Source organism: Ictidomys tridecemlineatus, chromosome 5 (assembly GCF_052094955.1).
Source record: "Ictidomys tridecemlineatus isolate mIctTri1 chromosome 5, mIctTri1.hap1, whole genome shotgun sequence".
Classification (NCBI taxonomy): Eukaryota; Metazoa; Chordata; class Mammalia; order Rodentia; family Sciuridae; genus Ictidomys; species Ictidomys tridecemlineatus.
The window spans coordinates 157369998-158507263 of record NC_135481.1 but is presented as its reverse complement, the minus strand read 5'-3'; the positions used below and the strand labels follow the sequence as shown (position 1 = coordinate 158507263).

Below are 1137266 nucleotides of genomic sequence, written 5' to 3'. Positions count from 1 at the left end.
CCCCAGCTCTGTTGGCCATGAGGCACAAGAAGCTTTCCTTACCTGAATTGCCTAAGTAGAGTTTGACAGAGTGAATTCAAACTCATTTCTAAAGTTATTCAAACCTATACTTTCCTAAGTTGTATGGCTTGGACTTGCTGAACAGATTTGCCATACATTTTTCTGCCACAACATTTTATTGCCAGCAGTTAATGCTTATTCAATAGCTGTAGCCTATGCTTATGGTCAAGGGTGACAAGGATTATATAGTGGTAAGGGCCAATGTGCTTGATATTTGGATGGTGGTCCAATGATGGAGACCCTCATTGGCCTCACCCCTCTTCCTGTATCTCATTTTAAAGACAGAGAGACTAATTGGGGTATAAGCAGCAGCATGTGGTTAGCAGCCGAATGGTCTAGAAACCTTAAGGAAGAAGAACTGAAAGAGCTGAGGCTCTTTAGTTTGGGGAAAATATTTTTTAAAATTTTACAGATATAGGGGAGATAACTGGTTAGGAACAGAAATAGGAGCAGTAGGTATAAGTTGCATTAACACAGATGCCAGCTTTCTGACAACAATTTCAAAGTGATGGGAACTTTTGGTGTCTGAATAGAAGTTCTGAGCCTATTTAGGTGAAAGGAGATCTTCTGTTTTAATTCAGTAGATTACAAATCTTCCTTCACTGCAGCGAACACGGTGAATGTCAGAAAATGTTCATTATTTTTATAGCATTGTATTGAAGGAAGTGTTTTCATCATCCTGAAGATCACTTTCAACTCACAGAATCAAAGAAGCAGTGAATGCGTTCAAGATTGGCCCAAGAAAGTCATCAAAACCAACAGGGCAAGGTTATAGAGAAACAATGAAAACTCAAGAAGAAACCCACAGAGCATCCACAGCTGCCTCAAAAACAAAAGGTTAATTTAAACCTCCACTTTAACCCTCCCTTGTTTACAATTCTTATGTGGGACTAATGGCTAAAATTAGATTTTGGGTGCAGTTCCACTTGCAGATATAAAACTCAGTCTTTACATCCCTCCTAAAATCTCTGACTCCTGATTTCTGCTTATTTATAAAGCTTGCTGTTTATTGTCCATTAAAACATCATTTGAATGAGGATGGGAGAGGAGAATCGTACCTTTTATGGCTCTTCTGAGAAGCCTTGGCAGGTCTTAGGCCCAGTACTTTAAACAGAGCACTGTGCCGACAACTCTGGGAAGCAGGATCCGTTTAATCTTGCCTTTTGTGGTTTACTTTATAGGAGACCAAGCTCTTGTGGCTACACAAGACATAGACCAAATAAAGGCATCTTCTGGGGCTGGATGCTCCATGGCATTGCCTCACAGTTGGTGGTCCTAGGAAGAGCATTTTCCTTATCAAACTGCATCCTGACCATAGGTGGGTATCAGGGGGCATGTAGTGAATTTAATATGTCATTGATTTGGATGTAAGGAACAAATGATCCCACAAACACCTCACTTCCTTCAATATGGTGTCCTTTCAATAACTCTAAAGCTAGAGAGATGATCTTTTCTGTCACTAATTTGTCATTTTCTGCCTTTTTCCAGGCAGACAGCTTCAGAATTCTTCATTTGCAATTCATCACTGATTTGAGTCCTTTAAAAATAGAGAACCTCATCTCAAAATACTATGATAATATCAAAAGAAGAGCCTCCCAGTAATTGTATTGGAAAAGAAGAGGGAGATTGCAATTTGGAAGGGACTCAAACTTTTGCAGGTGCTGCTATGTTTTCATTCTTTCCTGGGGTTAAGACAGCAGTGTATTCAATTTTTGGATGCCTTGGAAAACCAACCTTATATTCCCATTAGGAAATTATTTATTTTGATGGTATTTTAGATTTGTTAAATTAATACATTACTTTTTGATAATATAGTTGATATTAGTGGGGTCTTAAAATAACCTGTTTTGAGTCTTCTTTGGGGGTGGGTGAGTTAAAGCTCCATCATTGAGCAGGAAATGCATTGGCACAGTCTGTTGAAGGAGCTGCAGCTGACAGCCATCTGCAGAAGGGAGATGGGCTTGGACCCAGACTTGGGTCTTTGGAATTGGTCAAGTGACAGCAATAGGTGATGGAGAGGGTGAAATGAAAGGTACAGCTACTTCAAGATGTAAGAGAAGGGATGTTCAGACAACTGCCAGCAGGTCAGTAGGACTGGATTTAGGAAGAGGGGATTCTTTGGAAGGACAGGGACAAAAACAAAACCTCAGAGCTGAGCAGGGACTAGACCACAGAGATCTGGTAAGTCATGGTAATGCCTTTAAGCTTCATCATGTCCCATTCCAACTCCTCTTCAGACATAATTTGTTCCAGTTCTTCATTAGTTTGCCACATAAGTATGACCCTTGAGAACTAAGTGCAATTTTTGCTAATTCAGTATGACCAAAACCCCTTGATGTGGATAGTGTTGTCACATCTCAACAGGCCAAGGGGTGGCACAGATGGGTGGAATTGTGACTGTGCTATTGACCTGCTGCATGACAATTTACTGATTTATCCAGATTTCTGAGCTTCCATTCCCTCATCAGCTGAACAGAGACAATACCTGCCACTTGGAGCATGGTTGTAAGGGTTATAGGAGAGGATGTTTAAATAATGCCCATGTCTCTGATCAATTGAACTATATTTTAAAGTGTCATTGGCTTTCCCTCCCATCTTTGTGTCATCTTCAGATGTGTTTTCTCTATCATTAAGTGTTGTCTAAACACAATACACAAGATAGAGCTGGTACTTCATTTGGAATCCTCTTTCAGATCAGTAGATGCATTATTTATCTTCTCACTCAACCCACTTTCCTCCTTCCCACATTGCCCATTCGTGCTGAAGTTGAGCTATACTATTTTCACAGTTTTTTGGTGATTAATCCAAAGATCCTTTCAAAAATATGAGTACAGCACAAGGCATGTGAACTCATTCTGGCTTCCAACGATCACTGTGTTCTTTTCCACAGGTTCCCAAACCATCTGGTTAGTCATCTATTCTAGAATATTTTCAGGGCCCCACATCTAACCAAGCTGTCTGCAGTGTCTGCAATCCATCTTGTTGAAACTGGGAATTCTGACATGCTTGGTTTCCTGACCCCTCTCTTCTTTTCAGAATATTTTAAAAAGTTACCAATGGCATTCTTTTCCATGATTACATCATTAAGTCATTTCAGAGCTTTTGAAACTTAAGTGCATTCAAAGAACCTTGTAAGTCCAACTCTCATCTACCTTGGGCTTTAAGTCCCTTTTAGAGTATTTAACCTTTTTTTTTTTTTGAGTTTGGAACATTTGCATACAGGAATAGATAAAATAACTAACTTATTTGGTCACTTAACCATGGTCAAAATCTAGCCCAAGCTCTTTACATGAATCAACCCCTTTAAACACCAAAAGCCCTTTATTATTCCCATTTAATAGGAAAACTGAGATTTAGAAGGGTTAAGTAAGAGTCTGGAACTGTGAAGGGTATGAATCGTAACCTATTGACCGGGTAACCAGATACCCTGCCAAAATGTCCAGGGTATTGGTGGAAGATAGAAGACCCTGAGTCAGGCACAGGTCTGAGCATTATTACAGCAGAGCCAGTATTTGTGTCATAACCTTAAACCAGGTGACATGTGCATCATGATGCAAAAGAATTCTGAGCTCAGAGAACCCAAATCTTCAGTAATTCCTGCTCTTTGCTCTGAAGAGATGCACACTATCTTTCCTGGGGCTGTTGGCTATATAAACACCTTGGGAATAGAGCCCCAGAACTTCCTTACCTGCTGCCTGGACTCTGGCTTTTTGCAACTCATGTGTGTACCCAGCTGTCTCATCTCAGCATTTTCCTTCCTACTGAAATGTATCCACAGTCAATAGTTCTATTCACAGGATGTGCAGAAACACCAGACACCCACAGATAAATTGCCTCCCGACAGGAATCTAGCCGACATCACTTAATTGGAGGTGGTGGAGTCAGATCTCGGGGCCCCGGAGATGGTGTCATGATCTCCACCAACTCTACTGCCCCCATGATGCTCAAGAGCAGGAAGGAGGCACTGAGCATGTCTCTCTGGTCACCTGCTCACTGGTCCATGTCTCACTGCTCACCTGCTCACACATGGCTCTCTCACTTGCAGTCATGCTCTGGGCATTGACCTCCTCATTCCCTTCTCCCCCTTGCCATTTATTCTCTACCTGAGGTGGATTACTTCCATTTGCCCATCTAGATATAGTCTGCATGCTCTGCCCTGATCTAGCTTGTATGCATTCGCTTTTCCTGGCTTCTTGTTAGGTTTGATCAAAGGGGGTCACTGTTAGGCAGGGGATTTGAGGATGGAAAGAATGAGGGAAGGTTGGCTGTGTCCTTTATAAGAGCTGCAACATCTTCAGGAACTCTCCCTCCTCAGGCCTAGGGTGGTAGCAGTTTCAGGGACTACCAGCTGCATGGTACCTCTCTATCCCTCTTAGTGTTCCCTCAACCACCCCTTCATTAACTTCCTCACCTGCTGCCTGGACTCTGGCTTTTTGCAACTCATGTGCATGCCCAGCTGACTCATCTCAGCATTTTCCTTCCTACTGAAATGTATCCTGCCCTTTACTGTTCTCGGTCATCGGTCTTGATGTCATGTGTGCTGTTGCCAGCTCTCTGTTAATTTCTTTGGAATATTATATGGATTTTTCTGCTTTATAGCTCTTTATTGATCACAGACATTTCCTCCTATAGCTTAGTTGAAAATGCTTTCTGAAACTTGTAATGAAACCACCATTTGACTCAGCTATCTCACTCCTCGGTTTATACCCAAAGGACACTTATAATCAGCATACTACAGTGCTGTGGCCATGTCAATGTTTATAGCAGCTCAATTCACAATAGCTAAACTATGGAACCAACCTAGATGCCCTTCAACAGATGACTGGATAAAGAAAATGTGGTACATATACACAATGGAGAATTACTCAGCTTTAAAGAAGAATGAAGTTATGGCATTTGCAGGTAAATGGAAGGAGCCATCTAACTACATGTGACTAAATTCATTAAAATTAAACAAATTCAAAATCCCAGGTCTTCCGTCACACTAGCCACATTTCAGTGCTCAATGACCACAAATGGCTAGTATCTACCTTTCGACGGTGTGCAAATAGAACATCTCCATCATCATAGACAATTCTAATGGCAGCACAACCCTGGAGATAGTCCAGGTTTCCCAGACTTAGAACCAGAGCCCTCCCTCCCCACCTGAGCAGGCTTCGTGTCTGGCAGTCTCACTTCCCAGGTCAGAGCTGCAGCTGTAGGAAGAGGACCCCCTTGGCATGTCTCCATGTCCTCCCACATCTGCTACATCTGCCTTTGCAGCAGGTGCCTTCTCCCCTGGGTGAGTGCAGCTTGGGCCCCTGTTTCTGCCCTCACTTGTCTTCTCCACGCTGTGCCATTGCGCGTGAATTGCTGCTGTGTCCAGGGCTTAGACTCACCGTGGCCGACAGGTCCTCCTAGTAGTTGAGTGTTGTACACAGAGCCACAGCCCTTCTTTTTAAACTCTTGCTGGCTTCTACCCTTCCAAAGCCATGACTTCTTTTTCCTCCCTTCAAGCTATGCCCCCATTTATCCTCATTCTGAAGAGGCTAGAAGGTGACCATTTCTCTCAGGGTTTTTGCCCTAACAGGCATATTGGCTGCCATGCCCAACCCTGCACATGACCACCTTAAGGAGCAAGAGATACAAAACTCATACCACAGGCCATGGGGAGGGGTGTGTGTACTGGGGGTGATGTGCTTTGGGCTCTCCTTGAGAGATGGCTCCAGAAACTGCCCTTTTATCCCCTCATTATCTCCTCCAGAAGAGCCCCTCCTGCAGAAGGTGGCTTTCACACTCACTGTATTGCCTACCTTCAGCGACCTTTGAGAGTTACTCACTTATTCAGGGCACAGGAGATAGCACATATCATTCAATTCATGAGCACATGCCATTGGCTCCCTGCCTCTTCTATCACCTCAGGTTTAGGGAGATGCCAGGTTAGCCTCTACAGCTTTGCCTTTTGCCCCTGTCTGCCTTCTTCCCTGAATCTTCACTGCATCCTGGTCCATGTTGCTCTCGCACGGTCACTTGGGCCTCCTGTTTCTCCTCCCGACTCCCCCAACCCATTTGATTCACATTTGATATTATGACCTAGACTATGGCACTTCCTGACTTAAGATCTTCAGTGGCTTCCTGGCTCCAGACTCCTTATGGAGGCCTGTAAAGTCCCAGTGCCTTGTCCCCATCCTCTCCCATTCATCCTCCATGATCTCACTTCTAGTATAACCAACCCATTCCAGTTTGTCCTGGTCTTTCCTGGTCTTAGCACTGAAAGTTTAGTATCCCAGGAAACTAGGATGGTTGATCACCCCATATAACCTCTGTCCCCTTTCTATTCTTACCTCCATTTTGTTCTCTGTGCTCTCATTCTATCTGGTCTTTGTTTGCCACATCCTAGTTCCCCTCCTGCCCCAGGGCCTTTGCACACACTGCTTTTTCTACTAGAATTCCCTTCTTCTGTTCTGTTCCCAGCAAGGTCCTTTATCCTTCAGACCTCTATGGACTGTACTGAGATGGCTTTATTGAGCAAAGTTGCTTGGAACAAGTGCCCAGCAGGTCACTCCATCTGGTGTTGTCTCTCAGACAGGTGTTTCACATGCCCAAATGGCTCACTTGGAAGTAATGTGTGGGAGGCCAACTAGCACGTGTCCATGTTTGTCTCCCTCTTCTGATTGGTGTGGCATCCTCAGTCACTCTGTGATCTGGTTGTCTAGGTAACCCAGACGTAACCCCGATCTTTAGGGTTGAGCAAGTAGCCCCAATCTTTAGGGTTGAGCAATTGTGTCTTCATGCATGGGCGTGCTTTTCTATATCCCCATGGGTCGAACTACACTCACCTGTTCCTTCGTGATATTACCCTTTGCCCTGTTTGGGATAGAGTGTTCCATGGAAACGCCCTTTGTGTGTCCCCTTCTCTTACTCTGACCTTGAATGTGGCCTTCCTAGATGTCAGCCAACCTGCTGACAGCAGACATCATGAAGCTAGACTCAGCTCCTTGAAACCTGACCCCTGCCTCATTTGAATAGCTTCTCCTCAATAAAAGGGGTCAGCACATGCTCGCTCTCTTTCTGCAGACCCTTAAGATCAGAGGAGCCATCACAGCACTCCCCCAAAAAAGGGTATTTCTGTTTCTTGTATGGTTATTTCGTGGGAAAGTTATCCCACTTCCCTGGGAGTGACCCCTGAGTGTTTTAGGCAGTAATGTCACCTGAGGCTTATAGGGATGCTTATGAACAAATAAACAGAATTGCCCATCTTCCTAGCTCTTTCTTTCTGCAGGGCAGAGTGATAAGTGCCCTAGCACCTAGGAGCAGGCACAGACAGGGTCATACTGTGGTGGTTCCAAGCCACCTGGTGGACAGGGTCTTTTGAAGAGTTTTTTAAAAACTCAGATTTTATCAATTATTGTTCAGGAATCCTGAGTTAGTGTGTGGTGTGTCTAAAAATTTCCATAGGGGATTTTAATATGGGCATTACTTCCCTAACCAAGTGAGTTTTTTTCCCCCAAGTGGTATTTTTTTATTGATGAATTATGGTTGTATTTAATGGTAGGATTTGTTATTACATATTTGCACATGCACACAATATTACAATGTAATTTTAACCAAATGGTTTTCAAAGTGGGGTCAACACACTGGTAGAATCACCTGGGAACTGATTAGAATGCAGATTCTCAAGTTTCACCCCAGGACTGCTGAGACAAAAGTTGGGGGTGTAGCCCAGCAATCTTGAGTTTTATTGATTTATTTTTTGGTACTGGGGATTGGAACAGGGGCACTTGACCACCAACCCACACCCCCAGACCTATTTTGTATTTTATTTAGAGACAGGTTCTCACTGAGTTGCTTAGCACCTCACTTTTGCTGAGGCTGGCTTTGAACTTGTGATTCTTCTGTGTCAGCCTCCCACACCGCTGGTATTACAGGTGTGCATCACTGTGCCCTGCAGCAATCTGAGTTTTATCAAGCCTCTGACTGATGATAATTTAGCCAAGCTTTGAAAAGCACTGCCTTTGTCTATTCTAAATAGAAAACCCAAGTGACCTACCAGCATTCTCAATCTAAATGGCACAATAGGGTCACCTGGGAGTTATTGAAAAACCCAGTATCCAGGCTGCATCAAAAGCCTGTGTAAGAGCTGGGGATGTGGCTCAAGTGGTAGCGCACTTGCTTGGCATGCGCGGGGCGCTGGGTTTGATCCTCAGCACCACATACAAATAAAGATGTTGTGTCCTCTGAAAACTAAAAAATAAATATTAAAAAATTCTCTCTCTCTCTTAAAAAAAAAAAAAAGTCTGCGTAATTCTCCAGGTGACTCAAATGAGCAGCTGAGGCTGAGGACCCCAGGTGTAGTGGATCTTACACTGTACTTCCCCTTACAGGGTTTATCAACCATACTTTTCTTAAAGATAATGTGCATGGGAATAGATCTTGCATTTAAAATGTGTTTGCAAGAATTATCCTATTGCTGGAACAATTCTTTGCCAGAAAAGAATTATTACTGTCATGTAGATCAGACTGCTAAGAAGGGAACTGACTTGCTCATGATTGAAGAAATAGTGACTATATGGGCCATGGCATGAATCTAAGGATCCTGATACATGGGCTCCTCCCTCCCTCCCTCTCTCCCTCCCTCCCTCCCTCCCTTCCTTCCTTCCTTCCTTCCTTCCTTCCTTCCTTCCTTCCTTCCTTCCTTCCTTTTCTTTATCTATGTCAGCTATTTGGCTGGTTTCTGGGAACATAAAGAAAAATGTCACTGAGCTCTTCCTCCAGGATGCAGTTTGCTATAATGGACATACATACTGACATGTGGCCAGAGCAATGAGGAGAGAGTTTCCGAACAGTAGCAACAAGATTCTCCTGACATGATTGGGAAAGCACCCCAAAATCTCTGGGAGAGGAGACACCTTGGGAATTTCCAAGGAAGTTTGGTTGTTGGCCTGGGACATGGCAATTGCAGATAGCATATCCAAAGGTGTGCCTATGGAACAAACCCAGAGAAATGGAGCATTCCAGGAAATTCAAGAAAGGTCTATACTTGGACATAGTTTCCCATTCAAGACTTTGCAAGTCTTTATCACCTGAGTCTGCTTATTGTCCATTAACAGGGTATTCAGTCAAATCAGTGCAGAAGCATGAGGGCAATTCCAGCACTCCAGGTCCTGACCAATTTTGGTGGGATCCTGGAGGAAGTGGACTTTGGTATAAAGGTCTTCTCTCCCTCTTCTGAAAAAGCCCAGACTCAGGCTTGTCTCCTTCATGGCATAATGAATGGAGTGTTCCCCTGAAGAAATGTGGAGAGAGTGCTTGGTACATGAAGTGGGAAAAGCCAGTGGTGCACCAGAGCTCAGCATTAGCAAAAGGTAGAGCGGAAGGAGCCACACGCACCTGCTCAGAAGCCTTGGGTCTGACTTCCCATCTTGTGGAAGTTCCTAGAGGTTTGACCTTGTGGAGCCATTTGACCTCTGCATTTTTCTTGTCTGTACAGTGGCCATGTCTCCTTCATAGGATTTCTGTGGGGTTTCAAGGCAATGATTTCTGTGAACAGGCTCAGCAAGATGCCAGATGCTCAGTCCAGGCTGTCACAGTACAGAGAAAGGAGGAAGGTGGGGAGTGTGGGTCTGTGATCATTATGGCCGCTTTTCCTGCAAACCCTTAGCCCAGACTCAGATTCCAAAAACTGGGGGCTCAGGTCAGATCAGGAAGAAGAGGGTGTGAGAGAGAGGGCATGCTGCTCTTTTCAGTGTTTTGTTTTCCTTCTGTCGCATGGTAATGCTAATGTGGCTGCTCAACAAGAAAACAGAAATACCACCTGTGTAGCTGACAGCAAGGAATGTTCTTCCCACATTGCTCACTCTGTCCTGAATCTGAGATGCTTCTCAATAATAAGGACAGGGAAAGAGGGGTCCCTCCACATCCAGGTATTATCCCAGAGCCAAGTAGTGGCTGTGTTCTGACAAGGAGAAAAGACCTTGGACATAATTAGGATTCCTCCCAACTCTGGCCACTATTTGCCTCTGAATATGGTGGGGACATTTTCTTTTATGTAGGACCCTGACTTCCGCAGATGATGATCACTCATTTTAGTAAACTCACAACTCTGAAAGTCAGCTCACAGTTAACAACAATAATAAAACTGTATTTTGGTGTATTAGGGGTCCAGTGATCTGAAAATACCAAAAAATATGTAGAAAAACTTCCACGTATGTAGGATTATAACCTATTATAACAAAGGGGTTAAAAGATCATTTTAAAATAGTTTATTTGGAAGTAATTTCAAACTTACTAAAAAGCTGCAAGAACAGTGCAAGAATTACCCTTATACACTTGATCCAGATTTTACTCTTGCTAACATTTTCATCTATTTGCTTTATCATTCTTTTCCACCTGGTTTATACATGTGTGCATTTTTCTGAAACATTTAGGGATAAATTACATTCATCTTTGAGGGTAAGTTACATATCTCATGGCCCTTTACCCCCAAATATCTCAGTGTATCTTTCCTAAGAATAGAATAGGAACCTCCTCTTGCATAACCACTGCATGGTTATTAACTTCAATAAGTTGAATGTTCTTTTCTCTGACTCATTGTCCATATTCTAATTTTATCAATTAAATTAATAATGTCCTTTGTAGATTTTTATCCCTCAGTACAAGATCCAGTCAAGAATCCAGCTGCCTTTTGCCAGCGTTTTTTCCCTTCAGATTAGCCATGAACAGATTACTTCCCTGCCCTGAGCCTTTGTCTCCTCAACGGTAAGATGCAGAGGTCAGAGTAGCTTGCATCTGAATTTGCCATCACGTGATGGTCCTACAGTGCCCAGCATAGTGCTTTAGGTAACAGGGCCCTTTAGATGTTGAATTGAACCACTCCCCAAAGAGGACCAGTGCTAGCTTTCCCTGGAAGGGATTTCAAGACTCATCTCCCTTTCAAACAGGACTCTTGGCTTTGAAAAGAAATTTAGGGAAGGGGAGGGGGGATAGGAGGGGATAGGAAAGGTAGCAGAATACAACAGTTACTAATAGGGCATTATGTAAAATTGTGGATGTGTAACCGATGTGATTCTGCAATCTGCATTTGGGGTAAAAATTGGGAGTTCATAACCTACTTCAGTCTAATGTATGAAATATGATATGTCAAGAGCTTTGTAATGTTGTGAACAACCAATAAAAAAAAGAAATTTAGGGTCTGCCTGATCTTTAAAAGAAATCAAGGATAAGTGCCTCAAGTACTGATAGTAACAGTGTGTTTGGTGATAGCAGCATACAAATAAGTGAGACAAATAAGAGCAACTTAAAGAGCAACAAAAACCTGGGAAGAGGTAATTGAGAATATTCTGTTATAAAGTACTGCATTGAGTGTACACAATTGGCACAGCGTTATTTGAAGGTGGACATAGATTAGTTCAAAATATGTTCTAGACAACCACTATATGTTTCCTACAAGAAACCCACTTCATTTGTGTGTTTGTTTTCCAGTGTTGGGGACTGAACCCAGGGCCTTACACATGCTGGGCAAGCACTCTACCACTGAGCTATACCTGCAGCCTCAAGGAATCCACTTTAAATTGAAGACTCCTATAACTGGAAAATAAAAATGAAGGATATATGCCATGCTAACATTAATTGAAAGAAAGTTGAAGTAAATAATTTAATAGCAGATATCCAAACAAATAAAATTATCACAGATAATGATGGATGCTGCAAAATGATAAATAGATTATTTCTCCAAGAAAACAAAACTATGTATGTACCTAACAACAGAGTGTCAAAATATGTGAGGCAAACCCTGATGAAACTACAAAGATAAACAAGCAATTCCACTATTGCAGCTGGAGTCTTCAATAGCCTTCTGGGAGTAATCGATAGATCCATCAAGTAGGCAGAAAATCAAGGAGGATAGAGTTGACCTGAATAACACTAGTAATCAACTTGATCTAACTTAGGTGTATTGAAAACTCCATCTGCCAACATCAGAATATGCTTTTTTTTTTAAATCAAGCTTTCATGGACTATTCACCCAGACATATCATATTCTGAGTCATTAAACAATATCCTAACAGATTTAAAATAATAACAGTCATACAATATCAGTTATCGGACCAAATGGAATTAAACTAGAAATACACAATAGAAGAATATTTGGAAAATCCCCAAATATTTGAAGATTTAATGACACCCTTTAAATAATCCATGACTCAAAGAAGAGTTCTTGACAAAATTTTTAAAATATTTGAAACTAAATGAAAATGAATTATAACTTATGAGAATTTCTGGGATGAAGTGGAAATGAAAGGATAAAGAAATGTGTCATGTATTCATAGTGGAGTATTACTCAGCCATAAAGAAGAATGAAATTATGGTATTTGCTGGTAATTGGATGGAACTGGAGGCTATCATGCTAAGTGAAATAAGCAAGACTCAGAAAGTCAGAGGTTGAATGTTTTCCCTCATATGTGGAAGCTAGTCCAAAATAAGGGGGAAAGAGAAAGAGGAGGAGGAGGAGGAGGAGGAGAAGGAGAGGAGGAGTGGAAGAAGGAGAAGCAGTGGAAGAAGGAGAAGAAAATAAGGGGGAAAGAGAAAGAGGAGGAGGAGGGGAGGAAGAGGATGATGATGAGGAGGAGGAGAAGGAGGGATGGAATTCCATCAAAATAGCAGAAAGTTCAGTAAAGTAGAGGGAAGAGAACAGAGGGAGAGGGAGGGTGGAAGAAAGAGAAAGGGAAACTATTGGGGACTAAATTAGATCAAATTCTATTCCCTGCTTTTATAATTATGTCAAAATGGATCTTAATGTTATGTATAACTAAAAAGAACCAATAAAAAATAAAGGGAAAGTAGGGATTAGACAGAAATTTTTATAAGTAAGTACAGGAATTAGGTGGAAAAAAAGCTAAAATTAATAACCTAAATGTCCCTTTTAGAAAATTAAAGAAAGAAGAGCAACTTGAACCTGGAGCAAGTAGAAGAAAAGAAATTAAAAATATATTCACTTTCTCCCAGAAAATGTACAAGAAAGTGGTAGCTGTATTGGTTGGAGGAAGTAATTGTGGTAATAATGCAATAGTAACATCAGCAATGATGTTATGTAAAACTTCCATAGTATTCTTTATGTGTTATTCTAAATAGTTCTAATATACCCGCATTTAATGCTTACAATAACCCCATTGGGAAATACTATTAGATTTCTCATTTCCCTGGTGAGACACCAGGGCTTAGTACCGTTAAGTAGTTTGCCTAAGGGCACATAGCTCCTCAGGGGAGAAGTCAATATTTGAATGGGACCATCTGGCTCCAGGAGAAGTAGAACCACTCAGTTCCTTTTATGTCTCTATCTTCCCAGGAAACACTGACTGGCCTTCTGGAATGCTTTGTGTAGACTGGTAACATGTAAAAAATAGAAGCAGGAGGCCCAAGATGCCATGAGGGGATACACAAGAAATACAGATGCTCTTATGACCTTAGAGAAGCTGTTATTCATGTCTGAGAAATCATAGAGATAGGGAGGCTGCCAAGATATTTGTGGCAGATAAATTCTCCACAGGAATTCACTGGGGGAATGCCACAGGGCTCTACTCCAGACAGCACATTTATCAACAGCTTGGACGAAATCAAGTTCATCGAGTGAGCTGTTGCCACAAAGTGGAAAGGAGAGCCTTGAGAACGGCAGAATCTGGAGCTCATATCTTTCAATATGATACAATTAAATCAAGAGACTTGGATTAAATACAATTGCAATTTTACAGGACAGGGAGGACCTTGGTGAGGAGGAGTCTGTGGCAATGAACTTGTTCTTTAAGAAACCACAAGCAACAAGTGAGTTAGCAAGTGAGAGACAGCTACCCAAACATTTGCTCTGTCTCGAGCTATGCTGAAAGGGTCTTAGTGTTTGTACTGGAAGCTCTCAAGCTATATACTCTATCAGATTCATTTAAAAATTTCAAATCCCCATACATGCTGACTCATAAGTTTGGGCTAAGGTGAGAGATTGAGAATGTTCAAAATCTCTTGACATGTTCTGACTGGCACTATGGTCAAGAACTACTGGTCTCTTGGGAAGGTGGTAGCTGTCCCATATGTGAATATAGGGTGATTCTGCACATCCAAGTGGAGGAATATGGGAAATCAGGCCTTCTAGGATCAGCCTGGTTCACAGCAGAGGTCTGAGGCCAAGTGAGCATTAGAATTCTCTGTGGAAAGATGCCTCCCAAAGCTATTTCTCTCCTTCTTAACTTGGACCTTCAAAGAGCCCTTAACCTTGGTCAACTCCACATGCTAGGGAGAATTTCCTTGGAGGAAGCTTTCCCAACCATCATTAAAGAAGTCCAGAGATTGCTGGCTTTAGGTTTCATAATGAGAGTTAGAAAATTGTTGTTTTAGGCAGTAGTTTTGTTGCTGTAAACAAAAGACCTAACAAGAGCGATGCAGAGGAAGAAAAGTTTATTGGGGGTTCATGGTTTCAGAGGTCTTGTAAGGGGAGTCCGGCGGATCATCGGAGGGAGAGACCACACAAGAGACTTACTCCATGCAATTGGCAAAAGGGGATTTATTGGGGATCCATTCCAGCGCGCTGGGACTCTGTGCTCACTCAAGGAAGGAGAGCAGCCCAGAGCTCAGAGCAAAGGTCAAGCAGAGCTTAAGTACACTTTTTGGAGAGGGCGGTGGGCTTTGCATACATCAGAACAAATCATCATGAGGCGCGGGGAAATTGAACAACAACTCTGAGATGTGATTGGCAAATTCATTGGCGGGAACAGCTCGGGCAGGGGTGATTGGTCATTCGTAAGCGGGTTACACATTCAAACTGATTAGTTCGGGCCCTGTGACAAACTGCACAGGGCCCTAGGCTAAATGGCCAGTAGGGCGTTGTTTTAACTATCTCAGGAATTCCAGGTTCTGGGTATAACAGAGGAACTTAATACCTAATCTTTTACATTCAAGCTTTCCAGCTTAGAAACTTTACCCTTTCAGTCTTAGTCCATAGATGGCTCTCGACCATGCCCACACAGGTGATGGAAATGGGTTTTCCTCAGTGGAATGGGCTGGCTGCAAAATAAAAGCTAAGAAAAATAGAATGATGAAGAAATCACAGGACACAGAAAATAATCTCAAACTGGGGGTAGGTCTGGCAAGCCGATCATATGGATCAAGCTTCTATGTGCCCAAGCTTGCTTATTGTATATTGGGGAACATCAAGGCTTTCCATAGAATAATCTTCACCAAAAATGTCCAGTTCCCAGCAGGTTATGCCTATCTCAAGAGTTACTGTGAGAGATCTTCCCAATAGAGTGGAGATAAAGGTCATGTGCCTTGGGCAATCTATTGTGGGAAAGCCACAGATGTTCCCAAGGTTAAACCTAAAATCTCCCTGGCTGCCATAAGGAGAGAAGACCCTCAAGTAATTCACGGTGGCTTCCTGCAGATGGTCAACTCCATTGCTCTGGGCCTGAGATGAGGAAGAATATCAAGGCAGAAGGATGTGGGGGAGGAAAGTAGCTCAGAACACATTAACAAGGAAGCAGAGAGTGCTCAGCTCACCAGCAAAAAAAAAAAAAAAAAAAAAAAAAAAAAATATATATATATATATATATATATATATATATATATATATATGTATATATATATCCCAAAGGCTCACCCCTAGTGACCTTTGTTCAGTCCCTACCTGTCTACAATTACTACCCAGTTAACCCATCATTGGATTAATGCACTGATTAGGTTAAGGCTCTCATAACCCAGTCATTTTACCTCTGAACTTTCTTGCATTGACTCACACATGAGCTTTTGGGGGACACCTCATGTCTAAACCATAACAAGTGTTGAGGGGACTTGTTACATTGTAGGTTCTCCTCTCCTGTGTTGTCTGGCTCCTTCTCACCTCTTTTCTTGCTGTCCAGGTGTGAAGCATGTACCGAAGCTATGCAGGTTTTGTAGATGGCCCCTATGACTGTCATCTCTTGATATCCAGGATCTTACATGGTCTTCTCTTTCATTGAATCAGGGTTGATTTTATGTTATCAAAATTGAATTAGGGCTGATTTTATGCTATCAAAATTAATGCCACGTGACTTCAAGGGCGGGTCAGAAAAAACCTTGTGCTACAACTTGTTTCCTTGAATGGCTTGCTCTGGGAGAAACAGCTGCCATGATGTGAAGATACTGAAACCACCCCACAGTAGCCCTACAATGACAGAAACTGACTAGAGCACCAATTTGCCATTAATAAGAATGAGCCACATTGGAAATGGATCCTCTAGCCACACTTGAGCCTTTAGATGACTACAGCACCAGCCAGACTGACCTGCTGAGCTATCGCTACCATCAGCTCAGGTGGAAAAATAAGGTACTAATTTCTGTAGACCAGGGATTGGTAAACTGTAGCTCATTGATTAGCTACCCGTTTTGAAAAAAAAAAAAAGCAAATATATATATATATATATATATATATATATATATATATATATATATATATATATATATATATATCTCAGCTACATTATTTGTCTACAGGTTGTCTGTGGCCTTATCTGGACTTTAAAAAATTCTATCGATCCTTTATCTAAGCAATGACTATTTTTCTACTTGTACCTGAAAGCAATACCTAAGTGATAAATGGCCCAATCAATACAAAGGACATATACTCTTGAAGAACCAAGTTACTCAATGATGTGGAATGATGAGGATTTTTGTCAGTAGGACTATCTGGTGGCTCTGATCAAAGACTTGATTTATCAATAGCATCAGCCAGGAAACAGACTCCATCTGAGCTGAATCAAGAGATTTTAATGAAATAACTTTTATAGAGATGAGGGAGGGTCAAGAGAGCAAGCACAGGGTAGGGAGGCACTGAGACCTGCCACAGTGGGAAGCCATTCCCTGCCGCAGTGGAGGGAAAGGGAGCACACTGGGTGCTCTTGATCTGAATCCGCCTTGATCCCGCTTACATATTAGGATTAATTAATAATTATGACTCAAGCTGCTCTAAAAATTTACATTGAGTTTGAACCAGTTGTATTAGGACAAAATTGGAAACCAGAACCTTTAACTAAAGGAAGCAGATTTCAGCATCATTCTTGCTACAAGTCTACTGTCTAATTATGCAGAGTAGCATGTGGCCTTTTGTGTCTGTTTTGCATACATATACTATTTTTTCCCCATAATCTTATTGCAAAACTATGTCTTAGATGTCATTTTTTAATCAAAAATTATAAAAAGTCATAAGCATTTCATATAATTAAAGGGGAAACTGCCTGAGTTTTTACAGTATTCTTCACCCCAAGAGAAGCCCAGAATGTTCAAACTGTCTTCAAAGTACAAAGTCATCTCTTCTCTGGAGATTTTCCAGTTTTATGTTTGATGGGTTGAGCAAAAGGGCTCTTGAAGAACAGCACCAAACAGGGACTCCTTCACTCTTTTGGGGTCAGAGCCAAATTCTTGGTAATTTGCAAATACTTCTATGTTAGCTCTTGTTAAGGACTATGGATGAATTTTACTTAGCAATACATGCCAGAACTACCTCCCTTTTTTAGGTACCAAGACCAAGACCTAGCCCCAGCCTCAGCCCCAGCTCAGCCCCAGCTCAGCCCCAGGTAAATATTTCAAGAGAGAGACCTAGTTTCCTTGCCCCAGGATGCCTCTGAGGACTCTGCCTGGGGTGTGAGAGCAGCTGAACAATGATCACCAGCTGTGTGCTTGCTTGCTTGTACTGTAACTTACCTTTTTGATTACTAGTGCAATTAACAAATCATCCCCAAATGTAGCTACTAAAACAATCATTTTATTGTGTTTAATGAATTCAGTTTGTCAGGGATTTGGGCAAAATAAACCAGAGATAATGTGTTTCTGCTTTCCAGTTTCTAAGGTCTTATCTGGGAATACTTCATTGCTGGGGTGGCTCAACATTTGTAGGCTACAATCATTCAGTCTCTTCAGTCTTGTATCTAATGCCTTGTGTGGCTTCTCCATGCCCCTTGGCTTCCTCACATGCTGAGGGCCATTGCCAAGTAGGAATGAAGCATCGAAATTTCCTTGCCAGCGTACCCCATGTTAAATGGACTTGCCTTGGAAATTTGCTGTGACATTGCATGTGTGTTTGAGAAAGGTGACCCTGCTCAAGGACGAGGGTGGATCCAGGTTTAGGGTGTATCCTGCAGGTTTTAGGAAGTATCCCGGTTTAGGATAATTTGGGTTTAAGGCGTTCCCGGTTTAAGACAATCTGGGTTTAGGGAAGTTCCAGGTTTAAGATTATTGCTGCTGGGAATAGGGCGTTCCTGCTGCCTGAGTTCCCGTTGAGTTCTCGTGGAATTCAGAAAGCATTTGGGACGTGAATTGGGTGGCAGAACTCGGATTTGCCCAGAACGTGTTTGTACAGGGCCGGTGTGAGTTCGGGAATAAAGAATTGCTGTTTGAATCTACAAAGCTGTTAGTGGCTCGTGATTCTGTGCCCAGCCAAGACTGCGGCACTCACATAGTAGGATTTCATACAAAGTAGCTCAGGTTCTAAGCACTGGTGTTCCAGTAAAAAAGGCAGAAGCTGCCTGGCCATTTTTGATCCAGCCTTGAAAGTTGCATAGCATTACTCCTACTATTGCTATTATAGTGCAAGACCAACAGGTTCAAAGGAAGGGGAAATAGACCTTATTCTTGTTTTAATTGTAGATGGACACAATACCTTTATTTTGTTTATTTATTCATTTTTATGTGGTGCTGAGGATGGAACCCAGTACCCCACACGTGTAAGGCAAGCGCTCTACCACTGAGCCACAACTCCAGCCCCTAGACCTTATTCTTTTTTTTTTTTTTTTTGCAATCACACAAGAGTCTTTATTGCAAGCTCAAGCCTGGACCGATGCAGCGGTCCCAGGGAGTGCAGTCCTTTGTTCAGTGAGATTTTATAAGTTTTTTATGCATCACAACATCACACAGCAAATCATTCCATACTGTGGGAAAATCAAACAACAACTCTTAACATTGATTAGCAGGTTCACTGTCGGAAACAAGTTGAGTAGAGGTGATTAGTTAGTACAAGAGGGGGATTCCTTTGAACTGATTGGTTTAGGCCATGAGTTTAGGCTAAACTACATGGTTTCCCAACATGTTATCAACCACCATAAACTACTGGGGGGTCATCTGGCATCCCAGGTATTTTCCCTGTCTCATGCTAATTGATGGTTGCTAGGGGATTGCTATGGGTTCTCACCTAGCCTGACTGAGTTAGGGACACCTGGCACCGAAGATCTCTCTTGTTATTTGTAGACAAACAACTCAGCAGGGTGGGTATGTGCTTAGGAGTGCTCTGTGGGTTTTTCCAAGGACAAGGGTCACTCCCCCTTCCTTGGACAGGCTTTGTTCTGAGGTAGTGGCTAGTTTCTCAAATATGGAGTCACATCAGTTTCTCACTACAGCCCCATGGGTGGAGCTATGCTCACCTGTTTCTTTGTAATATTATCCCTTGTCCTGTTTGGGTTAGAATATTCCATGGAAACACCTTATCTTACTGTGCCCTTGGGTGTGGCCTACCTAGGTGTCAGTCAACCTGCTGACAGTAGACATCATGAAGCTAAGACTCAGCCCCCTGAAACCTGACCCCTTGCCTCATTTGAATAGCTTCTCCTCAATAAAAGTGCCTAGACCTTATTCTTAATGAAGAGAGCATCTAAGGATTTTAGTGCTATGTTTTAAAACCATTAAAAAACTTGCAAATAAGGGAGTAGTTTCATTCGCATGGTAGAAGGTGACATAACTCAAACATAGTTTGATTGGGGCAACTTCACTTAGATACATGCACACCGGCAGGGCTGAGCAAAATATCTAATTGGACAACAGAGGCGGGAGCTTTAAACTCCAAGTGATTGCTATGGCAGTGATGGTGGTGTGAGGGAGTGTGGTGTGGAGCTGTGGGTTGGCCATTTATACACTTTATTTTTCTTCTGCCTAACATTTGAGATCTGTTGCAATCTAAAGAGGAGAAACTTTTAAGAATCACAAAACTGCATTCTTTTGGGTACAGCAGAAAGAAGAGCTGAGGATTAGATTCATCCATTGTTGAGTGAGGTGAGGTTGTCCGTGAATTTCTAAGGGAGATGGGGCTACCATCAGGCTGAGTAAACCATGAGGCCAGGAGCAAGAGCAGGCACTCTTCAAAGGAAAATGAATAGAACCTGTAGTGGATTGGAAGAGAAAAATCAGTTCTATCAATAGCTAACAAGAAGTCATAGAATCTGACCCTTGAAAAAGGAGTCAAAAATATACATTTGAGAAAAGACATCTCTTTAAACAAATGGTGCCAGAAAAACTGGTTATCCATACGTAGAAGAATGAGACTAGACCCTTCACTTTCACTCTGTGCAAAAATCAACCCCAAATGGATCAAAGGCCAAAGAAATAGACCACAAACTATGGAACTCTTAGAAGAAGGTAGGGTCAACACCCCAGCAGCATATAGGCACAGGCAACAACTTTCTTACTAGGACACCTAAAACTCAGAAAATAATGCCAAGAGTTTATAAATAGAATCCAATCAATGCATCAAGTTAAAAATCTTCTGCACAGCAAAGCAAACAAGAATATGAAGAGAGAACCTATGGAATGGGAGAAAATTTTTACTGGTTACTCGTCTAACAAAGGATTCATACCTAGAATATATAAAGAACTCAAATATATAATACATTTATATAATTATATAATATGTTTATATATTACATATTTATTAATGTATATTCATATATTAACATTTTAAAATTATGTTTATAATTATATACTCAAAATTATAAATAATATATTTTTAACATTTATATTATATATTTATATTTATTTATAGACATATGAAGAACTTAACATCCAAAAACCAAATAACCCAATTAAATGGGCAAATAAAATAAATAGACACTTCTCAAAAGAAGAAATACAAATGGCTAACATATATATGAAAAAAAGTTAACATCATTAGCTATTAGGTAAATGCAAATCAAAACTACACTGAGATTTCATCTCACACCAGTCAGAATGACAGTCATCAAGAATACAAATAATGCTGGAGGGGATGTGGAGAAAAAAAGAGCATTTTTATGCTATTGGTGGGACTGCAAATTAGTACAATCACGATGGAAATCAGTATGGAGGTTCCTCAAAAGACTGAGCATGGAACCACTTTATGACCCAGCTATACCACTCCTCAGTACTTATCCTAAAGAGTTAAATTCAGCATATTACAGTGATTACATGCATTCAAAATGTTTATAGTAGCACAATTCACAACAGCCAAACTATGGAACCAGCCTAGGTGTCCATCAATGGATGAATGGATAAAGAAATTAAAGTATATGTAATAAATGTAGTTTTATTCAGCCATAAAGAAAAATGAAATTATGTCAACTGGAGGAAAATGGATGGAAACTGAGACCATTATGTTAAGCGAAATAGACAAACTTAGAAAGCCAAGGATCAAATGCTTTCTCTCATATGTGGAAGCTAGAGAGAAAAAAGAAAAAGGAATGTTGGGGAGGATCTCATGAAAATGGAGGGGAGATCAGTAGAATAGAGGAAAGGGACCAGGGGGAGGGAGCAGGGAGGGAAGAAGGAAACACTGGGGAATGATAATGGTCAAACTAGATTGCTATATTGTGTTCGTGCACGAATGTGTAACAACAAACCTTACCATTATGTACGATTATAATGCACCAATAAAAATGTGGAAAAGAGGTCATAGAGTTAATTAGCTTGATTTGATCATTCTGAATTGTGTGCGTCTGTGTGTGTATATATGTGTGCATATAAGTACAATGTGTGTGTGTATGTGCACATATATATATATTTATATAATTACATTACATTGTGCCCCGTAACTGTGTATTGTTAGATTTGTCAATGATAAATAATATTAATAAAATAATTTTTAAAAAGAGTTCATAGAGATCTTCAGGGGAACTATGTTGATTAGGCAAAAGAAGGAAGGAAGAAGAGGGTGAGGGAGAGAATATAATCTGGATATGGCTAGCAATTAAATGAGATACAGATTTAGAGACCCTCAGTAGTATCTAACGCATGATGTGATTAAAAGCCCTCCGTTCCCATGACTGATAACATTTTGAGAATAAGTTAGAACTCAGTGGTTTCTGGAAGTTGTATGCCTGAATCGCTTTAGAAAGTTATGTTAAGTTTATTTTGGGCTCTTTCATTCATTATGTCATTCACCCTTATGACCTTGTGAAGTGAGAAGGAAGGGTATTATCATGCCCATTTTTTTTTTTTTTGGATGAGAAAACTGGAATTGGGGAGGTTAAGTGGTTTCTCCAAGTCAGGCAGCATCGGGACCAGGACTTGAATCTAAACCTTATGCCTCCTGGCATTGCCAGGGCTTCTTACCCTGCAAATTCCCACATTGATCCAGGAGCTCAGGTTTGTGTGAGCCAGCTGGCCCTCTCTTCCAATGGCAGATGGGAGCAGGAAATGTTTGACTGTTTCTTGCATCTGGAATCCATCTCACTCCAGCCTTCCTTCTATTCCCACCCCTCCCCTTCCCCATCCTTGTGCAGTATGATGCTCTAACAGTTTGCCAGGTGTCTCAATGGATGCAGTGTTCTGTGCTCCACTCTTTCCTCATCAATAGGTTGTCTATCATTGTGTAACAGAACACTCCAAACCTTAATGGCTTGAAACGGCAATATTTATTACTTCTTGCATTTCTGTGGGTCAGAAATCTGGGTGACTTTTCTGCTGGTTTCACCTAGGTTCACACAGGTGGCTGTGGCCATAAAATGACTAGTCTCGGGCCACAGAGTCCAAGATGCCTTCTCACACATCTGGCTATTGGCAGGATGCCTCTGATATTCTGTAAGTGGTTTTCCATCCTCCATCAGGCTAGCCTGGGCTTCCTCACAGAATGGTGGTCTCAGAGTCTCTTGAGGTCTAAACTCATGAAACCATGCATGACATCTTTTCCAACATATTCTCATGGTTAAAATAACTCACCAAGCCAGCCCAGGTTCAAGGGTATGAAGAAATAGACTACAAAGATGGGATCTTTTTCTTCATCTCCTCTCTTCTTCTCCTTCTTGCATTTATTTATTTTACTGTATTTTTAGTGGTACATTATAATTGTACATGATGGTGGAATTCATTATTACATATTCATAAATGAACATAATATAACAATATAATGTGCCAATACTATTCCCCAGTATTTCCCCTTTCCTTCCAGGATGAAGTGTTGATGGGAGGGACAGCAATGTCACATTGAAAAAGGCAATAGACTCAATGGGAGGCATTATTATAATAAACCAACATGCCCCATAGTTTGGTGATCAAGAATTAAAGCAAAACCATTTTCCTGATAGGAGATGCAAGCATCTTTCTATAGTAACACTTACTTATCAACTAGTGTTTCTTGATGGCGAACAATAGAAACAGACTCTAGTTAACTAAGACAGAACAGTCATAGTTTTAAAGGGCACTGGAAAGCTCACAGATTTGATGGAAGAGTTTTGCAACAAGACCTCAAAAGTAATGGGAAATCTGGGGATCCTGAAGCAGGGATCGATGAACAGCATTTTTAGGGAACTATCATGGGAAAGACTTAGTTTTAGCTTACTTAAGGTGGTGGTGGTGGGGTGTCCTTGGGTTGTTCGGCTTAAGACCCATGAGGAACCGTGACCTAAGTTGGAGTATGTTCCTTTTGCTGGATGGGCAGTGGGTGCAAGTTCTTTGATTGACAGGACCATATGGAATGAGAAATAGGTAGTGTCCCAAAGAAAAAGTGAGATTCTATAATAAAACTTAGGAGGGGTGCCAGGCAGGTAAAAATATCAGCTGTCCACTGAATTCTATCCATTCCCTGTGGAAGCTTAGTTATATCTTTTGGGTATGAGAGCAATTTCTGAATGATTAACACTCACTATTCTCTCTCAATGCCTCTACTTTCCCTTTATAAATGAAAATAATAATTAAAAGTTATTATTTTTTTCTCCTTCATACAAAATGTAATCTCAGGATAACTTTTGTCACACTAAACCTAATTTTGCCTCCCCTCCCCCCACTCCCCAACCCTTTCTCATTCAATTTTGTTTTAATGGGTCTCAAAATTCTGTGATGGATTTTCAGTCAAGAATTTTTCACAAAAACATACTGAGTATAAAACTTAACAACTTAAAACTGCCACAAAATCCCAGCCCCATCCACCCACCCCCACGTAAATAAAAACCAAATGGTCCGCAAAGCTTTCCCTTTTCCTTCTGAAGGTTTCATAATGCATTTTTATCATTAATCAGTCATTTACTACTAAACTTAAATAGGCAATTGAGACATTAAGTTCCAAGACTCTTCTTCTACTATTGATTAAGATGGGGGTGGATGGTGTTGGGGGCAATATTCAGTTATCTCTCTGAGTCTTCTGGGCACATGTAGTGACCTCCCCAGCACCAGACACTTTCTAGTTCACACTTCGATGATGCTCATAGCAACTGTCTGCTTCAGATCATGAACAGAAAAATGACCCTGAGGAGGATAGTCAAGGAAGCTCAGAACTTGCACGGGCTTGCTGGGAGCCATATCCATGGCAGCATCACCAGGTTCTCAGCTTCTTACTAGAGTGGTGGCAATCCATTTTCTTCTTTAGCTCAACAAATTTGCAAGCAATGTGAGCCACTTGATAATCCAGTACAGGATCATGCCAGCACTGAAGTGGCCTGGATGTTTAAGATAATCTCTTGAGAAGTGAAGCCAGATGCTTTCATTGGACCATTCTTCCTGTCACCCACCACATTGCTGGGATGAATATCCTCAACAGGCACATTCTTGACATTGAAGCTTACATTATCCCCCAGAAGAGCTTTGCTCAAATTTTCATGGTGCATTTCAACAGATTTTTCTTCAGCTGTGACACTGGCTGAGGAAAGGTGGCCAACATACCAGGCTGAGAACACAATTCTCCAATTGGCCCACAGGGACAATACCAATACCACCAATTTTGCAGACATCCAGGAAGGCAGATGTATGACTTGTCAATTGGTCAAATTGGTAGAAAGATGAAATCTGAGCTTAAGCACTATGTTTTTACTGGTATTTCCCTCTTTATGGGTGACTTTTGATACTTTTGACCTAAGGTGACTCAACATCCCTTCATGGAGTTACTTGAACCAAGTTATGTCAACATTTGTCTCTTGCATGTTGTCACCATTCTAGCCAGAACTGGGTACAAATATCAGGGTTGTAGCCAATTTCTTAATTTAGGTGCTGACTTCCTTTACAATGTCCTGTATCTCTTCTGGCTATGGGGTTTCTCAGTGGAATTCATTTTCTTGTTTCACACTTAGTGTTTAAGCCAGAAGGGCATGTCCACAGGTCTGCCCATTCTTGGACATAACAGCTTCTAATTCACCAACATCACAGCAATGATCAGGGCACCAAAGTTAGCCTGAGATGTGCCTGTAATCATGTTTCTGAAAAAGTCTCTGTGTCCTGGGGCATCAATGATGGTCACACATTTTCTGCTTGCGAATTTCCACAGCGAGATATCAATGATGGTTCAGGTTCATGCTCATGTGTATCCAAGACATCAGAGTATTTGAAATAAACCTTTCCATCCCAGCAGCTTCCTAAAATTTTTTGATGGTCCTTCTGCAGGTCTACTTAAACTGGACTGAATTTTGTTGTCTGCAACTAAGCACCCTGCATGATTTAAACATTCCCTAGATACCCCACTGCTGTACTGCAAATGTTTAACCACAGGCTCTCTGGAGAAAAAGCCCTGTAACAGTTTGCACTTCCATCAGGGGGGTATGGGAATTCAAATCAGTTTTGTATTCTTGCCGGCATCTGGTTTGGCAGTGCTTTATTGATGTTGGTAAAGGAAATAATATAGTTTAAAACTATGTTCTAATCTCATGATGTGTTGTTAGAGGGAAAGATATTAATACGTGTGCATGTGTATGCACACACATTTTTAAGAAACTTGCACTACAGTAAATAAACATGTTTCTCTGAGCTCAACATCTCACTTTTCTTGACTTGTATAGTCACAGATGAAGAATTTAGGGAGTTCTAACTTTTGAGGTATTGTTTGATCCAAATTAGAAAAACCTCTCTGAATTTGTAGACTTAGCTTTCTTAATCATTCCTGCCTTCTTGGGTGGGTAAGTGGAGTGAGGGTGGAGATATCTCATCATTGGTCCAGGATAGGTTTCTTCACATTTCTGGATTTTTCTATGAATGGAGGAGGAGACTAGGAATAAAGTGGCTCAGGGATAGAAGTTCAATTTTGGGACCAGTCTGTGATTGAGTTGTCATTCTTATGTTGAATAGAGAAGCACATAGACAAGAGGCATATGGTTAGCGATAATTAACGGCCTTTATGGAATTCTAATCAATTCAGGAGATTGTGCTAATTTTAAACTATTGCCAGCTCCCTCTATGAATAAGTTGTGCTCTGTCCCCCTCCTCCCTAACTCCCCAAATCCATTGCGGAGCTAGATGACGACTTCAGCCTGCATACCAGCCTAGAGCCAAACCTTGCTGGGCTTGGAATCTGAACTCAAGACCCCAAGTTTGGTTTTTCATCCATAGAGAATTTTCTTACTTTATCTTCCAAGGCAAAGATCTTGGCACATTATCCATGACATCCAGAGAAATCCTGGGTCAAAAGTATCAGAGTCTTTTAATAAAGAGACTGAGTCAACATTCTTTGCTGGTGTGGGGGAGAGAGAAAGGTAGGGAGCAAGGTGGGAAGGAGGGAAGGGTGGGACATGGTAAGCTCACTCCTTTAGAAGAAACCAATACTGACTCCCACCCTCCTTGGTGCTCATAACTGCAACCATATTGAGAGGGTGGTTGGGACAGGACAGGTACATGCTGGACAGGTACACATGGAACTGCTCAAGTTGAAGCATTTCATGTCTTCTGCCTCTTTAAAAACAAACAGAGGAATTACATTTGTTACCTTAGGTTCTCCTTTTGAAGCATCTAGAAATAGGAATTTTACTGCTAGGCCTCAGTGGAAAGAATTTTTCCCTTAAAAATAAGGAAAAAGGAGCTGGGATTGTGACTCAGCGGTAGAGTGTTCACCTGGCATGTGTAAGGCGCTGGGTTGGACCCTCAGCACCACATAGAAAACATTAATAAATCAAATAAAGATATTGTGTACAACTACAACTAAAAAAATAAAATAAAAAATATACTTAAAAAATAAGGAAGAAGGGGCTGGGGATGTGGCTCAAGCGGTAGCGTGCTCGCCTGGCATGCATGCGGCCCAGGTTCGATCCTCAGCACCACATACAAACAAAGATGTTGTATCCCCTGAAAACTAAAAAATAAATATTAAAAAACTCTCTCTCTCTCTCTCTCTCTCTCTCTCTCTTAAAAAAAAATAAGGAAGAAGCTAAAATAGCATGCGATAGGGCTGGTAAGTTGAGTCCTTCTTATAAAACGATAGACTCAGCAAAGTTAAATGTTAACTCATGTGCCAAACTCTAGGTATGGGTGTAAGTCATTCCTGAATTCCAAGGCTTCTATTTGACCATGTGTCTTCTCATTTGTGTATTTGAGGTCTGAGGTGATAGATTTGATTCCCCTTTGATCCTGCCTCCCATCTAAGGTTGACCCTGTATATGGTTTTTCTAACAAGCTACCTCCAAACCTAGTGCCTTAGAATAACAGGCAGTTTTTAGTGAACTTAATTTTTAAGAGAGTTTTTAAGTTCTCAAAACAACAACAACAACAACAAAAACACAACTGAGCAGGAAATGCAAAGAATTCTCCCATAATGCCCTCTGTTCTTTGCTCTCTCACAGTCTCTCTCACGACCATACACTGCACCAGAGAGGTGGATGGACCCACCCTGACATATCATCACCAAAAGTCTGTAGTTTACATTATAGGGTTAATTCTTAGTGTTCATCCTATGGGGTTTAACATGGGTAAAATGGTGTATCTATCATCACAGTATTTATTATACAGTATAGTTTCATTGCCTCCCAAATCCTCCATGCTCTGCTTATTCATCTGTCTTTCCTCCAAACCCTGAAAACCACTGACATTTTTACCATCTTCATATTTTGCCTTTCCCAGAATGTCTTATCATTGAAATCCTACCCTGTGTAGCCTTTTTAATTTGGCTTCTTTTCATGTAGTAATGTGCAGTAAGGTTCCTCCAGAGTTTGGTAGCATCAAATAATATTTTATTGTTGAGATGCACCACAGTTTATTTATTCATTTACTTTCTGAAAATCATCTTGATTGTTTCCAAGTTAAGTAATTATGAATGAAATTAGCTATAAACATCAGTACATAGGCTTTTGGATAGACATGTTTTATAACTCCTTTGGGAAGCTACCAAAGAATGTGATTGCTGCATGTATAGTAAGAGTATATTTAGATCTTAAGAAACTGCCAAACTATCTTCCAAAATGGCTGTATTGTTTTGTATTCTCATCCTCAATGAATGAAAGATCCCGTTACATATCTGTACTGCATTTGATGTAGTCAGGGGTTTGCATTTTTGCCATTCTAATAGCTGTGTAGTGGTAACACATTTTTTTAATTTTCAAAATTCTAGGTGTTGTCCAGGTGGCTCTTCTCCTCTGGACTGCTCAGCTGGGCACAATGGTCTTGGATGATCTTATGTCTATGTCTGGGGCATTGGCTGGGCTGGCTGGTCTCTTTTCCAGTGTGGCCTCTCATCCTCTGGCTGGCTCTTCCAGGCTTCTTCATGTGGTGGTGAAAGGGTTCCCAACTGCAAGAGAGGCCACATTCAAATAGACATCACCTTTTAAGACTGTACTTGTCTTATGTTTGCTACGTAATAAAAACAGTACGTCAAAAGTCCAAGCCCAGATCAAAGAAAAAGACTACGAAATATTGTGGTCGCACTTTCCATCTATGGTAATTGGTGACTGTGATGCCTAACTCAGCAAAAGGATGATCTCTGCCATGACATGAAGTCACTCCAAATCCCCAGTCCAGTGTCTGCACATGAAAGCAGTTCCTTTAGTTAGCACAGGAAAATATTACATGGAGGAGATAAATCAATTTTATTCTTTTCATTCCTTATTATCCAGTTTGTTTTGAGACCCAAACATTAAGAACTCACATTCTCTGGTCTTGTTTAAAAAGAAAAGTCATACCTTTATTCTGGTCTTTTTTTTTTTTTTTTTTTTTTTTGGTACCAGGGATTGAACTCAGAGGCACTCAACCACTGAGTCACACCCCCAGCTCTTTTTATATTTTATTTAGAGATAGGGTCTCACTGAGTTGCTTAGGGCCTCGCTAAGTTGCTAAGGCTGGCTTTGATCTTCCTGCCTCGGCTTCCTGAACCCTGGGATTACAGATATGTGCCACCATGTCTGGCCTTTCTTCATTTTTTAACTTCTGAGAAAGAAGTTGTTGAAGTTTAAGGGGTGATAATTAGTTATACCTCTTCCCCTTTAATCTTTGGAATCAGTTGAGAAACACACACAAGCAATGGGAATTGGAGGTCAAAATAACGCTTCTGTTGCTAGCAGCACTGGACTAGCAAATGTGGCTTGGACTACTGCCAGGCAGAGTCCCTACTTCTTTCCTAAGGTCAGACTTGGGATGCTCCATGGGAGGGTAGCTGGGTCTGTGGAACAAAGCCACTTGCCTGACCAGACAGAAAGAGAATTGTTGTCTCTCCTCTTTCAGGTCATGGCAGTGAAGATAGAAAGTTAGGTGTAAGTCTTACCTTAACACTTTCTATTTTGCATTTGTAATTTTTTACTTGCATGTTTTTCAACTTATTGAAGCATAATATAGTCCGTCCTCTTTGGATTCCATATCCATATATTCAACCAACCATGGATGGAAAATATATAAAAAATGAAATAGCATCTGTGCTGAATAGACTTTTCCTTATCAGTATTCTCAAACAGTATAATAGTAATTTACCTAGTGATCATATTGTATTAGGTCTCATAAGTGATCTAGAGATGATTTATATAAGAGAATGTGTACAGATGGGGTCATGAGCATCTGTGGATTTTTTTTGAACCCAGGGGTGCTCAACCACTAAGCCACAACCCCAGCCCTGTTTTTATTTTTTATATTGAGACAGGGTCTTGCTAAGTTGCTGAGGGCCTCACTAAGTTGCTGAGGCTGTCTTTGCGATCCATCTGCCTCAGCCTCCCAAGCTGCTGAGATTATAAGCATGCGGCACTACTCCCAGCTGTGTCCAATCTTTACAACCCAGTCCTCTTCCTGTCTCCACAGGTGACACTTTTAAAATAAGATCATGAAGATAATATATTATGCAGTTACCACTTTGAATTATTTATGGTATTAAAGTTGATTGCATTGTGTCTAAAAGATATCCATAGAAGAAAAAAATTAGCTTCCTTATAATTAAAAATTAGTTAAAAATTAGTTTTTAAAAGTTGAAAAATATATCAATTTGATCATTTTATTTTGATATAATTCAAAATTAGTTGCAGATAATTAACAGATGGGGTCTTTTGGGGTGTAATACCTCCTCACAAGCAAGAGAGAGATTTATGATCTAACTTTAGAAACTCGAGATGCTCTCCAAATCTCACCCAGCCCTGTGGGGGAAGGATTCTGCAGTGCAGACAAGACGTTCCTTCCACAGGAATGGTGATAAAGCACCAATTAGTGACTGCAGCAATGAAGTGGGAGTGTTTAACCTTTCGGGCGTGCCAACAATGTGCTCCTTAATTTGAAAATAGGGTACAAAGTGTTAGCAAGTGAAGAATAGTAATCGTTCATCTCTCAACTTGACATATCTCCTTTGCAGCAGGAGCGAGAGAAGGGATCCTCTCAGTTCCATTTATTCTGCCTTTCCTCTAACTTCTCTGAAAAAGGACCAGATGCTCTAATGAGAGTACCAGACACTGAAAATATCTGGAGATCAGGAGAAAACATGCTGACAGCTTTCCCCTGGAGAAGCCTACCTTCCTCCTGAGCTCCTCTGAGCACTTTATATGCATTACCCAGCAGCGAGTCTTATTATCCCTTTTTGCAAACGGTAGAAAAGTGTTGCAGGGAGACTCAAAAGGCTCACTTGAGGCTACAAGGGAAGCCAAACGCTCTGCTCAAAATAGAAACAGAGAGCTCTGGGAAACTCAAGACAACCTGAGAGGGTCCTTTAATCTCTAGACCCTTTTGTGTCTTTTTTAGACAATAACCCTTTCCCTGAAAGATTTCTTTTCCTAATGACAGGGCTGCCAACAGGATGCTGTAAAAAGACGACTTTTAACTGGAGAAATTGAAACTCCAATTCACTGCTCCTAAAGAAGAAAAATAAGTACCCTGTATTCCCTCTCTTGGCCAGATGTTTGTAAGTGTCCCCTTGGGATTTTACCTTGAGGGAAGCAGAAGAGGTAAAATAGAACAGTCCACTTGAATTGGTCTACTTGTACACTCAAGATTTGTTTTTTTCTGCACAGTGAAAACCATGGAGAGTCCATTGAACAGACAAAAAAGAGCTCACCTCACTAAACTCTGGGATAACCAAGGAACTTGAGGTGAACCCAACTTTCCACGGGGGCCTGTGATTTAGTTGTGTTAATTATTTGTGCTAATTGCTTTAGATAATGGAATTTTAGCATAGATGATGGGAGCAAAGTCTTGAGATGTTCTTGATGCCTGGTGTTGCAGTTATCATCATGAAAAGAATGTGACTCAGGAAGTCTGCTGGCCCAAGAAGGATAAGAGACATGGAGTCTGAAACCTAGATAAGTAGAGCCAATCTAGAGAGGCCAATCCCTGGCCACTCTGTAAATACATAAGCAAAAAATAATGGTTTGTTGTTGTAAACCACTGAGTTTAGTGGTGGTTTGTTCTGCAGTATTCTATGTTATAGCTGACTGATACAGGGCCATGGAAAGGAGAAGAGGTAGAGAAAGATTCTTAGTGTGCGATAGACAGTACTTGCAGTATATTGAGCTTAGGGTAATCACATAGCAGGTACGTAGTAATGGCGAGAGAAAAAGAACTTTTAAAGAATGACCACATAAAATGTTCTGAATGTTTGACCTGCCTTTTGATACCTTCCTCTTAATTGATAGTAGCTTTTAAATCATTTTTTTTAATCCTTCCCCAGTGACTCAGTTAGTATCTCTTCCTCAGTCAGTATGTTGGTATTATATCTATGATTTAATCTTAGCCTCAACTGTTTACCTAACAACTAGATTTTACAATTAATATTTTGCCATCTTTGTTCTTTTTTTTATTTTGGGTCATGTTTCTTTTCTTTTTGGGGGGAGGGATTTGTTATAATATATTCATACAAGCTTACAATAAAACAGTATAATTTGATCAATTTAATTCCCTAGTACCTCCCCTTTCCCTCTCCTCCCTCTCTCTGATCCCCTTCTTCTATTCTACTGGTCTCCCTTCTATTTTTTTAAAATATTTTTTTAGTTGTATATGAACAAATACCTTTATTTTGTTTATTTATTCTTATGTGGTGCTGAGGATCAAACCAGGGCCTTGCACGTACTAGGCAAGTGCTCTACCGCTGAGCCACAACCCAAGTCCTCCCTTCTATTTTTTTTTTTAAATTGTTCTAATTACTTATACATGACAGTAGAATGCATTTTACACAAATGGAGCACAGCTTCTCATTCCTCTGGCTGTACCTCGTGCAGACTTACACCAGTAGTGAAATCATACATATATAAAGGGTAATGGTGTCTCATTCTACTATCCTTCCAATCCCCACAGCCCCACCCCTCCCCTCTCTCCCCTCTGCACACACATACATATATATGTCTATATACACACACAGACATACACACACAGACACATATCTACACATATACTCGTCATCTCTGAAAGTTTTCTCAGGCTCCTTACCAGTTCTTTTTGGCCCCGTAGTCCAAGGCAAACTCTTCTGATTTTTTCCACTTTAGATTAGTTTTGCCTGTTTTAAAAGTCCTATAAACAGAATTATACACTATGTAGTCTTTTGAGTCTAGTTCTTTCCATTTGAGATTCACTCATGTTTTTGAGTAAAGCTTCTCATTTTTAAATAAATATATGTGTATGTATATGTATATGATATATACATATATATATATCAAGTTGTTGAGCTTACGATGATCTCTGACAAGATGTTTGCATACTGCTCTTTACTATAAAATTTGGGGCTTCTGTGATGTGTATATAGATATAGTAATCATCTTTAAATAATACTCTTGAATTAATGGCCTCTGACCCTGCTTGTCTCATATAGATCTTGATCTTCGGTTTTCATGTCCCTTCCCCCCTGTCTCCCACCTCTTTTAGACTTAATACACATTTCAAAACTGCAGAGGAACAGTGAGAAAAGTGATGCAGGAGGCATCACAATACCAAACCTTAAATTATATTACAGAACTATAGTAAGAAACATCATGGAATTGGCACCAAAACAGACATGAAGACCAATGGTATAGAATAAAAACACAGAGACAGGCCTACATACATATAGTTATTTCATACTACACAAAAATGCCATAAACATACATTGGAGAAAAGATAGCCTCTTCAAGAAATGGTGTTCAAGAGGTTAAACCAATAATCAATAAATGGGATGGAATGAAACTAAAAAGCTTCTTCACAGAAAGGGAAACAATTAAGACCATGAAGAGAGACCATACAGAATGGGAGAAAATCTTTGCCACCTGCACCCCAAATAGAGCATAAATCTCCAGTATATATAAAGAACTCAAAAAACTTAAAACCAAAAACCCAAATAACCCAATCAGTAAATGGACAAAGCAACTTAACAGATATTTCACAGGAATAAAAAATATGTTTGTCAACAAATATATGAAAAAATGTTCAACATCACAAGCAATTAGAGAAATGTAAAGTAAACCTACACTGAGATTTCATCTCACTCCAGTCAGGATGGCAATTATCAAGAAAACAAGCAATGATAAATGTTGTGGAGGATGTGGGAAAAGGGTACACTCATACGCTGCTGGTGGGACTGCAGATTGGTGCAACCATTATGGAAAGTGGTATGGCGATTCCTCAGAAAACTTGGAATGGAACTACCACTTGACCCAGTTATCCCATTATCCCACTCCTTGACCTATACCCAAAGGACTTAAAATTAGCATACTATAGTGATTCGGCCACACATCAATGTTTATAGCAGTTCAACTCACAATAGATAAGCTGTGGAATCAACCTAGGTACCCTTCAACAAATGAATGGATAAGGAAAATGTGGTACATATACACAATGGAATATTACTCAGCCATAAAGAAGAACAAAATTATGGCATTTACCAGTAAATGGATGGAACTAGAGACCATTATGCTAAGTGAAATAAGCCAATTCCAAAAAAACCAAAGGCTGTATGTTTTCTCTATATGTGGATGCTGACTCACAATAAGGTAGGCAGGAGAAGATGGGTTAGAGTGAGATGTGAGGTGGACGTTCACCAGATTGGGCAGGATGGAGTTGGGGGAAGTGAGTGGGAATGGGAACTGGAAAGACAGTAGAATGAATTGGACATAACTTTCCTATGTTTGTATATGAATACATTGCCAGTGTAACTCCACATCATATACAACTACAATAATGGGAAGTTATACTCCATGACTGTATGATATGTCAAAATATATTCTACTGTCATGTAGAACTAAAAAGAACAAATAAAAAAATTTTAAAAACCTCAAAGAGAATTTATTTATATTTATCTCATGGGTACATTGCTTTTTGATTTACTGAGTTCAATAAGATGTATGGGTTGACCAAACTTTATAGATTAAACTGACTTTCCCCCTGGGGATCATCAGCAGTATATCCATTACAGGCCCTACCACAGCATGTCCAAACAGTGAGTTAGTGGGGTGATTGAAGAACTTGGCATGTTGTCCTTCTCACTTTGCTTTGGTTGGGCCATCAGAGCTGACAGCTGTGCATAGTGAGAAAAATGAAAGAAAATAAGAGAGTGACATATTCTTCCAGAAGAGTTAAGTACCAGGTGCACTTTACTTCCTCGAATTTGCTTGAGGTTTTAACTAGGCCGTTTCTAAGAATCAAAGTCACACTCAGGATGACAGTATCGTTTTGTACAGCGTTAAGCTACGTGACCTGGAACTACATTTCCCAGAATTCCCTTGTATGCAGACTTCCGGCATTAGCAAGGACATAACCATTTTCTCACCCGTTGAAGGTAGCTGCAAGGGGCAGAAAAACTGAGTTTACGCCGATTGCTGTCTCCCTTTGTGGGACTTGGGTTTCCTTAATCTTTCCAAACTCCTGGGCCTGCGTGTGCAGCTCCTGGGTGGTCAGTGGGCCTGCATCAGCTTCATCTTGCTGGGACTCCACCTTCGGCTTCCCTGCTGAGCCTGGCGGCCTGCCCTGCTAACCTCAGGCCCTACACCAGACAAGCAGCACTAGGGGGCTGTGGACTGTTTAATCCGCTCCCACCTGCTAATGTAGAATCTCAAGTTCCTGTAACAAACTCCATGTTATATATAATTTTTAATGCTTCCATAGCTCTGAATCTCCAGTGTATACACTCAATGATGCACATTTTCCACCTCAGAGGATGAGCATCCTTCTCTGTTGATTCCTCTTTCTGTTCCTGACATACCAGTTTGGTTCCAGGATCCACATTCCTCCAACGTAGCCAGGAAGTTAAGGAAAAATTGGCTGAAGCCAGCCTCAAGGATGGTTCTTGAAGAACCTAAGCTAATCTGGGCAAGGAGCATGGGATCAAATCCAGGCCAGTGAAATAGGGGCGAAGTCACTGAAGAACTTTTGGAAAATAGGCTCTTCAGATAAAAGGACACCTGTGGGAGGAAATGGTTCATTTCTATTTTGAATATTGTCCCAAATAATTGTTGCTGTTTTGCAACCTTGATAGATGCTGGTTTGCCTTTAGGATAACATGTTATAATGGCATGATCTTCATTATGAAGGAAGGACATGGGATCTTTAAGGTCTCATGGAGCAGCTTAAGAAATAGCTAATGGTCTTCCTTTGCCTGGAACTTTACCAGTTTTAGCATTAAAGGTTCTGTGTCTTGGGGAATTCCTCAGTTCTTAGCACACCCAGTGATTGGTCATGCCAGCCCTGCCTCAAGAACTCCTTAATGTGAGATAATTCCCTTTACTCTTTAGTCATTTTAATTGTTTCTTTTTGATGCTTGTAACTGAAAACATCCTGAATGTTATGGGATAGTAAAAGAATGGTTACTTGGTTGCTGATAGCAGATAGCAGTTATAAAAGAGACATTCTAAAACATTTTGACTAATGCCAATGTCATCCGAAAAGTGCATTGATTACCTTAGAAAAGTTATCTGCATATCAATTGTTCAAAATCAGTTTCATTAATGTATGGCCAAGCATACCTTATATATTTTACCTAAATTAAGAAAAAGTTCCCAGTTGAGTGCATATAATATGTTTGAAGTAAACATAAATTCTATTTTAGGTAGTCTTTTCTCTTTAGACCTTTCATTTGCTTGGTCCTAAAACAGGAGTGCCCTTCTTATATGGACCAGATCCTCAGAGTGATGTCTTTTGGTTGAGGTGGTAGAGTGTGACTCCTGTTTTACATGTTTAAAGGTGTAAGTAAGTTACTGGGATTTTAAGAATATATTTATACATGGTTTAGTTCAGTTATTTTTTCAGGAAGAAAGATTTTAGGGCTTGACAATGTGAGTGTAGCACATTCATTGCATTATTGGCCTCAGCTTTTCACCCCTTTGCCATGTAGCCCAGTAGTGCCAATCCACTGTGATATTCAAATTTCCCATGTGGTATTCTTTGCCAGTAGGTTTAAGCAGAGGCTTGAAAAACACTGCATAATTGGAATTATTGGTTCATGTCTCTGCCTTCACCATAACAGTGTGCCTAGGGTACCCTGTGGGAGAACAAGTGTCACATGGCCCAGTCATACACATTACCACAGCTGATTGGTAACTATCAGACCTGTGAGTGAGCTCCAGAAGAGACCAGGAGAATCACTCAGCTGAACCCTGTCTAAATTTCTAACAGATGAATTCTAGATGGGGCAGAGGGGTGGGAGGGAAAGGGAGGAGGCAGGGGATTAGCAAGGATGGTGGAAGGTGATAGAAATCATTATCCAAAGTACATGTATAAAGACACGAATTGTTGGCAACATACTTTATATACAACCAGAGATATGAAAAATTATGCTGTATACGTGTAATAAGAATTGTAATGCATTCCGCTGTCATTTTTTTAAAAAAATCAATAAAAAAAGAAAATACGTAAATTGCCAAATCATTAACTTATGAGCAAAAACAAATACTTATGTTTTAAGCTTCTGAGTTTGAGGGGATAGTTTGTTGTGCAGAATTATTGTGGCAATTGATAACTAAGATGTCTTTACCCATCAGGGACAATTTAGAATGAACTATAAAAAAAGTTAAATGTTGACTTCAAGGCAATCATGCCTTCTGTAATTTAACTCAGAAGTTACCCAGGAATCAACCACTTGGGCATGTATACATTCTATGCAGAGATAAATGCAATAGTACTATTTAAATTGGTATGTCTTCAGGCTTTTAGCTATGACCCCAAATGGGGGCTCCCTCTCACAGGCTAGACAATACCAATAGGACCTGTCCTCTGTTCCACATGTGTAAAAGTTTCAAATGAGTTATTGGGAGTTTTATGATTTTTATACAAGTTTGTGTAATTCAGCGAATCAGGACTGGGATAACACCCACCAGATGCCCGTGTAACTTCCTTACATGATTAGGTCCATGTCAGGGTTGTTTCCCGGGAGGCTGATGGGAACTTATATTTGAATAAGTTTAAATTAATTGTAACAACACAAAATTAAATTTTCAGTTTCTCGATCACGCTGTCCTTATATCAAGTGCTCAGCAACCACTAGTGATAGTGGCTGTTGCTTTGGTGAAACATATACAAGACATTTTCATTACTCCAGAAAATTCTATTGACTGTTGTTCTCAATGCTGGGGTTAAAATTTCTTATTTACACATCTTTTTTTCTTGTTTAAAATTTTAGTTTCTGTTGACCAGTTGATTCTGGTAGCCCCTTGTTTTGTACCCTTGAGAAAAATGAGTTATCACTTACTCGGTTATTTCTTTGAATCTGAAGCTAACCAGTTTTGACACCTAAAATATTATATTGAATGTTCTCTTAGTTTACAGTTCATGAAACTAGCCAGAAAGTGGAGTCTTTCTTTATTCAAGTGTACTTGCAGAGGGAGTATCCATTCTGCCAGGGGAAAATGAGGCAATGGGAGGGATTGAGGGCAGCTGAGAGAACTCCCACCTTGAGTTTTAAAATCCTCAACCAAACCTGAGGGAGAATATGAAGGAAAAAAATTAAGCACAAAAAAGAAATATTAGGTAAAGTCAGGAAATGCCCATGTTCTTCTGTACAGGCTTCCCCTGTTTGTATTCTCAACTCCAACCCAGCTTGAATTAGAATTTACTAGAGAGGAGGGCCTGTCTCTACTGGTTTCCTCAGGGAGAGATTTTCCCTGAAATAAATTTCTACCTAAATCACTCCTGGCCTGTGTTCACCCCTGTGTTCATTGGAATGGGGTGACTTTTTTGAGTGATGAATTTGAGAAGTACTACCCGAGCTCTGACGGTACAGAACTTTCTTGTGTGTCTTCATTACTAGCCTTTCATGCAGAGGCCTCCCAGGAGGGTGGCTGATAGGTGGGGGGTAGCTCTACCTTGTGTTGTTGGCAGGCCCACTGGGCCCTCCCATTCTTTTCCTTCTTGTACATTTCTATCAGTGAAAAAAGCATATTTTTAGTTTCCATCTGCCCTTTTTTGTCTTATTAATTTCTTTAGAATTCAGGTGAGAGAGAGAGATTGCATTACTGGATATTCTCACAGATGGTAATGTCTTACTGTTTTCTTTTTAAAATATTTAAAAATTATTTAAATTTACTTTATCATCGTTTTATAAGGTGGTCTTTTTTCATATTTGGTTTTGATGCATTATAATTTTTCACAATGTGGCAATGGCTTTTACATATCCATTCATGCACACAATATAACACTGAGCTTTGGCCAACACTGTTCCCCATGTTCGCTAACATTTTTTTCTGACAGAGGCCAATTCAGTTTAAACTGAGACTTGAAGAAAGGACAGAAGTTGGGTGGAAATAGAGCACAGGATACAAAAATCTAGAAATGGGAAGCTCAAGCAATGTTCAGGAAGGTTGTGTGAAACTGGCTGTTCTGAAGGCCCCTGCAGGGACATGATGAAGGAAAAGTTTGGAGAGACCCATGGGACTGCTCTTTTCCACTTCAAAGTCATTGCACATATTTGGTCAACTTCCTTTGTTGGACAGGAACAGGAGTCCTCCATGTCCCTTGTCCTTGGACATCCCAGGGCTTTGTTCTCTCAATAGCTGTGCCCATATGCCTCCTCTATCTAGCCTATTATGGTCTACAGGTCCTTAAAGACTGAGCACAGAAGTCTCTTCCTCCAAGGATCATTCCCAGGTTCATCTCTTCTTAACTTTCTGAGCACTGTGCGCATTTTATCTGTTACTTATTAGTGTTAATGAATCACACCTAAACTTATAACAACAAACACTTATTATCTCACAATTTGCATGGGTCATAAATTTGGGAGAGATTTAGCTGGGTAGCTGTGTCTTAAGGTCCCTACCTACTGAAGTTGCAATTGAGATATTGGTCATGGGGTAGTCATCTGCAGGTTTGACTGGGGCTGAAGGGTCTTCTTACAAGATGGCTCATTCTGTGGCTGTTGGCAGGAGGTTCCTCACCACATAGCCCTCTCCACAGGGCTGCTTGAGCTTCCTCAAACAAGGCACTCATTCAAGAGGGAGGAAGGAGAAAGCCACAATACTTTTTATGTTCTAATTTTGGTTGTCCTATGCCCTCACTTCTACTGTACTCTAATTGTTGGAAATAAATCTCTAAGTACAGCCCACTCTTAGGGGAGGGGAATATCTCCACCTATGTGAGGGTGCGGGGAGAAGGGGGAACTGTAAGCTGCTTTACAGACATTTATTTTTCTTTGTGTACTCATTTTTATTGTGATAAATACACATCACGTGAAATTTACCCTTTTAACCACGAATAAGAATGTAGTTCAGTGGCATGAAATACATTCACATTGTTTGCAAATCACCACAATCCACCTCTAGAACTTTTCCCAGTTTTCCATACTAAAACTAAGAGTCGACTAGACAATAGCTCCCAGTGCCCTTCTCTTCTCACACCCTGGCAACTTTTTGTCTCTATGAACTGGACTACGCGCTACGTACCTATTGTAAATAAAATCATACAGTGTTTGTCCTTTTATATCTGGCTTACTTCATTTAGCATAATTATCTTTAAAGTTCACCCATATTATAGAATGCATCTACATTTCTTTCCTTTTTAGGGCTGAAGAGTATTGCATTATTTGCCATTTTTTGTTTATTCCCTTATTGATGGACATTTGGATTGTTTCCATCTTTTGAGTATTGTAAAAAATGTTTCTATAAAAATGGGTGCATAAAAACCTACTCAAGATCCTACTTTCAGTTCTTTTGAGTGTATACATGGAAATAGTATTATTGGGCCTATGGTAATTATGTGTGTAATTTTTTTTAAGGAGCTACCACACTGTTTTCCATAGTGACTACACCAGTTGGCGATCCCACCAGCAGTGCACAGAGATTCCAATTTTGCCACATCCTGGTCAGCACTTGTTTTTCTCTGTGTGTGTTCTCATCCATGTCTAGTCCAGTGCTTCCACCCAGTACATGCTTCGTAAACACATGTTGAATAGATGGATATAAAGGCATATTTAGAGGTTACCTTGCAGAATTTTTGGTGAAATTAGGTGAAGAAAGATCTCAGGAACTGTGAAACATTTCCTTTGATCATCTGGCCTTTGAAGACAGATGATGACAGTCAACTGTGGGGAGTGGGGATCCCTGCCTGCCTGCAGCAAGCAGTCTCTATTTCCCAGACTGGATAAGTGTTGCCAGATGGAGATTCTGGCTGACGACTGTGAGTCTTTTCAAGTGTAAGAAAATCCAGAATTTGGATCTTAACAACTGACATCTTTCCATTTTTAGATGTCAGTAGTGGTGGTAGTTTGCACCATGGGTCCTAATTCCTCTCTGCTCCCTGACGCTTGCCCTGTTATAGCCTTGTGGGTGTAGTGTGCTTCTCCAGCTGTTGACTTTAGATCTGAATCTGGGTTGCTTATGTCAGTCATTCCATGGGTGGGTATGCTCTTGTTCTGCCACCACCATGGGAAGAGCATGCCTAGCTCACAAATCCCACAGATACATGTGTCCTGAGAGAGTTCCTCAGCCTCAGCCAGCTAACCCCAGCCACCTATGAGAAATAAAATGTTTAATGTTTAATGTGATTTGCTTTTGAAATGTTGTCAGTTGGTTCACTGCACAATATAGCAAAAGTTAACTGATTAGAAGAGATAAATAAAAAATAAAATTATAACCTTAGTGCAATAATAGTTACTGGTGTTGATATAGTTTTAAAACACAAAAATCCAGTATTCTAGATTTGGCTTTTGACTTCTGCTTCATTTATTTATTTTAAAATAGCTTTAAAGTTTTAATTGGTATTACTAGATTCTAAGAAAAGTGGAATAACCTTGGACTGGGGATGTGGCTCAAGCAGTAGCGCGCCCGTCTGGCATGCGTGCGGCCCGGGTTCGATCCTCAGCACCACATACAAACAAAGGTGTTGTGTCTGCTGAAAACTAAAAACTAAAAATAAATAAACAACAACAAAAAAAAGATGGCTGCTGTCTAGCCGTCTAAAAAAAAAAAAAAGAAAAGTGGAATAACCTTTTTCCACATCCTTTTTAAATGGGTGCCTTACAGCTGTGCATAATGGTGGGACTTGTTGTCTTGTTGTTACATATTCTATATATATACACAATATAGCAATGCTATTTGGCCAGTATCACTCCCCAGCACTTTCCCCTCCCCGATCCCTTTCCTCCATTCTACTTGACTTTCTTCTCTTCTTGATTTTCTTGAGATCCATCCCCGATCTTTCTTTTCCCTTTTTCTCTCTAGCTTCCACAAATGAGAGAAATATTTGACCTTCCAAGTTTGGCTTGTTTTACTTAACATAATATTCTCAAGTTCCATTCATTTTCCTCCAGATGACATAATTTCATTTTTCTTTATGGCTGAATAAAACTACATTGTAAATGTATTCCACATTTTCTTTATTCATTCATTCATTCATTAATGGTCACCTAGGCTGGTTCCATAGTTTGACTATTGTGAATTGTGCTCAATGGGCATGTGTGTATCACTGTAGTATGATCATTTTAATTCTTTTAAAAAAACTTTTTTTAGTTGTAGGTAGACACAATACTTTTATTTTGTTTATTTGTATATGGTGCTGATGATTGAACCCAAGGCCTTACATGTGCTAGGCGAGTGCTCTACCATTAAGGCAGAACCCCAACACAAATTCTTTAGAATAAATATCAAGAAGTTGTATAGTTGGGCATATGGTGATTTCAAGCCTTGTATTTTGAGGAGCCTCCACACTGATTTCCATAGTGGTTGTATTAATTTACAGTCCCACCAACAGTGTAAAAGTGTTCTTTTTTTCTTCACATCCCATGCAGCATCTAGTATTGTTTTTATTCTTGATGACTGTCACTCTGACTGGTGTGAGATGAAATTTCAGTGCAGTTTTGATTTGCATTTCCCTATTTCTAAAGATGTGAACATTTTTCCTATGTTTGTTAGCCATTGGTATTTCTTCTTTTGAGAAGTATTTGTTTATTTCAATTGCCCATTTAATAGGGTTGTTTTTTTAATGTTGTTTTTTGAGTTCTTTATGTATTCCAGATATTAATCCTCTATCAGAAGAGCAGTTAGCAAAGATTTTCTCCCATTATGTAGGTTCTCTTTTCATATTCTTAGTTGTTTCCTTTGCTGTGCCAAGCTTTTTAATTTGATGCCATTCCATTGATTAATTCTTGGCATTATCTTCTGAGCTTTAGGGATCCTATTGAGAAAGTTGTTGCCTGTGCCTGCTTTTTATTCTAAGAGTTCCATGTTTCTGGTCTTATTCCTAGGGTCTTTGATCCGTTTTGGATTGATTTTTGTGCAGGGCGAGAGACAAGGATGTGACCTCTGCTTTAGAAAGAGCTCATACCAGTGACAATGTAAATTTGCCCATATGTCTTTGTGTTTTTAAAGTTGAGGTATAATTTACATGCCTAAATCCATCTTTCTTAGCTTATAGTTCTGAGTTTTGACAGTTGTGCAACTACTTTGACAATCAAGATACAGAAAAGTTCCATCATGTCACTCCCCAGAACCCCTTACAAAACTCCTCTGTGCCCCTTCACTTGTTAAGATAAACCCACTGTCTACTCCCCATCCCCTGCAAACTGCTAATTATATATTTTTTGTTCCTGTAGTTTGCCATTTTCAGTCTGTCTTATAAGTGGAATCCCACAGTATGTTATCTTTTTGACACGGCTCCTGTGCAGCCAGCCTACTGGTCCCTCCCAAGAAACAGCAATGGAGCAGTGGAGCCTTGGAGCACTGGCCTGGCTGCCCGGGTGTGTCAGAATGTGCGCTGGCGAGCTCGGCCTGCTGCTGCTTGGAGCACACCACACAGGCGCAGAAAGCTAGCACCCAGACACGCTGACCTGTCATCCTTTGGTGGCCCTGCCTGGGCATGGCATGGATGCCTACTGTAGAAGCCAGCTCTGTGTAGTGCTACAGCTCCACCCAACGACCCCAACCTCCTGCTTCCTGACCTGCCACAAGAAAATGGAAATGGGCATAGTGGAATTAAAATTGGGACTCAAATTGACCAATAGTGCTAGGATGTTTCCAAACCCTAATTAGCAAATGTGTGGACCAATAGCGGTGAACCAAGTGCTAGACTAGCACATTCAGAGGGTAAAAAACCCTGCTGTTGGTTGCCTTCTTGCTCTGCCAGATTTCTGTTCCCATTCTTCAATAAATCCTACTGTTCCACTCATTCATGGTCTGGGAATTTCATTCTTTGAATTCATGAGACAAGAACTCAGAAAGAAGAAGAAATTCACGTGAATTGCTGGGGTCTGCTGCATCATTGGAAGGCACGGCCTGTCACAAGAGCTGCAACACTTGGCTGCAGAAGTCTGCAGCTTGTGCAGACCCCAGCTGACAGCAGAAGCAGGAAAAACTACAGTCTTGCCTGCTGGAGTTTTTAAACTCCATTTTAAAAGATTTTCAGAACTGCAGTTTCATTTTAAATCTGGGTTCTTTCACTCAATCTTATGTAACTGAGATTCATCAATGTCATTGAATGAATTAATAGTCCTTTCCTTTTAGTTTCTAAGTAGAATTCCATTCTACAAAAATTATACCACAATTTGTTTATCCAATCTTCTGTTGATGAACAGAAGGCAAAGAGCATAGGAAAACATTTGGATTCCTTCCACTGTTTTGTTTTAATGAACATTGCTGGGAACATTCATTACTTGTCTTTCTATATACATCCATTTTTATTTTTCTTGCATAAATACTGAGGCATGAAATGAATGGATTGTACAGTGAGCAGGGATTTGACTTTACATGGTATAGCTAGCTAAGCAGTCTGCCATCGTAGCAGCATCATTTTGTATTCTCACAGCAATGCACAAGGGCTCCAGTTGGACCACATCCTCACCAACAATCGTTATGCCAGACTTTCCAACTTTAACCATTCTAATGGGGGTGAAGAGGTATCTCCTTGTGCATTTGTCACGAAGTATCCTTGGGAGATTGGTTCCAGGAACCCTCACAGATACCAAAACCCTTAATAAAATGGTACAATATTTGCGGTAGCACATGCATAACCTCCCATATACTTTAAATAATCTCTAGACTACTTATGATACCCAATAAATGTAAGTGCTGTTTAAGTATATGATACCCAATAAATGTAAGTGCTGTGTAAGTTGTTAACCTGTATTATTTAAGGAATAATGTCAAGAACATAGACTGTGCATGTTCAGTACAGGCATTTAAAAATGTACTTTCCATCTTCAGTTGATTGAATTGGTGGATGTGGAATCTGTGGGTATGGAGGGCTGACTAGTTTTAATTTATGTTTCCCTAATGACTAATGATGCTGAGCGCCTTTCCATTGGCCATTCATGTTGGGAAATCTTTAATGATAGAAATCCCATTTAGTATAGATAGAATCTCTTGAAAGGAACAAAAATACTATTTGTTTAAAGAAAAAAAGCTACTTTTCTTAATCTATAATGATAATTCAACAACAAATGTTATTATTAAAGGACCAGATGAAACAAAAATCATACCTTTGAAATATCCAAACCCATAAATTCATAGGTCCAAAGTTACTACTTACATGTCTTTAGACAAGTTACCCTCATTTATAAAATTTCCTCATTGCATTCCCCATTACAAATGTCCTCATTTGTAAAATGGGAACAACGCTAATAACTATCTCAGAATATTTTGAGGAGCTGTTGCAATGCTTGGGGGATTGTTGCTGTGAAATAAATTTTGGTATTATTTTTATTAATAGCAACTACATACTTCATACTTTAATATTTAAAAAATCTACAAAAGAGCACAAGCTCATGGCCATGCAAAATTAGGCACACAAATGTTTATAGCAGCTTTATTCATAATTGCCCAAACTAGGAAGCAACCAAATTGTCCTTCAGTAGATGAATAGCTTAAATTCTAGTAATATGGTAGAATATTATTTAGTAATTTATAAAAGATCTATCAACTTATAAGAAGACATGGAATAACTGTAAATGAATATTGATAAGTGAAAGAAGCCAATCTGAAGAGGCTATATACTGTATGATTTTACTATATGACATTCTGGAAAGGGCAAAACTATAGACAGTGAAAAGGTCAGTGGTTGTCAAAGGGAGAGGAGAGGGAGGGCTGAAAAGCAGAGCACAGAGGACTTTTAGGGCAGTGAGCCTACTCTGTCTGATACTGCATTGGTGGGTACCTGACATGATGTACTTGGCCAAACCATGGAGTGTGCAACATTGAGAGAACCTTAATGTGAATTATGTACCTGGGTTAATGATATTTCAATATTGGCTTCTGAATTGTAACAAGTGTACCACATTAATGCAAGATGATAATGATGGGGGGAAACAAAGCGGAGAGAATGGGAAAAAAAGGATTTAGGAACTTTCTATACTTTCTGCTCAATATTTCTGTAAACCTAAAATTACTCTAAAAAATAAAGTCCATTAATAAAAAAGAAGAAGAAAAAAGCGCAAGAGAAAAATTTTACCTGAAAATGTTTAAATTAAGGGTCTTTGTAGTTTGCATCTTATTTCCAATGTGTGTGTGAGTGTATGTGTGTGTGTGTGTGTGTGTGTGTGTGTGTGTGTGTGTGTGTGTATGTGTGGTATTTGTAAACTTTAGCCTGAAGATAAATTACAGAATGGTTTTTATTTTCAAACTCATGAGAATGTGACAGGTCAGTGAGTGAATATATAGATCCTCCCAGGTTCATCATGTCTGTATAATCACTGGGGGTCTTGTTAAAATGCAGACATTAATTTAGCAGGTCTTAGATGGGGCCTGAGATTCTTTACTTCTAACCAGCCCCCAAGGATGCCAGTGCTGCTTGTCCACAAACCACATTTTGAATTGCAAGTATGTAAATGAAAGCAACTGAGTTTTCTATCATCATTTGGACCTCTAAATGTATCCATCTCACATGTGGAAAGACTGCCAGTGGTCACTTCCTCACGACTTGGCTATTTCAGGACTGACGATCTTGACTACTTGGCCTGATTTGAAAGCCCAGCCATTATGTTCTCTAAATTTTACATGAGTCATCTTGTATCACAGAAGTGCGAGTAACTAACCACTCCAAAACTCAAGAGACTTAAAATGACCCGAATTCATTCTCATTGGTCCATCAGACGATTTGCTCTTTGGCCAGTGTAGGTGGGGCTCTTCTAGACTTGGTCCTAGGCCAGCTTCATATGTGTCTCATCCTCTCTGCACCAGCAGCTGCCCATTGCAAAAACACAAGAGCATAAGCATAACTGCCCTAACACATTTCCAGCCTCTGCTCACATCATGTCCTCTAACATCGCCCAAAGTAGGTCACATGGACACATCCAACTTCAAAGGGGTGCGGCAACTTCACCACTTACAATGAAACCATCACAAGGCTATGGATGAACATTCCCATTTCAGAAATGTGATGAATGGAGACCCATAATTTGATCTATCACATTTTTTCAACAGAGTGAGAGATGCAATTTACTTAGATAACAGCCTCACCCACGGTGATACATGCCATTCCCTGAAACCACAACAAATAGCAAACTTATTCACTCCTCTGAGTAGCTTTCCTTTCACTATTATCACTCTCTTAGAACTCAAAGATATATGGGATACATGCCTTTTAGAATAACTAAAATTAAAAAACAAAACAAAGCACCTGGCAATGCCAAGTTCTGGCAAGGGTCTTAGTCTGCTTGAATTGCTATAATGAAATTCCATAGAATGGATGCCTTAAAACAAAAGACATTTAATTCTTATAATCCTACAAGTTGAGAAGTCCAACATCAAAATGCCTACAGATTCAGCTCTGGCGGGGGGCCACTCGCAGATGGTCATCTTTTTGCTGTGAGCTCATGTGGTCTTTTTTCTTGCTACATGATGAGAGACAGAGAGAAAGGGGAGAAGGAGGGAAGAACATTCTCATGTCTTTTCTTTATTATAAGGGCACTAATCCCATTATGGGGCTCCACCCTCATGTTCTAATCCAACCCTAATTACCTGCCAAAGGCCAAACTTCCTAATACTATCATGATATGGATTAAAACTTCAATATATGTATTTTGGAGGAAACAAATATTCAGTTCATAACACAGAGGTAGCTAGAATTCTGACATATCTCCTTCCTACATTGTAAGGTCCCTGAGAGCTAAGTTTCTGCTTCTGCCCTTCCATGTGCACCCTGCAGGCCCCGGCACATTATCTCTGGAAGAAGTGATATTCACCAACCTACAACTGAACAACTAACCCTGAAAGTGTTTGTTGGTCCCCAGCTGTGTGCTCAACTTTGTTAAAAATATTGCTGGAATCAGCAGAGCCAAGAAAGTGGGTGATGATCCTATTGGAAACCAAATGAGCCAAAGAACAGCATTAGCTTTCAGAAGTGTTAAGAAATTATTCAAGTGATGGATATGCTGATGACCTTGATTTGATCATTGTACGATATATACATGAATCAAAACATTACATTGTATCCCATAAACAAATATGATTATTAGGGATTGATCAAAAATTTAACAAGTTAGAAAAAGGAAACTTGGAATATTAGTTAGGTTTTTATTGCTGTTACCAAAATATCTGACAAGAACAATTTAGAGGAAGAAAAGTGTAATTTGGGCTCATGGTTTCAGAGGTCTCAGTCCAAAAATTGGCTGATTCCCTTGTTCCCTGCCTGAGGTGAGGCAGAACATCAGGGTGGAAGGGTGAGGCAGAAGAAATCCGGTCAGTTCATGGTGGCTAGGAAGCAGAGAGCAGGTGGGAGGAGCCACAGACAAGATATATAATCCCCAAGGCAGGCTACCTGTGACTCACTTATTCCAAACCACACACACCACCTGCCTACAGTTACCACTGAATAATTCACTCAAATTATTAATACCTTAAATGAGTTAATCTAATCATTTCACCTCTGCATTATCCCAGGAGCTTTTGTTTCATATCCAAACCATAACACTTGGTTTCCATTTGTGTGCAGGCTCAGAAACTATGGCATCTTCTCAAGGTGGAAATCCTGAATTATAAACTCTGGTCTTTGGATCTATGGTAGAGGAACTTTGAGATCTTCCTCTTGGGTCTCATGGTGACAGCTTCACATTTCCAGGGAAGCAGCCTTCTATTTGAGGAATGAAGAAGGGATCTAGGGTCCTGATTATTTAGGCTTCTGCACCACTGCATGGGGATCCATTCTTAAGACTCTGTGGGAGAGGTAGGGTGACCTGGCATTCAAATTTGTTATATTCAAATATATGCATAGCTAAACTTTCAGCAAATGCACACTTAGGAGTTGTGCATTTCTTTGTATATAAATTTTACATTTAACAAATGTAAACATATATTGAACTCTCATAAATGTTCTGCATGTTTAAGTGTTTTGGGGTTACTGATGCTTATAATTTACTTTGAAATGAATAAAAAAATAAGACGAAAGGATTCAAACACCTGAAATAAAATGTTAATGACAGGATATTGGTGGGCATGTAGGAATTCACTGACAAATAAATCTTTCAATTTTAAAATATCTTATGGATTCTCTTTCTGTGGGGAACCCTGACTAACCGACACCCAGAGTTTTCTGATTAGGCAGATCTGGGGTGAGGCCTGGGTACATGCATTTCTCTCACCAGTTCCCTGGTGATGCAGCTGCTGCAGCTCTGGAGCCACATGTCAGAATCACCACTGGATAAAGTTTTCTTTTCTTTTTTCATTTTTTTCTTTTTTAAAAAATTTTTATGATGGTGGTTGTTCTTTGAGACTAAAATCATCTTATTTAATAAAACGACTTTTGTAACTTTTTTAAAAAAGAGAACAAGTTTCACATTATTCTAAAGCATTTAAAGATTGCAGAATCCTTGGGCTGGGGATGTGGCTCAAGCAGTAGCGCGCTCGCCTAGCATGCGTGCAGCCCGGGTTCGATCCTCAGCACCACATACAAACGAAGATGTTACAAACGAAGATGTTGTGTCCGCCGAGAACTAAGAAAAAATAAATAAATATTAAAATTCTCTCTCTCTCTCTCTCTCTCTCTCTCTCTCTCTGTCCACCCCTCTCTCTCACTCTCTCTTAAAAAATAAAAAGATTGCAGAATCCCAAAATGATAAATTTGCTATCACTAGGTTCTTCGGTTGAATAGCAACTGAAGAAGAAATAATTTCAAGGGGATATGGAAAATCGAAGATCATGCCTAGTTGAAGGGGGTATGCTTTCTAGAGGCCAGTGGTTGTCAGTCATGGTATGAGAAGCCCCCTGTCAAAGAGAAGGAAATAAGAGGAGCATTATCTGGTGAGAATTTAAATAATAAAATGAACCAAAAGTTGGTGTCACTATGTAATGGCAGTTTCAATCTATGTTGTTGGTGAAAAAGTCTCTTGAATCCTGGATTGCTTTGAATTTCTTCCGTAAGGGCCATGTCCCCTTCTGTTATACTGAGGAAGGAGACCTGTCCAGTTGGGGACCTGTCTGAATAATTCAAATGGGACAACCCCTATCCTTAAGGAAAAGCAGATATGGGCTCAGTCCTCTCTGTTGGTTGCTCGTAGAGAAGTTGTTGGAGAATTGCCTTCCTTCTTCCTTTAAAATTCTCTGGGCAGATGTTGTTCACCCTTGGTGGCTTTATGGTAAAAACTTGGACACCATTGGGTTTTGTATAACTGTTCAATGCTGATAATGTAGCTCATCCATCATTGCAAATGTACTGAAGCCTTTTTTCATTCTTCTGCACTCTTCCTAGAGAAAAAAAGCCAGCTACAACTCCATTTATTGTAGCTTCACTTACAAGAGCAGTTTTATGTAGGAAAGGACACAGATACCAACTCAATGGCACTCCTAATAGCCAAATCTGTGACAATTTGAACAAGAAAATAAATAATGGCAATAAATACACAAAGTAAAATAGATATTCACAAGTCCATACTCAGATAAGTAACAGAACAAATAAAATGAGAGAGAGAGAGAGAGAGAGAGAGAGAGAGAGAGAGAGAGAGAGAGGGGGGGCATGCAGCACCTCCTTATAGCACAATTTCAATTACTAAATGTCAAGGGAGTAATGAGAATATAACCTATGTAAAATGATTTGTTACACATCACACTGATGGCTGCAGATATGGGCCAAGGATGGATACAAAAAGGAGTGGACCAAAGCATTATGTAAAACAGATATTTACATTCTCAAAGTACTTCCCTACAAGACACTGAAGAATAGACAGTAACTCTGCAGTGGAGAATTCTGGTAGATACAACTTCAACCAAGTGATCAAGGTCAACATCAGCAGATAAGAGACAAAAATAACATTTTCACGTCACGTATCTCTAATATGATTCACCAGGGAGAGGACAAGATCACTTATAGGATATTCCTGCCAGAAATGTACAACCTCAAACAACCATGAGAAACATTAGACAAACCCCAAACAAGGAACATTTTATGGAATGACTGGCAGATATTCTTTTTTTTTTTGTTTTTAAAATAATTTTTATTTTTTAAAGTAAATTGTACATTACAGGGGGAAAAAAACACAAGCAAAGAACAAAGTCATCCAGTCACAAGAAGCTTAGTTGGATGTGTCCCTCTAGGTGTGTATATTGTGTATATATTGCATATATACACAATATCCCATTTTGTGTGATTGAGATTGTGGTGTGTATCATGTTTTTCCACACATCATGAATATTCACCAATTCAAAATCCCAAAGCTACATGAGTATTTTTTGATAACCAAGAATACACTACACCAACTCAATCTGTCATCCTTTCTTGGGGATGGCAGATATTCTTCCTTAGTGTCAAGGTCATGATAGACAAAGATGGATGAGTTTCCCTGGACAGGAGGTTGTAAGAAAGACACACAATTAAAAACAACCTAGAATCCAAGCCCAGAATCTGCATTGTGGACCAGAAAATGGGTAGTAGTGCTATAATTTGCAGAATTTGAATATACAGTGTAGATCACTTAAGAGTATTATATCAATGTTAATTTCTTGGATTAGATTATTGTACTGATGCTAACATTTGGGGAATCTGGGTGAGGTCAGTTACACAGGTACTACTGTGTAAACCTTTTGTAAGGCTGAAGTTATTTCAAAATAAAAAGTAAAAAATAAGAGTGGGTTCTAGACTCCTTCAAATCTGGCTATACTACTTACTAACCATGTGATTCTGGGCAAGTCCCCTCATTTCTCCTTCCCTCATTTCCTCATCTGTATAATGGGGATAAATTTAATACCTATCTCAGGGGGTTGCAATGAAAATTAAATGTGTCAATATATGTAATGTGCTTAGAACTCAGCATATTGGCTCAGAGAAAGAGCTATATTATTTTATGTAATTATCAAACAACATCAGCAGCATCTTCAGTTGATCTTATAATCTCTCTATCTTTCTCTTTTTCTGGAAGACGGGAGGTTTCTGATGTTGGCCCTGGTGCTGATTTCTTCTCCAATCAGCTATTTTAAACTGTTTTGTCCTAAAAGCATCTTACCCTAAGGCCAGTATCTTGATAAAGCCAAATTCAGCATCATGATTTGTACCTTAAGGATTATCCACCTTTAAAGGAATCAAAATAACTGCTCTCTCAGGGTTGCAATCAGGGAAGTGCCTGAATTTTAAAGACAAAGCCTTCTGGGGACAGTTTCCCTTACCATCATTGAAAGTTCCAGATGAGTGCCAAAGTTCTGCTTGGCCAGAAGCTGGAGAGAGTTTTCAAGGACCTATGGCACCAACGGCCCTAGCTGTTTGGGAATGTGTGTGTGTGTGCGTGGGTGTACCTACTTCACACTTACTTGTCTGATCCCCCACTCCATGTCATATTTTAAAATTTGTTTGGCCAATAAGACTGCAGCACACACACACCAGCCTCAGTCCCTGCTTGGGCCTTAACTTTGATGTCACAATCTGACCTGTGGGTATTAATCTGGCCACAGCTGTCCACAGACCAGACGGCAGGGTCAAGAGGACCAGTACAGTAAAGATGTGGAGGAGAATCGACCATCAACCCAAGATCAAAGCAGGGAATGGACCTCAGGCGAGCCAGCTCAAAGCTTTGGGTTCAGCTCGGGAACTTGCCATGCCAAACCCTCTAGAGCTGTCAGCATTCCAGAGCTTCCCAGTGTTTGAGGACATTAGCCATCACATCAAAGAAGTGGGAGGCCAGCTAGTAAAGAAAGTCAATGCCATCTTTCAGCTGGACATCACCAAAGATGGTAAGATCATTCTGCAGTGGACCATTGACCTGAAGAGTGGCTCTGGGGACATGTATCCAGGATCTTCTAGGCTCCCAGCAGACACTGTCTTCACTATTCCAGAAAATGTCTTTATGGAGTTAGTTTTGGGCAAAATGAATCCGCAGAAGGCTTTCCTGGCTGGCAAGTTCAAAGTGAGTGGCAAAGTTCTGCTTGGCCAGAAGCTGGAGAGAGTTTTCAAGGACTGGGCTAAAATTTAAGCATGGAAAAATACCAAGGAAAAGATCAAAAATTCTCTCTGGTTATAATGTCAAGTGGAAATCATGCTTAAACTGAAGATTAAAGTAAAAAGTATCCAATATTTTTACTCAAATTCTTCCTATTCAAGTTTGATTAATTTTCCTGCTGATGTGTATATTTGCAGTGGGGTCTGGAGCAGTAAAGAGAGTTGGAGTGCATCACATAAAATTTTTGTCTTTTTTTTTCTTAGTTCCATTTATGTCATCATATGCCAGGGTGAAAGCCATATGTAGGTGATTTTGATAGTTGGATTTAAATGCTCCAATGATTGTGTTTCCTAAGATTTTTTTTTCTTTTTTCTAAGTTTGGTGCTTTGGGAAAGTAAGTGATAACATCGTTGTGCACTTCTGCATTCTGCTGTTAGACTCTGAGAGGGCAGGTTCCACAGGTCTGTGGGTGGAACCCAGGCAATAGAGGGATGAGACTTTCTCTGTGTTATAATTTCTGCTGGATTCAATTCTAGTAAAGTTGAAAGGCTTGAAAAATGTTCTAGGCCGGTGGTTCTTAAACTGAAGCATGCATCCGAATCACCAGCAAGGTTGGTTCAAGTCCAGATTGATGGGGGGCCCCACTTCATGGTTTCCACTTGGTAGGACTGGGCTGGGGAGAATGCACAGTCCCAACAAGTTCTGAGAAGGTGTTGATGTGACTACCCCCTGCCTTATTGCGTGCAAAGTTTTCTCTATTGACCTTGACTGTTCTATTATAGACCTATGAGATGCGGCCATTATTTAAAGGATCTCTTGGAGACAGATCACATAATCCTCTGTGAGTTATTACTAAAGTGTTGATGCGGTTGGGAGCTTGTGCACTGAGTGTCTTACATCAAAGTTCATCATTTCAAATCAAAGTTCATCCAGGGAGGTTTTCCCTACCGGGAGCTCTCTTCACACATGTGGGAGGACTGGAATAAAGCCAGCTGCAACTGATTGTGACCTCCTAATGAGCGACTGTGTTATTTGTTCATATGTGGTCTGTGTGTACCTTAATATCTAGTAAGTTAAATATACACATTGAGGACACTCCAAAACCAGAGGAAAGTTGCACCAAAACGGCACAAATATGTGCCTAATGTCTTAGTCCAATATCTGTTACTAGAACAAAATACCTGAGATTGAGTAATTTATAAGAATAATAGTTTATTTAACTCATGGTTTGAGAGGCTGGGAAGTCCAAAAGCATGGTGCTGGTGTCTTGTTTGCATTGGTGGTGGCTTTCTTGCCACATCATAACATAGCAGAAGGTATCACATGGAAAGACAATACAAGTGTGCTATCTTGGGGTCTCTCTCTTCCTCTTCTTATAAAGCCACAAATACCCTCATGATAGCTCCATCCTTGTGACCTCATCTAACTCTTTCTCAAAGGCCCCAATTCCAAATACCATTGACAAATGGGAGTTTCCAACACAGGAACTTTTGTGGGTCACATTCAAACCACAATGCCAACCAAATGATCTAGCCATTACATTCTTTGGTGTTTTTCCAAGGCAAAAGAAAACACATGTACAATCATACATGAATATTCATGTTGCCTGTTTGTGGTAACCTCAAACTGGAAATAGACCAAAAATGTTCAGAGGTGAATGGATAAACAAAATATGGTATGTATACTGTGGAATATTACTTAGCCATAAAAAGCAGTGAATAATTGATAAATCACAATAAAATGGATGATTGTCAAAATAATTATGCTGTGTGAAAAAAGAGAAAGCTGAGTGGATGTTATTTATAAAATACTAGAAAATGCAACCTGGGGTGACAGAAAAAAGATAAGTAGCTGCCAAGAGATATGGGCATTGGGAGTGGGGTAGGATGTAAGGGGGGTATTATAAATGGTCATGAGAAAACTTAGGGCGGTGAACATGTTCATAGTAGTGATGGTCTACAGGTGTTTATATAGGTCAGAACACCAAACTTCACATTTTACACACACACACACACACACACACACACACACACACACACACACATATATATATGCAAGTTTTTTATGTGTCAATGTAACCTGGGTGAAGCTCTCTTTTAAAAAATGCCAGCTTCCACTCAAAGTGAGAGCTTTGTGTGGTTGCATTCCTGAAGGGAACTGACACTTCTGCCCTTCTCTCAGTAGAATGAGTCGTCTAACATCATATTAGGTAATGTTTCTATTCCTTACTGAGTTGGAGGGCTCTGCAGAGGCTTTTCTAGATTCTCCACATCACAAACAGGCAATGGGGATGTAGCTTGGAGGCAGAGCACTTGCCTAGCATAAGTAGTCCTCGGTTCAATCCCTATGAGAGAGAGAGAGGAGAGAGAGAGAGAGAGAGTTGCTAACCAAATCCATCCAGTCTTTTTTGTGGGAAAGAAAGAGACATTGATCCAGTTGGTGACTACTCCATGGTCAGAAGAAATTGTGAAGGTTTCTTGGTGGAGTCTTGAGATGGTCCCCGTCTTCTTCTTTCGCCTGGCTCATGAACTTGATGACCCAGGGGTACATAGGGCAGTTGTGGGTGTCTCAGCGGCCTCCAGCTGACAGTGTGAACTATTGTGAGCACTTAGCTTAGGCAACTTCTATTTCCCAAAATCCAACATGGGGTAATGCAGGTGTTTGGAATGCTGTTGTGCCTATATCCCTCTTTAGGGGAAATGGCTCACCCAAGCCCCCACAACCCAAGGGTCTTGCTCATAACATGAGATAATTATGGCCTCTGTTGATTGGGCCTGAGACAAGGGTTGCTTAGAGACAGGGTGGAGGAGGGGTCTGAGGGAGAGGTTACCTTAGGTCATGCCTGGGCTGTCATCTGGACTCTATGACCCATTCTGACTTGGAACAACTAAAAGAAAAAGTATCCTGAACCAACTAGATTCCTTTGTAGGAATTTGGAATTGGGTAAATGAGAGACTGAGCTATAAGCAAGCAGGGAGAATAGACTCTGAGAGATTGGGATGTCAGAGGGGAGAGGGAGAGCTATACAGGATGGGGTGGCCGCTATGGCGGAGTGGGAGAATGGACAGGCAGACTCCTTGAGGGAGCAGAAAAAAATTTGTTAACCAATAAGGCCCAGGCCTTGAGAGACACCCCAGAACACCCCTTTTCTTTATAGTTCTTTAACACCAGGATATGCCCTGACATTATCACAAAGGCAGAGAACTCAACCCACTCCAATTCAATCCTCAGCACTTCACCCTGCCTGCTGTTCCCCTCCTCCTTTCCAATCCACCAATCTCTCCATTTACAGTTTATTTACTTTTTTTAAAAAAAATTAGCATCCCCTGATGTCAGACCCACTGTGCCACATTATGCATGCACATTTGATAGTTTGGTCAGATTCATTCTGCTGTTCTTCCCTTTTCTCATCCCCTTTTCCTTCTCAGTCCTCTTTGTTTACTGATCTTTCCTTATTTTGATGAAATTCCCTCTCCTTGATTTTTCCTTTATTTTTCTCCCCTTTTCAATTAAAAGAAGCGAAATACTCAATCCTGGGATGTCCCATTGGGGCAGCTGATAGCACTCAGATGTTGGACTGAGAACTGTGTTCATCTGTAAGAATGGGGTCCTATTTAGAAAAAGATAGATTCCAAGCTTGTATAATTATATCAAAGTGAATTCTATTGTCATGTATAAGTAAAAAGAATCAATTTTAAAAAAGAGAGAGAACAGTTTTGAGTCCGGGATCACCATTTCACATCTGCATCATCACAGACAATAATCGAATGGCTCCTTGCTTCAGCTTTCCCATCTGGAAACAGCCAGTAGCCCTTGGAACATCAGTTTTCCAGGGATCTCCAGCTGGGACATGCCCCTCGTGGTCGCTGGCTGAAGTAGGTTTCCATAAACACGTTTCCTTTCTTCTCTGATTGAGAGGCAGGGTATTTATTATTGGGATCTTTCACTGGCTTCTTACTGTCTTCCACATTCAGGGTTTTCATACTCTGCTCCAGGGACCTTTCTGCCTTTTCTTCTTAGTTGGTGCCCTAGAAGGTCACATCTGGCTCGGAACACATGTCTGTGTTTTGATTAGTCTGAACAAGGTTGGTCTTAATAGTGTTTTTAAAGTTTGAATTACTGCACAAGAAGATTTCTGTATTTTTGATAATTGCCATTGTGACTATAATGAGATAAAATCTTAGAATAGTTTTGATTTGTATTTCTCTAATTGCAAGAGATGTTGAGCTTTTTTAAAAATATTTGTTCATCATTTGTATTTCTTCTTTTGTGAAGTGACTGTTCAGTTCCTTAGCCCAATTATTGATTGAATTATTATTATTATTTTTTGCTATTAAGTTTTTTGAGTTCTTTATGTATCTGGGAGATTAGTGCTCTATTTGATATGGGTGTGATTAAGATTTTCTCCCATTCTGTAAGAATACAAGCAACGATAAGTGTTGTTGAGAATGTGGGGATAAGATTCACTTGTACATTGCTGGTGGGGCTGCAAATTGGTACAACCACTTTGGAAAGCAGTATGGAGATTCCTCAGACAACTTGGAATGGAATCACCATTTGACCCAATTATCCCACTCCTCCGTTTATACACAAAGGACTTATAATCTGCATACTACAGTGATGTGGCCACATCAATGTTTACAGCAGCTCAATTCATAAGAGCGAAACTTTGGAAGGGGGGGACACAGCAGGAATCTCATCTCCCAAGGCTGACATGAGGAAGTTAGCTAGGCTGGGCCTTATCTCGGGGCTCCAGGAAGAGTCAGCACCAAGATCATCCAGGTTATGGCAGGATTCAGCCTTCTGTGGTGTAGGACTGCCATCTCTGTTTCTCTGTTGGCTGTTACCAAGGATGCTTTCTCAACTCCTTGAGGCTGCCCACCCACAGGGTCAGGTGGCTCCTCCATCTGCAAGACCAGCAAATCTTCTGCAATTCTTTCCAAATTCTTTGGCCTCTACTTTAAAGGACTCATGTGATTTCACTGGGCCTACCACCCAGAAAAATCTGATTAGTAACCTTAATTACATTTTCAAAATCCCTTTAGCTATTTAAGGTAATACTATAGATTTAAGATTCATCTCTTTCCCTTCCCTCCAAATTCACATGTTGAAGCACTAGCCTCCAATAGGATAGTATTTGCAGGTGGAGACTTAGAAAGAATTCGAGTTAGATGAGGTCATGAGGGTGGGTCCCCCATATGAGATAAATGCTCTTCCCAGAAGAGGAAGTGACCAAGCTCTCTCTTGTGTCCTCTCTTGCCATGTGAGGATATACAAGGAGGTGGCTGTCTGTACATCGGGAAGAAGGCTCTCACCAGACCTGACCATATTGGCACCCTGATCTCAAACTTCCCAGTTTCTAGGACTGTGAGAAAGAAAGACTTGTTGTTTAAGCTACCCAGTCTATGTTTTTTTTTAAAGCATATTGAACTAAGATAGTTAATGTATTTGTAGTATGATAGTCCATCATAGCCATAGTCCTGGGGATTGAGAGGCAGGATTCTCTTGGGGACCATAAATTCTATCTTCTCCCCTGACTCTACCATCTAAGTTCCACCCATGCCTTCATGAAACTGTAACTAATTTAGTTGTCTTTTTTTCTCCCACAATATGTAAGTCCATCTTTTTTCCAACCCTGTGTTCTGACTTTGTGTGGACCATTGTATCTGGGCCAAATAAATGTTCTGGTTTGAGCAGGAGAGTTCTGGTTTACACTGCCATCTTGACATTCAATCAGCAGCACACTTTCCTCAGAAGAGTCTTGGTTGGGATGACAGGTTCCAAGGTCCCCCCACATCTCAAATAGCTGATGGGTCCTGAGGACAGGACTCAGTCAGGGCTCTTGCTTGGGTTCCCTTTTCTCAGTCTCTCAAAGCCTGATACTCGTTGCAGACTCCACACAAATATTTGTGGAATGAATGAACAGACTCCTTAACATTTAAACAAATGCACATGGAAAAAAAATAGTACCAAAGGGCATGCGGAGAAAATTCAGGCATTCTTATTTCTTCTTCCCCTTTCCCCAATTTTTCTTCCCCAAGGTACCTGGAGCTGCCAGTTTCTTGTGTTTCCTTCCAGATACGTACACACAAGCATCAATATACAGAATTTTCAATTATTCCAGAAGGTGGCACACAGATCCTTTCTTCAAAGAATGTCCCCTAACCCCCTGAAAAGCAGAGCCTGATGTGACTTGCCCCGTGGAAACTTTGCTCACATTTGTCTATGCCTTTTAGGAAAAAAAAAAAATCTCACATGAGACTGCTTTATAAGGAAAGGGAACAAAACGAACCCCTCTTCCTTGGAGTTGGGGTTCATTTGGCCTCATTGTGCCCTTCCAGTCCTCCGTGTCCCAGGAACCAGGGCTGGGATGTGGCTGGATGTCAGCCAACAGAAGGTGGAGGTCAGGGAAGCCTGCGCCCATTGCTTCTCCTGACTCTCCAGTCCTCGTAGGCGCCTGTGTGCTCACAGCCCAGCACAGGTTGCTGTGGCTTTGGGCCCCAGATGGAGGGGACTGGGAAGCTCCTTCCAGGCCTCAGGCCCTTCCCCTCTGGGGCCCTACAGCTTGCCTGACCTCAGAGAGGGAGCCCTAGCTCCAAAGCAGAAAACGACCGACCGAATGAGCTACAGAATCAATCAGTTATTTCCAGAATCAGGTAGAAATTGCAGTAGGAGGGGCGGGGCATACAGCAGGATGCTAAGGGCCACTCAGAGGAATCTCAGGTCTCTCCATGGCCCAGAATATTCCATTTATGCCCGAAGCGGGAAAGGATGGACAATTTATTCCGATGAAGGATTTTATCACTTTTATATCAGAGGCCCAGGAAGCTCTTGGGAAACTGTCTCTCTCCTCTAATTCCCCAGTTTTATGTGAGTTTTAATGAAACTCACACTTGCCAGTTCCCCCCCCCCCCCCCCCCCCCCCCGTTTTCCTGCCAAAAGGATGGGAGGAAGGAAATCAAGCCCAAGTGACGAATGTGGACTCTTAGTGCTGAAGTCAGGGACTCCTTCCAGGGAACAGCTTGGAGGTGTGTGTGCCAGCTCATCTGTGGGGCATCCTCTGAAAATAGCTCGTCGTTGCCTTGTTTGCAGCCTGCTTCACACCTTCCAAGGGACTCGCATGTCTGATCCAGTGGATAGTAACTGGGCAAGGCCTGGGCGCTGTAAGAACCTAGTGTGGACTAGAACTGAAAGGACATCACTTCACCACTTGAATAAATGATCCACTTAGAAAGTACAAGTTGAATATCTTCCATGTGCCGGGCTTTGTGCTAGCGTGGGGATGCAATGGTGAATGAAGCCCTTTCCCTCTCCCCAAAAGATCACACACATTGGAAGGCAAACCTTATAGTGGGCATCTGAGGCTCAGAGAAATTCAAGGTGCTAAACGAGGAGGTAGGGACCGAGCTTGGGATAGCTCCCCAGGGATGTCACCTTCCTTCTCCTTCTTGAACAAAGTTAGATGAACCCTGTGCCCCAGGAAGGATGGAGCGAGTGGGGATCTCTTTAAGGTATTCTTGCCTTTATGGAGAGTAGACCATGATTCTGGAGTTGCTGGTAGGGCCCCCCACTTTCTTATAGCTGCTTTTCCCACTCACAAAAAGTAAACAGAGAAGCAGGGCTCTCTCAGCTCCCACGGATGGATGGATCTATTCACACGTGTTTAGACATAAAATTCAGGCGAACACCAGTCTCGAGAGCAAGGTTCTTATTCTGGAAGGTTTGAGTGAGGGCTGATTTTGGATTCTTAGTCACGAACTGCCAGTTTGCATTTGTTCATTGACCAACTAATCAATTAATCCATTCATCTAATAAATATTTATTGAGCATCTATCATGCCTTAGACATCACTTACTCTTGGCAAGGCTAGTATTTAGCTGCAATTCCCCTGTTATTTATGGATTGGTCCTGACTGGTCAGACCTTGCTCCGAGTTCTCAGTGCCCTGTTTGGATTGGTTTTTCCTTTACCATGCTTGTAATCACTCCTGGTTCTGGGTGCCAGTGGCAAGCTAGCTGAGGTTTCTCCTCTCCTGGTGCTTACATTTTCAGATGGGAGTTGGCAGGGAGACCAATGCTACCCAGTAAATAGACAACCAAACAAGATTACTTCAGAAAGAAAAGAAAGGTGGCTAAAAGGAACTGGGGTCATCAGGAAATGCCTCTCCAAGAAGGGGTTCTATGATTTGAATGAGTCTTCACCATAATTTATATGAAATTTAGTTTCCATTGTGAGGATTCAAAGGTGGGAATGGGGGGGGAACCTCATGATTGGGTCTCGAGGGCTCTGTTCATGGATTAATGTGTTATTGAGGGTGTGATTTTGCTATGAAAGTACATCCTCTCTGGCTAGCTTGCTCTGCTCTTACCTTAGGACTCTGCAGAGTCCCTGCCAGCAAGTAGGATCTCACCAGGCGTGACCTCCTGATCTTGAACTTCCCAGCTTTTAGAACCACGAGCTCCATGAACCTTTATTCTTTATAAATTACTTAGTCTGCAGTTTTCAATTATAGCAACATAAAATAGATCAATACAAGAGACTGCCTGAATATGATGTTCCAGAAGCAGATTCTGTCTGTTGATTTGGGAGATGAGTTCTGAAAACACCTGTTTGGGAGTACGGAAGAGGGACTTAGAAGAGACGGCAAGTGACCTAGGATTTCTTATCGAGCAGGACATTGCTGGGGGCAGGCAGGACTCAATCCCAAAGGATGTTTCAGAGAGACAGTGAAGAACACTCTTTAGAGTTTTCTCACCAAGGAAAAAGGAAGTTGCAGAATTTTAAAACTAATTTCCATCAGTCTTTTCTTAAAAAAAAATTTAATTGATTTTTTAAATAAATGATAGCAGAATGCATTACTGTTCTTATTGCACATATACAGCACAATTTTTCACATCTCTGGTTGTATATAAAGTTATGTCCACACATATTTGTGTCTTTATACATGTACTTTGGATAATGATTTCCATCACTCTTCAACTTAGTGCAGCTCCTGGGAAAGGGAGGGTTGATTTCTTGGCTTTTTGGAGGGTCGACCTCTCATGCAGCAGAGGGGGTCCAGGTGTTGGGGAAAGCCCTTCAGCAGTTGGAAGTCACCTGGAGGAGACAGTGGTGGTGAGGTGAGGCCTGAAGGAGGACCACAGCAAGTTCTGGCTGCTCCTAGCAGGACTCTGATTTGTAGGGGCAGCAGCATATGGTGGTGATAGGTTAGACCTTGGGACAGCACAGCTTAGGGGCTGGATCTTGCTCTGGCTATTTCCTAGCTCTGGGACTTTGGGAATGTTGCTTTTGTTTATTTATGTTTTGAATAAATGATTGAAGATTAACACACATGGGGAGAAGGGTATAGTTCCCAAGTGTGCAGTGCAACATATTTTCCCAAACCAAACACACTCCTGGAACCCAGGCTCAGGAAATAGGAGGAGATCAGCACCTCAGGAAGCCCCGGTTGCACCCCCTTCCAATTACTCTCTCCTTGAAGGAACCACTATTTTAACAGCCCAGAGTTTAGTCTTGACTCTTTTGTCTTTTGTCTAAACAGGACCATGCAGGCATATTCTGCTGTATCTGGCTCTTTCTACTTGGCATTTTGTGAGATTTGCCCCTGCTATCGTGTGTAGTTACAGTTCATTTTATTGCTGAATGATGTTCCCTTGTATATGGATTGTTTCTAGTGTGGTGTGATTTCAGGAAGGGCTGCTATGAAAAGTCCTGTATCCCTGGATGATTGCAAGTCTTGTTTCATTGCATCATATTTTTTAGTACATTCCCATGTTTGCAGTAACAGAAACAGGGTCGAGTCCTGCACGCAGTCAGTGTTTCATAAAGTTTGAATGTTTATTAGCCTGAATCAAGAGGCAAGGCAAGCCCTGTGGCAGGAAGACAGGTCATGTTGGGGTCTGGCTTCTGATTTCCTTGGTCTCCGGTGATTTGCTTGATCTCCATGATTCTGGACTTTGGACCTCACTTGCTGGGCTTCAGAGGGAAACTCTTTCAGCTACAGGGTCAAGAAAAGGAACAAGAAAGAAACTGTCTGGAACATGCTGTGAACATATAGGCCAAGTGCCTGAGCTTAACCATGTCAGAAAACACCCTTAAGCGACTGCTGAGGATCCTCATTTACTTTTCTGTAGGGGGAAAAAAAAAATCCTTCCAGACCTGTGACTTGGCTAATCACAAGAAACATCTGTGAGCTCCTAAAAATATCTGCTTTGTACCATTTTGTGGAGCACAATATTTATATAGTCCAGCAGCGTAATTAAATCAATGTTTAGTTAACTCTTAAAAACAGCTGGAGGCTCCTAAAACCCAGGACAAGATTTATAGGTGGCCTGGGCAATGGGCTGGGAAGGGGGTTCTTGGGAGTTTTTCCCACAGGCTCATGGCAGGGGGCTACGGTGCCTACAGAGATAGAGGGTGGACATGAGAAACCAAGGAGAACTCGGATGCTTGGTTCACTCAGGGGCAGATAAATGATGGCTGTTTCCATGTTCTGTCTGGCAGCTGCTGGAACATTATTTCCTACTGAGGAAAGGTTTTCCCTTTACCAATCAGAAAGTGCCTCATCTCAAAGGGATTTTTGTTTTTTGTCTTTTAGTCTGGGGAGGTCAAGCTAGGGTAATGGTAGATTTTCCTGGAGATGGTCACTTGGTTTCAGGAGAACTACAGAAACAGATGGGGATTTAGCCAGCAGGGTTTGGGGCCATGTGCTTCCTCTGGCTCCTCCAATAACAACAAACCTGAAGCATTGTTTTTTCATTTTGGTAAAGGGGTCCCCTAACCCTTCAGCTGAGCGTGTTTCTCGTCTGAGCCCCTGGCGGATGGCGAAGCAAGATGGGAGCTCACTGTGAGCAGCACCTAGTGTGGGGTCTCCTCTGAAGCCTGGGACTCTGTTGGACATTGGGGTTTTTCTAGGGGTGTCAAGCATGACTTTGGTTGTGGAATGGGAGGCAGCAGGGCTTTGAGGGAGTTTGAAGAGAAGTCTGGAGTTAGGAAATGCAGGACTGATACCTTTACTTTCAGCCACCTACTTCTTTTGGGTTCTTGCTGTTGGCATAGGGAAAGGATAACCCGTTGTTCCTCTCTCGCTCTTTCTGCTTCTTGGCCGCCATGAGGTGTGTGGCTTTGTTCTAGGGAACCCTGTTGGCCATGATGTTCTTACCACAGGCCTGTAATTCAAAGCCAAGTCTTTTTTTTTTGTAGCAATAGCACCACTGACCAAGGACCTCTGAAACTTTGAGCCACTACAAATATTTCTTCCTCTAAGTTGTTTTCTCAGGTATTTTCTCAGTGATGCAAATCTGACCAGCAGTCATGCATATGTGGCCAGGTGCTGGTGTGTCTGTGCAGACTGGCGACTTGGAGCTGTGGGGAGTGTGTTGGAGGAGAGAGGACATGGCGTCCTGGTTCTATGGCGAGATCTGGGATGCCATTCTTGCCTCTTGAATGGGCTTTTCTTTACCTCCACAGTGATGGGATCACCCTAGATGATCTCCGTTTCCCTTGTACATTTATATTCTTTTAAAAAAAAAATGATCAGCTGGGGATGTGGCTCAAGCGGTAACGCGCTTACCTGGCATGCATGAGGCACTGGGTTTGATCCTCAGCACCACATAAAAATAAAATAAAGATGTTGTGTCCCCCGAGAACTAAAAAATAAATATTGAAAAATTCTCTCTCTTTCTCGTTCTCCTCTCTTTCTTTTTTTTAAAAAACATGATCAGGATTAATGGACATTGCCTGAGAAGGGGGAGGTCATCTCAGTGATACTAGTAAGAGGTGATGTCTGAGGCACATTTGTGTGGCTCTGTGCTCAGGGCTTACTAGGTGTCACCTTATTTCTCATCACTACCAACCCTTGAAATTATTCCCATTTCTCCCAGGAGGGTGAAGACCTACCAAGATGGTAGTACTTCTTCCCTCTTCCAACACGTGGAACTAAAAATATGAAAGAACTATCATAAATTAACTAATAAACTAATTAACTAAACTACTTAAAAAAATTGAGTGCAAGGTAGACCAACCACATTTGGGATTTTTCTCTATAATGACCCATTTCACATGCATTTGAAATATTACTATATATATATATATAGTTGTGGTTATTTTTAAAGTGAATTTGAATTATGGGATTCTGAAATAATTTAATGTAAAATAACAACAGTCTTACTTTAAGACCCAAATGTACGATAGGACACAGAAAAATTAAAGACTGATGAGAATTGCATAACTTTAAATCCATTAAGATAGACTAACTTATGAGCTACGTTAGCAAGTCCATCCAAGGCAGGTCCACTTTGGTAAAGGGAAAACCCACCATCCTTTGTGTGAATATTATGAGAAGGTTGGTCTTGATTTATGTGAGCTAGGATTTACATGAGGTCTTCAGGATAACATCTCTGCAATAAATACAACTGCCACAGAGAAAATTATTTTGGGAAAAAAAAAACAACAACCCTGAGGGCCTTTGAATATTGTGTGGCTGAAGTAGGTATTTGCTCTGTGTACTGGGTCATTTAGGGGAAGAGAATTTAAGTGCCCAAGGGCCCAAGGTCAAGGTGGAGTCAGGTCTTGAAAGCAGGTCTGTTTGATTCCAAATATCTTGTTGAGAGAGATTTATGGGCCCTGACCTCCTGCCATAAATTATTTAAAAAAAAAATCAAAGTTCCCTAAACAAGGCTTTGAAACTCATCTCACTTGGGGCTTGCCTTTTAGAGTTGGATAAACTAAAACCAGAGAAGAACCGAATGATGAAAGGCCGTGATGATGTGCTTTTGTGGGCTCCACCAATTTTCCAGGGGACTCCTGACAGTGGTCCTGAGGTCTGTTCCTACCTGGACACCAGAAAGTGACTTCCCCCTAGTTCCTTTTTTTTTGTTGCTAATAACAGAATACCATAGATCTGTAAGTTATAAGGAAAAGAGGTTTATTTTGGCTCATTGTTCTGGTTGCATGGTGAGGGGCTTCATCTAGACGGCTTTTTTGCTGATGGAGTTCCAGGGTAGCAGAAAGTATGTGTGTGTGGGTGGGGTGGGATGGGGAGGGGGGGGAGAGAGAGAGAGCGAGAGAGAGAGAGAGAGAGAGAGAGAGAGAGAGAGACAGAGACAGAGAGAGAAGGGAGAAAGTATCTGTGGTATCTGTCCCTCTTATAAATCTATCAGGATATAATCATGGGCACTCCACCTGATGAATTTATCTAATTCTAATCACTTCTAAAGACCCCACCTCTAAACACCATCTTCAGATTCAGTTTCCGCCCTCTTAATCCCATGCCATGGGGCTTAAGCTTCCACATGAATTTTGCAGGGGACAGGCCAAATGTCCCCTTAGCTCCTGCCCTCTCTGGGCTCAAGTCTTGCCTCTCTTAGGGGATCAGTTGAGGTGGATTAGGCATGCTCTCCTATTCCTTTTAAGCTTCTAAATTCTCGGTCTCTAGTCTCTTTTCATGGATTGAGTTCACTTCCCATTTGTCCCTTTGGGAAGGAAATTGGGGTAGTGGTTAGGAACAGGCTCTCTAGGAGATGGGGCAGGACAAATCAGGAATCTAGAAGCATTACTTTTTCCAAGGGAAGTTTATTTAGTGAAAAGCTAATGAAAATGTCTTTCCTTTTATTTTTCTTTTCAAAAGAAATAGCCAGCATCAGAGCTCAAGACAACTGATGGGTGTGTGAAGAATTTTAATTTTTCTTCATCACAAAGAATCATTCAAAGATGTTTTTCCATTTTCATTCCCACATAAAACAACACTCACTGGCCCATGCCTGCATATCAAACCCACGCTGGGAATCAAGCATCACAATGAGCTGACATCAACAAGTTGTTGAAGGCGTACAGCCCTGACCAGCACTTGGCACTGCCTTTAGTGGAAGTCTCTTTGGAGACATCCCTTTGGTAGGATGTCTTGGAAAAATTCATGAAATGTTATTGACCAGCTTGGCTGGCATATTAATTTGTCTACTATTGATGCTTTCTTCATCTTGAGCAATTCTTTCCCATCTCCCAAATATTATTTCTGAAGTTGAGTTCCAATGTCTTTTTCTAATGGCAGCATGTCAATTATTTCAAGCCACAAAATACTGTATCCCAAGCCCTCTAGTACTCTAAGTCTTAACACATATTCTCCTGAGTCTGAAGCTCACTGTAGATCTGCTAATTGAAGCTGGCAAGGCTTTGGCTTGGTTCTGCCCTTTAATCTCTCAATGAGTCAGTTTCTATGTTCTTCAGTCTTTCATTACTCTAACAAAATACCCAGGGATGAGTAATTTATAAAGAAGAGAGGTTTAGTTAACTCACAATTCTAGAGGTCTAAGAGCATGGCCCCTGCTTTTGCTCTGCTCTGGCAAGAGCTTCATGGCAAATGGCATCACAATGGCAGGAGTATGTGCATAAGTTATCACCGGGCAAAACATGAAGCTAGAGAGTAGGGAGGGGGCCATCTAGATTTATTTATAACAACTTGCTCTCATTGGAACTAAATCAGTCTGTAGGACCAGCAGTAATCTTTTCTAAGGGCAATGCCCCAGATGACTTAATTATCTCACATTAGGCCCCACCTCTTAAAGACTTTACCACCTCTCAATATATCACTGGGGCCAAACTTTAATGCATGAATGCTTGGGGGATGAACCACATACAAATCTTTGTATCCACAGGTCCATGAGCTTGTCTGGACATGTTTTCCCTATGGCTATGAGAGAGGAGAGCAGGCCACATTGCATGAGTCTGTTTCCATCTAATGTTCACATCCTGGACTACGATTCCGCAAGTTAAATCTCTGAACCCAGAATTAGGAGATAGGGAGGTGTATTCCAGGAGCAGAGTGTGGGGCGGTTAACATCTGGTCAATATGCACTGTTATAATTTACTAGCTATGGTTTTTGGACATGTCTACGACTTCTTAGCTATTCCTCCATCAAAAGGTAGGATGTAGGTCTCCTCCCTTTCAGACTTGGGGGCTTCTTGTGACTGCCTTGATGAATACGATGTGGCAAAGGTGACAGTGCGTGGCTTTCTGGGCTTTTGCTGGGTTCTTAAAGACCCACTGAGCTCTCTGTAAGAAGTCCTGCCACTCTGAGGTTACTTTATGTAGAGACCAAGGGAGGAGACCAGAGAGATGCTCAAGGATGTCCAGTTAACAATCCCCAAGGACAGCGTGGATACTACATCCCTCTATAATGTGGGACACTTAATCTGACTATGGGGTTTAGAGGAGGGACCATTGAGAGACCCCAGTAAGGACCACCCAGTGGAGCCATTACCCCAGACTCTTGAGCCAAACAAAGACTGTTCCTGTTTGAAGCCACTGTCTTGGGGTGGCTCCGATTGTGCAGTATTGGATAACTGGAAGATCAAGGCTGTGGTTTCTATCAAGAGAGGGAACGCCATAACTTGCCACCCAACTTGATAAGTGTGGTGATACCTTGGAGTCTTAGCTTCTTCATATAAGAATGGGAATCATGAGCCCTTCTTCAGATGGTTGCTGCTCAATTAAACAGTGAGCATAGGGCCTGGATGGTACAGGTGCTCAATCAATATTGATCAAATAAATAAGCACTTACTGTTAAATTGGGCCTGTAGAGTGTGGGGGAAATGAGGGTAAAGATGGGCTGAGGAGAGATTCGGAGCCACAAAATGGGTAAATCTATAACAAACAGTTCTGTGGTTTACTTAAGCTATAAATGATGGTTGTTAGGGGCATGTGTGCATGTGTGAGTGCAGTTATGTACCCGAGTACGGAGGTGCCTGTGTGTGCATGAGCTTTCAAATATTCCTTTAACAGGGAAGCAGACACCTTTCTAAGCCTTGATTGAGGTGTGAGAATCTTGTTTCCTGGGGTTCTCAGGGAAACTCTTGTTTTCAGAGCTTTATTTTGTGAAGCTGCCGTGACACACAATATAATTTGTTTTGGGTGTTGTTTTAGGCAGGCTGTAAACTTGGAGGCTAATGAAATAGTCTCCTCAAAGTCAGGTTGTTTAGGCTTCTCTCCAGTTCCCAGCAACTCAAAGCACCCTTCTTCTCCTTTCCCTTCCCCTTCCCCCCCTCCTTTCTCTCCTTTTTCTAAGCTAACCTTTTATGAACAACATACACAATACAAAAGGTGCACATGGCTTAACTGTATGGTTTGATCATATTTCCTAAACAAGAACAGTATTTTCAAAAACCAATACCAGATCAAGAAAGAGATATTGTCAACATCCCAAAGATCATCTCCCTCATGCACCCTCCAACTCCCTACCTAGTCCCCCCACCCAGCGGAACACAATCCAAACTTAAAGCAACATTGTTCAGTTTCAGTTTTTGCTTTTTCAATCTTTGTGCTTTCTTAAAAATAAATGGATCCATGTACTCTGCATGCTTTCATGTGATTTCATGCCTTTCGATAGAGTCTATCATTCTCTTTGCTGCACCATATTTCATTTTGTGAACCTACAGCTCTGTTGGAAAAGCCAACTGCCTTGCTTTCCCTCTGCTCTCTCACCACAATCAATGTATAAGACTTCTGTGGCCTCCCAAGGTGTGAGGATTTCTCCCCACAAGCAAGCAAGCAATTCTGCAGCAGTAGACACTGGCTGGGTGTTCTCTAATTCAATTCTGAAACTCTACCTGGAGATAATGTCAGATCCCACAGGTCGAGGAGTGCCCAGTCCCCCAAGACTGCCCTTCCTTGGTTCAAATGCCAGTTGCAGGCTATCTGTGCTTCTGAAAGCCTGGCTATAAATTGGGGTTCCACAATTCCCACAACCCCCACCCCAACTTCTATTAATTTGCTTGAGCAACCCAGAGAACTCAGGGAAACATGTTTGCTGATTTATTTTAAAGAATACTGGTGATGGCTGGGCGTGATGGCGCGTTCCTGTAATCCCAGTGGCTCAGGTGGCTGAGGCAGGAGGATTGCAAGTTCAAAGCCAGCCTCAGCAATGGTGAGGCCCTTAACAACTCAGTGAGACCCTGTCTCTAAATAAAATACAAAATAGGGCTGGGGATGTGACTCAGTGGTTAAATGCTCCTGATGAGTTCAATCCCTGGTGCCCCAGCCTCCCCCCAAAAAAGAATACTGATGAAGAGATGCCAAGGATGAGGTGTGGGGAAGAGTGGGGAGCTTCCATGCCCTTTTCAGACTGGCCACCTTTTAGGAACATCTGTGTGTCTAAGGATTCTGAAGCTCTTGAATCCTGTCCTTTGGGTGTTTATGGAGACTTTGTGGCGTAGGCCTGGTTGCTAACAGACAAGCAGACAAGCAATTCTGCAGCAGCAGACAAACATGGGGAAACCAGGAAAGCCTGTCTCTTTTATTTAGATCCTTTTGACCTCTCCAGGGAACATTTCTTCCTCTGGGGTATGGACCTATGGAATGAGGAGGGTCTTAGGACCTATTTTCAGACCAGGCATGTCATAGAATTTTCTTATGGTCAGCTGAGGGTAGATGAGATGAAGATCTGTGTTTCTATGACCAGCTTTAAAGAAGGTTATAAACCAGGAACTGTGGGGAAAAAAAACATGAATATCTATCACAGCAACATAACCACAATCTATTTATCCATTCTATGGTGGATGGATAGTTTATAGATTTGCTTTCCATGTACCGAGCTCCCCAGCATGTGGCTAATTTAACTTTATTAAATACCTAGAACATTTGCTTGGAACATGAAGGAAAGAAGGAAGGTGAGTTTGTAAATTCAAATCCATCCGCTTGGGTTGTCCACACTATTCCAGATGCCTTCACTAGGTACGCCTCCAGGCTCCTGCTCATGTGGCCAGGTTCCAAGGAGAGCTAGGCTGAGAACCTTCTTTCTGGCCTCCCCCAGCTGCCAATGCCCCCAGTTCCACCCTGGCAGCAAGCATCTGTTTCCACTGTTAAAATGGAATCAACCCAGAAGGCATGTTCCTTTGCGCTTCCTGTGTCATTTGTCCCCCCCCCCCCTCCCCGGGGGGAGGAAGCAAGGAGCTAGACTTTCCTGAGAATTGATCTGCACCAGGGGATCCAGCTGCATTTGACATCTGAGGGTTGAGGTTTTTTCAGTTGAACAGAGAAGGGGAGGAAATTACCAAAACGCAAGTGTGAGAACTTGGACTGCAACCTCACTAGGCTCAGGATTCTGCCTGCTGTTGGCCCATTATTGGGCCCTTGTGATTGGCGTCAGGAAGTCATAACACTGCAGTGAAAACTATGGCATCCTGCATTCTTCTGCATTTTATTTGTAATTTATTTGAAAGTGCTTGTTCAGATTTAATTAGGTGAAGATTTTTAACAGAGAGTACTCTTGGGTGAACATAAAAAGGAAAATATAAGCAAAATAAATTGGTTAATATATTCTAAATTTCTTAGCATTGACCTGATTTTTCGGATTCACTTTCAACTCTAAGTTGTTGGTTCCTGTGGTTCTTCTACTCCCTAGGCAATATTGTCTTTAATGCCATGAAGAGCTTTAGTATTAATTTTTTTCTTTAAACAATTTTTTATTTTAATCCACAAAAAATAGCTTATACATTTTGTATGGGATACAATGGGATATTATGATACCTGTATATATTGTGGAATGAATAAATCAGTCTAATTAACATTCATCCCTTCACATGTGTATCAGTATTTATGGTGAGAACATTTAAGGTTTAATCTTTGAGCAATTTTTAAATGTACGGTGCATTATTGTTGATTATGGCCACCTTCCTGTGCAATCGATCACTAAATCTTATTCCTTCTGTCTAATTGAAAGTTTGTGCCTTTGATAAACATCCACCCTTTACCCATCTCCCCACCTGTCCTAGCCTCTGGTAGATACCATCTGACCCTCTACTTCTGTGTGTGTGACTTTCACAATCCATACAAGAACTAAAAGCCTTGGCTTTGCAGCTGTGGAAAGCTAGTCTGCTTCTCACTCCTGCTTTGAGGGGCTCAGGAACATGTGTTACTCCTTCTCATCTCCATGCCAATCAGTGATGTCTCCAGGATTGTTTTCTGTGTTGCAGGTTTATATATACCCACTCTATACCCACTCTGCAGGTTTCCATTGCTGGTGCTTTGATATTTGAGCATTTACAGGCAATAACAGCTATGTCATGCCCACGTCCTAAAGAAAGGGGTTTGAGGAACCTTAGATCATAAGGATATCCCAAGTCCAGAGCTGTTAGGTTAGGAAGAAAAGCATGTCTTAGAGTTAAGGCAAGACTGTAGTCTGAAAACTGCATGCAGGTTGGCCCTGTCATCCCCCGTGACCGTGACCTTGCAGAAACTGTGTTGTAGTCTGTGTCTAAACACTTGATTTTTCTTCATCTTTCTGAAAAATATTGTATTAAAACTGATTACATCACTCATTACCCCACTTCCTTCCAAAGTAAACCAAGCAACACAACTCAGTGTTTTTTCTTTTTTTTCTGGAGCAAAAGGGAAGTAGATTATCAGCTTTTAGACCTGACAGAGATGTGGACATGTTTACTGTTAGACATGAGCCCACTCAGCATCAAAGCAGCCCAGGGGAGGGTTGGCGTCTCGGATGCCTTTGGCTTCACTCCCCATTTTTGACACCTTTGCCTCATTTCTGTGCACCACGAGTCTGGAATGGTGGGAGGAGCCTGGGAGAGGATACGTGCCAAGGTGTAATAGCTGCTTGATTTTCCCTGTTTGCTTGGGGATCAGCCTCAACCCTGGCTCATGGAATGCTCTCTTCTTCATTGCCCCGGCCGCCGCACCCCCATGAAAGTGCTGCCCTGAGACCCCTGTAAAAAGAGTCTGCTTTGTTTTTAGGATGTGGGTGGGCAGAGGTTCATTCAGAGAAAGGTTCAGGGGAACTTTATTTTTAATGGCTTGGGAGTCTTAGAGACTCAATGTTCACCTTTCTGATTTGGAATTTGCACAAGAAACCTGTAAAAAATGGCCACACTTGTTCACTTGTTGCTATATCCATCTCTCTTGCACTGTGACTTTGTGGCTTGTCCAACTGAGAGGGGAGTTTATTTCTATACCCTTTGAATCTGACTTTTTGACTTGCTTTAGGCAGTAGGTGTTGTGGAAAAGATGGTGAGCCTGTTCTGCCACTGTGTCTGAAGGGGCTGTGCATGCTTTGGCTTGCTTTCTTTGGGCCCCTGCTTCCACTATGTTGACACACCAGAGTGACCCTGCTGGAGGATAGGAGACCCAAGGCAAAAGAGCCAAGCTGTCTCCATTGAGTCCCATATACCTGAGGGAATCCAAGATCATCAAAACCAACGTGCAGATGACTGGAGACACAGGGGGTATCCAGCTGAGACCTAAAAAATCACCATGTGATCCTATCCCAAAGTTCTGACTCACAGAATTGTGAACTAGACATTTTGTTATTATTTTAAAGAAATTTGTTACAGAGTGTTTAAGTCAGCTTTCTGTTACTGTGACAAAATACATGAGATGATCAAGTTAAAAGGAAGAAATGTTTATTTTGGCTCATGGTTTCAGAGGTTTTAGTCCATAATTACTGATCCCCATTGGCTTTGGGCTTATGATACAGAACATCATGGCGGGGAGCATGTGGTGAAGCAAAGCTGTTAATCACATGGTGGCTGGGAAGCAAAGAGAAGAAGGGGCCAGTGTCTCAGTATCCCCTTCAAGGACATACCCTCAATGACCTAAGATTCTTTCAATGGGCCCCCACCTCCTAAAGATTCCACCTTTTCCTAATAGTGCCACAGGCTGGTGACCAAATCTTTAACACAAGGAGACATTTCTACAAATCATAGCACAGACCTATAGATAATCGATACTCTTAATTGGGTGGCCCAAAGGCATAGGAGACGGGTGGCCATTGGGGTCACTCAGGTTGTTCACAAACCTCCATTACTAATCTTATCTCTTATAGGAGGCAAACAAACAAATTCCTTGTTATTGACCTAATTAGGAAAATGGAAATGCAGGTACTTCTGCCCTCGGTGTCTATCTCTGAGCTAAAAACCAAAATTAGTGGCTTGTTTGGTCACTCCTTTTGCGACACTGCTTTCTCTGTCCCGACTCCCCTGTTTTTCTAGGGAAGCAGCTGCTCCCTGCTTTGGGTATGTCGTCTGTATTTCAAGGCTAATACTGTCTCATAAAAGGCAGACTCCAGAGGCAAGACGTTCCCTTGTCTTGACTGTTCAGCTGGCTTCTGAGACACTCGGGAAGCAGTGGGAACCTGCTTCTGTGTTTCTCTAAATGGAAAATTAGCAAACACAATGTAGTAAAATTGCCCCCAATTGGAAGGATTAATGTAAGGATGTGAGATGGACGGGAGCAAAAACCGTAATCAGGAACAATGGCAGGCGATGAATGGAGGGAAATGAGAACCCGCTGGGCTACGCCCAGGGCTGCGTCCGTCTTGCTGTTCCCTCCCCTCCACATTCTTCATCTCCAGCCTCCTAAACTGATTTTGTTTATCAAACAGTTGCCGCTGGTTGTCTTGCACCCAGTTCCCAGCCACAGGGTTGGGTGACCTTTCAGAGGCATCTGCTCCCTGCTCTCTGAGCTGCCCAAGCCTTGTTTCTCAATACAGGGAACCCAGGATGACTCCCAGCTGGCCTGCACCCCGTCTTCCAAGGATTGACTGATCTTGGAAGCCGGATCCTGTGTCTGCAGAGGGTTCTTAGAGTGAATCCAAGGTCAGGGGAATGACTTTGGTAGGTGTTGCCCAGCCCAGATTGTCTACTAGAGTGGTGAACATGCAAACTTATTTTAACCTAAATTCCAAGAGAGGAAGAGGGAAGTCTGCAACCATGGTGGAAGGGGTGGGAGGCTGGTCAGTGAGGAGTTTTCTTTTTGGTGAGTTTTTGTATTTGAAGAACTTGATGACTTTTCAAAGTCAGAATTAGACTACTTAAGGGATAATGATTAATATGCTAATAGTAATTTTTTTTCACTGTGAAAGCATTTTTATTTTCTGAATTTCTTAACATAATGATTTAATTAATTTAATTCTAGGTACATTTTTATTGGTCTTTTTTAGTTATACATAACATTAGGATTCATTTTGACATAATTACAAAACCATGGAATATACTTTGCTCTAATTAAGTCCCCAGTATTTTCACTCTCCCTTCCTTCCTCCCTCCCAGTTCCCTTCCCTCTGTTCACTGAAGTTTCTGCTACTTACTTTTTTTTTTTTTTAATGGTTAGTGTCTTGTGGATATACATGACAGAGAGATTCACTGTAGTGAATACAGGCAAGTTAGGTATGATTCATTCTGCTATTCTTCTCTTATCCCATCCTCCGACCCCCAGTCCCCTTTATCTGGTCCCCTGTAATTTTAAGATGAGGCCTGGGAATCTGGAGCGTTGTCTGACTGATATTGGTGTGCAATGAGAAATCAGTGGTATAGAAACATGTAAGACTTATGAGATACATTTAATATGCTCTCCAGAAAAATTGATCAATATTAGTCTTTCAGGTATGCATGAGTAGGCGCCTTTACCCATCTCTTTGTTAGCACCAGGAGTCATCCTGGATGTCAGAGTTGAAAAATGATATGTCATATTGATTTATATTCTTTGCTTATCACAGAGAGTGAATATGCTAAATTTGATGTTTGAATTTCTTCTTTTAGAAGTTATTTGTCCTTTTTCTTCCCTTTTGTGATACGGAGAATTGATTTTTAAAGATTCAATATGTGTCAGCTATTGTTTTTATAACTTAGGCTACACCTAGTTGGTAGTGCCACTTAGTAGGAAACTCATTAGTTGAATTACTTTTAGGTATTAAAGCTATTGATAAATTTTCTTTCCTGTATTTTGCAGATTTTTTCCCCTAGATAGACTTTGACTTTTAACTTTGAGCGTATGGTGGTGTAATGAGAATTTTTCTTTCACAAGTTTCCTCCTTAGTGCATAGAAAAATGCCTCCCAAGATTTTGTGCTCTCTACTAATCTATTTTAGTTTTATCTGTCTTACATCTAACTCTTTAAGGCAGCTGGGATCTATTTCGGGGTCTACTATAAGGTAAGTAGATACTTAACTTTTTCAGGAAATGACATTTACATGCTTCAATGGGGCCATAGTTGCAAACCTCCTGGGTAGGCATCAGAAAGTTCACCTCAAGTGCTGCTGGCATATTGAATCAAGCTAAATTCTCTGCTGCACTGAGCCAGAGCCATCTCTGGGGTGGAGGTCAGGTGGATATACAGCTTTTACCTGACAGACCTGTTGCCTACTAGAATATTCCACCAGATCAAGGCCTCAGAGTTCTAGGTGGGATGATCATGAATTTATCACCCATCCAGGACAATTTTGAGGGTCAAAGTGGGAACCATTCATAGTTAATACACAACCACTAACATGGATTTTCCCCCTGGCAAACCAGAATGTTTTGTTACCTTACCTACAGAGGACTGATTCTCCCTCTTCCAAGGATTGAGGATTGACAGCTCATCCATGCAGTGAGAGTCGCATCTTGGCAACTCAAATTCCTACAGCATAGCTTCTGGATGAGAGTAAGTACACTGGCCAGGTCAGACTCTTTGACAGGTAGCAGGTCTCTTTCTGGGGTGCAAGCAGGAACAGGAATGAATTGAAGAATCAATTTACCCATCCTGAGGTACACTGTTCCTTAGAGAAAGGAGACTTGGAAACATGCTGCCTTTGGAAGGGATCCTGGTTCTGGATTAGTTTCATAGATCATCAAGTTCTGAGTGGAGTAATTAATTCCCTCAGACCATAATGGCCGCATGTTTTTTTTTTTTTTTTTTTTTAGGAAAAAGATGGTCTGATTGGTTTTTGAGAGGGAGATGATAGCTATGGAGACTTCTCTGCCTGTTTCTCCCTTTTTAGTGCCAGAGAAAAGCAGCTGCAAATGCAGAGACTTGTGGGAAACGCAGACAACATCATCGTGTGCTGCTGGCCCGCAGGCTTGGGGAGTAAGAGGCCCAATTTGAGTTTTTCTGCAGCAAGGGTGCTGTCAGTTACTCTCTGTGCACATCACTGCGTTCCCTGTGCTTCACTTCAAGGGGAAAGAAGGAGTGGATGGTGACTTAGCACCATGATCAGGGTGTAAATAAGAACAGGTTCATGCCCTGGGAGCAGGTTGCTTTGAAAATCAACAGCTTCATCACAGGGCTGTTTAAAAAACACCATTTGAATCAGAGTGAGGACGACAAAGTTTTTCATTTCATTCCACCAGGTGGGGAAAGTGAATATAGAGGTTAACTTTGCTGCCCCAAGATAAACCATTCAAGGTTTACTCTTTGCTCCAAAGGATATAATTGGAAAGTGAGTATCATATAAAGACGCAAAGGCTCCATAAAGAGAAAAGGGTCTTATTGGTTTCCTACGGTGACTATGACAAATCATCACAATCTTAGTGACTTTATAAATTTATTCTCTTACAATTCTGGCAGTCAGAAGTCTGAAATCAATCTCACCAGGCTAAAATCAAGGTGTCAGCAGCATTGGTTCCTTCTAGAGGCATAAAAGCAAACACTAGGAAAACTGACCAAAGATGATTGAGTGGGTGTTGTCCCTTTTTTTCCATTTCCCATCCCATCATGTACACATACATATATACATGATCCTTTTGATCATGTAGCTGGATTTACAGACATAATTCATAGAAATATGTATGTTGTCAGGATTTTTTTTCTGAATTGGTCAGTTGTCTATTGCTATAACAAAATACCTGAGGCTGGATTGTGTATAAAGAAAAGAGGCTTAGCTCACATTTTTGGAGGCTCAAGGGCACGGTTCCAGTATTGACTTGGGTCTGGGAGGGGTCTCATCAGATAGTATCATGACAGGAATGTATGTAAGAGAAAAAGATCACATGGAGTTATAGGAAACCAGAGGTTGACAAAGGGTCATTCTTGCATATATGTGTGTGTGTGTGTGTGTGTGTGTATATATACACACACACACACATATATATATATATCCCCTCCTATGTTAACTAATCAGGTTTCCAGGAGAACTACTTTAATTTATTCTGAGGCACCTAGTTGGTGCCTCCCACTAGGTCCTATCTCTTAAAGGTTCCATAACCTCCCCATAATGCCACATTGGGGACTAATCTTCATGAAACATTGGAGAGCACACTCAAATCACATACAAACCATAGCACTTTTCTAAGTAGGCGATATGAGAAAAAATGAAAGTCTAAGACCTCTGGATTCTGGTCTCAACCTCCCTTATCAAGGGCCCAAGACTTTATGGACTTATCTAAATCAACTGTTTTCAATATTTTGAGCATCAGTACCTCCCCAGAAATCCCACACTAGTAGCTGTATCCTTTAATCAGAAGACTATAATGCAACTGAAAGGCTGTTTAAGAAATCATGATATCCTCCTTATATTCCACCAAACCTAGACTCTATGGTAAGGGCTTGGGGGCCAGAAGTTTATATGGCAGCTGATACGAAGGCAACCCAAATAAAAAAGTAAAAAAAAAAAATAGACTGAAAAGGGAGGGTGGGTGGCCAGGGGGCTGGGAGGGAGGAGAGAGAGAGGCCAATATAGGGTGTGTTAGTGAGCAAGGAGCAAGGAGCAAGGAGCAGTGTTGCCTCTGTGGGCATAGGGGCTCCATTCCACTGGATATATCCTAGAGAACAGCTTCTCAAAGGGTGATCCCTGAACCAACAAGAGGGATACCATCTGGGGGTTTGTTTGGAAATGCAAAATCTTGAGGTTCTACCTTAGACCTACTAAACAGAAACTCTAGTTGTGGGGCTATGCTATGCAAACCTTCTGGGTGATTCTGATGCACACTGAAATTTGAGACCCACTGGGACAGAGTGTGCCACAGAATTGTCCCACTAAGGTCCAGTGATCATTCACCAATTCTCCTTTCTTATTAGTTGGGGTTTCTTGTGGACATGGGCCCTTCAGCACTTGGGACAGCCCTGTGCACAGTTTGAGCAAGGTCCCCTGGTGGTAGGAGCTGTGCAACTCTACTCTCTTAGGTAGAGTGACTGAAAGGTGCAGGTGCTGCAGGTGGAGATGCTGTCAGTGTTCCCAGAAACTTCCCACCACAGCCACCAGTAAACTCTGAATGGCCCAGGCCGGGGAGTGTTGGTTTGGATCTGTGATGTCCCCCGCAAAGCTCCTGTATTGAAAACATGGTCCCTGATGCAACAAAGTTTAGAGATGGGGCTCTTAGGAAATAATTGGATCATGAGAACTCTGACCTCATCCATTTTATGGATTAACCCATTCATAGCTGAATGGACTTCTGAGAGGTAGGACCTAGCTATAATAGGTAAGTTACTGGGGGCATGCCGTGAAAGGGTTTGTCTTCTCCCCAACTCCTTCCTCCTTTTTTCTCTGCTTCCAGGCTGCCATAAGTTGAGAAGTTTTCTTTTGCCAAGTCCTTCTGCCCTGATGTTCTGCCTCACCTCAGGCCTAAAAGAATGGAGTCAGCCAATCATGAACTGAATACTTTGAAACCAGGAGCCAAAATAAATGCTTGTTCCTCTAAGCCGTTCTTGTCAGGTTCTGGTTATAGAAACGAAAAGTTAACACAGATTGCAATGGAGTGTGTTATACATACTAAGAATTCAGTGGCATCGATGCATATTTGCAAATACAGGTCCACACGGTGCATGCATATGTATGTTTGTTAGACATATGGTTAGGGCGTAGCTAGGCACGCAGGGTATATTTAGACCTTGCTTACTTAAAAAACTATAGGGTAGAATTGCACATGAATTTACCAGTCATACTGTATGTAATAACATAATTTTGCCTTATCACCCACACTGTAACTTGGGTGGAGAGACGTACATTTTATTTTTCCATGGAAAATGACTCCAGACAGAGAGTCATCGGCTCAGATTAATCATGAAAGTGGAGGGAAGGTAAAAATTCTTAGCCTGACTAGAGAAATGTTCTAAGAGAAACAATGGGCAATGTGCCATTAGTGAAGACTATGGGGTGCTGCACATCACAAAGATGTGGAACTACTATGTCAAAGACCTGTGTCTTTCATTGTTTTCACTGATTCTCCCTAGGGAGGCAGAAATTAGGCAGGGTCCAAGCTCAGAGAGCAGGGATTCATGAAATAGCTTTTTTTTTTTCCCCCCAAGAGAACTGGAAAATGAGAAGCCAAAAGCTCAGGGGTCTGGTCTAAGTCATGAGGCAAAGGTCAGGTGGAGGTGAATGGGCATTAAGGTATAGGGGTGGTTCCAGTGAGAACACATTCTAGGTCTACAACCTGTTGTTGACAGGAGGCAAGTAGAGACCCCACTGAGTATAAGAACAAAGAGCATTTAAACTAATATGAGGATGATCATCCAGGGGAACAAATTCTAGCTCCGTAAAATCAGCCTGCCCAAATGACATCCAAGGAGTTTGTTTTTTTTTTTTTTTTAAATAGATTAAAAAAGAACAAAGAAAGAAATTACAGCATCAATTGACAACAATGCAGGCTGCTGATTGGTGATCAGTCACTTGGTTATACCTTCCAGGTTAGAAATTGTAATAAAACAGAGAAAGGCTTTTACTGGGGTATATTTATTATCTTTATAGCATCAGGAGTCTGCAGAAGCCTGCTGTGTTAGGTCAGAATGACCCAGGTGACAACATTTCAATTTTGTGTATGTGTGACATTTCATGTCATTTCTCAAATCCCATGACAAATTGCTGCCATACCTGCTGGGTGGTGGGGGGAATGGGAGTGTCACAGGCTAGATGGCAGTGGAAGTGATCTTTGTAATGTCCCCATGGCCTCCCACCATACCCCCTTGCTCCACTCTCTGACTTCAGCTGCAGTTCATGCACTCTGGCCAGAGATGATGAGGCAGAATCAGGAGTTCAAGGGTTTCTTGGGAAATAATGACTGGGGAATAAGAAGGGGAGAAAGCAGAATTGGGTAAGGGGGAGCTGCCAGACCTCAATGCAGACCTCACTAATTCAAGTCAGGACTGCCCACGTGAGGAGTCCTACATTGGATGGAGATGTCAAGGTCTTTCCTTGTATCACTGCCTTGTTCCGTAATTGGCTGGGCAGAGTCTCGAGAAGAATGTGATTTGGCTTGATAATCAAAGTGGATTCTGAGTAGTTAACAGCTGGAGGTTGTCATCGGGGATGATGACATAATTTGTAGGGCCTAGTGCAAAGTGAAAATGGGCAGTCTCTTGTTTTAAAAATCGAGAATATCAAGATGGTGTTAACAAAGATTAATCCAAGCCTGGGCCCTTTTAACTATGGGGCACTGGGAGACTGCAGGGGCCATGCACCCACCCTTGAAGCCAGTGCTGGCTGTCAGCTGGACATGTGGCTCACACCTGCACAGCCCATCCTGTCTTGAGGGGGATCTGAGCGAGGCACCCCTACATCTGGTGCAGATCAGAACTTTCTCTGATGTCTCAGGAAGCAGCTCAAGCTGGGGTAGTAACTCTACTGAGGGCCACCTTCAGCCAGAGGAAGGATGATTCTGAGGTGCATTTCACAGGGTTTCTCTGAAGGTTCTCAGCGATACGGAATTGCAGTTGTCCACAGAGATAATCAGCTCAACAAAATGCATCTTTTGGTTTTCATCCTTCCCTGTCCCACTCCTTCCCCCCGCCCCTTCATTCTGGCTCTCTGGGATCAGCTCCCAAGCAAGCCACCTGCACCAAGGATGCCCTGGGGTCTCAAGGATGTCTGGCCACAAGAATGTGCACCTCTAGCTGAGGAGGCAGTGGGATCTCTGTTGTAGCCAAAGCACATAATGCACTCATGTCTTTCAGGAGTGGGTGTTGACTACTTATTGGCTAACTCAAAGTCAATTCTCTCAATTTCTTTTTCCACAAATTTAAGAGAATGTCACTTATTTGAGCCAAATATTAGGGTCTCTCCCTTCTTTCTTCCCTCCTTCTCTCCCTCAGGAGTCAGCACTGAAGGGCCCCTTGAGCACCAGAGGTCCCACAAGGTTGGCTAAGTCTTCCACTGAGAGCACATTGTAGCTTGACTTCTTGATATTATGGTCTACATATGAAGAGTCCCCCCAAACCTCATGTATGAGACGGTGCAAGAATTTTCAGAGGAGAAATGATTAGATTATGAGAGGTATAATGTAATTGGTGGATTAATCCACTGGTATGGATTAACTGAGTGGTAACTATAGGCAGGTAGGGTGTGGATCGAGGAAGCAGGTCACTGGGGATGGGTCTTTGGGGATGATGTTTTGTCTCTGCTTCCTGATTGAGAAGTCCTGAGCTCTTTTCCTTCACCATGCCCTTCTGCCATGACCTCACCTGGAGCCCAGGGCTATGGATTTGGTCAACCCACGGACTGACACTCTGAAACCATGAGGCAAAATAAGAATTTCCTCTTCTAAGTTGTTGTTGTCAGGTCTTTTGTTCACTGTGATGCAAAAGCTGCCTAACACCCTCCCTCTGCCCAATCCTGCATCCCTCATTTTCCTTCCACAAGCACTCATCCTAAGGATAGTCCCTAAAAGGCCTCCTGCAAGGTAATCTGTATCCCAGAGTTGGCTTCGTGAGGACTCAACCACTAACAGGGACACAGACACGACATGATGTGTTAATAACAGCCCTCAGCTGGGTAGGTTTTTATTGGATCTCGACATGCTGGATTCGTCCCAGGCTCAGGTTTCCCGATCAACAACCCTTCTTTAGCGACTGTTTCAGAAAGTGTCTGATGTTTAGCTGCCGTTCTTAAATTTTCAGGGAGAGTGCCAGCTCACATTTCCCAGTGACATCTCTGTTCGACAGGCAGGAGAGATTTTGTTTCCTTTTAAACTGAAGTATAATTTATATACAGTAAAATGTGCAGATTTTAAATGCACAGTTCCATGAGTTTTGACAAATGTATATGCATGTGTAATCAACACCCTCATCATGATGGAAAACATCGCCCTCACTCCAGAACACTTTCTGGTGCCTTTTCCCCATTCATTCTCTTTATACACGCCCCCTATTCGGATTTCTATCCCCATGGCTTTGTATGGCCACATCTAGAATTACACATGAATGGAATCATATGGACTGTATTCGTGAGTCTGGCTTCTTTTGTTTAAGGTAATGACTTTAAGATTCATCCAGGTTGCTGCATGTATGAAGAGTTCTTTTGATTGCTGAGGAGTATTCCATTATTGGGATGTATTGCAGTTTATCCATTTCCTGTCGAAGGACATTGTGCCAATTTTTATTTTTCACCTATAATCAAGAGCCAGGAATAAAAATTCATGTGGATCCATGAAGATAGATGTATTGGTGCACATGAAGAAATATGTCATTTCTGCTGGGTGTGGTAGCACATGCCTGTAATCCCAGTGGTTTGGGAGGCTGAGCCAGGAGGATCACTAGTTCAAAGTCAGCCTCAGCAACTCAGTGAGTCTCTGTTTCAAAAAAACAAAAACAAAAACAAAACAAACACAAACAAACAAATAAACAGAACTGGGGATGTTGCTCAGTGGTAAAGTGCCTCTGGGTTAGATTTCCAGAACTGCCTCCACCCAAACTAACAAAAACCAAAGCAAACAAACAAACAAACAAAGGAATATGTAACTTCTTTTAGGTGACAAGGAGAGGAATTGGTGGGCAGTAGGTAAGTGTACAGTTAATTTTATAAGAAAGAACCAGTTTTCCAAAGAAGTTGTATTTATTTATCTTCCCCAAGGTTAGAATTTGTCTCTTAAATCCATTAAGTCCCAAGTTTTAACTTTTGGGAATGTCTCCATGAAATGGATACAGGCACATTAAAATGAACTGGAAAATCATAATCTAGAACTTGTATAACCCTTATTTTCATCAAGAGTAAGAATATAGGTGTAAATAGGGTGCTGAGACAGCACGGTGCTTTTATATATGCAAGCCAACCTATAAATAAGACACTGGGCAGATGTGATACCTGGCATGCTGGGACAAAAATGGGTTTGTTCATGGACTCGGTAAATGTTAGTCTAGGTGATGATCTTGGAGTTTTTCACACTTTTCTACAAATTTCCCCTCTGTTAGATAAAGAGAAAAAAATGTACTTTGGGAACAGAGAGTGTATCTTGAGGCAGCCAGTCAAGCACCAGTGAGTTTTCAGGTTTATCCCAAAGACTCATGGAAACGTGTTTTCTCCATGGTACATCTGAAATTGGAAAAAATAAAAAAACGTTTTAGAATATCCATCATAGAGCTAAATTGAAGCTGCATAAAGACGCTACAACTTTATCCCATGGCTTCCAGATCCATTCCTCTTCCCCTTTTGGTGCTTTAATCTATGCCTCTGGGGGAATTTAAGTCTGTTATTAAGAAGCATAGATTTAGCAACCCCCTGTGTTTTGGAGATTACATCTCAAGAGCAGAGAAGTTAAGTGGCTTCTCTGAGGTCACACAGCTATCTAATGAAATGGCCAATTTCTAGAATCTCATTTTCTTAACCAGCAGCCAAGAAAAATGAAATTATACAGATCAGTGACTCTTGGTCACTCCTCCTTGTTCATCAAGTGGGGACAATGAAAGATTTGGCTGAATGCCCTCTCCTTAGCCAGGGAAAGTTTTGTAATGTTTTAGACCTCTACCTTGTCCCCCTGCTGATGAACAAACTGCTACCAGTTCCCCAGAAGGAAGAAAGAGGCTTTGATTTTTTTTTCCAAGCAAATAAAATTCCACCTTTCACTTTAAACAGCCTCAGGATACGTGCACACGAAATTCACATGGATGAAACTGTTACTGTAGCAAAGGGGACGCCAGCAAGTGGCAATAGCGATTAGAAACACAAGCATCAAACTGCAGGAAACTGCCTAGAAATAGCAGCCTCCTCCAACCCCCTGACGGGGAGATTAGCATGTAAGGGGAAAAGAGGAACAATGATGCAGGGAGGCATTTGGCTCTGTGTTCTATCTGTTGGCAGAATGAGCATCTCTCCTTCCCATTTTATGCAAGAGGTTAACAAGGGGCTAGCCAGATTCATGCCTTGGACAAGTTTACAGCACAAGACCTGCACCCACAGGGCCCAGTTGGGCAAGGGCTGTGAGCTTCTGGAGGTGTTCACTCAAGACCCCAGCCCTCGACACATCAGAGTGCAAGGAGGTTTCATCACCAAGCACCTCCTCGTGCTGGTGGAGATAGATCTGGGTCCAGTCCTTGACTCCGATAGGAACTAACTGTATGACTTTGAGTAAGTCACTCTACCTCCCTGGAACTGTTCCCTTATCTGTAAAAGAAAAAGGTTGTTCGTGCATGTTTTTTTTTTTTTTTTTTTGGTCTTATTTATTTATTTGTTTATTTAGTTCGTGTGTGTGTTCATTTGTTCATTCATCATTCATTCTTTCCTGAACTCAAAAGCAACTATTGAGCACCTACTCTGTGCTTGGCATAATGGTAAGCTCCTGGGATACAAGATGAGAAATACAGGATTCCTAACCACAGCCCATATGGGGGAGATTGCATTAATGCTCCGGTGCTTTTGCTTTTTTTTCTTTTTGGTGGCATTGGGGATTGAACCCAGGGTGCTCTGCATTGAGCTATATTCTCATACTTTTTTTATTTTAATTTTTAGACAGGGTCTCACTAAGTTGCTGAGGCTGGCCTCAAACTTGTGATCTTTCTGCCTCAGCCTCCTGAGTTGCTAGGATTATTACAGTTGCCTGTTTATTTTTATTTTAAAATTATTATTATTAGTGTATATGAATTGTATAAAAAATGGGTTTGATTATATCCACTCTATTACCATCTCTTCTCCCCCTCATTCTCTTCCCCTTCCCTAATAGTCCCCCTACAATTTTCTTGTTATCTTTTTTTTTCTAAATTGCACATATGAGAGAAAACATTTGATACTCTTCTTTCTGATTCAAGCTTATTTTGCTTAACATAATTATCTTCAGTTCTATTTTCCTGCAAATGACATGATTTCATTATTCGTTGTAGCTGAATGTTACTCCATTATGTATATATATCACCTTTTCTTCTATTATTGTCATTTTTATTGGTCTATTATACATAATAGTGGGGTTCATTTTACCATATTCATACATGCTGTAACATAATTTGATCAGTCTCATTCTCTAGTACCTTCCCTTTCCCTTCCCTCCCACATTTTCTTTCTCTATTCACCCACTGATGGAATGTTCTAGTTCTTCACTCCACACTGCATCTAGTCTATTCTTTCTGTATTTAATTTTGCAGCACCTCTCACTAAAGACGTAGAATCTGTTTCCCCAACTCCTGACTTTGGGTAGACGATATGAGTTTCTTGGGATTGTGAAATCAGGTGGATACAACAATATGCCAATTTGTAAATTAGGGCTTAAGAGGCCTTGGCACATTTCCATTTTTTGTGTTTTTGCTATTGCCATGCAAAAGACATGTCCAGGATAGCTCTCAGGATCCAGGAGGAAGAGGAGAACAGACGGCGAGGCAGAGCCATGCCAGATGAGGATAATCTAGACACATAAGCAAGCCAATCCCAGATTAGCCCATTCATGGCTGATATGCTCTTACCTAGCGTCATGGTGGCCATAGCTAACTGTACAGAGCTCTCAGGCAATCAGATACTTTAACACAGTAGGTAGGATGAATACTCTCATAGAGGTAAGCAGGGTACGGTAGGAGGTGAAGGTGGGTTATATAAGTGCAGAGAAAGGCACTTAGCTCAACATGAGGCAGCATAGAGAAGGGTCAAGAATGAGAGAAATACTTTACCAAGTCTTCATCATGATAGTCAGATAAAGCAGAGTTTTTTGTATCAAAAACTGACACATTTTTTTAAAAAATATGATTCACAGTTGTAGAGTTGGCCCTTTGTATCTACAGGCTCCACATCTACCATTCTACCAATTGCAGATTTAAAATTTTACAAACCACCCCCCCCAAAAAAATAACAATACAACAATCAACATAATAGAAATTTTAAGAAGTAACATAACAGTTATTTACCTAGCATTTACATTGTCTTTAGAAACACATGTAATCTACAGATGATCTAAAGTATGTGGGAGGATGGATGCACAAAGGTTATTCACAAACACTACACCATTTCATGTAAAGGACTTGAGCATCCTTGGATTTTGGTATCCCCAAGGGTCCTGGAACCAACCTAATGTGGATTCAGAGGGACAACTATATTTTGTTTGACCATTGATATAGAAATTTTAAATTACTTGCCAATATTATAGAGTCCTAGAGTCTAATGGTCCAAATTATGAAATAATCCAAATGCTTTTCAATAGTGAAGTGAATGAACAAATTATACTGTATCTATACCACACAACAGTACTCATCAATACAGAGGAGCATGTTACTGAAGCACAACCCTGGCTGGTCTCACAAACATTGTGTGCTGAGACATTTTGACCCCAAATCATCTATATCACATGATTTCAGACAAAATGGACCTATGGTTAAGAAACCATAACAGTTGCCTAGGAAAGAACACAGGTTTTTTTGGGGGGTGTGGTGGTGGTGGTGGTGGTGGTGGTGATGGGGGATAATGTAAATGTTCTGGGCTTAAAAGCAGTGAAGGTTTTATGGTTGTATTTGTGACATTCAGTATATGTACATCACCAGAAAACAAAGTGTGTCTGTGCTGAGGAATGGATAGAAGCATAGAGGAAGTAAAAATGGCATGTTATGAGCAGATATTGAATCTGGGTAACAGGTGTATTGTACTATTCACTTTATTATATATGCATATATGTAAGTTTCATGTAATAAAATATTCATAAATAAATAAATAAAATGGAAAGATATCTGATTAAAATCCATTTCCTTTTCTAGAAAAATTGGAAAATCTGGTGACACTGGCCTGCCTCTTTGCCGGTGAGTGGCTGATACCTCTGTAGGAGGGATGAGTCCTCCCTCGTTTGCTCTGGTCCTCTGATCACCCACTCCAGTCATTTACAAGTGACCTGTTTCTGCAGACATCTGTGCCTTTGGGTCCTGGCTGGTTGATTCTTTATGGTCCTTGCTGGTTCCAGTTTTTTTATTCTTTTGATTCCGTCCAGTTGAGGTTATTTCCAAGATATCTGATTAATTTTTTAATTTTCAAGATTTTTGGATCCATCTTTTCATATACACCTTTTTTTTCTAGTATGATTTTTAAAGTAAAATTTTAATTTTGAGGTAACTATAGATTCACATAGAGTTGTAAGAAGAAATACAGAGAGCTCTTATGTGCCTTTTATTGTTCCTTAGTGAAAACTTCTTGAAAATTATAGTATAATAATACAACCAGGGGATGGACATTGATACAATACACCCACCCAGGTTGTTTACATTCCCATAGCTTTACTTATACTCTCTGTGTGTGTGTGTGTGTGTGTGTGTGTGTGTGTGTGTGTGGTTCTATGCTGTGAAGGTTTGTGTGTTCACAAATGATGCAGAATATTTTCATCTCCACACAGATACTTTGTGTCACCCTTTTATGGTCACAGCCAACAGATACTTTGTGTCACTCTTTTATGGTCACAGCCATTGCCCTCTGTTCTGCCCCTCCCCCATCCTTACCTTGGCAAAGGGCCAATCTGTTCTCCATCTCTATGGTGGAATTATATAATATGTAACCTTTGATTCCTTTTCACTTGCCACTTGGTCATTATTTCCATGGAATTTCTTTTTTCATCTTTTTATGTTCACTTTCACCTTTGGAGGCAAAGGAATCTCCTAAAGATGAGATCCATATCTCAAAAACACTAATAGTTGTTTTTAATGCATTAGTCTTAAATCGTTTAAAAAACAAAAAGTGGAGTAATAAGTCAAAGCTATATTAATAATAACTTTGAAATTATTCATGTATCTAACATTATGAGAAACCTTTATTTCTTCATGTGGCTGAGTTACTGGCTAGTGGATTTTGTTTTGACCTGAAAGATTCCCTTAAACATTTATTGCAGGATTGGTCTAGTATAAAGAACTATCAGCTCTTGTTTATCTAGAAAGGCCTTGATTTCTCCATCATTTTTGAAGAAAAAAATTTCCAGATGTAAGATTCTTAGTTGATGTTATGGTTTAGACATGAGGTGTCGTTCCATAAAAGCTCCTGTGTGAGACAATGCAAGGATGTCCAGAGGTGAAATGATCAGATTATGTGGGTTGTAGCCCAATCAATGGATTAATCCCTGGATAGGGATTCACTGGGTGACAACTGAAGGTAGGTAGGTTAAAGGCCACTGAGGATGTGCCTTGGGGCTTTCTATCTTGTCCCTGGTGAGTGGAGCGCTCTCTCTGCTTCCTTGTTGCCATGTCTTGAGTTGCTTTCCTCTTCCACATCCTTCTGCTGTGATGTTTTGGCTTATCTTGGGCCCAGAGCTGTGGAGTGGCCAATTTATGGATTGGGACCTCTGAAACCATGAGCGCCAAATAAACTTTTCTTCCTCTAAAATTTTTCTTGTGAGGTGGTCACATCAGAGGAAAAAAAAAAAAAGCTGACTAAATCATTGACTTTTTTTTTTTTTTTTTAGCACTTTGTATAATGGAACCCACTACCTTCTCTTCTTCAAAATTTCTGACAAGAAATAAGTTGCTAATCTTATTGGGAATCTCTTGTATATGACAAGTTGCTTCTCTCTTGCTGTCTTCAAATTCTCATTTTGTCTCTGGCTTTTGACAGTTTCATTATAGTAGGTCTTGGTATGTGTCTCTTTGACTTTATCCTTGGGATCTTTGAGCTTCTTGGATGTTTTGATTCATAACTGTCATCAAATTTGGGAAGATTTCAACCAATATTTCTTCAAATAATCTTTCTTCCCATTTATGTCTCTCTTCTTCTCTTGGGAATTCCACATGGGTCTGTTGGCCAGTCTGATGATTCCTTAGACGGTGTTCACTCTTCTTTGTCATCTTTTTCTTTGAATTTTCTCATACTCAGTAATTTCAATGGTCTTATCTTCACATTTGTTGGTTCTTTCTTTTGCCTGCTCAAATCTGCTTTGTATTGAGTTTTTCATTTCAGTTATTCCACTTTTCAGCTCCAGAATTTCTTTTGGTTCCATTTTGTTTTCTATTATAATGTTTTATCATCCATATGCTCTTATTATGTAACCTTCAGTTATGTTTGGATTCTATACCATTTTTACATTTTCTATTACTCTTTGAGATTCTTTAAGACAGTTGTCTTTTTCTTATAAATCCACCATCTATTGTTTCTTACAGATAATTTCATGGATTGGTTTTTTTTTCTTTGTGTGAACAATACTTCTCTGTTTTATTTATATGCCTTTTGGTTTTTGGTTGAAAACTGGACATTTGAATCTTATAATGTGGTAACTCTGGAAATCATTCTTCCCCTTAAAAAAACAAAACCATTATAGGGCGCATCAGTATTGAGGATCAGCCTGAGGTGTATGTAGACTTAAGGTCTTCTCAGGGACTCTCTTGCCTGCTTCTTTCCCTGGGCATGCATGGTGACTTTCTAAATTCCCTGTACTTGTAGTTGCTTTGGATGTCTGCATATTTATTTATTTATTTTCCATAACAGTTATTTTTGTTTTTGAAACATTTAACATTACACCAAATTCAGATGCTGCCAAATCACAGGACATGTTAATTTAGAACATTTTGGTATAGAATATAAATTTATGTAAATGAATATATATATAATTTTATCAAAAGGCTAACTTCAATTTGAGAGGGAAAGAGGACACACTAGAAAATGGAAAAATTATATTCCACATTTAGTTTTATAAGAAACTGTCAAAACTGGTTTCCAACATGGACATACCATTGTGTATTCTTAACAGCCATGAAAGAATAATCCAGTTTCTCCATATCACTGCTAGCATTTGAAATTGCCACTGTTTTTGTTTGTTGGTTTTTGATAGGTGTATAGCGATATCTCTTTCTGGTTTCAATGTGCTTTTCCTAATAGCTATTGATGTTGAACTCAGGATGAATTTCAGTTCACATTTCCTGATAGCTAATGAAGAATTCATGTGGTTATTTGACATCTGTATTTCCTTTTTGGTCAACTGTCTGCAACAGGTATCTTCATTCAGCTCAGCTCTTAGAATTAAGCTGGATTCAAGTTCTCCTAACCTTTCTTGGCAATAAAAGCCATGACCCCGGGCAGCAGTAGGTTATTTTTTCTTTGAGGGGTGGAGTACTGGGGATTGAACCCAGGGGTACTTTACAACTGAACAACACTTCCAGCCCTTTTTATCATTTATTTATTTATTTTTCCTTTTTAACTTTTTTTTTTCCTTTTTATTTTTTTAAGACAGGGTCCTGCTAAGTTACGTGGGTCCTTGTCAAATTGCTGAGAGAGCCCTTGAACTTGCAATCCTCCTGCCTCTGTCTTGCCAGTCTCTGGGATTCCAGTCATGTGCCATCACACCTGGCTGTTTGCTTTCTTTTTGCCAGGTGCATGCTTCCTAGCTCCTGGCTTCAAACAGTGATCTGAGCTTGCACTCTTGTCTCAAAATAGAAGAATTTTATTTCAGTCAACCTAACTAGAAAGTCCCAAACTGGCCTTTTCATGAAACTGAACACCAAAAATACTTCCTGTTTAGTCAGTGTTTTTTTCTGCTGTGACCAAAAGACCTGACAAGAAAAATTTTAGAGGAGGCAAATATTTATTTTGGGGCTCATGTTTTCAGAGGTCTCAGTCCATAAGCAGCTGGCTCCATTCCTTGGGAATTGATGTGAGGCAGAACATCATAGCATAAGAGTGTGGTGGAGAAAAGTGGTTCAGGACATTACACCAGGAAGGAGAGAGAGAGAGAGAGAGAGAGAGAGAGAGAGAGAGAGAGAGAGAGAGAGAGAGAGAGAGAGAGAAAGCAGGGTGGGGGGCACTCTGTTAAACAGGGATAAAATATAAACCCCAAAGGCACCTTCTCCAGCCACACCCTGCCTATTACCAAATTAATTCTGATCAGAAGATTATGCACTGATTAGGTTAAACCTCTCATATAGCTCCATCATTTCATCTCTAAACTTTCTTGCATTGTCTCACGTGTGAGCTTCTGGGGACCACCTTATATCCAAACCAGAGCACTTCTTTTGTATTCACTCAGGGCTCTCTGATTCTTCATTCCACTGTGCCTGCTTCTTTATTCTCCAGTAGAAAGTGAGTATTGACTCAACCCCAGGCACATGTGTTTTGAGTAGGCTCTGTGCTTGGTACCCCTTTGGATGATAGATGACAAGGTGGTAAATGTTCTGCTGGAGGGAGGGTAGGAGTTGGGTATTCTGATGGACACTGCAGCTGCCCTGTCCATGTCACCTCAACCTACACAAAAGGTCACTTGCAAGCAGTTCTCATAAACATCATGGCTTCCTTGTGTCTTTCTATGGTAGGCATGTACTTTATCCATCAACAGGGCAGCATGACAGCGTCAGAGAGTCAGTAACGCAGGTAGCAACCCTCACTAAAGAGGAAGAGAGATGGTGAATTAATATTGCTGCTTCTTCCCCTGTCAGTGGGCCAGTTTTGAGGCATTTTCCCAGCAGGACTGAGCATTGTCACATTTATTTATCAAGGTCTAATGTCTCTAAATAAATTATTTTGAAATAATATCAGACTTAGAGGAAAGTTTCAAGAATAGTACTAACAGCATGATTCTTTTATTCTTTAACCAGTTACTCTAATCATTAACATTAGGTTTGCTTTATAATTATATGAATTCCTCTATCATCTTCTCCCTGTCATAATAATTCAGGGAACATTTCTTTATAAAAGCATAGAGGCATTCTCTTGCATAACCACAGTACAATCTTCAAAATCAGGAATGAACATTGATACAATGCCATTAGCTACCTTACAGACCTTAAAAATTTGTCACATTATTTTTTTGAACAACAACAATACAATAACAACAAAATGAATTTCATTGTTCAGGATTCCAACATGTATTATCAATTGATTTAGTTGTCATGTGCCTTCATTTTTCTTTAATCTGCAACGTTTCTTCAATCTGTTTGACTTTCATGATGTTGACATTTGGAAGAATATAAACCAGTTATTTTGCACCATATCCTTCAGTAGGGTTTTATTTGATGTTCCTCACAGTTAGCTTTAGTTGATGGATTTTTGGCAGGAGAACTCCAGGAATGATGTGCCTCCTTCTCAGTGCATCTTATTAGAAGAAAGGTGCTATCCATTTGTTCCACAATTGGTGATGTTAAGACAGATTGATTTTTTAAAGTAATGATCTGTAAAGGAAGTCATCAAGTAACTGTGTTCTTGCACATGAGGATTCATGTGCCATACATAGCTGGTGGAATCAGATTTCCCTTTAGACATTCCTCAGCCATACCTGCTGTCTAGGGTATCTGTGCCTAGGGCACAACATCGTGTGCATGGATAAGCTCACATATCAGGCCTGAGTTCTGGCCTCAGAAATTGTATGAGATGAGAATTCTGCTTTCCTGGCAAACCTCTTGGATTCAGAGGAAACTGGGAGGTGGGGAGATGACGTAGGGGAAGTTATAGCCCTCAGAGATAGTGTGTCTCACCAAGCTCTGGTCTAGACATAAGCTAACAAATCTAGTGGGATCTCTATGCAGGTTTTAGCTTCCTTGACCTTAGACTTGGCCTTCTGTCTGCCATGTCATTGTGTTTCTTGTTTCCTGACCCAGTGCTGCCCACAACCATGCTTAGGAGATGTTTTAGTCAATTTCTTTGCCACTGTGACCCAAAGTCCTGATCCTGATGAAATCAATTTTAGAGGAGGACAAGTCTATTTAGCACTCATGGTTTCAGAGGTCTCAGTCCATAGAAGGACCACGGCACAGCTCAGAGCCTGAAATGAGTCAGAACATCGTAGCAGAAAGGTGTAGTGGAGGAAAGCAGCTCTGGACACAATCAGGAAGACAGTCAGTTGTACTCACCAGAGATAAAATGCATTCCTCAAAAGCAAGACCAATGATCTGTCTCCTCCAACCACACCCTACCTGCCTAACAGTAACCCCCTAGTGAATCCATTCAAGTCAATTAATGCCCTGATTAGGTTAAGGCTCTCATGACCCAATCATTCGACCTCTAAACTTTCTTGTTTTGTCTCATACACTTCCAAAGGACCCTTATTTTGACATAACATTAGACTCAGAGGGAAGTTTCAAGAATATCCAAACCATAGCACTTCTTTTGTATTCACTCAGGGTTCTCTGATTCTCCATTCCTTTGTGACTTCATAAGGAAGTCCTGTTGAGGAACATGTCATATTCAAACCATGATAGGAGACTATTGTATGAATCTGGACAAGTTATTTACACCCTCAAATCTTTGTTTCTTCATTTGAAAAATGGTGCATCTAATATAAACCTTCTAGGGTCATTATGAGGATTAAATGATATAATTGCTATAAAATTCAGTAAGTCCCTTGAACACAAAACCTCAATAAATACAGTCGGTTATTGTTAATAGTCATAACTAAAAAGAAGCCCACACTATGAGTCAGGGAAGATGAGTCTGAATCTTAACTTCTCCCTGGTTTTGTAACTTTGGCCAATCATTGTCTGAACCTTGATTTCCTTGTCTGTAAATTGAGGATAATAGTATTTTCCCGGTTACTTCCCTGGATTGGAAGGGTGAAGTGAACTCATGTGTGTGAAAGCCATTTGTCCAATGGAATGGATTCTGTGAACACATGAGGAGCCTGGCAATGTGTCTTTTTACCAGCATTGGCTGTTTGCCCATGAAGCTGGGCCAGGACTAAGCCACAGCAATGGGGCTGGAAATACTGAAATTCCTGTCTCATCCCTCCTCTAAGCCCTGACTGTACCTAAGTTTGACTCCTAAAATAACCCTTTGGTGATCTCTGACCCCTTAGTTGGATAGCTTTCCTGCTATGGTATTACGTCTATTCCCCACATGGGTGATTGCAAGACCATAGAAGGACACTAGACTGCTGCAGATCACCACCTCTAACGCTACTCTGGCTATTCTGGTCACTTGGGGATGGAGAAGGGTGTCTTCTCTTCATCTGTATAACTGATGCTGTTAGACCTCCTCACAATTTCTCACAGATCCATTGTTCTCTGTCTCCATCTTGGCTGCATATTGGCTGTCCCCTGTGTGTTAGTTAGGATTCTTCCAAGAAAGGAAAAGAGAGAGAATTTTAAGCAGCTGGTTCATGCAGTTGTAGGGGGTGGCAACTCTGAACTCTGTAGGGCAAACCAATAGGCTGGAAATTTAGGTAAGGACTGATGTTGCAGACTTGTTCAAATGCCACAAAGAAGCTGCCAGGCTGGGAACTCAGGTAGGATTTCTATGTTGTAGTCTTGAGGCCAAACTCCTTCTTCCTTGGAAAATCTTATACTGAGCTCCTAAGGCCTTCAGCTAGTTGGATGAAGCCCACTTGCATTATGGAGGGCATTTTCTTTTACTGAGTCCAATGATGCAAAGGCTAACTGTATCTTAAAAATACTTGCACAGCAAGCAACGTCTAGACAAGTGCTTGACCAAACAAGTGGGCACCGTAACCTAGCCTATTAGTCTGTAAAATTAAACATCAGAGTATCTGAGATCTTTTAAAAATGCTTAGTTGGAACCCAAATGAGAGTTATTTGGGGGATTTTCCAGCTATATTTCTGTTATTGATTTTTCGTTTAATTCTGCTGTGCTTTGAGAGCAGACATTGTATGATATATATTCTCTAAAATTTGTCAGGGTGTGTTTTATGGCCCAGAGTATGGTTTATATTGGTAAATGTCCCATGTGAGCTTAAGAAGAATATGTATTCTGCTCTTGTTGGATGAAGTAGTCTATAGATGTCAATTATACCCAGTTGATTGATGGTGTTGTTGAGTTCAATTATGTCCTTACTGATTTTCTGCCTGAATCTGACTGTTTCTGATAGAAGAGGGTTGACGTCTCCATCTACAATTGTGAAATCATCTATTTCTCCTTGAAATTCTATTAGCTTTTGCTTCACATACTTTGACATTCTATTGTTAGGCAATACACATTAAGAATTATTATATCTTCTTAGAAAAGTGACCCTTTTATTCCTGATAATTTTCCATTCCCTGAAGTCTAACTTTGTCCAAAACGAATACAGTGGCTCCAGCTTTCTTTTAATTAGCTTTAGTGTAATATCGCTTTCCATCCCTTTACTTTTAATGTATATATGTCTTTATAATTGAAGTGGGTTTTTATAGACAATATACAGTTGGGTCCTCTTTTTAAAAATTCATTCTAAAAATCTTTTGCCTTTTAATTGATGTACTTAGACCACTGGCATTCATAGTGATCATGTATAGAACTGATCAATATCTATCATATTTCTATTCATTTTCTATCACCACAGCTTAATTTTGCCTGATTTTACATTTTATATAAAGTATGTAGTCTTTGAAAAAATATTTTTAAAAATTTTAACGGGCATGAAATAATTATACACATTTATGGGTCATAGATTGATATTTCAATGCACATACACATCATGTAATGATCAGCTCAGGGTACTGGTCTATCTGTCACCTCAAACATGTATCATTTCTTTGTGTTTGGAACATTCAAAATTCTATTAAGCTATTTTGAAATGTACAATCATATGTTATCAACCATAGGTAGTCTACCATTCTATAGAACCCTAGAAGTTATTGCTCCTATCCAACTACACCCTTTACACATTATCTGCCCTCTCTCCAACCTCCCTCCCTTACCACTCTCTTCCAAGCCTCTGATAACCACTGTTCTACTCTCCACAAAATCGTTCTGTGTTTGGCATCTTTGGCCCAATCTAATGTCTTCTCATCCCTCTATGTCGTTGAGTGCGCTGGTAGTTAGTTCTTTTGTATTGCTGATAATTTTGAACTCTTTTTCTCCTGTGGATGGATGTTTGAGTTATTCCAGGTTTTGGCTATTATGAGTAAAGCTTCTCTGAACATTCTTGTATTTATCTTTTGGTGGACGTATGCATTCACTTTCCTAGAAGAGGAATTTTGGGGTCTGATATATAGTCATTCCTCATGATTCATGGATTCTGTATTTGTGAGTTTGCCTATGTGCTAAAATAGATTTGTAGGCTCAAGAATCAATACCTGTGGCATTGCTGCAGTCATTTGTGGATGTGTGCAGAATGGCGGAAAATTTGAGCTGCCCGATCTGAACTTTCCCAACGGAGGTCAAACAAGGCTGGGTGGTTCTTTATTGTTTCAGCTCTCACACTGTACACAAATGTCCATACACTGTATATGGAGTGCTGCTTTTTTTTTTCATTTTTTGATGATTTTACTGTTTCAAAGGCCCCTTGATATTATACTAAAATGCTGTCTGGTGTTCCTAAGTGCAAGAAGGCTAGATGTGCCTTATGGAAAAATGTATCAGAAAAGTTTTGTTCAGATTTGAATCAGTGTTTTGGCAGTGAGTTCAGTGTAGCAAATCAACAGCATCTATTAAATAAGGTGTCTTTAAGCAAAACAAACAAACACGCAATATGAAGTTAGTATAACTGACTGACAAAAATCTTATCACCAGTGGCTGGCAGGCATCTATCTACCTCCATATTTCCCCTAAGGACAACATTTCAATATTCACAAACTCATTGTTTATAGTTACTTTATAGAACACACTATGAGTGAGAATCTACTGTAAGTTCAAAATCAGTAAATACTGCCCGATAGTTTACTAAAGTGGTTGTTACTACCTGGGGAATTATTAGACCTTCTTTGTCAGGCCACATCTAAATCAATTAAATTAGCCTATCTGACAAAGTCTTAAGGCTTTTCGGTTGGTCACACTTTTACAGGCAGCCTTGACCAAAATATGGAGAAAGAGGACCAGGCAACTACAACATGGGACCTTGTATGTACAACTATCATGCAATATAATTAATTGTACTTGAATGTTTTCTTTTTATTCAGCATTTTACTCTTTATGTATGGTGCATGCTTATAAAGCACAATCGATAAGGAAACAAATGCTTGCCAGGAAGATAAATGACAAGAATTAACCCAACACCATGCTTGAACTTTCACTCATGGATGTGGGCTTGATTATAAAGAGCAAACAACAGGTTGGAAAACCGAGAGAAAGAATTATCTACCAGGCACAAATGCATTTCTCATCCCTTGTTATCTGGAGCAAAGGGAGGGAGAGAAAGCCTTATGTAGCAACCAGAAAGTTAGTGCAACAAGGAAACAAAGGTGAAGATTGATTTACAGCCAAATAAAGAAAAAAAAAACCCCACAAAACCCAGCCTTTTGTTATCAAGAAAATCAGTATCTCCTACTCACAAAACCAGCAGTGCCAATTTTCAAAGATGTTTGAACAAATTTAGCCAAGAAAATCAAATTTCCACTCTCTCAAGGAGATTCATTCTGTTGTTGAAAATTATTATAATCACTCTGTTAAGTGGTGAGTTTTTAAGTCCCACCTCTCTTTTCTCAGGATAAACCAGAATTATTGAAGACATCCATCCTACCTAGCCTTCAGGTATCGCATGAAAGAACCTATGTGTTTGCCTCTAGTATGGAAACCTTCCAAGTTGGAGTTACCCACCTTTAGTACTCAGGGTTGAATTGGAAATTAATGAAGCAGCTCTCTGAATTGGTTAGTGTTTTTTTTTGTTGTTGTTGTTTTTTTTTTTGTGTGTGTGTGTGTGGAGGGGTGAACTCAGGAGCACTTGACCACTGAGCCACATCCCCATCCTTATTTTGTATTTTATTTAGAGGCTGGGTCTCACTGAGTTGCTTAGTGCCTAGCTTTTTGCTAAGGCTTTTTGAACTCGTGATCTTTCTGCCTCAGCCTCCCGAGCCGCTGGGATCATAGGCACGTGCCATCACACCAGGTCAGGCTAGTGGTTCTTAAAGTGTGGATCCAGGATCAGTAGCATCGGTACTACATGGGAACTTGTTAGACATGAAAATGTTTGGAACCTAGCGGATTAAGATGATCAGATACAATAGAGGATGCCCCAGTTAAATTTGAATTTCAGATAAGAAACAATGATTTTTTAAAAAATATAAGTATGTTCTTTGTAATGTTTAGGACTAAATATAAGAATATTTAAAAATGTTTGTTTTTCAGCTGAAATTCAAACCTATCAGAATACTGTTTATTTATTTATGAGTATGATAATCCTACACTATGATAATCCTACACCCTGGACTTCTTGAATCAGGGCAATTTGTGCTTCAGCTAGCCTTCCAGGTGATTCTGATGCATGATAAAGCTTGAGATTCACTGTTCTAGTTTTAGCTTCCTATCTTGTCTATTTGATATAAGAAAGAACTAATTCTGCTCTAGTCATATCTCAGTGCTTGGAATTTTGTAGAATGAAGCATCCAAGGTTATTATGATTTAGATATGAGGTGTCTCCCCCAAAGCTCATGTGCGAAACAATTCAACGGTGTTCAGAGGTAAAATTATTATATTATGAAATTTGTAACCTAATCTCCTACTGATGTGGACATACTGGGTGGTCACTGTAGGCAGGCAGGATGTGACTGGAGGAAGGTCCCTGGAAGACACCTTTGGGATTTGTATTTTGTCCCTGGTGAGTGGAGCACTCTCTCTCTGCTTCCTAGTTGCCATGTCCTAAGCAGCTTTCCTGTGCCATGTCCTTGTACCATGATGTTCTGCATCACCACGGACCCAGAGCTTTGGAGTCAGCTGAGCAAGTATGGAACCTCTGAAACCAGGAGCTCAAAAGAGACTTTTCTTCCTCTAACTTGTTCTTGTCAGGTGTTTTGGTCATGACAACACAAAAGCTCACTAAAACAGGGATCTAAGTCCAATTTTTTAAGAACTCAAGTCAGAACTAAACAACTTATTACATAATTTCTTTGTATCTCATGCTTGGCAGGGCCACGATTTTATTTTATTTTTTTATTTTTTTTATTGTTGGTCGTTCAAAACATTACACAGTTCTTAATACATCATCTTTCACAGTTTGATTCAAGTGGGTTATGAACTCCCAACTTTACCCCGTATACAGATTGCTGTTTCACGATTTTAGAGTCTCAAGAATTGACCTTCTCGCCAGATGTAAGTGGAGGTCCTGGTTTTGGGTGACTGCCTTTTGTGATTCGATGCTGTTGCCTGGGAACTCTGATCATGTTCCACCTGGATAAAGTGATAATTAAAGGATATTATCCCAGGCTTTTTTTCCACATAGTATTGAAGAAGAACAAAGATAGAAGACCTGATTTTGGGACTTGCTATGAATCCCTAGTAATGAAGACAGTGTGGTATTGGTGAAAGACTAATGGAACAGAAGAGAGAGAGAGACCAGAAGCAGTTCCACAGAAATACAGCTAATTGATCTTTGACAAAGGAGCAAAGAAAATGATGGAAAAAAAGGCAGTCTTTTCAAAAAACAAGTGAGATTGAAACAACTGGATATCCACATGCAAAAACAAACAACTCCCGAAAACAACAACAAAATCCAGCAACTAGGATATCCCAGGAGTGAGAATGATTCTTTTTTTTTTTTCTGGGAGAATAAATTGCAGACATGATACCTAATATAGAATAGATGTTTATTTGTGTCTTCTCCCAAATTCACGTGTTTACATCCTAACCCTAAAGTAATGGTAACTGGAGGTGGGGCTTTGAGAGGTGAATAGATCATGAGGGTGGAGTTCTCATGTTTGGGATTGGTGCCATTATGCCAGGGGTTCCAGGGGGGTTCTTTTACCCCCTTTGCCATAGGAGGACAGAGTGAAAAGGTGGCCATCTAGAACAAAGAAAAGAGCCCACACCAGGAATCAGATCCGTTGGCTCCTTGATCTTGGACTTACAATCTCCAGGACCGTGAGTGTAAGCTTCTCTGTGGTAGTCTGCTGCAGCAGCCAGAACAGAAGAAGACAGTAATTCTGTACCTTTTTATTCTTCATTTCTTTGTTCTTCAGGACATATCCCCAGACCCCAACCAAAAAAAAAAATAATAATTCACTGCAGTATTGCAAAAATTAGGAAACTAAATATTTATAGAATATTGTTAAGTAATCTAGAGACATTGTTCAGTTGTGGATTCTTCATAGCAAAAATAATAAAAAATATAAATTAACAAAACCAACATGTTCTGGCTAGCTAGTGAATGTTCTTAATCTCCTATAATCAGACTTTGTCTTTCATCTCCTTGACATTTTTGAAGAGTGCTTACCAACTATATTGTAGTCTCTCTGTTTGACTTTATCTGATGTTTGCTCATGGTTAGATTCATGTCATGCTATTTGGCCAGAGATACACAAAAACACTGTTCCTTTTGTAATTTATAAGTATTTTTGTGGGGAGATACTTTGATTTTTTTTTTTTTTAACCAGGGGTTGAACCCAGGGCACTTTAACCACTGAGACACATCCCCACCCCTTTTTATTGTTTTATTTTAAGACAGGGTCTCCTTCAGCAGCTTAGGTCCTCCTTAAGTTGCTGAAGCTGGCTTTGAACTTGCAACTCTATTGTCTCAGCCTCCGGAGCAATGTGGGCCACCATGCCCTGAGAGCCTAGGGAAATACTTGGAGAAAAGGCAAATACCTCATGATGCCTCAGACTTTCACTGAGGTGATTATTTTTAACTCACACTTCATAAATGAAAAAAAAAAAACAAACCAATGCTCAGAGAGACACAGAAACTTGTCAGGTTCATGATGTTGGCGAATAAAACTCAAGTTAGAAATTCTGCACTCTGGATCATGTCTGTTCACTAACCCAATGAGTCTTCTTTCCCTGACTTAACAATGGCAGTTCCTAAACCCCACCATTCATGGAGTAGATCTGCCTGTGCCTCCTTCAGATTCCCTGAGCCCTTTCAAATGCAACACCCAGGGACGTGGCATGGCTGCAGGCACCTGTTCTGCCATTCTGTGCCCATAAGAAGTGCAGGACGATAGCACCCCTGGGAACAGACCTCAGCTAATCACCAGCCTCTGTACTACACAGTGCTGCTGGAGAGATTCCTTAGCAGCTTTGCCTCTTACGTGGAAAGCTCTCCTGTGCGTTCCACACTGTTCCTCAGAGGGCCCCGGCAGGATGAAGGTGCATTTGCCAACAGTAGGGCCCTGCTCAGGATCATACTCTCATTGGCTTCCTTCATATCCCTATGTCATTCCATTCCCTTAGTTCCTGGGATCACCTCCTAAAGTGAAGTACTTGAACTCTTGTTCTGTTTTAGCCTCTAGTTGGAATCTATACTGTTTCCTTGTGAAGTTCTGTGTTCCCTTCTTGTTCCCATCCCTCCTGCCAATCCTCTGTGAGTGTTTCTCAAAAATCATGATCTTCCCCAAATAGGCATGACCTGGAGGGCAAGTTTGAGCAGGCTAAGAGGGAGCCTGCTGAGTCCTCAGGAGTGACTTGGAGAATAACCAGAGCCATGTATAACATTTTTGGGGGTGCACTGGGGAATGAACTCAGGGGCACTCGACCACTGAGCCAGATCCCTATTATTATTATTATTATTATTATTATTATTATTATTATTATTACATTTTATTTACAGACAGGGTCTTACTGAGTTGCTTAGTGCCTCACCTTTGATGAGGCTGGCTTTGAACTCGTGATCCTCCTGTCTCAGCCTCCTAAGCCACTGGGATCACAGGTGTGCACCACCACACCTCGCTCATGTATGACATTTTTAAACTCCAAGGAGCTGGTCTGAGGTTGGATCTCATGAGGCTGGGTTTCTCAGAGACATGGTTGAGAACATATGCATGCCAGAACCAAGAGTCTGAGCTGAGAGCAGCCAAAAGAGTGACTTTTTGCATCCTGTATTTACATCCTAACCCCTAAAGTAATGGTATTTGGAGGTGGGACTTTGAGCAAGTAATAAGTGGACTATGGAATATCAAGTTGACTTGAAGCTGTAATGTGGAGATGCACACTTTCCTTGAGCCCCTATTTCAAGTGGGGATTCCTGGAGGCAGGCCCTAAGATGACGGTCCATGTGAATGTGTGTTTCATTAAGGCAGGTTGCTGGAGAGAGATGGAAAAGGGAGTAAACCAAGAGGGAAGAGAAGAAGAAGAAAGCCAGGGTGAAATTACAGTATGAAATTTGTCTCAGCTGATACAAGGGGAGGTTCTGGGCTGTGAATTACATCAAAGGTTTGTTCTACTTCAGGGCCAGGGAGTGGGGCATTCAGACCATATAACAGAGGAGGGAGATGCATAAGGAACTCTTTCCTTTCTTGGGACTGCATAGTGCTTCCAGTAGTGCAAAGACCCTGATGTGGGCTGCAGATGTGAGAGAGAGAAGTAAAGTGCCTGGAGGCCACGGAGGCCAAGCCTTGGCACCCAGAAATGGCACAGTAGGCTGCTCAAACAAAACACCACTGAGTGGGTGGTTTAAACAATAGAAATTTATTTCTCACAGTTCTGTAAGCTAGAAGTCCAAAATCAAGGTGCCAGCAGGGTTGGTTTCTGTGACGCTTCTCTCTCTGCCTTACCAATGGCTATCTTCCTGATGTGTCCTCATTTGACTTTTTCTCTGTGCACACACATTCCTGGTGGCTCCTTCCTTTCTTATGAGGACACCAATTCGATTGGGTTAGGTCCCCACCCTAACAGCCTCATTTAACCTTCATTATCTTCTTAAAGGTTCTGTTTCCCAATACAGTCATATTGGGGGTTGGAGCTTCTGTCTACCTATGAATTTTAGGTGGGCACTATTCAGTCCATGACAAAAGGAGAGAAGGATTTGGGCCATCTGGATAGCATCCAAACAGTTTCCAGGTCAATGGATGATTGAAATTCAAGAGGAGGCCCCCTGAGCCTTCTTTGTGACTACTTTACATGATGGGCTCCTAGTGAGGGTCCCATCTCCAGGATCTTGCACCAGAGCTGTGTCCAGTATGTGTCTGTACTCAACCATAGCCAGGCTCCTAGATCTCACCCATAGTTAGGGGTGGAGGATTCCCTTAAGAGCAGAAAGGACCCCTAAAAGAGCTGCATCTATGACTTTGTAGATGGGGACACTGAGGCTGGGGCAGACCTAATTCCTTCTCTAGGGAAATCATCATCTTTGTGGTAGTATGGGGCTCCTCTCCAGCTCCAGCAAGAGGCAAAGCTGTAACTTTCTTCAGATGCTGTTTCTGTTTCAGTGACTGCTTTCCCCCAGCAGATTCATGAGTTCTCCTCTGAGTGTCAGAGTTGCAACCTTTTCCTTGGGGTTTATAGTATTTACAGCAGTGTGCAATGCCCACAAGTGCTCAAGACTCAGCCTCTGTAATTAAGCAACTCTATAAGCAAATAGGAGCTTGTGGGACTTTCTGGACTGGTTGGATATTTATAAACAGGCTCATCTTAATTAAGATTGCTGAGTGGCCAAGATGGAAAGTGTTTTCTTTTGCACTGTTCTTTTGAGCTGGGAGGTAAAGGGCGATCAGGTTTATGAAGCAGCAGGTGGGAGGGTTGGTGATGAATGAATGATCTGCAAAAAGTGGGAGAGGGGTAGAAGTTCATTTACAGGTAACCCAAGTACTCCTTTTAAGAAACCCCTTCATTTAGCCAGCTAATTCACGTGCCACCTGTGGGTTGGCACTAGGTTTCCTCTGGGAAGAAAGAACTTGTGTGATAAACAACACGCTCGTTCTTGGCTGTGATGTATGGGGTCTCCGTCCAATGGGGATGGAGCTATGTCCATTCAGCCAAGTCATCTTTCCTCACTCCATTCAACCGACCCCAGCAAATGGCTCATGGGAATTCCTTAAGCCAAGTGATCAACTTAGGCTGGTTTGCCTGGGACTTTCTTGGTTTTAAAACAAAATCCATAAAACAAAAACAAAGAACCCCTGAAAGTCCTGCATCCTGGAAGCCCCCTCTGATGGGTCACTCTGTTTGGGACAAGAAGAAAAAGCTCTTTTCATTTCTAATGAAGGTTCATTATCCCTCTGGTGGCCTCATTTTATTTGCTTATTTTTTCTAATCAGTTATACATGACAGCAGAGTGCTCTGAGATTCATTGTACACAGATGGAGCACAATTTTTGACTTCTCTGGTTGTACCCAAAGTAGGGTCACACCATTCATGCAATCATACATATACCTAGGGTGATGAGGACCATCTCATTCCACCATCTTTCCTACCCCTGTGTCCCCTCTCCCCATCCCCTTTGCCCCATCCAAAGTTCCTCCACTCATCTCATGTCTGGTGACCTTATTTTTTAAAAATTATAACTGACAGATAATAATTGCATATATTTAGGGTATACATGGTAATGTTTTGATATAGGTACACAGAGTAGAATGATTAAATCAAGCTCACTGACATATCACGCCACCTAATTATTTTTTGTGATAAGAACATTAAAAATTAGCACTTTCAGCAGTTTTGAAATAGATAATATCATTATTAACTATGGTTGTTACCATGTATGTTGCTGCTTGGACAATTCAGCTGGAGGCCAAGGGGTGCCTCTCCTTGGCCATTTTCTTCAAAGGGTTGCTGGTAGCCCAGAGGACACGCCTCCCCCTCCTCCATTGCTCCACCCACATATTCCATATTACTTCTGTCTTCCCTTCCTCTGTATATCTACCTACAATAGCTGTGAAGGCAGAGGACGGAGTGGAAGGTTTGTCTCCTTTTAGGGTAGGAGGAAATTGAACTCCTTGAGGGTCCGGGGAGGGGTCTGATGGTTCCTTTCTGTGTCCTCGGGGCCTAGCACAGTAGTAGACCAGTCAATCCCAGGCTTCCAGGCTCCCTTCTCCCCAGTAAGTAGATGCTTGTTAAACAAATATTTAATGAATGGTGGCTTGGAGGAGCACTGAATAATCCACCACCCTGGTTTGCCCCAGGTCTGGTTTACCCTGCCTGGCTCACAGTAAGCTCTCAAATATTCATAGAGTAGGGCTTTGGTTGTCTAATGATCTGTCCAGCACGAGCAGCTGCTCTCAAACATGATTGTGCTGAAGAATAACTGGAAGGGCTTTCAGAAATGCCATTCCTGCCCATCTCCAACAGTGCATCAGGAATGATGGCAGTAAGAAGAGGGTGAAGATGGTGGGAAATACTTCCTGAGCGCTTTCTGTGAATGCTATTCTGAGGGCTAGGCAGGCATTAGGGATTCTCTAGTCAATCACAGGCTCCCTCTCCCCCCAGTAAGTAAACCCATGTTAAACAAATATTTAGTAAGTAGTCATTTGAAGGAGCATTCAAACTACTCCTCTATACCTGTGATGAAGCTGGGACACAGAGAGTTTAGGCTATGTGTATAAGGATGCACAACCAACCAAGAGTTAGCAAATATGGGATTGACCTGGAAGCCCCCAACACAGAAGCAGGCAGGTGGGATGGAGCTAAGAGCTTTCTGCCCCTGGGCAGTGTTGGCAGGCTTGTCCCCCCAGATGTGTGTGGCTTCTCTGGTTGAGTTGCCAAACCCCAGGTCTCTTGGTATTTGAGTTAGTGAGACTTTCTGGGTTATTCTGGCTATCGTCTTGGTTTTTGATGATTGTTGCAGTTATTTTTTTGCTGATAACAAATTAACTTAAAGCATAGGTATTGACAATAACCATTTTATCTTTCTTATAATTTTGTGAATCAGGAAGGAGTTCAGGAAGGGTTGGGCCGAGCTGTTCTTTGGGTCTCACAGACAAATGTCAGCCAGAATTACAGATTTCTGGAGGGATTTTTCTGGACTGGAGTCCAAGATGGGGATCCTCACATCAATGTCAGCCAACTTGGAGCTAAACTGGGTGGTCAGCCAGAATATCTAGAGGTGATTTCAGGGTGATAAAAGGCCTTAGAAGTTAGACAGCATCTCTTCTGGGGCATGTTGTCAACACCTTGAGTACCTGAGTTTGGCCAGATTTAAGGGGAGGGGAGGCAGACCCCTTCTCGGAGGGAGGAACACCAAAGAATTTGCAGAAATATTCTTAACACATGACAGTTGTGGTGTGAATTTTCCATGTGTTTTGTGTCTCTGTAGATAGTTTGGTGGAAACTTAAGAGAAACCAACCAGATGCTATTTTAAGCCTGAGGCAAATCCAGTTTTGTCATATGTTTAGAGGAAGAGTCATCTCCCTGCTGGTTCTTGTCTAATCCTGATGTAAGCCACAGATCATGGAAGGAAGCAGATCATGGTGCTGGCCACACCAAAGGGGCTTTCTGCTCGCTAATAGATACAGCCACAGAATAGAAAAGAAGCTGCAAAGGTCCTCAACCTAGCGGGTGGGGGGCAAGGATTCCCAGACTTTAGCTGATTAGTTCAGTCTGGGTTGGACGTGAGATTCTGCACTGTAACAAGCTACTTGGTGCTGCTGTTGCTGCAGGGTGTCTGGCCTCAGCTGGAGGAAGACAAGACACAGCAAATCAGAGCTCAGGGGCTCAGTCTTACCTGTGGTGTGTTGTATATGGACTAAGAGTGGTTTTAAAAGGATCTTAAAAAAAAAAGAAGAAGAAGAAGACGTGTCAGAGAGCCAGGCGTGGTGGCATGTGCCTATAATCCCAGCTACTTGGGAGGCCGAGGCAGGAGGATTGCAAATTCAAAGCCATTCTCAGCAATTTAGCGACGCCCTAAGCAACTGATGAGACCCTGTAAAATACAAAAAAAGGGCTGGGGATATGGCTTAGTGGTTAAATAACGCTGGATTCAATCCCAGGTACCAAAAAAAAAAAAAAAAAAAAAAAGAAAAAAGAAAGAAAAAATAAAAGAAAATCCCCCAAAAAGATGTCACAGAGACTACAAGTGGCCTACAAAACCCCCAATATTTGCTATGCTCTTTTATGGAAAAAGTTGCTGACCCCTGATCTAAATCATACTGAATTTGCATGGGCCTGGAGATGTAGCTTCTCTCTTCTTCCATTTGTCCCAGCTTCTACAGGCCAACCAATACCACAGTCCTGAATTTTTGGAGCACCCTATAATAAATTACCCATCCATGAATGGTGGAGAAATCTTTCCTCTTTCCCCTTCATTACCCTTAAACTTCTACCTCTTTGACCTCTCCTTAAAGGGTTCTGTTTCTCTCAGGCTTCACTGGGAGGATCCACCATTCAGTTCCCACTGCAATGGAAATGGAATGGGCTTGGTGTGGGCATGGTGGTGGAAGATACCCATCTGATGGCAGGGAGCAGGATCCTAGAGATAAAGTCAGCCTTTCACCCTGATCTAATTTCCTGTGCATGTCTCTCTTACACGTAGCTACAGCAGTTATAAAACAAAGACCAAAATTCTTTGATGCTGCTCCCACTGAGATCTATGTTCTCTCCCCTTGAACCTGGGTTCTGTGACTGCCAGACAAAAAGAACCCAGCAGAGGGAACATAGTGCCAGTTTTATCACTGTTTCTTGGGGTGCTCCCTATTATAAACCAGCTGCCATGCTGTGAAGAAGCCCAGGTGGTCTGGGGGAAGGCGGTATGGAGAGGAATCAAAGTTATAGGCCACAGCCAGCCTGAGCTTCCAACTGACAGATAGCCCTGCCTGGGAACAGAGGAAAAGAGAGATATTATATTGGCTCTTCTCTTGCCCAATGAGTTGACCAAGCTGATCCCAGAGGAAAAGAGATGACCTGTCCCACCAAGCTCTTCCCAGAATCTGTAAGCAAAATAATTGAATGTGGGTAGGTCACTAAGTTTTAAGGTGTTTTGCTAAGCAGCAATTGATAACTGGGAGGTTTACAATGAATACCAACCATCTCCACTGGTGCTCACATGCCTGAGACTCTCAACTGCTCTTCTAGGCTTAGAATGTGACAGGGGGCAGGGCACTTAGGGTGACAGAGAGAAAACACAAACATGTCCTGCAGCATCTGGATGGAAGAACACTTTGAAATTACCCTCACACCCTTTGTGATTTCCCATCTGGTTTTGAATTGCCGTACCCCATGGGCAGAGCACTCAAAGGTAAGTGGAAAATACATTTATCACAAAATAACCACCCACAATATGAGATTCTAGATAGAAACCATTAGGAAAGATTCTGTCAATGTCCGCCACTAGCAGCAAATTATTTAGTGTGGACTGTTTTCCTCTTATAAATGCACTGTGTAATGGGTGCTTTTCTTCTGGTACTGATTTGCGATTTGGGGCATGCTCTCTCATATGCTAGAATCCTTGCCCTAAAGCTGCCTCTTAGGTATTCCTTGGCAGGTGGTCTGTTGTTGGAATATGGGGGAGGTTTCTTTATAGTGAACAGTGATTTCCTTAAATTCCCCTCCCTCATCCACAGGGGTCAGCAGTCACAGCCATATTTATGCAATATGATCCCAGCTCTCAGGGGGTGGTCGACCAGATTGGGTGTGTGTGTATGTGGGATAAGTGGTGGATGCTGAGCGCAAACTGCAGTCTGTTTCTGGGGTGGAAGGGAAGTAGGGAAAGTCAGTCGGGTCAGAGAGACCGATGTAGCCAATATGTAGAGAGGAGGAGGGACTGAAGGAGAAGAGGACCCTTTTGCTCCAGGGCTCTTAGGGTTTTACTTCAGCCCTTCCTGGGGCCTGACTGCCATTCTTGCTCAGTGTTTCCCGGATCTTAGTAATGGGCCTCCTGTATTAACAACATGCTATTCAAGTCCTTTTTTTTTTTTTTTTGTTATTTTACACCAGACTGTAAAGTACAGAAGTGTGGTTCTCTGGTCATACTCCTTGATTTACAGATACAAAATGGTCCATGAGATGTGATCTGAGCCACACCTGCAGAGCCCTCAGTTAGGTTCTAGGGTGACAAAGATGAGCAGGAAAAGGTGTCTTAAATGTGCCCCCACCTGCCCAGGCCCTGCCTGAGAACTGCATCATGGGAAGAGCTCAGATCTCTCACAGGATAAGGTACCATGGCAACCATGGATGCCAGGTCCCCAGTGTAACAAATTTCAATGTTTTTGAGTTCCAAATAAGGAAGACAAAAAAAAAAAAATTCCAATTTGTTTTCTCCCTTCTAAGCTCTTTTTTCTTTTTTAGAAGGAAAAATCATGACAAAGTCACAAAATTCTTTTATAAAATATATTAGGGGGCATAAAGTAACTTTTTAAGCAAGGTGGAAAGGTTCAAATAAAAACACAAAAATGCAAATAAAACTTTGAGACTCTCAAACTGGAACCTAGTTATTCTTTTACTTCAGATGCCACCAATGCCAAGGACAGCGGTTGAAGGACAAATTAATTAACTCACCAGGCGTGTGATTATCAAGTGTCTAGTATGTGTCCTGGGGCACTAACCAATTCAAAAGGATTCTGTGTGTGAGAGACAAGTGTCTGTTAGGTATAATAGAATCTCATCCACATAAAGGTGCCTGCCTGCCATCCCTCTGCCAGGAATGTGGCAGCAAAGGTCAGTGTGAGATACTGTTCCTGTACTTGGTGGGCTAAGAACATGTATATAAAATAATAAGCTCAACACAAAGTGGCGCATTCACAGTCCTCCCTGGTGGTGCAGATAAGCCTGTCTCTGTGATTTAAAAGAGACGTGGCCCACCAGAGTGATGTAGGGAGTCTCCATGCCACAGGAGAGGCTTCACCCTTAAGTGAGAGATGATTATGGAATGGAGAGATATAGGGAGTGAGCTTCAAGGGAAGGAGGCTTTTGATTAAAGGTTTGATGACACAGTGATACATCACTGTCTTAATGGCTAGATTGGCTGGGCTGTGGAAACTCAGAAGGCTAAGAGTGCTGGAAATCACTCTGCAGGAAATGGGAAGCCAGGAGAAGTTTTGGAATGAGGAATGGTACAGACCTACCACAGGTTGCTTTCTAGAGCTTATTCCTCCAGGAGTGGACAGCACTGGATGGAGGGTTGGAGACTGGAGTTTATGGAAATCCTAGTGAAAGAGGGTATGACTTGGGGGGGGATACAGAACAGTGGGTAAACCTGTCCTGAGTAAGTCACTGCTTAAGTACCAACCAGTGTCCAAGAAATGGTATTGGGTTGTATCCACCCAAACGAAGAGATGGGGTAGATATAGCACCCAGAGGATTCCGAAAAGCCAACTGTCATAGCTCACAAAGGAGAAAGAGCAGTGTTGCAGAAGCAATTGGTGTCATCTCCATTTGCCCTGGATACTCAGTGCCTACCAAGAGCTTCTTGCTGTAAGTCCCTCCAGCTATCCACCTGAGGGCATTCTCTGGGGTGTTGTGTCAATGTATGCTAGGACTGGAAGTTAACATCCCTGATGAAGGTGGTGTTTGATGGACAAACACCCTTCCTTCATCATCCCTGTCCTAAGAGAGAACAACTCTAGGCTGTTTTATATACTGTCTCCCAGAGTTGCCAGCACGATTGATTCTCAATGGCCTGCAGTAGCAATCCGGTTGATCCTGTCTCTTTCCTCGGATGCCTTCTCTTTCCCCACTACACCTTCAGTGCTCCTTTATATCATCTGCCAGATAAATTACTTTCATTTAAATTCTCATTTCAGGGTCTATTTTTGGAGAATCCATATCTAAGACAAAGTGATGCAAACACTTGGTATTCTCCATCTAAACATTCTCCATTAGCAAATTTGACAAATTTGAATTGCTGCCCTTTGGACCAAGAGCTTTAGTTCTTTGTCATTCTTGGGGAGAGCTCTCTGGGGTCTACTTGTACAGAAATAGACAGGTTAGTGCTGGTGTGCTGCGAGATGTTGCACAAGTTGCATGCCTGCTAAGAATCGCCAGCTTCCTTTGAGTTTTGTGATGTCTTCAAGTTTCTATAAATCAGGAGATGCAGGGACATGCTCTAAGAATCCACTTTGCACATTTGGTAGCATGGTGGGAAGATGCTCAGTTGCTATGTGGCATTTGGAGGTAAAGCCAGATCTAGGGATGGAGGATAGGTGGCAGCAAAGTCCTGGTCATATCATTGGAATTTAATGTCCTCCTTTTCTCAATGTTGGAGATGAATTTCAAGCTCTCCACTTTGGGGATTTGGAAATCTTTTTCTAGTCATGATTGTTCTCAACTGGCTGACATCCTCACACTTGAACTTAGTACCATCCATTGCCTTTTAATTTCTGAAACCCTTCGCACAGTGAAGTTTCAAGATTTAAATCTGGCAGAGGGAAGATTCGATACAAGAAAACCAGAGATTTCTACATCTCAGAAACCTACTTGTCTACTTGTCTACACATCTGAGGCCAAAAGTGATTTGTTAACTTTCTGTCTTTTCTTGATTTCTCTAAGCCTGATCCAACTATGGCTCCTGGAGGGGGAAGTCAATGGGGCTGAGATAGTTTCTAGCAAATGGTCCTGAAATACAACTTAGCCCTCATCAGAGGAATAATCAAAATGCTAAGTGGACATCAAAATGTTATGCAGGATGTAAATATGGATTTTGAAGATAAAAAGTAATTCTAAATTAGCAGAAGTGTTGATACCGTCGTCCTTTGGGCAATGCAGTTGAAGGCTTCTAGAATCTATGGGAGCATATTTTTTAGGCAATTTTAATGCCAATAATGTGCAGGTCTGTTTCCTAACAATAGCATCATTGACTCTAGTCACCCTTCTGTGTACCAGAACAGCAGAACACATTCCTCCTGGCTAGGTATGACTTGGTACCTGTTAAACCACTTCTCCCCACCCCGCTGCCCCCTATTCTCCTCATCCTATGGGAACCACTTTTCTCCACTTCTATGAGCTCAGCGTTTTTTAGTTTCCATGCATGTGTGAAATCATGTGATACTTGTCTTTCTGTGCTTGGCTTACTTTATTTAACATAATGCCTTCCATCCAGGTCCATCAATAGTGTAGTCTTCAAAAAGTGGGAGCAGTCAAGTGGTGTTGCAAGAGAGCTCCAGGATTGAGGCTGTGGATGCAAAGAGCAGGAGGGGAGACCTGTCCAGGTGAATGATGACCTACTGTTGGAGCAGTCAGGTAGGCTGCCACCTACCTGTGTTAAGCAACAGGAGGCAGAGGTGTTGATGTTAGATGGGAACAGTAAGCATGGATACTTGAGAAAGAGGCAGGAGAGTGAACAAGGCAGACGCTGATATTAGGGGCTGACAAATTATTGATGCATCCTAGGTGACCTCTTGACACAAAGCACCTACAAAATGCTACAGGATTTTCAAGTTACCTCTGCTTCTTAACACTAGAGGCCTGTGCCATAAGAGAGGTATTTAGGGATAAGACAATTACTTAGAAAAATCTAAGAAAATCAAGGACAAGTTATTAGAACTTAGATTTTGATATGGAGGTCTGATAGAAGATCATAAAAAAGTCAAAAGATTTTTTAAAAAATCGGCAATGATGAATTAGAAAATGTAATACAAGATAGGATTCAGTAGCCAGGTGTTTTAGTCAGCTTTTGCCTCAGTCTTCACGTAGTTCTAGAGGAGGTGAAGTTCACTTGGGGCTCAGTCTGTAGATGGCCAGTTCCATTGCTCTGGGCCTCAGGTGAGGCAGCACATCATGGGGGAAGGGCCCAGTGGAGGAAAACAGCTCTGCTCAGGGTGGTGTGAGGAAAGAGAAGAGGTGGGGAGGAAAGGGGCTGCAGGGAGAAGATACACCCTTCCAGGGACCACCTCCATGACCTACCTCCTCCAGCCATGCCACACCTGCCTACAATTACCACCCAGCCAATCCACTCAAACTAGGATGGACTGACGGTTACAGCTCTCATAATCTAATCATTAGCATCTCTGGCTTCATTTACTCCCTTAAACTTTGGGTCAGATTCCTGCTCAACTCTGCACACACACCTGTTCATCACTTGACAAGTATATGTCTAAAAGACATTGATGTATCCTAGGTGACATCTTGACACAAAGCACCTACAAAGCACAAGACTGATTCTTTCTCAATTTCCCTAACCTTTCTCATTTCCCTTCAAGATTGAGGACGCCAAGGTGGAGAGGAGCTGTTTAACAGGTACAAAGATTAGATTACCTCTGACGATTTCTGCATTAATAGGAACTTTGGAGGGACACCTCATATCCAAACCACAATACCACGAAACAATAAAATACCTGATAATAAGTGTCATAACCAATGTCAATGATCTATGTGAAAAAATCTAATGAATCCTTATTAAATGTCACCGGTAGTATTCTGAGTGAAGAGCTGAACTGTGTTTATGTACTGTATTTTTGTCAGTTCTCTCTAAATTGGTTCATAAAACACCAGTGAGATTTTTAAAAAGTATATGAAGAGTAGAATGAGTTGTCCAGTTTCTTTTTAAGAAGAGCATTATAGGGTTCTTGCATCACCCACTCCTATCAAAAAGCCTGCCAAAGGCCAATGAAGAACTCAGAAGTACTTATAAGCACAGATCCTCTGGATCCATTGTCATATGTCTTTGTTGTGTCTCCGCTGCACCCTTTCAGGGCATCTCCCTCCAATGAACACTCTTAAATGCTTCTCTTTTTCTTGGCAAATTCTTCTCATCGTCCAAGTAGCAGCCATCACGCACTAATCTCCCAGGTTCCAAGACATTCATCTTAAAACTGGTAACACAGTTTAAGGTAGTAAAGGAGACAGATACGAAATGAAGCCAGAGATGCCAATTTTTTATCTGGCTTTTGTTACTGGAGTCCCAGGTTGGAGGCCTGACTGCAGGGGTCCAACTAATGAGGTCTGTATGCTCACCCGAAAAAACAAACAGAAAAGGAATGGTGGAGAGCAGGAAAGGAACTTTAATCAACATGGCTACATTGGGAAGCTAAAGTGAAATCCAGTATCTGTGCTCTGTCCTCAGAGTGCTGAAATGCATGGTGGGTGGTTTAAGTCAAGGAAGAATAGGGGCAGAGGCCAGAGGTAGGCATAATTAAGCAACATTGGTCAAACGAAGGTCTGGTTGATCATTCTCTCAGTGCTGGTTCTGTGAGGTGGCTCTGGAGAAGTCTTTATCATTGGAGGGGGCAATTTCCACTTGTTGCTTAGGATATTCGTCTACCAGACCTGTGATCCTGGAAGGGGGACAATGAGTATAGACTTTGAGGCAACACTCCAGGGGTCTAATGCTATAAAAGCTGACCTCTGAGTGTCCCTGCAAATCTTGCCTCGGTCTTGAAGAAGGACAAGATGAGTTCTATAAATTTAGGGCTAATAAACCTTGTGTTATCAGGGGTTTTTTTTGGGTTTTTTTTGTTTTTTTTTGGTACTGGGGATTGAACTCAGGGGCACTCAATTACTGAGCCACATCCCCAGCCCTATTTTGTATTTTATTTAGAGACAAGGTCTCACTGAGTTCCTTAGCATCTTGCTGTTGCTGAGGCTGGTTTGAACTCGAAATCCTCCCATGCTCTATCATGCCATGCTCTAGCCTGCTTTTAGTTACCCACTGAGCATCTGCAGGCCTGAGAATCACAGCTTTTAGCAAAGGCAGCCTAAATCCCTGTTATGCATTTAGCTACCCATCAGACATTTGCAGGCCCAAAAGAAGAGTCATTGCTTTTTATTACATGCACGGCAGATAGAGCATTAATCTCCAGGATATATAAAGAACTAAAAAATCTTAACACTAAAACAACAAACAACCCAATCAATAAATGGGCTAAGGAACTGAATCCACATTTCTCAGAAGATATTCAATTGATCAACAATTATATGAAAAAATGTTCAATTACAGAAATGCAAATCAAAACTACTCTAAGATTTCACCTCACTCCAGTCAGAATGGCAATTATCAAGAATACAAACAATAATGCGAGTTGGTGAGGATGTGGAGAAAAAGGCACACTCATACATTGCTGGTGACACTGCAAATTGGTGCAACCACTATGGAAAGCAGTATGGATATTTCTTAGAAAACTTGGAATGGAACCACCATTTGACCCAGATATCCCACTCCTAGGTCTATACCCAAAGGACTTAAAGTCCCATCAATATCTGTAGCAGCTCAATTCACAGTAGCTAAACTGGAAGTAACTTAGATTCCCTTCAATAGATGAATGGATAAAGGAACTGTAGTATATACACACAGTGGAATATGACTCAGCATTAAATGAGAATAAAATTATGGCATTTGCAGGTAAATGGATGGATTTGGAGAATATCATGCTAAATAAAGTAAGCCAATTCCAAGAACCAAAGGCTGAATGTTCTCTCTGTTAAGTGGATGCTGATCCACAATGTGGGGTATGTGTGTGGTGGAGGAGAATGGAGGAGCTTTGATTGGGCAAAGGGGAGGGAGAGAAGGAGAGGGGGCATAGGGGCACGAATGATGGTGGAATGGGATGAACATCATTACCCTACGTCCATGTGTGACTGCACACATGGTGCAGCTCTCCATTGTGTATAACCAGAGAAATAAAAAGTTGTGCTCCATTTGTGTACAACGAATCAAAATGTATTCTGCTATCATATATAAATAATAACTAATTAGAACAAATTTTAAAAAAAGAATCATTGCTTTTTAGCGAAAGTAGACTCTATGTCTCTGTCACAACGGTAAGGACAGTGTAGGATTCATTTATTTTCTGGATCTTCCCTCAAGTCTACCCCGGTTATTAAATTGGTGACTGACCAGGTACGACTTGCCCTTCTGTCCATGGATCCATTTCAGTTGGAGTCTGGCTGAGTCAACATTGATGTCTTGGGTTCTCGTCTTTCTCCCGGCTTGGTCCCTGCTGATGACCCTTTCTGTATGACCCAGCCTGCCTGCTCCCCTCACTGTTGCTCTACCTTTGTCTCCTAGCCCTGCAGCCCTCATCACAGCGACCTTTGGCATACTCCCTATTCACACCACCAGGGCTGCGGAGAACTCTGGGTTCCATCAGTGAAACCAGTATTGAAAATCAGGGTTGGGTCCCTGTTTCTCTGGGGTTGAAGATTAAACATCCAAGAAACACTGAGGCAAGAGCAAAAAAATTTTATTTATAGGATAGAAGAGGGAGAGAGAGAGTGCGGGTGGGAGGGAGGGAACAGAGAGAGACCCCCATTGAGCAGGAGATCCAGAGCTGGAGCCTGGGGCAGTGGGCCTATGGAGTTCACATTTCCTTTCTTCTCAAGTCCCTCCTCCCATCTTGCCTCCTGGCCAAAAAAAGAGAACAGGAAGAGAGCTGTCCAGGGGGGGCGATTGCTTGCATCAGAAAGTGTGACCCTTCCCCCCTCCCAGAGACTGTTAGCAACCAGGTGATGGGGTGCTATCCACCCATTTCCTTTTCTTTGATAATCAGCTACGGGTCCTTTCCCCAGTCTTGTCAGTGCCATGAGGAGTGGGGTTAAGTCATAATTTCAGATAAACAACAGATGACTTTCTAATCAAAATATGTTTCAGATGTTGCGTGTTTCAAATACTGGGGCATCATTACACTAAAAAAAATCCATTATCTTTCTAACTGGGGGTCCCCGTGTTTTTACTTAGTAAATATGTCAAAACGAGCCACATGGGAGCCAAAAGCTGCTTGGGAGCTTGGAATGCAAGCCCTCCTTTCTTCTGCCAGGCCACCTTGCACACTAAGGTGACCTGGCTGTGCCCGCTCTGCTGGCAGGGGACTGAACGTGAGGCAGCACCTTTCACCGTCTGGTTGGGAGGTGAGGCTGAGGCCTGGCTGGCTTTCCTTTCTCCCCAGTTTATACACTTGTCTCAACTCCTTCATCCAGAGTGATTAGACTAAGACCTGCTCCTCTCTGCAGGGACTGCTGAGACTCTCCCGGTTTTCTCCTGTCTGTCTGGACTTCCCTCAGGTCCTCCAGGCCCTTGATATGTTAAGGGCAGGAGATAAAGGAATTTAGAAAATCCCTCTCCTTCTCTCTACAAATCCTGGATTCAGAGCCCATTATCTTGCCTTAAATTCAACCCGCACTTTGAATGTCAGAAGCTGAAACATTAATTCTCGGCATCAGTGCTGTAGGTGATTCTAAACTCCCTCTCTGGTCTCCAACTCTAAGAGCAGTTGAAGTCTTCAGGATGATTAGGGGAAAGTCTACTAAGGGATCATTTTCGAGAAATTAGAAACATAATTTTTATATAAAAATGAAGTGAACAGGTGTCAAAGATTTTATTTAGCTCATTAATTATTGAAGAAGCCAGGCAGTTGCTAAAAGAGATTCAAATCAGCGTTGGAGTTACAGAGTTATATTCTCTTGGAGATAAAATTCATTTGCATTGCTAAGGACAGGAACCATTTACATTGCTACCAGTTGTCTTCAATTTAACTGCTTCCCCTACAGGCATGTAAAATAGCCTAATCAATGGAAAGTCAATCAAAGACACAGGCCTCCATAGAATCAGATAGTGCCTGGAAGGTTCCCTAGGCAATGGGTGCTGAAAAGGATTTGCAGGGATCTCTTTTGTCCACGTTCAAGTCTTGCACAGTCCCCCCCCCCCACAAAGTATAATCTCAAAAAATTTTTATTTTAACTTGTTACAATACTAAAAGATAATTCAAAGAAGAGGAAATATAGATGCCCAGTAAATGTAAGAAAATGACCTTTGGCATACTCCCTATTCACACCACCAGGGCTGCAGAGAACTCTGGGTTCCATCAGTGAAACCAGTATTGAAAATCAGGATTGGGTCCTGATTTGGCACGGAAGTCATATTACAGCAATACTAGAGCTAGGAGCGGTGCATGTCTGTAATTTTAACCACAGGAGGATGAGGCAGGAGGATCTCAAGTTTGAGGTCAGTTTGGCCAGTTTAGGGAAATCCTGTATCAAATTAAGAAAATAAAATGGGCCACGGGTATGGCTTAGTGGTAGAGTGTCCTTGGGTTCAATTCCCAGTAACACATATACACACCCAAGAAGAAAGAAAGAAAGAAAGAAAGAAAGAAAGGAAGGAAGGAAGGAAGGAAGGAAGGAAGGAAGGAAGGAAGGAAGGAAAAGAGAGGAAGAAAAAGGGTTGGGAATGTTGCTTCATTGTAGAGCACCTGCCTAGCATGTGCAAATCCCCGAGTGCAATCTCTGGTATGGCAAACAGTAACAACCACCACCAATAACCCCAAACCAAACCAAACCAAAACAAATCACTCCAGTCAGAATGGTAATTATCAAGAATACCAGTGACAATAAATGGATGTGGGGGAAAAAGGTAGACTCATAATTGCTGGTGGGACTGTACATTGGTGCAATCACTCTGGAAAGCAGTATAGAGATTCCTTAGAAAACCTGAATGGAACCAACATTTGATCCAGTTATCCCACTCCTCAGTATATACCCAAAGGATTTAAACTCAGCATATTACAGTGACACAGCCACATCAATATTTATAGCAGCTCAATTCACAATAGCTAAACTATGGAACCAACCTAGGTGCCTTTCAATAGATGAATGGATAAAAAAAATGTGGTATATATACACAATGGAATATTACTCAGCCATAAAAGGAATAAAATTATGGCATTTACCAGTAAATGAATAGAACTGGAGACTATCATTCTAAGTGAAATAAGCCAATCCCTCAAAACCAAAAGCCAAATGTTGTCTCTGATATACAGATGCTAACACAATAACAGAAAAGGGAAAGGAAAAGAAGAGAAGTTCATTGGATTAGACAAAGGGGAATGAAGAGAAGAGGGGATGGGAATAGAAAAGACAGTAGAATAAATTGGACATAATTTTTATATGTTCATAAATGAATACTGAACAGTGTAACTCCACATCACGTTAAACCATGAGAATGAGATCCTAATTAGAATAAGTTATACTCTATATATGTACAATATGTCAAAATACATTCTACTGTCCCGTATATCTAAAAAGAACAAACAAACAAAAAACCAAACAACAACCCCCCTCCCCCACAACATTATAGTTTTTACCAGTTAATAGGGCGGGAAAAAGGAAGTTGGGGATGTAAATTGAAGTTGGAATGTAAATTAGTTACATTTTTTTGGATTATGATTTGGCAATGCCTATTGAAATTTTAGATATGTACATTTTGACCCAACAAATTCACTTAAAGATACATCTTTGAAAGAAATATGCAAAACATGCAAATGAGGGGCTGGGGATGTGGCTCTCCTGGCATGCACGGGCCCTGGATTCAATCCTCAGCACCACATAAAAATAAAATAAAGATGTTGTGTCCACCGAAAACTAAGAAATAAATTTAAAAAAACCATGCAAATGAAAAATTGTGAACACATCATTAATTAATTTACAAAATATTCATTGAATACCTGCTCCATGCCCAAGATTGGGATAAATCAGTGAACAAATCAGGTAAAAATCCCAGCTGTCCTGCAGCATGTATCTTCAGGTGGGCAGACAGACAATAAGCAATGAACACAAATTCCCCCGGTATTTAGGACCAAAAGGGTTAGCAAGATAAGAGAGAATCCCAAGAGCTAATGGGGAATGGGGTGGGGGCTGGTTTAGGTATTAAATAAGGTGGTCAGGGTAAGCCTCATGGAAAAGGCAAGATTTGTGCCATCACTTGAAAGTGAGGGCGTGCATGGTGAAGGTGTTCCAGGGAACAGTAAGACCAGAGCCCCAAGAGCACTTGGCATGTCTGAGACACAGCAAAGAGGCCAGTGAAGTTGGAGTCAGTGTTCAGCAGTAAGAAAGGAAGTCAGAGTGGGTAACAGGTTGCCTAGCTCGAGGGGCCTCACTGGACTGTGTAAGGATTTTGCTGTCTCTAGAAACAGCATGTATTTGAAAGGTTTTGAGCAGGGAGGTTACACTACTTGATTTACATGTTTCCTCCAATCTCCCTGGCTGATTCTATGAAGTATCTTCTGAAACCAGAATAGCAATAGCTGATGGGTTAAATGTGGTCAGGTTCTTCAAATGTTTTTTAAAATAAATTTTATTATGTGCATTAAAGGTACACAACATGATGTTGTAGAATAACATACAGCTAGTAAAATAGCGACTGTAAAGAAGCAAATTACCATATCCACCATGTCACATAGTTACCCTTTCATTGTTTTTGTGGCAAGAGCTTCTAAAATCTACTCATTTAGCAGAAATCCCAAATACAGTACAATTCTGTTACCTATTGTCTTCCTGTTGTATTAGATCTTAAGAGTCGGTTCATCTTACATATTTGCTACTTTCTATCCTCTGACTTAGCTTTCTCATTTCCTCCCTTACTCCCATGACCCCCTGGTAACCACTATTTTGTTCTGTATTGCTACATATTTGATTTTTAAAAAATATTCCATGAATAAGTGAATCCATGCAATATTTTCCTTTCTGAGTCTGGCTTATTTCACTTGGCCTAATGCCCAGGTCATCCACATTGTAGCAAATGGTAGGATCATCTTATTTTTGAAGGCTGAATAATAGTCCAGTGTGCGCTTATGTTTCTTTATCCATTCGTTTACTGATGGATATAAAGATTATTTCCAAATCTTTCTGCAAGGGTCTTGAAGTCGAACCCACGTGGTTTCCCAACACTGAATATGGGGTCAAGGCTGACACCTGGGGGGTTTTGACCTAAGAAGCCTGGAAGGAAGGAGTTGACTGTAACTAAGATGAGAAGGATATGTGGGGAATGTCGTCAGGAGCTGACTTTTGAATGTAAGAAGTTTTTTTTTTTTCCTCCTTTGGTAATAGCTAAAAACTAAAAGTAACTTAAAAACCAATGGAAAAGGGAATGATTACTTAAACTAAGATTGTACAGAATGAAGTAGATGCACTTGTCATCCTTGCAAGATCTCCAAAATTAAAGAAAAAACCAGTATACAATATAATCTCATTTATCTGCACACCTCAATGACAATGAAAATAGAGTTGTAAATTTTTATATTCATGTGGGTGTAGATAAATATCGGAAGTGATACCCTTTTCGCTTTCATGGATGTCTAAAGAAAATCAACTTTTATGCTTTACTCACATAATTTAAAAGCAATTTATAGGAAACAAAAAGGAAGGATAGAAAGTCTTTTTTGCATTGGCTCTGGGTTTCCTCTGTCTTAAGATGATCTGCAACATCCTTTTGCCTCAGGGTCCACGTTCCATAAAGTCAAGGGAATCTGGTTTCTTCTCAGTTGGAAGCCAAGGTGTGCTTGCTCTTTTATAGAGCAACCTCAGTTCTGGCTCACTGAAACCAGGCAGTGGTCAGAGAAGGACAGAATTTGGCTTTTTCCTCTAATGCAGTTGGGGAGTTATTTTGAAGTATGACGGAAATTGGAATGCATATTGATTTTCAAATCAATTTCAGAGACCAGTTAAAGCGAATGGCCACTTAGAAAGTCCATTGCTGACAACATGATATCTTAAAAGAAGACAGTGGAGTGTGTGGCATTTACCATCATAATTTGGGTTGGACACTAATCTCCTGACTGGGAAGTTAGAGGTTGGGGCCATGACTTGGACGTTAGAGGTTGCTGTGTGTGTGACTGGTCAACCTTCACACACAGGCAAATAACCAAAGACCCATCAGTTCCTCTCTGTCTCCTGACTGCCTCTCTTCATGCAGTGATGATCAGTTAATCAGTCCCTGGTGAATGGATGGCTGTCTCTGGCTGGTTGAAAAGAGGATGTGGCTCCAGAATGACCCTGAAAGAGTCTAGTTCCAAGAAACAGCCCCACCCACATACCAGAGTCCTTTTGGATGTCCCGTTGTGGATAAGGCATTTCTTGCTCCACTAAAAAAAGTAGTGTTTAAGTAGCTAAGAATAAACTTAAAGCTTAGAATTTTTTTGATAGCCATATCAGTTGAATTCTTCAAACTCCAAACTCTAATGCTTTCATTTCATTTTTGATTATAAAAACCAGTTTATTGTTTTTCAAAGTTTTATTTATTTATTTATTTTAGGTATATGTGACAGTAGAGCATACTTGGACATATTTGTATAAACGTGGAGAATATCTTATTCTAATTAGGATCCAAGTCTTGTGGATGTGCTTGATGTAGAGATTCACTGTGGTGTATTCATACACGTACACAGGAAAGTTGTGTCATATTTATTCCTCTCTCTTTCCTATATTCCCATTTCCTATTCTCCTTCCTATTTCCTATTCCCCTTTGTATAATCCACTGACGTTCTACTCCCCCACTCCTTTGTGTGGGTTAGCATCCGCATATCAGAGAGAACATTTGGCCTTTGGTTTTTGGGGGGATTGGCTTATTTCACTTAGCATAATAGTCTCCAGATCCATCCCTTTACTATCAAATGCCATAAAGTCATTCTCAATTTATTGTTTGCTGAAGTATGATACAAATTTAAAGGTCCCCCAAAATATGAAGTCAAATACCACCTAGACATAATTAGTGTTTATATGCTGCCATATTTGCTTCCAAACTTCCTTCCACATAAGTTGCCAAAGAAAAAAATTGACAAGTGTCAAGACTATTGCATAGGAGAGAGAGAGAGAGACTGGGCTCAACTCCAAATATAGCAAGAATAAATGAGAAATTATAGTTGAGGACCAGAATGAAGAGTCAGTGACTGTAAAATTATTAACAGGAGCTATCAAAGGTAGGGGGATGCCGCAGTTTGGATAAGTACCCTCCAAAGGTCCACGTTTTAAATCCTTCATCCCCTGGGTGGCACTTTTGGGAAATGGTGAAATATTTTGGGAGGTGGGGTCTAGTGTGAGGTCATTGGGGTTGTAGGATCTTGTTCTCTTTCTCTTTAATTTTGCTTCCTGGCTCATGATGCAAGCAGCTGCCCCACCACATGCTCCCCACCAATACTGGCACCCCCACCAGAGTCCCAAAGCAATGGTATTCCTAATATTAGATTGGAAACTCCAGAATCATGGGCCAAAATAACCCTTTTCTCTTTGTAACTTAATTGCCACAGGTATTTTGTTATATCAATGGGAAGTTGACAGGGAGTTCTTGCCGAACCAAAATTCCTGCTAAAGGCAGGCCAGGCGGCTCAGGTATGGGGATTCTTTCTAAACTGATTTTTGCTGACATTTTGCTATGTAGGCCTGGCAATAAACAGAGCCAAGATTGAGGGATGGTGGAGAAGAGGACTCAGAGGAGTGTCTCTAAAGTTTGGTCAAGGAGGGAGTCTTTGTTAAACGCATTAGTGACAAATAATGTATTTATTTATTTGTGAAATACCATTGCTCTTCCACCCGTTGCTCAGTCCATTTTATTCTCCTACACAGAACAGGGAAACAGACGAAATTGCAAGGAGAATAGGTTAAAAAAAAAAAAAAGAGAATAGGTTCAATTAAGCCATTGTCTTGAGAAGGATATATTAAACTCAGTGGTTGAAATTTGCTTACCCTCAGAGAAAGAGGGGAATGTTGTGTCAGAGAAAAGGGGTGGGAATCTGGATATCATAATACATCATTTTCTTTTAGTACCTCTTGATAATAAGCAAGGGTTATAGGGGAAGAAGGTCGTACTTTTTTTCCTCACACATCACAAGGTACATGGCTAAGACATCTAGAACAAAAGGTTAACAAGAGAAAGGCATACTTACACATTTCTTTTAAATAGGTTTTACATGACATGGGCCCCTTCCGAAATGGAGACCCAAAGAAGCAGGGAAATCTGTGTACTTTCGTGCTTAGGTTTGATGTGGATAGTCATATAGGAGTTTGATTGGACAGGAGATACGATTTAATGATATTAACCCTGGGGTGGGAGGGTGGGGAGTCTCAGGTATGCTAAGCAAGGTCTGTTTGTTCATACTCTCCTTGGTGTCTCCTCATCCTTAGCTTCTTTCTTCCAGGAATAGGGAGGGCCCCTCTGAAAGGAGTATCTTATGTCTTACTTTAGTAGAAGGTCAGAAGATTCTTTTATGGCCTGCTTCAGAGGAGAATGTGGAAAAAGGCAGAGACCCCTCCTGCTCCTGTTATTTTCTCAAAGACCAAAGCACCGTGGGGTAATGTGTCCTGATCCGTGTCAGGATATAACATTAGCTGTTGGGATTGGCATTGGGAGCTCTCCAGGGAAGCACTAATTTTGACAGATGATGGAGTGGAGAACCTATACTTAGCCCCCCTAAGAAGCTAAGCTTGAATTATTCAGGCACAAGAGATCAACTTGGTGGCATAGACAAGGGGCTCTTTGTTTTACTTATGGGTCTGCTACCAATTAGTTGTGCAGCCTTGAACAAGTCACTCAAATTTCTGACCTTCTCTTTCCTTATCAGCGAGGTAAAGAAATGCGAGGAATTGGTTTACTTGTAAGAATCTATGGGTTTATAAAATAAAGTTGTTAAAAAATACAACTGTGTGTTCCTCTGGTCTGGGGCAGCCTTACCCTGTAGTATTTAGGCAAATGTCTGTGCTCTTCTTTCCTTCAAGATGGTAGCATCTCTCTGCTCCTGTGCTTTTCTGGCCCAATTCTTCTTATGGACTCATAATTCCAACCTCAGACTCCTAAGGTTGTGGAGACTAGAGATTACCAGGATGGACCCTGGTGTTCAGAAGATATTTTGAGTTTGGAAAAGGATGAACCTGAAGGAAAGAACATTGCAGTGAGGTTGTGTGGGCAGCAAGATGCATGTGATGACTGGTAGCACCAAATGGAGATACTTCCTCCTCTTTCCCTTCTTCCTACCTTTTCCTCCAGGCCAGTTTCCCCTCTGAATTGTGCTGCTTAATTATCTTTGCTGATAAAGATAAATGGCGATCATTTACCTCAAGAATGAGGGAAAAGAGAAATTGCTGGTGAGTCACCCAGGGACTTCTTCCAAACCTGGCTGGAAACTAAGCGGTGATTTTTATGACTTCTGTGCTCTGCAGAGACTCTAATTTCCCCCTGTTGGCGACCATTACGGTGCTTTATATAGAACAGTAAAACAACATGGCACATTAACCTTTTCGAATGACATAGTCAGACGATGCCTTCGTAAGCAGCGGGCTCTGATGCAAACGCAGAAAATGAGACACCGTTTTAGTACAGATTGCTTTGTATAGCTCACCCCCTGTGGCCCGAGGGTCACTTTGGAAGAGACATAGTCAATGCCAGCTTTGTCCCTACCTCCTAGAGGTGGGGAAAGAGAGGCCATCATAAATGGCCAGAAGGCACAGCAGGATGTGGACATCTCATAGTTCTCTCAGCCTGCTCTGATCCACCACCCTTTCTCCCCTGGATTATGGCAACAGTAGGAACTAGGCTCCCTGTTTCTACTCCTGTCCCCGTGGTATATTTCCAAAAGTCAGCAGCCATGAGATTCTTGGAAAACAAAGTTAGAACATGTCACTGCTCCCATATCTCATTCCTAGCAGAGACCATTCTAGTGCCAAATGGGCCGAAGTGGTTTGAACCACTCATTTTCTCTCCCCTCTTTCAGCCCATGTTGCCTGGAAGTGCCTTTTCACTGGCTGCTCCCTTTCTGAGAATCTTCTTCACTGGATTCCTGAAGGACTCCCTCCCTTGCCTCCTTGAGCCCTTGATTCAAATTGGCCTCTTTCTTCGCTGACCACCCTCTCTGAAGAAGCGGACACACCCCCCACACCCTGTCTTCCCTTCCCTATCATTTAACAACATTTAACATGCCATTTTAAAATGTAAAGCAAACAATCCCCTGGGTTCCTTTCGAAATCGCCAGTTTTACCTACTATATTTAAATAAATAATACATGTAATTAAAAAAATATTTATAGTTTATCTCCTCCATGTGAAAATAAGCAAGATGGGGATTTTTGTCTTTCCCCCCCCACCTTACTCTTTGGATTTTATCCTTTATATCAGTGCCTTTTAAACTCTATTATGCCCAGGAACCACCTAGGGATCTTTTAAAAGCTCTTTTTTAGGTTTGGAAAGGTAGGACCTGAGAATTTGCATCTTCATAAAAAGCTCCCAGGTGACACTGATGTGGCTGTTCTGTGGCCCAGCAAGCCTGGAGATCCTGTGGATCTGCATCTGGAGGCAGGGCCACCAGTTGGTCTTCACAAGACCAAGTTCAAAAACCCAGGGCTAGGCTGACCAATGTCAGAATCACATGAGAAAGCTTTAAGGTGTCTATCTCAGAGGTCAGGATTTAGTAGGTTAGAAGTGGGGCCTGGGAGTCTTGTTTACCAGGTGATTCAAAGGTGCAGCCCGGGATGGGTGAATACTGATGGAAAGAAATTAAAAATTTCTTGCATGTGCAAATGTGGTTCTGGTTTTGCCAAATTGTCATCTAGTGAGTACAAAATGAAAATTGGCATCTCAATTGAAAATAAACCCCCTCCCACTTTTTTTTCTCATTTGCATCATTTGGTTGGCCTCCAAAAATCTAATGATTTCAACAAAGAAAAAAAAAAAGGAAAATGTGTATAGTCATCTTAGAATAACTCCGTTCACCACTTTAAATTTCTCTTTAGTATTATGGAAATAATATAAGCACGTAGTAAAGTATGCAAAAGTATGCAATGAAAAGGGACCTTTTCTTCTGTCCTGGATGTCTCAAAACTGTGTCTTGTGGATATTTCCAGAAAATCCTCTCTCTCTCTCTCTCTCTCTCTCTCTCTCACACACACACACACACACACACACACACCACACACACACACAGTAACATACATATAATTTTTCTTTGTAAGAAAAGGGAAGCATAAATGAATCCTATGTACTAGCCTTCTCCTTATTACCATGGGTCTTGGTTAGCCAAGCATGGCAGACTGACGCTATGATCACCCCTTCCATCTGTTCCAACACCCCTCCCATTGAGTGGTCCTTCCCCTTGAATCTGGGTGAGCTTGTGACTATGTGGGAAGGGACACTATGTTTTCTGAGGCTAGATCATAAAAAGAGGTAGAACTTTGAGCTGGTTCTCTTGGATGTTTGCTCTTGGAACCTGATCACCATGCTGTGAGGAAGTGGGGAGACCCTGTTGGAGAAGTCATATGTAGGATTTTTGGCCAACAGCCCTAGCTGAAGTCCAGCAATGGCCAGTATCAACCTCCAGAAATGCAAGGAAGTGAACTTTAGATTTCAAACTCCCCAGCTTTCGGGCTATTCCATATGAAGCAGAGATGAGCTGCTGTAGGGCTCAGAAAACAATCCCTAAAGTAGGGTGCTTTGATGTGACAAGCACTGCTGGATTAAAAAGAAGTTGGGGGCTGGGTGCAGTGGCAAGCTCCTGTAATCCCAACAACTCGAGAGGCTGAGACAGGATGATCACAAGTTCAAAGCCAGCCTCAGTAACCACTATACATTGAGCAACTCAGTGAGACTGTCTCTAAATAAAATACAAAATAGGTCTGGGGATGTGGCTCAGTGGTTGAGTGAATCTGAGTTCAATCCATGGTACAAAAAAAAAAAAAAGTTTGGGGCTGGGGATATAGCTCAGTTGGTAGAGTGCTTGCCTCGCATGCACAAAAACCTGGGTTCAATACCCAGCACCACACACACACACAAAAAAAAAAAAAAAAGAAGAAGAAGAAAGTTGGAAAGCACTTTGAAGCTGCCTCAGAAGCAAGGTCTTTCTGTCTTTATAACCTCTTCATTTCTCCCCTCCTCTCTCCTATGAAGGAAGGTATTCAAGTTTGTGAATCTCATTGGGCTGTTGGATAATCACTGTCCTGTGATGCTGTTAATAAATTCACATTTAATCCTTTTTCTCCTGTAAATCTGTCTATTGTCAGCTAATTTCAGTGACCCTCTAGAGGTTCCCCCTCCCTCTTTCCCTCCCTCTGCTCTGCCCCTATACTGCAAAGAAATTAGAAACAAAATTTCCTAATCCTATTCAAGAGCTACACGGCAGGAATTATAGGAGGAGTATATAAACTGAGTGTCCTTCATGGATGATCTTGACTAGTTACTTTGGATTAGTTAGTTCCTATGCAACACTGTAGTAGCAAACAAATCTTCATATCATAAAACTTTCATCATAAATGTTTTATTTCTCACACACTATAATCCAATGAGAATCAATTCTTTCTCCTCCGTATCATGACTTGGGAGTCCAGTTTCCTTCCACGTGGTGGCCCTTCTATCTTCCAGGGTCTCCTTGGAGTATTTTTCTATATTACCTTCAAGTAGCTGGCCTATGAATGAGGAAGGAGAGCATGGATAATCACACAGGAGATTACGTTATTGACCTTAAGTGAGTTATGTCACTTTTGCCCACAATCTGTCAACCAACACCCAAACACAGGGTCCCATCCTAAGTGTATGAAGAAGAGTCTGGAAAATGTAGTCTTCTTACATAACAGAGAAAATACAAGGTTGACGGGCATCTAGCCAGTTTCAGTCACAGAACCTCAGTTTCCTCTCTGTGGAGGGGGACAACAATATCAACCTCAGGTTATTGTGAGATCAAAGGGTAGGAAGTTATCTCATCACTAAAGATGGTGGAAGGACTGAATGTATTATAGGTACAATCATGTACTGCATAATGACATCTTGGTCAATGATACACCACATATTCAATAATGGTTCCATATGTGACTACATGACCAATATGATTCTGCAACATGTACACTCAGAAAAATGAGAAATTATATCCCATCTATGTATGATATATCAAAATGCATAAATGCATCCTACTGTCATGTATAGCTAGTTTAAACAAATTAAAAAGTTGAAATAAAAGATTATAATAAGGAAGCTGAAAAATTTGTATTGTCTAGAATCTTTCCTGTATCTTTTCTAACGTTAGGTATATTTAGATGCAAAAATACTTTGTTTTTGTTATTTTGTTACAAAATGCTTTGTAACATTGTGTTACAATTGCCCACAGTAGTCAGTAGGGTGGCATGGTGTGCAGGTTTGTGCTCTAGGGGCAGTAGGTTATACCATATAGCTTAGGTGTGTATTAGGGTATGCCATCTAAGTTTATAATGATAAAATCACCTAACAATGCATTTCTCAGACTGTATCTCTGTAGTCAAGCTATGAATGACTATATTATGGTGAAAATACCTGTCATGGTATTTTCATCATCAATCTGAGGTTCCCATGGGTATTGGACAATGATAATCCATTGTCCCGGGCCCTGGGCAAATCCAGCCACTGGTAACTACTGCTCTAATACAACCCATTGCTTCTCTCCCAGTGGACAGATCAGCATGCTACCCAAAGTAGCAGCCTCATCCATGTTATTCAAGCTCAGAGAAAAGAACCTCTGGAACACATCTTGTCCCTCACCAGGCAATGTTTAAGTGGGGCATTAGGGAGAAATGCACTTATTCTTTCTCTCTAGCTTTGTACCGTACTGGTGGCTACCTCACTTCTGTTTCCATAGCAGCATGCACATTTCTTATAAAGGAGAGCAGGAGAAAAGATTAAGTTAAAAGAACAGGAAACAAAGACAGCAACTCTCTCAGATCCTGGCAGTTCACAGGCTTATGTGACCATTTCCTCCATAAAACACTTGAACTTTGGGGAACCTCAGTCTTTTTACCGGTAAAATGGAGATGACAATAATATCTGAGCTGCCTAGCTCAAGCAGTTGTGAGGATCAGATAAGCAATTACTCAGGAGAGGGCTTTATCAGCCACCGGCTATACTGTACAGAGGGGAGTGGTGGTGTTCTTCCCATGACTGCTTGAGAAGCGATGGGCAACACAGTCTTGTTGTTGTGCAACTTTAGGAAATCACAGCCATTGTTCCGATCATAAAGTCTCTCTATAAAAATTGGAAAATATGGGAAAGTATAATTACAACTTCTGTTTATTACATCATTTCTGTGTCAAACTGATTTGCCCTCCTAAGATGGGTGGAAGGTCTTGCTTTCCTGTTTGGATGACAGACAGCTGAGAAGGCCTATTAAACATGAGGGTAGTTATGTTGCTTGCTTCATCTGCTTGCTAAGCAATAGCTCAGCACTTTTGTGACTTGGATCAGGGGAATTAAGAATGCCCATTTGCTTTGACCATACGCATTTCCTCCCGAGAATCTTTCCTAAAGATAGAATCCTAAACACAGGCCAGATTTATGGCTAACTGTTCAAAGAAGGGCACTTTAGCTTTATTTGTAAAAGTAAGAAGTAGAAAATGTAAATGCCTGTTATCAGGGGCAAGAACATCACAGAGAATTCCTATAATATAATATTCTGTGACATTTGTGAATAATGTTAATGCTATACTTTTAACTGACATTGAAAATTATTCATTGCACAAAGTTTCACAGGATAGTGAGTGCTATACACAATTTTTATCTCAACAGTATTCAAGATGCATAGAATAGTGACAGGAAAGAAAGATTCCACATGAACTTGTATTGGTTCTGGATGGTTAGAATCATGAGAATATTCTTTTTCTCTGTGTGTTTTCCCCTCTGCTTTCCTGTACTTTTAAGTGTTTCTACGTGGAGCAAGATCAGAGAAAATAAAGTAAAATGCTGGACATAAAGTTCAATACCCTGCAACTTCCCCTCTCAAATGGATATTCCCTCTCGTAACTCCATCTGCCACATTATATTTAGTTTCATTTGCTTTTTCTTAAAAAGTCTTATATTGCCATTGACGCTACAAGCCCTGGGTGAAAATTCAAATCACAAGGTAAAAAAAGTCTGGAGCCACCCATTCAGGAAGGCTTCATGTGCCAAGGAATCTTCAAAGGAACTGAAAGGAAAGGGGCTCTTGTATTAAATTCCCACCTTCCATCACAACTCAGAGGTGAGAGGCATATCTTTTGCAAACAAGATTAAGAGAAAAATGACTGTTGTTATGGATACAATTATAGTTGCAGACTGTGCTCTAGATTTTAAGTGGACCTCAAAGTCCATGTGGTAAAGACTTGGTCCACAATGTGGTGTCATAGGGAGGTGGTTCATGAAACCTGTAAGAGTTGGGGCAACTTCCCTTAAAAGGCATCATGAGAATCTGGCTGCTTCTTTTCAATTCCATTTCCTGAGCATGTTAGGAGTGATTTTGATCCATCACACACCCCTGCCTTGCCTCAGGTCTAAAAGCAACAGGGCCAACAAATCATGGTATGAAACCTCCAAAACTATGAGGCAAAATAAATCTTTTCTCTATAAAGGTTAATTATCTTAGATATTTTGTTACAGTGACAGAAAATTGGCTAATATGACCTTTTAGAGATGAACCACCATAAAGAACCAGATCAAGGTGGAGAGTACAAGTTTGCTGAGGATGCCAGCACACTTGGTTTCCATCAGAACTTGACAACTCCGGTTCAGATGCATGGAAGCTTTGTGTGAGTAAAAACTGAATGTCTCTTGGAGGAGTCTGCATGGAGAATGTCAATGAAACCAACTTATAGCCAGGATTTCCAAGCCTCATCATAAAAGGAATGTCCACAGAGGAACAAGATACTCATTTTTTTTAAATCTATTATTAATGGTCACCTCCAAAACCCTCTGGGAATTAAGTCTACTGTGTAGTAAATATCATTCAATTTATCCATTCACACCAAGAACAAAGGCAATATTTATTTTAAATGTCATTATTTTCTAATGTCTTGCAAAGCTCTTGACAACTGAGACTCTACATATATTTATACTTATCTTTCCTGGTACACAAGATGAGTCAAGCATAGTCTTTTACTGCAAATTACCTCAAAATTCAAAATAAAAATTTGGGTTTTGCTCAGGGGTTGGATCGGTGAATACTATGGTATTTGTTGATCCTAGGAATTTTAAAGATATTCTTACTCTCTTCGTCTGCTTTGTGTTGCTATTAAAAATACTTGATGCTGGGTGTTTTATAACGAAAGGAGGTATATTTGGCTTAGTTGTGGCAATTGAAAGTTCCGGGCAGCCCTATCTGGAAGACCTCTGGCTGCATCACAAAATGGCAGATATTGTCACACGGCAGGAGTGACTGTGACAGAGAAACAGGACATGGTGAAGTAGGAAGCCAGAGAGCAGAGTGGGGTCAGGCTCCCTTTTGTATAACAATAAACTCTCAGAGGAATTAAACCACTTCTGCATGAGGACACCCACTGGACTCTCATTAATCCTTTCATAAGGGCATTCACGACCCAGTCACCTCCCACTGGACCTACAGATAGCTGATACCACTGGTTATCAGTTACCTTGACGAGTCCTGCTTCCTCCAAGGTCGAAGTATAAAACCAGAGAAGCATACCAAGTCTAGCGTAGTAAAAGTAAAAAGTTTTATTAAAGGACAGTAGAATAGACTTCTCCCCAGGGGAAGAAGGGGACCCTCCCTGAGATAAGACAGTCCCATCCCTTTTATATCTAAAGTTTTCTTTGTCCCTCTACAACCCTCTCCTTTATCTTGTTCATTTCCCTTATTCTGCATATGTAATGGAAAGGCCAAAAGGGTGGGGAACTGGTGGCCGGAGGAGTGATCTGGGCTAGAAGGAGGCCCAGCACAGAATTAATTAGAAATCCCCTGTCTTCTCTGGGGTTGCTTCATTAACAATTCTTTAGGATGGGCAGTATAGGCTGGGCTTTGGGAACATTAATTTTTCAGTCCCCCAGGTGTGTGTAAGGAATGGCTTTAGGCCTTAGCCTAAGCAACTCCACTTAAAAACTCCATCTTAAAGTAAACCTGCAGTCTCACCCGGCAAGCCACAGAGCCCTCCAATATGTCAATCAGGCATAGCCTGATAAAAGCAAGTCACTTTCCACAACCCTGACAAGAGTCAGGGTGAAGTCACATGTCATTTGTTGTAACCCCGATAAGAGCCAGAAGGGTATCAGGACGGAAACCACCAGACTGTATGTCCTCTTTAAGATGTAAGATGTCACTAAGAAACCTGGTTACAGCTGATAGGGACCAAAGGGCGAGCAAAAGCTCCCAAAATATAGTGTAAATAATGAAACAAATGAACAGACATTTAGCCAGCCAATACTGATGCAGGAGAGCCTGATGAGGACCTGGACTGACATCCCAATTCTTCTCATCACCTGCCTGATCCTCTGTGTTTTCCTTACTGCTCTCAAACTCTACAGCAGCCTCTTTACCCTGGTGAGAAAGGCGACTTCTCCTTATGACCCTCTCCTCAGCCAGCCTCAACTCCACCGTAGGAGAAGCCTCCCTCGGTTCCTGACCATATCTCTGCAGTCTGAATGAGAGTGCATCTGCTGGACTTGAGACTTAAGACTTAAGACTTTAAATCTAGCACTTAAGCTTAGCATGCAGAGGGAATGTCTGTGATAGGTCTGTCATAACCAAGAGTGTTTGCAGTGCTTAGAAACAACTTGGAATTTGTTTGCTTCGAATTAGTTGTGTTTATTGCTTTTATCTGCCTGAATTATTGTTTGTAGTGCTCAGCATTAAGGATTGTCATTTTCTTGATTAAGAACCTATAGAGTGGGCTGGGGCTGTAGCTCAGAGTTGGAGCTCCTGCCTTGCAGATGTGAGGCACTGGGTTCGATTCTCAGTACTACATAGAAATAAATAAATAAAGATATTGTGTCCATCTACAGCTAAAACAAATATTTTAAAAAAAGAACCTATTGAGTGAAATTATATTAAGTGGTTTGAGTAATTAAAGCATTGAAAAAGGCATTCGCACATGGACATTCTTTATTTCTCCCCTCGACCGCATATGTTGTACTTTTGCCCATCGCGATAGTGTGATTTCTGATTTCCCGGACTCAAATCAGACTCCATTTTCTCCATCAGATCTGAACTCCATTTTCTCCATCAGACATGATTTACCTGGCTACACTAACTACCTGTCTTCAAATCTGGCTTCACCGCCACCTTGGGGACCAAACTTCCAGGACATGAGTCTTTGGAGGACAAATCATATCTAAACCATAACAACACAGAAAAGATCTCCAGGTTGAGGGCCCTGTGTTGCTCTCTGATCTTTTTATTTTTTTTTTTAAAGAGAGAGTGAGAGAGGGGGACAGAGAGAGAGAGAGAGAGAGAGAGAGAGAGAGAGAGAGAGAGAGAGAGAGAGAATTTTAACATTTATTTATTTTTTCTTAGTTCTCGGCGGACACAACATCTTTGTTGGTATGTGGTGCTGAGGATCGAACCCGGGCCGCACGCATGCTAGGCGAGCGCACTACCGCTTGAGCCATATCCCCAGCCCGCTCTCTGATCTTTTCTGACTATTGTCTGACTTCAGTCCAAATATCTAGCAGGGTAGATGTTTAGGCTTTGATGTGTTTTTGAACTCTTTGGTGAAATGGTTGTTAAGTAGGAGGTAACATGGGGGCTGGTCAGGTTGGGAGACTCAAGCACATTTGGTTCCATTGATAAGACTATTATTTCCTGGCATCATCCTTTATATGATTCTTGGTTCCTAGCATTCGCTTTTCTCCTCCTCTTCTCCATGAGGCGTTTACCAGCTCCCCTTGACTTCATGGTGAAGCCAGAATTAAAAATAGGTAGGCAGTGTGGAAAGATAAATTGGGGCAAGTAGAGAAAAAACAGACCAAACCCCATTTGGGTCCAAAAGGTTGAAGACTCAGCTATGGAAGACTGAGATGTTAATGTCCCCCAAAGCCTGGCCATACTGTTCTTCCTAAAGAATTGTTAGTAAAGCAACCACGGAGTTGACAGGGAACTGATAATTAATTCACCCTGGGCCCCCCCCTTCCTTCCTGGATCACCCCTCCCCTGCCCCTTCAGTCCACCTCTTTACCACCTTTTGGCTTTCCCACTGGCCTCTCCCAGTCACATATATGGGATGAAGGGAAATGAACAAGATAAGGGGGAAGACTGTAAAAGAACAGAGAAAACTTTAGATATATAAAGGGGATGGGACTTCCTCATCCCATGGATTCCGCCTTTTGGGACCCCTTCTTCCTCTCGGGAGAAGTCTGTTCTACCATCCTTTAAATAAAGCCTCTTACTTTCTGCTCTACACTTGCCTTGGTGTGTTTCTCTGGTGTTAGACGTCAACATTTGGGGAAGCAGGACTCCTCAAGGTAACCGATAACCAGCGGTATCAAATTTGGAGGTCCTACCGAGACCAATACCCAGGTTAAGCTCCTCTCCAGGCACCCCACATCTGTTTGAGGTGCATCTTTCTTTCTTGAGGATGATAGAGGGCACCTGTCAGCTACTTAAATGCAGCAAGTGCCGCTGCCACTCTTCAAGTCTCGGGAAGAACTCTCCTTCTTGCTCAGAGCCCAGAACCTGTGTACATAATTACTATGAGAAGTTCTGCCATGTTCGCAGGCACGAAGTCTCTGCTATGATGACCTGATTTGTATCCCTGCATTTTCTGAAACCTAGAAACTCACTTTGTCCTTTCAGAACCCCTGCCTTGAACGGAACCTGAGTTTAGGCCTTTCTGGTGTCAACCACTTCCAAGTCTAACCCATTCCCATTCCTTTCTGGTGGGAGGGTCCATGGAACATCTGCTATTTCATTTCATTTCCTCAGCTTTCGGCTGCTTTTCTGGAGTTCAGTATACTATTAACCTACCCCGTGGACAACCACAGGGAGACGCTTCCTCTTTGAAAAAATTTAGGGAATTCAGATCTGCTCCTCAGGTCCCAGAGATGATGGTTGATAACTCCGGTGGCTCCTATCTGAGTTAATTAAGTGAGTTGGTGCAAGTTGAAGAGTGGACCTCTTGGGGAAGAGTCTTGATATCACTAGTTGCCATCATGTTCTATGAGGGAGATGAAACAATGAGATCTGGAAAGAGAGATCTCCTTACATGAAAGGCAGATCACTCAGGAGAGTAAACCAAATTACAAGGACAATCTTATAGCCTCGGATGGTGGAGATGGTACTGTCAAAGTATCCCCACCAATATTACGATATTTCATAGTCAACTGTGAAACATGTGCACCTTCCTAAACCGGAAAACAAAGCTCAGGTTCTCCAAGGAGAATGTCCTCCATGAATGGGGTCACTGGATCATATAGTCCTGATCTTGTCCTCCCCAAAGCAACCTTCTCCTTGATTCTGTCCTGAACAGGGACAATGCCCTTTTTTTGGTAGTATTATTAAGAAAACATTGACATTCAGCAAAATTTTCCTAAAGGCTTTTGGAGTAGAATATGAAAACATACATAGAAAAGAAACACAAATTAGATAATTTGTAGATTTTTTGAAAAAATTATTCTTGACTTGGCATGTTCTACAGAGAATGCATTCTTCTTTGCCCCAGGCTTGCTGCTGTATCAGACCCTGCATGAAGGTTGGGTAGTTCCTGGATGAGTTTCAGCGAAGTCCATGGATCCCCTGATATTGTAATTTGTGGGGGTACCAGGGATTGAACTCAGGGGTTAGTGGCCACTGAGCCACACCCCCAACCCTATTTTGTATTTTATTTAGAGACAGCGTCTCACTGAGTTGCTTAGCACCTCACTTTTGCTGAGGCTGGCTTTGAACTTGCAATCCTCCTGTCTTAGCCTCCTGAGTTGCTGGGATTACAGGTGTGTGTCACAGCACCCTGAACAAGATTGTAATTTATATTTGTGTGCATATGCATTTTTCTAGGATTACAATCCATGTTTTATGAGATTCTCAAAGATGTTTTTATATCTCCAAAGGCACCTTAGTCCTTATAACTGAGTGCTCCTGAACATCTCAACTGTTCAAAATCAAGAGATTGTAAGCAAGAGGCAATGGATGAAACTCTCCAGTTTCCTTCCTTGGGTGATTGACCCCAAGAATGACCATCTACTGCAAATGAATCAAACCACCCTGGTAACAAACTCAAAATTCAGCTTTAGTGGAACTGGTATCACAATATTTTGAATTGTGTTTCATTACTAAGATAAACTCTGCCTGGCTCTGGAAAAGCTTCATATACACCAAAGAAAGTTCTTCATTTTATGCTCTAAAATGAGAAACAATTTTTGTTAAAAGCCCTCACAACTTTTCTTCCTGGACTTCAGTTGAGTTGGGTTTTTTGAGTATCAGACAAATTTTGTCTTTCTAGACACTCAGTGAGGACAACTTTAATCTGTTTTATGTTCTCAAAAGGTTAGAACAATTAATATTGTGAAAACAATACCACATAAAAACCAGGGATAGCTGTGAATATAAAATGATACATTAGCTTAATTCTCCCCAGTGAATGACCTATTATCTCTTCCAGCAAATGTGGCTCATGGGCAATTGGCAAAAATCACACATATTTCTCCAAAGAATCCATAGGGGGCTATTAGGAGATCAGTGACAACACCTACTGGTTCTGAATTGTTTGATCAGTGTCAATAGTGATGAAAGGGATCCTTGTAGTCTCAAATAACAGTTTTGATACCCCATTACTATGGGTTTCAAAAAGTTCATATTTTGGAAACTTTATCCTTAAAGTCATATGTTAATATATTTAAAGGTGGAGTCTTTAAGAAGTAATTAAGGTTGAGATCATGAGGGTGGGGCTCTCATGATGATATTGGTGGGAAGAAGAAGAAAAATGAGAAGGAGGAGGAGGAGGAGCAGAAGGAGAAGGAGAAGAAGAAAAAGAAAAAACCTGAATTTGTTGTCTTGCCATGAAATGCCCTCTGCCATGTTATGTTGCAGTAAAAAATTCTTACCAGACCAGATGCTAAGCAGATGCTAATGCCATACTCTTGAAATTCCCAGACTCTAGAAAAATGAACCAAATAAATTTTTATTATTTATCAATAACCTGTTTCAAGCATTTTGTTATAGCATAAGAAAATGGGCCAAGACACTCAGGGAAAGAATTCTATTCTTAGAATGGAGTTCTGGGCTACATTGGGCAACCTTATATAGGTCACCTGGTGTCACTGGATGACTATCTGGGTCCTTATCTAGAGGCCAAGAAAGATGTCTCTAGAAAGAGGCTCTCTGAGGTCAGTTTTGATTTCTATGAGTCTACTGTACAAGTTTTAGTGACTTTTAAAAAGCCTTAGAGAGAATACATGGTCTTAAATATTAAAAATTCAAGAGACAGGAGTTGTCCTATGGGTTGGGGTTGTACTAATATAGGATTAAGAAAATATTTGATTTTAAAAATATTGGGATGATGATAATCTTAATGTACTATCTGAAATGCTTAAGTGGGCAGTTCCAAACTTATGCTTATGGATCTCTGATTCTATAAAAGCAAACAAAATGAGATGGTCTCCAAAAATAAGAAAAAAGTAAAAGCATATTTATTACTTAGGTCACATTGTTCATTTTTACTCTATTTACTTTCCTTTACTCATGGCAGGGATCTCAAATAATAGTTATACAATCTTAAATAAATTTTAGGATTATATTTTTCATGAAAATTCAGATTCACTCAGTGTCTGCCGTCAGAAACAGTCCCAAGTTAGAGAAATGCTATTTTTTATAAATAGCTCCACAATGAGGCTTAGGTAACAGAGATGCAAAATGATCTTCACTTGGGGACACTGGTAAATAGTTGAAACAATCTGCACCCAGTTGTGCCAATTATGTGTATACCTCCTCCCAGTTTTCATTAGATAATTTATTGCTTGCAAAAAAAGTATTAAAGCCACCTTGGCCTAGGGGTGATTTGGCAAAAGTTAAGTGTCTCTACCTGAGATGTTTTCAGCAACTTTGGGTTTGAGCTTCAAAAAATATTTTTGATGGATGAAATTCATAGTGACCCCATTAAAACTGTGTTGCGTTCCAACAGAAGGCACTGTTTGTAAGTATGTGCCATTGTGGGTAAGGAGAGCCAAGCACAGAACCAGAAAGGAAATCCAGGGAAAAAACAAAAATCAATCATCCTCTCACATGTGGAAGGTTTTACTTAGGCCCCAGCCAATGACCTTAGACATTCTTGACTAGAAAAACTGATATTTCAAAATGTTTCTGAGTAAATAATTTCAAGCAGATATTACTATCAAATACAAGTATTGTGCTAATCATGATACAGATACAAATCAGATTATTAATATCCTATCCTAAGGTTATGGTTTGGTTGTGAGGCGTTCCCCAAAAGCTCACGCGTGAGTCAATGCAAGAACATTCAGAGAAGAAACGATTGGGTGGTGACAGCCTTAACCTAATCAGTGAGCCAGTCACCTGATGGGATTAATTGAGTGGTCATTGAAGGCAGGTAGTGTGTGGCTGGAGGAGGTGGGGCACTGGAGGTGTGGCTATGGAATTTACACTCCCATCTGGAGAGTGGAGTTTTTTTCTCTCTGTTTCCTGATGACCATGTGAGCTGCTTGCCTCTGCCATTCTCTTCCGCCATGATGTCCTGCCTCACCCCAAGGAAAGGAGCTGGCCTTCTATGGACCAATACCTCTGGAAGGGTATCAATCTTCTCTCCTCTACAACTGTGCTGGTTGGGTCCTTTAGTCACAGCAGAGAAAAAGCTGACGAAAACACCTGAATCAGCTTAAAGGTAAGATGAGTTCATATATAATCAGGACTGTAGTGACTGGGTTGAGATATTTGAGAAGGAGGAAAGAGCAGGTGGACATTGCCAGATACACACAGGACACTGTAGGAGTAGCTTGATTTGAAACCAGGCTGAAAGGAGAAACAGGAGCCAGAACTCACTCGTGATGATTTTGTTGTTCCAGGCAGGTATGTCCACCCTTTTTAAAGCTGGCAAGTTGGCCTACTGACTCGTGTGGAGCTCTTGGGCCGTAGGAGGCCACTAGTGGTCAGGAGGTTCCCAGGAGGTCATATCCCTGTTGGACTTTCTTAAGAATCTTTTGAGGGCTGGGGATGTGGCTCAAGCGGTAACGTGCTCGCCCGGCATGCGTGGAGCGCTGGGTTCGATCCTCAGTACCACATAAAAATAAAGATGTGTGTCCACCGAAAACTGAAAAATAAATATTAAGAAAAAATCTCTCTCTCTCTCCTTCTTCTCTATATCTTTGAGGTCTTTGTTTAACATCTCCTAAGCAAAAAACAAACAAACAAACAAAAAACACAACTCTATGAGGCGTTATAAGAGATGCTAAGAAGAATTGATTTTAAGGATCTTGAAGTGTGCAAACAACTTTATATGGATCTTAAGAGAGGTACAGGGAAAGGGAAAATAGGTGAAGAGGCATTTGATGAATGTTAATATTTCTAATACAATTCTTTGAACTAGGAAGAGAAGAATGACTCCTTAAGCTGATAAAGAGGATGACAGGGGACACTTTCTGTGGTGGGTCACTCTGTGACTCTTTTCAAATTGGTCAGCATTATATGTCCACTTGGCCATGGTGACTTTTTCAGGAACAAGCAGGGCAGGTGTGACACAGGATATTTCTTCTGGTTCCTGGGAAAGCAGCTACTTGGAGGGGCGTTCTTCTGATATATGTGAATAAGAACGCCCGAGAGGCCTCTGGTGGTCATCACAGGACCAGGAAGGGAAGTGATTTCAGATGGAGGCTGAGGAAAGGGGTGACTGGCTGCATCAGCCTTGTCTGAACGTGCTGTTGGACTCGTAGTCTACTTTGCAAGCCAGTTTGAGTTTTATGTTACTGAAAACAGCTGAATGATTACTGATGGTTACAACAACAACCTGAAATTAAGAGAAAACATTTCTTTTAATGGAGAAGCATTGGGGACATTCTCATTAAAATCAGAAATGAGAAAAAATCACCACTGTCCTTTCTAAAATCAATATTGTTTTATACATTATAACCAATAGAGTATAACAGATAATGAGGACTATTTTTTTGTGTGTGTGGGACTGAACCCAGGGCCTTGTGCAATCACTTGTGTGAGGCAAGCACTCTACCAACTGAGTTATATCACCAGCCCTGAGGATTTTTTTTTTTACAAAGAAGACTTACAGATGGTATTATTTATAAATCATATGATTTTATATTTGGGAAACTTAATTAGGTAAAATTTTAGAAAAATGGCTGGAAGTCAACTCTAGGGGAAAAAAATCTATAATTCTTCTACATATCAGCAGTAGTTAGTTTTAAAAAATGATGGAAAATGAGTTCATTCTTAATTGAAACAAATAATATGTAGGATCCATATTTTAAAACAACTACATTTAATAGAAGGCAAGCATTTCGGAACTATATTTGGATAATCCATAATGCTAGTGCAAGTACAGGCCCACTGAGACACCATTATTAATCATAACAAAAATGGTGTAGTCATTTTTGGAACTCAGAGAGGCAATGAATACCAAAAGCTTTAGCAGCTTAAAAACTCTTTGTTTCCTATCTTTCATTTTCTCAGACATTTATCCTAAGGAAATTATTAAAGATATGTTCAAAGACTTAGTTCCAAGGATATGCACTGAAGTATCTTCTATAAATACAGGAAATAATTGAAATGTAGCACAAAATGGATTAGTAGATAAATTCTGTTATATTCATACTCTGTGGAATAGTTTGCAATCATTGAAAATATGTCACAAAAGGATATATATATATATTTTGCCTTGGAAAGATGTGCTATTATGCTATAATAAATGAAAAAGCAGTTTTCTAAGCATTATGTTCAGGGTGACCTCATTTTAAAGCAGATGTGACATGAAGGTGGATGGGAGGAAGGGATTTGACTGGTGTCCTAAGGGGTGTCAAATGGCCTGGAGGCCACATGTCTGGAATGTGGGTCTTCACAGTTCTGAGAGGAAGGGCATGGAGAGAGAGCCAAGAGCAAGGAAAGCTACTGCTTGCTTGTATATGCTGCTTCTCCCCAGCAGTGTCACATAGCTTTAGTAAAATACACTTGATGCAGTTGATTTCTTGTGAAAGTTTCACAGGATGGGGTTTTGCAGTGGGTCACCATGCATGGGGCTGGCAATGTATTAGTTATCTATTGCTGTGTAACAAATTACCCTTTCCCAAATGTAGTAGCTTTTATGTCAAAGCAGTTATTATGTCACACAGTTTCTGAGGGTTAGGAATTTGGGAGTGACTTAGCTGGACTCTGCTTGTTCAAGGTTTCTCATATCTCCTAGGCTCGAAGGGGTGGGAGGGTCTGCTTCTAAACTCATATATATGACTCTGGGTGGAGACATAAGATCCTGACCATCTGAGTCTTTCCATCAGGCTGTTTACTGTATAATCCCCACCACAATAAGGGTGCAGAAGGGGAGAGAGAAAGGAATCCAAGACCAAAGCCATAGCCTTTTTATAACCTAATCTCAAAGGTGACCTATCATTATTTCTGCTATTGGACACAGAGACGAACCCTGTATAATGTGGGAGGGAACTACACAAAGGTGTGAATACCAAGAGGCCATTGGAGGATATCTTGGAGGCTTTGGGAAGAAAACAGAGAGTTGGAGAAAGTAAGGGAGGAAGGCAGTCATGATAACGTGAGGGCAGAAATTTGGGAACATCACAACTAGTTCATTGGATACAACAGACTGTGAATATGAGTTTGGAACAAAACTTACCTCCATCTCTGGAGGTCACGTTGGCTCAAAGTTCCTTACAAAATATACATGGGATTGGACTGAAACCTCTTGTTGCCTATTGGGGAAAATTGGGGGATCAGAAGGAACTTATCTGGGAATGGTGCCATTTAAGACCCAGCCCAAGCAGAGGGGCTTACAGTTAATGTGAAGGGTCTTTTCAATGAAAAGCAGGCTTGAGAGGAAGTGCTACAGGTTTTGTATACAAGAGTTCACAGTTTGTGTAATATGAATTGCACTGCATTCTGCTGTCATATATAACAAATTAGAATAAAAAAGAGTCAACAGTTATTAATTTACAAGTGGAAAGCTTCAAGTCCTGTTAGTAGGAGCATTAGGCATCCTCACGTAGATGTAAATTCATTAGCCCTGCAGGCAGGCAAGTTCTTGAGAACTTGAGAATTAGAAAATACTAATGTTGGTCTTGAGAATTAGAAAATACTAGTTGCAGCCTTTGCAGATGGAGAGAAATTGAACAAAAGTTTAATTTCTTCCCACTTCAATGGACCCCAACGGAAAGATCAGAGCTACTCCATTCCCATGAAATGAGCAGAAGACTCCCTGGACAACCAGCCAAAGCTTGAAGCAGCAGAGGTTTTGAGATACAGGAGGAGTGGCATGGGACTCTACTGACTTCTGGATAGGAGTCATCTGTAAGAGGTGAGAGCTGCATGCCAGATAGACAGGGACTTAAGGAGAAAGATCACAGTGCTTTGCGAGACAGAGCATTAGGAATTGAGTGTTCCCTTATGAGATTCCGCCTAGGTGGATCTGTGTGACAAAGGACTCAAGGAAGCCAATGGAGGTATATTTCCTCATCTGCCATCGGTATTGCTTTGGGATACTTTCCCAAATTCTGCAAAGAGAAAATATATAGATTTCCACCAACTTTTGGTGTTTGGTTTGGGGCATACAAAAGAGGTTGTGACAGGGAGAAGGCAGTCTAGATGCTTGGTCATCTAATATGCAGTATCCATCCTCTGTGGGTGCCATGAACCAACCATAGACAATTTGGAGTTCAAGACGCATGGTACTGAATCTGCTGACCTTCACTTCCTGGTTCATGCTTCTCACCAAGAGTGCTAGGGGGATAGAAGGGGATCCAAAGGGGCTCACCCCCCCACACACACAAACAGGCAACAACATGCAGAGACATGTGGTATACATGACAATATAGGAATCATTTTAGTTTTATATAAACCACATAAAATCCAAGGCTACATTTGAAGAAACATAGTCTAGCAAATCAAAGTAATTTAAAAATAAACATTACTTCAGTCTTTGCAAATACAGACACTCATTGACTTACCATGTGTTATATCCCCGTAAACTCATCATAAATTGAAAACATTTTAAGTGGGAAATTCATTTAATCCATCTTACCTACTGAACATCACAGTTCAGCAACACAGCACACTGCAGTGTCAGGTGCTTCCCCCTCATCATCATGGGGCTGACTGGAGCTGCAGCTCACTACCCTGTCCAGCATCCAAGAGGGTTGCAGCTGGGTGGAGTGGTGCAGGCCTATTATCCCAGCAACTTGAGAGGCTGAGGCAGGAGGATTGTGTGTGTGAGGTCAGCGTGGGCAATGTAGGAAAAACCTGCCTCGAAATAAAAATATAAAAAGGGCTGGGGATGTAGCTCAGTGATAGAGGGCTCTAGGTTCAATTCCTAGTCCTGGAGGAAAACGTGGTAGGGGGTTGTGGGAGAGAGAATAGAGGGTTGCATTGGATATCACTAGCCTAGGAAAAGAGCCAAATTAAAAATTTGAGGTATGGTTTCTGCTGAATGTCTGTTGCTTTTGAAAAACTGAAAAAGAATAAGTCAAAACTTTGCAAAAACATTCTGTATCAGAGATGATGAAAGAGGATCCACTTCTTATCCATAGTAATTTTTAAATTATTATTTTTAATGCAGTCAGTTATACATAATAGTGGGATTTGTTTTGACATAACCATAAATGCATATAACATAGCTTTCTCCATTTTAATCCCCGGTACTCTCCCATTCCTTCCCCTCCTCCCTCTGCTTAATTCCCTTCCTCTACTCTATTGATTTTCCATCTATTTATTTTTTAATTGGTGCATTATAGTTATATATGAAATCAGGATGCATTTGATATGTTTACTGATGCACATGGCATAATTTGGTCGACTTTATTTCTCAGCTCTTTCCTTTCACCTCCCCTTCCTCCCTCATCCTTTGTCCCCTAATTCTGCTCTTCTACTCCCTCTGTGCCTCTCATAGCTTTACTCCCTGCACCTGCTCTTCATAGCCCTAATTTCTGAGCCTCTGATCTTTTCTTCCTCTCTTTCTTTCCTCCAATCTCTTCAGGACTGTGACTCTCTGTCTTTTAATTCTTATTCCAAATCTCCAGGGATCAAGAAAGGGAGAGGACTTACCTGGTCATGGACAACTAGGATGAAGTGGTGACATCCGAAATGTTTCTTGAGGAACCAGCAACAGAGAATGATGAGAGAATAAGAGAGTAGAGAAGAGATACGGTGCTCATTTGTGACCCTGGAGTCTCAGAATCTGAGCTGGGAGGGTAGCCAGGGAACAGGGGTCCACGGTGCATTTTAACAAAGTTGACAAATATGCACATTGACTTCTTGCTTGTGTAACTGGACCTTAACTGAAGCTGGCTAAGGGGAGTCTGGAAAAGCTTGCATTGGGGGATTTGGGGAGGCAGAAAAAGGGCCCATGGGAGTCTAAGAAGGCCCCTGGAGCAGAGCCATGTGTATTAACTAGGGAATTAAGAGGCTGCAGGCTCTTCCAGGTAGAGGGACTGGTTGGAGTAAAGGAAGAAGTGGGTGGTCAGGGAAAGTATTATTTGTGCATAAAATATAAAGGGACTGGTGGAAGATAGGCCCCGGGAAACAAACTCCCAGCCAAGGTCTTGTCGGTCATGCTGGCCTTTGGGGAATGTCAGAGGCTTCAGCAGAAAGGAAGACAGTCAATTTGCATTGTACTTCCAGCCATCCAGGGATGTGTGGGGAAAGCACTGGATATAGAGAGAGGGGAAGGAGAAGTGTAGGACCAAAAAGAGAGAGATTGGGGAGGCAAGTTCATGGTGAGGCATGAAGGTGAGAGAGCAAGAATGGTCCAGGATGCCTCAGGTTTCCAGTGGACTGTGGGATTTCCGGGGAGACCATGAAAGCAGGACGGAGCCCAGATTTGTGGGAGGTGACTTGGTTTTAGACATGTTTGTTGACCAAAGTGTGGAGTGGCTTCCAGGGGCAGAGGCCAACATGGCAAGTCTCTGGGGTAGAAGGCCTAGCAGCATAGCAGAGATGGGCTGCAGAAGGTGTCAGCTGGTAATTGATGCAACTGGAAATGGGGAGGGGACAATGGGAACATGTGCAGAAGGGTTGAAGAGAGGACCTTGGGGACAGCAGGGGTCTTGGGGGAATGGAAGGAGAGGTACCCACTGATGGGCCTGGGAGTGGAGCAGGGGGAGGAGCCATGGGCCAGGGAAGGAGGCAGGACAGGACGAGGTCTGCTGAGGGGCAGGCTTGGCTCAGCATGGGGAGGAGTTTTGATGGCAATCTGCTGGGGAGTGACAGGGTTATAGCCAGGATCCTCAGCCTGGCCAGGGTGGGATGATGGTGAGAGGGAGATGACACAGGGACAGCTATAGGGGTCAAACACAGGGACTGGAGAAAAGACCCCAAGTGGACATCATCTGAGGTAAGGGGTGTCATTCTAGAACTGTACTGCCTGGGTTCAAGTCCTAGCTCTGCTACTCACTGAATGTGTAACCTTTGGCAAGTCTTTAACTTCTTTGTGCCTCGGTGTTTACATCTGCAAAACTAGTTAGTATATGCCTCAAGAGTTGTAATGAGTAAAACGAGTCAATAAATGTGAGTTATGACTTGATCCATGGTTAATACTATATCAAAAGTGCTTTTATTATATTATACATGGCATGTGTAGAGTATATATATGGTGCCTAGAGTGCAAGGTATATATTATATAGTGCAAGTATTATAGTGTATAAGTATGTCTTAGTCAGCTCAGGTTGCTATAACAAAATACCATTGCTTGGGTGGTTTAAACAACAAACTTTTTTTTTCTTTTCCCTTATAGTTATGGAGGCTGGAAGTCCAAAGTCCAGATACCAGGAGATTTGGTGTCTGGTGAAGGCTTTAAATATAGTTTTCAGAAAGCTGCCTTCTCATTGTATCCTCATGTGGTAGACAGAGAGATCTCACATCTCTTGTTCTATTATCCCATCTTCTCCTTTTATAATGCCTCCATCCTCATGACATAATTATTCCTAAATATATCACATTGAGGGTTAGGATTTGAACATGTAAATTTTGGGGGAACATAAACAGTCCATAAAATATGTACTATATCCTATATACTACTATTAGAGTAAACCATTATTTATGCTATATATATGCTATTATTATAACCAACACTATGAATATATTTTTTAAAATAATATCTATAATTATATAATATACTTAGTAATATGGATTATTATATAAAAATATTATGTTTGTGTGTATTGATATGATACCCCGTATATACTGTTAGTATAAGTTAGTATTATCATCATTATTGTATTGTATCCATTCAATGCCACAAATGTTGGGATTAATGAGAGAAAGTGAGAATAGCACAGAGCTATAAGTCCAGGTGATTGTTGATAATATAACTGGAAGAAACAGAGAGGTCTGATTGTGTGTGTGTGTATGTGTGTGTGTGTGTGTGTGTATGTGCACATCCTTATGTACGCGTGTACCCAGGTAGGTAATGAATTTTGCTTTGAGTACAAAATCACAGAAAGAGCTTAATAAGAATGCCTTAGACTATCTAATTCAACCTGCTCATTTTGCTGATGAGAAAAGTGACATCAGTGTTTCAGAGAGTCACTGTCCTCACACAGGTTCGTTGGAGGGTCTCCTGGCCTCTTCCTTCTTGCACATGCTGAATTAGGGTGTAATGTGGTACAAATCTGGTGGCAAAGAGGTGAAGGTGTAGTCCCAGGGGAGGCTTCCTCATGGGAAGCTTCTATTGTCCTTCCTTTACCTTGGGTTCAGCTAACCTCTCTTCCCTGCCCTCCCCTGTGTGTCCCCTGCTTCACTTACCATTTGACATTTGGAGACTTGTCCTATGAGAACCATTGGTGCTAATGTTTGTTTCTTGAGGTCCTTTTTCTAATGAAAGGCCCAGAGAGCATTCAAGGATATTAACAGATCAACGCTTAAAAAACCCAATTTAATACACGAAGGAGCAGGTGCTTGTCTTGTCCTCAAGCCTGAAAACAAGTGAGTCATTGTGTTCCCCAGTGGTCCATTTCCTGAGAGATTATCTTTGCAGTGATAGAGCAATCAGTTTCTCAGAAGGCATCAAGATTCAGGGCTGTTTTTTTCCCCAGCTCCCAGGAATCCTGGGTATTGTTTGGTTTCCCTTATTGCGGGCCAAAACTTCTCTGTGAATTTCTCCTGTCATCTAGCTTGAAAGAAAAAGAGTAATTTCAGGCAGTCTGTGATTCTCGAGGTGTTGTGAAAGACACATTTCCAGATACATTTTGGGATGTTACCAGGATAAATCACAATGATGCCCCAGGATCATGGTTAGGCAAGGTTTCAATAGACACGGGGTCTGTCTTTACATCATTCCAGCTATGCTTCTGATGCCCATGATGCCCACGTCTTCCAGGGCACCTTAGGTTTTTGCACTGTGCAGATGTGAGCTGACAATACCACTGGGTTCACTAATCCCTCTCCTGTTCTCATGCTCTGCCCGGGCGCCTCAGCCTCAGAGAGAGGATGTGGAGCCAGAAGCAGGACCTGATGTAAGCAGGAGGAGAACAAGGGCTGCCATGGTCAAGGTCTAGGCTGGTTTTGTCCAGCAACTAGGTCATGGTGACAGCCCTTGAAGTGGACCTCATCTGCAGATCTAAGTAGAAGAGTGAGACACAAAGTGAAGGTGCAGAGGGGGAGTTCCACTTGGGGAGGGCCCTTTCTAGCTGAAGCTCAAAGCACTTTTTTTGTAAAGGGGTGCATTAATCAGTTTTTTGGTGCTGTGACCAGACTGGCAAGAACAAATCAGAGGAGGAAAGGTTTACTTCAGTGGATGGTTTCAGAGGTCTCAGTCCATAGTTGGCCACCTCTATAGCTCTGGGCCTGAGGGGAGGCAGAATATCATGGCAAAGGGCAAGGCAGAGGAAAATTGCTTAGCTTATAGCAGCTGGGAAGAGGAGGAAGAGAAGGGTAAAAGGGGAGAGAGAGAGAGAGAGAGAGAGAGAGAGAGAGAGAGAGAGAGAGAGAGAACAGTTACATACAACAATGTCATATTGAGTTTTAAAAGGTCCTAGAAAATTACATACTTTGTGTCATACTTGTAATAAAATGAAAAAGAACTAAAATGAAGCAACATGTATTTAGAAATACATATGTGATAAGATTACATATAGAGGATGGGAATATAGCCCAGTTGGTAGAGTACTTGCCTCGCATGCACAAGGCCCTGGGTTCAAACCCCAGCACCACACACACACACACACACACACACACACACACACACACACACAAAAGGTATATTTGGGCTGGGGTTGTGGCTCAGAGGTAGAGCGCTCGCCTAGCATGCGTGGGGCACTGGGTTCAATCCTCAGCACATTAAAAAAATAATAATAAAGATTGTGTCCACCGACAAAAAATTTAAAAAAAGATTACATGTAAAATAAGAAAGTAAATGCCAAACCTTTAGTTATGTTGATTATAGAAAGATAAGAAGGGGGGGGAGAGAAGTATATGAATAGATATACGTTGTTAATATTTTGGGCCTTATGTTCATGGAGAATTCACAGGTAGTTACTATAGTAAATTGTTAAAGTGACATGTTTTCATAATATAATTTAAAATGTGCAAGTCAATTACAAAAAAGTAAGTTATTGATCTAGTTAGCACTTTTTTTATATGCCAGATGTTTTTCTAAGAACTTTATATACTGAAATACTGAACAATATCATTAAGTGGAATTATTATTATTTCCATTTCTATGAGGAAATGGAGGTACAGTGAGGTCAAATATCTAGCCCAACATCACATAGATAAACTGTAATTCTAAACCAAGATTTATTTCCAGAGTTCTGCTCTGTAAAGCACAAATGTTATGAATAATGTCCTTCTGTGAACCTGAGATCTATAAAAAAAGATAAATAAGTTTACTGATGGAACTAGGTTTTCAAGAAGCAAAGGCATGTGTACGGGAAGGATACATATCTAGTCTTGGTCTTGGAATAAGGAGGGTGGTTGTTACAGGATAAGGTTTCATTGGCTACTACCTCTAGCCTCTTAGAAAAAGTATTTGTACTTTAGCCAGGTCTTTATGGATTGATCATAGTAGTCTAATAATCTCATAGGTTTGGAGCAACATGGTAGACTAATGGGGAGTGACTTATTGACTGAATGAGTCTTTGAATTCCCTTCATATCACAATGGTGAGTGGGCTGCCAGGCAGGTGAAGGTAATGCCTCCTTGTTTTGTCTCAAGATTCATCATCCAGTGAGCAAATATTGACTTCTTGGATTAAAATGTAATGTTTCCTGCAAACAAAGTCAGTGTTTGTTTGGTAATGTACCTGGTGACTGAGAGTATGGAGGTAAGTGGTCAATCCATCATTAGGAAGACCCAGATGGAAACCTCCTATTCACTGAAGTCAGAGGATCTCAAAGAATGGTCTTCATTACAGTAGGAAGAGCATCCCTTGAGAAATTTTTAGAAATGCAAATTCTTGGGGATTCCCTCAGTTCTATGGTATCTGGAGCTCTGGAAGTGAGGCCCAGAGGATTATGTGCTGGCAAATATTTTACAGCTGCCTCTGAAAAAAAAGGCATATTTAAAAACATTTTTGTTAGTGAATAATACAAAATAGTGGGGTTCATTTTGACACATTCCTACATGCATGGAACACAATTTGCTCCATTCCAATCCCTAGGACTTCAATTTCCCTTCCCTATGGATCCCCCCCCTCTTCTATTCTACTGATCTGCCTTCTATTTATTGCTTTTTAAAATTGTTGCTTTATAGATATACATCTATATCTAGTCACTGTGGTATACTCATACATACACATATACATAGCACAATTTGCTCAGTTTCATTTTGCAGTTTCTATCTTTTCCCAAACTTCTCCATCCCTCAATCCCTTTCTCTGATCCACTGATTCCCCTTTTATTTTTCAAGGGATCCCTGCCCCTTAAAAATTTGTTTCCCTTGTTTCTCTCTAGCTTCTGCACATGAAAGAAAACATCCAAACTTTTGACTTTCCGAGTCTGGCTTATTTCATTTAGCATGATATTCTCCAGTTCCTTCTCTTTACCAGCAAATGCCATAGTTTCATTCTTCTTTATGACTAAAACTCCTTTGTGTATATATATCACATTTTCTTTCTCCATTTGCCTGTTGACAGGCACCTGGGATGGTTCCATTACTTGGATATTGTAAATTGTGGTACTATAAACACTGATGTGCCTGTAGCACTATAGTATGCTGGTTTTAGTGCTTTGGGATAAATACCGAGGAGTGGCATAACTGGGTCATATGTTGGCTCCATTCCTAGTCTTTTGAGGAATCTCCCTACTGCTTTCCAAAGTGGTTATACTAATTTGCAGTCCCACCAACAATGTATGAGTACACTATTTTCCCCACATTCTTGCCAAAAATTATTATTATGTGCATTCTTTTTTATTCTGGTGTTAAGAATCTAACCCAAAATCTTGCCACAGGGTACACTCCAAGCCCCAGTTTATCTTTTAATTTTTTTTAATACTAGGGATTGATTCCAGGGGTGCTCTAACACTAAGACAGATCCCCAGCACTTTCTGTTTTTTATTTTGCTAAGTTGCTGAGGCTGTCCTTGAACTTGTGATCTTCCTGCCTCAGCCTCCAGGGTTACTGGGTATGGGCCACCGAGCCCAGCTCATGTGTATTCTTGATAATTGCCATTCTAACTGGGATAAGATGAACTCTCAATGTAGTGTTGATTTTCATCCCCCTGATTGCTAAGGATATTGAATATTTTTTTTTCATGTTTGTTGGGCATTTGTATTTATTCTTTTGAGAAATGTCTGTTTAGTTCTTTTGCCAATTTATTGATTGGGCTATTTTTTTTGTTGCTGTTTTTTGAATTCTTTATATGTTCTGAATATCAATCCCCTACTGGAGGTGTAGCTGGAAAAGATTTTCTGTTTACACTCTTGTTTCCTTTGCTGTGAGGGAGCTTTTTATTTGATGCCATTCCATTTATTGATTCTTGGTTTTATTTCTTGAGCTTTAGGCGTCTTGTTAAGGAAGTTGGTGCCTGTGCCACCATATTGGATTGTTGACCCTATGTTTTCTTCTAATAGTTGCAGTGTTTCTGTTTAATTCCTGGGTCTTTAATCCACCTTGAGTTGACTTTTGTGCAGGGTGAGAGAGGGTGATAGGGATCTAGTTCATTCTTCCACATATGGATATTTAGTTTTCCCAGTAGCATTTGTCAAAAGTCTTGTTTAATGTATGTTTTTGGCACTTTTGTCAGTATCAGATGACTGTATTGGTGTAGGTTTGTCTCTGTGGCTTCTATTCTATTTCATTGGTCTTCATGTGTGTGTTTGATGCCAATATTAGGCTGTTCTGTTACTATAGCTCTGTAGTATAATTTGAGATCAGGTATTGTGATACCCCCGGCACTACTCTTCTTGCTCAGTATTGCTTTGGTTATTCTGAGTCTTTAATTTTTTCATATGAATTTCAGGACTGTTATTTTCTAGTTATGTGAAGAATGGTATTTTGATGGGTGTTACATTAAATCTGTATTTATGATAATATGGCCATGTTGACAATATTAATTCTGTCTATCCAATAACACGGGAAGTCTTTCCATCTTCCAAGCTCTTCTTCAATTTCTTTCTTCAGTGTTTAACAGTTTTCATTGGAGATGTCATTTACTTCCTTGGTTAGATTTATTCCCAATTATTTTATTTTTATTACTTTTAGATTTTGAGGTTATTGTGAATGGACTTGTTTTCTTGATTTCTTTCTCAGCAGGCTGAGTTTTGGAAATAATATAGAGGAAAGCTGTTGATGTTTGTGCATTGATCTTGTATCCTGCTACTTTGCTAAATTTGTTTATAACCTCTAGAAGTCTTCTGAAGAAGTTTTTGGGTCTTCCAGATATCATATGTCATTGGCAGACAAATATCTTGACTTCTTCTTTCCCTATTTGTATCTCTTTAATTTCCTTCTCTTGCCCGATTGTTCTAGCTAGAGTTTCAAGAACTATACTGAATGGAAATGGTCAGCATGAACATCCTTACCTCATTCTTGATTTTAGAGGAAATGCTTTCAGGTTTTTCCCTGTGCAGTGATGTTGGCTTTGGGTTTCTTGTATTTTACCTTTATAATGTTGAGGTAAGTTCCTTCTATCCTTAGTTTCTTCAGTGTTATTAGCCTATTATACCTGTGTCCAGGTGGATGCAACAAGGACTGCTCTGCATTTGTAGCATCTCATCGAGCTTGAATTAGGTGGCAGAACTCCCTGCAGTGTTCTGGAAACCTTCCCCTTTCCCAGACAGTGCTGTATTCTTAGAGAATGCTTGGATAAATACCAGCCCCACAGGTTTAGTGTGTGGACTTTTCCAGGAGTGCCAGGATAACTTCCCAAGGGTTTTGGTCTGCAGTTGCTTAGCCTGTGGTTAAGTGATAAATGCTCTTTGACCTGTGCAGGATAGGAACTACCACAGGGAGCTCACAGGGATTTTCAGCCTAATACTCAGATTATTACTCTGGCCCATGCTTTTAAAATTGTTCAGCATTTGATTTTTATTCACTGTTTTTTTAAAAAGCCATGAACATGGTATCATGTTCTTTATCTCTGAGGATATGGCATTCCATTCATTTTTTTCATTTGTGCCTCTAAATGTCAAGGCAACTTTAATGTCATGAAACACTGTGAGAACTTGGGAGAGAAGGCTTTCTGAAAACACTTCAGCAGAGCATGTGCATGCTGTCAACTTTCCTCGATGGCTCACATTTCATCATCATGACCATCAATGATGACTTTATGCCATGAAGCAGTGACGTGGGGACTCCATGCTCAATGAATCAGACTATTGTGCAAATTTCCCTCTTTTTCTTGATGGAGAACTAGGCCATCTGTAGAGTGTTTTATATCATTAACACCTATTAATGGCACCCAGGGGCAGAATATAAGCGAGGTCACCCTTCACAGCACTGTATCTTGTTAGAAAATGAGTACTTTAAAGAAGATGGTTCTTACATGAAAGGTATTGTCTAGTTACCTAGTTAATTAGCCAGCTGTTACTGGCTAATTAAATACCCTATCTCAGCCAGAAGTCTCCAGAAGTAATGTGTTTTTTTTTCTACCTGCCTGAATAGTGTGCATTATATGACCCACTTACATTTGGATATTATTTATCCATAGAGAAACTTATAACATGAGCCAATGGTCTGGATTCAGAGTGGTCATCCTTAGTATCTGGGAGGCTAAAAGAATAAAGAAGTGTCATCAGAATGAGAAAAGTCAGATGCTTCTAGGGTCATCCAAGCCGAAGGAAGAAATTTTCCTGGAGCAGAGACTAGGAACTAGTATGTAAAACAATGTCACTAGTCCCTGCTGTTGGAAACACATCACTCTCTCCAAAGTTACAGTGGTAGTGAATAGGTGGATGTTGATGGGAGTTCTAGGTCAAATAGGCACAAAGGTAGCACAACACAAGTTCTTCTATAACCAGTTTGTGTATTAATAAGAACCTGGCTCCCAGGAGAGGTTACATCATGGAATCTTCTAGAAGTTCCTCTATCCAGCTCTGATATGCAATAGCTCCTTGCTCCAGGCGAGGGACAAGAAACATCTGATTCAGTCATTTACATTAAAAAATAAATGATGGCTTTCTTCTGGTCCCTGGAGTGTGGCCATCAGAGGGCTGTTTCTAGAGCATTGTGATGGATGTCCTTATCTTGAGCAGCAATTGAGACTGCAACAGGAAAATTGCAGGCAGCAGGAAGACAAGAAGACACGCTGCTCCCAACAGGCCAACAAGGAAGTTCAAAGCTGCCCTTTGAACCAACAGAAGAGTGATAAACCAAGAAAGTATCTGTGTTCTGTCTGATGTTTGTTTCCTTCTTTGGGGAATATACATAATTATTTGTATCTATTTGTACACAAATGCAGGTAATTTATCTTTAACATAAAGGTCAAAGATTTTCACTGTCTATGTCACATTAGACTGAAAAGCCTCAGCCTCTTTCTCCATGGTAACTGGCTTTCTGAGCCATAAAGACAGCAGCGGTGGATTAAATAGGATGGTGGCCATCTGGGTCAAGTTCACATGTGCTCATCCCAAATGCAGGAAGAAGGAGGGCTGCCCTGGGCTGGTGGCCCCAACTTGAAGAGGTCTAAAGACTTTCTATTTTTTGTTTTTCACTAGACCCAAAGGACAGGGACACTACCTGTCTTTGGGGGAAAACACTTGGAAAAAAGTGTTGTATATGATGTCAAAATGAATCTTCTCCTGCCATTCCTGAGATAGAGTTCTGGGAAACCTCTTGGTGGGTAAGACCCTGTGCTTGGGCTGGGCTCATGATGCACAGCATCCACGGGACTGTCCTTTAAGGGACTTTCATTTTGGTTAAAGAAACAGAGAAATGCCTAAAAAAATATAAACAAGAAAAAAATCCAAATCGAATGACAAAATAGCCAACTAACCAACCAAAACACAAACCAAAAGCAAACCCCAAACCAATCACGATCCCACCAGTCCTTTCTCCCTGACTCCTGCAAAGTAAACCGTTCATTTCATTGCTGTTTTATCTTCTCTTAGACACAGAGGGTGTTTAGGGGAGGGGGATGTGGACTGGGTATTTCTTGAACTGCCTTATTAATATGTCCAGAAGATTTCTGTTTCTAGGTACAGGGGCACTTTCATAAATCACAGCATCTAGTGAATACTTTATAAAGAGTTTTCTGAACACTTCGTTTCCTTTGTGGAGGGGAAAAATGCCTGCATTTAACTTCTGTCTCCTAATCTTTGGTTGACAGAAACCAGGAAACTGCTCAATTTCATGTGTTTACTTCAAAATACCCTATCTCAGCCAAGTGTCTGGCTGTTCCATTCTGTAAATGCAGGGCTCCACCAATGTGCCTCATATTTCTTTTCTCTCTGCCTGTGTTGGCTGATGCTCATGTTCAAAATTCAGGCTTTCAACAAATTGCATTCTGATTGACTGACCTGGATTTCTGTGGGGGAGCCGAACACTAAAGCCAAATGAATTTGACCAAAACCTGCTTTGCTGGATTCTTTTAGTCCCTTTCAGAAGTCGCCTTGGACATGTTTTAAAAGAGGGATGGAGAATATTATTTAAGAAGAATGGTACAAGCTAGAATCCTAGTAAAGAGGGGTTTAGAGGTGGATAAAACCTCAGGTTATTTATCCCTAATTTTTAGCTATTCAACTCATGATCTTCTTTGGAAAGGATCTGTTGAGGCTGTTTCTAAGTTCACAGACTTTAAATGACTGGAGCTTGTCTTTTGGCTTTCTGTTCCCACCCTGATGTTTGAGTTTAGCTTGATTCTCACACTCATTAATCCACCTGCTGAGGTCAGAACGTCCCCTCCAAAACTCGGGTTGACATCTAATTGCCATTGTGGCAGTAGTAAGAGGTGGCATCTTTAAGAGGTGAGTGGGTCATGTGGGCTCTTCTGTCACAAATGGATTAATACCATGACTGGGGAGGGCATCAGCTCTGAGGAGACTGGGCTTGCTGTAAGTTCAGACCCCCATCCTGCTCTTTTTCTCTCTCTGCTTTTTCTCTCCAGTGCTTGTTTGTCCTTCTGCCATGCTATGATGCACCATGGAGGCCCTCACCAGATGCTGGAGCCTTGCTCTTAGACTTTCAGCTCCCAGAACCACGAGCAAGTCTTGTGTAGAGACTGTCTAGTCTGTGGTATTACATTATAGGAACAGACAATGGGCTAAGGCACCATCTAACTGAGGATCCTGTATCCAAAATGAGCTACGTTTCCTTGGACTTTGTAATGATACTTGTCAGGAGTGGCGAAATGTGGTTTCACCTGCCCTGAGGATAGGTTGATAAAACTCAGGGAATCATAGCATCTTAATTGTTTTTATAGACCCTGGTCCAAGTTATGACCGTTTCGGCCCTTGCTGACCATGGTGGCTGTCAGATGTTTTCTTGGACTCCAGCCATTTCCTTCTCCAGTCTGACAGCACTGTCTTCCCAGTGATTGTTACAGTATTCTTCCCAGTACAAACACTTTCATGTACTTCTTATTTTTGCGGGGGTGGGCAGGGGACCACGGATTGAACTCGGGGGCACTCAACTACTGAGCCATATCCCTAACCCCATTTTTTGTATTTTATTTAGAGACAGGATCTCACTGAGTTGCTTCGGGACTTGCTAAGCTGTTGAGGCTGACTTTGGACTCCTGATACTCCTGCTTCATCCTCCTGAGCCGCTGGGATTACAGGCATGTGCTACCGTACCCGGCTGGCTGGGGCATGGTGGTACATGTCTGTAAATAAACTTTCTATTTCTGTAACAGTTTTACAGGGAAAGTACAAAAGTAGAGCAGAGTTCCCATATACCCCAAGCCCAGCTTCCTCTATTATCAATATTTAATATTAGTATTGGACATTTGTCATAATAATGAGCCATACTTATTAGCTGTATTTTAACTTAACTCTAAGTCTATACTTATGCTATGGTTACACCTTATTAACCGAAGTCTAAACTTTATTCAGATTTGCTTAGTTTTAACCTGAAGTCTTTTTCTGATCCAGCCCAGTTAAGATACCACGTTACTTTTGGCAGGATTGCTGTGGTTCTCAGAGTAATTTTGCCAGGAAAGGAGTTATGTTTGGCAGAATCTGTGCTGAACACTCTGCTCTGCTCCAGAACAGATGGGAGACAACATAGACCAATAGCTGGAGCATGGGACTGAGAGTCCAGAAATCCAGCTTGTGGCCCTGGCCACGGTATCTGGAAAAGCCCAGGTGAATGGGATTGACTTTCCTTCTCTTTGAGCTTCAGGTTCTTTGTATAATGGAGCTTTGAATTTGAGCATCTTCTCAGCCCCTATAGACTTTGATTATAATTGTTGCATTCTTTAGGAGTTTTTTAAAAATTTTTTTAATATTTATTTTTTTAGTTTTCGCCATACACAACATCTTTATCTGTATGTGGTGCTGAGGATCGAACCCGGGCCGCATGCATGCCAGGCGAGCGCGCTACCGCTTGAGCCACATCCCCAGCCCTCTGTAGGGGTTTTGAAGTGAGGAATCTCCCCAGATGTCTCTAGGTCTTCAGGAGAAGTGAAGAACCATGAAAGGAGGAGTGGTAGGTTAGAGGAACCAGTCCTCTGTGGTGGGCAGGGGACTGGTTTTTCACCAGTTTCTCCTACACATTTGCTCTTGCTGTCTATTTGCTACATAAAAATCGCATTGACATTTGGTGGCTCAAAACAATAATTCATTATTTCTCATGCTTTGGGGGGGCTCTCTGAACTTATCTGGGCAAGTGTTGCTCATGGTCTTCTGGGCAGTCGTAGTCAAGTGGAGACTGAGGCTAGTTTTCTATAGGTTTTAGTGGGCTGGATGTCCATGTTGTCTCATTTCATGGCTAGAAGTTGATGTGGGCTGTTGGCTGGGTCTGTCACAAGAGCCCTGGTTTATGACCTTTCTATGTGGTTGGGCCTCTGACTTCACAATGTCTAAGATCTTAGTGGTAGTATCCCAAGGGTGAGTTTCTAATGACCCAGGCTCAAGTTGCCTGACTTCTTATGACCTGGCCTTAAAATTTTCAGATCATTTTTTTTTCCTGCCACATTCTTTGGGACAAGGGAAGCACTAAGGCCAGCTCAGATTTGAGGAATGGGGCTTAGACCTCACCTCCTGATGGGAAGAATACTGAAGAATTCATAGCCATCTTTAACTCATCTCAGTGCTGAGACAAATATCTTGAAAATGGGGGATCTTTTAAGACCTGAAAAAGCCCAGGTGGATATATCTAAACCTTTTGGAGCACCCTAGAAGTTATCCTCAAAACTGAGGAGGGGAGGGTCTAGATTGTATTCCATCCTTAGTTAGAACATCTCTCTGAAGTTCAGCTTCAGATTAAAAATAAAAAAAAAAGAAAAGGTCCATGGATTTTAAGCATAATGTCACGACTGAACTTAAGTGTGGGTCTCACATCTTTACCAAACAGATTGCTCCCTAGATGTCCCAAGTCCAGTCTAGGTGACTACAGCAGAAGACACAGTTGTGCATTTGGCCTAACCTTATAGACAGAGGTAATTTCTTAAATGGGGAATGCCGGGAAACATGGGGAGTTATACGTCTTACTATGATTTCTGTTGCTGTAGAAGAATACCCAAGACTGGATAATTTATAAAGAAAAATGTTTATTTGGATCATGTTTCTGGAGACTGGACAGCTCAAGATTGGTCAGCGGTATCTGGCTGACTTCTGGAAAGGGCTTTGAGGCAGAAGGGCCAACAGGCACATGCAGGGGGAGGGAAGGGGGTCAAACTGTGATGGCTAACTCTCTCTTTCAAGAAAGGCATTAGCCTATTCATAAGGGCTCTGCCCTCCATGACTCAAACACCTCCCAGTAGGCCCCATTGAGGAATTAAGCCTTGACACTAGTTTTAGTAGGGACAAACCATTTTCCATGTCATAGTTTAGATATAAGGTGTCCCCCCCCAAAACTCATGTGTGAGACAATGCCAAAATATTTAGAGGTTGAAACAATTAGATCATGAGATATCTAACCTAATCAGTGGATTAATCCACTTATATGGATCAACTGGGCAGTAATTGTAGGCAGGTAGGGTGTAGCTGGAGGAGTTAAGTCCCTGGGGACATGACTTTGGAATTTATATTTTGTCCCTGGTAAGTACAGCTCTCTCTGCTTCCTGATGCCATATCTTGAGCTGATTTCCTCTGCCACAGGCCCAGAGCTATGGAGTCAGCCCACCGTGGACTGAACTTCTAAAGCTATGAGCCAGAATAAATGTTTCCTCCTTTAAGTTGTTTTTGTCAGTTTTTTTGGTCACGGCAACAAGAAACTTACTAAAACACCAACCACAACAGTAGAACCACTGGTGAGGGTGGGTGGAGAAGGTGGGTGGGGGGGGTGGGGGCACGCTGTTTCGGGCACTTGTCACACTCTCTGGTGTACCATGAATTGTAAAAGCGGATGCTCACAGAAAACCTTTTTGTAAAAGCCCAAGAGCATCATCTTCCTGTGCCATGGGCTGTCATCCCACCCACTTGACTGAATTCTCGCTGAGGGTAGGGAACTGAGTTTTCTTCTCTCTGCACCCCGCTTGGTGCTGTATTTGTACCCAGGAGGCTCTCAACAAGCTTCAGACCTGAGATGAAGGAGGTTGAAGAGCTCCACATTGTCCAACTGACAGTTTCCTTGGAAATCTCTCCAGGAGTCTCTGAAAGGCTCTAAATTCAGTGCTTTGAAGATATTTTGCTCCTAAAAGGGAGAGGGCTGTCTCTTTTCCTTTGATGGATTGCTAGCCAAGCTCCAGGGAGGATAGGTGACTCACTGCAGAGGTCAGGGTGGACAGGGAGGGGAGGAAGGCTTGGCTGGCCGTGCTGCTGGGGGAACTGCTCCAAGCCTGGGCCTGTCATGATCCTCAGCTGCTTTCAGTCATGAGGGTCATGAGGTCCCCCAGTACATGGCCCCAACTTTCTCCTCTCAGAAGCACAGGAAGATTGGTCAGGGAAAATTCAGGTCCAAAATATGTCTTAAATTTGTCATGATTCAATTTCCCTTTTTAGGTACTGCTCTGCGAATGTATATTTTATGTGTCTGATGGAGGCCTGGGAATTAGATAACTCAGGGACAGTTGGCGGCCCGACCACATGTTCTTGGCTTCTCTGGTGTTAATGTCAGTGGAAAAAATGCAAAAGCAATAACCGGTCGCTGTAATGAGTCTTCGCCCTGCCTCTTCCCTCTCCCTGGAGTTGGTTTATCTCTTAAGAATGACCAAATTGACTGGTTCTCCCTGGTATGTGTGGCTGTTCCCTCACGGGGGCTTAGGGGCATTGAGAGTGGCTCTTTCTGGGTTGACAAAGCCAGGCGATTCCGAGGTCCTGAGATTTCAGTTATAGAATCTGTCTTGAGCTTGAGACAAGGGGCTTGCGCACAGGTGGTTTCCTGGAAGGTGATCCTGGAGCGGCTGGGAGGAGCAGGCAGGGTGAGAGAGGGAAGGAGAAAGAATCTAATTGAGAGTGGGATGCTGTGAGCAGCAGGGCTGGCTTTTTGTGAGACGTCTGAGAAGCACAGGGAATGTCCCTTGAAAGATGAAAGGCTGAGGCACTTAGTCCACGACCCTCAATTTCCCTGTTGGTTGTGGTCCCCCTGAGGATGTTGACTTCCCTGCCATTTAGCTGCTCTTGGTACAGTTTAGAAGGGTCCTGCAGCACTGGGGACTTCTCTGGCCTGAGTCGTGGGTGGGAAGTGGTCAATGTGAAATGATGAGCCTGAGCTTTCAAGGGACTGCCCACCAAGCTGGCTAGACTCAGAGGAGGACCAAGCAGTCAGGATGAGGTGGGTCTCCTTTTCTTTCAAGCAAAGCTGATGCCTTGAACCACAAGGAGCAATGGGTTCCGAGGATTTACTCTTTGAGAAGGAACAGAAACCATGGCCAGGTGCTGAGCTTGACAAATTCTACAGGGTTTAGGATGGAATTGTTACTGGGCAGTAGAGCTACCCCTCTCCTCTCCTCCTGGCTCCAATTTGACCAAATCAAGGTATTTCCTCATCTGAGACCAAAAAGCCATCATGACCCATTCTTTGAATTAAGAAATGTTTCAGGTTCCACCAACCTTTCCTGTCCTACTTCATTCCCTCCCTCTCATATTCTCCTTCTCCTCCTCTTCCCTCTTTTCCTCTTTCTCTTTCATTTCCTTCCCTCTCTCCTTCCCTTCCCCCTTCCTTCCTTCCTGTTTTGCTTACTCCCTGTATTTTCCTCCCTTTCTTTCCACAATATTATTTGTTTAATTTTCAGGCATTTAAAGATTTTCAAGTTTTCTTTTTCCGTTATTGATTTCTAGTTTGATCATATAGGTTAGCATAGATGTATTTTGCAGGGAGAGTACATATTTTATATGAATTCAGTTCTTTTACATTTGCTATGATTTATTTATGGTCCAGAATATGGTGCTTTTTTTATGCAAATGCTTCACAGTGTTTAGGATGGAATTGTAAATAATGTATGTGGAGCTGACGTTGGATGGAGGTTCTACAAATTTCTACCAGGTTAGGGGGGGTCGTGGTGCTGCACTGGTCTTCCATAGCCTAATCTCCCTTTCTGTCTACTTTTGTATTGATTACTGAGCCAGGAGTGGTAACGTCTCCAACTCTAATTGTGGAGTTGTCTATTCTCCTTTCCATTTTATGAGTTTTTGTTTAATTCGGTGTGAAGTTCTGTTGTTAGAGGCTTCCTGTTTAGGACTGCTGTATCTTCTTGGTGAATTGTTCCCTTTGTCATCATGCAATGGTCCTCTTTGCTCCTGGTCCTGGTCTTTGTTCTCAAGGCTGGAGAGTCTAACGCCACTCCAGCATTCTAGCTTTCCTTTGTAGTGTTTGTGTGGTGCATCTTTTCCTATCCCTTTATTCTTACTCCATCTATGTCTTTGTATGCAAAGTGAATTCTTATGGAGAGCATGCCTTTGTGATGATCTCTGTATTTCAATTGGTGTGTTTGCAACCATTAAATTGAATGTAATTATTGACGTGGTTGATTTAAATGTTTCATCTTTCTAGTTACTTTTGGTTCATCTCATTTGTTCTTTTCTTACTTCTTTGGGATTTATTGAGTATTTTTAATAATACAATTGTATTTCCACTATTATCTTATTTTTATATTGATTTCTATATAATGGTTACTTTAGTTTTAATACATCTTTATTTTTTTAATAAATAAAGTAATTGTCTTCAAGTAATATTATACCATTTCAAGTGCAATTAGAATGTTAAAACAATGTACTCTCATCCTCTGGTATTTCTATCTTATATTTTACAGAAAAATATTTTAGAAACATCAAAATATATTGTTACTATTTTTGCTTTACATAGCCAGTGATCTTTAAAGTCATTAAAACTAAAAGTGTCCTTTATGCCTACCTTTTGTTTTACCATTTTTAAAATGGTTCTTTATAGTTATATGTGACAGTAGGATCCATATTGACATAATTGTCTAAGCATGGAATATATCTTACTCTAATTAGGACCCAATTCTTGTGGATATACACGATGGTAGGATTTACTGTGTTGTTTTCATAAATATACGTAGGAATATCATGTCAGATTCCTTCCACCATCTTTCCTTTGCCAATTCCCCATCCTTTCACTCTATTCTCCTTTGTTTACTCCAATGAACTTCTTATACCTCCACCCTCCTTATTGTGGGTTGGCTTCTACATATCAGTTAAAACATTCAACCTTTGGATTTTGGGAATTGACTTATTTCACTTAGCATGATAGTCTCCAGATCCATTCATTTGCTAGCAAGTGTCATAAAGTCATTCTTTTTAATGGTTGAGTAATATTTCATTATGTTTATATGCCTCAACTATTTATCATTCTTCTGTTGAAGGCTACCTAGTTTGGCTCCATAGTTTGAGTATTATGAATTGTGCTACTGTAAACATTAATGTGACTGATTCACTGTAGTAGGTTAATTTAAAATCCTTTGGATATATACCAAGGAGAGAGATAGCTGGATCAAAAGGTTGTTCCATTTCTAGTTTTTTGAGGAATCTCCATACTGCTTTCCATAGTGGTTGCACCAATTTGCAGTCCCACCAGCAATGTATGAGTGTATCTTTTTCACCACATCCTCGCCAATATTTATTGTTGCCTGTATTCTTGATGATTGCCTTTCTGACAGGAGTGAGATGAATCTTAGAGTAGTTTTGATTTGCATTTCTCTAATTGCTAGAGATGTTGAATATTTTTTCATATTTGTTGACCATTTGTATTTTTTTCCTTTTGAGAAGTATCTGTTCAGTTTTTTGCCCATTTATGGACTGGATTATCAGATTTTTTGTCTATACGTTTTTTGAGTTCTTTATATATCCTGGAAATTAACACCATATCTGAGGTGTGGGTGGCAAAGATTTCCTCCCAGTCTGTAGGCATTCTCTTCTTATCCTATCTTTCATCCGGCATTTTCAACTCAAAATGGATCAAAGACCAAGGAATTAGACCAGAAGCCCTGCACACACTAGAAAAAAATGTGGGTCCAACACTTCCACATATTGGCTCAGGAACTGACTTCCTTAACAAGACTCCTAAAGTGCAAGAAATAAAATAAAAAAGCAATAAATGAGATGGCATCAAACTAAAAAGCTTCTTCACGGCAAAGGAAATGATTAAGAGCGTGGAGACAGAGTCCTCAGAATGTTTTCCTCTTTTATATTCTTTGCTTTTAATAGTAGATCCAAATTTTCTCTCTCTCTCTTATAGTCCTGCCTGAAGAATTTCCTTTAACATTTCTTATAGTGCTGGTCTATGAATGATGAATTGTCTCAAAATTTTTGTGTCTGAAAAAGTCTTCCTTTTGCCCTCAATCTGATTTAACAGTTATTGTCTTCTAGTAATTTAAAGACTTCATTACAAGATGGGAGGCAGAGGGGGAGGGAAATTTTCACTGTTTTTTTTTTTTTGAAATTTGTACCATGTGAATATATTACCTATTTTTTTTAAAAGCAACTAAATTAAAGACATGTGAACCTAGGTTTCCATTGAAAAATGTTTCACTCCATTCTGTTTGCATAGTTTTTGGTGAAAAGTATATTGTGATTATTATCATTGTTTTTCTTTAGGAAATTTGTTTTCTTCTGTCTTCCTTCAAAATTTTAACCTTTGGATTTCAGTAATTTGACACTGTTGTGTGTGTGTGTGTGGGGGGGGAGTTTGCATGCATGTATGTTTAATTTTTATCTTGATCAAGGTCCAATGAGCCTCTCATATCTGTAGTTTATGGTTTTTCATTAATTTTAGAATATCCTTGGCCATTATGTAAAATGTTTTTTTCCACCTCATTCTCTTTCTTTTTCCTCTTGGAATTTTAATTGCCTATATACTAGATTGCTTGATATTGTTCCACAGATCTCACATGCTTTTCTTTTTTGTGTGTTTTAGTATGTATAATTTTTGCTGATATATCTTCAAGTTCCTTGGTTCCTTGAGAAGATAGGTCCAGCCTACTATAAGACCATAGAAGAAATTCATTTTGAAATTGTGTCATGTCTTTATAGTATTTACATTTGACTTAAATTTTTTTTTTTACTGTCTACTGGAATCCCTATTTGCTCATTAGATGTTTTTAAACATATGAATCATAATCATTTTAAAATCCATGTCTGATAATCCCAATAGCTAAGTTATCTCTAAGTCTGATTCTATGGGTGTTTAATTCTTCACAATGAGCTGTCCTTTCTTGTATTATTCTTTTTTTTTGTGTGTGTGTCTCTCAAAATTTTGTATTACATGCCAGACATGGGTTGTAGAAGAACAATAGAGACTGAATTAAATAGTGATTACACAAGAAATGGACATGGCTCTTCTGTCAAACTGTTAGCATGAGTGATCGCATCAATCTACTCAGTAATTGAGCTGGATTTTCCTTCAATATATCACATGCTTCAAATTTCCTCATTACCGGGCAGTTGTTACCTGGTGTTTAGTTTGTAGGTTGTGGTGCTCTAGGGGTTGTTTCAGAATATCTATTTCACACTCAACTTCCAGCAGTACCTCTGTAGTCAATTTCTCCAAGATCTTGACCCTCCCCCAGTAAAATTCCATATTGCCTTTTAATTGGTGTTCTTGAAGGGGCCAGTAGCCTGCTTCTCCTAGTCTAGTCTCACGCTTAGGCACAGGACTCTGTACCTGAATCAGGGATGGATTTTATCAGCATATTTTCCATGGAAACCAAATTCTGCTTCATATCTGTGTTAGGTCTTGGTTGGGAGAGAATTTCCTGTCCCTTGTTCATCAGTAGCAACCTTCCACTTTGTATTGGTGCAGGATTCTGGACTTGAGAACATTTCCTTCGTCAGCCCAGCAGTTTAATGCTGGTTCATTTGAAGGAAGTGTCTGCAAAGTGGGCAGGTGTTGTGCCTGTACTCCAGGGACGGCAGATCATCACCACCTGCATACCTGTGCTGTCCTGGGGGACTCATTCCACTTCCTCTCTTGCACTGATCTTTCTCATGAGCTACTGGTGAAAGTCTGTGACAAGGAGCTTGCAAGTAACTGTGAACTCTCCTTGTATCTAGGAATCCCAGTGGTTATATCCTGGTACCATCTTGACCTTTCAGAGTGCATTCAATTTCTAGCTGATGTTTTTTTGTACTTTTGTGGCAACCTCCTATTCTTCCTGTACTCAGACTAAGTGAAGCATTTTGTATAGTCTCTTTCTTCTCAGAAGGACTTTACTCTCTTTGGAATTTAGTGTACTTGCTTGTCTTATGATTTCAATACTGATGGTTTTTAAAAAGTCATGATTTTATAGATTTCCTGGCTTTTCTTCATTGTTATCACCGGGACAAAGGTTCTCTTGGGACTTTTTTACATTCTAAGCAGAAGTAGGGCAACTATTATTTGAACATCAATTATAGGCAGAAAACTACCAGGCCCTGTTGGTTGACTTTGCAACATGACTCATCCCTTTTGATGGGTCTCCTACTGTTTTAGTCAGCTCTTCATTGCTGTGACCAGAAGACCTGGCAAGAAAAAGGTGGAGGAGGAAAAGTTTATTCTGACTCATGGTTTTGGAGGTTCAGTCCGTGGTCAGCCGACTTCATGGCTCTGGGAGCAAGGTGAGGGAGGACATCATGGCAGAAGGGCATGGTGGAGGGAGGACATCATGGCAGCAAGAAAGCAGAAAGAGCTGTGCTCACCAGGGACAAAATGTAAAGCCCAAAGTCATGCCCCAGAGACTAATTTCTACAGTAACACCCTACCTGCCTACTTTTAGCACCCAGATAATCCATTCAAATGGGTCAATCAACTAATTAAATAAAACTTCTCATAACCTAATAATTTCATTTCACCTCTGAAAATTCTTGCCTTGTCTCACACATGAGCTCTGCAGGGACACCTCATCTTTAAACCATGACAGCTGCCTTGGCCACCATTTTTGATTTTCGGAAAAGCCATCTCCTGGATTTATCCCGCAAATTGAAGAACCATAGTCTTTGGGGAAAAAAGATGCCACCTCAGTTCTGCACCCGACTTTCTGGGTTACCACCCCCTTGACAAAAACCCAGCACTACTCACCTGGGGGAAGACAGAGGTCACATCCATCTCACCACCGAAGGTCAGTGTGGTAGAGTGGGAGAAGATCAGTTGTCAGAGCTGCCAACGCCATGAGGGTTTGGATCAGGTCAAATGCACCTTTTCTCTGGGGGCTGATTCAGACCTTCCAATTGGGTGAATTTAAGCAAGTCTTTTCAAGTCTAGGTCCCAATTTCCTTGATTGTGAAATCAGAATTTGAACTAAATTTTCTTTGAATGACCATGGTAGGCCAATGATTCCTGGGGTTTTGGAATCTCTATGCATGCATTTGTTTTTTCACTGAAGAGGAAATGAAATGGCAACTTTTATCATGTGGGGTTCTGAGAAATATTCGGTGTTAAGAGAAACGCTCAGATTTGGGGAAAAGGAAGGCACTGCTGAAGTTCTGTGGTTTTCCGTCTCCCCCACCAATTCATTCAGGACAACTCAGACTTCCCAAAGTTTATTTCGTGGGCCTTCCCTCTGGTGTTTTCTTGAAAAATAAAAAAAATCCACTGAAAAACCAGGTCAATAGTTGCCTGGTGTCTGGGAGCAGGCAAGTGGGCTTAAAGCAGACGGGAGCTTTTCTGGGGTGATGGAGGTGTTCTGCATCTAAGTTTTGGTGGTTGTTATGTGTGTGTATGTGTGTTTGTCAAAGTTCATTGACCTGAATATTAAAATGGGTTATGTATAAATTATATTTCAATAAAGTTGACTTGAAAATTGAAAGGCACTGTTTCAGATCAGTGTTTCCCAAATTTTTGAATATCTGTGCTCCTTTTTTCTAGACTAAAACCTCACCGTGTTCTTTGCTTATTTAGAACTTCAAAATAAATTAATTGTAGTGGAAGAGAATAAATCAAAACAATGTTATGTTTGTAATATGCTTTCTTTTTTTAAAGAGAGAGAGAATTTTTTTAATATTTATTTTTAGTTTTCCGTGGACACACATCTTTATTTTATTTTTATGTGGTGCTGAGGATCGAACCCAGCACCCCACGCATGCCAGGCAAGTGCGCTACCGCTTGAGCCACATCCCCGGCCCCTGTAATATGCTTTCTTAATTTGGAGAACAATTAAGCAAATACTCAACTTAACTTCCAACTAGTTAGAATTTGTATTGGCACTTCTCCTCTTTCACTTTGATTCCTGTGTGTGTGTGTGTGTGTGTGTGTGTGTTGCATATATGAAAGCATAAAATATTGATGACCAATTTGAACTTTCCTATGGCTACCACAATTTCATTTTAATCTCATTTCTTATTTTTTTTTATTGATTAAAAAATATGACAGTGGAATGCATTACAATTCTTATTACACATATACAACACAATTTTTCTATCTCTGGAGATATATAAAGTATGTTGATACCAATTCATGTCTTCATACATGTACTTTGAATAATGGTGGAATGAAATAGACATCATTTCTTATTTCTATTATTATATTTTCTGCTTTTTTTGTCCTTTCTACTCCTTGTTTGTTAGAGGCAAGAGTACGAAAGTTTAGTGTATATTCTTTTAGTTCATTTTTTGACATTTCACAAACACACAGACTCTCTTTCTCTCTCTCTCTCTTAAGAATAATAAATTGTATTATTTTGAACTTTTACTTATAGATTCATGTCATCAGTTTTATAGTAAATAGATTACCCCTGAAATTTGTTGTTTTCAATCATCTATTTCTATGTATTGATAGGTATCTAGGTTTAGGTGATTTTTCTTACTGTTGTGAGAATTCCATCCCATCCGTACATCACAACTTGGTTTCCCATTTCCCTTTTTTGTTACTGTTAGCTACAATATGACCATGATCATCCTTGTACTTGTAGCAGTTTCTCTAGGTTACACCTACAAGTAAAATTCTTGTATTATAGGGCTAGACAATGCTTTATCGACTACACGTTTATGTTCCAACTCCCACCCAAACATTCTGAAATCCACATTTTCTCCTTCTATTATTTTAGCTCCATTGAGAGTCACTACTATAGAGCATGGGTTGTCCCCTTGAAAAAGCAAGAGTCAATATTTCAGTATTGCTGGCCAAGAAGCTAAATGGAGGCTATTTTGTAGGTACTTACATAGCCATTTAAAATGTAACCATTAACAACTTTGAAAATTATTTGTCTTTGTCCATTTTTGTTGGTGTACTAAAGATTGAGCAATTTATATTGATAGGAGATTCCAGAGAGAGGGACCATCTGCTCAGGATGCTGGAGTCCTTAATGTACATGATGGAAAGGAATTTCAGTATGTGTTGGGTACTGAGGCACAGAGATTTATTTAGGAAAGCAAGGAAGACACATTCCAGGGAGAATGAGTGTCCTCTTGGAAAGGGGAGACATTTTTGGTGTTCTCAGACTCTTCTTTTAAAGGAAACTTGGTGGGGGTGGGCAGTGTCATGTTTTAGATGTTAGATGTCCCCCAAAAGCTTCTGTGAGAGACAATTCAACAAAGTCTAGAGGTGAAATGACTGGATTTTAAGAGCCTTAACCTAATCAGCATGTTAATGGGCTGGTAGAGACTAACTGGGTGGTAACTGTAGGCAAATAGGGTGTGGCTAGGGAATTGGGTCTCTGAGGGCCTGTCCTTAGGGTACACATCTTGTCCCTGTGGAGCAGAGCTGTCTCTCTGCTTCCTGGCGTGATGTCCTGAGTTGCTTTCCCCTGTGACACTCTCTGCCTCACCTCCGCAGAGCCACAGAACCAGCTATCTATGGACTGAGATCTTTAAAACTGTGAGCCCTAAATAAACCTTTCCTCCTTAAAATTGTTCTTATCAGGTCTTTTGGTCACAGCAGTGTAAAAGCTGACTAAAACCAGCAGGGAAAGGTATGTGAGGATGGCATCAGTCTGGTGATGACAAGATGGCTTACAGTGTGACCTGGCATATCTCAGGTTCCTCAGGGTAATGTCCTCTCCATTATCTGATAGTAGATAATATTGGGAAAATCCCTGTGTTATAGGTTTCTTATCTCCCTTTGCTCAATCTTTCCTAAAAATACATTTATTACTGGGGAAATTATCTGGGCCCAGGGCCATTTTCATAAGCAGGTAGTCTTCCAGGAGTTTTAAGATTGTGAGTAAAGATTTGTAGATTTTAGGAAATTTGAGAGCTACAGACCTGGGAGAAAGAACCGTTTGTGGAGTGAAGGCATGAGGAACTTCAGCACAAGGCTTTCAGACTAAAGTTACATTTTCTTTGTCCTTTTTTTGTAAGTTTTGATTTTGTTTCTTTTTTAAAAAAATACCTTTATTTCACTTATTTATTTTTATGTGGTGCTGAGGATCGAACCCAGAGTCTCGCAAGTACAAGGTGAGCACTCTACCACTGAGCCACAACCCCAGCCTTTGTCCTTCTTTTTTGACTCCTTCTACCTATTTTTTTTCTCTCCTACCCCAGTTTCAAGGACAAAACGCTATGAGGTGTTTGGAGTCACAGTAGAAGAGATAGCCTCAGAAATGGGCAGAGTTTTGGAAAACATGAAATCAGGGATTATTAAGAGATTGACTTCATCTTTCTAAAGATGGGGTTGGGATGGGTTATGATGAGGTTGAGACAACATACCCATGTTGTTTCCTGAGAAAGTTAAAAGAAACATGATTCATGAGACAGATGACAAGTTTTTAAAGACAAGATTAAAGCGGTTTTTCATAAAATCCTGGTCCTAGGCAGAATTTTGTCCAGCCATTTCCAGTGCTTCCAATAAGGTTGCACCCAGACTATTCATTGCAATTGACATCAATCTGCTCTTTACCATCTCTGGGCAAGGCATCTCTATGATCCCTTTCTCTAACCACTTTGAATGGGCCTCTGGGAGGTGGCTGGCTTGGAGGACTGTATAAGTTTCTCCCTGGTATAAGACCAATCATTTGGAGGATTGTATGGAGGACAAAAAGGGAAAGTGTGTGTGTGTGTGTGTGTGTGTGTGTGTGTGTGTGTGTGAGAGAGAGAGAGAGAGAGAGAGAGAGAATGAATGTGTGTGTGTGTGTGTGTGTGTGTGTGTGTGTGTGTGTCTTAGAGGGCATGGATAGAAAAAAATTCCCTTTTCCAAAATGTCAAACTCACATTGAAAATCTCTCCCACTCTTAGTGCCTACTAACGTTGGTCAATTCCACCCTGTGAGGATGGGTCCAATGCTGCCATTTTCTCCCTTGCAGGGCGGCCATGCCAGGGAACCTGCTTTATACCAGTGTCACCTGTTCACATAAGAAATATGCAAATAATTTAAAAAGGAAAAATGAATTTAATGCAGTTTGATCAAACTGGAAGAAGCAGCTAGACTTTCTCTGCTGGTCCTATAGAGGCAGTTACAACTTATAGAAACAAAAGATGTATGTAGATTTAGTTAGGCTGTGCCAGCCAGAGAATACATCACAGTTCAATAGTTTTTTTTTTTTTTTTTCCTGGTAACCACCCAGGCTAGGGAATGTTTTCCCAGTTTTCATTGAGCATAAGGAAGTTTAGGAACTAAAATAACTCAGCACTTTTAATTTCAAGGGGCCTGTGTCTCACTACTGTCCTCACTCCTTTTGCTTCTCTAAATAATGAGAGCCCATTTTAATTTCCCTCCAGACAACACACTCCAGCTCCATTGGTTTGACAGAAATCAGAGAAAATGCAATAATAAAGAACAGGTGAGATTTATTCTAGTTTTTTGAGACTTAAAACCCACCTGCATTTCTTCCAGGCCTGCATCTGAGGGTCAAGGCTTATGCCAGGGTTGAGTGAGGGGCAACCCTGTGAAGAGAGGAGCTAGAATTGTTAGTGGACCAAGTGAGGTCCCTTAGGTTTTTTTTTTTTTTTCTGGAAACTTCTTCACATGTCACCTGTCTTTGCAGTGATTCTGCACAGGGCTAGAGGCAGCTTACTGGAAGAGCTGGTAATCAGGTGTAGATTTTCCCCTGCTGGGTTTCCAATCCACGCTGCCTTTCACCTAGAACAAATGACTCAACAGTGAAATCCCATGATTCCCTGGAGATCAGGGTTTCTATTACCCACACATAGGAGGCTCAATTAAACTGTTTGCATCTTGGCCAATGTCTACTAAATGGTTCTGTGGACAACAGTGTTGATCCCCTGCAGAGTTACAGTGCCACAAAGGGAGGTGCCCAGAGATAGGATTCTGTGAGTAAACAGAGTTCTAGTGAGCTAACCATCTGTATGTTTACATATTTAAATTCTAGCTTCAGATGAGAAGAGAATGTGTCATCAACGATTGTCAAGCTCTGTATTTATTTCCACCTCTGTGATGTGAGGTTCATTGGGTTATTTTATCTCCTTTGGCCTTGTAGAGGCTGCTCACTCCCACTCTTCCCTGGCTAATTCTTAGTTGTGGGTTTGATGTCACTTCTGTGCTTCTGCAGTACTTTCCACTCCCCCCATCACAGGACTTGTCCCTTTGGGTTATAATTGCCCGTGCAGTTATCCAGCTCATCCGTGAGATCAAAATTAGCTGCCTCATTACTGGCCACACAACCTGGTGTCATGCCTGGACCAGGATGAATGATGCTCAATTGCCCCCTTTCAAGTGGCCAAAGGCACACAGACAGACCTAAACAGCAGATCCCCAAAGCAAAAGACAAGAATAATCTTCAAATCAAGTGCACAATGAGAGAGAAGTAAGGAAAATTAGGAGGTCAGGAATTGAGGTTGGGGAACAGACCTTTAGAGAAAATTCTTGCTGGCTCAAGTTCCAGATGCTGGTTGTGGGCTATTCTAAGCTGTGGCTGACTCACTCTCTAGCTGCAGACTGAGGATGAGGAAGGGCAGGTAGGGATTCCAAAGTGCCAGAATGGGTCACAGGCTTAATACTGGGCATGAAGAATCCTAAGCTGGCTCTAGAAGCTCACCCTGAAAGGTACCTGATCTCCAGGGTGTTTCTGTGGGAGTTGTTGTAAACTCAGAGTGGCTCCAACATGGAAAAATCCAACAACTCAGGTAAGTGAAATGCTGGACACCCAGGAGAGTTCAATTCACATCAAGTGAATGCAGAAGCAATTGGAATGTAGGAGCTAGGCCCTTGTGGTGGAAGAAGAGGGTTTGGGGGTCCAAGTGGAGCTAGAAAGAAATATTCCACAGTTTTTATTACGTTGTGTTTATACCCTATGACAAGGATTTGGGGACATATGGTTTATTTAGGAGGTAAAGGGAATAAGTGGTAGGTGAGTGAGGAGGTGAGACAGGGAAGGAAAGATAGTCAGTTAGGTATGTTGTGAGGGTTTCCACAGGGGGGCATCTGGAGCTCTTTCTGGGAACTCTGGAAGCCAGTGTGGAACCTGTGCCCCAATTATTCCACTGGAGCAGTGAGGGAGCGTCCCATCAGTCATTGGTTGGAAGCTGATCTCCAAGGATATTGATGAATTTTCCCTCCTGGATGGAGTCAAGTGACTTTAACACCAGAGGAAGTCCTCAGGCAAAGAGGCGGGGTTGCTGTCAGTGAGATGTTGGACACCAGATCAATCAGGCCTGAGGGCTAGGGGTGAGGTGCCCACTGCAACCTTCAAAGTCTTTAGCGTAAAAATGCATCCTTTGTACTCTCTGACAGTGGGGCCAATTTGGAGCAGCTGCACATAGTGTATCTATGAGTTCGCTTGAGTGGGCAGCTGGAACACCTCTCCCCCCTGTTGATCTGGGTGTGACTGCTTCTGGGTGAGATTCCCCCTGAACTGAAGCAGAAAGACTCTATGGGGTTCCTCTGCCTTCCCTTGTCCCCAGGCCCTGATGAGTAGAAAAGCCCTAGGAACTAGTGGTGGAAAAGAAATAAAATCGAATTGGGGAGGCTCAGAGAAGAGAGGGAACAATACCCACTTAAAGGTTCTCAGGTTACCATTGGTGGTGAGTGTTCCCTGGTGGGGATTCCTGCTTTACCTGAGCTCCCTATGAACAGCAGCAGCAACCACACCCCGACATCAGCAGACACCCACAGAGGGTGTTCTCTCTGCCAGGCACTGGGCTCCTTGACAGTGGGATATCTCTCAGCCACCTGATTGTCATCCTGCAGAGCTAGGTCCTAGAAGCATTTTGATTGTACAGGGAAGTAAAACTTGAAAGTCTTGATAACTCAGTTTTTCTTGAGGCTTTTGACCTCAGCTCCAGGTGAGACACTTATCTCACTTTTACCTGTGAATGGGCAGCTTGTCCCTAACCCAGGCTGGCCATGCTGGGGTGAGCGCAGCAGGATCCTCACACTATGGAAAGATAAAAGTGGATGATCTCAAGGTCTCTTTTAGCTCATCTCATTTTACGGTGAGGGAAATGCCTTCTCCCAGGTTACAAAGCTTAGTCTAGATGTCCGCCTCAACTCTGCCGCGGATTCTCAGAGTGCAGACAAACCTTCACTCTGCCTCTCTTATCACTGGGGAGCATTTAAAAAAAAAACAATTTGACTTATGGACTGAATTTTCTGGGTTGTATTTTCCCAGATGAATACTTATCTTTTTTTTTTTTTTTCTTCTTCTGGTGGATAAGTGGATGTCCCATGAAAACAGAAGGGAGATCAGTGGAGTAGAGAGAGAGGCTTGAAGGGGAGGCGGGAGGGAGGAGGAGGGCCAGGAAAAGGGAGAAACAGTGGAATAAATTGACCGAATTATGCTATGTATATACACAAATAGACCACAGTGAATTTTACCTTTATGCATATCTATGAAGCACTAGTTTAAAAAAACTATAAATCAAGAGAAGGAAGCCAGTATAACAGAGGAAGAAGAACAAGGGGAGGGTGGAGGGAAGGGAAAGGGGAAGTACTGGGGACTGAAGGGGAGCAAATTATATTCCATGCTGATACGATTGTGTCAGAATGAATCTCAATATTATGAATAGCTATAATGCACCAGTAAACACATAAAAAATGTAAAGAAATTTTAAAATCCTATATTCTTTTTTTTAAAGAGAGAGAGAGAGAGAGAGAGAGAGAGAGAGAGAGAGAGAATTTTAATATTTATTTTTTAGCTTTTGGCAGACACAACATCTTTGTTTGTATGTGGTGCTGAGGATCCAACCCAGGCCGCAGGCATGCCAGGCGAGCGTGCTACCGCTTGAGCCACATTCCCAGCCCCCAAATCCTATATTCTTATTTCAGTCTTTAAGGGCATTGTCCAGGAAAATGATTCTGACCCCTGGTGAAAAGACATCTTTGTTTCTGAGAGTTCTGGACGAGTTTCATTTGGAAAAGTGGAGCCATATTTTTTCCCAGATGGGCCTGTGGGGTGGAAGAGCAGGCTGCCGGCTGCCCGTGCTCCTCTCTCCTCCTACGTGCTCACCTCTGCCGTTGGCCTGAAGGGCCCAGTGTCCTCTCTTGGCTTCCAGATCTCTCTCCCCAAGGCCCCTAGGATGTTGGATCTCATTCCTGTTGTATTTGTCCTCAGGACTCAACAGACAGAAAGCCCAAGACTTTCATTTCCATATCTTCTGTCCATCCATATTCAACACGGAGCTAATCTGTGGTGATTTCTCCTGACTATTTTCAGTATTACAGATCAGCATCATATGGGGGGAGAGGGGGGGGGGAGGGAGAGAGAAAAGGTCTTGTCTCTCTGTCCTTACTAAACTACCAGTACTCAAATTATGGGGACTCCATCCTGATGACACTATCAATCCTAATTACCTCCTGAAGGCCCGCCTCTAGACACCATAGTTGAATGGTTTCTACTGCGTTAATATCTTACGGTGCAGATTAAATTCCAACATGCGGTTCAGAGGGACAGATCATATTCAACCATATGCAGACTGACCAGGCCCAATCCCTTGAGTCTGAGTGGCGTACAGCTCTAACCTGGTGCCAGGTTAGAGACTTGGCTTTATTATGACTGTTCCCCAAACTGTAAGGAAGACAGGTGGCCCTGGAACGAGGACCCACATCACCCTACAAAGACTACTATTTTCATCCCAGTTGCTCCAACATCCCGTAGAATTCAGGGCAGCTGGGACTTAGGTAGCTCCCTTCCTCCCCTCTCTGACTCAGATTTGCCTTCCTGTTGTTGAAATCTTCCCTGACATCCCAACCCCTTTTCCCTACTTCATTTTTTACTCCTTTCCAGTTATTGCCTCTGACATGGGGTTTCTTCCTCTGTCATTTTCCTGCCTCTGTTTCCCATGAGAACCTAAGCTTCATGGACTCTGGTCTATTTTATCCACTTCTTCGGGACCTGGCACATGGTGGGCACTTACTGAATATTTCTGCAGAGAATGGAGCCCTCTTATTATCATTTTTTCATTTGGCTTATTGAAATCAAGATGGTACCAGGAATGGCATCACCCTGGCCTCCGGCATCCCTCTCAGTTTCCTGTGCTTGCTCTACAGTCAGAAGTCATGTTGACGGAATGGAGCTTCCTCCCGTGTGTGTCCATGTTCCTACAAGTCGATTTGCATTATTAGAATTTTCTCTTGACAAATTTTAGAGATGGTAAAATTTCGAGTTTCCTCAGAGTCAGTTCTATCTGAAGGTAGAAGTGAGAGGAAGGGAATGCAGGGTCTGAGTGTAGGAAGAAGTTCGGAGATTTTTTTTTTTTTTTGCTCCAGGTGTTCTCCCACCCAAAGTCTGGAACATAGACCCTTAGGACTGAAAGGGAAGTAGCAATCTGTGCCAGACTGGAGCGGGAGGATCTGTGTGTGTGGCCAGCAGGGGGCACACAGTTCAGGTGTCACATGATCCCTTACCTGAGTATATTTGACTTTGTTCCCCAACATCTTACTGGCGAGGACGTAGAGCCACAGACACTTTAGAAATCTCCAGAGGCCCCAGAGCCAATATGAGATCCCACCTACTCACCTTCCATCTTCAGGGGGTGAGAAAAACAGAATTTCTTTACTGAATCAAATTTTTAACTTAAATACGCCTTAAATAATAATATACACAGGCCCTAAAACACTTTTTGAAAAAAAAAAGAAGAAAGGATTTAAAATTTTTAAAAATAAAAAAAAATGCTGAGCTGCTGGGAGGCTGGGTTTGAATTGTTCAAAAGAGATTCAGAGACGCTCAGAGAGACTTTTGATAAGTCAGTTTAGAATATAGGAGGCCAGGAGAACAACTGGGCAAGACCCAGCCTCTTCAGTCAGAGAAGACGTAAGATCTGTTGGGAGATGTCAGAGCTCTTGTGTGGAGCTGGGGTGATGTTTCTGCAGTACACATTTGGCACTCTGCTCTTGCTCAGACGGAACCATCCAATTGCTTGTTTTCCATCTTGCTGGAAGCAGTCAGGAACGGGCCAGGCTGTTTTAGATCACGGTTTACAGGCTGGAGATATGGAGCATTTCCAAGGTCCAAATGTTTGAGGCAGACGCACTGTGTTCCCATTTGAAAACCCAGGACTCCTTGGATGAGAACATTTCACATAAAACATGAAAATTCAGCAGTTCCAAGTATCAGAGAAGTTGCAGACCCAGGTTCGTCCTTCCTTCCTTCCTTCCTTCCTTCCTTCCTTCCTTCCTTCCTTCCTTCCTTCCTTCCTTCCTCTCTCTCTCTCTCTCTCTCTCTCTCTCTCTCTCTCTCTCTCTCTCTCTCTTTCTTTCTTAATTTGTTTTGGTTGTAGGTGGATACAATAACCTTCATTTAATTTTAAGTAGTGCCAAGGATCAAACCTAGCACCTCACGTAGGCTAGGTGAGTAGTCTACCACTAAGCCATAACCCCAGCCCCCAGGTTCTTTCTTGATATGCCCCAAAGTATGTCCAGACAGCCAGCTGGAAAAGGCACGTGACTTTCTGATGCTAGGAGGTTGGCCTGCAATGGTCTCCCATGTTCAGTCCCGATGGGCTGGTGGCATCACTGTGTCACACAATACTGCTGGGGCTGGATCTCCAAAAGGCCTCTGTTGCAACTGGTGCTTCTGCACAGGAGATGACCTGGGCTTCATCTGTGGGATGGTGAGTTCCCCCCACCATATCACCTCTCAGGGACTTGGAAGGAGGTGAGGCTGATCCACCAGAGCATCCTGGAATGTAACCCAATCTCTGGAATGGGTTCCATGTTGCATAAGGACAGTGTCTGGTTATGTCTCGAGTGTCCTTGGCTTTAAGTTGAAAAGTCAATGCCAGAAGCATTGGCGATTCCCTAGAGAGGATGACTGGCAGCATAGTGTCATTCACAGGTTCCTCTCAGTGTTGCCAACCTTCCAGGGTGGAAGCTACGAAGAGAGGAGGTTAAAAAGAGAGACCACAGGGGTAAGTGAAGGAGAGACAGTTGTGTGAATGGAAACTAAGGCTTATGCCCTGAGAATTGGAAGTTGAACGCAAGATGGAAATGTTCCCCTCTGAAGGAAATCCGATGAGTTGTCCAGGTACTGAGGAAGGATTTTTCTCCATTTAGAATGATGCATCGTAGACAGCTTTTACAATGTTGAGGTATGTTCCTACTATCCCTAGTTTTTCTAGTGTTTTGAACATGAAAGGGTGTTGTATTTGGTCAAATGCTGTTTCTTCATCTACTGAGATGGTCATATGATTTTTATCTTTAAGTCTACTGATGTGATGGATTACATTTATTGATTTCTGTATGTTGAACCAACCTTGCATCCCTGGGATGAACTCCACTGGATCATAGTGCACTATCTTTTTAATATGCCTTTGTATGGGATTTGTGGGGAGGGGACATGGGGGCAGGAAAGATGTTGGAATGAGATGAACATCGTTACCCTAGGTACATGTATGACTTCACGTATGGTGTGACACTACATTATATACGACCAGAGAAATGAAAAGTTCTGCTCCATTCGTGTACAATGAATCAAAATGCATTCTGCTGTCATATATACCTAATTAGAATAAATAAATAAATAAATATTTAAAAAAAGAAACTGGAACAGCAACAATAAACCCCCAAATACTAAGAAAGGAATACTGTAGGGATGACAGTAGGATTCATTGTCAACTCCAGAGATGAATATCTAAAACCAGTGAAGACCACCAGGAAGGTAGAGGTACCTGATAGTTTAATAGGGTTATTATCCATGTTTGCCTTCAAAGTCATTCATTCATCTCAGACTCACTCCTGAATGCCAGGTCTGTCTAACTGACTACTTGGCATCTCCACTCATATGTCCAATAGGTGTCTTATATTTCACAGGTTCAATAACAAGCTCCTGACCCTTCCCCTCCATCCATGCACTTCCCTGTCTCAGCTAGTGATAAATCAATCCTTGAAGGAGATCAGGGGGAACATTCTCAATCATGCTGGACTATTTCCTTTTGTTCACCCTATCCATGCAATCCGTCAGCTTAACCTTTAAAACATACCAGAATTTGCCTACCCCTTACAGTCTCCACAACCACCATCCCGGCCTGAGCCTCCATCATCTCTTAGCAGCGGTGTTGTGGAAGTCTCTTATTTGATAATTCATCTCTCACCATCCTTCCCAAATATAGCAGCTGGAACAATTTATTTAAGAACACAGTTGGGTTGTGCCATTCTGCTGTAAACCATGTAATGAATGGCTCAGAGTAAAATCAAAGTCCTGATTGTGGCTGAAAGACGCAGCATGCTCAGGTCTTCTGCTCTCTCAATGACTTCATCCCCCTAACTGTTTTTCAAGTTCCTGCTTTAGGACCTTTGTGCTTTGCTGAACACTTTTTGTTCAGCTCACTTCCTTGGAACAGTCAGATAACGGCTTCTACCAGCTCCATGAGGGTAGAGTCCTTGGTGCTTTGTCTAGTCTCACAACGGCTCAGGAGACGTTGTTGGTGTCTGTGTACAACCCCTCACTCCTCACCTTTCCAGTGCATGTTGATGGCTTCCTACTCCAAACACCTGGCCCTTTCTACCTGGTGTGCTCAAGGTTTCCATGGGATAGGCCAGGTGAAACTGGAAATTACCTCCAGCTTCCTTGTCCTTAGTATGGGCAAGTATGGACATATTTGATGTGGTCTCCCAGAGTTACCCAGCAGGATTGAGTTCCCGTTGCCCAGAGTGTTAAGTGAGTTGATAACATATGTGTTATTTGCTTCTTTCCCTTCCCTATATCCCCTGCCCGCTTTCCTATGTGCTTATTCGGGTCAACTTCTGAACAAACCGCTAGTTCTCAATTCCCATCTCGGAGTTGGCCAAAGGAAGGTAACGCCTTCAAGTCTCTGCTAGTGTGAGCCATCTAGGGAGCCAGGCTGAAAGGCAGGATCCTATCACCTAATGAATGACTGGATGCTCAGTGTGCAGAGTCTACCTTTCCCAGAGAAAATATTGCTCCTGTTTTCCACCTGGGCAAACAACTATTATAGGCTTCTAAATGAGAAAACAGCTGCTTCATAGAGACCAAGAAAGAAGCCCCGTTCTAAGCCCATGTAGTTTCTCTCTCTCTCTCTCTCTCTCTCTCTCTCTCTCTCTCTCTCTCTCTCTCTCTCTCCTTTTCTCGACCTGCTAATGGACAATCCTCCCTGGGGTTCATGACTTATGTATTGAACACTCTGCAGAAGAGAGAAAGTCACCCTCAATTTTCAAGGACCCTGGAAATTTCAGAGCCCAGGTTTTACAGGTCAGGTTGGTCGCTATGGCTGTGGGCACCTTAAACTTACTGTCTTAATGACATTTATTTAATTCATAACTCTGCAATTTGGGCAGGGACAGCACATCTCTGCTCCCATGGCATCAGCTGGAGCACCTTGAAGTCTAGGGCTAGCATCTTTCCCCAGTCACATGTGCAGAAGCTGAGGCTGAACACACTTGAGCAGCTGGGGCTGGGACAGCAGGGACTCCCGGGCATACCTCTTCTCTCCGTGATCTCCTCAGCAGGATGACTTCAGTAAGAAGTAGACTCAGTAAGAAGTAGACTCCTTACGTGGCATGTGCCGAAGTGCATGTCCCAAAGTGAGAGACAGCCTGGTGGAAGCTTTATGACTTTTCGTGACTTGTCCTGAGGAACTGTGAAGTGTTACTTCTGCCACGTTCGGTTGGAGGGAGTTACAAAGATCCACCCATATTTGGCCTTTTGGGGCAAATATAAAATGCCACACTGTTGGTTGTTTTCCTGATCTGTTGGTGTGATGTTCTGCATGGCTCAAATGTTCTAGTCCACAGTGAAAATACCCATGCACCACTGAAACAGGGACTGGCTAGAGATGATAGAACAGATGGTCTTGGCTGGGCCAGAGCTGGAACCTGCTTTCTTCTACCAGGAGGCTGGGCTACTTCCCAGCCCATGCTTCCATGAGTTCCAAGTTCCAGCAGCCTTGCTGCTGATGTGTTGAAGAAGAACGAGTGCTGTTGATTGGATCTCGAATGTCCCTTGAAAGCCCATGAACTAAAGTCTTGGTCCCCAGCCTATGGTGCTATTGGGACTGCGGTGGAAACTTTGGAAGGTGAGGCCCAGTGAAAGGAAGTTATATCTTTGGGAGTGTACACTTGAAGGGAATATTGGAATCCTCACTCTTCCTATCCCTCTCTCTGCTTTCTGGCCACCATGAGGGGAACAGCTTCCCTACCACATGCTTCTGTCATGATGTGATACCTCTCTACAGGACCCAAATCAGGTCCAACTGACCACAGACCAAAATCTTCATACTCTGAGCCAAAATAAGCCTTTTCTCATTTTAAATTGATCATCTCACGTATTTTATTATAGCAATAGAAAGCTGAATAACATGGGAAGATTCTTTTTGTAGTGGAAAAGAAGGCCAGGTGAGATGGAGGGAAGAATGGCAGGGAATTGGTTCCCTGTTATGTTCAATTTATGGGATTGTTTGAAACCCTCACTGGCAGATTCAGAGACAGAAGACAAAAGATTTTATGTTTCCAAGGCATTTATGTGAGATGCTGAGCACAAAGTAGCATATTTCAAGGTCCAGGCAATGAAGAAAAGCATAGAACTATGTGCGTAGAATTCTGTTCTTCTTGGAGACCTTGGAAATTAGGGTGAGGGCAGCTCTGGGAGTAGGACTTACTTGAGTTTATCTAAAGAAGGCAGGTGTTGACAGTGATGACCAGAGGCTATGACAAGTGACTTCAGGAGAGAGATAGAGGGCAGTTTGTTCCTTTACATCTGTAAAATACCATTTGGGTACATCTCAAAATAATGAATGGGATTAAGGAGTTCCTGAATCTGTAGGTTTAGACTTGAAGCTGGGAAGGGGTTTGTGATGTGTGTCCTCATTATGTTAAGTCAGGGGTGTTTGGGGAGGGTAACAGAATATTAAAAATACAAAACTATAATCATTGCACAGTGATAAACAGATAAATTCTGATGGCAGGTGTCTATGTGTGTGTGCTTGTATGCCTGCATGGCTTAAAAATGAAAGATAATAATTAAATAGGTAAGATGGACATTTTTACCAAGTACTTGAGTCATTTTGAAGCAGGATGTCCACCACACAGCACACAGAAACCGTCTTCTGTGGAGTATTTGCTCTATCAGGAATCCTGTCATCTCCTTGACTGGTGTGTGAATCTCAGTAGAAGAGGAAATGCGGATTTTGCCTAAAAAGAAACCATATGGATTCAGCGTTTCACTAAGGAAGATGCAATGTTCCTAGAGACTTCTCAGTGACATTGTAGCAACCCTGGACCTCTCTGGAAGGCACCATTTTGTTGTATGGATTTTTTAACAGCATTTATAGGGGCTTTGTGATCCCTTTAGGGAAAATGATTACACTTCTAAATGCTACAGAGTCCAATATATCCTTTTGACAATCGAAGAAAAAGTTTGAGTAAGCAAATAGAATCAAACTACCCTAAATCTTAACATTTTGATATATTTAATATTAATAGTATATTTGAGAAATACATTAAAATATTAAATTAAAAGTGCTTGCTTACCCCACCCCTGTCTTTTTCTGAGATGGAAGGTCTTTTTTTTAATTGATTTTTTAAAAAAAATAGATGACAGCGGAATGCATTACAATTCTTATTACACATATACAGCACAATTTTTCATATCTCTGGTTGTATATAAAGTATGTGGACACCAATTCGTGTCTTCATTCATGATCTTTGGATAATGATGTCTATCACATTCCACCATCCTTGCTAACCCCCTGGCCCCTTCCTTTCCCTCCCACCCCTCTGCCCTATCTAGAGTTTGTCTATTCCTCCCATTCTCCCCCTCCCTACCCCACTATGAATCAGCCTCCTTATATCAAAAAAAACATTCGGCATTTGTATTTTTTGGGATTGGATAACTTCACTAAGCATTATCTTCTCCAAAACCATCTATTTACCTGCAAATGCCATGATTTTTTTCTCTTTTATTGCTGAGTAAAATTCTATTGTGTATATATGCCACATTTTTTTTTATCCATTTATCTACTGAAGGGCATTTAGGTTGGTTCCATAGTTTGACTATTGTGAATTATGTTGCAATAAACATTGATGTGGCTTGTTTGTTGTTGTCCCTATAGTATGCTGTTTTTAAGTCCTTTGGGTATAGACTGAGGAGAGGAATAGCTGGGTCAAATGGTGGTCCCATTCCCAGATTTCCAAGGAATCTCCATACTGCTTTCCATAATGGCTGTACCAATTTTCAGTCCCACCAGCAATGTATGAGTGTACCTTTCCCCCCACATTCTCACCAACAAATGGTGCTGGGAAAACTGGAAATCCATATGCAAGAAAATGAAATTAAATCTGTATCTCTCACCATGCAGAAAACTCAACTCAAAGTGGATCAAGGACCTAAGAATTAAACCAGAGACTCTGCGTCGAATAGAAGAAAAAGTAGGCCCTAATCTCCATCAGGTGGGTGAGGCCCCAGATTCCTTAGTAAGACTCTTAATAGTGCAAAAATTAAAATGAAGAATCAATAAATGGGATGGATTCAAACTAAAAAGTTTCTTCTCAGCAAGAGAAATAATCTGTGAGGTGAATAGAGAGCCTACATCTTGGGAATAAATCTTTACCCCTCACACATCAGATAGAGCACTAATCTCTAGAGTATATAAAGAACTGAAAAAGCTAAGCACCAAAAAACAAATGACCCAATCAATATATGTGCTAAATACCTGAACAGACACTTCTCAGAAGAGGGTATACAATCAATCAACAAATATATGAAAAAAATCCTCATCATCTCCAGCAGTCAGAGAAATGCAAATCAAAACTACTCTAAGATACCATCCCACTCCAGTCAGAATGGCAGCCATTATGAAGACAAACAACAATAATTGTTGGCGAGGATGTGGGGAAAAAGGTCTTTATTCTTCAGTGTGGGGAGACTGGTGGTAAAGGAAATTGGACGGGCTGAGAGAAACCAAGATGATCAATAGAAGAAAGGGCCTGGAGACACCCTGAGAAGGAGGAGATAAGGGATGGGGAAAGTTATAAAAGAGAGAGGAGAAAAGAGGGGGCAAGAGGAGAGATGTGATGAGGAGAGGAGACATGTAAGGAGGAAAGGTTCAGAAGTTGGGAGTTTTGGGGGGAGATAGGTGGTCAAAAGGAGCACAAAGGGCTATTAATGAAATGATAGTATGGAGTAGAATGTTGAGGAAAAGAAAAGATGGCAAGAGATAATTACTAAGGAGACATCTGTTACTATGCACCATCAGAAAACTTCTGAAAAACACACATTATCCTTCAATTCTGGCTTGATGATGAGAGCAGTTTTACAGCCTGAAGACAACCTAGTTATTTATTTATTTTCTTGGTAAATTGGGATACTTATATAATCCACCATTGTTGTGGTTTGGATATGATGTGTCCTCCAAATCTCCTATGTTAATATAGGAAGTGAAATGATTATATTATGAAAGCTATAACCAAATCAGTGGATTAATCCATCTGATGGATGAATAATTTGAATAGATGAAATGAACTGGATGGTAACTGTAGGCAGGTGGGGCATGGCTGGAGGAAGTAGGTAACCTGGAGCCTGACTTTGAGGTTTACATTTTATCCCTAGTTCCTTACCTTACCCGTCCCCTGCTCTGAATTTTTGGCTTTTATGAGCTGAGCAGCTTTTATCTACCATGTTCTTCCACCATAACATTCCTCTGCCTCATCTCACGCCCAGACCAATGGAGTTGGACAATGGTCTGAACCTCTGAAACTATGAGCTTAAAATAAAGTTTTCTGACTAGAGTGAGATGAAATCTTAGTGCAGTTTTGATTTGCATTTTCCTGATTGCTAGATGTGTTGAATGCGTTTTCATATATTTGTTGGCCATTTGTGTTTCTTTTCTTCTTCTTCTTTTTTTTTTAATTTCTGTTTAGTTCTTTTGCTCATTTATTGATTGGTTGGGCTTTTTCTTTTCTTTGGCATTGAGTTTTTTGAGTTCTTTATATGTTCTGGATATTAATCCCCTGTCAGAGGAATAGCTGGCAAAGATTTTCTCCTATTCTCTAGGCTCTTTCTTCAGTCTCTTAATGATTTTCTTTGCTTTTAAATGAGCTTTTAAATTTGATGACATCCCACTTATCAATTACCCTGCCCCCACTTATTGATTCTTGATCTTTAGGGGTCTTGTTGAGGAAGTCAGTGCCTACACTTACATGATGAAGTGTTCACAATATGTTTTCTTTTAGCAGTTGCAAGTTTCCTAGTCTAATTCCTAAATCTTTGATCCATTTGATTTGACTTTTGTGCAGATAAATGATAGGGATCAATCTTCATTCTTATATATATAGATATCCAGTTGGAGTTTTACCCAACCATAAAGAAAAATGAAATAATGGCATTTGCTGGTAAGTGGATGGACATGGAGAAAATCTTGCTAAGTGAAAAAAAAAATCAGAAAATGAAGGATCAAATATTTTCTCACATATGTAGAAGGTAAAATAAAATAAGGAAAAGAAGGTGGTTGAGGAGGTGATCGTAAATATATAGTAGTAGAGTAGAAGTAGAATGGGAGGGAGGGAGGATGAAAGGGAAAGGGAAAGAAATATGGAATGAATCAAACAAAATCATGTTATATAATGAATAAGTGTACCACATGGAATTTCTTTTATATATAAGTAGAAAGTACCAATAAAAAATACATAAGTAAAGGAGTGAAAGGAAGATAGAGGAGGGGAAAAAGGAGGAGGGAGGCGGAGAGGAAAAGGGAAGCGTAATGGGGTAATGGGGATTGTATGTAATATCTTGTCAAAAAGAACCCAAAAGCTAAGTATAATTATAATGCTCTAATAAAAAATAATGAAATATAAAATAAACCCTTTTCTCATTTTAGTTTGTTCTTGTCAGGTAGTTTTAGTCACAGCGACAAAAAGCCGACTAAGACGAATAATATTGAAAAATCAAAGCAGCATCTTATTCCACACATTGTTTTTTTTTAAAATTGATTTTATTTTTAAAATACATGACAGTGGAATGCATTACAGTTCTCATTAAACATAAGAGCACAATTTTTCATATCTCTGTTTGTATATAAAGTGTGTTCACACCAATTCATGTCTTCATACGTGTACTTTGGAAAATGATGTCCATCACATTCCACCATCATTGCTAACCCCCTGCTCCTCCCTTCCCCTCCCACCCCTCTACCCTATCTAGAGTTCGCCTACTCCTTCCATGCTCCCCCTCCCTACCCCATTATCATACATTGTTTTGTGACTTGTTTTTTTTCCACTTAAAATATATGTAGAACATAACTTTTAATGACCACATAACATTCTAGTGTGTGAATGTGTCACAGTTTATTAACTCAGCACTCACTGGCCATGTGGATTATTATGTTTTACTTTTCTTTTCCTACTATTCTAAGCAATATAGCAATGAATAACTTATGGGGAAAATCTTCATGCATATATATGATTATTTAAATACATAATGATTTACTTAACATGCATTTCTTAAAGTAGATTTACTGGGCCAAAGAGAATAAAAAAATATGGCTTTTAATATCCATTGCTAAACTGCTTACTGGAATCTTGAATAGTTATCCTCCTTTGTTAGTATGGCTTCTCATCTACTGATTCTAAACTGTCTTCCGTTATCTGTAACTATATCCAAAGATAAAGCAACTGGAATGTAAGCTCCAGTATGGTGACAGCCCTCTTTGACATCTTTTAGCATGGATTTTAATATATAACTGAAGTTCAGTAAATATGTTTGGATGAATAAATGATTGGCTGCATGGATGGATAGATAGATTTGGATTCCTTAAGGGCAAGGTTTCTACTATCTAAAACTCTCTAGTATCTGGTGTACTGCCAAGCACATGGTTGGGGCCTAAAGGTAATACTCTCAGGGAGTTGGTGTTTGTCCAAACAAATTGCTACCTGGGAATTGGTAATTCCTTCCAATCAAACAAAGTAGTTTGTTCTCTTAAAAGTGTCTAATTCCAGAAGACTTTACAATCCACAGAACTGATTATACTTTCTGGGGGATTGGTTCCTAATATTCAGCATACCATTCATCCTAACCTCTTGGATGTTAGGATAAGTTTTGCTTGGGATGGTGTCAACATGAATAAATCTTTATCTTCTTTAGACAGAGAAGTTTCTCTTGGGATGGTGTCAACATGAATAAATCTTTATCTTCTTTAGACAATGGATCAAGAAACCTTTCAGAAGCTGGGCATGGTGGTGCGTGCGTATACTTCTAGCAGCTTGGGAGGCTGAGGCAGGAGCATCGCCTCAGCAATGGTGAGGTGCTAAGTAACTTAGTGAGAACCTGTCTCTAAATAAAATACAAAATAGGGCTGGGGATGTGGCTCAGTGATCGGTCTGAAGTGATTGAGTGCCTCTGAGTTCAATCCCCAGTACAAGAAAGAAAGAAAGAGAGAGAGAGAAAAAAAAAGAAAAAGAAAGAAAGAAAGAAACCTTTTGGACCTTCCTTTAAAATTCTGTATTATGAAGATCGATGGAGAGGATGGATGGGAGATATCTGGCATTGTGCCTGGCAAAGAGTTGGCCTTCAAAAATGGCAGTTGTTACTGGAATCGAGTCCATTTTTCCTAAATGTCTTAGTGTCCTCAATTCAGGAAACAAACAATAAGTAAATAAATGTTTGTTTGTTTTGTTTTCATTTTGTTAGGTTTTGAGTTTAATGTTGCTGAGTTAGGAATATTTTCCCACCCATTTTACAATTCAGGAAGCTGTGGTCTGGAGTGGTAAAGTGACATCCCTGCTATCTCACAATTCTGAGCAGGCTGCTTGACTAGAGGAGAGAATTCTTACAGCATCAGTTTTAGTCAATGGGAAAATTCTACTTTGAGCATAGCTGCCCTGTGGTCCCATCAGCACATATGAAGCCCAGAGCTGCTCTGTCTCATGGATATTGTTGATTGATGGATGCTTGTGACATCCCTGTGAAGGTGGAAACTATTTTGCCACAGTCGTTTTGATATCCAGCCAGGCAGAGGCTAGCTATGTGGAAGAAGCTCCTCTGAGGTGAGCCAGACAAGGTGTGATGACTCAGGCCAGATGGATACTGCCTGAAAACAAGAAGCTAACTCCTAGTGGTTCTTTTGTCAATATAAAAAAAGGGTCTTGTGAAGAAAGGACAGTAGTCAAGGTTTGTTGCATGGTGTTGAAAGTAAAATGCTCATCCTGAAAATAGGGTCAACTGGGAGAGGTGGGGTTTATGATTTTGATGATTCTAGATAGGAATCTGGCACATTATGTATCCTGGATTCATGTTCAATCATCCCTCAGTATCTACAGGGGATTGATTCAAGGACCCCACGTGGACCCCCCAAATCCATAGATGCTTAAGTCTTTTATATAAAATGATATAGTGTTTTCATATAATACACATCCTTCTGTATACTTTAAATCATCTCTAGATTACTTGGGATGCCCAATACAAAGCAAATGCTATGTAAATAGTTGTTAAACTTCATGTTTAGGGAACAATGATAAGAAAAAATGTCTCTACCTGTTCAGACTTTTTAAAAAATAAAAATATATATGGATATATGGATATACATATATATATTCATAAATATAATTTTTTGTCTGAATAGTTTTAAATTCAAGGTTGGTTGAATCTATGGGTGCAGGATCTGCAGATTTGGAGGACCCAACTGTTATTCTTAGTCAACTCCTGGGTTAAAGCAATGTCACAATGTCTCTAGCCAGGCACAGACATTTATTATGCCCTTTTAAACCCCTTTGCTTTAATTCTCTTTCCATTTTTTTCCCAAAGATGCCAGCAGCAATGGATAAGTGAATTAGCTAAAGTTGATTGGCATTTCTGTTGAATGTGAGTTTTTGCTCTTGTGATCCGGATCCTAGAGTCTAAGCAGCAGGGCGTGTAGCATGGTGTGAAGGGTAGCAGTGGTGGTTGGGGGAAGAGGCTTTTGTTGTCTTCAGGTCTCCATTGCTCTGGCAAGGGACGTGGTGTCTAGGTGTCACTGACTTACCTAGAGGGCTGCTGAGAAGACACGGCAGAGCCGCTGGAAGGAGAGATGGCATATATATGTGGGTGGACACATATATTACTTGTACACAGCAAAGAGCAGTTTGCTTTTCAGTACTCTTCAAAGTTGAATTTTTCCATGTCTAAATAAATAGGTGCTTGGAAGACAACATCTGTGTGGCAGACACCATGTTTGCAGTCTTCCCAAGAGCTTGACAAGATGCCTGGTCTGGACCCACCATGTGACTTTGAGTGAGTCATTTAACCACATAGAACTTCATTTTCCTTAGGTATAAAGTGGGGACCAATGGTCTCCTAGGTTGTGTTAATATATCTAAAAGTGCCCAGCACTTAGTGGGCACAGGTTGAATTCTCAATTTCATCTTTATTTCCTCGTCATCGATTTCTTTTCCAGTGCTCTGGACTGTGTAACGTGGATGCCTAGTAGGCAGCTAATTATAAAGACAGCCATTCAATTTGTGCTGGTTTGAATTTCTGCCTTTTTTAAGGCATCCAAGGTCATTTTCTTAGGAAGTCTGAGAGACAAACCTCAGACTGTGTTCATTCTTTTCCAGATGGAAAATGGAAAAATGTGGCCAAGCATCCAAATGTTTGGTCTATAAAACACTCAAAGCATTCACATGCTTGGTATTGGGAGAATAAGGTGCCATCTAAGCATGTGAGTGTCATAAAATCAACTGACTCTAAGGATCTTTGGTTTCCATCCCGTAACCTAAGGGAAATAACTTAGGACTTGTGATTCAACTAATTTCTTCTCTTCCTGAGAAAAATTTAAATTTTCCCCTCACCCCAGAAAGTTAAAAAGAAGCTTGTGTTGAAATTGGTTGATTTGTGGTGGCTAGATGGGTTTCTTAGAAATTGTATAAATATGTAACTTTATAAGTTATATATTTCATATATACATAACTTATATATACATTACAAATTATATATTTGATATTGGCTCCTATTTTGACCATATTTCATCCAAAGGAAATTCTGCATCTAAGATAAAAAAATAAATTATTTGCTTTCAAGATTATACAGTTCTTCTTAAGAAGTGAGATTCTATTTAGTTTTTTATCTGCATGTTAGTCAAAAAAAATTATTTTTTATCATTTTTAGCACATAGCAATGTTATTTGCAAGTGGAAGTCACAATGTTAAATGTTCTCCTTTAAAAAAAAGACCATAGTGCGATTTCACCATCAATGCTGCCTTAACCATGGAGTCAGAGAGGGTGTTGAGCATGTGAGGTCTATCTGGAGTACACTAGTTGCCATGATAGTTAGTCCCAGTTCTTCACTCCTCTCCTTGTGGACTGGGCATTCTCCCCACTTCTTTTTTTTAAAAATTTATTTATTTTTTTATTGGTTGTTCAAAACATTACAAAGCTCTTGACATATCATATTTCATTCATTAGATTCAAGTAGGTTATGAACTCCCATTTTTACCCCAAATACAGATTGCAGAATCACATCGGTTACACATCCACATTTTTACATAATGCCATATTAGTAACTGTTGTATTCTGCTACCTTTCCTATCCTCACTTCTTGATTCCTGAGTCAGCTGTGGGACTTGATTTGGCCAATGGTATGTTAGCACAGGTGAATGAGGGATGCCTAAGCTTAAACAGTGCTTATACATTGGGACTTGCTCTTTTGTTGCTCTTTCAATAATCATGAGATCATACCTAAGCTGGTTTTCTGGAGTGTTACACATGAAAACAGAATCACATCTTCCTTCTCCCCAGCCAAATGCATCATAAACCAGCTGATAAACATGTGAGTTTAGCTGAGAATAGTCAGAAAACCCATAATAGACCAGTTTTCATCAGCAGACCTGACCAAGGTTGGCAGAGAGGCCCAGATGAACTACAGCTTCAGAATCAGGAATAAATTGTTGTTATTTGAACCTGATGAATTTGGGGGTATTTTGTTACTGGGCATGACAATGGCAGTTGATGACTGATACATTGCTGTATGTATTGTCTATGATCTGAAATCAAATGGCCCTGCCTCACATAAGATGTGTGATGGGGTGCATGTTTACTAAATGTCTTTGAGTAACATTTTGCTCATCTGAAAATCATTACTTTCTGGCAGGGTGGTCGAGCAGGTTGCTATGGCTCCAGTTATGGATAACTGGAGCCCCTTAATAAATGGAGGCTACTATTGCTCTGCCTTTATCCCTTCTAATAGCAAATGGAGAGAATGAGGCAGCTGATATCTGGTAACACCAGTGTGGTTTTTATACAGACTTTTGTTTAAAGTCTTGGAATGTCCTGTTTGGAAAACAATGAATTTTATACCAGGAAATAAATATAACATTTTTTTAAAAAAATTCTTTTTTAGTTGTAGATGGACACAGCACCTTTATTTTTTATTTACTTTTATGTGGTGCTAAGGATCTAACCCAGTGTATCACACATGCTAGTCAAACGCTCTACCACTGAGCTATAACCCTAGCCCCTAAATATAAGCTTTTTAACTGAATTTTCACTTCAGTTTTTATTTTTTTTTGTTTTTTAAATGAAGATAAGGTAGGGATCAAAGAAACCTAGAGAAATTTCCAGACTGAGTTAATTTCTTTAATCCTGAACTTTTGCCTAATCAGGCAGGACTAGCTGATAACCTCTTAGCAAGAACATTTGAGGTGAGAAGGGAAAAGTATATAAGTGCAGGAAGATAAATCTTACTGCCTCCATGGGCCTGTGGAAATGGAAACAAGAAATTGATCATCTGTGGCTCAATGCTTGGCTCATGGATTTGTGGAGTTTCTTTGGAGTCAGGCCTGTGTTTGCATTTCTGGTTAAGAGACAGGAGAAGAGTTGAGAGTAAGATCATGTTTCTGCTATGTCCCATTGTTTCCATACTATCAGACTTCTTCATTCCAAAAATCTTGTTCATCAGAAATCTCAACTCTTCAAGTTTCTGCAGAATTCACACAATGTTTGAATCTGGCTTAATATGGATATTTATTGAAGGACTATTGGAATAAAGGATGAATGAATGAATTCACTATTACCTTGAGATAGTCATACTCCTTATGAAAACATAATGAAGCAGAGTTAGAACGGCATACACACACAAAAAGAGGAGCTCTAGAAACCACCTTGTTCAATTCGAATAGCTTGCCTGGATCACCCAGGCAGTGATGTGTGAACTTACAGATGTGCCCATTTCACATGTCCACCTCCTTTCCATTCTTATGGTCCCCATAGTCCCTTGTATGCCAAGTTATAATGTGTGGCCCATGTGGTGTGCAGGGCTGGTCTCACATTCCTAGCATTTTAACTTCTATTTGTTTACTGTTTCTCTTGGAATATTTCTTAAGTTATCAGAATTTCCTCAAGGTCCCCATGATCATATATATATGTGTGTGAGTGTATATTTATAAATATATACATATTATATAATATATAGATTGTATATGATTACGTATGTGTGTATATAACTATATCCATGTATATAATATCCAACCACTATTCATAATAACTTTCTGTAGCAGTCAATTAAACTCTGCTTATCCCACTGAAGCCTCATTGTTTCCATGGTAACTAATGCACGGCAAATTGGGGAGCAAAGACAGGAACTTGATGGAAGATTAAAAATAAACAAATACAACCAAACACCATATATGGCATGAATAAAATCTGCCACTGGATGTAGGGGTGCAGAACATTTTTAATTGATGCCTGCTTAGGAAAATCTGCATATCTGACTCAAGACTTTGGTATATTCATAGCAATCAAAACTCTGTAGCATTCCTGGGCATCCCGTCTCCTGATGGTGCAGAGGTGTCCAGAAACTGTCTGTTACCTGTTACTGGCAGAGGAGTTGAATTGAGATGTTTGGGTTTCCAATCTTCCATTTGCCTAGAGACTTTAAAGACCATAAGGAGGTTTCAGTACTCTACCACTGGCATTTTCCTGCTAAATCAGCCATGCAAATTAGGGCCCGCCCACATGCCTGGGGCATGTAAGAGAGCTGGCCAGACTTCCAGAGAAATGAGCTGGTCAACCACTAAGGACCTTGGAGAGCTGGGTTCTTGGGGAAACCAGAACTTCTTTCTTTTTTTCCTTTCCGTTTTGATTTTTCTCTCCTTTGGTCTCCTTTCTCTCTTTTATTTCTCTGTTCCTTTGCTCTGGATGCTTCTAGTATCACCTTCCTGTGAGTTTCTTATGAATGTGATCCTTTGGATTGCCCATATGGCTATGCTCCCTGAGATTTTGTTGTTGCAAGCCCTTGCTTTGCCCTCCCTAACACAATGCAGGCTCCTGGAGGGCAGCAACTCTGTGTCCTCCCAGCTCCTTGCACAGTGAGCAATGTATGCCCGATAAATTAGTCTCACTTGGTAGTTCTCAGATTTTAACATGCATCAGAATCTCTTGGATTTCAGGAATTAACTTCAGAACTTCTGATTTAGTAAGCCTAGGGTCCGATGGAGACTTAGAATTTGCATTTCTAGTAAGTTCCCGGGTGATATTGATACGGCTGAACAAGGAATCGACTTTTAGAACCATTTATCTAAATCATACATGGACCCTTTACCAAATGACATCTTGTGATTTACTCCTCTAGCATCTTATTCTTTCTCTCTCTCTTTTCCTTTTTAGCATAACTGATGCCCTGTTGCACACAATGACTTAACCTACCATTACCATTGTGAACATTTCTCCAAGGTAAGTGTTTTCAAGCCCCTGTGCAGACCAGCTCTGAAAACTAAAATCTCACTTGAGGGTAGTGTTGATGAGAAAAAAGGGTTTTACTTTCTCGAAACAAAGTGGAAGTGAGTCTGAGAGTTCTAGCTGGAAAAGCCACGCTCACTTTAGCCTGGTTACACTAACCTGAGCTCAAATACGATCAAGACAAGGTACAGCTGAGCTTCTGATTGCTGGAAGGGTCTGGTGCAGTACATTGCACTACTGATGACCTTAGCTACTACATCCCGAGGTCAGCCAGGGCCCAAGAGTCACCCTGCACAAATCCCTTCAAAGAAATACTTTCTGCAGTCCAGGAGGGCAGGGTGAGCTCGGAGGAACTGGTAGAGAAAGTCTCAATGCTGAAGTGCAGGTTGGGGGTACAGAGAACCTGGTGTGGATATGGAGATGGTTTTCTTAAATTTAAAAAGTACATCCATAGAGATGGGGGTGTTTAGGTATGAAAAAAGTGCCCCAAAGAGTCTCACCTTTATTTTCTGAGGTTTTTGGATAAGAAAGTATCTGGTTTTAATGGAACAGTTGGTCCTTGAAAGAGAGCTCTGTGGCATCCCCAAAGACACTGAAACATCCATAAAGGATATGTCTGATTTTAGCCACCACTGTAGGGCAGAATTCATCCAAGTACCAAGGTATAAGTGCAGCTCAGATATGTGTGAGTATGTGTGCATATGTGTGCATGCACCTGTGTATAGGTGTTTAGTACCTGGAGGGCAACTCTCTCCCAAGAATGTCCAGAGCCAGTGACTAAGTACCCAGCTACTCTGCATCTAGGCTGAAAATTCTGGGGTACTGTGCATGCTTTTCCGTGGGGCTGAGCCCTCATTGCTCAGCAGAGATTTCAGTAGCACAACCTTTCATTGGTCTCTCCCCTTCCCTATCTCACTTTCTCCACTCATTGGCCCATTTCTTTAGGATTACCCTCCTGAAGGAACTACTTGTACCCAAGTCCTTATCTGAAAAGTTTTTACTTTTAGGAAGAGTCAAAAGTGACACAGCTGTTTGCTGTCTTCTGGATAGCTGTAGGATAACAGACAACCCAACGTTCTATGGGGCCATCTTTAGCTCTCCAGATATATCTCTGAACCTCACAAAAATCACTGAGTGAGAGAAGAGGGTACCAAAGGTTAGGGCAGTAGTTTGAACTGGGTTTCATGGAAGCAGAAAGGGCTTAAGAGTTGCTGAATGTGTTTGGGGAGAGGAGAGAACACAAGAAAGCTCTCTGGCATTACCCAGGGAAGTTCTATGCTGCTAAAAATGATGTTAAAGCTACTGGGTTAGGGCCTGATAGGGTTTGGATGTGAGGTGTTCCCACAAAGCTCCTGTTATTGCAGAAATTCTCAGAGTACATTGATTGGATGATGAGAGCTGTAACGGAATCAGTCCGTCCTAGTTTGAATGGGCTAATTGGGTGGTAATGGTAGGCAGGTGGTGTGGCTGGAGGAGGTGGGTCATTGGGGCATGTCTTGGAAGGGTTCATCTTCCCTGTGGTCCCCCCACTTCTTCTTGATCCTGCCACGTGCTGAGCAGCTTTCTCCTACTAGGTCCTTCTGCCATGACGTACTGCCTTACCTTGGGCCCAAAATGATCGAATTGGCTATCTATGGACTAAGACCTCTGAAATTGTGAGTCCCATTTCCTCTTCTATGTGGTTCCTGTTTGGTATTTTGGTCATGGGTAGGAAAAAATGCCTAGAACAGGAGGCGTGAGCAACATGCTCCTTTTCTACATACTTGCTCTGTGTTTGTTCCTTACTGCCCATTAGGGTGCAGATGGGGTGTTGAGGCCCTTAGCTTCAAGATGTTCTCCCATCCTCTCTAATGGAGGGAAGACCCAGGTACCAATTATGGCCATGCACCAAGCCAGCCATCACTGTTTGGTGAGACCAGGAAAGAGTCACACAATATTCTTTCCACAGCATTCTTGTTCACCTAAAACCAAGTTAAAGCAACCACCAGAGTCAACAAGGAAGAAAAATAGAGGTTAAAAAAAAAAGTATTGTGCTGCCTAAATCGGGGTTAGAGAAAAGTCAGGGAGGGTTTGGTATTTTTTTTTTTCATAAATCAGGGAGCGTTTGGTATATTTTGGTTTGTGATGTAAATAAAGTTGAAAAGCATTGGCCAGAAACCTCTCTTTGAATTAAGTTTAAATATCTTGGCACTTTTAGATGCAAAGTTCCTTCAGGGAAGTAGTTTTCAGAGATTAGTGGGGAAGATAATGTGTGTTTTCCTGTACCCCAACCCTAGAGAGTCTGGTTCAATATAACTGAGGTGGATCCTAGCATCTGGATATTTTTTATGTGTTTCTTTTGTGTTATTTTGGTGGGCACCAGGCTTGGGAATTGTTGCTGTGTGAGGGAGTGTAAGGTTGCATTGTAGAAAGAACCATCGTGGTGCATGCTGGCAGCTGTGGGTCAACAAAGTGCACACTGTACCCTTTTGGGCTTGGGAGGCACAGCAGCCCTCATGCTTTCAGTGCGAAGCCTGGAGTTCTCTAATGGGAGCTTCCTGTGATGGGGACTGAAAAGCTGGTTAAAGCACAGATCAGACGGAAAGAGCTGAAGTGACCTTGCCTGCAGCTCTATCCTATCAACTTGAAATGTCCCAAGTTCTAAAGTTTCTCGGGGGAGTAATCAAGGCAACCGCTCTCCTTTCTTCTATAAAGCTGTGTATCATCCTGCCTCCCCGATGAGAGGTTCAAGGACGTGTCTGCACTTAATCCTGTTTCCTTCTGGACAAAATAGAAATGTAGACCAAGGAAGGCTTTGCTCCAAGTAGAGGTGAGATCCTAGGGCATGAAGAACTTGGAAGAAAGAAAGGAAATGGAGGATGTGACAAGAAGAAAGGGACATGTGAATGAATGAAAGGGAGAGGGAAATGAAAAGGCATACAGGGATGGGGGAAGGAGAAATGGAGAGCCGAGAAGCAAATGGCAGGTGTGGCTTACTTGAAATTCCACTGGCAGCTGGCTTCTAGCAGGGTAGGGATCTGTATTACCCATATCCAGGTGGTAGATACAGTTATTTGCCATTTCCTCCGACTCATGGGGTGGATGCAGCTCCAACCGTGCCACTGATTAACTGGACCATGGTGGAAAGTGCTTTGAATCCTGCTTGCCTCATACAGAACCTCCACGCTGGGATGCAAAATGGAAAGAGAGATGAGGGGGAGCCCCATTTACCAGAGAAAAGGCTGAAATCAAACCAGGGTGCAGTCAGAGTCAGAATCATTGCTGGTGTCTTTATGAGTCCAAGGACATAGAGGACATGCAGCTAAGGTCTCATCTTCTGGATTCAGTTATGTGTATTTCCTTTGGGAAATCCTCCTCTCTCTTGGCATTTGATTCATTTCGGGTTAAAAGATGTTTTTCTTGGGATTAGCCTTAGTACCCTTGTTCTTCTCTCTAGTGCTCTTATCTTTGACTACTACTGACTCCACATCTTCCCTCTGCCCTGCAGTGGAATCCATCTGTCGCCCTGGCTTACCACCAAGGTCTCTGTTATTGCTGTTCATTCATTCATTTAATAGACTCCCATAGATACGTGCGCGCATGTACAACACACACACACACACACACACACACACACACACACACACACACACACACTATAAATACATCTCTTGGGCCAGTAGTATTGCTGAGGTTGCAATGCTAAACACAACACTGCTTTTTGGTTCAGTGTATCAAAGCTTATGGTTCAGTATATCAGTTTTCAACTCTGTCTGCACATTAAAGGCACTTAAAAAATTCCCCCAACCAGGCCTTGTCTCTGACTTATTGCAGTACAATCTCTGAGCTTGGAGAGGATCCAGCTGATTGTGAGGCTTATCCAGGTTTTAGAGCCACTGATAAAGGTTATTCCCAAGCACTGGTGTTATTTGGGTTCTCATAAGTACCCCCTGGCCCTCCCGTAGAGGCATGAAAAGCATCTGATTTTCCATCTCTACCCTAGGTAGCGTTTCCTCCTGCTGTCGGACAGCTCCTCCTTCCATCCATCCAGACCCACCACTCATGCATTCATGGTTTTAATATCTGCATCTCTAGCAACACCTGTTTCCTCTCTTTGTGCTTCTGGTTCTGCAGGTGGAGTGGCCTCTAGCTGTCACTATTTTTTTTCATGGCTTCTCAGCTGTTCCTTCATCTTGTAACTAACCCCTGCAATGAACTCCCTCTGTTTGAAATGTTTGGGGTGGTTTTTGTTTTCCTGAAGGGACCTACCTGACACAAGGTCAAATGGAATGAAAGACATCTGCCAAGTGGCTGCTCCCTCTCCTGGGTGAGGCGCTACCTCTGGTGTATAGGGAGGCAGTCCCACAAAGGGTCTTGGAAAAGGATGTTCATATCCCATATCGGAAGCATCGAGAACAGAGCTTTTAATAGGTGGTCTGTAGCCTACCTCATCCAAATCACTGAGGAAGTGATTCCTGGCCAACACCTTTAACCTGCCAAATTGAATTCTCTGGATGGGGTGAGAGATTTCCAATGTAAAGAAAGTCTTTCAAGTGTGCATTCTACTACTCACAGAACCATGTAGATAAAGAAAGTTACCAATGACACATACCACCCAGAAACCCAGTGTGCTTCTCATGGATCCAATTGCCGCTCTGCCTGTATCTAATGATCCCTTTGAACAGGGGAATGTCCCCTCACCATATGGGACAGCTCCGTGAAGAACAACTGGCCCATGGTGGCAAAGAAACAACTGATGTGCACCTCTCAGAAGTTACAGTCATTTTGAAACTGGGGGAGTGTAAGAAAGCTGTGTCACTTGTTAAGAGCAAAGGGTGTGGACCTTTAATGCTTTCAGGAAATCTTGGCTGGATACTTAACCTCTAGGGATCCTAAATTCATTGTCCTCATGTGGTTGTTGTAAAGGATAAATGAAATAACAGCTACCACATGCTCAGCACGTAGTAGGCTCTCAAAAGCTGAGTGCCCAGTTGGTTCCTTTCCTCTTACATTTCCTTTCTTCTCCGACTTGAGGTTAAGAGTCCAGCAGAGGAGACTGAAAACCAAGATCTGTTTTGGTTTCCACTTGGTCGGGTGGTTCCTTCTTCTCTATCCAAACATGTGAAGCCAGGAATCCTGTTGTCTGCTATAGATATTTCCTCTCTTTTTATTCTCTTATGAATCTACTGCTTTTTAATTTTAAAGATAAACCCCTTTGAGGCTAGGGACTTCACTTTCACATGATTTGTAAGCATCTTTCTGGGCACAACATAGGTGTTTAATTAATATGGGTTTATTTCAATCACTCTTCCAATGACGACTATGACCTCTCCAATGGGGTTGTATATGCTCCCAGAAGTGGGAATTCTCTTGGGTACTTTTCCTGTAATTGGAACAGCAGTCATTAAACAGTGGTATAGTACTGTGGAATACCGTTAAAGCTATTTGGCCCCTCATCAGGCTTAAGGAACTGGTCTGATGCTATCTACTTGACCTGTTACAAAGGAAAAAGACCCTTTTTTATCAAAGCTACATTGTAAAACATTTAGATAATTATCAATTAACTGCATATCCTGTGATTTCTCTACCCAATTATTTTCCTGACAAGCACTTGATCTTATATTATACTAATCATATATCATATTATTATATCATTATTTTTTTTGAAAGAGGTCTTGCTGTGTTGTCAGGCTGGCCTCAAACTCCTGGGCTCAAGTGACCTTCCTCCCTCAACTTCCTGAGTAGCTGGGATTACAGGCGTGTACCACTGCGCCTGGCTTAAAACAAGTTGCCGTTTCAGCTGCTCCCTTTTTACAATGCTGGATTGAACCCAGAGCCTTAAAGACAAGTGCTTTATCATTGAGTTACACCCCGAGCTCACCCAGCTTTTGACATTTTAAATGACATCTCTTTCATCCCTTTCCTCATCTATATTCCATTTCAATCTACACATAACCCCTGTCTTCCTGTGGCCCTTAAGTTTTTCTTAAGATGCCTACCTGAGTTCACTTACCTTTTTGGACAAGGTGTTTCCTCTCTAGTTTTAATTCTGTGAATATTTTGCTAAGATTCTGCTTTCTGTGGAATACATAATCAATATAACATTCTTTCCTTTTCCTCCAGGAGAATTTTAGAAATGGCCTGTCTTCAAACTTCAGCCATTCTTTCTTCTGGGAGGTTGTTTTCTTTTTGTGCTATTGAAACTGAGCAAAGTTGGGCAAAGAGAGAGAGAGGAGGCAGGGGAGGGATTGATTAAATGTACGTGTGTGTGTGGCCATGGATCCTGCAAGGTGCATTCAGGAGAACTTTGAGTGGATTAATGAGACACCATTGTAGTTATTTTTTCTGAAGAGTGATAGAAGATTATGATTACCAGGAAAACCTGTCTGTCCCTAAAAGTACAGTCTGTAAAAGTTGGGGGTGTGAGAAGGTGGGTGCATGTATGGGCTGGGAGGTGAAGTTCAAGGCTGAGGTCAACTAGCCATAGAAGCACCTGGAGCCCTTTCTTCATCCTGATGTTCTTATGACCCAAAGTCTGAGCCTCTCTCTACCTCCTTACTCCTTGGGACATCATCTCCAAAAGGAGCAACAGAATCTGCCCCCCATTCATGAAAATGCACCTGTCAGTGGGAGAGTGCCTAACAGAAAACCTTGGCTTTGAAACAGTTCCTGCTGAAAGGAGACAAGGCTAGTAAAAATACTAATGGAGAATAACAATATCTGATGCCATTTTTGTGGCAGCTGACCTTGGGGTTTTAAATGTATTATACCCAAGCACCCCTTGCTGTCACATTTTGGTTATCTGTTGCCATGTAACAGGCCATTCTAAAACTTTGTGGCTGAAAACAGTGATCATTTTATGATATCTCATCATTTTATGGGCCTTTGTAGACCTGGCTCAGTTGGACTAGTCACTTGCATCGTTAATCAGATTGGTTGGTCCTGGGGCTCACTGAGACGGCAAAACAGAAAACCTCCAATATGACGGCCTCAGGGAGGTCAGACTTATTTTATGGGGCCTTAGGGTTCCCAGAAAAAAATGTTTTCCAGAAGGTACAACTCTTCTGATCTTTTCTTGGAGTTCCTAGGACATCACTCTGCAACATTCTCTTATTAAGTAAGTCACTAAGGGAAGCCCTGAAAGAGATAGGAATTAGATCCTGCCTCTCAATGAAAGAAGTGATAGAGTATATGGCCATCTTTTCTCTACTTCACACACTTGACATTCACTTTTCTGTATCATTTACCACTTTCTAACATACTAGATGGTTTACTTATTCATGATGTTTCCTGCTTCTTGTGAATCTAGCCACACCTGAATAGAAGCTACAAAGATTGTTGCCTGTTTTCTTCACTAAAGTATCCTAAACACCTGCAAATCGGATCTGGAATATAATAGGTGCTCAACTAATAATTGTTAAATGATGAATAAATTATTTTGCTTCATCTTCTCAATACCTTCTACAAAGCAGCTATTATTATCTTCATTGAAATACTGAGGCTCAGAGAGATTAAAACACTTGTTCAGTCACATAGCTAGGTCAGTGGCAGAACCAGAGTTTGAACTCAGTTTTTTTCTTTTTTTTTATGTACTTTTAAAGATCATAAACTAATATGTACCAGGGGGAGAATTCAGCACATGAGATACCGAAGAATTATAATCATGGCCTTTCGTAGCTTCTCAATCAAATCTATGACTAGCTCTGGGTCTAGGGTCCTTGAAATGACTTATCTTACATTGGCTTTGCCCTTCCTTTGCCAGAAAGACATGGAAGGGGAAAGAAAATGTCAGACTGCTGTTGACAATTGAGTGAGAGGTGAGCTTGTAGCCTTTCTCAGTGCTGCCAGGTGCCAATAGTCAATACAGGAACCTTGGACATGAAAAAACATTCTTCGTCTGATTGTGAAATCAAGCCAAGCTGAGCAGTGATGATCAGCTAAGCAGCTTTCTACATTCCTGTTGAATAATTCCATGTAATCTCCTCCTGGCTATATTTAGAAACAATCCACATTCTCTGTGTTTGCTAGAGAGATGACGCAAACCAGGGGACAGTGTCTCTGAAGCTGCTCCACACAGGTAGAGCCCAGTGTCCTCAATCACCCTTTTTCTTTCCTTTCTTTCTCTTTTCCATTCCAAATGTCAAGCTTCCAGCATCTTCAGGGAAAGGCCAACCTCCCTGGGTACTTTTATTTTGTCGTCTCTGCAACTGTTTCAGTAAAATGACATCATATGACCTTGTCAAATCTGATGACATCTCTTCCCTCTCTAGATGAGTATTTGAATGCATGTAATTTCTTTCAGGATGGAGGGCCAGGGTTCTAGCAGTTACAGGTGTTCTCTGCAGCTTATCATCAGTGTCTCCTTTTCCCAGCTCTGGGAAGCCCCTCTCTCACTATCTCCTTTACTGTGATCTAGTGCTGTGTAGGAGGCTGTCCTGAAAGTGCTATTACTAATTGATGGAACTCTGGTGGAGGAGCCTTGCCAGAGCCAAGCTCATTGAGTATCAGGTGATTAATGGAAACCATGATCCAGTGCAGAGTTGAGGCTGAGTTGGCAGACATCGCTTGTGGAAGGTGGCACTAAGGTGTTCTGAACGGGAGGGAGCAAGATCCAGAAAAATCAATGATTGGGAGCAAAAATTAAGAATCAGAAGAAACTAACCACAGGATCAGGGATTGGAACAGATTTGAGATCCAAATGTCAGGTCATTTCATTCATGAGTAAGCATTAATTGATTGCTTACTGTATGCTAATGCTGTGCTAAGCCCCGAGGATGTAAGCATGAGCCAAACAGGCATGTGCTTACCATCATTGTATAGTAGTTGTGAAGGCTTCCAGTACACAAGCTAACAAATAAATATACAAATATATAAAATGTGATATGCCGTGAGAGAGGAGGATGGAGAAAGGGTGACGTGGGTGGCCTTCTGGTCTGGGGGCTGGCCAATAAAGCTGAGTCTGAAGAAGAGGGAGGGGACCAGGGTTCTAAGCAGAGGGATAGGCATTTGAGAGGATCTTGAAGGAGCTGGAAGTCTCTTTAAGGAAGACTCCTGGTGGAGGGAGGAATTGTAGAAAGTAGAGGGTCCCTGAACAGCCACACCTGAGTGGGGGTGTTTTGGGCCCAGAAGCCACTGCTGCAGATTGTACTTGAATAACTTCTTACAAGTGCTGTGCACTTTCTGACTATCTGGAGAAAACAATGTCATGTCCACCCTCCCATGCTTCTGGAAGCTTCTTCCAGGAAGGCTGTCTGGATTCAACTGCTGGAACTAGCCACTCCAGGATATTGTGCTGGGTACTATACACACACCACAGCATCCATAACCCACTGCCTGTGTGTGGTGAGTGGTTCCTCATGGGACTCCATCCTTGCAGACAGGGCTTTGTTTCTCTTTACTGTGCATTCACAATGCCCAGAATAGAGCCAAGCATGTTGTACCTGGGCGAATAAAGGATTTTTCCCAGGTATAATTGCTTTGGCAACAAACTTAGCAGCCTAAGAAGACTGCTTTATCCTTCTTAAAGATCCCAGGACTTGGGAATTCAGACATGTCACGTAAGAATGGCTGTGTCTGCATCATATTTTGATGCTTCATCTGGGAAGAGTTCGAGTCTATAGGAGTGAATATCTGGGGATGGTATCATCTTGGAGGGTTTTCCTTATCTGTATGGCCATTGATGCCTATTGTTGGCTGGGAGTTGGCTGGGACCATCAACTAGAACATCTAACACGTGATCTCTCTATGTGGCTTGGGCTTCCTCACAAGATGGTGGTTTTGGAATAGTTGGAATAGTGACAGGTCAGGGCCCCCAAGCCAGGGGTCCTTGCAGCATCTAATAATGGGGAGCTGCAAGGGCTTTTCTGACTATCCTGGAAGTCACCTGATGGCACTGCCACCACATACGTTTGGCTCACAAACTCAACCAGATGCAGACCCCACTTTTCATCAGAGGAATGGTGTTTCCATTAAGTAGCATCCCTGGAGGTTAATTGGTAGATTAGTTCATCTGAGTCTAAACTATGCTCTGTGGAGTACTGTTAGGATCCCTTCCTGGAGAGCCTGGTTCATCAGGTTGGGAGGAGGAGAGGATGCCCAGGCATTCCCACTTGAGATTTACTGGCTCTAGAAGACAGGGCAACCCCTCAAGGATCCATTGCCCTAAAGCTAAAGAAGAATCTTGGGAGTCCAGGTGCAGGGGGAAATCTAATCTTCCTAGAGTGGTGAAATTGCACACAGATGGGGGGAAAGTGCTAAGGTATCAGCCCTCTCTGTGACTAGGTGGGAATTAGAAGTTGAGGCCACTCCTGCAGTTGGCAAAACCCTGGAGGCATGAACCTGTCTGTTTCCTGCACAATTGAGCTGGGGAGAGGATAGCGAGGACTCTGTGCTTGGAGTCCATGCAAGCTGCTTGCTTCCTGACCTTGAACAAGAGCAGTGACCTCATTGTGTCCAAGTGGATCAGAGAGAGACGGCCTTCAGCAGAGGAGCCTGAAGAGGCGAGCCCAATCCACATCAGCTCCGCTTTCCTGATTAAAGTTCCTGGGGGTGTTGGTCCAAGGAAAGACTGGGGTGAGCCCACACTACAGGCTGGACCCTCAGTGAAGCTCAGAGCCCGGAACCCATGTGGTGATCTTCTGTCATTGTGCCTTCTATCAGCCCCCTTTTTAAAATTGAGATAAAATTCACATGAAATAGAATTTTCCATCAACCGTCACCACCAAAACATTTTCCTCAGCCCATTCAGGAATCTTGGGGCCACCAACACTCACCTCTACCCACCCACCTAGCCCCTGGCCGTCTCAGGCCTAAAGGCTCTGTGTTGGCTTTTTCTGAACCTTTCTTGTAAATGGAATCATGTGATACGTGTCAGTCACTTCCCTCGTCTCTGTAGAGGATGAAGAAAAATCTGTTAGCTCTTATGGTGTCGGACATGGCTAGGCCAGCCCTAGACCAGTAGGGGACAGGGCTAGGGGATGGTGCTCCCTCCTCCACATCTCAGGTAGGCATGAGCTCTCAGCTGGGTCCATGGGGAAGGAGCCCTGGCTGCTCACAGAGGTGGCCAGCCCAATGGAGCATCTTCCCGCTCAGCCCTGCCAGTCCTGTTTTCTGTGAGATAACAACTCCAACCTCCCCAAACAACAAGCAAGCAATTAACAAAAATAACCTCTTGCAAGCAGAATCTGACTCAGACTCTGCCTGCCAGGAAAATGCCTGGAAAGGGACCCTGCAGGCTTTGCAAATGGCTGGCTGGACCAGTATGGATTTGGGAGGTGAAATACAAAAGCCTTGAGTCTTCCAACTTGGCTCTGTCTCTCAATGGCCTTCCCCAAGCACCTAGCCCCTCTCTGTCCTTTCTTCTCATCTATAGAGGGAGTTAATTCCATGGTCCACTTACAAAAATACTGAGAATATTAAAGGAGAATGCATGATGGTGGTGTGCCCAGGGTCCAAGATGCAGCAAGTGTTGTTCTAATGACTGGATTCCTTGAGCTCAAAAGTTCTACCAAGTCTGATTTACAGCTGTCATTTTGAAAAGCGAAACAGACTACACTACAGGTGCAGTCACACCAGACCATGTTGTAAAGCTGGTAAAAGTGTAAAAGCTGGCAAAAAATCTGAGTTTACCTTTGGGAACAAAGGCAGGAAATCTTCCTTGGGTATACCCTCTCTTTATGTTTTTAAATCAACTATATTGATGAATCATGACTAAGAGTAAAGACGAGGGAAACATTTTGACTCTATTTCTTATGTTGAGCTTAGTTTGTAAAACTGAGAAAATATCTCTTAAATGTTAATCAAGAGTTGAACTTCCCAAATCTTTTCTCACCAAATTAGTATCTCAGGTAACCTGTGATACATAATCTGTCTTCGTTACTATTCTTATGACCAAATTTACAGCCTCTCACATGGATTATTTCAAAGTCTAGGTTCTTATTATTTTAGTATCATTTAGTATCAATTGTATTAATATAATTTTATGTGAACCCATAAATATCATCATATAATAAAAAAATTTCTACCAAGCAAAAGGGATGTCAATGTTTACCTTATTTTATCTCTGTTCATTATTCATTCTCCAGATCCATGCTATCCAGTCAGTAGCCACTAGCCACTTGTGGCTCTCTAAAGATTAATTAATTAAATAATTTTGATGAAAAATTCATTTCCCAAGTAGAACTGGTCACATTTCAAGGGCTTGATGACTCCCTGTGACTTATGGCTCCCGTATTGGGCAATGCAGGCATAGGACATCTCTGTGGTCACGGAATTCTTTTAGACAGGTTGTTCCCACTGCTGTGAACTGTTTCTTCATTGCTCTCTAAATACTTGTTTCCTTTTCCCACCCATGGCAATGGTCATGGTCTTCCTTATGTCTAAGTTCCTCATCCACTGGTGGCTTCCATCCTCCAAATGTTACTGTTCCTTGGGAAGGGGAAGTGCCACCTGGGCCCTGGCCAGCATCAGCCTTCTTTCTGCAGTCTCTGAACCTTGTAATACCAGGGCAGCTGGCAGCAGCCTCTGCTCCATGCCATATGACTGGCTGCACCTGGATCCTACTTCTGTCTCGGTTCAAATCTGCTCCATCTGGGTTCCTTTCATCTGCCAAGTTGAGAACAGCAGCCGCCCAGTAGCTCTTCTCATAGAGATGGCAGAAGAATAAATGTTCACATCGCTTCTACCCATGTCCAACTGAACAGAGCAAGGCCTGAGATGGAGCCCACATTAAGAGGCAGAGGGGACTTCCAAGTTCTAAGGTCAAGGGCATGGATACAAGGAGGGAAGAATAGGAGCCACTAGCTGAATTCCTCCCATAAGGACATTTAAAATTATGCTCTCAGCCACTTTTCTTCTTCTTACCTGATGATGAGGCTCTTAGTCCTCTGGCCTCCCACCATCAGCCGGCATCCAGTGTTCTGCCAGAGGCTCTTCTTACCTCTCCTTCCACCCCACTTTTCCTGTGAACCCTATCCCAGCTTGACTTCCAAGAAGACACGGCTGAAAGTACACATCCCTGAGAACCAATTCGATGAATCCATCTGAGGTATTTGCAGGCTAAACTAAGCCCCGTTTCCTCAGATCAATGAGTCATTGATGGTGGTATTTAGGCAGTATAAAAGCTATTTTAGAGCTCTATTTATTCTCATCTGTGTGCTAATCAGCAGGTGCAGGTACCAAGAATGTTCCCGTGTGAGCCATGACATATGCCCACTAAGAGGACCCCTGTGAAGGCTGTGGCCTAGGACCCAGGAGGTGTGGCATGGGGGCCTGCCATATCGTGGGCCAATTTTAGGTCAAGTTTCTCCCTATTGCTGGGCCCTAGATTTTCTCAGATGCAGAGTAGGTGGTCAAGCTAATAGTTCCTATGGTCCTTGATAGTCTGAGATGGAGTGTATCACCACTTTGTACCTGATTGAAGTGATTGTTAGTCTTTAGCATGTGTCCTGCTTTCTGAATATAGCCTCACTAGATCTTTCCAACTGCTGACCCTTGTTCTCTGCTAAGGGAGCTGACTTCTAGATTCTAGGGCATTGTGTGTGTGTGGGGTCTACCTTTTGTAGAAGGTATATCTAAAAAAGATCAGTACATGGGCTGGGCCATGTCTGGACATTTGCCCAACTTGAAATCCCATTGACATTTGTAAGGGTTGCAGAAAGTCTTGCTAGAACATCAATTCCATGTTTCAAACTTATGTCAAATTTGATGAAATCCTATTGGTGTTCCCAGGAAAAATTCAGGATTATCCCAGGGGGATGGGCTTTGGCAATGCAGATGGCTCAAATATTGGTTTCTGGGGTTTATGCCCACCTCTCCTACACCTCACATGGATATCAAAACAATGTGGCCTTTAATTTTCTGCAGAGAAACCCTTTGCTTTTCTTTCCCTGGAATCAAATTGACTAGCATTTATCCAAAATGATTTGACGTTGGTTCATATTTGAAGACAAGGATATTTCTGAAAAAGGCCCTAAAATAGCTGGAGAAAATAATGTGTTTTGGTTGCTTGCCTGAGACAACAATAGACACAGGTGGAGTGATTCATGGTTCCTGGGGAGACTGCTTCCTGCAGGATTCTGCCTGGGCAGCTCTTCTCTGGAGGTAGTTGCCAGGGTCAGGATATCTGCAGAAGGCTGGGAACCAGATGGAAGAAAAGTTGGAGTGGAATATTGGAAGAAGAGGTTGGGAGTGCTGATGGCTGCAGGTGTGCACTGGTCAGACAGGTGGACACTGGAGGCACAGACTGAGGAGGTGGGGGAAGGCTCATACTGATGGACAAACTACGAGAGTGGAGGCTCTTTCAAGTGAACAACCTGTAGGCTGCTACTGGACTCCCCCTTTCATATTCTGTGCCTGGCATACCTATTACATTTCAGGTACTGCGTGAGACTTGACATCTTAAATGAATATGATTAGTCACCAAGGTCACTGTGATTGTTAATTTAATATGATACGATTAATGACTGTATCAAAAGACTTTATAACATTTTGGTGCTTGATCTTTCTTCCTCACTATAACATTAAAAAGTAGGTATTGTCATTCTCATTTTCTAAGAAGGAAACTGAATTTCAGAGAAGTTAAACAATTTGCCTTAGGCTAAAGCTATTCAAGAGGAGTTCTGGCCAATGCAGTTCAACAGAAATAAAGTGAACCACAGTGAGCAATTGTAAGTTTTCCAGTGGCCTCATTCAAAACAGTGAAAAGAAACAGGTGGAATTAATTTCAATGAAATATTTTATTAATCCCCACTATTAAAAATGTTGTTTCAATATGTAATCAATATAAAATTGTTAATGAGCTACTACGTGCAACATCATTGAAATTTGGCACACTTTACAAATTTGGTACATTTGAGCAGCACATCTCACCAGGGACTAGCTGCATTTCAAGTGCTCATCACTCAAATGTGGCCTGGGATGTCTGTAGTAGATGGTGTAGTGCTAGAGGCATGCAAATGGTTTTTCAGGATTTGGTGCAGGGGACGTGTAAACAACACACCTCATCCCCACCTGTGTTAGGGTCTGCTTTAACGGCAAGGTGCTACTTGAGCTGGACCTAGGAACCTAAATATCACACTACCAGGTTCAAACACCAGGGGGTGCTCCATGCACCCAATGCTTCTGTGTGCATGGTGGCAGGTGGACTGTAAGCCAGGCAGAGAAGGAGGAGTGGCAGCGCTGGAAACAGTAGGGTGAAGGCACAGTCTCCTCCAGCTTTGTCTTCTGTTGGAACTGCAAACATCTCCATGGGGATGGAATGGCCAAGGGTTAAATAGTGAGAAGTGGGGAGCCAGGTGAGGGTGGGCATCTGCAAGGGCACCCAAGGAGGCTGAGTTACATTCTGTTACAGAGTTGTGATGTTATCAAAGGTTTGCTTTCAACAGGCAACTCAGGAAGCCTCACAGAAGCTGGCTTTGAGGGGCCAGGGCAGACAAGACTGGGAAGAAACTTACATTGAGCTGGAGAGAAATGTTTAGGGCTGGCCTAGAGCAGGAGGTAGAGGAATAATATGCCACAGGAGAGAGAGGGGGAAGCTATCTAGGGATGGATTCAGATGTACTAGATTTGGGAGTAAGAATGAGAACTCCAGCAGCCTCCCATCTGCAAGGTTGTGTGGTTTTTCTGCCCAAATACTTAGGCTCCCTGGGGCCAAAGTAGATAGTCAGGAATTTGGAGCACACCATTGCTGTTTGATGAACAGACGACAGAGATACTGATTCAAGCTCAGGAGGCAGATATAATCACTTTCAGTTCTCCTGGTCCCCTGAACTACCCCCAAACCTCCCTCCCCTTAATCTCTATAGATCCAGTCCAAACAATCTTCTGCCCTCTGACCTCCTTGTAGTTATAGTGAATGTGGATATTCTTTCCATTTTTACTTCTCCTGATGGTTCTCTGTTGTGTTGGGAATACCTATTCACGATGGACGATCACTTGGAGGTCTCTCATTCAGGGCATTAGTGGTGAAAAAGAAAATTCATGGAGCATAGGCTACAGTTGAACCCTGGCCTCTCTAGCTAAGACAACCCTCATTAGATAACAGGTTGCACCAGGGTCCTCCCCTGGCTGCCAAAGGTTTGATCTTCTGTACATCTGACAACCTCCAAGGAGTTACCCTGACGGCGGGTCCGTGAGCACACTTTCAGTATTGAGGGACTGGAGCAGAGGTCCCTGAATTAAGCATTCTCTAGAGAATAGAGAGACTGGAGAGGCTGTAAAATTCCTGAGGCCTTGGCTGCCCTCCAATGCAATGAAAGCCACACCTCTGGACATGGAAGCTGGCTATCAGCCATGCCTAAAGCTCTGCTTCCACCCTCTTGGAATCAAGATACCACACAAGGAGATCTGTATCATCTGGCTGGAAAGAAAGATTCTGAAAGTGGAGCTACTATGTCAAAAGGGAGGTCATAGGGAGGAGAACCCAGGCCCAGACCTGAGCCACCCCTGCTGAGGGCTTGGACACATGAGTGAGACCATCTTCTTCTTCTAGGCCCCAGCCAGCTGTCCCAGCTAGTACCCCATGGAGCAGAGATGAGCTGTCCCCACTGATCCCTGCTGGACATGCTGACCCACAGCAGTCATACATTGTTATGTTTAAGCCAAATGGTTGTTGTTTTTAAGCCATGAAGCTTGGGGCAATTTATTACACAGCAATAACTAACTGATACAATCCACAGGATGCCAAGTGCCTCACAGTAGGACCTGACTTGGTTCATATGGTCATCCTTCCACTGAAGTAGGACTTCAGAGGATGCTGGAGAAATGCTGAATGCCAGGAAAAGGCCAAAGTAAAAAGCACAGTGTTGTCCAGGCCAGTTAAAGGCAGGAAGCAGAGATTCATTGTTTGGAAATATATTCAGTAAAAACCAAAGCAAAATAGACAAGGCTTCCCTCCCTTCACACATGAGCATTTGGCCTCTTGTTGGCCTTAGCTGACCCTGCCTGCTCTTCTTCCCTCTCTCTCTGCTTCCCCATGACTCCAGCTTCCAGATAGCCAAACCACTGGCAATAGTGGTCAGGGAGGGGTCAATGGCTTTGGAGACCACTCTGTCAGGTGCTCAGGGTCACAGCCCAGCTTCCTGTGACTGTCTCCATGGTGATTCTGGTGTCTGGGGTTCTATCACTAACCTTTCATTGTCAAAGATACCAAGATGGGGCCTCAGCTGCCAGGAAGCCAGGAAGAGAGGGGGTGGGAGAGGCCCGGGAAGAGGAGCGTTGTAGGCTCCCCAGCGAGATTTTCCAGAATCACAGGGGTTTGGGGTGGGGTGGGGACTGTAGCTCCTGGCCAGTCAGTCCTGACCCTTCCTTGATACACAGGCACAATTTGGGGACAAGGGCTGGCCTTAGGGGATTGAGGGGTTGGATCTATCCTTTCCCACTTTTATGCAAGTGGACACAGTGCTGAAATTCTCCTTTGTCTTTTCCCAGAGGACCAGTGTCCTTTCTCCTTTCAGAGAGCAGAGCAGGTGTTGGTACTCTTGGCTACTTGGCCACTCTCAGGTGCATGTGTGTGAAGACCTCTTGAGGACATGAAGGTTATTAGGTGGTGCCCCTAAAGTGGTCCCTGAGCTGGTGCCCGTCCATAAGCTCTTTGTTACCCCTTGGTGACAAAATGGGCCTTTAGACATTTTCACGGTACTGTAACACAGCTGCAGTACTCACTCCCATGGTTTTGTCTTTTACAACAGTATTAGTCCATGGTACATTGGAAATAAAACCAACTTATCCCCACAGAGAAGCAGGAATGAGTCAAGAACCATGTTCTTCTCTGGAAATAGCATGAGGACCACTCCTAAGCATCTCTCAGCAGCTGCGTGTCTCTGATTTTACACTTACTGGAGCAGAGAGGAAAAAGTTAAAAGTCTCTGTGTCTCTTCCTTCTAAGCTTCTCCTCTACAAGAAGTTCTAAGTGTGGTCTTTGAGCCAGCAGCCTGGGCCAGATACGGGAGAATATTTAAATGTTCATACCTAGGTCCCTCCCCAGGCCCTCCGACTCAGGAACGGGGGTAGGACCCAGCCAGCCGTGCCTTGACCAGGCTTCAGGGGATTCAGATGCTCACTTCTGCTGAAAGTCACTGCGCTCTTGTCTCTACAACATCATCATAGATGCCTTTATTCTCTGCTTTTTCCTCTTTTTATTTTAAGTTGATGCATAATAATTGTATATATTTATGGGGTGCCCTGGGCTCTTTTGATACATGTCGACATTGTATAATGATCACATCAGGGTAATTAGCATATCCTTCACTTCAAACGTTTGTCCTTTCTTTGTGTTAAGAATAGTCAAGGCCCCTCTTCCAAGTGTTTAAAATACACAGTAAATCATGGCTATAGTCACTCTGCTGTGCCATAGAATACTTTATTCCTTCTAACTGTGTTTTTGTACTTGAAAACCAGCCTCTGTATGTCCCCCCTCCCAACCTTTCCCAGACTCTGTAACCACTGTTAGACTTTCTACTTCTATGAGATCAAATTTTAAATTTCCACATAAGATTAAGAACATGTGATATTTATCTTTCTGTTTATTTACGGGACATAGTGCTCTGCCAGCCTGCCTTGCTATCAATGAATGAAGGGATAAAAAAAAAGTGGTGTATATATGCAATGGAATATTGTTCAGCCATAAAAAGAATAAAATCCCACTTGTTTTCAATATGTTTCCTCTTTCTCTACAACTAAAATTTGAATTCCTTGAGAACAGAGACCCAGAATTCTAAATTTTCTGTGTCTTCCACAGTTCCCAGCCCAATGCTGAGACAGGGGCTGAGTAAACCACTTATATTACTGATATATTCTCTTTCCTGAAGTTTCATTGCAATTATTTAGCTGGGAAAACCAACAGGCAGAAGCAACATAATAAAACTGATTTTAGGAGCAGACGATATGTTATGGTTTAGATATGAAGTGTCTCCCAAAAGTTCATGTGCTGAAGATTTGGTTCCCAGTGCAGTTCACGTGCTAAAGATTTGGTTCTTCAGAGGAAGTAGTTGGATCATGAGGGCTCTGACCTTGTCAGTAGATTGATCCATTGATGGCTGAATGGACTACTGGGAAGTAGTGGAAACTCTAGGAAGATGGGGCATAGCTGGAGGAAGCAAGTCATGGAGGACATCTCCTTAGGCCTACCTCTTCTGCTCCCTGGCTCTCCTGAGCTGAACAACTTTCCTCTGCCATTACCTTTCTCCATGATGCTCTGCCTCACCTCAGCCCAAAGCAATGGCACCAGCTGATCATGGGCTGAGACCTCTGAAACCATGAGCCAAAATAAACCTTTCCTCTTTTAAGTTGTTTATATCAGGTTTTTGGTTATAGCAATGAAAAATTCACTAGCACTCAATGGTAGAATTGGGATGAACTACTTCTTCTCCTCTTTTCCCCTTTGGCATCAAGTGGAGGATTTATTCCCTTTTAAGTCTCCTTTTCATTAATTTCACCATCCTTCATCCCTTCCCAAACTCTGAGCTTGCTGGTTTGGGGATTTTGCATGGCCTTCCAGTCTTTTAAATTTAAAAATAAAAATTTAAGAGGTTACCAAAAGGAAGTGATTAACTCTGTCTGGCCATTTGGGCAGCGAGAGAGACTTGACATCTGTGGACGTCATTGCCCACTTCAGACAAAACAGGCAGCTGTGAGACACTTCTCATGTGGAAAGACTCTCTGGCCATCTGCTCTAGGAGGACCCTGTAGAGGTCATCCTGTAGTGTTGGGCACCGTCCCCTCTGAGGGCTTAAGGAGTGGGACCATCCTCCATCCATATGGCAGCTGCCAGGGATTCTGATGAGGGGGCTGGAGGAACTTCTGCCCCTCCATTACTGCTCTGCATCTTGTGCTTTATCCCGCTGACGTCCTGCTGAAGTGAGGGAGGGAGGACTGGCAGATTTCCTGTTCTGACCAAAGTACAAATTTCCATAATTGTTAAGTTAGAAGGTGACATGTAATAGACTTGGGGAAACAGTTGGTTTCAAAAGTGGCTTCACTGAGGACCCTAATCCCACCCTGGGCTGACCTCATGTTTTTGATTCTCTTGCCTTTGTGGTCTCTGTCTTGACCATGCAACTGCTGCTTCTAAAACAAGTCGCCCACTGCTCAGGCCTGAAATCCCCCTCTCTAGCCCTGCAAGAGCTGACTGCTATCTGAACTGGCAGAGCTCAGGGTCGCTGCATGGTGGACCTGGCTGGCAGGGCATCTCTCATTTCCTCCGTCTTCTTTCCTTCTATTAAAATATGATGTTTTGTGGCTCCAAACAGCTCTTTGGAGGAGGTAGTTCCTAAAAGCAAGTGTCCCTCATATTCCTTTTTCTCCTCCCTGCTCTGAGTATTTGGGGAATAAGTGCAAGAACACTGAGTATCACAGGGCACATTGGGCTCAGAGGAGCAAGGTGCCCCCGTGCTTGACCTCATATCCTTGAAATAAAAGGCCACTAATGTCTTGGTCCCTGGGTCCCTCCTGCCCTCACCTTCTCACTCAGTCCTTGCCCACATGCTCTGGTCCTCCACTGGCTGCTATTTTCCAACATCCCAAGTTCCTCCCCACCTCAGCTACATACTGCTATTCACTCAGCTTTGATTGTTCTTTTGCTTATCTTTCAGTGCCCAGGTTCTTTGTTCTATTTGAGCCTGAGCTCTAATATAGTCTCTCCAGAGAGTCTTCTTCCTCCTGACCACATGTAGTATCACCAGCCCTCCTCAATTTTCCCAGCTACTCTCTCTCTCTCTCTCCGTGCTTTCCTTCTTTCCTGGGACTCGTTACTCTGTGCATTCCTTTTCACATTTGTGAGCATGCTTATTGCCTGCCTTCCTCTCTGAGATGAATGCTCCATAGAAGATGGACAGAGTTTGGCTGATCCCCTCCCAGGTCCCGGTGATCTCATCCATGGTTCATATCCCACACCTGTTGCTGGAACAAATGGCAAATCTGGAGGCAAAAGGCTCTGGGGGACTCCACCCTCATTGGTGCAGACACAATACCCTTCATTACCCGCCATCCTTTTTGAGCCATGGTGTGCATACTGTTTGGGAAGTGAGTCTCAGCTTCTGAGAGGTCCCAAGTAGACTTGGAAGTATATATATTTTTTTCTGCCTTCACTATCCAACTGGTTCCACACATTCTTCTGCCTGTTGAATTTCTTAGAGAACCGGCAAACCCTAAATCAGGAAAAACAAACCCAGATTTTATCATAAGCTATGTGAGCTTTAGAAAAGGCACTCAAGGTCTGTGTGGGGAGTCCCCTACTTAAGATGGTTTGACCTACTGAGTTTTCAGCTTTACAAAGGTGCAGAAGTGATATGCATTCAGTAGAAACCATACCCAAATTTTGAATTTTGATCTGTTGCCAGACTGGCAATGTGCAGGTTCATCCTTTCTGGAGATGCTGGGCAGTGACAGAACTGTGGCTTCCAGTCAGTCCTGAGGTAAGAGAGGAACAATCAATGCTCTGTAGTGTATTGTATTGTTAAGATATTCACCGTGTTAGGTATGTAAAATGCGTTTTCAACTCATGATAGTTTTAGTTTGCCATGGGTTTATCAAGGTATAACATCTGTACTGCACTTTTTCACATCTGTAAACTGCTGCATTAGTTTCCTGTGGCTAGTGGTATAACAAGTTTTCTCTCTCATAGATCTGAAGTCCAGAAGTCCAATATCAGTTTCACAGGATCAAGGTGTGGGTGGGACCGTACGTACTCCTTCTAAAGGTCTGCAGAAGAATCTGGTCTTTACATCTTCCACTTCCTGGTGGATGCTGGTGTTCCTTGTCTTGGGACTGAGTCTCTGCCTCTATCTACCCACACACCTCTGAATGTCTGTTTCAAAACTCACTCTCTCTCTCCTTACAAGAATACATGTGATCGAATTTAGGATCTACCAGGATAATCTAGGATGAGGAATTTCTTTTAAAACATCTAATTTCATCATACTGTCTGCTATATAAGGTAATAACCACAAATTCCAGGGTTTGAGAGTTGAGGCCACTATTTAGCTCACTGCAGATGGGAATGCTAATTTCTGCTTAGCTCGCTGAAAGTGTTTTTTTAAACTTTTTATTTTAATTTGTTATGTATGACAGCAGAATGCATTACAATTCATTTTACACATATAGAGCACAATTGTTCATATCTCTGGTTGTATACAAAGTATATTCACACCATTCATATCTTCATACATGTACTAGGGTAATGATGTCCATCTCATTCCATCTCTTTCCTACCTCTATGGCCCCTCCTTTCCTCTCCCACCCCTTTGCCCTATCTAGAGTTTGTCTAATTCTCTCATGCTCCCCTCCACCAACCCCATTATGACTCGGCCTCCTTATATCAGAGAAAACATTTGGCATTTGTTTTTTTGGGATTGGCTAACTTCACTTAGCATTATCTTCTCCAATTCCATCAATTTACTTGCAAATCCCATGATTTTATTCTCTTTTAATGCTGAATAATATTGCATTGTGTATATATACCACATTTTCTTTATCTGTTCATCTAATGAAGGGCATCTAGGTAGGTTCCACAGTTTAGCTATTGTGAATTGTGCTGCAGTAAACATTGATGTGGCTGTGTCCCTGTAATACGCTGTTTTTAAGTCCTTTGGATATAGACCAAGGAAAGGGATAGATGGGTCAAATGGTGGTTCCATTCCCAGTTTTCCAAGGAATCTCCATACCACTTTCCATATTGGCTGCATAATTTTACTGTCCCACCAACAATCTGTGAGTGTGTCTTTTTCCCCACATCCTCGCCAATACTTACTGATGTTTGTATGCATAATAGGTGCCATTCTGATGGGAGTGAGATGAAATCTTAGAGTAGTTTTGATTTTCATTTCTCTAATTGCTAGAGATGTTAAACATTTTTTCATGTACTTGTTGATTGATTGTATATCACTTTCTGAGAAGTGTTTGTTTGGTTCCTTGGCCCATTTATTGATTGGGTTATTTTTGGGGGATGTTCAGCTTTTTGAGTTCTTTATATATCTTAGAGATTAGTGCTCTATCTGATGTGCAAGTGCTAAAAGTTTTCTCCCATGTTGTAGGCTCTCTATTTACCTTCCTGATTGTTTCTTTTGCTGAGAAGAAGCTTTTTTATTAATTCTTGATTTTAATTCTTGCACCATAGGAGTCTTATTAAGGAAGTAGGGCCTAATCCGATATGATGGAGATTTGGGTCTCTGAAAAAGTTTTTGATAATACCCAAGATGATATATATATATATATATATATATATATATATATATATATATATATATATACATACACACACACACACACACACACACACACACACACACACATACACACACACACAGTATAGTAGAATGCTGCATGGAATTTGAACAATTCTTTTTAAATCTTCATTTTATGACTTCTAGAAGAATCCAAAGACAATATAAAAGTGAGTTCTTGCACTGACAGCTGGACTGCCTGCATGAATACCACCACTGAAATAAGGAGGAGCATAGGGGAAATTTGTCCTGGCCTCCATCCCCTGGACATTACTGGCCTGAAAGCCTCTGCTGGTGCCACAGCCATGGACAGCAGCTGCTTGAACTTATGGATATTTTGCTGAGAAATCAAATAACAAGACTAAAACAACCCGAGGTCTGCAAGCTCAGCAAGATCACCAAATTTGCTTGGTTTGCAGAATACCATCCTCTCCCTGGAAGGAAATTCATGGTATCTTTCTACTGGGGGAATCCAATGTCCAAGTTAACAGTGTACAACATCCTGCAGAGAAGGAAATGCAGGCAAGGCCTGTTGAAGGTTGTGAAATGGAGGTCAACAGAGGGGATACTGTTTTTGATTGTGGGCGTGTCCTGGTTCCACATGGACTCACCTGAAGAGCTTAAAAGCTGGGACACCTGGGCCCCTCTCCCAGAGCTTCCAGTGCACTTGATCTGGGTATAACCTAAGCAACAAGGTTATTTTAAAGGTACCCTGATGATTCCAATGTATAGGCCGTGTTCAGGATCACTGTGTGTGAGGCTGTGGTTAAGTTATAGGCTCTGGTTAGGTGTAGTGGACCTAATGGTTTCACGTTTGAAGGTTCAGTCAGGTCACTGGATGGTGAGAGGGCTTGATGGAATTCGAGTCTTGGCAAGTTGTGGGTTTCCTTGGGAATTCTGGACACAAGCACATAACACAATAGTAAGCCTGCACATACACAACTGTCCACATGATTTGCATAGGGACGCCCAGCCTTCCAGAGTACTCTGATTTGGGAAACCAATGATGTGGCCCCAGGGACAACCTTGAGTCTTGATTGGGCTTTGTCTCTAACCCCTACTCAAGTGCTGAAAGATCTTGCCTACCCTACAGTCATCAGTGCTTCCCAGACTATAAAGTACATGGGAATCACTGGGGATGTCATTGAAGTGCAGGTTTGGACTTGCTAGCTCCCAAGTGGAACCTGAGCTTCTGCATTTCTCACAAGCTTCCAGTGTCCCTGCCGAGGTTCATTTTCAGCAGAGGACCACAGAAATGGCCAGGGTGAGCGTCTGGGACCACCAGGCTCGGCCCGGAAGCTCAATAGGTCCCTTTCTATTTTCAATTCCAGAGGATTCTGGAATGTTAGAGCTACCCTCTCTTTTTTAAATATACATTTTTAGTTGTGGATGGACCTTTATTTTATTCATTTATTTATATGTGGTACTGAGAACTGAACCTGGTGCTTCACACATGCTAGGCAAATGCTCTATCACTGAGCCACAACCCTAGCTCTGCCACCCACTCTCTTCCTTCCCAGTCAGTCCCTAGTTTTGCCCTGCTGATTGCTCTTCTCTGTTTTTCCCCAAGTGGCATTTTGACTCCCTGGAGCAATGGGTCACAATCTTGATTTCACGTTAGAATCACCTGCTTTAAAAATGCTGATGCCTGGATACCAGCCAACCCCATCAAAGCTTGACTAAATCATTTAGGGTGTGGCCTGGATGTTGGAAATCACTGATACAGAACTGTGATTCTCAAAGTATGGGCCTGGGCCAGAAGCAGGCTCGGGGTTTAAGAACTTGATGAAATGCAAATTCTCAGGCCCTACCCAGACTTACTAGATCAAGAACTCTATGGGAAGCCCAGGAGTCTGTGGTCTAACAATTTTTTTTTTTTTTAGAGAGAGAGGGAGAGAGAGAGAGAATTTTAATATTTATTTTTTCTATTTGGCGGACACAACATCTTTGTTGGTATGTGATACTGAGGATCGAACCCAGGCCGCACGCATGCCAGGCGAGCGCGCTACCGCTTGAGCCACATCCCCAGCCCCTGTGGTCTAACAATTGCTCCTTATGATTCTGACATGCCTTAACCTTGAGAAGTGCTTTAAAAAACTGGCTTGTTATTGGCCACCACTGAACATGTGGGAAAGTCAAGGGATCTGCTGTGATTTCTCAGGAAGCCCTTAATGATAAAAGGTGGTAACAGACGTTTCTGACAAGGCCCTTAGGACCCCTGGAACAGAGGACCCCTGTGACTTAGAGTTCTTCCCAAGTCCCCACACTCAGGGGCTGTCTGCTCTGATGGCTTCCATGGGCCACCGTCCAGCCCTCTGTGCAACGACTATTTAAATAAAGCCTCAGCTGAGTAATATTTTCCACCATGTAGCACAGACTTTTCCTTGGAGTCCTTTGGAGCTGCCAGGGGTCATGTTTCTCAACTTCTCTATGACTGTCTTGGACCCAAGTGCCTGGGACAGATCTCTTATCGCTCTATTTTTTCCCCTCCTAATTGAGGCCTAATTGAGTAGAAGCTGGGAGGGAGGAAGGGTGGAAGGAAGCAGGAATGGCCTTGAATGTCTCTTGCCCTTGCAGAGAAACCATCTGCGTCCCTTGAAGACCATACAACCCCTCATTCTGTATAAAAGGGTGTTACCAGGGAAGGCAAGCCTGTTGCCCCAATCCATGACAGTCTCAGGTCTTAAATACAAATCTCTGGGACTGGCAGACCCATTATGCCTTTTGGGGGGGAGGTTTCTCACCACCCCCTCCGTGTTCTCTCTTCAAGGTTATCAATCTGCCACCCCCGGGGATTTCTTCCAGATTCAAGGTTAGGAAATACACACTCCTGGGTGCCTGTTACTTAAAGGGCAGTTTGTAAAACATACCTTGAGACACTGAGACCATGGTAAAACAACAGTGTCCCCTGGGCAGTACAGGCCTCCATCCGTACCTGGCAGATGGGTTCCTTTCTTTAGGCATAGGACCGAGAAGACTGGAGCAGGTGGCCTCGGAGAGGGACTGTCCACTTGCATTATCATTGTCTTTATGCTGTTCCTGGGACATGCCCTCTGAGGAGTCATGCTCCAAGGGGGCACCTGTATGTGGGGATGTGCTTGGGTAGAGAGAGGAGTTGAGTTTCCACAGAGTCATTGAAGATCTGGCCAGTCTAGCTGGGGCTCTGGGTTCTCCTGATGGAAGCACAAGAGCTGCTCTTTCTTCCATATCTTTCACCTGAACCACATGGTGGCTTCCCATGTTGGGTGGGTGTTGGAGGATAGACCTGGGCAGAGAACCGAGGAGGAAGCTGCCAACTGCTCTATGGCTACTAGTTAATACATGCGATAGCCTGTTAGAATTTCTGGGCAGGTACCTGGCACCCATCAGGAGTACATACAGATAAGCCAAACTCAATTTAGGTCAACTCAAGAGTGAGATTTGGTTGGGGGACTGGCTGTGTTGCATATGGCAGTACAGCCAGCCTGTCCGTGAAGCCCAGGAAAATGCTCGGGCTTGAGTATCCCTTACCACCTATGAGTTGTGGGAACTTGGAAAGCTACATGATTGCTCTGTGACTCAGTTTCCAAAACCATGTATATTAATAGCACATTATTTGTCGTGAAGACTGAATGAACTACTAAAGAATGTGGAACTCGGTGGTTGCAAAGAATGTGGAACTCGGTGGTTGCAAAGGGCTAAATAAACCACATTTTGTTCCTGGAAAAGGGTCTGTTGTGCTGCAGACCTTTCCTGAACATAGAGAGTCTATGTAAGTCTGAAGGCAGGGCTTGTACTTTGGGGATGGCTGCTCATACTGAAATCAATAGGGTGTGCCCTCTGCTGGTACATACTCACCCCAGGGGGAAGGACTTCAGTGGCAGAAAATGCAGAGAAAATAATACAAGTTAAAGCTCAGAGTTGAGTTTCTAAATAATTTTTTCAAAGATGCTGGGAACCTAAGGGCAGGGGATCTTCAACAGGCTGTGTAGGTGGGGAGCTCCTCCTTCTTGTGCACCTGTGAGGCTTTGGACCAGTCACTCTGGCCTAGGGAGGGGCCCTTTAGTCTCCTTGAACCTTTCTGGGCCCTGAGTAGCGTGCACATTTGATGAAATCTTCATGGGGAGGACACAGAGCATATGGGTCATCAATCCAAACCTTAATGGAAGGTGGCAATGATGAGAACCAGGCAAGGGGTGCTCATCTCAGGATATAACAGTGTCAACAGATGCGGGGCATAATCTGGAGAGTTCTTGCCAATACCTCCCTCCTGAAACCACCATTTTTATAAGTTCCCGAGGGAGAAGAAAGGAAAGGGAAAATTGAGATTAGATCAGAAATGATTGAGTTGACCTTGTCGTTGAAGGTAAACTCACCTTCTTACCCCTATTGGAAGTAATGGCGATACAAAATAATGATTAAATGATATGGTTGAAGGAAAAAAGTGTCAGAGTGGTGTTCCTGTGTCTTAGAACTGCCACCTGTTGATCTTCCATAGGACTCTTGAGACTCCCCATCAACCTGGCACTCCCACTTCTAAAGTTTTTTGGCAAACTCCATCCAAAGGATAGAGACAGCTTCAAAGGGGAGCGATTGTAATGAAGAAGAGCATTTTATGAATGTCAGCACAACATATGAATGTAAGAGATGGGGTTAATAATAATGGGCAGAATTAGTCCAGGGAGAGGAAAGCATTAAATGCAGAGAGCACTAAGGGGAAATTGTCCTGAGAGGATACCTCCAATGCTATTTCTAATTGGGCTCAGTTTCTCTGTCATACAAGGCATTTCCTGTTATGGTTATATACTGTGTCAAACAGATGAATAAATGACTCTTGAGCAAATCAAATTGACTAATTCCTTTTAATCACTTGGCTTTTTTTTTTTTCAAGCCCATAGACACTGCCCTGGAAATTTCTAACAGGTTATAGGCTTGATACCAAATATAAGCATGTCAAAACTCTGGGTCTACAATGCTCAGAATACCATGTTTCCAAAGGGGACTTCACTTGCAGCAGAGGAGGTCCACTGCTTTCCTTTACTGGATTGGCCCTTTTAGGATCATGCATTTTAGCTCCTGGGTTGCCTCTTGCCCATTTGATTCAGGGTCTGCCTTTGTTGCTTCCTGTTCCCCAAGAGGACTGCCTTTTCTCCTGCCCCTTGACCTGTTCTGAGGTCCTTCTGGAACTCCATTGTGTCTCATGATGCCTGGAGAGATTTAGAAGATTTAGGATACTTTAAAAGTTTTGCTTTTGAAATTGGGGTGAAGGAATTTGGATTCAGTTTCTGCACACTTAACCATATATATGACCCAGCACAAGTTCCTGAAAATAACTTTGATTCCTCCTGAGTAAGATGGAAATGCTAATGGCTCCTAATGGAAAAGCCTGTCCTGGGCAGGGCTACTTTGCTGCACACTTCCAGGGGTCCTCTCATTGTGTTTTCCACATCATCAGTTTCTCCTGAAATACCATGACAAGGGTGCCCCCTGGAGTCATGTGACAAGGTCATTCTGAGGATGAGTATGAACATACACATAAGGCTCACCAACCCAATGGCTTCCAGTTCTGTTCAGGGGCAGCCTCTGATGGTAGCTCCGTAGCACCTGGGACTTATGACCCTTCATCACTAGCTCTCCTGGCTGGTGGGACAAAAGGACTGTGTCATCCCAAAGGCTCAGCCTCATGGGGTGTCCCAGGGAGTGCTGTGATCTCAAGTGTTGATGGGGAGAGGGGGGTTTTTGACCACAGATTTGAATCTCAGTGTTGGAGCCCATGTGAGACAGCCAGGTGTTTCAGTAAGGAGAGACATTGTTCTTACTTGCAGCAGACACGGCCAACCCTACTACACTTTGGCAAAAGATGCCACATAGGGTGAGCTAACCCTGTCCTTATCTTTTCCATCAATGTTCAGTCTGAGATACTTTGGTGTACCCAGCTGTCTGTTTCGGGCTCAGGTATCATGGTCAATTAGCTCTTTTGGGCAAAGATGAGCCATGCTAGTCACAGCGTGAAAAGACTCTGTGCCTGTTCTGTAGGGGAATGTGGCTCAAGTGTGACAACCTCAGTGAGGATTAAGCAAGATGGACTCGGGGGGGCTGGCAAACATCTGGACTGGAACCTCTGTGACCTCTGGCTTCATACATCCTGGAATACCCCTGGAATACTACTTCTACTCCCAGTACCCACATTCTGTTCATCTATCAGCACCTCTGATTACTCAAGTTCTTCTGAATTTGGCTTTCTTAATGGGAATAGACTTAGCTCAGTACTAAAGTATTTACATTGCCAAACATTTGAAATTTCCTCTTTGTATCTCCTCCATTCCCAGTGCACTGCGCCAATGCTTCCACTTAACTACAATTTTGTGTGGTCTTTATTAAGGGTATTTGGATCTGTCTTCCCTTCTACATTAGGTACTGTTTGAATTAGGGAAATGGTCTTTATCACCCTTGCCGTGCAGAGGACACCCTATAAATATTGATTGACTAGATATGATTTGTCTTTATATCCTCATCTAGAAAACATGATCAGTGACTCAACAGGATTACCAAACTCCTATTCATGTCTGTAGTAGACACAGAGATGCAAGTCCAGGTCCCTGTTGGGTAAGAACTTGTCCCCAACCCTGGACAGTATGATTAGCAGGTGAGTATAGTCATCGGCTCCATCAGAGTTTGCTTCAGTTGCAGACAGTCACCCAATCTTTGATAGATGTTTCCAGGAATGGCCTACGTCAAGTGACAAAGTGTGGTGAGACGATAAGGGCTTGGCCATTTCAACTGGACCTGGGGCAACTCTGAAAGCCACGTGCATTCCAGAACTTCCGGGTTGACATGACTTTGTTGGGCTTGCCTCATGATTTTTTTTACCAGTCCTGCTTCTTCACCCTTCCTTTTATATACTGTGGATCCTTAATGAGAATATAATTCTCCAAATTTCACCTCAGTGACTATTTCCTCTGTAAAATTAGCCTATAGAAATGTCTGCCAGGAGAAGAGGCTGATGAAAGGCAATCCCATTTATGAGTAAGTAGTAAATATTATTTAAAAAATGGGGCTACCAGGTGAGTAAGAGCAGAATTAGGAGCTGAACTTCCCTTGGTGACCCCTTCCTTTTCTATATAGAAGAGAAGAGATGCTTGAGAAGGCTTGAGAAGACTAGAGTCAGTGTGCTCTCCTCCCCTCCTTTTTATTCCACATGTATTAGCTAGCTATTGCTGAGTAACAAAGCACCCCAAATCCCAGTCTTCATGAATCGTCAGATTAGCTGGATGTTTCTTCTATGGTTAGTTAGTTAGACTCTCTCAGACATTTTTTTCCATCTTCTATAAATTGGTAAGTTATGTGGCTGATCATGGCTGGGTCTCTCTCACTTGCTTAGGATCAGCTGGCTTTTGGCTGTTCTAACATGGTTTTGGAAATTCTCAGCATTGTCTTCACTCTACGGAAAGCTATAGTTCATGCTTGTTATCAAGGCAAAGGCAAGAGTCTAGAAAGAGTAAAAACTACAAGGCCTCTTGAGGCCTAATTTCATCACTTCACTCCATTTCTTGATCACTACAGTCACGTTGAAAGTAGTAGGGACACAAAGGATTTTTAAGGCAGTGAAATTACTCTGCACATTGTCAAAACTCAGAATGTACCACACCAAGAGGGAACCCTACTGTAAAACTATGCTCTTTGAGTGATAATGATGTCTCAGTGAAGCCTCATTGATTATACAAAACATGTCTCTGTCATGTGGGTTGTTGATTGTGAGGGATGTTGTGAGCACGGGAGCAGAGGGAATATCTAAATTTTCTACTAACTTTGCTGTGAAACCAAGCTTGCACTAAGAATAATCCATTAAAAACCCTGAAATCCACAAACAAAAACAAAAACAGGAGGGATACATGGACGACTGATGCAATCAAAGGATCCAGCAGGTCAGATGTCCACGTTTCTGTTCTGTTGACCCCACGTCTCCTTCCTGGTGCTCCTCACTCACTTGGGTTAAGTGGGTACTTACATTAAGTGGTGGAGGGGACTCTCACGGGAGAGGAGTATCTGGGGTCCAAATAATTCAAGTGCTCTTGTATTTGTGCCCTTCCCACTTTTCTCTCATTGTCTGTTATATACACGTGGGTGCAAGAAGGTGATTACCCTGCTTTCTTCCTAATGCACTGTGAGTACCAAGGAGAGGACCATGAACACAGAGTTAGACATCTTGTCTGCCTTTCTGTCAGCCACAGTGGAGTGCACATACAGCTGTGATCACCACTTTTCCTTCCAATTTCCATTTGGCTGGAGCAGTAACGTGATCTTAATAAATGATGCCACCATTTACTCCCACACTCTGTAAACCATGAAACCCGCTGCATGGTATCTTGGTGGCACCTATGAATTTCCTATTAAGTTTGTGTGATTTCTGTAAGTTCTATTTTTATTTCCCTTGATTTCCCAGCAGAGTTGCTTGTGTTAGGATTATTATGTGAATTCTCTTCCCATTTCTTTCTCTCCAGAGGCTCCCCCTACTTCTTCTCTTGTATTTTTTACACTTTAATGTATTGATTTTAATTTTTTTCATTCTCATTTTTAAATTAATATATGGTAATATTGACTTTTTTTGGCATACAATTTAATTTTGTTTTGACCATAATTCTAAGTGTGTCAATACATGTATCAATTCATGTAACTACCATGATCAGGGTAAGAACAGTTCGATCGTCTCTCTAAAACTTCGTCTGCAAAATTTACAGTTCATCCTTCTTCTACTCCTAACTTTTGGCAACCACGGATCTGCTTTTAATCACTACTTTTGCATTTTTTTAGTCTATCAAAATAAATGACATTATACATTACATAAACTTTTGAGACTGGTTTCTTTCACTCAATATAAGGGTTTTGAAGTTCATCCAAGTTAATGCTGGTATCAAAAGTTCATTTTCTCCCCTGAGAAATAGTGTTCCATTATAGAAAGGTACCACTTTGTTTATCTATCTACCCATTGAATTGATTTGTTTTCAGTTTTGGAGATCAGGAATAGAAATTCAATAAACATTTGAGTACATGTGTTTGGGTGAGCACAAAATTTTCATTTCTCTAAGGAAAATACCTAGGCATGGAATTTTTGAACCATTTGGTAAACATAAATGACTTCTTAAGAAAATGACAAACTGTTTTCTGGAACAGCTGAATCATGTTGTATCATGTTGTATTCTTCCCTTTAATAGTGTTTCACATACTTGTTATTATTGGCAATTTTTAGAAAAAGAACAGCTTTATTGAGATATCATCTACATGACACAATTCACCCATTTTAAATCTGTACAAATTCAGTGGATTTTAGTTCTTTTATTCATGGATCTTTCCAACCATCACCAATTTTAGAAAATTGAAAAAATTTATTGGTGCACTATAGTTATATATAACTATAGTGCACCAAAGAACTTAGACGTATTGTGACGTATTCATACATATAACACAATATGATCAATTTAATGCCTCATACCTCTCCTTTCCCTTCCATCCTCCTTCTCCCTGATCCCCTTCCTCAACTTTACTGATCTCCATTCTGTTTTCATGAGGTCCCTCCCCAACCTTTTAATTTTTTTTTAAACTTTTTTCTCTCTAGCTTCCACAAGAGATATAACATATGACACTTGGCTTTCTGAGTCTGGCTTATTTTGTTTAACATGATGATGTTTAGTTTCATCCATTTCTCTGCAGTTTTTATTCATTTTATCACCTTAAAAAGAAATCCTGTAAGATTTATCTATCACCTCTCAATCTTCTCCATCCCCAACCTTGCCTCTCAGTGCTAAGTAACTACCAATTTACTCTATGTCTCTTTAGGTTTGTCTATTTTGAACATTTTATATAAATCTATTATATAATGGTTGTACCATTTTACATTCTTACCAACATTGTGAGAGTTGTATAAATTCTCAATTTTAAAGATGTGGGATATCTTAAAGAATACCCAAATCTTCTTAGAAAAATTCAGCAAAGTTATAGCATGCAGATTAACACATAAAAAAATCAATTATATCTCTAACTAGTGATGACAAACAAGATTTATTTTCATTTATTTAGATCTTTTATTTATTCAGCAAAGTTATAGTTTTTAGTGAATAAGTCTTGAATCTCCTTGGTTAAACTTATTTGTACGTGTTTTTCTTTTTCAAGCTATTGTGTAAGGAATTGTTTTCCATTCATCTTTAAGATTTCCCATGTCTTCATCAACCCTTGTATTATCTAATTTTTTTATTATAGATACCCCACATGAGTGAGAAGTGGTATCTCATTGTACGTTTGATTTGCATTTATTTAATGAGTAATGATGCTGAGAATATTTTCATGTATTTGTTTTCCATTTGTATATTTTTTGGAGAAATATCTAAGTTCTTTGGCTATTTTTAAATTAGGTTGCTTATCTTTTTTCTACTTGTAAGAGTTCTCTATAGATTCTATGTGCAAGTCCCTCCTCAGATATCTGATTTGCAAATATTTTTCCCATTCTGTGGTTGTCATTTTACTCTCTCAAAATGTCCTTTGATGCACAAAAGTTTCTAATTTTGATGGAATTCAATGTATCTATTTTTTTATTTTCTTGTCTGTGGTTTTGGTATCAAATTTAAAAAATCATTGCTGAATCTAAAGTCATGAAAAATTGTTGCTATATTTTATTTTAGAAGCTTTTTACTTTTATGTCTTAAATTTAGGCCTTTGATTTTTATGTAGAGTGTGAGGTAAGTGCCCGGCTTCATTCTCCTGCACGTGGATATTCAGTTGTCCCAGAACCATTTGTTGGAGAGTTTTTCCCTCCTGCTATGTTGATAAGCATAGCAGTCTTATCACAAATCAATTTACTATAGATGTATGGATTCATTTCTGGACTCTCAATTCTCTTTGCTTAATATATTTATTGTTCTTATATTGGTACCATATTATTTTGATTAGATTTGTAGTAAGTTTTGAAATCAGGAAATAAGAGTACTCCAGATTAGTTTTAATTTTTCAAGGCTGTTTTGACTATCTTGGGTCCCTTGCAGTTCCATATGAATTTTAGGATCAGAGTTTTCATTTTTGCAAAGTATTCCTTTTTAAAAGTATGGAGATATTCCCCCCCCCCTCTCTCTCTGCCTATCTCTCTCTCCAGGGATTGAACCCAGGGGTACTTAATCACTGAGCTACATCTCCAACCCTTTTTTTTGTATTTTATTCAGAGACAGGGTCTTGTTGAGTTTCTTAGGGCCTCACTAAGTTGCCAAGGCTAGCTTTGAATTCCTGATCCTCTTGCCTCAGCCTCCCAAGCTGCTGGGATTACAGGCATGCCCCAGAACGCCTGGCTAAGGCATTGTATTTGTGGTTAGATTTGGGAAGGATTGCCATTTTATGATATAAAATCTTCCAACTCATGTACATGAGATTTGTTTTCATTTATTTAGATCTTTAATTTATTCAGCAATGTATAGTTTTTAGTGGATAAGTCTTGAATCTCCCTGGTAAAATTTATTTGTGTTTTATTTTTTTTCAAGCTATTGTGAATGGAATTGTTTTCCATGTTGACTTTGTCATCACTAGTTAGAGATATAATTGATTTTTTATGTGTTGATCTGTATGCTGCAACTTTGCTGAATTTTTCTAATAAGATTTGGATATTCTTTAAGATATCCCACATGTGGGAATATGGAGAATACCTATAAATACAGACATTTGACTTTTTTTCCTCCCAATTTGGGTACCTCTTATTTATTTTTCTTGCCTTGTTGCTCTGGCTGGAATTTCTAGTGCAATGCTGAATATCAGTGGTGAAAGTAGGCATTCTTCTCTTGTTAGCCACCTGCTATGTTTCAGATATGGAGTTCACAAAAGCTTCATGACTGGAATCTTAGTCCTTAGTTTGGCAATGTTGAGAGGTGGGTAGGACCTTTGAAAGATGGACCCTTGTGCAATGTAATTATGTCATGGGAGCACTTAACTTGAAAGGGATTAATGTGGGAACTTTGTTAGTTCTCATGAAAGAGTGTTGTTATAAAAGAGCAAGCCTGGCCCCAGAATCACTTTGGCTTCCACTTTTACTATGTGATTATTGGCATAACTACAGCCATCTTCCTTTCTCCACCTCCATTTTATGACTACTGTTTCTGTTCTTAAAAAATAACTGCCGTTTATGTCCTTGAGAAATAGAAACTATGCACATGTCTGTTCTTGAGAAATGGAAACTTGCTTTCCATGAAATCAGGAGATGCTGACTATGTCAATTGTAATGGCTAATCTATGGCCATAATTTGGCCTATTCAAAGTAACTCTTGGGAGAAAGTTGTTGCTCTCTCTGTGTGAGACAGCCTGTCAGGTTCCTGACAATAAATCTGCTTTTCCTTTTGTCCTTGGTGTATCTATGTGATCAGTCCTGTACCAGTTTCCTTTCAGTGATTCTTCTACATGGACTTCCAACATTATGAAGCTGTGTGAGGCACTCACCAGAGGCTGGAGGGGGCCCCCTCAATGTTGAACTTCCAACCTCCAACATAGTGGGCTAAATATCTTTTCTTTATAAAACACCCAGCCCTAAGTATTTTGTTATAACAACAGAAAGTAGACTAGACCTTATCTTAGGGTAAAAGATTTCAGACATTCAACATTGAGTATAATGTTACTTGTGGGTTTTTCATAAATGTCTTTTATTATATTGAGGAGGTTCTTTTCTATTAATTTTTAAAGCATTTTAATATGAAAAGGTTTTGAAATTTTTCAAATGCCTTTTCTATATTAAATGAGATGATCATATGATTTTTAAAAATTTATTCTACTAATAATGCATATTATATTAATTGATTGTGATATTGAATTACCATTGTATTTCTAGGATAACCCCCCACCCTTGTAATGGGATATAATCTTTAATATGTTTCTGGATTTGGTTGGTAGTATTTTGTTGGGAATTATTGTATCTGTTGCATTGATCTATCTATCTAGGATATTTGCCTATAGTTTTCTTTGGTGTCTTTATCTGCCTTTGGGGTGAGGGTAACACTGTCCTTACAGAGTTATTTAGGAAATGTTCCTTATGCTTCCATTTTAAAGAAGAGTTAGAGAAGGATTGTTTTTATTTTTTCTTAAATTTTTGATAGGATTCATCAGTGAAAAGGCTCTGGACTTTCCTTTGTTGGGAGGTTTCCTATCACTTATTCAATTCCTTTACTTTCTTAGTCATCATTATATTTTCTATTTCTTCTGAAGTCAGTTCCAGAAGTTTATGTTTTTCAAGGAACTTTTCCATTTCATTCAGATTGTCTACTTTGTTGTACATTTGTTCATGGTTGTCTTTTATAATTCTTTTTACTTCTGTAAGAGTGATAGTAACAATCCCCACTTTCATTTTTTATTTAACTTATTTGAGTCTGCCTTCCTTCTTCCTTCCTTCCTTCCTTCCTTTCTCTTTTTTAGTTTCGTCAATTATTTTGATTCTTTCAAAAGAACAGTTTTTGGTTTCATTAATTTTTTTTCTTTTGTGTTTCTATTTTGTATTTAATTTATCTCCACCCTATTAATTTTTCTTTCTTTTCTCTTCTAGCATTTGATTACCTTTTTTTTTGCTCTAATTCTTTAAGGTGTAAATTTAGGTTTTTGAGTTGAGATATTTCTTCTTTTTAAATATAACATTGCAATTATAATTTTCCCTCTGAATACTACTTTCACTGCATCCCATAAGTTATGTACGTTGTTTTTTTTTTTCTAATTGACCTTTAAATTTCTTCTTTGATCCATTGGTTGCTATTAAGTCTGGCATGGAGGCACATGTTTATAATCCCAGTGGCTTGGGAGGCTGAGACAGGAGTTCAAGGCCAGCCTCAGCCACTTAATGAGGCCTTAAGATACTTAGTGAGATCCTGTCTCAAAATTTAAAAAAAAAAAAAGGGTCGAGGGTGGGGAGTGAGAATGTAGGTCAGTGGTAAAGTGCCCCTGGGTTAAATCTCCAGTACAGGAAAAAAAATAAAGAAATAAAGAATGTGCTATTTAATTTCCACATATTTGTGAATTTGACAGTTTTTATTAATGTTATTGATGTTTACTTTCATTCTATTATAGTAAGAGAAAATACATAAAATATTTAGGAGCTTTCAAAATTTATTCAGACTTGTTTTAAGGTCTAACATATGGTCTATTCTAGAGAATGTTCCAAGTTCAGTTGAGTAGGCTGCATATTTCAGTGTTGTAGGGTGGAGTGTTAGGTAAATATGCAATTCAAGTCCTATTTCCATACAGACCTTCTATCCTTTTATTCATTATTGAAAGTGAGCTATTAAATTCAGCATTTGTTATTATAGAATAGTCTGTTTCTTATTTCAATATTGTCAATTTTTGCTTAATGTCTTTTGTGACTCTGATTTAAGTGTGTATATGCCTATGATCATTGTAATCTTTTTAAAATTCATTCTAATTTGCTATATGAGACAGCCAAATGCATTACAATTCATATTACACATATAGGGCACAATTTTTCATATCTCTTTTTGGGATTGGCTAACTTCACTTAACATTATTTTCTCCAGCTCCATCCATTTACCTGAAAATACCATGATTTTATTCTCTTTTAATGCTGAATAATATTCCATTGTGTATATATACCACATTTTCTTTTTCCATTCATCTACTGAAGGGCATCTAGTGTGGTTCCACAGTTAAGCTATTGTGAATTGTGCTGCAATAAACATTGATGTGGCTGTGTCCCTGTAGTATGCTGTTTTTAAGTCCTTTGGGTATAGACTGAGGAGTGGAATAGCTGGGTCAAAAGGTAGTTTAATCCCAGTTTTCTAAATCTCCATACTGCTTACTATATTGGCTGTACCAATTTGCATTCCCACCAGCAATGTACCTTTTTCCCCACATCCTCACCAATACTTACTGTTGTTTGTATTCATAATAGCTGCCATTCTGACTGGAGTGAGATGGTATCTTAGAGTAGTTTTTATTTACATTTCTCTAATTGCTAGAGATGTTGAACATTTTTTCATAAACTTGTTGATTGATTGTATATCTATCACCTTCTGAGAAGTGTCTGTTCATGTCCTTGGCCCATTTATTGATTGGGTTATTTTTTTTTTGGTGTTTGCTTTTTGAGTTCTTTATATACCCTAGAGATTAGTGCTCTATATGATATGCCAGTGGTAAAAATTTTCTCCCATGTTGTAGGCTCTCTATTCACCTCACTGATTGTTTCTTTGGCTGAGAAGAAGCATTTTAGTTTGAATCCATTCCATTTACTGATTCTTGATTTTAATTCTTGGTGCTATACGAATCTTATTAAGGAAGTAGAGGCCTAATCCAATATGATGGAGATTTGGGCCTACTTTTTCTTCTATTAGGTGTAGTGTCTCTGGTTTAATTTTGAAATTTTTGATCTACTTTGAATTGAGTTTTGTGCATGGTGAGAGACAGGGGTTTAATTTCATTTTGTTGCACATGGATTTCTAGTCTTCCCAGCACCATTTGTTGAAGAGGCTATTTTTTCTTCAATGTATGTTTTGGGCACTTTTGTCTAATATAAGATAAATGTAATTATGTGGGTTTGTCTATGTGTCCTCTATTCTGTACCATTAGTCTACAGTCTATTTTGATGCCAATACCATGCTATTTATATTACTGTTGGTCTGTAGTATAGTTTAAAGTCTGGTATAGTGATGCTTCACTCTTCTTGCTAAGGATAGTGTAATCATCTTGATGAATTAGCCCTTTTATTTCTACATAATTTCCTTTCTAAATATTTTTGACTTAAAGTTTATTCTTCTGATATTTAGTATAGCCAACCCTGCTCTCTTTTATCCTTTTACTTTTAACAGATTTGGGCCTTCAGATTTGAAGGAAGACTTTTATAGCTAGCATATAATTGGATCACTGTTTTTAAAATCATCCTGGGCCAATCTCTATCTTTTAATTGGATAGTTTTATCCATTTACATTTAAAGTAATTGCCAGCAAGAAAGAACTTACTTATTCCACTTAGTTATTTATTCTTTCCATATCATTTTCTTTTCCCCTAAATTCTTCTGTTTTTGCCTTCTTTTTAAGTTAAATTTTGTATGTATATACCATTTTTATTTCCTCCTCATTTCTTTTTCTATAGTTTTAAAAGTCATATTCTTAGCTGTTACTATGGGGATTCTAATTGATATCTTAAATTTGTAAGAAAATAATTTGAACTAATACCAATTTATCTTCAATTGTATAAAAAGCTTCCACTCATACAGTGCTGTTCCTCTCCATTTGTGGTGTTATTTTCACAAACTGCATATTTACACATTATTTATCCATTAGATTTATATTGTTGCTTCCTAAAAATAAGCAGCACTGGCTTTTATCTTGTATGTTTACCCATGTAGTTACCTTTACTAGTGATCTTTATTTCTTAGTATGGCTTTAATTTATTGTCTAGTCCTCTTATTGGCACTTGAACATTTCTTGTTGGGCAAGTCTGCTAGGGATTAATTCTCTCATGTTTTATTTCAGAGTTTTAATTTCTCTTTCATTTGTGAAAGATGATTTTGGCAGATTTAGAATATTTAGTTGAGAGTAGTTTTTTTCTGGCACTTTGAATATGGCATTTCACAGTCTTCTAGCCCACATGATTTTTTGTGAGATATTGGCAGCTAATTTTATGGAAGACTCTTAGTACATGATAAGTTGCTTTCTCTTACTACTTCAGGGAGGTCTCTTTGTCTCTGGTTTCCAACATCTGAATTATAATGTGCCTTGGTATGAATCTCTTAAAATCTAACCTACTTTGTGTTTGTTTAGAACCTTGACTTCTCAACAAATTTGGAATATTTTCATCCATTATTCTTCAAAAAAATTTTTTTCTGCACTTTTCTTTTCTACTCTTCCTTGGAGTTTCAATGACATAAATGTTCTACCTTTTGGTATTGTCCCACAGGTCTCTGAAGTTTTTCTTTTTTGTTTTTTTTTCCCCTGTAGTTCAGTTTTTATGATATCTACTGATCTGTTTTCAAGATAATTGACTCTCCTTGGTCATCTCCATTTTGCTCCTTTCTAAATTTTGTGAATTTTTAAAAATTTGTCATTGTATTTTCCAATTATAACATTTTTCATTTGGTTCTTTTTTCTAGTTCTGTTTCCTCGCTGAGATTTCTCATCTTCTCCTCTTCTTTTAAGAGTGTTCAAACTTATTGAAGAATTTTTTATAATAGCTGCTAAATGTCTTTGTCAGGTAACTCCAACTTCTATGTCATGTTGGTATTATCATTTACCAATTTTCTTTCCCATTAAAAATTATGATTTTATTTCTTCATACGTCAAGGAATCAATCTTTTGAGTCCACAACATCTAACTAGTCTCGTAAGATTGTGGTTTCAATGTCAGTTGCATTTTAAGATCCTCGTATTGTCATTTGTATCTATCTCACGTGTGTTTCACCCAGTCTTGTCTGGTATACGAGTGGTGGTCTATCCTATAGTTCAGTTATCCAGGTCCCTGGTATGCCATTTGATGTCAGATCTATGCATGACCAGCATGTAGCTGAGCTCTAGAGTCCATCAATTTGTGTGGTTGCTTTCCTGAATTCTATCTTGTGGTCTCCTTAGTAGTCTCTGATTCCCTAGGGGTTCCCCTTTCTAGTTCTTCAAAAACAAAACTTGGTGCTTTTATTTCATCTGCTCTGCCACATTCTCCTTCTAATTGTACTCATGTCTAGGGTTGATCAGAAGCAAGAGAGAGAAAAGAACCTATGTGTTCTCACCCATTTGGGATCCCAGCTCCTTCATCTGGGGAGAAAAGTCCTTAGGAGAGTCCTTGGAGAATCAGTCTCCTATGGTCTCCTTGTTTTTACTGGTGTCCCATTGATACCAGCCTGGAAAAATGGAGTGTGAGAGAATGGAAAAGGGGAAAAAGAAGAGAATTTTTACTCTCATTTATGAGTGTCAGAAGATCCTCTTTCCCATTCTACAAGTCAGAATGCTTCAATGCCATCCAGATTTGGGCCTGAATTGAGTTCAGGTCAGGAAACACTGGAGGAAAACAAAATCACAGCTGCCAGTTTGAGGCACTTGAATTCCAATCCCCTTCTCCAATCTGCCTGTTACTGCTTACTTTTCAAAGTACTGAAGTAGCTGTTTCATGCATTCTTTACAGATTATAATTGCGTTTAGGAGCAACAGACTGAGTGTACATTTTTTCATCTTACCCCAACCCCAAACCTGAGTACTATCTTACTATCTTTTTTTTTTTTTTTTTTTTGCTTTCTGGGGTCACTCTTATACCTCTATATTCAGTACTGCTCCTTTATTGTCCCCTAAGTCATCTCTCAACAACTATTCCATTCCAGTGGTTAAGTTCAACTAAAAGTGTGGTCAGCCACGAATCTCTTCTGCTTAAGATGGAACAAAATATCCAGATACCTTTCCCCTCTGACAATTTGTCAGGCAAGGTTCTAAACCAAACATTTACTGAGCAATATTCATATAATTGGAATGATACAGATATAGAAGTCTTGTTAGCCACTGGATATTTTCTATCTCTTTATATAGATAAAAGGAACAAGATAAAAAATGCTAAAATATATTTGTAATAATCTGCCCAATCAGAAGGGCAGGAGAGAAATATTCAACCACTGTTTGTTTAATTAACGGCAGTACAAATTATTGCCACATTTTTGGAAAGGAATTTGGAAAAAAAAAGTACCCAATAATATCAAAGTATTTCTACATATTTGGTAATATATGCTAAAAAAAAAACTTTAAAAAAGAAATCAAATACTCAAAGGTACTTATTAGAGGATTATATATAATTGGTCAGGCATTAAGCATAACCCTAATGTCCTCAAGCTAGAGAACATTTTATTAAATTATGGTAATAAAAATTATAGTATAGAATATAGTAATTTAAAATGAATATTTTAACTATGTGAAGGAGCACACAAAAATGTTTACACTATAATGATGGATCACTTATCTATTGCTCCATAACTTTAGCACTTAACCATAACCTAATGAATGCTACCCAAATGAAAGACACGGGAGAATCTTAACAGAATATTATTGAAGCCCATTAATTAAATAAAATTTAAAACACTTCATTTTTGTACTTGGCATATTAAAAAATTCCATCAGTAACATTTATTTTTTACATTATTACATTGTTTAATTCTCTTATTAATTATAGTAGTTTCAGCAGAGTTTTTTGGTTTTCTAAGTATGCAGACATGTAACCTTCAAATGAAATTAATTTTGCCTCTTCAGTTTTAATATGTCTTAATTATGTTGTCTGACAGCATTGATAGAAGACCTCTGAAACAATGTTGAATAACAGTAATGGTATAATACAACACTTTTCTATTCCGGGGTCTTTAACATGGCTCATTATATGAGCAATATAAAGGAGAAAAAGAGGTGATTATAGCAAATCACATTTGGTATATGCTAAAAGGGCACTTTAACCACTCAATCCATATAAAAGTTTGTAAGTACAAATGGAATAAGGATCCGAAAATGAAAGAAGAAAAGTATTTTTCCAAAACTACTAACCAACATCCTCTTTCTACATTACTATAAAACACATTCAAAATAGTTATTTTAAAATGGCTGCAGATGATGACAATATTTATGTAGTCTAATTTAAGAAATTAAACTCATGAGTTATTGTGTTAAACCAAATACTCTCAAGAATTCTCATTATCTGCTTTTTGTTAAAAGTTTATCTGCTGTGCCATGTTTATGAACCTAGGTTTTGAAGATTTTTTTCTACATTTTCTTCTGAAAGTGTTATAGTTTTACATTTGGAAGTATGATCAATTTTGAGTTAATTTTTGCAGAGGGGATGTGATTTAGGTTCATTGTTTTGCATATGGAAGTCAAATTGACATTGTTTGGAAAGACTTACCTTCCTCCATTCTTAAAAGTCAGCTGACCATATCTTGTTGGTCTGTTTTCAGATTATCATTCTGTTCTACTGTCTTAATTACTGTAGCTTTATGAAAAGGAAGTCTTCAAATCAGGTTTTGTGATTTCTCTAACTTTGTGCTTCTTTAAAAAAAATCACTTAAGCTCTTCTGGTTCCTTTGCTTTTTCTATATATAAATATTACAGTCAGCTTGACTGTATTTACAAAAAATTATTTTGGGATTATGACTTATAGTGCCTAAATTCCACAAAATATGAATTTATCAAAAATGTATTCATCTGGGAATCTAACCATATCATTCTTTTTTTAAAAAATTATTTTTTATTCTAATTTGTTATATAGGACAGCAGAATACATTACAATTTATATTGCACATATAGAGTACAATTTTTCATAACTCTGGTTGTATATAAAGCATATTCACACCATTTGTGTTAATAATCTCATTCTTATAATAAACTCTGCCTAGTTATAGTATATTAATCTTTTAATATATTAATAGATTCAATTTTTCAGTATTTCTTTTATAATATTTTGCATTCATATTAATAAAGTTAACTGAGAATAATAGGTTTTTGTTTTTATTTTTATTTTTTTACATCCTATATGCATGTTTTAAAGTATGATTAAACTAGCTTTATTGAATGGATTTAAAAAGTTTTCCATTTTTTCCTGTGGTCTAGAATAGATTAATATAGGACTTATCTATAATTTTATACAGACTTTTTGAGTCTTTGCATGTCTAAAAATATCTTTCTTTCGCCTTGACAGATGATTGATATTGTGGCTGGGTATAGGATTCTTGGAATACTGTTCTCATTCAATCATCTTTAAATATTTTTCCACAACTTTACCTCCAGTACTGCAGACAAGGTATCTGACTATAACTTACTCTTTTTATTGTAAGTAGCCTGTTATTTCTTTTTATAAGCATATAATATTTTCTTTTTTATAACTGGAATTCAGGATTCCATTAGGAAATGTTACTAGGGGGTTCTAGTTTTTTTTTAAATTTATTATGAATTTTACTTGGGCTCTTTTGTTCTTTTTAAACTGAAGGCTCAAAATTTTTCTTACTAAGACACATTTTATTTTATAATTTTTTTACTTATTACTTTTCCATCTGTTCCTTTTCCCTTTTTAGTAAACTTTTACTATGAACATTCAGATATCCTGGATCTCTCCTCCAAGTCTCTCTTCATAATTTCTCATGAATTTCATATCATTTATAAAATAGTTCTTCTGCTTGACCTTCCAAAATAGTAATTTGGTTCTTAGCAAAGAATATTCTCTTCTCAGTTAATCTATTGAACTCATAATTTTAGAAATAAGTATCCTAGTTCTAGAAAAATCTTTTTGTTCTGTGTTAAATTAAATGCCCTTCAGGAGTTCTCATTTGTTTTTCATTTAAGTTCATCTGTCTCTTCCATTAGTTCTATTTTCGTAAGTCATCTGCTCTCCTTGTCAAACTTAGTCTTCTTTCTCAGGTTGCTGAATGTCCTTAATCTGGAGGTTTTCAACCTTGACCAAACACAAAAAAACAAAAACAAAAACAAAAAACACTATAAGAGAGGTTTTTAAAAACCTGAATGCCCTTGGACCCAGTGAAACCATCTAATGAAGAATTTCTGATAATGGTATCAGTGGCTTTTAAAACTCCTCAGATGACTCTTATGAATCAGTCAAGAGTAAGTACTACTCTCTTAAATGCATCTCCTTTTATTTGTCTACTCATAGGTGTATATTTCCTTAGAATTTGTACAGGCTCTTGTTTTAGAGACTCAACTGGCTGATGGTATAAGATATAGAAGCATTTGCTTTTACGAAGTGTTGATGGAAAACCTGAAAAACTTCATTTTGCTGGAGGAGGGGAGGAATCTTCTGTCCTTAGGTCTTTTGAGGGTCATTGTGGCAGTGTTCCTCCAAGGAAAGGCACTAGTGCCAATGCATGTCAGTGTGTCCAGGTCACAATAGGGAGGCATTCAAAGGACAAAAAGTGGGAACAGGCACAGATAAGGGTTTTCCCTTTGCAGGTGATTATTAGTTGTGCATTTCAAGTTGTGTTATTCCAGACGGAGAGCTGGGAAGGGGAGGTACATAGCCATGCATGTGAGCCGCCATAATTCCAGAATCTCTTGAGATTCCTCTTGGCAATTGATAATCACAATTTAAATCTTTTAGGATCAGATCATCACGAAAATGTAAAATGTCCACCGTCTCATATTGAGTGCATCAAAAATCTTAGGCATATTCACACAACAGCATGGATGAACCTCAAATGTATAATGCTAAGTGAAAGAACCCAAACTCACAAAGCTAAAAACTGTATGAGTCCATTCGCATAACATTCTGAAAAAGACAGGTCATAGGGACAGAAAACAGATCAGTGGTTGCTAGGGGCTCAGAGTCAGGGGAAAAAAATTGGCCACACAGGGTATTGGAAGAAATTGGATGTGATGGAATTCTTCTACATCTGAATTGTGGTACTGGTTATATCATTAAATTGCGTTTGTCAAAACTTATGAAACTGTGCATTTAAAATGGTACATTTTATTATGTGTAAATTTTACTTCAATAAACTCTCTTGGGAAAAAGAAAAAAAATCACGTATTTCTTCCATTGGACTGACCCCTGTTAGCTTCCCAAAGGCTCATAGGTATTTCAGCCTGTGCTCACTGTATTTACTGTGCCAGGGAATTCCCCTTTAATGTCTGTGACTTAAATTAGATGCCATGTTCTCTGGAAAGCTTTCCATTTCACTGCAAAACTCTCCCTGGTGCTTCTTTTAGACATAATTTCTTGCTATTATGGGCCTCCTTATGTGGTGGTTGAGGTGCTTGTGCAAGTTTTTTTCCCCCTGATAGATCAAGGAAGTAAAAAATTTCATCTAATCATTATCATTGTGTCCTTATCACCTAATTCAGTTGTAAGTATACAGTAATCAATAACTTGGTAAAGATGAAGTGGCTAATATCTAGCACATTCACCCGTTAACCAGGAACCTGTGTTCTCAGAAACTTTCCAGGAAGTCCATAAAACAACCCAAGAAATCAGGATATATCCCAGGCATTACTTGCAAAATCCTTGTACTAGAGCATGGTAGATACCTAGAGTAAGGTATTTTGAGAAAGTGGAAGTGAGATCCCTGAAAATCTATGGACCATAACGCCTCATCCATTTTTATAGGTATAACCAACATGAACACTTGCTCTATTTGCTTTCTTTACTTGACACCATCATTTCAGAGACAGATGAAAAATTTTTTTCCGCACTCAAATCAATATTTCTGCTTGTGACTCCTTTTGTGCTCAGCTCTCCCCAGTGGAAACAATGACAGGGGGGATGGGAAGACATATTGAAGTCCCCATCTTCTGATATTTTAACTCTTGAAAACATGTCTGTTCTAATCAAATATTGCAGTTGCTTTGCAGAATTTGAAGGCAAGGGCATGAGGTGAGAGAAGAGAAATGGTAACTTTTGGGCACTTGTTCTAAAACTATTGGACCTGAATAAATGAGGAGCCATCCACTCCCTTCTGGTTTTGGAATCGCATCTCTTTTCCTTCCATTCAAAGTTAAGGGTATCTTGTAAAAGATCTTCTTATAGTTGAGAAACGCCTCATTTTCTACTCAATCTACACAACTCTCAAGGAATCCTCCTTCAATGGTAAGGATGGGCCACCTCTGTTAGGAAGAAGGGCTTCCACCTCTTCTGATGACCAAAAGCCGTGGAAAAATTGCCATCTCAGACTGTACCCTCAGGAGAAACCGAAATGCAATTTTCTCTATGTGTCTTGAACTTAAACTAAGGCTCTTTTGAATTGAGTAGAGGAAACTTCATGTTTAAGGTTCAAAAGTTCAAGGTCCTGAGTTCAAATCCCAGCACCAGAATAAAAAGAAATTTGTTGAAAATTTTCTACCAAATGTTATTCCTCCTTGGTAATCTTCACACTAATCAAAATTTTTCTCATATATATATTTTTTCTTTTTCTTTTTTAGTGGACACAATACTTTTATTTTATCTCTATATGGTGTGAGGATCGAACCCAGTGCCTCAGGCATGCCAGGCAAGCGCTCTACCTCTGAGCCACAACCCCAGCCCCTCCCCACCCCCATCATGCTTGTATATTTTGAAGAAATTGTTTCTAAACCACTAAAGTTCTTTATTTAGGAAATTGTTTAACAGGTTAGAAAATGTTTCCAAATTTTTAAAGTATGGAAGTAGCAGAATTTTGATAGATAACACACATGATATGGGGACAAAAATCCATACACATTAGGAATGTCTCTTTAAAATGTTCTGTTTGAGGCACATATCACTTTTAAAAAAAAAGAAAAAACTCTTCACTTTTTGTTTAAATGTCCTCTTACTCTGAATGGACAGGTAAAGCACTTAAAAAAAAAGAAAATATTTGTTAAATAGCAAAGCTGCAACAGCCACTTGTCATGATGGGAAAGGTCAGCAAATTTGAAACACTTATCTTTCTGCAAAAGAAAGGTATGTAACTCATCTTTAAATCTGACAAGTACTTCCCTGTGAGATAACCTACAAATCTTTATGTGGCACAAAAAAGTTTCAAGGTCAGTCCCCTTCTATTATGAAGTCTTGTAAAGATTCTATTTGATCTTCAAGGTCTTCCTTTGATAAATGTTCCAACATCGTTGACAGCCTGTAGTTTTCTGTGCATTTCTAGATGCAACATATTTGTTACTGTTATCTATGAATGATGCTGTGTGCGTTTTACATTTAATTCTCTCTTGTTACCTTTACCCCAGAATTCCTTTTTAATCTCATAAGACCTTGTATTTAATGAAGAAATCAATAAAGACGGTCTTTCTTGTACATCTCTAACTGTAGTGACTCATCTAAAGTGCTTCTTTGTGGATTTCATTATTGAGACCAATCTGGCAAATCTCATAAGCTAAAACTTGTTAGAGACATCTGTACTTGATCTACTCATACTCTCCCACATTAGACACTTGTTTGAAAGCTTATTTCTGCAGCAGTTTTTCTGGGTGTCTTTCACTGGTATTTGCGGACCAAAGGGTGCATTTTAACTAGTTGCCGTCTTGTTTTCTCTGCATTTGCTGAGTCACTATTTTATTGTTGCGGGAACACAAGTTAATTATTTCAAAGCTAAGTGGCTTTTTGTCCTGTAATGTGTAAATTTTTAAAAAAATTTGTAAAATACTAGAGATTTCAAATTGTAAAAAGGAAACTCAATGTTGACTTCTTGTTTTGATGCTTTTTAATAAATTCCTTACTAAGCCTAATAGTTTCATCCAGCCATTTCAACTGAATTAAATCATACAGAGAGTGATTTACAGAAAATAATTTTCCTGGATTCCTCTAAAGGAAGTGCATATCTAAACTAGTAGCACTCTAGATGCACAGGGAGAAGTTAGTCCATTATATTTGGTGGATGTTGTAGGTCATTAAGACTTAATTTCCTGGAATTTGCAATGAGGCAGTTTAAAAAAAAAATCATTCTTTCGCATCATGAAATTCCCATCCTTCCTTCAGTATCCTAGAGGATATGACTCACATACAGATCCATTTAAGATTCTATGTAATTTCTATGTATATTAACTATCACAGTCGAGATTCTTTTCTATGTTTTCAACAAAAATAAATATAAGTAATTTTAACTATTTAATTGGTCATGTATATTTTTTCCGTAACCCCCCAAAATTGCCTGTCTTATCACGTGGGGTATGGACATCTCACCTTGGAGAAGAACACAAAATATCACTGTTCTTTATTTTTAAGAGTCATTTAGCCAGCAAAACTTCAAATGAGAACTGAGAAATTATGAAGGGGGAAAAATGATTATCAAGCCTAATTTACCTAATAGCAAAAAGTTTGGATGCACAAGAAATCTCAGGGGTCTGTGGTAGATTGTTCTCTTTGTTATGCAACATTATTACCTTAGGCCCTGACTAATTCTGAAGAGCATGCCCCATGAAGCTGTAGCTCCTATGTCTTAGAGAGACAGAAAAGTCAGAAGCTCAATCTGTAGCCTGAAGTCAAGCCTGGCTGAACAGAGACATGGCGTGCAGATCCATATGTGGTATCACTCACAGAAAAACGGCAAATAGCAAACTTGTTATTGAGTGTCTGAGTGTGTTCATCACTAACTCTGGCCTCAAGGGCCCCTGAACTTTCTTATCCTATAATCTATAAAGAGTTATTTTCACAGAGACATTCAGATGCCCATAAACGTTCTCTGAGCAATTCTGCCCAGAATTAGGTGGCTATGACTTAGTTTCCAAAATATGTTAGTATGAGGCAACCGTGTCATTCTGCAAGTCAGTCCCCAAATACATCCTATTATTTCTTGTCATTTATGACTGTTGGATTAAGAAAATATATATCAGTCAATGATTGGCCAGGAGAACAGAGTCACTAAATAGGGTACAGAAACTAAAGATTTCATATAGGTAATGGGGACTTCCATGAATGTGGGAAGGACTAGGGGAGCAGTGGTCTGAAGGCTGCAGCTGAAGAATGAGAGACGCTGTCACTTACAACTCAGAGCTAGAAATACTGGAACTCACAGAGATGTCCGAGAAGCTTCCATGCTTAGGTGCCAACATATGAGCTCTGGATTAGGTCTGCTAAGCCACCATATGGACAAAACTACTGCAGTTGACAACTGGTTCCTAAGAACTGTGCTTTCTGTCTTACTTCTGCTTTCTCACCCATGTTCTTCTCCCTGGTGTCAAGATTTTTTTTTTGTAAACCACAGACAACAGATGATTCAGCAGAAGGATTGACAGTGTTATATGTTAAAACTTTACATTAGCTACCAATTCAGGGCTGATATATAGAGTCTGTTTGACTCTTGTAACAATATTGAGGAGTAAGAGTTCCTCCAGGTACTCAGGTGTTAAGTGACCAAGACAAACGGGAGTTCCCAAGCTTCTGTTCTTGTCCTCATGTCTCATAGTCATCTGTGAGGTTATTTCCTTCCCAGGTGGTGCTGTCCTAGGCTCCGAGTCCATCTCCTCAACTGGACTCCAGATTTCTTGGAGACGGGGGTCCTCTCTTATTCATCTTGACTTCTTTGATGAATTAGGATTGTTGTATACTTTAGCCTAGCATCAGTAAGTTTTTAAAAATTAAATCATTTTGATCTGGAAATAAGAAGCTAAGAGGAAATCTTACCCAATTTATACTAAACCAATAAACACCCTTCTTCCTCCCCGTCGTTTAGATTCATATTTTGCATCAGGAATTCTTGCCATACTCCTCAAAGCTGTTTCCTTTGGGAGGCATGGATCTGGTTTGTCTCCTCGAGTCCAGGCAGGGTGTCACTCCAACCAGATGGAAGATCATCTTTCATTTATTTATTTATTTGAAGATTTTTTTACTCTTTCTCTTGAACTTTCTCACGGATAGGAAGAAAAGAGATAGTGGCTCAACATTCTCAATGTCATTCGTTTTTCAAATGGCACATAACCTGCCTGTGTGTGATGGAATATTTGCATTTAAGAGAAGCATCTGTTAGCTCAGTTGCTGGAATTTGCTTTTACTCTCAACCCCATCCAGTCTGTCTCTCCCAGCTTCTAAAAATACAATCTTATTTTTGTTCTCCTTTTAACTTGAAACGGACACAGAATGCAGTCATCTCATACCATTTACGCACAGAAGGCTGTCAGCAAAGGCGCTGGAGGAGAGAGTGTGTTTAATCTTGAGAAGGAAATAGAATGTATACACACCCGGCAAACTGAAATGTTTTATATTGGCTCTGGCTCCGACTGTCCCCACGCGTGGTAGCAGCTACCAAGACGCAGCTATGAATCCCCACTGTCGTCAGAGTCCTGTGGACCGGAACAATTGCTAATGTTTTCCTGCTCCATAGACTCAGGAACCAGCCAAGCCACTGAATCATTAGCTTGGACTGCTGGGTCAGCCTGTCTGCTGACTTGACTACTAGGGGTAACTATTTCATGACAAGTTTACAGGAGGAAGAAAACAAAAATGCAACAGTACCTTCTGTTGTTCTCTTAGTTCTGCTGGCCTTATTTGACCTTCAGAGCAAGGCACAATCGATACTCGTTCCTCTGGGTCCTTGGGACAATTTGGTAGTAGTGACATGGGTTCAATAATTGACAAAAATCATCTCTATAAAACAAAAATTCTTCCCTGTAAAATAAGTGCATCTGGGCTGCTGCCTCAAGCATATGTCAGAAGGAATCATTGGCAACCTTGAGAGCAAGGAGCATTCTGCCCTGGACTCCAGGGGTGGGACTCCAGGTTAGATGATTCAATATGCCCCCTCAAGACCAAGGCCCTGCAGCTAGAGCTGTGCAGGGACTTTTCTCACACAGCCTTCAAGAGCGGCCAAAGCTTGTCAGTCTTCACTCATATCCTCTGGTGGCCTATGAGGGAAGAGCGACTACTACTCGTTCTCTTCCTCTTCCTCCGTGCCCTCATCTGCCTTTTCCTGTGATATTTGGGTTTAAAACTCAAAAGCCCATGGACTCTGGTGCTCTACTGAAGGGTATGATCCGTATAAACACTTTGATACACTGTTATTACATCTAATAAAGTGGAACATGTACATTTACATACAGAGGGTATATACATATATATGTATGTATATATAGCCATATATATATTATATATAATATATACATACACTACAATAATTCTGCTCCTAGAAATAAACCAAAAAGCAATATACACATTTATGCATCAAAAGGCATATATTAGAAGAGTCTTCATAGCATTATTCATAGTTACCCTGCTATAGTTTGGATTTTGAATGCACCCTAAAGAGCTTTATGTTGAATGATTGATGGCCAACCTATGGCACTATCAGGAAGTAGTGGAACCCTTAAGAGGTGTGGCTCAGTGAAAAAAAGTTAAACCATTGAGAGCATGTTCTAGAAGGGGATATTGAATCCTCATTCCTCCTCTTTCTCTGCTTCTGGGTTGCCATGAAGTGTAAAGCTTCCTTCACCATGTACTCCCATCACACTATACTGCCTTGCCACAGTCCTACTAGCAATGGAGCCAAGTGAAAACATCCAAAAAATGTGAGCCAAAATAACCTTTCTTCTCTTTTAATGTGATTATTTCAGTTATTTTGTTAGAATAATGGAAACCTAACACTTGCCCCAAACTAGAAATACTATTAATGATCATCAACAGTAGAATCAATTAATAAGTTGAGCTGTACTCACACATTGCTATACCAGAGAAGTAAAATGAATAATTAATTTTACTTCTCTAGTATAGCAATGTGTGAGTACTGAAGTATCATGTGAATGTTGTATTTCAGTAACATTAAAAAACATGAAAAGATATAAAGTTTATGATGGCAGAATTTATGTTTCTGCTTTTTTTTCTGCACAAATTGGCTGTTGGCTGATAGAAGAGTTGTTGATAAGCAATCAGTGGCATTTTCTCATGGTACTTGGAAGGATATTCTAGCTGATGGGTCCTATTCCATTTTCCAATCCTCAATCCCAAACCCAAATCTGGTACTCCTCCTTTCTCTCTAATCCCACCATCACAGATGTTCACCAGCCTCCCTTCAACTTTTCCTCTCTACCAGCATTTTATTTACATTGGGTCCCAAACTCTGTTATCCCTTGAGGGTAGGGTCCTTAGCAGGAATAGCTTTATGCTTTAGCAGGACATGGCTCATACTGAGGGCCCATAAAGGGAAACATCTTTTATCTGAAGTCTCTATATTGCTTAATTCTTTTAGACATAGCATTGAACATTCCCACTTAAATGTTAAAATTGAAGTGACATACTAATACTAATTTATAACCCATCTACCAATCAGATTTTTCATTAAGAAGTCTTGTAAGTGAGAGAATCTTTAGCCAATGCCACTCTGGGAGTGATCATCAGTTTTTTGTTTTTTTTTTTTGTTTGTTTGTTTGTTTTATCTTGGAGTTTTGAAGAATGGGTTGAAAATTTTGTTTTCCTTTCGTGTCGAATAATTATATTCTGTCCTTTGTTGACATGAAACTGTAGAGTAAGAGACTTATTTAGTCCGGTGGTTTTTCAAACTGCTTTTTTAATTTGTCAAAGTCTTTCTTCAAACACTGTCTAAATTAGAAGAATAAACAGAGAGGTTACAGTAGAGTTATTGGGCAGTCAAATCAGGACTTCTGAAGACCTCTCAGCTCCTTTAAAATGGTCCCCATGCAAGTGAGTCTGGTGTCTCTGAAGCCCTCAAGTTAGAAAGTCAAAGATCTTGTCCAACCATTTCATTTACAGTCCTGGCTCAAGGTCACCCTGGCCATACTGGCAGAACCAGGCTGAGACTCTCCCCCTTGAGCAGAGTTCTTTCCTCTCTGTGATGGGAGGTTTCCATGATGCCTAATTTTTACACTCCAGATTTCCCCCTCTGCTTTTCGGGGAGACTTCTACACACACTGTAGACATTTTGATGAGTCTAGGCTGCATTTTGAGGACTGTAAGTCCAACTATGCTTCATACATTTGTAATACCTGTTATAAGTCCAGAAATTCGTGCCAGAGCAAGGTGCTAGAACTCTGGGTCCTGGGGCTGCCCCCAAGGAAATTGAGTCTTGGCTTCAAAGTTCAGGGATTTGGGAGTGGGTTCTGAACAGAGTAAGGAGCAGGAACAACTGAGCTTGGGATCTGGATAAATTCTCCAGCTGACTGTTTTGTGAACTAGTTGCATGAACTTTGTGCATTTGGTATGTGCAAGGAGTTTCAACACCAGACACACTATTTAACACCTTAAAATTGTGTATGTGTTTGTGTGTGTGTGTGTGTGTGTTTAAAGTCCCACCAGCCAAAGACTCCAGGCATATATTAGGAATCCAACAAGGTTGAGTTCATTTAACTTTCTGCAGTAAAGGCGAGCATACATGGGGGAATCTGGTGTCACAGAAAAAGGACATTGAGAGGGGTTTCTTACAGGTTGTGAGCTTGTTGAGTGATTCTAAGGAAGGTTCCGAGAAATGCAGGCTAGTTCTAGGTTGGCTGTTACTAGGAAGTAGAAATAATTTTGATGTTGAGAATATCTAGATAATTTTTATGGAGGCAATAGAAGAATTAAGAGGGTTCTAAAGTTTTTACTGGTGAAGGAACAGAAGATAATTATTAATTTTGTGGTTGCAGAGTGTCCTTGACTCTAATTAGGTTTAGATGTAATTATAGAGGGGTCATGTTTCTGCCTTGTTTCACCCTGATTCTTGTCTGAATAGTATTTATATTCTGTGAAAGTTGTTTATATTCAGTTGGCAGCATCACAATTTACTCGCTGTTTTCTGTTAGCTGGCGTAGCCATTTTTTAACCATATGCATGCGCGTGCATATTCACACAAACACACACTTTATCCCATGCTCATCTCCATTTTCAAATGTCTATAATGTGTTCACATTATCAAATGATATAGTATATTTGCAGGTACCTGGAATGTGGTGTCTGTCACAATTGTGTGGAGAATCAGTCTCACATAGAGGTTAATACTATGGGCTTCGGAATCAGGTAAACCTGATATTTTTATCCCTTAAGCAAATTTCTCCTATGTACATGTATGAATATATCACTATGAATCTCACTTTAATGTATAATTATAATGCACAAACACAAACATAAAATTATTCACCTGTCTCAATTTTCCCATCCATAAAGTAGGATGGGAAAACGGCGTCTATGATATAGGTATACTGTGAGAAGTCATTGTGTGTATGCATCCAAAATTATTGCGAGGTGGCCAGTGCCTTGCAAGGGTAATTTTTCTTGTGCAGGAGGGGATAAGCCACCTAAGAAAATAAAGTCTGAAATAATTAGTGAAGAAAGAAGAGACAGAGTCAAAGAATAGGTTTTAAAAGTAGAGTTCCTGATAGGATCTTTCAGTATTGGTCGGAGATGGAACAGAACAAATAGAAAATGGCTCCAGTGGTTTTATTTTAGGGGGTACATCAAAGGCAAGGATAAGATTTTGGGGGTGGAGTCATGCTTCATGATGTTTTGCAGTCAACAGGTTGATTGACATCTTGGAAGGCTACACCCTTCTCTGAGAGGCTGTGTGACTACAGCAGGTTACCCCTTCTCTGCTGCTGTGTGGGACCTGACAGAGCTGAATAGGACTCACATGTATCTGGGTGATCTTACCAGTAGGATTGCCACTGGAAGTGCCCAAATACCAGATTTTCCTATTCAATGTGCTTCCATGCCGTTTTGGTCCACACATAGTCCACCTATGGCTCTCGACAAAAAAGGATAAACATGATACCTGGGAGTGGTAGTGAGTACACAATGGGTTGACCACTTTGAGCCTATAATCAGGCTGAAGTAGGGAGTAGGACAACTAGGCCAGGATTTGTTGCAAAGTAGTCTGATGCCTAAGCCTAGCTCAGACAGTTGCTTTCTGCTTTCTGGTGTTTGGAATCTGCTCTGCAGGTGGTCAGAAACTGTCAATATACTAAGGAGATTTCAGTTGAGTGTTTCATCACAGCCACTGACGGCTAACCGATAGGAAGAAATCGGGTCATTCATGTGGGCATTAATGAGATCTGAAAGATAGGCAGGCTTGACTAATAGACAGACAGTGGAGAACGCAGTCTGTGACTGAGGCAGGAACGTTGCTCATTTACCCTCTCCATCCTGGTGTCTTTCAGACAGACTGTGCCAAAGGAGTAGAATCACATGACTCAAGCTAGCCAATCAGAATCTCTTTCCAGAAAATGATCTCTGTTGGACATTAGATGCCATTAAAGAAGAAGCTGGACTCTTGCCTCCTCCTGCTGAGAAGAGGTAAAGTTAGTTCTCAGGAAGAGAGAATACAAATGGACAGAGAAAGAGGAAAAGCCATTAAACCTCTAGCAGAGTTTGGGAGAAACTCATCCCTTTGATTCCCAAATGGGTAAAGAAATACTTAGAACCTGTGAGCAAGAGAGCATGATTTCTAGACCAGAAAGTAGACAGGAGGTGTAGACCAGTGGTTCTCACAGTGGGTCAGCTAACCAGCAACATTACCTGGAAACTGTTAGGGATGCAAATTACCAGGCCTCACCTGAGACTGAGGGAATCAGAAATAATAAGGGTAGGACCCCGGAACCTGAGCTGTAAGGTGATTCTGTTGCCCCTCAAGATTGAGAGTTACTTCTGGGGAATGGCAGAGGCTCTCTTGTTGCAGGCGAAGAGGTGATTCTCTGTGTCAAAGCCTGCACATACTATACCTCACTTTAGAGCAATGTCAATAGTCAGTCTATTTATTCCATCTTCTTGTCACAAGGAGAAAAAGACACAACAGGCAGCCACAGAGAGGCCTCAGGCCATGACAGGGGACTTCACTGTGGGTCTCCCACTACATCTAGATTATTTGTGGTGTCAAAACTAAATAAAGGTAGAGATAAATTTCCAAGCAAAAAGGTTTTCATGTGGGAATAATAAAAAATAAAAATAAAAGTTAAATTAAATTAAAATTTAAAAATTAGCTTGGTAATCTAGGACACATGTGGAGAACAGGATGACCTCCGGTATGCTTCAAGAATGAAGAGAAATTTTTGTTTTTGTCTTTGGTGGGGATAGCAGTGAGGAGGAAGAAAAGCTGTTTTGAAAGCAAGATTATGGACTTTTGCAGCGCTTCACAGTGGCTGGAAAGCTGTGAGTGGAAGTGAGGGCAGTGACTCTCGATTTCATAGTGGGCAGTTACCCATTGATGCATAAAGTTAGTTTCCTTAAAAATCATTGCAGGCCATTTCATTGGATTGGCCTAGGGGCAGTTCCTGGAACAATGCTTTGTTACTTGTCTTTCCTTGTGGCCTCTTGGCTCTATTTTAGATAGGTACATAGGTGTGACAAGAATGTTTTCATTTCTATGTTCAATTACACATGTGGGTTTTCCCCATCTGCCATCAGGGACCTGTGAAAATACCATATATATCCAGGTTGAAGACAATCTGGTAGCTCTCAGGTTGCTTAAGTTACCCCAAGTGGGTTCTGGGTCTAAGACAGTGGTTTAATCTGCAGAAAAGCTGAGGATGCAGGTGGAAAATGGCCTTACTTAACTTTGAATTACTGGAAGAAGTTTTACAGAATACTTCTGTGTCAGTTCATGCTGTATCCCACGGGTTTATATAATTAGGAAGAAGGTGCAGCAAGAAATGGAATTTATTAGTTGGTGGGGGGCAGCCAAAGTGAATTTCTAGATGGCCTTGGGAAATTATGGGTTATTTGTAGTAGGAAAATTGTTTTTACTTTTCCTTGCCAAATTCCCCAGTGTCTTGGATTTACTTAGGTTCCTTTAGGGGTTTCCAAGGCTGCTTCAGACTTGCCACCTACTTTTTCCCCAATACAATGGTCCTCTAGAAACTTTAGGCTAAGCAGTCACTCAGACAGCATCACGATTTTCCTTCTTTTTATGTGTGTGTGTGTGTGTGCGTGTGTGTGTGTGTAATCAAGGTCAAAGCATCAAAGAGCCTTATTTTATAGTTTAAAAAAATAACCTTATTTTATCCATTTTAATGTTTTAAATAGATATTTGTTTAACTTTTGTGTGTGTGAAAACAGAAATGTCATCATTCATATTAGCACCAAACAAAAATGAAAATAAAACACAAGTACAAAGCCTACAAAATAAGTATAGAATCCATGCAGAAACTACAGAGTATTACTAAAAAAATTTTTTAAAAATCTCATATCGCTCATATTGTTGGTAGAGATATTTTGTGTTTACATATTGTAAAATTCAATACTGTGAAGATATGTAGTTTTCTCAACTTTGGGTTTGCTTTGACTCTGTATTGCCATACACAGAGTCAATACAATCCCAATGAAAATTCCAGCAAATTATTTTGTGGATGTTGACAAATTGATTTTAAAGTTTACATGGAAAAGCAAAAGACCTGGCATAGTCAACATAATAATAAAGAATGAAGTCGGAAGGTTGACACTACCTGACTTCAAGGCCTACTAAAAAGCTACTGTAATCAACAGTGTGGTATGGTGAAAGTAAACACATATAGATCACTGGAGCCCAGAAATAGATCTACGCAAATATACTCAAGTGATATTTGGCAATGGAGTAAAAACGATATAATGGGGCAAAGACAAAAAAAAAAAAAAAAAAAAAACCAAAAAAACCAAAACAAAAAAACCACCCAAACAAACAAAAAACAAAAAACAGTCTTTTTGACAAATGGTGCCATAACAATTGGATGTCTGTATATAAAAAATAAATAGTAAATAAAATAATAAATCTAGACATAGATCTTAAACATTAACTCAGAATGAATCATAAACCTAAATGTAAAACACACAACTATAAAACTTCTAGCTGGGTATGGTGACACACACCTGTAATCCCAGTGGCTTTGGAAGCTGAGGCAGGAGGTTCATAAGTTCAAATCTAGCCTCAGCAAGTTAGTAAGGCCCTAAGCAACTTAGTGAGACCCTGTCTTTAAAAAAAAAAAAAAAAAAAGAAAAAAGGAAAAAACAACAACTGGGGATGCGGCTCACTAGTTAAAACCACAAATACAAACAAAAACAACAACAACCAAAAAAAAAAAAAAAGGAAAGAAAGAAAAAACAACAACAAAAACTATCAAAATTCTATAAGAAAATATAAGACAAAATCTGTTTGTTTTTAGGTAAAATATCCAAAGCAAGAATCCTTTCAAGAAAATGTGAGTAAGTTGGGCTTTATTAAAATAAAAATTTCTGTTCTGCAAAAGGCAGTGCTAAGAGAATAAAAAAAAGACAAGTTACAAACTAGGAGAAAAAAATCTTTGTAGAAAATATCTGGTAAAGGATATATTCAAAATGTGCAAAGAACTAACTCTTACCAATCAAAAAAGAGACAACCTTATTTAAAAAGGGACAAGAAATCTGAACAGATACCTCACAACGAAGGCAGACAGACGACAAATAAGCACGTGAAAAGATGCTCAACGTCATATGTCATTAGGGAACTGAAAATTAAAATAACAATGAAATATCACTAGATGTCTATTAGAGTGTTTACAATCCAAAAGTCTGATGATACAGAATGCTAGCAAAGATGTGGAGCAATAGGAACTCTTGTTCATTGTAAGGACAGGGGAAATATGAAATGGTATAGCCACTTAAAGACAGTGTGTCATTTTCTTACAAAGTTAACCACAATCTTTTTGTATGATCCAACAATTATGATTCTTATGTATTTACCCAAATTCATTGAAAACTGATGTCCACACAAATCTGTATATGAATATTTATAGTGGATTTATGCCTAACTGCTACAAATTGGAAACAACCCAGATATCCTTCTATAGGTAGGTGGATGGATAAACAAACCATAGTATGCCCCTACGACGAGTTATCATTCAAGTCATGAAAAAATACAGAGAAACCTTCAATGCATGGTACTAACTGAAAGAAGACAGCCTGAAAATGCTACTGTATGACTTCAACTACATGACATTTTTTACAAGAGATAAAACCAAAGACACAGTGGTTGCCAAAAGTTCAGGGAGAGGGGGGTGTGTTGAATGGGTAAAGCACAGGAAAAGTACTAGGGCAGTGGAACTATCCTGTAGGTACAATAATGGCAGAGACCTTACTCTTGTCATTGTGCATTTTTTCTACCTGATAGAACTGTGAATACAAAGAGTGAACCTTAATATATGCAAACAAAAACCATTTTGGATATCCAAGTCTCCCTGGATTTTCTTGGTGGAATGTGTTGACCTGATTATTTTCTCCATTTTTTTTTTTTAGGTGTGGCAGCTTCTGCCTTTGCCCTCCTTTCTGAGTGCAGCAGGTCTGTTGTAGATTCATCACATCTGTCCATCCCGTCTGTATTTTCTGGTCCATTCTAGGGTAGTAGGCCATATTCCTAGAGCCCTTCTGCCTTCTACCATATGAGGGTCAGCATAAAGGCCTCTCATCAGATGCTGGCAACTGGATCCTGGACTTCCCAGCCTCCAGAATTGTGAGGAAATGTATTTCTGCTCTTACAAATTACTCAGTGTGTAGTATTTTGTGATAGCAGCCCAAAGAGACTAAGACACGGACTTTGTATGGCCTACTTCTGAAACTGGAGAGAACCCTGAGGCTGGGAGCCCTGTGAAGCCTTGGCTGAGAATTGACCACCTCTAGGCAGGCTGAAGGGCCATGAGCAGCACAGAGTGACCACGGCTTTGGAACTTCAGTCTTGAGCACATTGAGAAATGGAGGAAAGTCAGTTGAGCTGAATCGTTCCCATGACACACACATCTGCTAGTAGATTGTCCAAAGCTCCTCTTGGAGGCCTTCTTGGTTAAACCATTCCTTCCACTTAGTGATTTCTCTGTACTTCTTCTAAAATTGTACTTATATTTTTTTCTTAAATAACTTAAAATTGGTTTCTTTACAATTTCAGAGTGAATGATGCAGTTCTATCTTTCTGTCTACCCCTTCCCCAAGAGGGATGAGAGAGAACAGGCCGGAAGACCTTTCCCTCCTCTACCTCTTTCCATGGCTGCTCACTTTACTGACCCTGCAGCCCCTGGGACCCTGCATGGCTGTGCCTTAGCTGAAAGAAGTCCACATCCTGGTGTAAGAGCAACCGTCCCTGAAGAGCTGTGCTGTGTGGTATTGTGATGCAGATTCCCAAGCACCAGATGGTCTTGCTCAATTCTTGGGATGGCCTGATACAGAGTCTCAGACATGGTGGGACCAAGATTCTGCTCTGAATTCTTTGAAATTTTCCAAAGGGGCCTTGAGATTTAATAAAATTCCTCTTTTAAAGTTGTTTTTCCTGAAGCTTTCCTTAGCTAAGTGATTTTGTGCAGAAACAGATACAGGATGGGGGTGGCAAGAGCTGGTCAGTCTTATTAAGCTGAATTAGGAAATACTTGAGATACAAATATGAAGAGAGAGAAGTTAATGTCCATAGCGTTCTTTTCTTTCTTTCTTTTTTTTTTTTTGAGCAGTTGGGCTAGAAAACATCTAAGATAATGGTTCTCAAAAGCTGGCTAATAGAGGGGTTCCTGCCCATGGTGATCTTATCACTAGTTTTCTTAACTTCAAGCTGGTATAACAACAAGCTGGAGGAGGACATGATAGGGATTCATTCCTCACAGTTCTGGAGGCTAGAAGACTGAGGTCAGGGTGTCGGCTTGGTCACGTGCTGGTGAGGGTTCTCCTCCTGGTTTGCCATTAACTGTCTTCTCACTATGTCCTCACATGGTGGAGAGAGAAGGAAGCAAGCACCCTCTCATCTCTTTCTTCCTAAAAAGAATTTGCTTGTGATAGTAAACATAAGGGTGAGATTCATTGTTAGATATTTCTCATCCGCTAAACTGTAGAATAATACTTGAGATGGTTTTGGGGGTAGATTATATGAAGTAATATATGAAATACACTTAGCATTATACCTGTCCCATGGGGCCAGTGTTTGGCTTGCTTGGTGGAGGCTGACCTGTGGTAAAAGTGCTGTGGAAGTTGGGGTTACTTGTTCCATAAAGAAGCTTCATCATTTTCTTACAGTTGTAGCTAACAGTACCATTTGCAGAGCTAGCTGCATTGCTTTGACTTAACTCTTTCCTATAAAGATTTCACTACCCCATTTATTAAATGCTAAAATGAATGATTTGCCACTCTTGTTAATTCATGTTCCACAGAAATGTTGGATCATTTGCCATTGACCCTCAGTGTTGGTCGTTTCAATGTGTGCATCAACTCTATAATTATTTTATTATTATATCATTGAGCAACTACCTAAACATCATCATCATCTTTTTTTTTTTTTGAAAGAATAATTCTATTGTCCCTTCTTCACAAAGGCTCCATCCTCATGACCTAGTTTACCCACCAGAGGTCCCATCTCTAAATGGTCTTGGGGATTAGCATTTCAACATTAGAACTTTGGTGGGACAAAAGCATTAATTTTGTAGCATTGGTTCATAGTAATGAGAATTTAAAAAAAGAGGATATAGTCAGTTTTACATAAAATAAAATGTATCTAATTATTTTTATGAAACAATCATTATTACTAAGTTTTTAATTAGAAAGTTTACAACTTCAAGCCAATTCTGAAATTTCTTTTCAACCTGCTTATTGGATAAATCACTCAAACCAGGACGACTTGAGGATAGTTTAATAAAGAGACTGTTTACCAATGTGTATCTGCCTATGGGTAGAAAATGCTGAAAGAGATAGGTCAGTACCCTGAGATTAGAAAGCAGGGCCAAGGTTACCAGCCCTTGGCCTGAGTGGCATACAGAGGAGTAATTTCTAGAAACTAGAATGAGAGGGTTCTGTGGGGAGATCTATCTTAAGAGAAGACATGATCTTTCATCAAAAGACATCACCAGCCTGAGGACACCTTGCATAGAATGGAAGCCCAGGAGTAAACAGTCCACCGCATGCCTCTCCTTCCCCCTGAATTACTTTTCCCTGTAATGTAACAAGAGGCCAGAGGACAAGGGAGCCAGCCACTGAATGTCATTCAGGGAGGTCAACCTCCTGGGGCAGGGATCATGGTTGAGATGTAGTATGAACTGACTGTGATCCTTCTCCCAAATTTATAGGTTAAAATCTTAACCCTTAATGTCACAATATTAGGAAGTTGGGCCTCTAGAACTAAACACTCAGGTCATGAGGGTGGAAGCTTCAGGAATGGGATCATAGCTCATATGAAAGGGCCTCAAAGAACCCTCTTGCCCTTTTTCTGCCATGTAAGGAAACAAGGAGAACTTTCCATCTGTGAACCAGGGAGAGTGATCTCACTGGACACCTAGTCTGACACCATCTTCATCTTGGACTTCCAACCTTCAGAACTGTGAAAAATAAGTGCTTGTTGTTTAAGTCACCCAAGCTACTGCATTTTTTTTTTTTTTTTTTTTTTTTTTTGCTGGGGCAGCCCCAGCAGACTAAGGAAATGGATTTAGAGAAGCAAACAGAAGGCGTTTGACAAAGTGCACCCTTTTGCCTCTTAACACTCATTCTCATCTGTCATCTGGGTGAGACATTCAGAGAATATATACAGAGACTTGTCAGCAATTACGTTATATGGGATGATATCAATTTGGTTATATTCCCAGTTGAAATCTGAACCGTCAGTCATCACTGGCATTCTGATTTTTCAGTTCGCTGGAACTGTGACTGCTTTCTGGAGGAATCATTCTTCCCTTGCTGCTTCTGAACCCCTGGACCCCCAGAACAACATGAAAGGAGGCAACGATTTTTCAAGTAGGTTATGAGAAGTAACAATAAGTAAGACCATTCTTGGAATTTTTGCATACTGGCTGGCAGAAAGCACTAAATTTGGATGTTGGCTTAAATCACATTATACAGGGCCATACTCAAATCTTATATAATGTAGGATCTCAGCCCAAATAATAAGCCCCCAGTAGATAATTTCAGTACATAACAAATAACTATCTGGGTGATAGGGCATGTGGGCAGACCAGTGAATTCCAGTGTGTGAGCTCACTGCCATTCCCCCTTTAGGGTAACACCTGTCTTCTGAACAAAAGGAGCGTTGAATGGGAACCCATGGCAATGGATGGTGCATTGTCTAAGTCCCAGAATAATGGTTCTGAAAGACATGCTGCTGGAAGGGAGAGCACATCTGTGTCTTTCATAGGCGTGTGTCCTATGAAGCACTGTTCCCACCCTGATGGGAGGGATGCAATCATCTTGCCACCAGGTAGATGGCTGTTGCCATATTTAGAGGAAGCCTGGAACTCACTGATGCTGCCTATACATGCCAACCTTCTAATGCAGAGCCAAATGGAGAAGGGAGGAAAGCTGAACATTGGCTCATGGAATCCCCATATCTAGGGCTCCTGCCTTGAAACCTTCAAACTCTACAAGTCTATGATATTTTTACACTTCCAGGCCATTATGGTTGCTTCTTTGCCCTCTGTCAAAATGGAATCCACCTGAAGATTTTTCCCACCTTTTTGGGCACATAAGGAAACTTTGCTTTTTCTTCACATATTTGATTTTTAACTTTACTAATTTAAAGTGCTCTTGCATTAAGTCTGGCTCATTCCTCTGAGGGGACAAAGTTAGAGTCTTGAGAGTTAAGGGTATTATTTGATTTGATTTACTGAATCTTGAGAATTATATCTGGGGTAACTGGTCACGGGAAAAATTTTAGAGGAGCCTAATTTTTAGAAATACTCGCTATTTTCCATACAACAAGTAAAGGACTTGTTTGAGGTCAGTTAAACCTGGGTTCAAATGTAGGCTCTCAGAGGGTATGAATTTGGGCAAATTGTCCTAAAGTTTCTTCTACTATGAACAAGAGGGTGCCTCTGGGTTGTTAGGAAGTTAAACATGATAATGCAGGTTGTATCACAACGAGTGAATTTTAACTGGGCCCCTCTGGCCCTACACCCTGACCCATCGGTCATCTCTTGTCATCCCTTGCACCATTGCCAACTACAGAGTCAATAGTTACATGTTTTGTTAAGGGATCTCAAGGTCTGGGCCTCAAAGAGGAAGCTGAAAATTAAAAAAAAGTGGAGGTGTTAGATGAAGCTGTGGCTTTTAACCCGCAAAACCCATCATATCAATCTGTGAAGATGTGGTTTATTATTCTCAGGATGATGCACTTAGTCTTAATGACCTGGCAGGAACTTCTAAGCAATGATTGTTAATAAGGCTTCTAGGACTAGGCTCAAAACCACCCACGGCTCAAGGGTATTTATCTCATTTCCAAGCTCCGCTCTGCCCATCCAGCCTCTACGTATGGATTCCTAACTCCATCTTTTTTTCTTTTTTAAAATGTAATTGATTTTATTTTTTAAAATACACAACAGCGGAATGCATTACAATTCTTATTACACATATAGAACACAATTTTTCATATCTTTGTATATAAAGTATGTTCATGCCAATTCATGTCTTTATACATGTACTTTGTTTTTTTCATTACAATTCTTATTACACATATATACCACAATTTTTCATATCTTTGTATATAAAGTATGTTGACACCCAATTCTTGTCTTCATACAGTGGATTTTCTAGAAATCACCAGCGCTGTGACCCCCAGCACAGAAATCAGAGCCTCTGCGTTCGAGTAGGTCTCTGGACTCTGGATCCTAACTCCATCTTAAGGGGAATTGTTTAGTGATTTTCTATCATGGGCATCTTTCCATGTAGCTAAGAGATAGGACTAACTTATTTCAGCAGAAAAAAAAAAAAAAAACAGGCCAAAGAAAGAAAAGGGGAAGGCAAGGAGCTGGTATCCTTCAGGCATATGGAACAATGGCTTAAAATAGCTGGAATTGAGTGATCTCTGTGAAACACAGAGTTTTGTCATGTACCAAGAAGATTAGTTTTGTGTCCTATCTAAAGGACTATACAACTACAAACTGGCTCTTCCACCAACCTCTGTGACATTGCTATCTATTCTGAATTTTTATAATACTCAGAGTAGTTTACTGTGCCTATTCAACAGCTGTCCCTTGATTTCAGAATAGGATACCTCCTATTTAAAAAAAGCCAGACATTCACTTTTTCAGACACCTGTTCAGCTGAGACTTGGTCATGCAACTGATCTTGATGCATGGAATCAGAGAAGACATCTAAGAACTTATGGGAAGGATTTTCTTCTGAAATAAAAGAGTGACACCCATGCCTGTGTTTGGACAGTATATGTGAGGATACAATGTCAGCAACCTAATAATGATCAAGGAGGCAAAGCAGAGTGAATCATGGAAAATCCACACCAGAGGCTTGACATGGAGTCGTGGTCTCTATAACAATGTTTTGGTCAAGGATGGACTGGTGATTCCATGAGATCATATTGGAACTGAAAAGTTCCTGACACCTAATGATGTGACAGCCATCATAATGTCATAGCACAGGGCTTTGCTCATGTGTTTATAGTGATGCTGGTGTGAATGAGTCTGTGCTACAAGTCCTACAAAAGGCTGATACTTTCAATTCCGAACATTACATATGCTTGGAATAAACAACAATTTTACTGGTCTGTGTATTTACTGTGCTGAACTTTTAGTGTTATTTTGGAGTGCATCTTATTCATAAAAAAATTTACTATAAAATGACATGCCATATTACTCTGGCAACAGCCTCAACCATCTCATGTTTCCTGTGTCTCTTGATCGCCTCAAGTGGCCCCATCATTCAGGTTTGTATGAGTATACTCTATGATGTTCACAAAATGACAAAAAAATCACCTCCTAAAACTTTCTCAGAATATATCTGCATCATCAAGGGAAGCATGCCTGTAGTTTAGTTGGTCAATTAACCAGCCCTGGAGGCTGACTGCCTCTGGACTTCCTGTTATTAGAAATAATCAATTCCCTTTGTTGTAGGCACTTTTATTTGATTGCTGTGGACACTTATTTACCGTGAAAAAAAACTCCTTTATATTCTGTACTAAAAGAAAACAATTCTGTTCTTTTTGGAAATGATCCTCTGTCCTTGGGGGAGGAGGGCAAGTCCCTATGCTAAGCAGAGACAGGGGGATATAAATAGTTCTGGGCAATAGTATATGAAGGAAAGCCTTCTGGAGGGCTCTGGGAGGTCTTTTCCTCCCCTAATGTGAGGACTATGTGAACACAGATAGAACACCCCTCTCTTCTGCTTTGAAAAGAGCTTCAGGCAGACATGTTGCTGAGGATGCAGCTGCCCTATTAGGATCATATGAAAATACAAGAGAATTGTCGAGGGGGCATCATGGAGTTGCTAAGCTGACCCCTGACACCTGCATTTAGGATTTTCAATAAGAATCATTTAGTATTATTGGATTTATAGCCACAGGTTGGGCATTTTCCTCCTCAAAGAATTTTTGAAGTGCTCAAGCTTAGTCCAGGGCCCTGGGGGTGGGGCAGATAGAGTTTTAGGAGTGATGCAGGTTAGTTCTCCAGGCTAAACAAAGAGGATGCCTATCATGTTTTTAGAGAGATGGAAAATTGCCTTGAACTGAAACACTCAAGTCAAGAAACAGAACCATCTCTTCATCAAGAACTTTGTAAGACCTAAAGCACCGGCTTTAGGTTTCTTACTGTTACAAAGTTCTTGATGAACTGGCTCTTGCAAAGTTCTTGATGAACATCAACTTAGCACTGAGTAGGAGAGATGTCACAAATGACCACTAGAGTGGGCAAGCATGGGAGGGCGGTGGCTTTAGCAGAACCAGGCATGGGCCCTGTATACTTTGTCATATGGGGGGCTGCATCATGAATGTGGGGAGAGGGAAACAGCTATTGCCCCCGAAAGGACAGACAGAGCCATCTTTGGAGAGTCAAAAGGAGGAAAGTAGAGACTGATTTCAGAGATTTGCTGGTGATGGAAGTCAGTGACTCTGTTTTACCGGGTAGGTCCACAGCCCTGAGTAGTACACCAGATTGGAGTGGTTTGGGAATGGTGAATGTTCATGTATTTACCCTCATCTCCCGGCCAGTTTGTATGTAGTACCTGGAAGGGAGGACTGTCTTTTACATTTCTCTGATTTCTGTTTTGGGAGCCTGAACTCTGCTCTTGGAATGATGCCAGACATTGGGGAGACAGCAGTGAACCTTGGTTGAAAGGAGGTTGTGTGAGTCAATGCAAGGTACCTAATAATTTTTAGGGGGTTAAAGAGGTTGTACCTAGAGGGGCCTCTGTGCTGATCTGCATCAAACCACTAGAGGGCAGAAGAGGAGACACTTTTGCAAAAGCATATACCATTCCCAGAGGCATTGCCCTGGAGTGTTAGACTAAGCTCTAAAGATCTGGGACCTAAAAGGGAGGCAGGAACGGGAATAGTACTCCTTGTGATTATTTCTGAGTAGTGTGCTTGGGGTTGATTTTGTTTTTGCTTTTTCCTTCCCAAGGCATTCCACAAATTGGAAAATCACTCAGTCATGCTAATTGTGACAGCATGAGACCTCTGTCAAATTACTGCAGTGCCTGTGCTCTGGGGAATGTAGCCTTTTAAGCTGTAAAATGTCTTTTTCTTTTCTTTTTTTTTTTTTACAATAATGAACATCTTTTAGCAGTCTAAAAATGTACAAGTGGGTTCCCAGGAAAAAATGGAATGGGCTGTTTCTCATAGGTAGTTCTTTCTCTCCAAACTCAATTTGGTTCAGGATTATGACAAAATGACTGGATTATTTTTCTGGAGATAGTAGGGGAAATCTACTCAATATATGAGCTAGAACTTCAGCTGGTGTCAATTTCTTACGGCTTGAACAATTGTTGTTCAATAGCTAATTAAATGGCTGTAGGTCTTGAGAAATAGTCATGCAAGTTTACCTTGTTCCTAATTTTCTCATCCTTTTCTATTTATTAACCTCTAAGCATAGTTGCTCCATGATGAATGGAAAATCTTGAGTCTTTGTTATCTTTCTTGTGTGGCTCGAAATGATTCCATCTATAGTGGAGTGAGCCCAAGTTTGCTACCAGGAACTAACAGGTAGAGATTTCTGGAACACCTGCATAATATAGAAACCTAGCAGGGAGACAGGAGGGAGCAGAGCTCTGAGGCTTGTGAGTGAGAGCTCCAAAAGAGTCAGAGAAATTAAAAATCCTCTAGACTTCTTTAAGTGAAGACTTGCAATAATGCACTGTTTAAACTTCCCGTGGAATTATTCAAGTTATAACTTGCTACATTATTTTGGAATTACATCCAAAAGTATTTTAGAAAAATGCCCAATTGATACACAAAACTGAAAACTTCTTATCTGCAAGTATTAGTTGTGCTGTCATAAAGTCCTGGCCATAGTCTAGATCCTGGGAGAAGTAGAATGTCCATTGGTTAAGAGTGTGGGGTTGGGGCTGTAGAGTTAAACCACTTGATTATGAATTTGTGTAGGGCACAGGGCAATGAGAGTAGTTGAGTTAAACCTTGTTTGTTTCTGCAGTCAGGAATGTGATTTTTTTTGTTGGAAATCATTTCTATTTTAGAGGAAGTGAGAGACATGTGGAAAGCATAGACAGCAAACTTTACTATAATCACTAAGGAATTTATCTTGCAAAGTAGAAAATGGTGTTATGTAATCAGATTGGGACAAGAAAAGTGAAATATACTATTGGCTGAGATAAAAATCAACCTAGAGCAATGCAAAGAAGAGTCACATTTTTGGGGTCTTATCAGATTGTAATCCATGGGACACCAAATGGAAGCAGTCTTGAAAACGTGCTTCAGGTTTTATGAGACAGTAGTGGTTTTCATACCTTAAACTGCAAGGGGGAGGGTCACTAATTGCACTCTTATTTGTCAAGATTGCAATAAGATCAATCTGTCTTGTAAGAAAGGGATTGGACACAGTCTCAGGAGGCAAAGGGGTGGTTTCACATACATTATAAAGGCTAGTGAATTTCATTCCAGAAAAGACCCAGTTCAGCCCAGTGCACAAGGTCTGCAGGTATCCAAATGGGTGAATGCAGACAACTGAGTTTAAAAGTGGATGTGCCTGCCACCTCTTTCAAAAAGACCTCTCAACTCCTCTGATTTAATTGTCCCAAACGGAAGCTACTCCACTTTAATTTTCTTCCTTGATAACACCAGGGTTCTGGAGAGAACAGGACAGGAAAGAAGCAGGTCATGAGTCTTTGATGTTAAAGAACATGCTGTAAATGTCCTGTTGTAATCACTTTGTCCTTTGTGTTAACTTAACACTCCTCGGTGCCTGTCCTCTCTTGTATTTGCCCAGCTCAGAAGCACTCCAGACAGGTCTGAGCCAGATCTGGCAACAGCTCCACCTCCGACAGACAGTTTGAGTGGCACCTGCCCTGAGCTGGCCCTTTCCTGTCAGCTGTTGATAATGCTGACTCTTTGAGCAGTGCTCATATTTATGCAGTCTGAGAACTGGGATGGTGGCACCTGCTCCATCATGATGACTAGCACGATCAGGAGTGTAGAGGGTACCTCCTGCTCTGCCTTGCTCTGCCTTTCTGGCTAGGCCACTTTCTCCATGCTCCTTCCTATGAGACCAAAGGGAGGACTGGTTGACTGTCAGCAGTGTCAGCCTTCTCAGGTTGGAAGCAGGCACGTTTAACATGGCCTGGAACCACTGTACATGGGGAACTGCTTATCTGCATATAAAGTCCAGGTGTGGAAGGGACACCAGAAATGTCAACTGTGTATTTGGTCCAGGTATTTTTTTCTTTGCAATGTCTGGAGGGCTTTTTTTTTCTTTCTATGGAGATATAACATACATAAAATGCCTAAAATATGCTTAAGAGGACTCAGTTCAATAAAGCTTTATGTGCACAGGCACCTGGGTAACCAGTTACCTAGATCAAGATTTAGAACCCTAGGAGCATCCCAGAAGCTTCCTCTCCCCATCCATTACCCTAACAGGCAACCGCTGCTTTGACCTCTGTCTTCATCCATTGGTTTTCCCTGTTTTGGATGTCATAGAAATAAAATCCCACCATGTGTACATACACCTTTGTACTGCTACGAAAACTTTTGTAAACTTCTTTTGCTGAATATTGACTCTGTCTCTTGGGTACAGAATGAAAAGAATGGAATCATGGGGTCATGGGCTTGAAGAATTCATTTTAATTCAGTTAATGTAGATGTGTGTGAGTTATGGCTAAAAAACACCATTCCACTATGAATAAAACAGGAGTGTCCCAGATGTGAATCAACAGCAGGTCCAAATGCAAGCTCTTTCATGTCAAAGACAGGTGATCACAGATCAGAATGGCTTTGGATCTTTGCTCTGACACTTCCCACCTCTGTCACTTAGGTAAGGCAATGTAAGTCCAGGAGGCTTAGTTAACGCCTCTGTAAAATGTTGGTAATGATGATAGTATCTATTTCCTCTATGCAGGTGTACCTGTTTGATACCCAGGGATTATTTTAACACACCATCTCTGACAAAGTAATTCAATATTAACCATGCAGTAATAAAAAGTAATCACACATTCATCATTTAATTTGTTCTTTAATTTTAAAGCAATTAACAACTTGAAAAGAATGAAAAAAAGAATGAAAATAGTTTCAAAATATTTGAATTTGATGAAATACTTCACATACGAACTTAAAATTTCACTTGCCAAACAAAGTGAGTATACTTTGTACCTCATACTAGGTTTTACTGTTCAATGTTTTACATCCAAAATCTCCAAATAGCCACAGACAGTTGAAGTGACTCAATAATTGCATCTTGGTCTCTGTGCGGCCCTTGTTTGTTTTGAATTTTCCAGCTATATATAGGCACTGGAGATGCAAACTAAGCCCCAAGGCCAAGCATGAAAAAAGATGCAAATGATCATGAGCTTACTCTGAGAGTGAACACATATCATTGAGTGAGTGTGACAGAGGCCAACTCTATTACTGAGAATTCTCCAAATTAACTTCCTTGTAAAATATCATATTTATTGAAGGGGAAATCATGAAAATGTGCCAAGCTTACTTGTATATCACTAAACTGCAATAATAACTACAGCAATTACTTTGAACATAGTTCCATGTTTGGAAAGGAAAATTTCATCACCGATGTTGTTTAGACTTCCTGGCTCAAGGTAAATAATGATGCTGATGCTGGTGGTGATGATGATGGTGAAATTCCAGTTGGTGTTATCATTGTATTAAGATCCTTTCCTGACTGTGCATCTGTGTATTTTATGTACCCAAGAAAGAGTGCTCCCATTCCCCCACTCCTGGTTCTTCACTGCTTCCTAGGCCATCTTTTCGGAGCACAGCCAAGTGTGGGCACCATTCCCAACAATGAGACCAGAGAAGTGAACTCAGCAGAATCCTTGACCTTATGTTCCAGGGAGAGAGGCAGAGGATAGATCATAAAAAATAAACAAATCTATCATATGTCATGGAATTACAGATGCTAAGAGCGTAAACAAATAGGTTCCAAAGAGGATATCGAGGTGAGCTACAATGTTGTCTGGATGGTCAGGGAAGACGTCTCTGAAGAAATGATGTACGTGCAGAGATTACAGGGGTGAGCGTTGTGATGTCCCTGTCCATAGAGGCCTCCAGCTGGGCAGAGAAAAATGAGATGGCCCTGAATGGGGTCTGTGTGGAGCTAGACCAGGGTGAGAGGGAGAGAAGTAGGGGATGAAGTCATGGGAGCAGAACAGGGCAGAGAGGAATCACTGGCTGCTTCTGAGAAAGATGGGCACTCACTGGGGGCTCTGATTTGAGCAGAGGGAAGGACCAGGTCTGTAATGTTTTAGGGGGGTCACAGTGGCTGCTGTGTTGAAGATAGATTTATACAAGGACAGGGAGTGGAGGAACAGGGCAGAAACAAGATAGCTCCCTGGGCAACAGTCCAGGAACCCAAGTGAGATGTAACGGTGCTAATAATGGAGGTGGGATAAGTGATAAAATTAAGGTAGGGCTGGCTGGATTTGCTGCTGGAATGAGTGTGTATATGTGTGTGTGTGTTGTGTGTGTGTGTGTGGGGGGGGTTGTTAGGGAAGCTCAGAGGAAGAATGAATGGTCAGAGATGACTACCCGTAGGAGCTTTGCCTGACAGCTGGGGTTGCCCTGGGTTGGAGGTAAGAATCCAGCAGTTGTCCGTCTGTATGCTGTATATAAAGTGTTTGAGGTGTTGAGAAAGAAGAACCTGGGGCTGATTCACTGTATGTTTGTGCTATATTGAAATTTAAGGTTGAAATCCTAACCCCCAGTGGTATCAGGAAGTAGGGACTTTGGGAGTTGCTTAGGTAATGAGAGTGAAGAACTTGTCGATGAGGTTAGTGTTCTTGTAAAAGAGACCAAGCTGGCTCTCTTGTTCTCTTTCTGCCATGGAAGGATACAACTAAGTTAGAAGTCTGCACCCCAAGAGAGGGTCCTCACCAGAACCCCACCCTGCGGGTACACTGATCTTGGATTTCCAGCCTCTGGAACGATAAATAAATAAATGTCTATACTATAAAGTTTTAAGTATAAATAAGTCTATGGTGCTTTGTGATAGCAGCCCCCAAAGGACTAAGATGAAGAGACTCCCTGATGCTCAGAGAATTAGGAAGGGGAGAGAAAGAAATCAAGACAAGAAATGATCAAGAGAGTGCTGTTCCCAAAGCTGGAGGAAGAAAGTGCTACCTGAAGGAGGAAGGGATGCTGATTTGCATAGAGTGGGCTAGGGGTCCTGAAGGGTGGAGGTAGGGAGCTCCCCACAGGAATCCTGAGGATCAAACAAATTGATGCGCTGAGAGCAGGGACTGACCCCTGTGAGCACTCAAAATTAGTCAAACGCACACTCACCAATATCAATACAGTTTATTGTTCTTAGAATTAATGTTTCAATAACTATTAATAGGAGAATATTAACCTTAATATCTATAAGGCTCAGAGATTGCCTGTCTCTCAGGCCATCAATAAAAATATGTCCACATTTTGAGCAGGAGAGAAGAACTTTGATTGCTTCTTTATCATAATTTTTTCTAGTGTCATGTTGCATATTTTCTCCACTTCAAGTGCAGCTGCTGGTCGTGAAAGACTAGTTTTCTGTGTTCCTGTGATGTTGCTGTTTAGATCTTCCATGTCCCCTCGTGTAAGTGCATCGTAAGAGCACCTTCCCACACTCTCATGGCTTTTTAATGAAAGGAATGTTGTTGTATTTACCTTGACCAACCATGAAGTCTGTCTCTTTCCCCTTTGGCCACTTCTCAGCCCCATATTTCCCTGTTAGATGAATAAGTTTATTTGTCTCAAATGAATGTGACATGTGTAGTCCTGGCAAAAAGCACCCAGGTGTCCATAACACACATCACACATCTCTCTGAGAGCCTTAAGTCCCTTGGTTTAAGTTGGTTAGAAGTTGCTCTTGATGCCTCACACCTGAGCCTCACATCCTTCAGGTACAAAGAAGGTGATCTCCAGGTGGGATGTGAGGTATTTTGCTGTACCTGCGTATGCCTCTCTTTGTTCATCTGGGAAGTGGGAATAATAATAGGAATCTCCTTACTGAAGGTGTTGATGTGAAGGTCACTTGTGTTAGCATAGGTAAACACTTTCAACAGCCCAGAGTGTGTAGAAAGTGCTGCAGAAGCTTTTTTTTCCCATTGTTAAATGCTCTCACTACAAGGCTGTCCCTTCTAGAACCCCCAGTGGGGGCCGTGCTCGGTAATTGTGTAACAGGCTGTGTTCAGGCACCTCAGTTCCCCTCCCCACATCCTATATTTTCACTGCTTGTTGGTAAACTTCTTGCCCTCTGGGATCATAAACACCCTGAAATGGGGTATTTATTAAACTTTATATTCCCTTTGATACATTGCACCTGGCAGATACTAAATAAAACACATTTAATTAACCTTAAAATAAATTGAAAAATCTAATAAATTCTGCTGTTATAGCAAAATGAACTTAAAAACAAAACTTATTGCTTCTCCTAGGTGCCCTGATTAAATTTTCTTTTTAAATCACAGCATTCCTTAAACTCCAGTGAAAAGGTCTTGTGCTGTCTATAAAGCCAATTCTTAGGGAACCGCATCCTCGGCTTCCTTCCCAAGGGCAGGACTGAGCAAGAAGGCCTTTGTCCAGGGTCCCTAGCAGGGCAGAGGTAAAGACAGGTGCACTGGGCCCAGCTCACCCACTGGAACCTCTCACTGCTTCCCCCCAGAGGCTGATCTCCAGTGTGGACAGGAAGAGTACTTTCTATTGTCTACTTCCTGCCACCTGGGGGTAGATAACCACTGTATGTGCACAGCTCCTGGGCATTCAATAAATGTCCCAGTGAATGAATATTTATCAGAAAGCTCATCTGTACCCCAGGCTGCTCAGTTACACTCACCCCAGTTTCTCGGTAGGTATGCAGGAAACTGAAGCCAAATTTTTATATTGTTCATAGTTTCAGGTTATAATCAAGGTCACTTTCAAAATAATACTGAGGGACAATCACACGCAGCATTCTAGAGCCAGAGAGAAACAGGAGCCATTCCTTTGTTTGTGGAGCTTGACCCTAGTTAATATTTTTAAAAAAACAAAACCAACAAACAAACAAATAACATTTGGGAGGTGCCGATGAAGCACAGGGTCAGCCCCAAATTCGAGTTCTGCCACTTGTGGTGTTTTCAATCTGAATGTTGTCCTCCAGCCCAGGGAGGAAACCAGTGGTTTTCAACCTTTCTCTCTTCCGGGAGCAAGGTTAGGATTCACATATAAATGATCCCTAGTGTTTTTCAAGCCAATCAGCATTAACCAGTTGCTCTGCTGATTTAGGAGCCCTCTGGAGAAGGCTTCCTGTTTAATCTGCAAATAAAGCATTCCATGTCTGGTTTGATCCTGGGGTTGCTCATCACTTCATAATGGTGTTGGAGCATGTGTCTTGCCAGGCGTGTGACTCACAGGCTGAGTTTGCCTGCCGCCAATGTCGCAAATAATCCTTCCATTCAAAAGAGGAAGGATGCTAGCAGCGGGGCTCACAAGTGTTTTATTATTATTTTTTAAATTAAAAACCTTATTTTTGTGTCCTCCAGGATATTCCAAGCCCCTCCAGGAGGAGAGACAATGGTCTCTGTTTAGCTGGTGAGGCAGAAGAAACAAAAACCACATTATGTGTAATACCTCCGAAGCCAAATTACAATATTTACCTCTGCATGTTAACTTGACTTACATAATTATCTGTACTTAGAACAGAAAATGGAAGCAAAGGTTCAATGAACAGCCACCTGCGTGTTGTGAATAATGTTGTTCCAACAGAAATAAAAGTTGTGGGGGAGGATTTAGGGAGGCGGGGAGGAAGCATAGGACATGCACATCCTTAGGAGAGGAAGGAGCGTGAAGGAGTTGTTGGGGCTGTGTGCAAGATTTTAGAGATGTGAGCTGAAGCAGAAGGAAATTGTCTGTCCCATCAGCAGAGATGGAACATTCTACAGCCATCCCATTATTTTCCCCTGTGAACCACTGTGGGTGTCCTGAGTCGTCCCTTATGGATGTTCAGGGTAATGCAGCACCCGCACAGCAAGGCAAGATGAGGGAGCATCCAGAATCCTGTGAAAGGCTCATTCTGTGAAAGGCTCCCTTGTGGTCTTCATGACCAGTGCAAGTTCATGTGGGCTGGGCAGGGCCCATTGCAGCATAGAATGTAACCTACGTAGCCACACTCCTTCCGTCCAGGTGAGCTTTCATTCTGAGCAGCCTGCACCATGGCCTTTCTCATGGTGGGCTGTCTCCAGACTGGCAAGAGCACCAGGAGACCCACAAGTTCCTAGGGATTTATCTCATCCAAGGGCTGTGTTGACCAATGACTGATGGGTTGATTCGCTACTTCTCTTGCCTTGCTACCCCCAAGGCCCCAATTCATAGCTATGATGCTTCTTCTGATTTTCCATATGGGACTGAGCTGGTCTCCCTGTGCCACTCAGCTGGATACTGCACACTGGCTTTTCTGATTCCTCCTTTTCATTCCCCATTAGGTTTTCCAGAAACACTTCCTAATAAATCACTTTCATATGAACTTATGGTTTATCAGTGATAGGATGAGAAATATTTCCATGTGCAGGAACAGAAAGATTCTATGCTCTGGACACAACTGATTGGACCATGGATGAGATTTCAGTCCCAAGAAAACAACTGATAGAATGATTGACCGAAGAGGTCTGGTTAACAGTCTTGGTCCTATATGTCACTGGTTATGCCAATCATATCCTCTTTTGTTCAATTCAAATTAAGATACACAAAAAGTTATTAGCCCTGGGAAAAGCAGAAACGTCAATTGAAAGAAGTCATCACGCCGCCAAAATGATGAAGCATTCAATCAGTTATTCATTGGTCAAAGGAGTAAAGGACAAATTCTATCCTGTTTGAACATGTATTAACCCAAATCATCTTGTTCTGTGTCCTTCCAGTCTGCTGAGACCTGGCTGTAGGGAGACTGAAAACACTTTCTGTCCTCTTTTCTTTTTACGTATTTGCATAAGCCTCTCCTCTCCCATCCCACATGATCATATTAGTCAGCTTTTCATTACTACAACAAAATATCAGAGGCAATTATTTTATAAAGAGAAAGGGTTACACAGAAAAATGGTTCTGGGAGTTCTAGTCCACTATTGGATAGCCCCATTGCTTTGGGCCTCTGATGAAGAAAAAAAGATAGCAATAGTGGGGAGCATGTGTCAGAGCAAACCACTCACATCTGGAAGGAGAGAGGATGGGAGAGGGAGATAATGGGCTGGGATCTCTCAGTCTCTTTTGAGAGCATACTGCCAATTACCTAAGACCTCCTGCTGGGCTCCATCCTAAAAGTCCACAGCACCTCTCAATAGTGTCATTCAGGGGATCAAGCTTTTAACACATGTGTCCTTGTGGGACAATATCCATATGCAAACCACCGCAATAATTAATTCCTTGCAACCTGAAGAAGCTTAGCAAGTACAAAGAAAATAATGGAAACAAAACCCCCACATAATTCCAGGACCCAGAAATAGTACTGTAACTTTTACTTCTATTAACATTGTTGAAACATACATACCAAGGTATATATATTTACACAATTGGAGTTATACATTACATATCATGAGCATTTTTCCATACCCCAAATATTCTTCAAGCATTTGACATACAATATCATATTTCATTACAGGATGAACCATAATTTATTAACCCAATCCTCTATTGGACAATTATGTTGCTTTCAATTTTTAACTATTATATATATTGTTGTGATGACCATCTCTACATATAAATCTTAATGTTCACCTCTGAATGGCAGAATTATTGGCTCAGGGGGGCGGGGGATGGATTTCTTCCAAACCGCCATATGACTGAGTCCAAGTTCCCCCATTTGGCTGCACCCTGGGGTCTTCTGGGGGGCTTTGGAGAGTACTGATGCTGGGCTCCACTCCCAGAGATTGTGATTTGAGTGGTAGCAGGTGGCCAGGGCTTAGAATTTTAATATTTTAAGGAAAGATTCATGGAATAATATTAAAACTAGAACTCACCATGCTCGATTTTTGTGAAGGCTGCTTCTCATTTTGGTTGAGGAGGGACTTTGGCCATAGTGGAATCCCATCACCACCTTATCAATCCATTATGTCCCATCATTCCATATATAGGATGCACGGAAAAACCTGTAAAATTTAAAATTTAAACCTATAAATTTAAAACCTATAATATTGTTGCGTTTAAGTTTTATGGGTGTCTTTCCACCAATTGGACACAATGGCCATTAATGTCATGTACCTGACCACCCTTGAAATCCAGATGTGTAGTCAAAAAGTTGTCCAGGAGAAAATGGCTTTGGCATGAGTTTCCAGGGGCATATTTTACTACCCCCTACCCTTCTCCCACCATTGATTTCTTGAATCTGAAGAGGCCCCTGGCAAGTCACTGTTTTGAGTCCATGATAGAAGGCTGAAGAAACTGGATTGTGTGACCCATAGGCAACAGCAGTAGCAAAGGATACTCAGAAGAATTGAGCTTGTGTGTACCAGGGTGCTGCAGTCTGGCTGGGCACAAATCACGAGCCACTGAAGCAGGAACAAACTTTATTTCTGAACTCCACCAGCACGCTCCACACACACACGCTCCCGGGAACTCCTCCCAAACGCCACTCGGCTCCTCCAGGAACCAGCAGCCAGAAATATCCTCCGGAAATCCCTCCTCCTGCACTTCCCCAACCAATGGGAACTCTCTGGGAATCCCCGGGGAATCCCCACGAGAACTGCAAAGTAGCAGTGAAGGCGGATAGTAATGCCTCGCCTGTCAATCAATACTATTGGCAAAATGCCAGGGGCCATTCCGACTCGGCTGTGGCTCTCGGCACCAGGGGCTTCCTTCTTATTCTGTTTTTGTTCCATCCAGGCCCCCAACCTGCTGGATGGTGCTACCCATATTCAGGGTGGGTCTCCCCACCTTCAGTTTGCTGTCCCACATGCCATTCATCTCTGGAAACACCCTCTCACCCAGGAGTATGCTTTACTAATTTCCAGGCATCTCTTGATCCAGTCAAGTTGTCAATCAAGATTAATGAAATTGACCCGATCGTGTTGTGTACATATATGAACATTACAACAAATACTATTAATATGTATCATTATAATTCATCGATTAAAAATTTAGAAGGCCAGATTAACCATTATATATTACTCATCAGGAGTGGTAAGTTGACTGTTAAACACTACCATTATTATAAATTAAATCATGTTAAATTATTATTAAATACATTACATTAGAACCAAGGAAAGCATTATCCCTTATCAATTCCTTATTATTTTTACTATACTTTTCTGTGATCTATGACCTTGAGGTCAATGTCACATGTGCATGTCTACATTGGGAATACTATATTATGGTGTGCTGTGACATGTCTCTTCCTGTGACATCATTTTTGTAGCTAGAAATTGGCCATAGTGGGAATATTTATACCATGGAAATAGAAAATGCTATAAATCAAGAATTTTTCTCCCCCAGGGAGCCAGACGTTAAACATTCACCTGTACACCACTGATTTTGCCTTCAGTAGAAAATTAGAAATGTCTGGGGACATTGTTGTTTGCCACACTTGAGGGGGGTGCTGCTGCCATCGCATGGACAGAGATCAGGGGTGCCGCTGATACACATCCTACACTGCACATGATTGCTCCCACAATGAGGAATTATCTGGGTCCAAATGTAATTCCCACTTTTAAGAAAACCTGAGCTCAGCAGACCAGACAACACAAGGTTGGACTACCTGCTCTCAGCCCAGGAAAAGGAGATCCAGAGACAAGCATGGAGAAAAGCAGGTTGAGGAAGAAGTATAATTTCTGAATTATCCCACTGCACAGAGCAGAGAACTATATATTCTTCACTCAGGAATTACATTCAAGAGCATGGTTGTTACTCGTGGCTCAGTCACCTCTCTCCACTCTATTCTTTCCCCTTTACCCTTAAGGAAAGGCAATTCAACATTTAGTGTGTGTCCAGTCCCTTGGACAGAACCAAAAAAAGACCTGGATATATGGCAAACTTCCCTGAGTAAAAATTCCATTGAGTGTGGTGCTTCCTGTTTTGGGAGGGATCACCGTTGACCTTGAGTAGGGGGCTGGTCAGGACAACCTCACTGAACATCTCCATGGAGGTATGATTCATGTTGTACTCTGAGAACAAAGGAACCAGGAGCTGTCACTTGCTTTTTAAAGAGCTCAAACTTCAAGTGATCATCAACAAACTTGGTCCCTGAACTTGATCCTTGGAGATTTTGGCATGCAGATTTAATTCACACCCTGTTGGAACTCAACAAAATGAGTCAACAGTGTGTGTTCCCTCTAGCACTGTATGTAGGTTCAGACTTTTTAAAAACACAGTGTCAGGCACACAGAGTATGTGACACATAACAGAGGCTCAAGAAATAGTTGAATAAATACATGAATTACTGAGTGAATGAATGAAATTGAGAGATACAAAGTGACTTTCCTAGGATTATAGAGTGAAATGACAAAGTGTTTTCCCTCTGCCTTCCAAGTTCCCTGGGAGTATTTAATTTGAAGTATTCTTATGATGCTGACCCCTCTTCCCAGCAGTACCTGTGCAGGTGCTTTGACTTTCCTGTTAGACCACACTCTCCTTGAGAGTAGGTGTGTGCTGTGACACCACATAGGTGCTTGGCCAAGGGCCTCACACCTGTTGGAACTCAACAAAATGAGTCAACAGTGCGTGTTCCCTCTAGCACCGTATGGGCTTTGATTTGAAGTAGACGGCTTTTTGTGACTTTCCAAACTGTGTGGCTCTAGGTTGCCTTTTCAACTTTTGCTCTTTTACTTTATGTCTTCAAAATTTCCAGAGGCAAGAAATCAAGAACTCAAAACTGAAAGTGAGTACATATACACGCACATGCACACATACGACACCCATGTGGAACTCATTCTCTTTATTTGAGACACTTTATGTTCTATAAAGTCACTGAAAACACTGAATTACCCAATTCTAAACCAGGTGGCTGGAGGAAATACAAAGGTTAGGTTTCTATAAGCCTCTGATCACAACACAGAGCAATCCAGACCCCAGGAAAGGGTTGGGGGAACCGAGGTCTGAGTCTTTACAGTGTGGTCTGACCCTGATCTTACCTTAGATGTTTTAAATTTGTGAGCCAGCAAGTCAAGCCAGTTTGAGTCACCTTTTCTGCCACTTTCATGTGAGTGGATCCTGCTGAAAATTTATCTATTTAGTAAAAAAAAAGTCTTTTACTGTATTGTAGAAATAAAACAACTGATATTATTCCCAATAACATCAAGTTCTCTATCTAATGAGTCATTTTACATAAGAGAGCTTTTAGGAAAACAGCCTCCCTGACACACAGGCACAGGAAACCTTTGTTGAGTACCAACTGTATCCCGGGCACTGGATCAGGCTTTGGAGATTATAAAACAAATACATTCGAAACCTTAAAAGGCTTCATGGTTTAAACTCCTTTCAAGTTTTAATAAGTTATTCGTTGCGACAAGAAAAACTAATTTTCTTCTTAGTGTTTGTTTCACTTAGCTATTGTTAGAATAAGGCTGCATAAAAAGCCATCAAGCAGAAAGTCTGATGCCACACAGAGCTGGGGTGGCTCTGAGGGTCTCAATTGGGCTCCCTCTTGTGTCTGGGGCTGGCTGGGGTTTGGTTGAGGTAAATGGGACTTGGTTTGGTGACTGGGCTTCTTGCTTCACATCTGCAGCTGGGCTGAGATGGTTCAGTGTCAGGCTGCAGCTGCTGGAGAGCTTGTGCCACACAATCTCTCTTATTCCTTAGACTGGTGGGGTGGCCAGGCAAGTTGTTCTCACATGACAGCAAAGCTGCAGCATGACAGGGGAAATATGTGAGACCTTCTGAAGAAAAACCCTCATATCCACCTCATTCTATTGGCCAAAGCAAGTAGCAAGAACAAGCCCAAGCTCCAGGAATCAGGGAAATGATAGCTTCTTTAGTAGAAGAGATTACAAAGTCATACAGCAAAGGACATAAATATAGAGATGGGTGGAGAATTGGAGCCAACAATGCAATCTATTACATCATTCATTGTCCTTAGGTCTACTTTTAAAAATCTGCCCTAGCTGAACATTAGCAAGAATCACTTACTTAAGACAGGCTTCTACTTATTTTTGGGTTTGCTTAGCTGAACTTGGCGATCTTTCCATGACTTTCTACACTTTGGGCCTTGTTTTTTTCTCAAATGGGGTGGATGGCAAGAGCTATCTGTGGCAGGGCCCAGAAAGTTAGAATTGGCACCTTTATAATGTGCACTTATCTTGAGCTCTCTGGAGGCAAGGTTCTGCATCATTCCAAATTGCACTCTGCAAATTGCTAAGTTCCAGAAAAGTGAATATTAATGGAAATGCATTAGGTTGGAGGTTATCTTAAATTTGTGTACTTGTTCTCAAAACCATCCAGAGAAACTGTTTGCATCAAGCTAATTTTGCTCGTTCTTTTCGTAGGAGTGTGTTCTGGTAATAGGATTGGACAGACTGCATTATTTCCTTTAGTGCCTTGCTAGAGAAAGATTGATTTTTCTTGATGTAAAGCATGATGCATCCTTTCCATTAAACAAATTAAACTGCTTAGGTCAGGAAAGTTACAAGAAGGAGTAGTGTGTGCTGAAGAATGTTTCACAATCCTCTCTCTGGAAGGAAAAGTTCTGATTTGTAGTATTTGCCAATTTCCATGGTATAAACTCTCCTAGCATAGCGGATTCAAGGCTGTCCACCTGATGATGTCTTGGAATGAAGATTTGGGAAGAGATTTGACTGTATGAGCCTGCTCCACCACACCACTGCCTTGACCACTGTGCTATTGAGATGGGGAAAATGGGTTTATTTGCTGGGGGTTCCGAGGAGAGAGCCTGTGTGTCCTATATAAACTCTCAGAAGATAAAGTCAACCCAGGATGAGTCAGGATGAATCTAGAATGCAAACAAAAATATACACAACAGTGGGGTTTGTTGTGACATTTATACACACAGATAAAAAATACTTTGTTCTGTTTCATTCCCCAGTATTTCCCCTTTATCTTCCCATATTCCCCTCCCCCATCTCCTTCTTTTATTCTATTGGTCTCCTTTCTATTTATTTTAGTTGGTACATTATAACTATATACAAACATGAGATTCATTTTAATATATTCATATTTGAACTTAGCATAGTTGGCCAGGTCTACTCCCCCTGCCCCTAGTAATAACTATATACCTGCTACTTTGCTCAGTTCTTCACACTATTAACATACTTATTCCTTATGCAACCCTATGAAGAAGGTTCTAAGGGAGAATCTGAGACAGGAATAGCTAAATAGCATCACACTAGCTAAGGAGTGAGACTGAAATTTTCTTTAAGAGTTTTAAATTGTCAATGGACCTTTATTTTACTTATTTATATGAGGTGCTGAGACTCGAGCCCGGTGCCTCACACATGCTAAGCAAGCTAATACTAAGCTACAACCACAGTTCTCAAGACTGAAATTTAACCCCAGATACTTCAGTCCAGTGTCCTTTCTTGAAGTCACAGAGATATCCTGACATTCCCTCAGTACCTGGGGGATTTAAAGTTGGGACTGATTCTTCCTGTTCATTCTCATATGAACCTTCCTCACCCTATCAGGTGGCCCTTATGTATGTTCTCCATTTGGCAATGAATACTTCTGCAAGGACAAGTATCACCTTCCCCAAGGCTGAGTGCATATCTGATTACCTGTGCTGTCACTCTCACCTGAGGCCCCAGTCAGAGGCTCCATCCAGTGATAGGACAGCCTGGCTTGTATCTGCTCACAAAAGCTGGTTGGCAAACCTTCAGGAATTTTAAAGCCATTATTAAAAACTCAGTTACTTAAACTTACAACACAATGCATTAAAAATAAAGGGAATAAATACTCATTATTCATACTTTCCTAAGCATTTTAATGTAATCTGGGCTCCTGGGATTATTTATGTCCACGGCATCAACATAGTAGAAAGATGTATGTGACAGTGGCCACCACGTAACTCTTTTCAACTCTGCATTGAGTGACATCACAGTGGTAGCTAGGTAGGAATATTTGCACCTTGGAAATTAGCAAATGCTACAAAAAAAATAGCTTGATTTATTTTGTTGATTGGCTAGAATTAAGAAAGTGATGGAGAAAATGTTGCTAAAGCAGATGGGATTTTAAAATATGCACTGTTTAAGTTTTATGCTATCCAAAATATGTAGCTATTATATTTTGGATAGCATAAAACTTAAACATTTTCCTAATTATTTGAAAGATATTATTCAGTTCTGTGAAGAAGTTCCTCAGATCATCAATGAACAAGTGACATTCCAATATGCAGCTCTGTAACACTTTTTGTATAAATTTTGCCTTACTTTTCAACAAAAATATCAACCAATGTTCACAATGGAATTACATTCATTTGTCAATTACAACTATCAGTTGGCTACAGATCCAAGAATCAGACAAAAATCAGTGAAAACAATCTTCATTTTCAGTCAAGATGAGGAGACCAGATTTATTTTCCATTAAAAAATAGAATATATAAAAATTAATTCTCAAGATATTGAACAAAAATAAGGTAAGACCCATGATTACCCCAGGGTAGTTTCACAGGGAAAGTTTCAAAACAGTAAAAGAGGAGCAAGCTCATTGCAGGGGTTGGGGAAAGACAAAACTGGTGGGCTCCCTGAGTAGAGATGGAGTGGAAATCTAGATAGGGAAGGCAACCACCTGGACAATGAAAGACCAGCTTAGATTTATTCATCTGGGTTGCAGCATCAATAAGGGGAAGGAGACAGAGAGGCATGTAGTACTTTGCAACATACCTGCAGCTAATGAACTCTTTCTCTTCTACAAACACAAGATGCAGGTGTCATCCATACGTAAGTGGGTGCAGCCTAGGCCAGGCAGCAGTTGCTATGTCCTCTGGATTCAGAGGCATCAACAAGCTGGACAGAATCATCATTTTTTTATTGTATGATTAATTAAAAGCATCTACTGAGAATTGCCTTGATGAAGCTAGTGGACAGAGTGTACTGGGCAGGGTGGACTAGGCAGGCATGGACACAATCATTTGGGTTTGGAGCACAGAATTCTGATGTGGCAGCATTTGGCCATGGTGAGGGAGAAAGCTGGCCTTTGTCATTTCCAAGAGGTCATTCCGGGTTACTGGCTCCCAGAGATTATGCTTGTACAATGCCTGGGAATGCAGGTGTCAAATTTGTCTATAAAGCTGTGGAAGCACTTTCAACATGGAATAAATTGTACTGCCACTGCTTTATCTGGGACTTCAACATGGAATAAATTGTACTGCCACTGCTTTATCTGGGACTAAGTATATGTGAATCGTGCCACATGGTTTTACACACATCACCTTGATGGGAACTGAAGGTTGCTTCAGTTATTTCCTAAGATCTCCCTGCAATGTCTGTCTAACTCCTCTAAAGCTTGCATTTTAAAATTTTGCAACATAGAACTACTCTTGAATAATCCTATAGACCATCAGCATCCACGCAGTGCTTCACTGTTAAACATTTATGTCATCTAATATAATCATTTGCATGCCCAAAACTACTCCGTTGTGTAGGTATCTTTAATACCATTGTACAGATAAGGAAACAGATTTAGGCAGGTTTTGCTCATTTGGGGGCACCTTGCATGTGGCAGAGCTGGAATTGAAATCCTGGTGTTTTTACTGAAAATCGAAATCCCTTCCCACTCAACCACAATGATAAGAGTGTTCTTAGATAAAAAACTGAACTGTTTTATGTGGTTTACTCAGCAGAATGCTAATATGCAAAGTTGTCCTTAGCAGCAGCTGGAGGAGCAGGTGTGCACGCGCACACACACACACACACCACACCCCCTGCACATGTGCATTTGTCTGATGTCATGTGCTGCAAGAGGTTATTTCAGACTCTGCAAGTTCTGCTGCACTGCAGCCCCTGATTGGTGGTTCAATGTGTCTCTTACATATTCAGGTAAAGAAAAATTTCTTTGGCTTCCTGCTCAAGAGCTGGGCTTCCAGATGCAGATGATCTGTGTTACAGTTCTAGCATTGGCCCTTTAGGGCTGGGCCATTTGAAAGGATTTAGTTAACCTTTAGGTCCTGCCGCAGTCCGGCTGCAGCAAAATAAGGGGGGGGGGGACGAGCAACTTGTGTAGATTGATACAGCAGGAATGGCAGCCGTTTATTGTAGGACAACAGAGGTATTTATACATTTCACACAGCTTATCTTAATTAGCATAAACTCGATATAGCAGCCAACCAATAAGGAATCTCCACACTTAATGGCTCGCTGGCTACTTCACAAACCACTCCCTCTGGCATTTTGCCAGGTGCCATCCAGACTTGTTTACAGACTCAAACAAGGTCCCTTGGTTTTTCCATCTTCCATTGATAATATAATAGCACTTGCTGGCCAAGTTATTGTGAGGTCAAAATGAGATGACCCATGAGATAAAGCATCTCTTGCGCTCATTCTTTAGGAACTGTTATTTTCCCAGAAAGGTGTGCTCAGATTGAACCGGCCCCCAGGTCAAAGAGCCCTTAGGCAAAGTCACCTGCTATACTCTGTATGTGGGATGAGGGGACATGGACAGGGTGCTGGCAGCTGACATCATCTTCTGCTGCCTTCTGTCAGGTGATGTGAATACTTCTGAGGATTGATTCTCAAGAATTCTGGAGAGGGAAATCCTGGGCAAAAGCTAAACTCATGCAGAGCTGGTAAGCCTGGGTATGGAGCCTGCGTAAAGTGTTGCATTAATGCCAATATGTGCTGGCCGTACTCCAGAGGACTGACCCTACAATCTGCTGACTACCTTTCAACGAAGGTGTGCTGAGTGTCCAGTGCTCTCCCCTCTCTCTGTCAGCACAGTGTGGCAACTTCCCCGCACACATTAAACTCACACTGGACTTCCAGCTCATCCTCTGCGATCTCAGCCTCACATGTGGGGCTCTGTTAATTTAAGGAGCAAAATGATTCAGTTAAAATCTACGTGGAGAAATTTGCAACTTTAAGGTGTTAAAAATCCTGAAAAGGGAATCCCAACTATTTTAACTCAAATGTAATTAAGTTTTAGGTATTAAAACTCTTCTGCAATTCATGTATTTTTAAATTTAATCGGCTTCATTCCCCTGCACAAATGCATCACAGATATTTGCAATCTGCCATGAGTACTGCACATTAAACGCATCATATTTTGGGAATTTGAGTTAGTTTTGGTTATGGTGGGCATTTGCCTCTTGGGTGCTCTTGGGAAAGACGAGTTAGGCTTTTGTTATGATTTAGATGTGAGGCGTCCCCAGAAGCTCATATGTGAGACAATGCAAGAATTTTCAGAGGTGAAATGATTGGATTATGAGAGGTGTAGCCTAATCAGTGGATTAACTCACTTATATGGATTAACTTGGCCACAACCATAGACAGGTAGGGTATGGTTGGAGGATGTAGGTCACTGGGGGTGTGCCTTTGGATTTTATATTTTGTACCTGCTGAGAGGAACTTTTTCTCTGATTCTTTGTTGCCTTGCCCCAAACTGCTTTTATCCTCCACTCCCTTCCACCATGATATTCTACCTCACCTGGGGCCCAGAATTATGAAGTTGGCTGACCATGAAGCGAACCTCCGAAACCAGGAGCCAAAAGAAACTTTTCCTCCTCTATGTTGTGATTGTCAGGTCTTTCAGTCACAGAGACCAAGAACAACAACAACAACAACAACAAACCTGACTAAGCCACTGTATCTAGTTAAAAGTGGGAGCGCCTGTTGTCCAGTGTTTATTTGTCTCTTAATTTAAAAACTTTAAATCAGCACAAAATAAATTTTACAATAAGAATGACAAATGCATGCGATCCTATAGCAGCCAGTTTAAGAATTAGAATATCACCACCTCTTCTGAAGCCCCCATGAGCCCCTCCCTGATTTTATTCCCCCCTGACCCCTCCAGAGAGTGAATCACTCACTTGAACTTTGTGTTTATAGTTACCTGGCTTTTATTTACAGTTTTTATTACACACGTGTGTAAGACTCATCAATATTTCAGGTCTGCATGCTTTTTAACTTTAACATTTGACTCATGTTTTCTTTGGGGGACCTGCTTTTCCCACTCAACATTGTTTTTGAGATTCTCCTATGTTGTTTTGAATTTCAGTAGCTCACTCATTTGAGCTGCCTGTGTAGTTGTCTGTTATATGGCTATGCTGTCTGCCATCTAATTTTCTGGTTTCTGTTTGTCCAGTTTTCCATTTTTGTTCTGTCAAACATTTCTTGCATTTTTTCTGGATTGTTTTTTTGTTTTTCTTTTTAAAAACTCTATCAAATGGTTTGAAAGTTTTATGCTCTTTTTATCATTGAGTGTATTTTATATGTCTTAGTCTGTTCTTCATTGCTATCACAAAATTCTCAAGGCTAGGAAAAGAGACTTATTTCATGCCATGGCTGTGGTGGGCACCTCCCCTGCTTTTGGCTTCATTGCATCATGACAGGGATGTGTGGGAGGAAGAGATCACAGGAGAGACAAGAAGTCAGAGAGACTGGGAGGGGGCCAGGCTTGCTCTTTTTTAACAGCCACTCTCATGGGGACTAAAAAGGGTCCCAGGAAAACTATCCCTTTCAAGGGTAGCACTCCCAGTGATTTATCACTTCCCACCAAGCTCCACCTCTTAAAGGTTCCACCATCTCCCCACATGGACACACGGAGGAATAAGCTTCTAACACATCGACCCTGGGGAACAAACTCAGACCATATCCTAACTACAGCACTGTGGAAATGTTAACACACTTGCTGAAAATGTCTAAAGTAATTAATATAACTTTTTCCAGAGCAACTCAAGACTTCAACAAACTGTTTACTCCTACTATCTCTTAAATACATTTGATTTTCAGTGTTTTATTTCAAAATTGTTTTTCAGTCTTTCCAAATTGGAGATTAAAAAAAATACATTGTTTTATGAAATGTTTGGTTTGACGTACCCACATTGTCATCATGTTTACCCATCCTTCCTTTTTATATTCCAGATCTTCCTTCTGGAATCGTCTGCATGAAGTATATTCTTTGAAGCTTCTTGTTAGTAAACTTTTATTTGTGTGTGTGTGTGTGTGTGTGTGTGTGTGTGTGTGTGTGCGCGCGTGCACATGCCTGTAGGCCTGAAAATGTCTTTATTTTGGCCTTTTTCTTGAATTACATGTTCACTATACATATGTTCTCATCTGATATCTTCCCCCCAACATACTGAATATATTTTTCATCATTTTTGGGGCTTACCTAGGTGATTATATGAAGTCAGACATCAGTCTAATCATCTTTCTAGGTGATCTGTCTTTTCTTTCTACAAGGTTATCTTGTACCCTTTGTCTTTGATGGTTCTGTAGCTCCTATGGTGCGTGAATTTCTTGCTACTAAATCTGCTTGATTTGTTCATCCCTCTTTCCTGGTTTCCTTATGAATTCTGGAATGCTCAGTTATGGTGGCATTGAATGTGGCCTTTTCACCATTCTCTCCAGCAGGACTGAGGGGATGTTAAAGAAAGTGGGGCCCTTGCACTGGGCACAGAATTAAAGAGCAGCCAAAAAATTCAATAATAAGGTATATGATATTTTAATACAATATTTTTTTTAGAAATAAAAACTGATGCAAAGAGATATGTGGCAAACAAAATATCAAAAATTTGAATAAAGATCAGATCTGTCAGAGCTGTGTTGAAACATTTGGAGGTTGAAGCAAAAGGAAAATTGTCTGCTCCTTTGATTTTTTTTCCTAGAACATTAAATCTTTTTTCTAGAACATTACAGTTTTTGAAAAGATGTCAAAATGTGAAAGTGGGAGTTTTAAAACTTGAGATTATCCTAAGTTTAAATATCTTATTTACAACAAAGTCAGAATTTATTGTAAGTTTAGATTTCTGGCTATAACGGAAGCAAACGCATTAAAAATATTTTCATTAAAATCATTAACCACTAAAAAGTTGTATATGGGGTGCACATTTTTTTTCTCTACAGATTGTGTGATCTCTGTCCAATTTTCCATTGCAGAAGGTTATATTTTTAAACGATGATGAGGATGATGCACAATTATATGATTTTTTCCAAAGCTCTGCAGCTAGTTCCAGGCTGAGCGAGGCCTGGGATTCTGATCTCTTACTGAGGAGCAAAGTTTTTTTCAATTACATCCCAGTTTCTAAGCCCAATATGCTCACCTTATGACCCAAATCTCCATAAAAGGTAAAGTCACATCAGGGGCCCGAGCTGGGCAAGTGCTACAGAAGTAACATGCCCATGGTGTTATCTGAGCCAGTTCTGGGTGTTTAACTACCAAGTGGGAAAGTGACACCTGGGCCTTGTGTTTATGATGCCTGTTCTCTGATTCTTAGACTTATCAAGGGGCACAGCACAAGGAAACTGGCAATCTTATTGGCTTACTGTAACATGTTGAAATATTAGCACAAAGATGGCTAGATATTTATACCCTGGTGCCAAATCCGATATCATCTTATACTAGATTCTAGTTTAAATGCACTTGGTATATATCATAAGCTTAAGAAGCAGTTCTAGAGAAAACTCTAAGATTGATAAGATCCTATTCACTATCTTTTTATTTTCTAAGTCCTATTATTTCATTTTGGTAACTTACTGCTGGTCTAGTGGAGTTTCCTGGAGGCTTAGCTTGAGATTTTTTTTTGCTAAGTACATAGCTTCTTGAGTTTAATCCCTTAAAGAGAAGCAAAGACAGCTTTGAATGAAAATGTAATCTTTTTTTGGTGGGAGGGGTACTGGGATTGAATTTGGGGGCACTCAACCACTGAGCTACATCCCCAGTTCTGTTATGTATTTTTTTTTTTTTAGAGACAGAATCTCACAGAATTGTTTAGAGTCTCACTTTTGCTGAAGCTGGCTTTGAATTTGTGATCCTCCTGCTCAGCTTCCCTAGCTGCTGGGATTACAGGTGTGCCCTATGGTGCCTGGCTGAAAATATAATTTAGAGGCTCATGTTCCCACAAAATCTTGTGTGACCTAAGTATAACATCTCTCCATTCTTTCTTTCTTGACTGCTAAATATATATGTGTGTGTGTGTGTGTGTGGGGAGCACTTGTGAATGTGTGGTATGCATGGTATGTTTTGTATGTGCCATGTATGGTGTGTATCCATGTGTGTGTGCATATGCATGTGTGTGATATGTGACTGTATGGTATGGGTAGTGTGCATGTGTGATGTGTGAGTGGTATGGTATGTGTGTGGAAGTTAACTTTAAACAGATGCTCTCAAGAACTTCCACTTTCAAGACTTTACGGATGGATGGTGATACAAAATTAAACTACTAGACTTATTGACTCATTGATTCTGTGTGGGAGAATATTCCTCCCAAACTAGGAAGTTATGCAAACCATAGCTTATGCATGATCCTCAGCTACATCTTTTGTAGTCATTGATGTAGGCACCACAGAAAATTTGAATTTGCTTTAGCAAATGGTCCACCATTTTATCACATATCTGGAAATAAAGCTCTGGCAATCCTAAGACCAAGGATAATAATGCTACTTCTTTCATTTTTTTCCTTAAGAGATTAATGCCTTATGGGATACTTTGGGTTTGTTAAGAATTCATGAGACATTGAGGTAGATAGTGGATGATATTAATACACACAAGGGTTGGACAATGAATGGTAAAATACCTGTCCCTGGACACTGGGATAAATTTAAACAAACCTTTCTGAATCCTGGCCAAGGTCACCCTTCCTATTGCTTCTGTGGTTCATGTCAAAAGGGCCTTCCACATAAGCTTCCATAGTTTATAACTTTTGGTTAAAAATAAGCAAACAAATTTTCCCTCCCCTTTTCTGACTTGCTAAGAGGAGAAACAACAGCCTGTAGTAGCAGCTGTTTTAGAGAATTTCTAGACTGCTTCTCTGTGAAAGGTTAACCTGGAGTCCCTAGAAGGAATGTGGTTGGGAGGAGTTTAAAGCGTATGTGGCTGCGTGTGGCTGCTGCAGTTGATACCCAGGTCCCCTCATTGGTGCTCCAGGCAAGATGATAAGATGCTAAGTATTAAAGTCACTCAGTATTATTGTGTTGTGGTCTGTTTGATTCTTGAAATTGGGAAGGGTTTATTTGATGAATGTTGATGCTCCTTGTTTGGAGCATAAGTATTTGTGATTGTTATGTCTTGTTGATGTATAATTCTCTTAAGCAGTAGGAAATGCCCTTCTTTGTCTCTTCTGATTAATTTTGGCTTGAAGTCCACTTTATCTGATATGAGGATAGAAACCCCTGATTGTTTACAAGGTCCATGTAAATGATGTTTTTTCCCATGCTTTTACCTTCAGTGATATAGATGTACAACCAAAGAATGGGAATATAATTAGAAAAAGTTATACTCCAAGTATGTATAATATGTCAAAATATACTCTACTGCTGTGTACATCTAAAAAGAACAACAACAAAAAGATGCTAAGTGTTCTTCCCAACACTAAAAACATATCCATTGAGCTTTAGCCTATCCTCTCTACTACTCACCGAGCCTAGGACTGGAGTTCCTAAATAAACATTGCGTTGAAAGAAGTCTAGATAAATGTTTTTTAATGTAATGTTCACTAGCCACGTGTTCATTTCCTCAACAGAACCAGCCACTTTCCCACTGCTTAACGGTTACCTATGGCTAGTGGCTGCCATTTTGGATAGCACATCTGTAAAATATTTCCTCCTTATATAAAGTTCCATTGGATAGCACTGGTATCCATAGCACATAGTATCTCTGTGTCAGACAATGAAAACAATATCACTGAAACTTTGGTTTTCTGGCTTTAGGCTTTCACTAAATTATTATTATATCTTCATATAATAAAGTTGTGATATTTTTATAGATTAAATGTTTTCTTACTAAGTTATTATCTTTTATCATCTCTGATTCCTCTTTGTTGTAGAATACATTGTATAGCTAGTTTAGATGGTGTTGGATGAATCTCCATGTCCTCATGTTTGGTTTTATATAAATAATCATGGTATGCCCTGCCAGTTGGCAGTGGATATCCAGGGCTAACAATAGGTGCCAAACAGGTGTGATTTTTCAGCTGTGTCGGACATGTGGGGGGGCAGGAAGAAGAGTCAGTGCCTAGGCTTGTTGATACAGATAGCTGAGTTCAGATCTAATTTTCTTGATTTTATCAACTGCTTTTATTGAATATGTGGGTTAAAAAATGAAAAAGAGACTTCTGAAAATGACCCGCAGTGACTTTGAAAAAGCTACAAAATTGATTGCCATTTTTCTAACTGGGATATGAAGATTAAAGTCCCCTCCCCTTGGATCTAGGTGGGTTCCTGTGTTAGTTTTCTATTGCCATATAATAATTACCCCAACTTAGCCACTTAAAACGACATCCATTTATTAGTTCATGGTTTTGTTAGGTCAAAAGTCCAGGATTGCCTCTCTGATTCCCTGATCAGAGAATTCCAAGATTAAAAGCAAGATGTTGGCTAGTACATGTTCTTGTCTAGAAGCTGTGGGGGAAATGTCCTTCCAAGGATCCTTCAAGCTGTTGGAAGAATTCAGTTCCTTGTTATCGTAGGACTGAGGTTCCCATTTCTTTACTGACCATGAGCTGGTGGACTCTTCACTACAAAAGTTTTGCACTGCATTCATTTTCATGTAGCGTCTTCTATCTTTAAGCTACCAACGGTGCATTGAATGCTTCCAATTCTTCGAACCTCTGTGACTTCTTCTTTCATCAGCCAGAGGACTCTCTGCTTTTAAGAATTCACAGGATTAGATCAATGCCCTTTGGGGTAATTTCCCAACCTTAAAGTCAACTGTGCCACAGAACAGAACATGATCATGGACACTCTTAGGCTCATGGATTAGGGTGGAACATCTTTGGGGCGACTTTTAAGAAACTGTTGCACAGCTGATGACAGTTCAACTGATATAGTATAGCAGAAATAACTTTATATGATTTCTGAAGCTAGGTCATAACAGGTGATTTATCCTTGTGCTCTGGTACAGCATTGCTTGGAACTCTGGCTGCCATATAAGAAGTCAGCTACTCCGAGGTCACCATGCAGTGTGGAAGCCAAGTCTCACATGTTGTTCACAGCTAGGCACTCTGGCTGGCAGTCCCAAATTCTGACCAGGCTGCAGACCTTGGAATGAACTACTCTTAGGTGATTAGGACCCTTAGGCATTGAGTTACTCCCAGTCTTCAAAATTTCCCAATGGAGTTCCAAGACATAGCAGAGCAGAAACAGGCATTTCCAGTGTACCCTCCTTGTTAAAAATCTTGACCCATGAACATAATACTATGATGGTCTTAGGTCCTTACATGTGGGCAGTAATTTGTTATATAACTAAAGTAACTGGGACAAGTTTAAAGGTAGAAAAAATTAGCATTTTCTCACTGTTCTTAATGGAAGGGCTGTTGTAAAGATGGGATGGGACCAATAATCATATACCCATTTCCTAGGAGTTCTGATATGTGAGTAGCCCCATTCATTTTAAAAAAATTTATTATTATGCTTCCCTTGTGACAGACACTAGGCTGAGTGCTAGGGTTATGGGGCTGCCTCAGTGGGTAACATCTCCCCTCTTGAAGCTTAGAGGTGCATAAGAGTCAAACGTGCAAGTATGCAAGATCATTTTAGGCAATGGAAACTTTTAAAAAGAAAATAGATCAGGGCAGTGTGCTGGTAGAGGGAAAGCCAATTCTAACAGGGCAGCCACTGAAGGCCCATGTGAAGAGGTAGCAGCTGAAATGTGAATTACCGTCATTTCTGCTCTCATGATTGTTTTGAAAATGTGAATTCATTCCAATGAGATTGCTATATTAGGAAACACACTTTATATTTGCTTATGCATGATTTCACCTGCAAAAACACAAGGTAAACACAGAAAACAGGCCTCAGTGAACCAAGCTGTTTGGGAATACACAAAAGGCACGCACGTGGGCCTCAAACACCCACCAGCAACTTTAGCCCACAGGAGCTGGGAGACATGTCCATGTTCAGTGACGTAATTTCTGCTGATTTCAGATGACCTCCTCTCATTCCACTCCCAATAATTCACAAGGTGCAACTGTCCTGATGTCTGCTTCTATAAGCAAGCGTTAGGACTTTTTGAAGGTCCAGTGATGGATTCATTGGCCATGTTTATTTATTTCTTATCTATTTACCTGAGTAAAACTTTGCTTCCATTTTTATTAGATTTTTTTTCTTTTTCATGTGTTACTGATGATACTTATGAAGGCTATGCCCATAGTCCCAGTTTTCCCATAAACTTTGTGGTTTGCATTGCATGATTTTGTACAGCAGGGTGATTTTTTTTTTTGGAACACACAAGTCATGTTCTAGAAACACCGACTTGGAGATCTTAGAACAAGTACCCCAGGGGCAGTAATGAGCTTCATGTGTCTCTGGAACAGTATGATCATCTGGACATGGCAGAGAGGACAGAAAGGAGATGAGACTAGAGTCAGTTGTGAGGGCTTAATCACTGGGGCTTTATAGTAAGGATTTGGGATGGAACACAGTGGAGGGAATGAATATCACTTGCCTCATTAAAAACAGAGCCAGATTGGAGAGGAACAAGAAAGGGGAAGAACCATCAGTGGCTTTCTCGCCAATGCTGCCCCCTGTGGGCCCGTGAGCAGAAGTCCCCTTAGGAAGCAGGAGAATGGGAAGTAGGTTTCCTCCAACAACTGAAATTCACTGCTTTGGAGTTGTACCAGGGCCTAGCACAGCACTCAGAGATTGAGTAGGAGAAATGCGGTGTTAGTTCTGGAAGGCTTCTTCACCATCCCTTGTCCACCTCTACCTTGAGAGGGGAACACTGCGTGTGTTGTGCTTTATTATAGTACCCTGTGGGGGTGTGTTCGCCATGACAAAGCTAGGGCTGGAAACTGTGTCTAATTTTTGATTGATTTTTTGGCAGCAGATGAAGGCACACATTTTCAATTTCTTGAAGAACAATGCTTACATTTCTAGATATTTAATAATACCCACATTGAAGGGATTTGAAGAAATCTTTTTTTTTTTTGCCTCCTACCAACGTCTGCTTACAAGCATGACAAACTTCCTCGCCTGCACACTGAAAATTTTCCATCGTGACATTATTACCACTCAAAAATTTTTGAGTCCTTGACTTTCTAACATTTCCAAGGACAAAGTGGTATTGCTCTCTTTGATTCCTCAATAATTCAGGGATGTTTTTTCTGTGTACCAAGATGAGGTTTTAACAGGGCTGGTATGTAAAGAGTGGAGGAATTTCAGTTTATTTGTGACTAGTTGAAAGGAAATAACAGTGACTTTATTCTATAGGTGGAGAAACTGAGGCAAGAGAGGGAGGAGGTTTACTACATCATAGTAGAGCTGTATCCTTAAATGGCTCCTACATAATACATTATTGTGATTTTTTTTCCTCCACCATCTCACTTCCTTAGCTACTCTTTTTCTAAATTTAGAGAGGCCAGGACTTATACTCCCCCCCAGCCCCAGGATTTAGCTATCAGTCCCAAAAATGTGGTGGCATACCATGGGTACTTCTTGGGAATTTCAATTCTTAATATTCTGTGGCTACTGTTTAGAGGTTAGGTGACAAAATAAAAGTCCTTCCTGGTTTTCTTGGGGAATGTGTTTTCAACTGCCAATGTCCTTCCCTGTTCAGAAAGGGACATGATATGGGAACTCCTTGGATCTCCCCTCAGACCTGCTGTGCTTAGTCCTTCATCCTCACTCATTTTCCTGCTCACCTGTCATCCAAATCCTGCGAGTCTTCTACTTCCTGGGTTCTTCTGGATGCCTCCATGAATATTACCCTGAATATTCCAGCCCATACTGAGTATCCCTGTCTGTGCATTTCTGTAGCCCTTACATCTATATTTTAAAGAATAGATAGATACTTGTATGAGGTCAAGTGAAGAAAAATGAAAGTGACATCTGAGACATTTACTCAAGAATACAGAAAATTATAGAAAAGGCCTAAACAATTAGGCTTCAGGATGGGGAGAGCTGGTCAGTTCCTGGAACTGGGTTGGCCTCTGCTGCATCACCAGCTAGTTCCCTTCCTTGTCCTTTTCCTCATTCTTTTTTCTTCCTCTTTCTTTTCTTCTTTCTCCATTTCCTTCATCCTCCTTATCCTCCCTTCCTTCTACTCTTTCACTTCTGCTATTTTTATCCAGTCATTATTTTCCAACTTGCATCCTCTGGGATTTACTTTCTTATAACTTTGGTAATCAAAATGGCCCCAAATGACTTCCCTGTCCTCAACTCTGAATGCCCATTGGCATCCACAACTAACGAAAACTTATCTCTTTGTCTCTTAGTTCTAAATCCTGGAACAAGAAGACTTTGGTTTACCCAGATTATCCTTTTGAGCCAGGACACAAAACCCATAAGTTGGTAGACCAATGGAGAGACTCTCTTGGGTCAGGATGACCGGGTGTGATGCCCACCCATCTGGGGTGCATGAACAAAGACCTCATTAAAGCCACGTGTGCAGAGTAGGGAATAAGTTGTCATCTTTAATCCCACTTATATTCAGTTTCAGAGTATAATACTTAATCATCCTTGTGATGATTCATAAGTCTGAATCTTGTCTCTTTTATGAGAGGGGTCTCTGTTGGCCCATCTATCAAACGGTTCCTATTTGACCTGCCTTCTCCAACAACTTCTTGTTGAGAAGATCAAAGGAATCAATGTCTGTGATGGAACTTTAATTATGAAATGTCAGCTCCAGTGTTCAATGATGGGCAATTGATTAAATAAATCATGACAGAACTGTGCAATGAAACGCTATTCCACCAATAAAATGCAGTTGTCACAGAATATTTATGTGGCAGGATGTTTAAGACATTGTTAAAAGGAAAAAGTGAATTCCAGACAGTACAAACACTATAATTCTATTTGTGAGTGTATACATGCATGCTCACACACATAAACACATTCTTCTTTATAATTTGGAAATATGTCCCCCCAAATAGCCGTGATACAACCTTGGTGCTAAGATTATTGACGATGTAAATTTTATGCAATTTGCTGAACTATAATGGTTAGGTATTTTGCAATCAGCAACTATCACCTTTGTAATAAGAAAAATAAATAAAAGCTATTTTAAAAAATAACACACAATGCAGAGCTGTAATTTTCTTAAGAATTCTCTCTCTCCCTATCTCTTTAGATTCTGCTCTATTCAGCATTATAAAAGTTTCAATAAAAAATTTTGGATTTTCTTAAAAACTATGTGGAAAAGTTGTATGTAAATCTATAGTTGTCTCTGCATTCGTGAGCATGTAAACATGTGATCACCTGCTGCATTACACTGAGCAGCTTTTTGTAGGTTGAGCTCCCAGAAGGCCATGGTTTATTTGGGAAGTGAAAGAAAGAACAAGACTCATTGTCAGGAGAAAATGCCCATTTAATGGTTTAATGGTTTGATAGTTGGCATGGGGTGCTTTCTGATTGGTGGATAAGGATCATGTGAGCCAGCAGAGCTAGTCTGATTGGTGGGTAAGGATCATGTGAGCCAGCAGGGCTAGTCTGATTGGTGGGTAAGGATCATGTGAGCCAGCAAGGCTCACCATTGGACAGCTCTTCTGGGGGGGGGATGGGGAAATGAGTCTTTGGAGTCAGGGTGACTCCCAACAGGAAGTGGGCCCAGGAAGCACCCATCTGAGAGCAGGGAAGTGAGACAGAGTGGAAGGAAGCAAAAAGCATGTATGCTACTGAGTTCACTGTTGGAGCAACTGGGGCTTCATTCACTGGGGATCTCTGAGAGAGAGGGTCATGTGCTTCAGGGTTATTCTCCCTGAAGAGTGAGGGAGCCTGCACATTTCTCCATTTCTCAATAGCAGATGGAGCCTGTACATTCCATCTGCTATTGGCTGCTCTGAGAAGATGTTAACTCCCTGGCATTTCTGACCTCCCCTTTGCCCAGGCAAAGCAGGATCCAGGGATCAGAAAAGGACTCTGATCTGACAGAGAACCACAAGTGCTTGCAGTTGGAAGGCACTGATTGGGTTGATGTACGTAAGAGTGTGAGTGACTGGGATGTAAGGGTCAGACACCAGCAGCATCCATTGCCATTGCATTCTTTCTTTTTTTGGTAAGTACCACTCCATCCTGTCCTACTCACAGTCCAGTCCTGGTGAGCCTAGGCTAGTGTCAGGAAGAGGGCAAGGATTGTCAATATGTGGTAGGTGCACAGGAAAATCCTATGACTGGGCTGGGTGCTGCCCTGTCACACACATCAAATACCTGAGTGATCATCTCTGGTGACTCAAAGAATATCCAAAACAAAAGTTGTGAAATCCAGATTCAACATTAACCCTCTATGGCAATGAAACTGAAGAATGTGCTGTGAATGCATGATATCAGAACTCAGAGATGTTTATTTATAAGTTTGGCAGGGTCTTTTTATTTTTTTATGATGCATTTGAGCTCTTCGGCATAAAAGGCAGAATTCCATCAACCCAACAAGCCTATAAAAATCTCTCAGAACTCATTTTATGGTGTGTTTGAAATACTTTAGGATGAGTTATTTGTTGATGATTTGATGCCTCAGTGGGGAATTATCTTTCCCAAAATAGGATTGTTAGCTTCTTGGAGACTTGTGACCATTGTTTGCTAGCAGGACAAGTAAACATTTATTTATCAGTGCCAAGTAGGTAGCAACAGAGTTATGGGACTTAGAAGCTTTAGTAGGAACATGAATTTTAGAATTAAAATCTCAAGCTTTTTTCTTATTGTGAGGAAACTGAGGCCCCAGGTCATCTAGTTAGTTAGAGGTAGAACTGAAATGGAACTCCACCAGCTTCCCATGAAGTAGCCCATGCAAAGGCTGATTGGTGGCCCAATCTGGTTGACCGGTAGACAATACTGGTTCTAGAAGTAGGTGGTTTGTGCTGATCGTTAGGCCAGAAGCCCTGTGGTGAGATTTAGTGGAATCTCTCTCTCTCTCCTGGGCCCCTCTGTTCTTGGTGGTGATGTCATCCTCTGCAGCTTTTCGGGGCCTTTTAGCTTCTTAGATTCCAGATTGTTCAGGACTTTCTCCCTCAGAAAAGACTGGTGGGTTACTTAAGAACTCTGCCAATCAGCTAGAGGAAGTCTTTATGGGCTCCTAATGTAATGTGTCGGAGTGTTAAGGACGCACAGAGAGAAGAGATGGCAGGGACCCAACACGCTTAAGTTTTCTGGCCTCTTCCCACCTCAGTGGGGGAATTTTGAGGATAAATTAAATAATATGTGTGAGGAACCACTCTAGGGTAAGGTTTAGTTCATTGGAGACTAAGTGTTCAGAATTAAAAAAAAAAAAAAGGAAAATTGGCCTCTTTAGGGATTCAAGGAGAGCAGTTGAAATCGAAGTACAATGTGCTGGGGCTACATGCCCACTGGTGAAGCAAGGCAGGGGTTGTAACACCAGGCAAGGGCAAGGTGGGCAGATAATTTGCAACTTGTACTTTGGCAGTGCAACATGCAAATAGGCAGAGAACCTATAGGCTATTAAATCAAGAAAGTAAACTTTCTTTAAAAAAAAAAAAGGAAAAAATAAAATAACCTTTCTTGGCTTCCATGTGTTCATTTGTAAAATTGAAATCATTTGCATTTCCTTTTTATTTCTTGATTAGATTAACTAGGACATAATAGAAAAAGCGCCTAGAACAGTGCCAAGAATATGGTGTATAAATTCAACAGATATCAGGAACCTATTGTCTGTCTGTCTGTCTATCTATCTATCTTTCTATCTATCTATCTATCTATCTTCCACAAAAATAAAATCATGACCAACAAACAATTTCCTGTTCACCTCCTCCCTGGGGCTTTGTGGATTCATCTTTACACTTTACTTTGTGCTCTTGTTCTTGAAGCCCAGTTTAGCTTCTCTCTTTATCTGCTCTACACCAGTGTAGACCTGGGGCTCAATCCCTTTATCTCAATTCCCAACCCACCTGACTACTCATACAAGCCCTTGGATGCATATTTTGCTGCAGGTTCCAAGAGGCTTAGGGGCCCATGCTGCAGTAACTCTGTGACAGATCCACTTGGCTCCTACCCAAGAGCCATTCCTCCAATTCCAATTCTTGACCCTTGATGAATAACAAAGAGAACCAAAATGGTTTTCTTAAAAGAAAGAGCAAAGCCAATATTTCACTAAGTAGAGCTTCCTACAAGTTGTGTTTGAAAACAGACACATGCTCAGGAATTTATGCTACTTTTGACATTACTTAACTTGCCTTCACTTTGCATACAATTAGAAACTATAGAGTTATAAGTGTGTGTCTTTCTGTGTGGGGCATTTAGTGCAGAGTCACTGAGATCATAATACCTGGAAGAGTAAGTGCTCAGAAAATGCCAATCTCCCTCATTACTAATACTATTAAGCAGGAGTTATCTACGCACAAGGACATCAGCCTTTGAAGTCACTCAGTCTGCCTTCTGATGTTACCACATCTGTCATCAGGACTCAAGAGTAGATGTAGCTAAAGTCAGTCCTTCAGGAGGAGCTGGGAACCCAGCCCCACATTTCTCTAATGTTAAGTGTCTCCTATAAAAGACTATACCTGTGCCATGACATTTGATGATTTTTTTTGTGAAGTATGGAACAAGAGAAGGTGCCTACTCTATAATGAACTTAGGAACCTTCAAATTTTTGACCTTTCTTCTTGCTCTGGAATAATTTTAACTGTATAGAAAAGGAGTGGAGGTGTGTTTCTCCTTTGTCCAGCTCATCCCACAGCTAACATCTTACACTGCCCTTGTTTCTTCTTTATTCTATTTTTTCCTTGAATTTTAGGTTTGCCTTTTGTGCCATGGGGGAAAAAAATCAACTATTTCTTTCCCTGCTTTCTTCTTTATTTTTCCTTTAACTTCAATCTGCCTGTTCCCCTTCTTTTGAAGGAAAGGCAGAACTGAAAACACGAAGAACTGGTCTCTTTTCAGAGAAGATGAATTTATTCTGGCCTAGGGACAGGGAAGAAGATGAGATGCCCAATGGAGTTAGCCAGCCGGTCTCCTGCTGGCTTGGCTTCATCACCACCAGCTGGGTACCAGCTGACCCTGGCTCACAGACATCCCTGTTGTTAGGAGGATCTGTGGGGAGTTTTCCAGTGTGAATGCCAACAAGAGCTGCTGTCCTTTAACAATTCAAAGACTCATGCTCACAAAAGCTAAAGTAAAACCACTTTGTTCCCATATTGATTATTTGAGATGGCAAAGCATGTTAAGGGCATGGAGTTTGTTCTTCTGCTGCTGTGAGCATGTGTCTGGTCTGAGTGGCATGCTCAAACTTTGGTTGAACAAAATCAGGTAGAAGGTAGAAAATCACACCAGAGTACATCATCCTGGTTGCTGTTACAACTTCTGAAACTTGGGTAGAGAGAGGCCAGTGCTGTTATTTCATTGCTGTATCTTATTCTCTCCCTGGCCAAGTATCAGTTACCCTCTTCAATTAGAATCTTCGCTTTTTTACTTGGTTAAAGTCTCACACAATCACATGCCAGTCACATGAAGAAGGTGGTAGGCACCTGCAGAGGAGTTAGTTTGGTTCATGTGTAAACTGAATTCATCCTGCTTCCAGACCCTCCTCATTCCTTATCTCCCGCAGCCCAGCTGGCTGGGCAAAATAGCCAGGGGGTGACGAGCAACTTGTGTAGATTGATACAGCAGGAGTGGGAGCCGTTTATTGTAGGACAGGAGGGGTATATATACATTACACACAGCTTATCTAATTAACATAAACTAGATACAGCAGTCAACCAATAAGGAATCTCCACACTTAATGGCTCACTGGCACCACTTCACAAACCACTCCCTCTGGCAAAATGCCAGGCGCCATCCCGACTTGTTTACAGACCCTAACACTTATCCTGGAATTCCCTTACCCTCGTGTGTGTGTCTAGTTACCTGGGGTGTGGGAAGGGGTGTTATGTGTCCACTGTTCCACACTGGAGTCTGGGAGCAGGGATCCCCATATAAGAGGGTATGGGCAGGGCATATAAAAACATGAGATCCTTCAAAACGTGTGTGTTGAGTCACATCTTTACAAAAAGGCAATCCTTGGGCTTATCCATAGGACTTCTAGGACTGTGCCCCCAGAGGGCATTCACTTAGGAATAGTAAGAAATTTGGCAGGTTATCCAATGCCCTTTTCCTTCCTGATCACATGGAAATGCTTCCAAAGTGATTAAAACATCCTATAGCTTTAAAGTTCTGCCAATGAGGGGATCCTACTCCCTTTCCTCCATCTGCTTTGTGGTATTTAGTAGTACACTAACACGTTGTGAGCTCAAGAATGGCTAAAAGCTTTCACTGGGCCAAAGTCTAGAACTTGTCCTCCATGGGCCTATGGAGAAATCCTCCAAGCAGCATCTTCTGCTTCCTTCTGAAAATAGAACTTGTCCATTTAGAAATCAGCAGTGATAACCTCAGGGAATCCTCCCACCTGGATTCCCACAGGGCTGTTGTATACTGAAGCACTTGTCCAAGTTTAGCCTAAAGATGAGCATGCAAGGCAGTCGGCAGGGAAGGCTGTTCAAGGCCGAGCTCATTTTAACTGGGCTTCCAGATAAATGAACATGTGCATGCACATGTGGCACACATGGCATTTGTGTTTTAGTTGGGACCCTGGGGGCTCTTTTGTGCTTTTCAGAGGCATTCTGGCTTGGGATTGTATATGCTCGACATTGGCATTCTGTTGTGGTTATTTTGCTTTGGGGATTTCTTGTTTATTCTATTTTTCTTTTTTCCTGTCTTTCCCTCCCTTCCTCTTTGTCTCTTATTAAGAGCTTCTGTCTCAAAAAAAAAAAAAAAACAAACTCTGCAGAACATCACTCTTAGAACATCCACCATGTTCCAGGTGCTTTTACATCAATTGTTGGAGTCCTCACACAAGCCTGAAGAGTGGGCCTTGGTGGCAGGTGATATTTGGGGAGTAACTGAAGCGGCTGCTGAGACCCCTCTAGGGTCTCAGTGCCATTTCTGGGTATATGCCATGTGTTCACTTTCAGCAGCCAGCCCCAGTGTCTCTGCTGGAGGACTCTCCTTGGGCCTCTGGATGGTTCTGTCTCTGTACACAGAGATCTGGAAGTTCTTGAGGAGTACATTTTATTTTTTAATCAAACTAACAACAATCAGGCAGATTTGACAGGAAGCCGATACACTGAGACACTAAGTTTGGAACAGGTCTTTGCTACTTTCTCCCTTGGGTTTGAAAACATTGAGACATAATTTATATTTAGTGCAACCTTCAAGTATTGACTTTTGACAAATGTCTGTATGTCAAGATAATAAACATTTTTATCACCCTAAAATTACCTTGTACCTCTTTCCAATTAATCCTCATCCCTCTCAAATCATAGACAACCACTGTCTCATTTATATTATAATTGTTTCAATTTTCCTGTTGAGAACCTCATGTAATTGGAATATGCCAATTTATATCTTCTTTCCTTCAACATTATGTTTATAAGATTTTTTCATCACCTTGTGTGTAGCAATAATTCAATCATGCTTGCTGCCCAGTAGTATTCTATCACATCAATAAACTATAGTCTGTGTGTATATCTTGTTATTGAACACTTGGGTTATTTCTGGTTTGGAGCTATTATGAATAAAACTGCCATGAATATTCATGTCAAAGTCTTTCTATAGACCAACTATTTTCTTCCAGATAGTCTTTCTTTCTCCCTCCTCTACCCTAGCTAAGTATTTACTCCATGTTGTACTTGGAGGGTTTTTTTTTTTTTACAATTCTATTTTGGACAGAAGGAATTTTATACTCCTAGTCCAAGCAATGCCCTTGCAAAGGACTTCATTCCTCTGTCATCCTGGACAAGGGCCTTGCAGACAGAGCCTTCAAATGAGCGTACACAGGTAGCTACCCTCTTTCCCTACCTCCTTCCCTCCCTGCTGTCCTTGTGTTCCATCTCTTTCTCTTGGAGGATTCCAGCTCCTCCTCCCTTACTAAAACCCTGACATCACTGGGGTAAGTCTTGTTTGAGTCTTTGAGACCCCAAACGTACTTGCTCACAAGCCCACACCTGCTCCTCTCATCTTTGTGGGATTTCTAGTTCCAACCTTAGTGAGATCCTTTCCATTTTGTGGGAAGAGGAGAGTTTTGTCTGTCTCCTCTGACTATTATTCACTGCCCAGAAACCTAAGACCAAGGGAGAGAGTAAGGGACTTGTCCAAGGTTGCACACCTGTCAAAGAGTGAAGTCAGAATTTAAACTCAGGTCTACTCCATCACAAAGTCCACACTCTTTCTATCCCCATATCTTAGTTTATAAGCTATAAATACTTGTGGTTAAGAAGGAGAAGGAGATTGCAGATCAAAAACTTTTTTAATGTATAATCACCACAAAAGTTAGGCAGGCTCAGGGTACACATGGCCTGTGTAGGAGAAAATAGAAGTGATTAAACCTGGCACCACATGAAGAGGCTTCTCAGGTAAACAATGTGAGGAGGGCAACCATATAAACCTCTGTTGACCTCTAAGAATATTCTATAGGTACATACAGGGACCAGGGAGAGGAAGGGAAGAACAATAGTCCAGTGAAAAAACACATTAAAAATGTAGCTTGGGGAAATGGAACATAGGTCACATAGAGAAAGCTGGAAATTTCAAAATTACTGAAGCTTGGTGCTTCTTTTTTTTGTGTCAGCCAGTGACAAAAATGGAAAAAGATATCATGGAGCACTCAGTTGGTTTAATTGTACAGAATGCTGTTCTTTAGAATCTTCAGAAGCTCTGGGGTTTAGGATCACCTGGAAAATGTACTTCAGCTCTTAAATGTACTCCTTTGCAGGTTCTCTTCATTATTTTCCCTCTGCACTGGGATTTTCCATTGTGCGGGGAACACAGCTGGCATGTGCTAAAGTTTCTGAGGGCAAGCAAAGAAGGACCCCTTAGAGGAAGGGTGAGCAGGTGGAGATAACCAGCTGTTGTGGAAGGCAGGACCACCTGAATTAGCCACACTCAGCTCTGGTAGCCCTGCATGGTTGAGGGAAGTGGCAAATATGTGTAGAGAGAAGTGTGTGTTGTGGGCACATACTAAGAAATGCAATATCAGCAAAATAGAAATATTGGTGGGAATTCATAAAATGTTCATGGCCTTCAGCTAAGAGTCATTGCAATACATATGTTTCTGCTGGAATAATGAAATGAAAGCTTAATAAAATAAGATTTCTATTTCTATTTTGATTTCCATCCCTTGTACATTACCTGGCTGTCCTTATGCAAAAATAGCCAGGTGAAGGGAGAGATGGAAATGTCCCTTGGGAAAAAGAGGCTTTGTTGTAAATCCTGATAGGAAGTAGAAATGAAAGCATCCCCAAGTAATTTGTGGGAAGAAGAAGGAAGAGGAGCAGGAGGAGGAGGGAGAAGGAGAAGGAGAAGGAGAACAAGGAGAAGGAGAAGGAGGAGGAGGAAAAGGAAGAGGAGGAGGAGGAGGAGACAATGGCAGCATGTGGGGGGACAGGGGGCAATAAGGAGAAGAAGGAGATAATCCCCAGGGTTATCAGAGAAAGAAGAGAGGTGTATGAGCTTAAAGACACACAACTCAGAGGCAGAGTGACATTAATCATGTGTTTTGCTTGGAGCTTTAGGTCCTCCATTTAGGCAAAGAGGGAGAAGAGAAGTTGATTTAGATCCACAGAGCTGGAAAGGAAGACACATGAGCAACATGAAAAGACAAGGGATGAAAGTACCACAAACAAACCAAGGCAACACATCATTAGAATCATTGGCAGTTACTGCAAAAAAAATTACAGAGTAAGAGTTTAGGATATACATTGTTAAAATGTTCTGTGAGCTCAAAGAAGATATAAGAGAGCAAATACAAGCAGTGAAAGATCACTTCGACAATAAACTATATAAACAAATCCAAGAAGCAAAGGATCACTTCAACAGGGAGATAGAGGTTCTAAAAACAAACAAACAAAACAAGACAACAACAACAACAAAAAAGAAATCCTTGAAATGAAAGAAATAATAAACCAAATTAAAAGCTCAAATGAAAGCATTACCAATAGAGTAGACCACTTGGAAGAAAGGATATCAGATAATGAAGACAAAATCTTTAATCTTGAAAAAAACATAGTCTGCACAGTGATAATGGTAAGAAACCATGAGCAGAACACTCAAGAAATATGGGATTGCATAAAAAGACCAAATTTAAGAGTTATTGGGATAGAGGAAGGCATAGAGGTCCAAACCAAAGGAATGAACAGTCTATTTAATGAAATAATATCAAAAAACTTTCCACACATGAAGAATAAATTGGAAATCCGAATTCAAGAAACCTACAGGATGTTGAATGTAAAAAATCACAAAAGATCCACACCCAGGCACATTATAATAAAAATGCCCAACATATAGAATAAGAGAGAATTTTAAAAGCCATGAAAGAAAGGAATCAGATTGCATATAGGGGTAAACCAATTAGGATAATGGCAGATTTTTCATCACAGACTCTAAAAGCTAGAAGATCCTGGAACAACATATATCAAGCTCTGAAAGAAAATGGGTGCCAACCAAGAATCTTGTATCCAGAAACATTAAAATTTAGATTTGAAGATGAAATAAAACCTTCTATGATAAACAAAAGTTAAAAGAACTTATAGCTAGAAAACCAGCACTACAAAACATCCTTGGCAAAATATTCCATGAAGAGAAAACAAAAAACAATGAAAATTAGCAGAAGGATGTAGTACCCTAAAGGAAAAACTAATCAAAAAAATCAAGTCAAGTTAAATAACAAAAATAAACAAATATGGCTGGAGATACAAACCATGTATCAATAATAACCCTGAATGTTAATGGCTTAAACTCACCAATCAAAAGACATAGGATAGCAGATTAGATTTTAAAAAAGACCCAAAAATATGCTGCCTCTAGGAGACTCATCTGATAGGAAGTAAGACATACATAGATTGAAGGTGAAAGGCTGGGAAAAATCATACCACTCACTTGGACTGCAGAGGCAAGCAGGGGTTTCCATCCTTGTACCAAATGAAGTAGACTTCAAGCCAAAATTAATCAAAAGGGATAAAGATGGGCATTATATACTGCTTAAGGGAACCATACACCAAAAAGACATAACAATCATAAATATATATGCCCCAAACAATGGTGTAGCTATATTCATCAAACAAACTCTTCTCAAGTTCAAGAGTCAAACTGACTACAACACAATAATCTTGGGTGACTTTAACACACCTGTTTCACCACTGGATAGATCTTCCAAGCAAAAGTTGAATAAAGAAACTATAGAACTCAATAATACAATCAATAACTTAGACTTACCTGACATATATAGAATATTTCAACTTGCATCAAGCAGATACACTTTCTTCTCAGCAGCACATGAACCCTTCTCTAAAATAGACCATATACTATGCCACAAAGCAACTCTTAGCAAATACAAAAAAGTAGAGATACTACTATGCATTTTATTAGATCATAATGGAATGAAATTGGAAATCAAGACAAAATAAAAAATAAAAATTTCTCCATCATCTGGAGACTAAACAATATGCTACTGAATGAACAATGGGTCACAGAAGACATCAAGGAGGAGACTAAAAAATTCTTAGAGGTAAATGAGAACATAGACACAACATATTGAAATCTCTGGTTCACTATGAAAGCAGTACTAAGAGGAAAATTCATTGCATAGAGTTCATTTTTTAAAAGAAGAAAAATTCAACAAATAAATGACCTCACTACATCTCAAAGCCCTAGAAAAAGAACAAATCAGCAACAAAAGAAGTATAAAGCAAAAAATAATAATAATTAAAATTAGAGCTGAAATCAATGAAATTGAAACAAAAGAAACAATTGTAAAAATTGACAAAACAAAAAGTTGGTTCTTTGAAAAATAAATAAAATTGACTGACCCTTAGGCACGCTAACAAAGAGAAGGAGAGAGAGAACTCAAATTACCAGCATATGTGATAAGAAAGGCAATATCACAACAGACACTACAGAAATACAGAGGATAATTAGAAATTATTTTGAAAACTTATACTCCAATAGAATAGAAGACATTGAAGGCATCGACAAATTTCTTAAGTCATACGATTTGCCCAGATTGAATCAGGAAGATATATACAATTTAAACAGACCAATATCAAGTGATGAAATAGAAGATGCCATCAGAAGCTTACTAACCAAGAAAAGCCCAGGACCGGATAGATACACAGACAAGTTCTACAAGACCTTTAAAGAAGAACTAATACCAATACTCTTCAATTTATTTCAGGAAATAGAAAAACAAGCAGTAATTCCAAACTCATTCTATGAGGCCAATGTCCCCCTGATCCCAAAACCAGGCAAAGACACATCAAAGAAAGAACACTTCAGACCAATATCTCCAATGAACATAGATGCAAAAATTCTCAGTAAAATTCTAGCAAATTGAATACAAAAACATATCAAAAAGATTGTGCCCCATGATCAAATGGGATTCATCCCAGGGATGCAAGGTTGTTTAACAAATGGAAATCAATAAATGTAATTAATCATGTCAATAGACTTGATAAGATAAGAACCATATGATCATCTCATAGATGTAGAAAAAGCATTTGACAAAATACAGGACCTCTTCAAGTTCAAAACACTAGAAAAACTAGGGATAACAGGAACATATCTCAACATCATAAAGGCTATCTACACTAAGCCTCAGGCCAACATCATTCTAAACAGAGAAAAATTTAAGACATTCTCTCTAAAAACTGGAAAAAGACAGGAATGCCATCTTTCACCACCTCTACTTAACATAGTTCTCGAAATACTAGCCAGAGAAATTAGATGAAAGAAATTAAAGGGATATGTATAGGAAAAGAAGAACTTAAATTAGCACTATTTTCTGACAATATGATTCTATACCTAGAAGACCCAAAAAGCTCCACCAGAAAACTTTTCAAACTAATAAATGAATTCAGCAAAGTAGCAGGATATAAAATCAACACCCATAAATCAAAGGGGTTTCTGAATATCAGTGACAAATCCTCTGAGAAGAAAATGAGGAAAACTACCCCATTCACAATAGCCACACACACACACAAACACACACACACACAATACTTGGAAATCAACTTTCCAAGAGGAGAAAGATATATACAATGAAAACTACAGAACCGTAAAGAAAGAAATCAAAGAAGACCTTAGAAGATGGAAAGATCTACCTTGCTCTTGGATAGACAGAATTAATATTGTAAAAATGACCATACTTCCAAAGGCACTATACAGATTTAATGCAATTCTGATCAAAATCCCAATGGCATTCCTCATAGAAATAGAAAAAAACAATCATGAAATTTATCTGGAAAAATAAGAGATCCAGAATAGCTAAAGCAATCCTTAGCAGGAAGAGTGAAGCAGGTGGCATTGCTAAACCAGACCTTAAACTATACTATGGAGCAATAGTAACAAAAACAGCATGGTATTGGCACCAAAATAGACTGGTAGACCAATGGTACAGAATAGAGGACACAGAGACTAACTGACAAAATCACAATTATCTTATATTAGACAAAGGTGTCAAAAACATGTACTCAAGAAAAGACAGCATCTTCAACAAATGATGCTGGGAAAACTGGGAATCCATATGCAACAAAATGAAATTGAACCCCTATCTCTCACCATGCACAAAACTTAACTCAAAATGGATCAAGGACCTAGGAAGTAAACCAGAGACTGTGTCTAATAGAAGAAAAAGTAGGCCCTAATCTTCATCATGTGGGATTAGGCTCCAACTTCCTTAATAAGACCCCTATAGCGCAAGAATTAAAACCAAGAATCAATAAATGGTATGGACTCAAACTAAAAACTTTCTTCTTAGCAAAAGAAATAATCTGTTAGCTGAACAGAGAGCCTACATTCTGGGAGTAAATTTTTACTCCTCACACATCAGATAGAGCACTAATCTCTAGGGTATATAAAGAACTCAAAAAGCTAAACACCAAAAAAAAAAAAAAACCCAAATAACCAAATCAACAAATGGGTCAAGGACCTGAATAGACACTTCTCAGAAGAGGATATACAATCAATCAACAAATATATGAAAAAAATGCTCAGCATCTCTAGTATCAGAGAAATGCAAAACTACTCTAAGATATCATCTCACTCCAGTCAGAACAACAGCTATTATGAAGACAAACAACAATAAGGGTTGGCGAGGATGTGGGGAAAAATGTACACTCATACATTGCTGGTGGGACTGCAAATTGGTGCAGCCAATATGGAAAGCAGTATGGAGATTCCTCGGAAATCTGGGAATGGAACCATCACTTGACCCAGCTACCCCTCTCCTCAGGGTATACCTAAAGGATTTAAAAACAGCATACTACAGGGACACAGCCACATCAATGTTTACAGCAGCACAATTCACAATAGCTAAACTGTGGAGCCAACCTAGATGCCCTTCAGTGGATGAATGGATAAAAAAATGTGGCATATATACAGAATGGAATTTTACTCAGCAATAAAAGAGAATAAAATTATGGCATTGCAGGTAAATGGATGGAGTTGGAGAAGATAATAAGTGAAGTTAGCCAATCCAAAAAAACAAATGCCAAATATCTTCTCTGATATAAGGAGGCTGACTCAGAGTGGGGTAGGGAGGGGAAGCATGGGAGGAATAAATGAATTCTAGATAGGGAAGAGGGGTGGGAGGGAAAGGGAGGGGGCAGAGAATTAGCAAGGATGGTGGAATGTGATAGACATCATTATTCAAAGTACATGTATGAAGACGTGAATTGTGTGACAACATACTTAATATACAGACAGAGATATGAAAAATTTTGGTATATATGTGTAATAAGAATTGTAATGCATTCCACTTTCATTTTTTTAAATAAATAAAAAAAGAATAAATTACAAATGTTCTGATGAGAGAGAGAGACAGAGAAACTGATTTAGCACTTCCTTCATTCTCTTGTAGCATGGTATTGTCACCAAAACAGACTGGTAGACCAATGGAGGATCTGGAGGATGGAGAATGGATGGCACAGCCTTGGCAAGCTTACAGAGGGGTTTCCATGTTGGAGCAAAGTGACTTGTAGAGTTACAGGGAAAGTCACCAGACTGGGAGCTGGATCTTAGACCCAGACAGATTTCTGTATCAGAGAGTGTCGAGTTAAGAGACCAAGTCAAGGGGAGAGGACCAAGAAACTGGACCCTGAGTTCACCAGCCACAATTGTAACCTCCAGTGAAAATAGAGCACATGAGAACAGATGCCCATGGGCTTCTCCAAAGAGATCAGAGGAGCCATAGCTGTACCTGACCTATGTGCATGGCCCAGAGAAGCCCTCTCCTCCAACAGTAAGATTTCCCCACCTCAAATACCACATAGCACTTGGAAGGAACAGAGAACCAGAAGACCAGCCACACATTTGAAACATACTGATGGTAAGTAAGGAAGCCTACCAGGCCTGACAGATTCAACAACTGTGGGCTTCATCAGGGATGTCCCCCTATCGACTGCAGGTAACAACAGCACAAGGACTCCCCTCCCTTACCCTTGTGTCCTTTCCCAAAGACAAGATGAATGCTTTCATAAAGCGGAGAAGAAGAGAGGAAGGATTTGAAAGATGCAAGCATTTATCTCAAAGAGACTGTAATTAACTAAAAGGAGACGGCATATGTCCAAAGAAATAGAATTCTTGTTTATTGTCAAGTATGTTTCCCATTTATTCCATGGGATGGGGACATGGTGGATCTCCAGGGAGATTGAATTGTTTACTGTTAATAGGGAAGCTATACTTTCTGTGCTTGTCTGAGTATGAAGCATGTTGCTTTGTGTCTTCACATTTTTCTTTTTAGGTGGGCTGAATATCCACACCAAGAAATGGGTCTCATGTTTTCTTGTGACTTGTCCATGGTGTATATTCACTGAGCTATTCTTCATCAGATCTCTCCCTGAATTTCTAATGTAGTGACTTGTGGGGACAGACCCCTCAAAGCTGTACTTTGTTAAGGATCACAGATGGTGCTCTGTTGAAGGCAGGAGGGTGAGCCAGATGTCTTCTATCTTCATGAGTCTGTGGTTGGTAACACAGCCTGCTTTAAAATGAAAGAGAAAAAAAAATCAATATTAATTTAGCTCTTCCAAGCTGTAAAGCCTGCATTCAGGTAACAGATAAGTCATATGTATTAGCTGAGTGAGACATTAGGGACATGGTGACTGGGGCAAACTGAAGACCTCATCATACCTGGTCAGGGATACACAAATACTTAAAAAAAAAAAATAAAGAAAGATGCTACACTCAGCAAGCAACAGTGATTAGGGCAGTATTCAGTCTGCCAGTTTGAAGCCTCACTTTAACAGCTAATATTTTCAAAATTTTATGTTCCATCATGTGGAAATAATTTTTTAAAAGTATTTTCTGTTAGGGAACAACTTCTTTTCTTTTCACATTTATTTTTTTTTCTGAGCCATTTTGAAGCTCCAAGGGGGCTTAGAGGTCATAAGAACCTCAGATTACCTTAGGAAAGACTCAGTTAATACTAAAAGTTCTGCCAAAAGAGAGAGGTGAGTTCACAGTGTGAAATTTTAGCCCAGCATTTTCATTCACCAGGAGACATGAGCTGTGAGACTTTTTTTTAATGCTATTAAATTAGAGTGTTCCCCTGTTGATCGCCAAATGCAATAAAAAACACAAAAAGAATTGCCAAGAAAAACATCAGAATTGTGTATAAAAAGCTCTAGAGATCAAAGGGGCCACCTGGCAAATGCCAACACAGCTTCCCCCCACAGGCGGCCTTGACCCTGGTTTCAAACTACTCAGAGATGAACATGATGACTTTCCTCATCTCAGGGAGAAAGTTAGGTGTCTGGGTGGTATGAAGCTGCACTTTTCAGGTGCATTCATGGAGTTGTTGAGTTGAGGTATGGAATGTGGATAGGTTATTTGCAGATGCTGAGTAGCCAGAGGTGGACTGTACCAGTCATGAAGCTATTGCCTTCTGCTCCCAGCTCACCCGTCCATACTCAGCTTTGTGGGCTGGGACTGGGACTCATTTGTGCTCTGCCAGCTGCTCTCTGAGGGTCTCCAGCAGTGGAGGCATTAGCTAAGACTTCAAGGCTGGATGGGGAAGACCTGCTCTTTTTTGTTTGATTCTCATGCCTGTCCTTCTTCTCCACACTGGCAGCAACAGATTGTTGCTCTAGCAACAGCTGGGTCTAGTTTGTAGTTTTCCCAACATTCACAGAATCAACCTTATCACACCTTACCTCCAGACACCAGCACCAGTTGGCTAGATGTCCTTTCCCTAGGTCTTCATCCAGCCTCACAGGGACCCTTCTTCTGAGCTCAGAGAAACCAGCGTAGACACCTGATCTCCTTTCTTCAGTAGTATGAGTCTTGCCTGCAGGGGACATCTCCTTAAGTATCTATGTTTTGGTAATTCCAGCTTCCTTCCCTGGGCTCCTCCATCCAGTCCCATGGGTGGTCACTGCTCCCTGTGGTTTTATGTCCATGACACTTGAATATTCTTGTCTTGTCTTTTCACCCTTTCCATACTTACATAACAGTTCTGCATAGTAACCTGTCCTTGTGAAGAGAAGCAATTTTTCTACCTCTATGGCAATAAGATGAGCATTCGTGGGTAAAGGAAGGGTGAGCCATGAAAAATTCCACATAACCACACTCTTACCATGCCTAGGGCTATCTAGCTCAAGTTAACTTCATCCTCAGGGGGTTCTGATATATGTTTCCCTGTCTGAATCCCCATCTTCAGCCAATGTCCAGGGGCCAGCTCAATTCTACCTGAGAAGAATGGCTTCTAGTTCTTCTCAGCATTTGGACACAATCACTGAATTCCAGAAAGCAAAGATATTCTTCTAGATACCCTAATGTAACGCCTGTCTTCACAGGCAATGTATTCTCTCAAATATAGACCTCTTCCCAGTATCTTAGAGTGAGAAAACCTTCCAGATAAAACTCTCTTTGCTCACAAGAGTGTGAGTTTGCTGCCTGCCTCTCACAGGACAATTATACTAGAAGAAAGTAGACCAGCATCTGGACATACTGGGTTATCCCTTGTAATACCAAGGGACAGACAGGCCATCCAAAATATGGAGGTTTTCCAGCTCCATTAATTTTGAATTTTTCCCTCAATATGAGATGCAAAAAGGTCTCCATCCCCATATCAACTCTTCCTAACCTGCTCAGAGAAAATCTACATCACTCTACAAGTGCAAGCAATAGCATGGGGCATAGTATGTCATGGGGGGCTCTCCCTGTGTGCTTGTTTTTTCTTTTCATAAGGACATTGGTCAATGGATCAGAACTGATTATTTCCAGCATGACCTCATCTTAACTAATTACATCCAGGTGGACATGAAATTTGGTGGGATATTATTTAACTGAAACAAACACCCCCTTATGATATTTAACTAAACTACAGAGTGGATCTCTCCTAAAAGGAATTCTGCCTTTATCCTAAGCTAAATGGCTCAAATGGTAATCATTGAAAATAACACATTTTTTTTCTTTGTAATCCTAAAAAAAAAAAGGATTTAAAGATCTCAGACATACTCTGACTCAGAAAAAGTATGATTTGATTTGACTCTTCGGAGAAAGCCAACATGAACTGAGCACATATAAATCAAGGGCTCAAGCTGGACATGATGGCACAAGCCTATAATCCTAGCAGCTCGGGAGGCTGAGACAGAAGTGTTGCAAGTTCAAAGCCAGCCTTGGCAATTTAGTGGGGGCGTAAACAACTTAGTAAGACTCTGCCTCAAAATAAAAAATAAATAGAGCTATGGATGGCTCAGTACTAAAGCACCCTTGGGTTCAATCCCTAGTACCAAAAGAAAAAAAAAGAAAAGAAAAAATCAACTCACTCCGTGTTCTTGGGGGAAGACATCGTTAACTTTAGTATTGGTGTTAGAAGTGAGAGAGTCAAATGTTCTTTTGGGGAATGTAAAGTTGATATGTGTTCTACCAAGCTTTTCTTGTAGGATTTGTTACCTAAAAAGGAGTGGTAGCATTATTTTAAAGAGTATATGAATTAGTTTAAAATATGAATATTGAAAACTCAAGGGCATTCACTAAAAAAGTACAAAAAGAAGTAGATATCAATCCACTTATATCAACAATCACCTTAAATATCAATGGTCTAAATATATCAATTAAAAGGCACTTTCAATTTGAAAATATATTATTGAGGTTTTTTTGTATCTGTATTCATGAAGGATATTGGTCCATAGTTCTGGTTTTTGTTGTTGTTGTGTCCTTACCTGACTTTTGTAGCTGTATCAGAGGTATTTGGAAGGATTTCTTTGTTTGTTTTTCTTTCTTTCTCTCTTTTTAATGGAACAGTTTGAGGAACATTGGTATTAAGTTTTTTTTTTAAGTCTGGTAAAATTTAGCCATGGATTTACCTGGTTATGAACTTTTTTTATTGTTCTTGTTTTTTTAAATTGTTCTTTATTACTGCTTCAATTTCATTTCTTATTATTGCTATGTTTATATAAATAGCCTTTTGGTTCAATTCTGGAAGAGCATATGTGTCTAGAAATTTGTCCTTCTAGATATTCCATTTTATTGGATTATGGTTTTTGAAAATAGTCCCTAATGATCATCTGGATTTCAGTGGCACCTATTGTCATATTCCCCTTTTCCTAATTTTGTTTATTTGGGGGTCTCTCTCTCTCTCTCTCTCTCTCTCTCTCTCTCTCTCTCTGTTTGACTAAGGGTTTGTCAATCTTGTTTATCTTTTCAAAGAACCAGGTCTTCATTTCATTGACCTTTTGTATTTTTCTTCTAGTCTCTAATTCATTTGGTTCAATTTTATAATTTCTTTCCTTCTATAGGTTTTGGTTTTGCTTTTTTCTTATTTTTCAAGGACCTTGAGATAAATCACATTCAATAATACATTAAAAATGTAAGACACCCTGATCAAGTTGGTTTCATTCTAGAGAGTCAAGGATGGTTCAATATACACAAATCAATAAACATAACACTTAAATAAAATCAAGGATAAAGATCACATGACCATCTCAATACACAAGAAAAAGCCTTTGACAAAATTCAGCATTTCTTCATTTTAAAAGAATCCCTGAAAAATATAGGAATCAAAGGATCATATATCAACATAATATGGGCAATGTACATTAAACACATGATAACATCATGCTGAATAGGGAAAAGCATTTCCTCTAAAATTAGGAAAAAGATAAGGGCATCCCCTCTCATCACTGTTATTCAAAATATACTACTTAAAATTTTAGCCAGAGCAATGATATGATTCTATACTCAGAAGATTGTAAAGATTCTATCAACAGACTTTGAGAACTGATACACAAATTCAGCAAGATAGCTGGATACAATATCTGCATAAAAAACGGTAGATTTTCTATAAACCAATAATGAAGTTGCTGAAAGAAGGAAATCAATAAAAGAAACTCATTTACAGTAGCCTCAAAATAAAACCAAAATAAAATACTTAGGAATAATTATAGCCAAGGAGGTGAAAGACCTTCAAAATGAAAATTATGAAATAGTGAAGAAAGAAATTAAAGAAGACACTAGAAGATGGAAAAACCCTTCATGTTCTTGGATCGGGAGAATTAATATTATTAAAATGGTCTTGTAACCAGAAGTAATCTACAGATTCAATGCAATCCCCATCAAAATGCCAATGGCTTTCTATACAGAACTAGGGGGAAAAAGCCCTTAAAATTCATATTTTCAGAATCATATTTGTATGGAAACACAAATGATCTTAAAATAACCAAAGCAATCTTGAGCAAAAAGAAAATGTTGGAGACATTGTAGTACCTGATTTCAAAATATACTACAAAGCCATCATCACAAAACAGTGTAGAATTGGCATAAAAATAGGCAAATAGAACCGTGGAAGAGAAAAGAGGACCCAGAATTAAACCCACACATCAATAGCCATCTAATTCTCGACAAAAGTGCCAAAAACATATATTGGAGACAAGATAGGCTCTTCAAGCAAATGGTACTAGAAAACATGCAGAAGATTGGAACTAGTTTGCTATCTCTTAACATGTACAAAAATGAATCTAAAATGGATCAAAGACTTTAATGTATTAACAGAAATTTGGAAATTACTTGACGAAAACATACAGAAACACTTCAAAATAATGATACAGGCAACCATTTTCTGAACAGGGCTCCAGTAGCACAGGAAATTAAAACAAAAATTGATAAGTGGAATTACATCAAATCAAAAAGCAAAGGAAACAATCAAGAATGTGAAGAGACAGACTGCAGAATGGGAGAAAATCCTTGCCACCTGCACCTCAGATAGGGCATTAATCTCCACATATGTATATTAATAACTCAAAAAACTTAACACTAGAAGACAAATAACCCAATCAAAGGAACAGAACAGACACTTTACAGAAGAATTGTGATTGGTCAACAAATATATGAAAAATTGTTCAACATCTCTAGCAATTAGAGAAATGCAGATTAAAACTAGACTGAGATTCCATCTCGCTGCAATTAGAATGGCAATTATCAAGAATACAAGTAACGATAAATATTGGTGAGAATCTAGGGGAAAAGGTATACTCATACATTTTTGTTGGGCCTGCAAATTGGTTCAACCACTCTGGAAAACAGTATGGAGATTCCTCAGAAAACTTGGAATGGAACCACATTTAATCCAGTTATCCCACTCCTTGGAATATACCCAATGACTTAAAATCAGCATACTATAGTGATGTGGCCACATCAATGTTCATACCAGCTCAATTCACAATGGCTAAGCTATGGAACCAAGCTAGGTGCCTTTGAACAAATGAATAGGTAAAGAAAATGTGGTACATACACAAAATGGAATATTACTCAGCCATAAGAAAGAATTAAATTATGATATTTTCTGGTAAATGGATGGATCTGGAGAGTATCAGCTCAATGAAATAAACCAATCCCCTAAAACAAAAGGTGGAACGTTCTCTCTGTAATGTGGATGCTAACACACAATAAGCGGGGAGGGTGGAGGAAAGAACAGAAGTTCATTTGATTAGGCACAGAGAAATGAAGGGAAGAGAGGAGATATGCGAATATGAAAGACAATAGAATGACTTGAACATAACTTTCCTTTGTTCATATATGAACACACAACCAGTATAACTCCATATCATGTACAACCAAAAGAATGGGCAGTTATACTCCATATATGTACAATAGTCAAAATGCATTTTACTGTCATGTATAACCAAAAGAGAAGAAATAAAAAAATAAAAAAGGAAACCTATCTAAAAAAATCATCTAGACTAAAAATGATAGAGAAAGAAATATCATGCTAACACCAATAAAAAGAAAGCTTGAATGGCTATATTAATTTTAGATAATACATACTTCAAAGAAAGAAAGTAATCAGGAATAAAGTCTTTGTTAATGATAAGAGAAATAAAAATCTTTCATATATATATACATATATATATATATATATATAACAACATAGTTTCAAATAATGTGAGATAAATTCATTATTATAGTCGGAGTTTTCCCTCTATCAGTAATTGCCAGATCCACCAGTCAAAAAATAAGAAAACATTGGTGAACTGAACATCATCATAAATCAATTGGATCTTGTTGATTCATAGGGACTACTGCATACAACAGCAGAATACACATTCTCACACTCACGTGGAATATTCATAAAATACATAAAGTACACCTCCAAAAATTTAAAATAATAGAAATGGTATGAAGTCTGCTCTCAGATTACAGTAATATTAAACCAGAAATCAATAAAAGAACTGAAACAGAATAGGTGGAAGTCTCCCCAAGCTAAAGAGATTCTAAAGAGCATATGGATCAAAGAAGAAGTCTTAAGAGAAAGCAAAAAAATAGTTTGATGTACATGAAAAAGAAAATGCAGCTTGTCAAAATTTATGGGTGCAGCAAAAGCAATCCTTAGAGGAAAATTTATAACACTGAATGCTTATACTGGAAAAGAAGAAAGATCTGAAATGACTAAGTTTCCACCTTAGAAATCTAGAAAAAGAAAAGCATATGGAATCTAAAGTAAGCAAAAAAAATTTTTTTTGCATGTATATGTGTAATTTTCTTTTAGTTCTGTCTTAGTTGTTTTGAGGTCTTATAGCAAATTACCATACAGTCAGTGGCTTATGACTAACCCAAATTAATTTCACACAGTTCTGAAGATGAAAGTCTGAGATCAAAGTGTCAGCATGATCAGGTTCTGGTGAGGGCCCTTTTTCAGGTTGCTGACTTCTCATTGTATTTTTACATTGCAGAAAGAAAGCAAGAAAATCCCCCGTGTTCCTGGTACACAAGGGCACTAATCCCATTCACAAAGGTTGAACCCCATGACCTAATCACTGCTTAAAGGCCTCACCTCTGAATGTCATCACATTAGGGGTTAAAATTTTAACATGCATTTTTTTTTTAAATTGAAACTATTTGGGCTGGGGTTGTGGCTCACCGCTTTCCTGAGTGGTTGAACCAATTTGCAGCACATGTGAGGTCCTGGGTTTGATCCTCAGTACCACGTTAAAAAAAATAGATAAAAGGTATTGTGTCCAACTACAACTAAAAAATAAATATTTAAAAAAATTGAAACTGTTTAATAAAATGAAATTTAATATGGAGAATAGAAAAGAAAAAAATGTTACGAATGACCATTACTCTAATTCCCTTTGGTTATTCTGAATCTCACAGTTGTGTTCAGTTGGGGAACACATGACCTGTGAGAGACAGCCACAGACCATGTGATTCAATGTTCCAAAATCACAAAGTGGAATGATCTGGGCTTCATGCGCTCAATAAGAAACCCTGAAACTAGGTAAGAAAGAAACATATCTGACTCTTCCACCTGCACCAAATGGAAAATCCAACAAAGAGGATGAAGGAGACAAGGGGAAGTTACCATTTGCATTGTGTGCTGCTCATGAAATGAAGCACCTGCTAATAAATCAGGAGGCCATGCTGGAATTTCACCCAGCCAAAGAAACAATGTGGTTGGTAGATGTCAAATCCCACCCTGCACTTTCTATTGTAGTGAAACTAGTGGGATTTGGAGGGAGAAGGGAAGAACCTACTTTTCTGAAACTAGTTGCCTATATTTATCTAAATATTTTCAATATAGATTTTTAAGGGACAAACACTCAAAAATTCTTGTTTACTGATTTTTCGGTTATGCTATCTATTTTTTTCTCATGAATTTAAAAGAGATGTTTGTAAATCTTTCATTAAATTCTTTACAACTTATATATGAGGCAAGCACCTTCTCCCAATATGTGAACTGCCTTTTAATTTATTGGAATTGTCTATGAATACTTCTCAAATTTCATGTAGCTGAATTAAGCTAACTTTTTTCTGTCTGATTTTTTTTCCTTTTTTTTTGTTTTGTTTAAATAATTTCTCTTCTATAGATGATGTTTTTGGTGCCCCAGGTCACATCCCATCAGCATTTGATTTCAGCATTATTTATATTGGAAAGTTCTATATAAACTTGGACTCACTTCAGCAATTTCATTAATAGATTTTCTAATGTGAGTCTAACCTTGTGTTCCAGAATAAATCCACCGTAGTCATATATATATATATATATATATATATATACATATATATATATATATATTATATATATATATATATATATTCACATCTGGATTCACTGTGCAAGTGTTCTGTGTAGGGCTTTGTGCATTTCTGGTCATGTTTGGGATTGTCATTTTTTTCTCTCTTTGTCTGGCTTTGTTATCAAGGTTATGCTTCTTTTTGTTTCTGAGTTTGTGCAAAAGTAGAATTGTCTATTCCTTAGGTGCACAGGTAAATTCAACTATAAAAGTGAGCCTTACATCTTATTTGTGGACATCTTACAATTAACTGTTATGTTTTGCAAGTTAATATTATATCATTCAGATTTTTCTATTTCTTCTTTAAGTAAATTATATATTTTTAAGAATGTATTCATTTTATTCAAATTTATTGGTGTAGTCATAATACCTTTTTAATGTTTATAGTATTCATATAACATATGAGATACCCTTTTCCATTACTGATATGTTGTTACTGATATAAGTTGTTAGCTCCCTCTCTCTTCCAGCTTCCTTCTCTTTCCACTTTTCTTTCTTTATGATCAATCTTGCCACAGGGTTGTAAATTTTGTTAATCTGTTAAAAAAAACTTCTTCTGGCATAAATTGTTTTGATTATATTTTTACTTCTCATTTCATTTTTGTTCTTTAGTTATTTATTGCCGGAGGGGGGGGGGTGACGAACAACTCTTATAGATTGATACAGCAGGAGTGGAAGCCTTTATTGTAGGACAACAGAGCTATTTATACATTTTGCACAGCTTATCTAATTAGCATAAACTAGATACATCAGTCAATCAATAAGGAATCTCCAAACTTAATGGCTCGCTTTTCTTACTTCTCAAACCACTCCCTCTGGCATTTTGCCAGGCACCATCCAGACTTGTTTACGAACTCTAACATTCCTCTGGCAAATTACCAGGTGTTATTTTGACTTGTTTACAGACCTTAACAATTTATCTCCTTCTATATCACTAAATTTCATGGTGCTTTTCTAACTTATTAAATTGGATGATTTGCTCTTTTTTTTTTTTTTTTTTTTTTTTTTGTGTGGTGCTGGGGAACAACTCAGGGTCTTGCACATGCCAGGCAAGTGCTCTACCATTGAGCTTCTCCACTCCTTTGCTCATTTCTTTTCATCATTTTTACTTAAGAAATACATGTTTTTTAAAGTCATGAATGTGTAAATCCCACTCTGTCACTTTTGAAATGACCCAAGCGTTTTAAAAAGCAATATTTCATTAATGTTTATTAAGCTTTTTTTTCTAACTTTCACTTCTTTTTTGACTTCTGGTTATCTAGTAAATACCCACCATTCATAGTCCAAGTGTGATAAGTGTCTTGTTCAAATCTTATCTTTTCAGTTTTTGGTATATGTGGTAGAACAATATCACAGAGGAGGGATAAAGGTAAAAATCTTTGTGAGAATGCATAATTGAAAAAATATTAAATTTGTTGTTATGTTTTAGGCTATTACAAGTTTCAACTTGTAATATCTTTCTGGTAAATTGATATTTTTACCTGTACGTTGTAACATTCCAGCTGGAATACACCCAACGTGCTATCTTTGGGTTAGTATTTGCCTGGTCTTATCTCTTTTTCCATTTTTTTTAACTTTCAAACTGTCTTTGTTTTGCTGTTTTAGATATATTTCTTATGTGACAAATAACTGGATTAAAACATAAAACAGTATGAAAACATTTTCCCTGGAAGGATTGTTTACATTGATTAATGATCATGGGGATTGTTTTCTCTCACCTTGTTTTTTACTCTTCATTTGTCGCACTTTTCTGTTTCTGCTCTTTGCTCTCTTTCTGTTTTACTTCATTTTTTTTTCATCCTAATAGATTGAAAAGTATGTACTCAGTTTTCATTTGTTTAGCGGTTACATTAGAAATTGTAACATGCATATTTAACCCAAGAACACCCAATATGAATCACTATCTGTATATTCTTTGAAAAGCAATCATTTTTTTAAAAAATCAATTTCCCCCCTCCAATGTTGGCTTCAGATTTCTATTTTCTTCCACTCTGTGAGTCATTTCACTCTCTTGATAATGCCTTTTTCCTCCTAAAAGATTTTAATTTCAGTAAGTCCAACTAATTTATTTTTTCTTTTCTTTCTGTGTTTTTGATGACATACTCAAAGAGCCATTATCAAGTTCAATGTCATATACTTTGTCCTGTTTTATTGTAATAGTATTTATGATTTTAGCTAAATATTAAATATTTCATTTTTTAATCATTTTTGAAGCATTTTTTGTACTTGGCCTGAGGGAGGAATCTGACTTTTTGGAAGAGTTTCAGAAGGATTATTGTCAACTCTTCTTTAACTATTTGGTAGAATTTACTAACAAAGCCAGCTGGCCCTGGATTTTTTCTTTGCTGGGAAGTTTTTCATTACTGATTCAATCTCTCTCTCTTTCTCTTTTTCTCCATTTTATTCTTTTCTTTTATGGTGCTAGAGATCAAACCCAGGGCCATGTACATGCTGTGCAAGCTCTGTACTGCTGTGCTACCCCCAGTCCCCAATCTCTCTACTTGCTCTAGGTCTGATGAGACTTTTTATTTCTCCTTGATCTGGTTTAGGTAATTTGTATGTTTCTAGAAATGTTTCCATTTGCTCTAGGTTATATGACTTTTATGTGTACAATTTTTTTCAGACTATTCTTTATGATCCTTTTTGTTATTTTAAGATTGATAGTAACGTCCTCATTTTCATTTCATATTTTAGCTACTTGCAACTTTTCTCTTTTTGTCTCTGTCATCTGAGCTAAAGTTTGGTCAATTTTATTGATCTCAAAAATGGAGGCTTATTAATTAGCAAGCAGGGAGAGGCTCGGCTGCGATCAGGTGGAATCCCACCAGCCAAGCCCGCACTGACCCCCGGGCTGAGTACGGGAGTTTAGACGGGGAAGGAAGCGGTACAGTCCCATCCCCCACATCGGACACTCCACCAAGGGAATCAGCAGTCAGCATCTTGAACAGCTGATATATCCGCTGCCATTCTCCGACAGATCTCAACAACAAAACAGGTGTGTGGCACTCAGCCCATCCCCCATACATCGGGAACTCGCATAAATTCTCTCCTAGGCTTGCCGGGGGAGGGAGAATCAGAGTGAGCCTGCATAAAGACTAGGGGGGAACTAGAGGCACCTGACCTGCAACCCCCCCTACCCATCTGCAGCCAAAAGGAAACCTGTCTAGCTAGAGCTGGGGGAGGGGCAAGCAGGAAAAATCCAAAGGACAGAGTGCCTGGGATCCCAATCGCCAACTGTGGGACCCCGGAGATACAGGCCCACTGATTCGTGCGGCCTGCCCTGCGGCTACAGAAGGCTAGCAGGAGAAACCAGGAGGCTAGAGGCAAGGCCCTCGAGACTGGGCAGCTGGAAATTGCAGGCCCGCCGGCGACAGTTCACCCACAGCCCGCATAGCTGGGCGGTAGGAGAACACCCGGCCGCAGGTGACCGATCACCCGCCCTTGGCCTGTGATACTGGGCGGCTAGAGACCGCCTGCCTGCCGCGACTGGGAGCTGAAATCAAACAGAGACAGTCCAGTCACACCACCTCATCAGGATACCCAGGCAAGGAACTGGGGCCGGTCATAGCAAAGTAGTGTCGTCACTGGAGCTCGGACGTCGGATCTTCCTTCACAGTGGAATCCACGTCAGCAGGCATAATTTAACAACACTAAGGAGAGGCATCAGAGTAATACAGAACCAAAACAAATCTATAGAAGAGAGTAGAAACACGACAATCAAATAGAGCTGGAAAGCAACGGGGACAACATGAGAAAACAAGGGAAAAAAGGAGTACAAACAATGCAAGACAACTTAATTCTACAAGAGGACATAGAAACATCAGAAGCAGGGATAGGGAAAGAACTCAAGGCATACCTAACTCAAATGGAAAGGAATATTAGAGAAGACATGAGACAGCAAGTCCAAGCAATAAAAATATATTTTGAAAATGAATTAAACAAACAAATTCAAATGGCAAAGAACGAGCTCTTCCAGGAGATAGAGATCTTAAAAAAGAATCAAACTATAATCCTAGAATTGCAGGAGACTATAAACCAAATTAAAAACTCAAACGAGAATATTACAAATAGACTTGATCAAGTAGAAGTCAGAACATCAGATAATGAAGACAAGGTTTATCAACTTGAAAAGAGTATAGTCAACACAGAAAAGATGCTTAAATCCCATGAGCAATCTATTCAAGAGATATGGGATGCCATTAAAAAACCAAATTTGAGAGTCATCGGGATAGAAGAAGGCACAGAGATTCAAACCAAAGGAATGGACAGCATATTAAATGAAATAATTGTAGAAAACTTCCCAGAGATGAAAGATGGAATGGATTGCCAAATCCTGGAAGCCTACAGGACCCCAAACATTCAAAACTATAATAGACCAACTCCAAGACACATAATTATGAAGATAGCCAACATACAGGACAAGGAGAGAATATTAAAAGCTACCAGAGAAAAGAGACAGATTACATTCAGGGGTAAACCAATTAGGTTAACGACTGATTTCTCAGCACAGACTTTGAAAGCAAGAAGATCCTGGAACAATGTATTTCAAACGCTGAAAAATAATGGATTTCAACCAAGAATACTGTATCCAGCAAAATTGAGCTTCAGATTTGACAACGAAATTAAAATCTTTCACGATAAACAAAAGCTAAAAGAATTTGCAGCAAGAAAACCAGCACTGCAAAGCATTCTGAGCAATATACTACAAGAAGAGGAATTGAAAAATAGTGCCCAAAACTAACAACAAGAGGTATCTCAGTAAAGGAGGAGGAAAATAACCAAAAAAGTAAAACTAGCCAAACTAAAATAAATAAATAAAGAAGCATGACTGGAAGTACAAATCATATCTCAATTGTAACTTTAAATGTTAATGGCCTAAACTCACCAATCAAGAGACATAGGCTAGCAACCTGGATCAAAAAAACAAATCCAACAATATGCTGCCTTCAGGAGACTCATATGATAGGAAAAGACATACACAGGCTGAAGGTAAAAGGTTGGGAAAAATCATACCACTCATATGGCCCTCGGAAGCAAGCAGGAGTGGCCATACTCATATCAAATAAAATCAACTTCAAACCTAAGTTAATTAAGAAGGATAAAGAAGGACACTATATACTGTTAAAAGGGACCATCCACCAACAAGACATAACCATTATCAATTTGTATGCACCAAACAATGGAGCTGCAATCTACATAAAACAAACGCTCCTCAAGTTCAAGAGTCAAATAGACCATAACACAATAATTACGGGTGACTTCAACACACCGCTCTCGCCATTAGACAGATCCTCTAGACAAAAGCTGAATAAAGAAACTATAGAACTCAACAGCACAATCAATAACCTAGACCTAACTGACATATATAGAATATACCAACCATCATCAAGTGGATACACGTTCTTCTCAGCAGCACATGGATCCTACTCAAAAATAGACCATATATTATGCCATAAGGCAAATCTTAGTAAATATAAAAGTGTGGAGATAATACCATGCACCATATCTGACCATAATGGAATGAAATTGGAAATCAATGATAAAAAAAGGAAGGAAAAATCCTACACCACATGGAAAATGAACAATATGTTATTGAATGATCAATGGGTTACAGAAGACATAAAGGAAGAGATAAAAAAATTCTTAGAGTCAAATGATAATACAGACACAACATACCGGAATCTATGGGACACAATGAAAGCAGTTTTAAGAGGGAAATTCATATCCTGGAGTTCTTTCATCAAAAAAAGAAAAAACCAACAAATAAATGAACTCACACTACACCTCAAAAACCTAGAAAAGGAAGAACAAAACAACAGCAATTGTAGTAGAAGACAAGAAATAATTAAAATTAGAGCAGAAATAAATGAAATTGAAACAAAAAAAAACCATTGAAAAAATTGATAAAACTAAAAGTTGGTTCTTTGAAAAAATAAATAAGATAGACAAGCCCTTAGCTATGCTAACAAAAAGAAGAAGAGAGAGAACTCAAATTACTAATATACGGGATGAAAAAGGCAATATCACAACAGACACTACAGAAATACAGAAGATAATTAGAAAGTATTTTGAAACCCTATATTCTAATAAAATAGAAGATAGCGAGGATATCGATAAATTTCTTAAGGCATATGATTTGCCCAGATTGAGACAGGAAGACACACACAATTTAAACAGACCAATAACAAAGGAAGAAATAGAAGAAGCCATCCAAAGTCTACCAACCAAGAAAAGCCCTGGACCTGATGGGTATACAGCGGAGTTCTACAAAACCTTCAAAGAAGAACTAATACCAATACTTTTCAAACTATTTCAAGAAATAGAAAAAGAAGGAGCTCTTCCAAATTCATTCTATGAGGCCAACATCACCCTGATCCCAAAACCAGACAAAGACACTTCAAAGAAAGAAAACTACAGACCAATATCTCTAATGAACTTGGATGCAAAAATTCTCAATAAAATTCTGGCGAATCGAATACAAAAACATATCAGAAAACTTGTGCACCATGATCAAGTAGGATTCATCCCTGGGATGCAAGGCTGGTTCAATATACGGAAATCAATACATGCTATTCACCACATCAATAGGCTTAAAGACAAGAACCATATGATCATCTCGATAGATGCAGAAAAAGCATTTGACAAAATACAACATCCCTTTATGTTCAAAACATTAGAAAAACTAGGGATATCAGGAACTTACCTCAACATTGTAAAAGCTATATATGCTAAACCTCAGGCTAGCATCATCCTAAACGGAGAAAAACTGAAGGCATTCCCTCTAAAATCTGGAACAAGACAGGGATGTCCTCTATCACCACCTCTATTCAATTTAGTTCTCGAAGTACTAGCCAGAGCAATTAGACAGACAAAAGAAATTAAAGGCATAAAAATAGGAAAAGAAGAAATTAAATTATCGCTATTTGCAGATGACATGATAATTTACTTAACAGACCCAAAAGGATCTACAAAGAAGCTGCTAGAGTTAATAAATGAATTCAGCAATATGGCAGGATATAAAATCAACACGCACAAATCAAAGGCATTCCTGTATATCAGCAACAAAACCTCTGAAATGGAAATAAGGAAAACCACTCCATTCACAATATCCTCAAAGAAAATAAGATACTTGGGAATCAACCTAACAAAAGAGGTGAAAGATTTATACAATGAAAACTACAGAACCTTAAAGAGAGAGATAGAAGAAGATCTCAGAAGATGGAAAAATGTACCCTGTTCATGGATAGGCAGAACTAACATCATCAAAATGGTGATATTACCCAAAGTTCTCTACAGGTTTAATGCGATGCCAATCAGAATCCCAAAGACATTTCTTGTAGAAATAGATAAAGCAGTCATGAAATTCATATGGAAAAACAAAAGACCCAGAATAGCAAAAGCAATTCTAAGCAGGAAGTGTGAATCTGGAGGTATAGCGATACCAGAGCTCAAACTGTACTACAAAGCAATAGTAACAAAAACAGCATGGTACTGGTACCAAAACAGGCAGGTGGACCAATGGTACAGAATAGAGGACACAGAGACTAATCCACAAAGTTACAACTATCTTATATTTGATAAAGGGGCTAAAAACATGCAATGGAGGAAGGATAGCATCTTCAACAAATGGTGCTGGGAAAATTGGAAATCCATATGCAACAAAATGAAATTGAATCCCTTTCTCTCGCCAGCCACAAAAGTTAACTCAAAATGGATCAAGGAGCTAGATATAAAAACAGAGACACTGCGTCTGATAGAAGGAAAAGTTGGCTACGATCTACATATTGTGGGGTCGGGCTCCAAATTCCTTAATAGAACGCCCGTAGCCCAAGAGTTAATGACACGAATAAACAAATGGGACCTACTTAAACTAAAAAGTTTTTTCTCAGCAAGAGAAACAGTAAAAGAGGTAAATAGAGAGCCTACATCCTGGGAACAAATTTTTACCCCTCACACCTCAGACAGAGCCCTAATATCCAGAATGTACAAAGAACTCAAAAAATTAAACAATAAGATAACAAATAATCCAATCAACAAATGGGCCAAGGACCTGAACAGACACTTCTCAGAGGAGGACATACAATCAATCCACAAGCACATGAGAAAATGCTCAACATCTCTAGCAATCAGAGAAATGCAAATCAAAACCACCCTAAGATACCATTTCACTCCTGTAAGATTGGCAGCCATTATGAAGTCAAACAACAATAAGTGTTGGCGAGGATGTGGGGAAAAGGGCACACTTGTTCACTGCTGGTGGGACTGCAAAATGGTGAGGCCAATTTGGAAAGCAGTATGGAGATTCCTGGGAAAGCTGGGAATGGATCCACCATTTGACCCAGCTATTGCCCTTCTTGGACTATTCCCTGAGGACCTTAAAAGAGCACACTATATGGATACGGCCACATCAATGATTATAGCAGCACAATTCACAATAGCTAGACTGTGGAACCAACCTAGATGCCCTTCAATAGATGAGTGGATAAAAAAATTGTGGCAGCTATACACAATGGAGTATTATGCAGCACTAAGAAACGACAAAATCATAGAATTTGCAGGGAAATGGATGGCATTAGAGCAGATTATGCTAAGTGAAGCTAGCCAAGCCCTAAAAAACAAATGTCAAATGTCTTCTTTGATATAAAGAGAGCCACTAAGAATAGAACAGGAAGGAAGAGCATGAGGAAAAGACTAACAGTAAACTAAGACGAATGGGGGGAGAGAAAGGAAGAGAGAAGGGAAAACATATGGAAATGGTAGGAGACCTTCAGTGATACACAAAATAATAAGAGGTTATGAGGGGCAAGGGGTGGGGGGAAAAAAAGGGGAGAGAATTGAACAACAGCAGAGGAGGTAGAGAGGGATGTTGGGAGGGGAGGGGAGGGGAGGGGGGATAGTAGGGGATAGGAAAGGTAGCAGAATACAACAGTCACTAATATGCCATTATGTAAAAATGTGAGTATGTAACAGAAGTGAGTCTGTATTATGTATTTGGGGAGTTCAAAACCCAATTGAGTCGATTGTATGAAAGATGATATGTCTTGAGCTCTGTAATGTTTTGAACAACCAATAAAAAAAAAAAAGAAGAAAAAAAAAATGGAGGCTTGCAGGCCAAGGTAATCCCACGCCTGTAATCCCAGCAGCTCTGGAGGCTGAGAGAGGAGGCTCACAAGTTCAAAGCCAGCCTCAGCAACAGGGAGGTGCTAAGCAACTCAGTGAGACTGTCTCTAAATAAAACACAAAATAAGGCTGGGGATGTGGCTCAGTGGCCGAGTGCCCCTGAGTTCAATTCCTGGTAACCCCTGCCAAAAATGGAGCCTTGTTTTTATGGATTCTTTTTCATTTATATTATCTATTTGATTTATTTTTAACCTAATTTTTATGATTTCAGTTTTTTTCTTAAAATTTTTCTATATATTTTTCTTGGTTATTTTAGTTATACATAACATTAGGATTTATTTTTAGATAATTATAAAAACGTAAGGTGTAATTATTTCTTAGCTTTTAGTTTTTTTTCCTAGGAAAAAAAAACCCCAGTAACTAAGAAACATTTCTCCAGGTGTAAAGTTTGAGATCTATTTCCCTTTACAATATAGGCATTTAGTGCTATAAATGGTCCAGTAAGAAAATTTTCTGTTACCTTTATTGTGTACTCCAAATTTTATAATGTACTTTCATTTTATTCATCTCCAAGTATTTTCTAGTTTTCTCTCTCCCTCCCTCCTCTCTTTCTCTTTCTCCTATGTGTGTGTGTGTGTGTGTGTGTGTGTGTGTGTGTGTGTGTGTGTGTGTGTGTACACACTTCTTTGGTTAAGAATGCTATTTACTTTCCAACTATTTGTAAATTTTCCGGTTTTCCTTCTGTTTTTAAATTTCTAGCTGTCTTCCATTCTGTTCAGAGGAGATACTCTGTAAGATTTCAATCTTTCTAATTTTTTGAGGTATTTGGTGGTCTAACATATTTTCTGTCCTGGAGAGTGTTCCATGTGTTCTTGCAAAGAATTTGTTGTTTGATGGAGTGCTCTAGTTGTGTGCAGGTGGTTTATAATATTGTTCAAGCACTCCATTTTGTTACTTTCAATTCTACCTAGAATTGAAAGTAGTATATTGGTGTCTTTGGCTACTATTGTATACTTCTCTATTTCTCTTGAATTCTGTCAATGATTGCATCATATATTTTGGGATCCTAGTGTTAAGTGCATATAGGTTTTTAATTGTCATATCTTCTTGATGAACTTATTTTTCCTCAACATATCATAACCTTGCTTTTCTTCTTGAAATAGCTTTGACTTAAAGTCTATTTGATCATATTAGTATAGTCACTTTTGATTACTATTTGTTTGGAGTGTCTTTTTTTCTATTCTTTCACTTTCAACCTATTTGCGTCTTTGGAGCAAAATTGAGTCCTTATAGATAACATAAATGGATCATTTTTAAAAAAAAATGTGTTCTGCTAATCACTGCCTTTTAATTGTAAAGTTTAATTCACTTACATTTAAAGTACTTACTGAAATGGAAGGATTTATATGATATACTTTTTTGTTCCTAATTTCCTCTGTCACTGCCTTCTTTTACATTTTGTTGTTTTTGCAATGAACTATGTTGATTCCTTTCTAATTTTATTTGCATGTGTTCATTAAATATTCTCTTTATGGTTACCATGGGGATTACATTTAACATCCTAAATTTGTAACAATCCAATTTGAATTTTTACCAACTTAGTTTAAATAGAATATAAAAACTCTGTTTCTAAATGACTCTACCCTCTCTATGTTATTGTTGTTACATCTTATATCTTTATACATTGTGCATATTCTTTCTCATTTATATTATCTATTTAATTTATTTTTATCCTAATTTTTATGATTTCACTCTTTTTTCTTAAAATTTTCTTCATATTTTTCTTGGTTATTTTCATCTTTCTGCTTACCTGGCCCATGCATTCTTACATGTCTTCTTTTTTTGTCTATTAGAGTTGAAAGAATTGAAAGGCACAAGTTTACTTACGGAGCCCAAAGGTAACAGAAAATAAAGGGCAAAGAGATAAATTTAAAACTTCTGACATCTATTCTTCCAGCAAACAGATATAGCCCAACTCCCAGACAAAGTTAACATGAAATCTAACACTAAGGGTTTTTACTGCCATTCTTACTATCCAACATGACACATCTGGCTTTTAATAAAAAAAATTATAGTATATGCTAAAGGACAAGGAAAATACAACCTGAAGAGAAAAAAAATCACCAGAACCATACTCAGATCTGACATGGATTTTGAAATGATCAGTCAAGGGGAATAAAGAGAAAGGAACAGAAGGAATATTGGAAATAATAATGGTAGAAGATTTTTTAAACATATCATCTATAGAGGAACAAAGAATTACAAAGTACTTCTCATCGGAAATCATGCAAACAAGCAGAGAGCAGAGTAAAACACTTAAAACACTGAAAGGAAAAAAATTCAATATCCAGTGAAATTATCTTTCAAATATGAAAAGCAAATAACCATTTTTTCTCAGTAACATAGAAACAGAGGGAATTCATCTCCAGTACATCTTCCAGCAAGTAACGTATTTTTAAAAAATTCTTTATGGAGAATGAAAATTATGTAGGTCAGTAACTTGAATCTAAAGAAAGAAATGAAAGAAAGAAATGGATAAGAGATAAATGAAAATAAGATAAAACTTATTTTATCATTATTAATTGATCTAAAAGATAACTGCTTAATAATAGTGACAACAGACTGGATAATTATAGCATAGATATATGCAGTGAATAATGACATCAAAAATGATGGGATAAAAGAATTGGAAATATAGAGTAGGAAGCAGTATGATGTGTGAAGTGGTACTGTGTTATTTGATGGTGGATTTAGATAAGTTGTAAATATATGTTACAATTCTAATGCAAGCACTAAAATTGCTAAACCAAATATAGCCATGACATAAGAAAACTGAATCATACAAAATACTTGTTTACAACCAGAGAAGGCAGAAAAAGAGGGGAAAGAAAAAGAAAGCATTACAAATATGGTAGATATTAATCTAATTCTATTAACAATTAATACATGTGAATGTGCTAAACTTACTAGTTAAAAGACAAAAGTTATCAGACTAGATTTAAAAATTATACTCAAGTATGTATTGTCTACCAGAAGCCCTCTTTAAATATTAAGATTAAAATAAGTTAAAAGTAAAGAGATATACCATGCTAACACTAATCAAGAAAATCAAAGGAACTACATTAATTCCATTCAAAGATGACTTTAGGACAAGAAACAATACAAAGATAAAGAAAGTTATTTCAAAATGATAAAGGGGTGAATTCCCCTACACATACAATCTTTGTGGGTATGCACCTATGAACAGAACATCAAAAAATAACATAAAGTGAACAGTAACAGAATCCAAGGATAAATAGATAAAATTACTATTGTAGTTGATGAATTGAACATTCATCATTCAGTAACTGATGGATGGAACAGGCAGAAAATCAGAAAGGATACAGTTGATCTGAATAGCACTGTCAATCAACTTGATATGTATAGGATACTCCATCCAACAAGAGCAGAATATACATTTTCTCAAGCTCACATGACACCTTCACCAAGACTGACCATATTCTGAATCATTAATTACACTTAACAAATTTAAAAGAGTATAAATCATATCTAATATATTCTAAGACCATAATAGATTGAAACTGAAAATCAATTACAGTAAAGATGGCTGAGAAATTCTGAAATATTTGGCTATTAAAAACATACCTCTAAGTAGAATGAAACAGACATCATTACTTTATGTATATATGTGCCTACATGACCAATATGATTCTGCAACTTGTACACTCAGAAAATGAGAAATTATATCCCATTTATGTATGATATATCAAAGTGCATAAATGCACTCTACTTTATGTATAACTAATTAAAACAAATAAAAAATTAATTGAAAAAACATACCTCTAAATAATACATTAATCAAAAGAGAAGCCTGAAGATGAATTTACAAACATTTTCAACTAAAAATGGAAAAGATAGTACAACTTACCAAAAAAAATGCATAATCTTCATGACATACTTACCAGTATGTGCTCTTTCAGGAAAGGGCATTTCCTCAGTGATAAGTTATTTAATTTCAGTGGAATGATCTGATTATATCACTAAAATGATGAGCTCCCTCTAAGTGTCCAAGGCACTCAGACTGGAAGCTTGAGTTTGAGGGGCAGGTACACTGTGAGTGAAAGTTGTGGAGAATAAACTCTTGGGGGAGGGAAGGAATTCATCCATACCTCTTATCTGGCACAGAAAGTTCAGGTACTGTCTGCATTTGATTACAGACAAGCCAGTAAAACTGGAAACATTTTCAGATCATAAATTTAAAGTACTTTTTGAATGACATTACTTTCTTAAACAAGTTCTGAGTCTCAAGTGCTCATATAGGTATTGTGAGTTTGACTGGGTCTGAGAGGAAATGTTGGCACCAAATTTACAGATGTATCAAAGTTTAGTTTTGGCCTCAATATTGTGTTCCTGTTATTTGACTTTGCCAGGTCTCAGTCTTAGGAAATGCAAATAGTCTAATTCACCTATTCCACCACTCTATTTTCAACCTTATATTAATGATCCTGTGGTCACATAAGTTACCCTTATACCTAACCAGGAAACATGCCAATGATAGGAATGAAGCATATTCTTCATATTTCTTTAATGTCTGGATACTCATTTCCAAACATAGATTAGAATTCTATATATAACTTTGAATTTTAAAAAACTTTAAATGTTGAAATTTTATTAATTGAAGTATAAATGCATATTTATTATTGCAAGAGCAAAGGATTGTACTGATTAATGATGATTAAATCATTAGACTTATGTTTAAGAGTAAATAGCATTTTCAAATATTTTACCAGGGAAAGAGATTGACCACTATTATGATTAATTTTTAAAAGAGAGGCTATTTGTTAAATAATTTCACTAGAGATCGACCATCTAGTCCTTTCTGAGTAAATGAATGATTATGAAAATTCAAATAATAATTGCTACTTGAGCTGTGGTAACAGAATACCACAGATGAGTGGATTCAACCGTAGAAGCTCCTTTTTCACTATTCTAGGGGCTAAAAGTTCAAGAACAAACCCCCAGCGGGGTTGGATTTTGGTGGTTCCTCTTTTCCTGGATTTCAAGAGCCAGTTTCTCATTGTGTCCTCAAGTGGCCTTTCATTTGTGTGTGCACTCTGGTGTCTCTTCCTTTTCTTACAATGACCCCAGTCTTGTTAGATTAGGACCCTACCTTTTAGATCATATCTTCCATCAATCACCTCCTATCTGCAAATACAGTCACATCAGCATTAGGGCTCAACTTATGAACTGGAGATGAATATGAAGCAAAGTTCAGCCCATAACAGTAATGTAGGGTAAAACAGGGACAGCAATAACATTTTTTTAAATTACTTTCTTTATTGTTCTTTACCCACAGCCATCAGAACACTGTAACAAACAAATTAAATTAATTGGCTGAGGTCTTCTCTTTTGTACAAATAAGAAAAACAGCACAGAAGAAAGTTCTGGTAATGGTTTGCTGGAAATGCATATGCTTTCACATACAGTAATTATCAGTTGTTGTTAATGTATTTGCAAATCTTTTTTCAATTGGTTTTATTTTTTAAATACCTGACAGAGGAATGCATCACAATTCTTATTACACATATAGAACAATTTTTCATATGTTTGTATATAAAGTATGTTCACACAAATTCATGTCTTCATACATGTACTTTCAGATAATGATGTCCATCACATTCCTCCATTATTGCTAACCCCCTGCCCCTTCCCTTCCCACCCATCTGCTCTATTTAGAGTTCAATTACTCCTATACTCCCTCTCCCTACCCAACTATAAGTCAGTTACCTTATTTCAGAGAAAACATTCGCTATTTGTTTTTTTGGGATTGGCTAACTTCACTTAGCATTATCTTCTCCAACTGCATCCATTTACCTGCAAATGCCATGATTTTATTCTTTTTTTTATTGCTGAGTAATACTCTATTGAATACATATGCCACATTTTTAATCCATTCATCTGCTGAAGGGCATTTAGGTTGGTTCTACAGTTTAGCTATTGTGAATTGTGCTGCTATAAACATTGATGTGGCTGTGTCCCTGTAGTATGCTGTTTTTAAGTCCTTAGGGTATGGACTGAGGAGAAGGATAGCTGGGTCAAATGGTGGTTCCATTCCCAGTTTTCCAAGGAATCTCCATACTGCTTCCCATATTGGCTGCACCAATTTGCTGTCCCACCCACAATGTATGAGTGTGCCTTTTCCCCTACGTCCTCACCAACACTTATTGTTGTTTGTCTTCATAATAGCTGCCATTCTGACTGGAGTGAGATGGTTTCTTAGTTTTGATTTGAACTTCTCTAATTGCTAGAGATGATGAACATTTTTTCATACATTTGTTGATTGATTGAATATCATTTTCTGAGAAGTGTCTGCTCATGTCCTTGGCCCATTTATTGTTTGGGTTATTTGTTTTTTTTTTAGTGTTTAGCTTTTTGAGTTTTTGTATACATTAGAGATTAGTGCTATATCTGATGTATGAGGGATAAAAATTTGCTCCCAAGATGTAGGCTCTCTATTCAGTTTGAGTTCATCCCATTTATTGATTATTGGTTTTAATTCTTGTGCTATAGGTGTCTTATTAAGGAAGTTGGGACCTAATCCCACATGATGAAGATGAGGGCCTACTTTTTCTTCTATTAGATGGAGAGTCTCTGGTTTAATTACTAGGTCCTGATCCACTTTGAGTTAAGTTTTGTACATGGTGAAAGATAGGGCTTAACTTCATTTTGTTGCATATGGATTTCCAGTTTTCCCAGCACCATTTGTTGAAGAGGCTATCTTTTCTCCAATGCATGTTTTTGGTGTCTTTGTCTAATAAAAGATAATTGTGATTAGCAATAACATTTTAGTCTATGAGCCTCCATAGAATTAAAGTAACACTTTAAGAACTGTAATAATTTTTAGTTATTTAATGCCATTTAATCTGTAAGTCCTTTTTAAGAAAAGTCTTATATAGGACTTCTTCATATCTTATGAAGAAAAATTTAAAGCAGATCTTCAACTTTTTCACATAAAAAAATCCACAAGAAAGAAAAAAATCCAAAACCTTTGTGATAAAATAACTTCAGTGCAAATATAATAAAAAACAAAGACATAATTTGGAAGTTGTGTAGGAGCAATTATTTTGTCCTTACTAATAAAAATTCATAATGACAGAATTTATAGTTTTGAGTTAATAGAAGTTGATGTTTTAAATAAAAATGTCAGAATATTTGCTTTAGATTACAAGTGTTCTCCAAAGTTTTAAATGAAGCTATGGATCCTATATGCAAAATTCCTTCTAGAAATGTATAACAAAAATATGCTACTAAATTATACTTCCATATTCAAAAAGGTTAATAATATAATGTCTTACTTCTAAATCTTGAATCAGGCATTTGTATATGCAAAATAACCAGAGATCCTTTCTCCTTGTGATAAATAATATGGCTTACTAAGGGGCTTTTTGACTTCTTTGTAGCTAAGTACATATTAATTTGCTTAAGAAACACTCAGAATGAAAATTCAGTATAGGATCTACACATTTGACAATGAAACATCCATTACGAAGGCTAAGAGTGAATGAGAAGTTCACAAACATGCCAAGTTTTATGCACATCTTCCATCTGTATGTTCAAAAAGTAATAAAGCTGAGGGTAATGAGAGAAAATTACTGGAAACAAATTGTGAGCCATGTTCATCATTCCCCTTAAGCAATAGACAGACTATGAAATTGAAGAGATTTTGCACCTGCTGGCAGAATGCTGGCCTAAGACATTTAGAGTAGATTCAGAACAGGTATTACATGCTTAAATGGCTGCTTGGACAAAAATAAAATAAAATTAAAAAGGCAAAACATAAAAGTGTTTTGCATCTTGCTTTATGCAAAACTAACCTAGAAGGTATCACTAACAATGATTACCTACAGAGAAAATAGTTAACTTGCTAGAAACTGCTGAAAAATTACCAAAATGATACATCTTAAAAGTACAAGTTGTTTATTTTAACATGATACCTGTCATAGTGGTTTTCATGTTATTCTAGGTCAAACAACCTACTGAAATGGAAGATGCTAATGGAAAGTCAAAGACAATTTTGTTGTCTTGAAAGTAAAAAATATCACTGTAACCATGTTTCTCCATTTATGCTGAAGGACACATTTTTCTCTAGTAATTTTGTGATGTAGTAAGTGCATGTAAAAAAGTAACACTGACATCTATGTTTGTATCTTTATCGGTATCCATATATAGTCACCACCTTAAATCTGCCTTTGAAAATATTAAAAATGTATATTCTTAAGGCAGATTGTTAGATTGTTTCAGTAAAATTTTTATTACCATTGATGAAGCCTTTAAATTCAGGAGTTGAAAGGACAAGAAAAACCTAATAACTGTGGTGATATCACATACACTGCTAGAGACAGGTGATTTTATTTATTTATTTATTTTTAAATTTTTACTTTTCAGTTAGCAATAAACAACGGTTTTTCATATCACTGATGCATAGTACAGGGAGGTGATGTTCTATCAGCATAATATCAAAGGTAAAATGTGACCACTTCAACATTTTAATTAGTAGCATTATAACGAAATCCAAATTTCTTCCTGATAGCATTTCAGGTTTACTTTTATATGGCAGAAGTTCATCCTAATTATGGTGATTTTTGTTTCCTGCTCCGATTTCAGCCAAATACTGGATTTTTGCATTCTCATACTAAATTTGGCCAGATGTGTTATGTTGTGCCCCTCCCATCTAATATTACCTTGAGGGCCAAGAAGATAAGCGAGGAGGTAAAAGAAGCCCTGGCTATCTGTGTGTTCATACTCTGGGTTGTGAATTGGCTAGGACAGCAGAAATGATCTCAACCTGAAAATACCCATGAGTGAAATGACTGATTAAAAAAATTATGTTTCCCCTTCAACATCCCCCACCATTGAAAATTACCATGTACCTTTGTGAATCCAACTAACTTCTGAGTCTGAATTTGGGCTAATTGACTCATTTTTGTAAACTCCCAACAATTTGATGTACATTCTGTACGATTCAATTGCCAAGCAAAACTCTAGACATAAGCAGAGACGCAGGATTTTAAGGGGTCAAGGAAAGGGATTTTGGCAAACAAAGACTGTTGACAAATGAAGACCAGCCAGAAAGTGTCAAGTTCACCGCCAAGGATGGAAAACTGACCAGATGGATGACAGAAGGCACACCTCAGTAAAGAATGACTTTAGTATCAAGGGATGATGAGTGGCTCCCAGAAAACTGATGACACTATACAACAGCATTCATTTTAAAAAACACTCCTTATCTTGTTATAAAAATAAAACATGATATAAATATCATTAGTAATGACGAATATTCACTGAGTACCTATGTGGAAGATATGTTTTAAGTATTTTTCATGCATTGGCCTAATTCTCTTCACAGCAACTCAAGGAAGTAAATGCTAATGTTCTTCTCATCTTATACGTGAACGAATGGAGTTGAAGAAAGGTTAAGCAACCTTCCCAGGGTCACACAGCTAGTAAGTGAATAATCTGAATTCCTTTGAAAAATCTACAACTTAATAACCAGCATGGATCACTATTTTATTTTTAGAATTGGTGGATTCTAATTTAAAAAAAATAAATAAATAGAAGGGAGATGATCAGAGGAGTCGAAGGGAATCAGGGGGAGGTAGAGGGAACAGAAAAGGGAAGTCCTGGGGAATGAAAAGGAACGAATCATGTTATATGCATGTATGAATATGTCACAATGAATCCATTATTTTGTACAATTATAATGCACTAATAAAGCATAATAAAATGGAAAAAAATTAACTTTTTAAAATGGAAAGAAATAATTGGTACATTATTACAAATATAACTGAAAACTTTCACATGGAACAATAAATTTCAGCTCTCTTATACCACTCTTTAAATGTTAGACTATATTCCAATGTTTTACATCTTTTATTGAATCTTTAAAACTGTATGAAGAGTTTCTATTATTATCCCATTTTACAGAAGAGAAACTGAAGGCTATGAGAGGTTGAGGACAGGCCCAGATGCACACAGCTAGTATGTGGTGAGGCTGGGATTCAATACAAGGCAGGCCAACTCCTGACTGCTCTGCAACTGCACCACTGTATTGTTTCTCATATAACTATACTTATATATGTGTACAAATAGATAGGTATACATATGGAATGTGATAAAGACCTAGATATAGGCAAATAAATGCATTTTCTTTCTTTTTTTCTGATTTAATCATTTTTGAGTAAAAAGAAAAATAAATTTTTATTGCTTTGCTAGCTAAGGAGAAACACAGGGAACTCCTATCTCTGAGGTTGTGATTCCCCCCATCAGGGGGAGCAGGATTTTTTAGAAGGAGGTGATTCAAATGCTACATTCCAGGTATTATCTATCTAGAGTTGTAATTTGCTTATTAAATTTGGGAGATTAGGTCTTTTGGTGTCATCCTGGGATTCTGAATTACTTTGGTTCCTGTGCTGGGTATGTGTTCATGAGCCAGGTGCCTAAGGACTTGGAGGCTGAGGCAGGAGGATTACAAGTTTGTTGGCAGCCTCTATAGCTTGGCAGGACCCTAAGCAATTTAGTGAGATCCTGTCTCAAAATTCAAGGACAGATAACTCTGTGTAGGACAGGGAAGAAAAGCAATCTGGTTTCTGTGGAGATTAGGGAGGGGGAGGAAGAGAGGAAGAGAAAGAAACATGTCCTTTCTAAAATTATCACAGTGGCAGAGCAGCAAGGGCTATAGTCAAAGCATAAAGTGGACCACTGTCATATTTCCCACTGTCAATTTCTACATTCCATTTCTATGGAAAAATGGGTAACGACATCCCCCAAGCTGCTTCCTAAGAGTTGGGGGGAAATGACTCAAAGTCCTTGTTCTCTATCATGTGGGGCATGGACAGTTAAGGGTGTTCAGCATCAGGGCAGGACAGAGGGCCATGTTGAGGTTAGCGGTGGCTGGACAAGGCATAGAAAGGACAGGGATCACAGTAGGACAACAGTAAACAAAGACAGCAAAGCATTATGTTTTGTGAACAATAACACAAAAGCAAATAGTTTTTCAGCCTGGCTCTGAAAACCATGAAGATAATAACTCATTAAAACCAAAGGTAGGATTCAACATGTCCTTGATTTGTGAGCAGAGGCCATTGAAGGCTTTAGAAAGGCTAGCAGAGTTGTTAGAAACATACACAACATTTAGTTTTTATAATGGCACAGGTGTTCCCTAGAGCAATAGTTAAAATATCTAATGTCATCTTATTTCTATAAAATAGCTTTCTCATTAGCATTACCTCTATGCTTAGTGGAGGGAGCCCTTCAGCTGTGCCATTTAGGGATCTCTTGATAAGGTTAGTTAGGCCTTGTATGTGCCAAATTGCATTTTAAGACCAATCTGAGGGATAAATATTGGGGCTAGAATATCACACCAGTGAAAAATAGATTGAGTTTACTTAGGTAGGAGATTAGGAAGGTTTGTAGGTCTATGAGATCAGGTTCAAATTAACTCAGGACAAACATGTAACTCTAGAGTGCTTTGTTATTATTATTCTTCCACACAAGAATGCTTTCTTTATAGCCTTCAGATTTATTTTCTTTTGGTAGGGCTGACGTAAGTGTACATTGTAAGTTACATTTAAAAAAGCATTGCCTTTTCTTTTAAATGTCCATGTATGATTGTGCTTTGGTTATACTCTCCTTCAGGTGTTTAAGTTCAAGTTGGTCAAAACTGACCTGTTCTTATCTACTCTTGAGTCAGCTGAGGTTACTCAGAGCTTACCCTTGAGAATGTGTGATAAGCCTCTTGGATCCTTTAGCTTTTCTCTACCAGTGGTGCTATCTGCCCAAATGGGACAGAGTCTTTCAGACCATTCATGGCTTCCTTTTGAAGCATCAGGGACATTTGTCTTGAATGATCCTCATCTTTGCAAAATGTGCATGGGTGGACTTACTGTTCTCTAGGGTTCTCTTGATCTCCCTGATTGGGCAGTCAGGTGACTCACTGGAGTTGCAGGGCCCTTGGATAGGTTCTATCATTCCCTAGGTCCTCACTGTCCTTATAGGGCAAGGGTAAAATATTGACTGCCTTTTCCTTGGTCATTTTTACTTCCTTGACTTTGGTCTCCAAGTTTTGATTTTAAATACCTACTAAGCCTCCCTCATCAGTCTTAAGTTGGAAGTAAGTGGATATAACTTCTATGTCTATAATTTTACAGTTACACCTTCCATTTAATTGAGGTCAGTATTAGTATTGGAAGTCAGCATTATGTCCTAACCTTCCCGTAGGTGATGACTTATTGTCTTAAATTAGCTCAGGTTGTTTGGTTAGGAGTAGTGGTTCTGCAAAACACTAACAGGCAACAGTTACAACATTTTATAAGGAAAATATAAAATGAACACTATGTTTCTTCGGTAACTATTTAGCCCCTACAAAGACCCATATATCTATCAACTCAATTACATACAAGTTTTTCCTTTAAAAACTCATTTACAAACCTAAATACCTTTTACAATTTACTCAAACCTTTACTTAAGATTTTATTATATCCCCTGTTTATTTTGAGATCATAGCACTCTTTACAACAACAATAGAAAATATGTCTTTGGAACTCAAACACTTTAAATAAGTTTCATTCTAGCCTACTTAGGAGCCATCCTACCATGGAGAAGGACAAGAGGTAGAGCCTTAACTCTTGACGAATCTTAAGTGTTTTATTTCTGAAGCTTATCTTTGTCTGTTTTAAAAGAACATACTATTGTACAAAATTCTCATGTATTATTTCCTGAGCCTACCTGAATATCTGCTAACATAATACAACATTACATCTGAAATACCAATCAAGCAGCAAAGCCAAGAGAGTTTTTAACTTCCTTTTTTTGGGGAAAAGAGGCAGAATGTTTTCATATTCAACACTGTCAACCTTCGAACAATTCAGGCTTTTCCTATTACTTCCTAAAAATACATTTAAATTCCCATCAAGTGTAAAGAGTAACACAAAATTTTGTATATAATTTCTTGATAACATTATCATTATTCAGTTACAAAATATTGAATAAAATAAATATCAGCCAAGTTTGTTATTTCTATATAAATCTGAAAGAGACTATTGCTACAGACAATTTTCATTTGAAGAACACCAACTTGGTAAAATGCTCTCCTAAACTTTACATTTTAAAATGATTGTAGACTTGAAGAACATGAATATATCTAATAAACAAAAAAAGCCAATAATTATTAGCATCACAATTACACAGATGCCCTTATATTAACTAAGTTTAACTTTTAAAGTAAAATTTAGAATCCATGTATAAGGTAACAATAATCACAAGTCTGCATGGGTTAGCAGTACTAGAAAAAAATTAAAAAAATCTTAAATCTCTTATACATTTATAAAGAAAACAGTGTTAATAATCAGAAATAGTCCTAGTTAAAGCAAACAGATATAAGCCAAAATTTTGAATGGCATTGTGGCCCTTCTATGTCAGATACAATGTGTAAAAGACAGCACATTAGTTACCTTGCTGGTAAACCTACATAAACTTTCCTTTTATGAAATTTTACATGATACTTAAACAAGGCTCAGGCAAACATAGCTCTCAGGTGTATACATATTTCTAGTCACATATATTTAGGGTATCAACAACATTGTATTAACTGAAGATAACAGTTGTTTATTTAACCAGTTATTAAGTGATCATTTTAAAGACTTTTAAATAGGTACAAATCCTAATTCTTTTAAGACTTAGTTCCCCTATATAATAAAACCTAACAGACCAGAAGAAAATTATCTCAATAGATAAGAGCAGATCAATGTTTCAGACTTTGCTGCATATCAATACATTAAAATTTCAATAACCTTGACTCATTGTGCTAATTAGAGCCAATATAATCAAATACAAACTTCTTGAGATTTACCTTCCACAAACCTTCTGCAATTTACTTAGACAGCCTAAACTTGTTTACATCCTCAGTTTTGTCTTTTCTTTCATCTTGAGCTTTAGCCCAAGAATCTTACTTTACCATACAAAATACTTTCTAATCCAGGAACATTTCTTTTACCTTCTAATTTTCTGTACTAAAATATATTTCCATACCAACAAATTTCTTATATCTCTTTTCTAGTTTCAGATCCTTTCTTAAATTCATATTCTGAAACAATCCTTATGAATGTTATCTGTGCATTTAATTTACATAACCAATCTAATTCTAGGAGAGGGATCAGACTATCTGACACAGAAAACAAATCAAAACAAAACAAAACAAAAACAAACCAAAAAATTGTGCCTTAATTTTTTTTTCTCCCAGGTTGCATTCAAGGAGTTGGAACACAGGATATTTTTGAGCCTGACCTATATCCCTTATTATTATTATCACAACACCATCAACTTTATATGAGTTCCCCACTGTTGATTGTACCCACAAGCTTTAATGGAGAAGGTCCTTTCCATCCTTTTCTTTAGGCTTTCTTAAAGATCCTTTTGCAGAGACCGCCAACAATACACAGGTTGGCTTTCTTTTCTTTTGTTTTTTTTTTTCTTTGCTGGGTGATTGTTGTTTATTTTGCTAGTCTCCCCAAGCATTTAGTTTGATGGGATACTGTCACAGCAAGAATTGCTCTGTCCCAGTGATGGATATCCCCTGGTCAGATGAGTATTCAGTCAGATCTTAAAAGGGAAGACCATTCCTGTCCCCCGGTCATAAACAGTTCTGGAACCTACTGCCTCATCCTTAGTGGCTTGCAACCTCCACCCACCATGGGCAAAAGGGGCTGGAGGGCAGGGCCAAGGCCAGCTCCTCTTTATCCATTTTTCTACAGGGCAGGCAGCTCATCTGAGGTTTTTATTTTCCCAGCCTGGGGCTGACCCACAGCAAGATGATCTGGGGCCAGTCTAGGAAACAGTGCTTGGACTGCCAGTGCTGGGTTGAAAGAATTTAAATCTTTTTTTTTAACCCTTTCTTCTGGTGTCCTGTCCTTAGACAGCAGAGACAATGCCTTTTTGCATTCTCATCTTAGTTCCTGACTGTTTAGACCCCAACTGCAACTGCATAAATGTACATACAGAATTTCTTTCACTTATTTTACCTCTGACGGATCAACTCCAACTGCAAAATTGTGTAGCAATCCAGAATAACCATTCAAAGGCCAGATTGTGTTACAGTAAAACTGCTTTCTTTTAGACAGTCTCATAACTACAGGTGGCCCATTTAGCCAAGCTCTTTCCCAAGAGACTACCTATAAGATCAATGGAGCATTGCCCATGTCTTAAAGGGCCAGTAATGAGATAAAAAAAAAAAAGAAAACAACAATAACGAAACAAAACAAAACAAAAAACCCAGATACAGAGAAGCAAAGAAGATCCCCAAACCACGGCTGATAGAAGGGAAGCTTTAAAACAGACAAATCTGCACATAAAGAATTTCTGCTACTTCACCTCTGACAGACCAACTCCAACAGCAAGATTGTGTAATATTTCAGAAAGCCACTCAACGGCCAGATCATTATAGTAAAACAACACCATTTTCTTAGACAGGCTTATACCCTTTCAGCCAAGATATTTCCCAAGAGACTGCCCTATTAGATCAACACATCATTGCCTATGTCTTAAAAGGGGCAATAATAGATACAAACAAAAATACAGACAGACAACCAGAAGGAATTCCTGAACTTAAGGCCAACAAAGGGATGAGAATCTAAAACAGACCAGAAGGGAGTAAAATCATTAGGTTCCCAAGTCCTGCTTAACGGTGACGCCTACACCAGCTGGCTAATGATGTCCTCACAAAGAGGGAACTGATGTGTAGAATCAAGGATCCTGATGTGCACACCATGGGACTCACCAGATGGCTAAGGATGTCATAACTTCACAGTATTCAGTTTCCTTTTCCTTAAAGTGGATCAAGATAGAGCAATCTGTATTGTTCAGGGAGAAAAGGAGCTCCTTGAAGCAAAAGGGGCTTCCACAGCTGCGGGGATAGTCCCTCAGTCCCTCCCTTTACTCACAGGAATAGCTCCTGTGGTTTGACCAGAGGTAAACTCACCCATCTCCTAACTCTCCTGCAGCTGACTCTCAACAAGTTTGCCACTACCTTGCTTCCTCAGCATGCAAGTGGGGCTGCGCAGAGAGCCAATCCTGATCTCAGGTCCCATCTGAGATGCCAGTTTGTTACAGAAAGTTTGGTCCTGGTCCCAGATACCAAACCAATAATGAGGACATTGTTTTGAGAAAAAGGAAAAAGAAGTTTTATTGCTCTGCTAGCAAAGAAGAAACACATGGGATTCCTATCCCAGAGGCTACAATTCTCCTAGGCAAATAAATGTATTTTTCATGTTATATCTTCAAGACTAAAAACAAGTTGGCTATTTCCTTTCATTTTTAGTAGGAAATGTTGGTTTCCATTTTAGTAAGAACAATTTGATTCTTAGAGTGGAAGAACCAGCCAGACTAGTTAATCCAAAGGCAGGCTGGTCACCATAATGTGTAAACTTAAAGAACTGTCATGATGTCATCATTGATGGATCCTGATCTTATCCTCAGAACTTCTTTCCTCCTCTGCACTATATATTTTTATTCAATTTTAAATTGAGGTAAAATTTGCATATCCTAAAATCCACCTTAGTAAATGTACAATTCAGTGATTTCTAGTGTACAAGACATCATCACTTCCGAGTTCTAGACTTCAAAAAGAAACCTCTGACTTACTAGCATTCACTTCCCATTTGCTTCATCTCCAAGCCTCAGGCAACTATAAATCTCTCTGTCTGTACAGATCTGCATTTCCTGGACATTTCATGTAAATTGGATCGTACAAAATGTGGCCTTTTGTTTCTGGCTTCTTTCACTTAGGATAATGTTTTCAATGTTCATGTGTGTTGCAGCAAGTATTAATATTTCATTACTTTTGGATATACCACATCTTTTTGTCAGCTCATCTATGATTAAGTTAGTTCTACATTTTTTTTGGTTATTATAAATAGTGCTTCTATGAGCATTCATGTATAATATTTTATATCTACCTAGGATTGAAATTTGAGTCACATGATAACTTTATGATAACATTTTGAGGAACGGCTGAGCTTTTCCAAAAGCATTCACACCATTTAACATTACCACCAGTATTATGAGAGGATTCCATTTTTTCCCACACTTCACCATCACTTGCTATTGTCTATATTTTAATTAGAGAAATACTTGTGGGAGTGAAATTGTATCACATTGTGGGTTTGATTTGCATTTCCCTAACAGTTAATGAAAGTAAGCATTTTTGCTTATATTTATTGGCAATGAGAATATTCTTTGGAAGAACTCTCTATTAAAATGTATCCATTTGGGGGGTTGTCTTTTGTTGAAGTACAAGAATTCTTTTTATTTATAATGGTCACTAGTCTCTTATTTGTTATATGGCTTTTTCCCAGTCTACAGGTTGTCTTCTCACTTTCTTGACAGTGTCCTTGGAAACATGCTTATTTTTCACTTTGATGAAGTTCAATTAATCATTTTTTGTGTATTGCTGTGCATTTAGTGTCATAGCAGAGAAATCTCAGAAAGAATTATGACCTTTTTTTCCCCAAGAATTTTATCATTTTTAGCTCTTACATTTTGGTATTTGATTCTTCAATTTATTTTGAATTAATTCTTGTATATGCTGTGAGGTTTAGTTTCAAATTCATTCTCTTCTAGGTACATTTATAGCTATCCCATTTGTTGCAAAAGATATTCTTTTCCCCACTGAATTTTCTTAGACACCCTCATCAAAAATTAATTCACTGTAAATGTGTGGATTTATTTCTGGACTCTCAATTATATTGCATTGATTTATATGTCTGGCATTGTGTCAATATCTCACAGTATTGATCACTGTAACTTTTTAGTAAGTTTTGAAATTAGGAAGTGTGAGTTCTCCAAGTTTGTTCTTTTTCAAGTTTGTTTTGGCTATTTTAGAACCCACTGATTACATTGTGATTTTTTTTTAAAAAAAAATAAGCTTATATTTTAGAGCAGTTACAGATCCATAGCAAAACTGAGAACATATTCAGAGTTCCAATGTAACACCTGTACCCACCCACATGCAGCCCCATCCACCATCAGAGCTTTGCACCAGAATAGTATAATGATTTGTATCCACAATTATAGTGTCAAACAAAATACTGTCCACCCACCCTCAATCTTCTGTGCTCCACCTATTCATCCCCACCCCCCTCATGGCAACCTCTATTTCTTTTATCTCCATGTTGTACAGTTGGCATCACACAATAAGTAGCTTTTCCAGATCTTCTTCTTTCACTTAGGAATTTATACTTAAGGTGTCTTCTCATAACTAGATCACTCATTTCTTTCCTCATCTGGATGTGTCAGTTTGTCCATAGGTGGCCAGTACTGAGAGATACCTTAGCTGTTTCCAAGTTTTGACAATTACGAATAAAAGCTTCTATAAAATCTTCATGTGCAAGTTTTGTGTGGATATAAGTTTTCAACTCGCATGGGTAAATATCAATTTGTGCAATTGTGGGATCATATGGTAAGACCATGTTTAGTTTTGTATAAAACTGCTAAACTGACTTCCAAAGTGGCTGTACCACTTTGCATTCCCACCACCAAATGAAGGGGAGTTCTTGTGGCTCCATATTTTTGTTAGTATTTATAATTGTAAGATTTTTAGATTTTAGTTGTTCTAATATATATATTTAGTTGTTCTAATATATAAATTGAACGTCATTTTAATTTTCAATTCCCTAATGGCAAATGAGGTTGAGCACATTTTCATTTGCATGTTTCCCATGTGTATATCTTATTTGGTGAAGTGTCTTTTCAGGTTCATTGTTCATTTTAAAATCTGATAGTTTATTTTCTTATTGAGAAAATAAACTCTTATTTTATTTTATTCTTTTCTTCATATTTTTATTGATGCATGATAGTTGTACATACTGATGTTATTTGTTGTTAAATATTCATACATTCACACAATACACAATACAACAACATAATTTAGCTAGCTCTCCTTGAATTTTAAGAATTGGTCATGTATTTTGGACAACAGTTTGTTGTCAGATAAGTCCTCCCCATCTGTGTTTTCTTGTATCATTCTTTTCTTCTTTTGTCATTTGCAGAGTAGAAGCTTGTCAATTTAATAAAGTTCAATTTATTAATTATCTCTTTCATGGATCATGCCTTTGGTATTTTATACAAAAAGTCACTAACATTCCTTGGGTTACCTAGGCTTTTCATCTGTGCAATCTTCTGGGGATTTTTTTAGTTTTGTATTTAATATTTAGGTAACTACTAGGCTTTGAATGTCTCCTTCCAGAACTTAGGTTGAAATTTAATTCCTATTGTAACAGTCCTGAGATGAGATCTTTAAAAAGTGATTTGGTCATGTGGACTCTGACCTCATTAATGTATTAAAGCTGTTGTTGTGGGAGTCGGGTTAGTTATTGTGGGAGTGGGGTCCTGAAAAAATGATAAGTTTGGCCTAATTTCTCTCTCCCACATGCTTACTTGTCTTCTGCCATGAGATGGCACAGCATGGAGGTCCTCAATAGATGGCAGTGACATGCTGTTGGCATCACTTCCAGAACTGTGAACCAAATAAACTTGTATTGTTTATATTTTTCCCAGTCTGTGGCATTTGGGTATAGCAGCAGAAAGTGAACTAAAATAGTTAAGATGGGGTTCAAGTTAAGTTTTGTGAGAAACATAGGATTTGGGTCTGGTTTCACTTATTTAAGAGTGGATGTTCATTTGTTCCAATCCCATTTACTGAAAATACTTTTATTTCTCCATCTACTTGCCTTTGCTGTTTTGTCAAAGATGGATGCATTATATTTATGTAGATCTATTTCTGGTCTCACTGTATTGATATAGTTGATGATTCTTTTGCCAATACCATAGTCTCAATTTTTGTAGGATTATATTGTCTTAAAGTGAGATATTGTCAATCCCCCAACTTTGTTGTCCTTTGATATGGTCTTGGTTGTCCTGAGTCTTTTGCTTTTCAAAAACGTTTGACAAGTTTGAGAATCTGTTCCTTTGTAAGATATAAAGTTACAAAATAACTTCTTGGGATTTACATTGGGATTGATTTGAAACCATAGATCAAGCTGGGGAGAACTAACATCTTAACAGTGAGGAGTCTTCCCATCCACATGCATTATGGATATGTAAGGTGCATCCATCCACATTAGGTGCATATATGTTAAAGGTTGTGATGCCTACTGGATAACTGACCTCTTCATCATTGTGCAATACACCTTTCTATCCTGAAAACTTCCCGTACATTCCCGTATGTGTAAATAATACTTATATATACTGTGTATATTTTCCCCAGCTTTCTCTTGATTGGTGTTATCATGATATATACATCTCTATCCCTTTACTATTAATCTATATGTGTCTTGGGTTTCTGGTATACAACATATAATTGGGTCTTTCTTTTTAATCCACTCTGAAGATCTCTGACATTCAGTCAGTATCTTTAGACATCAACATTTGGAAGTGATTATTGATATAGTTGGGTTAAAATCTATCCTATCATATTGTTATTATTTTCCACTCATTGCTTTTGCTCTTTATTCCTGCATTTGTCTTCTACTATTTTTCTGCCTTTTGTGGTCACAATTGAGCATTTTATATAATTTAATTTCCTATCCTTTCCTTTCCTTTTCTAGTGGTTGCCTTACAGTTTGCAATGTACATTTACAACTAAGTCCAAGTCTACTTTCAAATATCAGGGTCTCATTTCACAGGCAGAGCAAGTACCTTATAATAACAAAATATTCCTAATTCCTCACTCTTGTCTGTTGTATTATAATGTCATGCATTTTACTTATGCACAAAATGATGTAGATATATAGATAGATAGATACATGGTGACATATGCATGTATGTTGTTCCTAATATTATTCCATTATATGCTTCATTTTTGAGACAGCAGAAATACTACACCTTACCTAAGTCTAGCTAAGGGTTTGTTGATTGTATTTATTTTTTGAAGAACAATTTCTTGGTTTTATTGACTTTTTAAAATGGATTTTCTGTTCCTTATTTAATTTATTTCAGTTCTGATCTTTATTATTTCCTTTCTTCTACTAACTTTGGGTTTAGTTTTTTTCCCTTAGTTTTGTGAGGCATAATGTTAGGTTATTTATTTGGAAACTTTCTTCTGAGTTAATGTAGGCATTAATTGAGATAAAATTCCCTCTTGGAGCTACTTTTGCCATATCTATGGGTTTTAATACATCGAGTTTCCATTGACATTTGTTTCAAGATATTTTTTTAATTCCCCTTTTTGATCTTTTTTGACCCATTGATTGCTCAGGAGTATGTTGTTCAATTTCCATATATTTGTAAATTTTCTAAGACTCCTGCTGTTATTGATTCCAAGTTTAAAATTATTGTGGTTAAGAATAACACTTGATGTAATTTCAATATTCTTTAATTTGTTTAGACTTGTTTTGTGGCCCAGAGAATATTACATGCAGGCTTGAAAGGGATGTGTATTCCGCTGGTCTTGGAGGGGATGTTCTATATATGTTCGTTAGATTTATTCAGTCTAAAGTGCAGTTCAAGTTCAGTAATTTTTTTGTTGATTTTCTGTCTTGATGATCTATCTGTTGCTCAAAGTGGGCACTGAAGTCCCCTACTATTACTGTATTGCTATTTGTTTCTTCCTTAATGTCCATGGGTATTTGTTTTACATATTTAGGAGCTCTGATGTTGAGTCTATCTATATTTACAATTGTGATGTCCTCTTGATGAATTGACCCTTTAATCAATAGATGATAACCTTCTCTGTCTCTTCTACAAGTGTTTGACTTGAAGTATATTGTATCTGATATAAGTACAGACATCCCTGCTGTCTTTTGTTACTGTTTGTGTAGAATATCTTCTTCTATCCCTTCAGTATCAGCCTTTGTGTGTTCTGAAAGCTCAAGCGTTTCAACTATAGGCAGCCTTTAGATGGTCTTTCATATTATTTGTTCAGCCACTTTCTATCATTTGATTGAAGAGTTCGATCCATTTACATTTAGGTTTATTGACAAGTAAGGATTTACTCCTGCCATTTTGTTAGTTGCTTTCTGGATGTTTTATAAATCCGTTGTTCCTTGACTCCTCTTTTATTGCTTGCCTTTGTGATTTGGTGATTTTCTGTGGTGCTAAGTTTGATTTCTTTTTTTTTTTTTTCATTCACATATCTGTTAAGATTTTGCTTTGTGGTTGCCAACAGGTTTACATTAAGACTATGTTAAGCTGATAACAAGCTGACTTAATCACATACATATATACTCTAGACTTATACCCTCCCCCCTACAATTTATATTTTTGTTGTCACAAATTACACTTTTCATATTGTGGATTCCTTAACAACTTATTTGGCTATGGCTCTTATGGAGTATTTGACTTTTAATTTTCACATTAAAGAGTCAAAGGATTTACTTACCACTAATTGTCAGGGAGCATTATGAATTTGACTGTGAATTTACCTCTGCCAGTTACTTTTGTGCTCTTGTATATTTTCATGATAGTAATCAATGCCCTTGCCTTTCTGAAGCTGAAGGGTTCCTCACAGGAAATCAGTGTGCTGCTACACTTCCCAGAGTAATCATGGCTCCCAGTTTTTTCTTCCTGTTTGCAAACAGCCTCATTCAGAGGTGGGAGTTTAGGATCTTTTCTGGGTCTTCTTTAACACATGCACAGCCCTGGCCATATACACAGCCCTACATGTGATTGTGACTTTCTCTATTCCCATAAATTTTGGTGTTTTCGAAGCTCCCAGTGGACATCTCATTCTCTAGTTATTACTTTCAAATTTTTGGTTAGGTTACTGTTTGCGCCATCTGTTATTCACTGCCTCAGGCATGATGTTAAACAATTGTTGCTGATTATTTCCAACAAATTCTCACGGGGGTGAGAGGCTATTTGCATTGGCTGAGCTCTGTGTCAGGTTAGGTAAAGAAGAATCTTTCAGGAACCATCAGACATGTCCAGTAATGACGATCTGCCTCTTCCAGGGGCTGCTAGGCTTCTGGCTTGGCTCTGTAGATGTGAGCTGTTGGTTGTCAAGGCTACCAATGGAGCTGGGAAGTGGGAGTGAGAATAGGGCAAGCAAAAATGCCACAAAGCCCACTGCTCTTACTGGTTTTCAACCATTTGTTCTTTGAATAAATTCTCCCCACTTGATGAAATTCTTTAATTGATTTCTGGGGTACTGAAAATGTGGATTCCCTAGAGAAATCCTGATAATTTCTAAAATATTGTCCCTAATGTTTTCATTGCTATTAAAGAGGGGAGGATTTTTGGACATACTTTACCATCAGCAGAAGCTCATGGAACTTTGAATAGCAGGTGAAATGCTGCCTAGGTCAGATTTTGAAGTATATAGAACATCTCAGTAATCACATCACACATATGGTTATAAATGAGAAATTCATAAAGAGCAAAGCTTTTGTTCCTATGACCACGATGAGAATAACTTATGTTTTTCAGAAAGTTGAAATTTCCTGATAGCTGTGAATCACAGTGAATGATGATGTGGTGATTCTTTACCTTAGAGAAAAGAAACTGGTATTCTTTTTTATCTTTTATGTATTTTATTTTATTTTTTATAAATTCACGACAGCAGTGGAATGCATTACAATCCTTATTACACATATAGAGCACAGTTTTTCGTATCTCTGTATATCAAGTTTGTTCACGCCAATTTATGTCTTTATATGTACTTTTTTGCATTACGATTCTTAATACACATATATACCACAATTTTTCATGTCTCTGTACACAAAGTATGTTCACACCCAATTCAAGTCTTCATACATGTACAAAACTGGTATTCTTAATAAAATGAAGGCATCTGGAAGATGTGACATTTTCTCATCTTGCACATCTGTGGAAAATCCAGAATTAGGTATTGGTTCCTTCTAGCTCTGCATTTGGTGGAATATTTACCAGTGCTCTGGAAACCATGGATTGTTGCTTGGTAGGGGATTAAAGGGGTTTGCTCTGTGAACAAGGAGATCCTAATGTAATTTCAGTGCCTCTGAAGTTTCTCTTAAACACAAAGAGAGTGTAATGCACAAAACACCTGTGAACCATGACATTTTGAAGCTGCAGACCACCCACAGCATAATTCTCAATAGATCTGACCAAAGAGTTCTTTATGTAAAACACCTCAATAGATCTGACCAAAGAGTTCTTTATGTAAAACACCTCCAGTAACCAAAGACAAAAGCTGTGTGTCTATCAAAGGAATTTACTAATGCTAATAAAATGTGCGTGGTTTATAAATTAAAATCCAGTCTATTTTAGTATAGACAACTGCCTCATCTTGATTTATATACTTTACTTGCAGATAAGGTTGGTATACAGATAGGTGTATGGTTTTGTTCCACTCTGAACAGCACCCTGGGTCTTTTAAAGATATGACTTCAAGTCTAAGAATCCTGAGTCATTGGCTGGTAGATTCAGATCCTTGCATGGGAAATCTTATCCACGGGAGATAATAAGGTCTTAAAGTTGGGTGCTAGGAGGTCTGGAAGTTGCCTGCTGCTTCTTACAGAAGCACTTCTCTGGAACACCAAGATAGGATGGAAATATAACTTATAGGGTGCCATCTGCTCTCCTCTCCCCATTGGTCATTGTTTTTTTTTTGTTGTTGTTGTTGTTGGAACATTGCCTCCTTTCCTCTTCAAATTTCCAGTCTATTTACACACACTTTACTCTTCTATAGTAGTCATTCACTGCTTTAGGAAAATGGCATGTAACTTTTCACAAGACATTTAAGTCCTACGGTAATCATTGTTGCAGAAAGATCCATCAATAGATGCTAAAACGACTGTGGAATTTTGAGGAGAAACAAGAAGTGTGTAGTTACTAAGTATCTACCCAAAATATTAATTCCAAGTAATTCAGTTTATCATCACACATTATAAGAAATAGTACTGACACCATGAATCCCTTGGAAGGTTGCACAGAGAAAAACATGGTGTCATTTCACTGCAAAAAAAAAAATGCATAACTTCAAAGTCAATCCTCCAAAACTAAAGACCAAAATGTTTTCTCTGATTAGTGGATGTTGATCTATGATTGGTGGGGAGCACATGGGAAGAATGGAGGAATTTTGGATTGGGCAAAGGGGAGGGTGGGGAGGGGTTAAGGGGGTTGGAAAGATGATGGAACAAGATGGACATCATTACCCTAAGAAAATGTATGATTGCACAAACAGCGCATCTCTACACCGTGTATAACCAGAGAATTGAAATGTTGTGCTCCATCTGTGTATGATGAATTGAAATGCATTCTGATGTCATGTACAACTAAGTCGAACAAATAAGAATAATAATTAAAAAATGCATAACTTCATAAAAATCATAATATCAGAAAACCTCAATTAAGGGCCCTTCCATGCAATAGACTCTCAGTATGCTTCAAAAGTGTCAGTCATGAAAGAGACAGGAAAGATTGAAGAATTGTCCTAGATTTTAGAAAACAGAGGAGCAAAAATAATTTAAAGCAATGTTGAATTCTTAATTGGATACTTGAAGAGAAAAAAAGAGTATTAGAAGAAAAAATTATGACATTTAAATCAGGTCTGCAAATTAGTTAGTAGTATTGCACCTATAATAATTTCATAGCTCTGATTGTTGTAATATAAATACCCAAAGTGATACCATTAAGAGAAGATTGATGAGAGGCTGGCAGCAAATCTCAGTACTATTTTGCAACTTCCCATAAGTCTAAAATTAGCTCGAAATAAAAGTTCAATGAAAATGATTGCACCTAATTTTTAACATCTCAAAGGACTTTTTTCATTCCTTTAATAAGTTTTCTCATTGTATTAAAAATTTTGATATTTCTTGGACATAATATTTTAATGACTACTAGGCTAATGCATACTAAGTAGGTGAACACTTTGAAAAACTTAAAAGGAATTATGCCAAGGCAGGATTGTATCCTCAAATTTTGGTGATACTTTTTTCAAAGTTTAGGGTATGCCCTATTTTGTGCTTGAAATGCATCATACACATGTTGTCGAACTAACATAGTTTACAATATATGTGGAATTTGATGTAGAAAGTTTTCTTTTGAATATAATGTGGAATAGAGTGCCTTGCTAAAAGATGCTGTAGCTGAAATTCTTATTCCTTAGGGACTTCAGAATTTATTGCTTATAGATTAAATGCTTAAACATTGAAAATTCAGTTTTGTTACGTTTTTCAAATTTAAGAGGTGTTTAAATGCAAACAAGACATGGAAAAGTAAAATGGTTTATGTAATTTTGCGTGTTATCATTAGCTATAAATAGGGGTAGTTATTACTCTGGCTTGTATTATGGGTTGAGTGTGTCCCCCAAAGGTTCATATGCTGAAAACTGTCCCCAGTGCAGTGGTGTTGAGGTAGTAAAACTTTTAAGATGTAAGGCCTGGTGGGAGATAATTAAGCTATGGGGGGGCACCACCCTCATGAATGGATTGATGATTTCTCTTGGGAGCATTAGCTGTTATGGGACTAGATTAGTTGTGAGACAAGTTTGTTATTAAGGAGGCCATCCCATGAACTTGGCTTCTTCTGCATACAGCCAGTTCCTTTTCTTCTACTTCAGCAATGTTGTGACGCAGCCAGGGGGAGCTCACCAGGATTCTGGCCACCATGTTGTTTGGACCTTCTGCCATTGTGAATGAATAATCTTCTTTGTAAGTTACTCAGTCTCGGTCATTTTGTTACAGCAACGCAATATGAAACAAAATGGATATGTAGTCCTGATTAGTGGACTAATCTATGAGGAAGCATCAACCAAATGCAGGCTTCTCAACTTTCATATGCATAGGAATCTTTTGTAAAACTGAGGATTCTGATTTAGCAGGTCTGTGGCAAGCCTGCAATTCTGCATTTCTAATAAGCTCTCAGGTGATGCCACTAACTGCTGGTCTCTCTTAATCCTGGGACAACATTTCATGTAGTAAGGACTTAACTGAATGGAAAGGAAGTGCTATAGATGATTCCTGTCCACCACAGGTGTAAGTCTTCAAAGAAAATGACTTAATTTTAAACAAATGAAATATTTCAGTATCTGAATGAAGGTTGTATGGCTTGATAATAAAATTCGAGAAAAATCTCACCAACAAAACAAATTCTGGAGACAGGAATTGCTACATATGACACACCAGTTATTCAATAACATCTTTCTTTTTAAAAAAATATTTTTTAGTTGTTAATGAATCTTTATTTGTTTGTTTCTGGTGCTGAGAATTGAACCCAGTGCCTCACACATGCTAGGCAAGTACTCTTCACTGAGCTACAACCCCAGCCCTCAATAACATCTTAATATAACCTGAGATGAATTGTGGAAAGAAAAGAGATCCGGGGCTCAATCTAAGAGTAGGTGAACCAATCAGGACAGGAAGGTGTTGACCTTTTAAGCATACAGAAATCCCCCAAGAGGATGTTTACCACTGCCACCAGGGGGCGCATAACCACAGTGTTTTCCTGTGAACCCCTTCTAGACTAAGTCATCCTCTAATCCTGGGCAGCCCGGGTGAAATGAGTTAAGGAAATCAAGACAACACTGCACAACGTGGAGCCATACCACTGACTTCGAGTCTCCAGTGATGAGGACTTAGTGATAGGTCGTGCGTTTACACCTTTTAGGTTGTTAGAGTTGACAGCTGAGCTGGGCTTGAATTAAGGCGGATTCTGCAGTCAGATTCATGGGTTTGCTGTGGTTATCCTTATCCAGATAACACAGGCTGGTGCAAAGAGGCAACTGATTTTGTCAACTCTTTCCTTTGAAAACTGTGTATTTTCAGAAACTTTCATTTCTGCAAAATGTCCTACCGAGGAAGGATTGTCACTAAGGGAAATGGACTACACTTTAGATCTGTGACCAGATTAGAACCAGAAGTCCAATTTTCTGCTCTAGCTAGTGTCTGGGTTTTCTAGGATCCCTCAGAAAGAAGCCCTAGGACCAAATGCTGGGAGATGCTCACATTGGAAGGCAGGCCTGCAGACTTAGACCCAGCTCCTTCTCTGTCCTGTCAAAGTCAAACCACACCACTTCCTCTAATTTAAGTCAACTCCACTTAACTGCTTACACATGAGCAAATTCTTTTAATTTTGACTTTGAAAACTAAAGAACAGTACATATTGTGGGATAAAATAATTTCAAAACTATTACTACTATTTAGTAATAAAAAGTGAAAATCCCTCTTTGTTCATTACTCCCTACCCCCAATCCTATAATCTCACCTCTAGGAATAACCATTGCTAACCTCCTAAGTGTGTGTGTGGGTGTGTGTGTATGTGAAAATTTAAATCCTCAGAGATAAAAAGTAAGTATTTACAATTTCAGCCATTTATTCATTTTATCAGGATCATTCATATATTTGGGGAGAGAGGTCAATCATATATACAGGTATATGAATGTATGTGAGTATATGTATATATGTATGCATAAATATACATGTATATGTATACATATATAAACAGATTATTTTGCTGAGTTTTATAAAAACAGGATCACATAATTCATACTGTAGCTTCTTCTTTTTTTTAATACTTTTGCTATATATTATGGCCTATCAGGAAGAGGTTTTGAAATTAAAAAATAAAATTTAAATTTACAGATCTATTTTCTTTTCTTTTTTTTCAGATCTATTTTCTTGATTTAAAACATTTAATCTCTAAGCCTAATATTTTCTTGTTAGCAAAAATAAGCTCCAAGGCCCTCCCTGAGCTCCTCTGACACACTCAGCATCCTGTCTGTCCATGTTTACATGAACAAAATAAAATTAAAGGCATCTGCATGTTTTCTTTCTGAATGATCTTGAGAGACTGAACAAATTGCTCAAATTGTGAATACTTAATTATTTTTTCCTCTGAGGGTTTAACATTTTAATCTCTATTGTTTTCATGAATCTAAATTATATTTTATAGGAGTCATTGTTTTTTAAAATAGAACTTGTGAACCAAGGATGCAGACAAACCTAGAAGGTGTGTTTGCATACCCTCTGTCTTTATTTCTTCCAAAAAACCAAAATAAGTCAATTAAAATATGGACAAGTAGGAGCTGGTTAATATACTATGCATTTTTAGATTTGCCCTCCAGGACCCACTAGAAATACATGCCAAACTGCCTTTCTCAAGAACAGCCGATCTCAACCTTTAATAACGAAGAATTCCTGGTCACTGTTAAATAGTATACCTTGCCCTGTTCCCCAAGTCCTATTTGCTCAGGATGGGGTTGGGGATGGGTATTTCTGACAAGCTACCTTGTAGTTTTTAATTCCACCAACTCTGGATTACAAGGATGATGCTTCATGACTGTGGAGGATTAGGTGCATTATCTCTACTGTTCTGCTTCTCCTTCAGAAGAAAAAAGGGAATGGAAAAGATGTACAGGAAATGGGCTTGAATTAAAGTGGATTCTGCAGTCAGATTGACTTTTCCCACTAAAACCTGCCTTAAACTTTTATACACTTCTTAGGAATTCTTGTATGCTTATCTTTAAAAGTGGACCCTTCAAGTTTTTCAGTTTAACCTGTCCTCCTGTAGTCACCCTCGGGCTCCTCCTTATATAGGGAAACCGGTTTGAGAAGCGGTGGATGACTGTTTGAATTTCAGTTGAAGTTCCCTACAAAACTGGCCAATCTGGGAGGTCATTTGTCTCTGATCCAGATGCAGTGGTTTGATTATTCTTGGCTTACACGAAACTTGGAAGGGAACTGAAGCCTCAGGTAAGAGGGAAAAAAAAAGAAAGAAAAGAAAAACTGTACACTTACAAAGCAAGTAAGAGAACAAGTCACAGCTGTGCACACTGGACAGATCTCACGGAAAAAAATCTGAGCCAAAGAATTCTCCATTTACCCGAAGTTCAAGGACAGGCAACAATGACCTAGGCTGAGAGGGTTGGGGAGAGGGGTTTTATCTTGGAGGCAGTGGGGGATTCTTGCCTGGCAGGGGACTGGAACAAGGGAGACATGGGAGACATGGGAGAAATGGGGTGGGGTAGAAATATTCTAAGTCCTGATTTGGTAAGCTTATATACATACATTAACTTGTTGAGCTAAAGGCTTAAGCTGTGTGTTCATTTTGCTATATGTAGATTATACCTCAACAATTGCTTTAAAAGCTCTGAATATAGAAAAGGTTCACTAGGAAAAAATTACATTCATATCCATGCCATAAGTAAAAAAAAAATAACATCAAATCCATATAACTGGGCAGGGAAAAAAATTGGAGATGATTATGAAATAAGTGGTTTCTTTGAATTCCAGTCGTAAACTGAACACCTAAAATAATGGGAGCCTGCCTTGTAGACATGATGCTTTCAAAAGGCATGATGTGGAGCACTGACTCACCACACAAGAGGGATGATTTTTTTTTTTTTTTTGCCTTTGTAGTGCTACCAGCTCAGGGAGTATCTGAAGAAGCAGTTTTACCTGCCCCTCCACCTTTTTTCCCCTTGCATTCCTGGGGATTGAACACAGGGGAACTCTACTACTGAGTTACATACCAGGTTCTTTTTATTTTATTTTATTTTTTATTTTGAGACAGGGTCTTACTAAGATGCCCAGACTGTCCTCAAACTTGAGATCCTCCTGCCTCAGCCTCATGAATCACTGAGATTATAGGTGTGTTCCACCATAACCTACATTTGAATATGCAGCTAAGCTACAATTGAATTATGCAGTGATAGGAGGCCTGGACACTCAAGTGTATCTGAGGTCAAGTGTATCTGAATATTCCATGGACTCTTCTTCCTTTGATTCCCCCATCTACCAATATTGGTCTCAATGTGCTCAAAGAAAGTGAATATATCTGTATTACGCCTTGGAGGGTGGTCTTTCTTTCCTGAGCAACTTCTATGGTTTTTCTCTCCCTCTTTCTTCCCCATTCTAAACAGGAGGCTTTTCTGTTTGACACAACTGGCAGGATTGGTGTTATGGAGACACAACCTTGCTTTGTTGTGGAAACTGCTCTGTCAGGTCTGGGAACTGTGGGTGAGGGATGGCTGGTCAGAGATGCCTCTTATCTATGCACAGATAAGGCCCCAATCACTGACCGAGGGAAAGTTTGGCCTGAGCTGACAGTCAGCAAATGTGGTGGTGGTGGAGGGGGGCTTTTCGTTTTTTTGTTATAAAGCCTTTGAGAAAAATGAATCACTTCTATGCCCCACATCAGGTCCAAAGTCTCTGTTAGACATAAAACCAAAATGCTGATGGAAGGTGTGGAGGAAGCTTGTGGTGAGCCCAGCACCCAGCCCAGAGTGGGGAAGGAGCTTTGTGAACACACCTGTCATTCTTGGGAGGATCCTTGCACCTCTGCGGGTGATGCTGCTTTTTTCCAATCAAAGTCCTTCTCAGACAGGAGTATCAGAGACTGAAATTTTCTTCTTAAGGTTGTCTACACGAAATAGGAGATCAAAAGCAAACAGATCCAGGAATAAAAGGCCAAAGTCACCTCAAGTCCAATGAGGATACTGATTCTGAAAGATCATTAAGCACATTCTTCATTCTGACTCCTGCTCCTTCCAAAATTTGGTCTCCTGGGGATATTCCAAAGACTGGGAGGGGCAGGTACTGCAAAACTTACTGTTTTCCTTGGTAGAGGAGTCCCTCCCTCCCCCCATTAAAGCTTTCTCCTTTCTTCCCCAGGGCTGATCCGGAACTCAAGATCCTGCTCCACTCCACACTTGGCTGATAGAGGGGGTTGGGTGGGTACAAAGGACTTCCCTGATTGCAGGCAAATTCCTCCAGAGAAGGCGTCACCTAGTGAAGTGAGGAGCCCACCAGGTCTAGGGTTCTCTCACACTGAGGACCCCAATCCCTCATTTGTCTTCCCTGGGTGGTGGTTGGCTGTTTTGGGATCTTTCTCTCTGCTTTTACTTTACTACCGCCCTTTGCTCTGTTATCTGTCAAAATGAATATCAACTTGGGAGGCTGAGGCAGGAGGATCACAAGTTCAAAGCTAGCTTCAAGCAACTCAGTGAGGCTCTAAGCAACTTAGAGAAGTCCTATCTCAAAATCAAAAATAAAAAGGGCTGGCGATGTAGCTCAGCAGTTAAGTGTCCCTGGGTTCAATTCACCGCTTCCCAAGTCCTGTTACAAAAGAAAAAAAAATCACTTCTCTGATTCACCTGGTTCACATGAGTGTTTTCTCTCTTCCAGAGAATTGCCAGTTACAGGTTTCAACTCTTTTCCCTCTTGCTCCTTTCCTATCACCCCACCCATTCCCAGATTACACAATTCTTTTTGCCTATGGCATTTTCACTCAGAGCCGGTATTCATTTCCTAACCCAATTAGTTCCAGATTCTTTCTCTTACCTTTTGAGAGTTTTCATTAGAAAACACGATTTGAGTGTCTTTCCTAGATAGCTGGACTCTTCGGGGCTCCTAAACTTTCTTTTCCATGTCTCCAAACACTTGATGGCAATAACACAAGACACGCACTCCAGTCTGGATGAACTCACATATTTTTAAGTCCTCTTTAGTACCTGGTAACCCAAGCAAAGGGACAACCATGAAGGGCATTGCAGGGAAGGTGCTCTGCATGTCTGAGACCATGCCCAGCTGAACCAGAGTAAATAAATGACACACACAGAAAGCAAAAGTTTTCTACTCTTGCTGGGTGAAATGGCCATTCTATGGAAATAAAATCACCCAGGACTATCCACTTAGTCCTTTGCTGTGTCCCTGCTGTTTTTGGATGTGTCAGGGGCCATCTGAGAGGCTGTGAGATAAAAGATCAACCACAGTGGGGACACATTTGCAAGAGAAAACCTGCACAGTGGCTTCCTCCTTCTTCCCCACCTCCCTAAAGCCTGGAAGCTAGATTCCCTGATTTCTGATTCTATTCAGTCCACCTGGTTTCCTAGTGATCCTTTTTGAACAAGACCTTTTGTTTTCATTTCCCCACAAAGACATCTCCTTCTCAGGACCCTATGGCCACCTCAGAGAGGCACCTGGGAGGAAGCCAAAGAAACCCAAGTAGGCAGAGTGGGCTGTTCCTGGCATTACTAGGTATCCTCTCCAAATGGGCACCTTCTGTAGTGCTATGGGGCCCTCTAGTCTCTAAGGCAATCAACACCTCCAGCAGGTAGGATCAGGAAGACTGGAAGCAGGGGAACTAGGCTCTAACGTCCCAGGCTGATGTCCCCTCAGAAGGCCAGGAGCCTCCTCTTCAGGATGACCAGGACCTTCAGGGCAGATTTGTCAGGGACCTTGCTAGCGGTTCCCCTTCCCGCAGCCCCAGCACTGGGCTTGGTCCAGCACATTAAAGGGAGAGAAGTGTAAGCCTGGGCCAGAGGGGGGAGCCAGGACACCCCTAGTGAGCCACAAGCCTCTGGGGAGGCCTATTCCAGGACCTGAGTCTGACGCGCAGGGGGATCCCCACAAGGGGGCAGAGGGGAACCCGGGAGGCCCGCGGGAGGAGGCGAGATCGGTGGCCGGGTGTGGGCAAGCTAAGCGCAATAGTGTATCCCCTACTCCGGGCAGTCGGTGGGAAGGGGCTGACGAGACCCTCGGTTTCTCCTAAAGTTTTAGAGGAATCCTTCTTTGTGGATTTCTCTCAGATGCCTGCTCTTGTGCGTCGGAGAGTGGCTCCCCTACACCACCCGCTTTCCTTTGGCACCCGAGGGCTGAAGGATTGCGCACCGGGCTCGATCCCCAGCCCAGTTTCCTCCCCGCACCCCCTCCCCGTCGTGCTGGCCAGCTCCGAGCTGCATCTCTGGCACAGCCCCTTGCCCGCGCGCCCCCCTGCCGCCGACCCGGGCCCACCAGCCGCGTGGTTGCAGGCTGAGGGAACCCACACTCGTCCGCGCTCCCAGCTCGCTCGGTCCACTCGGCGTGGTCCAGCCCCAGCTCAGCCCTGGGTCCCCCCGGCGCGAACCATGGAGTAGGAGGGCAGCCCCGGGACGCGCTTCTGCAGCCCGCGAGGCCGGAGTCTGTCCGGGGTGGCCTCGCCAGCCGGCCGAGTTGGCCAGCTGCGGGCCCTCCTCCCGCCGGTCCTTCCCCGCTCCTCCTCCTCTGCCGCCGCCGCCCCCGCCTCCCGGCCGCCCCCGCCGCCCCCGCCGCGCCGCCGCCCCAGGCCGAGCGCGGGCGCGGAGCGTGGGAGCCATGGCGCGCGATGAGGAGAGGGACCCCGAGCGCCGGGAGGCGGCGGAGCGGGCGAGCGGCGAGGAGGAGGAGGAAGGGGGGGAGGAGGGACTGAGCGATAGCGACGACGAGGGCGACGACGAGGAGACCGGCTGCGGCCAGGAGGAGGGAGAGGAGGAGGCGGCGGCCGGGTGGGAGCGCAGCGAGGAAGCGCTGCTGTTGCGCGCAGGGTTGCCTACAGCCTCTGTCCCCGCCGCGCCCGCCTGCGATAGGAGCGGCCGCCGCCTGCCGGGGCCGCCGCCCGGCAGCCCGAGGATGCAGCCGCCGGGCGACGAGGACCACGCGCGCCGCCGCCGCCGCCGCCGCCGGAGGGACCTTCTGCTGAGCCAGCTCTGCTTCTTGGCCTCGGTGGCGCTGCTGCTCTGGTCGCTGTCGAGCCTGCGAGAGCAGAAGGGTGAGTGATCGCTGCTTGCCCCGAGTGGGCGCTGCGGCTCCGGCGGCTCGGGCTGCCGGGGCTGGGTGCCGGGCTGCTGCAGTCGGCAGGGCTGCACGGCCGGGCCAGAGCCGTGGGGGGCGAGCGGGCTGGGTTGACGCGCGGGGGTGCTGGGCTATACCCCGCTATACCCCGCTCAGGGGCTTGACAGCAGAGGTCACCCAGCGCCAAAACCGCCTTAGTGGAGAAGTGGCCGGCAAGCGTGGGAGCCTGGCTGCACTGGGAACCTTTACCTGTGCCTTTTGCCTGTGTGCGCCTCTTTCCTGCCAGCTGGAGGGACTCGTGGTGGCGGTGGTGGGGATTCTTTCTCTAAAAAAGCCTCCCAGGGCCAGTAATAAAGTTGTTCTGGTAAGATTCAGTACCTGTGCCGGTAACCACCTGTACACTCGGGCTTGGTGGAGGCTTGAAGGGGGCCGGTTAGACTGCTTAACATATAGTTCTCTATATAGCACGGGCAGACCGGCCAGCTTAGAAGGCTCCTCACCGCCTTTCCTGAACAGGTGCCCGCAACTTCGGCTAGGAAAAAAGTGTTAGCCATCCAACCAGGTTTCAGGAATGGTCTTATGCTCTTGCACTGACCCATCACTGGGAAGACATGGATTCCTTCTCCATACTCCCTTTTGCGGATTTGCTGCTCTGGAAGAAATTATTTCGGCCGGACCACTCATCATTCTGTCCACTCCTTTTCCATGCTGTGCCCCGGGTCTGCTCCTTCACACACAACTTTGGTCTTATCTTTGTCCTTGGCCTTTCTGGAGCTGAGATGGAGCTTGTGGAGAAATGTGCTCAGAACAGTTGTTCACTAAAAACAAATTCGGACTCAGGGGTGCAGCTGTCTAAGAACAAGAATGAGGGAAAGACTTGGAAGAATAGCTGTTGTAAAATGGTTTTATATCCCAGACCTTCAGGTGGGGTTTGTGGAAAAAACAGCCACATAAATGGTTGCAAGAAAAAGGAGTTACAAATATGTGCTGTGGTGTTAAGACAGACTTAGCTCTGCTACAAGGTGGTGTGAGGTGCAGAAAAGGCATTTTGGTAGTGATGGTAACATTTTTAAAGATGCCATCAATCAGAAAAGGGATCTCCCTCAAATTGGCTGTGTCCTGCTTCATGGTAAAACCAGACGGGTCCTTCAGGTCTTACCAGAACTCTCAGACTTCATCATATATGGTAATCCGAGAGAGGCGGTTTTGGTTTCCAGTGAAGCCTCAAGACTCCACAGCTTTCTGAATCCCAAATCATCAGCCATGGGTTCTGACATCAGGAAGGGGCTGAGCCTACATGAGGGAAGCAGGACTTCTCTCCAAGGGCAGATCCAGACCTGCCAGGCATCAGCCTGCTGACTCTCACCCAGTTTTTATGAGTTAAAAGCCAGTGGATAGTCCATGACCTCTCTGACAAGGGCCCTACCAAGTCAGTTATATGCCGGCCATTTTTTTTTTCATGTTGGGGCTCCATTAGTCACAGGGTTCTCACCACTTTCCAGGGTATAAAAGGCATTTTTTTTTTCTGGATGGAGACTGTGACCCTACACAGTTAAGTAGATCAATGGCAGGGGTATGCTTCACCCACTCCCAGGCAGGAAACCAGGCTATCTAGAGGCAAAAGGAAGTCAAACCCTCTGCAAACTTAAAACCTAGGGACTAGACTGTCATTTTTGAAATGGCTTCCCCTGAAGTGAAATTTCTGCTTAGGTGCCACCAACTCATTTAGTTCCATAGCATGTTCCCTTTCCCTGGTTTTTACCTTTCCCCCTTTCTTTTCTTAACCATTAGTATTCTCTTAACCCCCTCCCATCAATATCCAGTTTAGGATAACTCCCCACCCTACCACTTGAGCCTCTAAATGGGAAAAGCCAAGAGTGTTAAGAAGGATATGGGCCAGCCTCTGTGCACTGCTAGTTATCTCCAATCACTTTCCTTCCATTTGACGTTGATGATTTCAGTATGTGATGCACAGCAGCATTTACAGCAAGACACAGTGCTTTTTGAGATAATCTGTAACAGATTAATTAATGCATGTGACTCTGGAAATGATATTTCTGCTTGTGAAATCATCATTGCGCACACATAACCGTTTGGAAAGTGACTCTTACTCTGAAAGCATGGGGGCTGCTGTTCTTAATAGCCCAATATGAATATTTTGGTGTGGATGAAAAGTTTGGAATTTAGTCTTATTTTAAAGACTCTGTGATTTAGAGAGGATGAGTGATTGACTTAAAGTCACACAACAATGAGGAGTAGAGGAAAAACCAACCTGAAGTGACTGACTCTGTTCTCACCTCTGTTCCCTGGTATCTGTTCCCACAATGTGTGTATAGCTTGTAATACTTATAAAATCCCCTAGGGGGGTACTTTTATAATGATCAAAGGTAATATTTTTATTTATTTACATTGAAAGCCGTATAGTGATTATTCAAGATAACATTTCAGTAGCTTGTTTTCTAACACATATTGATCTCCTTCTCCCTTATAATAAGGAAAGTTATTTTCCCAAACCAAATAGAGATGTGTAATACTTATTTTATGTAATGTTACATAACATTTCTAATCATATGGATCTGAGATCCCTTTCTTGTCTTCTAACCAAAGTCAGATTTGGTTATATACCGAAAAGTTTTAGTTATAGACTGAAAAGGTTTTCAGTAGATTCGGTATTTGGTTACCTGCAGTATAGAAAAGAATCTATACTGTTTTGTTTCCCCCCTGTGGAGATGGAACATGAGGGTTGTTTAATTTAAATCAGAAAAGGTTAGTGCTGGGATCAATAAAAATCATAATTCTAACAACAACTAAAGCAACAATAACTAGAATTTGGTGGACTCTTAAGTGTCAAGCACTATACTAAGTATACCTTATATGCATTGCTCTATTTAATCTGCACCCTTTTCAGACATGTGAGCCTTCAGCAGTGGAGAAAGACAAGTCTCAGGTGCCCTATTTAGTTGCTGTGGACGAAGACCTCATTTTTGATCTCTTTTCAAAGCCAATTGAAGTAAGGTGTTAAATTTGCGTACAAGAATTTTTTTATATATTTGCAATAAAGATGGATTACTTTGTATATTTTGAGTGGTTTAAAGGGGTTTCATTTTTCTTTGATAAGCCATCTTTTTCTAGAAGGGGTTCCAACTTAGTGCTCACTGTAGACATCCTCTCTAGAAGGTTTTCAGTGAGTGAACAGTGATTAAGAAAAATATATGTACACACACACAAACACACACACACACATATAATACATGCAAATGTACAGGTCTATATTTTTACAGATATACTGAGTTTTTTCTGTGCCAGTTACTATTGCTGTGTAACAAATCACCCCCAAACTTAGTAATATAAAATAGCCAGTTTTTTTTTTTCCACGGATACTTTGGATCAGGAATTTGGAAGAGACAGAGTGTGGATAGCTTTTTTCTGCTCCATTATGTCAGGGGCCTCAGCTGGAAAGATTGCAAGGCTGGGCGACTTGACAGCTGGATCTGGAATCATCCAAGGCAGCCTCACGCCCACGTCCGGGGGTTGATGTGGCTATTGGCCCAGACCTACACGTGGCCTCTCCATGTGGCTTAGTTTGAACTTCCTCAGAGCATGGTAGCTTGGTTCCAATAGTGAGTATCCCAGGAGAACAAGGGAGAAGTACATGGCATTTTAATATCTAGCCTCAAAAGCCACATATTGCCACTTCCACTATTTTCTTTTGATCAAGTCAGTGACAGATGTCAGCATAGGTTCAAAGAGTGGGGACACAGAACTACCACTCACTGAAAGGAAAAGTATAGGGTCATACTGTAAGAAGAACATGTGTGCTGGGAGATATAGTTGTGCCTGTCTTTGGAATGTCTAGAGATTTGAAAGAGTCATAACCTAGGAGCAATTGTAGATATTTCCCAAGGTGGACAATGGTGACTAGAACATATACATGCATACATTTATGTATATTCACATGCACATACACATGTTTGCATGCATATTATTTTTGAAATGTCTCCTGATCATGCAACTATTACCTGGTGTGGGGGCCAGAGGTGACATTTGAAGAATGGGTGGCAGTGGAGATTTGGGCTACAAATTTACATTGCAGATCTGAGAGCCTGTCTCTGCCTCTTTGACTTTGTGGCTTCTCATTCCTTAGAGGACTTAAAAAGAGAGCTGCCAGACTCTCCAGCTTCATCGCTCCTCCTCTCACCTTTCCTCTCCTTACTTTACCACTCTGGCTTTTCTTTTGCTTCACAAGAGGTGAAGCCTCAGATCTCTTGCACGTGCTGGAATTGCTGTGTGGGGGACTGCTGAGTTCATCACTACAACCAGTTATTCCTTCACTTCCGGCCATAGGGCCTTCTTGGACAACACCAGGTCCCCCATTGTGTTCTCTAAATACATTGTATTTTTCTTCATAGCATTTATCCCAGTTGGCAATTATGTATATATTTGGTCATGATTTGAGTAACATTCTTCTTCAATAGATTCTGAGCTCCAGGTCAGGGACCCTGTGAACTATCCTCACTTTTGTCACTCTGCTCCATCATAGCTCAAAGATATTTGTTAAATAAAAAGGAAAACATGTTTTTAAAAGTTTGTTAAATTTCAGTACTTTTAATTTCTAGACTGCAGTGCTTATGATAAAAACTGGCTACCTTATGCTAGAAGCCTATTAGCCAGTGCACACTTTAATTTCATAATTTATAATTCTGACCCTATTCCAGCAAATTAGATGTCTGATACCCCATTTTTCCTGGGGTAGTACTAACCTGAAGAAAGGTGGTGTGCTGCCAGGCATGGTGGCACATGCCTGTAATCCCAGCTACTCAGGAGGCTGAGGCAGGAAGGCAGGAGGATTGTAAGTTGGAGGCCATCCTGAGCTACTTGGCATGACTCTGACTCAAAATTAAAAAACAAACAAACAAACAAACAACAACAACAACAACAAAAACGAACTGGGAATCTATCTTACTTCCCCAGCATGCATGAGGTCCTGTGTTCAATCCATGCCAAAAAAAGAAAGAAAGAAAGAAAGAAAAAGGTGTTTCTGCCTGCTGTCAGTTGGGTAAATGGGTTAAATGGCAGGATTTGAACTGAAGCCTACCTGTGTCGAAACTCCATGCTGCTTTACTTTCCAGCCTTGGCTGAGGAGGATGTGACTAGGAGATGGGGAATCACCCTGCCTTTTTCAGTCAACCAAGGAGAGTAACAGAAGGTTGGTTTCATAGAAGCAGTATTTTAGAAACACATTGCTTTTCAACCTTTTCTATTTTCTGCACAAACATATATAGATGTGTCTCTTTCCTCCTGGCTTTTCTTAGCTGCTCATCAACCCAGATTTTTCTCAAAGATTTCCTCTACTTGCAAGCCTTGAATCCTTGTGGGAAGATTTTTTTTTACCCTGGAGGGTTGGCAAAGCCAAAAGAATTGCAAAACCAGCTATTTGCTGAGAATTCCAAGGCCTGGTGGAAGTTGGCGGATAGGACAGGATTTTGGCAAAGTCTCTTTTTCTGTAAGGAGATTTCTTTTCCTTGAGCACAAGAACCACCCATCCTGACATGGGGGTATTAATAGTACATAGTTTTCATAATGGGGAAACTGAGGTATGGAGAGTTCAGAAAATGTACATAGAGTTGCAAAGCAATGGGTTGTGCTGCCAGGAAGGTAATTTGAGATTTTTTTTTTCCTGGTCTATTCCTGCTTTCTGTTTCTATAGTTTATTGGGCAATTATTTTTATTTGTTGTTTGCAATAGTTTAAAACAGGGTTTTATCCTGTAGGATTTGAGAATGTGAAGTGTTAAGGACTGAAGTTGAGGAGTTTTTCTATGAGCCAAGTGGTGATGGGGGGCCATGGGTCTCTTAGGGTTCTGCCTGTTTTCATCGTATTCCTCTTTCTGCTTCAGGGGTGGCTAAGCTTTTCACTGTTGCTGTTTCTGGGGACATCACATCCCTCCTTGGCACCACTGCCCCTTCCCCCCACCCCTGTAAACTGTCCTTTTAAACAAGTCTCTTCAGTGGAACCCTTTGAGGGAGTGCCTGCCTGGATCCCCAAGGGTCTCAAACATAGGGACTTTCGTTGGCTCATTTGTTGTACCCATGGAAGGCCTTTTGCTAGTTGTGGTGTCAGAGATGGGCACCCAGAGTGTCATTCTCCTGGTTTAGTGAAAAGAGAGGCATTGAACAACTAATTTTCAAGAATTATGAGAGATACAAATGAGAAATACACTATGGCATGGGGAAGGTCATGGTGGTCAGTAGAAACTAGAGCTTGAAAATAAAAGGAACTGGATTGATTAAGAATGGGAAATAAAAAAGCAAACTCATAGAAAAGCAGACAGTAAATACAGGCAGGCAGTTTATAAAAATGCAGTTGCAAATGGGCAATTGACATAAGTAAAACATTGTAATCTTAGACATCAACAGGGAAATCTGAAGTTAAAAATAATGAAATACTAGTTTTCAGTTATTAGATAGGCAAAAATAAAATGTGATAATATGGAGTGTTGGTAAAGCTTCTTCTCTCTTTTACTTCAAATGAGGGAATAAATTGGTACCCCAGACACCAAGGGGGACTGCAATAAGGTGATGAGATTTTAGGCAACAACCTTACATGAAGCCATTTAAAGAGATTAATGTATAGAATCGATTGTTATTAAAAACGTGTCAATTTACTCACCATTCTAGAAGGGCTCAGTAAATTGAGGATAAGATAGATGTCAGGACAACTCAGAGGCTTGGAAGGCAGAGACAAGAGGCTTGCAAGTTCATAGCCAGTCTCAGCAATGGTTGAGGAGTTTAGCAACTCAGTGAGACCCTGTCTCTAAATAAAATACAAAAACAAACAAACAAAAACAGGGCTGGGGTTGTGGCTCAGTGTTTGAGTATCCTTAAGTTCAATCCCAGGTACCAAAAAAAAAAAAAAAAAAAGATGTCAGGGCAAGGAGAAAGATTTATTTGGTAAGCTAGCAAGACTGAGAAGAATGTGGACTAGGGTCTTGAAAGACCATTTTAACACAGGTTTTAAATCAACCTTGTGCTTCTAGTTTCAGTCTGAAATGATATACGAGGGATGAGTGCCTAGAAAGGCATAGGTTTTCTTCCTAGCAAACAATTAAAGTGTGGTTAAATACAACAGGGAGGCTGTGGGGCTAGGTTTTCTTTGAACTGTAAGCATAACTACAGGATTAGAATGGTCATATGTGAATTTCTGAAATGTGGGTAGAAATTTAACCTATATTCTCCTGTGTACCATGGAGCAGGTCAGCTGTGACCCTTTGAACTCAGGAGTTTGGGGCCTAGGAGGAGAGCTGGAAGGAATAAGGGAAAGCCTACGCCATTTCTGGAGCTTTCCAAATTGGTGTAAGTTGCTTATTTAAATCATGAAATTTAGCAATTATTCCTTTCTTGTCAATAGCTCTTTCTTCCTAAGAGAGAGTGAACAAATACAGTCAGTTCATCTGTGACCTAGTTTGGGGAATTTCCCTTTTGCAACATTCGCAACATTTCTCTTTATTTTCCCCTGTGTATTTCTACATTGTTTGATGTTAACAAAAGTCGTTTTCACTTTAGTGAGCTGGGCTGCCACCGGAATTTAAACCTGAAGAGGACAGGAAAGAACAAAGTGGGTGAGAAGCAGTGTGGGTAAGGAGTGAAAGGAGGTGTCACAGATTGACAAATTGTCAGGAAGTCAGTAGTGCCATTTTCCAGACAGAATGTGAAACAATGAAGTTTGGATATTTTGACTTTGCAAGCTGGTAGAACATCTAGAGATGAGAGTTGAAGATCAAGCTTGTAAGCAGTGGCAGCCACAGAGGAGAATTTGTGAATAGTATACAAGAGGGTGGAAACTGTATCTTTGGTGAGATCTATGGTTGTCAGTCTTCCCTGCAAGTGATAATTACCTGGGTAACTTTGAACCTTACTCATATCCAAGTCTGATCCCCTAGAGATTCTGGTGTAATGCTTTTGCAAGCTGGGCATTGGGGTTTTTTGTTTTTTTTTTTAAAGTGATCCAGTTGGTACCAACATGAAATCAATGCTGAGCACCACTGGATTAGATTAACGTTCAGTATTTACCTTATCACAGCCATGGAAATAAATGTTCTTTGTAACTGAGCTGGGAAGTACACTGTGCTTAATTTTCCTGTGCTGAATGTAAATTAATCTTTGTCTGCTTAGTTTTTGAAATCCAAACTTTTCTCCACTGGCCTTGATCAATCTCCTTTATTTATTTATTTATTATCTATCTATCTATCTATCTATTTATTTATTTATTTATTTGTTTATTTATTTATTAATTAATTTATTTATTTCAGGGCAGGGCATGGAACCTGGGGCCTTGTACGCACTAGAGAACACTCTGAGCTACATTCCCAGCCCTTCCAGTTTCCTCTTAATAAGTACAAAGAATATCATTAATTAAAACTATTACTCAAAAAATTTTTCTTTTAGAATAAGTATTTTCCAGGTTGTCCTGGGCTGTTCTAGTATGGACAGGTTGTTGGTTAAGCTTGCTGTCCAGCTGTCCTCTTGCCATCCTCCTTCAGCTCCATCCTGCACATTTCTTTCTGCTGTCCCTTATGTTAAAAGCCTTGCTTCCTAGAAATAAATAAATATATATTTAAGTGTATATATATATATATATATATATATATATATATATATACTTATTCCTGCATTGCATTTTTGGGGACCACACATTCCAGATGTCTTTTACAATAGGGAGTGTGGAAAGTCAAGGCTAGAGAGACTTCATGTGTTTGAAAATATATTCGTTCTACTGCCACGCTTACTCAGTAGTTAGGCTGTGTCAAAAAATTAGGCTGAACACATTTTCCTTGGGAATTTGAAGGCATTTCATGGATGTCTTCCACCTTCCAGATGCATTTGAGAAGTCTGTTGCTGTCCTAGTTTTTGGTTTTGAAATGTGTTTTCCCCCTCTTAAGAGCATGTGTGTTATTTGATTTTTTTAAAATTCTAATTTGTTATATATGACAGCAGAATGCATTTCAATTCATATTACACATATATAGCATATTTTTTCATATTTTTGGTTGTGCACAATGTAGAGTTACCCTCTTAATATGCTATCTGCTCCTAATGTCAGTCTTGTCACAATTATATGAGTGGGGGAGATCTGTCTTCCTTTATTTCCTGGATCTTTCACCAGATTCTGATAACCGGGAAGTAAATGTCACTCAAGTCTGGGAACTTCCCCTTTTCTCCATCCTCAGTTCTGTCCCTCTTTCTTGATCATTTATTATTTGGATGTTTGACTTCCTGGATTGAGCTTCTAATTTTCTTATTTCTTCATCCATTTCTTTCATCCTTTTGCTCTAATATCTATAGATTTTCTTAACTATGTCTCCCAACTCTGACACCGAGCTCTTAATTTCTGCTATCATATTTTTAATTTTCAAGATCCTTTTTTTCCTTTTGCAAGTTAATTTAAATAGCATCCGTTCCACTTCATTAATATGGTATCATCTCTTTTATCTCTAAGAGTATACATAGTCTCTGAAGCTGTTTTTTCCCTCTCTAGACTCTGATTCTCCAAGTTGCTAATCTTGTGGTTTTGTTCTGTTTTTTTTTTTTTTTTAATATTACGCGCTTTTTTCAAACATCAGGGGGATCTTGGGCATCTGCTAACTACACATCCTTTGGTGGAGCCTTTGCAAAGATGATTGGAATCAGCAAAGGAGGGTCTTGTTGAGTGTGAGTGTCCCTGTAAGGCAATCTCACTGGGTCATTTCATTGGGCAAAGCTCCATGTCTCTAGTTTATCATCTTTATCAGAGGTTGGTCATATTTCCCAGAGAAGGATCTCTCTCTCTCTCTCTCTCTCTCTCTCAATGTTCTGTCTTAAAGGGAAAGACCTGTTACTTCTGGGAAGAGGAGAGAGGAAGAGAGAAAGCTGGTGTTGGGGGAGATTTGCTCAGTGGTAAAGCCTTGCATGTGTGAGACACTGGATTCGATCCTCAGCACCACATAAAAATAAATAAACAAAATAAAGATATTGTGTCCATGTATAACTAAAAAAAAAAACTTAAAAAAAATCTCTTTCCTTCCCAACTATGAGTGTGAGTTTGGAAGGGCTGAGTAATTTATTTGGAGACATTGAAAGACTATTCCAAGTTATTTAAGTCAGCTTGCCTGCCTGCCTTCCTCCCTTCCACCTTACCTTCCTCTTCTCTTTTAACTACTGGCTCAGGAGGCTGAGGTAGGAGAATCACAAGTTCAAAGTCAGCCTCAGTAACTTAGTGAGACTGTCTCCAAAATAAAAGGAAAAAAAAAAAGGGCTTGGGATGTGGCTCAGTGGTTGAGTGCTACTGGGTTCAATCTTGGTTAAAAAAAAAGAAAGACTAACTCTTGGGAGGACTAATAGGGGCAAGAGGAAGGCTTAGTCTTTAGCATATCCTTTTTTAAATTGTAATTTTTTGTTGGGAGATTCATATGCATATTTAAGAATTAATACCCATACATCTATTATATATTTTCCTGGTTTCCTCCACTTGTAACATTTTGAAAATTATAGCATAATATCATCCCCAGGACAGTGATATTGATACCATGTACCCATCTAATTCAGATACTTATTCATGTGTGTGCATTAGGTTCCATATAATTTTATCACCTATATAGATTTGTGTATCTACCACCATAGTCAAGACACTGAACAAGGATCCCTCATGTTACTCTCATGTGACCAAACCCCATGTACTTTTCACTACAAAAGGTGCAGTCCCATAACTTACACCACCTATTTCAATAATAAAGTTAATTGAAAAAATTAGGAATCTAAGAATTAAGGGAAATACCACTCTGAAGGTTATTACCTGCTGCACAAAAAATTGTTTATAAGTTGGGCCAGAGAAAGAAGTGTCAAGCCAATCTGCACTCATAAAATGAGGGCATGGAAAGCTTTTTCAATTCTAGTTTTAATCACTCTCAGATATGTAACCCCAGCTGAGTGCCTGATAAAGGCCACGTGTGTTCTGTTACCGGTTTCTTTGTGATGGATGATTTTCTTTTTCTGTCATTTGCATGATGTTTCTGAATGAAGGCTCCATGGAAGCAGTTTGTTCTGGTAGTTTGTTCATTCAGGCCCCGGAGTCATGTGCATGGCAATGTTACTTTCACCACCATTTGTTTCCTGGAATATTGGAGGTGGAGGCTCACTTAGGGCCTACAGAGGAAAGGGACATACCCTTTCCTAGGTTCATATATGAATACATGACTGAGTGAAGTTCCACATCATGTACAGTCACAAGAATGGGAATTAGAATAAGTTATACTCCATGTGTGTATAATATGTCCAAATACACCCTACTGTCATGTATATCTAAAATGAACAAATAAAAAAAGAGTGTTGTTTAAGCAGAAGTACTGGATGTTACAGCACTTCCAGCTTGCTTTAGGACATAGCTTACATCATTGGCTCATCTTCCTCTGCCTGGATAGTCACTTCATGTAATCATTAGAATGATTGGCTGTTTTGATAATGAGTAGACATTATTTTTTCTTGTCAGGGGTCTTTGAGCTTACAAGTTTTCAACTTTTTTTCCCCCCAATACCTGCTGTTATAATTCTAGGCTGATGTGAACATCAATTCCAAAGGAAAAAAAACTTCCTAGGACCTTAACAACCTAGGTTTTGATAAAATGATGGCTTAGGACCTCCTGAACAGGATTCCAGTTTGATGGTTTAAATTCACAGATGTGTTTGGGGCTCTATGCAGAAAGTAAACTCACTGCACCTACTTTTAATAAATGTAGGCATGAATACAGGTCAAATCTAGTGTTTTCCAAACATCGTGGTCAGTTTCCTCCCTTATATCTATCAAAATTTATACTACAGTGTATATAATATCATAGATCTTACTTTAAAATTTTAAGTTAAAAATTTAATTTTTAAATTAAAAAATATATAAAACAATATATCACCTCCCAAATCTTCCTTGAACTGTCCCTGTGTAGTTACACTTGATCTGATCTGTCTGTCCTCCCTGAACCTGATCTGTTTGTTCTCTATCATTTTTTAAAAAATGTTATAAAACCATTTTTGTATCCTATTCTATAATCTTTTAAAACTTGTTTCTTTTACTCAGTATTGGGTCTCTCCTATTCATCTAAGTCATTTCCTGAATCAATAGTTCATTCTTTTTTTTTTTTTTTCAGTTTGAGGAGTTTGCCATTATAGAGGAAGGTCAAATAGTCACTTATCTGTTGAAAAATATTTGTTGTTTTTAATTTTGGTAATTATGTATACAGGTGCTTTAAATATTTAGATTTAGAATTGTAATTTTTTTTCTTACCTTTTTGTAGTGACTGGGACTTTCAGTACAATGTTGAATTTCAATAGTCATTCATGCCTTGCTCCTGATTAGGGGAGAGACATTTAGTCCTTCAATAGTTATGATGCTTTCTATATGTTTTGCATAGATATTCTTTATTAGGTTGAGGAAGTTTATATCTATTCTTAATTTGCTGAGATTTTTGAATATTGGTGATAGTTATTAAAGTTTGTCAAATGTTTTTTCCTGTGTCAATGATATGCTCATGTGGTTTTTCTTCTTCAGACAATTAACATGGTTTTTGAATATGGAATCATCTTTCCATACCCTGGATAAAATACAAATGATCAGAGTGTGTTTTTCATTTTATATTTCTTGGATTTGATTTGATTGTATTTTGTCGAGGACTTTTGTGTCTGTAATCTCATAAGATATTAGACTCCCATTTTCTTTTCTTGTAGTGTCTTTTTTTTAATTAGATTTATTGTCTATTTTTAACCATATGTTTATTTTTTTATTTGTTCTTTTTAGTTATGCATGAAAATAGAATGTATTTTGACATATCATACACACATGGAATATAGAAATAGAAAAAGCAATCATGAAATTCATCTGGAAAAAATAAGAGACCCAGAATAGCTAAAGCCATCCTTAGCAGAAAGAGTGAAGCATCCCTATACCAGACCTTAAACTATACTACAGAGCAATAATAACAAAGATAACATGGTATTGGCACCAAAACAGACTGGTAGACCAATGGTACAGAATAGAGGACACAGAGACCAACCTACAAAAATCACAATTATCTTATATTAGACAAAGGTGCCAAAATCATGCACTCAAGATAAGACAGCATCTTCAATAAATGGTGCTGGGAAAACTGGGAATCCATATGCAACAAAATGAAATTAAACCCCTATCTCTCACCATGCACAAAACTTAACTCAAAATGGATCAAGGACCTAGGAATTAAACCAAAGACTCTGAGTCTAATAGAAGAAAAAGTAGACCTTAATCTTCATCATGTGAGATTAGGCCCCAACTTCCTTAATAAGACTCCGATAGTGAATTAAAACCAAGAATCAATAAATAGGATGGACTCAAACTTAAAAGTTTGTTCTCAGCAAAAGAAACAATCCTTGAGGTGAACAGAGAGCCTACATCTTGGGAGCAAAGTTTTACCCCTCACACATCAGATAGAGCACCAAACTCTAGGGTATATAAAGAACTCAAAAAGCTAAACACTGAAAAAAACAAATAACCCAATCAACAAATGGGCCAAGGACCTGAACAGACACTTCTCAGAAGAAGATAAACAACCAATCAACAAATATATGAAAAAGATGCTCTTGTAGTGTCTTAATTAGGAAGTATTCCCTCTATTTCTATTTCCTGGAAGAGAATGTAAAGAATCAGTGGATCATGCTTGTTAGCTTGCATTAGACGTTTCTTTATGGCATTAAACTTTAATAATAATAATTTTTAATGTCTAATTAATTGTAATAAAATCACAATTTATTTAACATTACTTTGAGAGGTGTTTATTGAGCATTTAGCCTACACGTGTTACCTACCTTGGCTTTAATCTCCTGTGAACCTATGGTATGTACCCCTGTAGGGTATATACCATATTATCTCTATTTTATATGCAAAGAAAAATAAGACACAGAGTTCAAGCAAATTTCTTAAAGTCACAAGGTTTCTACAGGGCCACATAGAATTTGAATTCCACATCCTTTGGATTTAACTATCCACATCCCATGGACTTAACTATTATATCGTGTTCTTGATTATCTTATAACTTCTTTAGTTAGGCCTCTATGTGAGATATTGAGGTATTTTTCAAGTCCTCATTATGATGAGGTTCTTGTATAGAAGACTTTCCAGTCTCTGACAGTTTCTTGAGGCTGGATTCTTAGAAGTGTTATTTCAGTGTCAAAGGGCATGTCCATTGTAAAAGTTAATGCATACTGTAGTTTCACCTTCCAGGAATTTGAGCAAATTTGAAATCCCAGCAGTTATATTTGAGAGTGCTCAATTGAATGGTCTCTTGCCAGAAGTGAATATGATAATTATTTTACTTTTTTGTATCTATGCTGGGGATTGAACATATTGCTTCATGCATGCGAAGCAAGTACACCACCACTAAGCTAATCCCCAGCTTCTGCATATTTTTAATGCAGTTTGATTGCAGAAAGATGGTATCTCATTGCTTTACTTTGCCTTCGACCTTTATCAGTACGGTTAAATATTTTCATAAATGTTTATTGACCACTTATGTTTCTTTCCTTGGGAAAGAGGTTTGCTTAGGTACAGTTTCCAGTTTTTCCTAATGGGATAATAATGTCTTTCATAATAATTTATGAGAACTTTAAATATATTTTAAGGAAATCTTTTTATCAAACTCAAACAAATTTTTGGTATCTGAATTTTAATTTTTATCGAGTTAAAAAACTGTATCTGCCCTTGTATTTTTTTATGGTTTTATTCTTAGACTGCGGATCTCAATCATGTACTTATTCCATATAATCTTTTACCTTTCTCTCCTATTTGTATGGTTTAATATTTTTAAAGATGTAACTCATTTACTTAGAAGTTCCTTTAGTGTGAACCAGATAAGCCAAAAATTGTTCTCCTTTTGTGGACAATGAATTGAAGACCATTCTGCTGTCGTATATAACTGATTAGAACAAATAAATAAATTTAAAAAATTACTTTAGTGTGCGATGAAGATGGAAATGGATTAACAGATTTGACAGTTAATTCTCGCATTGTTTGTGGAATAATCTTTACCCACACATTCTCTGTGTCACCTCTATTCCAGTTTCTACTCTCTCTTTGCCAGTGGCAGTCTTTGTGACATCTATTTGGTTCTGTTCACTCATTAATTAATTGTTGTAGTTTATTAGCATGATAATTATCTGGTAGGGCAAGACTCTTTTTCTCTTGTTTTGAAAAAAAATCACTTGTTATTATCACTCGTTTATCTTTCCAGGTGAACTTTAGAGTTTCTGTTCAATTTCCCCTCAACTCCCACTAGGTTTGGATGAGTCTATAAATAGTTTGTAGAAAAATAGCATGTTACAGCGCTGATTCTTCATCTGTGGTTCTCCATTAGATCAAGGTTTTAAAGAAATCTGTTAAGATTCATGATTATTTCTCTTTCTCCATCCTGCATTTATTTGTGAAATTTATTCTGGTATTTATTGTTGCTACATTGTTGCCATTGCATTGTTATTTTTATATATTCTTTAAAAATATTTCTTATTTATATTTTATTTTTAAAAGGTTAAAGTTACTAAGTAATCATAAATGTATTGTAAAAACCAATATCATTTAATTTTTTAATAATTTGCTATTAGGGAATTTTTGGATTCATAACTGTGGCTGAATAGTTTTTTACTATTAGCTGTTGGTTATTTAGTTATTTTTCATTTTGCTATAGCAATTTCCTTTTATTTCTACAATTTCCTTTTATTTCTACATTTCCTTTTATTTCTACTTTTTAAAATCAGTCAAGGATGTTGAATGTGGCCAAATGCTTTGTTAACACTCACTGAAGTGTTTAGTACAATACAGTATAAATAGATATACATTGTAAGTTACTCCTAAAGTAAAACCTTTTCTTTTAATGTGGTGTGGATTTTGTTTGTTGGCATTTTCTATGAAAGTTTTTCACATATATGCATGAGCTAAGTTTATATATAGCTTCATCACCAGGTTTTGGTGTCAGGATTAAAATAGCTATGTAAATGAATTGATAAATTCCATGTTTTTCTATGTTCTAGAAAATGTTATGAAGTACAGAAATTATCCATAACTTGAAAATTTGAAAGAACATGTGTAATACCGCTTTCCCCATAGTCTTTGTTGTAGGTAATTGTGAAAAAAACTTTAATTTCTTTTATTGATAATTTTATGTGTAATTATTTTCTTTGGGCCATTTATATTTTTCAAGAGAAGTGTCAATTTCATTAAGAATTTAAAATGAACAAAATCATGCATTACTTACATTGTTCTGTAATTGTGATTATGTAACCTTTTCTCAGTACTAATATATATGTTTCACTTTCTTTTCCCTTGGTCAAACCTGTCTGTATTTGGTTTATCTTATTAATTTTTGAAGGTCCATATATTACATTTATCAATTTTGCTTTTTCTACCTTTTGTGAGTTATGGATTACAGCTTTAATATTTCTTTACATTCTTCTCTTAATTTCTTTGACTTAATTGCTTTATTTATTTTTATTCTTTTCTGATTAATGATTGTGATCTAGAATGTTGCCCAGAAGGTCATGTTTTGAAATCTTGGTTCCCAATACAGCAATATCTGGAGGTGGGGTTTCTTGAAAGTGTTTGAATCATGAGTGCTGGAACCTCATCAATGGATTAATCCATTTGATGTTTTAATAATTTGAATGGACTCCTAGGAGAAGGTGGAAACTATGGGTAGGCAAGGCATGTTGGAGAAAGTAGGTCATTAAGGGTGTGTCCTTAGGGACTCTAACTTGAACTTGGCCCCTCTTTCCCACCACCTCTCCGCTTCCTGGATGCCATGGGCTAAGCAGCTCTCCTCCTCCAAGCCCTTCTGCCTTCATGTTCTGCCTTACCTCAGGCCCAAGGCAATAGAGCCAGCCAACAACCATGGACTGAAACCTGAAAATAAGCCTTTCAGTAATTTAGTCACAGTGATGAGAACCTAACACAATGATGCACCTGATTTTGAGGGTGCCTTTAGACTCACACTACAGGTTTAAAATGTCATGCAGTCATTGCTGGTACTTTACAAGTGGTCTTGTAATTTTAGCTTTTGTTTTTTTACAATTATTTATGAGACTGATTTTTTTTTAGTTGTCAACATAGTTCTATGTATGCATTTTAAAATACCAAGTTCTAATTTGATTTAATTTTATCTGGAGAATTTGACCTCTACCTGTGGGTTTTCATTAGTTTGTGTTGTTTTTCTTGGAACAAAATGTTTGTAGTTTAGAGAGCGTTTTTTTTTTTTGTCTTTCATATCAGTCATCTTTTCATTCATCATTTTTCTCTTCTTGTCTTTTCCTCTTCATCTGTAAGAATCTCTGCATTATTTTTCTTCTCCATGATTTGCTTTTCAGCACTATGTTATGTTCTGTGCTTACATTTCTGCCATGGCAGTCTAGTCTTGCTGTCTCATTATTGACTTTTCTTTCTTGTAGCTCATGTTTCTTTGCGTAACATTAAGATCACAAATAACATACCTTATATACAATTAATTAATTGTTGTAGTTTATTAGCATGATAATTATCTGGAGATTTGATAGATTGTGGTATAAAGATATATTAAGAATTGTAATGCAAAAAATTATGAATGTAATACATTTCTCTATTGTGATGTATGTAAGAAATAATAATAAAAAACCCAAATAGATTCTTTTTGAAATTTACTTCTACTTTTTATAGTACATTTTTCTTAGAACAATAGTATCATTATGTTGCAGAGAATTTTCAAGGTCTTTGGGGGCTATTTACCTTTGAATGAGGAACAGTCAATAAATCTGAAGTGACTGACTGTGGGCATATCACATGGGGTATTTATATTAGCATTTTTGTGTCATCATTTATTTGATCATTTGGTTATTACCCTTTCCCATCTAGAATGCCAACTCCCTAAGAGCAGGAACTTGATCTTGTGCATGTGTATCTGTATTCTCAGGGTCCAGTGTAGAGGAGAAGCTCAATAACTATTTGCTTTTTTCCCCAGTGGCATTGTACCAACTAATTTACATCCTTGATATAAAACTGCAAACTTTGTAAGTAATAACAGAAATAGAAAGAAGAGACTGAGTTAAAATTATATTACCCATTGTATTCAAAATATAGGTTTTCATTCCCCTTTTAATGTTTGGTCATATGCAAAAGTGTTTTAACATCAGTAGTAAATAATCCTTACACTCTAAATGATCAGAGAGATAGTTGTCATAAAATAAATAATAATGTGCTGCACTATTTGCTTACAGATAGGATGTTCCATGTTGCATTTTCGTGACATATCATTTTAAATAAAGGTAACTGTAGTTTTTTTTTTATCATCTCCATTTCATAGGCTGGTAGGCATTTTATTGAATACACAGGTCATAACTATTTATTGTTGGATATTGTAAAATATTACAGGTACTTTCAGGTATTTCTATTAATTGGATACCTTTGCACATGACTCTGTTAGGAGTCACTTCAACTCTTCAGCTATTACTATGTTTTTATGTTTGTAATAATTCAGTAAACCTGCGCTATCTGATCAAGTCCCTGATGCTGCCTGTAGAGAGAGCATCTGCATATTTTTGTAGAGCCCTGTGCACTAGACCACCTGCCTTTGGGTTAAAGGGCTCCCCCCATGTCCTGGGGTTGGAACCCAGGGCCAGGTACATGCTAGGCCAGCATTGGACTGTGCCACTGAGCTCCAGCTCCAGCTTGAATGTCTTTAAAAAATTTTAAGCTTATTTAAGAAGACATTTTTCAACTTTCATCAAGTATCCCACCTTGCCTCCTCACCCTCAGCTTGTGCTTCTACCTAAAATTTTTCCTTGACAGAAATCCCCAGGACCACAGCTACAGTGAAGGTGAAAGCAGAGCACAAAAGGGACAGTGAAGGCCAAGGAGAGCTCGCTGGAGACAGAATCAAGAGGGTTATTTGTATCAGGCTGAGGTTCCTCAGTCAAATGCATCATATGATGACCTTCCCTTTTTAAATACACATTTTGTTTTCCTTATCTTCTTGACGGTTGCTTTGGTTTTCCTACATGCTGACTGTTCCTCTGATAATAAAATAAGAAGGAAAAGCAAAATTTTAACCCTTGACTCAATTGCAAATGCAGTGAGAAGTCTGGGGTGGAGGAGGAGATCTCCCCTAGGCTTCCAATGGTTGCACAAGCAGTGTTCATTGAATTAAAATGACACATCTAAGCTGTGGAGGAGAAGGATGTCCACTCCAAGGAAGATCTGCACAGTTGTTTTGCCTAAGATGGAAAAGAGCATCATCTTTCGATTTCGAGCCAAGAAAACCATAAATGGACACATCTTGTCCTGGTAGGCTGGGCTGCTCCTGTGGACTTCTGGCATCAAGGGTTCCTTAATGGCCTTTTCACCTTGGGGTTTGCTTTCCAGTGTTATTCAAGTCCTCTGGATAGCCAAGTAGACAGGAGAGGGCGAGGAAGGGGAGACAGGAAGCATACTTGTCTGATGCTGTTCGCTGATGAACATTCAGAGTGTCAGCTTGGTGTGAGGGTTTACTTTAGGAGACACCAGGAATGGAATCTTTTATGTTGATATTGTGCAGGACTGATCTGTATTGTTCTGCTACAAAGGACAGTAAAACTTCATGATGCTCTTGAATCTTTCTGATTTCTGCCCTGAAAACATTTGTGGATGGGGAAATTTGACTCACAGGGTCAGGGACATTGTCCAGGACAGAAGGAATACTGGACAGTGAGTCTGGAGACAGGGCCTCTACTTCTACTTCTGCAGCTACCTTCTGCATGTTCTCTTTGGTCTCAGTTTCCTCATCTATAAAATGTGAGCATTTATGCTAAACTGACTTTACATTAGTAACACTAAATCGCTCTAATTTGATCATTAATTTTAAATCACCAGCCCCCTGAAAGATGTTGGAAATATGCTTCCTCCTAAGGCTAATTTACAGCCAGAGCAATATAGTTTTGCTCCCAAGCATGCTCTGAATCATTACTCATTTTTATTTCATGAGAATTACTCTTGTAAATGTGATTTTCTATTGGTTTCACAGAGCCATTGCAATTGCACAGTTCGATGGATTTCTTCTGCATGTCATAAATTTTTCTCATAGTATAAGTCAGTGTGTTTTAAAGTGAGATACTTGGATCAGCAGCATCAGCACCTGTAGGATCCCCTGGGAGCTTGTTAGCAATGCAAAAATCTTGGGTCTCATCCTAACCTCCTGGATTTCTAACAAGGAGACCCAGTAACCTTTGTTTAACCAGGGGTTTTATTGCATAGGAAAGAGAGGTTAGAGAAGTACCGCTGTAACCCTGGGCAGCAAACAGGTGCTGGGTTTTGCTCTCTGCATGTGAACAATGAGCTCACTTGAGCATACGGTTGGCTCCTTGAGTGATTGTTAGAGTTTCAAGCTTCAGTGTCACCCAGAGGCTGGGTCCTCAGCTCATGGCACTATTGGGATGGAACCTTTAATAGGTGGAACCTAGTGGAAGGAAGTTAGGAAACGGGGGGGCATGCCCCTTGAAGGGTATATTGGGACTCTAGCCCCTTCCCTCCTGCTCTTCCACTTCCATGCTGCCATGAGGTGAACAGATCTCCTCCGCCATGTGCTTCTGCCATGGTGTCCCATGCCACCACAGGCTCAAAGAAATAGGGACAGGTGATCATGAACTGAAAGCTCTGAATCTGTGATGCAAAATCAGCCTTTCCTCTTTGTACGCTATTTCTCTCAACTATCCATAAACCATTCGGTCTACATTTATGATCTTGTCACAGTAACACAAAGCTGACTGACACAGGGACTGTGCTTCAGAGTGACCTCACAGACCTAACCGCTCAGATGGAGCCCCTTCTGTGTCTGTGAAGCAACCATGCTTTCTTCAGGGCCCAGTGATTCTGAAAGAAAATGTAGATCCTCTGGGGGTAGAAAGGAGAATGAGTCTCCTTTCCTTCTGGGATGGAAGGATCAACTCCCCTGAGTCTCCCAGGAATGGCATCTTTTCTGACCCCAGAGGGAGCTGCAGGTACCTAGGAGCATCCTGAGGCACAGACATGCTCCCGAGAAACAAGGCAGTGGACGGAGGGTATTTCTGAAGGAACTGGGAAGAGGAACAACATCCATGATCTGTCTGCCATTTCTGTCATGCAGTATTTATTTTGATGTTTGGCCCTGGGCATTGATTCCCACCCCTGCAGCGATGATGGGCACCAGCGTTCTGCCTGCCAGCACTGAGGATGGTCCTGAGGCCTAAGCAAGCAGCAGGCTCACAGGGAGCTCTTCTTGGGGGAGCTTAGCCTGAGCTCAGAAGAGGTCCAAAGGTTCTCATTATCAATCATTTATGCAAGAGTTTATAATGACTGGATAATTACAGATGTTTGTTAGCATGTGCGTACCCTTGCAACACACACACACACACACAATCATCCATCCCAGTAAAGGGTGTTGTGAAGATTCTCTGTTTAGCTAGAATATGGTGTGATGGTGTAGGGCCACCCGTCATTTCCTCATTGTAAACTTGCTCACACTGAGATAAAATACTGCTGTAAAGTTCATGTTCCCACTCTTGAGCTACTCTCTACCCATGAATACTTATTTATTACATCCTCTGGTATCTTACACCCGAACCATGCTCCATCTGGGCCATTTAATGTGGTAGCACAAGCCCTGTTCTGCCCAGGTTGTCTAGCTCAGGTGTGATCTAAGGCAGATACCCTGCCTGGACCTGCAGCCACTCAGAGCAAGAGCTGCCCATCTCACATGTGCATAAAGGTGCCATTCACTTGTCTTCCTGACTCTGCCTCCACTTTGTACAAGACTTGGCTATGGCTCTGGGTCTTTAGAAGGTGCAGTGGAAACATTTATTTTCAATCAGGAGTTGTGCCTTTATCTCCCAGTATGAATACTTTTAAAGAAAAACTCATGGGAACACCTCCTAAAATGAGGTCTTTTCCTGTTTGGACACCCAGGTATAGTACCTGAGCATCCTGGACTTCCATATCTTTCTTATACCAGCATGTTTTAGCTTCTTCACCGCTGCCACTACCAGACCCAACCAGAACAATATTAGAGGAGGAGAAGTTTATTTGGCGGCTCAGTTTCAGAGGTCTCGATTCATATACAGCCAGCTCCATTTCCCAGGCCTCCAGGTGAGGCTGAACATCATGAAGGAAGAGTGTGGAGGAGGGAAACAGCTCACATGGTGATAAGAAGCAGAGAGAGAGAGAGAGAGAGAGACTCCATTCACCAGATACAAATATATACCCCAAATCCATGCCCCTAGTGCCCCACCTCCTCCAGCCACACCCCACCTGTCTTCAGTGACCACTCAATTAATCCCATCAGGTGATTAATTCACTGATTGGGTTAAGACTCTCACCACCCAATCATTTCTCCTCTGAACCTTCTTGCAGTGTCTCCCACGTGAGCTTTGGGAGACACCTCACATCCCAACCATAACAATCTAGGAAGCTGGATCTTTGTTCTTTCTCCTTCACGGTGTCTCTCACAGCTGTCTCATGTCTATGCTCTCACCTCATCTTCCCTGAGGTCCAGACCGTGTCCCTAGTACCTGCATCTTCCGAACCCTGACATATCTGGATTCTCATGCCCCAAGTACCCTCCTCCCTGACCATCCATCACATCCCACGGGCTGTTCTGGGCTCCCTGAAGCGGTGCTGTGCTTGTCAGGTGTATTCTCCAGCTGAACGTCTGTTCACAGCTTGGGCATTCAGCATTCAGCTGTAGCCTGCCTCAGAGATGCAGAGCTCACTCCCCAGACCTTAGGGGAGAGAAACATAGGGAGTGTAAATGAACTTGACAGAATGTATGCTGGGTGACAAGCCAAGTGAAGAAACAGTTTCACTCATCCTTTCAACATGTGTGAGGTGCTTGCAGACTGGCAGGTTCTCAGTCATTTCATCCAGTCGCTCTTTCATGGAGTAATTCAGCTTCTGTGTCCTTGACCCCTTACTCTAGTTACTGATCATTTTTTTCTTTTGTGAAACTTATTCTTCACTTAATTTGATATAGGTAGGTAGACTTTTATGGGAGAGCCACTCTCAATTGATACCATGTAGAGATAAATAAGACATAGTCCCTGTCATGGAAGAATAGAGTTGAGTAGAAAGATAGGCGTGGGCAAGAAAGAGGCTCTCAGGCCACCTGTGAATCACCCTAGAAATTGACATGGAGGGGTAGCACTTGCTCTGACTGGCAGAGTTGGGATGCAACACGTATCAGAGGTGGCTTGGACACTCACTTTCCAATTTTCTTATTTTAAAATAATTGACAAATATAGGTTGTATACATTCAGGATATACAATGGGATGATTTTATATATGTATGCATCGCATACTGATTGTCATAGTCATATTAATGAACACACATCCATCACTCCCTATATTTACCATTTGTTGGGGGGTGTGTTCCTGCGTGTGTGTGTGTGTGTGTGTGTGTGTGTGTTGTGAAGACACTTTAAACCTGCTTGTGTGTGTGTGTTTGTTGTGAAGACACTTTTAACCTACTCTTTTATCCAATGTCATGTAAACAATACAGTATTATAAACTATAATATTGATGCTGTATGTTAGAAACTCAGAACTTACAAAGTAACTTATGACTTACTTCCTGCCTGTGAAGATTGAAGACATCACAGATAATGCTTTATGTTCTCTTTGAGCATCCCTGGCCCTATCCCCAATAGCTACACCCCTATCTAGAAGCCACATCCTAATCAACAGGGTGTGAGCCCTAGTTTATATACATTTTTATTTATCTATAGTAAACGTGGTATTTCATTGTGCTTGGATGATGGCAGTCTCATTCTGTATCTTCTTTTTCCAAAGATCAATCTACTTCCTCATTTTTGATGTTAGAATCATTTTTCAGGATATGAAGGACACTCTCAGATATGTCCTTCACCCTTCTCCTGCCTGCTCTTATCCCATGGAGCTATATTCCCCAGCTACCTTGACTTCTGGTTTCCAGGAAGGACTAGTCAACAGGAAGTACAGGAGAAGCGAGAGCAAGAAATAAGGGTGTCTGCTTCTCATCCCCTTCCCTTCCCCTGCTACTCTACTTCAGGCAACATCTCTGGAAGTGGTTGTGACTCTGTTATACTGGACAGTCCCACCCTTCATGGTCTGACTCCTGATCTCTCGTATTAGCCTTTGCCCCTCTCACCCTAGAGATACCGATAGTTCCCTCCCTTTGCTAATCTCTGGCATGCTTCACCATCCCCTTTGACTTTGCTGTCCCTTACGAAACCAATTTCCTGTATTAAATTCCTTCTGTTTGAAATACCTACTGTGGTTTCTGTTTTTCTCTCTGACTACTGCTTCATGCATATAGATATAGTAGAGATTGTTTTGCTTTTTAGCTCTTCTATCATGTTGGACATTTGAAATGTTTTTATTATTATTCCAATCACAGATGGTGCTGGCATTGAACATTCTTGTATATAGTTCTTAGTGCATATATGTGAAGGCAGTTTCTCTGGGTAACATCAAGTGATGTGATCACCAGATTAGTTATTTACTTTCTCATATTGAAATCTCTTTATAGAGGTTGTGGATCTCAGATGCTTCCACATCCCTGCAGCCTATAGCAAGTTACTTTTCAGGGGAAAGTAGTTTGCAAATTAGCTTTTAAATGAATGGATTTCCATTTGCAGATGGAGAAAGCATTGCACAATTGACCTCATTTGAAACACCACCAGGTGTTTTGGCTTTCTTTTTATAGCTGCTCACTCTTAACAAATACAAGTTATTTCGGGGGCTCCATATACTGAAGAAGTTGATCTAGGAACCAGACTCTGTTGGTTAGTTCAGAATTCAAACCAGTATGGGTATTTGCCATCAGTATTGTGCATGGTATAAATGGAGTGTTACAGAAAAAAATCCTTTTGTTTCCTCATGGAGAGAAAAAAAACAGGTATATACTATGATAGAGGAGAGTGTTGTGATTTTGAGAGTGAATGTAGGTATTGATAATGATTGAGGTGGTTAATGCCACAAAATGACTGAGGGGGAGCTCCTTGGAGAAGCATGGAGTCTCCATCTTTTCCTAGGGGTTGATAGACCAGTTCATGTTTTTGTTGTACACTTCTATTCGCAACCTCACATTTTTTTATATATAAGAAAAAACCTAAAATGAACATCTAGGACATATTGAAAGGTAATTGTCTGTGACAGAAGACCCAGAGACAGACCAAGGATGCATTTGTGGAGAGGAGGGAGGAGTGACCCTTGAGGTCTGTTTTCTGTTGCTATGAGGAAATACTTGAGACTGGGTAATGTATAAAGAAAAATATTGTTTTTAAACTTAAAGCTTTGGAGGCTGAAAGTCTAAGTGGCATAGTACTAGCTCTGGCCCTCTAGGCTGCATAAGATCATGGTAAGGAGAGAACAGATATCAAGAAAAGAAGCCTGAGAGTGGAGAGGGGCAGTCTTGCTCTTTTGATAATAATCCAGTCCAGCAGAGCCTTTAAGGAACTACATTAATCCCTTCTGGGGGCTGTGCTTTCAATTACCAAACTACTTCCCACTATGGTCCCACCTCATAAAGGTCCCACCATCTCCCAGCATTGCTGCACTATTGACCAAGCCTCCAGCACATACACCCTTGGGGGACAACTCATATCCAAATCATAGCAGGGATAGCAGATAGCTTAGTGCCTGCACACTTATAAACATAATTTTTTTAAAGGACTTGAGCTGGTAATTTTCCTGTTCTCCCCTGTACAGTAAAGCTTCCTAGGCTCCAGATCCTTCTAAATCCTGCAATTAACTTTTGTATTCATTATATATCACTTGGTCTGAAATGTGGATGAGGAGAAATGATGGCAAAAGTATGTTGACTTTTTATGAGCTCAGTTCTCAAAAACAGAGGGCAGTTGTTCCATTGTCCCTGTGTCACTTTTCCTGAGAATTCTTTAAATGTTAAGTGTAGAGACTGCAGATGTTCATTCATTTCCCCTGCAGTTTCAGAAGCTGCAGATGTTCATCCATTTTCTTTTACCTCCCAAAGTGAAGTTCTTGTTGCCGTGGAAAGGGCTGATGGGAGACGGAGACCCTGAATGTCTGCTGCTGCTGGGCAGGCAGGCTCTGTTCAAGGTGTGGTGGTGGATGGAGAGAGTAGCCAGGGTCTGGATGAGGCTAGCCAGCAGCACCTTCTACTCCTCGTTTGTCTCAGCTGCCTGCCTTTATCCTCTCTGACATCTGCAAGTCATCCTGAAAAGGGATTTCATGAGAATTACCTTTTGAGAAGCCTAGTCTGGGGTCGCTGTAAAATTACAGGAAGCCGTGCTCTCTGGGGTCAACATCTGTTCATGTTGCATGTCTTCTCAGCCTGGCATCAGTCTCTCTGAGATGTGATTTGTGCCCCCATTTCAGCAGATCCAGGCCTGAATTGGGGGCACAAACTTGATCTCTCATATGTTCTTACATAGTACACCTGGCCTATCAGTCTGCATCTGTGCATTCAACTGTGATCGAAAATATTCAGCAAAAAAAAAAATTATGTCTGTACTGAACATGTGCAGACTATATTACTGTCATTATTCCCCAAACAATACAGTATTACAACTACTTTACACAGAGGTACATTGTATTAGGTATTTTAAGCAATCCAGAGATAACTTAAAGTATATGGCAGGATGTGTCTAGGTTATATGCAAAGATGGTGTGATTTTATATAAGGGACTTGCACAGCATGGACTTTTGTCTGCAAAGGGTCCTGGAACCAATCCCCCATGAATCCCAGGGGACAACTGCACTTGGTCTCTGGTCATGTGCCAACACATGCATTGTAATCAAAGGGTTGACTACATGAGCATTAACATGTGGCTGAATTCAGATGGGTTGTAATTTTCCCCAATGAGAGAAAAATTGGACAGGAGAGATGTATAGCTTTCACATGGGAAGGACTCTTGGTTTTGCCTCCTCATCCTCAAATCCCTCCCAACCTCCACTTTGCCTTCTGATTTAAGCCTGGGCTTGCATCTTGCTTCCGTTGATTTTACTTTCAGTCGATTTTATAAGAGCCTGAGCTGCTGTAACATTTTCCTGCTGCCTTTTCTATTTTCAACCCAAATAGGAAGTGACAAGGATGGTTTCAGTGCAGAAAGAACATGATTCATTTTGTTACTTTCTTTAAAACTGCTTTTGAAGTTATATATATAACTAGCATACGTGTATACCTTGATGAACTTCACAAACTAAACACCCGCTAAGAATGGCTACTGTTTCCCCTTCTACCAGCATAAGTTTGAAATTCATCCTGTGATGAATAAAATAAAATAAAAATGTATATATATATATATATATATATATATATATAGTGTGTGTGTGTGTGTGTGTGTGTGTGTGTAACCTGAATGTGAGATTCATCCATATCCATGCTGCTCAGAACATTCTTGTACATGCCCCTTCTGTGGTCACATGTATGCATTTCTATCTACCCCAGAGCAGAACTGTAGCAGCCTAGCAGATCCTAATAATTTTCCAAAGTGTATATATCTATCTAATTTGTAACTTGGATTTTCAAGTAAGGGGCATAATTGGGTTTGAAATTCCAAGATGTGTTGTTGGATAGGCAAACATAGTCAAGAGAGAATCCAAAGTTTTGGCAGGGGGCAATCCCTCAGCACTGGGGTTTTCTAGTTCCTCATCCTTGTTTAATGTTGGGTTCCCACTGGCCAGACAGGGATGCATCCAAGGCACACACCTTGCCCTCTGGAGGCCCAAACAAAACAGCAATGATTTTACTATTATTGGCCATCCCATTCTTCTCCTCCCTCTTCCTTTCCTAAACATATACACACACACACACACACACACACACACACACACACACACACCTTGTGTGTAGGAGGACTAGTTCCTGAGGTAGTGATACAGACAGGGGAATCACAGTGTAGAGAAAAGTGTTAATTATACTGGAGAAAGTGTGATCTCAATAACCAGAGCTCTTCAGAGAAATGCTTACTTAAAAGAAAGAAAGAAAGAAAAAGAATAAGAATGAGTCCTTCCAAAATTATTGTGTCTGAGGCCAGGCCTGCAAATGCTGGCCTCTCTCCTGTGCTGAGCCCATATTAAGCAGTATAGGGAGAGACAGGCCAGACACCCTCAGTTCAAAAGTACAAGGCAGTGAATTTTCTCAGTAGCCATGCTTTTCTAGACCCTATCTTCTGAGATTGGGGATCCCACTGCCAACGACTCCGTGACACCTGTGAGGCTGTCTCCGTTTGGTGGGCTTTGAGATGAGGTGGGAGTTTGCCCCTGACCTGAGGACCTACTGCACACAAGAGAGACAGCGTGCTATTGGGAAGACACTGGTCAACTCACTAGAGGATGATGTCCCTCATCAGTTGACCCTTCCCTTCTCTATTCCATTCAGTCAAGCTGGGGGTGGCAGAGAAGCCCTGGTCTGACATCTGCACATCTCTTCGTATTAGCAGATAGCAACAGCACTGTTGCTTTGATCTCTCCCTGCCTGGTGGGCGAGAGGTCTGAGATCATGCAACTTGTAGTGGAGGGACTGAAAACCTGTCCTGTTCCATCCCATTTGGCTGTCCTCCTCACCCCCCCCCCATAGTACAGTGTAGCAGCTGCCTCAATTTAGTGGGAGGAGTTTCTCTGGAAGTGGAGGCTACACACCCACACCCATATGACTATTTGTACATGTGGGGTCCATTACCTAGGTGTCTCTGCAGAACACTGGCTCCCAGCCAGACTTGGGGACTTATGGCTGCTGGCTTGAGGGACTCTGCTGGCCTCTCTCCCAATAATGGTTCCTCTAGGAGGTGGATACAGAGGTGGCCTTAATGGGGAAGCCACCTGGATACAGACAGGGAACTGTCCAGATAGCCTTGGCACAAACTCTAGACCTTTGGAGTCAAAGGAGTTATCCTGGTTGGGGGGTGGTACCTAAAGTAAAGGTAAGTGGCCACAGTGACTGTGTGAGGTTTTATGTCACAATCAAGAGCCCTTTCTACCTTTGGGCAGGGACAGACCCCTCTCCTTGACCATTGCAAAGCCCAGGGCTGGGAAGATACCCTCTTGGATTTCAGGTCACTCTTTGGACTATGTGAGATGTCATGATCATTGGTGGAAAAGCATGATTTGGGGATGACCTGCATCTCTTTCATCTTCTTCCTGGCTGCCCAAGTCCAAGGGCCTAACAAGATCATTTTAACAAGATGTGAAAAGGATGGTCTCCCATGTCCCTTCTCTTGGTGTATTCTAAACTCTCGATATCTTGTAAATTTCTGTGGAACAATAAATCCATATTGATATTAATAAAGCATCTATCTCTTCCTTTTGTCCTGAAATTCATAGTAGGCCAGACGGGCTTCTGGCTACTCTTTAATACTCAGGTGTGACTTCCTGATTTTGTATCATTATCGGTATTTCTGATAGCCATTGCACCCTTAACTGGGGTGGGTCTGAGGTTCTGATTTCATTGAATTATGTGCAGCCCTTCAGTATCACATTGTCCTATCACTAGACAGAGAGGTAGTTCTGAAATTTGCATTTGAACTGTAAAAGGAAACTTCTCTTTCCAGTGTTTTCCAATTCCAGGTTACTGGGAGCTCTAGAGACAGGAAAACTCTCTCCAGAATGGACCAAGCTACATGTGTACTATAAGCCTCCTGCTGTGAGTCACCCATTGTTTCTTGCTGGTAGAATCTGATTCTTGGGTAGGTGAATTATTGAGGGAAGGAAGCAGAAAAGGCCCAGGATGAAGACTTAGCTGGGAATTGACCTCTCTGCTAGAATCTTTGTGATTCTATTGGGAGTTCCGGAGCACATTGTCATCACAGTGTCTATTCTATATGGGAGCAAAGAGTCACCTCGTATAGTCCCTAGCCTGTCACTCACTAGCCCTTGACTGACTGTGGCATGGGACAGAGGGCAGATTTGTGGCCATTCTGGGGAAGCAGCTTTTCTGGAAATGGGGGCAGCTGAGAGTAAAGGTAATGCCAGGATGTAAGAGTGTCTAATGGGCACCATCTGGGAGCCTCATGCCCAGGGGGGACCAGCCTGCTAGAGGCCTCCATTCCCTCAGCTCTGCCTTTGTGAACAGGACTGCTGTGGACTGGCCAATTTGCATCATGTCATTAGGATGGGTCTGAGGCCCTGCTGGGCCTGGACAGTAGATTTTGGGAAAGTAAACTATCTGTATGCAAGAGGACCACACAAGTTATAAAGTGGAGCTGCACAGATGTGGCTGTGAGGCCTAGGACAGATGTCTGGGGAAGTGTCCCTGCTTGAGTCCTGTCAGAGATTAGTGATGGATGGCATTTCTACTAAGGCAAGTGTTCCTGCTTAGCCCACATATGCGGAGACACCAGGGTTGGTGCAAACACCAAGCAGGGTTGGAATGCTCTCTCAGGTTCCCATGGCTCTGAGCTGTCACTTCTACCTGCACTCTCAGGCCTGGGACTTGTTTTTCTAAGGATGGCCTGCCTTTTCTGTCCACTCCATTTCTCCTTTTTTGAGGTGGTCCTGCTGATTAGGAAAATCATCTCTCTTTCACACAGGCTGGGATAAGTATCCAGGTCTGAATTATGAAAAAAAAGTAAAATTTCTTATTGAGGATGTCCAGGGATATTTCTTAAAGCCAGCATTGATGAGTAGGAAAGGATGATTGATAACTAACCCTTGAGTAAGTCTGTCATTAGTGCCTGTGGATGGATAGTGAAGTTTTCAGCTCTGTCCCTCCTTGGCTGAGTGGGAGATTCTCCTCCCAGGCTGGTGGCTCTGACTTCACTTCAGGAGCTTTGGCACACTTAGCCAACATTGAGGGCAATTGTGATGAATAGTGAATCAGCAGCCCCGGACAATGGGGGTCATTTTACTGCAAAATGGCTGCCCTTTGTCTCTCTGGCAAAAGGGGTTCTGAGAAATGAATGTTAAGAGCTGTAGAAATGCTGAATAATAAGTGAACTTGATCCCACCAGGCAGCGAGTCTGAATGGCTCCCTTTGATTGACCCAGTCATACCTTCAAGGTCCCTGACCTGGCGCTTTGGAAAAAAGTGATTGACTTCAGCATATCTCTCTGGGCCTCAGTGCTATCAGATCCCCACCATAGACTCCTGCCTCAATAGTAAGTTTTCAGTTTTGAGAATAGTAACTCAAAAGAATTTCCTGGAAAAGGTGGAGGAGTGAGATAAAGTGCAGGATTGTGAATGGGCATTCTGGAACTTGGATCCAAGAGGAAGATTAATTTACAACTTGGAGGGATGGGTGTTGGTGTAATCTGGAGTCTGTCTCTGTCTGGGCCCTAATGGGAGTAAATAAAAACTCCACTTTTTGTCACTGTTTCATCTTCTTTCACTGATTTATTTATTCATTCCCTGAATCAACAGAGAGGTGTGAGGTGAGGTCAGTTTTGCTTGTACGGTGTTCGAGATGTCCCATATAGATCGATGCCGGACAGTTGAGGTTTGGGATGTGGCGAGAAGCAAATCTTTTCTCGAAACTCTGCCTGAAGCAGCTGGGATTGCAGCCAACATTTTCTACACAGGACGATGGTACCTCAAAAGTACCAGCTGATTGTCAACTGAATTCTGAATTCAGTTGTCTCTGAATTCATGGGGCAAGTTCTCTCACTCCTTGTTAAATGATAATTTTCAGAAATGGCAGGTCATGACCTGCCTCCAGATATAAAATAAACATGCACTAAAGATTTCATTTAATTCATTACAAATGAGGAAGCTGGTAAGATGTTGCAAACATGTCAACAGACACTCCAAAGAACAGACACGGTTATAGATCAGGAATATTGAAGTGAATGTACACCCGGAGACAAAATTGTTTTCTCCCACAGTAGGGGAGAAAAGTCAATGGAAACTGATTTACAAAATTTGCATGTATAGGTAATTATTTTGCATCACTGTCAATTTACAGTGTTGTAAAATAGCTCAAGGGCAATGAAAAGTTAGAATCAGACAATCTGGAAGGATGTGCTGTAGCGAATACATGATTTTGTATTGAAACATGAATTTTTTTCCCTGTGCCCTAACTTTGTAAAATTAAGTATTTTGAATATTAAATGTGTTCAGACACTGCCTTTCTCTTTTCCTTTTAATATGGAAGTAATATAATTAAAATTTTTGTTCCATTTTGGAGTGTTTTATTTCTATTATGTTAAAATATGTCTATTACTCTTAACGTAACAGAAGGAGTTACTTTCTAAGAGAATTACTGAACTTACTCTGTGTATTTCCTAGGACTTGTATTAATGAGTAGAAAGTATGATTTATTACATATATATATATATATATATGATTTATAACTAACAATGGAAGAGTGAATCTATGAACCAGAAAAGAATGGCTTAAGAATGGCTTACATACCACAAAAGGTTCCATAGCTTATCTGTTGTAGAGTGAGCAGTGGGAGGTGAGGGAAAAGGATATTTTTCAGAAACATCTGGATACTTTCAGAACATAATTCCTGAAAAAATAACTGGGAACTTCTTCATGCATTATTTTTTAATCTCTGAAAAAAAAATTAGAGTAATTGGATCAAAGATGACATTTTTCACATTTCAGAAGAACCCTAAATCCTACATACAGTTTTTCATGAACACTGAGAGGACTTAGGGGATCATTGCAGTATTTAACTTACATAGTAGAACATTTCACTTGTTGTGAAATTTTTTTTTGGATTTTTTAAAAAAAAATTTAGTTGTTGATAGAACTTTATTTTTATTTATTTACATGTGGTGCTAAGAATCGAACCCAGTGCCTCACACATGCTAGGCAAGTGCTCTACCACTGAGCTATACCCTCAGCTCAGTCTTTCTTAATTTTGTGCAACTTTTGGCTTTGGGTAGACCCACCTGTCTTGTTGGAAACCCATTCCTTGCTTTCTTTGACTCTATAGTCTGATTTTCATTGCTGAGGTTGTTCTTATTCTCTCCCTGGCACCCTTTGACTCCCATCCCCTTGTCTCTAGAATGCTGCCCAAGGATCTGTGTTCCTCCTCACCCTGAATCCTCATTAGGATTGGCTTCCACCTTGGTTCAGATGACCTTGACCCCCACTCTGCTCCTGAGCATCTTTTCAGCATTTCTAATGACCATTAGACTTCTGTACCTGAATATTTTTACCCTTCGTATTCACTGTGGCTACAATGTCAGTAATACAATTTCTTACCATGGAATGTAGCGACTTTTTGAACATATTACCACATTCATTTACCAAATCCTTCCTTCTGAGATCCTCCTATCTAATCTTTCCTCTCATCCCATTATTGCACCATAATCCTGGCCTTCATTGCAGTAAATTCTGTGTTCATCTCAATTCAGTCAGTATTCTCTTAGTGCCTTGTGAGTGGATACCATAAGCCAGAAGCTGACCCAGCTGCTCAAGATGCAATGCTGAGAGACTACTGAGAAGACAGACATCAATTAGATACTTATGCTATTAAGTATATAATCATAACCAAAATAAGTGCTAGAAGGAATGTGCTGCAAGAGCATGTATTGGGGAACCCTAAATTAGTCTGGAGATCCAGACAAGATTTCTGAGGAAATAATCACTGAGAGAGTATCTGAGGAATGAGTAGGAGTGGAAATGAGGTGGAGGGGGAGAGTTCTCCACACAAAGGCCAGCTTTTGCAAGTCCACAGGGTAGCTGGAGGCATCATGCACTGGAGACACTGAAGGTGGAAGACCTGTGTGCTAGAAGGAAGTGAGTGAGGGGCAGAGAGAGACTGAGTGAGCGGGGTGGGAGAAGGCAGCAGCAGACAATGTTAAGTGGTAAGAAGTTATCAGGTGTCTATCCTCAGAGCAAAGGGAGTCTCTGAAAGGTTTTCAGGAGGAAGAAGACATGTGCAGTAGACATCCCCCTGATCCAAAACAGGAGGAAATACTGGATAATATTAGAGCTGAGATGAACTCACAGGAAGTAGGACATATTCTTGGCATTGTGAATAAAGACAGAGAAGATGTCCAAGGAGCATGCTGGCACTGACTGCTTCGTTTTTCTGGTAGCATTTGCCTATCTCAGTAAATAAGAGATGTAACTTTTAGTGACCATGTTAGGCAGAAGGCAGGGCTGGGGGTGTAAGTGGGTTGGGGGATTAAATCGACGACACTGCCATGAAATATTAGTAAATGGAGGGCCCTTCAGTAATTCTGTTAACCACAAAAGAAAATGCTAGGAAGTTTGTCCCTTTTGATCTGGGGCAGGGGAGTCTTCTCCACAAACACCTTGCCATGGACCTGTTCCAAGTGGGTTTGGAGTTCTTTTTGATACTACTTTCATGGCAGGAGAAACCCCGTGCCAAGAAATCAACATAATAATGTGACCCAAACTGGCAGTCGCCCTGGGATTCCTAGAAGAAGACTTGAAATTTTTCTCTGAAATTCTCAGTAGAATTAAATTCTAAAGAGCTTCATAGAATAGCACGTGCACATGCATATAAGTAATTGTGTATACGATATATATTTATGTGTGTGTGTATATACATATACATTGAAACACTTAGTTTACAAAGCAACTATAATTGCATAAGTATGATCAGTTTAGATAGGTAATCAAAATTAAGACATTTTAAGTCCTTATATTTTTTGGGGGGAGAATACTGATTGAATTAAGATGAGCACAGAAATTATTATGATGAACCACTGTTGAAGGGTCGAAGGCCAGGATCATGGTGGAACAATAGGATGAGAAGAAATTGAGAAGCAGGAATAGGAGGCATTGAGAAGGAAGGATTGACAGCTTTTTTATTAAGTCAAATGTGTCATTCATATATATATGAACTTATGAGGAAATACCAAAAATAATAAGAATAAGGTATATGATTTCCAGATCCAATGAGGAAAAAATTGGTGAACAGAATCTAGTCACTTCAAAGAAGGGGAATAAAAGATCAATGAACCAGGTGCAGTGATGCTTCCCTGTAATTCCAGTAGCTTGGGAGGCTGAGACAGGAGGATTGTGAGTTCAAAGCCAGCCTCAGCAATGGTGAGGTGCTAAGCAACTCAGTGAAACCCTGTCTCTAAATAAAATATAAAAATGGACTTGTGATGTGCTCAGTGGTCAAGTTTAATCCCCAGTGCCAAAAAAAAAAAAAGCAATGAAAAGAAGAAATAGAAGAGAAAAACCAGGATGAATAAAAAATACCAAATGAGAATAGAGAAATAAATTTCAGTAGGTGAATACTAAATATACATGATCTAAATTTATTATAGATTGTCAGGTTGGATTATATAAAACAAATTTAGTTTATATGTTGTTTAAAAGAGATAGTTACATTTACAACATAAAGATACAAACAGTTGGAAGTAAAATAGTGCAAAAAGATGTAGTAGGTGAATACTAATGGAAAGACCTTTTTTTTGAGGGGCGTTCCAAGGATTCCAAGGGAACCCATGGGCACTTAACACAAAGCCATCCCCAGCACTTTTTATTTTTTATTTTGAGACAGGGTCTTGCCCACTTGCTCAGGGCCTCACTTATTTGCTGAGACCGGCTTTGAACTTGTGATCCTCATGCCTCAGACTTCCAAGCCACTGGGATTACAGGCCTGCACCACCATGTCTGGCCCAAAAGACCTTTGATTTGAGTGTGGTGGTGCATACCTGTATTTCCAACTACTCAAAAGGCTGAGGCCAGAGGATTGCAAATTTAAGACCAGTTCGTGCAATTTTTGAGAGCTTCTCTCTCAAAAACAAACAAAAAACCCCCCAAATAAAAAACCAAAACAAACCAAAACAGCAAAAAGGGGCTGGGGCTGTAGTCGGGTGGTAGAGTGCTTGCTTAGCAAGTGCAAGGCCCTGAGTTCAATCCCCAGTACTCAAAAATCAAATAAATAAATAAATAAATAACAAACAACAAAACAAACAAACAAACAAACAAATAAATAAGACACCACTGGGGCTGGGGCTGGGGCTCAGTGGCTGAGTCTTACCTAGCGTGTGTGAGGCACTGGGTTTAATTCTCAGCACCACATATCAATAAATAAAATAAAAGTCTATTGATAACTAAAAAAAACCTTTAAAAAAGACAACACTAGATTGGATATTACTATCCTATAAAATAGTTTCAAGGGCAAATATCATAGAGTAAGTGTCACACCAGCTTACATTCTTTGACCACAGAGGGCCATGAATAGTTTGTGTTCTGTGCAGTGTGTTCTGTTGTGCCATATTATATTTATCCTGTAGTCATGCACCACTTAGTGATGGGGACACCTTCTGAGAAATGAGTTGTCAGGTGACATTGGTATTATAGTATCATTGAGTATACTTACATAAACCTGGGTAGTATACCCTACTACTCCTCAGCTATTCATAGAGCACATCACTGTACTGAATGGTGTAGGCAATTGTAACACCATGGTTTAATATTTGTGCATCTAAACATCCACGTAAAAGTAAGGTACAAATCATAGAAAAGAGTGCACCTGTACACTGCACTTGCTGTCAGTGGAGCTTGTAGGATTGGAACTTTGCTCTGGGTCTGTCACTGAGTGAGTCCTGAGGGACTATGAAGAACTGGGACATCATTGTACCATACTGTAGACTTAAATGACACAGTGCATGAAGGCTATAAATTTATAAATAATTTTCTCTTTTAAATAATAAATTAACCTTCATTACTGTCGCCATTTTACTTTATACACTTTCTACTTCTTAAAATTTTTCATTCTTTTGTGATAATGCTTAGCTTCAGCCACAAACACATTATATGGCTGTGCAAACATACTTTTAAAATATCCTTATTCTATACGCTTTTCTCTATTTCCTCTTTATGTTTTAAACATTTTTGTTAAAAACTAAGACACAAAAAACACACATCAGCCTAGGCTCACGCAGAGTCAGGATCAACAATATCACTGTCTTCCACCTGCATATCTGGTCTCACTGGAGGGTCTCCAAGGTCAGATGACATGGAGCTGTCATCTCCTTTGATGACAATCTTTCTTATGGAATCCCTCATGAGGGGACTATCTGAGGCTGTTTACAGTTTTCTTTTTGTTAATGAGTAGAAGAAGTACATTCTAAAATAATGGGGGAAAAGGATAGTATAGTAAATACATAAACCGGTAGCAGGGTTTCTTTTCATTGCCCATTGTTCTGTGTGTATGTAATTGTATGTGCTATACTTTTCTATGACTGGCAGTGCAGTAGAATTATAGCATCACCACAAAAAGGTTAGTGATGTGCTGTGCTCTGGCTTTAGGATAACTAGAACACTGGCAACTCCTAGGTAAGAGGAATTTTTCCACTCTCTCGTAATCTTATGGGACCACAGTTGTATACGTAGTCTGTTGACTGAAATGTCACTGTGCAGCACATGACTGTATTATATTATGATAAAGGAAGACTAAAAATAAATGAGCTAATTATTCAGTGTAAGAAGTTAGAGAACCAAAAGATGAATCCAAAGAAATTAGAAGAGAGGGAATAATATATGTAGGAGTACAATCAATGAAATAGAAAATAGAGCTATAATCCATAAAAATGTCAAAACCAAATTTAGTTCTTTATGAAGAACAATAAATACACAGACCCCCTTGGTAATTGAGTTAGTGAAAAAGCATAATATTAGGCAAAAAATTGGAACCTAGATACAGTAGAGATTAAAAAGAGTAATCAACTTTTTGCCAATGAGTTAGGAAATCCAGATAAAACTGACATTTTCTAGAAAGGTGCAATTTGATAACATGACCAGAGAAGAAATTAAAAATTTAAGGAATATGTAATATTAACAACTTCAATAAGTAGCTTAAAATATATTTATTTAAATTAATAATGTAATTCATATCATGAACAGATAAAGAAAAAATAAATGTGATTATTTTAACATGATAAAAACATTTAAAAGATTCAATAAAAGATTCAAACCTATTCATTATCTTTCTTTCCTCTCCACTTCTATCTCTATCTCTACATTTATCTCTCTGGTCTCTCTCTGTCTCTGTGACAAGCAGGTCTAATAGGGAGTAGATAGTAGTTATCAAAACCTGAAAATAAATATAATTATTAATTAAACATTAAAAGCATTTCTTTTAAAGTTAGGAATTAGCAAGAGTGATCATTATCATTCCTTGTAATCCATATTTTATCTGAGGATGTAGTCAATGTAGTAAGTCAGTAAATATTGAGGGTAAATTATCTTAACACAAAAATAAGTTTATTTTTAAATATGATATTCTAAATAAAAAAGAGAGTATACAGATGATCACAATTTATAATAAATTTCTTTGAGATGAAACCAAAATTGACTCCATATCTACACTTTAGTTGTATATAAATAGAAAACCATGTATCATTTGGAATGCAAGGCCAGCAACCCCCTTGGTCACCATCTGTCACACTGAGGCCTTTCCTTGGTCAACCTCAGTTAACCTTCCTGTCTAGGTCCAGAAACCGTTGCTGCCATAGTTGATGCCCAGACTCTGGCCCAAACTCACCAAAGTTTCTTCCTTGGTTGCTTTGCTGAATATTTTTCTGACTAAGAAAAAAATTAAAGAGAAAAAAATCTAAATCCAATTTCTGAAAGGTTTTCACATTTCAGCACTTTCTAGTGATCTATGACTTTCTCAGAACACTCTTTAGGAGGGAAGGGTATTATCCTGAGGTAATAATTTTGTGGCTAAAAATATGAGGCTTGTAGCCATTGACATTTTCATTCCTGGCAGAAGAGAGTTCCCAGTTCTGTGCAGTACAGTAGCCAACAGTCACATGTAGCCGACGGAACTCTGGAACTGTGGCACTGAGACGTGCTGTACGTGTCCAGTGCCCATCAAAATTTGAAGACGGTGAGTATTTCATTAAAAATTTCTATTAAGTACATGTTACAATAATGATATTTTGATATCTTGGGTTAATTAAAATTATGACAATTTCTTTTAGAAAAATTTTAACATGTGAACATGAGACAATTTAAAGTTACCCATGAGGTTTGCATTTGTTGATGTTTTATTACCATTGGATGGCAGGGTTCTAGGTCTTCTCTTTCCTAGTTGTGTGGTTTGGGATTGGTGCCCATTTTCTCTCTGTTCCAGTTTTCTCCTTTGTAAACAGAGATGGTAAGTGTCTCTTGTCCTGTAGGTGGTTGACAGCAGTTGAGCAAATCACGCTTCAAAGGATAGACTGGTACGGGGCAAAATTTATAAAACCTAACACTGGATGCTTTTGTTTCTTATTTGGCGGTCCATTTTTCTTCCAGAGTATGGCACAGCTCCAGAAATCAGAGGCAGGGAGTGGGAGAGAGAGAGAGATAGAGATAAAGATAGAAATAGAGATAGATAGATAGATATATAGAGAGAGACAGAGAAAGACAGAGAGACAGAGACAGACAGAGACACACCACATTGCCGGCATCATGCTGATTTATTGGAGCCAGAAGTCAGAGCCAAAGTTTTGCTATTTGTCTTCCTTATGGGCTTCTACTCTCAGAGAGAGTTGATTATATGTGCCCAGCCCAGCTGCCTTTTTATCACATCAAGGTGGTACAGAATCCTCAAAATGGACCATGCAAATTGAAACCTTGCAAAGTGATCTTAGTGTCCATGTGAAAAATTTTGATGATTTTATGAACTTCAGTTTTTTTGTCAGATTATTAAAAACTCTCTTATTACTGGTTATAAATGTATTATAAGACAGAAAATAATAAAAATAATATTTTGTTAGTATACATAAAGTGTTAGAAATGCTGAGAATCAAAGTGTTTTATTTATTGTTAAAGAAAAAAACAAAACAAAACACCTGGAGTAGTTTGAGCAGCCTGGTGCTACGGAGGGGGCATCCTCTTCCTTTCTGATGCTTTGGCTGGCTGCAGGCCCCTTTGTTACTTTGTCTTTTGTGCTTTCAGTATCGTGAAGTAGCTCCAGGAGTTCCCTCTGGGCATCCTTCCTTTTCCCCATGACCCTGTTCTGATTTGTGTCCCGTGTCTTGCAGATCTAGTCCCACAGTCACAGCCAGGCCACCTGTCTTCTCATGCTCAGCTATTTTGTATTTTGTCTGTTAACTCCTTTTACTTCTTCTCACATCTCACTTTCAGTGGTAGCACTTCATTTCCTTGCTTCACTTTCATCTCATTGCATCATTATTCCTCTTCCTCATCCTCCTCCTCCTCCTCCTCCTCCTCCTCCTCCTTCTCCTTTTGTTTATATGAGGGATTGAACCAGGAATGCTAAACCACTCAGCCACATACCAGAACTTTTTTTTTTTTTTTTTTTTTTTTTGTATTTTGAGACAGGGTCTTGCTAAATTGCTTAGGACCTTGCTAAGTTGCTGAGACTGGCTTTGAACTTGTGAGCCTTCTGCCTCAGCCTCCTGAGCTGCCGTAATTACAGGCCTGTGCCACCATGCCTGGCTCCATTTCTTCTTTTGATTATCCATCTTCTGAAGTGTCACATGGGTTTAACCCCTGGGAGGTGGAGGAAACAACCCCACAATTTGCTGTCTTGTTGGTGGACTGAGTACCTGACAGTGACCCATTATGACTAACTTGGCAAAAATCAATGCGTTAGTCACTGATCATGGTGTGCATGTGATTTTCATGGTTAGAGTTAGAGCAAAGTTTATACTATTAGCAATCAGAGTGACCATACAGCGTAAATCAAATTTGAGCTGCGTTATTAGGGCACTTGTCTATCAGAACTGTGCAAAGTGAGAACTTCTTATACTCTGCATGCTCAGGAGATTGTCCCTTGGGGAGAGACACTGCTATCACTTGAATCAGTCTCTTGTTCCTTGTCTGATCTGAGAGGACACCTTTCCCAATTGCATCCCTCAAATGCTGTCTTGCAGGCATACCAAGTGTGAAGGAGAGATGTGCAGGGATCAGCAGTCATTAAGTCATTCTACAGCCATGTGCCCAGAATCTTTTCTGGGTTGGGCCCAGTACTAGGCTCTGGCATGTTTGCTGGCAATTGAAAATGCCTGAAATTGCTCTCATTTTTGGTTTTTGGAAGCTAACTTTCCAGCATATTTTCCAAACCACCGCTTATACCATTTGCACAAGATTTTAAAGTGACTTTTCACTTGCACAATTTACCACCATCTTCATTGCTGGGATACACATGGTGTTAGGAGCATCAGGTTCCTCAGACTGGGATACAGTCCCCATTGGGTCCTGCCAAGTGGGACAGTGACAGTCTCTTTTCTAAGGAGAACAATCAACTAATGAGTAGGATCTAAACTTGCAGCGTTGCTGGTTAATTATTCAACGCATATTTCATCAAAGCCTTCCCATTTCTCAGCACCTCCTTTCTTTGGTGTTTTTAATTGACCTGGGAATTATGGCTATCATGCTCTATGGGGTGTGTTATAGTTTACTTAGAATCAGATGTCTTTGCCTGGAGGGTTAAATTCCACTGAAAAACTACTTCAACCAGAAGAGGGGCGGGGCCAGAGGGAGAAGTTCATGATCTTCAAGCTTTAAAAATTAAAAGAAAATTCCCTTTGCAATTCTTTGCCATTAAATACATTTCAGTCGTTTTGGCAAATAATGTATTTGCTGAAGAAATCCAAAACACTTTTTATAAAAGAGCTCCCCGACTTCCAGTTTGAAGGGAAGCAAACATTTATTGAGTGAGGAGTGTGCCAGGAGCTTTGAGATATCATCATATCTGATCCTCCAAATAGCCTTATAGGCTAGGAACCATTATCTGTACTTATGTAGTTGAAACTAAGACCTAGACAGGAAAATTAAGATGCTTAAGACCTGACAACTGTTATGTGTTAGAACTGAATTTTAATTTTTTAATTTGTCTGATCCCCATATCTTTACGCTGGTCCATATAGAAAAGATCACAAATGTCTGTCATACTGGCCACAGCTCTCCTATCCTGGTATCATTACAGACATCAATAATTGATAGCCTATTTATCCTGCCTGCCTTGTGAGATTGTATGCTACCCATGAGGATGTTGAGATGGTGCTCAGAGTAGAAAATCCATCTCAATTTCTAAATGAAAGATAAAGTAAGCAAAGAGAATTTAGGAATGATTAGCTTAGGGAGCCAATGGTATAGCTGCTGGTGGGCAGCTTTTAGACCAGTGTGGCCACTCACTGTTGAGGGCCATCCTCTCTCCTCCTGGCATTTTCTTATGCCCACTATTTCTATATTAGGAGTAGTAAGAGAGAGCGCTAAAGTGTTCCCTGTGGAATCAACCACAGACGGGGAAGAAAAACAAGAATTTGCAAATTTCAATCCTGTTTGCTTAGCCAATGTCTTGGTTTGGTTTCCCTAAAACAGACATTCAGACAAGGACTTAGGTACAAGAAGGAGACCCAGGAAACAAACAGGGAATGAGGAGAGACAAAATGGGGGAAGGGCAGAGGAAAGGTCTACTCTTCAGTGGAGTCCTGCAGTGGGCCACTGGGCCTGACCCCCAGTGGGGGTCTCTAGAGACTGTAGAAGCAGGCTTTAGAATCACCCCACGTGGGAACAAGGAAGCTGGGATGTTTATCCATCAAATCCAGTTCCCTGAAGGCTGAGGGTTGTTCACATTCCTCACCTGCCCCAGATTAGTCTTCTATACTCCTCACTTGCATGGATGCTAGAGATAGCACCTTGGGAGCAGCTGGGAGATGCAGGCCCCAGAGTTGGGGGTCAGGACACTGCAAAAGGCCATGAGGATACACAGAGGGTTGCTGAGAGGACTTTTCAAGCATCTATCCAATGTGCCTGGCTCTATGGGGTGATTTTCTCATATGGTGGGCAGAGAGTAAGCTGAGTCCACTTTCCTTGCTTTAGAAAGTCACCCAGGTTCGGTACGTTCTGAAAACTTAATGCCACGGTCTGTACATACCGTGAATGGCTTCCGTCTGTGGCCATGATACATTCTCAGTGGTTGTAACCCTGTGGATTTGAAATTTATGGTGGTAGTTGATTCCATCAAAAATGACAAGAGTGCTGTGCATAGCTCCTAATAAACTCCTTGTTATCTTTTACAACCATCTCAGCCGAGCATTGCTCCTCTGGACACAGCGGGGCCATGTCTGCCAGAGCAAATTTTACCCCAGACAACCATGGATTGAAGACCAAAGAGGCGTTGGGGCCAAAATAACTAGCTTTGATATGGAGCCAAACAATGTTTCCACAATAGAAGGGCAGATAGGAGGCAGGATGGACTCATATGACCTTTGTACTGGGAAGACCCTCAGCGATGGGGGTGGGGATCCCAATAGTTACTGGTAGCAGAATCATTGCCACCAAAGCTTGGAGCAAGAAGAAAAGGCTGTGGTGGTGACAGGGTAACGATACACTTGCGGTAATAGGCGCTAATTAACCCGGACAGCTGATTTTAATCATCGCTGTCATCTGTTGAAATTAGCTAGCTGACGGAGTGGTTCAGTTTCATCTTTTCCAATAAGCGGATACTCAAAGCTGTTCTCTTTTCCCTTCCTACAGCTTTTCTTTAAGCTTCAAAAACTGTCTCGTTGGCATGAGGTGGTGGTGGGGAGCGCCACACTTTTCAGAATCCTCTTAGAATTTTCCTTGAGTTGTCTTGGTACATTCGTTTGTATGTGATATTGGGTCCTTGATGGTATAAATTAGAGAGATAACAGCTCCATGGATTTATTCAACAACTTTTTTTGTGTGATGGCATTCCCATGGTAACCTTCTTTGGATCCTCCTATAGTCCCCAATATAGGGGAAGGGGTCAAGCTATATTTAGAATTAATATGTTCGTGACTCTACACTCCATTCTAAAGGCTTACGTGTTCTGCAGTCTCATGGTCGGAGCTATGTGTGCATTTAGATTTATATAATTATGCAATGCGTACTTTGACTCTTGGAGAGAAGCAAGGTCATGTGGCAGCTTGTGGAGCAATTCCTGGATGCTTGGTCTTCCCACAGGATTAGGCAATAGTGCTGCTCCTCCTGTGCCCCCAGGCCACAGATGGGATGGTACCATTTATAGAAGGCATCAGGCCCTGGCCCTGGTGGCTTCTGGCCATGCCTGCCTGTTCCTATAGGGGTAGGTGGAGGAGGGGCCAGGCCTATCACATGCCCTGGGGACTTGTTGAGATGGCCCAGTGTTCAGTGCATGTTGGGGAAATTTCAACCAGTGACCCCACATGCTGAGTGTGAGTGACCTGCCGCTCTTGGATGCAGGAGTGCGTTGTTTACAGGGCGTTTTCACATCAGTCGAGGCACGCAATCGCTCTGGACTCCGGGGTCTGAGGAAGGCATGCATGGCACATGCTAATGAGTTCCTCTCCAGGCGTCACCTTGGCACAGCCCCACTGCTCCCCTCAGGGGCTGAGCTCCTCTGAGCCGTCCAGCGGCATCCTCTGACTTTTCCTGTACCCTCTCCATGGAGTCTGGCATCCACTTCTTCTCTGATTGTTTCATGCTTGTTAATTTTGAGCCATCTGCATCTCTGCCGGCAGGAATCACATCTGTGTACCTTCCACGGCCTTCTGAGGTCCCGGCCCATGTTGATCGTCAAGGAGCTCCATGGAGTCACCCTAAGGCTCTTCTTTTCATGCTGTATCCCCTCCTTGAGAACTTACTACGGGCCCAACCCAGGCTGTCAGGGAAGGAGCCCGAAGAAGCCTACGAAATGGCCCCGTCCTCCAGGAGCCCTGGAGTGGATGGAGAAACCAGGAATTCACATGTGAGAGGCAGAGAAGAAAAGGGGCTTGGATAGAGAGAGGGAAGGTATCACAGAGCGGAGGACTGCAGGCTGACCACATCTTGCAGTGTGGTCTGAATGTGGCTGGGTCCACTGTGCATCCTCCCTGTCCATGTCAGAGGAAGGTGGTAGGGAGTGCTGGGGACTGTGGTGAGAGTCAGAGAGATCCTCCCCTTGGTGTCTACATGGAATGAACTACAGCTCATGTTTCCAGGTTTTCTGGTTTTTCAAGACAACCTGGAAATCTGGCTTTTTATATGAAATTGGGGAACTTTTATAACATCATAGGAACAAATTAAACCTGTCTGTACCCATCTCCAGCCAGCTTGTGGCTGCTAGAGAGTACCATCCCATCATGTTCCTGTGGGATGACGTTTCCTAGGCAGCCTGATGTCATCCCCTCCTAATGTGATAACTCTTAAGTGACAGAGTCCCAAGGACCTCCTTGATCTTCAGCGAGCAAAGGCCAGCACCCAGGGTTCACCTGCAGGAAAACCACGTCCCTCTGCTATCCAGGTTGCTTGCTCGCTGTCTTGGGCTAGGATTTCTGGGAAATAATTCTAGGCAGCCAAGTTGGGGATATGGTTTTGGGGGGGCAAAAGTGTTGAATCTAAGTGTTGTAGAGTCTGTCATTCCTCATTAACAAACCCAGCAGCTTCGCTTCCAATTTAATAAATCCAGACCCTTGTGGCTCCTACAACAAGTGTGATGACAAGTAATAATAATTCATAAGCAAAAGTAAGGAATTTTTTTTGTCTTTCTGACTCATGCCTCTATTTGGGGGGGTGGCCACAAATGTTCTTTGGAGCTGGAAGGCAAAATTCTGGAGGACACGCGGCGTGGGATGGGAAGTCTTTGGGTTCTGGAAAGGGGCAGGAAAATTCACAGGGAAGGACTGGGTCCTCTGAACTTTCCAGGCTCATCAAGGGCAGCATTGGTTGTCAGGAATCTGAATCCTGGCGCCATTACTGTCTGGGATAAGTGCTGGCTGTAACCTTTACTAGCTCTGTGACCTTGAGAAAGCTACTTAACCTCTCTGTGCCAGACTTTTTTCCTCTTTAAATATACATAATGATAACAATAATACCTCCCACATGGGGTCATGAGAACCAAAGCTACTGTACGTAAACCTCTTAGAAGTCTCTCCAGTACATCCTAACAGCCATACAATTGATAACTATTTTTATTAATTACTCTTGAACTGTATATGTGAGAAAGGATGCATCTGCCTTTTCCCAGAGGTAGTAAGTCCTTTCAATTCACTGGGTGGGGCTCCATGGGACAATACTGTTTACGAGGGTTACAAGTTCACTGACCCTCGTTGCTCCACCCCCAAGGTGTGTCTGCGTCTCATCTCCACGGCTGACCTATAAAGCAGTGGTCTCAGGGTGTTGAGTGTCTTACTCCTGGTGACCCAGCACTTCAACCTTTGCTGCCTGTCTGTAGGGGCTGCTGCTGCAGTCGGCTCTCTATGAGATCGGGAGGTTCTGTTTGAGGTGATCGTGGCTGGGTTTTCCACTTCTTTTCCCACTGGGTCTGGGCCCTACTTGGAAACAGAATGATGGCTAACAAGATTCAGAGTTGTTGAGGGAGTAGAGTGGACCTGCAGGTTGCATGATTTTCCCCTTACATGTCATGTCTTTTTAGCTGGGTGAATCTCCATCTTTATCCTCTGTGGCCCAGAATGTGAGCAAGGAGGAAGCATGGTGCCATAGCGTGGGCCCAAGAACACTTGGGTTCAAGGTCAGATGTAGCCACTGACTGGCATGTGACCTTGGGCAAGTAGTTATCCTTTCAGAGCTTTTACTTAGTCTCCTAAAGAGAGAGAAAGAGAGGCTACACCTGTACCATCTATTATGAGCGTGATGAGCCACACTTGGCCACAGAGCCCTTGGAACGTGTCTGGTCCAGGTGAGAGGTGTCGTGAGTGTAAAAGGCCCAGTGGGTTTTGAAGGATTAGTTCAAAAGAGGGAATGTGAAATTGTTCACTGATAACCTTTTATCCACACCATGGAATAGTAGTTGGCAACTAGATGGAATGGAATGATGTGCCGACGCATGCCACAGGGTGGACGGACCTTGAAACCATTATGCAAAGTTAAATAAACCATTCGTCAAAGGCCACATGTTGTATGATTCCCTTTATATGAGGCATGTCTGTAGGCAGATCTGTGGAGACAGAAAGCAGGTTAGTGGTTGCCTGGGGCTGGGCAAGGGGGTATTGGAGAATGGGTACAGATGGCTACAAAGTGGCTTTTTACAATGATGCAAATATTCCTTTTAAAGGATTGTTTATTCGTGCATTAAGTTGTGCATAATATTGGGGCTCATTTTGACATAATTACACAAACATGGAATTGAATTTGTTTCAATTCAGTCCCCAGGATTTCCTCTCCCCCTCTCCCTCAGTCCTTTTCCTCTACTCTACTGGTCTTTCTTCTCTTTAATTATAATTCTTTAAAATGATGCGTTACAGATATACACAAAGGTGAAATTCACTGTGGGGTCTTCATATATGTATCTAGGAAAGATCTGTCAGATTCATTCCACCATTCCTCCCTTTTCCTGTTCCTCCTCCTTCCCCCTCAACCCTCTCCCTCTACCGCACTGATCTTTCTTCTAGTTTCATGGGATGACACCCCCCCCCCCCCGCTTTCCCCCTTATTTTTCTCTCACTTATGAGGGAAAACATTCAACCCTTGACTTTCTGAATCTGGCTGGCTTCTTTCACTTACCAGGATGTTTTCCAGTTCCACCCATTTATCAGCAAATACCATAATTTCATTCTGCAGGGATGAAGATATTCTAACATTTGATGATAGTTACGCAACCCTGCAAATATATTAAAAACCACTTAATTATACACTCTCACACAAGTCAATTTTATGGCAGGTAAGTTATATTTCAGCAAAGCTGATGAAGCAGTTTTTGTAATCATGACATGTTGAAATGATAACACTTTGGGTATATCAGGTTAAGTAGAATATATTATGAAAGTTAAGTTCACCTGTTTGGCATTATTTTTAAAATATGTCTGCTAGAAAATCTGCAGTGCTTGCATGGCTCGCATCATATTTCTGTTGGACCGCTGCACTGCACCCTCTCTAAGGACCATCCTAGCTCCAAACTTATATTTGCCCAGGAAAAGATCCCCAGGTTTGGACTTCTGATGACTCATCTGGTATCATGGCTAAAGCCCAAGTTGAAAAAGAAAAAATGTTATTTGGGATTTTCTTCTTTAAACGTCATTTTCAAAATAGCTTTTTAAAAGAGAAATCCTGGAAGAAGTCACAGAGACATAAAAGGTGAGCCCGAGAGCTGAATTGTCACTTTCTGTTACCCCTGTGAGCCACCTGGAACCATCTATAACTATGGACAGGACTGTTTTTAAAAAGTGACAGTCTGGGATTGAGCCACAGCTTCCTGACTCCATGGCTCTTCCTCTTGGAAGGTTGACTGGGAGCTACCACTGCTGAGCAGGAGGCTGAGAGGACTAGGCAACCAACTCCCGGTGCCAAAAGTGCTCCACGTGTGCCTGGATTCTTCCCATCCTGCATGGTCCCACTGGAAAGGGGATCATCTTTTACTCCCCCAGAGGTCTGAGTCAAAACACAAATCTTAGCCCTTAATCGCACCTGCAAGGAGGTCTGAAGGCAATCTCAGGAAGCATGTTTTTATTTGAGGCCCTCCATAGGAGTGATTTCTTGAATGCCTATTCTGTTTGCTGTCCTGAGTGCTGTAGGGAAATTCAGAAGTCTAAGGTAGATCTCTCTGTAGAGACAAGTGACTTCTGCAGGATCTGGAGAGTGTCAATGTGCACACAAACCAGACAAAACTGAACTCCTGGATACAGTTTATATTTCCATTGTGAGGATGAGTCTCTCTCCCCTCTGCTCTTTCCACCTGCTCCTTAAAAGTTGGTCAGAGTCAGAGCCTGGAATCAGAAGTCCTGGTCCACCTCTGCATCCCTGGGCATCCGCGCTTGGGTGTGTTCCTGTTTGCAGCATGGTTCCTGTACAATTTTACCTCTCTTTGTACTGATTTTCATTGAAGCAGCTGGTGACAGCATTCACAGGCTTTGGGGGCCTGTGCATGCTCCAAGAAGCTGGCATCTGGCTCTTGACCAGCTGGTTGCTTCCTGCTTCATGGGTTCTTCTTGTCCATTTCAAAGTCTGGGCAAAGGCATGGGGAAGAGAAGGCTTTTGTTAAAAGCCACTTTTAAGACTTTTCCTTGGAACAAGGCAAAATCCATCTTCTTTAGGTCCTGGGTATCTTTTTTCAATAATTAGAACACAGAGGAATAACAATAGAAACAGTAACAATAAGGCAGATAGGAATGAGCATTCAACCTCCCATAGATTTTTCCACTAAGCATAAGCTTGTCAGAGATCTCCAGAGAAGAATAAGCAGGCATGTCAGTTGCATGGGGGTGATAAGTATCGAATAAGGCCCATCTTCCAAACTAAATCAGAGTGGTGTGCAGAACACTGAGTGAATTGCATTGAGGCTCTATCTTGTTCTGGCAACAATTCACTAGAGGAATGAGCCATTTCACTGGAAAATTTCCATTTTAATATTAGTGCAGGATAGGCCCTGTTTCACAATTAAATAAGAGTCAGGTAAGATTTTTAGTACTAGTGACATCCGGAGGAACGATTGAAAATAGAGCTGCTCAGAGATCATTTGCCTCTGAGCTAAGTTAATTCATGGACCTCCCACGAGTGGACATTTTGCTGATATGGCTTTGCTACTGAGCAGAAGTTCTCTAAGCCCCTCTGTAGTTCTGGAAGAGGAACTGGAATGAGTGTGCAGCTTGAGAGAGACTGTGAGGTGCTGGGGTGTCCTGCCTCTGGCATGCAGATGTCTCGGGGTGAAGGCTCTGGCACGTGTGGTTCAGGTTCGGGCTGCGTGCATCTGTCTGATGCCACTAGGACATCTCTTCAATGATGGATGCTAGCAGTGTGCTTGGCCACAGTCTCTGCTCTGTTTGTCACTCAGAGGCCATTAAAGAATAGTAGACACAGTGTTGGAAGCAGATGATGGTGGCAGTGCCTCCTCATGTTTTGCAGCCAGCCAAGGTGGTGTGACAGCACAGCCAGGTGTGGTGTGGTCACATCTGGAGTTTTTTGTTTTCCCTTTGGTACACACTGATTGAGCTTGGCCACAGCCCTTGCCCTCACAGTGATCTTTTTTAATATATTACATGGAGGTGATATTAATATTAATATAGCCCTGAGGCTTTTGCAACCCCACTTCCATCTCCAGATGAAAATGTTCAAATCTACAGAAACAGTGAAAAAAAACCTGCACAATGAACACTGAGATACCCACCACTGAGATTACTCCATCAACATTTTGATATGTGTACAGCTTATTTTTTCTTGCTATGGTGAAGTTCCTGTCCCTATTTATTTATTTATTTTTTGGTGGTACTGGAGTTTGATTTCAGGGCTTGCTCATGCTAGACAAGCACTCAACCACTGAGCTATATCCCCAGCTCCTGCCTCTATTTAATACCCAACTCTTTTAAAATTTTATTTTGAGACAGAGTTTTGCCAAGTTGCTCAGGCTGGCTTTGAACTTGGGATCCTCCTTTCTCTTCCTCCCAAGTTGCTGGGATGATGGGGAAGCGTACCACCACATCTGACTTAATCATATATATAAATGTATGTATTTTAAATCTAGCTCTATTCCTCCCATATTTCAGACATGGACATTGAAGGGGAAGATCACTTTAGTGAATCTGAGGTCCAGGTATCCTTAGTGTGAAGCAGCAAAAGATCAAAGAATGGTCCCTGGTGGGAGCCCAAAGGTGAGGGTGCTGGGCCAGGATGTACTGTTCAAAAGCTCAAGAACTTGAGATGATTACAATCTGCCAGGATGATCATAAGGCTGATGTTGGATTCAGTGCTACCTGTAAGTCCAGTTCAACGTAGAGACTTGACACTTGGTGACTTTGGAAAGTTGCTGGAATAGATTCTGAGCTACTTCTTTTTTATTTGGGGAGTAGGGATAACAACACCCAACTCACAAGGCTGTGAGCACACTAAGTGGGGGATTGAGGGCTGGAGATATAGCTCAGTGGTAGAGGGCTTGCCTAGCAAGCTCAAGACTCTTTCTGGATTCAATCCCTAGTACTGAAGAAAAAAAAAAGTGAGGAACTGAGAGGCAATGAATGTACCCCCTAATCATTTCTAGCATTTGGTAGGCAGAGTCAGAAGGGCAAATATTACAAATGCAAGTAACATATACCTTTGCACAATGCCCAGCACATAAACTCACGAGAGGGTTGATATTGATGAAGCTCTATTGGTATTTGTTATGGTTTGGATGTGGGGTGTCCCCCAGAAGCTCATGTGTAAGGCAATGCAAGAAAGTTCAGAGGAGAAATGATTGGGTGGTGAGAGGCTTAACCTAATCAGTGAGTTAACCCCCTGATAAGGATTAACTGAGTGGCAACTAAAGTGGTACGGTGTTGGTGGAGGGGTACATATATGTACTGGCAAGTGGAGACCTCTCTCTCTGCTTCCTTATCATCATATGAGCTGCTTCCCTCTGCTACACTCTTCCACCATGATGTCCTGCCTCACCTTGAATCTTAAGGATTGGAGTCGGCCCTCTATGGGCTAAGACCTCTGAAACCGTGAACCCCTGAATAAACCTTTTATCCTCTACAGTTGTTCTGGTTAGCTCTTTTATTCATAGCAGTGAAAAAGCTTACTAAAACAGTATTATGTTTAGAGATAGTATTAGGAGCAAAAGCTGTAATTACCACGAGTGTAAATGAACCCAAACTGAACACAAAGAATCAGGGGTTTAAAATTTTTTCTCAGTTCGCAATCTGTGCATCCTTAGGAAAAGAACTGTTTCATTTGCCTCTGGGCAATTGCTAAATTTCTAGTTTATGGCTTTCCAAGAAAGACTGAAGTTAGGAGACCATCCTTCTCCTCTGTGGCCCTTTGGAGATGTCTGGTGGGACATTAGTGCGGACAGTGTCATTTTTCAGAATAGGACGTGGCTGCTGGAGCTCTGCCCTCCTGTTAGCTACTGGTCTCTGGTGTGGACAGACATGCTCCTCTGACTGACTCAGTGGCTTCCGGTTTGTCATCCAGCAGTAGACAAGACAGCCTGTCATCAGAGAGGATGCTTCAACTTGAGTCACAGATCCAATGTGCTTCTAATTGGAAATCGAATCAGGGTGGCCTGGGAGGCAGGAAGTGAGGAAAGACTTTCCACAGCACCTCGGATGCACCCCCAGCCCCTCACGAGGCCCAGCACATTTCAGGCTGCCACGTAAATCAGATGACACCGTTCACAGTGCCGTGCTGGCATCATGGAACTTCTTTGAGGCAAGAGGTCTTCTCAGAGAGACGGGGAGTTATTTTGGGGACACCTAATTCTCTTCCATCCTCCTCTACTGCTCTCCTGCTCAGTCTCCTGATGGGGACAAGGTGAGAACACACGTGGGTGCTCTCCCCCACCCTGAAGACGAACACAATTTGACCTGATGGGTGATGGATCCTGAGAAGGAGGAGAGAAGATTTTTGGATGAGCATTTGCCACCTTTATTAAAAATCTTCATTTCTAGGGAGGCTGATGTATAGCCTCTTCATATGAACTTGAAAGAGGTTCGTTTGAAGATGCATAGGTTGGGAAGTTGCAGAGCCGTGCTCTGAACCAAAGTATGATGCTTGTCAGGGTAAAGCTTGTGTCTTCTTAACAGAAAAGCTTAACATGACACACCAGTCATGCTGCTTCGTGCTATCAAAATAGAAAACAATTCAAAATGCTGAACTTCCTGGGAGACTTATCTGCAGATGTTTCTGCAGGTAGTGTTGATCAGCAGTCACTTTGAGAACCCAGTTTTGTTCTCTTCTTTCCTTCCCTTCCTATGTTAGTTCATCCCAAAGCCACTTTCCTCCATGGTGGCAAAATTGCTGCAGAGGTTCCAAGCATTTCCTCTTCACACGCAAAGGGGAACAGATGATGTCAGAATTTCTCTCTGAAGAGTGAAAGCCCTCTTTTCCTTGAATCTTCCAGCAAACTTTATTTTTCACAGCCATGACCAGGATGAGTCCTGAACTAATTCTGTTAGAGAGATGCTCTCTGCAGATTCTTCCAGTTATGTTAAAACATTGGTGGCTGCCCCGGCACTGAGCTGGGCTCAAGCCATTGCTTCTCCATCAGTCCTGGTGGTACAAGGGGTCAAAGAAATGGGTGGAAAACATCTTGAATAAAGGACAACATCAGTAATATCAGCCATGGAGACATTTACGAACCCTACCCTTCATGTCTGTGACCCTTCTGACCTTTCACCACCCACTCCTCTTTCTGCCATGGAGCAACCTTACATGGTTTCAGAAGAGATGGACGTGCCACTTCATTCCCAGAATCCCTTGCTCCACCAACTCTCTTAGCAGTGTGTGTGTGTGTGTGTGTGTGTGTGTGTTTTGTGTTCTTTTGTCATTCCTTTTCTTTTCTCTACTTTTAGAAACAGTGGAAGAGTTCACCCCCTCCCCCTGGCCCCACACACCTTTTTCTTCCTTTCTGGCTCTCTGTCAAAGGACTCACGGACCTTGTCTGGTAGCAACCATGATGGACAGGGTATCTCATAGCAGTCCAAGAGAATAGTCAGTCCAAGTGTGGATTTGGGAGAGAGACCACGGGCTGAGGAGAAGGGAGCAGGCAGGCCTGAAAGGAGTAGACTACAGAGGGTGGGCAAGGAGCCCTTGGTCAGGTGCATGCAGAAGATACTAAAGACTGAGTATTGATTATCATTTTCAATGAGTATTTTCAAGGGGGAAGTCATGGAAGATTGCATTAGACATCAGTGCTACTTGTCAGAACTCTGGAAAATAAACAAGGTCTGATTTCTTAAGTATATCCCTAATTAATAGAAATTAGCACAAGGGAGCATTGCTTTCTGGCTGAATGGTGAAAAACAGTTCTGCTCATTGCCCAGGACATGTGTGTCCAGGTGAGTCCTGCTTGTGTCAGCCTGTTCCCTGTCCCACTGAGTCGTGCGTGTCCTCTCTCCCAAGCTTCCCTTTCTTCTTGGGAGACCTCAGGTTCAGATTGAAATTGAGAGGACATGGATCCTATCTTTCTTTCCACTCAGCCTTATTATTCTCCTCTTGTTAGTTTCAATTTCCAACTTGGAAAGGTGCAAGCCATGGGCCAAAGAGTAGGAAAAAGTGAGAAGAATGAAGTGACTTTGTGTTTAAATGAAAACTGCCAGTCCTTGGCTTATTCTTGTATTTCTCATTATTCAGGAGGATGTTTTACTTCTGAGGTCAAGTTCCATGGTGAGAGGAGAGAACCAAAAGGGAAAATTATTAGAAAATCTATGTGTCTATGACTTCAAGAGATATTTCCAAGATGAGGCCAAAGTTACCTTCAGTAGCTGACACAGTTTGGTGTCCCTTGGGATCTCCTCTCAGCCCTCCTCGGGTTCCAGCCACAGTGTCCGTGGGCAGTTCATTTTGAGATCAGACTCCGTGATAATGGTGGTAAGCGCCACCTCCAGCACGGAGCATGTGTCTTTCTGTTTCCTGCTCCCATTGGGGTGGAACTGGGCTTGACCTGTTCAAAGTGCTCTCTGGAATTTGGGGAGTTCATGCTCCTGAGCACCTTTAAACTGTGAGGACAAAAGGTACATCCCTCGTTGTTCAGGTGGGCAATATGGGGAAGTATTCTGAATGCATCTCTGAGCTTCCAGTGGGATTTCACCCTTGTTGCTGGTGGGAAGAGCCTCCATTATGCCCATTCTATATGCTTCTTTCCCCTTTCTCTGTGTTGCTTTCCACTCTCCCTCACTCCTCTTTTTGAGTTTTCCCAAGTCTTTGTCTCAAACTCAGCTTTTGGGGAATACGACCAGGGCACCTGCCAACATGGATTGCAAGATTGTTTTGCAATCTAAAGCATTACTGCAATATCAGAATGACAGTTGAGTCTTTTGTTGATTTGACTGAGCTAGCATATGCCTGTCAGTTGGCTCAGGCTAGCTGATATCTTGGGGGCTGTTCATAGACTATGTCAATCCACCATCAGTAATTCACCCTCAGCCACTGCACCTTGGACTCGAACCCTTTGTGCCCCCATACTCAGATATGAATTCGTACACAGTTTCCCAGTTACTCTTACTTTGATTCATAGAAGTCATTTGGGAGACTCCATGCTCATGGAAGAATGAGGGGCATTTAAGCTGAGAAAATAATTCTCTGATTAGTAGAATGAATGAATACAGGATGAAGGAACAAAGATTTGGGGAAGACTTTTACTTTCTGTCTTGGATTTCACCAGATTTTATGTGGGATGGGATTAAAAAAGGGGGAATCATGAATCAATATGGAGTCTCTCCAACCCTGTCTGGCTCAGGCTACAGAGGGAAGCCATTGCAATGTGCAGTTGAAAAGCTAGATCAGTCTAACCTCAAGTATTCAAGGCTGATGTGTGATGTCATCAAGCTCTTGACTGTTTGCTTTTGTATGAAGGCAGCGTTGTTGGATTCTAAGCTTCCAGTCTCTCCTAAGTCCAGGTTCAAGCCCACTGGGGGAAAGTGGGTGTCTATTTCCTGAGAACTCTGCCATTCCCATAGATCTTTCAGTTATGAGTGTTTCCCAGAACCAGTCATCATGGCCTGTGAGATGTGACCCTTTGGTATGTTAGTTAGCTTTCTGCTACTATAACAAATACCTGAGCTTGTCAAGTAATAAAGAGAAAAGGTTTATTTTTGGTTCACAGTTTTGGAGGTTTCAGTCCATATTTGTTCACATTGCTCCGAACCTTGTAGTATGGCAGCACATTATGGTGGGAACACATGGTGAAGCAAAGCTGCCCACCTCATAATGGCTGGGAAATAAATAAAAGAGTGTGAGATAAAGACCAGCACCCTCTTTAGGCTACACCCTTAATATCTAAAACCTCCTGCTAGACTCCACCACCTAAAGGTTCCACCACCTCCCAATAGCAGGAAGCTGAGACTAAGCTTTTAACTGTGGGCCTTTGGGGGCCATTCAACATTAAAATCATAGCAGGTGGCCATGCCACTGGGACAGGCTTCATCTTAGTGCAGATGGACAGGGAGTGGTGGAAGGTTGCTCCCAAATGAAAGTCTGAGGTTGATTCCAATTAAGGGAGAAGGGATGTTGAAGGAATGCTAGGGATGGGGAAGCACAGGCATCAAGCTCCCAGCGTGGTTAACACTTAAATTTCTCAATAAAGATTTATTCAGTCCTTGTGCTATGTGAATACTGAGGGCCAATGAGAGAGAGAGAGAGAGAGAGAGAGAGAGAGAGAGGGAGAGGGAGAGAGAGAGAGAGAGAGAGAGAGAGAGAGAGAGAGAGAGAGAGAGACACGCAATGTCAAGCTGATTGTCTAATGGAAGAAATAAGAAACATGGCCTGTAATCCCAGCGGTTCAAGAGGCTGAGGCACGAGAATTGTGCATTCAAAGCCGGCCTCAGCAATTTAGCAAAGTGCTAAGTAACTCTGTGAGACCCTGTCTCTAAATAAAATATAAAACAGGGCTAGGGATGTGGCTCAGTGGTTACATACCTCTGGGTTTAATCCCTAGTACCAAAATAAAATAAAATAAAATTTTTAAAAAAGGAAAAGAAAAGGAAACATATGTGGATAACTGTAGTGTAGTAATTGTTTGAAGACAAGTTTTTTCTTCTTTGTGAGCAGATGAAATGTTCTTTCATTGCTCACATTGTATCTCCTCTTTCCTGCCATTGCTCTTCCTTCTCTCCATCCCCTGGAGAGCCTTGATACTTGGTACATTTGAAGAAAGGTGGCCTGTTGGGATTGGAAGAAGAAATTGCTTCCCATTTCTCTTCCCTCCGCCTGACTCTTCATGATGTTTCAGCTCGTTGGTATGAATTAAGAAAAGCCCAAAATGAGGAGAAGTCTTGCTTCTTGCCCTCTTCTCGGATGGCAGAGACAAGGCTAGCCAAAAAGGAAACACAGACAAATTTTATACTTACTCTCAGAAATAAATTGGACTGTTTATCCAAACACAAATGATGGGAAATGACAGTGATTTTGAAGAGCCATGTGATACAGTGTGGTTAAGTTTTGCAAACAGGTGAATTTTAAAGAGAAATGCACGTTCTGAAATCTGGCAAATTTGTAGGTATTAAAAGTGTTAAGTGTGTGAAAAATATAGGCATGGGCATTGGAGCCTGGGTGTGGCATATGGTCCTGCTGGTGTGGAAGGTACCATCTGAGGCTATGATCTCCAGACTATTCTGAAGAATGTGTATTTATTTAGAATTATATATTTTTAATAGTGTTTTATACTATGTATAAATATGTATAATCATGCATTTCATTAAGCCTTGCACCAAATTTTATATTTAATTTTAGTATTTTAAAGAGGTACCCCAGTATTACATAGGCCTCAGGCCCCATAAATAAAACCTAGTTCACCCCAAAGTTTTTCATATTTTGAAACATAAACTTAAGTGGAAGAAAATAAAGATAAGAAAAGCCATATAAGAATATTAGTGTCTCAGTGGTTTGGGAGACTGAGGTAGGAGGATCTTGAGTTCAAAGCCAGCCTCAGCAATGGCAAAGTACTTAGCAACTCAGTGAGACCCTGTCTCTAAATAAAATACAAAATAAAAAATAAAATGTGGCTCAGTGGTTGAGTGACCCTGAGCACTCCCTGGTACAAAAAAATAAAATAATAGTTTGTTTTTCAGAGAACAAATTATTTTGATTTTACTAAAGTATAATAATATTAATGTTATTGTTTATGAGTACTACTTTCTTAAGTATCTGATTAAATATATTTAATTTTTTCAGTACTAGGGATTGAAATCAGAGCCTGAAGCATGGTAGGCAAGCTCTCTACTACTGAGCCATATCACCAGTTTATGAAACCATTTTTTAAATTATTCCGTACTTTGGGAAATTCTATTTGAAGTCCTGTTTATTTCAATTTAAGGTTCATTTTTAAAAAATATTGAAGCTTAATAGCTGTCTTATCTGAAGTAGACAATTCATTAAAATACACAGATCCTAATCGTAGAAAAGATCATAGGTAGATCTATAAACCAAGATATTAATTTTTCTATTTAGCTTACCAGTTATGCAGTGACTTCTCATCTTTCTGATTTCTGTTGATAGATCCTGCAACTTTTCAAAAGATGTTGTATTTACATATGGTTAATAAATGTGCTCAGAACTCATTGGCACTTCTCGTTTTGGAGTGTTTCTCATAAGATTTCATAATTCTACTTCCAAGTTTTAAGGAAGAACATAAAAATTTATTTAGAATCTACTGACTTTTATCACTGCAGGAAGGGCAACAGAAATACTTGATATTTGTTTTCAAGATGCTCTTTCTATAGAACAGATTTCTATAGTAAAGCAGCTACTTGTCTTGAAGGACATTATATGGGTGGGGTGGTTGGGCACAAGTATATATTCTCTGAAAATGTCCACTAGGTGCATACTTACCTGGTGGCTATGTGTATTCTCAGAAAAGGTTAGCATACTAATAATAGTTGTGTAATTTCTTTTTAAGGTCAACATTTTAAAAAATTCTTTGCCAATAAATAATCAGCACACGTCTATCTGTATGGTATAAAAATTCAAGATCATGTTCTCATCTCATTTCAAATTATTGTAAAGATTTTGCTATTTCAGATAACATTGATGAATCATTTCCAGTGAATCCATATAAAGCACATTATGCTATAGTGTATTCTAAAAGCTAGGAAGGATACCAACTCTGATCTTCTTTCAGCTCCCACCATGTGATGGGTAACAGGTGCCCTTCTGTTACATTATTTGGAATATGCTGGCACATGAACTTTACAGGTGCCACTGCATATTTTATTGTTAATATTTTACTCATATTGTTATATATTAATATTTACCCTTATTTTAAATATTAAATGTGTTTTTCTTATTTTCAGAGAGGCATGTAATATTGATATGAAGGTTCTAATATTTTTTTCCACTCTTAAAAAGGGCAGGTGGACCATCTCCCTGGAGTATATAGCTCTGAAGACTGGGAAAGGTTTCCAGTTAGCCTTCATGAGATGACTGTACCCAAGATTTAACACACATACACACCCCAGCACATGCACACACAGTCACACACATTCATGTATGAATCCTTAAATTCCAAACTTTAGAAACTTTAGAGGTTACCTCATTCATACCTTTCAATTTCAGATGCAATATTTGAAATAAAGTGATGCAGTTTCTCCAACAGTCTAAAGCTAGTGACAGATCTGGGGCCAGAATCCTTTGTTGCCAAATGCCCGAGATACTGATTCCCTATTACTAAGCCCAGCTACCTTCCTATTTAGACCTCAGATACTTTTCTTGATCAATATGAGTTGGTTTTTCTTTAAATCTTGATTGAGGGATGCTTCTGTGTCACAGAACAGAATCACTTGTCTAGACATGAGCCTTTGGGGTACATTCCAGATCCAAATTTTAACAGGCTCCTTTTTAGTACTGATGATTCTTTCCATTTTCTTCGAATAGTGATTGACTTATTGTTAATGTCATGACTTACTGTTAATGGATGATTCTTCATTCCAGGCCAAAAAAAAGAAGCCCAAAATAAAAAGTCAGTCAGCCCCATCTTCTTCTTTGTCTTATTAGAATATTTGATCACCTCTGTCTAAATGCCCTTGTAGTTTTCTTTGCCTTGCTTTGCTCCTGCAGTGTGCTGACAGAATTGGGATTCCACCTTAGTTCTTTACCTTGCTTGCAAGGTAAAGTACATCCTGCTTATGAGGTAAAGCCAACTCTTAGTGTAACTACTGGTCACATGTAGCTCTTTAAATTTACAATAATTAAAGTTAAATTTTAAAGATGTCATTACTAGTTGCATAGTCATATTTAAAATGAATAATAGCCACATGTGGCTGATGGTTGCCATATTGGACAGTGCAGGCACCTGCAATCTAATCTAGAGTTCTTTTTGGACAGCACAGATCTAGACTGATCACCATGGTATTTGGAGTTATGCTTTTTACAATGTTCTTGGGGAGCATTTCAAGAGTTTAGAAGAGGATTGGTAGCCACTCTTCTAGGTTATGTGCATGCATGAACATTAATGTTTGAGAAATATCTTAGCCATGTATAGCAGAATACCATAGACTTGGTGGCTTAAACATATGTTTCTCTATTTAATATCTCAAAGTTCCTGGTCAGGTTAGAATCAGGCCAGATGGTCAAAGAAAAGCCCAGGGAGTGTGAAAAGTAGAATTTTAACTGTCAGCCTCTATCTGAAAGATGATTTCCATTTCAGAATTAGGGATCCACATTTCCCTTATCAAAATATGGGTCCACATTTCCCTTATCAAAATGTTACCATCAACCTACTTTTTCTTCCTCCCTTTCCCTTTCCTTTTTTTAAAAAAAATATTTTTTTAGGGGTAGATGGATACAATACCTTTATTTTATTTGTTTATTTATATGTGGTGCTGAGGATTGAACCCAGGACCTCACACATGCAAGGCAAACACTCTACCACCGAGCCACAACTCTACTCCACCCTTTCCCCTTCTTGAATACTGCCTTTGTTATAATACCAGTTTCACAGATATCAACACAGGATGAGATGAATTAGTTTCTTGTTCTTAGATCATTCAGGATAACGGGAATGGGTAGGGTAAAAGCTGTACCATGCCCCTGATACCTGGGAAATATGTGTTTTATTTCTATTTACCTCTCATGAGGTATAGTGAGCACATGATTTGATTTTAGTATTTGTTTGTGAGTCCTATATAATAATCTTTAACACCTAGTAGGTTCCTGCTTTTGTTGAGGGCTAACAATAGTTCTGCAAAATGACTGCACTAAGAGATGAATGTCTCTAACACCTTTATCCTCTCTTTCCTGTTAGACGGGACACAAAACTGATGAAAGCATCACTTCTTTGCTTTAATTCCTACCATTTCACTTCCAAAGGCATGTATTCCATTGGAGTTGCGCAGTCCCACCCACCTGGAGGTCTTTGAGAGTTCTTGGGGCTACTGCAGAATGCATTGCCCAGAAACTTGCAATTTTCTTCCTGAAATTCAGCCCAGCTGGGGCACACATTTACATGTACCAAGTCAGACCCTTTCATGCATGCATGCATGCATTTATTTAAAGATATTATTATGTCTCACTGCTCAGAGTGGTTTTTGGATAAGCAGTGCTGGTGTCCACTGGGAACTTGTAAGAGCTACAGAATCACAGAGCCCATCCCAGGTCTTCTGACTCAGAATCTGCATTTAAACAAGGTTATGTGCATATACATGCATTAGTGTTTGATAAATGTCTTAGCCAGGTATAGAAGAATACCATAGACTTGGTGGCTTAAACAAGAAAAATTTATTTCTTACAGTTCTGGAGGATGGAAGTCTGAGATCGGAGGGACAGCATGATCAGGTTCTGGTGGGGGCCCTTTTCTGGGTTGCATACTGCTGTCTTATTGTGTCCTCCCTCATGTGGTATAAAAAAGGTTAAAAAACTTCTTGGGATCCCTTTATAAGGGCATTAATCCCATCCATGGGTTTCAGTGACTACATCCAGCTGTATAACCTAATCACCTTCCTATTATCATCACATAGGGGGTTAGGATTTCAACACAAAAATGAGTGGGGGATACAAACATTTAATCCATTGCAAGAAAACCCTATAGACGTGTGTGTGTGTGTGTGTGTGTGTGTGTGTGTGTGTGTGTGTGAGAGAGAGAGAGAGAGAGAGGGGGCGGGGGGAAGGGGGTCCTCTTCAAGTGAGGCTAGTCAGGAGAGAGATTCATGAGGAGACCTGAGCCTTGGGGCTGGTGCAGATTGTGGAGAGTCATCAAAAGACATCAGAGAGCCTCCAGGAGTAGCGATGAGCAGAGAAAAGGGAGACGGAGAAGCAAGTCAGTTCTCAGGGCTAAGCTTCGACCCCTGAGGTGTCTACAGATCATAAAGAGGTAGGCAGGCTCTGAGGCAGGCTCTGGGAAGGCTACACTCCTGGGGGTCAGCCCTGCAGGTTGTTTGAACAGCCCCATTTGCTTTAGATAGTAGTTCAATAAAGAAAGATGGGGCTGCTGTGAAAAGTGAATGCTCTGAAACCAGGCTGCTGGGACCTGATGTTTCTCAAGGCTCTCAAGACAGTTATAAAAGGGTACTATTGAGGCATATAAGGGAGGAAGTGTCTCTGGGTGTCCAGACCCCATGTGGATGCTAAAGCCCACCTTTAGTGGGGGCTTATGTGGTCTTCCTGAAGGGCTTTTTAAATTCCTGGAGATGTTGAGGGGAACTCTGATTTTGGACTTGAGAGACTGAGAGATCAAACAGTGCGGACTTGGACTCCAGGGTGCACATGAGTCACTTTATGAAAGTACAGGGTCTGATGCAGGGTTCTGCATTTCTCACAAGCTCCCAGGTGATATGGATATGCTGGTCCTCTGAGTAGCAAGGCTAAGATCCCAGAAAATCCGGATTCTGGTTCAGATTTGCCTCTAAAATCCCTGTGACTATGACTTAACCCCCAAGTCAAAGGACATGATCCTGAAGGGTGCTGTTGGCCTATCTGGGATCTTCCCTGGACACTCAATGCCCAGGGAATGCCCTTCCCTGGGCACTCAAAGCTTCCTTCTTCTCTTGGGGGTTTGTTGACTACCCCCCAGTCTTCCCCAGGTGGTGGCCTTAATGAAACGTTAGGACATGATGGCTATGATGCATCTGCTAAGTTTCAGGCCAGCTTTTGGGGATCAGATGGGGCTAGAGACCCAGGGATAAGAAAACAAAGCCAGAGGCTGGGAATGAATGATTGAATAAAGACAGGCAGAAACTGGTGAGCAGGTTCCTGGGGGGTCCTTGAAGAGAGCCTGGGAGAAGGGCTTCCCAGTGTAAGCAGTGAGGAGTAAGAGGCTGTATGGACTCCCCTACCATAGTCTCCGTCTCACAAACAACCCTTCTTGGTATTTCCAATATCCACGGAAGAACATGCATTTGGGGCAGTTTGGACTCTTGGCTCAGGCCTTTGAGTGCTTTGGGTTGTCCCTTGTTCCCAAGGCCATCCTTGCTAGGGGATCAGCCACCTCACCCCTTCCCATACACAGACTGTCAGGGTCAGTGTAGGCAATAGAGGGAGACAGTGGAGGGATCAGTGTGAGGTGGACAGGAGAACGAGGAGATTTGGGTGGGACGTAGTGAGAAAGCTGGCCACTGTCTTTGCGTTTTCTTGGGTAAGTTTTCATGGAGACTGGTAATGGGGACAGTCACCACAGATGCACATTTCACAGGGAAGCCCCGGAGCCCTGGCAGCTTGATTAGGTCCTTGCCTTCCCTTCTTTCTGCTTTCCCTGTGTCCTTGGCCTAGAAACAATGCCAGGTCCTTGCATGCTCTGTAAGTCTTTTTGCTGATCATGTTCGGAATAGCAACTCAGACCCCAGTATGCCCAGGGGTCTCCTGTGGGTCTTGTTAGATGCAGATTCCCATTCAGGCCCCAATATGCCCAGGGGGTCTCCTGTGGGTCTTGTTAGATGCAAGATTCCCACTCAGGCCCCAGGAGGTTCTGAATGCTGCCAGGTGCAGAGAACAGGGCATCAAGTGAAATGCCCTGTTTCAATTGAGCAGGTGACTGGGGTTAGTTACTGCTCCCCCTTCCCCTCTGAGGTCTCCTTTGAGGGACTGAGATTCCCAACTGGGTTCAATCTCTATATGTTTCCTCTTGGAGTGGAGGTTCTGGGAAGAGGTTTAAATCAAGTACGAAGGCTGCTGTCTGTGAGTGCCATGGTTGAGTTGGAGACACTGGAGGGAGTATTTGACCCAGCCTGCCTATTTCTCAGAGTCTCTTTGCCCACCAGACATAGTGTGGAAACAGCTAGAAGGAGAGAAGTTTAAATGGAATCCATGACCTCTCTGCAACTGAGTTCTTCTTCCAGACTCCTTTTCTGGATCTCTCCTGTCTTTGGGGAAAATTTGAGGAAGTGGAGGGAGTTGAAGGAACCCAGTTGCAGAGTTTATTTAGCTCCCAGCTTCTTCCTCCTGATGGTTTTGGAGAGTTCACTTTGGTGAGTTGCAACCTTTCTACAATTTGTATTCCTTTCTAAGGGCCACAAACAAATGCAAAGGGAAGATTTTGTTTAAAAAATCCACGTGGAAAACCAGGCATGGTGGCGTATGCCTGTAATCCCAGCACCTCTGAAGACTGAGACAAGAGGAGTTCAAAGCCAGCTTCAGCAATGGCGAGGCGCTAAGCAACTCAGTGAGACCCCATCTCTAAATAAAAATACAAAGTGGGGCTGGGGAAGTGACTCAGTGGCTGAGTGCCTTTGATTTCAATCCCTGGTACCTCGCCCATGATCCTCCCTCAAAAATCCATGTGAAGCCAACTGTCAGTCCAGCTTGGGAAGCTGGGGCAGGAGGTTTGCAAGTTTGAAGCTGGCAACACAGTGAGACACTGTCTCAAAAAAAAAAAATCCATGCAAAAATATCCACATGAATTAAACCAGGACTCCACTGCCCTCTCTTCACTCACAGAGGGTGAGAATCACCAGGCAAAGCCTCCTGAGACTCAAGGTGTAGGGAAAGGAAGGGGGTCACTGGGAGAGTGGTGCTGCTCACTGGAGTCTGCAGAAGGCAGTCCGCTGGCAGCTGGCTTATGTAAACCTGACCTCCAACTCTGGGGTGAAGACCTGGGGTGCATAGAGTAAGACGCAGCTGTGTAAACTGCTGGGTAGGGTATTTATAGTCTTGGTTGAGGAGCACTGAGCCAGCCCAGAGAGCCAAAGTCAGTGGCGACTACCATCGCTGGGTTTCTTGTGCCCATTAACTTCTTTCTAGGTGGATGCATTAAGCAGGCATTCCAAGACTCAGTTTCTGCATCTGAAAATGGGGGCAGGGGCTGTTGCATGGTTCTCTGGATAGCTGAGAATGGTGGCCCTCTCCATTCTAGTTTACAAAAAGCAGCTCAGCGTTTCAGTTCACAGGGAGGGGAAAGTTAGTATGTCCTCTCAAAGAGACAGACATAAGGTTATAAAGCCTTGATACTATAAGACTACTCCTCCAGGCTCCTAGAACTCCCAGAGAAGGTGGTAAGTGCATACCTGGACTTTGCAGTCAGATGTAGGTTTGGTCCCCAGCTTGATTATTTAACTCCAACAACAGCAGCAAAAAAAAAAAAAAAAAAAAAAAATGGGCAGCACTCTATAAGAGGAGGTGGTGAGATGGTACAGGAAGGATACTTGGCTCTTAAAAGATGCTTTTGCTGATTATGCAGCATAGTCCCTCTGTGCTGCTTCCCCAGGTGTCTGAAGGAGTTAATCCCCTCAGCAGAAAGCAGGCAGCCCTACCTCCCTGCTAGGTCTGGGGTCAGCACTCAGTTAGGGCTAGAAGCCCCATGGGATAAAGTTTGCTCACAGGAGACTGTATTAGCCTTGGGATGAAGGCTGTGAGCTGGGGCTGTTTGTCAGGGAGGACCCAAGGAGACCTATTCTTTTTTTTTTTTTTTTTAAAGAGAGAGTGAGAGAGGAGAGAGAGAGATAGAAAGAGAGAATTTTTTTAATATTTATTTTTTAGTTCTTGGTGGACACAACATCTTTGTTGGTATGTGGTGCTGAGGATCGAACCCGGGCCGCACTCATGCCAGGCGAGCTCGTTACTGCTTGAGCCACATCCCCAGCCCGAGACCCATTCCTGGTGTCAGAAATCCTTGGGCTCTCTATGTTCCAGTCACGAGAAGGAGGAGGGGGCGAGAGACACAGAGAGATGGAGAAAGCAAGCAGAGTGAGAGAGAGAGAGAGAGAGAGAGAGAGAGAGAGAGAGAGAGAGAGAGCGCGAGCGAGAGCACACAAGAGGGTGAGCACACAGCTCTGTAATGGAAACTTGGCATGCAGCCTCCCCTTTCTTTCCTTCCTCAGTGCATGCAGCTTGAGGCTCGGATTGAGAACTGGGCTTCCTCCCTCCCAGCAGCACCCCACACCATTTCCAGTTTCACTCCTGTCCTCCCTTTTTGGAGCCCACAGTCATACAGACTGCCTCTGTTGGTGACATGTGTCATGGGAGCCTCCCCTCTTCACCCCCGACACTCACCCCTTCCCCCGACTAATTAGGCCAACATGTAACTTCCAGGGCCTGGCAGATGAGGAGCCAAGAATGCGGTGGACGGGGGCCAAGTGTTTTTGTTGACATTGCTCAAGTGTAGCTTTGCGGAGCAGCCTCTTTGCTGCAGCAGAGAAGTGCAAGGAAGCTGGGGTAGGTGAGCAAGCAGAGAGCAATGAAAGCAGGAGTGTGGGCACCTCTCGGTATCCCCTTTGCCCTCCCCACCCTCCACAGCTTCCCTACTGACCACCCTCTGCTCCTCCTCCCTAAATACAAGAATGCAGCCCTCCATGGCGTGGCCAGTGGGACCAACTTAGTCCCCAGGAAATCTGCACTGAGCTGAGCATCAGGCATAGAGTGGGGTTTTAGTAAGGTCTTTTTTGTTGTTGTTGTTGTTTGTGATGCTTCCCAGGGGTGATGGTCATGCCTCACTGTTATTCCTAATAGTTTCTGGGAACATAGCTCCAGTGAGACGGTGTTCACTGGACTACACTATCCATCTACCTTACTATTGTCTAGACAGTGCAACTACAATGAATTTCATCCCATCCAGGGGACTCCCAAAAATTTGGAATCTGAAGTCAGTTAAGTTGGGTTTAGATCTTTGTTCTGTTGCTTCCTTAATCTTGGACAAGTTATTCAGAGTGCCTCACTTTCCTTATTTGCAAACATGGAGCTAATATTTCCACGTAGGATTTGTGTGAAGATGAAACGTGTTGAAGAATAGAAAGCCCTTGGTATATAACAGACACTCAATAAGTGGAAGACAGGAAAGCTATTAAAGGTGGTTGAAGCGGCCCATGGGTTGACTCTGATCTTAGGCAAATCACATCTGCTTTGCTTTATTTACCCTGAAGGTAAGTTGGCCACAGAATCAATTGCCGTTTTCTCCTTCACTGGGAGTTTTGTGAGGACAAGTGAACTCACTGGGTTATAATGCTGTCAAACTTGGTTCTCACTTGGAAGGAAAATGAATGAAATGCAATGTTTTCATCATATTTTCTCAGACTGTAGTCTCTGCATTATTATATCAGTGGTCAGTGGTCAAGTATATTTTTGTTGAGATAAAAGTTTGTAGGTTTTGGAATCCAGAGGTGCTGCCTTAATAGTCTCTAATTCCTGAAGATATTGAATCATTATGTAAAAAAATCCTCTGATTTTCTGCTACAATAGCTGGCTTTACTTTTACATCTCTTAATTGGTATCAGCTTTTCTCTTAGAATTACAGAACCATGGAAACTTGGCATAAAAAAGAACTTTGGAAGTTATTGGAAGGGAGACATTTATTTCTTTGCAGACCTTTGGGGTCTTCCTGAACCTTAGAATTGCAGTTCCATAGAACGCTTTTCTCTGACCCAGATTATGACAACAGTAAATGGCCAGTCAGCCAGCCACAGCATGACTCTCTAGATACCACGTGAGCTGGCAGCTACAGGGTGCCCTGTCCATATCCCATGCACTGGCTTCTTCTGTGCACATTGGCAAATTACAGCTTCTAGAACTTGCATCTCGTTGTCCAGGATCCTTGCCGGGCACCAGAGCTCACTTTAGATATGCATGTGGGCGGTTGAAAATCATGGAGAATTAATGTCCTCTGGAACAGTCTTTAACTAATGGCAGACCAGGAGTAGGTGCTCCCTCACATCTTGGTGTCTGAGATGCATGTATACCCTGGCTGCCAAGAGCTTTCAACAAGGGTCAAGGTCTCCTCACTCATTTTGGCAACTGGCTTAAAACATACCTTCTCTGCCCCACTTCCCTATTTCCTTATAGGTTCTTCCTGGAATCACCTCCCATATAATCTTCCCCTGAGGGGTTGCTTCTGAAGAAACCCAGCCTGAGATGAAGGAAATGCCTTTATCCACACTTTTAGGTCATTTTTTTGATGATATAATATTACATTCACATCGAGGACTGCTTGTTGGAGTTTAAATCCTCTGACCTCATTGTTTTTTCATGAATTCTTGAAATTTTTTTTCCTCTTCTTATTCTCAAGCATAAGAGTTAACCATTCCATTTAATCAAACGGCACAAATGCTTAGAAAACTTTGAATTATTCATTTGATGGTGTTTTGACAATTTTGCATAAGGTGATATATGTGGCTACAATGTAGGTTTTTGTATTTCAGTCTAAAAGTTATTAGTATTTCACCCCCCACCACCACCTTTTTTTGGTACTGGGGATTGAACTCAGGGTCAATCAACTGCTGAGCCCCATCCCCAGCTCTTTTTGTATCTTATTTAGAGACAAGGTCTCTCTGAGTTGCTTAGTACCTTGCTTTTGCTGAGGCTGGCTTTGAATGTGTGATCCTCCTGCCTCAGCCTCCCAAACCACTGGCATTCTAAGCATGCATCAGTGTGCCTGGCCCCTCTTTTGTTTTGAGAAAAAAAAAATCTGGGGATGTCTTGACCAATACATATAAGTTATAATTAGGCATCTTGATAATTTTACCTCAGGGAGTAGGGCTGTGTTTGACTGAGAAAGACCTCAGTATATGATACTCTATGTGTTCTTTTGGCTTAGGTGAGGTACCCACAAACATTGGCATTTCCAGAAATTTCCGCGAGTCTCTCTTTATACATAGGTACAATGGGAATGATAATTTCAACTTGTACCTACTGAGCACCAACTCTGAGCCAGTACTGATTAGGTGTTGGAGAAACCATGTTCATGTTTCCCCTTTCTTCCCCGAGTGGTACCGTGAGGATCAAATTTAATAGTGAAGGTGGAATCACATGGGAACTGAACCACTATAGGAATAGAGAAGGGAGCAGGATGACTTTTGGCTCTTCCTTGACCATTTCAGAATACCATGTCAACGTGGCTGGGTGAACCCTGTGACCTTGCATGAAGGACCTGGGAACCATAAATTAGGCCCTCTCTTGTATTTATATCCATTTTCTGACCATAGCTGTTCTAGACATCCAAGAGTTAGTCATGGGCTCATATAATTTCTTCCTTTAGTGACAAGTTGTTAGAAAGAGCCATCTTAATTGGTTGCCTCCGTCTCCCAATGACCCATGATGTCTAGTTCAAATTGCCATTTCTTTGCCTTTGTCTTTTAAAATTTGTCTGTGATAGTTAGGACCACCGACTACTCTCTTTTCTTTTCTTTTTTAATAGGTGCTATTAGCTCTCACTTATTTATTTATCTGAGCATTTTTTTAAAGTTTGTTCTAAATAGTAAACATAACAGTAGCATGCATTTTGATACATCATACATAAATGGAGTATAACTTCTCATTCGTCTGGTGGCATATGATGTAGAATCCCACTGTAGAATGGTCGAGTAATCATATATGTACACAGGGTAATATTGTCTGATTCATTCTACTATCCTTCCTACCCTCATACCCCCTACCCTCCCTTCACTCCCCTGTACCTAGTCCAGAGTACCTCTATTTTTCCCTACCCCCAACCTTTACTGTGAATTAGTATTTGCATATCAGAGAAGACATTTGGCCTTTGGTATTTTGGGACTGGCTTATTTCTCTTATATTCTCCAGCTCCATCCATTCACTATTCTTTTCTTGAATTCTCTTTCTGCCTCCCTTCCATGATACCATGTTCCCTTGCTCTTTTCCCTTCCTGTCCTGAGCCTTTGCTTGATTCTTTGACTCTATTTGCCCCCTGGAGGAATGTTAGATTTCCCAAGATTTCTTCTTCCATTCCTTCTCAGTAGTCACCCCGGGATCTCTATCTTCACATGGAACATATAGAGATCCCACCCAGACATATGTCTCAAGTTCTTCCCTATTTGCTCATTATTCTCTTGGGGCCTTCTGTACATTAGTTTTCTCACCTGAGGAATCTCTACCCACAGGTCATATACTTACCTTTTGTTACCCTGAAGATACTTCAAACCCAACATGTCCTAAACAGAATAGACTGTGTTCTTTCCTTGTATGTGCCCTTTGATCTCTGTTCTTTCCCCCGCCATCCCCATGGTCATCTTAGCCAGAGACCTGAACTCTGTCACATGCTCAGCCTCTAACATGTATTCTGTGCTCTGATTTTTCCTTAATTTCTTTTTTTTTTTTTTTAAAAACTTCCTTTGTGGTGCTCACTGGACTATTAGGTCTGTAGCCATATTTTATGACCCTGAAATAGACTTCCAAGCTCTTTGGGGCTTCCCTTCCTTTCCTAGTGTGCATTTGGGACTCATGTGTGCTCTTTCCAAGGGCCCATGAGCTTAACAACATGGAGACGGTGAAATGGTAACCTAATTTGGGTAACCCCAAGAGACAGATCCTGAGCTCATGTTCAGTGGCAGACGGTTCATTCAGAAGGTAATTCTGAGTAAAGAAATGCCAGTGGTTGGTAGGCTGAAGCCAGCTTTGCTGACATAATGGAAATGACTGCACTCATCTCTTCCTGATTCCATTCTCAGGGATGTCATGTAGGTGACTTAAAATTGGCCTTAATGGGAATATTGATAGCTTGGAAACAGACCAACGGCTACATTTCTGGAATGCTTTTCCAATTCGAGAATTGATTGTTAAACACTGGGTGCAGGAAATTTCGAGACAGGGGAGAGACAATCACTAACGAAATGAGCTTTATCAAGAGAATTATACCGTTGATAATTGGAGCTTATCAATTATCAATTATTGGGGAAAACTTAGGAACCCAGTTTAGAATTCACACCATAAAGTCATCCCATTCAAGCAGTTAGGTATTTATACAACAAATTCTAGGTATCATTGGCTGAGAGTTGCCTCTGTTGGGCCCAATAGAATCCAGTGAAAGCCCTTCGGTGGGTAAAGGCAGGATGGCTTGAGGGGGATCTAGGCAGGGCTGAGAAAATGATGGCTAATAAAGGCACTGCACCTCCAGCATTGGTAAAGGCTGAAACAGCTGTTAGTTAATGTGTGGTTGTTGTCTTTTTTTTTTTCTCTAGAGCTTGACCTCATGGACCTCATAGGGGAAGACAGAAAATGGATGGTAGGAAGGAAGCTAATGCAGGTGAATGATACTCTGACTTCTGAAGATACAGGATTCCGGAGCAGCAAGAACTGCACTGAACCAGGTAACAGCAATGTCTATGCACTCAGTGGTGGCTGCCATTTTCTTTGGTTATGGCTGAGGAAAGGCTGGATGACATATTTTGCCTTTGATTTCAAATACTGAGACACTTGAAGAACATTTAGGGTAGCTGTCTAAGAAACTCAAAGGTGAGAAACGAAGGGATTATAAAGGTATGTTTCCAGCTCTGTCTTTTTTTCCTAGTGGAGTTAAGAAGAAGGTAAGTCAAAGTCAGTGGTGTCCTGATTTCATACTGATATCAAATGGAGTCTGACACTAGCAAGTGAGAGGATGTGACAGGAGAAGGATGAGTGAGGATGCTTTGTGGCTCTCTTTGCTTTGATTCCTGGGATCCTTTCTGACTGGTCTTTAATCGGGAGCCTTGGTTTTGTCACAGGAAAGACACATGACGTTGATCTTCTTGGAAGAAGTAAATATGCATTTATGCATCTATCTTTTGTTCTATTTGATATGTATTGTGCCTATTCTTGGAAAGATTCATGGAACATTTTACCTCTAGTATTACTGACCTGAAAAAGAAAATAAATTCAAAGAGGATCAATGGGAACTAGGGATTATTGGGACTCAGTTTATCAGTCCTCAGGAAACTGAAAAGTATACCTCTGGGTGGATGAAGTTGCTAAAAGTTTAGAACAGGGGTCAGAAAACTTGTTCTGGAAAGAACCAGGCAGTAAAATAGTGTCTGTAATACAGTCTCTAAAAAAGTTGTGTTTTTTTTTTTTTTACATTGCTTTAAAAAAAATTTTAAATCATTCTTAGCTTACAGGCTATACAAAAACCAGCTGTGGGAAGGATTAGGTCTGTAGCCATATTTTATGACCCTAACATAGACTCCCAAGCTCTCTGGGGCTTCCGTTCCTTTCCTAGTGTGCACTTGGGACTCATGTGTGCTCTTTCCAAGGGCCCAGGAGCTTAACAACATGTTGATTCCACATCCCAAAACCTGTCTGATTTTAGCGTCATCATGAATGGATATAACAGTCATCAATGCATTCACAAAAAAGTACCTACGTTTGAGTATAGAAAGTGTTTCAGGAAGTTGTGTAGTTATTCTGTTTGGGGAAGGTAGGTAGAAGTACCCTTTACTACCATACTGAGAATCTTAACAATCAGCTCTCAAGCAAAGTTGCAAAGAATAAAAAATAGATCCTTCTTGTACCCAGCCCCCAAATCCTACATAATCTATATTCCTCAAGTTGGAGAATTCAAAGGTTACTGTGGTTATTAAATGCTCACAAGGAACATTTTTGAAGGTTAGTGAAGCATATTAGCTAGAAATGAAGATGTCCATGGTGGGCTCGAGTGCCCCAGCTGAGAGAATAGAGTCATATAGATTCTAAGAAACATAGCCCCTTACCAAGGGCTGTCCTAAAGGCCATGACAGGAACAGTGCAGTTTCTGGGCCAGGGACTCTGTTAGCTGATCTGATCCTGTAGTCAAACATTTTTTTCAACATCTACGTTAGTCAGCTTTACATTGTTGTGACCCAAATTCCCAACAAGACCAATTTGGAAGAGAACAAAGGTTATGATGGAGTGATGGTTTCAGAGGTTCAGCCCACGGTCAACTGATGCCATCACTTTGGGCCTAAGGTGAGGCAGAACATCATGGCAGAAGGGTGTGAGAGAAAAATCGCTCAGCTCCTGGTAGCTGGGAGGCAGGGAGACAAGGGGAGGATCAGGAAACAAAATATAAACCCCAAAGGATGCCCCTAGTCACTTAACTTCCTCCCAGTGTGCCCCAGCATGTAATTATTCCATTCAAATGATTCAATCTTCAAATGGAGTAATACACTGATTAGGTCCCAGTTCTCATGAGCTAATCATTTTACCTCTGACCAATCAACACAGAAGATTTTTGGAGGATAGCTCATATCCAAACCATGACAACATCTTTCTCAACTAAGAGCCGATGCTGAGTGAAATGTTAAAAGTCAGGAAGCACAGTATTAGAGAATCCAGTTGTCACCTTTGGTATGGAAAGAATAGAGAAGACAAGATAGAGTGACAAGCCTCCTGTGTTGGATTTAGACATGTGCAGAGCCAGTGGGGATGGAGGGCTTCTGTTCCCTATTGTTGGGGTTGTGTTTTTTGGGGGGTAGGTGGGTAGGCTGTCTCTGAGTGCCTTGCTAACTATACTAAGAAATGGCTTTCTCAGAGTGGCAGGTGTAGAAACCTCACGTGCATTGAAAGCCATTCCAAGAGAGGGAAGGACCAGCTTTGTGGGTAGCAAGGAATGTGTCCTGGTTGATATAAAGAGCACAGACTCAACCCCTTCTGGAGATGGCAGGGAGGGCACAGGGAAGGAGAGGAAACGAATGGCTTTAGGAGGGGAATGGGAGGCAATAAAAGACAGCTGTCACGTTATGTATAGCAGGTCCAAAAATGATATGGAACCAGAATAGACATTTTTTATTTCCTTATCTGTAGACTAAAGGGACTGGGCTTCATTTTGGGGGCCCTTGATTGTGAACTTAATTCTATAGGGAAGAAGAGCATGCCAGAAACAGGAAGAGTCCTGTTCAAACCCTAACTTGTCAGAGCATGTGATCCATCACAAAGCCTGTTTGAACAGTGGGGACCAGTCGTTTTTCTGAATGCTATTGGAATGAAATGTCTCTAACTGTGCCAACCAATGTGGACATTCAATGATGATTTAAATATAAATGGATTCAAATTAAACAAAATAAGAAATCCAGATTCTCAATTGTCCTAGCCATATGTCAAACATCTAATAGCCACATGCGGCTGCCATAACGGGACAGCACAGGTTTTAAACATTTCCATCATCACAGAAAGGACTATTGGATAAGGCTGGTCTAGAGCTTCCTGTTGTATTTGGACACATGTCCTGTCCTTCCAGCTCTTTTGTAAATATCTCAAGGCTAAGGTGATGTGTGTATCTGAAAGCCCATATCTATCTAACTTGGGTATTGGAGTCCTGCTCACCTGGGTTTGAATCCCAGATTAAAAGCTATGGGCTTTGGCAACATAATGAGGTTATCTAAGCTTGTCTGCTTCTCTGTGAAATTGTAATAATCATTCCAACCTTTCATGACTGCTGTGAGAATTGGTCATGAAGTAATGAAGTATGTACAGCTTAATGCTGTGTGTTTTATTGCTCTGTAGTAGTTGACTTACGAACTTCCCACTGTCTGCTGAGGGGTACACATTTCCATATTATGGGTGGGCCACAGTGCAGGATTTTTAGAGCCACATTCTCTAGTTGATTTCTATAAGAATAGGCAGATGCAACTATCTAGTTTTGTCAGTAATCCACAATTTTAGGTGGTCCAAGTCTGAGCAGCTAGTTAGCTGGAAAGTGGGGCTCAAGGACTCTCTTCTCACACAGAGAAACTTTGCATATCCCACACATGGTAATGAGCACCACCACCTCTGCTCATCATCTCTGTGTTTAATAACAATGTGATCAAAACCTGCTACACACATACATACACATGTGCGCACCAAGGTAACACACCCAGTTGCCTCAGTGCCCTTCCCAGAATGCTGTGGGAGGTCTGTTTCTCAGTTTTAACTGAGCAGATATTTCCTGAAAAGATGTTGATAACCAAAGTGCGTGTCAGGTCCTGACTTAATATTCTTTTTTTTTTCGGGGGGGTGGGGTGAAGAGGAGTACCAGGGATTGAACTCAGGGGTACTTGACCACTGAGCCACAGTCCCAGCCCTATTTTGTATGTTATTTAGAAACAGGGTCTCACTGTCTCACTGAGCTGCTTAGGGCCTCACTAAATTGCTGAGGCTGGCTTTGAACTCACGATCCTCTTGTCTCAGCCTCCCGAGCCAGGAGGATTCCAGGCATGCACAGCTCTGATTTAGAATTACATTTTTAATAGGACAATAAACCCCTATCCATAGGGAGTATTCGAGACCCCCCCCCCAGTGGAAACCGCCAATGGCATAGAACCCTATATACACTGTTTTTCTTCTCATATATACATACATACTTAGGATAACAGGCGTGGTAAGATATTAACAACAATAAAAAATAGAACAAATATAACAATATACTGTAATAAAATTTATGTAAAAATAATGAATTATTCACTTCTGGAATTTTCTATTTGATATTCGGGACATTTAATATTTTGGGACATAATATAGACTATGTAGGGTTTGGGGGTTGGGCACAAGGAGGATCTATCTTTTATTCTTTCCAACTTTGCTTGAGAGCTGATTGTTAACTTCTGGAATTTTTTATTTAATATTTTCTATTTGATATTTCAGGTAACTGAAACTGTGGGTCACTGAAACCAAGGAAAATGAGACTGTGGATAAGGGGGTCTGCTGTCTTCATCTCCTCTTAAGAGGCCCTGAGTGCAATGAATATGATGTGGGCTGGTTGAATACGGTGGTTTCTGCTCTGAAAAGTCTTAATATAGGGGTAAGAAGGAGCCCTGTGGTTTCTGGACTCCCTCTCTTCCTCTTTGTGGTGATGTCAGCAGCAACCTGGTACTGAACAGAGACGGTGGACCAGGGTTCCCTCTGTGTTCATAGGGGTGATTATTTCCACAGGAACTTGAGCATTCCAGGTGCCAGTGTGTCCCTGGCTGTGGCTATGTGAGCAATGGTATTAAGGTCACATTTCAAGAGTTAATTTAATGCCTGTTCATATTCATTTGCTACCTGTGATATCACAGATTTTTCAGATTCTTGGTATGCCTGCCTTTAGATGCCATCAGAGGAAAGGCTGTCGATTCAGGGACTAGAGATAGAATCACCTCTTTTGTGATTCCATTTCCTATTGAGGATATCAGGCTGGTTTGCTTCTCAGATGTCCATTTATTCACCCATGAAATAGATCTTCAGATACTTTATTCCTTCCATTGCACAAATCCAAAAATTCTGAGACACTTCATGAATAGAAATTGACCAAAAACTTCTACTTACTCCACTACATCATCCACTATTTTTGGTTGGTTGTTTTGGTACTGGGGACTGACCCCGTACCCAAAAATGGGCGCTTAACTACTGAGCCACATCCCAACCCTTTTTTACATTTTATGTATTTAGAGACAGGGTCTTGCTGAGTAGCTTAGGGCCTCACTAAGTTGTTGAGGCTGGCTTTGAACTCGCGATCCCCCTCCTACTGGGGATTACAGGCATGTACCACCTTGTCCGACTGACCTCCACTTCTCTTAATAACTTATTTTGCTTTTGCAAAATTCTATGCTAGACCTCAACCTGTCTTCTAATTCATTTGCTCCTCTCCTTGAAAGCCAAGAGTACAGAGCATCCAGTTTTCAAATAAGATGAAGCCCAGGGTGCAGGAGGCCTATTCAGAATGACAATATTGACTCAATGACTAGTGTGGCAGCACTGCCTTCACGTGACAGTGGCCATTTAAAGACACATCGATATATGTGTGTGTGTGTATGTGTGTTTTAAACACCATTCGTCTGCTCTTCAAAGTCTTGGTTTTAGTGGAAATTTGTAATTTTATTTTTTTTTACCTCCAGAATTGCATGACAAAGACTGACCTCCAGGCTTCATTTTTTTTTTTTCTGTAATTGTTCCAGCTCTCTGTGAATTTTTAAGGTTGTTTTCTTAGCCTGACACTGCCGATTTCATCTGAAGCCTGGAAACATATTGTTTTTTTGGCAAATAACACTTGAAATTGTTTACTCAGATGACCTATTAAGAGAAATTTAACTTTAAATAAATTTGATCCACGGAAAATTAAGTTAGCTAAATGTAATATTGAGGGTGGTGGACAAACTGCAGCAGGAATGAATTCTTCATAATATTTCTGCATGTACTCTGCAGGAATTTATGTATTCACTTTGCAACATGTCTCTCCAGAAAAATCTATCATCTTTTGGTTTGAAGTTCTTTGATATTTCAAGGAAATGAGCTTCTCCTCAAAGTGCCTCTTTCAAATAAGCTTTGGAAGAAAGAAACTATTTTAAAAGATGGACTTTGGTGTGGGCTTCACTGTGAGGTCACCGAGAAAGCCTTTGGTTAGCCGTCATCGTACTCTGACTCTCTTACTTTGTTGGCTCTAAGGTCTTGTAAGGTGAGGAAGACATTTGTGTTGCAAGTTAAGGTGAGGGTTGTGAAGTGTTTGCCAGATCAGTTGTTTATGAGAATGGCCAGAAATCACATTACCCCAGAGATAAATGTGAATTGCAATAGAGGAGGAAAGCTAGAAGTCCTTATGAGAGAAGCATTATAAAGGTGGGTTTAAGGAGTAAGTATGGTCCATAAAGAAGAACCCCAAAACATAGATGGGCAAGCAGGACAAATCTGTTCAAGGTTCTGGCCATGAACAATGTTAAGTATCAGGATGCCAATCATTTAGGGGGCTTAAACCATAACATGAGGGTCAGCTGGTTTGACACAGCTGATTATGAGCAATCTACAAAGTATGAAATATTTATCTTTTGTCATCTTTAATATGAAAAAAGATCAAGATCTAGGAGGGATAAACAACCTACCCAAGAGCAATCACAGAACTTCTCAGAAGCAAAGCAGGGTCATCTAGCTCCTACTCAGTAGATACACAGTACATATGAATAAGTGAATGCAAAATTGGATGTTCATGCAATCTAGAATAGAATGTTTCTACCCAATAGAATCATACTGTGGATTACAAATGGAAGTTTAGATTTTCCAGAAAATACTTGGAAAAATTACAAAGAAATAGATGAAATTAATTTCAATACTTTTTTGTTTTACCAAATATATCCTAAATATTAGTAATGACAAATTGAAATGACCTCATTGTGAATATCGCTGGGTTTGAATCCAGGAAAGAACTAAGTTTAAAGTCTTAAAAATCTATACATTATTTTACCAGCTCATATAACTTTCACTAAGTTGTCTCTGAAGTTGTAATTTTCTTAATGATTCCAATAGAAGTTATTGGCATTCTTAAGTGGAACAAATTAGAAACTAATGTGATCTGTTTTTTTAATTTGTATCAAACTTTTTATTCAATTAGTTTAGATGGGGCAATAGTAGCTGCCGTAACCGATTTGGGGGTTTAACATGAGAGAAGTTTCTCTTTTTCTCATGCAGAGTTCTGGTCTGTGGTTGGCTCTGTTGCAAGAAGTGGTCCATGAACTCCAGAGCCTTTCATCTTCTGGCTCCCCATCCTCAAACTTGGCTTCAAGACACTGTGTTTCTTTGCATGGAGGGAAAGAACATGGAGGATTATGCACAGAAGGGTTTTGTGGTCTAGATACTGGGTTCTGCTCTCATCCCATTGGCTGGAGCTCAGTTACATGACAACTTCTAACTGCAAGGGAGGCTGGGGTATGTATATTAGCAGGATGTAGAAAGAAGAGGAAACCGTTTTGGTAATAAGCGAGCTAGTCTCTACTACATTAATGTCCCCCATCATTTTTAACAAACTTCCCAACTTTCCTGTATGCTTATGTTATTACAAAGGCAGTGTACTTCCATAGAGAAAACTCATAACCCACCAGTCTTGGTAGTAATCCCAGGGACCCCAGAGGCTAAGGCAGGAGGAATGCAAGTTTGAGGTCAGACTGAGCAATTTAATGAGACACTGTCTCAAAATAATTTAGAAATAATAATAATAAATAAAGGGCTGGGGGTGTGGCTCAGTGGAAAAAATGCCCCTGGACTCGATTCCTGGTTCCAGGAGAAAAAAAAAAAAAAAAAAAAAAGACAAATCGTAGCACACAAACTTAAGTCTTCTAAGCCCAGTTTTAGCTCTTGGCTTAATCACCATGATTCTCACCTGGTCAAAGTGATGAAATTTGATTCTGTCTTTACTTGAGACGATTTGACGTTGGGTAAAAATTTTCCCAGTTATGTCCATTTGTAAATTGTAACTTTTCCTTGGGAAACAAAAAGCACCTTGCAGGGATGGGGGGGGGGTGTGGAAATGATGCATGTTATTATGTAGATGAAGTCTTTGGCAATTATGTAGAAAGAGTTTTGAGTTCTGGATTAAATCCTAAATCCAAATTCCATCACTTCTAACCTATGTGATATCAGGTAAATTTCCTAAATCTTTTTTTATGCCTCAGTACAATCTTCTATAAAATGTAGAAAAGATGCCTTCTTCACAGGGTTGTAGTAATCACTAAATGAAGTAAGCTTTGTGAAGGCACTGGGTCCTCAATCAGTATGTGCTTAATCAATTATAACTACTTTATCTCTTGTAACCAGAAATGCGATAGAAGGTAGACTGATGGGGATCATTTACTGGGATTTTACCACCCTGCCGGCACATGCAGAACAAGATTATTTTAAGGCTAAGTTATTTAGGGTAGTTCAGCAACAATGCAAAATTTTACAGGTTGAACTGTACACAGAAGACAAAGAGAGGTATTCACTATGAGTCTTTGACTAATGAGATTTTCTGACCTAAAAGGCAAAAATGTAGATAAACAGGATAAAATAGAGAGTAGAGGATTTTCTAGTTCATGCTAGTGAAGAGTTTAAAAGTCTCAAGCTCTGGGAGAAAAGGTTCAGTCACTATTCATTTCTTCTAGCTTTGATATCCCGTTAGGACTTTTTTTATTGAGTCATTTTTTTTTTTAAAAACTCTGCTCTGTAAGTAGCCCAGGGAGCCTAATTTGGTGAGTGGTTCCTGGAATTTTCTTGAAACACAGGTAAAGGATGATAAACTGTGCTCTTGTGGACCTATTTGCAAAATACTTTAAGATTTTTTATCAAAGCATTTCATGTTTATTAGCTCCCTGGAACTGTTTGGCCCTTGGAACAAATAACTCAAGGTCAGGAATGACTATATTCTGATGTCTAGAAGTTTGAGAACAAGGCAAAGTGAATTAAAGAATTGAAAATCCAGGGTCATAAATGTGAAAAGAAGCATAGGGATTATTGCCTGTAGTGACTTCCAAATCATTTTCCTTGAAGCCAATGCTCAACAAACAGGAGCTCTTAGCCAAATTGGGCCTGTTGACCATTTTTGTAAACAAAGTTTTGTTGGAACACAGCCACACACATCCATTTACGTCTGTGGCTCCTTTAGTCTATGAATGCACAGTTGAGTAGTTGCAGCACACACCACAGGACTGCAAAGCCTTAAATATTTACTCTCTAGCCCTTCACAGAAGTGCTTACTGTTGACCCCAGCCCTAGGCCCTGGGACCTGTGCCTCATGTGGCCTGGAGGGAGGCTGAGGCAGGAATGACCTCACCAAGTGCGCTCTGCTGTCCCTGACCCTTCCCCCAGATAGTGTCTAGACCATGTTAAGGACTTTTAACGTCACCCTGTGGGGGTGGAGTCTGTGGTCAGTTACCTTCCCCTTTCTGCCTCTTCTACCCAACACAATAAAAAATTGTCAACATTTCTCTTTCTATGTGTTGGAGATGTTTAAAGTGTCATTGAACAAATTTCCACCCCCCTAAAAATGCTTTGGAATCACTGATCTGGACTACCCGCCTTCAATTCCAAAATATCTGGTGTCCAGACCATCTGTCCAATACTCATCACTCCATGGAATTGTTTTTGTCTTGGGTCAGAGTGAAGCTTCAAAGCAGGCTTATCGAGCCATACCACCCATGGACAATTTCCTCAGAGGTTGCCTTGCAGGCACCCCCAGAGCAGTGAGCAACATACTGATCTGAGTGTAGAGGCAATGGATTTTGGACTGTGGTGGCTGGGAATACAGACCATGGAATCCAACCAAGAGGAAGTCTTGGCCACAATGCATCCCTTGGATCCACATTGCCTACAACCACTTGGGGGCATGTCTCCTTTCTGTTTAAAGAGTAAATAAATGCTAGGCCATGTCTCTAGCCCTCTGAGGGTACACTCTTCTCCTGGATCTCCTCTCCTCAATCATTCCTGGAACAGTGACATGCCCAGGGGAACTAGGGGACATTTCTATAGAATGCATTTCCATATATAAGCAATAAATCCACTGCAAGAGAAATTAGGAAAGCCACCCCATTCACAATAGCCACAAAAAATAAAATAAATTACTTGAGAATCAATCTAATAAAAGAGGTGAAAGATCTCTATAATGAAAACTACAGAACACTAAAGAAAGAAATTGAAGAAGATCTTAAAAGATTAAAAGATTTCCCATGCTCTTGGGTAGGCAGAATCAATATAGTCAAAATGGCCATACTACCAAAATTGTTACACAGACTTAATGCAATTCCTATTAAAATCCCAATGACATTCTTCATAGAAATAGAAAAAGCAATCATGAAATTTATTTGGAAAAATAAGAGACCCAAAATAGCCAAAGCAATCCTCAGCAAGAAGAGTAAAGCAGGAGGCATCACAATACCAGGCGTTAAACTATGTTACAGAGCAATAGTAACAAAAATGGAATGGTTTTGTACCAAAATAGACTTGTAGACCAGTGGTACAGAATAGAAGATACAGAGACAAACCCACACAAATACGCTTATCTCATACTAGACAAAGGCGCCAAAAACATACAATGGAAAAAAGAGAGCTTATTCAACAAATGGTGCTGACAAAACTGGAAATCCATATGTACCAAAATGAAATTAAATCTGTATCTCTCACTCTGCACAAAAAGCAACTCAAAGTGAATCACAGACTTAGACGCTAGAACAGAGACCTGTACCTAAAAGAAGAAAAAGTAAACCCAAATCTTCATCATGTTGGCTTCAGACTCCTAAAGCATAAGAAGTAAAATAAAAAATCAATAAATGAGATGGATTAAAACTAAAAACCTTCTTCTCAGTGAAGGAAAAAATAACATGATGAGAATGCCTACAGAATAGGGAAAATCTTTACCACAAGCACCTCAGAACACTAATCTCCAGGTTATATATAGAACTCAAAAAACTTAACACCAAAAATACAAATAACCTAATCAATAAATGGGCTAAGGAACTGAACAGATACTTCACAGAAGAAGAAATACAATTGATCAGCAAATATATAAAAAAAAAGTTCTTCATCTCTAGCAATTAGAGAAATGCAAATCAAAACTACTGTAAGATTTCATCTTACTCCAGTCAGAATGGCAATCATCACTCAAAATTATCTTGTTTCCCAGATAATCTCAATTTGCAGATCAAGCCAGGTCTGAGGTCCAGATGTGAAGGGGGACTTTCCAGAGTCCACCACTAGTTGGTGCTAGAGCAAGGACCAGGGTATTCTTTTGCCCCTGGCCACAAGGTTAGGCTCTCTTCCTTTTGCCTTATTGGTGTGTGAAGTCAGTCTTGATTTGCATATGTAAATCTGGATTGCCAGTAGGGTATGGCTCTGCCTTTGTCCAAGTGTTCTCAGAAGCCCTAGGTCCTCCAGCACCTGTGCCCCTGGGGCTTGTCGGTCTGAGGCTTGCTGGATCAGAGCCTCTCAGAAGATTCAGACATTCCAGTTTTCACAAGCCCCTGACAAGCTTGTTAGGTGCTCTCCAGGGTTGTGAGATGAGACTACTGTGCTCAGCTCATTGGAGTCACCTGGGAATATTCTAAATCTAGGCTCCTCCCTAAGCCAAGAAAATTGAGTCTCTTGGACTGAGAACCAGGCTTCAGATGTTTCTAGGTTTCCTAGAAACTAGTGCTATGGTATGAATGTTTATATCCTCACGAAATTTATATATTGAAATCCTCACTTCCAAGGTGAAAGTATTAGGAAGTGGAGCCTTTGAGAGGTTATTCGGTCATTCATGGGGCACCCTCATGAATGGGATTAATGCCCTTAAATATAAAAGGAGGCCTGCGCTCTCTCTTTTCATCATAGGAGAACACATTAATAAGTCTTCATCTCTGGACCAGAAAATGGATCCTTTCCACACAGTGAATCTGCTGGTCTCCAGAACTATAAGCAATAAATTTATGTTGTTGAGGAGCAATCCAGGTTATGTTGTTCTGTTATAAAATCCTAAATACTGTAGGATACTGGGTGATGTAATGAACAGCTTGGCTGTGAACCACAGACTTAGACCCACCTGTATGTATGGACTATGTCTGTCTAGCTGAGAGAAAGAGAACTGGGACTGCAAACCAGTTCTTCCAACCCTTCTTCTCCCAACCCTTCTTCTCAACCCTCTACAAGCAAATACAAACAATAGGCAAGCACTTGCCAAATGTAAGACACCAAATCTATTCTGTTGTAGGCTCCTTATTCATTGACAGTTTCTTTTGTACTGTATAAATATTCATTTTTATACTCCATCTTGGGCAACTATAAATTTTGTTTCTAAGCTTCCTTAGAAACATCAGGTAGAGTTTCACTCTGGCTAGATTTTAAAATACCTGTATGTTGAAGTTGGAAGCAGTGTTCCTGCCTGGTCCTATCTATAGATCTTATCTTGCCTCTGTCCCTGGGTTGTCTGAATACTTGCCTCCCTAACCTGCTCAGAAACCTGGGCTGGCTAAGTATAGCACTGAAGTGCCTATGGGACTTGGGGCAGGATCTTAGGACACTGACCAGCTCTCCCTGCCACACTCTGACCTTGAGTATGATGCTCTAGGTCTGGGTAGATATAGGCTACTGGGGCGGACAAGGCCCAGTGAGGCCAAGCTAATCCCCAAAGACTCCCTGCATTTTCTACAGGCTCCATTGAATAGTGGGAGCAGCATGGCTGAGGTCTGCAAGGAGGGTGGGTCTGAGCTACCCACTGAGTGAGCTTGGACATAAACTGCCCATGGCCAGTAACCAATGCCCACCCCTCCACTTTATATGCCCTACAAAACTGTGGACTCTAGTTAGGCCCACAATAGGGCACATAGTCCACTTCAGAGAGTACATTTAAATAAGAACACACCTGGGTTATCATATGGGCATCTCTGTGGTTTCTGATGCTATCCCATTTGTTTGGCTGAAATTTCTTTAATTGAACAAAAAGATTAGTGGCCCTTTTTAGAAACTGACTGAGAACAAAATGGATTTGGACCCAGCCCAGCGTCTTATCCATCCCTGTCAAGGCCTTTGTTCCATGAACTCAGTCTGGGCTCCCCATCCCTGGGCCTGTAAGGGGATCTGAGGGCCCACTCAGGGCCACACTGTTGGGATCAGGAAAGGAAAGGTGATAGCTGCAGACTGCTGGGACAGATTACTCTGGAGGGAGCAAAGGACTAGGATCCAGAGAGCATGGTGGATTCATTAGAAGTTGCTAAAATGGTGCTCAGAGTACCTACCCTGCCTTAGGGTCATGAGGGACCCTGAAGATGAAGGGTGCCCACATTTCATAGTTGTAAAGTACCCCTGGGTAGAGTTTGGGACACAGGCCTGGGTCCAATGCTCAACCTTGAGTGACCGCCTATTGCCTGAGCACACACTTTGTGTGACTCCTAAGGAGCCTCACAAACAGTGTCTCACTGATGTTTAGGTGAATGTGATTATTATTCATGCTATTGATTTTAATTTTTAGGCAATGGGAGTTTTACACTTTAGGAGGGCAATAGAACAATTCTTTCAAGTTCTAATCTTATAAACATTCAGGTGGAAAGTAGAAATAATCTTAATTATCAGAGCTAATGTGCCGGTTACAAGAATGGTCTGTGAGTATCAAAATAAGTCTCTCAATGCATTTTTTTTATTGGGGGACAGGAACTCATTTATCCTCAAATCTTATTGATTTTCCCAGGACAAATCCATACAAAAATTATTGATGATGGGGATTTGGGGGGGGCGCTTTAGACCAGGTATGCAAAGTTGGATGTACAGAATGGAAACCAGTAGATCAAGAAGAGGAATTGAAGGGCAGTGAGCAGGTGGAAAAGAAGTGGGACTTGTCCTATGCCTGACTCTCTTCTGGTTTATCATGGTCCATTCTGGCTGCTATAACAAAATAGTACAGAGTGGGTGGCTTCCAAACAGCACAAAATTTATTGCTTACAGTCTGGAGTCTAGAAAGTCCCAGAACAAGGAGGCATCAGCAGAGTTGGTGTCTCTTTCTCGTTCTTAGATGGCACCTTCTCTCTTCAACTTCACATGGTGGAAAGGACAAGGCAACTCTCCACAGTCTCTTTTATATAGACATTAATTCTATTTCTACTTCTTATTTCAATATATGAGCTCAGAGGGAACCTAAACATTAGTTATTAGCACTCTTTCGCCATTGTGATTGTTCAGATGTGAGTCTGCCCTTCAAATATAATTTCAGTCAGGTTATCCCCAAAAGAGGTGACCCATGGTGCTTGCATGTTGTCCTTCCACATTTCTCCACTACTTGCTCTATGTTAACCACATCCTGAGTCAACTATTATTAAATTATTTAATACTGAATTTTACAAAAGGAAATAGTAGCACAGCTGTCCTTCTCCCTCTCTTGGCTGTTTTTTATCCATTGGTTTCATGCAGGATATTGGTCTCTTTGCAGAATCATTTTGGGTTCATGGCTCAGAAAAGAACATTTCTTTTAAGGTTCCTGGTAGCTCTGCTTAGTGGTTCTTAGGGGAGCAGAGTCTCTCAGTAGTTACCATTATAAGAATCTCAAATTATTGTCCTAACAATGCCCCAATTTCATGCTGTTCATTTGAAAATTTGCATCCTTCTCTCTCCCCATTCTGTCTCAACATTCTTGCCTTTAGGTCTTTCTTTCTTTTTATTTCTTTTTCTCACTCCAACATTTTAGTATGAACACTTGCAAACACACATTAGAAAACAGAAAGAATTTTACAGTGAATGCCTATAGACCCAGCACCTAGGCTCCGTACTTTGCATTTAACTATGTTGGCTTTATCATGTTTATACATGTATCCAAACCTGTATCCATCCACTAATCCATTCTATTTTAGTGGACTTCAAAGAACTTTGCAAAAATCAATACATTCCCTATCATGTACTTTAGTATGCATATCATTAACTAAAAACTTATTATTTATTTACCCTTCATCTTTTTGTGTTCCATTTATATACAATGAAATGCACAAGTCTTAAGTGGAGCATCAGTAAGTTCCAACATATAACTTATACCTGTGCACCCAACTCCTATTGAGATAAAGGGTATCATCATCCCAGGAATGTACCATCATCATGTACCTTTTCTCAGAAAATCTCCAGCCCAGCTAACCTCCACACAGCCACTCAATTGATTTCTGATACTTATTCTAGAACTTCATGTGCATGAATCATGCAATATGTGCTGTTTGATGTAAGCCTTCTTAGCACACTGTTTTTGAGATTCATATGTGTTTTTGTGTGTATGGACATACACATACACATTTATAATACAGATAACACATACACTAGAATAAAATTCCCAGATAAATGGTAATGTGTTCGGTATTTTTTTATCCCCCTAGGAAATGCCTTGTTTGTAGACTTTGGCCACTTTTCTTAGATGCTTATTTTAGGCCAACTTTCGAAGAGACTTTTCTGGTGTCTGGAAACTTAGTGAGAACTTTGGTTGAACAAAGAAGGCAACTTAGCAAGGGCCTAAGTTATCCCTAAACCTCGTAGTCCCCCCGTCACTTCCCTCCAACATACAATCATGAACTTGATTCAGAAACCTTGTGTGACTAGGAAGGGAAGGGTGGTAGGACTAGGAGAATGAGTCTTCCTGGTCCTTAGGACTTATAATCAGTCCCATCTCTCCAGGTATAATGCTGCACGTTCAGCTATCAAAAGTAGATGGAGGGGCTGGGGTTGTGGCTCAGTGGTCGAGCGCTTGCCTAGCATGTGTGAGGCACTGGGTTCCATCCCCAGCACCACGTAAAAATAAACAAATAAATAAAGGTATTGTGTCCATCTACAACTACAAAATATTTTTAAAAACTGTAGATGGAGAAGAGTGGAGGAGGTGGCTAAGGTCTGATCTGTTGAATAAACAGTCATGTTATTCTGTTGTGGAAGCTACTTCTAGAAGTCGGGATGTCCACATGCTCAGTTCTGGAGCTGGGCCAATTCCTCATTACAATCTCAGCATCAGAGAGTGAAAAATCATTCTTTCTTCAAGCACCTTTATTGGGAAATGGATGCCTGGTTAGATAAGGAAACCAGACCTCCTGCATTGAAGTACAGGGAATTGTATGTGTTAGGGTTTTGGGAAAGATTAAGATCCTTATTTTCCCAAATACACTCTGACTCAGAAGAACCCTTTGGTGGGTCCTAATTGGCTTCTTTGTGATTCTTTTTTTAAAAAAATCTTATTTCCTGATGAGGTGATTTTGAATAGATAGTTTAAGATGCATAAATCATATTTATAATGGTGGTACATCCTTGGTGACCATGAATATATTGCTGTATCCATCAAGTACATTGACTTAGTTTGAGTTCCCCTAGAAGTAAATGCCAAAACAAGGATTGGAGTGTGTTTTGATTATTTAGGAGGTGATCCCAGGAAACACCTGTAGGGTGTGGAGAAGTGAGAATGGAAAGAAAAAAAAATGCAGTGCCCAATACATGGTTACCTGATTGCCACTGTGGGCAAATGGGCTTGATTTGCCAAGGGAACCCCCAGATATAGTGGAGAACACACACTTAAGAGTTCTCCCACCAAGAGGCAAGGGAGCTGGGGTATTTTTAGGCCAGTTTCCATTAGTCATTGGATGGAGCCTGCCCTCATGCAAGTAGAGCACAGTGCCCATGACCAGAGGCAACCATCAGGTAAAGGACTACAGGAGCTGGTGATTTGAAGTTGAGCCAGTATGTCCCAGAGAACTGAGGGGAGGTGAGTCAGGCACCTGCAGCCATGCAAGCTCCTCCCTTCCCTACATTTCTGAATAAGTTAGAAGACTCACCCTCACTCAGAAGACCACTTAGCAATTCTTCCCCTTCCTCTGCATGTACATGTGTTCATCTTGCTAAGTGCAGGTGCTAAGATTCAGCCCATTAGTTTTCACTACCTCATAACATATTTATAGAAGTGCTGACAGCTTGACAAGCCACCTCACCACAAGCAGCAGGCTTAGATTTGTGGGAGAGAGGGGCTTCAGTGAAGACTTCTTTATTCATCTTTTGCCACCTCTGTCCATGCCATTGAACTTCCAAGGACCCTCAGGGAAGCTCAAAATATGTCCAAATAGCAAAAAGGGGAATCAATAAGAAAATCATAACTCTCTTTCTGTTTCTTCTGCAAGAAAATAAGGACTTTGCTCCCAAGGGCCCCCCCCACACTAGGGCAGGACTTTTTATATTATAATCCATGAAAGTAAAAGAGTTATTTCTAGAAGTGTTTCTGGAGCCTGGGTCTGAGATTTAAAAAAACTCAGAAGACTCCATGAGAGCCCTGAATAGAAGTGGGGAGGTAGTGTCACCACAGATGTGTAGTCTCTGGCATATGTGTGATTTTAGAGGTATACATAGGCTTTTCTGACTCCAGTGTTAAAAGCAAATAGAATCATGCCTTTAGGTAATGGTTTATGTCCTTAGTGGGCTCTCCCTTGTGTGAAATGGAATTTGTATTTTATATTAAATCAACCTTCAAAGTGAGTTGATATGTTCAGTTCCTCCAAGATTTTGTATCTTTAGAGCCCACCAAATGTAAGACATGTCTAGCTTAGTGATTCTCTTGAGCCCAAAGCTTGGCCCAGTGGGAGGGAATTCCCCATGCAGGAATGTGATGTGGAGGTCCCTGGAGGTGGTGGAGTGGGATTTCTACAGAAAGGGTCGTACCTCTTGGTGTTCTAAACCATCCTCATGCTCCCAAGTGCTACGATCTTTTTGTCAACATGAAGTGGCTCTCGTTCCCTTCTCCTTGAATATGGCTGGCCTTCATGATTCACTTCTAATGGACAGAATGTGACAGGAGTTGTGTGTCTTCCAAGGCTGAGTCACAAAAGACAATACAGCTTGACCCAGCTCTCTCTCGAAATGGTTATGCTTGGAACCCGGCTGCCATGCTGGGAGGAAGCCCAGGCCTCAGGAAAAGCCACGTGACAGTGCTCCAGTCAGCGGCCCCAGCTCAGGACCCAGCTGACAGCCAGCTAATCATGTGAGTGAAGATGCCTTCTGGATGGCCCCGGCCTCCGCCACCACCTGACTACAACGGCATCAAAGTCCCTGAGTGAGAACTGCACCAATAACCCCAGGCCCTTTCAGAGCCAGGAGAGCTAATAACAAAAAAAGGATTGTTGCTATTTTCATGTTGCCAACTTGGGTTGGTTTGTTATGTTGCCATAGTGACTGAATACACATCTAGTCATTGTCAAACAGCTGAAGAGACTCAGGGGCCAGAGAAGGCTCTCCACTGTCCATCACGCACTTCCTTCCTCTGGTGCAGTGACTGACATGCTTCTTGCTTCCTAGAAAGTCATTGTCAGGAGAAGAGACAAAAAGGGGTATCTCTGAAGCTAAGTCTCCTATTTGCTGTGGAGTTTTGTGGCCTAGAGGCAGAAGTGAGGTTTCCAGCGGTTTTGACCTTTCCTGGTTGGGGATGCAAGGCCTGGCTGCAAGTAGCTGCTACCTTTCTTTCTGCAGACAACACCACAGCAGGGCCAGCAACTTGGGAAACAGTCTTCTGCGCTGTTCCATGCTCTGGACTTTGGGCCTATGCTGGACACCTAACCTGCTATTTGGCTATGACCTCCATAACTGAGCCTCTGTCTTCAGGAAGTAGCCAGCTTCAGGGGACAGTGGCTCTTGCATCCCTTCCATGCTAGAGTCCTGGCGGGCATCCAGGATCTTTTCTATCCCTTCCTCCCCTGCCCCTCTCCCTGCTCAGTCCAGGAATGGATCTGCCATTTATTTACTGGCTTTTTTTTGGGGGGGGGAATGTTGAAATGCATGTGGAAGAACTTGGAAAATCTGAAAAGACATTGCAGAAATAGAAGCCACTTTTAGGAGATTAACAAGCAATCACCAAGTAGGGCAGGAGCAGTATACCTTTGAAGTTATTTTATTTCCATTTAATGTAAGTTAGGGTTATAAACTCTCAACACTCAGAGGTTTTAAAAGTTCATGTGGAGGGGTGCTGTGGCTGTGGCTCAGTGGCAGAGTGCTCGCCTGGCATGTGTGAGGGACTGGGTTTGATCCTCAGCATCACATAAAAATAAAATAAAGGTATTGTGTCCACCTACAACTAAAAAAAATGCATATTAAAAAAATTTATGTAGGCCATCAAGCCATGTAATGCCTGAATTCCTTTGTAGGGTCACCATGAAGTGTTCTTCTGTCATGTCCTTGGATATCTTCAGTGATGGGGAGACCACTCTCCTCCTCCTTTTAGAGACTTTGTATTCCTGGGCCATGTGGTTATGAAAAATGTCTTCCTTGTGGAAGTCGGCCAGTTTTCTTTTAGTCATTTTGAATTTTTAAAATATATCCTATTTCTTTTCCACATGGCATACCTTTGAGGTCAGCTCTTAATTTCTTCCTTGTTTAGGCTCCCCTCTCTTCAGTTATTTGGCTGCCTCTTTCTGTGACATGGTTTAGAGACGCCCCCCCATCACCATCACTGTTGATGGGCCAAACATTCCTCTCCTCTTCAGCTCTTAAAAATCATCCTCCCTGTTATTACGTTTGAACCATATGTGAAGAAACTGGAGCTGATTCAATCCATGTTCAGCTGTGAGATGTAGTGTTTCCAGATGCAAACTCAGCAATCCTATGTGAGGACTTAATTCCATAGGTCCTTTGCAGGAATAAGGTAAAGGAATCGCTTGTCAGGTCTCTTGTTGGAGCTGGGGCTGGCTCTAGCTTGGTTCTTAGCTCTACCTGCAGTGTTTCCTTACTTCTGGTCATAGGCCATGAGTCAGATGTTCCAGGAGCACCCCAGGAGGACAGAGCAGAGTGGAAGTTAAAACCCGTCCATGCCTAAGCACTCCTTGTATTTCCCCTTACAGCCCCAACCCACACAGGGCTTATCACCAGCAGAGCAAAAGACTGGTACTTGTCGAAATAATTGTCCACTCACGTTTCTTCCCTGCAGTTCAGCTTAGGGAGGAGTGAGATACATAGTGAGATATGTTGGGGATGGATCCTCAGCCTAAACATGAAATTCATCTGTTTCTTATACATCATATACACAGATCCTGGAGGTAATTGTATGCATTTTTTTAACCTCACCTATTTTTGAGATGATGTGTTTAATTCATTTTAACATTTATGTAATATTCCATTGTATAATTTGATTGCCATTTATTTACCCATCCCTCAGTAATAAACATGTGAGTTTTCAGTGTCCTGCTGTGGGTGATTAGTATAATCATCATCTAACTTTTCAAGCAGGGAAATTTGGAGCCAGCAGGTAAATGACCTAAGGTGTCACAATTCTAATAGTTCAGACAGCTAGAGAATGATCCTCTAACTTCTGTGTCAGGCCAATGGTCTTTCTCATGGATTCCATAATTGTCTCCCTTCAGGAAAGGAGACAAGTTACAGGAAATGTTGGTTAGTTTTATCTTTTAAAACCTGCAGGAAGGGAAATGAGTACTTTTAGAATTGAGTTTTATATAAATGTTTTATACAAAAGAAGGTCACCCTCATGTGTTTCTGGGAAGAGAAGAGACTTGTGCATGATAGGGGAATTATACCTGATGCTGGTCTTGCTATCTCTGTTGTCACCTTTAAGTGGGGACAGCACTGTCACCCAGTAAGTCTCTTACCTGGTGGCTACTGATCATTCGGTTATGGGTGGTTTCCTGAGGGGCAGGCAAGATAAAAGTTAAATCCACCAAGAAGCGGCTTGAATTTCATAAAAGCCTCAAGAGGCTAGGGGGAGCCTTATCTTCCAGCTCAAAAGATGCAAAGCTGATAAACGCCTGGGAGATGGGACCATCGATATCTTGGGTTTAACATCCCTTTCTTCATTTCAACTGAATATAATTTCCTCATAGAGCAGTTTAAAAACTAATCAGCATCGAAAAAGACTTATCATTTCTTCTTCCTAATTTTTCTTTAAATTTCCTGGCTTCAAGTAACATCAAACCAAATTTTTACAAATGTATCAAAAGATGGTTTAGTTTTTGTGAGAACGAAGACCTCCTTTTCCCTTCCCCAAGTATGGGACGGTCCTTAAGCCATCTGGTTCTGCTACTTCTCTTTGAGAGGCCTGGGGGCAATTGGTGTCATTTCCTGAGTTTCAATTTCCTCATCTTTGGAAGCAGAGGATACATTGACGAGAGAGAGGCAGGAGTCTAGGGGTTTCTTACTTGCAAGGGTCCTCAAAATCCTTCTATCTCATTTACTATTCATAATTTTGTTGGCTTTTTTTCTTTATAAAGAAGGCCCACTGTCCCCTGACTGGATGAGCTGATTGTGTGTCCCCTGAGCCACAAGTCCTGGGTCTATCTCCTTTAACATGAGCTTGTAAGGAGGTCGCACACTTCCACATACCTGTTACATCCTTAATGCACAGTCACTGTTAGCCATCACTAGGGTGATTGTTTAAGTGGTAGCCTGCACAAAGAGTAGAGTCCGGGGCTCAAACAGGGACTGTTATGGTAATTTTATTCTCTAATTCTTCAGATTTCTCAGAGTCCTCCTCATCTTTAAAGACATTGAGGGTAGGACCAGAGTGCCCAACTGCTGCCATAGATTCTTGGGGACATAATAGAGAAAAATTCCATTCATTCCGTATGAGCCCCCTACCTGTTGTCTTTCACTGTTTAACATCATCCAATTGCCCTGAGTGGTCCAGGTGACTCCATGCCTCCAGGGTGAGACGGGTAGTCAGCAAGGCAAGAACACAGCAAGGTTCTGAACCATCTACTCATATGCTTTTTTTTTTCTTTAAAGAATACGAATATGAAAATTCCTCAACTGAAAGTCAATGGCGAAACATTTTTCAGAGGGGAAGAAAGCATATGAGGAAATGCTCATTACCAACAAAAGCAGAGAAAAAGTGTTTTTGGAAAGGATGATATTGTGAAAGAGCGGGCAGTAGTGATGAAGAGTTTATTCCTGGGCATCCTCAAAGCCTGACTGCTTAAATAATCAACACCCTGAAAACTTGGACCAGGATATTTTGGCTCTGTCTGAGTTTTGAGACCTGATGGGTTATTTTTTTTTTCACTTTCCTTCTTAAATGCAAAGTGACAGTTGTGCTTCTAAATTTAATTCTTCCTGTTGGCTGCTTGGAATATTTGTTCCTGTAAGACCCATGTGGGTTGTTAGCAGCTCCCTATGGAGGACCAATATTGTCATGAGCTATCATAGCCCTGGGGATGGATGGTCCCATGGGCCTCATAAGGTTGGTGTCTCTTAAACATCACCTTTCTTGTTGTTCAGTTATATATATATATATATATATATATATTTTTTTTTTTCCCCTTAGAGTTAGTTTCCTTGACATTGTTATCCATCTTCTCTGGTGTTCCCCTAATTTTCTCAGGAGATCTTTAGTATTGACTCTTTCATGAGGAAATGTTTTCTTTGTAGTTCTAATAGCTGTTTGTGTCATTCAGCTTTCCATTAGTATGACAAAGTACCTGAGACAATCAGCTTAAAAGGAAAAAAGATTTTTGTTGGCTCCTGTTTCAGAGGTTTCAGTCCATGGTCACTTGGCTCTATTATACCTTTGGGCCTGTGGTGGCACTGTACGTCATGGTGGGGAGTACATGGCAGAGGAAGTTGGCTCCTTCATGGGGGCCAAGAAGCAAAGAGAGAGGAAGAAGAGGGTTCAGGTCTCAATATCCCTTTTAAGGGCATGACCCCAGTGACCTCACTTCCTTGTATTAGGCCTCACCTCCTGAAGATTCCTCTATCTTCCAATAATACCAGAGGTTGGAGTCCAAGCTTTCAACACACGGGCATTTGGGAAACATTCAAGATCCAAACCATGGCATGATTTATGGAATCTTCTTCCAGTTTCTCACATCCTCGAATACCTTCTTAGCATTCACCATTTTCTGAGGAGCTACATTGTTTGTAACTGAGGTACCTGACCACCAGAGGGTAAAGGATTTGTTGCAAGGGTCATCACAGGTGAAGGATGGACGCCAAGGCATGGCTTGGAGTGCTTGGACTTCTTTACTTGGCCTTGCTTGATTGTGTCCACCTCAGATGTTGGACTAGGCTGACTTGTGGGAACAAAAATTATCTCATGTTTTTTTTTCTGGTGGAGGTGCTGCCTGATGACCCTTCACTGACCCTTTGTCTGAATGAGATCTGAATCTTCTCTAAGGCTTTGGGACATTCTGAGTCTTCTTCAGGCTTTAATTGTTCTTGGCCCTGTTGAGGATTTTGATTGAAGTGGGGCAGGGGTTTAGAGTGGTTGAGAAAAATTTAAAAGGCAGTTTGGTATAGAAACACACTGATTGGGGATTCTGAAGCTTGGCTTTTGGTCATAGCCTCTCTCTTAGCCAGTTAGGTGGGAACGTTAGTCTACTCTCTCATAATAAGGATCTGCCTTCTGTTTTTGCAAGATCACCAGAAGTGAGGACCAAAAGGGAAGGAGTGAGGGAAAGGGGAAGCCATGGGGAATGAAGTTGACCAAATTATGCTCGGTGCAGGTATGAGTACATTACGGTGCATCCACTTTTATATATAACTATAATTCACCAATTAAGAAATAAAAAAATAAATAGAGGGAAGACCAATGAATAGAGAAAGGGGATCAGGGAGAGGAAGGAGGGGAGGGGAAGAAGAAGTTCTAGGGATGGAAATGAAGGAAAATTTTATGTTTTTTAATGGGTATTTCAAAATGAACCCCACTAATTATATATAATCATAATATCCCAAAATAAAAGATTACTTTATAATTGAAATATTTTAAAATGAGGATATGTTATTATGAAGAATAAATTGGATATTTGTAATTTTGCCTAGTACTTAATAGTACTGGGTGCATATGAAATGCTCAATTGACATTCTCATTTGAAATTAGGTTTTTGGATGTGAAATGCATGGATAAATGAGATGATCTTTTAGTCTCCTGCTAAAGGGGAATGGTTTTATTTTTAAGAGAAGACATAAAAATCTCTCTTAATATAGTTGAAGAGCTTGTGTAGATGAGGAAAGATAAAATTTTAGAAAAGAGGACGCCTTGTGTGTAAAGCCTTTTGCAAAGGAATATTCAGGTTGGGAGACTCCCTGAGGTTAGGGTCTTTGCCTAGTATGTTTCCTTCTGTTTCCCCGTACCATCCTACAGAGTGGGCTGCAGTGAGCTGTTTGGTGAATGAATGAATAAATGAACAGCAGTTTATTTATTTATTTATGTACTGGGAATTGAACCCAGGGGCACTCAACCACTAAGCCACATCCCCAGCCCTTTTTATTTTTTATCTAGAGACAGGGTCTTGCTAAATTGCTGAGGGCCTCACTAAGTTGCTGAGGCCATCCTTGAACTTGCGATCCTCCTGCTTCAGCCTCCTGAGCCACTGGGATTATAGGCATGCGCTACTGCGCCTGACCAGAATTATTATCATTTAGAGAGGACATGAGACCCTGGCATCCATGGGTCCACAGAGATGGCATGAGAAATAGGGACAGTGGAGGGCATATCTGTGGATGAAGAACTGGCTTCTGAGGGTGAGGACTGTCAGCCCAATGGTGCCAAATTCCCTGTTCATTTGCCGTGTATCTGGCTGAGGCTTATTAAGATAGATTTCATACTTGATGCACTCCGCGAACCTTTATCGGGCTATTTTTTATTATTTATTTTTTATTAAAGTGTCTGAATCAGCTGTGTCATTTGCAACTCAGGATGGAGAAATATTAAGCGGGGTTACAGTTGGGGCTTTATTTCATTGTTAAGGAGCCTGCATTATGACTTAAGTACCTCATTTATCTGGCACCGTGGAGAAATCGTTTCCGCCTAAGTGGCTGCTGCTGATAGTGCAGTTCCTTGCACGTCTAGGAACTCAAAAAGTGTTTGTTGAATGTGGCTGAATGAACGAAATGAAACATCTCTTCAAGTGCCTGGCCATTTGAAAAAGTGATAAGCGTTTGATTGATATCTTTCTAAAAGTAAATTCTGAACATTCTTGCCTTCTGAGTCACAGTACACTGAGTGTGGATTTGACTTCTCTCCTGATAAATTGAAGCCATGGTTTCGGTTGAGGACACGTGTTATTGTACCATTTTATAATCCATACTGGGGCTTCTGGTTTTTTTTTTTTGTCACTGAGCCTACTGTCACTTCTGCTACTTCCTGTCTTGCCTTCAAAAATTTCATACCCTCTGAACTTCTAAACATCCACCCTGATAGAAGAGATCATGGGAAAAAGAGGAGACCAGACTTGAAATCTGGACTCTCCTGCCTTCTAGCTGCAGAACTCGATCAGGTTTCCTAACCTCTCTGAATATAGGGGCTTCTGCATCTGTCAGGTGTTTATTTACTAGTGTGGCTATTAAATAAAATTAGCAATGTGTATTAAGGGGCTAAGGAGGTAGCTAGCACATCCCTAGCATGTTCTCTAGCCTCCTAGATACTGATTGTGGTCCAGGAATTAGCAGAACAGTATCAGCTTCACCTGAGAGCGCTTTAATCCCAATAACTTAGGAGGCTGAGACAGGAGGATGGCTAGTTGGATGCCAGCCTTAGCAGTTTAGGGAGTTCCTGTGTCAGAATAAAAAAAAAAAAAATAAAAAGGGTTGGGGATGTAGCTCAGCAGTAAAGCACCAGGTTCAATCTCCACTAACAACAACAATAACAAACAAACAAACAAACGACAAAAGCACATATATGGGCCCCAGCCCACCCCAAGCAACTGAATCAGAATCTACAAAAAAACTGCCCACGTGGTTTCCACACACTTTGAGCTTTAGAACTCCATGGCCTGGAGTTTCCCTTTCTTTTCCTTTATTTGGGAGAGAAAACAATATGCCAACTGCAGATAGTCAAGGCCTTCAGCTTTATGGGGCATTCAGGGTCCAAGTGGTCTTCAAAAGGATAACTGAAAATTTTTAGCGGGTTCTCTGTTATTTTTTCTTTCTTAGTCAATCACATGCAGATGAAGAATCATCACATGAAGACAAGGAACTCCCTAATCTTCCTAGGAGAGCAGGATTTACTGCCTGTACCCCATGCACAGTGTGCCCTTGGGGCAATTCTGGATCACCGGGCAAGAACAGGGTGGCAGAACATCACGCTCACTCTGGTACAACTGTCCACCCTACCTGATCCTGCACAGAAGGGAGAGTCTCTAGCAGAAACTAAAGAGGCTTTTATTTTGTAATGCATTTTGCATTTTGTTTTGAGCAGAGCCGAGCTTGATATTGGCAGTAGACCTGGAGGCACCAGGCCTGTTTGTTGATAGGGCTGGTTCCACCTCTTGGCTACCTTATCTAGGTGTCTTGACATCTCATAATTCATTTGTTTTTCCTTTCCTTTTTTCTTTCTTTTTTTCTTTTAGTACTAGAGTTTGAACCCAGGTATTTAACCACTGAGCCACATCCCCATCCATTTTTCATAATTTATTTAGAGACAGGGTCTTGCTGAATTGCTCAGGGCCTCACTGAATCGCTGAGGCTGGCTTTGAACTTGTGATACTCCTGTCTCCATCTCCCAAGCCGCTGGGATTACAGGCATGCACCACCATGCTCGGCTTCATCACTCACTTTTCAACATCTTACTTTCACAGTGCCCCATCTGATCTCCTTTCTCCCTATTCTAGACTCTTGCTACTGAGAGTGTGGCCTGAAGGCCAGAGGCACAGGCATGGCCAGGAGCTTAATTGCCCATAAAGAAGCTCAGGTTGCACCTGGACCCAAAGAGGCTGAAAGTGAATTTCAAAAGTTCCCAGGTGACCCGGTGCGCAGTAGACTTTGAGAAGTGCTGGGCTCCTGTGTGTTGAGTAAATATTAATTCTCTCTTTCTTTGTTAAATATGGTGTATGAAATAAAGATCAATAAGGTTCTGCAGGAGAGCTCGTGAAGAGGAGAGACTTCAGGTCAGGGATTTCATAAGGACTCTCTCTTCTCTATCCAAGCCTGTACTCTGGAAGGTCAGGGTTGCTCCTCGACTGACCTGTGGCCCACCTGGGGAGGGAACTTACTACTTGGGCCACTGTTCTTCCTCGGGGATGTTTGCAGCCGGTGAAGCCCTTGCTAAGGGCAGCCGTTGTCTGTGTTGCAATCGCTCAGGCAGCAAGAGTATAAACAGAGCCTGGTGCTGCTTTCTGCTTACCGTTACATAACTTGCTCTGGAGTCAGAGTTTCCAGATGTTGTGTATAGGCATGCTCCCCTCTTCCTGCACTACCTGTTTCTTTAGCCACATTCAGCTTTTCTGGGGAAAAGGTCAAAGACAACTTCCAAGGACAGTCAGGTGCTTTAAATCTGAGAAAATGCCTTTCTGAGCTCCTTCTAAGTTGCTTTGCTTTCCTGGAGGTTTTCTGTTTTTCCGTTCCCTCTACAGAACCAACCCTCCTTCCCTCTTTCGTTCTTCTTTTCCCTCCTTTCTTTCTTCCCCCTCCTTTCCTTCCTTCAATGCAGAAGCATAATTTTGATTGGTTTTTCATTGCTCATTTGTGTGTACAGACTTGAGTTTAGATGAGTGAGTAGCTTGGACATGAAGTTAAACCACAGATCCAAGTCAAGGACTGCAAGAGAACCCTAGACTTGCTGTGGGGACTTTGGGCCACCAGGATCCACTTGTAGGTACTCACCATATTGGGGAATCATTCCAAGGTTGTGTGGGAAAATCAGGATGAGGGGTAAACTCCATCGTTGGAGTCACTCAACAGACCCACACTCCCAGAGCTTTTGTGCAGGGCCAGGCATTTTCCTGGAGGTGGGGAGACTTAAAGATAGGAAGAACACAGTTTCAAGCCCTCAGGAAACACATGCTGAAGATAGTGGGGAGAGAAATCCAGTTACTTTCACTCAGAGTAACAAATGCCCTACTAAATGTGTACACCCGTGGCTTGACGGGGCTCAGAGGAGAATGGATATAAGGTAGGGGGTTAAAAAATAAAAAAGAAAGCTTCCAGGAGGAGGTGGTATTGAAGTCAACAAGTGTCTCCAAAGGAAAAGGATGAAACGAGGTCTCTCCTGGGAGGTCCTGTGTGTGGAGGTGGAAATTAGGAAACCAGTAAAGCGCATTATATTTCAGCAACAACACTATGTGACTCTCCTACCTCGGATCAGCCAAGAATTCGTTTTGCAGCACTTGCTTCCTGCACTCATTAAAATCCATCTTTTAGAAGGGTTACACATAAAAGAAATACCTTACTGACTCCTGATGTCATTCTTGGCCCGTCTGAGAACATGGCTGCCTGTGTTCAGTCTATAGCATCTTGTTCCTCTGTCATGAGTCATGAGTAACTGAGTGCCCATTTCCTGCTCTTTTTCTAATTCATTGTTTCCAACACTGGAGTAGTGAACACAGGTGAGCATATACTATAACAACAGTAGCCCTTGGAATGGAAAATTGCCATGTGAGCCAGAAGGGTACTTGATTGATCTATTAATGTGATGATGTTATTTTTGACTGGCAGGGGATGTCCCTCTGTTATACCAGTCTTGGAAGTGTTCTTTAGGAGTGTAAGACATGGGGCTCCAAAATTCCTTTAGTGAAGGGCCTCATTTCTCTTGTATGAAGGGTCTTTTAACTGTGCCAGGCATTGTCAGTGGGCCTAGGAAACTTTCCAAAGCTCCAGTAATATGGAACAGCTTAAATATATATATAGCCTTTATATTTATATGTTTGATTTTTTTAAATTGAAAGAGTCATTTAAGAATACATACTTGTCCTAGAAAACCCAAACAATACTGAACTATACAGAGTAAAAAAAATTAAAATCTTTCTTCATTTGCATCTCGTCAGCTTCAGTTATGCCACACTAGGACACTCACCATTGTGAATAGGGTGGGCTAGGAGGTGGGATCCCGTGTGTGGATCATTTAAACATTGATCATTTTGCTACTTGCTAAATGGCTGCCCCAGATGGGTTTTTTTTTTCCATTTTGTTTTGTTGTTTTGTTTCTGCATACTTTTTATCCAGTCTGTATGTTGACATGTGTGGAGGAGGAGGGTCTTGGGCGAGTTTTATTTTTGCCCTTAAATGAGACTAGGGAGCTACCGTGTGCCTATGTGGGTGTTCAGAAGTTCAGAGCTCCACGGGCCAGCTGCACTGTATGCTGTGGCAGCAGAATTGGTATTAATATTGGTAGTCACTGGTGACCTTGGCATGGCATGGCCACTTTGATTCCCTGGGCTCATAGCTCTCATAATTGTAGGTCACTCTCATTCAGTGTCCCCTCTTTACTGTACTTTTTGCAACCAGCAGTGTCAGAACCCACAAGAGAAGAAGGCACAGGAAATGTTCCTCCCATATTTTTGTTTGTTCTTTTCCATTTTTCTTGACCTTTTCTCTGACCCCTTCTTCCTACAAAAGAGGGACAAGTGAAACAGAATATTTCAGGTGTTGCCCCTTTACTCAGAGGTGGAATTAAATCAGAGCCTTCTAAGGAAGAGCCGCAGATGGGATGACTGGGTCTTCCCCTGTTTGCCTTGGGCTCTGTACCTGAGTGACATGAATATGGCCAAGGAACCAAAACCAGAGCTAATTTGGACCCCAGTCAGCGGTCCATTTCAACTCCACGTTCCGACTTTGCCTCTCCTAGTTTTCTTCGTTGCCTTAGTAAGTCAGATTTTGAGATTTAACCAAGAATCTGAGACATGAAATCTGTGGCTGCTGTTTTTGTTGCTAATTCCAGGTAGACTGTCATAGCCACTGCTTTCAGAGGAGGTCCTGTGGATCACAGAGACATGGGGCTAGTTTCTCTTGTGCTTGAACCTTAACAAGCCAGAAAAGTGCCAGTTTAGTCCCTTTACTGCTTAAGAAGTTTGTTGTATTACCTGACCCCGCCAGGAGATGGTGTTTCAAAGCATAAAGGCAACACCCTACATGTGGGCTGCACTGTAGCATTTCAGGTGTTGGGATGCAGGAAGGGATTCTTGTGCTGTAAGCACTGATATATTGAAGACGGATCACTCTGGTCATTTATGCAGCGCACATGTGCAGAGTCTGGTACTATTGATGGACGAAAAAGCGTTTGGCCTTTGGAAATTCTCTGTCCCCAATCTTATCTGTGGCTTAGCTGTAAGTTTCCAAACCCACAGAGAGGCGTTCTTCCTTGGGCCAATATTTTTTGAGGCAGGTTGGATTAAAGGTGCAGTTGTTGCCTGATCCTCTCATAAACCCCTTCTCTGATGTTCTAGACTCTTGAGAGTTGTCGCTCAGCCGTGAGGTTTTCTTTGGCCACAGCTGAATGCAGTTGCCATGGGAGGTTCAGGCAGCCTGGAATGCCAGCCTCACTGGTGATGCAGCCAGTTCTCACCGTCTTCCAGGAGGAAAGGCAGCAAAGGCTTGTCGTGACACACCTTGGTGTCTCCCAGGCCTCAGCCTGCCTGTACGTCTGGACATGGGTCACTGACTGGGCAGGAGGCCTGATGTGTCAGACGTGAGATTAATACATGGTGTTTGCATTGTATAGGACTGCAAATATCACCCTGTCACCTAAAAACATAAACTGCATGTTTTGACATTTTGACGAAGGCCACATCACATAAAGGTTCTGAAGAGGAAACTTGCTTTCATCTCGTGGGTCCCTGAGCTGATGTGCTAGCCATCAAGAAGTCACCAGCTTCTGGGACACCCTTGTCCTTTCCCAGTTCTAGGAGGTCAACTTCTTTGTTTTGTTGTTTCTGCAAAGAAAGGGTCCTTTATGTTTCTATCCCCAGACCCACTTAGTCTCATGTTCATACCTGTTTCTGCTGTTCACCCAAAATAGGTTGGATTCCTCTGGGCCAGACAGACCTGCTCTCCTTCTTTCCACCAGGCTGTGAGTCCTCTAAACAGAAATGAGAAGGAGGCAGTGTCGTGTACTAGGCTGCTGTGGCCTCAGGGCAGATTTTCCAGAGCATGATACTCTTAGGACCTCAAATATGCCCCCCACTTAGATCAGGGACATAGGAAGAGGTTTATGTTTGAAGGATTTCCATCCAGCACTGAATAAGAAGGGGATGGGATGCTCTGGCAAGAGACTAGATTTAAGCTGAAACGGGATCATAGTTCCATCCTAATTGAGCCATACAATTAGAGGTAGATCTTTGAACTCTTAGGGCTGTGGATTCTTCCTGCAAAGCTCAGATGCCTCTCCTTCATGGTGGTGGTCATGGGGATTACTGGGAACGTTGCTCCTGTGTGCTTGGGGTGTTCCCAGGAAACCCCAAGCTGGTGATTTTTATGATCTCAGTGGAGCCAAAGGTCACTGGCCTGCTAGAGAATCATAGCTCTCTAATCAGAGTTCAGTTATTTATTGACTCAGGCACAAGAAGGCTTGGAAAGCACTGGTGTGAGAGGGATGCTGGGGAAGGTGAGGCCACCATTCCTACCCCTGTGTGCTTACTGCATAGCTGGCGAGGGAGGAGTGGATGAAGCTCAGGAGCAACGGAGAAGATAAGCAGGTCTCTGGGATTTACACTGAAAGCAAGGAAGGACTTTCTCTGCTGCCACTTTGGATGCCCCGGGCTGTTTAAAGATCAGCACCGCACCTCACATGACAGCAAGTGCAATGGCCCATTTGACAAGGCAGGGGTTCTCTGTTTAATCTGAGCTATGGCTCATAAATCAGTCAAATAAAAAAATCCAATTCTGAAAATGTCTAGCAGTTCAAAAAATCTGGGATAAAGCTCGACAAGGGGAGTCGTAAATCAGCAGTAAATCAGAAACTTGTCATTCTGATTTCCCCTCCACCACCCTAGGAAGGGGCGGGGTGGAGGTCAGATTGGCCAAAGGGGTAAGGGAGAGGTCACCTGTGCTGAGATGAATATTCCAGAAGGGGTGTGGGGGACAAATAAGAAAAATGTCCAGGTCTTTGTGGAGGAGGCAGACTTCAAGTGTTCCCAACTCTTTGCAAATTTTGAAGGAAAAAAAAAATAGTCTTTGAGTGAGCTACCAGGTGTCTGGGCAGATGAGCTTATTCACGGGTATCAGGATCCTCTTGTTTCTGTTTCTCCTCTGTTGCTAAGCGGTGCTTTCATTTCCACTCTGCTTCCCATGATGACTCCCCTGTGACCTGCAGTATTCACAGAAAAGAGGTAAAAGGGAAAAGAGCCCTAGGGGCAAATCAGATGCTAGCACGTCCCTAGGCCATCCCTTCCTGGGCAACCCCCTCACCCCTGTGACCCCAAATGGTCAAATAGATTCAGGCCTCCAGCCACCCACGCGACTTGGCTTGAGTCTTCTCTTTAAGATAGTTGACACAGATGATCCCACACTGGATGCCTTTCCTTCAAGTTGATGTAGACAGGTATATACACCTTTGGTGGGTGCATTTTGGGTCTCTGCCAGTTCTCTCCTACTTGTCAGGAAAATTGAATTGCTTTTCGGAGTGAATACACCTTGTGCTTATGGGACACCCTGCTCCCGAGAAGTGTAAATCCTTTTGCATACAAGGTGACCTCAGACCCAGCCTCTGGTTGTTGTAATAACTGCATTCTGGATGCCACCAGTGCCCTGACAGTGGCTCCTTGCTCTTACAACCTTATTGCATGCTGGCTCGATTCCAGCTGTTTGCTTCTGGACTCCATTGCCAAAAGGCTCTCTCTGGAGACCAGAGTCACTTTGCTCTCTGCACGGCAGGGTGGAAGAGTCAGTGACTTATGACCCCTGGAGCAGCTCTCAGCCAAAGGAAGATGGAAATTGATGCCTATACTTTGACAATCATTCCTCAGTCTATACTGTGTCCTAGAATTGCCCAGTAGGATTAAGCTCCATTTGCCTACTTGATACCACATGTTTTATGGGTCAAGTTTCTCCCATCTCCTTTTCCTCTGTCTTCACTTTCCAAATAAATTACTTGCACTGAACCTTTGTCTCAGTATTCAGTGGAATTTGAATCTAAGACATATACTCACATAACTTTTGCAGATAGACATAGTGAAAAAGTAATAAGCCGTGATAAGGAAATGGGTTCCGGACAAAATCAGAGTCTGGAGAAACACTGGTGCTGCTGCCCAAGGAACCGTGTTCTGTCCTCATCTCTGGTGTGGATGCTCATAATTTTTCCAGAAAAGCCAAATTAACTCCCCTCATGCTTTTTTTCCAGAGATGAGCTGCTGTTACTATCAGGTATGAAATCAAGAGTGAGAGACATTATATGTTTCTGTGCATTTAGAGGCCCCTAGCTCCCTTTGGCTCTGGTCTCTTGCAGTGTTCACAGGTGGAAATGTAGGTGTGGGGACGGAATCACTGTGGGCACCCAAGACACTTAGCTCTGGTGGAAAATGATGATGCAGAGATGCAGGGATACTCTTCAGGTCTGGGAGAGAGGCTGACAGGTGGGAATTCACTTTTCAGAGCCCCTCTCTGAGCTATTCACAGGATAGGAACACACCTGCTAGGACAGAGAGCTATTTTGTCTAGTTCCATAAAGAATAGGTGCCTCAACTGAATGGTGGTTTCCTGTTTTTTTTTTTTCTACTTTCGAGACATTTTCCTTCCATATAGTTCATTCCCTCCTCCCCTAACCCGCCCCCCCCCAGCATTTTCCAGTTCTCAGAGGGCAGTTCTAGAAGACTCCTAGACTTGGAGATGTAAGAGGTCCCTCCACACCATGCACCAGAGCATCTACTTCTTTTAGCCTATTGATGTGTTTGCCAAATATCTTTGCTTCTTCCTGCCCTGGATGGTACAGTTAGTTTTCAAGGGTGAGGTTCAGCTTCCTTTAGGGAAGTAGAAATTGAAGACCAAAGTGAATCTCAAAGAACCATGGGTTCTACTGTCCCTTGAGCATGTTGTGGGAGACCCCAGTAGGGATGGGCAGGCTTAATTCTTTGCTCCATAAATATGTGTGCGCATGCTATTTTAAAAGTGTATCTCAAGAAAACATTTTCCAGCAGAACTGCCTTATAAATAAAACAGTGCCTCAGGCCTCTTGCTGTTTGTAGGCCCTGCCCTTGGAACTCGGGTGTGGCTCAAAGCAGTGTGGTTTTATTCCTACCTTGTCAGCTCCATGCCACTCACCCCAACACAAGCACAGGCAGTTCTGCCTTGGCACAGTATCCTCTCATTCCTTGGTAGATGATTTTGGATGCCCTTAACTGGTATCTACCACATGTGGTTCTGTTACGTGCAGAGATGCAGAAATGAATAAAGTAGTCTCCTTGCCCTGGAAGAACCGGAGTCTGGAAGGCAGCGGGCTGTTTAAAATAGTCAATGATGATAGCATAGAAACACTGACAAGTTGGAGCTGTTCTAGGTTGGATGGAGGAAGATATTGGCACCTGTAGTCAATGGGTCATAGGAAGGTGGTAGTGGGGGGGGCAGGTTCTGGGGGCCAGAGAAACACAGGAGGAGATCTGGAGGGGTTTTCGGGGCAGCTATTTTCTAACTGCTACAGAAGGCTTGGTATTTAAACAAGTGGTAAGTCCATAGTGGTGTATACCAGCTGACCTGTTCCCTGTTGACTCCATGGGGTTGCAGGTTACTCACACTTAAGAAATTTGTATTCTGGGTTTGTCAAAGGTCAGTGGCTCCTCCTTGTACTGTGGGGAGATTGCCAAAACTTCCTCCTACAAACTCCCAGGAGAGAGATTCTGGGCCTGCCTCCTTCTTGGACAGCTGCAGTATGGATTGGAAAAGCTGGGCCCATACAGCTATCTCACCTGTAATTATGTTTGCTTTAATTTGCTGGCATTCCAAGCCTGCACCTGGAGCCCAACATGCTTAAATAAAAAGCTGGGCTGAGGAGCCTCGATGCCCTGTGCCCTACACAACAGCCGTTCTGTGGCTTTGTTTTCTGTTGGGCACAGACAAACCAGGCTTTGTCATTTGGAGAAATGGTGTGCATGTGTTTTTGTTTCAATCAAAATATGGTGATTTACTAACATCATAAAGTCTAGTTATGAAATTAACATGAGGGGATGGTTGAGTGGAACTTAACAGATTATTTGTACCTCATTTAGGAGAATGCTGCTGGACCTCTATTCTCAAGCTTTTGGGTTTGGACATCTGCTCATTTGTCTGGGACAGATGTTGTCCCTCACTTGGTTCATGTTATGGTCAATTCTGCTTTGAGTGGGCTGACCTTTTCATACTGTACATTTCTGCCTCTGTGTCAATGTCTTATGCAGAGTTTGATCATATTTGCTTGATCTCTCCCTTTATTATGTGTTTTATATATATATATATATATATATGTGTGTGTGTGTGTGTGTGTGTGTGTGTGTGTGTGTGTTACATTGCACATATATTATTACTATATACACACATGTGTGAGTACTCATGTTTTACATGTGTATATATGTCTATGTGTGTATTGTATATATGTATATATGTGCCTTTCTTCCTTCCTTCCTTCTTTTCTTGTTATTCATTATCATCATCATCATTATTTTTTTTTAGTTCAAATTCCCAGGTTTTTTAAAAACATTTTTTTAAAAATTATAGATGGACACAATATCTTTATTTTTATTTATTTATTTGTTTAATATGGTGCTGAGGATCGAACCCAGGGCCTCATGCGTGCGAGGCAAGCACTTTACCACTGAGCTAAAACCCCAGCCCACAAATTCCCAGTTTTGGCCATGAAAGCCCACACAAGCTTCCATGTTCCTAATAGAATCTCCAATCTCTCCTTCAGCTTATCCTTTCCTACTGGGTGTTTTTGATTTTCAAAGACCTGGGATTTCTCCCTACCTGTGTAGTGAAATTCAGTTAGAATGTAGCATTTTTTTGACTATTGAATATCATTCTTAATAATATGGTGTTCCTTGTGTCTACTTGGCATACTCGGAAGATGCCATCCACATGCTGGACCTGGGCCAGCAGCCATGAGCTCATGGAATGCAGCAAACCCAGGGACTTTTCTTAAACTTTTCTCTGTGCTTCTTTGGGATTAACTCTCTTTGTCAGTTAAAGATGACAAAAGACAGAGAGACACAAAGACACTGGGCAGAAAGGAGCCCATTTTGGGATGAATAAATTTTCTGTTAAGGATAAACACAATCTTCTTTATTCTTTAAGCTTTTAAAGTATCCAGAATAGAGCATTTTAAGCAGAATGAACTGGAGCAAAGTTTAACTGTAAATGTGCTAACTGGTGTTAAAGTGCAAGCAGTTCTGTGACTCGGAAGCTTTTGGATGTTGCAACTTGAAAACGTTCTAGAATTTTCCTGAGGATTCAGAGCTTTCAACTTGGGCTATTGTTTTTGTCAAAGATTATCTTGTCTTTTATATTTAAGATATTGTTAAATACAATGGACAGTAAGAACCAGTGGAATCAGGCCCTGTGGAGCTGAGCAAAGGTAGCCCTGCTCATGCAGGCATCTGTCCACCATGAGGACAGTGTGTCTTCAGCCTGCTGTCTCTGATGACTTTACCATAAACGTACTCAACATGAATATCATATCCAGTAGGGTAGCCAGAAAGCTAACATGGGAGGTTCAGGCCTAAGGGACACTTTGGTACCATTTGTACATTTTGTGAACTATCTGTCAGAGGTTCTGGAAACCAGACTTCTCCACAAAGGAAATGAACAGCTAGTGCCTCGTTTTCCAAGATGGCAGAAGAATTAGCCCCAGTTAGAAAATTTCTCCCTTCCCCTGCATGGTTGTAAGAAGAAAAATATGATAGATTTTCAAACTATTTAATTAATGTTATCATCACCACCTCCATCATTAGTATTTCCAAAAAGTCTAAAATTAAGAATATTTGCTTTCTAATCTGTATAGACAAGATTAGTACCTGCCTTGTCAGGTTGTTCAGAGGCGAATGAGGCCACAGAGAGAGCTCCTAGCACAACACCTGGTGCATAAGGGCTCAGAAGACCCTGGGCATGATTATGGTGCTTTCTGGTGACCACAATGATCTGGCCTTGAAACACTTCAGAATAAAAGAAAAAGGTCTTCCTATGCCATTATACAATTCCTCTTATTTCAGTCATTTGAGAACTCCACGCTGTCCATGGTGGTAGATGATAAGTTATAAATGGATGTCAGAGGGCAAATTTGACTGTCCTTTCCCTTCATTAGAGTAGGAGACATTAGCCAGAATGGTGCTTTTCTTGGTGTTAAAAGTCTACCTTTGTCAATTTGCAAGCATTTTTTAACTTTAATATTTTTCTCACCTGCAGGGTGATTGGGCCACAAACATATTTTCCTGTCTAAGTTATAAAACCTTTTGCATTTATCCTGAGGCATTTTCACTGCTCTAATTAATGAATGAAATATTCTGCTTTTATGAAAATGACTCTCTGGGATTCACACTAAGAAGTGTCACGATCTCATATTCCCAGGTTTCCATCCAGCCTTGGGGTTCACCATGCTGTATGGCCACGGTGGCACTGCTCAGTGCCCTCTCTGGATGCTACACTGTGATGCTTTGACATCTTTACTCATCTGTAGAATCAGAGAAAATCAAGTTGTTGATTCAGTAATGAGATTTCCTTAGGTTGTATCTATAGAATACCACCAATTATGCAGCTAGAAATAGGAAGAATCAATTATCTTATTTTTTTTTCCCAAAGAATTTAACACAGTCTGGTATTTGGATTAATATTGTGACACATACCATGCCAGGAAATGTCTCAAACTTTTTTTTTTTCCGGTGAGTTAATTCTCATGGTATCTTCAGTTTTCAGTCTTCACCCTGGAAGTTGACATTGGAGAAGCACAGCTTTTCTGTTATGACAGCTTGCAAAGGTACATGGGAGGTAGAGCTTTATATATATATATATATATACACACATAGGAGATGACACCATCTCATTCTTATTCATGCTTGTCATTCTCTTGCATTCCTAAAATATCTTAGGTGGCCTTTAGATCAGAGTGGGGTCACCCCATAAAGAGAAGGAATCCAGCTCTCAACCTGAAGTGCTGACTTGGGTAAGCACCCCCAGCTCATTCTCATGAGTCAACCATAGTCTCCTCCAGCTCTTGTACCATTCCAATCACCCCCATGAGAGGAGACAGCTACCAGGTCAAGGGGTGTATTTCCCTCTGAATATATTGTTCCTTCTGGCATAGGAATTCTTTTCTAGCCAGGATCTGGGAAGCAGTGAATGGGATGCTCAGAAGGGGTAATGGGGCATAGATTCACAAAGAGGATCTTTACAAGGATGTGCAGGATGAAGGAGCCAAGGGGAGATGATGAAGCACCAGAGTGACCACAGCAAGAAGCCATTACTAGTTTCCTTATGGCTATAGGAACAAAGGAAGATGGGGCTCCAAACTGTGAGCTATGGATATTGCAAACTTGAGAGCATCCTTGGACTGGGAAAGAACTAGGGAAATAAGTGCCCTGACTGCTGTCTTCCCCCACCCTTTAATTTCTTGACATTTATGTGGAAGTCAGAAGGCCAGGAAGTCAGGTTGGACCTCTGGGGCCACAGAGCAAGGGCAGGGGGAAGGGGAGCCTGGGTCAGGAGGGGCAAAGGGAGAATTTCCAGCACATTCAGTTTTCCCTTTTTTTATACAAAACAAAGCTTGTTTCCTTTGTTTTATAGAAATGGATTCTTTGGAAAGCCAGGAAAAATAAATCCTGCCAGTAATTAAGTACTGTTTAGAGATTCATTAGAACAAGACCAAGCCAGGAAAGAGACACAGCCCACTCTTTTTATGGAGGCTTACTGTTCCCTACATTTATTTTGATTAATGTTTCTTTATTTCTTTAATTTTATTTTTCTAATATCTCATTAATATTTAGCTACCAAGCCTTGGATCGTTTTGCTCTGTTGTGTTTCACACAATGGGAAGAGAATTTCTAACCTTCTCTCCTCTCACGACTGCTGGAGTTGGTAGATTAGAAATACCTTGAGCTTCCCTAGCAATTGAGGGGGTTGTTGTTGACTCCCTATCTGTTCTCACTCCATGGATCAGCAGGCAGGGAGAGCAATGGAGAAGCAGACAGCTACAGCCACTTTGTTCCCAAACAAGTCACTAAAAGAAAGACCTTTCATTTCCCCATGTAAGAGCCCCTCGACATAAACATGCCAATGGGTGGAACATACAAGATGACATGGATGTGCACCACCTGATTGGTCATCTGCACACTTTTGCCAGAACAGACAAGAAAAGCGGTGTGTGCCATGCCCAGCTGCTCTGCAGGATCCTGGTGTTTACCTCAATGGTACTTCTTTGGACTTTTTAGAAAAGGTCTTCAGTACCTTTTCGCTGGGGGAAGCTCATTTTGGCACTTATTGTTCTGCTTCTGTCATGATTTATTTCCTTGGCATATGTTCCCTATCATCAAAATAGCTTTAGGATATTACTTATTTGGACTGTTCTGCTCCCCAGCCTCAGGTCCCTCTACAACATTTTCAGTTTACCACATTTTAGGTGTGTGTCCTCATTTTTTGTCCATTTTTCTACAAGGTTGTCTAGTAGAACCATGTTCATTCATTCAATATCTTTTTTATGGGTCATCCACCGTGCGTCACCCATTATGTGTTCTTGGACGTAAAGACAAAGAACATAAAAGCCAGAGTCCCTACTCCACGTGGTTTCCATCCAGACTTAGGGTAGTAGAAAAGATAAATAATAGCCAGTAAACTTACCTAAGCGAATATGAAGGATGGTAGAAAGGGAAAAAAAATGAAAAAGGGGAGGGGGAAGAGGATTTGGGGAAGTGTGGGGTGGGTTGCAATTGTAAACCAAGATGGTACCCTTTGAGAAGGTAACATTTCAGCAATCTCTGAAGGAGGAGAGAGGGAACTGTGGAGATTGCTGAGGAAGAGCATTCAAGCAGAGAGGACACAAGGGCAAAGTCCAGGTGTTGAAAGAAGCATGCTTACTGTGCCCATGGGGTAGCACAGCGTCAAAGTTGCTGGAATGCAATGAGGGAGAAGAGAGAAGGGAAAGATGTCAAGGTGGATGTCAGAACTAGGTCCCGTATGGCCTTTGAGCCAATGAGGTCTCCTGCTCTCACTATGGAATAGAGGGCTACCTCTTGCTCCAAGAAGTAACATGACCAGGTTTAGGTTTTTATAGGGGGACAAGTGAGAAGTTTAGATTATTAGAATGGTTGGGCTCACAACAGGGTGGTAACAGGGAGAGTGTGGGGAGGCACCAGATTCTGGGTATGATTTGAAGGCAATGACAACATCCCGAAAGAATGGATGTGGGTGAGAGATCCATAGAGGAATCCAGGATTCTTGACCTGAGCAGGTGCAAGAACGATCAAGAAGGCCAGTGAAGCAAGCTTTGTGGGGCGATCAGGGGGACTTTTTGGAAATGTTAATTATTAAGATGTGTTCTAGACATCCACATGGAAATAATGAGAAGAGATGGTTCTGAGAAATGTGCATCAGGATGTAGGGCAACAGGTCAAAGCTGGACATAGGAACTGGAGACTAAAGTAGAGGGACAGCCGTGAAGTGGAGGAGAGCCTCTGTTGAAGTGAGTGTGGAGAGAGGGGAACCAAGGACTGAGCCCAGTCCCTGAGGGAACTAGCAGAAGAGACTGGGAAGAGCAGGAGATGTGGTCCTGGGGAAGGTGGGTGTCTAGGGAGGAGGGAATGAGCAGAAGAGTATGACTTCCAACACAGCAAGTGGCTCCAAGGCCACTGGTGACATGGATAAAAACAGTCTTGGTGCTGATAGAAGCAAAATGCTGATTGAAGTATTCATAAAAGGATGGGAAAAGAATTGGAGGTAGATCAGATGGGTAACTTCTGTCAGAAGTTTTACTATGAAAGAGTGACATAAAATAATGCAGTAGCTCAGAGGAAAAGTGGGATAAAAGGAGTTTTTACTTCTTAGAAAAACATAACATGTTGATGCTAAAGGAGTAGTTTTCATTCCCCTGAATTTATTCACTTTATGGTTTGTTTTCTATTTAGATTAACTGATCTTAATCTTGTATTCTACTTATTTATTACGCAACTGTGCCTTCTTCCTGTCAGTACATGCAGACCATCATTTATTGTACAGCAAGTACATAATGTACAGCAAGCTGACCTCTGTTCACATTTCAGTTCATCAGCTCATTGGGCACATAGAAATGACTTTTGTGTGCTCAACAAGTAAGGTTATTATGTTCTTTACCATTGTAATACTTGATTGCTGTATTCTATTAAATAGCCATGAAGGCTACTTTGTATATTCTGCCATCACAATTGTTACTTAGCTAACAGGGCAGTGGGATGCATTGAGGAATCATTTTTGGTGGGAGGGGGCACATATGTAATTCTCCCCTTCTGGAAAGTATACCCCCTGAAGATAATTTTAGCTAAGTAATCCAGGGCAGTTAGTTTTGGTTTGAAAAAATGTTCATTGGTCCCGGGTTTGGTGTTTGCTTCATTGTTCTAATTAATACTTAGTGAGTGCTATCCTCTTACCTATGCTATTTCAAGGCCAAGGTTTTGACCTTGGCAGCAGGCAGGGATGCTCTGTGATCTGACACGTGTCAAGTCTGTCATGTTATTGGACACCCATTGAGCTAGTTAGAACCAGTGTTTTAGTCATCTAGAGTCTCTAAACATGACTTTAATTGAAAAGGATTCTTTATATATCATATACCATCTCATACTATGTTCACTGTAACATGATTCTTGAGCTAATGCTGTCTTCTGAAACATAGTTGTGCCTTAACAAGGATTCCTTTTAGTTAGTTGCAGACATGGAGGGCTAGTTTGTATCTCTTTGGTCTAAGGTTTCCCCAGGCAGTGCTGGGCCAAGGAGCATCTTTTCAGGCTCTGGGTCTGAACATGATAAAATTCCACAGGGCTGGTTTCTCTTTGTGCCCAGGGTGGCAGTCTGGATCACTGTAGAGCTGTGGGTTGGCCAATTAGATGGCCCCCAACTGTCCAGAGCCTCAAAGTGAGAGAAATGCTTATTTCCCCCTTAACAGGAAGCAGAGGGCACCTTTTAAGCAACCAGAATCTTTTGGATGTACTTTAAAATAATCCCTTTCATACAAGAGCCAGCTCTAAGAGATTCCCACTAGCCAAATCTGGGAAGATTTGAGCATCAAAATATTTAAGAATAGACATGAAGTATAAACTTCAAAGAAAAAAAATCCCACCCGTGATTCTATACCTATAATAAATAGATAGAAGCACATGGGATACCAGGGTGAGTTTTGCTTACAGTGGAATACTGAGTAATGGTCACTAAATGTAGAGGAGTGCTGGGCTTAGAGACTCTTAAATCTGCAGGGTCACAGTAAGGATTAGGTTAGGTAAAATCACCAATGCATGCAAAATCTAGGGGAAAAATTTGATGAGCAAAGGATATTTGCAGGGTCTTAAAGTTCCTCCTCACAGATTGCTTGTAAATACAAAAAGGAAAAATAGTAACTATATAGTGGAGGAATCTAACAGTACTTTGATGGGAAATTACTTAAAGTTGATATCACCAATGAGACCAAGTGATCATGGTGTCTTCCAAGGTGTGATGCTCCAAGATTGAAGGATGCATATTTTCTTAGTATTCTGGTCAGGAATGTGCAACCTCAATGTAATTACACAGCAGTAGTAGATAAACCCCCAATAGAGAACATCCTATGGAAAGAAGGATTGTGTCCTTCAAATAAGTCAATGTCATCCAAGACAGAAAGGCTGAAAAACTGCTGCAGATCAGAGGAGACCAGAGAGAAGAGACTAATGGATATCAGACCTTGACTAGATCCTGTACTGGAGCAAAAATGCTCCAGTGGATGTTTTTGGATTCATTGACAAAATTTGAAAAAGTATGGTAGATTATATAAAAGAATTATATCAATGATAAACTTACTGAAAGTGATGAATGTGCAGTGGTTATATGAGGGAATATCCTTATTCTTTGGAAATAAAAACTGAGTTAAGGGTGAAGGATCATGATGCATACTACCTAGAAGAGTTCAGAAGAAATGATATAGATAGACAGAATATATGTAATACAGTAGAAGGAGAGAGACAATAGATAATGAGAGAATATACATATAGATACATGGGATGGTAAAGTAGTTGGGGCAGGATATTGACAGATAAGTCCAGAGTCATAAAAAGTTTATGGGAGTTTCACATAGTGTCATTTCAGTTTAACTATAAATTAGAAATTACTTATAAAAATATCAAAAACAAAAACGAAGTCCCCTTTGTTTATTGATTGCTCAGTTCCTGCAGGGATGGGTGAATGAATCAATCAGGTCGGGGTCAGCTCTCATCTTCCATGCTTCACACATAAACCTCCCTACTCATGAAGCTTCTATTCTGGGGGTAAATGAGATTAAACACACACACACACAACTGGAAAACATCAGATTGTGATCAGTGCTACAGAAAAGGGGTCCAAGGTAGGAGTGTTGGTGGGGATCACGGGAAAGGTGATTTAGATGGGGAACTCTAGAAAGAGAAACCTGATTGAGAGAAGGGACTGATTGGTCCTGTATCAACCAGGAGTGGACCTCATAGCCCGAGGGATCAGCCCCTGCAGAGGCCCAGAGCCAGGACAGAGACAGAAGTTCTTGAGGAATGGAGAAGGCCATTATGATGGGGTTTCTGTGGAGAGGGAGAATTGGAAGCTTGAGAAGGGCTCCTGGATCATCTGAGGGTCTTGTAAAGAATTTGGATCTTACTCTGATTAGGAGAGGGAGCCAATGGAAGGTTGAAGGAATGGAATTAACAGTAATGAATCCGTGTTCTCAAAGATCACTCTGGTTACCATGTAGAGTGTGAATCATAGGGTGACACTGAGCAGGAAAAGAAGCCAGTGGACCACTGCTATAGCTGTTCAAGGACAAGGTCACCACCTTCATCCAGGAACCAAGAGAAGATCCAGATACCACTCACTTGTGTCTCCTCCCCACCCCCATCCTCTTGGTGCTAATGTCTGTAAAGTACAAATTACTTAAGCACACCTTCTCTTCTTGGATTTCTTTCATACCAAAGCATATCTTTATGCAGTCACTCAGTGCCTTTCAGCAACTCTAAAAATTGACCAGATTTCTTTTTCCAACATTACTTTGACATATGCCAAAAATGACAAAAATGCATCGCTCTCACCCTCCTTCTTTCTCCCCCTCTCTTTCTGACACTTTTATTTTTCCCTGTTGAGCTACTTTCAGGCCTGAATGTTAAGAAGAATAAATAGAAACCCAGAACATGCCTGAAGAGGCCTGATTACCCAGGGAGGAAACTACCTCAATGTTTCAGAGAAGCATTTGGGGAATCACTGGAACCCCTAAAATAGAAGGTGACATTGGTCCCATGCACTTACTGATGAAGCATGGGACATTTTAAAGGAAATAAAATCTGTGGCTTCCTCACCTGTTAATGGAGTCCCACCTCTGCTCCTACCCTGTGCCACCTTTACTGGAACTTTCTGAAGTCTAGAGAGCCAGAACTAGCTAAATAGCCTTCCAGTTTTTGCTCTTCCTAGTTAGGGTCAGGTGAACTAAGGATTTTTCCTTCAGTGAGCTGAAGGGACTAGTGGCTAGTCTCTATAGCTCATTGGTGGGTGTTTTGTGGAAGCAGAGACTATGACAGAAATCCTCCCAAACTGTGAGGGATTTTTAAAGAATGGGCAGCTCTTGTCTAACTTTTCAGATTTCAGGCCATGTCTGCATGTGGGTGTGTGCACCCACGTTCCTGGGGAAAGGTGAGGAATATGCAGTAAGACAATGGGTGTCCTTCGGAAGACCTTCAACAGTGATACTCATAGTTCCAGTAAGATCTCTTGTGGGTGAAGGAGAGCAGGGTGTTCTTTTAACGCATCCCTGGTTTAATGTTTACCTGCTCTAACTCCTCCCTCCACTACTGCCAGGATACTCAAATGAGGGGCTGTGAAGCACCTTGGATGGGGCTTCAATGGCTCCAACAGATTGACGTTGGGATGTCAGGGAAAGGAGGGGCGTTTAGTCTGTTGTGAAAAAAGGGAGGGAAATTTTTCATCCAAGTGGCTTGTGGCATCTCTAAGGATCAGACAACTAGGCAGAAATGGAATTTTTAAAAAGTATACATTTTTGTATAGGAATTTGAATTTTATTGAAAAAGTTGTATTACTGGTGAGTCCAGTCTTGCACATTTTTTGAAGTATAAATAAGTGAACATGATTGAACCTGGTGGTTTTTAAAAATGGAAGGGAGCACCATTAATATAACTATTGCTTATGCTTCTGTCTGTCCTCTCGGTGGTGTTAAATGATCCTCTAGTGCAAGTGACTTTGATTTTTGGATGCAGCCACAAGGTTCTTAATCAGAAGATTTTGTGAGATCACACTGCCTGTTAGCATTTATGGTGAGAGTAATCTGTATAATAGGCTACCGATTGTACAACCCTGTGAATACACTTAAAAAATGTCAAGTTTCATACTTTCTTTTTAAAAATATTTTATTTTAGTTGTAGTTGGACACAATACCTTTATTTTATTTATTTATTTTTTTATGTGGTGCTGAGGATTGAACCTAGGGCCTCCCATGTGCTAGGCAAGAGCTTAACCACTGAGCCACAACCTTGATTAAATTGGACTGGATATGAATTATATCTGAACAAAATTGTGGGAAAAAGAAGATAGCAAAATGAGAACAATCAGGGCAGGTTTGACCATGAAACAGTTGCATTTGAAAAGGAAATAAAATTTACAAATGGGTAGTCCTTGTCTCCATGGCTCTGGTTCACTTATGCTAATGACTTGTTAGTGACCAAAAGATCCCTGACAGCCAGGCTGTGGGAATAGCTTTCAGAGCCAGGGGTGTGTTCTTTTCAGTGTTCTCAATGGGGATCAGATGTCATTGGAGAGTGGTCTGATTTTTGAAAACTGCTAAGATTCTTGAAAAGTAGGTTTGGTGATTGAGCAAATGATCAAGCTGAGAAATATCAATGCAAGGCAAAAATAAATGTTTTTTAAAAAAAACCCTGTTTTTTTAGAGATCTCACTCTGATTCCATAAATGATCTTCTTTTCCACTTGTTAAATCAGTTTTCAACCACCAAGATTCAGTGCCAAGATAAATGCGGTGATCTTAGGATTTGTCAACTACTGATGTGGTTGATTGTCTTAGCTGGGTTCCTTTGGGAGACCACCCAAGTCAACTTAGGGCCGGGAGTGCAGGTGATGGCTGTGGGCAACTGGACTTCACTGTTCCTCGAGGTCCTGAGAGCTTCTCTAGATCATCCCTCAGAGTCACGCAGGTCAGGGAGCATAGAATCTGGTGTGCTTGTCCACTGATTCTCTCCTGTCATTTGTCAGTTCTGTTCCTAGGGGTTGGCATCTGCTGAATGGGCCTTCCCCAGGTATTGACTGAGTGTGCCCTACTGGTCTGGAAACAAGCACTCAGGTAGAAAGTTAGGGTGTTAATGGCAAATAAACTGCTGAGCACAGGCAGTTTATAGTTTGTATCTGTGAGATACAAACAGAGCACTATGGCATCATTGTTGTCATCAACACCAGCATGGTCTAGAAGTTTCTGTGATGAGGGACATGGTCTTTGTTTGCACCATGTAATGATAGTCCAGCTTGAAATAGGACTAATATGACCGAGAAATTGAAATTAAAATTTTACTTAATTTTAATTAAATGGTTATATATGATTAGTGGCTATCATCATGGATAGCAGGGGTCTAAATGGAATATTAAAAAACAAATCTTTCAATATCTTAGGGTCTCAAATGTAATATTAAGAAAATTAAAATAGAGTGAATGACATTTAGGGATGTATTTTCACTGCCTCTTAAACCTTGAGTCTTTTGCTCTTCATCTGGATGGGTTTCCAACTTCTCTTAGTTGACAGGACTTCGTTTTTTTCAGTGGAAGTGAATAGTGAATTAATGAAATTCAGCAATTTTTTTTAATGACCACAGTAGGAAAGATCTGTGTCCATTCATTCTAGCTCTGCACACAGAGATGAGTGATTGCTGGAATGTTTCTTAAGTGATGGGGAAATCCATGTATGTTAGACTGCCCGAGTGCTTAACTAGACCCAGGTAAAGGCCACTGGCTTAATGTTGCAAGGAGTTCAAACTCATTTGGTTTGATCTCATTACTGAAAATTTTAAGATGAAGATGTCAATCAGATCGCTGCATTAAGGACATTCAGAGGATTGTTCACACCTGTTTCTGAAGAATAGCCTTTGTCATCACCAGTTAATTTGCAGGGACAATATTGAATATGAATGACAAAGGTGTGAAATATTTGGCTTCTCTCATGTCATCGTTCTTCTTTTTCTTACCCAAGGCAGACATTGTTAATCGATCACAGTGCACTTTGTGCCGGACCCAAGATGTAGCCTCTGGGTCTTTCTTAACACAACACTCTTGGAGAATAGTGCAAGTCAATCAACGTGAATTTGTTCAATAAGAAACATTTAGTCATCTCTGACATCTTATTAAAAAATGGATGATTCAGAAATTGTTTATGTGTAAAACACTTTTAATAGACTATTTATTATTATTTCCTAACTCCAGGGAGTATCAGCACTAACATTACAGTATATTTTTTCTTCCCTGGCTCTCTCCCATAGGCAAGGGCTGGGAAAACTATGCCTGTTTTTGTAATTAAAATTTTATGACACACAGACACACCCATTTATTTATGTATTATCTATGTCTGGTTTTGTGGTAGAACACCGCCTTCAAGACTATACATCCTGAACAGGGGAAAAGAAGAAAGGAGAGAAAGGGGGGAATTGTGGACTGAAATGGAGTGAATTAAATTCCATGCATGCATGTCAAAATGAACCCAACTAAATGTTGGGTTCATAATGCACTAATAAAAGCACAAAAAAGACTGTGTACCCTCCAAAACCTATAATATGTACTCTCTGGCCCTTTATAGAATAAGTTTTCTTTTTTTTGGTTCTTTTTAAAAATTTGTTCTTTTTAGTTATACTTGACAGTAGAATGTAGTTTGATTTCTCATACATATATGGAGGGTAATTTCCCATTTGGGAGATTATCCATGATGTAGAGACACACTGGCCATGTGTTCATATATGAACATAAGAAAGTTATGTCTGATTCATTCTACTGACTTTCCCATTTCCACTCCCCATCCCTTTCCCCCTCTACCCCCTGTCCAATGAACCTCCACTCCTCCCCACCCCCCCACACCCCTGCCTATTGTAAGTCAGCATCCACATATCAGAGGGAACATTTGGTCTTTGGGTTTTTGGGGATTGGCTTATTTCACTTAGTATGATAGTCTCCAGTTCCATCCACTTACGTAATTTCATTCTTCTTTGTGGCTGAGTAATATTCTATTGTGTATGTATACACATTTTCTTTATGCATAGACTAAGCTTTCTAATGCTGGCCCTAGATTCTTCTTTTGATTTTTGTATAGAGAGAAATGTTCTCCTTCCTGTTGGCAGAGAGCAAAGCTAGATTAGCCTGTGCTTGTCCTCTACTGGTCTGGGAGAAACTGGTGAGGCTTATTACTCATGAGACTTCTATTATTAAAGGGCACATGGACTTGCTGTATGACCATGGTGGGAACTTTTTAACCCAGCATGAGCTTTGGCTAAGTTGGCCTTGGATTCATATTTTGGATCTACCACTTACTGTGTGACCTTAGTCTAATCTACTTCTCTTAAGTCTTTGTTTCCTTATCCTTCATATGAGAATATTAAATCTCAATTCTTGCGTGTGGCTGTTAGAATGAAGTTGCTTTGAGTATTAAGCAAGAAAATTGGAGAAAAAAGTGCTTATCCTAATTTCTCACACATCTTAAAAGTCCATCAATGATAGTTCATACAGCAGAATATTTTCCCAAATAAAGTGATGAACCAAGAGAATTGGCACTTGGTTAGAACAAGCTCTTATCTTCCATGTGAATATCTTGAGGAAAGACTCCATTTATGCATTGGGAACCCTATCATATTAGTTAGCTATAGCTGTGTAACAAACCATCCTTAAACTCATTTACTTATAATAATAAATATTTATTGTGGCTCCTGTGTCCATGGGTTGACTGAATAGTCATGCTGCTAAGACAGGGTCATCTGGTGTCCCATAAGCTTGTCCACATGTCTGTGATCAGCTGGTGGTCAGCAGGGGAATGGCTGTACTAGGATGACCTTGCATGTCTTGAGGTTGGTTGGAGGTTAACTGGGACTTGTCTCTCCGTCCTGGTAGCTAGCTGAGACTTGTTCACAGTGTTGGCAAGGAGTGGAAATGCACAAAACAACTTGAAGCCCAGGCTTAGAAATGACAGAGCTGATCCTCATGGTCAAATTGAGTCATAACGACAGCCTGAATTCAAGAGAGAGTCCCATAAAATGATGAGAGGAGCAGAAAAACTTGATTGCAAAGTGATGAATGGAGATCTGGAGAAATTTTTGCAAATATCTATCACATTGGCTCTGTCACTAAGGTGATAAAAAATAAATTGAGGAGCCTATACATACCATATGTCTTTGAACAGCATGAAACATTAAAGTTAAGTGTCCAAATATTTTCAACTAAGCTTTTTAGCTTTATAGAGGCAATGAATATTACAACATTGCATCTTTACCTTTTAAAGGAATGAAGCTATGAAATGAAGCTTTTTTGTTTTTAGGATGTTCCACATAGTGAACTCAAGTTCTTCCCTGTCTTTTTTTTTTTTTTTTTGGCAGTAGTGAAGATTGAACCCAAGGAAATTTTACCACTGAGCTGCATCCTTACCCCTTTTGAATTTTTATTTTGAGACAGGGTCTCTTGATAAGTTATTGAGACTGGCCTCAAACTTATGATCCTCCTGCCTAAGCTTCCTGAGTCACTGAGTTTATGGGTGTGCACCACCAATCCTGGAGTGTCCTGTCATTCTTACCATGACTTTAGCTAGTGAAATCTCTGATGTGACAGAATGCTGATTTGGGTCCGGTCTCCCACAGTTTGTCTGTCATATAACAGGGTCCGCAAACCTCAGGGCCTGGCGGCTAGCTGCCTATCGGATTTCTTTCTCTGACATTTTCATCAGCTGCATAGTCCTTGGATTCCTTTATGGAGGAGCTCATGAGCCCCTTACTTCTCAGATTTGTGAAGACCCCTATGGCTGTATCTGCACATGGCCACTGAAGCCTCACGAGAAGTGAAAATTGTGACTAGACAGTGTATTGCCCTGGTCCTGGGGATCAGGCCCTCCTGGCTGACCTGATGGCTTGATCTCATCGGCTATTTGATTCCAGCCAGTTCTTGGGACTAACTTTTGAAAAGCATGAGGAGATTCAGAGTTTGAGTGTCAAATAAGACATAGAAGTCTGGCTCTTTCAGGTGTGACCTTGGGCAAGATGCTGACTTTGAGAGCTTCAGGTTCTCATCAGTACAGAGGAAGCAATCATGTAACGATTGCATGGGTTCATGGGGGTGTGGCCCTGTATTTCAGTGTATGAAATGAGCACTCACTCAATCATAGCTGTTAACATCACCATTATTTTACAGGTCCAACTACACCGTGGTGAGCCCCTTGACAATGATTGAACCTGAGATACAAGCCTGGCTTTGCCTCTTTAAAGAGTTCTCAACTGCCTTTTTAAGGCCAGGTCTGGAAGGCCCAGTTTTAGTGGAAATATCTATGGGTCACCCCGGAGATGTCATTTTTTTGATTCACACAGGGACTTTCTATATTTTGAAGGGGACAGCTTCCCTTCAGCAAAGGGATATTTGCCAAGCTTCAAAAGAGCTATAAACTGGCTGAATGTGGAAAGGCATTCTTGAACATGAAGCTCCCAACAAACCCGACTCTGTTTGTAATTAATTTGAATGCTTCCAGAGCTTCATATTATACCCTCTCTGTTGTATTCCCATGGGGAATTCATTGGGCCGTAGCTTCAGATCGGATAATTGAGTTCAGTCCTCATTCTGATGGGAGCCACATTTTGGCAGAGGGTAGTTAATGTTTGTCTCCAGGTATCTGTTTGTTTATTTTTTTTCCATTCACTCGGGATCTGTGTGGGTGTTTGTTCCGCAGAAGAGAGTGTGCAAATAAATACACTCAATGAAGAACCCATGAGAATATTTATTCATAAGCTATCACTGAATCTATATAACAATTTATAAGAGAACAAAGTATCATTTCACTTATTGAGCTGTTCAGAAGTTCTGATGTTTCCTGTGTCATTAGGAAAAGTGAAAGGAGCAGGTTAGGAAAACTAAGCCTGTAGTTTGACAGTGTTAGAAGAACCAGAAATTGTTAAATAATTCTTGGAGTCATATTTCACTTTGCTTCCCACCTGGTGTGTTAGAAAGATCCCACCCTGGTCTACCTGCTGGGTAGAACTGTGTTCTTAACCCAGGACTGGGAGGTTTGCCAAGACAGAGTTGAGGACCAGAAACTAGCTGGGAGGTATGGGGCCCAAGCTAAGATGAAAACAGATTTCGTCAGATTCTGACCAAGAGCTGAGCCACTTGTGTCCAACCCTGAGATAGTAGCACTTTATTAAATGTTTGATAAATCATACAACAGTAATTGGGCACAGGAAAGAGAAGAGAGAGAGAGGTGGAGGAATTGCAGAAGAAAATTAAGTGAGTTATCTATAATCTATACTCTTCTAAGTACTCTTCTGATGGTTTGTGAGGCAAGAGATGCTGGATGAAGTGACCTTGTAACTGGAGTCTTGCAACCCTGCAGATGTCCCACAGTCTGTCTTCTGTCACTGAGGCTTTGGGCAGGAGGATGGACCAAAGTTGGGCTCAGGTCTTTAGGTTTGGGACAGTGTTATGGGTTTGAATTGAATATCCCCCCAAAAGATATATTGGCCTCCTAACCCCACGTAGGAATGGGATCTTTACAGAGGTAATTAAGTTAAGATGAAATTATTATGCTCATATTAACCCAGCATGGCAGGCATCCCAATAAAAAAGTGGACATTTAGACACAGATGGGCACACAGGAAGAATGCCATGTGACAAGGAAGGCAGATATTTGGGTGATGTGGTTACAAGCCAAGGGATGCCAAAGATTGGCAGCAAACCATGAGGATCTAGGGAGAGGCATGAAACAGAGTCTCCCTGCCCACCTTCAGCGGGAACCAGTGCTGCCTACACCTTGATCTTGGATATCTGCCTCCAGATTGGTGAGACAATAGGTTTCTGTTGATTGAGCCAGCTAGTCTGTGGTACCTTGTTACAGCATCACTAGAAAATTCTACAGATGGCATCTTGATAAAGGGCCTGGGTACTCTCTCTGCGTGGCCCCTGTTCATGCCATCCTCGTGTCCTGTGCCGTGGGAAGGCTGGAATGGGGGAAAGAGCAGCGACTGACAGGGTTTGGGAACCAGGCATTTCCAGGTCTCCCCAAGACAGGCTGGGAATCACTTGGCAATGAGATTCTTGCATATCTCAAGTGCATCCAGAAATAACATGGCAGGCTCTAGATTTCTGCCTTTTATCTTGTCATCTAAGATTTTTCTGTTTATAACAAAAACAATAATCTAAGAAGTAGAGTTGTATCATATGCCTCTTTGAGGGAGTGATACGATTTCCCAGGGTAGTTTATGTGCAGACCACACTGAATGTTCGCCACACAGAATGAAGTAGGTCTTCCTAGACTTCTTGTGTGAGGAACTGAGATTCTGGGGATAAAATGACTTGTCCAAGGTGAATGATGACCAGAGGTCTGGTTCCAGATCCTTGACTGTGGGCTCTGGGTTCTTCCCACTGAATAGCAGGATGAGTACACCAGAGCCTGGCTGGGATCACTAGGCAATTTCTGAAAGTACCAATGCCTGGACCTCCAGAGAGATTGGATTGATTAATTGATTTCGGAGATTGTTTAGGCAAGGGGATTTTTTTTTTGGAGGGAGGGTCAGTAATGAGGATTGAACTCAGGGGCACTTGACTACTGAGCCACATCCCCAGTCCTATTTTGTATTTTATTTAGAGACAGGGTCTCCCTGAGTTGCTTAGCACCTTGCTGCTGCTGAGTGAGGCTGGCTTTGAATTAGCAATTCTCCTGTCTCAGCCTTCTGAGCCACTGGGATTATAGATGTACGCCACCATGCCTGGCCATAAGGGCATTTTTTTTTCAGATTTCTCAGGTTCTGATCCCCCTCAATAGGCCAAACCAATGAAATATTTAGGTTGATGGCAACCTTGAGAAGTTATCTTATCAAAGATAATCAGGTTTATGACAATCACCTGGGAAGACAGGTTCACCTTGAAGACAGGTTCAGGTCCTGCCCAGGCATACCAGATCAGAATTACTAGGAGTGGAGTCTAGGAATATGTATTTTACAAGAGGTTTGGGGGTCATGTTGGGATCATACTCATTTGGGAACTGAGTCCAGTCTATAACCTGCAGAGTGTGTTCTAGTGAGATTCTAGGCAATTAAGGGTTTTACTGACTTCCCTGTGCTGAAACACCCAGGGAACATGATTGTCTGATCATGTCAAAGATTTGAAAGGCAGGTGTAGGGTATACATGAAAGGACTCAGGGCTTAGAGTAAATAGTCCCTCATTCAGTTACTGTGAGAATACCTCCCAGCCACCTATGAACCTTGATTTAGAACTCAACAGAATTATGTAGAAATGTTCCCAATGGAAGTGGTTTCCCTTTCCCTGTATCCACAGAAAACAGCCTTTTTGATATCATCTGACCAAGTTCTATGATCTGAAAATGAAGAAACGGAAGCTTATAAGAGGGTGTGGCCACCCATCTAATCCCTGTGACTGGTAGGTCTAAGATTGAAGAGTCCAGATCATTGTATTGCCTTGAGCAACTAATAAAAAAAATGGGTCCAATGTAAGTTGTTATATGCTTTTCATTATCTGTGTTGTGACCCTGAGTGCATCTAACTGCAATTCACTGGCCACATCTCTGAGAGTTCTATGTTCTGAATTAGATGCTTCCTATAGAGTCATCATCATATGGTAACAAACAAAGCTCTTCATTGCCAGGACCTATGCTTGTTCTTGGGAAATGTGTCCAACAAGAGTAAGAACACATCTCACTCCACATGCACAGCTTGGGACAAAGGGAGCCAAGTTCCCATGTAGGGTGTTCTGTACAATGAATGGTGTCTGTTCTCTGGAAAGCTGTACATCACTCTGGGATGCTCCTAATTCTGCATCCTATAGATTCATATGTCATCTTGCTTACATTAGGGAACCCTTTCCCCTCTATCCTAGAGTGGTTCATGTTCTCTGTGGGAAATGACAGCATGACATGATATAGATGACCACAACCTTTGGCCTTGGAAACCAGAGGTCTGATTTTAGCTCCACCCCTTAGTTGCATTGATAAATTTATTAGGCTATCTGGGCTTGGGCTTCTGTTTTCTCATCTCTAACAATATTTACTCTGGTTTTTTTTTTTTTTTTTGGTACCAGGGATTGAACTCAGAAGCACTTGACCACAGAGTCAAATCTCTACCCCTATTTTGTATTTTATTTAGAGACAGGGTCTCACTGAGTTGCTTAGTGCCTCACAGTTGCTGAGGCTGGCTTTGAACTTGCAATTCTCCTGTCTTAGCCTCACTGAGATTACAGGACTGTGCCACCACGCCCAGCTTCTGGGAATGTTTCTGAAGAATAAATGAGATGGTGAGTGTCCAAAGCATTTTAAAATTTTATAAAGTATTAGTTATCATTCTTGCTGTTGTTATTGTTAGTCCTCATGAAGTTGGTATGAAAACTTAAGGTGTTGTATCAATTTTGATTTGATTCTACAAGAACAGATAAGTATGGATTGCCATTCATGGATCTGATTTTCTTCTGCCAACCTTTAAATAATTTTATAATGTAATACCCTATACAGTGAGTTAAGCTGATTAACTGATTAGCTTTATGTTCTCCTAGAGCTTAAAATCCATGTCAAAAAACATTGGCAGTGACAAACATGATTGAGCCATTGGCCAGAGAAGATCCATTAATAAATCAGCCTTTACATCTTGCCCAAGCACTATGGGAAATTGGAATAAGGCCATGGGATCTATACTCTGCCAGTGTTCCAAAAAATTTGGCCCAAATACCTGTCATGATAAATTTTTGCTGAGTTGGCCATATTAATCTTTGGACAGATCTGATGCTTAAGATCATTTTAAATTATAATAATCATACATTGGAATGTTGGGCAATCATAAGTTAGGCTGTTGTCTATTGAATGACATGGGAACACATTTATGATAATTGTTTTATTAGAGTAGTACAGGAATACACATCCTAAGTGTTAAGAATATGTTTTTGGTAGCAGAAGGAAGTTATTTTTACTTTCATTTTTGTATCTGTTATGTTTAAAGGAAATGCTAATTCTGCCTGATTAATATGGCTTCACAGAAGAGGTAACATTTGAGATTAGTTTTGATGAATGTTTAGAATTTGAAAAGGCAGAAGGGAGATCCTGAAAAATGGGAGTAGCATTTGTGGAGGAATGAAAGCTGAGGGTCTGCTCTGGAACTGGTGGCAGGTTAGGCCAGACTACATTCAAATGGGTGATGAGTTAGTTATCAAGACAATGTAATACAGTGGTTGAGAGCAGGGTGCTTGACCCACACAACCTGAGTTTGAGCCTTGGTTCTATCATTCTAACTGTGTGACCATGGAAAAGTCATTTCACCCTTATCCACTCTCAGTACCTTCTGCCAAATATGGATGATATTAGAACCAAGGTATGGGGGAAGATCAAATTATTAACATACATGAAGTGATTAGACTTATCACCTGGAGCATAGGGAGTGTTTAGAAAATGCCATCAATGGTGTGGTTTAGTTGTCACTCATATTCATTATGGCAGACATTGTGTTGGACCCAGTAGAAGTGTGCAGGATGATTTCTCTGGGAGTCCAAGGAGGAAGAGAAATGGCGAGCAGAAAGTAAGATTTCATTGAAGGCAGGGGCTCTATGGGATTTTCTGAAATTGTGCAGGCAGGGTGAAAAATACAGAACATTGCCATGGCAGGGATAGCACCCAATGAGAGCAATTCTGCTGGGTTCAGGATTTCAAATGAGTTTTGGCTGGTGCAGAAGGAAGGACTGTGGAGTGTTGGGAAACAATGGTGCATAGTTTTTTGAAGCTAGATAATGGAGAAAGGACAAGGGGCCAGGTGATGGATATGAAACATAAAGGAAAAAAGGAGTAGCATGTGAATTTACAGGTGTGGTATGCTTGGTGGAAATGTTGGTGCATATGGAGTCTGGTCCAGGCTACATTTTCTAAACTCCTTGAGTCTAACTTCCTGTGGACCTCACCTGTAGCCAATACTGATCTGCAAGTATTTTGGACCTCCATTTTTCTACATTCTTGATAGTCAGCTCTGATCTCAGAGCCTGGAAAGAATCACCGAAGACTTCCCTTCTGAGTGTTGGTTTCTGGGTTAGTGAAAATACGAGCATCTGTGGACACTTCCTCCTTCAGTGAATCATCAGGGCAATGGTCACCAATGGAGAAAGCAGTGAAAATGTGGAGTCATAGCAAACTCTATTGCTAACCTCATTTTTAAAAACTTTTTTTTTTTTTTTTGCTTTTTAAAAAACTCTTCTTAACTTAGCCTTTGGCTACCATATTATTTTTGAAGTTTAATGATATGGTTGAGATATATGCCTTGGCTGGGTTTCTAGTGGAAACACAGTTTGCATATCTGAAGAGTACTTGCAAGCATTCTGAATCCTCATTTTTACACCTGCAGAGAGTGGAATAAGAATTTGCCTGAGTACATGGCTTGCTCTCAGATTGGGTTTCCCGAAAAAAAAGACTCTGAGGCTAGAATTTGAGTTCCACTAATTTATTTAAGAAGTAATCCAAGAAGCACTGAAAGGGGAATGCAAAGTGGGACAGGCAAGGATGGAAGTCAACCAAGGAGATAATAGTAAATGGTCACTTCTTTGGAACCCTGCAGAACATACACTGCAAGTTTCTCCCTCGTCAGGGCTGAGGATACTGGGGAACATTTTATCCATTAACTTGTATCCACCATGAGTTGAGAATTGATCCTGGGGGAAATAGTTTCTCAAACATCCTGGGATTTTCCATGCTAGGGACTGAGCCTACCCTAAGGCCTGAGAAAACCCTTAGACAAGGGGACAAGGGTAGAGCACCCACTTATCTGTGTCACAGGGAGAATTTAACAGTAAAGTGATGGAAACTAGCTGCCTTCCTCCTAAGACCAGGAATAATGCAAGGAGATTCATTCTCCTCACTTCTAATCAGCAACCTAATAGAACTGTAATGAGTGAGACAAGACAACAAAGGGAAATAAAAGGTGTGCGTACTTATAAGAAAGAAATAAAACTTTTTTTTTTTCAGGCGATAAGATTGCCCATGAAAAATCTCGAAGAATTGTTAAAAAAAAAATACTCCTGGAACTGATGTGTGATTATAACAGTGTTACCGTATAAAAGGATTCAAGAGTTTATGGCTTTCCTTTATACCAGTAATGAACAATTGGAATTTGAAATTAAAAGCATAATGCCATTTACATTAGCACCAAAATATATAAATAAGAAAATAGTATAAATCTAACAAAATGTCTTCAAGATCTATATGAGGATAACTATAAAACTTTGAGGAAAGAAATCAAAGAAGCACTCAAGAAATGGAGACATGTTCCCGTGTTTATGAATCGGAAGACTCCATATTGTTATATTAGTTCTTCCTGACTTGATATACAGATTCAGTGAAATCCTAGTCAAAAACCCAGTGAGTTATTTTGTGGCTATTAACAAAGTGATTCTGAAGTTTACTTGCAGAGGCAAAAGACCCGATATAGGCTGTTCAATAATGAAGAACAAAGTCAGAGGACATAAACTGACTTCAATTCTTAATACAAAGTGACAGTAATCAAGATAGAGCCAAGTTGGTGAAAGAATGGAAAAGGACAGAGTTCTAAAACTAAAAGCAACCAAGATATCTTTTCATAGGTGTATGGATAAACAAACTGGCACATTCCTACAATGGACTATTATTCAGTGATTAGAAGAAATGAGACTTCTAGTCACAAAAAGACATGGAAGAAACTTGGACACATATTTCTAAGTCAAATAAGCCAATATGAGGAGGTTATATGCTGTACAATCCAAGTATATGACATTGTAGAAAAAGGAAAAATATAGAAAGAGCAAAAAGATCAAAAGGAAGAGAAGGAGGGATACACTGCTGGAGCATAGAGAGTGTGCAGGGTGGTGAAAGTATTCTGTATGATACTGTAATGGTGGATAGATGACATTATGTGTTTGTCAAAACCCACAAAATACGTAAGAGTGAACACATATGGACTTTAGTAAACAATCCACACCAGCCAACCAATTATTACAAACACTCTACCAATGTCAGATGTTAATAATAGGGAAAAACAGGGTAAGAAGAGCATTTGGGACCTCTGTACCTTCTGTTCAATTTATCTATGAACCTAAAAGCACTCTAAAAAATGAAGTCTAGTAACAAGAGAATACAGTATAATAAACAGAATATGGATTAGGTTTCATAAAAATTAGTTTTGCAAATAATAACAATCAGAGCCTTGCCCATTAAAAAGCAAGTCCAGGGTGAAAGGTGAAAGGGTGAGGTAGAAACAAAAAATACTATGTATAGGGACATGCATGGTGTAGTGAAGACCATGGACTTGGAGCCCAGCCATGTCTGCACTTATCTCAGCCTGTCTCTAAAATGCAATGGACTTAGATAAATGATAAGTAAGTCAGACTTTGCATCTGTGAAGTGAGGGTGTTAAGACCTGTCCCTGGGGGTGGTAGTGAAGGTGAAAGGAAATGGTGTCTGTACAATGTTCACATAATACAGCATGTGGAGCTCAGTTCCCACCTCCAAACCTCTCCTGGAGCTGAACTCAACTTTTCCCTTTGATTCAATCAAGAGTTGCACCATCTTTGGCTTGCGTTCTGTGGCTGGGCTGCCAATCAGTGACAGACAGCTCCTCTGGCAAGTCACAACAAGGTGGTAATTGACCTTGCTTCCCCCAAGACATCTGTTCAGGCTCTGCTAGAAGCCAAGGGCTCCCCCGATGTGGGGTTTCAGTTTCACATTGTGGCGCTCCAGGCATTCTTTATGGGCTGGCAAAAGGCATTTCACACCTCAGATGGGCCTCTGGAGGATGATTCGCTTTCTTCAAGGAGGATTGGGAATTTCCAGATGATTGGAAATTTCCATACTCTCTCATTTTAGCACCTCTGATAGACGATCCCACACGTGCAATCACAGTCCTGCCTGCAAGAGTGATTTTTCGGTAGCAGAAGGTGAATGGTCACTGAATTGGATAATGCAGATATGGAAAAAATATATATATATCTGCAGAAAGTTCTGATGTTGGACAGGGCAGATAGAAAATATTCTCTCTCTTGCTGGCTACCCTTTTAATCTCCTCTTTGGTATTAGTGTGGTCACCACCTATGTCCCAGCCATTAATGCCTGTAAACCTCCATTATGTTGATAGGGTTATTTTCTAGTAAGTCTGGAATAATGCTGAGTCTCTTGCATCTCCATGACAGAAGTACTTCTCTGTTTGATACTTAGTGTTTCGTTAGGACACCAGCCCGCCTATGTCACCTTTTCTCCTTCACCGCCCAAGACATGCCCAGGAGTGCATAAATTTCACATACCAGCAATTTGCGGTGTTGTGAGCTCTTCAGTCTCAGTCCTACCTCTGTGCTAGGTGTCCTTTCAGTTCTCTACTCTTGGAACGGTCTCCCCTCCTGTCCATTTGTTCTGGTCAAAATCTCCATTATGTGACAACTTTCTCAAATATCTTCTCCTCAGAGAAGGCCTCCACGATCACCCAATTGATGATTGCTCTAATATTATAGGTGTCACTTCCAAGTGATGCCTAGTACACCTTGCTTTATATGAACTCAATCTGTTTGCATTACTCAGCTTCCTAAGGACAAGTGCTCTGGCAACTTACATCTGTTTTAGTGTCTTGCTGAGAAATACCATTTCATGAATGGTAAGAGACCCTTTCTCTCCAAGAAGTAGTTTCCAATGTCACTTCTCTAAGAATTCTTTCCAAAATGACCATAGCAACAAGCCAGTCTCTGTACAGTCTCTGCCTCCTCTGACAGTCTCTCTCCTTGGATCAGTTCTGTATCTGGTGCCTTAGACCAACATTTATTTACACTGTCTTATTCTGCAGGCTAAAGGGATTGGATTGACCTTGCCTAGCTTGTATTCTTTAATCCTTATTACTTCAGTGTGCATTGTCCAAGCCAACCACCACTGCCTGAGCCTGAATCTCTTTGCCTGAGTGCTTTGGGAGTTTTGCAACACCTGTGAGGACTGTCCTTCAAAGCAGATCCAAAGTCCTAGGGCAATGAACACCCCTGGGAACAGTCTTCAACCAAGGGCTGATGAGGGTCAGTATGTAAATACCTGACATATCTTACATGTTGAATGGGATGGCTCTAAGGTACCTGCTTTATATAGTTGCTCCAGAGTTCCTAGCAGTGAAACTTCATTTGTCCATAGAGTAAATGTCTTGAAAACTTACCGTTTGTTGATCCCTTTCCTCTGTCACCCCCTCCTCTTTGCCTCCCAGTACCCATTTGCTTTAAATATTTAAGTTCTGCTTCTGAGGAATCTCAATTTAGATTGAATAACTATCAAGTAATCATCATTTCTGATTCTGGCCTCTTTGGTTTTCTCTGGTTGGTGTTTTGTTCATACAGTTTGCCACCTGTGAAGCATATGTCTCTAAGCTCTTAGCTGGAATTATTGTCTCATTCATATCACAAGACTGATCCTTGTAAATGGCATGTTCAACTAGGGACCCAGCAGGGTGAGGAGCAGGTCTGGAGAACATGAGCCCAGTTGGAGGTCTCCAGGAGTTCTGGAAAGAACGATGCTGAGAAGTTCTTGGCTGCAGTAGCTCTACCTTAAGCCAGGGATTACTGAGAGTAACCAATTCTGCTATTTATAAGGAATGAATTCATAGCTGGGGAGTGTATAAATGAAAAATTGGAAATATTTTTTTTAATGTGAAATTTCATTTTGTTCTGTAGTCAGTTAAAAAAACACATTTGTTTCAAATAGAATTTGGTGCAAGAAATCAGCTTCCTTGCAAAATTACTTTTACAGATTTATTTCTATCTGAATTGGCTCCTACTTTTCTTTCCTTAATTCTTGGCTCTCTTGTTCTCTTTTAATTCTTCTCTTACCTTTTCTCTCTGATTCTCTTTTTGCTATTATTTTTTGTGTTTAGAAAATGTTAAGGCATATTTTTAATACATATATACATTGCTTGATTTAACCGTCTAGCATTTGAACTCCTTAAAAGCTTTTAATTATGAAGGACAGATATGTTGTTATCTCCCTTCACTGCACCTACCAGACATCAGTAATCAATCACAGAACCTTTCTCATTCTTAAGCTCTAGGGAGACATTGCCAATTGATGGATATTAGCATAGGAAATGGAACTAACTGTTGTGATCTAATGTAAAGGATTAGATTGGGGAGATTGATTTAGGCAGATACTTGATCTGCTATTCCTCTCATTTGTCCTTTGTTGGAAGAAATAGGCTTGAATGATTACTTCAGAAGAAAGGAGGGTTCTTGGACAACTTTTCTTCGAGTGCCATGCGTTGTCAGTCATTTGTGGGTACAGACTTCTAAGTTTCTCATCAGCTTGAGAAAACACCAAGAAAAAGAACCACAGCTTGGTTTCCTACATGTCTTTGTCCAAGCTCCAGTGGAAGTTTAATTTAGATCTTTAACAATATGTATGGATGGGATTCTTACCTTTTATCTCCTCTTATGCATTATATATATATATATATATATATATATATATATATATATACACACACACACACACACACACACACACACAAATACACACACACACATATATACACACACACACACACATATATATATATATATATATATATATATATATATACACACACACTTATATATATTACACACACACACACACACACACACACACATATATTAATGCCGGTCACTTTTCTCATGATCAAGTCCCCACATCCCTTTAATCACTGACATTATTCTGCCTTGAATACTTTGGCATTTGGCCATCTCTCTGGTGGTCATCAACAGCCCAGGTTCAGGACTAGCCTCCATAGAATTGCATGGAAAGGGGAAGAAGAGAGATATTTCCCCATATTCACACCTCTTCTGTGAGTCTTTCCTAGAAACCTGGCCTTGGCAGGTTTTGTCAGCCTTTGATTGTCACTGCTACTCTGACAATACCCCCACAGTTGCTCTGATACTCAAATGGGGGGATTATTTCCTCCTCTTGCCCAATTTTTTTAAAGTGAAAGCTCATTCTTCATATTTCCTTTTTCTATTCCTTTTTAATTGGTTAATCAGTATCATGGCCAACCTGTAGGGCTTAGCTGCTACTTCTCTAAGTCTGGATGTCTGAAGAAATATACCTTATCCCTATGAAGTTCCTGTGACTCTTTCCTGCTCTAATCTTCATTGCAAACTTGAGAATCAACTTGGAGAACTTCTTCAGTGTTTGTTGTGTAACCTAAGTGATTAAGATTCACATCAACCTCATATGAGAGACAACCAGAGTATTCATATTTACCAATCCCAGCCTCCTCTAAATTCCTTTCTTGGAGTGAATGTTTATCAATGTCTTTTATACAATTGACATGGCAGGCTGGAGGGTTGGCTTTGTGCAGGTCCCTTATGTATACCCTTAACCGTTTCAGGAAATGCCTCTTGTTGGATTACTCAGTTATCTGAGTTTCCTCTAGGTGATAGGTTTGAGGCAGACTGGATAAAACAGTATCCAGAGACTGACTGGGTTTAAAGGAGTTCAGGATTCATGAAAAACTTCTTTAGCCTTGACCCCTTACCAACTCCAGTAGTCAGAGAGCATGACTTCAAAATGCATTATTCTTTGTGTCACTAATGAATCATTCAACAGTTGTGCCCCCAAAGTTCTTAGGTATCATAAGTAGAATTTCTAAATGTGGAGCCTGAAGCAGAGATCCATGAGCATGTGTTTTATTGAGGGAGAGAAGCAGTATAGGACTGAAAATAATGTGTCAAGCAGGGCAGGCTCAGCCTTGGTCTCATCTATTTCAGATAAGGATAGTTTGGTAGCTTAAGTCACTCAGAATCAGCCTTTTTGACTCAAGGGCCCCAACTCCTCTACTTCCATGGTAAGTCAGTGGATGCTACTGGGGATGCTTTCACAGGGATACATCCTTCCATAGAGCTTTGTTGATGAAGGGCAATTCTGCACTAGAGTTTAAGTTTTAGCCCAGCTCTGACAGCAGCTGGGAGATGGTATAGGACACTAAAAGAGACCTAAGCCAGCATTAATTGTGCCAGCCACCTGAGGCTTACTCAGAATAAAGGAATCTAGTACTTATTAAGACTGCAATGAATAGATGTATGGAGAACTTCCACATCTTCTGATTTAATTCTTAAAACAAACCATATTATTTTATATATTTATTTTATATATTATATTTTATATTTTATATACACATTATTATCCCCCCCCTTTTTTGAGTTCTGGGAATTGAACCCTAAGAGCTTCATTCATGCTAGAGAAGTGCTCTACCACTGAACTGTGTCCCCAGCAGGTTTCTCTGATTTTAAAATGAAGAATCTGAGCCTCAGTAGGATTCAGGAGCTTCCTAAGTTCTGAAAAGCAATAAGCAGCAGAGTAGGATTTAGATCCGGATCCCTCTTTCATGGTTTCTCCAAAGCCCTGAGTCTTCCTGGAACTTGGTCGCTGAATTGCTTCCTGAGCTAGGACTCCTATTCACCATGTAATTCTCAGCACTCAGTGGGAAAGAGGCATTGTATAGGAATCTCTTATACATTTATCTTTTATTTATATTTTTTTTAGCTTTTTAAACTTCTCAATAAATTTATTTATTTATTTATTTTTAAATCTTTTTTTTATTATTAGTTGTTCAAAACAAACAAAATGGGAGTTCATAATCTGCTTGAATCAAATGTATGAAATATGATATGTCAAGAGCTTTGTAATGTTTTTTAATTAATTAATTTTTTATTATTAGTTGTTCAAAACATTACAAAGCTCTTGACATATCATATTTTATACATTTGATTCAAGCAGATTATGAACTCCCATTTTTATCCCGTATACATATTGCAGATTCACATTGGTTCCACATCCACGTTTTTACATACTGTCATTCTAGTGTCTGTTGTATTCTGCTGCCCTTCCTACATTTATCTTTTAAATGCCTGAAGGTTCTCAGTCAGGCTTTTGTTTACAGTTTCAAAGATAGAAGTCAAAGTAAACTTCTTTGTTATCTTCCTAAATGAGCCCACAGTAGATTCTAATCACCAGTTTGGAAAGTAGGTCATTACAGGCAGGGGGAAGTTAGAAATTTGATATGAAGATAGAGAGTTTAATCATAGCAATTAAAGATATTAGTAGTTTTAGACCATTCAACATTGAGTAATCTACAGCTTCGCACTCTTTAATAGGTCCCAAGAATGTCATTAGATTTTACCCTAGAATTAACTGGTATTTTCTCATTTTTTTCCCAGCAGAATTTAATTGAATACCTACTATATGTCAGATACTATGCCAGAAATATAAGACATGATCCTTGCCTATAAATTGTTTGTATTTTAAAAACTGGTTGAACAGGGCTGAACAGAGAGTGGATGAAGAGGAAGCAATAGACATAAGCCGGGTCCTTTATCACATTAACCAAACTAATAAAAATACAGGAGCTGATAAGCTCAGTAAAGATGCTCAAGATTATTAGCTATTGGGAAATGAAAATACAAACTACCATGAGATACTATTGTACACTCACTAAAATGGATCAAATTTAAAAGTTGATAATACTGAATGTTGACAAGGATGTGGAACAATTAGAACTCTAATATACGGATGATGAAAATGTAAAATGGTGCAGCCACTTTGGAAAACAAAGTTTCTAATACGATATGCATACACTTATGCGATTCAGCCATTCTGCCTGTAGGTACCTACCCAAGAAATAAAAAAATAATGTTCGTGAGCTGGACGTGGTGATGCACACCTGTTGTACCAAGACTCAGGAGACTGAGACATCAGGAAGATTGCTTGAGCTCAGAAGTTCAGGACCAGCCTGAGCCACATAGCAAGATCCTGCTTCAGAAAGAAAGAGAATAGGAAAAAAGAGATATACACTTGAATGTGCATAGAAGTTTTATTCACCGTAGCCTCAGCTTGAAAAACCTAGATGTCCATCACCTGTTAGATACCCAAAACAGAAAGGGAATATCCATGGAATGGACTACTACTCAGCAATCAAGGATTGAACCACTGAAACAAACAAGGACCTGAAAAACATCATGTTGAATAAAAGAAGCCACATCTAAAAGAATACATACTGTATGATTCTATTTCTATAAATTCTAGAAAATGCAAACTAAGTTATAGGAGAGGAAAGCAGATTGATGGTCACATGGGGGCAATGTGTAGGAGGAATGAATTATAAAGAGACCTATATAAGGAAACTTCTGGGGGTGATGGAATTACACACTTTAAATGGCTGCAATTTATTGTACATAAATGATACATCAATAGAGCTGATTTTCGAAAAGCTCATAGAAGCATTTTTAGCACATAGAATATGGCAAATAAATGGTGGATTGAAAAATAGCTATTTTATCTTTTGGTACTTTGGTTTATTTTCTCATAAAAGAAATATTTGCATTATGCATGTAGCTAATGATGATACTGAAAATAATGCACAAGGGTGCTTTAACAAATGTAACTACATAAATTGTTTTAATTTTGCTAAACTACATAGATACATAGAGGTCATGAAAAAAATACTTATTAGTTTACTGTGTGCCAGGTTTTTGCGAGCATCACTTCTCAGAAAGGTCACTTCTTGTCCTTCAGAAAGGTACAGAAACTCTCTACTTTTCTAAGTAGGGCAGAAATGCCAGCTCTCGGTGGGCGGTTGGTTATGCGGAAGTTGTGGATGAGGCTGCTTTCTGCCGGAAGCAATTATGTTCTTTTTTCTGTCTTGGCATCCTGTGACCCTGGTCAGACTTCCAGGGCCTGTTTGCCACACCCTAGGTTGGGCAAAGTCAGGACATCATTCAAACCCCAAGGGAGGAAGCCACATGTGGTTCTAATCGCCGAATTACAAGCTCAGCCTTCATTCACTTCAGTTTCTGTTCTGTTCAGAGGCTCCCTTGGAGACCTGATCCACTTGTTCAGTTCTTGTCTCAAATTTATGTCTGAGTTCACAATACTTCACAAGATAAGTCCTGATTAAAATCCAATACAAGGAGACAGAGAGAAGATCGGATAAGCAAGATGACACATTTGAGAAGAGTTCATCTTAATTCCTGGGCTCTGCATTGTGCACTGGGGAAGATAAACAAGTACAACTTCCTTTTCCTCCTGTAATCAAGATTTGGTTCTTATCTCTGGCCTGTCTGACCTGAACCTGTGGGGACCCCCTAGAGACCTTCAGTAGCCACTGACTCAACCCCTTGGAAATTCAAAACCTCTTTTCTTTCCAGAGTTCTGAACCCCTTGGAAGTCTGGTGGAAAATTGTTTTAAATACACATGATAAAATACACAGAGCCATAAAAGGTATTTTCGCTATGTTGAAATACAGTTTCCAGGAAAGTGAATAAACAGCTTAGCTGTGAGTAATCTATAGGCTTCTTTATTAGTATGTTTAATAGCAAGATCTGGTGGCCAACTGTCATTTGGAATTGCTGATGAACATAAAGACTATTTTGGGATGTCTGCCACACTGTAATATGCTGTAAAATATCTAAATGCTATTGGTGATAAAGTCATAGCAGTCGCTAGTACTATTTGCTATATATAGGGACATTCACATTGGGGGAAATGCTGCACTATAATTCGAAGATAGTAAACAAACAAACAAACAAACAAAAACCCCCACCAAAACAAAACAATAACTCCAGCATGTATATTTTGTTCATCCCACAAGATAGACTTGATAAATTTTATTCATAGATACCTTGAGGGTCTGTCTGTCTGTATGTCCCAGGTTAAAAACCTCCAGGGTTAAGGAAGAAACTCTCCCATCTGCTAGGGAATTCCCAATAAGGTGAACCATCTATCACTCTTCTTACTAACAGCCTTCTAAATTTAAAAAAAATAATAATAATATTTCAGGCATAAAAGCATATAATGGATAATATATCCATGTACTCATCAACCACCTAACACATAAAACATTTGCAAATGTATTTTGAAATCCCCTGTAGACTTTTCAGTGCAATCTCCATCTAGAACTGGGTGTCTGTGATTTCTATACTTAAAAGATATCAGTGTGTGTTTTTAAGGTTGGTAACATGGAATGGCACTGTGTGCATCCTTCTGCAATGTACATTTGGTCCTTCAGTGTTATATTCATAAGATTTATCTGTGCCAAATGTGGGGGACTCTAGTTCCCTTGCTTTTAAGGCTGTCTATTTTATGACTGTAGCAGTTAGGTTTGCTATTCTCATACTGATAAACATTTGGGTTGTTTCCACTTTTTCAACATGATGGTGCTCTATGGACCATTTTTATGGGTGTCTCTGGGTCAGATAAATTTCTCTTGTAGGGGAATGGCCAGGTAATGAGGTATACACATCCTTATTTTTTGTGGATCTTACCTCATTGCTCTATATTGCTTTACAGCATTTTTATACTGACCAATTTATGCTCTAACCAGCAAGTGATGTGAGTTCTTATTGCTCTACATTGTCATCCATGCTTTCTAATATTTGTAGTCTGATGATGTGAAATGGTATTTCAATCTGGTTTTAATTTGCATTCCCCTGGTTATTGGTTATAGTGAAATAAATTGTGCTCCCCCACCAAAGATATTAGATTCTAATCCCTGGAACCTGTAAATATTACTTTGTATTATATGGTAATTATATATATGTGGTAAATTATTTTGCAGAAGTGATAAGGATTTTGAGATGAAGAGATTATCCTGTATTGTCTGGATGCTTAAAATTCCAGTTATGGGTTTTATTTAGTATTTTCCTATCAACAATGCAGACCATGGAAATGACCTCAAGAGACCCTGCCAGAGGGCATCCATGGGACCTAAGTGTCATCAGAGGTGTCTTTGTAAGAAAGGCTGAGGGAGACTAGACACACACATAAAGAAGTAAGACAAGACAGGCAGAGATTGGAGTGATGTGGCCACAAGCCAAGAAATGCTGGCGGCCACTGGACACTGCAAAAGGCAATTCTCCCTTAGAACTTCTGGAGGACTCACGGCCTTGCAGATACCCTGATTTTGGACTTCTGGCCTCCAAAATAGTGATTGGATAGATTCCTGCTGTCTTAAGTTACCCAATTTGTGGTAATTTATTCCAGCAGCCTAGGAAACAAATACACCCATCAAATTCAGTTTTAGTTTACAGATTCATTGGATACTTGCACGGTCTCTTCTGTGGTTGACTTATTCATATACTTTGCCTATTGTTTCTCATTAACCATAAGAGAGCTTTCTGTATTCTGGATATTAATTTTCTGTTACGATTTGTCCATGGCTTTTCTCTTCTGTTTTGAATAGCAGTTTTTTGATACACATACATTTTAAGCTTTCATATAGACAAATATGTCTTTTCTTTTCCTTTAGGGTTTGTGCTGAGTGTTGTTTGAAAAGCCCTGTACTGCTGAGTGCAGCAAGGCACACTTCTAATTCCAGCAGCTCCTGAGGCTGAGGGAGGAGGATTGCAAGTTCAAAGCCAGCCTCAGCAAATTAGCAAGGTCCTAAGCATTTTAGTGAGACCCTGTCTCAAAACAAAACAAAAAAAAATTAAAAAGGGCTGGGGATGTGGCTAAGTGGTTAAGTGCACTCATGGGTTCAATCCCCAGTACATTAAAAAAAAAGAGTCCTATGCTATCCTGAGCTTGGAGGTAAATAAATATCCTGCTCTTGTCTTCTGCACATGTTCTGCTCTTTGGGTGCATGTTCAGCCCATGCCTTTGGGAGAGAGCCCCTAGCAGAGAAGGAGCTGCCTCACACTTCAAATGATAGGCAAAGTTGCACACAGACATTCTAGCAGGCCTGCCAAAGAGATCTGGGCTGGGAGCAAGTCTTGGCTACCTCTTTTAAGCCTTGATTTTGCCAATTGGCCATGCTAATTATTTTGATGTTGAGTTTTGGTAGATAAAAACTCCTGAACTTTTCAATCATCACTTATCACCTATTGCTTTCCAGTTCAGTTACCATCATTGTAGCTCCAACTCTGGCGAATTTCCCCTGTAGCTCTGGTATGCATTGCCAGGGATATTCTCCTTCCTGCTCCAAATGTCTTATCATTTGCATTATTTTCATTGCTTAAAATTCCAGTGAAAAAGTTTTATTTATTGTTTTTCTATCAACAATCTGAACCAGGGGCCTTGCCGGTGAAGAAGGTGATGAAGGAGCAGGGAGGTGGGTGTGTGACCCTAGAAGGTGGCTGCAAAGGGAAAGGTCTTGCCTGAATTCTGGGATTGGCCACACGCATCTGACCTGTATTTCATACCCATGGTGTGGAAGACAATGTAGATCCCTCAACATGGAGCCACTGAGAAGTGAGAAAGTTGGAGTTGAGGGTGACTACCAGGATGCAAACACTCCATCATTCCCAAACTTCCTGTATGGAAGCCAAACACTCTCTGGGGGCCAGAGAACATCCTCAGGTAGAAAGATGCAGGAAGTTCTAGGCATAGATGGAAACTCTCCTCAGAACTCTGAAGCAGTATCAACACTGACTTTTACAGATAAAGGGGTGTGGAAGCATTTGACAGTTAATGCTAAGCAGGAGTCAGTACCCGTATCATGGGTCTGGCTGAAATCATCTGATGTTTGAAGTCAGATATATGAATGAGAAAGTCTTAACATCTCAATGTGTGAATGTCTTGACTGATCCTGTCAATGTCTCTACATATCAGTGTATAAAATTCTCAATATCTAAATCTGCACACCTCAACACCTGGACCCGGAAATACCTCAAAATATCAACATGCAAATGTCTCAAGAGCTCACCATGTGACTGTCTCAGCATGTTGTCATGTAGATGTCACAACATCAGCATTTGAACCTGTGAATATGTCAATGATTCAAAAATGCACATGTCTCAGTATCTTAGCATGTGAATGTTATTGCTTTGGGACTCAGGAATGTCACAACACAGCAACATGCAAATGTCTTGATGTCTCAACCTGTGATTGTCAAAGTCTCCACATGCATTGTGTTGACATCACAGCATATGATGTAGTGAGGGACCCATCATCTTCATTCCAAGTTCAGTTTCTCTGGATCCTTTTTTGCAATACTCTTTTAGAAATTCTGTTCTGATTGCATATAAGCTCTATATTTTACTTGCAGAGATATATCTGGACAAGCTTTATAACTATCTGGTAGCACTCCATTTATATGGAAATCAAGCCCGCTGATGATGTCAGATGATTCCAAGTTCTCCTTAAGGGTAAAAGTCACCCTGGGGCCCAATCACTTTTCTCAAAGTGGCTTTGGAATTACTTTCATGCTCCTATCCAGATTTATTGCAGATAAGATGCTGTCACAGATTAGAAAATATTCTGACACATTCAAGGTGACAGTTGACTACAGTGAGTGAAGCTCTTTAGGCAGTGAGGGTAGAATTGACTAGGAAGAGGCCTCTGGAGCTTTCTAGGGCATGGTGAGGGCTTGCATCTTGATAGGGGTTTGAATTACTCAGGTATGTTCATTTGTTAAAACTCAGTGAATGTTCGCTCCAGATTCATGCATTTTATTGTAAGTTTTAAAATTGTATCTCAACCGAAAAATATTAATCATAAACAGATATTGATAACACAAGTGGATTGAAATATTCAGGGAGAATTGTATACTGATGTCTTAAATGTATTTTTAAATGCATTTCAAAAAATGATAGGTTGATGGATATGAGTAGATGGATAGATATGTGACAAAACAAGTATTTTACAGTATCATGGCAGAATCTAGGAGGAAGGTAATGTTTTTTCAACATTTTTGCATGTTTGAAAAGTTTCCTAAAAAAAAAAAAATTCAGAAAATAAAGTAGGCCAGGAAAAAGTAAGGATGTCCTATGGTTCAGAGCTGCTCTACCCACATCACAGACTCTGAGAACTTCACCCAATTGTATCTCACTTTCAAGTCTGAAACTCATTAATTTCCTGGGTTATTTTTAGTAACCTTAAATTCTAGTCCATGTGTATTTAAGACAGCAAAGAAAGAACATAATTACTTTTGGAAACTTTCCATTAAAAAAAGTCTCTGCATTAAAAAAGAATTGATTCTTAATTAAGGGTAAGCTTTAGATACCTGGAAAATCCCATTTAACTGAAACCTTGCATTCCCTGACAACATGCATGCAGCGGATGTCATTTTAATTAGCATTTCTAGTTAGTGGTTGATCGTATCACCTTACCTTTCACTTGGCTTCATCATATCCAGGACATTTTTTACATGTATCATTTCAGGGGTTTAAAGAAAGGGCTTTTAAGGTAGAGTCCTCTGAATTTGACTTAGAGTTGGACCACTTACTGGGTGCATGACCATGAAGACACTTGATTTGTTTGGGCTCAGTGCTTTTCTGCAACAAGTGCAAATGATGATCCCTAAAATACAGGCTTCTTGTAAGAAATAAAGGAAAACATTTAGGGAAAGCACTTTAAAGAGCCTCACACATAGTTGGTTCTCAATCAGACTTAGACCCTTATATCACATCACCATGACGGTACTGTCTGGGAGAACTAATATATTGTTGCATCATTTCCTAGAGTAGCTGGTCAGTGTTTGATGTTCAGTGAAATCTGCCTCAGACACCACCATACGGGGTAGATGTATGCCAAACATTTGAGTTTTCTTTTCTTTTCTTTTTTTTTTTTTTTTTTGGCACTAGGGATTGAACACATGGGTGCTGTACTACTGAGCTCCATCCCTAGCCACTTTCATGTTTTATTTTGAGAGAGGGTCTCACTAGGTTTACCAGGCTGGCCTCTAACTTGACATTCTTCTGAGTCAATGGATTTGGTGTGTCACCATGCCTATCCAGATATTTCAATTTAATTGAAGGTTTATGTGTTTTCTTAGGTTCATCATCCATAATTGGCAAATAGCCTTATTTGCAGTGTAAAGGAAAAACAAAAGAAATGTCCACTTGAGAATAATGACAGCTCTCTGTGTGCTCTTCCAAGCTGAAAGGGAGAGCCCTGGAGCCCAGCATGTGTCTGGCTGGGGATGCCCATTCAGGGTGCTCTATGGCATGATGGAGACCGTGGAAGGAACAAAGTACACTCGGACCAACCCTAGGAGGAAAACTGTAGCCAAAGAACACACACTCTCATGTGGCTTATTGTTTTTAGAGCATGCTAGAGAACTACAACAGACTGTTTGGAGCCTTAACAATCGCTTATTTTGTATTGGATGTTTTAAAAAAAAAGCAAAGGATTTTTTTCTTTGTGTGTTACATGTATGCCAGGAAAAATAGTTCCTGGAGAATGAAAACAACTCGAGGGTCAGTTTGCAACTTGAGAGGGGCCATTGGGTCCAGTTGCAAAGATGCCATTTTCTCTAGAGTAAATGAAGCTTTGTTCAGGGAGGGGGCAGATTCTTTGTAAGGTGGTGGGCTTGAGAGTGAATGATTGCTATCTTCAGAGAGGGTCCAACCAGGTCACTTGGTGGGAATTGCAAATGCAGTAAAGGTTTCACCTCTGGCCAGTAGTGATATACACTTTTAAACAATTGGTGGCCAAAACCTGATGGGGAGCAGAACTGTGATGTTCTGCAGCCTCCATTGGTATCCACACACAGCTCTAGGCTTCCGCAGGAGCAGTAAACTTTTAAACCACGTGTTGCCTTAGAATTTCCAGGACAGGGTTGGGAAACCCACCCAGACTCCAGGTTTTCTTTGGGCAATGCTGTCATCTGAGGGCCCCAGATCTTCCAGGTCAATCACTTCAGGGGTGAATATATGGAGGAGCAGCAGAAGAAATGAAAAGAAAAGTCCAATAAGTTCATCCAGAGCTGCATTGGGCAGCCTCTCTGTAGACCACAGAGTGTGGCTGTCAGTCTATTGAGAATAATGCTCTCTGAATGTAGAATTCTGGAATGAGATCTGTATTCAGATAATGTGGAATGCATTAAATATCTAAGCATTCACCTATATCAACTTGAGTAAAACAGAGCTGATAATTACCTTGCAAATTGGTTGTAAATATAAGATTAAATTAAATGGATATAAAATCTCAAAAAAATAAAAAATAAAAAAAGAGAATAATGCCCTCAACATGGCTTCTCCATGGAACCACACAGCTGGGCTGAGTGTTGACAGATGCTTTCCCAAGAGACCCTGCACTTGACACTAAAGACAAACAAGGAGAAGGCTATTTCTCTACTGACCACTTCAGCTTGACTTTCCTGCAAGTCAGTTTCTGGGAACACTAGGACCTAAGTATGAAGGCAGTATTCTTAAAAAGTGATCCAGGGATCAGCAGCATCAACTTCCTTTGGTAGCTTTAGGAAATGCAAATTCTCGGGCTCTACCCCAGACCTACTGAATGGGACTGAGCCTGGGAGTCTGTTTTTACAAGCCATCCAGGTGGGCCTGCTTAGCCCTCCTAGTGCCAGATGCCCAACTGTAGTGGAATCACTATAGCTTTCTCAGAAAATGGAAAGTGGCTGAGGATGGGGATCCCATTGTGGGGCATTTCTTTAGTCCCTTTCACATTTTACAGTTACTTTATTGGCTTTAGTGAGGTTTCTATATGGGAAGTGTATTTAGGAATACTTGAGGCAATGATCTGGCTGGTACAGGGCATTTAGGGATTTAAATTTTTGTAAAAAAAAATTGCCATGTAGAAAAGCACATAGTTATTACTTAAATTACATGTTATAGATCAATACAAACGGTGAAGTTTTTCTAATGATACTTTTGTTCACGTTATGTAAGAGGGAGCAAATGTCAATGGTTCAAAGGCTATTATTAGTAACTGTTGTCAATGTAGAACATTAATAGAGCCACCCTCAGCCCTGTTCCCCACAGTCCCTCACTGAGGCTCCATAATTGACACATCTAAGAGCAAACACATCCTGTTTTCTAGTGCAGGACACTTTTCTCTGACAGTGGGTCCAGGTATTATTTATTATCTGGTTTTTCTCCCTGCCTTCAGGCATGGACCACATTTAAGCCAATTCAAACTTTGCAAGTCTTAAAAATAACTCTCTCTTTGCTAACCTCCTCTGGGCTTGGCAGGGACTTCCCTGGAACAGGAAATCCCTCCTTCTACCTGCCCACCCCTCATGATTAACTTGCCCCATAATCTTTTCTTACATTTTCAGGCTATTATAATACAGTTGACAAAGTCTTTTTCTTTTCTTTTCTTTTCCTTTTTGTTTTTAATTTTAGGTGGTGGCACTGGTGGAGGTTAAGGTGGGAGTGGGATCCTGGTTTTCCCCCTCCATTGCCAAGCGTCCTGATTTTCAGTGCTGATTGACTTCTCTAAAGGCCAAACATTTATCAAGGCTTCTCAGTGAATATCTAATTTTCCCTAAAAGTTTTCCTATCCTTATAGAAGTGAATGCTGATTTTATGACTATTTTAAAAAACAATCTTTAAATAGTGCCTGCCACGACATAGGTAAGCTGAGAATTATCTCCAGAGTGAATTGCATTCACACTGAAGGGAGGTCTCTGGAGAATTGCCTTTTCTTGCATTTTCCCACATAATAGGTTCGTTTGTATATTTGTGAGTCTGGACTCTCTTTTTCCATCTTCCTTTCTATCCATAATAACTAGAGCTTATCCTAAGATTTATTTTTCTGTTCCCTAAAACCACTGTAGTAATCAAATGCATCATTCCCTGAATGGGCCTCCCCAAACTATACTTTTCTCTTCATGAGACCCTGAATAAGAATAAGTGGGACTCTTTGGCTACAGACTGACCTTTGACAGAATCAAATTTACTTTGTTAAAATTTGAAGAAAACATGGGGACTAGCGATTGGGCTCCATATGGAGGCGGGGAGGGTTTCACCTTGCTGTGAAACAAAGTGTGGAATATATTTGGAAGGGAAATTGCTATACAGAAAATCACATAGTTATTACTTAAATTATATGTTATAGATCCATAAAAATGCTAAAATTTTTCTAATGATACTTTTATTCACGTCTTATGTGAACAGTTCTGTCTCCTAGTTGCACATGTCTTGCATCTCACCACCATTCACGGGCGTACATGGTGTCAACATTTTGGAAAGCCCTTGAGGGACACAACCCCAAGCTCTCTCTACTTAGAAATAGGTGTAACAGTTGGCCAGGTCCACGATCCAGTGGCACTTCTTTCAATGACATGAATATTCTCTGTGCTGTTTAATATGACAGCTTCTTGCCACTGTGTCTACTACACATGTGACATGTGGCTAGCCTAACTGATGAACTACATCTTAAATTTTATTAAAATTGATTTAGTTCACACTTAAATTTAAATGGCCACATGTAATTAGTGGCTATCATGTTGGATGGAACAGAGCCAGGGGAAAGGAAGTGGAGATGCCTGATGGTTCCTCTGAACAGTGGTTACAAGGAGCAGATTGACTCCTTCAAGAAGAATTCTTTCCCGATCCTAAATCTGGAATCTAAAAGAAGAAAAGGGAATTGTTTTATAAAGAAATAGAGATAATGGAGGCTTGAAATTTTCACTGAGGTGCAACAGAGCCTTCATTGTTAATATATAGACTTGGGATGAAAGCAAAAGTTTAAAGAGAAAGCCCTGCTGTTTTTTTTTTTTTTTTTTTTTTTAAAAACCCTTCTCTGTCTACTAGGGACAAATGGCAGAAAACTCTGTCGGTGTCTAAGGACTTTTCTTGCCTATGAAAGGTGGAGTAAACACTTGTCTAATTAGAAGCCCAGGCTCCCAATCTTGCATTTTCAGTCTTATCATCTTCCTGAGCCACATCCCTTTCAGGAAAGGAGAAGAAGGAAGGAATGATAATCAAACGACCTTTCCTATTTGTCCAGATTCATGAGAGCACTGATGGGGAGGCTTTTGAAACATCCCAGATGAAGGCTAGAAGGTCACAGGTAGCCCTGTGCCTGGTACTGTTTTGGCATTGGTGTTTTGCCATGTTTATCTGAAGAAAATGGTTCCATTTTGGAATGTGCTCTAGTGGGCCAGCTGTTATCTCTGGATGTCTGATGAATAAAAGACTGTGTTTCATGCCATGAAAGTTAAAGGAGCAACATACCAAAGAACATGCTATGATAGAGTTGGAAAGGTAAAATATGCACTCTTGGAATTGGGGGCAGTAGAAATTTTCAAAGTATTGATTTTAAAGAATAGAGATGTGAGTATATGTATGTCCACATTTGGTGGCAGGCAGTAGGACAAAACTTATGTTAGAGAGCTGTTAGGTTCCTTGAACTTGAGAACCCTATGGCTGGTGACTCCACCAAGGTTGGTCCAGTAATTGGGAATAATAAATGTTGGTACTTTAAGATAGGCTAGGTGCTGACAGAGTGAAAATGGACCACAGAATCCAAAAGAACAAATCACATACAACCACAAGAATAGGACCCTAGTTGGAATAAGTTACACTCTGTGTATATATAATTTGCCAAAATACATTCTACTGTTATGTATGATTAAAAAGAACTTTTTTTTTTTTAAAAAAAAATCAGCAAATAGGGGTTGGAAGATTATCCTGGGAATCTGGTATGCTGCTTGCATATACCTCCATCAGCTTCATCTTACTTATTTTACTTCCCCTGATGTTAGCTCCCCTTCAGAGCCCTCAAAGGCACAAGCCGGTGGCTGATGTCTCTAATCTAGTCATAGCATCTCCACCTGGCTCTGGCTTCATAGCCTGCTGTGTGCCCTCTGTCTACACCATTGGCAGGTACCTCCAGCGGTGGCTACTGCATTCAGCTGAGGTCCAGGCATTGGTCCTCCTTCCTGGTTGCTCAGTGAGCACCATCCCCATTTCTTCTTGCAGTCCCAGGCCCATTGACTTCACCTCACTTCCTGGGACAGACAACCACAACAACTCTTGGCCCCAATATCCAGAGAAGCATTGAAGAAGAGTTTGATCTAGACTGAACCAATAATAATAATAATAATAATAATAATAATAATAATAATAATAATAATAATAATAAAAGGTCTATGGTTCCTCGGCATCCAGGAGAAATTTTTGAATCTTGACATATCCAAAGGGCCTAGGAGCTAGCATGAAGGAGCTTCCACTGGTCAAGTCTGAGACAATTTGAATATCAGAATAAGTAATAGGTTATAATTCATAGAGTAAAATCAGAATCTGTGAGTCCACATTTGAGTGAATGAATAAGAGGATGGGAGGATCTCTCTGAGTAGGAGAAATGACGGAATTAGAAAAATTACCATTCGTAACCATTGTCCTAAAACATGTGTCTCTGTCTGCTTTCAGTCACTTTAACAAAATACCTCAGGTGATTATACAGAAATCAGGTGGTTGTGACTCACAGTATTGGAGGTTCCAGTCCATGATCAGGCTGGCTCCTTGCTATTAGGCCTCTGGTGGGTGTGCTGGATAATAAAGGACAGGCCCAGGTGTCAGAGCAAACTGCTCACCCCACAGCCAGAAGCAAAGGAGGAAGAGACCTGGAGCCCCACAGTCTCCCTCAAAGGCACAACCTCATTTGCATAAGGACCTTCCTCTGGCCCTAATCTCTTAAATATTCTACCACCTCCCAGTAGCACCACCCTGGAGACCAAACTTTTAGTGCATTGACCTTTCAGAGACGTTCAAAATCTAAGTTATAGCAGCCACATAACATCCCTGTCAGTGAGGGTCTAAATTTATGATAGTGATTTCCTAAGATTATAATAGAGCTAGAAAACTTCTATCACCCGGTGACACGGTCACTGTCAACATATCACATTGTAATGCTTTACTCTTGATTTTGGGGTGATGCTGGTGTACACAAATCTTCTGGGCTGCCAGTCACCCAGAAGTATAATTATGTACAGTATGTAACACTTGATAGTGATCATGAATGACTGTGGTATTGATTTACATATTTACTGTACTATAGTTTTCATTGTTATTTTAGTGTATACACCTTGTATTTATTAAAAATGTTCACTGTAAAATAGTATGCCACAGTATACCAGCAGCAGCCTCATACATCTCATTTACTGAGTGTCGTGATTGCATTTTTTCCCCCTCTTGTGCTAGATTTAAGCTTATGTTGTTTTGTTCATCTTGGTCCTAGAAGCAATAGCCTGTTCCGTGTGTGTGTGTGCACACACGCGTGCACATGTGTCTATGCAAATATATTGTGTGTAGACACACAGAATACACTGTATAGCCTAAGTGTATACTGCTGTCATGCTGTACCATCTAGGTTTCCAAGACTCTGTGATGTCTGTGCAACAACACATTGCTTAAGGATGTATTTTTATTAAAATTTAAAAATTATGTTTTGGTGCTAGTTATCAAATCCATGATCTAGTGCAGGCCACTGAACTATACCCCCAGCATTACTAAGAACATATCCCCATCATAAAGCAGTGCTCAACTGTAATTGTTTGAAGCAGGAAATGCAAAAGAATCCTAAATCTAGCAGATAAATGCTTGATAAACAGGATATTTACATAATCTCAAAGTATATCCTATAAGACACTAATTATGAAGGACAAAAAATAGCAACTTCACAGGGAGGAACCTGGCTGATTCCACCTTATGTGCATGTTTGCAGGTCACGTCACCAATCAAGGGACGGATAGCATTGTGCCACCTGATGAAGGGCAGGCATTGTGCCCTGAGAGAGCCATTGAAGCACTTCTGGGATTGTCCTGTCTAAAGTGCAAAAACTGAATATAATTATGAGAAATTGTTAAGCAACCCAAATAACTTGCCTGTACCCTTCTAAAATGTCAAGGGCATCAAAGAAAAAGCAAGACTGAGGAACTATCCCAGATTAAAGAAGATAGGAACATTTAAGGAGCCAGTATAGTTAAGTGCAGCATGTGACTCTTGGTTGACTGCTGTATTTTTCTTTTCCTATAAAAAACATTTGTGAGACAATGGGAAAAATGAATTCAGGTCTATAGATTAGAAAGATATCAATGTTATCCTTATAAATCCATCTTCTGACAATTTTTGGTAGTCATGTATTTCTTAGGAAAAACGCTAACATGTTCAGGCATGCAGAGACATAATATCTGGATTAATGGGAGGGGACCCAAAAGAACTGTCTGGAGTGATGGAAATGCTCTTTGGCTTTATGCATCATGGATTCCCAGGGGATCCACATTTGTCAAAACTCACTGGATTCAATGCTGGAAAACTATGTATTATCTCATAAGTAAATTGTGCCTCAATAAAAAGATAAATAAAAAAGAACAAAGACTTTTTAAAAAATCCCAAAGTTGCTTAGTGTGTAAAGCCATTATAGTGGGTATAAATCTTTCCACAATGGCTACTTGGAAATTCCAGATCAGTCCCTAATCAGAGTAATGTTAATTTTTTTTTATCATTTTCTATTTTCTGGTCATATATTATTTCCCTCAGAACATTTAGCATCAAATGGAACATCATAAGTGTTTGCCAAATGTTTGATAGCTGATATCATTGACAGTATACATTTCATCTTATTTGAGATCTGGCAGATGGGCAGACATTTGTGTTTCCTGGGAGGACCAGAAGGTGACCCCAGGTCAGAATTTTCCAGGCACTCACAATCTCCTAGGAAACATTTTTTTCCACCTTGAGAAATGCTCCTACTACCCACAGGCCATCTGAAGAGTGGTAGGTTCCGTGGTTCCGTGGAGTGGAATTGGACAACCTGTTGATTGAAGTTTCCTCTAAAGGGATCCCAGCCAGCAACCTGCCTTGTTTGGCAAAGGTTGGAGAATTTATTTGTTGCTTTTTAAATCTCTCTCCTGAGCCTGGAAGCGTCAGGACTCTGTGATCCCTCCACCTCCGAATCAGATGGAGTAAATTTCCTGCCAGCCTAGCCCAGCCAGAGGATTAGGATTTTGCAAGAAGATATTGGGCCTCTGAAGCAAGGATAAGAGTTGAGGGTCAGGATTATGGCTCCAGTAGCTCAAGAAGAGAAACAGCACTCATGTTGGGACAGCACTGGGCTGGCCACAGCCTGGTAGGACACAGTGCTGCTTTCCATTCTTCCGCATGTACCTGAGTCAGACAGGCACTATTTTAACCCTTATTTTCAGATGATGAAATGAAGGCTTAGAGATATCAACTCACTAGAACTCTTTTCCAGGGCTCTTACCTGTCACTAATTAGTGAGAGTTTTCCCAGAAGCAGATTCTGAGCAAGGACTGAATATAGGCCATCCATCAGGGAGGTGAACCAAGGAAGAGAAGGAGGTTTGGGAACAACTAGGCTGAGATTTGCTCTGCTGGGAATTTTGGAAAATGGTATAGAATGTGCATCTCAACGTTTTCTCACCTGTAGGTGTAGGGAGCAAGGATACATATATACCAACTGTCCGTATTTGTTGGTTGAAGGCTGCTGGGACCTGGGGAAAGCAGAGGGGCTAGTGTTGGGAAATGGCAATCTCTGAACTGGCAAAGACTGAGGAGGATGGGAAGCCTACCAACAGTGTGTGACATGCTGCCTTTCCAAGGTAGGATCATGTGGAATTGACTGACAGTGCCGAGCAGAAAAACAGCATTATGGATAGGACTGCAAACATGACCATGGAGTAGAAGCACAGTAACTGGACAGACCCAGAAAGACATTGGAGGGGGAAAGGGAGGCCTCTTTTGTTAGTTCCTGAGAGGATGTAAATCTCCTTGGTACCTACCATCAGTAATAAAGCCCACCAGCTATAACCCAAATTCAGAGCAGATGCCCCAGCAACAGCCCTCATCCCTTCCTTGCGGGTGAAAGCCTTTGGCTGCCAATGCTTTTTAGTGACGTATTTCTCTGTCTTTGTGGAGTAGGACCCCAGAACCAGCTCTCTACTCCCATCTTAAAGTGGGAGCCCTGAGCCTTATAGAGTCGAGCAAAGTCCAAACTCCATGTGTCTCTTCCTCATGGGCTAGAGTTGCATTTACCTAGGATCTGGGAAGGAGGTGTACAAGTTGAGAGAAGGCAGGAGTGGGAACCTAAGGAGAACAGAAAGGAAGCTTTACAGACAAGGGAAGCGTTGCGAGGCCCAGGAGAAGGGCAGCAATGTCCACAACCCACCGACACTTATTCAGTGCCACATCTGATTCGGTCATGTCAACCTTCTGAGGGTGAGGAATGCTCTCAGAGGACAAAGAGAAAATTGAAAAACAAGAAAAACAAAGGCTTGTGAGGGACTACAGGCCCCAAGCTTGCCTCATCAGTGATATCTGGAGGTGGGCTCAATTGTTTTTTTTCTGACAATGGGCAACAAACCAACAAAACAAGAGCACATCCATAAGCAGTCAGATGAACCAAGCCTTAGAGTAGCTTCCTGTGTATTCACTGAAAACCGGATCCTCCTGGACGCTTTGCTTTGTCTGAACCCCACGCGCCACCTCACTTATGGAGAGTGACAAGGCAGGCAGGAAGGAAGGATTCCCAGGGAGAAACCAGAAAACCTCAAGTGAACGTGGGACTTTCCCTCCACCTGCTTAGCACAGTGGATCAAAAGGCACAGGAACAACCAGCAAATTCTGTCTTTGTCTGTGGAGGACAGAATTAAAGATTTAATCAGATGGCATCAGAGGGCAAATATTTGGACCTGTCTATGGAAAGTTCTTCTGATTCACCATTTCCTGTGGTAGCCTGGGGCTGGATGGGACCACAAGGGAAATGAATTACAGGGGGAGGACACTTTTTGGTAACTTGGTTACCAAAAAGAGGGCGGGGGGGTGGTGGTGGGGGGGGGGAGAGAGAAAGAGAGAGAGAGAGAGAGAGAGAGAGAGAGAGAGAGAGAGAGAGATTGGGATTGAGAAAGAGCCTTTTGCTTTGCCTATTTATTCTGCTTCTCTTTTGATAAAGGGAGGTCCTGGCAGTGGCTTTACTCAGGAGACCTGGAGGTTGGCTTCCTGCCCTTGCCTCATGGTGTCTTTTCACAGGGTTGCTTTTTCAGGTCTGGTTTTGGGTGGTGGTTAGTGTTCAGTTCCTCAGAGGGAATCTGACTTGTACAACCTAATTTCTCCTTTGGCAGACCTGCTGGCCGGCATCAGCCCCAGTCTCACCTGCTCTGCAAAGGTGGAACTCGGAGCTGGGCCAAACTCATCTGTAACCTGCTTGGAAAGTGGGATGGGGCCCTGGTTGTCTGTAAAGAACAATGTGCCATATTGGTTTATGGTGTCAAAAGTTCAGAAAATCAGAGTAATGAGACAGGAAGGGAGGGAGTGGGCGAGGGAGGGAGGGGGGAAGGAAGGAAGGAAGGAAGGAAGGAAGGAAGGAAGGAAGGGAGGGAGGGAGGGAGGGAGGGAAGACTTCCATTTTTCAGAGAAGAAGGGGACAGGCCCCAGTGGGAATAGCCCTGGTAGGGACTCTCTGTCCTTATTCTCGTGTCTAGTACTACCCATGACTTTGAAAAATCATTCCAAATTTCTTGACCTTGTTTCATCATTGGAAGAACAACTGCAATATGACCTCCGAAACTGAAAACCAGAAAAGAAAGCCCTGGAGAATGAGTACAAAAGCTAAGGGCCTAGACAGAGGACATGGACTGGGTCTGCTACCAGCTTTGAGAGGCTACTTAGCTGCCCTAAATGCTAAATGTTTGCATTTCCCTGAATACCAGGAGAACTTTCCTTTTTTTTTAATTTTATTTCCCCCTCTCTACTCTTCCTTCTCCCTTGTCTAATCTACCAAAATTCTATTCCCCCTGCCTCCCTTATTGTGCGTTAGCATCCACAAAAGTGAAAACATTTGACCTTTGGTTTAGGGGATTGGCTTATTTCATTTAGTATGATGATCTCCAATCCATCCATTTACTGGCAGATATCATACAGTCATTCTTCTTAATGGCTGAGCAGTATTCCATTATGTATACCACATTTTTCTTGATCTATTTATCTGTTGAATGGCACCTAGGTTGGCTCTGTTAGCTCAGTCATTGTGAAATGAGCTGCTATAAACATTGATGTGGCTGTGTCATTATTTAAATCCTTTGGATATATACTGAGGAGTGGGATAGCTGGGTCCAGTGGTATTTCTATTCCTAGTTTTCTGAGGAATCTCCATACTGCTTTCTAGAATGGTTACATGAATTTGCAGTCCTACCAACAATGTGTGAGTGTGCCCTTTGCTCTTCATCCTCAACAACATTTCTTGATAATTGCCATTCTGACTGGAGTGAGGTGAAATCCCATGAGAACTTTTCAAACCTCTTGTCTCCAGGATTATCTGCCCACCCTTCATTGGGGGCATGAAGCCAACAAACTCATACTGACTTGTGGGCTATCAGATTTTACTGGAAATAGTTGGGGTAGGACAATTGTTTCCTATACTAAAACAAACATGGATGCATTATTCATGGAGTGTAAAATATGCTTTTTAATTTTAAAGATAGATATATTAAAGATAGTAACAGTAAATGAATTTTATACCTACATAAAACCACTTTCAAGCTCTAGCCAGGGACACCTGGGAAGAACAAAAGAGAATCTGCCCCCTTTCTCCATGCCTTGTCTAGTTTCCCTCCTTCTCCAAGTCCATGTGCCACCTGAATCCTCCTTAGAACAGATCTTCACCATCTCCGTGCCTTTTCCAGCTGTTTTTTGTCTGGAATGGTGGTTCCTAATGCTTGTGGTACTCTGAGCCTGTGGAATGTGTGATTATAGTGGCTTCACATTTGTATTTAGATTTTGCACAGTATTTGAAGGAATTCAAGCCCACTTTGATACACCCCAGTCTCTGGATCCTAGTTTAAGAAAACGTTGTCCAAAGTGATATAAGTAAGAGGGGAGAGTAGGCAGAAGAAGAACGTGAGCACCTGTTTGTTCAGGTGCTGAAGTGAGTGGGCTTTGGGATTTGGAGGTATCTGCTGAGATAGTGACCCATTTTTAAGTCAAGACATTATGAAACTCTGCAAGGTTGGAGGGGTGGGCGGAGGATGTTTATCTATAAATTCAAGATCCCTGGTAGGGTCGATCTCAGATTCTTTGGGTTTTCCTTATCCATGTGGTTATCACCTATCCATTGGCGTCAGTTTTTCACACTGTCATTTTGGAAAGTAGCATGGTTGCTTTGATGTCAAACAGTTTTGCTTGAAACCTTGGTGAAGAAGGAGCCTCAGACTGGAAAAGCATAGAGAGTAATGATCTATTTTGCACTCTGAGAGGACGGCAAGGAATGTCATGCCTGAAAAGTGGGAAACGTCCCCCTGTGTCTCTGCTTACTTGAACCCAAGATAGAATTAAAATGTCACCTTAAAGTATGGAGGGATGGATGGAGGGATGGAGGGAGGGAGGGAGAGAGAGAGAGAGAGAGAGAGAGAGAGAGAGAGAGAGAGAGAACGCACAGAGACTGTTGATCCTTCTGCTGCTCAAGTTGCCTTTTCTTTCTGGTCATGCAAGAGTGACCATAACCCTATTAAAGTGACACATGTTCTCTCTGAGCTGGGTTGCTGATGAAGCAGTCTGAATTCATGCCCCTGAAAATTAGCAGAGTACCTGCACACTGCATGCTCAGTCAAGTGGAATCTTGACTATTGAATGCACCTCCCCTCTGCCCTTCGCTATAAGACATGGGAGAAAAAGCCTGCATCTTTCTCATCTCCCCTAGAGCTTATATCCATGGTGGGTTCCTAGCCATCCCTGTAGGCTTGGGGCAGTTAATAATAAACTTACAGGGCTTTACAGTTTTCACAGTCCATTCACAGCATCGTAGAACTTAATTCTTACTACAAGAATGCGGGATAGGTCTGTTGGCATCATTTTCTGGATAGGGAGCTTAAGTGTGGGTCACAGAAGTTAAGGGTTTTTTTCTTAAATCACACTCAGTGGCTGGACATAGCAACCAGGAGCTACCATGATCTTCCCCTTTTCTTCTGTAGCCATCAAGGCACCAGTATTCCTTTGCTTGAGGACTTTCTCTGGCCACCTAAGTGGTAGACCAGAAGTCAGAGGAATGAACACTTCCTGGGGCAGCCCATATTCGAGCAGATGAGAGCTGGTGTATAAATGCCCCAGCTCCCTTATCCTGGGGTGAGATCTAATGCTGAGGCACGTTTTCTATGCACTTTTTCATATCTCCCAGGGTTTCCACTGGGATTAAGCTCTTTTTTTTTTCTCACTGTGGTAAATAACTAGAGGCCACACGCTTTACTGGATACCTTCCTTTCCCAATCTGACCACCTTACCCCTCTGCTGGTGCCCCTTCACCTCACAAATTAATTACTTATACTGAAATCCTGGTCTCAGAGCCTGGTTCTGGGAGAACCTAATCTAGAGCTTAGATTCTTGGGCACCAAATCCTGTTTTTTTTCCTTCTGGGTAGAAAGATTCACCGGGCTTCTCAGGGAGGATTTAACCTGTGTTCTGAGGTTAAGAGCAACCTGTCTTCACATTCTGGCGCAGTGTGTAGTAAAGCTTGGTAGATTTTCTTTTTTTCCTTTTATTCTGAGCATAAGGAAAACTTACCATCTTGATGAGCATTCCCTTGATGACCTCCCAGATCAGCACTGTGTTTCTTAACCACAAAGAGAGGTTGCCTGAAACGGAGACACAGCAGGCGGAGACCCCAGAGAAAACTCTAGTGTCAGAGCCTCTGGCCTGGGAAGACAGATTGGGCCGGGTTGGGTTACAGAGTTCATGAAGTTACTGCATTTAGTGTGCACATGGCCTTATTGTATGTGAGGAGAAGGAAGCACCCTATCAAACTCCATGACAGATGTTGTAAATCATGGGAAGTGTGTTGCGGCCACCTCCATGCTGGGGCTTGCCCATGAAACCATCTGTCAAACCAGGAAGCTGGGCTTTCCTGGCCCTCCGTCATCTGGGCCTCTGGCTAATGGGGTATGTATCGGGTGGTAGGGGCATTGCTGAGGCATTCACAGGGTGGGATTCCACAACTCCTTTAGACACCATTGAAAGTCAGAAGAGCTGAGAAAAGCACAGCAACATCTCCTGACGAATTTGTTTTTCACTTCCTAAGGGTGATCTGAAATTGGCCCTGTGAGTGAAAGGTGGGACTTTTAAAATGAGGACAGTTCTTTAGTATTCCTGTACCTGTTTAGAAGACTCTTGTATGTCTGTCTGGCAAGAGATTGAGATAAAGAGAAGATGTTAAGCACAGCCTTTCTTATTTAATTTAAAACTGATCATCAAAGTCTAATCATTTTGACTCATTAGGAGTGTGTATGTGTGACTATAGAACTGTGTGCATGTGAATGCACAAGTTGGAAAGTATGTTCGCCAGTGTAGGTGCATGTATGTGAGTGTGCAAGTGTATGTGTGTGCATGTTCGAGTACACATTAGAAGAAAATAATGAGGGTAAAAGAGGAAAATAAGGATTCCTCTGGGGACACATGGGTTAGTCCAACTACTATTTCCTATAATTTTCTTATTTTGCTTATAAATGTATTTATTATTAACAAAACTGCTAATTTGGGAATAACCTTTTAGGTGCTAGATGCCATATTAGCAAGAATGCAAAAAGTGAGAAGACAAAAGGGAGTTCTACCTGCATTCAGGATTGCCACATGCGGGTCATTCTAGTGAATGATAGAAATAGGAAGGATGGATAAAATTATTGATTGGAATGATCCTACAAAATAAGACTTCAGAATCATCTTCAGATCACCCTTTGCCCTGCTCTCCCTGTGTGTTCTCAGCATGGATAATTGTGGCAGGCTATCGCTTTAGCCTTGCTGGGAGGCTGATTCCAATTCATTATTTCCCTCTAACCATGAGCAAGCCAAGGGAAAGGATCGTCCCAGAACCAGAGTGTTCCAAGTTTGCTGAAAGGTCATTGCCACTTTTTTTGGTAGCTCCCAGCACAGCAGAAATGCTTGGATGTCAACTCTGCTCCTTTAACACTGCTGCGAGCTGACTTCATTTGTTTGAGATAAAACTTCCCTCTTGGTCCAGGAGCATTCACGGCTGAGTTGGCCATGAGACAGAGGACCCTGTGTTCCTAATTATTTCTGGATGAAAACTCCTGCAGGCAAGTGGAGATTCAGGGCAAGGATGGCCAGGTGGAGCAGTCACCAGTGTGCAGTGAATTGTAGACATGGAGAGATAATTAAATTAAGAGTGCCAGGTGCAGGCATTGAAAAATAACCATGGGTGTTAATTATGCAGTCCAGCCTCACAGTCCAGTGTGAGCAGAGGAAATGCCACAGGCCTGTCCATCACATGGCAGTTGAAAAGCTTGGGAGAGACACATTCATGGTTTCTAGAGAACTTGCCAGGGCTGCCTACTTGGGATTCTGGTGAAGCGGGGATTATTTATTAGTGGCAATGTGCACATTTCCCTCCTTTTCCTCCCAGCCAAGGTGGCCATTTGGTTTGTATGGGTTTGGTGGGGGATTAGCTTTGATCCACACGGAAAATGTGACAAGCTCGAGTGCTAGCGTAGGCACTTCTGGAGGTGTTTCTTCTCTTTTTGAGTCAAAATGAATTTGATTCTATGGGCCAGAGGCAATGGACCCTTGTCAAAGAGTGGAAGGAATAAATCATTGCATATGCATGAATGGATCAGCATGTAGCAAAGAAATGGACACATGATGGGATGCAATAATGCCTGGCTAGATTGCAAATACAGTAAATTAAGTGAAAGATGCTAGATCTCCAAATCCTTTCTGCATGATTCCATTTTGGTGAGTTCTAGAAGAATTTAAATGAGCTATGATGATAGATGTCATATCTGCAGTTGCACAAAGGGAACTTAATAGGGCAATGGGAATGGTTTCTTTTTTTTCATTCTTGAACTGAAGATGATTTGGATGTAAATATTTAAAAAATTTTGATGAATGTCTTGCCTGTAAGCGTACCTCAATGAAAGAAATATGAAAAGACCTTCCAAAGCTTTGTCTTTACATTGATTTTGAACTTGGTCAGTCCATCTCAAAGAGAGGTAAGGATAAATCTCCTGTTTGTAGTCCAGCCTTCCCTGGAGCACAATAAAGCCTTTCATTGTAAAATCATCATCATCATCATCGTCATCATCACAGCAACAAAATATGGCCCTTGGACTGAACACCACCACATTTTGTATGTAAAATTGTATTGGGACACAGCCATGCCCATTTATTTCTGTGTCTCTCTTACTGCTTTTACGTCACAATGACAACTGAGTAGCTGGTACACAGGCCCACTGGTCACAAGCCTAAAGGATTTTCTCTCTGCCCTTTTCCAGAAAGTCTGTCAGTCTAAAGAATCATTTCTTTCTGAAACTCTTCACTTTAGATCTGGTGTAGTGTGCTTCCTGGGAAGAAATTTCTAGAGCCAGGGATGGCCCTTGAGTGGGGTCACAGTCTGCCTGAGTTGTGCATCCCGTGGAGTTTGCTGGGCATGCAGTGGCGTGAACCATTGATGGAGCACAGCTTGGCCTACATGGAGATTTTTTTTTTTTTTAAGTTTTCTGGGTCACTGTTGTTAAGAGAGGAGAAATAAATCAGTCCTGGAAGCTATCAGTGGCCCAAGTAAGACTCCTGTCTTAAACTCTGAGCTGTTGGCTGTAAATTATCTCTGAATGGAAAATAAAACTAAGCTAATTCATTGTGATAAAAGTAAATGTGATCTGGTTAGACTTGGTCAACATGTTTGGCAACATTTGTTAAGTACATGAGGAAACAAATTGAGCCAGTGTAAAAATTTAGGTTTGAATTTGGGGCTAAATGAGTCATTTAGTTGAAGATACTCTGTATTGTTATTTTCTTTAATCAGGTTTAAACCTCCCTTCTCTCCTTGACCTTCCACCCAAAACTGATGCTCATGACCCAGCAGGAAGTCTCTGGAGGATTTGGTCATGAGACTCAGGTCCCAAAACTCCGTCTTTTTTCATTTTGCAAGTATTTATTTTCTTCCAATACTTTCTCATTTCACAGTTAGTGGAATTAAAGAGTTAGTTCTTGGGGAAGAGGAATCAATAGCTTTTCTTTCTTTCTTTTTATTTATTTTTTAATGAGAAGAGTTAAGCACGATCAGTATCACCTAAAGCTTGAGAAGTAGACTTCTGCTTTCCAAAAGAAAAAAAAAGAAAGAAATTAATTGCAGAGAGCTAATTATAGTCTCCAAGAGTCTACCTCATCAGAGACTTAAAAACTCCAGGCAGTGCCTCAGTTTCATATTAGGCTGTTTCTTAATGACCCCAGGTTCAGTGACTGTGAGCAGTTGAGGAATAATTGCTAGAAATGGAAAATTACTGCCTAACCAAGAGGATTTCAGAAACGAGTGGATGAATCACGAGTGGTGGGAGTGTGTTCCCCAGAGTGCGAGTATGACCTGTCCAATCCTCTGTCCTGTGGCTCCTGACACACATCTTAGTGTGACTTTTTCCTTGTATCTTCAGTGATGGATTTGGGACTGAGGGAGAATATGATTTTTCATGGTTGTATAAAATATTTACAAAGCATTTATTTTGTGAGTATTCATACAGAAAACTGCTAATAATAAACCTGAGACAGAGATTCAGGCTGGGGAGTATTCTTCATGGTTGGTGCCTACATTCATTCACCCACTGGTCCCTTAACTCATCTTCCTGGAGCACAGTGCTGTATGCCTGCCGAGTACTGTACTTTGGTGGTGGGGAGTCAACAGTGAGTGAAACAAACCCAATTCTTGCCCACAGAGAAGTTGCAGCTTAGTAGGGGACGCAGGCAAGCATGAAATAATGTTCAAATATACACTTGCAAATTTAGGAGAGTGTTGTAAGAGTTGTAGGACTGTGAGATTACACAGTGGGTCTGGGGAACATGAAAGGTTTTATAAAGAAGGAAATGACACTCGCGCTGGAATCTACAGGAAGACTCTGTTGACCAGGTGAAGGTTAGGGGAGCCTGTGCAAAGGTCGTGGGGCCCAAAGAGGCAGGGTATGTTAGAAGAATTAAAAGAAGGCTGTAGGGGCAGCTAGTGGTGTAGCTCAGTGATAGGGCATATGCTCAGCGTGGGGGGAGGTTCTAGATTTGAACCCCAGTACCACCTTAAACAAACGAACAAACAAAAACAGCAAAAAGAAAAAAAATGCAGAGTAGGAGAATGTTCCTTTCTCCAGCAAGGCAAGGCTGGAAACACTGCCAAAGACCTTGTAATGCATGTGCTATGGGCTGTGTTAAGGAGGCTGACCTTGATTCCAAGAACAGCAGGAAGCTGCTGCAGAGCTTCAGTGGATTTGCATTCTGGAAAGATCTCTCTGGTATGGACCTGAACAGCCAAATCTCACTCCCCCAGTGATGACTTTCTTCTGGTTTCTTGTCCTTTTCTTTTCTTCTTTTTTACATTTTAGTTGTTAATTAGAAAATTTTTTTAAGTCGTAGATGGTCATAGTACCTTTATTTATTTTATTTATTTTATGTGGTGCTGAGGACTAAACCCAGGGCCTCATACACACTAGTCGAGGCCTCCACCACTAAGCTACAGCCACATTCCCCTTTCCTCTGAGTTTTGGGGCTTTGAGCTGATTTAATCTTTGATAGTATCTAAGCAGGACTGGAAAAAGGGTATATTTAAAAGGAGGTGCAATGGCATGTTCTGGAAGGATGTAGTTATAGTGCTCAGAGATAAACTGATGTCCGAAATGATTCTACCCATAGAACTTTGGCATGAAGTTTAAGTTCCCGTTTTTTTTTTTTTTTTTTTTTTTAAGAGAGAGAGAGAATTTTTAATATTTATTTTTCAGTTTTTGATGGACACAACTTCTTTATTTTTATGTGGTGCTGAGGATCGAACCCAGCGCCCCGCGCATGCCAGGCAAGCGCGCTACCGCTTGAGCCACATCCCCAGCCCCAGTTCTTGTTTTAAACTTAGTTTTCTTTTGCCATCAGAATAAAATGGAAAAGGTTTTCCTGGGAAGTTTATCTTAAACGATAGGACATGGGAGAATGATTTCTATCTCCTCATGATGAATAGCCAGGCTAAGATAAATGGACACCTGATGATCAAGAGACTAGGGCAGAGGCAAAGTGAAAAGTATTGAACTGCTTACCACAGTGTCCTGCATAAATGTTGGCTCTCATTACAATGACTACTATTAACCAAAATATCTCTGTTACCAACAGGAACTCCTGCATTGCTCTCTGGCCTTTTTCAAAAACCATTCATTCATTCCTTCAATTCATTCTTTCAACAAATGTTTATTGAACACCTACTATACCGTGCATCACTACCGGTGCTGAGGACATAACAGTCAGCAAAACTAAGTCACTGTGGAGTTTACCCTCTGGTTGGTGGAGAAGGATAGTAAATAAACACTAAATAAACAGATGTGTTGTCTGGAAAATGATGATGGGAGCCAAAAAGAAAAATAAAGCAGATGAAGGAGTGGAAAACGATGGAGAAAATGGAAAGCCTCTCTGAGGAGGTGCCATAGAGCCAAGACCTTACTAGAGAGAATGAACTATGCAGATGCCTGCAAAGATGGAACAGCAGGTGACAAGGCCCTGGGGTAGGAAGTGCCCACAACCTCTTGTTTCTAATAGCCCCTAACCTTTATTAGCAGAGGTGGGCCCCTCTTCCAGGTGGAGGAGATGAGCAGCTCTGATAGAGTGATTGGCATCCCTTTCAGTTTTCTTTCTTTGCCCTAAAGTTTCCAATTCCCCCTCCTTCTCCCCTCACTGCTCCGGTGCAGGTTAGGGCTGCTGCCATTCCTGTAGTAGGCAAAGGTACCCACAAGCAATGTCTTGAGAGTATTAGTAAATCATAGTATTATTGTGTCTCCTTTCTAATAGTTTTCAAGGTTGATAAAAATCTGTATTTGTCTAGCCACCGGGTGACTGGAGAGGCAGATGGCCTGTTAAACGTGGAACACAGAACTCAGTACTGGAGGTTGACATGGTGAAGTAAGAAACCAAAGGAAATACACCTTTGCCTGAAAGTGAGCCGCTCGAGTGGCATTTCCAGTGTCTGCATTGCATTCCATCGATGGCGTTTCCTGCCACCAACATCCATTTCCAGATTTTATGTGGATGTCTGCCGTGTGTCAGTTCTCAGCTGGGGACCAGGCAGCATTCTTTATCATGTCAACGTCTTGGTAAACATGTCAGCAGTTTGTGTGATTCACTCCATGTGAATGAGTGCTGTGAATTTGGCTGATCAAACAGTATTCCAGGGTCTGAAAAAAATATGAGAGAAAATGACACTTTTTACCTGTGGATAGAAACACAAACTCCAGAGGCCTCCCCAGGACAGTGTTGTACGAGGCGTGACCTGAAGGTGTGGAAAGGTCTAGAGAATTGATTACTGTGGCTTCTGATAATCAGTTGAAGTCATATAGGAATTAGTCTAATTTATTGTCATCGGAGGAAGAAGAAAATTGTCTTAAAAGGATTTTTTTTTTTAATTGTGAGAGTCATGATGATTAGAATTAAGCAACTTCCTCTTCTTTTTAGAAAACAACCTAGCAAGACTGTTGTCTTTGTGTTGGGGGCCTGGCAGCCGGAAAGACTTGCGATGAGAATCTACGTATTCTTCCTAATTTGGGAGCTGCTCAAGCCCTAAGTGTTACAAGCATCTCTCTCTCTCTCTCTCTCTCTCTCTCTCTCTCTCTCTCTCTCTCTCTCTCTCTCTCTCTCGGCCTCTATGGGAAGGGGGAGTGGAGTTTTAATTACAGCTTCTCTCCCCTGCCCTGTCTTCTCCCACCTAGAAACTGATTTGTGGAACAAACATGGCATATCAGGGCCTGAGGAGGATTCAAGCACGAGGCTGGCTGTAGCCAGGCTAGGTGACAGAGCTGCTGTCTGCTCCAATGCTCCAATGTATTCACTGGAGTCTGGCTGCCCCACATCTCTATGGCAAAGCCTGCAAAATTACGAGCATTCAACTCTGTACAATTGCCACCGACTCAGCTGCCAAAACATATTTTCCATCCGTTTCTGACAGAGGCTTCTGTTTAAATAGAGAGGAGAAGAGAGAGATGATCTCTTTTCAAAGTGATTCCAGCCTGATTCTCAAAGTGCAAGTGGTAAAGTCACCAAGTCTAATTGCAATGAATTGATTTATCCTCTCTGGCAGCCCTGATCAACACCCTCCCAAGGGGCGAGGCTATAAAAGGAGGTAATCATGATGATGTACATATTTCTCTGGATGCTGCTTGGCTAATCCAGTTCGTTTTCCATAGATATCACCTCAGACAGCTGCTATTCCATCACAGGTCTTGAATTTTTTAAAAATTTAACCCTCTATTTCAGGAAGAGAAATCATGTGGCTTTTTGAAAGTAGTAGTTGTCAGAAAAAAAAAAGGAGAACCATGTGCTTTCAATACATGGGTTTTTTTTTTTCCCCTTTTCTCTAGGCCAAAAATCGACCACTTATCCTGTGAAGTGGCTTCACTTTGTGCATATCATGCACATGCATCAGTTCCTGTGCATGTGCAGGTGCTCAGTGTTCGGCTTTAGGTTTTCATGTGCCTGTTTTGCTTGACCTACTGAGTTTAGGGGCTTTGTTAGGGTGAAACTTGGAATATTTGCATGACTTTCCTGTACCCCTGTTGAGTCCTCTGTAAGAAACCTGAACTATTGAAAATTTTTTTTAAAGACGGACACAATATCTTCATTTATTTTATTTATTTTTATGTGGTGCTGAGGATCGAACCCAGTGCCTCACACATGCGAGCGTGCTCTGCCGCTGAGCTATAACTTCAGTACCAACTGTTGACATTTGACTCGATTTATCCAGTACCTTCTTGCACTTCTCAGAGCTGAAAGCTCTTTCTAGGTATCAGTCATTGATTCTTATGAACTTAGCTCTTTATACTTATATAGTGCTTCATCTTCATTTTTCTTCCTTACTGGTCAGATCTAAAGGGTTCCCTGGGCTTGGTATGCTATCCTAATCCATAGCTGGAGTTCCCTCACTCCCAATGGTTGGCTCAAGGCACAAGGATTTTGGGATCATGTGGTACTTCTACTTTTAATTGTTTTAGGGACCTCTCTACTGTTTCCCATAATGGTTATACTAATATGCATTTCCACCCATGGAATACAAGGATTCCCTTTTCTCTACATCCTTTGTCAACACTTACCTTTTTTTCTGGAATTAGTCATTCCAACAGGTATAAGATGATATCTTATTGTAATTTTAATTCAAATTTCTGTGATGATTGAGCGTTTTTATATGCTTGTTAGTCATTTGTCTTCTTTAGAGAAATGTTCATGCAGACCCTTGTGCATTTTTAAATTAGCTTTAAAAATGAGCAAGGGCACTGTTGGTTTTCTTGCTATTAGTTGTTTAAGTTCCTTCTATATTTTAGGTATTAACCCCTTACCAGATATACGATCTGCCAATATTTCTCCTCTGTGAGCTGCTTCTTCACAGTGTTGATTGATTCCTTTTCTGTGCAGAAGATTTCTAGTGGATGCAATCTCATTTATTTATTTTTACTTTTGTTGCCTGGGCTTTTAGGGCCATATCCAAAAAAAATCACTGCCCAGACCAATATCAAGAATTGGTTTTTTTCAATGTTTTCTTTTAGTGGTTTTTCAGTTTCACAACATGTATTTAAAAGACTTTACTCCATTGTTAGTTGATTTTTACAATAGATATGAGAAACACTCTGATTCCATGTGCATATCTGGTTTTCCCAGCACCGTTTATTGAAGAGACTCTCCTTTTTCCATGGTGTATTCTTGACAGCTTTGTTGACGATCAGTTAGCTGTAAATGTGTGGGTTTATTTCTGGGCTCTCTCTTCTGGGCTAATGGTCTCTATGTCTGTTTTTATGCTAATGACACATTCTCTTTATTACTGGCTTGTGTAGTATATCCTAAAATCTGAGATTGTGATGCCTCCAGTTTTTCTCTTATTGTTCAAGATTGGTTTGGGGAGTCTTTTGTGGTCCCATATGAACTTTAAGACTTTCTTCCTGTTTCTCTAAAAAAAAATTTCATTCACATTCTGATAGGAATTGTTTTGACTCCTTGATTGTATTGACTAGCGTGAACGTTCCAACAAAATTAATTATATAATTCATGAACGTGGACTCTTACCATCTACTTGTCTCTTAATTTCATCAATGTTGTGTTGTTTTCAATATAGAGATTTCCTCCCTCCCAACCTAAATTTATTCCTGAGTATTTCCTTGGATATTATTACAAATGAATTGTTTTCCTGACATTTTTCCAGATAGTTTGTGTGTGGGTTTTGTATCCTGCAACTTTACTGAATTGACTTATTCATTATAATAATTTTTGGTGGAGTATTTAGGGTTTTGGCATATAAAATCATGTCATCTATAAACAGAGATAATTTTTTTCTTTTAAATTTAGATATCTTTCATCTGTATTTCTTGCTTAATGTTCTGGCTAGGATTTCTAGTATTACATGAATAAAAGTGGTGAGAGTTGCTTATACCAGAGGAAAAGCTTTGAATTTTTCCCCCATTGATTAGTATGTTAGCAGTGGGTTTCTGTTAAGTGGCCCTTATTAGGTTGAGGAAATTTCTTTCTATTCTTTTATCATGAGAGGATTTCCATTTTGTTAAATGCTTCTTCTGAATCTATAGAGATGATCACATGGGTTTTTTCATTCATTCTCTTACTATGGTATATATCATATATATTAATTGAGTTGCATGTTAATCCAACTTTGCATCCTAAGCATAAATCCCACTTGGTCATGATGTATAAGATTATATATTGTATATGTATTGAAGTGTTGTCAATTTCAGTTTGCTAGTATTTTTTGATGATTACATCTATATTCATCAGAGATATTGGACTAGTTTTCTTGAAGATTTTTTGTCTGGTTTTGGTATCAAGGTGATACAGATCTAATAAAAAAAGTTTTGAAGTATTCTCTTTAGTTCTATTTTTTCTAAGTTTATGGGTTGGTATTCATTCTTTGCATGTTTGTTAGCATTCAGGCATGAAACCATCTGGTTCTGGGCTTTTTTATTTTTTTTTGTTAGGAGATTTCTTTTCTTTCAATTACTGATTCAATCTCCTTACTTATTGTTGGCCTATGTAGATTTTCTATTTGTTCATGGTTTGGTCTTCACAAGATCTATGTTTCTAGGAATTTTTCCATTTCTTCTATGTTATACAATGTGTCGATGTCTGATTGTTCATAGTGATCCCTTATATTTACTATTTGTGTAGTTGTCGATTGTAATGTCTCCTATCATTATAATTTTGTTAATTCTGTTTTCCTAGTCTACCTTAGATCTGTCAATTTGGTTTATCTTTTCTAAAAACCAACTCTTCATTAATCTTTTCTAGTCCCCATTTCATTATTTCTGTTGAGACCGTTATTATTTCTTTCTTTTGCTGGAGCGGGCCTTAGTGTGTTCTTCTTTTTCTAGTTCCTTGAGGTGTAAAGTTAGGTCGTTTATTTTAGAACTTTCTTTTTCCTTATGTAGGCATTCATCACCGTAGACTTCTCTCATAGAACTGCTTTTGCTGCATGCCATATAATTTTTGGTATGTTATGTTTCCATTTTAATTTGTCTCAAGATATTTTTGGATTTCCCTTTTGATTTCTTCTTTGACCCATTGGTTGTTCAGAAGTGTGTTGTTTAATTTCCACATTTTTGTGTATTTTCCAATTTTTTCTTGTTTTGCATTTCTTGTTTCATTGTGGTTGGAAAAGATACTTGATATGAGTTCAGTCTTCTTGAATTGGTTAAGACTTGTTTTGTGGCCTAACATATGATCTGTCCTTGAGAACATTCTGTGTGTGCTTGAGAAGAATGTGTCCTCTGCTTCGGTTGGTGGAATGTTCTGTATAGGTCTGTTAGGCCCATTTGATCTATGGTGTTGTTCAAGTCTGCTGTTTCCTTATTGATTTTTCTGTCTTGATGATCTATCCGTGGTTGAAAGTGGAATATTGAAGTCCCATGCTATTACTGTGTGGTAATAGTCTCCTTAGTTTTATTAATATTTGCTTTATATATTTAGATGCTTCAGTGTTGGGTGCACATAGTTTTATGATAGTTGTTTATTCTGTTGATGAGTTCAACACTTTGTCATTACATAAACACCATCTTTGTCTTTTGTGAGTTTTTGACTTCACATCTATTTAAATTGGTGTAAGTATAGCCACTTCAGCTCACATTTTATTACTATTTTCATGAGGTATATTTTTTTCATCCCTTCACATTCAGCTTATTTGTGTCCTTAAAACCAAAATTAGTTTCTTATAGACAGCACATAGTTGGATTTTTAAAAATGTCTTTATTCTTTTTATGACATTTGATTGGATAATTCAATACATTTCCGGTTAAAGTATAATAGGTCAGAATTTACTACCACCATTTCATTAACAGATTGCTGTTTTGTGGTGCCTTAGATCTGTTTTTACTATCTTGCTGTCTTTATTTGTGATTCACTGAATTTGTATCGATAGGCTCTGATTCCTTTTTCTTTTGTATATCTAATGCAGGTTTTGCTTTATGGTTTCCATGAGGCATACATAAAACATCTTATAATAACCTCGGTCTACTTCAATCTGATAATTCATCATTACCCCCATACAAAAACCACTACATTTTATATTACTGATTTTGTAGTTTACATCTTTTTTAGCTAAAAATATTGTCATTACAAATTAGTGTAGCTGTAGTTTATATCAATACTGTCGTCTTTTAACTTTTCTGCTAGAGTTAAAACTGATCTCGGCACCATTATTACATGTTTGGATATTCTGAATTCAACTATAAATTGCCTTAAATTTGGTTTTAATTTTGCCTTTTAACTTTGCCTTTAAGTTTTGTACTTTCCTATGTTTTCAGGTTGTTGGTGTCCTTTTGTTTCCACTCGAAGGATTCCCTTGAGCATTTCTTATAAGGCAGGTCTAGTAATGATGAATTCCTACCCACTTTGCTTGTCTGGGGAAAAAGTCCTTATTGCCTTCATTTCTGAAGAAATACTTAACAGATAGAGTATTCATGGTTGACAGTTCTTTTGTCTTTAAGGACTTTCCATGACACAGATTGTAGACATATCCTAGTCTGTTTTCCTGGCCGGCAAGGTTCTTTGCTGAGAAATTTGCTGGCAATCTTTTGGAAGCTCCCTTGTTTGTGGCAATTTACTTTTCTCTTGCTCTCAAAATTATCCTTTAATCTTCAGCTTTTGAGAGATTGGTTATAGTGTGCCTTGATGAAGGTCTCTCTATGTTTACTCTAATTGGGATTATTTGTAATTGATGGATCTAGGTGATCATTTCTCTTTCCAGATTTTGGAAGCTTCCTGTCATTGTTTCTTTAAATAAATTTCCTGCCTCTTTGTATTTCTCTGCTCTCTACAACTTATATAATCAATATATTGGTTTACTTGATAATGTCTCAGAATTCGCATAGGCTTTCTGGACTCGTTTTCTTTCTATTTTCTGAGTATTTCAGATGATCTGTCTTGAAGTTCACTGATTATTTTTTTCTTTTGCTTGATTAATTCTGCTGTTGAAGTATATACTTCTATTCCTGACTTTATAGACTGGCTTTGGGAGGGAAAAAGCCTTCATCAGTCGTCTGGTTTAGAGATTCTGGGCCGGCTATCTAGGAACTTCTATGGACAGGCTTTCTATTGAGTCCTGGTACTTGGCTTCACAGGGGCTAGCTTGGTCCCTGGGAGTAGCCAGGAGTTTGGGGCTATACCAAATGACCTAGCACTGGGGAGGCCTAGAGGCTGGGTCTGCAAGAGCTTCCCTAGTAACTAGGTGATGTCTTCATTCTGTGTTTACTGGACCAGGGATCTTCAAAAGATCCTGGAGCCCAGCCTGGATCCTGGAGTTGTAGGGACTGGCCTTGTGCTAGATGGGACTGGAGCCTACGTCTGTGGGGGATTGCATGAATGCTGCACCTGCAAGTGTTGGTCTGGTACCTGGGACTACATGGTCCTGTGTGGAATTTGGAGAGGCCTGGAGGCTGGCTCTGAAGAGATGGGCCTAAGGTCTGCAGTTGTAGGGAAAAGTCTTACACTGGACAGACCTGGAACCTGGTGCTCCTGGGGCCAGCCAGGCAGTGGGGTGGATCTGTAAATTGGAGTTGGTTTGGTACCAGAGGGACTTGAAGCCTCGGGTCACGGGGTAGCCTGGTGCTAGGACAGGTCTGACCCTGGGGTGTACGAGGCCATCCTATAGTCTGGGGTTTGAGGGTGCCGGACTGACCCTGGCATCCTCAGCAAAGTCAGGTGCTGATTACATTCTTCTTTCCCCATGCTGAAAATCTCTCTCCCCACTTCCTGGGCTTGGGAGAGTGGCCATGCAGGTGATGTGAACCTGTCCTTCTTACATGTCACCATGTCTTTTCTTATTTCTGTGCTACACCCTGATGCTCTGTTCTTTCACCTGGATTCCTTAGCTCTTGTGAAAGTTATTTTCTTGCATGGATTATTGTTCAAACTGAAGTTTCTGCAAGAAGATGAGTGACAGAAGTTTTTTATCCGACTATCTTTTTAATGTCACTCCCCTCATTTATCTCAGATAACTTATTAATGTTTCTGCATCCCCTGCCATGGGCTCTAGGACAAACTAGGAATTTATTTTGTTTATTGCTGACTTTCTGTCCAAAGACAGTCTCTGAAATATAGCATATACTCTCTAATACTTTTAGTAAATTTTTTAATTAATGGAAAATACTAACTTTAACTATGATTTGTCTTAGATATTCTTTTCTGTCTGAGATCTTATTGGTGTTCCTGTCCCCAAGTTCCTCTGACACTGTTCCTTAACGAAAGCCTTTTATTCTCCCCTCCTCGCTATTTTATGGAGGATTTTCAGTCATATTGATTGCACATCATTAGCATGCATATTGCCACCACCTAGATCCTAACCACTGACTGTCACCACACTTGCCCTATGATTGCCTGTTTCTCCATTCATATGTTAGTTGGAAAAATATCTTTAAAATTAGGCTGAGGAGTGTGAGCAAAGTAGGAGTCTCCAAAGCTTGATGAGTTCCTTCAGTTGAGGAAGAAGGTGGCCAACGAATTTCTAAGGGTCTTCATTCCCTGTGTTCAGTCTTGTAACTAAGGGACATTCATCATCATTAAGGTCAGACATCAGTGGATGGCCTCCTGTCTTTACATGAGAGAAAAATCTACCCTAATAAGACTTGCAAAAGCCTGAGGGACAAGATGAGTCCCAGATGTGTCTTTGGAATCTTATCATCGCTGTTTACCTGGTGAATATCTCCAAGCTCTTTGATCTCGTTATTTAACTGATCGGAGGGATGATCTCTTTACCTAACCACTGAAATCATGGGCTCCTTAGGTTGGACACCAAATGTATTTTCTGTTCTTTTCATGTGCCACAAGTCTCCCCGAGAAGCTCCGGGTCATGGTGGTGTATTCATCAGGGTTCTCCAGAAGAATGGAACCAATAGAATGTGCATGATTGTGAGGGAACTTATTAGATTGACTCACACAAGCAGAAGCTAAAGGGTTCTCCAGTGGCCATCTGTGGCTAGAGAGCCCGGGACGCAGCTGCTCAGTCCCAGGAGCTGGAAACCTCAGAACAAGAGCGACCCGTGTTACAGCCCCAATTTAAGACAGAAGCCTCAGAAGCCCTTTAGAGAACACGGGTACAAGTCCACGTTCAAAGGCTGAAGAGTCTCAAGTCCAGTGTTCACAGAATCTCAGTGTTTAGATTAGTTTTTGTTGTAGTCTGCCAACAACTACAACAAAAAACCCCAACTCACTCAAGAAGGACCGAGGGAGGGTGCCTGTGTGAATTTGTCCCTTCTTGTTTTTCATTCCACTGGGGCCCCCTGTATGCTGGATAGGGATACCCTCTACTCAGTTCGCTGTCCCACATGCCAATCTTCTCTGGAAACACCCTCACAGACACACCCAGAAATGTGCTTTACCAGTTTTATAGGAGTCTCTCAATTCAGTCAACTGGACAACCAAGATTGACCATCCCAGGAGATCTCCTTGGTGACTAACCAAAGGATTGAGGGACTGCAGGTGAATGGACATCTCTCATGGTCCCTGGGCATGAGTCCAGGTTGTGTCTCCAAGGAATGGAGAGGAGTGTCTGCTTTGAAGGAGGGGCTTCTTAGATCTACAAGGTAGAGGATTCTGCAGCCCAGTTTCCCTTAGATGCATAAATACAAAGTCTAAGCTGGTGCTTCTCAAAGTGGGGTTACCATCCAAGAGCAACAGCATCACTTGGGAACTTGTTGGAAATGCAGATTTCTGGGGTGCGTCCCTGGCTTCCTGAACCTGAACCTCTGAGGTGGGGCCCTGCCGTGGTGCTATAAACGGCCGCCAGGAGATTCTGAGATACTTTCCAGTGGGAGAACCGTGGGCCCAGAGCACTGAATGTCTGGCTTTGCTGCAAGAAGGAGCTATCTGACTTCCATTTTTACAAAAGGTCTTAGCTGACCAGTAAGAGAACTTATGCAGGCTTCATGTCTGGAGGCGTTTCTAAAAAAATAATAATAATAATAAAAAAAAAATAATGCCGAGGTTTCTTCCTTAGCTAAAAAGAATCACTCCTCTTGCCTCTTGATACTTGTGTCTGAGCCTCTGTGGAGAGACACCCCAAGAACTTAATTTCTGTCCCTGCCACATAAACGTGTGTCCTCTGGCCTGTGGTGGTACTGCCAATTCTAGCACAGAAGTCAACAAATATTCTGGACACTAGCCACTCTTCATTAATGGTTCATCTTCCTTTGAGAAATTTAACTCAATTAGTCCAAGGCTGAATTTCATCATTTCTCTCTCTTCTGTGGCCCCAACACATAGTAGATGCAAAATAAATGTTTAAAACTGAAAGGATATTGGAGACTTTTAATATCTACAGGTCAGGAGAGGAATTAAAATCCTTATTGTAATAGTTCCCTGATGCCAAGCTGCGGTTCTTCTGGGATAAAACGTCAACAGCGTTGCTTTGGGCCTTCTAATCGCCTGGGGTTATGGGTGGAGAGAAGGGGGATCACCAAGGGACACAGTATCCTCCAATGCCTTGGTCTGTTGAAAGTGTCCCAAAGCGTCTGGAGACTCGTGTTTCTATCGCTCCTCCTTATGAGTACAGGACGTAGAAAACTCTCTCGGTATACAAAGTTTCAGAGGGGACTTGGTATCCATGAGACATTCTCCAGCAAAATTACCAGAACTGTACCTGGATATTTCCATTTTGACTATGAAACTCTTTTGGGCTATTTTACCTCTTTGGTGGGGATGGTGCTGACCAAGAACACTTTCTCACTAGAGTCAAATAAAAAAAAAATCAAGATGTCATCTCGGCACCCTGGGCCATGATCTTGTAGAAGATGGTGGTGTGTGTTTTTTTAAATTGATCATCTCTGCCTGCCAGGGAAAGGGACCTCCCTTCACTCTCACTGGATGATACTCTTAAGCAAGAGTGAAGTACCTCAGCCATGGGCCTTAGACACAGAGATGTAACGTATCTTCATTTCAAAGGACAAATATGGGTAGATCTTTGCCATGTGTGCCAGAGTATGACATGCGGGCAAATCTTTTCATTTATTTATTTATTTGTTCAAATTAGTTATCCGTGACGTTAGAATGCATTTTTGAAACATGATACATACATGGAGTGTCACTTATCATTCTTCTGTTGTACATGATGTAGAGTCATGGTGGTCGTGTAGTCATACAAAGGGTAATAATGCTTGATTCTACTATTCTTCCTTCCCCCATGCCCCCTCTCTTCTTTCCCTCCTCTCTGCCTAATCCAAAGTACCTCTATTCTTTCCTAGCCACCCCACCTTATTGTGAATTAGCCTTCGGCCTTTGGTTTTTGGAATTGGCTTATTTTGCTTAGCATGAATATCCTCCAGCTTTATCCATTTACTGACAAATGCCATAATTTCATTCTTTTTTAAGGCTGAATAATGTTCCATTCTGTAAATCAGATACACCCCATTTTTTTATCCATTCATCTAATGAAGGGCATCTAGGTTAGTTCCATAGTTAAACTATTGTGAGAAGAGCTGCTATAAATATTGATGTGGCTGCATCACTGTAGTATGCTGATTTTAAATCTTTTGGATATATTCCAAAGAGTGGGATAGCTGAGTCAAATGGTGGTTCCATTCTTAGTTTTCTGAGGAATCTCTATACTGCTTTCCACAATGGTTGCACCAGTTTGCAGTCCCACTGACATTGTATGAATGTACCTTTCCCTCATACCTTGCCAATATTTATTGTTGCTTGTATTCTTGAAAATTGCCATTTTGACTAGAGTGAGATGGAATCCTAGAGTAGTTGTCTTTGCATTTCTCTGATTGCTACAGATTTTGAATGCTTTTTTCATATATTTGTTGATCAATTGTTTTCTTCTTCTTTGAAGTATGTGTTCAGTTTCTTAACCCATTTATTGATTGGGTTATTTGTTTTTTTCCGTGTTAAGTGTTTTTAATGCTTTATCTGAGGTGCATGTGGTAAAGATTTTCTCCCATTTTGTAGTCTCTCTCTTCATATTATTGTTTTCTTTTTGTGAAGATGCTTTTTAGTTTGATTTCTATCCTATTTATTGATTCTTGATTTTACTTCTTGTGCTTTAGGAATATTGTTAAGGAATATAATTCCTAAGCCAACATGGTGAAGCTTTGGGCCTACTTTTTCTTTTGTTAGGCACAGGGTCTCAGTTCCAGTTCCTAAGTCCTTGATCTACTTTGAGTTGATTTTTGTGCAGGGTGAGAGAGAGCAGTTTAATTTCATTTTGCTACATATGGATTTCCAGTTTTCCCAGCACCATTTGTTGAAGAGGCTATCTTATCTCCAATGAATATTTTTGGCACCTTTGTCTGGTATGAGATAATTGTATTTATGTGGGTTTAGTTCTGTCTTCAATTCTGTTCCATTGATTTACATGTCTGTTTTGGAGCAAGTACCATGCTGTTTTTGTTACTATGGCTCTGTAATATAGTTTAAGGTCTGGTATTGTGATGCCTCCTGCTTCACTCTTCTTGCTAAGAATTGCTTTGGCTGTTCTGAGTCTCTTAATTTTATGAATGAATTTCATTGTTGCTTTTTCTAGTTCCATGAAGTATCTCATTGGGATTTTAATAGGAATTGCATTAAGTCTGTATAATGCTTTTGATAGTATTCAACATAGTCCTGGAAACTCTAGCCAGAGTAATGAGACAGACAAAAGATGTTAAAGGGGTAAAATAGGAAAAGAAGAACTCAAACTTTCACTATTTGCCAATGACATGATTCTATTTTTAGAAGATCCAAAAAAATTCTACCAGAAAACTTCTAAACAAATGAATTCAGCAAAGTAGTAGGATATAAAATCAACACCCATAAATCAAATGCATTCCTATACATCAGTGATGAATCCACTGAAAGAGAAATTAGGAAAACTACCCCATTCAAAATAGCCTAAAAAACATGGGAATAAATCTAATAATAAAAGACCTCTACAATGAAAACTACAGAACACTAAAGAAAGAAATTAAAGAAGACCTTAGAAGATGGAAACATCTAGAATTCACCTAGATAGGGCAGAGGGGTGGAAGGGAGCCAGGGAATTAGCAAGGATGGTGGAATGTGATAGACATCATCATCCAAAGTACCTGTATGAAGACATGAATTGGTGTCAACATACTTTATATACAATCAGAGTATGAAAAACTGTGCTGTATAAATATAATAAGAATTGTAGGGCATTCTGCTGTCATTTATTTTTTCAAAAAGAAGATGGAAAGATCTCCTATGCTCTTGTATAGGCAGAATTAATATTGTCAAAATGGCTATACTACCAAAAACATGTTTTTAAATCTTTACAAAAGAAAAAATCATCATGATGATGTATAATCCAGTGACAATAATTGTGTACACTTTCCCTGTCAAGAAAAGAAGAACTTACAATAACAAGAATAAACAAATGGGACTTACTTAAACTAAAAAGTTTTTTCTCAGCAAGAGAAACAATAAGAGAGGTGAATAGGGAACCTACATCCTGGGAACAAATTTTTACTCCTCACACTTCAGATAGAGCCCTAATATCCAGAGTATACAAAGAACTCAAAAAATTAAACAATAAGATAACAAATAACCCAATCAACAAATGGGCCAAGGACTTGAACAGACACTTCTCAGAGGAGGACATACAATCAATCAACAAGTACATGAAAAAATGCTCACCATCTCTAGCAGTCAGAGAAATGCAAATCAAAACCACCCTAAGATACCATCTCACTCCAGTAAGATTGGCAGCCATTATGAAGTCAAACAACAACAAGTGCTGGCAAGGATGTGGGGAAAAGGGTACACTTGTACATTGCTGGTGGGACTGCAAATTGGTGCGGTCAATATGGAAAGCAGTATGGAGATTCCTGGGAAAGCTGGGAATGGAACCACCATTTGACCCAGCTATTGCCCTTCTCAGACTATTCCCTGAGGACCTTAAAAGAGCATACTATAGGGATACTGCCACATCAATGATCATAGCAGCACAATTCACAATAGCTAGACTGTGTAATCAACCTAGATGCCCTTCAATAGATGAATGGATAAAAAAAAATGTGGCATTTATACACAATGGAGTATTACGCAGCACTAAAAAATGACAAAATCATGGAATTTGCAGGGAAATGGATGGCATTAGAGCAGATTATGCTAAGTGAAGCTAGCCAATCCTTAAAAAACAAATGCCAAATGTTTTCTTTGATATAAGGAGAGCAACTAAGAACAGAGCAGGGAGGAAGAGCATGAGGAAAAGACTAACATTAAACAGAGACGAGTGGTGGGAGGGAAAGGGAGAGAGAAGGAAAATTGCATGGAAATGGAAGGAGACCCTCATTGTTACACAAAATTACATATAAGAGTTTGTGAGGGAAAATGGGAAAAAAACAAACAAGGGAGAGAATTGAATAACAGCAGATGGGGTAGAGAGGGAAGATGGGAGGGGAGGGGAAATAGTAGGGGATAGGAAAGGTAGCAGAATACAACAGTCACTAATATGGCAATATGTAAAAATGTGGATGTGTAACCGATGTGATTCTGCAACTTGTATTTGGGGTAAAAATGGGAGTTCATAACCCACTTGAATCAAATGTATGAAAGATGATATGTCATGAGCTTTGTAATGTTTTGAACAACCAATAAAAAAAAAGGAGAAAGATCTTTTCCTATCCAACCCATCTGTTTGGCCAGAATAAAAATATACCCCACTTGTTTATCTCTTATCTATACATCTAGTTTTATTCAAGATAAGAATAGATTTTTCATTGAAGTTGTTCAATTATGATCTGTCCAATGAATTATTATTTGTTAAACAATGTTTCATCTGATTATAAATATGGTTCATGATTCCTGCAGAAAATTATGAGAAATGTATAATGAAACTTATATGTAGAAAACTCAAAAGATTACACCAAAACATTTGTTAGAGCTAACAATTTCAGCAAAGTTGCCAAATGTAGAATCAACTTGGAAAAAACAATTGAATTTCTATAAACCAACAATGAATAAGCTGAAAAGGAAACTAAGAAAACAATTGCATTCACAACATTACAAAAAGAATGAAATACTTAGAAATAAGTTTGGCTGAGGAAGCAAAACACATGTATATTTAAAACCACAAAGTGTTGCTGAGAGAAATTTAAAAAGACAGACACAGATGAAAAAACATCTTGTGTTCATAAATCTGAAATTTAAAATTAAGGTGGCCATACTGATCAATGCAAGCTACAGATTTAATGCAATCTGTATCAGAATCATATTTTTTTTTAAGAAATAGAAAGATAAACTACCTTAAAATTCCTATGAACTCTTAAGGGATTCCAAATAGACTGAATAATTGTGAGAAACAACAATCTTGGAGGTCTCACACTTTCTGGATTTTCAAACTTTTTATCAAAGCTACAGGGATCAAAGCAATGTGGAGAGGCCCGTAACCTCAGCTACTCCAGAGACTGAGGCAGGAGAATCATGAGGTAGAGGCTAGCCTGAGCAATTTAGTGAGGCTCAGTCTGGAAGGAAGGAAGGAAGGAAGGAAGGAAGGAAGGAAGGAAGGAAGGAAGGAAGGAAGGAAGGAAGGAAGGAAGAGAAAGAAAAGTGAGCAAAGAAGCACACATACACAAATACACACACACACACACACAAAAAAAAAAACAATAACAAACAACCACCACAATGTAGTAGGGATATAAAGACAAACTTATAGATCAATGGAATAAAACAGAGAGTTCAGCTATAAAACCTTTCATATATGGCCAAATGATTTTCAAAAAGAGTACCAGTACATTCAATGGAAAGATGACAATATTTTCAATCAGCAGTGGGAAAACTTGATAGGTACTTGGGCCCATAGTTTATACAATATATAAAACATAATTCAAAATGAATCAAAATCCTAGTTATAAAATCTAAAGCAGCAAAACCTATTAGAAGAATATATCAGAGGAAAGCTTCATGACTCTAGACTTAGCAGGAATTTATCAATTGTAGCAAAAAAATAAGAGCAACAAAAATAAAAATAAATTGGACTACATCAAAATTTAAAAACTCCATGAATCAAAGGACACTATAATCAGAGTGAAAATAGAACAGGAAAAAAAGTTGTAAATCATATATCTGATAGGCAGTTCATATCCAAAATATATAAAGAACTCCTACAACTCAAAAATGAACCAAATGAACCAAAGTAACCCAAATTAAAAATAGGGAGGGAAGGGGTTGTGGCTCAAGTGATAGAGCGCTTGCTTAGCCTGTGTGAGGCACTGGGTTCCATCATTAGCACCACAAGTAAATAAATAGATAAATAAAGGTATTGTGTCTTTGTGACTACCTACAACTAACTAATTAAATATATATATATATATAATTTATATTATATATATATATATGTAAATGACTTGAATAGACATTTCTCCAAAAGAAGAAGTAGAATGAATTGGAGAAAATCATTTTATATACATATATGAATATGTCATAATAAACCCCACTATTAGGTATAATTATAATGCTCCAATTAAAACACAAGAACAATGAGATTCAAGTCACCATAAGGAGATACCTCCTTATACCCAATAGGATGGTGCTATTTAAAAAAAAAGTAAAGAGTGTTGGTAAGCCTGTGGAGCAATCAGAACACTAGAACCAATTTGTTCTAGGGAGGGGATGTAAAATGATGTAACCATTGTTGAAAATGGAATTGCCATATAACCCAACAATTCCACTTCTAGAGAGATACCCAAAGAATTGAATGCAGGGATATCAAATGGATATCTGTATACCCACATTCATAGCAGCATTTTTCACAGTAGCCAAAATGTGGAAGTAACCCCAAAGTCCAATGATGGATGAATAGATAAACAAGATGTGGTGTGTGCCTACGATGTTGTAGTGTGAATCCTTAAGAAGGAAGGGGAGCAGCTCAGGAGGCTGAGGCAGGAAGATCCTGAGTTCAAAGCCAACCTCAGCAACTTGGGCCCTACACAATTCTGTGAAACCTGTCTCTAAATAAAATACCAAAAAGGGCTGGGATGTAGCTCAGTGATTGAGTGCCCATCAGTTCAATCCACAGTACTCCCCATCCCTCCATCTGACACACGATGCATGGGCAAATGCTGGGAATAAGTCAGTCATTAAAAGAAAAATGGTATGTGCTTTTACTTGTATGAGGAATCTAGTGTAGTTAAACTCTTAGAGATGGAATTGGTGGTTGTGAAGGACTAGGGGGAGGGATAATGAATAGTTATTTTTTTGATCTGTTTTGAGAGATTAAAAATTCTGGAATGCATTGCACAACAATGTGCAGACATTTAATACTACTGAATAAGACACTTAGAAATAGTTAAGTTGGTAAATTTTGTTATGGGCATTTTACCATAATTTTAAAATACCACTCATGATTCACCTACCTAATCTCACCACCAGAATTGACCAATACTAAGGTTTTGGTGTATAACTATTAGGTTTATGGATTTTTCTTTCCTACATGTGTGTGTTTGCAAAGATGCACATAGTAATACACATACACACAGACATGCTTACCAAGTCAACATTGATTTCGTTGGCTTGACAGTGTTGTAGAGACACAAATATACAAGGTGGTCTCTGCTTATATGAGCAGATAGAATCTAATAATTATAGTGAAACCTTGTTGTAACCTACTTATTAAAGGCTAAAAATGTCAGAGTAGAAGATGACTTTGCAGAGGAGGACGCGTCTGAGTTGGGTTTTAAAGAATAAGTTTTACAGGCAGAGAAAGGGCACCAGAACATTCTAGAAAGACAAAGAACATGATAAAGGCATGGAACTGTGAGAGGTTGTGGTGTGCTTGGGGAAAAGTGAAGAAGTCCAAGGATGTTTGAAGCACTGGTGTGGAATAGGTTGTAGTAAGGCTTGAGCCTTGTGTGTCTAGACCTAGCTGCTACCCATCAGAAAAGTTCTTCCTAACAATCCCCCGAAGTGGGTTTTCTGTTTGTTTGTTTTTAAAAATGAGAATGATATATTGGCTGCAACATGACTCTAAGAGATCAGCAGAAGGCATACAGTAACCCCTGAAGCTTGGAACCTAAAGTTTGTACATATGGATAAGTATAATGCTCCACTTATGTGTGTATACATATATATAGGTATGTTTGTTTGTATTACCTCCAGTAGAATAAAGGAAGGGGAAGAGGATCAAGAGGAGGGGTAGGAAAGGAAAAGTACCAGGAATGAAATGGAGCAAGTTATGTTATGAGCAAAATGAATATGTCACAATGAACTCCACCATCATGAATATTTGTAATGTACCAATAAAAATATTTTTAAAAAGCAAGAGAAAGAGCACACAACTGAGTCAATTCTCACACATGTTAGAAGTTCAGTCCTCTAGGAGTCAGGATATTAGTATTTTCCTTTTCCAGAGCTGTACATTCTCATCTTCAGGGGTTATTGTGTGATTTCTGCAGTGCCAACTGATTCCTGCTGATCTCTTAGAGTCAGGTTTCAGCCTATTCTCATTCTCATTATTAAAACCAAACAGAAAACCCACTTTGAGGGGATTGTTAGGAAGGAAAATTTTTCTGGGTAGTAGCTAGGAACCTGAAGTCCCAAGTTTCTTGCCTCAACACTCTCCCCCACATAATAAACATATATATATATGTGTGTGTGTGTATATATATATATATATATATATACACACACACACACACACACACAAATAGATATATGCACATAATTCGTGCATTATATTTATACATAAAAATGAGATTCATTGTGATGTATCCATACTTGTGCACAGCATAATTTGTTCAGTTTCATTCCTCCTCTTTCCCTCCCCTTCTGCCTCCTGTTGCTTTTTTAATCTATGCATTTTAAAATAAACCAAGTGGTGAGGTCAGAGTTTATTCAGCTTTATCATCTAGAATAGCACTATCTAATAGCGCTACCTTGCAAGACATATTATGTAGTTTTAAAATTTTTAGTATTTATCTCAAGTAAAATAAAAAAGAGATGAAATTGACTTGAATAATCTGTTTCATTTTATCCATTTTATTATTGAAATACTATCATTCCAACATGAAACTCATAGGTAAATTATTAATAAGGTATTAAAATTGTCTTTTTATACCAAGTCTTTAAAATCTACTGTGTATTTTACACTTATAACACATCTTAATTTAGACTACCTACATTTTGAGAATTCAGTAGCCACATTTCACCAGTGGCTACTATATTGGACAAAGCAAGTCTAGAACTTGCAGTGGTTTAATGACAATTATAGTTAGATGTGTGTTGTTCAAACTCTTTGGTTGAAATAAGAAATAATCGGGATAAACATTCTTTTTTTTTTTAACTTTGCTCACATTGTGGCTTGAATTACTTTCCTGACACTTAGAAAGGTTTAAGCTGATGGAATATAATTTTCACTGACACTTTTCCTTCACCAGGATCATAGAGTGTCTAAAAATATGTAATCATGTCAAATCATGGTAATTAGCACCCAAAAAAATTGTTGGGGGCATGCAGAGATTTTATCACTTTCACTTGCCAACCTTGTACATGGATGTTCTTTTGCATTTTCCTCCCCATCAACAGAACTGAATTCCTCTTTAGGATATCTACATGGGACCTGTGTGAATATATAGGTGGGGTTGCATTTAGAAGAGAACTTGGCCAGAAGGGTAAAAGACAAAGTGATCATGAACATCACTAAATATTGTATGTCATAAACCATGAGCATGACGTAGAGACTTTGATAAATGCGTTTGCCTATCTGTGTGCGTTTCAATCCAAACTCAATAGAATTAATTCTTTCAGTCTCAATTTAAGCATATATCCTATCCACTTTCTAAATTTTTCCTCATTCTATGCCTTGTGTATTTTTAACATACAGATTTGGAGCTCTCAAATCATACATTATCTTTTTCTCATTAGCAAAATTTCTTCTGCAAGCCATATGTTGTTCTTCTCTCAAAATGTGAATGATTTGTTTTCATCATAACCAGTCAGATTATTGCCAAAGGAATGAAATAATCTTGTGAGATGGCGTATCTTGAAGCCCCAGCCCTCCAATCAAGATACTTGGAAGGCATAGCAGTTGGAAAGAAAACAAGACCCAAGCCCAGGAGTTTGTACAGTGTTTTCAAACTATGAAGGAAAACAAATCCTAAAAACAACTTACTAGACAACAGACATTTGTTGTCTTCGAAGGAAGGAGGGCTGGTTGTTTTTTTTTCCCCTTATCTCTTTTTTTTTTCTTTTTGTCTTAAAAAGGTTAGCCTTTTCCAAAATGTAAGTGATTATAAAGGGAAAGATTATGCTGCAGTATTTGTGTGTGTGTGTGTGTGTGTGTGTGTGTGTGTCTGTGTGTGTTTTAGTGGTAATTCAACAGATAAGGGAAAGAAGGTAAAGATTCTCAAGTTTGACAAAATCTGGCCAAATAGAAGACCCTTTACATTTATTATATAAATTGGAAGCTTCCAGGAAAGAACATAATGTGGAACTATCATTGTGATGTTGAAAGGGCTGTTAATTCTTGACATAGTCTTGTGAGAATAAAAAAAAAAAGAATATTACATTATAAGCTTTGCTCTTGGAGGATCTAGAGCAACAAGAGGAAGTGAGTTTCCAGTAGGGAGTGAGATGCGAACAGGAAGTAAGAAATTTGGTTGCTTTTTTTCCAACCTGAGCAAGGGAGAGTTTCATCTATGGAGAAAAATCAATGCCATTTTTTTTAAACATTACTTTAGAATAATGTTACCTAACTTATTAAATTACAGGTATACTAAACATCTTTCTTCTATCTTGTGTTCTTTTTCTTAAATTTTTACTTATCACTTACATCGAGAATTGGCACCTTCTCTCTTATTCCAGTAGTGATCATTTACTTAGGCTCATGGTTAAGCTTGTAACTCCTAATTGATATGTCTTCATTGCTTAATTTCAATCAACGTGACTTTTTCCCTTCTCTTTCATCTTCAGAAAGAAGTCTGTTGGAATTTTGATGTGGATTGTGTTGAGTATATAAATTGAGTTGGAGAGAATTGGCATCTTAACAACACTGAGTCTTCTAACACATGATCACAACATTATCTCTTCATTTGCTTAATTTCCCTCAGTGATGTCTTATAATTTTCAGTGTACAGATCTTGCACATTTTTTGCCAGATTTATCACATTTTTGATGCTAAAAATGTGTTGCTTTTAAACATTTTTTAGTTTGATATTTTGTTATAATTTCAAGTTTTGTTTGTTCACTGATAGCATTTAAAACACAATAAAAAAGATTTTTGTGCATTGATTTTTTATTCTGCATCCTTGAAAACTTCATGTGCTACTTCTAATAGTTTTGTATTTACTGTATTAAGTTTTCTACAAAGAACTCCATCTGAAAATAAAGACAGTTTTATTTTTTCTTTCCAATATGAATGTCTTTTATTTTATTTTTTCTTCCCTTACTGTACTGATTAGAATGCCTGTAGTTTTGAACTGAACAGGGGAGGGTAGACACCTTTGTCTCACCCCTTATTTGGAGAAAAGGACTCAATCATTCACTATTTAATATGATGAGATTTTTTTGAATATTCCCTGTATCAAATAAAGAAGTTACCCTCCATTCCTATGTTAAGAATTTGGGGGTGGTGGTGATTTTTTATTGGTTCTTTTTAGTTATACATGAAAAGAGGATTTATTTTAGCATAATTATAAAAGCATGGGATATAATTTGTTCTGATTCAGTCCCTGGTTCTCCTTCCTCTCCCTACTCCTTCCCTCTGTTTCCTTCCCTCTACTCTACTGATCTTTCTGGTATTCACTTATATATATATTTTTAAATTCTGGGTTCTGTCAAGAGCCTTATATGAATTTGTTAAGATGATTGTATAATTTTATTAATTTATAGTTTGTTAATATGGTGAAATACATCAACTGAGTTTTAATGTCAAATCAACTTGGATTCCTAAGATAGATCTCATTTGGTCAGGTAGATCTCATTTGGTCATACTATGTTCCTAGTCTTCATACAATGTTGTATTCAATTTGCCAAAATTTATTTAGAATTTTTACATCTATATTCTTGAAGGATTTTTTTTATTGTTCTGTTTTTTTGCTTTTTAAAAGAAGATAAGATATCTTTTTATTTATTTAAAAATGTAACTCTTCCAAATAGAAGATAGCTTTTTGTATTCCTTCATTTATTGTTTGTACATGCATTTCTTCTATATTATTTTTTATTTTTTTTCTTGTATTTTCAATATATCCTATTATAGTTTTTTCATTTTCCAAAGAAATAATGGTATTAAAATTGCCTTTCTTTTAAATTTGCATATGATTATCTTTTCTTGTATTTATATCTCCATACATTATGACAAGTATGTTGGTGTCACAAAATAAATTATATGGGGGCTGTAAGAGTTTATGTGGGATTGGGATTATTAATTTCTTAAGTATTTGGTAGAATTTATCAATGAAGTCATCTGGTCCTAGGGTTTATTTACTTATTTTTTAACTGAAAATTCAATTTAAAAAAATTGTTATTCAAATTCTTTCTTTCTTCTTTTCCTTTTTCCTTACACATGACATTAGAATTTATTTTCACATAATTGTAAAAGCATGGGATATAATTTGCTCTAATTCCCTTTGCCCTCCCCTTGTTCCTTCCCTCTACTCTATTGATCTTATTGTTATTCTTTTTTAGGGTTTTTGTTTTGTTTTGTTTTTGTTAGGGGTTTATGGATATGCATAATGGCAAGATGGTAAGGTTCACTCTGGTATGTTCGTGTATGTACATAGAAAAGTTAGGTCAGATTCACTCCACTGTTCTTCCCTTCTCCCATCTGTTCTCCCTACCCCTTAATCTCCTTCATCTAGTACACCGAACTTTCTTCTGTTTAAGGGAATCACCCCTGACTCTTCCTCCCTTATTTTGGACTAGCTTTTGCTGGTAAATGAATGAGACTGGAGACTATCATGCTAAGTGAAATAAGCCAGACTCAGAAAGTCAAAAGTTGAAAGTTTTGTCTTCTCTTTTTAAATGACCTTTGGCAGTTAGTTAAGAAATTTGTTCATTTAATCTGAGTTGCCAAATTTATTAGTTTAACTTTGTTCAATATCTACTTAGTACCCTTTAGAAAAAAAATATAAAATCCTTATGTGTGTGTGTGTGTGTGTGTGTGTGTGTGTGAGAGAGAGAGAGAGAGAGAGAGAGAGAGAGAGAGAGAGAGAGAGAGAGAGGTATTGATGTCACTTCTCTTATTTCTTATCAGTCTGGATAGCTATCAGTATGTTGACCATCTCATGTAGTCTTTGATTTCATTGATGTTCTCTATTTACTTGCTTCCCTGTACCCCATCTTTATTATTTTCAATCTTCTACTTACTGTTGAGTTACTTTGATCTTTTATTTCTTTCATAAGGTGGAAGCAGAGGTTATTGGTTTTCAAAGATTTTAAATTTTTGCCTTTTCAACATATATAATTCTACATACTTCCCATTACTTGTCTATATTCCACAAAGTTCAACATGGTGTATTTTTATTTCATTTCAACTCAAAATACTTCTTAATCCCTTTTAGCTGTCTTTTTTGATATGTGAATGATTTAGAAATATATTATTTTATTTCTAAACATGGGGAGATTTTTCTGATGTCTTTCAGTGATTGATTTCAAATTTAATTCCATCATGGAATTAAATTAATTGAGACCAGCCAGTCGCAGTGGCATATGCCTATAATCCCAGCAGGAGGATTATGAGTTCAAAACCAGTCCTCGGCAACTCAGTGACCGAGAGACCCTTAGCAAGACCCTGTCTCAAAATAAAAAATAAAAATGGGCTGGGATATGGCTCAGTTATTAAGCACCCTGGATTTCAATCCCTGGTACCAAAACCAACCAAACAAATAACATTAACCGAGACCAGTTCTATGGTCTAGAATATGGTCTGTTTTGATAAAGGCTTTACATGTACTTGACTAGATCATGCTTTCTGTTCTTTTTGGATGGAGTGTTCCATAAATATCAAAGGGATCAAGTTGATAGATAACATTAATTATACTTGTTGATATTCTATTTACTTTTCATCTATTATTGGGACAAGGGCGTTGAAATACCTTTTGGATTGTTTCTGTTACTGCATTTTCAAGATCACTAATCTTTTCTTATGAAATGCCTAACTTGCCATTGTCTCATCCAATATATTTCCACCTAAAATGTTGTGATTTTTATTTTGAGAAGTTCATTTTGAATCCTGTTTATATCTTTGTTGTCTCCGTAGAGCTTTTGGAACTCATGAAACACGGTTAAACAATTGTTCTAACTTCCTTATCTTCTCATTCTATTATTTGTATCCATTCTTGGTGAGTTTTGACTGATAAACACCTCATTATGGGTCCCATTTTTCTGCTCCTTTGTACCAAATTGCTAATTTTTGAATGTGAATACCTTGTTAGATTCTAGATATTTTTGTCTTCCTACAGATATTCTTGTGTTTTGTTGGGGGATTCAGTTAAGTTACTTAGAAACAGTTTGATCCTTTGGATCTTGAGTATTTTACTTGTTAGGCTGCAAAAAACACAATGCTCAGTAGGACTGATAATTCCCCACTACTAAGACAAGACTCCACTGAGGTGAGATCCACTACTGAGGCAAGACAGTGGTACTCTGTGTATTGTCCCATGAACCTTTAGACACTAGATAGACCCAGCCCTGGGTAGGTGCTGGGCACTGTGATCTCTAATCCTTTTAAGTTGTTCTTTCCCTGGCTCACGTAGTTTTCTCACGACTGGTCTGATCAGTACTTGGCCATATGTTTCAGGGGGATCCTCTGCAGCCCCCAGAGTTCCGTCCCTGACAAGCTCTCCTTTCCTTAGTACCTCACCCTGAGAATTCTAGCTGTCTTGGTCTTCTCAGTCTCTTAGCTCCATCTTCTTGACATAAGAAGTCCACCAACCTCCCTCTGCATTTCCCCTGTTGCAGTGGCCTAGAAGTTGGTAAGAGTTTCCTATTAGGCTGGGGCATTCCTAGGACCCTGTCCTTCATTTCTCATCTTTGGAGGATCCCTGCTCTTCAGTTCCTGGTATCAATTGCTAGAAAACTATTGCTTCATATCTTTTGCCCATTTTTCTATTTATTTCAGATAGAATGGTGAGCCTAGACTGTTACTCCATCTTGGCCAGAAGCTGAATCTAGAGTCCATATTTAAATCTCTGTGCCTTGATTTTCTAAACTTTCCCTCATGTGTCATAAGGCTCTCGTGGGAGTGTATGAGCTGATTGATGGAAAGTGCTTAGAACAAACTGGTACACAGTAAGTGTCCTTCCTATTGCAGGAAGGAAGCCGAGGGCTGAAAGGGACAGTGGTTTCAGTTGCTCTTCCTGAGATTGTCAAAAGAATTGTGAGACAGTGCCTGGAAGGTCAGGAACGTTCCTGAGGTCAGATAGTTGACCGAAGAGCCCGTCCACAGAGGTGGGATAGTGCTGCCAAGAATGATATCAGCCTCTACCGTTGTCAGGATATTTGTGGAGAGCGAGAACAAGTTACATAGAAAACTGCCCTGAAGTGGCCGAGGAACCCATGAAACACAGGTAGGTCAAAATGCTTGTCACATCTGATGGCATGCTGGCAGGCTGGGAGATGATATGGGGCATCCACCTAGATAGCTATTGGAAAGTAATTCAGAGTCTTATAGTATCTGCACAGGTTACAGAATCTTGGGCATCATCTGCTGTATACCCTTCTCCAGGTTGATGACAAAGGTTCAGTGACTTTTCCTAAAAGATCTTACAGTAGAGATTGATTATTAACTTGTTTCGGGGCTGTGGCAGCTGCTGTCAGGATTCTGCCCAGAACTCCTCAGCCTTACCACTCCAGGGCAGGGCTGCCCAAGTTCTGGCCTCAGTACCTGTGCTTCAAAAACAAATAACATGTATTAATGGAATTCAGTGTGATATTGCCATGCATATGATGCTGTACTTCTTCATCAAAGGACTTTCTTTGGCTGGCAAAGCATATTTTCCTGTCCAGGAGATGTCTGCAAGTGTGGAGAAATAATACCCATTGTCTAGGTGTTGCTCTTACTGGGTGACTAGGGGACTGGTGTATAAATACCCCAGCTTCCTAGCCTCAGAAGCACGTGCTTTACACCACATCTTTGAATTCCCTGGTAGGACTGAGCTCCAGTTGTGTGTGGTGGTAGCTGGTTTTTGTAACACACCTTTTATTGACCGTCTTCACTGTACTTTTCTCATTCCCTTTCCTTGAACTGGTGTTTCTTCAGCTTAATTCTTGTTGGCTTGTGAAAGAACCCAAACTAAAGTCGGGGCTATGTGGGGACAATTTCCAAACCTTAGAAAGGGCAGAAATCCCATTTTAATGTAATGTTATAAGAGAGGAAAGAAAGAATTACTGCTCTAAAACTCTAATCTAGAAATTAGAAGCCTTCAGGGAGATGATCACAAAGTCATCAAATCCATGATGATCTCAGTAGGAATAAGCCAGCAAATGAAGAGCGTTCCATCCAGGAAAGCAGATTTGCTCAGATTTCTCTCTCTTCAGCCATTTCCCCAATCGTTATGTGAATGTCAGTGAGAGACAAATGCAGGCACTGAAGCTGTGGTTCAATAGGCAAAAGTTTGCTTTGGAAGCAGATGAACCAGAATCTCTCAAGTGCAGAAGTGACAAGAAACCAAGCAAAGATTCACTGGGACTCCATATAGTCAGGACATCTTGGAATTGAGGACATATCCTCCAAGACAAGTAAAACAAGACAGTCCAGCTATGTAAGGGCAATATTAACAAGGCCATCTTGAGGGCAGTTGTTGCAAAGGACATGAGAATAATGAAAACAAACAGGACATTTAAACTCTATTGGGCAGAATAAAAGATCAGAGAAATCCATTTTTTTTTGACAGATGAAATTTTTTAAGATATCACGTTTTTTTCTCTCTCTCAAAAAAAATCAGCAGTAAATACTAGGTCATAGCAAGTTGCAGTTACACTGTGAGGAAGAAAGGCAAAACCCAGATAAGGAACAATGTGGCCCAAGACAACACAGAAATGCACAATGTGTGGAGCTTAGCTGGGTCCAGAACAGTGTCCAGAAGACCTTTCGGAACTGGTGGAAATTGCAGTGTCCGGGACAATAGCTACTAGAGACAACTCTTGCACACTCAAAAAGAGACTAGTGAGATTGAAGAACCAAGTTTTTAATTTTATTTAATTTTAACCACTGTAAATATAATTAGCACACGTGACTGGAGGTGCTTGTGTTAGACAACTCAGGTCTGGAACGTGCATCCCAGGGTCATTTTAGCTATTATGGAGCCATCACTGGCCTGCCATCTTGAGATAACACATAAGACAGAGAGTGAATCAGAAGGTTGCGGAAAGGGCCAGGGTTTTCTCTCTACTTTTTAAAGAGAAATATGACCTCTGGAACCACAGATTGATTTAACATGTCAAAGTACATGAGATGTCCTCCTATTTATGAACTCTGATGAGGCATCTTACGTAGCCCTCAGGTACATCTTAATTTATGGTAAAGTTGTCATTCCTTCCTTCCTTCCTTCCTACAGGAAATGATTGTCAAATAAAACAAGAATTCAGCTGTGAGAACCAGGTGGTGCAGACACAGTCTGTGTCCTTATTCTCATGGAGATGATAATTTAATAAAAGGAACGGACGTCATCATTGATTTATCTAATTATGGCTATAAAAAGCACTATCAATGAGAAGGGCAAAGGGCTGTGGGAACCAATAACAAAGGCTCCAAGCCATCTGAAGGTGGCAGGGTGGCCTTCCTGAGGAAGTCACTTTTGAGTAGAAGTGAGTCTAGCGGAGATACAGGGTAGAAAGGGGCACAACAGATCAAGGGAACTGTGTGTGGTGGCCAGGGGAATGAAGGACTTTGGGATAGTCCAGGATCCATAAGAATGCTAGTGTAGCTGGGATGAAGTTAAGGGATTATACTTCTCTCCAGTAGGGATAATAGACCCCAGTGATTTTTCTAACCTTATCTTATTGGCAAGTGGAATCCTTTAGTCAAGCAAAATATTTTGGGTGCCCCTCCTCATCCAATGGATGAAAGCAGATAAGCTTGGGTTTCTTGTGGACTCCTGCACAGATGTGCCTCTGCTAGGCTCTGGGGCTGGACAGGACACTATTAGAAAACACTGCTGGAACCAACTCTTTCTATTTCATGGGCAAGAAACACGAAGCTCAAGGCAAGTGTGGGACTTGGTTATTGAGGTCACATATAGCTCGCTAAGAGCAAAAGGGAGTTGGCACCATGGTTGTAGGCACCCCTGCTTTACTGCAAGGAAAAAATTCTGAACCCACTGCTAGTGATTCCTTGACACCTCTTTGAGCATTCAGATCTTTCCAGCACATACTTGTCTTATTGGTGCATTGTACTTATACAAATTAGTGGGATTCACTGTGATATATTCAAATATGCATGTAACATAATTTGGTCCATTTCATTGCCCTTTCTCTCCCCGCTCCCCGATTTCCATCCTTTACTAGTCTCCCTTACAATTTCTGAAAAATTCCTCCCCCTTTTTTCTCTCTAGCTTCCACTTATGAGAGAAAATATAGGACCCTTGACTTTCTGAGACTGGCTTATTTCACGTAACATGATGTTCTCCAGTTCCATCCATTTAACTGCAAATGACATAACTTTGTTATTCTTTACAGCTACGTAAAACTCCACTGTGTACGTATATATAGCACATTTTCTTTATCCATTGATCTGACAAGCACCATAGGCTGGTTCCATAACTTGCCATTGTGAATTGCCAGCAAATATTTTTAGCACCTGCTCTACATGTCCAGTACTGCCCTGGGAGCTGGGACTATATCAGTTAACAAAACAGTCCATATTCCCTCTTGGAGCTCAATTTCTGTGAACTTATTTTCACACAATGAAATATTGAGCTGGATAAGCCAATGGACTCTCTAGTTATGAAAATCCTTAGGTTATAACAGCAATGTGGGCAAAAAATTCCTTATACATTGCTATGATCCTGTTGGTGAGAGTAGAAAAGTAAACGGTTAGTGAATGGCACTGAACATAAGTTCCTGGTAAACAGAGCTTTGGTAGGTATTACCAGGATAGAAGTCACCTCAAGGGTTTCCCCATTTTATCCCAGTTCTTTCTCTGCCCTTCCATCAACCTCCTTCTTGTGCTTTTGTTAATAAGAATCTATATGTCAATGATTTGAGCATGAGTTTTAATTCAGTTCCATGCAAACTTTGACACAAGATTTCATGGACCAAGGGGTGTTCTGATCCTAGTCTGAGCCTACCCTCTTGCACTGCATGCTGCTCCTCACAAGAACTTTGACATGGCCAAAGAAATGAAGGGGCTCTTCCACAGGAGCCTGGCTCTTCCCCAGTTGAATGGCAGTTCTTTCATCGGGTGCCCGTGCAAGACAGATGGTCTTGTACTTCCAGTTTCTTCCAAGCCTATTAGTGGTGAAATGGTTTTATTTTTAAAATCTCCCTTAGTTTCTTCCCTCTTCTTAGAGTATTTAGAACAGAAAAAGCAGACAGTATGACATACCCCAAAGATACCCTTCCTCAGTGACCACTCTCAGTGTGCCCAGGATCCTCTGCCCACAAGGTGAGCTCTTACTGAAAGTCAGAAATCAACTTTGTCCCCCTTACCAGCCTCCAGCTTTCCTGAAGTCTTAATTCCAAGGTCCAGTGCATTTCTCCACCCATGGTTATCATGTCTCTGCAGAGACCATTCCTAGCATCCTCTCCAGCACAGTGGCCTGAGTCGGGTGCTAGTTGTTGGTATAACTAAGTCCAGGCCTTGGGACTTCTGCTTCAGTTCTTCTTCCGATAGACTCTAAGAAAACCAGGCACCTTAAGTGCCGCTAGCAAGTCAATCTTAATTCCCTCTTCCCATTTCTCCGGTAAAGTAAAACTTAATATTTAGGAGAAAAAGATCCATGTTTGAGAAAACAAAATTTTAGTAAGCCTTCTATTTGTGGCATCCTTGTTTCCTCCAACCCCTGTTCTTTCTGAGGCAAGGAACAGGCAAATAATCAAAATGTTATTAGTACCCTGTGTGATATGTGTGTGGAAACATCACCGAAACTAAAAAAGGCAGAGTAGCAACTGAGACTTGATCACCATGATAGAAGCATAGTTTCAGCTGTATGTACTTTCACAGTTGGAGTTTCCTCTACATTTTCATTGAAAACCATCCTGAGATAAATCACCTAATTCCCAGTAGAACATCTGGCATCAGCTTTGTTTCCAGTCAGTTTAAAACAAAATCACAAACCCAGAGGAAATATTTGAAGAATTTTAATTTTATTTCTACTAAGGAAAACAATCAAAAGATTTAGCTGCCCAGGCTAATGGGATTGCACACACTGGAAAGTAGAAAATGAAGGTGTTTTTTTTTTTTTTTTAAATTACTTTTTGTAGAGGGAACTTTGGGTAAAATAATGAAATGGTTTTAACACATGCATTTGGAAATGAATTCATGTTTGTTCAGTGAACGATTTCCTGTGCTGAAGGATTGTATTAATAAATACTCTGTCAGCAAATGGAATTTCAAAAAGGAACCTCTGAAAGTCTGATTTTGAATTGCCTCATGGAACTTGCTGAAATCTTGTGCCTGTCCTTCCTTTCTTATTTGATTGCTTTGAAAAGTCCTTACAATTCAGTCTAAGAGGCTTAACTGAGTTCACTAATGTTGGGGTGCCCAGTACAAAGTATTCCATTTTTAGAAGAATGTCTAGTATTAGTGTTCTTAAATGTATTTTATTTGTGTGTGTGTGTGTGTGTGTGTGTGTGTGAGAGAGAGAGAGAGAGAGAGAGAGAGAGAGAGAGAGAGAGAACCTATTTGACCATTGGTAACAAATTATATCCCATCTGGAAAATTCCATTTTCTTTGAAATTTCACATAAGTATCCTTGTACTTACAAGTGAGGACAATTGTGAAATTACATTAACAAAGTTGATTTAGAATTCGAGAGGCATGCAGTTCAATTTTACAGTCTTTCTGCCTCTTTTTTCCTTTAATATCCATGCAGAGTCTAAAATAATCAACTGTTCAATCTCCATCCCGAGATTCAGTCCAATTCAATTAAAACATGCGTATGGAGAATTCATTCTGTGCCATTTGATTTTGAACATATAGGATGTGATTCCTACCTTCAAGAAATTTATAGTCTAGTGAGGATAAAGACACCCAGTGTCTCATTAGAATACGACCATAAATGCAGTGAAAAGAATAGGAATGAGGTACAGGAGTGTAGCCAAAAGAGGGAAAAGTAGCATAGAAGGAAAAGTAGCATAAGGGGAAATGATGAAATTTGAGGGTCTGGGAATGCAGCAGGGTGGGTGGCTTCCTCCATGCCCTTAGTGGCAGGTCAGCTCCCTGACTGGAATAAGACAGGGCCATAACTCTTGTATCCCAATGCATGGGTGAGGTTTTCTGTTTGCTTTCTCTATTGTATGCAATGGAAATCTCCCACCTCCGCTACAAAGTACTGTTGCAAAAATGCAAACACAAGCCTCAGTTAGAGAGATGGATCCAGGAAGCGATGACATTTGGTAGATATGTGGTACTCACAGGCCCTCCTCCAGGACCCATTGCAAACAGACATCACTAGTCAATTGTGGTACTCTTTTCTGTTGATCTCTGACAAGATAGTGAACCAGGCATTTTTTACCAACCCTTGAGGAGCTTGTCCTGAGGAGGATACCTTTGACAATTACCAGAGGTTCTATTTCTGGAAACCGAAGAGGAAAGTGAGGGCACATTGGATGTGCTGATCCAGGGAAAACGGATTCCCAAGGACCAGCATTCCTTTCACACACTCCTTGGGTGGAGGGAGTAATCATGCCGGGGGTACATTAGCCCCCTAAGAAGGTCCCAGGCAAAGACATAGCTGAAGTTTTTTTGGAAGGATCAATTAAAACAATGGAGATGGGAAATTGGGGGACAGTTGGAAACGTCCTTCAGATAGAAAGAATTTGTCATTTTTTAGTTTCTCTGTGTCCCAACACTGTGTCCTCATTTCTGTCTCCCTCCTGGGAGTTGAGGAAGGGGCAGGCTGTGCTGTGATGGCGCCTGCTCCAGCTGCTCCAGGCCTCGGGAGGCCACCTGGCAGGGCAGAGCTGCCTTTCATGTCAGAAACAGAGAAGGGAAAATAACAACAAAGTTTTCCCGGTTTTAGAAGAGAACGGCAGGAAAGATGCAGCAGAGAAAGCTCTTCAAGGAGAATAAATAAATCACAGAAGTGTCTGTTTTAGGGGTTTTTACTTTTGATTAATATCAGGCATAGGAAGACAAAAAAAAAATACTAAAGAAGAACAACAACCATAATGGTAGCTATCATTCCTATGTGCCAGTTTGTCCTCTTGTTTCATGTTATATATTTCCCCTTTCTTCACCATATTGATTGCAGCATCTTCCTTTAGCAAAGATGGAATGGCGATGGTGTGTTTCTATCATGGTGTCTGCACCCTAGCCACCAAAAAAAAAAAAAAGAAAAAAGAAAAAAAAAACGAACAAAAAAACCTTGGCAGAACACTCAGTGAAATACGATCATACTTATTACTTTAGTAGGGGTTGGAATATATCAAGGATGAAGGCTTCTAAGAGTTCCAGGTTTACGTATAGGAATAAATCTGTAAATCTGATTCCTCCTTTGATCATTCATTCTGTAACACTTAAAAAAAATGCCAACAGCTTTAAAACCACTCCTAAGAATTAAAAAGAAGGCCAATGTCAATACTTTTAAAAAAAAAGTAGAAGTGAAATGTTGAGCACAAATACTCCAGAAATTGGAGAAGTTTCTTTTGTCTAATGGTACAAGAAATGTATGCTCACTGGAGAAAATTTGCATAACACTGAAAGTATAAAGAAAAAGTAATAATTTTATCACTCAGATATGCTATTAAAATTTTGGTATATTTCTTACCAATATCATGTCCTTAAAAATTTTTTACAAGCATGTTTTTTAAAACATTATATTTTGCCTTTTATATGAGGTTAATATTTGTAATAATTTTTGTATTTTTCTTTATTAGGGTTGCTTTCAATTCTTAATACGGTGTTTAGATGATCATCCTTGTGTCCAATTGATGGATCCACCATTTACCCATAGATAAAAATGGATCCACTTTTATCTATGTCATGAGGAGATATTTCTAGAAGCAAAATACTGGCCAAAGGGTTATGAGTGTTTTCAAGATTTAGGAAATCATCTGGGTAGCTGGGTGCAGGGGGACATGCCTGTAATCCCAGTGGCTTGGGAGGGTGAGGCAAGAAGATTGCAGGTTAGAAGACAGCTGCAGCAATTTAGTGAGGCTCTAAGCAATTTAGGGAGACCCTGTCTCAAACTAAAAAGGGCTGGGAGTGTGGCTCAGTGGTTAAGTATCCTTGGGTTCAGTCCCTGATATATGTGTGCGTGTGTGTGTGTGTGTGTGTGTGTGTATACACATATATATCTATATATACATAATATGTATATATAGATATATATGTACATTATATATATATATATATATATATATATATATACATATATATGGAACATTTCATCAAGGAAATGAGATTGATCACTGCTATGATTTGGATATGGTTAAATAGAATCTGCCCAAAGGTTTATATGATTAAAAGCTTGGTCCCCAGGATATAGGTATTGAAAGATGCTGTAGAACCTTAAGAAATAGGGGGTAGTGGAAGGTCCTATGGTCATTGGGGGTGTTCTCTTGGAGGGTGGTTATTCTGTGACCCCTTGAAGTCTACTGAGACAGTTGTTATGAAAGGATCAAGACTGAAACCATCCAGGACTCCCAGCTCCCCGGCTTTCCATGTGCTCCCTCTCCCACATGTGCTCCACCATCCACCGTTGGTCAGGGGCTCGTTGCCTGAGCCAGAGTCTGTGCCTTGAACTCCCACCTGTGAACTACATAAACCTGTTTTTCTTCATCAGTGGCCTGGTTCATGCATTTTATTATGGTAATAAAAAGCTTATGCACACATTCATTCATTCAGGGAACATTTTTTGAGCTCCTGCTGAATGGGCTGGAGACAGACATGAATGTGAGAAAGTAGGTTTGGCTAAGGCAAGAAACGTTACAAAACAACAACAACATATTTTCAGGGAGTATTAGATACAGAGCTCAATGATTGTGGGTGATGATATTACAAATAACTGGTGGAGAAGGGACCTTAAGGCTTCTTTGAATTGTCCATCCAGGTAGATCTCTCTGAGAAAGTGACCCACAGGTCAGGACCTGAATGGTAAAAATATGCCTTATGAAAGACTAGGGAGCAGAGTAGGCCTTTCTAAGAAGACGTACAACAGGTGCAAAGGCCAGGCAGGGGCTTCTGTTTGAGGACAAGGGAGGTAGAAATAATCTAGAAAATTAGCAGGTCCAGGCTCAGTGGAGTTAAGGAAGCAAAGATGTTAGTACAGATATTGACATGGAAGGATCTGGAAGCAGGATATACGTGATTCATCGAGGGTGAGAGTGTGCAGCTTTTGGGCAAGATGCATACTCTAAGAACAAAGAGGGCATTCTGTGTCTGATTAGACTAATTAACTGAAAGGTTCAGAGCACCTTCATGGGTGAGCCCGTGAGTCTGAAAGATTGCAGCACAGTTAAATTCAAATGTTCATTTCAAGAAAGGGCAGAGGGAGATAAATTCGTTACAGAAGTATAGCAAGAGAAGGAAAGCAACCCAAGTAACAAGTGGGAATTTGATGTAATAAATTATTATGGTAAATCTATAGTATAAAATATTATGCCATGATTTAATAAATCATGGTTGTAAAGAATGACAGGTAAATGCTATGACACTGTGTTGATTTTTTTAAAAAAATATCAAACTATAGAGAGTATCACAGTTATATAAAACATATATATGCTCATAAAATATTCTGAAATAGAGTTGTCCAAAATATTAACAGTGGATGCCTTTAGGTAGTAGGATCCTGGTTATCTTGAGTTATTTTTTTCTTTTACTTCTCTGACTCTTCCATTTAAAAAAAAAAAATCGTAGCTGTAAATGGACAGCATGCCTTTATTTTATTTGCTTATTTTTGTATGCAGTGCTAATGATTGAACCCAGTGCCTCACCCATGCTAGGTAAGTGCTCTGCCACTGAACTCCAGCCCCAGGCCTGACTCCTCTATTTTTTAAAAAAATTTTTAAATTTTTATTTTATTTGCCTTTTTTCTTCTTCCAAATTTTTAATGATATATGCATTACATCTGTAACCTCAAAAATATGTAGATACTTTTTTGAATGTCAGAATTAAGATGAAATTTATTGTACCATTAGTCAATTATGGAATAAGTAACTGCAGCGAGACTAGGGACATTTGTTAGAAAAGCATTGAAATGAAGTGTGTAACAAAGCCTTTCCAAGAATCCAGGAGATCTTATCAAATGCCTTACTAGAGGACTAGGGAAAATAACTGCAAAGAAGCACAAGAAGTGATACCCAGAAGAGAAGAAATGGACTCTCCCCTTGACGAAAAGGCATTAGACAGTGTCCTTGAAGAAACTGACCTGCTGTGTCCTTGTGACACACACCCCCCAAAGATAAGAGAAAAAAGGAAGCGGTCATGATACTGTGTATCTCAGATCACATTTGCAGAAACACTGTTCTCAGCTGCCAAGTGAGACTAAGGCTATTTCACTGAAAGAAAGATGGTCAGAGGGAGAGAAACTTCCTCTGATGATAAGTATGTTTCAGATCATAAAAATGATAAAATGATGGCACTGTAGAAAGCATGCCACTTCATCCCAAGCAGGTTGCAAAGTAAATGTGTTTCCGTCAGGCAGGGCTCTGGATTCCAAGAAGGCTAAACCGTATCCAGTTTTGCTCCAATACCAAGAACATTGCCTGGGCCCATAATGGATACTCAGAAAATGATAAAAATAAGTGAATGGATAAATCCAATAAATCATGAATTTAAGGTGGATCAAGAGGTGACAGTGGAAACCTCTTCATTTACAAATTCACTCATTCTTTCTACAAATATTTGTTGAACATTTTCCCTTGCAAGTCATTGTCTTTCAAATAGAAACGAGTTCACATCAAATTTGACTAAATCAGTGGTTCCACATATGATAGAGAAAGGGAGTGCAGGTGGGTGATGTTTCTACAAATATCCTTGGCCAGGGAGATTGATGACCCTTCCTTCCAATTCTAGGATCCAGATCTTTTAAGTGCCACAGCAGCAAGAAGTGAGTTGAATTTCTCAGGCGGTTGAAGGCTCTGGCAGTTAGAACAGTCCTGTTTTAATGCATGAGTGGGTTGAGCAGGCTTGATGTGGGAGTGATTTAAGGAAAACAAATAGAGAAAGAGGGTATCACTCAGAGAGCGTCTCCCATGCTTTCCCTTCAAAGATTTGGCCACCTTTTGGTCTATTTGAATAATTGTGGGTTATGCTTTAGAGAAGCAAAAACCCAAGTGCTCTATGTTAGCAGCCTTCAATGCAGCCATTCTCCAGCAGCTGTACTCTATAGCTTTGGGCCTGGGGACATTGAATTTGCCTTGCCACTTTTAAACTCATCAAGTTTTGTTTCCTACATTTTTAGAGAGCTTTGTGTTCGTTTCAGGACCTGTCATGGTAGAAGAAGTTCACAGTGTGAGCTTAGGAGAGTCTCCCATGTGGCTCCCACCTCACCCTGCATGCATTCTTCACTGTATATTGTGTTCGTTTACAGTGTGTCGGCCACGTCTTATGTAACAAACTAAAGAGACCTTTTCAAGATATTAAACTGCAATATTATTGAGTATAGCACAAGGCAAATTTCAAACCCCAGTAACTCCAGGAATTTATTGCATTTGACTGTGAATTCATCTCATTGCCATTTTTGTTAATGTTCATCCAATGCATCTTTTTGTTTCAAGCCTTATGAAATTAAATCTAGGGCTGGAGATGTGGCTGGGCATTACAGCTCTTGCCCAGTCTGTGTGGGAATCTGGGTCCAATCCTCAGTACTAAAAATAAATAAATAATAGGCAAATGAATAAATAGAGAATTAGAAACAATGCTAATGAAATGAAGCCTCACTGAAATTATTCAGGGAGAGGAAGTGACCTAAGTGACCCAGATGAGGAAGAGGAAAAAACTGGATTGGGTGGCAAGAAAGAGCCCAGATTTCCTAGAGACAGCATTCCTACGGAGCAGGGATGGGGAAGTAGTGAAGGCTACAACTGTTCAGCTTCCCTCATGGGTGAAATGTCAGATTGAACAAGAGTAAGAAGAGGAAGAGGAGCACTAAGATCCAAAGCCAATGACCTGTTCTGATGGATTTTTTTAGGATCTCTCACAGAGGAGTACAGGATGCTTTGTTTGGATGCCACTTTGACCTCATATCTTGCAACTAAGGTGTCAAAGGACTGTTTTTCTCAAGATCTGGATTCCCTATTATTCTCCATATGTGAAGTAACAACTGAACATCTTGCAAATCATTACCTGATTGGCTTCCAGCCACTAAACTTCCAGCAGCTAGCCAGTTGGTGTTGTTTTGTAGGATTCCTTCTCTTCAATATATCTGTATTGAACACAGTGCCATATTTTCAGAATGAATGTGATAATGATAATCGGAACTAGAAATGGCCATTTCATTGGGGAAGATTGTCCAGACTCTGGTGCTACACCATCTTGGTGTGAATTTGCTTTGATTAGTGGCCAATGGGATTTTCCCATGATCTGTTGATGCCTAAGATAATGTTCAGCCCTTTTTGCCTTCTGTCCTAAGTGGTTGAGAAAAGGCAAACCCAGAAGTCTAAGGCCAGGGCTAGGATTCTCCCACAATTGCCCTGGATTTATAGAAAATCATATGTTGATGTTAGAACTTTTTTCTGAAAACAGAAATTTAAAAAAAAGGAAAGATGAGAACGTGGGTAATTCTATGGTCTATGATGCTTCATGTAGTTTCTCGGGCCAAACCAAGATGCAATGAATATTTATTATGTACATAAATAAATGGTACCAGACATTGGGATTCTTGGTCTCTACAACAGTGGAAAAAAGCAGAGGAATTGGAGAAGAGACTGAAAAATTAGAAAAAAAATTCCAACTCCTCTTGATAAAGACAATTACTAAGTTTCAGGTGAGCCCTTTGAGCTGCCATCAGTGTTCCCAGTTCTTTAAAGGAGCCCATCTGGAAAGATGCCTCAAGTTGAGTGTTCTAGTTACATTGATTGGCTCCTCTGGTTGCTTGTTTTAGTTCCTCTCAAAGACACCCAGAAATCACCTTTTACTTAATCCTCAACCTCATCTTTGCAGTACAGACTCAGTCAACTTTCCATAAGTATAGCCAATACCTGAGATAATTAACTTATAAAGAAAAAAGGGGTTTTTTTCTTAACTCACAGTTTTGGAGGTGCTAATCCATAACTGATTGACACCCACTGCCTTTGGGCCTGTGGTGAGGTAGCACATTATAGCAGGAGCACATGGTGGAACAAAATTGCTCACCTCCTGGTTAGAAATCAGAGAGCAAAGAGGGGGCTGAGGTCCCACAGTCCCCTTCAAGGGCAGGCCCACAATGACTTACAAACCTCCCATTAGGCCCCACATCTCAAAGCTTCCTCCACCCAGGGGCCAAGCCATTAGCACATTGACTTTTGGGGGACACTCAATATCTAAACTGTAGCACTGATGATTGCATTTTTATTTTCAACATCCTGTTCTGAAGCAATTGAGCAAAAGGAAAAACAAAAGTTTCCATGATGAGCTACTTGAGTTCCCTAGAAGAGGAACCTTCTAGTAAAGCTCTGTGCTGGAATTGCGTGGTGTAAATGCATCAGAAGAAAGAATAATGGAGGCCATCAATAGGTTTGACTTCATAACATTTTAAAATTTCCCTTTTGAACAAAATTAATGGACAATCATCAAGCCAAAAACTATTTGAAACAAACATAACAGAATAAAAAGAAGACTGTTCCTAATATGTAGAGAATTCATAGAAATCAATAAGAAAAACATTAAAACCCCAAATAGATACCCAAATAAATGACAAACATATCTCTAAAGGGGAAATGCAAATGGCAAATCAACATGGGACAGAAAGTCCAGACTCATTGGTTTTGAGTTAAATGCAAATTTAAATAGAAATCAGTTATCATTTCTCCTTATCAAATTAACAAAGATTCTAAATTTATGGTCTAAGAAAGGGTGCAATGAAATAAAATGTCATGCTCACTAGGAAGAACAGACATTTTGGAAAACAACCTATCTGCATCAAGAAACTTATAATATGCAGATGCCCTTGGACCCAAGAATTCAATCTCTAGAAATGTATCTTAAGGTCATAGAGCTGTGGGACCTCATTTACATATCAGGACATTCATAGCAGACATATAGTTTATTTCAATGGGCCAAAGTGTACCAAAGTATGAAAATGGCTCAGTAAATATGTCTTCATTTATTACTTTAAACTCTTAAGATTTAAAAAATTATAATATAAAAGGAAAATACCACTATGTATGATTTCATCTATGCTTTTTAAAATATAAAGAAATTAGAAAAACTATTACAAATCCTCACATTAGTTATCACAGGGCAATGAGATTATAAGAAATGACTATTTACTTTTAAAATGTGCTCCCCGAGCCAGATTTTTCCAGAAAGAATATTATTCTCTTAAAGTGGAAAAGGAATAATAATCCCCCATAGATACCCTTCATCCAGGGTATGTTGTTTAGCATTATCTTACAACATGCACTCAATCCATGGACAAATAACCCATAAATTACATAACACATCATATCAGTTTTCTCTCTCTACGTTGAATGCTAAACACGTAAGACCATCTTACCTTTTGATTGAGATTTTCCTTACCTCTCTGTATACTTGTTTTAATTTATATTTATTCTTATAGCCTTATAGTATGTACTTCTAGTTAGGAACTACTTCAAAATCTTTTTATTTTGAATATAGATATTGACTTCATTATATTGACAAATGCAAGATAAAGTTTTAGATATATTTGGTTTTGATGTGTTGTCCAGCATCAGTGGTATAGGGAGCCTAGTGGTATTGAGAGTGTGTAGTGTGTGCATGTGTATATATTCATACATGTGCACGTTTTAATAGTGACACACCCTGCTTGTCCTTGATTAATCATTGTAGAATATGAACCTTAGGCCTGCAGCCTTTTATGCCTAGCATGTTATTTCAGAACTGTGTAGATGCTTGTCCCTTGACTGTGCTGTTCACAATGTGACTGGGATGGCAAAAGCCACCTAGCAAGGAATTCTGCCTCCCTCTACAAAGTGGGGCAGAACTTTACTGCATCCCTCAGGTCCCGGCTCACACAATTCTACATAAAAGTTGATGTGGAAACAAATGCTTCAGTCATAGCCATATCATTTATTTTTCCTAAAGTAAATTAAAACAGGTAGTCTAATTTCTACTTAAGAAAAAAAATCTTGGGGCTGGGGTTGTGGCTCAGCGGTAGAGTGCTCGTCTAGCACATGTGAGGCCCTGGGTTCCATCCTCAGCACCTTATAAAAATAAATAAATAAAAGTATTACGTCTGACTACAGCTAAAAATAAAAAAATCTTAGAATAAAACAGCTTTCAAAACTAACTCTGAGCTTACCAAAATGTATGTCTAAATTTCTATAAGCTTTTGTTTATCAGTGGTACCTTAATAAATCTGGAACCCTCTTCAGGTATTTATGCCTTCTCTCGGGGTGAGTTGTTATTAAAAATCTGCATGCATTTCTGGGAATCTGCTCCATCAAGTAAATTTTCCTATCATATTCCAATTCTAGGAGAAAAAAAACTAAAGTGTACAATAAGCCTAATTTCTTACAAAATAATGTCTAAAACTAAAATGAAAACCTGCCAAGGTTGTGTTGGCCTGAATATTCTGTACTTTTCTTTCTAGATGCAAAAGAGTCTGTGTTATGGTAGCTAAGCAAGGGTTGGCAGGTCATACAGATTGGCTTTAAACTATGTCTCTCCTGCCTATTAACTGTTCAGTTCAGCAGTGATATTTAAACCCTTTGAGCCTCAGTTTCCCCTTTGTAAATACACTCAATAACATGCATATTTATGAAGTGCCAGTGGCTGGGATGGGTGCTTTATACACATTGACTCATGTCATCTAGCTCTACCCCACAGAGGAGAGAGTTCTGTGGACTCCTGTGACAAATTGACCCACAAAACCAAAACACAACAACAACATAAATAACCACATTGTTTGCTCAAGTGGCAGAGCCCGGATTCCAAGGTAGGAAATCTCTGTTAGCAAATACTCTGCCTTATGGGGACATAGGCCTCTAAAGTTTACCCTGAGGATTAGGTAAAATGGCACAGGTATGGGGACTGATACTCCTTCACCTCCAATTGCAGAAAGTGACATTAGCGGAAGTCATCCTCCAGGAAAGAAGTATTGTGACACCCTATGTGACTTGAATAATGCTCAAGTTCAGCTAAAATCTCCATTAAGCATTTCTCTAAAGAGGTTTATAAGAACTTTATCACATTTGTAAACAGTTGGGGAAAATGTCCTTCCAAAGATGCACTTCCTAATCTCAGCTTATATAGCAATCCATGTTTGTATAAATATGTCAAGATTGACTCTGGTGTCATGTATAACTAAAAAAAATAAAAAAGAAGAACAAGAAGAAGAGAAAAGAGGCTGAAGGGAGGGGTACCTGACCACACAGAGGAGAGAGTCGTGTGAAAATGAAGGGAGAGGTGGAGAGATGCTTCCCCAAGCCAAGGAAGGAAGCTAAGAGAGGTGAGAAATGATTCTCCCTTACAGCTTCTGTAGGAAGACCATGAACCTGTTTACTTTTGGGCTCCGGGAATGTAAGCGGGTTTGTTAGCGGGTTCTTTTCTGTTTTTTTTTTTTTAATTTTTAATTTGTTCTAATTATTTATACATGACAATAGAATGCATTCATACACATTGTATACAAATGGAGCTCAACTTTCACCCCTGGCCAAACATGGTGCACAGTCACACTGGTAGTGTAATCATAGATGTATATAGGACAATAATATCCATCTCATTCTGCTGTCCTTTCCATTCCCATACCCCTCCACTCCCCACCATCCCTCTGTACAACCCAAAGTCCCTTCATTCTTATCCCCTCCATTATGGATCAGCATCTGCTTATCAGAGAAAATATTTGGCCTTTTGATTTGGGGAGGTTTTGGCTTATTTCACTTAGCATGATATTCTCCAGCTCCATCCATTTACCTGCAAATTCCATAATTTCACTCTTCTTTGAGGCTGGGTAATATTCCATTATGTGTATATACCATATTTTCTTTATCCATTCATCTGTTGAAGGCACCTAGGTTGGTTCCATAGTCTAGGTATTGTGAATTGAGCTGCTATAAATATTGATGTGGCTGTGTCACTGTAGTATGCTGATTTTAAGTTCAAATTGCATGAAGATGTGAATTTCAGAAGATATTATTACCTTATTCATTTTGGAAATGTTGGAAACTCTTCTCTGAGTACTTAGAGACCTTCCTTGAACATCTCTTAGCATGAGATCCTGACAACTGAGGCCAAAACACTGCAGGGCCCATAATAGGTACTCAGTAAATGCTGAAAATGAATGAATGAACAAATCCAATAGACCATGAATTTAAAGTATATAAAGAGATGACACTTGAAACCTCTTTATTTACAAACTCATTCATTCTTCCCACAAATAGACTGGACTAGAATGTGACTTCCTTGAATCTCTAGTCAATGTGACCCTGCCGTAGAAGCAACCCCTGACAGTTGATTTGAAGCTTTCTTAAGATTCCCATATGATCCCATTGCAAGTACCAGTTATCTGTGAACTTATCTTATATCCCTGAGCCCCTTCTTGAGTTCTCAAGGCTTTGTTATATTAGCTTTTGGGAAAAACAATTCTGACTCTGTAGCAGGTTTTTATTGTATTGCTTATCAGCATCTGAATATGGCCATTTTTGATAAGCCTGGGTATTGCTTTACTACTCTCACTTTGGTGGAAGACATAGTCACATATATCCATAGTATGTGAAAGGCTCAGTGCTAAGCTCTCAGTGCCTAAGGTTGGGGACACCTGCCCTTGGCCAGTCAGACAGACACACTCACTTGCACTTGGAATCTGATGTAAGGACAGGGGAAAAGTAGAAGGGCTGGTTCTGGCGCAGCTTCTCCCAGTCTCCAGTTATAGCAGGTAGCACTGAGGAGTCATGTCCACTCTGCCAGGGGTGACATTGATGTAGGGGTGGCAGTAGGTTACTACCAGGTTCAGTGGTATGAGTTTGATTATGGTTTTGAATACTGAACTTACATATGCTTTTGTTTGTTTCTAAGTCTGCTTTGCCAGTCATTGGGGCAACTCTGTTAGCTACCTAATATTCCTTAAATAAATTATCCTACTTAGATCAAGCAGAGGAGGTTCTTTTGCTTAAAATGAAGACCTGTGAGTGATAAGAGCCTTCTCTCTCACAGATGAGGAAACTGAGGTCAGGGAAATAGACCAGCTCAAGGACACGTTTAAGGGCATGTCCTATCCTACCTGATTCTTCATTAGTGCTCCTCATTTGATGCTGTGATATCTCCTTGGTTAGAGCAAACTAATAGTACAGAGAGATTCAAAGCAAAGATGGAATTGTAACAGTACCCTAAAGAGAACTTTTTAACTGAAATAGGAGAGTGGAGTAGAAATACTAGGTTTGGAACCAAGAACCTTGCAAAGTCATTTCCTTAATATTGAGCATCTACTACTTTGTGGGCTCTTTGCTAAGTGCTTACAATGTGGACATAAGGGGTTTATGAAGGAGCTTCCAGTTTATGGGGACACATAAAGATACAACAAGATTCTGTGAGATCTACAGCAAAGTGTGCATAGGTTAATGTGGGAACACACAGCTGTAATCTATAACAAGCAGGCGTAATACTGGAATACTTTCTGCGGCAAGTAAGAGCTAGGTTTCATTTTTCAGGATAATCAAGAATTAGAGAAATTCAGAGATATGGGAAAGATAACACAGACTGGAGAGATAGCATACACAAAGGAATATGGCCAGGAAAAAAAATGATGTTTGGGGAATTTCAAGTCATTTTATGTGTATTGAACTGGAGGGATAGATGGGGGGGGGGGGAATTAGATCCTTGAAAGACTTTAAATATTAAAAATCTGTATATTATCCTGAAGACACTAAGGGATGGCCTAAAGGAAATAACATGATTATATTTGCATATTATAAGGAGTTCCTGAAGCAATAAAATAGAACATAGATTGGAGACAATTTGGGGTTAAATACATTGTATTATATATGATTATCTTTGTTTCCTCACAAAATCCATGAACATAATAATAATAATAATAATATAATTAAAAGTCAACAACCCATAAGTATAAGGAGAATGGAATAACAGTGATCAGAGGAGAGAGGTCATCTGTTTCACAAATGTCAACAGAATGGAAGTGTGACACCCAAATAGTGAACCAGATGGGGAATTCCTGCTTCTGCAGGAGAGGAAGGGGGAGAAAAAAAACTAGGTCCAAACTGATTCACACTGAAGAACCTTGATAATCTTAGAAATCAAGGTTCTAGATACCCCCAAAGGTGCAGACTTGGAGAAAGGACAAAACCAGAAGAATCAATGGATTTTTAAATTAGGAACCCTTACATAAACTTCTAGATATTATCTCTTGCTGTGCCACACAAACAGGAAACCAGCCGCCACCCCAATCCAGCAGAATTCTGAAGGTGCGTGCTCTGAGTTGAAGCAGATACCTTCTGACTCCTGTAGAAGCCAGGGTGAGGGTGCTGGATGAGGTTTCATACTACAAAGGTGAGCGTGAAAATCTCCATACTGAATGATGAGACCCCTGTGTGATATCCCAAAGTGGAAGCCAGTCCTATACTTTCCAGGCAGGAAATTGGAAGAGTAGAGGAGTCCTCAGGGGGAAAACTGATCCTCTCAGAAAAAAAATGACCTACATAATACTGACATTGAGAGTCTTCTGAGAGATTGCTAGACAGCTGTTGTATCACTCTACAATCAAGCCCATTAAAAGACAGTCTCTTTCTCTGCAGAAATAGACCTTCCAATCAGCACTTCAGCCGGTCCTTCCAATACAAATGAACAAAACAGGATTATTAGACATTTGAAGAGGAAAGCCAGAAATCAAAGTGAAAAAGCAGGACAAAAAGGCCTTTGAAGGAAATAGGCAGCGTGGTGCACGTACAAAACATGAAGAAAACTGATAAGCGATAGCCTTGGGTATAAAAGAAGTTATTGCACTGTGGAACAGGAACAGCACGATATAAAAAAAGAACATTCAGAGGATACAATAGAGCTCTTGGAAATAAAAAATAGAGTAGCAAAAACAAAAAGTTCCATAAAGTAATAGCAACATAAAGTCAAAATCTCCCAGAAAGTAGAATCCAACTTCAATTGGATGGAATAGAATCGGTAGAAAATTAGAGGACTGGTCGATGAATTCTACAACTTAGATAAGTCAAGAGTTACAGAAACAAAACAGAGAACAGAAAATGAAAAGGGAGAAGAAATCATCACAGAATAAAAGACAAGAAAAATTTCAACTCACCAATATTGAGTTATCTACTTTGAAAGAGTTCCTTGAGTGTCTTAAAACCCTTATCTAAATACCTTTCGCCCTTAAAAGAACCAGAGATCCTTGGGAAAATGATGGATTGCAGGGCTGGGACAGGAAGTATTCAAGATGGAACATTATGTCAAACCCCATAAGAAAACAGTCATCAAAGTCTGGTTCATGTCAGTGGGACTCAGGAGCCAATTTGAAGAGATTCCCACTGGCCAAAGGTGTGATCATCTCAGCGCCACTTAGAATAATGACTTGCAGTGCGCCAGATGTGTTTCAAACCACAAGTTCATAATGATTCTTCAAAACAGAAAGACTCGTTGGCCACCTTTGGAAGATGCTAAGGATCCAACTCATTATTTTGAAAGCTGGAAAATAACACGAAAGAATCAAGCATTTATTTTGTCTTCCTTGTAAAACTTGTAGCTGAGGTAACCAAACAGTGGTGGGAGGTTTCTCTTTATATGAGAATTTCAGTTAAGAAACAAAGAAGGAATGAAAACAAATGAGAACTTAGCCATGTTACATCCCCCAGTGAAACAGAGGATCTGAGCCAGGACCATTGATTGTTGCTAACATCACAAAGAGGGACAAGTGGACATTTTGTGCCTCCCGATGGAAGTACATACCACCACCTGTGAGGTCCTATTGCCAAATTCCTTCTCCTATTGGCACAAACGAGGTAATAAAAAGCTAGTTTCTTGTGTTCCTAGCTGTTTAAGAGAGAAGAGACTATTTCATGCTGAGGCTCAGTTTACATTGAGTGCAGGGATGAGGGCTCTGGCATAGTCTTTGGCAAATAATTTAACATTTAATGAGTGACTTGGTGCCTCCAAGAGAAAGTTCTTGAATCTCTGCCCAGAAGGAATGTTAGAGGTTGAACCCAGCTGTCCATCTATCAGGTAGATAGGATTTTATGCCCAACAGGATGCTTCAGGTGGAGGGATGTGAAGAAGTCAGAAAAGGAGGGTGTAGCCTCCTAGGTTGAAACTTCCCCCACAGCTGACCTTTCTGGCCTTTTCCCAGGGCAGCTCCCTGCTCTTTACTTCCCAGTACAGAGGATAAAGCCACCCAGGGCCAGTTGATGGCAGGTCTCAGGGTACCTAGTTTGATTTCTTCCAACAGCTGACCCTGAACCAGGGTTTGGGTTTAGGAGATGATCCCCAGAAGCAAGGTGAAGAAGGGAGGAAATGAGACTGGAGAGGCAATAAATACATCCTGTGTCCAGGATCAGAAAGGAAGTGACCACAGTGGGCAGCTCGGGCTCAGTCTGATGGGAGACCTCTGGAAGACTGAGGAACAAGACTTAAGGATGCCATATTCAGGGTCAGGAAAGCAGGAGCCTACTGCCCCTGTGGGTTGAGGGTCACGACTGCTCTCTAGACAGAGATCACGTGCACACAGGGTCAAGCTGTCTGCAGGTGATCTGCAGGTGGGTCAAGTTCTCTTAAATTGAGCTAGCAAGTGTTAAAGCTCAGAGCCGACTCAAGCCAACCAGTGCTGGGCATGTGACTGCTGCACTCAAATTTGAGATCTTTTATAAAATTCGGATCTGGGACTTAGGGAAAGGACAGACTGATACTGACTGGACTTGCCTAGGTAGACCAGGTGGTGACACAGGTATTATATCAAGAGAGTAGACATTTAGGTGTCCAGGACTCTACAATCCAAAGGAAATGGGGGCCTCTGTGCTCAGGGTGCCAGCAGGGACTTGGCTTCTGATCTGGAATTCAGCATCTTTTGCATCCAGCTCTTGAACAGGACTAATTCTGCCCAGGGTGTGGCAGCTTTGGTGAAAAAGCTGACAGTAGTTATTAACCCTGAGGGCAAGTTAAGGTCCCCTCAGGAACTTTAAAAATGCTGATGTTTATGTCCCTTCCCCAGAATAGGAAAAGTAATTGGTTTGCTGGTCTGTGTTGAGTTCTGGCACAGGGAACTTAAAAAATGTCCCCAGGTTTTTCTAATGAGCAGCCACATCTTCTAAGAAAGTTCTAAGAGCTTAAGGAGGAAGTCCCTATTGCAGGCAATTATATAAGCAATCAGGAAGGAATTTTACACTTCTTTATAAAACCCCACCCACTGAGTAGAAGGAAAAATGAGACCCAACAGAGGGATATGTGAATGAGCCCTTTTGCCTATAGACTTCTGGTAGAATGACAGTGACACATAAATGTGATTTATTATTGATTCATTGATTGATTGATAAGATTAAAGCTATGATTGAATGATAGGGTTGGAGCTACTTATCTTTACCACCCCCTGGGCATAAAATCCTGCTTACCAACTATTTAACTCCCCAAGCTTCGATTTCCACGTTTATAAAAATGGGTATATTCGTGTGGCTTGAGCAAACTCATATGATAGGTACATCTGGCACCCACAGGACAGACACCTACACATCTTTTGTCCCACATTCAGCTGGACGGGTCACAGCTTCTTTGTGGGCCGCAAAGAAGCTTTTTTAGCAGATCAGGGAATATTCTTTTTTTTTTTTTTCTGCAGCCATATACCATGTGAAGGAGATATCTAAGGAGTCAAACTCAGGAGGTGAGAATTCTCTTTCTCCAGATTTTTCTACTCAGCATACTCAACCCAATCAGAAAAGTACCACCCAATTGCTAGGATGAATGCCAAGTGATAAAGGGCTCCTAGGTCTAAAAGAGATTGTGTGATAATTAGGGTGGAAGGAAATGTAGCTGGGCCACTTACATACTTCACAGGATGCAAAAAATGAGCTAAACAGGTGCCCCCAGAGGTGTTCTTAATGGGGCTAAGCAGTAGGAGGGTTTGCAAGATTGTTTTTTTGGCTTCCAGGGATTCAATTTCTGTTTTGGTATGGGCACTGAATGATTTTGGTCCTCTAGAACCCCATTTATTTTTATTAATAACGCAGTATCATCCAGAACCTGAGCCAAGGCAGGCATTAAGAGAAGTAGGAAACCTGCTGTTTAGAGAGGGCAGCCTATTGAGAGACATGCCTGTCTATATTCTATAGTAGGTTGGTTCTGTAAACTTTGGGGGGTGGTGGGTCCTGATGGTGCAATCACTATTTTAAGTCATTGCTACCTGGGGAGCCTACTAATTAATGCAGGATGCCAGGTACATCAGCAGTCCATTTTCAGACTACAACCCAGTGACAATATAATGGAGGCATCTGAGCCTGGAGGGAGAGGAGGGATATGCAGAAAAATTATTTCCCCTTAAGAAATCTTGTCTGAGAGTAATTTAGAAGAAAATAAGTTATTGTATGAAAAGGAAGGAGGAGCCATGGCAGAGCAAGAAAGTCATAATGTGAGCAGGAAGCAGCAAACAGATGTGGCTGTAGTATAAAGGTGGAAGGGGTGAAGCATGAGGGAGAAGAGGAGGAGCTGAGAAAGTGAGCAGAGACCAAACACCTAAAGCCATTTTTTGAGTTAAAAAGCCTAAAATTTACTCCCACGCACTTCAACATTTTATGTGGAAACTTTTGAATCTGCAGAAAAGTGGCCAGAATACTACAAAAAATAACTATATACCCAACTCATGGATTCCCCACTTGTTACACCAAGTGCCACATTGCCCTTCTCTCCCTCTCTGTATATTTTTTTCAGAATCTGTGGAAGTAGGTTATAGTCCTCGAGCCTAAACACTTGAGCATTGGTCTCCAAGACAAGGAACATTATCCCAGGTAACTGCAATGCCATTATCACCACCCTACAGAATTGAACATTTGATAATATACTGGCTCTGACATCCATTCTATGTTTAAGTGTCCTGAACTAACTCCAAATGAACTTTCTAGGTCTCCTGTTTTTAATCTAGTCTAATCAAGGAAGATATATGATATTTGAGGACATTGGCTCTTTCATCTCTTTTAATATAGAAATTTATATTTAATATCATTATGCACTTTTTGGTGGTTTTGTCTTTCTTGACATTAATACTTGATAAGAGTGCAAACCCTCACTTGGTGGAATGTCCCTCAGCATGGATTTGTGTTAAGTATTCCCTCATAATTACATTAAGGTTAAACACTTTGGCATGAGTAGAGTGCCATCTTGAAGCAGCCAAGTCCTTCCCAGAGTATTACATCAAGGGACTCCTGATGCCAGCTTGTCCTTATATTGTCACGCTAAGATGCTCGTGTGGTTGTGTCACCACAGTCTCTCCAAATGTAAAGATACATTTGATCCTTTCTAATTAAGGGTGGGTTTATAATTCTTTCAGTCTCCATTTATAGCTTAGCATTCTTCTCTAATGAAAAACTCCCGCTGCTCCCCCTTTTTAAAAAATCACCATTATAAACTCATGGAGTTCATATTTTACTCATCATATTATAATTCATGAATGTCATTATGCACGTTGGTGCTCAAATTGCCCAAAGTGGGTCCGTGGGAGCCCCTTCAAGCCATCTTGTGTGTCCCTAAAGGGTCCTTTTCTGACCTCAAGCATACTAGACTTTCTGCCTTCCTTTGTATTGTCCTGCCTCATACTTGGAGTTAACTACTTTTCCTTCTCCAAGGGTCCCTAATTTCTTTTAATGTGTAATAATCACTAGGGACAAACATCTGGGTGCCAGCTGTACCTTATGGCTGCAGAAATGTCCTTATTTTAGTTTCTTTGAGTGCCAATTGCTAGAAATGTATATATATATATATTTTAAGACTTACAACTTATAGCAATAATAAGTTCAAGGTTCTTCTCCACATTTCCCCCTATTCCATATCCCCACATTTATTCCAAAATACATGAACATATTAGTTCTATTCTACAGTATTCACAAAGTCTTTACAGGTTGCTGTACAAGTTACACCAACAACAGCATCTCCTGAGATAAAAAATCTAAGATGTCTTTGAGTTATCTTCCTTCCTGTACTATGGGTGTACTCTCAGAGTACTGCATTAAGAATAGTTTGGATTTTCCAGGTGTGGTGTCGCATGCATAGAATCCCAGCTATTTGGGAGGCGGAAGCATGAAGATGGCTAATTGAAGGTCTGCCCAGGCAATTTAGCAAAACTCTTATGTTAAAATTAAAAATTAAAAAGAGCTTGGGATGTTGCTCAGTGGTAGAGAACTTCTGGTTTTAATCTCCAGTACTGCCAAGGGGAAAAAATTAGTTGAATTTATTATTTGTATGCATAGTTATGTTGTAGATGTGTACAATTAGGTTTGCTTGTTTGTATACAACTCTAGGGGTTGTTTCGTCATCTTTGATTTTTTTGGAAACAGAAAATACTTAGGTTTCAAAAGTCAATACTGTATAAAATTGTTTTCCCAACTAGTCTCCTAAGTAAGGGTTCTTGGGTTGTTTTCATTTTTTGCTATTACCAATCATGCTGTGGTGAATTATTTCAATGTATGCACATGTATCTTCTGGGTAAGCTCCTGAGAATGGAATTGCTGCATGGAAGGGCAATTGCACATGGAATTTTATGAGATGTTGTCATATTCCCTTCCATACAGGTTGTACCATTTTGAGTTTTCATTGGTTCTGTTGGAGAAAGGAATAAATGAGGTCAGAGATAAGAGGATGGGTTAGGAGACTACTGCAGATGTCCAAGCACCAGAACTGTGACAGTAGGACTGGCAAGGGAGGTGGGGATCTGACCTTGGACTGGACGTGGGCTGCGAGATGATGAAAAGAATAGAAAGACAAAGGGATAAAAAGATTCTCAGGTGTTTGGGCAAAGATAAAAAGAAGAGAAGAACCAGGGAATGCAAAGACAGGCCAGGTGTTTAGGCAAAGGTAAGGAGGCAGTTTGGGGTCCACACTAAGGAAACATGTGGAGGAAGATGTGTGTTTGTATGTGTGTGTGTGTGTGTGTGTGTGTGTGTGTGTGTGTGTGTATCCATGTGAGTTTGGGAATGTACTGTGCATATGTCTGTGTGTACACACATGTGTGCTTGTGTATGCATCTGCATGTGTTCAGTGTACACGTGTACCTGTGTGCCTACACATGTGTGCATGAACCTGTGTGCCATGTGTGTACACATGTGTGTGTGTGCGACTGTATATATTGAAATGAGTTTCGTCTGAACACATGAAGATTGGAAATCATGATGCCCAGGAAGCCTGGAACACCAGGCAGGCTGGGGCTGGCAGCAGTGAGCCCCTTGCATGAAGGCAGTAAAATCCAGAACTGTGGATGAGATCGATACATAGGCTACAGAGTGTCCCCAAACCCTAGACACACAGGGAAAACAGTGTGTTCATTTCACTTTTCTCAGCTGAACAAGCACACTCGTTGCTTTAAATGTAGTGGTATTTCATCTGAAGCAGCATCTGGAGGCTAAAGAAAAATATATTGAGAATATTATGTAAAAATACAACTCAATATTGCTAAAAAAATGAATTGATTTTATATTTTCCAGGCTCGAAATTGCCACACATTCTATAGTGTCCCCTCAGAAGCAGGTGGATGCAACCTTGACCCCAGTATGAGGCGTGAGATTTTCCCTGGGAATCTCAAGAGACCACATTCTGTGTTGCGATTAAAGGCCCTGTCCTTCTACAGGCCTGTCCTGGAGTGACCCAGGGAGGATAAAGATCTCTCTTGGAAAATTAAAGTATTTGCTGGAGGCTGGGAGGAAGCGAAAGCAGTGGGAATTAGTTCACTAATGTGCTCCTGTGGGACTTACAAAGTTTCCCTGGAAAGAGGCCCTTTATCTTTTATCAGTGGATACTCTTTATTTGCACAGGGCTGTTTATGTTTGGCTGAAGGTGAGGGCCTGTGTATTCATGCATGATTTTAATATCATTGGATAATTCTACATTTTTAAAAGCCTTCCCCAAAATTCTGCTGTCTACACACATAACAAAATAGCTGATCTGCAGTAACTCATCGGCAGTCTAGTGTTGCCGTGTTCCCTATGTTTGAATTATACAAATAATTTAAAAGTTCATTCAGACATCAGTTCAACAGCATTAAAACAACAGTTCTCTTTGGGCTTTATTTATTTTAGTGCAATATTTTAAAAATACTTTCTTGCCTTCTTACACTGTGTCTAGTACACATGACTTAGCTATTTCTTTTTTTAATAATTTCATTTGTTTTAATAAGTTAGACAGAACAGTAAAATGCATTAATGCACTTGTGAATTGAGCTGCTATAAACATTGATGTGGCTGTGTCACTATTTTAAGTCCTTTGGGTATAAACCAAGAAGTGGGATAGCTGGATCAAATGGTGGTTCCATTCCCAATTTTCTGAGGAATCTCCATACTGCTTTTCAGAGTGGTTGCACCAATTTGCAGTTCCACCAGTAATGTATGAGTGTACCTTTTTTACCACATCCTCGCCATCATTTATTGTTGCCTGTATTCTTGATGATTGCCATTCTGACAAGAGTGAGATGAAATCTTAGAGTAGTTTTTTTAATTTGCATTTCTCTAATTGCTAGAGATGTTGAGCACTTTTTCATATATTTGTTAATCAACTGTATTTCTTATTCTGTGAAGTGTTCAGTTCCTTAGCCAACTTATTGATTGAGTTATTTGTTTTTTTGGTGTTAAGTATTTGAGTTCTCTATATATCCTAGAGATTAATGCTCTATCAGAGGTGCCTGTGGTGAAGATTTTCTCCCAATCTATAGGCTCTCTCTTTACATTATTAATTGTTTCCTTTTGCTAAGAAGAAGCTTTTAATTTGAATCCATCCCATTTATTGATTCTTGATTTTACTTCTTACACTTTAGGAGTCTTGTTAAGAAAGTCAGATGCTAAGTTGACATGGTGAAAATTTGGGCCTATTTTAGGCATAGGGTCTCTGTTCTAGTGCCTAAGTCTTTGATCTATTTGAGTTGATGTTTGTGCAGGGTGAGAGATAGAGGTTTAATTTCATTTTACTACATATGGATTTCCAGTTAGGTCAGCACCATTTGTTGAATAGGCTATCTTTTCTCCAGTGAATGTTTTTGGCACCCTTATCTCTAGTATGAAATAACCATATTTATGAGGGTTTGTCTCTGTGTCTTCTATTCTGTACTATTGGTCTACAAGTCTATTTTGGTGCTAATACCATGCCATTTTTGTTACTATAGCTCTGAAGTATAGTTTAGGATCTGGTATTGTGATGCCTCCTGCTTCACTATTCTTGCTAAGGATTGCTTTGGCTATTCTGGGTCTCTTATTTTTCCAAATAAATTTCATAACTTCTTTTTCTATGCCTATAATTGCATTAAATCTGTATAACACTCTTGGTTGTATGGCCATTTTGACAATATTAATTCTGCCTGTTCAGGAGCATGAACTTCCATCTTCTGAAGTTTTCTTCAATTTCTTTCTTTAGTGTTCTGTAGATTTCATTGTATAGGTCTTTCACCTCTTTTGGTAGATTGATTCCCAGGTATTTTATTTATTTATTTATTTATTTATTTATGTTGAGACTATTGTGAATGGAGTGGTTTTCCTAATTTCTCTTTTAGTGGATTCATTGCTGATGTATAGGAATGCCTTTGATTTATGGGTGTTGATTTTATATCCTGCTACTTTGCTGAATTCATATATTAGTTCTAGAAGTTTTCTGGTGGAATTTTTTGGGCCTTGTAGGTATGGAATTATGTCATCAGCAAATAGTGATAGTTTGAGTTCTTCTTTACCTATTTGTGTCCCTTTCATTTCTTTCTTTTGTTTAATTGCTCTGGCTAGAGTTTCAAGGATAATGTTGAATAAAAGTAGTGAAAGAGGACATCCTTGTCTTGTGCCAGTTTTTAGAGGGAATGCTTTCAATTTTTCTCCATTTAGAATGATGCTGGCCTTGGTTATGGATTATCCAAACAGTTTTTTTTTTCCCCCAGAACAATGCTGACTTTCATTTTTATGGTGAAAACTCTAGGCTAAAAGAAAAGCCGTGGAGAGACTGGGCCTGTAGCTCAGTGGCAGCATGCTGTCCATGTACACCTATAAAAAACAATTTGAAAAAAAGTAAAAAAAAAATACTTGTGGAGAGCCATTTAAGTAGATGCAAAGGTAATTCATGCATCATCCCTATTATTATTTTGCCCATATTGACTAGATACTATTCTTTCTTGAACCTAGTTCAGCCCAGGAAAGAGAAGAGAATGGGAACTGGACTTGAATATACTGTGCCATTTTAATATGATGCTCCCTCCCTCTACTTGACAATGAGGTTCTTAGAGGACTGTCGTCGAAGCCCTGCTGATCTGCTAAATAAATAATGCCCTGGACCTGAGACTCTATGTAAGGTTCATCTGTGAGGGTCATAAATCTTCATTCCTCAGTGAGCACAGTCCAAGGGAGTCAATCTTTATTTCGGACTGACCCATAAAAGCCATGTTCAGGGTGGCTGATTACAAGCTCATCATTTGATTTCAAGTTATGTCACACTAAAGCAGGGGGAATTTCCTCACAATAAATCTCCCATTTTTAATCCCAAGCTTCAGCAGAAAAGCCTGTGTGCACAGCTGAGAGACGGGGGTAGGGGGTGGGGCTGTGATGGAGTGAAGGCAGGGAGGCATTCTCTAGATGCAGAGGGGGATGGGGGGTCAGGGAGGGAGGGGTTCTGTTTGGTCTCTCTTCCCCATCTCTGACCCCACACTAACCCTGTTGTTTTCTTTGAGCTAAGACTCGGCTCTGGCAGGGGAAAGCCCAGAATTGGAGTTGGAGTCCCTGGAACCATTACGTCTGCCAAAACTGGTTTGACAAAAGAGAGCCAGGCAAAAGCACCATGGTTCCGTTTGGGTCTCACTGAGGACAGCAAAGAGGATTAGAGAAGAGAAGGTAAACAGTGAAAAAAGACTTTCCCCTTGGCTCAGTGCTCATCCAGGTGCAGTCTCCATACAGTCCTAGGACCCTGATACCAAAGAAGGAAAACAGAAAAGAAGGAGAGTTTGGAGAGAAGGATGCAAAGGAGGGAGGGAAAGGCCATTTTCCCGATTTATTTGTGTGGAAATTAAAACCAGAACCCATGCTGTAGGATTTCTGTAGCCTTCAGGGAGAGCATTAATGGGGAAAATAGTGCATAAAAATGCAGCTGATTCATGTTAGCAGCACTTTTCCCTTGAGATGCTCCTGCCCCAGGTGGTGACCACACACGTGTGCGCGTGCACACACTCACACACGCACATACAGATGAACATACAGGTGAATATCCACATTCACACATATGCATGTGTACACCTAGGCAGGAACATGTATACCCATGTGCAATCATACACCCACACAAGTGCACATACAAACATGCATACACATGCAGACATATGCACCCAGACCTGTGCACATGGTCAGAGGCACACACACACCTAGCCACTCTGCACGGGCACACACATACACACACACATGCACAATTACACCCTGCTCCATTCCTTCTGATTCAAGTGTTGCCGTTTGAGGTTGTTTTTGACCCTGATCAGTGGCAGAGTCTCCATAGGGTCATGCCCTCCACTCTCCAGATGTCCTCAGGATCCTGATGCAGTCAGGTATCTCTGCTGGGGGTAAAAAGAGCACCTCCAGCCTTAGGATCACATCTGATCCCAAAGGAGGCCTTTCTTAAACTGGTAAAGGTTTTGACAGTCTGGTGGGTCAGTGGAAAGGAACACTGAGCAGTCTGGTGACAACTTTGGCTGTGCCCTTGGTCCAGCCCCCATCTGACATCCAAGGTCATCCATGTTACAATCCTGGGTTCTCTGAGAAGCAGTTGCCAAGACAGAATGAAACATGAAAGATATTTTTAGGGAAGTGCTTCTAAAGATGGCAGGGGATCTGAGGTAGGCTGGGAGAGGAAATGGACCATGTGCTATCTGACCTTGATTGAAGGTGAGGCAGAGGGAAGCAATGTTGTCTGGAGCATCTCTTTGGAGGGCAGTGAAATCTTGGAGATGTCCAGTCAGACCATCAGGGAACCACCGAGCCCTAGGCATTCCCATCATATTAAGTCACTGACTGGGAGTACTCTGACCCTGGAGCTATGGATCCAGTGACCTTTTGATCAGTAGGTGAGGTGTGTGTCACCTGCCCAGTGAGTGGCCAGAGCCTCCCCTCCCTTCTGCTCTTGAAACTTCTGCTGAGCTACTAGAGAAGGAGGTAGATTGAACACTCAGCCCTTGTCAGAAGCAGTAGCCCCAGTCAGTTTCATACTAAGCTGAAACAGAAAATCAGCAATTCTTTCAAGGAATAGATCTACCTAAAAATAAAAGGTCAATTCAGTCAAACAATCATTTGCTAACAAGATGTTTTCTCTGTCTGAATTCAAGCATATTTCTCTCCACATCCAGCCGGGCAGCATATAGGCACAGCTGTTATCAGCTCTGAGAAATGTTAGGGTTCAGCTGTGATAAGGTTCATTTAGCTCAGGTTGGTGAGTGGAGCTCTAAATGTTGCAAAGAGTTGTAGAATCGTTTTCTGTTGTTTTGTTTGTTTGTTTGTTTTGTTTTTTAAGATGAGTGACTCTGAGGGGCCAGACTTTGCAGTTCCAGCTTTCCTAGCTACCTGGATCACTCCTTCCCTAGCATCTGGTTGAGATCCATAAAAAATCACTGATCAGGTCATGGGAAGGAGAAGAGCAGCTACTGACGGTCTGTGCACTGAGGCCAAGGGAATGCCAGAGCTGTCTATACAAACACAACATTTAGCAAAACCACACTGCAAGGCAGGAATCCTGAGAAGGGTAGGCAGTCACCTTTCATTGATTTTACGAAATCTAACAGATATTTTTGCATGTAATCTTATAATAAATAAAGGAAATTTCTGGAGTTCAAATTTTAAAAGCCCAATCTATCACCAAAGATTAGAAAAAAAGTGGCTGAATATTTTGAAAGTGTCCAGTTGGTTTCTCTTTTTCTATGATTCTCTTGCAGTTGGCCTTTGATCCACACTAATTCAAGTAGAGGCAGAGGACCTTATGGAGAATTCCAAGTTAAAGTCTGCCTCTACCACCATCTTGCCTATTTCAAAAAGAGGTAGACTTCGGGGGAGAGGAAGCAATGGAAGGAAGTCTTTGGTCAGGAGATTAGGCTCTCCCTCCACTGGGTACAAAGCATACTAAAAGTTACCCTGCAGAGAGTGGCTCAGTTGTGTGGCCTTGGCGAGGAAGGGGAATGCTTTGCCAGTTCTTAGAAACCAGATGCATTATTTAGCATGTGTTTACCAAAGTATGTTTTAAAAAAAAAACTAGTGCAATAAATTGTGAAAAGTATAAGTCCATGTGGATGTTTAGCACTTCAGAGGAACTTTCCGTGGAAGAGGTGGTTGTCATTGTTTGCATCTTATGTAGCATTAGAGTATGGTTTCATTCTTCAGGTAATTCCAACTGCGATATAGATGTTTTATTCAGGATGAATAGCTATCTCTCCAGGAAATTTTCTCAATTTAAGATTCGATGGAATATGCCCTTTCTCTGCATTGCAGTATTCAGGACATTTCAAGCTCTATGTAGGACAATATTGCCCATATTTCATTAGTAGACTAATGATAGATGACCAGATCCTTGTGCATAAAACATTTATATTTTATTTTCAGAGTTTGGGGATTGAAAGTGGGTCAAATCACAGAGAGCTGTTCTACAAACTAATGAGCTTACAAAATCCAGATCCTCAGAAATCATGCTTGCAATGGTTTTAATGAATGTTCCACAGGGGAAATGCACCAAGATTTTTTCATTTGAATCAGGCAGTGACTAAACTTAGGTCAAATTAGGTAAAATTTTCTCCATTATGCAGACTATTAAACTTGCATCTTCATGTCTTTGATTCTTTTGATTCTTTTTTCAATTGCAGTGGTTGATTTTCCTCTTTGAAAAGGAAGATAAAGGTCCAAATTTTTTCTGCTACCTTGTGGAGGCCAGGCTGAGGAGTTTGGTGAGAGTGACTCAGTAGAGATTCCCATTTTGTTTTGAAATATAAGGTACTCAGGACAACTTGAGGTATGGTAAGGGAACAAATTAGGAGGTGACCGCTACTGAATAAGTTGTTCGTTACAGTTCCCAAAAGAAGCAGCCATGCTGTGGAGGGCACCAGGGATACCAGTTGGAGGGCAAGTAGTGGACAAGAGCCTTTGTTGTGGGGACTGGGGTTGTGGCTCCGTGGTAGAGCACTCCCCTATATGTGTGAGGCCCTTGGTTCGATCCTCAGCACCACATATAAGTAAATAAATAAATAAATAAATAAATAAATAAATAAAATGTATCATGTCACCTACAACTAAAAAAATATTTTTTTAAAAAAAGAGCCTTTATGGTGGTTTCCATGGAAGGAACAAGTGAGGCAGAGTAAGCAGGTTTAGGATTGGCTAGTTTGGATAATTTTCATGGATTCTGGGACTGTGCGTAGGTTTTTGGCACTTGGCTGTGGGATGCCAAGGACTCCCAGAGTGGAGTGTGAGAGCCCAATAAAGAAGGTGGTTAGGTTGTGGTCTCTGGATTGGTTGTATTATATTTGAAAATTATACTCAGGTAAGATTTTGCTCTCTAGAAATTGGCTGACCCTGGAAGGAGCATGTCAAAGGATCAGAATATACAAAATCAAAGTCATGATGAATATACCTCCCCAACTCAAACTCCAGAATTTTATCAAACAAGTTGAGTAAGGATTCAGGGTTCTACTTGCATTCACAGAAACCCCCATAAATGCGAAATTTTTATGGATAGTAAAACCGAGGAATCATACAACCTTATTCCCACGTGGAAGTCCATGAACTCGGAGTCCATCTGCCACTTCTGGTTACTCCATTGTGAGAGCCATGAAGAAAGTTTTGTAAAATGAAGTAGACAGTTGAGCAAGGTGCAAGAGAGAAAGAACATAGGTAGGAAAAAAAATTAGAAAACATTTTTCAGATGACTCAGCCCAAGAAAGTTTACACTGCAGGAATAATGTTTTAATTATAAGATAAGATGCCAAATGCTATAGAACCCTGATCTCTACTGTTAGCACTATGACAAATGACCTTTTGGGGAGTACTTGTCCATTACTTCAAAAAGAGGTAAAAGTGGGCTGGGCTTATGGCTCAGTGGTAGAGCACTTGCTTGGCATGTGTGAGGCACTGGATTCAATCCTCAGTACCACCAATAAATAAATAAATAAATAAATTTTAGCTCACTAAAAAAAAAAAGGCAAAAGTTAGCTGTCCATAATGCCTTAGAATAGTATGGTATCTACCATTTTTTCTTTTCTTCCACATGTCTGTAATGGGCTAAGCAGGTGTCTCTGGGTGGTTATTGGGTGGTTATTCATTCTTGGCTAATTATAGACTAAAGGGATTTTACAGTTTTACCAAAAGACATTTACAGATAGAATTCTTTTTTTCTTTTTCCCTATGGAAAAAGTGGGGCTAATCTAATGACTAATTAGGAAATTATGTATTCAGGAAAAGAAAGATGCTGACAGCATATCTATAGGGAAAGACCCCCTTTCTTCTTACTGGCATCAAACAGACATGCCATCTCCTATTTTTGTTACCTACTTGATAACCAAGAATTACCCTTCATTTATCTCCCCAGTGTCTTGTGCATGCTAGGCAAACACTCTACCACTGAGCCACATCCTCAGCTTCCCGAGAGTTATCTTGGCAACAGTTAGCAGTTCTTTCCTCTGTGTTCCTGCTACATAGGGTACTGTGCACATCTTGCAATAGGTATTTTTTAATCAATCTATCCAGTAACTCCAGCTTTGTATTTTGTCAAAATAATTGCAAAATGTGGTCCTCTTTAAGTGAGGATAGCCTACAATGGAGACAGAAGTCAGGCTTGCTGTTATATTTGAGATCTGGAATGCCCCCCGCAAAAGCTTGTGTGTTGAAGGTTTGGTTCCCATTGCAGCAATGATCAGAGGTGGGGCTTTGGAAAGTGATTGGATTATGAGGGCTCTGACCCCACCAGTGGATTAATCCATTGATGGATGAATGGATTACTGGGAGGTGGTAGAAAATGTAGGCAGGTGGGGTATAGTTAGAGGAAGTAGATTACTGGAGATGTGTCTTTGGGGATTATATTCTGTCCCTGATCCTTTCCACTCTCTCTTTCATTCTACTTCCTGAGTTCCATGAGCTAAGTAGCTTCCTTCTGCCACACACTTCTGCCATCATATTCTTCCTCAGCAAGCCCAACACAATGGAGTCAACTGATCATGAACTGAAACCATGAGCCAAAATAAACCTTTCCTCCTCTAAGTTGCTCTTGACAGGTGTTTTGGTCAAAGCAATGAAAACACACCTGCTCAAGTCAGTCCTGGGTGAGCTACTTATCAATTGGACAAATTTGAAAAACTTACTGAGCTTTCCAGAACCCCAGTTTCATCCCCAGTAAAATGAGAATAACAGCACTCATACCACCCAACCTATAGTGCTAGGGTGGCAAATGGTAGCCCTCATGCAAACATCTACCATCTTATACATGTATTTTTTTTAGTATTTTAAAAAACTTCTCTATGCCAAACAGCATACAAAAGCATTTTAATAAAGAAGACATTTATTATCATTATTAATAATCTATACTATAGTAATAAATGCAGTTGCAAGGAGAAATATTTTTAGGAGAAATTCATCTTCCCCCTAAAAAAATGTTTGGAATACAAAATGATCTACTTGACTAAATGTGTATTTATAGTTACGTATGAGGCATTTGGGGGTGTTTCAGGGCAATTAGTAAGTGCTTAAAGTCCTCATGGTCAAATTGAGCTATTTCCCCAGGTAAAGACATTGGCAGGCATTGACATGTGGATCCAGATTCTGAAAGTGATTGTGGTTTTTCCTCTGTCTAGTAAGAGTCTATGATAGCTTTCTTTGTCTTTGTCAATGGTTATAGAAGAAACAGAACAAAGAAAAGTTTTGTCCTGCTGTTTTGGCTAAACTTCACATTGGAGCAGACACTCATTGCTGGTTCCAAGAATGAAGGAAATGATGACTCAAACATTTACTTCCTGGTATCTTGGGTCTGCAGCTTTATCACTTGAAACTCTGAAGCAGATGACCTGTTAACATGTGTTTCCTCCCAACACTGACTTGTGCTTGGTAGGGAGTCTTGTTTGAGATCTTCCTGAGTTCAAATACAAATCATAGAGATAGTAACAGTGAATATATACCGAGCATTTATTAGGATTCAGATATCGTTCTCAGAACTTGACAGTTTATCAACTCATCAATAACCCATAGGGTTAAGACTATTAATACTATTTCTTATACACCAGTGCTTATATTTGCCCAGATGATAGGTCCCGTGCTGGCTGAGGAGAGGAAGCAGCAGAGATGGATCTATACTGAGCCACCAGTTTACCTTCTGTTTGACATATGATTCTACAAAGGTTGGGAATAGTCTCCTGATTTCCTTTCTCAAAGCCAAACAAAAAAACCGAAGCAGAATTTCAGTTCATGACCTGGGTACTATTTAGTATGACTCTCTGATTTGTGTCTCTTGGACTTCACACATGGTTTGTGAAAGAACTCCTGCTCTATCCATCTAAAAGTTCTAGTGTGACGGGCTGGGGAGGCAGCTCAGTGCAGAATGCTTGTCTAGATGTTCAAGGTCTGGGTTCCATCCCCAGTACCACAAGAAAAAAATAAAGGTCGAGTGGGTTCATGTAGATTTATAGGCTTCAGTACTTACAGGAGCCTCTCCTGGGGATGTCTCCCCTCCCTAATTACCCTCCTACCCCTGTTCTGAGAGGATGCTGCCAAGAGCTGTGTGGCTGGTAGACAACACCAGAGCAAAGGACCCTGGGAGGTCGACAACTGCATCTCCCCTCATATGAATCTTAGTCTCTCCTACAACTTTCCTTAGGTAGCTGGGTCTACTATGCTCACCACTACTCCTAGTCCTAATGCATATGTCATGGGTCACTGGGAAGCCATCTCTAGGGAGAAAAGGACCCTAAGAAAGGTCTCTGACTGATTGCATTTGGCACTTGGAATATTCCCTTTCCTGGATCAATCACAGTGACCGAATAAGCGAGGGATCATTTTTGGTCCAGCAAAGACCATGTTTTCCACCTTTACTGCAGCTGTGGCAGTGAGTTCACATCAGGGAGTAGAGCCATCATTTGGATGATAAGGCTTGAAGAGGAGTAAGTGGGGCTGAGCTCCAAAAGACCGAATGAATAGATGGGTGGGGAGAATAACTGTGTGAATCATAGATATAGAAAAATAGCGTTCCTCAGAGCTAAGCAAACCGAGAGTGTAGTGTTCTGCCCACATCAGCAGGAAGTTTTGCCATATGCTATTGGAGACCTACGTAAAGAAGAAGAGGGGTTAAAGGGTATATAAGTGTGAGGGGTGATCAGGGGGCGTGTAGAAGCTGAGACGTTTCACCACAGGGTCGTCAAATAGGATGTCTCCTTTGTAGGGTAGCTCAATCTTTTGCATCCTGCCGATTCCATGGCAAATGTTATCTCCAAAGGGAGTTCCTTTTTGAGCCCTGATCTAGGCAAGGTCCCTGTCTCTTCTTCTTGTTCACAGAACCCCTTTTCCTTTAAAGCATTTACAATAAATAAGTTTTAGTCATGTGTTGAGTTGCTCGTGAACTTGTTCCCTGCCTGTCTTCCCACTGGTCTATGTCTGTTTGGTTCCCTGTAGACCTTCAGTGCTTACCCACTACCTGGCAATCAGTAGGCACTCAGTAACTATTGGAGGAATAACAGGGAGGCCTTGTGTGTTAGGTAGAGATCTAAAGCAAATGGTCTCTGCCAGTGTGGGGCGGGGAGGAGATATGTAGACAAAGGACACAGAGGCCTAAGAACCGGTGGACGTCAGAAGAAAGAACGAGAAGCCACGGGACCAACTTATTGCCCTCGAGAACCCCAGGGAGTGGTGGTGAGGTGCTGGGTTTCCCACCCCATGTGAGGCGAGAGTTCACCTAGCCACGTTCACCCTCATGTCCGCGGCATGACTGTTCTCTAGCAGAACCTCACGTCTGCGGGGAGGTGGTTTTTTAAATGGCTGATAGAGATGCCAGGTGAGCCACTGCGTTTCACCTCTGCATTCTGGTCCTGTCTCCATTCTCCTCCACCTTCCTCGCATAGGTATTTGAGGCACCGTGGTTGTCCACACTTGCCTCCCACAGCACAATTTCACAAGATTCCCCACTGTCACTTTACCATAAAGGTGAGGCCTGGGAATGAGGCCAAAACAGGGGCCAGCTGTATTTCTGGACACTATTCTGTGTACCAGTCTGACTTCCAAGAGAGCTAATGGAGAACACAGTGGTTTTCCTTGGAAAGCTTCAGTATCAGCATGCCCAGGGCTCTCCTTGCTTCAAGGTTGAACTCAGTGGCCCTGTGTCCTTGAAAGAGGTCAGTGGAGTTTGTCAAGTCCCCAGTGTCTAGGCAGTCTGCACTTAGCTGCAAAAGGAAGGCATTGGCCTTCGAGCATGTCATAGTGGCTCTTCACTATTCCAGGAAATTGAACTTTTAAAAGATCTTTATTTCAGGGAGACCTAGTTTGTGCAGACACTATTTTTAAGTCCTATAAAAAGTTGGTCTTGGAGATCTTCAACCTTGGCTCCCCTGACCCATTTCCTGTTTGGGAGATAGTGGGTAGTGTACACAGCATACTACTCATTGACCTCTGCACCCTGCATCCCCACATGGCAGGCAATGTAGACAGCAAGCCATTTGCTGATCTCTATATCTGCATCTCCACATGGCAAATAGTGTAGATAGAAAGCCATTCACTCATCTCTGCATCCTCTATCTCCACAGAGTGATTTGTAGCCTTCAATTTATGGCTTCCAGAAGCTCTTTAAATCATGCTCAGAGGAGTACATGGTTAGGGTGAAGATGTCCTTTCATTGTGACTTTCTGAAATGCAAAGTGGACTTCCAGAAAATAAGTCTTATTGTCTCCAAATTGACACCCTTTGACTACCCAGATTTTCCCATTCACCTGTATGCCCATCTCCACTTGCCTTGTTTCTGCTCCCACCTCCCACCTCCATGCACAGTGTCTGCTGTCATATTGATAACCTTCATCTCTTGTGGAGCAAAGTGTGTGATGTCACTAGGCAGCCATCCCAAGTCTGAGGATCAAGCTTCACTCGTCCGTATCTATGTCCTTTTACCTTGGAGGTCTTATATGAGGAACATGGCATTGAGTTTTTTCTTTGCATTTTTGCTGGTTTAAATTATTTTTCTCCTGTAAGAAAAGAAAAGCACATACTCAAACAAAAATTCTACATTGAAAGAATATTCCGCACCCCTTCCCACAAAAAAAAAAAAACACAACAAAATAAAAAACAGGTGGATTTGGCTGTGTTCCTCTAACTCGAGAGATATATTTGTGACACACACTTGTAAATGTGTATATTTTATACAAATTTTTTGGCATACATAAGGGACTCCTTAGGGACCCACAAAAATGATTACTAGTAATACCCTGAATTCATCAAAAACAAACTTATTTTCTTCCAAGGACTTCCAAATATCTTACATTCTTTCTTTTTATTTCTCCATAAATTGTGTCTACATAAAGTCAGCATGCTTGGTGAATGCTTGGTGAATTTGATCTACATATTGGGAAGACTTTGAATGCATAGGAATGGAATGCCTCTCTAATCAGTGTTTGATTTGGCAGAGACCTGCTCTCTCCACATGGACCTGGGTAATCCTGCCTGAGATCAGAGAGGAGAATTGGGTTGAATTCAGCCACCATCGAAAAGCATCATTGTTTTGCATTTAGCTAGTTTTGAGAAGAGTGGGGGATGTTAGTGACTAGATTTCTGATTGGATCATAGGGGCTTTTTTTTTCCTACGTATTCCTACAGTCTGATTATATTTCACTCTTTCAAATCTGATAGAAATAATTAGACCTAATTGATCATTTGTCTTTGCCAATATATAGTGACCTGAGAATTCTTGGGCATTGATAAACACTCTAGAATTCACATTTTCTTCAAAGAAATGGGTAAATTTATTTCAAAGCTCAGAGATACCAAATGTAAATTTAAGAGCAAATCCATACCTCATACTCTCTATAATCCTGCTAGTTCCGTTTTGCTGTACGTCTCCACAGTGTCTGCTGGGCACCTAGTTATAGTGTTAGGGCTGTGTGTTGTTTGTTCAGATAGGAAAGCTCCAGTCAGTAATCACAGAAGGAGCTGTGAAGGCAGGCAGAGAGAGGGGGTTGCAGGACAAGGCATATGAGGTCTCTGACTTGGGTTAATGTCTTTAAAGACATATGCTGCAGAGCTATTGGGAAAATAATAATCCAGCCCCTTTGGGTTTCCTCATGAGGGGAGAACTGCTTTGGCCATATTAATCTGGCTTCTGAACATGAGGTAAGAGAGAGATGGCAGTCACAACTGCCATTTCCATATTTTCTAAGGAGAAAAGATTTGTTTACTCTGAAAAATCCAGAAATAGTTTCTGGAAGAGAGGCCTCAATGAGTTACCCTTTAAAGCATGAGGAGAATTTCAAGATCAAGAGATACCTCACTGCTCAAGATACAATGTCCTCAGAGGAAGGAGGACAGTGGGGGTGGTGTCCAGGGCTCCAGTGGGCGTCTTCGAGAATGAATGGAAGATAGACTTTGGAGGAGGGTGTGGAATGTGCACCAGGACAGTGGCAGCCTCAAGCTGCGTTTGGATGCAATAGACTGTGCTTTCCTCATTGTGATGGTTGACTGATGGGGATTTAGATGGATGGGTTGAGAGAAAAGCTATTTGCTCTCTGAGTGGGAAGCAGGCTGGCTGCAGAGATTCCACAATCACTGGGATTCACATCACATACCTGCAGCTAAATTTTATGCAAGGCTGTGGAATCACAGCTGGGCAGGGCTGGTTTTGAAGTCTCAGCTGGAAGCCTTTAGCCTTCTAGCTGTCTTAAGAAGCCAGAAATGGACTGACCTCCTCACACAGTAGGAGTCTGTATCTAATTCAAGCTGTAATTACTGTAGACTCTGTGACCTTGGTTAAGTTACCTCGTCTTCCTGGACACTGGCATCCCATCTAAGGGCTAGAAGTCATGATTGCTGGAACCCCAACACCAAGCACAACCACCAAGCTGGAACCCCAAGACCAGCACCGCCTGATCTGGATTTCCTACTCTTTAAGGGACATTGTGCTTCCAAAAACAAAGGAGCAAAAAGCAGCTAAGACACATTTGCGTGCATGTGCGCATGCACACACACACATGTACCCACTTATTAATAAACATAATTAAATGTTTATACGAGACATTTTATACTAATCAACTATTTTCAGAGCAGTTTTAGGTTTATAGAAAAGTGAGTGGAAAATGTAGAAGGTTTCCATATACTCCATCACCCTCCCATCCCAGTTTCCACTATTATTAACATCTTACATTACTGTAGTACATTTATTACAACTGATGAACAAATAATGATATATTATTATTAACTAAACTCCATAGTTTACATTAGGTTTCATTCCTTCTATGGGTTTTGCCAAATGCATAATATCCTGTATCCAACATTACTATATCCTACACAATAATTTCACTGCCATAAAAATCTTCTGTGCTTGGCTTATTTATCTTTCCCCACCTCAAACTAACTCCTGGAAACCACTGATCTTTTTTTTTGTCTCCATAGTTTTACTTTTTTCCAGAATGTCATATGGTTGGAATCATACAGTAGGATGGCTGTAGCCTTTTCAGATTGACTTCTTGCACTTGGTAATATGTACTTTAGTTTCCTCCATATCATTTTTTTAGTAGTTTATTTCTTTTCATCACAGAATAATATTTCATTGTCTGGGTATAACACGATTCATTTACCCACTTATCTACTGAAGGACACCTTGTTTGCTCCCAAGTTTTGGCAATTAAGAATAAGCTGCTGTGAACATTCTTGTGTAGGTTTTTGTGTGGATAAAAGTTTTCAACTCATTAGGGTAAATACCACAGAGCACAATTGCTGGACCATCTATTAAGTGTATGTTTTATTTTGTAATTAATTGCAAAAGCTGTACTATTTTGCGTTCCCACCAGCAATGCATGGGAATCCTGCTGCTGTGCATCTTCAGTGGCATTTGGGGCTGTCAGCGGTTTGGATTTGAGCCATTCTAATAGGTGTGTAGTTATCATTATTGTTTTAATTTGCATTTTCCTAATGACACATGATGTATCATCTTTTCTTATGCTTATATGCCATCTGTGCATCTTCTTTACTAAGGTGTCTTTTCAGATCTTTTGACCACTTTAATTAGTTAGTTTTTGTACTTCGATTTTAGAGTTCTTTAATTTCACTTGCTAGGCCTTTATCATATATGCAATTTGCAAATGTTTTCTTCCAGTCCTTAGTTTTTCTTTTCCTTCTCTGAGAAGTGTCTTTCAGAGGACAGATTTTAACTTTAATGTTATTCAATTTATATTTTTTAATTCCTTGTCTTATATATTGTGTCTGAAAAGTAATCACCAAACCCAATGTCACCTAAATTCTCTTATGTTTTAGAGATTTATAGTTTTTTCACTTTTACAGCTAATCTGTGATCCATTTTGAGTTAATTTTTGAAGGTGTAATATCAATGTCTGTGTTCTTTTTGTTTTAAATGTGGCAGTCTATTTTTTCCCAGAACCATTTATTGTAAAGTCTGCCCTTTCTCCATTAAATTGTGTTTGATATCTTGTCAAAGATGAATTGACTGTATCTGTGTGAGTCTATTTATAAGTCCCTATTCAGTTCCATTAATCTATTTTCATCAGTACCACACTGCTGTGATTACTATAGCTTTGTAGTAAGTATTAAAGTCAGGTGATGTCAGTCCGTGGCCTTTTTTCTTGTCCAGTATTATGTTGGACATTCTGGGCCTTTTTGCCTTACCATGCAATCATTTTGTTTATATATACAAATTGTCTTGCTGTGATTTTTCAATAGGATTACATTGAAGCCATAGACTAAATCTGGAAGCACTGATATCTTAACAATATTGAGTCTTCCAATCCATGAACATGGAATATCTCTCCTTGTTTCTAAACGCTTCTCTGATTTCTTTCATCAGTCTTGCATTTTTAAATATATATCTTACACATAGTTCCTTAGATTTATACCTAGATTTATTTTTTTTTAATTTTTCTAGTGATAATATAAATGCTTCAAATTCAAATTGCTCATTGTCAGTGTATATAGGAAAACAATTTACATTTGTATATTAATCTTGTGTCTTATAACTTTGCTATAATCACTCATGAGTTATAGGAGATTTTTCTTTTGTTGTTGATTCCTGAAATTTTCTACATAGATAGTCATGTGATTTGTGGAGAAAATGGTAGGTTTTTTTCCCCTTCCTTTCCAATTTACATGACTTTTATTTATTTTTCTTCTATTGCATTGCTAGGACTACTAGTATGATGGTGCGAAGAAACATCCTTTTGTATTTCTAGTCTCAGGGAAAAGCATGAAGTTTCTCACTATTATGTCCACTGCTAAGATCCCTGTGTGATTAGAAATAGTAGGTGGTCTACCCAAATTCTTTTGGCATCCACTCTTCCTTGTCCGAGGGCTTTCTTTAGCCACAGAGCAGGTTCATCTTGTTATATGGAGAAGGTTAGGGTGCTGACAAGTTAATAAAGCATCTTATTTCTCACTAATGAGTATGATATTAGCTGTAGGCATTTGTAGACATCTCAATCAATTTTATAATTTGCTTAGAATTTTTAACATGAAAGGCTGTCATTCTTATCAAGTGGTTTTTCTGCATCTATTAATATAATCATATGATATTTCTTCTTTAGCCTGTTGATATGATGAATTGCAATAATTGATTTCAAATATTGAATGAGTTTAAATACTTAGAACAAGTGCCACTTGGATTTATAATATTTTATACTTTATTGAATTTAATGTGATAATATTTTGTTGAGGGTATTTTGCTTCTAAGTTCATGCAAGATATTAGTCTGTAATTTTTCTTTCCTGTAACTTCTTTGTGATATTAAGATAATGCTACCTTCATTGAATGAGTCAGAAATATTCTCTTTGCATTCGTTTTTAGGGAAAGATTATAAAGAATTGATATAATTTCTTCTTCAAATGTTTGGTATAATTCACTAATGAATTCATCTGGACCTGATCCTCTTTTAAAGGGTTATTAATTTCTCTTTACTGATTTAATTTCTTTAATTATATTGGCTTATTCAGATTATATATTTCTCTTTGAGTTTTGGTAGATATTATCTTTCAAGGAATTAGTTCATTTCATCTAGGTTTTCAAATTTATGGGCATGGGATTGTTGTAATATATTTTTATTATCTGTTTTATGTCCATGACATCAGTAGTAATGGCTTCTCTTTTATTTTTGATTAATTAAGTTTGTGTTTTCTCTCATTTTCCTTCTAAACTGGCAAGTGTTTTATTAATGTTATTGATCTTTAAAAAAAAAAACACCTGTCGGTTTCATCAATCTTTTTTATGGTTTTTCTATTTTTGATGTTGTTGATTTTTGCTCTCATATTTATTATTTCTTTTCCTCATCTTACTTTGTATTTAATTTGCTTTTACTTTATATTTTTAGTTTCCATTTATGGAAGCTTAGATTAGTGATTTCTTCTTTTTTAATACCTGCATTTCAGTGGTGTAAATTTATACCTAAGCACTGCTTTTGTTGTATCCACAAGTCTTAATAAATGGTATTCTTATTTCTATTTAATTTAAAACACTTTTAAACTATAGGAAAGTACAAAGATAATTTAACATACTCGTGTAAGCATCAGCCACAATTGGTCTTGTCAATGATGTTAAATTTGCTTTGTCTCTTTATAATAAAAGCCAGTCTAACAGTGTACCTAGTAGGAACATCAACTTCTTGCCATCACCAGTTCTCATCACACAGCCCACCACCTCTCTTACCCAGATACAGAGACTATCATGAAGGCAGTGTGTTTCTTTCCAGTCCAATTATTTGTACTGACATAAGTGACACCTTGATTACTCCTTGTGTTAGTCAATTTTCCATCAAAACACCCAAGAGAAATAACTAAGAGGGAAGATTTATTTTGGTTCTGGCCTACAGTTTCAATATTCTCAGTTCATGGTTGGTTGATAGGCTCAAAGGCAGAAACAACATGGTGGAATGGCACGGCAGAGCAAAGATGCTCACCTCATGGCATCCAGGAAACAGAGATGGGAAGAAAGGACTGGGGACAAATATGACATTCCAGGGCATGCACCCAGTGATCTGCTTCCTCCAACAAGGCCCATCTCCTGCAATTTCCATCTCCTTCTAATAAATGGTATTCTTATTTCTATTTGAATACCATTAAATTATGACTCTATCAATTAATTAGCCCATTGATGAAATCAGAGCCCTCCACAATTCAATAACATCCCCCAAAGCCCTACTTGTGGGACACATGAGCCTTTGGAGGAAAGTCCAGATCCAAATGGTTAATATTCCTGCATCAACATTATGAATATCAGGAAACTAGAAAGGAGTGCAGTCATTACAGTGAAAAGTAGTTAAAGCAGAATTTATATATATATATAAATTATATATATTATATATATTTATAATATATATATATATATTCCAGAATGCATGGATATGGATTTATGTATCTCTCTTTGCTTGACGTCTCCTAGAAACAGACCCAAGATTAAGGATTGAAGGGTGAATAGTTATTTGGCAGTGCAGGTCAAGGAGTGGGAATCTGAGACAAGGCAGGAAAGAATGCTGAGGAAAGTCACATTGTTGAGGGACTTGTCATTGCTTAATCCTTCTGGGAACTCAGGCATACATGAGAAATGAGGAAACACACATGAGAAATGAGGAAGCAGGATATTCATCCACAACATCCATCAACCATGGGTTAAGGGCAACTCCCACGTACATTGAACCCCTCTTATTTCTGAATGGAGCCAAAGTTAGTTCTAAAGCCAGAAAGACCCCTCAGGCAGAGAGGCACAGGTGCCAGCAGGCAGAAACTAAGCCAACAGGCACTGAGTTGGTCAAGGTGAGGTAATGTGGGCAGTCCACCAACAGCATCTGTTGAAACCTTCTATAAAAAATTCCTCTTCTGAGTTTTAACTCACTTAGTAGGTACATGTAAAGAAAAGAGGGGAGCATTACCCTTGCTGATTACACACTGTATTCTAGGCTGTGGGATCTTTCTCAATCCTTGCAAGAGTCCTATGAGGAGGATGTGGTTATCTTTATCCCCATTGTCCAGGTGTAGGTGCCAGGGGTTCAGCAATTACAAGTGACATTTGTCAGCACTGGGACTCTGACTCACCTGCCTAGGATCCTGAGCTTCAGAGAGTGTGGCTTCAGGACCCCTTAAAATTATTCAGGAAGGAAAACTCTGTGATGGAAAAAAAAATCTTATTTTGAGCCAACATTTAGAGGGCAGAATATAATGAGTTCTGGGAGCCTTTTAATTAAACATTGAAAAGTACAAGAGGTTGAAAGCAAGCTGCTTCAATGGGAAAGCTAATATTTACAGATTAAAAGACATGTAAAAGTCTGGAAATCCAGGTCTCTCGTTAGGTATAATATAATTACTGAATTTCTGTTTCCTAGCAATCAGGAAAAAGATGTTAATTCTCTGTCCACAAACTGCATTTAGACAGGTCTTGGATCTAGTCACTGGCTGAAGCCTGTTGCCAAGGGACATGTCTTTTGGATGTTTCAATGGAAGTAAGTGTTCCTGGAAATTGCTCTGCAAAAGAGAGTTACTCTTATTTGCAGAGTTCAGGTGACTAGGATGAGCCATTTGGGCAGTAAATATCAGGAAGGGAGAGTGTTCTTTAAGTGACCTTGATTCATTCTGCCAGAATGTCTGACTACAGGGAAAAGTCATTTGCTAAAAGCAGAGAAAACTCAGCTTTGCCACTAGCCTGCTGTGGGACTTTGGACCAGTCCATGGAATTCTCTGGATTAGAGTGATTTTTTGGTGAGGTCATGCAGCTCTATAAATTGCACATGGCAGCCAAGTGAATAAGTAAGCAGCAGAACCTTTGCTAAAATCCCTCTGCATACACCTGCTGTATCATTGTCAGCTTCAACTCATATCTGCCACCTGTAAATGCCATCTTGGACAAGCCTCAGGTTCTCTGTAATTCTCAACATCTCCTGCATGACTTGTGTTAGGGCACTGAAAGAGGACAGACCCATCTTAAGCATCCCAACAAAGCTTGAAGGACAAGCAGGAAGTATCTTGTTGAATCACTTAGCTGATGTAATAATAGATAAGACCCCAAATTTCAGTAGCTTAATACCACAGAAGTTTATTTCTCATTCTTGCCTAGTCCTACCCAGTATTCATCAGGTACCCATCCACACAGTGACTCAGGCACCCAGAAGCCTTACATCCCCAGCTTACCATCTGCTGGGACCTCAGGCATTCCCTCCTGCCTGGCAGATAGGAAAAGAGGGAGGGTGGAGGAATCAAACCCAAAAGGAGTGATTATCATTTCTGCCCATGTGTTATTGGCCAGGACTCGGCGGCATGGCCAAACACTATAAGTCAGGTGTGTACCTCAGACACACAGAACATAGGTTTTAGTGGAATCATAGCCAACTCTGCCTTCATTGTATGAGACCAGCAATGGGGTCACAAAAGTTTGACAAAAGCCTGTAATAAGGAGGTTTATCTTAAAAGATGAGATTTGGTGGATATAAAAATAATTTTGGGCTCTTGGTTTGAGGAAACTCTTTTGGAAGAAACAGGATAGAGATGTGACATATATGTATACATCACACTTATAAGTGACTATGAGCTTTTTTTTGAGTCTGCATTTAATGTGTTGAGGGGTAGTTAAAGTTTGCCAAGTGCTTTCTGTGTGAAAGGCTCTGTACTGGGCATTTGTGTGCACTTGCGTTCATCATCTCATTTCATCATTACAACTACCATCTGAGGTAAGCCTTCTCGTCATCCTCACTTCACAGATAGAGAATCTGAAGCTCAGGGAGATCAAAGTCACAGGGTTGATATAGGGCACATGAAATTCAAATGTACATTAGTCTTGTCTAGATTTCATATCTTTCTAGAGAAAGGATTTCCTAAATTCAGGAAATTAGTTAAGTCTTTCTTCCCTGCTAGATAGACATCTTTTGAATGAACATGGTCATTCTCAATGTCACACTTCTTAGAAGATGGAGGCAGGAGGTGAACTCAATGATAGGGGCAGGCTTGGTGTCTAATCCCTGTCCTGGAGGGAGAGATGGGTGTCTGGTGCTATTTGGCTTGGAGAATGGGCATTTCAGGTAGCCATCCCATATACTAGAAGGAAAGAAGACTATGTTTTCAGAGCCCTGAGCAGTGGATCTAGTACCTGAACAGGTATAGTTCTGGGAGACAACATTCTGTTCAGTAGAAGAAAAATCATTGTTTGCCCTTAAAAAATTCGGAGATGAGAGATTGTCAGGTTTACCATCAGTGGAAGTATTTAAGATGGTGCTGGGCAAATTTTGCTGGAGGTGTTTTTGAGGGAATTGAGCAAAACTTTGGAAGGAGGTGAGCTGCTCCGGGAACCCATAGGTAGATGCTCTATTTGCTCCCCACCCACTATAACCTCATAAAAGCCCTGCTACTGCACTTGAGACATCTTAGACAGATGGGCAAGAGGGTAAGAAAAAGAATGGGGGTGGGGATTACAGCCTCAAGTCCTTTAATGATCAACATTCATCCATTCATGAGGGTGGAGCACGTGTGACCTAGACATCTCCTGTAAAGCATCACTTTCCAACACTGTTGTACTGGGGATTAAGTCCAACAAGTAGTTTTGTTTGGAACATATAAATCAGAGCACTATGCAGAGAAATTCAGCATAGTCCTAGTACCCAGTCAGTATTCTGTAGATTATTAGTATTTGCGAGAGAGCAGGCCTTTAGGTCACTTTTTTCTTCTTCTACTCATAAGGAGGGAAACCATACTTCCTGGGCAGGAAAAGTACAACTAAGCAATAGTTACTCAGCACCTCTTGGGAGTGCAGCCCTGGGTTAGACACATTTAGGAACCCTGCCAATTTGGACCCTGAAACAGAGTCCAAGACACAAGAATTTAAGTAGTTTCTTAAGAAAGTGATGGCAGGAAAAAGAAGTGAATGATTAGTGAGAGTGAGGCAGGAAAGGAGAAATGCCAATCAAAGGTGCCATATTGAATGTGTTACTGCTTGGGACAGGTGGTACTGTATGATAATAGCACTGAGTAGAATGCCACCTGGCATTATGTCTCTGCAGAGATGGCTGCAGGGAGTTCTCCATCCCTAGCCCCCTGTGGCTGATGGCCTGCTCTCTGTATGTTCAGAGACTGAGCAGCTGTGCTAGGCTTTGGAGAAAGCTCAGAGGCAGACAAGCTGAGAGCTGCTGCAGATATAGGCAAGGGGGCTCTGATCAAGAGATATGTGAAATAAAGGCCCCTGAGTTTGGTGGCCTCTCTGCTCCAGTCTCTGGGGTTCAACATATCATTTCAGGAAGGTCAAACTGCTGATGTCCTAAGATGGAGCCTTGAGTAGGGAAGTGAGAAGATTTCTTGGCTTTGGGCAGAAATGAAAGTTCTCAGGTCTTCCCAGCTGTGGTGCTCAGCCAGGGGGAGGCCCAGGTCCATGTCTCTTGCACTGAAGTCTCCCGCCTTTGTACCTGAGCTTGAACATGCTAGTGACCAGTACATGCCTGACAGATGAGATGAACAAAAACTTCCTCTTGGTCAGTTATGTTTACAAATGTTGTACCAAACTGCACAACTTAGAGTTAGTGGGGAGCACAAGGAGGAATACCTGACTAATGTAGATTCTCTGATATGATTGATCCCCACCTTCCCTCTGTTCAGCCCTTGAAGGGCTGCCAATTAGGTTGAGCACTCTTTCCAAAAACACTATCTTGAAACTTTTTAGAAAAAAATAAATAAATAGATAATAAGGAGAAATTAAACACATTTTATCTTCCACTCAGTATTTATTGAGAATCTCCATTATCTTCCGAAAGAATAGAGTGTTGGGGTCCAGACCTAAATGAATTTACAGAATAGGAGGGGGCAGAAGTTGTGTCACTTTGAAAAGAACCAACATGGAGTAGCAATCACAGGTGTCAGGTGAGAACATAGTGGTTCAGAAGAGCTGGGTCTCTATAGATTAATGTGGCCATAGCATAAACCTTTCTCTAGGCCCATAAGAAATTAGGTGAGAAGTTTCAGAGGGCATTATGACAGTAAGTTTCAGAAGTTTCAGAGAGCATTTATGGCAATCCCTTCCACTAAGCTGTAAACTGAACTTGCTTCCAACATTCAGACAACAGCCTACAGTCAACACTTAAACTCAGAAAGTCTCAGATAGGATGGGGTTGCATCCCTTACCCTTGTTATAGCTTCTTTCTGCCCCCATGGCCACTGAGGTTCTCCTTCTGTTCCTATGTCCCCAGCTCTGTTACTGACATGATTTGATATTTACTTTGAGGAGAAGGTGGCAGAAGGGAGGGATTCAGGGATTCAGACAGAGGAGGCCCTCCCTCTGGTCATATTCTGCATCATGTGGTTGGTCATCTCTCACCATGAGCTAAGTTCTTGAGGACAGTGGAAATCTCTCTCTGGACACCACTGGCCTATAGAATGCTTTTATTCAGACTTCAAAAAGTGTTCAAGTGATCACAACATTGCAAATATTGACTTCATGGACAGATGACTGACTCCCTGGTTCAGAGTTTTTGAAAGCTGCTCATTGCAGGGAAACTTCTGGGTATCTGCTAGTGTTCCATTTCTTGACTCAGTTCTGAGTCCATGAGTATGTTTAGTTAGTGAACATTTATCAGGCCTGTGACTTGTGACTTATATATTTCTCTTTTTTGCATGTTCTACTTCAATGCAATTTACAAAAACGTTGAAGGAATAAGAAAATTTCTTTGAAAACATACCCCTTTCACCAATGTGGTTTGGCAAGAGGAGTTTATGATGAGGTGTTAGCATCCAGTTACTTCTCCACTTAGGGTCCCTTGAGCATTGCACATCCTACACAACCATGCTTGGCTACCCTTGCCTCATTGAACACAGTGTGTTTCAGGGTGGGGGTGGCTTTCTTTAAGAGGGTTTGGCATCCAGCAAGGTATCTAGTCCATGGTTGTCCACTTGATCTGCTCTTCAGTCCTGTTGACCCTCTATCATCATCCGAACAGAGGCAGCTCTTTATAGCCTTCATTGCTGATGACAGCTCTGTTGTGTGACACAGTGGAAACGTGCAAACTCAAGGGTTCTGTTACTTGAACTAATCCCCTGCTTTTGCAAGAGCAAATGAAAGATTGGCCAGCAGCTCCCCGTTGTAGAGACATTTTGATGTTGGCTGCAAAAGTATGTTGGTCTGTGAGATTCTCGAGGCCACCAGGGAGGTTACATTTTTAGCAGCTGATAAATAACCTTCAACTGGTTTCTTATTGACTCCATCCTTTTCTGGTGCTGTTTTCTTTTTCCTTTTTCCCTATACTCCCGTCGCAGGAGTAGACTACATGGTCCTTGTCACGCAATTGGCATCTCAGGTCCCCAAAGGGCGATCAACCATGTTCCTGGTTTTATTCCCCCTAGCAGGACTCAAAAGGTCTTTCGGCCCCAATAAAATGAAAGACAAAAATGTTTACCAAACGCCTTGCTCCCCATCCTGGGTTGCTTTTCTGGGCATGCTTCAGTCTGTCCGCACGTTGTAAGACAGAATTCTCTCTTGCGGTTATTTTCAGAAGCCCAGACCACATCTCATTATAGCACAAGAACATAATTCAAAAGAAGCCCAGCTGCACTCCTGGGAAGCATTGCTTATGAAAGATAAGACACTTGAGGCTTATCCTACAAGTTCACCGGTGCTATTTCAGAACAACAGACCAACACTGGAAGAACCAAGGGGAAGAGGTGGTAGGCTTTTTAAAGAATAGGGTTAGATTTTCCTAGGGGTGGGGGGAAGGGGATACCATTGATCAAATGTCCACATGGAAACCTACTATCTCCTACTATCTAGCCATCAGGTTCCCAGCAGTAGTTCCATCCTAATTATCAGACTCATCTGTGAAGAATTTTTTTTAAAAAAAATGGAATGTAGGTAGGTAGCCAGTGCAGAGGTTTGAAGGGAGTGTGTGTGTGTGTGTGTGTGTGTGTGTGTGTGTGTGTGTGGTGGGGGTGGGGGTGATAAGGAGAAGGATCTTAGAGCCAAGGGAGAATGTCAACAGCGAGGGAAAACTTTGGGACTTCACTGTGGAAGGTCAAGGGGCTGAGTGGGGTTGGGAAAGAGCCAGAGGAAAGCGGTTGATCTTCTTGTGAGAAGCCTATGGGGAGCCTTATGTTCTGCCCTTGCACAGAGCATCCCTGAGGGATGGATCTGTTTCACCACATGCCCTGATCTGGCCCTTGGGAGAGGAGGATATACTGGTGGACACAAGGAACATCCTGTTAACCACTGGAGTCCTTTGGGGGCCTGACCAAGTTCTCGAGATCCTTGACTTCTGGCCCCAAATGAAAAAGCTGCCAAGTATCCAGGGAGACTTGTGGGGAGCTTGTGGATGGAGCTGGAGCCTGGGGACAGAGGTGGTGAGGGTTCAGGGATGATGGAGGCATATCTGCCACAGTGGCTCTATGCTCCCAGGCTTCTTTATTGCCATTGCCACATGCTCGGCCCCACGTGTGCCCCACCCACTTCCCTGTTTGTGGGACTCCTGTATGCCCTCACCCCCATCTGAGCTGGCTCCCTGACAGGCCATTTGCACACCGTGCCCACTGATAGAATGATGGGTACCTCAAGACAGAAACATGCAAAAGAGGACTCTTGAGGGCTCAGGGTGTTTCCAGGTCTGCTTTTTAAAAAAATACAGTAAATATATAACCAAAGGTTTCAGTTACCGCAAGAATTTATCTGTGTAACAGATCTCTAACACCACCGAGAGGGTCATTTTTCCATTTTACAAGCTGCTATCTCCAAATTTTAATGAATTGTTTCTTGCAGCCATCCAGCCAGCCCAGTGATCGGACCACCTCAGTTCAGGAGACCAAGTGCAGGGGGTTGAGAAGCATGCTTAAAGCCTGTGATTTAGAGGTGGGTCTCATGTAACTGGATATTTATGGCACCCTGTGGAGAAAGGCTGAGAAGCTGGGCTTGCTCATTTCCTGACCATCTATGGAATTCACCTGGGAACAGAGTAGTATAGGGGAAGACACAACTGTGATCCCAACCTATAACTCTCTGGTCCATAATGGACTCAAGGTTCATTAAGGCCATCTTTTTCATTGATCATCATTTATTTCCTGTTTTGCAATAGGGTTTCAGGTGGTTAACTCAGAACAATTAGGGGGATAGATTGAGCGTCTATTTGCAGGATCTGTTATGGGATCATTGCTGGCCAAACAGATGACCATGCTGTAGATGGGATGCAGTTGGTATGTTAGTAGTTCTTTAAAAACTGCTTCAAAAATGTGATTTATGGCCTTGAGGTGGATGTGGGGACCCCTATAATAACATGTCTGGGCTTGACCTCAACAAGCTCAACATTTTTACAAATAATAGAGAATTAGAAAAGTCAAGCTGTAAAAATCCCAGAGAAGACATAAAAGGCATAATTATCACATTTGCAAAAGGCCAAGGGGTTGTAAGAGTAACCAGGAAGTGTAATGAAGAACTGAGATTTTATGTCATCTCTACAGCCTTCATGAACAGGAGGAAATTTAAATGGGATTAATGAAAAGCCCCATGTGCAAGTTTCCCAAACCAACTGCACAAGCACATGGTGGGTGAACTCTGAATAAACTGCACTATCTTTTGTTTCTTCTAGTTCTATCAATCCATTTGTCCTGGCATCCCAGATACCATTTATGCCCAAGGTTCTATTTATAGGATGGCTCATATGTGTAAAAAATACTATATTGTCCCAGTGTTCTATTTATAGAACAAATAGTTCACCATCTATTTTCATAGGACAATCTATTTTCATTCTTTTTTTAATTTTTATTTTTTATTAGTTGCTCGAGACAATACAATGATTTTGACATATCATACATTTGATTCAAATGGGCTATGAATTCTCATTTTTCCACATGTACAGATTGCAGGATCACATTGGTCATACAGCCACCTTTATACATACAGCAATACTAGTGTCTGTTGTATTCTCTTTTTTTGTTTTTGCAGTTGTAGATGGGCAGACTGCCTTTATTTTTATTTGTTTGTGGTGCTAAGGATTGAACCCAGTGCCTCGCAGATGCTAGGCAAACGCTCTGCCACTGAACTACAATCTCAGCCCCTTCTTTTTTCATTCTTAATGATGATAAAGGATATATGAGCTCTAGATTGTGTTTTCCAACTTGTTTTAATGCACCTGAGTCAATTTCTTTCAATCCGTTGCAGAATTGGGAATTAATTATTAATTTATCAATAAGAACAGGATCTAGGGAATAACACTTTGAAAGTTTCACTTTCAGAGCTCTCTCCCTCCTTCTTTCCCTCCGTGTCTCTTGCCCTTCTCCTTGAAGACCTACCCTGATATTTTGTGTCTCTTCCCAGGTCAAGCATTTGCAGGGAGAGTGGAGACACCCTTGTTGGCAGAACAGATTACCTATGCAAAATCAGGATCCTGTTAGAATGGACGGAGGGAGAGTTGGGTGTCGGGTAGGCAGCCCAAGGTGTCAGCTACAGAAGGTAGATGGCAACTGTAAGAGTCTTTGGTTCTGTGATATTTTCCATAGGTCCTGGAGTACTGTAGGGTTGTCGGTGCATTGGCTGATTTTATGAAGTTTGTTTCTCGTGAGTATAATTAGGTAGGGGCAGAATTCAAATAGAGAATGGGATGAGAGATAGTGGCAGGTGCTACCAGTGTCATGCCCATGTCCTCTCAGCCCACCCCCAAAGTCACTTGTAGGTACTTTCCATGAATGCACATAACCGACAGATTCTTGCATCTCTGTCCTTCCTGGTGTTCTCTGGCCATGGAAGTGTGTTCAGCCTGTGCCTGCAGCAACCTGAAAACACCTGGGAATTAATGCCCAAGGAGCAATCAGCTTCCTCACCCCATCATGGAACAATTCCAAGGTGATTCAACATCATCCTTCTCAGAGATTTCCCAGAGGGATTAAGCCCTGGTTTCCCAATGAAGTGACAGTGACAAAGTCATGCATATGCCTTGTCTTTCTGCCTTCCCATGTCACCTCCTATTCTTAATTGGTATTTCCTGTGATCACCCCCCGACCCACCCAAATACACTTCTTATCTTAGTGTTGACTTCTGGGGGAATCCACATGAAGATGGAGGCTAAATAATTAGAACTACTAAAATTACAAGTGCTGCCATAATATCTAATGGGTTATTTAAGTGGTGTGTATGAGGCAGCCATATGTACAAGGAATTCCATTTGATGTTTGTTTTTATATAGGTGAGTGAGCTAGGGATTTATAGCTTATAGGGCAAGCTAAAGTGTGTACACCCTACCCAGGAAATTCTCTAGGCAGCCAGGCAGTGAAATCTCCTCTATGAATCTTGCATTCTTCTCTTTTTCCCTGTCTGTATCTATAAATCTTTTTCTTGGTCTTGAAAGGAAGACCCTTTAGACAAAGTCATTTGGGACTCAGGTAGACTTTGAAGTATGGCAAAGAGAATGGCCTTGAATCATTCCTTCCGGGAGCAGGCATGCATCCTGTTCTTCAAATGCTGCCACATTTCTTGAGATGGCCGCCAGCATTTCAGTGATGGACTCTCTCCAGCACTGTCCTTTGCAGCCAGCAGTGGCTCAGAAATCCTGTAACGACCTAGGAATTTCAACCTCTGATCCTTGGGCAGGACAGGCTGGCAGGGACCTGGTTTGGACTGTGGCTGATGTGTTCACGACTTGGGGCAGCTTTGACCCAGGAGTTAATACAACACACCAGCCATAACCTGGGTACATAATCCTCCCAGGCCTCAATCTGGCAGGCATGTTGTGTTTGTGGAGATAAAAGACGATACTGTGACTTTGTCCAGAACCTCCCTGTTAACGTCTTGGAAGCTTAAATATTAGAGTCTGAGAATTCTCTTGGGATTAAAATAAGAGGAGACATGTGCCAGATATGACTCCTCCATGAACTCTCCGAGGCTATAAAAAGAAACACTGCAGAGGGCATCCAGAAAAATGCCTGAACCAAGAAAAAAATGAATAATGTAGTGCTTACCAACATGTGGCCTGGGATGTAATGGGAAACCCGAATGCAATAACCCCAGGCCCATCAACTGTGGAGCCTCACATTTTATTACCAGAGTCTAGTCGTGGTAGAGGAAAGTATGCAGAGGATGGGGTTCTGGTTTCAGCCCTGTGCCTAATTTTCTGTGTGACCAAGGGCAAGTTACTTTACCTCCCTGGGCCTTAATTTTTAAATGAAGAAATTAGACTGGGCTGTTTTCAAGCAACTTTTTTTTTTTTTTTTGCATGGTACAAATTCATACTAAAAAAAAATGTGTGGCTTCCTTTATTTAAAGAACTCAGTATGAAAATGCTTTATTAAATTCTTTGAAAGAGAACATGTATTTTTACAACTTAGATGGTTTATTCTACTGATTAGAGGAACTCCAATGGAAAAGTCAGTGCTGCTTTTTAGCCGCAGAGGTGTTAATAAGTGTGCATATTTGAGAAGTGGTATAATGGGGGCAGCTCTCTAATGTTCTACCCTAAAACTGAATCTGTGGGCTACTTGTGAAGCCAGGAAAACCCTGAGCATCTCCATAGAACCAGATAATTCCAGATAATGCCCTTATGATGACTGCCATTCTCTGGACCTGAGATTCTGGCCTGCTATGTGACCCATCTGGAGGACAAGGGAGTCAGCTGCCAAAACTGAGCAGTCCCTAGAGGAAGAACCATGCATGGCTCCTGCAGGAATTACCTCCAGCCCATGGTAATTGGGAGTGGCAGCTCCAGTTCTAAGGCTCAGAGGTGGCAAGGGCTTGGCATTAGCTGGCCCCAGGTGAATCGCAGAGAATGGAGGCAGGGAGGACATGGATGCATTGTTTCCCCAGATTTTTCCTCCTAAATTCCAGGTTCTACTTACTCTGCAGTTACATAACATCTTTCCATCCACGACTTCTGCATTCCTGGATTGGCAAGACTAGGTGGAGGGAGCTACAGTGCTTTGCAAATCTGGGTTTGTTAATCCTATGGCCTGCAAAAGGGGGTTTCAAGCCTTTGTCTTCCTCTCCATCTCCCTTCCTTCTTTCTTCCTCACAGGTACACACACATACACACACACACACACACACACACACACACACACACACAGAGACATACACATTATGCACACATGCGTATTCATGTTTGCGTATTCTCCCATATTCCACTTGAATAAAGTCAAAGGCAACTTTCAACCCCAAGTCCAAGGATAGATATGCAAAAGTGATTTTTAAATTGGGCATGGTGGTGCAGGCCTGTAATCCCTGAGACTGGGGAGGCTGAGGCTGGAGAATTGCAAGTTAGGAACGAGCCTCAGCCTCAGCCTCAGCGATTTAGCAAGGCCTTAAGCAACTTATCAAGACCCTGTCTCTAAATAAAAAATTAAAAGAGTTGGCGATGTAGCTGAGTTGTAAAGTACCCCTTGGTTCAATCTCCAATACCACACACGAAGAAAGATTTTTAAAATATTTTATCCAATTCTAGACATATTTGATGATTGGTAACTCATCTAGATTTTTTTTTCAAATTTTAGTAAAGCTGGTTATTCATTCTATCTACCTACCTACCTACCTATTTATTTAGTGGTGCTGGGGATCAAACCCAGGTCCTCGCACATGCTAAGCAAGTGCTTTTCCACTAAGCTACACCCACAGCCCTGTTTTTTTTTTTAATTGTTTAAAAATACAGACAAAATTTGTCATCCTAACCCTTTTCTTTTTTGACATTCCTGGGGATTGAACACAGAGATGCTTTACCATTGAGCCACTTTCATTTTTTATTTTGAGGCAGAATCTCACTAAGTTGCTGAGGCCAGCCTCAAATTTGCAATCCTCTGCCTCAACCTCCCCAATCACTGGGGTTGTAGGCATGCAGCACCACACCTAGCTCATCTTAACCATTTTTAAGATTACAATTCAGTGAAATTAAGTTCATTCACACTGTCATGCAACCATCACCTCCATCCATCTCCAGGACTTTTTTTTAAAGAGAGAAGAGAGAGAGAGAAAATTTTTTAATATTTATTTTTCAGTTTTCAGTGGCTACAACATCTTTATTTTATTTTTATGTGGTGCTGAGGATCGAACCCAGTGCCCCGCACATGCCAGGCAAGTGCATTACTGCTTGAGCCACATCCCCAGCCCCAAACCTTATTTTTATCATTGCAAATTAAACTCCATACTCATGAAATCCTAATTCTTTCATTCCCCCTTTCTTCAGACCCTGGTAACCACCATTCTACTTTCTGTCTGTGGGCATTTCCTTAATCTTGGTATGTCAGATAAGTAAAATCATATGGTATTTATCTTTATGTGACTGGCTTATTTCTTTTGAAGAATGTCTTCAGATTCATCCAGCCTGCAGTGTGTAACAGGATTTCTTTCTTTTTTAAGGCTGAAGAATATTCTATTTTATATACATATTCCAGACCGTTTTTCACAGCTCACTGAACAGTCTCATTTTTGTTGTTAATTTATATCCTATGATGATTCATATTTGAAATAAAAATGATATTTAATTCTGTGTGGTCAATGCAAAAATTTAGTGCACTTTTCTAGGGTGAACTTCTTCAAGTCACTTACCTGGATGAATTTAAGAATTGTTATTTTTGGACACTTGAGAACTTAGGACTAGTTAACACACTTACCTTGGCCCATTAGGGTTGTTCAAATGGGAGTGTTGTAGTCAGGTTTCTTCAGGACTCACTTCTCCCTTCTAGAGGAAGCCTTGCATATTCTAAAGTCCTGAAATCCTGGAGGACTTAGGTATTAGCACCTACTTATTGGATACTGCAAGACTGATGTGTGCAATGTATTAGACCTGAATTGGATGATTAACATGATTTATTCAGTTGATCTTTTCTTTTCTTTTATTGTGCTGCTGAGGATTGATCCCAGTCCTTACCCATGCTAGACAAATCTCTACCACTGAGTTGAGTTGCTTTTAATGGAAAATATATTTGTGACCTTTTATAGAGATATTTAGCATATCCATGAATGTCTTGAAAAAATTTATTGTACTCACCAGTATCTTCTTGTCTCCACTCAGTCCCCCCACACCTCTATCTAAATCTTTTCAGATAAAGCTATCCAATATATATGGATTTCTTGTGGTCTCTTGACCCTTGTATTAATAACTGGCTCATTGCCATTCTTTTCTCTTCCAGTTGTGAAGGGAGTTGGAACTTGAGCCTGTGCCTGACACATTTTTCTTTTAAGTTCTGAGGCATGTGAGACACCACATAAATGTTTATTGATTTTTATTGCACAGACTCTATTGACATAATGCAATATTAAATAGACGGAGCCTTAGAGGGTGTCTATTCCTCTGTCCAAGTACAGTGCTTTGCTAAATATTTAATAAATGGTCAATAAATATTTCTTTTAATGTCATCAATGTGATATCCCTCTGGAAGCTGAACATAGATTTGTGATCTGCAGGTGGCCAAGGGGAGAGACTAGGGGAAACTTTCTTGGGGTATCTTCCCCTCATGAATATCGCTCACCTATTCCCCTTTGCATGACCAAAGCTAAGATGCCAAGTTCCAGAAGAGCCTGAGATTTCTGCCTCTTCCTCAGTTCCACCACTTCAAACATCCTTTTCTTTTCTTTCTTTTTTTCTTTCTTTCTTTCTTTCTTTCTTTCTTTCTTTCTTTCTTTCTTTCTTTCTTTCTTTCTTTCTTTTTGCCATGAATAACCTGAGTATCTTGTTAATATTCAGATTACTCAGTAGATCTGGAACCTGAGCTTCTGCACACCTAACAGGGTCCTAGGTGGCACTGGTCCTTCTGATCCATGGAAAGCCAAGGTCTCAATATAAAATAAGTAGGTCCAGGACTAGGGTAAGACCAGGGCACAAATACCTATTGAGGGCACAAAAAAGAAGTCACCTAGGTGTCCTTGGGAGGCTCTCCCCGCTGGGTGGTCCAGATACAAGGTTCAAGAGTGGGTACCTCCTTAAATTGTGTGCCCTAGCTGCTCCCATGCACCTGGCCCTACTTCTAGACCTGAATGGAAAATTCTGTTGCAGGGAATTTGGGGATTGTTGTTTGATTTCAGTTGCTCTAGAGGCAAATAAAACAGAAACCTTTTCCTGTATGACGGGAGATGCCTCTTTCCTGTGCCCTAAGTCATCTGTAGACAGAGACTCAGGTTCATCTGAATGATCCCTGTGGCCTCACCAGATGAGAGCAGGACTCTCTGACAGTCAGGTCCCTTCGACTGCCTGGATGGTGCAGTATTTTAAGACAAGTGCTTCTAGCATGTTTTCTTCTGAGTGCTCTGTGGTGTGATATGCATGAGGTGCTCATGATACCAGAGTGAGTTAGCACTGGGCCGTGACTTGAACCCAAGCAGTCCCCGACTCGCTGTGCCTTAACCATGCAGCTCAACTGAAGCACAGCTGCTGGAGCGTGCTCAGCACACACTATTTTGATGTTTTCCCCTCCAGGGTGCTTATTGCAGATAATTATGTTCTCTTCAGCATGTCAGCAGTGTGGAAGGAGAGATTGCAGAGTTTCCTACTGTAGGCATCCCCTTGTTCCTTCACCTACTTTCTCTCTCCTCTCAGCAAGCCTCTAATGATCCAGGAAAATTAAATTATCCAAAAGAAAAAAAGAGGAGGAGCAGGAGTCAGCTCACAAATGACCAGGCCTCCTTCAGCCATAGTCTTTCTGGGATGTCCCAGCAGGTGTAGGCGGGTGGAGAGTATAAAATTTCCCAATGTAGATATGTCTCGGAAGAGACTACATTTTGTTTTTAAGGTTAAGAGTTCATTTCTCAGTCTATGGAAGGAATAGGGGATGTCTTCTCAGACGACTTCTAAGGTTCGTAGGTCCCAAAGGAGGAAGAGAAGAGACCAGTGAACATGCTTGCCTCAGCATCTTTCCCCTTCCAGATGCCGCCTTCAGCTCACTATGCATGTTGCCTTAAGAAACCAAATAAGTCTCCAGGGAGGATCTTGGGATGCTAAGTCTTGAGTTCATTTTGTGCTTTCTAAATGGTCCTGCATAAGCCGGTTATCCTCCACTTTGAGTTCATTTTTTTTTTTTTTACTTTATTACTGTGTCCCAATAGAGATTTGCCTCTAATTTCCTCAACTTGAATAATAACAGCAAAAGAACACACACACACACACACACACACACACACACACACACACACACACAGAGTCATCCCTCTGATTGGTTTCCTTCAGGTCCCCTAAGGATACCCAAATCCACGAATGCTCAAGTTCCTTCTATGAAATAATGTAGTATTTGTTTATCATCTGTTTACATCCTTTCTGTAATTTAAGTCATCTTTAGATAACTAGAAGACCTAATTAAATATAAATGCTGTGCAATCATTGCTATACAGTATTGTTTAGGAATAATGACAAGGAAAGAAGTCTGCACATGTTCAGTACAATTTCAGTTTGGTTTTTCCTGAATATTTTCAGTTCAGTTTGTTGAATCCATGGATGTAGAATCCCTGGCTCTAAGGATGGCCAACTGTGGGTGAGCATATACATACATATACACGTATTATATATAGTATGTATATAATATGCATGGATTGATCACTTACTGCTCTCCAGATATTTGTAAGTACTTTGCCTACTGTATCTCATTTATGATTAGCAGCAGCCTGAAGAGTAAAGTAACAATATTTTTCTCCATTCACTCCCAAGAGGTTAGGTAAAGTATTAAGTTAAACAAATATTATATGGATGATTAACAATTTTAATCCAGGCATTCTGACTATAATGTTTTGAATCTTAATCACTGAAATTCTCAAACTTGAGAATCCCTCTAAGTCCCCTGGAAGCATTGTTAAACTTGGGTTTCTGGGCCCCCATCTCAAGAGTTTCTGATTCAGTGAGTCTGGAGTGGGCATCTCTCACAGGTTCCTAGGGGCTGATGCTCAAGTGAGGGACCCTTGAGAACTGAACACAGCCTAGACTTGGGAGGAGGCCCCCTCCCCGTCATGGAGAGGAGCCTAGAGGACACGGTAAGACCTAAGTCCTGACTGAGACAAGCCTCAGAGAGGTGCCTACTTGTTCTTAGTCCCATCGACAGTCATGGGTAAAAGACAGTCATGCATAACAGAGAATTTCAGTCTGTGATTGACTACATACACAATGGTGGTCCTTAAAATGACAGTGGAGCTGAAAAATTCCTCCCATCTAATGACATCGTAGCTGTCAAAATGTTGTAGCACAATACGTTACTCGTGTGTTTGTGGGGATGCTAGTGTACCCAAACCCACTGTGATATAAAACTATAGTAGATACAATTGTGTGCCACACATAATATTTAATAACAATAATAAACAACATTCTTACTGGCGTGCATGTTCGTTACAGTATAATTTTCATTGTGATTTTAGAATCTATTCTTTCTACAATAGTGCTATGCTGACAGCAGCCTGATGCACCTCTTGTCTGTGTCATGATTCTCTTGTTTTTGATTTAAACTCATGTTGGTTTGTTCATCTTGGTCCCAGGAGCAATAGGCTGCACCATATAGCCCAGTTGTGTAGCTGGCTGTACCATATAATTTTTCTGTGTGATGATCCTACAACGATGAAAGCACCTAATGCCAAATTTCTCTGAATGTAGGCCTCATGTTAAGTGATGCAAGATGTCCATGAGTTGATTATCACTTGGAAATTCATCTGGAACAGTGCATATGGGTTTCTTTCCACCCAAATGAGAAAGGTCTTGGATATGGTCAAGGATTATACCAGGAGACCAGAGTTAGGGAGGTGGTGAGGGCAGATTAAGCATATCAGCCTAGAGGGGACACCCTAAGCCCCCCGGCCAGTCTTTCTACTTCATTGGCAACATTCCCTTGCTTAGAAAAGGTATGTGCTGGACTGAATGTCTCTGGAGGTTTAGAAATTTAATTCAAATGTGTTGCTTCCTCCCAGGTCCTGATTTGAGATTCTGTTTTCTGGTTACCCGGTCTGACTCTGACTTAGGAAAGGTGTCTTATCCATCTCTGCCTTTTCCCTGTCTGGAGTCTGACCTAGCTCTCTCCTCCACAGGGCCAAGAACATTCCCAAGGGCAAGAAGTCACATTATGAGGTGCTCCCCTCCAAAGCATGCAGGCAGTGGAGAGAAAATAGAGTTTTATCTGTGGTTTGCTGTTTATTGACTTGGAAAACTGGCAGCTGTTTGGAAACAGAAAACTTCTGTTTCCATTCTCCCTCTACTCTTTGAATAATTTTTTAAAAGAAGAGGAAAAAGTACACTTTTGGAAGGAAGATTGCAACTTGGGATTTTCAAATTTCTCTTCCTCCAGCAGTTCCCACAGAGATGCCCAAAATTCCCTTGTTGGCTTCCCCAGGGAACAGGGGCACTTACCTTATTCTGTGCAGAATTGGAAGCTCCTCCTGAGTCTCTTTCCTTGAGTGTTCCTATTCAGTGCTTTCCTGGCAGTAATGCAGCTCCAGAGAAGAAGAAAAAAAAAATCCAAACCAAAGGGCTTAGTAGGAATTTCTCCTGAACTCTGGCTGCAGCTGATCTCCCCACCCAAGCCTAGAGCACCAGTGGATGAAGGAATGACCCACTGTGATAACTGTGATTGAGGGCCAGGAAATAACCATTTCCCCAGTGAACTAGAATTTCAGCAGATGCACTTGAAGCATCTATAACTCAACTTTGCTGAGGCCAGAACAAGAGCAAAGCCAACATGGAAGAGAAGACATGAACCCTGCCCACCGCCCCACACCTGACTATGGGGATAGGAGGAGCTATGGCCACTTCTTGCTTTTTGTGTCCTGTAGCCAAAGGCCCAGGGTACATTAGAGGCTCCAGGATATGTTTTGTCTTCTCAGAGCATTCATCTGGCTTCTTTGACTTCTTAATGTGGGTGATTTACTGTCCCCAAACACATTAGGATCACTACATTCAAAGGGGCCTAATGGAAGGAGAGATGTTTTATCATAGTTCTTTTGCCTACAGTCCCTGTCCTGTCACCTGGCCCCTGTGCCCCACGCGCCCTTGCAGTCTGACTCAGCTCACCAGTGGTTTTTCTCCTGTTCATAATTACCATATCTTTCAGGCAGCCTCATCCCTCCAAGGTAGTGCATTGCCTCTGTGGTTGGCTTAATGCTTTCACAGGGTCTCATGATGGTTCCTCCCTCCTCCAGGCACATGGCAAGACGACATTCTCATTCCCTAGCAGTCAGATGTGATGTGTTTTTGACCAAGGGTGAGCAAAATCAAGGTTTGTTGTTCCACATGGAAGCTTTAGAGCTAATGGTTGATGCAGCACATCCTCCTCTCCTGCCTGGACAATGGTGAAAGGAAGGGTCGTGATGAAAGGCACCCAACGTGATTTTGGTGAGGACCTCACTCCTGCCAAGCCATGTGAGGCCTGCATACTTTAGGAATATGAAATCCACGTGTGCTATGTTGACCCACTGAGCTTCCGTAGTTGTGAATCACAGCAGCCCCACCTCATCTGCTCTGAATGACAGCCATTGGTTGTTAAGGGCAGAGTTACCAGTCCTCAGGCAGCCTCCTCACTGTCATCCTGCAGCTTCCCGCTGATTGCTCCTCTCAGTTAATCCACAGACCAGTTCACCTCCTACCTGTTTTGAGCTTTTCTGTTCCCTACCTAGTGTCTAGATTCCTACTAGACACCCAAGCATTCCCTAAAATCAGTGTGGAAAAAAATTCTATAGGCCAAAGACTCTTAGCAGTGTCCATTTCCCTGAAAAAGTTCTTCTTGTTATTTTCAAGCAAATTGCCTTGAAGGTAAAACAAAAAAAAAAAAAAAAAAAAAGAAAAAAGAAAAGAAAATGTCGGTGAACAGAGTTGTGATTCTGTTTAAAGCATCCTATTGTTAATGTGAGGGACTTGCTGGTTCAAGTCCTTATACTACCACTTCTGAATGGTGAGAAGACAATGGGCCCTTTCTCTGCAATGGATCTCTTTCTAGTTTTCCAAGGGCTGACATCTGAGTTTCTCTGTTCATTTAGCATTCTTTCTTCATTAATATAAAGGAAAAAAAATCCTTTATTTTAATAACTACATGGCATTTACCTTAATGCTCCATCTCTACTTAGGCTTCTCTTCTGAGACGCTTAAGTGAAGCCCAGTTTTGTATATCATAAACACAAGTGCATCCCTGTACATCCATTTTTTCTTTACAAAAACACATTCCTGGGAGTGTATTTGCTGGGTCTGGCAATGCCAGTATTCCTCAGGTGAGCTAGTGTGCACAGGGATAGCTCTCCTCTTTGCCAGGATGCAGGTGCCCACCATCGTCTTTCTATCAATTAACCTTTCAATCTCGGTAAAATAACGTCACGGGTGTGTGTTCACATATTTTTGTGGATAAAGACTCCCAGAGTCCCTCCTAATCATTGTGGTTTTCTATTATCAAATATCAAGGTACAAGAGATCTTTTTGTGTCTTTTCCATGACCCATTCTAAGACAGCTCCCCAGGTGAACACACAGCATGAATGAAGTGGTCACAGCGGGGGCAGGGGGGTGCTGAGGGGGGCGTGCAGGGGGGCAGGTAGAATTGGAAAGGTAGACCATCAGTCATGCTGGGCACCTTGGTGGGCTCAGCCAGGCACACGGGGGTGGGGGGGAGCCCATCTAAATGACACTGACCACCTTGTTGAAGAGCTAGCACATGCAAGCAGGAGGCCTCTCCCATGCCACACACTTAGATTGAGAAATTCAGGAGAAAACTCACCTTGCAGAGATGGCCAGAAAATGGGATTAGGGCTGAGAAAGGGATGAGGAAGGGGTGTAAAGGCTCCTGAAGGCTGCGTGGAGGTCTTATGGGAGAGAGCACAGCCCAGACTATATTTTTCTTGCCACCTATACAGCAACTCCTCCAAGACTGCTGGGAGACACCCCATCAGGGGGAGAGAAGCATCCCTGGCTCCCTTTCTACCCACTGCCAAAGCCCTGTTGAAAACAGAAGGATGTTCACAGTGTCCCCGGCCCTGAACACCCACTCTAGACTTGCTCCAACACTGAGAATGAAATCTTGCTGCACTGTCACAGAGGCCTCTGGGAAGTTAATGGTTTTTATTGACCTGTAGAAAGGTCAATAGAACCTGTAAAAAAAACTGTCATGAAAGGTTTTTCATCACAGGGGCTGTCAGGGTCTGCTTAGTTTCCTGGCTGACCATGGCTGGCAGAGGGAGGTGGGCTTTCCTGTGTCATCTCAGAGATGGATTAGCTAGCATCTGGCTTTGACCCTCCTGCCCCACAGCTCTGACTCTGTGGCTTGCTTGTGACTCATTTGCCTTCTCCTGGGCTCCTGAGGCCCCCAGCTCAAATACACACCTGCACACACATGCACACACTCTAACGTGTGTGCATATGCAAGGATACACGTGTATACATATGCAAACACACATGTGAAAACGTGCATGCAAGCACACATGCACTGGCCACTCAAGCATGCACTCACAAAGACAGGTCCAAAAAAATAATTGAAGTCAACTGGAAAAGGAATGACCATGCAAAATTCCATCTCACTGGGAGCATCGAACGGAGAGCTCTTTGTGTGCTTACTCATTTCCTCTGTGCCATCTTTCCTCCTGGGCCTGGTTTGGGGGAGCAGTTTGTTAGTACTTCATCCTGTTTGAATTAATAAAATTATACCTCATTTGATTCAATGTATGAATTGTCAAGATCATTGTACTGTCACGTGTAGCTAATAAAAAATAAAATAATAAAATAAAGTCATATGCATTCTATATACGTGGTACATTTGTCTCTGGGATTTAAAGCTTCCTTTTTTAGCAAACATTCAAATATACTAAAGCCAAGAAAAATAGGAATATGGCCGTTATGCAGCTTAAGAAACTAAGGCCCACAAGTGCGTGATGTTCCTCTTCCTTCAGGAACTCATAGATTATACCTAGGTATTTGATCTTTCTTTACTTCTACTGCCCCCTGTCAATGTTTCTCCAGTGGTCTTTGATGGAATACTGCAGGCCTTGAGCAGCGCTGTCCACTAGAAAATTCTGTAGTGATGAAAATGTTCTATAACTTGATGACCAATATGGTAGCACTCACCACCTGTGGTGGTTCAGCACTTGAAGTATGGCTAGTGCAACTGAGGGCCTAATTTTTTAATTTCACTTAAATTGAGCTCACTTAAAATTTAGATAGCCAAGTGTGACCAGTGGCTACCATACTGGAGTAAGCAAGGGCACATTTCATGGAAATAGAAAGCCAAGTCTCTCCTGTTCCTTTTCTCCCAGGATTTCACCCTAGTAGGAAACTGGAAGATTGGAGAGTTTCTGGGGCCTGAGTGCATCCTTCCTGAATGTGACAGCATACATAAAATCCAGTCCTCTGAGAGAAACTTCCCATTTGGAACAAGTTCTCCCCTGAGGACTTGGGAATACACTTCCCCAGTAAAACACAGAAACACAAGAAACTATTATTATTTAGGTTCTTCCGTCGCATGGCTTGCTAGAATGTACCTTTGTTTGCTTCAATCCAGCCAATCAGCAATGACATTTAGCTAAGACACTTCCTGTGAAAACCTGAGTCAATGACGTGCCTGTTGTATTACTGACTGTGATAAATGCATGCACCAGTCTGGGGTCTTCCAGGAAAGCAGGAAATCTTATCTCTGCAGACCAACTTGAGGTCTCTTCTTAGCACAAATGAAATTGGTGTGGCTCAGCATATTTCCCCTTTGTCACAGATGACAGAAAATGTACAAAGTACAAAGTTGCAGCCGAGTTGTACTCAGCGGTTCATCTCTGGGATGTAATAGAATCCAGATCCACTTCCTCTGGTCTGGTGCTTCTGCCACTGGAAGCACATTATAGTAATGGCAAGCTTTAAAAATAACACAGTGAAGCCCAGGCTCCATCTCAGGACAATTAGTCTCTGTGTGCAGCCTAAGAACTGGCATCTTTTAAAGCCATGCAGGAGCTTCTACTGTGTCCCTGTGGTGGACTGTCACTCTTTAGGTGGTCTCTCCCCATGATCCCTCTGGCTATCTTATTTCATATGTGATTTCCTTGTAAGCTTCAGAAGTTTCTTTTAGAAGTCGGCTATGTATAATCCTTAATTAAAATTTACCTTTTGATTAGAGAAAGTACGAATATAGACTTTTGACTTATTTTTTTTTTTTTTTTTTTTTTTTAGTGGTACTTGGGATTGAACCCAGGGCCTTGTGCACACTAGGCAAGCACTCTACCCACTGAGCTCTATCCAGAGCCCAGAAGTTTGGCTTTTCTTAAATACAGGGGCCCCAAATGATAAATCAGAAGAGAATTTCTGCAAAAATGTCAAATGATGTCATTATTTCATGTCGATTCCTTTTCTACTTATTCCCTGTGACAGTCTCTTTGACCAAATAGTCTAGTCACCCCAAGAAAGAATGCTACAGACTTCCTCTAAGTGGTGATTAAGTAAAATACAGTGAAGAATAAAGAACAATGAGCAATTAAGTTGCCTGAAACAACACTGGAAAAGGGGTTGAGTCCGAGCCGTCTCTTTTTTTTTCTAGCTGATTGTGCAGTAGAAGCGCCTCATGGGTGTTTGGTGTTCAGATTTGACAGCAAAGCATAATCTCTGCTCTAAGGGAAGCCTCTTATTTCTCTGGTTTATTTTTTTGGCCATACTTCCCTCAAAAGGTAATAAAATATGTGCATTCACTGATTAGGAGCAAATGTCAAAGTGCCCACTATGATGGAAGTCTCTGATTTCCATGGCTCTGATAAATCACGGCAGGAGCTCATGAATCTTTAATGGGAGGCCTATATTTAGGGGCTTTCAGTTACTGAGGGCCATAAAAGGTCTGCTGAGATGCAGTTCTCCTAGTGCCCTGGCTTTTGGTAGGACCAGTGCCTATTTAAAGCGTATCTTGTCTTTTGAGCATGCAGATATTCTGCTGACAATGAGAACCCTTCCTGGGCCTGAAATCAGGTGATAAAACCTCTTACTCAAGAAGCGTTAATTTATTAATTTATTCAATAATACAATATGGATTGTCCACTGTGTGTCAGGCCTTGTACTAGGCACAGTGGGGAATAAGACAGGGCCCCGACCTCTGAGCTTACATTCTAGTTGAGGGAAAGACAGTCAATAGATATGAAAACAAATAATTGAGGTAATTGTAGGCTGTGATAATTGTGGCGAGAGAAACAAGCAGGATGGTTTGACATGTTTTTAAGCACAGAAGTGATGTGAGCTGATTGTGTTTTGAAAGGTCACACTGGCTGCCAGATGGGAAAATGGATTGTAGAGGGACAAAGGTGAAAGCAAGGATATCAATTAAGAGGCCATTTCAGTGGTCCAGGGAGGAGGTGGTGGTGTTGATGGAAGGGGAAATGAGAGCAGATTTGCAACCCATCTTTGTGAGTGAAAGAGAGAACTTGCCAATAATGTGGATAGAATAGCAGAAAGAAAAAAGAACAAGAAAAACTCCTGAATGTGTGACTTCAAGACTGTGGATTGTACATTTCCTGAGACTTGAGATGCTTTCAAAGTAGCCACATATCCCTATTTTAGGACCATCTAGCAAGCTCAGGTTGTCCCAACAATCTTGGGACTAGACCTGAGTAGAGACAGAAGGGACAGGTTTGGGAGAAATATATCTAAATGATCTAGGTATGGAATCATGGAAGTGCAGATAAGCACAGAATTCTAGCTGGAGTTCAATTTTCGAGATACTTACTTTGGAAGCAGAAACTTATAACTGGCGTGGGAGGCTGTGAGCTGACCTGGAAAGATAGCTCCGTTGCAGAATGAATCCTTTGAGCCTTCATCATTTAGAATCCAGGAGCAGAGGAACCATCAAAGGTAACCAAGATGGAGTGGCCAAGTGGGGCACATCCTAGAAACCAAGGTAAGAGAGTTTCAAGAAGAAGGCAATGGCTACCAGCAATGTGAGGTCAGAGAAACATTCTCAGGGATGATTGGCACCCTGGAGCCTATAGTGACCTTGACAAGAGCAACTTTAGAGGGAAGCTTTGAAGTGGAAAATGGATCAAATGAGTCAAAGAGTAACTGTACTAGAAAAGTGGAGTTACACTTTTGCAAGTTTGAAAACTGAGCATAGAAATGGGACAGTAACCAGACATCTGATATCAACCAAGGGAAGGATTTGTTTGCAAGATAAGATCATTTTGGAAGGAGATTCTGTAGCATTTTTGTCTACTGAAGGAAGTCATGGAATAGAAAGAGGGATATAGATGTGGCAGGAAAAGAAAGAACTACTATAGGAGTAAAGGGGTCAAATATCCAAGAGGAGATGGGAGCCTAGAATTCAAGTTCATTGTTCACTTCTAAAACAGCAGGAATGTTTTCATTTTGACAGCAGGTGAGGGAGAATGTGGGTGTAGATTCCAGGGGGCTGAGAGATTTGGTAGAGGAAGAAGCAAGATTCATTACCCTATTTTTTTTTCTCAAAATGCAAGGCAAAATAATGAATTGATAGAGAGGACATATTTGAGGAGAGAGAAGAAAGTATGAAATGGTCATCCCAAAAATCAGGGAGAAAACTTATTGAGAAAGCATAATCTGATCACCCAGACTGCTGGTGAGTTTTTGCACATGGATGCTCTGTTTAAATTTAGTCTCGCTAGCTTAAGTGTAAGGTCTTGTCTCGTCATACACCTTACCCAGATGTGACCCAGAGTAGAGGAATAGTTAGGTTTAATCACAGTCTGAGGATTGGCCACTTGAGAATTGTACAAAATGAGCCAGGCAAGGAAGGAAGGGTATTTGAAAAGAAGTAATTGGAAGGATAGACAATGGAATCTAATAGTCAGGCAGGGAAGAAAGGGAGAGGATGATGGATAGTGAAAAAGGAGGTTGTAACCCTAGAGGTTCTAGGATGACAGATGGCCTGGACAGATGGGGAGAGGGTCAGAAAGCAAGATGCTTCAAACTCAGATGTGGGATGTCACATTGTTCATGATAGCAAGAGTCAAAGCTTAAGAGGGACAGAGAACATGATTATGGGATGTAATAAGTCAGGGCTCCTGATGGTCATCCCCGGGGGTGTTGATGTCACCAGGATTATGACAAGAGCAGAGAGAAAGATGCAGAGACTGAGCCCCTGGATGAAGAATATGCACCTGGCACAGGATGTGAGGAGGATGAGAAGGGGTTCAAGAGAGCTGAATAGCATGAACTTCAAAGGAGCTGGAACTTGAAGAAGGAGGAGAGATGTTTTGGTAGCAACTGTAGGGAGCTTTGATGGAAATTAAAATTATCTGGATGGCTTAAGTTTTCTCACATTTGGGCTTGGAACCAGTTTTACTTAGTGCTGAGAAGCTTCTTAGCAAATAACAGGTCCCCAACTGAGGACTCCAGCTGCCCTGGCTCACTCATGACGTTGGGAAAATTACAGCAACCTCACTGCTGAGCAGGGAGCACTCCACTGCTGAGAGCACCCAATCCATGTTGCATGGTGCCTTCACCTGGGGACATCAGTGGACCTGAGGATCCATCCAGCTCCTTGATTGTGACTCTACCTCAGTTTACTAAATTTGCTAAATTGTACAACAAGAGAATACATGTATTTGGTTTCCTAAATTCATTCTTAGGCTAGTCACCTCTGTTTTTTTCATGTCTGCACTAGCCCTAGGTCTCTCTTCAATATGAGAAAAATCTAGCAAGCCTTGGTTTGCTTACATTGATAAAGGACACCATGAGTTAATGAGTATTGACAAACAAAATGAATGTTGTCACATGCCCATCTGAGCATGAGGTCACCTTGCTAACCTCAATTCTTCAAGTCTAACATTATTCCCATGGAAAATAATATCCATGTCTGAGTTAAGAAGGTGTCCACCCACATGCATCTCCCACTGAAACCCCAAAAAGTCTCTCAAACTAGCCAGGTGCCCTTGTTTGAGGACTATCTAGCAAGCTCAAATTGTTCCCACAATCTTGGGACTGTACCAAAGTATATTGAGGGCTCCTCCTGGTCCCGTGTTTCTGATCAGTACATTAGCCAGTCCACCATTACCTGTCTTGTCTGTGGGTTAGAGATTCAACTAGGGGGCCCAAGTCCTACCTTCACGCAGAAATACTTCCTTTTCTATCAGCTGTGGTGAAGCATTGGCAATGTCCAGATTAGAGCAGAGGAGAGGCATCTTGGCAGGGGTTTTATCTCAGTGACTTCATGTGTATAGGTTTTAGAACTGATCTCCCTTCTCTGAGAAAGGGGAGTATTGAGACTGGAAGGCCAGGTTATACTGCCCAAGCATCAAAAATGGGCTCATCTCTCTCCTGAGTAGTGTTTTCTCAGATCATAAAATATGTATCACATCATTGCCTGGGAGATGATGGCTCAGATGCACAGCATTAGACTTATGCACCTTTGTGCATATTTACAGGCACATGAGCTCACATGTGGATCTGATCACTATTGGCCCATGCTGACACTAACAATACAACACACCAGAAATGAGACACAGGTGAAGGCTTCCACCCACCCACCTCTGTGTCTCCTGTGTCTAGCACAAGACTTGGCACCAAGTAGGTCACATAGTATACACCTTATTTCGTTCATTTATCTATTCCCTATTCACATATCATTGATGGAAACCCACATACTCCCGGACACTTGTGAAGGAGCAGTTCAGAAGAGGTGGAAAGCACACTACAGCTGTAATAGCATCATAGTAAAATAAGAAAGTGACAAGCAAAACACTCTGGGAGTTTGTACAAAGATAAATTTCTCTTAAAGTGGGATCAGGAAATCTCTAGAGAGAGGTGGCAGAGGCTGGGAAAGGTCAAGGTCCCGGCAGAAAGAGCATCAGGGGTTGAATTGCTCGTTGGGAATTCTCCAGTCAGTTGTGCCTGTTCTGATGATTCTGGGTCAAGATGTCTGAGGGACTTGAAGGAGAAGCAGATTCACAGAGAGGTGACAGTGCTGAAGCGGCACTGGAGTGTTACATGTTGCTGCAGTGCAACCACCACCCATGGGAGATCCCCAGGTTTGCCCAGTCTTCACACTAAAACACTGTATGGTACTCCCTGAGTGTGATCCTGAAACATTCACAGAAATCACCTTCCATTTCAGCTTTAATTAATAAGCCATTAAGATCAGTGTGGTATCAATTTATTTCTTAGAGTTTATTGCTAATGCATTTCAATTTTTGCCCGGGAAAACTGGGAAGCCAGGTATTTCTAGGTGTCAATCATGCACATTTAACAAGGGAGTAGAAGTCTTAGTGCTGTCCTAGTAAAATGACTAAGTTGAGGGGAAGTCCCTATTTCTGTGGTGGAGATAACCCCAAATGGCTAATATCAGGGTAAAAAATAGCACTCAACATTCCTGACTCTCAGGAGCTGGTTCCAAACAACCGTAGGCCATCACTGTGTGTGTATGTGTGTGTGTGTGTGTGTGTGAGAGTGTGTGTGTGTGTGTGTGTGTGTGTGTGTGTGTGTGTGTGTGTGTGGTGGGGGTAGGGATAAAAAAAGGTGAGCAGAAAAGATGGTGACTTTTTTTCCCTTGATGTTTTGGTGGTCTCCCACAGCACTTTCTATAATCAGTTTTCTTTTTTAAATTGAAAAAAAAAATACCTGTATGGGTGCAACTTGTTTATGTTTTATACCCAAATTTCAACCTTTAAAAAAAACAGCAACAATTGAAAGTCAAAAATATACAAATAATTGTTTGTGAATCTCTGCATGACAGAGAGATTATTATATCACAAAGAAATTTGCTATGTAGTTCTTTAAATCCCAAGGTCTCCTGGGGTTTTAAAAATAACTCAATTTTGTTAATATTTAATTTACTGTTTCTTTTTAATTCCTATTGTATAAAGAAACAGTTGTTAATTTGGGCTCTATGGATCCCAAGAAGGATCTACTCTGGTAAGTGTTCAAGGATTTAGTGAATGCTTTAGGTCAGTGCACACGAATTTTTCCCTGTGGAAATTCTTAGATGTATCCATGACTCAAAACTTATATCACCTGCCTTGGGTCCCTGTGTTATGCACATAATAAATATTAGGTGGTTAGCTCTGTGGGTCCAATGATAGGCTTTAAAACTGAAAGCAAATTTAAAGTTGGTGAAGATTTAGTCTGTATCCTGCCCACCTTTACATTCCAGAGGAATTGGGCTTGCTTTTGCATAACAGCAGGGTACATGGACTTTGCTCAAAAGCATCTGCCACAGGGAGGCCACCTCAGCTTCACACAGCAAGGAAACCAAGCCAGAAGCCCAAGTGCGTTGCCTCCATCTCCAGCCACAAAGCTAGTCTGCCCTGCATCTGCTAATGAGTTCAGGTGTTTCACAAACTTACTTCACCAGGTTTGTAGGAGACAATCCTCCAAGACAATATGAATTGCTATGCTGAGGGGCTCTCAGAAAGTTGATCTTGGTCTCTACTAACTGGGGGGAAACCGAGACCTCCAACACTGGCTCACCCAAGGACTATAGAATTTTCTACCAGAGGAAAGAGATTGTGGCTGGAAGTTCCCTTTTCTCTTGCCTGAAATACCAGAGCAAGTTATGGTGAGTGGGTATGAACACAGCTTACCACCCCTTTCCAATCATTTTTACACCCATGGGAATGCATGGTGCGTGACCCGTGCGCACGTACTGTCCAGACTTCCTGGACCCCCAGCAGGGTTCACCTGTTAGCTCCTCATATGTCTGTAGAGCACTGGTGCCAGTGGCAATGGGAGCTGCTCATAAGAACCTCACAGGGAGGCTGAGAAGGGAATCACCAATCTTTAACCCACTGGACAGAATGTCCACTGGCCACTGTGCACTGTGGTCACAGGATAGGCGTTGGGAGACACTGGTCAAGACTGAAATAGGAACCCTACTGCCTCTGGTCCTAGATTTAGTCCTTCTTGCCTCTCCTCCTTTTTTTTTTTTTTTTTTTTTGGTGGCACTGATGATTGAACCCAGGGCCTTGTGCATGTGAAGCAAGCACTCTACCAATTGAGCTATATCCCCAGCCTCTCTCCTCACTTTTATAATCCCCAGAAACCTTGCTGTGCCACTTTTACATACAAAGATATTGCTCCTGAGATTTGTTGGATTAAGGTTTTAGTTATATAATAGTACCCTCACTTACTGCAGGGTGTATGTTCTGAGATGCCCAGTGGATGCCTAAAACCATGGTTAGTACCAAACTGTGAATAGAACCACTGCAATAGTTAATCTGATAACAAAGACAACTACTAAGTGACTAATGGGCAGGTAGGTAGCATATACAGCATGGATACATTGAAAAAAGAATTATCCGTGTCCTTGGGAAGGATGGAGTTGGATGGTGTAATATATCATCATGTTTCTCCAAACAATGTGCCATTTAAAACTTATGAATTGTTTATTTCTGAAATTTTCTACTTATTTTCTGACTGCAATTGACTGAAGGTAACTGAAACTTCAGAGTGTGAAACTTTGAGTAAGGAGAGATTACTGCTATAGTTATACACTTGGCAAAACATTGAGCTTATATCTTTGTGACTCTTTTAGTATTTGTAAACACTTGTTCCTTAGAATCCTGAAGAACAGTCTAGATCTTAAAAGGTAAGAACACTGGGGGTAGAGCTTATGACATTTATTAAGGTCAGAGCTTTAGATGCTCAATTCACAATCCACCATGCTGTCTGCCAAAAGTAACAATAGTAACAATAATTAGTAGCAGTACTAATAAGTAATAGCAAAAGCAATGACATCTGGCTTTCCCTTAATATTTTCTGGATCTCTGTTCAGTTCTTTCCATCTTTCTCTTTTATCCTACACTACCCATAACCTGCATCAGTACTATTATCATTTAGTTTCCAAGGTCACATGGGTCAATCGCTCATCATGTCATGTGGCTGATGAGTTTGGGAGCTGGGACCTGAACCCCAGCAGTTAGGATTCCATACCATCTTTTACTCACTGAGTCTTGGGATGATCTATGTGTATGGCTCTAACCAGACTCCCAGAGGAGTGCTGTTACTTACCACGAAGGTCTGGTGGGTCCTTTGCAGGTGCTGATAAAGAGCTCTGCTAAATGCTCCTCCAACATGGTGTAGGAGGCACTGGTGCGGGCCTTCCCTCTAATGACCTTGTCCTGTCCTTTACAATTGGATCAGTCTTTAATTCAGTGGTTTGGTCTGCAGCAACTTCTAATTAAAAGATGGATTTTCTAATGAACTTTTATTAATTCAGCAATCTGTCTGGATGCTGAATTGTCATTTTTGCTAATAGAGAAAATGGTTTGGTTTATTTTCCAGAACAGTGAAAGTCACTCAACTTAATTAAACTAACTGAGGAAATTTTCTACTTGTCTTACTCAACCCTGGCCGGGAGGGAGCTCTCTTGGTAAAGCTCATCAACCGCAGCGGTGATTTGAGTCTACCTTTGCTTTTTGAAGCCAGGGCAGATTTGGCTATCTGCTGCCTCTAAAATTCCTAGGATGGTCTCCAGAGTCCCTGGTCTGAAGCAGGACAATGCCTGTGTTACCTAGTTTCAGGTCATCAAGAAGATCCCCGAAGTCCCCTGGAAGCTGTCTCATGACCCTGGGACAGGCATCCAGAGAATGGTGGAGGGCAGCTTTCGTTTCCCAGTGCAAGACACCACAGCTCAGATTTTAATCTGACAGAACAGCCCAAAAAGGAAGATATTGAAGAGTCAAAATTGTTAAATACTAACTACATACATTTATCAATACCTTAAAATAATCATCTCTCATGAGCAGGTAGGAGTTTATTCCCATGGTACAAGATTGTTTAATACTAGAATATCTACCTGTGTCATGCACCATAGAGACAGGTCTCTAGAGAAGAACTTACAGGAACAGAAATGTTTTAGAAATATTTTTACCATTTCATTTTTTTAAAGTTTTTTTTTAGTTGTAGGTGGACACAATACCTTTATTTTACTTATTTATTTTTGAGGATCAAACCCAGCGCTTCACACATGCTAGGTAAGCACTCTACCACTGAGCCACAATACCTGACCTACCTTTTCATTTTTTCATATACAGTGTTTATGGGGTACCCTGGGATGCTTTGAAATATGTATATATTGTGGAATGATTAAATGAAGCTCATTAACACATCCATTACCTCACATACTTGGTTTTGTGGGTGTGTATTTGTGGTGAGAACATTTAAAATCTACTCTCAGCAAATCATCTTGGCAGTTTTCAAATATATATCATATTATATTAATTATAGAATGTAGAATATATAAAAATTACACATTGTTTAATATGTAGTATATATTACAACATTTTATTATTAACTGTGGTCACTATGCTATATAATAGAGCTTCTGAACACATTTCTCCTGTCTTCCTGAAATTTTGTAACCTTGGACCAACAACTTCCCATCTATCCCCATAAAAATCACATCAGAGACCCAAAATGGCCATCATTATCATCTTCATTTCTTTAACATATTAAAAGTCCTGATACATAGCTATTGTAAATAGAAGAATAATTATTATTTGTAGATAATATGATTATATACCTAGAAAACAGTAATAATCTGTTGGTAATCACTTAAAATTAATAATAATTAAGCTTTAAATGATCAAAGAGAAGATAAATATGCAGAAAGCATAACTCTGCCAAATACTATAAGTGACTAGTTATAAGAAATCTTTTATTTGGATAATAACAATAAAGGAAGAAGTAATAAAATAACTAAAATTGACTTTAACCATGCATAATCTTCATAAAGAAAACTTCAACATGTATCTGAATGCATTAAAATATTTTAATAAATAGATTTTCTCTGGTGGAAAATGTAAAGTTACTTTTAAATCATTTCTCTGATTTAATTTAAAAATCCAGAAGATTTATTTTTGGATTTACCTAAAGACCTGAACACATTCTCATGAGCAAAGAAGGAACATTTTTTCCTGCTCTATACTGAAAGGTGTTTTGCATTTTATTAAAACTACAGCACTAAATCAGATAGAAGAGAGGTACAGAGCCTGAAATTGATATTAGAATCCGATCCTAGTCTATGACAAAGGAAACAAACTCAACCAAGGCATAGGGAAGGATTGTTTAGTAAAGTGTGTAGGAAAATTGACAAATTACTTGGGGGGAAAATCAAGTTCGATTTTCTCACCACTTATCTCCTGTGGCACTGTCAGACCTAAGTGATCCACACCCAGACTCTTCCTTACAGCTGGTTATGTAAATGCACCCAGAGGTTCATTTTGATGAGCAATTGATATTAATCCAAAATGTTGGTGATTAAAACATAATAATTCTGAGCTTGCCTCAGGTGCAAATCTGGGACTTAATTGATTAAAGACAGGAGTAAGAGAAACCCTGATGATCTTACTTAGCAAATGACTTTATTGCTTTTTCCTGCCTAGCAATGTACAATGCAGACTGAAATGTAAAAATACAGAAAATATAAAGCTCCTAGAAGTTAACAGGGGAGAAAACCTAAGTGACCTTGACAATGGCTTCTTAGCTACAACACTGAAATGTGATTAATGAAGAGAAAAATTGATAAGTTGGACGCCATTCAAATTAAAAGCTTGCTCTGTGAAAAAAAAACACCACTAAGAATAAAAAACCCAAGCCAAAAAAACCCAATTTTTTTTTTTTTTGCAAAAGCATATAGAGAAAGAACTAGCACTCAAAATATGTAGAAATTTACAGTATGTTGTTGAAGAGAGCAAGATAAATGCTTAGAGACAGTTGCTTCAGGGAAGGAAGGAAACGCTCTGATGTCGGGAAGTTAAGGTGTGTTAAATGCATTTTCAACTTATGATGGGATTATTGCAATGGAACCCTACTATAATCAAGGGTTATCAGCATCAACTCTATGTATTACCTCTGCTCTGCATGGTATCAAACTGCTTAGAATTGATGCAAAAAAAAGGAGCCGAGGCAGTAATTTGGGGGCTTGTAGGTTTTGAAAATGAATGAAAGAATTGGTTGTCTTTTTCACAAGGGACAGCCTATCCTGGAGGGTAGGCAACCCTATAGAGAAATAGAATGCACAGGTTCCTGGACATTAATCTCCCCCCTTGGGAGGCCTTCAGGAATCCCATCCATGCTGCCAGCAAGGAGTCCTCCATCATTCTCGTTTATTGCCATCTGTCTTCTTGATTATTTCGAGGGATTTCATTTAGTGATCTGAATGCAGAGATTGTCCATCAGAATCAGGAGCCTGGAGGAGGAGGGGTGACCTTGTATCCCTGCTTCTGGTCCCTTCCCAGCCTTCTTGAAATTGATAAATGGCTCACCCCTCCCTCTTCCCCCTGAGAGAAATGAAGTGCAAGCTCAGGGTCTTATCGATTTCCCAGAACAACTGATGCCTCTTTAGGGCTCTATTTTTATTTCAGAAGTGGCCTTCTGACCTCATTCAGGTCTGTAAATCAGCTGACAAAATGTTTTGCTGCTGTTGTTCTCAGCATGAATTCTTTAGGCTGTAGTTTTTGTGGTGGTGGTTGTTTTATTGTTTTGGGTTTTGACATAGTGAATATTCTTGGGGTTCAAGTACATCCTCTTCTTTCAGAGAGGGGTGTTTTCTGGATTTTAACCTCAGAGATCTTTTTTAAAAGGAGAAGGAGAGCATCACAGCCCTAGATCTGTCAAGGCTTAACTAGTCCAGCTCAGAAAGCTACAGTGTGCCCTCAAAGGTGACCATGCCCCTCATGGCTGGGGTGAGGGTGGACTTTTTAGCAATCACAAGCTGGAACCATGAACAATGGCTATATTCAGATAGCAAGCCATCCAAGAGTTTTTTCGTTTGTTTGTTTGGTACTGGGATTGAAGTTGGGTGCATTTAACCTTTGGGCCACATCCCCAGCTATTTTTTAAATACTTTTTTACTTAGAGACTGGGTCTTGCTGAGCTACTTAGGGCCTCACTAAATTGATGAGGCCCACCTTGAACTTGTGATCCTCCTACTCAGCCTCCCAAGCCGCTCAGATCCAAGAGCTTTTATACTCCAAAAGAACCATGCACAGTCCTTTGTGTTCAATAGATAACTGCAGGTTCACTAGTCCATGCAAACCTGTGATAACATTATAATAGTCTCCCATCTCAGTGGTTTTTCTTTTTGTGGTTTCCTTACCACAGGTTAAATGGTACATTCCAGAAATAAAAAAATTCAAATAAAACTGTACTACATTTGAGTATTATGATGAAATCTTGTGCCATTCTACTCTGTCCTAATGGGACATGAATCATGAACTTGTCCAGCATATCCATACTGTATGCGCTACCCTCCTGTTAGTTACTAAGTGGCCATCATAGATCAACTGTTGCATTGTTATGGCATTTGTGTTCAAGTAACTCTTAGTTAATAATAATCTGAAAGCACAAGAATAGTAAAGCTGATAATTCAGATATGCCAAAGAAAACATGTAAAAGCACTTTCTTTAAGTGAAAAGGTGAAAGTACAGTATTTTGAGGGAGAGAGAGTCCAATCATCTAGCTTTATCATAGTATATTATTTTAAGTATTCTATATTACTACTAGTTCTTATTAATTTCTACTGTGACTAATTTATAAATTGAACTTTATCACAGGTAGATATGTATAGGAAAAGCATAACATATTTAGGGTTCACTACCACCCATGATTTCCAGATCCACTGGGGACTTTGGAACATATCCTCTAAGCATAGGAGGAGATTACTCTATATGACACGGAACTGCAAACCAAGAGATTTTAAAGGCAAAAGTTGTCTCAAGTGCGTCTGCATCCCTGAAACACAGCCCAGGCTCTGGTGTCAATCAACCCTTGTTGACGGGATGGATGAATGAGTGGCCTTGCTGATCAGTGCCAAGTCTCCCTAGGAAGCAGAGCATTGTCAATGTACTGGCTACAAAACTTTTCCAGAAAGAAGAACTGCAGGAGTCCTGGCTGAAGACCTAACTAAAATCCCATCTTATCAGTCAGAGGAGAATCTATAGGAACGGAGAGGAAGAGTCAGAGGAGAGAAATCCAGATCTCAGCTATGGGACATTGAGGATCAGAAAAATCCAGAAGGATGGTGATTTCTAAATTCAGTGCCTGGAGAAATGGTGAGCCTACCATTTTATAGAAAAACAAGGTGTGGTGGTACTCACCTATAATCCCAGCAATTTGGAAGGCTGAGTGAGAACTGCAAATTTGAGACCAGCCTGAGAAACTTAGTGAGACCTGGTCTCCAAATCAAAAATCAAAAGGGGATGTGGCTCAGTTGTAAAGCCCCCTTGGGTTCCATTCCTAGTACTGGAAAAAAAAAATAGAAAGGAAATAGGACAGAAGCCTGATGGGAGAGTCTGAGGTTGGCGAAAACAGAGTGAGTCTGATTTGGGCTGTGGGGTTAGATATTGGTGGGACAGCTGAGGGCGTGTCCAAGGGCACTCCCTGGGGAACTCAGGAAAGGTAAGCCAGCCTCCCCTGCCCCGTGAACACCCCTGGGTGCACTCCTCACACTCATCTTCCTTTCTGGAGTGGGTACTAGGTTCAGCCCTCAGGGTTCCCCTTTGAGCTCTCTATACATACCCGTGGGCAGCCGATGTAGTGAGCAACTCCTCTGGAAAGCCACAGGATATTCAAGTTCCACATGTTCAAACTGACCTCCTGCCCCACCCCTAGCCCTGACCCTCCCCTCGGGTGGCCATTTACTACGCCTACACTTCCACAATGTGCTAGAAATTCAATCGTGAGGTTTATGGTTCAATATAAAGACAAACTTAGCAGATGGCCATGGTGTCGAGCCAGACGTGCACCACAGCACCATCAAGTAGCCAGCACAGGCTTCTGGCTGAGCTCACATGTCAACATGCCTTCTGTCTCCACCGCAGGCAGGTCGTAGGCTCCGCGGCAGCAAATAACCTGCTAAAGACTAGATTGTTCCGCTGAAAACAGGCAGATCGGGGCTCATGATCAGTTCTGATTCATTGATCGGATTGTTCCCACTGACCATGGACTCTGGAAGGCAGCGAGCTGTACTTTGTCACTGGTGATTCTCTTCCTACCCACCCCACAGAGGCTGACATTTAACAAACAATAGCTCCTTGGCAGATTTTTGGCTGAGGTTGGCTTTCCAAAACAGTGAGGAAAGAGAGCAAAAAATAAAAAAGTTCTTTTGCAATTGAAAAATAAATTTTGGCCAACAGTCAGCCTAGGACATTGGACACAGAATTGGACTGTCATGTTCCAGTGGCTTGTGGGGCTGTGAAGTAGTTGCGTGTATGTTTTAGTGAGACCTAAATTTAGGATTTAGAGTATTTGGCAAGACCATTAGGGGAGATGGCATTTTTATCAGCTGAAGAGTGGTTTTCTTGCCCTGAGGTTCAATGACGTTCCCAGTGCCCAAACAAACTGGCTTCTTTGCTGTGGACACTAGAGTCACTACAGTTGTGACAAGGAAAGGCTCAACCAAGTGCCCCGAGGACTGAGATTATGTAACTATTGAATTAGGAGCTTGGAGAAAGGCTGCCTTGCTCATAAACCAGCCTCTCCAAACTTTGAGGCTAGATGAGGTCCACACTGGTAGGGCTGGTCTTTGGCTGTATTTGTGAATCGCATTAGAAGGCAAGGTCTCAAGGCTATCTTAGGGAGCTGAGGGAGCCAAGGATAATTTCTAAAATAGACTTAAGTATTCAAAAGTGAGGCTTCCTGAAAATGAAGGTCTAGCTTGTGTTTAGGGTTTAACTGAAAATACAGTGGCATTAAAGCATCCTGAAAAAATCAAGATAACATTACCCTATGGCCCCAGTTTCATTTTTGGGTACAGATACAAAATAATTGAATGCAGGGTCTTAAAGAGATATTTGCTTGCCTTGTTTATTGTAGTATTTCTCACACTAGTCCAGAGCTGGAAGCAAACCAAGTGCCTTCTACAGATGAATGGATAAACATGTGGTATGTCCATCCAAGGAATATTATTTAGCCTGAAAAAGGAGAGAATTTCTGAAATATGCAATGCATGTCAGAATCTTGAAGATATTATGCTAAGTGAAATAGCCAGTTACAAAAAGACAGATGCTATATAATTCCACTTGCAGAAGTTTTTATATTGAAATTCAAAGATGAAAAGTGGTTGCCAAGGGCTGAGGGAAGAAGAGAATGGGGAGTCGTTGATTCAGGGGTACAGTTTCCCTTTTCCAAAATGAAAAGTTCTGGAATATGAATAGACTTAACTACTGAACTATACACTAAAAAGTGATGATTAAGATAATAAGATTTACCTGGGCATGGTGGCACATACCTGTAATCCTAGTGGTTCAGGAGGCTGAGACAGGAGAATTACAAATTCAAAGCCAGCCTCAGCAAAAAGTGAGGTGCTAAGCAACTCAGTGAGACCCTGCCTCTAAATAAAATACAAAATAGGGCTGGTATGTGGCTCAGTGGTCAAGTGTTCCTGAGTTCAATCCCCAGTAGCCCCCCCCCTTAAAAAGATAACAAAAATTTAGGTTATATGTATTGTACCACAATTAAAAAGAAAAACACAAACTTTAAAAATAAACCTAAAAATTAATAAAATGTACTCGGTGTCATCAGTTATAAAAGATGGAGGAAATTAAAGCCACAATGGACACCACTGTATCAGTGGCAGAGATTATCAAGCGACATGATTCAATGTGTGTGTTGGAAAAAAAAAAAAACTAGGGGTCAGATAATCTCATGCATTCCTAAGATTGGGATAAATCCTTGGGGTAGCACAGGTGAAACATCCCTAATTCAAAAAATCCCAAATCTAAAATCCCAAACTTTTTGAGCACCTATATGGCCATGCCAGAGTGGAAAAATTGTACATCTGTTCTCATGTGACAGATCACAGACAAAACTCAGTCATATGAAAAATGTTGTAAAAACTCACCTTCAGGCCACACATATATGGTGTATATGAAACAGAAATGTTTAGACTTGGGCCCCATCTCCAAGATATATATCTTCAAATATTCCAAAACCCAAGAAAAATGAAATCTGAAACACTTCTGACTCTAAGCATTTTGGATAAGGGATACTCAACTTTATTTCTATGAAATTTTTTTAAAAATGTGCGTCATCAGCTGCATTGCTGAGAGTTGTCCTCTAGATATTCTTGTCTAGGTACACAAAGAATTGGTCACAGCCTGCTGCTATAGAGCAAGTGAGTACCAGCAGGCTAGATTTCTATCACTCGGGTAGTAGTTAAGTGAGTCATTCTTACACCCAGTCACTTGGATAAGGCTGTTGGATTCAGGAGCCCATGTGGGGAGATTTCCAAGATATGTCAAGCCAGAGGAGCAGCATGCAGACCACTGTGTTTAATTAGCTTCCATTTGTGCAAAGAGAAAGGAGGCTGTATTTAGGCCTGAGTGCTTGATATGCATGAAGATACACATGCCAGGGCCCTCAGGAGACCCAGTATCCTGCTTGTATGTGGGCGGCTGGGAGCCTTCATTCCCTTGTTAACCCTTTGAGGATCACTTTCCAAAAGCCTGTATTACATATTCTCAATAAATATGCATACCTAGTGTATCTACCCAAATACACATGCAGTTTTTTTTTGGAGTTGGTTGTCATGTGAAAGGCCCCAACCTCTCAGCTACACAGAGGGCCTTCTGAGCCACAGCTCTGGAAAGCCAAACCACCAAACTTCACCCACTTCTAGAGATGCCTACCACAACTATCTTCCACACATTGCTAGACTCTCGAAAGAAAGCAACTCCCCCAGAAGAGAAAAATCTCTCTAGGAAAGAGGGCTACTCCCCCACTCTAGGCTAGAGGGAGTCCCTTCCAGGAGACAGAGAGCACCCCTCCAGCTGGGACAGATACTCCTTGTCTTCCATTCTGTTGCTTTCCAAACTCAAATCTATGTGCTTTGCTACCTGTGAGGGGTCTGGTTAGGCAAGTGAGGGAGGGTTGCAGTGTAGTGGGTGTGGGTGTTGGAAGTGGGAGGTGGATAGCAAGAAGGAGTTGATGCTTCATCTCAAGGTGCTGCCCCAGGTTCACTCACCTCCATCCCTCTCTCCATCACTGGACTTAGCATGTCTTATAGGAACCTATATCTTAGGCTAGGAACCTATAACTTAGGTTCCTAAGTGTATAAGAATGGAAGCAACAGATCAGACTTTACCTTGTATGAGTTGACAGAATTTGGAGGGTGATTGAACTGTTTTTCATCTTGATCATGATGAGGTTTGAATGAATGAATGCCTTTGTTAAAACTCAAAGAACTTGCAAAAGTGGTGGATTTTTATTTTGAATGTAAGTTTTTTTAAAAAAAAAAAACTCAGTTAAAAATTCCAAAAGAAAGTATCTGACTGTTGGCCAGATGAACTCAGGAAAGAACGTTGTTACCATGTGAATGGCCTGGGCTCAGGACCTCAGCCCTTTACATAGGGGCTGTGGTCCCAGGCTACACCTGCAAGCTCCCCTTCAGGAACACATTTTTATAATTAATTTATCTCCCTCTCCCTGTAGCTCCATCAACTGCACTGACAGCTACTTCACATAAGTTGTTCTTATCTCCTTTTTATTTTTGCACGGTCCAGTGGCTTCATCAGGGGGCCCAGAACTATCTCAGAGATGAGGTGAAGCTCATGTTGTGGATGAAGTAGAAAAGGAAACCCGAGTTTCACTGTCTGTCAGGGACCCTAGACCCTGCAGAACCAGTAAAGATGTGCCACTGCATTGGGAGCCTGGAGATTGAAGTACACCAGCACTCTCATCACAGAGACTCACGTGTATACACAGTCAAGTTCTTTTTGTTGTTAGAATCTTGCCTCCTTGCCACTTTGTATGATGGGTAGAGGTTCTGACACTAAGGTCCCTCAAAGCTGGGTTTGAGAGGATAGCCACACCTCCCTTGAAAGGTCCCAGAGAAGATCTGGAAATGTGGCTCAGTGGTAGAGCATTTGCCTAGCATGTGTGAGGCCCTGGATTCAATGTCCAGCACTGCACAACCAAACAAATCCAAAATGCCCCAAGCCCAGATTTCAGTGGTGAGTCCAATTCCTTAAAGTTATTTGAATGTTAAAATCTATAAAATGAGGACAATAATAAAAATATCTTTTTCTTCGTAGAGTTTAAAGGATATGTTAGGTAAATATGGAGCTGTAATTATTTCCTATAACCTTCCCTTATCATCTCTTGTAAAAACCAAGTGCTCTGTATATAGGAGATGCTAGATTCCTTCTGACTTGAATTAATGCCCTGTAATAGTGAGGTATTCAAAGGCTGATGGCCCGGGGAATCACGTGGAATCTCTGTTTCCTTTTAAGAGCTCAGGATGAATATCTGTTTTCTCACTACCTTTGTTCTCTCTTTTTATTTTCATAGTTCATTGTTTTCATATATATTACTCCCTTTTTCTCAGTGCACTTCGACCATATTTAATTGACTTTCCTTGAATCAGAATCAGTGGTTCTGAATAATAATAATAATAATAATAATAATAATAATAATAATAACAACAACAACAACAACAATAGCACTTGACAATTTCCAAAGCCATATACGTTTTACCTGGTTTGGCAGACGAGGAAACTAAAGCTCATAGGATACCTATATTTTACCTATGGTCGCCAAACTCATACATATTTAGTGGAGCCAAAGCTCTCTGGACAACTAATCCCAGCTTGTTGCACAATAGCATTAGTATTGGAACACATCAAGAAATTCAATTTTGAGTCAGATACAGCCCCAACACCTAGTCAGGTGCTATGGATTGAGAAAGTGAAGAAAAAGGCCTGTATAGCACACCAGCTGCCCAGTGAATTTACAGTGTGTGCAACGGAGTTACTCAGTTCTTGAAATATTTGGGATCTCCAAAATACTAATGCCACTTGGAAGTCATGAAACTTTATTCTAAACCTTCTAGAATGATATTCTTTGTGGTTAGCTTGTACTTCAAATTTATTGCCAAATTCCCTGTAGAATTTTGCTTTGTTTCTTTTTTCCTGCTGGGATATATACGTGGGGTGTTTCCTTTTTCAAATTTCAGCAAAATAAGGATGATTATCTATGCATATTTTTGATACGACATCCCATACATACTCTTACAAAGTACCACCATCTCCAAAGGCCAATTAGAAAATTCAAGGGAGACTTTCTTATGCTAAGCCTTAGGAGAATTAGCATGCCCTGGGAAATGTAACTCCTATTATTTACTCTAGCATGTGTCCCACAGCTCTAATCATGGGACCTCAGGTCTTTGCTCATCTGGGCAAGACAGAGGCCAGAGGGTAGGTGCTTAGAAGCACCAACTTGGACTTCTCTTCCTGTTACTTCCCTGCTCACCTCTGAGGATCAAAACTCTTCCTTCCTGACTAGAACACCTTAAGGACTGGGCTGAGAAGTTAGGAAGGGATCCTTTATATTGCAAACTAAAACAAAAACAGGATGATCTTCCCTAGGAAACTCCATGTGCAGGACTCCGTTCTCCTCCTTCAGGACAAGAGGAAGACCTAAGGAATTGCCCTCTTCTGTGAATAATTGAGAAGATAAGAATGGCGGCCCAGCCCTATCCAGCCTAGTTCTGGAGAGGAGATGCCCTGGAATTCTTTACAGTTGCCACCAGGAAAAGCTCTCTTCCCAGAATTCTCATTTCAGAATTCTCCATGGAGAAGACCAGTTGGGAAATTGATCAAATGGCATGTCAGCCTTGTTACAATGGGCAGAAACAATTTTTTCAAGCTGTGCTTACTGAGGTCAATCCAAGAGCACAAACCTGGGCACTTTCTAGTTGCTTTTCCTCCTTTACAGTACTCCAGAAAGGGATAAGTTGTCCTTAAAATTTCTGGGGATAGTGCATGGCCTAATGCAATCCATATGTTCTAAACTGCTGCCTATGATTCCCTGAGACAAAAGGGCATCATCATGATAATATAGAGAAAATCTAGACTCAATCCAAGTCACATGGACTATTAAGCACACAGGTCTCCTTCTCCGTATGACTGATCCTGTTTTAATTGGCTTTCTGTCACTGTGACAAAATACCTGAGAAAAACAATTTAAAAGGAGGAAAGGTTTATTCTGGCTCATGGTTCCAGAAGTGTCAGTCCATGGTTGGTGAGCTCCACTGTTTTCTGGTCCTGTGGTGAGGCCGACCAGAGTGGCAGGGAGTGCATGATGGAGCAAAGATACTCAACCTCATGGCAAAGAGAAAGGAAGGGGTCAGGGTCCCAATATCCTTTTCAAGGACATACCCCAATGACCTAATTTCCTTCCATTAGACTCTACCTCCTAAAGGCTCTGACTCCTCCCAATAGTGCCATAGATTGGCAACCAAGCCTAGAAACATCAGCCTTTAGAGGATACTTCAGATCCAACCTCTAGGAGAACTATTGCCTAGATAAGATTTTCCTTTACTCAGTGCTTTCTCCTTTTCACATTTTATAATCCTAAGTTACAGCGACAGATTTTAACGAGAAGTATTAAGTAAATATTATGTTATTTTAATTACCATGGCTGCATAAAACAGCACACGACTCAAGAGAATTAAATAAGCATCATAGTAGTGTCTCAGACATGGGCTTGTATCCTTTGTTCTCAATTTATAATTGACATATGCCAAACACCCGCAATTTGGTAGATATTATTCTCAACATTGACATATTTCTCTCCCTCTTTCTCTCTCATGGTTGGTTCCAAATTTGTTGTTTCAAATGAGCCCAAGGGCCTTTGGATTGTTCCAGGATACCGTCAGCCAGAAGTTACAATTCAGAGGCACTGAAGTACACATCAGTGGAATTTTAACTGCTGTTGAGCTTTGTAGTGGCCCCGAGGGTCTGTGGATCTCAAACTATCTTCAGAATGTGGAAGAAAATTCACATTGTTTTGAAAAAGGTTAGCACAGAGTGTACTTCATTTTGAGTGGCCCATATGTTTAATTGATGGCTCATATGTTAACATCTGGTAAGTGCCTCTCTCTAGAATATACCATTCCCTTTACCATGCTGAAAAACAGACTTGATGTGGCCCTGTCTCCTTTCTGAATCCAGCATTAAGTTGTGGGGGCTTTGGGGGAACAGAAGTCTGGGGAGAGAATGACCTTCGAAATAGAGAAATTTCATGTCCTTCAGAGAGAGAAAGAGAGAGAGAGAGAGTAAGAGAGAGACAGAGACAGAGAGATATCCTGAATTGCTTACCTATATATCCATATTTATAAACTTCCCAAAGTTCCAAATACTCTCAGGGACTGCAGAAGCCTTTCTTCCTACCCATTGTTAGAACCCAGACTGGCCATATGAACTATTATTGCCAGTTCGCCCAAACTGACCCCAAAGCCTACTTGTCCTCCCATCTGTCACTTTGGACAATAGGAACATGGAAACCAATCTTGAGCCCAGGGATAGCACTTCTTAGATGGACGGCTCAGGGTCCTTTGGGAATTGAGAAGATGTGTCCTGGTTAACTTCCTCCAGACAGAAACTCTCTGAGACCTGTGAGAAATCAAGCAATTGAAAAATGTCTCCTATCCCGTACTCTACCTACAAAGCCTGAGAAGAAGGCAGGTAAGAGCCCAGGAGTCCTGTGGCCTCCTTGTTACCAAATCAGCTGGCTTTGGGGGCAGACAGATGCCCAGACGACTCTCATATTATCATGTTATAATTACCTTAAGAAGCAGCTTTAAGTCTATATTTTTTTTGAACCCCTGGAAATGTCTGACCTGTTCATCTGCTAAAAGATAATAATTATGACTTGGTGATCAATACAATTGGACCTATTAAGATTGGGTAGGTTAGGATGAAGATTTTACCAAAGACACAATGTTAAAAATAAACATTGTTCCTCAGTTTGGTTATTCCCTATCCCAGACCTGCTTTCCTAAAGGTCACAGGATTCTGTGTGCTCTTTGCACAAAACAGCAAGAGATCTCTCCAGTTGGGAGTTGATCTCTCCCTTCTGTTCCCTGCCTTTCTTCAAGGATTTTGAAAATATGCCTTTGTAGATCTTACTTTTTGGGCAAACAATTTTTTTTCCTTCTTGTCCCTGTAATTTCTATTTTCCAGGTTTTAATTTTTTAAAATAGTTTTATAAATTATTATTATTTCTATTTTAATTGTATAAATTTATTATTGTGTAATTTGTAAAATGTGTACCTGTATGCAGTGTGTAATGATCAAATCAGGGTAATTAATGTGTCATCTCCTTAAACACTTTTAAAAAGTTTTTGATCAACAGGTAATCATTGTATAAACTTATGGAATATATTGTGGTATTTCAATGCATGTCTGTATCATGTGTTTATCAAATCAGAGAGCAGAAAGTAGTTTATTCATATTTTAAAACATGAAACATTAATAAAACTCACTTTTGCTCTTTCCCCCCTTTTCCATGCATCAGTAACTTAGTTATGGCAATAATCATTTAAAACGTATGAACTTGGCCCTGTCATTGCTAGGTGAGGAAGGGTCTTTGCCATCCTTGAATTTGGATTCCAGGGTTACTGGCACCCATTGACTTTGCCAACTTCCTTACCTGATTGAACAAGCATCCAGGGAAGGAGAGGGCTTCTAAGTCTTCCCTCTCTTTGCATGTGTGTTTCTTCTTTGATTTCCTCTGGCCATTGTGTTTTCCTGTGCATTAGTTAGTTCTTTAGTCCATGACTAACCTATTCAAAGATAGTCTCCTTGATTGCTTCCTTCCTGAGCACCTACTTGTATGGCTGGTCATCTTCCCAAGTTGTTTGAACAGAGGTACCATCTGTCATCCATGCCCCTTACCATAGTAACAACCTCAAAACCAAAATGACCATTCCTTGTTGTTGATGGACAAGGGCAGCCTGATGAGGGCTGGGCTTCTTGTCTTCCTGGCTCTGTCCTTTCTAGGCCATCAGTCCCAAGGACTGCTGCTATGTTCTGGGCACACTTAAACACCTCTTCTCCACCCTACTCACATGTTGGACATATGATGGATATGGATGGGCTGTCCAGAAGTGGGCTAAGGATGAGGATTTCTGTACAAGTCATTTACTAAGGATAGGCTGGTAAAAGAGTGGAAGGAAAAGAGGAACTAAAGCAGAGTCATGACCTTTTGTAAAAGTCCTGCTCAGGACAGCTTTGTTCCCACTCTACTGAGGACTCTTGCGTATAAAGTGACCCCTGAGGTATCCGAAAGCTGAGTCAAGGAGGTGGGATTACATATACCTTCCTCCACTGGTTTTTAATGTAGGGGCCTGAGCAGGTGACATTAAGGCCCCAACTCTTCTAGAGGTACCCAAGGGCTGTCTTTTAAAGAAGAAGAGCAGGTACCAGCTTTTAGAAGGTGGAAGCACATTGAAGGGAAGGAATGCAGATAAAAACAAGGAACCTGGGATGATCCCCATCTTGCCTACTGTGCATCAGATCTGAAAGAGCCAATTGAGAGAGCAGATGACTTTGAATGTACATAGGAAGAGCCTTTTGGTCCTGATAAAGTTGAGCATAGCCTTCCTTACCATCTGGGCCAGATGACTGCTTTATGGTAATCAGGACAACATTGTGGTTAAGAGCGTGGGTTTGTGATCTGGCTTCGCCCATTAGGAGTTGTGTGGCCTTGGGCAAGCTATTTGCTTTTCTGTATCATCTTTCCACATCTGTACCATGGTTAAAACATGGACTTGGCGCTGCTGTTCTACTTATCTGCCAGGGTGTTTGAAGGACTGATTGGGACAATGCATGCATGGCCTGGCCCTAGGATATAGTCCATGCCTATGTGTGAGAGGTCTTATGGTCACTTTTCTGTCCCTTTGTTAAAGCAGAGGATTTGGGGAAGTTAATACAATAGTAGGATCTCAGCCCTAGAGACCTTCAGGCCTTTAATACTAAGGCCAAGTCTGTTCTTTAGTTCCTGCATCCCATATTTTTACATGTTCATTACATTCATATACACCCTGGGAAATCATACATTTTATAATTTTTAAATGTACTTTTAAAAGTGGTGTTTACTTTTATTTTTTAAAGAGAGAGAGAGAGAGAGAGAGAGAGAGAGAGAGAGAGAGAGAGAGAGAATTTTAATATTTACTTTTTAGTTTTCGGCAGACACAACATCTTTGTTTGTACGTGGTGCTGAGGATCGAACCCGGGCTGCATGCATGCCAGGCCGAGTGCGCTACCGCTTGAGCCACATCCCCAGCCCCAGTAGTGTTTATTTTTAAGGTGATTTTATTCCCTCTCTTCCATAGACCAACACGAATATTGTTATAATAAAATTAAAATACCTTTATATAACTATTATTTTTTTAAAGTTTGTTGTTGCATGACCTAATATCATCTCTCATAACCCTGGAAACACATTGAGGACCATGGAGGCATTTCAAACATCTGTAATTCCCATTCTTTAAAGCTCTCCAACCATATTCTACCATTAGAATTGGAGCCCAAAGAGCCTTATCATGTAGGAAGCTCTTAAGAAAAAGTATTATATTTCTGTCTCCCCCCAATAATGTATATTTCTGACAGGTGATGTCTGACTAAGGGCACAGAATTCTTTCTGAACCATGAGATTGCTTGTGGGACTGGCAGGGGTAGCTCTCTGAATTGAATTATTGGTTCTGGCCTCTTTGCCATGGTGACAGGAATCAGCATAATCTGATCAGGTGACCAACTGAATGGGGAAGCCTTTCAAGTGTGAAGCATTTCTTTGTTGGCCATCTCAATGACTGTCCCATTCTCCTGAGCTGGTCACATGAGGGACATCATCTCAGATCACCACATCTGACATCTCTATTGGGGGAAACTGCAGCCCAGGAAACCTGGACTAGCATACATACCCTGAAAGATGCATACAAGGCGTTATGTATAGAAAGAAAACAGGATAAGCATTGCTTATTTACTTACAGATGAATATGGCACCTGGCAGAGAGTAGGTACTGCAAAATTTTTATTGAGTGAATATATCAAGTACTAAACCATATTATATAATAATCAGGCATCTTCTCCTTTCATCAGCATTTACTGACAATCTTCTGCACTCTGAGAACCTGTTTGAGGATGGTGAATAGAATAATCTGTAAATGAGAACTGCTGGTTAAATATTAGTGGATGAGTAGAGGGGTAAAGGAAGAGAATCTAGGTACTTTCTTAGGAAAGGGTCAGATAAGAACATGAGAACACTGGAGATGGAGGACCAGGAATCTGAATTCAGGGTACAGTTAAGTATAGGTCAGGGACAAACCTCTCAGGCCAACTGTGAACTCATCTATCTACTGCTCCCTTCTCCAGGTAGAGAATGGCTTAGCCCATCACATCCTGGAAAACACTACAACAAGCCTAACTTTCTAGGTGTGTGCTGCAGAAAAACCACTCTGCTGCCTGTCTCTTGGCTCTTTGGAGGCCTAGTGTGGAAGGAAATGCTCTCTCTAGGGTGTGCTTGCTGTACACTGTATCTCTTGGCTCTGGCGCCCTTGGCCTAGCTTGCTACATTCCAAGTTAAAATAGCTCATGCCCCTTCTGGGTGGAATCTAGCAGGCTCTCTAGGGCCTGAAGTATGAAGATTTGTGCCAAAGGTGAGTTTCCTTTTGATGAGCATCTCTGTGTTGTTTCAGCCTCAGTCACCAGGGTTGCATGTGACCAGCAAAGATGCCATCTATGTTTTGCAAATATTTACACCCTAAGGTTACCCATCTGTAGTCTGCCTACTCGAGTCAGTCCTGCCCATGGAAAAACTTTTAAACATTTTTAGTTCTTGCAATAAAGGAGAGCAAAAATCTCCTTCCAGAAGTCAAGTTTGGAGTCCTTCATCAGAGAAGTACCCCTACAGTAAGAGGCCTCAATCTACAGGAGGTACAAAATCAACCAAGGAAAGCTTTGTGAACTCAAATCTTTGGGAGCATCTCAAGAAGGATGCCTGGTTCCATCCAAAGCCATTACCTTTGAAGTGATGGGATTATCTTGGAAAGAAATTCATAATTAGAATCTGAAACCTTCCCACCAAATTCTCTTCAAACTTCAAAGGGAGATTGGGAGCATGGAAATCCTACCCAATTTTAATTATTCCATGGATGTTTATGGGGAACAAAAGAGCACATTTGTTTCTTGATGCCAAATTTGAATTTGGTTTTCTGCTGTCAGTTTCCAGGTGCACAGCCTGTGTGGCAGCTTTTCACAGGCCAGAAGTTTCGCTTGGAAGAGAAAGAACTAGAACTCCTCTTCCAGCTCTGTGTTGTAGTGATTTGGAGGGATTAAAAGAGGCAAAGCTTGCTATGGTTATCCCAAGGAACTCAATTCCAGAAGCTGATGGGCATTTTTCATTTCAAGAGATGCTCCATTCCCTTAGAGACTTAGAACAAGAACCAATCAAAGAGGCTGTCTCAGGAGGGGTCCCTAGGGCAGAGATTTTGTGCAAGTGATATATTGATAGAGAATTCTCTGGAGAAGTGGCGTGAGAGATGGAAACAGGTAGGAGGAACCTGCAAATATGTGATCTGAGCTGCAGACTAGTTCCAAGTGAACCCAGAGACCATGGAGCATGGAAGGCACCATGGAGCTGCCTCTCTTTGAGGCAGGGACTGACCTGTGCACCGTTATGTCGGTCACTTATTGGACGCACCATGCTCTGAGTACAAGGACTTAATCTTCCAAAAATTTCTGTTTGGGGTAGCACACATTGGTGAGGGCACTTATCTAGAGAAGAATGCACTAGGGGCCTTTAGCAGACAACACGGCATTGGGTGGTGAGGGCATCAATTCAATGTTGGCTTCCAGGCCAACACTGAGAGAATCTACTGCAGAGGTAGAAGGTCATATTACTGTCTTAACATGTATTCTATTGGACTGGTTGTACAAGTTCTTGCCAACTTTACAAGGAAGTGTCATTCATCTGTTTATGAAAGTAGTCGCCTTTTCTAGCCATATACCTTAGCAGGTCTTAGACGTGTTTTACAGAGAGCTGGAAGGAGGGTGTACCCATAGTTAACTTGGTTGGTAATTCCCCTGTATTGCCAGCCATGGACGTAGCTGCTCAGCTATTCAGCTCAGCTTATTAAAATAGGAGGGCATTAAAAAAAAACTGATTCCATTCATTTTATGGCAGGACATTTTTCCCCAGAAAAGGCAAGGCTGGCCAAAATGTGGGTGGTCCATACCTTTAGTGGGAAAGATATTTTGAAGACTCTTCTCTTTTGGATGTGACTAGTCTTGCCCTTGATTATTCACGCAGGCTTCCCACCTTTCCTCTGCCACGAGTCTTTCTGTTGTTTGGAAATGGTCAACAAAAATTACAATCTTTTCCATTGCCAAACTTAAGTTGCCATTTTCTTTCATCCCATGTGGTTCTAATATCTAAATAAATCCTCTGTTATGCTCCAGATTGGGGCTGGGCATTCTCTTGTCACCTGAGTATATAACTATTTCAAACAGATCGAGATATAACCACAAATTTTGCTCTTTGGGGCTATTTGGATCTGAGCTACCCAGTAAAAAAAAAAAAAAAAAAAAAAAAAAAACAAGATAAAAAGAAATGATGTGATGAGCAAACACAGAAATGTCTGGAACATGTTCAAGACCAGTGAAAACACTGTGAAGATGGTCTCATAGCCGCCTGTCAGTTCAGACAAGTCAGACGTGCCTCTGGGACACCCCTGGCTCTTTTCAGCTGGAACAGGGAATGGAAACTTTGGCCATGGCTGGTTGTTTCTGTGGCTTCTCTACTCTCTGTCTCATCCCCAACCCTCCCCAGTTCTCACTGACAACTTCCCAGAACAAGTCCAATCTAGCTTCAATCTATTCTAAATACCAGCCAACCCATCTCCGTGCAGCAAGGACCCACAGGCATGCAGGAGTCTCAGCAGAAAGAATGCTCTTCCACTGAGTACACGTTGACAGACACCCTGAGGAACTGACGGCCTGCAGAGTGATGTGTGCATCTCATTTGGGATCCTCTCATTTGAACGAAGAGTATGCCATGCTGTACCCATGCCCCAGGAGTGCAGAGGACACCTTGTTCTTCACTACCTGCCCACCAGCCAGCACTCATGAGGTTGGATGGATGCAGTGATTTAGCACAGATTTCCTGGATAGAAGAAATCGTGTCTCTGTGGTTCCTTCGTTAGCCTGACACAAATGTTCATGAGAAAGTGAGGTGGAGCTTTTTCTCCTGGTAAAGCTGGTAGGGAGTGGAACGTGGAACCGCCAAGGGTAGGAAGTCCGGGAGGGTGTAGTGTTAAGCAGAGCCTCACAGAGGAGATCCTCAACTCAGGGGACCCCCAGGTGCGGGCTGTTGGGACCTGAAGTGAGCAAAATGATAAATGCATCTTCAGGGAGATAAAACGTCAACTTCCTCTGCTTCCTTTCAGTTCTAGCAACATTCAGGGGGAGTTTCAGGAGCAATAAACACACCAGTCCAGGTCTCCAGTGGCTAAACCTTGCTGTATTGTAATTTGGAATCTTTGCAGGCCCTGATACAAACTTTTTTTCTGCCTTGCCCAAGCAAATATGAGGGCACTGGCATCCCGTGACCACAAAAATGTGTAAATGATAACATTGGGCCCAGGACACAGGATTATTGCATGTGCCCACATGTTTTTGAACAGGGAGTTTGAACAGGAGAATCTGAGACAACTATTCGTTCATTCTTAGCCTAAGACAAATATCAAGCCACAAGAGAACACTGTCAGCACTTAAATAAGACAAGAACTCCCAACCAGACCCTTTTGGGGTAGAAGGGACTAGGACCATATCATCTGAATAGGAAACCCTTGGATGAGTTAAAAATATTCAACATAAAACCTATAGCAAGAAGCAAAATTCTAGACTCTACATACTCCAAAGTTCTGATGAAAGGCTAATAAGGAATTGGCCAATTCTAGGGTTGAGCTAATTCTAGGTTCTAATGCACCATGAAATTTAATGCCCTTCCACAAGTTTTAACAGATTCTAGATGAAGTCTTTTTCCTTTTTGAAAACAAAACAAAGCTAGAGTTTGCATAAGTGCATGCTTATTTCTTGGAGCCAGGGAGAGTTGTGAACTACTCCATGTCTAATGTCAATTTTGAAGAGGTTACTATGGTATGGAATAAAGGTCACTTGAATTAGAAGACCTAAACCCAAGACTGTATTATGAACATGGTCTCAGTTTCCTACCCTGTGAAGCACAGAGCTCTCAGGGTTGCTGTGAGAATCAAGAAAGATCATGTAATGGGAACAGTGACCTGCAATTATATGGATAGATATTTCTGTTTGCACTGAAGAGCTTGATTGTTCAAGAAGAAGCACATTAAAGAGCACCTGCCACATTAGAATCTGGGATGGCCCTACTTCCTGCATCCAAACCTTCCACAGTGCTTTCTTCTTCCCATGGACGGCTTCCTTTGTGCTGTATAAACCCATCCCTTCCACAAGGCTCCACTCAAACCTGACTAGCCCCATGAGGTCCTTCCACACTGCACTGGTTCCTGGTCATCCTTTCTTCCTGTTCTCACATCCTACTCATTCTCTGATCAATATTAATAGGTACAGATTTGCTATAAATAAAGTTACAAATGATGGTATCAGTTCATATGGAAGTATTGAGACCATAGCAATAACTCCAGGACCACACAGTCTTCCAGAAACTTTTTCCTCCCAACCAAAATCTAAAAGTTGAGTCCACTCTCCTTCCCCTTAAGACCATCCAGAACCTAGTAACTTCTATGATGAAGAGAAGACGGTGGAAATGCTTTGCATGACTTCCTAGGTTAGATCATACAAAGTCTCAGGACTTCCTCTTGACTTTGTCTTGATACATGATGTGCAATTCTGAGCCACTGTGTTGGAAATCCTCGTGCTAAAGAGATCACGTGGAAAGAATACATACAGATAGAGAGTCCAAGGAGCCCCAGAGGTTCTAGCCCTCAATGTTTGTGTTTCCCCAGGCCGGGTACCAGATAGGCAATGAGAGCCTGGGTCTTCACATGCTTTCAGATCACTTTATGATTGTAACTGTGTGAATGGCTGAGTAAGGAACATCTAATGAAATCCAGTCAACCCCCAGAAATGTGTCACATATAATATGTTAGTGTTGTCTTAAACCTCTGTTTGGAGATGATTATGATGCAGCAATAGATATGCATAATATACATACATACTTTCTTAGTCAAACTCATTGCTACAATGAAGTATCACATTGGGTGGTTTATAAGCAACAGAAATTTATTTCTCACAATTTTGGAGACTAGAAGGCTAGGGTTGGGGTGCCAGCATGCTCACATTTTGTTGAAGGCCCATCTTCTGGATTATAGATCTCTACCTTCTCCTTGTATCCTCTACTTGGTGGTAGAAGGCAGAAAGGGGAAGCAGGCTCTTTGTAACTGTCATAAGGTCACTAATACCACTCATGATATTACCTCCTTACAACCCCACCTCCTAATAGTATTAAATTGGAGATTGGAATTTCAACATATCATGGGGAAAAGCATTCAGTTCATTGAACATACACACAGATATGCATACATGCAGCACCTGTATAAACACACACAAGATCATGTGTGCAGCTCATGTATGTACATACATGTGCACATATACATGTGTGTATATATATGCATGAATGATTTGGGACATAGACTTTAATTTATGTTCATGTGTGCATATATGCATGTATGCTTGAATCTGGCTTCCCTAACTACTCTGTAAACTCCAAGAGGACAAGACTGTGTTCTGTACTCCCTTATTATCCTCTTCCAGATTTAGAAGGACATGGCAGATGTAGCAACTATATCCTGAACTCTTGAATTAAATTGATGGGGAAATGTGTACGCATCTGTGTCCCTGAAAAGCTGATTACAGGATGTGATTGTGATCATAAAGGAGCCAGATCTTTGAATCTTTCTCAAAGGAACCCTATATCCTTGGAAAGAGACCTTTCCCTGAAATTGCAGAGAATGAGCGACTTGATTTGTTCCTGTGCCACAGGCTCCGAGACAGACAACGCTGCTCTCACCAGCCCTCCGATCTATGGATCCTGGAGGCTGGACCCTGCTTTCTTGGTCATGGATACATATCCACGGGAATTTCTGCTTCCACCCATCAGATAAAGGCAGCCCTTTTGCCTCTCTCTCCTCAGTTAGAGCGTTACCTAGGAGATCAGCGATTTTTATGCAGCTAGGTTTGGTGGTCTGATCAGATTTATTTGAGCTATACAAGAAAATTTAAACATTAGGCTCTCTCATCAACTATAATGTCATTTGTATTAAAAAGTAGCTTAAACATTAAAAGGATTATTTTTAAAAATAATTATTTAAATAGACTTTCTCATAGATCTACATGAAATGCTCTGAAATTTAATGGTTATGAGAAAAGATTAAAAAGAAGTAATGATATGAAATTTTTTTCCTCTCTTTAAAAGTCTGCTATGTCATTTCACTCCACCCACTATCTGAACTCAAATGAAAGAGCTGGCCAGGTGATGAGCTCTAATTTAACTTATCTAAGGACATTCTTGGATGGGAGGGCTCGGGAGAGATTTATTTCTTTGATGGGCCTTTTGCTCAAGTGGGCCTGAGATCTGTCCTGCTTCAATATACACATCTGTATTTGGCCTCGGTGAGGTCATGATCAAGGTCATTACATCACAGGGATTTTGTTGCTGTTACTGCCTCTGCATTATTTTGTCTCAAAATAATTATATTGGTAATCTTAAGGATTTCTTTTAGTCTGTTTTAAACTACAGCCAACTCTGCAATGAACTGTGATTACATAGGACACAAAGATAGCTGACAACCCAAACTCCTGAGTTCTTAGGGGGACCACAGGTCATTTCCTTGCCAGGGGAGGGAGTATTCTCTGATTTAGGAATAATGTGAAATTTTTCTCCTCCTACTCCATGTTAGTTTTTTTTTTCTCTTTCCTTGAACACAAATTGTGGTATTTTTTTTTTAATCTTGGTCTCAACTAACTCAAGAATGAGGCAGAAGTTTCTTTTTATGCTTTTAAAAAATTAAGCATTAATACTTTCATATGCTTTATGTAACGGCCAGACTTGGTCAAAAATGTTGTTCGCTGCCTTTCTTTATTTCCTTCTTGTAAAGCTTCACAAATCTGTCTGGGCTTGAAAATCATATATTAAACACCTACTTTCTATTGCTGTGAATTTCAATTTGCCAACTTTACGTGAGACATCAAAACTCTGACACATACGGGAAACACGTAAGAGATCCTCCAGATTCCAAAAGAAAGAAGAACGCAATTTCACTGCCTTGACTGTAACTGGTTTCCAATTTCATTTTGCCTTTGAGTGTGTATTCTGGCCTCTGAGCCTTGGGGTGTCACCTGTCAGAGACATCAGAACTGCCACAGATGCTTGTTTGGAATGACTTGACCTTGAAATATTTATAGCTGAGGACTTTGAAATGCTGTAGGATCTCTTCTTGTAACTTCCTGCTGTGCTGAAAGCTCCGTCTCTCTAATCCTTAGTTTATTCATACAAGTTAGTATGAAATTAGTTTACCTCTGAGGCCTTCATCATTTCTTGCCAACCTATCCCAGCAAAAATGTATTTTCCCTAGGTCCTTATTTACCACTGAGCCATATAGTTTTGGCCAGGCTGCATTAGTTCTATGGAGGACTTGATGTGGCTGATAGCAAGTTTTAGGAATCTCAAGGTGAATTTAGTACTGTGAATTTATGTACAGCATGTTACAATGAAGAATATAATCTGACTTTGGGCTTCCAGTTCTGGCGAAGTAAATTATAGTGGGTTAACATGTGTGCTAGTCCTATTTTTATTGCAATGAAAAAAATACCTGAGAAATTCTACTTGAAGTAGAAAATATTTCTTTTGGCTCATGGTTTCAATCCATGGTCAGCTGACTCTCTTGCTATGGGCTCGTGATGAAGCAAAACATCATGGCAAGGAGGGTATGATAGAGCAAAGCTGCTCACCTCCTGACGGCCAGGAAACAGAGAAAGAAAAAGACCAAAGGGACAAGATATAGTCCCCAAAAGCATGCCCCCAAAGGCCTATTCCCTTCAACTATTTCAACTAGGTCCCAACTTTTATGTATCTACAACCTCACAATAAGTCTACTCAATAATGAACCCCTCAGTTGACTAGTTGGTGAGATCAGAGACCTCATGATCCAACCATGTCCCCAAATCCCCCCTCTGAATATTGGGGACAAAAATCTTCAACACATGAATCTTTGGGGAGATGTTACATATCTAAGCCATAACAACATTCCCACAGGAACAATTGTAACTCAGGACAAAATCTAAAAAATTCTGGAAAATGAATAAGATGAGCAAAGACCAGAGGAAATATGAACTGAAAGAAGGAAATCACACTGAGTGGAGGGACATCTTTGGCTTTTCCCCTTGGGAAACTCCACAGTGTGCGCAGGGTGTGGAAGATCGAGCTCAACAAAAAGCAGCAGTCTTACTGAGTTAAGGCATCAGAGATTAGAGTTTGAAGCTCCTGAATTAATTAAAGATTGGAGGAAATATCAGAAAGGAAAGGGAAACAGAGGAAAAGCCTTGATATATACTTATAAACTCCCCTCAGATACTGACTGACCTCTGGACTGGGCACCCTTGGGGAAGACTCCAAGCAGCTTATGGAAAACAACAGTTGAAAGACTGAATGACGGAGGTGACAAAAAAGTTATGAGTTCAAGTTCCCAAAGTTAAGTGGGCCTGATTTAATAGTTTAACCTTTTCATTAAAATTCTACAAAGACAACTTTCCAAGACTAAAGGCACAGTCAAAAAAGTTTATCAGAGTAAAGTCTGAAGCCACCACAAAAGCCAACCCTGCAGTAATTCAATTTCTTTTTAGAACAAAAATTCAGCACTCTTCATAGGAAGACAACAGAATCCAGAGTCTCCTCAAAGCATCATTCATGAGGTAATCTACATAATCAAAAATTGCTGGACTCACATCAGGTAGATTCTAAATCCTCTAACTGGGTTCTTGCCTACTACAAACTGTGACCACTCTTCTCTAATAACTATAAAACAGCAGAGTGACCTTCCTAAGATATCTCCCTTATTATCAGATGATACTCTTTTTCTATACCCTAAAAGCCTAGTCGGAGACCAGAGTACATTGTCATAGCAAAACGCACTTTATCTGTTTCATTCAAAACTGTAATAAATGTCATCATCATCAATGGGAAAAATAAATAAGGGAATTACTTTCTTGTTTGAAATAATTATGACTCTCTCTTAATATCTATTTATATGCAGTGACAGATTTTTTTCTAAAAGATGGATTCATGATATTTGGAAATTAGTTATATAATAAAAAAGTCTTGAGTTCATTTTCAACCCTTAAAAGAATTACAAGTGTAATTGGTAGATTCTTTGGTGCTTTGATCTAATACTATAGGCAAATGATTGAAAGATGTCCAATACATGGTAACATAAAAAGACAAAGGATTTATTGCAGGTAATATCTGTATTTTTCCCTCAAGGAAGGGTTTAGGTGTGGCCAAGTTAAAAGTTGAGGAATAGCACAGCTTGTATTTTGCCATCTAAATCAACCAATTTTTGTCTTCTTACAACTAGCTATGACTTTTCTTAGATATGTAATTTTATTATTATAGACTAGATCCCAACCTCATATTTTATCACAGTAACCTAATATATCAGCTTTAATGTATTTGGTATATTTGGAGAATTGTATTGGAACACTTTTAATATTTTCTTCTCCTTTTAAGTGGATTATATTCTATCTGAAATAGAGTTGAAAGAAAATGATGGTGGAGATCACTAGTAGTAGGACAAAGGAGTGCCATTCTTGCATTGTAGACTTTGTCAGCAAAGCTTCAGTGTAGAGAAATAAGGAACATACATCTCCATTCCTAATCTTATAAACCATAGAAAACATTGTTAATAGATCAAGATGCTCTTGCAATATAGAGTCAACTGTCATTACCAGTTGCTTACTGAACACAGGAGATAAGACCTATTTCCCATCCCCCAAATTGACCATCAAAGAATAAAATGGGGAAAGAATAACAGGTTTTAAAAAGAGGTAGAGGGAAAGATCTTTCTATTATTACCCTCCCATCTATAGAGCAATAGAATACTAAAGGTTAGTTTTAATTTTGAGATTTGGTGATTTAACATTTTAAAAAATCACTGATTTTGAAACATATAGCCATTTAGCTTGGTCCCCTCATCTTTTATAAAATAAATGCCTTAAAGAAATAAAAATGTTGAACATAGATTCCTCTAGGGAATGACTGCATTCAAAAAGAACTAATTTAAGCACATTTTTTTCAAAGAAACATTATTTGTGCAGTCTCATCCTTTCCAAGGGGAATGAGGGAATGGGCAGGCTTTTTAACCATTGTATGTCCTCTTAAAGAATAAGTGCATTCCTATGTACCTCAGCTTGTTGCTCTGGATTTCCCTGAATCAATAAGCAGACAAAAGAACATGAAAGATGCAACACCCTGATCTGACCCTAAAGTCATCCATTCAAACATTCTCTCTGACACTGCCACCAAAGGACAGTTTGAGGGACAAAGGAGGCCCAAAATGGGCATAAAGTTCTGAAAACCGTAGGAATATTTACCATAGATATTTTATTTTCTTTAATGAGGATTCATTACTGACACAGCCTTGATAATTCCACAAGCAGCACATCCAAGTTGTAGGCTGAAAATAGTCTTCCTGTCTGTTGCCATGTTTGTAACCTGCAAATGGTATCTTACTCGTGAGATCACAGGGTTTTCTACAGTAGCTGTGGCTCAGAGAGATTAGCAGCACTGATCTGTGAGGTTTTTTCATTTTTTTAATTATTGATAAAAAATATGTTTCTAGTTCATCAAATTACATGTCAGTGCTCTGCCAGGCCAAACGTCTATGTAACTAATGATCAAGTTTATTTAGTTCCAAAGAATGCTTGTTCCCTTCCAGGAGAAAAGCTCATGGAATGATTGTTTAAAATCTCCTGCCAATGGAGACATGAGCAAAAGAAAGAACATTATTGTAGAAAACAAGGATCTTCTCATGGGTGTTGGATCAACTTCAGCACCATGAAAAAGCAGCAAAGGTGGCTTCCCAAATTCCTCATTCAGGAGTGAGGTGATTCCATAATGCTATCTAGATTTCAAGATGAATCTCTTCTATATGAATGCATGGAAGTAAATTCATGGAAAATTGCCCAATGAGACTATGCTATGTTTGGGCGGGGGGGGGGGGGATTCACCAGGATATGAATGAATCCTCTGCTGAAAAAATTAACTTTTGTTGAAATGGAAAGGTGTAGAAATGCAAAAATTCCTAGTTCCCTTTGTTTCAATATGGGTTTTCAAGAAGTAGATCCTGAGGCAGACTCAAGTACAAGTAGTTTGGGAGATGATCCTAGGTAGAGGCATTAAGAAGTGAGATCATGAAACAGGGAAGGTAAGGCAGCCAATCAGAGCATGTTATAAAGCCAGTTATCACAGTGAACAACTTCATTCTGTGGGGAACAGTGTAGAACACATGTCGGAGTGATCTCATCCAAGTAGTGAGGGAGCTGGGGTATTTGTACAACCACCTTCCATCAGACTTTGATTGAAGCCTTCTTCTGGTGGAAAGAGGGATGTTAACCCTTCAGCATATCCAGACTGCAATATCTGGGCAATGCATTCTTTCTTAGGTTTGGAAAAAAAAAACATTAGGCAAAAAAAAAAAAGATGTAAGTGCTGGTGAATGCCTAATATGAAAGTGGTGGGGCCCCATCACTGTGGGAAAGACAGGAAACACATCTTGTCCATATTTCTCCCTCTCCAATATTTATTAAAGTCAGAAAGAGCTAACATTTGATAATTTCTTACCCAATTCTAGGTTCTGCATATTTCATAAGCTTCTTCAAAATTAAATCTCATAATCACCATAAAATCTGGTATTGTTTTATTCTCCCATTTTGCATATTCTGAAACTAGGACTCAAAAAAGTTAAGGTATTTTTCCAATGCCACAGAGTAGTGAAGGAAGAATTCAAATCCAGGTTTTTATGCTCTTCAAAAATCTGGTGGCCAGTAGTAAACAAATGTCACATCATGAGCACTGACTGATCCACCTTTCCTTAACAAATTGGATTGGCAGTAGGTTTTTGATTTTTGAAGAACTCTGTGTTGTGGCTCTTCTCTACCAGGACCTGTGGTTGATCCTCCTTCACAGAGATATTTTTCATGATCTTGCTTCCACTCATTCATCAGTCCAATTGAATTTGAAACTTGTCTGTTTTTTTAAGGGAAGAACTTATGCTAAAAGTCAAAGAAAAATGGTCAGTTTGACCTTTTTGTATAGTGAAATAAATATACTAAAAAGTCAAATCCCACCTTGATCTCCTCCATTAACATCTTTGTGGACTTGGGTTAGTTATTTAACTTCTTTGGGTCCCAGATTACTTATTTATAAATTGGGGGTAGTACTTTTTTATCAAGTTGAAGCAATGAAGAAGTGAGAAATATATAGTTGCATGCTTGATAAAAGTTAGTTCTGCCCTTAAATTCAGGGTACTGAAATTACTGGAATGATTTTACAGAGTTGCCCCCAATTTAACTTTCCTCCAACTGTTAATTCCTCAATGACAAGGACTATGCATTCTTGGTCTTTCCATACTAGGTTGAGTGTGGTAACCAGCAATGGTAAGAACTGATTAAATGTGTAATTTTGGCACCGTATTGATTTATTTATATTTTTTAAAAATAATTAAGACATGATCCTTAGAACCAGATACAAATGCAGAAGATGATCTCAGTCAGGTATAGTAGCACATGCCTTCAATCCCAGTGACTCAGGAGGCTGAGGCAGGAGGATTATAAATTGGAGAACAGTGTAGGCAACTTAGTGAGACCCTGTTTCAAAATAAAAAAGTATAGAGATATAGCTGAACACCCCCTGGGTTCGATCCCTGTAACCACACATGAAAAACAAAAACAAAAATATCTCAGAGCAGCAGTCCCCTGGAACCCCAGCATCCTCCCTTTGCCTAATTATCTCTTTCTTGCATTTCAAAGGCTTGCTTAACCTCTCTGAGTGTAAGAATATGCAGGGATATCTCTAAAAACAGTTCCAGAAACTAACCAATTAAATTGTGCATATGCAGGTTTAACATCCCTAATCCAAAATCAGAAATGTTCCTAAACCTGAAACTTTCTAAATGCTGTCATGACACCACAAGTGGAAATCTCCATACTATGCAACTTTGCTTTATGCACAAAATTATTTCAAATGCTGGATGAAATTACATTCAGGCTATGTGTCTAAGGTACACATGAAACATAAATTAACTTTGTGTTTAGACTTGGATCCCAATCCTAAAATATCTCATTATGTGGAGGCAAACTTGCCAAAGTCCAAAAATAATCCAAAATCTGAAACTTTTCTGATCTAAACATTTTGAATAAGGATTGCTCAACCTATATATACTTTTACACAAGTTTTTTTTATGGCTAATATTCCTAATGGGATCTCAGTAATGAAAAATCTGTTAATTTCTGAAATGCATATTTTGCTAGGCACTGGGAAGACAGGGAAGAATAAACATCCTATAACCTTAATCCCCCTCCTTCTGTCTAGTGGAGAGGCAGAAACAACCAAAATTTGGTACAAGGCAAGTTCTAATGTGCCAAAGACTGTAGGGATGCCCAGGACCACATTATACCATTACACAGTACAGGCTAGGATATGCTGTATAACAAACAGCCCCCAAATCTCAATAGCTGCAAAGAATAAAATGATGCATTTTATTCGTGCTGCATGTATAAAATGTATCAAGGGAGTGAGGATTCTGCTATGTCACTCAAGGTCCCAGGCTTCCTCCTGATTTATGTTTCAAGAATATTGAGACAATAAAATACAAGATGGTGATGTAGACACTAGCTTTCAAAGCCAGGTGTGATCCATTTCATTTTGGTCACATTTCACTAACAAAATTAGCTTCATGGTCCCACCTAACCTTTGATGAGTTGTAGAAAGTATTTCTTCCAAGTCTCTGGAACAAAAATAAATGGGATATTTGTGAGCAATGCTAATGGACACTGGAGTTGGGATCAAGTTATAGGAAGTTTAACTGAAATGAGCCTCCCAGCATCATTTATCAGCTAATTTTGTCTTGTGTTTATACAAAAACCACCTCTTGAAAAAAAGGCCCTCTGTGTTCATTTACATTTGTATTCGCTTGACATTATGTCACTTTCATGGATCCCTGCCTGGTAGCTGCTGGCAATAGAGAAAGAAATGACAGTGTTCCTGTCCTCAGGAGCTCATAGTGTCCCTGGATCTAAAATACATATGGGTAAGCAATGTGATTGTGAAATCATATGGGTGCCTGCACAGTACAATAGGGGCACAAATAGAGTCAGAGAAGGCTCTGTGGGAGACCAGGTAAATAAGATACCTGGCAGAGTTCAGAATGTTCCAGCCAGGGAAAGTAGGAGCAGCAGGTTTTACAGGGGTGAGGAGGGTTGGGGTGGGAGGAGCACTGACAAATGAAAGTGTCTCAAACAATAGGGTGAAGTAACCCATTGCTGCAGGGAAGAGTCGGACAACATTAAGACCCTCACTTTGGGGAGCAATCTTAGAAGATCAGTCCATCAAATTGCATTAGGTATTTTTTCCTAAGAAAGATGCTGAGATGAGGGCCTGATGTTCTGATGGCTACAGCATCCTGGATTCCTTCTGCTTAGACATGTTGAAGGATCTAGTCTCTTTCGGATGTGTTCATCCCTACCCTGGGGTGCTCCTTGATCAATATGTGATTAACATGACATGAACACTTTTCATCTCTCTGCAAACCTCTGTTTAGACTCTTCAAACTCCGGCCTCATGAACACAGCCAGGAGACAGAAGGGAAGCAGGGACACTGATTGCTCTTGCCTTGGAAAGGGGGATTCACTCCATTCGGGGCTTTGTGGTTTCCATGGGAACAGCACTGATGCTGTTGCTGGCCCCCAGGTTTGGCAGGATATACTGGAAGGAAAATTGGGGAGGAGAAAAAGAGGAACAGAAAGAGACTTTGCAGACTTTGAAGGTATTTGGGGGAAATCTCAGCTGAACAAGGCTGCTCCATTTTCCCTGCATACGTAACCATTCCCAGCATGCCACATAGGCTGTGTGGTTCCAATAGGAAGCACATATATTCACACAACTCCTATGGACTAAACACCATCCTGTGGAAAAAGATACCAATGCAAGCCAGGCAAAAATTGGCAATAGGTGGATTTCAACACCAAGACTAGAGAGGAATGTGCCAGATCAGGATTTTGTTATTGTTATAATTAGGAATAATGACAGGTAACTCCAGGAAACATGAATGGTAGGTATTTCATATACCTTGTCTACAAACTTCATAAAAACTCCACAAGAATGACATCGACACATCCATCTACAGTTGGAAATGGGGCTCTGCATAGTATTGGGGGTCATCTGGACAGGGCTCTTATTCGCCACTGCAGGTGCTTATGCAAAATACAACCCAATGGAAATGTCAGTGAACACTCTTATTCCAGCTCTAAGAGATGAGGAAACACACTTAAGCAGGGTGACATCAACACTAGCCATTAGCTCTGCAGGAAGCACTGGAGGCCCCACACTGTTTAACCTCCTGTTTTGTAGACAAAGGAACCAAGTTCAAGAAGCACTGGCAGAGCCTTTCAATCCAGTGTGCCACCCTGTCTTCATATATGCCTTTCAGCTAATTAAAATACATCATTTCCTATGTACATGTGCAAGGTACCAAAGTGTGTCACCTGTACCCCAGAATTTGCCTGGTCTCTTAAAAGCAATCTCAGCTGATGCTATCAACTTTCTCCTGAACCATGGAGCCAGCTGGACAAAACTGGCTTACTCCATCCCTACACCTCAGGAGCTGCTATCTTCAGAGTTCTTCATCCCACACTTTTTAGGTGCTTGTTGTGTATACTACATCATCCCATGTAGTACTACTTGGAGCAGTGAGGAGGATGGTCAGTGTATAATTTGAGGCCCAGAGAGCAGATGGTCAGTGTATAATTTGAGGCCCAGAGAGATGCAGTGACATGTCACCAAAGGCCCTACTTGTGGGAAGTTATAGAATTGAGCTGTACATCTGCAGATTCCCAACTGAGGGCACAAAAGTCAAACTGGGATGAGAGAGGACAATATTCTTTGCAAGTTGCACACAAGTACTTTGAACCTATTGTTACAATTTCATCATCATCCTTATGTATACTTGCTTAGATGGGACTATGATGAAAAAGCAGTCAGGGTATGTATGATCTATATGAGGTGAAGCTTTCCAGGGGAATATTTAACCTGGTCATTCTTTCTACCTTGTTGTTAACTATCAAATAGGAATTCTTGTCATTCTTGAAGCAGAATGATTGCTTCAATAGGATTGCTTTAGCTCTTCTCTGCCTTTCTCCACTGCACATTCCCTACCTTTATCTCAGCCATGGACCAACCACATAAAATTTGCAAGGAAGCCACATGGTGCCAACTGCTCCACTAATAGACTCTGGTGTGAGCTGCACCCGGGAAGTGGCTGGCATCACCTCATAGAGAACTTTTATACGTTTTTTCATGACCAGCCATCACTTCTGTTGGGGAAGTTGTCTTTCACCAGGGCCAGTAGCACTCACCTAGTGATGGATCAGATCAAGATCTGGAGGGCACAATAAGATCAGGTTCCTACCAAGATGCTTAATTCCTGGAATAGAGAGAAAGGAGGGTCCCTGAATATCAAGATAAGGAGGATCCTGGTTACATTTCTATGGTCTCAGCTCCCTCCTGCTTGGCCAGGACCTTGGATGGCTCTTCAGTAGACATTTCAGAGCCAGCATTAGGTCCTTTGGGTCCTGCCCCCTCCAAGGTGCATCCTGGTCTTGCCTAAGAGTCCCAAGGTTACCCATGTGTTGGCTGGGCATAGAGATCCCTGGCAAGGCCCTTCTCCTACTAAAAGGCAAAGCCAGTGGAATCCATGTCTTCAGTCAACTTTTATTTAACCCACTTGTTGTTTGTGGAGTATCAAGGGGGTTTCAAATCAAAATGCCTGGATTCAAAACCAGCGTTCTTATTTCCTGACATGGATCTCTGGGTAGAACCACTACACTGCCTGGGTTACTGCATGGATGAGGTGGCAGTGAGGAGGGAGGGTCGAGCTGTTGATGGTGTGGACACACTGTGGCTGCAGGCTCATGCCCTCGGCCTCCTGTCTCACAGCATCGGTCAATGCTCATGTGTTGACTTAGCTCTCTTCATATACTGCCCTTGGACCATTGTTGCTTAAAGCTACTTTACTCCTCAAGTAGGAAAGCCAACTAGGCAGGAAGTAGAGCAATAGCTGGCTGCCACATATTTGTGACAAAACATATCTCAATCCTCACCTCTGTATCCTTCTCTGTTCCCCAAATGATTAGGGACCTCTCCTAGGCAGTTCTCATGTGTTATTTGTTGGGTTGGCACTCTCCCAGGGAAGACAACTGGCTTTTTATCTATGTGATAGCAATTGTGATCAATAAATTAACTTGGTATCCTATTATCCACCTTCAGCTCGCAGGGTGGGAAGACAATAAGAGTGGTTACATCTGAATCCTGGAATGAGCCAATGCTGAAAAAATCCTGTGGCAATGACAACTGAGAAATGCAAAGAAAAATCAGCCTATCTGTTTCTCTCTGGTGGTGTGGCAGCAGAATTTAGACCAGCTCAGATCCTCTTTTTGGAGGAAGTCATGAAAAAGAAGAGGTCACTGGGTAGAGCGTGATTACAAGTTGGTGCAAGGGGATGGGATGACGTTAGGGGCAGTCACTGCCCTGGATTTTCTGGCCCTTCTCTGCAGGCTTCTAGCTATGGAACTTCAAGTGTGCTGCATAATCTTCTTGTCTTTTGAAATCTTCATGTGAAATCCTCATGTGGGGGTAAAAACGGATAGTGGAGGCACAGTACAAGACTCAGTGCCTTCCAGGAACAGGTGCTCAATAAAAGTGCACTGTTGTCATTTTTGCCTAGTTTTGATATCAGTCCAATGGCTTCCCTGCCCAGGGTCATTTTCTCAAACATTTTAGGTCCATCACCAGCCAACCTAGTCTTAACCTTGGCTCCCGATATTACTGAGAATTTATATAAAAAGCCTCAGGAAAAAAGCTGCAAAATTGTGGACATTGGGTGTCACCTCTTCAGGACCAAAAATTGGGATGCAAACTCTAGGCAAAGCCAGGAAGCATGGAAGCCAGTCGCCTTCCTGGAAAAGTCTGGATTGGAGGCACCAGTCCCAAAGGAGTGGAACATAGCTGCTCTGAAAGGGCTTTTCCTCTTCTAGTCTACTGAGTTTGAAAAAAATGGGAATAAAAGAACATTTCTCATAGTTTATGATCCAGTCTGGACTTTTGGGAGAGGGAGAGGAGATGTGGGAACCACCAGGTGGTTATTGGTGCTAAAACTCATTTGCCTAAGGGGACTTCAAAGTGAAAGTTAAAGGATAAAGCTTGAGTGGCATCTCAAGAATGTAAGAGATTCTGTGAGTAGACAGAGAGGAAGAAGAGGGGGAAAGAAAGATGACTAAAAGGCTCCAAAGAAGCCCCTTGTGGACAGCATCATGAGCAGGGAGGTTTTAGGAACTAGAGGGCTTCCTCCTCAGGGAGGGCTGGGGAGCTTTCTCCAGCTCTGCTCAACCTGGCAAGGGGCCAGGGCAGTAGACCTGCAGAGAAAAAGGATTAGACTTGGACATTGCAATAAAATGTCTGGGATCCTTGCACATGAATTTCAACTTTTTCTGTGGACCCTCACCCCCTTGTAGTCATTTTCAGATGTAGTTTTGTGCGGTTGCTAAGGTGAAGTCCTCCAGGCTTCCTCTCATTTTCCCTATCCATTGACCTGGAGAATTCTGTACAGCATATATTTACAACAGCTTTCACTTAGGAAAACTCAGGGTGATCACAGCATGCCTTTTGTTCCTTATCCTCCCCCTTTCAACATCTCAAAGATCAGACAAAACTAGCTCGTGTGATTAACTAGACACAGGTGAGCCTTGATTTTTTGTTAAAATGGTCCTATTGAGTTAACATTGATGATGAAAATTATATGTGTTTATGGTCTTTTGACATACAGATGCTCTTGAATTTACAATGGAGTTACATTCCAAAAACTTATCAAACCCTGAAAATATTCTTAATTGAAACTATGCTTTATGCTTTATATACTTAATCTACCAAGCATCATAGCTTACACTAGCCTGCCTTAAATATGCTGATATTAACCCTCAGTTAGACATTGCCAGAGAGCATTGTACTGTATATCACTAGTCTGGGAAAAGATCAAAATTCAAAAGTCAAAGTATGGTTTCTACTGGATAGGTAAAGCTTTTGCACCATTGTAAAACTGAAAAATTATAAACCATGGTAATTTGGGGACTGTAAATTAAGAAATGATCACTATATTTCAAGATCATTAACATATCCATCACTTCTACATACTTGTTGTGTGTGTGTGAAAGAAAGAGAAAGAGGAGAGGGTGTTGAAAAGATTTAAGATATATCTTTCTTGGCAAATTTCAAGTATAAAATCAGTATTCTTATGTCCGGTCTCCTTGCTGTACATTAAATAATCTTGATCTAGGGGTTCACTCTGCCCCAAATACCTTGTGTCTCAGACAAACCCCTGGCCAATGAGCCACAATCCTGTGGCATGTGGTCTGTAATCTTCTGGGATCCCCAGCAGGGTTGGGGTCCTGTAGTCATCTACACACCCTTCAGCACCACTACTTTTGACATTTCTCCCTCCCTGGTCTTATCATCTCCTTCAATCACAGTGCACTGTGGAGTCAAAGTCATCTTATGCATCTTCCCCATACACTGGTGATGGTTTCTTTGAGTACTTGCCAGAGAAAGACCAAGGACATTACTGAGCTCTGAAGGAAAGATTCCTTCCATTGGATGGGGGTGTTTGCTGAAGGTGGGGCTGAAGTCAGGGTGTGGCATGTGCTGCTTCTTTTAGCACCTGGCCTGACACATCATCCAGAGAGGGAACAATGGCTTCCTATTGGAGGGATGACAGGAAGTTTCATAAAGGAGTGGTGATGTGAGAACTTGGCCATGAAGGTTGATTGGATTTTATGACAGGGAGCACAGTTAGGAGTGAGGGCTGATGCTTGTGTGTATCAATAGACAAATAAAGATACAGAAAGAAGAAAGTACAAGGTATATTCAGGAAATGGCACATGATCCTATCTGGTGAGATATGAGAACAACCCAGTGCTCACTGCCCAGCTCCAACAACAAGCACAGTAAATGCTCAGTGAGTAGTTAATGAATGGACACTTGCAAAGCATGAAGAAGAGGGGGGAAGAAATCTCCAGTGGGAAATGGTCAGAACCCACTTGGAGCCACCAATTCACAAACTCAGGCTTAGATGCCATGGCATAGGAGGTTTGGGAGCAAGGAGGGGCCTGGCCAACCCTGTGATGGATATCCCAGTTCCATGGCCAATATGGGTTGAGTCTGAAAGAGGAGCAGACTGACAGAGCAGGCTGGGAGTTTTAATAGTCACAGCCCACAGTCTTAAGCCATGGCAAGGAGAGGAGGAACAGAGGAAAATGGACAACTTAGAACAGGACCTTTAACCTGCCCATGCCACAGACTCCTTTGGTCACTTAGTGAAGCCTACAAGCCCTGCTCAGAAAAAAAAAATGTTTTTTATTGCATGCAATAAAGTACATACAGTTACAAATGGAACCTGATCATGTTGAGATGAAATTGTCAAAATATTAGCAAATATTTATCAAAATTTGCAAGACAGTAGTTCACATGCTTCCTTGTTAAACTTTAAGTCATAAGCGGTAATCTACAGACCACCATAGCACTGAAATGATGAGCAAGAGCTACATGGATATAATAAATAATACAGTTGGCCCTCCATATCCATGGGTTCTACATCCATGGATTCAACCAATCATTGAAAATATATTTTTCAAATTGTATGTTGTATTGAACATGTACAGACTTTTGTTCCTTGTCATTATTCCATAAACAACACAGTGTGGCAACTATTTGCATAGCATTTACAATGTATTAGGTATGATTTAGTATATGAGAGAATGTGTGCAGGTTCTAGGCAAACATTATGCCATTTTATATAAAGGACTTAAGGATGCACAGATTTTGTTATCCCCCTGAGGTCCTACATGAATACCAAGGAACAATGGTAATATGAAAATTTCTACTAGGATTCAGGCCTCAGGTTTTTCTAATGCTACTGTGGTTTGTCACTCCCCTTCTTATTTGAAGAAAACACTAAATTCTATAAAGTTTTGTAAATTAAAGATGCAAAGTTTTTTCTCATTCAAGATCATGAACCCCATATTAACACTAGGACTCTAAAACCAGAGTTGGTAACAATGTTCCAACCCTCCAGCCCTGAAAATGTTGGCATCTATACTGAGCTGGTTTTTTCTCTCTTCTTTAGCCCTGCATGAATTCCCCAATGACATCTTCACTAACGAGGACAGAAGACAAGGAGCGGTGGTCCTCCATGTGCTCTGTGTAAGTACCCTTCTTTTGCCTCTGCCTGAGGGTTCAGAGGGCAGGAGGTAGGTGGGTGGCTGAAGTGCCTATACAGGAGTCTCCCTCCCTCCTGGTGGGAGGCCTCTGAGTCCTGTATTGAGCCATGTCTAAATGCAACATCTTTCAAAGATCACAGGTTTATATGCTGAAAGACACCTGTCTATATTTATTCCTTCAGGTTAGTGCCCAAGTGTGGACTCTGAAGTGAAACAGACTTGCTCTCCCATGTTAGCTTGATTCTCTCCCTGCTCACACACCATCCTCCTGGGGAGCCCTTCCCTAATCAGCCTGTCTAATGTACCTCAGTATTTCTGCTTACCATGCCTTATTTTTCTCCATGTGACCTGCCATTAGATAGTTATTTGCTTTTTGTCTGTTGATCTCACATATAAGCACTATGAGAAGAGAGACTTTGTTTTGTACTTGGTTTCATTCCCACACCCATTATTGACACATAGTGGGGATAAAAAATTCGCTAAATTCGTGAATTAAACATGATTATAACTAGAACAGCATCTGGAAAATAGTAGGTGATCAAAAATAACTTGTTTTTCCCTTCTGGACTTGTATGTTTATCATTATTTCAGCATCTTTCTCAACAGACCTACTGGATCTAAGGGCTTTCATTACCTTATCCTCATTTGGAGAGTTTGGGCAGGATTTGTGTGTGTGTGTGTGTGTGTGTGTGTGTGTGTGTGTGTGCACGTGCGCACATGTGCATGTGAAGATTTGTCTAAGGAGTGGCTGCAGAATCAGAAAGCTCCAACCAAAGTCCGGTCTAGATACATGATTGTTTTCCATTCCTATGGTGTTCAGTCTCTCTTGCAATGCTCTTAATTCCATTCTTGTTATCCCTGCTATTAAATAAATTCCCCCAATTTAGTGACACATCCAGTCACTATTTTGTTTTGCTTATGAGTTCTTGGTGTCAATCATTCTGAAAGGGCATGAAGAGAATGCTGCTCAGTGTAATCTGGGACCTTGGATGGGGCTGGAGCCACTGGTTCTAGAGGATTCCCTTCCAATAGACTTCTCTGCTACCATGTCTGGTGCCTAGTGTAGGACTGGCTAAAGGACTGGCTCATCTGGGACCATGAACTAGAACTCCTTCATGTGATTTCTCCAGCATGATGATTTCTTCACCATCCTCCTGGGGAGCCCTTTTCCTAATCAGCCTGTCTAATGTACCTCAGTATTTCTGCTTCCAAACCTCTTGCATCATGGAAGTCAGACTTCCATGTGTCAGCTGGCAGCTCAGAGAGAAGAGGTTACTTTGTGGCCTTTTGTGATTTGACTTTGGAAGTCAAATCTGACATGGCATCATTTCTGACATACTCATGCACTCCCAGACGACCATGACCCAAAGGAGAGGATGGAGAACTTAGTTTTCAATACATGGGGAGATGGTTGGTAGGCATACCCTGGGCTCTGGAGTCAGGTGAGACATGAGTTCGAAGCCCACTTCTACTATCTATGCTTTGTGTGTGACTTCTGACAAGAGAGATCTGGATCCATGAGCCACCCTGAACCTAATCCTTTCTTGATGGAAGCAATAAACACTTCAACTCTTTCCCCACCCCCCACTGCAGGGAGGAAGGCATGTCTCCTTTTAACAGGTTTGTCCTCTAAAAATACCAAATGAATAAGAAATTTGGAGCCCTCCCAGCCCTCCCTGCCCTTCCAGGGAGTCTTGTGCATCAAGCAATTAATACAGATGCCAGCTTTGGCACCACAGAGGCTCCCCTGTCATGAGCCTGAGAAGGCCCAGGCTCTAAGTAGGATCAGAATTTTCCAGTAGCCATTAGCACCCTGCCACCTCAACATCTGAGACATGAGATTTCCATTCTCAGCCCAAAGTGGGGCTGTGGCCTGCAGCTGGCAGTGCCCTTTCTCCACCTCCACCTCCCCAACTAAGGGTCAAGGGTAAATTTTTCCTTTGCTCTTCATGAGCCCAGGATACCGAGTAAGGCCTCTACTGTCTTTTGGGGGAGTGCATTTCTAGACAGGCATGAAAGCAGAATTGTGCAATGGTGGGTAATATTGCCCTTAGGTGCATTCTTACAAACATGGACATCAGCTTGCAAAGGACTTTGTCATCCTTGATATTTAATGATGTTATTAGCCCCCATGCCAGTCCCTGCACTTTAGCATCCACAGTTCAAGGACTCTATGGGCCAGTGTTGGTGCCTATCCCTTCAAAACCCCATTCCAAGTGCACAAAACCCTAAAATTCTCTACCCAGACAACCTGAGCTTGTTGCCAAGGTCTTTGCAGGCCTTCTCCCAAGATCCACTAATTTAAGGCAAGAGACCCAAGTGAAGCAACCTTGAACTTGCTGCCTGGGGTTCCACATACATGTATCAGGTACAGGGCAGAGAAGAGGGTTCCTCTTCTACATGACAGAGGTAAATGTTAAGGTGGACCTACTGATGCATCCCCAAGATGATGGACCACCTCTAATATTATCCAGCCCACTTTAGGGGGATATCCACTCCACCCAACCCTAGACATAAGCCTCACAAGAGAAGCCCCTTTATACTGTATTTGTCACATTGAACAATAAAAGTTGCATTTACTATTTGTTTGTCGCAGGAATGAATGATTCTTTTTATCCCTTTCATCTACCTTGGTTATTTAGGATGCTCAGGAATTGTTACATGAATATCATTGGAGTCAACAAGGATTGCTGCAAGGGCAAACAGTTGGCATTTCAGTGGCCAGCAGGAAACAGATGAATGCATGAGTCAAAACTGCCAGAAGCTAAATACAGACTTCCTGAACATGCACATCTACAAAGCACTTCCTGATCCCCTGCAGTATGGTAGTGCTGGGATGAGCCCTTTTAAATAGCTAAGACAGCCGCACAGCCTCACCCTTTAGGAATCCAGTGTCTTCTGAAGAAAACCCCTTATGGTCAGTACCTACGATGCATCAAGTGCTGGCCATGGTCTATACTGCAGGAGCTTACAGAAGGTACCCAGAATCTGCCTGCTCACTATTCTTAAAGGGTGAGCAGGCAGATTCCAAAGAACACTGAAGAGAGAGGATTCCAGGCAGAAGGGAGAATGGGAATTCTGTTTTTGAGGATATAGAGATTTGAGACATCAGGGGGCCTAGAGGGAGCAGAAACCAAGGATGTGGATGGTGGACGAGAAAGCAAGAGGGTGGAGAATGGTGGAACCTCACATGTGAAACACCACGAGGTGAATTAGCTGCTGCATTGGAAGGTAGGAAGCAGATTCCTGATCCAACCAGTCCTTGGCCATACCCTCTTGCCTCAGGATAGGATTGAATAAGGTCAGCTATATACAGAGGTGACCAGAGTGGTTTTCCTCTCTGTCAGTTGCAAAAAGCCATAGAAAAGACTGGACACTTTGGATAGGGGTTTCCAGGTGCTTAGTACCCTGAGGAATATCCAGGTCTGATGAGGATCCTTCGAGAAATGAATATGGGGGCTCAACATCATCCGGTGTTCTCTAGGCCCCTGTAGAGCAAGTTACTTCATCCAGGTTTGAGAGAGATGACCTTCTGCTAGATGGTCCCCGCAGGCTTGTCCTATTATCCCAGGCTGCCCCAGAGAAGAGCCACTGGGCTGTCTTTTCATGGGGTTAACTGGCTGTAATCACTGGGCTCAAGAGAGTGCTAGGTGCTTTCCAGTTCTCCTATGAAACCTGACCAAAGTTAGCACTTGCACTGAAACTCAAAACTCCCTATTCTGTTTGGGCCCAAGAGTTTGCTTTTCGAGTAAGGCCTATGTCCTTTAACTTCAGTTGAGACCGGATGGCTCTGAAGGACCGCAGAACCGTCTTTTAAATCACAAATGTGCGAGTTCACTTCCATTTTTCCTTCCATGTAAATAATTCTCTCTTTGTGTGTGATTTATGAAACTCAAAACAGCCATTTCTGGCTCAACTTGCCGAACACTATAGCTTTAATTTCCTCTTGAATCTTTCTGCTTTCGTGGATTTAAGAATCCCTAAGCCCTGAGATTGTACTTAAAAAAAAAAAAAAGAAAGAAAGAAAAAAGGTTTCTTCCTTCCAACTGTTCTTCATTTATGGACATATGGGTTCCTCACAAGTGGGGAAATCCATGATCTTTACAATTTTATCAACAACGAATATCCCTAAGAAAACACACTTGTCCTAGCATTTGCTTTATATCCCATCTTTCATAACATTGAGACATTAAAAGTAGGACTTCCTTCCTGTCTGAAAGGAAATCTGCCCCCTTCATAAACTCACTGAGCCTTCCCCAAACAGAGGAAGAAGCTTCTGAATAATTTTTATTTAAAACTATGTTTTATTTTATAAATATCTTGCAAAATTTTTATAATTATCCTCCATATCACAGATGATAGCTAGATCTTTGAAGTTATCGGCCAAGCTACACATTTTCCCTTCTAGTAAAAGCTGCTTTAGATCATTAATGTTTGAAATTCTTTTTCAAGTTGAGTATGGACAGTTTACTATCTTTAATAGATCAAACTCCACAGCAGGGATAAATATGTTCTATGCACCTTATCGACTTTTAAAACTGTTCCTCCTGAGTGTGAGCCTCTCCCCACCCTACTCCTTTTAAAGTAAGTCCTCTCTTCTGGCAGGCAGGTATTTCTATGCACTTGTGTAAAAACAGTGGTATAAAGGATCACACACCTGAAGATGATTTTCTAGACTTTATTAGACAAAGTCTTGTTAAATGAGTCTATTTAAGAGACAGGATGCTAACTAGTGCAGCAATGCATACATGTTAAGGGTTGTGCCCAGGAAAGAAATATGAATGAGAGGGCTTGGGGTGCCACTGAGTGGTAGAGCACTTGCCTACTGTATGCGTGGCCCTGGGTTTGACCCTTAGCACCACCAAGAAAAGAAAAAGAAAAAGAAAAGAAAGATCAATGAGAATGTTCTGTGTGCATCTTTATGTTCTAAAGCTTAGCTGTGCTCCAAAAAAAATCTCACAGGATACTTGGGAGTTTATGCAGAACAGAATTTTTCTTCCACTGAACTGTTTGGGTAGTGGCTGTCTGGCCCTCTGCCTTAACACATTCTTAACACGTTCAGTGTTAAAGAACCCCTCTCCACATCTCCAGCTTCACCCACTCCAGTGTCCAATGCCCGTTAGGGGCTTTCATGTAATAAAGGAGGTAGGCTCCATATAAGGTGGAACATTCTGGAAGTCCAGGCAAGATTCCTATACTGGGCACAAAGCCAGGAATTTGACCATTTTCCTCCAAAAATGGTAAGGAAGACCATGGATCTAATTCCTTTTAGCCCACCCCATACCATGATGTCCAGGAGTTGATCCCAAGTTGGTGGTCTTCCTTGGCTCCCCACAACTCCTATCCATGATTCTTTCTTGTTCCCCCATCCCAAGGAGTTTATCTGGTCTGGGAATTGGGGAAACTCATTTTATGTTCTTAACATCTAAATTCTCTCTCTTATTCTCATATTAGCTTTTAAGTTTAAGCATTAACTGATTTCTGTCTTGGCATTCCATTATGACCTTCCTGCTTCCCAGAACTGCAGAGAAAACCTTTTGGCATGGGAGGAAGCCCCTGGGATAAAAGCAATGGAATGTGATCCCGGAATGAAGGAATGGGGGAGGCTATTTAAATAGTAACCTCCCTCTGGTTTACAGATCCGTTCCCTAGTCCTTCAATTTTACTTAACAGGAGGCTTAGCTGGCCTGCCTCCCTTCCATGCACCATCTTTGTTCTCTCTGAAGAAGCACAGTGGTTCTGCTCCTGTTCTGGCCGTGACTGTCCCCGGTGTAGTCTTCTGTACACCTGCCCTGCATGCTCACTTTCTTCTTTCACAGAAGTCTTACACTGGCCCAGCTCATATTCATGTTTGCCTGGCCTTGGTCACCTGCCCACATGAGTTGGCCTCCCCTGAATCAGGTCTTAACTTGTCAAGAAGACTGAATCACACATTTGCCTTAGAAGGTTGGAGCAGTTCTGAAAGGGAGAGTCTCAGCTCCACCTTCTAACCGTTCCCACCCACAGCAAAAATGGAGACTAACTGGGATGTGTTTTTGAAGACGCTGGAGGCTGGGTGAACCCATATCCCAGGCGACTGGAGGGACTTCTTTACTCAAACCAATGTTTCCCCTTTCGGTCCTGGTGGTGGAGATGGGGAGCTTTGCTCTGGAGGGGACCTCAACAATCAGATGACATTTGCAGTTATTTCTCCTATTTAATTTTAATATCTAGAGGATATGGTTTCACTAGAGGGGATCCCCTGGGCCCAGACTGCTTTTGTGAAGAGCCAGAAAATGAATTAGTTGATGTAATAGCTAGTTCTAGGGGGCAGAAAGGCCAGGATTCCAGTAGGAAGTGGTGAAGACCTGTCCCCAGCTTCAGCCTCTGCAGGCACTTCCTATGTCAAAAACCACATCCCACCTCATCCCCGGGGGTTATTCTTGTCTTTCCAAGGCTATCCTTTAGTCTTTGGACTTTGGGACTCAGATTTCCCCTTACACAGATATCACTATCCAACAGAACCTTCTGTGAAGATGGAATTGTTCTCTATCTGTGCTTTCTAATACAGTAGTCCCTGACCAGAGATGGCTGTTGACCCTTTGAAGTGTGGCTAGTATGACTGAGGAACTGGGTTTTTGTTTTATTTTGTTTTAATTAGTATAAGTTTATATAGCCACATGGATTTAGGGGTTACTCTTCTTTGAAGGCCTGGGGATGGGACTCAGGGAGGTAGCTTAGAGGTAGAGCACTTGTCTAACACACACAAGACCCTGGGTTTGATCTCCAGCAATACACACACACACACACACACACACACACACACACACACAGCTAAGAATGAATGCTAATCCAGCACCTTGCCTCATTTAAATTATGGTGTCCACTGGAAATCAACAACCAGAGATGGCCAGTAAGAAAACTTGCCAGCAAAGTTTCTGTTCCTTTACTTAGTCCTCTAAATGAATGACCTACGCTTGGCCATTCCAACAAGCAGGATGCATAGAAGGCAGTGCCAGGCCACTAGAAACAAGGACAGGGTATAACATGCTGGAGAAGGAGAAAGGACACTTAAGAGTAGGAGTTAGAAAACTTGTATGTTGCAACAAGCTCAGTGCTTTGGAACAAGTTCCAGAATTTCTTCTGACCTCAGTTTACCTATCTGTAAAGTGGAGCATGTGGTAGATATCCAATAAATGTTAGGTTTTCTGGTCCTCATCTTCACTCTGCCCCCCACAGCCTACAAAAGGTAGCTTATCTGTGCTTCCAAGCACCTCTTGTCATGGGACCAGAGCCAGATCCATTCAAATGTAGCTGCCATCCTTGTGAGCAATGGGACAGGGTACCATAAAGGCCTCTCTGCAACTGGCATTTCCATCAAGTCCAAGGTTTAAAGCAGGGTGCTGCCTGCTGCTGGGATTTTTAATTAATGAATAATAATTATATGCATTTAAGGGATATAATGTGATGTTCTGATACATGTATACATTGTAGAATAACCAAATCAAGCTGATTAATATATCTATCACCTCACATTCACATAATTTCGGTGTGTGGAGAACATTTAAGTTCCATTCTTTGGGGCCTGGGTATAGCTCAGCAAGAGCCCTTGACTAGCATGCTCAAGGCCCTGGGTTCAATCCCCAACACTGAAAAAAAAAAATTCACTCCCAGCAATTTTAGATCTATACTGCTTCATTATTAACTATAAACCAAGAAAGGAAGAAGTAAAATTATCTGCTGATGGCATGATCTTATATATTGAAAACTCTACTTAAAAAAATAATTTAGAACAATCCATTCAATCAAATACTTAGGAGTAAATTTAATCAAGGGAGATTTTTTGAAATTTAAGGGACCTGAATAGTCTAGTTAGAATCTAGTTAGAAAGGTCCCAGCAACAATTCACTCTGTGGGCAGACGTGTTTAGTTAAGGGATTTCACCCTGGAAGAGAAAAATGATTAGAACAGCTTGTGGAATTTGCTGTTTACTCTTGGAAAAGTGCTGAGCATGTCCTTAATTTGTCAGTGTCAACACAAGGCTAAAAGTGGTGTCCAGAGAGGATTAGCACAAAGACAGTAAGTTATTATGTTTCGATAGATCTTAAGTAGGTCCCTTCTGCTCCCCACAGGCAGCTTGGTGGTGGGTTGATGTAAAGCTAGAGAGAAAGCATAATGGTTTAAAGCACACATTTTCAATTAAATCCACCTGAGTTTCAGTCCTGGATTTTCTACTTATTAGCTTGTAGCCATGGGCCCTTGTTTTGCTTTGCTAAGTCTGTTTCCTCATCTGTCATTGGAGACCAATATAGTACCCACCTTTCATGTTGCTTTGTAGGATACCTGAAAGCAGAGGTGTGAAGCCCCTGGCAGAGTGTCTGACACTGAAAAGATCATACTCTCCATCTGTACTCACATAGTACTTGCTGATTGTATGTGCCTCCCCAACTTTCAACTTCTAGTACACCCTTGCAAATATGGGATATTCTGGGTCCCCAAATTCCATTCTTCCAGCATGCATATAGCCTCTAAATGCCAGGAAAAGCCCTTAAACGGAGAGGGATTTGGTGGTAGATAAATAGCTCAGTCTCCTTGTGCTTTGGTTACACTAACTGAAGCACATGAGCTACCTTGTCTTCCACAGTCCCCTTGCAGAAGTGAGATCTAGTGTCCATCCCAGGAACTTTCTTAGCAACACAGATTGATTAACTGCCTTTTGGTCCCTGAATAACTTGGCCCCTCAATAACTTGCACTTGAATCTTCGTATCAAGTTCTGCTTCTGGAGCACTGGCTCACCAGGCTTTATCTACCCTTCTTACCTTCTTATCCCCCTCCCCCAATCCATGAGCCTGCAGGAGAGGCAGAATTCTGAGACTCCAACCCCTTCCAGACATCCAGAGGAAAGAGTCTGGAGTGAGTTGATCTGTCATCACTTTGGTTCATGCCCTGAACCCAAAGCAAGACAAAAGGCAGACTGGAGAATGGACTTTGAAGTAGACAGTTTCAATTTTAATTTTATGAAGGCCTCAAATGGTTAAGAGATAATTTTTTTTGTTTTAGTTCATCTTCTGCCTGTAGTAGAGAGAACATGCATATTCCTTGGATATTACACATTTACATATAGAAACCACATACTTACAGCCTGCTGTATACACTTTTTCATATTTTTGGTCTACTTACTACTTGGTCCATCTGTTCCTCACTCCAGTATTTAATCTTATTTTTATATAGTAAATAAATTTCATCTGATCCTTTGAAATGGCATTGCCAAAATGGTCACAGATGACATATAATAGTTATCTATAGAGTCCTTGAAATTTACAGGATTTTTTTTTCCTGCTGAAAAAATATAAGCTCAAAAGCTAAGTCAAGAATGAGGAGCTGCTATTTGGGTTTATCATATGTCATAGTTTAAAGAACTAGTCTTTAGAAGATATTCAACAAATCATTCTGGATAAAATAATCAAACCGATACTCTAATTTATCAGTAATCATCCTATGTTGCTCAGTAGCTTTTGCTCTTTGTCAGTAAATAGTTCCCTGCTGATTTCGTTCTCTGGAAAACCTCAATATTAAGACTTGTGTTTCTTTGTTTTATGATAAACATTTTTATTTGTTCTACATATATCTTATTTTCTTCTAATTTATTTATTTATTCCAATTTGTTATACATGACAGCAGAATGCATTTCACTTCATAGTACCCATATAGAGCACAATTTTTCATATCTCTGATTATACACAAAGTAGAGTCACACCATTTGTGTCTTTATACATGTACTTAAGGTAATGATGACCATCTCCTTCCACTGTCTTTCTTACCCCCATGCCCCCTCCTTTTCTCTCCCTCCCATTTGCTCTATTTATAGTTCTTCTGTTTCTCTCATGCTCCCTCTATCCCCATTATGGATCAGCATCCACATCTCAGAGAAAACATTCAGCATTTGGTTTTGGGTGATTGCTTACTGAGCATAGTATTTTCCAAATCCATCCATTTACCTGCAAATGCCATGATTTTATTCTCTTTTAATGCTGAGTAGTATTCCATTTGTATATATACCACATTTTCGTTATCCATTCATCTACTGAAGGGCATCTAGGTTGGTTCCACAATTTACCGATTGTTAATTGTGCTGCTATATATATATTGATATGGCTGCATCCCTGAAGTATGCTGTTTTTAAGTCCTTTGGTATTAAACCAAGGAGTAGGATAGCTGGGTCAAATGGTGGTTCCACTGCAAGTTTTCCAAGAAATCTCCATACTACTTTCCAAATTGGTTACATCAATTTGCAGTCCCACCAGCAATGTATGAGGGTGCCTTTCCCCGCATATCCTTGCCAACACCTATTGTTATATTCTTGATAGCTGCCATTCTGACTGGAGTGAGTTTTGATTTGCATTTCTCTAATTGCTAGAGATATTGAACATTTTTTAATACATATGTTGATTGATTGAATAACTTCTTCTCAGAAGTGTCTCTTCAGTTCCTTGGTCCATTTATTGATTGGGTTATTTATTTTGGGGGTTTTGAATTTTTTAGTTCTTTATATATCCTACAGATTAGTACTGTATCTGATGTGTAGTAAAAATTTGCTCCCATTCTGTAGACTCTCTAATCACCTTCACTGATTGTTTATTTGGCTTAGAAGGAACTTTTTAATTTGAATCCATCCCATTTACAGATTTTTTATTTTATTTCTTGCACTATAGGTGTCTTTTTAAGGAAGTTGGGGCCTAATCCAACATGATGAAGACTTGGGCCCACTTTTTGTTCTTTTAGGCACAGGGTCTCTGGTTTAATTACTAGGTCTTTGATCTACTTTGAGTTGAGTTCTGTTCATGGTAAGAGATAGGAGCTTAACTTCATTTTTCTGCCTATGGGTTTCCAGTTTTCCCAGCATCATTTGTTGAAGAGGCTATCTTTTCTCCAATAAATGTTTTTGGCATCTTTGCCTAGTATGAGGTAACTGTATTTATGTGAGTTTGTCTCTGTGTCCTCTGTCCTGTACCATTGGTCTATATATCTATTTTGGTGCCAATGTCATGCCATTTTTGTTACTATTGCTCTGTAATATGGTTTAAGGACTGGTGTAGAGATGTCACCTGCTTCACTCTTCTTGCTAAGAATTGCTCTGGTTATTCTGGGTCTTTTATTTTTCCAGATGAATTTTATGATTGCTTTTTCTATTTCTATGAGGAATGCCATTGGGATTTTGGTTGGAATTGCATTAAATCTTCATAGTGCTTCTGGTAGTATGGTTATTTTGACAATATTAATTCTGCCTATCTAAGAACAAGGTAGCTCTTTCCATCTTCTAAGGTCTTGTTTAACTTCTTTCTTTAGCATTCTGTAGTTTTCATTGTAGAGGTCTTTCATCCTTTTCCATAAGTTGATTCCCAAGTAATTTTTGAGGCTTTTTATTTTAGAAATTTTCTGGTAGAATTTTTTGGATCTTCTAAGTATAGTATCACATCATTAGCAAGTAGTGATAGTTTGAGTTCTTCTCTTCCTATTCATATCCCTTTAATTTCTTTCATCTGTCTAATTTGCTCTCGCTAGAATTTCAAGAACTGTGTTAAATAGAAGAGGTGAAAGAGGGCATTCCTGTCTTGTTTCAGTTTCTGGGGGGAATGCTTTCTATTTTTCTCCATTTAGAATGATGTTAGCCTGGAGATTAGCATAGATAGCCTTTATAATATTGAGATATGTTCCTGTTATCCCTGATTTTTCTACATGTTTTGAACATGAAGGGGTGCTATATTTTGTCCAGTGCTGTTTCTTCATCTATTAAGATAGTCATATGATTCTTATCTTTAAGTCTATTGATGTGATGAATTACATTTACATTTGATTTCTGTATATTGCATCCCTGGGATGAACCCCGCTTCATTGTGGTGTACTGTCCTTTTGATATGTTTTTGTATTTGATTTTCCAGAATATTATTGAGAATGTTTGCATCTATATTCATTAGAGATATTGGTCTGAAGTTTTCTTTCTTTGGTGTGTCTTTGTCTAGTTTTGGAATCAGGGTGATATTGGCCTCATAGAATGAGTTTGGAAGTGTATCCTCTTTTTCTATTTCATGATATAATTTGATGAGTATTGGTATTAGCTCTTCCTTGAAGCTCTTGTATAACTCAACTGTGTACCCATCTGGTCCTGGGCTTTTCTTGGTTGGTAGGCTTCTGATGGTGTTTTCTGTTTCATTGCTTGAAATTGATGTTTAACCTGTGTATATCATCCTGATTCCGTTTGAGCAAATCATATGACTCTAGAAATTTGTTGATACCTTTAATATTTTTTGTTACTGGAGTATAAATTTTCAAAATAATTTCTAATTATCTTCTGTATTTCTGTAGTGTCTGTCATGATATTTCCTTTTTCAGAGTGGTTGTTAGTAATTTGAGTTTTCTCTCTCCTTCTCTTTATTAGCATGGCTATGGGTTTATCAATGTTGTTTACTTTTTCAAAGAACCAACTTTTTGTTTTGTCAATTTTTTCAATTGTTTCTTTTGTTTTGATTTCATTTATTTCAGCTCTGATTTTAATCATTTCCTGTCTTCTACTGCTTTTGGTGCTGATTTGTTCTTCTTTTTCTAGGGCTTTGATATGTAATATTAGGTCATTTATTTGTTGTCTTTTTCTTCTTTTAAGAAATGAACTTCTTGCAATGAGCTTTCCTCTTAGTACTGCCATAGTTTCCCAGAGATTCTGATATATTTTATTAGTGTTCTCATTTCTGTCTGAGAATTTTTTGATATCCTCCTTGATGTCTTTTGCAACCCATTATGCATTCAATAGCATATTATTTATTCTCCAGGTGTTGGAGTTTATTTTATCATTGATTTATAATTTCATTTCATTATGATCTGATAGAATGCAAGGTAGTATCACTTCTGTTTCCTATATGCTAAGAGTTGCTTCGTGGCATACTATATAGTCTATTTTAGAGAAGGATACATGTGCTGCTTAGAAGAAAGTGTATTCACTTGTTGATGGATGAAATATTCTATATATGTCTGTTAAGTCTAAGTTATTGATTATATTTTTGAGTTCTACAGTTTGTTTGTTTAGCTTTTGTTTGGAAGATCTATCCAGTGGTGAAAGAGATGTGTTAAAAGTCACCCAGAATTATTGTGTTGTGGTCTATTTGACTTTTTAACTTGAGAAGAGTTTGATGAATGTAGATGCTCCATTATTGGGGGCATAAATATTTATAATTGTTATGTCTTGTTGATGTATGGTTCCCTTGAGTAGTATGAAATGTCCTTCTCTATCCCTTTTGATTTACTTTGGCTTAAAGTCTACTTTATTTGATATGAGGATGGAAACCTCTGCTTTTTTCCACAGTCCATGTGAGTGGTATGTTTGTTTTCTTTCACCTTCAGTCTGTGGATGTCTTTTCCTGTGAGGTGAGTTTCTTAAAGGCAGCATATTGTTGGGTCTTTTTATTTTTCAATTCAATCTGCCAATCTGTGTCTTTTGATTTGTGATTGTAGGCCATTAACATTCAGGGTTATTATTGAGACATGATTTGTTTTCCTGGTCATTTTTGTTTATTTTTGGTATTTAACTTGACTTGGTTTCTCCTTTGATTGGTTTTTCCCTTAGTGTAATAACTCCTTTTGCTGATGATTATCATTGTTGTTTTTCATTTCCTCTTCATGGAATATTTTGCCAAGATGCTTTCTAGTGTTAAATTCTTTTAACTTTTATTTCTCATGCAAGGTTTTTATCTCATCATCAAATCTAGAGCTTAATTTTGGCATCCATTTTCTTTCAGAGCTTGATATATGTTGTTCCAGGATCTTCAAGCTTTCAGGGTCTGGGTTGAGACATCTGCAGAGATCCTAATTGATTTCCCCCCTTTATGTAACTTGATTCCTTTCTCTTGTGGGCTTTTAAAATTCTCTCCTTGTTCTGTATGCTAGGCATTTTCATTATAATATGCCTTGGTGTAGCCCTGTTGTGATTGTGTACATTTGGTGTCCTATAAGCCTCTTATATTTGATTTTCTAATTCATTCTTCATATTTGGAAAATTTTGTGATATTATTTCATTGAATAGATTGTTCATTCCTTTGGTTTATAACTCCATGCTTTCCTCTATTCCAATAATTCTTATATTTGGTCTTTTTATGTTATCCCATAATTCTTGAATGTTCTACTCATGGTTTCTTACCATCTTCATTGTGTGGTCAACATTCTTTTCAAGATTATATATTTTGTCTTCATTGTCTGAGGTTCTGTCTTCCAAGTAATCTAATCTGTTGGTGGTGCTTTCTATTGAGTTTTTAATATGGCTTATTGTTTCATTCATTTCAAGGATTTCTGTTTGTTTTATTTTTTCAGAATCTCTATCTCCTTATTGAAGTAATCTTTTGCTTCCTGTATTTGCTTATGTAGCTCTTTATTGAAATGATCTTTTGTTGCCTGTATTTGCTCTCTTATATCATCCTTTAATTCACAGAACATTTTAATTATGTACATCCTGAACTACTTCTTTGTCATTTCTTCTGTTGTGCTAGCCATGGATTCTAATAATGTATTATCTTGGTTTATTTGGGGCACTTTCATCTCTTGTTTTTTTCATGTAATTTATGTGTGTTCCCTTCTAGTATGGTGGATCTGAGGTGTTACAGTTCTCATCCTATAGGCTTATAGTGTTCCTGCAGGGTTCCAGTATCTCTCCTTTAAGGAGAAGAACAATATTAACAGTTCCCAATACAAACAATACACAACCTTAAAGCAAATAGCTGCTATTAAGACATTTGTGGTTTTGTCACAATATACAGAAATTGTGAGTTCAATTACTATCTACTGTAGGTTTGCAAAAAGGTCTACATTTTCTGATGGTGGACGAAGAACCTGGGGTGAGGTGTAGGATGAGATGTTGAGGGGGTAGGAGGTGAGGATATAGAGTTATTAGATCTTAGAAAGCATGAAGAAGGAATATAATAAAATAGACACTAATATTGCTGAATGTATATACGTGTCTATATAACCAATGTGATTCTGCAACCTATACACTTGGAAAAATGAAAAATTATACCCTATTTGATTCAAATGTATGATATGTCAATTTCATTGTATTGTCATGAGCAAGTAATAAAATAAATAAATAAATAAATAAAAAGAAGTTGGTTAGTAGGAGGAGAAGAGAGAGAAAGTGATTTGGAGGAGACAAGTAAGTGGGAAGATAATAGCAATAGAGTGCCATAAACAAACAAGCATAAATATTAAGAAAAATAAAAATTATAAAAATAGTAGATAAAAGAATATACAACACAACTGTAATATATAGACATCTCAGTCCTCAGTAACCTAATTCATGAAAGTTACTGGTTTCACAAATATTGGGGATATGAGGATGGAAGAACAGAGAGAGAGAAAAATAATAATCTTTTTTTTTATTGGTTGTTCACAACATTACAAAGCTCTTGACATATCATATTTCATACATTAGAATCAAGTGGGTTATGAACTCCCATTTTTACCCCAAATACAGATTGCAGAATCGCATCACTTATACATCCACATTTTTACATACTGCCATATTAATGACTGTAATCTTGAAGCAAGAAACAAAGATTGCTTTTGTTGGAGTTCAGTATCTTTCCTGCTTCCCTTCTTATCCAATAGGTGGGGCTGTCTGTTGTTTGCTTGTATCTCAGGATGCTGAAGTTTATTAGGGTGGGAGGGTTGGTCTTGGGGGCAGAGCTCCTAGAGGTAGGGTATAGAACTTGCTGTCCCCAATAGGAGACTACATCCCAAGGATCCCCTTTGGGGCCTACTTTTGTGATGTGGGCACCTGGTTTTATCTCCTTAAGTTCCCTGTAAACCTCACAATTCCTGGTCTCTAATTTAGTCTCTAAACTATCTCGCTTTCTTCCTCCCTTTTTACCTCTCAAGCAGGAACCTCTCTCTGCAGAGGTCTTGTGGGCTGTGCTCTGTAGGGGCTCATCTGTCATGGAGAGCTGTTTTGTATTGGGCAGTTCAGGACCAGTCATGTGAGCTATGGACTGGCCACGTTGCCACAAGCACTGTGCCAGGTTAGCGGCTGCCAGGCAGGAGGAGGAGTTGGGGACTAAATGTACCTTGATATTCTAAGCAACTTTCTAAGCCCCAGCTGGTCTTCTAAACTGGGGGTGGCCACAACTAAAGATAGTGACAAAGGTGTCTCAAGATGGAGGTGGCTAGGGAGTCGGGTTGGGTGGGGACAGGCAGTGGGGTGGACATTGTATTCTGAGATGCAGCTCTGTGGGGTGCAGTGTTGTGGCTGGTGGCTGACTCCAGACCCTGGATGCTGTCTGGGGACTATGGCAGTGGTTGCAGTGTCCTAAGATGGAGCCCCACCTTGGTAGATGGGGATCCACACAGGGGTGGCAGCCAGAGTTCCTGCACGTGGGCAGCGGCTGGGTGTCCTGCATGGGACCTGCTGCCAGGATTCCTGCCTGAGTGGTCAGCCAGGAGTCCTGTTCAGGTGCTGATGCTGGTGGTCCTGCTTGGGCACCCAGGGGTCCCACATGAATGAGTGGCTGGTAGTCCTGCACTGACGCTGAGGCCTGGAGACCTGCGTGGGCTTGGTGGCCATGATTCCTACGGGGGAGCAGCTGAAAGCTAAATGCTCACAGAGGAACGGTATTCCCTCAACTTGAATCCCAAGTCACTGGGTGACCCAGAATGCAGCCTCCCTCCAGCCCGCCATCTTGGATTCTCCCTGTGTTTGTTTTATTATGTCTTTATTATTATATATTCTAGCTAGCCTTCTACCCACTCCCCATCCTACCCTATGTCTCTGGTAATAATAGAGATGCTAGAAAAGGGTTTCAAGTTAAAACAAACAAACAAACAAAAACTAAACCCGCATAGCAAAGAAGTTTCTGTACCCAAGGAACCTAGATAGGCACTGTGTTCCAAAATAAGTGTCCCCAAGGCTCATTTGCAACTCTTCTAGGATTTGTACCAAATGAGCTTCTGAAGCCAAACTTTTGTCTTGGGCTGGCTCCCATGGAAGCAGACTCTTTCAGGGTCCACAACAGGCACTTCTTTCAGAGCCAGTGATTCCAGGAAGTGGGGACTGAGGCAGAGAAGGAAGGCCAACAATGAAGCCAGGCGTCCACTGTGGGCAGCTTCATCTCACTGTGGAACTAGCAGACAGTGGGGAACACCTATCTCTCATTATCCTAATGTGGGTACAGGAGTCTGGGACACTCGTGTCCGTTGTTGGCTGAGAGCCGTTTGGGGGTCCTGACCTTTCCATTTGGTTCCATAGTCATGGCTCCAAGGCCGTCCTAGAAGTCGACAGTCATGGCAGTGTTACAGGACTCAGGAATATGAGTGCCCAGGGTTAAGGACAAGCACTGACAGCACCCACTACCACACGTCCTAGATCTCATTTAGTGGGGCCACCCCACCTAGGACAAACATACCCCTAGGTCCACAGTTGAGTTCAGCCTGCAGATCCTGGCCGGCAACTCCTTTAGTGTGTTCTCCGCATCTTCATGTTCCACAGACTTGGAGCACATGGTGAGCACCTCAGAGGCCACAAAGGTTCTTAGGGAAACTCCTCAGGCAGGTTGTTTTAGTAGAGTCCCCTGAGGCTTTCCACAGTGTCTGAACCGACTTGGAGGTCAGGAGGTGGTGGTGATGTCATTCCTCTCATCCAGGGAGCTGTGGGAATTCTGTGGCTACCCAGTTCTGACACTCTGTGTGGGAAAACTGCCAACACTCTCCTCAGGTGTGTGATGTCATCCCCTCCCACACAGCTTTTCTTCTATTCAGCTCACATGTTCCTGTCCGCGTCCTTGAGCTATGAATAGCAAGGGTCCTGCCTCATCCCAAAGTGTATATTCCCTTCAGAGCACTGTTTCTGACTTTGGACGTGACAAGCCCTATTCATTCTACACCATTTTGCAGGATGGGTGCGAAGGTCAAGAATATAAGCCCTGACTATGTCACGTATTATTGCCTGTGTGACCTTTAATACTGTATCATTTTCTACATTTGTGTATGGGGATAGGCGAGTACCCACCTCATAAGGATAAATAAGAGAAAGCGTTATAACTAATGCTTAGTCTGGTGCCGGGGCACATTACAGGCATGAGAAAACGTGAACTCTCATATGACATTCATTGCTTCTACCCTGAGTCGATCCATGGCTGTCCCTTGTCCAGATGGTGGCCATCTAGATGATCTTCCTGGGTTCCACCTGTTCTCTTCCAGTTGAAATTGAGCTCCATGACACCAGATCCACTTCTGACAGCAATGTCCACATCACACTTTGCTCGCAGATCTCCCCCTCCTATCTCTCATTGGGGCATCAACACAGCATGGCAGGGAGCAGGTGGAGTTTTGGAATCAGACTGCCTCTGTTCAAATCTCAGGCTCACCACTTTTAGGTACATTACTACTGAAACTAAAGGCACAGGTTACTTTCCTTCTCTGTGCCTTATTTTTCCTGTAAAATAATTATAGTGATGGTATCTGCTTCATAGGGCTCACTATGGGAGGATTAAATGAATCAAATCTTTGTCAAGTGTTTAGAGGAGGGTCAGGAACTTAGCACCAGCTCAGTCATTATTTATCATTGTCACCATTGTTATTTCAGAGTGTCTCTGCATTCCAGTAGTTTTCCTCTTCTGTACATCATATATTGTAGTTTAGCAAAAACAGATTCTTTAACCACCAAGAAATCCCAGGGACTTCTTTCCCTCCTTTCCTGGGTAGGTCCCTGTCACTTTGTTTTTGGCATCCTACAAGGTCTGACTAGATGCCATCTACTTTTGAAGCTTTCTCTTACTTCCCATAAGGAAAAATGGGACTTTGCACTAGCAGGCATCTCTCCTACTCTAAAATTCCCACTTCCCTTTGTTCCTCTCCTTTAACATGCCTTACCTTTCCCCTTCTCTGTGAGATCGGTGTTAAGAGAGCTGGGACCATGCATTAGTCATCCTTATGTCCCCATAATGCCCAGCATGACACTTTGCCTGGAGAAACTGCTGACTGAATGTGCAGTGTCTGAGTAAATGAATGAATGAAGTGCATTTGATATCTTGGCTATTGAGTACAGGGTCTGTCCACTGAGCTGGTAAGTCAGAGTTATTTGCCAGATGGACTTCTGCAGGGATCATCTTGAGAGACATGTATTCAATTAAACACAGAAAACACCCCATCTTACATGGCCAGAAGACCAAGTTAAGCAAGTACATGCAGGTCACCTATATCAAAGGCGTACCTTGACTCTTTCCAAGATGTCAGTGCTGCCCAGATTGCCTGGATATTGCAAAGACCTATTGACAGTGGACATCTTCCCCTGCAAAGATGTGTCTATTTCACACAATTCAACAGTGACTCAGAGTCCTTTCCGAACATTTGCACAAAGACATAACATCTAAACAAACATCATTGTTAATGAGGATCACAATGTTCTTCAACTTCTATTGAGTTAAATTATTTCCCTGAAGCACTGGCCTCTAACTACTAAGGTATTATTTTAGCAACCAAATTCAGTGTCCCACATATGAAAGGTGCCCAGACATGTCATCAATTAAGAATGGGCGGAGGTGAGGTTTGGGAATGTGGCTTTGATTTCCTAAGCCCATTTGGCCTGGAATGCAACCACTAGAAAGTCAGTAGTCCTGTTTGCCCCCGACTTCAGGACTACCCGGTGAGGACTCCAGGAGGCCAAGCTTTCGATGGCTCCTCCATTTCCGATTGCTTCTTGACCTATTCAAAAATCTCTGGAAGATTTTCCCAGATTTTTAAAATTTTGTGGGTTTTCTTATTCTTGCACTTTGAGGAATCCCAAGGGCCCCCAAAGTTACTGCCTTTTCAATTTGCACAACTTCTTTCCTTTGAGGAATTTGGAATGAGATCTCAAGGAACTGTTTCAGAGTACATTTGGAAAAAGCTATCTACCAGCAACCCTCGCACTCCTCGAGGCTGGGGACCAGACATGGGATCCCTCTGTCCATCTGTTTATGATCACTGACATTCTCTTTCATAAACCTGCAGCCTAAGGTTCTCTTCACCATTTATGCTAGGAATCCTAGGAGCTCTTTGCAAACATATTCCTTGATGATGTGCCTTTCTACCCAGAAATCTCCAGGCATGCATACAAATTAGGTCCAAATGTGGCCCTCACAATTGGGCCTTTGGTTGGATGTATTTCACTGATTCTCATGATATAGCCTCATAATGCTGAAGGAATCCCTGCTGCTCACCATGAGCAGATTCCAAACATAATCATGGAATCTGTCTTGTCAGCTATTTCATTAGCACTCTGATTGCTGTTGTTTTAAGCAGGAAGGTGGAAGCCCCAGGAATTCTTTTTTGCCTTCTTGAGCTTGTTAAAACTGCATTTTCCTCTGTGCTGTGTGGATCACAGGGATTAGGCAGAGGTGTATTTTTGGCAGTTAGCATAACGCTTCTCAGAATCTGAAGCTGTGACAGGACCAGCAGTTTTGGCTGGAGCAGGGCCCTCTCATCCTCCCCTGGATGTGGGCCCACAGTTTATTTGGCTTCATTGCTTTGGTTTTGCAGAGTCAGCTTGGGAAAGACCCATTACTCTCCCTTATAGAGGACAGGTCCTGGAGGGTAATTTGATCCTCATACTAAGATCTGAATGTATCTCTCTCTCTCTCTCTTACACACACACACACACACACACACACACACACACACACACACACACATTTCTAGTAGTTTCTCATCTTTTTGTAAAACACAATGGGCAATAATTTTTAACATTTAAATCACTTAAATGTGGCTCTGAATAAATGAATGTATATATACATACATGTGTGAGGGGTGTGTGTGTGTGTGTGTGTGTGTGTGTGTGTGTGTGTCTCCCTTAGCAACACAGGCTACAATTCCTCATTTTCCATGGAGTCAGGATGTTTTCATTCTCTCTGCCAACCTGTTTATTCCTTAGCCTTGACATTTCAGTAACTGTTACCACCTGTCAACCATCATGCATTGGATTGCTCAGTCTGGAATCCTAGAAATCAACCCTGATCTCCCTTCCTCGCACCCCACCCATCAGCAAGTTCTGTGTCTTGATCTCATCTTCTCTCTTTCATGCCCGTGTTCCATGTAGAAGTCCAAGAGGTGCTTTAGAAACATGCGCGACAGTCAGGACTGCATGATCTGGCCTTGCCTACCTCTCCAAGTTCGTTTCCAACCCCGACTCATTACACTTTTTCCCTGGACTTTTCCTCCTGTTCTTCAAATATTCCAAGTTTGTCCCACCTTAGGTATGTAGGCACCACCATTTTTTTGATTCCATTTGAACTCCAAAGACTGCTGTCTTGGGCAGTGTATTACGCACGTCCCAATTCCTGCCTGCACGTGAACTCTTACCAATCGCCTGGAGCCTGAATGTTTGCCCTACTCTTTGCTCTGCTGGCAAAGGAATCAGACTCTTCTATACCAAAAATGGCAAAAAGTGAACCCTCTTGACTCCCTTCCTATAGTAAATAGACGAGTCAGCTCAGGGAGGAATCTGTTCAAACTAGAAATTGTTCAGCATGACTAAAGAGATGATTTACTGTGTCCTTCCTTATAAAACTAGCTGGCCCTCATTTGAAAAAGAAAACATGTTGGAAAGGAAGGACACCACTCCTCTGTGAATACATTCACGTTGACTTGACTTGATTTAATGATGGTGTTGGCATGGATACTGTTATGGTTTGGATGTGAGGTGTCCCCCAAAAGCTCACATGTGAGACACTACAAGAAGGAGAAATGACTGGGTTGTCAGAGTCTTAATCCAATCAGTGAGTTAATCCCCTGATAGGGATTAACAGAGTGGTACTGAAGTGGTAGGGGGGTAGCTGGAGGAGGGAATTAGGGGTGTGGCTTTGGGGTATATATTTACCCTTCTCTCTCTCTCCTCTCTCTGCTTTCTGATCATGATGTGAGCTGCTTTCCTCCACCACACTCCTCCTCCATGATGTTCTGCCTCACCTCAAACCTCAAGGGGTGGAGCCGGCCTTCTATGAGCTAAGGTGTCTGAAACTGAGCCCTCGCATTTAGTCATGGCAGTGAAAAAGCTGACTAAAACAGATACACAGCATGAGGAGGGAAAGAAAGGGGGTGTCCTACACTGTATGACGTGGGCACAGACTTCCATTGTTTTCCATGGTGAGCTGTCTAGAAATTGTACTTGCTAGGCACCAACATGCTGCCTGGAATGTCTTCAAATCACCTGAGTGCTCAGTGTCTCTGTCTGCGTGCCTTGGAGTTCAGTGGTGATGGTGAGCCCTTTCATCAAAGGAGAGAGAAAGCATGGCTGGGTGAGGAGGTCCGGATCTTAAACTTGTTGATTTCCATGACAGTTCAATGATGGCAGGTCATTGTGTCCCCACCACTGACCAGTTCTATGACCTTGAGAAAGTTATTTGCCCTCTGAGGTCTTGGCTTCTTCATCTTAAAATGAGGAAAATGTTCTCCAGGTCTTGTCTAATTTCAACATTGACTATTTATACAGTAGAAGGGGAAAGGGCCCCTAGGTGATGTGAATCCACTGCCCATGGACAACGGTGACGCTTGCTGGATTCTCCAAAAACACGGACCTTTTTAAAGAGGCTGAAATCCCTGAAAACACATCAGGAGGCTTTTCATTGCCCAACTAAAACTCCCAGGCAACAGCTTGGAGCTTGACAGTGGAAGCACTCTGCTAAGGATGCTCTTCCAGTCCTTTGTAAGTGAGCCCATCTCCAAGGCCCTGGGTTAGATCAGGTCACATGACCAGTGGGCAGAACAGAGGCCGACAGCTGCTCCATGTGAGGAATAGGACTCCTGTCACAAATAAGAGCCACTACCCCCAAAATAATATCAAAGACAAGGAGCGAGATACTAGATAGTGCGTGGCTCCAGTTGCTGATGCCCAGCAATGTGGCTCTGCAGTCATATTGTTCTGCACTTATCCACAGTATGAGGATAGGAGCTGAGCAGAGGGTCCCCTCTGCTCAGTCACCAGGATGACAAGCCACCTATCCTTCATGTCATTTTTAGCTAAAAATGGACCCAATAGTGGGTACTGAGTTTATCAGAGTATTTCCCAAAAGTTCCAAAATATACTAACAATCAAATTCATAATCATCTGGGTATTTAGGAATTCATCTCTCCCACTAAGAGGTTTACAAGGAAGAATAGAAGAGAAATGTGGATTGTGGAAATAGATAAGGTGTTAACAATGTGGTCCAGTTTTTTCACTCCTAGGCTTCTAAGAGGAAGAGGCAATGGTACTGGCTGGGCCTGCTGTGGGATGAGGAGGGTGCCCATGTCTTCCATACTCATTCTTGAGTATGGATTCAAATCCTCCCACTGTCTCTAATCCTCCCCATTTTATAAAGGAAGAAACTGAGACTCAAAGTAGAAACTAGTCCAAGGAAACAAATTGCTTACGTCATGTTTATTGAGATCTTTGTAAATGAGGGGTGAATAATGGGGACAAAAGGGGTTGATAAGACATGGACTTTACTGACAATGAGTCTAGTATCTCCCAAGATAGAAGCTGGGAAGCAATAGTCAGCAGTGGGAGGCATAAACAGCTTTCCAAGCACTGGGGTGGATGTCCCTTACCCTGCCATGTGGCTGTTACTGTCCCCATTTTGCAGTTAGATATTTAAGGCTCAGAAAGGTTAAATCAAGTGCCGCAACCCGGCTGGGCACAGAATCACAAGCCGCTGGAGCAGAAACAAAGTTTTATTTTAAAAAGGCCGCCAGTGACCCGTGTGCGTCCCGCTAGCAAGCTGGTCCACACACGTGTGTGCGTCTACCGGAACCGGGGGCCCCCCCGGACCTCCCCCGGAAATTCCCTCCTACTATCCTTCCCCAACCAATGGGAACTCTCCGGGAGTCCCGTAACATGAGTCCCGTAACAGGCCCAGGTGAACAGCAGGAGTCCAATTTCCATATGAATGTAAATCTTAACATAATCATGTCATCTCAATGGCTAGCTGGCAGTCACCTAAAACAAAGGTGCCATGTATCATAATACTTTTGCTGTGGCTCCTAGCAATCAAGTCTGCTTCCTATACTGCAGATATTGTTTGTTCTTCCATTTACAGGGGAGGAAACTGAAGCACAGAAAATTTGAGCCTTTCTCCCAGGGCCCTGTACTCATTGCGGGGGAAGCTAGGGTTCAGCCCCAAGACATGGGGTTCTGAGTGTCAGCAGGAAGAGAGGCTCCCTTCCCATGACAATGGCTTCAGCAGGAATTCCTGGCTTGAGCAGTGGGGAGGTGTTTGATCAGTTTCCTCAGCCTTTACTCTAGAAATGGATCTAGAAACAGCTTTATCTGGCTCTTATAAGCTTCCAGAGGGACCCAAGGGCCTAAGGAGTAGAAGCGGGCTTGCTCCCAGGCCAGGGTCAACTGGCCTCAAGCCTAACACAGAGATGGACTTGGTACTCATGGGCCAGGCTCTGCAGCCCTCTCATCTGGACCCTGCAGGGTCCAACTGCTTAGATCTGCCCCCACACTCTCTCTGCCACAAAACCATTAAATCCTTAGAGGCCATCTAGGCCTCTGATGCCCACAGCCATTGTGTTTCATGGGGTCTCTGCAATACTGAGGACCCCACATGTAGATGGTCTCTGCTGTCTTTCCTGGAGTAACTGTGATGTAGCCTCCTACCACCTGGGTTCTTATTATGGAAAAGGACAAGGGACAGGGGACTGAAGATAAGCATTCATTCTTTTCTTCCTTTGACAAGTACACTGAGTGCCTCTGAGACACCAGGCAGTATGCCAGGTAGGGGGAGCTCAGTAGTAGATGACACATGTGGCACTTATATCCAATGAGAAAGACAGATAAATTGAGAAAGTGATTTGGGTAGCAAGAAGGCACTGTCTGCGGAGCCATCACACCAAACAATCCTGGGTCTTCTACATGCTGTGCCTCAGTCAGCCCTCAGTCCTCAGAGATAGGTACCATGGCACCCACTCCTGAAATGAAGACCTGAAAAGAGTGGAAGGGTGGGGAAACTTGTCCCTGGCCACATAGCCAAAAGGTAGGCTATTAACTTATATAATAAGGATCAACACAGGCTGCCATAAGAGTCCACTAGCAAACCACTGACTAGAGTATTATCTGATATTTAATAACTGAAAGGAGAAGACACTCTCCATGCAGAAAGTCAGATATCAACCATAAAAAAACCAACAAGACTACACTAACATATACCAGCTAAATTTTAAAACTGCCTGATCCTGTCTTAAGAAACAGAGAAAGCCCCTTTCCAGGTATCTATTGCTGTATAAAAAAAAATACCCCTGTACTTACTGACTTGAAATAATTTATTATGAGTTGTGGATCTATGACTCCACTGGGCTCAGCTAGGTGGCTCTTTCTTGTCCCTCATGCAGATGCTGTCAGATGACAGCCGAAGCTGGGGTCACACCAATATGCTCTGGGGTCAAATATCCAAGACGGCCTTCTCATTCACCTGCTGTGTGTCCCAGCACTGCTAGGCATGGCTTCTCTATCTAACAGAGGAGCCTGGATGGCTTACACACCTGCTCAGAGCTCCAAGAGGCAGAAAGCAGGGGCTGCAGGTAGCTGCTAAAGGGCTACCCCTAAAACTGGTCCAGCATCTCTTCTGCTGTATTCTAATGGAGGAGAGTTCCGGGACCTGCCTGGAATTAAGAGGCATGGCAAGGTATATTGCAGAGGAGCACAAGGGATACATGATATTTTTATGTCCATCTTTGGAAAACAATCTGACATAACAACTTTAAAAGAGTTAATATCTAAGTGGCACCCAGTGATGGAGGGGAGGACGGGGGAAGTCTCAGTCATCAAGACAGTCTATGCAAAGACAGAGGGGAGAGAAAACATGGGACATGTGCAGATTCACAAGACTCTCTCACCATGGCTAAAGTGTTGGGCTCATGATGAGCAATGGGAAGAACTGAAGCAGAGACCACTTAGAGTAACAACAAGATTGAAAGCCATTGAGGGAGTTGAATCAAGGAAGGAATTGATCCAACCATATTTATGTCTTGAAAAGGTTTTGCTGGCTCTAAAATGGAGAATTGGGGGAAAGGGGCAAGAGACCAGGTACCCTCCCAAGAAATCTCTCACTTCAAGGAAAGAAGCTCCTAAGTTAGGCTTTGGTCCCAGCTCAAGCCTTGGCTCTGCCCGGCTCTCTTGCTCTCATCTGAAGTCATCGTCAACATAAAGAGCAGAAGCCCAGGGCCATGTTGTCTATAGGGCTCAACTGACTGTTAAGCTCACTTGTCTGAGGCTCTGGAAGCCTCTGAATAGCACTAGTGATAATTACAGAATCCCCATGTATATTGATGAGAAACAGCTACATAAATAGCACAGCTTGGTATTTACAAAGTGCTGGTTTTCTGTAAATAAAAAATTTTGGCAGTTACTACCAAGCAGTTCATCCACTCTCTGGAGCCAGTACTTGTCTTATTGTAGTTCTTTCTAAGGGAGGCATTGGGTTACTACCTGTGCCCTTCTAGTGGCTTGACCAGGTACAACTCCAAAAGCAACTAGCAATCCAAAACCAGGATCAGTAATCTTAAGTCTCTCTTGGAGTCTGGAGATTCCTTTTTTACATTCCCTCTCCCACCCCCCCAAAAAATGCTTTGGCCATTCCCATCACTTGTGCATAGAGATTTCCTACCCTCTTATTGTAAGTTAGGGCTCTTTAGCACATTGTGGTCCACAGATTGGAAACCAAAGCTCATTTATAGACCTAGATCAGCATTTCCTGGACAATTCTATTGTTTGTTTATTTTCTAATTACAAGGTATCTCACAAATTTTAAGGTTTCTAATTGGACCATGACTTTCCATTCAGGAAGTTTAGTAGCACAGTTTTTAAAAGTAACCATTCTTTTTCAGAGTAATTTTTCAGAGTACCCTTATAACAGCATTTTATAAATAAGCATCCCTCTTAGAGTAATGATGACTAGTCACCCCCCGAGCTTTCTGGGTGATTGAACCCAGGGGCTTTACTACTGAGCTACATTGTCAGCCCTTTGTATTTTGAGTCAGGGTCTTACTAAATTGCTTAAAGCCTTGGTGAGTTGCTGAGGCTGGCCTTGAACTTGTAAACCTGCCTGAGCCTCCCAAATCACTGGGATTACAGGCATGCCACCTTGCCAGGCTCCTCAGGGCTTATTAATTCATCTTAACTCTCAAAAGGAGTAGTGTTGTTGGTTTTTTGCCGAGTAACATTTGGCCCCAAATTTTAGTAGCTTAAACCAATAATAATTTACCTAGATGATGGTTTTGTGAGTCAGCAACTTATGATGGGCATAGGTGAATTTTTCTTCCAGTCTGATTGTCTTCCTCATGTGCCTGTAGTCAACAGTTGGTAAGCCAGAGAGCTTGGCTTTAGGTAGATGGCAGGCTGTTAGCTGGACAGTGAGATCTCTGTCATCTTTAGATGCCAGCCCAGGTTTATCCACATGGGCAGGAGGACAAGGTCCCAAGAGATTAATCAGAAGTTGCAGAGCGTGTTGAGGCCTAGGCTTACAAGAGGCTCAAAATCCTCTTCACACTCTTTTGGCCAAAGCAAATCACAAGGCCAGCTCCTGGGAGTCCCAAGTCAAGATGAAATGAGCTTGAGAAGTGGAGTTTCCAAATCTCTGTATAAGAGGGTTTGGGGGGAGTTAATTTGTTTGGGATATAGGGCTGGGGTTGATGTTGAAGTTGTATTTGCATAGTAAGGAGGTTAGACCCAGATCACATGTTTATTTAGGGTACTAGAAAGGACTTGGTTATCTTGGGCTTAGGATTCGGCTTTGTCTCTCTCCCTTTAGACACATATCTCAGGATCCTTCAGCCCGTGTGGAAACATCAGAGTTCTTTTGGAAATATCGTGACTTGATCACTTGTGATAATTTTTGTTTTGCCACAAGTCATCATGTAAGCTGATCAGTAAGAGAAATTGCCATAGATGTAGATATACAGTTATTCAGAAAGGTTGCTTATCCAGAATACATACAAATCAATCAGAAATCAATAAGAAAAAGACAGGCAGCCTCATAAAGGACAAAGGTGAAAGACTTAAACTTCATAGAAGAGGAAATTCAGATAGTCATCATAATCATATAAAAAGTTGTTCCACTCTGTTAGTCATCACCACCACACCCCCAGCAGCATGGCTAAAACAAAAGACAGGCAACACCAAGTGTTGACAGGATGTAGAGCAACTAAAACTCTCATCTCCAATTTTTTTTCCTTCGGTGCAACAATTTTTTATTATTAGTTGTTCAATATCATCTACTACTGTTGAAAGCATAAATTGATCATTCTGTAAAACTGTTTGTCAGTACATACTAAAACTGAATATATGCATGGTCTGTAAGTCTGCAGTCTTATTTCTGTGTACCCATAGAAGTGCATATGTATGTACATCAAATGTACTAGAATGTTCAAGGCAGCATTGTTCATAGTTATCAAATGCTGAAAACTACCCAAGTGTTCATCTATAATGGAAAAGATAAATTAACTGTGCTGTGTTCATAAAAACACTATACAGAGATAATAATGAGCAACAATTACATACAATGTGGTTGAATCTCACACACAAAAGGGTATTGCCTGTATGGTCCACTTATTTCTAAATACAGAAACAGACAAAACTAATCAGTAGTGATAGAAATTAGTGTGTTAGTGACCTTTTTGTCACTGTAACAAATACCTAAAACAAATCAACTTACAAAAAACCTGTTTATCTGGGCTCACAATTTTGAAGGTTTCAGACTGTGACCATTTGGTCCATGTGGGCCTATGGGAAGTAGAACATCATGTTGGGAGCTCACGATGGGGCAAAGCCTGTTTACCTTATGGCCAAGATGCAAAAGAAAGAAGAGAAAGAGACCAGGATCCCACAATCACCTTTGAGGGCATTTCCCCCATGACTGGAAGAGTGTCCACTAGGCCCCACTTCCACAAAATATTCACCACCTTCCAATAGCACCACCCTGGGGTAAAAGGCTTTAACTATATGGGCTCTTGGAGGATATTCAAGATTCTGATTATAGCAGTCAGGATAGTGGTTAGCTTTAGTGGATAGTGGATAGGGGTTAGTGAATGGGGGTGATGTTCTGTTGTCTCTTGATCTGGTTAGTGATTACATTGGTATATTCATTGGGTAGAAATTTATTCAATCTCACCACTTATATATTCCTACTCCAGTGAAAAAGGAAACAAAATCAGAATCCCTGAGTTGCTGAAGACCCAGCAGCCATGGACACTCAAGGCAGAGAATGCTCCCTGCCTTCCCCACCTCTGGGCAGTAGCCTGGAGTGAAAGACCATGCTGGAGGTCAGCCTGGTATGGGGGTTCTTCACATCCTCCAGTGGTCAGGTGCAAGGCTGTGAGCTCTAGGCTGTCTGTTGCTGTGAACCTGAAGGCCATGTGCTGGGCGGGGGGGGGGGGGGGGCGCAGTCAGTCCAGTCTGAAGCCTGTCTCCCTGATATTGGCTGCCTGGTAAACATCTGTCCTAACAGTGAAATACAGCAGGAAATGTGGACATGTTTGCTCTTATCACCTTCCCATTTTATAGATTAAAAAACTAAGGCTCAAAGAGGACAGATAACCTAGCCAAGTCACACAGTGAACCTGTTCAGCCGAGATCTGCAACTGGACTCCAGAACTTATCTTCTCAAGGATTCAGCCCTTTGGCCAGGAAGGGGAGATAAGGAAACTCAGTAAGCAATCTCCCAGCCAGGATCCTCCCTGGAAAGACCACTCACAAGCCACTCACAAGAGAAGTCCCCCCAGGACATCACTGCCTAAGCTTCCATTTGAAATGCAAACTAAATCTTCAATCTGCCTCAAAAATGAGAGAGCTGTTCCTTTACACAAAGATAAACCCAGAAGGTTCTCTGAGGCCAGTAATGCCAACTTTTCAGCATCCTACATTCCAAAAAAAAATATGTGAGGGGCAGAGCCAGTGCCACATCAAGGAATATATATCACATGTGCTACACATGCTATAATATTGCATTGGGTGAGGTCCCTTTCCTAACATTCTGCATCCACATTTTAGTCAGTGCTGCATTAATGGACAAGTTTACATTTGATTTGTTTAATTCCCAAAATTATTTTCAGTAATCAAAAGGGAAGCTAGGATGGGGGTTGGGTGAAAGAAAGTATCTCCCATCTTCCGTGCCTTTATAGGACAGCCCTGGCTAATTTATTATAGTCACCAAAGATCCATTACAAGTGTAAATGAGAAGAAAATCTATTTTAATAACAATGTCACTTTAAATGTATTTGAAATGTATAGACCTTGAAGCAATATTAAAATGAATATTCTCGGCCAGGTCCCTGCACCTGCTTCTTATGAGATATCCCTGCAAAAAAATATTTGGGGTAAGAACCAGAGAGAGTGAAGACTTGGGAGGTGGCTGTTTTAAGAACCCCTCACACAAATGATTCACATGTTCTTATTTTACACCATTTTCCCCTCTATTCTCCCCTTATAGGGAACAAATTTTGCTTAAATCATTTCCAACAAAATATATCCTTTTAGGCTACTGCCCATAACATAAGGCTTTCAGATAGAAGAGAAGGGTTTATGTGAAAGAATTCTTCTTCTTCTTCTTCTTCTTCTTCTTCTTCTTCTTCTTCTTCTTCTTCTTCTTCTTCTTCTTCTCCTTCTCCTTCTCCTTCTCCTTCTCCTTCTCCTTCTCCTTCTCCTTCTCCTTCTCCTCCTCCTCCTCCTCCTCCTCCTCCTCCTCCTCCTTCTCCTCCTCCTCCTCCTCCTCCTCCTCCTCCTCCTCCTTCTCCTCCTCCTCCTCCTCCTCCTCCTTCTTCTTCTTCTTCTTCTTCTCCCCACCCCTCCTCCTCCTCCTCCTTCTCCTCCTCCTCCTCCTTCTTCATATCATGCCCCAAGGAAGCTGCCGCTCAAGAATATGTTGGAAATAGAGTAGAGGAAGAGGATCAAGGGGAGGGAAAGAGGAAATTCTGGGAATTAAAATGAAGCAAACTATGTTATGACATTTATCAATATGTCAAAAACGAACCCCACTATTATGTATAATCATAATGCACTAATACAAAAATAAAGAGTAGGTTGAGCTGCCCTAAAACCCTTCATCCCAACTCGCTTTTTGTGCTCTGGAAAATTGAGCTCCTGCTCCACCCAGTCCTAGTGGTCTGCCTTCCTTTCTTATTCTCTACTTCCATTTTATGGCCAAGTTAAAGCTTTAAAAGTTTGTGCCCAAGAGAGATACCTTCTCTATCCCCTTTCCCAAGCCCATAGGGTTAGCTGCATTTCATCATTCACCAATACCAGGAAATGCTACCCCTGAGTCAGCTCAGATGAGGAAGGAAGGGGACTTGGGGACATAGTGTAATGTGGGTGCCTTACCCCTGCCTCCCTGTCCCATGAATGCCAGACCCTGACATCCCAGAATTAGAAAGGATCTCCATGATGTAGCATAGAAAAAAAATTAAAATAGGAAGAAAGAAGACAAGAGAAAGGACAAGGGGTCTCTACCTTGAGTCTGAAGGCCTTGTGTTAAAGTTCCTCAGACCTTTACTACCGAAGTCAGTTCTCTCACCCAGCTGGTCACTCCCAAATTTCTGGGAAAACTAAATCTTCACTTGAATCTCAAACTTACTAGACATTTTTCTACTTATGAAAATTGCCCTGTGCACTGTTAATTATTATTATTAATAATGCAGATATTTTTTAATGAATTGAGCAAAGGGAGACATGACACCTATAATATAGGATGTTTCCCAATATTAGCTATGGACAAGATAATGGAGGATGTGTCAACCTAAAGATCCTGAAAATGGCCAGACAAACACAGTCTATCTACACCTTCCCATGACCACTCTTCACCAAGTTTACTTTAAAAGAAGAGCTTGAGAACCCTAAAAGTGTCTCTCACTCTCAAATGGCCCACATTCTCCCTTGAATGTTTATTTCTTGCTTTCCTGAATAAATCTTTGTGCCTCAATATCTGACACGTCTAGAAATTCCTTCCCACAGTGTGTGCTGAGGACCCCACCATCCTCTGTTGAGGTCTCTCCAGGACCTCCTTGGACCACCTCTGGTGATATCATTACACACGGTCTCATTCCTTATCAAAGTCATTTCTAAAGAAACTCATTTGTTGTTTCCTGAATGTCTTCATTAAAATGCAAAAACCTTACCTGAGATTTAGAAAAACTTTAGTGGAGGGACAGGACTGTCTTCCCAGTTGGGACCTTTGTAGAGATGGGAGAGGTGTATGGCTGCTGATCCAGCTCTATGTCCCTGTCCCACATATCCTCCTGGTTTTCAGGTCACCAGTTCTAAATGCAAGTTGGAAAGTGGGCATCAGAAAGGGAGAGATAAGGGTAATGTTCAAAGGCCATGCCCAGAAAAGGAAACACACCTGAGCAGGTATGAAAGATTTAGATTCAAGTGAAAATCGTCCTTCAGTCTATTCAGAAACGTTAGAGACTGTGAATCTGGGAGACTGCATGCATTTATTAGGTACTGAAAGTATATACAATAGGCCCCCTGATCAAATTTTATTTTCTGAGATTTCAGTACTCAAAGTCAACCATGACCTGAAAACATTATTTAGAAAATTCCAGAAATAAATAATAAATTATAGAGAGCTTGCTGTTCTGATTAGTTTGATGAAATTTTGAGTCATCCCACTTCCTCCCATCCCAGACATGAATCATTTTTTTGTCCACTGTATCCATGCTATATATGCTACCCGCCCATTAGAAACTTAGTAGCGTTCTGGGTTATCAGATGGATTGTCTCAGTATCACAGTGCTTGTGTCCAAGTAACTCTGATTTTACCTAACAATGTCCCCAAGGCATAAGCATAGTAATAATTCAGATATACCACAGAGTAGACCTAAAATTCTTCTTTTAAGTGAAAGGGTGAATGCTCTTAAGGAAAAAATGTACTATATGTAAGGTTTGGTACTCTGTGGTATCAGGCATCTTGGAATGTACTCCCCAAAAGTTGGAATGTACTCCCCAAAGGCTAAGGGGTGTTACTATAAAAGAGTGGTCACTATGTTAATATTAACTGATGATCATCAGTTTGAAAACTTAGCCTCCTGTTTGGGGACTTCCTCTTGAGAAGGCAAAGCTGCTCCATTGGGGATGATGACTGGAAACCAGACACCAGGTGAAATCACAATGTTGATTTTTTTAATATTTAATTTTTAGAAGTAGTTGGACACAATACCTTTATTTATTTATTTTTCTGTGGTGCTGAGGATCGAATCCAGGGCCTCGCACGTGCTAGATGACTGCTGAGCCGCAATCCCAGCCCCCACAATGTTTTATATTTGAAGGTGCAAAGTTTCTTTATTTCCTGATGTGTTAGTTTCATTAGGGCTGCTAGATGAACTTTAGAGTTTGGGTAAAATCAGGGCTTATGGTCTATTACAGTATGTATGTGAGATGTTCCCCAAAATCTCCTTTTAATGCACAAGAATATTTAGACATGAAATGATTAGATCACAAGAACTCTAACCTAAAGAGTCTATCCCAGTTTGAATGGACTATCTGGGTGGTAACTCTAGGTTGGTCCAGTGTGGCTAGAGGAAATAAATCACTGGGGACATGCCCTGGAAAGTGACATCTTCCCTGTGATCCCTTCTGCTCTCTTCTTTCCTCCTCCTCCCCTCTCCTCCTCCTCCCCTCTGCTCCTCTCCCTTCTCCTCCTTCCTCTTCCTCCTCCTCTCTCTTCCTCCTCCTCCTCCTCCTTTTCTTCTTCTTCTTCTTCTTCTTCTTCTTCTTCTTCTTCTTCTTCTTCTTCTTCTTCTTCTTCTTCTTCTTCTTCTTCCTTCTTCTTCTTCTTCTTCTCTCTCTCTCTCTCTCTCTCTCTCTCTCTCTCTCTCTCTCTCTCTCTCTCTCTCTCTCTCTCTCTCTCTCTCTCTTCCTGAGCATCTTTCCTCTGCTGGGTTGCTGGGTCTTTTACCCATAATGTGCTATCTCATATTGAGCCCAGAAAAATGGAATTGGCCATCTATGTACTGAGACTTCTGAAACCATCAGCTCCAAATGAATTTTCCCTCCACTGAGTTGTTCTTTTCTGGTATTTTGGTCACAGCAATGCAAAAGCTGACTAAACAGGGGCTGAGAGTAACCTTAAAATGAGGGCTGCCACCCAAAATGAGAGTGAGAAAAACATTCCAGTTTATAGGTGTTAGTGGATGTCTTTACTACTATAATTGTGTAAGAGTTCAGCATAAACTCAGGCAGTGCCTGAAGGAGATAGACATTCATTGAGTGGAGATGGTACTAAGGAGAGTATATTAGTCAGCTTCACATCACTATAACAAAATGCCTGACACAGACTACTCAGGAAGTGAAGAGAGATCTATTTTTGTTTTCACAGTTGTGAAGTTTCAAGTCCAACACTGAATGGTCCTAGGCCTATGGGCTGTGGGTAAGATTGGCATATAATGGTGGGAGAACACGTCATGAACTAGAAATCAGGGTCCCATACCCCCATTTCTGGACATACTCCTGGTGACATAAAGAGCTCCCACAAGGCCATAACACTTAAAGTCCATGTCACCTCTCACCATCCTGGGGACCAAAACTTTATGTATGTATCTTTGGGGAACACTACCTCTATCCAAGCCATAGCAGGAAGGGAAAGGTTTAAAAAGGTCCCTGAGGCCATAAGCCTATGAGAGAGAAAGACAGAGCCTCCTTCAGAAGACCAGCAGCCGCAGTTGGGCTGTCTGTGTGTGTGAGGTTCAGTCTGATCTTCTGCAGGTTTGGTTTTCTTATGTGTCACATTGTTTTAAGGACACCTACCATGAGTGTCAAAGAAAGGATCAAGCTAGGGTTTGTATTTAAGGCACTTAGGCATGTGCCCATCATACAGGCAAAAGGCAGAAGCTCTGAAATGAAATATGGTCTTGAGGATTATCCATCTAGGGAGTGACAATAATGAGATGTGACTCCATAGCTGTTTCATCCTCAGGTAGGCATCACTACCCCTGGCGGTGGCATGTGACAAGGAGAGGGAACTCTGGATACTGGCAACTTTTTCAGAGAGTATGAACTTCATTTTGAAATGGCACATCATGGAAGAGATTAGGGTAGCCAAGAATGCTAGGCTGTATCTTGGAGCCTCTGAAGGGACCTGGGCCATGAAGCATTCATTCAGGGAGTATGCACTGAAGTCCTATGATGTGCCAAGCCATGCTAGTGTTAGGTATGCACAGATTAATGAAACTTCACCACTGAGAAGAAATGCTATGGACACGGGAAGTCATATGACAGGTTTCCCCAGCAGGACCACAGGGAGGGAGTGGTCCACCCAGCTGGGTGGATGGGAAGCCTTCACCTAGGTGATAAGAGGAAGTGCAGCATCCTATATCCTAGCATGAACCAGACAATGTGCTTTGTGGGTGGCCAACCTCCAGTAAATGTTGTTTGAACTGATAAATAAACTAGGTTTCCTGAAGGTAGTGTATGTGCTGTGTCCAAAGAGATCAACAAAACTTTTAACATCATAATGCAGTCCTGCCTCTGGAACCACTGATGGCTGTGAAGAATGAGATTTATCTTATACATTCCAGAATGTACACATTGGAATGAGATATGCCTCCCTTCAAATAGTACCCTGTGAGGTCACATCTTTACTCCTGTGATACTGCCATCATCCTGCACAGTGTTGGAAACTCTTCTTGGACACATGAAGAGTTTTGCTGTTTCTGAGTCCCAGCAGGAAGTGCTCATTATGTTGAAGCAGTCGCACTTCATTTCTAACCAATAAAACATGATAATGAAGCCTGACCACCCACTTGAGTGACACATTTTACCTCCAGAGGGTTTTTGGACCACTTCCCCAAGTCAAAACGACCCTTTAAGGGTGGTTTTGTTAGAAAAAAGGATAAGCTGCGGGCTCTAAAAACAATTCCAACGGAAATTAACAACATTACACAGACCTTCAAGGGCCCTGAGAGATGCACAATTTGTACTTGGGCCTGTAAAAATCCTTTGAAGTTAAGAAATAGACCAACCAGCAAAGAGACAGGTGATTTTCACTCTGTCTCAGTTCCAAGAGTCTAGCCATCCATTTGTGTGACACAGCAATAGAATCAACAGGAAGCATGAAAGAAAAAGAAGCAAAATAGGCATAAGAGGACCATCCTTCATTCCAGCACTTGTGGTTCGAGGTGGGAGGAGAAGTCTTCCCAATGACATCCTTCTTGCAGCAGACTAAAATTGATAAGCTGACAGATGGTGCGAGGAGAGATTTGCAAATGTAGTATCTGTTCCTCCAGTTCGGGGCATTTCTTAGCAAAGAACAATAGCAAACATTGAAATTAAGTATGAATCTGATAACCACCTGGGAAAAACCCTGAAAAAAAGAAAAAAACTAGGTTTAGATGCCCAAGGCCAAGATTCCAATGCTACTTTTTTCTCTCCACACTGGATCCAAGATGGCACAGTCAGCAGGGTGGAGCTGAGCACCTACGTGAGTTAGAAAGACACACATGCAGCTCATCTGTAGGAAGTACTGTGTACTTGAACTCTGACCTTGGATTAGAGGCAAGGGAAAAGGAGACCTGGATGCTTCTTCCTACCACCAGATTCAAGCATGAAGGAAGAAGACAGCTGTGCGGGCACATTCATAATTTTAAAAACAAAATCTGGTGGAAGAGAGATCACATGGGATTTAAAAATATCACAACTCTATTGTTTTGCTCTCACTACTTACTGGGCTCCAAGTGGTCAGAAGGAAAAATGGGAAATATATATATGGGAAATACAGGAAGCAGTTTTTAAATCAAGATGCTGACAGTTGCATAAAATGAGCTATGAAACAGCAGATAGTGAGTCGTGCATGCGGTTTGTGTCAAGTTATCTCAGGAAAAAACAAAGGAATCCCTGGTGTCCATGTGGATATTTGAATGCTCGGCTCCTGGCGTGTTACAGGGCTCCTCTTCAAAGGCTCTGTCCCTGTAGTGGGCTGCCTCATTTCCACATGTGTGCAGAACCACGCCCCTCTACCAGATCGTGTTTAATTAAGACCAGATAAAACAGTTGCTTTTTTTTTTCTGACTTTTTCTCCCATGTGGAGTTGAAAGGAATCAAACAACTAGGTCAGCTATGCTCCCCAGGCCCCAGAGAGGGAGTGATGTTAGCAGGTCCCCCTGAAACAGGGTTGGGGCACAGGGAGATCTGGGCCCTTCTGCTGTACCAACCCCTCCCCCCTCCTGGAATATTCCCCAACCCCCCCGTTCCACAGAAGAGGATATCTTTTGATGTTTCTACAGTGCTGGGGCAAATTTAGGGACCAGTTTGATGGGCACATGTCTTTTCAGGTTCCCGGAGGAGACAAAGAACAGGGTAAGTTTCATTTTTGTGTCCACCGATACAAATTGACAGATTAGTAAGATGCTTTCAAATGTTTCTATGCCTCTTCCCATCATTTTTTCTTTCATTTTTTAAAGCAATAGATTATGAATCAAATCTTATCAAAATATAAAACAGAGCTACTTTGCAGGGCTGGTTGGAAGGACCAGAGACATCTACTCTCCCCAATCCCATCAGTGTTCACCCCTGGTCTCACCTCCACCCCTTCAAGGCAGCTTCACAGAATGTTGAGAATGGGTGGTCAACTTGGAAACTCTGCCTTCATTTTCTGGAATGCCAAGCTAATGGTTTTAACATCCTTTTCAACTGGGAGGTTCTCTGATTCTATCTTCTCTTTTTGTTTGGGGATGGGAGGGTGCTGGGAATTGAACCCAGAGTGCTTTACCACTGAGCTACATCCCCAGTCCTTTTTATTTTTTATTGCGACAGGGGCTTGCTAAGTTGCTGAGGGTCTCACTAAGATGCTGAAGCTGGTCTTAAACTTGGATCCTCCTGTCTCAGCCTTCCAAGTTGCTGGAAGTATAGGCATTCACCGCCATACCTGGCTGGTTCTCTGATTCTCTATGGCATAGTAACACAACACTCAAGTCATCTGCCCAGGGGAGTTAATCCAAGTCTTGCCACCCAAACCTGGTCCCTTTCAAGCTTCTCCTTCCTCTGAAATCGGAGCTTCCCCTTCTGCAGCAGAGCCCAGAAACCTGGGTGCCATCTATAACATCTATGCCTGCCATGCTGAATCCATCAACAGGTCTTCTCAGAGTGTGGCCCTTGGACCACCAGAATGGGTGTCACCTGGGTGCTGGATAGAATTTAGAATCTCAGGCCTCACCCCAAACAGAATCAGAATCTGCATTTTAGCAAGAACACCAAGTGACCATGTGACAATATGAGAAGCAAGGGACACTCAGTTTTATCTTCTTCCGTTCTCTTATCCCATGGATTGTTATCTAGACCACTACCAGGCCTCTAGATGGAGCAGCTCTGGTGCATTCACACTTCAGTGTCATCCTCGGACTCAGGCTAAGGTGGCATCTGACAGTCCTTTTCCTTAGCATCCATCCACCACACCCCACACTAAGGTCCAGCATCTCTTGCCTTCTTCCATTTCCTCAGACATTTGATCTCTCTTTTTGGTAGACTAACCACTGCTCGTTCCTAAGAGTTCAGCTAAGAGGTCATCTCTGTGCAACCACCTCTGACTACCCAGGTCAGAACACATCCCCTGTCGATATATGAGTTGGTAGCACTCTGTATCTTCCCTGTGACAACTATGGTCACAATGTATTGTTGTACACCTTTTGTGGGATTGTTCAGTTAGTATCTGTCTTCCTACTGGTCTTCATCTCCATGAAGGTAGGGACCAGGTCAATTTCTCTCCTCACTCCATCTCCAGGGCCTAACTCTGTTTCTGACACATCATGGAAGCCCCATAACCATTGCACAAGTGAAAGAAGATAGGTACAAAGAAAAAGATGATGTATGACTCCAGTGGTAGGAAATTTCTAGAAAAGGCAAACTAATCAACAGAAAGTTGTTCATTGGTTTCCAGAAGTTGGAGGTAAGGGTGAAGGTTGGCTGTAGATGGACATGGGGGACCTTTGGGGGTTGATGGACGTGTTCTAGGTCTGGACTGTGATGATGATCGCCTGGTTGTGTGCATTTGTTAAAAAATCGCAACTGTACAGTCACAGTGGGTGAATTTAATGGTATGTAAATTATACCTCAATAAAGCTGTTTGGAAAATGAATGCAATGCACAAAGGTGAAATTAAATGGCCCAGGATCTCACAGGTAACTGCAGCTACATGGCTGTTGTCATATTCCCCTCTCTCTTTCTGCCAGTGAAGATTTGTGCATGCTCAGCAGCAGCTGGGTGAATGACCAGGCCAAAAACAACTCCCTCCCCCTCCGTCCTCCTGCCCAGAGCCCAGCTCAGTTGCAGATGCTGAAACTGCAGTTCCTTTGATGGTGTCCCAGAGTTAGAGCAAGAGAAAGATTCATGATTTCTAATAATCCTCAGCCCTGGTTGTAGCTCTGTCCCTTCTCTAATTAGAGCAGTCTCCTCTGGGCATAGCCCAGAAATCAGGACATCCTTGTAGATATCACTGCAGACTTTAGCAAAACAATCAAGTATTAGGAACCATGGTACAGTCTAGGATTTTTCTCTCAGATCATCAAAAGTGAATGTTTGAGCCGAGTTTTGTTGTTTTAGAATTCTTCTTCTACCTTCATTCCTTTCTTCTCTGAATGTACATGCAGAATACTTTAGGCCCAGTGCATGGCTAACATGAACCTGGCACAGGAAGTGATGTCCCATAAGCAAGGCTGATACCCAGCACTTCCCACTTCTGACCCAGTCAGCATCTGTCTTGATTTGTGGGTGCTCATCCTTTATCTGGTATTACATATTTGGAAAGATCCCTCTGTTTATAGAGAGCGTACTTGTCACAAATTATAAATCTTGGCCTCCACTGTTAGTCCATTGTTTCCACATTGTATTAGTCACCTTTTCCTCAGTATGATCAAAATACTCTACAGGAATAATTTTTTTTAGTTTTATTGATTTTACTTTTTTTAAATACATGACAGTGGAATGCATCACAATTCTTATTACACGTATAGACTACAATTTTTCATATCTTTGCATATAGAGTATGTTCATGCCAATTCATGCCTTTATACATGTAAATTATAATTCTTATTACACATATATACCACAATGTTTCACATCTCTGTTTATATATAAAGTATGTTGACACCCAATTCGAGTCCTCATACATATACTTTGGATAATTATGTCCATCATATTCCACTGTCCTTTCTAATCCCCTGCCCACTCCCTTTCCCTCCCACACCTGTGCTCCATCTAGAATTCATCTAATCCTCCCATGCTCCCCCTCCCTACCCTACTATGAGTCAACCTCCTTATATCAGAGAAAACATTCAGCATTTTTTTTTTGGATTGGCTAACTTCACTTAGCACTATCTTCTCCAACTACATCCATTTACCTGCAAATGCCATGATTTTATTCTCTTTTATCACTGAGTAATATTCCATTGTGTATATATGCCACATTTTTTTTTATTCATTCATCCACCAAAGGGCATCTAGGTTGGCTGCACAGTTTAGCTATTGAGAATTGTGCTGCTATAAACATTGATGTGCTGTGTCCCTGTAGTATGCTGTTTTTAAGTCCTTTGGGTATACAGAATAATTTAAAGGAGGAAAGGTTTATTTTTGTTTATGGTTTAAGAGATTCAGTCCATGGTGGGTCAACTCCATTGCTCTGGACCCAAGATGAGGCATAATATCAGGGTGGAAGGACAAGGCAGGGGGAGCACTGCTCTGCTTATAGCAGCCATGAGACAGAGAGAGGGGTGGGAAGGGGCTACAGAGAAGACGAAACCTTCCAGGGCATAACCCCAGTGACCCACCTCCTCCAGCCATGCTCCACCTGCCTGCAGTTAATACCTAGTCCATTCAATCCAGGATGGACTGATTAGGTTACAGCCCTTATAATCCAGTTATTTGACCTCTGAATATCCTTGCATTAACACAGGAGCTTTGGGGAGACACCTCATATCCAAACTATGACACACATACCTTAACACTATATAGAATGACCTTTGAAATCTGTGTCATTAATCAGAAAATTTCTTTATGAATATATTTTAATTGAACAATGAGATGATACAGGATGACTGACTAAATGTCTGGGAACTACATAGGGTAGGATAATTGTAGTAACAAGTAGACCCTGTGTTAGTTTTCTATTGCTGTATACAAATTACCACAAACTTAGAAGCTTAAAAAGGCAGCCACTTATTATCACAGACGTCAGGTAAAGTACAACTGGGTTCTCTGTGCAGGTTCACAATGCTAAAATCAAGGTGTGGCCTGTACAGATAGAGAATATCCTCACATCAAATGTTTCTCTGAATCCCTTTCACCAGGATGAGCTTAGCCTCTGTAGAAGGCTCACCTGAGTGGGTTTGACACACTAAAACCTCTTTATTTTAAAGTCAACTGGCTAGAGACTTCAATTATGTTTACCATACAAAACTCCTTAAAACAAGCCCATTCTTAGCAGCACACAGATTAATGTTTGAATAAAGATGAGGTGTGTGCACATCAGGAGGCCATCTTAGAATTCCATCTTCCACAAATCCTTAAATGCATCAAGACACAAACATATTAAAGGACTATTTCTTCTGCACTCAGAATATACACAATAGAATATACTCTGAGTATATTCTATTGTGGATATTCTAAGGTGGTTGCAGGTCACGATGATGAGGTTAATTCATTTCAATGGAGGCTCTGCCATTTTCTTTTTTTTAATTCTAATTTTTATTTTTATTACATATAACTGCAGAATCAATTTATACAAACATGGCTTATATCTTATTCTAATTAGGATCCCAGCTTTATGGATGCACATGATGTTGAGATTCACTGTGATGTATTCATATATGTACAGAAGAGAGTTATGTCAGAGTCACTCTACTGTCTTTCCCATTCCTGACCCTGCTTCTCTTCCCTTTATTCCCCTTTGTCTAATGCAATGAATTTTTTGAGAAGCCAATTATTTATATTTATTCTATTTTTCTTTCTTTTTAAATTTGTTCTAATTCATTATATATGACAGTAGAATGCATTGACACATTGTACACAAATGGAGCACAGCTTCTCATTCCTCTGGTATACATGGTGCAGAGTCACACGAGTCCTGTAATCGTACATGTATATAGCGTAATAATGTCTATCTCATTCCACCATCCTTCCTGCCCCCACACCCCCTCCTCTCACTCCCCTCTGCCCAGTCCAAAGTTCCTCCATTCTTCCCTATCCAGCCCTTATGGATCAGCATCTGCTTATCAGAGAAAATTTTGGCCTTTGATTTTTGGGGTTTCACTTATTTTGCTTAGTATAATAATCTCCAGCTCCATTCATTTAGCTGCAAATGCCATTTACCTGCCTTTCACCTGCCCATTGCCCACCATCCACCACCTGCCTTTGGTGCCTGAGACTCTCACTTAACTTCCATTCTTCCCCTTCTCCCCACCTGTTGTGAGTTAGCATCCACATACCACAGAGAGCATCCAACTTTGGTTTTGGGGGATTGGCTTATTTCGCTTAGCATGATAGTCTCCAGTTTCATCCATTTACCAGCAAATGCCATGATTTCATTCTTCTTTATGGCTGAGTAACGTTCTATTGTGTATATGTATCACATTTTCTTTATCCATTCATCTGTTGGCTTCTAAGATCTTTCTGAATCTTCACAGATGGCCAACAGTAGTACTAAAACGTGAAGGTGCATGATATGAAAGGTCTTCATGGACCAAGCCTGAGAACAGATGCCATCACTACTGTCAGTTCATATTTGATTGACTGGACCCCAGTCACATGGTGGCACCCAACTACAAGGATGCTGGAAGATGTTTTATGTGTCTGGGTAGACACTCTCAGTGAGGTCTTTTACACCATGATAAAGAGACCACCAAATTTTGATGGAGAACTAAACAGGCTTCTATCTGAACTGAATTTTAGGAAGACAATCCAGAGCAAATCTATCTATATGAAGTTTACTGTCCTCCAAGGTTAAAAGCTGACATAGCAGAACCAAGACCTCTCTTCTGACCAAAAGTTAGAGATGATTTTTAAAGACATCAACATATGTATAACTCACAACTTATTTGCTCAATGTAGTTACTAGATTCAACCTCAAAGCCTTTGACTCTTTTGAAAACTTATTTCCAACTGATGAGGAGCTGACTGACAGATTATTTCAAACTCTGAGTTCCAGCTGGGCAAGGTGGTGCCCACTTATAATCCCAGCTACTCAGGAGGGTGAGGAAGGAGGCTCAGAAGTTCAAGGCCAGCCTAGGCAATTTAGACCCTGACTCAAAATATAAAGGGCTGGGAATGTAGATCAGTGTTATATCCCCAGAATTCTATCCCCACTACCACAAACAATGAGAAGTAAAAGGAGGAGGAGGAAGAAGAGAAAGAGGAATCTGAGTTCCAAATATGTTTTGAAAAAACACAAGAAAAACTGTATAACTTTCCAAGATGACTAGCTTGAATTGTGACACTCGTTTGAAACTAAAAGTTCTACATATTTTCTTTAAAATACCTTATGTCATTTAAATCACACTTAATCATTGCTAGTCTTTCTTGTTAAGGAAAAATGGGTTTGAGAGAAATACAAATATAAGCTTTGAATTACCAAGATACCATTTACTAAATTTGGTCTCGAAAATGTTCTGAAAGTTACTGTCTCCATGCTATTCTATATAGAAATCCACAAATTAACAGCAATTTCCTTTTGGCTCCTATGCTTAGTTTTTCTACTTTATTTCTTTTTGGCTCTTTAAAAGTCAACAAATTTTTAAAAGTAGGGGAAACACTTTTTTTTCTACTCATGTATGAGAACACCAAACCATACACACAATATTCTTGAGCTAAATTTCATTACCTCCTATAGAACTGGACACTTCTCACAAAAGAGAACAAGGGAGACTCTTGATAGAGTAGCCGACAATAGCTTTGCCTCATTCCTTGGTTCACGAAATGAGGCCAATGGACAACTGGAAACTGAAAGGAAAATTACTACTTTGTGTAGCAACAAAATCACAATTAGAGTGAGATGGGTTTGGGTTGTGTGTATATACAAGGAAAATGGAAAATACATTTCTACTTTTTATTTGAATTTAATTTAAACATTTCCAAATGATGTCACAATGAAATTAGGATATTGGCCAACAGGATTTCCTTTTACCTCTGCATAAAATTTAATCCCTGCCCTTCTATGCATGGTATGCAGGCCCTTTATTGTACCTGGGAGGAAAAGTAACCCCTGTGTCTGGTTGAGAGAGGAACTCCCTCAATAGCTGTGACTAATTAGGGGACCATATTGAAAAAAAATAAAAAGAGGAAATAATTAAGAGCAGATGGGGCTAAGGGTGAGAGTGGAGAAGTCAAATAGAGCCAAGTGGGCAGTTAGGTCAGAGAGGAAGTGAGAATGGGGAGGAGACAGGAGGACATAGTGCACAGAGCAGGTAGACTCTGATCTTCAAGAGTTGCATTTGATTTCAGGGAATAGAAAACTCAACCAATAATGACTTAAATTTAGAGGTGCCCATTGTTCTCAAGGGAAAGAATTTAAGGAACTCCATTCAAGAGCCTTTGAAACTTCATTCAGGTACCTAGCCCCTTCCATCTTTCCACATAGCAAAGCCTTCTCTCTGGTTCTCATGATATCAAGGTGGAGGCTCTACTGAGGGTGGAAGGGTTTTTGATGTTGCGACATCAGATGGAATAGTCTAGGATGGAATATCAGGCTGTAGGGATCCAGATGAAGTGAATGAATTTGAGATTGGGGGGCCGGGGGGAAAGTAGGTATTGATAATGACAAGGTCCACTGTGGAGGTGAAGGTCTGATGTAGAATCAATGACAAGATGCTTAGAGGAGAATTCAAGAAACTGAAAATATCACCATCATGTATATTGAAGGGTCCAAAAATTAAGGTAGAAAGTGGTATCATTTTAAAGTGAATTCTCACTCCTGCCTCCCCCTCCCCATCCACATGACCTTTCATTGCCTTTGTGATGGGCATAGAAAAAAGAATTCCTTGGTGGAGTTGCGGTGGCCTGCCATGAGTCTCTCTTATTGCTTCATGTGCCTTTCCTCCCAGCCTCCTCTGGAGAGCACAGACTGCCCTGTGCCGGAGGGGCCGCCCACCTGGACTGGGCTTTTCTTGCTCCTGGGGACTAATACACTCCTGAGAAGGACCCTGCTCCCTGCCCACCCTGTGGCACACACTCCACTTCCCTCCTCTGAGTCTGAGAATCGATTTCAAGAGGCTCCTTCATTACCTTCATCTTCCCTCCCTTTACTCCCAGAGCACCAAGAAAAGGCTGATCTCAGCAGCTGGATCCTCTCTTGGGACTCAAAATATATCAGAATCTCTCCAAAGCCCAATGCTTTTTTAAAAATTAAAAATATAAGCAAAAGCTGGGAAGTTGGCTTTTGCTGACTAGGTAAGAAACCACTCATCTCTGGTATTTCCTGGGAGCCAGTTTCAATTTAGTTACCTCTCACCTACCATTTTAGTTCCCTCCAAGAGCTACCTTTAGAGAATCATCCCCCCCCCTTTCTGAATCTTATTGTTAGTCCTTTGCGGGAATATTTCCCTCCCCCTAAAAATAGTCAGGATCACTCCATTGAGGCTTCAGCCAGATTTAGGAAGGTGAGCTGGATCTTCCCAGCCTCTGCCTTCAGCAGAGGGGAAAACATGTAAACACCTGTCCTCCCACATCCCCAGGTCCCCACCGACAGCCCCGTTCTCTTAGCGTCTGTGGAAGTTAAACTCACCCCTGTCACGTTGTTGTCTACACACTTGCCTGATAGTGGGGGGGGACCGTCAAATGCATTCTTCTGTGAATTGACTCTTACACCAAATTGTCCAGGGCCATAGCATGTAGCCGCTCCTCACCTTGACCATCTACTGAGAAGTTTAGAATACTAGGAGCCATAGTCCCATTTTCCCTGGATATGACATTTTCCTGCCACCAATTTGTTGACAACAGGAACCGTTACTTCACTGTTTACCAGCTGGGCCTCAGGGCTCCATCGAGGGGTTCAAATCTGATTTCATTATGAAATACCACCTGAGTGGAACTGCTACCATTTACTTTTTACTTGGAGGTTAAACATTTCCAAAGATCTCTTTGTCTTCTTTCTGTCTCTTGAAGTTCCCTGTCTGGCATTTCATGGCGGCCTCCACTCTCCCCGGCCTGAAGGTTTCACTGACATAAAGGCTCCCTCCCCAACTACCTCCAGGGTCAGTTTCCATGAGCAAGAATCGTTAGGATTACATGGCAGCCTAACCTGTGTCATCTTGCTTCATTAGAAGAAGGGGACACCCTTACCCCGATGCACAGATGATGACCAGTAGGAATGCAGCATGGGGGACAAACGCCAAGGGCCACAATTCTCAAGGCTTCTAAGGGATCCTCCTTTTTTGTTTGTTTGTTTTGTTTTTGTGATCCTGGGGATTGAATCCAGGGGCACAACTTAACCACTGAGCCCTTTTTAAATTTTTTATTTAGAGATAGCATCTCGCTAAGTTGCTGAGGGCCTCTCTTGGCTGAGGCTGGCTTCAAACCCATGCTCCTCCTGCCTCAGCCTCTAGAGCCAGCCACTGGGATTTCAGCACACACCACTGCACCCAGGCTTCCTTTTTCCCTTCTTTACTGTCTTTCTCCCTCCTTCCCTCTCTTCTTTCCTTAGGTCTTTTTTTTCTTTCCTCTTCCTTCCTTCCTCCTTGCCTCCTTCCCTTCCATCCCCACTCCCTCCTCCCTTCCTTTATTGTTCTTGTCTACAGAATTATTAACTGCTAAATTACAAGCCATTTATAGGATTTCAGGCAGCCTGTGCATGCACTGCTGTGTACACCTCCATGTTTCCGTCTCTGTATATGTGTGAGCATAGGAGGAATGTAAGTGGCACCTGGTATTAACAGGACACTCAAAAGCCTTGGGAAGAAAGTATGTTGGTCACGGTTTTTATAAAGTGACTCACTGCATCACAAGGAAGTAAGGTAATTTTCATGGCTAACTGGATAGATCCAACCCAAGAAAAGTGGGTAGAACAATCTATCTTTAACACAGCTGTATAAATTTCAAGAGGCAGAAGACCAGATTGGAAAAATCCTTACTTCTCCCTCAGAATATCTTTGACAGTGTGGTTGCTGGGTGAGATATGTAAAGCTAATGCTTGGTAAAACCATTTTAGTGGTATAACACTGTCCCCATCAGCCCACCGTGAACTAGTGACTCCTCCAAACCTTGGGACGTTGTGAAGTGAAAGGCAACATCTGAGGCCGAGAGTAACAGTATATGCATTGAAGGATACACATGTGTCTTCAAGTGTCTTCAGAAACAGACACCATGGGAAATATAAAATATTTGGGAGCAAACAAGAGGGAGCATTCAAGAGCCAGACCAGCCATGTGCCCTTTGGTTGAAGTGGTAGAGAATGTATTGCGGCGGGGTGGATGATCTGAGGACAGCAGAAGACACAGGGCAAGGGAGTAGGCAGGGTTTAAGAAAAGGAGAACATTCATTCATAAGAGGCAGAAAGGCAGCCTAAGACCTTAAATGCATAGGAAGAGGAATATATCCAGTGCAATCTAAAAGAAATAACCCCAAAACACACTATGGGATATCCCTCTCCAGTGTTCAGTTGTGGTGAGCACCAGCCACAGTGTCTCTGAACCCCTGTAAGGTGGCAAGTCCAAATTGAGAAAATTGCATATGCAACTCACATTTTATTTTATTTCTGTTTGATGGCCTGGCTCGAGACATGCTTTCAGCAAAGTCTGGGGAGAGGAAAGGCAACAGAGAATACTCTAGTAGTAGAAATCACATTGGGTTTAGAGTTCACTTCCTGGCTCTTGATGGCTTGGCAAGTTACATAATCTCAGAAAGTTTCCATTTCCCCATTTGTAAAGTTGTGCTTACTGATGACATCCATTTCGTGGAGTGGATGCTAAACCTAAACCAGAAACTATGCAAAGCCTCTAACACCTTGTATTCAGCAGGAGGTGCTCAAAGGGAAGTTCCTTTCTTCCTTTCTTTTCCCTCACTCAGAGAAGGATGTTGGGATCCCCAGAGGCTGTAGGACACACAGCTGAAATAACTTCACTAAACTCTGAATATGTGTTTCAACTTTCTCAATGTCCTGGATGACAGCAGATGGGGTAATTGGAAAGAGGAGTAGAAAGTCCAGTGGAGAAACCACCAGGAGTTGAGCAAGGACTGCAGCCAGCCTGCAGTGACAAAACCAAGCAGGAAGACTTGGAGGTGCACTGTTCTATTTCACTAAAAAGCTGCTCTCACATATGCTCAAATTAAACAGATATGTTTGCTCCAATTAGGTAAAAGAGTGTGATTTTTTTTCAATTTCTTTGCAGTTTTGCAAAACTTGACTTTGAATTAGCCATTGCTCAGCAACCCACAACATTAATGCATCTCCCCATAAAATGAGCATCCCTGGGAAAACCCATGTTTATTGTTCAGCTCAGAGACTCATGGGAAGAGCCTGCTACTTGCTATTCATAAATAAATAAGTCACCTGCCAAAGGAACACAAAATACTCATGAAATGTTCCAAAATGTTGGTGAGGCTCAGTGATTGGAGATCCCTGGAGGTAATTTGACATTTCTTCAATAAAACAAACTGAAGCCAAGGAATACTGATGGATGAGAAATTCCATCATCCAGTTTCAATCTATCAAATGTGTACTTCAAGGATGGTCATGTTCTTTATGGACTTTGCTAATAAATGGATAGGCCTGGAGACTATCATGCTAAGTGAAATAAGCCAGTCCCCAAAAGTCAAAGGTCAAATGTTTTCTCTGATGCGTGTGGAAGCTAACCCACGGTAAAGGTGTGTGTGGTGTACGTGGTGTGGGGGGTGGATAAAATCAGAATAGAAGTTCAGTGGAGTAGACAAAGGGGAAAGAAGGAAAGAGAAGAGGGATGGGATAAAGACAGTGGAATGAATCTAACCTAACTTTCCTGTGTACATACAGGAATATACCACAGTGAATCTCACCATCATGTACATCCACAAGATACTAATTTAAAAAAAACTATAAGTAAATAGCAGGAAGATCAGTGGAGTAGAGGAAAGGGAGAAGGAGTGGAAGGATTGGAAGGGAAGGGGAACTGTATTAGAGCAAATTATATTCCATACTTTTATAATTATGTCAAAATGAATTCTATTGTCATGTATAACTAAAAAGAGCCAATTTAAAAAAGAATATCATTTCTTCTTTCATTTATAGATCTCAACAATAGAAAAGAAAGATAGTTGCATGACTAACCAAGGACAGTAGGTAATCTTCAACTTACTCTAAGCAGAATTTATGGAAACCTCTATCTAGGGAGATTTAAGGAGACCAATAACCTAATCATTCCCCTGGGAAAATCAAGTCCCTCTTCAAGGGAACTTGGTTTCTTATTCATAAAATGAAGATGATTAACATAAGACAGGACATCATAAAACCAGTCCCCTTATTTTAAGCCCAAAGAAAAGGAAGCTCAAAAAGTCATCTCATAAATGACTGGAAGAGATTGTGAACTGCTGGGTTTTAAAGGTACCTTTCCTCTGCATAACAAATACACCACACCAAGGGATTCGACAAGCCAGACCGATCTAATGCTGTGCAAAAAGATGTGCCGTAAGCCTCAAGTCAGTTCAGGCTTCTATAATAAAGTGGCTTGGATTGGTGGCTTATAAACAATACAAATTTATTTCTCCCCATTGTGGAGTCCGGGGAATTCAAGATCAAGACACCAGCAGGTTGGTGTCTGGTGAAGGCCTTCTGGTTTGCAGATGGCAACATCCAGATGTCTTTTCACATGGTGGGAGAAGCATAGCAGCTCTCCAGGGCTTTTTAAATAAGGACACTAATCCCATTCTTGAGGGATCCTTCCTTATGATCTACTCCAAGGTTCCATCTGCTGATACCATCACATTGGTGATTAGGTTTCAGCGAATGAATTTTGAACTGGCACAAATATTCAGGAAACAGAAATCAAACATTTCCTGTTGGGACTTGGGGTGTAGTTCAGTGGTAGGATGCTTGCCTGGCATGCACAAGGCCTCGAGTTTGCTCCCAGTGCTGTGGGGGGGAAAATGCCCGTTACTTGTTATCCTTGACTTAAGGAGAATCCAAAATAAAATTCCTTTCTTGCTAACAAAGAATTCTAGTGGGAAAATTGTTCATGGCTGCTAATAACTCGTCTGTCTTATTAAATTGTCCTCTTTCCTTCCCCATCAAACTAGGGGAGAATTCAGAGTCAGCTGAAACGATTTACCATTGAATTAAATTTTTTAATGAGTGTATGGTTTCTTCTGGCAAACCCTAAATAATGATCACAAATTGAGAAAGAGGAGGCATAGCTTTTAGCTGGAGTATAAAAAACATTGCTGTAGCTGGGCACAGTGACTAATCCCAGTGACTCGGAGGCTGAGGCAGGGAGATTGCCCCCCCCCATGAAACCCTCAGCATCTCATGAGACCCTGTCTCAAAATAAAATATAAAAAAGACTGGGAGTGTAGCTCAGTGGTAAAGCATGCCTGTTTAATAACCACTGTGTGTGTGTGTGTGTGTGTGTGTGTGTGCGCGCGTGTGTGTATTGAATACCACTCTGCCCAACTTGGCCATGATGGTGGTAGCTTAAAATCAGCCAAGGTTATAATATTTACACCGTGTAAATTGACAGATACATGTGTGTGTAGTGGCCAATGTGATAGAAAGAAGAAAAGAAGGAAGGGAGGGAGGAAGGGAGAGAGAGAGAAGAAGGGGAGGGAGGGGTGGGGTGAAAGGCAGTTTCAACTTGGCTCTTCAAACAACTGAGATTTAACTCACTTCTATAATAGGCTTATGACACCTGTCTTGGCTCGAGATTTTCAACTGATTAGTTTCATGTAGTTCTTCCTCTGGGTGGTATTTTCTCTTTTAATGCACAGATAAAACTGTGCTATATCCTTATTGACCTCAAAACCCAAAGTTATGGAAACATAAGTCTAATTACAAAACAAAACCAGGCAATCATTAGGTCTGCAGATGACTTGTGGGAGCGGAATATTCCCCACACTTCTCAAAAACCTTTAAAAAAAAAAAAAGACATTGCTTCATTCCTGGTGGCCTAAGACCTAAGAGGTAGAGTCCTCTCACAGTGTGACTGCCCCTTGGGCCTATGAACATGATACCAGTAAGCTACCCCAGGCCCTCCAGGCTTATCTAAAGCCACAGAACTATGGGGCTCCTTCCATGTGGGACTAGGGGTTCCTGGGCCGTGCAGAAGTGAGTAGCTTACACTCCTATGAGAGCAAACTGGTTCTTTGGCTCTTCTATGATGGAGACATCTTGACTCTTCTATGGCTTTTGAGGTCTTTTTCACCTCCAAGCATTTGTAGGAGCCTGTCTCCCAAGTATCAATATACAAGGTCTTAGCCCATCCCCAAACCATGGTAAGTCCTCACGCCTGTCCTGTGGATATTGGAAATGGCTTGGAAGGGTTCACAAGAGCCCATCTGGACCTCTCTGCCCAACTTGGCCATGATGGTGGTAGCTTAAAATCAGCCAAGATGACAATATTTATACTGTGTAAATTGACAGATACTATCAATCAGGGAATCCCCCCCCTTAAAGTATCAGTTTTTAAACATCTGACAGCTTGTCCCTCTTCTACCTATTGATGTCATCTCCTCTGGCTCAGAAGTTATCTCCAAAACCACTTACCATCTACTTTCATTTTATTAACGATGGGCTTCTGAAAGTTAGGCCAAAATAGAATGTTTTGCAGCTTAATCTTATGGAAATTTAAAAATAATTATTAGAAATAGTATTTCTCCTTTTAAATGAAGTCACAGAATGAATGTGTGTGTGTGTGTGTGCGTGTGTGTGTATGCCTAGTGAATTAAAGAGGAACACAGTTGAAGCTTCTCATTTTAGTTCCTTTGAAGAACATCAGTCTCATTGGATCACAGTTTGATAAACCGAGACCCACTAATTTTTTTTAAAATCAGCTCTATAGAGGTATAGCTGCATATAAAAATTCATTATTTTTAGAAAATTTTTATTTTAAAATAATTTTGCATTCATAGAAAAGCTTTAAAATACTAAAGAGTTTCCCATGCAACATTGATCTGGATTTCCCTTAAGTGTTAACATCTTGCATAACCTTGGTACAATGATCAAAACCAAAACTGACATTGGTACAATACTCTGAACTCATCTACAGACCTTATTCAAATTTCATCAGTTTTCCCACTAATCCCTAATCTCCTTTTCTGCTCCAATCCAGGATCCCTTCTGTTATGTAGTTGTTGTGTCTGTTTAGTTGCTTCTGATCTATGACAAGTCCTTGGTCCTTTTTCTTTTTCCAGTGAATTTTAACAATGTTTAAGAGTCCAGGCCAGTTTGTGTTTATCTTATGTTTTCTCATGATTTAATTAAGGTCGTATACTTTCAGTGGAGTATCACAGTAATGTGGAATTTCAGAATCATGTCAGGAATGGGTAATATGGGCTTGTTTTATTATAAGTATATTGAAGTTTGCTTGACCATTCACCAGTTGGTAGACACCAGGCATAAAGTTGCTATGGACATTCATATACAAAAGTGTCTACAAATGATTTTCTTTCTCTTGGTTAGATACCTGGGATGGTATGTAAGTATGTGTTGAATTTTATACCAAACTGATGAATTGTTTAGGAACATGACTGTACCTTAAACATTGTTCGCTGCAAAGAGAAGCAATTACATAATGTTAGAGAAAGTGAAATAATGGCTTAAAGTAATTGCAACAGGGTAAGACCTCATTTATTTGATGACCATACCTTTTTCACATTCTAATCCATAACTTGGGAAAGTTCCAGTTGCTCCACAGTCTCAAAAACACTTGAGGGCTGGGGATGCGGCTCAAGTGGTAGTGTGCTCGCCTGGAATGCACAGGGCGCTGGGTTTGATCCTCAGCACTATATAAAAATAAAATAAAGATATTGTGTCCACCTAAAACTAAAGAAAATAAATATTTTTTAAAAACACTTGATATTATAAGTCTTTTTAATTTTAGTTATTCTAGTGAGTTTATAGAAGTACCTCATTGTGCTTTTTATTTGCATTTTCCTAATGACTAAAGATGTTGAATATCTTTTCATGAGTTTTTTGCTAATTAATCTTCTTAAAGGAAGTATCTACTCTAATATTTTTGCCCATTTTGATTGGGTTTTTATATTCTTTTTTGAGTTGTGTTTTTATTTTTAATTATTTATTTTTCAAACAGAATGGGAAGACATTTATTTTTATGAAACCTTGGTGGAGATGTACCGCAGGGATTATCTGGCCTCAATAAAGGCCCAATTTTTCCTGTAGCTAAAAGCAAGTTATCAAACTCTTGATTGTCAATAGAGGAAATGGTAGCTGCTTGTATCCCAGGGCTTCTGATAAAAGCAGCAGCTCCAGTCTCCAAAAGGAATTGTTTAAAACCTACCTTAGCAGCATGGGTCCACCATAGTGTATGTTTGAGAACACATACATCGAAAGGATGTACTGAATGCAAATCAAATATTAACAAAGGTACAAGCCGCTTACAATATAGAGAAGACACCTGTAATCCAGCAGTTTGGGAGGCTGAGGCAGGATCATGAGTTAAAAGCCAGCCTCAGCAAATTAGTAAGGCACTAAGCAACTCAGACCCTGACTCTAAATAGAATATAAAAAAGGGCTGGGGATGTGACTTAGTGGTTAAATGATACAAGTTCAATCCCCCAGTACCAAAAAAGAAAGAAAAAGAAAGAAAGAAAAGGAGTCAGAGTTTTACCAAAAACAAAACAAACAAAAAAAGACTTAAATATTTTTATATATTGAATACATGTACTTTATCTTTATAAGATGTAGATTTTGCACCCATTTTCTTGCAGTCTGAGGTCTTTCTTTTTCATTTTCTGAGCAACATCCTTTGAAGAAGCAAAGGTGTCTTTTTTTTTTCTTAGTTGTTTTGCTTTGTTTGATGTGATCTATTTTATCAATATTATTTCTTTCTTGGTTTTTCCTTTTCTGTGTTCCATCTAATAAATCTTTGTGTAACCCAAGGTCACAAATATTTTCTCCTGTGTTTTCTCCTGAAATGACTTTCAAGGCAATAGCTCCTAGCATTTTTTTCCTTTTAGTTTATCTACCTACCCACTTAACTTTAAATCTAGCTACAAATTTTCCTCTAGCAGTTAGGCGCACAGCAGTTAGGCGCACAGCAGTTAGGCGCACAGCAGTTAGGCGCACAGCAGTTAGGTGCACAGCAGTTAAGCGCACAGCAGTTAGACTCACTAAGAATCATTAATCCTTTGTCCCATGAAGAAACGTCCATAATAACCAAGGATAATTTTGATATTTTTGTCATGAATGCTCATGGCTTCAGCGGGACACTTGCTACTCACACCCCTACTTTGGGGTATTTCCAAAAGCAAACTAATCTAACTCTAGTGAGGACTTGGTGTGCTGATAAATACTTAACAACCGACTCTCCTGAGAAAAGAAAATGATTTTAAGATCTGATTGGCAGCATTTGTACATTTCCAGGGTGTAACTACAACACGGCCAATTTTAAGCTACCAATCTGTCTTGCCAAATTATTTAAAAAATTAATAATTGTCAGTCAAGAATGGATGCAATCCTGCCCCAGCACTACTTCCACCATCAGGTGCAAGTAGTTGTCTTGACCGTGATCTCCAAGAATCAGAAAGTGAGGGAATAAGGGAAATGAAACAAGGAAAGGAAAGAAAACAACAAAGAGGGAATTGAAGAGCTGGATAATCCAGTGGACAACTGGATTCAACACCGCTGAGGACGCCCAGAGGCGCAGCGTAGACCACAGCTTCCTGCGACTGTTCCAGGAAGGGCTGAGGAGGCTGAGCTGCTGAGCCACGCTCCCACACCTGTCTCTGTTTGTTTGATCCTTGTCTCTGGGCTAGTAAGACATGGGCACCCTTCAGGCTGCTCTGCAGGTGGCAGAGGCACTGATGAAAGCCTCCAGCAGAAAAGCAAGGAGCCACAGGTGAGACGGGAAGTTGTCCTGGGTAGGAAGCTGCCAGTGTGTCTTCAACTGTCCCTTGTCAGAAACAGACCAAGGGGAACACGTGTTCCGCCTGCCACACACTTGTGTTAAACCACCATCAACAGCTCTCCCACTGAAGCCACAAAGGCACCCTTCCCCATCTGATGTGAACTCATGGAGGAGATGTAACTGGAAAGCGTCACCTTCAGTCCCCATTAAGTAATGCTTTCATTTTATTGTTTTAGTTCTTATTAGTGATACACGACAGTAGAATGTATTTTAAAATATTATACGTATATGGACTATGACTTCCTATCCTTCTGGTGGTATATGATGTGGAATTACATTGGTGGTGTATTCATGTATGCATATAGGTGTATTCATTCTATCTTCCCTATTCCCATTTCCCATCTCTTCCTTTCATTCCCCTCTATCTAACCCAAATATTCTGCTAATCTTCCTACCTGCTCCCATCCTTATTGTGAGATAGCAACCACATATCAGAGAGAACATTCAGCCTTTGGTGTTTTGGGATGAGCTTATTTCACTTAGCAAGATAGTCTCCATTTCCATCCATTTACTGGCAAATGCCATAATTTTATTCTTCTTTATGGCTGAGTAATATTCCATTGTGTATATATACCACATTTTTTGTTTTCCATTTATCTGTTGAAGGGCATCTAGGTTGGTTCCATCATTTAGCTGCTGTGAATTGAGCTGCTATAAACATTGATGCGCCTGTGTCACTGTTGTAGCTGATTTTAAGTCCTTTGGGTGTAAATCATGGAGGTTTCTGAGAAACCTCCATCCTGCTTTCCAGAGTGGTTGCACCAATCTTCAATCCCACCAGCAAAGTATGAGTGAACCCTTTTTTCCCCGCATCCTTGCCAATATTTATTGTTGCTAGTGTTCTTGATAATTGCCATTCTGACTGGAGTGAGATGGAATCTCAGCGTAGTTTTAATTTCCATTTCTCTAATGACTGTGATGTTGAACATTTTTCATACATTTGCTGATCATTTGTACTTCCTCTTCTGTGAAGTGTCTGTTCAGTTCCTATGCCCATTTATTGACTGGGTTTCTTTTTCTTTTTCTTTCTTTCTTTCTTTCTTTCTTTCTTTCTTCTTTCTTTCTTTCTTTCTTTCTTTCTTTCTTTCTTTCTTTTTGGTGTTAAATGTTTTGAGCTCTTTATATATTCTGGAGATTATTTCTCTATTTGAGATGCAGGTAACAAAGATTCTCTCCCATTCTGTAGGCTCTCTATTTACTTTCTTGATTGTTTCCTTTGCTGTGAAGAAGCTTTATAGTTTGATTCCATCCCTTTTCTTGATTTTTGATTTAAGTAATGCTTTCCTTATTGGCTGATGTAAGTGGATTTAAAGTCCCTACTTGATCACTAACGACAATGGAATTCCCTACAGGATCCGTGATCTTTTCAATGAGTAGACTTTGTTTTCTTCAAAATATAGGTAACGTAAATATGGCTAATAGAATTGGATCAAATAATTTCTGCTTGGATGTCAACCATGTTTCTGTGGTTATGTAGATCAGAGAAAAATCTTATCATGAGAAATAAATAAGATAATTTATTGAATGCAAGAGTCCAGTCTTTCTTGGAACACAAAGAAATTGGCCATGGCTCTGTCTTCTCCACTGGGGAAACTTCCCACAGATGTGAAACAGATGGACCCAGATTGAGACACCATCTGCCTCTCAGCTGTAATTAACATTGGGTCCAGTTGGGTTTTACCATTGAGTTGGCCATCCCTGTTGACTGCTGGGGAATCCTAAACCTTGTGTTTGTTGGAATGCGAAGCTTAGGTTGGGTTTCTCTGGATGGGCAACTGCTCTTAGGAGACAAAGGAAGAAAAGGAAACCAAGCTCTTCGTCAACCATTCCCCATGCAGCTGCACTAAGGGCCTCCCAGAAGTTGTTAAAGAAATGAGCCTGCTAATCTTTTCTTGTGATTTTTCTAAAGAAAAGGTATGAATGCCTCCCTAAGTCCATTTCTATCCAGTGCGTCCCACTTTTCTAACCAATTGATTAAAATAACAATGATCCCCCAATGACAATATTATCTGGCACTTACTGAATACTCACAACAGCTATTGTGCTGACAATCTTGCATATATTATCTAGTTTCAGAATAATATGAGAAAGGTATTATTTTTTCCCATTTTACAGATGAGAACACCAAAGCCTTAGGTTTAAATACCTTGCATCACTCACCAAGATTTGGACCCACACTCTCTGATTTGGCTTCATAAGCAGGTATCCTTACTGCCTCCATTGGCTTATTTACAATGGACAGGAGCAGCAGTAATCAGCTAGCAAAATTCTTCCATTCCTATTTCATGAAGTGCAGAAAAGAAGTGCAAAATCTCAAAGATACCACTGTCTTCCAATCTCTTTATAACACTTATAACCTCAAGGGATTTATTTCTCTTGTGAGTTTGTATGTTCTACCACACATGCCTTTGGATAGCTCCTGAATTCTTATTTGCAACTGTGCTTCTTGCTTTTTCAGAGCCTTGAGGGAGGTAACTAAAAGCATAATTAAATTCTAGCTTGCTGCCTTACAGCCACAACTTCTAACATTAGTGTCAGCATCTACAAACTGCAGCAAGAGTCAGCCCTATTCATTAATAACAACACCTCACATTGTTCCTGAAACAACAGAGAAGATTTTTAGTAGAATAGTCCAAGAGCATCATTCTCTTGAGCCCTGGTTGCGTTTTAAGGACACATATCAGGTGAACAGATTGTAAGGACATGCCTAGACCAGGAGTCATTGGTACTAAGGTGCCACAGTTCTGGACAACTCATGAATTTCAAGCCAGCCTACATCAGCCAGAGAAGAAGGAGCCCATGTGCCCAGCCAAGCTAATTGTCTAACAAGAGAGGTTTTGAATCTCCTCGCTAAAAGTCCACAGTAATCATCTGGTAATTATTTTAATGGATTGTCACTGAAGTGTGAAGTTGGAAGTGCTGAAATAGGAAGCTTTGGTCTGGTTTAGTTAATTGTACCAGATCTTAAGCAATAGGAAAGTCAGAGCTTACATCCCATTCAAGCCTCTGAACTTTGTTCATTTATAAACACAGACCCAGATGGAACCCCTACCCATGGTCATCCAGCTTATTAGCCTTTTACAACCCTCACAAGAAGGATCAGGCTAGACATTTCTGGGAGGAAATGTAGCTCAGCACCCCTGATGCAAAATCAGATTCTCCTCCAGGAGCATGCCCTGTGGAACTCGTTTGGTTCTGTTAATAGGACATAGAAAGACACACAATTAAGGAGAAGGTTGTCATGACTTCCAACTCTGTGTCCAAAGCTGGATTCAGAATGCCAGCCTTCTGGGGCACTCAACCATCACTATAATAAACTAGAAAGCTGATGACACTTGGATTTCCACATGACACAAGTCTTTACACAGCTGAAGACAAATAAATTGACCCTCTTAACAGCCCCTTAACATAGAAATAAGAAGCCACTTCCCACTTTTTCTCCCACCCACCTACCCGTATCACATGTGTTCTGTTAAATTCTCATCTCATCCCATCCAACTGAAATTGTTGAGTGAAAAACGTAAAATATTTACCAAGGTTAAATAAGATGTGTTTTGCTTTCCAAATATTAAATATGAAAACTTTGAGTTCACCCAAAATAAGTTGTCTTAAAAAAGTACAAAAGAAACTTAAAAGAGAGTAACAATCCAGAAAAACGGGAGGGGTTGCAGAATATTTTTCAGCATATTGACTATGTTTGCACCAATGGAAATGAATTACTTAGCATCTTTATTTCTATATACATTTTTTTGTTAATAGAAGATTAGTTTTGTCCTCCTTCCTCCACTGAACAAGTGTTGAGTAAATATTTAAAGAGTATGGGTTTGAAGAGGCGCCAGATTACGTGCCTGCCCTGGGTGCTCATGTCTCAGGCCTATTCTGGTTTTGGTTGCTTGCCCTTGATTCGCTTACAGTTCCGCTGTTTGATGTTATCTGGCAGCTGTGGTGCCCACCAGCTCCCAAAACGGTGACTGCAGAGAGAATAACAAGAAAATGACAGGAAGGCAAGAATGCAAATTTCCTGATAACTTCAACCCGGTTGGTATCTTTCAAAGGAAATGTGCAGCAGCTTAGTGCTAATCCTGGCATAAAAATTCCTAGCCTATTGTGGTTTTCCTTGGAAAGGCTTAGCTCAAATTACTAGTAAAAAAACTTGGGCAAGAAACAGGTCTCTTAGACTTGAAGTGAAGAGTTCCACTATCTTGCAGTGTGCATTTTTTTTTATTTCAAATCCTCCAGAAAAGTTAACTTTTAAAATAAGGAGACTACTTCCCTAAGGTAGAATTCATTATCCTCATTTTCTCAAGTGAGCCTGAAGAAGAAGACCTCAGAGCTAGAAATAAGGCCGCTAGTCAATCAGCCTTTGCACGGAATTTTAATAACTCCTAGACTATGCCACCCGGGTTTAGAGGGAAGGATGTGGGTGTCATCGAAAAGTGGGAGAGAAAGAAAGGCAAGCAAGAATCCAAGAAAACTTGAGCGGTCATGAGAAATCTATAAGCCAGTGGGTATCATAAGCAAAATGAAATTGGAATTAGAATCACAAGCTCTGACTTGGACTGGAGTCAGACACATAGGGTTGGAGTCCAGTTTCTGCCCGGTACTGGCTCTGTGACTCTGGGTGTATATTATCTCTGCATCCATCTTCTTGTTTGAAAAGGAAATGCAGCAACGGTGCCTACTTCATGATATATTCGAAAGGATCAAGTTTTAAAGTAGTTATAGGCCCACAGCTGTTGTCGAACGAATATCATTTTTCACCACCACCATCCTTATCTTTGTCATTATTGCATCATCAAATCATCATTGTCACCATCATCATCCTATCATAGTCACTGTCGTCACCATCATCACCACCAGCATCATCACCATCATCTTCACATCAGATCATCACAACCATGATCCTGAGGTTCATCTGGTGGAGCCTACAGTGATTCCTACTTAAGAACAGAAAATCCAGATTTATCATCTAAGTAGTTCAGCATGGCATATAAGGCCGTCCCCAAACTGAATGTCACTTATGCCTCCGGCTCTGTCTCTGCTTCTTCACTCACAATCTACACTCCAACCACAGTGAATGATTCATGGTGTTCAGCATAAGCCATATTAATTCAAGACACCAGGCTTTTATGCATGCTGCTCCCTTGCTAGTTCTGTCCTGGATTCTTTGCTTGGATAATGACTGTTCATCTTCTCAGATGAAATGTAAGAATCAGCTCCTTCAGATAATCTTACCAAACTCTCCCCCTCAATAGCTCTAGTCCCAGCTTTAATATCAAGTGTTCTGGTTACATATTTAGCAGACATGTTGGCACCCCATCAGATCCATGTGAATCTTCCTCACCAGTTTGGGTGCCTACTCAGCAGCTCTTGTTTGTGCTCTGGATCACCCTGGTGACCATTAAAAAGCTACATTGAGCTACTGAGGCCACTTCACCAAGATACATTGAGAGTGGAAAGTCCCTAGGAATTTGCATTTTCTCCGGTGGCCTACAGCCAATGACTAATTCCTGTGCCTCCAGGAAAGACAGAGTCTCTGGTGTGCCAGAGTTCTGTGCAGAGCTGGGCTCAGGCTGGGGTGGCACCTGGCACCATACTGTTCTTTGGGTTCTTCTGCTTTTTTGACCTGTCTTCCTTGCTACCTTACTAGTCTCCCATGGCATATGGATTCTGATCTGGGAAATCCAAAAACGTTGCTTCTGAGCAATCAGATAGTGGCTCATACCATCAGAAAACCAACTCCCTTTTCATACTAAATGTCCATGGAAATATATGGATGGGATAGATGCCGGGAAGATAGGGAATTCTCCTTCCTCCGCACCTGGAGTTCATATAGACGTTGAAGTCTTACAGCACTAGGTTTGGATGAACGATGACTCTGTAGATACTGTGTACTTTTTGCTATTCTCTTCAAACCTCAGCTCTCTCACCTTCAAAGTGGAAAATCTACAGGCCCAATTTCTGCATGTGGATGATTGAAGGTAAAATGAGCCGATACATGCCACGCACCGGGCCCAGGGCCTGGTCCATTGACAGTGGCTTAAAAATTCATTCATTCATTCATTCATTCATTCATTCTTCAAGAAAATTCCAGAAACTGAGTCAAGCTCTCTTCTAGGCCTGGGGATACAGAAGTGAACAAAACCGTCCTAAACTTCTGCTCTGTATATTCCCATTGTGGACATCTTCAGATTCATGGGTGCATCGTGGAGTTGCAGCTAAAATGGATTTGGGTCCCTTTTCTCACCCTTCCACTCCGGAGGCCCTCCTCTCCCATCTGTGCCTCCCTTCTCCTTTCCCTCCTTCCTCATGCTTCCTAGTGGTCTTCTCTGCCGCACCCCTTCCCATTCTCTGCTCTTCAATGCCCTCCTCTGCACTCAGTCACTAAGGATGAGTTCCCAGGGTTTCTGTGCCTCTGGCTTCCAGTACAAGCAATGAGAAGCAGGACAGGAGCAGAGAGGTTGGGCATTTCTTCCCAATTCCCTCCTGGTTTTCCAGGGTCTGGCAGCAGCTACTTCCCTTCTTCCTCTCGGATCCCAGATCTTCTGAGAAGTTCTTTCCCCACACTCATCACCCTGGCTGTAGCAACTCCATTCCCACAAACAGATCACAGCTTCCCACTCTTACAAGGATCTAGGTGCCTCAACAGTATTTGTTGGCTCCCCTAACTCTGACTGTACTGCTTCAAAGAAGCCCTTTGTTAAATTGTCTTCAGTTAGAAAAGTTATCTTTGGTCAGAGTCTTTTGAGTTGGCTTCATTTCTTGCCTGATCCTGTAAAATATACCAGCCTCCTTCTCCCACTATCCTGGATTTGACCACCTCAAGTTGTCCTACTAGGGCCCTATAGATGGGAACACTTGAGGATTCCCTCTGAGTGGGTTCCCTTGGACCACCTGATTCAGAACCTTCATGTGGTGCTAGTTAGAAATGCAGACCTCTTTACCATGACCCCTTTACCACACAGCCCAGACCCACTATTTAGATCCTCTAGCAGTGATGCTAGGGAGTTCCCATTTTTTATGGGTCACTCTGGTTCTGTGTTATTCAGGGTCACATCACTGTGGCCAATGTACCCAACAAGAACAACCAAGCGGAGGAAAAGTTTCCTTTGGCTCATGGTTTCAGAAGTTCAGTCCGTGGTCGGCCAACTCCACAGCTCTGGGTCTGAAATGAGGCAGAACAACCCAGCAGAAGGGCACGCAGAGGAAAGCTGCCCAGTTAAGGACAGACAGAAAGCAGACAGAGCTGGGTGTAAGGAGCCATGGATAATATGAGCCCTGCCTTCTCCAGCCACACCCTACCTCCCTACAGTCACCACACATTGATCCATTCAAATGATCAATCCATGAAATGGATCAATCCATTAATTAGGTCATGATTCTGATCATTTCATCTCCAAAAATTCCTGCACTGTCTCATGCATGAGCTTTTGGGGACACCTCACATCCAAACCATAACAGGTACATATTAAAGTACACGGTGATACAGTAACATTTGTGATCACTTGTTAATTCATTTGATAGAAGATCTAGCATCTACTATCTAGCATATAACTACCTATTTTTGCAGTAGATATGAGTGTAGATAATAGTTCAAGGTCTCGGCAACACCACTGGTGTGATATGAAAGATCCGTGATTTCCATGGAGGACATAATCCCAGAACATGACAAACCTAGTGTGACTTCTTGCCTATATTCATTGAGGAAGGAAATGCTGAATTTGAATTAGAAGTTAGGGAGAACAACAGCTCAATAGGGTGAATATAGCTAACAATAATGCTTTGTACATCTCAAAATAGCTGGAAGAGAGGATTTTGAATATTTAAAGAAATGATAAATGTTTACGATGATAGATATCATCCTGAGGTGATAATTACCCACCGTGAATATGAATCAAACATTACATTGAGCCTGGGGATGCAGCTCAATATAAGAAAGCTTGCCTAACAGCACTGCATTCCATCTCCACCACTGCAAAAAACAAGCAAACAAAACACACCACATTGTACCTCATAAATATGCACAAATTTGTCAATCAGAACTGGTGATTTGAGATATGCAAATTAACACTACAGAGATTTCATCTCACCCCAGTCAGAATGGCAAGTTTCAAGAATACAGGAACGACAAATGTTGGTGAGGATGTAGGGGGAAAGGTACACTCATACATTGCTGGTGGGACTGCAAATTGGTATAACCACTTTGGAAAGCAGTATAGAGATTCCTCAAAAAACTAGAAATGGAACCACCATTTAACCCTAGGTATGGAACCATTTGACTCAGTTATCCCACTTTTCAGCATATACCCAAAGGACTTAAAATCAACATAACACATACACCACCACATCAGTGTTTATAGCAGCTCAATTCACAGTAGCTAAGCTATAGAGCCAACATAAATGCCCTGCAACAGATGAATGGATAAAGAAAATGTTATATATATATATATATATATATATATATATACACACACACACACACACACACACACATACATATACATACATAGATACATACACACACAATGGAATATTACTCAGCCATAAAAAATTAAAATTATGGCATTTTCCAGTAAATGGATGGAACTGGAGACTATCATGCTAAGTGAAATAAGCTAACCCCTAAAACCCAAAGGCCAATGCCCTCTCTGATATGCAGAAGCTGACTCATGACAGGGGGTAGGGAGGTAGGAGTGTGGGTTCACCATATTGGGCAGGGGGTTATGGGGAGAAAGGAGGAGGGGTGGGAAAGACAGTAGAATGAATCAGAGATGACTTTCCTTTATTCTTATATGAATTTATGACCAGTGTAATTCCATATCATCTACAACCACAGAAATGGGAAGTTATACTACTTGTATGTATGATATGTCAAAACACATTCTACTGTCAGGTGTAACTAAAAAGAATAAATAAAAAAATTTTGAAAAAAAGAAAATGTGGTATAGATACATAATGGAACATCACTCAGCCATTAAAAAAACAATGGCTTTATGACATATGACATTTGCTGGTAAATGGATGGATCTGGAAACTATCATGTTAAGTGAAATAAGCCAATTTCAAAAAAAACCAAAGGTGGAATGTTTTCTCTTATATGTGGATGCTAACACACAACAAAGGGAGGGAGCAGAAGTTCAGGGATTAGACAAAGGGTAATGAAGAGAAGGGACAGGGGGTGGGCATAGGAAAGGCAGTGGAATGAACCTGGCATGACTTTCCCATGTACATATACGAATACACCACAGTGAATCTCCACATCATGTATATCCACAAGAGTGGGATCCTAACTAGAATAAGACATACTCCATGTTTGTATAAATGCGTCAAATTAAACTCTACTATCATATATAACTAAATAAAATAAGATAAAATAAAAACATCAAAATTTTTTTAAAAATTAATAATAGAAAATTAGTTAATGAGAACAAGAGTGTAATTAATCCTTATCCAAACCAACAACGTTCTAAAGTCTAAGAGCTCCCTGGGAGTTGGAGCTTAGGGATCCAACTTAAGAGCCCCCGTCTTAAAGTAGGTCTCCACAGAAAGGGACTGGAAGTCTGGCAGAGGTGAGAGGAGCAGATTCCCCTCAAGAGAAGGAAGACTGTCCTCCCTCAGACGTGCCCTGTGGCCTGGTGGTCGGGAGAGCCTGCTGAAGAGTGGGTCCCCCGGGCTGGAATCCTTCCTCTGCCTCTTGCTATGTGGCTTACGTCAAGTTCCTGGACTTCCCTGTGCCTCTGTCTCCATTGACACCCAGCGCCCTCTCCTGCAGGTTGTGAGAGTAAATGGAGAGAGCGTGCACCTGCCCCACAGGTGCTCCCTGCAGGCCCACGTCGGCCTCGGCCTCAGCCTCAGCTCAGGAGCCCAAACCTTGTTCCCAGAGCCTCCTTCAGGAGATATCAAAGGAAAACAGCCTGAAAGACTCAATGACTTCCTTAAGGACTTAAGAGCCAATAGTTCAGGGAGTGGACCGTGTGAAAATGTCACCTGGAGTCAGAAAAGGAGAGAAGGGGAAGAAACAAGAATGCAAGGGGGCACCTGGGATCCTCATCCTCTTCTAAACCATCTCCTTGGAGAGGGCAAGTCTGTTATTCCCAAGGCCCCAAAATAACGACTCCCAATACGGAGACCTCCAAGAACACCGAACAGCTGTCCCACACCTGGGCATCGCTTTTTCATTTTTATTTTTTTTCCTTTTTTGCAGTGCTGAGGATAGAACCAGAGTCTCCTGAAACCCTGGCAAACCACTCAAACCACACCCCAGCCCACACCTAGGCACCTCGAAACTCCTTTAAAGTAAAATAATTATAGGATTTGTGCTAATGGAGCAGGTACATTCACATATACCTCCTTTCTTTAAACTTTGAGCGCTTGCAAGATCAACTTTTTCAGTTGGCAGTGGCCCCAAGACTTTCACAATGCCAACCGATAAAATGACCACAGGGTGGGCCTTAGTAGAGAGTCCCCTAGACTTTAGGAAGACAGTCGTTTCTGGGAGTGACCCATCCTGTTTTCAAATCGTATTTCATCCACCTCCACAATCCTCCTTAACTCACTTCTTCTTATTTTGATTTTGGCTCAACCAGAAACAGATCCGGAGACAACAATGTGAATGTATGTGGTTATTTGAGAAGTAGATAGAAATACAGGAGTAGAAAGTGAGACAGGGAAGGAAGGATGCTCATGAAAGAAGCTCTTGGACAACACTCTGGACACTGGGAAGTATAGTCCAGTTGGGAAACCCTGGGAGTCCACTAGAGCTCCCCCACCCAGAGAGAGAGGGAGCTGGGGTACTGGTACACCAGTTCCACCAGACATTGGTTGCGGGCTCCCGACACAGAGTTAGCTGCCCAGCCTTCACTGACTATCCTGCGAGATGAAACCAAAGTCTTCAAAGAACTTGAGGCAGATTCTGACCTTTGAAAAGTCCGTGGAACTCAATTAATAAGACCTGAAGAACGTGGTGGTACAGAGAGGAAATGCCAATGGCAACCCGCTACATTCTTCTTCCCTGCCATTCTCTTCCTCCAGTGCTCGTTGGGACACCTTGTTCTGGGTTGTGAGGCTCCACTTGTCTCTCTGCAGTCAGTGTGTTTCCAGAAGAATAAAATCCATAGTGGTAGCAGAACCCAGGAGCAGGCCTATGACCCCTTTCCCTGAGGCCTCCTTGGGCCATGAGATGCAGAGACTGTAATGGGAGAAGATGCTTTTCAAAGAGATCACTTTTATTTTTTCCAAGCCTAATCATGTGATCGCTTGAAGCTATGAGAAAAAGAGGAGGAAAAGAAACATCTATTATCTTATTATTCAAACCCAGGCTCCTTGAGAGATTTAGAACCATTTCCACTCAGGCCAGAGTTCTAAAGATCTTCCCTAGGAGTTGTTTCATCGGCACTACCTCCGTTGAAATGAAAGACAGAGGCAGGAGTGCAGATGATGTCGTAAAAAGAAATCATCTGTGAAAACGGCTGACTGCGGAGGCCACGTAAAACAGCAGGGTTAAAGTGCCACTCAAACGCATCTGCCTTCACCATTCAGAAGCACTTATATGTGGACAGTTCAGCTACTGCCTGTTCACCTCCATTAACTCACAGACCACAGTGATTTCTAGTTACCCTAGGTAACTGTGGCCAAACTTCTCCAGATTTATTAGTCCCAATCAACCTTTGAAATTGCCTGATGAGATAGTATTTATCTTTTAAAATCTCGGTTCAATAGCTACCTCTTCTGTGAAGATTTCTCCAACCATCTACACTATGCTTGCCCAGCCAGATCTTTTACGCCCCATATCGGTTATAGAGGCACATGGCTGCAAGTACATACTAATAGTGAGTGAAATAACCCGTTCCTTTGCTCACATAATAAGAAGTATGGAAGAAGATGGTTTGAGACCTTAGTTCAGATGGAGAATGGTGTCTTTGAGTCTTGGCTACTTTTAGCATGTTAGTATGTACCCTCATTTTTGTTGTCTCTTGGTCATACAATGGCTGTTACCTTTCCAGACATCCTATCAAAATCGAAGGCAGGAAGAAAGGATGACTTTAGTTTGATTTGTGCCTTATTCTGATTGGAAAAAATTGTGCCATATGGTCATGGTTAGTCCCAACGAAGGTGAACAAAACTGAGGATGTTTTTACTCAGAACAACATTAGGGTCATGTTTGCAAGATAAATGAGTGAATGGCTAATGAAGAGGTAACCAGCTGTTTCTGCCATGTCCTAGGATTTTCACACTCTGAGTTAAGGGGAGCCACTTACCTTGGGTCCTCGCAACTGGACCTCAAGTCATTCCCACCAATCTGTGTCTCTGGCTTTGAGTTGACGCTCCAGCCTTCATTGTGGAATGAATACACAAGTAACTCTTCAAATCCTAAGGGGTGTCTTCCTCAGAAAAGGATCATCTTTTTCTTTGGTGGCCTGTGGATGGTGCATACTTGAAACACATAAACATGATTTCAACTGAAGTCCTGGCTGCCCTTGGAAGTTCAAATTTGTCATCTTGTGTCTTAGGAATTTTTCAAGTCCACTCTCTTGGGAGATACTAATGATGGCTGTTTTCACTGTAGCTCTTTTGGCTATTTTGGCTTCCCCTCTTATGTGTGTCTCAAAGGACACAATCCACATATTGTCACAGCAGTGCTGTGCAGCAGATGACCTCACAACCTCAAGGGCACACAGCAACAAGCAACTGCTTGGCTCTCTTTGGGTTTTGCTTAGCTGATGAACTTGGGCTGGGCTGGGCCAGTCTCAGCTGGGTTCCTGCTGGAGGGTGAGCTACTCATCAACTGATCTCTGACAGCCTCAGCTGGGGAAACTGGAGTGACTGGTCTCTTCCACATGCCTCCTCTTCTGCAGCAGGCTAGCCTGGGCACATCCCCATGACATTGTTGCTGTTGAAACAGTGACTGTGTGTTTCTGCCCATTTGTTCCCTGCCCATTTGTTTCCATGTACTTCTCACCAGAGCCTTGTAAGCCAACTGGAGAACATGACCTGATGAGTCTCATGTTGAAAGCTCAATGAGATGAGTTGCTCAAAGTCTCACAGCTTGGAGGTGTCAAGTGTAGGACTTGATGTGAAATCCTCCACCTATCCTGGGCTTCCTGCGAGGCCCCAGGCTACATCTGTTTGAGCAGCTGTCTGTGCCCTGTCAATGCTATGTAACATTTCTTTGGACACCAGCTACTCCATGATTACCACTGTCCTTGGGATCTATTCATTCCTTATAAATCATTCTGTACCAGCCCATCCTGAGACAGGGTGGGTATGCATGCAAAGGACCCCGTTACTGACCTTTGAGGGAAGGAAGGCCAGACACACAAATATCATCCAGGGCTCATGCTCCAGGCTGCACATGATCAAGGTCAAAGTACAGGTTTCCACACAGAGGGTTTCAACAAGTTTCCATGGAAGAGAAGCCCCTGTGGTGCTAAACCTCAGCTAAAGTTCCAAAAGAACCACTCTCTCTCTCTCTCTCTCTCTCTCCCTCGACATCCCTCACACGTCATTTCCAGAACAGGTCCCACGTGCTGACTTGTTCTGGTGGCTGGGGGCTCACATTCCACAGTGAACTCCAACACATTTGTGCTGCCCAGGATATGGGGACAGCTCAAACTTTTTTGAGACTTCAAAGCTCTCTTGTATTCTGCGGTGCACCTTGTAAAAATAATAACGTTAGTAAAGAACATCAGTGGCTCTAACAAACAGCGCCCCAAAATGGATGGCTGGGATTCTAAAACTGCTCCTCCCTCTGTGTGTTTGGAGAAGGCAGCTTACCAACCGGTGAGCTGAAAAACACAAGAGTCGTGAATCAGAAATGGCCTTGTAGTCCAGGCACGGTGGCACATGCCCATCATCCCAGCTGCTCAGGAGGCTGAGGAAGGAGAATCACAAGTTCAAGACCAGCTTGGGTAACTTGAATTCAGAGTAAAAGTTTTTTTAAAAGTTCCAGGAGCCAGCGTCATGGTTGAGCACTGGCCTAGCAAACATGAGGCCCTGGGTTCAATCCCTGGTATTGCAGAAAAAAGGAAGGAAGGGAGGGAGAGAAGGAGGAAGGAAGGAAGGGAGGGGAGGGAGGGGAAATGAAAGAAATGACCTCTGTAGGGAGAGACAGCTGGATAGCTGAGCTGTGAGGGGAGGCTTGAGAGAGTCCTATGGTCAAATCTAATCACTGCCATTTGCTGGCCATGTGTCCTAGGGCAAATTGTTAAACTCTCTTGAGCCATCTGAGAAATGGGGCCCTTTCTCCCACAGAAACTGAAAGAATTAAATAAGATAGGCCTCATAAAGGACTGTATTGTATAACCTTATGTAATGTACCTGGATCATGCCTGGAATTTCTGGCTCAACAAGCTGTGGCAAATATTTTTTATTAATATCATTATCATCAATGATATTATTATGTCCTTTGGAAATGTAGGAATGAATCTGAAATTGCCTAATTCTTTTAAAAATATTTTTGCCTGTTGCACTGATAGTACCACCAATGTCCTACTTCCTGTAGGTACCCTGAATCTTGAATTCGAACCTTGTACCTTTGTTTTGTTGCTGTGTTCAGTTTGCTTATGCATGGCTTTTCCAGTGGGAGCCTCTTTTTGAGGGGTCGTGGGTGGACATGGCAAACTTTTACAGCAAGAGGTTCTATAACCACAGTGGCCGGCGTACCCTCAGATGCCCAGGACCAATAGCTGACAAGGAGCCCCTATGCCTTGCAGGTCCCTTGGACTCCCCAGAAGTTCTTTGTTACAGAGTGTCTGATTGACAGTGGGTGTCCCCTCCTCACCTTGCCTGTGCATGGAAACCATCGTGATGCCCCTTAGCCGGCATCCTTAAAAGCACTGAAAGCCTGGCAGATCTATTCATTTCTTGTCCCGATCTGAGCATTGATATTACCGTGTGTTAGACAGAGCTTCTTGCCCTGAAACAAGATCGATACTTAATATGGGGACATATTCTTGCTGAGGTGGTTTATGGACTTCTAAGCAGGGTTGGCTATTCAGTGAGTTGAATATGTCAGCGATAGACAGCTTATTTAGGTCTTGGCTAATCCACAGATGTGCGGTTCTGTATTTCAATTACTGAATTTGGATGTCCTTTCAAGGATAATGTTAAAACCTGTGTATCACTGGATCAGCCAAGTCACACAGCAAAAGAGGGTTTGAGGCCATTGTAATTCGGGAATGTATTATCTAGCTTATCCCCAAGGCTGTAAAATACAGCATTAATTATTTTTAAATTGACATCTTCAAAACACCCCACGGGCAAATAATTTTGTACAGATTGAGTATATCAATCAATAAAAAGATATTTTTAAGATTTCTCCATATGCCAAGCCTCCCAGCTCCTCAGAGATTAGAGAAGTATAAAACAGAGCTTTTACCTCTAAAATCTCCTACCACCTAGAAAAATCACACAAGAAATAAAAATTCAGCATGGAAAAATTAAAAAGTATAGACAGTGATTGTAAAATGTAGACAGATTCACACTAAGTGAGGGGGGCTGTTATTTTGATTGATGGGCTTACAAACTTGTACACAAATATACTTGTGTGTGTGTGTGTGTGTGTATGTGTACTTTGACAATTTGAAAAAGAGATTTTGCATACTGTTTTATAAAATTTTCTGTTTAGCAGTGTATTGTGAATGCATGTCCTCATCTCTTAATGTGGATTTACATAATTCCTTTTAATAGTATTTCATTGGATAAGGAATAATAGTTTATATAACCCATCTCATTATGGTAAATTTCATTAGGTTTTGATAATTTATTATAGCCAGTTGTTTTGGAACAAATATGTCTTTTTGCATTTGTCTGATAGTTCCACAGAATCAAATGTTAAGGCTTATTTTAAAATCCGATGGAAAAGACCAAAATACACACTTGTGCAAAGAAAATAAGCTTATCCAAAGGAGGGCCAGCGGACTAGATTAGAGTATGACTGAGAGTCAAAAGGTTGCCATCGTTTCACACAGGTTGCTACAGAAACTCAAGACAACTTAAGTATAAAAGGCATATTATTGGCTCATGAAATGAGAAAGTCCACTTTGGTTTCAGACTGAGTGTGTAGTGTACCGATTCCATCTCTTGATTTGGTTTCTTACTGTGTCAGCTACTTTCTCAGATAACCTCTCTCTACATTTCTAGTAGTTTCAGATCCAAAGGGTGTTTGTATCTCATGAGAGGAAAGACCTTCTCCCCCAACTTCTCTAATAATCCCTTTGTGGCCCTTTAAGCAGACCTCCTACACACCCCCACTGTGAGACAGGGAATGGGGTGTTCTGATGGCTAGCTGTGGTCACGTCCTATGCCCTGTGGTAAGGGTGGTCAATAATGAAAGACATATCACTACTGAGGATTTTAGAACTTGAACCACATCCATCAAATGTTTTGGGCTGCAAGTAAGAGGAAAACTCCAAACTGACCTCAGTGATGATTATGGTATTTATGAAGTCCTGAGGCATGGAAGGCTCCACACTATGTGATCAATGACTCAGGATGTCCTTAAGGGCTTAAGTGATTTCTGAGTCAGGGTCTACCACCTTTCAAGTCATTCAGTATGGCTACCAATGACAATTAGGGCCCCAGATTCTTGTCCATAACCCGCAGTACTATAAAGTACAACATAGACTTTCCTGTCATTGGATTGGGCCTGCTTAGGTCATGTGACCACCTCTGAAACAATAATCGTCATCATTATACAGCAATTAGGAGACCATTTTCTACCCTTGGATAAAAGGATGGAGTCACCTTCCACATAGAGCCTTGTGAAAATTTGATTAAAATGGGATCCCCTCAGGAAAGAGTGGGAGATGGATGCTGGGTGGTCAACCAACACTGGAATCCAAATAATATTTCCTTAATTAGTGAGTAAACACGGGGTTGGATAAGGTGGAGAAGCAATTCCTTGCCCAAAGGTAAAATTCTTCCTTCTTGGTCATAGATGACCAAGATTTGGAAACACATTTATGAAGGCTGTTCTTCAGGGACCAAGATAGTAAGCAGGTTCAGTTGGAAGTGTTTATCTATTTATGTCTTCATTCCATCTATATTTATTGAGCACCTGCTATGAGCCAGACTTGTGCTGACTTCTAGTTATATATCAATAATTGGGTTTTAGTTAGCCTTACATTCTGTGACCAAAAGTCATGAAGAGGACAACTTAGAGGAGGATAAGTTTATTTTTGCTCACGGTTTCAGAGGTTCAGTCCAGAGTCAGTTGACTCGTTAGCTCTGGGCCCAAAGGGAGGCAGAACATCATGGTGGAAGGCATGGCAAAGAAAGCAGCTCAGAACATGGCAATCAGGAGCTGTGCTCACCACGGACAAAATAAAAATCCCAAAGTCACACCCCCAATGACCCACCTCCTCCACCTACACCCCACCCACCTGTCCAGTTTCCACTCAATTAATCCATATCAGTGGATTAATCCACTTATTAGGTTATATCTCTCACAATTTAAACATTTTACCCATGAAAATTCCTTATTGTCTCACACATGAGTTTTTAGGGGGCACCTCATATTCAAACCATAACAATAAAATAAAGTTCATTCTTCCTGTTCTTTTGGACAGAAAAACTGGCAACTGAAAAATTAATGTATGATATATCAAAAAGAAAGGAAGGCAAGGTAATGGGGTAAAGAGAAATGGTAGGAGGAGAGTTAGGTTGATATTTGAACAGGGACTTGAAGGACATCGTGGAATGAGTCAATAGGGTTTTATAGGGGAAGAGGGTTCTGGGCAGAGGAGAACAGCAGGTGCAAAGGCCCTGCAGTGGGCACCCGTTGCAAGCTTGGAGAATGAGGACATAGACAGGAAGAGAGTGGCAGCAATGAGGTCAGAGAAGCTGGGCCAAGTCACACAGGTTCTTGTGGGCATGGTAAAGACCTACTCTGAGTTAAGATCATGATAACAGAGAACATGATTGAAGCAGAAGGTAGCCGGACCCTCACCACTGGCTCTGCCTGACTGTAACGTGAACTCTTTCTCTTCTCTTCCAGGCCATGTACATGTTCTACGCGCTGGCCATTGTGTGTGATGACTTCTTCGTCCCTTCCTTGGAAAAGATCTGTGAGGTACATGCTTTGCATTCTCACTGTGTCTGACTGAGACCTGGAAAGGGATCTGTGTCTGAGTATGTTCCAGCCTCCTTGCCCACTGGAAGTCTTAGATGCCAGGCATCCACTTGTTTGAGAAAGAACAGTAATAGCACAAAATCTTTTTTTAAATATTTTTTAGTTGTAGTTGAACACAATATCTTTATTTTATTTATTTATTTGTATGTGGTGCTGAGGATCAAACCCAGCGCCTTGCACATGCTAGGCAAGCGCTCTACCACTGAGCCACAGCCACAGCCCCTAGCACAAAATCTTCATTGATCCACTGAGGGCTTCATGACACCAGTCGAAGGCTGGACTTTAACCCACATGGCCAGCTTTCCTGCTCCATTTGGCCATAACAGATACAGTTGTCTCTGGGTGTCCATGGGGGTGGATCCCGGGACTCCCTGAGGATACCATGATCCGTGGAGGCTCAAGTCCCTTGTGTAAAATGGTGCAGTATTTACAATGTATATTTACATTCTCACATACTTTAAATCATCCCTAGATTAGTTAAAATACCAATAAATCACAAATGCTATGTAGACAAGTGTTGTACTGTGTTATTTAGGGAATAACTAGAAGACAAAAATCTGTACATGTATAGACACAGTTTCTTTCAAGAATTTTTGATCTATCATTGGTAGAGTTCATAAATTCAGAACCCTGGATCTGGAGGGTCAGCTATACTTGTGTTCTGACCTGCTCCCATTTTCTTTTCCTCATTTAAATCCTGCTTTTCCTTTCTATCCCCTCCCCCACCTTCCTTTCCCTTATTTCCTCCTGCTGCTTTGGTGGACCTGCATGGGGTCCTTGCAGGGTGAGAACCTGCCCTGTCAATCACCCTCTCTTACATAGGTACAGAGATGCTCTGAGCATTGGCCTGAAAGGCACTGAGTTGAAAGAATTGGGCACAGAGCTCAGGAAAATATCTCTGATAGAAATCATCACAGTGAACACCAGGCTGAACAGCAAGTCAAATGCCTTTCATCAAAAAAAAAAAATATTCAGCCTATCTAGAACTCTCTCATTCTCTTGCCTCTTTCATTCCTTTTTCTGTTCTGAAGAACAGTTTTCCTTTATCTGGAGGCTTTGCATTTTATTTATTTATTTTACTTGTTTCAGATTCAGAATCTCAGTTTTCAGAAAGGCTCCCTCCCAGACACTGCCCATCCGGAACTCCAGTTTCTTTATGCCACTCGTCCTCAAGGCTTGAGTCCCCTTCCCTTTCCTTTCTCCTCCCCACAGCATCTGATTCAGTAGGTCTTGGGGGATGAGGAAGAAGAGGGCCAGAATTTGTATTTTTACTAAGTTCTCAGGTAATGCCAAGGCTGCTGGTCTGGAAAATGCACTTAGAAAACCATTAACTTAAACAGCTTCTTCAATATCCTGGAAGTTTGTGAGTTCTTTGTGTGTATAAACAAGCAAATAATTATTCCACAGTAACCCTGCAGAGGTTGCAGAAGTGGGTTTCCTCTGCGAAGTGGCAGTAGGATAAGGAAAGTGAAGTGGTGTCTGAGATGTAGGGTGCACAGGTATGGAAGTCCTTGGTACAGTGATTCAGCCCAGGGACAGGGTCACTTGACTGAAGTACAGTTGTCCCTCAGGATCCATGGGAGTTTAGTTCTAGGATATCCACAGATACCAAAATCCTTGGATGCTCAAATCCTTCATATAAAATGGCGTAATATTTGCATACAACCTACACACACCCTCCCATGTACTTTAAGTCAACCCTAGATGACTTAAATACCCAATATAACATAGATGCTACATAAATAGTTGTCATAACTTTATTATTTGGGGAATAATGACTAGGGGGAAAGTCTGCATGTGTTTAGTATAATTGCATTATTAATGCCATATTTTTCCTGAATATTTTCCATCTGAGGTTGGTTGAATCTGTGGATGTGGAACCCAGGACTCTTTGAGAGTTGACTCTCCCAATGTTTAGGGTTTATTTTTTATGCAAAGCAAAAATCACTCTGTCTCGTTCCCATGCAACTTTCTTACTGTTAATAGCAAAGCTGTTATGATCTGTAAGTATATATACAGTTGTCATCATGGGTTCCACTTAATTGAAGAAATCCATAGAACTTGCCAGCACATGCCCTTATAGGGAGAAGCAATCAAAGAGCTGTCAAATGGCAGAAAAAAGAGGACAGGGGTGAGTTTTTTAAGGAAAAGGTTAAGATGGGAAGAAAAAGAAAGAAAATGTTTAATGAGGGGAAATTATTATTTCTCTTCAATCCTTGATGGGCTTGAAACTGGCTCAATTACTAAGTGAGTATGGTGTGGATGTGCTCATTGTCTCTTTAATCATTCCTCAAACTCTACCAGGTGAGTTAGGAACAAAGAAGTCAGAGCTCAGAGACATTGAGCATCGTTCCCCAGGACTCACAGCTAGCTAGGGGTAGAGTCGTGATCTGAACCCAAGGTGGCTTGAGCTCCTTGGAGCCTTCATGCTTGTTGCCACTCAACTGCAGAGATGAGCTTGTATCAGGCCATGGTTTGGTCAAGATTGGCTCCAACTCCAGGGCCCATAGGCACCCAGGAGGGATGGGCACAGAAAAGGGACCCCTTTCCCAAGCTCTCCCTGCTCCCACTGCCTAAGTCCATTATAACAAGATCAATATAACAAGAGGGGGTACATGTCTCCCTGAGAGAGAGCGTGGCTCTGTGGACTTTAGACAGCCTTACTTGTTCAACAAACATCATGTCTGTCAATGGTGGTGGGTTAGGGACAGAGTTACAGCTTTTCAGAGATCCCAGGTTTACATCTTCTCAGAGAGCTGTGATCAGTTCTCTCTGGAGCTAAATTTTCTTGCCAGATTAGGAACCACAGTACTGGTCCATCCACAGTGGCCTAGAGGGCTTTCTGGGCCAGGCCTCTGTGTATTACCTTGGCTCTCCCTCATCTGCCTTGAGGATGTGGTAGTGTGTAGTCAGTGGTTGCCCATAGACTAAAACTGAGGGTGGGGAGAGAAACTCAAAAAGATGTTGTTTGCAGCTTTTGTGAATATGACTTACGAAAGAAATTCATATTATTCAGTAAATCACAGCTGAGGGGTAGATTCTCCATCTCCAGGAGGTTGAGGGAGACAAGGAATAGGAAAGAAAAGAGGATGATCTCACAAGCAAGTGGTGGGTCAGGCCTTGGCGTCTGCAAAGTTCCTGCTTCATGTCACCCTTATCACCTGCCTTTCCCCTTGTGTGGATTAGCAGTCCTTAGATTTTGGACATCCAGGAGGTTCATCATGGGACACATGAAGGTGTCCAGAGTGTTGAGTGATCCAATGTCCATGGGGAGTAGAGACTCAGCTGCACTGAGGAGGTAAAGAAGGAAAAGAGGCGTTTCAAAGACAACTAAAGTGAGCAAAAGCCCAGTGAGGTGAAGGACCCCAGCAATGGCATCCCTAGGTCAAGCAGAGGCTTATGGAGAGAAGATAACGTTGAATGAGGAGGGTGAGAAGGCTCTCAGGGCCAGGTTGGGGTTTCTAAGGACCATCTGATCCTTGAGTGATGCCCTCAGGTCATGGGGCATGGTCCATCCCATGTATTACAAACACTGAACTGGGCTCTGCCCAGGCCAAGCTCTATGCCTAAGGCTTCGGAGGTAACTGATGAGTTCCAGCATGGGCCTTGCCATCCCAGAACTTACAGGACACAGACAGGCTCCAGGATGATAAAGTCAGCCCAGTGTGTCTTCAGGTTTCATATCCAAGTATTCAAATTCAGATAAAAAATATTCAAGAAAAATATTGCATCTGTGCTGAACATGTACAGACACTTTTTCTTGTCATTATTCCCTAAATAATACAGTATAACAATTATTTACATAACATTTACATTGTGTTGGGAATTCTAAGTAACCCAGAGATGATTTACCGTAGGCTGGAGAATGTGTGTAGGCTATATGCAAATGCTGCACTGATTTATATAAGGAACTTGGCAGCTAAGAATTTTAGTGTCCACAGTGTACACAAGATTGTGTATCCAATCTTCCTGGATACACAGAGGGTTGGGTGAAGTTGTGGATAATTGGACAGTGCAGAGAGAAAAGGGAGAGAGATGGATTCTGCCTGGAACACCAGGAAGAGCTTATGCTTGGAGGGCAGGTCTCGTTGGCAAAGCATTTTAAGAAAAAAAATATATATATGGTCAGAGAGAGTCTGAGCCACTGAACCAAGAGAGGGAGAACAGGGGCTTGAATCAGGTCAGAGGGAGCCTGTATTTCAGGCTCGCGTGTTAGAAATCATTCCATGCTCACGGGAGCCGGGGAAGATTTTCCATGACTTGGTTGTGGTATTTGGAAGTTCAGAGACAAGAAGACCCCTTGGGTGGTAATTCTAAGAGTCCAGTGAGATGTTGCCAGTACTAGAGTGAATTAGGGAAGAGAGAGTGAGAAATGGAAGAGCATGTGGAAGAAGAAACAAACAATGGACTGAAGGAAGGAAAGAGAGTAATAGGCTATGAACCCAAACTTGGAAGGCTACAGCTAAAGCCATGGTGGAGTCTCCCTGGAAAAAAACCACAGCACTGCAAGGCTTGGAGCTCATGGTGAGTCTGGGCAAAGCAAGCCACCCAGGGAGCCCAGGCTCTGAGTCAGGCTGCCTTCCTTAGTCTCCTGCCTCATTGCAACTGGAGTATCCAGGTATCCCTCCAGGCACAGCTTTCAGTGTTGAGGTTCCATCTTGGAGTCTCCGCTGTGTTTAGCTACTGAGTCCAGAGCGAAGGGACCTAGGGACCTAGGATGCCAGGTAAAATTGTTTAACCAGGACTCCTGCTTCAGTCCATTGCGGATCCAGCAGGCAGTGGATCCACCACCTCCACCAAGGCCATGCTGCCCCTCTATGGCTGAGCAAGGAAATGCAGCCACTGGTGTATCTGGGAATGGCATTCCAGACTGGCGTGTCTTTGCTGGAACTCCAGGACAGAACTGGCTACATTCTGCCAGCCAGTAGCTTACTTTCTGGATCATGAGAGAAGGCAGAAAAGCTAAACATGCTCTAATGTGTATTTGTCTTGTCTTCTTGCAAATCACCTTTTGGTTTAACAGGCAGGGTGACCTGGAGAGTGTTGTATAGACCTCAGCAGAGCAGATACCTCATCACCTTTCCCCATCTCAAGCCCCCGCTCTTGCTCTAACACCCAGGGTTTGAGGACCCCATCAAGGTTGGGGAGAGAGTTGCAGGAAGGTGACTTACACACACACACACACACACACACACACACACACACACCAGCAGCCTCCTTTAAGCCTCAGAATGAAAGCTCACAAACTGGTGGCCATGAACCTTATTTTGCCCAAGATCATCAAAGCATTGCAAAAAAAAAAAAAATCAGGATATTTTGCATATAAATCTGGATTTTTGGCCTCTATTTTAAAATCAAAATATCTGGCCACACTGAGGGAACTGGCAATGCTGCTGTCAGGTTGGAGGTGAATGCCCCTCATTGCCTTGAGCCCGTCATCCACTGTGACCCCACGCCACCCACTCCACGCCTTCCTGTCATCAGCATGGCCCCTGGGGCACTTGGATTTGGGAGCCCTCCTGTGAGGAGGATGCTAAGAGGAGTTTTGGTCCACCAAGGGGTCCAGCAGCAGTGATCCAGCTCTGGGAGGATGGGAAGGAGGCTGAGCAGGACTGAACTCAGCCCCCAGGTTTCACTGAGACCCTAGTCCTGGCCTTCTCGGGACCTGGGACCTCAGAGTCACCGTCACCTCTGTTCTCAGGTAGAATCCAAACTCACCTGTGCTTTGTCTTTGCTCCTCTGTAGCGCCTGCACCTCAGCGAAGATGTGGCAGGGGCCACATTTATGGCAGCAGGCAGCTCGGCCCCAGAGCTGTTCACATCAGTCATAGGTAGGTGATTTCAGCTGAGAGGCATTTCGGCTCTTTCCTATCTGAGAAAAAAAGGGAGAGGGGGTACTGGGGACAAATGACCTAGGCCAGGGTTTTCTTTCCAGTGAAAGGAAAGAAGAGTCCAGGGCCCCAAGCCAAATATCAACTTCCCAGCTATTTTATTTAAATGATGCTTTGGCCATGCATGAATGTGTCCCTGACCCTGGACTGATGCTCCTGTGGGATAGTCTCCACTCTGTAGATTAGGAAGCTCCCTCCGACCCTTGGCTGTTTCCTACAGATCCTGAGAATTGTCTAGCAGTTATGCAAGCCCCCAGGTCCACCTTGGAATTCAACTGGGCCACCCCAAGCAGGCTGACATGGGATCTGTGTTTCAGGGGTCTTCATCACCAAGGGTGACGTAGGAGTTGGCACCATCGTGGGCTCAGCCGTGTTCAATATCCTGTGCATCATTGGCGTCTGTGGGCTCTTCGCAGGGCAGGTAAGACGGACAGCTCCTCATGATGAAGGAACAAAGCATCTGGAGAAGAGGAGGCAAAGTTGAGGCACAAGATGGTCCTTATTGGGACACAACTCACAATGGGCCAGTGGTGATTGAGGGCTTCACACCTTAGGAGGCTGAACCTGTGGGAACTACACACTGTCAAGCCATCCTTATTTAAATGTCTCCAGCAGAATGGGATTCAGAATCCCCAAGTCCACATAAATAATTAACCGGCCTGAAAGACGCAAGTCACAAATTTGAATGTGTCCCACTCGTTTTGATGGGTTACTGATCTGAACTAGAATGACTTCAAACAATTTTAGATCTGGTTTTGCTTGAGAGAAAATAAAATAAATGGGAGAGACAGAGGGCTGGAATATCATCGACCAAAAAACAGTTTAGGACACAGCTTTTCTTTTTATAGGGACAGAGAGGAGCATTTTATTTCCATGTCTGCTTTAGCTAGATTTTGAGGTTCGGAGGGACTTTACAGACCTCCCTTTTAGCTAAGGAGATTATCCCGCTGCTAGGGAATCATAAGGATCTGTTTCCTTTATGTACCCTGGTGTCCGTTTGGGGAATTTCTACCAAAATGTGAGGCTCCTGAGTGGCGATGGGCACGGTGTGTTGGAGCAGTACCAAAGGTGTGCAGATTTTGTGACTCCACAGGGACTTTGTTCAGAAGAACTGTGATCCTGAACTCCCTGCCCAAACACCCAAGGCTCAGTGTCTTCTAGGAAAAAAAAAAAAAAAAGAAAGAAAGAAAAGAAAGCAACTTCAAGAATTCCATTGAGGAGGCTCCACTTATAAAATTGAGCAACCTGTGGATCCTAAGAGGCTAAGGAATGCACCTTCCAACCTTTCAATATACTCTTTACCAGGTTGTTCCAATTTTCAGCAGCCAGCTGGGGCACCCCAGGCTGCCCATCTCTAACGCTGACTCCAGTGTCTCCACCTCGTGTATACTGCAGCACACCGTTGCTCTTGTATATGGCCCACTTTTACCACCACCATCTTTACATGGATGGATCTGTCCGGGATGCCTGGTGTATAGTCACTCCTGAGTGATGGGCAAATGGGACCCTTTGATCTCATCAGGAATTAGCTCCAGGGCCCCCAAGTGGACAAATTCCTTCTAACAAGGGACTCCTGGACAGCTGTTTCTGTTCTTGATCATTGAGCTCTGCTCAACACACCAGACAATGTTTTCTGTTTTCTCATCCTTTTGCTCAATAATCTGTTGTCTTAGATTTCTCTGGACCCATATTACAGTGTTTTTAAATTCTCATACCTATGTGGTTAACACCAAAAAGAAAAAGAAAATGAGTCTCCATCATTACCTTCAGTGCCAGTCACTCTCCCCTGGCTGTCCTCTGCTTGGAGACCTCATTGCCTTCCGGAGATGAATAGTCACACCAGTAGAGTCTGTTGCTGTTAGCACTCTCTTAATTAGCATTGTCACCATTAGCAGTATGATTATTAGCCTGGCCGTTATTGGTGTTGTTCATTAGGCATTTGTACCTGGAGCTTAATTCAAAAGCAAGCCCAAAGGGGGAGAGATAATGTAAAGAAATGAGACAAATGACGGGGCGGTGTCTAGTCAGTGTCACACAACTAATTACTTATGAAATGGCTTGAATTCACGTGGGTGCATAATTCTTCAGCAACTCAGTTCATCACCAGCTTGGCTGGAACACGTGCGTCAAAGGCATGTGGCTGCCTGCATGTCAGCAAACACTGGTATCTGTCACTCTATCCCTCCAGAGGTCTTTGCCGGTTTATTCACAACCCCACACACTTGTGAGGAGAAATAACCAGAATCATGGTTCAAAGCACCCCACACCATGATTCTGGGTGCCAGCTCTTTCTTCTGAATTTCCTCATCCTGTGCCCACTTGGAGATTTTCAAAGCCATCCAGTTCTCTCTTTTAGGGTTTTGTGAAATCCCTAAACACTTTTCAGAGGAAGCAAAATGAACTTTTGGAAGTACCATGGCCTGGGGGATCAGACTGGCCTGGGAGTTCCTGACTCTGTCATTTACTCACTATGAGACCTTGAAGAAGTGACTTCAGCTTTATCTGCCTCCATTTTCTTACCTATAGAGTGGGTATAAATTCACCTTCTTCCCAGCATTGCAATAAGGTTGAAACCTAGCAAGCTCAATGTTAATAGGACCTGGCCCACACAGTAAGCCAACACAAGTTGGGTACCATTTTCAATAGCCAGAATACCAATAAAGGTGGTCCTGACTGCCAAATTCCACAGTAGGTCACTGTGATAATTGAATCATCTGTTGGTGGAATTCTCTAACAGGCCTCCAGGGTTTCCCAAGGATATGTGGTAAGAAGGAAAGGGAAGGTCAAGGAGAAGGTCTTCTAAATGAAAATGAAAATGAAGAGATGTTGATAGAAGGAGAATCTCAAAGGACGGGTACTTCCTTCTGTGCTGTCTGATCAGTGGATGGAACAGAAAAAATTAGTAAGCAATGAAAGTTGCCCACCTCCCCACATTGAAAAACCCTCCCAGGCGATAAAACTGGTGCAGCGGAATATTACAGCAAAGGACGGAAACTGGGAATTGAAGTGATTAATAAATCCAATCATGGGTCTCACTTAGCATTATTATTTATGTTGATCTGCACTTTCATTTGGTTGGGAGAATTACCAGTGAGCACCCGTGGGCCTCTCTTTAAGCATTTCAGCATAAAGGGCAGTACAGGACGAAGTCTGTTACCCATCTGAAATTAAAGTAATTAAGCTGTAAGGTTTGAGCTCCTGTCTCAATTAGGGTTTTGATGAATTCGGTGTAATTAAATGTCTGCTGTATTTGCAGTTTGCAAACATACCCAATGCTTCAGTGTTCGCCTAAGGTGCTTTGGGGAGTTTTATGGGACAGGAAGGAAATTGCTTCTTAGAAAGTGGCTTAGAGAGTGGTTCTTGGCATCCTCACAAGGCATTTTGCAGGACTGTGGTCCTACCAGTTTTCTTTATATAAAAACAAAAAATAATAAGGACAAAGAGAAAACACAAAGCTCTGGATGCAACCTACTAATGTATTTTGCATATTGCATTGAAAGGGCTTCGTGCCAATTTTGTAAAACAATGTGCTTATGAATTTAAATCCACCGTTCCGAGCATGTTAAGCTTTAAATACATAACCACAAACAGAGAGTAAACAGTTTAACTACATCCCAGATTAGGACTTTCATATTCCAGTTATTATAGGCCGGCAGATGGCTCCAGTTTATTATGAAGAGCTCCCACATCAGCTCCTGGCATCCACCTAATGGGCCTGATGTTCTTTGGCGAGGTCCATCTAATCTTGGTGAGGCTTGTTTTTCTTCAAATAACAACACCCTATCTCTGCTGGATCATTTACACAAAACTTAGACGCACCCAAAGGTTTCATATCTGAATCGAAATCTGCCTTCATTTGGGTATCCCCTAAAGGAGATTCTAAACAAGGGCTTGAGTACAAGTAATTCATCTGAAAGGTGATCCCAGGAAACGCCAGAAAGACCTGGAGTAAGGGAGACAAGGAAGAAAAGGCAACCAATGAGAGTGTGTTAGAAAGGAAATTATCACTGCGGCCACCAGGATTTGATCCTTCTGTGAGAATTAGGAAAGAATGTGGTACCCCACTGTCTAAGGGACCTCCTTGTAAGGGGTGGAGGAGCTGGGTATTATCCACCAACTCCCATCAGTTATTGGTTAAGGATTCCTCTTAATGAACGAATTCCCCAGCCTTCCAGCCTGCTGAGCACAGACAGAGGAGATTTGGGGGCCCAGAGAAATCCCTCAGCAAATAAATCTAGAGTTCAGCAGTTACAAAGATCTGAAATGGTAAGGTGGGGAGACAGGAGTGGACCCATAACTGTTTACTGCAAACTCAAGACTATGGCTTTAAAACAAGATACCCGTTGGATTTTATCTTCAATTCTACTGGAGGAAACACAAGCATTAGTACCAGGCCATTAAGAGTCTGGGGCCAGAACATCTTGCATTTAGAGAATTTTCTCTAATGTTAAGAATAACAACTACCATTTATTTATTTATTAAGCTCCATGCATGTGAAGATAATACAATCAATACCCCATGATACACCCATTGAGTGGCACTCAAATGTTTTAAGAAATATACCCATTGAATTTTAAAGTAACTTTATTCTTATTGACAGGCCAATAAATGGATACCAAGAGTCCAATGAGGTGGTTAAGACTAAAGTTGACACATCTGCTGAGGGCAGAATCATTTCTCTTTCCATATAGGGAAACTTAAACTTAATAAATCTCTAGATGCATTATTATAGTCTTATGATTATCCTGAGATTCTGTGGGGGTTTTTTTAGAAGTTTAGGGTATAGGATCTGGGGGAAATGCAAAGAATGAAGACCCAGAATCAATGATAGAAGTATTCAGCACAGCCAAGGTGAATCTAGAAGCTTCTCTTATAATCATATGGAATCTCCCACAGCAAGGCTCTTGCTTCCATCAAATATATGGAAAATTCAGACTGTACGCAGTAGAAGACCCACACCAGTTTACCCTGCATGCCTCAAGTCGCAGCCATCATTTTCAACTCATCACCTATCATATCCTAATTCTGGGAATTTTCCAGATTCCCCAAGAGGCTGGGAACTGAGGAAAAAGAGGCTAAATCGCTCACACCTATAAATAGGGGCTGATGGTACCCAGGAAGCATGATGCTCTGATATTTTGGTCCTGTGAGTGACAAGAAAGCCAAATGTGTGGTGCAGAAGTGAACCAAGGTCAGGGTCATGTCCAGCCAGAGTGGTCATTGGTTCTATCCCCTTGGAAAATGGAGTTGCTCCCGGTGTCTTCTACATACTGCCTATGGCTACAGGCAGGTCCCTGTTAGAAGGCAGATCCCCAGCTGCAGTGCCAGACCAGCTGAATCCCAAGAGCTGCTAAGCCTGCTTGAACTCCACCTGCAGGCTCAGCTCTGCTCCAGTTCTTAGAACAACGCTGGCTGTTGTGGGTTGGATATGAAATATCCCATGAAAAGTACATGTGGCAATGTGGGAATGTTCAGAGGTGAAACAGTGAGGTCCTGTGAGCTGTAACCTCATCCCAGGGGATTAATCCATTTGATGGATTAATCCATTTGATGGATTAATAATTTAACCTTGTTCCTGGGTGGTAACTGCAGGCAGATGGGCATGGCTAGAGGAAGGAGGTCACGAGAAGCATGCCTTTGGGAATTCTGATTTGTCCCTGTCTTCTCTCTCCTCTCTCTCTTCCCTTCTCTCACCTTCCTGGCTGCCATCAACTGGACAGCTTTTCTCCACCACACCCTTTTTCCATGATGTCCTGCCTCACCTCAGGCCCAGAGTCATGGAGTTGGTCATCCACAGCCTGAACCTCTGAAACCATCAACCAAAATGGACTTTTCTTCTTCTGAGTTGTTCTTGTCGGGTATTTTGGTCACTGGGGTGGAAAGCTGACTAATGCCCTGGCCTAGAGGACAGGCCGTCCCACAGCACGAACGGCTTTCTTTGGATGCCTCAGTCCTCTAACTGTCCATCTGCCTGAGGCAGTCTTCCTCACCGCCTCCTGGTAGCCTCTTTTCCCTGCCTGTTCCTCACCCCCTTCTTCCAAGGCCAGCTCTTGGCAGGGCCTCACACCTGATCTTCTTCACACATACTGTTGTTCCCAGGCCCAAAGTTCCATTAAGGTCACCCGCCCAGCTCTGCCCGGCTCTGCCTCTACATCTCCATCCCACATCTCTGGGTTGGCTTTGACTTTGGCTCATAGAACTTGTTTCTGGCTTGTTCTACTTCTTTGAAATATCTCCTAAAATCATTTCCATTCTGAGATCTACATTTAGATTAGCTCTGAGGCTTTCAGTTTCAGGTAACCAAAAACAAATAACAAAACAAAACCTCTAGCTGGGCTTCTTAAAGGAAGGAGATTTCTTAGTGTCTTTTGAAAAAATACAGAGGAAAATGGTTATCAGGTATGATGTGGTCGGGGCTCCTGTCCCATTGTTGTTTTCCTCTCGTATCTTCTGTTCCCTTTCTTCAGACTAGTTTTCTTTCACAGCAGAAAATGGTTGTAGCCGTCTTAGGTCTCATATTCACATATCCCACAAAGGGAGAAAAAGAGAATGTCTCCTTGCCCACAACACCCCCTCGCCTCCACTTAGCATCCTTAAACAAAAAATCTGACTGAGCCAGCTGAAGTCCTCTGAACAACCACGCAGGTGAAAGAATCAGGAATCCAACTGGCTTATGTTTAATCAAGAACCACCCCCCCCCATTTATTTCTTCTCCTTAAAGATAAGACTTTGATCAGTTCTACCCCCAAATTCATAGCTTTGGGTCCCTGGTTATTACACAGAGATAAATGACTATTGAGCAAGCAAAGCCTGTGCAGTATTACATGCTGCTTCAATGGCTACTTTCCCTGGGCAAGTATCACACAGATGGTAAAATACACCCAGACCTGTTTGTGTGGACACAGGCCCTCATTTCTTTGGAGCAAATAACCTGGAAGAAGGGTTACTGGGTTGGGTGGTAGGTACGAAACGACCAAACGGCTTTACAAAATGGCTGAGCCACTTTGTATTCCCACCAACAATGTGTGAGATGCTAGTTACTTTGCATCACCACCAGCACTTGGTATTATTTGTTTTGCTTTCTTCATTTGTTGTCATGTTAGTCATTCTAGTGAAAATGAGTAGCACCTCATGGGACACTTAATTTGCATTTCCTTGACAAATCATGATGTCAAGCATCTTTTATTTTTAATGTTAGTGTTCATTTTAGAATTTAGTCATTGAATTGTTCTATAAAGCAAAACAGTAAGACATGATAAGTAGACAACTCATAATGAACCTTGTACTTTATAAAAGGGTATGAGAATACTTAATATTTATTTCTAGAACAAGCTGGGTCCTTAATCTTCTATTTTCTTTTTGGCTATTTGTTCTAATTAGTTATACATGACAGTGGAATGCACTTTGACACGTCCCACATAAATGGAGTTTAATTTCTCATTCTTGTTTCTGGTTGTACATCATGTAGAATCACACCGTGTAGTCATATAATGTTTGATCCATTCTACTATCCTTTCTACCTCCCCACCCCTCCCCTTTCTTCACTCCCCTCTACCTAATCCAAAGTAACTCTATTCTTCTCTAGACACCCCCTCCCCATTGTGAATTGGCATCCGCATATAAGAGAAAACATCCAGCCTTTGGTTTGTTGGGATTGGCAGAATGGCAATTATCAAGAACATAAGCAACCATAAATGTTGGCAAGGATGCGGGGAAAAGGTACACTCAGACATTGCTGGTGGGACTGCAAATTGGTGCCACCACTATGGAAAGCAGTGTGGAGATTCCTCAGAAAACTTGGAATGGAACCACCCACCGCTTGACCCAGCTATCCCACTCCTCGGTTTATACCCAAAGAACTCAAAATCAGCCTATTACAGTGACACAGCCACATCAAGCATCTTTTCATGTGCCTATTTCCCATCTTCTTTGGTGAAAAGTCTGTACAAATGTTTACCTGTGTGTTAATTGGGGATTCTGTCCTCTTCTTACTCCCTTGTCCAGGGGGGTCTCTAAATCCTTACACTCGATTGCTCCATGGAGTCTTTCTGTCCAATTTCTTTTTATTTCCAGATCAATAGAGAATAAGGCTATTAGAAATGATTTAGCGTGGTCATAGAAATGTTTTATTAGTCTTGTTGTTTACATTTGGGCTTCCAAGAGAGGTGCTCAGAAATAGCACTCTTTAATAGTGTGGAAGGAAGCAAAGAGGTCACCTCCCTTGTGTCCATAAAGCTTGAATGTAGCAGTAATGAAGATCTAACATGCATCGTTCCAGAAATGTAAGGAGGAAAGTGGGAGTCTCTGGCAGCTGGAGATGAGCATTCCTTTCATGTAGTTAAGCCTCACATTGCTCCAGGAAGTGAATTGCAGGTCACTGCCTATGTCCTTGGAAAGAGCATCCACAGTGTTGCCATAGACTATCAATACACAAGGAGCCCAGCACCTTACCACCACTGCAGCTAAACATCTGCCCAAAAGGAATGTCCATCTTTTGGGCACAAAGACATTTCTTTCCAGAACATAATGATGCTCCCACTGCCCCCTAATCAAATAAGTGGGGCTCATAGCAGGAATCTGCCATGTTTGTTTATGCCCAAGTGAACCAAAAACCAGTCCATCACTTTGTAAAATCACAGAACAAAGTAGACAACACCAAACACAGCACATACTGCATGCAGTCAGTCCCTCTCCTGATACAAGCAGCTGAACAGGAGTTGAAAGATGAATGGAATGAGGGAAAAAGCCAGTCTGGCTGGCAGATGCTTATTTTTTTCTTATGCTTCCCTTTCACAGATGCATCTCTGAGGCATACTTTGTATCAAGCACTGTTCTTGCACCTTTATCTGTGTTCACTTGTTTTGGTCCTCAGATAACTCTCTGATGAGGATAAAAGAGGAAACTGGGGCTCAGAGAGGTTAAGGAATATGTCAGTCACAGAACCGAAGAGTTGGGAGGTTTGGAGGCTGCAGGGGTACAGCCAGCTGAGCAAATGGAAAGTTCTCTCTCAGGTGTGGCTCAAAGGGTTAATTTAGAGCACAGATCTTAGATCTTACACCCTTAGCCTCCCTTCCATGCTGCAACCATCCTTACTATTCTTTCACAGCACAGAGCCTTCCTATCACCCTACAGCCCCCACCCCAAGAAAACAGGGGGCTGTGCTGGGGTGAAAGGGAGTAGAGAACCATCACTTGTCTCCTTCACCCTCAGCTCAGAGGAGTGTGTGGTGCTGGCCAATCTTCTTCTGGTGGACTTGCACCATCTTGGCCGTGAATGTTCCTCCTGAACTCCATGAAAGCTTCCACATGAACCTAGCCACACCAAGCACTTGGCACAGAGATCCCTCCCCTCTACACCTGCCCCTTCTGTACAAGGTAGAGCCTGCATACCAAACAAAGGGAAGTGAAGAATTCCTCTCATGGCCTTGTAACTCCACCCCAGGGAAAAAGTCACTAGGAAGCTTCCCGTGATAAAGGGGACCACAAAATACTAGCAAGTTGTGGACATATATATGCAGCAGAACAGTAAAGGCCATGGTCCCAGAGCACTTTCTGGTCTTACCTCTTGTCACCCCCACTTACATGGGGCACTATGTGAGTTATAGCAAAACATATCAGATCTCAGATTTTATATTTGAAGTCCAAGCAGCTACCGTCAAAGTGTCTATGGCATAACCTATAGCTAGACCCTGAGGTTTGTGGCTACCCAACATGGAAATTATAGGCTCATTTTTTATACAGTGATGTTAATGAAAGGTGGTTTGTCTCTTCATCATCTGTAAATTTAAATCCAGAGTAATAATCTATTGATTGTGTCTTGGGGGAAAATGTTCATAATAGTCTTTCTCTAAGCATTAAGTTCATTCCTTGATTAACAAATCTTTACTGAATGCCAACCATGTATCAAGCACCATTCTAGGCACTCTAGAGGAACATGGTGGAAAAACATCCATTCTAGAAATGGGCTGCAGGATGTTAAATATACAACAAGGATGGTTGACTGGTAGGTAATTAGGTAGATAGGTGAATAGGTATGTAGAAGGAGGGATGGAGAGATGGATGAATAGATTGATGGATCGATGGATAGATGGATAGATGGATGGAAAGAAAGATAGTGAAATATTTATAAAGAGGCATAGTGAAAAGGGGAGAAATGTGTCAACTAGAGGTCAATGTTATGGGAAAAAAAAGCATAATAAGCTTTACAGTGAATGCATGAGAAATAAGGCATTGTCTTATAAAGAGTTTCCAGGAAAGATACTTCTACAAATGCTGATAGTCTAATGCAGTGGACAAAATACTACTACATTCTGCTCTATGATGAAAAGGGCACCACTTAAAATGTAGACGCTGATTCAAGTGCTGCTTTGAACATGAGTCACTCTCTAAGCAGTGTGAACATACCATCTGAGCAGCCAGACAGCTACTGTCCCTGGAAACACTGTAAAATGCTGATCTGGGAGGGTTTCCAGCTAGAGTAAGAAAACAGCAACCCCAAGGGCAATAGGAAGATGCAAGCTCAATGACCACCTCCATCTCCCGCAGTGAAGGAATGCATGATGTGGCTACAGAGGTGTAAAGAATCTCTTTTCTGCCAGGAGAGAATCAAAGTGCTAGGCTGTGGGCTCGCTCAAGAGCTCAGCCCATCTTTTCCTGATTCCCAATGTAGCCATGGCACTAAGAGTAGTTTCCACCATTGAAAGCACTCACTGACTCATGACACAGGTCTGGAAGAGAATGGACAAATTATCAGAGTTCACAGTACCCTGAAGTCTGGCACACAGATGTTCAGGAACTATTTCGTGGGTGGCTGGGTGGTTAGAAGGATGCTGAACTGAATTTCATGGCATACCACATGGGTAGCAAAGACAAGGTGAATTAAAATAGCAGAAACTGAGGGAAACTTGAATCATAGTCATGAAACAGAATTAGCTGCTCTATGTGGATGTTGATCCACTGCCTATTATGTGCAGGCATGGGGCATCAGGTTGGAAGAAGATAAAAAATATTCCTATGCTCCCAGAGCTTATAGGTAGTGGAAGATCATGGGAAAAAGATCACGTGAACCAAAAAGTGATCAAATTATAGTAAAAGTAAAAAGTTCTTGAGGGAAATACATTGGGCAACAGGACAAGAGGTGACTGGTGGGAAAGATGGAGAGGTGCGTTTAGTGATGATAATTCAGGGGAAGTGACTCAAAGGAACCCCAAATCATCAAGGCAATGTCACATGAAGGTCTAGGAGAATAAAGTTCCGGGTAAAAAGAAAAGTGCATATTCAGACAGAACCAAGCTCAGTATGCACGAAGGTCAAAGACGAAGCCAGTTTGAAGGCTGGTGAAGAAAAGGAAATATGATTAATAGAGACCTCAGAGAAGTTGGCAGATCATGTCTGGCCAGAGGTCATGGTGAGGTTTGAGTACAATGGGAAGCCACCCTTAGAGAGTTTAAACCATAGATTAATACTCCAGGAAAATCGCTCCAGCTACCCAGTGGAGAAAGGACTCGATGGGGCAAAATGGTGGCAAGGAGAGCAGGGAGAAAGCCCATGGTAAGACCTGAGTAAAGTTTTCAGCAGTAAAGATCTTAACTTTCAAGTGCTTGCTTGACATTTTTTTTTTTAGGTGAACTTTGCTGGACTTAATATTTTTTTGGAGGTGACACCAAAAGGATTTGCTGATGAATTTAAATGGTGGTGACAGAATGAGATAAAGCATAGAATACTTTAGGATTTTTGTACTGAGCAATGTAAGTGGGTCAAGGAATATTTGTTGATTCTACCAATGACCACAAATTAGCTATGAAAAATCAGGAGAGTTTGTTTTTAGAGAGTAGGAAGCTTATCATTCAAACTATTCTGAAGTCAATCATTGTGTGTCAGGGTCCCTTGGAGTATTCACAGATGTAAATAGTGAGATTTTTTTTTAATTTAAAAAATTCCTTTTAATTTAATTTTAATTGTAGAAACCAAAGCTTTAACTAAAAGCTTGATCCCCTGATTACGACTCATCCACCTCTTTGCTGGACAGCTGTTAACCGTGGCAGCCCCACCCAACCTCCCCAACCACCTAACTCTTCTCCAGTGCTACCTGTTGATAGCACTTCTGGTGAAAGATCTGATTGACTTCTTCTAGGACCAGGGATACAGCAACTCTTAAGCTCTAGATAACACTGCCCACCTCAAGATTAACCTGTCTTTCTGAATTTCAAATTGGCAAAGTTTCATGGACCCTGGGTGGTCATGATTTTGCATATGACGAATGCAGGAAATGAACACTTGCAAAACACAGCATTTACTCCATATAGCTTCCCGTGTTACCTTCTCTATCATCTCCTTTCTTTTACTTCCTTTCCCCGCCAACCCTTTGTCCAGCTAGAGGGTGGACATTTTATATATATTTTCAGCTCGTACTAGGCTGCATTGCCATCAGGGTTTCTTAAATCTAGGTTCCTTGAGCTTCTGACAATCCATATCTCTGCTTGTAAATCCATCATGTAATAAGGACTCTGTTTGCAATTTTAAAATAGAGAAATGGAGGGGACAACGAAAGGAAAGTTTGTGGAGGCAGTGTGTTCTTTGTTTTTCTAATATGACCGAACATTTTTCTAGACCAACCCTTCTCATTCCAAGCCATTCTTGTATGACATTAGTGAAGTAAGACATATATGCCCTCCTGGACCAGCTGCTGATTTCTGTAGGGTAAATACAGCTCTGCATTTAAATGGAAACTGGGACTGAATCTCCAAGTGAGAAAAATACAAATGCCATTATCCTTTCCAGATAGTGTGCACACCATTTGGGGCAGTGGGAGAGCTCATGGGACCAAGTGTCTGGCTTTCACTGGCAAAGTAAGATGGGGTAGAGATTGCCTAGGGCTGTCTTTTCCTAACCAAGTGTCCACTGGCACGTATGTGTCCGTGAGACTAAGTTCTACCCTCCCTTCCCTGCAGTGGATGTACCGCTTCCCCAGAGATGAGAAAGAAATGCAGCCACGTGTGCATTATTTGTTGGAGACTTTTTCCTCCCGGATGAAATCATAACTGCATTTGGGGCATAGAAAATAAGTATTAGAGTAATTGATGCGGTAGCCAGCATCTGACAGACTCCAGGGCTAGGTGCAGCTGTTAGACAACATCAGATCTCTGGCATTCATCATTTTCAGATCTTGGTCATTATACCATAAACCCTTTCCCCCCTCCCCACTCTTTTATCCCATGTTTTATTACTGAAACTTCTAAAAACATGTGTTCCACCTCCCCATAACATCTTTTTTCTCTTTAAAAAAAATTGCTACTTTTTTCTACTCTCAGTTATTATCTACTTTTATTTTAAATTAAAAACGGTTTTAGGATTAATAGCTCATTTTTACTGGGGTCTCAGTTGAGTTAATACGAAATTACATATATTAACTCATGTAATGCAGTATCAATCCCATGGTGTAGGTACTATTTTTCCTCATTATTTACAGATGAGAAAACAGAGCCCAGAGAGGGAGATTGAGAAGCTTGCCCCAGGCCACACATCCAGGAACAGCAGAGTTTGGATCTGAAGCTAGGCATTCTGGTTCCAAAATGTGTGTTCTTAATCTCTGTGGAGCACATGTAAGCCAATGGAACAAGACAGGGTGCAGGGGCCTCCCACAGTGGAAGATTGTAGAGCACATCTCACGGAGGGAAGACGGGCTTGTCCTGGATTGTCCCGCAGCTCTTCTTGCTGGTCTAGAAGAGGATATGTGCGTGGTGTCCTTAAACCTTTTTGTTTTAGAATTTCTCGTTGAAAATGCTGAGACTGGCTATGCAGGTTGTCATTTCTAAGCAAAAAACAGGATTTAGAAACTGGGACTCCCTTCCGAGGGGCATTTACATGTGCCTTGCTTATCGGACTGAAATGTCTGTGGGATTCTGACTTAAGGGATTCTGAGGCCATTTCTGATACCAACACCTAATACCGCTGTGCTATGGTGCAGTGACCTTCTCCTGCATGGAGCAGCAGCAGCGGCCTCACCTTCCTCCCGTCCTGTGTTAACAGCAGCAACCCAGGGGAGATTCATTCCGCTTCTGCTGCCCGTGGCCTCTGTCCTTTCTCTTCGAAGAATTAACTTCGTTTCAGGGACTAGGAGGAAAGACTGAAAGGGGAGCAGTCAGATGATTTCTAAATGTCCCAGGGAGTCAAAGCTCAGGCCTGTCCCCGGTGAAATGTTTGTTTTCCTCTTGGAAGTACATTTGCTTCAGAGTCCTTGGATGGTTTGGCTCATGCTGCCCGTGAAGGCCAGGGGCTGTGTCGAAAGCAGAGAGAATCCCTTCTGAGGGAAGGACTTAATGTTCTTGGTACAAAGTTGAAAACCAATTCAGGGTGGAAAATGTATCGCTTTTATATAGGGATAGATCTCTCTCCCGTCCCTCTCCTTGCCTGGGAATTCGGCTCCAGAGCCTGCCAACTCAGTCTAGATAAACCCCCTCCAGGGACCCACCCCTCCCTTGACCAGATAAATTCTGTCCAGCAGTTAAACCACAGGAGAACCCCTAATAGGAATCTTTACACTCAAATGAAGACTCAAGAGGGCCTTGGAGACTGTTTTTCAATGCCATTTAAAAAAAAAAAGGCGACTCTATAATTTCATATTTAAAAAAAAAAGGATATCAATCTAAAATGTAATTTCTATGGCAGTAAAATAAAAGAATCTTGCACATCCGTCATCTCCCATAAATGAAAATGGATTTTAATACAGGGTGATTCTTTGAGTTTTAATGGAAGCAGATATTTAAGATATACAGCTCCAATTCTGGCCCAGGGCAGAGAGAGTGATTATAAATATTAGTCATCTTGTATTAAAATGTGCCAGCACTAGACTAAGTTTTTTATATGGTTCTAAAGGCTGACGGCCCAAGTTCAAATCTTGGTCTCCCCAAATCCTTTTTCTCCCCCCAGCTATAGATGGACACTTTAGGTTAATTTCATTTATTTATTTTTATGTGGTGCTGGGATCAAACCCAGTTTCTCAAACGTGTGAGACAAGTGCTCTACCACTGAGCCACATCCCCAGCCACCTTCCCTACATCCTGACTGTATGGATTGCAGAAGTTACTTAACCTCACTGTGCCTCACTCTCCTCATTTTTACCTATTAAGTGATAAAATAATACGAATGTCTACCTAATAGGGTAGTTGTGCTATTCAGATGTCTATGTATGCAGAATACCTAGACAATCGCTGCTGCATGGGAAATGTCCGTAATACCCACTAAGGGGTCATTTATTCTGCTCAGCACCAGGAGAGCAAGGAGAAGGGTGCTACCTTTATTCCCAACTTGATGACTGAGTAAGTAAAGTTTCAAAGACAAAGGTGAGTTATTCAGGATCCTGCAACAAAGAGTAAGAAAGCTGACCTGGCTCTATACCCAGGTGTGCTCGACCCCAGAGCCCAAGCACTTCCCCTCCACCCAGAGGACACTTGGGTTGCCAACAGCCATGGAGCGTGACCTTGAATATGAACATGGCATCAGTCCTTCCCGAGGCTCCCCTGGTCCACGGGGAGGTGCTCCTGCCTGCTTCTCTGTAGCTCCCCCCTTTTCCCATGCCTCATGGTGTAGCTCACCAAGGCACTTCTGCTGCAGAGACAGCCCCACCGCCCCACCCTCTGCCTGCATCGTTGCCCCAGACATTGACATGGTCTTTCTGTCCAGAGTGAGAGCCCGTCTGGGGAATCCAGGCCCTCTTTTCCAAGGGGCCTCTTTCTTAGAAGCCCTAGCTCTATTTTCAGCCTCTGCAGCTGCCCTTTCAGACATCCCCTGTCCTTTTGGTGCCCGTCGATCTGATGCTCTGTCCTGAAAATACCTAAACCTCTGCGAGTGAGAGGTCAAGGAGCCGGGATTCCCTCCATCTGGGGAACATTACTCACAAATGGGAAGAAACGGCGACACATCCAGAGCCTGCACCTGCCCTTCCTGTTCCCACAAAGCTCACTCCTCGGGCTAAAACCACAGCTTTCCCCCTTCTCACCCTGCCCTGTTGGCCAAACCAAAAATGTCGCCAGGGCCATCCTGGTTATTCCACAGAGGACCCAGGCTCAAGGCAGCCTTTTCTCAGAGGAGCCACGGAAACAGGACTCCCTCAAGGGTTCCTGGAATTTCGGAATGTCTGTCATTGAGGGACAAGTTGGGATTGTGGATTCCAGCATTCTGCAAGTCAGAGTGTGTGAACTGCTGGGGTTCTCCTGGAAAGAGGGGTGTGAGTGCCTGCCCATATTCCACATAAAGAGTTTTGTTTCATAGACCGATTCCCACTAGATGGATGTGTTAACGGAGGTTTTAGGTAACAAGGTTTACTTTAAATTAGACTATCAGAATGTGGTTGCAAGAAGGTGGCTGTTATTCTTGTTTTCTACTCATTAATAAAAACTGGATAGTCAGTGAGTATTAGTATTAAGTTATTGTTTCTAACATGGACTGGAAGGCTCCTGGGTGCTGTTGCATTGTGTTCTTTACACATATTTTATTTACTTTTCTCCAGAACCCCTTTAAGAAAGTACTATCATTGCCCTGATCTACAGACAGGAAAACAGAGACATAAATCCATGGTGTTGGTACCAGTGGGGCAGCTTGGGAGAGCTTTTGCCCACCCACTCGACACACAAACCCCCATTGCTAATAATGACCTTAGAAAAGCCCTCAACTTTCTCATCTATCCAGAAAGCTGCCCAAGGCTCTCCTTTATAAAATTGAAGCTATGCCCGGTTTTCATTGCCACCTAGGTAGGGAAAGTGCAATTCATGCTTCAGACCAGGTTTGGTCAATTCCAGAATTCGAGCTGTAGCCTCCTCTCCACTATTTACTCTAAAGCATTCCCCCGTGCTAAGCACAGCTTGACTTGATATTCCCTTTTCACATACAGCAATACCCAAAGAGTTTTCTCTTCCCATATACAAAACCCCTGTTCTTTGCTCTGTGGTAAAGTGGGTCTATCCAATGCAGATGGTTGAAGGAAGAGTAGATACCAGCTCTCCCTATGGTAATAGGCCAGCAAATGCATATGTGGCAATCTTAGGCCACCTTGCATGCCCTTCAAACAGACAGACTCCTTTCTGCCACCCTTGGGAGCATCTGCCAGCCAAGGTAGGCCTACCCACACCCACACCAGGGTTCACCCAGACAGATTTCTCAGGAGAAGCTTGACAAGTACCCAGAAGAATGTGAAAGTAGGTCCTAGTAAAAGAAATCAGGATTCTAGTTCCTTTGGAAATGTCACTCCCTTTTCGAGCTCTGTAATCGCACAGCACGACACTAGTCAAGGAATTGAAGTTTATCCAACAAAACCCCAAGAGTGAATTAGAAGCAAAAGGATCCTTAGGCATAATTAAGTTTCTGGCTCTAATTTGGCCACCGTTGGGCCTGACTCACCAAGTCCCCAGTTCTGTGCTGAAATTCTGAGTGGTCTTGATCTAAGCACTTCTGGCCACACCATTGCATCTGCTCACTGAACAGATAAACTCAGCAGAGCATGATGTGCCCAAACCCTGAAAGCAACAGGCAGCCTCTTTTTCTTTCTGATGGAGAAATGATTTCAGGCAGCTTAGCAGGGGATGAGGGTATATACTGAAGATTTGCATCTACAAACCCTAATTTCTCTCCTTTTCCAAAGGGAAGAGATCAATGTGGAATGGGAGTTGACAGTGGACATAGCTGAGTTTGTTTACTTGTTCAGGGTACTCTAGTATCAGGTGGGCCCCATCAGAGATGGAATCAATAGACTTCATAAATTGTCCAGAATGACTTCATATTTGTGACTAAATCCTTCTTGAGTCTGAACGCCTGTTCACCCAGTGGGCTGGCTATTGTCAAATCACTCGGCAGTTGTTTGAAAGCAGGAAGTCTTTTTCTCCCTCAGAAGAAAGAAAAGGTTTCCTGTAGCTTTTTAAAATTTGGGTACATATTTTCCCTTCAGTTTCCCGCACCACCACTCCCCCCCAAATCCATTTTTCATTTCAGAACTAAGTGTGCTTTTGCCAGCCTTGAAACCAGGTAGGCACCTAATCCAAAAAGAGGCTAGGGATTCCTGGGGTGCCTACAGCAGCTGTTCTGGTGTCCTGGTCCACCCCAAGCCTTGTGCACAGGAAAACAGCTGGGCTGTCATCTTTGTTATTTCTGGGTCTGCACTGAGCCCCATCATTCACAGGTCTGTGCAAGGATTTCCAAGGACAATTTGAGTTTCTGATGCTTTCATGTCACGAAGGGGAACAGAAGATTTAACAATCCCCAGACAGTACCAAAGTCCAACTTCCTAACTCAATCCGTGAGTAATTACTAAAGGACATTTCTGGTGCTCAGGGATATGAGAGTGATCAAGAGAGGACAGGCCACAGATGCTTGTATGCTCATAGAGGGGAGATGGACAGGCAATCGACAAGTAAAGAAACTGATGAAATAATTTCAGAAAACAGTAAAATAGGGTAACACTGCTGCACAGTAAGAGGGAGGGACTAGAAGGGGACCACCACAGATGGGAAGTAGAGAGGCCTCTCAGGAGAGAATTTTGGATCTAAGACCTGACTTGTATGAGGGAGGAACCACAGGAAAACCTAGGCTGCACGAACTGTGATGCAAAGGCCCTGAGGCAGAAACAATGAGAAGCCATTGCTGAAGAGCAGTGGCCTGGAGCCAGGAAGTGAAATTTGGAGGTGATTTGTTACATAGTAATATATCACTGATATAGTAAGGATTTGACAAAATAAAGCCTCCAAGATATAAGGGATTTATCAGTAAACAGATAGCAGGAATCAGACACATATCTGTTGCATACAAATGAGTGACAGCCCTGCATGGCTTCCTGAGGCATCTGACTTTTAACAAGCAAATAATATCAGCAAAAAATAATAGACCACACTGGCTTTATCTCAATCCCAGAATGGTCCTGGATTTTTGGCCCACCCCTAGATAGTTTCCAGTGGTGTATGACCAAGCAAAGAGGAGATTTGCACCAGCTATAAAAAATTTTTGATTGATCAAGGTTAATTAAAGCTTGTACTCACCCAGTTCACCTGCAACTATTTGGTGTTTAGAGGTTTTTACGTTGTGCTTATTTCTAGTTCTTTCTCTTGTGATTTTTAAAAAAATTATTTAAATCCACTTCCTAAATATTCTGTTTCCAATTAGGACATGTACTAACTTTCTCCACAGAGTAATTTTCCTTTCTTCTTTTTAAAAATAAAACGTAGCCTTGATGCTACTGTACGCTGACAATGTGTGAGTTCTTGAAGCTGACTTCAATTGATTCTCATGATTCTTTGCAATTTATATTGACTGCCATTAAGAGATGAAGGTCAATACCACAAGCCTGCTGTAAGAATCATCACGGGATTTGTTCATCCAGAGCCATAGCACAGGCCACCTTCTTTTTAAAAATACATTCTTTACAATGTACGCTTTCTGACTTCTACCTGTGGAGCCCCTGTTTAGTGACCTGATTTTTCAATATCTTCCCCAGCATGTCACAACCACTGAGTTTCTAAGCTTCACTTTTCCCCACAAATCAATCCATTGAATTTGCTAAACCAAAAGAAAACTAGTAAATTTAATGCCTTTGAAAAGAAAAAAAAAAAACATTATACCTATCAGACTGCTTTTGGTTCCAGCTCTTCCACTCAGTGGTGGCTTGAAGCAGTAGCAAGAGATTTGGTGGGATTTGAAGGAAAGGGTCTGCACCTCACGTGTCCTCCTTGCTCTGAATAGTTGTGCCCAGCTTCTGAGTACTCAGCCCTGAGTTCCCAGAATGGGAACTCTCTCCTAAAATCCTGGGAACATCTTCAGTGTAGGCCCCCTGACAACCCCCAGATGGACTTGCTCTTTGGCCATGACTCACCACCACCAAGCAAAAGAATGTCGGTCAAACTAAGCAGCCTCCCTATTTCTCTTTAGATGAAATGGAACGGTGGGAGCATTCCCTAAGCTCCATGATCAATAGGATCCTGTTCCCAAAAGTTCTCCCAAAGTGTAGGTGAATGGGCCTGCCTGCTTGGGCTCCACGTGGACATGTTATTATCCAATGTGCATGAACTTGTCATGTTCTAGTAAGTGTTTGCTGAGTGCTTGGAAGCTTTCAATAAAGGAAAGTAGTGTCTTAAATCATTTAAATGAGCTTCTTTTATAGCCAGGATGATTCTGGTTGACATTGGCTCAGGCAGTACCCCTAAAGGAAACAGCAGTTGGTGTTGATTTTGCTGTTTTTTTTTTCCACAGCTCAGGGTGTTTTAAAATATTTTGGTTAAAATGCAGAAGCACACATTTATTATAGGGAATACCACCCTCCAATAAAGCTCTGTGGCCTCTTACTAAATCTGAATCTGCTTCACAAATGGTATTCATCTGACAACTTTGGTGAGTGAACTTTTAGAATCCAAGGAAGTAACCTCTTCCCTGTCCATAAATATAAATAGAAAGCATTTGCACGTCCCTTGTGTGTAGGAGGGAGGTCAGAGGGACACAGAGACATGTAGGATGGAGGATGTAGAAGGAAGAAAGTCAGGAAAGGTCACAAGCCATAAAAGAATGACATTAGCCTAAAAGGATGTTAGAAACCACATGGTCCTATCTGTCATTTTGAAGATGAATGAACTGTTTCTCAGAAAGGGGAAGTGGATTTTCCAAGCCCACACAGCTTGTAGCTGTCAGAAGGGGACTTGATGATTCCCATTGTTCTCCTTCATGCCCAGCATCCTTCAGCTATCCCACGGTGTAGGTGGACAGTGTGGGAACAAGCTCTGCTTCACACCTGATGTACCTGTATGTTCACCCACCTCTGCAGTCCCTCGGGCCCCTTGATGAATGAATGAAGACACACACAGGCATGGAGAAGACAGATGAGTGGGTCCAGATGGTTATCCTCAAGAAAGCCTCCAGAAATATGAGTCAATTAAAAGATATTCCTTGAGAATCCGCAGCACATGATGCTCCCTTCTCCTGCCCTGGTGCCAATAAAAGTCAGTTCTTCAAGCTTCCTGAGGATCTCCTCTGAGACACAGATCCAGTGAGCTTTTCCCATTGGGCATCTTTTCCACCTGCTCTGCTCTACAAAATGCTTTCTTCCTCCTAAAATCCCTGTGCTCTCACCCCAGATAATGACAGCCCTTCCCTGAAGAGCTGCACTCAGTTCTGCCCTTAGATAGGATTGTCTCATCTAATCTCATGTCAGCCTTTTTCTCTGGGAACTCCACTCTTCATCCATAGCCTTGACTTTCCTCCCATCCTCAGGATGTAGTTTACAGATGGTCATCAGATCTTTCCAACCTGTGGTTTCTGTGACTTGTTCTGTGAGCCTCAGTCTCAGGGAAAACTCTCCATACCAAGCCTGTTGTCAAATCTCGTCAATTCTTCCATCACAGCATTTCTCACGTCTGTCCCTTCCTTCCAAGGTACTTATACCATCCAGTGGAGACCTTCTGTCTCAGCCAACTGGTCTACCAGAGTTCCTGTGCCACGGTTTACTCCCTGCAGTCCAAGTTCACATTCACTCTGACTTTTTCTCTCACCTGAAAGGTCCTCCTTCCATGTTCATGTCCCAGTATTCATCTCTTACTCTGGCCACCTTTCATTTATGCACATTTACAGCAGAAATGAACTGCTCATTTTTATCTGACATCATTTTCCTGTCCCTGTGCATGTGCCTGTGTATATGCATTGTTCCTCCTTAGCTGGAATGCCCTTTTTCATCTCTGTTCCCCATAGACCATCTCTCAATTTTAAAAGTGCAAGTAGGAAGTAAATTTTGTTCTTTAAGGTTGTATTCAAAGTCACTTCCTGCAAGAAGCCTTCTCTGATCTCACCAGGTAGACATAATCTTTTATCCAAACTCCCATAGCAACCTTTCCGTTTATTTTTTTATTCATGTTTGCAATGATAATCTCTAGTAGATGCCAAATTTATCAGACAAACTGATCCTTATGGTATTTTATTCCTTTGATGATAGTGATTTGGGAGTAAGGGTGGAGAGAAAAAGACATGAACATATGAATATTCATTAGCAGCATAAGATTTAAATACACATTCAAAGCCACACGAAGTGTGAAGATATAGGTCAGTAAGTAATGAACTGCCAAATGCATTATACAGACTTTAAGATCCCATGCATTCCAAAGCATGAGTTGAAGTTGTTCCGTTGGTGACCTCACCACTTGTTAACACATGCTTTTTTATGAGTAAGCATAATTAAGTGAATAATCATAACTTTTCTTTGCAGATTATCAATACTTGCTCCATTTTTCAGGTCTGTTTCTGTCATTTCTGTAGAAGCACCATAGCACAATAAGGCTCTTTTAAAAAGAATAATATGTGTTTTTTTTTAAAGTGGACCAAAAAAAAAAAAGAGTATAATGGGTAGTGAAGTCAGATCAGGGGACCTTATTGATCTAAGGGTGGTGTTCATTATCTGAGTCACTGCCATTGGCAGGTTGCACAGGCACACAAAGTTGTTAACATACACAGTTCTCACTAATGAACTGACCACTTCAAAAATCTTTCCCTTTTTAACAATAGCATCTCTTCCACCCATGACATCAGCCTCTTTGTCTGGTTTATGGCCATTTGTTGGAAGTTGTAACATTCCACAAAAAATGCAAACTGACAGCACAATAAAGCTGAAAATCTGGCAAAGACGGAGGATTTCATGAAGTGGATGTGCTGGAGAATGGCAGACATTCCACACACCATCTCACAGTTGAAGAAGAAAACATAGGGATGGTGACACACCCCTCCCTCCCTCCAAAGAGAAGGATTTGAATGCAAAAGGACTAGGATGGAGACTTGGAAAACTTAATGAATTTGGATGGACACTGCACAGTGTCCTCCAAATTCTCTTTATGATTCAGGGAAAATAAAGTATGAAGCCTGAGGCGGGGCACAGTTGTTGTCTCACGCCCTCCAACTATGGTATGAAGGATGTGACATCAAGGAAGAATCGGTGCTGATTTCTCCCTTGTTCATTATTATAAGCAGGGCCCGTACACTCTCAGAATCTTAATTTTTAAGAAAACATTAAGTTCACGCATTTTATTTAGTAGAATAAAATATCAATTCAACCTTTGTTACTTGGATAGCTTACCTCTATTTAAGGTAGTTTACCTAAAGGTGTCTTTTCTCTGCTAGCTTCCCTCATGCTTATTATGATTAAATAATGGGAGACATTTCTTTCTCTGGATAAAAGACTTGAGAACAAAAGTGTTTGGTTTGGGGGTCTCTGTATTCCTGTGAGTCAGGTGGAAGCAATAACAGCAACTGGAATCTTGCAGTGTTTGCCATCAAATTAAACAAGCATTGACTCCTCTTGGTCATAACCACAAATCATCAAGTTGTAGACTGAGTCAATATGTTAGTCTTGAACTGCATACCAGGGAACTTGGGTAAAAAAAAAATGTTAATTTATTTTTTTATGAGATAGCTGTAGTCAGTTACTTCAATATCAATGAAATAGTCTTTTCCTGAAAGTTTATGCTTTTTTTCCTTTTCTTTTTACTCTTTTATCTTCTTCTCCCTTTCTTCCCTCTCCCCATTACCTTCCTTCATTTCCTCTTTACTCTCTCCTTTCTTTTTCTTTTTGTATTATTTTTTACCAAGAAGTATTTTACTTACAAAGTGAAACATGAAAATTGCATGGCTACAATTTCTTTTCTCCAAGGTATTGAACACTGATGCTAATAAAAGCCTGAGAGATGGTCCTGGCTCACCCCTCTTGGGCCTAAAGACAGAGTGGCAGGCCTGGGCAGGCCCTCCACCATATGCACAGCTCTAGACCACAGCTTCTAGGCAGACACCCCCTCTGCCTCTGAAAGAGATGGTCAGAGAGGAGTGACAAGCATATTTGGACACCAGATCTTGGAGCCTTCCTTCCATGTCCAATTTTGTAATCCCTAGAAGAAGGTCCTTAGACAAAGATTTGACATTAAAATATATTTTGGATTGGATCCTTGGAAACACTGGGTGGAAGATAGAGACAAAGGAGGAAAAGAAGGCAGTTTATGATTTACCAAGCAGATCACTGCTCCAGACACCTGGGACTCAGTCCCATGGAAGAATTTTGGAAGATAGCAGGTGACACGCCCTGAGAGATAAGGATTCTGAGAGTTATATACCAATTCCTGTTAGTCTCTGGTAGAGAGTTGACTCCTGAAGGTATGACTCTTCAGCAAATCCAGGCTGTTCCATGTGAAATCAGAGAAGGACCTGGCTTGCAGAGAATGCTCAGGAAAACTCACAAGCACTAGAAGCTCAGTCCATCCTATGTGAATGGAATGGATGATACAGAGGAGACTAAGACAGGATATTTATCTTGTCTTTTTCCCACCATAACATGGAAACACTCTGTAGAGAGCACAGCATTCATTCTCCTATGCTCAGATAGGGAGATACTAGCTTTATGTACAAAGCTGTGTTAATCACCTTCCCATAACTATAACAAAATGCTTGAGATAATCAACTTATAAACAGAAAAGCTTATAAGTTAATTAATGGTAGAGTGCCTGCCTAGCACATGCAAAACCCTTGATTCAATTCCCAGCATTTAAAAAAAATGCTTTCAATAGAAAAGGTCTGTTTTGACACACAGCTTTGGAGGTCCCAGGCCAGGACCAGTTGACCCCTTTTCTTTTGGGCCTGTGACAAGGCAGACCATTGTGGTTACGGCATCAGAGTAAAACTGCTCACCTCATGGAAAGGAAGCAAAAGGGAGGAAGAAAAAAGGGTCCAGGGTCCCACAACATGGCACCAATCACCTAAGAAACTTCCAATAGACTCCGCATCTCAAAGGTTCTACCATCTTCCAATAGTACCACTCTGGGGACCAAACCTTTTAACACATGCAACTCTGGGAGACATTCTAGATCCAAATTCCATTCTACATGCCAAATTCCTCTTTCAAGAATGAGAGGGATATAGTTCAGTTGACAGAGTGCTTCCCTTGCATGCACACGGCCCTGGGTTCAATCCTTAGCACCACACACAAAAAAAAAAAAAATTGAGAGGAAGGGGAAGCTAGAAGACCCTGATAGATCTAAATGTGACTCCATCCCATAAAGAAAATTGTGGGGAAATCTTATTAATTAAAGAGTCCACTACTGCAAATTCAATAGGTAGACCAAAGTTAGGGGGAGAAAAAAGATGAGTCTCATCCAGCCCTTCTATTCTGCAAGTTTCCTCATTTCTCTGCCTCTTTCTGTCATTAAAGTGAAATTCACATCTGTCATTGGTGTGATAATTAGGAGAGAGAGTGGAAAGGGGTTGACTGTGACCTGTTGAGAGATTCTTTGAAAACAGGAATCAATCTAATATCTCCACTAGGATGTCCAGTGTCTCAGTCAGGAATCCCTAGCACAGTAAGGCCACTGGATAGATGGACCCAAATGAGAAAACAGACTTGGTCAGGGCACTACCTTTGGTCAAAGTCAAAACTTCTCCAAAAGCCTGATGACCTTCACAAACTGAAGCAGGTGATTCCTCTTCAGTTGTCCTTTTGCTAACCACAAAACCTTTCCCCAGGAAGGAAACCGTCCATATGTTTACGACCCCAGCATCCTATCTCCAGTCCTCTGCTTGACACCTCATGTATATCCAGAACTGGACATTCGACTTTTCTCCAAAATCTGTTCCCCCTAAGTCTGCTGAGTAAGTGGTGCCTCTGTCCTTCTAGGGGCTCAGATAGACCCTACAGCCATCTTTGGTTGACTGCATAGCCTATATTCTATGTCAGAGTTATTTGAAATTCCTCCTGGATCTGCCTTCAAAATACACCTAGAATTCCAGCACTTCTCACACTTCTGCTACCACCCTGGCCAAGCTGCCATCATCTCTCCCAAGGATTACTGCAGTGGCCCCTCCACTGTCTCCCTGTTTCTTTTTTTAATTATTTTTTTTATTTATACATGACAGCAGAATGCATTATAATTCTTATTACACATATAGAGTACAATTTTTCATATCTCTGGTTGTATACAAAGTCTGTTCACACCAATTTGTGTCTTCATACATGTACTTTGGATAATAATGATCATCACATTCCACCATCATTTCTAACCTCATGCCCCCTCCCCTTCCCTCCCACCCCTCTGCCCTATCTAGAGTTTGTCTACTCCTCCCATGTTCCCCCTCCCTACCCCTCAATGAATCAGCCCCCTTATATCAGAGAAAACATTCAGCATTTGTTTTGGGGGGGATTGGCTAACTTAGCATTATCTTCTCTAACTCTACCCACTTACCTGCAAATGCCATGATTTTATTCTTTTTTATTGCTGAGTACAATTTCTTTGTGTATAAATGCCACTTTTTTATCCATTCATCTATTGAAGGGCATCTAAGTTGGTTTCACAGTTTAGCTACTGTGGATTGTGCTGCTAAAAACATTGATGTGGCTGTGTCCCTGTAGTATGCTGTTTTTAAGTCCTTTGGGTATAGACCAAGGAGAGAGAGAGCTGGGTTAAATGATGGTTCCATTCCCAGTTTTCCAAGAAAACTCCATATTGCATTCTTTATTGGCTGCACCAATTTGCAGTCCCACCAGCAGTGTATGAGTGCACCTTTTCCCCCACAGCCTTGCCAACACTTATTGTTGTTTGTCTTCATAACAGCTGCCATTCTGACTGGAGTGAGATAAAATCTTAGAGTAGTTTTGATTTGCCTTTCTCTAACTTCATACATTTATTGATGATTGTATATCATCTTCTGAGAAGTGTCGGTTCAGGTCCTTGGCTCTCCCTGTTTCTTCCCACATCCTTTTGTGCTCTGTGCCCCACAAAGCATCCAGAGTGACGTCTGAGAGTCTAAGGTGTCACCATTCTGTTTATACCTCCATCAGGGGCCCATGATCCTCAGAGCAAAAGCCAAATGGTGGCTTCTAGGGTCCTGATGCCTGAATATCCTCTCGATGTCTGGAGTTTGATCTGAGGTCTTGCTTTTGCCATTGATTAAACAGACAGTAGATGTATTCAGTATGGATACAGAAGGCAGAAATGGAGCCTGGGGTCACATTCTGGGAAGGGAATGCCCACAGTTACCCCTTCACTGGATCTCCTCCAGCCTCACTGCCCCCCTTCCTCTTTTCCAAATTCGCCACAAGCTTTAGCCTTTGTAACTCTTCTTCCCTGTCTCAGAAACACCCTGCCCCAGACATCTTCACATTCACCCCTCCATCTTGGGGTTATCTGCCTGGGCTTTTCTCCTCCCAAGTTCATGCACGTCTCCTCCCAGATCCCACAGTCCCTTTTCTCTGCCTTTTTTTTTTTTGTAATATCTACCATCATAGAACATGCAGTATAATTGGCTATGTATGTATATAGACCTTCTTCCAATGGTTGTTTCATAGGGGCAGGCAGGTTTATCGGTTTTGTTTCTGGCTACCTCCCCAGTGCCTAAAGTGTGCTTTAGATCTCTTTGGTGACTGACTATTGGATAAACAAACATCATGATCAAGTGTCTATCCACCCTTAATAACTTGGCACTCAGTGATACGGAGTGCCTTTAATTTTTTAAAGAGTTCTTTACAGTATTGTGCTGGATTCTCCCTCCCTTGAATATATAGCAATAGGTTCCATTTCTGCCTTTTCCGCTCCAACAGAATACAGCTATTCCCTATTGTTTCAATAATAAAAGCCAGATTGCAGGTCAACCACCAGTCTTCATTTAGACTTTCAGTGGGTAAAAAAAAAAAAATAGACTTGCAGTGGGAATTTTTCCCTGGCTTTCTTGGTTCTCTTAACTGTTTTTGTTTTGTGGAACTTGGCTTCATGATATCTGTCCACTCCTTAGGATGTTCACACTTGAACTAGGTCTGTATTCCAGAATGGAGCCCAGCCTGAATGATATTGTTCTCTCCATATATAATGACCAATGCTGAGTGCAGAGAGAAACCCACCTTTTCCCCATCACATGAATCACCTTCTCATCCAATTGAAGCTGCATTGGTCCATGGAGCAGTTGGCTTTTACACACAGCTCTTGGAAACTTTTGAGCAGCTCCCATCTCCAGGTGTTCTTCCCATGCACCACCCTGTTCTATATTTTAGATATGAGATTCTTTTTTTTTTTTTTTCGCATCCACCTCTCTTGCACTATGTTTGTTTGTTTCAGTGCAGGTTGTTGACACCCCTTTAAATCTTGATTTTCTCATGCGGTGAGAGCTCTGCCTCCCAGTTGGGAATGCCCTGAGATCTGATAAGCAGGTTCAACATTAAGAGGGTGGAGCCAATTTTCATCTGTTGAGTATCCAATCAAGATTGATCTGTCTCTAAATTATAGATATGAGTGCTGATGAGAACAGAACCTGAGTAGGTGGCTCAAAACTTCTCACCATTAATAGCCACCTTTTCCTATGTGGCAAGCAGGAGAATGAACCTCTCAGATTGCCGACTTCAGGAAATTGACTAATCATTTGGTTGCTATGTTGTGAAATCCTTGGGTCAGGGCAATATTTCCTAAAGACTATTTTCAGCCCATGGCTTAATGGTACAGGAGCAGAAAGTTGTTCTGGGAGACCCAGGACTCTTTCAATGGGTGATTGACTTGAGGTCTTGGCAGCCAGACTTTCTTAGAACTTAGACTAAAACTTAGAATTTAGATTGATATCTAAGGTACTTCTACCCAACCCAATCTGTCTACAGTATTCTTCTGAATCTGGTAACCCTCATTAGAGTCTGCAGCCAGGCAGAAAATTGGATTCTCCATTTTTTGGATGGAGTGGCATCTTGAAAAGTCGTGACTGACAGTGGTATTTGGAGTCCAACTATTGGAAATGAGTCGCTTCTCTGCCACTTGTTACCTGTATGACATTGAGAAAATTACTTAAATTCTCTGAGCATCAATTTTCTCATCCCTAAGATGGGTTAATGATAGCTTTACCTTATGGGGTCATTACAGTAATCAAATGAAGGAATACATATAAAAAAATGGCTCCAGATATCTAGAAAGTACCCACTGAAAATGACCTATTACTATGTTCTTGTCCAATGCAGTTTTCCTATACTATTCTTCTATTACCCACTTTGCCACTGTTATTCTGGGTCACCCATCTGGACGATGGGCACCGGGAGAGCAAGTGCTGTTTATTGCACAGCAGGCTCTTATTAATCAAATTTGCAGTCCAATCTGTAGGAAGGATGAAGTGCAACCTGTGATTTTGAGGTCTCTAAGAATGCTGTGTGTATGCAGATTGAAATGCCACCAAACTTGCAGCTCCTGTGGCCTTGCTTCTGTTCCCAGATAGATCTCTGGCCTAGATCACTCTGCTGTGAACACTAAGCTTGAAAATGAATAATGAGCTGAATTAGAAGGAGCATTCGGAGAAGATCAAATGATCCACTGGGTTAGCGTTTAACAATCCAAATTGAAATTTTCTGTGTGTGTGTGTGTGTGTGTGTGTATGTGTGTGTGTGTGTGTGTGTGCTGTGATTAGTAAATCTTTTCTGTTTACTCATCATCCAAGCCATAATCTTTTTTTAAGCCATAATCTTTTAAGCTTTAATTTCACAAACTATGTGGTATTTAGTGTCATCCTTGAGCAGACCTCTACGGGATAAGGGATCTTTCTTACCAAGTGATTTAATTCCTTTTCCTATTGATTTTGTTGTCATTTGGTTTAGTTTAGGGAGGGTTTTTTTTTTTTTTGGTAAGTTTTTAAAAAAAATTCTATTAGGGAAGAACTCAGAGCAGAGTTCAGAAATTTTAAATGAATGAATTATATGAGAATGTTTGGTGTGTTTTCTGGAAGTAGGTGCAGAGGCAGAGTTTGGGATGCAAAATGTTTTTAGAGATCAATGTCTGGGAAGGGAATGGGGAGGAAGGTGAAGTCAGGCTGTGATTCAGACTCACCCAAGCCCCAGCCAACCTGGCAAAGATCTGGAGCAAACACCACTTACGTTAGGACTAATCTTCCAGGACCTGATACCACTCGCTACCTCTCCAGGCATCATTCTCCCAAGGAGGGTGTGACTGGGCTAGGCAACTCTCAGCACCCAAGGCAGCCCCAGCCCAGAAGGGCTGACAGGTGGAGGCTACCTCATGAACACACTTCTGCAGCTGGGGAGCAAGTGCTTCCTTGGAAAGGGTTTGGAATATCACACCTTTATGCCAACCACATGTGCTTCGCGACCTCTGGACAGAGTCATTCAGGACCTCTGAGCATTCATGGGTACCCATAAAGGTGAGAGTATGTTAGATACAATGGGATGAAGGATTGGAAGCATTTTAGCAAGAAAACTGTGACCTTCCAGTTCTGAATCCCACTGTCCATCTGAGACAAATAACCTTGGTCTGCCCATTGATGCTCAGGCTACCAAACAGTGGGCACTTGCACCATGAAAGAACAACTTCTGTGGTCAAAATCATCCCTTAAAAAATGAATTTCAGGGGCTGAGGGTGTGGCTCAGTGGTAGAGCGCTAGCTTAGCACTTGTGAGGCCCTGGGTTTTATCCTCAGCACCACATAAAAAAATAAATAAAACAAAGGTATTGTGTCCAACTATAACTAAAAGATACATATTTTTTTAAAAAATGAATTTCAGGAAGTGTCTGATTATTCAGATGGCATTGGAAGGCCTACATGCCATTTAAGAGTTTTGATCAAGCAGTGATGAACCCTACCCTTACGGACTCCTCCAGCATCTCATTCCACCTAAAGACATCTTCAGCCAAGAGCTGGAATCTGTCCAAGGTGCTACAGGACACCTTACAACTCCCTTTGGGGCCTGTTTGGGAAACAGAATGGAAGAAAGGAGCAAACCACCCCCTGGGAATTCTTTGAGTCTCCCATCTTTCTTTCATCCATTCTCTATTGAGTGCCTACTTGGTGTGAATAAAACAGATGAAGGTCCTGTCCTCAGGGCTTTGTTTGCATTGGATGTGCTGGACACCATACTAAGGACTGTACACCAAGTCACATGGCAATGGCCCCACCCTTCAGAGCTTACAATCTGTGCGACAAAGTTAAAAATGAATCCAACTCCACAGCATTGCCCTCAAGCAGTTTCTTTGGATGCACTTCATTTAGACTCTGGAGTTTCATGAGGTTTGAGGATCTATGCTGATCCATGGAGCATGCTTGATGGAGAGCATGCCTGATGGACTCCATGCCAGGGCATTTGTATGTATACATCCCTGGGCGGTGGTTAAAAGAACAACATGCCCATGGAGCAGCTATGAAGTGTTGGGAAAGAAGCTCATAAAACTGTAATAGCCGTGGGCATATGCCTAGGCCCTTCCTCCCACTGCCTTGCACCACTCTCCAGAGAAGATCAGAGTTGGCACCCCAGGTCTCAAAGCAGCAGAGTCTTGAGTCTTCCAGTGAGGTCAGCCTACACAGAAAGCTCTCTTCTCACACAGGCACATGGGACACAGTCCAAGACATTTGTTTGAGTGCAGATCTGGGAAGGCAAAGGATAATGAAACCTTTGCTTTTGCAAAGTGAGATTGGCTGGGGAGAGTAGACAGGGCTCCCTTTCTGAGGCTTGGAGCCAGGGTCTGCCCCTGGGGAAGTCTGGTGCCCACGGTCCTAATTCTGAACCACCTACATCCCACACACTCCCAGAGCCCACACCCATTCCATATGCTTTCCGCCAATCACAGCAATAATTGCAAAAAGGGAGATTTAATGGAAAGAATGGAGATGGCCCAGCAGGGGCCTCTGGTCCACAGTTCAGGAGGAGCTGCCTGTTACGAAACTGTGAGCTAATGAACAGATGACGGGGAAGCTCTGAGGGCCCTGGGACTTTTATTTTTGATTTTCAACTTCCAAGTCAGATCCCAGGGAGTCTTAAATTTCCCCTCATCCTCTTTTAAATGATCTCACTTCGGGCTTTGTTTTTTGTTGTATTTTTTCATCCTGTCTTTGAGTTGCCTTCTCCTAGCATTCCCAGCGAGCCATCTACCTTGAAATTTTCAGGGAGGAGTGCCTGCCTATTTCAAAACACATTTGTTATTATTCATGGTGGGAAAAGTTGAGGAAGAGGGTCATGAATGGGAACCCCACATTCCAGCCAAAGAAGTGGAACTGGTAAGAACATGAAGCAGAGGCAAGCCACCTCTGACCACATTCTACCTCACCACTGCATTAGTCAGCTCAGGCTGCTGTAACAAGCACAACACAGACTTTGATGCTTGAAAACAGAATCTACCTCCTTGCACTTAGGTAGCCTAGAAGTCTGAGCTCAAGATGTCACCAGGGTTGGCTTCTTCGAGGCCTCTCTCCTTGGTTTGTAGATAGCTGTCTTCTGGCTGAGCCTTTGTATGTCTTCCCTCTGTGTGTCTCCGTGCCCTCATCTCTTTCTATAAGGACAGAAGTTAGATTGGATTGGGACCCACCTGTATGACCTCAGTTCACCTTAATTACCTCTTTCAAGGCCCTCTCTTCAAATACAGTCACATCTAGGAGCACTGGGGATTAAGACTACAACGCATAAATACCGAGGGTGAAATAATTCATCTCATAACAATTATGTACTAAGTAGGTGATCTCAATTAAGCAAACCACTTGCCCTTCTTTCTCCTCATCTGAAAAATGGCCACAGTAATAGTACGTACTTGATGGAGTCATTGTAAGGATTCAACGAGTGAATGCTGCGTTAATTAAGTATGAGTAAGAAGGATTGTCAGAAATTGTCATCGTGTCAGAAGAAAACCAAGCAAATCCTCATGACATATCCCTTTTACTCCAGTGATCCACGAGAGCAAGGCCCACCCAGTTTCGTCCTCAGATTCAGAAGGCATTTCCAGTTAGTTATTTTCACTGTTTGAGAGCGCCTGATGGTTCTGCTTCTCATAAACCAACCGTGGCAATGTGAGGGCCAAGGCAGACCCGAACTCCCAGCCACTTCCCCACCGTTGCTACCAGCATCCACTCATCTACCCATCCTATTCCTGCTCACCTGCAGAGGCTGAAAGCATGACAGCAAATCCCTTTACACCCTTCCCCTCAAGAAAATGGAGTGACTTCTACTTGATTATCATTGACTCAATGATTCTCTTCCAGTAAACAAAATGAGGCAGGAAGTAACATGGCACAGCTCTCAAGTTGGATTATGCGGAGCAGTATGACTTTCCCTCTTTCCTTCTTACTTTCTCTGAACGTGGAACTTTGGGGCCCTGAACCACCATGAAAGCAAGCCTGGCTACTCTAAGGCTGCCATATTGGAGACCCCTCACAAAGACAGAGAACCATACTCAGAGAAGCCTCAGATGTTTCAATCCCAACTGAATGCTTCCAGCCCAGCAGCCAGACAGGAGATAAGCAATCGTCACATGATTTCAGTCCCCAGTCCTCAAGCTCTCCCAATTGATGACAATTAGAGCAAAGACAAGCTGTCCCCATGGATCTATAAGATCTGTGAGTGTAAGAATTGTTGTTTTATAACACTACAGTTTGGAGTAGCATGTTTTAGCTAACACCACCGAAACATCAACACAGACAAAACCCAGTCACTAGAGGACAGAATTTGTGGGGTGCCTCTCGAGGATTTTAATCAAGGAAGTGGTTCTATACCCTCCCTTTGGTGCATTGAGTTGGCCATCTGCAATAATGAGCTCTATAACCTTTTAATGGTATAGGTGATGTTCATGTTATCAACATTGCCAGAGGGAACTTTTATTTGTGGATCAATGACAGTTGATCATCTTAAAGGAGCCAATCTGGTTAGAGGAAGGAAGTGTGAGAAAAAAAGTTAAATGACAACCAGGGAAAATCTTGCTGAAGAGGAGGGTTGATCAAGAAGGAAAAGGAGGATGGGGGCATGCCCAGGGGTTTAGGATATCTTATTCTGCACACAAAAAAAGTCCCTGGGATTCATCAAAGGGATCACAAGACTTCTCCCCACCCCCAAGATTTTTTTGCATGTTCAGAGGAACTGGACCACGTTTCTCCTTAGTCCACTCACTCCACCATCCCCAGTATTAATGCAGCAGCTGGGAAGCCCATCAGTCAGCCTCTCCTGAGAGTCTCCCAGCACAATAAGGTGATAATCCAGCAAATCCTTCCCACGCCCCCTTTACTAAAGCAGATCTCTTCATCAGAGTGGATTCCAGCCTGCTAGAAATAAAGATTAAATGATGATTCTTGTCCCTCCAGGATAAAGAAAATGATCACAGAGTCTTAAGCACCTTGCTATCAATCTTCCTCGGGAGTAGGGGAAGCTTGTAGAGATCACAATTACACGGGAGCATCTCAAATTCGGTGCTAAACAGTGGGAAACCCTAAAACAGTGAGAGATTAGGCATTATTCAGAGAGAGAGACTGGAAGAATAAGAAATGACATTGTCTGACCCTCAGTACTTTGACATTAAAGTATGATGACAAGGCAAAGGTTCATCAGGGAACAAGCAGCTGGAGTATCCACACCAGCTGTCCTTGGATGTCACTAGGATGTGAAGTTCATCACATCAATGGAGAAATCAGATAAGGTCCCACCTGCTAGGACATTATCTGGACATTATAAAGTCTTCTGTGTTTGCAGAACAACTGGACGGGTAAATCATTTTGTTTCTTATCTGAGAAATGGGACATGAAAATCTGTCCTAGGGAGGGTGCAAGATCAGAAAGGACAGCAAGTGTTTGTGGGGTTAGAAGAAGCTGTAACTTTGGCCTCGTTTTGAGCCTCCTTTGCAAAGACAGAGGAAGAAAGAATGAGTAGTGAGGCTCTTCCCAGCTCTCATTATATTTGCTAGATTGAATGTTGGCAAAGCCTAAGCTATTTTTTTTTTAAAGGATACCTTCTTAGTTTCCTGCAGAATGAAAATATCACTGACTCCGAATAAATTTTTCACCTGAGAAGTAAAATGTTCTGAGCCGCCTGTTTCTTTCTGGGATGGGTTTGACATGAAGTCTCTCCCTTTAACGACCAATTGAGAGTTCATTTTCAGAATCAGCACTCATGCCATTTGAAGGTAACATAGTTTCTAGCAAAAAGGAAATAAAACCACTGAACTTCCTGTCCTTAAGGATTTCTCCTGGTTGGCATCTTCTGATTTGTGCCTTCCTCTTTGGGAAGAACCCATACAAACTGCCTGACTGGATTTTTAGAGGTTGATACTATTAAACTAGTAAATAGATTTGAAGAAGTTTCGTTTTCCCTAGATTTCTTACTTCAATGGTTACCCTCTCTCAGCCCCTCACAGTACCCCTTAGCCCTTAGATCTAACTTCCTCAGACTGTGTGCATGAGTAGAAGGATTGTTTTTTTATTTGTTTGCTTTAATTTCAGATGCTTATTATTATTCACCTAGTAAAGACTTAGAGTGTATTGGATTTGGTCCCCTTAGGAATATTATCTCGTTCCCAAACATATTCAAGTGAGCTGTTCATTTCTAGTAGGATTCATACCCCTTGCGTGTACCTGTTTATACCAGCTCTTTCCTATCTCAGTGTTTACATGGGCAACTAGGGATCTGGTTAAAATGGAGCTTCTGCCGTTAGAGAAATGCAAATTAAAACTACACTGGGATTTCATCTCACTCCAGTCGGAATGGCAATTATCAAGAATACAAATAACAATAAATGTTAATGAGCATGTGCGGGGGAAGGTACACTCATACATTGCAGGTGGGGCTGCAAATTGCTGCAACCACTCTGGAAAGCAGTATGGAGATTCCTCAGAAAACTTGGAATGGAACCACCATTTGACCCTATTATCCCAGTCCTCTGTTTATACCCCAAAGACTTAAAATCAGCCAACAACAGTGATGCAGCCAATAAATGTTTACAGTGGCTCAATTCACAATAGCTAAACTATGGAACCAACCGAGGTTCCCTTCAGCAGATGAATGGATAACAAAAACGTGGTACATACACACAATGGAATATTATTCAGCCATAAAGAAGAATGAAATTGTGGAATGCCAACAAATGGATGAAACTAGAGACTATCATGCTAAGTGAAATAAGCCAGTCCCTAAGAACCAAAGACTGAATGTTCTCTCTGTTATGCAGATGCTAAGTCACAATAAGGAGAGGGGTAGGAAGATTGGAAGCACTTTGGATTAGACAAAGGGGAATGAAGGAAAGAGAGGGGGGATTGGAATAATATAGTAGAATGAATTAGACGTTACTTTCCTGTTTACATATATGATTACATGACCAATGTAATTCTACACCATGTACAACCAGAAGAATGATAAGCTCTAATATATACATAAAATGCATTCTACTGTCATGTATACCTAATAAGAACAAAAATTTTTTAAAAATCCAGGCTCTGATTCAGAAGGTCTGGGATGGGACTTGAGATTTTGCATCTCTAACCAGCTCCTGGGTGATGCTGCTGCTGCCATACCCCCGACTGAGCTGAGGAAAAGGCTGTCTCACAGCACAGTCTTCCTCTCTTTCTAAATTCCCTGTAACTACATGGGCCACCTGCTTTCCTTGAGAGACATTCCTCTTCACTGGTCTGTTTGGTGGAAGACGGTTACCATGAGGCATTATCATGTTGAGAAATACCAAATCTCTTGTTTGCCAATGCAGACTTGTCACTCTCATGGGACTTTGCCCACCAAACATTAAAAATACTGTGAGCTCCTCCTTGGGACAATATCAGTCAAGGTGAAGGGAATTGATGGACTCTGGAAAACTGTACTCAGGCCGTTCTTGGGCACTTGCAAGCAAGAAGGAAGGAACTTAAGTGCATGGTTGCAACGTACCAGGGGTATGAACCTTCAGGAAATCCAGAGGAGACTAGAAGGGGATCGGTCAGAGGATCCTGGGGCAAGCTCTAGTAGGGTTCTGAGATGATGTGTCAAGAAGGAGGCAAGGTGGTGACAGGAGTGGACGCAGCCTCACCAGAGGAGTGACTATAGGGCCATTAAGGGATAACCTGCTAAGAGCTGAAAGTCCGTATGTATTTAAGGGAACAGAGAAGAGAGAAACTGAGGGAATCTGGCTGGGTGATGCCCCCAGTGTCTCTTTGTGAGCTGGTAACTTCTGTTTGTCGACAAACTGGCAGCCAACATTCGTACCTTGGAGGACGGGTTTCTGATCAGAAAGAGCTAGAAGCTGAAAATTCTGTTTCAGAATTTCAGCTCTTTTGCTTCTGTGACCAAGAGATCTAACAAGAACAATTTTAAGGAGGAAAAGTCTGTTTGGGGGTCAGCGTTTGAGAGGTCTCAGTTCATTGAGAGCCAGCTCTATCCCTTGGGGCTTAAAGTGAGGCACAACCTCATGGCCAAAGGTGTCGTGGAATAAAGAGACATCCCACAAGGAAGCAGAGAGAGCACTCCACTCCACAAGGACAGAATATGTACCCCAAAAGAATGCCCTCCGTGAGCCCCCTCCTCCAGCCACACCCTACCTGCCTGTAGTTACCACCCAGTTAATTCCTATCAGTGAACGAACACCCTGATTGTGTTAATCCTCTCGTACCCCATCCTCTCACCTCTAAGCTTACTTGCATTATCTCACACATGAGCTCTTGGTAGGGGGACACCTCACGTCTAAACGGTACCAGGGACCGTGGCCCAACACATTCTCCCACTCATTCTTGTAGTCTGTGTACACTTTTGAGAAGGTCATTCCAAGCACACTATGGTTTGGGCTAGAGTGGGGAAAGAGTCTCTGAAATTAAACTCCACACTTCAGCCATGATGGATTATTTTCCAGCCCTGGAACATGAAGATGAGTTCAAATGGGTTCAGTGGTTAAGTGCCTTTTGGGTTCTTTCTTTCTTTCTTTCTTTCTTTTTCAAACAACAACAACAAAAAAAAAAATCTACCAGATGCAGTTACTTGAATTCAGAGTCTTTAATGGAGCAAGAGAAGTGGGTTCCCACTGGTACCTTCCACATACTCTGTACTTTGTATAACCTGACCGACAGGCTTGAAAAACTAGTCCCAAAGGACTGTGTTGCTATTGTTTATCTGGATGGTGGCAAATCTCGTGCCATCAACCCTCCCTCCAAATGAGTGGTCTTGGCACTTTGAAACTCTGTGTGCTGATTGATCGTATCTAGCATACTTAGCTCTGAAGCAAGAGCCACAATAGACACCATCAATCCTGGGCTATTTTTGCAGAGGCTTAACTTCTCAATAGCTTTAGATTTTTAAATTGGTAGTACTTATTAGAGGTCCATAATGCCCTCTGGAATTGAGCTATTCAGAATGGTAGCCACTGGTCTCGTGTGGACATTTACATTTAAATTAATTAAAATTAAATAAAATTTAAATTTCCATTTCTCAGTCATACCGGTTGCAGAACCCAATAACCACGTGTGGCTAGTGACTGTCCTACCGGACAGCACAGTTATAGACCATTTTTTTTTCCATCACAGAAAATTCCTTTGAACAGCTTCTAGAACTGAATCACACATATTATCTTGAAAATTTTTCCAGTAGTGGGTAGAAAATGGACCTGTCTAGATGTGAGCCAAACATCTAGGGAAAAAGAGCAATTCTGTGTCCCCAGGAAAAAAAAATAGTACACCTATATACCCCTTGGTGGGCTGGGCTACATACCCACTGCACAAACACCTGTGGCCAGGCACATTCTTGTGACTCAGAAAAATAAATGGGGTTGAAGAGCATGCTTTATTCTCTACAAAAGCCTTTTTTTTTTTTCCCTATACTAATGCAACAACTTCTCTTGTCCAGTGACTGGGCACAGACCTCCCTCAAGAGCCAAGGCCTCAAGAAATTTTTTTAGGTCATTTCTCCTATTACTTTTCTTCAAGAACTTACTTGCTTTGCTTAGCTACCTCTAAGTTCCGTGAGAAAGTTTTATTTCCCACCTACTCTTCTGCCCAGTCCCTTCGCTCAGATGTTTCGATTGAACTCTTTTCTTGTTTTGATCTTGCCTTTGCTTCTGAAAGCTATTTTTCCAAAGTCCTACTGTGATTGCTGGGCAGACAAAAAAAAAAAAAATCTTTAAACCCACCATCTTAGAACCCCAACCTAGAACAGCACACAAGACTCTAACTTAATTAGGAAGAATGTTCATACATGTTGGCTAGGTCAAAATAAAGTGGTATGTGCGTGTCTGTTACTGCTGTGTAAAAAAAAATCTCATAAATCTCAGTTGCACACAATAATAAGCATTTATTTCTCTTATAACTTTTGTTCTGGGGCCAGGCTGAATTAGCATCAGCTAATCAGCAGAAGGTCTTCTCATGGTGATGGCAGAAACACAAAAGGACAAGTGAAATGTGCCAGGGTTCTTAATGCTAGGCTCAGAGCTTGTAAGCCATCACTACTGCTCTCATCCCAGAGGTCTGAGTAAGTCACATACCCATTTCGCAAACCAAAGCATTAGAATGTGCATTCTATACTCTCCATGAATTATAAAATAACCTGGAATGTGATGTGAGTCCACAGTTGAGTAAAGAATCGTATCTAATAATGAACCCAGCGTGACTTACTGCGTTAGGCAGCTCATCCAGATCTTGGAGGAAAGAATGAGCTCACACTCAAAGAGTTCTGACATCAGCAGATGAGTTCTGGATAGCTTCATTCATCTATTGCTATACAACAAACTATCCCAAGATTCCATGACTTAAAACATTTGCAACCATTTGTGTGGGTGTGTGTGGGGGAGGATTCAACCTCTGCCCTAAAAATACAATAGTTCATAATTCTGTGGGACAACAATTTGGAAATAAATTCAGTGGGATGGTCCTTCTAGTCTGAAATGCTCCTGGCTAGGTTTACCTAAATGCCTGAAGCAGGAAGGCTGTACCTCGGTTTCTCCATCTAGCTTGCCCAGGCTTATTCAAATGACAGAGAAAAAGTTCCCAGGAGGAGAATGAACACTTACGGCCTCTTAAGATCAAAACTTGAAACCAGCACCACCCCCCCCCCCCCGCTTTTAATGCGCCCTATGGCCCCAACCAAGTCAGATTTGAGGGAGGAGAATGTAATCCATCATTTGATGAGACAAACTTCAAATAATCTTGAGTTATTTTTGTAATCTACTGGATGAGTCCTGGATATATCCATCTACGTATCCTATATGAATGTAGGATATATATTCCACTTTGGGAAATAACATCATAAGGCCTGGTCCTCATCCAGAATTTACTATACAGAGGCAACCTGAGGAGTGAAAAACTAAAGTATGGTTAGTATTCAGAGAAGGAATCCTCTTCAGTGATTCCTTATTATCCCATCATTACATGTCCTGTCTTACCTAATGAGACAATATTAAAAGGATGCTGACATTATATATTATGATGGCACTCAGTTGTTATTAATCAGAAATGATAACAGCAATTCACTGGGTAAATCCACTGTGTCTGAACTTAATTAAGGAAGTCCCCATGTATGTGCATCCTTGGTCAATACCACTTGTCATTTCTAAGGAATGGAGTTGCAGCTGCTCGTAACAGCTGTCAATAACAGCTGCAACAATAACATTAAACCCAAGTTCCTATAGTTTCATTCTTTATGGGAGCCAAAGTGACTACGAACATATATTGTGTCATTTCTCTTTACAGGGTTATATTTATTGAGGAACAGTTGGCCACAAGTGAATGCAAGTAGTAATTCCTTAAAATGTACAACTTTTCCATGCAGTCTCAGTTTTCCATTTCATCCTACCAAAAGTTGAATGCAACGCTGTCTTTACTCCAAGCATTTTTAATCCATTCTTCTGGTTCAAATTTCTTTTGAATTGTTTCTTTCTTCATCTTCACTGTTTTCTTTCAGTTTAATGTAGCTGACCATAGCGTTGCTGAGTATCTATGAATTTTTTAGTAACAATTATTATATTTTAATGTTACTTAGTTTAGTGAAACATTGACTTTCAACATATAATAATTACCAAGTCCAATAAAAATCCATCAGAATTCAGATGAAAAAAAAATTATATGCCAATCTCCATAGTAAGACTTGAAATCACCTTGCTTAAGTACATATCAGTACAAAGCAAGATGGATTATTATTATTATCTCCATGTTTCAACTGAGAAAATTATGGCTCAGAATAGTAAGGCTACTTGCATAAGTTCTAGGAGAAGAATGTAGGACAGCAAGAATATTTTTCATGTCACTTTTCCTGATGAAAAACTGTGCTGTAAGGTACATATAAAAACAGAAATTCCCATGCTTTTTTCAAAAACATCTGTTTTTATACTTTATAGTAGATGAGCCAAATATGGATGCTGAATTGAAGAGAATCAAAGTCATCTTTACGGTAACTATGAAGCCTATTTTATGAGTAAATAAATATTTCTTAGTCTTTCATTCTGGATTCTTTTTTTTTTTTTTATTGGTTGTTCAAAACATTACAGAGCTCAAGACATATCATCTTTCATACATTCGACTCAATTGGGTTTTGAACTCCCCAGATACATAATACAGACTCACTTCTGTTACATACTCACATTTTTACATAATGGCATATTAGTGACTGTTGTATTCTGTTACCTTTCCTATCCCCTACTATCCCCCCTCCCCTCCCCTCCCCTCCCAACATCCCTCTCTACCTCCTCTGCTGTTGTTCAATTCTCTCCCCTTTTTCCCCCCACCCCCTTGCCCCTCATAACCTCTTATTATTTTGTGTATCACTGAAGGTCTCCTACCATTTCCATATGTTTTCCCTTCTCTCTTCCTTTCTCTCCCCCCATTCGTCTTAGTTTACTGTTAGTCTTTTCCTCATGTTCTTCCTTCCTGTTCTATTCTTAGTGGCTCTCTTTATATCAAAGAAGACATTTGACATTTGTTTTTTAGGGCTTGGCTAGCTTCACTTAGCATAATCTGCTCTAATGCCATCCATTTCCCTGCAAATTCTATGATTTTGTCGTTTCTTAGTGCTGCATAATACTCCATTGTGTATAGCTGCCACAATTTTTTTATCCACTCATCTATTGAAGGGCATCTAGGTTGGTTCCACAGTCTAGCTATTGTGAATTGTGCTGCTATAATCATTGATGTGGCCGTATCCGTATAGTGTGCTCTTTTAAGGTCCTCAGGGAATAGTCCAAGAAGGGCAATAGCTGGGTCAAATGGTGGATCCATTCCCAGCTTTCCCAGGAATCTCCATACTGCTTTCCAAATTGGCCTCACCATTTTGCAGTCCCACCAGCAGTGAACAAGTGTGCCCTTTTCCCCACATCCTCGCCAACACTTATTGTTGTTTGACTTCATAATGGCTGCCAATCTTACAGGAGTGAAATGGTATCTTAGGGTGGTTTTGATTTGCATTTCTCTGATTGCTAGAGATGTTGAGCATTTTCTCATGTGCTTGTGGATTGATTGTATGTCCTCCTCTGAGAAGTGTCTGTTCAGGTCCTTGGCCCATTTGTTGATTGGATTATTTGTTATCTTATTGTTTAATTTTTTGAGTTCTTTGTACATTCTGGATATTAGGGCTCTGTCTGAGGTGTGAGGGGTAAAAATTTGTTCCCAGGATGTAGGCTCTCTATTTACCTCTTTTACTGTTTCTCTTGCTGAGAAAAAACTTTTTAGTTTAAGTAGGTCCCATTTGTTTATTCTTGTCATTAACTCTTGGGCTACGGGCGTTCTATTAAGGAATTTGGAGCCCGACCCCACAATATGTAGATCGTAGCCAACTTTTCCTTCTATCAGACGCAGTGTCTCTGTTTTTATATCTAGCTCCTTGATCCATTTTGAGTTAACTTTTGTGGCTGGCGAGAGAAAGGGATTCAATTTCATTTTGTTGCATATGGATTTCCAATTTTCCCAGCACCATTTGTTGAAGATGCTATCCTTCCTCCATTGCATGTTTTTAGCCCCTTTATCAAATATAAGATAGTTGTAACTTTGTGGATTAGTCTCTGTGTCCTCTATTCTGTACCATTGGTCCACCTGCCTGTTTTGGTACCAGTACCATGCTGTTTTTGTTACTATTGCTTTGTAGTACAGTTCTGGATTCTAAGTAGATCATTTTGGGGAAACATAAGAGACATTAAGCTTAAATAATCAGTGCATCCTCATAAATCTGTATTCTTCAATGTCAGTGCTCTGTCTACATCACAACCTAAACTTTTTATATAAAATTACTGTGGTAGTCTTGCTATATTCCATGAATATTCTATGCAGCAAGCACCAGAAATAAGAATGACCAGTAGGAAAGAAAATTATTTTTGTAGCCTAAGTCCACTAATTCTACTGAGAAGTCTTTGAATATTTCAATTACTAGCAATATGCCTACATGTTCGTCCCTCCCTCCTTTTTATATGAATATGGACTGTTATGTAGAATCTGATGACCATTAAAAAAAGATTTAAAAAGATCCATAAAAAAGATCCATAGTAGCTGGGCATGGTGGGTGCATACCTGCAATCCCAGCAACTCAGGAGGCTGAGGCAGGAGGATCAAAAGTCCAAGGCCAGCCTCAGCATCTAAGTGAGGTGCTAAACAAATTAGTGAAACTAGGACTAAAAATAAAAAAAATTGGCAGGGATGTATCTCAGTGGTAAAACACTCTGGGTTCAATTCCTCAGTATTGAACAAAAACAAAATTATAAAAAATCCCATATTAAGTCTTGGGAGAGATATTGGAGAAGACTTTATCTTATTGGATATCCAATATGCCTTCAACTTCTAATTGAAGGTTTTTTCTTCATGGTTATACAAACTGGTAGAAATTTCCCAACCTACTGGAGATCCACAGGTTGACCAGGGGTTAAGTCCATTTGAGCATATTAGACTCCTTTGGTTCTCCAAAGCAGAGGTGATCCATGTCAGTGAGCCATCTGAGAACCAAGGGCACTTAGGAAAAGTCTAATGCAATGGAAGGCAGTCATTTGGGGACCCCTGCTGTTCAAGCATGTGCCTACTGCCAGGATACAGTTATCTGCCTGAGTTGTAAGATGTGATATAATTTCACAAAAGCCAACCCTTCCCAGTCACCAGCTTCTCCGTTTTAACACCATAAATTTTATTACTCCATTATGTATAACTTCTCTATCTCCTGGGTTCTCCTGCTATCATTATAGTAGCTCAAACATGAAAGAGTTGGGGGTTTTGATAGAAAGAGAAAAGTCCTTTAATTAGTTTCAGCATTCACTAGCCTCACAAAACTCTTGACCATTCTGGTTTGTTGTTGTTGTTTTCCCGTGTAAACTGTGCATCTTTTTTTTCCTTTCTCCACATTTTTAATGGTGCCTAGTAGTTGCACCTAAGGGTGGGATTTGTTGTTAAATGTCATTACATGCCTAATATAACAACATAATGTGGTCAATACCCCCCCAGCACTTCCTCTCCCTTCCTCCTCCCACCTCCTGGCCTCTTTCCTTTCTCCTGATGTCCTTTTGCTTTTCATACCACACTTTCACCTTTCTTTTCCTCTCTAGCACCCACAAAGAAGAGAAAACACATGACCCTTGACCTTTGGAGTTTGTATTATTTCACTTAACATAATCGTCTCAAGCCTGACCATTCTGTTTTTAAGAATCTCAAGCCTTCTTTCACTTCCTATGGACATAAAGGCTCCCTGAACCTTGCGTTAACTTGATAGATGTGAGGAGGATGAAGGGCGGGGGGAGAATAGAATGGAATCTAGTAAATATCTTTGAAGGCAGGGGGGATTGTGATAAAATAGGTAAAGGAAAATAAGCTGCAAGAAACAAAGAAGGAAAGAATAAATCACTCCTGGCCAACGTGTTTTAATTGTTCCACTACATTAGTTAGTGGAGGAAAGAACATCATAATGTCTTCCCTGGATTACTGTTCAGTTGAGTGATTGTGAAATATTTAGCTGTCACATTTGTTGAACAAGTATAAATACTGGGTAATGATAAGCAACCAGAATTTCATAAGGACATGCATATTAGCACAGGTCGAAAAACATTTGAAGTAACTTTAAAGAAAAATGTAACCAGTTGCCAATTAAGGATAATGCTCTCAACCTGCAAGTGTTCAAGTGCCTGTATAACTGATGCACGGATAAATCACTAAATGACATCAGCCAGGCAGAGAAATAGGACCCCTATGTCCTCCTTTCCCCATGGAGACACTGACTTGACAACAACATATGGACCATCTTGCCTTTGTGAGAACCACAAAAACTTTGGACAAGATACAGTCCCAAGGTGAGCACAAGGCCAACAATGGGCACATTGAGGGAGGGAAGAAATTCCATTGCACTTAAACATCGTAGTCCATCCCACTGTCAGAAGGGAAAGCTGCAATTGGAAGAAAACTCCTACCTCCTGGCTTTTTCTCTTGGGAAGGAAAAAGAAGAGCAGAACACACCCAATGTCTGACTATATGGGGTGCTGGACAAGGGACTGGTTTCTATTTGCCTGACTCAGAGCCCTGAAGGGAAAAGAATATAGCACCCTTTGGATACCTGGGTGCCACTGAGAACAGAGGTGTCCCCTTGATGTGCCACAGCACTTGAGGTTATGGTATAATTAGAGGGACACCGTATGAAGATTCTGAGTAGAAAGTGACGAAGTTCTTTAGCAGGGAGGTTTGCCCACAGAGAACTTTGAGAAGATGGAGCACCAAAGATGGTTTGAAAGCCCTATAGAATCTCTAGTGGGACTAAGACAGTTGGTAAACAATGGGAGAAATGATTTAATGGTCTCCAAAAAGAAAGAATGGGAAAAGTGGCTATTTTTTCAAATTCCTGTATCTCAACAAAATGTAACAAGAAACAAAAAAATAAAATAAAATAAAGGAAAACATAGTCCAAGGAATACAATGAATCTCAGAAATGGACACTTGAGAAATGGAGATATATCAATTACTTGGCAAAAAAAATTAAAATAACCATTGAGCTAAAAGAAAAATAACTAGATGAAATCAAGAAAATAATGGTGAATATCAGCAAAAAGGTAAAAATGAAGAAGGAAGAGGGAAAGAAGAAGAAGGAAGAAGGGAAAAGGAGAAGGAAAAGATGATTTGGAAAACAGTCCCTAAAAAGGATGAACAGTAGATGGACAGAGCAGAAAACTTTAAAAAAAAAAAAAACAAAAAAAAAACTGGAACACAGGTCGTTTGACTTTATTGAATTAGAGGGGGGAAAGATTAAAAGGATAAGGACAAATGAAAAGAGTCTAAGGGATTTATAGGACACCATAAAGAGGACTGATATATGGCATTGTGAGTTTATTGAAGATCTACAAAGAGAGAAAGGGCAGAGGGCTGATTTGAAGAAATAATGGCCCCAAACTTCCAAAATTTGAAGAAGAAGATAGTCCAACACTACAAATTTGAGAAGTTCAAAAATTCAATGTGATTAACCCAAAAGAACCTACATCAAGACACGTTATAATCAAACAGTCAAAGTGAAACCAAATAATCTTGAAAGCAATAAGAGTTGCTCATCACAAACAAGGGGTCATCCATGAGGCTATTAATGGATTTCTGCAGAGATCTTGCCAGTCTAAAAGAAATGGGATGAGATGTTCAAGGTGACCAAAGAAAAATAAATAAAAATGCCAACCTAGAATGCTTTGTAGCAAAACTGTCCTTCAAAGATGAAGAAGTCAATATTTTCCCAGCTTGAAAAAAAAAAAGAGAAGAAGATGATGAGTTCATCATCATTATACCTGTCCAAGAATAAAAGACAAAGGGAGTCCATCAAAATGAAACAAAAGCCTGTTAGAGAGCAACAGGAAAGTCTACAAAAATAGGAAGGTCTCTGGTAAAGGGAACAGCATAGACAAATATAGAGTCTGCAATATTGTAATATTGGTGCACAATTAACTCTTTATATAACTTAAAAGACTTAAGCATAAAAACTAAGTGCAAGTTGTTGATCAATAGAGAGAAATAATCTCAGAGGCTGTGGAAAACCACTTTGGTTTATACTCTCACACGGTTCCATTTTGTGTAGTAAAGTTATCTGGAAGTGAAGGAGGCAGTCCAAGGCTAAAGCCTTATACAAAGTTGGAAAATAAGATTAAGACAGCTGTGACTTCAAATATTTTCATTCTATAATAATATTCATAATAGTAAGTTTTATACCAAAAAGCCACCCAAATACTCATTATGTCCCTCCATGTTTGGCTCAAATGACCTAAAAGCCTTGAAAATTTGAAGTCAATTCCAGAATCCTCAGGTTTCCTGTTACTGATGCTGGCCAGGTAATTCTGACTTTGTTTTTTAAATAAATTCTGAGACCACTTGAGAATGAAAAGCATCCATACATTAATCCTATATTAAAAACCCAGAAAATAGCAAAGTTTAACTCCCCAAGTATGCTGTAGCTGAAAGATGCTCTTTTCTACAACAGGACGGCAGTCATCCTTTTCCATTTGACACAATAATATATAGCCCCAATTTCTTATTTAACTTTATTTTCATAACTATGGCATAAGCCAAACTCCACTAAACAAAAAATATTTTGAAAGTTTCTAATAAGGCTACATTTGCAAGATCTTTTTTATTCCTTCTTTCTCTCTGGATTCCATATACAAGAAAAAAAAAACAAACATGCAGTTCTTGACGTTCTGGGTTTGGCTTGTTTTCACTTAGCATGATTTAACAGCAAATGATATATTTTCATTCTTCTTTACGGCTGATAAGGATTGTGTGTGTGTGTGTGTGTGTGTGTGTGTGTGTGTGTATCACATTTCTTTTTCTTTTTCCATTTGTCTGTTAATGGGCACCTAAGCTGGTCCCATAACTTGTCTATTGTGGATTGCTGTAAACATTGATATGCATATGTCACTATAGTATCCTGATTTTTATTCTTTTGAATAAATACCAAGGAGTGAGATAGCTGGGTCATATGATGACTCTATTCCTAAGCTTTTAAGGAATCTCCACATTGCTTTCCAAAGTGGTTGTATTAATTTGCAGTCCCACCCAGAGTGGGGAAGGACTGACTATGTACTAGGGCTGTCCAAAGAGATATCCCCCAGGGTGAAAACAAGTTCCAAACCAGAATAGCAAGCAGAGATGGGTTTTCATGGATGATGCTCTGAAATAGCCTCGTGGTTTTTAGATGCTGGCCCTTGAGGAGCTAATTGCGTAGATGGAATATGTTAGCTGCTTAGGAATAAAAACCAATTACATTAACAACCACCATGACTATGTGGAACATAATCACTATGACCATGTCAATATGCATGTGGAATATGGATATCAGTCATTTTATTATAAAAATATTATGACTAATAAGTCAAAAAATATGGTGCTGTTTTACAAAGTCCCCTAAGGATATGTACTTCATGGACTATTTAAAATAAGGCCAAAATATATCGACTCTTCTTATTTTTTTAAGCTTGTAGAGTGCTAATGCCTCTTCTCCCTCCATCATATTTTTATTTAAATTTATTTATTATTCTAATTTGATATACATGACAGAATGCACTTCAATTCATAGCACACATGTAGAGCATAATTTTCCTCTCTCTGGTTATATACAAAGAAGAGTCACACAATTTGTGTCTTCATACATATACTTGGGATAATGATATCCATCTCATTCCACCATCTTTTCTAACCTCTGCCCCCTCCCTCCCCTTTGCACTATCTACACTTCTTCCATTCTTCCCATGTTCCCCCCATCCCCATTATGGATATGCATCCTCATATCAGAGAAAACATTGGGCATTTAGGTTTTTTTAGGGGATTGTCTTACTTAGCATAATATTCTCCAACTACATCCATTTACCTGCAAATGCCAAGATTTTATTCTCTTTTAATCCTGAGTAATATTCCACTGTGTATATATGCCACATTTTCTTTATCATTTATTTATTGAAGGACATCTAGGTTGGTTCCACAATGCAGCTATTGTGAACTGTACTGCTATAAACATTAATGTGGCTGCAGTACTATAGTATGCTGTATTTAAGTCCTTTAGGTAAAGGAGTGGAATAGTTAGGTCAAATGGTGGTTCCATTCCCAGTTTTCCAAGGAATCTCCATACTGCTTTCTATATTGGTTGCACCAATTTGCATTTCCACCAACAATGTATGAGTGTGCCTTTTCCCCCACATCCTCACCAACACTTATTGTTGTTTGTATTCTTGATAGATGCCATTCTGATAGGAGTGAGATGAAAACTTAGAGTAGTTTTGATTTCCCTTTCTCTAATTGTTAGAGATGTTGAACATTTTTTTATATATTTGTTGATTGATTGTATATCATCTTCTGAGAAATGTCTGTTTAGTTCCTTGGCCCATTTACTGATTGAGTTATTTGGGTTTCTTGATGGTAATTTTTTATTGATTTTTTAAAAATAAATGACAGTAGAATGCATTATAATTCTTATTACACATATACAGCCAACTCTTCATATCTCTAGTTGTATATAAAGTATGTTGACACAATTCATGTCTTCATACATGTACATTGGATAATGATGTCCATCACATTCCACCATCCTTGCTAATCCCCTACCCCCTCCCTTTCCCTCTCACCCCTTGCCCATCTAGAATTTATCTATTCCCCCCATTCTCCCCCTCCCTACCCTACTATGAGTCAACCTCCTTATATCAGAGAAAACATTTGGCATTTGGTTTTTTGGGAATTGACTAACTTCACTTAGTATTATCTTCTCCAACTCCATCCATTTACCTGCAAATGCCATGATTTTATCCTCTTTTATTGCTGAGTAAAATTCCACTGTGTATATATGACACATTAGTTTTATCCATTCATCCACTGAGGGGCATCTAGGTTGGCTCCACAGTTTAGCTATTGGGAATTGTGCTGCTATAAACATTGATGTGGCTGTATCCCTTTAGTAGGCTGTTCTTAAGTCTTTGGGGTATAGACGGAGGAGAGGGATATCTGGGTCAAATGGTGGTCCCATTCCCAAATTTCCAAGGAAACTCCATACTGCTTTCCATATTGGTTGCACAATATTTGGAATTTGCAGTCCCACCAGCAGTGTATGAGTGTACCTTTTTACCCACATCCTCACCAATACTTATTATTGTTTGTCTTCATAATAGTTGCCATTCTGACTGGAGTGAGATGATATCTTAGTTTTGATTTGCATTTCTCTAATTGGTAGAGATAATGAACATTTTTTCATATATTTGTTGATTGATTGTATATCCTCTTATGAGAAGTGTCTGTTCAGGTCCTTGGCCCATTTATTCATTGGGTTATTTGTTTTTTTGGTGCTTAGCTGTTTTAGTTCTTTATATACCCTAGAGATTAGTGCTCTATCTGATGTGTGAGAGGTAAAGATTTGCTCCCAGGACATGGGCTCTCTGTTCACCTCACAGATTGTTTCTTTTGCTGAGAAAAAAACTTTTTAGTTTGATTCCATCCCATTTTTTGATTCTTGGTTTTAATTATCGACTATAGGAGGAGTCTTATTAAGGAAGTTGGGGCCTAATCCCACATGATGGATTTAGGGCCTACTTTTTCTTCTATTAGATGCAGAGTCTCTGGTTTTATTCCTTGTTGAAGATGCTACCTTTTCTCCAATGCATGTTTTTGCCACCTTTGTCTAATGTAAGATATTTGTAATTTTGTTAGTCTCTGTGTCCTCTATTCTGTACCATTGATCTACAAATCTATTTTGGTGCCAATACCATGCTGGTTTTGTTACTATTGCTCTGTATTATAGTTTAAAGACTGGTATAGTGATGCCACCTAATTCTTCTTGATAAGGATTGCTTTGGCTATTCTGGGTCCCTTATTTTTCCATATGAATCTCCTGATTGCTTTTTCTATTTCTATGAGGAATATCATTGGGATTTTGATTGGAATTGCATTAAATCTGTATTTTGCTTTTGGCAAATTGTCATTTGCCTGTCCAAGAACAAGGTAGATCTTTCCATCTTCTAAGATCTTCTTTCTTTAGCATTCTGTAGTTTTCATTGCAGAAGACTTTCATCTATTTCCATAAGTTGATTCCCAAGTATTTTTTTGAGGCTATTGTAAATGGGTTAGTTTTCATAGTTTCTCTTTCAGAAGATTTGTCACCAATGTACAGAAATGCCTTTGACTTATGGGTGTTAATTTTATATCCTGCTACTTTGTTGGATACATTTATTAGTTATAGAAATTTTCTGGTGGAATTTTTTGGATCATCTAGGTATAGAATCACATCATCAGCAAATAGTCGTAATTTGAGTTTTTCTTTTCCTATCCATATCCCTGTAATTTCTTTCAACTGTCTAATTTGCTTTGGCTAGAGTTTCAAGAACTATGTTAAATAGAAGAGGTGAAAGAAGACATCCCTATATTGTTTCAGTTTTTAGAGGGAATACTTTAAATTTTTTTCCATTTAGAATGAAATTGGCCTGGAGCTTAGTGTAGATACCTTTTACAATATTGAAGAATGTTACTATTATCCCTGTTTTTTTTCCAGTGTTTTGAACATGAAGGGGTACTGTATTTATTTAATGCTTATTCTGTGTCTATTAAGATGAACATATGATTCTTACCTTTAAGTCTCTCGATGTGATGAATTACATTTATTGATTTCCATATGTTGAACCAAACTTGCATCCCTGGGATAAACCCCACTTGATCATGGTACACTATCTTTTTACTATGTTTTTGTATTTGATTTGCCAGAATTTTGTTGATAATTTTTGGATCTATGCTCATTAGAGATTTTGGTCTGGAATTTTCTTTCTTTGATGTTTCTTTTTCTGGTTTTGTAATCAGAGTGATATTGGCCTCATATAATGAGTTTGCAAGTGTTCCCTCTCTTTCTAATTCATGGATTAATTTGAGAAGCATTGCTATTAGTTCTTCTTTGAAGATCTTGTTCAATTATTATCTATCTGTTTATACCAGTAGGTTTGCAAAAGAGTCTATAGTTTCTGATGGTGGGCAATGAGAGAACCAGGGGTGGAGTATAGGACGAGATGTTAGGGGGGTAGGAGGTGAGCATATAGAGTTATTAGATTTTAGGAAGCTTGAAAGAGGAATCTAAAGAAGTTGGCTAGTAGCAGGAGAAAAGAGAGAAAGTGATATTGAGGGGACAAGTAAGTGGGACAACAAACGAGAGAGCACAAAAAAAAGACATAAAAATAAAGAAAAATTAAAAATGTGAAAATAAGAGATAAAAGAGTATACAACACAAATGTAATATACCATTCAGACATCTCAGTCCTCCATAGCTTATCCATGAAAAATACTTAGTTTCACAAATGTTGAGGATGTGAGGGTTGGAGAGGAGAGGAGAGAGAGAGAGAGAGAGAGAGAGAGAGAGAGAGAATAGAAAGAAAAGTCTCAAAGGAAAACACAAGGATTGTTTTTGTTGGAGTTCAGTACCTTTCCTGCTTCCCTTCTCATCCAATAGATGGGGTTGCCTGTTGTTTGCTGGTATCTCCACCCTCAGGATGGTGATGGTTATTGGGGGTGGGAGGGTTGGTCTTGGGGGCAGAGCTACTGGCAGTGAGGTATAGCACTTGCCAGTCCCTATGGGAGACTGCATCTCAAGGATCTCCTTTGGGGCCCACTTGTGTGATGTGGGTGCCTGGTCTTATCTCCTTATATTTACTGTAGACCTCACAATTCCTGATCTCTAATTTAGTCTCTATACTGTATGTCACTCACCCTCTCCCTTTCTACTTCCCAATCAGGAACCTTTCTCTCTGGAGGTCTTGTGGGTTGCACTCTGGGGGCTGCACACCTGAGAGTTGTTTTGTATTGGGCAGTTCATAACCAGGCTTTGTGAGCTGTGGACTGGTAGCTGGGTTGGTGGCTATGGGGGAGGGGGGAGTTGGAGACTACAGGTACCTTGATATTGCTTCTAGGCCCCCGTGAGAGTCCCAAGCTGGGAGTTGCCCCAACTAAAGATGGTGGGTGACAAAGGTGTCCCAAGAGGGAGGCGGCTGCCTTCAGAGATGGGGCGTTGGGTCCGGTGGCACTGGGTGGAAGCATTGGGCAGCATGTTCGGAGATGCAGCTCTGTGGCATGCAGTGTTGTGGCTGGCAATGGTCTCCAGACCCTGTCAGGTGTCCCCAGGTGCAGGCTACTGCATGTATGGGACTATGGTCGTGTTTGCAGTGTCCCAAGATGGAGGTGGCCAGGGGAGCCCCACCTTGGTAGATCCGGGTCCACATGAGAATGACCCCCATCTTCCAAGGCTGTAGGTGCTGTATGTGGGTAGCAGCCTGGGTCCTGCATGGAAGTGATGGATTGGGATTCCTGCAGGAGTGGGCAGCCAGGGATCCTGGAGGCACTGATGCCTGTGGTCCTGCTCAGGCATGACAGCCAGAGGTCCTGGGTGGGCAAGCAGATGGGGGTCCTATACTGACACTGGGGCCTGGGGACCTGCACAGCACAGCAGCCATCGGGGTCCTCTAATAACTCTCAGAGAAGCAGTCTTCCCCCTACTTGAATCCCAGGTCCCAGATGGACACAGAACACAACCTCCCTCTAGCCCACCATCTCGGAACCTCCTCCTTCCATCATATTTTAGATGATCAGGAAGAGCAGAGGAAATGAATATTGGAAAGTTCTGTGTGACTTCATAGGATTTGTGTAAAGGGAGGATATGTTAAGATTATGGTTTAAAAAGAATTTTGCAATTACCTTTCATTCTGTTTTAATTATTAAGCTTCTCTGTGGTCAATACAGGAAGCGTCAACTCTGCTTTTATCTCAGAATTCAGCATTACAGTATTCTCGGGGGCCAAGAATGAGTCCGGAGATTCTATGAATTTGGGTTGTGGGTTCTGAGATGATACAGACAACCACAACCCTGACCCATGCTAAAGCTTCCCTGACAGTCAGTGGTGTGAGGTTTAAAACCATGGACTTTGAACATAGATGCATCTTGAAGACATACTGAATGAAATAAGCCAGATGCAAAAAATAAATAAATAAATAAAAATACTATATTGATTCCACTTATATGAAATACCTGAGTAGTCAAATTCCGAGACAGTAAATAAAATGCTGATTCCACGAAATGGAGGAAAGGAGAAAATGGAAATTTATTGTTTCATGGGTACAGAGTTTCAGTTTGGGAAGATGAAAAAGTGATGGAGATGGATGGTGGTGATAGTAATGATATTCATAGCAGTAAGTTTTGAGATAAGAAACCTGGAGAGGCACGGCAGTAGATATGCTCAGTGTATTTACTGTCAATGAACTGCACCCTTGAAATGGTTAAGATAGTTGTCCATATGTAACGAATTTCAATGACTTTTTTAAAAGATAATTTAATTAAAAAGGTTGAAACAAATGTGGACCTCAGACTCTGGCTAATGGGACTCTGGATCTCACTTTGCCTCTGTAGACTACAGGACCTTAAAACCTTTGCTGTTTTAAGCTCCTACTTGACTGTTCTGGAAAATGGGAATAACCACATGGAAGACACAGAGATATATCAGATTCATTCAAGACACTGCACACATGGGTTGGGGTTGTGGCTCAGTGGTGGAGCACTTGCCTAGCACGTGTGAGGCACTGGGTTTGATTCTCAGCATCACATATAACTAAATGAATAAAATAAAGGTCCATCAACAACTAAAAAAATTTTTTAAAAAAGACACTGCACACCATATGCACAGCTTGAATTTCAATGCTTTGGGATCCCCCTTGACCTGTGGACATCAAGACAGAAAAAGAACCATCCCCTTGTTGCTGGACTTGGAGTTGGCAGGATTCAACGTCACATGCTGCCTGGTAGAGTTCTATGGCAGCACAGGTGTCCTAGTGTCCTATTGCCTCTATGACAAATATCCACAAACTTCGTGGCTTAAAATAATCCAAAACAACTCTCTTACAGTTCTCAAAGTTAGAAATCTAAACTCAAAGTGTCCATCAGACTGTGTTCCTTCTGGAAGCTTCAAGGGAGAATCTAATATCCCTTATAATTCCTCTGCTCTTTATTCCTCCCTCTCATTTGATTACATTGGAAATATCAGGATAATTCAGGATTATCCTCCTTATCTCAAGATCCTCAACTTCACTACATATACAAAGTCCCTTTTACCATGTAAACTAAAATAGTCTCACATTCCAGAATTAGGATATGGACATCTTAGCCAACCGCATCAAGCAGTCCATTTTCTCAGGAGATGATCAGACAGCCCATGTATATCAGCACAGAGCTCAGTGCCAGGAATAGAGAGCAACTGTGCTGTAGGTCAGACATCTCTGACAACAGATATGGCATGTTGAAAGGCTCTGGGTACCATCTTAGACTGTCCTTGAAAAAAATGCTCACTTTGGCCCTGCATTTTATTGTGCTCTTTGGATTAAAACTGGGCATGTAGACTTTGCCTCCCTGCAAAAGTTTATCTCCACAATGATTTGTAAGCTCCCATGAAATAGATCCACCTTCTACTTTATGTTTCTTACTTGAGAATAAAAGGTATTTTTATGTGATGCTTCTAAGCATGGGCTTTTGAGTCATTACACTGCCTCTATTCCTGGGCATAAAAGTTTTGGATCCTTGGTTGTCCACATCAGTAAAATAGAGATTACATTAGGTAGCACCGCATTAGTCACTAGAGCTGCCATAACAAAATATCAAAAATGGAGTGGCGTATGCAACAGAAATTCATTTTCTCATAGTTCTACAGGCCGAAAGTGTTGGGGAGGTTTGTTTCTTCCAAGGTCTTTCTCTTTGGTTTGCAAATGGTCATTGTCTCCCTATATCTTCACCTCTCTTCCCTTTGTACATTTCTAAATCTTAATTTTCTTTTCTTATAAAAATAACCCATCATAGCGGGTGAGGGCCCCCTCTTAATCATCTCATTTAATTTAATTATCTCTTTCAAGACTCTATCTCCAAATACAGTTACATTGTGAGGTAACAGAGTTAAGACTACAAATGAATACACTTTGAGGGGGACTAAATTCAGGCAATAACACGTTCCCATCTTTTAAAAAAATGCATGAGAATTAAATTAATTGAAGCATGCATAGAATCATCTTTAGGATAGTGCCTGGCATTTATAAATTTTCAATAAAATGTGAAGGCGGCTGCTGCTGCTGCTGCTGCTGCTGCTACTGCTATTGTTTTGAAAGGAAGTTTTCCAACACACCCTCCCACCCCTTTCTATATCTGCTATAAAATAGTTCACGTGTTGACAAGGGTGAAAAAAAGCTTCCTGTGCCTTCCAGTTCCTTTCAAGTTCCCTACTCAGCGCTTATTTTTATAGGCATGGCCATTCCTAAATACTGAGACATTACCAGTCAAAGGGGAGGCATTTTCAGTCTTTTGCTTGTGGTAGTGTTGATATGCTATTTAAAGGCAGGCTGCCCATCTTTCTGAAACGCTTATTATCAAGGCATTCCTGAGTCAACTTTTTCAGTCCAGCAATTCTGGCTTTGATTTTCATAGACCATTTTTGATATGGTTAGCTTATTCCCTCTAACTCCTGGGAGCCAGGATTTTTATCGTTCATAGAAAAACTGAGAGAGTCTCATTGTGGATTTCAGTGGCCTAGCTGGCACTAGAAATTCTGCCAGGGACAATCTAGTCCCTTTAAGGAGGAAACAAAGAGCTTTAAATATAGAGAAATCTCAAACATCCTTCCTGTGTCCATCAAAAGATGAGTATCAAAATGTTCATAGAAGCTTTAATCATAATATGTCAAGACCACTAACATCTCAAATCTCCATTGACAGTTAAATGGATAAGTAAATGGAATATGGCTCCATAATGGAAGGAACGAAATACTGATATACACCACAACATAGATAAAGTTGTAAAACATACTAAGTAAAAGAAGCAGTATACATACTATAGGTATACCCATTCTTATGAAGTCCTGGAACAAGATTATGGTTGCAGAAATCAGGGCAGTGGGTGGGGATAGAAGGGGTAACTAACTGGAAGGTGGGTGGGGGTCACTTTTTTGGATGTCAGAAATGTTCCTTATCATGATTTGGATGGTAGTTCCATGGACATACGTAAATTTTCTCATTAAGCTATTCATTTTCTGTGGGTGTACTTCATCACCTATAAATTATACTTCAAAATGTTTACTTAAAAGTCAGTCGATAAATAAAATATCATTCAACTAAAATATAAGAGAATTTATCATTTTTATAGGGTGCATTATTAGAAAAAAATATATTTAGTTTTTCATACATGTGTTGTTTCACAGACACAGCCTATATCTAATTTGTATGATGGCTGTGAAATATACTCTATTTTGAGCAGAGATCATCTCTCTCTTCCTTTCTCTGAAGTACTGCACAGCTGATTCTCAGAAGGAACATTTACCTCTCCTATCTAAAACAGCCACAATACACAAAGGGGCTGAATTCATCATCACCCAGAGACTAATCTGGAGATCTTAATGGATTTCTAGAGGACACAGAAAAGATGTGGTTTATCGATTCAGAACCAGAAAACCCTTAATCCATAACATACAGGAAAGAGTCAAGAGGAATAGAGGGACACGAATTCTAGACGAGCTCTCAGTTTCAAGCATGGAATAGGAAGGGACATGGTATAGTAGTCAATTGATAAAGAAGAAGTAATCAGGATAATTAATTAAAGGACAATCTGTGTGCCCTTGGGTATCCCTGGCTGTGTAGCTATCCATCCTAAACTTAATAGTGTAAAACAAAAGTCACTTAATTCTGCACAAAAGACACTTAAGGCTGTGATCCAGGGATTTCTACAGAGCATGAAGAAGATGACTTATCTCTGTTCCACATGTCTAGAGTCTGTACTAGAAGTCCTAGAATAGCTGGAGGTAAATGGCTGGGTCAGGAATTATCTGAACAATTTTTCTACTCACCATGACTTGAAGGCTGGGATCCAACTGGGACTGTTACCTGGAGCACCTGCATGTGGCCTCACCTTTATGCCTCATGGCAGCCTTAGAGTTTCAGATCACTTTCATGGCAGCTTGGGCTTCTGAGAGTGAGTTTTCCAGAAAATAAGGTAGATAGGTATTGCATGTCCTTGTAGGACCCAGCCTCAAAAGTTGTGTACTACCATTTCTGTCAAACTCTGTTGGTCCGAACGTCCCAAGCTCACACATATTCAAGAGCAAAGGACATAGATTCTCCAACTGTTGATGAGAGAAGAATTAAAGAATTCATAATCATATTTGAAATCCACCGTACCATGGAGCAGGTGAATCAGTTGGTCTTTTTTTATTATCATCAACTAACAAGTGACTTTCCCAGGGAAGAACTAGAAGAAATCATTTTTAAAGCAAATGAATATGTTTATAGAGAGGTTCATGACTGAAACAAAAAGCCTGAGGTATCTCTGGGCCGTAATAATGTTCAATATTGTAGAGGGACCTCTGATCAGGAAAAAAAAATACACTAAAGAACTACAAACCCCTTCTTAATTTTGGTTTTTGAGGATCTGAACCTGCCTACCTACAGTGCTGACCACACACCTTAAAATGAAATTGATCTACCTACACACACACTCAGAACCATTACAGAACCAGTAATCAGCCTTCCCATTTGGAGGAATTTGGGTAAATAGCCTTATACACCTCCAAAAAAAAAAAAAAAAACAAAACTCATGCTAGTTGCCACCTCACTGAGCCACTAACTCATATATAAAAGCATGTTTCCTAAAACTAGAGGCATTAGAGGAGGCTTTCCTAAGTTAGGATAAAAATGTATAAGCATCCAAAGATCATTCTGATAATAGAAATGAACTTTTTATTAAATTTCATTAGTATCCTGAAAGAGCTTCACTAGGATATTGAAGCCAGAAAATCAGAACAGGCTTCTAATTTTAATGAAGTCAGGGGAGTAATCAGTAAGAAATAATTTGGTTTTTTTTTTTAAATATTAAGTGTGACTCCAAACTGTGAACAATCATAAAAAGTACCAAAACAGAAGAATAGATATTACGATGACCAGAATAGAGATCTGAGAGACATAAAGAAGACTAGTAACCTTCATCATTAAGAGCAAAAACCATGAAGGAAAATATGATGGAAAAAAAATTAAGAAATATGGCAGATCAATCTGGGAGCCCCCAAATGAAACCTAACTAGACTTCCAGGAAAAGAGAGTGTAGAAAATGGAGAAGGGCAAGTCAAAAAATGTTAAATGGTAGGAAATTTCCTCTATACAGAAGGAAAACATGAGTATATTGAAAGAGTGCCAAGCACAAATACTGAAAACAAACCCATAGCTAGGAACATCTGCAGGCAATTTCAAAACATCAAAGCTAAAAAGAAGTTCTTAACATTTTCAGAGAGGAAACAGGTCATGGACAGAGCAACAGCATTAGACTAACTTTAGAATTTAATTGGCAACACTGACTGTTGGAAGACAATGGAACTTTAGACCGTCAGAAGGACAATGAATTCAGACCTAGAATTCCTTGGTTAGCTAAATTAACAATCCAATGAGAGATAAAATTAAAATATTTCCCAACAAACAAACAAAAAAAGGCTTCAGAATTTTAGTTCCCAACTAATTTTTCTTAGAAAATACTCAAGAATATACTCCAGCAAAATGAAAGTCAAAGCTAAGAAGAAGAAGAAAAAAAAAAAAGCTAAGAAAGAAGTTGACAACATTAACAAAGAAGTCCAATGAAGAGGAATCTCAAACAGCCCGCTGTGCAAGCAGGCCTGGAAATAAAGTGGTCCAAATGTGAAAAGAAACTCAGAGAGTTCTAAGATTTCCAGGAAGAGAAACAGAAGTATTTGAAAGTCAAATTTTCTTTTACCTGCATCTTCAGATGTTAGTAATATGGCAAAAAAAGACATATGTTTGAGTTTTCCACCAAAGCAAAAATATGTGCTTTCAACTCTGAAACAAAGATCTATGTAAGAAATATATTATGAATATGTAAATAAACGACAATATGGAATAGGTGTCTTTAAGGATGTTTCAGATAACAGAATCTCTTTTATCTTAATGTAAGAATATAATCTTTTGATTAGCAAATGGGTTGTGATGTACTCACAAGAAAAAAAAATTACATTCCTAGCACAAGTACTTAGCACATCAGCGAGTAATTGTCACTTACTAGTGGTGATAATACCATTGTTACTTATTTTTTTCACATTTAGGATCAACCTTTAGATAAAACAGGTAACTTAAGGATGGTCATAGACTAGAATGTAAAAGTTCTTAATTGTTGACAATGTTAAGAATCAGATTGTCTGTGAGAGAAGTTTCCAAGTAGAAGATGGGAAGAGGAGGTGCCTGACATCCTTGTTCAACCTAAGATGGAATCAAGAGATACTCCTAAAGGCTAATGGAATGCAAAATAAAGGAGAAATTTTTAAAATATTTGTTAGCTAAATAATGACAACCTTCAAAATATTAGAGGCAGAAGGAGATGTAGGGAATGATCCAAATTAGCTAAGTCTTTATTTTTCATGGTGATATTTCAATAGATGATATCTAAAGTACATAAATCTGGAGTCATTAAGATTTTTTAAATTTGGCATTACATAAATTAAAACTAAAAACTAAAAGACCCCCAAATGAAAATCATTACAAGTGTATGCTGCTGAGAGGTGAGGCAAGGGACAGTTGCTTTTGAGTTACGGACCCCTAAGAGCTATTTAATTTTTTAATATGTCAATAAAAAATTTTTTAGTATAGGAATGAGGTCTTTAAGATACACCTAGAGGAACTAACTTTCAAATTTCCAAAGGATTGAGGGAGAGGGAAACGGGGAGGAGAGTAGCAATGACAATAGCTGTCACTTGTTACAAAGGTTGTATTATGTGCTGGGCAGTGTTCTAAAACAATTGCATGTATCAATGCATTTGATCCTCAGAACAGGCTTCGAGAGAGATGATGTTATTAGTCTCATTTTGCAGATGAGGAAATTAAGGCAGAGACATAAAATGATAGCTTGCCTGAGGTCATATAACAAGTGACCGTTGCAGACTAAATTTGCTTTGCACTCAGGGATTCTGGCCATGGGTCCTTGTTCTTCACCACCTTATCATAGTGTCTTACTCATGCGGGCACAAGCATATCATTTCTTCATCTTCCCTAGTAACAAGGATTCAGAAGAAAGCAAGATACAGAGGTAGGAGCAAATTATTTGTGGTTAATTTTTGACACCTAAAATAACTAAAAGCAGAAATGTTAAGAATGGTTACTTTGGTGAGCAAGATTGGGGTAGGTGCAAGGTTTTTATTCATTTTATGCTCGACTTGATTGATTTTACCATAATCACTCATATTACTTTAAAATAGAAATAAGTTCTAAAGTTTGTGTTATAAGAAACCTACAAACTTCAGTGAACTTTTCATTTAAAAGCAAAGAGAAATAAGAAGAAATTTATGAAAACTCAATTTATGACCAACCGTTTGTCTCCCAAGATTGGAGATAATTTGGATAAGGGTACATGACTTATGCAACCAAGTGTGCTCTTAGGAAATATGATTTTGTTTTGTTTTATTTAAAGGGAAGTATTTTATTTAAATGTTATTGCTAATGCTACTATCCCATTTAAAAGTTCCATGTGATGAAATAGACTTCTCCAGCTTGGTGACTAAGGTAAAGCTATAGCACTTCTGAGACCAGGCCAAGGTAGAGAACCAGGGCCTCCCTGAGCAAGTCTGAGCCCAGAAAGGCCTGCAGTGGGCCCAGGAATCTGGTCCTCAAACAGACCCAAGTGATCCTATGGTCAGATAAGGTGGGTACTAACCAGCAAATGGCTAACCACGAGGACTGTGCATTTATACAGGCCTGGTTCAAAATGTAGCTCTATCACTTTCAAACCGTGAACCTCCGTAAACATTAATTGACTCACATGTAGCCTAGGAATAATAAAAGACTGCAAGAAAAAAAAAAGGAATTTGTCTTAGCTCTTTTTGATGCTGTGACAAAAATGCCTGTCAAAAACAATTTTAGAGGAAGAAAAGTTTATTTGGGGTTCATGGTTTCAGAAGTCTGAGTCCATAGAAAGCCAGCTCCATTCCTTGGGGCTCGAGATGAGGCAGAACATCATGGTGGAAGAGGGTGGCAGAGGAAAGTGGCTCACATGATGATCTGGAAGCAGAGAGAGTCTAAGCTCAGCTCACCAAATATATAACATACCTTCAGTGACCTACCTTCTCCACCACACCCTACCTGCCTTCAGTTACCACTCAGTTAATTCCCACCTGAGGAGGGACAGGTGTTTCCTTACAACTGGGAGCTACTACCTAATACCCAGAGGGGTTTTAGCTGAAGTTGGTGGTCCTCGAATTTTCTCTTTGAACACATATTTTGTTTTAATTCAGATTAGCTCTTGATTTGCAACAGTCTCCTTTCAGTCCAACTTTACATAGAAATCCTAATTGGAAAAGCATTCAATCAACACTTCCAGTTCTCGGTTAACTGATGATACCAGAGAACGCTGGATTTTTCCAGGTATGAGATTAATTCACTGATTGGTTTTAGGTTCTCATAGCCCAATAATTTCACCTGTGAATGTTCTTGCATTGTGTCATACATGAGCTAATGGAGGACACTTAACATCTACACCATAACAGTAAGTAAAGTGCTTTGGATGGTGTTTGGCAAATAAGAATCTATTTTAAAATACTGGCTATTATTGAAAGGGATTCGGCCATGAGGTCCTGGGAAACAATCTAACACCAGGTCCTCAAAGGTCCCAAATCATTCAGAAAGTTCTTTCCTAGGAATGAGATGGGATGCTACCGCGAAAGCCACCATTTACAGATGTTCTTGGTCCCTAATGCAGACATGCACAGTATTCCTTTCATTCCAAAATCTGAGGATCTTCTCATACGTTTTTGCATGGATTTTCACACACTACTGGGGATATGGTGTGGGTAAATATTATCATGAAAGAATAAAACTGAAGCGCGTAACAGGGTACTATTCCTGGTCACATAGTACTTTAAGGGTTAAGGTGGGAAGAACCTTAGGCCTCCAAGCCGCAACACTCAGTAAAGTAGGAAGGATGAGAGGAAGGCCGGAGGCTGCACCCAGAGCCCGTTCTCTCTCATCTTAGCTTCCTGGGCACAATATGAGCACATATTCCTATTTTTGTCCTTTGCACCCTGCCATTTGATTACATGTCTGATCCTGTAAACAGCTAAGGTCCTCAGTACTCTCTGCATTTACATTTGCAAACTGCAAAATGAACATCAATACTTAGATGCCAAACTGTTCCCAAGTTTTTGGCTAAAAATATATATATATATATATATATATATATATATATATATATATATATATATATATATTCAGGTTTTGAGGGGAAGAGTTTTTGAATTAGCTGGGTTGAACTATCGGTTGCCTTGGCCACCCAGTTCCCTGGGCTCTGTGCTTTATTGTTTGATACAGATCAAGCCTAGATGTGCTATTGACGTATTAGCATGTTTTAGTCCTCAATTTCTTTATCACGGGGATAAAATATCTTCTCTGAACACATTGTGAAATGTTCTTCTGTTCAATTTTCATAAGGGTCATAGAAATTATTTAAAATAGATAATCTGAAAATCGGCTGGGGCTAGATGAACCACAAAGACAAAGCAATAAATATCTTTGAGTATAGAAATATCACTATTCACTGCTGAGAGAAGAGCATGGCCTATATCCTCACCTGAGAAGGGACAGGTGTTTTCTTACAACTGGGAGCCGCTACCTAATACCCAGAGGGGGTTTTGGCTGAAGTTGGTGGTCCTCACATTTTCTCTTTGAACACATACTTTGTTTTAATTCAGATTAGCTCTTGATTTGCAACAGTCTCCTTTTTAGTCCAACAGTACATAGAAATCCTAATTGGAAAAGCATCCAATCAACACTTCCAGTTCTCGGTTAACTGATGAAACCAGAGAATGTTGGATTTTTCCAGGTATGAAATGGAAACTTCTAAATCTATATCCAAGCCTGTGGACTGAAAAACAGCTGGATCTCCTATTTTTTCCTGTCCCCTTTCTTTTCAGCATTATCAATGTTTAGAGCAACTAGAGGGAAATGAAGCACCTGGCCCTAAGATTCCATTACAGGTTCTCCAACACCATGGAAAACATCAGTTTCTGGATTTCATAATATTATAGACATCAAATACAAATGCTAACATAATTATCTATGCAAAGTTGAGGGAGGACCTTACTTCCAGAACCTTAATTCATTAAGTCCCAAGTTTTCAATTCTATGAATATGTCCATGAAATTGACACAGGTACACTAATAGGTTGGAGATCAAATATAGAGCTTACTTTATAATTTATCACCATTAATATTATTAGTGAATAATAATTAATATTATCACTAATCATTCACCTCTTAGTTTTCCTAAAATACGAGATCTCTAAAAACATACTTATTTCAAATTATCGTGGTATATTTGTTGCTCAGCTTAAGTTTTTTAAGAGTTCCATAAATGTAATGATGGGACATAAGGGTTAAAATCAAAAACTGGTCTCAAATACATGGTCTCTGCTGTCCTGTTTCTGAAACTACATATTAACTTCCCCTAGTATCAACACTTGGAATGCCAAGAAGCTCCACCCTATTCTAGAGACCAGCTCCTAGGATGATATATTACAGATCAGGATATTGCAATGACCTCTCATACTTGCAATTGTCATTTTAGGTTTTGTGAATGATAAAAGGAGAAATATTTACCCCTTAACATTTATCTGGCTACTAGGCTGATAAATTAAAAACTACAAGGCTGAGAATTTAAAATAAATTCTGCACCACTCTTGTTTCTATTTCTTTCAATTTCTTTTCAATGGAGACGCCTTATAAGAGAACAAGAATTATGGTTTTATAATAGTAAAAAGGGAGGATTGTCCTGGCTTCTTAAGCAGGGTTGACTCTAGAAATAGGAGAAGTAAGAAGCCCTCATTCCTACCCCATTCAAATGGAGCTTCTCATTTGCAACTATGTCCTTCCCCCACCCCACCCCTCCACACAGTTACTTTCTGCCTCCTAGATGGCTTCCCATGCCCACTGTATCATGTCCAGACCCTACTGTTGCTCCAAGTGGGAGTTGTGGGCACTTCCTCCCACCAGTGTCCAATTCTGTTTTTCCATTTCATGGATGAGACTCTGACTCAGGAATTTCTCTGTTCTCTAAGCCAGCACTTCCAACACTGTAATGTGCACATACATCATTTGGGCATGTTATTAAGACACAGATTGTGATGCAGCCAGTCTGGAGCTGGGCATGAGAGTTGCATTTCTAACAGGCTCCCAGGTGATACTGATAATGCTGTTCCAGATCAGACTTGGGGTACATAGAAGGAGGCATTTGTTCAGCTGGGGAGAGTATCTGTTCAATCCTCTGAGGGCTAACTTCAATTCTGCACTTATCAGTCTGAGATAAGAGAATGAATATTGTGAGCCACTTTAATTCTTCCTGGAAAACTATTAAAAAATATAGCCAAGTTTCGGTCTATGATAATGGGCAAAACAGCACACAAAATCAAAATCTACAGATAGCCCCAAAAGAGTGGTTTTGCCATTAGTTTCAACTTACCCCACCTGAGTTCTTATCAGGATAGCCAGAATGGACTGCAAGCCACATTCCCTTCTGTCCCCCTCGTTGAAAGGACAATTAAATTACCCAATGCCAGGAACTAAGAAGGAGTAGAATCTCAGAAGTTCTATTGCCAAAAAATAGATTCAGAGGTCAGTGAACTTGGATAAGAAAAAAATTTACATCTTTATTCTTACTAACCACTTATTGTCTAGCATTTCTTGTCATTATCCATGAAACAGCCAATCATAGTTGCATAAGCAATCCCTGTGACATCATCTCCAATTGCAATGTAAGGTACTATCATGCTGTGTTATGGTTACTACAGATACCCCCAATCTCTCTCCTCATTCGTCCCTACTTTGGAATGACTATCTCTTCTTATATTAAGAAAACTTATCAGCTCTTGTTAATGAAGGAATGCACATATTACTAGAGACTCATTTTTCAGTGCTCAGATAACTGGATTTCAATTCATCAGTTTTGTAGTAACTCTATGTTATTTATTGTATACCTTTTAATACCATTCTGAAAAGAGATCCGTGGAGTATCCAGGGATGCCTGACACAGAAAATATTTAAGAACCCCCACCACGTTGAATCCTGAACAAATGAAAACTGGTTGCATTCAGCACTGTCAGTACTAATCAATATAATTCTTTCAGGTCAGGGCTTACAAATGTGTTCTTCTCCAAGGCTGAGGTTTACAGAATAAGTGAATGAAGTAGTCACCGAAAACAACAGCACCTAGTCATGGAGTTGGGGGCTGATGATAAGCTGAAGAGCACATGTTCTATCTAAAGAGGGTGCTAAAGAGGGTCTTCTAATCAGATCCACAGTGACACAGGGTTGCCTGGTCTTTCAAGTTTTCTGAAGAAATCCAAAAGTCTTGGTGTTGTGAAACACCTTCATACCATACCTTACCCCTCAAAATTGGAATGTACGTGTTAAGAGCTATTTCAATTAACAAGTAACAAAGAAGACCTAAAACTCATCAGGCCAAACAACCAGAATAAAGTAACATTCGATACACAACTTGAAATAATAGGTAATGTAGAAAAGGTTTGGAATAAGAATACTTATTCCAAAAATCATTAAACTTCTACTTGTGTTCTTATCCAAGGAAAGACAAAATAGTTATCTTAATCAGCATTCAAAATATAATCAGTAGCAACTTATTAGCAAATAATAATTCAGGACACCCATTTAAATTTGAATTTCAGAAAAGCAATGGGTATATTTATGTTATATATTCCATAGGATATTTAAGGTATGTATATATTAAAAATTGCTTAGTGTTCACCTGAAATTCAAATTTCACTGGACCTCCTATATTTTATCTGACAACATTATTAATAGAGCAACTCCAAGTTAGGATGGAGGAGTTGATATTAAAACTAATATGTAGCAGGCAGGGTGGTACACACCTATAATCCCAGCTTCTTGGAAGGCTGAGGCAGGAGGATTGACAGATTGAGGCCAGGCTGGCAATATACTGTCTCAAAATAAAAAATAAAAAGAGCTAGGTCCTTAGTTCAATCCCCAGTGCCCCAAATAAAATAAATTAAAAACTAATATATAATATTAACTATAATTGCATTTTAATTAAATTTAATAAATTTAATTAAAAACTAATATATAATATCAATTATAATTGCATTTTTGTTTCATTTTGTTTAACATTTTTATTGAGGAATCACCTATAATCAGAAAAGTTCCCATGACTATATTATAAGTATGAAATGAAATGCTCAATGGCATTTCACATACTAAGCATTCCCAGGAATCAACATCCTGAGAATAATCTTGCCCCCCCCCACACACTTTTAGACTCTACTGGCTCAGGGAAATACTATTTCTGACTTGAAACAGCATGAATTAGTGTGGCCTGCTTTTGAATCAGAGGTATCAGGTTGTATGTTCATCAGCTTTCCATTGCTGTAAGAAAATACTTGAGAAAATCAACTTAAAAAGAGGAAACGTTTATTTTGGCTCACAGTTTCAGAGGCTTCAGTCCGTAGTCAATTGATTCTGTTTCCTCTGAACCTATGGTGAGGCAGCACAGCATGGCAGAGAGTACATGGTGAAAACAAAGCTTTTCTCACCTCATGATCAGAAAGCAAGAGAAAGAAAGAGGAGGGGCTGAGGTCTCAACGCCTACTTTAAGGGCATGCCCCCAATGACCTCCCTCTAGGCCCAGCTCTCAAAATCTCTACACCTCCCGATAGTACAAGATGGAGGTTAAGCCTTTAATACTCGGGTCTTTGGGGGACACCTAAGATCCAAACGATATAAGATTGTATTGTAAAGATTACAAAACTTGTGTGTGTGTGTGTGTGTGAGTGTGTGTGTGTGAGTGTGTGTACTTACTTCGATCATCAGATTATTATGTGTTTTAATCAGGTTTTTCAGAACTGTGACCAAAACATCTGAAAAGGACGACTTAGAGGAGGAAGAAGTTTATCAGGGGCTCACAGTCTCAGAGGTCTCAGTCCGTAGATAGCTGAAATCATTACTCTGGACCCAGGTGAGGCAGCGCATCATACAGGAAGGGCCCAGTGGAGGAAAGCTGCTCTGCTCAGGGCAGGGTTAGGAAGCAAAGAGAAAGAGGGGAAGGACCACAGGGAAGATGTTCCCAGTGACCCCTGCACCAGCCATGCCCCCACCTGCCTACAGTTACCCCTCAGTCCATTCAAACTAGGACAAACTGATTGGGTTCCATCTCTCACAGTCCAATCACTTCACCTCTAAATATCCCTGCATTAACATAGAAGCTTTGGGGGACACCTTATATTCAAACCATGACATTGTGTAAATTGTGGTTTTGATTAGATCAGACTCTGCCAGTGCCCACCCATGATCCCTCACCCTTACCAATTCATTCCCACCAGCCTGACTTCCAACTGCAGAACTTCATTTCTTTGTCTGAGAATTCTTCCTAGCCATGGAAGCCTCAGTTTTCTGCCCTTAGGGTAAGAAACTACCAGGACATTAACACTCCTGGGTTGCAATCCTCCAACAGTGACTAATAGGAGTGGGTAGATAAATACCTCAGCTTCCTCTTTTTCCCCTTGGCTGAATCAAGGGAGAAAAACATATTCTACATGATCTCCCTGGGGGTCTTCTCTGGGATTGAGCCCATTTGCCCACTGCTATAAATTTCTTATTATTTTCCTTCTGCCAACTGCTTCCTTTCCCCACTCTCCCCAACAACGCTTCCTAGAATCACCTCCTCAAATAAACTATTTTCATCCAAATTTGGCTCTGTTTCTGGGTGGATCCAAGTTCACACATCTGGTAAAATGAAATTACCCTAAACACACTACATTTATCCAACAAACTTATATCAAGTACCTAATACTGCCAAATGCTGTGCTAGGCGCGGTCACATCAGCATCTGGCAGTGAATGCAGATGTCCCTGAGTGGGCAAAGGGCTCCAGGGGCACAGCAGACAACAGCTCTGTAGCCCCAAGCCCATCATTTTCTCCCCCACAGCAAAGCCAGTTCCCTTTGATTTCTGATATATGTGTGTGAACGCTCTAAACTGTCATATTTTGAAGATCTTGCAGGCAATAACTTTCACCGAAAACTATCATTCATAATGCTGAGGAAGATTGAGAAGACACTTCTGAGCCCCTGGTTGCATCCAGGTCATTACAAACATCTGTGGTTACTGTTCAGCATACTCAATGAAGAGTATGTAAGAAATTACCCTATGTTTGCACCGTCCTGATGCAGCCTCTGTTCTATTTAAATATATCACTAGTAGCTATTTGTTGACTTGTTATTTATTTTCCTCACATAAAACTAGAGCTCCAAATGAGTTTTCTTTGGAAAAAGATAAAACTGAAAATATGGATTCATTTCATGGGCCCAGTTGTGAAGATTAATAAGCAGCAGTTCACAATGTTTTGCAAAAGCATGGCATTGTCTTTTTCCACGGCCTAGTTATTACTGTCCATTTTCAATAGTAAACTTGTAGAAAGTTGAGTCTTTTAGATTTCAGTGATTTTCCCCAGCATAGAAATCTTTTTAAAATATATTTGAATAATGGACAGATGGTAGTGCCAAGATTCCCCTCACCTGCCTGAGCTACAGTGCTATTGGTATCTTCAGAATTTGGCCAGGGACACCCCAGCCATGTCCTAGCTCCAGTTTGTGTGGCTGTATTCTCTTAGATGAGAATTGCCTATTAAAAATTGTGTCCAGTCAAAAGCTTGGAATAAAATTCATATTAAAATTTTCCAAATCTTTTTTTCCCTAAAATTTGTGTGAAATAATGTTGCTCTGAGATGATAGCACACTCATGTCATAAACCATTATGGTGTTTTGTCTGTTCCAATAGTTTTCATTTAAAATTTTAAAAAAAAAAGCACTCACAAATTTAAGGTGTTTGTGCCTTTTAAAATGTGCCTGCAATGTCAAATTCCATTATTCATCAAGAAAAAATGTCATAAATATTACATCATATTATATTCAAACACACTATGTATTTCCATTTGTACTGTGTTTAAGTATGTATACATATTTACAATACATATCCTTATACACAAAATATAGTTTTATCATAAACAATCACTTTTAACCTTCTTAGAGGAGCAGGAATTCCAGAAGACAAGATATTGTGTTTTCCTCTGTTTGGGAAGTGTGAGGGTTTTTTTTCCCCCCCTGCATTATGCCACTCTGAAACTAAATGAAATTATAGGAAGGAAACTGAAAATGCATATTCAATAGAGAATGAGAATGTGTGAAATGTATGCCAGAAATAGAAAAAGAAATATCAAGATGAAATTCCAGCTGGGAGGGATTCCTAGAGCTATAGGGGGAAAACAGTCTCTGGCTGAATTTATGGAGGAGTTTGCCGGCAGATGGCCTTTTGTAATCTGCACCATCTGTGTTGTTGATCAGTGAGGTCAAGGGTAGAGTTACTCACTGTTGGTTTTCTCCCAGGACCCCTATTCTGGTCTCTTCACCATAACGACTTGTCTATCTTCCTTGCATTTATTTTGCAAAGTGCTGTGGATGATGAGCTGTCTTCTCATCAACCTGCTCAGGGTTGGGGGAGACCTGCCAACAGATGTAAAAGGCCTCCCGTTTCAATGCAGAGATGTCGTGTTCCTCTCTGCCAGAGAATCAGGAAATGTGTTCAGGGCCTGAGTCAGATAGTTGCTGGCCTCCATATCACGATTTAAAAAAAAAAAAAAAAAAAATTCTTTCCCTGAGAAGCAAAGGCAGCCATGTGGACCCCATTCATATTTGTAGAAAAGTGAAAAGCATTCACTTACAAAAAAGAGAGATGAATTTCGTTTTTGGAAACTAGGCAAATGGACAAGTAGTTCCAGTATTTATTTAAATGATTCTCTTCTAGAACAGATCCATACCTAGGCTGTATCCACAACTATAGCCATTGTCTATATGGCAACTCCTTTATGCTTTGATCCCTTGCCCTGAATCTCCTTAAGAGCTGATTTTTAAATTTACCTGTGGCCACTACTTTTTTTTATCTTTCAGCCTTCTTCTCTTTCTCCCTTGAGTTATTTTCTCTCATATACTTGGCCTGATGACTTAAGTAATGGAGAGAAGAAAACCCCCATGAGAGGAGATCACAAATGGGCCTCTGCCTTTCATCCTGGCTCCCAGGGAGACACTGTAGCATAGTGTATGTGTACACGCACTTACAACCGAGGCTTCCTGGGTTCAAACTCCAGGTCTTCTCTAATACTCCTGGTATGATCTTACCAAGTCTATCCACTTTGATAAGCTCAGATTTACTGGTAAATGAGAATAAGCCAGAGCTTATTAGGTTGCTGTGAGAATTGATTAAGGTAACCCTTTTAATATTCCCTGGTTGCAGGAAATATCAGATTAATATTTGCTGTTGTGGTGAATGGTGGTGTCAGGTAAGATAAGTGGACACCAGTTCACGATCACAGCCCTTATGATAAATCTTACAGAATTGTGAATGATTTGGGGTGTGTCCCTTTCTTTAATTCCCCCTAGCATGTGGAAAGAAATTGTCCTCGGCTTTAATTGTGCTCCAGCTCATCACATATATAAGGGAAAAATAATTGGTTTTGCTAAGGGTGGGCTTTGAATCTAGGGCAGAGATTTGATGACAGTCCAGACTTTGAATAAGATTCTATTTATAATAAGAGAAAATATAGCACTGTACACTCAAATTTGACATCTAAGCCTAGTACAAGAAGTATTTCTTGCAGCAGTATATAACACAGAATAATCTGTTATATTTTCTTATTATTAATTTTTATATTTCATATATTTATATTATATCACATATACTTATATTGTATATAATTCTGTGAATATATATTTTATAATTTATATATACTCAGGGCTTAACAAGGCAACCAATTCTTGAAGCTTATTATGGAAAACAAACATCTTCCGGTCTCACCAGCACCAATTTCTCTCTCTTCTGAGGCAACTACTTTCCACTAGATTGGGTTTTCCTGGTATGTGTTTAGTCTCTAACATTCTTAGGTGGCAGATATTTGGTTTTTCACTTGCAAACATTTCCCACTAACTTTGCAGTGTCAAAGAGAAGGATATAGGTCTCTTTTAGCCCCACCCAATGCTACTACCCAACATCCTATCAATCCCAAACAGCTTTGAGTTTTAATAGACAGTAGTCTGTTTAATTTAGTATGACTATATTACCATTCTTCATAACTGAGTCATTAATATATGATTCAATGTTGTTGTTTTACTTGAGTTTTATAATTGCCTATTTTGTTGGTTTTTGTTTTCTCAGTTTTTTTAAGTTCTGTTCCTAAAACTCTCTAACCTCTTCTCTGTAGATTCAAAATTATCAGACATTTCATCAATTTTCTCCTTTTGGCATTATATCCTCTGTAGTCTTCTAAACCTGCTCTCTAAGACTGCTGCAAAAGTTTCATTTGGAAATTCCTTTTACCTTTCTTCTATAATATGTCACCATTATTTTGAAATGTTCCTTCAATAATTGTTATAGATTCTAGTTGCTAAGTGTTATGTTCTATTATAACCTGATTTTATATAACAAAGGACTCATTCCCTGATTTTGATGGAGTATGTCCTCCAGTAGTTTTTCTTCCAGAAAGAGTGCATCAGAGGTAAAATTATTAAGACAACTGAAGTTTTGTTTATTCTTTTCACATCTTTAATTAATAAGTTGTTTGGGCATAGAGTTCCATGTTGAAGCCATTTTCTTAATGCTGAAGACACCCCCATTTCCTTCTATGTTCTGTTTTTTTATTTTTTTAACTATAATGTCACTTTGGTTTTGATTCTTTATAATAAAATTTCTCTCTCTCCCCGAAACCCTACTCCTTTCCTTTCTTTTCTTTTTTTCTTTGGCAGTGCTGGGGATTGAACCCAGAGCCTCGCATTCTAAGCAAGCATTCTACCACTGAACTACATCTCTAGTACCCTCTCCTTCTCTCCTTTCTCTCCTTTTTAGTAGTTTTTAAGATCTGTACTAAGTATTCTGAAAATACATGATTAAGCATCTTGCATGCATTTTTTTTTCCACTGTGCCAGACACTCAGTGGGCCTTTTGAACTCTGAAAATTAAAACGTCTTTAACTTCTGGAAATTGCTCTTTAACTATCTAATTATTTACTTCCCTCTGCTTTCTGGAACTACTGCTCTTCAACTGCTGGATCTCTTGTTCTCGATTAAAGAGAGTGATAGGCAATAGTTGAGCTACTTGAAATGAAGGAAAACGTTTGAAGATTAAATTCTTGAAGAACCTTTTCAATTGTCTTGCTTTCAGTGCAATCTTTAACACCACTTCCAGAACTTTCCCCACTACCAGATGAATGAATGGTCAAGTATTCTGCTTTTCAGCTTCCAAAACCATACCACTTTGCTCATCTCTTCTAGTCTTTGTGGCTTTTGAGTTTATAACTTGTTTAAAATACACCCTTTTCTATTATCTTGTTAGAGTGTAATAAGAGTGATAGTAATATATGTGCTCAGTTTGCCATCTTTAACCAAAACACCAAGGCATTTGTTAAAAGAAATTCAAAATTGATATTTGCCTCATGTTCAAAGCCCATTGGCATGATTATGATACACAAATATTCAAGACCTTTTATGACCTGTGGCAAATGAACAATCTAGTCCAATTTAATCTGCTCCATGGATGGTGAGAAATGACTGCAGATTCTGAGTTTACCATACACACAGAGCGAGATGAAAGAGTAAGGAGGACTTTGTATTTGCACTGAAGTGATCTCTGAGGTGTGACTCCTCTTCTGGACAATACTGTCATTAGTAACTTAGAGCTGCAAAATCAAAACCTAACAAGGAAAGATTAGCAACAGAAAATAGCTAAGTGTCAGTATAACAAGTGGAAGCATATGTTTAATGGGAAAAGATGGGCCTCATTATTCATTTATGGTTCTATTTAAGTCATATCTTTCATGCTATTTGAAACTAGAAATCCCTCTCTGGTTTGACTCTGCCTGGGCTTTGTAGATGGCACAGAAGTCGAGGGACAGCAGAGGAGGAAAAGCCTGTCTTGAACCTGGGATCCCTAATTCCCATTATCTTTGGTGCACTGTGTGACTGTCACTGGGCCACTTGAGAGTGCCGACCTTTGCAGTGTCCTTTTACACTTAGTAGGCCAAGGGCAAAAGTGGCCAAACAAATGTGCTCTGGACATGGGGTGACAGATGCTGTTCTAGGGAGGAAGGATGCAGGGAGCTCTGAGTGACAGCCCAGAGACCAGCTTCTGGCATGGCTCTGTGGACATTCCCAGATATTTTCATAAGGGTCTTCCAAAAGGAACCTATCTATGAACAGAGAAAAACTACTAAGTGCCCCTCAAAAAGAGACTTTGAACTTTTCCCCTAGAACAGGGGTCGGAACCTGGTGCCCACAGCTCCCTGCATATCCCCATGATGCCCAGTCCTGTCCCCACTGCCCTCCTTATTAAACCCAGAGACCTTCTTCTCCTGCAGCTCTTGGTGCCTCTAGCAGGGTGCCTACTGATCTGGTCTCAACAAAGCCAGCATCTTTTTATGGGGACATGCTCCCACTATTAAGATGAAAATTTTCTCTAGAACCACTAGGCAAATCAGTTAATGCCAGCCAGCAGGGCCAAGCACATAACAGAAATGAGGCAAGAGGGCTCTGAGGGGACTGTACAAGGGGCTTTCCTGAGCCCAGCTCAGGTGCTCCTTCCATGCAGGAATAGCACCTGTGTCAGACGTTACAGTCATTGACAAGTTAAGTCGGCACCTCTCAAGCCCTTGATGTTCGGGACGTTAGGCAGACCTGTTCCTGGGGGCAGGAGAGTCCTTCAGTGAGTACCTACTCTGGGGTCTGTGGCACCCTTCTCAGCCCGGTGCCAGGACACCCAACCTTCCCTCTTTTCTTTGCAGGAGTCAGACGTGGGTCACAGTGGGGTGGATGATGCTCCCAGTTCCCCTGGGTCCCTTCCCATTGTCTGTCACTGGCCATTTTCCCCTAACCCAGTTGTTGCAGTTGAATTCTGTCTTGGTTATCTGCCTCTCAGAAGATTTAGACTGAAACGCCTAAGGACCCTCAATAAATTCCCATTGATTGGCAAACTGATCAGGTCCCGGATAGCAGACGTAGGTATGAGATTGTCTCTGGTTTATCATGGGTCAGAGCCTGCAGGAGTCACGCTGTTTCACTTGCACGGTCTGATACACTGTTGGGTGTTCTCTTTGTGTCCCTTCTCCTTTAGGTTGTGGCTCTCTCCTCCTGGTGTCTGCTGAGGGACTCCATCTACTACACGCTGTCTGTGGTCGCGCTCATTGTGGTAAGTTGCTCTCACTTCTCGGCACCAGGGTGATGTGTGGCTCTTCCTTTTGTCTCAAGGACACTGGTGGAGAGTGAGCAAGTGTCTATCTATGCATGGAGACGGACTTTGTTTCTTCCAGTTACTTTGATCACCCAGAACCCCTGATTGGCCATGGGGTGCTCAGGACAGGAGTTTTGACATACATCATCTGAGTCCATGAGAGTTCCGTGACCCTCCTTTCCTTCTCACCTGTCTCATGGCTCTTGGTGACTCCCTTCCCCAGGATCCCCATTTGGGGAACTTATTTCTTCCCCTTCTCATTCTGTACGCTCTCCCAGAACATTCCCTTTCCTGCCCCAGCACCCCTTACCATGGCCACCTTGGTGCCAACACCTCCACACCTGCATTCCTAGCCGTGACCTCTCCCTGAAGTCCAGATGTGGATAAATAACTCTCTGCTAGAGTCTTTATGTACCAAACTCAACATGTCTCTGACTAAACTTTTGATGCGTTCTCCTATATTTCATTCCCCATTCCTATCCTAGCCATCCAACCCAAAAATATTAAGTTGATCTTTCCCGCAATTCAGATTACACCCATTCAGCTTATTTGGCCTGTGGAGTTCCTTCTCATAAAAATCTCCTCAGCCTGCACTCCCATTTCCCACTGAGGTTCATGCTTTCTGCATCCATGGCCTGAACTGAGAGAGCATCTGTGCTACAGATCATGGCAGGTCAGGTTGCAACACAATAGCATGACTGCCCACCCTCTCCTACCCACCAGTCAATCCTCAAGAGCCATCCAAATGTCTAGCAAGAATACCTGTGAATGCCAATTTCTTGATTAACCATCAGAGGCTCCTATGGGGAAAAACTCCAATACCTTAGCTTGCCAAGCTGAGCCCTCCGAGAGAAGATGGTGGCAAATTGGAAAGAACAGTGACATAGGAATTAAGAGATCTGACTCCTAATTCTGGTCCCTACATGTGATGGTTAATTATACATGTCAACTTGACTGGGGGATGCTGGTGAAATTTTTTTTCCCCCGGGTGTGTCTGTAAGATGCTTCCAGAAAAGAATAGTATTTGAATCAGTGGACTGAGTAAAGAAGATCCCTCTTACCAACGTGGATGGATAGCATTCAATTCCTTGAGGACTCAAATAGAACAAAAAGGCAGTGGAAGAGTGAATTTTCTCTTTCTGCTTAAGATGGATCATTTGACTTCCTCTGCCCCGGACATGAGTGCTCCTGGTTATTGGGCTTCCTGACTCGAACTGTCACTTATTCTATTGGCTCTTTGGTTGTCAAACCTTTTTGGGTTTGGACTGAACTGCATTGTTGGTTTTTGTAGATGGCAGATTACTTCTCAGCCTCCTTAATAATGTGAGCCAATACCTCATTATTAATCTAATGCACACATGTAGGCGTGTATGTGTATATATGTACACATATAATTTCCTCTTTGTTCTGTGTGTCTGGGGAACCCTGCCTAATATACCTCCTTTCTAGCTCTAATGACCTTGAAGAAACCAACTGCTCTGGCTTCAGTTTTCTTACCTACAAGACAGGAAAAGCTGCACTAAGGGATCTGCACACCTGTTTCACAAAGCCTTTACCTATAGACTGTGTTATTGCAACTCTCTGCATCAATAAGATAAATATGATGTTTGATAAGAGACTTTTCACAAGAAGCCAGACAGGTTCTTCAGTTCCTGATGTTGAAAATCTTGGGTTTACAAATCATCACAAGGTCTGCCCTGAAAATTGGGTTATACATGCTTTAAACCTTATCCTCCATAGCTCCCAGGTTCAAAAAGGAATAACTGGGAGGATTGAGCAGAAGGGGTTGGAATGCTCTGTGGGAACTGATGACATCCTCCATCTTTTAAAGTCCTGGTTCATAGACCTAAGGACACACGGGAATGTTGTGTTCTTATTCTCAGTTGCTATCTGTGGGAAAGGTTTGATCATCTGTCACCTAGAGGTCTCTTCACCTCAGCCAGACTTCCCAAACACTCTTTCTAGCAAGATTTGTGCTTCCATGGACCAACCCATGCTGCTCAGTGCACCGTGCCCTTCTGGCCCTTCTAGGGTATTTCAGGATGATTTTTAAATTTTAAACTTATTTTTTCAAGAGACACGTTTAGAAGATAGTGTAAGTTAACACAATATGTTGCTAAAGTCCAGAAAGAGATGACTATGCTCATAAAGAGATGTCCTGGAAGCACAGACTTAGTGATATCCCCTCCCAACAGTCTTTCCCTGCTTTCAGCATAGACACCTCACGGACTGTGTGAAATAACTTGTCTTCTGTCCAGGGTATCTTGACTTGTCCAAGATAAAATAAATGTAATGGCTGCTAATGATGTGTGAAGAAATAAAGAGGTTCTGCTGCTTCTGGCCGCAGATGACACTGTCATCCAATCCTGGTCTTTGGGCCAAGCCACCATCTTCCCTCAAGGTGTGGTACCTAAATCACAGGACTGAGTAGCTGAAGGAGCAGGCTGCCAGGGCAGCTCTGCTTTTCTTGCAGACAGAAACAAACTGCAAGATAAAATGAGTCTTTGCTATCACCTGAAGATTTGGACTCTGTGTTTATAGACCAGTTGTTTAAAATTAGAGTTGTTTTGAATCAAACCTAGATTTTGAGGAAAAATCACATTTCTTCATGGTCAAGAAGCGATGGAAAATATCAGGTTTGAGTCTTCAAGGCTAGGTCTTGGTTCTCACTTGGTTCCATTTCCTTCCTGTTCTCTCTCTTGCTTCTTGGTTTATGATGTGAGCAGTTAGCTTACCTCCTGCCATAATCTGCCAACCTTGCCAGAGGCCCAAAACAATAGGGCCGCTTGGAAATGGACTAGAACCTCCAGGCTCATGAACTAAATATACCTTTTTTCTTAATAATTGCTTCGATGTGGGGACACTGTGAAAGTTACTTTGCTGAGTGCTGTGCTTCTTGTAGGGAGACTCTGTTTTGCTTCTTAGGTAAGATTTTGAGTCTCAAAATCCTCTACCTTCTGTGGGCATTAAAACAGGGGCATGCTTATTTGAAATGCAAAACCCAGGGAATTTCATTCCATAGATTCTGGGTGAGGATCCAAGAAGTTGTATTACAACCAGCATCTTCCTGACCTCTAGAGGACGGGGACGCTAGCAGCCCTACACTGCATTTTGAGAAACACAACTTTATGGCTGAAAACACTTTCCCCTGGGTATTCACTTGAGGCCTAGCAATGATGATTTTTAGAATCAATTTAAAGATTCCCAAAGGAACAGAAATGCTGGCAGTCTAAGTAGCTTTCCTTTGCTTGGATTCCTGACTTCTGTTCTTCTGGGTGGATTATTTGAATCTTGTTAACTGGTAGTCACGCTCCCAAGGGTCATTTGCATGTGAGACTCAAAATCTTACCTAAGAAGTAAAACAGAGTCTTCCTACAAGAAGCACAGCACTCAGCAAAGTAACTTTCACAGTGTCCCCACATCTAGATTCCATGCCTCAACCTCAGGCCATAGCTCACACACACTCTAGCTTTTGTCAAGGTTTCCTACTCTCTTTCTAGGTCTCCCCAAATATCAAGATAATAAAATCATTTTTCTTCCAGTTTTCCTTATGTAATACAGATTTCTTTATAAGATTCTTCCATAGGAACTTAAAACTCCTTTATTTAAAACTACCTTCCTCCTATCCACAAAATAATTATTAACCTTCCCAAACAATTTATGTAACTATTAGAGTTTTTTTTTAATACTTTCTCCCATTATATGGTTCTGAAATGTTCAGAAGGCATAACTGTTGGTCCCCTGAGGTTGGAAAATAAAGAGCTCATTCACCCACAGGGTAAATCAGGATTAAATGGGACCAGATGCCATTTCTATATACATACTCATCAGGGGGTCTTTCAAAGACACACAGAGGAGCCTCAAGGACAAACCACGGGGCCTGGAGATCCAAATAGCAGGCAGAAAGGCTTCTCCTGAGATGCTGGTGGCAACGAAGGGGCAGGGCACTCAGAATACAGAGGAAAGTGCAAATAGCATTGCTATACCTGAAATCTCAATCAGCAGAAATATAAGCAGATGCAGATGGGACACGAACAAGGCGGAAAGCAGAAACACAAAAGTAAGAAAAGCAAATGCATTGTGCAATTAACAGAGCAAAAACAGTTCACGTAGAGGCCCAGAGTCAGTACACTTTGGTATTTGGGTTTCACCTAAACTTCCCTCTGTGCTATTTTCTAGTTTGCTTGTTTGTTTGCTTGTTTTTAAGAGGCTGCAGAAGAAATTAAGAACGTGTCATTTTCTAAAGCAATCATAATTTCAAGAACTAAATTATATAGTTCTCATGGCCCTTCCCCCACCTCAGTCAAGCATGCCCGTTAGCCCTTGTGACACTGAAGCATCAGACCATGGAAAAGCTTGATGTGCCTGGAAGCTCAACCGATGACTTCAGTCTCTGCAAGAAAAGTGTCACCTCTTAAGCCGTGGGAGCATATGGGCTCTTTGGAGTGCATTCCTGTGTGTATCTACCCTACAGGTCCAACAAATGTCTGCACACCATCGCAGACTCTCCTGCTGCTTCTCTTCTGCCCCTCTCTCTGATCATTTGGACCGTGGGCGTCTCGGGCCTCCTGGTCCTGCCCTTTCTCCAAATTCCAGCAGCCCTGTCAGTTTTCTTATATTGAAATGTTACTGTAATTTACATAATCATGTAATTTACATAAATGCAAAATGATTCATTACATCACCAGTCTAAACAGCTGCCCTAAAAGAAATACTTTATTTTTACCCTTCATCTCTGCTTGAGGACAGGGACTGTGAGCATTGACAGGAGGGAAACCTGTGGAACAGGTTTCCCATAGCTTGGGCTGAGGCTGAAGTCCAGTTCACAAGTGCTATCTATCTACAGATGATGGGCCAAGGAAGCCATAGACCCCAGTAGGGATGGTTCCTCAGGGCACCTAGGCACAGGCACAGCAGTGAGGCTGATCCAAGCTAACATTTCCATCTCCAGAGGACTCGTAGCAATGATCCCAGCTTCAATAATGTCAGAGGTAGTCAGTGCTTTGTATTAGTCAGATTCAAGTTACTATAACAAAATACTCAAAGCAATTATTAAGAAAAAAAGGTATATTTAGTTCATGATCCTGGAGGTTCTGGTCCATTTCCAAGTGGCCCTATTGTTTTGGGCCTCTGGCAAGGTTGGCACATTATGGCAGGAGGTAAGCTAACTGCTCACATCATAAACCAAGAAGCAAGAGAGAGAACAGGAAGAGAGAGGGGTCCTGCAACTTCTTTCAAAGGCATGACCCTTCTAACCTAAGGACCTCACACTAGGCTGCACCTTTCAAAGGTTTCTCAGCCTCCAAATATTGCCATCATAGGGGCCAAGCTTTTAATACACAGATCTTTGCGGGACAGTCATGCAAACCACAACAGCTTCTGACAGAATTTTTGCAGTAATGGAAATGGTCTAAAACTCTGTGCCATTCACTAGGGTAGCCACTTACCACATGTGGCTACTGGGCGTTGAAATACAGCCAGTGAGACTAAGGAACTGAATTTTTAATCCACTGAATTTTAATTAAGTTACGTTTATATCGCCACATGTGGCTAGTGGCTCCCACACTGGATGGTGCAATTCTAGTGAGCAAACTGTCCCATGGGAAATGTACCCACACTCTCACAGGCATCCACAGTTTCCAGTAAGCATTGACTCGATGGGACTGAGTACCACATTGGTAGAAGATTTATCAGTGGATGCTCATGACTATGTAGGCTAGCTATTCCATAAATGAGTCCCATTTTACAGATGGCAGAGCCAAGGCTCCAGAGGTAAAATGACTTGCCCGAGGTTGGAGAGCTATAACGTCTCAGGCTCCCCAGAGCAGGTATCTAAGATGGTATAGCTATACTGCTCCAATACAGAACTTGAAATTGTCCTCCAATAAAATTTGCTTCTTACAGTCTTTAAAAGCATGCTTGTCCCCACCTCACAATCTTCCTATTAGAAAGGAGTGTCTGCTTCCTTTATTTTGTGATCTTTTTTTAGAGAGAGAAGAGTAGTCTTACTGTTCACCTTCTGGGATTATTTTGTGTGTGTGTGAAGACAACTAATTTTAAATACTCCAGAAATCGTTTTTTCTTTCTATGGGAGAAAAGAAATCTTATGAGTCACATTGATGATTGTCCTTCACTGCCCAGCTGGCACCAGGGCCCTAGCCCTAGCCTTAGCCCTCCGGCCACCACCCCTCTCTCTTTGACCCATTATTTCACTGGGAATTAGCTGCTTCACTTTCCAATTTGGAGATTTGGAATCTTTCAGGCTTATTGTCCCCCTATTACATTTCAGTTGTCCTCCTGGCCAGGTGGGAACCACAGTGGTGGCTATAAGAGTCTCACAGGGAATGACTGAGGTCGAATTTTAAGGTCCTGAAACAAACTGATGATGAGCATACAAAGGTGACCTGTTTTTCAGTCACTGCTGTGCGTAGGAGAAAGGACCTGTTTTAAATAATGCTGGAAAAACCAGGGGGCTGGGATTATCCTTGCATTCGCTCTTGAACAGGGACATGGGTCATCTGGCTTGGAGAATGTACCATGCAAAAAGAGAGTCTCCCAGCTTTTACAAGGAAAATGACTTAGAAATTTTAGTTTGTGTTTTTTGTTGTTGTTGTTGTTGTTTTGTGTTTTTTTGTTTTGGTTTTTGGTTTTGGTTTTTGGTTTTTTGTCATGCCCAGCAAATGTAATCCTTTATCAGCCTTCCCTATATCCTAAATTATCTTCACATCCCTTTTTCTTCCCTGTAGCCTGCCCTTATGTTTTTGTATGAGATGACCAGCTCTTCTCAATCCCTACTTCTAAGTCTTTATCTTTATTTCCTGCCTTCCTGCAATCATTAGCACTATCCAGTCAGACCTCTAGATGTTCTGAAGTAAGACTTACCATTTAACCTCAAAGCATATGCACACCGATGCACGGAGCAGTCAGCTTTCCTATGTACTCCATGAGATTACTCTCCTCCGATATAATTGCCCTGGCCTCAGCTAAACCACCCATATCCCCTGCTCCCAGGACTGAAGAAATAAAAACTCCAAGTACAGATCAGCTCTGGGAGTCCCCACACCATTGAATGGGATGATTCTGTAGGGGGGCCTATTTCCATTTTATAGCAAGAAAAAAGAGATTTTCAAGGTTTCAGTCTCTCTCAAGGAAAAAAAAAAAACATGATGGTGTTGATTTTCTCCTATTATTTTCACTGCTTAAAATTCTACTGGTGAGCTTGATTTCAGGCTATGAAATCGTAGCTTCAGCCACGTGGTTGCCCCTGTTTGATGGTTACAGCTCACACTAAGCAAACCCCAGGGACTGACAGGGTGATGTTGAGACAGCGCCTGCCTTGGGCCTCTCCTCTCCTGGCCATACCTTGCCCATTCCTGATTTGTCTTTCCCTCTCACTCTTCCATTTTGAACATGCCATTCCCTTGGCAGTTCCCTGGAACTCTCTGATATCTAGGAATTTACCTGGCTGTCTTGCTTGGAAGAAGCAGACACAAGGATTGACAAGCTTGTTTCCATGGTACCCAGCCATTTCTGGGAAGCCTGGAAGAAATAAGGGCTTTTTTTTTTTTTTCAATTCATTCCTGTTTGTTCGCTTTTGCAGATGTAGAACACATGGAAACCTTAGATTGAAGCCCAGGATAGGCTCTGGATGAACCGCATGTGGGTCAGAGGCCAGGGTCCCTGCCTATCCCATGTTTAGCAAATACAGAGCCCAGTTATCGGTTGGCATTACCCGTGTGTGGGTCTCTGTGCTATTCCAGTGCCTGGATTCAAACAACCAGCAGAGCATAGAAAGATGAGATGCTTACCTAAGGCTTGCATTCAAAACTCTAATTGGAAAAAGTCTGGGTCAATTTCAAAGACCACAATGGGAGGTCACTCCCTTGCAACTCACATGAGTACTGAGGTTGACACAGATAATTTGTCCCCAAGAAAGAGCTTTAAACAGGAACTGTACCTCCAATGCCACCTTGCCTTATCAAAGCAATAGTGTAGTTGAAAGCCCTCCAGTGGTGTGCCCACCTGGAGGTGCTTCCTCTCCTGGAGGAAGCTCTAAGGGAGCTTTGAATATGGGCTTGAACTTCTCTACCTTAGCAGAATAGACCTGTTCAGTGAACTGGAACATGAGCACCACCTAGTGGTGACACTTGGAACTGGAGGAGCCGTTTCTTGTTTTAGATGAGTATAAATGATTGCAGGTTTTCTTATACAATAGGAATAGTGCTATTATTATAAGGGGGGTTATTTTCTCTGTTTTCTTTTCTAGCCAAAGCAATAAAAACAGAGGAATGTGTCAAGGGACTTCAATAAGAAAATCTTTAAAGAATAACAAATCCATCACCCCCTCACCCTGATCCATCAACAGCCTCAAACCAAAGTAATGGCTGTTCTTTACATTTCAAAAGTTTTCAGACACAGAGATTGTACTGTCCCATCAGGATGTTCCAGGAATATCATCACCTAAAGGAAACTTACCTCTGTGATCAGTGCCAATTTCTTTTCTTTTTTTCTTTTTCTTTCTTTTTTTTTTTCCTTTTTATCTTTTTTGGTGCTGGGGGTGTACCCAGGTTGGTTCAAGCATATTAAGCTTGGGCCACTGTGCCGCATGCACCCCAGCCCATTTTCTTATTTTCAGTGTTTTGAAGAAGTGATGTCCAGCCACCTTCCTCCTCCATCTGACCCCAGTGAATGCTTAGAGAGTTCATAACTCACTTTTCCCTTCTCACAAGAAACAAGCCTGTTTCCATTTAGATTTTCTTACAGGTCTGATTTCTAGTCCGTGTTACCCATTGTCTTGTTCTTTTGAGTCTCCTCATTTCTCTATACAATCCACTTAAGTAGAGGGATAAACCTGAACGGTGTTTTCTCATCAGCCACAGGGCAGCCGAGTCCTCTGGGCTTTTGCTGTAGCGGTCACACGCCCTGAGTGATGGGGCTTCTTCGGGCCAGACAGAGATCAAAGAGAGAACTGTTTCCATGGCTTGGATGTTTCTAGAGCTCTACCATTTATTAGTAGTAATATTCGATCACCTGCATTTCTCTGTCTGCCTCCCTGAACCACATCCCAATCCCAACTCCACAGGCCACAACCCTCCTCCTGACTTCAGTTCGTGATGTTCTGTCCCTACCTGGGTATCTTATCCAATCTCACTGGCTTTACCCACTATTTCTCTGATATATTGGGCTCCCCATACATTCCATTCTCAGTTTGGGGTTTTTTGTATAATTAAGCCCATTCTAAGTTTTTTTAATAGGATCATTGAAATAATCAACAGCTAAAGCCATATTGATCCCTGGAAAAAAAAAATACTTTTCTGAATACCAGGGTGAGCTCACACCAGCTAATCCTTTTGTAGGATCTGTGCCTCCACCCGTTTAGAAGATCACCCAGAATAAGGGCTTAGAAAAGACTGCCTTCATATCCTATGATATTGTCTGCCTTCCCTGATAGAAGAAAATTAAATTGGCCTGGTCTAATAAACTCTTTTCCAGTATCTTGAATTCTCTTAAGTGGCTACAAATTGATTGTTCCAGCCCATTGCTGAGACTAAATTGAATTAATTAATTAATAGACAATGTTTTCCGTCTTAGATGACAGGATCTGTTTCATTATATCTTGACGACAATTTTTTTTGTAAAGCTGGTTATTCTACAGAACCAGCTGTGAATGCCCCGCAGGGAAGAGGTGCCACCCAACCCAACCTGGATGATGGGGTCATTTCCTTTTGTTTCTTTCATTTTCTTCCCATTCTGGTTTGACATTCTCATCCAAAAATGTCAACTTGTTGAATTCTGATGACGAAGATGAGAATAACAGAAAAGATGAAGAAGACACTGTCTTGTTCCAGCGGCTTATTAGGCAGAAGGAGCTATAAACAAGCCCAGCTCCTTCCTCTTCAACCTTCCCTTTGGACCTTTAAGATCACTGGGAAGACCTGTGGGCGTCTTGCGAGCTGTGTCTGCAGTGTTGTCGGCAACTCAACACAAGTGCTGCTGATCACCATCACTGGGGACAGAAGCAAGGCCCACGTTGCTGGCCTCCTTTACCATTCCTGGTGTCATGGTGGCCCTTTATACCCGAGTGGTCCTGCAGGCATCTTCCTTGGGGTCTCCAGACGGTTTCTGTCTCTGAAGGGAGGGTCACTTCGAGATGATCTTACTCAAAGGAGCCAAATTCTACGGGAGTTTGGAAAGAAAGAGCTACAAACCATGTCATAAGTTTCCTGCTTGGACAAAATGTGTGTGCCCATTTGATTTCCCCAAGGAGTCATTTGGGCAGATAAATGTGTCATGAAAGCAACTTCAAATTAGAACCAGGGCTAAGATCTAGAACCAATTCAGTAACAAATCGAGGAACCCCCTGAAAATGTCTCATGTTCTCTGCGACTGGGTTTCCCTGTATAAATCAAACCAGTCTCGCCACAAAGTGGGAAATGATCTTGGATGGTGTATGAACTAGGGATATGAGTAAACGAAACCCTGTGGTGTATTCTCTCTCGGTCCCAACAGATGAGGAGAGACTTGGTTTGGCGCTTGTGTCTTTCACTCCTTCTGACCCTCCATAACCTTTTTCCTTAACAGAAAAGCAGGCCCCTGACCCGTTATGGCCACCAACAGTGTCTACCCAGGATCTGAAAACATTGATTTTTTTTCAGGGTTAATCTCTAAATGTGATGAAAAGGGGTGCTGATCTTTCACTTCTGGTTGTGATATAAAGTTGTCTTTGGGGGAAAAAGGTCTATGAAAAGAAAAAAAAATTATTGAGTACATAGAATTTCAAGTACTTGCATAAAAAACTGTGAAGGGGCTACATGGTTCCCAGAGATGTGTAGAAATCTCACAGGGGGCACATAAGGGACTAGCATTTGGAAGGACCTGCCCTGCTCTTACCTGCCTTTCCAGACCTAAAGCCCACAATGTATGTTGCTTTTCCCATCACTCCATGCCAGATAGAAATTATAAGAAGATTACCACCGTGTCAGCAGGGTGGATGGTGTGCAGTCTAAAAACATCGTGTGTGTGTGTGTGTGTGTGTGTGTGTGTGTGTGTGTGTGTGTCTAATCTATCCTTTTTATTTTTTTCACAGTTCATTTATGATGAAAAAGTTTCTTGGTAAGTACCTTTTTTCCTTTTCCCATTTTCTCTTGTTATATTGCAGATACAAATATACTGAAGGCCAGAGTTAGGGTTTAGAAAAGAAAGGGAAAGGCCATGATAACTTGGAACAACGAGATTTCTTGGGAACCCTCTGTCCATCTCAACAAAGAAATTCAATTGGCTTTCATCAAGCAGAGATTTTTTGTTCTCTTGGACTGGAGTGGGGGCTTCCATTCAGAATCTTCACAGCTAGATGTGTCTTTATTGAATCATGTTGGATGTTGTGACTTTGCTGAGTCTTTCAGCAAAGGCAACCATTTGCTAGGCTATGGTTGAGATTTGGCTAATCCTTTAAGATTGTATCTGTGTTAGTCAGATTTCTGGTACTATAACAAAATAACTTAGATAAGCAACATATAAAGAGCAAAGGATTTGTTTGGGCCCAAGATTTTGGAAATTTCCGTCTACGATCAGTTAGCCCTCTTGCTTTGGGGCCTGTGACATGACAGGAGTGCATGACAGAACAAAACCAGTTATAGTTACAAAGTTAATGAAAGAGGAAAGGGCTAAGTCTCACTATCCTCTTGAAGGACAACCCCCAATAACCCAGAGATCTTCCACTAAGCCTTACCATTTAAAGGTTCCACCACTTTCCACTGATGCCAAACTGAGGACCAAGAACCTGACTTATAGGTCTTTGGGGGACATTCCAGATCCAAACTCCTTCAAGATTCCAAATCTCGTCTATATCTGAGGAGCCAGGAGCCAGGCACCTCAGTGACCTTTAACCCACTAAAGTTCTGCCGAACATTCAAAGAAAACAATCTCAGAGCTCTGAAAACCAGCAATTTTTTTTTTAAATAGAAAACTTTGTCCAGATTAAATATATGGAAGGATATTTGCATTGTGGACAGCTGTCCAAATCCCCATTCTTGAAATGAGTTCTGAGTAAGTCAAATATATTTGAAATGGAAATAGAAATAGCCCGTGCTGTGCATCCCTGTTATATTTTTTTTTTCAAATATTTAATCTTTAGAAGTAGAAGAGTGTGAAATAACTTTTTAGGAATAAGAGTGACTCTGTAGCTATAAGACTTTCATGGCATCACTTAAAGCCAGGAATGAGCTTCGGAAAGAAGTAGAGCCTTCACCCGGCTTCACTTTCTGCAAAAGAAACGCCAAGGCTTTTTTGTTCTAACCCTTTGCTCCAGCGGGCATCTCTGTGTCAGAGGACATCTCTGTGATTTCCAGAGTTTGAAGGTGGCAGGGAACCTATCATCATGTTGATGATAAATGTCATGTATTATACCAGGGTATTATTAAGAGAGTTTTTTGACAAATCCCTCTCTCTCTCTGTCTCCCTCCTCTGCCCAAGAGGGAGGGGGACACCTCCGAGGGAGACACCTCCAAGGGTGACCTTTCAGACACATAATCTCCATATTGACTCATAAAAAATAAGAAGGATATCTTTTTTGAGCACTAGTAATCAACAGCCTCAAAGGGATCAAGTAGCTTGGGAGCCCCCAGGTCAGAGGTAAGGAGGAGCCTCCTCCTGTTCCCGTCTTGGATGTGGCCACCCAATGGGGTGGTGGTTTTCTCTCCCCATGTCCTTGGGGATGAAATGCAAGAAAACTTCCAGGAGTAAACTTGTGCAAACCGATGGCACGATTAACCAAGCTGCTGCTCTGACTTAGCAAACAGTAGGTGACTGGGTGTTGCTCATTGTTGCTAGTCTTTGCTAGAGTGTGACGCTGAGACAAAGGAAGCTAAGGTCGCAGGTGAAGTCAATGACTGTTCCACTGCTGAAAACCACCAAAAGAGGCCAATCCAGGGCGGTCGCTGTCATTCTCAGTGGAGCTCTTTTTCTGCCATCTCCATGACATTGCTGAATACAAACCAGGGTGGGAAGATAAGAGCAGGTTTTGTGATAAGCCAGTTTCATTCATTATCCTCAAAACCTCTTTTACAGTGTTTCAGGTGTTTTGGAGCTAGTAAGGGGGAGTCCATTTCTGCTTCATTCTAAAGACTTTTTTCCCCCGTGATGTGATGTGAGGGGATCCCAGCTGTGTTCGTCAGCATTTCATTGCTGTGACAAAATGCCTGAGGAAACAAGTTAAAGGAGAAAAGATTTATTTTTGCATGTAGACTCGGAGGTTTCTTGGACCTGTCATACACAGTTTAGATTCCTTCACCAAACCTAAAGCTCATTGAGCAGTAGTATATACTGTTCAGCCAAGAAAGTGGTAGTCAGCCCTCCGTCAGAAATGTTTTCTGTAGAAACTGTAGACTTGTGGTGAGTTGCAACATCCTGGTGGAGACGTGTGGCAGAACAAAGCTACTCACTTGATGGTGGCCTGGAAGCAGAGAGAGAGAAGAAGGAGCAAGGACAAGAAGGAGTCCCCAAGGACATGACCCCAAGGTCCTACCTCCTGCAGTTTCCACTACCTCCCAGTCATCCGTTAACACTGGATGAACCACTAAGGAATTCAGAGCCCTCATGATTCAATCACAAATGATTCAAGGACAATTGAGTGGCTATTCCCTGGATCTGCCTTTTTCCTAGCCTGGAAGATGTTGGACTCAGAAACCATCCACAGCTTTAACTTCCAGGGAAGAATGGAGACAGGAGGGCTTTCATTGCACCAAAATAACCCCAGTCCCAGAGTGCCGGCCTGTTGCGTAATTATCGTTATCACATGCATGGGCTGACGGAGAGCATTTTTCACATGAGCGAGGCTGGGAAATTAAAGTTTGCACCACTGGCCTTTAACTGCTTTGGGACATCCAGGGATTTCGGCTCACTGAAGGAAAGAAAATATAGATTGAACTTGAAAATATTGGTCACTGTTCGCTTCTCTCACCTTCTTACCCAGCCAGTCGTAAGCATTTGTCCTGCTGAAACAGGGTGCATGTGAGCTGAGTTCTCTCTTTAAACTCAGACTCTTGAATCTGTGCAACTGAAGCACAGGAACATTTCAGTAATACTTCAAACAGCGAATTCCATTCCTTGATATAGAATATTCCAGCCTGTCCTAGAGATTTCAAAGCAGGTAATCAATTCACTCCAAATCTTCAAAAGGAAAGTAATCTCAGCTGTGTTTATTTTGAAACTAGAGTACTCTTTAGGATGAAATGAGCTTTGCCAAGCACAAATTCAGTCTTCTCTTGGTTCCAGGATCCCCTGAGGATACCAAAATCTGTGGATGCTCAAGTCTCACATAAAATGTCCCATGATTAGCCCGGCGCATTGGTACACACCTGTAATCCCAGCATCTCCGGAGGCTAAGACAGAAGGATCACAAGTTCGAGGCTAGCCTCAGCAACTCAGCAAGATTCTAAGGAACTTAGTGAGAGCCCGTCTCAAAATTTAAAAAAAAAATAAATAAAAGGCCTGGGGATGTGGCTCAGTGGTGAAGTACCCCAGGTTCAATTCCTGGGACCAAAGATAAATTAAATTAAAATTAAAAATAAAATAAAATGGCCCATTATTTGCACACAACCTGCACACATTCTCCTATATACTTTAAATCATCCCTAGATTACTTACAATACCTAAGCACAATGTCTATGTTGTACAGATAGCTTTTGTACTATGGTGTTTACAGAATAATGAACAAGAAAAAAGTTTATGTATGTTCAATACAGAGCTTTTTTTTTTTTTCCAGATATTTTCCTTCTGTGGTTGGTTCTGTCCATTGATGTGGAACCCATAGATAAGGAGGACCAAGTGTACAAGGTCTTCCTATCATCTGCAGTTTAGATTCCCTGGCCACTCCTGTCTCATAGTACAGTATGTCACATTCAGCCAAGAACTCATGGTCAGCAACCAGTCAGGAAGGCTTTCAATAGAAAGGAATAGAAAACCCAGCCATACTGATTTATTGTTCTTAGATATCAAGTATCCCAGATGTAAATGGAGCAGTGGCTGTGCATTTCTCTTAGCCTTTCTCTGATGGTCCCAAGATGGCTGCTGTGGTTCCAGCTATCAAGTCTGTATTGAAGATAAGAAGGGGGAAGAAGAGGCTTTGGTGTTGTTCTTAGCACCCTTTCACCTTACATCTCTTTGGTAACAACTAGGTCTGCCTTAACCAACAAATGGCCAGGTTTGGGTGGAGGGTTAGACTTACAATTTTAGATCAATAACTTACAATTTTAGATCAATAACCATTCATCCTCTGGGACTAGAGGTGGGAATTACCTTCCTTGAGATCATTTGCTGCCTAAACCAGGTAGGGTTCTATTCTAAGGCAAGAGGCAGGAGAATGAATGTTAGGTACTTATCCCAAAGACACTTAAGATAGAAAGCATCAGAGACCCACCTATTAGGGTGTATTCTCAACTTGCAGAGCAAGATCCACGAGTCCATGATGGTCACTCAGCCAGGTTCACAACGTCAGAAGGAATCTGGAATGTGTGTTCTGTGAGTCTGAAGGCCCCAGGATGATGTTATATGTCTTCTGTTGATTCTCAAGTTGTGACTTTGGGAGAGAAACCGTGGGCCATGACCTGGAAACTCTCTTCCTGATCTTTTGTGATTAGGACGTCAGAGCAGTGCCCTCCGGAGGTGCACAGAGAGTAGCAACCCAGTCCAAGAAAGAACGATCTTTCACAGGAGAATCAGGCACCCGTTGAAAGTGTTTCCAAATGGAATTCTGGGAATGGGAAGAAACAAACCAAGGTCCTACTCCACAACTGGATCCTCAGAGGGCAGCAATGAGCTGTGGTCAGGAGAGGAAGGTGGAGAAGATGCCCAGCATCCCAGGGAGGAAGAGTAGGAAGGAGGGGAAGGAGACCCATGGACTTCAGAGACCTGGACATGGATCCAGTCCACCTAACTTGTTTCCTCAGCACCTTGTGTGTGCCACGCTGTTCCAGAGCTGGACACATAACCCAGATTCAAGCCCAGCACTGACCTGAGGCTCTCACAGGCAACAGGGGAGGCAGGTGGCTGACATGTAATCATGGGTTCACTTAGAGATGCTCATGGGGAAAGGGGTAAGTGGGAAAGGAACCCCAAAGAGCATTGATGATCAGACACTTGATCAGACCACAAAGGCCAAGGGAAGATGGCACAGAGACCTCAAAGAGACAAAGACATTCAACACAGGGGAGGCCTCCTGTGAACCCTGATTCCAGAGGCCCACAAAGTTAACTTGAAAAGCCAAAGAAAGCAGGAAACCCCATCAACTGGGTGTCCCTGAAAAATGGCCAGAGGGAACCTGGTTGGAATATTCCAACAGAAGGACTTGTTCTGAGCAAAAATAAACCCGAAAAGTCTCAAAGAGTTCAAAAGAGTATAAATACACCTTTTTAGAAATTGCTGGCGTCAACTCAACCTGTCCGTCACATTTCATGGAAGCTGGTTTATTTTTCAGCGACCTCCAATTGAGTCTCTTAAAATCCATCTTTCTTCTGATTGAATGCTGGGAAAGAAGTGGAACTTTCCCATGAAGTTTACACTACACATACATGTACATTTGTTTCAGGGAATTGACGATGTGAGAGTTAGACGTGAGGCACTTGGAGACATTTGCCATGTGGATTGGCAGTGGGGACACTGAGATGGAGTGGCCCCAACCCTTTGATGAGAAGAGAGGGCAATGATTCAGGCAGAAAGTGGAGGAGATTGGACACCTTGATGCCTTCTCCCAAACCCTGATCACTACTATAGAAATGCAGTAGACAAGTACATCTTTGCAGGGGTGTGGAGGTGTGGTAGCTCACTGGGTGGACATACTTACAATTTATGTGCCCACTCCCCTGTTTAACAGTGATCTGGCCTCTCTCCAACTCCTCACTTTCAGAAATGCCATATTTGTTTTAAAAAATGTATGTCTGTCCTTTACACATGTAGCCAAATATTTATCTACGATCAACTTGTAAACATGGAATTTGAAAAGAAGGATAGCCGTAACCTGGAATTTCCCCCTCAGAGCCTTCTCCAGTCACCTTCTCTTGAAGGCAGAATTACTCCCTGAATTAGCTAATGGACCTTGACAACCAACAGGGAGCTCAGAACACAAGATCCCAGTGTTTTGGTGGGAAGTTACTAAAAAACAAAAGGAAATAAAAGATATATTCAAATTATAAGAAGCTCAAACATTTCATTAGTTTTTTCTTCCTTTCTCTGAATTTTTTTTCTTCCTACTCATTCTACCCATGCACACACACTCTCTCTCCCCCTCCCTGCTTTTTTCTTGCGCTCTCTCTCTGTCTGTCTCTCTCTCTCTCTCTCTCTCTCTCTCTCTCTGTCTCTCTCTCTCTCTCTCTCTCTCTGTCTCTCTCTCTCTCCCTCCCTCTCTCTCTGTCTCTATCTCTATGTGTCTCTCTGTCTCTGTGTGTCTCTGTGTCCCTCTCCTATTTCTCTCTGGCCCCCACCCCTTCTTCCTAGCTCCTACGTATTTAACTACCCCTCAGCCTCCCCATCTATTTATTCCTCTAGTCTCAGTTTGCTCTTTGTAAATGCATCTGAATAATCTCAGTGGGTGATTAGGCCACGGACAGGTTTATACACAGAGGCCTGTGTTCAGCTGTCCAGGAGCTCTTAGGACATACAGGAGAGGAAGGAGCATTGTTTCCCTTTGGGTGGAAAAGAAAGAGAAAGATCATTGAAGACTACTTACAGTGCGGAAAATGTCTATAGACTAGAGACTGTGTGCAGCCCATCTGCATTGCCCCCCTGGCCATTCAGACAGACTCAGATGTATTCTGGGTGGACTGGTGGGCTTCACGGCTGCCTACCCGTGACCACCTTCTTTAACTGTTCTTGTTTTGTGTGCAGGTGGGAGTCTCTGGTCCTCGTGCTGATGTACCTGATCTACATTGTTATCATGAAGTAAGTGAAATACCTCCTTCATTTCCTTTCCAAAACTGTTTCCTACCTCTAGCACAATGTGAGAAGAGGAGTAGGGGAGAGGGCGGGTATCCAATTGGGTTTTCAGTGTCCACTCTCACAGACTCATTGGGCTCTTCTGCAACCTATTGAGAACCTCTGTGCTTCTCATTGGTAATAATAGTGGTAATTCTTCCAACCTATATGTGATGCCAGAATTAAAGCCTGGGTGTTTCACTCAAGAACTTTTCTAGAAACTTTGCTCCTTGAGGATTCGGCAGTCTTGCTTTGGATTGTCTCTTGCATAAGAAAATCTTTCTATGTGCATGGAGGGACAAGGGTCACAGGGAGATGACTGAAACCATGAAGCACATATCTGCAGACTTCCATTACTCCTGTTGTATTCGTCATCGATTTCTGCTATACCAATGCTTAGTGGCTAAAAACCATAAACGTATTTTCTAAGAGTTGGAATCCAGAACTTCCTTAACTGCAGAGTTCTATCTCAGAGTCTCTCATGAGATTGCAGGTGAGATGTTGGCTAGGACTGCCATCGTATACTTGATTTGATGGCAGACCTGCCTTGGGGATGACCCCCACTCACATGGCTAGTGGGCTGAGGCTGGCTGCTGGTTAGAGGGCTTGGTTCCTCACCACGTGAGCTTCTCCTTAGAGCTCTTATTGAGTGACTTCACTCAGAGTGAGTAATACCACAGTGATAAAGAGAGAGAGAACTCTTTCTATAATCCCATCTCAGAAGTCACATGTCATTACTTTTGCCATATTCTTTTTACTAGAACTAAGTCACTAAGTGCAGGCCAAACTCAAGGGCTCTAATTTACCCATTGAAAGGAAGCGTGTTAGAAGATGTGTTGATATATTTTTATTTTTTTAGATAAATGATATCAAAATGCATTACAATTTTTATTACATGTATACAGCACAATTTTTCAGTTCTCTGGTATATAAAGTATATTGACACCAATTCATGTCTTCATACAGGTACTTTGGATAATGATGTCCATCACATTCCACCATCCTTGCTAATCCCCTGCCCACTTCCTTTCCCTCCCACCCCTCCGCCCTATCTAGAATTGATCTATTCCTCCCATGCTCCCCTTCCCTAGATGCCCTTCAGTGAATGATTGGATTAAAAAATGTGGCATATATACACAATGGAATTTTACTCAGCAATAAAAGAGAATAAAATCATGGCATTTGCAGGTAAATGGATGGCGTTGGAGAAAACAATGCTAAGTGAAGTTAGCCAGTCCCCCCAAAAACCAAATGCCGAATGTTTTTCTCTGATATAAGGAGGCTGACTCATGTTGATACATTTTGAAGCCACCATATTATATGTTATTTTCCCTCATGGAATCAGAGTCGTCTTTCGTTTTTATCAAGAAGGATATTGCTGATGTCTCCTGTACTCTAAGTGACATGTAAGCCCCATGGTTTTGAAACTGCTAGCTCATGTTCATGTCACTGAGATGAAGAGCTTATAAATAATGCAGAGCTGTAGCTGCCAGTCCCCTGTGGAAGCTTGTTTCTTTTACTCTAAATTAGCTCCTAGATTCCCCAGCGTGTGTAACTACAGAACTGACCACCTTCTCAAGGTACAAGAAAACAGAGAACTATCAGAAATTTGCAGTTTGGACACATCAGGCAGCAGTCTGACTTGACGTGTTAGGTTTTTCTTTCTGGTAAGGCCTGGCAAGAGTTAATTCTGGCCACCAGTGACAGAGACCTGATAGGAGAAACCAGTATGTCCATGGCAAATATCACAGCAACCTCAATGTAGAAACTAGCCTGGTTGGTGTTCAGGTTAGTCTGTAAGTACTCTGCTCCCCATCTCATATGGCGTCCAACTTTTGCCAGAAAGACTGTCTAATGGGCAATGTGGAGCCAATATCTGAGTTTCCTGACTGAATATGAGATTTCTAGAGTAGGACCTCACTCCAACATATCCTTGTGTGCAGTTACCAGGAGGCGACGGAAGAAGAAACCAAAAGGCACACACCATAGAACGAAACATCTTCCAGAGTTGGCCCAAAGGCTTTCCAGAGTTTCTAGTCTCCAAAGGAGAAGGCTTTAAAGATGGGAACCACCATTTTACTCCTGTTTACCTCAAGTAACAAAACCACGCAGGGCATCGATGGCGCAGTGGAGAGGCCTCAAACAACACGTACAGACTCCTTCAGTGTTCTCTATTTAATCATTACACCTTCTTAAAAAAAAAAGAGAGAAAACTTTTCGAACCTCTAAGTTTGAGTTCTCAAAGACTCAAGTATTCTCTTCTTCCCTTTTGAGAAGGGGAATTTGCCATTTTTTTAGGAAGAATCCATAGGATGTCTGCTGGATACCCAACATTGACCTTGGACTTGAATCTGAATTTTGATGAAAGTATGTCCCATCGTGAATTCACTAGGGACTTTCCAGAATGAGGTGGGCCTCAAGTACATGGTGGTTCTAATAAGGGAAGGGAAGTTAACAACTTTTGCTCAAATGACTTCCAAGGGCACTGGATCCCTTTTCTGAGCCATTATAAAAGCCCATGTGCTGTTGCCTGGGCATGCAGACCTTTAAGCAAACGCATCCTTTCCTCTTCCTCCAAATCATAGCAAATGCGGAAGCTAACGAGGTGTATTTCTGCTGAGGCTTCAGCTTTGCCAACGTTCCAGCTGTTCCACTCCAGCAGGATACAAATAAAAGAGCCGATGGAAGCTACCGTGCTCGTGGAATTTTCTGCATAAATTCTGGTCCCGAGTTCTAAAATGAAAACTCTGCTCTTTAGCCATCCCCCTCTGCAATCAGAGACTTTAATCATTGGGTTTTATAAAATCTGATTTATAAAATTGCATGCTTCGCAATAAAATAGCTTCAGGGTGCAAGCACAAAATTTAAAACATTCAATTAAAAATATAAAACCGAGCAACTGTAATAAAAGAAATAAAGCTGCCTCCTGGGTAGATGGCTTTTTAAAATGACTTTATACATTCTTTCTGAAGGTCCAAAAGCAATTTTGGATTGGCCAGATAGGTAGAAACCTGAAGGGGAAATGTGTCCTACGTGGCCTTGGCAAGGATTGTTTCAGTACATATTGTACACTGCTTTGGGATGTGTTCCCCAATGGGGCAGAATGTTCTGGTGGGTGAGAACAAGTGCTTCACATGCAGCCCTGGCAGCAGGCCTCACCCTTTTCAGTCATTAGCTATTCTGTTATTTTGAATCTCAGTTTTCCCTTCTGCAAAGCAGGAATAATAGTTCCTACCTCATAGGTTTTTTTTTTTTTTTTTAATAAGGATGGAGTGTGGCAGCTCAGTTATTAACCCAATATCTGGTTTCAAGAAAGCCCTCATTGTATGGTTTTGCTATTCTGTTATCCAAACCTTGATAAATGCATGATATGCAGTTATACTTTAAAATACTCATGCAAGTCAGTATTTATATGGGGACAATGATTTCTGAGTCAAGATGGCAGGAGCCCTGTCTATCTCCCTGTTGTAGGGCATTCTGGTCAAATCCAGAAGGTGGGGAAATCTTTTCAGTAAAGAGAAGGTTGAATGTACACAAAAGTCAACAGAATAGTAAGACAAATTCCATGTGCTCTCCACTGACCCAACAACCCCCTACCCACACTGTGTGTTTCCCACCTCCCCGCCACATAACTTTGAAACCCCATGGTCCAAAAACACTTTTAGTATATTTTTCTAGAAGGACTTATTTTTTTAACATAGCCATAGTATTACTATCATACCTAAAATTAGTGCTCATTTCTTAATATCATAAAATATCCAATCCGTGTTCAAATTTCCAATGGTCTCATAAATGTCAGAATTTACAGTTTTCATTTAGTCTCATAAATATCATAAACATTTTTTAAATCAGAATCCAAATGAATTCTACTCATTGTAATTGGTTGTACCATGTTTTAGATCTCTTTTCATCTACATAAACTCTCCCTTGTGTGTGTGTGTGTGTGTGTGTGTGTGTGTGTGTGTGTATTTGTGTGTGTGCATACATTTCCTTGTGATTTTTTTTCTTTGACAAAGTTTGGTTATCTGACCTGCAGAGATTGCCATGGTTTAGAAATTGATAATTACATCTTGTGGTTTAGTGTAATCTGTTCATTTGGCCTCTGTGTTTCCTGTATGTCAGTGTTTGATCCAATTCAGGGCAAATTATGTTCCAAGTCGGTGGGGAGTTCCTCCATCAGGAGGCACATCAATGTTGCTTCTGTTTGTGATGCCCACTCTCTGGATTGGTGTCTTAGTGAGGATTGTTAAACACTGATGTTCTAACTCTGGCCCCACCTCTTCCAGGATCAGCCTGTTCACTTCCCTTTACACAGCCAACATCCATCACTTGTGACTAGTCTTCTGTTCTCCTCGTGTAATGTAGGAACAACCACTGGGGACTGCAGGAATGGGCTCATGGAAGAGGAGGCCCAGCCACCCAGGGCCCCTCTGTCTTTACCCTGACGACTCTCAGGTTCCCATAGGCAACCCACTCCCAAGGGGCATAGATTGAAGAACCAGGTACAAGTGACCCAGAGGACCTCATGTCCGTCTGTAGCAACAAAAGGGATGTGAATAGGAGGGGAAACAGGTTGAGGGGTCTGCCAGCTGGCCATTTAGAGTTGCTACACTTGGCTGCTGTTCCTATGTGAGGCCAGAGGTCAAGAGACTCTCAGTGGGTTGTTCCATGGCCAATAGTCCATGGAGCCTTTAGATCTTTGAGACAGGGAAAGAGCAGTAGTGACTCAAAGTTCTCTGGAAACCCTGCCCAACTTTGCTTATACATTTTGCTCATAAGTTTTCATGAACTTTGTAGGATTACTGTATGGTAATCCTCTAATACACAAGATAGAGGGACCAGAACATTTACCTGCCAAAAGCTTCCTGGGAGCTTATGTGAACCTCTTTCCTTCCAGCACAGGTCTGCTGGAGCATGCGAGAAACACTGCACAATGTTTTCACTCCATCATTCTGGAGAATTGTATAGCCCTGAATTTTTTCATAAAGCCAATATCTCATTGCACAATAGTAATAGAGTCACAGGATGAAACCTGTGGCCACAGGAAACCAAACACAGACGCCCAGGTGGCCAACCAACCTGTAACACATAGACCCTGATGTCCAGCCATTAGGTGACAGTAGGGGCAGGACCCCTCACCTTATCCCATAAAGCAAAAGCCCTGGGGACATGGCCAAAGGGGGGAAGTGGACTCTGACTGCCCTCTGGGCCTTATCACAGTCTTCCCATTACACACCGGGTAAGGGAGCTCCATCCCAGAGGTCTTACCATTGACTTTGAAGAGGTGGTAAAGGAAGCAGAGTGCCATTGTTGATGTGTAGGATGGCGGTTTGACTTTCCCTTGAAGTACTTCTTTCATCTGAGACAGGAAACAAGCTTCATATTCTGAGGTGAAATGGGGGAAGAAATAAGAACAATCGTAACCAGAGGCATTGGACGGGAGCATCTACACGGGAGCTCAGAGAGCACTTAGGGAACGCTGGGGAATGGGACAAGGCTGATGGACAGCTTCCATTTACTCTTTTGCTCAGATATAATGCCTGCATACATCAGTGCTTCGAAAGGAGGACAAAAGGTGCTGGGAACATGGTCAATGGGTTGGCCAACAATGCCGAAATTGACGACAGCAGCAATTGCGACGCAACTGTGGTGCTACTTAAGAAAGGTAAGCAGCAGGTCAGGTGCCCAAGAAGCCCCTCTGCCCTCTCTCCTAGCCACACCCAGGGGGAAAGTCCTGGCTGTCCTTGAGGGAGCACTGTTCCAAGAGAGAGGACAGGAAACAGCAATTTGAGTCCTCCCACCTGACCTTTGGTGGCATCACAGGACTGTCTCATACTTGGCCATGAGCCAACTCACCAAGCCCCATGGAGAGCCTTAAGGAATACATTCTCTGTGGAGGTGATACAGGGAAATGAGGACAAGATGGCCAGTGAGAGAAGACCAAAGGTTCCAAGCTATTGGTTCTATCCTATTTGGGCCATGTGACCATGAAGCGAGTTACTTAATCTCTCTGAGCCTCACTCTTTTCTTTGGGAAATGGAAATTATTTTTGTAATGAAGAAAGCTGACCAAGTATATAAATGAGTTCAGTGCCAGGCTCCATAAATGACTGATGCTCTTAGTATATTACTACGTCTATGCAGATTCACTTTCAGGTCACATTAACTCAGTTTCCAAATTGCCAAAGGAAAATAACTTTTCTTTTCAGAGTAATTCTTATATTCAATCTATTCCCACAAAGCAGTTGATATACGAAGGGAAACGATGTGTTGGACTTTGATAAATAATATTTTTTTCATGAAGAAACACAGAAAATTGTCAATTAATTTTCCTGAACTATATTTCATTTCTCATTTAAATTTTTTTTAAATCCCTTGAAATATGTCCCATATGGTTGCTTGGCAGGAATAAAAGCAAAAAAAAAAAAAAGAAATTAGAAAATATTAGGTTATTTTCAAATATATCTCTGATTCTGGGTAATTATTGAAGTTTTAAAAATAAAATATTCAGTGTATTTTTTAATGTTTAACAACAATAAAACTTAAGTGTTATTTAGTACCATTCCATGCAAGGATATTATTTACTTTCTTCTGGGTAGTTTACATCCATAAAAGGAATACCCTAGGGGACTGCAGAGAGCTACCTAAAGTGAATCAGTGTTTCCAGAGATCATCTCATGGTTTAGTAGCCTGGAAAACAGCAGCCAGCACTGAGAGGCTGGGGCAGGCCCCCCCTGAGCCATGTGCACCTGTTGCTCATTCAGCCAGAGGGGCTGGGCCTTGGCAGAAGAATTTTTTTTTTCAGGCCTCCCACCAGGACCTATACCTGCCCCACTCTGAATATCAGTTCCCTGCAGTAGACAGCTCCCCCATAGCCCATTCCCCACAATCAGCTCTGCTCATAGGCTGGGCTGCAGGAGGTGTACAGTTCCTCACCATGACCTCCCTGGGCCCTAAAGTCAGTACTCAGCACTTCATAGCTCAATATAAATGTCATTGTGACTTGAAGGGTAGACAGGATTACTAAAGGTTAGTGGGATGTTTCTGGTACCCCACATCTAAATGGTAGGAAAAGAATCCTCTGAGGACAGGAAGGAATTCTCTTATGTTATCATGTTTTTCTTACCATAGTGATGAATGACATTTGATTTGTTTCAAGTCATTTCAAGTGAGCTTTTAATAAGACCCATGGAGGGGCTGGGGTCATGGCTCAGTGGGTAGAGCACTTGCCCACCATGCGCGAGGCACTGGGTTTGATCTCCAACACCACATAAAAGAATAAATAAATAAATAAATAGATAGATAGATAGATAAACAAACAAAATAAAGGGATTGTATCCATCTACAACAAAAGTATTTAAAAAAAATAATAAGACCCATGGAAAGGAGATTTTGACTCTTCTTCAAATTTGACTTACTACAAACTTCCCTGGATACATGAGATGGAGGAGGGGGAAGGAAGGGGTGAGGGATAGAAAGAGGGAATAAGGATAAAGAGGTGGAAGGTGGGTGGGTGGTAGAAGGTACGTGAATGGGTGGATGAATGGATTATGGATGGAAGGTAGGTGGGTGGATGGATGGATGGAAGGTAGGTGTGTGGATGGATGGAAGGTAGGTGGGTGGATGGATGGAAGGTAGGTGGGTGGATGGATGGATGGAAGGATGGATGGGAGCAAACAAGTAAACAAGTGAGGGAGAAAGGAACGAGGAGAAGGGGATGAAGAATTAATGAATGCCTCTTTCCTGCTCCTGGCCTCGGTGCTATTTCATCTTGTCGTTTCCCTAGCCAATTTCCACCGCAAAGCGTCAGTGATCATGGTGGACGAGTTGCTGTCAGCCTACCCGCACCAGCTTTCTTTCTCTGAGGCGGGCCTTCGAATCATGATCACAAGCCACTTTCCCCCCAAGACTCGGCTCTCCATGGCTAGTCGAATGCTGATCAATGAGGTATCTGGGGAAGCACCGCGCACATACCACTGGACAGGGGTGGGACACTGAGGGAAGGAAAGTTCCCTAATGTGAAAGAAGGGATCAAACCAAGGTCTACCCCAATAATATCCCTCAGCCCTTCCCCAGCATCTCTGCCCTCTGGTCAGCAGTGTATCCTGGTCCTCGCTCTTCCCCCACCTGTTGAAAGACATCATCTAGCTCCCAGTTGTATAGAAACACTTGCCTGTCTCTGTCTTCCTACCTTTCTCTTTTATTCTTCATTCTGGTAAAGCCCCTTGATGTAAATTCACACAGAATTAAATGCTATGTAATCCAAAGTCTCTGATCTAATTTTCCTTTCTCTGTAGTAGCAGCCTTATTGATATAGTCCAAACAGAGTTGTGTGGCTTTCTCACATGGAAATACAGCAACCCAGAGAAGAAAGATAACACCACAGTGCACATAGTTCCACTGAGTCATACAGTGTTAATATTTCCTCTGAGAAGGAGGTTGTCTGAATGGATTATTATTTTGAGGAATCGCTTAATACTCCAGAGTCTTCTGCAAACATCTCCTCGTTGGGGCCTGGAGGAACACCCCGTAAATTGTGTTCTGGGTGTAAGTTACTTGCAATCCCTCTGACCATGGAAAATGTGTCACTTTCTTTCCAGAGACAAAGACTGATAAACAGCAGAGCTTATGCCAATGGGGAGTCGGAGGTGGCCATTAAAATCCCAATTAAGCACACCGTGGAGAACGGAACAGGGCCCAGCAGTGCCCCCGACAGGGGTGCCAACGGGACTCGGAGGGACGATGGTGTCGCCGAGGCTGGCAATGAGACAGAGAATGAGAATGAGGACAATGAAAACAACGAGAATGACGAGGAGGAAGAAGAGGAGGAGGAGGAGGAAGAAGGACCCTACACACCCTTCGATCCCCCCTGTAAGAGGTCCTGCGTCTAGGCTGGGTGGGGAGCTCTTTTGAGACCACTGAGTGGATACCCTTGACTTGGATGATCTTTTTACTATGCAATTCAAAGAAAAGTCTCTATGTGAACATAAAAATATTTATCTGAAGTTTCTAGAGTGGGCAGGACTCTGTTTTAGATGGTTCAGAACTGGCGAGATAGTGGCACATAATCAGGGGCTGAAATTTGAGTTCTTTGACTAAGTGCATTTGGTGGGTGGAAGTTCTCTCTTTGCTACTCTGCAAGGCCTGTTGGTGCTAAACAGTAAAGACACATGGTCAATGTTGGCAAAGCAGCCTGTGCTCAGGGCAGAGGCCCATTGATCCCCTCCACCCATCCCATTACAGTTGGTTGGAACTGTCCTACCAAGGTCAGCTGTGTGCATACCCAGTTCCCTTTGTTCTCACTTCCTGTCCCTTACCCCTAATCAGGTCCCCCACTCCCACAACCAGATTTCTGCACAGGGGGAGTCATAGGAGTTGCAGACCTGGGAAAAAGCTGGTATGCGTGTCCTTACTCAGTGAGCTGGCCAAAGACTCTCTGACCTTGAAACAGGAGAGACAAAGCCTATAAATGCTTTCAGGACCTCACCAAGCTGTGTCCTTCTCTGGCTGCTGAACGTGAATGTTCCAACAACCTTTTCCCATGTCCCACCTATTAGCAGAACTGGTAGATAAAACTCAAAGCATATGGCTACTTTGGTAAACCTTCTAGAAGCTTCTGATTATTTCAGCAAAGAGTATACTAGTCCAATTCACATTCACTGTCAAGTGTATGAGACTTAATGAGTGCTACTTCTCCAGGATATTTTTTTTATTTGCATGAGGGCTTTCTGAAGATGAGCTGATTGATCCAATCAAAAACCCATTTAGTGGCAAAACATGGGTGACAAGTGTGAGAATCCTGTGTTGTCTTCAGATGCAAGGTCTTGCTATGCTCTATGTTCCTTTGAAGCCAGGGGACAGAAAGTAAAACAGACCAGTCCTAAGATATCTAAGGGATCCTAAGATAGCAGCTTTGTTAAGAGCTTACCAAAACTAATTAGAAAATATCCATGTTGATGCCTGTCCTCCAGCCAAATTCCCTAACTATGCAGCCAAAGTTAAATTACTGCTTGTGTAGTAGGTTATCTTAATAGAAAAAAAAAAGTATACAGTAGTTTCCCCCTTATCTGTGGTTTTCCTTTCTGTGGTTTCAGTTACCCTATGTCAACTGTGGTCAACCATGATTAACCACGGACTAAAAATATTAAATTGGAAAGTCAAAGAAACAAGCGTTTCATAAGTTTGAAATCTAATACCATTCTGAGTAACATGATGAAATTTCACATCATCTTGCTTTATCTCACCTGGGATGTGATCATCCCTGTGTCCAATATTTCCATGCTGTATACACTACCCTCGCATTAGCCACTTAATAGCCACTGTGACTGTCTTGGTATCACAGTGCTTATGTTTAAGTCATTCTTATTTTACATGATAAGGACCCTGAAGTGCAAGCGCAGTGATGCTGGTAATTTTATTGCAGTATATTGTTATAAATATTATATTTTATTATTAGGTACTGCTATTAATCACTGTGCCTAATTTATAAATTGAGCCTTATCATAGGTGTGTGAATGTATAGGAAAAAACACTATACATTGGGGTGGCACTACCCAGGGTTTCAGGCATCCACTGGGGTCTTGAACAGTCCCTGTGGATAAGGGGAGCTACTACACTGGCTCTTAGTCCATTTGCCACCTTTGGATCTGTTTCTTGGCAACCTTCTTCCCAACCAGACCAGAATCATCTTAAAGAGTGAGTAAGCAAACACTTCATTCCTCCCTTGCATGCCTTAATTTTTGCTTCCTATTGGTGTATAACAAATCACTGCAAATTTATCAGCGTAAAACAACACCCCTTGGTCAGCTCATGGTTCTGTAGGTCAGAAGTACAGCTGGGATCTCAGAGCCTCACAAGGCCATAGTCAAGGTGTGGACAGGCTGCGTTTTCAGAGTCCCTGGAAAGAATCACTCCCAGGCACATGGGTTCGTGTTAGTGGCAGAATTTTGTTCCTGTGGCTACACGTTGGGCCTGCTGACTGCTCCCAGAGGCCCTGTGAGTCCCCCTTCCACAGCCCCTCCATCTTCAACTGCATGCAGCAGTCCTCACATTTCCAACCGCTCTGGCTTCCCCTTCTGCTTTTGAGGGCAGGTGTGATTAGATCAGGCCACGGTCTAGTCCCTCTACCTGAAGGTCAGCTGTGCCATATGAACACAGCACTGTCATCAGACCATAGTTCATCCACCCACAAGTTCTGAGGACGAGGGTCCAGTAGCTGAGGCCTCAAGTCACAAATTCTGCCTACCACATCCTAATGTCCAGAGGCCATCACTAACTGACCATAATCAAGCTAAAAAAAATAAATGCTTATTTTGCTAAACGTTTTCACTGATTAAAGAAACAGTAGCACCAATTGAAAAATTTGTAAGTGGCCAAGCACTATGTTGGCACTGGGGAAGCCCAAAACCCCGACATGCACCCTCCGGGCAGACAGTGAGAGATACCCAGGGGAAGTGAGACAGTCAGGCTCCCATGCCTGGGCCTCATTACTTGGGGGGGACAAAGTCCCCCTCCCATCATATTTTCCATATTTCTATGCTGGCCGGAGTTATTCCAGATGTGAATATGGCGTTTCAAGGTACAGTCATGCATCACCTAACAAAAGAGATTCACGCTGGGAATCATATCTTTCAGTGGTTTCATCATTGTGCAAACATCATAGAGTGTACTCATGCAAACTAAGATGGCTACGACATAATTAGATCATATCACTTTATGGATCACCACCATGTAAGCAGTTCATCGTTGGCCAAAACATCATTATGTGACACATGACTGCACTTGGACCTCCTGTTCACTGCCCCTCTGTATCTCTGTGATTATGTGGCAGATGACAGAGGTCTTGGGCCTTCAGCCACCTGTTTCTGGTGCCTTGTGTGTTAGGAGACCTGACTGCAGGTGTCCTTTTCACTCCCCAAATGGTCCTATGTCTGGGGCGTAGAAACCTCATGCCAGGCATCCGGGTTCTCACCGGTTCTTCTAGGTGGGCATCCTTGGTAAGTTGCAGACCCTAATTCAGGTAATTTGGAGCGATGCCTGAGAATCTGGATTTCTAAGGAGCCCCTCAGTTGGTGGCGATACTGCTGGTCTGTGGGCCACACTTGGAGCAGCAAAAAACTGGGGACCTAGTGTGACGCAGTGAACTTCAGGACTCTCCTAGGACAGGATATCCTAAATCAGAGCCAGGATCTGTCTCTGAAATGAAGGGGCTTACCTTTTGACTTCGGTTCCTCTCCTCCAGCTCCTGAGAAACCCCACACCTGGACTCAGGAGCTCCATTTTAAGACAAAGGGGCTGCCCAAGGGTTCTTCCCTGGGGTAGGCAGGCAGGCAGTGGCTCAGTGGTAAGAAGGCCAGAGCATGCCTCAGGCCAGCAGAAGGCATCAACATGCAGGGGAGAGTCAGTCCAGGGAATCTCCTGAGCTTAGTTCTTTTGACTAAAAAAGGTCCATCTACTCCAGGAGGAAATTTTTCCTTCCATGGTAATCCTTCTAGGTGGCATGGGCCACCCAGCTACAGTGCTGGCTTCTCTCCAAGACTTGACTATAATATGCGTAATTAACAAGCAAGTAGTTATTTGGGAATATGTAAATATAAACGTGTATGACATGCGTATAATGTACATAGGAATGCATATATGAATAGATTATATATGCACACAGAGAATACAATATATGATCGACATATATCCATGGAACATGTACATGTATATTGCTTACATATAATATATTGTATAGTAGATATATGAAACAGATACAGGTATTAATGTGTCATATGTTTATAAATACACATACTGTATATATAGGCTTTATGCATATAATATTCATATATATCAGATACACCTATATATGGTATGTGTACATACTTATACATATCCACATATTCTTATTTCCTGAGTGAAGGGTCTTACCTTGTGAAGAGAGTCTTACATTGGCAGATAGAAATGTGTATGTAGATTTTTTTCTATATTTTCCATTTTAGTACCCAATTTTTACTGTCTGTTATAGTCAGAATAAGTGTATATGTTAGAAACAAGACCTTTTACTCCTTAAAGCCAGGTTCTCTACTCAACACTATAATTCACTTTCCTTGCTTCGTCTCCCTGCTGCCGGCTGACTTTCGTGAAATCACATAAACACCAGCACATCAGCTCTGTGGAAGGGAATTTTGTTTTCCTAATTTGGTGCTTTGTCCCCAGTGCCTGGAGCAGTGCCTGGCGCCAAGTGACATAGAGGGCATTCAATTAATATTTGCCAAGTGAACATATAAATCTCTTCCTTGGGGGCTCTGTTTGGACCAAAGGGTAATGGAACAAAAGATGAAATAATGTTCAGAAATACTGATGATTCAAAGAGGAGAAGAAACTATTTTTACCCCCCTTATTCATAAATGGACATTAAGATGAGCTAAAATGTGGACAATCCTGTTTGGCCTTCCCTCCTCCTCAAAAGCATTTAAGAAGCACCTTTCCACACCACTGGTTTGCTCAAGGAGTCATATTTGTTATATACGCTTCAAGGCATATCTCAGATAGTACAGAATTTCTACCTTTAAGGTTGTCATTGCAAAAAAAAAAAAAAAAAGCTATCCTTGTAAAGAAAGCATCTGTATCATTTTACTCTCAGTAAACTGTGAGTTCCAGAGACAACATCCTCTTTGTGTGGGTCAAAATATTTGAAAGCAGCTGAGGGGAAAAAACTCAAGAACTCACTCGCACTAACGCATCCTGCTTGCAATTTTACCTAATTAATATCAGTTTCCAATATCAGTTTCCAAGCTCGGATTTCTTTGTTCTTTTTTATTATTATTTTTATTATTTTCTGAAAACTGTTAAGGAACCTAAATGAGGTCAGTTCTCTTCGTACTTATCAGTTTCTTTGTGGTCTTTGATTGGCTTTACATTTCAAACCAAACCAAGGTTCTTTTCTTGCAAGGGCACCAGCCACATGGGAGGCCAAGAAGGGGATCCTAAGAGCTATCTGTGCATAAATGCCTTAGCTCTCCATTGCAGGATTAAGAAACTGCAGAATTTCCAAATGCATTTGAGATCCAAAGGTCTGGTTTTATTCTGGATTCTGCAGCATTTGAAAGCCACTCACAAGACAGCTCTCATGACTTCTTCTGTCTTTGTAAAATCCAGGTGCACCTGGTCTCAGAGATCTCATCTTCTGCTTGACCATCTCCAAGATTTAAATCTAACAAGATACATATTGGTTGATGGGAAAATAAACATCTCCCTTCTTAACTTTTTTTCCTCCTTTCTTTAATCTGTTCTTGTTAATGAGACACCCTTAGATTCTCCAAAACAAATAGTTTCCTTTGCTCTTCTAATTAGGTTGTTCATAGCAATATCATTACTATTAATATTCATTGAGCTTGTGATCTTCTCTACACTGTTTATGGCTTTCAAAATAAACCAATTAACAAGTTAGAGAAGACTCCTTTCTCATAGAGTTTGTATTGTCCTTTTGGGGAATCTGGAAATGCATGAAGAAACAAATAAATCTGGTAATTTCCTATAGGAAACATTTACTATGATGGAGATCCTCCAAGTGGGTGGTAGAAAATAGGAGGGGAATGGTGAGGGTCTTATTTATTTTGGGTTACCTGAAGGGGTCTGGTGACAGGTTTTAAGTAGTAAGGTGACCTGCACATCAAAGCATACTCAGCCACAAGAAGATCCAGGCAAAGGGAAACACAAGTGCAAAGGCCCTGAGGCGGAAGAGGGCTTGGAGTATCTGAAGACTGAAAGAAAGCCAAAGAGGGGGAGCGTACAAGTAGGGAAACCTGTTGGCAAAGGCCAAATCAGACAAAGCCTTATACTCCTCAGTAGGGAGGCATAGATTTACTCTGTGGGTAATTAAAGCCAGGGGAAATTTCTAGAACGATTTGCTTTCTGAACTTTCCCTCTGACTCCAAGTGGCAAACAAATGGACAGGTATTGGACTAGGAAGTTCCCTTAGGTGTTTAGCCAGGCCACAGGTAAGCCACCTGGCCCAAGGGAAGGTTGTGGGGATGGTGGAATACCCTGGGCTGGTTGCTAGGGCTGGCCATGGGGTAAAAGAAAGGGAAGGATCAAGAATGACTCAGGATTTGAAAGCAACTTGAAAATTCTCTTGTCTCAGCCCCTGACCCACAATCACATGATTTAATTCTCCCAGCAACATGGTGAGCTCGGCGTTACTGTGTCCACATGTCAGAGACCAGAAAACCAGGGGATTTAAATAACTCCGCTCTGAGGCCAAAAAGTGAGTCCAGACGGTAGTGCTGTCAGATGAGGGAGGCACACTGACCCCTAGAGGCCGTTCTGCCTCGGCCATCAGAGGGAGGCTGGGGCTGCCAGCAATGTCGTTAGGTCACCTTTCTACGCAGTTGTAAGAAACTATTCAAAGGCTAGTGAGAGATACTGTGAAATAGGCCTGGATGTTGGTTTAAAAATATGAAATGGGGCTGGGGATGTGGATGATCGAGCACATGCCTAGTATACACAAGGCTCTGGCTTCAATCTCCAACACTGTAAAAAGAAAAGAAAAAAAAAGAGAAGAGAAATTTTATTAAACCTTTTATTGCCACCTGCAACAGTACATGCCTATAACCCCACCAACTGGGGAGGCTGAGGAAGGAAGAACAGAAGTTTGAGGCCACCCTGGGCAACTTATTGAGACCCTGTCTGAAAATTAAATAATAAAAAGAACTGGGGATGTAGGGAGGTAGCTCAATGGTAGAAAAGCCCTGGGTTCAATTCCCAGTTCAAATAAATAAATAAATAACTTTTAATCATTGTTCAAATAGTATCATAAAAATTACCTCCTTAACTCTAGTGGGAATATAAAGTAGTTCAATCATTTTGGAAAACTTTTTGTTTGGAAGTTTCTTAAAAAGTAAACACCCACATCACGACTCAGCAATTTCCGCCCTAGGTCTTCATCCAAGAGAAAGGTAACTGTGCCCATCAAAAGGCTTGTAGAAAGAGGTTCCTAGCCACTTTAGTTGTAATATCCCCAAACTGGCAACAACCCAAATACGCATCCACAGGAGAGTGGATGATCAAATTGTAATATATTTACAGGATAGAATACTACACAGCAAGTAAAAGAAAGACTTCGTGATACATGAAAGAATCTCAAAAAAACTTGTTGAATAAAAGAAGGTAACATAAACATATTAGATGATTTGATGCATCTTGAAGTTTGAGAACAGGAAAGACTGATCTTGGTGGTAAGGGTGAGGACTGATTAGAAACAGGCACAGAGAACTTTCTGGAAGACAGCAATGTTCCATATCTCCACTGAAGTAGAGAGTTATGTAGACGTATAAATTTCTTTCTTGCATTTATGTAGCTGTATACATATTTCTTCCAGAGTTGAATTCATATTTCAGCAGGAATGTAATATGGATATATTTATTGAGACGATATCAAATTTATCAAAGGATAGATTATATGAGGAACTCATGGCATTACAGTCACCTGAATAAGCACACCCGGCGTCTCGGATACTCAAAGCGCTCAGGCAGCACAGAGATGGCAGAAGTAGATCACCTCTGGGAGATCCATCATCTGTCCCTACCAACAAGTAGTTACTGAACCAAAAAGCAGTTATTCATTTACAAACCCTCATCAGCTTGGGATATAAATGTTGAGAGATTCCACCAGATGGTGTTGTCTCCGAGGACACCTCATAATTTGAAAAAATTGAGTTACCACACCACATGGAGAACAGACACACACTGGTGGTCTCTGCCCAGCCCACACTGCACACCCCTACACACACTCCACCCCTGGTGCGTCCTGAGTACCTTCCTCATCTTTTCCTACCTGGCTCATGTGTCGAGCCATCCTGCCAGCCTGGTATCACTCAGATGGGACTCACCCTGTCACTTCCAAAATCTAACTAGCAGGTGGCCAGTAGGTGACTATTTTTAAATTCTGTTCGGCTTTGTGTGTCAGGCATTGCTGGTGATGGGAAGCCATTGGGGTAAAGTTTTAGGTAAAGAGCAATACAAGGAGGGTTAGGACTGGGGAAAGCCAGAACTGGGACTGCAGAACAAAGAAGCTAACCCATTTGTGTTGACCTTTTTTTCCGTTTTTCCAGCTGGAAAACTGGAAACAGTGAAATGGGCATTTACCTGGCCACTGAGTTTCGTCTTATACTTCACTGTCCCCAATTGCAACAAGCCCCGCTGGGAAAAGTGGTTTATGGTGACATTTGCTTCTTCCACGTTATGGATTGCAGCCTTCTCCTACATGATGGTGTGGATGGTGAGTCTATAAGGGACATCATGACATTGCTAGGTCTCTTTAGAAAGAAAAGTAAATTGGTCTGAAGGTGAATCAGGATTGGGGTTTTCATTCCCATAATTGCATCAACCCTCTAATGCTATAATGAGCTGTGTAACAAACTACCCCTAAACCTGTGGTTTAGAATCACAAGCGTGCATTCTGCTTAACACATCTTCAGTTTGACAGTGATTTGATTAATCTTAGCTGGGACTGATTATGATTTATCCAGAAGCTTAAGTCTGTGTCTGCCTCCTATAGTTGTTGATTTTCTTTGAATCCGTGGCTACTTGGGGGAATGTTGCTGTCTTGGTATATCATTGGAATACTAGAAGGCATATGGAAACACTAGATGCCTCCTAAGATCTTCCCTAGGGACTGACTTACCTTACCTTGTGTCTACCAATATTCCATTGGCCAAGCCCAGTGTCAATGGAGCTGGGAAAATATACCCCATCTACTTTGGTGGAAAAGCAACAGAGTCACAAGCAAAGCATATAGAGCAAATATGAAAGAATTGGGAATGGATGCTCACTTTAACCGCTCCCCCATTAACCCTAATCTTAGTTTCTTCAACCAGATAGTAAGGTCATTCTGAGGCTAAAATAATGACTCAGTGATTAGCATGCATTATGAGGCTATGACTCAAAAGAGTTCTGCCTCAAAGTCTTTTAAGAAACCCAGACATAGGTACACATTTGTAATCACAGCAGCAGCTCAGGAGGCCAAGGCAGGAGGATCACAATTTCAAAGGCAGCCTCAGCAACTTAGCGAGGCTCTAAGCAACTTAGTGAACCCTGTCTCAAAATAAAACATAAAAAAAAAGGAGTGAGGATGTTGCTCAGTGGCTCGGTGTCCCTGGGTTCAATTCCTGCTTTCAAAAGACAGAAACCCAAACATCCAGAATGTATTGCTCACTTTTGACTACACTTTTAAATGGGAGAGCAAGCCTAACTGATCAAAACTGGAGTTGCACAGAAATCAAAGCCATGACAAATATATGTAAATCCAAATTAACCTTGCTTGAGCATTGGACAAAAGTGTTACATAAATCTAGGCGAATTAAACTCAAACGGTAAAAACAAGTTTCAAAAAGGTCATTTTGAAGGCAAATTTGTAAGTGTGGGTTTTAGTCAACTTCTTTCATCACCAAAATGCCTGACAAGAACCACTCAGAAGAGGAAGAGCTATTTGGGGCTCATGGTTTCAGAGGTCTCAGTCCATAGATGGCTGACACCATTGCCCTGGGCCTAAGGTGACCCAGCACATTATGGTGGAAGGGCCCAGAGGAGGGAAGCTGCTTAGCTCATGGCAAGGTCAGGAAGCAGAGAGAGAGGAAGGAAGAGGTCAGAACAGAAGAAGGAAGAAGACACAGGGAAGATATAACGTTCCAGCACTCACCGCTGGTGAACCACCTCCTCCAGCCAGCTGCCTAGAGTTACCACCCAGTCATTCCAGCTGGGATGGACTGATTAAGTTACAGCTCTCACAATCCAGTCACTTTATCTCTGAATATTTCTGCATTAGCACGGGAGATTAGGGGGAGACGCCTCACAGCCAAACCATAACAGCCTGACACAGTGAAGTCCTACCTATCTATCCTTTGCCTCAACCTCATAGACACTAAGAATCCTTTTAACTAAGATCTTATAACCAGAGAGTTCTACTTATCCCATGTTTGTTAACATTTCCACTGGGCATAGTCACCGAACGCCCCCTCTGACTGGATTTGGGGGCACAGTGGCTGCTGTCCATGATCTCAAAGTGCTCGGTGGTTTTCTAGGGGGTCCACTAACCAGACCACGGACTAATCTGGGACCACCCTCCCTCTGTTTGCTGCCTCCCTTCTAGTGACGGTTCTCATAAGCCCCCTTTTCTCTCAGGGCGAGAAAAAGGAACCAGGGGAAGCGAGAGACTTGGGCTGGGCCTTCTGGGTAGCCGGTTCCCCCAAACTCCAGATTCAACCACAAATATCATAACAGCAAAAGTACAGAAGGCCAATCCGAGCTGAGCCAGACCACATTCCTACAGGGACCCAGCACAGGGTTAGTAAGGAAAAACAAGGTTTGGCCAGGATGCTCATGACTGCATTTGACAAAGGCTTCTCAGAGCCACAAAACAGAAATGTGTGTTTCAGCAGCTCCCTTTCCTCCCTGGAGACTGGAAGTCAGAAAGCCTGGAGGCCACCGCAGGATAAATTCAGGACTGAACGGAAATGAGGAGCATTCTCTGGTTTGAAAGGGGCCAGCCAAGCCTCTCAACAGATTTAACTCATATCTCCCAAACCTTTTGACAGGGAAGGAGCCTTTGAAGTGAAGTCAGATTTTCCTACACAGGTGTCTCTATCAGTGGCTGGCCCAGGAGGAATTAAGAGAAGAGTGTGCTCCTTGCAACATGTGGTTTGCTTTTTTTTTTTTTTTTTTTTTTTCAATTTTATAGAAAGTAAGGAAGGTCAGGTGGCATCCTGAAACTTCTTAGTAGTTTCCCTAGGACCGGGAACTTGTCTCGTTTTCCACTTACCTGTCCGTCACCACTGGGCTCCTTCATCATCTCTCTTACCCACTGCTTTCATCTCAGTTTCCCCATCAGGAAATTAGAGGTGCTCATTTGCATAATGGAAACAACCTCTCAGGCTTGAACCAAATTCTGACCCTTTGGTGAAATCCCTCCTGTGTGAACAGGAGTGCTGCCCGTGCAAAGGAGTCAACCTCCTGGGTTAGAATCCCCTTTGCACTTACCAGCAGCACTATCCCCTCTGCACTGACTCCTGAGGCCTCAGTTTCTTCATCTGAAGAATGGGAACCACATAACATTTACTCCGTTGAGTTGTTGTGAGAGTTAAAGAAGTTAAAACTCTTGAACATGGCTTGGCCCAGGACTTAATGGTGTTGTCAAGGACAATGACCTTATGACCAAGTGCCAAGGAAGTGAAGAAAGGAAAGGCTGCTTATGGCTTTTCCAACAAAGGGGTGAAATTTAGCCCCTTCCAGCTCTCACGAATTCCCACGGTACTACCTATGTGGATACTTAAATTTCTCCCACAGCCCAAAAGCCATTCATTCTGGATTTTCCTGGACCATCTTGAGTTCAAATATCCTATCCCAACATTGCCTTTCCCAGAAATTCGGGTTCCCCTCTCTCAAATTGCTTATGTCACCTCAAAGGAGTAAAAGAAAGGCCAACTTTTCATTGGAAAGTCTGGATCCTGTAATTGCACCATCTCATGATCTGAAGCTCTGGTCTCATCTACATCATATTCATTGCCCCCTGAGTTGATAAAGAGGGCGGGCATTGCCCTCCAAAGAGACCGCCCAGGTTGGACAGCTTTCCGAGACTTGTTCAGAGGAACCAGGGACAGATTGGGCTCATGGTGGCCCTTAATTCACGGCTTCTTCCTGCTTCTTCCAGGTCACAATTATCGGCTACACTCTGGGGATTCCTGACGTCATCATGGGGATCACCTTCCTGGCTGCCGGAACCAGTGTGCCCGACTGCATGGCCAGCCTCATCGTGGCCAGACAAGGTGGGACCACTAAGGGCAGCAGGGATAGGAAGGAAGGCCTCCCAAGCTCAGAGCAGGAGTACGCATGCCAATTAAGAGAGCAGCAAATCCCACCTGGAAGCAGTTATGGGAGACTTCAATGCCAAGTTGGCCTAAAGGCTTCCTGAGACTAAAAGGTCAGGAAAAAGAGCCAGAAGGTTCTACTCCCTTGAGGAAGGCAGAGATGTTTTCCTGGGTAGCATCCACAGATCATTCTGGTTGTACTACTGTCCTTTTATTATAAAAATAGTACTAAAAGCCAGGCTGGTGGCACATGCCTGTCGATCCAGAGACTTGGGAGACTGAGGCAGGCACATCTCAAGTTTGAGGCCAGCCTCAGAAACTTAGCAAGACCTTCAGCAACTTAGCAAGACCCTATCTCAAAATAAAAAAGACTAGAGACAAGACTCAGTGGTAAAGCACCCCTGGGTTCAATCCCCAGTACCTTAAAAAAAAAAAACTCTACTAAAGAAGGCATTTTATGTGCATTGTCTTATTAATTTAAACAACTTTATGAGGTATGGACAATTGTACTCCCATTTGAAGAATAAGGAAAGTGGGCTTAGAGAGGACAGACCCCCATATCTAAGGCTTACCCACATGTAGCACTTCTCAAAGTGACAATTATCTGAGGTCAGTTTTCAGCATATGACAGACCCTTTCTTCCAAAACTAAGCTTATAGTTCACCTCCCCAGATGGACACTCTTCCCTTGCCCCCCCCACAATGTGCTTGGGGTTGGACCTCGGACCCTGCACATTATGAAAATGCTCAACCACTTAGCTGCATCCCTGCCCCAGAAGAGCATTTCTGATGGCCATGACCTTCCCAGCACCCACTCTCATTTATATTCCTGATTTATGCTTGAGGGCATTTATTCTCACACATGCATTGTGCAATTACAAAACATAGCACAGAAGTGCTCATGAAATTCTACAAATTTCATTATTTTTATAATGCTTAGTTATTCAGAATAACTGAACACAGTATAGAACTCTAAGAGATAATACTAAAACATGTAAGTTGGTGAGTTCAGGAGCCGCTTTGTAGACTGCTGAGTTTATTCCTTTCTAGAAGGATGGCTCAAAACCTCCAGAATTTTTGGAAACATTTGATTTTTTTGCATCACTTACATTGACTCAGTGATTGCATTTGAAGGGAAGGTCAACAGATTGATAGAATATGTGTCCCTGTGTTTTAAAATTTGCACAGGTCTTGATATCAGTGATGGCCTGGGAGAACCAAATACATGAATCAGCAAAACTACTGTCTTTCGGTCACACCAAAGACTTGGGAGAGTCCCATGTGGGGCCCCTACCCTCTCCTGGTGTGTTAGCCAGCTTTTTGATGCTGTATCCAAATTGCCAGACAAGGATAAAATAGAGGAGGAATACTTATTTTGGTCATACTTTCAGAGGATTCAGTCCATGGTCTGCTGGCTCCATTACTTTGGGCCTGAGGTGAGGCAGAACAACATGGCGGAAGGGAAAGTTTCTCAGCTCATGGCAACCAGGAAGGAGAGAGAGAGAGAGGAGCTAAAGACAAGATAAACCCTTCCAGGGCACACCTCCAGTGACCTGCTTTCTCTAACTAGGTCTCACCTCTCAGTGGCTCATTAAGCTTTCAATAGATTAATCCCCCAGCAATTGAATTAATGATGAGGTCAGAGGCCTCATGATCCAATTGTTGCCTAAAAAGCACCACTTCTTAACTTTGTGGCATTGGGGACCATGCTTTTAACACAGGAGCTTTTAGGGGACATTCCAAATCTAAACCATAACACCTGAGATCTCTTCTCTCACTTGAGCAACCTCTTGTCCTTGCAGGGATGGGGGACATGGCTGTGTCCAACTCCATTGGGAGCAACGTGTTTGACATCCTGATTGGCCTGGGTCTTCCCTGGGCTCTGCAAACGCTGGCTGTGGATTACGGATCTTATGTAAGTGGTTTGTTTCCTCGGTATGTTTTTCTTAAATGCAAAACTACATGGACTCTCTTTTTAGTTGTCTTGGCCACTGAGACACTTTTTCAGGGAAAAATAAAATGTAGAAATAGTAATGTTGAGAGGAAAAAAAATATTCTCCTTGTCAAAGTCCTCCCAAATTCAGGCTTATGGTGACATTCAGGTCTCTAGAGCAGAGGTTAGCAAACTTTTTCTGCCAAGAGCCAAATAGTAAATATTTTAGGTTTGTGGACCAGACAGTCTCTGTCAGAGCTACTAACTCTGCCCATGTAGCAGGAAAGCAGCCATAGAAACTGTGGCTGTTTCAATACAACTTTATTTACAAAAACTGGAATTCAAGTTTTTATTTTATTTATTTGTATATTTGTTTTGATTTTTTTTCAACTACTTAAAAATGTAGAAAGCATTCTTAAGTCATGGGCTGCTATGCAAAACCGGTGGGTGGGCCAGATTTGATCCCTGGCTCATAATTCACCAACCCTTACTCTGTTTATTTGCATTTACTTCACCTTATCACATGTTATATGATGCATATAAGGGAAGCACTAGAAGATGTCATTCAGGTTTGTCACTGAAAGGTGTCCTCCATTGGGTGGTCATGGGATTCCAAATGACACTCCTAAATTCAGCAGACAAAGACTGAAACTGTCAGGCTCTTATGAACTGACTCACGTCAACCAAATTCAGAAGAATTTAATGCATAGGCTACAATGTCAGATGATAGTAAGACACATAAATACCAGGTAGAAAGCATGCTAATTTGGGGTTATTTGTTCTCTATTGCTGAAGAAAACGTTTATGTGGAATGTATTTTGAGGGACCCATGACTAGCCTCATATTCAAAGTTTTACCAGGAACACTCACAGGAATCAGTAACAGGTTATAGGCATGGCTATGATGTATTACAGCGAAGGATATGGAGTGAAAGCAACAGGGAAATGTAATGCATCATAAGCCCAGAGAAGTCAGGTGCAAGCTTCCAATTCCTCCCCTTCTGAGTCTCACAGTTCTCCCTCGCCGTGATCTACAGGGTCACATGTCAGATGTCTCCACCCAGGAAAGTCCAGTGGAATCTGAGACTGGTCATGTAGATACATTTCTGCTATAAGAATAGCTATGATAACTGAATCTCCAAGGCCCAACACAGACACCAGCTATACATCATCAAGCTTGCTAAACAATTCTGGCAACTTGGTACAGCATGCTCCAGTGCTTCCATGTACAAAACAACATCATCATTCAGCAACATTCCAAGGGACACATTCTCAAGGATTGACCAAGGCACTCCCCTAGGCACATAAGGATTAAGTAACTAATTCTTCTGTATTGACACCTTCCACATAGAAAGCCAAATTATTATTTCATTTGTTAGAATAGTATTGCTAGCTACTGTTTTACAGACAACTCCAAAATTGCACGAAAATAGCTCAACAAAGTTTTATTTCTTATTCAATTTTTACTGCTAGTGTTCCCCTTCTGGCAGCTTCCATGGACTCTTCCAAGGAGAAACTAAGAGATGAAGGTTTATTCTATCATTTGGTTCTACCATCTTGGAGTCTTTCTTTGGCCACACAGAAGAAAGCATAGAGAAAGCAAGGGCATGGAAAATTATACACTGCATTTTTTGATGAGCATTAGAAGTAGTTTATGTCCTGTCTATCTTCATGTCATGGACCAGAGAAGTCATATGTACACAGCTAGGTGCAAGAAGGGATCCAGGTCATTAATTTAGCTGTGTTCCCCAGAAGAGGAGGATATGCAGATGGCAGTGAACAGTAGCAATCTCTCTAGTTTGACTCATGTGGTTGAGAGTGAAATCCAAACAAGAAGAATCTTCTGTATAACCTTTTATTTAGAGCTGTGTCCACCCATATTGGAGGGCTTATCTCTGCTGTGAGAACTCTCAACCAAAATACTCAGGTTGAGCTGTCTCCTCTGTCCCACACATGTAGGGCACATTGACCAGTCCTGGCTTTTTGAGCTCCTTTTCCTGGGTCACACGTGAAACACCCCTCTTTCATCTTTATTGTGCTCAAGCTGCAAACAATATTATTGATTGGTTGTATTGAAACTATCTCATTAAGGTTGGCATATATCGATTTCTTAATACAAGTGACTTTGGTTCTGTTTTGCCAGTGCTATCTACAACTAGCTAATGTAAACCTTTACAATTTTCTTCTTTTTTTCTGATTATAAAAATAGCTCGTGTGATATATACAAAACTCTGGAGCAGCACCTGCCCAGTATCTCTCTATAATTATGGAAATGCTCTGTAAATATACTGGCAATGCAGGAGCCACCAGCTACATGTGACTTGTAAGCACATGATATGTAGTTGTTGCAAGTGAAGAATTGAATTTTTAAATTTTACTTAATTTTAATTACTTTAAGTTTATGTAGTAACATGTAGCTTAAGGCTACCTATTAGATTATATAGCTCCACATTAAATAAAAAGTAGCCATAGAAAAATCCAGAGATAACTATTGTTATTTCAGCATATTTTCTCTTTCTAAATGTATTATATGACTGAGATTATATTATGACATAGTGTACACTGCTTTTTATACTTATTAAATCAAACATTTTTTCCTTTAAATGTGATTAGAAACTTCTTTTTCAAAGGTGACCTATTATTCCAGCATATAAATATTCAAAAATTTACTTAATCATGCCTTAGTTCTTCGACATTTACATTACATCAAGATTTTCACTGTTATACTATGTCTCAGACATCTTTATACATCAATAGATTTCAGAGATCTGTAAAAATTTTGCACATAAATCTATAACTACATTTTGTTATTTTTTTAGATAATTTTCCAGGAGTTGGAATTGTATGTAGACTATTGTTTTTCAAAATGATATTCTTTACAATTTAATTTGTCAAATTTTATTTCTGAGGGTTGGGGGCAGCTACACAGTTCCGGCATATTCTGACCACAGGAAGCTTCATGAGATGAATGCTGAGGCTTTTCTATATCTGTCTTCTTATGGCACACAGTGCAAGGCAGGAACATTCTTGAGCCGTGATATGTGTCAAACACAACAGAAGCCATGATGAGATCTTCCACTGCATTTGCAGTTAACTTTTCATGAATTAGAGAGACACTTCCAACCCAGGACAAGGAGTTTACTGATTCCATCATTCAGTCTTTCCTTCTTATCAAGCAGTTCAGCTCTAGCCTCAAACCTGCTTACCCTGCTCTAAACAGAAACCCTGCAGTTAAGGTGACCTAACTACTATTGGAAAATATTTAGTAACCCTCTGTCATTGCCTGATTTTACTTGGCAAGGAAACCAATAAAGATGCCCCTTAACCCAGTTGAGTACTACACATATGAATGTAATAAGTTCATCTATAACCCACCTGGTTTGTTGATTTATTCTTCTATTTGTTTCATTTTCTCACCTCATTAAAGTTGTATAGAAGTAAAAATCATATCTATCTGAATTTCAACTACTTCTGGTCCCCTCTGTTGAGGACGAGAAGAAAGTGCTAAAAAAAAAAATGAACAAAAAAGAAGAAAAGAAACTATACTCTAAATAATTCAGAAAAAACAATCCCTTAATAGTAAAATTTTGCCAGATGGACAGGTAGGAGCAGGAAATGAGAATCCTTCCAAGGTCCTTAAGATCCATGGTATTAGCCTTGTATTACTATAATGAAATACCTAAGACAACTAACTTAAAAAGTTCTGCAGTTTTCTGTCCAAGATTGAGTGACCCCACTGCTTTGGGTTACTGGTGAGGATAGCACATCATGATGGGAATATGAGACGGACCAAGTCACACAGCTCTTGAGCCAGGATGCAGAAAAAGGAGAAGAAGTATTCCCTTCAAGGGTATACTCCCAGTGTCCTAAGGACTTCTCATATAGATCTGCCTCCTAAAGACCTAGAGGACCTCCCAACAGTGCCACCTGGGAACCAAGCTTCTAACACATGGACTTTGGGGGACACTGCCTATATTCAGCCCATATTCAGCATCCATTGGGTTTATTTTTATGTTATTGGGTTACTGGTGTAGTCATGGAAGGTAAAATTAAAAACTTTGAAAAGCAAAACTAGAATTCATCTCAGAATTAAATCAGATTATCTTACCAACTTTGAAATCTTCCTGGCTGAACATGTATATCAGGCCTGTTGTTCCAACTCAGTTAGGCACACTATCTAGCATAAATAATTCCCTTAGTGGTCTGCCCTTCTTCCCTCTCTTCCTGATATTCTCCCTAACTTCTTTAGAGGACATAAAATCAAACATTATTCTCATGTCAGTAATTCCAAAGGCTAAGAAAACATATCCTTTCCAGGTCCCAACATCTAGTGACAGGATAATATCATGAAAACAAAAAATTCAGGCCTTATTAGATATTTGGCCCAAAATTATGTTTTCCATTGAAGATGACATAATTGGGTCACTTTGGTCATTCTGCTGGAATTGTACAATAATCATGTCTAGTCTTATAATTGAAGATCTCCTCTATCCTTGGAGTAGAAAGGAAAATGTAGGAAAATCAGGCCATGCTATGATCAACAGCCACACATACCTGTGAGGCTCTTGGGGGACATTTTAGAAGACTCCAGAGAAAGGTGTGTCACATGGGTTTTTCATGTAAATGCCTCTGTTTCAATAACTAGAAGAGATCTTCATTTTATTCCAGAAACACAAACATCCAAAAAAGACCTCTCTTTTGAAAGCAGAAAATCAGTAATATACTCAGTAAATAGCTCATGAACCCCAGGAAAGTCAAGATCTCATTGTATATACAGTGAGACAACTTTATTCTTCTGAATGTAGATTCCCAGGTTTTCTGGTACCACTTTGGAAGGGATGCGTGGGTGATGGGGACTGAACCCAGAGATGCTTTACCACTGAGTCACATCCCTAGTCTTTTCCATTTTTTATTTTGAGACAAGTTCTTTCTAAAGATCTTACTAAGTTGACCTTGAACTTTCGATCCTCTTCTCTCAGCCTCCCAAGTTGCTAGGATTACAGTCATGCGTCACCACACCTGGCATCCAGTGCCATTTTTAAAAAGGAGATTTCACCTTGAACTTTAACACTTCAAAGGAAAAAGTTCTGATTATTTTATTTTCAGTAAGATTCATAACTGAGGAACAGTCAGGAAGCTATGATTGTATTTTTGTTAAAGTTATGAATTCTACAACCTGGCATTTCATAAGTAGTGATAACCTTACAATTTGAAAGTTTTTTTCTGAGTCAGGACTGGAACATAAATGCACAAAAAAACAGGGACAGACCAGCTCAGTGAGTAAAATCAGGGGAGTGACAGTTATAAAACTAACCTCAGATCTTATGTTTTAATAGGCTGCTTTTTACTTACCTTTCTCCATGACTTTGCTCTCTGCTTGAGAAGCATTCAATGAGGTCCAAATCCCCATGAACCGAACACCTCAAATCTTGCCCACATGCCAAGTACCCCAATCCTTCTGTGTACTGCCCAAATGCAGCTTCACACTGCACATAATCTCTTCTCCACATGCCTGTTGCCCATTGCTTTTCCACCTCAGAGCACAGTTATTTATCACATACCATCCCTGCTACTAGAATCCAAGTTTAGGGCTTCAGGCACTAAAGTTGCTCCATCAAGTGCCATCTCGCACAAAGCAGGACATTTTACTTGTTGAAACAGAGAATACATTTCATTTCCTCGGTTGTGGCAGCAAGCGATCCCACATCAGCAGCTCCTGCAAACTCCACCACGTTTCATCCCTATTAAATAAATCCTTCGTGGTAGTAGTCCAGAGTCATCAAGCAAAAGTTACACTGCATCTTCTACCCTTTAGGATGTGCGTCAAGTGTAGAATATATTTCAAAGTGAAATGTTTTCATCAAAAACAGGCAGCTGGAGAAAGGAAGAGTTGAGTTTCCTGGGAGTTTTTCTTTAACAGACTACACCTGTTCAACTAGTAAAAATAGCACAATTACAGTAATACAGTGTTTGGTCCAACTGGACTGGGTCTTTTGATTTGCCTAAAGGCCAAGGATTACAAAAAATGGATCTTTGGATCAGACTGCCTCACAGACTAGGTAACAGGGACTGCTCCCAAGGGCTCCTGTTCTTTTGTTCTCATTGTCATCCTACAGGTGACAACTTAGACTTCAACTGTGATCTTACAAACATGCATCAGGTATCACTCCTGTGTCTTTCAGCAGCTCCCACCAAAGAACTTGCTTTTTCCCTTTTTTCTGAGCCTCCCCTAATGAGGGGGAGCAGAACTAAGTGCAGAAACTGTACCCGTCTTATGAAGTTGTTGTTTCCTGTGTGCCCAGCACAGTGCCTGGCACCCAGAACATGGTTAACAAGCATTTGTTGGATGAATGAATCGATCAATTCATCCATTCACCTATTTATCCTAACTTTCCCTTTATTCCTTGTCACTTCACCTGAGGCAGGCTGCATCCAAGAATAGAAGACATGTGAGCAGAGCATAATGAAGGTATCAGGTAACTGAGGAGAGAACAGGGGCCAGAGGAAAGAGCAATAAGATTCATTTAGCACCTGTGACTCACCAGGTGTTCTGGGGGAAACTGTGCACACATGGTCTCACCTAATTGTCACAACGGCTAAATAAGCAAAGGATTATTTCTTCAACCAGTGTTTATCATGCACCTGCTGTGTGTCAGAAACTTGGCATACAAAAACAAACAAGGTGGACTCCCTTCCCCTTATGGTGGAGAGTACATGGGATAGGCGAGAGAGTATGGGCGTGAAGGAACACACAAGTGTGCTAACTGGAAGAGCCAAAGCTTTATGAAGTCAATGAGACGTGGCCATGGGATAGAGAGTAGGGGATCCGCTCCATTCTGAAATCATCAGGTAGGGAGTTGTGAACCACTGAGGGAAGAGTTGTGGGAAGAGTGGGAAGAGTCAGGTGTGTAGAGAAAAGGGGAGCATTCTGGAAAAAAGGGGACTAAAAGACATGGAGGCAAGCTGTATCCAAGAACAAAAGGAAAGCCAGGTAGTGGGAGCGTGGGTGGGTGTGGGGGGTGAAGTGGACAGGAGTCACCAGCCACCTAGCTGGGCACAGGGCTCAGGCTGCAGGCTAAGCACAATGCAGCTCTCTCTCCCATTCTGCAGATCAGAAAAACAATGCCCAGGGATGTTTCCTTTGATATGAGGATGCTGACCCATAATGGCGATGTGGGGAGTGGCACGGGAGGAATGGAGGATCTTTAGATAGGGCAAAGGGGAGGGAGGGGAAGGAAGGAGGCCTGGGGGTAGGAAAGACTGTGGAATGAGTTAGACATCATTACCCTAAGGACTTGTATGAAGACAGGATTGGTGTGAAAATACTTTGTGTACAATCAGTGACTTGAAAAATTGTGCTCTATATGTGTAAATATGAAATGAATTTCATTCTGCCATCGTGTATAACAAATTAGATTAAATACATATTTAAAAAAAAAAAAGAAAAACAAGTTCCAGAGAGGTTAAAGCACACATCCAGAAAGAGGCAGAGAGAAGACAGATTTGTTTTTCTGTCTCCAGAGCCCTGAAGATCAAAGGGAGAGGGCAGCCAACCACTGCCAAAAGCGCCTGGGGCCACAGCAGCTGCCTGTGCCCAGGAGCACAGGGGCAGTCACAGGCGTGAAATCTGAGACTGAACCCATCCCTAACTTTGAATCCCTGCTCAAAGACCAGACAAGCTCTGCTTATTGAAGCTAAAGGGCCTCCTTGACCTTCTAAAAAGAAAAGGAAGCAGAAGGGGAGAGAACTGCTGAGCCAGGTTCCCATCCCACCGACATTGTGGAGCCTACAGTCACAGTGTAGTCACTCATTTTTTTTTGTTACTATTTTTTAGTTGTCAATGGACCTTTATTTTATTTATTTACATGTGGTGCTGAGAATCAAACCCAGTGCCTCACACGTGCTAGGCAAGTGCTCTCCCACTGAGCCACCGCCCAGCCCCTTGTTGCTCATTTTTCTGTAATGGGTTTCTGTCTAAGGATTGAAGGAGCCACTCTGGGTCCTTTAACAAGTCTCTGGTCTCTCGCTGACCTTGTTTGGTGCCATTAAGTGTCCAATTCCCCAAGCCTAGCAACTCTGAGGACATCACTGTGTAGTCTCATGCCAAGATGCAAAAGTCATTTGGAAAAATGGCTCAGGTTCATGGAAAAACAAACTCGGGGTTTATTTGCTCTAAGTATTTGGTCTGCCCTCATTTCCACCCCCAGCTGCACCGGAGAGAAAAGCTCCATTTCCAAAAGAACACTCAGGGACCTCCTTCCATTTAGCATTGATGGTAACCCCAAGACATCTTTCAGTGTCTCTGACATCAGAACCAAGCAGCCTGTGTGGGTTGATGGCCTCTCTCAATCTCCCAAGGGACCTGCCGACCATTCTGAAACAATTTTTCCATCTCGTCCAGATGGGATTTCCAAGTCATAATTATGGGATAATTACCATCCAGGCAGCTGTTTTGTGCCTGACATTAGGTTCAAGCATTTGGCAGTGAGGAATGGATGCACTTTTACAGATTTTGACATTTCTTAGTACTCTGTGGCCTGCTCAGAAGCCAGCTAGTTACCTAAGTGCCCAAAATAAGAAATATTTCAAAAAAGTTAAAGTTTGGAAAATGAGCACTTCTTGTCCAATTAAGGTGATGAATGACTGTACACTGAGATTTAACAGAATAAAGAAGTCACCAGGCAGGCTCCAGGAAGCCAGGAAGAAACTCACATGTCTGAGCTAGGACTTAGAAATGTAAAATAAACCTGAAAAGGAAAGGAGGGAAGAGAATATCTTTCTCTTTCTGAACAAGAGTCTACCTGACTTATGAATCCCCAGAGGTAAAAAGAAGAGGTAACCAAAAATGTTCTCACTCAACCCTTTCTACCTAGACCATTCTTTCTTGTGTCAAGCATTGATTGCATGCCTGTTTTGTGTCAAAAAGCTATGATAAGCCAAGATGATAGGCCTGTGCTCCTGGAATAACAATCTGTGAAAGGAACTAAGCAAGGATATAAGCAATTCTAAACAAAGTGTTTTTGTGCTCTCTCAGGACTTGTCGTGCGGGAGGTGGCAGTGTGTGCCAGGGGCCAAGGAAACCGAAACACTGATGAGAAATTAATACTTATTCTGAGAATCTGAGATTATCAGGGCAAGCCGGTAAAGAGAATTGAGAGGACTTTTATCCAACAGAATAACAGCTCATAGAAGACCAAGATAGGATGAGGATAGTTGTTACCAGTTAGCTGTTGCTATCATAATGCTGTGTAACAAGAGTTCCCAATACTTGTTAGCATACATGCAGTAGTTTATATTTCTCATTTATGCATTTGTGGATTGACAAGTATTTGGCTGATCTGGGTTGGCTCCAAGCTTCAGATGGGTCTGCCCCACGTGTCTCTCATCCTCTTTAGACCAGTGCTTCCTGGATCACATTTTTCTCATGATAAAAGGGAGATGCCCAAGAGGTCACGCCCAACTATAAAAACATATTTTGAACACATGCTCATAATCAGGTTTTCTTCTAATCTTCCATTGGCCAAAGTATATCCCGAAGCCAATCTCAAATTTAGAGCCAGGGGATAATTCTTCCCACCTTGAAGCTATAGAAAGTATACGAACATACCATCCTCCTACAGAGGAGAGAGAAGGAAATCAGTAAGTCACTCTGACTCAGTAAAGTAAGAGAACCATGGAAGCAAAGCAAGAGAGCACAGAAAAAGAAGAAGTGAGGTTTGGTGATTGACTTAGCGTCAGCCCCCAAACATCATCTGTAAATGAGGAGGTGAAACATGTGTAAATGAGGAGGTAAAACATCTGTAAATGAGGAGGTGAATCAAGTGAGACAGGGGCCTGGTCATTCAGGGTTGTGTTGGTTATTGTGAAAAGTTTGGACTTCAAACTTTTCAAATTTCATTGAGAATTTTATCTCACTTTTCATTTTAAGATCATATTCAAAGCTCTTTGTAAGGGAATTAGAAGAAAGCAAGACTGGAAGAGAGGAAACCAGCAAGGAAACTGAAGACAAAAGATGCTGGTGGTGTGGATTAAGGGTGTAGGAACAGAAATAGAGACAAAAAAGACACATTTTCTAAAGGAAAAATTGATAATATTTCCCAATGAATACATGAAGGGGATAAGAGAAAAACCAGAGGTAACTTCTGGTTCTTTGATTGAGCAACTAAGTGTCTTGTGGCGCCATTGATGGGCATTAATGGAGGATAGGAAATGCATTTAAGAAGAAGAATCAGGGATTTCATTTAAGGAGAATTATGTTTGATATGTTTGAATGCCATCCAGGTGGAGATGTTGAGTAGGAAGTGGAAAAAATGTCTGAAGTCCTGAGACGTCTCCTTTCCAAGTAAGAATTTCAGAGTCAACAGCAATATTTTGATTTTTAAAGGATAAAACTCATAAAAGAAGTAAATGCAGAGAGAGAACTCAAAGCAATATCCTGATATTGGATAGGGGAAAAAAATCATCCAGCAAAGGAAACGGAAGATTGATCAGCCAGAAAAGTGGAAATTTGGAAGAAACTGGGTCTATGGAGAACTGGGAGAAAATGGGTCAGGCCTTTTCCAAGGTTCTTCTAAAGCCAGCTCTGCCAGGAAGCCATCACCTCCTTGTAGAAAGTCTATCCCCAGCTAAACGTAATAGTCCCATAATAGTATGGGGCTATACCCTCTGACATGTCTCCCCTTAACTCTCCAGCTGAGGACAGGAACTGTGTCTCACTCAGCTAGTGCTCCCATTTCCTAGCTGAGAGGCCCTGAGGAATGGATCAGTGAACCAATCCTTTTGTGATATTTCCCTGTTTTTCCTTCTCACCTTCTCATCACAGATTCCCCAGTCATGTTCTCAATGCTTAGAACCTGATCCTATCTGCTAGAACCAGTTTTCCTTCTCCTGAAAATCCCTGCCCCAACCCAGGGACAGTGAGGCACTGGAGTCCAGAAGCTCAATTATGTGGAACCCTTTTCTAACCCAGCTTTGGTGACAGCATGTTGATGGTTTGAAATTGGCCATGATGGGAGTGTTTATACCACAGAAAATAGCATAATGACAGAATGTCACTGCTGGGCCCAGCTACTGACTGTTCCAGCAGAACCTAGAAAGGCGAATGGAGATTATTTGGTGATAATCTTGATGAATGAGATCTCTTGAGGATGTCCTAAGAGAGCTCCTGGGACCTACAGTAAGACCACCCAATCCTTTGTCTTAACTCGTGGGTTCCTGATGGGGAAAGGAAGGATTGTGACCGATCCTGCAACGGAAGAGCTGACTGAAAAGTGATTCAGTCTTGTGAATCCCAGAAACTGTTCGATCCTGAGACAAGGATTCAGGGTGAGGAGTTTATTCAGAAAGGACAGAAAATTCCAGTATGAGCGTAGGAAAGTGAGATGGGAGAAAGTGGCAGCCAATAGCAAGCATATTACCATGGGCAACTGGAGCTGAATCCCCCAGAGGAAGCTCTAGGAAATGATATACACCCCGTCTCTGAATGATCCCACCTGGAGGGGTCAAAAAGGTACACGTTCATCTTTACTAATCTATTTCTGCTTCTGAGAGTCCTTGGCAGAGAGGATTTTCTAAGATTCATTGCTGAGTACTTCCATGGTTTAGGACAAAGCCCTGAGTCACAGTTGAGGATCCTGGAGGTTGGCAGACTGCTGGCACATCTAATAGTAAACACTGGGAGTAGGGGATATGGATGGTGCAGGGGTTTGAATGTATCCCTCCAAATTTTATGTGTTAGAAACTTAATCCTCAAAGTTGTATGTTAATGGTGTTTGAAAGTGAGACTTGGAGGAGCACATTGGGATTAGAAAAGGTCATGAGGGTGGAGACTCCATGCTGGCATGAGTAGCTTTAGAAAAAGTCAGAGACTCAAGCTCTTCATTCAATGCCCTCTGCCATATTAAGATGCAGCAAAGAGACCCTCACTAGATGCCAAACAGATGCCACCATCATGGTCTTTGACTTTCTAGCCTCTAGAACTATAAACCAAATAAACTTCTATTCTTTACAAATCACCTGGTCTCAGGTATTTTGTCATAGTAATAGAAAACGAACTAAGACAGATGGGATATCAATTGCATCTGCTGAAGTGGCTTCTGTAGTCCTTACAATTCATTCAGGACTCTGACAAAATAACATGTAGGAAAAGTCCAGATTTCACTGCTGAAACCTGGCTTTTATCCCATACCTGGCAGAGGGTACAATGAAGAGTCCATGATTTGTAGACTGCACTCTAAGCCTAAGCACAGACTTGACATTTCACAAACTTTGTAGCATTGACTAAGTGCTTTAATCTCTCTGAGCCTCAGTTGTCTCATCCTCAAATAGGGAGAACAAAACCCTCCTACTTACTTCATAGAGTTGTCCCTAGAAGTAAGTATACATTGTGTTATGAGAATACCTTAAAAAGGAAAGGACTTAAGAAGGCCAGCCATCACTAATTTGCTTCTTTTCTGTGGGCTTGTTCACTTTCTTACCTCATTTATTGTTCAGGGAAAGAGATTCCTACCCAATGATACTATACAATGTCAAGCCAAGGTTAGCAACTTCTATTTAGAAACTGTACCCAAGCAAGTGTTAACACTGACCAAATAAGAAAATGCAAAGCAACATGTGTTCCAAATTATAAATAAATTAGAAAAAATCCAGGGGCTTCTTTTTTTCCAAAAGAATTCATTGGTTGGGTGGAGCTGACCTCAGACCATAGAAAGATCTTAAGTTGTTGTATAGAGGAATCAGAACTTTTAAGGCTGGGGGTTTGGGATTCCCTAAGTGCAGTAGGGTTCAAGAACTGTTTTATGAGCAGCAAGAATGCATGACTGTCAGTGTGAATGGGTCTCTGTGTGTGCATCTGTTCCAAAAACTACGCATGCATTGTGGGCTACATTCCTATTGACTTTGGAAGTAGCCAGAGTTCTGTTTCCTCTGCAAGGACTGCCCAGAGGGAATTGGAAAATGAAAATGCATATTTCTGAAGGCAAGACATAAAAACAATGTTAAATGTCAGGACTGAACATCCTGAGACGCGCCTTGCATGCTCTCCAATCAGCATTGCCATGAAATTTTTATGCACTTGCATTTACTGTGCCTTGCATCTATCCGGCAGAGAGCAGGAAAATAATTGAGCTTGACTGTGCAGAACTGGAGCTCAAAGGCTTTTTTTCCAAGGTAATCCAGAAATGAGAAGGGTTTGGTGCTGTTGTCTGGCTTACCATGTCCCCAAGGAAGCATGCCTGGGGGATGAAAATGTTTCATATTTTTGTTGAGGTATGCGTTACATAAATGCATGCATTTGTCAAAACTCATTTAATTATAAGTACACTTGAAATATGTATGTTTAACTCTATGCAAGTTAGGCTTCAATTAAAAAATATCTGGTGCTTTCTTACAAAGACCAGTTTAAAGCCCTCCCTCACTATGGTCTGCCTCTACGCTGAAATCTCCACTCTCTCCCCTTGCCCCCAGTCTCATTGCTGCCCAACATATACATGCACACACACATTCAGTATCACTGGAAAATGTTCATTTAAACACACAGTGTGAGAAGCTGGGGAAAATTAGATGCTAGGATGAGGAAAAATTCAGATCTGGGCTTCTGCTCTCAGGGCATTTGGACAGCTGGAGAGATAAGAATGTGCCCCAAGCACAGGCAGGAGGAGATCTGCACCAGATGTGCAATAGTGACCTTGAAAGTGACCTATGGACTTGGGGCAGGATGGGCAAAGTAAAAGTGGGAAGGAGGGGAGTAGGCAACCTACCCGGACTGAAGCTCCCATATGGGGGCAAGAGTATGGGAAAGGTGGATTACTCCACTTGGTAAAGTGCCATACTCAGCCTCAGAGAACAGTGATAGGACAGGAGAGAGTGTTGTGAGGTCCTTAGCAGAGTCTCTAACTACATTTTTTTCATCTTTACCCAATAGCCATGGTATTGATGAGAAGGAACCACCATAGGCCTCTTTTCATGTTGATTTTGCATTATGAAAGTGACACCTGTTAAAACACAAAACTGGAAGCAGCTCAGATGTCCATCAACAGGAGAATAATTGAACAAGCCATGGTATATTTACACTGTTACTGAATAAAAATAAATGAGCTATTGATGCAGTGAAAACCAGGAAGGAATCTTTAAAATTGTGCCGAATGCTCATGTCAAACAGCACGCACTCTGGGTTTCCATGTGTAAGAAGCTCCAGGACAGACCCAACCAACCTGTGGTAGAGAAGTAGGGACTGCCTTTGGGTGAGACTGGCAGAGGCCAACAAGAGAACTTACTGGCGTCAGAAACACTCTTTGTCATGGTGGGAGTTTTAGTTACATGAATATATGCAATTTTTAGAAACCATTCAGTGGTGCAGTTATGATCTGTAAATTTCACTATATGAAGATTGCATGTAAGAATAAAAACACACCCGAACTATAAATGAACTCCACTTAATGAGAAGCAGGCAGGAGTGTTCAGGGATCAAGTGTACTTGTGACTGCAGCTTATTTTGAAATTTATTTTTTAAAAAAATTACATGATATAATTATTTCAACTTTTCTGAATGCTTGAACATTTTTGGAATAATATATTGGATTTTTAAAAAATCTATACATGCTCATAAGAAATTAAGTGAAGGGAGACAGGACTCTGGGTAGAGATCATATTGCTTCTGGAATATTATCAAGGAATTGTCCCCCAGGATCTCTGCTTCCAATCTCTCTCTCTGACCAGTCCCAACTGCCCCACTGGAATTAACCTTCTTGTAAGCCATTGACATGATCCCTCAAGGTCATCCATTATTTATTCATCAATTGTGTATTAAGCACATGGTCTGTGGAGGGTAGAGCCAGATATAATCCTGCATTTGTAGCTTCCAGTTAAGACATTGATCTGGGAGCTATAGGTGATGAGTTTATAGGAGATGCCAGGAGTGCTGGGGAAATGGGCCCAGGCAGCTTGCCAAGTGGTAGGGAATACAGGCCCACACTTATTGAGGATGTGTTAGATAGACTCCATGCCCTGTTCAAGAGCTTTACTGTGTTCATTAATTCAGTTAATCCTTACAAACATCCATAAAGTAAGAACAGTCTTATCCCCGGTTTACACACCAGAAATCTGAGACCTGGGGAAAGTTAAGTGATCTGCTCTTGATTGTATAGCAAATGAGTGTCTGAGCAGGGATTCAAAACCCAGGAAGCTGTGTCTGAATCCTGTGCCCTAAACCAGGGGTTGGCATTCTTTTTCTGTAAAGGACCCAAGAGGAACTATGTTAAGCTTTGTTGGCCGAATAGTCTTCCAAAACTACTCATCTTCAATACTGTAGAATGAAAACAGTCACCGACGACACATATATGAACAAGTTACCTCCAATAAAACTTAATTTACAAAAACTAGTGGTGAGCCAGATTTGGTCCAAGGATCATAGTTTGTCAAACCCTGTCCCAAACCTCCCATAGCCTCCAGTGGCTGAGAGATGTTCAAGTTAGACCAAATGGTAACTGGGGGAACCCTAATTCCTGACTACAAAGTGTGTGTGGCAGTGTGGGAACAGACACTGAGGAATAAATACAAGCTCTAAGAGGTCAGGTCGCTAATTAACAATGAAAACAACAACAAAAATACATACCACCTGGGTGCATGTAGCAGTCTACTACCAAAGGAAGACCACAGGAGTCGGGGAGGGAGGGAGAATGTGGAAAACTTTCAGAAACCTCAACAAAGAACTGTCTTTCCTCTCTGGAGCCAGATTTAGAATTTCAACAGCAAGTTCTTTGACATCGTATGTGAGTATAAGAAGACTGAAGTTCAAAAGCTTTGATTTAACATGGTTCATTTTTGAAAATGCTTAGCTAGAGAGAATTTTCCTGCTTGAATCATTACTCTCACTGGCCCTTGGTTTCTTAAGGGCAAGAAATCACTTTAGTCAGTTCTTGTTGCTGACAAGGGAATCAACCCCAGAGCTCAGAGGGCAAGCCGGCCTGGGAATACACTCTCTCCTGTTCTAGGAAGAATCCAAGTAGTATTGAAAATTAAGAGCTCAAAGGATTTCTGAGTATTTATTCACAGTTTCTGAATGTTTATGCACCACCCGTGGACCAGAAGGCGTAGGGCAGCTCCAGCCGGAAGTTCCTGCCTCTGCTTTGGGAGAGTTTTTAGGGGACATCATGATGCTCCAACATGTGGGATCACAAGAGAATCCGTGTGGAGAGTATATTTGGGGAAGAGAATCTTTTTCAATACAATGCACTGGTGATATACTCCTGGATATTGACTTCTCTGTACCAACCCACCTGATATAGGGAGGAAACTATGCCCACTACCAGGGTGAAGTCTATAAGAAGTTAAGCTGACAGCCACACTGGGATGAAGTCAGTCTCTCATTTTCTACACTCAGTTAACCAGATCAACCCATTGCTTTCATGCCACAGAGATATGACTTGATTCCTTTTTTATTCTTAAGAAGGCATTTGGTGATTGTGAACCACTTCCCAGCCGGGTTTCAAGCAAGTGGTGGACTTACAGAGACTGTCGAGTTGCCGTGGAAAGAGGCATTCCCTCTGTGACACAGCATTGCTTACTTAGGGTTGACGGTCCTATCTCCAAAAGATGAACCCAACATTCCTACCTTTGGGGACACATACATGTTCCTAAACACATACCCCGGTGGTGAACTGTTAAAATCAGGACATGACAGACCTTGAACCTTGTCAGAAGGCCAAAACTGTTCCTACTCATACTCACCACTTAGTTCTCTAAAGAAAACAAGAGACAAATCAATCAGTCTCATTCTCCCTTTTTATGAACCAGTTGAGCTTTTCACTCCTTTAGGACCATATGCATTGATGAGGGGGCTGTAGCCTTCAAACCTGAAGATATGGAAGAGATTCTAAAATCACTTGTAAAAGTGAATGTCAAAGTTCCATCCCCAAGAATCCTTCAGAGATCAAAAGAAGTGGATTTAGGTTTTCTACTTTCCACAAATCAGTGGTTCTTAAGCTTTCCCAGGCATCAGAATCACTTTGAAGGACTGTTAAAACACAGAAGGCTGAGCCCCACCCTCCCACCAGAACTTCTGACTCAGGAGGCCTGGGTAGGACTGAGATCATGCATTTGAACAAATTTCCAAGAGATGCTTCTGCTATCCCAGGACCAGCCTTTGAGAATCACTGCTCTCAGGCATCTCTTCTATTTCAGGGCAGACTTGGGACAGAAGACTTTGGAAGTAATTCTATGATCTTTGTGGGTCAAGATGGCCCCTCAATACTCTACTTTCTCCTTGCTTCAGGAATATTATCTTTCTCTGCCAAATTCTGTAGCAACGGACCACACTCTTTAAATGAAATTTAAATTAATTCTTTAAAAAATTTACGATTAAACATTTTGTTCTTTTACTGACCAGCTACATGTGCCTAATGGCTACCACACTGGAAGCACAGATACTGTACATTCCCATCATTGTGGAAAGTTCTACTAAACAACATTATTCTGTAACAATTCAAAAAACTGCTTCTCTATTCTAACTTTTTTCTCTTATATGTTGCTCACTAGAGCATCTCATTCACCTCTTTCCATCAAGTTAAGAAAAGAACACAAACAAATATATGCAGAAAAGATAAAAATAAAACCTATTTACATTCTCCTATCACCCATTTTTCATCATGTGATAAAATTCACCCTAAAGGTAGTATGAGTTGGAGAAAGCAATAGCTCTGTAGAGATTGGGTTGACAGAACAGTCTTGTGGACAACAAAAATCATACAACACAGGATGGAGAATTTGAGTGGTCATGGGGTTATCCAGCCGGGGCGCCACTCTTGAAGGTAAGGACAGGACCATGCTGAGAGTGGACAAGAGAAGGATAAACCTGCATTTCTACCAAAGCGCACATCTCAAGTACAGGGCATGGCTGCCATGACTGACATTTGCTTTGCCATTCTTGAGGGGAAAGATTTGGATTCATGGTTAGGGGATGCCTTTTTCAGGAGCCTAACTCAATTTAATCCTTTCTTACAGATTCGACTGAATAGCAGGGGGCTGATCTACTCTGTGGGTTTGCTCCTGGCTTCCGTCTTTGTTACGGTAGGTTTGCAAATCTCTTTCCATTCTTAAGTTCATATATTCTTCCCTTCTTCCAGGTTCTTTGGAGACCAGATGGACTTGGCCTCTTGGTATATGGGAACTGACCTACATGAACTATCCATTAGCATACATGTATACTGTTGAATTTTCACTTTTACAGACACTGAAATGTAATAAGTTGTTTCCCTTAATGTTTCAAGAAAATATTGACTGAATTTCACTTGGCATATTGTTAATGGACATATGCTGGAGAGTGGGAATTCATAAGGGTAGGCAGGAAATAAGAAAGGTAATTCAGGACGTGAATCTAATGGTAAAATATTACCAAAGCAGGGGCTGGGGATGTGGCTCAAGCGGTAGCGCGCTCGCCTGGCATGCGTGAGGCCCGGGTTCAATCCTCAGCACCACATACAAACAAAGATGTTGTGTCCGCCAAGAACTAAAAAATAAATATTAAAATTCTCTCTCTCTTTTTTTTAAAAAAAAAATATTACCAAAGCAAATACTTCCTTACTATTATATCAAAAATGAAAGTTTGCATAATTGATCTTTTCACAGTTTAGAAGGTTCCTCAGATCTAGTATGACTTGGAGTTCTGATATTTAAAATAACCATACACTGTGCTTAATGCTTTGCATATACTTTCCCATTTGGAGCTCCCATGAAGTAGTCACTAATATCAGCCCCATTATACAGATTTTTGGCTGAGGCCTAAGAAGTTAATTGACTTGTCTTTACTGACACTGAGTGAATTGTGGAGCATGCCAGCTGATGTTTGAGTGCATGTTTGTAGACCCTGTGCTTCTCTTTAGGATGTGCTAGAGTTGTACGTGCTACAGGATCCTGAGCTAGCAACCACCTGTGTGGTCAAAATGAGGTTATTGAAAGAAGAAATGGGTTTGAGAAGAAAGAACAATTTTCAAATGCCTATTTTGACCTCCAAGAAGAAAGGTCAAGAAAACCACTGGAAATATGAGTCTGAGTTCAGCAAAAATATCCAAGCTGGAGATACCAGAATGTAGATGTAGCTGTAGACAGAAGCCCTGCTATTTGATAAGCTCCCTAAGAGAGTGAGTGTAGACAGAAAAGAGGCCCAAGGTCTAAGTCTTGGTGTTCTCCAATGCTTCAAGGTCAAAAAGATGAAGATGAAGAATGTAAAGAAACAAAGAAGGAGCAGTTGTAGAGGTTGGAAGAAAACCAGCAGAATGTGTCATCCTGGAAGCCAAATGGATAAGGAGTTTCAAAGTGGGGGGAGTGATCAACTGTGTCCAGTGAGCCCTGAGCACAGCCATTAGTGTTAGAATGGCAAAGCCATGGATGTTCTTGATGAGGGTGTTTTTGTGGCATGACAGGCAGAGGGTTAGTGGAATAAGTTAACAGAAAGTGGGAGAAGAAGTCGGAGACAGCTGGTATTTGCAGCTCTTTCAGATAATCTGTGAGATAAATTGTAAAGTACAGAGGAAAGGGAATCTTTTAAGTGGTGCTTTTTAATATGAGAGAGAAAACAGCATCTTTGTATGCCAATTGGCATGATCGGGGGTGAGATATGGAAATGTAGATTAAAGAGAGGGGAGTGGTTGAAACCACATTCTTAAGCAGCATGAGAGAGGGATCTGGTGCCCACATGGAGTTGGCCACGGACAGTGAGTCTCCTCTAATGGGAGAGAGGTGGGGAGGCCTGTGTGTGATGAGAGTCTATGAAATGGAAATGAGGGTGAAAAGGGAGCATTGGAGGCTTCAGGAGAGAGCAAAGGTGAAAAAAGAAATCAACGAGGGAGTAGGGAAGGACAGGATGCTTGCTTTGAAACATTAATGAACCATCTAAGGTTAGTGTTCTCAAATTTAAAGTGAGGCCATTCAAAATAACTGGGCATTGTCCCCCAGCCCTGGTGGTCAGCTGTGTGGATGGAGCATGGCTTAGATAAAAACATGGCTTGAACCCCAAAGGGCTTTGGCTTAGCTAAGCCAGGACAGAGAGGCCAGGAATCCAGATGGGTGCTCTGAAGTGATTCTAGCAATTGCCAGTAGAATAAAAGCAGGGTAAGGAGGGGGAGGGAAGGATCAAGATAGGCAAAGCCCAGTGAAATTATGATAGTAACAATAGGTCGTGGGGGGCTTGCAGAGTTGTGGGAGTTGGGGTACCACATGGAAACAACCTGGAAAGGAAATCGCAGTCAATATAACACAGATGTTTCTGCTCTCGATAAATAGAGCAAGGTCGAGGCCACAGCCTTGTACAGTAGAACTTTCTCAAATGAAATGGCCTGAACCTGTTCTGGATAGTAGTTTCTGATTCTATGTGAATATTGAGCACTTGAACCAACTGAGGAAGTTTGCATTTTTATCTCATTTCATTTAATTTTAAATGGGTGTGGAGGTGGTGACTGGCTGATGCAAGACAGAGGTCAAAGACTTGAGAGAAAGGCCAAAACAGAGAAAAATGGTTGTGTGACCATGAGCTGAGACATAAAACTCCTACAAATGGAGTGCCCAGGGTTGCATGGTCGACTGCAACCAAGGAGGGACAGGGAGTCACCGAAGACTTGAGATTCCAAGCTTAGTGTTTTGAGGGAGGAGAGGAGGAAAATGGATTGGAAGCAGCAATAAAGGCCACAGTGACAATGTCCTCACCTCCAGGAGCAGCAATGAGAGGAGATCTGTGCACATCAGAGGAACTGGTGGGCAATGCCACCCTGAGAGGCCTGCAGGGGTGGTGTTCCCTACGCAAGCCAAGGCCTGTTTGGGCAGGACAGTGGAGGGCCACACAGGAGATGCTACACAAGTGCCCTACAGCCAAACTATACCCCTACCAATAGCTCTTTTTGTTTGTTTGTTTGTTTGTTTTCCTTCTTTGTTCTGTGTGGGGGGTGGGGAGTGGGTACTGGGAATTGAACCCAAGAGAACTTGACCACTGAGCAACATCCCCAGCCCTTTTTGTTTCAAGACAGAGTCTGGCTAGGTTGCCCAGGCTGGCCTCAAACTTGTGATCTTCCTGCCTTAACCTCCTGAGTAGCTGGGATTACAGGTGTGCACCACCACGCCCAGCTCGTTTATCCTTTTTACATTACTTTCCCCACTGCCCCAACTGGTCTGTATTTCTTCTTTTCTCCATTCTGACATTCCTATTCCCCCACCATCTAAAGGAATAGAGTTTGCAGGCTCAGAGAGACTCAGCGCCCTATCCAAGGCCCACCACCCATAACCCTTCCCAGTGCCCTCTGACCCATTCTCTCTGTTGCAGGTGTTTGGGGTTCACCTGAACAAGTGGCAGCTGGACAAGAAGCTGGGGTGCGGCTGTCTCTTCCTGTATGGCGTGTTCCTGTGCTTCTCCATCATGACGGAGTTCAACGTGTTCACCTTCGTGAACTTACCCATGTGCGGGGACCACTGATCCTCTGGCCACCTACAGAGGCCCAGATCCTTCTTTTCTGTGCAATACGAGACCTGGCCGCAGCATCCCCCAAGTCTTGCGGGCCCTCAAGGGCCGCGGCGTCCGTCTCTCCTGTGCTGTCCACAGGCCTCCATTCCTGTCCTGGTGGCCCAGGCTCTCCCCGCCACCTCCTTCACTCCCCCACCTCCTTGCTCCCTCGTCCCACCTGGCCCCCCTCTCACCTGCCAACTGGCCCCTCCCTGCCTCTTCCATCTGAAGACACCTACCATCCACGTGAATTTTCAAGCTCCATTTTTGAACCGTGACTGAGATTCTAGAACAAAACTGGCTGCTAACTGGCCCAAGCCAGGCACAACTTATTTACAATTCCTCTTCCTTTTTTTAAGTTATTTGATGGAAGACTACCCTAATTTATGACCTAAGACTGTTGAAGAAATAGAGGAGAGGGTCCATTGATGACGAGGAATGTCTGGGATGGTGTTTTGTTTGGAGGTAATTCCTAGGTTACTGGGCTTGAGGGGTTGTTTTATTTTGGGGGGTGGCTCCCCCTTTGATTACTTTTCTTCCAGAGATGGAGGACATCCCTTGCGTCTTCTTTCACTGGGCCTGGATACTCGATGATCCACAGGTTGTACTGCTATGTCTTCTGGGAGTGAATCCCAGGCACAATGAAGTCTGCATGGATTTAGTGTTTAGTCGAGAAACGGCTGGGTAAGGCCACAGAGAACAGATGTATGACATTTTCTGCCCAAGGATGCTTCGCTAAGTCCCGTGGGCTTCACTTGGGGGCTGGGGGTGCAAGGTGTTGGAGGAAGAAAACTGCTTCCCACCTGTTCACTGAGACCATCTATTTCTCACTAGGTTCTTTCTAGTTTTACAAGCAATAGTTCTAGCCTGCCTGAGGCCTTTGACACAGGGGCCCTGGTTACACTGTCCATCCGCAAGGCACCAGGCAGTCAACGACAGAAGCGTCCCCAACATGTGAGTCCTTGAGATGTGCTCTTGTTGCTGGGTTATTTGGGGTGACAGGGAATGACCACAGAGGCCACCACTGCTTTCCATGCAGGAGTTACAGACACTGGTTTCTTGGAAAAAATGGAGAGAAGCGCATTTTGCACAGACCTCGTCAATTAAGTCCCAATTTGCCACTTGGTATCGAGTACACTGGACCCTGACGGCTGGCTCTTGGGCAAACGTCCTTTCTCACGGAATGCCACCGCCAAGTTGGCCTGGCTCCACCCCTCCCGTCCTGGAGGGATGGCCAGGGAAGGAGAAAGCAGAGAGACCTGACACCTTGGAAACCACAGAATGTGTTAAACGCAGACTCGCTCAAGGGCATAAGTTATTGTGAACGTTTCTTTGCCAATCACACTGCTCAACAGCCCTGCTAGATTTTGTATGATGCTGAATTATTATGCAGACCAATTCCACCAAGTTGAGACACACCCATGCTTGTTACACTAGTATTTATTGAAACTGTGGATTCTTGCCCGTGCTGTCCCTTGTATTTACTTTAAGCACTGATCACTTATCCATTCATTCGGTATGGTTTTCCCAGTTCCTTGTACACATTCTGGTATGAATTGTAAAAAAAAAATAACCTGCTACAAATTGGTTGATTGTTTTCTGTCTGCGGTGCAAACCCAGGGCAGCCCTAGCTGCGGGCGCATCTGCCCAACCGAGGAACAGGAGGGGAAATCACTCATTTGGGCTCTCAGAGCTAAGACACACTTATTGATTCTGTTGCACATTTTGCACTGGTTTATGGCGATTGTTTTCTTGGACGGATAGTGTAAAATAAACTTCTCTGTTCTGTATCCTTCCTCAAGCAAAGCGCATTCCTTTCTCCTCTGGAATGTTGTCCCTTTTCTGATGAGGAGAACGCACCGCACGGAAAGCAAAATGACTGCAATCATTTGCATGGCCAGGGATTTGCACTTCTGCTGATCCTGAGTTGGTATATTCTGGGTTTAGAAGGCGGCTATCTGTCTGTCCGATTGCAAGAATAAAGTGGCAAGTCATGCATCCTCTCTAAATACTGAAGGAAGTTTGGACCTGGGGTCCTGTCATCAAAATCTGGAACTCCACCTGTCACAGAATCCATGTGACATTATGTTAGGAATTCCTCCTTCAGGTGGACAGGAGAAGAAGAGCATCACAGTCCTGATGTTGGTACTTAGCTGTGGTCAAGTTCCCTATCCTCTCTGAATTGATAAGCTTTTAATCATGAAAAGTAAGACGTCCTCCAAAGATGATTCCTTAAGAGAGACACTAGGGCTGGGGATGTGGCTCAAGCGGTAGCGCGCTCGCCTGGCATGTGTGCGGCCCGGGTTCGATCCTCAGCACCACATACCAACAAAGATGTTGTGTCTGCTGAGAACTAAAAAATAAATATTAAAAATTCTCTCTCTCTCTCTCTCACACACACACACACACAAAAGAGAGAGACACTAATACATAGTTCTAATAAGCCACTTTTGAGGGAAGGGTTACTGGGGATTAAACCCAGGAGTGCTCTAGCACTGAGGTCTTCTTTTAATTTTAAGAAGGCCCTGCCCTGGGCCCTTCTTTTAATTTTTTTGTTTTTATTTTGAGATCAGGTCACACTAAGTAGCTGAGGACCTCACTAAATTGCCGAGGCTGGCCTCAAACTTGTGATCCTCCTGCCCTCAACCTTCCGAGTTGCTAGGATTACAGGCACGCACCACTGGGCCAGACTTAAGACATTAAGACTCTAAAAAGAGTAATTACGAAGATCCAAAATTGGCACACAAGCCACATTTTCACCTGAAATTAACACAATTTATTTGGAGGAATCAGAAGTGAAATAGCTACTAATTCACAACGCCAACTTTATTTAACTGTTTAAAAATATTTTTTTCCTGGCGGAGAGGTAATTGAAGGTCCTTGCCTTTGTCTTGAGTATTTACATCTTAGAAAGTTTTACTACAATATTTGCATATTTTTCAAATACCCTAACCCTAACTCGGGATAGTGTAAAATAGACTTCTCTGTTCTGTATCATTACACAGATCGGTGCTTACAAAGCATTAGATAATTCCATGGGTAAACATTTTGCTATATCTTAAGCAAAGACTTTGATCAGAAGCTTTATGTTAAAAAAAATACATTTTCTATGAAATTTTTAGAAATTGTTATTCAGTTCTCCAAAGCGAAAATCGTGGAATGAGACAGTGTGCTTATCTTCATCCACAAGAATTGCTGGTCTAGGAACTATGAGTGTTTCCTTTCTGAAGTGAGAACTTAGCCTGCATCTGTCAAGATCCCAACCATGCACAAAAAAACGCCTTGAATTATTGATTGAGAACGTGGTTTTCAGGGTGCTGACAGCCCATTGATATGGAATTGCTGGTGTTACCATATCCCTTGCTTCTGCTGGAAGCTGAGAACAGTTGAGATGTGTTTTATGAAAGAACTTTTTTCCATATCCACAATTTTATAATGTCCCTAAAGAGACCCCCTTTAGTCAGGGATGAGGGTATTGTTAAGTTTCCCTACACCTTTTGCTTCAAAGTTTAAAGCCATAAATTGGATTTGGAGCTAGGTGTATACTAAACAGTAAATTTGAATTCATTTTAAACACTCAGACTTCAAGGAAAATCCTAAATAAAGGTTTAAAGGGGAATGGGAAGTGATAGCAATGTAAAGTTCAGAGAGTTTTCAGTGGTGCTGTAAAGTCGGGAACAATGTCCAGTTACAACTCTAGTCAAATATGGCCTTGGAACTTTACCTTATTATTCATGCAAATGTTCAGATTGTTGGCAAAAAAGTAAAAGTGGGAAATTGGTCATAATGAATTTATTTCTCTCAAGGTTTATCTTCCCTTTTCAAAATGGGATAATTATTCCATTATTATAGAATACTCATTTCATGATTCTGACCCATTTCAGCCAACTATTTTCAAATAGATGGGACATTTCCATATTGGATTTTGGTGTAAGACTCATATTAATTAGTGTCTTCTTGGTGATCTCTGCTGTGGTTTCTCAATGTACAACAAACACATACCATCATTCTGATACCAAAACTATATGAAAACAGTCCAGTGGACACTTAAAAATTTCCCAAATCTGTCTGTTATCAAACAACTGCAGGAATGGAATGGATTCAACAATTATTTTCTAATAAATAAAATTTATTCATTGTTTCATCATCCAGAGATGTAGGCACTTCTGAGATTCTGAGAGTCAAGAGCTGAGGACTGAAAACGGGAGTTCTGTAGTAAGTAGAAGATAAATTGTGCCATGCCCCAAGACTGATCCCACATGGAACTTTTTGCTTAGTTTCGGCACACAGGGCAGAGTAATAAAACTCCACCAACATTTTTTAAACAAGCCACTGTTGCACTTGAGGTATTTATTTCTGTAATAAATTGCACCCAGTAGTCTCATTAATTTAAGAAGTTCTTACTCAACCTCCACTTAATAAACATTCTTGCCAAGTTGTAGAGATTTTTAGACACAGTGATTATTCATAGCTAATGCTCCTTTAGTTTGGGTCTTTGTTTTTGTTACAGGTAGGAAAGAAGGGAAGATTTAAGATTGCAATTTTGGCATGTATGTCATTGAAGGAATTTTTTTTACTTGAATTAATTTGCGTAGGCATATGTACCTATTGCTTAAATTTATTCTTTACATAGCTTCCAACTTACCCTACTTATCAAAAGCTGAATTTGGTGATGTATTTTTGGTTGGTTATTATAATAAATTCAATAACTGATTCCAGAAAACTGTGCACAAAACTTGGAATGAAATGTGATGAATCCTTTTGGTTGCTTTTTGGCCACTTCAGAGCATGCTTATGGGTCATTGCTAAAAACAGATGCAATTGCATATGAAGGTGATTTCAGTATAAAACTAATATTTCTTTTAGTTCAGAAAAAAAATGAACTCCATTGTGTTTCGTATCTTTCTCTTTGAGATGTTGGCTATTTCATCTCTTTTCTATGATTGAGGATGATCCTTTTTTTTCCAGCAACATATTAAACCTGTACTCTTCAATCATCTCTCTAACCACCAATGGGTTGAACCAACATGTCTACTGCTTTGTTCTTAGGAGAATGTCTTTGATTATAGATTTCTGATATATCAATTCCACCATCTAAAATTTTGTTATCATAGCAGGTGGCATTGTTCAGCTGCTTAAATATTCTACTCAATTTCATCTATGAAAACAAATCTGTTTGCCTGTAGTTATCTATCTTCTTGTCTAAATCTGCATTTTCAACCTTTTGTAGGCTTCAGAATTGCCTAGAGGCTTCTTAAGATTCAGATTTCTGGGTCCTTCCACTGAGTTGCTGACTCAGAAAAGATTGAAGGATGAGCACAAAATATTTGTATTTCTTACCAATTCAAAGGTACTAATAATTCTGGATCTTTGAGAATTACTGATATAAATAATTTTGCCCACTAAGTCACGTTTTTCCTACATTAACCTCCACCAATATTCGTTCACAGATTGTGAAACACACATACACACACACACACACACACACACACACACACACACAAACGTATAATTTATTGGGTATTTTTGTTTTTGTTTTGTTTTTCTGGTGGTGTGGAGACTAAACCCAGGGCCTCATGCATTGCTAAGCAAGTACTTTACCCTGAGCCACACCCCTAGCCCAATGTACAATTTCATTCTTTCAAAATTATTTTTTTTTCTTCTGTCTCCACAAAGATCTATGAACAGCCAAAAGCAGAAAAATAAATATATCTATTTCTTCATAATTTACATTTTCTATCATCCTGCAGCCTTTCTGCTTCCAAATAGAATAAACTTCCAAATTAAAATCAAACAGATCAAAGAACATGGTTTAAGATGAACCTGCAAGAAAGCCAAAACTCTAAGTGAAGCCTTCATTACACAGACATGGGGCCAGGAAACCACCAAATTAATTCAAGTTAAAAAGGAGTTAATGTAAATGACAAGAGAAACTAATAGTGAATATAGAAATTTTTTTTTTGCAAATGAGCCTATATTTGCACGTCATAATCATGGATCTCTGACTTCCTAATCTAAATGTGTTATTTTGATGCAAATCAATCCAACAATATGTCATAGCTTGGGAAATAAATAAATGCTTTGCACCAGAAAGGGCCTCCAAATACTTTAGATAATCACATGTACCCCATTGTGATATTACCTAATAAACTAGAAGAGCACACCCAACCACACATCTTCCTGGGGTTCAGAAATCATCATGCACAAACCATGGCCAAGGGTCAGCCCCCAAGTGTAAAATGATTGAAACTCTCAGGGGAGAGACAGAAACATGCAAGTCCTTGCCTGTGGCCAGACTGTAACTCACGCATGAGCTCTTGACTAACCCACAAAAACTCAGGATACACTGCACTCCAGAATGACCTGATAAAGGCCCCAATTTTATCAAGCCCACTAAATATTTTGCTCTGAGTCCAGGGAGTGGGCTTGAATGTTGGTACACATAACCCAGAATGGACAAGGAGGAAGATTGGAGCCTTCCACTCCTAAAATAGAACATTTGATGCTTGGGCAAGGATGAGCACTACATCACTCTAAATACCTCGGTGGTCTAAGGATCCTACCTTCCTAAAGGTGGTATCGCCAATCAAGAGACGCGTCCCATGGTAGCATTGTTAATTTGAGACCCACTCATGTCACCACACAATGGTTTTAAGGCCCTCCTTCCTATTTCTAAGGCCCTCTTTACACTTCTAGGCCAAAAGTTAATCTGTCAACTAATTTTTCACTAATAACACTTCTTGGCAGAGAAACCAGGAAGTTTGGGGAAACAGAATGCTGAGATCCATGCTGTTTTGGCAAACTTGGCTTCACTGGGAACAAAAGAACTGAAAAGAACAATTAGAGGAGGAGACGTTTATTTGGGGAGTTTCCAAGATTCAGTCCATCGTGGACCACATAGCTCTGGACCCAAGGTGAGGCCGAACGTTATGGTTGGAAGGATATGGCAGAGTAAAGCAACTCAGGACATGACGGCCAGGAAGCAGAAGTAGAGCTCTGCTCACAGGGTTAAAATACCAACCCCAAAGGCACACCCTTAGCAACTTGCTTTCTCCAGCCACACCCTACCTGCCTACAGTTACCACCCGGTTAATCCATTTTAGTAGATTAATCTGCTTATTAGATTATACCTTTTGTAATATAATCATTCCACTTCTGAAAATTCTTGCACTGTCTTACACGTGAGCTTTTGGGGGACACCTCATATCTAAGCCATAACACATGCCAAGAAATACACTCATATGTTTTAAATGAAGCCAATCAATTACTCAGAGAGATTGGTACCTGATGTGCCTTGGATGAATATGGTAACAGATCTATTTATGCTATTTTCAAAAGGAACCTAATAGAATTCCAAATTTCAACTCTGCTTATTTGCTTAGGAAAGGAATAACGTCCCCTTAGTATTTTAACATGAGTTGACTGGCTATGCAGAAAATTTTATAATTGATACATGTAAAGTCTGAACTAAGACAGCCTTTGAGGGTGAGTGGTAAGCATTCCCTTGGCCTTCATGAGGGAAATCCAAATCATGTATCATTTTTTTTTTTTCTGAGAGTTACTGCTTGTGAGCCCTGGTCCAGGAAGCCACGAGGTCCCTAATGCTGCTGGGTTCCTCCTGTTTCTCATTGCTTCACACTAGTCCCTGCCCTGACAATTCCTACATGGCACCTTTCCTATGTCCCAGACAGTGTGACTTGACTTCTCCCTTCTGCTGGCTTGGAACTGACAGAGGGGAGGTTTTCAAGAGTTGTCATGAAGAGGACTCACACTATCAAGAGACCCTACAACGGGGAGGGCTGGATTTATTTTGGCTCACTCAGGTTCTATAATGCATGGAATAAATAAAAAAAGGGGGGGAGGCGGGGGACATTCCTACTCCAACTTTCAAACTCTCAATAAAATCGCAATAGCCATAATATTGTCCTTCTTCTTAAGCAAATAATAATTCAGAGGAGTCAGCAGGCTCTCTGGAGTCAAGGATGGGAATCCTGAACTGTCCTCTCATTCTCCATGTGAATGCATCAGATCACATGATCAATGAGGTTCCTCTGCAAGCTCAAACATCCTATCAATTTAGACAAGAGAAGAGAAAAGGTGATTTCCCTCCAGAAGTTAAGAATGTCGTAAAGATAGTGAGACTTGTATGAATTTTGATACGATAGCTCACAAGTTACTCTGTATATTTCCCTTCAGCTTCATCTGAAATTCATCTTTTATTTTTATTGGGTCTTTTTTTTTAATGGACATCATTTTGGACATCATTTGTAAGGAAAAAAAAAAAAAAGTTTGGTCCCATTCCCGTGTCAGTATCAGGCAGAATTTTCAGATTTTTCTAAGGACTAAATACACTTATTCTAAAGGAGATGTAAGGTATATGCTTGTTGTCTGGCAACAGCTATGGATAAGTTTATCCTTTCTGATATCATCCGTGTGTGTTCTGGACCCCTGAAAAAAGGGAAGTCTCCAAAGGGAGCCATCTTATGGGAGATGGGAAGCTCCAGAAGAGGCAGAGACTTCTGCAGCTAAAGGAATCCACAGGAGACAAGCCAAAGATAGGGTGGCTCTCAGCCAACGACGTGCTTCCAAAGTTTCCAGCAGACTCGTGGCTTGGAGAAGAAGCCAGGCACCATCACGAGCTTCACAGGCCACTCACACACATACAGAAGTTCAAGAACACCTCGTGTGGTTGACTTCCCTTGAGTATGAAGGGAAGCATGGAAGTCAGTTTAGGGATCAAGAGTATTTTTTAATAGTTATAATATGTACAGTAGGCAAAACAATGCAATCCTCCGGGCTACAGGTTGCTTACTTTCTAATCATCCTCTGTGTGTCTTATGGTCACCAGAAGGTGTGTGTTGCTTTCCTTTGTTTATGCTTCAGAGTCACTATCTGATGTAACACAATGATAAAGTCAGTTACCATAACAGGCCAAAAAATGGCTGATATTGTAAATATATTTTTTAATAACAGTGGTGGTCTTGAGATTGGGGGAGTAGCTAGTTATCTATTCACCCATAGCATCCTTTCTTTATAGCCAATGTCAGCCTTGGGGATAAAATGACAGTTTTTTTGTTCAACTCTTACTTAATTGGTTAATTTTCCCCCAAAGAAAATTAGAGTCATAGATGGTAAAATCTGCACAGTATATTAGTAAATGATCACGTGGTAGTTTCCCAATTCACCCTTAGCTCAACATAGACCATCAAACATGTTCGAGATGGCCTGACAAACAGCAGTGAGAGATTCATTGAACTAACCACAAATATCATGTGTGGAAATCATCATGACCAAGGATCCTCTTAGGCTTCATTTTTAATTGATATTAAGTTATAAAAGATATAACATTAAATGGACCAAGTTCCCAGTGTGTTTCCATCCTGACAGGAGAAAAATGTCTATGGTAGCAGATGGCCAACTGCTCCAAAAAAAGGACATAGTGATTCCAAACAAAATAGAAGACTTTTCAGAGTGTATCAGGTATACATGGACTTGTGATTCTGCTCAGATACTCATGTTTACATCATCCATCATTTGAATGATGTCAATGCTGCACAAATGCTAATTCAGCAGAAATACTTAAGTTTTCTTTGTTGTAATTAGTGTTTGTATTAGTTCATATTTCATGACTATAAAAAAAACACCAGAGGCAGGCTAACTTTACAGGGAGATACAGAGAGACATTAATTTTGCCTGATGGTACCAGAGATGCAAGTTTAAGGACTTCCATTTGGTTACGGCATTCTTGCTAGCAGAGTCCCAAAACGAGATCACACAGTGAGAGATAGGGAGTATGCAAAAATCTGTCTCTTTGTCTGGTCTCTCTCCCTCTTCTGATGAAGCCACCAGGATTCAATTATTGGGGCTCCACCCAAAGACCTTATCTAATCCTAATCACTTGCCAATGCCCCATCTCTACATACCAGACCTAGATAAAGTTTCTGCCCTCTTAATACCATTATGACTTATGGGATTTAAACTCTAGCATAAGTTCAGGTAGTAAACCACAGTAGTTCCGTTTCTAAACAGTTCTTTCTATATTCCCTCCCCATTTCCTCTGTATGTAGTTTTGCAAGTGTAAGGTAGAAGTCAGGAAACTTTGTTTTTCTGTTTTTATAAAACATATTTTCTTAATGTATGCATGTAGCATACAGAATTCAAAATCCCACGACCAACTCCAATGCTTCCCCCACATCCGGGTAGTCACCAGTTGGTAAGAATAATACAACTAAAGATAACAGCGGTACTGATGGGTGTAAGAAATGTGTTGATATAAAAACATTTTAATTTTCCGACCTGCAGTGGATGTCAGTTATTTAGTCCCTGCCAGAATATTAAAATATTTAAAATATTTAAAGCTTTTGGTCTTGACTCTCAGATTCTTCATCTGGAAAAAAAAAAACTATGAGGAGACTAAAGCAGCCTTCTGCTGGCTGTTCATAGAGTTCCCTGGAGGGTTGTATATTTCTTTTCCTTTTTTATTTTTAATCAACACAGGCTATTTGTAGATATTTATGGTATACAGCACAATAATTCAACACATGTATCCAATGTGTAATGCATTTCAAGTTCCTCAAATATTTATCATTTCTCTGTGCTGGGAACTTTCAGGTCATAGAAAAAAAAAGGGGAGTAGAATAGTGATCAGTAAAAGACTAGGAAGAGTAGAGGGGAGGAATGATAGAGACTAGTGTGTGTGCCTAGTGTGTGTGCCAGATTCACTTAGCTGGGATGTAGCTGGCGGGTGGAGCTCTTGCCTAGCATTTATGAGATCCCCAAGTTCAACTTCAGAAAAAAAAAAAAACACAGTTAGATAATAGTCTGTTTTGATGAGAACAGAAAACAATTTCCTAACCCTCTCTGCTCTATGGGTCAAGGTAAATCAGGGTACTTCATTCAGACCTAAAGCAGTGATTCTTCACTTCAGTCCCAAATTAGAATCACCTAGAGTGCATTTAGGAACAATAATGTCCAACTACCCTACCAACCAACAATTCTGATTCTGATTATTCAGTTGCTTGATATACCAGGACCTTGGATCTTATTTAAGCCCTCCACCCCCAGGTATTTCTAACACCTATCCTTGGTTCAGAACCACTGACTTCAGGAAGCATAATCAGATCACTTGGAATATTTTTCTTTGCCCAGATTCCAAAAGGATTGCCATGAGTCCTGCACCTCTGTTACACAGTGTGGGAAGGCCTTGACCTTCAGCTTTGATTGTAGGGTGGTGGGTGGATAGAGAGAGAGAATTTTTGGAATTGCTGTAGTTCATCATTATCCAGTAGGACTTCCTGCGTTGTCCAGCAGGAATGGAATATTCTATATCTGTGCTGTCTAATACAGTAGTTATTAGGCACATGGGACTGTCAAGTACTGGAAATGTGGCTAGTGCAAATGACATAAAGTGGGAATCTTGTTTCTCACTAATTAATTTAAATTTGCATGTAAAGAGCCACAGCTGATTAGTGACTACAACATTGGGCAGAGCAAGTAGACAGTATTTCAAGGGGCCCATTTGGCCAATAAAGATCACAGATTCTTCCAGAGTGTGGAGAAGCTACCACTTTTGCCTTAGACCAAGGTTATGAGGCTGCCCTGAAATAGAAGGACTGCCCAAGAGCATTGGTTCTCAAAGGGTGGTTCCGGGCAGCAATGGCTGCAGTGACTCTTGAGAACTAGTTAGAAACATAGTATTGTAGGTCCCACCTGGTCCTTCTGCCTCAGAAACTGCACTTTAACAAGACCCCCCAGTGTTTTACACAAACATTTCAAGTCTCAGAATTGCTGCCAGCAGCTGTCTATTCTGCTTTACGGAACACAAATAGCCATCAGCAGAGTCTTTTTCCATGGGGTCTCTCTGCATTGTCCAGTATCAGAGCAGGTTTCCAGAATTGCCAAAGTGGACCCGCAGTTATAGACAGCAGCACATTTGGAACTGGGAATAGATCAGTGAAATGCAAAAGGCAAAAGAGTCACATTTCAGTTCCAGTAAGCTTTCATTTTGATAGAGACAAAGGAGGAGATGTATACAATTCAACTGAAAGGCCAAGATCTAACTCAAGGTGGATCTCACCTGATTTTCAAATTCACCCCACTCACTTCTTAAGACATGGACGCACATCAGATATGGGGTCAGATATTCTGCTAATGTTAGAAATCCCTGAGTCGTACTAATAAGCACAATGGGCCTGACCCGTTTCCATGAGGACTTGGGGACAGATGCTATGTTTTTCTTTCTGAAGTTCAGCAAGGCTTTGCCTCACTTGAAAGAAAAGAGATTTCTCCTTTGAGACTCTGGAAAAAAAAAAATTTACCCGGAAAGTTAACATATTTAACAAAAACAGGCAGAAAATGGAGCAAGAAACAGAATGATTTTATGTAACAACAATTTTTGGAAGATGTTTGAGGACAGGTCCCACCAGAGGACATTTAGGCTATTAATTTTGATATGATAATTGGGACCCAGCTGAATAGCAAACAACTCTCAAAGCCAGAAACAAACACAGTCAGGAAATAGAGGAGCAGATGACTTGACCCACAGGCACAGCGACTGGGTAATTTCTATGCTCAGGGGAGTAGTAATTGTCATCTGCTGTGTGGGCATCACCAAGTGCAATCATGTGAGTGAGAATGGAAATCCATTCTCGGCAGCTTGTGAATTGAATTTAATCACAGCTCTCTGCATGCTCCATCCTGAATCTTAAACCCAGGCAGTCTCTGAATTTTCCTCTAGATTGAGTTTTCCTTTCCTAGGGACTTCCTGCTGCCCTTACTGCACCCCAACTCTCCCTTCCCTATTTTGCACCCCCAATTCAAAGATAAAGCAAAACAAGTGGGTAGTGGTATTCAATGCCTCTTTCACTTGTGCTGGGTCTGTCATTACAGAATTACATTTGCAAAAATTACAAGATGAAAACAAATGAGGTATATTATTCTGGCACTTTTATTTCCTACGACTCACATAGAATACCAAAGCAGTGAGGAGTTTTGGTGTGTGGTCTCTTCTCAGGATTAACAAGGACCTGGCACAAGAAAATACATTCTTGGTGCTTTTCTAAACAACCTCTTTTAGTCCACCACCAGAACAAGAAGACAAATTTAAAAATCCAAAATTGTTTCAAGTATAGTATTCCAAATCTTTCCAAAATGACTCTTGCACAAAAATAGAATATGTGTAGGTTTAAGATTTATGAATTCATTAATGCAGGAGCCAGGTAGATGGTAAAAGTGGTTTCAAAAGCAATCTGAAGATCTGGGGATTTATAGGTCTCTACAAAGACTGTCAACAAAAGAATGCTAGATATGAGACTGATAAATGAGATCCCGCGTATCCAAACTCACAGGATGTTATCATCTTTATTGCCTGGCAGAAATCAATTGCCCCTCTCCAACAAGACCCACAAATTAACTTTAATTAACCCACAAATTAATGTAACTTCGTGATGTCTAGACCTTTAACAACAAATAGTGAGTGACAGGTATGTTCCCCTCATTCACACACTAATCCTTGGGTGAGTCTGCTAAGCAGTTTTACTTAATCCCAGTCCTAACCATTTCTGGGCCTTATTTCCAAGTTTTGGATAATCATGTGAAACTCCTTGTAGTTTTTCAATTAAAATCATTCCTTACACCTGTGTATTCACAAGGGTTTGTGCCAAGCCTAAAATTGTTCTAGTTTCCTGGAAATGTCATGAAAAGCCTTTTCTCTTTCTGAAATGTTCCCCTAAATATAGTTAAGATATTAATTCAAAACGAACACAATGCAAGCACTTTGATTTCTTTTCACCTGTAAAAAAAAAAATGCTCTTTTTTTCTTCTTCTCCATGGTACCTATATTTTATTCAAAACTGCACAAAAAAAGAAAGAAAAAAAGAAAGAAAGAAAGAAAGAAAGAAAGAAAGAAAGAAAGAAAGAAAGAAAGAAAGAAAGAAAGAAAAAGAAGGCACAGAAAACTAAGCAGAGTTCGTTCAGAGGTCAGAATGAAGCAGAGAGATTGTGCTGGTTTGAATTGAAGCTTTGCTGCTTCATTTTTCAGAATTAAAATTTCATGATGTTTCCCAAAGTGTCATATGTACATGAAAGTATAAAATTGGGGGAAAATTACATGGTATACTTTTAACTTCTGTTTTAGGGGACTATCTTAAAAGAAAGAAATTAAAAGAATTATGAAGGTAGAAGTTCATCCTCAAATATCATTTTCTTCATAATAAGCTTTTTTACCTTAAAAGGAGATGTAGCAAGAAACTTTAGTTATCTTTTTAGAAGAGATAAACTAATTTTTTCATATTTGCACAAATATGAATATGATTTTTCTACATTTGTTTTGTCATTTGTTGTAAAACTACTTGCCTTTATCATTTTTTTCTCCTGAAAGTACCTTTTAGGGGTTTAAAGAGAGGCGAGAGAAGTAATTTTCCCAGTATTCTAAGTATTTATAAGTCAGTCTTTCTGTATTTGAAAACGTTATGACTGTTAGTAAAACCTAGGAAATTTTTACAGGCTTGCTGTTACTCAAGGAATAACAAGATTGATCACATTTTACTATTGTAATTATTTTGAGACTTATTTTGATAATGATTTGGGAGTCAAATTTTGCCACTCTGATTTTGCCACCTCTGAAAGTTTTTTGGTGAGAAATTCACTGCAAGTAGTACTTGGAGATGCCAGGGATACAATGGCACCAGCCGTCATCTACACACACACACACACACACACACACACACACACACATACACACACACACGAGGTGTGGAAATAGATCCCTCTATGATTATACCAGAGGATGGGCTTGGCGGGATGGGGCTGAGAACTGGGAGCGCTAGGAACACTGTCTAGTGGGGATGGGGTGCACAAGGTAAGGGGTATTTCAGTTTCCTGAGGGCTTGTAATATCTGGTCAAACCCATATAAGGTGACTTTTTAAAATCATTTCATACTTGAATAAATAACATCATTTTCCAGTAGAGGATACAATTCATGCATGGACTAAGACTTGAATTGGAATGTAAGAATTGCAAAATGTGTTCATTCTCCAGCGTCAGGTACACCACTGAACACTCAGAGCTTGTACAGTGAGCTGCTCTTCTTATTTCCACCCTCCACTTGACATGCCGTAAACACAGGACTTATGGAAACACTCCAGAAGATGGCGGAATAGGATCAGTCTTTTTCCATTCAACTAGAAAAGTGATGTTCCAGATGGCTTAAAGGCAGAGCCCATGAAAATCACTCTGACGTCACTTCCTTAGGCCACTAGTGAATACTGTGGAAGCCACAGTTCCCCACCATGTAAGTCAAGGATCTCCAAGTCCTTCAGTCTTCTGGGGTTGTTCTTCCCTCTAATATACAAAGAAAGTACCTGAAGAAGTTGAGTTCAATTAAAGGTCTGTGTAAGACTTATTAGAAAAATGTAAACTATACAACAGAGCTATAGTAACAAAAACAGCATGGTATTAGCACCAAAATAGACTTGTAGACCAATGGTACAGAATAGAGGACATAGAGACTAACCAATTATCTTATACTAGACAGGGTGCCAAAAACATTCACTGGAGAAAAGATAGCCTATTCAACACATGGTGCTGGCAAACCTGGAAATCCATATGTAGCAAAATGAAATCAAACCTCTATCTCTCACCCTGCACAAGAATCAACTCAAAGTGGATCAAAAAGTTAGGCACTAGAACAGACCCTGTGACTAATGGAAGAAAAGATAGACCATAATCTTCACCAAGACTCCTAAAGCGCAAGAAGTAAAATCAAGAATCAATAAATAGGATGGATTCAAATTAAAAATCCTCTTCTCAGCAAAGGAAACAATAACATGAGGAGAGAGTCTACAGAGAGAAAATTTTTACCACATGCACCTTCAGATAGAGCACTAATCTCTAGGGTATATATAAAGAACTCAAAAAGCTAAGTACCAAAAAAATAAATAACCAATCAACAAACGGACCTGAACAGACACTTCTCAGAAGAGGACATACAATCAACCAACAAATATATGAAAAAAATGTTCATCATCTCTAGCAATTAGAGAAATGCAAATCAAAACCACTCTAAGATATCATCTCACTCCAGTCAGAATGGCAGCTATTATGAGGACAAACAACAATAAGTGTTGGTGAGGATGTGGGGAAAAAGGTACACTCATACACTGCTGGTGGGACTGCATGTTGGTGCAGTCAATATGGAAAGCAGTATGGAGGTTCCTTGGAAAAATGGGAATGGAAATACCATTTGACCCAGCTATCCCTCTCCTCGGTCTATACTCAAGGACTTAAAAACAGCATACTACAGGGACACAGCCACATCAATGTTTATCGCAGCACAATTCACAATAACTAAACTGTGGAGCCAACATAGATGCCCTTCAGTAGATGAATGGATAAAATAAAAATGTGGCATATATGCACAATGGAATATTACTCGGCAATATAAGAGAATAAAATCATGGCATTTGCAGGTAAATGGATGGAGAAGATAATGATAAATGAAGTTAGCCAATCCCCCCCAAAAAACAAAGGCCAAATGTTTTCTCTGATATAAGGAGGCTGACTCATAGTGGGGTAAGGGGGGGAGCATGGGAGGGCTAGATAGGGCAGAGGTGTGGGAGGGGAAGGGAAGGGGCAGAGGATTAGCAAGGATGGTGGAATGTGATGGACATTATTATCCAAAGTACATGTATGAAGACACAAATTGGTGTGAATATACTTTATATACAACCAGAGATACGAAAAATTGGGCTGTATATATGTAATAAGAATTGTAATGCATTCTGTCCGCTGTCATTTATTTTTTAAAAATCAATTTTTAAAAAATTTAAAAACAACCATTTGGCCAAGAACCTCTGGAAAAAAAGAATGAGAAAAAAACTTTATCACTGATGTAGTTGGAAAACTAACCCCACCCCCTCATACCCTTTGAGTTGCACTGTCTGTTGCACAGAACTCCATGCATAACCCTACCTTCACACCATTAGCCCTCTGTGCCCTCTTGGAGCCTCAGCCTCTTCTTCCAGCCCAGTGAGACCTACCCTTCAGACTCCAGCCCACGTGTCAACTTCTCCATGCAGATTTCTTTGGCAACTCCAGGGCACAGTGATCTCACTGCTGAAACCAAAGGGATGTTTGGGAACTGCTCTGCAAACTCAAACTGACTTCCCAGATGGAGGATATGAATAACATTCTCTTAATGCTGCTTATAAAAGCAAACACATGCAAAAATGTGGTATCAAAGGAAAGTTTCAACTTGCTTGCTTGGAAAAAATTTTCCTAAAAGTGGGGAATCTGACCTATCCTTGAATTAATATTCTTGATGATTTCAACTTTAAGAACAAAAGCAGCACAGATCCTGGTGTTCTGACTGCCTCTTCTCTGAATAATATTTAAAACTGGACAGCTGCCCCTTTCCTTACTGAACAGAGCAGAGGACTGAGGTCTGCTCTTTATGAGCATCTCACTACCTGGATGTGAAGTTGGTGGTTTTCATCCTTGGAGAGCTTTAAAAACTCCCGGTGCCCAAGCTAGAGCCCAGACTAAAGACATCAAGTCTCTAGAGTGTGTGCGTATGTGTTTGTGTGTGTGTGTGTGTGTGTGTGTGTTAAACTTTTCAAAGGATTCCAATGTTCAACCAAGACTGGGAACTGATGTAAAATTTGCTTCTAGGATAATGAGTCGTATAAATATAGATATTAGAATCACCTGGGTAGTGATAAAACTTGTTATGCCTGTGTCCCGGTTTAAAGACTTTAATTTAAAAGGTCTGGGATGTGGCCCGGGCATCAGGATTTGGTGATTGTACTATGGAGCCAGCATTGGGTCCCACTGTCCTAGAACAGGATAGAGTACTCATGGGGAAACTCTGGGCTAGGAGTTGCAGGACTCCTCACTTGAAGACAGTAGAAAAGACAAGGAAGGCCCGGCAGGCCTAGCTGATTATTTGAGGACCAGCTTTTTTCACTTACGTTAGCATTAGAAAGCCAGAGAGAGCCAGGGAGTGAATTGGGGATAATTAGTGTTCACTGAACAGAACGGGCCAGATCTGGCATCCAGAGAACAGTTTGTAAGAAAGCTTGTCGTTTCTTCTCTAGCTTTTCAATCTGTTTACCCTGTGACACTTGTTGGCTGACCTCTTTCCCTCAGAAATCAACCGCCGCTGCCCAACCACAGGTGTTAGAGAGAGAGAATATGAGGACATCACAAAAGGCTTTTGCCATGAGGAACGTTGGAAAGAGGCCTCCAGGGATGAGCAACACTGTGCTGTTCTTTCTAGCAGGCCACCGGGCACACAGAGTGACTATGGGAATGTCTTTCTTCCAGAGTTCCTTCTAGGGGTTTAAAGATGAAACCCCAAGCAAAGGCGATGTCTGGTGGAAAGCCAATAAACTGCAGGGGCCAACAGCTGTCCTCCAGGGCTTGGGGCTTCCCTTAGGGGGCTCATCCTTTCTCCTTTTGGAATAGGCAGAATCCTGGGTAGTGGGGAAAAAAAATGTCCCTTGATCTGTGTCCTAAAGGTAAGCCCTGGTGGAATCCTCTTCTCCTCAGTTTGAATAGTTCCTGTGTTTCTGGTTTCTAGTCAATGGAATATGGCAAAAGTGAAGGGCTGCCACTCCTGGGGACAAATAATGTCATGCATCTAAAACTCCAACTTTCCAAAATGCCTCAGAGTGAGCAATGCTGTTCTACTGACCAGAAGAAGCGAAGCGCCACATGGTGAGCTGGCTATGGAGAGGGCCACCTGGTAGGGAACAGCAGATGATCTCTGGGAGCTGAACGGCTGGACATCCAAATGAGCAGTGGCCAGACCATATGCAAAAATAAAACTCTAACCTACGACCTTTGGTTTTCTAGCAACCATCTCCGAAAACCAAGCCATTATCTACAGGAGCCAGCCCAGGAAGCCAGCCTGGGACTTGTAAGTCAGTCCAATAAGTGAGATCACCATGTCTAAAAAATAACCTTGATAACCATTAGTCCCAAACTACCAGGGTTTGAAGAATAACTGACAGCTTCCACAATTTTGTCCCCATTTCCAACTGGGGACTGACTAGGGAAAATAAAATATGCACCCCTAGCCAATCACAAAGGACGCCCCACTTCCTGTTAGCTCACCAACAGCTTCTCTAGGCCAGCAACCTCCTGTCAGGGAACACCAAGGCCTTCCATTTTTGGTGCTATAAAACTTCCTAACTCCTGTACTTGTCTTTGAGTCTTTTTCCAAAACACAAGCTCACCTACAATACAGCCAGAATTAAAATGACTTCAGGCTTCCTGAACAGCAACATTCAACCCAAGAAGACAAAAGAATAATGCTTTCAAGGTATAAAGAATGGTAGCTTCACATCTAGGACTTTGTAAATGGCCAAACTATCACTGAACTATGAGGACATAAAAATAATCTTCAGCTATATATGGTTGTTGTGGTTTGAATATGTGGTGTCCCCCAAAGCTCATGTGTGAGACGATGCAAGATTATTAGAGGCATAACCCAGCCAGTGGACTGGTCCACTGATATGAATTAACTGGACCACAACCTTTGGCAGTTAGGGTGTGGTTAGAGGAAGTAGGCACTGGGGACTATATCTTGTCCCTGGGGAACAGGGCTCTCTCTGCTTCCAGGTGGCCATGTTCTGAACCGTTTTCCTCTGCCGTACCTTTCTTCCATGATGTTTTGCCTCACCTTGGTACAAAGCTATGGACTGAGGCCTCTGAAGTCGTGAGCCCCATCTAAACTTTCCCTCCTCTATGTTGTTCTATTCAGGCCTTTGGGTCACAAAAGACAAACACACGCATGCACACACACACACACACACACACACACACACACACACACACCAAAAAAAAAAAAACTAACTAAAACAAAGGTCTTCAGAATTGTGCCCTGTGGAAGATGTATATATGCATAAAGCGATGAAGAAGGTGTTCCAGGCAGAGAAAATGTCTGGCTCAAAAGCGCTGATGTAGAATCAAATACAGTGTGTACAAGGACACAAAGAAAAGCCAAGAGCAAAGTGGCTGGGAGAGAGTGGCAAGAGATGAAACTTAAAAGCAGGCATGGCTCAGAGACATGAGGACTCTGTGAGCCATGAGAGACACTGTGGATTTCTTCTCAGAACAAGGAGAACCCCTAGGTTTGAGCAGATTTGGGTGAAGGGAGCCAATTTCTCTTTGAAGTACATCATTCTGCCCAATGCGTGCAGAATGGCCAGTAGGGGGCAGGAGTAGCTGCAATATCCCAACCAGAAAGCTATTGCAGGGGTTCACTTGAGAAGGGATGGCTTGACCCAAATTGATGGCATTGGGAGTGAGGGAGGGAAAAAGGGAAATTTCAGGCTGCCTCTTGTGGGGAGAGCAGGGAGATTTGATTGCAGCGTTGTTAGTATGGAGTAAATAAAAAGCAGAAAATCAAGGATAATGGTAAGATAAAGAAGAAAAACCATTTGGAGATTTAAAACTCCTGAGTCTAATTCTGACATGATAATACTGAAAACAACTGTGATGTCTTGATGCATAGAAGATATATAAGAAGGTAGGTGTGGAAGTTGGGAGATCGGGGCGTAACGTCAGGGCCAGCATCAGAGATTCGTAAACATTTGCAGAGGTAGTGGGTAAAGCGAAAGGAAGAATGAATTACCCAGAGAGAAGGAAAATGTGCAGAAAGGACTGGAGTGAATGGAGGCAGGGAGGAAAGAAAACAGGAGAAGCCAACTGGAATCTGGTGGCACAGGTAGAGCCAGGAAAGCAGAATAAAGAGCATTGCAAGAAGTAGGGACAGATCCATAGAGCATGACAGGGGCATGCAAGCCAAGAGTAAACAGCACTTAGCAACACTGGGGAAATAAGTCAAGCGAAGAAAAATGAAGAGAGGGAAGTAAGCATTCACAGAACTGGCTACATCTGGGTATTGTCATGGGCCAGGCTCGATGGGCAATGTCCAAACAGAATCCATTTTACCCTGAGACTCCACATCATGTAAGAAATGCCTCTCCGGTGGGAAAGCTCCACCTCTGTACCCATTAGTAGTTACCGAGCATAGCATATTTGGCAACACAACATATCAATTCTTATACCACTTAGAATCCTTCTCTTTGGTTTCCATTTTTCTTGGGCAATGTACATGGTCAGAGATTGATTGTCTAGACGTTAGTAACCATTCTCTAAGGTGTACTGAACTAGAGTCATTTTGACCAACTTCCCTTCTGCTTGCTTGCTGCTCTGCCAACCTGGAAAGTCCTGTGGGAAATACCAAGGTACCCATTGCGTTGTCTCGCTAATTGCCCAGTCCAGCTTCTCTACCTGCTTGCTTACAGCTGCATCAACCCAGATGTAGTTTTTGCCTTTATAAGTATCCTAAAATGCTCAGGCTTGGGGCTGTTCCTTGCAGAGACAGTTATGGGTCCTGCGGGCAGCAGCCACTGACTGGCTGGCTAAATACAAACTCTTCAATTTGGACAAAATTAGGACTTGGTGTGTTTTCTGAGTGACCTGCCCCACAACAGTATTATCTTTTGAATTTAGAATGATCCCCAAAACTCAAGTGTTGAAGACATGCTCTCCACTACAGCAATGTCCAGAGGTGGCTTTTGGGGAAGTGACTGGATCCTGAGGGTCCTCAACTCATCAGTGGGTCATCCATTTGATGGATTTGAATGGATTAGTGGGAGGTGGTGGAAACTTTATGCAGGTGGAGCATGGCAGAGTTGTGTTCCTGAGGAGTATGTCTTGTCCCTGGCCCTTTCCTCTTGGTCTCTCTCTGCTTTCTGACTGCCGTGAGCTGAGCAGCTTTCCTCCACCACATCCTTTCACATGATGCTCAGCCTCACCTCGGCCCCAAAGCAATGGAGCCCTCCAACTGTGGATGGAAATCTCTGAAACTGTGAGCCAAAATGAATCTTTCCTCTCTAAGTTGTCTTTTTTTTTTTAAGAGACAGAGAATTATTTTATATTTATTTTTTAATTATTTCAGTGGACACAACATCTTTATTTTATTTTTATGTGTTTCTGAGGATCAAACCCAGCGCCCCGCACATGCCAGGAGAGCGTGTTACCGCTTGAGCCAAATTCCCAGCCTCCTAAATTGGTTTTGTCACGTATTTTGGTCATGGTGACAAAAAGCTGTTTAACATACAGGTCAATACTGACTTCCACAAATGCTGTTTTGTGTAGAGATGAGGACAGATTGGAGCAGGCTCAAGAACAATGCCTGGTAGTGAAGCCAAGACAAATAAAGTAAATGAAGTTACATGACCTAAGGATAATGGATGTCCTAGGACATGCATGGGTCAGCAAACTTTTCACAAAGGGCCACATTGCAGTATCTGACCCTTTGAGAGTCAGATGTCTTTTTAAAGTAAGTTTTATTATTAGTCGTGTATAGTGAAACCAATAGATGATTGTCATTAAATGAGATGATTGCCATTGAAAAGATACTTTGTTATAGTCCAAGAGACATCATGTCATGGAGAGCTACACTCCAGAAGTGCCAGTTGGTTGGGAGGTGGAAAGAATGAGGGAAAGCTGTGAGCAGGAGACTTTATTGTGGTTTTCATAGGGATAGGCAAGGCAGGGTAAGCAGGCTGAGGATAGAGGATTGGCTAGTTTAAATAATTTCAGTGAGTTCTGGGGCATAGCTACTATCCTTAGTCTTCTGGTGTCTGGGCCCACAGTGGACAGTGTCCCAAGTGTGAGAGACCACAAAGGATGGCTGAAGTATGGGCTTCAAATTGCATGGTTTGCATTTAAAAAGCAGCTGGAAAGAATCATTTGCTGTTTGATATTAACCTACTCTAGGAAGGCTAGTAAGTCCACTGTCAATCAGTCCCCAGGTGTCAAAGCATCAGACATAATACATAATAATAAGACATGCTTAATACAGATGGTCTCATTGCAAGTATTTAAAACTATTGTTGAAACATGAAAGAAACTGTACCACCATTATTATGTAAATAAGTGGATATGGCTAGGTTCCAATAAAATTTATTTACTAAATTTATTTGCAAAAATAGGTAGAGGGCCACTTTTGTCAAGTAGTTACTAACCCTTGTCTAGATGAAGGAATCAAGACAATTAAAACAGAAGCAATAATCAAAGATTTCACTAAAGGAAACTTTTTAGAACTGAAAAAGACTTAGAGACCAAATAGTTTTATTGTGTTGATCACCAGATAAATGGAAAGAAAACCACACTTTAACCTATCCTGAGGAATCACTTAAATTAGGAAGAGGAATAAAAATTCTTAAAGAACTTAAAAGCCATATGAATAGTGATGAGGAAAAGCAAATCAGGCTGAACCTAGACTTATCACTGAAATTAAATATCAGAAAGTAGTTGTATTAGTCCATTCTCAGTATTATAACAAAATACACAAGACTGGGTAATTATAGAGAAAAAAGAGATTTATTTAGCTCATAATTTGGGGTGTCCAAAAAATATGCTGATAAACGCTTGGCCCTCCAAGGGCACTTTTGTCTATACAACATGACAGCAGATGGCACCATGATAGGAGTGCTGGTGAGAGGGAACAATCACATGGTGTGCACTAGCTTTCTTCCACTATAACAAAATACCTGAGATAATTAATTATAAACAAGAAAGTTTATTTCAGCTTATAGTTCTAGATGCTCCATTTCAAGATGGGAAGGAGAGGTTCGTTTTCTTTGGGACGGTGGCAATATAGCACATCGTGGTGGGAGTGAAGCAGAACCTCTCACCACATGACCAGGAAACTTAAGGAAAGAGGAAAGAACCAGAATCCTACAATCTCCTTTGAAGAGACACCCCCAATAACCTAAGGAACTTTTACCATGTCCCACTTCCTAAAGGTTTTATCACCTCCTCATATTGCTACACTGAAGACCGAGCCTCCAACCAAAGAACCCCTGGGGGACACACTCCCCATGTCAGCAAGGAATCAACATCCTTAGAGTTTTGAAAATAAATGGTCTCAGTTATCTATTGATTTGTAACAGCTCTGAAATTTAGTGGCTTCACATAATAATTATTTATTTGTATCATTTTGTAGTATGGCTAGACTTGGCTGGGGGTTCTTCTGCACCATGCTTTGGCAGCTGAAGTCACTGAGGAGGCTGCAGTTGGTTGGAAGCTCTGCTAGGGCTTGATAATCCAAGATGGTCAAGTCATTGGCCAGGGTAACTGGATGGCTGGCTGGAAGCTGTCCAGAACTAACTCTCTCTCTCTCTCTCTCTCTCTCTCTCTCTCTCTCTCTCTCTCTCTCTCTCTCTCTCCTCTTCCCCCCCCCTTCACCCCACCCCCACCATCACCATCTCTCTCTCCACATGGTGCCCCACCATTCAGTAGCCTGTTCCAGGATTCTATTCATGGCATTGAATAGAATAAAGCAAGAACGGGGGCCTGGGGTTGTGGCTCAGTGGTTACCTAGCACATGTGAGGCACTGGGTTCCATCCTCAGCACCACATACAAACAAATCAATCAAACAAAGTTATTGTGTCCATCTACAACTAAAAAAAAAAAAAATGTTTATAAAAAAGAATGGGAGCTGCCAGACCTTTAAAGTCCTAAGACAAAAGTCACACAAACATCACTTTCTGGCCACATTCATTTGGCCAAAACAAGTCAGAGGACAAAACTAGATTCATGGAGAGGGAAAAAGGACCAGCCTCTTATGCGAAAAGTGACAGATATGCACACACCAGGATGGGAGAAACTGTCAAGGGCCATCTCTGCAGATAATCTACCCCAGAAAATGAGAATGCCACACTCATTTGCATGTGAAGAAAGAAGATTTTTCTCAGAAGCACATATGTTCAGAAAACCGAGGTCCTACATCATTCCCAATAATAATAAAATAAAATAAATAACTATTTTATGTGATAATCTAGCTGATGAAAAGGTAGATCATTGTGCATGATAAAGAAAAGATAATGAAAGCTAGTTGTATAAATACAATAATTAGGCCTGAGTTGAAATGTGAAGACAAACAAAAATAATTCCTTAAAGATGAGTCATGTAGTCTAAAAATAATGATCCACTAACACGACTGTCTGTCTGAAAGTTCAGCAAATACAAACAAAGACTAGGTAGACTGAGGAAGTAGTTCCTGGGGTGTGAGAAGAGAGTTGGAAAGTAAGATAAATTCCATGCTGTATATGGGCAGACTCACCTATTTCTTTATTTTGGTAGTGATGATAGGCAGTTTCAAATAATTAAAGATAACAAGAACTCTTTATTTTTTCCTCCCCTCCAAATTTCTTCCATCTCAGTAAATGACGTCACCATTCACCCAAGTGCTCAAGGAAAAACTTTAGTGTCATTTCTCTTTCCCTCTCCTCTGCAGGACTTCTGCAGTGTCCCCTGACAACTGGTCCTCTGAAAAGGTCTGGGGTACACACACACACACATACACACACACACAAACACACATATAAACACACACAGAGTTTTACATGCCACCTGTCTCTCTATAACTTCTGGTTTTTTCAAGATTGCAAAAGAGACAATATATTTTTCAGATAATGGAAGCAAATATTTGCTAATTTAAGTCACCCTCCAAGCTTAACAAATGTATTGATGGCTAATTTCAGCTGAAGTGTGATCTAAATGACATCCAAATGCACTCCAGGAAGATGATTAAGGATGCTTGCCCAGGGGGTCCAAACTTCAGAGTATGCCTTTAATCTTCCCGCCTCCATCTCTAACAGTCTGCCTAATCCATCCCCCCTCCCTGGTGACCCCAAGCCTGCCTCACTTGTTTCCTTTTTCCATTCCTTGTTCATCTCCACCCAGCCATTCTTTCTCCCTTGGCCTCATAGTGAACATTTCAAAATGCAAATCAAGAGCCAGGAGTATAGTTCAGTGGTTGAGCATTTGCCTAGCAGACCCAAGGCCCTGGGTTGATACCCAGCACTGCAAATTTGTTTCAAAAAATGCAAATCAGATTGAGGCATTTTCCTGCTGGAAACCTTCCACAATTCTCCCTAAGCCCCTTAGCTCCAGCCACAGTGGTCTTCTTCCTGCTCCTGCATGCTCACCTTAGGGTGGGGACTCTAACTGATCCTTCTATCTAGACTGGAATGTTCCTCTCCAGATAATTAATCTGTCTGGGTCCTTCTGATTCATACAGTTTAAGCAACCTTCTCAGGGAATTTTCTCTGTCCAAAGTAAACCCTCAGACACTCTGCTTCAAAACATCCTGCTTAATTTTTTTCATGATATGCACCATGCCCCATGAATTACTTAATTTTTCATGTGTTTATTGTCTGTCCTTGTTTTAGATTATAAGCAACTAAACGGAAAGATTTTATGTTCCATCATATCATGCTACAAGGTAGAACAGTACCGGCACCAGTGGATAGTCAAAAGTTGTATGTCGAAGAAAGGGAATATTCAGGGGCCAGGGTTGTGGCTCAGTGGTAGAGCTCTTGCCTAGCATGTGTGAGGCACTGGGTTTGATCCCCAGCACCACATAAAAATAAAAACAATTAAAATAAAGATATTGTGTCCATCTACAACTAAAAAATATTTTTTTTAAAAAAAGAATGTTCAAATAAGAAGTATACTTTTCAAACAACTGGAGAATATATAAAGAAATAAAGTACACTCAGTTTAACCATAAGGCATAGAAGAACTCCGGAAATGGAAGGGTTTTATAAAACCCCCAAATCATAAAACAATATGGTAGAAATTGAATCAAATTCACCAGCTGAATTTAAAAATAAAACTTAATTGTGATGTATGTTCCTTCAAAAGAACTCATCTAAAATAAAGTGATGCAGAGAGGTTTAAAATAGAAGATGGACAAAATTTTATTAGCTAATGCAAATGTAAAGGAAGAGGGGTCATGACATGGATTTCAGTCAAAGAATAAACTCAGGCAAACACATTGAATGGGGCAAAGAGGTTTATTATACTGATGACTAATGCAATCCACAGTGAAATTATAGTACACATAAATATTTATGTCCTGTGTAACACAGCATGAAAATGCTGGAATGCAAATGGTTGAAAGTCAAAGAAAAATGCCAGAACTCTAGTTGAAATGAAAGATGTTAACACATCTGCCCTAAATCTATTTTATTCAGGAAAGGGGCTAGGGGAGAAAGCAAGATATAAACTAGGAGACCAGCTGACAACTAAAATCGTAAAAATCAATGACAGAGAGACTTTGAATAAATACACAAGATAAATTAATATTTAATTATGTAATGTTCATGTTCACTGAAAAAAAACCAATTTTCTACTATATGCTGAAATTGAACTCGATTAGGGGGGTGCTTGATATACCTTTTATATGATAAATAAGGAATTTTTTTTCAAAATTGATCTTATTCTAGGCCACAAGGAGAGCTCTAATGTTTCCAAAAAGCAGAAATCAGTACGAGTGACATTGCTTAGCCACAATGCACAATGCAATAAACCTATAAACTAATAACACAAATTAAAAGAACAGTAACACAACTCAATGCTTGAAAATTGTTATGATTCGTATCGTAAATGTCTCTAAAGGCTCAGGTGTTTAAAACTTGGTCTCTGGCCTGTGGTGCTATCCTAAGTGGTGGAATACTTAGGAAATGGGGGCCCGAGGAAGGAATTGAGGTTATTGTGAGGTAGAAATGAAAAGAAATCAAAGAGAAATAGAAAGAGGACGAAAGGGAAGGAAAAATAGTCTGTAACTTTAATCTGGAAGCATTTTGCTAAAATTTCTCAGACATTTCCCACCCACTCCCGCCCCCCCCCCCCCGCGCCCCCCCCACCCCCCGCCAGGCTGGTTTTTTCCTTAGGCTTGTCACTCCCAATTTTGAGAGATCTAAATCTTAAAGTTACTGTAAATTGACTCAAAAATCTTAGTTACTGTAAATTCATTCTTAATGCAAATTGCTTTGGCACTGTTATTTAGCCTACGTAATATACTAATACATGTATTTTTAGAATAAATAAAGGGAGATAACAATATTTTAAGACACCTATAACAGAGCTACATTCCCAACATCATCTATTGATTAGATAGAGGAAACATCGACCTGAAGATCCTGAGAATGGCCAGACCACCAAAAACATCTTGCTATCACCAGGCCAGAACCATCCACACGCCACCACCCTGCACCCACACCTTGCGAAGTTTCCCCTCAAAGGAGAGCCCAAGACTGCTGCTCGTTCTCTGAGAATGTCTACCTCCACCTTTCACTTACTAACAATGCTCTTCCTTTTTGCTAAACCTAATGAATCATTGGATTATTGTCTGTGATATTGTCACAGGAGGGTAGGAACCTGAAGCCTCAAACCTCTGTACGTGTGTCCTGACAATAGGAAATTTAAGTTAGACACAAAAAACCAAGTAGGAGAATTTTCTTATAAGGAAAAATAAAGTGACAGTAAAGTAAAACTCAAGTTGAGAGCATTTCTCTCTCTCTCTCTCTCTCTCTCTTTCATCCACATTATTTTGGGTCTTCATTTCTCCTACAGATAATAGGTAGTTTGCTGAGGAATGTGATATATCTTATTCACTTAGGCAGGAGAGAGAGAGAGAGAGAGAGAGAGAGAGAGAGAGAGAGAGAGAGAGAGAGAGAGAGAGAGAGAGATCTCCAAGCAGAGAACCACAAAAGAAACAATGCTGTCCCCAAATGTATTGCTGTTTGACTTTGTTAGAACTGGGTTCCACCTTCTGTAGTCTTTACCAATCAGCAGTTTTCCTTTTCCTTCAGGATGGAAGTGGGTGTTTTTGACCCTGGTTGTTCCTCTCCAGAATTGTCATGGTGGCCATCCTATTCAGGGGGCCTTCCTCTACAAGTCAATTCTGTTAATGCAAGTGCTGGGGTCAATGATTGGGCAGGTTTTATCTTAGTGCCTCTGTGCTATTAAGGAAATTTCCTTTCTGAAATGCACTGAGAAACCTGTGGCCAGAAGCCCTGACTTTACAGTGACCTAATAGACCCTACCAGAAGTTATCCCCATTGATCTTTCTTTCTTGATGAATTTCTTAATAGACTTCCTTTGTTTCCACCCGTTTATTCTCAGGATTAGTACACCTGTTGTTGTCCTACAAGTCACTTGATTGTTCATTATAGGCAATTCAAAGAAAGCCCATGACCCTACTATGTTACTGATAGGAGACAGACAGATGCCAATGGTGGGAACATGAGGTTAAGGGAATAATTCTATAAAACGGACCTACTGTGCTGATCCCCACATGCTTTCTTTTCCAAGAAGCAATTTATCTGCAGCCCTGCCTGACTTAATGGGATAAGGTATGTCATATTCCTCCACAAACTAACTCTTATCCGCAGACCAAAAATAACGTCGATAAGAGGAAACTGAGTTAACCTGTGACCCTTTTAACAGACCAGATCCTGGAACTCAGGGAGATAAGGATAATTCCTTCTAACCACAATATCTGTAAGAATTCATGGTTAAGAATCCAATTAGAAAAGAAAAGAAAAGGGAATCCAATTAGAACCAGTCACCCTGGGCCAAGGTGACCTAGAGTTGTCTTGGCAGTGGGCACTTGGAAATCTGATTATCACCCTGCTGTCGGTCAAAAATCAAGAGACAGATCTAGGTGGGACTCTGAAAACTTTTTCTGGCTTATAGGAGAGACACATTGCCTCTCTCCTTTCTGAGGGGATCCACCTCTCCCTTGAGAATGTCCCTTTTCCTTTTCCCCATCTCTTCAACACACTTATGCCTGTTCCTCTGAGCAACATGTCTGAAATGTTTCTGACTTGATTGCAAGAATCAGGGTTTGAAGGGGGACCTTTGTATTGCCTCAGTTTCCCAGAAGTAAAAGCCTGGAGTTGGGGTGGCGGAGGGAGACTAGAAGTTCATTGGATTTGACAAAGGGGACTGAAGGGAAATGAGGGGGACAGAATGGTAATGAGACAGAAAGTAGAAGGAATTGGTTGTTAAGTTCCTCAAGAATGGGAAGCTATACTCCATGTATAGATAATATGTCAAAATACGCTCTACTGTCGTGCATAACTAAAAGGAACAAATAAAAAAAAAATTAAAAGCCTGGAAGTTTGGGGTAGAGGTCTCCTCTGCTTCTGGAAAGACTTCCTCAGACCCCCTCATGGTGATAATCAGGGACATACACTTGAAAAGAATATTGGGGCTCCCTCTCTTTGCTTCCCAACTGCCATGAGATGAGCAGCTTTGCTCCACCACATGCTCCCTGCCACCATGTTCAACCCTGCCACAGACCCAAAGCAATGGGGCCACACCATCATGGATTGAAACCTCTGAAACTGTGTGCCAAAATGTCTTTCCTCCTTATATTTATCTCAGGCATTTTGTCACAGCTACAGAAATCTGACTAACAGAGACATTTTAAAATGATTTAATTAATAAAATCAAAGAGGGCATCAAAATATTGGGTGCTTATATGTTTACTTTTATACTTGTAATTTTATGTGTAAAGTTCAACCTATAAAATTAATGCTTTATCGGATTAACAAAACCTTAATACACCATTTGAAATATTCAATCTGTTCATAAACATACAACTCAAGAAGTTAAAGTCCCCAAAATTCCTATTCTAGAGATGATCACTGGTACTTCATTCTTTTAGATTCTGAAACAAAGACACAAGGAAAAAAATTTCATATATATCCACATCAATCCTAAGAACCACCTTCTCTCTATTTAAGAGAGTGACAGGTATTTCTAACTACCGTAACTACTAGGAAATTTCTAATACTTGGAAATGTTAACTCCCCACTGATAATCTCTCTATCTCAGGATGGCTATGGAATGGAACAAGGCAATCTCACACAGCACTAGCACAAACCATTAAATGACAATAATTGCCACAATTGTTATTATACTTACTTTATAGCTTAAACCTTGGAGTTTAAGCTCTTTCCTGGGCACACAACACTCATCTCTTCCTGCCCTGCTCAAAAGAGAAGAGAAACAAATTGCTGAGTTGCCAGCTTTGAGCAATGCTTCCAGAACCATTGCTGCTTGGTTTGCTTTAAAGGAGGAATAACTTCATTAGAAATGACATTTCCTTGGCTAGCTGGTCCCCTGCTGATAAAAGTGTCTCAAGAACACTTGTGCTTTCTGCAGATGACTGGAGTGGCTACTCTCGTGTCTAGGGCCCCTGGGGTGGGAGGTCAAACCTACCAAATAGGAGATGAGTTCACGTGAAGGACTAGGGTTAGTTTTTTATACTATTGTAGTTCTGGGGTCTTCTTTGAGCCAAGTCTCTAATTTAAATTGCAGCATCCCCAGCACTCTTTCTTCCTCTTTCCATGTTAGTTTTTCTCATGGCTCATAAGTCACCATTTGTCTGATTTATAGTCTCTCTTTCTGCATTAGAATGTGAATTTCAACAGGGCAAGGTGTTTTGTCTGGTTCATAGCTGTAGTTCCAGTGCTTACATGCTGCACCCCTAGGCAATGGCAAGGCCCTACAGGTGGATGGCGCAAGGCGTCCATCCTCTAGAGGGGTGCAGTATGTTTCTGGGAATGGGCTGGTTTGTTTTTGTATTCCTTTAATAAGTATAGTTGCGACTTCTCATATGACCATTAAGTATGAAGGAAAAAACATGACTTTCCCAATGAATGCAACTACTTCTAAAGAATAGATCTGTTTGCTCTAAATGCAATGATTCAGCTGTGGAGCGTAAATTGTTAATGTTTAATGAAAAACCCCCTGTAGGAAAAACAGTCAAGGAAGTTTTTGAGAAACTAAAATCTAGAGAAGAAGAATTAATGTTAAGAAGATACATTAGTGCTTAGTACTGGGCAACTTGTTTTTGTTCCTGTGCACAATGGTTTGTGCTCTTGCTCTTGTTTGATTAAATTTAGTAGCCTCTCTTTTCAAGTTAACCACTTGCCATAACCGTGACGCCGATTCTAGTCAGTAAGTCAGGAAAGAATAGTCAAGGTATAGGCCAATAGTCTGGGACATTTCTAACTATTATTAAAAGTTAACTAGCAGAAACAGCTCAAAGCAAAACACGAACTGAAAGTAAAAATGCTTGCTTATGCATAAGCCAAGATACATTCTTCTTATCTAACTGTAGCTATGTAATATTTTGTTTCTTTGAATAATGATTCCTGTTTTGTAACCACAAAGTACTGTGAGCCTGCCAAAATGAAAAGTATATATGATTAACTTCACAAGTAAAGATGGGGATTCAGCACCTTCACTTTGGTGCCTGTGTTGTTTCTCCACCCGCTTTCACCGACTCCTCACCATCCGTTTGTCTCCTGAGACCCCCTGTTGGAGCTGGACTCGGACACCTACATCACTGTTGGGTATTAGAAGTTGTTATGGTTTAGAGCTGGATGTCCCCTTTAGGCTCATGTGTTGAAGGCTTGGTCTCCAGTGTAGCAATGTTTAGAGGTGAGGCTTTGGGGAAGTGATTGATTGTGAATGCTCTGAACCCATCAGTAAATTAATCCACTGTTAGTTGAATGAACTACTAGAAGGTGGTGGAAACTGTAGGTGGTGGGGTCTGATTGGAGAAAGTGGGTCACTGGGAGCATACCCTAAAAGGGTATTTCTTGTTCCTGTTCCCTTTCCTGGAACACAGGGTGTGTGGACACTGGAGGATTCTTGTCTCTCACACCAGAAGAATGAAGAGAATGAAGTACACACATAGACGACGGAGGGTAAGAACTCAGTAGCAGATTTATTAGAAGCAACCAAGGAACGCATCAGCAGCATGGGAGAGGTCCTAAGGAGGATACTGTTGGTAGCTCTCTGTCTAGGGCTTTTTATACTCTTTTGATAATTAACTTTCATTAGAAAGTCTCTCTTGATTGTTCTCTTCCTCTGACTTAATTGAAAGTGTTTAATTTTAATTTCTTATTCCCATAATGGGATATTTAATGTGCTTTTTTAAAACCTGAGTTTGTCCTATACTTTCTCCTTAAAACAAAAGAATTGCTTGGGTTCAGAACAACTCTTTGGGGTTGACTAATGTCAGAGTTGTGAAGGAAGAGCTTGGGGCAACAACAGAATGAATTGGCATCCAAGCATGAGTGGGTCCTTCCAGTCAGATAGGCAAAAACAAATCAAATGAAACAGAAAAAGCTTTAGCCCAGGGTGGAGTGGCAGAATCCCTTTCTCTGAGGTCCCCATTTCTAAAAGCCTATAGGCAATCTATCTTCTGCTCCATCTCTGCCTCTCAGCTGCCATGAGGTGATCAGCTTTCCTCCACCACGTCCTTCTGCCATGACGTTCTACCTCATCTCAGGCCCAAAGCAATGAAGCCAGTTGACCATATGCTGAAACGTCTGAAACTGGACCAAAATCAATCTCTGTTCCCTAAGTTGTTCTTGTCAAGTACTTTGGTTACAGTGATAAAATGCCCCTATTTATTTATTTATTTATTCTAATTAGTTTTATATGACAGCAGAATGCACTTTGATTCATTGCACACAATTGCAGCACAACTTTTCATTTCTCTGGTTGTACACAATGTAGCATCCCACCATATGTGCAGTCACACACGTACCTAGGGTAATGACGTCCATCTCATTCCACCATCTTTCCTGCCCCCCCATACTCCCTTCTCTCCCTTCCCCCACTTTGCCCAATCACAATTCCTCCATTTTTCCCATGCCCCCCTCCATAATGGATCAGCATCCACTTATTAGAGAGAACATTTGGCCTTTGGTTTTTTAGGGATTGGCTTACTTTGCTTAGCATGATATTCTCCAACTCCACTCATTTACCTGAAAATGTTATAATTTTATTTTCTTTTAATGCTGAGTAATATTCCATTTGTGTGTGTCTGTGTGTGTGTGTATGTGTGTATCACAGTTTCTTTATCCATTCATCTATTGAAGGGCATCTAGGTTGGTTCCACAGTTTAGCTGTTGTGAACTGAGATGCTATAAACATTGACGTGGCTGCATTACTATAGTATGCTGTGCTGTTTTTAAGTCCTTTGGGTATAGACCGAGGAGTGGGATAGCTGGGTCAAATGGTGGTTCCATTCCAAGTTTTCTGAGGAATCTTCACACTGCTTTCCAGATTGGTTGCACGAATTTGCAGTCCCACCAGCAATGTATGAGTGTGCCTTCCCACCCCACCCCCCGCCCGAGTCCTCACCAACACTCATTGTTTTTGTATTCTTGATAACAGCCATTCTGTCACCTCTTAAGTTTCAATAATTTTAGTCTTTGAAATAAACTTGCAATAAACACATTAACAGGAAAAATAAAGCATATTTCTTTTATGAAAATAAAAGAAAGATATTTATTAATGTGCAGAAACATGGGAGCCATATGCCAAGTATGAGATTCAAAGAAAGGGCCTGATAGTTGAAGCTTCAATAACATTTTGAGCTATAGAAAGAAAAGAGGCTTGAGACCACTGTAAAGGAGGTGACAACACAAGTCCTGGGAAGGTGAGAAGAAGCAAATGCATCCAGCAAAGATCTCATTATGCAGATGAAGTCTTCCAGGTATTAGTCATCAGAAGATGACCTGTGGCAATTCTGTCTGGGCCAAGTGTCAGACCCCATCCCTTCCTATGAAAAGATCTTTCCTAAGCAGATAAGGAAGCCCCAGGTGTCCTGTTATGGAGAAATTTGTAGCTCTTCTGAATTGTCCCTCTTAAGTTATGCTGAAATATATTTTTTGTGGTCACTCATGTCTATGTGCCAATTAGAAAGACAAGAAAGGTGCTTGAGTCATGGCCATGCTGAGAAAGAACAGATATAGGGGTACAATGATCAAAGATCTATCTTTAAAGAACTGACAGAAACTCAAGAGGTTGTTTGGCAAATTGGAACAAAGACAGGTTGGGGGTTTGTATGGTTGGGAGTTTGCACAGCTGGTAGAGTAAGTCATGCTGGTTAGACCATGATCTGGTTAATCATTATCTCAGGACTGGTTCTTTGCGGTGGCCCTGGAGAATTTTGTATCACTTGAGAGGGAAACCTGGTTCCCAGGAGATGACTGCTCCTGCCCTTAGGAGGGAAGCCTCAGTTCCTGTCATGGGGTATTTGCCTCCCATTTAGGGGGTGATCTTATCATGGGGTGATCTGTGAGGCTCTGGTGTTCCTAGAATCAAAGGTGACTGCAGACATAAGGCAATGACTGAAGACTTTTAGTTGTCACTCCAGGGGTCTGGCAATTGAATGTCTTCACATATCTTCAACATACCTTAGTTACTCTGATTTAGATGCCCTCAGTTTTGAAGGTGGATGAGATAGGTTAGGTAATTTCAGTGCTGAATGACCTTGCATTACATCCCTTAAGTATCAACATGCCTATCTGATGAGCTGAGCAGGTCACAAACTTTAAGATAATAAAAAGGAGACAGATACAAAATGAAGGCAGAGATGTCAGGCTTTATCCTGCCTTCAGTTAACAATTGGGCATCTACAGGCCTAAATGAAGAGACTGCTTTTAACAAAAGCGGCCTAAGTCTTTGTTATAACATCTTCTAACATTCCAGATAATTTACTTATTGACGTTCATGACTTCCCTTCTGTCTCCAGCCTTGCCCCCAAGAAGGTCCACTCCACCAGGGCAGGGAGATATTTCTGTTACTCCCCAACACATCCCAAGCATTAGAACAGCACCTGGCACATAGCAGGTGCTCATTGTTCATTAAATGAGTCACTTGAAACAAGAAGAGGAGCGCAGAAGCTTATGTTTTGCTGGAACTTGAGCTAATGACAAATAACTGATAAATATTGAGATTTTAAAAGCCACCATTCACAAGCACCAAATAACAATGAAATCCAAGTTCCCTCTGTTATTGGTCTGCATCAACAAAAACAAAAATAAAGCCTTTGTCAGTTTCTTTTCCACTTCTGTGCACCTGTGAGCTTCCCTTTGTGACACAGGCTAGTATGGTAAAATTCTAACACTGTCACCAATTATCCCCCAAAGGAGTTGTACCCCCCAGGAAGGGAGAAAATTCAGCAGATGACCAAGGACTCGCCTGACTCAGAAAAAATAACAGCTGGTTCCCAGTGGGGAACTGGCTGCGCACCTCCCTTCTTCCCAGCCTTTCTGAGCGGCCTCCAGTGGGGTTACAAAGGGCCAAACCACATTCCGCTCCCTGCCTCTCGCGCTCAGTCAGGGCCAGGCGGGGCTGGACAGCCCAGCACACATTCAACCCTAAGCAGTCCCCTCGCCAGCTAGGATCTTACAGACTACCCTCAGCGGGGACGCAGCAGTCGCCAGAGCTCCTAGAGCGTGTCCTAGGCTAAAGACCCTGCCTGGGACAAAGGACCGCAGAGAGCGCTGGCCTCCCGGGTGCGGGGTGAGGCTTCCCCAGCCTGCGCTGCTGAACCCGGATCCGAAGCTGGGCGGCGGCGCTTGTTACCCGGAGTGGGTGAGCCTCTCTGCTAAAGAAAGGAGAATGGGAAAAATCTCCAAGAACAAAACTCGGGTCCTCCGTGGGGAGTGCAAAAGAAAGGGGCGGCGGCGCGAGGCGGATTGCAAGGCGGTGCGGCCAAGTTTGCTCCGGGCTAGATAAAACTTTGGGATCTCAGTTTCTTCTGGCCTCGGACCGGGTTTCTGGTAACCGGGTAAGGGCCCCGGGCGGACGTCAGGAGGGGCGGAGGGTGGGCGGTACCGGGGGGATGGTAAGGGGATGGCCAGACCTGGGGTCGCGCAGGCGCTTTGCTCGCCATCTCCTACCCCATCGCCCCCGCCCCTTCTCGGCGAGTCTGGAGGGTGGCTGGGGGAGGAGGGGGGATGGCTAGCGCTTCTGGCGAGGGGAGGGCGGGAGGCAAACACAAAGCTCTTCCCTCCCCTCGTCCTCCTTCTCCTCCCCTCTCCCCCTCTTCCTCCTCTTCTTCCTCCTCCTCCTGCTCCTCCAGGGCGGGGAATCCCAGCCCCGCGCTCCTCAGAGGAGCCACCGGTCGCCCCCGCCTCGGGGACCTGCGGGGAGGGCCCGCGAGAGGTAAGGGGCGGCAGTAGCAGAGACCCCACCCCCTGTGCCCGCACCAGGTCGCGAGTTGGGGGGTTCCAGGCTAGAGTTGCTACCTCACACTCTCCTTATCCGGAGGAGATTTGCGGGAGAGAGCCTTGGAGCCTTCTCCCCAGGTCGTAGGGGGCGGATGGGGGAGGAGGCACCAGGGACTCCGGAGGTCGGGATTGAGAACAGGGTGACGTTCCTCAGAGCAAGGCGGCCTCTGGTCTAGGAAGGGTCACGGGGTGGCCTCCGCAGACCTCTGCGGGGGGGTGGGTGAGTGGCAACTGCAGGTGGTGCAGGCTCGATGGCGGGAGGTGCAGGTGTGTGTGTCCCTGAGTGTGTGATTGGGCACGTGCACGGGAGTGGGGAGATGGGGACCTTTGTTGAGTTCTACCTGCGGCCCCCTGCGGTGTGTCAAGTACGCCCTATGCCTGTGTCTGGGACCCGGGCCCCGAGTCACACACACTGGGTGCAGTGCTGAGACCCCAGCGGGAGGGTCAGCGAGCCCGGGAAGCGGGCGCTGGGACTGCCAGAGTGATTGATGGAGTCGCCTCAGGCGGAGGAGGAGTCCTGAGTTCCTGCCGGGAAGGAACGGGGCCACTTTTCCATTTTAAGGCCTCCTAGCCCCCTTCAGGGCTCGGCCTCCACCCTTGGCCTCGGCTCCCACGAGTGCGGTGTCCACCCACTAGCGATGGCGCGCCCCTGGATGGCCGGGGAACCGCAGGGTTTCCAGAACTTAAGCTTTAAAGCCTGTGACATGTAGCCAAGAAATACAAGGCAAGATCAGCCCCCTTGAGCCCTGAGAGGCGCCTCTCTTCTCAGTGCTCTCAAATCCCAGGGGCTTTCCTAGTTCAGCAGAAGAGGCTGCACACAAACCCCCGCACACATTGTAACCGCACTTTCTGGCACATTGGGGTTTCTTAGGAACATGTTGTGATCAATAAGAAAACTTCAGAGCATTCCTTCACCAACAGGACTTTATAAATATTGAAGCAAAAATAAACATTTGACAGCACTCAGTAATTAAGTTTAGTATTTTAATGTGGTATCTTTAAAAAAAGAAACGAATGTAAAAATATTCATGATAAACAATTCATGATCAACATTTTAAATAAAGATGGGTTGTTATGATGCTGCATCGTTGTGCAATGGAAGCAGTCGTTTACAACACCCCCCCCTCTCCCATTTGTCTGGTTTCCCCACTCTGTGGTTTTTGAGGGGGGACAATGGCATGCCACAGATTGGGTAACTAGTCATGTTTGTTGACTCTGGAGCTTCTATTGACTTTGTCTCTAGTTCAAGCATAGAAGGATGTTTTGATAAGTGTTTATAGAGGTACTCACTTCCCATTATGCCTCAGGCTTCTCATGTCTCTGGGACACTGGTGCATTCTTCATGCTTTCACCTCCTTAGGGGATGTCACAGGCTGTGGTTTGGGAGGGGTCTGAGTAGTGAGGGGCTTTGGCATGTGGGATTTGGGGGAGAAGGCTGTTGACATATGCTTTGGGGTTTGCTTTCGATATTTGGAGGCTGAGGACAATGGGGAAGACCAACCAGGACCTCCCTGTCTGAGACATTCTCCTTTGGACAGTTAAACAGAATAGAGAATAATAGCCCCCACTTGACCTCTAGAGTAGGAAAGGTGGGGAACCATGGCTCCTTCTAGGACAAGTTGTGTGCTTGCTGAGAAGGAGCATCCCAGCCGCTCTCTTATCTAAAGGTGCCCTCTCCCACTACCTACTCTAAAGAGGAGTTTCACTTTTCAGAAACAACCTCCTTACTGGGCTAAACCCTCATCCTCTATTTGGAGGAGACAGACTAGTCATTTTTCATCTGATGTCAAGGGGAGGTCCACATTAATTGGGCCCATTCTTCACATAATCCCTACATTATGTCAGTTTGATGTTTTGCTTACTTCTTCTCTTGTATATCCATCCCACCTAATCTAATGATCCTTCAAGAATTCTCATAGGTTCAGCAAGGAAGTTTTCCTTGACTTTCTCCTCCTTTCCCTGGAAAGGCAACCCCCCAATGCCATCAGAATTCCTTATGTACATGTGTATATGTATCCCTTCTAGGTAATATGCAGTGGACTCCACTTGCTGAAGTCTATGAGCTTGCTAGGTTTCAAAATCGTATCATAGCCTTACGACCTACTGCTGAAGGAGTTTAGTGTTGAATAAATGAATGGACAAGTTATCGATTTTTCAAAACACTTTGAGGACTTACACAGAAAGAAGTATATACTTAGGAAGGTCATACTTAGGACCCTTTTGGGAAAGTAGATAATGTTTTCATAGTTTTAAAAATAGTAGCTCAATTGTTTCTCACAAAAAATAATCTTAATTGCATTATTTGGTGAGGAGATGGAACCACAAAGGGGTCCAAGCACCAAGGCTAGAGCCAGGATCCAAGTCATTCTGCTGCATCCCAGCTAGACTTGCTAAAGGTAGATGTGCTCCAAGGCAGACTCCAGGCAACATGGTCTAGAACAGGAGACACCAAGCTGTGTGTTAGGATGCAACTTTATTAAAGAATTAGTAGAGATACAGTGGTAAAATAAGTTAGGAAATGCTAATGATAAACTGCCTTTTTAAAAGGGTAGGACTTCTCAGAATCTTTATTATTATAATGTGCATTGGGACTCTAGGATGACATCATAGTGTGGAATGGGGAATGTTCACCAACTTCATCTGGCCACAGAACACACTTTCCCGCAAAGTCTCTTCTGAATCCAGTGTTCCAATAGAGTCCACTTGGGGAAATAGTGCCAAAAATCTTCACCCAAAATTTGTAGCTGATTAGATCAGTTTCCAAGGAAGCTGGAGCCCATCCGCTAGGAGTACTCAGGGTGGTAAAACTAAGCTCCGGATATTAGGCAGGCATAGTAACCCTCCTTTTAAATTTGGAGTCAGTTATTGGTTTGCCAACTCTGTGCATCTGATTGACATGAATCATTTCCCCAGGTTTTGATCAGATCTGGGACTCGGGAGCTGCCCTCATCCTACCCAGAAGGGCTTGTTGGGGGGTTGGGCAGAGTGCAGCAAACCAGCCTTTCCAGCTCTTATGGTCTCAAATGCAACTGTGCATATGGGATAGAAACCCTGGATTCTTGTACTAAGAGCACCATTTTATCTTGGTTTATCACATCCACTGAATGAGAATATAGACCTACTCAATGAGTTTTCAGTTCCCTTTCTCCCTGGGTACTGGCCACCTGCATTCTCTAGGTGGTTCATGTTTCCTTTACTCCTGAAAAGTGCCCTAACAGTAGATTGCAGGCAAACACCGACATAGATGCACCCAGTTTCAAACGAGGGTGATATGAATTGGGGGCTGCTAACGGTGGATCCTTCATTCCAGGAGGTATATATGTTCATATGCACCTATTGTTTGAAATTGGTTGCTTCTAAGATTTGCCTGCAACTGACTCTTAAGGAACTTTCCACAGATCTGTAACCTTGGCTATTCAGGCTCAATTGCAATTAAAGAGAAGTTGAAGTGGGGAAGCAGAGTTTGTATTTCAGTGACTCAAAGGAGAATTGTGGGCTAGCAGAGAAGCCCCATGAAAGGTGATAGATACAGTAATCAAAAAGAAAGCTGCATAAATTTAACATTCATCTCAGACAATTCTAGTTTTCTAATGCTGAGCAAATCTCAAGATTTGTTTCATAGAGTTTTCCAAAGTATGGAAAGCAAGGAGTCTCATTCAGAGATAAGTATTAAATAGGGTGGTATCACAGAAGCCAAGGGAAGGAGTGTTTTGTGCAAAATAAAGGTGGGGTGGGGATACCAAAGGGAGGTGAGTTAGATAATTGAAAAGATAATGACTTTTGACTCAAGCCAAGGAGTTCAGGAGAGTGTGTGTGAGAGTGTCTGTGAGTGCATGCACACTTTTATGTTTTTGCATGTGTGACCAAGCAAGAGGGTAGGGAGGAAATACATACTGAGTGTGATTGTTAACCCACTGAGTTTAAGAGTCCTCTATGTCACTGACAGAAAGGTTCAATAAGCAACAAGAAACACAGGGAGTCCCTGGGGCCCAGCAGGGAGAGAATCGAGAATAGGTGAACTTGCCCAGGGAGAAACCACAGGTCAAGCAGGAAAGGGGTGAAGGTGTAATTCTGGAAGCTAATGTCTAGAGGGTGTGGAGAAGGGGATTGTGAAGCTGGGGAGGAGGAAGAAAGAGGCTGTGCTGATAAACTGGACAATCTAGACTTTCAGCCTGCTGATTTATGGCCAGTGTCTAATTGGTCAGGACACAGGGTATATTCCAGCTTAAGCATTTCTAATGTGAACCAGAAGTGTGGAGATTCTACAGAGTGTGAACAGAACCACCCAAGTTAATACAGTCCTTTCTAATGAAAGGACTCAAGAGCATTAAATGCATGAATGATTAAACCATGCTGCTTTTTGTAGTAGAAACTGTTTTTAAACTCACTAATGTTTTAGTAAAATTTTAAATAGAGCTATTTTGTTAAAGACTCTAAGAAAATAGAGCTATATTTTTGTTTTTCTTTTCCCCAGTGAAACCAGGGCCTCCCACATTAGGCAAGTGTTCTATAACTGAGCTTCATCCACAGCCCAGTTGGATTTTATTTTTTAAGTGGGGAGATATATATATTTCAGCCTGTATGAGATATTATATTTTTGGTCAAGAATCTTTGGTTGTCAACACCTCCATTACTAATTTTGAATACCCCCCAAAATTGGTGGACCCTAATTGAGAACCTCTGATTCTATATTGGGTAGAAAAGGTTAAAAAAACGTATTGCTATATATTTTAAAACCATCTTAAGACTGATTTAAATGATATCGCTGAGATTTACAGTATGCAAATGAGAAATGAATTCAAGAAGTATGCTAATTACTGCTGTGAGTTTATATGTCATTCTTATTTGATGACAACACGTGGCCAAGTAACACTTCACAGAGGTAGATATTAGCCTGCAATCCCCCACTTGCCTGAAATTCTCAGAATTTGAGTCATTTTAAAAATCAGACTTGGAAACATTTGTTTTAATGAAGAATTTCCTTTAATTGAGTAGATCCACTCAAGGAATGGGATAAAAAGATATTTTGATTTTTACGATACAGATAGAATTTTATTTGCTAGATCAGAAATTCAAAATTCAGAAACCCAAACATGTAGCTGCTTTAAATAGCTAGATGAAATTCAATTTGTTTTATGAAGCATTTTTCTTCCTGGTGAGAGAAATTATCACATTATTTTTTTTCCTAATAGCTAACTCCCCATTGCATTTAAATTATGACTGGCTTTCAAGAATACTTTTGAAAAATGAATGGAGGCCAATATCTGTCCTCCGTTACCTGGGTGGTAACCGAGGGTTGCTGCATGGTTCATTGCACCTGGACCTTTGAGTCTCCCAAAGTCAGCCAAAAGCCCACACCTGGCTCAGAGCTGTAGTCAGCAGCTGCCTGTGTACAGGACCAGCCCTGGCCTTTAGCTGACCTCCACACACAGGTGTCAAAATACAGGAGGTACCTCAACACTCATCATCTTACCATCCGGATGTTTGTCCCCAAAGCGCTGCATGTTCATGACTTTTCATCACCCAAAAGCTTTACTCTTCTGCCTGCATAGTCTACTGTTTGTACATTTCCTCTGGATTCCTTTCATGGCTCCTGTGCACAGAAGAAATCTTTCCAAGTTCTCAAACAACTACACATTCATATTTTCTTTAAATGTCTGTGGTTTCAGTTTTACAGATTACTGTTTAAATTCATTTGGAATCATTTGGCAGGTAGTTTATGAAGGAAGAAGGAAATTTAATTCTTTTTTTTTTATCAATAATTTGCCCTCAGGCCCAGTAACATTTGGTGAATAAACTGCTTATTTCCAGCTCTGTGACACATGCATGTGGAAGGGTAAGTCCCATTCCAATTTCTGCTCCTTTATCCTCCCACTAAAAATTTCCTGACAAATTTTCTCATTAGTCTCGTGTGTGTGTGTGTGTGTGTGTGTGTGTGTGTGTGTGTGTGTGTGCACGCGTTTTTTTTTTTTTTTTTACTTGGGATCAAACACTTCAGGCTGCTTTACCACTGATGTCCCCAACCTTTGTTGTTGTTGTTTATTTATTTATTTGGTACTGGGGATTGAAATCAAGGGCACTCTACCACTGAGCCACATCCCCAGCCAGCCTTATTTTGTATTTTATTTAGAGACAGGGTCTCACTGAGTTGCTTAGTGCCTCCCTGTTGCTGAGGCTGGCTTTGAACTTGTGATCCTCCTGCCTCAGTCTCCTGAGCCACTGGAATTTAGGCATGTGCCACCATGCCTGGCCTTGTTTTATTGTTTGTTTGTTTGTTTGTTTGTTTGTTTTTAATTTTTGAGGCAGAGTCTTGCTAAGTTGCTGAGCCAGGCCTCCAACTTGTGATCTTTTTTCCTTAACCCCACTCTCGGCCAATTGCTGGAATTACAGATGCATGCCACTGTACCCAACTCAGTCTTTTTTTTTTTTAATTTAATTTTTTATTGGTTCTTATTAGTTATACATAAGAGTAGAATATATTTTGACATATTATACATATACGGAATATAACTTCTCCTTCTTTTGGTTGTATATGATGTAGAATTACATTGGTCATGTAATCATATGTGTACATAGGACACTAATGTCCAATTCATTCCACTATCTTTCCTATTCTCATTCCCCCTCCCTTCCCTTCATTCCCCTTTGTCTAATCCAGAGTACTTCTATTCTTCCCTACCCTCCCCCTCTTATTGTGAATTACCATCCACATATCACAGAGAACATTTGGCCTTTGATTTGGGGGTGGTGGTGGCTTATTTTGCTTAACATGATATTCTCCAGTTCCATCCATCTACCAGCAAATGCCATAATTTCGTTCTTCTTTATGGCTGCCAACTCGGTCTTTTCAATCTAATTTTATTTCATGGGATTTGTTTCGACTTACATTAAACCTACACACTAATTTGAGAAGAAACTGGATAGTTTTGGACCCTCTTCATCTGGTAAACCAGGTCCCTGAAGCCTGCAGGCATCATGTACATTCTGACCAAGTGTGTTCACTGGTCCCTGGGCTGCCTGGTGATACGACCAGGCTGCAGAGATATGGCTTCTGGTTTCAGCATTTCTGGGAGGTGTTGGATCTTGGCTGACTCCAAGGTTCATTTGTAATCTGGCCCGTGCAGGGCTCCCTTTATGATTCTTGGCCTCAAGGATCTTGTAGCCTGACACATTACTGGCAAGGACAGAGCTGTGTGGTCAGTGCTTGACTTGGGAGACAGACCCACTAGTGTGAGTTTGAACTTGAAAATCTTTGTTATTTCCCTTTGCAATGGTTTTCCCCCTTGGAAATGGAATCCAAATGAGAACAAAGGCAGAGATGCTAGAAAAATGTATTTTTCCATGAAAAGGTTCCTCTGATTCTAGGCTTGACTGTTGTTGCCAAAAGATAGAGACTCTACCCCTGTGGGCCATAAAAACATCAGGTTTCATGCTTATGAGCAAAGAAGTCTAGAGAAAAGTCTGGGGGAGAGGGAGGGATTGGCAGCCAGTGCAGTGGTAGAACAGGAGCAGACGGGAAGGGTGTCCCTCCCAGGCTGAGGAAAGTGCTTCATTTACAGTGGCTTCCTCAAAGCTTCTTTTTTTTTTTTCCTCTCTCTCTCTCTCTGCTGATTTTGTTTTTTTGATTAATTGTTTTTTTTATTATTTCTTACATACATCACAATACAGGAGTGCATTACTTTCATATTTTTTTTGCATTTCAATTCTTAATACATCTTTATACCACAATTTATCAAATCTCTGTATATCAGGTATGTCGACACCAAATTCACATCTTCATACATGAATTTTGTATAATGATGACCGTCTCCTTCCAATATCCTTGCTATTCCCCTTCTCCCTCCCTTTCCCTTCCACCTGTATTCCTTATCTAGAGGTAATCTTCCTCCCTTGCTCTTCCTCCCAACCCCATTTTGAGTCACCCCCCTTATATCAGAGAAGACATTCAGCATTTGTTTTTTCGGGGGGGGGGGGGATTGGTGGAATCACCATTTGACCCAGCTATTCCTCTTCTCGGACTATACCTAAAGGAACTAAAAACGGCATACTACAGGGACACAGCCACATCAATGTTTCTAGCAGCACAATTCACAATAGCTAAACTGTGGAGCCAACCTAGATGCCCTTCAGTGGATGAATGGATAAAAAAAAAAAATGTGGCATTTATACACAATGGAATATTACTCAGCACTAAAAAAGAAAAGATCATGGCATTTGCAGGGAAATGGATGGCCTTAGAGAAGATTATGCTAAGTGAAGTTAGCCAATCCCCCCTAAAAAATGCTGAATGTCCTCATAGCTTCTTATCTTCTCCATCAGGGTTGGGTGAGGTCCAGCATACAAAAATGACAATAAGACATCTCCCTGTCCTTCCCACAAGGTGGAATCCCATTCCTGGCCATGTGTCCATGGGGTGTCCTGCCCATTCTTTCCATATTTTGAAATTCCTGCCTTAACAGTTAGTGTGTTCCTAGTATTCCAAAATAATATTATATATAATATTCCCTGGGTACATATCTTGCCCCAATTATGCCTAATATTTTTAGCCATTGTTTTTCTGTAAACAGTTTACAGGGTGGCCGAATGCTATACATATGATCTAAATAGTACTGTTTACCTACTCCAGTTTAATGTTGGCTCAGGTGATCCCCTTCCCTTAAACTGTGGGACTCCGGGATTGGAGATGGAGGCATTTCCAAGAGCAAGGCTAGGAAAGGGCAGGAACAGGGTGGGCTCTAGTCTTCTTTCTATCCAAGGCTGATGTGGTCGCCTCTAGAAAGGGCACTCAGTCCTGTCCTGGCATCTGATAATGGTGACTCACAGTGAAAGGAGTGGCTCAGCTGTGATGGATGGACTCATTGGTCTTAGCTATTAGCAAGAGGCTTCTAGGCAGGAATACCAAGTGCAGAGAATGAGAACCAAGGGGGGCATTGGAGCAAGGAACACATCATCCCTTAGGGTTCCACTTAGGATGCAAGGTTCCACAAAACAAGCAGAGATGGATGGTCAGGGTGTTGAGGACATGGTCCGGACCCTCTGAAGACTTTCAGTCGAGGAAGGAGAGGCAAGGACTCTTGGGCCGACATCTCGTCTTAAAGAATCAGACTGTATGGGAAGAGGTGAAAGTCTGAGGGAAACAGTCCAGACAACAAATAAATGCTTAGGTCTGACATGGACTTGTGCCCTATTTTTTTTTTTTTTTAAATTTAAGTAGAAACAGCCTCCTTTGTCTATAACTGGAGATTTGGAAGATCTCTGTCTTAGGCCAGGTTCCCTCGAAGCAGACCCTGAGGTGGGGGGATTCATGTGAAAATGGACTAGGACATGTCACAGGAAAATAGGGGATGGGAGAGATGACGGGGAGGGAAGCCACGCAAGGGTACATATCCCACAAAGGCCACAGAGGCCAACTTGGGCACACTTTCACAGGAAAGTTCTGGAAACAGTGTGGACCCTCATCAGAGTAGCCAGACCAGAGGCCAGGTTACTGGAGTACTCATACCCTTGTGTCAGTCACACTTTGGCTGAACGCCACCCAGGCACTTCCAGCTCTCTCTGCACACAGGCAAATCAAGCCCCCAGATCCTGAGGGCCATTCTCCACCCAAACAGGTGCCGCCTATACAAGTAAAAATGCACAGCAACATGGTAAAAGGACCTGAGGACTTGTGGGCAGACCACTGGCACCTGGGGTCTGGGATGCCTATTCTCAGCTGCACACAAACTGGCAGGGAAGAATCTAGGCTTTTTCATTTCCTTGTGGTCTCCTAAATGTGTGATGAACAGGAGGTTTTGACTACCCTCAGCCAGGCATGATAATACGTAGGTGTCAGCTTTCCGCCCCTGTGACAAAATATCTAAAAGAATCAACTTCAAGGGAAAAAAAGTTTGTTTTGGTTCACAGTGTAAGAGGTTACAGTCTGTGGTTGGCTGGCTGTGTTGTTTGGACCTGTGGTGAGGCAGAATCTCACGGCAGGGAACACATAGCAGAACAGAGATGTCCACCTCACTGAACATCACAAAGACGTTCACTTAACCCCGCTGCTGAAAGTGGGGGTGGGGGGCAGGGAGGGAGGGAGGGAGGAAGGAGTGGAGAGGGATCCCAATATTCCCTTCAAAGGCACACTTTCATTGACCTCACTTCCTTACACTAGGCCTGACCTCCTAAAGGTTCCCACACTTAACAACAGAGCTGTGGGCTGGGGTCTAAGCCTTTGTGTATGGGCCTTTGGGAGACATTTAAGATCCAAACCATAACAACATAGCTGGCCTCCTGGCCTGTGAGTCGTTACACCAACCCACCAGAAACCATCTTTTCCAGCAGTCTTTGCTTCTGACAATTCTGCTGTGGAATTTTATGCATTGGGTTTTATTACAAATATTCCGTGTAATCATTGGATGCCTATTGAGATATAAATATCCTTCTTGGAAATAGTTAGCTTTCTGTTTCTATTATTATTGGCTCCAGGTTCCCTGAAGAGTAACTGATGAGGTGTTGGGCAGAGAATGTTGACTTCTTTTTTCTTTGGGCTGGGACTTTTGGAGATTTAACCCAGAGGTACTTTAAAACTAAGCCACATTTCCAGTCTTTTAAATTTTTTTTTTTAAATTTTAACACAGGGTCTCACTAAGTTTCTTAGGCCCTCACTAATTTGCGGAGGCTGACCCTAAACTTGAGATCCTCTTGTCTCAGTCTCCCTAGCCACTGGGAGTTGACGGACAACTTGTGTACATTGATACAGCAGGAGTGGGAGCCGTTTATTGTAGGACAGGAGGGTATATATACATTCCACACAGCTTATCTTAATTAGCATAAATTAGATACAGCAGTCAACCAATAAGGAATCTCCACACTTAATGGCTCGCTGGCCTTACTTCACAAACCACTCCCTCTGGCATTTTGCCAGGCGCCATCCAGACTTGTTTACAGACTCTAACATTCAGGCATGTGTCACCACACCTGGTTGGATAGAGAATAAGGAGAATGTTGGACTTAGGAAACCAGAGAATGTGATGATTGGATGGAAATTTTCCTAGTCATGTCAGGGCACAGTAACGCACACCCTCACTCCCCCAGGCCAATGTTTTTTAAATCTTTAGTCCCTGAATACAGCATCTGAGTCCATATATATCATCCTTCCTCCATCCTTGCTGTGCTGGTCTTCCTCCTTCTCCCCTTCCCATCTCTGGCAGGTTGCACAGACCCTACCAATAGAAGCATAAAAGGGCTAGATATGCAAATTGTTTCAAACTAACCAATCCCAGAAGGCTGCAGAGGTGAAGCATGTTGTTACCAGGAGGTTTTAATTTAATGTGAAGATCCTAACAGGGATAAACCACCAGGAAGAAGTCCACACATCTGCTTTTCTGAACAGGCAGCAGCTGAAGTGGTCCTTGAGACAAAGAAGACAGAATAACCTGGCAGGACCACATGGAGTCCGATGAGATTTTAAATATGAGGGTTCAAGATCTCAAAAGATACATCATGAATTTAAGCTATTGGTCTAAGATGGAAATACATCGCTTTAAGTTTCTTTAAAGGCATGTTTTTTTTTCATCAAGTTTAAGAATCAAGAAATAATAAAAATGGTAATTGCAAGAGAAAAAATCATCAACTGTAACAACAAATGAAAAGGCACAACACAAAAGGAATGGGCAACATTTTAGCTACTATTTTCCCATAGCTCATTTAAAGCTCTGAGTTGAGCTAGGCAGTGTGGTAATCCCAGGGGCTCAGAGTGACCAAGGCAGGAGAACTACAAGTTCAAAGCCAGCCTCCACAACTTAGTGACACTTACAACTTAGCAAGACTCTGTCTCAAAATAAAAAGTAAAAAGGGCTGGAGATGCGACTTATTGGTTGAGGGCTCCTGAGTTCCCTGGTACCAAAACCAAATAAGCAAACCAACAAACAAATTGATTGTCAGAATTATTTATATCTCCCATGGAAGAAAGTATAAAGTTTGAAAGCCTTCTGGGAAAGACATACTAGGGATTTCCAGAGAAAATAAATCTGGTATAAGAACCAAGACTTCATATTTTGCCAGGATTGTGATTGGGAAGTGATGGGGATTGAATCCAGGGCTTCATGCATGTTAAACACATATTCTACCAACTGAGCTCCACCCTCTACCCCAGGGTTATGATTTGTTTTCATAAAATAAACATTCCAGAAACAGACAAAAACTGATATAGCAAAATAGCAGTTGAATGTTGACTTAACTGAAGTTGATATATGACTATATGATCAACTCTGTGGTTAAGTATTATTTAATTTAACAAAATTTCTTTAGAGGAAACATTTTTGGTGAGTACTGAGAAAACTAACACACACACACACATATATGATAAAATTTGATTTCAAAAATTTTTAATGCAGCATATGAAAATCCCAGCACAGAAATAGATAAGCCAATTAACAGAAGATCACTGTGAATAAATGTTTGCAAAGAATAAGATTTCCCTTGCTCTGAAGCTTAGGTAGTATGTTAGTCAGTTTTCCATCACTGTGACGAAATTCCTGAGATAAACAAAAGGAGTGAAGGTTTATTTTGACTCACAGTTCCAGAGTTTTCAGTCCCTGGTTGCTTGGCCTGTTGCTTTGGACCAGAGAGAGAGAGAGAGAGAGAGAGAGAGAGAGAGAGAAACAAGAGAAGGGAAGGGGTTGGGGTCCCAATATCTCCTTCAAGGACATGCCCCCATAACAAACTTCTTTCCACTGGGCTCCACCTCCTAAAGGTTCTACCAACTCCCAATAGTGCCACAGACTGGGGACCACGTCTTTCACTCATAGACCTTGGGGAACATTCAAGATCCAAACTATAACAAGAAGAAAGCAAGAAGTGTGATTTTTCTTGTAGAGTTGCATTAACTCAGCCACCACCATATGCCACAATCCAATGACCCTGCCACCTGGTCTGTCTTTTGTCCCTCTCTTGTCTCATGAGCTACTTCCTTCTTGGGTACTGTTTTCATGTTCTGCAGTTTTAACCCCTCCTTTGCATAGACCTTGATTCTCTTGCCTGGTCTCCTCCAGAATACTCTCCTGACTACTTCCAACCCTGGCTGAAGCACACTTCCCCTGGGCTGTGCCTGTACCAAGCAGATGGACATGGCCAGCAAACCAAGTTCCAGGGTTCAGGTTCAAGGGGTTCTACCATTTCCTGGTCCATCTGCTCTCCTCTTCAGATCAGTCTTTGAGAAACTTGGTTTTAAAGGTGCATTTATATAAGTAGAGAAAAAGAATTAGGAACTAATACAACCCTAGCTTCATAATGGTGTTTTGGTCAACAAGGATCTCATATATCACAGGGGTCCCATAAGATCGTATCACCTAATGATATCATAGCCTTCTTAGCTTGTGTCAGTGCACTCTGGGGTGTTTGCACAACAAAATCATCCCATGATAGCATGCTCAGAACATATCCCTACAACATATCTCCCTTGTTACACTCCATATGACAATACTTGCCCCTCCTTTCCTTTCTCCTCTCTTTGATCCTATGTTATTTCATTTAATTAAAATATTCTGAAGGCAGCCTTCTAAGTTGATTTCACAATCCACTAATGAGTTATGATTATTCCACTCTGATTCTTCCTTGCTTAAACCTTCCGCATCCTCCTTCCCTCCTTGTTATGATTTCACCGAGAAACTAGAGCTAATCAGAGGAACTTCCACCCTTCCCACCCTATGCGATTCTCAAACTTGCATCTGCCTCTCTTTCTCTGCCTCCACGTGCTCTGCTTCCCTTTCTCTTTCAGTGGATGGACATTTTTGCTCCTCTCTTGGGTTCATCTTTTGCTTTTGCAGTAGATCCTGGCTTCTTTCCTATACTCAAGGACTTTACTGTAGCTGTTGTGACTCTCTCTACTGGATCATTTCCATTTAGGCACAATTATACTAAAACTCTGCCCATCTTAAAGAAACTTCTCTTGACCCCTCATCTGCCTCCAGCCCCAACTTCTACTTTCTCTACTTCATTTTCCTACAGAATCCTTGGCAGGAGTTTCCATGCTCCGTCTCCAAGCCCTTCCTCCCATTCTTTCTGAGCTCTTTTCTAGTCAGGATGCTGTACCCAGAACAGATCTGTCAAGGTCACCAGTGACTTCTCTGCTACCAGACCCAATGGTCAGTGTTTGAGTCCCATCTCATTTAATTCTCTAGCAGTATCTGATGTTGAACCTTCTGAACACAGCTCCCTGTGTGACTTCATGCCATGAAGCTGGGAACATGCAGATCTCATGTTACATGTTGCATGAGACATAAGCTTCATCTGACAAATGCTTAAGGATCCCAAGTAATAATCATAGTAGGTAAGGGTACTGAGTGCTCCCCATATGCCAGACTCTCTGCCCTGGGCTTCACATATGAGGCCTCATTTTAAAATGCTAACAAGCCTGTTAGGTGCTTCATGTGTCCTCGTGGTACTCATGAAATAGTTGTATTTTCCCTTTTTGTTCAGATTGTAGAAACTGAGACACAGAGAGGTAAAGTAACTTTCTTACTTAATAAAGAAACCACAGTTCATATCAGATCTGTCAAAACCAGCTACACTCAGGAACTTCTCTGTCTCCATAATTTTCCCACATAGAAAATAGGGAATATCCATTTTCTCGGGCTACAGAACAAAAACCACAGACTGGGCAGCTTAAAAGAAAAATTTATTGTCTGACAGGAGACCAGAAATTTGAGATCAAGATGTTGGCAGGGGTCATGCTTTCTCTGAAGATGCTAAGGATGGCTCATTCCAGGCCTCTCTCCTAGCTTCGGGTAGCCTCCAGCATTCTTTATCTTGCAACTGATTCAATCTAACCCTCAGTGTTCACATGACATTCTCCCTGTGTATGGACCTTTTATCATTTTCCTTCTGCCCATGTCTGTGTCCAAATTCCCCTTTGATATTGGATTAAAGCCGACCCCCCCCCCCATCTTATTTTAACTTGGCTAAATCTTCATAGACTCTGCTTCCAATAAGGTCACACACTGGAGGTTAGAACTTCAACATAACCTTTTTGGAAGGGTACAATTCAACTCATAAACAAGTGTAAATTGAGAGAGACATCAGATATCCAGAAAGTGCAACCAGTTCACAAAATCAGAAGACAGGCATTCTCAGTGAGAAGCAGTTACTCCATGGTCAAAATGCCCGACGTGAATTGCCTGTGTCCTGCCTTGAGCAGCCAGGTGAGTGGGGTGCAGGGGGTGCTCTGGCAACCTTCTCTGGAATGTGTACAAATAAAGAACGGGAGCTGAAGGCTTCCTTGGACAAGTGGAGTGAGTGATTCTTGACCATGGATTTGGGGACTTGTTTGTCCATTAAATCCATGTCACTGGTTTCCATGATCTGGTTTTTTTAAAAATATAAACTGTATTGGTAGATTAACATTATACCCACGAATGTGACTCATTGTTACATATTTGTACGAGCACACAATGTAACAATATAATTTGGTCAGTTTCATTCCTCCTGACTTCCGCTTTCCCTCTCCTCTTCCTACTCATTGGTTCCCCTCCATTCCTCCACTGGTGTCCCTTTTATTTCACAATCTTCCTTTAGTGTCATTGTTAGGTGCCAGGCACATGTCTCTTGAGATGTAATCACTTAATTCACTTTAACTCCTTCCTGCTGGCTTCAGTTCACTAGATGCCAAATTACTGTATTTGGGAGGTAAGTAGTAGAATCTCAAAATTCCTGGTAATAGAGTGATTCTGATCACAATCACTCTACTATCATGGATTATGACAAAGAAAGAAAATAAAAACAATTCAGTACCGATTCATAATTATTATAAAATACTATGATGGGGGCTGGGGATGTGGCTCAAGCGGTAGCGCGCTCACCTGGCATGCGTGCGGCCCGGGTTCGATCCTCAGCACCACATACCAACAAAGATGTTGTGTCCGCCGAGAACTAAAAAATAAATATTAAAAAATTCTCTCTCTCTCTCTCTCTCTCTCTCTCTCTCTCTCTCTCTCTCTCTCTCTCTCTCCCCTCTCTCACTCTCTCTTAAAAATAAATAAATAAATAAAATACTATGATGGTATGATTTAAATAAAATGAATCATTTTAACTTCTGTAAAATTCACTACCGTGCCCTTGATTGGCACCTGACCAGCTATAGTTGCTCTGACTTTGTAGGTTCCTTTATTCTAACTCTGAGGTTCTGTCCCAAGGAGCAATTGCTCTCAAGGGCTGTCAATTGGCTCCCACAGGCAGGACTTACAGGCCTTTGTCTCCAAAAAATTGATAAAGAAAGAGTTCAGGTATCTAAACTCAGCTTACATAGGGCATCAACAATGACTTAAATATCAATTTTTGTCCCTTCCTACCACCGAGTAGCCAAGCACAAGTTTCCTGAAGCAGGTGAGAGAAGAGATTCTTGGGATTACTTTAGAGGACAGGATGATGGAATTACGTAAAGAGCTCAACACAACCAAACTCTGATTTCTGTTTCCAAAGAAAGTCAGATAGGAATGTGGACTGGGCACATTGTATTTTTCTCAGAGCAGCATGTGATAAAAGTGATGTTTTTGCAAATAGAGAAGAAGTGGAGAAAAGACCAAGAGTCAAAGATTGCAGTCAATGCAAGAGGCATATTTGCCATTAGGAAAAGCTATGATTCTCCCTTATCTTCTACCATTGTGGCATGTGATGGAGTTGAACATATCTATAAAAATCATCCATATTCAAGAAAAATGAAAGAAGGGACTGGGACCCATGCATGCACTGTAGAGTACTAGTTCTTAGTTCAGCTCCGTTGAATGGTAGGGACTTCCTGAGTATCCAAGACCATTGCTCTACTGCAAGCCATTGTTCTCTGTGGGGATGATGATACAATAGGATTTTGTGTTATAAGAGATCCCCCTGCCTGCTGATTACAGATAGGATTTCAGTGGAGCAAGAATGACATCAGGGAGACCAGATAAGAACAGAATGTGGTTGTGCAGAGAGTAGTGCTGGACTACAGGGAAAAATTAGGGACAGAATTTGGAGAATGATCCAGCAAAACTGTGATGAATTGGATGCGAGGAGCATGCAAGAGAGACAGAAAGAGAAAGAGAGCGAGTTCAGGGCCAAGAATGGTGCTGGACTTCTCCTGACCACCAGCACCAGAGGAGGAACTAACTGTTAAGGAAATTGTAAATGTGGGAGAAGAAGAAGTCTTGACAATGAAGAGTTTTACATCTGATAGGTGTAAAATTTGACAAATCTATGAGAACCCAAATGGAGGTGTCAAGAGGAGTTAGTTCCAAGAATCCAGAGCTTGAATGAGAGCTTTGGGCTACAAAAAGAATGGAACCATCTAAGAAAAGGGTATGCTGAATAAGGTTTCTGAAATTCCCAACATTGCCATTCAAGTGTTTATTTCCCTTAGCTTCCTGCTTTGAAGTGGTATTTAAGATGTTAGCATTTGGTTCCCATTAACACCAGAGTCTAGTGGAGGTATTACTGCCTTCTAATTTGGGGCTGAACACATCATTTGATTTCAGCAAAAGACCAGAGATGGAGTCCTGAGGACTAAGATCACAAATGGTCATCATGAGAATCAATATTTAGTGAGCACTCTGGCTGGGGATGTGGCTCAAGTGGTAGCGCGCTCGCCAGGCATGCGTGCGGCCCAGGTTCGATCCTCACAGCACCACATACAAACAAAGATGTTGTGTCCGCCAAAAACTTAAAAAAAATAAAAAATAAATATTAAAATTCTCTCTCTCTCTCTCTCTAAAAAAAACATATTTAGTGAGCACACAGATGTGTGTGTGTGTGTGTGTGTGTGTGTGTGTATGTGTGTGACTTCTAGGCTGGGCATAGTTCATCCCCTGTCATTAAATATTTATTCCCATATTGAGGATGGAAACTCTTATACCCATTCTACTCTGGGAAAACAGAGGCTTAGAGAACATAGGTAACTTTCTCAAGGTCATGTTAATCAGTTGGGCCCTCCTGTACCCGTGGCAGAGCTCAAACACCAAAGCGACCCTTTCAGTCCTCTGGAAGTCAGATCTAAGGAACACATGCATTCATGATCCTCCATCATCATGCTGAGTGTGGGACTCTCTATTCAAAAACTGCATCCTTTAAGAGGTACCCAAATCTCCAGTTCTGGTCCAGGAGAAGCTGTGGAGAAATGCCTAGGAAGTTTGATTTTATAGTTTCCCTCTGAAATAGAAATGCTAATAACAAATATTTGTTATATTTGACTTCAATCCTCTGCATGCCCTCAAGTCTACCATTAACTTCTTTTCAGTGACAGTGATTTCCCCTTAATCATGATCTCCCCAGTTTTAGTTACCTGCAGGCTGAAAATATTAAGTGGAAAATTCCAGAAATAAACAAACCTTAAGTTTTAAATTCTACACCATTCTGAGAAGCATGATGAAATGTCACTCTGCCCATCCTGCTGGGAACATGAATTATTCCTTCACCCAGTGTATCCATATATTCACTATCCATTGCTTAATCATTTAGTAGTCTTCTTGGTTATCAGATTAACTGTAGCCTTATCAGTATATTGCTACAATTATTCTATTCTATTATTATTGTCATGAATCTCTTACTATGCCTAATATGTAAATTAAACTTTATCATAGATATTATGTATAGGGAAGAAAGTTTCCCTCTACTTTCCCTGTAGTTCTATGAGGGTTCTTTAGCTAATCTAGGAACCCCAATTACTACAAGAGCTGATTAACAAGAGAAAAGCACAAATGTGTTATTAAATGTACATGTTCGTGGGGACCTTCACCAGGGAATGAAGTCCAAAGAAATGATCAAAGCAGGATACTTTTCTAAGTTTTAAACAAAGAACAATAAATCTGGATTAGGGTGGTAGAGTCTAGGGATGTCACTAAGAGATATATGGTCAGGGAGTGTGGAAGCTCAGGGAAGATAAGAGTTAGTTCAGAGTTTGTTTATTCAGGTTTATTGCAGCCCAATTGCCAGTCTCTAGTGAGCAAAACCATTTTCTAGCCTTGGTATGAGAAGAACATCCCTCCTCAAAGAATCTTTATGGCTTCCTGGCTATAAGAAAGCAGTAGAAATGGCCCTTTCTGAAGTTAGGTTGTTATAGTTCTGATCTGGAATGTCCCCCAAAGGCTCATGTCTTGAAGGCTTGTTCCCCAGTTGGTGGCACTACCAGGAGGTGATAGAACTTTAGGAGGTGGGGCCTTGGTGGACGAGGTGAGTCACTGGGGGTGTGCTTCCCATCTCCTGTGAGACAAGCACCATTTATTGACTCACCCCTCTGCCATGATGTTCTGCCTTACCACAGACCCAGAAACAATGGAGCCAACTGACATTGAACCAGAAAACTCTGAAACCATGAGCCAAAATAAATCTTTCCTCCTTTAAGTTTATTTTCTCTGGTATTTTGTCACAGTGGTAAAAAAACGAACACAGGGTAAAAAACTAACACATGGTTCCTCAAGTGATTTCAGCCTCAAACATTCAATAACTTCAGTACAGCCTATATTGACATGGCACACGCTCAACTCCTTCATGTGTATAGGGAAAAAATCATAGCTTGTATAGGATTTAGTAATGCCCATAGTTACAGATGTCCACTAGTGGGGTCTTGGAACATACACAAGTTGATTAAAAAGAAATAAGGGAGGGAGGTGTAGAGCCTTAGGTGCGGGTCCGTGTAAGAGGGAACACTTTTTATCCAGGCATCTCTAACCATCATTAGTGGCAGAGTGTTTTTGGTTTTAAATGCTGAAACTTTAAAAGGGCTGTGTGATCAGGGACCAAGGGAACAGGGGGAGTGCTGTGGTTCTGGTCAACTAGTTGCTCGGCTACCTTGTCATGGGGGGTAGAGATGCGGAATCAACACACAGACTCCGGAAGCTGGTGAGAGAACTGGCTGGAGACCCACCTCAGGTCATTGTCCAGTAGCTCAGTTTATTTTTGGAATGTACACAATTGTTATAGGGTTCGAGTGGAGCATGCCCATCAATCATACACAAGCAAGATAGTATCCATCAGCCAATCATCTTCTGCCTAATGCAACCACCTATGAGGATGCTCTAAATAGTGCTATCATCAGGAAGGGTCTTTGTCCCTAGGGGAGGGGGTTTCTAAGTTAGAAGTTCCATGTCGAAGCTCCTGGCTCTCAGTTTCCTGGCCCCGCAGCTTGGTAATGCTAACCAGAAGTGCTAAGGATGAGGTTTCACTAACAGCTTGCTAGAGCAGAGCACCCCATCCTGCAGGCGTTCCTATCAGGCCTGAACGAGTGTAGATTCTTCAGCACTCCGTGCTGCTCATAGCTGCTAGCTGCTAGCTGTAAACTGAACGTTATTCCAACAGGGGAGGACAGAGGTGAAGCTCTTAGAAATATCTGGAAGGAGGCTCCAAGCCCCAGGAATAGATTACCCTCCACATCCACCAGGTCCCTCCTGCCTCCTGCTCACAACTGGCTGGCTGCTGCAGATGGGAGCAAGTCTCACCTGTGGGGAGCCAGAGCCAGCTGAGTTCCCGGCCTCACTCACAGAGCAAAATAGTGTTTTAGGATCTCAGCTCTGCATTCTTCACACATTTTACCAGGAGAGTAAAATCCCACGCTTCATTGGCTAGTATAAAACTGCACCACAGGGATTTAACAGGCTTTTAACAATTGTTGATTGGATCTGACCTCTCCATAGCCTTACGGCTCCTAGAAATGGCCATTTAAAACTAAATCTTCAAGTAAATTAGGCTTTCCTCCCAGCAGAAATAGCCACCATTATTTCCTTCTAACTTTATATTAGTTTCTGGCTGAGAACTGATCTTCCTTGTGATATATGGGAGATTTCCTATTCATATGAAATCTTTAATTTCTTGAGTGTCATTTTCATTGTACATGAATTTGAAAAAATACTGTGAATAATCAAAATGTACAAGTAGAGCAAAGGCTCTCTTTGTGGAATTCCCAGTTTGTTTGTTTTTTTAGAAAAAAAAATTCATTCTTTATAGTCAGATTTTACTGTTAGGAGCAAATGGAATATTAATTGACTTTTGCGAGGCTTTGGGCATGTGATTACAATTAGCACCTGCCATTATCCACAGTCTTCCTGGTGTGTATTTCCAAAAACTAAAGACATTTTTCAAAGGGAAAAATAATGCTGCAGAAGCTATTTTGCAATTGTGGGTGGGGGGTGTGGGTGGAGCATGCCTTTGTTTGGAATCTACCTGAATATATTTTCGTTTCTTTGGGAAGGAAAAATAAAAGTCTCCTGATAAAGGAGTGGTAACATTAGAAATGTGAAGGGTTGGCCCTGGGTATTTGTAAATTACCTGTATGCACCTGCTTCCCTTCCAGGTGCTAGAAAAGAGGCAGAATGTTCAGTGTTGAAACAAGATGGCAAATTAAATTTGCCTGAGCACTGACTGGACCAAGAACCGGAAATAACAAAAATACTCCCAGAATCATGGAATCATATCTGCTGATTTTACAAAAGGGGACACAAATCTTAGAAAAGTCCAATAATGTGCCCAAGTTCTTATGCCTCGGCTACCTTTAACATTTGGAGGCTGTTTGCTGTGTGCTGAGTATTATGGTGGGAACTCTTACCTGCTTTACTTCCTTGAGGGTCCCCACGCAGTTTTGAAAGGTAAGTACTTAATCCACAATTTCCATATGGCTAAATAGGGATTCCAAGAAGTTAAGCAAACTCATCTTAAGTCATAGGCTTAGTAAATGGTGCCGGAGCCAGGATGTAGAATCAGGAGTGGCTGATTATAAATAAAGTTCAGCATGGGCTGTCCATGACACATCTGAAACACAAGCTGCTATTTAACTCAGGGAAGAAACTAGGCAGAGAAAACCCTGAGCCCCTTTTAAGTCAAGAATTGAGGGATTTCCTACCTCCCGCAGACAGTGCATGGCATGGATAGGTTCCCTAAAGTAGTGAGCTGGGAACATTGGGAGGAAAAAGAACTGGAAAACTTCTGGGACCTCAGAGGGCACCTTGGGGGTGCAACTTAGGATTCTGAGGCCCAGAGAATCACATACCATGTGGGATTACATTCTGGTACTCCTGGCTTTTCTACAGCTCTGGGGGTCCAACTTTGACTTTTTGTCATAGCCAAAAACCAGCAGAGAAGAATGTGGAACTTGATACAGAGTAGAGTTTGGACTGAGAACACTGCCATGTCAAAAGGCAAAATCTCCATCTGGAAATTATAAGTGACTTAAAACAGAAAATAGCACCATGTGGCCAATCCAGTGAGAATACTAGTAGTGTCTGGTGTTGTGAGGATGCATCATCTTGGATCATCACAAAGGAGACCTAGTGGTATTCTTTGCAACTCTCGATCAAGCCCAGATAAGTATCTGGTGAGATGATGAGAAGGTATCTGACTTTTGGCTCAATCCTCACCTCAGTCCAGCCAGGTCTACACATTGAGACCTGGCAAAGAGCAGATAAGAATAACCTTCATAATCATTAACACTAGTCCTGGATACTTATTCTGTTCTCCCATGGAGAAGGTGCTCTTTTCCAAGCCAGGCTCTGAGCAGAGCGTGCCACCTGCATTATCACATCTCACTTTGACAGCACAGTCCTGATGATTATCCACAGTTCATGGGTCAGTGGAACTGAACCTCACATGGGTATAACTAACTAGCTTAAGATCCCAAGATGGGACAGTTTGGAAGCTGGAATTTGAATAAGGAATTTGATTACTAAGTTATTGAGGCTGGCCTTGAACTTGGGCTTCTCCTGCCTCAGCCTCCTGAGTTTCTGGGTTGTTCATATTTTAGCCAAGCAGAAAGCCTCAGATAAGCATTAGATCCAATATAAGTACTTTTTCATACTCAGGACACTGAGATTTTCTAAAATTGAGACCTCTGGAGATTATACTGTCTCGCCATCCCCTGACTTTCAACAGTATCACAGTCATTGCTTTCAGAGCTCAAGTCAATGTGATTTATTGGTGCCAGAATATTTGGTGTCTTTACAGAAAGAATACATCAAATCTTAAGTTTGTCCAAGCATGCCCCAACAGCCTATTTCTGGAGGCCATAAAGAAGTGATGTTATGGCTTTTGTAATTGTTGGGTCACTTTCCTTTCTGCGGGTTATCTCATTGGCTGATAATAGTTTTTATTTCTGATTATAAAGATAACAGCCACCCATTGTGCATAATTTGGGCAACTTGGAAAAATGCAAAGTTGAAAATATGAAACACCATATGAATCGATGCCTCATTGATTCAACTCTTGGGCCAAAGTATAATGTAATTCAGAGCCTGAGTTGTTAATGTAAAAGATATAGCTTGAGAAATTTCATTCATCACACAGGCAGCTGTAATTTTAAGTCTGCATATGCCTAGAATTCTGCTAAAAAGAAATCCTTAAAATAGATGGAAGCAACTATAATCCAGGGTTGTCTGCAGAGACAGCTTCCTATAATGGTCAGAATTGATAAGTTTTTGAAAAGGCAGTGCCTCCTTCAAAGTCCAGGCTCAAAGGGAGAGGGTTTTTCATTCCATGATAGGTCACATTTCCTCCCATCCTGAGATCTGGGTACAATAATTTTTCTTTTTTTAATATTAGTTCTAAGTGGACACAATACCTTTATTTTATTTTTATGTGGTGCTGAGGATCGAACCCATGCCTCATGCATGCTAGGCGAGCATTCTACCACTGAGCCACAACCCCAGCCCCCCCCCCCCATAAGCTTTTCTTAAAGCAGAGTGAATCAGGAATGTCACCACAAGATCTCCCAGCAGCCAGTGCAGTATAGTGAAAGTGTGTGGTGTCTGATGCTGAAACAAAAGTCCAGATGGAGAGTTAATACAGTGTGGCATGTGTGCCAGAGATGGCGGCCTGTGCTCCAACCCTGGGGACTCCGAGTACTGGAGTAGATTTCTGAGCAAACTAATTAACCTCTCTGGGCCTCATTTTCTTCATATGAAAAAAAAAAAGAGATAAGAACAGCACCTGCCTTAAAGAAGAGGAATAAAAAAAAGTTATGCACGTGTAATACGTAAATTTGGTACATGGAGTGTACCCATCATTTGTTGTAGAGAATTTTTACATGCCATATGGACAAAAATAGAAGTCTTAAATGGGGAGGCAAGGCCTTTGTTCATTTTACTTCAAAATTCATAGTAATAGAGAGACGAAAGGTGGCTGCAGTCCGGCCAGATGGTTATATGTATAGAAGAGGTCAGCAAATAAACCCCAAACTGTCAGGGATGTAACGCATGAGTTTTTGTGTAGATGATGATATAGGTGGAGAAGTTCTTCCAGGTAGTGAGTCAGGGACCCAGGTTGCTTCCTGAGTTTTATCTTGCAGGATGTTACCTGGAATTAACCTCATCTGGCCAGAGGGGTAGAGGGTGCAGGGCCTGATACGGCTATGCAACTCCTGTCAGTCATAAGTTGCATATGTTAATGGCCCATCGGGGTCGAATCTCAGCACTTCAGTTCTCCTTTGGGAAAAACCCACTCCATAAACCAGAGAAAACCTCAGGCAAAATGATGTCAGCACTGGCAATGTGGAATCTGGCCACTTGGTGCAGGAGAAATGTGGCTAACACCTGCAGGATCTACTGTAGAGCTGTGGCCCAGGTTAAAACAGTGAGAAGCTGGATTGTGAGTCTGTACAGGCTGGCATGTGGCACAGGTGAGCTCTGCTCAAAATATGTGAATTGTCCTGTTACCCTAAAGCAGCTTGAAAATCAGATGTGATTTTTCTAATAACTTCTGTGAACTGGTATTTACTTCAGGACAGTAGATGCTGTCAAGGGGTGCTGCTGCAGTCAATGTGGAAGGTTTTTCTATTTTGGTGATGTCTGATGAGATTTAAAAATGTTAGCTTTATAGTCAGAAAAGAATTTAAACAGTTGTGAACATGTGTTAGTTATCATAAAGAAACCTTGGTTTAAAAGTTATGGTGTGTGTGTGTGTGTGTGTGTGCGCGCGCGCGCATGTGTATCATTATACAGCTGACCTTCAGTATTAGTGGATTACATATCTGTGGATTAAACCAACCTCATATGGAAAGTATTGAGAAAAAATTCATCTGTACTGAATCTCTACAGACTTCTTTTTCTTATCATTATTAACTAAAAAATACAGTATAACAAGTGTAATACCTGATACACACACACAAAACATACTCCTACCAGGTTTGTATGTATGTATGTATGTGTATATTATATTTATAAATATATATGGTATATTTTTATATATAAATACTCATAACAAGTATTATAAGTAATTTAGAGATGATTTAAATGTACTAGAGGTTGTCCATAGGTCATATGTAAATACTGTGCCCCTTTATATAAGGGATTTAAGCATCCTCAGATTCTGCTTTCCTTGGGGATCTTCAAACTAAGTCCTCCAGGATACTGAGGGGGTAACTGGACTAAGAAATGCCTGTGGAGGTAAGATGAGTATTTTAAAGCACAGTAAATGGCACTGTTATTTAAACACATAAAACATTATTTGCAGTGGAGTAATGGTGGTTGCCTAGATACAAACCTCTTCTCATAATGTGAAAAAACAATCACCCTAATCAAGAAATAAAGCAAATCAAATAATCATTTACACATGCCTTCAGAATTACTAAAGACAGAATTCTACAAATTTCAAATTGCCTGTATCAAGATAGGCACCCAGATCTAGCCAGGCAGATCTAGCCTTGAGAGCCCACCCCTCTCAGGGGCATTGGGTGCAGACCACGGAGGACAAGTGAAGGACAGAGGGTACAGAGCCTGGGGTGATGCAGCCCAGACACTGCCCTTGGAAAGTCAAACCCCATCCTGAATGGTCAGGAAAGGTGAAACCCCGGAAAAGATGGGAGAACTTAAGAAAGGTACTGTAGCTTGGAGACTCGATGATGTCTAGAAAGAATACAAAGTGAGTAAAAACAGAGTCCTGCAGAGGTCAAAGAGAATCACAAAACCACAAGACACACCCCTCTCCAAGACAAAGCACTAAACAATGAAATGACACTTCACTATTTCAACAGTAGAGGGCGCGTTTGAATCAGGAAAACTAGCCAGTCACTCACATGCTGTCCCTTGTCTACATCAACTAGAGCTGGTCCAGAAAAGAACTGTAAAAGGAGCAGAAAGCAGCAGAGATCACGCAGCAAAGCCACAAGCTGAAGAAAACAGCATTTGAAAATCAAAGACTTCAGACAATAAGTTCTCACTCTCTCCTACTGCCCCCACACAAATACCCCTCAAATGGAAGAAAACACTAATATTTCAAGTATTTTCATATATATAATATATATGTGCTTATGAATCAAAGTTATTATACATATGTAATATGAAAAAAAGAGATAAGAATGAATGTGTGTGTGTGTATATATATATATATATATATATGATTCATAAATTCAAAATATCAGAACTAAAGTAGAAATAACTTAAGAAGATGTGAAATGAGAATTGATTAAACTCAGGAGAGGAAATGAAGAAATCCTATTTTTGAATTCTTAAATTGTCAATGGGACCATGCTGCCAGTGGAAGCAGACTGACCAATCACCCAGCATCTCTCGTTTTTTTGCCTTTTCCCATCCATAGGTCTTTCTGCACTGCAGTCCCAGGCAATCATTTCTTGCATAAAAGTATAATGACTTTTCCCATGGGAAATGTTTGGTAAAGCCAATCTTGGCTATAGTGTTTATTTTCCAAGTTCTCTATTAAATAAGTGAAACTGCAGCAAACACCCAAATACTTTCCCAGGGCAAATCAAGTAATACTTGTTGAATAGACTAAACTTTACAAGGAGAGTTTCATTCTCTTTCGTAATAAATATGTCAAGGTTTCAGAGTTGAACTTATCAAAATTGGTTCCAAACTATAATAAATGACCAACCATAATCAGTCATGCCGTATTTTACAGCTGAAGAAGTAATTTCCATACATTATATTCATTGTTTTTTTTTTCTTTTTATTGGTTGTTCACAACATTACAAAGCTCTTGACATATTTCATACATTGGATTGTAGTGGGTTATGAACTCCCAATTTTACCCCAAATGCAGATTGCAGAATCACGTCGGTTACACATCCACAATTTTACATAATGCCCTATTAGTAACTGTTGTATTGTATTTGAGTCAAAGAACACATGTGATTGTGTCTCCCCCACCTCTGTATGATCAGGGCAGCCTGGTCATGATATGCTTGTTTTATATGCCTGAAGAATGAGAATGGCAGTGACATTTGCTGTCTACTATTACTCATTTTAGTCTGTGGTACAGATAGTATTTTTCTACAGATGGCCACAATAACATGACCTACTCATCCTATACTTTCTCTTAGCACCTCCCCAGCAAGAGATAGAGTCTACTCCTTTCCCCCTTGAATCTGGGAGGGTTTGTGTCTCATTTGTAACCAATAAGATGTGATAGAAATTATACTGCCTTAGGTCTGAGGATAAATTGGAAAGGAAAAGAAGGCAATATCCACTTTACTTTCTAGTAGATCTTACTGGAGCTCTGACCTGCATCCTATAAGAAAGGGAGACTGTTCGGAGGCCACCATGTTATGAGGAAGCCCAAACTAAACCATGCAAAGAGACCACATGACAAAGCCTTGAAACAACAGGATACAAGTTGGAGATGTCCTACCAGTCTCCAGCTGTTCCAGCTGTGCCTCCTCCCACCACCACTCTTTGTTCCAGTTCCAGCTACCATCTGGCTGTAACCACATTTGAGAACTGTCAGCTGGAACTACCCAGCCAAGCCTTTCCTGAATTCCAGCCCCTAAGAAAACCAAAATAATAATGAGATGATTATTGTTTTAAGCCACTGAGTCTTGTGGTCTTGTTATGCAGCAACAGATAACTAGGGTGAATGGATCCTCAAGGAATAAGAACTGTTCTAGAAAAGGAAGAGCAACTTGTCTAATATCTTTCAGTGATCATTTTTGTTTCATATAATTTTTGAAGAGGAAGCTATAGACCAGAAAGTGTATCTCTTGAGAAGAATCATGTTTCCCTCTAGATTTAGCTTATAAACTAATCTTTGCATTAAAGAGCAGTTGCATTTTTTTTAGATAATTTTTTTTTGTAGCTTCAAAGCTTTAAATATCTATTGCTTTTGGCAGAAATAAATGGAGGGTCAGGTTGCTAGAGAGAACTATTTACTTTGTCCTTGGATGGAATAAGTCTAAAAAGATGCAGGAAGAATTGTTCTGCTTTCAAGGGTTGCTGATAAAGCTCAGCATTAGGTAGCTCTCAGCTTGGCTTTATAGTTAGCAAACATGTCTAGCATTCTAGGCTGTAACAAAGAGAAGTGACTTCACTTAGAGGGCTAAAAGGAGAATATTTTATTTCTGGTGGGATATAGGTTAATGTGGAATTAGGGACAGCCTGGGTTTGAATCCTGCCTCCACTGTTCATTAATTTGTGACTACAGGCAGGTAAATTTATCACATCCTGCCTCAAATGCCATGCCTATTGTTATAAGTGTTATCACAAGGACTGAACGCAGTAATATACGTGAATGGCTTAATGCAATGTCAGGCATATAGTGTGTGCTCCATAAATGGTAACTACTGCTGTCATTATATTTTATCCAGATTTTAAGTTTGATATCCAGAGACCCAGATCTAGTGAAAGACTTAACAGTGCAGAGATTAAATGGCTTGTCACAAGTATACGTTGACTGTCTACTGTTGTATTACCCTATGTAGTACACAGGACCTACTGAGTTTGTCCAAGGTGATAGTCTTTCCAAAATAAGACAGTTCTTGATCAATGATGTAAGATACTCTCTTGATGAAATTATTCCACTCTTGATGAAATTATTCCAAATTATTATATGTCCGTTGTAAAACTTAATGCTTAAATTAAAAATACCTCAGCTGTCAACAAACTAGGATTAATTAATACTAGCCACCTTAATATAATAAAAGTTCTGAATATGGCTAAAAAAAATAAAAGTTTTGCGCTAGTCATATTTAATGGTGAAACTCTGAATGATTTTACTCTGACCAAACAAGCATGCACTCTCAACTTTTATCACCTATCACTTTTATTCAATCTTGTATTGATAGTTTTACCAAGGTACTAAGGCAAGGAAAAGAAAAGTTTCTGAACTTGTGATTATTCAGAAGTTAATATACTAGTAATAATTAGAAAAATTTTAAAAAGCATATGATTTTCAGTACCAGCAAAAAATGCCAAATAACTAGGAATAAATTTAACAATATATGTGTCAGAATGATACACTGAGAACTATAAAATATTGAGAAAAATTAAAGAAGACCTAAATAAATAGAAGGGTATATCATGTTCATGAACTGGAATACTCCATGTTTTAACCTATAAATTCATTGAATTTCTAATTAAAGTCCCAGCAGTTTATTTTCTGTATAAATTGACAAGTTGATCCCAAAATTTAGATGTGATTATATGTAAGAGAAATTGTAATAGTCAACACAATATTTAAAAACAACAAATCTGGAGTTCTTACATCACCAGTTATCAAGACTTGCTATAAAATTAACTAAGTAAAACTGGCAGCAGAGCAAGGATAGACAAATGGATCAATGGAACAGAAATGAGTATCCAGAGACAGATGTACAAGATATGCAGTCACTTGACTTACCTACGATCAGACTACACTGCAACTAAGTGGGGAGAGGAGAGTCTTTTTGACAGATGGTGGGAGGTCAGTCAGATATTCAATGAGACTTAAATCAACCTTCTAGAGAAGAATATAAGAGAGTATCTTCATGACCTTGGAGTATGCAAGGATTTTTAAAAACAGCTCTGTTCACTTAAGATCTATGCACCTTATCGTTTAAAATCGTTTTTTCCTAATGTGGCATTCTTGATTTTCTTCCTCGTCCTGTGCAGTGCTTTTATCTCCACGAGCTTCTTTCGTTTTGTACATGATTACTTCTGCAGTTCATTTGTTTTCTCTCAATACAGTGTGTCTCCTGGGCATCTTACCTACTTGACCTTTCACCTGCCCACTCTCTGTAGGTAGCTCTTCACCTCATATCTGTTGCTCCAATCTGCCTCCAACTATGGGGTCATGGGACTGACAGGGAGATCTGACTGTTGAGTAATTCTCATCATAATGTCTAGTCCTCTTTATAGCAACCCCCAGGGCTATTGTCCAGTTTGGGCTTTAATCTTCCATGAAGAATAAATTGCCCCTACTCTAAAGTGTGGCAATTTGCCTGCCTCCAATTTCTAACCATTGTTTCTATGTCTGCCTCTTACTGTGACTGATTGAGTCTAATTCCACCTTCACAGGACGGAGGGAGACGTTCGTGCTTTTCTTTTCCCCAACTCAATCATTCAAGGCTCCTTCCAATGTTTCCTTAGATAGAGTCACATATTTCATTTCTGTCCACCTATGGACTGTCCCCACTTTTATCATGTTCTTATCAAGTGTGGCACCTCTTATCAACTTAAGTGTGTTTGGGTTTCTCTAAACTATGACCTCCCTCCTCGTAGAAGTGTTGTTTTCTGGATATCGGGAGATGCATTTGTCTCTGGTGATTCTTTGACTTGTCTCTTGCATTTCCCAATCTGGAGCTCCCCTAGAACTTCAGACTCAACTTCTCCAAAAATGAAATAATCACATGGCCACTGACACCACAGTTCTCCCAGTCTTCATAAGACCAAGCAGGTCGGGTTGCTTGTTGTCCCACACAGAAAAGTTGATCACTTGCATTACTAAATAGGGGGAGCAGTTGTTACACCACTCCTCCTTTATTCTCTATTTGTGTATGTGGGCTTTGAGGAAGAGGAGTTTTCAAGTTGTATTCAACTTACCTAATAATATAATCATCATCCACCTGTGGACACCAGTTTTTCCTCCCAATTTCCTTATCTTCTGGGTGGCCATTTCTGACCCTCTTTCTATCTGCACCGGACGATGAAATGCAGTCTTCTCCCTCAGTGACTCTCATGCCTGCACCTTCTTTCTTCTTTTGTTCGAGGTTATAGTTTGCATCTCCATTGCCTGCTCTAAAGGGCCCTTTCCTCCGGCATCCTACTTCCTACTCAGAGATTCTCAGTGGTTCCTGAAGCTTGCATTGTAAATAGAAATCTTTTCTCCTTGTCCAGGCCTTTCCACCAAATCCCCCCTAATTAGGGTCAAGTGGGAGTCTAATGCTTATATCTTGGCACATCTACTTTGGGCTAAATAATTCTATCTAAACTAAAATGCTTTTGCCCACACTCCCCCAGCCATAAATGCACTCACCTTCCCCATCCCTGGCCGATGGCCCAAATCTAAAAGAAGACCTCATTTGTGCCCCTACAGTGTCCAGCTTAGACATTGAACAAAATCAACCAGTGTTTGTTAAGTTGAATGAACACATGAATTTCTTGTCCCATTTCATTAATTCATTTTAAAAAATTAGAAATGGTCAAAAAATTGCCATGGATACATACATATTCTTAGAATCATTTGCCATTTCTGAAGATTTGGAAGTTTCCAAAATAGCAAATGTATTTTTTTTTCAGAAAATGACTCAAAACATCTTGTGGTTTTTTATTTCATTTAATCTTATATATTTAAAAAGACCCCAAAGAATTTAATCTGAGTTTTGGTGCTGATGTTTAGATTGTTTAAGGTCCACAAAATTCTTAGCTTGATCTTTGAAAGAGCACATGCCAGAGTAAAAGATGATCCAGTCTTTCATAGGCACTACAATGTCCTTTACCAACCATTAGTTCTTCCTGGGGATGAGTGTTCCCAGAACTGTGAACAGGAGATCTTTGGGGTTGGGGAGAAGTATTAAGGTTCTCATGCTAACGCCAGCATCTTTATTCCACTTTCATTATGTCCGTTTCAGACAATGTCCATGTTTTAGAATTTCCCATAGTTATGACCTTAATTCTGTAATTTTTGAAAAGGAAATATGTACTTCCTTCTTTCCTTCCCCCATCCAGCTTCTTCTCCAGTAGTTTTTATGACTGGGAAGGCCAGTCAGGCAGGACCCCTGTTAGGACACAGCCAGAGCAGTGGACAAGCTCAGACTGACAGGGTGGGCTGAGAGAGAGAGAGGAGTTATTCCCTGTAGACAGAGATCTGCCCTGGGGAGGTCTTAAGAGGGGAAATTAGAACTCTGGCCGGCTTGGCTTTACTTTGTAGGTCCTACCTGTGAGGAATAGACTCAATTCTCATTTTTCCATAGCAAAACTTTACATGTTCAAAAGGGGTTCAGGCCTGGAGATATAGCTCAGTTGGTAGAGTGCTTGCCTGGCATGCACAAGGTCCTGGGTTCAATCCCCAGCATCCCCCAAAAAAGAGGTGTCTAGCGGTGGACATTATAATATGCTTTACATTAATCAAATATTAACTGAGGCCTCCAAATGTGATTTGCCCTGATGATTTAAACCAGAGCAGAATCCATCCCGGTCATCAGGGGAATCATGTGGGTGAAACAATGATAATGTTGTGTAACAAGTATGTACTGTGACAAAGATAGGTAAGCTGAGACCTATAAACAGGACAATGAGGATTCAAAGGAGAAAGGGGTCCATGGGATTAGGAAGTAGGAGCAGGAGCCATCAGAGGGCCAAATGGGGAGACCATGGCGACTGACAAACCAAAGGGAACCTGTGTTTTGCCAACTCGTGGCATTAAGCAGGTCTTGTCACCTCCTCCAGTTAGAGAATGAGGATACAGGCTCCCCACTTTCCAGGCTGCAGGGTGGTTCAAGGGAGAAAAGTGTAATCATTTCTTTACGCCAGCAATCGCTTGTTGTTTTTTAGATGGGCAGGATGTCAACAGCAGGTGGCAGCAGAGAGTAAGGTGTCATAAACTGGGTGGCTACTTTGCATGTGGTGTCTGTGTTCAGAATATAGCATTGTGTGCATGTGCGGGCGCGTGCATCCTGTGTGTCTCGGGCCTTTGTGCTGTGTGTATTCAGAAGATAACATTGTGTACATACATTCATAATTTGGCATTGTGTGTGTTCAGAATGTAGAAAATAGCCTAGGGCTGTGGTTGTGGCTTAGCAGTTGAGCGCTCTCCAAGCACGTGCAAGGCCCCGGATTCAATCTTCAGCACCACATAAAAATAAATAAATAAAATAAAGGTATTATGTCCAATTACAACTAAAAAAAGAAAGAAAGAAAGAAAATATTCCAACTTAGCCAAGGGATACTTGTGACCAGAAAGGCTTTGGGGACTATTATATAGAGCAGCACCATCCAATAGAAATACAAGGTAAGCCAGGAGCGGTGGCACATGCCTGTAATCCCCTCGGCTTGGGAGGCTGAGACAGGAGAATTGCAAGTTCAAAGCCAGCCTCAGCAATTGCGAGATGCTAAGCAACTCAGTGAGACCCTGTCTCTAAATAAAATACAAAATAGGGCTGGGGGTGTGGCTCAGTGGTTGAGTGCCCCTGAGTTCAATCCCTGGAACAATATATATATATATATATATATATATATATATATATATATGGCAACATATGCAGTATTTCAAATTATTTCAAAATGTGATTATATGAAAATTTGTATTGAAGTTATTTATGTTTTATTTTCATAAGTCTTTAAAACCTAGCATGTATTTTCTACTTAAAACACATGTCTGCTTGGGCTTGCCACCCTTCAAGTAATCAAAAGCACATATGGCTGGTGGCTTCTGTACTGGACAGCCAAGAATAGGTCTTAACTCTGAAAGAACAGCAGGGTTTTCTTTGAATATTACTCTTTCTCTTTCACTTCTTCCTCAGAAAGATGGTTATGCTGTAATTTAGTTCTTTGAGGTCTCTAAAGATCTGTGTGTTGAAGATTTAGTCCCCAATGTGGGGCTCTTGTGAGGGGGTAGAACCTTTAAGAAGTGGGGTCTAGTGGGAGGTCTTTAGATCATTAGGGGGCATGCCTCTTTCCCACTGTCTTTTAAAATGATATTTTAATACTTTATAAGATTGGGAATACAGAGTTAGTAGTAAAAACTGTGAGAAAAGTTGAACAAGCTTAGATTTGAGTTCCAAATTGTGGATACTGAGGCATCTGTAAGTAAGGAACTTAATCAAATTGGTAACTCAGTCTTTTAATCTGTGAAGCTTGTACACAGAGATGGAATGAACCTAACCAGTTTTACCTCCTTTAAGAAAAGATCAAAGAAAATAATGTTCTTCATCCATTTTCTATTGCTATAACAAAATACCTGAGTTGGATAATTTATTTAAAAAAAAGGAAAGTACATTTAGTTCATACTTCTGGAGGCTGAGGAGAAGCATCTGGTTGGCATCTGATGAGGGCCTTCTTGCTGCATCATAACATAACAGAGGGTATCACATGGTAAGATGGCAAGTGGGCCAGAGAGAGATCACTTTTATAACACCTCCCCCCAATCTATTAAACTATGAATCCATAAGTGGATTAATCCATTCATGAGTTCACAGTCCTCATGATATAGCTGCCTCCCAAAAGCCCACTTCTCAACATTACTGAACTGGGAACAAACTTTCTAACACATTAAATTTGGGGAACATATTCAGCCCATCACAGTAATATATCCATGATCACCATTAACAACTGTGAGAATAGTGCATCTATAGTCAGTGTATACAGAATACCTCCCCTCAAAAAAGTGGTCCTTATAGAAGTTCTGGTTTGTTGATGCACGTATGCAAGTTTGGAAGGAATGGGCACTTCTCTTAGAAACATAACCCTGTTCAAGTTCAGTAACAATCTAAAGCAGATGCCCTTTGCCAGAGAAATGCTCTTGTGTGCACACTCTGACGCTACCCCCAAAAGGCTGGGACAGCTTCCCAAGTTGTTCCAGCTGCTCAACCCTGACTCAGAGGGAAGGCTCGGCCTGTTTCCCATTTTAATACATGGTTATGTTTCCTTATATAAAACATGTTTTAAATGGCCAGCATTATAAGTGTTTTATGTAAGATTTTATAGCATATGTCATATGTAGTCAGGGTAAGTCCAGTTTAGTGAGTCTCTCTCTCTCTCTCTCTCTCTCTCTCTCTCTCTCTCTCTCTCTCTCTCTCTCTCATATTGTTTGAGTTTGGCTTTTTATTGTTTTTTAAAGCCAAAACCCCTTTGGAAGTTGACTAATAGCATTCTACCTTGTAGGGTGCCCTCCTCTCGGATCCTCAAAAAGCTTTGAAACACTTCTGAATGCTACCGCGGCAACATTCGTACAAACCATGTCTTGTGGAGCAACACTCAATTTTGTTTTGCTTATGTGGGAAGTAAGGGCAGTGGGGACCTGAAACCAGAGAACCCCATGGTGGAAGGGTCCTAGGCTGGAAAGATGCATAACTGTTAAGATACCAGTAGTGACCGCGAATCTCCTCTGTGAGGCCACATGTGCTTTTTATCAGTCTCCCTAGAGGGCCATTGTCTTAACTCCCAACCGGAAATATGTGCCAGAATGCTAAAACTCAGCCGAGTATTGATACAAAGACCTACATCCTGCCATATGCTGGGATGCACCATGGTGTGTGGGCAAAGAAAAACTAACACCAATGCCCCACACAGCATCCAGAGAAACAGCATCACTCTAAGTTCAAGGGTCCACAATGCAATTGTTTAAGGATTTTTTCAAATAGGCAAAATTATGCATGAAAATATAGATATGAAATAGCAGCTAGGGGGCAAAGCAGAACAAACACAGTCATGTGTACCTACAAGAGGGAAAGCGTACATGAATTTAACCTTTTCCTATTTCACAAAATGAAGGATCTGGCATATAATACAACTGTTAAAAAATGGGCATGTACAAATAAGGACTTATTCTCAGAGATTCACATATTCTTGGGGGGAATTTTTGACATACATTTTTATTTCAGGACATAATCTTGAATAATTTATCAGATTATGTTCTGTGTTATCGAGAGCAATGTTTTTAAACTGGGTCATAACCTCTAATGAATTTTTACTCCTTGATTGGTAAAGCTGAGCACATTCAACATTGCTTTATTTATTTTTAAATTGAAATTTTTTTCAGTATCAGGGATTAAACATGCATAGAGAACCTAAGAGGTACTCTACCACTGAGTGACATCTCCACATCCCTAGCCCCACCACCCTTTTATGTATTTACTTATTTATTTTTGAGACAGTATTTTGCTAAGTTACCCAGGCTCGTCTCAAACTTGTGATCTTCCTGTCTCGGCTACCCACATAGTTGGGATTATAGTGTGCCACCATACCCAGCTCTAGCATTGTTTTAAACAAAAGTGAAGGGAATGAGAAAAATCAGAGAGTATGATTGGTAGTAAGAGCTAAGTATTATTTCATAAAGTGTTTCTGTTTAACATGTATGTATTTGGGTAAGGATTGTGGTATAAAATATGTTTATCACTGTGGATGGAAAACAAATGAGCTTGAAAGTCTTAAATCACTAAGTCGCCGATTCTCAACCTCTACCATATTGGAATTGTCTGGGGAGCTTTGAAAACAGGGCTGTACGAGTTCCCCCTGCAGATATTCTTCTGTAATTAATTTGGGATGTAACCTGTGTTTGGTGCAGGCTTGAAGCTTTTCAGATGTGTAGCCAGAGCTGAGAACCCCTGAAAATTTGAACTTTGCAACCAAGTTCTGCAGTTAAATGACTGCCTTTGGGTTTGAGGTTGTTTAATTTTATTTTCTTCCAGACTAAGTCATCCCAATTAGGATTGTTGCAGGGTATGCAGGGACAAAGGAGGGTTTAGATATAGATAATGTTTTTGCCTAAAGCCAAGGTAAACCAAAATCTACTGAAGGTGAATGAATGAAAGAAAACTTCATGGTAGTTCAGGTAGGCAAATCACTACCCCAAGCCTCTCCAGTAGAGCATATCAGCTTTCAGGTAATTATTGACTTATTCTCTTATTTGAACCCTTTCCCTCATAGAAGGCACAACCCCGCCATATTGGTGTGCAATGACTTAATTACGGACAAATGTTGTTCATTGCATTAAGTGAGCCAAGTTGCTTTTTTTGGGTACTGATTTACATCCTTGTTCTTATACAATTTAGAATTGTGCTTGATTTTATAACTGTATAACAGTGAGAATATAGAGCATTTATGCCTATCTAATTTGTACACACTTTTAAATTCTGTAACAGAAACAACATTAGGAAAGAAGCAGTAGAATTTCTGTTCCTCAAAAGGAAAACCTGATGTTATTCACGGGCTCTCCTTCGCCCGCCATTTGTGCAGCCCATCCTGAAGATAGTGGGATGATACATTAAATTCAAAATCTTATCTATTAGAAGGTGTTGTAAAGTGATATAAATGAAGCTTAGAGTTTATTAAGAATATTTTGCAGTAATTCTATCTGTAAAGTAGGAGTTCAGAGGAAAATCAGGATCAAGAAGGAAAGTTTAAGCCCAGTGTGGTGACATGGGCCTGTGGTCCCGGCAACTCAGGAAGCTGGAACCGGAGGGTCACTTCAGTCCTGGAATTTGGGGCCAGTTGGGCAACATAGTGATAATTCATCTCAAAATAAACAGAAAAGAAGAAGGAGAAGGAGAAGGAGAAGGAGAAGGGAAGAGAAGTGGGATTTAAATATTTCTGAAAAAGATGGCGATGTTGGTGGTGGTGGTATTTGATATTACTATAACCATTTACAGAATAGCCTTCAATGAGCCAGTGTATTTCATGGATTATTTTTCTTGATCTTTAGGACAATCTGTTTTTTTTAAAAATTGTTTTTTTAAAAAACAAATGACAGCGGAATGCATTACAATTCTTATTACACATATATACAGCACAATTTTTCATATCTCTAGTTGTATATAAAGTATGTTGACACCAATTCATACCTTCATACATGTACCTTGGATAATGATGTCTATCGCATTCCACTATGCTTGCTAATACCTTGTCCCTTCCTTTTCCCTCCCACCCCTCTATCCTATCTAGAATTAAGGACAATCTTTTTAAAATATATTTTTTGTTCTAATTAGTTATACATGACAGTAGAATGCATTTTGACACATCATACATAAATGGAGTATAACTTCTCTTTCGTCTGGTTGTACATGTTGTAGAGTTGCACAGGTCACGTAATCATGAATGCACATAGGATAATGAATTATCCTATCATTCCTACCTCCATAGCCTCTCCCCTCCCTTCAGTCCCCTCTGTCTAGTCCAAAGTATCTCTGTTCTTCCCCTACCTCTGATTGTGAACTAGCATCTGCATACCAGAGAAAACATTTAGCCTTTGGTTTTTTGGGCCTCGCTGATTTCACTTAGCATAATATTCTCCAGTTCCATCCATTTACCAGCAAATACCATAATTTCATTCTTCTTTAAGGCTGGATATTATCCCATTGTGAATATATGTCACAGTTTCTTTATCTATTCATCTGTTGAAGGGCACCTAGGTTGGTTTCATAGTTTAGCTATTGTGAATTAAGCTGCTATAAACATTGATGTGGCTGCGTAGGACGATCCTGTGAGATAGATTATAATCACTGCTATTAGGCAGGTAATAACTGCTAATATAATCACCTCATTATATACACAAGGATCCAAAGTTAATTTGTCTGAGAGATGATTCATCTGGAACTCAAGTCCAAATATTTTGCTTTGAGGCCTGAGAACTGAATCTTCTCATGTAACCAGAGAGGGCCAGGGAGGATTCTCCAGATCAGAAACCTAACAGGGACCTAGACCTGAAGGAAGAGATGTATGTAACATCTGCAAGGTGCCAGGAATATGTTGGTGGAGAGTTGGAGGTTATACTTCATTTATGTATCATGTGTCAAAATGCATTCTACTGTCATGTATAACTAATTAGAACAAACAAAAAAAATATAGTTGTAGGCAGACACAGAGGACCTGAGATAGTGAAATATTATGACAGTACTGGGGAAAACGAATAAGAGAATCTTATAGTGGTTTAGAAAGTTTGATAAGACATCCTAAGAATGGAACAAGTGAAGAGACTGAATTCATGGTAGACATTTATTTAGAAAAGGAAATTGTGTGTGTGTGTGTGTGTGTGTGTGTGTGTGTGTGTGTGATTGAATGCTAGAATACACAGAACAACATAGAAAGATATAACCCAAATTAAAATAGTGTCCACCTCTGCTGAGGATATGGGTATTAGTGGTGATGGTCAAAGAGAACTTGAGTTGTGATCTAATAATTGTATTTTGCTTTCTTTGTTTGCAAGCAGAATGACTGCATTCGTGGACTTAGGCAATTTTGAAAAGGGTAGAGAGTTAATAGAAATAGTTAAAATTAAATACGAGGTAATATGGGAATTGCATATCCAGGCACCTAGACTGGAAGACTGTGGGGCCCTTTTAGAAGGAGCTGAGTGATGCAAGGTGTAAGGGAAAACAGGAATTGTCACTTAGTTGACAAAGATGACAGAATGGTTTTTAAAACAAATGAAAAACCATTTGGAATTTTAAAAATTTGAGCATCAGCATGAAATTTAGAAAGCATTCTGGTCAAGGAAGTCCCCTCCACAGTTTCCTGGTGCAGAGGTGAAGATAGATCAGCATGGGAAGGAAAAACTACCACTGTGCTCTCATCTGTCAGTGTCTCCTCCCAGAGCCAGGTCAGGAAGAGGTCCTTCCTCTGTGTGGTTGTTTATGGTGGTTTTGAAATGCATACAAATCTTAAATGGCGGATTCTTTGTGTTGTAGATGGAGACTAGAGATCTGGACTTCTAAACTTCAACCAGAAAGATCAAATATGGAAGCCCTTCAGCCTGGTGGAGAGATCGGGATGAATTGAAGTGAGAGAAGAGATACCTGAAGGGGTATGTACCTAGTGCATGGCACTCTGGAATTACATTTGTTTCCAAGCTTGTCGGTGTGAGTGGGAGGATGATGTTGCAGTGGAAGTTGCTTCCAGGTGTCATGATGCAGTAGCAGCAGGGCTGCCCCATGATCAATAGGTTAGGAGCTCTGAAAACATAGAGTAGAGTCACCCACATGTAGCGGGCATGAACCACTTGCTAGGCATGGCTTAAACATTTTAATGGGTTCATTCATTTAGTTCTTACCATACAGTGTGATCTAGATACTGATGTTGCTCCACAAATAACAAATAACCCAACTGGCAACTTGGGGACAGAGCTGTTATCAATAGTACCCATTCCATTCCTCTCTCCCTTTCTCCTACACTTTCCATTACCTTTCTCCCCTACCCACTTTTTATCTGGTTTTTTTTTTCTTATAGAATTGTAAATCTCCATCTTAAAATGAGACTCAAAAGGGCATTGGTCTGGGTCACTATGGAAGATCATATGCTCTAAAAATGTTATGATGCTATTACTTCTCTTCTAGAATCTTACTACTCCCCCATCAGGAGGGGAGGTCTACTTTCTCTCCCCTTGAATCTGGACAAAGACTTGGTGACTGCATTGATACATACAATGTGGCAGAAGTGACACCAAGTGATTTTAAAGCCTAGATCGGCAAGAGTGATGTGACTGCCACTTGGCTTGTTCATAGTCTTGGGATGCATGCCCTGGAGACCCAGCCACCATGTTGTGAGGAAGCCCAGATGCTGCAGAGAGGCCACGTTTAGGGGTTCCAACCTGACATGTGGGGAGGCTTTAGTAGGTTGGTGCCAGACCTTCCCCACTTTAATACTGGAAGAGCAGAGACAAGCTGTGCCAGATGATCTGTCCCTGCTGAACCCTGCCCCCCATGGCAGATTCATGAGCAAAATAAACACTGTCCTTTTGGGCTCTTCATTTAAACTCACAGAAACATAATTAAGGTAAATATCATTATATTCAATTATAAGTACCAAAATGAAGGTCAAGTGAGCTGAAGTGACTCATCCAAAGCCTTACCACTAATGAATGTGTTGCTTGGATTCAAACCCAGGGCTGCCCAGTTTCAAGCTTGGGAGATTCATCACTGTTCCAATACCATGTATCTCCTAAGCTGGGTCCCTTCAGACACAACTGTTTTCAAAAAGCAAACTCTTTTGGAGTAAGCTGGCAAAACTTTAGAGGAATAAGAGGACAAGAGAACAAAACTATAGAGATCTAGCTTTCAATATTATGTTCATGTGGCCCCTGGTTAAATACCTCCCAGCTTGGCTTAAACATAAAATTCTCTTGGGAAGCTGTCAATCTTCTCTCCATGAGCTTAGATCCTGTGGCATATGCTCCTGTTACAAAATATGCTTTTTTCTATCATGTAAAATAATAGTCATTGTGTGACATATCTATCCTCCCTTTAACCTTTGAAGGTCAGGGATTGGTCTTCCTCTCCTATGCCTCACCTCATTTCTTACAGCACAGACCTTGACTTATAGGCGATAATTCGTAAGTGCATACTACATACATCCCAGACAGTGTTAAATGTGAGTTTTCTCGACAGTAATCACAATAGGATACGGATGTGAATAGTTTCAGATATAAATACTGAAGCCTTATCTTGATGTTGAAAGCTTGTCTTTTGAGGCTGTTAAAAAGTAAATTAAAGCACAATAACATTTTAAAGAGTTTGAGCAATCAACAATTCATGAATCACACAGTTCTAAACCAGAAGTGGTGCTGGAGCTTCACCAAGGGAAATAAGGGGGGGGGGGGTAGAGGGGGAAGGGCTTTTACCGGACGGATGTAAAGCAAAGAAAACATTTGTTTAAAATCATATGCTTGTCTTATTTGGTTTATCACATTGGAAATACAGGAAACAACTCAAGTTAAGTTTCACTTCTGTTTACAAATCAAGCAAAGCTTAGGTCACTTCGGAAACCTGACTGGTTTTGCCTGCTCAGGGATTTTTTAGACTTGGTCCCCACTGTAATGCACTTTAACAAAGCTCAGGATTTCTTTCTCACTTCCTCTGTCTTTCCTGTTAGATAAAACATCTTTATGTTTGACTTGTATGAATAAATAACTTCAGTAAAATGCAACTAGACAATAACAGAGCTCTAAAACACCATATTTCACTAGGTTGTTATCCAAGTGGAAAAGTTTCAAGGGAGGAGAAAACAGACATACACCATGCATGGACAGAGAACTGACATTGGCATATGCTGTGGTTTGTCCTCACCAAAACTCACACGGAGGCTTGACTCCCTAAACGGCAGTGTTGAGAATGTTTAGGCCTTTTAAGAGGTGTGGGCTTATTGGGTCAGATCCTTCATGAATGGATTAATGCTTTTCTTGCAGAACTGAGGTCTTTCTCTCTGGATACTGGCTGGGTTTCTGAATGGGTTTTTCTGAAGCAAGAAAAAGTGCCTCCTTGCCCCAGCTCTACCTAATTTACACCATGAGGCCCTCAGCAGAAGCCAGGCAGATGCTGCTCTATGCTCTTGGGGTTTCAGAAGTGTGAGCCAAAATAAACTTCTTCCTTTATAAATTACCCGTCTTGCCCAGCACAGTGGTACGTGCCTGTTATCCCAGAGGCTCAGGAGGCAGGAGTATAACGAGTTCAGAGCCAGCCTCTGCAATTTAAGGAGGCCTTGAGCAACTTATCGAGACCCTGTCTCAAAATAAAGCATTAAAAGGACTAGGGATGTGGCTCAGTATTTGAGCACTCCTGGATTCAAACCCTGGTACCAAAAAATAAATTATCCAGTCTTGGTGTTCTATTATAGCAAAAGAAAATAACTAGGGAGTTGTGGAAATATGAAATGTGTAACTTTTGGTCAGCCTTGGCTCATGGAAATTGTGGAACTGTGTTTTTTAACCTTTCATTTAGGTATATGTGTATATGTTACTGCAGTTGCTTGAGAACTGGGAATAAATCCTACACTTATAATGTTCAGAGCATCCAGTATTCAACTATACCCTTAAGAGCTATAAGGATGTAATAATACATATTTTTTTAATTATGAAGGATGGAAAATTCATGCAAAATATTAAATGAGTTTAATTTTTTTGTACTGGGGATTGAACCCAGAGCCTTATATAGTTATCTACCACTGTACTACATCCCAGTCCTAAGTTTAATTCTTTTTTAAAAAATATTTTTTAGTTGTTTATGTACCTTTATTTTTTATTTATTTATATGTGGTGCTAAGGATCAAACCCAGTGCCTCACACATGCTAGGCAACTGCTCTGCCACTGAGCCACAACCCCAGCCCCTAAGTTTAATTCTTTAATTGTACTTTTTTTAATTAGCTTTGCTACCTAACAAACTGCATCAAAACTCAAGACAGGTTGAATAACCTTTTTCTGAAATACTTAGGATCAAAAGTATTCAAGACTTTGGATTTTTTTTTTTAAGATTTTGGCATACTTGCACAGATTATTGATTGAGTATTCCTAACATAAATATCTGAAATAAAAAGAATGCCCTGAAAAGTTCTGGATTTTCCTATTAGGGATGCTCAATCTGTAGCTTAAATTAATAGCCATTGGGGGTTAGGATTGTAGCTTAGTATTAGAGTGCTTGCCTAGCAAGTGTGAGGCACCACATATAAATGAATAAAATAAAGGTCCATCAACAACTAAAAAAAAAATTTTTTAAATTAATAGCCATTGATTTATCTCTTGTTCAGCAGGATGGCAACATGAGCTGAGATTGCCTGGTCTAAGTGAGCCTTCTGGGCTCCTTGTGCCTCTTTGGTCCTCTGCCAGATGGCGGGGAGCTGACCTTGGGGCAGGCTTTGGTGGGGTGGCTCATCTCTGTTCTGCATGGCTCTCAACCTCTAGCAGGTTGGCTGAGCTCGTCCACATAGCAGCAAGGCTCCCAAAGAGGTAGCATAGCATGAAAGGCCCCTTGAGGCTTGAGCTTAAAAATGATGTCACTGCTGTCATATTCTTTTGATCAAAGCAAGTGACAGGCCAGATTCAAGAGATGACAGTTTTAAGCCTTTGATAGGAGGAACTGCTAAGCCACCTTACAAATACAGGGAGCTTGGAGGCGTGGCTGTCTCTGTAACCTATAAAGCCACTTAAAATGCAAATATTTTTACTGAGAGAATGAGAGGCTTTACAATAGAGATGGTGGAAAGAAAACCATTTGTATGTTTTATAATGTGATATAAGCCACCTCACAGGATTGAACAAAGAGGATAGTAAAAAGGGACTGAGATAGATGCAGCATAGAAAAGTCATGGGTGACCCCCATTTCTCCATCTCTCTAAGTCTGTGAAAGGGGGAATTGCGATATGGGCAGCAGCGCAGGGTCGACATTTGGTGATAGGAAGTTTCTTTTCCTTTGCTGTTATTTTCTCTCCTTGTCAGCTGGGGATAGCAAATGATGAGGGATTGGCAGACTGATTGGAGGGAAAGAATAAGCAGCTTCTTTCACCGCTGGGTCAATGGAAAGAGACCCCCTCCCTGAATTTGACAAGCCTGAACTGATAGGGCACTATTTCTCCCTGCCTTCCAGCCGCTCACCTTCAGCTTCAGGCTCCACTTGGTTTATCTGATGGGTTTTGTGTGTTGGAAGAGTGTGGGGGCAACCTGACCCACATCCCCACTGGACACCCCTCTTTTATATTGTTTGTATTACGGCTTCTCTCCCCTTGGTGCGCTAGCATTTCACTAAGTATAATCAATGGAGAATCTTTTTTGTTGTTCTCTATGCTGTTTAGTGAAACGTGGGTGCTTCCATCAGCTGGCTGAGAATGTTAAAGTGATTTAACGTGAAAGACTCTATTTCTTGTCTAGTCGTATTCTCTCTCTCTTATTTTTCTCAGTCCTATTCCATCCTTTCCAACATGAGCAGATGTAGCTTGGAAGCCTGAGAGTAAGGATAAATAAGTCTTGCTTGAAAATAAATAGCATTTATGGAAAGCTTGCCGTGAGTCAGGTCTTAAACATATTACATGTTCTTATCTCACACGAGGGAAGGAAGTGCTATTCTTGTCTCCATTTTACGGGTAAGAAAACTGAGGCTCGGAGAGATGAAGTCATATGTGTCATGGCATCTGACACATTTCAATTGTGCCATGAGCGTTAGTCTTCCTTTGTAAAAATGAGGCAGTGTCTTAGTTTGGGTCAAGAATTAGGGTACAGATATCGATATGGACAGTGATTCCCAGAAACAGAGTGAATTGGGAGTGAGATAAGAAGGGAGAACAAGACCACACAGTCTGCAACTATGAGCAGGTTATTGTGTAGGCTCTGGGCTCAGTCCCACTGGGCATTTTGGAATCATCCTACTAAGGGACACAACAGTTGACATATTTGGGGAAGAGGTTGTGGAGAAGTTTTTTAAAGCAATTGTGAGCATCATAATTATAATCCGTCTCTTGCTACCCATTAGCCCAGGGAAGGAAAGAAGGTAAAGTCTATTTTGCATTATTTCTTTGGTTTCTTGTACGTTCCCCATTGCTCTCTTCACCAGCTCTTACATGTGCCACCACCCCCAAACTCAGTGGGAATTTTGAAATAAGGTCTATTTCACTCATGTCACTAAATGTTGACCCGGCGGCAGAGGCTGATGTGGATTGGGCTCAGTGGGACAGATCTTGGTTGAGTAAAGCACACATCTAGGAGTTGGCTAATACAGGCTGGATTCAGCTAGATGACTGTGCTTCTGGCCTAGATGCAGCTCAGTTCCTTGCTGATGGCTAAGTTAAAGTTGGAAACACCTAAGTACTACCTAAGACCAGGTTGGTGGGCAGTTGCCACCTGAAGGCTCCTCTGTTGTCCAGGAGGAGGGTGAGTAGAAACCCAAGAGGCCTCTCAAAAGCCTAAGCTTGGAATTGGCACACAGACACTTCTGAATTCTTCTAGAGGCCAAAGCATGTCTCATGGTCAAACCTAAGTCAAGGGGCAGAGTAATATATTCTGTCTTTGCTGGAAGAGTTTTTAAATTATTGACTTTAAAGCTAGTAAGGCACTATACCATTCTTCCTCTGCCTTCTACCAAATTAGGCAACTATGGTGTGAAATTTAAAGCCAGTTTTATTGATCCCTTTGGGAAAAATCCCAAATCCTTAATGACATTTTAATTTGTTATTAATGGAAGATAAAAATGATATTAGGGGGCTGGGGTTGTGGCTCAGTGGTAGAGCACTTGCCTGGCATGTGTGAGGCACTGGATTTGATTCTCAGCACCACTTATAAATAAATTAAAAAAATAAAGTTCCATTGAAAACTAAAAAAAAAAAAATTAAATGATATTAAAAGCTGCATAACCTTAGGTTTCAGAAACCTCTTCATGATCTCAGATCTTAGCTGGGAATTAGCTTATCTTGTATGATGACTTTGTTCATCTTAGATTTATGAAGTGTCTGGAGTTGCTGAACTTGTTTCTCTCACAAGGCCAACCTGTTACCACCCCAGCAGCTGCCCAAAATGCTTTGACTTAGAATCAGCACACACCAGTTGCTCTAGCTTGTCAGAATGAAATAAGAGCAGCAAGTAGAATGAATTAAATTGTCAATTTTATGGATGTGTATGTTTTCCTACATTTTAGGCGAAGGCTTTGAATTCTATAAAAATGTCACTTCTTTGCTTCTCTCAATACCTTGGCGCTCTCATCTGGCATGGATAAAATTTAGCTGGAAGAAGAAGAGGCAAAACTTTCATATTGGTTGGAATTTGCAGGCATAAATTTGCAGGACTTTTTCCAAGTTAGCATGGAAAAGGCTTGCTGTGTTATGCTTTTTGTGAGTTCTAAGTCATAAAGCATATGCTAGGAGTGGCATGACTTTGTGTTTCTGGCTGTGTGTAGAAGACCTGCAGAAGAAACCCAAGCATAGCACCATTAAATGTCTCATAAGTTATTTGTATCGCAGCATGGATTATCCAAGCAAACAGGCAAATGAGCACCGACCCCAAGATCAGTACCTTAATGATGCCCCCTTATTTGCCCTGATAGAGCATTCTCATTAAATTACAAATGAAATCATATGCCTTGTTAATACTGTTAAAATGCCTGTGTACTCAGTGGTTTCCATCTGTATAAATTCACAGGGAATGAGTGGAAAGTACCAAATATATGAGCCAATTAATAAATGTCATTTTTTGGCGGTGTCTTATTTTGAGGTTCCCCCCAAAGCAGACCCTGAGTTAAAGATTTAGATGCAAGTAATTCACTTGGTAAATTCCTTCCAGGAAGGATTGTGGGAATAGAAAGAGGTAGATATGGAAGGGAAAGCAACCAATATTCCTGATTCATATCTTGACTTATGATGGGGTAAAAGTCAGTAGAAATAATACACTGAATTTTGAATTTTGACCTTTTTCTGGGTTAGCAATATGTGCAGTACAACACTCTCTTGAGATTCTGGGCAGCAGCAGTGGGGCAGAGCTCCCAGTCAGCCATAGAACATAAAAGAATGAAGAAGGCTCTCATTGGAGAAAATGCCCAACAGCTCTGCATATTTAAAGAGCCAGGGGTGGTCTGACAGTTATGACAGTTTAATGGTTGAAGGGTTTGACAGTTGGCATGGGGTGCTTTCTGATTGGTGGGTAAGGATCATGTGAGCCAGCAGGGCTAGTCTGATTGGTGGGTAAGGATCATGTGAGCCAGCAGGGCTCACCATTGGACAGCTCTTCTTGGGGGATGGGGAAGTTAATCTTTGGAGCTGGGGCAACTTCCAACAGAACATGAGAGAAAACAACAAATATTTTCTACAGTGGACTGTGTTGCTAAGGTAGGATAAGTGTATTAAATGCATTTTTTTTTTTAATTTTTGGAATTTTTGGTACCAGGGATTGAACTCGGGGGCACTCAGCCAAACACTGAGCCGCATCCCCAGGCCTATTTTGTGTTTTATTTAGAGATAGGGTCTCACTGAGTTGCTAAGTGTCTCACTAATCTGCAGAGGTTGTCTTTGAACTCACTATCCTCCTGCCTCGGCCTCTTAATTGCTGGTATTACAGGCATGCGCCACTACATCCGACTTTTAAACGTATTTTTGACTTATGGTATTTTTACTTTATGGATGGGATGTGATCCCATTGTAAGTCAAGGAGCATCTGTAATGCTAATGAGCAGGTTCCTACTGTGGGCAACTGGGGCTCAGTCCTACTGGGACATCTGGGAGAAGGTATAAACTCATTGCTGGGTTGTTTTCACCCAAGGAGTGAGGGAGCTGGGTGTGTATCCACAACTCTCATCCCTCTTTGGTTTCAAGTGGCAATGACCCCCTGGCATTTATGGACTACCCATGAGTGATCCAAATATGCTCCTATTCCCAGAGAATCAGGAAGAGTAGTAATGGGGACCTGTGGAGGGAAGCCCTAGACATATCTGGGAATGGTGGGTGGTGAGGGGACATGTAGCATTTGTTACAGGATTTTGAAGAGGTTTTGAGGAATGGATGGAAGGAATATATTGCTTTTAAAACTGAGGACAACAGAAGCTAAATACCTCCAATCATTATATAGTCAGTAAAAAAAATAAAATAAAAAATAGAAAGAGCTGATGTAAAACTCTTTTGGGGTTATAGTTTTGAGTAGACGAAAAAACATAGTACATAACAGTGTTTAGAGTATGCTCCCATTTTTAAAAACAGCGTCATTTGGTTATGTTTACATATCATAACATTCACCCAGGTATACACATGAGTGATTTAATAAATTTATGCAGTTTCCTAGAAATTTCATGTAAATAGAATCATATAACAGATGGCTTTTTAGTGACAGACTACTTTTACTCAATATAATGTTATCAAGGTACCAATAGTTTGTTCCCTTTAGACTAATGATTAGTGTTTCATTGTATGGATATATCTCATTTTGCCTATCCATTTTTCAGTTGGTAGACATTGGGATTGTTTTTAGTTTTATTATTATGGATAATGCTGCTATGAACATCTACATACAAGTTTTATGTCTAGTTGTTTTGAGTAGAGTTTCTAGGTGATATGATAAGTATATGCTTCTTTCTTTATAAAATTGCCAAACTGTTTTCCAAAGAGGATGCACCAGTTTATACCCCCAGCAGCTGTGTATGAGAGTTCCAGTCTCTCTGTGTGTTCCCCAACAGGTGGTATCCTCAGTCTCTTTTACTTTAGTCATTGTCATAAGAATGTAGTGGCATCTTATAGTGGTTTTAGCATTTCCCTAATGATTCATGGTGCAGAGCATCTTTCCACGGGCTTGTCATTCATATGCCTTCTTTGGTGATATGTCTGGTCATGCCTTTTGCTTATTTTCTGTTCTGTTATTTTCTTCTCATTGAGTGATGAGAGTTAGGAACATTCTAATTTTTCCTGTGAGTTCAAAATCATTTTCAAATAAAAAGTTAATAAGCTATTCTAGCACCCGTCACTTCCCCACCCCGACCAGAACGGCACACTCAGGAACTGTCTCATAGCGTTGGGCATATTCACTAAAAGAATCAAAAGGAAGGGCAAGATCGGATCAGATTTTAAATCTTCTGCCAGAAATAGTCATTGTCTGGCAACAGCACAATGGATCTTTATTAAATCAAGACAAACTTCCTTGACTACTTTTTGTCTGTGAATAGGAAATTGGTGACTTAAAGGGTCCAGATGGTAGATAAAGAGAGATATGAAAGTGCTTTTTATTGTCTTCCTTTCTTCAGTTCCTGCAGAAAGTTACGCAGCTTCCTCAACCTTTTCTCTTTGTATGTGATTGAGAATCACTTGCTGTGTGTTTTCCTAACAGTATAGGGTGCGACTGTGAGGATGGAGGGATTCAGCAGGAACCCAGGTACACGTGTGCTCCCTGACAGACTTGCCAGTTCACCCTACTCCAGAGTGGTCACCTGTACAATCAGCCCCATTTCTAGGTGTCTCTTCGCCACCACCAAACTCACTACTTTTATCATTTTTCATAGAATAAGTGAACCAAATACATGCTAGTAGCTATTTATTGAGTTATAACAGAAATCAGTGGACTAATCAACCAATCACGGATAAAATGATGTGGAAAGGAAAGGTGTCTGATCCTTTTGTCATCTCCTGATTTAAGATCAGGTGGCTTTTTCTAACTAGCTTTTAATTTTTCAAATATTTAGTGAGCACCAATTATTTATTCTTTCATTCCTTTATAAAATCCCTATAGACACCTACAAATGTCCCAGACACTACATGAGGGTAGGTAGGGTTTAGCATTGAACAAAAATAGCAAAGCACATTCCCCTAAAGAGATTCCTATCCTAGAGGGAGAAATGAATGATACTGGGGCTGGGGACATAGCTCAGTTGATAGAGTGCTTTCCTTACCTGGGCAAGGTCCTGGGTTCAATCCCCAGTACCACACACACATGCACACAAATAGAAATGAATGATACTAATAAAGCAAATAAATACACAATATATTTTAGGTTGTAATAAATATTACAAAATGAAATAAAACATAACAAAGAGGCAGAGATAGATGGTTACATAAAGGTTCTGGAAGGATATCCTTGAATTTGTTAATTTGAAGATTAACAAATAGACCTATAGATTTTTAAATCTGTATTATCTAATTTTCAGTAACAAACTTGCAACGCATAAATTTATAACCAAAATGTTGAAAATTTTCAACTGGAAAATAATGTGTCTTTATTGTCTGGGGTGTGGTCTCAACATGTTTTAAAAATTTCAAAATTTGAAAATATGAGACAGATAAACTATAGAAAATCAGAATGTTTATAACATGACTACCCGATGGGTGATTTATGTCTAATAAAAAAGTGACAAAATGTGTTAAGTAGGTCAGAACTGGAAAATGGTATTATTAAATGCAGGATACGGAGAACAAATATTTGAGACCGAATTACTGTTCCTGGTAGTGTTTTGTTATGTTTTTATTGGCAACTGGAGGGCAAATGTGTGTTTGAGAAGTCACACAGTAAAATACAAAGTAAAGGTTTTACTGATTTGGGTTGCTTGGTCGGAGAAGACTCCTAGATGTGGAAAATATCAAACAAAATAATTCACTTTAAAACCTAACCGGCTATGTGCTTTGGACTCAACTCTCTGTAGCATCTGGATACATGGATGGAGGGCCATATTGTACACTCACCCCATCCGTCTTTCCTCTTTCTCCTCCTCAGTTTTTCCACAAGCCTGAGTTCGCCTTTTCACTCATTGAAATGACCTTCACCCAAAAGGTGATATGTTTGTTTCTTGATATCACTACAAATTACCATAATGACTACTCACAACACCTTCTCCCATCCAAGACATCTACCCAAAGCCTCTCCTTCCTCCCCTCACTGTTAAAGTCATTCAATCCCTGTTCTACACCAATTTTAAAATCCACTTGTCCATTGCTGGTGCCAGAATAAACCAAATCCTAACCAATATTAACTTCATAGTATGTTTTGTCAAGTTAGTCATGTCAGATTTCAGATTTCAAAGTAACTGATCCCCAAAACTTTGAAGCTTGCTTTTAGTTTATTTGGTTTTTTATTTGCTTTTTCATTTGATTCTGATGAGCCTAATTTTACTCTCTTATTGAGGATTCCTAGATAATTTATGACTGAAAAATCAAATTATGCTAGTTAAGAGAAGACCTACAATGAGGCAAGAATTCTATTCATGAAGGAAAAGTAATTTAAGCAAAAGTTAAAATTTTTTAAGTTTGATAGTATTCAGTGAAAATGAAACAAGGTATTCAAAGGAATATTTGAGATTGGGCAAAACCGATTCTATGGGCTCCTCTTATGACAAACACCAGCTTCACTGAAAATAATTCACTTCTTTGTGAAACTACATGTGATATTATACTGGTTCAGTTTTGCCATCAATAGATTTATTAGGCTCTGTTTTGAAGATTTGCTTTTCTTCTTCTTTTTTGGACTTTGAAAAAGCAGAAGTTACCCTGGCATGCACAGTGGGGTAATTTTTCATGCGTGAGTTTGTGTGTGGTTTTAGGCTTTAGTTGCTTTTTCCCCCCACTCCGTCTTTTCTTTTAGTCGATGAGTCAGTGCTGGGCACTGTGATTCATCGCTGGCCGTTTCCTCTAGAGCACGCTAGACCACAGAGTCCTCTGGGAAACTAGTTGGTCATACATAAGCAAGATACCTAGCATGCCCATGACTAGTATCAGCTGTGGGAGCAGGGTAAAAGTGGTTGTAGCGTCTTCCTTTGGAAGAAATAATGAAACCTCAGTTTGGGGGTTTGTGTGGTTTGCAGCAATGCATGGATTCACCTTTGCTCTACGGCATACAGTGAATTCACCTGTATGTCGTAGAACAAAGGTGAATCCACTATTAAAAAAGACAAATGTCTCATTTGGTTAAGAAGCTTTTGGGAGGTGCCAAAATCATGCACTGGAGAAAGGACAGTATCTTCAACAAATGGTGCTGGGAAAACTGGAAATCCATATGCAACAAAAATGAAATTGAATCCCTATCTCTCACCATGCACAAAAGTTAACTCAAAATGGATCAAGGATCTAGGAATTAAACCAGAGACTCTGTGTCTAATAGAAGAAAAAGTAGGCCCTAATTTCCATCACGTGGGGCTAGGCCCCAACTTCCTTAATAAGACGCCTATAGCACAAGAATTAAAACCAAGAATCAACAAATGGGATGGACTCAAACTAAAAAGTTTTTTCTCAGCAAAAGAAATAATCTGTAAGGTGAACAGGGAGCCTTCATCCTGGGAACAAATTTTTACCCTTTACACATCAGATGAAGCTCTAATCTCTAGGGTATATAAAGAGCTCAACAAGATAAGCACAAAAAAACCAAAAACAAATAATCCAATCAATAAATGGGCCAAGGACCTGAACAGACACTTCTCAGAAGAGGATATACAATCATTCAACAAATATATAAATGCTCATCATCTCTAGCAATCAGAGAAATGCAAATCAAAACTAAGATACCATCTCACTTCAGTAAGAATGGCAGCTCTTATGAAGATAAATAACAACAAGTGTTGCCGAGGATGTGGGGGGAAAAGGTACACTCATACATTGCTGGTTGGACTGCAAACTAGTGCAGCCAATTTGGAAAGCAGTATGGAGATTCTTTGGAAAGCTGGGAATGGAACCACCATTTGACCTAGCTATTCCTCTTCTCAGACTATACCCAAAAGACCTGAAAACAGTATACTACAGGTACACAGCCACATCAATGTTTATAGCAGCACAATTCACAATAACTAAACTATGGAGCCAACCTAGATATCCTTCAGTGGATGAATGGATAAAAAAAAAATGTGGCATTTATATACAATGGAATATTACTAAGCACCAAAAAAGAATAAGATCATAGCATTTGCAGGGAAATGGATGGCATTAGAGAAGATTATGCTCAGTGAAGTTAGCCAATCCCCAAAAAACAAATGCTGAATGTTTTCTCTGATATAAGGGGGGTGACTCAAAGTGGGGTAGGGTGAGAGAGCAGGGGAGGAAGATTACCTCTAGATAGGGAATAAGGATGGGAGAGAAAGGGGGGGAGAAGGGGAATAGCAAGGATGGTGGTAGGAGACAGTCACCATTATACAAAATACATGTATAAAGACGTGAATTTGGTGTCGACATACCTTATATACAAACAGAGATATGATAAATTGTGGTATAAAGATGTATTAAGAATTATAATGCAAAAAAATCAATAAGAGAGCTCATGTTAATGGCATAATTTGGTGTGAACATACTTTATATACAGAGTTACAAAAAATTGTGTTGTGAATGGATAATAATGATGTAATCCATTCCACTATTGTCATGTATGAAAGAAATAAAAATAAAATAAAACACACAAAAAGAAGAAGAAGAAGCTTTTGGGGCACTCTTCTGCTCTTAGGAAACAGACTTAAGAGTTGATCACAGCCCCTTTGCCTATGGCATATGCATAGTGTCTGTGGATGCAGTTTTGGAAACCTTGGAACAGATTCATTTATTTTGAACATTTTTATCTAAACTACTTGATTATGACTTCAAAAAATTTCAAGCCAAGGGATTTTTCTTCATAGACTAGATTTCTAAAGACATTCCTAAAGTCATATCTTAATCAACTCTGTTATTATCAGGAGGTTTCCACTTATTTGTAACATTCCTCACTGACAGCTTTGACCCTCCACCCACCCACAAAGGGTAGACATGATTCTGCCTACATCTGATATCACCTAACCTGAGAGTGCTTTGTCTGCTATCTGCAATAAAGAGAACTCTATTTTTTTTTTAATTTAGAGTAAAACCTGTGCAAGTAGTTACAACACTTTATGAGCAGGGGCAAATGGCTAGGCCAGTTAAATAGGGAAAACAGGGTATTAGAAGATCAAATTTTAGTTTGAGCCCTGGGTAGCATTGGGAAACTATTTTTACCTTCCTAGACCTCAGATTTCTTATAAGTCTCTTAGCGTGGAGAGTTAGAGCTGGAAATGCCAACAGAAAAACAGTACACCCTGGTAAAGGTTGGACATGGTTGACCTGAAAATCAGAACTGGGTCACACAAACAAAAGCCTGATCAAACATTAAGTGAACATAAAGTATAATGCAACCCTTGCAGAAACAAAGATTGCCAGCTTTATCCTGTTGAGACAAGAGAACCTTGGTTGGTATTTCTGCTCTGGCCTGCACTGTCAATCATGTGGTAGCTCGGGGTAATACAGAGCATAGTAACCTTCCCACTCGGAATTAGAATTTAAATGTTGACGTGTGGTTGAGGATAGCGCTCTTGGGTGAAAATCAAGAACACACACGTTCCAATCTCAGCTCTGACTCTGCCTGGCATTGAGATTTGGGGTATATAATTTTGCTTCCTGGGCCTCAACCTTTTCACCAATGGAATTGAATTAGGGGAAGACCTGAAGTACAATATGGAAAAGAATTTTGGGGCACCACACTGGGAAATAGTACCATAAGTAATTATCCAAGGTTTACAATGACAGAGAAAAGGGAAGTCAGTCAACCAGATATCCACTTTAATTGTACTCAAGGATCTCTCAGCTTTCTGCCAGGCTAATCACACTCTAAGAGTTGTAACTTACCAAACTCTAGAAGGTCATATTTGTTGGCAATATCATAAATAACACGCTAACCTGAACATAGGCCATAAACCTAACTCAATTAATATCAGAGGAAGCCCAAGTCTTAGATTATTCCCCCTAATTTGATAATTTTTAACTGTAAACTACAATGCCAGTTGTGTGGATCTACCATGGAAGCTAATGCCTGGTGAGGAAACTGGAATACTTGCTATTCTGGAATTTGCAGACCAAGAAAAATATACAAATCTTAATTTTAGCATTGATTTTATTTTATTTTATTTTATTTTTGGTGGGGAGTTCTGGGATTGAACTCCAGGGCACTTGACCACTGAGCTATATCCCCAGCCATATTTTGTATTTTTATTTAGAGACAGGGTCCCGCTGAATTGCTTAGTGCCTCGCTTTTGCTGTGGCTGGCTTTGAACTCACAATCCTCATTCCTCAGCCTCCCAAGAGGCTGGGATTACAGGCGTGCACCACCGTTCCCAGCTAATTTTAGCATTGAGTTTTTTAGTATGTGTTTGGAGACAGAGGGAAACATTTTTTCATGTCTGTTATTTCTCATTGACTGCATGGTGTATTGTAGATGGTGCATCATATTGAATAGAAAAATGATTAAATGAATTATGGGCCATGTATCACCCTCTTCAGTACATGAAATGGAAGAGAAATAACTGAAAGATGAAAACTAAGTGTTTTAATTTAGGATTTTAAGATAGAGAGCACCCTTAAATGATTAAGAGAGGTACAGTATGAAAATAAAGCTTTTACTACCTGTAGATCCTGAGGGGGTACATTTCATGCCTGGAGACCATACAAATGGATATTGGGGGGCATGGGCAGGGAGAAAAAGAGAGGGAGAGAGGGAACAGAGAGAGAGTGTGTGTGCCTCATTGGGCCTATTGATATGACAATAATTAATGCACACAGGTATAGATTGATGTGTCTAATAACACTCAAGGGTCCTTTGAGAATCTTCCCTTCCTCGTGGTGCCCTTTATGGGGTCTGTGGGCATTTTGCACTAATAATTTTGTATTTTTTCTCATAAAGAGGGCTTCCAAAATAAAATAAGCCTCAGTCTTCCTAAAACCTAGATCTGCCCCTGCATGATGTAGACTTCATAAACTATTCAAGGAGCTTCTCAGAATCTCAGAAGAAATATTTTTATGAATTCTGGCTGCCAGGGACACAGTAGTAGACAACAAGAAAAAAATGGCCTTTATCATTTGTAAAAATGAATCCAAGACATGAGTTACAGAAACCCGAGTCCCACCCATCATCTTCGAACAGAAAGGCACACTCAGAGGCTACTCTCTTAAACTATATTTGAAGCTAATCCACCATGATTCCCTTGGCCAGGTGGAGGACCCACCCCTCAGCTGCAGTGGGTACTGAAATGCAATGGTTCTCAGTAGCTTGCTTTTTGACACACCTGCTCTAGGCCAGTGGGGACCTCCTCATCCAGAAGAAAACACCCAGCAGGACCAAAGAATGATACAAGGGTGTAAAGTGCAGCCCCTCCCCTCAACTCAAATGGTATTACTATGTGGTGTGACTCATGTTGCCCAGCTCCCTATGGGGCCAGGCCAAGACCAGCCTTCACCTGTGGTGACAGTTCTGCTCTTTATTCTGCCCCACCCTGCTTTCCTTGTAAGACGCTCCCAATAATCTGAATCCCCACCTTAGCTTCTGCTTCTAAGGAAATCTGATTTAGGACTCAGCCTTTCTCAACAGGCTCCATCAAATGGTCGATCAGCATATTCTTGATCTTCCCTTTAATTTCCTTGGCAGTTCATTCCATGTGTAGGAAGCTCCAATTATTAGACAGATCTTTCTTAACCTGAGCCAAGTAGGTGGAGCCTAATTTTAAGAAGGCAGATTCCTCCCCTCACCCCAGTTCCCTTCCCACTCTTCCCTTTAACCTAAACCTTCCCAGGTTCTTCTGCTAACCACCCTCCGCTGTCTTTTTGGACAGATTTTATTTTTCTTTTACTTCCTGGAGTCTTTCCTTATCTCAATTCGGTGTGGTAGAGTCCCACCATGGGTGCCCATCGATACTGAGCCCTACTGTCTCACTGAGAGCTGAGGATTCATGGAAGTGCTTTGGATAAGCCTAAATGCTTATCATTTACTCAAGCAACTCTATCATCTTGGGCTAAGCTGGAACTTCACACTAGAGACCCTTTCATACATGCCCTGGAGAGGCTGCACCATCTCCCAGCATGTGCTCTGCAGTGTTCCCTGAACTCCACTCCCTGGAGTTCGAATTGTCTGCTACATTTCATTTTGTGAACCTATTGTCTCAACTAGTTGAACTGTATTTTGTATCCTCATTGTATTTTCTGGTTCTATTTTTTCCAAAGTGTTACAAATATTACTAGATAGAGCTCAGAAAATTTCTGAATGGAACTCCAATTAACATTTTTTTTTACATTTTTATTTTAATTCTTATGAATTTCATTTTTGGTATAAATATGTAATTAGCACACAAATCCATTAAATGACTTTGACATCAATTTGAGTTAAAAAGTGAGCAAATTCAAGGAAAATCCTTAATCCCTCACAGTACACGGTGTTAGGAATTGTGAGTGCACTATATGAGTGACTGATACTTAGGAAACATTGAACTATAAAATTTACTGTTTCTCTCCAAGATGTTTGTCAAATTAACATCCACAAAACACCTCTCCTTTAGCTTTTAAATAAACATCCCAGGCAGCACAGGCTGGTTTTTGGGGGTAGCAATTTAGCTACTAAGGCTTTTTGTGGGGGGACACTTAGCCACTGTATCATCATCCTCTTATGCATAGTTTTTCATTTAGCTAAAAAAGTGTCATTATTTGTCACTCATTTTTTGACATTCAGATTTATATAACAATTTTTTTTTTTACATTTTTTTTAAGTCTAATAGCTCTGCCAAACACATAAGAACAGTTAGCTAAACTGATAGGGCTTATCTCTGAAAACTCAAACTGACCCCTGAATATGACCACTTTTTGTGGTCACCAAACACTATGACACCAAAATTCTCATCCAGAGTCATATGTAAAATGGCCCTCGGCTTCATAACAGGAGGAGTCTATTCCCATGTTCTTGTGGGAAGCAAACTGGTCAAGAAGCAGCAAAGGTTGCTCAAAGAATGGGAGAACTCAAAAGTTTACTTTTATGCCGGCAGGCCCAGAGGAGATCAAACTCCAAATTCTGAGCCCCCTGCCACCCCCTTGCCCCCATAGTTTCTTAAAACATTTATAGGCTATCTGGTGCCATAAAATTTCAAATCTGCAGAAGGTCCTGCCTGGGGTCTTTAGCAGGAAGCAGAGAGCAATAAAGGGGAGAAACTGGCCCTTCTCACAGGTCTCAAGCCTTGTGCCTGAAGCCTCTCACAGGGGTGTTTACACTTCAAAAGTCTTGACTTCTAAGGAGAGTTATTTACAATCCAAAAGGTAAGGACCTATGATTAATCAGGTTCTCTGAAGAAAGGCTGACAGAAGGGGAGGGCAACTAACCCTTTCCCAGGCATCAGTTTATCAGGATAACATTCTTGTAAAAATTCATTTTACATTGAGGTGTCCTTTGGGCACAACATTTTCTGTTTTTGGAACCAGGGCTGTATATTATCTACTGACTTTGTCCAGCACCTTCTCAGTTCTCTTTAATGTTAAAAGATGGTCACAAATAACCTCACATACATCTTATCTTTTGCCACAGCTTTGCATGTGATGGAGATGGAAATGCCTATAGAGCATTCAGATACCCTCTTGCAACCACCTTCTGGACTTTAGGATTCAATCTACGTATTAATAGATTCTTCCCAACCTTGTAGTCTTTATTCGATCATACTAAGTGAATTCAGTACTTAAATGGGCAAGGAATTTAGTAGATTCCCTTTGATCTATAACTATTCAACCTTACTGTATTTTACAAGCATCTTTACAAATTTATTTTATGGTTCTCTGAGCTCTTTTTGTTTGTAACACACTCTCTATCTGGACATTATTTTTTAAGACATTATTAATATAGATCCACTCCACTATTTGGGATTCACCTATGTCTCTGGAACCTTTACCATACTTTTGTCCTTTCTAGCTATTGGCTCATTGCAACGTTGTCCATACACACACGTCAATCCATCCATCTGCTTGTTGTGATCCTTCTCCTTTAGTGCTTTGATTTGCTTATTTGTCGTTATGGTGTCTGAACCTCACTTGCCAGAACTCCCCATTCTGCTTGATGGGAATTAAGACACTTTTTTAATAGACTCCAGCTCACCTTTAAACTTCTTGAAATCTCTGCTCATAAATGACAAAATCCCCAGCCTGACGAGGTTTCCCATTCTCAGCTGTCATGGCCATGAAGTTGACGTAAGAGTTGCCTCTCCCAGTGCCCATCACTTCCACTTCTCCAGTCAGTGCCTCCTTGCTGATTGGAAGTAAGTCAAGAATAGAAGTTCCTCTCACTACTTTCTCAATCTTCTAAAGATTGAATCTGCCAGGGAGTTAGGTCAAGGGTGTGTCATCCATGTTTTCATCACAGCAGTGCCATGAGAATGTGTGTGAATAATCGGATCCCACCACCAGTGGTGTCTTCTACCTCTCCTCCTGATTTCTATAGCAGGATACATTCCTCACTTCCTGCCTTTGACAGGTGGCTGTGATGTTATGTCGTTAGGTAGCTCTTTGGTACTTTTTCTCCCCTTCATTCATTCTTACTTTCCAACATGAAAACTCATGCACAAATACATAGGATTTGTTAAAAAAAAAAATCTATTTCTTTTCAAGGATGTGGGGAAAGAGATACACTCATATATTGTTGATGGCACTGCAATTTGCTGCAACCACTCTGGAAAGAAGTATGGAGATTCCTCAGAAAACTTGGAATGGAACCACAATTTGACCCAGGTCTCCCACTCCTCTCAGTATAGACCCAAAGGACCTAAAATCGGCATACTACAATGATATGGCCACATCAATGCTTATAGCAGCTCAATTCACAATAGTTAAGCTATGTAACCAACCTAGATGCCCTTCAAGAGATGGATGAATAAAAAGACTGTGTTATATATACACAATGGAATATTACTCAACCCAACCATAAAAAGAGTGAAATTATGGTATTTGCCAGTAAGTGAATGGATCTGGAGACTATCATGCTGAGTGAAATAAGCCAATACCAAAAAAAAAAAAAAGCCAAATGTTCTCTCCAATATTCAGATGCTAACACACAGTAAGAGGGGAGGATAGAAGTATTTGGATTAGGCAAAGGGGAATGGAGGGAAGGGAAGGGGGATGGGAATAGGAAAGACAGTAGAATGAATGGGACATAACTTTCCCATGTTCATATAGTAATACATGACCAGTGTAACTCCACATCATGTACCACTAAAAGAAAGGGAAGGTATACTCCAGGTATGTATAATATGTCAGGATATACTGTATATACTACTGTATATTTTTATTTGTTCTTTTTATAACTAAAAAGAACAAATAAAAAATTTTAAATGGATATCTTATGAACAGAACACCAGAAAGTGGTATTCTCATATAGTAGGAGAACGCTATACCTCAGCAGGTGGTCTTCACCACATTGTTCAAGGATGATGCATAAAAGAAGGGCCAAGACAGTATTTCAATGTCAATGTCTCTCTATCATGTTGTAACCACGGCCCATTCCTTTCAATCTCACTGACTTTTATGAGGCTCTGTTGAGTTGATTGTTCCATCCAACACCCCTAGATTCATGCCTGCCTCTCTGTGACTCAGTTGGGTTTAACAAGTGGCCTGGCCCAATCAGTTATATTCTCTCAGGCTCCCTTGCTAACTGGCTTCCTGCTAGTTTTGGCTGATGTGAAGCCCTGGTGGATATTGTGGGTAAAAGGAAAAGAAAAGTCTGAGCAATTCAACAGGGTTTATTAATGATTCAAAATGTGTGTCTCATCAAAATTTACAGATTATCTGAGATCATCATTAGAGAATAATTCCATCTGAAAATGGTAGGCCCATGTATGCCAAGAGGCTATTGAAATTTACACCCATGAAATGGGAAATATTTGGTGAGAGGTTCATGGAGGTTATGATTGGTCTGTGTCTTGAAGAATACATAAGCATTTTCCTGGCAGATATATTCATAATGGACATTCTAGAAAGTGAAGAGTAGATGAACATTTATAGAAACCCAAAGTTTTAGAGTGTGTTTATATATTTAATGTTAGAAGATAGACAGACAGGCTGGGCCCAGCATATGAAAGACCCTCTTTATTCTCATTGTAAAGGAGTTTGTCTTCCTCCTATAGGTGAACTCCAGGAACCCTGGAGTTCTAGAGGGCAAAAGATTGGGGAAACCAATCTATGTTAAAACAACTCCATTTATGATCTGCTTTGTATACTGGGTTTCTATAGCACACAGACAGTCCCTGGCTTCCACTTGTTCAGCTTATGTTTTTTGGTTTTTTTTTACTTCACAATGGTGTAAAAGTGACATGATTTCAGTAGAAATCTCATCTCTGATTTGAATTTTAATCTCATCCCAGGTTACCGAATACAACACTGTCTTGCAATGCTTAACTGGAAGCTAATGTAAGAGTTCTGAGCAGGTTTAGGTAGTCTGGGCTAGGCTAGGATAAATGGGTAGGTTAAGCGTATTAAATGCTTTTTTAACTTAGGATATTTTCAATTTACACTGAGACATAGCCCCATCCTAAATTGTGCATCAGCATCGTGCTTGATGAATGTATACTGTGGGGCTTATAGTGTTCACAATCCACTGTTGTGGGTGACAGGATATGTGGTGGTCAGGGCTTTTAGATGCATACTACTGAATGGCCTCTAGCTGGTTTAGGCAGAGAGAGGTACAGAGGAATTGTGGGTGGATCAGACTAAGCTTCTTAAGAGATTCCCATGATGGCACAACAGAATCATCCTATTAAGGGGCTGGTTAACTGTAACCAGGGTCAGGAGGCCGCTGAATCAGGAAATTTCCTCCCTAGCTGCTGCTTACAGCCACACCAGCTCTGTTAGGGCCCCGACTCTAAAATGAGGCCCCTGACCCTGCCCGCATCTCTCAGTTCCCAACAAAACCTTTCATGAGCTCATCTTGGAAGTGTTTTATTTTTGAATTCTGTGTTAAAAAGATGGGAATTATCCCTCAAGGCATTGTCAATGTGTAGGGAATATGGTCCAAAGATGTGAGACATACACAAATGGCAGGTGTCCAGATACATATTTTTAAAAGGAAACAAGTAAAGGATGAAATTTACATTTTTAGATATCATTTTGATGCAATCACTTGGTTTTTCAGCCAAGGTCAATCCTAATGACTTTGTATGAGGTCCTGAGACTGCTGGTTTCTTTAGTTTCAGTTTTGTTTGTTTTTTTTAACAAGTCCCTGCATCCAAGTTAGTAGTTCATTAATTTTTTGTTTGTTTGTTTGTTTCGTTTTGGTACCAGGGATTAAACCCAGAGGCGGTTTACCACTGAGCCACATCCCCAGCCCTTTTACTTTTTAAGACAGGGTCTCACTAAGTTGCTGGGGCTAGCTTTGAACTTGTGATCCTCCTGCCTCAGCCTCCTGAGTGAGTCAGTGGGATTACAGGCATGTACCACAGCGCCTGGTGAGTGGTTCATTAACGTTTATGCCACATCCCAAATCAGTGTTTCAGTTGCAAGGTGTGACATTGAAATACTGTCTTGGACCTTCTTTTATGTATCATCCTTAAACACCTGCTAAGGTATAGAGTTCTCCCACTATATGAGAAAGACCCTAAAAGTATAAAAGTAATAGTCAGCCATAGATCTTAGCCCTTGGCAATGCTATTTTTTATACAAGCAAATGTTTATCACAACATACTGCAGGCCAATAATTCTGTCTTCAGGACCCTAAATGTGGTTGAGCTGGAATTTCCTGTTGTTGTGGAATAGAGCATTTGTAATTGTTGCATTATGTGTTGCTGAAATGAGTGAAGCATCATTAGTGTGGTAACCCTCTGATGTGCCTCCTGATCTCCCCTCAAGGAGGGACTTCTTGCTCAGTTGCTGGGAATTCTGACAACAGGCATCCTTCAATATCGATATTTTAAGGGTACCATAGCTACAGAGAGCTACCTAATGCAAAGTCTTAGCTATAACCAGGAACACTAATATCCAATGACCAATGGTGAGGGGAGCGTAAAATGGCATGACATTTCAACCCACCTCAGGACTCCTCCAGGGTTCCCACACGGGCTGACTATGCCTGTACTTCCTCTCCATTTCCCCCTCTGCCTACTTGCTTCTGTCCCCTCCATTCCACAAACAGTGATCATGGGATTCATAAACCTATGCATACTAACCCGTCTTGGAGTCTGGTTCCTAGAGACCTAACCTGAAATAATTAGTATCTGTGGGAAGCAAATAAACAAGCATTCCAAGTGATGCTCCACCTTCCAAAGGCATTGAATTTGCCTTAGGAACTTATAATCGCCAATTGCTGTCAATAAGGTAATCTCTGGTGCGTGGTGCTCGGAAGTAGTTTTCTTCATTTAAAAACTCAGTGTAAATTTTTACATTAATTTTTTAAATCTGAAAAGCATGAACTCTAATTAATGATACACATGGTAAGATATTTAAGGGAAAGCAAAAATATCTGCAGTTAACTTTAAAATGCAAAAAAAGATAGGATGAGTTGAGGATGTAGAGATGGATAAATAAGTGATAAAACAAGTATACAATTGTCCTTTAGAAGTTTGGTTCCAGGACCTCTCTAGGAGACCAAAATCTGACCATGCTCAAGTCCTTTACATAAAATGGTATAGTGTTTGCAAGTAACCTACATAATCCTCTTGTATACTTTAAATTATATCTAGATGACTTATAATACCTACTACAATATAAATGCTCTATAAATAGTTATTATACTGTCATATTTAGGAAATAATGACAAGGGAAAAGTACAGGCACAATTTTTCCCCCAGATATTTCAATTGTGATTGAATTCACAGTTAGAGAACCCAGGAATGTGGAGTGCTGAATGTATGCCAAAATGGTAAAATCAGATAGTGTGTGGATAGATGTCCAATGAAAATTTCTTTCAGGCTTTCTCTTTTTGAAAAAAAAATATAACATATTAGAAAAATAACTAGGTACAACTGTCCTAGGAAGTGCAAACTGAAAAGCTTTTATGAACTTATTTTAGAGATAAATTCAAATCTAGAACCAGAAAGTATACCAGTGCGATTTCCCTGATAAACTGAAACCATCATTTATTCTGCAAACATTTACTGAGCATGTGCTATGAGCAAATAAATATACAGTAAGTGATCCAGAGAGGAAAAAAGAAATAGAAAAACTTTATTCTGTAGGTTTATTATAGTAGAGAAAACAGCTATATAAGGAGTTAGATAATAAGTTGTTTATATCATATTATTCTAGACTTTTAAAATACCTTTATTAATTCCACTGTACAGATGTTTCTGGCAATGAAAATGATAATAATGGCAGCTACTTACACAATGCCCACCATGTCCCTGACAGTGTTCCAGGGACTTCACACATTTTGACACATCTGTTCCATACACTTGTGTGGCCAGGAGAATGTGCCCACAGACTTGGAACTGAAGGGACTGTAATTGACCCAGGGTGTCAGCTGCTGCACTCTCCAATTCCTCACTGAATTCCCAGGTGGGTGACAGAGCCCAGCAGGGAAGATGGTAAAGAAGATCCATTTCCGAGAGTCATGGGACTCCTCAGTCAGCCAGGGCTGGCAGGCTCCATGACACCCTGATGGCCCTGCCAACCCCTCTTGCCTGCATGGTAGTCTACGGTGCTTTCTTCACCCTTCCTTCTGTTTCTCTCTCACAGGGACAAAAGCTGCGTTATATGCAGCTTGGTGGCACTCATGGCCTTCCCAGGTTCCTTCCCCACTGCTCCCCTTAGGCATTGCTCCTAATAAAATTTTTTCACATTTAGTCTTATCTTGATGCTTATATCTCAGAGGACCTGGAAGAGCATATTACTCTTGAGTAGAACCATTATTATCTCCATTTTATGGATGAGTAAATTGAGGCATGGGATTGCAGGGCTGAGCCAGAATTCTGACCTCTGTTCTCTGGGAACATCTTCTTTCCTAATAAGATGATCCTTATGAATTAGAAATATGGCCTTTAGGGGCTTTCATTAATAATGGTAATAATAGTGACAACTTATATTAATGGTGCATGCAATGTTATCTACACAGTAACCTTGTGGGTAGGTATTATTGTTATTTTGCCATGTTAGGGATTGACCCCAGGGCTCAGGCATGCTAGGCAGATATTTTACCTCTGAGTTACTCCCCCAGGCCCTATCATCTCCAGTTTTAAATCAGGCAACTGAAGATTAGAGAGATCCTATACCTTCCCCCTGTCACATGCTAAAAACTGCTCCAAGTCAGATCTGGATCCTCTCTTATGATAACTACTTTTAAGCCTTGCTCTTGACCTGAATCAAACTGCCTACATTTCTACCAAGAAATTTGGTATTTGAATCAGACACAGTGGTGGATGCCTGCGACCCCAGTGACTTGGGAAGCTGAGGCAGGAGGATTGCAAATTCAGGGCCAGCGTGTGCATCTTAGTGTGAGACCTTGTCTCAAAAAAATATTTTTTCAAAGGCTGTGGATGTGGTTCAATGGTAGAGTGCTTGCCTACCATGTGGGAAGCCCTGGTTTCCAACCCCAATACTAGGAGAAAAAAAGGTGGGGGTGGGGATTTGGTATTTAAAAAATCTGATCCCTTAAAAGATGATTGGCACCAAGAAGAACAATGCTTGAAGTTACATTCAACTTTAAGTCATTAGTGTGATTCTTTTGGAGCAGGCCTTGAACTTAAGGAAATACATAAGTATAGTATATGAGATTTTGAGGCAAAGGAGAGGCTCTGGATAAGTCCTGGATCACAGCTGTAGAAAGTGGGTACTTGAGATACAGAGGATCCTGAGAGAGAGACCATGGCAACGGTCTGATGATCAGAAGAGGCCTCCCCAAAGGAAGCTGCCTGGGCTGCCAGTTGTCCTTGATGACCGGGTTTGATTGTCTAATGGTTTTCCTGCAGTTTTCCCTGTGTGTCTTGCTTTCTGCTGCTTTGACACCTGGAACTTTGCTGACCCAGGGAACTTCCTTCTAAGGTCTAATTCATAGAGATCATAAAGAGGTCACCTGTGAGCATGATGTTCACATGCAAACCACCTGATCCACAGCTCACACCCAGCCACTCCTTTGTTGTGCTTTCACACTCTGGGCCTCTCACTGTTCACATGCTAAACATCCCAGGGCCAGATACCTGACAATTAAGGAGAGCCGCTGTCATAGTCTGTTTGCATTGCCATAACAAAGTGCCACAGGCTGGGTGATTTATAAACAGTAGATATTCATTTCTCGTGATTCTGAGGTTGGGAGATGGAAGTTCAGTGAACTGGCAGGTTCAGTGTCTGGTGACGGCTGCTCTTTCTTCCAAGATGGTGCCTTCTTGCCGTGTCCTCTGGAGTGGAGGAACATTGTGTCTTCACATGATGCAAAGGATGGAAGGGGCCAACTTGCTCCCTCAGTGCCTTTAATAAACCACTAATTCGTTCAAGAGGGCAGAGCCTTCGTGGCCAAATCATCCTTCCCCTTAATACTGTTCTTTTTTTTTTTTTAATTAGTTACACATGACAGTACAATGACCATGACATATCATACATTTTGAATCAGATGGGGTATAATTTCTCATTTTTCTGAGTGTACAGGTTGCAGAGTCACATTGGTCATGCAGTATAAACACACCACAATACTGTTTTTATTAGTGATTAAGTTTCAACATGAATTTTGGAGGGATACAGAGAGTCAAACTATACCAGCCCCTAGGCCACAGAGCTCACTGAAATTTAAACTGGTTAATCTTAACCCTGTTTACCCTTCCTTTCCTGTTCCTTCCTCTAGAAACCCCGTTTCTCATTTACCCTCTGCCTCCTGACAGTCCCTGGCACTTCCCCATGCGGCCCCCTGTGGCATTGCATATCCTCTCCCAGTCACATCTGTGAGTATCTTAGTTTGTTTTCCATGGCTCTTACAGAATATCTGATACTGGGTAATTTATAAATCAAAGAGGTTTATTTAGATCACAGTTCTGGAGGCTAGAAGTCCAAGATGTAGAGAGCATATCTATTTGGCTTCTGTTGATGGCTTTGAAGAAGAAGAGCAAGTAGGGGCGTGCTAAGAGAGAAGGAGACAAGAGGGGCCAGATGCTTTAAAACAACCTGCCTTGAGATAAATGACCCACTCCCATGGGAATTAGACTAATTTTTTCATGAAGGCAGAAACCACATGACCCCAACCACTCTAAAAGGCCTCATCATTTCTCAATACCATTACATTGGCCATCAAGTCTAAAACTGGTTTTGGTGGGGGCAAGCCACATTCAAACCTTAGCACTGAGTAACAGGGCATTTTTTCCATGGCTGTCATCTCCTGATCTTTTGGCCTTAACACACTGAAAAAAATAATAATAAAATTTATGTTTTTAAAAAGTCAGTTAAGTACAAACATCCCTGGTTGTCTAGTTTCTCTGAGTCATTGTTTGCAACTTGTTGAACTCTTAAAATAGCAAAAATGCTGACAATGTTTTGCCCTCAAGTACTTGGTTCCCGTAATCTCACGTGCATAGTGAACAGAACAAAAGATGATTCTGTAAAAGTGGGTGAGTATTAGCAGTTCTGTTGGGATCCCTCAGCCCACTCTGCTGGGAGTGGTTGGCTGCTAACTGGTACCCCTCCCCAGGAGAGTTTCCCTTACAGGGGAGGGGAACAGCCCACACCAGTGGCTGTCTAGCCTAGGGGTTTGAAAAGGCAGCCCCTGGCCTCCATGCAGGAGGCCTCTGGCTCAGCTCAAACCTCATATCAGCTCAGAGATGAGGCTGACTTCCTGCTGAGACCCTATTTCCCTACCCCCTCTTGCTTACCCCACTCCCCTTATCCTGAGTTTTCTCTTCTTTTTTTTTTTTTTTTTTAATTTCTTTATTGGTATGTGGTGCTGAGAATCGAACCCAGTGCCTCACTCGTGCTAGGCAAGTGCTCTACCATTGAGCCACAATCCCAGCCCCCTGAGCTCTTCTTGAAACCACTTGCCCAAGGATCCTCACCTCAGATTCTGTATCAGATGAAATGCAAAGTGACCGTGAGCTGGGGAGTAGAGCTCCCCCCTTGTGTGGACTAGTTATGAACCATTTGGTGAATCCTGCTAATCTCTCTAGTACTGACTGTCCTAGCTAATTAAAGGATGAGCTTATAGGCAACTTCCTAAATATCCCATCTCTAAAGAACAATGAAGAAACCACTAGTGCAATTAGCAAATTACATACCAGCCATTTCACACCTCTCCCTTCAACTTTTTACTTAAGTGAAAAGATAAAATGGGGGCCCATTTTGCCAATGTAGATGCTGATGATGATGGGAAATAACAGTGAGGAAGGACAGCCCGCATTGTGGGACCTTTATTTTGTGCCAGGTATTCTGCTGAGCACAGGGAAGATGAATGCCCAAATTACTCAGTCAGCAGCAGTGTCCAATCCTGACACATATAACTACCCCAACAAACACTTATGCTCCTGATATTCCCATCCAGACTCTGCCCTCTGCCTACGCTACCCCTAGGTGAAATGTGAGGAGTGAATTCAGAATGTGGGTGTGAAGGGAGGTGGGCTGACCCTGTGGGTTATATTTATTCTTCAGGATTCACAAGTATGCACATTAGGAAATTAAATTATCTTCTGTTTTTAAAGTTGCATAATAAATAATACTCATTATTAATGTGATACTGGGAATTGAACCCAGGGCCTTTCGCATGTGAGGCAAACACTCTACCAACTGAGCTGTATCCTCAGCCCTACTCATCATTCTTTTTACAATATGTTTCCAAATATAGCTTAGAAAGATTTCTTGGACTAACTCCCACACTGCATGAATAACTTCCTCAATGTCTGCATTAGTATTTATGTAAACTATCTATAGCACCTTATTTTTCTGTTAATGTATATGTAGTGGTGATGGAAAGTATCTATGCATGTGTGCATATGAAATATATATGCATGTGTTTGTATGCACATATATAGTTAGAGGCTTTCATCTGTAAATGTTTTTATATACAAATTTGTTAATTTTTTTGAGAACAGAGATTTTTTAATATCTTCAACAACAACAAATGTATTACTTTAAACAAGATCAGGCAAAAAAAAATAATAATAAATGCCCACTAAGTTACAAAGGAAATAAATGGAATTTCATCTCATTTACATGAAGCGATTAGAAATTTGGCTTTTAGAAAGCCAGACGGTAGGATAAGTAAATTTAGGTTAAAGAAAGTCAGCAGAGGCAGTTTCTCTTGAAAGCCATTTTCTCTTAAATACAAGTAAAAATGATCTCTCTTCGAGTATGAGAGCAAATATGAGTGGAAAATTGAGTGTGTGTTCAGAATTAAATTTTTTCAATTATTCTATTTAGTGAACCAGGATGGGTAGAAAGTCCCTGAGTTCAATCTTTTGTAACACCCCCCCATACACACACACAAAAAGAATGCAAGTCAGTGAGGGAAGCCATGATGCATCTTTGCAGTCTTGGCACTGTGCAAAAACCAACACAGCTGGGTGCCTTAATTTATTTGGTTCATGGTTGGGCTATCTTGAACAACCAGACAAGTTCACTCATCCTGTGCACTCAGAGGAACACCTAAGCTCTGCACCAGCCTTGTGCACAACAGACCGTTCCCATAATGTCCTCCCATGAAGTTATAGTTCTGCACATCCATACTGATTGTGTGGATCCTTGGGGAAATACAATTAACTTCCTGAAAGCCCCAGCAATTATAATGTTGAACCTAATAGACCCCTTTTCTTTCATGTTAATTCTTGTTTCAATCATTTAAAGTTACAGTAAATTCATAAGTGACTATTTGCTAATTAGGCTTGACACCAAAACTAAAGAATCCTCAACTCCCACAACAGCAACTTAAAACTTATAGCACTGTAAGATGTGCACTTTAATGAAGAGATTTGTAATTCTTGTTACGTATCACCAGCATGTTCTTCAGAAAATGAAATTAATTAGATTTAACTTAATTTTTCACAGTTATGTGGCTATTTTAATTGGAATTATATTAAAGCTTTATATTAAATTAGGGAGTCTTTTTGTTGGTAGTACTTTTTAAAATACCATCTAGGAGAACATGATCTCTACCTCCATTTACTTAAATTATTCTTCATTTCTTTTATTAGGGCTGTATAATTTTGGATGGTTTTTGCACTTATTGAATTACATAATTTTCACCTATTTAAATTTTGTTGCTATTATGATGAGGGAAGATGATGAGTTTCTTATTCCATTACTGAAGTTAAATAGTGCAGTTGATTTTTGTGTTTATAAGTAACAGCTTTTAATTTTGCTGTACTTTATTTTCTCAAAGAATTCTTTGTCAAATTTTATGGTATATAATCACATTATAAAAACAGTAACAGTGCATTAGAGTCATCTAACTCTGAAAGTAAGTTGTAAGGGATTAGGAGATATTGAATAGCATCATCCTGGCTACCTGCTATAGTTTGGAGCCTAAGTGTCCCCAAAGGTTCATGTGTAAAGTCTTGGCTCCTAGGGTGGTATATTCGAACATAGTAGAAAGTTTAAAAGTTGTGAGGTCTTCAGGTCATTGGGGATATGTCCTCAAAGGGGATCATGTGTCCCTGGTCTCATCCTCTTTCTCTTTTTTGCTTCCTGGCCATGAGATAAGCAGTTTTGCTCTGCCATGCACTCCCACCATGATATGCCACCTCACTATAAATCCAAAACAATTGACCAATTGAACACGGACAGAAAATCCCCAAATCATGATCCAAAGTTAACCTTTTCTCTTTATAAATTGGTTATCTCAGGTATTCTGTTACAGTGATGAAAAGCGAACACACTACCCCACTTAAATGTTAAAACTACCATTTACTGCATGTCATATGTAAACGTTTCCCTTAGAGGTTTATTTGTATGATTTCAATGATTCTTTATAGCACTGTAAGATGTGTACTTTAATGATCTAATGATCTCCCTTTTCCATAGCTCCATTTTAAAACTGAGGAATAGCATCATCCTGGCTACCTGTTATAGTTTGGAGGTTAAGTAACACTGACCATAAGCCGCATGTGTACACAGACACACACACACACACACACACACACACACACACACACACACACACACACAGAGTAACTTAGAATTTGGCTTTTAACCCAGCTCTGCTTGAGCCCAAAGCCTATATGTGTAATAGCACAGGAAAAAGGAAATGCTTGAAAATTAATTAAACTTGAAAAACATGAAAAATCACTCAAAGAAAATTAAAATACTTCAGAGGGAAAATAAAGTCTCTGAGAAATCAACAAAAGGCCATTATCTCTTTCCTAATCTTGGCTCAATTCCTAAGTGAGAAGCTCTCTGTCACTGTCATTTGCATTTCTTTTACTGGCAAGTTTCAACATTCTCCAATTAACCACATATCTTTTCTATCCTGTGGTTTTTCAGGGTTGTTTTTCTTTTCTATTTATATCTTCCAATTTCACCCTGGGGATAGCAGAACTTATATTGATTTATTTGTGTTAACTCTAAGTATATTATCTTTTATCAAATTCCCAGCAAATGAGAAGCCATCCTTTTACTTTTATAACGATGCTGATGTGTACATGCCTTAAATTTGTATAGAATCAAATCTTTCTTTGGTAGGATGTATGCTGACAAAATGTAGAAATGAGTTTTGTGCCTGTATTTTTCCATCTAGTTTTATTTTTTTATTTACTTCATTCTGTATTATATCTGAAACATTTTGAGTGGAAGAGGAGTAAGAAACAGAAAGTAATTTATTTCATGTCTAACTTCATGAAAATCAGGTTTGTTTTTTTGTTTTGTTTTGTTTTTTTGGAGGTGCTGGGGATTGAACCCAGGACCTTGTGCATGCAAGGCAAGCACACTATCAGTTGAGCTATAACCCTAGCCCCAGGGTTTTCCTTTTTTAAGTAAAGAAAAAAAAATCTTCTGAGATTTTTAGCTGAGATATAAAAACCCATCTTCTCTCATCAGGAGGCTATTAACATGAGGTAACTTTTGTTAGTAACATTCTGGCTTCTTTCTAAACAGATTCTGTAATAAATCCATCCCAGATGAATTATATTGTATGGTGCTGGGTAAAATGTGATCATCTGAGCTTGGATTTGTTTTGTGACTTGAGGAATCTTTGAAATGTTCCCTGGAGGAATACAATGGAAGCTGTGGCTGATGAATCAGTTTACCCAAGTCTAACAGTGGCTTTGACTTTAATGAGACCTTTACCTATTTTTAACTTTATAAAAATAAAGATATCATACCTGTACCATGAAATTCACCTTTTAAAATTATACAATTTGATGACTTTCAGTTTAGACACAAAGTTTTATAAACATCATCATTATCTCACTTCAGAACATTTCCATCACTCCAAAAAGAAACCCCATAACCATGTGTAGTCATTTCCTTCTTCCTTTTTCCTTCCAGCCACTAGCAACTCCTAATCTACTCTCTGTCCTAAGGAAGACAAGTTACCTGTTTTGCACATTTTGTACAAGTAGAATCTTACGACATGTGGCCTTCTGTGTTTGTCTCTTTCACTTAGTATTTAGGCCTCATCAGTGTTGCAATACATACCAGTATCTCATTTCTTTTTTATACCTAAATGTCATTTAATCATATGGATATACTGCATCATATCTGACTATTCAATCGGTGGACATTGGGTCCTTTCCACCTTTGGGCTATTATGAATAATGCTGCTGTAAATATTAGGTATGGCTGTGGTTTTAGCCTCTTTCTTTCCTGCTGGGATTCATCCCAGGGCTGGGAGCTTCCTGTGTCTAGTCACACTTCTTTCTCCCATGACTAGGGATAATCATACTCCCAAATGTAATAAAATCTGAACCAATGACTGGGATGAGTTTATTGCAGGTAAATTTGGATTAACACCTGTAATCTTGCATCTGTTTCTCCAATGTGGGATGTGATGCTAAGGCAGAGCTAATGCTGGTGGGGCTACCCCCACCCCTTACATTGAAGGTTCAGAAGACCTCACCCAAGCCTCCTCCCCCAATCCCCATAACTGCATCCAGTGGCCTGACAACCCAAGCTTGTCAGCTTGGAGGGCCTATGAGGCCTCCGGGATCATTCTGAATCCATGCATGAGTGGATCATGAAGAGCAGATTCCAGCAGGAACTGTGGAGTGAGATTGTTTACTTAGTGGGAGGGTCCCAGGTTCAAGGCTGTTCGTGCACCTGTGCTTAGTGTCTCACTGATGTGCCCTGGTATTTGTTCTTATTTCCTGGTTGTCTTTGACCTTTGCTTGACAATCATGTGGTTTCCATGGGAGGAACAAGATTACTGGCAAGAAATGTAACTGTGCACAAAGTCTCTTTAGTCGTTACATTATTGCCTGAATACTTAAGAAGGAGAAATATAAGGGAATAAAACAGAAGCAACAGCAGGGCCTCCTTTCTCATGCAATGAAAATAATTTCTTGTTGCACACTTCAAAACCTGCCCACAGTGTGCAGAATCTAGATCCACCGTGCCTTTATGACCGCACAGTGAGGTTGGCTGGGTCGGATCTATTGTCTACATTCTCCAAACGAAGAAATGGGAATTCAGGGAAGTTTCATTACCCACCTGAAGTCAAAAAACCAGCTTAGCCATGGAACCAAGCATTTCTCCTGTCCCCTGGCCTATTGCTATTCCTCTACCAATGGCCATTTACCTGCTTCAGGTCTGTTGTGTCATACAGATTTGCTTGACAAGAGATGGCCCTTTTTCGTCTTTTCTTTTCAGCCATCTTCCAGAAAATGTAGTTCAGGTGTCACCTGGCTTCTCTCTTGTGCTTTTCTTCCTGCGCCTGTACATTCCCGTTATCCCACCTTCCCACTTCTGCTGGAGTGATGTGGTCCTCAGGGCCCTTCCAGCCTCACTCAACCTCTGAATGAATCCTCTAAAGCGTGGCTCCAACCTGAAAAGGATAGTTGAAATGTGCAGTAATGACAGGTTTAAAATGAGACTAAACAGGGTTTTCAAATCAAAAGTGCCACTGTATATGCTACAAAGTTGAAGCCAAATATTCCTGTAGTCACAAAACCTTAGAAATGCGCGCGCGCACACACCACCCCACTAACTCATGTGTGAGTCAGTGAAGGAATGCTCTGAGATGAGATGATCAGATTATGAAAGGTATGACCTAGTCAGTGGATTAATCCACTTGATGGAATAATAACTTGAAAGGACTCCTGCTTGGGTGGTAACTGTAGGCAGGTAGGATGTTGGTGGAGGAGAGTGGGGGCACACGTTTGGGGTTTGTTTCTTGTCCCTAGTACCTCACTCTTTCTCTGCTTCCTGGCTGCCATGAGCTGAGCAGCATTCTTTTCCCACATCCTTCTGCCATGTTGCTCTTCCTCATCTGGAGCCCAGAGCAATGGAGTCAGCCAACCATGCACTGAACTTCTGAAACCATGAGCCCAGAATAAACTTTTCCTCCTCTAAGTTGTTCTTATTAGGTATTTTGGTCACAATGATGAAAAACTGACCAATGCAATTCCCAATAATGAGCATTTGTTATTTCTATCGTCAAGGGAAAAAAAACCCTAAAAACTAATATTTGAATAGCAACAACTCCAGCCTTCAATAAAACAGAAACTTGGAGAGAGCATGCCTGGTTCAAGTTCACGGGGTGAATTTTTAACAGTGGAACTGATTGAGTCCCCATCTCAAAGCTGTCATCCATCCCCAGGGTTTTCCCGGGTGCCATCCCTTAGTAAGAGACTGGTCCAGCTTCCCATTGCAGTAGTTTTGAGTTGGTTGTTCATCTGTGCCTAGTAAGATGCCTATGTTTCCCAAGTGTGACAATGAGCAGAAAGTTTGGGGAGACTTAATTTGAAAGCCAAAAAAAAGTTCTTTTGTTTTTAATATGCAAATACCACCACCATTTCCTTTTCACAGAGAACATTTTCCCACAGTGTATAAGAGTGCGTTGTAATTGTTGACATCGCCCATTCATAGACTCCTTTCAAAACTAAGTTTTCATGCCTCTGAGTCAAACAAACACAAATTTTTCAATAATAAAAGAGATACCTTTGCATTCAGTCAGACCTTGTATTGCTGAGAGGACATGTCATTCAGCATGAGCAGAGCACTGTGACCACCCAAGCCTCAGATCTGTACACATTCCCTGAGGCCCGGTAGAGCTTGTTCTGCACAGCCAGCCCTTCATGGTTTTCTCCAGATTTCACTAGCTCCTCTCATGGACACCTCATTGTGCTTGGAGTTATCCAAAGTAACTGGTGAATAAATGTCTTTTCTCTCTAGAAATGCAGGTATTTTGTGGTAGAAAATTAAAACATGAGTCACATTTAGAAGTATTCCATCACCCACTATGGACCTTTTGCACAACTTTGCTCTTTTTCATTGGCCCCTCTCATTCCCTTAAAGATACCTGTTCTTTGGGGGAGTATTTGATCATATAGGCCATGTTGAATGTTCAATTCTTAACCAGGCAAGGATTTTTTTCAAAAAGACTTTGTTATGTTTACATTATTTTATTTTATTTTTGTAACACAGCTTGTACACAGATTAGCTTTTTTTTTTTTCTCTCAGTTCTATTAAAGTGCATTGAATCTACCTGATGTTGGGAATGACCACAGCAGCTCCATAGACTTTGCCAACTTAGGGAATAAAAAGGGTACTGTTGAAATGATGTCTTGACCCATAAAAGGAGAGTACCTTCTTTCTCTAAGAGGAGTTTCATTCATTTTGGAAGATGATCTAAATGTCCTCATTGTGAAGAAGCTTATGGGATCTCAGTGTGGTGGCGTAGGCCTGTAATCCCAAAGGTTCCAGAGGCTGAGGCAGGAGGATTGCATATTCAAGGCCAGCCTCAGCAACTTAGCCAGGCCCTAAGCAACTTGGTGAGACCCTGTCTCAAAATAAAAAAATAAAAAAGGACTGACGATGTAGCTCAGTGATTGGATTCAATCCTCAGTACAAAAAAAAAAAGAAGAAGAAGAAGAAGAAACAGCTTGTGGGATTAAGGTGACCTTTTCAGAGATCAAGAGCTTCCCACTGTTCAAAGTCAGAGAGGAACACAGGCACCAATGTGGAAGAACAGGAAACCAATGAAGGAAGTGAAGGGAGCCCGGATGGCAACTAACCAAGACATCCCCTGTACCTGTTCTGTGTGCCGGTGCTGTTGGGGATGATTGTTGATTCCATAGCAAGGTCTCAATGCTTCGTGGTTAAGAAGGGGACTGGCCAGATGTGAGTCAGGGTGGCACAAAGCGAGTGAGGAAGTTTTCTAGCTAGATGGAGGTGTGGCTTCAGACGCTCTTGCCTGGGTGGGAAAAGCAGAAAGGTGTAGAGAAGAAGGAAACAAAGGACAGTCCAGGCCTTTGAAGTCCCTGGCAGAGGTGCATGGAGAAAGTGGCCAGGAGGACAAAACAGTGTGATGGAGTTCTGAAAGGCCTGCTGTGGTCACTCTGGACAACTTTATTCTTTGGTGTGGAGGTTGTGCTGCTGGACAAGGACCCGAGCACTCACTCAGGCAACCCCTTCTGTTCTGTTGGCAATGCGAGTGGAGTGAGGGGTGGTCCATGTCAGGCCTCACGTCCTCCCCCCTCAACCACGGCAGCTCTGCCACATCTGGGGCACTTCTGGGGCTTTCATCAGATGGAAGGGACTTTGCTACAAGTAAAAAAAAAAAAAAAGTTGGGATTCACCAATGTATCTACCTGCCTCAGATTAAGTGTAGAGATATTGAAGCTCAGAGGAGGTAGCCAACTCGTTTCTAGAGTGCGCAGCTAGTCAAAGACAGAATGCTATGGCTTGAATGTAGTTTGTCCCTTCTGAAACTCATGCTGAAGTTCGATTGTCCTTGTGGCCGTGTCAGGAGAGGGTCTTCCTTTGAAAGGTGATTAGGATAATAAGAGGAATTAATGCTTTTCTGTGGAATTGGGTTAGTTCCCATGAGAGTAGGCTTTTTATAAAATGAAGCTGCTCCTTGTTTCTTCTCCTCCTCTGTCTCTTCATTCTCCTTCTCCTCCTTCTTCCTTTCTCTTTGCTCAGGATCAACTGCATGTGCTCCTTTGCCCTTTCTCCTTCCACCATGTTAATATGTCCTTGCCAGATGCTGCCACTAGGCCCTGGCTCCAGAACAGTGAGCCAAAATAAATCTCTGTTCTTTTCAAATTGCTCAGCTGCAGGTATTATAGTATAAAAAATGAACTAACACACAAAGTTATAATGAAATACCCCTGCCATTTTGCCTGTTACAGCAATCTTTATACTGCCACCTCCCAACAGCACACTAAAAATCAAATATTAAGCAACTTTGAAAAAAATAGAGTCATATTCTTTGAATTTCTTTTCAGAAATAAATAATTATTCTGACAAAATAATTTTGGTCAGTGTATTGGTCAGTTTTCCATTGCTATAATGAAATACAAAGGCTGGATAACTTTATAAACAAAAGAGGATTTTTTAGCTCACAGTTTTAGGTTCTGAAAATACAATATAAGGTGGTCCTATTGATTCAGCATCTGATAACAGTCTAGTGGCAGGTGGCAAAATGTTGGGAGCCTGTGTGTGTGTGTGTGTGTGTGTGTGTGTGTGTGTGTGTGAGAGAGAGAGAGAGAGAGAGAGAGAGAGAGAGAGAGAGAGATCACATGGCCAGAGAGAGAGAGATCACCTGGCCAGACAAGAAGCCACAAAGGGGATGAGATCTCTTATAACCACTCACTCATGAGAACTCACTCATCATCCCATGAGAACTACCTTAATCTCCTCTAAAGACAGTGCTCCCAATGACACAACCAACTCCCACTAGGCCTTACCCCTTGAAAGTCCCACCATCTCTCTCATCACTACACTGAGGACCAAGCTTCCAACACGTAAGCCAAACCACATCCAAACCATGGCCGTCATCAAAACATCTTCAAATAAAAGATGTTGACTTTATAAAGAGTGCATTTTATGGTTCTATAAAACATGCAATGGCATGGCTCATGAACTTTAATAACTCTAAAAACAGCATGATTTAGGCAAATTAACAAACTTCGGCATACAGATACTTTAAATGGGGATGCCAGAAGGGAATAAAGCATTCATTTTCTGATTTTTCAATTACATTTAAATCCTCAAGAATGTCAAACTCCAATGCCACAATAATTTAAGCAAGAATAAATCTAGAAACGGTGTTGGTGGAGTATTTTTCCAGCTTGGCTGGTAAGATTGGAAACAGCTTGTAATTGCAAGCGTATGCTTTTGGAGCTGCCTCATTAAACCCTTCGTTGCCTCAGATATTTGAAGGATTAAAAAAAAAAATCACTTGCCCTTTAATCCAGCACCAACTATTCTATTAAGATATAAGCTAAAAGATCAAATCCCTGAAAGGTTTACTAAAACCACTGGAATATTAAGCCTCATAAATAGTAGTTTTTACTTCTGCCAAAATTTTTCTACTGCCAATAGGTAATAGTATGTTAATAGTATTAACATTAGCCAGTAATAACTCAGTAAGGCACCTCGGTGTCTCAAAAGCATATCCAATGTAAGAGGAACAAGCTCAAAAAATAGGTAGTCTCATAAAGGGATTCACATTGGTGTGTGACAACTGGGAATGGTGGGAACTGTGGCCAACCAAAGAGATCCTTCCCCTGTGAGAGAGGACTGCAGCTACTCTATCCAGCCAACTGATGTCACACAGACTATAAGAGCTGCGTTCCCAGCTCTTCTAATTTTTTAAAAGATGCCAAATGCAGATTTATAGGTGGTAAACATTAACAACAAATTTTTCTTTTCTTTCTTTCTTTCCGTGTGTGTGTGTGTGTGTGTGTGTGTGTGTGTGTGTGTGTGTGTGACATTGGGCAGGCTGACATGAAATTAGTGCTTTGTCCTGCAATCAGCATTCTTTTGTTGCTAACAATAATGGCATGGCTGAGTTGCCAAAGACGCTCTTCAGGGAAGCTCATCAATTCCTCTTTTTCTTTCCATCCTTCATCTTAAAAATATTTAGCATCTAGTATTATTTTTCCTTGAATAAAAAAACCAAAAAGTTTTGATCCTCCCCATATTCTGCCCTTGCTTGTAAAGCTGAGAGTATAGGCAGATGTTCTGCTCTCTGTCCTTGGAATATGCTGTATCTAAGAGTTAGATTTCTGAATGAGTGTGTGTTTTTTATTAAATTCACATTTTAAAGAATTGTGGATATTTATACACAAAAGTCATGCAGTGAAAGGGTAGATACCTGGTCTGAAATGAGATCAAAAGGTAAAGTTGCTGGTGCACCAGCTTTAGAGACCCAGAGGGGGTATCCACATAGTCAACCCTGGCCCCATGGGACTGCTGAGCCATTGAACTTCTGCTAAAGTGAACCAAGATGTGCTGTCAGGACAAAATGCACACTGGATTTAGAAACAGGATAGAAAAGTGATCACATATTCCTTTTAAATATTGTTTAGCAGTGGAAATGATATTTTAGATAACATCAGTTAAAGATAAATATACTATTGATATTAATTTTACCTGTTTACACTTTGATCTTGTCACCAAAACAATTTAAATTACATCTGTGACTCAAATTCTATTCTACTGATGGATGCTGCTTGAGAACAATGGCCTGAAACCTTTTGCAGAAAGATCCAGATAGTAACTCTTTTTGGCCCTGCAGGCCAGATACTTGCTCTGCAGTCTAATACAAAAACAGCCATGGATGACAGGTAAATGAAGGTCTGTATTCCAGTAAAACTTTATTTACAAAATCAGGCAGGGGCCAGATTTATTGACTTCTTTTTTATAAAAGGTAGCGGGAAGGAGAGGATGCAGTCTTCTGAAGGGCTGGTGGCCTTATGTTTCATGATCTCATGCTAATTAAGTGGATGTTCTAACTTTTTGAAAATTCATCAAGCTATATTCAAATGATGTATGCACTTTTCCATATGTATGTGATACTTGAGTAAAAAAAAAAAACAGGCTTAAAACGAGATCAAAATGTGTATCTGCTTTTGTCTATCAATGACAATTCTCCTATTTGAAGAATGGAGCCATGTCTTTCAGTTCTCTACTCACAGTTAGTTGTTCATTTGTCCAAAGTCACTTGGCCTTTCCCCAAGTCTGTAAAACTCTCATCTTACTATACCTGCTTTCCCTTCAATGATTGTTACTTTGGGGAAAATCATATTGGCACAAAATTAGAACTACTGGCTATTTGGGGAGTTGGAAAGAAATAGGATTCACTGGATATCAAAAGAATAAACTGTACTTAAAAACTGCATATGCCTCCAGATTTTGCCAGTTAAAATAAAATTCTGGTTCCCCATGACCTCATCCTGTCTGCAGAATGAATAAACGGGTTTTAATATTTTGCCATCTGAAAACAGACCGCCAGAAAAGTATGACTTTGCCTTCTGGACCTTGAAACTGACCAACTATCAAGGCACTTGTTCATGGCCACTCAGACTGGATAAGAAAGCCTGGCCGGAGGATGGAGAACAGGGCACCTGTGAGAACAGGGTCCTGGTTCAGATTAGAGGCTCAGAGAAGTCAGTCCTGGAAGCCAAGAGCACATCCTTCTACCCCAACTCTTGCTCCTGATTTGCAGTGAAGTTGCCCAAAGGGAGCTTCCAGAAGTGGAAACATTTTTAAATAAGTCTTTTAACTTTTCGCCTGTGGATACAGCTGCATTGACACAAAGCCACATTTGAGGCCTGATGTCTCAGAAGCCTGGCACCACGGAGTGTTTTTCTACTGGGACCCATAATTGCTGGCTTTTAAGAGTGGTCCTGTGTTCAGTTTTATCAATGTGGTACTTGAACTGGACTTTCAGCTGACCTCCAAAAGGAAATAGTTTTAAAAGGAAGAATTTTAAGTCTTCCAAGAGCCAGATAATGGCACAGCACAGAGAAAAGCCAGCGTTTTGTGGTTTTTATATTAAAATACAAGTCTCTTAATGCCTCAAAACAGCGGGCTCCAGAAAATGTGAAGTTTAATAGATGAGGCTAGAAAGACCAGTTTTAAATATCGATATTTTCCTCCTTTTTTTCCTTGTGATTTACCCAAAAGGAACAAATTCCTTTCTCCTGAACCTCCTTCTATATCTATTTTTGATTTTATTCAACTGACTGTTCTCATTAAAGCAAATTTCAAAGAATCCTGGAAATGTTCATGCTGAACTCCAAGCCTGGTACCTGAGGAGCTTCAGACTAATACTCTAGAATATTTTCACCTGTTCTATGTTGATCATTTTTTAATGAATATATATTGTCGAACAAAAGCTTTTCATTTGGGTCAAGCCCAATGTATCTTTTTCCTAATGGTTTACCTTGTTTAAATGTTTATTTGTTATTTTGGAAATAAAAGTGTTATTGAAGTGGTGAGTGCTTCTCATGTCCCCTTCACGCCACTCCTCCATCTCCTGGTGTCTTCATTCCTGTTTCTCTTGCCAATTCAATGGCAAGTCAAAAATCAATATATTAACTTGAATGAGGAGTATGGAAATCAGGTTGGGTTAGATCTAGATGAAGCGAGAAGTGTTAGAGAGTTAAATTAGGAAGGCGAGGTCAGCAAATTTGCAGTCTAAATCAAAGCAGGAAGGGGCCCAACACTGTCAGGTTTTTGGTTCAAGGAACCTGAAAGGAAAGATGTATTCTAGAGACTTTGGGTTTGGGCAGCTACATGACTAATGGTATGGCTGTCCGGCTCACATGCCCACATTGAATCTCTTCGCCTGTTTTGAGAAGTTTGTCAGACTCCCTCACGAAATCAGATTCTTCCATGGTCACAGCTTCTGATCTTTTGCCTAGAAACATTAAAAAGTCAATGAAGCTCATGTTTTAGAGACACCATGTGAATGCCTGATAGCCATCATTTTTCTTCTAAGTACTTAAAAACCATCATCTTAACAATCCTCTTTTGACCGTAACCAGGAAATAAAACCTCCATTGGAATAACATTTACCCATCCCTAATCCTCTGACTCCTCCTCAATGCTCCACAAGTTCTCCCAAAAAAGATCCATGTCATGGATTCCATGATCTCATCTGTTTTCCTACAGTCCAGGGCAAATGTTTGGGTCTGCTTTTCATAATGAGACCCTGGCACATCCTGGACTGAACTACCCAGACCATGAGGCCCAGAGCCAAGCAGGAGTTGGCAGGAGGCAGAGGACATGCAGGAAGAGGGCCGGACTGCTGAAACCCGGTGGAGGACAGAAACATACGTCTTAAAGTGGATCTAGATCGGGTACCAATAGCCAAACTGGGACCCTGGGGCTGGGCTGGGGAGATGATCTCTGGAGGCCACGGGGCTCTTCTATGAGGCCTTCCTGAGAAATCAGAACAGCTCTGTAGGGAAACATACTTCCAGGCCATTCCAAGAGTTTTGTCCTTGGAATTCTGGGGCCAAATGAATAGAATTAAGTCTGCTAACAGGTAGTAATTGGCATGAAGAAGACGGCAAGAAGCCATCTATCTTCCAAAAGTGACCTGGACAAGGATGCAGAGATGCCTGTGGGCCTCTACCTACAGGCACCAGGCAGATGAGCATAATAGTGGAAAGAGGACTCTTGGGTGTCATTCATCTCTTTTTAATCTTGGTTCTACTTTAGCATTAGGCCAATCATACTTCCATCCTAAGATTGACAAGAGGATCAAATAGGATAGTATGTATAAAAATGCTAATTTTCCCATTTTCCTCCCATTTTTGTTTTTTTCTTCCTATTGCCATACCCAAACAGATAGCTTTTCATCCTTATCTTTCTTGCTCATTTTTTCAGCATTGGCACCATTGAATAGCCACAAGGTCTTGAAAGGAAACATTCCCTGGCTTACATGTAGATCCCACCTGTTCTATAAGAACAGTTAACCATGTCTGTGCTAAAAACTCCCGCACCCATAACTACAGCACAAGTCTCTTTGCTAAGAGCCAGATCCATTGGTGGACCTACCTCCTGAACCTTCCACACAGACGTCCCACTGATGGCTCCAACACGATTGCAAAACTCAACTCATTATCTTTCCCTAAATCCTTCTCTTCCTCATCTATATCTCCATTCTGTAAACCCAGCAAAAAGCCCCAAACTTTGGGCTCATGGATTCAATTATAAGTGGTTTATTTGGGAGATCGTTAGTAGGGAATTAGGAAAGTGAAACACAGAAGGAAAGGAAGAAAGTATAGGGGGTTTTCTCAAGCTTGGTACAACTATAAACAGCTGGAACTTGAATCCATGGAAGAATTCTGAGATTCTGGGTAGAGCACAAGCTTCAGAGGCTCCCGTTCCACAGATCAAAGGAGCTGGAGAGTTATTCACCAACTTCTGTCAATCATTGGTTGTCTCCATCATTGCCTGCCCCCTGGAACTTCTGGCTTCCCATACTTGTGCTAACCCTGGGTCCCATGGACCAAAGAAAGCCCTCAGGTAAAATAACACAGGTGCTGACAGTCTGAAACAGGGCTCTTGACTGCCTTCCAAGGAAGACATCCACTAGAAACTGGACTTTGTCTCCACTTAGGCAATGCATATCTTATTTTCAGTCTCCCTTCTGTCACCCTCACATATTCACCCTCCTCAGAGTATGTACAGCATGCATCCTTCTCTTTTAGCACTGATGACCTTGTATTTTAATAGTTTCTGTATTTAATGTGGACTAAGAACATCTTGAGAATAGAAATCAAAACTTCATTTATCTTTATTGCCAGAGAGGGAGGAAGGGAGGCAGGGAGGGAGGGAGGGAGGGAGGAGGAAGGAAGGAAGGAAGGAAGGAAGGAAGGAAGGAAGGAAGGAAGGAAGGAAGGAAGGAAGAAATGAATCATAGCAAAGGTATCACAGTGTACAGACTCTTTTGTGTTTGATAACCTAAGAAGGCAGCATACTAAGGCCAGGGCTAAGAATGCATTCCTTTCCTTATTTCAAACCCTTAGATAATGTTTCACCACTTCTAAACCAGCAGCCAGTTTTTTCTTGCTAAGTTCAAGGTTAACAACTCCCCTTGGCTCTGTCTCTCTCTGGAGGAATAGTATGGTCAGCAGACTAAATTAATAATTTTTCAAGTGATCTACTTTAAACACACTTGTCTCCCAAAAGATGTCATGCTGTTTCCTCTGCCCTTCTCAGTCTTGTCTACCTCCTAAACTCCTATCCATCCTTTAAAGCTCATCAGGAATATCCTTTTTATAACTTTCTCTGACCTCCTGACCCTCTGGAGACAATTTATTTCTATGCCATCTACACCCCACTTTCATTGGCAGCCTTTATCACAAAAGCTGTTTTTCCACAGCCTTCGCCTTGACAAAGTCTTTGTTTGACCAAACTTCAGTCGGGTTAGGCCCATTTGTGTATTTCTTTTTTTAAAAAATCCAGTTTTAGCAAAGTTAGCAAGAATCTCCCACCCTCTATCTCTGATCTGGTTACCCATCCTCCATTATCCCCTAGGTGATGACTGATCACCATGAGTGTCTTCAGCAAGATTCCTGTTAGGTCAGTTTCGCCAGAATCCCTCTCACTCCTGAATTTTCTCTTAGTAATTTTCCATCCACTGTCTCCCATGGTTCCTTTACTATAAATTCCCACTTGCCTGGGCTGTATTCAGAGTTGAACCCAATCTCCCTTCCTGCAAAATCCCATTGCCATGCTCCCTATCCCTATTGTGATGGTCCTGAATAAAGTCTACCTTTTCATGCTTAAACAAAAATCATTGAATATTTTTTCTTTAAAACCCTATGCAAACTATGAGTTCTTCAAAGTTAGGGCCAGGGCTAGTCTCATTCACTGTGTGTTCCCAGTACTTGGGAGCTCAATCCTCAGCATTGAATCCTTGTCAAATGCCTCTTTATTGACTTCAATCCCCTTTGACTCCTAGATCTTATTTCTAGGCTGGTTTTATAATGACTTAAGAAAGTGGTACCATACATCAGGCACAGTGCACACTATAATCCCAGCTACCTGGGAGTCTGAGGCAGGAGGGTCATAAGTTCAAAGCCAGCCTTAGCAACTTAGCAAGGCCTTAAGCAACTTAGCAAGACTCTGAGAAATAAAACGGGCTGGAGATATAGACTTGCCTAGGATGTATGAGGCCCTGGGTTTAATCCCTGGTGCCTAGGGGAAAAAAATAGAAAAATAAAAGAAAGAAGGGTGAATATTTGAGGGTGACAGAAGGGTTCCCAGGGGAAGAGGAGCCAGAACACTTGTGCCTATGTGATGCTCTCAATTGGTGGCATCTCATCTACTTTTCTCTCTTCTTTTATCCTCTTCTCTGCGCCTTCCCTTGTTTTCCCAACTGTGCATTGGTATAAGGCAAGTATCATCAAATACATTGGATTGTCGAATCAGTTTGAATAGGAAAAATCAAGAAGAGCTACATGTATGTGCTAAAAGTAAGGCAATATAAATATGAAACCCAGTGTTTAAGCACGTGGCCTCTGGAGCCATCCCTGATCTCTCCCACTTGTTCCTCATTGGCCTTGGGAGCCATATTTAGCATCTTTACCTTATTTTTTTATCTATTATATTTGGGCTGATTGGAGGCCAGCTTCCCTCGTGGATGTTGTAAGAATCCTAGAGACCATGAATGTGCTCCAGGTTCATACTCTGGGCCTTCTTGCACTTTGTGCCAGTGTCATCTCTGGATGCTAGCATTTGCATTTCTCTGCCTCAAGGGTCCTGGGAGATTAATGCCCACCTCCCCACCCTCCAGGAGCAGCCCTCAACCAATGTCTAATGCGAGTTGATGTCGAAATCCTCTGGCTCGCTCTGCTTTTCAGATGGGACCTCTCTGAGGCTCGTGTTCCATGCTGTTTACCAGAGTTACCTTGTGAAACTAAATTCCAGTTGACCCTCCTTTTCCTGCCTCATATTCTCAGTCACCAACCAGTATTTCCTGGAATGACCTTCCCGGTAATACCTCACCTGCCCTGTAATCCTTGTCTACTTCTGCAAGAACCCAAACCAGGCCAGTATGTTAGATACTAGTTCAGAGGCTAGAATCTAGCAAGCCCAGAACTCTTACTGTCTCTGCTATTCTCAATCCCTTGTTCAGCAGTAGAAAGTAAAGATGCCCATAGAGGAGAGGCCCACCCCATGTTTGACACTGCATCAACAAGTCCCCTGTGGATATCAGTGGTCAGAAGTAATGATCAGTGTTCCACCTGCATGTTCAGATGGGACCTGCATTGCCCTGGGGGTGGGGACCATGACTGGGGATTAGCTTAATCCTAATACTTGTAGGATTAAGCTTTAATGGGGAAGCTGTCAGAAAAAAAAATCTGAATAAGTTAGGAAACACTGGTTTACAAGCAGCAGGGAACTGACTATTGATGTTCCCCTGCTTTTGAGCCTCTTGGGTAGCACTGTTTACTTTTCAGGGTTCGTGTCCTCTTTTCTGGAGAGGGGAGTTAAGAGTTGAACTTTCATAAAGTTGTTTGGTTAAATTTGCCAAGGAAGCACCAAACTTTTGGGCAAAACATCCATCTGTCTGTGGTGAAGATTTTCCTGGTTCTTATTACATCCAGGCTTGGTTATGTTTCAAGAATCATGATGCTTGGTTCTAGGAGCAAACAAGACTACCAGGTCACCGAGCACCATGTCCTTTGATTCTTTCCTTCCCTACTTCTCTAAATCTTCTCCTGGAGGGTGTTGAATTTAATAAGAAGAAAAAAAAAGGACCAAAATTCTCAGCAAACATTTTTTTTGTCAAAATATGATCATTAAAATGTTTAAAAATAGAGGTCTCCTACAGACATATAATGAGGGTGGGGTTCAAGATTTCTGTCACTCATTAGGGAGCCACAGAGTGGCAAAGCTAATGCAAAGTAGGATGGAAATAAGAGACAGATGCATATGCAATTAGTTCAAAGAGAGCTGCTGAAATATATTCAGCGCCTCACTAACTGAGGTCAAAAACTGCTTACCGTCCCTACAAGATCATGAAACCATCATCTTTGGAGTGGTTCTCTATCAGACAAATGTTATTTGTGAATTGTACTTGGATGATTATATATTCATATTTTGGACATTTTGTCTTGATATCATCTGGGTTCACCTTAACACTTTCTATAGAAGTCTCTCTGGACCATAAAACCTTCAGAAGTTTTATTTCTTCGTTTTTCTTTCTGGGTCTCAGGAAGACTACCTGGAATACTTGAATTAACTTCTCCCTTTTACATCCAGAACACCCAGGAGCTGGGTGCATTCAGTGGTTTGCTATAAATGCATACAACATTCTCGTACGCAGCCTTTGCCAGTTCCAATGGTATAAATACTGCAACCATAGTCCATTTCACAGTCTTCACATGATGTTGAAGCAGAGTTGAGAAGGGACACACAATCACTATTGCAAGGTGCATTTTTTTTTTTTTATTCTAGCAGTTGTGTGCTATGAGGAAAATCATATCACTTATCTTCCAGTATGCTGACTGCACTCCTGGTGATGTTACCTCTGGTTGCTTGGTTCAAGACGTGTCCTCCAAGCTTCTCGGCAGTGGGAGCTTTCTTGAGAGTCATAGTTTGACTAAAAGTGAGAGATGAGCCCAAAGTGGAGGTTACTTAGACTTTTCTGGATGATGGCTCCTAAGTTGCTCTGAAAACACCATCCAGCCAACCCAGCCAGCCTGCTAAAGTGGGAGGCATTTTTGTGGCCTTAGAAAGGGCAGCATCAGCAGCCTGCTTTGTGGCCGGGCTGTGGAAGCGGTCAGTGTCGGTATGTCTGGTGTGAGGCACCCCGCTGCACAGAGGGAGAGCCGTGTGAAGTCCTCCATTAGGAGCCGACACCAGGCCAGTGTTGCTGAGAGTGTTGCTCCTGGGTTTCAGTGATGTGAGATTTGTGCAGTGTAGCTTTCCTGAGGTTTTCCCACTTTCCTGAATAAAATGAACATGGTCTTTCTTCTGAGCCAGGGCTGCTGGAGTGCCGAGCCACAAACCACACATCGCCTGACCGGCTGGGACAGTGACCTCTCAGAGAAAAACAGGAAATTAGAACATATGCAATTTCCACATATTGGCTACATTACACACTTCTCAGTGGTTCCATGTGGCTTGAATAACAGGGTAATTTTCCTTTAGGGAGGAAAATACCCACATGAATTAAACTGCATTTTATTGAATAACATTTTATTTTAGTAAATTGTTTTGCATCCAGTGCTGTTTTAAGCACTCTCACAGATTTACTCATGAATTCATGCCACAGACTTTTACCAGGTTAGGAAACACGAGGGTGTGGGATAGGCGTTGGGTACTGTCTCCTTCACAATTTTTTGATATGCTGGGCTCACTTGAAACAAGGGCAGTGCCCTGCCCTGGAGGAGCCCACAGCCTGTGGGTGATAAACAGGACCCTATAATCGTGATGTCATGGAGGCTGTCAGAAGGGACCATGAGAACCCAGAAAGGGGCAGGTCTAATGGCAGGGATTGGGGTAGAGGCAGATTGCACAGAGCAGGTGATCTTTCAGCTGAGTCTTGATGGATAAAAAGGTGTCTACCAGGGGATGATGGGAGTGGCGTTTTAAACAGAAAGGCTGTTTGCTTCAGGAATCCAATGTGTGGGGGCGGGCCCTGAGAAGGGGTCAGAAATGGAAAAAATTATTAAGTCCAATTAGGGAAGACCATGCACTCTGTATGAGAGTTCAGACCTTATATTCTAAGTATCAGGGGCTTCTTGATTGGATTTTGGATTTCCCAAAGTTGAGGGGAAGGATTTCTAGGAAAGAAGATCCCCACTTACAATTCTGAGGGTGCTGGCTTTCATCAAATGTGAAGTGTGAAGGTGTAAAGCCACTGCAGCCACTTCCCCACCAGCCACAAGATCACAAGGGCAAACAACTGAGACCCTACAGAGAGTACTGTGTCACTAAGTAAGCTAGGATGTTCAGTAGATTAGGTGTATCCTTTTTTGACTTAGGATATTTTTAGCCTATGGTGGGTTTATTGGGATGTCACCCCTCTATAAGTCAAAGTGGATCTGTGGAACGTGTTTTTTTCTCCAGTCTGAGAAATAGTGCAGGAACATGTCTTTTGGGGGAATCTCAGTGATCTTTAATCTCTTAATCTGGAATGGTTCCTTAGCCTTTCTTTGTCTTTCATGACATGGATATTTTTGTAGAATCCAAGCGAGTATTTTTATAGAATGTCCCTCAGTTGGGGTAATCACTGTGTTTTCTCATGATGAGTTTCAATGTATGGACTCCCTGTTGGAATGTCCTATAGTCAATGCTGTGTTCTTTGGATATCATATCTTGAGGAACACAGCATCTGGCTGTCCTCACTAGGGATGCTGATTTTGATCACCTGGTCAAGGTGTTGTCTCCTGGCTTCATTGTGTGGTTATTAGTTCTCCATGAAATTTACTAGCAATCTGAAGAGACCTTGCTGTTTACTCTTAAGCCCGTTTGAACTGGGTTTTCTCCTAAAAACCTTCTAACTGATTCAAGAGCCCCTTTTTATTTCAAGATTAATTGCCGGTTACCATGAAGAAACAGGTGAGGCATTGTGAGAGATTATGAAGATAGGGCTCTTAAAATCTTTCATTGTGGGCAGATGGGGAGCAGAGCTGGACCAAAGGACTAATATTTTGGTGATATTTATTCTTTGAATGTATTTTGTAAGGGCTGGACACACACACACACACACACACACACACACACACACACACACACACATTCAGATTCAATAAAAATTACACCCTTTATTCAAAATAGACGTATCATTAGTTGCACTGAATGTAACATAACATTTTAATTTATTTGCAATTTGCAATGTTCCTTTATCTCAGTATTTTTATCACTCTTAAATGGGTAATGTTAGTATATTCAGAAAGGGTAGTGCTTTTTTATAGAGACATGCAGATTGTAATAAAATATTTATCTGATTTTTTTCCCTGAATTGTTAAATTGGCAAAAACATGTCCATTAGTTGAAAATACAGTAGCAACTGAGCAGCTTTCCTTCATATTCTTTAAAGGAACCAAGAAACCAGACCCTGAGAAAAGATTCAAATACAAGTAATTTATTGAGAAGAGGTCTCAGGAAACACCCATAGAGGGAATAGGAGACAGGGAAGAGGAAGGAAGTGAGTATCCAGGCCTGTCTGTAATTGTCCTGGTTTGGGTCCCTGGAAGCAGACCCTGGAACAGGGATTCAAGTACAAGTAGTATTATGGGAGGTAAAGGGGATCCTGGATGGAGAGCGTAGAAGTGTGGAAGAAAAGGCAGCTGGCGGCGGGGGGCTGGGGTTGTGGCTCAGCGGTAGAGCGCTCACCTAGCACGTGCGAGCCCTGGGTTCAATCCTCATACATAAATAAATAAATAAATGGTGTTGTGTCCAGCTACAACTAAAAAGAAAAAAAAATTAAAAAAAAGAAAGAAAATGCAGCTTGTGAAGTGTTTGTTATCAAACCAGCCCCCAGTAGGTAGCTGGAGCTTAATATGATGGGGACCCATAGAGACAGTTTAGAACACGCACCGGAGATGAGATGAGGGTACAGGCTCACAGTGAGGAAAATCACCATTGCTGGTAAACAGCAGTGCATGGTGCATTGTGTGGCTTGAGAATTTCCCCAGCTCAAGAATCTGGTCTAGGCCTGGCAGGAGTTTCAATACACGGATACCACATGTGAAGCTACTCAACAAGACAAGGTGGTACCAGTGAGGAATGGCTTCCATCTCCATTTTTGTGAATTCTCTATCCTAGAGGAGGCAGAACCTGTCCACACATCACAGCTTCTCCAGGTAATCATTCACAGGACCCCTGCTCAGTAGGTATTGATATTTCCAATTAAAAATGAATTCCCAATTTATTTCAGTGACATTAAAGGGAAAGACTAAGATTTAGGAACTGTAGATTCTTAACATTTTTATGTCAATGGAGCCACTGGTTTGCTCCATAAATCTTTTAATTTTTCAGAGGTTCAGCTTATTTGTATATGAAATATGATGGAGTTGAATCATTATGAGAGGCAGTGGCCTTGGCAAACTTGATGGAGAAAATGGTCTTAGTCTTGCAATAGCTGTATCTCACCCACCCACCCCCGCCCCCAGACTGGGAATGGAACCCAGAGCTTTGTGCATACTAGGCAAGTGCTCTACCATTAAGCCACATCCCCAGCCTTTGAGATGGTTCTTGAAGAACTGTCAGGATTTGGGTAAGTGAGGCAGAGCTGCTACGGGGAGGCACTCTGATCAAAATGCAAAGGTAAGTGGTCAGGAGGTTGGTTCAGATACTAATACACTTGGGCTCTACCCACCACCCCCTTCCCAGACACACCTACCTGCTTCTTCCTGTAGCTCTCCACCTAGCCACCTGACAGCACCATGGACTTAATACCCCCAGGAGCAAATCTCCAACCACTGACAGGAGCTGGTAGATCAGTGACCCAGTTTCCTTAACCTTCATGAGATGACTCTGGAATATACTCATTGCTCACAGACTCTCCACATTCTCCAGTGGCACCAAGCTCTGGTTGCCTCAACTGACAGGCTCAGCCTGAAAAGATACATTTTCAAATATAAAATCATAGGCTGGGGATATAGTTCAATGGCAAGGCACTTGCACAAGGCCTGGGGTTCAATCTCCAGAAAACTCATTGCATACTAGGCAAGTGCTCTACCATTAAGCCACATTCCCAGCCTTTGAGATGGTTTTTGAAGAGCTGTCAAAAAAAAAAAAAAAAACTTGCATCAAATTTTTTTTTAAATCATAAGGAATGAGGGAAACGTAAACTTCACAAATTATTTAAAGGTGGACTCAATTACAACTACATACAAGTATATAACAGATTTTCTGGAAAGAAAAAGATAATAAATATTTTAGGGTTTGTGAACCATGTGGTCTCAATTCTACCACCATAGACTGAAACAGCTATAGACAATATGTTACTAGAGGAATAATAGCTGTGGTTCAATAAAACTTTATTTACAAAAGCATGTGGCAGGTGTGTTTGGCCCACAGGCCTTCTTTGTAATTAAGAATACTTAAATTATGGCTGTGGTTGTGGCTCAGTGGTAGAGCACTCGCTTAGCACATGTCAAACGTTGGGTTCCAACCTCAGCACAGTATAAAAAATAAATAAATAAAATGAAGGTATTGTGTCCATCTACTACTAAAAAAAATTTTAATACTGAAATTACAAGTGGTTAATATTCATAGGGCAATGATAACTGCCTTTCCACAAAACAAAATCTGCAAGTTCTGTATTTGCAAATTTGCCTACTCACTAAGGTTTATTTGTAATTCCCACATTACTAATTATGGAGTTTTTGTAGTCATTAGTACACATGCCCAGAGAGCTGACAAATTTGAGTCACCCAGCATGCATATTTCCAGCTGAGCTGAATAAATTGATGCTCTGCTTTCTTGTTCCAGCTCTTACACTATAAAAAGGGTCCTTTTGTGATCTATTTAGTGCTGCATTTTTCACATTTTGGGGCTGTGTGTGTGTGTGTGTGTGTGTGTGTGTGTGATTTCACTGTTCAAAATGGCCCCTAATCACAGTGAAATGCTGTCTAGCACATTCCGATACATGAGAATGCCATGATGTGCCTTAGGGAGAAAATGTGTGTGGTAGATGAGCTTCGTTCAGGCATGAGTTAGCATGCTGTCGGCCATCAGTTCAGTGTTAATCAATCAACAATATATATTAGGTTGTTTTAAACAGAAACACACATAAGGAGAAGTTATGTGCTACTCAGTTAATGAAATGTTCTGACCTCAGACTGATAGAAGCGAACCTAGCCTTGTGCTTCCCCTAGGAGTAGTGGTTCAGTGTTTGCTGATTAACTGTTGACCATGACCTCATAGGACACAATACCATGAAGTTCTAGAATTGATTGTAACTCAAAGACGGTGAAATGGGGAGATAACGCAGAAGAGTGCTTGAATGACATTCTAATGATCCTTGCATGTTTTCTGATGTCGGTAGCAAACCCTTTCTTGGCCTCCTTCTCTTGTCTGACTCCCTTTCAGTACCTGTCTTCCCACCCTTCTAGTGTTTTCCGGGATCACCTCCCAAATAAATGACTTGTCTCAAAGTCAGCTTATAGAGAACTGAAAGTAGGTGAGTTTACATTGATCAAAGGAAGCCTAATGAGATTTGAGGTATGCAGAGCAAAAGAGATGCATTGGAAAGACTGGAAGTTGCATTGGATACAAAACAAAAGGGGCCTTGAATCAAGTATAGTGGTGCACACCTGTAATCCCAGCCACGTGGGTGATGGAGACAGGAGGATCTCAAGTTCAAGTCCAGCCTGGACAACTTTGCAAGAGCTTGTCTCAGAATAATTTTTTTAAAAAGGGCTGGGGGTATAGCTCAGCAGTAGAGGCTGCTTGAGAACTTTGGTTCAGTCACCAGTACAGCAATAAGGGGAGAGGGACTGCTGAGTACCTAATGAGGGAATATGGATATGAAATTCCTAAAACTGAACTCTGAGCAGGGAAGCAGAATGCTGGTAAAAGAACTGATTAGTCCATTTTCTGTTCTTAATAATTCCACAGACTGGGTAAATTATAAGAAAAGAGGTTTATTTTGGCTCACAGTTCTAGTCCAAGGTTGAGAACCTATGTCTAGAGATGGCCTTCTTGCTGGCAGAGTATGTTTGTGTGTGTCCTGGTCTCCTCTTCCTTCTCATAAAGCCACAAGGGGCTTAAAGTTTTGCTCAATGGTAAAACACACACTTAGCATGTATGAAGCCCTAGGTTCAATCCCAAGCACCAAAAATAAAATAAAGCCACCAGAATTGAATCACAACTATTCCACCTTAATGGCTCTATCTAATCCTAATCACCTCCCAGAGGCCCACCTCTGAACACTTTAGTCAGATTAAGTTTCTATCACCTCAGTATCACAAATGGGCATTAAATTCCAATACATGAACCCTTGGGGAATACCCTCAAATTATACCCAAACCGTAGCAAGGCCATCCCTTCGGTACAGTCTTGCAGATGGATGGAGTTGAGACAGACAGTGACAATGCCCAGACATTCAGGAGCTGCTGAAGTCATTAAGGTTGCCGCTGTCCAAGGCCTGAGTGGGTGTGGGGAATGGGGGAAGGAAGATGAGAGACTTTTGGACCAGAAGACTCAGCAGAACTGCAGAGTGATTGATGTGCAGAGCAAAGTGTGTGTGTGTGGGGGGGGGAGCCAGGTCCCTCCCCTGAGGTTTCAAGCCTGGGGTTGTCATTAACAGAAGAGGGAGCAAGAACTTCAGAGGAACGGAATGTGAAGTGGAAAATCAGCATTTGAAGCTAAGTTTGAGAGAAAGAAACCAGAGATGAGTGCTTCTTACACTTTTTGGTAGACAGATATTTCTGAGTCTAGAAAGAGAGGAAAGCAAGAACAGGACTCCACAAATCCTTAGTGTTTGGTTTTTGTTTTATTTTTATTGGAACCAGACAAAACAAAGTGTAGCATTCCACAAATAATGCACAAGTCGGCTAACAGGACAGTTTGACTTCTGTCTACTCTTTTTGCATCCCTCGATGATATAATAAAGGGATAGAAAATAATGATGAAAAATAGGAAACAAGAAAGAAAAAATGTTAGGGAAACAAATACTCCTAACTAAGAGAATAGGACCTGACTGAAGATTGGGAGCACTTCAAGCACTGCAGGAGCAATTCATGTTTTAGACAGAATATATAGCTTGTGATGCTTTGGTAGGCAGGTAAAATGTGAATGTGTGAGTAAAAAAGCCTTTGCAAATCAAAATACCAAAAACTGACTGGGTCACTACCCCCAGAGCCAGCATGAGCTCTATTATATTTGCACCCCTTTCTCCTATTTGGATTAAGTCCATGAAAACCGCGAAGGGGCTGGTTTGGCCCTTCACAGAAGCAAATGTAAATTATCTTTCTTGGGCTTTAACAAAAAACTTCCTGGAGAAGAGTAAGAGGATAAGGTCTTCAGGAAGATAAAAGCATGAACTTCTAATTTTCCCCTTGCTAAAGATGGTGTTATAGTCCAGTCTTCCCCAAAAAGAGTGGGTAGGGGCTTGGTTTACCAAGACAATCTGCTTTGGGGCAATTCTCAGGCATATTTTTCCACTTTTCTATTATCTACAAAACTTGAGGTCAACAGAAGCTGACTGCAGGGAGGTCATGAAGTTATTCCAGCCCCAAAGATAGTGGGCATATGGCATGTTGATCTCAGACACTAAGCAGACATCTTTCAGTGTTGACTGGGTGTGTTTTGACTCCCAAGAGGAGGGTGCCTGGAGGGGAAAGACAGCTGGTTTGGAGTCCAAGATGATAGGTCCAGAGTGAAGGGGCTGTAGTGTTTTAGAATAGCCCAAAGAAGGAGCCATAGGTGAAGGAAAGAGCACGGAAGCCCGGAGGCTCTTAAAAGAGAGAGCATGACCTGATATTTGTAGTTAGGGGTGCAAGAGAAATTAGGATGTTTTGGCCCGTCAAATCTAAGCCACGTGCTTTCTCCAAGAGTCACAGGGTGTAACCAGGGCCACACAGGACTGAACCTCACACTTCTGCAGACCATGGTTGGATGAAAATATTACTGTCCACCCAGCATCCCATTGGGTGGTATGAGAATCTAGACAAAATTCAAGGGCTGTGTTTTACTGTGCACTTAGACCATCTATCCTTGGGTCCATTTCACCCTGCATCCTTTGCTTTTCTTTTTCTACTAGACTGACCTCAGAGCTACTATTATGATCCAAAGCAGTTCAACCGTGTGTCTTCACCCTTAGATACTCCCAATGGATAAGAGGTAAACCTGCTTTCTCCCCATCTGCCTTGTGCTCTATTCTAACCATGTCTAACCCTAAAGGGCCCCCTGCCGTAGGAAAGGATCAGACATGTGAACAAAGAGGCTAGAAGTAGGATCCTGTAGTCCATTGAGAGGAAGACTGGAACCTGCAGATCTTAGCAGAAACTGTTTGGTAATTGCAACATGTACAAAATATGAAATTGGATTAGTGAAATACCCTAATCATATGTACTTGTCATTCTCAATAAAAGACATGAATGCCATCGTTCAACCAAGAGTGAGACTTTAAACATGCCTAAGCTTCTGAGGCCCAATCATTCACACAAAACCATCATTTAGATGATGGCAGCAGATAATACTGAGAGCATTATCTGAGTTTCCATAACTCTTATGAATCCATAAAATATTAAATTATTTTAGAGAAGAACTGTTTATTCTTATCCCTTTGTAATTTCCAGAACTAGTTTTGGCACAGTATTAACACCTGCTATTTGGAGCATTTATTACATATAGAAGCCATCACAGTATTTATTTATTTATATTTAATTCTAATTTGTTATATATGACAGCAGAATGTATTACAATTCATATTACACATATAGAGCACAATTTTTCATATCTCTGGTTGTATACAACATATATTCACACCATTTGTGTCTTCATACATGTACTTAGGGTAATGATATTCCTATCATTCCACCAGCTTTTCTACCCCCATGCCCCCTCCCTTTCCCTCCCACCCCTTTGCCCTGTCTAGAGTTCTTCTAATCCTCCCATGCTCCCCCTTCCAACCCCGCTATGAATCAGCCTCTTTATATCAAAGAAAACATTCAGCATTTGGTTTTTTGGGATTGGCTAACTTCACTTAGCATTATATTCTCCAACACCATCCATTTACCCGAAAATGCCATGATTTTATTCTCTTTTATTGCTGAGTAATATTCCATTGTGCATATATGCCACATTTTCTTTATCCATTTATCTACTGAAGGGCATCTAGGTTGGTTCCACAGTTTAGCTATTGTAAATTGTGCTGCTATGAACATTGATGTGTCTGTGTCCTTGTAGTATGCTGTTTTTAAGTCCTTTGGATATAGACTGAGGAGTGGGATAGCGGGGTCAAATGGTGGTTCCATTCCCAGTTTTCCAAGGACCCTCCATACTGCTTTCCAGATTGGCTGCACCAATTTGTAGTCCCACCAGTAGTGTATGAGTGTACATTTTTCCGCACATCCTCATCAACACTTATTGTTGTTTGTCTTTATAATAGCTGCCATTCTGACTGGAGTGAGATATATTAGTTTTGATTTGCATTTCTCTGCCAGAGATGAAGAACATTTTTTCATATATTTGTTGATTGATTGTATATCCTCTTCTGAGAAGTGTCTGTTCATGTCCTTGGCCTATTTATTGATTGATTTGGTTTTTTTTGTTTTGTTTTGTTTTGTTTTGTTTTGTTTTTGTGTGTGTGTGCTTAGCTTTTTGAGTTCTTTATATACCTAGAAATTACTGCTCTCTCTGATGTGTGAGGGATAAAACTTTGCTCCCAAGATGTAGGCTCTCTGTTCACCTCACAGATTGTTTCTTTTCCTGAGAAGAAACTTTTTAGTTTGATTCCATCCTATTTATTGATTCTTGGTTTTAATTCTTGTGCAATAGGAGTCTAATTAAGGAAGTTGGGATCTAATCCAACATAATGGAGACTTGGGCCTACTTTTTCTTCTATTAGATGCAGAGTCTCTGGTTTAATTCCTAGGTCCTTGATCCACTTTGAGTTGAGTTTTGTGCATGGTGAGAGACAGGAGTTTAATTTCATTTTGTTGCATATGGATTTCCAGTTTTCCCAGCACCATTTGTTAAAGAGGCTATTTTTTTTCTACAATGTATGTTTTTGGCACCTTTGTCTTACATAAGATAACTGTAATTATGTAGGTTAGTCTCTGTGTCCTTTATTCTGAACCATTGATCTACCAGTCTGTTTTGGTGCCAATCCTATACTGGATTTTTTGTTGTTGTTGTTTGTTTGTTTTTTACTATTGCTCTGTAGTATAGTTTAAGATCTGGTATAGTGATGCCACCTGCTTCACTCTTCTTGCTAAAGATTGCTTTAGCTATTCTGGGTCTCTTATTTTTCCAGATGAATTTCATGACTACTTTTTCTTTATCTATGAGGAATGTCATTGGGATTTTGATTGGAATTACATTAAATCTGTATAGAGCTTTTGGTAATATGGTCATTTTTGCAATATTAATTCTGCCTATCCAAGAGCAAGGTAGTTCTTTCCATCTTCTAAGGTCTTCTTTGATTTCTTTCTTTAGGGTTCTGTAGTTTTTATTGTATAGATTTTTCACCTCTTTTGTTGGGTTGATTCCCAAGTATTTTTTTTTGAGGCCATTTTAAATATTTTAAATGGGGTAGTTTTCCTCCTTTCCCTTTCAGAGGACTTGTCACTGATATACAGAAATGCCTTTGATATATGGGTGTTGGTTTTATATCCTGCTACTTTGCTGAGTTCATTTATTAGTTCTAAAAGTTTTCTGGTGGAATTTTTTGGGTCTTTCTTCTAGGTATAGAATCATATCATCAGCAAATAATGCTAATTTGAGTTCTTCTTTTCCTATCTGTATCCCTTTCATCTGTCTAATTGTTTTGGCCAGTGTTTCAAGAATTATGTTAAATAGAAGTGGTGAAAGAAGGCATTCCCTGTCATTTCAGTTTTTAGAGGGAATGCTTTCAATTTTTCTCCATTTAGAATGATGTTGGCTTGGGGCTTAGCATAGATAGCTTCTATGATGGTGAGATATGCTTCTGTTTTTCTAGTGTTTTGAACATAAAGGGGTGCTGTATTTTGTCAAATGCTTTTTCTGCATCTATTGAAATGATCATATGATTCTTATTTTTAAGTCTATTGATGTGATGAATTACATTTATTGATTTCCATATGTTCAACCAACCTTGCATCCTTGGGATGAATCCCACTTGATTGTGATATACTATCTCTTTGTTATGTTTCTGTAATTCAATTTGTCCAAATTTTATTGAGAATTTTTGCATCTATGTTCGTTAGAGTTATTGGTCTGAAGTTTTCTTTCTTTGATGAGTCTTAGCCTGATTTTAGAATCAGGATGATGTTGGCCTCATAGAATAAGGTTGGAAGTGCTCCCTCTTTTTCTATTTCCTGAAATAAATTGAAGAGTATTGGTATTAGTTCTTTTTTAAAGGTCTTGTAGAACTCAGCTGTGTATTCATCCTGGGCTTTTCTTGGTTGGTAGGCTTCTAATGGTGTTTTCTATTTCATTGCTTTAAATTGATCTGTTTAAATTGTGTATATCATCCTGACTCAAGTTTGGCAAATCATATGACTCTAGATATTTGTCAATGCCCTTGATATTTTCTATTTTATTGGAGTATAAATTTTCAAAAATAATTTCTAGTTATCCTCTGTATTTCTGTAGTGTCTGTTGTAATGTTACCTTTTTCATCACATATGTTAGTAATTTGAGTTTTCTCTCTCCTTCTCTTCATTAGCATGGCTTTCAATTAAACTTTTAATTTGGTTTATTGTTTCTGTCATTTCAAAGATTCTCTTTGGTTTTTTTTTTTAGAACCTCTATCTCCCTATTAAAATAATCTTTTGCTTCCTATATTTGCTTATGTAGCTGTTTGTCAAAAATGATCTTTTGCTGCCTGTACTTGCTCTCTTACATCATCCTATAATTCACAGAATATTTTAATTATGTACATCCTGAACTCCTTCTCTGTCATTTCTTCTGCTGTGCTGGATTCTAATAATGTGGTATCTTGATTTGTTTGGGGCACTTTCCTCCCTTGTTTTTACATATTGCTTGTGTATCTTCCCTTCTATCTCTGTGGATCTGAGGCATTACTGTTTTTTTACTGTATAGGCTAATAATTCCCCGTAGGATTGCAATACCTCTCCTTTGAGGGGAAAGACAATGTTAACAGATCCCAATATAAATAATATACAACCTTAAAAACAATTAGTTGCTATTAAGTTTGGTCACAATGTACAGAAATGGTGAATTCAATTATTATCTACAATATAATCAGTAGGCTTGTAAAAGGGTTTACAGTTTTTGATGGTGGACAAAGACCAGGGGTGAGGTGTAAGATGATCTGCTGAGGAGGAAAGAGGTGAGGATATTTTAGAGTTATTATATCTTAGGAACCGTGGAACAGAAATCTAAAGAAGAAGATTAGTAGCAGAAGAATAGGGAGAAAGTAATTTGGGGTAGACAAGTAAGAGGGAGGACAGTAGAGAACATAGAACAAACACACATATATATTAATAAAAATAAAAAATGTTAAGATAGTAAAATTGGAGGGAAAAAAGAATATACAACACAACTGTAATATACTATTCAGACATCCCAGTCCTCAAAATCCTAATTCACACAAAGTATTTGGTTTCACATATGTTGGGGATGTGAGGGTGGGAGAATAGAGAGGGAGCCAGGGGAAAAAAATCTCGAAGGAAGAAACAAGGATTGTTTTGGATGGAGATCATTATCTTTCCTGCTTCCCTTCTGATCCAATAGGTGGGGTCATCTGTTGTTAGCTGGTATCTCCACCCTCAGGATGGAGAAGGTAACCAGAGTGTTACTGTGCTGGGTTAGTGGCTGCTGAGGAGAGGGGGGAGTTCGAAACTGGGTACCTGGCCAGCTGGAGTTCCAAACTGGGAGTTGCCTCCACTAAAGATGGTGATGAAGGTGACCCAAGTTGGTGGCAGCTGCTTTCAGTGATGGGGTATTGGTTCAGGCGGGGGGAGTCAGGTGATGCATTGGAGATGGACCATGTGTTCAGAGAGAGCTCTGTGGCATGCAGTGTGAGGTTTTGCCTGTCTTCAGAGCCTGTGTGAAGTTCCCAGGTTCAGGTAGGCTACTGTGCGTAGGGGACTATCTCTGTTGTTGCAGAGTCCTAAGACAGAGGCAACTTAAGGAGCCTCACATTGGTGGTCCACACGGGAGTGGCAGCCGGAGTTCCTGTGCATGGGTAGCTGCTGAGTGTCCTGCATGGGAGGTGTCCAGGATTTCTGCTTGAGTGTGTGGCTGAAAGTTCTGCATGGGTGCTGCTGCTGGTGGTCCTGCTCAGGCTGGCACCTGGTAGTCCTGTGTAGGTGAATAGTTGGGAAACCTACTCTGACACTGAGGCCTACAGCCCTGCATGGGCACAGTGGCCGTGATTCCTGCGCGGGAGCAGAGATATTGCTTGCAGAGAAAGAGTATTTTCACTACTTGAGTCCAGGTCATGGAGCGATACAGAATGCTGCCTCCCTCTGGCCCGCCATCTTGGATTCCTGTCATGGTATTTTAATATTGGACAATGTGGTTCTCCTGACCATCCCAATGCAACCTGCAGGCTTAGAAGGAGGGCATTCTTTGGAGAAGGCCCAACTATTCTCCAACCCACTTCATTTTTTTTCATATTTTTATTGGTGCATTATATTTATACTTAATGGTAGATTTTGTTGTTAGGTATTCATGCATGCATGCTGTTACAATATAATTTAGCCAATATCATTATCCAGTATTCCAGCTTTCCCTCTCCTCCTCCTGCCCTCTGTTCTCTTTTCCTCTTATCTATTGGTCTCCCTTCAATTTTCATGAGGTCATCCCATTCCATTTTCCTCTTCTTTTTTTATTTCTAGCTTCACATATGAGAGAAAATATATGACCCTTGGCCTTCTAAGTTTGGCTTTTTTTTCTCTTAACATAATGTTCTCAGGTTTCATCCATTTTCCTGAAAATGACATAATTTCATTCTTTTTTATGGCTGAATATTTATGTATATACACTTTCTTTTTCTTTATCCATTCATCCACTGACAAACAGGCTGGTTTCATAGTCTAGCTATTGTGAATTGCGCTGCTATAAAGGTGGCTATGCTTGTATCACACTATCATAGACTGACTTCAATTCTGCAGGATAATTACTGAGGAGTGATATAGCTGAGTCATATGGTGTTTCTATTACTAGTCTTTTGAGGAACCTCCATGCTGATTTCCATAGTGATTGTACTAATTTTCAATCTTACCCAGAGTGTTAAAGTGTTTTCTTCACATCTTCTCCAGCAATTATTATTGTTTGTATTCTTGATAGCTGCCATTCTGAATGGAGTAAGATGAACTCTCAGTGTAGTTTTGATTTGCAATTCCCTCATTGCTAAAGATTCTCCAACCCACTTTTTAAGAACAAGATTGGAAATTTTAGGGCTCTACTCTCCACAACACTTGGATGGACATACATGGACAAACACATGGGAAAATGGATTTGCTTGGCCAGTTATATTTCTCTAAGAGTTTGCATTTGTTTCTGTAAATTTTTGTTTTGTTTTGTGATCTCCAATGGTAATGAGATGGCTTGGACACTCACTCACTTGGAGACTTCTCTAATGTTCTGATTTGTGCAAAAATTCAAGAACTGGGAAACATATTTGGTTAGAGACTTATAGAGAACAAAGTGGGTCTGTATGTGATAGAGTTGGAAAAGGCTTTTGGTCACAACCTCTAGGAAATAGCCAGTCACAGAGAACATAGAGACTCCCCAAACCAGCTTTCTAGTATTTGAAAGTGGTGTAATTTTTTTCCAGCATGTTAGATGAGTCAACAGCATATTATGGAAGTTGTTGACCTTTTTATCTTACCTTGCATTCTTGAAGCTATGGTTCATCCTGTCATTTCATACTTTTGAGAAAAGTTCCCTAACCCCCCAGAGGATGCCTAAAACTACAGAAAGTACTGAACCCTAGTCTATGTTCTTCCCTATGTATACACAAATTTAATGCTTTTGTCATCTTAACTATGCACTTACCACACACTGTGGCCATAATTTTTACAACTTGAGGTGAGACTTCAAAATTCCTACAAATTTCTTTTTCCTTCTTCATAATTTCATAGATAGAAGACTCAGTCTTACTGTTACTCTTAGCAACCTTGGTATATGATTTATTTTTCTTATTGTCAACAACTTTCACATTTTTCCCTTAATGGATCTACTTTATAAGGCATGTCTTTGGTATATTAGAATTGTTGGTATCACTGCACTTGTGCTTTGAGGTCACTGAGTTACTTGAACACAAACACTGTGATATCATGACAATCCATCTGAAAACCAAGGTGGTTACTAAATGACTAATGGGCAGGTAGCATATACAGCATAGATATGCTAGAAAAAGTGATAATTCACATTCCCAGGTGGGAGGGCACAAGATTATATGATGCTATTCAGAACAGCACACAATTTAAATTTTTTTTCTAGAATTTTCCATTTTCAAACCATGGTTGAGCTCAGATAACTGAAACCATGGATAAGGGAGGACTTTCTATGAATAAGCAGATAGGATCTCCAATATCTGATTAGCTAAATAAAGATCTTTTTTTCTCCTCTTCAAACTCTAAAGAAATCAAACTCACCAATTCTAATGTAACAGACTGAGCATATGAATTCCTTTAAGTTTTCTTGAGGCACCATTTAACTTGGTTAAAGGACAGAAATAATTCATGACCTACTAGTGACAAATAATGTGGTTTCATACATAAAGCACTGGTTTTAGTCTAGGGATCTAGTTTTTTTACTTTTGCTATCTATTATTACTTTAGTATGAAGAATCAAATACAAGCAACCTCTTTAGAGACATTGTGGTTTGGAATGGCGAATTAAATACAGTGGTGCACCGAATCTGTTCTGACTGCTCACTAGAGCTGATTATTAAATTTCTGTGAGTCTTGCCAGTCTGTTGATGTCATGTTGGAAGGTCAAAATCAGCCACAGTGCAAGTATTTACACCACAAAATAGGCAAATGCTAAAACTTAAAGCTTTTAGTACCAAGAGAACCAGTTGTTAAGCATTTTCTGGCACATCACTGTTTTAAAGGAGAGAGAGTCTTAAGTATAAGAGTGAAAGTTTGGAAAGTCTTCAACACAGGATCCAAATTGAGAAAAAGGGTAGAGGGTAGAGTTCAGTTGTAGAGCATTTGCATGGTATATACAAGGCCCTGGGTTCTATCAGCAGCACTTGAAAAAAAAAAATAGGGCTGGCAATGTAGCTCATTGGTAAAGTACTTCCCTAGCATATGTGAGCCCCTCAGTTCAATTTCCAGTGCCACAAACGAACACAAAGGAAAAAGAAGTAAATTAGTCATGAGATTCCAGGCACCATGTACCAAAGGGGCTAGTTTATTGCAAGGTAAAGATGTCCTTCCTTTCTTCCTTCAGAGAGGTGACTGTCACGACATTTTGACACAAGTCATTTGGACTTTGTGTATGTTCTTTACTCTTTACCAATAACGTGGGTCATTAACAAATATAATAAAAAGTGTATTAGAAAAATAAAGAATATTGAATTTAGAATTATACTAGTCCATTACCAGGCTACAGAGTATTAGAATGAGGACAGTTTGCTTCTATTTGTCTTATTGATTATCCAAGAATTTCAAAATATTTAGTATTGTAGACATTTCTTAATGAAATAGGTAAAGCTGCATCCAACCTCATTTATGAGAGATCAGAACTCTGCCTGATGAATAACATCTTGATTATAACTTTAGGAAAAAAACAAAACCTTGGACTACTCAGAAGACTGAGGCAGGAGGATCACAAGGTCAAGCAAGACTGTATCTCAAACAAACAACATGAAAAAAAAAAGAAAGAAAGAAAGGAAAAAACTTGGCCTGAGAAAAGTTATACTGATAAAATAAAACCTCAAAAAAGCTAAAATTATGCAGCCATATTTGATATTCACTAAAAATGGACAATAACATTAAATAATTATACAAAATTTAAATATTTAACAGAAAAAATAGAATTTTGTAGAAATAATGAAAATAACAGCCACATATGGAACAGGAATCTTGAACAGTAAGGTTTCATGAGGACAAAAATCTGTTCAATCAATCACATTTTTGATATAAAGTTTATGAGGAACAGAATTCATCCCTGAAAACAATTTCCATAAAATTAAATATCCATATGGAAAAATAAAGACTCTCAGCTTTCTACTTCACATCATATATAGAAATTAATTTGAGATGGAGCACAGATCTATGCATAGGAGCTAAAACTATATAAATCTTTTAGAATAAAACATAAAGGGCTAGGGGTATAGCTTAATGGTAGAGCGCTTGCCTAGCTTATACAAGTTCCTGGGTTCCATCCCAGCACTGCAAAAAATAAAAAAGACTAAAACATGGAATCCTCAGTAGCTTTCAATTCTTTTATATTAGAAAAGAAGAAAAGGGGCTGGGGATGTGGCTCAAGCGGTAACGCGCTCGCCTGGCACGCGCGAGGCACTGGGTTCCATCCTCAGCACCACATAAAAATAAAAAAATAAAGACATTGTGTCTACCGAAAACTAAAAAATAAATATTAAAAAAATTCTCTCTCTCTCTCTCTCTCTCTCTCTCTCTCTCTCTCTCTCTAAAAAAAAAAAAGAAAGAAAAAAGAAGAAAGGTACAAAAGTCAAAGAGAACTTTTTAAAAAATGGTTTTAGGCAGTTTAACTGTACTACATAAGAAAAGTGACCAAAGAATTAAAATGAGTTAATGGACTTTGTTCCAGAAAACATTTTCTCCATGAATATTATTGATACTGACATCATTCCAATCAAAATATTTCCTTGAGGTCACAAAAACCAGATTAAAATAATAGGGTAAAAACATCTTTTCAACAGTCCACAACTCTGTCCCTTGATCAGAAGGAACTGATCCATTGCATTTGATTTAAGTCAGTAATTTAAATAAAAGAGAGCAGAGACTCCTCTCCCATTTGTAAGGTGACAGAAGAGGCGAGAAACCTGGCTTCAGTCTGTCTTCCTCATCCCCAAATTGAAGCATCTTCTGTCAGAGGATCTGAAAGTCTCCCTCTATGAAGAAGTTTTCATCAAAGGTGGCATCTGCAAATTCTGCTCTATTTGAGGGACTTTTTCTTCATCAGTTTATTCTAAGATCTTTGAATTAAACATCTGATTAGACCATAATAAGATCAGAGTTCTACCTGCTTCTGAGAACTCATGGTCTTCTTCAGCCTTCTGAAGCTATTCTGGTCCAAATACACTTGGAACAGAAGGTGGTTATACAATACATCACTTAATAAGTGTAATACAATATGTTACTTAATATAGATTGTATCTGCATTATCTGATGGGAAAGAATACCAATCCACAAAAACAGCTGAAGACTACCGCTTGTCCACTCTCTCCCCTTACCTCTACCAGCTATGGTTCAATGGATTCTTGTATCTCTTCACTCTGGTTATTTACTTACCATCATTGAACTGCCATATGACTCCAAAACCAGCTTTCAAACATACGCACCTACTCCGTGACTCTCCACTCAAGTTCTTGAGCAGAAAATTCTGTTTCATCTTAGAACAGCCAGTGAAATGACTCGCCAGGGTCAGTTGTCCATCCAGCTCCTATTGGCTGATGGAATGTGGTGTGCAGAATCAGGCACCAGATGTGAATCACTTTCAGGTGTGCTCTGGGCTGTGGATGGGTCATGCAGGGCACAGGAGTGGGGGACGCCAATCCATGGGCCCTGGTGAACTGGAAGAGTTTATATCCTGTCTCAAGAAACACTCAAGGCAGCTAGTTGTGGCCATGCTAGAATGATAACAGCCTAAGCAGAGGAGATTGACATCCACACTTTATGCACAATGCCCTGATCATGCTGCTATGGTTTGAATAAATGTCCCTTAAAGTCCCATGTCTTAATGAGTTGGTCCTCAGAGTGATGCCTTTGGGAGATGGGGAAGTAGGACTTACTGAGAGATCCTTAAACTTTGGGGGCATGCGTTTGAAGAGGATTGTAGAATCCCAGACCCTTTTTTATTTCCTTTTTGGTTCTTGGGTGGCGAAATGAGTGATTTTACTCTAACTGCGGGCTCCCACCATGATAGGCTGCATAGTCAGAGGCATAAAGCAATGAGCTTCCCAATTTTGGACTGGAATCTCAAGAACTGTGAGCTAAATAAACCTTTTCTCTTTACAAATTATCTCAAGTATTTTGTTGTAGTAACAAAAAAATGACTAATAAAATTATCAATTTTAGCAGACACTGCCAAGTCCTTCCCATGCCTGTGGGGTACTTAGGAATTCCATGCATGCCAGCCTGAGCAGCCAACTTTGCCTGAGCACTAACTTTGGCAACTGGAGTCTTTCTGCCCACAGCGGGGAATATTGGAAGTCCTGCTGAACCAAGGTCCTTGGGAGCTGTTCTCAGCGAATGACTGGGAAGGAATTGGATAACAAACACTCCACCTCCCTTTTCCCTTTTGGGAGATAACTCTAAGGCATGGTCTATAGGACTCCCAGAATTCCTCAGAAGGGTTCATTCATGGTTATATGTTAGGTAATTCACCTTGTGCATTATACTAGTTGCCTTCCCTTTTCTGTATCACAATCCCCTTTATACCAATTTTATTGAAGTCATTTTCAATAAACTACTTGTACATGAGTCCTAGTCTCAAGATCTCTTAGAGATAGTTAATTCAAAAAATGTCTAAATGTGGCCAGGGTGTAGCTCAGTGGTAAAGTAGTTGTATAGCTTGCACAAGGCCCTGGGTTAAAGTCTCAGCACCCCTCCCATACACACACACAAATTGAAAATAATTACTTAACATATTGTGTCTGCAGATAGACTCAATCCAAGTTGCAACTCCAATTAAAGTGGCCACTTGCGTGGATTCTTTTTACCATCATGGACAAGAGAGTCTTGGAAAAGAAAGCACTAAATTCCAATGATAACAGATTGACAAGTAGAACCTGGGAAAGACTAGAGTGTGTGGCTTCTTCATCCATCCATACGTCCCTTGGGTTAAGAGCCCAGGTAGATTAGGATAAGTCTACATCATATGTGTGAAGACACTGCACATGTGCAGTACTTTCTGACCACTTAACAGGTAGAGCTTTTCAAGTGAGAAGGTTTGAAAATGCAAATATTGCAATGACTTTTGGGGTTGCACCCCTCTCTCCCTCCTCAACCCTGATACAGTTGGGCAGAGTCCACCAGCCCTGAGGTCTGAGCCACAGGCTTAGGAAAAATGTCCCTCCAGAGAGGAATAGTAGTGTCTGTAAGAATGTAGAAGAGGGGTGGTATGCTTTGTCCCCTCCAAAAATTATATTGGAATCTTATCCCCATTATTAAGAGGGTAGAAATTTAATCCAATTATAGTGTATAGAGGTGGGCCCTGTGGAAAGTGATTAGGAATACATAAGCTCATCAGTTTGGAGCCTCCATGATTTATAAAAAACAAAAGCTAGAAGAAATATATATTTATGCTCCCTGTCTCTATGTGATGTCCTGCACCACCTTGAGACTGAGAGCAAGAAGACCATCTCCAGATGTGGCCTTTGAACCTCCAGTACTGACAGTTAAATGAACCTCTTTTCTTTATAAAGTTACCCAGCTTCAAGTGTTTTGTTATAGTAGTGCGAAACAAACTTATACAAGGGATTTTCATGAGGCTAATTTCCCTATTCAAGAAAAGGAGGATTTTCTAACCACTGGAGTTGTCCACTTTTCGCCCATGGATCACTACATAGCCACCAGCTACAGCACTGGTAGAGCAATTTGGATAAAGTGGGAGTTTTTATGACTCTATAAATCAGTTTTCCGATTAGGAAAGGGATGAATGCTAGAATAAGCCCCATTTGCACACTAACCCTGTAATTATCAAATGACCATTTATTTTATCCTCAAATACCTTACTAATGTTTCCTTTGTTACTTTTAGGAAAATTAAGCTACTGAGCTTTGTTCCTAATTCTATTTAAAGAATATTGAGTAAAGGGGCTGGGAATATAATTCTCTGTCTCTGATTTTTTTATATTTCCATAAATTGTTTCTATTTTCAATGAAAAGAATTTTTATTAACTTAAAACCATTATTTAAAAGTTTGACTATTGAATGAGGGAAAACCAGTGCTGGACAGAGATATAAGACACTCAGAACATTTTTTTTAATTCACATAATTCAAATTGTCAAGCCAGAGCCTGGAATAACGTTTTTCTGTCCAACTTGTAAAATCCATGGTAATAGACAGATAATCATGGAAATATTCAGAAACCTTCTTTAGATCCAGACTCAGAGCTGCCCTGATTGCTTCTACCTCTCTGAGGAGAGAAGAAAGCATTTGAAAGAAAGACCTTCCACCAATGGGAGCTGTTTAAGGAACCAGGCAAAAAGGTGAAATGCATTTGTTGTATTTGGCCTTTACCTGACAGGTGCATTGGGGTGAGTCATTTTCTTTTATGTCTGCCAGCTGGGCTGTAAAATGATTATAATAACAAGATCTTGTTTACTAAGACTGAAGTCCATATTTCCTTGCCTCATTCTGCTGGTAGAAAGAAAACATAAAAGCAGGGCTAGGGATAGAGCTAAGAGGTAGAGTCCCGGCCTAGCATGTGCAAGGTTCACTATGCTACAGAAAGAAAAAAAAGAAGAAGAAGAAAGGAAAGGAAAGGAAATCTAGGCTGGGAGCACAACTATAATGTCAGCTACTTAGGAGACTGAGGCAGGAAGACTGCAAATTCCAGGTCAGCCTGGGCAACTTATCAAGACCCTGTCTCAAAATAAAAATTTAGAAAAAGGGGTGGGAGAGGTACTAGGGTACTAGGGTACTGAAACTCAGTGCTTACCTAGCATAAGTGAGTCTCTGGGTTAAATCCCCAATGCTGAAAGAAAAAGAGAGAGAGAGAGAGAGAGAGAGAAGGGAGGGGTGGGGGGGAGGGTAGGGAAGGGAAAGAAAAAAGAAAAGAATGATTAAAAAGCTCTTCTAGCCAACTACAACTTGGAGATGAGAAACCCAGGTGTCAAATAAGCTAACTTCTTTTAAACCGGATTTGCGAATGAAGGATTCCATTATAGTTGGGATTGCTGTTCTCTTGTGGGCTTATGCTTGTGACCAAAAGCAAATAAAATAGGAAAGAGAGAAGAGATTGGGGTGATGTCAGTCCAAGATAACAAAATTTCAGTTCAACAGGAGGAATGAGTCCAAGAGATCCATCGTACAACGTGGTGACTATAGCTAACAGCAATGTATTTTGTATTTGAAATTGCTCAGGGAGTAGATTTCAAGTGTTCTTACCACAAATAAATGATAAGTACGTGATGATGGATATGTTAATTATCTTGAGTTAGCCATTCCACAATGTAGAAATATTTCGAAACTTCATTTGTACACTACAAACTTTACTTGTCAACTAAAAAATTCTCCCCATCCTCTGCAAATAGGAAGGGTACAATTTGACTAAAGAAATTAAAAAGAGAGTAGAGGAGGGAGGGGTTGGGATCAGATGGGAAAGGCCCATCTCTCAATCCAGTCATGCTCTATTGTCAGTAACAGACCCTATATCAGACGGTGGTTATATCACCTAGTGACGGTGCTGTTGTGGCCTTCTTAGTTTGTGTAGGTACACTTTATGATGTTCACATAGAACATATCTCCCTGGGGTTAAGTCACTCATGACTAAGCAGTTCAGACCCTCGATCTTGCCTGACCTTGCCCTAGGTAGCACAAAAGCCCAAGAATGCATGACTCGCCCCAGCTCCACTAATTGGGAACTGGAAACTGGGAACTCTGTGTTAGAATCCCCAAAGCCCAGGCTGCAGCCAATCTCCAGGCAGTGGTGGCCTCAGCGGGTGCCTGTCCTCAGTCGCTCTGGGGAGAATGAGTTGGACAGCCAGTCTTGAATGGTCGTTCTGAGCGGACTGCCAGTGCAGCCTGGAGCCTGGCCAGGGGACCTGAGTGTCATTTTCTCTTTTAAGGACAGATCTTCCTTTACCTCATCATTCGCTCTGGGAGCCACTTAGGAAGCCACAGTGAGGCTTCCTCTAAAGGGACTGAGCCTGCTGTAACTCCCTGCCTTTGTCCTTTAGCCCCCCACTACAGCTCCCTTGACATTCTTTCAGGGGAGTTGTGGAAAAGGCTTGGCAGCTCCCAACCACATGCAGTGTCCTTAGTCCCCTTTGGGTTTTTTTTTTTTCTTTTCTTTCTTTTTCTTTTTCTTTTTCTTTTTTTTTTTTTTTTTTTTTTTTTTTTGCTAGCGTTTAGCTAGCATCTGGAAAGATCACTGGACATGCTGGGCTCATTTTTCAAGAATTTGATGCTTAACTCTTCAAGGAAATCAGGAAAAGTTTTCACCAGTCTGAATCTGGAGGAATTTTGCAGCCTCTCAAACTACGGTACATTTTTGTCTTTTAGTCCAGCTGTTACTGGGCGGTTTTAGGATGCAACTGCTGGGTGACATCTGCGGGGAGGGACAGGGACCAGAAGTGGAAGGGAGTTGAGGTGGTGCTTTAATTGACGTTGCTATCAATGTTGAGCCCAGGTGTTGGAGGTTATGGTTTGGGAGGAAACTATTACGACAACAGGAAAGACTGTAAATCACAACTTCTCCTGGGTTAAGATCTTTATTTAAAATCATCATCATCTGTGCGGGTACCCTCTGCTTGGACTCCGGAGCCATTCTTAGCTTCCATTTCTTTTTGTTCTGCTGTGGCACTTTACAGTGTGTTCCTGTCACCTGTGCCCAACTCCCACCTTGGAGCAGCCTGTTAGTAAGGGCAGATGCCACCTGCATCAGTTAAAGAAATATGATGCATCTGCCTGTCCCGTGTAGGAATCCAAACTGGAGGTAGGAACTGAGGACTACTTGAGGTTTAAAGTATGCACATGCCGTTATCCGGATGCTTATTAAAACTGGTGAACTTCTTGGAATCCAAACTGCTCCATTGCTGTCGGCAAAATTCCCTGCCTGTCTTGGCTCATCAGAAATGGTTTGAAGATGGAAAACTTCAGAACCGAACAAAGAAAACTTAGGTCCTGATGAGGAATGAAGCCTTGGCCCTTACTTCGCCATTCCTAAACTGCCAGGCTGCTGAATCCCTTGCCGAGAAAATGTCTGAAAGAAGGATAACAAAATTTAGGCTTGGTTTAAAGCAGCTTTAAAAAAAAAAAAAAAAATTCTGTGCTTCTGGGGCTAAACAGTTAATCATTTGCTTCCCAAGGTTTTCATCTTGCTCTTAGCTCTGAACACAGCGCTGTGTTTTCTTTCTGGAGTGGCTCCAATCTGAGGACTTTGCTAATGAGGGATGAACTTCAAAGGTCTTGGAGCTTGGGTTCTATTCAGATGCTGAGCCGAGAATCTGAACCTCTGGAGTCAGCAAGATTCCCAGGAGAAGTTCACCACCTTCTCAGGAGGTTTTGGGGTGTTGGCCTTCATCCCATTGCAATTGCAAGTGGAAAGAAACACAGGGAAGACACTGCTGACCCTTTAAAGTGACCGAACCATGGAGCAATGTCTCAAATAGGTGAAAGGTTTGGAAGCAGGGGTAGGTGTACACTGTTATTATTTTTTCCTAAAAGAGATTTAATGCACAGGTCATCCACAGCTCACTGTCGATGTGACTCATGGGGCCAAACAAGTCTATCTGCAAAGGTTCTTGCTCACTCATGCACATGCACTTCTGTGCAGTGATTTTAAGCTTTTCCACTTGTTGAAACATCCCTAATGCCACTTTCAATGTCCCTGTAGTACTTCTGTCCCAACTCATAAAGAAACAGCCCCAGTAAACCTGCAGAGAAAGAAGCTGCCTCAATTTACTGCCTCCCCACTCCACACTTTTAAAAGTGAACCACTTTTAATGATTTTTTTTAACTGAGATTTTTTTTTAAACCCAGGACTGTAGCTAAAGTACTCTACATTAGCTACACCCCCAGCCCTTTTCCAATTTTATTTTAAGGCAAGGTCTGGATGAATTGCTCAGGCCAGCCTGGAACTTGCAATTCTCCTGCCTCAGGCTCCAGAGAAGCTGGAATTACAGGCATGTGTACTACCACTCCCAGCTTGAACCACTTTCAACATTCCTTAATGGCCAGACTAGAGAGGTAGTCGCTGTGGTAGGGTGCTGGTCAAGTATGTGCACAGTCCCAGGTTTGATCCCCAGCACTGGAAAAAAAAATGTAAAAATCCTTAATAGTATAAGAGGTTTTTTCACTTCCTAGTTTCTTTATTGTCATTCCATTGTGTTAGTTATGGTTGGGATGAGCTATATCCTGTGCATGTTGTGGCAGGAAGTGATGCTGAAGGTGGAGGGCAATTTTCTGTGTAGCCCTAATACAGCTTCACTGGATGAGGAAAGTTTGGGGTTCTCTCCCATCCTCCTCAATGCATGCTGGTCCGGGCCACTTTGGCTGCCCAAGGTCCATTTGTATATACCTTAGAAGTGAAGGTTGAAGGCTTTGTGGTCCAGAGGAAAGGATTATAGGTTTCCAGCAGGGGAAATTCCAAGCTCAAATAGACATGATGATTCAGGACTCTGTTGTTATGCTGCCTTTAAATTTTCCATAGTGAACTCCCACCTTCCTTGGTTGATCCACGACACTGTTTACATACTGTCACCATACACAAACTGATCTCCTTAAACAGTGACACAGGATCGCATCCCAGGCTTTCTGATCTCTAAGGAAAAAACAGGAATTTCTTCCTAGTGCCCTTCTGCTGACCTTGCCTAGAGGGGAAAGGGCTAATCAGAACTAACAATGACCTCATCCCCTTCCAGCAGGATTTCCTGGGACATACGGAACCTCTTTCTTTCCCTGTCCCTTTGTGATCAGCCACATTAAATCTATAAGCTTTCGGAGCAGATTAGGGGGACATCTAATATTGGTCCCTTTAGGACTTTATCGGGAGGTCAAGCAAACACACAAAGCAATCATTATGCTCTCCACAGTCCTACGGACCTTCTACGTCAGCTGCTGAAGGAGGGGGTGGGGCAGCGAGGTGGGGCACGGTCTAGGAACAGTGCTGGCCATGGCAGGAAATCAGGCTGAAAGGAGATGTAAGGGCTTTGGTGGGAAATAAATGGCACTGTGTTGTTGACGGAAAAAGATCTTGGCAGGACTGTTGTTGTGAGTGTTCTGTGGCTTAGAAAGGAATTTCCTACAGGCTGGGCTAACCATTAAAAATGTCTGTACCTTCAGGAGTCCCCGGCATGCAGTAGAGCCTCGCTGGGGGAAATGTCAGCTTGGACCATGGGCGCCCGCGGTCTGGACAAGCGAGGAAGTTTCTTTAAGGTAAAAGGAAGCCCCGATTGGGATCTCCGCTGGGCAGCCTGCTCCCTTTGCCTGCTGCCTCGGGAGCTGCAGGCACTCTGTGCAGCTGCAGGCGGAAGCCTGCTCCCTGAGCCAGCTCCGACCAGCTGGGTTTGCCTGAGCGCAGCCGCGGGGTTGTTACCGCGTTTTATAGCAGGTTGGGGGTTTTGTGATTCAGTGCTCCAAAAAGGCACGGGACTCAGGCACAGAGAGATACCACACTGTGTAAGATACTCGAGGGGATCTTTGCTAACTGCCCAGCTTTTCCTTCTCCAGTTGGGGAGATTTTATGACAAAAGCTAAACTTGGCTTCCCAGTGTATTGATGTTGTAGACCTGTGTGTTCTACCTTTTTGATTGACTGTATGAATCAATTAAGTGCTTTAAAAAAAAAAAAAACCTGAAAACAAAAAGCACAACACCCACAGATTCCTGGGCCTCACTTTGGACTGATTAAATGTTGTTTGATGATGTATTTTATCCAACACCTCCAAGGTTTCTTATGATAAGGAAAGAGAGCTATGCAGCAGTTTTAAACTATACAACTTTTCTGTATCTTATTGATGGAATTAAATTGCCTTCTTAGCTTAACAAGATTTTAAATAAGTATTATATATGTGTGTGTATGTGTATATATACATGTGTGTATGAACATATATGTACATACATATATACTAGTTGCTACCACCAGTAGCAAGCTTTCATTTGTGTGCACATATGTATACATATATGTATATCTATATTGTGTGTATACTATGCTAGCTTAAGATTTAATATGGATATTATATATGTGTATTATTATATATGTATATGGATATTTTATATATATACACACATGCTGTATGTATGTGTATGTTTCATTAAAACTTGGTCATTTCTAATTTATACTTGAGGATTAATTCCTTTCTTGAGGCTCTTTGCTTTGTTTTCTTTAACTCATTCTCAAATTAACTCATTGTAGAAAATTTAGAAGATACAGAATCATGTAAAAAAAAGCAAAAGAAAAATGGAGATAAAATGTGTATTTGAAATCTGTAACAGGTAGGTGTTCTAAACACCAGGTCTTATCTTCAGAGGAGGAACAATGATGAAACTTTATTACTGGGAAGTGGTTGTGTTTAATAATTACCCCAACATTTAAGGGCTGTAAGGATGTCTTTAGTCTTATTTGTTTCCAAGAGACCAGAACTGATTTGCTATGTCAGCTGTTGACTATACAAAAATTAATCAAAGAACATGTTGATAGAGTAAAGCTAAGTTCATTACTGAAATCAGGGGACCTACATAGGACACTCTTATTAGTGTATAAACAAGTGGCAGCTGGGAGGCATATTTATAGGATTTGGAGATCTAGGCCCAAATCAATTAAGGTGCATTTTGCAAGGCAGAGAACTGATTGGATTTCAGGGAAATTTGTGACATAATAGCTTAGAATTGGTGGATAGCACAAAGCAATGTTCTTGAAGCGAGTCTTGGCAAGTAAATCATTAGTAAGTGGGCTGTTTCTCTCCATCGAACAAACTATTGGTCAGGACAAGTTGTTTTGTAGAAATTTCCTGCAGTAAATAGTGAATCCACTTATAAGCTTATTGTCTTAACTTTCTGGGAAGAAGATTCTCAAAGAGTTAAATTATATTGACACAGATGGTCTCAGTTCTCCTTCCTAATAGTTAAGCTACTGGGACATAAGTTGTTTAATTCTCAATTGATTTACTTGGTTTTAGTCAAACGACTTTAACATCTACCCACGTGAGGTGGAACCCTGCAGGTTCATGGATTGCATCTTATGCTGAGATATTTATGCATACAAGATGATCCCAAACCCCTCCTTAACCCAGAGTATTGCCTAAATTAGCTTAAATATTGGCTAGTCCATAACTACCACCTTATGATGCTCAGGAAGCATAGTGGAGTTGTGTCTTAACATAGTAGTTAGACTTTAAAGTCAAAGCAAAACAAGAAAATTGAGGATGGTCAAAATTGCTGTTGAAAATTCCTGAGGTGAGGTGCGGAAGTACATGCCTGTAATCCAAGCTACATGGGATGCTGATGCAGAAGGATCTCAAGTTCAAAGCTAGACTAGACAACATAGCAAGACCCTATTTTTTCAAAATAGAAAATTAAAAGGGCTATAGGATATAGCTCAGTGGTAGAGCACCTTTGAATTCAATTTCAATATCACACACACAAACACACACAAATAAGAACCAGAAAAGAAAGAAAATAGTTCACCACATGTGAATATATAACCAAACCAGTAGTTCCAGAGGAATGTTTTTTGAAGAAGTGCACTTTGACTGAGAGCCAAGGTTGACCCTATGTTATGTAGAAAGGTGAGGGTAGAACTAAATTTCAAAGTGACTCTCTTATGCTACTGTGATGAGTTTCTCAAAGATATCAGTGGTGCCCTATAACTACTTGGATAATTTCATAAAGTGTGAGGGTTCTTAGCTCAGAGCTGAATTCCACATTCTGCTTATTATTCCTTTTTTGGTTATTAGTGCTCCTGTGATTTTTGTGTAAAGCAGAGATCATTGAACATTGAACTTCATTTTCATCTTTAAATTCCCCTATCCAGTTTGTCTTTCTAAACCAAAGTTTCTAACCAGCAGTAGCAAGTTTTGATTTGTGGTTTCCCATATGTCCTGGCTCAGGGAAATGACTCAGACAGGTTGGGAGGACATGGGGCACATGGATAATACAGTGTCTGAGCATTCTGGGATAAATGAGAATGCCCTATGGTTATTGTTCCTATGGAATCACATCCTGGTACTCTGGCCCCATAAATCCTATGCTGGACAAACACGTTTTCCACAGTCTTTTGCAGCAACATGTTTAATTTTCCTCAGCCACTGTGAAAAGCAATATTTTCCTGCTCTACAAGGTCATGGTGAAAACATATGGGATACTGGAGGTGGGGGGTGGGGGTGATGCTCTAGAAAAAGAAGTCAGATTTATCCACAGCTAAGTAATAGATATGTACACCTATAGCTATCAAATATCAAGGGTGTATTGAATGAAGGTTATTATATAAGAAAGATGTCACTCTAGGCTAGAGAAGTCCCAGGTAGTCCTGAATTAGGGGCAGGAATGCTTAGAATCATCCCTGACCCATCCTTTTCCTGAATCTCACAGTTTTCCACAAGCCACCCCTACCTCCTCTGCATTCAGACATCCAGTGATGACAAGTCTTTCCCAAGTTCCCAAAATCCACACCCCTTTTTCCTCTCCTACATCCCTCTCCGACTTAGGTTTCCCTTCCTTTTCTGGTGGACATTACAGATGATGTTCATAGCCCATCTACACCACCACCAAATATGTTTGTTTCATTGATTTCTCCCAAACCATTCCATTGATCCATGTCACCTACTCAAAGTCTGGCTCCTTGCTAGGCACTGGACTAAGTCTGTCTTCACCTTGAAATTTGAGGACTTAAAGACTGTGCTCCGTCTACCCGATCTACCTGGCAAAGCTCCCCTATCCATCCTGCTGCTGTTGCTTCATGGCCTGCCCCAAGGTCAAACCTGCTGATACCTGCCCTCCAGGTTTTGCCCACACCTGCACTGCCTCCTGCTCCTCATCCCACCTCCTACCTCTCCTTCCAGACCGACAAAGCTTTGTACACTGACAACAGAGCTCACTCAGGCTGAGCTCATATCTGCCTTTGCTTTTAACTGCAGATAAAAAGTTGTGGTAGGAATGGTGGGTAGGAAGCTTAGATGTGACCCTTATGTAGTGCCAGGAAGTAAACTTCAGTTCATAACTCCATGTCCTGCCCTTTCATCACCACAGCCTTGATCCCAAGGGGGATCCTCTTACAGCAAAGAATGATGTTCAGAAGAGGACCAAGGTGAATTATCCACCATGACAGGAATGACTGAACTTCCTGGGAAAGTCTGCCCTCACCAGCCCCAACATCTGGGTAGAGCACCCTGTTTCTATGTGGCACTTTCTTAAAAGGAAGTGGCCTCTGGGACAGGGTGAGTGTAGGAGGCTGAGTAGCATGTGTGACTGTCTGACTCCCCCCTCCTGACCAGTGTGGCATCCTTTGGTCAGGGTCACACTGTGATCTGAATAGCCCCAGATGCAAGCCACTGTGTCTTCCTACATCCCCATGAGTGGAGCTATGCTCACCTGTTTCTTTGTAATATTACCCCTCCCTTGCCCTGTTTAGAATAGACTGTTCCTTGGAAACATGCTTTGTTTGTCCCCTTCTCTTACTGTGTGCTTGGGTGTGGCCTACCTAGAAGCCAGTCAACCTGCTGACAGCAGACATCATGAAGCTAGACTCAGCCCCCATTGACACCTGACCCCTTGCCTCATTTGAATAGCTTCTCCTCAATAAAAGGGGTCAGCAGTGCACTCAGCCTGTGCACTCAGGCGCTCTCTCTCTCTCTCTCTCTCTCTCTCTCTCTCTCTCTCTCTCTCTCTCTCTGCAGACCTTTAAGGTCAGAAAAGCTGTCACAGCACCCCCAAAGAAAAAGGTATTTCTGTCTCTTGTGTGGAGAGCACGGGGCACATGTCCTCCTCACAAGAGCCCAATTAGCCCAGTTCCCCTGGAGTGACCCCTGAGTGTTTTAGTCACTTGCAACCTGGCAGGTGAGAGTTGGTCTTAACTGACCAGGAAAGAAATGTATTGGGACTGCAGGACCATATGCTCCTCTGCCTTGGAACCACTAGTGCCAATGGGGACCAAGCAAAGCATCTGGGGTCACTTGAGTGTCCAGATCAGAGGCAGAGGCTCTTTGATCACTTTGCACAATTTGGATGGTGGTGCCAAACCAGGCTAAATGGAAAATTTGCAGTTACATTTTGGAGAAGCCGTAAAAGAACTCTCTGACACAACCAAATTGCAAAGTTTGGCTCTACCAATGTATAAATGGTTGGGAGGGGGCCGATGACTCACTATACCTCGGCTGAGTTCCCTTGACTCTCTCTTCTTGGCATTCAGTCTTCAAAAATTCTGTCTGCAGAATACATTTTCAATTATCCAGAATGACACAACTGTGTCTTGGGCTTCGGTTTAATGTTTAAGTTTTCAGAATGTTTTTTTTATGGCGAATGCATTTCTCTGTGCACAAAGACAACAATTTACTCTTGTGTAAGTTGACAGAGATAGCAGAGGCATGAAAAATGATAGATAGAACCAGGAAGCCCATGTTAGTAATTTCACTGAGCAAGTCCTTACATGGATCTGTGAATGTTTCAAAGCCATAGAGATGAGTGTGTTGTTGCCCCTTTGGTTCCCAGCATGTCTCCTGGATGGTGAACAGTCTGACATTACCTGCCAGTGTCTAAGAAGGCAGAGCCATACAGTCTGTCACCAGACTTATGGAGGAAACAGTAGTGATTAGAGATTTGGTCAGAGCCATTAACGTGGTGACAATTTGCTTACAATAATATTAGAAAGCAGGCCTGACATCAGCATTTGGGTATGCTTTTGTTTTCCATAAATAAAATTGTAATAGACATTGACCCTGGAGAGGCACAGAGCAGTGCTTTCCCATAGAAATATGATGCAAAGCACAGGTGCAGTTTTAAATTTTCTAGTAACTACATGAAAAATGTTAAAAAGAAAATAAACCAGGTACCATGGCACATGCTATAATCCCAGCAACTCGGACAACTAAAGCAGGAGGATCAAAAGTTCCAGGCCAGCCTCAGCAATTTAGCAAGACCCTGTCTCAGAATAAAAAAATATAAAGGACTTGGGATGTAGCTCAGTGGTAGAATGCACCTGAGTTCAATTAATTCCTAGTACCATAAACAAAAAGAAAGATAGAAAAGTGAAATTTATTCCAACAATATATTTTATTTATCTTCATATATCTAAAATATCATTGTGTCAACATGTCATAAATATAAGTATTAATCAGATATTTTACATACTTTATACCATGTCTTTTTTTTAATTGAAAAAAATGTGTGTATTTATCATGTACACATGTTGTTTTGAAATATGTCTTGTAGCCTGTCTTTGAAATCCAGTGTGTCTCAGTTCAGACCAGCTGGATCTCAAACTCCCAGTAGCCCTGTGTGGCTGGTGATGCCATACTGGACAGCAAAAGTTTAGCATTTGTATGATCTAAACCCCCTCCTATTACTGATGGGAAACTGAGAGGTAGAGTTGGTTGGTACAGCAGGAATGAGAGTCAGCCACAGCCAGACTGTCCTAGGAACCCACACCCCAAGTGGCCTCCTCCAGGGTGCACTCTGATTGCTTTTTCCTTTTCCAGCTCATCCTCCCAGGAAGCTCCCATCTGGAGAGGCCAAAGGGATCACATCCTTCTCTGAAAGAGCTGTTGACTTTTTTTTTTTTTTTTTGACATATGCACACATGCATTTTACCAGCTGTTTCAAATGTCTTTAGGTCCCAGGTCATCCCCCCAGGGCATGACTTTCCAGGAATCCCATGAGTTTATTGGGTAGCAATTCCTGTTAGTGTTTACAAAGAGCAGTGGATTGCATGTTTTGTTTTGTTTTATTTTGTTTTGTTTAACAGGATATTGTCTCCAGCACATTGTGGTCAGTAGTTTTTGATACTAAACATGCCAGTAGCTCTCAACATATGCTCAAAGGTACTTTGTTTTTTAAAAAATCAGGACCACATATTTCCCCAGCCTTCCCTGTAGGCCTAAGTTTCATAATTTGGAGGATGTTAAGGAGAGAGATATATTTGTGCAAGACTGTTGTGTCCATGGATAATTTTCAGGAAGTTAAAATGTGACTCTCATAGCATATAAAATGAACATCCGTCAAAGATTTTTCCATCTCATGTGTGAGGAACCCAGTAAGATGATTACAAAAATGTTTTGACAAATAACATATTTTTACTCAACTTAAGCATCCTGTGAGATGTTTTCTAAGTTAAAAGTCAAAACTGGTTAACATCCTAAAAACCATTACATACAATAAAAACCTTTAGGTTTTTCTCCTTTTTTCTGAACAGAAATCTACAGGATGACATTGTCACAGGGCTGGGGCCTTCTGAGAAACTAAGGTGGTGCAAAGCCTACCCACCCCCAACTCCTACCCCTTCAAACTCTGGTTATTGCAGTCAAGTCAGAAATATCTCAGACATGTCACTCAGAGTAACAAGCATGAGTTTATTGAAGCGATAGAAAAAGGGAAAGGGAACACTTTCAAGGGAGAGAGTAGGTCCTCTCAGAGAGGAACAGGATGGTTTGCCTCTTCTGCACTCCAGTTTTATTGGGGGATCCCAGAGAAGTTTTCAGAGAATCTTGCCCAGGTTTACTTGTTGACTTTTGACCGACTGACAGCAGATGACATCAGATTTTCAAGTCCCCACTGCCATGACAACTAGGTCACTTTGGCCCATGCTGGGTGGATTCTTAACCATAAATTCTTACAGATTCTGAGTTCCAGAATCTGGCCTTTTGAAAGAGTCACAAAAGTCTCCCACTTCAGTGTAACTTGGGTTTCTCTTATTGACATTATTTGGGGCCTGCATTTCTCCTGCAAAAAGTGCGTAGTTTACTTAGGAATTTGACATAGCCTGTCCATGAGAGCCTAGCAGGGCTGCAGGTAAATTGCTTTTCAGAAAAGAAAGCATGTGGGGGGGTCAGCTCAGTGGACCCATTTTATAGAATTTCTTTAACCTTGTCCCCTCCACTCATATCCATCTGTCCCCTACCAACATATAACCTCAAAGTGTCTGAGCCCATATTTAATGTCCATAACAAAGTTAAATTCCTGGATAATTAAATAATCTTTAGGCAAACTTCAACAATGCTCCAGTTTGGCAAAGAAAAGATGAACCCATGTTCAATGAATTCCTTTATTATGTATAATTATAATGCACCAGTAAAATAAATAAATAAATAGGAAGAAAACAACACCAACAAAAAAGATAAACTCCAAAAACAAGAAGCCCTCCCACCTGGAAATGTAAAAAACTTCTAATTTACAACTCTGGGATGAAAGCAGAACTATAAACTGGAATTACAGAATGCTTAAAAAAGTGGCAGTCAAAACACTATCAGAACCAATGGAATATACCTAAAGCATCAATTGGGAAAATTCATAGTGCTAAACTCTATCAGAAAAGACATGCCCTTTTTGCCTACTTTACAAGTTTTAAATAATGTTTCTTAATAATTAACACTGAAATTATTTATTCCTCACCATTTCAACACCTCTCCTTCCCTCATCCTCAAATTTACCCAGCCAGGGATTTTGCCTTGAAGGAGTGAGTGCATAAAACATGGGAAGGCTGGTTCTAAGTTGATTGATTTCAGTTCAACTACAGGGCACAATAATCCAAAATCCCCACAATGGTTGGACCGACCAGCCCAAGGTCACCAGAGTGCTTAGGGCACATAACTAACCTTAAGTAGTAGAGATTCTTCCTCAAAGAGTAACCTCTCAAGATTAGCTAACAAGGTTCCTGGAGCCCAACTGTCCCGGATGGAAAGGTGGGCAGGATACATTCTTCTTTCTTCTTTCTCTTACCTTCTAAAAAGGAGAGTGGGCTACCAAACAACATATTTCCCACCTGCCTATAATTCCAATTGGATATTCATTTTTTTAGGGATGTTCATGTTGTTTATTTTTTTTAAATACTTGTTTCTAATTAAGCAATACAGATTGTATGTATTGATGCTATACAATGTGTTGTTGTTGTTTTATCATGAGAGCACTTAAATCTACTCTGCAGATTTCAAGAACACAATATACACACCTGTAACCTCAGCAACTTGGGAGGCTGAGGCAGGAGGATTGTAAATTTGAAACCAGCCTTGGCCATTTAGCAAGACTCTATCTCAAAACAAAAATTAAAAAGGATTGGGGATGTAGCTCAGGGGTATAGCACCCCTGAGTTCAATTCCCTGTACCCAGGGAAAAAAATGAAAAAGGACATAATACATTGTTATTAACTATAGCCACCATGCTTTACAAAAGACGCCTTAAACTTTTTGTTCCTATCTAACTGAAGTTTTGCTACCTTTTAAACAACATCTCCCCCAACACCTCTTTCCTTCCTCTGGTTACCATTATTCCATTATTCATTTGGATGAGCTCAACTTGTTTAGGTCACACATGGGATAATGTAATATTTGTCTTTTTGTGCCTGGCTTACTTCACTTAACATGATGTCTTCCAGGTGCCTCTATGTTGTTATGGATGACAGGATTCCTTCTTTTTTTAAGGCCAAATAGTATTCATTGTATGTGTATACAAACCTACAGAATATACATACATACCACATTTTCTTTATCTTTTTATTCATTGATGGACACTTAGGTTGATTCTATAATTTGTTTACTTCAAATAATGCTATGGTGAACATGAGAGAGCAGATATCTTTTTCTCATTGATTTCATTTCCTCTTAATATTGTGGGATTATTAAGATCATATGATTGTTCTTATTTATTTATTTATTTTCCTTCATTCACTTATTTATTTATTAAGTACTGAGTACTGAACACAGAGTCTCACACATACTAGGCAAATGCTTCACTACTGAGCTTTATCCCTAGTCCTTTTTTATTTTTCATTTTGTGACAAGGTATCACTAACTTGTCCAGACTGGCCTTCAACTTGCCATCCTCCTGCCTCAGCCTCCTGAGTAGCTAGACAGGAAGTGCTGCCATTATAGGTACGTGCTACCATTATAGGTGTGTGCTGCCATTCCTGACTCATTTTTAATTTTTTGAGGTGCCTCCATACCATTTCATAATGGCAATCCTAACTTACATTCCACAAAACAGTGTGCAGAGCTCCTCTTTTCTCCACATCCTCTCCACCACTTATCTTTCATCTTTTTGATCACAGCCATCTAATAATCATGCTGTGATATCTCGTTGTGGCTTTAACTTCAACATGGATTTTGACTTTGTGAGTAGCACTTAATGGCAGAGCACCCAATGGAACCACCAGTCATTCATAACTTAGTATAAACGAAGGGTCTAAACCATTGGCTGAAATCAGCCTAAAGAAGAAATTTGAGCTTGTGTCCTGGGGAGGGAAGAGTAGATGGAAAATGGTAAATTAATATCTCTAAGAGATGAAATAGGACTCAGGGCCTCACTAGGTGGGCTGGGCAGCATGGAGCACCTGTAATAAAGTGGGGAGCAGTCAGGAGGTAGTGTCAGGAAGTGGAAGGTAACCATATAGATAAGCACATCTTCTTAGATTCTGAACCATGTGGCTCCCAGGGGACTTCTACTTAGCTACATATTTCTTCAACACACAGGTAGGACAGGTGAGGTCAAAAACTGTGCCAATCTCTGAAGTGAGATAATGAACTGGCTTCTCCCAGCTTCATAACCTACTACTCATGTGACTTTGAGCAAGTTATCTAAACTCTTTGAGTCTCAGTTTCCTCACCTGGAAATTATAGATAAGGTTCTCTCCCTCATAGTGCTGCTGTTATAAAAATTCAAAAATATCTTCCTAACACACCCTTAGCTAGTGACTGGTAGATACATAATAGTGGCTCACAAACATTTATCCCTGTTGACAAGCCAGTTCCCAAGGGTAATAGCCAGGTCCTCAAGCTCTGGGATCTGCATAGAGCACATCAGGAGTGGGGAAGTCCCCATTGTGCTCTTGCTTTGATTCTGTGCTGGGTCCTGGGTTTCCTTGAAGGGACGAGACTCACCTTAAGTCAGGTGTAGTAAACCCGGGGTCCAGGGGGTCATGCCATGAACCAGGACTTGTTGGGCCAGGTATGGCCAGAGTGCATTGAGTGCTCCCTTCATGCTTTCAACTCTTATGTTAAATAAGGAGTTTCAGCTGGAAGGGTTTCCTTCCCCAACTTTCTCATGCAATAGGAGTGCCTATGGTACTGGCTAATATAAATTCCCACAGCCCACTGAGTCAGACCTCCAAGGGAAGGGAGAGGAAATCATCCCCACCAAACCCTCCTCCGCTTCCATGAATAGGGCCCAGGTGATTCCTGTCCTTAGAAAGGTTTCAGTATCACTGAATTAACATAGGAGGGTTCCTTCAAGGTGAAATACCAAAGCATTTGCATTCCTATTAGAAAGTAAATGACATTTGAAATGTGATCCCAGGAGCAGCTGCAAGGACATCACCCAAAGCATTTTGGCAGTAATTCTCAAAGTGTGGTCCCAGTGGTCCCAGATGCCAGCACCAGCATTACCTGGGAATGTACTTGGAATGAAAATTTTCAGCTATGAAAAATCAGAAACTCTGGGAATGGAGCTTGGCACCCTCAGGTGACTCTAATACTCATGCCAGTTTGAGAATCACTTGTATTAAACCCTGCATTTGAGCAAGTGACCAATACTATACAAGAAAAGACACAGAAAAGTTGGGCATGGCGGTGTGTTTGACCCCACTCCAAAAAAATAAAATTAAATTATAAACAAAGTAATATAAAATAATGAGCCAGGTATGGTGCATGTTCCTATAATCCTGGCAACTTGGGACACTGAGGCAGGAGGTTCCCTTAAGCCTATCAGTTCAAGACCAGCCTGAACTCTGTCTCTAAATGAATGAATGAACTAAGCAAGCATAGAAATGTCTCCTTTAAAAGCCTGACAACATGTCCCCCTTTGGAAAGGAGAGTGATAACTCACTAGCTGAGTGGTGATCATCAGTTGGTTCAGACTTAATACTTTGATGATTTCAATCAATCCTTGGCTCTCTGGAAGCCCTGGTGTTATTACTGCTGTCTGATAAGATGCTACTTCTGTTTTGTTTCTGTCTGCTTTGCCACAACACCCCTACATTTTGTTAGCTCTTTCAAAGGCATCTACACTAAGACAAAGGGAGCACCCTGAGGCAGACAGCTCAGCTCTTCAGAATCCTATAACATACAGAAGCAAAAATCTCACTACCCTGCCTGGAACACCTGACCTCACCACCTATCCACAGGTGCTTGCACATTCTCAGGAATGAAGGATCCTCCCTCTCAGGCCAAAGCCTGTCGGGAATGAACACTTAGACTTCTTGTTGGTGTTCCCTGCCATTAGCCAGAGGAACAAATGAACAAACAGAAGCTTTGAGTTGTTTGCTGAGCAGTTTGCATTTAAGTGAAATAAATCTGCTCTGTGGGTGCGACAGGGTTTGCTTAGCCTAGCCTTACTCCTTGTTCAACTGCTTTTCATATTCCACCTTATTAGGTTCAACACTGGTTCAGGCATTTTTCTAAGATCCTTAACACCATTTTCTCTGTTAATCCTCACATCATCATTATCCCCATTTTTGAAAATCAGGAAACTGAGGCATGGAGATGTTTAGTAACTTCACCAGGGTCACAAGGTTTGCAAACTGAGTGGTGGTTTCATAGTGGCTGTACTTAAACTTGAAAGGAATTTCAGCTGACTCTCCTTGAAGCCTTGAAATGCTGACTCTGTGCCTGGGCCAACTCAGAAGTGAGATATGGACACCCCTGCACTTACTGCTTCTCAGTGTGTGATTGCTATGTTGGAAACTTGTGAAATGAGCCTCCCATCATTTTCCCACTGCTCCTATCACCCAACCCTGTCCTCTGATGGTAACCCACAACTGTCCCTCACATCTGCCTCTCAGAGTTTCCTCTAAAGTGGAACCATTCTTCTCTCTCTCTCTCTCTCTCTCTCTCTCTCTCTCTCTCTCTCTCAGTACTGGGGTTTGAACCCAAGGGCACTTAATCTCTGAGTCATATCCTGAGCCACCTGCCCATTTTTTTTTTTTGAGACAAGTATCCTTTTCCTTGCTGAGGCAGGCCTCAAACTTGCAATCCTCCTGCCTCAGCCTCCCAAGTCATTGGAATAATAGGTGTGCAGCACCATACCTGGCAGGGACCATTCTTCCCAAAGATCACCAGAACACACCCTTCATCAATATTGGGTTTATTAGCTTGCTACAGCCAGGAAGGATATAGACCCCCAAAATGTCCAAGCTTCTCAGTCAGAGGGAGCTGGGAGGGGCTTCTTATAGGATTTGGGCATATGCTAACTAATTCTAAGGAAGGTAGAATTGCAGATTTAGCAAAATAATTAGGACACCAGTTACATTTAAATTTCAAATTCAGTGTAAGTACATCATAGACAATAATTAAGATATACAAACACTCAATTTTTTTCTTGTTTATCTAAAATTCAGATTTCACTAAGCATCCTATATTTTATCTGGAACTCTAAAGGAGGGCTTGGGTTTATCAGGAAGCATGAGCAATTTGGTGATTGGGTGCCTTTTTTCTTTAAAAGTTTGGAGAAAAAGAGCTGGAGGAAGCCAGGCATTAAGGAACACACCTGTGATCCCAGTGACTTGGGAGGTTGAGGCAAGAGGTTTGCAAATTTGAGGCCAGCCCTGGCAACTTGGAGAGACCCTGGCTCAAAATCAGTAAAAAGGGCTGGTGATGTAGTTTAATGATAGAGCATCCCAGAGTTTAATCCCCAGTTCTGCAAAAAGAAAATTAAAAAAATATATAAAAAGAAAAAAAAAGTTAGCTAGAGGCATCATTGATAAAGAAGCAACAGCCAGCCAGCACATGCCTGTAATCCCAGCCAGTGGCTCAGGAGGCTGAGGCAGGAGGATCTCAAGTCCAAAGCCAGCCTCAGCAACTTATCAAGGCTCTAAGTAACTCAGCGAAACCCTGTCTCTACATAAAATATAAAAAGAGGATGGGGATGTGGCTCAGTGGTTAAGCACCCCTGGGTTCAACCTCCAGTAACCAAAAAAAAAAAAAAAAATGGACACACTTATATGTTAGAAGAAGGAACCATTATTCATATTGTGGTGGGAGTGCCTTGGTTTTTGCCTTGTTTCAGACCTCTTCCTTAAAGACATTGAATAATCAGAAGTAAACAGAACCAGACAACACGGAATAATCTGTGTTTATATTCTGTGTGCTTTTTTTTTTTTTTTTTTTTTTTTTTTGCCAGAGGTATTTCTCACTTTCTCATTCTACTTCCAGATTCTGGGCTGGTTTCAGTTTAGAAGGGGCAGGTCATTTAGGGTTCCGTTCCAGGACAGCTGGTTTAGTCTAGGACACTGGTTCTCTGGAAATATTTCTGGTTGCCACAACTTGGGTGGGGGAGCTACTGGCCTCTAGTGGGCAGAGGCCAGAGATGCTGCCCAGCTTCCTACAGTGCACAGGATAGCCTCCACCAAGAATGATTTGGTCACATTTTTATAGTGCTGAGATTGAGAGATGCACTATAAATTTTCTGAGATTTCTCTATTTCGGTGTCAGGGCTTCCAGAAAAAAAAGGAAACGAAAGTATGGTCACATATTTAGCACTATCCCAATGCTTGAAGGCAGAGATTAAGACTTACTGAGTTTGTATCCCCTAAGCTTAGCCAATACCTGACCTGTAATAGTAGGTATTCAATAAAATGCTGAATGAATGAAAAATGTGCAATATCCATATGTACATGTTTTATATATATGATTCATTTATTCACCTAATATCAAATAAGCACCTAACATTAAATAAGCACTTACTATGGCAAGGCTAGTCCTGACCACTGAATGCACAGTGGGGGAAGCTGGTAACAGTTGGAGAAACCTGGGATCAAGGGATGGGGAGGAGGCATGGAGTTCCCTGCCTAGGTAAGAGGCAACACTTAAGCTGAACTGTGCAAGAGAGAGAGAGTGATGAAGAGTCTTCCTAAGCAAGGGAGCTGCATGTGCAAAGGCCTGACCAGTGTCTGACACTGAAAGAGGAACAGGGTGGCAAGCATAATGGAAGGCAGGCCACAGGGACTGGTATGAAGTGACCTGAAAAGGGAAGCAGGGACCAGACTTGCCAGCAGGGTGAAGCATTAGGATTCCGTTCCTAGTGGCAATTGGAAACCCTCAAGGGTTTTGAGGAGGGGAGTGACATCATCCCATCTGTGTGCCGCCTTTATACAGTTCACCTGGCATTAGCACCTGTTTTCATTCATCAACCAAGAAAACAGAAGTGCAGTTTAGACCATCTCCCCTTGAGTCTCTCAAAGGATGCCAGAGCCGGCATCCCACCCAGCAACAACGTGAAACCTCGAAATGGGCTCGCCAGTCTTCTTCTATATGTGGGTCTTCATGTGCCTAGCAGCTCTCTCCGGAAATGGTCCCTCTGTCCTTCCTGCCCATCTTTTTGGTCTTTACTGAGGTCACCTTGGCCTGGCTGGTATCTTTAGCTTTCTGAATTTCTTCTCTGCCACTGATTCAGAATCCGCACAGCAGACGTGGGGCAAAACGACTCAAAGCTCGTGTCTTCCTACCTGGAGGACAAGAGAGGAAGGAGGATTGAAAACTCTTGCCATTTGTCTATTTTTAAAGATGGTCTTGGAGTGGAGGGTGTGGTTCAGTGGTGCAGTGCTTGTGAAGCACATGCAAAAAACAAAAACAAAAACAAAAACAAAACAAACAACAACAGAAAAAAACCTCTGGTTTCAACCCCCAGCATTGCAGGGGGGAAAGATTCTAAGAAAAAGAAAAAGGCACAAAAGTATCAGGAAGTCTATCGGGGAACAGGAAAGGAATCAAGGGAAGAGGGAAGGAAGGTTAATGGGGATGAATGTGATCCAAATGTGATATTTGCATAGAAGAACGTGCCACGGGGAACCCCATAATTCTGTAAAATTTAAATTCACCATTAAAAATCTAAAAAATATTTGCTTCCAGAATAAAAATAGAAAGAGGGCAGTATCACCATGATGGATGAATGCTGTCAATTCTAAGAGACTAGAAATTTTTAATTTTTAATTTTTAATGTACGTTTCCTGATTTGGGCATGAAATATCCTTATAATGAAATGTTAAAATGGTCTTAACCATGAAAGACAGGGCAAGTCCATGTGAGGCAAGCTAGACAAAGTATAGCTGAGTGTGTACTGTAGGCCCTGGAGTATGACCTCTGACATGTGCACAATGAACTCTGACATATGACATGCATATGCATGCTGCAGTGACTGTTCAACCTTCCTGGGGAGGAGTTGGTCCTGAAGGAGGTGAGGAGCAGCTCTAGATAAGGCAGCTGGGGAGCTGCCCTGGGCTCTCACAGGAGAAACTTTCATTGCAGCTGTTATCCCTGGCTTCCAGACAAGCCTTTAGCTGGACACAGACAGCACCTCATACTGCTCTTATCACCAGAAGGAAGGAAATGCCACAGAGTTGAGGAGGATACAGAGATGCAGGAAGGCTGAGCTCCAAAAGGAAGAAAGTGGGAGTGGGTTTGGGAAAACCCCAGGATCTGAGATGAAGCTGGGCAGTTGTCCCCGGGGAAACCACAGGGATTTCCCAGGAATCTGCACACTGAGATTTCAAATGCTAAAAAGTCCAATACTCCTTTAGTGTGGCAAAGACATGTGTGCCCTGCCTCAGGAAATACTGTTCGAAAGGATATGGATTTGTAAGTGTGAGAACGCTTGCTGCCAATCCCTATTACACCGTTACCAGCTGCATGACTTTGGACCAACTCAGAGCCCCAGTTTCTCCATCTGTAAGGTAGGATTGATAAAAGTCACTGTCCTAAGGTGCCAGGGTGATATATCAGACAAGTTGAGGGACTGCTATAGAGAACATAAAAGGTAGCTGATGTTGACTGAAATTCATTAACAAATGATATTTCTTCCCCTTCTTGATGCCTGTGACATTGAATTTCTGAGATGCCCCTAAAGTTATGACAGCTTAGATTCATTCTTCGCTCTTTGCATCTGCAGTACTGTTGCTTCAAGAGCTGACCCTGAGAAGTATCGTGTTCTCCTCTGTGCATGGGAATCTAGCTTTGGGCAGCAAAGGAACAGGAAAAAAAGAACCATCCAATCCAAAAAAAAATGCTATGGAAAGAAATTTTCATTCTCAACATTCAGGTTAATGAGGGTCCCCCCAAATTCAGGCAACCTAAATAGGTCATTACTTATTTCCTAAGGTCGCTGGTGTAAAATGTCAAAGTTTTTCAGAATAAAGCTACAGAGGTAGAAATTACTCATAGGCATCAGAAATTGGAGGACCACCTTTCATTCCTTTCCAAGTTTTGTAGCTATTCATTGTATATTTGGAAGGAGCTAGCCTTAGGGTGTGAGCTGTGGAAAAATACACACAGGGAACACCATGCCTGCCCTTCAGATTTTGGTGTTAATCTGCTGAGGGATATAAAACACATTTGTCACCACAGCAGCCTGATTTTAGATGCCCTCTGCGGTCTCCCCCACCCTGGAGATGTATTCCCACATGTCCTTTCTTGCCGTACTCCAAGGACCAGATCAGATGTCTTTAGAGTTTCCCAAATACTGAAAAGTCTTGATCCACCACCTCTACTTAGGAGCAAATTAAAATAATCTTTATTTTCAAGTGACACTGAAGTTAGCAATATGCTGAAATTGAGGTCATTCCTTTCATTTTCTTTGACAGGCAAGTGCTGGGCAAGTTAATCAAATATGTACATCTTTGTGCACATGTGCTCCTCCTGTGTGTTGGTGTCCTACACACACCCAGCAGCTGCACCCATTGCCATCACTGGTGCCCTCCTCATACTAGTTTCAGATCATCATCTATTTTTTTTTCCTTTTTGCTATACTGGGGATCAAACCCCAAAGTAGTCTACTACTGAGTTACATCCCTAACCCTTTTTTACTTAAATAAGTCTTTTTTATTTAAATTTATGTATTTATATAGTACTTGGGATTGAATCCAGGAGAGCTCTACCATTAAGCTACATCCCCAACTCTATTTGTTTGTTTGTTTTAAGACAGGGCCTCACTATATTACTGAAGCTAGCCTTGAATTTTGGATCCTCCTGCCTCAGCCTCCTGGGAGCTGGAATAATAAGCATGCACCACCATGCCCAGCTACCATCACCCCCTTTACAGATGAGGAAATTGAGGCACAGGGAGATTACAGTTTCACTGCATATGTCTCACAGGAAGTAGCAGCCAGAGCAAACTTCAATCCAGGGCTGTGTGGTACCAGGGCTCATCAGGAAGCTAACTTGGCCTGTGCCTGAGTCAAACTGACTGGTGGTCCCTGAGCATTTGCTTCCCCTGGGGCACTAAGCAGGAGTCTTGGTGTGCTGTGTTGGGTGTGGTCAATGTGCACTGAGGCCCTGGTGTGGCCATGCCTCGGAAACCAGTCATTTGTGCAGGAAGAGGTGTGGCTCCCAGGACAGTTGGCCACACTTCCCGCTTGCTTGTGTTCCAGATTTTGAGGGCAAGGAATAGAGCTGACTGAATGTTTTGAAGGAGAAAATTCCCAACAGTAAGAATGTACTAAGTGAGTTTCAGAAATGGACTAGGAGAAATTGGGAAAGTCGTTCCCAAAAGCTTGGTTTTGGTTCCAGCGTACATATATTTTTTTTAATTTTTTAATTTGTTTTAATTAGTTACACATTATAGTACAATAACCTTGACGTATCATACATTTGAATCAGATGGGATATAATTTTTGATGTGGTTTTTATTCCCTGGGAGAGATAGAAAGTGGTGTTTATTGATATGATTTTAAACTTTCAGAAGAGTTGAAAGAATGTTCAAAGAAATCCTATATACCTAGTCCTAATTCCATATTCACCAATTGTTTACATTTTGTCCCATTTGCTATGTCATTCTCTACATACATACATACACACACACACACACACACACACACACAACTGTATGAATATGTAAATTATAAATATGTAACTACTGGTGGTGCTAGAGAATGAACACATGAGTACTCTTTCACTGAGCTACATTTAGCCCTTTATTATTCTTTTTTCTTTTTTCTTTTTTTTCTTTTTTTTTTTGAGACAGGGCCTCCCTAAATTGCCCAGGATGGCCTTGAACTTGTCATGCTTCTGCTGACTCAGCCTCCTGAACCTGGGATTATAGGTGTGTGCCACCACACCCGGAATAATTATTTCTCTGTGGAATTATATATATTCAGTAGTAATTTTATGAACCCCACCTGTGTACTTACAAATTCTGGAAGCAAGGACCTTCTCTTACATACGCACACTATATGAGCAAAACTGAGAAATTGATCATTGATGCAGTCCTCTTCTCTAACCCATTAATCTTCAGAGTTTGTGAATTGCCCCAGTCACTTCCTTAAGCTATTTATTTTCCCCACATCCTGGGTCCCCACTGAGTCTCCCTCACTGCATTTAGGTTTGTGATTAGTCTCCAAATGAATCTGTTCTATTCATTTGATCTTATTATGTGTTTAATTTCTTTTTTTAAAAAAATTTTTAAGTTGTAGATGGACAGAATGCCTTTATTTTATTTGCTAATTTTTATGTGGTACTGAGGATTGAACCCAGTGCCTCATGTACCCAGGCAAGCACTTTGCCACTGAACCACAGCCCCAGTGCTATGTGTTTAATTTCTTGTTGAAGCATCACATATATACAAAAAGTACTCCCATTGGTATTCAGCTTGATGAATTTTCACAAAGTCAGCATATCTAGGACTGGTTTTAAGTGGTACTTCTATGTGAGGTCAAAAAACGAATCCTTTGGCTATTAAAATGGGTGAACCCAGTGTATAGATGGGCAATCAGCCATGGCCTTGGGGCTGTGCAACATGGAATGATTGGGCCCTAGGAACTCCCATTTAATTCACCTTTTGCTTCATAGCCCTGTTGTAGCATGTCAGAATTTCTTTTTTAAAGCTGAATGTTATTCCGTTGTAGGCATGCATATGCCACATTTTATCCATGCTTCCACCCATGGGATTACTTCCACCTTTTCTCTATTGTGAATGATATTGCTGTGGACCTGGGTTGGATTCCTGTGGCTTCCTGCATCTATTTCTGAGTGCCCACGCCAAGTGTTTTGTGATTGGATTAAGCTGAACATTGGAAATAGATTTTAAAGCTCAGTCTTAACTCCAGGAGTCTTCCTCAAATATGTGTCAACTTGACCTAGACAAAAATCATCTGGCTGCAAATAAGTTTCTCATCCGAAACAAAATACTGTGACCCAGAACAGGGCTACCTCTTTCAGAGTACAAGGAAAGAAACATGAGGTTCAACCAACTGTCACAGCCCTCGGACCTGACCTAGGATCTGCTGCTCTGGGAGATCAACCCTCCTGGGTTATTTCAGCCCAGTCACTCGATTCCAGGAGGCGTGTCCACATTACAAAAATTCTTGGGTTCATTTGCAAGGCATCTGAACCATCCTGTACCACTAACAGCAGGCCCTTCTCCTCCATCCTGAGTGTTTGGCATCACCAGGAAATAGAAGATACCAAAGGGTGGGAAAGACACAGCTGAGGAGGCTGCACCTTGTCCCCAGCATCAAGAGGCCCCATTAGAGTGTGCCCTGCAAGGGATGGCCCCATTCCATGTACAGGGAAACAGTGAAAATGTTTAGGGGGTTATTTCTCTTCACATTTAGGGCCCTCTTGATATGTGCTTTAGATGACCATCACTTTCTTCAGGGAGCCCAGAATTTAGATGCTGATTCAGGATTATTATAAATTATTTTCACAGAAGAAGGTCTCTACCAACTGTATTTGCAAATGAAAACTTCTATTCAATACCCAGCACCAAAAAAAAAAAAAAATCTCTTTCAATCTATTTTCTAACTCTATTGTTTCTGTTTTTGTTATCATTCTGGTTTTCTGGGTTTTTTGTTTGTTTGTGCTGTGATGAAACAAACATACATAACATAAAATTTACTATTTGAACCATTCTTAAATATACAGTTCTGTGACACTAAGTTTATTTGAATTATTGTGCAGCCATCACGATTCTATTTTCAGAGCTCTTTTCATCTTCTAGAACTGAAACTATACTCATAAACAATAATTCTCCATTTCCCCTCCTTCAGTTCCTGGTAACCAACATTCTGCTTTCTGTTTCTGTTAATGTGACTACCCTGGGTATCTCCCATAAGTGAAATCATATAATATTTGCCCTTTTGTGGCTGGCTTATTTCCCTTAGCATAATATCCTCAAGGTTCAGCAGTGTTATAGTATGGGTCAGAATCTCTTTCCTTTTTTAAAGCTGAATAATATCCCATCATATAGATATATTTACATTTTCTTTACCTATTCCTCTATCAATGGACACTGTGTCTCTTGGCTACTATAAGTAATGCTGCCATTCATTACATGGATTGCATTCTGTTTTTAAATAATATTATTTAGTTCTCTCACCCCGAATAAAAGTATTTTGACTTCTCCAATTAAGGCCCATGCACACACAGGTGCACACACGTGTGTTATGGTGGGCCCATGATAAGGCTGAAGGTGAATCTTAGCCACTCTTGCAAAATGCAACTCCCAGTGTTTGCTAAGAATGGTTAACTTTTTGAGGAACCTCCATACTCTTCCACAATGACTGTACACATTGACATCCCAAACAGCAATGTATGAATGTTCCCCTTTCTCCACATCCACACCAGCATTGTTATTTTTTGTCTTTTTGATAACAGCTCTTCTAATTGAGGTAAGACAATATGTCACTGAGGCTTGGGTTTGCATTTCACTAATGATTAGTGGTATTGAGTTGTTTTTGTTGTTGTTGTTGTTGTTTTTCATGTGTCTGTTGGCCATTTGCAGGTCTTCTTTTGAGAAATGTTTAATTTGAATCCCTCATTCATTTTTTAATACAGTTATTTGTTCTCTGGCTATTGAGTTCTTTTAGTTCCTTATATATTCTGAATATGAACACCTTTGTTTTTTTCTTTCTTTTTTAAGCAGGGATTGAACCCAGGGGCACTTAACCACTGAGCCACATCCCCAGCCCTTTTTATTTTTTATTTTGAGACAAGTTATCTTTTAAGTTGCTGAAGGCCCATCAAGTTGCTGAAGCTGACCTCAAACTTGCAATCCTCCTGCATCAGCCCCCCGTGTTGCTGTTGCTAGGATTATTAGGCATGTGCCACCATGCACAGTGCAAATGTTTTTCTCGTATCCTATAGGCTCTCTTCATTCTGTTGATTGTTTCTTCTGCTATGCAGAAACTTTTCAGTTTGGTGTAATCCCATTTTTCTATTTTTGCTATAATTGCTCAGGCTTTTGGAGTCTAATAAAACAAATAAATAAACCCTTACCCAGACTAATGTTATAGAGTATTTCTCCTGTTTTCTTGCAGTTTGGTAGTTGGGATCATACACTTTGAGTTGATGTGTGTCTATGGTTAAATAGAGGAGCCTAGGCTCATCCTGCATGTGAATATTCAGTTTTCTCAGCATCGTTTATTGAAGTACTGTCTTTACTCCAGGAGTACTACAAATGTGTGTTTTTTGGCACCTTTGTTAAATATCAGTTGGCTGTAAGTGTGAGAGTTTATATCTGGGCTTTATGTTCTGTTTCATCTTTCTGCGTGTCTGTTTTTATATCAAAGCACATTGTTTTGAGTACTATAACTTTTTAGTATATTCTGAGGTCAGAGTGTGTAATACTTGAAGCTTTGTTCAAGTTTGCTTTTGGCTTTTCAATATCTTTTATGGTTCAACATGAATTTTAGGATTGTTCTTTCTATGCCTGTGAAGAATGTCATTGGTATTTTTAAAAAATATTCATTTTTTAGTTTTAGGTGGATATCTTTATTTTACATTTATGTGGTGATGAGGATGGAACCCAGTGCCTCGTGCATGCTAGGCGAGTGCTATACCACTGGGCCACAACCCCAGCCCCATCATTGGTATTTTGATAGTGATTGCATTGAATATTTAGATAGCTATGGGAAATATAAACATTTTGACAGTATTAATTCATGTAATCCATGAGCATGAAATATCTGTTCATTTATTCGCAAGCCATCAATTTCTTTCATCAGTGCTTTATGATTTTCAGTCAAAATTTTTTCAATCCTCCCACTGGGTATATATCCAAAGGACATGAAATCAGTATGTCAGAGAGGTTCCTACTCTTCCATTATTCATAATAGCCAAGATATGGAATCAACCTACAAGTCAGACATGGAAGTATAAAGAAAATGTAGCATACAGTTGGCCCTCCATATCCTTGATTTTCACATCCACAGATTCAGCCAGCCCCTGGGGGTTGGCCGGGGTGGGGGGTTGCATCTGTACCGAATGTGCACAGATCTTTTTTGCTTGTCATTATTTCTGAAACAACACAGTACAGCAACTCTGTGTAGCATTGACATTTTATTAGGATCACGGGGATTAACATCGTATTGTGTAAGTAATCTAGACATAATTTAAAGAGTACAGGAGGATGTGCATAGGTAATATGTGAATGCTATGTTATTTTATATAAGGGATTTAACCATCCATAGAATTTGGTATGCAAGAGGAGTCTGAGAACCAGTTTCCTGTAGATACTATTGGACAACTATAGTCTGTTTGGAACATGATCACAGGAAGCTCAGATAGGGGAATAAGAAGGTGAGGCAGGAGGAAAAGGCAGCCAATACCAGGTTCAATCCCACTTGGACCCTCTGGGAGATCGTGTGAGACTTCCTTCTAAAGGTGAGGAAGTTGGGGTATTTATGCACCAACTCCCATCTGTCCTTGGCCGAGAGCTGCCCTAGGGTATTATCTCCCAGCACCTCTGGTCTGTTCTGTACTCAGTCCCAGGCACAGAACATCCTGAGTCCTTGGGCAGAGACTTCTAAGTGCTTGTGGTAGAAAGCCATCTCAGCCTGAGGGAAGTGACTTCTGAGGGCTATGGGCAGGACACTCATAGTACTATTACATGTGCCCTGTCTGAAATGGCAGGCTTGTGCATCAAAGCTCAGCTTCCTGGTGAAGAAAACCATTTGAGTTTCAGTAAGTTTCAAATCTCAGTGATTCATGGCCCCACCACAAAGTTACTAATTGTCTTCACAAGACTGAAAATGATCAATCTAGACATGATTGGCTTAGGTTCCAAATTCCCTTTTCATAGTCCCTCTGCCTCTTCCTTCCTTAAACCACATATATGTGTTCTGAGGACATCGGAGTTCTCAATTTACAGGAAAAAATTCTTCTTGTCCTACTTTGAAATTTTCATCTTGATATTGCAAGTTGTGGGTTTTTGCCCTCTTGCAATTCCTTCTCCTTTGAACTCTTACTCCATTCTTTTCAGTTTTCTTTTATATTTTATCTGAAACCAAAATTCTAAATACAGAATTTACTGTCTTCAGGGACAGTGCTTTAAGTTAGCATTTCTTTAAGAATTTCTGCAGAGCCCTGCTTCCTAGAAATGGTCATCAGTGCAGTGTCCTCTGGTCAGTAGGTCTGGGGAATCCTGCATACTCTATTCCCTCCCCAGAGACCTACACAAATAGGTAGAAAGTATAGAAAGTTCTGTGGAGTCCATGATAACTTTGTCTAATCAAGTGTTTAACCTAGTTGGTTTCATGGGATGTCTCCAGTGTTATAAGAGCAGCAACCTTTTAAGGTCTACACCTGTTTAAGTTCTACACTACTAGTTCTGGGTGAAATACATTTGGGGAAATGCTACATAGTACACACACCTCAACTCTTAGTGTATTTGAAATTAGTAGGTGTCTGGAGTGGATTGTGTAGAAGCAGTGAGGCACAAGGAAAATTGTAGCCCAGAGTTAACCCAGTTTTTTTTTTTTAAAACTAGGGGGGGAAAAAACTGCCACATAACTAATGCTTTGGAAAGAAGAGTAACTGATTCCATATTGAATTCAACCCTGGTATATAACTAAGTAGATTTGTCAAGTGAAAAAAAGGAAGATGAGCTGGAGTACAGCCGAGCACAGTTCTGAAGAGCAAAGCCCTAGATTTGGGGAAGGAGAGGACCAGGGAGCACAGGACACAATAACTGACAATAACTTAACTATGATAATTGACACAACATCTTTTCCCCTGTGTTTTTCAACTTCTATATGGCAAAAGTTAACGCCTGTCACCTGAGTATTAAACCACTAAGCCCAGGGGTTCTGAATAAAACTGATCTAATTTCCTCCACTATTAACTTCAGGCTTTCTATTAATTCCACCATGGGGGAGAGAAATAAAGAAGTATAAAGAAAAATACTATCACCTATAACTATAATGCCCCATCTATAATTGCTCCACCAGAAATGAGCCCAGCGAACATCCTGACACTGATGCTCTATCTGATTTTTATTCTATGTGAGTCTACATAAATCCATACATAAATGCATCTACATACACTACCTAAGTAGTGTAGAACGCATACTGTTCTGCAACTTGTTTTGTCTGCTTAACATGTTGTTATATTGATATGTGGGTATACAATATATGGCTATAGATCATGCATCTCAAGAAACATATACAAGAATCACCATTTTTTTGGATGCATAGTATTCTGTGATATTACTGAACCACACTTTATTTACTCAGTTCACAAGTGTTAGACATTTAGTTCTTTATCAGTTGTTCACTTTCAAAAATGATGCTGCCAAGAACATTACCTTATATGTCTAACTATTTCTTTGGGTCAATTTCTATAGTTAGAAACACTGCATGCAATAGTTTTCATACTTGAAATGTTGACATATACATTCAGATTGCCTTCCAGAAAGGATGAGTCATTCTTTTCCCACTAGGGCTTGTAGAAAGTCCAATGAGGACAGCTGTCAGTAAGAAAGTGGAAAAAGGGAAGTGAATATGATTACTATGTCCACACCATAGCATTCAGGAAAGGCAGAGTGGGACAGCTGGGGAGCACCAAAGTTTGAGCCAGAAGAAGTATTAGAAACCCATTGATGTATTTAATGCTTGAAGAAACTAAAGTCCAGAGGAGTTAAGCAATGCCCTCCCTTCCCCCAAGACTAGGGTCCCACAGTTAGCAAATCTCTTATAATGACCAGACCCATTTAGGGGTAATTTTCAAAAATGAAAAAAGTTACTCTAATACAAATGGAGTGCCATGGTTTGAGTGTGTGCTCCAAAGTTCATATCTTGGAACGTCAATCCTCAATGCAACAGCCTTGAGAGGTGACCTTTAAGAGGTCATTGGGTCAGGAGAACAGACCTGATTGTATTCATGCCAATCCAGCGAGTGTATTCCTGATATAAGGATGTCTGGCCCCTTCCTCTCTCTTGTATGCATGTCTCTTGCCTTTCCATCTTCTGCCAGAACTATCAGAAATAAATCTCTGCTCTGTATAAATTATGCAGTATTGAGTGTTCTGATATAGCAGCACAAAACAGAGAGTGAGTGTGTGTTTCAAAGATTGATTTAGACTCATTAATGAGTCAATCAGTAGCATATTAAAGCTGATTCCAGATGGCAGAAACTGGTTAATAGATTCAGTGGGTAAAAAATTAGTCTCCTGATCCTGCTTTAACATCTCCTGTGAACCAGCTTTTTATATCTAACCTGGATATTGCCAACATTCAACTTTTTGACCTATAAACAATGAAGTTTCATGTAGTTTAACCTAATACAAAATTGGCTAAAGATGTACAGGACAATGAAACCAAAACCTTTGGGGTTCTGTTTTTTTATCAAACAAATATCATTTGTGGTTTATCAGTCTTCCACAAATTAGTATCTGATTTTATTGACTTATAGAGTCTGGATCTTAATCCAAGTAAGACTCAAACAAAATGATATCTTGGATGAACCTTAAATAGTCTTGTCAGTGCCCAACTGTAATTTTAAAAGAGGGTTTTTTTTCCCAAGTTTGGCATAAGGTTGATCTTCATGGTGAACCTACCCAAGCTACTTTCCAAAGGAGTTTCTATGAAAGCTGGCAGGCTAACAGGGTGCTATAATCAGCTTTTATTTCTCATTTCTTATTGGAATAGACTGCAGGCTTTGTGTTTCCCTAGGAAGCTGGGGAAGAGGTGCTTCCTACTATGCAGGAATCTGTTCTCCTCAGACTTCCAACCATGACCATGGCCAAATCCCAGTGGGGAGAGAGCACTGGTCACATCTGGAATGGGACCTGGACTCTTGGTCATCTTGCCAGCCCTATTTTGTAAATTCCAGGATGCTAGTCCCCACTCAGCATGCTTGTCATTAAAAGCAACCAAACAACCCCAACATTCAATCCATACAACCAGGGGCCTCCTCAACTTGAGCCCCATGAAGACATTGATCAGTGCATTTCAATTCTAAGATTTCTAAGATTTTCACAACTTATCATCTCAAATCCTTGTTTTCTAGAGTCCATCAGGTGTAATATGGGCAGATGTTTTTTCTTGATGGCATAGAGGATAAAAGTGTGTCTTCTAATTAATAGTATCATAAATTTGATGGGCCACTTGATGGTTTTGTTTTCTTCCCTATTGTAACTCCAAAGCCTGATGCTTAATACATACTCTATAAATACTTCTTAGAAAGTATAAAACAAAAAGTAAAAAATCAAGCTTAAAACACAAATGCTAAAACTAACCAGTGCTGTAGAAAACATCAAGGACAACTCTCAGAAAGAAAAAAAAAATTGTTATTTTTCCTGGTGCTTCTATCATGTAACTTATTATTGAACCTTAAAATGTAAAGTCAGAAGCAGAAATATAGTGCTATAGGACTTCTGAGGTCACTGAAAAATCTAACACAAAACTGATCCTTCAACAACCAACAAAATAAAACTGCTTCAAGATAGGCCTCAAAGCTGCTTCTGCATTTCATATATTGAACTATAGATGCCAAATGTATCCTTTTAAAAATGTTTTTTTCTATTTTTCTATGGAAGCACTTACTTGAAGGCTATACGAAAGTATGTGTTCTTTAGGAGAATTTCGAACGTTATTTTAAAAGGAAAAAAAAAAACAATCTCTGGGTTTGGTCTCTGGAAGTTCACTGAATCAATGGCACATCCCTAACCACCAGCCCTTCAGAGCCTCCACCATACTGGTCAGGAGCGTCTAGCAAGGTGAGGCCAATGTAGGTCTCTGTTATTTGTTAGAAGCTTCACTGAGATCAGAAGAGAACTTCAACATCCTTAAAGATGCCTTTTCGTGGCAAATAACTGAAAAATCTTCAGCAGTATCTTTTTTATTGTTTTATCAGTATCTTCACCATTTCAGCTACTTCTCTATCCTGTCTAGCTGTGTTTATAATGGACTGGCCAGAGCTCTGACTCCTCTGTGTCCTGACTTACCCCCTATCGGGAAGGCAAATAAACAGGGAAGTTACCAAGAGGAAGGTGGAAGAGGGAAGAGTAGTCAATTCATTCCACAACTAATATGTGCCACAGCCTGCTCTGAACTCAGAGTATACAGTAGTAGACTAAAAACCAACATTCCTGCACTGTGGAATTTATTTACAGGTACTGGCCATTGGGAAGCATACCTGGCTCCACAAATAACCCACAGACAGGCCCGTCACCTCCAGTGGCCAACATATAGGTTGGAGAATGTGTTCGGTTAACAGTCAGAGCTGAAGATTTTATTTGAAGTGTTCCCAAGAGAAACTCACAGTAGCAAGAAGGTTGGATCTGGGGAAAGAGATCAGATCAGGCTTTAATATCATCTTAGATATCAAATATTACCCATTTTAAAGGGAGCTTCAGGATAAAGTGGTCCCAGTGAGGAGTGAGGGAACTGGAGTATTTATACCCAGCTCCCATCAGTTATTGGTCAAAGACTGACTCTGAGGTTCCTTGTTCGTCTTTATCTATCAGACAAAGCTGATACTAGTAATCTGGTTGCCTCTTCTGGCAAAGGATGTGGAGTCAATTGTGTAGGATGAGGTTCTCTTGGCTTGACTTCTTCCTAAGTAGGAGAGGTCCCTTGTGGTGGAAGTACTAGTGAAGTCTGATGTATAGATCTCAGGAATATCCAGCAGGCCAGAACCACGGACTCTGGTTCAACATCTTGTGGTGTCATCATACACAGGAACAATGAGTTCTTAATTTTCTGGGGCTCCCCTAATTTCAAACAGATTATCCATTGTATCACGCTTCTCAGACCCTCTGTCCCTGTGGATTTAAAGTGCCCATGGGGACCATGTGATGTGAAGGTCTCCCTCACCAGCACTGCACAAGGACTCATGTCCCAAGCTGATACTGTCAACACATTCTGCCACCTCAGTCCCACCCAACAGTTCTAGAACCCTTCACTTCTAGACCTATCACTTTTCTGTCATCAGTGAGTATACTACCAGAGCACTTAGGTAGGTCCCAACACATCAGGTTCAGCCACTCACCCCAAAAATAGTAATGGTAAAAAGCAAGAAAGGAATTTTAATTCCTTTAATATGGCCATGTTGGGAAGGGCAAAGTGAGAGCAAATATCTCAGTCTTATTTATGAGGCACTGACAAGAGCTTTAGGTTTAAATAGAAGAACAAAAATTGGGCAGGAGGCAAGAGGTATGCATAATTGAGTAGGCTTGATCAAAATGTGACCTGGTTGATCATTATCTTAGTTGAGTTCTGCTAGGGGATTCTGTAGATGTTCTCATCATTTGCTTCTTAGGATGTTATTCTGCTAGACCTGTAATCCAAGAAGGGAGCAACTTGTTTCTCATGAGGTGATTGCTTCTAAGAGGACATTAACATGAGGTGATCTTTCTGCAAGGCTCCACTATTCCTGGAAGGTGTAGAACAATGACTGGAGATTTCTAGGCCACCCAAGGGGTCTGGAACAGGACATTGTAAACGCTGTCAGTTGAATATTTCTGCAAATTTTGAAAATAACCTTATCTTATTGTCCTCAGTCTTGAAGGAGGGTGAGATAATCTAGATAAATTTAGGGCTAATAAAACCTGTATTACACTCCTTGAGTGATGGATATGCCTATAAGCAGAGCCAAAGTTTAAAATAACAAAGGGGACAGATATCAATGAAGAAAGAGATGCCAAGTTTTATCCTGCCTTTAGTTACCCAGTAGGCATCTGCAGGCCCAATGAAGAGTCAGTGCAAAGGTGGCCTGTCCAAGTCCCTGGTGGAGATGATATAAAGTGCTAAGCCCTCCAACCACACACACACAAAAACATCAAACATTAAAGTTGCACATCTGCTAAGGGCTTTGCCTCATTACCTCAGTGAACTCTGACAACTCTGAGAAGCAGCCTCATCATACTCTCCATTTATGGATGAGAGTATTTAAATGGTCTAATTGTTTGCTCAAAGACACACTGCTCGAAGCAGCAGAGATAAAGGAATTCCAACAAGCTAAGCATGTCATCAGAATTTTCCTCCTAAAGATTAAATTATTCATTTGTATTCGTTTCCCTTAGATTGTACTGTTTACTACTTTGAGCTAAAAATGGAAAGTTATTCACCTCAAACCACTACTTTCACTTAGCTCAGAGGATAGAATCGGGTTTAATGATTACTATTTTCTCTACGTAACTGTGTTATTGGAAGGATATTGCTTTTTATTTTTTTAAATTCTGAAGTAGAAAATGGAATAAAAAGATAGAAATTTTGCTTTTTGGTAAACAGAAGGTTCTAGTTTGATTAAGTTGATGTTTTCAATCAATAGGGCTAAGATGGACTATTGCCTGAATGTTGTTGAGTTCATTTGCATTCCACTTGGAATAAAAAATTAAGGGCAAAGTTCTACCTACTGAGATACCCCAAATCTTTGTGAAAACCCAAAACGTAGGCCCCTGTGCACATTTCTGGCCTGTAGAAGATACCTGAAATGGCAGAATGCAGGGCTTAGATGCTTAGGGGTTTGGGAATCCTAGCTCCAGCCATATTTTAGTTACCTCATAGTTCTCAGCTTACACCACACACAAAATTAAAATCCAAATGAATGAAAGGCCTACAGATAACTGAATCTATCATCTTTAAATAAGCAAAATTGTATATGTCTTAGTAGTAAGTAGAAGAGATTGTTTATTACTTTAAGATAAGAAATATCTTCTTGGACATGGGTCAATAAGCAAAAGTCATAGTGAAAACTTTGATTAATTTAATTTTGTTATCATTAAAAGCTTAGGACATAAAAACAGGCATAAAAACAGTTTTAGAGGGGCTGGGGATGTGGCTCAAGCGGTAGCGTGCTCGCCTGGCATGCGTGTGGCCCGGGTTCGATCCTCAGCACCACATACTAACAAAGATGTTGTATCTGCTGATAACTAAAAAATAAATATTAAAATTCTCTCTCTCTCTAAAAAAAAAAGAGAAAGTGTTTGAAATATATGAGACAATGGATTCATATTCACAGCTTATCCAATTTAACAAGAAAAGCAAAGAAATCTGAAAATGAGCAACAGATAGATGAGCAGGTAGTTCCTCAGGGGGATGGGAAATACAAATAGACAACAAAAACACCAATAGGGCAGAAATAAATTAAAACAATATAAAACAAAAATCACTTGTACTTATCAGATTGGCCAAAGTTTAAAAATCAGATATCAAACAAGTGTCATGGACATTTTCAAAAATGGCAGAGGCAGTATAGAAGCTCACAACTGCCCAGATAGTGGTATAGCACCATTTATATCAGCCTTGACATTTTATTTGAGGTTTCATGTGGTGCACAAGGGAGCACAGACAACATTGTTCATTGCAACCCTGCTGGAGAAAGCAGAACATTGAAAATGACTAGTATCTATCAACATAGAATGGATATGCAGATTGTGGTATATCCTCATGGTGGAAAATGATTTCCACTAAAATAGATGAACGAGGGCTTCGTGTATCAATGTGGATAAATGTCCCACGTTTTTTGACTGAAATTAGCAAGCTACAGAAGAATACATCATCAATACAGTTCCTTTGGGTGGAAAAAAAGCACAGAGTGATACCACTCAGTGATATCACTCAAGAATGACAGACCCAGGGCTGGGGATGTGGCTCAAGCGGTAGCGCGCTTGCCTGGCATGCGTGCGGCCTGGGTTCGATCCTCAGCACCACATACAAACAAAGATGCTGTGTCCGCCGAAAACTAAAAAAATAAATAAATATTTAAAAAATTCTCTCTCTCTCTCTCTTTAAAAAAAAAAAAAAAAGAATGACAGACTCAATAGTGGTTTGCCTCTAAGAAGGTGAAAGGGAATATGAGTGATGGTCAGTGGAAATTAGTTGTAACTATGATAATTCATTTTTTTCAATGGGAATATATTCTTATATTATGTGTGTAATTATAATTAAATTTCAAGAATATAATTACCCAGAATGATTATAAAATGGTACGATTTAACGCAGACTCCTGCACCAAACACCCTTGACATTTATATGTTGTGGTTTTTTTGTATTTTTTGGCAGTGTCGGGGGTTGAACCCAGGGCCTCACACGTGGTAAGCATGTGCTTTGCCACTGAGCTACATCCCCAATCCTCACAAAGTACTTAAAAGGCAATATTCCTCTGAGATGCCCCATCATCATTCTCCAGGTACTCTGCTAAAAGAGGAGGGGCAGGAAACCTCCATTAATTTTTTGTTCCCATGATGATGGTTCCTGTTGGCAAAAATTATTTGAAAGTTTGAAATAAGTCCATTATTTTCCAGATGACTTTAGAAAAAAAACAGCATGGGCCGTACCCTCCAGACCATGATGAAGCAGATAGGAGAGGGAATTGTGTAGGTCATGTGATTTTCTAGGTCCTGGAGATAGATCTAATCCCACAGTGCAGATTCTGGAATTGTAAAAGCCCACAACACCCCAAGACCAAGTGGATGCAGTTGAGGAATAGAATAAATTCCATAGCTGGGAGCCAAGCACTTGACTTTTCCCACACCCTAGTTTCAAGTCTTCATCGTATCAGCTACACATCCCTTTCAAACCGCTGATAACATTCCTGAGTGAAACCAGGAATCTGAAAAGCACTGTATCAGAACTTGCTCTATAAGCGCTTTCTTGTTTTATTTTTACTTGACCTTCAAGAGACATTTTCTCCTTTTATCTAACCCTAAAAGGAAGAAAACAAGATTTGGGGTCCCTCCCTTTTCCCTCCTCCTGCCTTTTCTCCCCATCAGAGGAAAATTGACTCCTAGTGGGCAAATCTCTAGATTAGAGACTTGGGCACACAGTCAAAGGGAGATTGGGGGCCCACTGAAACTGACTTTTGTAGTTCTAGGCCTTTATAGCTGAAGATTAAATGGCCTTTTTTTTCAGTCTGGGAAGTGTATAAGTCTGTTTTAAGTGTTTTAGTGTTAGCTTTCTGCTCACTAATAATTGCCAAAATTAAGAGAGAATTTATATAGGAAAGAAATCAGGCAGCACTTAGATGCCTGTTTGAAAGCTTTTAAATCTTACTGTCTTATTTAACCCTCTAGCTCCACCCACACCTCATTGTACCAGCCTTTACTTTGGAGATTTAAGGATGGGGGCACCCAGATGGGTGGATGGGTTCTTCCCTCACCCAAGGTGGTCCAGCCTACAGGGGAGGCTGAGACAGGATTTGAAGATGGGGTCTCTCTGAGCCCAAAGCTGTTGTGCTCACCACCATTACTACACACTACCAAAGTACAGACCACCTTGAAACTGTACAAGTTTGCTGTTTCTCCTGCCATAGGGAGAGATTACCCAGAATGATTATAAAATGGTACAAATTAAAGCAGACTCCTGCACCAAACTGGAGAGTGGCAGGCCTGGCCTTGTCCAGGCCCAGCCCTGGGTGTGACCTCAAAGGGCTGGGAAAGAACCTGTTCCTTCCCAGATTATTCTTCCACTTCACCCACTGAATATCTCATGGTTTGTTAGGCATGAATGCTCTCAAGTTAGGGAGCCTAAGGACACTGGATTTCTGAGTAGAATAAGGGACACCCAACCATGGCCTGCCTTCCTCTCTCTTCTCTTCACCACTTGGCCTTTCCCTCTGGTTTCTTTCTCAGTGGTCCCCAGCCATACCAGCAGCCCTTTCTCTTCCCCAGTATCTCATCTATTTTGCTTTATTTTATTTTACTTTTTGCAGTGCTGGGGATCAAGTTCAGGCCCTCACTCATAATAGGCAAGTACTCTACCACTGAGCTATGCCTCAGACCTAAGCACACCACCTCTTTGTTTTATGAGTCTTGCTGTGTGTCTCTACAGGGAAAAGCAAATAGCCAGGATTATGGCCTTTGTCATCACATGGTTTTGTGGATTCAAGGCCTAAGAACTACTGTCTCACCAACTTTGTGCCCTGACAACCTGGTTTCCTGCCTCACCCTCTGACTGCACCAAAGAACAGCTGCTAGTCTCTGTGGTCACCTTCCCAGGGGTTCACATACTTCCTGGGTGGCCAAACAGAGTTGTAGGAAGCAGGACTTACTCACCAGCTTTGTAGATGATTTGCCAGCCCTCCCTCCCTCCTTGAAGGCATTCTAGGTGCAAGGATGTGTTGGGGTCTTTGTGTAAGTGGATTTAAAAAAATTTCAGTTAATTGCACCAACTGTGATAAATAACTTACATTGAGTTGCCAATGGCTTTTTTTTAATTTGCAGTTGGACACAATGCCTCTATTTTTAATTTATTTACTTTTATGTGGTGCTAAGAATCGAATTCAGGGCCTTGCATGTGCTAGGTGAGTGCTCTACCACTGAGCCACAACCCTAGCCCCACTAATGGCTTTAACTTGGAAAACCTTAGGTTAAAACTGGTCCCTGTTGGTGGGTGAGAAGTTCTCTCTGTTTTTCCTCAAAGAATGAAATTAGAAAGAACCAAGTATAAAGGATGAGAGGAAAAGTCAATAGAAATTAAGAACAAACAAATAAGTACAAATTTATCAAGAAAAATGTTGGGAACACCTGAAATACAATTAGTGGGACCTGGGAATGACCTCAGAGAGGAAAGAAGGTTTTGTGATGGTAACTTGCTGGTGGAGGGGCCTTATGGGTATATAAACATAATTCTGAAAGGCCTGACCTTGGGACATTAAACTCTGGTCTCTTAGCAAATGCCTCTGAGGCAGGTGACTCAGGATTGAATAAAGGGGGAGGAAAAAGATAGAGAGGACTGAAAAAACAAAAGCCTTCAACTGGCAGGGAACGGTCCCATAGTGATCCAGCCAAGCACAACCTCTGTCCACCTTTGTGTCTCAGGGTCACTGCACTATAGATAAATGGCCTTAGTGGTGATTTACTATCCCAGGGCTGAATAACAGCCACATTGTTTGTTTGTTTGTTTTAATATTTTTTTTACTTTTAGGTGGACACAATATCTTTATTTTTATTTATATGTGGTGTTGAGGATCAAACTCAGTGCCTCACGCCAGGCAAGTGCTCTACCACTGAGCCACAACCCTAGCCCCCCACACTGAGTTTTCTTGTGTATGGCTAGGTATAGAGAAGAAAGTATAAATGGAAAATGGAGGGTTAGAGATGCAGCCAAAGGTGTCAGTAAGAGCTATATCTGGAGGATACAGTTGGAAGGGATCTAGCTGGAAGGGATGGACTACCTCTTCTGGGGAAGGCCACTAGGAATTTTTTTTTGGTTCAAATCAATATGGCAGCCGTAGGTTGACTAAAGAGTGGAGAGGTGACCTAGTGACTTGTATTCCTGCCAAGTTGAGAATCCTCTCTACAAGGTTTGCCACAGGCCATGGATGGCCCTGGACTGGGCAGTGTTCTCTGCTTCCTAACGGGCCAAGGATGCTCCCTTGTTTAGAGCATAGCTGTAACAGTGAAGGGGACCTAACCTTAGTGTGATGGGGCTTTAATAGAGGCACCCAGACTCCCCTTCCTTGGTGTCATCTTTTTAGTACCTCCAGTACTTCCATTCTCCTATGCATCCATTCTCTTTTTCTTATTTTCCTAATAATTTTGATTATGGTACATTTTAAGCATATAGAAAAACCACACGTAATACTGCAACACCTATTGCTCAGCTCAATCAAATCTTTTCTTCATTGGTTCTTTTTAGTTATCCAATCTTACGTTGCTGTTTTGTTTTTAAGAAATAAAACCCCACAAGTGACTGAGCACAACACCTGTGAACATCTGCATCCATTTTGTCTACCTAGAGTTAACCACTAGGATTAGGATTATAACCTCTATACATATTGGGATAGCTTTTACATCTATGTGTATTATCTGTAAATAATACCTAGCTCAGTTTTCCAGAATGTTAAACTTTTTATACTCAATATAATACTTGTTTTGCCTTTTTTTTTCTTTTAAAAAAGCTTTTTGATTTTTACCTCTCTTTATATTACTACATATAGCTCTGATTCATTAATTGTATATAATATGTATATTCTGCATCTTATCTGTTTTCCTTTGATGAACGTTTAGGTGCTTAAAATTTGTGCTTTTGCAAATAATAGTGCAGCAAATATTCTTGTAAAGTTCTCCTTGTGCCCATGTGCAAGGATTTCTCTAGATGCATACCTAGGTTTCTATATCTTCGACCCTAAAAATATTTCCAAATTGCTTTCCAAAGTGGACCTGTGAATAACATTTCTCCAACTGCATAAGGAAGATCCTCTTTCCCCATATCCTGGAATCGTCAGATTGTTTTCGTTGTTGTTACTTTGATGTGTATGAAATGGGATCTCCTGATTCTTTTCTCTCCCAAAGCCCCAGTGCTTCTGGAAGCTCCACCCACAGTCCTCACTCCAGTCACACACACACAAAAGGGATGAATCAAGCATGAAGAACTTGGCTGACTTCTCTATTTTCTGACCTCTACAAATTGGGTGTACTTAGGGCTATTTACAGGGATCCCTTCTCCATCGATATTCTATCCTTAGATAATCTCTCCCTGTCACAGAGTGACATATAGGCCAATAACTTCTAAATGTATAAATATTACCATCCTGAATGTCAAGACTACTGAACAGATTTATCTGATAATAAGCAACTGAATTAAAATTTAGCTTGCCCAAAGTCTTACTCGATTTTCCCTACAAGCCTAATCATTCTTCATTCTTCCTCAGGTCAGTCAAGGGCATTGTGATTTAATTTCTCAAATCAAAAACTTAGGTGTCATCCTTGATTCTTTCCTTTCCACCACCTCCACATTCAATCCATCAACTTCTATAGCAAGTTGTTTCTGGATTTTCCCCTTCTGTTTCTACTGCTCCCCTTTCTCTTAAGACAATATTGTCTTTTGCCTGGGTCACTGCATTTGCTCCTAACTGGTCTTATGTTCTCCTTTTGCTCTTACAAACCATCTCTAGCCAGAATCCAAGATGAGCTCTTACTTCCCACCCCCATGCTGGGGATTCATCAAACTCAGGGCCTTGTGCATGCTAGGAGAGTGTTCTACCACTGAGCTACAACCCCAACCCCCAAAAAACAATCTTTTTAGACCATAAAACAAAATAAAATAAAAAGTGAGTTCCCCATTTAAATCCCCACAATAGTTCTTATTACAGGATGCTAAAATTTATGAATACTGAGATCTGAAAGCTAGGGAAGATCTGGTACCTGTCTGCTGATTTTTCTGCATACTTCCCCAGGCTCTGGAACTTGGTTTGGTGGACTCTTCCTTTGATCTTATCATGTTCCCTTGTCATTCAGGATTCTACCACTTGCACAAAGATCTGTTCCTGATGAACCCACATTAAGTAGCATGGCCCCTTAGCTGCTTCCTATAGCATCACCCTGAACTATCTTCATTCTGGAACTTCTCAGTGTTCATTGCTATGGTCTGTCGACTCCATTGGAATGTCATCTCCATGAAAACTGAGATCTTCTCAGCCTTACTTCTTCATTTATAGTGACTGGCATGAAGTGGGTTCCCATATAGGCTTATTAAATTAATGAATAAATGGATGGAGTAATTTTTTTTTCTATTTGAGCCTATAAGCTCAAATGAAGCATTTCACGTTGAGTCTGGGTGAAATATAAGCTGCTACTTAAGATAAAAGAACATTTATTTTTGGCTAGAATAGTAGTTTCAAACTTTTTAATCTCAGAATCCCTTGACATGCTTAAAAATTATTGAGGACTGCCAGACATGGTGGTGCACACCTGTAATCCTAGCTACTTGGAAGGCTGAGGCAGGAGAATCTCAAGTTTGAGACCAGTCTGGGCAAACTAGTGAGGTCCTGTCTCAAAATAAAAAATAAAAATGAGGGAGGATGTAGCTTAGTGGTAGAACATTTACCTAGTGTGTGTAAGGCCCTGGATTTAATTTCCAACACTGCAAAAAAAAAAGTACCCCAAAGGACTTATATTCATGTAAATTATGTCTATAGATATTTGCCATATTAGAAAGTAAAATTAAAATTGTAAATGTTTTTTAAATTTTTATTTATTTTATTTATTATATTTGGGGGAGCCACTAGGGTTTGAACTCAGGGGATTTCTACCTCTTAGTCATATTCCTAACAGCCCCTCACTTTTTGTTTGTTTGTTTGTTTGAGGTGTAGGATTTCAGTTATCCAGGCTGACCTTGAACTTGTGATCCTTCTGCCTCAGCCCAACAAATAGCTGAGATTAGAGGCATGTGCTACCACACCCAGCTAATTTTTGTTGTTGTTGTTATTGTTGTTTCTAGAGAAGCAGTAATAGGCCTATTAGATGCTAACACAATCCCATATGAAAAATAACAACACTTTCAAAAAATAGTGAGAGAGTAACAAACTTGAACAGCTCTTCTACACTTCTAGACACTTAATAATGTCTAGAAGATGCCAAGAAAGAGGAGCTGGAAATGTATTCAATGATAGAGCCTTTGCCTGGCATGTACCAGGCCCTGGATCAGCCTTCAGGGTCAGATGCAGCCCTTTCACAATTTCATGGGTAGGACACACAGGACAACAGAAATCTTTTCCAAGAAATGGTCAGGTTCCTTCCACCTTTCTCCTTAGGTGCTCAATGGCTCACCTACCACCACTAACACAATCCCAGACCCAATCAGTCCTTTTCTAATCCTTCCCTTTTCCCTGTTTTCTATCATTTAGTTTTATTTCTTAAAATTTTATCTATTTTATTCACATATTTATTTTAAGAGAGAGTTTCGCTCTGTTAGCCAAACTGGTCTTGAACTCCTGGATTCAAGTGATCCTCCTGCTTCAGCCTCCTGGGTAGATGGCTACAGGTGCAGGCTACCCCAAGTATCCTTTCTCTCACTTAAAAAAAAACAAATGCAAGAGTGCACACCTGTAATTCCAGCAACTTGGGAGGATGAGATAGGAAGATCACAAGTTTGAGGCCAGCCTCAATAACTTAGCAAGATTCTCAGAAATTAGGAAGACCCTGTCTCAAAATAAACATAAAAAAAAAGAAAGAAAGAAAGAAAATGAGTGGGGATGTAGCTCAGTGCTTGTAAAGCACTCCTGGGTTTAATCTTCAGTAAACTCCTCTCACCCCATCACCAAAAATGCAGGGCTGAGGATGTAGCTCAGTGGTAGAGTGCTTACCCAGTATTTTTGCAAGGCCCTGTGTTCAATCCCCAGTACTTTAAAGAAGGAGAGAGAAGTAAATAATTTTATAATTTTAAAGTCTTAGAAAGTTAATTTGTAAGTGACGTGAAAAATAATTTTGTAATTTTAACATCTTCAAAAATCAATTTGTAAGCAACATGTGACCTGTCTTTTCTTATCTTTTTTCAGTTCTAGGGATCAAACTCAGGGTCTGGCACATCCTAGGCAAGAGCGTCTGCACTACATCCCCAGCCCTGGTGTATGTCTTTTAAATAAATTTATTTCTATAACCCAAATATTGATTATAAAAATTTTAACGCAGAGAATTCCTTTTGACAAAAATGAACATGGAGGCCTGGTTTTAGTAGAATTTAGTTATTCCTCTCTGTATTTGTGTTGAGCAACCAAACTGGGTGTCATATTCTTTTCATTATTATAACACTAAACTCTAAGATCTTTCCCAATACTGAAACCTAAGTTCTTCCCCTTTTTAAGGGGAAGCTGTCCCCCCCCCCTTTTTTTTTTCCTATTTAGAGGAAATTCACAGAACCAAGATTTAAAAAAAAAAAAAAAATAGGTGGTCATTTCTGTTCCTGTGGAAGTGCCAGAGCTCCCCAGGCCTGTGGACGTGCCACGCCTCTGCACTTCCTGACGTCATACTATTTTTGTCTCTCAATAGCTCATTGACACAATCGCCTCGGAGATCGGAGAACTGAAACAGGAGATGGTGCAGACAGATGTCAGCTTGGAAAATGGCCTGGAACCTGCTGAAACTCCCAGGTGACCAGAGACACCATTAGGTGATGGTGGTGAGAGAGGGACTCTGTGAAGTCTATTAGCGAAGAGGGCTGAAGTTCCTCACTCCTCTGAAGTTTGGGAACTGGGAGTGCTGTGGAGGCTCCAGATGAAATTCTCTGTGGGAGGTGGGAGTGGCCTAGAGCTCCTGATCTGCTTATTTTAATCACTTTGAAGGCACTTGAACTTTATACCTTCTCAATTCCTCCTGGCACCAGAACCCGGAAACCTAAAATTGTCTGTGCCATGTCCACCTACTCAAAATGATGGAAACAATAACGCAGCTGATCCTCCGTGGGCAAAATAGAATTCAGTGTAGCTGTGTCAGTCTCCAGAAGGTTTAAAGGGGAGCAACTAAAGAGGATGGACTCATTTTGCATTCTCAGGTCAGAAAAAAAAATCAATAAAACTAGTAGTTCCTGTAGTCATTAACCTGAAAAATGATCTGGTGTTTTGGAAACTGGATGTGCTTGTAAATGGTTAAGGAAGAGGAGGCAATGTGCTCTGCTGGTTAAGCTTAATATCTGTTCACATATCCCACATTCTCTGAAAAAGTAACAGGAAACTGGTTTCTAAGTGGAGAATTGGGGTACAGGGGCCAGAGCCAGGGTGGGAAGTTGGAGGTAGCCTCTTACAGTTCTTTGATGTTGTAATTCTTTGCTAATAAAGACAACAGAATATATCATCACAAAAAAGACAAGGAAACGTGGTGCCTTGGAAGACAGAACCCAGAAAGTGGGGTTGAAGCTGCTTGGAGCAGTATGAAGCTGAGATTTATGGTGCAGGTTTTGCTTGCAAATCATGGGACAGGCAGGTGAGCCAGGTGTTTCTGGTTGTCCAGGCAAGTTTCAAACCAGCTTGACTTGTTCTTTGCTGTAGACTGAGGGGAGGGAGGACCATCCCAGGGAGGTACTTGGAAGCTGGAAGGTGGTGTTTTGATGCTGTGCCTTAGCTGTGGAAGTTCTCTGTGCCTTCTATTTCCCTGCTTTTCTACAAAATGACTGGGGTAGACCAGATGTTCCTCACACTTCTGCCGCTACAGGCATCCTGATATCTCCTGACTTCAGTGTAAAGGGTTTTGCTTAGTTAACTTATTTTCCCCATATACTAGACAAATGTACAATGATTTTCAGGTAGAGGATTCCATCTCATATTTGGAGTAGTTCGGATGCTGTGGAACGCTGGCCAGGAATTCCTCTTTACCCCTTTGCATTGTTGACCTAAAATTAAATTGGAAATTTAGTCTGAGCAACAGTGTGAAGAGAGTTTTCTTAGCACTGATTTCTTCTATATCCAGGAAATACAGTGCTATGAGATAGACCCCAAACTCCTCAGGGGACGACACCCAGACATAGACCAGCAGGAATGTGTGTAAATGCTGAAGGATAAAGCTCGTGGGAAGAATAAATATGTTAGGGACCATCAAGAAGGTATTATTATATATATATATATATTATATTATATTATATTAGGGTGGGAAGCTGGGCAGTTGTTTAATCTGTAACATCTATTTGTTTGTTTGTTTGTTTTATGCTGGGGATTAAACCTAGGGCATGTGCTCACCACTGACCTATATCCCCAAGCCCTAACCTTTCTTTTCATTTGTTCCTTTCCAAATTTAAGAATGATTATAAGTATGCCACAATGACTTTTTTTTCCAGACAAATGTCACTTGTCCTTGGGTAATTCTTTGGTTAACACTGAATTTGTTAATTTTTACAGACACTTTATTTGGCTTTTTAAGAGTTGTTTAATGGGGGGAAAAAGAAAAAGCTAGATGGATTTTCTTTACTTAACATCACATATTCTGTTTGACACATGCCAGGTATAGTCTGTAGTAGCTTATAGTTACCATCTATTGCATCTACTTAACAAAACCCTAGGAGGCAGAGGTCCACTGTGACCCTCATTTTACTGTTGTAGGAACTGCATGATGTGGCTAAAAAAAAAAAATGGACTACTGGGGCTATGGATTCTGTACTAGAGTCTTTTGCTGGTTTTTTAGAAGTGGTGACTTTGTTTATAATCTCTCCATTTTGCTCAGTGGAAATATCAGGAGACCCAGCCGATGGGGAGGTAGAATAAAGAACACTCTGAGTCATCTCAAAAATTAAGGCAAAATATAGCTGTGGCCACGAGGAAAACCACAATTCAATCTGGCACAAAGCAGTCAGTCCAACAAGGAGAGGAGAGAAAAGGAAAGTAGATCTGTCAGCAGGGGAGTTGCCTTAATCAAAACCTGTATAGAAAAAAGTATCCAACAGCCCCCAAGGGACCATGGCTCTGTGCATCTGATGGATCCACAGGGAAATCACAGTGAGCTTCCTCTATGAATATGAGCTGTGGTGGACCCTCATCTCCTCCAGCCACAGCCACCACAAATGTCTCTACTTCCTTAGTTGTTTAAAGGCCAGATTAAGTGACCACCTAGTGTTCTTGGTGATAAACCACAACTCCTTTGCCTGTGATGGCATTTGGTATTCAAGCATCCACCCTTGAGCACTCCTTTCCTTCTACCCTTACCTGGCTTTATTTAATATAATTTTTTTCTTGAATCTGTATAGATAGGACAGGTATAGTCAGCCTTCTGAATCCACCAGTTTGCAAATACGGATTTAACCAACCACCCATCAAAAAAAAATAGTTTTCAAAATATTGCATCTGTACTGAATATATACAGATGATTTCTTGTCATTATTCCCTGAACAATGTAGCTTAACAACTATTTATGTAGCATTGGCATTGTATTAGGTATTATATGCAATCTAGATATGGTTTAAAGCATACAGGAGGATGTGTGCAGGTCATATGTAAATATTATACCATCTTATTTCCATAAGGGACTTGAGCGTTGGCAGATTTGGGTATGTGTGGCGGAGTGTCCTAGAAACAAACTCCCTTGGATAATGAGGGACCCTTGCACTTACTTGCTTAATTGTGCAGTTTCTGTCTCCCTCCACTGAGAACTAAGCCCCTTGACTGGGTAGGAAGTTGGTTTGTCATTCACTGCTGGGATTTCAGTGCTTAGAATGGTGCCTGGAATAAAGCATATGCACAATAACTATTGGTTGACTGGATGGAAGAAATGTGACAAAATTTCTTGGAGATTCTAAAGTATGACAATATCAGAGGCCTCTGAGAAAGAAGCTGCTCCCCTCATGCCGCTGCATAAAAATGGACAAAGTTGAAAATGTGTGCTAGGCCTTAGGCTCCCTCCCCAGCAAAGAAAAAGGATACATCCCTTCTCCCTGATCTCCAGCTGTGCTTCTTCCATCATTTCTGCTTTATGAGCTGCTTTAATTCTTTCTGGTAGGGTAATAGCTGAGTAAATCTGCCTCCTCCCTCTGCTAATGTTTTACCAAAAAGAAGCTGGCAACCCAGAGATAGATGAAGGGGCTTCTTCTTCCTCATGATCTGCTCTTTCTAAATGATTTTTCCTATTTTCTTCTTCTCGTTATCCCATCCCTCTAAAGACAGAGACCATGGGACCATAAAACCTTTTTACTCTCCATACCTCCATGCTCCTTTGGGGGAGGGTGTCTCTGCTGGCGTAGGTCCACCAGGCCTGAGGTAGGTCAGGGCTCCACTTTCACCATCCCTGGACCCATTACCTCCTGGCTGACACAAGTCTTTAGAGATTCCTTTGTCCTAGGCAAAGTAGAAAAATAAGTGAAAAACTAACAAACAAATAAAATCAGTCTCATAGCCCCAAGAAGTATTTTCTGGGTTCAGGCTGAGTTTTCAGGATCCCTGAGAGTCCTGCCAGGACAATGTCATTAAAGCCTGTTGACTCCTCCTACTTTATTTTAACCCCCATTCTTTTTTTTTTTTTTTTTTTGTACCACGGATTGAACACAAGGACACTTAACCTGAGCCATATCCCCAGCCCTTTGATTATTTATTTATTTAAGGAGAGTGTTTCACTAGATTGCTTACAGCCTCACTAAGTTACTGAGGCTAGCTTTGAGCCTTGTGATCCTCCTGCCTCAGCCTCCTGAGCCCTGGGATTACAGGCATTCGCCACCACACCTGGCTATCTCCATCATTTTTATTGCCTCCTCTCTGGTACCCTCTAGCCCAGGTGAATCATTGGGTGATGCCCAAGGTCTTAATAAGGCCTCTACTCCCACCCACATCAACTCATCCCACCCCACAAGCAGACACATGGAATTCAAAGATTTCTTGGCCAGCTCCAACCAATGCTGTTACAGTGTAGCAGTTAACTGCCCTTCTTAGCTTCTTCTGGGAAGTCTGATTTCCCAGCAGCCACATAACAATGATATGGAAACCAGTGAAGCTCCCTTGTACAACCAGGAGAGTCTTCCCATGACCTAAAATTAGAACACAAGATTAGAAGAGAAAAAACGATGCTACAATCTAGAGAGTTCCACTTGCATAAGTCTCTAGTGGGGACAGTTATGGCCATATTGGTTTCTCTGTGTACTTCTGAAGGAAACCCACCCCTCATTGATAGCTGCATTTTAAAAATCTTCCCATTGACAAAACATAATTCAGCAAGCATGCACAATTAAGTATATAGCTGCATTTGAATTCTTACAAAGTAAATAGACCATAAAACCCATACAACCAGATCAAAAAATGGGACATTCCCAGCATCACCCAAAGCTCCTTTTTGGTCTGTATCCCCAAGGGTAAGCACTATTCTTACTTCTATTGCTGTAGACTAGTTCTACACGGTTTTATTTTGAGGTTGCTGTTTTTGTGGTTGTTGTTAGTTGGTTGGTTGGTTTTGTTTTTGTTTTGGTGCTGGGGAGTAAACCTAGGACCTCATGCATGTAAGTGTGTTCTCTACCCCTACGCTATATCCCCAGTGCCAGTTTTACTTGTTTTGGAACTTTATGTAACTGGAATCGTACCGCATGTGCTCTTAAAACTCTGACTTCTTTCACTGAACTTTTTTGTATAGTATTCCACTTTATGAATAAATAACAATTTGTTTATCTATTCTCTTGATATTTGAGTTGATTCCAATTCGGGGCTATATTAACTACTGCTGCTATAAACATTCATGTACATGTCCTTTGGTGGACACAGTAATATAAGAGTGGAATACTGGATTATGTATTTAATATTCAACTTTAGTAGATAGGGCCCCATAATTTTCCAGAGCGATGATATCAGTTTGCGCTTCCACCTAGAATATGTGAGAGCTTGGGGTGCTCCATTCTCACCAATGCTTGGTATTAGCAACTTTGTCACTTTAGCCATGTGGATGGTTGGGTTAATTGAGAATTTCTGAAACCATTATGGATGAAAACAGGTAGGAATACCTGTATGTTCTGACTCAAGTACTTATCTCAGCATTGTAGGAACCAGTGATAGGAATTCTTTAGGTCTCACAGACCATCTTTAAATTCAAGGCTAAAGTCATGGGAAATTCTGAGCTCACCACCAGAAATATTCACTGAGAAATATTTAAGGAAATTATGAAGTTACAGAAAGAATATTTGGGAAAAGGAAATGAAATAAAGGATGAAGTAAAATAACCCAGAAATTATGGGGAAATATAAATGTAAGTTCCTTTTATTATTTCTGCATTTGGATTTTAAGATTTTTACAGCAGAAAAAAAATGTCAGTGAAATTCCTCCCATTTTTATTGTCTATTGCTTTACTTTGTCTGGTACTTATATGCAGAAATATTCATCATCTCTGAATTGATTTGGCCAAGGCCATTAACTGCATCCTAATTAATAAATGTATGTGCCAAAATATAATACAACCACTTAGAATACTTCTGCATCCAGTACAATTTTCCATATTTAAAAAAAAAAATAGGTAAGTCCTCAACTTCATGACTTCAAACACAGAACTTAAAGTCATTTTATTTTATTCCTTTTTCTACCTTTTTTTCTTCAAATGGTAGAGTATAATTTATTGATTTTATTTCTTTTTGCTCTTTTTAAGATGTTGGAGAATAAATTTATAAGGCCATTTGAAATTAAGGTCAAGTCACTGAATGCAAAGTCCCTTTGCATTCTGACCTCTTATGCAGTATTTGTGTCATGTATAGTGTTTGCCAGCAAAACAAATATTTTCCTCTCCTTCCATATCTGGAAACCTGCCCACACCACAGTTCATCATTGTTCCAGGCTTGGGGCCCATGCTCAGGTCTCCCAGCATCTGTAAGCAGACTCTCTCCTCGAATCAGTCATACCTGTAAAAGAAAGATTAGTTTGGGGGCTGGGAATGTAGCTTAGTATGTGCAAGGGCCTGGGTTGAATTCCCAGGACTATAGAAGGAAGGAAGGAAGGAAGAAAGGAAGGAAGGAAGAAAGGAAGGAAAGAAGGAAGGGAAGGAGGGAGGGAAGGAAGGAAGGAAGGAAGGAAGGAAGGAAGGAAGGAAGGAAGGAAGGAAGGAAGGAAGGAAGGGAGGGAGGGAGGAAGGGAGGGAGGGAAGGAGGGAGGGAAGGAAAGGAAGGAAGGAAAGATTGGTTTTCTTCCTTTGTGGGTTCTATTCTGTTCAGTGGAACATGGGAGACTCACAGGAACCATTTGTTACTGCATATTAGATTTATCTTGCAAATTCTCGGGTCCCTTGAAAAAAGTGTTTGGTATCCATTCAGGTTATGGTTGCTTCTTACACATGGTCTATTTTGAAGAACTGAACACGCTCATTTCCACTCATTCTTGGGTGCCTGTCATTGCCTGCCTGTGCACATTCTTTCTCAAGATAGCAAAAATAGAATAGAGAGGCTCCTTGACTTGGGTCAAAATTGCATTCTCAGTTGCAGATCTATTGTGTGAAATACCCAAGTAATATTACAGATGTGGCCACTCTTTCCCTTAGTGGAGGTGGAGTTCGTGGGATGCCTGGTGGAACATGGCTTTGTTCATAGAGCAGGTCATGTAGCAATCATAGTTCCATGGTAAGATATTCTTCTCTCATGCTAATTAAGGATATTCTGCTATGACCAGTCCACTCAGTTTTCCCTGGATTATTCCCAAAGGTGCTTTCTTATTTGAAACCACCAGGAACATTTTGAGTATGGTTTCAAGGAATTCTATAAACATTGACCAACTCTTTGATCATACCATTAACAGTGTGGCAAGAATTAAGTTGAACCTAAGGGAAATATTTAGGGTGCTGTATCTATGTAGTGGAGTCTGAAGATTTTACACAACCTGAGAGAAGAAAGAATTGTAAACAAGTGAGTCTTATATAAAGAAACGAGGATATAAAAGATGAATTCAGGAGTATACCAGATGTCCAGGGGGAAGTAGGTAATTCCCAGTCAGAGACTTGACATCACCCTTAAAGAATGAGTTAGGTAGGTGTCAGAACACCTTTTGAGTCACATGTTCCAAAGAGCTATTTAATGTGTCTCAATTTGGTGATATCTGTGATATTTGAGAAAGTTTTAAAAAGCGCATTTAAGATTTCTTTTTTTATTATTACTAAAAGTCGAATATGTAGGTCATAGAAAAAACACATAGCAGAAAGTATCAATACAAATGACCTGAATTCACCCACTAAGAGAGAACCACTTCTGCTAGTTCATTGGGTGAGCTGTTTTATTTCTTTGAGGTATACCCTTCTGATGTTTTTGCTTTGCATAACTAGACATTGAAATGGTAGCTCATGCATGAGTTTTTGCCAACTGACAAGGTCGTTTTTGATCATTTGGGAAGTGCACTGGTCCTAGAAAATATCTCTCTCTCTCTCTCTCTCTCTCTCTCTCTCTCTCTCTCTCTCTCTCTCTCTCTCTCTCTCTCTCTCGTCTTTTCTTTTTCTTTCATTGTGATGAACTCAGGGAGATCCACCCCTGAGCTATATCCCCAGCCCTTTCTGTCTATTTATTCATTTATTTGTGAGGCAAGGTCTTGCTAATTTGCCCAGGCTTCCCTCAAACTTGTGATCCTCCTGCCTCAGTCTCCAGAGGACCTGGAGGCCTATGCCTCCTTGCCCACCTGAAATTGATTCCATTTTCTTTGAATGGTAGCACCTTGCAAGTTAGTGGCTGGTTTCCTCTATCAACAGTAAACTTCAGGCCTATAATTTTAATAGCACCACATGCTAGGATTATATTAATTTAAGACTGTTTTTTTTTTTTCCCCAGTGATAGGGATTGAACACAGAGTGCCTTTTACATGCTGGGCAAGTTCTCTTCCACTTAGCCACATCCCCAGTCCTATTTTACACTCTGCACGCTTTGTCTCCCTCCTTTATTGGCTCTGCCACAAATATCTGCCTAGTTAAAATTCAGTGGATGAATTAGTGGAGCTAGGAAACAACACCAGCGTAGCCAAAGGCACTTAAATACTGGAAACTGCAAATCCAGGGAATGCTTGCCTTTCTGTGAAACAGCGTGCATGCCACTGCTCCAGGCTTGAGGGCAGCGGGCCGGGACTGGAGCCTGCCTGGCTCCTTCCCTTGCCTGTTTTCAGCTCCAAGGACAACCAGGACAACAGGTTCTTTGTTTCTATTTCTTACTTTTACAGGAACGAATGAATGCCTCTGCCAGTGTTGACTCCATATCTGCCCTTTTCATCTCTAGCGGGAGAATCAACAAGAGGAAGTTCCTAAGCAAAGTCACCACCCAGTCTTTCTCCTCTCAAGAAAATTGCCCCCATGCCCCCTCCCCCAGGCAGCCATGCCATGCAGTCTTATTTCTAGTTTCTATGTTCTTTTTTTCCTGTTTTAAGGAGATAGAACTTAAAAATCACGGAAAGCCTTCAAAGTCTTTCACAAAAATCCTCCTGCAACATGCTTCTAGAAATCTTTTCAGCAAGTTGTTGTTTCCTCCCTCAAAAAGCAACAGCCCTTACTTAGCCCTGCAGGAATCCCAAAATATGTTACTGATTCTTTTTCCTCTTACATTTTAAGGGGACAAAAAAAAAAAAGAGAGAGAAAAAAAGGCCTTAAAGAATCAAAGTATCAACCTGTATGTTTCAGAAAACTTCAAAAGATTGGGGCTGGGGATATAGCTCAGTGGTAGAATGCTTGCCTACTGTGTCTCTCAGCACCGAAAATAACTAAGTTAATAAATTGGAAAAATAGGAATACAGGAATTGGATCCAGTTCTATCTTTTTTTTTTTTTTTAAGGAGGGGGTGGTTACTGGGGATTGAACTCAGGGGCACTTAACCACTGAGCCATATCCCCAGTTCTATTTTGTATTTTATTTAGAGATAAGATCTCAGTGAGTTGCTGAGGCTGGCTTTTGAACTTGAGACCCTCCTGTCTCAGCCTCCCTAGCCACTGGGATTATAGGCAAGTGCCATAGTTTCTTGCTAGTTCTATCTATTTTTGTTTGACTTCAGATAAGGAGTTAAATTTGATGACCCCTGATATTCCTCCAAACTCAGCTGAATATGCAGTGATCTTTACAAGAATATCCTCTCCCTCAGTCCTTTGCAAAAGCACCTTTCACATCTTGGATGGCAGGTAAAAGATTTTCTCAGCTCACTGGCCAATTTCTCTGCTATAAATGGATAGCATATGTCAGTGTCCCATGATAATCCAGAATGAACTTGGGCCTCCTTTCTTCTTCAGATGTTAATATTACAGAGTGGCAGTTTAATCCACCTTCAAATTCTAAAGAATTACTTTCACATCTGAAAGTGTTAAGCAATTATTGAATATCAACTACCAGGTATTTTTGATGTGGAAGCTTTTCATGGAGTCTTTTGTTGGTTCTGTGTATGTATTTAACAGCAATTGGAATTGTTCTTCTGCCAGAAATTTTAGTATTGGTTGTTCTTTCTACCTAAGTGGCCTCTTCTATTAACATTTGTCCAGAAGCAATTGATTCCCAGACCCACCACATCTCCTCTCTCAGCCCTACTAAGCCCTGGGCTCATCTCCCACCAACCTTGATGTCTTGGCCACTGCTAAGTATTTTGATAAAAGGTCAAAGATCTACTGCTGCAAGAGTAAAACCACACAACACCAACATCTGTCTGGTCCTTAATTCTTTTTTTCCTTTCAGTACTAGGGATAGAACCCATGGGCTCACTCTTGCTAGGCAAGTGCTCTACCAGTGAGCTACAAACACAGTCCTTGGTCTTTAACTCTTAAGACAAACCCTGTATTGGCCTTTGGTAGCAAGAGGCCTGGGTCCTCTAGCTGTGTCACCTCCCAAGTTGTTCCCTTTTTGCCATTGTAGCTGTTTGAGACAACTCCATGTGAAAAGGCTTTTGTGGGTCAAATGAAGCTGAGGGCTCTACCTGGGCAGAATGAGGACAGAAGGTCCCAGAGAGGCAAGATATCCATGAAGCCCCTAAATGGATAGTATTTGTCAGGGTCCCACGATAATCCAGAATGAACTTGGGCCTCCTTTCTTCTTCAGATGCTTGGATCAAATCCAGGGCCTTATTCATGTTAGGCAAGCATTCAGTTCCTGAACTACATCTGCCCCTGACACCATTCCTTTCTTTTTTTCTGTTTGAAAATTGAGGATGGTAACAACCAGTGCCTAAGGTTGAAACTAGCTAGATCCTAATGGTTTACAAGGAACTGCTGAGAGACATACTCTAAAATTCTGTTACAGCTCTCATAATCTAATCATTGTACCTCTGAATATTCCTGCAGTAACTGGAGCTTACGTGGGAATGACACTTCATATCCAAATCATAACAGATATAATTTTATTAAAAAATTATCAACCCTTACCAAAAAAAAAGCCACCTTGATGTTAATTCATTCACATGTTCGAGAGATGGATAGTTTAGATTTCAAGCAAATGAGAACTTGTTGAGAATAGAATGCTAAAGACCCCCTAGCTGTGTGTACAGGGGTCTCACTGTGGGTTTCTCTGGATATCATGAAGTACACTTGCCTTACCCAAAGGACATTTTCCTGCTGATACTATCTTCTAGTTTCTCCTGTGCTAAGCAAGCTGCTGTCTGTAGAATCATAAATCTCTTTCCAGTGCTAGAATTAGGCATTCTGTATTGGGGATTTTTTTTTTCCAGTGCTGAGATTACACCCAGGGCTCATGTACACTAGTGCACACTAGGCATAGCTGGGGACTTAAAATGAAAGCACTTCATTAATGTCCTATGTTGGTGGTCACAGACTTAGAATTCTAGGTTAAAACTGATCACTGGCTTTAACACCCAGAGCCCACACTTTACCAGCTGACCTGAGGCTAAACAGGGAGCCCATGGGAGAAATTCATGATCAACAAGGAAGGAGGTGATAAAACTTTGGATTTGTTATTCTGGAAGGATTGGAGCTGCCTCCTCTTCTTGCCCCAGGCTCTGAGATGGCCAAAGGCCAGAGGACTCTTAGTAGCTGTGGTGACTCTTGTCACCCATTTCCTGATAAACACACAGACAAGGATGCCTTGTCTCCTGAGAATAGAACTGAGCAGTCTGTTTGTTAGGGCCTGGCAAAAGTAAAGCCTGAATCAGAGGCTGTGAACCTTACAATCTGGAGCTCAATCCTACTCAGGCTCCTGGTCATCCTGAAAGCAGGTATTTTACCAGTGTCTGCCCTGAGCTTAGCCCGAATATGACCTGGGGGTGAGGCCAGGCTAGTAAGAGATCCATATGATGCAGAATAAAGAGGGTAAAATGCCTCACAGGTGTACAGACAGTAGATAAGGGAATTCAAGGCCACGGGATTACTTGCAGTTGAAGGACCAAGGGGAGACCGACCACTAGGACTTGAGTGCCATTTTGACAGGTAGGCAAGAGACAGGTACGTCAACAGACATTCAAGAACTGCTTAGGGCTGGGGGAGCAGCCCATTGGTAAAGCATATGCTTAGCGTGTGCAAGGCCCTGCATTCTATCCCCAGCACCAAATTAATTAATTAATTATAATTAAATTAAACAAAAGCAGTTTAAACTCAGCAGAGAGGGGACAGAACATGGCAAAGAGAGGCTTTTACAAAATGAACTTCCCCCTGGAATCCAGTTTTCCTCTTATTTGTATGCCATTTTTACCATTAATTTGTATAGCTTTCTTTAAACTGATCTACGTTTTTCATGCATTAATATTCATTTGAAAGGTAAATTTAATATCTTTGCCATAGTTGGGAAATAGTTTTATATATATATAACTATCATCAAAGGACAGGATTACAATAATTAAAGGCCTTATTTTTTATTCTAGAATCAAGCAACATATCATCCCATAAAATAAACTTTTCAATGAGTTAGTTCAATGGACTGAAAGATTTGAAGAATGCAGAAACAATAGCAAAAAAAAAAAAAAAAAGGACTGATTTTTCAAAACTAATTTCCTTGTAAGTCAGAAACGGAAAGACAGAACAGTAGAAACGTAACTGATTGATTAACATCCAGTTACTTTGTGTAAAGATGAAGGCAGAGGAAACTTCATTCTCATACCAATTGAAACTGTCCGGTTTGGCTATTATATTCCTTCTCTTGGAAGGACAGATAATTTGGTTTTGGTTTGACTTTTAGCATGAATGACCCCATTTTGATTTTTAGTCTGTCCACTGGGACCTGAAGCAGGAACTTAAACCATAATAATGGACCCCTCTAGTTTTTACTTAATGGTCCTACACCCTAAGTCTGAGGGCAGAGCCACCCAGAGCGTGCACATCTGTCAAGATCTTGTACTGATCTTAACTGACGATAAGAATTCGGTGGTTGGCTTTGTATCTCACCCTCTTGAATTTTATTTTTGCTATTCAATAGCTGATCTGTGAGTCTTTTATCTGAAAGGATGTTGACTATAATCCCTGGGCAAGATTTTTTCTCCCACTGAAATAATCTTATACCAATTTTTTAAATGTATATTGCCAAATTGTCTCTCATTTATTTGAAAAGACTGGACTCTAAAGTCAAAACATACACTTCAGATGTGTTTTGGGGGATGGAACTTGGGAAGGGAGTGATGTATTAAGACAGACATGGGGGCCATCTTAATACACTTTTATCTATACCCTGGTCCTTAGGTCACTTGGAGCTACACTGGTACATACTGCTGTGTTTCTAGAATAGGACAAAAAGGAGTATCCATTATTTGGAATCTGCTGCACATGATTTCTCTGAGATGAATCTGATCTATCAATTTTAATGGAACTTAAGTCCAAAGTCAATATGGCTGTCCCACTCAGAATGAGCTTTCTGTGGCCACTTAGCCTTCTACCTCTGCAGGCTACCAACATCTGGCCCTGAAAATAAAAGGAATCCAGCCAATGGAGAAGCCATTCGTTCCACACACAAATTAGCCTTACATCAGGTGTGACCCAAGAGTAGCTGGTGTTGGGTATCCCTGTCCTCCAGAGTGGATTGAATATTTACCAGCCTGCTTCAGAGCCATAAGGTCTGGATTTGATTGCAATAGAGACAGATATAGGAGGTTTTCCCATCCGTATTTATTTTCTGTCCCTAGAGACACCTGACATCTGTGGGGCAATTATGGTTTGTAGAGTGCTTTTATATGTGCCTCGAATTGAATCTGTATCCAAGATTCATCTTCCTATGATGGCAGTCCTGCATACATGGACATGATGCTAATGATTGAATACATGAATTTTTGCTCATAAAAACCCAGTGACGTTGTAGATATTATTTCTTTTTCTCCAATTTGTTACTTTGAGACATTTCGATCATTATAGAAAAATGGGAAGAATAATACTGCTAGATGTGAGGGCGATCTGGCTATCACATCTGTCACTCATTGGTTGCCAGGGTTGATTCAGTTGATCTGGCTGGCTAGATAGGTGTTCCCTTCCTCCCTCTCCACTCCATGTGCATCCCTCCAGAAGCTGTGCATTCAGTCAAAGAGGATGACCTTCATTCATAAGAGTAGCTACACTCCCCTGCTAGAACTTCCAAACAAGCTCTCGGGAATACTACTGCTTACCAAAATTCACCAATTGCTGAAACTTTTTACACTTGCTTTATATCTGTGTTTTTTCCTTCATTTTCTTTTTATTCTTTGGAGGGTGATGGGAGTGTCACCCTGTGACACTTTCAAACATTTTTACGCTTTGCATATAAATTCATTGGTGTGTATATCCTAAGAACTTTTAATTATAAGAAAATTATCACATTCAGAAAATTAAACATTGACACAATATTATCTAATATATACAAATATTTCATTAGCCTTTGTAGCTCTTTTAAAAAATTATGGTGTCTGTGGCTCAGTAGTACAGCACTCGCCAAGCACGGTTCAATCCTCAGCACCACGTAAAAATAAATAAACAAAATAAAGGCATTAAAAAATAAAAAAAAATATGGTGTCATAAAAGATCAAGTCCATGAATTCAATGTAGTAATCAGATTTTTATCTTCTTTAGTCTATAGTGATTTTACAATCTTTAAAAAAACATATTTTATGGCATCTGCCTTTTTGCAGGGCCTTGCACTTGCTAGACAAGTTTTCTACCACTGACGTACACTCCTAGGCAAATATCTGACATTTCTGAAGTTATTCATTTTGCAGAAAGTCCACCAAGATGGATTTGTCTCATTGTTTCCTCCTGAATAGATTCAGGTTTAACAAATTTGTAGGCAGAAAGAACTACCTGGTTGTTCTCAGAGCCTCACTTTGTAGGTGTGTGATGTCAGGGTCTCTCCTCTTGGAGGGGTTAACATTGATCATTTGGTTAAGATGGTGTCCTCTGGGTTTCTCCACTGTCATATTACCTTCTCTCTTCATCAGCAATTTAGTGATCTATGGAGTGATATTTTAAGACCGTGAATATCCTGTTTCCTAACAATCTTTGACTTCTTGGTTTTCGAGTCCATGCACAATTCCTGCTTTCATCAATTACTACCTGCGGGTGGAGTTATTATCAATTACTATTTTCAGAAAGTCAAGGCTCAGACAGGAACCTGAACAAGGTTTTCCCTGCCTGGCTGAACTTGGAGAGGGATACCCTGCTTCTAGCCCTGAGGCTGGCACTCTGGCCATTCCCCTGTGACAATGTCATTAGTAGAACCTCCTGGATTATATCACACAGTGGCTTACCTTATATAAATCACATATTCTTTGCCTTTCCTCTTATTTGCATGCAGACATCTGTCTTGGAAATTATTAATTCCTATTCATTTCAGCAGGTTCTGTCATAGGTAGGGTTCTTCAGAGCCAGAAACTGATACAGGGATTATTGTGCAAGTGATTTCTATTTTTTTTTAAAACAGAGAGAGAGAGAGAGAGAGAGAGAGAGAGAGAGAGAGAGAGAGAGAGAATTTTTAATATTTATTTTTTAGTTTTTGGCAGACAAAACATTGTATGTGGTGCTGAGGATCAAACCCTGACCACACGCATGCCAGGCGAGCACGCTACCAGCCCCTGTGCAAGTGATTTCTAGAGGAAGGCTGTCAGGAGCAGTCTATGAAGGAGTGAGGAACACAGAATGAAACAGAGGAAGAACAAGGCAAAGATGTTGGCTCAGCCCTCACAGGGAATGTGGAGAGCACCCTAAAAGTTATGGGTGCTTAACTTCTTGAGATAAGAAACCTAGTGGATCATAGCCACAATTAATATGCCATCAGCAGGGTGTGTAACCCAGGCATTTCCAGAAGTGAGGCTCTTGAGAGCTTTTAGTGGTTAATGCCCACAATAGCCAGAGCATAGGTACCTGGCCTGGTAAAGGGGCTCAGACTGGGATGATGGAATCCGTAATGCACTCCACATTTCATTAATTAATTCTTTACTGAAGGTTGTCCCTGATAAAAAGCCACTTTGTCCTGTAGTAACACACTATAAATCTCAGATGGCTAGCCAAAATCAAGAAGTAGTCATTTGCAAGGACAAGATCTTAATTTGTGGTTGCTTCTTTATGAGGCTCCATGTATCTTATCTACCATCTTCCTGTCTGGGGCTTGGCTTTTTAGGCTGAGGTCAATTATTAGAACAAAGGCTTTTAAGCATCTTGAAACAAGGGAGGAGTCACAGGATATGCGTCCCAAAGGAAGGAAGAAGTGTCAACCTATTTCCCACCATACATACAAGTGGCACAAATTGTTGTATTAGAGACTGTCATCTTTGGTCTTGGAAAAATATGGTCAACTGGAGACTAGAGGTGGCAGGAATGCAATTTTTTTTTTTTTATCTCCTAGGACTGGGGATCCATCCTGGGGCCTTGTGGTAGGCAAGCACTCTTCCACTAAGCAAAATATTTCTTGATCTGAGCTCCTAGAATTCCTTCATGGCATTCTTCCTATCCCCATTCCCCAGCCCCCTAACAAAACCAAACACCTAAATGGATCAGAGTTAACCTGCATCTTTTGTGCTTGGCTTTCAAGCAAGTACTGCATAAGGTAGGGTCCTCAGATTAGTCAGTGTCACCCATTGATAGTTTGTTAGAAATGCTGCTGTCTGGTCACGCCCTACCTGGAGAATCAGAAACCCTGGGGTAGAATCCAGGAAACTGGGGCTTCACAAACCCAAGGGGATCCCTACACAGGCTCTCAAATTTGGCATGTGCTGATCCTAAGCAGTGGTTGTAAACTTGGATGTGCATTGGGATCTCCTGGAGAGACTTCCACAAATTCTGATGTATGCTTCCCACCCCTCTGCCTCGACCATTTAATCCAGGTGCAATTTGGCCATTGTTTTTAAACTTTTCAGGTGATTTTTATGGGTAGCCAAAGTTAAGAATCACTGGTACAAAGTTAGCTTATGTGAAAGGAATTTTAATACTAGCTTCCTTTGGAAGAGTTTGTTCTTTTAGCTGCAAATATTCACTTCAAGATACCCAAAAATACTGGAATGGCATTTGCAAAATGAAGAAAATGTACCCAAAACTTGCACATACTAGAGAGGATATAAAAGATATATCTTCTTTTTTGTTTTTCTTTGTTGAGGCCGGATCTCTCCCTGTGCCCAAGCTGAGCTCAATCTGTTGAACTCAAGCAATACTCTGCCTCAGCCTCTCAAGTATCTGGGCTTGCAGGGGCTAGCCACCATGCTTGGCCTAACATAAATCTTAAATGGAAGCATGAGATTCTGTAGATCTGAAGAAAGTTGAAAGATGGTTTGAGGGTAGAATGAGGTCTCTGGCCAGCCTATGTGCTAACATTGTGGCTCATGTGATGGGATCTACACACTCAAACATAATCAGCATAGATTGGCTTTTTCTGTGTTCAGTCCCATGTTTTAGGAGCAAAGTTCCTATGGACAATATCACTCTTCCCATTTCCACTTTCCATTCGATTTTATTCTCCATCCTTCTCAGTCTTGGAGACTTTATCCAGGCCACACACTCCAGTTTCTTTGGGCTTAGATGTTTGAAGACTGTGTTCCCCAAGCTGAGTTCACTCACCCATTAAGACATGAACCGTAAGATCTGATGTTTCTGCTGGCTGCTCCAGGGCCATGTTGACAACCTGCCCCTTGAGAGCCAGGGAATTGTCAGTTCTGACTGTGGGAGAAGGAGAGAAATACCAGTGCCAAGTAGCCTTGTACTAGAATTTCAGCCCTTTCCTTCTAAGTAGGGGTATAACTTTGAAGAAGATACTTAACTGGTCTGAGCCTCCTGATCCTCTTTTTAAAAAATCAGAATCAAGCCGGCACAGTGACGCACACCTGTAATCCCAGAGGTTCCAGAGGCTGAGACAGGAGGATCACGAGTTCAAAGCCAGCCTCAGCAATGTTGAGGTGCTAAGCAACTCAATGAGACCCTGTCTCTAAATTAAAAAAATATAAAAATGGGGCTGGAGATGTGGCTCAGTGCCCCTGAGTGCCCCTGAGTTCAATCTCCAGTATCCCCCCAAAACAAACAAACCAGAATCATAGTACCTATGGTTCAGGGCTATTATGAAGAACAAATGGGAGACTGTAAAGAGCCTCGCATATAGTACCATGTGGATACCAACAGTTCTGTGTTCTAATCCTACTTGTTACCCACAAAGTTGGATCAACACCAAAACATTCTTTTCAATTTTTAGCTCTGCCATTGTTTGGCTATTGATAACCCTGGACAGCTCAGTAAAACAGGGATTAAGGGGTCCCTGACAGAATAGGTATCTAAGGAGGTCAATATGAGTTATTTATTGATATGATTCACATACTCTAACATTCACCTTTTTCAGTTAGTTGTGTGATTCATTCAGGGTTTTCCGTATATTCACAAATATCAGTACATTTGCTGCCTAATATCAGTACATTTCCATTGCTCCAAAAGAAACCTGGTACTAATTTACAATTATTCTCCATTTTCCTTTTCCTCCATTTCATGGTGACCACTAATCTACTGTCTGAGGAATTGCCTATTATGAACTTTTCATGTAAATGGGATATACATGACATGGCCTGTGTGCCTGGCTTCTTTCACTTAGCATAATGTCTTCAAGGTTTATCTATGTGTTGTTAATTCACTCTTTTTATGACTGAATAATATTCCATTGTGAGGTTAGACCACATTTTGTTAATCCATTAATCAGTTGATAGGCATTTGGGTTGTTTCCATTTGTTGGCTTTTATGAGTAATGTCAATATATTTTTATGAATAACAGAGCACCATGCCGCTGTGAGGTTCTACTATAAATAGGGGTAGTAAAAATGCTTAGATTTGGAAGAAAAAGCAAAATCCAATCATTCAGTTCCAAAATGAACATACATATGTGCATTTTGCCTTTAAAGTGGGGCCATATTTGTGCTTATGACGAATGCTATTGAACATTAAGACCCTGTGGATACCATATGTAGAATTTAGTATTTAGAATTCTGTCCTCAAAGGAAGAAATGGTTTATACCCAAAGATAAAACCTGAACTAAACAGTATTTAGAATGCATAGAGCCTTTTGAAAATGGGATTAGAAGAAGCAGGTTGGGTCTCTTGACTACAAAGTACTCTCTATTATAAAGTAAAATAAAAGACCTATCTGCCTGCAAAGCTTTCAGTCTTGAGTAGAAGACAATAAGGTGGTGATCCAAGATGGTGCATGTGTTCTGATAGGTCTGCCCTATGAGATTATAGGAATGGTCTCTTTGTTAGAGACATTAGAAGCAGCCATTTGACCCTGGCCCTTCTCTTTCTCCCAGCATGGTAAGACACAAGGATGGTGGCTATTCTGAAGAAAAGGATGTGAAGACCTGTCCCCGGGACTCTGGCTATGACAGTCTCTCCAACAGGCTCAGCATCTTGGACCGGCTTCTCCACACCCACCCCATATGGCTGCAGCTGGGTCTAAGTGAGGAAGAAGCAGCAGAAATCCTGCAGTCCCAGCCTCCAGGGGTAAGACTCAGAATCTTTGGAGACAGGTTGAAGCAGCCAGGGTTTCTGCTGCCTTAAAGACAAACACTTGGAATTAGTTTGGGAAAGCTCTTGTTAGCTGGTAGGGAGTATGTTTCCTGGAATAGGTCTCAGCTGAAATGCATGGAAATTTTGGAAACTATAGAGGCAGCTCCCAGGAAAAAAAGCCTTTCACAGTTTTTCTTTCTGTCTTTGTCTGCTCTGTTACCAGGGAGGTACAAGGTTCAACAGGGTCCAAGGTCATCTGCATAATGAAGAAGAGTGCCAGCCAGAGGCCATACACCTCACTTTTTGAGTCTATATACAGAGGATGAGCCTGATTCTGGGGTCCTCTGTTGGCCCTGCAGCCCTCCTTTCATTCTGAGTCTGGGAACCCTTTAGGGCTCAGCCATCCTACTTGGGAACCAGCTTTCTATAATTCTATGTCCATAAACACGACTGCTCTGGCTACTGATGAGATTCTCTTTTTCTTCATCTTTCTCAGAGGCTTTTCATATGAATCAAAATTTGATTCAGTTTCTTCAAGTACTGTCTGTCCAAGACCATTATGTCATCAGGGCCATTCCATAACTCTATAGAAATTCCACAAAATATGTTATTCAATAATTCATATATTCTGTTTTGTCTGATATGGTAGCCTCTTATCCCATGTGTGACTATTTAGACTCTCATAAATAAAATTAGAAATTTAGTTCCTCAGGAACACTAGCCACATTTCCAGTGTCCATGACCCATAGATGACTGCCACATTGGATGGCACAGAAGAGAGAACATGTCCATCATTGCAAAAACATTCCTTTGTGCAGTGTCTACTTCCAAAAAAAAAAAAAAAAGATGAGTACAACCATCACAGACTTAAAACACATGAAAATAGATAAAACTAAGAAATAGGTGGGGAGACAAGAATTCCTTCAGTAGCTGGCTGAGAAATGACATAATACTAGGGCACAAAACTAAACTTTTAAGTTTCCTTATAGCCTGAACCTGTCTGTCATTACTTTTTCACTTATAAGAAACAGACAGAAACAAACATTATTGAAACCTCTTTTGGAACATGCTCATGGTAATGAAGCATACAGTGTTTGATCATCCTTGTGGAGAATTCCTTGGCTGGCACATCAGGTTATTGGCACCAGTTTTGGTGTGTATAATCAGAAACCCCCTTCTGAAAGACCCTGCTTTTTGCCAGTTGAGTTATCTGCTCTTGCATTTCTGCCAAAAATGCTGAAGCAAGACATGGCCATGTTGCCAGGCAACAATTCCCCTCCCTGCCCAGCTCGCCACCTACCGTAGGGCATGTGTATTCCTGCTGAGACCTGCATGCAGAACAAGCTGGGCAGAATGTTCTCTCCATTCACCTACCTAATCCCTGGACAGGACTTTGGGGCTTTCCTGGTGAGAGAGAGCAGGCTGAGGACAGTGAGGATGAAGTCAGACCAGCAACGGGAGCGATGCTTCCCCTCCAACAGTTGCCTCTCAGGAGTGCTTAGGCTCCTTACCTATCAGGATACTATTTTCAAAGCATCTGTTTCAATTTGGGGGTGGCCCAGAGATATTGAGTCTCCAGATAAATGAACTGGATGGATTCCACAGATGCTTCCCTATGGATACTAGGAAAAGAGAGAGCTGAAAGGTCTTCCTGGGTCACTCCTCACCAAATACTCAATTCCCATATTCACTCCCTCCCCAGTAAAGTATCTCAGGAGCTATTAACTTAATGTAACGAGAGTAAAGATTAGATGGGGGAACTGAAGGCTAGAGAAAGATACAGGAGTGCAGACTCAGATGTCCAAATCCAGAAAATAGAAGTAGCTAAAGAAACACAACAGGAGAAGGGTCATATACTACAGAAGGGAGCTAGGACCTAGCCAATGCTACCACACAGCACACTCCAGAAAGCAGCACTTGGTTGGTAGGCCAGGCAGATGATGCCTACAGGAGTTATGCAGTGCACAGCCTGCATATGTGGAGTATATGTATGTATGTGGAGTATTTGCCTCTGCAGTGACATTCCAGAATGGTGTTCTGAGGTCAACACTGGGAGTTGGGTTAGTTTAAAGTACAATATTGGGACCTAGAAGGAACTGTTCAAAAGTGAACTTAGGAGTAAGTGGTTAGCCTTGGTTTTAACCAGGGTGAACATCAGAGCACGCCCACCTCCCTTCCAATGGAGCAGCCATTTTTTGTCTCTGGAGGATCACACACACACACACACACACACACACACACACACACACACACACATACACACACACATATTCTATATATAACTATTATTATATAATTATACATATGTAATATAGTATCTATTTATTTATTTATGCTGTGGATTGAACCCAAGGGTGCTTAACCATTGAGCCACATCCTCAGCCCTTTTTTATTTTTTATTTAGAGAAAGGGTCTCACTAAGTTGCTTAGGGCCTTGCTAAATTGCTGAGACTGGCTTTGAATTTGTAATCCTCTGCCTCAGCCTCCTGAGCCATTGGGATTATAGGTGTGTGCCACCACACCTTATGCCCTAAAATCTTATTTTTTCAAGAAAATCTAGAAATTCACATTTTTAAACATATATTTTTAGTTTTCTATGGACTTTATTTTATTTATTTATATACGGTGCTGAGAATCGAACCCAGTGCCTTACACATGCTAGGCAAGCGCTCTGCCACTGAGCCACAACCCCAGCCCCTAGAAATTCATATTTCAATGTAAAAAACAAACAAACAAAAAACCTGCTTTTTCTCTGCTGGCAACAAATTCAAATTCCTATTTTGAATACACCATGAGCTAAATGGTCAATAAACCTCCAATTCACCACCTACGGTTTAACCGTGTTACCTGTGATTAGAATTTACAGAGGCTAGAGAATATGTAACCATAGCAGTGAAACAGTCACCACATTTAAAATGCTTTTGCTGACTGAAGGAGTTCTTAGCTTCCTGGAAAAGTTTGGTTCAAAGGAAAAATAAAATTCTTTTGAAGCCAATTATTAAAAAAAAAAAAAAAGGAATCTTCAGCCTGCTCCATGAGCACCCTTTCTTTGGGGTATCCTGTGGTAGCCATGTAGTACAACTGGGAAAGGGGTTCTATTCCTGGAGTTGGTTGTCTTAAAAATCATATGCCCAGGTTCCAATCTTCTAGATGTTTCCTAAGCTTGAATTTCTCCTCCTTCTACTAGATCTTTCTGGTTCGCAAATCCACCAAAATGCAGAAGAAAGTCCTCTCCCTTCGCCTGCCCTGTGAATTTGGAGCCCCACTCAAGGAGTTTGCCATAAAGGAAAGCACATACAGTAAGTGGTTATTGGATGGTGAGGTCTGGGTTGACATGAGGGCCTTAGGTCTCTTGAAAGGGGCCTGGGCTTTCAGACAGACAGACATGGGTCTGAGTCCTGACTTTGATGACAAGGCAGGTAACCTATCTTAGGAGCCTCGGTTTTCTCAACTGTACTAGGGGGAAATGATTGTTAACAGGCCTCTGTGTTTATAGTGTACTGTCTGCTGCTTGGCATGTGTCTGGGGCTTAATAGAGGTTGGCTTCCTTGCCCTCGTCCCAGTTAAGTGGAGCATGGACTTGGTTTCAGGTTTGCTGTGATGAAGCCGCAGAAAAGACTGCAGCAACAGAGACCTTTATAGGATCTAACACCAGAACATGTATTTGCACATCGTTATGAATAACTAATCCTTGAGCAGACAGTCCCTCCAGGCAATCACCAATCACCAATCTTCTGTAAAATGTAGCTACTCAGAGGCAGAATCTATCCCTCTGAAGTTTTGAAGGGAGAGTGATATTCAATAGTGTTAGTTTTCTTTCAGCTGTTTCGTGATTATCGTCTACTTTTTGGTCTCTGGAAATGTGAAGTGTGGACAGGAGGCCAAGTTTTAAATAAAAAAGGGAACATGCAGTTCTGATGTACTGCCAGCCTCCAAGAAAGGATCTGAAGATGGATCTGCACACCAAAGGGGATGGAGGCTTTATTGCAAATCTTGAGTTAGCAAACTGAGGGGTGAAGCCCAGGAGTAGTGTTTAGAAGCAGTCTTAGACCAGAATTCTCACCTGCTTCGCTATTTCTACCTAACCATACTGCAGTTCCTGCATTTGGAGAAATTAGAGGTACTAAGATCAAGCCAAGGGCAGAAATAAGATTATCCTTAGCCTGGAGTTCAGAGCCTCCCTGAGCCAGATGAACTATAACTGAATCCATGGAGGAGGTAAAACTTGCCAGTTTCTATCATCTGCTTCTGGTTCATTTGCAAATCCAGAACTCACAGGGTCAAAGATGCCAGTAAAACACTTCTTCCTGAGCAGTAAGAACCAGGAGAATGATGTAAATGCATTAGGAGGTAATTGGAGGATATAATTCAAACACATTGTTTTAAAGATAAATTTATGTGAAGCAAATTATTGGTTTTTATTAAGTGATAAAGTGATTCTGAATTGTTTTTTAAAACTTTGCTGGCCACACAACAAGAGATATCTCCTGCCCCCACCACTTATGTGTGGGACTACGCTTTGAATGTTATTTAAGCCTCTGAGCTACATCCCCATCCCTTTGTATTTTTTGACAGGGTCTCACTAAGTCACTAAGGCTGGCCTTGAAGTTGCAATCCTCCTGCCTCAACCTCTCGAGTTGCTGGGATTATAGGCCTGCATCACCATGTCCAGCTAGCAACAGATCTTCCTAGTTATTAAATTCTTTCTAATATCCAATGTTCAGTGTGATGAATTGGCCTGAAAGCCACCTCCTTTATCTTCTAGAAGCACAGTGAATGTTTGTCAAAGCTTCCTTAGTGTTCATCAAGGTCCCTATGGCCAGAGGATTTCCACCCCCCCCTAGTATAGCAAAACCCCTATTACTTCCCTAGCTCTCTCCAAGTGACTTCAAGTGATTGAAAGAACTAGTTTGGACAAAGCATTAAAATGGTCATAAGTAATACCCACAGGCCTGGCTCCCAACCTAATGGCACCTTCCAAGACAGGCTGTCTTCTCTATTCATTGAGGTGGAAAAGAGTTTGCTGTAGAAATGCATAAATAATGCTGTGGTGTAATTCAGTGATAGTTACATTCACGAGGCCCAAGGTCCTATCCTCAGTACCCCAAAATAAATTATAGATAGATAGATAATTTTGTCATTATTTTTGGATTATATGATTTAATGAGCCATATATATTTTATGTGATTTCATAATACACACCACCTCATATTTATATATAGTGCTTTCACATAAATTATTTCACTTCTTAAAAATTCAGTTCCCATTATTACCCTTTTAGAATACAAGGCAAATGTTATTATTGTCCAAAATACTATTATGAGAAAACTGAGGCTCTATCCAAAACAGGTTTCCTGCTACTGAACTCAAGAGATTATGGTACACATGTGGGTTTGTTGTTTGTGTATATGTGTATGTCTGCCTGTGACAGTATATGTGTAGAGGTATGGATGTTTTGGGGAATACTTCAGAAATATCAAATAAGGCCAGGTACAGTGGTTGTACACCTGTAATTCCAGCAGCTGGGGAGGCTGAGGTAGGAGGATCACAAGTTCAAAGCCAGTCTTAGCAAAAGTGATGTGCTAAGCAACTCAGTGAGACCTTGTCTCTAAATAAAATACAAAATAGAGCTAAGGATGTGGATCAGTGGTCGAGTGCCCCTGAGTTCAATCCTTGGTACCCTCCCCCTCCAAAAAAGAAAGAAAAGAAATACCAAATAAACAAAATAAGCAGGTGAATAATGGTTTAGAGCATTAAAAAAGGAAATACCCAGCATCTCAGGAGGCTAAGGCAGGAAGATCACTATTTCAAAGTCAGCCTCAGCAATCTAGTGAGGCCCTAACCAACTCAGCAAGACCCTGTCTCTAAATAAAATACAAAAAAAGACTGGGATATGGCTCAGTGGTTAAGTGCCCCTGTGTTCAATCCCTGGTATCAAAAAATAAAAAACAGTAAAGGAAATAAAGCATACCTGATTGAGTACATCTTTGTAACACTGAGGATTTAGGGGGATGCTTTTGGAGGGAGGACAGTATGAGTAGAATCTCTGCAGAGGTGGTGTGAGGGGCGGTTGATAACCACATAAGGATTCCAAGTCACACTACTCACTGCCAAACCATTTGGAAAACGAAAGAAAAATGGTGCAACTTCTTGCCAAGAATGCATTTTCCATTCAGAAACTTGTAAAATGGGACCAGGTGAGAGGACATGGCTTTAGAATCTTTCATACTGAACTTCCCCAAAAGTTCATTTCTGGGAGATGTGAAAGATCACGTCCACATTCCTTTATCATGTGACTTAACCAGAAGTACCCTGGTTTGGCAGAAAAGAATGTAACTCAGGAGGTCCATGTTTACAGGGATCAAGGGTCAAGGGCATGGTGAGTTGTGCCCCAGTACTGTCAAGTGCAAACTGGTCCCTGCCCCATCCTACCTTGTACTCTTGACTTTAAGGGGAAAGAAACATAGTTGTGCAATTCAAGTCTGTCTAGTCTGTTTACCAAGCCTTGGAGCATGTGCTTGGCGTGAGTCAAGGGCTGAAGCTCTGGGCCACCAGACTGTTTACTGGCCTGAGCCTGCCTGTCACACATCCTCCTTGCAGCTGGTTCTGATAAGCCACACGGTAGTTTGAGAGGACCAAGATTGTCCTGCACATGCTGCATTAGAAGGCCTTTCCTTTCCCAAATGCACTCAGGGAAACTCAGCCTATTTCTGAAATCTCTCTTTTCCAGCCTTTTCCCTGGAAGGCTCAGGAATCAGTTTTGCGGATTTATTCCGGCTCATTGCTTTCTACTGCATCAGCAGGTAAGGCCTCTTCATTTCTTATGACTTTGAAGACCTGCTTGGTGTGTGCATAGTTATCAACTGATTCAAGCTAGGAAGAGGGATCTGGGAGGCTGGTCACCTACTAGATGTCAGAGGAAGGACTGACTACTTAAATCAAATGTTTACCAAGTCCATGTACCAGGCTCATGATGGAAAAAACTACCTGGCCCCTCTAGGTGTTAGGCCACATTAATAGGGTTATTTCTTCAAAGTACTCCTGTTAGCATGACTTATCAAGCAGGAAATATACATGCACACATACACATGCATGTGCACATGTACACACACAAGAGTACACACACATACACTCAAGAAAAAGAACCCATATGCAAACCTTAACATTTAAAGGTCCTTAATAATGTTTTTTGGAAACTCTCCAGGTCATGGAGTTCATTCTACAACTGTGAGTTCTTTAAACCAGTCCATAAATATTGCACAATTGTTCCTCAGCCAGCTGGGTGCTCATGTCCTTTTCAACCAAAGTGACTGTTTTAATCTCCATGAAATTAAGCCCGAAATCAAAAGGGTTTGAGTTATAGAAGCCTTTCTATTATTGTTATTTTTAATATTATTTTCCTTCTAGCATTAACAGCTTTTCAAGTCAAGTGAACTCTCAGAGATAAAGAAATGGAATTCTTGTTATGTGCGGAGATTGGCATTGCCTCCTCTTATAGGGCAGGGCTCAGTTTGGTTTCTATGGCTGGCTTTTCTGTTTGCTCATTGCAGCTGATACAGTAGAGACAGGGCAATCCATTGCCATAGTTGGTCTCAAACATCACTCCTCACAGTTATCACACACTGAGGCCGAGGACTTCATTTAGGTTGGTTTTGTTGTTGTTGTTTGAGTTTTGTTTGGATTTAGGAATAAGGTTATTCCTCAAAGACTGTACATCCTGCCTGTTGACTAGACCCTGCCAGAGGACAGGCACTAAACTCTCCAGGTTACTAGAGCTACATAATACATGGCTTGAGGAAGAGGAGGCATTTGCAGAGGGAGAATTCAGAGCTGCCTACTAGCAAAAAGAAAATAAGAGCCTTCCCCAGGATTGGACCACTGCCCTGTGTGTCCCATCCAAGGGGATGTCACCCGCCATTGTTGGACTACAATCCCATGGGCTGTATAAAGAAATTTGCTACCCAAAGAGAGAAGACTAGTGCTGAAGAACATCCCCCCAGCACTCCCCAGCCTCTTGCTTCCCTGGCCTTCCCCACCCCCATTCCTAGAGAACCACACCATTTCTGATCTAAATCTAACCAGGACAGAGGAGAATATTTCATTGTGAATAAGTCAGCTAGAGGTGAAGATGGCTGACGTTTATCTTCAAAGTTTGTGTGTTGGTAATTGTTGTTCAGAAAGAGGCTTACACTCACAAAAACAATAGTTGGCAGCACCCCAAAAAAGATACCATCTTTCCCCTCTGCATTCATAACAGACTGGAGTATCTGCTGTCCAGGACTGTCTGATAATTAAAGGATACAAGGTGTATGAAAGCATTTTGTAAAATACAAAGCATACTTACAGAAAAATCCCATCATTGACATTTCAAAATTATTGGGGCCTGAGATTATTTTTTTTATTTTAAAAACTCAAAGGAAAAAAATGCAAAAGAGATTGATGTTTTTGTTTCTCTTTTGATGCTACTCATCTGTGTTCTTGATAATCAGTAGTTCATGTGACCCAGTCTTACCAAATTTATTTTTAAAATATTTCAATTAGTTATTAGTCCACAAATAATGAATAGAATATGATTGGATTATCATACAGCATGTGTCCCATATGCACTGGACAAAGAGATTCCATGGATCAGTAAGTTCAGGATTTGCCAAATTGGGAAGGCCTGATGGAAAATATGATTGAAATACAAATGATGACTACGATTGGCCACCAATGCCTGGTAGCTTGCTGTCACTTTGGTGTAATTAGGGTGGTAATAGAGAATTGAACTTCAAACTTTCATGTGCACTAGAATCACTTAGGACTTTGTTAAAATGCAGAATGTGATTCAGGGGGTCTGAAGTGGTGCCTGAGATCCTGCTAACCAAACAACTCCTGAGTGATGATGCTGCTGGTCCTCACACTGCACTTTATCAAAGGGATAAAGGAAATATCTACCTGTGTTGGCACCAAGCATATATTCTCTCTAATCTTCATGACAACCCTCTAAATCAGCATTTTGAGACACTGAGGCTTAGAGTGAGGCATTTATCTGCCTATAATCATCGGATCAAAAATAGCAGCTATGGGATTTTCACCTCTATTTTCCCATTAAACTCTGCCAGATGCACAGACCTTGGGGTCCAACACTAATCCTCACTTCACCTCTATGAACTCTATGGGAGTGTGCCAAGGATCTCACCTATCTGTGTTGTTGTATGATCCTGAGCCCACAGAATTCCTTCATGGTGTTGTTTGGGCCCACAGGAACAGAAGTGCTTGGAATAATGCAGTAGTAGTTGCTTAATAATGTTAATCTCTTCCTCTTTAGAAATGCAACATATAGAAAAAACATAAAATGATAAATTTAGACTGTGTGTGTCTTGAAACTCTTGGGTGAAACAGATGATGACTTTTTACGCAAGATTTAGGATACTAATGATGGTGCACACCCATAATCTCTGAAGCAGGAGGATAAACAAGTTCAAGGCCAGTCTGAGCAGTTTAGTGAGATCCTGTCTAAACAAAAATAACTAAAAATGTCTGGGGATGCAGCTCAGTAGTAGAGCGCTTGCTGAACATATGTAAGGCCCTGAGTTCAATCCTCAGAACCACAAAAAGGAAAAAGGATTGGGGTCCCTCTTTTTAATAAGGCATAGGCAAGAAGGAAGCGTGTGTGTGTGTGTGTGTGTGTGTGTGTGTGTGTGTACGTGTGTGTATGTGTGTGTTTGTGTGTGTATGTATGTGTGTGTGTCTAGATGTTGGGATGCTCCTTGGCTGGCACAATTGGAGAGGACTCATGTACAACATCTAATTTTCTAGCAGATGAAAGCCTACAACCATCCATTAACAAATGTCAGGTGTGGCTTCCTGTCATATATCATTAAGAAAGACCTAAACCAGTCAAGTGATGTTTTAAACTGCATTGAGCCACATAAACACTTGAAATAAATAAGCTGGTTTTGGTGTATGTGCCTTACTCTCAAAATTATCTGAAAAAAGTCAATTTTCATTAAGTCACTTCAGCCATATGAACATGTATTTGCAGGATACTTTGATATGACAAAGTTCTGGTTCCCACTCATCTTCATCTTGGATTATAATCAGGGTCACCACCCTGTCAAGTCAGGCAATAGCTATTAGAGATGCTGCTATCCCCTGCAGCTCCACCTCCTTCATCTCAAACAGATACAAATGGACAAGCATAAAAGGGGGGTGCTCATAACATTTAGAGGACAGATGAAGCAGGAAGTGATCTGAGTTGGATACCCTAGGAAAGAGCTCCCTCTTGATTTTATGTGAGCAGCATGGTAGAGATTTAGTGACACGATGAAGTGTCAAAACATCCTGGTTTTGTTCTTTCCACTGACTTTACAACTTTGTTATTCAATGTCAACAGCTTTGAAGAATCCAAAATTATATCTAGTCATCCAGATTTAATCTGGTTTATTCTAGAATGTTGCCTAATCTTACTATAAACAACAGGGCATTTGGTATAGTTATCCTCTACAATAGAAATTTTTAAGACTTTTGTGATGACCAAATGCAGGCAGAAGCTCCAAGTTTTGTCCTTCACTAATTGCACCCCAGTCACAGTGTCCTGTCTGCTTGATGTTTTTATATCGGACCCTCTCCTACCCTAGGGCCTTTGCACCTGCTGCTGCCTCTGCTTGGAATATTCTTCCACTCAAGGTTTACTCTCTAGCTACACAGAGATCTTCAGTCAAACATCTTCTCATGAAGCATTGTGTAGCCATCTCTTACCCTCAAAAATCTTTATTGCTCATTCATATGTAATGTTTATCTACAGCATATGCCTCTTCCATTATGTTCTCATAAATTTTGTATTTATTCATTGTCTGTTGATATCACTGGAATGAAGCCCCATGCTGCCAGGGACTTATATGTTTTTTCCCAGCTCTGGAATGATATTTGACATACCCTAGATGATCACAAACATTTGTTGAATGAATTGAATAACTATTTTTTTATAAGGACCATTACCACTACCAAAAAATTAGCACCTTTTCAAGTAAGTCACCACTTTCATTGACCATTCATTTTATTCATTTATTCATAAAACATTTTCCCTCTGTCTGTTTCAAGCAAGATGATGTGCTGAGCCCCATGGGAAATTCACCCATGAACAGAGCATGGTCCTAAGTCTTGCATATGAAAATGAGAAAATGCCTTTATCCTTTCTAAGAAAGCAATTCATGATCCATGAATTTACTCCTGGTGACTTTATGCCCTGTCTGAGGCAAGATACTGCTGTGAGCTTAGTTCCATCCGTCTGGGCCTGTTGCTGTGTGATGCCTGTGCTTGCCCATCTTTACATGGCGCCACATTGCTTGGGCAGTTGCTGACATGAGGTGCCTTAGACTTGCCTTCAGTGCATGGTCCAGGGGGTCAATAGCATTCCTCACTAGGAAAGTTGGCAGAAATACAGATTCTTCTGTTCTACCCAGACCTCTTAAACCGGAGGATGCAATATGACAAGACCCCAGAGATTCATGTACACACTAAAATTAGAGAAGATCTGTCTTAAAATAGAGGAGAAAGTTTTGTCTCCAGCATACAAAGGACAGTGTGTGGGCTTTACTGGAAAATGACACAAGTAAAACTGGTAGATATTTGCTGAGTACTGCCATGTGTTAATTAATGGCCTAATAAATCCTGTCAGGGAGTTGGAACCTGATGTTCAGATAGGCATCTAGCAAATTAATACAGACTATCTAATAGGTATGATGAACCTACCAACACAGTCATCAATTCTGATATTAACTCTACATGCCTTTAAGCTACCCAACAGGGAAATTTGATCCTCACTGTGGATGTTGAAACTATGTGGGCTTGTTTCTTGGTCTGTCCTGAATGTGATAATATAGACAAGGATTGTACATGTTGAGTCCTATCATCAGTAAAAAAAAAAAAAAAAAAAAAAAAAAGGTCTGGTTGGATACAGTGTGGTGTCTATTTAGGACATTTTAAAGATTGGAGCCAAGACATCTCTAGGATTAAAATGAATGCAAAAGATAGATACCGGATATGTAATGACAAACATTCTCTCCTTTTCTAAAAAAATCAGGGATGTTCTGCCATTCACCTTGAAGTTGCCTTATGCCATTTCAACAGCCAAGACCGAGGCTCAACTTGAAGAACTAGCCCAGCTGGGACTAAGTAAGTGTGTATCCCTGGTACAGATCTATCTTAAAATGAGTCAATGGAACAGAGTCAGTGTGGAGCTGGTTAAGTCCGTGTTGTTATGTCACTCCTGTGGTCAAGAAGAATCCCCATCTCCATGGCAAAACCCAGCCCTCAGGTCCATATGGCCTTGAATTCTTTTGGGTTTCTCTTTGGGATTTTTTTTCCATGTCATATGTTCAGAGGGACCTGAGTTTGTCTATGTAACCCCCAGATTTCCCCCTTTGGTCTCTGTCAATGGTGTAAACTACCCAGATGTCAGAATCCTAATGCACATAACATAAACAATTGTGATCCACCAGGGTCTTCCCTTTCTGTGGCATCTCTCTGGAGAAAGGCCATCGCTGACAGAAAGAGAAATCCAGGACCAAGATGGCACATCTCATATGCCTGGTTTCATTTTGAGGGCCACATGGGCATGGACAATACTTCTGTGCTTTGAGGAATTTGACATGAAGCCATCCCAACTAACATCTGTCTCACTTCCTCCCTTATTGTTCAATTCCTGTCCTACTGTTCTGTGTTACCTCCCTTCCCTACCAAGGATCCTTGTCTGACAGCTGAGTACTTGCTTCCCACTTCTGTGTCTCTGCCAGTGTCCCCAAAAAACTCCAGTTCAATTGGACAATGAGTGAGAATGAATTGAGACATTCACTCACCCTGTTTCTCTGTCTTATTGCTTTGGGGAATCAGTATGAGTTTCACTTTTTCACCAAATTTTCCTCTTAGATGGAGAAGAGAAATTCTCTTAAGATTTAAGGACCTCTGTCTTTGGATAGATTAGTAATCAGGCCACAATATTTGAATGGAAGTTTGGGATTTTGAAGCCCCAATACCTGAATTCCTAGAACAAATAAACTAGGAAATTTGACCCAGAAAATAAAAATATCTGTTCCTCCTTTGGCATATTTTTCTTTTAGTCTAAAGAACTTATTTTGAAGTGGGTGTCATTCCTGAGGGAGCTTCCCTAATTCATAGAGAAGCCTAACAGTAGCTCCAAACTCCCTTCTGGAACTCAGTTTGCTTCAAAAGGATTACCATATGTTTCTGAGTCCTTTCTGGGTAATAAGACTGGGAAAAAGAATGGGGGTGGAGGCAGAACCATTTTTTAAGATCCTACTTAAAAGCTATGCCTTCTCTTGCAAATAAGTTCTGTATACCTTTGGAGGAAAATTGAAATACTTCCTGAGGTTAATAACATCAACTAGCTTATAGGCCTTTTTAAATTTTTATTTGTTTATCCTCGGTGCTTGAGATTAAACTGAGAGCCTTGTGTATGCTAGGCAAGTACTGTACCACTGAGCTATACCCCAAGTCCTAAATGTAGGCCTCTTGAAAGTATGCACTGGGTCTCATTTTTCTCTGGTGACCACCATCCCCATAGCTCTCTCTGGTATGGTCAGCAAGCAGTATATGCTTAGTTGCTGGACTGAAGTATCGAGAGCAATGTCTGAGGTGTGGTACAAAGATAAAAACAAATATAGCCTCTTCCAGTGGCTGCTAACCAGATACAAATGAGATCTAATGAATGTATATTCAACTTATGATTCTTACTGTGGCCCTGATCCATTTGGGGTGGAAATAGCACATTTTAAAATTCTGCATCTCAGCCGGGCATGATGGTGCATGCCTGTAATCCCAATGGCTCCAGACGCTGAAGCAGGAATATTGCAAGTTCAAAGCTAGCCTCAGCAAAAGCACGGTGCTAAACAACTTAGTGAGGCTCTATCGCTAAATAAAATATAAAATAGGGCTGGGGATGTAGCTCAGTGGTCAAGTGCCCCTGAGTTCAATCCCCAGTACACACACACACACACACACACACACACACACACACACACACATTCTGCGTCTCACTTATTCATTCATCCAACAAATATTTCTCAAGGGTTTGCTATGTGGCAGATACCATGTCCCACACCAAGTTTTGACAATTAATAAAATCTCTCCTCCCCTTATTAATGCAGTTCATAGTCTAATAGGAGATATACATACATGTGAACCACATGTTCTAAGCTATATAAAGTCTTACATAGTCTTACAACTGTGACAGAGGAATCTAAACAGTATCCAAAGGACTTGGGAGTTGGAGTTAGTTCCTCCAAAACTTGCTGTGTTGGCCAACAGAAACATCAGGCAAGTTCACATATAATTTACAATTTCTAATAGCCACATTAAAAAACATCTTAATGTTATCATTTTTTATTTAATAAATCCAAAATATTATCATTTTAACATGTAACCATTATTTTTTAAAAAAAAGTATTCATGAGCTAGGCACAGTGGCCCACATCTATAATCCCAGCAATTTGGGAGGCTGAAGCAGAAGGATTGCAAGGTCAAGGCCAGCCTCATCAATTTTGCAAAGCCCTAAGCAATGTAGTAAGACTCTGTCTTTAAAAAAAAAAAAAAAGATTAACAAGAGGTGGGGGATGTAGCTCAGAGGTAAAGCACCCTTGAGTTTAATCCTCAGTACAAAAAAAGAAAACAAAAATTAATCATAGATTTTTGCATTCTATTTTTTTCATACAAGGTGTCTGAAATCCAGTGTTTATTGTACACTCATAGCACATCTCAATTCAGAAATATAATCTGTGTTTAGATTTCATTAAATTTACAGTTGAAAAAGTAGATCCATGAACCTAAATTCCTAACATGCTTAGACATTTTCCTGAATTGAGCATGTTTTAAATTTTACGTTGAATTTTTTCTTAAAAAATTAAGGAGCCACTGGGATTTTTGGCTTTTGTGTTGGATGGCACAGAAGGAGAGGAAGGGAAGGAAGAATGTAAGAGAGGCCCCACAAAATGGTTGACACAAATACTAACGTCATGCACGTCACCACAGACAAGACAGGACCTGGGCTCCCAATGTAAACTTTTTTCCAACCCCTCCTACCCCACTGCTCACAAGGCTAGCCATTCTGGGCCCATAAGAAAGAAATGCAGGTAAAGCAAACCCAGCAAGAGAGAAAGAATATAACCTATTCCAAGTGGAAATTATAACAGATACATTTATCATCATCATCACCTCCCCCTAAATGCATGGAAAACTGGGTCCCTTCTTAAAGACCCAAGTAGTATAGATACAATAAGCCACTGGCACTACTCCAAAGAGTGCCAAATATTTATAGCCTTTGTAAGGAGGTGACAGGATTTGGGAAGGAAGAGTAACAAACCACAAAAATAATTGGATGTATGATGGAAACTGCACTTGGCATTTGCATAAATGTCTTTTTTTTTTTTTTTTTTTTTTTTTTGCTGATGGGACCCATGAGCATAGTTTTCCTCTTCTTGAGGCTTTAATGCTGAATGTGTAAAACCCCGAGCAGATTGTGTAACATCCCCCAGGCCCAGCTGCTGGTCCTACCCTTTAAAGCGGAACTTTGAGGCCTGATTCCTTGGCTGGCAGCTGCCTCTGTGCAGGGCATCCCAGGAGAAGTTGATTGGAAAGGGTGGTTATTGCTTCCTGAGCTGACTTAGTTTTTGCAAAGCAAGCTCTGAGCCCTGAGGTCCTTTTCTGAACTTATTCTGAAACAATTCCAGTTATTGTCTTCCTTTTGATTTACCTGTAAAAAGAGGTGGGCTGGAGTTGTCTCTTAGCCAAACCAACATTTCTCAAGGGCTTTGAATGTGAGAGGCCGCTGGAGCCTCCCCGCCAGCCCACAGCTGGGCCTGGCAGCCTTTCTGCCCTTTCCAGTAAGAGAATGCAGTAAAAGTAAAAAGAAGGAAAGCAAAAAACAACTCCAAGGTTAGCACCTCCCCTCTGAGGCACGTGTTGTTACTGTGTGTGTGTGTGTGTGTGTGTGTGTGTTTTATTGCAGGAATGGCCCAAGTGTACTGTATTTACATTCTTGTGTTCACTGATAATGACTTTCAGATTTTTGGAGCTCCTCAGCTGACAACAAACCCCCAAACCCTCCACCTCCCCATAGGCCTTCCTTCTTCTCCTCCTCCTCCGACGGCATCTGTCCTGCCTCCCTGCGTCAGCTCTGCCTTATAAATGGAGTGCATTCTATAAAAACCAGGACGCCTTCAGAGCTGGAGTGTAGCCAGACCAACGGAGCCTTGTGTTTTATTAATCCTCTTTTCTTGAAAGTGCACAGCCAGGACCTCAGTGGAGGCCTGAAACGTCCGAGCACAAGGACTCCCAACTCGAATGGCACCGAGAGGCCTCGGTCCCCCCCACCCAGGCCCCCGCCACCCGCTATTAATAGTCCCCACACAAGCCCTTGGCTGTCCAGGACTGAAACCCAGACGAGCATGCCAGAAACAGTCAACCATAACAAACATGGGAACGTAGCTCTGCTTGGACCGAAACCAACTCCCATCCCTCCACCCCGGCTGAAGAAGCAGGCTTCTTTTCTGGAAGCAGAAAGCAGCGCAAAGACCTTGACCGCCAGTCGGCCGGGCCTGGACCGGGAGCTGGAGCTGGGCACAGCTGGCCCCGCAGGTGGAGCCCCGCCTGAGGACGCCCCCGGGGATTGCACAAGGGCCCAGCCTCCCAACTCTGAATCACAGTCCCCGTGCCATGGAGGCAGACAGAGGCTGAGCGACATGAGCATTTCCACTTCCTCCTCCGACTCGCTGGAGTTTGACCGGAGCATGCCTCTGTATGGCTATGAGGCGGACACCAACAGCAGCCTGGAGGACTACGAAGGGGAAAGTGACCAGGAGACCATGGCACCCCCCATCAAATCCAAAAAGAAAAGGAACAGCTCTTTCGTGCTGCCCAAACTCGTCAAGTCCCAGCTCCGAAAGGTGAGCGGGGTGTTCAGCTCCTTCATGACCCCGGAGAAGCGGATGATCCGGAGGATTGCGGAGCTGTCCCGGGACAAATGCACCTATTTTGGATGCCTGGTGCAGGACTACGTGAGCTTCCTGCAGGAGAACAAGGAGTGCCACGTGTCCAGCACAGACATGCTGCAGACCATCCGGCAGTTCATGACCCAGGTCAAGAATTATCTGTCTCAGAGCTCAGAGCTTGATCCCCCTATTGAGTCACTGATCCCTGAAGACCAGATTGGTAAGTACCCACTTTTTTACCCTGCAAATACAAAATCTACTATATGACCTTGCCAGATACTGCATCCTGTGTTAGCTATTTTGGATAAGATTTACGCTAAAGTTCCAAATGACACAAAACTCCACCTTGATTTGAATGTCAAAAAAATAAAATAAAATATATATATATAGCTTCTTAAGGTAGCTGCTACATACTAGACTTGAAAATGATTGAGAGAGTGACTGATAAGAACTGCAGATGATTCTCCTTGGGGATGGAGTCTGTGCCACTTTGGAGAGTCTCAATTACTGCCTGCTGTTGCTGTGTGTGTGTGCTACATCAGTTGAGCAGGCTGGGCTGAAGTGTGCAGGATGGGCACACATAGAAAGGTATTTGGGCTGTCTTCTGAGAAGCAGTGGGTGTTCTGCTTTGTTTGAAAAGTAAACTTTTTATGAAGGTTGTAGCATATGTTCTGGGAGGGACAAGGTCATATATATACAGAGCCATGAGCACACCTGTGATCAAGTGCCAGCTCAGTCAGTGTAATAGGACTAGCATCCAGGGGTCCTGGGACCCTGTCCTGCCTCAAAGATAGCTTCCTTGCTGGCCTTGCATCCCACAGAGTTCTGTACCAGGTCCAGTATTGGAGCAAACAAGAAAAAAAAATTATTTGGTATACCTTTAAAAGAAGTAACATAGTTTGAGGTCACATGAAAGACATTTTTTTTTCCTCCACCAAATCAGGGAGAAATGCTTTCTTATAACCTCCTTGGAGGATAGAACTGTTAATAATTACTTTGGCAAATAACTGGTTGCCAAGGCAAATTTGAATTTGGCAAGCAGACTTTTTTTTTTTTCTTCCCCCACAGGGAGAGAATACTGAAGGGTTTTTTTGTTTTGTTTCAGGTTGACTCTAAAAGGTTAATTTCAGAGACTTCATTCACTGGGTAGCACCAGCCAAAAGAGATTCCAGACATTTCCAGGCAGTTTAGAAGAGGTTAAGGCAGAATTTCTTTTTTCTGATTGGGTCTGTTTGTTGAAAATAGTAAACAGTGTGTGGCAGAGTGGCTTCCCCTCCCTTTGTCTCTTTCTCCCCCTTCTTTAAGTGAATTTGAGCTGCTCTTTGATTTGTTTACAAAGGAATCAAAGCCTTGTTTGTTTTCTTGAGGTTTGATCTGGGCGTGGTTAGAGCCCTGGGTGTTTCTTTTGAGTGGCTAAAAGGAATGTGTCTTTTTGATGTACCTTAGAATTAAAAAAACTTGCAGAGAAGGCAGGCAGACTATCCATCAAGCTGCCTCTTTCCTCTGCCTCCCCCCAAGACCCCTCTTTTAAGGGAGACCAGCTCTGACTTAGTATTAACCGAGACCCCGACCTATAGGAGAGACTTCCTGACCAGGGTTGGGGGACAGCCAGCAGGCACTGATGTCAGGCCTGAACTATGTGGCAGGCAGGGCCAACCAGCCCACAGAGAAGGGGCTCCTGAGGGAACAAGGGCCTTGGGACTCTGCTTCCCTGCTGATGTCTTAAGCATCAATCTGAGTCAGTCCTGGGACAACAGTCTTCTGCCAGCTTCTTTTGTAATTAAGTTCAGATATGGTATTTGCTCTTAGAGCTCAGGGCCTCATTTTCTCCAAAAAGCATGCCGAAAATTACACACATCCCTGCTGCAGAAGGAGGCAGCTTTTAATTTAAAAGCTAACATCCTAATGAGAAGGGAAGCCAAGATCCTTGGAGCCTTTAATATGAGCCAGGCAATGTTCAAGCTATTTCAGGGGGTCCTCATCACCTCACCCCTGTGAAAGAAGCATCTGCATCACTGTAGGAAGCAGAGCTGTGCCAGGGGGAGCCATTTGTCCCAAGGCAATACCAGCTAGGAGTTAGCAAGTTCTGTATTTGAACTTCTGTGGGAACCTAAACTCTACCACCACCACCACCCCCCTTTTAAAAAAAAAAAAAAAAAACTAACCCTTCTGCTATGTCATGTTTTTATTTATTTGAATTTTTTTCACTACTGGGGATTGAGCCAGGAACATTCTACCACTGAGCTCCTTCCCTGTGCCTCTTTATGATTGTTTTTATTTTTATTTTATTTTGAGACAAGATCTTGCCTAGTTGCCCAGGCTGGCCTTGAACCAGCAATATTCCTGCCTCAGCTAATAGTTCAGGTGTGTGCCACTGTGCCAGGCTGTGCTTATGTTTTCCCATCAGAAGTTAAAGGAAATTGTAATAGTAGGCTGACCCTTTGTTGAGGCAGTGAGCTTCCTAAAGCTCTCTGTTGAGGTGTGGATGTGATCTCTGGGAGCCTTGCATGTTTATTTGTTTCTTGGTTTGTTGGTTCTGTTGGTTTGAGATGGGTTCTTGCTATGCTGCCCAGGCTGGCCTCAAACTCCTGGACTCCAATGATTCTGCTGCCTCAGCCTCCTGAGAAGCTGGGAATACAGTCACACACCACCACAAGCAGCCTGATGTGGTGTTTTTTAACATTTGCATGAAAGCAGGCATTAGAAACATCATTCTCTTTTGAAAGTATAGTTAAATGTGGGGATTAGAGCAGAGGTCAACCTAAGAAACTCCTCGTGGGGAGGGAAGGATGTGACCTTAATTATTAGAAAACTACTTCCCTTAGATATGCAAATTACTAGATTAAGAATTCTGACCAGAATGTGGAGTTAGCTCAATCTGTGTTTTACATCTTCCTAAATGAAGGGCTCACTAGTTTACTATGCACTTGTTAATGCAGTGACACATTTGAGAATCACAGCTCAAGGTTGGTATATTTCTCTAGAGAGTGTTTGTGTTTTGCAAATTCAGGAACAAAGGCCAAGACGTGTAAAGTTATGTGCAGAGGTGATGCCCTGAGTGTGCACCCACCCCAAGTCTCCTTGTGTCTGTTGTACACTCATTCCTACCACATCTTACTTCCTGGGAGTAACACCAGATAATCTTCACTTTGAATGCCGTCTCCAGAATCTCAAGCCTCAAATTTGTTCTGAACAGGTGTCTACTAATGCTCACAAGAATGCCAGCTGGGTTTCTCTGCTTTAAAAGAATTTAGTCCTATCATCCTTTCACATAACTTCTGGAGGACACAGCTCCATACTAGGAGACAAGAATTTTAAAGTCTTGATTTACAGAGCATCCATCCTGAAGTCAAGGTTGTATAAGGAGGCATTTCAATGGTTTAACCCCTGTAGAGTTAGAGCAGTCAAACCTAGGTGAAAAATGACCATTTTGATATGTGCTTATGGATCTCTCTAGTGTAATGATCACAGCGATGATCTGTTTTCTTCAGAGGGTGGTTCTTTGGTTGCATAGAGAAAAGCCAGTGGGAGTTGGGAGGATGACAAATAGTTCTCTCACTTTGGTTTTTCCCATGTGCTGATGCCACTATCTTTTCCAGTACTTTCTAGGCAAGTATAAATGATAAATTAGATCAATCTCCAAATTGAAAAACTGCCACTACAAGTGGTACACTATAAATGGTTATGGGTTTTCATGGAAATACTTCATTCTATGTATTTATAGTACTTTCACCCCAAAATTCCGCCATTTAGAGATTCTTGGATACATATTAGTTGCCTGATATTAGTCTGTTCATCCTGGTTGAAAAATTAAGTTAATGAGGGTAAGATATGGGCTAGTTTCCATAGGAACCAGCTCTTCCTACTTACCAGGTGCACCCATCAGGTTTCACTTTGGGGCAGCTATCACAAACTCATGGTGTATCAAAGAACAAACCAGTGTTTTAACAAAAAGTATACATAGCTCTCAGGTGCTATACAAAGCCCTGGGGAGAGTTCCTTCATTGGCAGAGTGAGTTATGCTCATTATTTGTGACCCATACTATGAATTATATAGATAGGGGTGCCATTACTGGTTACCCCAACATTTGTTTCTCATTATCTGATTTTCACATCATGCCATTCTTGTTTTGGTGTTTTTCAAACAGTGGGAGACACATTGGCTAAAAATTTCTGGTAAAGAAATCTTTTTTTCCAAAACTTGTAATGTGGAAGCCTTGTTTGAATTTTAATGAAAGAATTTCTATTTCTGATGACATCAATCTTATGAAATACCTCTGTTTTCAAGTTTTGCTTCAAGAAAAGCAAAATCTCTTCAACCCCCAAAATGTTAGTCATCACAAATTTTCTATTTCATCCAAACTATTCACTAGACTATCAACTGGAATAAAAAACAGCCAACTGTTCCCATTCCTAAAAGTTGATAGTGAAAAACAAGGTGATACTTTTTCTTTAATTGCTATAAATCAAAATATGTGTTTTCTCCAAAGATCATTTTAATTATTTGAAAAAGCATCCTTAAGCTCAATTTCGTATGTCAAAGAGCACATCAATTTACATATTCAAGTGTTGGTTTTGTTTTTTAATAAAAAAGGGTGCTGAATATGTGGTTACATACCAGAGAATAAAGTATGCATTAAAAAAGGAGACAGAGAGCCAGGCACAGAGGCACATGCTTGTAGTAGTTTCAGCTACTTGAGAAGCTGAAGCAGGAGGATCACTAGAGCCCAGGAATTTGAGACCAGCCTGGGCAACGAAGTTAGACCCTTCCTCCTCCCTCCAAAAAGTGGGTGGCAATTGATGTGATTCCCTCTGTAGGAGTTAAATAGTCACAATTACTGTGGTTCAGATCCATTTGTTAAAAAATGAATATTTAAGTCTGTCTTAAGTTCCAATATCTAATGTGATTTGTTTTAAAATTTTTTAAATTCACAATATGATTTAGGGCCTTGCATTATTTACCCTTTTTTTTTTGTCTTGCTTTGTTGTTGTTGTTGTTTGTTTTTTTGTTTGTTTTGTACTAGAAATAGAATCCAGGGTGTTTTACCACTGAATAATATCACCAGCCCTTTTTGCTTTTTATCCTGAGGCAGGGGCTCACTAAGTTGCCCAGGCTGACTTTAAATTGCAATCCTCCTGCCTCAGCTTCCCAAGTCCGTGGGATTACAGGCCTGCACCACTACACCTTGTTATCTGCCTTAAAAACAAACAAACAAAAAACAACACAAGAGCCATTATGAAAGATATGGCCAAAAAGACTTATATGTGCCAAACTGAGATTAAAACCTTGAATCTTTTGATCTAGTTCTTGATCCTTGGATAGCAAACGTTCTTGAACAACTAAAAATGTGTAGAGACATTAGAGAAAGATTGGCTTCTCGTAGAGTACAAAAAGAATGCCTATATAATTTGGAGAATTAGCTACATAGAAGACCATAACATAAAGTGCCTTCCCCTATAAGGTACAATTTCTTTGATGATTAATATAGGAAGGCATCACATTTAAGTCATTTAACTTATATCAACCAAAAGAAGGTTTACAGCTCTGCAGATGAGAACCTCTGAACATGGGTCACCAACTCTCAGATACTCCACGAGGAAGCTGTCAGCTCAGTAATTCACGCAGCCCCTGCTCATGAGGTGGGACCTAGGGAATGGCATCACAGATCTAATCATGTCTGTGCTAGAGTGTTTTCTGACATATCCCAAGAATCTCCCTTCCTCCCAGCAGGAAACATCAACTAAAAGAGAAATTTATGCAAGATTCAAGGGAATTGGACCCAAGAGACACCACAGATGCTGCATTCATTGAATGCAAGAAGCATTAGAATCCTTAGGGCCTTGACACCTTTTTTCCCACCGCTTTACTCCTGCCAAAAGACGGTTCCAACTGGGTGTCTCTGTGAAACACCTCCTAGACAGAGTCCTCACTGTCCGTGGGTCTGACCTGTATTCTTGCCTTGCATGCCCAGTCTCTCAACAGGGCACACCTCCTACTTCCTCTCAGCATCGTGTCTACTTTGGAGGTTCTCAGTTACTGTCAAGGCCCTGGGTGAGTCAGGGAACTGCCTCATCAGTAGGGTCAAAAAATAAATATAAATGCATACAGTTATCCTTCCACATCTATGTGGCATTAATTGGTTCCAGGACCCCCTTGGATACCAAAATCCACATATGCTTAAATCCCTTATATGAAATGATGTAGCATTTGCATATAACCTACATATATCCTTCCATTTACTTTAAATGATCTCTACGTTGCTTATAATACCTAACATAATGTAACACTATATAAACAGTTGTTATATTTCATGTTTTTTGTTTGTATTATTTTTATTGTTGTATTGAGCGGTTGGTTGGTTGTTTTTTTCCTCTTTCCAGATATTTTCAGCTCTCCGTTGCTTGAATCCATGGATACAGAACTCATGGATTTGAGGGGCAAACTGGACTGTGTTTTTAATAGAACCAAATGAAAGCACTTTTATGTATAGAACCCCCTTTAATCCTCCCATCGCCTCATTTATTATTTTCATTTTTATAGAAAACAAAAGTTCAGCGAAGTTAAGCCAAAATGAAAATGGGACTGATGCCATCCTTTTCTTGCAGTTCTCATGGGCGTTTGGTTACTGTTGCCTTTCTTATTTATTTCATAAAGGGAAGGGAGGATTACAGAGGTGACGTTTCACCATATGAAAGAGCATCTGGTATCCACAGGATTTATCACTGATGTTGCCCACCTCCACCGTTGGCCAAGGCCACGTTCGCCAGGTTTCTACCCTTTAATATTAAACATACCCCTTACTCTATTCTTTGTAAGCAAGTCATAAAGCATTGTCTGCACTCAATGGGTGGGACAGAAATAAGCTCTAGCCCCTGGAGGATCTATTTAAATTAACTGGGTTTTATTTTTTTTTGGGGGGGGGGTGTTGTTTATTTGTTTTGCCACTGGGGATTGAACCCAGGGGTGCCTTACCACTGAGCCACATCCCCAGCCCTTTTTATTTTTAATTTTGAGACAAGGTCTCACTAAATTGCTTAGGGACTCACTAAGTTGCTGAGGCTAGCATCCAAATTGTGAACCTCCTGCCTCAGCCTCCCTAGTCACTAGGATTACAGACATGTGCCACCACACCTGGCTGGGATTATTTATAGGGAGATTCATCTCTACTTCCCCCAACCCTTGGTTTTAACTGGCCTTTTACTAGAAGGTATTGAAATCAGCCTGATAGATTCCTTACATAAAATACTATATGAATAGATCCTGTGCTTCCATGTAAAGGCCTTCATTGATTCCACCAAAATGAGCAAAAATATAAATGAATCATAACCCCTAATGTTTATCATCTTTATTTTGACATCAGCTTTGCTGGGCTGGTGGGTTCTGCCTTAGAATGATAAAGCATCCTTTCTTATTTATTATGAATGAGCCGAAGTATGCATTGCTGACAATTTTATAGTAAATCCAGGTTACAGGCCATCCCTGCAGAGCTGCAGGGGACACTGGCTGCCCCACACCTGGGCAATGATGCCATTACTTGAGTTATACATCTGTATCTGCAGGAGCAAGGATAAGAAGCCTCTATCTGTCTATTTATTTCATGCTTCCAGGGCTTTAACTTAGAGATACTTTACCACTGAGCTATATATCTCCAGCCCTGTTTTAAATTTTATTTGGAGACAGAGTCTTGCTATGTTGCCGAGGTTGGTCTGAAATTTGCAATCCTACCTCAGCCTCCCAAGTAACTGGGATTATTCATTGTGTGCCACTGGGACTGAAAAGAAGCATCATTTTCAGTAGGTACCCAAAGGAAGGATTTTCTGGCCAAAATTCAACAAATAGTTTTATGACATATGCTACATGCCAGGGTTGCACTAAGGACTGTGGCTTGTTTGTGAGACCCCTAGATCTGGTTCTCAGAGTACTTCCTGTTAAGGAGGGAAACAAACCCCCAGGAGCTGTCTGAGACCTTAAGGTGGTAGAGAACATTCTAGAAAGATTATCCCAGATAAGGTAAGAGTCAGAACACTTTAATAATCTCTCTATCCCAGGTGCCAACCAATCAAAACAGACACTAGTCATAAACACCTGTGGACCATTGTGGCCAGGTGCCAACCAATCAAAACAGATGCTAGTCATAAACACCTGCAGACCAGTGTGGCCAGCCAGGGTGCCAGGGCCTGAAGTGGACAGACTAGAGCAGGTGCAGCAATGTGACTTGGGTTTTTCCCTATTGGTAGACCCAGAGCTTCACTAGTGATGAACTGAACCCACCTTCATCCCACACACAGCAAGAAGCTGAGTGTTTTTCCAGCCCCCACCATGCACCCTGTTTTCTCATATGAAATACGAATGGGTCTCTCTCCCTGTGCTCAAACCCCACTGCCCTGAAGGATGCACAACTACCCAGCTAATCTGTGGTTTCCAGGATGTTAGGGATAGAATAAGGCTGGGTTTAAAAACAAACATCATCAGAGAAAGAAAAAAAATACTAGGGGGATCAAGGCAAAGAAAAGTCAGCAGAACTTCAGATCCTCATTCTCTGCACCTATGAACGGGAGGAGCTGAGAAGAATATCAAAGATATGAGTGCTTGAGAGAGAAAGAGAGAGATGATCAGGAAACCAGAAGGCTTTTGATTAATTTATCAAAGCACTTTCACTTTCTATTTCAAATCTAACCAAACCACAGATAATACTTGGGAAGGAGTAGAGGGAACAACCTGAATCGTTAAACCTGTTGTCTCTTTTCAAAGGCATCCACCCTTTGTTCCCAAAAGGTATCCAGTGATTTTAGCCTGCAGTGTCAGTAGGTACCATCCATGCCAGGTGCTCATGGAGTGGGACCTTACCCAGTTCCTCCCAGAATCTCACTGGGAAGTAGTGAGCCACCCCATTTTACAGATGAGGGAGCTGAGGCTGAGGAAGATCATGTTTTCTCAAGGTCAGAAATCAGAAAACTGGCCATTGGATTTTGCATCTAATCTGAGTTCTTATGTAATACCCAGTGGTTTGAGGAGTTTGTAGAAGAGGACTAGCAACGTGCTGTCCTGCCTGGCTGGGTTGCATTTGCTGCTTCTCAGGATGGCACCTTCCATTTCCCTCAGCTTCCAGCTCTACTGAGATGGGATGGAGAAATTTCTCCACTGAAAAGCAGAAGTAGGTCAGTGGAAGAATTCAGGCTGCCCTGATGGGTTTGGAGTCCCTGCTCTCATGAGCTGTGTGCACTTGGTCATGTTTCTTCGTATCTCCATGCCTCAATTCTTCACATGTAACAAGATGCTGTGGACACTGCTGTGCACACTGCTGTGGACACTGCTGTGCTCTGCCCACTAACACTGGCTTGCCAGTTTGATGTCCAATGGCTGCACCTGTGACATTTTGCTTGAGGCTTCTAATGTGACCAGAGCCCTTGCAAGGCAATGGGGAAGACTGTCACTCCACCCCCTAGGAGCAGACTGTCCTCTAGATGGACAGCTCCAAAGCATGTTCAACACTGTGTCTTGGAGTCCCCAGCAGGGCTGAGTTCCAGCCACCCAAGGTGATAGAGAAGTGCACCATATTGGCTATTCTCCTTCCCCTCTAGTACTCCCTGGGATCAGCTCCCAAAAAAACTCTTACATGAAAACCCTTGCCTTGTAATCAATCAGTTTCTGAGAGAACCCATACCAAGACAAGTAGGAAATGTATGTGTACCCATCTTAGTCAAAGGACTATTTGAATACTTGTGACATGTTTAATAGTGCTTGGATCATACTAAGCACTCACTCAACTTTAGTTTTGATCCTTACTCCCATAAAACGGACAAAAGGAAACATTTAGCTCATAAAAGAAGCATCGACTCATTTTGCCCTCCTTGCACAGAGGGAAGACAATTATGTCATCCCTTGACTTGCTTGGAGCAAGAACAACCGGGTTTGCACCTCATTTCTGCCATCCTGGGAAAGTCACATGTCCCATCTGCAAAATAAGAATGACAATTCTTTCTACTTTGTTGGGCTAAAATGAAGATTAGCAAGGTAACATGCATATTCTTAGACTAGGAACTACACTAATGAATGCCCAATGAATAATAGCAATTATAAATATTTAAATTTGACCTTTCTATACAGAAAGGCAGCAACTAAGGCTCTCATCTTGTTATCATATATTCACTTCTATTTCTACTTTAATCTTCTTAAAATAAGAAAACAAATTATACTATTGTGTATATTTATAATGGACCGATAAAAATATGAGAAAAAAATTTTTAAATAAAAAAAAGTTATTAGAATGCTAGAACTAGAATAAATCAAAAGGCCATATGATTGGAGCTCATTTTTTTTGTTGTCAGGTAACTTTAAATTATAACCTGTGTGGGGTTTTGTTTTGTGGTGCTGGGGATTGAACCCAAGGCTTCACACATGCTAGGCAAGTGCTCTACTACAAGCTACATCTCTAGCCCAAAACCTGTGCATTCTTAATACAGGTTGAGCATCCCTAATATGAAAATCTAAAATCCGAAATGCTTTGAAATTTGATGCTTTGTGTTATACGCCCAAAATGTTTTTGAATTTGGATTTTCAGATTAAGGATGCTCAACTGGTAAAGCCTATTCAGATATACCAAAATCTGTAAAACTCCAAAATCTGAAACACTTCCAATCCCATGCATTTCAGATAAGGGATATTATGTTATAGTATGTATTATATTGCTTAGACTCTGGATGCTGTTAGAATCCCCTGGAGAATATTAATTTTTATTACTTATTGTTTTTACATTCAATCTAGTTAGGTTCAGACTGACGATCTGTCTTGGGCAGATGCCATGAGTCATGATTCTGCTTGCAGTCCAGACTGTTAAGGGTGAGAGATGAAGAGACTTGGTCTAGGTCGATGAGTAAGAAGGGGCTGGGCTGGCCTGGCAGCTGGGCCTTGTGGCTCCCAGTGCTCTTTCTAAGACAATCTGGACTTCACCTTTGCCCCTCAGTTTCTCACTTCCCCCTAGCAGCAGTGGGTAAGCATGAAGTGCCCAGACAAAACCAATACATTATTGGGGCTTGTGATGCTTCCTTGTTTGATCTCTGATCCCTGGAATCTATGCTATAGGTCAGAGGGAAGGAAAAAAGACAATCTTCTGTCTCTTTTTTTGAACAGGGGAGTGAATCAATTCTTGTCTATTCGTTACTATAGAAAGTGACATTTAAGACAAGGAGAACCTTAGCAGCTGCCATGGTCTTTACTTACAGATCATCCTTGAGACCAATCAATAGGAATTTATATAAATGTGCTCAGAAAATGTGTTTCCAGTTTTGGTCACTTAGAAAACTTGTTTCTAGGTTTGTTCTAACTAAATTGGGGCTTTTAAAATTCAAAATGTTATGGTTCAAACAATTCTCTAGTATTTTCTCGTCATTAGAAAATTAGAAGACATTGGCTAGCTTCAAGAAAACATGTCACCTATTTTGTTTTCCCTTAAAAGTTTTGGGGTTGTTTCCAAGTGTTTGTTTTGTGTCTCTGATTGTGGTTGAGTACAACTGAGGTAACTTCAAGATCTTTGGAAGTGTATGTCTTGCGGTGGAATCCTGGCTCCCGCCTCTTTTAGCTGCCTGATATCCATCTCAACTTAGGGTTTTAGTTTCCTCATCTGTAACCTGAGGATATAAGAGTTCTTCTTGCACGGGTTTATTTGAGGATGTGCAGAGCCAGTGTATATAAAGTGCCTAAAATAGTGTCATTGTTCCTAGTTTGAAAGATTTGTTTTAGTTTCTTGGAATTAAAGCAACCAGAGATAATGGAAAACAACAGAGAGTAGTAATTTACAAGAAACATGCCAGGGTATTCTTTCTTTTTTTGAGTTAGTTCTCATTCTGAAAGATCTTTTGTTTCCTGTGTTCCTCAAATCACTTCTTACTATTTCTTTAGGAGCAGAACCTTTGTTTTCTCACTAGAAAGAACAAACTGGATCACAGGTCTCTCTTTTCATTTGACTTCCCCTAAGCCTTCCTTAAATTTAATAAATATTGGTGGAGGTAATAATAGGAGATGACTGGAAAAGAATGAAGAGACCAGTTTTATTTTAAAATTGTGATCTTTTAAAAAATCTACTTTAAGAAAAGTCTAGCACTGTTACTGAATGAACCTGTTTTGGCCACCATGCCACATGCCCAGCACTGAAGCAATGAGATTGGCTGAAGAGAATGTTTATTAATGAATTGGCCAAGGAAGCTACTCCATTTGCTAGTGATGAGGAGATGGAAACCCCAAATCTCCAATCTGCCTCCCTGATGATTAGATTTAGGGGTATAAAGAAACAGGGTGGTCCAAGTTGTGAGGACAGGTGATTGGAGACAGGGATAGAGGAAATTATCAGTGGTCTGTGTTCAAAGCTTATGAGTTTTCACAGGATGAGTGTTCTGAAAATGGCAGCCTTGGTGAGTTCTGATGGTAGAGTATTTGACCCTCAGATGTCAATCCATGGGACACCTGTGCAGGCCAAGTGAAGGGTCACTGGTTTCAACCAGTTTGAGCTAGACAAGGCTACTTGTGAGTTCCTGAAAGATAACTTAATTGTTACCACAGTAACCATACCTCAGTGATATTTTCCATAGTAAAGCTATTAGGTGTCTATTCCCATTATTACCTAGTTAAGTAGCTTCTAAAACCTGTGAGAAAAGCAAATAACCAGAAGCAAGTGACACTAGATGATTTATTCGGGTTTTTCCCTCCATTTCAGTAGTAGCAATTATTTTTTCATTTTAGGTTTTAAGACAAGGACAAAGATCGGCATCATTCCCTGGCAGCAAGGATGGGCTGGCAGTACAAGGGAGCCACCCCATTTGCTAGTAATGAACTCTCTGTTCGTCACCCAAGAGTAGCTCAAAGCCTTTCTGAGATGGTTCTATTAACACTGGGGCTCAGAGGTGACCAGGCGTACTCTGAAGTTAAAAGGTGGTCTTGGAGTTCAAGGTGAAAATACCAGGCTGGTCAGGAGTTCATTGATGTATGCATGTTTATTGAGATTTAACTTGCATCCATAAAGTGCATAAATCCTAAGTGCCCAGCTGCACATATATGTGTACACTCAAGTAGTTACCACTCAAATCTAAAAATACAACATCCCCATCACCTCCCAGCAAGCGTCTCTGCGCCCCCTCCCCAAGGGTAACGGCACCCTTACTTCTGATGCCAGAGGCGAGTTTTGCCTGGATTTTAGGTAGATGAAATGCTGTAGAAGATATTCTTAGATCTGGCTTCTTTCACACAATATCGTGTCTATGAACTTCATTATCTGCATCTGGAGAGGGATAATGCGTTCTTTTTCATTGAATAAACATATTCCATTGTCTGAATTCCACTGTATGAATATGTGCAATGTATCCATTCTGTCAGCCAGCGCTTGGGGTTATTTCCAATTTGCAGCTATTATGAATAACACTACTGTGAACATTTATGTATATTCCTAATTAATGATCAGCATGACTTTTGCCCTCATTCTAACAAAGATAGGTTGCTAATAATCAGGAATGTAGCTTCTAGAATCTTTGGATGAGAAAGGAAAAAACCTGGTGAATGTTGTTTTTTTTTTTTTTAAACAACTTTATTTTTTTAGTTGTAGTTGGACACAAGACTTTTCATTTATTTATTTATTTATTTATTTATTTATTTATTTATTTATTTAATGTGTTGCTGACACTGAAACCCAATGCCTTGCACATGCTAGGCCAGTGTTCTATCTCTGAGCCACAACCCTCCCCCCATCCCTCTTCCCCTGTGAATGTTTTAGAAGAACCTTGAACTTAAGAATTAAAAGACTATTTACTGGGGCTGGGGCTGTATGTAGCTCAATGATAGAGCACTTGCCTGGCATGTGTGAGGCACTGGGTTTCAGCCTCAGCAACACATAAAAAATAAATTAATAAACAAATATATTGTGTGTTCACCTACAACTAAAAACTGTTTAAAAGAAAAAGATCGTTTACTTTGAAAAACAGTGAAAAAAAATTTTTACAATAGTTGTATGGTCTCAAGCAAGCCATTAGATATTTCTGAACCTCAGTTTTCTCATCTGAAAAATGGGTGTAGTATTAGTGTTCTGCAAAAGTGTTGGAGTTGTCACAAGGATTAGATGATAATGAAGTGAAGAATATAGATGGAGCTTACCCATATGAGTACTCAATATTAGTTACTATTACTTTTTTATCATAATGATAACTTATAGTCAAAGATATTATGAAGCCACACAAATTTATTAACACACAACAACCAATGCAAATCAAGTAATCTATTTTAATGCCAGGTGTAAAGTGAATACGTAGTTCTGCTTTTCTTCTTACTTTATAACTTCATTTGCTTCAATCTTGATTTCTATAGTGATATAAAACTCTATATTTAATCAAAGAGCTCTCTCAATCAAAGATGATATGGAGGTAGAAGGAAAAAAGAAAAACCTGGGCTGGGGAGTCTGATCACTGCATTAACTTCTGGACTCAGTCGTAGCTTTGGGGCATAGGAAAATTGCTTTCAGTATTTGTACATCTGGCAGAGATTTCTCTTTGTTCCTGGACTTCTAATAATAGACAATAATTTGGATTCAATATGATCTGATTCAGTGTCAGGAATTCCAAAGACCCAAGAGACAAGCCAACTATTTCCAATCTTATAAGTAAGTGAATCCATTGGCTTTTAAAATAGAATCACATTCAAATGTCGTATTTCAGGAGCAGTCATTGCAATCGAACTCAGGTGACTTTGATGTGATGTAGAAATGTGAAATTAAAAGGTTAGTGTTGGAAAAGCCGGGAGCTTATCATTGTATAAATCACTTTCAGCCTAGATCTCCAGATTTATGGTATTGGCAGTCTTAGACTCTCTCAAAGAAGTTACTCTAGTGGATAGCCAGCCACAAAGGAGGGGAAGAATAATACCACCCACACCTAAACATCTTCCCTAACTCTGAATAGAAACACACTTTAAAATTTTCTACTTTTAATTTTGAAATCATTTCATACTTACAGGAAAGTTGCATAAATAATACAGAGAAATGTCTTGCTTTCCCCCAGATTCCTCAATTTTGCACTTTGCCCTTGCTTCATCCTCCTCCTTTGTCTGTGTACATACATACACACACACACGTACACACACGTACACACACACACTTTTTTTCCTGACCATACAGAGTACATTTTGTCCCTTTGCCCTAGATACTTCATTATATATTCCTAAAAACAAGGCCATCTATCCCATAATTCCAGTACAATTATCAACCCCTAAATTCATATAGAGGCTATGTTCACACTTTTACCTAATCCACAGTCTTTGTTCAGATTTCATCTAATGCTCCACTGAAATGATTTATAACAAATAAAGGAAAGAATGTTTTTGCTCCAGAATTCAATTCAAGATGTTATATGTAGTTGAATTTTCTTCCTCAGAAAATATTTTTTAGGAATCCTGAATTTATACTAATCACGAAAATAAAATCCTTCCTTTAAAATACCATATTTGTGTGAAAGTAATTCAAACAAATAAATTTCATTGTACTGATTTTATGTAAGATATTGTTAGAGAAAACCCTCTCTTCCTGGCTCATGGAAAACAAAAACAAACAAAAAAAACCTGTTGCCATGTTAAGTCTGCTGGTGCTCCGTGCCATCTGTTGGGTTCTAAGTTACAACTTGTCTACCCTCTAACCAATGTGTGGAATTGCAGATGTGCATTCCCTGAAAGCAGAAGTTGCATTTCTTCTTTCTTTAGACTCTGGTCACAGTGGCTGCACTTTCTTTGGCAGATGTGGTGCTGGAAAAAGCCATGCACAAGTGCATTTTGAAGCCCCTGAAGGGCCACGTGGAGACCATGCTGAAGGAGTTCCACATGGCTGATGGCTCATGGAAACAACTCAAGGAGAACCTACAACTTGTGCGGCAGAGGAATCCCCAGGAATTAGGAGTCTTTGCCCCAACCCCTGATTTGGTGGATGTGGAGAAAATCAAAGTCAAATTCATGACAATGCAGAAGATGTATTCACCAGAAAAGAAAGTCATGCTGCTGTTGAGAGTCTGCAAGCTCATATACACTGTCATGGAGAACAACTCAGGTGAGGATGCTGAAATTCAGGGATTTGGTTGCTTCCTGCCAGACCCATGTCAGGATTTCTGATTCCCTATGTCTCCTCCTTTTAGTCTCTTGATTTCACCAAGCAGTTCACAAAAATAAAGTTACGCTGGTACCTATCAAATTAGTCACATGCCAACTAATAGATTATTACAAATAGCACCAATAAATGTAAGTGGATAAGGATAATGAGATTTTTGTGTAATGCTGATTTAATTAAAGACTTAGTTCAGGATGGTGGTAATGATTCAGTCGCTGGGGTCTAGTTCCAGATCCTCCCTCTGGGAATGAGTTCACTGAGAAAACTTGTCCATCTTAATCAACCTGCTAAATTGCAGTTTCTGCATCTGGAGTTGGATATGGCCCTTTTTTTCTTTCATAAGGTGGTAGTTTAGACACTGCATTGACCCACATGGAGTGGCAATATTGACAATAATCATCACTATATTTTAGCCAATAAGGGGCGCCCTGTTAATGATCTATAGCTTGAGTCAGAAACTGAGAGCATTCAGTAGCAATGAGGTTTCATTAGAATCATCCTGTTCGCTGGCCCCCTCTTTGATACAAGCTGAAACAATGTAATTGGAATTCACCAAAGACAAGTAGGAAAGTAAGCCCTTGGATTTCCCTCTTGCTATTTCCCACAGATGAAAGAGAAATGAAGATTCATGGGTAGTGACTGAGCCCTGCATTGTTTGAGGTCTTCTGTGAGCCTGTAAATCTGTGGATGATTATCACCATTTTTATTTTATTTTATTTTATTTATTTTTGCAGTACTAGGGATTGAACCTAGGGGTGCTCTTTCACTTAACTATATCCCAGTCCTTTTTATTTTGAGACAGGATCTATATCCCTAAGTTGTTTACGGCCTCACTAAGTTGCTGAGGCTGGTATTGAAACTAGAATCCTCCTGCCTCAGCCTCCCAAATTGCTGGAATTGCAGGCATGCACCCCCATGCCCAGCAATTACCAACTTTTTTTTTTTTAAATTGCTTAGTGGAAAAGCAACAGAAAGAAATGCAGGCTCTATTAACCTCTGCTTAAGTAGATATGAATATAAATGCACATTGCAAATTGTCAAATTAGGAATCATTACAATCTAAGCTCTTGGGCTGGAAATGATAGTTTGTGAACATGGTCCCTAAAATTTGTAAGTATTTCACATACATGAATAAATTTTCTAGAGTTCCCGAGATCATTTCTAAAAGTTGCCCCAATAATCTACACAGGATTATGTTCTTCTGAAGCACTTCATGAATGACGTTTTAAACAGAGTAATTTTTTTATTGGGGGGGCTTGTCTACTTCCTGTAGGAAGTTTAGCAGCATCCTGGATGCTATTTGTAATCTTACCTTCCAATTGTAACAGTGAAAATGTCTCCAAACTATGTCCATCACTCCTTGGGGGGAGCAAAATCACCCCCAGTTGAGAACCATCCTTGTAAATTAAAAAATAGAAATAATAACTGGAGTTTTTTTCCTATTTATTGCTGTTAATCAATGTGTATCTCCAACATACACTGAATTGGCACATTTAAACAAATTAGCTGTGTTCTTATATTGAATACAAAGCAAAATTTATTCCTGATTTGAATTTGGTCTTGCCATCACATTTATGATTCAGGTGCACAGAAATAAAATAGGAAATCAAACAAAGAATTGGCAGAATAAATATTTTATAAATGTTTAGTAATATGACTGGCTAAAAGGTAAAATGTTCAAAGGTAAAACATTCAAAAATATTGCTCTGTCCTAGTGCATAACTTTATGCATTGAAGAGGGGAGGAAATCTGAACCATGTCCATGGCTCCTAGACATTCATTCTGAGAGTGCGAGTAAGGGTTGGTCTCTCCTGTCAGCAGCTGGGAGGGTCACGGACAACACATGATTCCAGAAACACCCACCTCTGTTTTTAAATAGTTCATTTCCTCAGTGTGACTCCCTGCTGTCTAATAAAAGCAGTAAGTAGGATATGAAATAAAGTTGTTCCTCTCTCTCTTTTTCTTCTTAATCCCAGGGAGGATGTATGGCGCTGATGACTTCTTGCCAGTTCTGACCTATGTCATTGCTCAGTGTGACATGCTTGAATTGGACACTGAAATCGAGTACATGATGGAGCTCCTAGACCCCTCACTGTTACACGGAGAAGGTAACATGCTTTTGAAAAAGTTGGAGGAACTGGGTGGGTTTTTTTTTTGTTGTTGTTGTTGTTTTCATTTCATTTTAAAATCTGAGATGAAATTCATAGAGGGTAAAATCAACCATTTTAAAGTGAACAATTCATTGGCATTCAGTACACACCCAATACTGGGCAACCACCACCTCTTTCTAGCTCCCAAAGACCCCTCTCACCCTAAAATAAAACCCTGCACCCATTAACTAGTCACAAAGGTACTTTTTTGACATTTTAAGGCTTAACTGCAATTTTAATTCTTTCTTTATTTAGAAGTATAGATAGACTTTTTCTGATTATCAATTAATAAATATTCATCACAGAAAATTTTGGAGTCAGAAAAAAGAAAACCAAAAAATGCAACCCTGTTATGATTAATACTTCATTGAGATTGGCTAGTGACAATTTTAAAAGTACCATTTAATAGAATAAATGTCATTTTTTTAAAGCAATGGTTTCTTTGATTCCAGGAGGAAGTCATAAATATTTTACTAGAGAGTAGTCTCATTGCCAGAAAAAAATGGTCATTTTTTTGCTATTGAATTGGTGAAATAAATGAAGACCTGTTTTTTGTTTTTAATCTTTTTTTAATTTTGTTTTTTAGATTAAAAACATCATTAATTTTCTTTCCATTTCAAAAATGATGTCAGTCTATTGTTAAAATAAAAAATACAGTGGAGTAAGATCTGGATGATTTGCTTTGAACTTATGTTAGTAGTTCAGGTTTCTCTTGGTGTCTGCCTAGCCCCAACATGTTTTAGCAGAAGAAATTCCTTCTCTTTATGCATTAGTAAGGTGTTTTATCATGGACATAATTTGGATGCTTGGCACTATGGCTCACAGCCTTGAGAACAAACAATCTCTGGGACTCTTGTGTGAGCTTGTCTTTCTAAAGGAGAACAAATCAAGACCTGTGCATGGGAGAGTCCAGACAGACCCTGAGGGTGAGGTTCTGTTTTCTTTTCTCCATTGAGTTTCAGTCTGGGCTGGAGTACAAAGGTCCATGTGCTGAGGGACTTCCCAAGGGCATGTGTCACCCCAGCATTTTCCAAGGAGAGATCTTAAATGCATTTTTACCATGGTGGTGGGGGGGTACACCATCCCGTCCCAGTTGTTAAATCCATTGTGTTATCTTAAATGCAAAATGGCTTTAATGTCCTCAGTCATCAAACTGAATTCCCTAGATCTCAGTTTTTCTATCAGAGGGGCTCCCCTCCCTGTAGCCCAAATCATGCCCATTCCACCTGCCCTAGTGCTGACTCAGGATGAATGATGAGTGTCTTCTATCCTATCTGCTACCCCAGACACAAATGGTCTCTGTCACCCTTTTACCCTCTCTCTTGTTTATGTCTCCTTATTAATATTCTTAACCATGGATTCAGACACTTCATAAGAAGCCACTAACATCCTCCCTACACCTTTCCTTCTCTGGGATTGGACAGAAGGGGAAACGCAAGAGGCTTTGTCCAGCCACCGAGAGAAGCATATGTTAGTGTCAATGCCATACTTTTATTTTTTCCCACTGTGTTATTACTGCGATTTTTTTTAACTTAAATCATGGATAATTCTAGTAATAAGTTAATTCCAGTAAGATCTAGAAGATCTCTTGGGGCTTGGGGGAGGGGCATGCCATTCTCACTGAGAAAATCACCATTCTGTTGCTGATGATGAATCCTCAGGACAAACAAAAGGCTTACACCTTGTGGCCCAAGGATCGGGACAACCATTTTCTTACCTCCTTTTCTTCCTTGCATTGCCCCAGAGTGAGCCACTGTTGCTGACAGATGGGCAAGTGACTGTCTTTACCTCCAGGGATCCCACATGAGGAAAACACAAGGACACTAGCAAACACACAAAGGGGCCCATGAGTGTGTGCAGGAAGTAGAGCCTGTTTCTACTTCTTTTTGTCTGGGCCTTTTTGGCTTTACTCCTTGGGGCGCCCAGGCAGGCCAGGCGGGTTAACTGTGGTTACAGACCAGGCTTGCACAGCTTCTAACTGCAGCTCTACAGACTTAGAGAAACCACCAGCAGCCTGTTACAGATCTGTCGCTTCCTTGGCTTGCCTAGAGTCCTCTTTGGTTTGTGCAGCAGCAGCCACATGTCTTTTCTGCTGTTTAAGCAGGTACTCCCATTTACGGGACAGGCGTCATAGAATCCCTTCGAAACACACAGTTCTTATGGTCGGGTTATAGTTTTGCTGAAATTGAAAACCTTCCTCTAATTGCATCCACATGTTTGAAAGTGTGGTCAATTTTGTGCTTCCAGCATTTTCAGTTTCTCCTTAGTGGCCAGAAGACATCAGAGCAATGGAGTCTAAAATCTGAAGTCCAAAGAAACCCTCCTCCACCCCCACAGGATTATAGCAGCCTTCCAAGTCATAGCTCAAATACTGGCACCTCCACACAGCCTGTTTTGATTACTTATGTCCATATAGATTTCTCCTGAAATCCTCTGGGTAACGTTTACTCTCGCCAGCGACCCACGCAGATGAGATGAACTGGATTTAAAAGAGCTAAGAAAACAGCAAAAAAAGCACAGGACACAGAAGTAATTTTCATATTGAGGGTGGGACTGCTCTGCGACCTTATAGGTCAGCTTCCACGCTGGAAAGACTTCTGGAAAAGAGAGCGTGTACCTGGAATCTCTTTATTTTTATGGGGGTGGGGGGCTCACAATGGAATTTCAATAGAATGTTCTCCAAATAGGGCAGGAGATAAGGTTTCAAGGGCGGAGTCTTGCTCTGTGATGTCTTGTGGTCAGCAGATTGATTGACATCTTGGCAAGTCACACCCATCTCAGGTTCTGTGTGGGATCACAGGCAGAACTGAAGGGAAGGCACACTTGCATCTCGCAGCCCAGTCAGTATGCAATGCCAGACCTATCTCCTCACATGGCTACTGTGCGCATAGTTCTCTCACACACAGCCCACTTGTGCAATTTACATTTTATACTCCTCATTTCTCATTCAATCACTTGCTAATTTGTTCTGGAGCAAATATTTAGTAAAAATGAATAATCTGGATTCAGCATTTTGTGGGGGCTGCCCTAGAGAACTTTCTCCCTGGGCAATAAGGTCAGGAAAATGCTTAACTTGGGCTCTGGGCATATCTCAGTGGACAGCTGCCTAGCAGGCACTATATCCAATCTGTAGCACCTCTCTTTCACCGGCCAAGAAAAACTCAACATATTATAACCATGCATGGAAAGCATATTACTCACAGTAGGCTAAATTATGCTGCAGTTTAAAAAAAATTTTACCCCCAAATTTCCATCAGTGACCTGAAAACAACAAATACATTTTCTTTCTCAAGTTTATGTCTGATGCAAGTTCATAGGGTACGTTGCCTGTGATCCCAAGGCATAGAGTCATTTACATCATGCACATTGATTAGAGAGTGTTCTAAAGGGTTTTGCATGAGTAGTTAAATACTTTGGCCATGAAAGTGCCAGTTCTTGGGGGGGGGGGGTGGGAACCTCACCTAACCACAATGCTCTGTTCTCTGCATGAATACATTTCGAGGTACATTTAACTGTGTTCTTTAATAAATTTATAGATTTCTGGAAAGCAGGAACTCAGATTCTATTTCTTATGAACACACTTCCTGCTTTGTGACTGACTTGGGCTCATGGTAGAGATTCAATGGATATTTTTGACAGAGAATGTCTCTAAAAATAAAATGCACTGTGCCTAATCAAGACATTTTTAATAAACCTCCAAGGCTCCCCCTACTGGCTCTGCAGCACAGAATTCACAAATTCTTCTAAGGCCATTTCATTAAATTTTAGAACAAAACTGATCGAATTATGTTTGATGCATGTATGAATATAGCATAACAAATCCCACCATTATGTACAATGTATAATTATATACAGTGTATAATGCACTATGAAAATTTGGAAAAATTTTTAAAAACATGAACAAATACATATTCATCTCACCATACTATAAGTCTGTTAACAATTCTCAGAAACACAAGATTATCCCTAAATGTACCATTAAAGGAATGTCACTTGCTTTTCTTTGTAAATAATTTTCTTAAATGTCATATTATATTTGTCTTTTTGAATTAATTTTATTGGTGAATTATAATTCTACAGAGTAATGGGATTCATTGTGACATATTCTTATGTACATATAGTATAATTTGGTCAATTACATTTCCCTTTCCCTCCCTCTCTCCCACCCTCTGGTCCTCTTCCTCTACTAGTCTTCTTGTATTTTGATGAGATCCCAACTCCCTTTTATTTTTTCCTAGTTCTCTAGCTCCCATATACAAGACATTAGTCTGTAAGTAAGGATAAGAAAAAAATCTGGAGGGAGAAATTATTTTGAAGTACTCATATTTTTGTGAGCACATTTGTTAAGTGCTGCAGTTCTTCCAGAGTGTACAGTTCACTTACAGTTCATAAAACAGGAATTTCAAAAAGAAAAGCCAAGGAGATTCGCAGACAAAAGTAGGTGATTCTGGCCTTGGAACAGTTGACCCCACCCCCTCACCTGCCTGATTTTGTCCCCACCTCCCTATCAGGTCTCAATACCCCTGACCTTTTCTGGCAGACCATTTTCACAATTACTTTAATAATATAGAGGTTTTGTCTGTTTCATCTATGGGAATGGAAATTCCATCAGTGGAAACAGAAATGTTGTCAGCTCTCCAGGGCTCCCCTGGCCCTGGCACAGGCCTGAGTCATTCCATAGGTGTTTGTGAGATGCATGTGTGGAATTCATGGATGAAGGAGTGAATGATTTGTTCTCCTGCAGTCCCACCAGGAAATGCATGTAGAAGAGATGAGGAAATTAAAGTCAACTCTCCATGTCCATAGGTTCTGCACTGTGGATTCAACCGACCATGGATTGCAAATATTTGGAAAAAAAAAAATTTAAGTCTGTACTATCCTTATTTCTTAAAGAGTACATTGTAACAATTCCTTACTTAGCATTTACATTGTAATAGAGATTATTTAAAGTATATATACAGGAGGGTGTGCATAGGTTATATGCCAATACAATCCTATTTTACTTATTTTTCTTTCCATATACAAGGACATTTATTTTGATATCGAAGCCATGGATTTTGATACTCAAGGGAAGGATTCTGGATCCAATCTCCTGATGATAGCAAAGGACAACTGTATGCATTATGGCTTCTAACATTAGAGCACCTTCACTGTTACTACCAGAGTATGAAGCTCATGGAGAATCCACTTTTTCTGCTCTTTCCAGGAGGCTATTACTTGACAAGTGCCTATGGAGCACTTTCTCTGATAAAGAATTTCCAAGAAGAACAAGCAGCTCGACTGCTCAGCTCAGAGACCAGGGACACCCTGAGGCAGTGGCATAAACGGAGAACCACGAACCGGAGCATCCCTTCTGTGGATGACTTTCAGGTATGAAACTGAGTGCCCCAGAGTGCTTCCTCTATGCACTAGGGAGACAGAACTGGGTCCCCTAGCACATCCTGGCTCAAGGCCCCAGAGTCCTTTCTCGGTTGAATCATCTGATGGAAAGGGGATATTTTAAGCCACCTCTGACCTCGTTGTTTCACTTCTTTTTTTTTTTTTTAATTTATATGAACAGACACTCTTCGTCTTATGATGAGGTTACATTCCCCATAAACCCATAGTGAATTGAACATATTGTAGATGGGAAATGCATTGAATATACCTAATGCATTGAGCATCTTAACTTAGCAAAATAGTATGCTGTACAGGATTGGTTGTGTCCCCTGTTTGACTGGCAGCTGCAGCTCTCAGCTGCTGCCAGCATCATGAGAGGATCATATCACTAGTCTAGGAAAAGATCCCAATTCAAAATCCAGGCTGGGGATGTAGTAACTCAGTGGTAGAGCACATGTTTACCGTGTGTAAAGTCCTAGGTTCAATCCCTAGCACACACAAAAATCAAAAATAAAAATAAAAAATTCAAATCTCAAATTGCAGTTTCTACTGAATGTGAATCACTTTTGCACTATCATAAAGTTGAAAAATCATTAAATCAAATGGTTGCAAGTCCAGGACCACTTGTGTATATAAATGGGTTTGGCACAAATTTTGCTGCCCTTAAGAAAACAAAGTCAAATTAAGGCAGGACTTCTCCCAAAATGTTCTGCCTGGGTGCTGAGTACCTGAGAAGATAGGAAGTAAAAAAGGAAGAGGAAGCACTTGGCATGGGCCTTGGATGTTGTATTTCATCAGGAACCAGCAGCATTATGAGCTGCAATTTGGCTTGCCTCCCTTTGGAAAGAAGAGGGGTTCAGTGATGACTTCCTCCTCTCCTTCCCCATTCTCTCCTTCACTTACTGAATCTCAGTAGCAGAGGCTATGGTACTTTTTCAGGGAACTGAACTGGAGACAACATCTGACTCAAGTCCTGCTCAGGTCTCCTGATAGGAGTTTTCATGCCTGGGAATGTGGGATTTTCAATGAGCTTGTTTCTCAGAGAGTAGAGATGGGTTAAGGCTTCATAAATCTTTCTCTGACACAATTTCTGAATTACTTGTCATCTATAAAATGACAGGTAAGTCTGCAAACATCTTTGAATAACATTTTGAAGCTTTTGAGTGGAATTACAAAAGCCAATTGTCCTTTGTTTCTATGGGCCAAGTGGCAGGTTTTCCATCAGGAAACTGGACAGTCAAGAAAGATGTCCCTTCATGTCCAGATTCACCTTCCTTTGCCTTCCCCCCACCCTTCTTAATGGTCTGAAAATAACCTAAAAGTATATTTGGTTCAAAGTCAGCTATTGTTGAAAGGCAAGATCAGCATGGTCTTCAAGATTGCAGTATTCTCAGAAATTCCTTCCAGACACATAAATCTAAAAATAAATAAGTAAATAAGAACACATACTGTGTGTTGCTTCTTCTGCCCTCTTGAGTTGTTTAAGAATATTCATGTGCTAAGTGATTTGGTACATGCAGATCCCTGGGCTATTCTATATTGGTTATACAAAGAGGGCATTCCTGAGGTGCTGTACCTTCTGAGAAGACCAAAAGTTAGAAAAGTGCATTCTTCCTTCTCTCCACCTGCCACTAGACCTTTCCTCCTGTCATTTCTATCCATCTGTAGGTCACCAGATACCACACAGCCACTTCCTTCAGCACCATCCCCCTAAATCCGTGACCTTGCTTCCTTTGAAGATGAACACCTTCTCAGAATATAATTCAAGATGGAAAATGTTAGCACTCATTTCAGGGGTAAAAGCAAAAACCCAGACATGTAGTTCTACTTGGAACTCCTAAAGCAAATGTCCCAGACATGGGTATCTCCTCACATTGGAAGAGGGAGTACACCCTAGTGGTAAAAGTGGAATCATGCTGACTCTGCCATTTACTAACTGTGTGGCCTTGGGCAAGTTACTTAGCTTCCCTGTGCTTCAGTTTCTTCTCTGGTTAAATGAAGAGAATGTAGACGTCTCTCACCAAGTTCTTTTCAAGAGTCATTGAGTAGACGCATATAAAGTGTTGGAGCCAAGTTATTAGCAGGATGGGTGGGGTAGGTTGGATGGAAGAGCAGGGTGGGGTCTGATAGAATATGGACACACTCTAAAGAAAGACATTCAACTCTGTGCACGCCCCACTCACTCCTCTCTGCAGAGTCATCAGCTGGCAAATGTCCTCCCTAGAAACAGACATAAAACACATCTCACATGTGCAGAAGACATCACTGTCCCCAAGAGCCTTCCCTGCTGTGATCCCAGTTAGCCTTCATGGCAACCATGTGAGAACGGAGGCAGAGAGCATGCCTTCCCCTTGCTCCTAAGCAGGGTCTCCAGATAGAGAAGGAAATGCATGTGTTTCCTAGATGCAACTCAAATATAACTGGGTGTTCTCTACTTTTATCTGAGAACCCCACTCTTAAAGAAATGGAAATTGAAGGAGTTATCTAGGGTCACAGAATCCAGGAGAGTCTGGCATGAGTTTTGGATTCTTCATGTCTCATCTGTGCTTTGTGTTGGGCGGCCACGGGTTTATTGTATTCCAAGACGGTGTGCACCTGGCCCCCTTCAAGGTGCCATGCCTGCAGATGTCTCCTTTTGCTTCTCTGCAACACCACTTTGCACTTAATCAGCTCCGTCTCCAGAGTCTTCTGGCAGAATCAACATTCTCCTCCCTCTGATTTTTTCCAGATTATACTCAGAGCCACTTGGCACCTGGTGTTAGGTTGAACCACATGAAGTGCCATTTGGGGAGCTCAAAGAATAGTCAAACATGGGTGGTTTCTTGGGGTTCCGCCTAACAGTATTGCCCTTGCTTATGCTGCATAGAAGAGTGTGAGAGGAAGTGAGCCCGGTATGTGCTGTTGTGTCTAGATTTTTAAAATCTCTTCCTGCTGGCTCCTGGTTCAGATTCTTCTGTTGTCTGGTGTGTTTTTCAAGCTGGGAATAATCCCAGCTTTGGATGTGGTTCACATTCTTATGCAGGGATTTCTTAAGCAGGCTTTATGAGGGATACTGACAAGATGAAAACCAGGGCTGAATGGGCTTCCTGTTTCTTCTATTTTCAGTGAGCTCAAATGTGGCAGCTCAATCCATACAGTCATCTTCCCCACCATCCAAATTCAGATCAGCCTTGCAATGTGAGTTTTGTGAACATAACGTTAGACATTGTGATGAACCAGAGCCCTGAAGTAGCTCACAGGTCCAGCCTTTTGCCTCTCGTGATGTGACTTATTGCTCTGTCTGGTGTTCCCTTCTGACTGTCTCCAATGTCTCTTTCCACCTACAGAATTACCTCCGTGTTGCATTCCAGGAGGTCAACAGTGGCTGCACAGGAAAGACCCTCCTCGTGAGACCGTACATCACCACTGAGGATGTGTGTCAGCTCTGCGCTGAGAAGTTTAAGGTGGGGGACCCAGAGGAGTATAGCCTCTTTCTCTTCGTTGACGAAACGTGGCAGCAGCTGGCAGAGGACACTTATCCTCAAAAAATCAAGGCCGAGCTGCATAGCCGCCCACAACCCCACATCTTCCACTTCGTCTACAGGCGCATCAAGAATGATCCTTACGGTGTCATTTTCCAGAATGGTGAAGAAGATCTCACCCCCTCGTAGAAGCCATGGGGGACTTCCTGTGGATGCATCCTAAGGGGAGCTGAGAGCCTGGCCTTCTGGTTGCCACGAGCTTGAGCTTGGAAGGCAGTCACCTCCAGGAGGACCCCTTGGTGCATTGACTAAGCCATCCGAAGGCTAACTTAGCCCAGGGCATCTTTGGCCACATTGTCCATGAAAGGTAGCTGAGGTTGGTAAAAATAGTAGGATTCTCCTCCTACAATGCAGAGTTGCATTTCACGGTTCAAGTGTCCTGAAATTGTTTGCTACCTGCCCCTAGCCAGGTTCTAGGATGGCTGACATGTGTGTATATGTGCTGAATGAACTTTTAAGGTACAAGCTCTTCTCTTGAATTCAACAGCAGGTGTTTGACAAGACTGTCCGATGCAGTGCGTCAGGTACTTCTCAGTTCTGTGGATGACTCCATCTTTTCTTCCTTTTTACTTTTTTTTTTCCTTTCTTTAAAAAAATTTTTACAAAGAGCCTTTGTGTTTTTATATATTTCATAGAAATTTTTATAGCAGTTGCAGGTAAACTGTCAGGATTGGTTTTTAAAATATTTTTGTAACTTTAAAATATTGTATAATTATGCATGTGATTTTAACATTTAATATTGGAAAAATAAATCTCTTGCTGGATTTGAGAGTATTGCATTTTAAAAGTCTCTCTTCTGTAACTGGATGTTTTGGCAACTTTGTGGGGAGAGACTGCTGGATTTCTTAAAGCAATGTATTCCTGACACTGGCCACAGAATGCCTTTGGAAATTTGATGTACTGTTATCTTGTTCACATTTACTGGTATTGTGCTGTTTGTTTGTTTGTTTGTTTAAACAGGTGATGCTGAGAATAGGAGAGAAGTGAATGTAGAGACAGGTAGAGAGAGAAATACAGACAGACTCTAACCAAGGACTGACAAGTGTAGTCTGCTGGTTCAGGCTCTGCAGGATGTAGGAAATAGAGTCAGAAGGAACCACCTTTGCTTAAGATACTGTAAATATGCAAGAAGATTTGGCAAGAATCTATTCCACTTGTTATCCACTTTTGAAAACAATTTTGAAAATCCCACACATTCAAAAAAAAATCAAGGTTAGCTCTCCCTCCCCCCACATTTTCACATAAATCAAAACTAACAGCATACAATTATTTGGAACAGAAACCAAGAACAAGGTAATGCATAATATAACTTTTGTTGAGTTAAATAAGATGCTGTTGGGAAAAGAATTTGAAAATGCACCAAAAAACAAAACAAGAACAAAAACACCCATCTGCATTGTAGAATGTACAGTGGCTGGGGATGCAGCTCAGTGGTAGAGCTCTTGCTTAGCATGTGCAAGGCCCTGGGGAGCACCACCAAAAAAATAAGTGAATAAATAAATGTACAGTGAGGTTAGATTTAGGTTTTATAAAACCAGTTTGGAGTGCACAAACTAGGAGGGTCGTGTGTTGACGTAACAGGTAGTTACAAAAACATGTTATTGTACTGTGTAAGGGTGCAGAGTCATCTGATAGGGTGGGCTTTGTACCTTGTACCTTTTTCAGCCGTGGCTTTTGTTAAACTAGAAGTCTCAGCACGTACTGTCTTGTACATCCTTATGTAAATGATTTTTAAATGGAATTTTGCACATAATACATTGTAATACTGTACCATAATCCTGTGTGAAAATAATTTTTGCTGTATTCTTTGTCTTTTTTTTTTTTTTTTTGAAAGTCAGAATATAATCAGACCTCACACTATGTCAAGTAAATCTGAAATCCCAGCCAGCATTTGTGGTTAGATAATCTATGGAGAATAAACAGAAACACATTTTTCAGAAGCTTGTGGATCTGAGATAAAAAATTAAGAAGCAGAAGAGAAGGAAAAAAAAAATCATCCTCTGCCCTGAAAGGGTTTCCACAGTACTGGCTTAATTGTATCCAGAATAAATCACAGTTAATCTGAATGCGGAGTTAGCTAGGGCCCTGCGGACAGCTCACTTTGTCCTTAGGCCACCTTTGTAATGTCTTGGCTGAGTTCAGCTGGTTACAAAATCAACAAGGGCGCAGGCCTGGTTTTCTTTGCTGTGCTCTCCCCCATGTTTGGAACCATGCCTGGCAGATAATCAGGGCTCAATAATCCTCGTTGACTGAAGGAAGGAAAACACAGGTTTAAAGAGTTTATATTACCATCGTAGGGTAGCTACTTAGATCAGCATTGAGGCTGAATGGACACCTGCTTTTGATATTTACAGTGAATTAAAACAGGACCCCTGGATCCATTCATCCAATTGTTCTTCCTTCTCTCCAAATTAAGACCATCACACTGTCCTGGCACTTAGACATCATTAGGCTGTTGATCAAAATGGGTCACGACGTCTGGATTTGGGACAGTTTGAGCAGGAGAGAGAGACAGAGATCAGAACAGGAAAAGTTACTGTGAACAAAAGGACACATCACGAGATCGTCCCTGGTTTTGTCATTGGGCAATGCTTTCCTATCAAAATTTCAACACAACATGTGTCTTCATTTTTTTCCCCCCACGCAGGCATTTCTCACTTCTCAAATTGCCAGGAAACAGACTCTGGAAGTTCGAAAGAATAAGAGGAGAGAGTAAAAATATACATGCTGGGTGGAGGGAGTGGAGAATGCATTTCCAAATCTAAAAATACATTGTAAAAGCTGAACGCCAGCCAGAGGAAGGGATTTTGTTTTTGATCTTGGATGCACTGCCAAATACGCCCCCCTTGGGGACACAGAATAGAAATAGAAACTCTAAGTCGTTCATATCTTGTGGAAGTTACAACTTTAGATCTGTAAGAAAACACAAAGGACAGGAAACCCGGCCTGATGCTTCCATTCACAAATCTGGTTTCATCTCCACAGCAGCCCTAACCTTCATCTTCTGAAACAGACCTGAATTAGGTGAGCCTTCCAATTTTTAATGGCATGTCTGATTACTTCCCCCAAAGTGTGAGAGGCATGGCACAGGAGACTCTGAAGCACACAGGGCACAGAGGGCATGGTATTTTAATCATCTGCCAGTATCTGACAGTAAAATCCTGAGTGTTATAATTTTTCAGACTGTTTTCATATGGGTGGATCTGAGACCAAAGTGACTTTGCCATTTAGCGACTCCTAATCAGGTTCAATATATGAAAAAAAGAAATCATATAACATTGCAGAATCCTAAGCAGATGATGGGGAAAGGAGAGGGAGAAGGAAAATAGTTGGCATTTGTCTCAGGAAACAGGTTTTTTTTTTAAAAAAAGATCTATTTTTTGACATCAAAGGATGGGTGGCGGCTAACACAAATTTTTCCCACATGAATACTGACTTTGCTAGGAAACAAGGCATGGAAGTTTAAAAATACATATTCAGAAAGGTCAGGGCCGGAACCCTTTAATAAAGGGGTAACCAAGGTCTGCTCTCAGAAATCTTCACCCTGGAAATCTGGTTGGGGTGAGATAGCTGGAGGGAATGGAGCAGCTTTTTGATTCTGAAAAACTCTTCTGTTCAAAAGGGTCTGACACTCTCAGAATTATATTATTATATCATAAGGGAGTCTGGGTATTTCGTTTGCCTGGACATATTAGAAAAGGAGTGGCCAAGCTCTTTCTCACTGTCCTTAGGTGAGTTGGAGGTTTGGAGCTGGGAACCTGACTCCCAGCGTTGGCATTCAGAAGGGATTGCCCCTCTCTAATAGCCCTCAAGTTCCTGGGGACATATCACTACACACAACGGGAGGCATTCTTCAGCTTGGACCTCCTTCTTCCCGCTTCTTGAACTCTAGTCTGTCCTTTTTCTCATGCCTACCCGCATGATGACTCTCTAGGGTGAGGTTTCCCTCCCACTGCAGGTTTTAAATGCATTCTAATGCTCCTTGCTGGGACAACAGGCTCTGACTTGCCCCATCTTTTTACAACTGGATTCTTCAGCTTTTCAGAGACTGAATTGTGAACCAGGCCCTATGGCATACATTACCCCCACACCCTGTCTGTCACTAACTCTTAGTGTCCACTGTTCCTATTTAGACAGGTTCTCAGCTTAAGCAGCTGTCAAAAGACCACAGAAGATATATTTCTAGTATGGCCCCATCCAGTAGAAACATGAATCCAGTCACGTAGGTAGCCTTAAAATTTCTGGAAGTCACATTAAAAAAAAAAAAAAGCAAAGAGAAACGAGCAAAATCAGTTTTAGTAAAAGATGTGAATAACATCTATTCCATGATATTCTAAATTTTGTATTTCAAAAATTAATCAAAAAATGTAAAAGAGGAATTTTACATTCTTATTTGTCTTCAAAAAATGTGTGTGTCTTTTATACTTATAGAATATTTCATTCACACTGCAGTCTCAAATGCCAATAGCCCCAGTGGCTAGTGGATACCATTGGATAGTGTAGTTCTACTATACTAACTAGGAATGATTTTAAAACTTTTTTAAAACTCTGTATATAAAATAAAATCATTGGTTAGATCTACAAAAGAACTTACATTTGCATACTATCAAACATAAGTACTTAACTAGTAGCTGAAGATAATAATAACCATCTTGCTTTATGCTATTTTGGATCTTAAAATGGCCCAAAGGCCCACGTCCATGGTAAAGGTTTGATTCCCAGAGAGGTGCTATTAGAAGGTGATAGACCTTTAAGAGATGGAGCCTAAAGGGGGAGGTCTTTAGGTCATTGGGAGTATGTCATTTGGACACTAGTCCCTTCCTTTCTCCTTTCTCTATTGCTTCTTGGCTATAAAGTGAGTGGTTTTGCTCTGCCACAAGCTCCCTTCCAATTTGCCATTCCCATCAAAGTCCTCGAAGCAATGGATCTGCCTGATCATGGACTGGAACCTCTCAAACCATGAGCCAAAATAAACCTTTTCTCTTTATCACTGATATTTGTTATAGTAAAGGAGAACTATATCAGGGTGCTGTAAGGCCAGCATGAATTGATCCAGGCCAAAGGCTTAGAACAGTACCTAACACACCATAAGCACTATTAAATATTAGGTTTTATTATCATTAATGATCTACTGCTTTGACACTTTCCTACTATGGTTTATTTCTAATTCATGTTATTATCTGCTAGTTTCTTATGACATAGAAGAAAGGCAGTGAGAGGTATCAAATTAAGAAAAATTTATTGGGGTGGAATGCCCAATATGGGAGGATCAAAAGTAAATGCTGTGGTTTAACTTTGTTTTTGCTGTTGATGGTGTTGATGGTTATGGTGGTGTGTATGTATAAGAGAGAGAGAGAGAGAGAGAGAAGGGGGGGGGAAGATGCCACATGCATGCAGGTTTTTCCCAGAATTCCCTCCTGGTCAAGAGCATCATCAGGTGCTATTGTCAGTGGTAACTTTTGCCAAGAAGGGGAAAGGGGGGGCTGGGGTTGTGGCTCAGAGGTAGAGCGCTTGCCAACCATGCGTGAGGCACTGAGTTCGATCCTCAACACCACATAAAAATACAATAAAGATATTGTGTCCACCTATAACTAAAAAAATAAATATTAAAAAAAAGAAGGGGAAAGGGAGGGAGGGAGATTGCAAAGATGAATCTTGCTGGTTTCCCAATCATGGCCAGAGTGAAATTTGAAAGGAACAATTTCTGCCCCCAATAGGCATCTAAAATAATGCCTACCAGAAAGCAATTATTGTTTAGACTTTTCCCATATTTTATTTATTTTGTATTTAGCTATTAATGTATGCATTTATAACATTTTAACAGAGTGACTGTTAAAAAGTATAAATTATGCCTTACCAAAAACAGTAAGACATTTGACGGAATTACTTCTCATTATTTCTTTTGTCCATACTTCTTATTTCCTGCCAGTACTACAAATTATGAGAGAATGAGCCAGGTCATCATTTCAATTTTATCTTTCTAAGCTTCTTTTCTCTGTAATCTACTGGTGTATAATTGCATGCAAAAAAAAATGCATCCATTATGAACTAAAAGAAAGAAAAACAAGAAAGAGTGATAAATTGATAAAAGCTCTTTAACAGATCAGAAGTAAATATGAAAGTAGCATAGAACAGTAAGAAAGTTTCTATTTATCACTAGCACATGAAAGTAAACACTTGGTGAATTGCAAAGGTTTAACAGATAGTTTTAAAGTTTCACAGCTGAAGATAAAGTCCATTGACCAAGCCTCCCATCTGCCAGGAGTGTGTTAGAATTTCAGGCCACTCTCAGACTTGCTGAGTCAGAATGCATGCAAAATTTGGGCTGGGGATGCAGCTCAGTAGTAAAGCCCTTGCCTACCACGTGTGAGGCCCTGGGTGCAATCTGCAGCACCACAATGAAACAAAAGACTAGAATCTGCATTTTAACAAATTCCCATCTGATTTATATTTGCAGTATGGTTTGAGAAATACTCTTTCGAGATACACGTGGGGTACTGGCACTTGTACAGCTGAGGATATATATATATATATATATATATATGTAGTAGCTGTCTTGCTGTTAGAACCCAGAAGAAAGGAGAAGAAAAGAGGTTGTGATGCTTATTAAAAGTCAGGCATACCTTGCTTAAAATCACCTACTTTACCTACAAGAGGTTTAAGAAGCAAATGTCAGTAAACAAATTTTTATCTCATAGTTATACATCATATTCTTCTTGCTTTGATAGGGGAAAGGGCAAGGGGAAAAGACTCTAAAAATGAGGAGGGGTCACTGAAGACAAACTTACTGTGATTTTGCCAGGCGTTGTGAGTCAGGAAGGCCTTTCTGTCTGGACCAGCTCACACACGTGTATGTGTATGCATGTCCAGGAACACGGTCG

General features: G+C 40.9%; 3 protein-coding genes, 5 long non-coding RNA genes and 2 other non-coding genes across 22 annotated transcripts; 5 read left to right on the top strand and 5 right to left on the bottom strand.

Moving 5' to 3' along the window:
* The first annotated feature begins 52726 nt into the window (after positions 1-52726).
* On the top strand, positions 52727-53197 carry Scp2d1 (SCP2 sterol binding domain containing 1). Its single transcript, XM_005320432.3, has one exon. The coding sequence runs from the start codon at positions 52727-52729 to the stop codon at positions 53195-53197; it is 471 nt and encodes a 156-aa protein (XP_005320489.1).
* A 253206-nt stretch (positions 53198-306403) lies between these two features.
* On the bottom strand, positions 306404-308572 carry LOC144377602 (uncharacterized). Its single transcript, XR_013438594.1, has 2 exons — positions 307995-308572; positions 306404-306823 (listed from the first exon to the last, which is right to left on the bottom strand). It is a non-coding gene; the product is annotated as an uncharacterized LOC144377602 (long non-coding RNA).
* A 48246-nt stretch (positions 308573-356818) lies between these two features.
* On the bottom strand, positions 356819-360459 carry LOC106144725 (uncharacterized). The gene is made up of 2 exons (XR_013439525.1): positions 359276-360459; positions 356819-356949 (listed from the first exon to the last, which is right to left on the bottom strand). It is a non-coding gene; the product is annotated as an uncharacterized LOC106144725 (long non-coding RNA).
* On the top strand, positions 358514-878633 carry Slc24a3 (solute carrier family 24 member 3). The gene is made up of 17 exons (XM_078051346.1): positions 358514-359003; positions 429619-429747; positions 660455-660531; positions 733583-733657; positions 739463-739547; positions 739925-740028; positions 814510-814584; positions 825713-825738; positions 832504-832557; positions 838122-838255; positions 840376-840536; positions 841190-841460; positions 849682-849848; positions 853275-853389; positions 855233-855345; positions 873360-873425; positions 876667-878633. The coding sequence occupies exons 1-17, from the start codon at positions 358571-358573 to the stop codon at positions 876814-876816; spliced, it is 2235 nt and encodes a 744-aa protein (XP_077907472.1). The 5' UTR covers positions 358514-358570; the 3' UTR covers positions 876817-878633.
* Positions 878634-912895: 34262 nt separating this feature from the next.
* Positions 912896-1132161, top strand: Rin2 (Ras and Rab interactor 2). 13 transcript variants are annotated; one of them, XM_040275765.2, is made up of 15 exons: positions 913542-913700; positions 919539-919601; positions 953301-953416; positions 1009122-1009201; positions 1027201-1027293; positions 1066968-1067068; positions 1086022-1086214; positions 1089408-1089519; positions 1092951-1093023; positions 1098288-1098379; positions 1102283-1103428; positions 1118973-1119278; positions 1121312-1121443; positions 1126692-1126855; positions 1130191-1132161. In XM_040275765.2, the coding sequence occupies exons 5-15, from the start codon at positions 1027237-1027239 to the stop codon at positions 1130512-1130514; spliced, it is 2700 nt and encodes an 899-aa protein (XP_040131699.1). In that variant the 5' UTR covers positions 913542-913700; positions 919539-919601; positions 953301-953416; positions 1009122-1009201; positions 1027201-1027236; the 3' UTR covers positions 1130515-1132161. The 13 variants fall into 13 exon arrangements, 12 of the variants coding, with proteins under 12 accessions (XP_077907466.1, XP_040131700.1, XP_040131699.1 ...); XM_078051340.1 differs by lacking the exons at positions 913542-913700; positions 919539-919601 and adding an exon at positions 912896-913323; XR_005729680.2 differs by lacking the exons at positions 1009122-1009201; positions 1130191-1132161 and adding an exon at positions 1126512-1126599 and having other exon boundaries at positions 913527-913700; positions 1126692-1126830.
* Positions 945907-945979, top strand: Trnaa-ggc (transfer RNA alanine (anticodon GGC)). The gene has a single exon. It is a non-coding gene; the product is annotated as a tRNA-Ala (tRNA).
* Positions 982226-982297, bottom strand: Trnav-cac (transfer RNA valine (anticodon CAC)). Its single transcript has one exon. It is a non-coding gene; the product is annotated as a tRNA-Val (tRNA).
* Positions 1024610-1027547, bottom strand: LOC120886615 (uncharacterized). Its single transcript, XR_013439524.1, has 2 exons — positions 1027195-1027547; positions 1024610-1025119 (listed from the first exon to the last, which is right to left on the bottom strand). It is a non-coding gene; the product is annotated as an uncharacterized LOC120886615 (long non-coding RNA).
* Positions 1065239-1078928, bottom strand: LOC144378041 (uncharacterized). Its single transcript, XR_013439523.1, has 3 exons — positions 1070598-1078928; positions 1070011-1070119; positions 1065239-1068303 (listed from the first exon to the last, which is right to left on the bottom strand). It is a non-coding gene; the product is annotated as an uncharacterized LOC144378041 (long non-coding RNA).
* Positions 1121450-1126329, top strand: LOC144378040 (uncharacterized). Its single transcript, XR_013439522.1, has 2 exons — positions 1121450-1122411; positions 1122850-1126329. It is a non-coding gene; the product is annotated as an uncharacterized LOC144378040 (long non-coding RNA).
* Positions 1132162-1137266: the final 5105 nt, after the last annotated feature.

Coding starts and splice junctions, on each gene's coding strand:
- Rin2 (XM_040275766.2), top strand. CDS start 1,027,237: ATGTCAGCTTGGACCATGGGCGCCCGCGGTCTGGACAAGCGAGGAAGT. Junction 1,067,069..1,086,021: donor GAACCTGCTGAAACTCCCAG/GTGACCAGAGAC, acceptor TCTTTCTCCCAG/CATGGTAAGACACAAGGATG. Junction 1,121,444..1,126,691: donor CTCACTGTTACACGGAGAAG/GTAACATGCTTT, acceptor TGCTCTTTCCAG/GAGGCTATTACTTGACAAGT.
- Slc24a3 (XM_078051346.1), top strand. CDS start 358,571: ATGGCGCGCGATGAGGAGAGGGACCCCGAGCGCCGGGAGGCGGCGGAG. Junction 359,004..429,618: donor GAGCCTGCGAGAGCAGAAGG/GTGAGTGATCGC, acceptor TTTTTTCTCTAG/AGCTTGACCTCATGGACCTC. Junction 838,256..840,375: donor TGTGGTGCTACTTAAGAAAG/GTAAGCAGCAGG, acceptor TCGTTTCCCTAG/CCAATTTCCACCGCAAAGCG.
- Scp2d1 (XM_005320432.3), top strand. CDS start 52,727: ATGTGGAGGAGAATCGACCATCAACCCAAGATCAAAGCAGGGAATGGA.